General features: G+C 38.6%; 1 protein-coding gene across 8 annotated transcripts; it reads right to left on the reverse strand.

The window, feature by feature from the left end:
• Window positions 1-209,235: 209,235 nt before the first annotated feature.
• BRINP3 (BMP/retinoic acid inducible neural specific 3) lies at window positions 209,236-754,287 on the reverse strand. 8 transcript variants are annotated; one of them, XM_008268734.4, is made up of 8 exons: window positions 754,152-754,287; window positions 731,261-731,546; window positions 497,669-497,859; window positions 467,399-467,589; window positions 384,677-384,782; window positions 361,400-361,636; window positions 275,994-276,216; window positions 209,236-210,615 (listed from the first exon to the last, which is right to left on the reverse strand). In XM_008268734.4, exons 2-8 carry the CDS (start codon window positions 731,494-731,496, stop codon window positions 209,499-209,501), a joined length of 2,301 nt encoding a protein of 766 aa, XP_008266956.1. In that variant the 5' UTR covers window positions 731,497-731,546; window positions 754,152-754,287; the 3' UTR covers window positions 209,236-209,498. The 8 variants fall into 8 exon arrangements, with proteins under 8 accessions (XP_008266956.1, XP_008266957.1, XP_051676366.1 ...); XM_008268735.4 differs by lacking the exon at window positions 754,152-754,287 and adding an exon at window positions 753,193-753,330; XM_051820406.2 differs by lacking the exon at window positions 754,152-754,287 and adding an exon at window positions 752,693-753,036.
• Window positions 754,288-1,153,433: the final 399,146 nt, after the last annotated feature.

Below are 1,153,433 nucleotides of genomic sequence, written 5' to 3' on the forward strand. Positions count from 1 at the left end.
CCATTGAGGAGTGCAATTTAAGAAAAAAAATTCCCCAACTCTACCTAGATGATCTTCTGAGCCTTTTGTAAATATTAAACTGTTCGTACAACAGCTAAAATGCCACAGAATGAAGTCAAGAACCACTTTCTGGGATCTGTTAGCTGAGCATTGCCTGGGTTTATACAGGGCTTGAGGGTATGTTGGTTCTGAAAGAGTAGAAAACCTCACTCAACACCCACAGTACTCAGGGAAAACCCCTGCACACGGAGTACAATGGGATCCAGCGCAAATCTTCCCTAGCGTTAACTCTAGGTCTCCTACAGCAAAACACGGAGAGGGAGAAAAACAAAAACAAACAAAAAACAACCCAAACAGATCTGGAGGATGTTTTTTTCAAGATTTATTTATTTTTTGAAAGTCAGAGTTACACAGAGAGAGGAGAGGCATAGAGAGAGACTAGTCTTCCATCCGCTTGTTCACTCCCCAGTTGACAGCAATGGCTGGAGCTGTGGTGATCCGAAGCCAGAAGCCAGGAGCTTCTTCTGGGTCTCCCATGATGGTGCAGAGGCCCAGGGACTTGGGCCATCTTCTACTGCTTTCCCAGGCCACAGCAGAGAGCTGGATTGGAAATGGAGCAGCCGGGACTTGAACCGGTGCCCATATGGGATGTCAGCCCATATGGGATGTGGCTCTTTACCCACTATGCCACACTGCCAGCCTCTAAGGATTTTCAAAAGAATTTAGAATAACTAAAACAATTTTAATGTCAATATTTACTTTCAAACTACTGTAATCAAGACAATATACTATTGAAATAAAGTCAGGAAAATTGATCAGTGGAATAGAAAATAATACTCAGAAATATATCTCTACCTATAGATGAGTTAATTTTCCACAAAGTTGCTAAATTTAGTCAATGTAAATAATTTCTTATCAAATTACACTGAAACAAAAATAAAAACCACATAAAATGACCGTTGACCACTATCTTGCATTAAATACAAAAATTATTGAACTATAGTTACCTGTAGAATCTATGTATCTATTTAGCAACGAAGTCTTAATTGCATGTAAAAATAGTCATTGTAAAGCAATCAATTTTAAACTGGATTTCAACAAATTAAAAACTTCTTCCAAATGAATATATAATCTTAGATTGTGAAAAAATGGCTTATATATGTATATATATATATATATAAATGCACTGTGCCAAATATATAACTAATTCCTACAGTTGAATAATATGAAACAACCCAAATTGCAAAGCACTTGAAGGCAAACCAGAAAAAATATACAGCACCCAGAAACAATGTGAAAAAAATGATCATGATCAGGAGATATAAATATAATTTACTGTAAAATATCAGTTAATAACCACAAACATGGCTGATTTGTTTTAAAATTTGTTGAGAATGTGTGACAGTCTTCTGGTTTGCTAGTCCTCCACAGCCCAGCAGTGATGTGCACAAATGCACTGTTAGAATGGGGTCCTGAAAAAGTTGGCAGTGGGTAGACAACAAGGGCATCTGGTTCCTTAAGAAGATTGAAGGAATCTTCATCAATGCCATTTAAAAAAATTAAAAGAAAGGAGAACAAAGAAAGGAGAAGAGAGAGTGGAAGAAAGGGTGGGTAGGAAGCATCACCATGCTCCTAAATCTTTATATTGAAATGCATGCATTTTTCCTTTTATATAAATAAAAAGCAGTAAAAAAGTTAACAATAAATGACATCTTATACAAAGAAAAACTCACCTGCTATGGAAAAATTAAAATTCTCTATGAATAATGAACAAAGACTAGAGCTTCATCAAGCCCAAAGCCTTGTTATAACTTCCCCCAAAATTTTCAGACAAGTCATAGGTCCCAGACACAGAACTTCTGCAATGAAAGATGGAAGGAGGGAAGACAAGCTAGACTACCAAAAACTACACTGTGATTTTTTTTTTCCTTATGCTTTCCTAAATGGATATGTGATTCTTTACTAGAATTATTTATTTGGAGGCAAAAATATTCTACCCATATACATACATAATTGAATATGAAATATATAAGCTGTATATTGAAAACTTAACATATTATATCTACATATATTTATAAACATGCCGGATATGCACACACGCAAATATCCTCATACATACACAAGGGTACTTCAGCAAGTTCATGAAAAAGTGGAATTAAGAAACGTTCATTTTGGTGCACATTTTAAATCCATATGTAATTTTTCATAATGCACATTTTCTGCATTCAGGACTATGGGAAAATAGCTTTCTCAGTTGCACATATAATGCAAAAGATTCAAGGTGCTTAAGACCTTGTTACAGATAAGGATGCTTGTATACAGTCTTTGATAGCTCTGTACAGGTGAGTCAAATATCAAACTCTAATCATTCTATCAGAGATACCTGCATGTTTCCCACAGCGTGAATTGCAATAGCCAACATATGAAATAAAACACCATGTCCATCAACATATGAATGGGTAAAGAAAATGTGGTATATTTATACAATGGTATATTATTTAGCCATAAAAAATTAAGTCTTGTCATTTGCAACAAAATGAATGGATCTGGAGGACATCATGCTAAGTAAAATAAGCAAGATACAGAAAGATAAATACTGTTTGTTTTCTATTAAGTGACAGTGAAAGATTTTTTTAAAAAAATGTTGAAAGAAATAAAAATGCTGACATATCTGATTTGATCTTTACACATTCAAAAACACATTTCAAATTATCATATTTTACTCCTAAATCTGTATATACAAATTACAAGAAATTTGTTCACCTTATGTAAACAAAAAATATTTTTAAAACACAGGCAACAAAAGCAAAACAAAATCTGAGATTATATTATACTCAGAAGTCTCTGCACAGCAAGGGAATCAATAGATGAAGTGAAGAGACCTCTAAAAAATGGGAAATATACTTGCAAGGTACTTATCTGACAAAGGATTAATACCCAGATTATATTAGCAACTCAAGAAAATCAACAACAATAACAACAAATACCAATCCAATTAAGAAATAGGCAAAGGACCTAAATAGACAGTTCTCAAAAGAAGAAATAGAAATGGAACAAATATAGGAGAAAATACTCAACATCACTCGCTATCATGAAAATGTAAATGAAACTATGATGACATACCACCTCACCCTGGTAAGAATGGCTAAAATCCAAAAGACAGAGGCAACAAAAACTGACAAGGAAGTGGAGAAACAAGAACTCCTATACAATGTTGATGGGAATGTAAAGTAGTGCAGCCACTATGGAAAACAGTGTGGACGTTTCTTTAATAATTAGAAGGGACTTGCCATTTAATCCAGCAATCCCACTACTGGGATATATCCAAAAGATATGAACACATTGTATCAAAGAGATACTTGCAGCACCCTGTTTTTAACAGCACAGTTCACCATTGTCAAAACATCAAACTAAGCAAAATTTTCATCAATGTACGAATGCATAAAAATTTCATATATATATATATATGTATATGTGTACACACACACACACACACACAAACACAAAGGAATAACATAAAGTTACAAATAAGAAGGAAATCTTACCCCTTGCTACAAAATGGATTCCACTGGAAGACATCATACTGAGTAAAATAAGACAGACATAGAATGATAAGTACCACATGGTCTCCCTTACATGTGAGAGCTAAAATTAAAAAATGAAAATTGAAAACAAAAACAAAAGAAGAAAAGAAAAAATTGTCTTTATGATTACATGTTGCATTCATCAAAGAAAGGGAAATTATTTGTCCCCACAGAGATGGAATGCATATTCCTGGTATAGAATTCCTTAATGCACCCAGTATTTTCACCAGCATCAATTAACTGACTTAAAGAAAGTCATATCCATTGCCAAGGTACTGCATGCAATCACTCAAGTGATAAATTGCTGCAATTTGCTTCCACCCATAAACTCATTGTAACCATATTTTTCATACATCCACAAAACTGTTTAGCAAAACAGATTTAGTCTTACTTACGGGACCATCTTGAAATACAGTGTCCTTCAGGATTTTGGCACAGCCCTGCTTGTACTATGTTTACCTTCATTAGTGCAGCACTCACTCCATGATTGCTTTTCTTCCATGACTGGACCGCACCGCTCCGACAATCAAGAGAAACAGGAATTTCTCTCCATAAAGCCAAATAATCTGCTGGAGTGCTTTCCCTCTGTGTTCCTATAGTGTTGAACTCAATGAGCTAGTTCTGTTCCCAAGGGAAAAATGCTTCCACTAGGAAACATAGTCATGGTTCCATTAAATTGGATGTCAAGACTGCTCCAGGATATTTTTGTCTCTTCTTGTTGCTAAATCAGCAAGGGGTTACTACACAATCTGGGGTGATTGATCAATCACTTTCAGAGAGTTCATTGATTCAATAGAGCTGCTGCCCAGAACGCCCTTCAGCTGTGCTGATTCTACTATTCAGCACAATTATCCACTTTTCTCTTTCAACAGAGAGACTGCCATCTTGGACTAGTGCTAGCCATAAATTTTTTGACTGCTCAAAAAATAAGTTAATAGATTTAATCTTGCTTCCTAGATAGCAATTCAGACCAAATGAGAATCAAAAATGTTCCATTTTATTGGCGTGGCATGCACAATAAAACTGAATTCTAGTTAACGTACATCAGCATGCAGTGTTTGACATGGTGGATCCAGGTCAAAGAGAAGATGCAACTTTAAGATGTAATAGGACCATTTCAAATATTTAAAGGAAATTTTTCTCATGATTATTGTTCATTTAGAAATATTCTTGGGATACGGTTCCCTGCAAGTTTTTTAATTTCAGAGCCTTCTCCATTGACATATTATTTATATCATGGAAAGTCATGGCCATTTTTCATCACTGCATTTATAAAATCTCAAAAAATATATCTGGGGGGCCAGTGCCATGACACAGCTGGTTAAAGCCCTGGCCTGCTGGGCTGGCATCCCATATGGGCTCTTGCTTGAGTTCCAGCTGCTCCACTTCTAATCCAGCTCCCGGCTAATGGGCCTGGGAAAACAGCACACATGGCCCAAGTCCTTGGGCCCCTGCACCCGCGTGGGAAACCTGGCAGAAGCTCCTGGCTCCTGGCTTCATATCGGTCAGCTCCAGCCATTGTGGCCATTTGGGGAATGAACCAGCAAATGGAAGACTTCTCTTGCTCTGTTTCTACCTCTCTTTGTAACTCTTTCAAATAAATAAAATAAATCTTTAAAAAAATCTGGAGTCTGAAAAGTTTCCAATCTCAATATAATAAACTAGAACATTAATATTACTTCTAAGACAGTACCTGTTTACTACAAACGATTATTACTCTTTTTTGAGTTTATGAGATGCAAATGTTGCACGGTACAAAATTGAATTCTGTCACTGCTGTTGAATCTGTCAAAGTAGTGCATGGGATTTCAAGATAGCAGAATGGGGAATGACATATTGCACTAGGCTAGGGATAAATAGAAAAAAAAAAAGTATAGGAAGTGCAGAAAGTATAGGAAGTATAGAAAGTTAGAGTGAAAACCATAGTGGAAATTATAAAGAAGAAAGAGGAACACAGAAATTCTACAGAAGAAAGAGGATTTGTGTGGAAGGTGTGGACACTCAGCATGAACATGGAAATAAGAACACGACACAACTGCAGCAGATGAGACCTGGAGACCTGGAGAAAGCACCAGCTTTGGAGATGGAGGTGAGATCAGACGGCAACAACCCTGTCAGTGCTAATGTAGCAGGAGGATGAGCAAGGCATGATGCCAACATGGAGCCCTAAGGGGTAGAGGGTACACATGAAAAAAAAAAAAGTGAGCTCATTAATCTCTCCCTATCTTCCTCCACAATGGCACCTGGCAACCGGCTGAGGGTGGGCACTTTTTGTGCATAAGTGGCAGCTGCAAAATCCCTTGTGTGTACACACAGAAACTGGCTGAGATAAGATGCTATATTCTCAGCAATACTGGAGGCTATAGTTCCAGTGCCACTAACAGGAGAAGGCAACATTTGGCCAATAGCTTTTGTGTACATATGTGATCCAAAGATTCTAGCAAAGGGAAAAATCCACGTTCCACATTGACATTGAGTCAGGCTGGGATGAGCACCCACATAAGACTGAGAGGCGCCCAAGCCTCCCAACATTTCCCAGGTTCTGGGGCTCAAGCCACCTAGGTGGAGCAACCACATGTAGCTGACTCTAGAAACATCTGCCTCTCTGTGGACCAGACCAGCTGGCAGCACAGAGCAGAATCTCTGTACCTAGCCTCTGTGGGAGCTTTGTATGCTGAGACTGTGGGGACTCAGAGGCTGTACAAGAGGGCATAGGGTGTAGCTGGATCTCTGGACAATCACTGTGTGTGGTTCCATATGCTGGGAGCTCCCTGGTTGCCTGGGATGGTTCACTGAGATCCATGTTTGGAGTGAGGACTGTGCAGATAATTTGTGCCAGACACATGGTGGCATGAATGAATGTCATACCCACTGGGGGCTAACACCCAGGCATTGATCAGCTGGGAGGAGAGGAAGTAAGGGAATGATCACACCAACAGAGTTGACCACACCTCCACTTCTGTTAATAAGAGATCTACCACTCCCAACTTGGGTGTCTCCCTGGATAATGTCCCCACTCTGGAGCACTGACCAGAGCTCACTGGCCACACCCAGCACATAGCTCTGATATTCACTGAAAGTGCAGACATTCCATTAAGCCACAGAGGCATAGTTCAAAGACAAAAGCCATAAGAGGAAAAAATCAACAAGCATCTCCACAGATACCTAGAACTAAATGCAGAAATTCAAGAAACGAGAATAAGGAAAACAACATTACTGCCCAAAGGAACACAACGTTAGAATGTAAACATGAAGAGACTGATGAAGCAGAATTCAAAAGATGAATCATAGGAATACTCAAAAGTAATCAGAAACATATCCACAAATTAAAGAAATCAATACATGACAAAAATGAAAATTCTTCCCATAAAATGAAGATTTTAAAGGGAAATCAAAATGAAATATTAGAAATGAAGAATTCAATAGATCAAATAAAAATATAGTGAAAGCCTTATCAACAGACTTGGTGACATAGAAGAAAGAATATCTGAATTAGAAGACCAATATTTGGAAATCTTTCAGTCAGACAAAAAAAAAAAACAGTAGAAATTAGAAAAATTAAAACAGTGTTGGAGATTCATGTGATACTATCAAGTAATGCACAAACAAGTCTCAGGAGTTCCTGAAAGTGTGGAAATGAAGAATCGATTAGAAGTCGTATTCAGTGAAATAATTACAGAAACTTCCCCAATTTGGAGAAAGAGATTACCAAGCACAGAAAGCACATAGAATTCCTAATAGACATGAACAGAAAAACTCTTCACCATGACACATTGTCAAACTCTAAACAGTAAACCATAAATAAAAGATCCTAAAATGTGCATGAGAGAAACACCAGATTACCTTCTGAATATCTCTGAATACACTCACAGCTGACTTCTCATCAGAAACCCCACAGGCCATGACAGAATGTGAGACATAGTCCAAGTATTAAGAATTAAAAAAAAAAAACCCTGCCATCCCAATATATGGTACTCTGAAAAGCTCTCTTTTATGAAAGAAGGTGAAATAAAGACATTCCATAACAAATAGAAAATGAAAGAATTTGACATCAATCCAGCCTTAAAAAGATACTAAAGGATGTGCTACACAAAGAAAGATAGTCATCATTATGAAAGAATGTGAAGGCAAAAAATATTCCACTAAAAGAAAAGGGAAACCCAAAGTAAACATAGGAATATATATAAAAATGGCATGAACAAGTCATTACTTATCAATAGTAACCTTGAATGTAAATGGTATAAATTTTGTTCTTAAGATACAGACTGGCTGAATGGATTAAAAAACAAGACACATTTATTTGGTGGTTACAAGAAACACACCTCACCAACAAAGATATGTGCTGACTGAAAGTTAAAGGGTGGATAAAACATTCTATGCTAATGGAAAGCAAAAAAGGGCAGGTTTAGCCAACCTAACTCCAGCCAAAATAGACTTTAATGCAAAAAACTGTTAAAAGAGACAAAGAAGAGCACTATGTAATGAATAATGGAATAATTCAACGGGAATATATGACTATAATAAATGAATATGCAACCAATTAAAAAGACCCTGGCTATTTAAAATAAATGTTATAGATCTAAAGTGAAACAGACTCCAGTACAATAATAATGGTGGACTTAAACACCCCATTTTGATCAATGGAAACATCAACTAGATAGAAAATCAACTAAGAAACAACAGAGTTAATCAACATTATGGACCAAAAGTTCCAGCTGATAGCCACAGACTCTTTCATCCCACAGTTACAGAATACACATCTTATCAGTACATGGACCTTTCTCCAGGATCACCACATGCTAGGCCATAAAGAAAGTTTCAGCAAATTCAGAAAAATCAAAATCATGCATTGCATCTTCTCTGACAACAATGGAATAAAGCTGGACATCAATAGCTGAAGAATTTTGAAAGCATTGCAAACACACGGAGACTAAACAAAATGCTGCTGAATGAACAACAATAGAAACCAAAAGGAAAGTCAAAAAAATTCTGGAAATGAATGAAGATGACAATACTGATATCCAAAGTTATGGGATACAGCAAAGCCCAGTTAAGAGAAAAGTTTATAACAATAGGTGCTTACATCAAGAAATTGAAATGGTAACAAATAAATGAGCTATCAATGCATCTCAAGGACCTAAAAAAGCAACAATAAACCAAACCCAAAGGTAGTAAGAGGAAATACATAATTAAAATTAGAAAAGAAATAATCAACATTAAAATAAAAAATACAAAAGATCAATGAAGAGCTGTTTTGGGGGAAATAATTGATACAACATTGACCCAACAAAAAAAAAAGAAGATTGAAAAGATCAAAATGAATAAATTCAGAGATGAAAAAGGGAATGTAAAAATAGATACAAAATAAAATAAATACAAAATAAAAAGTATCATCAGGCATTATTAAAAGTGCTATATGCCAACAAATTGTGAAATGTAGAAGAAATATATTTCTGGACACATATAATCTACCAAAATAGAATTATGAATACTTAGAAAACCTAAACAGACCAATATGCAAGATGGAGACTGAATCCATAACAAAGACCCCCCCAAAACAAAAAGAAGAGCCATGGATGGCTTCACTGCTGAATTCTACCAGACATAAAGAAGAACTAATTCCATCTTTTCTCAAGCTATTCAAAACAATTGAAAGAGAGGGAATCCTCCCAAACACCTTCCATGAGGCCAGTATCACCTTAATTCCTAAACCAAAAGATGAAACAGAGAAAGAGAACGAACTGTAAACTGATATCCCTGATGCACATTTATGTAAAAACCATCAACAAAATACTAACCAATTAAATTCAACAATACATTAGAAAATACACTCACCTGGACCAAGTGATATTTATCCCTGGTTTGCATCAATGATTCAACATTTGTAAATTAATGAAAGTGATAATCACATTAACAAACTGAAGAACAAAAGCCATGTGATTAGCTAAATAGATGCAAAGAAAGCATTTGATAAAATACAATATCCTTTCATGATGAAAATCTTAAGCAAATAGGGTATAGAAGGAACATTCCTTAAAACCATCAAGGCAAATCATGACAAACCTACTGCCAGCATCTTAATGAATGGAGAGAAGTTGGAAGCATTCCCACTAAGATTCAGAACCAGACATGGCTGCCTACTCTCTTCATTGCTATTCAATATAGTCCTTGAAGTTTTAGCCTGTATTACTAGGCAAGAAAAATAAGTCATAGGGATACAAATTGAGAAGAAGGAAGTCGAATTATCCCTATCTGCAGATGACATGATTCTATATATAGGGGATCTAAAAGACTCCACTTAGAGATTTTTGTAACTCATAAAAGAGTTTAGTAAAGTGGAAGGATTTAAAATTAGCACAAAAAAAATCAATAGCCTTTGTAACAGATAGTGCCATGGCTTAGAAAGAACTTCTAAGGCCACCACATTCACAATATCTATAAAAATAATTAAATACCTTGAGATAAGTTTAAACAAGGATGTCAAAGATCTCTATGATGAAAATTAGAATACATTGAAAAAATAGAATAAGACATAAAAATGGAAAAAATTTTCCAGGTTCATGGATTGCAAGAATAAACATTGTTAAGATGTCCATACTATCAAAAGCAATTTATAGATTCAATGTGATATCAATCAAAATGCCAACAGATCTAGAAAAAAATGGAAAAAATTCATATGCAAAAACCAGAGACTCCAAATTGCTAAAGGAATCTTATACAACAAACTGAAAACTGAAGGCATCACAATACCAGATTTCAAGATATATTAGATGGCAGTTTTCATCAAAACAGCCTGTTACTGGTACTGAAACATATGTGCAGACCATTGGAAGAGAATAGAAACTCCAGAAATCAGTCCATGCACCTACAAACTCCTTATCTTTGACAAAGGAGCTAAAATTAATCCTGGAGCAAGGATAGTCTCTTCAACAAATGATGCTGAGAAAACTGGATCTCTGTGTTCAGAAGTATGAAATGAGACCTTTACCTTACACCTTACACAAAAATCCCCTGAAAATGGATCATCAAAGACCTAAATCTATGACCCAATACCATCAAATTACTAGAACATTTGGGAAATTCTGCAAGACATTGGCATTGGCAAAAACTTCTTGTAAAAGTTCCCAGAAACACAAGAAATCAAAGCCAAAATTCACAAATGGAATCACATCAAGCTGAGACAGCGGTACACTGCAAAAGAAACACTAAGCAAAATATAGAGACAACTAACAGAATGGGAAAATGCTTGCAAACTATGAAACTGATAATGGGTTAATATTCATAAATTATAAAGAGCTCAAGAAATTCAACAACATAGCAAGCAATATAATTAAGAAATGGGCAAAGGAATTGAACAGGAATTTTTCAAGAGAGGAAATTCAAATGGTCAACAGACACTTGAAAAATTCTCAGGATTGCTAGCCAAAATGGCAGTGCAAATCAAAACCACAATGAGGTTTCACCTCACTCCTGTTAGAATGGCTCTCAAAAAAGAACAAATACTGGCAAGGATTTGGAGTAAAAGTACCTTAATGCACAGTTGGTGTGAATGTAAACTGGACCAGCTACTGTGGAAGTACCTCAGAAATCTGAATAGACACCTAACCATATGATCCAGCCATCCTACTCCTGGAATTTACACAGATAAGAAGGAATCAGCATATGAAAGATCAATCCCAACCACAATAGCTACAAAAAAAAAATGCCTGGAAATACATTTAAACAAGGAGAATGATCTCTACAATACAAATCACAAAACACTGAAGAATGAAATGGAAGAAGACACACACACACACACACACACACAAATCCACCAATATAATGGAAAATAGTTGCAAACTTGAAAATAATAAAGGATTAATATTCAGAATCAACAAAGATCACAAGAAACTCAAGAACAAGAAAACAAGCAATCAGTTAAGAAATGGGCAAAGGACTTGAACAAGTATTTTTCAACCAAGGAAATTAGAATAGGTAATAGACACATGAAAAAAAAATTGGGGTCACTAGCCATCATGAAAACTCAAATTAAAACCACAATGAGGTTTCTCCTCACCCCAGGTAGCATGGCTTTCATACAGAAATCAACAAAACATAAATTTTGGTGAGGATCTGGATAAAAGATAGTCCACTGTTGGCGGGAATGTAAACTCGTATAGCCATTGTGGAAAACAGAATGTAGATACCTTAGAAACTTGAATGTAGGCCCACTATATGAGCTGACCATCCCACTTCTGGGAGTTTACTCAAGGGAAATCAAGTAAGCATATGAAAGAGTGATCTGTACCACCATGTTTATTGCAGCTTAGTTCACAATAGCCAAAATATGAATCCACCCAATGCCCATCAACTGATGACTGGATGAATAAATTATAGTATATATACACTATGAAATACTACTCAGCCGTAAAAAGAATGAAATCATGTATTTTGCAACAAAATGAATTTGTCTGTAACCATCGTACTTAGTGAAGTAAGCCCAAAAGACAAATACCTTTTGTTTTCCCTGATCTGTGGTAACTAATAGAGTATCAAAATGTAATGTATAGGAATAAAATTGAGGTTTTGGGATTCAATGATTGTTTGCAGTCCTGAATAGTGCTGCTGCTTATTCTTCTTCTTCTTCTCCTTCCTCTTCTTCTTCTTCTTCTTCAACTTCCTCTTCCTTTTTGTTGAACTCTTAGTATGCTGTTACTCTTATGAGTATAAAGTAAATTGTAAGTAGACCATTGTAAAAATTAACAGAGGGTTTAGCAGAGGAAGGAAGAGGATGAGTAGACAGGAGGGATGGTAGAGTGGGAAGTAGCACTGTGTTCCTAAATCTATATAGGAAATACAAAAAAAAAATTGTACAGCTTAAGTAAAATTAAATAGCAAAGAAAATGGTGAAAAAACACAAGTTGTACTGCCAATTTGTAACTCTCAAATTCTCTATTGGTAAATTAATTTTATGAAATTCTGCACATGAAAAGAGAAAAAACAAGGTTACATGTCCTCCACAAACATCTCTTCTAAGGATTTTTGTTTTCAAAAATGATTAGACTTAATCTGCTTCTACTTTTAGTATTTAGATATTTGGAAACATGGAACAAGTATTAAAAATATATGTACCATCACAAATTATTTAACACTTAATATGATCAAGAAATAATTGACATGGTATGAAAAGAAGGAATACGTTAGGAGTGATTAAGGAAGAAAAGAAGAATGAATGAATGACATCAAAATATGCAATATGTAAATTTTTGTGTACGTTTAAGAGAGGCTGTTGAAGAACATTGAAAAGACATCTGGCTCTTATGCAATTTACTCTCCCCCACTATAAAGTGGATACAAAAATAAGTAGATAAAATATTTACTGCACTGTATGTCATATCTCTCTGGGTTTCCATCTAATTATCAAATGTAAATTCTTCCTTCTGACCCTATTGATCATGGTGATTTGATGGCCATTTAGGATTGTACTATAGGTTATTTGGTTATGGTCAATTATCTGACTTTTATAGTAGGTATTTACGTTGGAAATGAACAAATTACTTTACCTTAAATTTTTTGACAACTAATAAGAAATGAAATCTGAACATTTTCGACAAAATGGATGTAACTGTAGACCACTATAAGTTTAAAAAGTCAGACACAAAAAGAGAATTGCTGCATGTTCTCTCTCAATTAAAAAAAAAAGTCTCTCTCACCTTAGAATAGTGCTGACTGTAAGCTGAAAAAGGTTAAGCGTGAAGTACAGAGAGGTCAGATAATAGGTGCCAAAACCCAGTCAGATATAAGTTGCAAATCCTAATGTTCCATTGCACAGTGGTATGACTATAGTTTACACTAATATAGCATATTTATTACATACAAAAGTGTGTATATATATTACATATATTTGGATACACACACACATACATCGATTTGTACAAGAAACTAGAAAAAAAAGGAACTGGTGAATTTCAACATAAAAAAATAGATCGTAAACCAAGAAAATGAGGAGTAAATTCCTAGGAATTAATCTTAAAAAACTATGCAACCAAGACACTGTGGGGGAAAAAAACTATATGAAAGATCTCTGCGAGTGAGATCCCAGTGGAAAGAACATGTCATCAAAGAAGGAGGTACCTTTCTCTGAAGGGAGGAGAGAATCTCCACTTTGACTATGACCTTGGCTAAATAAGATCAGAGTTGGCGAACTCAAAAGGTCTCCATAGCCTTGGCAACTCATGACTGGAGCCTGGGGTGATTACTGATGCCATAAACAAGAGTGTCAATTTGTTAAGTCAACAACAGGAGTCACTGTGCACTTACTCCTCATGTAGGATCATCTCTGTCCTAAATGTGCTATACATTGTGATTTAATGCTATCACTAGTACTAAAACAGTATTTTACACTTTGTGTTTCTGTGTGGGTGCAAACTGTTGAAATCTTTACTTAATATACACTAAATTGATCTTCTATACATAAAAATAATTGAAAATGAATCTTGATGTGAATGGAATGGGAGAGGGAGTGGGAGATGGGAGGGTTAGGGTGGAGGGAAGTTATGGGGGGGGGAAAGCCATTGTAATCCATAAGCTGTACTTCAGAAATTTATATTCATTAAATAAAAGTTAAAAAAAAAACTATGCAAGACATTTACTGAGAAAATAAACAAAATGCTGAGGGACATAAAAATGACCTAAGTTAATGGAGGTTTAATCTCAGGGCATGAGAATGATCCACTGATCCACAGCAAGATAACAGTTCTCCTCACGTCATTCCATCAATTCCCGTGAATTCAATACAGCTCTGAACACTAAAGACAGTGATCTTTTCACTCTATCACATTATTAAAGTCCATAATTTCCTGTATCACAAAAATATTTCTTAGTAAATCAAAAAGGAAGAAAGAGCTTCATCTTGCTCTTTCCAAATCTCTTCTTGTTGCCAAAATAAATTTTACACACACACTCAAAGTTATAATAATAAAAGATAAGTGAATGGAAATATTAATTCATTGATTTCATCACTTCATGCTTTATATGTGTTGAAATATTATAAGATACTTCATAAAACATGCAAGTATAACATGTTAATCAAAAGTTCAAAGTAAAATGAAAAATGAGGAATTAAAGAAGTTCAATCTTAAAGTAAAAATTTCACATAATAGTAACTGTTATTGGTGCTTGGATCTTGCTCTTTCTGTTTCTCTTTCAATGTTCTGTTGGCCTCCAGCAAGGTCCTGCTCACCCATCCCTGAGTCCCCTGTATCATATTTGGCCTGTTCTTTTCTGCTCCAAGCCACACCACTGGTTAGTAGATAGTTCATCACAAATGTCCACTGGTGGCACAAACAAACCAGGATTATGTGAGTTTTATGTTACTATAGCATAAGTGATGCCCAAATATTCAAACTACTCTTTTATGAACAACTTAATAGGACTAAGACCTAAACATTTATTAAACAACAGAAAATGTGTTCTTTCAAGTTTAAAAAGCATAGAGAAAAATCGATTAATAATACAAGGCAATAAAAATTTAAATGCTTCTTCAGAATTAAAATGCAAATGTAACACAAGAATCTTAAGGATGTTTCATCTATTTAAACCTGTGTAATAGAAAGGCCAATAAAATATTAGCACAGAGAAAGTAAGTTGTTTTAGATAGTTTCCTAGTTGAAAGAGGTTTGAGTGATCTTTATAAATACACTGATTAGTGAAGTTAAAATTGAAATGTTCTATACTAAATAGATAATAAGCTTAAGGGAAAAGTTGTTCCTAATTGAAAAACTTGCCCTTAAGAGAAATGTAGCACTAAATTAAGGAGAACAAAAGCAGCCCAAAATCCTTAGTATTTCCAGAGAATTACAAGAAAGGATTACTATGCTTAAAAATTAGATGAAAGGAAAAATGTTAACTCACAGGAACTAAGGCACACATATTTTTCTACTTTAAAAATATGATAAAAATAACATTGGGGCATCTGGTCTGGCCCAGCAGTGAAGATGTCACTCAGGATGTCTTGTCCACACTGCAGTGCCTGGGTTTGACCCCTGGTCCCTTCTCCCAATTCCAGATTCTTGCCAGTGAAGATCTGAAAGGCAGTGGGGTGATGGCCCAAGTAGTTAGGTTCCTGCCACATGGAGTCCTGGTTTGAGGTCCAGACCCTCTGCTTTGTCTTGTCCTAGTCCCAGCCACTGTAGGCCTTTGGAGGGTGAAGAAGCTCTCTCCCTCTCTCTCTTTCTTTTTCTGCCTGCTGTCTCCCTCCATCTGATAAATTAATTATATAAAACACATTGGTTTGGACATAAGTGACCTAATGCTGATGTATCTCAAAATACTTTGTGAAAGAGATATCTTTCTTATTAGAGAGAGAAAGAGAGAGGTTGAGATCCCATTGCTGGTGCACTCTGCCAAGTGTCCCATCAGAAAGGCCAGATATGCTTTACCAGGAAGGTGGAATCGGGACCAGAGCCCCAGCTGGAATCCACGAGTTCTGATACAAGATGCAGGAATCCCAACTGGCACCTTAACATCCCCATTTGTTTTTGTTATTGACTACGAATTATAACTAAGACTGTAAGCTTTTGATTTTGCTATATCAATTATGGCTGAAGAATACATCAATTGACAAATATGTAAATCCATATACATTGTCTTTCATCTTACAGTTTCTTTCAGTGCATCAACCAAAATGTTTCAATGAAGTAAATAATGACAAAAACATGATTACAGGTCTCTATAAAGTAATAGCAAAACTAAGGAAAAATGACAAAACATAGGGATTCTCCAATAACTCCAACTTAGATGTTTTATTTTTAAAAGATTATGTATCTGGGGCTGGTATTGTGGCACAGTGGGTTAAGTCAATGCCTGCGACACCAGTATCACATATTAGAGTCCCAGCTGCTGTGCTTCAATCCCTCCCTCTGCTAATGTGCTGGGAAGGCAGTAGAAGATGGCCCAAGTGCTTAGGCCCCTCCCACCTGCATGGGAGACCTGGCTGGGGTTCCTGGCTCCTGGCTTCAGTGTGACCCAGCTCTGGCTGCTGTGTCCATTTGGTAAGTAAGCCAGTGAATGAAGATTGATTCTCTCTCTTTTTCCCTTTCAACTAAATACATATTTTTAAAAACTATTATGCATCCGAGCTTATATCCTTTATTATAAATAGTTGTATTTAAATTTGAGTTGACTACACATCCATAACTGGTATCATTTACTTCTTAAATTGCATACATTTGCAGTTAATTAATGATGAAAAAATCAAAAATAGGAAAAAAAATCACCTATGCATGATAATAATGCAGCACACTCAGAGAAAAATTAGAATATCAGTCAACATTTTAAATTCTTTTTTACTTTGGAATTTCTCAGTGCTTAAGTAGATAAACATTCTCAAATGTTGCTACAAGTTAATACTAATACTACCTTTGATGAAATTTTTTGTAATACATTAAAGTTGTTCTTTCTGAACAGTAAACACTGTGACCTCTGAAAATTATTCTCAGACACTAGCACAAAGAACACAGAAGTATCTAGCAAATTAAAAATTTGGAGAATGCACTTTAATGCTGTACTTTAATTAATGTTTATTTCTTTGATATATGTGTTCATATTTCTTTTGATGTTTGTACTAAGCATCTAGGGCTTCTTTAAGTGTCTATAAGAAGTACTGGAGTCTTAGAAGAAAGACAAAAATTAATTTTAAAAAATCTCCAGCATAAAAATTTAAGCAGTATCTTCTTCAGGGCTGGGAGAGAATCAAATCTGCTTATGTTTCATTTGCAAAATTTGTTATTTGCTTAAAAATTAATATGTGTCACTTTACTCAATCTTTCAGATGTAGATCAGAGACTGCTTCTCTCAAAGGAGAACATGAAACTTTTGAACTGTTAACAAAACTGTGATCATCAAATTTAAGGTGCTAAGTGTTTCTTTGCTTCAGATTCTATAAATATTCATAGGCTATTGGGCATACGACTACTCAAAAAGAATGTTCACATCTGAATACACCAAGCAAATACTTGTTTCTCTGTACCCAAAGCACTAAGAATATTGTACATGGAAGTATTTTTACATAACTTTACATAACTAGCATGTTACAAATGCCGGAACCTTCGGGTGAATTATACTCTTTATTATATAACTAAATTGCAGACTTGAATAAAAGAAAATCATAAAAGAAAAGGTAGTTAAGAAACATATTTGTAATTTTGCATATTTTATCAAATTACTTTTCCTTGGTCTATAGTAGAGAGTTAATTAATTTACATTAAGGGGAAAATCGCTTCATTGTACTGTATATAATTATCATATAGATATGAATTTTCACTCTTTTTGTGCTAGTATTATTTATGATTTAATATGTAATAAAATGCAAAATATAGGAATTATTCTAATTCACAGAATAACTGTCTCAGAATGTTCCAGCATTAAGTAAATACATGTGTCCAAGGTCAGAGCTCAGACACAAATCTGTATATTTTTTGTGTATGCATATATATATATATATATCTTAAATAAAACTATTTACAAAGGTGAAAATTACAGTCCAAATTCTAGAATCCAGAAATTCTGAATTTTCCTGTCTTTTCTTCTAGAGTCGCTACTGTATGAATTGCCTCCTTAGGTATCGGGCCTAAAATTTGTTGTTCTTGGGCATTGAAAATACAAAACAAAATTATTCATCCAGCAATATGAGTGGTAGCATTTTGGCCTGGATGACAACTCGAAGCCATCCAGATCCATGGCCAGTGATGGCACAGACATTTTGACAGGCTTCCTCAGCCTGGATTTCAGGCCCCCCACCTGTGCAGGGTGACTGCCTGCTCACAAGGACACAAGGGGCCTGAGTAGAAATTTCAGTAAAATAGAGTGTGCCATGTTCAAGCAAAGAATCAATAATCTCTCCTAGTAACTCACAGAAATACAGGCAAAGTCATGCTAAAGAAGTTAGGCATCTCTCCAAGGAATGCTTATTTGAATAGTGAATTCAGCATGGACTTACTCTTCTTTAGATGTCATTTATTGCACCGATGCATTATCACGTACGCCATGTAGCAGCTTACGCTCACTGCCATTGTTATATGCTAGCTTGTTAGTTTATTTTCTATTTTCTCAAGTAACAGACATACCTCTTAGACACAGTGTTTTTGTATCCTACTCACTGCCCTACTCCAGTGAATAAGACGTTGCAGGGCACATAAGTCTCTCTGTGTATGTAGTCAGATACATGAATCCAGGAACAAATGAAGTAATGGGCACCAAAAGTATTTTTCTCACTGGAAGTTTCCAAACCCCACATCCCTATCCTATACATTAAGTATTAATTTGTATCATGCATGATCCAATCAGACATGACATATTTCCGGTGGCAGCAACAGCAGTAACAATGGCAGAAGTTGTGGGAATGTTGTAAGAATAGCAATGTTGTTAGGAGTAATTTCAAAGGCATTGCTAATGATGAAGAAAGAAATGCTGTTGTGATTAGGAATAGCTGTTAGCGTTTCAGAGAAGAAAATGTTTGTTAAATTTGTTACAGTAAAATTTCTTCTCAGTGCTCCTTTGCATTCTGATGCTAAGAAAATCTAACTTTTTGAGGTTTTTTTTTTAATGCTCAAAATTTCCCAACCAACTATCTTAATTTTTTTTAACCATCCTGAAATGCAATCAAGGGGACCAGCATTGTGGTATAACATGTTAAGCTGCCACTTGAAACACCAGCATCCCACATAGGCACCAATTTGCGACTCTGCTAAGGCCACAGGGAAAGCAGTGGAGAATGGCCCAAGTGCTTGGGTCCCTGCACCCACGTAGGAGAATCAGAAGAGGATCCTGTTTCCTGGCTTCTGCCTGGCCCAATCCTGGCCTTTGCAGCTATTTGGGAGTGAACCAGTGGATGCAGGGTCTCTCTCTCTCTCTGACTCTGGCTTTCAAGTAAACAAAAATGTAAATCTTTAAAAAAGAAAAAAAAAGAGTATTTAAATAGCATCCCTATATCTATATATCTTTAACTTAAACAAACGAGTCACACCAAGATAGATGCTCCAAATATCTGTTTGTTTGTTTTTTTCTGTTCATAGCTGTATTTAGGTATAATTGAGCTATAAAAAGGTTTCAAATATTTAGGTTTATACAATTTGATGAATTGGAACACATACTTGTGAAGTTATCACAAGCAACGTAATAAGCATATCTACCTAGCCCTAAAAGTTCCCCTGTGCTCATTTGTTCTGTTTTAATTTTGTTTGTGGTGAGTACATTTATCATGAGATCTGCTGTGTTAAAAAAAACTAAGTGCACACTATGATATTATTACCTGTAAATGTTATGTTGCACTCAGATCTCTAAGACTTATTCGCCTTGCTCAACTGAAACCATGATTTGAATAAAATATTCTGAAAATGTCCATATTTGATGAGTGGTTTAAAAACCCCAGTAGTGTATTTAGAGAGCTACAAGATGGCAGAATAGTAAGGGAGCACACTGATAGTTCGGGAAGAGACAGTTTAATAAAAGTGGAGATACTGCAGGTTCAAGGAAGAGTAGGGGAAGAAACAGCAAAGGAAACTCTTCTGGAACTAGTGATTCACAGTAGACCTGTGTGGAGAGCGTGGGAGCCCACAGTTCGGGACACCAGTGGCAGACTCAACACACCAGCGCTGGAACACAAGGTGAGCCGAGCCTCAATAGCCTGAGACATCAGCAGGAAAGTGGTAAGAGGAGACTAGAGGGAATGAGGCTTGAAACCCTGTGGGGAAAAGTTCACCAGGCTAACTAGAAGAGAGAGGAAAAAAAAAAGTGACCGATATGGACCCGAGTTTCTCTCTCTCCACTCACCTCTCAAAGGCAAGCAAGATAAAGAGCAAGCGCCATTTTGGACATATGTCATAAGTGGGGCAACCTCAGGTCTGCACCGGCCCTCAGCCTAGCAGAAAAACCTGACTCGGGGTGGGCGGTGAAATAACAGGAGATTAGGACCTAGTGAATGTGTGCTGCTACTGAACTGAGACTGTGAAAAAAGAAATGGTGAGGGAGAGAACTCATGGAATTCACGTGAGTACTCTCCAGAGATGCTACAATTCCGTAACCTTGGCAACACAGTGGGAGACTGCAGGAGAATTTGAGCCCACACTGAGGACATCACAGATTCCCTGTGTGGTCCTTGGGAAAGAGCTTCAGATCTCTGGCTCATGTGGGTATATCATTCACCTGCTAACCACCTTCAATTCTGCTCAGCTGTGTGGAATTACTTCCCTTTTGAATCAAAAAAAAAAAAAAAAAGAAAGAAAGAAAGAAAGAGAGATTTACCACACCTAATGTGAGAGTGTCACCTTTGGAACACCCTTATCCCTGAGGATCCAAGCAGAGCTCTCAGGCCACACCCATCTCAAGCCTCTAAGGCTCCATCAAAACCAGACAGTCCACAAATCTAGAGTCATAGTATAACAAGAAAAAACACCACAGCAAAGAAAACAAAGAATATCTCCACAATGCCAAACAAATGCAGAAACCGAGGTAACAAGAACAAGGAAGACACTATGATGCCCCGAAATGATAAACACACCCCAATTCAAGATTATGAAGATGATGAGATAGAAGAAATGCAAGAAGTGGATCTCAAAAAATTGATAAGAACATTAAGAAGTTCTCAAAAACAAATTCTTGAACTACAGAAATCCTTAATGGACAAGATAGAAAATCTTTCTCACGAAAATGAAATATTAAGGAGGAATCAAAATGAAATGAAACAACTAGTAGAACATGAAACTGTGAAAGTGATGAGAAATCATAATGAAATGAAGAATTCAATAGATCAAATGACAAACACATTAGAGAGCCTTAAAAACAGAATGGGTGAAGCAGAAGAGAGAATATCAGACTTAGAAGACAGAGAACAGGAAAGGATACAGTCAAACCAAAGAAAAGAAGAGGAAATTAGAAATCTAAAAAATATTGTTGGGAATCTACAGGATACTATTAAAAAACCCAACATTTGGGTTCTAGGAGTTCCTGAAGGCATGGAGAGGGAGAAAGGATTAGAAGGCCTTTTTAGTGAGATACTAGCAGAAAACTTCCAAGGTTTGGAGAAGGACAGAGACATCCTAGTACAGGAAGCTCATAGAACCCCTAATAAACCTGACCAAATGAGATCCTCACCACAATACCTGGTAATTAAACTTACCACAGTGAAACATAAAGAAAAGATCCTAAAATGTGCAAAAGAGAGAAACGTCAGATTACTCTCAGAGGATCTCCAATTAGACTCACAGCAGACTTCTCATCAGAAACCCTATAGGCTAGAAGGGAATGGGGAGACATAGCCCAGGTACTAAGAGAGAAAAACTGCCAGCCCAGAATATTATATCCTGCCAAGCTCTCATTTGTGAATGAAGGTGAAATAAAGACCTTTCATAGCAAACAGAAATTGAAAGAATTTGTCGCCACACGTCCAGCCCTGCAAAAGATGCTTAAAGATGTCTTACACACAGAAACACAGAAAAACGATCATCAATATGAAAGAAGGTAAAGGAAGAAAACCTCACAGCAAAAGATCACAGGGAATTCAAAGCATATATTAGGAAATATCTTTGGCAAATGGCAGGGCAAAGTTACTACTTATCAATAGTCACATTGAACGTTAATGGCCTGAACTGTCCAGTTAAAAGACACAGATTGGCTGATCAGGTTAAGGAACAAAATCCATCTTTTGGCTGCTTACAAGAAACACATCTTTCCTACAAAGATGCATGCAGACTGAAAGTGAAAGGCTGGAAAAAGATATACCATGCCAACAGAAATGAAAAAAAGAGCGGGTGTAGCCATCTTAATACCAGAAAATATAAACATTACCACAAAAACAGTTAAGAGAGACAAAGAGGGGCACTATTTAATGATTAAGGGATCAATTCAACAGGAAGATACAATGATTATCAATGTATATGTACCTAATTACAGGGCACCAGTTTATTTAAAAGATTTGTTAAGGGCCTTAAAGGGAGACTTAGACTCTACTACAATAGTACTGAGCGACTTCAATACTCCACTCTCAGAAATAGACAGATCAACAGGACAGAAGATCAACAAGAATACAGTAGATTTAAATGACACTATAGCCCAAATGGATCTATCAGATATGTACAGAACTTTTCATCCTACACAGAAAGCATTTACATTATTCTCAGCAGTGCATGGAACCTTCTCTAGGATTGACCACATACTAGGCCATAAAGCAAGTCTCAGCAAATTCAAAAGAATTAGAATCATACCATGCAGCTTCTCAGACCATAAAGGAATGAAGTTGGAAATTAGCAACTCAGGAATCCCTAGAGCATACGCAAACACATGGAGATTGAACAACATGCTCCTGAATGAACAATAGGTCATAGAAGAAATCAAAAGAGAAATCAAAAACTTTCTGGAAGTAAATAAGGATAACAGCACAACATACCAAAACTTATGGGATACAGCAAAAGCAGTGTTAGGAGTTAAGTTCATATCAATAGGTGCCTACATCAAGAAATTGGAAAGGCACCAAATCAATGAGCTTTCAATTCATCTCAAGGATCTAGAAAATCTGCAGTAACCCAGACCGAAATCTAGTAGGAGAAGAGAAATAATTAAAACAGAGAAGAAATCAACAGGATTGAATCCAAAAAAACATTACAGCCAAATGAGGAGCTGCTTTTTGAAAAAATGAATAAAATTGACACCCCATTGGCCCAACTAACTAAAAAAAGAAGAGAAAAGACCCCAATCAATAAAATCAGAGACTAAAAAGGAAATGTAACAACAGACACCACAGAAATAAAAAGAATCATCAGAAATTACTACAAGGACTTGTATGCCAGCAAACAGGGAAATCTATCAGAAATGGATGGATTCCTGGACACATGCAACCTACCTAAATTGAACCAGGAAGACATAGGAAACCTAAACAGACATATAAATGAGTCAGAAATTTAATCAGTAATAAATGCCCTCTTAACAAAGAAAAGCCCAGGACTGGATGAATTCACTTCTGATCTACCAGACATTTAAAGAAAAATTAACTCCAATTCCTCTCAAACTATTCAGAACAATTGAAAAAGAGGGAGTCCTCCCAAATTGTTTCTATGAATCCAGCATCACCTTAATTCCTACCTGAAAAAGCTGCAGCAGAGAAAGAGAATTACAGACCAATTTCCCTGACGATCATAGATGCAAAAATCCCCAATAAAATTCTGGCCAATAGCATGCAACAACACATCAGAAAGATCATAACCCAGACCAAGTGGAATTTATCCCTGGTATGCAGGGAAGGTTTAATGTACACAAAACAATCAATGTGATACACCACATTAACAGACTGCAAAAGAAAAACCATATGATTATCTCAATAGATGCAGAGAAAGCATTTGAGAAAATTCAACACCCTTTCATGATGAAAACTCTAAGCAAATTGGGTATAGAAGGAACATTCCTCAAAAAAATCAAAGCAATTTATGAAAAAACAATGGCCAGCATCCTATTGAATGGGGGAAAGTTGGAAGCATTTCCACTGAGATCTGGTACCAGACAGGGATGCCCACTCTCACCACTGCCACTCAATATAGTTCTCGAAGTTTTAGCCAGAGCCAGTAGACAAGAAAAAGAAATTAAAGGGATACAAATTGGGAAGGAAGAACTCAAACTATCCCTCTTTGCAGATGATATGATTCTTTATTTAGGGGATCCAAAGAACTCTACTAAGAGACTATTGGAACTCATAGAAGAGTTTGGCGAAGTAGAAGGATATAAAATCAATGCACAAAAATCAACAGCCTTTGTATACACAGGCAATGCCGCAGCTGAGAAAGAACTGCTAAGATCAATCCTATTCACAATAGCTACAAAAACAATCAAATACCTTGCAATAAACTTAACCAAGGATGTTCAAGGTCTCTACGATGAAAATTACAAAAGCTTAAAGAAAGAAATAGAAGAGGATACCAAGAAATGGAAAAATCTTCCATGCTCATGGATTGGAAGAATCAATACCATCAAAATGTCAATTCTCCCAAAAGCAATTTACAGATTCAATGCAATACCAATCAAAATATCAAGACCTTCTTCTCAGATCTGGAAAACATGATGCTAAAATTCATATGGAGGCACAAGAGACCTCGAATAGCTAAAGCAATCTTGTACAACAAAAACAAAGCCGGAGGCACCACAATACCAGATTTCAGGACATACTACAGGACAGTTGTAATCAAAAGAGCATGGTACTGGTACAGAAACAGATGGATAGACCAATGGAACAGAATCGAAACACCAGAAATCAACCCAAACATCTACAGCCAACTTATATTTGATCAAGGATCTAAAACTCATTCCTGGAGCAAGGACAGTCTATTTAACAAATGGTGCTGGGAAAATTGGATTTCCACGTGCAGAATCATGAAGCAAGACCCCTACCTTACACCTTACACAAAAATCCACTCAACATGGATTAAAGACCTAAATCTATGACCTGACACCATCAAGTTACTAGAGAACATTGGAGAAACCCTTCAAGATATTGGCACAAGCAAAGAATTTCTGAAAAAGACCCGGGAGGCACAGGCAGTCAAAGCCAAAATCAACTGTTGGGATTGAATCAAATTGAGAAGTTTCTGTACTGCAAAAGAAACAGTCAGGAGAGTGAAGAGACAACCGACAGAATGGGAAAAAATATTTGCAAACTATGCAACAGGTAAAGGGTTAATAACCAGAATCTACAAAGAGATCAAGAAACTCCACAAAAACAAAACCAACAACCCACTTAAGAGATGGGCCAAGGACCTCAATAGACATTTTTCAAAAGAGGAAATCCAAATGGCCAACAGGCACATGAAAAAATGTTCAAGATCACTAACAATCAGGGAAATGCAAATCAAAACCACAATGAGGTTTCACCTCACCCCGGTTAGAATGGCTCACATGCAGAAATCTACCAACAACAGATGCTGGCGAGGATGTGGGGAAAAAGGGACACTAACCCACTGTTGGTGGGAATGCAAACTGGTCAAGCCACTATGGAAGTCAGTCTGGAGATTCCTCAGAAACCTGAAGATAACCCTACCGTTCGACTCAGCCATCCCACTCCTTGGAATTTACCCAAAGGAATTTAAATTGCCAAACAAAAAAGCGGTCTGCAATGTTTATTGCAGCTCAATTCACAATAGCTAAGACCTGGAATCAACCTAAATGCCCATCAACGGTAGACTGGATAAAGAAATTATGGGATATGTATTCTTTAGAATACTATACCGCAGTAAGAAACAATGAAATCCAGTCATTTGCAACAAAATGGAGGAATCTGGAACACATCATGCTGAGTGAATTAAGCCAGTCCCAAAGGGACAAATACCATATGTTCTCCCTGATCGGTGACAACTGACTGAACACCAAAAAGGAAACTTGTTGAAGTGAAATGGACACTATAGGAAACGGTGACTTGATCAGCATAGCCCTGACTGTTAATGAACAACTTAATACATTATCCCTCTTAGTAGTTTTTTTGTCTGTTCTACTTAATATGACTGGTTTAATTCTGTAATTAATTCACAGTTATTCTTAAGTGTTGAAAATTAACTGAAATGTGATCCCTGTTAAACATAAGAGTGGGAATAAGAGAGGGAAGAGATGTATAATTTGGGACATGCTCAAGCTGACTTGCCCCAAATGGTAGAGTTAGAAACATACCAGGGGATTCCAATTCAATCCCATCGAGGTGTCATGTACCAATGCCATCTTACTATTCCAAGTGATCAATTTCAGTTCACAATTGATAATAATGAAAGGACTAAGAGTCAAAGGGAGCACATAAACAAGTCTAGTACCTGCTAACACTAACCGATAGAATAAATGAAGGGGAGAGTGATGCAACATGGGAAGTGAGATACTCAGCAGACTCATAGAATGGCAGATGTCCTAAATAGCACTCTGGCCTCAGAATCAGCCCTAAAGGCATTCTGATCTGGCTGAAAAGCCCATGAGAGTATTTCAGGCATGGAAAGCCAAGACACTCTGGCAAAAGATCTCTGTGAGTGAGATCTCAGTGGAAAGAACCGGTCATCATAAAGGAGGTACCTTTCTCTGAAGGGAGGAGAGAACCCCCACCTTGACTATGACCTTGTCTAAACAAGATAAGAATCGGAGAACTCAGAGGGCTTCCATAGCCTTGGAAACCCATGACTGGAGCATAGGGAGATTACTGATGCCATAGACAGGAGTGTCAATTGGTAAAGTCAACAACAGGAGTCACTGTGCACTTACTCCTCATGTAGGATCTCTGTCCTTAATGTGCTGTGCATTGAGATTTAATGCTATAACGAGTACTCAAACAATATATTTCACTTTGTGTTTCTATGGGGGTGCAAACTGTTGAAATCTTTACTTAATGCATACTAAACTGATCCTCTGTAAAAAATAAAAAAAAAGAAATTATCAACTCCCAACTTAACTCTCACTGGGATTAAACATGACAATAGGTCTGATCTGATTTCATCATCATTTAAAAAAAAATCGTCTATTATTTTTCACTTTATGTTTCTGTGTGGGAACAAACTGTTGAAATCCTTACTTAAGGTATAATAAGCTGATCTTCTGTATACTAAGATAATCGAAAATGAATCTTGATGTGAATGGAAGGGGAGAGGGAGTGGGAAAGGGGAGGGTGGTGGGTGGGAGGGACGGTATGGGGGGGAAGCCATTGTAATCCATAAGTCGTACTTTGGAAATTTATATTCATTAAATAAATGTTAAAAAAAATCAACAGCCTTTGTATACACAGGCAATGCCGCAGCTGAGAAAGAACTGCTAAGATCAATCCTATTCACAATAGCTACAAAAACAATCAAATACCTTGCAATAAACTTAACCAAGGATGTTCAAGGTCTCTACGATGAAAATTACAAAAGCTTAAAGAAAGAAATAGAAGAGGATACCAAGAAATGGAAAAATCTTCCATGCTCATGGATTGGAAGAATCAATACCATCAAAATGTCAATTCTCCCAAAAGCAATTTATAGATTCAATGCAATACCAATCAAAGTATCAAGACCTTCTTCTCAGATCTGGAAAACATGATGCTAAAATTCATATGGAGGCACAAGAGACCTCGAATAGCTAAAGCAATCTTGTACAACAAAAACAAAGCCGGAGGCACCACAATACCAGATTTCAGGACATACTACAGGACAGTTGTAATCAAAACAGCATGGTACTGGTACAGAAACAGATGGATAGACCAATGGAACAGAATAGAAACACCAGAAACCAATCCAAACATCTGGATAGACCAATGAAACAGAATAGAAACACCAGAAATCAATCCCAACATCTATAGCCAACTTATATTTGATCAAGGATCTAAACCCAATCCCTGGAATGAGGACAGTCTATTTAACAAATGGTGCTGGGAAAATTGGATTTCCACATGCAAAAGCATGAAGCAAGGCTCCTACCTTACACCTTACACAAAAATCCACTCAACATGGATTAAAGATCTAAATCTATGACCTGACACCATCAGATTATTAGAGAACATCGGAGAAACCCTGGATGATGTAGGCACAGTCAAAGATTTCTTGGAAAAGACCCGGGAGGCACAGTCAGTCAAAGCCAAAATTAACAATTAGGATTACAAGAAAATGAGAAATCTCTGTACTTCAAAAGAAACAGGAAAGTGAAGAGGCAACTGACAGAAAGGGAAAGAATATTTGCAAATTATGCAACCAATAAAGGATTAATTACCAGAATCTACAAAGAAATCAAGAAAACCACAACAACAAAACAAACAACCCACTTAAAGGATGGGCCAAGGGCCTCAATATATTTTTTCTTTTCTTTTTTTTTTTTCAAGAATTCTTTTTTTTGGTTTTTTTTTTTGTTTGTTTGTTTGTTTTGTTTTTTGACAGGCAGAGTGGACAGTGAGAGAGAGAGACAGAGCAAAAGGTCTTCTTTGCCATTGGTTCACCCTCCAATGGCTGCCGCGGCTGGCGCACTGCACTGATCCGATGGCAGGAGCCAGGTGCTTCTCCTGGTCTCCCATGGGGTGCAGTGCCCAAGCACTTGGGCCATCCTCCACTGCACTCCCTGGCCACAGCAGAGAGCTGGCCTGGAAGAGGGGCAACTGGGACAGAATCTGGCGCCCTGACCAGGACTAGAACCCGGTGTGCCGGCACTGCAAGGTGGAGGATTAGCCTAGTGAGCTGCAGCGCCAGCCCTCAATATATATTTTCAAAAGGGGAAATCCAAATGGCCAACGGGTATATGAAAAATGTCCAGGATCATTAGCAAGCAGGGAAATGCAAATCAACACTACCATGAGGTTTCACCTCACCCCAGTTAGAATGGCTTATATACAGAAATCAACTAACAACAGATGCTTGTGAGGATGTGGGAGAAAAGGGACACTCATCCACTACTTGTGGGAATGCAAACTGGTAAAGCCACTATAGAAGTCATTTTGGACCTTCCTCAGAAACGTGATATAACACTACCATACAACCCAGCCATCCCACTCTACCCCTAATGGTAGAGCTACAAACATCCTAGGGATTCCATTTCAATCCCATCAAGTTGGCATTACCAATTCCATCTCACTAGTCAAAGTGATCAGTGTAAGTTCATAATTGATCAAAAACATAGGATTAAGTTTCAAAGGGATTACATAAATAATACCAGCATCTGCAAATAGTTGATAGAATTAAAAAGGAAATAATGGTCCTACATGGGAAGCAAGATACACAGCAGATTCCCAGAATGGTAAATGCTCTAAACAGAATTCTGGCCTCAGAATCAGCCCTTAAGGCATTCAGATTTGGCTAAATGCACATGAGTGTTTTGCATGCATAGAAAGCCAAGACACTGTGGCAAAAAAAAAAAAATTATCTAAATGAAAAAATCTCTGTAAATGAGATCCCAGCAGAAAGAATGGGCTATCAAACTAGGAAATATCTTTATCTGAAGGGGGGAGAGAACTTCCACATGGAAAATAGCCTTGTTGAAATAAGATCAGAGTTGGTGAACTCAAGAGGCTTCCATAGACTTGGCAGCTCATGACAAGAGCTTTGGTTGATTAGTGACGCCATAAATAAGAGTGTCAGTTGTTAAATCAACAGCGGGAGTCACTGTGCACCTGCTACCCATGTAGGACCTCTGTTCTTAATGTGTTGTACTATGCTGGGAAAACTACTACTTAAATAATGCGTTATACTTTGTGTGTCTGTGTGGGTGCAATTCATTGAAATTTTTACTTAGTTTATACTAAGTTGAACTTCTGAATATATAGATAATTACACATGAATCTTGATGAAGAATGGGATGGAAGAGGGAGTGAGAGATGGGATGGTTGTGGGTGGGAGGGAGGTTGTGGGGGGAAAAGCCGCTATAATTCAAGTTTTACTTTAGCAATTTATATTTATTAAATAAAAGTTGAAAAAAAAAGAAATTAAGTACTGTGATGAACACCTTCTATTTCTGAATTGACCTGACATTAAATATAATATTTTGGGGATTCTTTTTTTAATTTTTATTTTTATTTATTTATTTTTTTTTTTATTTTTTGACAGGCAGAGTGGACAGTGAGAGAGAGAGAGAGAGAAAGGTCTTCCTTTGCTGTTGGTTCACCCTCTAATGGCCACCACAGCCGGCGTGCTGCAGCCGGCGCACCGCACTGATCCAATGGCAGGAACCAGGTACTTATCCTGGTCTCCCATGGGGTGCAGGGCCCAAGCACTTGGGCCATCCTCCACTGCACTCCCTGGCCACAGCAGAGAGCTGGCCTGGAAGAGAGGCAACCAGGACAGAATCCAGCGCCCCGACTGGGACTAGAACCCACTGTGCCGGCGCCACAAGGTGGAGGATTAGCCTAGGGAGCCGTGGCGCTGGCCTTCTTTTGGGGATTCTTGAAAATATATACAATAGATATTGCCAAAATTTCACATTTGTTGCCATATGAATTTTAGGATATTTATTTTGTTTCTTTTAAATATGCTACTGGGATTATTTTTAATTGTTAAAATTTCTTTTATTTTATTTATTTAGTAAATATAAATATCCAAAGTACAGTGTATGGCTTACAATGGAATTCCCCCACAATAACTTCCCTCCCACTCGCACCCCTCCCATCTCCCGCTCCCTCTCCCATTCCATTCACATCAAGATTCATTTTCAATTATCTTTATATAAAGAAGATTGATTTAGTATATATTAAGTAAAGATTTCATCAGTTTGCACCCACACAGAAACACAAAGTGTAAAATACTCTTTCAGTACTAGTTATAGCATTACTTCACATTGGACAACACATTAAGGGCAGATCCCACATGAGAAGTAAGTACACAGTGACTCCTGTTGTTGACTTAACAGTTTGACACTCTTGTTTATGGCGTCAGTAATCTCGCTAGGCTCTAGTTATGAGTTGCCAAGGCTATGGAAGCCTTTTGAGTTCTCCGACTTTGATCTTATTCCTCCAGGATCATAGTCAAAGTGGAAATTCTATCCTCCCTTCAGAGAAAGGTACCTCCGTCTTTGATGGCTCGTTCTTGCCACTGGGATCTCACTTGCAGAGATCTTTCATTTAGGTTTTTTTTTTTTTTTAAACTTTTATTTAATGCATATAAATTTCCAAAGTACGACTTATGGATTACAATGGCTTCCCCCCCATACCGTCCCTCCCACCCACAACCCTCCCCTTTCCCACTCCCTCTCCCCTTCCATTCACATCAAGATTCATTTTCGATTATCTTAATATACAGAAGATTAGCTTAGTATACATTAAGTATGGATTTCAACAGTTTGCTCCCACACAGAAACATAAAGTGAAAAATAATAGATGATTTTTTTAAATGATGATGAAATCAGATCTGACCTATTGTCATGTTTAATCCCAGTGAGAGTCAAGTTGGGAATTGATAATTTCTTTTTTTTTTTTTTTTTACAGAGGATCAGTTTAGTATGCATTAAGTAAGGATTTCAACAGTTTGCACCCCCATAGAAACACAAAGTGAAATATATTGTTTGAGTACTCGTTATAGCATTAAATCTCAATACACAGCACATTAAGGACAGAGATCCTACATGAGGAGTAAGTGCACAGTGACTCCTGTTGTTGACTTTACCAATTGACACTCCTGTCTATGGCATCAGTAATCTCCCTATGCTCCAGTCATGAGTTTCCAAGGCTATGGAAGCCCTCTGAGTTCTCCGACTCTTATCTTGTTTAGACAAGGTCATAGTCAAAGTGGAGGTTCTCTCCTCCCTTCAGAGAAAGGTACCTCCTTCTTTGAAGACCTGTTCTTTCCACTGGGATCTCACTCGCAGAGATCTTTTGCCAGAGTGTCTTGGCTTTCCATGCCTGAAATACTCTCATGAGCTTTTCAGCCAGCTCCGAATGCCTTTAGGGCTGATTCTGAGGCCAGAGTGCTATTTAGGACATCTGCCATTCTATGAGTCTGCTGAGTATCTCACTTCCCATGTTGGATCACTCTCCCCTTTATTTACTCCATCAGTTAGCGTTAGCAGGTACTAGACTTGTCTATGTGCTCCCTTTGACTCCCAGTCCCTTCACCATGACCAACTGTGAACTGAAACTGATCACCTGGAACAGTGAGATGGCATTGGTACATGCCACCTCGATGGGATTGAATTGGAATCCCCTGGTATGCTTCCAACTCCACCACTTGGGGCAAGTCAGCCTGAGCATGTCCCAAATTATACATCTCTTCCCTCTCCCATTCCCACCACCATGTTCAACAGGGATCGCATTTCAGTTAATTTTCAACACTTAAGAATAACTGTACATCAATTACAGATCTAAACCAGTCATATTAAGTAGAACAGATAAAAAAACTACTAAGAGGGATAATGTATTTAGGTTTTTTTTTTTTTCAGGGTGTCTTGGCTTTCCATGCCTAAAATACTCTCATGGGCTCTTCAGCCAGATCCAAATGCCTTAAGGGCTGATTCTGAGTTCAGAGTGCTATTTAGGACATCTGCCATTCTATGAGTCTGCAGTGTATCCCACTTCCCATGATGAATCGTTCTCTCCCTTTTTTATTCTATTAGTTAGTATTAGCAGACACTAGTCTTGTTTGTGTGATCCCTTTGAGTCTTAGACCTATCCATGTGATCAATTGTGAACTTAAATTGATCACTTGGACTAGTGAGATGGCATTGGTACATGCCACCTTCATAGGATTGTATTGGAATCCCCTGGCACGATTCTAACTCCACCATTTGGGGTAAGTCCAATTGAGCATGTCCCAAATTGTATATCTCCTCTCTTTCTTATTCCCACTCTTATATTTAACAGGGATCACTTTTCAGTTAAAATTTAAACACTTAAGAATAATTGTGTGTTAATTACAGAGTTCAACCAATAGTACTAGAACAAAACAAAGAAAAAATACCGACCAGCACCGCAGCTCGTTAGGCTAATCCTCCGCCTTGCTGCGCCAGCACACTGGGTTCTAGTCCTGGTCGGGGCACCGGATTCTGTCCTGGTTGCCCCTCTTCCAGGCCAGCTCTCTGCTGTGGCCAGGGAGTGCAGTGGAGGATGGCCCAAGTGCTTGGGCCCTGCACCCCATGGGAGACCAGGATATGCACCTGGCTCCAGGCTTCAGATCAGCGCAGTGTGCTGGCCGCAGCACACTAGCCGCAGTGGCCATTGGAGGGTGAACCAATGGCAAAAGGAAGACCTTTCTCTCTGTTTCTCTCTCCCACTGTCCACTCTGCCTGTCAAAAAAAAAGGATATTTAAAAAAAAGAAAAAAATACTAAAATGGTTAAAGTATTACATTGTACATCAACAGTCAGCACAAGAGCTGATAAAGTCACTGTTTCTCATAGTGTCAATTTCACTTCAACAGGTTTTCCCTTTGGTGCTCAGTTAGTTGTCGCCGAGCAGGGAGAACATATGATATTTGTCCCTTTGGGACTGGCTTAATTCACTCAACAAGATATTTTCCAGATTCTTTCATCTTGTTGCAAATGACTGGATTTCATTTTTTTGACTGCTGTATAGTATTCTATAGAGTACATGTCCCATAATTTTTTATACAGTCTACTGTTGATGGGCATTTGGGTTGGTTCCATGTCTTAGCTATTGTGAATTGAGCTGCAATAAACATTAATGTGCAGACAGCTTTTTTGTTTGCCAATTTAATTTCCTTTGGGTAAATTCCAAGGAGTGGGATGGCTGGATTGAATGGTAGGGTTATCTTCAGGTTTCTGAGGAATCTCCAGACTGACTTCCATAGTGGCTTAACCAGTTTGTATTCCCACAAACAGTTAGTGTCCCTTTTTCCCCACATCCTCGCCAGCATCTGTTGTTGGTAGATTTCTGAATGTAAGCCATTCTAACTGGCGTGAGGTGAAACCTCATTGTGGTTTTGATTTGCATTTCCCTGATTGTTAGTGATCTTGAACATTTTTTCATGTGCCTGTTGGCCATTTGGATTTCCTCTTTTGAAAAATGTCTATTGAGGTCCTTGGCCCATCTCTTAAGTGGGTTTTTTGTTTTGATGTTGTGGAGTTTCATGATTTCTTTGAAGATTCTGCTTATCAACCCTTTATCTGTTGCGTAGTTTGCAAATATGTTTTCCCATTCTGTCGGTTGCCTCTTCACTCTCCTGACTGTTTCTTTTGCAGAACAGAAACTTCTCAATTTGATTCAATCCCAATAGTTAATTTTGGCTTTGACTGCCTGGACCTGCAGGGTCTTTCCTAGGAAGTCTTTGCTGGTAATATATCTTGCAGGGTTTTTCCAATGTTCTCTAATAATTTGATGGTTTCAGGTCATAGATGTAAGTCTTTAATCCATGATGAGTGGATTTTTGTGTAAGGTGAAAGGTAGGAGCCTTGCTTCATGATTCTGCACATGGAAATCCAGTTTTCCCAGCACCATTTATTGACTAGAGTGTACTTATTCCAGGGATTGGGTTTAGATCCTTGATCAAATATAAGTTGGCTATAGATGTTGGGATTGATTTCTGGTGTTTCTATTCTGTTTCATTGGTCTATCCATCTGTTTCTGTACCAGTACCATGCTCTTTTGATTACAACTGCCCTGTAGTATGTCCTGAAATCTGGTATTGTGGTGCCTCCGGCTTTGTTTTTGTTGTACAAGATTGCTTTAGCTATTCGAGGTCTCTTGTGCCTCCATATGAATTTTAGCATCATGTTTTCCAGATCTGAGAAGAAGGTCTTGATACTTTGATTGGTATTGCATTGAATCTGAAAATTGCTTTTGGGAGAATTGACATTTTGATGGTATTGATTCTTCCAATCCATGAGCATGGAAGATTTTTCCATTTCTTGGTATCCTCTTCTATTTCTTTCTTTAAGGTTTTGTAATTTTCATCGTAGAGATCTTTAACGTCCTTGGTTAAGTTTATTCCAAGGTATTTGATTGTTTTTGTAGCTATTGTGAATAGGATTGATCTTAGCAGTTCTTTCTCAGCTGCAGCATTGCCTGTGTATACAAAGGCTGTTGATTTTTGTGCATTGATTTTATATCCTTCTACTTCGCCAAACTCTTCTATGAGTTCCAATAGTCTCTTAGTAGAGTTCTTTGGATCCCCTAAATAAAGAATCATATCATCTGCAAAGAGGGATAGTTTGAGTTCTTCCTTCCCAATTTGTATCCCTTTAATTTCTTTTTCTTGTCTACTGGCTCTGGCTAAAACTTCGAGAACTATATTGAATAGCAGTGGTGAGAGTGGGCATCCCTGTCTGGTACCAGATCTCAGTGGAAATGCTTCCAACTTTTCCCCATTCAATAGGATGCTGGCCATGGTTTTTTCATAAATTGCTTTGATTTTTTTGAGGAATGTTCCTTCTATACCCAATTTGCTTAGAGTTTTCATCATGAAAGGGTGTTGAATTTTATCAAATGCTTTCTCTGCATCATCATATTGTTTTTCTTCTGCAGTTTGTTAATGTGGGGTATCATATTGATTGATTTGTGAATGTTGAAACATCCCTGCATGCCAGGGATAAATCCCACTTGGTCTGGGTTATGATCTTTCTGATGTGTTGTTGCATTCTATTGGCCAGAATTTTATTGGGGATTTTTGCATCTATGATCGTCAGGGAAATTGGTCTGTAATTCTATTTCTCTGCTGCAGCTTTTTCAGGTAGGAATTAAGGTGATGCTGGATTCATAGAAACAATTTGGGAGGATTCCCTCTTTTTTGCTTGTTCTGAATAATTTTTGAAGAATTAGAGTTAGTTCTTGAAATGTCTGGTAGATCAGAAGTGAATTCATCCAGTCCTGGGCTTTTCTTTGTTGAGAGGGCATTTATTACTGATTAAATTTCTGACTCATTTATATGTCTGTTTAGGTTTTCTATGTCTTCATGGTTCAATTTAGGTTGGTTTTATGTGTCCAGTAATCTATCCATTTCTGATAGATTTCCCTGTTCGTTGGCATACAAGTCCTTGTAGTAATTTCTGATGACTCTTTTTATTATCTGTAGTGTCTGTTGTTGCATTCCCTTTTTCATTTCTGATTTTATTGATTTGGGAATTTCTCTCCTTTTTTTAGTTAGTTGGGCCAATGGTGTATCAATTTTGTTTATTTATTCAAAAAACCAACTCTTCATTTTGCTGATCTTTTGTAATTTTTTTGGATTCAATTCTGTTGATTTCTTTTCTGATTTTAATTATTTCTTTCCTCCTACTAGTTTTGGGTCTGGTTTGCTGCAGTTTTTCTGGATCCTTGAGATGCATTGATAGCTCATTTATTTGGTGCCTTTCTAATTTCTTGATGTAGGCACAAATTTCTATAAACTTTCCTCTTAACATTGCTTTTGCTGTATCCTATAGGTTTTGATATGTTGTGTTGTTATCCTCATTTACTTCCAGAAATATTTTGATTCCCCTTTTGATTTCTTCTATGATCCACTGTTCATTCAGGAGCTTGTTGTTCAGTCTCCACGTGCATATGCTATCATATACTCTTGGGATTCCCGAGTTGCTAATTTCCAGCTTCATTGCATTGTGGTCTGAGAAGATGCATGGTATGATTTTGATTCATTTGGATTTGCTGAAACTTGCTTTTTGGTCTAGTATGTGGTCAATACTACAGTAGGTTCCATGTACTGCTGAGAAGAATGTGTATTCCTTAAGTGTAACATGAAAAGTTCTGTAGATTTCTGTTAGATCCATTTGGTCTATACTGTCGATTAAATCTGCCATTTCCTCCTTGATCTTCTATCTGGTTGATCTGTCTATTGCTGAAAGTGGAGTATTGAAGTCCCCCAATTGTATTGGAGTCTAAGTCTCCCTTTAAGTTCCTTACATATCCTTTAAATAGCCTGGTGCCCTGTAATTATTGCATATACTTTTATAGTAGTTACAGCCTCCTGTTGAATTGATCCCTTAATCATTATATAGTGCCCCCTCTTTGTCTCTCTTAAAGTTTTTGTGTTAAAGTTTATTTTGTCTGATATTAAGATGGCTATGCCAGGTTCTTTTCGGTTTCTGTTGACATGGAATATCTTTTTCCCACCTTTCACTTTCAGTCTGCATGCATCTTTGTTGTAAAGATGTGTTTCTTGTAAGCAGCAAAAATATGGGTTTTGTTTTTAATCCATTCAGCCAGTCTGTGTCTTTTAACTGGAGATTTGAGACCATTTACATTCAATGTGACTATTGATAAGTAGTGACTTTGCCCTCCCACTTTTCCAAAGATATTTCTAATATATGCCTTGTACTTCCTGTGATCTTTTACTGAGATATTTTCTTCCTTTACCTTCTTTCATATTGATGGCTGTGTTTCTGTGTTTCTGTGTGTGTTACACATCTTTATGTATCTTTTGCAGGGCTGGATGAGTGGTGACAAATTCTTTCAATTTCTCTTTGCTATGAAAGGTCTTTATTTCACCTTCAGTAACAAATGAGAGCTTTGCAGGATATAATATTATGGGATGGTAGTTTTTTTTTTTTCTCTTAGTACTTGGGCTGTATCTTGCCATTCCCTTCTAGCCTATAGGGTTTCTGATGAGAAGTCTGCTGTGAGTCTAATTGGAGATCCCCTGAGAGTAATCTGACATTTTTCTCTTGCACATTTTAGGATCTTTTCTTTATGTTTCACTGTGGTGAGTTTGATTACAATATGTCGTGGTGAGGATCTCTTTTGTCATGTTTATTGGTGGTTCCATATGCTTCTGTATTCAGATGTCTCTTTCCTTCTCCAAACCTGGGAAGTTTTCTGCTAGTATCTCACTAAAAAGACCTTCTAATCCTTTCTCTCTCTCTATGCCTTCAGGAACTCCTAGAACCCAAATGTTGGGTTTTTAATAGTATCCTGTAGATTCCCAACAATATTTTTCAGATTTCTAATTTCCTCTTCTTTTCTTTGGTTTGACCATATTCTTTACCGTGCTCTGTCTTCTAAGTCCAATATTCTCTCTTCTGCCTCACTAATTCTGTTTTTAAGGCTCTCAAATGTTTTTTTTTATTTGCTCTATTGAATAATTCACTTCATTTTTATTTCTCTTCAATATCTCAATTTCATTTTCTACTAAATCCTCATTTCATTCTGAATCCTCCTTAAGATTTCATTTTTATGAGAGAAATTTTCTGTCCTGTCCTGCATGTATTTCTGTAGTTTATACATTTGTTTTTGATAACTTCTAAATGTTCTTATCATAAATTTTTTGAGATCCACTTCTTGCATTTCTTCTATCTCATCATCTTCATAATTGTGTATTGGAGTGTCATGTTTTTTGGGAGTGTCATAATGTCTTCCTTTTTCTTGTTTCCTTGGTTTTTCTGTTTGTTATTCTTTTGTTTCTTCTTTGTTTTTTCGTATTTTTCAATGTGGTGGCTTTGCTTGTTATACTATGACTGTAGATTAAGTGGACTGTCTGTTTTTGGTGAATTTGGGTGTGGCCAGAGAGTTCTGTTCAGTTCTTCAGAGTTAAGGGTGTGCCAAATGTGACACACCCAGGTTTGGCGTGGTAAATCTTCTCTCTCTTTTTAATTTTTTTTTTATTCAGAAGGGAAGTAATTCTACTCAGCTGAGCTTTTCTCCTCAATGGCAATCAGTGCCTGAGCACTAGCCCCAGTGGGTATAATATTCGCCTGCTCTGTACCAAGGACCACACATAGGATCTGTGCAGTCCTCAGTGTGAGCTCAGATTTTCCTGCAGTGTCTCTCACTGTGTAGCCAAGGCTGCCTGAATTTGTGGTGTCTCCCACCAAGACTACTTACATCTCTGCCTCACCATGAGTTCTCCCACACACTGTCAGTTTGTTTTTTTTTTTTGTTTTTTTTTGTTTTTTTTTCACAATCCCAGCTCATAAGCTCGGCACATTCACTAGGTCTCAGTCTCCTGTTATTGCTCCCCACCAGAATCAGGCTTTTATGCTTGGCTGAGGGCAGGTGCCGCCCTGAGCTGGCACAGCTGTTAAGTATGTCCAAAATGGCGCCTGCTCTGTTGCTTCACATGACTTTGTAAGTGTGTGGAGAGAGAGAATCATGCCCATACCATCCTTTTTATTTTTTCTCTCCTCTAGTTAGGCTGGTGTACTTTCCCCCACGGGGCTTCAAGCCTCATTCCCCCTAGGCTCTTCCTGCTGCTTTTCTGCCAGTGTCTCAAGGCTACAAGCCTCATTCCTTCTAGGCTCTTACTGTCACTTTTCTGCCAGTGTCTCAGGCTACTGCAGTTTTGCCTCACCTCTCTTTCTGCTGGTGCAGAGGCTCTCGGCAGCTGGGCTCCCAAGCTGTGGGCACCTGTGTCCTCCACGTAGATCCACCATGTCACTCTAATTCCAGAAGAGTTTCCGCTGCAGTTTTTTTCCCTCACTCTCACTCTTTCCTGAGACTACATTGTCTCCACTTTTATTAAACTATCTTTTCCTGGACTATCAATGAGTTCCCTCCCTCTTCTGCCATCTTGGAGCCGACTCAACAGTACTTGATTTCCAACTAATTTGTTCATGATCCTGTTGACCAAAATAAATTTCTTAACCATTCTACTAAGAAGTTAAGTCTAAAATTTTTCATGAATAATCATTTTCTGAAAATTTAGTATTCATTTGAATACACAATCCACATAAACTGAAATTAAAAATTATAAACAACCAATAGTTTTATCAATAGGATTGTGCACTGTTGGGTATAGCACCACTTTTCAAACCCTAGAGTGACATAAGACCCTCCTTCCATCTTCCACAGTGATCTGTGCTCTGTGGTTTCACTTTCTCACAGCAACTGCTAGAAACTCAATGTTGCCTTCAGGCCTGTAATCAAACCATTGCAGTTTAATATAATATAATGCTTTATTTGTGAACTGTCTGAAGCAATAGTAGACATGGTGTCTGAAACGCATCAAGCACTGTGGTTTTCATGAGAGCTTTCAATGTTCCATGGCACCTTGAATTTTATTATGACTCAACCAGGCCTCAGTGCATAATCTGGCACCTAAGAACCAAAAATGAACACTTCCCAAGATGAGTCACTGAAGTTCAGATCTTGAATTCAGGTGTTTAGAGAGCAGCAATGACGTAGACTGGGTCATGGCCACCTACCTAAGAAACTCCAGTGGAGTCTCCAGTCACCAGCTTCAACCCGACCCAGTCCTGACTGTTGCAGGCATTCGAGAAGTGAACCAGTGAAAGGAAACTCTGTGTATGTTTGTCTATGCCTCTTCACATTTCATATAAAATAACTAAGTACATAAATAAATGTGTTTTAAAAGGAGGTGCCAGCAGTGTAATTATTTCTGAGACTGTTTCCAAGAAAAAGGTGGCATGCTTCTGATACAAAAAGCCAGGGCATTTTGTCCAGCAGTAACATAGTAAGAAGGGTAAATAGAATTCCACCTGTCTATCACATGCGTATTTTATGATTTATGAAAAGAAGCAACACTGATTAAGAAAAATAAAAGACTTGTGATTCTGGATTGTATAAATAAGGGAAGTTAAAGTACACATTGAATTAACCAAATGCATTGTTTTTACAGGAACTTGTGTTCACTTCATGGCATGTGATATGTAGGTGAAGGAAAGTGCCTATATTTCCTACTGAATAAAATGAACATCATGAAATCATGTTTACATTTCTGACAACTAAAGATAGCATCATTCTTCTAATAACCTTTAGAATTCTTAACATGGAATTCTTGTTCATGTCATGGAATTGATCAAAATAAAGCTAATGTTTTCAGAACCAAAAGAAAGGGGTTCTACTGCAGAATGGATTAAAGAGAAATCAATGCAGGACTTCAATGACATTTGTATAAAGATGTTGTCATAATACTAATTAATTTTCAATTTATATTTGTATTCCTCAAATCTATGTCTTTATATAAAATTATTCATCACTTACTAATATAATCCTTAATATTCATTAATCATTATTTTTTCTGTTCCTCCTATAATCCAAGTAAGAAAAGAAAAATGACGCGATAAAAAAAATCTATAACCTAATCATACATGACTTTATAAATATTGTTTTCTCATGTTTTATTGAGAATTTTTTAATTATATATTTTAATTATAGAAAATACGATGACTGATTTGGCCAAAAATCACAGTGAGAATTGTACTCTAATAAAAAAATCTTCATATACATAATAAGACAAGCCTTGTCAGAAAACACTTCATCATTTTTAAAAGACTAATTTCTCTTATGTATTATTATATTAAAAATGGTCCTTTATATATGTTAAAATTGGAAGTTTTTAGTATATTACATAAAGAAAAAAACTGGCTAAAGGAAGAGGAGAAATCAGTAAAACACTAGATTCTCCCAAAACAGATTTTCCAGTGAATAATTACCATATAAATTGCATATATCTATGGGGTATTATGAGGATTTGACACATGTATGCACTGTATAATGTGCAGATCAGGGTAATCATATCTATTTCCTTAAATATTTATCATTTCTTTGTGATAAAAAATTCAAAACTCTTTATGCTAGCTTTTATCAAACACACAGTACATTATTGCTTTGTAGCCACCCCCTGTGCATAGAACACTAGAACTTCTCTCATCTAACCATAAGTTAGTATCAACTCATCAACCTTTCTCCATCCCGCCCCCAACGCTCTCCTCAGCCTCTGACCACCTTTCTTACTCTCAGCTTCCATGAGAGCAGGTTTTCTGTATTCTGCCTACCAGGGAGAACACATGATATTTTTCTGCTGTGCCTTGCTTAATTCACTTAAGACATTGATTTCCAGTTCTAACCACATTGTCTTACAGGATGGAATTTTATTCTTTTTACAGTTGAATAGTATTCTGTTGTATATGTGATGTGGGGTGGTCCCTCAGTAGGCATGGTCCAGGTTCTTATCTCCACGTAAGACAGAATTCAAAGATGGGGCATAGGTAAGGGTAAGCAGAAAAGTAAGATTTATATGAAGTGAAAGTGCACACTCAGGGATGAGTATGGGCAAGACTGAGAGAAGGATCAGTGATTCACAAGGTCCGGATCTGTCCTTTCAGATGATCTGGAGGCATTGGGAGTGGTGTCTGGTGTACGAATTGATACTCAGAGGGAATTGGGGGCAGGGCTTGAGTGCCACCTATTTTTCTTGGCCTTTTTATTTATTTATTTATTTTGACAGGCAGAGTTAGACAGTGAGAGAGAGACAGAGAGAAAGGTCTTCCTTCTGTTGGTTCACTCCCCAAATGGCCGCTGCACTGATCCGAAGCCAGGAGCCAGGTACTTCTCCTGGTCTCCCATGTGGGTGCAAGGCCCAAGGACCTGGGCCATCCTCCACTGCACTCCCGGGCCACAGCAGAGAGCTGGACTAGAAGAGGAACAACTGAGACAGAATCCAGTGCCCAACTGGGACTAGAACTTGGTGTGCCGGTGCCGCAGGCGGAGGATTAGCCTAGTGAGCTGCAGTGCTGGCCGCCCTTATTTTTTTTTTTTTTAACTCAGAATAATCATGGCATCAGGTGCATAGTGGGAGTGGTTGTGTTGCCCAAAATTTTGTTTTTTTTTAATTATAATTATGCTATATTGCTCAAATTGTCATCACAGGGTTGCAGCCTGCAGCCATATTGGATATGTCTGGTGCTAATTCTAAGTTGCAACATTTTGGACCTTGTGGTTTCTTCTACGTAGAAGAGGTTCAGTTATAAGACAGGGTTCCCAGATTCTTTGTATTCCTTCTATGCAGAAGTGGGTTCTCTGTCCTCTACTCTGTGTCTTCTATCTTCAGTGTTTCAGTCATCAGCAGGTGTTGAAGTGATGCACAGTATTTGCCGGGTTTGAACTGTGAAAGGTGATGCAGCTTCTGCCTTGCTCACACAATGACTGGACTGAAGTTCTGAGCCACCACAAATGCAGTTCAACCACCCTGAGCCTGCTGTGTGGTGAGGAAGCTGAGCCACACGGAGGGGCCGTTAGGAGCTTCAGATGTCCGTCCTTAGACTCAAGTCACTCCAACCTGAGAGCTAGATATGCAGGTAAGGAGACAGACGCCTGCTTACCCAGCCCAGCTCCTGAGTCACCACACGGTGTCTGAGCCGAGTCTTCAAGCATCGTGGAGCAGGAATGAGTAATTCTTACAAGGCTGTGTCTCACTTTCTGGTCCACAAAATCTGTGAACATAATAATGAGTTCTTTTAAACCATTGAGTTTTGGGATAATTTGTATTCAGTGACAACAACTGTCTCTGATGTAGTGGCCACTTTAATACCAGTATTTAAAATGGATTTTCTTCTTAAGACTTACAGGATTAAAATAATAATATTCAAGATTTGGATTTAAATATAGGCAGAAACTTTAGGATCCCCAGATGTTTGCAGCTCTGTAAGCATGTGGATAAGTCTGAATTAGAAATGGTAGGAATTATTTTCATAATGTCTGGCAGCAGTTCTAAGTTCTGCTATGTGAAAACAGATGCCGGCTTTAAAGAGTTAGGGTTGCACATATTTAATAGCAGAATGAATATTGGCTTATTGAAATGCATTATTGCTTTGTTTCCTCTGTCCACTGACAAGTGCAAAACAAACATATCTTTCTTTAGAATTCAGCGATTACTAAAGGTACTGACTATGTTGTCTTGAACTGTTTTAGACAGCCATGCTGCTCATTCATGCACAACAGCTAACAAAATAAAAATAGAGATTTCAAGGATGGACACAGAGCAAAATTCAATTTCTAAAACTATTTTATTTATTAGCTTCTCATAGTTAAGGCTGGCCTAGTGACATTTATTTCCAGAAAGCTGAACAGAGAGCGCCCTCAGCAGGCCAGGCTGGTTATTTCACTGCTTTCTATCAGTCACTGTGGCACATGGGGCTGAGCTACGGGCTGATGTTAAGGCTCAGCATCTCTTAGGCAAGAATGAATCAGATCTCAGATTTTTCGATGTTGACATATGAGCATATTCATCATGAGTGATCTTAGAGAGGACTCAGGTCAAAATAAGCAATTAATTTATGTTACATGTACAATTTATATGCCTAACCTGAAGGTAATTTTAGATAATATATTAGTGTGCCTGTATTCTGACTATAAACCTGTCATATAAGGCCTACTTGGGGTATTGTGTCAATATTCCCAAAATTTTCACATTTTGGAGCATTTCAGATATTGGATTTTTGTATTAGGCATGTTCAACCATATTTAAAAAGTAAATGCATTTGATACAGTATGAATCCACTAAGTAGGAACAGCCATATGCTTTTTTCAATAATTTAACAATAAAGGAGTAAATCAGATAATTATTACAAAAGAGAGAGAAAGAGAGAAAGGATCTTCCATCTGTTGGTTCGCTTCACTAATGGCCCCAATGGCCTGGTCTGGTCCAGGGCAAAGCCTGGAGCAAGGAAATCCATCAGGTCTCCCACGCATGTTGCAAGAACTCAAGGACCTGGCCATCAATTGCTGCTTTCCCTGGTACGTGAACACAAAGCTGGATTGGAATTGGAGCAGCCAGGACTCAAACCAGGTCTCCATTATGAGATGCCTGCATCACAAGTGGCACCTTCACACTGTGCCACAATTGTGGCACCTCAAACGTATCTTCAACTTCATGCTAACAAGAACACCTACACAAAAACTTCAGGTTGGGGGGGGTGGCAGCACTGTGGCATAGCGGGGAGAGCTGCTCCACTTCCAATCCAGCTTTCTGCTATGGCCTGGGAAAGCACTGGAAGATGGCCCAAGTTCTTAGGCCCCTGCACCCACTTGGGAGACCCAGGAGAAGCTCCTGGCTCCTGGCTTCAGATCAGCTCAGCTCCGACTGTTGCAGCCATCTGGGGAGTGAACCAGTGGATGGAAGATCTCTCTCTCTCTCTCTCTCTCTCTCTCTCTCTCTCTCTCTCTCCCCCTCTCCTTCTCTCTGTGTGTAACTCTGACTTTCAAGTGAATAAATAAATCTTTAAAGAAAAGACAAGGGAATGATTTTGAAGGGAATAGTTACAGTATATTTTAACAAAAGCAATTAATGTGCACTGAAAAATCATTTGTGGTATTTGCTTTACATTCCTGCTTTGTAAAACCTTGAAAACATGAATATGGTGACCTAAGATTTGTGGTGCTTGCTATTTTCTTTGCTTCATTTTTATTTCAGTGAAGGTATCTAACATCCAGTGTGGCCCATGACTGTCTTACAGGAAGGCATTTGGGTAAATATTGTAACGTTAACATGAACAGGGAGTCTGACTTCCATAACACTGCTGATAAAAACATTTTCATCAATATCATTGGGTCAACATGACCATACCTTATCAGTGCTGTCTCCTGCACCACATGATGTGTGGTTCATGATACTACTATTACATGTCTAAGGAAGCTCCTAAGATTATTTTAAGATTTATTAGACAATGGTACACATTAGTGCTTTTTGGGACAGGTTGTTTTTTGAATCAAAGGCAACAGCAAAATAAAGAGATTCGGCTTGTTATGATTATGTCAAAAATAGGGGTTTTTATTTTTTCCTTTCAGTCAAAATCACAATAGAATTTCTAAAAGGAGTTTTGTCCTTTTACCACTTTGCAGAAATAAATCCAGAAGTCAAATAGTAGCCTTCCAACTGAGGTTTATTTGATGTTTCAAATCCTGAAACTCCTTTAGAATTAAATCTATAATAGTGTCTCCGTATTTAACGTGATTTTGCTCTTCTTTTCTTTCTCATCTGTTTTTAAGTAGGTTTCCAAACATGCATTCAAAGCCAATTGGACAAAGAGATGAGAGTTTACAGAGACAGAAAGCAAAGGTAAGAAAAGCCTGCTGATGGCAGTTATAGAATAGATTGAAACAACTACTCAGAGAAGACTAAAGAAAGAAGGGATAGTCAAGCAGTCAATTCAAGGTACAGCTGTAATCTTGAGAAAATGTAACTGCTCAGAGTTTCACTACAAAATGTTTAGAAATGGATTTTGTTAAGCGGTATGTCAGGAAGTTTTAAGACAGGAGGAAGAAGGTTTCTGAAAGAATTGTTTCTGATAGTAGAGTATATTTTCAAATATTCAGAGGGACAGGTCTCTCTTCTCCTTCTCCCTCTTGCGGTTTGCCTTCAGGCTATTTCACTGCTCATTAGCACCTTCACCAGAGAGTGGGCAGCGCAATAAGGGAGCTGAAACAAGAGTCAGTCAATTACAGTTCTCATTAGGGGCCCTGGCAAAAATATTTAAAAATAAAAATATGAGTGGGCGGGGTCTGAATCCAGCAGCTAAAGAGACATGTGGGGATTAGCCACGCGTTCTCTTGTCCAAATCATCCTGCTCCCTGAATATCAGAGATAATTGCATGTTGACTATATTATAATACATTTCCATAGCAATTACTGACATGATTGCAGAAGGAAAACAAAACAAGAGGAAGAGCTAATTATCTGGCCCACTGGTTCTCAAACTTGTGCTACTATCAGAGACACCTGCAGAAGTTTTTGTTCTTGCTTTTTAAAGAAGAGCGTTGGGCTCCACCCATGGAATTTCTGGTTGAAAAGGTGTGGGTTGGTACTCAAACATGAGTTTCTAGTGAGATCCTAGGTGATGTTGCAGCTGCTGATCCGAGGACCACCAATCTACATATTTGAGAAAACATCACAGAGTTGCTAACAAGGATGACAATTGAACTGATTTTAGTTTTTCCTTCTGGAAGTGCTTCTGAATCATTCTGATTATCTTACAAGAATTCTGGCAGCCATACCACTGTCTTTGGATTTGTACTAATTTGTTCACAAAAAGGAAACACTAAGTTGCTATCCAACTTCTACAGTCACATCCAAAAATCCTCATAGCAAAAAAACATGCAGTATTGAGGTATTTGCTTTCTACGCCACTCTGATTCTGCTAAGACATATTATTTCAATCCCAAACTATTAATTTAACAATTAAGTCACTTGAGGCAATACAAATATTTTTCATCTCTATTCCTTTTTTATTGTCATTTTATAAAAGCAAATGTTTAGAAAAAGGAAATCTGTGAGTCTCCTCTTCCTATGTGCCCTCTAGAGATGTGCCAATATCCTTATTCTAGAGTTGCGTCGATGAATAAAGCCACCCAAAAGCAACACAAATGCAAAAGCTGCAGCATTTACTTATGTTTCAATATATATTCATTTATTATATGATATCTATCTCCACTATATATCCTGTAATAAATTTATTTGTATTTGATGGATGTAGCAGACTGCTCATTGCTCCTCATTCCTTCTATCACTCATTTCTAATATAAGATTTTTACTTTTCTTCTTTTAAAAAATTATTTATTTATTTGAAATGTAGAGGTACAGAGAGAGGGAGAGACAGAAAGTCTTCCATCCACTGGTTCTCTCCCCAAATGGCAGAAATGGCTGTAACTGGGCCGATCCAAAGCCAGGAGCCAGGAGTTCTTCCGGGTCACCCACATGGGTGAGGGCCCAAGCACTTGGGCCATCTTCTATTGATTTCCCAGGCCGTAGAAGAGAGCTGGATCAGAATAGGAGCTGGTACTAAAACCAGTGCCCATATGTGATGCTGGCACTACAGGCAGAGAATTAACCTAAATATGGCACAGCGCTGGCCCCGACTATTCTTCTGATCACTCAGAATATATTTTATTTTTCCCAGTATGATTTGTGGATTGTGGTGCCATGTGATGATTGTGAATAATCATATGAAGCACAATGCTGTGTAAAACTTCTAAGAAATAAGGACATGGAAGCATTAAACTTAAGTCACTGAAGTTTTTTAAAACCTGCTTATAATTCATCCCTCAGTACACACTCTTTTAAATTTTTCACCTGTACATTTTTTACTTGTGATCACAATATCGTTTTGTTAAAAACACTGTCTGGGTTATCTTCAAAAAATATGTTTTCAGACCTCAAAAATTATTATAAATTTAAAATAAGTAGAGTTCCAAGTGCATTCCTTATATGTTCAGACCTGCTGCTAGACGCCAGCAACCAGTTCACTTATGAAAAAGACTTTCCTGAATTTGTATCTGGACCCTGTCACTGATTCTACTCATAACACTCTACAGATTACTTTAACCTTGTATCATAGACTACTTCACCTGCAAAACAAAGTCCTAACTAATAAGGATTTTGAAAATATTAAACTATGCATTTATGTAACCTATAACACAGCGTTATGTACTTGTTAATATTTATATTTGGTGGTTTGGGATTCTCTTAGTTTGAGATATGACAAATTATCACAGACCTGGTGAAATTACAGACAGCAACAATTTGCTTTCAGGGTTGGAGAGGCTGGAAGTGCAGGATCAGGTTCCAGCCTGACTTGGTGGTGGTGAGAACCCCCTCCCTGGAGGCAGAATGTTGACTTCTCCTTTCTCCCAAAGGACAGCGAGAGGACAAATCAGTCCCCAGGGCTCCCCTGACAAGAGGACTGATGCCTTTCTGACTGTTCTGTCCTCATGAGCTAATCACCCTGAAATGACTAACTTCTGACTTCCCTAACAGTGTGGGTAGGTTTCGGCTTATGATTTTGGAGAGACACACACATTTCATCCACATCAGTAGTGTTTAATTGCTATTCGCTTCCTACCACTCTCTTGAAGTGAAATGAGTTTTGTGCAAGTGCAGCATTTTAACTGAGCAAGCATTGTGAACTTACAATACATTATCCTTCTAAAAATTTAAATAATATTCAGCACATCTTAAGGAGTTCTCAGAAAGAGTGTTTGCTGTGATTTTGGTGTACGTTAGGAAACTGGCGCAGTTGTAGCCAGGTGGCCACATGGCCCAGCTACCTGAGCCAGGCTCCACCCCCATCCTAATGCGATTCGCTGCTCCTGCTTCCCTGCCCGCCCTCAGGCCTTTTCCTGAACACATGCTCTCTTGACTTCTCTCTTGGTTCCCCTCTCCAGCCTCCTCCTCTGGTCTCTTGGCTCTTGGTTCTTCTCTCTTGGCTCTGCTCTCCTCTGCTCTGCTCTATCTTCTCTCCTTGCTAGCTCCTCTCTTCTCTGTTTCTCTCTTATATTCTCTTTCTCTCTTTTTCCTTCGCTGCCCCTTCACTCCGGTCTGTAGGGTGTTCCCCAATAAACCCTTTCCCTTACTCCAGTGTCCGGTGTGCTTTGCGACGGCTAACATTAATATATAACAGTGTATATCTCACAAATATTTTCTGCAGATTGTATATTCTTTGCAACTATAGATGTGCAGAGTATTGCACAATGTTTATTTGACTGTTGCTTATTAAATGATATTACATTAAATCTAATATTCACGAACTTATTTTTATCTAAAATGTAATGAAGAGCTTTGTATTTCCAGTAATATGAAGTTATGCTATTTTCTTTAACCTTTTTATTTAAACATATTGTAGCAGTCATATAAAAATTATAAATATGTACAGAGTACTATGTGATGTTTCGGTATATTTATACATTGTATAATGTCCAATCAAGGTAAATCAAAGATTTAACATTTCTGTTATCTCTGTTTTTAATGGGCACGCATACTGAATCATTATACCACATTTTCTAGACTTGCTGACATTTATATTGATTCCAAATATGTCATTATTATTAAACATGCTACAATAAGCCTTTAAGTATTTTTATAAATGCATAAGGCAAGTATGCAGTTTCTGTAATATGAATCCCACTAATTAAATTTATAAACCATAATGTGTACATTCTTCTCAATTTCAAAAAAATAAAAATCACAAAATTTCCTTCTAAAATATCTAGAACAATATGTAAACCCATCACTTTCATGTCGCGTTTTATTTTACCCACATGCAGACCAATAGTCATTATTTTTTTCAGTTTCTGACTTCTGATATTTGATTTTTATAAAGATGCTGTTTCATTGTTGGTTTAGTTTGTTTTCCCTAATAACTAATAGAAACAAATCAATCTCTTTTGCATTATACTTATGCATTTCTGTTTCAGAGTTTTATTCATCAATCATATTAAATTTATAGCCTAAAAACTGATTGACAGTCACTTTTCCCATGAAGAGATCTCCAGTCCTTACATTTTCAGATCATTATGTTTGCCTAAATGTTTATTAATGTCATCTTCTAAGAATCTTCCTCTGGCCCAGGGACACATGATTTCCTGTACCATGACTTCCTCTCATTTCAAAATTTATTTTAAAATATTTTTGGCTTAATCTTTGTAACAGTGTGAGGTAGGGATCTAATGTATTCCCTTTTCTGAACCTTTCCCAACCTTGTTTACTGAGCATTCTTTCCTCCACGATTTGAAAGATGATTTATTGCATTATAAGTTCTCATAAGTTTTTCATTTTTATATTTAGGTCTTTGTTTTTTAGAGATCAGCTATCGCACTTAGGAATCAGGGAATTCCCTAAAATGTTATAGCTTCTTGAGTTCAAGTGTGCACCTTTCTACTGAGAGTAACTCTCATACTTTGATTAGATCCTCAAACCGTGGTACACATGCATACTTGTGCACACACACACACACACACACACAGAGCAATAAACTGGAAGTTGCTGCATTTCTGTGGAGAGAATGCTTTGGACTACTTCACCAGCCCCACTGCAACAGAACCATGTGGAGTGTACAAAACAGGCAGCCATCAGGGAGCTTCAGAAAAGATGCTGAAGCTCACTGTTAGCTGTGTAGATAGTAACATGTGGTTCCATTATATGTAGCAAAAGTTTCTTAAATGGGTACACTTAAACTTTCCTTGGGATTTTTATTGTTTGCCCTATAGCCATCTGGACTCACAGTTTTATTTCTTTTAAATTATGAGATCATTTCTTCTACTGGTAACACCACAGCAGCAAGTAGGTTTTCTTTCTGAGCTCTCTAGAGCTAAGGAAAATCTGAATTAATCAAGAATTGGCATGTTCTCACTGCTAAACTTTCAAGGGAATTTCTTCTATATAAAGTGTTTGATAATATTGAAAACAGCATCTGTTGCGGCTTTTGCTTTGTTTGCTGCTCTGTTAGGTTGGGGTGTTGGTTCTTTGTCATTCTGTTGAGGCTTATTGTTTTCTTAATTGAAAGGCCAACAGCTGGCTCTTTTTGTTACACTCTTTTCCCTGTATGATACTAAAATAATCCTTGATTTAAAATGCAAAGGTGCAATTATAAATATGAAAAAGGATCTCTCACTAATATGTAACAAAATGTTCTGATACAAAATAAAAGAGTGGATATTAAAATTGATTAACACCTAAATATTCAGCTTAAAAGATATTTGTTTGCAAATTGTCAATAAATTACTGTAGTTTCTAATTAAGTTTTGTATAAATTACTTCATTATATTATTCAATAACTTTTTTGGTTTCTGCGATATGCACTTGTCTACTCCCAAAGGAACTGTAACCTGTCATGGCAAGCTTTCAAATATTTTGTGTCTGTGAAAAGAAGAAATGAAGAAACATATTTTGAAAGTCATTGCTGGTTTTGCATAATACTGAAGTTGCAGTTTATCAAATTAAACAATTATGGGAAGCTATTTTGTCCAGGCCTGCTCACTTTTAACCTGCAGGATTGGACCCTTCTCATGTACTTCAATCTCATCCAATAAACCACGTGGGTGTCTTCTTAGGTTTTGCTCCTGAGGCCTCCAGACTCATGATGGTACCTACATGACCTGATAATGGTGAACACAGTGCTAAAGGAAGGAAAACTGCAGTAAATACACAGGTAAGATATGAAAGGAAGAGACTCGGTTAGAGGAGTATTTACTAAATGTTGTTTCTGTTACATTCATTATTGAATTATTTGTTTAATTATTACTTAATTATTTGTTTCTGTTATATTTATTAAGGGTCTAAAGCAAAATAAGCCAAGAATAATATACCTTTGTCATGGAATTTTGAATTAGAAAAAAATTGTTTTATAAGTTTTTCAACTTAACCTACATTCCATACAATTAACTGTATTGGCTAATAGAAAACCACTTATTCCATTTATTTCCTATAATGATAAGTGTAGGTTTAACGCCTTTCCTCTCCCCCTTCTTTCCACCTTCCTTCCTTCTTTCTTAATGCAGACATTATTTCTTTGAAATTGTAAACAGAAACAAAAAGTAAAATAGACCAGTTTGACTTATTTATCAGAAAATTTTCTAATTTAATACATTTCATTACAGCCAAAATGTAATAGATCACTTTTCATTAAGAATCATTACATTGTTTTATTTTTAAATTTTTATTTATTTGAAAGGCAGATTTACACACAGAGAGAAGTAGAGACAAAGAGAGACTGAACTTCCATCTGTTGGTTCACTCCCCAAATGGCCACAATGCCTGGAGTTAAACCAGTCTGAAGCCAGAGGCCAGGAGCTTCCTTTGGGTCTCCCATGTGGGTAGCAGAGACCCAAAGACTTGCACCCTCTTTCTCTGCTTTTCTAGGAACGTTAGCAGGGAGCTGGATCGGAAGTAAAGCAGCTAAGATTCGAATAAGTGCCCATGTGGGATGTCAGTGTCAGAAATGGAGGTTTTACCCACTAGCCCACAACACCAATCCCAAAGTACCATTACATTCTTAGAATTGTTATCTGTGAACTATATGGAATCTGTTCTTTGGGTAAATATCTTATTAATATGAAAAATAAAAAGAGCCATAATAGCAGCTATTTTGTTTTAATACAGCTATAAAATATCAACTTGACTAAATGTGGATGCTTGTAAATATGCAAAGGAATAATAAACAGAAAAAAGCAATAACAGAAAATGTGTGATGAGTTTTTACTTCTAGGTAGAAAATAATAGGTGCTACTAACAAAACACAAAGTATTTAAATAAAGCATGAGTTCTAGTTTTAAAAAAGATTAGAGAAGGGTAAAACCAAAAGAGTTGAAAATTGAATTTTCACAAGGGGAAGACTTTCAAGCAAGGGTAAATTTCAATTCCCTTTTCCCTTAAGATGCTGTTGTCTGTTCCAGGCCGGGACTGAGGCTCTGCCTATGCAAAAGTTTCTCTGGGAAGTGGAAGCAGTGATATTTTAGCAAGGACAGTGCTAAAAATTTGAAGGGCCTCCAACACAATCATTTGTTCTATAAAATGTTTGCTAGAGGCTCCATAAGGAGAGATCACCAAATAGCTTACAAAATGCAGAATGGAAACTCCCTCTTTCTTGAGGTGATTAGGCGCTCTCTGCTGCTTTCTCCTTCGTGGCGTTCCTTGGAGACCGAGGCTGAATGAGGAAGGAGGCAGGCGACCTGAGCTAGACTTCTTGCTGTCAGTGCTACGGAGATGGAGTCGTGCCATGTTCCCAGCAGAACCCCGGAGAACACAGGCCGGAGCAAGCCAGACATACATGCCAGAGCGAAGTCTTACCTAAGATCCGAAGGAGCTCCAGTCCAGCCCAGCTGGACTGAGGTGGCCGGACATTGCTCCAGCTGCTCACCAGAGGGGCAAGGGGGCAGCGTGCCCGCATGCTTCCCTCTTCTGAGGCACAGCACAGGTTCCAAAAATAACAACGAAAAAAGTGAAATGTCAAGAAATATGACTGGGGAGCAAGAAACAATAAAACACAAATAGATACATTGCACAAAATTTAGTTTATATAAACTTACACATTTCTCCTTTTGATTTTTCAGTGTATGACATATGAAACAGTCCTATCTTTGGAGCATTTACTATACACTTGCGACTGAAATCCTAAATAATCTCACATTGTAGTTATCTAAAATTCATACTGACAAATTTGTCAAATATGTAAATAATTTTAAATGTACATCAGAAAAAATATAACTTTGACATAGTAATTTATAGATTCTGGATATAAAAAGTTTTGATTGGATTTACTATATATATATATATATACAGACACACACAGTTGCTTCTCTTTATCAAGAACAAAATTAGTACAAGACATCTCAGTAAACAGCAAAGTATCACTTTTTATGAGTGACAGCTTCTCTTAGGGAGACAAAATTTAGCTTGTGATTATCAGTAATTTATAGTGGCTCAATTTGGGCTATATTTTGATTCCCCTTCCAAGCAATATGATTGAATATAATAAAACATAATTTACTGAACTCAGAGAGATCCCTTTAAATATTATATCAAGCAAAATTAATCTGAAAATCCCCTAAACCCTTTGAGTCTCTTATTTTTCATGGCTAAAGCAATAAAGAGATTATATCCAACGTATCTGCAATCAGAAATGGTAGTTTCTGTAATTCCCTGTTCAGTTTTAACAAGGTGTTAAATGTGAGTATAATATAAGCTTAATTTCTTTCATGAAAATCTAACATAATTCACAACTGTTATTTTCTTTTGTTTTTCTATCATAATGTAAATATCAATAAACAGTAGTGATCGTATAACATATCCAGGATATCAGTATTTTTTAAAAAGACATTTATTTACTTGAAAGTCAAAGCCACATGGGAGGGACAGACAGAGAGAAAAAGATCGTCCATTCCCTGGTTCACTCCTCAGATGGCTACAATGCCCAGGGTTGAGCCAGGCTGAACCCAGGAACCAGGAGTTTCTTTTGGGTTCCCTGTATGGATACCAGGGGCCCCAGAACCTTTGCCATCTTCCACTGCTTTTCCCAAAGCATTAGCAAGGAACTGGGTCAGAGTGGAGCACCTGGGGAATGACCAGCTTCTACATGGGGTGCCAGTGTGGCAGACAGTAGCTTTGCTCACTATGCCACAGCGCAGGGCCCCAGAATATCAGTCTTCCTTAGACTGAGAATAAGTTACAAGAGGTAACCTGAATTGGCATTATGTGCCTCTATAAATTCATTGCCAGATAAACTGGGAGGTATAACTTATTTTTTAACAAGAAAAACCCTCAGTTTTATTGGCAGTGGTCACGAGCTCTCTCCCTCTAATAGTGTGAACTCAATGATCTTTTGACTCAAATGCAAAATCTTTGACCCTTCTTCAAATCACAATGCTCATTACATCCAGCCATCCACCTCCACCACAGCTGTGCACTGTGTTTAAAACATATTCACCGTTTTCTTTGTAAACGTATCACTATGAATTCAATTTGGCAATGCTCCCTGGAGATGACATTGTATTTCCCCTCTCTGGTTACTTTCCCAATATTTTGGACTACTATTTTATATATTCTGTTCCATACTAAAATAGCCAACAACTTCTTCTGCAATCTTGCTTTCAAGTTTTTCTCTCCTCTTTGATTACATTGTCTTCACTTAGCTCTTTCACGGAATCAGTGTGTTATATTGCCAATTACTTTTTGTTTAAACAAATGACCAAGTCTGTTTTCATTTTATTTAACCTATTAGATTTATTCATTGATATACTCCCCTCACTTAGCTTTTAAAATGTCCCTTTTTCTCGGTTTTCTTCCTATTTAAGAAAGTTGTAAAATTCAGACATCTCTTCTTTTTGACCTCTTAATGGTAGAACACCAAAGGAAGAGTCGTTGGCACTCTTCTTGGCTTTCAGCATCATGGCTTCGTCTGTTCACCTAGACTTCATTCTGAAATTCCTTATAGAAGCCCTGGTCTCTACAGTGACAGAATTTGGAAATGAGAACTTTGGGAAGTGGTGAGGATTAGAACAGATTCTAAGAGTGGGGCCCCTTGGAACCAGCGCTGTGATGTAATGAGTGAACCCACTGCCTGCACTACCAGTATCCCATATGGCTGCTCCATTTACAATCCAGCTCTCTGCTATGGCCTGGGAAAGCAGTAGAGGATGACCCAAGTCCTTGGGCCCCTGCACCTACATGGGAGAACTGGAAGAAGCTCCTGGCTCCTGGCTTCAATCGGCTCAGCTCCAGCCTTTGCAGCCATCTGGGGAGTGAACCAGCAGACTGAAGATCTCTTTTTCTCTTTCACTGCCTCTGCCTTTCTGTAGCTCTGCCTTTCAAATAAAATATTTTTTAAAAGAATGGGTCACCAGGTTGTGAGTCTTGTGGAGAAAAGAAAACCCTGCAATGTATCTCCACCACGTGAAGTCGTGGCAAGAAAGCACCTGTCTGAAAGCTGGGAGCAGGCCTCTCACGGAAGCTGGTCTGCAGGCACGCTGGCCTTGAATTCCCAGCCCCTGACTAGGAGAAATAAGTGTGTGTCAAGTCACACAGTCTCCAGTATTTTCTGACAGCTATGCAAGCTAAGAAAATCCCCTCCCTCTTAGAATCCTTGGTGTCATGGACTCACCCATTATTAGTATGGTTGTATCCATCTCTCCCAGCACTGCCAATTACCATAACTTGATTACATATTACTGGCCAGAACACATGTCCTGTTTAAACAGTTTTATAATTTGTTATTTTAGTTACTTATGATACGTCTCCTCTAACTGTAACATATGATACCTTGCAATTTTTACTAATGTAATCCAAGAAACTTAGAACTCTACTTGGCACATGAATAAGGATACATGACGGAATAACTGGGTATTTTTCCACAGCATCTCAGACAATTGAACGTCTGTACATATAAAACAGTTCATTTTGTGCCCCTGAAATCTACTGCTTCATGTGTGAGATACATCAGATAATCCTTCTAAGAACTGGTTCTTGTTTATCTTAAAGCCATATCTGTTGTAACTGGTGCTCCAACTGTGTTTGAAGCCTACAGTATATAATGTAGTTTTGATTACATATCAAAACTTCAGGACAGGATTTGCAAATGGAACATATCAATATACAGGTTTGACTCTTCCAAATATTGATAAAAGCAATGCATTTTCTGAGAAACTACAGTTCCATGTTCAGTGGTTTCAAAAATCTACCAGCCTAAAGTTGCAAATGATGAATATTTCTCAGCCATTCAGAACTGGCTCCAAAGATGTGAAAATACACGAGACCTTTTTTAAAGTAAATAGAAAAGGGCTGGCATGTGGAGCTGTGTGTTAACATCCTATATCAGAGCTCAGCTGGAGACTTGGCTACTCTGCTTCCAGTTAAGCTTCTGGCGAATGTTCCTGGGAAGGCTGCAGATGATGGCCCATACTTGGGCCCCTGTGGGAAACCTTGATGGAGCTCCTGGCTCCTGGTGTTCGTCTAACCCAGCCCTGATTCAGGAGCAACTCTAAAGTTGTTATATGAGCACATTTTATTGACAATTTAATTCTACTTCAGTGAGGGTCTTCCCATCTCTCCTTTCTCATAAATGACAGCAACTACTCAAAAACAGCATATAATAGAACTTTGAGATTTAACAGCTAGTGGTCATTACATTTATCTTCTCTGTGTGTGGCTGTCTTTAAATTTATTTTAATCAGTATACTACTCTATTTGTTTTAAGAAGTTACCTTTTATGATTTTATTTATTTATTTGAGAGGTAGTTACAGACGGTGAGATGGAGAAGCAGAGAGAGAGGTCTTCCATCCACTAGTTCACTCCCCAAATGGACGCAAAGGCCGGAGCTGAGCCGATCAAAGCCAGGAGCCAGGAGCTTCTTCCAGGTCTCCCACATAGGTGCAGGGGCCCAAGCACTTGGGCCATTGTCCACTGCTTTCCCGGGCCATAAGCAGAAAGCTGGATCAGAAGAGGAGCAGCCAGGACTCGAACCATCATCCATATGGGATGCCAGCACCACAGGCAAAGAATTAACCTACTGCACCACAGTGCCGGCCCCTATAATACTCTTTGAAGTAGTTTTAAGTTCACAATAAAATGAGTGGAAAGTGTAAAGTTGTCATACAAGCCCTATCTCGGCATGTGCACCCTTCTCCCACTGTCAGAATCCAGCTTCAAGGAACTGTATTTTTAAGCCTGGTGATACTGATACTGCACCCATGGATTATTATCACCCAGGGCCCAGAGTTTACCTTCGGGCTCTCTCTTGGTGATATGCATTATGTAGGTTTGGACAGGTGCGTGTCAGTATCTATTATGCATTTTAATATCAAACCAATTATTTTCACCGCCCAAAATGTATGTTGCTTATTTGTCCCTGATTCTCACCTAATCCTGGCTACCACCAATCTTTTAACTGCCTCCATAGTTTTGCTTTTTCCAGTCAGTTGGAACCGTACAGCAGGTGGCCTCTTCAGATTCATTTCCATCACAGGGGAATGTGTTAAAGGTTACACTACAGATTTTCAAGGCTCGATAACACATTTTTAAAGCGCCTCAAAACATTTCAGTGCATGCATGACCCTCACTTGGTTTATCCATTCTCCTACCATAAGAAATCTTGCTTGTTTTCAAGTTTTGGCAATTATGAATACAGATGCTATGAACACACAATAGCAAGCTTTTGTGTTGGTGTGAGTTATCATCTCCTTTTGTAAACGCCAATACATGAAGTAGGAAAGTCATGGCAAGAATATTTTGGAATTCATAATTAATTACAAAACATTTTCAATGCCTCTATTTTAAATTCTCACTGACATTGAATGAAAATACCTGTTGTTCCACATCCTAGCTAGCATTGGGTGTTGGTAAAGTTTTGGATAATTTCCACTTTGATCATTATATAGTTCTATATTTTGTTTAACTTTGAAATTTTCAAATTACATAGGATGTTGAAAATATTTTCATATACTTATTTATCTGGTATATATCTTCATTAATGATGTATTTGTTAAAATATTCATCTATTTCGCAATGAGGTTGTCTGTTTTCATATTATAAGACTGCTTTGTATATTATGAAAAAAAGTCCTTTGTTATATAGTTCTTTTGTAAATATTTTCCTCATCGATTGCTCGTTTGCTAGTTCTCTTTGCATTGTCTTTTGTAGAGCAGAAATTATTTCAAATATTTCTTCATTTATTTTAAATAGAGCAACAGAAAGAGAGAAGGAATTGGAAAGACAGAGAGAGGTATCTTCGATCCAATGAACCACCTTCCAAATACTTGCAACAAAGAAAGTGTAGGAAACAGATTCTAGCAATAGAAAGTAACAGTAGATGGTTAAGTCAATTGCTAAATTATAGGAAAAATGATCACCTCATTGTGTTAAGCCTGATAGGTTTGACACCTAATTAAAAAAAAAAAAAAAAACACCTATACCAAAATCCTGCAAGTATTTGGAATACACAGAAAGTTATTTAATCTGATAATCATTAGGTAAAAAATGTTTCAGGAAATGAGTACTATGAGAAGTATTTCATTTATAGCTATGGGCAGACGCATTATCACCCTTTATGTTCAATGTTGAAGGATGCAAGAGCTAACACAGAAGAAAACGTGAGCATGACACATAGAAACAGGGCAGGTAATCATTGTTTGCAGCTGAGGTAACTGATTCCATGGGAAAAGGGGAAAAGAACCTTGAGATGTATTAGAAACTGCAAAGACAATGGGTGTGGGGAGAAGCATCGCAATGTAGTGGATTACAGCATAGTTTGTGGTGCCTTCTTCCCATATCAGTGTATAGATTTGAGTACTGGCTGTTTGCTTCCAATCCAGCTCTCTGCTAACGTCCTTGGAAAGGCAGAAAATGGTGGCACAAGTACTTGGGCCCCTGCCACTCATGTGGGAGATCAAGAGGCAGTTTGTGGCTCCTGACTTCAACCAGGCCCCAGCCTGACTGTTTGGGTATATGAGGAGTGAACCGGAAGATGTAAGATTCTGTGTGTGTGTGTGTATGTGTGTGTGTCTGTGTGTGTGTCCCTCTACTACTCCATCTTTAAATAAATAAACAAAGATTTAAAAGCAATAAAGTAAATCATTAGGTGGAGTGAATGAAAACCAATAATAATAAAAATTTCAATGATTACTAGCATATTTAGACATTTAAATAGCACGGAAAATCAAAAGGATCTAGCAGTTTTTATTATGAAATATGTGCAAGACCTGTGTGGGAAAATAACAAAACATTACTGAAAATTTAAGACTCTGAAACAATGAGCTATTTCCCATATTAATAGAATGAATGAATAACATAAAGATGTTATTCTTTCTCTAAAGATTCAGTGATTCTAAAATTTATGTAGAATTGCAAAGATCTATAAATAGTTTAAGCCTTTGAAGAAGAAAAATGCAGTAGGAGAAATGCCTTCACTAAATCTTGAGACTTATTTTAAGTTACAGTAACTCAGACAGTGTAACAAGTGTACAATGGGCAGGCAAATTGACAGATAGAGCTGGATAGTGAACCCGGAAAGAGATCCACACAAATATGTCACTTTGATTTAGGGCTGAGGAGGCAAAATGAGCAACAAAAATTTGTTATCCATATGGAAAGAAAAATGAAACTGAAATCCTCTACAACATATCCATAATTCAAACACAGATGGCCTAAAACTTGAAATACTGAAGACAAAGCTTTAAAACTGTTTGCAAGAAAATACAGATGAATATATTTTTGATATTGGGATGTGGTAGATATTTTTTGAAGAGTGTGAAAAAAGTGTTCACTATTTAATGAGGAGCATTATAAATGCAGCTATACTAATTTAAAACATTTCTGTTTGTCTAAAAATAACTTAAAATGTTGAAAATCAAGTTATGAATCGGGAAAATAGTTCCAGTGCGTGATTCATAAACAAGAACAAGAAAATATAAAAAAAATAAATAAAAGATCGTATTTTTGTAATCTTTCACTGTATAACCAACTAACCCCATGTTATTGGATTAATACAAGAATAACATTTTATGATCCTGCAAGTTAATCAGTACTCCATAGACGTGACTTATATTCTGGGCTACGTTTATTGACTTTGAAAGACAGACAAGGGCAGAAAAATACAAGGTGACATAACACATCTCTGGCACCTGTACTCAAGTGTCTGAATGGTTGAGGATTGGCTAGTTTTCATTTCAAACTCATACCTTAGGTTCTCTTTCCAGGTCACCTCACTGCCAAGCTGTCTGGTCAGGCTCTTTTCTATGGTGACTCAGGACTCAAGAGAGTGAAAATAGAAGCTTGCAGTCCTTTCTAAACCCAGGCCCAGAAGTCAAATAGCATAGCTACTGTCTCATTCTATCCAACAATGCAAGTCACAGGGCCAGCTCAGAGCAAGGCCAGGAAACACAGAGACTGATAACTCTTGATGGAATGGGTGACAAAGGTCCTTTTGGATTCAGAAAGCTGACAGACTCATTTTTAAACAATCCACCATGTAAACCTGTAGAAGAATGAGCAGGCATTCCTCAGTAGAAAAAATAAATAAAAGGGAGTAAGCACAAACAAACAAACACAGCCTCATGTTTAATCATGTCATAGCCTCATGGTTAATCAGAGAAGAGGGAGACTGAAGGAGATTCTGTTTTACACCCATTCACAGGTGAAAATTAGGGAGGTTCTGCATCGCTGAGATGTCCTATGCTCTGGTAAGCAGATTGCTCGAGGAAACAGCTTTCTAGTAGAGAACACAGCATCATGTCCTAAGATTGTGATGGCTCACTCACACCGTGTGACACAGCAGTTCTCCTCTAGACTGACCAAATGTGCTGCAGTGCGCCAATGAGCACGCTCACAGTGACACTGATTTCAGTACAAATCCAGGAAATAAACTCAACGTCTTCTGATGCAAAGTCAACCAGTAAATTTTGATATCTTTATACTATGTGTCTTAGCTAGTTTGGGATGCTTTAATAACACTATTGATGAGGAGACTTAAGGACAAACATTTATTTCTCACAATTTTAGAGGCCGTGTATTCCAAGACCAAGGCACTGGTGTACAAAGACAGTTGACTTCTCATTGTATCCTCACAGGCATAGGTGTGGAGGAGAAACACACACACACACACACACACACACACACACAGGGAGGGGGGAGACAGAGAGAGAGAATTCTTATCCCTTTAGCTTTTTTTTGAAAATGCAATTAAAGATAAATTTCTTTTGGGCAAAAAAATTTGAAATCCATGCATACTTTTTAAAAAATTTTATTTAAGGTATATAAGATTTATGTATTTCATATACACAGATTTAGGAACATAGTGATATTTTCCACCCTATCCTCCCTCCTGCCCATGGTCCCGCCCTTCTTCCTCCTACCTCTCCTATTCCCACTAATCTTTTCAAAGATCTCTTTCAGCTTACTTTATACTCACAATATTGACTCAATACTAAGAAGAGTTCAAAAAATAGTTTGAAGGAAAAAAAAAGACTGATCCTCAAGAGTAGAGACAAAGGCTATAAACAACCATCAAATCTCTAAATGTCCATTTCACCCACAATACATTACATTTTAGATACTATATTAGTTACCCCAGATCAGGTAAACATATGGTACCTGTTTTTCGGGAATGGCTTATTGCACTAAGTATAATGGTTTCCAGTTTCATCCATTTTGTTGCAAAAGAAGGATTTCATTATTTTTTACCACTGAGTAGTATTCCATAATTTTCTATCTAGTCATCAGTTGATGGCTATCTGGATATGATTCCATATCTTAGCTTTTGTGAATTGAGCTGCAATGAACATGGGGGTACAGATAACTCTCCCATCTGTGGATTTCATTGGTTTGGGCAAATTCCCGGGAGTGGGATGGCTAGGTGATATGGTATATCTCTTTTCAGATTTCTGAGATATGGCCATTATGTCTTGCACAATGGCTGTGCCAGTTTACATTACCTTTCCCCCCACATCCTTGCCAACATGTATTGTTTGTTGATTTCTGTATGAGAGCCATTCTAACGTAGGTGAAGAGAAACTTCATATTGGTTTCAATTTGTACTTTCCTAATGACTACTGATTCTAAGCATTTTTTATGTGTCTCCTGGTCACTTGAATTTTTGCTTTGGAAAAATGCCTAATCAAAACCTTTGCCCATTTCTTAACTGGAATATTTATTTTGTTGTTGTTGAGTTTACTGAGGTCTTTGTAGATTCTAGACATAAATCCTTTATCAGTCACATAGTTTTCAAATATTTTCTCCCATTCTGTCAGTTGCCTCTACACTTTGTTGAGTGTTTCTTTTTCAGTACAGAAGCTTCTCAACTTGATATAATCACATTTGTCAATTTTGGCTTTGATTACCTCTACTTCTGGGGTCTTTTCCAAGTCTTTGTCTATGCCAGAATCATGGAGAGTTTTCCCAGTGTTCTCTATTAATTTGATTATATCAAGTCATAGGTTTAGGTCCTTGGTCCATTTTGAGTGGATTTTTGTGTAAGGTGTGAGATAGGGGTCTTGTTTCATACTTCTGCATGCAGAGATCCAATTTTCCCAGTACCATTTATTGAAGAGACTATCCCTGCTCCAGGGATTTATTTTAACTGCTTTTTCAAGGATAAGTTGTTTGTTGTTGTTGTGTGAATTGATTTCTGGAGTTTCCCTCTTAGCACTGCTTTTGCTGTGTCCTATAAGTTTTGATATGTTGTATTGTCATTTTCATTCATTTCCCCAGTGTTTGACCTGGTCCTATAGTTGTGTGGCCTCATCCAATAATTGGTGAATATGGTTTTGAATTGGTTCAGTTTGCTTGACCCAAAACAATATTTTCCGTGGAGGATGGAGCAGCTGCATTCTTAGACAACAGTTAGTATGTCTGAGGCCCACCTTAGACTTTTGCAGACCTGGGTTTGCCAACCTTCAAATGAGGCCTCAGTCATGACAGTCTTTCACTTATTTTGTTCTCTTTCCCAAAGGTGAGGTCCTTGTTCTAGCTTTTGGGAGACAGATAACCTTTTATCCAAGAAATTTCCAGAGCTGTGTTAAGACTGTAGAGGTATCCTCTCTGGAGCAAGTCCCTGTTTCCAAGAGGTGATTATGAACCATAAAAGCTTGCTTCCTATAAAGACCAGTGGTGCTTTTTTGTTAGACACCTGATAGTCACATTCTTCTGTTAGGATGTTAAGGGTGTTAGTTAAATGTCTAAAACTAGAGTCTCAGGTGATGGGATAGTCTAGCAAATCGTCTACATTTTATATTATTTCTTTGCCCCTTTCAAGAGATTGGCCCTTTAGGTTCTCTATGGGGGCCTGTCCAAATTGGTGGGATCTGTTTCTAAATCTTTCGTGGCTGCACTATCCAGGTTACCTGTTAACTTTATACTCTGTTTGCAACCCAGTTAAAGGCAAATAGGAAGTCAAGAGGGGATTTTATGCTTAATAATAATCAGGCAGGCTTTCAAGGCATGGCCAGGTATGCACAGGGCCCAGACCTGCATGTTAATCTGTAGATCTCTTACATGGAGTACTGGGGGAGACCTTACAAGGGAAGTGTGAAATCCCTTAGTGAGCACCTCATTGATTTCCATTACCTAACTGCTCTGACTAGGAGGCTGACAGAGCAGGAGGCTTAAGTTACAAACCGAATACTCATGATCCAACTTTCTAAGCCAATATGACCCTGGGCTCTGTCCTCTCAAAAGTGAGGATCAGTTTGGGGGTTATGCTGAATGATTGCTTTTTCAGATTAGGGCCAACTGGGTCTGCATTTCTGACCCAGGAGTCCTTCAACCCTTTAGGCAGGTCCATTTCAAGTGGCCTAGCTTTTGGCAGAACAGATATGGCTCTGTAGAGGCCTACATCTGCTTGTCCAATTTCCTAGCTTTCACATTGATAATGAATGCTATTTGGGTGTGAAAAGGCCTTGTTGGCCCCTTTGACAGCAGATCACAATGTAAATCAGCTATGAGTCAGGCCTGCTGCCTATCCTGATGTTGCATCTTCTGCTTGTCTCACTACTCTTCCTCCCCTGGTTTCTGTTAAAGTAGACAATAGAGGGGGCCAGCACTGTGGCGTAGCAGGTTGGGCCTCCACTTGCCGTGCCAGCATCCCATGTGGGCATCGGTTTGAGTCCAGGCTGCTCCACTTCAGATTTCAGATCCTGCTCTCTGCTATGGCCTGGGGGGGGGGGGGCAGTGGAGGATGGCCCAAGTCCTTGGGCCCCTGCATCCACTTGGGAGACCTGAAAGAAGCTCTGGCTCCTGGATCCTGGGTTTGGATCAGCGCAGCTCCGGCTGTGAGTGAACCAGCAGATGGAAGACCTCTCTCTCTCTCTGCCTCTCCTCTCTGTGTGTAATTCTGATTTTCAAATAAATAAATAGATCTTTAAATAAAAGTAGAGCATAGAGGCAGTCTTTAGGATGTCATCCAAGGGGGCGCTTGGCCTCATTCCTAATTTTTGGAGAATTTTTCTATATCAGCGGTGGCCTGAGCTAGAAGCCCATGGGGCATGTTTTGACATTGCTTGTCTTTGTGAGTTAAGACAGCACCCATGAGGATAACTATGTCCTTCAGGTAAGATCAGACATGCCAGTCATCTGACAGCATCTACCTATTTATTTGTTAGGGTCTCAGTAAAGGTTTCATCTCCATTGAGACCTGACTTAAGCCTTATATTATAAAGGGAACTCATATCCTGATAGAGACATTTGGTCCCATGGTTTCATTTAGGGGGCATATTTCAATGGTTTCTATCCTCAGGGCTAAGGGATGTTTCTCTAAGCACAAGCAGCTCTCATGTCAGAATGGAGGGTAAAGGGATTTGGGGTCTTTGCTGTTCTGTGGTAGAAGTTCTTTGGGTTTTGCCTCACAATGAGCTCTTGGCGGTAGATTCAGTAAGGCTAGCGTAGATGAGCCCAGCTTGGACTTTGGATAGTTTATGATTTTCTCTTAGTGCCATAAAGGCCTGCACATAAGGGACTTCTGTACATTTACTGTGTCCATGGCAGAATAGATCCAGCTGTAAGAGGGAATCCTAATTAAAGTCCTGTTTCTGGCCAGACTTCCTGGTCACCTAATTTATATTGTCACCAGGTGGTGATACAAAAGGAATTTAACCATTGTATCTTTAAGGTTAAGGCATTAGAGCTTACTATATGTCTAGTATTCCTATTGTTCTACGTAAGCCATCTCCAATCATCACTAAGCCTCTTTTGAATGCTTTCATCTCTTTGGCTGGAACTCCCTTTTTGATCCATATTTGAGCTGGCAATGTCAATTTCATGTTAAGTTTGGCAATGTCTAATTCATGTTAAGTTTGACTGATCTTTGTCAGTCTCCCTTTAAAGAATCTGGCCTATTTGTCAAGCCTGCTGGCTTGGGCAGGGGAAAAAAGCACTTGTTTACCCTTTATGTTTTCTTTTCTTTTCATCCAGCCATGGCTACATGGCCAGAAAGATGTGCGTGTGTGTGTCTCACATGCTTGCCAATAACTCCCTGTACCTGATGTCGGTGTCCAGCCCAGGGTTAGAGATTCCTCACAGGTGCATTGCCCCAACTCCATTTGGGCAGCAAAATCTGCCCCCACCTGGTATATTTTAACCCTCCTGCAAAGACCTTCCTGGAGAGGGTTAGGCAAGAGCTGTAAGAGAGGATGGGAGTGTAGCAGAGGAGGAGAGACGGTTCTCAGCACTGACCCAAAACCTGGCCAGATCCCACTCCCTATCACCACTATCCAACCTAAAAAACATGCAGGACAAAGCCATGTCTGATATAAAGCTGTAGGGGATGGGTTCACTCTGGACCCCGGAGGGTAAGCATCAAATGTGTATATATGCAAAATGTAAGTCTGATGCCATTTGATAAGAGAATAGTGAATTTTAGACAGTCTAACTCAAATAACTACTGTTTCTTCAGGGTTTGAGTACCACCCTTAGAGGTTTCCAGGAAGCCAACTGGAAATCTCAAAGTCAAAATACTCAGCTTAGAACTCTAAATCTAAAGAATTGTCAGATGTTCAAACTATCTGGTCAAAATAAAAGTAATAATTCATTCCATCTGAATGTTTAAAACAAAGCTGTGGACCAGATCTATTCGGAGTTAAAGTGGTCACTGAAACATTTTTCATTTTTTAATATTTAATTTTAATTACTTTTTAATATTGTGTAGATACAATTTTAAGAACATAATGATATCCCTTCCCTCTTCCCTCTCTCCCTCTCTCTCTTTCACCCCACCTGCTACCCACCTTTCTTTTCTCTTTCATTTATTTTATTGTTTCAGATAACATATTTTAAATTTACAGTACAGTAGAAAGGCTTAATACTTCACTGAATAAGAAGTTTAACAAGTAAAAAAGCTAAAACACCCTCGTTTAGTGGGAATATAGACAATGGCTATAAACAATAACTGAATGAAAAAATGGCCATTTCACCCATATACAGTGATTTTTACAGTAATCACAGATTATTAAAACTATAGCAGTATAACATTCTCAACCACTGGTTTGACAACGGTATAAAACAAAGTTTTAAAACCCTATTTGCAGGAACACTGATAAACACAGACATTTCTTTCTTTTTTAGCTCTCACAGAAAAGGAAAAATATTCAGTATTTGTCTTTCTGGTCTGGCTTATTTCATTCAGCATGAAGTCATCCAGTTTTGTCCATTTTGCTGTAAATGGTAGAATTTCATTATTTTTTATAATTGAATAATATTACCTTGTATATAAATATAAATATATATATATATATATATATGCGCCACATTTTCTTTATCCATTCATCTGATTATGGGCATATTGATTGATTACAGTTTCGTCTATTGTGAATAGTAGTACTGCTATAAACATGGTGGCGCAAGTATCTCTTGATACACCTTCGATGTAACTGTTTTGAGTATATACTAGTCATGAAAATGCTGTATCATATGGCAAGTCTATTTCCAATTTTTAAAATCTCTACACTGTTTTCTATAATGGCTACATTAATTTACATTCCCACCAACAGTGTGTAAGTGTTCTTCCGTTGTCCACATCATTGCCATTGAATTTCCGTTTCTTTGATTTTAGCCATTCTGACAGTGGAAAATCGATATCTCATTGTGGTTTTGGTTTGCATTTCCCTGGTGGCTAGTGATATTGAGCATTTTTTCATATATTTTCAGGTATTTGTGTTTCTTCTTTTGGGAGCCCATTTGTTAATTGGATGGGTTGGTTTTTTTGCTGCTGTTGTTGAATTTTTTAATTTGCTGATGCATTCTAGATATTAATTATTTGTCAGATAGGTGATTTGCAAATATTTTTCCCATTCTGTAGGATGTCTCTTCGCTATATTGATCATTCCCTTAGCTGTAAAAAAGCTTCTGAGTTTGATATAGTTCCATTTGTATAGTTTTGCTTTTGATACTTGTTCTTTGGGGGTCTTATCCAAGAAGTCATTCCCTACATCAATGTCATGCGGTGTTTCCCCTATATTTTCTTCCAACTACGTAGTCTCATATCTTTGACCTCTTCTGAACTAATTTTTGTATATGGTAAGAGGTGTGGATCTAACCATTCTTCTACATACATTCATCCAATTTTGCCACCATCATTTGTTGATGCAAATGAGGCAACTGTGTAGAAGCTGTGTAGAAGCTGTTTCCTCCTCTCCCAGCGCCATATTGTGGGAGAGCAGATGCATAGAATAAGTCTTAATTCCAGTAACTTAGTCTAGTCTGAGTTGCTCCCAGTTGCTCCCCACACAAAATCTATAAGATAGTTTATCCTTACTTTCTCATTTCTTGCTAATGAAATAGCCTTTTTTTATTCAATAACTGTAAGCAAAGGACAATCACTATTTTAATTTATATTTACTGTTTTTTTCATTAAAATCATAACTCTGTTTATAATTGATTGGTTTCAGAGGAAAAATGTAATCTTTCATCTGTTTTGTATTAAGTAGATTTTGTAAACCAGTGTGAGGAAACTCCTCTTCATTTGTTCTTCATGTTCTTTTCTATAGTTAAATCAACCATACCCAACTATAAGTATTTCAAGAATAACACTGGATGCTTTACTTGAAGATTAAATATTTTAAAATAATTCTCTATTTATTCAACCCCTCTTACAATATGGGCTATTTTCCACATACATTTATATATATGCGCACATGTGTGTGTATGTGTGTGTTTACACATATATATGGGGGGACTTCAAGTACATGAAAATTAGAATAAAAATATTCTTGTTTTGGTACTTTAGAAATGCCATTTTAAAAATAGAATTTTTACCCAATTTTTGAAGAATCCTCCTTATATAATCATGCATATTTACTTTCCTAGTTTACAATCAGGTTTGGAGATCACAGTTCTGGATGCCTGAGCACTGTCATCAGAGGTGTGCAGCAATAAGAGGTGTTTGGTGCTGCAGACTCTATGGTACTTGCGGTCAATCGTATGAGATATAGACCACGCAGAATAGACTCCAGGAAAAATGGCAGCTCACACAGCCTTTAGCAAAAACAGTTTCTGGTTTTAAAAATTGTTATTATGTGCATCTACAGATGGAAGAAGCGACAGAAGAGGAGTTAAAGTCATAATTTTTGATGCAATCTGTAGAATTATCTAAAGTTAATGGAGGTACCCCATTCACCCTACCTCCCAAAACCACTGTAGAGAAGTTTGAAGATGTGCTCAGAGGACCACGGGGCCTGAATGACTAGAGCTTCAGAGGATTTCCGAGGCTGTTGACATTCATTTTCTTTCTCTTCTGTTGCCACTCCAATGCCAAGTCCCACAGACATGTGCATTTTGTCCTGGAAAGTCTTCTTTGGATTGTTACATCAGACAGATGTCTTCCTAATAATACAATTACTTAGTTAGACTGATTCGCCCATACTAAATAGGTGTGTGAGTAGAAGGGCGCAATGCTGCAAACAGGAAGTTCCTAACAAGTTAGGTGTTTGGATGCTGGCCAATTTTCTTCTTGGAGAAAAGTGATCTCATATTACATGCAAATGACACTTAAATACTATAGTTTTCACATGTAGGTCACACTAAGAAATTACTGAAGATTTTCCACCATCATTACTAAAGGTTTGCTTGTCATTTATGGATCACAGTCTCCAAGAAGCATTGACATATTATGTCCTTGCATATATGTAATAATTAATGTGTAAGCATCTAGAGATGTGTGTTAATGCATTCCAACTCTCTACACAACTTTAACACATTTTATGCTTCACCACTGTACCTTTCAGAAGATATACGCACAAATGTTGCACAAAAGTGCAAACTATCACAATTGCGCTGCACTTCTAGGGGAACTTGGTTCTTTACGAATCTGCAGATCACATGTAAACCATCATTAGATTGATGCTCGTCAGTAAAAGAAGTTTTTATTACCAAATACACTTATCATCTTCCTATTCTTTCAGTAAACATGACAAAACAAAAACAAATAAAAATCAAATGTATGCTGTGTGCAGGGTCCTGCTCAAAATGTCTTTAGCAACTCCCAGAACACAAATTATAGTCTCAAATAATAGATTAAATAATATTTTATTGTGCAAATAAAAATAATTGAGGTTGAAAGGAATAGGCATTTAATTCTTCTCATCATTCACTCTGTAGTTGGATGAAATAATTGGATTTAAAATTAAGGGACCCAGGTTCCTCTTCAGGCTTAATTGTTTTCTAAATTAGCACCCTCAAATAAGTCATTTAATCTTCTGAGCCTTAATTCACTTTAAAGTGTTTTGGAAGAATCAAATAAGATGACATAAATTGTGCTCAATAGAACTGGTAGCTGTTGGTACTGAGGATTTCTCCATGAAACTTATACCTTTGGAGTTTTTTACTAATTCATTTTTTTAAAATTTTTCTATTATTTATTTAAGAGGTAGAGAGAAAGAGATGTATACACACCACATACACTGAGAGAGAAAGAGAGAGAGAGAGAAATGCACTCACATCAGAGAGAGAGTTCTCATCCACAAGCACTGGACTGACTGAGGCTAAGAGCCAGGAATTCAATCCAGGTCTTCCCTAAGCTAACAGACTCATCTACTTGAGCCATCACCATTCTCTCCCAGGTTCTACATTGGCAAAAAGCTAGAGTCTGCAGCCAGGGATCAAACTCAGGTCCTCTATGTGGAATGCAGGCATTGCTTTGAGTAATTTACAGATTTAAAAATACATAAAAATACATAGTGGTACTTTTTCTGAAAATTTTTACTGTGTTTGTCCAAGTTTGTTCATATGATCTTATCTCACCACACAGCAAGCTGTAGATGCCAGTTAATTTATAGATAAAGCATCTTTTACTCACTAGTGAAGAATGTAAACACTGAAGGAGTCTTTGACATCCACTCTCAGTGTCAGTCCATAACTTGGGACTGGATGCTTATCTGCTAGCAAAATATAATGCTTTCCATCATTACAAAAGGAAGTTATGGGAGTGAATAAATTATAAGCATGGTAAGATAAGGGAGCAAACACAAATGGACAAACAGTCATTTAAGCACTGTTTCAGAAAAAAAAATGAGTCATTTCAAAATTACTTTTCATAACACATATTTTAAGTAGAAGGAAGATGAAAAATGCAACCACAAAAAGCGAGTGAAAAATTTGATCAAGGTAGTTATTCATACATCCAATTTGATTTACAAGTGATAAATGACCACTGCTGAGATCATACTGTTAAATGATGTCACACAGTTTTTCATTTTACCTAGTAATTGTAGTGTTTCAGTAAAAGATATGTGCTTGGGTCTGGCGCCGTGGCTCACTTGGTTAATCCTCCACCTGCGCTGTCGGCATCCCATATGGGCGCCGGGTTGTAGTCCCGGTTGCTCCTCTTTCAGTCCAGCTCTCTGCGGTGGCCTAGAAAGGCAGTGGAGGATGGCCCAGGTGCTTGGGCCCCTGCACCTGCATGGGAGACCAGGAAGAAGCACCTGGCTCCTGGCTTTGGATACGTGCAGCGTGCCAGCTGTAGTGGCCATTTGGGGGGTGAACCAACGGAAGGAAGACCTTTCTCTGTCTCTTTTTCTCACTAACTCTGCCTGTCAAAAAAAAAAAAAAAGAAAGAAAGAAAAGAAAAAAGATATGTGCTAAAGTCCTTCCCATTTTCTGCACCTTCTGTGTTTTCCAGAGTACTCCATGTTTTCTAAGAAAATTTTCCCTATTCATCTTTCTCACATTGATTTTTTCTTTACTATGGATCATCCTCCTTTTCATAAATATTTTTTCCAGTAGTTTTTAAGTAATTGACATTCTCTTGATTGATTTCATGTATTTGTGCAATTTTGATAATTTTTTATAATTTAAGATACATTAAAATCATATTTGATGATAATTGTAAATATCTCCTACACACAAACAGCTTTTCCTACTACCTTCTGATCCTCTAAAGACAACGCTTGTGTCTCTGTAAGCTGTTAGTGCTGTTTTTCACGGTTTCTAGTCTGATCATAAACATCTCTTGAAGTCAGGATTTTTGAAAAATGCAGTAGGATATCTATGTGTTATCTAAAGGAAAGCTTATCCTGAAATATCACAGAAATGGTTCAGAAGGGTAATTTTTCTGTGAGTTTTTATTTGTTTCTGAGGATATTTTGTTCAATTATTGCATTATTTTCAAGAGTTGTATGTGCTTAGGAGGCCTTTCAAATCATTAATAAGGAAAAAAATCTTTGACAAATTACTATTTATTGTTATGTGATTTCATAGATTTTTAAGCATAAACTTTATTTCCGTTGTACATTTAATTCTATTATTCCTTCTCTTCTTGCTGCAAATTTGCAGAACATGAATGCATTGCACCGAGTAAAATGGTGAAAGCGTTGGGATAGGTAGGCATTTTAATTATGAAGCTTCTCATCTCACGTCTTTGTTTGTAATAAAAGCAGATCATTATTGAGGCAGTTATAGCTACCTGAACATAAAGAACCCAGACTATTTCAAGTGTTCATGCCAAAGTCATGCACATCTCTAAAATTTAGATGTAAGTATCCCATCTGCAATTATGTTTGATTGGTTTTATTTGTCATTTCCAGGCAGTCCCAAATGAATCACTAAAAAATAGCCCATCAATTCTTCAATATAAAATGATTCATTATTGTAGAACATGATAGTTTAAAAACATAGTTTCTCTAAAAATGATTACCTTGCAAAGCAAAAGTGTCCCAGCTCCTCTGAGAACACAATGATTCAAGGCTGGAAATGTAATTTGGTTCCATGGCTGAATGGGTTGAGCACATTTATAGAATACAGCCTAAACACAGGAGTAGCAGAATGGGAAAAAATTCAAGGGAAACTTATGAAGTACAGTATGTTATTCTATCATTAACCTACAATTATAAAGGATTTTGACGATTTTACAAGAACTCTTTCTCCCCCACAATCTCTGCCATTTAATTGATTGTAGAATTGATACTACTTGAACAGCATATAAGCGTCAGTAATGTTTTTAAATAATGGAACGAGGGAAATTTAATGCAAGAGTGTAAAACTAATGGACAAACTGGAATTATTGTAAAGGCCTCATTATTCTTTTGGAAGTGAAGGAACTTTTTTTTTTTTTTTTTTTTTTTTTTAAGCAACCACTTAGACCACAGCAGGGTGAAAGAACAGACAACCAGATTATTAGGATGGATAGTGAATTCTAATAGTTGAATGGACATTCTAGAACATTTTCTGACTCTAACTTCTATAATACATAGGTGCCAGGAGTTACCAAAACTCTTTGCAACACTATGGAATGGCACGGGTATGATTTTGGACTCCATTCCAGATGAGATCTCAGATAAACAGCTCTTTTATACCTTGTATCCTCCATTTTACCTCTGTTATTTTAGGCTAATTACTTGACCTTTATAGTCCTTGGTTTCCTCGTCTATAAACTTGAACAATTAAACTATAACATGTATTAGACTATTACAAGAATTTAAGTTATCAGTGTAAATTGGTTTAGAAAATTGTTAACCAAAAAGGTAAATTTTTAAATGTTAACTATTAGTATTGCAATTGTAATGTACATTCTCCAAAAATCTTTCCACACTTAGGTAAGAAGCTTTTTCTTTGTATAGCAGAGATGTGTTCATAGAAAACACCTGCTAAGGAAGTTAAAAGAATGACATCGTTTTCACATCAATCTTCTTTTTTCAAAGGCATGATACCATCATAACATTCAAGGAGAAACACTTTATTAAATGTTTCGCTGGTAGAACTGTTCTTTATAGACTGACATCACCATCAATCCTCCACACAAGTGGCTAGAACTTACCGTAACTATCCTTTCATCTCTGATTTTGAGAATGAAAGTCATTCCATTAAAATGAAACTTCTAAAACTATTGTATTAAAAGGGCATTTCATTGGAAATCAATTAAGTCATTGTGTTTCAATAAATCATGTTGCTATCCTATGAAAGCTAAATATTCAGTATAATATTGTTTAAATGAGCAAACACTGCCTGACTTTTGATTCTGGTTCCTCTGATTAACTTGGGCAAGTAAACAACCACCCAAAGTTTTAGATTTTTTTTCAGCAAAATAGGAATATAAACAGAACATAGTCACAAAACACTTGTGAGAACCAAATAAGCTTCTCTGTTCTGAAAGACATGTTCTGTATAAGCTAGGAGAATACCGTTAGTATATCAAAGTCATATTAATGTCCTACATGGTACTGCAAATTCTTGTCATGATCATTTTGTTGTTTGTAATGGTTGGTAGTGCTGTAACTAAATTTGACAGTTGCTCTTGTCCCAATGAAAGTTTCCACACTAGCTTCTCACTTTCCCTGCCTTCTCTTAGTCTCTATTTCTCTATCTTGATCATTCCCTCTTCTTCTCCCCCTCTTACACATACATAGACACATATATATACATATATGTGTCATGCAAAGATTCATAGAAAATGTGAATGAAGAAAAAATGAAAAAAAAAAAAACTGTGCATAGATTTCAAACTCTTTTTGACCAAAGCAAATTTATCTTTTAATTCAATTTTACATGAACTTTTAGAAGGATGATCACATATTCTTCCTTTTTCATTTTTCCTTCTTACATTTTACTTCCTGCTTACCTGATTATTGGGTCTGATTAAAATATAAAATTTTTGTAATTTTAGCCCATTTTGATTACCTCACATACTTGACGTAAAGGAATGGGTCTTTAGTAGACCTGGAAGTTACACTACGTATGAAATGAACTGGTGGCCGGCTCCGCGGCTCAATCCTCCACCTAGCGGCGCCTGCACACCGGGTTCTAGTCCCGGTCGGGGTGCCGGATTCTGTCCTGGTTGCTCCTCTTCCAGGCCAGCTCTCTGCTGTGGCCAGGGAGTGCAGGAGTGCAGTGGAGGATGGCCCAAGTGCTTGGGCCCTGCACCCACATGGGAGACCAGGAGAAGCACCTGGCTCCTGCCTTCGGATCAGCGCAGTGAGCTGGCGGCCATTGGAGGGTGAACCAATGGCAAAAGGAAAACCTTTCTCTCTGTCTATCTCTCTCACTGTCCACTCTGCCTGTCAAAAAAAAAAAAAAAAAGAACTGGTTTTCTGACTCATAGACATAAACAATGCAACTTTTTCTCTGGAATGATATATACATATTTTTATTATAAGTGATATATATTATATATTATATATATATATATATACATATTTTATATTTCATTATAAGTGATATTATATATATATTTAAGAAGGGATATTTTTCCATCCTCTTCTTAGAGGATGATTTTGCATCATCTTTCACTGAGAAAATTGGAGCAACTCAAAGAAAGGTTTCATAATACCTTTTCTGTGTGTCTATCCACCTGACCACAAATACTCTACTTTCCCTTGTGCTGCTATTGGAAAAGATGCTCTGATTCTGTATGAGGTCAATTCTGCCCTTTGTACAAGAGATCCTGAGCTTGTACCTCTGCCCTTCGACTAGAATAGCTCTCATCAAAGTCTCCAATAACTTCATCCTTCAATTAGGTCATTGTATTTGACTCATCAGTAGCATTGGAGCAGATGTCTTACAACCCCCGTTTTGGCCTACTTTGTTCACCTAATCTTTAGGACATGAACGTTTCTTGATTTTTATCCACTATAGCTTTATGAATCATTTACTTATGACAGTACTACCTCTTCTCTTTAATATTTCTATATAGGAATATTTAGGAGTGAATCTGTCCAATTATTTGTCCCTGAGATTATTTTAGTAATTCCATCCAGTCATGTGCCTTTACAGGTTCTGAAACATAGGCTTTTATCTAATGACTCAGTATTTCCATTTGGAACTAGAGTGCCCAGGTCAATATTGATGTGAGCTTCTTGTATTCCTTTTCACATCATTAATGACACCCTGTTCTAAGCAGTTTCTGTGGCCAGTTAGCTCCACCAATTAGAGCATGGTGCTTATGACACTCCGTTCTTACCTGTGGTCGGTGTTTTCTTTGACCTATCTCCTTTTTATTCTCATATCTATTTTATCAAGAATATATGTTGATTATATATTTTAAGAGAAAAAAGCTAGAGTCTGCCCACTTCTCAGTAACTTTACCATATTTTTCCTAAAAAATTCAAATGTTGGAATAGTTATAATATGAATCCTTCCCAACTCCTAAACTTGCTCTTTAGAGTATTTTTTTTTTTTGGTCTTTTTCAGCACACATCACACATCAGAAATGTTATTCAGCCCATAGTACCCCTCTGCACAAAGCTTTTAGTGGATTTCTAGTTTGTACAGTAGAAAAGTTCAAGTCATATGCCTTCCATAAGGCTACACAATGTTGTCTTATATCTCATAATCTGTCTCCTATTATACCATGCATCTGGTCTAACCAAACAAATGTTGTTTCTCCTAGCACACGGCAATGTTATATCCACCTGATAGTTTTTCAATGACTGCTTCTGTTTTTCTAGAAGGTTCTTATTCACAAAATATTTGCAAGGCTCAGTCCTTAAACAATCCTTCCTGTATATTTTGTTCATGTCACCGCAATGACTCATATATTGGAAAATTAACTTAAAATTTTCACCATACCCCCTTTTACTGGCATTAATATCTTATTTATTCTCCATTATATACTTAGAACATTGCAGAAAAAATAGAGAGAGATAGATATAGTGAATTATTGTTCTGTTATAAAAAATAGTAAAATCCTACTATTGTCAGAAAAAAATGGTTGGAATTAGAGGACACGTGTTGTGTGAAATAAGTCAAACATGGAAAGATAAATATCACATGTTCCCCTTTATATGTCAGAGCTAAAATTTTAAAAACAGCCTCAATCTGAATGCAGAATGAAGATTGCAGGAGGCTAGGAAATGTGGGAAGGAGAAAAGTTTATGTTAAAGAAAAAGAAGAGACTGGGTATGGTTCATTCATTGCAACAATGTCCTAATATGAGGTATTACTAAGGAAAATGGGGTAAAGGGTATATAGAAACTTGTAGTACTGTCTTGAAAATTTTGTTCTTCAAATTTAAAGCATGAAGCACCACCAGTATGTAAGTGGGAACTCTAATATTTGGTGATTGAGAGAAGAAATGTCTTATAATTTAGGCAGGTGGTACAGAAGAATGATGACTGGGCCGGCGCTGTGGCGCAGCGGGTTAACACCCTGGCCTGAAGCACCGGCACCCCGTATGGGCACCGGTTCTAGTCTCGGCTGCTCCTCTTCCGATCCAGCTCTCTGCTGAGGCCTGGGATAGCAGTAGAAGATGGTCCAAGTGGGTGGGAGACCTGGAAGAAGTCCTGGCTCCTGAATTCAGATTGGTGCAGCTCTGGCCATTGAGGTCATCTGGGGAGTGAACCAGTGGATGGAAGACCTCTCTCTCTCTCTCTCTCCCTCTCCTTCTCCTCTCCGTGTAACTCTGACTTTCAAGTAAATAAATAAATATTTATAAAAAAATAATGATGCATGACATATGAGTATAGTTCACAACTAAGTAACATATTCATTAATAAATCAAGTGTCTACAATTCATTTATATTTATTTTAATGAGAATGTAATACAAGATATGAGAAAAATAAGATCTCTTCTTCATTTAAAAATTATGTTCAGTATTTCCAAAGTTTCTGAAGACCATTTCTCCCACTATTCTTAACTTAATAGGAAGCAAATTCGAAACACAAATACAGAAACTGCTTTCCGTTTAATTAAAAATGTCCAATGGGGATTCCTCCTTTCAGATTAGCGACCTCCACATTCTCATCCCCAGAAACAGCTGGAACATTGCTCCTCTTGTCACACGCTGTCTTTCATTTAGAGGTTTCTATCCCAAGTCTTCAGAAAATGCTGGGGTGGAAGTAACGCCAACGCATTTCTCAGAGATGGTGCCCTCTCACTCTGTGTTCACTTGCTAGACTTGGATCTCTTTATAAGGGCACTAATCCTTCTCATGAGACTCTGTACTCATGATTTAACCACTCCCAGAGCCCCCGCTTCTGAAAATTACCATCAGTGGGGTTCAGAATTTCACACCCAGAATTTTGAAGCATCACAAACATAGTGATGTTCTTCCTCCCATCCTCTGGACCTACTCATTCATGCATTCCTTCATTCAAAACTATATATGAAATCCTACCACGGGCAAAAGACAAATCTAAGTACCAGAGATGCAATGGTATAAAAGATTGAACAGGAATGGTGCCTATCATCTATAATAAAGATAAAAATTAGTGGGATAAACATATAACAGTTATATATGATATGATGAATGATAGTGATATGATCTAAGGAGGAAAGTTATGCAGGGAAAAAAAAGAGAGAAACTGTGAAATCCAAAGGGGAGCCATCGATCTGAGAAAAGACTTCTCTGGCAGGGAAGCTCCCAGAATAAAGTAAAGAAGGCAGGTGTGTCCCTGACAGATGTCAGAAGTAGGAAACTATGAATTCAGAGATACGATGGAACTGAGCAAGGCTTATGTCACAATATTTCTCATTACTTCATATTTCTCAGATTAACTTGTTCATTGATGATTGCTTTTCTTTTGAGTGACAACCCTGCAGATGATAATATGGATTATCAACCAATTCCATCTAATACAAACTAGGACTTCCAACCCTTCCAAAATGGAGCTGGAACTCTAGAATATTTAAATTCCATGTGCCCATTTTCTTTCATATAATTCTGTCTACACATTTTAATTTCATATATACTACAACCCCACAAGACAACCGTAACTAGTGCAGTGAGTGTTTAGTCAACATGTACTGAAGGTCCCCTCCTTGTTGCCCTTTCTTTTGTTCTTTGTTGTAGTCGTCATTTCTGTTTCCTGCTTGGGTCACATTGCTTTGTCTCAATTAATTTCTTCCTATCTAGAGCTGTTGTCTCTCCTATTCTGTCTTTAGCAGCTCTGAGGGGGAATTCCATCAGTCATCACTCTATTTTCTTGTGTATGTGTGTGTGTGTGTGTGTTCATGCATGTGTGTGATCTCATATGTGATCCTAGTTGTTGTAACTGTGCATGCCTGGCCCACTTCCTCTCCTATTTGATTCCACATCCTAGATTTTATGATTAATTTTATTTATTTTTCAAAGCAATTTTCATAAAAGAAAAGTACTGCTGTTTTATGTATCATTGTCCTCTGATACAAACCAGCTTTCCTAAGATCACTAAGCTCATCACTTTCAGAGTCCAAATTCAAATAGAGGCTTGAATAATTTCAGTTTCTATACCCTTTCTGCTCAATGAAGACATCATCAAATGCTACCTTGAGCTCTCGAATATGCTTAGGAATTTTATGAGGACGTCTTCTGTGTCAGCCATCATACAAGAGGTTGAGCATGGTGTGGACAACAGAGACAGGAGGAAGAAAGTATACAAATATCAGAACTCTCCCAAAATTTCAGGAGCAGGGAAAATAAACACATATATAATCATCAAGAAAATGTGTTATAATATATGCATAAAGTTATTAAGTATGAATATGGGTTTTGATTATATTTCATAGACAAAATTATATTCAACTTCTCAGATGAATAGGCATTGTCAAGGTGTTGAATGAATGGCAGATAGTAGAAATATTCTGGAATGTTTCTTGTATGTGATGGAGAACTTTTGTTGATTTCAGACATAAAGTATCATAAGACAAGATGTACATAATGCTAGAAAATAAGTGCTTAACAGGAAAAGCCTAAGTTTGTCTCGTTGGGTAGAGGGTGACACCAAGAAGAGATATTTCATAATTTTAGCCTGTCCACATCTATTTTTTGCCTACTGAAAGACTGCTTCCAAAAGAAGGAAGGAAGGGAGGGAAGAAGGGAGGGAGGGAAAAAAGAAAGGTGAGAGGGTAGGAATAAGGAAGGAAGGAAGGAAGGAAGGAAGGAAGGAATAACGGAAGGGAGGAAGGGAGAAAAGTAAAGAAATAAAAAGAAAATAAAGAATGAAATTAAGGGAGAGAAGAAGGAGGAGGAGGAGGAAGAGGAGGAGTATGAGGAGGAGGAGGAAGAAGAGGAGGAAGAGGAGGAGAGGAAGAAGAAGAGGAGGAGAAGGAGGAGGAAGAGGAGGAGGAGGAAGAGGAAGAGGAAGAAGAAGAAGAAAAGGAGGAGGAGGAAGAGGAGGAAGAGGAGGAGGAGGAAGAGGAAGAAGAAGAGGAGGAAGAGGAGGAGGAGGAAGAGGAAGAAGAAGGAGAAAGAAGAAAAGAAAGCAAGAGTGAAAGCAAGAGAGAACAAGAAAGAAGAAAAGAAAGAGAAAGAGAGAGAGAAAAAACAGGTAGAATACAACTTTCCATTACCACAGACTAGCAATATTACAGACAGAGGTGATAAGTTCTCAAATTAGAGGCAGAACAAAATATAAACCCAGTCACTATACATTAAAATACCAAAGTAAAGTTCATAAGGACTTACTGAAATTAACGGCACTACTGAGCAAAGTGGCAGCCCTGCGCTGAAGGTCAACCCGAAAAGTTGACTGCAGTTAATAAGTAACGTGCAAATAGTCGTATGTCTAGTCTGCCTGCCTCCCTCTTCCTCTGCACTATAACCCCCAGCATAGATACTGTATTTTCATTATCCCTTGGAACATTTTATGGCATGGAAATTAAGCTATGAACAATTTACAAAAATACACAAAAAATGGGAAGGGAAATCAACATATAGAAAATTTCATTAAAACATGGAAGGAAAACATTCTAGACTATAACAGAAAAGTAAATATTCTTAGCTAAAAAAAGTTTTATTAATTCCTTAAGAAGAGAAACTAGAGATTTCTATCTGAATACATCTGAGATATTTCATATTTATGCTTAAATGAATGGTAAGGTAGAATTAGTTTTCCTTCCAAAGTTTGTTCATTCTGTTGTTTTTTCATCATTTTGTTATTGTTTCATTATTTCCTTTCTTTTTTTTTCTTATATTTTTCTTTTTTTAACTTTTATTTAGTAAATATAAATTTCCAAAGTACAGTTTGTGGATTACAATGGCTTTCCCCCCATAACTTCCCTCCCATCTCCCGCTCCCTCTCGCATTCCATTCATTATTTCCTTTCTTAATACCAAGTGCTGAGATAAGGAGCCTGTGGAGATTTTTCTGGATAGCTCTCCAGTTTACAGATCACACATGACTTTTACAATTAGATACTAATGCCAACAAATGCACCAAACAAAAGAGGGAAAAAAAACTCTACTGCATGAGAATCTAGGAAAAATTATTTTAGCTTGCGCTACAAATTGCTAATGAGACACAGTATTTTAAACAGTCATAACCATCATCATAACTGAACTACTTAAAACATTCAGTTTGTTCAATTCAAGGTATTTCAAATATTTGGTCTAAGCAGTTCTGTTTGCTCCTGTCCATTTTAGATTCAATCCAATCTATACATCAGTTCTATTCATTTCTAGCATTTCTTGTGATTTGGTAGTAAACCAATCCTATGATTCTGTGATAAAAGGAAATTCTTATATCTGTTACTTCAACGGAATAGTAAAATCCTCATTTGTACTTCCAAAAGACTTTTTTTTGTATTTTAAATAACCTTAAGCTAACCTTTGAACCTTAAGTTCAAAGAACTCCCCTAAACTCTCCATGCTGTTTGATCAAGAATTTATATTTTGCGCTATTTGTTTGTAATTATCCCTGTTCCTTTTCTCTGTGAGTCTGACTGTACACAAACTCATAAATGGGTAAATATACTAAATTTCCTGTGTCATTGTATGCTTTCTAGGGAAAAGGTATACTCTCACGTAGCCATAGTACAAAGTTCAGGACATTTGATATTGATACAGTATCATCATTTAACACAAGCTTCAAAATGAAATTCCAAGAATTTTTCCAAAAATGTCCTTTATAAATATTTCCCTAATTCAGGATTCATTGTAGTATAATGTATTATATTCTGTTGTCTTTTTTGATCCTGATCATTTTTAAAACTTTTTTTTTTTTTTTTTGCCTACCTTGACTTTCACAGCTTTGAAGAGCACGGGTAATTTTTTTTCAATTTGAGTTTTAGTTTCACATACATTTTTGAAAGAATACATGAAAGTGCTGATATCTCTTTTCAATATGTTAATATCAGGAAGCACATGATGTTAATTTGACCCAATATAGTGATGTCTATTTTATGACTGCTTAAAGATAATCCACCAGATATACTTACCATTAAATTTTTATTTTATTTTATAATTCATAACTGTTACCATCAAACTTTTTCCTGTAATATTGACCTGTAAGATTTATCATCTACTGATACTATTCGGACTCTATAATTTCTTTTTATATTTATGTGTTGTCCTCGTGTGAGAGAAAGAGTTGCTGTTTCTTCTATTTATTGTTACTCATCCATCCACTTCTGTCAGTGTGTATTTAGATTATTGTCATTACTATCAAGCCTCTCACAAGGATTCCCTTTCCCTTTACATATGTGCAACCATCCTTTCAACTCGTTCTTACTCTCGGGTCAAGAAATTAATTCAGGCTTAACACATGCTTTCCCTGCTCCATAACTGGAATCCACTTCATTATGACCTCTTGTTCCTTATAATCAAGAATAAACATCATCTCTTTTGAATTTTTATTTTTTATTTATTTGCTATCACTTTCTATTTCTCAATGAAAGGAAGTAAAAGGAACTACTGGGGGCCCAGCGCAGGAAAAACTTCAGTCTGCAGTGCCGGCATCTCATATGGGCACCAGTTGGAGATCTGGCTGCTTTACGATCCAGCTTTCTACTATAGCCTGGAAAAGCAGTAGAAGATGGCACAAGTCTTTGGGATGCTGCACCCCCTTGGGAGACCCTGAAGAAGCTACTGGCTCCTAGATTCAGATTGGCCCAGCTAATAAATAAATCTTAAAAAAAGAGCTACAGAACAAAAATTGTGTAATTATTTGAACAGCAAGTTCATGAAAAAATAAAATGACAAAGCGTAAGTTTTCTGTCTGTTGAATGTATCTAAAACATAATTTTCATTATCGCAAAATTTTACCTAAAATAATCTTTTTTTAACTTTTATTTAATGAATATAAATTTCCAAAGTACAGAACCCACAACCCCCCCCCCTTTTCCCACTCCCTCTCCCCTTCCATTCACATCAAGATTCATTTTCGATTCTCTTTATATACAGAAGATCAGTTTAGCATACATTAAGTAAAGATTTCAACTTGAGAGGGTGAACATTGGGATTAGCACTTTAGATGCTGCTTGGGAGACCAGCATCCTACATTAGAGTGCCTGGGTTCAAGTCTCAGTCTCTGCTTCTGATTCCAGCTTCCTGCTACGGAACACCCTTGTACACAACAGGTGATGGTTTTAAGGACTTAGGTCCCTGACACTCAGGTGGAGATTCAGATGAACTCTTTAGCTCCTGGCTGCTGCCTGACCGAACCCTAGGTTTGGGGGAATGAACCAACAGATCTAAGATCCCTCTTGGTTTCTGCCTCTCTCTCTCTCTCTCCATCGCTCAACCTTTCAAATAAATAAAATTAAAAATAAACTAAACAATGGTAAGTTAATTTATTCAATATAAAAGAGCTCAGCTGTAATTTTATACTTCCTTTTCATTGAGTTTGCTCTATCTGAGATAAGACGATTAAACTCTGGGCACTACTCAGATTTGGTTCTGCAGGTAAGCAAACATAGAAGCATCTTCAGTTTCCTGTACACGTTTTTCAATTAACACTTACCCTTTGGATCAGCGTGCTTCTCCCCAAGGTAATGCCACGGGCAGCAAAATGATGAACTTGCTTTCTCAGACTCCCTCCAAAGCACTGAACTATTTTAATTGTTGATGCATGTGGAGAGATGATTGATGCGAAAAAGAAATCAGAAGTGCTCACTATCACACTTTATAAAATTCCCTTCCATTTATCATTCAGTATCCAAAAGCCCTCAAGATTAGTTTTGTTTAAAGATTATTTGCATTTAAATTGTAGGGATATAGTGGAGTAGTTGTATTTTATGACTGAGGTTAAAAGCGAAAGTCATCAGTGGTTTAATCTTTTAAAAACAACATTCCCTAAAGCAACCCAAAGCATGAACGTGCCCTAGTGTTTAGTGGAAAGCTCTCCAGTGAGGGGATACTGTGGAGTCAACAATGTGGAAGAGAAAAAAAAGTCTTTATTTTCTGCTAGGTTGGAGCCAAAAATACATTCCAGCAGAATAATAGTTCTTGATGTGAGCTACTTTTTACAAACAAAAATGAAGCTTATTATTTTCTAAAATTACAGTTGCATAAGCCAATTTTTTCTCAAGTGTCATGCAGAGTTAATTGACTGCCGGTAACCTAAATTACATTGTTACCTTACAGTTCAATTTCAAATTGTTAAGCAGAGAAATCTAGAAACGCTTAGAATGAAAACATTAGGCATAAAGTAGATGGCAACTTTGCATTATAACAATTCTAAATAGATTGTACACAATGCAGGTTACAACTGTGACTGTAAAACATAATTATCCATATTCCTTCATTCATTCTGGAGAGTTTGAAGGGTCATTCATATCAGGTAAACAATCATACTTTTCAGTTTTTAACAGGAAATATATCTGATTTGAGTGACTCTTGAAAGCCTTTCATATTACAAAGCTCAAGAGAACTCTTAAATAGCCTTCATAAAATTCTTCAAATTCGTCCTATTAATTTTATTTCTATGCTGGTAAGTGCAAGGACATTGTTTTACATTTAACAAAAAGAGAGTACATCTAACCAACAGGGCTTTTAGAGGTCTACACAGTTCAAGGGGTTAAGGCTATCTCTACAGAAGGAAGGGGGTGCAATTTTCTCTACTGGATGCATACTGACTCTTCTCTTCTTGGGAACTTCTGCTGAACAACCTAGAGATTTCACTTGGCCATCATGTGTTCACTAGGTCATGTTGAATAGATTCCTAAGAAATATGGGGGGGGGGGGCGCTGCGCTTTGCATAGCAGGAAAAGCCGCTGCCTGCCATGCCGGCATTCCATTTGGGTACCGGTTCTAGTCCTGGCTGCTCCACTTCCATTCCAGCTCTCTTGTGTGGCCTAGGAAAGCAGTAGAAGATGACCCAAGTCCTTGGACCCCTACACCTTCATGGGAGACACAGAAGAAGCTCCTGGCTCCTGGCTTTGGATCGGCACAGTTCCAGCCATTGTGGCCATATGGGTAGTGAACCAACAGATGGAAGACCTCTCTCTCTCTGTCTTTTGCCTCTCTGTAACTTTGCCTTTCAAACAAATAAATAAATCTTTAAAAAAAGAAAAAGAAATATGTGTGAGAACACATTAGGTACACTAATTATTGGAAGTGGATTTGAAAATTATATCTTTTATTTATATCTTCTAGCAGAAGACCAGGGGAAAAGACTTACATGATTTAAAAAGAAAAGAACAATATTTTTTCATAATTTGTATGTTATTAAATACAATAACCAAAATATTAAGAAAATTAATAAGTTATTCACCTCACTTATGTTCATACTATTCCAGATGGCACATCTATTTAAACTCACCAAATCTTAAGAGGCTTTAAATATGTGTAAATCCATATATGTCTCATCTGACTCAGCAAAGATACATAAAATATAAATATTTTCAATAAAATTATAAAATGCATATTTGTTTTTTGTACACCAAAAGTACGCTTATCTTCCCTGAAGTTGGCATCTAAAACAAATGAATTCATACAAATGAAAATGTTTTTTAAAATACCACGGAAGTCAATGTGACGCACACACAGGTGGTGTCCTTCCCTGGGGCTCTTGACCCCTGATTCTCATAAGCAGTGGTTTTCTTCCTGGTGTTCCCAGATGTCAGGGGGAAAGAACAACTTTTAGGAACGTGCCTGGTGTTGATGCTCTCCTGATCCTTCCTGGGTGTTTTGTATGATATGTCACGAGTCTCTGTCTTATTTCAACCTCCTGTTTTAGAAGGCGTCCTGTGACACCATGTCAGGAAAGCAGGCAGACTGTGTCCTTACTCCCAGCCAGGGTAGAATTCAAGGTTCTCATCTGACTCCCCAGTGCCAGGCAGTCTAGAATTCAGGCTTCTCCAACAGACCGTTGCTTGCACTATTCTAAGAATCCTTGTAGGAAATTAAAAAAAAAAAAAAAAAAAAAAAAAACTCTAAATTTGAGGAGTGTCTTTTGGGAAGGCAGTCCAAGTCTCATTGTAAGCAGCCTGGAAGTGTTGGGATCAGTTCATGGGTGCCCTGTGGAGGGCACATAGAGAGGACTGAAAAATGGCATTGGGACTCCTGTTACCTAAATTAGAGAATAATAATATTACCAAAAACTAAATTTTATAAAATTACCTTTAGTAATTTATAAAATTATTTGTAACAATATCATTTAATTGAAAATGCCCCAGTACTGAAGCATATAAAAGTTGTAATTGGCTCAAATTATTTCTATGTTTTCCTTTGATATAACAAATGCAGGTATTCCTGTGTGGCACTTTCAGACTGCAGCACCACAAATCTGTATGGATTTCCAAATTGTGACAACAAATATTGTATATTAAATGATTACAACTATTTTGTTATAGCTTTTTAACAGCCTCTATGTACATTTTGCATTCTCAATCATATTATAGCATAATTAGCCAGAGCACTGTACCACTATATCTTTTTTGATAGGATTGTGTGCACTTATTTTTTCTGCAATCTTTTCTCTTAAATGCTACTTGTTGAAAATTGGATCTGGAAAAGAAAGTAGTAAATTTCAATTATTATAATTTCCATGCATCAAAATAAGACTAAAATTCAAAAATTCTTTTTTAAACAGTTAAAATGTAGAAGAAAACATCCCTTGACATAAAATTGAAATATAGACAGCCAAATTCTCATATTCAAAATGCAAATGAAGGTTTATCTAAAATTCATACAAAATAGAAGAGCTGAAATGTTTAAATTTTTTATTTGAATATAGCACAGTTGGTATATTTAAAAATATTTGCCAGTAAATGAAATCAAAATAACCTAATTATTAAGGGGCAAAAGACATGAATAACAATTTAAAGAAATTTTTTTTGGAGATAACACATTTGCTAAAATAATCTTTGTTGTAAATTACTCAAAGCTTTTAAAATATGTATAATTTTAAAATTTAACTGACAAAAATTGAAGATACTTTTAGGAAACCATGTGATATTTTTAAAAATTTATATATTTATTTTAATATTTACATGTCAGAAAGAAAGGGGGAGAGAGAGAGAGAGAATCTTTCTTTTTTTTTTTTTGCATTTTCATTAACTCATTATTTTTATTTTTATTTTTATTTTTTTTTTGACAGGCAGAGTGGACAGTGAGAGAGAGAGACAGAGAGAAATGACTTCCTTTTGCCGTTGGTTCACCCTCCAATGGCTGCCGCGGCCGGCGCGCTGCGGCCGGCACACCGTGCTGATCCGATGGCAGGAGCCAGGAGCCAGGTGCTTTTCCTGGTCTCCCATGGGGTGCAGGGCCCAAGCACCTGGGCCATCCTCCACTGCACTCCCTGGCCACAGCAGAGAGCTGGCCTGGAAGAGGGGCAACCGGGACAGAATCCGGCACCCCGACCGGGACTAGAACCCGGTGTGCCGGCGCTGCTAGGCAGAGGATTAGCCTAGTGAGCCGCGGCGCCGGCCTCATTAACTCTTTTTTTTTTTTAACTTTTATTTAATGAATGTAAATTTCCAAAGTACGACTCATGGATTACAATGGCTTCCCCCCCATACCGTCCCTCCCACCCACAACCCTCCCCTTTCCCACTCCCTCTCCTCTTCCATTCACATCAAGATACATTTTCGATTATCTTAATATACAGAAGATCAGCTTAGTATACATTAAGTAAGGATTTCAAAAGTTTGCTCCCACACAGAAACATAAAGTGAAAAATAATAGATGATTTTTTTTTAAATGATGATGAAATCAGATCAGACCTATTGTCATGTTTAATCCCAGTGAGAGTCAAGTTGGGAGTTGATAATTTCTTTTCTTTTTTTTTTTTACAGAGGATCAGTTTAGTATGCATTAAGTAAAGATTTCAACAGTTTGCACCCCCATAGAAACACAAAGTGAAATATATTGTTTGAGTACTCGTTATAGCATTAAATCTCAATGTACAGCACATTAAGGACAGAGATCCTACATGAGGAGTAAGTGCACAGTGACTCCTGTTGTTGACTTTACCAATTGACACTCCTGTCTATGGCATCAGTAATCTCCCTATGCTCCAGTCATGAGTTTCCAAGGCTATGGAAGCCCTCTGAGTTCTCCGACTCTTATCTTGTTTAGACACGGTCATAGTCAAAGTGGAGGTTCTCTCCTCCCTTCAGAGAAAGGTACCTCCTTCTTTGAAGACCTGTTCTTTCCACTGGGATCTCACTCACAGAGATCTTTTGCCAGAGTGTCTTGGCTTTCCATGCCTGAAATACTCTCATGGGCTTTTCAGCCAGATCCGAATGCCTTTAGGGCTGATTCTGAGGCCAGAGTGCTATTTAGGACATCTGCCATTCTATGAGTCTGCTGAGTATCTCACTTCCCATGTTGGATCACTCTCCCCTTTATTTATTCTATCGCTTAGTGTTACCAGGTGCTAGACTTGTTTATGTGCTCCCTTTGACTGTTAGTCCTTTCATTATGATCAATTGTGAACTGAAATTGATCACTTGGAATAGTGAGATGGCATTGGTGCATGCCACCTTGATGGGATTGAATTGGAATCCCCTGGTATGTTTCTAACTCTACCATTTGGGGCAAGTCAGCTTGAGCATGTCCCAAATTATACATCTCTTCCCTCTCTTATTCCACTCTTATGTTTAACAGGGATCACATTTCAGTTAATTTTCAACACTTAAGAATAACTGTGTATTAATTACAGAATTAAACCAGTCATATTAAGTAGAACAGACAAAAAAACTACTAAGAGGGATAATGTATTAAGTTGTTCATTAACAGTCAGGGCTATGCTGATCAAGTCACCGTTTCCCATAGTGTCCATTTCACTTCAACAGGTTTCCTTTTTGGTGTTCAGTCAGTTGTCACCGATCAGGGAGAACATATGGTATTTGTCCCTTTGGGACTGGCTTATTTCACTCAGCATGATGTGTTCCAGATTCCTCCATTTTGTTGCAAATGACTGGATTTCATTGTTTCTTACTGCGGTATAGTATTCTAAAGAGTACATATCCCATAATTTCTTTATCCAGTCTACCGTTGATGGGCATTTAGGTTGATTCCAGGTCTTAGCTATTGTGAATTGAGCTGCAATAAACATTAGGGTGCAGACCGCTTTTGTGTTTGCCAATTTAAATTCCTTTGGGTAAATTCCAAGGAGTGGGATGGCTGGGTCGAATGGTAGGGTTATATTCAGGTTTCTGAGGAATCTCCAGACTGACTTCCATAGTGGCTTGACCAGTTTGCATTCCCACCAACAGTGGGTTAGTGTCCCTTTTTCCCCACATCCTCGCCAGCATCTGTTGTTGGTAGATTTCTGAATGTGAGCCATTCTCACTGGGGTGAGGTGAAACCTCATTGTGGTTTTGATTTGCATTTCCCTGATTGCTAATGACCTTGAACATTTTTTCATGTGCCTGTTGGCCATTTTGATTTCCTCTTTTGAAAAATGTCTATTGAGGTCCTTGGCCCATCTCTTAAGTGGGTTGTTGGTTTTGTTTTTGTGGAGTTTCTTGATCTCTTTGTAGATTCTGGTTATTAACCCTTTATCTGTTGCATAGTTTGCAAATATTTTTTCCCATTCTGTCAGTTTTCTCTTCACTCTCCTGACTGTTTCTTTTGCAGTACAGAAACTTCTCAATTTGATGCAATCCCAATAGTTGATTTTGGCTTTGACTGCCTGTGCCTCCCGGGTCTTTTCCAGAAATTCTTTGCCTGTGCCAATATCTTGAAGGGTTTCTCCAATGTTCTCTAGTAACTTGATGGTGTCAGGTCGTAGATTTAGGTCTTTAATCCATGTTGATTGGATTTTTGTGTAAGGTGTAAGGTAGGGGTCTTGCTTCATGATTCTGCATGAATTTTCCCAGCACCATTTATTGAATAGACTGTCCTTGCTCCAGGAATTAGTTTTAGATCCTTGATCAAATATAAGTTGGGTGTAGATGTTTGGGTTGATTTCTGGTGTTTCTATTCTGTTCCATTGGTCTATCCATCTGTTTCTGTACCAGTACCATGCTGTTTTGATTACAACTGCCCTGTAGTATGTCCTGAAATCTGGTATTGTGATGCCTCCAGCTTTGTTTTGGTGTACAAGATTGATTTAGCTATTCAAGGTCTCTTGTGCCTCCATATAAATTTCAGCACCATTTTTTCCAGATTTGAGAAGAAGGTCTTTGGTATCTTGATTGGTATTGCATTGAATTTATAAATTGATTTTGGGAGAATGGACATTTTGATGATGTTGATTCTTCCAATCCATGAGCATGGAAGATTTTTCCATTTCTTGGTATCCTCTTCTATTTCTTTCTTTAAGGTTTTGTAATTTTCATCGTAGAGATCTTTAACATCCTTGGTTAAGTTTATTCCAAGGTATTTGATTGTTTTTGTAGCTATTGTGAATGGGATTGATCTTAGAAGTTCTTCCTCAGCCATGGCATTGTCTGTGTATACAAAGGCTGTTGATTTTTGTGCATTGATTTTATACCCTGCTACTTTGCCAAAATCTTCTATGAGTTCCAATAGTCTCTTAGTAGAGTTCTTTGGGTCCCCTAATTAAAGAAGCATGTCATCTGCAAAGAGGGATAGTTTGAGTTCTTCCTTCCCAATTTGTATCGCTTTAATTTCTTTTTCTTGCCTAATAGCTCTGGCTAGAACCTCCAGAACTATATTGAATAGCAGTGGTGAGAGTGGACATCCCTGTCTGGTACCAGATCTCAGTGGAAATGCTTCCAACTTTTCCCCATTCAATAGGATGTTGGCTGTGGGTTTTTCATAGATTGCTTTGATTGTATTGAGGAATGTTCCTTCCAAACCCAGTTTGCTTAGAGTTTTCATCATGAACGGGTGTTGTATTTTATCAAATGCTTTCTCAGCATCTATTGAGATAATCATATGGTTTTTCTTCTGCAGTCTGTTAACGTGGTGTATCACATTGATTGTTTTACGTACATTAAACCATCCCTGCATACCAGGGATAAATCCCACTTGGTCTGGGTGGATGATCTTTCTGATGTGTTGTTGCATTCTATTGGCGAGAATTTTATTGAGGATTTTTGCATCTATGTTCATCAGGGATATTGGTCTGTAATTCTCTTTCAGTGCTGCATCTTTTTCCGGCTTAGGAATTGAGGTGATGCTGGCTTCATAGAAAGAATTTGGGAGGACTCCCTCTTTTTCGATTGTTCTGAATAGTTTGAGGAGAATTGGAGCTAGTTCTTCTTTAAATGTCTGGTAGAATTCAGCAGTGAATCCATCTGGTCCTTTGCTTTTATTTGTTGGGAGAGCCTTTATTACTGTTTCAATTTCTGTCACAGTTATGGGTCTGTTTAGGTTTTCTATGTCTTCCTGGTTCTATTTAGGTAGGTTTCATGTGTCCAGGAATCTATCCATTTCTGATAGATTTCCCTGTTTTCTGGAATACAAGTCCTTGTAGTAATTTCTGATGATTCTTTTTATTTCTGTGGTGTCTGTTGTTACATTTCCTTTTTCATCTCTGATTTTATTGATTTGGGTCTTTTCTCTTCTTTTTTTAGTTAGTTGGGCCAATGGGGTGTCAATTTTGTTTATTTTTTCAAAAAACCAGCTCCTTGTTTGGCTGATTTTTTGTAATGTTTTTCTTGATTCAATCCTGTTGATTTCTTCTCTGATTTTAATTATTTCTCTTCTCCTACTAGAATTGGATCTGGTTTGCTGTAGGTTTTCTAGATCCTTGAGGTGAATTGAAAGCTCATTTATTTGGTGCCTTTCCAATTTCTTGATGTAGGCACCTATTGATATAAACTTTCCTCTTAACACTGCTTTTGCTGCGTCCCATAAGTTTTGGTATGTTGTGCTGTTATCCTCATTTACTTCCAGAAAGTTTTTGATTTCTCTTTTGATTTCTTCTATGACCCATTGTTCATTCAGGAGCATGTTGTTCAATCTCCATGTGTTTGCGTATGCTCTAGGGATTCCTGAGTTGGTAATTTCCAACTTCATTCCTTTATGGTCTGAGAAGCTGCATAGTATGATTCTAATTCTTTTGAATTTGCTGAGACTTGCTTTATGGCCTAGTATGTGGTCAATCCTAGAGAAGGTTCCATGTACTGCTGAGAAGAATGTAAAATCTTTAGCTGTAGGATTGAAAGTTCTGTAGATATCTGTTAGATCCATTTGGGCTATAGTGTCGTTTAAATCTACTGTATCCTTGTTGATCTTCTGTCCTATTGATCTGTCTATTTCTGAGAGTGGAGTATTGAAGTCCCCCAGTACTATTGTATTGGGGTCTAAGTCTCCCTTTAAGTCCATTAACAAATCTTTTAGATAAACCGGTGCCCTGTAGTTAGGTGCATATACATCGATAATTGTTATATCTTCCTGTTGAATTGATCCCTTAATCATTATGTAGTGTCCCTCTTTGTCTCTCTTAACGGTTTTTGTGGTAAAGTTTATGTTGTCTGATATTAAAATGGCTACGCCCGCTCTTTTTTCATTTCTGTTGGCATGGTATATCTTTTTCCAGCCTTTCACTTTCAGTCTGTATGGATCTTTGTTGGAAAGATGTGTTTCTTGTAAGCAGCAAATAGATGGGTTTTGTTCCTTAACCCAATCAGCCAGTCTGTGTCTTTTAACTGGACAGTTCAGGCCATTCACGTTCAATGTGACTAATGATAAGTGGTAACTTTGCCCTGCCATTTGCCAAAGATAAGTTCTAATATATGCTTTGAATTCCCTGTGATCTTTTGCTGAGAGGTTTCCTTCCTTTACCTTCTTTCATATTGATGACCGTGTTTCTGTGTTTCTGTGTTTAACACATCTTTAAGCATCTTTTGCAGGGCTGGACGAAAGGCAACAAATTCTTTCACTTCTGTTTGCTATGAAAAGTCTTTATTTCACCTTCATTCACAAATGATAGCTTTGCAGGATATAATATTCTGGGCTGGTAGTTTTGAGAGAGAGAATCTTTCATCCACTGCTTCACTCCCCAAATGCCAGCAACAGTCAGGGTTAAGTCAGGCTGACGCCAGGAAAAAAGAGCTGCATCCTGGTCTCCCACATAGATGGCAGGAGCCCACGTACCTGGACCATTATCTGTGTCTTCCTGAAAGTTTATGGGGATCTGGACCAGAAACCTGGAGTAGCTAGGACTCCCGTCAGTCTGACAGGGAATTCCGGCATCTTAAACACTGACTTAACAGGCGGCACCACAGTGCCCACGCATCTTGTGGTGTTTTCATGCCTATGTACATTCTGCAATACCCAACAGTTAAATATCTATCTCCTCAAATATTTATCGCTTTCTTATGGTGAAAACTTTCAAAAATCTATCTTTTGAAAATTATGACCTTACTGTGCAATGCAACTCAAGAATTTCTTACTCCAATCTGACTACATATTGGTACCCAAAACTTATTGATTCCTTCACTTGGAATTGTTTTTATATACCTTAAAGATAATTGCAACATCAAATGCAATAATATATTTATGAAGCCCTCAAGGAACTTAACTGCTGAGAAAATGGAGATCATCTACTTTCAAGTGCTATGCACTGTCACTGAGATATTCACATGCGGTTAGCTCAGAAGACAGGGAAAACATCTGGCCAGGGGCCGGTGCCGTGGCTCACTGGGTTAGTCCTCCTCCTGTGGTGCTGGCATCCCATATGGGCACCAGATTCTGTCCCGGCTGCCCCTCTTCCAGTCCAGCTCTCTGCTATGGCCCAGAGGGCAGTGGAGGATGGCCCAGGTGCTTGGGTCCAAGTGCTTGGGCCCTGCACCCGTATGGGCCAGGAAGGAGCACCTGGCTCCTGGCTTCAGATAGGCGCAGTGCCAGCCATAGCAGCCAATTGAGGAGTGAACCATCTGAAGGAAATCATTTCTCTCTGTCTCTCTCTCTCTCTCACTGTCTATAACTCTACCTGTCAAATAAATTAAAAAAAAAAAATCTGTCCAGCACATTAGCTTATTTTGTGGAATGATAAGGGAGAAGTAATAACCAAGAGGTAGTAAAATTTGGGTTCAACCTAGAAAGCATAGTTGGATGTATTTGACTCGACAGGAGCTGAAACAGAGTTTTGGACAGAAGTCCACGGGTAGATGTAGGGAGATTCCAATGATACTACAACGACTAGATTCATTGCAACCAGAATACTCAGGCTGCAAAAGGGATGTGACGTAACACCCAAGTAGCAAACAGAGCAGGTTATAAAGAGTTAAAAGTTGCAAACTGTACCTAACAAAGATGAATAGATGACAGATTTTTAAATAGAGGGCTGATTTATATTTCAGGGCAATTTGGAGGATACTTGAATACTCCATGGAAGAAAGTTCAGTTTCTATTAATAAAGTTTCTTATGCTTAGTAACTATCCTCCAATATGTTTAAATTCACTTTGTATTAAAACTCTCATCCAGGCCGGTGCCATGGCTCACTGGGTTAGTCCTCCTCCTGTGGTGCTGGTATCCCATATGGGCACCGGATTCTGTTCCGGTTGCCCCTCTTCCAGTCCAGCTCTCTGCTGTGGCCCGGGAGTGCAGTGGAGGATGGCCCAAGTGCTTGGGCCCTGCACCCCATGGGAGACCAGGAGAAGCACCTGGCTCCTGCCTTCGGATCAGCGCAGTGTGCCGGCCGCAGTGCGCCGGCTGCAGTGCGCCAGCCGCAGTGGCCTTTAGAGGGTGAACCAACGGCAAAAGGAAGACCTTTCTCTCTGTCTCTATCTCACTGTCCACTCTGCCTGTCAAAAAAGAAAAAAAAAGAATATTTCCTACTTAAATTCACATTAATCTGGTTTAATATTTTTCCAAATGGTTACAGTATAAATATATGGCTATTTCCTTACAATTATTACATTGTTGTTCATGACAACAGAAAACCAATTTAAACATAATGAAAATTTGTGTAATTTCATATAATTTAAAAATGTGTAAGAAATAATTTTCTTTTTCTCAAAAGCCACTTTCTTAAAATGAAGAAAGCTAAGCTTTTGCAAAATATTTTAAAATATATTTAATTGTTATTTGGATCATATATATTAAAACAAGATACGAGAAGAAAGAATGACTTTTATTTTTAATATGTTTCAGATACATTAGAGTTTACCAAAAGAGTCCATTCCACTTAAATTGCTTCAAGCATCAGTAATACTAAGTTCTTCAAATTCTTTTAGTAAAATTGCAATGCTAGAATTTTTTCAGTCTTGAAAAATCACTTTAGCAAGTGTAGTAAATTTATGAACAATGCAAAATCTTTAAGCATATATTTCAACTTTTAATGTCAAGTTTTAGTCATCACAATATAAAATTTTCTTTTTATCACATAATGTTTTTAAATATTAAAGTTATGAAAAGGATATAAAAAGAATATTGGGAAGTTATTTTATATTAATTCCTTACTTCTTCCATTCTTTCATATTACATCTTTTCAGATATTTATATATATTAAAAATATTCATTGAGGTAATATTACAAAGTAATAATGTAATATTCAACCCTACCCATTGGTTTTGCCAGTGTTTACCCCTTCATAGACTTCTTCCAGGCATGAGAGAGAACTGAGGGATGCCATTGGGAGTGATCAATCTCTCTGAGCATGGGCGCCATCACTTAGGTAGGGTGATACATGGTGTCTGACCGGACTGCTGAAAATTCCTGTTTCCCTCCATTCACCACCCACCATCTAAGCTGCTGTCCACAGCCTTTGCCACAGGTGGTTGGAAGAAGTTCCTAGAAAAGGGAGTGGTGAAAAACTGGCTGCATTATTGGCCCTAACTTTTCATGCTCTCCTATGCCTGGGCCTTGGACAGTGTCCTCTCTCATTGACACTGAACTTGACTTTGCAACGTGTTAGACAATGCAGCAGTAAACAAGGCTGGAAGAGTGCCTTTGCATGTCCAGTGTCTGTTGTGAGCACTGTCACCAGCTGGGCTGGCCTGCAGGAAGCATGACGGGGCATGCAGGAAGAACTGAAGCACTTGTCTGAGATCCTCTGCAAGCAGGCAGGTCCCATGTTGAGAAGCACAAGCACGCCTCCCAGGCAGTTGTTGAAGTCACTACATTTTGGAGTGGTGCACTACCAGCAATAACAGGTGTGAGAGGTCAGTCATTCCTGGGGTGTCCATAAAGCACCAGTTCTCATGGACCCATTCTCCTCTGGGATCTCCAGACTGAGAATGAAAACATTAGGCATAACATAGATGGCAACTTTGCATTATAACAATTCTAAATAATTCTGCAGGATCATAGAATAAGAAGAGAGTGGAGAATATTGGAGGGAAACACAAAGATGGACTGCTCTCAATATAATTTTTTGGTTACATTTAACTTTTAAACTTTAAGCCATATAAATATTTACATACTTATAAATCTAATTTTAAATGAATAGTCCCTAACTATCTGAGACAACTTGGAATAAGTGGAACTTTTGCTGTAACAGAGAGGATATACCAAGGCCTTTAATAGGAAGTGGTCTTAGTGATGATGATGACGGCCGCAGCATAGGGCTCAGTTGGATTCCTACCCAAAAAGATTCCTATCCAAAAGTTCTAAGTTATAACAGCAGTAACCCCAATAGCAACTCCAGAGGAGTACCCAGTGTTTTTCCCTGTCCAGTCTATATTTGATGATCTAGTCAACAATAGGGCCCAGGGGTTATCTCATAAGCAAGAAAACTTAACTTACTCAACTCAAAAATTTCTGTATTAAAAATATCATAATTGTTTAGCTCAAAACATTTGCTGAATTAGGTAATCTCTAACTGCCGTTAAGCCATTTTATTTTTAGTAACATTGCCAAGAGAGCTGTTCTGTTTTTCCACCTAATACAAAATGTTGTAAGCATGATTGAAACAGTGTGTGATTTAAAAAAAGAGCTTCCCTTTTTCTAGCGATAGAAACATCAATTTTGCTAGTCTTCAACCAGAGCTTCCCTACACACCCCTGGTGGCTATTTGGGTTTAGGTGTTTGATGAAGACCCTGTCAAAATGTAAGTGTATAATATGTATTTGTGCATTAAATATGTAATGGCTAGAGATCCAACCTTCTATTGTTTATAAAATATTTAAATAGAATCCTTTTTGTATTCCTCAAAATGAAACATTTTTGGCATAAATAAGACTTTAAAAATTTGGTGATAACTACAGTCATGTGAAAACACTTTAGTGAGAATGAATCTTCCTAGTGTACTGCTTTAAAATGTTAATGTACTCTTCACAAATGATAAATTTAATCTTGTTACATTGTATGCATGAGCAGTACTGACTAAACAAGGAGACTTTAAATTATATAAACATAATGATTATAGCTGTCAACAGAAGATTCAAATTAATGAACTTTGTGCAGTTCTTTCTGTGTGTGGACATAAGGTAAAATTCAGAAATAGCTGAATGACTCATTTGTCCTGTAACTTGAGATATAATTATAATACCAGAGGCAAAACAAAAGATACTACCAGAATAAAGGTTATTGTAATGATATATGTAGCCAAACATATGCAGAGATGTCCTTACTTAAATGCATATGTGGCAAGCCATGAGACAAGTGAGAATAATAAGTTGCATTAGCTCTGAGGTACTGAACAGACAAGTGTTCCACACTTGATTCCTTTTGCTGCTTCTCTCAGACAAGACCCTGGTTCAGTTGTCCTTCCTAGTCTGGGGCTATCATTTCAATGGTCCCAGCAATTAAAATTGTACATATCAAATAATAAGCATAAAGCTGGAAAACCATAGAACGCAACAAACTTACAACAGTCAGTGGCAACAGCAAGACCCTTTTCAAGTGATTCCTAAATTGCAAGGACCTGAGGAATAGCTAGCAGAAGAAATAGGAGGTGCTTTAACGGCAGCGAGGGTCAACAAGGTTCTACAGGCAGTGGATGAGAAGTGGTAATGGAATCCAGATGCAGTGACTGGTGAGATGGACCTGGTTCTCCAGAACATCCCAGGACAGTAACTTGCTCCTGGGTGTACCTGTGGGGTGACGGGAACTTGAAGACTTAACTTGACAATTTTGGGTGCTTAGAGTCCACACATCTAAAAGAAGGGCTATATAAGCCAAACATGCTTCAAACTAGCTGTATTCTATCCAGTGGCAAAGGCTGCTGTGCCCTTCCATCTTGCTCCATTACCTGCTCCTACTCCGTGCAGTTAATAATGAACTGAAACTTCAAATGAAATAGAGATGCGTTTGCTAGACAGTAATCGTAGAATCGCCTGTGCAAATCACCATCCCTTGGTTAAAGCTTGCGGCTTAAGTCCCCAATTTAGTCATCTGTACTCTTTATATCTGTGCTATTAATAGGACAACCGGCGCCTCCTCTTCCCTCTAAGGTTGGAATATTTGAAGAGTTGAATGAATGACTAGACATAGAAATTTATGACCATTATTTCTATTTCTTACAGAATCGTTCAAGTTAGAAAGTAAGATTACATTTGTTAGGTCCCCTGTGGTGGCCAGATTTCTCCATTCTCTAGCTTATATTGTGGACAGACAGTGTTGCAAAAAGAAAGTACGCTTTTTCTCATTTACGACATCCCGCCCAAGGGTTTCCCAATCCAGGTGTGACTCCATGGGAAGGCAAAGGAAGAAAAGAACAAAGAGAGGAGAAGAACAGGTCATGGCTCTAGGGACGCACTGTTAATAGAATAAGTACAGGCCAGCACAGCAGCTCACTACGCTAATCCTCCACCTGCAGCGCCAGCACTCCAGGTTCTAGTCCCGGTCGGGGTGCCAGATTCTGTCCCGGTTGCTCTTCTTCCAGTCCATTTCTCTGCTGTGGTCTGGGAGTGCAGTGGAGGATGGCCCAAGTGCTTGGGCCCTGCACCTGCATGGGAGACCAGGGGGAAGTACCTGGCTCCTGGCTTCTGATCGGCGCATCGCGCTGGCTGTAGCGGCCATTTGGGGGGTAAACCAATGGAAAAGGAACATCTTTCTCTCTTTCTCTCTCTCTCTCTCTCTCTCTCTCTCTCTGTCTAACTCTGCCTGTTTAAAAAAAAAGAGTAGAATAAGTACAATCTGTCTTTCCAAGATCTGGACCTTGTCCTTTGGTGCCCTGTGCAATCCCCATGCATCCCCAAGATCTGCAATACCAGAGCTTGAATATGATCTAGGATGTCCCTGTGTAAGGGCCCCTCCACTTTCTCCAGGTGTGTGAGGTCTCTAGAGAGAAGGGTGTAAGAGGTTTGTCATGAGAGCTCTAAGGCTTCAGTTCCAATGCTTTAGCATGATGGTAGCCTGCTTTGTCTTCAGGTCCAGGCTTTAGAGGTTGGATGATCACTAAAGTAATCCTGAAAGTTATCAATGAAGGGAGAGAGAACATAAACCGAGAGAGAGTTATGGCTGTTTTACCACTTCAACAGTGTATTCTACCTATTTTGAATTTTCTTATAACTATACTCTGCCCTGTATTCAATAGAAATTGTCTGAAGGATGAAAAGGGAAAATACAGGAGACTCCAACTACTTCGCCCTGCTCTTTTTCTGAAAGAGTTCCAGGAACTGTTATGTTGATGTCATTCTTGGATTTCTTGTTTGTTGGATTTCCAGCTGTGTCTCATTCTTGAACAATAACTCAATGGTTCTCAATACAAGGAGAAAGGTCCTGAAATGCCCAGTGTCTTTTGTTTTTAAATGTGGTTTCCAGAAATGCTTTTTTGGAAGAAAACTAGGAGGTGTGCCTAGCCACTTGGGTTTGCATGAATTCTATTCATGTGTACAACCCTCCAGCAGAGCCAGCCAAGGGGGCAGGACAATGAACCCGAGTCACTGTAATCCACCCACGAATACAAGAATCTTATGCACCTGGTCCTGGTAGCTTCAACCTGAGTTTTCCTTTTTTTTTTTTTTAATAAAAACAATATTTTCTGCCGGCGCTGTGGCTCAATAGACTAATCCTCCACCTTGTGGCGCCGGCACACCGGGTTCTAGTCCCGGTCGGGGCACCGGATTCTGTCCCAGTTGCCCTTCTTCCAGGCCAGCTCTCTGCTGTGGCCCGGGAGTGCAGTGGAGGATGGCCCAAGTGCTTGGGCCCTGCACCTGCAAGGGAGACCAGGAGAAGCACCTGGCTCCTGCCATCGGATCAGTGCGGTGCACCGGCCGCAACACCATTGGAGGGTGAACCAACGGTGGAGGAGGACCTTTCTCTCTATCTCTCTCTCTCTCACTGTCCACTCTGCCTGTCCAAAAACAAACAAACAAAAACAATATTTTCTGTTTGTATTTACAAACTAGGGGCTCATTCATTTTCATTAAATAGATAGAAGGCAATAAGAGGAAATTATTTTGTCTCCTAACTCCTAATGTTTTCTGAAAATAGGAAAACATCCCCATATATTGCATCTTTTGCATTAAGGATGTTTTTTGGGGTATAGCATTTGGCTTAACAGAGAAGGCACTGTTTGGGACATTCACATTCTATATCAGATGTCTTGACTTGGCTCTGTTTTCTAATCGACCTTTCTGTTGTTGCTCACCCTGGGAGGCAGAAGGTAACAGGTCACTGCTGCTCACGTTGTATATCCAGACTGGGTTGTACTCTCCTAGTCCAGTCCTATTCAAGACAGGCAATTGTGGACATTTGAGTACTGAACCAGTGAATGCTAACTCTCTGTGGCTCTGCTTTTAAATTAACAACACATAAATATACTTAAATATTTTAACCATCTGTTTATCCAAAAGGTATAGCAACAGACACACACACACAGGGAGAGCAAGAGCCAGGGAGAGAGAGAGAGAGAACATCCATCCTTTGGCTTTCTCCCAAATACCCACAATAGGTCAGGCTGAAGCCAGGAGCCAAGAACTCCTTTACAGCTTCCCACGTAGGTGGCAGGGGCCCAAACGCTTGAGTCACTTTCTGCTGCCTTCCTACATGCATTAAATAGGGAGTTGGATCAGAAGCAGAGCAATCAGGACTCAACATGGCAAACGGATATTGTATGCCAGCTTTGCCAGTGGTGATTTAGCCTACTCCCCCATGACACTGATCCCCTAAAATGATATTTTTAATCATAAAATTTTGATCTAGCAAAGTGGTGTACAAATTGTCAAGCATGCAGTAATATCATCCTTAGGACTGCCAAATTATGAAATTTATTTCATAAATCCTGTGCTCTACTCCAGCACACTGCGCACCCCCTACCCACCCCCAATCTATCCCCTATCTCAGTAACATTTTTAAAAAAGATTTATTTACTTACTCGAAAGACAGAGTTACAGAGAGGCAGAGGCAGAGAGAGAGATAAGTCTTCCATCCACTGACTCACTTCCCGGTTGGCCGCAATGGCTGGAGCTGCTCTGATCCAAAACCAGGAGCTTCTTTGGGGTCTCTCATGTGGATGCAGGGGCCCAAGAACCTGGACCATCTTCCACCACCTTCCCAAGCCATAGCAGGAGCTGGATTGGAAGTGAAGCCACTGGGATTCAAACCAGCACCCATATGGGATGCTGGCGGCAGCTTAACTCTCTATGACACAGTGCCAGCCTCCTCAGACTATTATCTGGAATATTATATAATAAATTTCTTCATAATTTTATCCTTATACAACATAATATGGTTACGGGAATGAAGAAGGCCATCTAATCTTGTCTCACGTAGAAGAAGAATTTCCACATGGACAGGACAGTGAGCAAAGCAAGGTTCATTTGTCAGAAAACTCCTGGTACAGCAGTGAGGAGGGAGGCTCCAAGGGAGGAAGACCCACAGACACTCGCCAGTGTGTGGTCTTTTAAGCACAGTTTGGGGGTGGAGCATACTAACAGCTCACAGTCAGAGGGCTGGGAAAAAACCCTGAGAGAGAGGCCAGAACCACAGTCTTGTCTAGGCTGCTCAGGATAAAATACAAAACCCAACAGAAGGCAAGAATCGGTAATTCCTTGCAATACTCCCAATAAAACTAGAAAGTCAGAGGGTGAGAGTGCTACTTCTTCATGCTGAAGGCAGTCTCTGTAGAGAAGCAAGCGGTTAGTCCACTCTTACAGGGACTCTGCTCTTTTCTCAATGCAATAGGAACTGTACCTTCCCAAATGCTCCCACCACAATGCCGTCGTCCACAACGAGGTCCTCATCAGAGTGGCAGTGAGGCCAGTGCCGTGCCCTTGAAGCCTCAGAACTGTGAGCTAAGTAAGTTTCCTGTCGCTCAACCATAGACCCCAATTCAAGTATATCATCATAGTAACAGGAAATGGATTAAATAAACTAGTTTAATATTCCTCATTAACACCTGACTAAACCTTGGCTATCACATGCATCCTCACTGAACTTGTTTCTCCTGAAAGCCAACTGCAGCCAACTCCTGGAATGCCTGCTGCCCCTGCCTTCCACTTGCCCCTGGTTTCAGTTAACGATGGCTCTTGTGTCTGTTTGTGGGTCAGGGAGGCTTACAGCACCATTTCGCTTTATCTTCCCTGCTGAGCAGTTTCCTGCCATGCTTACCCCTGTGTCTGTAATGTGAAAAACATCCGTCCTACCTAAATTACCATTCAAGTGTACTACCTTTTTTATTTAACCCTGAGTGCATGGCTGCTTCCTTTAATCCTACTCAATCTACCCTGAACAGGGAAATATCTAAAGGAGAATTTATGGTCCCAAGCTTCAAACATCATTTCTCAGTGTACTTGGAAATGGTTTCAAAATTGATGTTCAGTGAAGTTTCAGATCAAAAATTGAGCATAGATAAAGCCAAGGTCATGACTAGTCAGCTCACAATTATTTCTGTAAAAGCTTACCTAGAAAGAATAACCCTGCTGTGCTTTGTATCTCAAATGATGAATTAACATGAGAAGCTGAATTAAAGTATTATGAAATATGAGCCCCATTCTGGCCAAAAAAGTATTCAGGCATGACCTCACCAATTAAGCCGCTAAAGTGATATGACAGAAAGGTCAATGCAGGTTTAAAGAGTGCCTGCAACTCCAATAGGAGCTGGGCTCAGGTGAGCATGAACAGACTAAAGTGACAGAGCCACAATTTATGTATTCTAGAATCTAGAAAACCCTTTGCAATTATGCCCTGTGACTCTAGATTGCTTCTTTTATTTACTTTCGATAAACATTCAGTACTCATTTGCCTCCCAAGTCCTCCCTGTTCATTGCTTGCAAAGCAGATACGGCATAGTAAAAAATTGACATTATCTGTAGATGGGAAGGAGTTAGTATTTTTGTGATCTCTTGTCCAAAATGTAAAGGACTAACAAGCAGTCTCTGTTTAAACACATAATGTAGTTCTTGAATCTGAGCTAACTTCAGTAATTTCTACACAAACATGCATGCATGGTGTAAATGTATTCCAAAAGTTTAGTGTGATGACCAAGAACTTTATGAGCCAAATTTATAATAATCTATACTTTGTGGAAATAGGAAGGTCGTATTAAGATATTAGTATATAATTTCTTTTCATCGTTTGATTTATTTCAACATCAGTACTGCTGAAAAAAAATCATTAAAAATCCCCCAATTTGTATTTGCTTTCCTATTTTTCTTCCTCTGGAACATATCTGAAAGCTTCCTAACATGTGTGTTTCATGAATCATTGTGAGAACCTATCTACCACATATCTGACCCATGAACTGTGAGAAATCATTTCTGACTTTTTAACCCAAGTTTGAGTTCTGGATCAAGCACGGACAAAAAAAAAGGCGAGACCATAAATACAGCAAGCAATTCAAAGCTTGAGTAGCAGAACCAGGTTGGGAACAAAATCAAATCAAAGCAGCCTAACACTCATTCTGTTCTCCTGCGTCAAGTGTATTAACAGAAATCAAGAGAAAAGAAAGAATGTAAGATCATACTAAGTTAATTACCTAACAACATGCAAATCTCCTCTGAGTTATTGATAAATGGTGTCATTCTGTGGTTTTCTCATCCCCATTCTTCCACTTCGTAGGAGTAACGAAACATCGGATATTGTCAGGTCCTTCCTCATATTGTGTGCGTCTATAAACAAGATGATACATATAAAGCCACTTTGAGATTATAAAATGACTGTAAAATACTTACCAGCCTTAGTCTATTTCTCTCATTGTAGGCTAAGCATATCGGTCATCAAAATCTTGATGTGTTGTGTAAAATGTGAATCTAATCAAACTCTATTTCACATGGGGAGAGACTTCACCTCCTATCAAGTCTAGGCTGTGAGCACGCACGCACCACTCAATCTTAGCTCACACAAACTCATTACAGTTTCTTGACCATGCTTTCATGCGAGTATTTACTTCTTTCTCCAGACACTACATTGCATGGAAATAAGATACTTAGCCTTGATTAATTACTGAACCTGGATTAAGCCCCTAAGTATAAAATATGTTTCTGAAACCATTCTGACCCTAACCCCATGTTGACAGCTAACGTGAGTGTGTATGAAACATTCTGAGTACACATGATCACTAACTAGTGCCCTCTTCTCCACGTAAAATGACATTTTGGCTGTTCTTAAGCCTGGCAAGTAGAAGAGAAAGTAGCAATGTAAATAAAACTTACTGGGAAAATAAATTAAAATGTGAGATTGGAATGACATGGAAATTGAGAGTGTTTGCTACCCACAGAAAATTACTGCTAAGGGAGGTAGGTGCTGCTCATCCATGCTTTGTCTTCAAGGACCTCAATGTTTAGCAAATTAGACATACATTTCTCTTTACATTAAACAGAACAATCCATTATGAATGAAGGTCTGGAAGCTAAAGATAATGAGAATATTATCAGTTGAGGATTTCAGGTTAACATTGCTATCTTGGGTAGCATTTGAGATGAGAATTAAGGGCCCACTTGATTTCTTGGTATATACAATATGTGTCATGAGTACTGGGATACAGTGAAAATGCAGTCCAGGACCTTCTCATGCGAGACTTCAGCTGACACAATATTTTACGCTGAATTTATTAGATAGGGTCTAGGTAGTGAAGGTTTAGTTCTAGAAAATGAAATGATCAGGAATACACGTTTTGGAACAATTAAAATAGCCCGCAGCATCGAAAGGATCATAGTAATATGTGAAAGAAAGTAGAAGGCAAGATGAGACAAATGCACAGTGATAGTGATGCTGAGATAGAAAAAGGAGCCCGGACACAGGTGTGAAGTTGCATAAACTGTTGGCCATCAATCATAAGATCAAGGGAAGGGCTGGCACTGTGGCACGGCGGGTTAAAGCCCTGGCCTGGAGCACTGGCATTCCATGTGGACTCTGGTTCCTGTCCCAGCTGCTCCTCTTCCAATCCAGCTCTCTGCTATGGCCTGGGAAAGCAGTAGAAGATGGCCCAAGTCCTTGGGCCCCTGCACTCATGTGGGAGACCCAGAGGAAGCTCCTGGCTCCTGGCTTCGGATCAGCTCAGCTCTGGCCGTTGTGGCTACCTGGGGAGTAAACCAGAGGATAGAAGACCACTCTCTTTCTCTCTACCTCTCTTTGTAGCTCTGTCTTTCAAATAAATTAAAAAAAAAAATAAATCTTTTAAAAAAAGATCAATGGCAAATTTGATCCCAGAAAACAGAAAGAATTATGGACAAGTAACAGAATAATAAATTAATGAGATACATGTTTTAGAAAGAAAATGATGCTAACAAAGTGTTCAATGAGTTGTTATAACCTAAAAGGATGCTACCAGTAAAAGTAACAAAAACAGTAACTTCTAGTTATGTTATTGAATCTTCATCAAAATTAGTCAAAAATGTAGTCTCCATTTGAGACTTACATAAGCCATGTAACATATTGGCAGTCCCACTGTCATTACATGGCAGTGTAAAAAATCAAATCTACAAAACCGTAAACTTTGTGTTGTTTTTATTGAATTCTCACTTGCAATCTCACACATTTTACTTACTTAACCAGTGGTGTACTTATAAATGTGCTGGGTAGCTGCTATTTGAAACAGATCAATAATTAAAGTATTAATTCTAGAACTGTAAACTTTTTTGTATTAGATAATAAACAAATCCATTAATACAGCATTTTCTGTCAGAGGAACAATTCAAACAAACAAAAAAGAAAATGTTTTTATTTCTGTTCTCTCTTAGAGACATAAACAAGATTTGTACTTGATTTGATGGGTTCTGTCGAGCCAATTTCATGATAAATACAAGCATTACAGCTGGAAAACGTGAGTCATCCTACCCACTACTTGAATTTGCTTTAGAGCATCAACCAACCTAATAGACTTTTTTTGTAGTAAACTGAGTTGATTATTATCCTGGAACCGAAAAGATTGCTCAAGTGATTACTTCTGTTCAAGTTGTAAGCCTGCTTGATATTGCTTGATGCCAGACAAGTAGCAAATAAGTAATAATGGAAAACTCACTTGCACATATTTCTGGTCTGTTCACTATTTAAAATAAAAATTGGCATGGACATATGACCTAAGTGGTTAAGATGCTAGTGGAACCAGCATATCCTCTATTTGCTGTCTGGATTCAAGTTCTGGTTCCACTCCTGATTTCAGCTTCCTCCTAATGCAGGTGTTGGGAGGCAGAAAATTATAGCTCAGCCACTCAAGAGGGAGACGGGAATGAATTTCCAGGATCTTGGCTTCCCCTCTGGCACAGGGTGTTCCAAACATTTGAGAAGTGGACCAGTGTGGTAAGATATCTCTCTCTCTCTCTCTCTTTCTCTGCTTATTGTCTGTCAAATAAAAAATAAATAGATAAATAAAAGAATTAATCAATAAATATAAATAATAACTGATGATATATGCTGTGTATATAAGAGAATAAATGGATTTTTAAAACATTTTTGTTCACTTTTTTAAAGCAAGAGAGACAGAGAAACAGTTGGAGAGAGATCTTCCATCCTCTGGTTCACTCCAGTTACCTGCAAAAAACCAGCCAAGGCTAGGCCAGGTTGAAGTCAGGAGCAAGGAACTCCATCCAGGTCTACTACATGGTTAGCAGGGACCCCACTACTTAAGGCATCAGCTTATGCCGCCCAGCACAAGAATCTTGAATGAGTATACTGGACATCCACCACACAAAATGAGTCATATTTTAAAAGGGACACATTTTACCTTTGGATTTATTCTTCTTTAATCAGTTTTGCTTTAGATGTTTATTCTCTTGTGTTTGGGTTGGTTTATTTCTACCTCAATTACATTTGTTGTTTCATTTAAGGTTTATTTCCTGTTATGTGGGTGTCATTGCTGTTAACTTCATTATAAAGCACACTTTAGATACAAAAATCTCTATTGTGTATCTCTGCAACTTAGAAAACATTTTAAGCACCCTGTACCTACTTCTTACTCCCCATCCTAAGATGATAACACCACCTGCGATCACACAGACTCCGCAGCAGAAAGCAGTGCTTCTATTACTGGATTACTCATTTTTTTTCTCATCTCCACAGGTATAGAAATTAAATGCATCCTTAAGTGATTCTGTAATTTGTTTTGTATATAATGTCATGTAAATGAAATCCTTTTTCTGTATTTTCTTAACTTTCTTCCTATGACATTGTTTTGAGAATGAGCTATGTTACTGTATCTCTGTAGTTTGTTCTTTGTCATCAATATAAAGTGTTTGATGGTCAATGTATTATGTGTTATTTGTACTTTGTATTGCTGACTGGTGTAGTGGATTGTTGTCAATACAATGCTATCAACTAACTTTCTTTCTTTTCAGATTTATTTTATTTATTTAAAAGGCAGAGTTACAGAGAGAAGTAGAGACAAAGACAGAGAGTTTCCATCTGCTGGTTCACTTGCCAAATGGCCACAACAATCGGGATTGACCCAGGCTGAAGCCAAGAGCCAGGAGCTTCTTCCAGGTTTCCCACATGGGTGCAGGGGCCCAAGGACTTGAGTCATCCTCTGCTGCTTTCCCAGACACATTAGCAGGGTGCTGGATAGGAAACGGAGCAGCTGGGACTCAAACTGACAGCCATATGGAGTGCCAGCCCTGCAGGCCAGGGCTTTAACCCACTCAGCCACAGCACTGGCCCCAAGCTTCATATACATGTCTTCTGTTGCATATGTACAAGACTTCTCACAGACGGTGGTTCTCAGTGTGGTCCTGAACTACTAGCAGTAGGACCAATTGGGAATGTGTTAGAAATCAAGTTCTCCAGCCCAAACCAGTCCTACAGAGCGAGAAATTCTAAGGATGAGTCCAGAAAATTCTGGCTATGCATTTTCCATTGAAATTCATTCTATAGTTGGTATTAACTGAACTCCCTTCTTGACCTTTCTCATTAGTTCAAATATTGCTTAAGAATTTTCCATTTTGGTTTTCTAATAGGAGAACTATAGACACCCTCAATCTCCCCACATTAAACTGATCCTCTAGAATACTGAATCTGATTCCATAATGGCAATGAAAAATAACTGGGAGCGAGCAAGGACAACCCAAACTCAGCAACTACTGGTATCCATCTACATCTTCCAGTAATTTCTATACTTTGTTTTCCATTTGCCTTTAATGTATTAAAAGTTCACTGTGCTTTAACATGAGGTTCTTAGTACATGAGAAAGGGGAAACTAGATATGCTAACTCATTTCACATTGCCAGCCCTGAAATGTTATCCAGTGCACTGTCCCCTACCCATTATCCAGCTCCTTTTCGGTCAAATATTTATTTAAAGACAATTTTTCATCTTGTTGCAATTGGATTGTTAGCACCACCAAAATGGCCAACTTTAATCATCATTTTCATGATAGGTTTTATATGCTTGTGGTTAAAAGCATGAATGTGGTTGAACATTACAATGTGACATTTTGCTCATTACATTAAAGTCACTATTTCAATTTACCATGCAAAAAGCTTAAATGGTGTTGTTGATTCCTGTTTAAAAAGTAAATAAACTGTTTTTAGTCCTTAATAGAAATTAATTGGCACCTTCTTTAGTCTTACCTGTAGGGAGCTTGTATTCATCACTGAATTGAGTTTATTTATTCTAGCTCACTTTACTATAATCATGTTTTGCTCAGAAATTCTGCTTCAGTGGTCAGCAGTTTTCTTGTATCATAATAAACACATAATTATTTTCAATTATTCAGCTTTTAGAACCTCACTGCATCATTCAGTTGTGCATCAGACCCATAAAACGATTCTACTCACTAAAGGTAAGAGGAAAGAACCTGAGTCATTGAATAGTCTTTACAGTAAAAAATGGTCATTTCATTACATTTCAGGGTATGAGTGTCTTTATTACTTCATTTTGGTTGCACTACTAAATCTATTTGAAATGTGAAAAACAAATCAGCTCATTAAAATGGAAAGAAAAAGGGTACACATATTCCTGAGAAAATTTGGCTTGTGATGGTGTTCATAAGCATTTTTAGGGAAAAGGGCTTAAGAATGTAGCTACAAGAAGAATTCAAAAGCACAAAAGGACTGAAAATACCAAGTACATGAAAGATCTGTGTGAAACAGGCATACTGAGATTATTGACTTATTACAAATCATAGTCTTAAAATAATTGTTATAATACAATATAGCTTGAGGAAGACCCTTGAGCACTAATACTAAAGAAAGTTGTATGATTCGCACCTGGGTCATCATTCATCCTTTCCTAGTACTTTATCTACAATATTCATTTTCAATGAAGAGATCTGTTATTTAGATATTGCATTTCTCCTCTTTCTATTGGGACTTCATTAGGTTATTTTGGCTTTATATGCAGGTACTCCTCTTTTAAAAGAATATTTGTTTACCTGACTCATTTGAGAGACAGAGAAAATTCAGACACATGTATAGAGAGACAGAGTGAGATCTCTCTTCTGCTGGTTCATTTCCCAAATACTCACAACAGCCTTCGCAAGAGGAGACTAGAAAGGAGCCAGGAACTCAACTGAGGTCTCTTATGTGGGTACCAGGGACCCAAGTAGATGAGCCATTGCCTCCTGTCTCTCAGATCTGCATTGGCATGAAGCCTAACCAGGAAGTGGACCAGGACTTGAGCCCAGACACTCCGATACTGCGTGCAAACATCCCATCTGCATCTTAACCACTGTGTCAAATGCCCACCATTTTAACAATGTATATTTATTTATTTATATGAAAGACACTGAGAGTTCATTACATTATTTTTTAAAAAATATTTTATTTATCTACTTGAGAGACAGAGTTACACCGAGAGAAAGGGAGAGAAAGAGAGAAAGATCCTCTATTCATTGATTCACTCCCCAGGTGGCTGCTATGGCTAGAGCAAGACCAATCCAAATCCAGGAACCTGGAGCTTCTTCCAAGTCTCCCACTTGGGCCCTCGTCCACTGCTTTCCCAGGATAAAAGCAGAGAGCTGAATCAGAAGAAGAGCAGCCAGGACACGAACTGTTGCCTGTATGGGATGCTGGAGCCACAGGCAGAGGTTTAGCCTACCACACCACAGCAATCACCCCAACACATTCTTGATATATGACAGACTTGTGTTTGTATAGAATGTTTTCTATTAGTTACTCATTTCATATTTGATATCTACTTCTTATAAATCAACATATGAATGGTCATTTATGTATTTTTGCACTATTTAAGACACTGTTGGATAATGAGGAAATGAAAAGGAATTTTGAAAATAGAATAACTGGAAATAATTGAAATGTACTCAAAGCTATAAACTGTATTAACAAATTTAACAGGAGTCACTTTAGTACATTTCAAACATCATACATTTCAGATAAAGCATAAATAAAAATATTACAGTATTCACTATAACACATATATGTGAACATAATATCAAGGATTCAATTTTCTTATCCAGAAAGCAGCACTTTATTTATTCATTTATTTTTTTAACTTTTATTTAATAAATAGAAATTTCCAAAGTACAGCTTTTGGATTATACTGGCTTTTTCCCCCATAACCTCCCTCCTACCTGCAACCATCCTATCTCCTGCTCCCTCTTTCATCCCATTCACATCAAGATCCATTTTAAATTTTCTTTATATACAGAAGATCAATTTAGTATATATTAGGTAAAGATTTCAACAGTTTGCACCCACACAGAAACACAAAGTGTAAAGTACTGTTTGAGTACTAGTTATGCCGTTAATTCACGTAGTACAGCACATTAAGGACAGAGCTCCTACATGGGGAGTAAGTGCACAGTGACTCTTGCTGTTGACTTAACAATTGACACTCTTGTTTATGGGGTCAGTAATCACCCGAGACTCTTGTCATGAGTTGCCAAGGCTATGGAGGCCTTTTGGGTTCACCAACTCCAATCTTATTTAGACAAGGTCATAGTCAAAGTGGAAGTTCTCTCCTCCCTTCAGAGAAAGGCACCTCCTTCTTTGATGGCCTGTTCTTTCAAAGATGCAATTAATTGCCTCATATTTTCCATAAATTATAACACCCATAATTTCAATTCAGTGACTCATATTTGCTTCTACATTTTGGAATTCTACTGGACTCGAGCAAAAGAGACTAATTTTTCATCAAACTGAGGTCTTGAATTCTGGGTTACAAAATAATTGATTCTTAGGAAAAGTATAGAATTTGCCAGAAAATATAAACATCTATCAATGAGTAGATAAGTTTTAAAAATATATCCGTGGGACCAGCATTGTGGTATGGTGTAGTATTTAAAGCCACTGCCATGGGGTTGGCGCCTTGGTGAAGTAGGTTAATCCTCTACCTGTGGTGCCAGCATCCCATATGGGCGCCAGTTCTACTCCCAGCTGCTCTTCTTCCAATCCAGCTCTCTGCTGCAGCCTGAGAAAGCAGTGGAAGATGGCCTAAGTGCTTGGACCCCTGCACCTACATGAGAGACCAGGAAGAAGCACCTGGATCCTGGCTTCAGATGGGCAAAGCTCCGGCTGTTGCGGCCATTTCGGGAGTGAACCAACGGAAGAAGACCTCTCTTTCTGTCTCCCTTTCTCTCCATCTCTCCCTGTCACTGTTACTCTACCTCTCAAATAAATAAATAAATAAAATCTTTAAAAAAGTAAAATAAAGCCACTGCCTGTGACATTGGCATCCCATATGGGCATTGGTTCAAGTCCCAGCTGCTCCACTTCCTATCAGGCTCCCTGCTAGTAACCTGAGAGAGCAGCAGAAGTTGGCCAAAGTACCTGGGCCCCAGCCATGTAAGAGACTTGGATGAAGCTTCTGTCTCATGGCTTCAGCCTGGCTCAGCCTTGGCTACAGCAGCCACTTGGGCAGTGAAGCAGCAGAGAGAAAATTTCTGTCTCTCTTTGAGTCTCTTCCTCTCTCTGCAACTCTGTGAATGTGCTAACAGTTTTATCTTCACTTTAGATTAACAAATTAAGTCAGCGGGACATGTGACAACTGGCTTAAAGTCGTAGAGTCAAACCAGTGTCAGAATTTTAGGTTAAAATAATTCAATTCCAGAAAGCATGACCTTGACCACTGTCGGGTTACCAATAGGTGTCTGTGAAAATCTAGTTCATGATTGTGATATAAAATTCATAGGCACAATTTGATGCTCATACACATTTTAGAGATTTATTTATTTTTAAAGATTTATTTTTTATTTATTTGAAAGGCAGAGTTACAGAGAGAGAGGGAGAGACAGAGAGAGAGGACTTCCATCCTCTGGTCATTTGCCAAATGCCTACAGTGTCTGGGGCTGGGACAGGCAGAAGCCAGAAGCCAGGAGCTTCTTCTGGGTCTCCCACATGGAGCACTTGGGTCATCTAACTCTACTTCCTAGGTGCACTGTCAGGAAGCTGGATTGAAGTGGAGCGGCCATGAAATCCAACCAGCCTCCGTTTTAATCCAGTATGCCTGCCCCAACACTCATATTTTTAATGTGTCATCTGTAAAGATACATATTTAGAAATAAAGGGCTTACTGGAATTTCAAGTAAAAAGATTTTGCAAATGAACTCTGAAGAAAAAAAAGTCTTTGAATATGATCTGTATTTAGAAATATCTAAAGAATTACCAGGGGAAAATTGGTATCTGGCCTAGGAGTAGAATAATGCTGAGAGGTGAAGTTACAGCTGACTACTGTTTACTGCATTTTTTTTGTATCAATATGAAAAAAGTCATTGAGTTTTTTTTGTTTCTATTCATATCCTTTTAGATGTAAATTCATTTATTTGTCCTGCTCAGTTTTCACATATTATGGAAATCAGCAGCTGCAAGGAATTAAGTATGTATTATATCATAATGTACTGTAAATTTTTTAAAGATTTATTTATTTATGTGAAAGGCAAGATTACAGAGAGAGGGAGAGGTTTCCCATCTGCTGGTTCACTCCTCAAAAATCAATGGCCAGAGCTGTACCGATCTGAAGCCAGGAACCAGAAGCTCCCACATGGGTGCAGGGGCTCAAGGACTTGAGCCATCTTCTACTGCTTTCCGAGGCCATAACAGAGACCTGGATCAAAAGTGGAGCAGCGGGGACTCCAACCGGTGCTCATATGGGATGCCAGCACTGTAGGCGGCGGCTTTACTGGCTACGCAACTGCACTGGCCCCACTGTACTGTCAATTTTAAGTACCAACATCACAACTGAGAAAATACAAAGTAGTTTAAAAGAATGATCAGAGGTGACTTGCATATAGACTAGGAAAAAGCACAAAGTTGTTTCAAGTTTTGGAATTAGCTATTCTTTGTTGATAGGTTTTTAGCCTGGATAAAAGATTACATCAGCCTTGCAAGCACAACATATTTTGTTTGCCCTCACACATTATCAGTCTAGATTTGAGATTATAAAGTGTATTTTCCTTTCCTATTATTATTTTTAACATAGATTCCACTGTCAATTCCACAAAGTTGAAAAGTTGTGTTAGAAATGTTACGTCACGTCTTTTCTTTTTAATTAACTTCTCTATCTTATCTCTGTGTCTTTTTACTCTTCCAGGACTAAAAAGGGCATTCATCAGAAGTTTCAGAGGAAAAAACATGGGATTCAAAACTTTAAAATATTACCTTTGAAATGCAAAACATAGATAGAAAAATGAATAATTCAGCGCATCACCCAAATGCCTTGAAGAGATCCAGGTGTTTACAGTTCCTTCCTTGGCCTTAGTTTAATCATGTGTGAGCAACTTCCAGAAAACAAGCAGACAAGCAAGAGAGACACACTCCCTCCTCTCACCTCCGTATGCCTTCTCCACTCTTCACTCTCTCCCTTCTTTAGGTTTTTGACAATGTTGCTTTCTGCAAGTATAAGAAGCTGGTTGGGATGGACTCTTAGCTGTTAAGAGGCGAGTGTGGATGCAGCATTCTGTATCTGAGTGCTTCAGATCCAGACGCCAGCTTCCTGCTGATGCAGAGCCCTAGAGCCAGCAGTGAGGGACTCAAGTAGTTGTGTTCTTGCCAGTCTTGTTGCAGACCCAGACTGAATCCTGGCTTTAGGCTTTTCCCTGACCTACTACCAGTTTTTGCAAGCATTTTGGGAGAGAACAAGTGGATGGGAGCTCTATTATTTCTCTCGCTTTCTCTCTCTCTCTCTCTCTCTCTCTCTCTCTCTCCCTCATCAATGCTTACCAAATTAAAAGAAAAGAATCTGATAATATCTTTTTCATTATCTTAAATAATTAAAAATGTCTTTAACAGAATAAAATAGTTGTATGATAAAGTCCAACCTGATACTTTAAAAGTTTCATTTTAATCTGTTTTAAACTGTTACATTTCATGCTATTCTTCCACATTACTATTTTCTCATATCCAAAGGCAACTCAAACAGATCAAAGACAAAGGCATCCTGAATATTAACTGTTTTCTAAGTTGTCTTATTATAACTAACCCATTATTTTTTTAATCAACCAGAACAAATTCTGCATCAACCCCAAATACACATTAGAAATGATTAGTGAGAGTGTTTTTCAATTGAATTCAGAGAAACCACACGTAAGGCCAGAAATAATCCATCATCTGTGCATTCAAGCACAGCACGAGGAAGGGCTTTGGAACACTTCCTTGTAGGTTTGCCGCACGTTGTGGCCTCCACACATCTCGTTTGTGCTGTTGTACTTGACCTGAGGACTTCCTCTGCATGCTATGCTGTGGTTTGCCAGCCTGCAGCTAGAAGATGCTGGGTTCCCTGATGGAGGATGGGGCTTTCCCCACCTCCCAGCCACACCTGCTTGACAATGACTCACATGAAGTCAGTTTCACTGTTCCACACTGCACATGAATGCTGTTAAAATGTGCTTTTGGAATGTGTCTTACTTGATATAATCTAAGATTTTTCAGCATGTATGCAAATATGTGTATAAAGTAACTTTATAGAAAAATGTTATCAAAAAAATACACATGAAATGACATCACCCTTCTCTGACTTTTCCTTCAGGATCCAAAATTATTCCCTTCATAAATGCTCCCCAGGTGTGTAGTTTATGTCCCAGTGACGCCTCCAGTTACTTTCTATAGTCTTTTAATTATGTGTGATCAAGTTTAACATCCCCAGTGGACATATACTGATGAGCAACAATAATTTCTTGCTTATCTTTGGTCACCCCTAGAGCATGGTGCACCATCTCTCACAGGGGAACACCATTATCATTTGTGAGGGTGAAAGGGAGAGTAATACCTGTGTTAAATGTAAGGAATCTCGAGCCGGCGCCGTGGCTCACTAGGCTAATCCTCCACCTTGCGGCGCCGGCACACCGGGTTCTAGTCCCGGTCGGGGCGCCGGATTCTGTCCCGGTTGCCCCTCTTCCAGGCCAGCTCTCTGCTATGGCCAGGGAGTGCAGTGGAGGATGGCCCAGGTGCTTGGGCCCTGCACCCCATGGGAGACCAGGAAAAAGCACCTGGATCCTGGCTCCTGCCATCGGATCAGCGCGGTGCGCCGGCTGCAGCGGCGGCCATTGGAGGGTGAACCAACGGCAAAGGAAGACCTTTCTCTCTCTGTCTGTCTCTCTCACTGTCCACTCTGCCTGTCAAAAAAAATAAAAAATAAAAAAAAAAAAAAAAAAAAAGTAAGGAATCTCCAAAAAGTTTATAGAAAATGTACATGTGGAAAAAACTATGCATGGATTTCAAATTTTGGGGGTATCCAAATAACTTATTATAGTATATTTGAATAGGATCTAATTGGCAGCACTAAGAAGGATAGACAGGGTTGGAACTGAGGCATAGTGGGTAAAGCTGCACCTGTGATGCTGACATCCCACATGGGTGCCGGTTCGAGTCCCCACTGTGCCACTTCTGATCCAGCTCCCTGCTAATGGGCCTGGGAAAGCATCCACATGGGAGATACAGAAGAAGCTTCTGGCAGTAGGCTTCAGACTGCCCAAACTCCAGCTATCGTGGCCATTTGGGGAGTGAACCAGTGGATGGAATATCTCTCTCTGTCTCTCCCTTTCTGTCTGTAACTCTTTTAAATAATTAATAAAGAAATCTTTTTAAAAAGGATATACATCATTTTATAAGAGCCACTATCTGAGCAATGTGAATTCTGCTACAACTGTCAAGAACAAACCTCAAATTTATCAAAACGCTTGGTTAGAATGGTGCAATTGTTGATGCTTTACAACAGTTTATGGGGACAATGCAGCAGAGAAAACAGAATTTTCAGGAGTGTGACTCATTTCATGAGGGAAAGAAGGGACGTTGGTGCTTGGAGAGCCCTGCTTAGGTAGTGCTTTCTCTTTGGTACCAAACTGTCAAAGCCAGGCTTCCTCTCTGGTTCACAATTCTTTGAAGAAATGCTTCAGGATGTTGAACCCATTTGTTGAAGCTGGCATCTCTGTCCCTTCTGGTGACCTTAAGGCATCACTTTTAGCACACACATCAGAACGTTTGCTCCACTTTAATTTACGAGTCAGAATTACTTAAGTTAAACTGATGGAGATGGGCTTTGTGTTGGCTGCTGTGTCTGTGTGAATCATGGGTCTTCTTCAATTAGGACATCAATAAGATTACTTTTTTCTCCCAAATCTACTGGATTTTCTGTGACTGTGACTTTTGTCTTCAGGATTGTCTCATCCTTTCTGAAACTGAGTTATACAAATGTCTAGCTTCTTTGGAAGCATTGCTTCCATAAATTTCTTTAAGGTCCATTTAGGAATTTATTCGAAAGAAGCAGTGACAGAGAAAGGGAGATAGATAGAGACAGACACAGATAGAGACAAAGAGATCTTCCACCTTTTGGTTTACTACCCAAATGACTGTGCAGGAGCCCAGAACTCCATGTGGATCTCACATGTGGCTGGCAGGGCCCCAGGTACTTGGGATATCATCTGCTACTTTCTTGGGTACATTAGCAGAGAGCTGATGGCAAGCCGAGCAGCCAAGACTGGCACTAGGACTCTGGTATGGGATGCAGCGTTGCAGGCAGTGACTTAACCTGTTGTGTGATGCCAGCCCTCCTATTAACGTTTACTAAAACATTATCAAGGGTTTCACTATTCCCCATTGAAATATTGCTATACATCTGATGTTTGTTCTTGCTTCAATTGTACCAGAATCAATGTTTATCTGGTAGGGAATTTTTTCAACTAAATGTCATAACTTCATGGCTCAAACTGGATCTTGTTCAGATAGGTTACAAGTTAGTATGAGTTAGTCTGGTGCAAAAATTGAAAACCATTTTTCTTTTTCTTTTTCTTTTCTTTTTCTTTTTCTTTTCTTTTTTTTTTTTTTTTGACAGGCAGAGTGGATAGTGAGAGAGAGAGACAGAGAGAAAGGTCTTCCTTTTCTATTGGTTCATCCCCCAATGGCCGCTGTGGCCGGCGCGCCATGCTGATCCAAAGCCAGGAGCCAGGTGCTTCTCCTTGTCTCCCTTGTGGGTGCAGGGTCCAAGCACTTGGGCCATCCTCCACTGCCTTCCCGGGCCACAGCAGAGAGCTGGACTGGAAGAGGAGCAACCAGGACAGAATCCGGCGCCCTGACCAGGGCTAGAACCCGGGTGCTGGCACCGCAAGTGGAGGATTAGCCTATTGAGCCATGGCACCGGCCCATTTTTATTTTTCATAATATGCATTTTCATGAACTTTCTGAAGATATCTCATACATGTTGAGTCTTTAACGTGATCTTCTCTGATTATCCTACCAGAAATAATATAATTGAATACTCTTTACAATGCTTTAAATCACTTTCAGTTACTTTCACATTGCGTATTACTTGTCTTCTCAATAATGATATAAGTCTTATGAACTCAGAAGTGTGTGTGTGAGTGTGTGTGTGTGTGTGTGTGTGTTAGTTTTCTGTCATGTGTTTAGGGTCTAGAAAATCATTTGAATAATAGGAACTCCAATAATTAGCATGCTCAGTTCTCAAAAAATAAGCCGGATGAAGGAAGCAGATGCAAAATGCTATTTACTGTGATTCCAATTACATAAAATTCTAGAAAAGGCAAAAATGTAGTGACAGAGGTGCAAGGTCAGTGACTTGCTGAAGACAAACAGTACAACAAGGGTATGAAATGAAGGAAGCAGAAGAACACATTTCTTAATGTGATAGAAATACTCGTGAAATGGGTGATTATATTATATGTAATGCATATCTTAACTTTCTTTTAACTATGTTAAAATGAATGATATTAAAAAATTAGAAGACACAAAAGCAATTTAAAATACTGATGATAAGATGATATTCATATAAAATCCAATATAAGCAATAGAATAAAACTGATATCATCCTGCAAAGAGCAGGATACACAGTTAAATCATAACACTACAAGTATTCTTCTGCACTAAAATAATAAACATGTTTCTTAATTTTTATTTTTCAAAAGGATGAAGGAAAAACCCTCAATTTTGTGCTAGGAGTCCCAAATCTATGCCTCGATGAACCCATTCATGGCACTGAGTCATTTAGTTTTTATTTGAGGACAAAGTCAGACAGATCTGTTACCCGCTTGTTTACTCCCCAAATGTTCACAACACCTGGAGCTAGGCCAAGCCGAATCTGGGAACCAGGAAGTCGTGAGGAACTCTCATTTGAGTAACAGAGACACAAGTGCTTGAGCTATCACCTGCCGCTTCTCAGGGTGACCTTAGCAGGCAGCTGCTTTGGAAGTGGAGACAGGACCCGAACTAGGCACTCCGAAATAGGACACAGAGTTCCCAAGTGACTTCTAATTATTTATGCCAAATGCCCATCCCAGTACATATCCTTAAAACATGATGATATTCAACAAAATGCTAGAATTGGAGAAATGTACATTATGATCTTGAAGTAGAAAAAGTATTCTTTAACTGATACAAAGATGCATGAAAAAAATTGGACTGGGACAAATGTGATAAGATGTTAACAATGGGGGAACTTAGATGCAGGATGTATGGGGACTCAACGTACAACTGTACAATTTTTCTTATGTAAATTTAAAACTATTTGGAAAGAAAAAGTTTTAAAAATCAACAAAAATCACAAAGCTAAAAAGTTTACAAAGTTAACAGAACTATTTGTTTAAAAACATTTAATATATAAATTACAAGGAGGAAGATACACTACCAAATAATTTTATATTATCTAATATTGCCAAAGAATTGACAGAACAGAATGTAAAATTGAAAATCATTGAGAAAAAGGGAAAAAAAATAAACAGCCTTACATCTGAAAAAGATTCACAGACTGTGAAAACTGAGTGGCTCGTGTGTGAAAACGTGTAAACTGAAGTATATGTGTATAAATTATAGGATACATTTGCATTTGAATGTGTATCCATGTACCTGTGTGTCTGTGTACAAGTGCATTAGGTATGCATGTATGTATCTGCCTGTCTAATATCTGTGGACTTCACAATCAAGCTCACTATATAAGGACCATGGATTTGATGCTAGTGACATTGGAGATCTCATGTGATAGTTTTGGGACATGAAGCCTGATTTGTGCATTAATATTTTCTCTGGCTATGTGCTCTGAAGCGGGGAGTAATGCTGGGTGTTGAGCTCAGTGATTAGGATGATGGTTGGTATGATCACATCCCATACTGGAGTAACTGAGTTTAAGTCCCATCTCTGTTACCGCTACTGGCTTCTTGCTGTTCCTGGGAGGCAGCAGGCGGTGATGTGATGGATGTAATCAGCTCCCTGTCACTCATGTGGGAGATCCACATTGAGTTCTTGGATCACAACTTTGGTCTGGCCCCTCTCCAGTTGTTGCAAGCATCTATCTATCTATCACAGAAGGTAGTCGAGCTTCATTCATAATTGCTAAGCAACCAAGAAGTCCTTCAGTATGTGAATGGATAGACTGTGCTGCACACAGAAAATGGAATGACTCTTCTTCAGAACTAAAATGATTCATGGACTCATGGACAGACAAGGAGAACATTTAAATGGAAAGAAGCCAACTGAAAAGTCTGTATGCTGGATGACTCCACCTAACAAAGGCAGAATGGCAGGATGGGAAAACTGCCAGTGGTTGCCAATCATTGAGGGAAAGGTTGGATAAACAGGGCTTTAGGAAATGAAACTGTTATGTTTGATACTGTGTTGGTGAACATGTTATTATCTCTTTGCCAAAACTCCACCTTCAGTGAACCCTAATGTGAATTGCGAATTTGGCGTGACAGTGACATCACAAGGTATGTCCACCACGGGTAACAAATGTTACTCTGGTGAGGGATGTTGATGACAGCAGAAGTCACGCATCTGTCAGGTGGAGAGAATATGGCACATCACTGTACGTCTCCTCAACGTTGCTGTGAACCTGAAACCCCTCCAAAATACACCACATTTAAAAAGAAAAATGGAAGAACTAAAAAGTACTAATTTTTGTATTTTTAATCATTTATTTTAATGGATCACTTATATATTTAGATTTTAATAAAGGAAAAGAATCACTCTCTGAAGATCTTTTGAATGTGATTATTAATATTTTTCCTCAAAAACTTCAAAATAATCTTGACTATGGAGAACAAATTAAGCTGTAATCGGTTTCAGGTTTTAAATTTTATTTCAGAATACATAAATAAATATTGGTAGTTGGCTTCAAGCCTGGCTTCTTAAAACAACCCTTCCTCTTAGAACATAATTTACTGCTTTGAATCAAAAACATATACCTGGCCAGCACCACAGCTCACTTGGCTAATCCTCCTCCTGCGGCTCCAGCACCCCAGGTTCTAGTCCCGGTTGGGGCACCGGATTCTGTCCCAGTTGCTCGTCTTCCAGTCCAGCTCTCTGCTGTGACCCGGGAAGGCAGTGGAGGATGGCCCAAGTGCTTGGGCCCTACACCCACATGGGAGACCCGGAGGAAGCACCTGGCTCCTGGCTTCGGATCAGTGCAGCATGCTGGCCATAGTGGCCATTTTGGGGGCGAATCAACAAAAGAAGACATTTTTCTCTGTCTCTCTCACTGTATGTCTCTGCCTGTCAAAAAATAAAAACATAAATAAAAATAAAAAAGAATAAACCTGAAATGTGTCTTTTTTTTTTTTTTTTTTTTTTTTTTTGGACAGGCAGAGTTACAGTGAGAGAGACAGAGCAAAAGACAGAGAAAAAGGTCTTCTTTCATTGGTTCACCATCAAAATGGCCACTATGGCCAGCATGCTGCGCCGATCCGAAGCCAGGAGCCAGGTGTTTCCTCCTGGTCTCCCATGTAGGTGCAGGGAGAGAGAGAGAGAGACAGAGAGAAAGGTCTTCCTTCTGTTGGTTCATCCCCCGAATGGCCACTACGGCTGGTGTGCTGCGGCTGGCGCACTGCGCTGATCCAAAGCCAGGAACCAGGTGCTTCTCCTGGTCTCCCATGCAGGTGCAGGGACCAAGGACCTGGGCCATCCTCCACTGCCTTCCCGGGTCACAGCAGAGAGCTGGACTGGAAGAGGAGCAAGTGGGACAGAATCCAGCGCCCCAACCGGGACTAGAACCCGGGGTGCCAGAGCCATAGGCGGAGGATTAGCCTACTGAGTCACGGCACCGGCCCTTAAATGTGTCTTTTAAGATTTTTTTTTCCTTTAGACCGGCACCAACAGTTCACCCTACATAAGTAAGCTACACTGAAGATGCTGTATCTGGAGGTTCTTTATAGAATTGTTTAGAAACAGTGATCCAGTGAATTTGCACATAAAGATATTTTTCTCTTAGATTTTCAGGTTCACAGGATCACTTGATGGGAATATTTCAGGTGTTAGACGAGTGCCCTCATAGCTGTGTTTTGGTTTCCTGCTGAAGTTTTGATTTCTTCATCTCAATATTCTCAAAAAAATTTTATGGCTTTCTTAAGAGAAGAAATGTATGGGGTCCAGTGTTGTGGCAGGCAGGCTTAAGCTACCACCAAGGATGCTGGCATCACGTATGGTCAACAGCTGAAGTCTTGGATGCTCCACCTTCTGATCCAGATCCCTGAAAATTTGCCTCAAAAGGAAGTGGAAGACAGTTCAAGTGCTTGGGCTCTCTGAACCCACATGGGAGACCAGGATAAACCTCCTGGCTCCTGGCTTCAGCCTGGCCTCACCCTGGACATGAGCCTTCTGGGAAATGAACTAGTGGATAGGAGATATCTCTCTCTGTCCCTTCCTCTCTCTATGTAACTCTGCCTTTCAAATAAATAACTGTTTAAAAAAGAAATGTATTAGAATACTTTATTGCATTGCACAAAGTAATATCAGATTAACAGCATTTATTTTCCATAAGGTGATTTTCAATGATAATTTTTCGGATGGTCTGATTTTATAATCCCAACAAAACTGCAAATTTTTTTCTGAATGCATGGGAAAAGACTGAAATACAGTCACCATTCTATGCAGAGCTGTGCAAAAGCAGTGAACTGCAGGATACATAGATCATTTATTAGTGAATCTGTAAATGAAACAGTGGAAGGAAGAAATTCAAAAAAATTTTACTTGATTTGTTATATTTTATATTTATTTTAAACTATATATTATATTTATCTTATTCTCCATATTTTATACTTATATTCTCACACGTGCTGGATTATTGTGGTGATTTTGTTTATCTATTTTATCTAGTGAATGAGAGTAAAGGGTTTAATATTCACATCAACCATTTGTTACCATGACACCCACAGGGACTCTAAGTATATATTTAGAAAAAAATCCTTCTCTTTCCAAGAAATATTCTATCCTTCCTCTATTAGCTATGATTTATAGATACAATTTCTACCTCCATTTATTATAGGAATTTACACTTTTCCCTAGTTTCCATTCTGACTGAAGATAAAATGTCTAAACATTTCATTGATTTTAAGAAAAATTCTGTTTAAATATCGATAAAGAGATAGCTACATAAACACTCTGAGAACATCTGCAAATGTGCTTTTCTAGATATGTTTTCTAAGCATGTAACCAGATCATAGGGAGAAGAAAGAAATTTAGGTTAGATTTTGCCACTAAAATAAAGTCAATGTTCTGCATTTTTGTTACTGTTCAATTTGATTAGTTTGTTTTCTCCCTAATATTCATAATGGTATTCTCACCACAGACTGGTGAGAGCTGTTTTGTAGGAAATATTAATTAGTAAGGCTACTATAAAGAAAAGAGTGAGATTCTTTTAGACTCATAATGTGCAACCCAACTCAGAACTTGATATCATTATTCTGTGAGTACATCACGTTATGTCTGATTCAAAGTATCTGATCAACATCCACCCAAAATAAAAATGTTAATTTTATTCCATTTGTCATTGAGTTTATTTGTGTATTCTGTATTAATTCTATATTCATCAAGTAGTTGAAGTGGCCAGACTATTAAGGAAAACGAGAAAAGCTGGTGTAGTCAGCTTCATGCTACAATGAGAAAATACTCATTTTCAGCTCACGGCTCTTAGGGATCAGTCTGAGGACAGGTCATCCCATTGACTGATTCGTGGTCTGGAGACTACGTTCATTCTAGCAGAGCCCTAGCTGGTGCAGCCACAGCTGGTGCAGCCACAGCTGGTGCAGCCACAGCTGGTGTGGCACGGGGAACACAGCTCTGTCTGTGATTTGACCACGGGAGCTCCTGTTTAACAAACCTAATCCAACCTAATGACTTCCCAGAAGCCCCAGCTCTGAACATCATAATTGAATTACATTTCCACCCTGATGGATAGGACTTTGGAGATCAACCCCCTAAAGTAAGGCCACTAGGGGACACCCAAATTAATATCCAAGCCACGGCAAAACTCTTAGAAAAATAAGTGATGGACGACAGGATTGTGATATTCCAGATACATTCTGTACATAATTTATCTCTTTAAAAATTGTTTGTTTATTTATTCACTTTCATTTTGTTTGAAAGACCCAGATGGAGACAAATCTTCTACCCACTGGTTCACTTCTTAAATGCTCACAATAACTACTGCAGGTCCAGAATGACGCCCAGGAGGTCAATCTCGGCCTCTCATAGGTAGAAGGAACCCAAGTATTTGAGCTATCCCCCGCTTCCTTCAAGGATATGCATTAGTAAGAAACTGGATCAGAAGCAGCTGAGCCAGGACTTGAACCAGAAACTCCAAGACGCTACATGGAGTCCCAAGTGCGAACTCAAGCACTTCATCAATTGCCCATCCCCACAATTTTTACTTGAAACTACAAATTAATACTCTATTAACTTTTGGAATTTGAGACAGTTAAAATATTACTCATTAACACAGAACCATTTAGAGTTACTAGTTTCTTTTATTTAGAGCAATCCTATTTTTATTAGCATTGAAAGAAACATATATTTCAAATTACTTCCATTAAAGCAAATTCACTATAAATTGTTTTTTAAATGATTGACATATAATAATGTGTAATTGACATAATAATGTGTAACAAACAAGTGTGCTTTGCATGAATGATATTACTCAGTAAATTTATTTGACATACATGACTGGAAAATATGTGATCTTACTTCCTAGAAATAATTCTATAGTTGAAAAGCATAGAACCTTTTGAAAATAGGTAATTCATTTATTTTAACTATTTTTATTAACATATGCAGTTTCACCAATACACCTATGTTTCACTACCTACATGCTTAATGCTAAGACTTTAGAGTCTATATAACTGCTCCTCTTCCAATCTAGCTCTCTGCACATGGCCTGGGAAATCAATGGAAGATCCAAATCCTTGGGCCCCTGCACCCACATGGGAGACCCAGAAGAAGCTCCTGGTTCCTGGCTCTAGATTGGACCCACTATGGCTTTTGCAGCTATATGGGGAGTGAACCAGCAGGTAGAAGACTTCCCTCTCTGTCTCTTACTCAGCCTCTCAAAAAATAAATAAATCTTAAAAAAGAGATAAATTAAGTGATCGTGCATATTCATTTAATTGGACAACTTGCACATAACTTCCCAAACTTCAAGAGTTTAAAAGCTAAAAAATTTTCAATATTTAATTGATCAATTATCAGGTTTTGTTATTTCTTTTTGACTGTATATAATTGAAAGTCAACCTAAATAATCTACATATGGATATGGCAGTGCAAGTATACTTGTATAATTGTGACCAATATGTTTATAAAAAATACCCAATATTAATTAAACGTCTCAGTACAGATGAAGCTCATTTTTGCATATAGCAAAACAAAAAATAAAATCACAGTCTTATTTTCAACAAGCAATCAGATTTCCATCTATTCCATAATTATCAAATTCAAGATTGTTGCTTATCGAAGTATGCTTCATGGGCTGGTTAGCACTTTGTCATAGTGATTTTATTGTCAATACTTGAAAACACAAACCTATTTATAATATCCTTGGAAAACAGGAGAAATGTATTATACAGTTCCCAATTTTAATTTTTCACTTCTTTCATGACAGGTTTTTAATAGCACACATATGTTTGTACAAACTGGTTTAGAAATATATATTCAATTATTTAGATTTTTTTCCATTCTTTACAAAGATTTTATTTATTTGGAAGAGCCATAGAGAGAGTTGGGGTGGGGGAGAAAGAGAGAGAAAGAGAGGGGGCGGGGAGAGGGAGGGGGGGCAAAAGAGAGACAGAGAGAGAGAGAGAATGAATCTTCCAGCTACTGGTTAACTCTGCAGATGGCTGGAATGGTCCAAACTGAACCAAGCTGAAGCCAAAAGCCAGGAGATTGCTCCCGGTCTCCCATGTGGGTGGCAGGGGCCCAAATACTTGGGCCATATTCCGGTTCTTCTCTCAGGCCATTAGCAGAGAGCTGGATCAGAAGTGAAGCTGCTGAAACATGGACATGGCGTCCATATGGGATATATTGCAAGCAGAGGCTCAGCCTTTTATACCACAACATCGGCTCTCCTTTTTTTCAATTTTGATGGCAAAAATTAAGTCCTTTAGAAATAATAGTCATTTAGCATTTGTAATAGTATTAATAAAATACTTTAAAACTATGTTCATGTCTGGAATCCAATGATAGCCAAATACTTAATTCCCACACAAGGGTAACAATGTCCAGTAATTATATAAGCGTCACTGCCACAGCTTATGCCCACCTACCTTTTACTAACTGCAAAGCTTCATGAAAACTACCTATTCACATACATTTTCAAACTTTTGGAAAATATCTGGAACTTTGCATATACTTGATGATTTTATGAAGATTAGAAAGTGTTGAGAATATTTTTATGTTCTTCCATTGCTTCACTGAATAGCATTAGCAGTTAGTCCAAGTATGCAGCTAACCACAAGTATGAAAAGTATGGATCTGCTCTTAAAATTCGTGAACACAATCAAGTTTTTAAACAGTCCACACATCATAGTCAGACTCTGATCTTCTGCATCATGCAAGTTATTCACATTCATCTCTACATCCACGAGATTGAAGATCATCATCTTAAGGCAGATGCTAATGCTTTCTGCAAATATCTTGAAAAGTCCACCAAAAAATGTTCAGTCATTCCAAAGAATTGGATGTGAATTTATACAATGTGTTATCAATAAGGCTTGAAATCAAAGACACGGTTAGACTTCTCCCTGTCTTTACAAACCCAAATTCTCAAATTTCCAAAATATTGACTTAAAATGCTTTTTTCCCACTAATGCTAGACTGGTTAAAGCATTCATTCATGTTATGCAGAGCCTTGGAACGCCTACTGCATCCAATCAGGAGGTTCATCAGGGATCCAGCAATAGGGGGGACAAATCCAGAAAAGTAACTTTCCTTTCTCACACTATGATGGCTAACAGTTATATGATTAATACATCACGTTTAGAGCAATTATCTTCCACATTTTCAGTATACATATTTCTATTTTAATCTAAGCATATTTTAGCTGTAAATATTGCAAATGTGTAGATGTGTTATTATAAACACTATTTTCAAGAATTACAAAGAATCTGATACTCCATCTTTCTTCCCAGCTAACTCAGTATCGTGATGAAGTTTCATAGACATTGTCAGAAGGCTTGAGATCCTTGGGTAACAAGCAAAACCCTTTATTGTTCTTGAGCAGACACCATAGGCTTCTAAATCCTACGGGGCCATGTGTGAGTGTGCCCATGCGGATGCTAAAAAAACACAGTTGTATTTTGCTGCAGCCGAGAAACTTTAACTTTAGGCAACCATCAACATTGTAATATTCTTCTGGAAAGCCAGCCCAATCTTTGCCCTGAGACATTTTCCTCACTCTACCACTCAGACACAAATATGAACTCTGCCCCAGATACACTGTGTTCTCTAAAGTAGTTTGTTATGTGAACCTACAACAAAAAGAAATCTTTGGATGTCATGCTACAATAAAATTATTACAGTACACAGTGGAATCCCATCACTTTTTGTTATTGAACTCAAATTTTTAATTAAGTTCCCAACAGAACATGGTGACAACATTCATTTTCATAATTTTCATTTTCTACTGTATTTGTGAAAAAAGCCTGTTGAAACTTAAATATTCTTCCATTTTCCCATAAACTAATTTTTTCTGCTTTGAATTTTCTTATAATTATCAAAATAAAGTTAGTAAAAATCATAAGTATGTTATAAAATCCAGATAAATCACTACTATTAAAACATATAGTTTATTAATATTTATACTTTATCAAATGTATATCCTGCTGCCAGTTTATTCATTAATGGATAATATATATTTACAGAATAAACTGGGTTACTTTGGCAATTTTTCCATTTTAAACAAGACTTAATTTTAAGTATTGACACTTATACAATAGATGAAATTGTATTAGTTTTGTTACAAAAATCTGAGTTTTAAAATTTCTGTTGAATACTTTGTAAAAGCTATACAGTGGTTAATTAAAAAATTATTTTAAGAAATATTATCTGACAGGATTCTTCAATTTTTTTGACAGCAAAATTTGAAAAGCCACTGACATACTAAAATCTTGTTAGTGAGCCAATGGAATAATTCATGCCTCCAGCTCTGGAAACTACAACAAAAAAAATGTACTAAGAATTAGCAATTCTTTTTTTTTTTTAAACTTTTATTTAATGCATATAAATTTCCAAAGTACGACTTATGGATTACAATGGCTTCCCCCCCATACCGTCCCTCCCACCCACAACCCTCCCCTTTCCCACTCCCTCTCCCCTTCCATTCACATCAAGATTCATTTTTGATTATCTTAATATACAGAAGATCAGCTTAGTATACATCAAGTATGGATTTCAACAGTTTGCTCCCACACAGAAACATAAAGTGAAAAATAATAGATGATTTTTTTTTAAAATGATGATGAAATCAGAGCAGACCTATTGTCATGTTTAATCCCAGTGAGAGTCAAGTTGGGAATTGATAATTTCTTTTTTTTTTCTTTTTTTTTTTTACAGAAGATCAGTTTAGTGTACATTAAGTAAAGATTTCAATCGTTTGCACCCCCATAGAAACACAAAGTGAAATATACTGTTTGAGTACTCGTTATAGCATTAAGCCTCAGTGTACAGCACATTAAGGACAGAGATCCTACATGAGGAGTAAGTGCACAGTGACTCCTGTTGTTGACTTTACCAATTGACACTCCTGTCTATGGCATCAGTAATCTCCCTATGCTCCAGTCATGAGTTTCCAAGGCTATGGAATCCCTCTGAGTTCTCCGACTCTTATCTTGTTTAGACAAGGTCATAGTCAAAGTGGAGGTTCTCTCCTCCCTTCAGAGAAAGGTACCTCCTTCTTTGATGACCTGTTCTTTCCACTGGGATCTCACTCGCAGAGATCTTTTGCCAGAGTGTCTTGGCTTTCCATGCCTGAAATACTCTCATGGGCTTTTCAGCCAGCTCCGAATGCCTTTAGGGCTGATTCTGAGGCCAGAGTGCTATTTAGGACATCTGCCATTCTATGAGTCTGCTGAGTATCTCACTTCCCATGTTGGATCACTCTCCCCTTTATTTACTCCATCGGTTAGCGTTAGCAGGTACTAGACTTGTCTATGTGCTCCCTTTGACTCCCAGTCCCTCCACCATGACCAACTGTGAACTGAAACTGATCACCTGGAACAGTGAGATGGCATTGGTATATGCCACCTCGATGGGATTGTATTGGAATCCCCTGGTATGCTTCCAACTCCACCACTTGGGGCAAGTCAGCCTGAGCATGTCCCAAATTATACATCTCTTCCCTCTCCCATTCCCACCACCATGTTCAACAGGGATCACATTTCAGTTAATTTTCAACACTTAAGAATAACTGTGCATCAATTACAGATCTAAACCAGTCATATTAAGTAGAACAGATAAAAAAACTACTAAGAGGGATAATGTATTAAGTTGTTCATTAACATTCAGGGCTATGCTGATCAAGCCACCGTTTCCCATAGTGTCCACCTCACTCCAACAGGTTTCCCTCTTGGTGTTCAGTCAGTCGTCACCGATCAGGGAGAACATATGGTATTTGTCCCTTTGGGACTGGCTTATTTCACTCAGCATGATGTGTTCCAGATTCCTCCATTTTGTTGCAAATGACTGGATTTCGTTGTTTCTTACTGCGGTATAGTATTCTAAAGAGTACATATCCCATAATTTCTTTATCCAGTCTATCGTTGATGGGCATTTAGGTTGGTTCCAGGTCTTAGCTATTGTGAATTGAGCTGCAATAAACATTAGGGTGCAGACCTCTTTTTTGTTTGCCAATTTAAATTCCTTTGGGTAAATTCCAAGGAGTGGGATGGCTGGGTCGAACGGAAGGGTTATCTTCAGGTTTCTGAGGAATCTCCAGACTGACTTCCATAGTGGCTTGACCAGTTTGCATTCCCAACAACAGTGGGTTAGTGTCCCTTTTTCCCCACATCCTCGCCAGCATCTGTTGTTGGTAGATTTCTGCATGTGAGCCATTCTAACCGGGGTGAGGTGAAACCTCATTGTGGTTTTGATTTGCATTTCCCTGATTGCTAATGACCTTGAACATTTTTTCATGTGCCTGTTGGCCATTTGGATTTCCTCTTTTGAAAAATGTCTATTGAGGTCCTTGGCCCATCTCTTAAGTGGGTTGTTGGTTTTGTTTTTGTGGAGTTTCTTGATCTCTTTGTAGATTCTGGTTATTAACCCTTTATCTGTTGCATAGTTTGCAAATATTTTTTCCCATTCTGTTGGTTGTCTTTTCACTCTCCTGACTGTTTCTTTTGCAGTACAGAAACTTCTCAATTTGATGCAATCCCAATAGTTGATTTTGGCTTTGACTGCCTGTGCCTCCCGGGTCTTTTCCAGAAATTCTTTGCCTGTGCCAATATCTTGAAGGGTTTCTCCAATGTTCTCTAGTAACTTGATGGTGGCAGGTCGCAATTCTTGGGACCAGCACTGTGGCCTCGCAGGCTAAGCTGCTGCCTGCAAAGCTGGCATCACATATGGATGCAGGCTCCTGTCCTGGCTGCTTCACTTCTATCTAGCTCCCTGCTAACGTGTCTGGGAAAGCAACAGAAAGTGGCCCAAGTACTTGGGGCCCTGCCACCCACCTGGGAGACCTGGAAGAAGCTCCTGGCTCCTGGCTCCTGGCTCCTGGCTCCTGGCTTCAGCCTGGCCAAGCCCCAGACATTAGTAGTCATTTGGGGCATGAACCAGCAGATGGAAGATTCTCTCTCTCTCTCTCTCTCTCTCTCTCTCTCTCTCTCCCCCCCCCTCTCTCTCCCTCACTGCCTCTGTAACCTTGACTTTCAAATAAATAAATAAAAATATTTTAAAAACCAGAATTATCAATTCTTTCATATTTTCACCTGAAGACACATTATTTAATCCTATTGGAATACTCAAAATCAGAAATATTCAATTCCAACTTATATTTAGCCATTACAGTATTTGCTAACAATGATTTCATCCCTCCTTGTAACCCAGGCAAGAAATCCAGACTTCATTTTCGAGTGAATTCTCTAAATCAAGGTGGTTTCTGACAAAGTAAAGCCTCCCATCACAGCACAGTTTAAACACATACGATAACACCAAGACCATGATAGACTATAAAGAGCACAAAATTAATTGAACGTCAGCAAGAGTATCATTGCATTGTATATTGACAAGAAATAGAAATCACTGACCATCTCATGAAACACTGTTTGACTCAGCTCCCTGCAGGGCCTGTCCTGAACTCAGCCTCTGCACCGGAATCTTCCTCGGGCTGCTCAGTGAACTGCTCCTTCCACAGTTACTGACCTGCTCAGATCTTCAGTGCTTCTGCTTGTTTTGGTTTTATTTCATTTATACTTTATTGCAATTAAAATCATTGTTATTAAGTTTCCTAGCCATTACCGATCAAACTCTTTCTTCTCTCAGGTCTCCGAGGTGACTTGATATTCATTTTTTGAACGGTTTTGTAGGGCTGAGCTTACAGGGGCTGTTTTTCCTTGTCATGGTGTTCCATTTTCCAAGAAATGAGAAAACATCCTTCTTGGACTGTAATAAAGTCTTTTATTGTCTTTTGTACTGTCTTAATAGTGATATTTCAAATTTCTTAAAAAAAATGAATTTTGGGGCTGGCGCTGTGGTGCAGTGGATGAACGCCCTGGCCTGAAGCGCCAGCATCCCACATAGGCGCTGGTTCGAGACCCGGCTGCCCCACTTCCGATCCAGCTCTCCGCTATGGCCTGGGAAAGCAGTAGAAGATGGCCCAGGTCCTTGGGCCCCTGCACCCACATGGGAGACTTGGAAGAAGCTCCTGGCTCCTGGCTTTGGATCGGCACAGCTCCAGCCATTGTAGCCAATTGGGGAGTGAACCTTTGGATGGAAGACTCCTCTCTTTCTCTCTCTCTCTCTCTCTCTCTCTGCCTCTCCTCTCTCTGTATAACCCTGACTTTCAAATAAATAAATAAATCTTTCAAAACAAATGAATTTCATCACTTCTAGGACACTTCTATTCAGTTATGACTTATGAACGTTGCTCGCTTTAATTGATGTATTTTATGTGGTTTTTTTTTTTGCAGTAACACAAAAAGCAGTGATTCTTCTTGTAACTGATGGCATTCTACAGTCAATGATTCATAAGTGTTTTCCTTACAGCTTTGCATATTTTAGCTTCTAATTTCTGAGTTCAATAATTTATACCAATTTAATAGCTATTTAATAAAGAATTATTTTACACTTTTCTTTTTTCTTCCTTTCCTGCTTTCCATGGTAAATATTGTCATTCTTGGTTTACATGATATACATCCTAAATTTCCTTTTTTCTTTTTACCTTTTAGGAAGTTTTACTGAATTATAGATGATAAATATCAGCATATTTAATGAATCCACTTTGTTGTTTCAGTTTTTATTTAGAGATTTTAACAGACAAATGAAGTTGTACTTATTTACAGGACATATGTGATATTTCATTGCATGTATACATTGTACAATGCTCAAACAGGGTACAAATATTTATGTTTTCAAGCATTTATTTATAGTGAAAACATTTAAAAATCCTATTTTTAGATGATTTATGGAGAAATACACAGTAAATTAACATTATCTACCTTCGCCCTACAGTGCACACACTTGTGAAAATGTCGCTACACTCATGGAATACACATATCCATTAGATCCAAAGTTTTCTTTTGCCCCTTCCACTTTTATTTTCATTTGTTTTGTGGTAACAGCACTTAACAAGGGGTGTACCCTATTAAATGTTTACATATATAGCAGAGCAGTGCTGACCAGGGTACTGCACCACAGGGCAGGGCTCTTGCAACCTGAAACTTCCTATCAGGTCAACACCACGTTTTCCCCTCTCCCAATCACTGGTCACTGCTCTTGTCTTCTCTGTTTCCACAAGCGTGGCTACTTTAGGAGCCTCACATAAGTGACTCATTCAGTATTTAGTTCTGTGACCATATTAGTTCACTGAGCATAATGTCCTCCAGGTTTATTTGTATTATTATAAATGAGAAAATTTCTTCTTTTAAATCTGAATAATATTTGTTCAAATAGTAACTTTTTATGTGCCAAAAATGAACTCACAGAAAGAGAAATCAAGAAAGAAATTCCATTCACAAAAGCCACAACAAAAATCAAATATTTAGGAATAAATTTAACCAAAGAAGTGAAAAATCTGCACAAAATATTAATGAAAGCAGTCATCAAGTCTCTGCATGGAGGGGATGGATGGAGCCCTGGGCTCCTGACTTTGGGGTGGGACAGCCCCAGCTGATGCAGGAATTTGGTAGTGAACCAGTGGATGGAAGAGCCCTCTCCCTTTCTTTTTGTCATTATGCCTTTGAATTACATACGTAAATCTTTTTACAATTTTCTTTTATTTTTATCTTGAGTAATAGAGTTCACCTTTAAAAACATTGTGTTTATTTCTGTTTTAATGTTATGTGCAAGCTGTTGTTTATATCTGCAAAGACACTTTAATTATGAAATATACACATTATACAAACAATTATTTTACTGTGCAAGGTATTCTAAATGCTAAATGTATTAAAGTTGCATTTCAACAATCACAGTTTTGCATTCATATAGCAGAGTACAAGGACCACATTATTTCTCTTTTATGCTTTGGTAATAATGTGAATGTCTACCAATAAACTTGGTAAATTATAACAGAAAAATGAAAATACTTGTATGATTTTCCTAATGCAAATTCTAAGAACTAAATTTTAATAATAATACTACATTGACTAAAATGAGTTGCAACTGTGAAATAATTGCAGAAATTGTATTTTCTCAGCCATCTGCTTTCTTGACAATACCACAGTTGGGCACCTTCCCTGCCTGAATTTCACACTCCTCACAACACTTAGGGCATACTCCGCATCCAAATCGTCAACTAATTGGAGAATTAGCCGGAGGTTGCTTACCATGAATCGATTGCTTTTTCCTTTAAAGATGCCATTACCCCAGGAACTCAGAGCATGGATCAATGACATGTCCTGTGCTTGGGACAATGGTTTCAGAAAAGAAAAGGCTGTTGATTTCAATTCAGGTATTGTAGCCTGCAGCCTTTCTGCTCCAAAAGCCTTATCTGGGGCAGGTGAAGTGCGCAGCAGGTTAGCCTGGTCCTAGAGCATTGCTTCAGCCCCACTCCTCCACTTTGGATCCGGCTCCCTGCGAATGTGCCTGGGAAGGTAGCAGATGATGATTCAAGTATTTGCTTCCACAACACCCATGAGGGAGACCCAGATGGAATTACTGGCTCCTGACCTTGGCCTAGCCAAGCCCAGTCCAGCGCAGTCATCTGGGGATTGAACCAGCGGATGAAGGGTCTCTCTCTCCAGCTCTGTGTGTGTGTGTGTGTGTGTGTTTCTAGCTCTGTGTACATAACTATGATTTTAAAGTGAACAAATAAAACTTTAGAAAAGACTTCTCATGTTTAATCTATGGAAGAAACAGTTTGCATGCAATGTTAAGATCACATTCTGAGAAGAAATTTATCTCAGAATAGATACGTCTGAGTTACAAATACGAGTTTCTGTGACAGCTGTGTATTCAGGAATACCTGTCTCTAAAGTGGCTTTCTGTGTAGTTTTTTTTTCTTAGATTTTTTCTTTTATACATCTAATTTTGAAAATTTGCTTTTAAAATACTAATTTTTAAAATTTCTTGGAGAACCCTTTCATTTTCTTTCCCAACTACTGGTAAGAAAGTGAACATATGCTATGGAAACTCCAAAACAAGAATCCAATCATGAACTCTGTGTAAACTCTTTCACATTCAGATGTCGCATAATATATATCTCGTCACTAACTAGTAGTAAAAATCCCTTTATGGAAGCCGGACTCTCCCAGTTGCGATATTGGTTGACTTGTCTATCTGAGCTAATTCATGGTGTGGTCCTACCTGGTTGGGTTTAGGTGTCTGACGACACGGTCTTCCATGGTCTCTTGCCCTTGTGAAAGAGCTGAGTGAGAAAAGCAAGCTCAGACGTGAGCTGAACACTGTGTACTTTCACGGTGGTGACCGGGAGGGAAGTGCTGAGGCTCAGCACCACCTAAAACCGCTGACCATTTCCTCACTTAAACATTTTAAAATATTTGTTCATCATTTCCTTGGAAATTCTAACAGATATACTGATAGTAACAACTGTTCTACAATTCAGTAAATGGCCACAGAGCATTGATCTGCTTAAGCAAGCGTTATAAATTTTTGACCCACTCTTCTGTTGGCATAATTCTGAGGTGTAATGGGCATTTCAGTGTAATCTCCTGTTATAGGAGATACGTTAGAATGTTCAAGCACAGACTAGAAACTTGAAAACTTTTTCCAAAGAGATTTAGCAATACTTACAGATTAATTGTTTCAGATTCCTGTGTGTGAACTTTTCAATATCTATATTTATTAATATTACCATAAATGCAGTTACTTTTTTAAATATTTGCTTCTTTAAAAGTCAGAGATACAGAGAACGAGGGAGAGATGGAGCGATAAATCTTTCATCTTCTGGTTAACTCATCAGATGCCTACAACTGCCAGGGCTGAGCCAGGCCAAAGCCAGGAGCCAGAGCTCCTTTCAGGTCCCCCATGTGGGTGGCAGGAGCCCAAGCACTTGGGCCACCTCATGCTGCTTTTTCCCAGGCCATTTACAGGAAGGTGGATTGGCTGGCAAGCATCTGGAACATGATACCCATAGGAGATGCCAGTGCCGCAGGCAGCAGCTTGATCTGCTACACTACAACCTTAGCCCTAGTAACATGGTTTTGGGATCACAGAATAATTCTGTATCATAAATCCAATGGCCATCCTGGTTCCCTGAGTCCAAACATCCACCTTCATAATGAGAACAGAGCAAGAGGCCGCTCCTGTGCTCTGGAGTTTGCACTGTGGGCAAGGAAGGTGTAGCAAAGATCTGAAAGCAGGTGGCCAGCTGCCCCTACTCCCATCCTCAAGTGAGGAGAAGGATATTTTGTTCCTAGGTTAAATAATTTCCCTATATACTCAAAGGGGAAGGACCCTGGGTTCTTACCCTTTGGAATATAAATTTCTATTATTAAGGGAATATCAAATTAGTGATTCAAGCTTCATAAATCTTGGGCATCTCTGCGTTCTTGTGTCTTCTCCACTCTGAAGCATAAACACAGAGCCTCCAAGAAACAAATCTCGATCTGGGGTTCTCTGTCTACTGTTCCACTTTTAGACAATTGATAAATGTTATTGTAATAATTTCTAAAATATTTTATAATAATGTTAAAAGACATTCAGTCTCACGTTATTTAGTGTTGTTTATAGTTTTGTTATTTTATTGCTTTCATTAATAGTTCTGTTGTCTAGCAGGAGGATGCTTTCGAAAAACAATACAATTATCAAGTATATGGACTTTCCAGGAACCGTAAGTAGATGAAGATCACAACATGGATAACACTGCATTATAAAATGGTCTTCATGCACTACAGTATTGACATTCTCACCAAAGAAAGGATCTCTGAAAAATAAATTTCAAACTTAAAGAATATACTGATGCAGAAACAAAAACACTTAATTTTCATCGCATTGCTAGAGCTCAAAAAAAAAAAAAAAATGATACCCTAAAGCATGTTTCCAATTAGCATGCTAATTGCTGTTGATATGGGGCTGGTCAGAGAGATAGATTAGGTTCATGAGCTGGAGGCCACGCCCCCTTGCCTCCAGGTCTACTCACCTGTCAATCAGACTATGTAGCCACTCCCTTTTTGGACGTGAATAAGAGGCCTGCAGAGTGCTGGACCCGCCCACTCCCCTGCCACTGCTCCTGCCCCTCTCTCTGGGTTGCAGCCCCTCTGGCTTGCAGCCTGCTCACTCACTTGGGCTCTCTGGACTGCTCCCCTCTCTCCTCGTGGACCGGGGAGGGACTGGAATGGAGAGCCCTGTTTAGCCTGCTTGCCCACTCTCCCTTAATAAAGCCCTCGTGTTCCTGTGCACTCTTCTCGTTTTCTACACAACTTCTGAACTTTGCCATGCTGCGTGTCGTGTTTGAGCCTGTGCTTAGGATTCTTCTCTAAGTAAGAGGCAAGAGCCCGAAATATAAATTTTGATCTAACTTAGCCCACAGCAGTCTCCACTCTAGACACAACCTAAGGATGACCTGAACTCCCCCTTCTCCCAACCCTCCCAACCATCCTCAGAACCTCTTGCCCAGCATCAGTTCTCCTCGCCCAGAGCGCAGGAAGCGGCTTCCCCTGAAGTCCCTTTAAATGAGTAAGGGAAGTTCTTCCAGAAGGAGTGCCATTGCCCCCATCACTTCTCAGAGACGTCATTAACCAGCGAGATCAACCACTGCAGCAGAAGGTAAGGGCCAGTCACACACTCAGCTGGACGGACTTCTCATCTGCTCTTCCAGTAGTGGTTAGCTTAGAAGGCTACTTGCATCCCAAGGCAGCCACTGTCGCCATAACCCACTTATCTTCACCTCCCCAAGGGCCCACAGGAATTTTTCCAGGCTATAATGTGTTCTTCCACCCTTTAATCTCTCTCTCAGATTATTTACTCTTCCTCCACAATAGCTTACTGCCCCCAGTTCCCCGCCCCCTAGTAAGAGGGTGTTCCAGCTGTGGCTTTCTGGATGAGTGTTACTCATTCTGTGACTCCCGTGCACTTGCACATTAATAAGTTTGTACGTCTTCTCTCTGGCTATTGTCAGTTCTTTTATAGAATCAAATTATTGGTCTTCAAAGGGCAGACGTTGCCTTTCATCCTCATAGTATCAATAGTTTTCTCATATCTATATCTGATGTCCTAATGACTCAAATATATTGTTTTCCTCAAGCATTCCATTAGATATCATTAGATATTTTCATTATATTTTACCCAAACTTCAAGCCATGAAAACCATCACAATGGGATAAACGAAAACAATGAATTTCATTTTTTTCTTCCACAAAAAATATTAGAATAACTCTTATAAGAAAAAAACTACCATTTTAAAAACAGTTTTCTGTAAGTCTTATAAAGAAGTTGTACATAAATGTACATCAGGGAAAGTGGATCTTAGGCAGCACTGCTTAGGATAGTAAGCAAAATTCAAATAAATCATGTGATTATATTTCTATTGCATCTTATATTAATTTGTGTTCTTTTTTTCTAAAAGAAATACATCAATGGAAAGGCAAAGAGAAACATTATATTTGTGAATAAAACAGAGAAAATACACTAAATTATGATAACACAAAGCCAAGTAGAAACAGCTACCTTTTCCTTTAACATCTTTAAGTTTATTAATTCTGAGCAAGCACATCCTAAGATCCGGTGTTCTGAGTGCACCTTGCTCTTCCTGGGTGTACGAATTCAGAGTCCCTGTGTTCCCTGTCAAAGCTGTGTATTAATATTCTGAAGGCAGCCTCCCGGTCTCCTGATGGAAAGCATTGCTGCAAATTTAGCAAGCCAACTCGACGGCCTTTTTCATGTTTTAATAGGTTAGCTCGAATAGCTTCATAATGTCAATAGTCGTTTAGAAAATGACGCTATTTGGAAAGAATGGTGATCTCCTTTCCCTACTGGTATCTTCAGGCCAGACTTCCACAGCCAAAGAGATGAGGAACTATGAGGCAACTGAACAACAAATGTGAAGTCAGCCTCCTTGCTTGTTCTCAGAATTGGATGAACTCCACCAAACAGATTGGGCAAATACCCACAAAAGCCAAAATCTGAGGCAGTGGTTTCAAAGTAGAGATGGTGCTATAAAATTCTGTGCATGTACTCCAGGCCACAGGCCAGAGGAAAAATGATCTAATGATTTATGTGAAGATACGGCATTCATAGTTGCCCCTCATACTGTTCTGTTTTTTTCAGATCAGTTTTCCAAAGTCAACTTAAGCATGAAACGTTCCAGGCCACAAACGAGTGCCATCTAGGTAGGTAACACAACCTCCCAGTCTGAAGCAGGCGTCTGGGGCAGCACTTAGACTGTCACCCAGGGCTCCTGCATCTCACACAGAGTGCTGGAGTGAGTCCTGGCTCTGCTTCAGTTCCGGCTTACGGCTAATGTGCACCCTAGGAAGAGCAGGTGATGGCTCAAATATGGAGTGCTGGCTGCCCACGTGGGAGACACAGACCGATGTACGGGTCTCTGGGCTGTGCCTCTGTTGATGGAAATTCTCTATTTTTCTCTCTTTCTGTCTTAAAATACATTAAAATAAGTAAACAAAAATTCTTAAAAGAGCAAATCCCAAATCATCATCAACTTTCTCATGATCTATCCTTTATCTACTCTTTGAATGTGGAAATACTACTATTCTGACATCAAAAGCTAAAAGTCTGAGCAATTGTTGAGAAATGCGAGTTTCACTCTGTCTTTTATACATCTGAGTTCGCTGTGTATGTCTTTAATATATCATCACCCTAATGTTTTCAGCACAATGTCCATACTTTGATGGAAATCTGTTCATTGTCCATAGCATGCTCCCAGGTTACCTGTTCTGATTTTCAAAAGCTGTTTTGTAACTCTGTAAGTTGTAGATAACTGATAATTCTGTGAATTAATTATTGTCTATAGACAAAGAAATTATTTCTGTCCTCTGGAGGCTACCTTGTGGAAAAGCATATTTTTGCCTACAAACTAAATAAGTATTTTAAAATGTGTGAGAGCTGTGTCCATCCTGGTCAGATGTCTTCGCCAAGCAGTTGCAACTTATATGTCAAAACTCACTGTGTGGTCTCAGGAGAAGGAAGGCCACTTAGTATTCACTCCAACCTTTCACTACCCCATGGTTTTGAACTTTTCTGGAGACTAGATATCATTATACAATTTGATGAACTGTCTGATTTAGTGAAGCCATTGACTTAAAAAAATAGGCCAATAGTTCAATATAAAGGCAATGATGTGATAGACTTTCAGGCATAAGAATATGTAGAATAAGAATGAATGTAGCAGAGAAATTGGAGTTCTGATTAAATAAAACAGGGGAGAAACAGAAAACAAAGTGTCAGCAAATCCCTGCAAAAACGTTCTGGGCGTGAAGAGTTGGCCGGTTTCTCTAATGGCACTCAACACTTTGCCTAAAAAAATTCTCCTTATTTTTGTATTTGCGTGATAGAAATGGTAGGAATGGAAGCAAGAGTGTTTACTTGTGCTAACAGTTTATTTCTACTTTTCTTTCATATGTAAGAATGCTTTAAATTAATTACAAAAAGAGGTGACACACAGGTGTGTCCCTTTGACCTCTCAAATGATCTATGAGCTGCAGTATTACAATAGAATAGTTGTATGTATTTCTTTTCTGACAGGCAGAGTGGACAGTGAGAGAGAGAGACAGAGACAAAGGTCTTCCTTTTTCCTTTGGTTCACCCCCCAATGGCCGCTGTGGCCAGCACTCTGCGACCGGCGTACCACGCTGATCCGAAACCAGGAGCCAGGTGCTTCTCCTGGTCTCCCATGCAGGTGCAGGGCCCAAGCACTTGGGCCATCCTCCACTGCCTTTCTGGGTCACAGCAGAGAGCTGGACAGGAAGAGGAGCGACCGAGACAGAATCCGGTGCACCGATCGGGACTAGAACCTGGAGTGCCAGCACCGCAGATGGAGGATTAGCCTATTGAGACACAGCGCCAGCCAAATAGTTGTATATTTAATAAATATCTAAAACTCACTTTCCAATAACTTTGACAAAATTTGGTTGGGACAATTAGGAACAAAGGATAGATTATTTTGAAGTAGTAATACATTTTCTGTATTTTTTATTAGATTTTGGGGGTAAGAGTTATTCTCCCTGCTTTTGTCTCCTTTATAGGATATGTCCCTTAAGTCTCCAGACACAGTCGCCTCTGCTGTACACGGCAACTCTTCATGGCTTGGCACAAAAACGTCCGTGAAATGCTGCCCTCCAAATAACAAGAACACACAGTGACAGCAGCATAGACTTTACCATACTGTGTGTTTCTCTCTCTCTCTCTCTCTTTCTCTCTCCACTTAATGGACTCTGCAGCAGGCAAACTACCCAGAGAAGGAGCAGCCAAAATTGCTGTTCTTCTTTGGGATCAAATGTCTTGGGAAATAGAGAATCCCACAGAGCTCAAAGGAAGAACGCCAATTGGGTTGTGCGATTTTCTCATTTTTAGTTTTCTTTTCTTTGTTATGGGCCTTTAAAGACTAAGATTTGTTGTAGACTTTGAGTTTATGGGGAAAGGGTTTCAAAGAAAAGCAAAACACATATGAGATGATAAATGTTATGTTTATATCTTGTTAGTGAGCTCCTTGAGAGTGCTTGCAACTTTGAGGTAGAGGAAAGAATATTGGGTAAATAATATTCCCTGCAGAGTGGAAGTTGTGCATAGAGAGAAATCACACAGAGAAACTTAGAAAGCCTAGATCACAAGAAACGCTTTTCAGCAGGGAAGTCTCCCTGTGAACTTATACATAGGTGAGAATGACACAAAATGCTTCTCTACGGATAATGACAGAAGTTTAAATAACTTTCAGGTGATGTCTACACAAGAAGTATAAACTGAATCATAATTCACAGTTTCAATTCAATCCAGTAATCCTATGTACAGAGTAGGGGCCATTCTGATGTGATATATCAAAATGGAATAAAGCAGTGACACAGTTTCCTGGTGAATTATTGGATTCCCTAGCAATCTCCTGTGTATAAATATATTAAAGGAAACTGGACTTGAAAGAAAGTATCCATTCAATAAATATGTGTTTCATACCTACTGTGTGCAAGCCTGATTCTGTGTTCTGGGAACACAATAAGAATGGAGCCACGTGTTTGCTCCATGTCCTCCACACACCAAAGGAATGTCTTTTGCATCTTAAACTGGCCTCTTCTCACGCTTTGTGGCCATAATTGTGGCAGTTTCAGGTGTGATGACAAAACTAGCAAAAATTTCTCTTTCTTTCTCCACAGTTTCACAAATAGAAGAATTTTTAAAAAGATTTATTTACTTATTTGAAAGGCAGAGTTACAGAGAGGTGGCGGGAGAGAGAGACAGAGAGGTCTTCCATCCACTGGTTCAGTCTCCAGATGGCTGCAATGGCTGGAGCTGTACCAATCTGAAGCCAGGATTCAGGAGCTTCTTCCAGGTCAATCATGAGGGTGCAGGGGCCCAAACACTTGGGCCATCTTCTACTGCTTTCACAGGCCATAGCAGAGAGCTGGATAGGAAGTGGAGCAGCCGGGTCTCTAACTGGTGCCCATATGGGATGCCGGCACTGCAGGCAGTAGCTTTACCCACTACGCCACAGCGCCAGCCCCAGATAGAAGATTAACTCTTCCTGCAGATCTTAGCAACATCAGTGTATAATTCTTCTTTCTTTATTAAGTCTAGAAACTTCAACTTTTCAAATATGCTTTTCTTTGGTGCTCCAGAATTGCCAGCATCACTATCCTTGCACCATGGGACCAAATCAGTACCTGATTTGACTTAATCATGACTTAATCATTGACTGAGCATTACCTGAGAACAAGAACAGTCCACCTCACCAGCTGGATGCCTCCTAGGCTGATAATGGGCAGGTAGTGGATTATTAGGATATGCTGGACACAGGGATAATTCACTTCCTGGGCCAGGTGGGGTGGCCTAGAATTTCATCCCACCACTCATAAGAGTACAAAACTCAAAAATTATTTCTGTATTCTACATGTAATATTTCTGGACTGCAGTTGACCACTAGTAATTGGTATCACAGATAGGGAAACTGTGGATAGCAGGTGCTACTGTATCCAGGAAATAATGTAATAAGACGGCATTGTCTAGAAGAGAAGAACCACATCAGAATACATCAACAGATCGTCGTCACTAAGGACTAGGGAATCAGAAAGTTCCATTGTCGTAATGGTTATCTGACTGCCACAGCTGCCCAAAACGTTCAGAGTGTGTGTGCAAACTGAGTGAATTTTATTCTATGCAAATATACCTCGATACAGAAAAACAAATACCTTTTCTCTTCAGCTAGGACATGAGAGACTGAGAGAGCCCAGACCCACACAAGAACCAGCAAGACATTCTCCTGATTCCCACAGAGTTCATCTGTGGAGCAGAGTACTCTCTGGGTGAGTGCTGGCCTTTTCTCCTTGGGGAAGGGCTTGTTAATTCTGGGGGCGAGCAGAGACTCCAGTCAGATTCCAACAGAGACGGAAGCTGTGGGAGACGAGAACCAGCAGAGGCCCACGTCACTCAGGACTGTCGTTGTGGATTGAAAATTGGAGCGTCATAAAATACAGCCGTGGATTTCCCCTTCTTCCCCCTCCCGCTCACATCCCCACTACTAATTTTTATGAAGATCTATTTTCAGTTTACTTAATTTTTTTTAATCTGGGGAATTTGTCGTTACTATCTCCTCTGCTGAGGTTTTGTTTTTTTTTTGTTGTTTTTTTTTTTTTTTGTTTGTTTGCTTGTTTGTTTGTTTTGATTGAAGGTTTTATTCCCGGGAATGTGCTTCTGGGGCTCTAAGACTTACACATGAGTTCGAGGGCCGTGCGCTATGTTGGGCCAGGGATCTCTGACAATTGTTTGAAGGTGCAGTAACAGTTTAGAGTGTCGCTCAAATGGGCATGGTGGGGCACCTCTGGCTATAAGCAATGGGGAGAGGGGCTGTTGTGTTCACAACCCCAAATCTTACGTGTGCCAGGGTGAACCAGCTGCTTTACAAACTAAAGTGAGCTCACAGTCCCAGCACTCCCAATCCACTATGCACGCAGGCTGTACAGGGCAATGGCCTGTCCGCAGCATGCATCCCCAGTGTGTACGGAGCTCTGAAGTTAGGTCTGGTGGGCTCACAGGAGCTCAGTCACGACCTCTGACCCCCTCAGCTCTGTGGCCTATGCCAAGAATACCCACAGAGCCCAACAATTTCTGGTGGTTATGTTCCAAGGGTCATAAATTGAAAATTTAAATATAATACAATTTAAGTTAATGTTGTTTAAAGAAAAAATGAGGCATTAAAAGTATAAAAATTTACTTAAAGCTAAAAATATTGAATAAAGAGATAAGCCCAACTGAAAATTGTAGACATGAAAATAAGTAATTGAAAATAGAAATGAAGGAGGGGCATATTGAAAAAAATTGAAAATTTGTCAACTGGAAGATGACAGGTATCTGCATGACAACACAAAAAGATGAGCTGAAGAACACTTTAACAAGGGAACTGTGAGAGATACAATGGGCAGACCAGAACAATTTCTACGTATTTTTCTATATTAATACATGCAATAATTTAAGAATTCCAGAAAGCACGTGGATTCCATATATATGCATTTCCCAGCTTTCCAGAAAGGACATGAGCAGAGTGGTGAGAGGTCACTTTGGAACTGCAGTAAGTGGAAAACTTTGAGAATTGAAGAGAAATTCAGGAAACTAGTGAATTCCAAAGCAAAACATATCTAAGGTAAAAATGAAAGAAATAAATCTTACATTTACTTATTTATTTTTACCTAGAAACCGTTTATTTAAGGTATACAAACATCATGAATTTCATGTATACAAATTTAGTGATTCTTCTCACCCTACCTTCTCTCCCGCCCACACTCCCACCATTCTTCCTCACTTCTATTCCCATCTTTTTTTTTTTTTTACAAAGATCTATTTTCAATTAACTTTGAAAATAGAATCCTACATTTAAAAACTCTTTCAAGATTTCAGAATGACAACATTCTCAAAGGACAAGCACAGAAGATCACCTGTAAGGGAATATAGCATGTTTCCGTTAGTTGTGGATTTCTTGCGTATTTGACATATGGTGCATCGTGGACTGGTTCTAACTGGGGAACTCCACTCCCAATCTGCTGGCTCCTTGTCATCTTTTCTGCTCTCTTCTGTGGCTGCTTCTACGATCTTCTTTACTGTTTTTCATGTTCTTCACCTTCATTATGGAAAATTTAGTGCACATGAGGAATTCTGTCTTGTTTACTACTTGGGGATTGGTGAGCTATTTTTTTTTCGTTTTTTCTAAATGTATATAAGGTGAATAAATTTCATGTATCTAATATATACAGATTTAGGAGCATAGTGATAAATCTCACCTTATCCTCCCTCTTGCCCACACTCCCATCCTCCAACTTTCCTCCTTTATTAGTCTTCATTTTAATTTTTACAATGATATACTTTCAGTTTATTTTATGATCATAAGCTTAACATTCCACTGTGTAAAGAAGTCAACAAATAGTAAAAAGAAAAAAAAAATACTGGTTCTCAGCAGTAGAGCAGGGCTGTAACCAACAATCAAATCTCAGAATGTCAGTTTTGTTCAATTACATTACATTTTTTGAGCTCTTTAAATATACAGATTGCTTTCCTTCCATGATTTTAAAAGTATCAGCTCTTATTTTCTTCAAATATTATTTTTGCCATTGTCTGTGCATCCTCTGTTGGGACTACAACTTAACATTTAAGTATGTTAGGACTTCTCTGTGGAGAGCAACTCGGACTAGACTGTTACTGGAATTAAGACTTATTCTATGCATCTGCTCTCCCACAATATGGTGCTGGGAGAGGAGGAAACAGCTTCTACACAGCTGCCTCTCACCAACTTGACAAGCTGCAGGAGCTGCTCCTGATTGGAGGAGAGCAGTGTGCTCGGCGTGTGGGTAGCAGAGTTGGGATTGGTGGAAGAGGACTATAAAGGAGGAGAGAGACAACATGCACCAGGAACACCTGAGGAACATCTGAGCAGTCCCCGAGAGAGCCGGCCGGCGGTGTGCCGCTCCCCCGTGGAAGTGGGGAAAGTGGCAGGGGGAACCGCCCTTCCACGGAGGTGGAAGGGTCGGTAGCCAACCCGGGAAGAACCAGCAGCAAACCCGGGAAGGGCTGAGCAGACGAAAGAACAGCGCAGGGTCCTGTGTCGTTCCTCCACGAAGAGGGGGAGTGACATAATGGTGCCGTGACTCGGATAGGAAACCTAGGAGGGAAGAAGCGGGAAGAAGTGGGAAAATACCGGAGAGAGAGAGACTAGGGAAGAGCCTAGGGAAAAGCCAGACGGAAGAAGTGCCGGAAGAAGTTAGGATTGAAAGCGAAAGTGAAAGCTGGAGGAAACATAGACTCGGATGTGGACTATGGCGGGGAAGCTAGGAGATTAAAAGCGAAAGTGAAAGCTAGAAGAAACTTAGACTCGGATATGGACTGTGGGGAGAAGCCAGGAGAAATGAGAGGGGAATATTGTTGGAAGAAAAGTTAGGAAACATACCGGGTAGAGAAAAATATTAGGGAAAATGAAGCTGTGGGGGCAGGCTGAGGCGGAGACGTAAGCTAGCTTGGGATTCGTCAAGTCAGCCTGGGGAGCAAAAGGCGAAAAGCTAAAACCAGAGGCGGAGACGCGTAAGCTAGGTTGGAATTCGTCAGATTAGCCCGGGGAGCAAAAGACAGGAAGCCAAACTGAAGCGGAGATGTGAGCTAGGTTGAATTCGCCAGGTTAGCCCGGGGAACTTAGACTGAATACCGGTGGCGGAAACGTGAGCTGGGCTGTGTGACTCGCGGAAGCCACCACGCGCAGAGAGCGCACGGGGCACGAACGGGGAGAGCGCATGAGGCGCGAGTAGATAGGAAGTGCGGGGCTGGCGTGAAGGCCGTGGTGCGGGCGAGAAGGGCGCGGAGACCGCGGAGTGCACGCGAAGCCGGGAAGCCTCGCAGAGCCGGGAACCCGCCACAGAGCGGGCGCCAGGAAGCTGCGCAGATGAGAGAAGCGCGGGCTGAAGCGGCACAGAGCCTGGAAGCCGCCGCGGGGTGAGGCGCTGAGAAGCAGCCTCGGGGCGGGCGCTGGGAAGCGGCAGGGATAAGTGAAATAGAAGTATAGAAGTAAAATGAGAGAAATAGGAATGCTGGCAGATAGAAGTAAAATAGGAGAGATAGGAATGCCCGGAGATAGAGAAATAGAGAAAAATAAGGCCTCCCCACAACATGGCAATGAGAGAGCTTGGATTCGGTCTGCCTGATTAGGGAGGTGGTGAGCACCTGCAGGTGGCTAGCAGCTTATGCGCCGCAGGTCACCGAAGACAGGCACGAATTAACATCAATAAGTCTCCCCACAATACGGCAATGAGAAGGCTCGGATTCGGCTTGTAAGCACCTGCAGGCAGTTCTAGCAGAGCATAGCATGCGCTGCAGGGCACCGAACACAGGCACGCATCAGCGCCTAACAACCTCCTCACAACATGGCGAAGAGAGGACCTGGATTCGGTTTGCCTGATTGGTAGGGCTTGTAAGCACCTGTGGGCAACTCCAGCAAGTAGAGCAGAGTGTGTGCCGCAGGGCACCGAAGACAGGCGCGTATCAACGCCAAAAATAAAAAGAAAGGGGGAATTGTGGGGAGCAACTCGGACTAGACTGTTACTGGAATTAAGACTTATTCTATGCATCTGCTCTCCCACAATATGGTGCTGGGAGAGGAGGAAACAGCTTCTACACAGCTGCCTCTCACCAACCTGACAAGCTGCAGGAGCTGCTCCTGATTGGAGGAGAGCAGCATGCTCGGCGTGTGGGTAGCAGAGTTGGGATTGGTGGAGAGGACTATAAAGGAGGAGAGAGACGACATGCACCAGGAACATCTAAGGGGAACACCTGAGCAGCCCCTGAGAGAGCCGGCCGGCGGTGTGCCACACCCCCGCAGAAGTGGGGAAAGTGGCAGGGGGAACCGCCCTTCCATGGAGGTGGAAGGGACGGTAGCCAACCCGGGAAGAACCAGCAGCAAACCCGGGGAGGGCCGAGCAGACAAAAGAACAGCGCAGGGTCCTGTGTCGTTCCTCCATGAAGAGGGGGAGCGACACTTCTCCTACATTCTCTAAGTTGATTAGCACTCTTAACATTTATCATTTTTTTTCTAATTTTTCTTTATTCTGGATATTTTCTTCTAACATCTTTTTTTAAGATTTTATTTATTTATTTGACAGGTAGAGTTATAGACAGTGAGAGAGAGAGAGAGAGAGAGGTCTTCCTTCCGCTGGTTCACTCACCAAATGGCTGCAAAAGCCGGAGCTACGCCATCTGAAGCAGGAGCCAGGTGCTTCTTCCTGGTCTCCCATGTGGGTGCAGGGCCCAAGCACTTGGGCCATCTTCCACCGCTTTCTCAAGCCACAGCAGACAGCAAGATTGGAAGAGGAGCAACCGGGACTAGAACTGGTGCCCTTATGGGATGCTGGTGCCGCAGGAGGAGGATTAACCTAGTGTGCCACAGTGCCAGCCCCCTTCTAACTTATCTTTAATACACTAATTAATTGTAAGCTATGTCTACTCTATTGATTAACCGTTAGTTCTAATTTTACTAATTAACATATTGTAAGTTCTATCGGAGTTCTTTTTAAAAATAAAATTTAATTCTATGAACATATTAATTGTATTTTTCTTACATTCTCTCTGAGTCGATCTGTGATAGCACAAGCCCAATTCATATGCTGTTTCTTATTCATTTTGTGTTATGTTTTAGAGTACCTAAATAGCTTTTTTATTAGAAATTAAATTTAAAATAGAAAATATTTGATCACTAGATTTGAGATTAAAACATGTTATTTTTTCCCAGGGAATATTTTCATTTATTTTTGAATAGAACTTGACAGTACTTGATCCACTTAAACAAGTTTCAGACCTTAGGATGTTCTAGGCATGGGCAATGACTTCAATCTCGATCGATGACCTGGCAAAGACTAATTTAATTCTGCTTTGTACTCCCTGCTTTTAGAAGACCCGACATCCATTACTTTGGACCTGAAATGCTTCCAAATTCCACTTCTATCTCTCACTCACTTCTCAGATGCCCAAATATCCTTTTTGACAAGAGATGCTTCCATTATTGATCTTACCTGTCTACAATTCAATCTTATAACTTGTAGCCAATAATTTATAAATATTGACTGTCTATTTGATGCATAAAAATATTTAGTGCAATATGTTTCTGAAATTAATTTACCATTAAAAGAAGTCAAAGACCTCTCCTGTTTTGTAAGTAAATCTAATTATTTGAAGATCACTCTTTACTTTTCATATAAACATCATTTTCACAGGCAAAGACCTTGAGTTTATTAGCTTTAAAAAGCTGGCAAACAACACACTAATCTTTATAAAAACCTGAATTTACATCTAATTAAGGAAGACTACAGCAGCAACAACCAAAAATTTTAATCTAATAATATCCAATTTATAATTTACTCAAATGAAATAAAACAGAATATAATTTTTGTAAATCTATAAGGTTTTATTATAATTAATGGTTAGATCAAGCAATGCACCTATGCCACCTTGACTAGACTGGGTAATTTTTTTTAATCAGCTTTGAAAAGCATTTGAAATACTATGAGGGTTCATGAATTTGTTCAACAGCTTTTTGGTGGATTTAACTGTTGTGTTATAAATGAACTCAATTAAACACTATTAATTGCTGCATTTCTGTCTTTTCATTTACAAGGAATTATTGAAGCCAGTACAACAGTGAAGAGAAGACTTTTTCCCCTCAAAGCAGCTGGGCATAGAGAAGGATTGCTCCCTCAAGAACTATAAAATTCTTCCATTTGACAGTCAAGCAGAAAAGGTGAGAACAAAATAAACAGCACTGCTGACCAGAGCTGTCACCGTGATGAATGCTGATGAGCAGTAATTAACGTGGATTCTCTTAGGCAAAGCCCAGAGGTCTGCAGTACTGTCCACGGACTTCAGGCTGCGGAGGCGCAAATCCGGGCCAAAGTGAGAAACTCAAGAAAGCATTGGTTTTTGAAAGAATCAGGAAGCAAGAACATCAGAACTATGTAAATAGATAGCCATGTAGCAGTATGTAGCATTTTTGGAGTTCTTGACTATTACTCGGTTGTAGAACTGGTGAATAACTAGTGTTTAATAAATATTGCCTGTGCTAAGTATGATTATTACCTATGCAATATTTCAGTGAAATTCTAAATAAATGAAAACTGGCACGTCAGGAAAGAACAATTATGATGGTTTAGCTAGTATAAATGTTACTGTGCTTTACACTCATCCATAGCCAGAGCAAAGAAAGAGTCTTACGTGAATTGTGAGATATCAAAACATTAGTTTCTTCATTCAACTACCACCCACTGGTAAAGAAACTTCTACAAATTGTCTGTTCTAATACTTAGAGTTGTGTCGCTATCAGCATACACTCACTACTCTATTGTACAAGGAGGTATGGCACAGTTGACATGTTAGGTTGCACATACACACACCAGAAAGGAAAAAAAAAAAAAAAAAACAGGATAACATTCTCCCATGTCAAGGACGGCAGTCCGTGCTCCTGTGCTGTCATTGAGACATCTGCAAGGAATGTTGAATAGTCATCCCAGGAGCATGGACTGGAACTGACGGCTATACCGGAAAATCCACACCCCTGATGAAGAGCTCTTGTCAGTGTCTGGACAACTGCCACACTCCATTATTGACTAATTCTTTTCTGGAAGCATATTTCACATTTTTCCAAGTTCTGAATTTCACCAGTGGATTTCATAAATGTGCGATTTATCTTGTCATGCTTAACCTTTTTCCCTCTCTTAAATCAATTCTTTTTTAAAGACAAATTGTGTGGTGATTTTAGAAGAAATCTTAGATTCTTAGTTTCTAATTTTAATTAGTTATTCTTTTTTTAAAAAAGATTTATTTATTTATTTGAAAGTCAGAGTTACACAGAAAGAGGAGAGGCAGAGAGAATGATCTTTCATCTGCTGGTTCACTCCCCAGTTGGCCGCAATGGCCAGAGCTGCGCCAATTCAAAGCCAGGAGCCAAGAGCCAGGAGCTGTTTCCGAGTCTCCCACATGGGTGCCGGGGCCCATGCATTTGGGCCATCTTCTACTGCTCTCCCAGGCCGTAGCAGAGAGCTGGATAGGAAGTGGAGCAGCCCAGTCTTGAGCTGGCACCCATATGGGATGCCAGCACTGCAGGTGGTGCTTTACCCACTATGCCACAGCGCCGGCCCCAATAATTAGCTATTCTTTATGGTCCTTGCTACATCATGCATTACTAAAACATGTGGATAGTGAGGCTACCTCTGTTGATCTTAGGAATGAAAAATGGATGAAACATCTGAGTTAGCAGTCACAAATAAGCCAGTGCCACAGGTTGCCTATTTCCGTAACAAAACACATTTCTAGGTAGAAGTTGAATATGATTACATATTTTCTCAGTTTGACTTGGGAATGTGAAAAGTGGCATGAAAGCTGAGTTGAGGAACCATGCACTCATACGTCCTAATTAACCAGTGTGTGCTCCTCAAAGTTAGCCACACTGGGCTGCTCCACAGGGCACCGTTGTTTATGAAAAGAAAGCTGATGTTTCCTGCTGTGAGGGTTCTGTCAACAAAACACAGAAATGTCCTTTGATTTCATGTGTGTGCCTGTGTGTTGAACTATTTCTGTTGGTTTTTCTTTGTGATAAGAGTGTATTAAATTCATATTAGCTCAGGATTCCTTTCCAATTGCATTTAAATTTCTTCTGTTCAATTTCCTGTTTTCTTTTAAACTCAATACAATGACATGTGTTTCTATTTTCTTCACTGTTTCTTTTGACATGTTTTATTTTCTTCCTTAAATTCTGGGCATCAATTGTATCTTTCACATAAAAATTATTCTGTATTTTGTGTTGTTGAAAAAATTGTCCAATCTAAACTCCTAATACACATTCTGAAAGTATTGTAGTCTTTTCAAATGTACCTTTAGCTTTTTCTGTTCCTGAGTGTCTAAACAGTATACAATTTATTTCATCTGTTTTCTTATATTTTTAGCTCTGTTCTCATATAATCAACGCGATCTGAAATTTAATAATGTGGAAATTCATTGCAAAATATAACAGTCGTGTATTGACAACATGAGGAAGTAGCATTCTCTTCTCCTTACGTTGTAGAATCAGACGATAATTCCTATTCTGATCTCATTTTTCGTTTCCTTGGTTTATCCAGCTGTGAAAGATGAGAGGCCTGTTCAGTCCTGCTGTTTTCAGTAAACAGGGCTAGGGATTATCTTATCCTCACTCTGAAACATGTCTCCACTTTAATAATCCTTCTTACTGACCATGTATTATAAGCTGCTAAATATACACAGTGCCCTGTCTGCTGTTTGAGCAGACATCTCTTTAGCTCTGCTCCCTAAAGAGTGATCTATCTCTTCTCCTACTTGGAAGGTTCAAGATTGGATTTCATTTCTGAATAGTGTGAAGGAATCAGTGCTTTTAAATTCTGTGTCTTGATTTCAAAAAGCACATGAAAAGCATAAATCTTAGTGTATGTTGCTACAGGAATTTATTCCACTTCAATCCCTTTTCTCCATGGCTTTCCCTTTTGAAAGTGGCCTCTCTTCCTCCACCAACTACAGCTTTATTGCTGGAACTGATGTCCTAGAGAGTTCCTCAGTGGAAAATGAAGGGACCCCGCGTTCTGACTGCCTTAAAAACACATTTTAGTGCCTGTCAGTGGAGAAGGGAGAGCAGGGAGGATTGTTGAAGCTGGTCATCTGAAAGATATAGTGGTGTGAGTAAATTTGGGTGGAGGGAATGAGATCATCTACTCTCTTCTATTGATCTGATTTGTTCCACCCTTCAGACACCTCCAGATATCTATAAAAACACTACTGCCTGGCATATTTGCACAGTGTAGACTCTGTGGTAAAGAGAGAGAAAATAACTGATCTGAGTCCTATTGTCAAGGCTGTTGCAAGAAATTTCCTTATCTATAAACTTGTTTCAGGTATCTTATCTATAAACTTGGTTACTGCCTCAAATAGGTTATGAAGGCACCCAAGACAGCCATGTAACCTAATATTTGTAAAATGTTTACAGCAAAACTGACACACAACAAATTCTGAATTGCTTAATATTTGCTCAAAATATGTAAATGTATGCACTGTGCTTATGTCACTCTATGATGTATCACTGAACTCATATCACTCAAGATCTCCAATTCACCTTGAGAAAACTTGAATTCATTCTTTCCAGGTTTTTTAAAATCAAATACCTCACAGGTGCTTATTAATATGTAAATTTAACAATGCTTTGTTCCTAACATCTGATATTTGTACTTAGATATTTAGATCTTTCAGGTATTTATCTGATTACTTATCAAGAAAAATTCCTGCTGGATGGGCATTTGGCACAATGCTGTTTCAGATGCTTGCATTCCACTTGGGAGTGCCTCCGTTTACGTCCTAGTCCTGCTTCCGGATGAAGTTTCCTGCTAACATGCACCCTGGGAGACAGCGGTGACAACTGGAGGATTGGTCCCCTGCCACTCAGTCCATGCTTTCAGCCTGACCAAACCCTGGCTTTTGCAGACATTTGGAGAGTGAACCAGCCGATGGAAGATCTCTCTTTGTCTCTCCATTTTCCTCTCTCTGCCTTTAAATGGATGAAAACAAACATTTTTAAAGAAAATTAACCAAAGAATTCTCTAATATTTTGTTATAATTCATATAAAACTGCCCTTAAAATAGTAATTTTTTCTTATTACTCCCAACAGTATATTTTATCAAGGCATAAAATTATTCAAATGGAGCAAACCTAGAACAGGATTGCTTAGCGAAAAGGGATAACAGAATGTGTGGTGTCCACCACTGTGCCTAGATATGCAGGTAAGCACTCCAAATGATGGGTTTCTCCATGAAGTTCAAAATATTGATCAGCATTACTTCCACAGTGATGTATCACTTGCCACTCTATTTCAAACACTCACCATGCAGTACATCCATCCTTGGCACCTAGTTCCTCACACATCCAATTCTGTTTGCTGTGTCATGTAAAATTTATGTGTGCTATGGTGCTTTTCTTTATTAGAGAAACAACAACTTAACTTACTATTTCCCTTTTTTTCATTTTTCATTTATATAAGGTGAACAAACTCCATGTATTTCATATATATACAGATTTAGGAGCTATTGATACTGCCCACACTCTCACACTCCTTTCTCCATCCTTTCTTATTCTTTCTTTTAATTTTTATATTTACATACCTTTAGTTTGTTGTATAACTATAAACTTAACCTTCTGCAAGGCAATCTTTACCCCACGAAGTAAAGAATTCAACAAATGGTAAGAAGAAAAGAAAAACCATTCAGTATGGGAAAGCTCTAATGCCCAGTCAAATTTCTCAGATCAATTTAAAGTCTTACTCAGAGGAAATATAAACTTATTTCTGATGGGGCCTGTGTTGCAGCATGGTGGATTATGCTGCCATCTTTGGATGCCCACACTCCAAGTGCTTGGCTCAAAACTCAGCTACTCTGCCTCTGACCCAGCTTACTACTAATGCATATCCTTGGAGGCAGTAGTTTATGGCTCAAGTTCTTAAATATTCACCAGCCATGTGGGAGACCAAGATGAAGTAATTGGCTTCTGGCTTTTGCCTATCCCAGTTATGGCTGTTGTGGCCATTTGCAAAATGAACCAATAGAGGGTCTCTCTCTCTCTCTCTCTCTCTCTCTCTCTCTCTCTCTCTCTCTCCCCGCCCCCCCCACCAAACCCTGCCTTTCAAATAAATAAAAATGCATAAATGCTTAATAATTGCTTTTGATTTGTTTCCTAATGACTTGATAGAACATTCTTTTAATGGTTGTGTGAATCTTGTTGAATGAGTAATAATGTCAACTCTTTATTAAGATGAGCTTTGTTCAATTTACTTTAAAAACCTAAAGACGTTCAATTATTAGTGGATCTATATACACAAATCAGTTCAACAGTTCTGATGTGATTTCCTGTTCATTATCTTATCAGTAAATGTGCTCCTGGAATTGTTCACTGAAACTGTTTCATGGAAAGCAAAATCAGAAGTTTCTTTATCCATTGTATTCATGACCAACTTTTCATAAGTTGAATTATCACTTTAACTTTACAACTTTTATTCCCCAAAATTAGATTAGGTTTTTCCATAAATATATTTAGCTAATAAATTTATTTAGTAAATCTATTTATTCATCAAGGCCATTACCCAGTCCAAGAGTTATAGTGGATATATCTTCTAAGTAAATTTCCTTGTTAAACAGACATGCACTTTTTTGAAGTTGAATTTTAAAAACTGGAACCTTGAAGAATTTTAGTGAAAGCAGTGTGTTGCTATGGAAGTCAATCTGGATGCTAGGAGGCAACCCAGAATAAACTAAGGAAATAGCGATGTCAACAGTCTATAATCAGCCTCAGGGGCCCACAAAATCCATCTGCTCAGAGCCTGGGATTGATCAGACTTAGTGAAATTGACTTAGAACTAAACTGATCAAGTTTACGATAAAAAAGAAGACCAATTTAAAAGGAAATCTAATTTCAAGGGGATTTGTATCTTTTAGCAAGTAGCTTATTCACTGAAAAAGATGTCAACAAATACTTATTAGATACCCACTCCATGCCATGTATAGAGCAAACAATCTTAAGAAAGACACACTTATTTCCCATTTTGATAGATAGTTCAAACTAACATGGATAGTAGCATTTATACTTCAGTGTCTTAGGGGAGGCACAATATAACATTAGAAAAAATACATATGTAAGCCATATTTAAGATTTGAAATAATGTGCTGAAAGAATCCAATGTGTATGTTGTTACCACATAAATATGGTTCTAAAATCAAGTAGTCTTTCTGCTAGAACTTGGCCAGTGCCACCAGGTAGAATACTAATGGAAAATATGTTCCATTTCTTAAAGCTTACAAAATCTTTCAGAAGTCTCACTAGTATCACAGCTCTAAAGAAAAAAATAATGGACCCTTGTAGTTATAAAGCATTATTTCTCAAGCACTAAGCCCTAACTCTCATATTTCTCCATGCTCATGTTTACAGTAAATGCCTAAGGGGTGTGTTCCACATGGTTTTCAGGTCAGTCCGAGGGGCTCTTATGTGGTTTATCATTGGTCTCTTTTCTTGGTGTGCTCCAGGAGTGTGTTCATTTATGTATTTCTCTTGCTCTTGGTGCCAAAAAATCAGAACTTAACAGAGTATGCCATCAAGATACTACTGTTTTTTAACGTTCTTTGATGTATGAGGTGAGGTAAGATGTAGGACATCAGGTTAATACTGAAACTATCAATTCCCAGTGGCCTTGGTCAATAAACCACTCTATGCTATTGATCCTGTTCCAGCCAATATTTACCTCAAGAGTCCAATACTTGAGTACAAATGATATTAAAAGTTGTTAGTATCAATGTTATTAATGCATTTGATTTTTATGTTTCATTGCTTTTACAACAGTGACTATTATGCGTGTGTTCCCCTGCTTTCTGTTGTAGATTTTCCACCTATGGCTGAAACACGACATCTGGGGCTTGAGAAACACCATGTGGGAACCCCAAGTTGCTCTATGAATTTCCATGGCTGTTAAAAGCCAATCGTACACTTTAAGTCTCCCTCCTCTGTGGCTGTCCTCTGGGATTTCTCTGTTCCACGTGTAGCCAGAGCCAGGGTGGAATTTCTAAGAGGTCTCTGCACATGTCTGAGTGTGACACAAATAGCAATTGAGCCTGACCGCTGCCGTGTGACTAGTGTCTGATATGGATTTGCTATTTACAAATATATTTCAATGCTTTGAGACTTATTTTTTACCTATAAGTAGATTTTTCTGTTTCTGATTGAAATCATCATGTTGATTTATTTAATCAAGATACTTGTAACTTCTTAGGTTTTGTGATTTTCTGAGCTTTCATTTTTACTATGTCAATTTTTGTCACAAATATGAGTGCATTAATGGAAATTTTATTTCTTTGAATAATATATTACTTATTTTTCTTAGCTCATCATTTAAAAATCTGAAATATATATATATATATATATATATACACATCATTATCAATGTATGGCTTCATCGTGGAGATTTATTTTTTCTCTAAAGTTATGGGCAATGAACAGTATTGTCCAGAATGGAGTAAACAGAAGTCATGTTGGTCCCAGTGTTAAGATGAGGCTTCCAGTTCAGAGGACAGCATTTACTACCTGGGGGAGTCTCAGGGCACATACTTAGGTCTCTGAGTTCAGAGGACAGCATTTACTACCTGTGGGAGCCTCGGGACACATAGTTAGGTCTCTGAGATCAGGATTGTTCGCATGTGAGATCCCATGATTCTGCTGACAGTAATGAACCATGAATATCAAAGGATTCTGAAAAATGTGAAAGGATTCAGCTTTGTAACAACTATACTTATACGTAAAATATTTGCTGTGTTATGCTTTCAGTACTTTGATATAACTCAAGCAGTATCTTGATTAAGTGCAGACAGGAAGAGAGGAGACTAGGGGAATGGAATCTAATCTATTGGCCCTGGGCACATACATCTTTGTGTCTTCCTGAAGAATATGAACAAATAGGTCTTTAGGGATCAATTTAGTCTTAAACTGTACCTTTCTTTTCTCTCCATTTCCTTATTTCTAGTCTATTAATTTCACAACAAATATGCAAATTAAGAATAGACAGGATATATTAAATAAGCATTATGAATATTATTTATTCATTAACATTAAAATGAATAAGCATTCAATTCCTATGTAAAATATATAAGAAGGAATAGTTTACCATAAAACAATATTTTTAAGAGTGATTTATTTATTTATTTGACAATCAGAGTCACATGGAGAGAGGCAGAGACAGAGATCTTCTATGCACTGGTTCACTCCTCAAATTGTTGCAATGGCTGGAGCTTGGCCATTCCGAAGTCAGGAACCAGAAGCTTCATCGATGTCTCCCACTTGCATGCAAGTGCCCGAACAATTGGACCACCCTCTGCTGCTTTCCCCAGGCCATCAGCAGAGCGCTGGATAGGAAGTGGAGCAGCCAGAGTGGAACCAGCACCCATCTGGGATGCCAGTGTCTCAGGAGCAGCTTAATCCACTCAGCCACAGTGCAGGCCCCTAGAGCATCATTCTAACACAAGCAATCTTTTATGTTCCCTCTTTTCCACTCTCTCCTAACATATTCAATCAATCATTAAAAGAGGAAATTTGCAATCTTAAGTTTTAAGTCTGCAAGATCTTGAAGACACCATCATTATCTGACTAGAACCCGGTGTGCCGGTGCCGCAAGGCGGAGGATTAGCCTAGTGAGCCGCGGCGCCGGCCATCTCCCAGTTCTTTTTCAAACACAACTGTAAATTCTTTCCTCAGACCTCATCTTGGAAAATCTCTTGCTCCTGAGATTTCATGACTTTCCCCATCACCAAATTTAAATCAACATCAAAGGTCATCTCATAGAATAACTATTTTTACATAATCCAATAATAAACTTCACCTTCTCCTTAACTCTCTCCACTTTGTTTGAATTAATTTATGTCTATCATAATCTCATATTAATCTGTAAAACTTGCTTATTTGCCATGTCTTACATTGGAAAGTAAATTCCATAAGAACAAGAATTTTTGCTCTCTTGTTAACAACTATTTTTACAGTTTCAAAAATAGTACTTGACACCTCAGTACTAATAGTAGTAGTAGTACTATTAGTATAGTATTAGTACTAATAATGATAATACACACTCAGTATTTCTGAATGAATGAAATTATGAATATATAAGTAAGTTTGAAAATACAGGAATGAATGAAGAAAGTGATAAAAAAGTTTATGTGAAATATTCTTCAGGTGAACTTTTATTTTTTAAAAATGTAATGCAGCAAATGATTATATTTAATCTTAGACACTAAAATATTTTAAATATGCATTGTGGTTTCTTATAACGTGCTTAAAGTCATGTTAGTGACTTCCAGATTAGGTGTTGACACAGGGATTTAGACTTGGTAATAATGAAATGGTCAAATCAGTACATTTATTGCGATATATCCAAATAGTAAGAGCAATCTGCTATTGTTCTAAACAATTGATCAAAAACATCATACTATCTTCATTGCTAAAATATGAGAGTTTGAAGACCTATAGCACATGGCATTCGCATTTTTCCTAGATGGCATTGGCTATAATAGCTATGGATCATGAAGAAGCACTTGTACGATGTCTAACACAAAATATGGAGCAGCTGCCTCAACAGAACCCTAAGTTTTCAAACATGGACTCAATGTGAAGATCTACTGCAATATAGCATACCCAAAGACCAGTTTCAGATACCGAATTGACTTAGGCACACAGGAAATCTTTAACTGACAATGCCAACCATGCAATGCACTTACTTCGGCAGGTAAATATATGCAGACACATGATGTTTGTGCTAGCTTCTTTTCAGTATATAATTTATTTGAAACCTTTGAGACTGGTTGTGAAATGGAATACAATACTGCAGTGCATAATTTGTTAATTGCTGCTGAAATTTGTATTTTAATTGAATATTGTTCATCCCATTGCTAAACCTTAGTAAATATAGACAAATTAAAAATTATCCATTGCATCAGAATTTTTTTAAAAAATACATTCTCATACTTGTATACATTACTATCATGAAATGTTAGATGATCAACAAGCTTGCACTGAAATTCTCCATATACAAAGCATGCTTGATAAAAAAATGGTGAATTTTACTAAATTTAAACTGTTTTTAGGGGTCTTGAATTCAAACCTCCACACGTACACATAGGAGATTAATTGGACTTTTAATGATTTGCAATATGTTTATTAATTTCATAGAGAGAATTATGAAAATTATTTCTTCTCTCCCCTCCCCTCCCCTCCAGAATGTAGATTTATAAGATCTAGTGTGTGGAACCAACATTTTTTCTGACTGCTGAATTTTGGTCATGTTGAAAGACTGTGAAGAGTCTAAGATTTTATTCCATTTTCCAACTAACAGCGTAGCCCGTCACAACTTCTCAGAGGCTGTCAGAAGACACGAGTCTCTCATTCAGGGACAAGAAACAGTTTATTACTCAAAGAAATAGCTGGCAGCAATCAAAGTATTATCATTTTCATGTGCTGAGTTCTGGAGCCCAAATTCCCACAGAGATATATTACAGTGGGCTCATAAAGTCTGCACACAGAATAACTTTTATTATGAGAGAACTCTGTTAAGAGAATCCAAATATTTTGCCATGCCCAGAAATTTCCTTGGCCTCTTGAATGCATTCTTTTACTGTATAGCAAAAACAAAAACAAACAAACCAAAAACCCTGCCTTCTACTCTGAAATAAAACTTTTATCTTCCAAAACTATTTGCTATACAAACATTCCTGGAAATCTACACTGTAGCAAAAGTTGTGGGTGCCTCTGCTCACAAGATATGCCCATGAGTTTAATCTTAACATGGTAAAGTTTAATTCTATTATGAATGCAACTAACTGTTTGTGTCAGTAAGCTGTTATTTAAGTGACATGATTAGCACTTATTTAAAACTTACAATAGCAAGTGTTTACTTTCCTGTGTGTCTGGGTGGATGCAGTCTGGGCATGGATGAGAGGCTCTGGTTCAGGCTGTGCATTCCCATGGTTAAGTTGTCCTGTTCCATATGTCTCAATTGGTGTACCAGGCTGAAGTAACCACAATTGCCACCAGGACGTGTGTCTCCTAGTTGAAGACCGACAGTCAACAGCTACCCCAACACTCAGGTGAACTTTGCTTTTTCAAAATATTTATTTATTTGAAAGAATCATTAATGTATTGTCAATGTATTTTGGTTAAGATAGCTAGGTAGATATTAGCCCATGTGTGTAAGAAGGACTGAAGAAAAAAGGAATTTGTTAAAGAAAATGGGAATATTATTTTTTAAAGATGTATTTATTTATTTGAAGGCAGACATACAGAGAGAGAGAGAGAGAGAGATTGCACCTGCTGGCTCACGCCTCAGATGGCTGCAACAGCCAGGACTGGACCAGGTGAAAGCCAAGAGCCAAGAACCAAGAACTTCATCCGTTTCTCCGATGTGAGTCCAGGTGCCCAAGCACCTGGGCCATCTTCTGGTGTTTTTCCAGGTCATCAGCGGGTAGCTGGATAAGAAATGGGGCAGCCAGGACATAAATCTGAGGCCATATGGGATGCTGAAATCACAGATAGGCAGCTTCATCTGCTACAGCACAAGGCTGGCCCCACTCAGGTGCACTTTGTTCCTTTGCTCCCTCTTGTTCTATTCTCAAAGCAAGTCACATAGCCAAATACATAGTCATGTGGACAGGGAACTTCACATATAATCCCTTTAATAGAGATAAATTGAGAAATTATTTCTGAACAATACTCAACCTCCACTTTTTATGTTATTTCTCATTCAAATTAGTGTGTTTTTTTTTCATTTGCTAAATATCCATGTAAAAAAATACAGAGCCAAGAGTTGATAACACTTCCTGACAGCCTGACTCATGAAGCAATGATGCTGAGAATAAGTTATCAGAAAGCAAGATAGCAATATTTGAGTCTCTCTGTTGTAAAGGAATAATGCATTTACCAAGCCAATAAATGAGGTATGCTTATAACTGTTCTATAATATCTCAACTTGTATCACTTACAGTTAGCTACTACCCACAATTGAAGTACATAATAATAAAGCAAATAGCATCTACATTTTGAACATGATTTTGCAGCGCATAATCTCATGTGGGGCCCAAACAACAGTAGGGGTGGGTGGTATAACATTGGTGTTCCTCTTTATTCCAGAGAAGATGCCAGGGTGTAAGAGGTTAGACTACTTAAGGTGGCCCCACTGCCCAGTAGTGACAAACCTAGGGTGCAAGTATTTATCTGCAGAATTACATGTTACTAATTTCAACTTTATCTGACATAACAGTAATACAGTCAACCCTTAGACAATTTGTTAATCTGGCATGGTTTAGTGACCATTACATATTTTAAAATTTTCAAGAGAATATTTAATACTTGCTTTGCAACTTTAGGTGGTACACTGCAATATTTCAATAGATGCATGCAGTCCAATCATCAGATTGGAAAATCAGCTTACTCTCCTCCATTTCTTCACATAGTAAACCATGCATTATTAGAATCTGTAGCCAGTAGTTTGTTCTGCAGTTAGCCACAACCTACTATTTCTATCTCACTGTGTTTTGATGAACTTTATCCTACCTCTCTCTATTCCCTCTCTTTTCACCCTTCTAATAATAAGACTAATAATCACTAATCAAACACAGATTAACTTCTCTGTTTTCAAAATTTATTTGAGAGTCAGGGGGATGGAGAGACACACAGACAGAGAGATCCTGTCAGCTGGTTCTTTCTCCAAATGCCTGAAATGGCTGGAATGAGGCCAAACTGAAGCTGAGAGCTGGGAACTCAATTCATGGGTCCTACTTGAAAATCAAGGACCCAAATACATGGTCAAGGCCGCTGCCTCCCAGCGTCTGCATTAGCAGGTAACTGGACTCAGGACAGAGAGGCAGGATTTCTAACTCAGGCATTCTGATGTAGCCTGCAGGAATCTTAAAATGCATCTTCGTTGCTATGTCAAATAACTGCCTCTGACATTTTCAATTTTAACTTCCACATATGACCAATATATGCAGGACTGATATTTCGGTGTCTGGATTATTTCACTTAACATACTTATCTCCAGCTTTATCCCTTTTTTCTGCAAATGTCAGGATTTCATTCTTTGTAAGGTTGAATAATATCTCAGAATTCTCGTTTAACATCTTCTTTACCCATTTATCTGCAGATGGCCTTGTAGATTGATTAAATTCTTGGGAGTTTATGTATTACTTTGATATAACGATTTCATTTCCTTGGGATATGTACCAGACAGGCACCTGTTTTAGTCTGTATCTTTTAATTGGGTAATTTAGGCTATTTAATTTCAAGATTACCAGTGATAAGTAATGATTTTTTCATGCTATTTAAAATGCTTTTTGTCCTTTTAGTTTGAGTGCCCTGTATTTCCGAGAACACTTAAACTTTCACAGGGCTGTTGTTGTGGCACTGTGAAACCACTGCTTGTGATGCTGGCATTCCATACAAAGTGCTGGCTTGATTCCTGGTAGTTTCTGTTCCGCCATCCAGCTAATATGCCTGAGAACACAGCAGCTGTTAGTGCAAGTGAAACTTCCTGACACCAATGTGGAAGACCCAGATGGAGTTCCTGGTTCCCGGCTTTGACCTGGTCCAAACCTGGCTGTTGTAGTCGTTTGGAAATTCAATTGGTAGATGGAAGATATATCTCTGTTTACCTTTTTCTGTTTCTTTCTCTCATGCTCTTTCAATCAATCAATCAATCCATCAAATAATAAATAAATAAATGTTCACATATTTTCATGACTGTAGGTATCTCTTTTTTACTTCTGTATTGAAAATGTTCTTAGGTATTCTTGGTAAGGTCAATCCAGTGGTGATGTATTCCATAAGATGAAGTCCTGTTTTCTCTATTACTTATTCAGGATAGCTTTTTTGGATATAGTATCCTTCTCTGGAAATTTTTTATTTCAAAACTTGCAATAAGTAATTATATAGCTTTGTAGCCTATAAGATTTCTGTTAGAAAATCTGCTGCTAGTCATCTCAAAATTCTCTCTCTCTGTCATTTTTTTTTAAGATTGTTACTATAATATGTCATGGTTAGAACCTTTTCTGATCACGTCTTTTTAGGGTTCAATGGGCCTCCTGTACTTGGAAGATTAATACTCCAGACTGAGGAAGTTTTCAGCTATTATCTCATTGAATAGATTTTATATATCATTACTCCTCTCATCTCTCTCATAGACAGTCACAGTTGCATATTTATTCATTTCATAGTATCTCAGAAATCTGAGACTACCTTCCTTTTTTGACTTGTTTTCTCTCGATTTTTGGCTATGATGTTTCATAAAATCCAATTTCAAGTTCAGATATTCCTTCCTCTGACTCGTCTTCCTGTTGTGGAGGCTTTCAAGTTTTTTGTTTTGTTTAGTTTTTTTTTTTTTTTTGAAAGTGAACTGAGCTCAAAACTCAGCATTTTCTGTCCCTCACTATATTTTTTTCTTTTTTTTTTAAAAAAGACCTGTTTACATATTTGAAACTCAGAGTTATAGCAAAACAGAGGCAGAGAGAAAGAGAGAGGTCTTCCTTCCTCTGGTTCATTCCACAGATGGCCACAATGGCTATAACTGGGCCCAGATGGCTAAAACTGGGCAGATACAAAGCTAGAAGCCAGGAGCTTCTTCCGGGTTTCCTACATGGGTGCAGGGATCCAAGCACTTGGCCCATCTTCCACTGCTTTCCCAGGCCACAGCAGAGAGCTGGATCAGAAGAGGAGCAGCTGGGACAGGAAGCAATGTCCATATGGGATGCCATCATTGCAAATGGAGGCTTAATCTACTGCGCCAGGGCACCAACCCTCTCTCACTTATAAAACATGCCTTTCATGATAAAAGGCTTTGGCTTGAAGCTTTCTTTGGGTGTCAGCTTGTAGGCTATTTGGCTTCTAGTTCCAGTTGGATGATGCAGTATAGACACCCTGGATCTTCTTTCACTGCAGTCATCCATCTCAGTAGTAGGAGTATAGCAGTGTTGCTCACTTCCCAGGAATGCAGTTTTCCTGTAGATATGGAGAAGCGAGTAGGGTCATAGCAGTGGCACTGGTGCCAGCAGTGTCGACCCTCACCCAACAACCACCATCCAAGACAGGAGCTGGAGACAAAGAAGTGGCACTGGTGCCAGCAGTGGACTGGGTGAACACCAGGTCTGGAGATACACACACTCCCAAGTGCACGTAGAGTTCTCTGCACTACAGGAAGATCAGGCTGGAAGAACAGGCTGGCAGACTTGGTGCACACATTCAGTCACACTAGCAAAATGAGACGGCTGTCAGCCGTGCTGAGCAATGCCATGGAAGAAAGAAGGAGCAGGAGCGGAAAGGCCACTGTGTAGGAAGCTGCCTCTACTTGCAAGTTCCTGGGGGCACGATGCCCTGCCGCTCTGCACTCCTTGTACCTTGTACTACAGAGTGCTCTGTATGCTGCATTCCAGGGCCGCTGTTGCTCTGCTGTGTCCAGTTGGATTTGTGCAGTGGCAGTTTCGTTTTGCCTGTGACAGAATATGTGTGGATACAGACAGAGGCTGGTGTCGTCCTTAGAGGAGGGTGGATTGACTCCTGTATGACGATTGTGCCTCACTGTGTCAGCCTGTGCTCCGGGGCCGAGAGGGATGCAATGTGAACTCCTTCCCAGAATCGAAGTCATTGTGAGTTCTCAGGCAGCTCTGTGATGCCTGTGCATTCCCCCTGCAGCTAGGACTGCCTGCCCTAGGCATTCATGCAGATGGACTCTGCTGAGGCTCTCCTGTTCATGCTCATCATGTCACGGGTATTTTCTTTTTTTTTTTTATTTTTTTTTATTTTTTTTATTTTTTTTTTATTTTTTTTTTTGACAGGCAGAGTGGACAGAGAGAGAGACAGAGAGAGAAAGGTCTTCCTTGCCGTTGGTTCACCCTCCAATGGCCGCCGCTGCAGCCGGCGCACCGCACTGATCCGATGGCAGGAGCCAGGATCCAGGTGCTTTTTCCTGGTCTCCCATGGGGTGCAGGGCCCAAGCACCTGGGCCATCCTCCACTGCACTCCCGGGCCACAGCATAGAGCTGGCCTGGAAGAGGGGCAACCGGGACAGAATCCGGCGCCCCAACCGGGACTAGAACCCGGTGTGCCGGCGCCGCAAGGTGGAGGATTAGCCTAGTGAGCCGCAGCGCCGGCTGTCACGGGTGTTTTCTAGCCCTATGGGACCAGGGCCTCAGTTCCTAGTTGAGTTTGTTCCTCTCTCTATGCTTCTATTACAAACTTTATTGTCATACTAGGTTCTTGTCACTGAGTCCCGGCGTTTTCTTCAGGCACTCACCTCAAAAAGCAGCTGTTTATGTGTGGCTTTGGTTCTTGTCTCTGGAGAAGGCAACTGCTGGGCACCTCTAATTGGCTATCTAGGTGAGACTGTTTTTTTCTAATTCAGATCACATCACATTTATTGTGACTTCTTAAAGTTTTATAGGAGTCAAATAACTTTAGGTCATATTTCACATTAATTTAGTTTTATTAGGATTGCTCAAATAAATATTTATAGATTTCAATATTGCACTAAAACTGTTTGTATATTGTATCTCACAGAAACGCTTTTTCCAAAAGAGATTCACATGGAAATATAAACTTCACCAAAAACCACACACGGGATTTTAGGGTTTGCGATAACACCACTTGCTTTTAGCTCTGCTTGGCTTTCTGCAGTTCTCTGGAATCCCAAACGTCCTTCCACACAAAGGCATCTTAGATCTCAACCTTATTTTTGATCCTAACACATCACAAAACAATCCTTTATTCAGTGAAATTCTGTGCCCCAAAGCTTTGAAATGTACCAGGACTGTGAAACACAATCTATGTGTGTATTTATATATCTGTGTGGGTGCATTTAATACAAATTATCTTACACAATTATTTTATCTTAATCAAGTGCAATGAATATTACAGATTTTGTGAAGTAAACTTCAGCTTTCTTCTAACTGTTCACTCAGATAGATTTATACTCCATACCCAGCCCACATCTCCAATTTATTTATTATTTTGGGTGTGTAGTACTAGACAAATCTTTATTTTCCTTCATTTTGCATTTAAAAGTGCTTCATTAGGTTTGAAGATGTCTCATTAAGTTTTATTAAACTCATTAAGCTGAGAGAATAAGTGCCACTTTACATGAAAACAAGTCAAACCATTACTTCACTGGGAAATCAAAAACCTGTTGTCATCATTGTCCATGGAACAGTTTTCAACCTCTTTTATACAGTTATACACTTAAACAGAAATTAGATAACATGAAGAGTCTATCAAATGAAGTTCAGTGTTTTCTTTGACCAACTTGCCAAGTGCATAAATATTTGGAGCCCCTCTTCACTTATATTTTTCCAAGTATTTTTAGGATGTTCACCAAGACAGCAAAGCATCCTTTCCAACCTTGTTTGCGGTGTTCAACATAATGGTTTCCCCAACGCATCATTAACTCCAGATACAATAGTGCAAACATTTTTAACCTTTGTCATAGTAGAGGGAGAAAAGAAATTTAATGTCTTAGTGCATGTAAATGTCCCTTTTTTGCCTTGGTCCAATACGTCGCTTTGAATGTTTGTAAGTATCCTTATGAGCTAAAAGCAATATATGATGTCATAGAGTGGTATTTTTACCACATTCCCAATTGAGAACACAAGCTATAATTGCTTTTGTTATTTGTATTTTTTAAATTTAAGTTACACAAATTTCATAGATTTTATATGTACAGATTTAGGTACAAAGTCAAGCTTCCCCTCTCCTACCCACATTCCAACCCTAGTTCCCCCTCCCTCTTGGATCCATTTTTAATTTTTATGAGGATCTATTATCAGTTTACTTAGTGATTTTATAGCTAGCCCTACTATAAATAGAGGAGTTCAACTAACATATGAAGAGAAAAAAAGACTAAATAAAAGAAAACTAGACAAGAGATTGAACCTCAAAGGAAGGGACAAGAGCTATAAACAATCATCCATTCGCCAAATGATTATTTCACTCAAGTATATTACATTTCAGGCATTCTATTAGTTGCATCGGATCAAGGAAAACACATGATATTTGTCTTTTGGACTGGCTTATTTCACTAAATATAATGATTTCCAGTTGTGATCATCTCATTACAAAAGACAGGATTTCATTTTATATAGCTGAGTAGTACTTCATAGTGTATACATACCATAATTTCTTTATACAGTCACTAATTGATGGACACCTGAGCTGATTCCATATCTTATCTATTGTGAACTGTGTTGCAGCATGAGGGTACAGATAGCTCTTTCATGTATTGATCTCTCTCGGTTTGGGTAAATTCCCAGGAGTGGGGTGGCTGGGTCATGAGAGAGGTCTATATTCAGGTTTCTGAGGTAGCTCCATACTGTGTTCCACAGTGGTTGCACCAGTTTACTCTCCCACCAGCAGTGGACCAGGGTACCTTTTTCCTCTGTTGTTTGTTGGTTTCTGTAAGCTAGCCATTCTAACTGGAGTGAGGTGGAACCTAGCTGTGGTTTTGACTTGCATTCCCCCATTGGCAAGAGAACCTGAGTATTTTCGCAAATATGTAAGCCATTTGAATTTCCTCTCCTGAGAAGTGTCTGTTTAAGTCCTTTGCTCATTGCTTTACTGGATTGTTTGTTTTGCTGTTGTTGAATTTCTTGAGATCTTTATATTCTGGAAGTTAATTGACAATTTATCAGTTACATAGTTTGCAAATATTTTCTCCAGTTCTGTCAGCTGCAATTTCATTTTGCTGAGTGTTTCTTTTGTAGTGCAGAAGCTTCTCAGCTTGATGTAATCCATTTATCAATTTTGGCTCTGATGGCATATGCTCCTGGGGTCTTTTCCTAGAAGTCTTTATCTATGCATGTCTTGGAGAGTGTCTCCCATGTTCTCTAATGCTTTCATGGTATAGGGTCATAGACTTAGGTTCCTGATCCATTTTGAGTAGATTCTCATCCAGGGTGTAAGTTATGGGTCTAAATCAATAATTCTGCATGTGGAGATCCAGTTTATACAGCACAATTTGTTAAAGACACTGATTAATTTTAGCTTCTTTATCAAATATAAGTTCGCTGTAGATGCATGGATTGATTTCTTGAGTTTCTATTCTGTTCCATTGGTCTGTAAGTCTGTTTTTATACCAGTATCAGGATGTTTTGATTGTAACTGCCCTGTATTTTATCTTGAAATCAGGTATTGTGAAGCCACCATCTTTGTTTTTGTTGTATTAGATTGCTTTAGCTATTCAGGGTCCCCTGTGTTTCCATATGAATTTCAACATTGTTTCTCTAGATCTGCAAAGAATGTCATTAGTATTTTGATTGGGATTTAATTGAATCAGTAAATTGCTTTTGGTAGTATGAACATTTTCATAATGTTAATTCTTCCAATCCATGAATATTGAATATTTTTACATTTTTTAATATTTTCTTTTTATTTCTTTAGTGTTTTTTAAATTTTCATGATAGAGATCTTTGACATCCTTGGTTAAATTCATACAAAGTCATTTGTTTCTTTTTGGAGCTATTGTGAATGGTACTAATTTTACAAGTTGTTTCTCAGTGGTGGCATTGTTGGTATAATTATATCCTGCCATTTTACTAAACTCTTCTATGAGTTCCAACTGTCTCTCAGTGAAGATTTTTGGATCTCCTGTAAATAAGATCATGTCATCTGCAAATAATGATAGTTTGAGTTCCTCTTTTCTAATTTGTGCCCATTTGATTTATTTTTCTTGCCTACTGGCTCTAGCTAAAACTTCCAGGTCTATATTAAATAGCCATGATGAGAGTGGACATCCCTGTCTGGTTCTGGATCTTACGGGGAATGCTGTCAGCTTTTCTCTGTTCAATAGCATGCTTGCTGTGGGTTTCTCATATATTGCCTTGATTATGTTGAGGAATGTTCCTTCTAATTTGCTTAGAGATTCCATCATGAAAGGGTGTTATGTTTTATCAAATGCTTTCTCTGCATCTATTGAGATAATCATGATTTTTGTTCTTCAGTTTGTTGATGTGGTGTATGTCATTGAATGATTTGTGAGTGTTGAACTATCCCTGTATTCCAGGGATAAACTCCCCTTGGTCAGGGTGGATGATCTTTCTGATGTGTTGTTGGATTAGCTAATAATATCAGTGACTACCAAGAGGTGTGTGGTGGGTGTGGCAGGAGCCTCTGGTCAGTTATCTAGGGTGGGGCTGGTTTCCCAGGTAACACCTAAGTTGGGCGTGGTAGAACTCCAAACCCAGCTATGCCCTACACCTTTTCTTGTAGCCAGGGAGGTCCGAAGGTCTCAGCACATAGGGCTCACACAGATGTTACCAGAGGCCACATGCCCGCCCAGCTCTGATGTAGTGGGGGCTTTGGGCTGTTCCCTCCACTCATAGCTCTGGATTACACAGGTACACTAGAGTCACTGGCCTAAGGCCTGCCCACCGCTACTGCCAGCACTGTCCTATCTCAGTGAGCTGCTATGTGCGCAGCTTCAGGTCTGTTTTAAAGTGGTGCCTGCCCTCTTTCACCTGGATCGTGGGTTCTGTTTTGGAGAGATTGGTTTGAATCGACTGCCTCCCTCCACTTTCCCTAGGACCACAGGCGACCACCAGCAATCACAAGCTCCCCAGGCTCCCGTCTGGACCCATGCCATGCTGTTTCTGTGGCTCTGTTCCCACGGATTGGTGCAGACCGACTCTCCACTGCCGGCTCAGGCTCTCCATGGCTCCAGCTCTCCGAGTTCTCTGAGGGTGTGCATTAGCACACACCATGCAAGTTCAAGTCATTTCCCCTCCTCCTGCGGGGCTTCCAGGATGGTTTTCTCCCCACTTCTCCACTGAGCATGTTCCCCCTACACTATACTCCGTGCTGTTTCTTCCTAGCCCTGTGAAGCCTGTGGCTCCCTAATCTACAGTTTTCCCTCCCCTGTTCTAATTTCTTCTTTCTTATTATTTAAAAATTTATTTATTTACTTAAATGGCAAAGTTTCACAGAGAAAGCAGGAAAGAAAGTGAGAGATCTTCCATCTGCTGATTCACTCCCCAAATGGCTGCAATGGCTGGGCCTGGACTAAGCCAAAATCAGGAGCCAAAATTTCATCTAGGTCTCCCATGTGGATGGCATTGGCCCAAACACTTGGTTAATCCTCCACCTGTGGCTCCGGCATTCCATATGGGCACCGGTTCTAGTCCTGGTTGCTCCTCTTCCAGTCCAGCTCTCTGCCACGGCCTGGGAAACAGTGGAGGATGGCCCAAGTGCTTGGGCCCCTGCACCTTATGTGGGAGGCCATAAGAAGCTCCTGGCTCCTGGCTTCGGATCAGCATAGCTCCAGCTATAGCTGCCATCTGGGGAGAGAACCAACAGAAGGAAGATCTTTCTGTCCCTCTCTCTCACTGTCTATAACTCTACCTTTTTATATGTAAATATATATATATATATATATATAAATTTTCGGGTTTGTAACTTTCTGTGAATTATTCTAGAAACCACTAATGAGATAATGTAATTCATATTTTACAGAGACACATTGATCGGTAAGATGAAATCTTGTAGACAATATTTTTTTCTTTGAAATAAAATTTTTTGTGAGTTTTTTTTTTTTATTGGAGAGATTTGACCTCATGAAATTGTGGAATTTTTTTTTCCTTTTGATGAAATCCACAAAATATATAATTATTTATTTACCTGGAAACCTTTTATTTAAGGTATACAAACTTAATGTATTTCATATATACACTTTTAGAAACATAGTAATTCTTCCCACCCTGCCCGCCTGCCTGCCTGCACTCCCACCCTTCTTCCACCTCCCAGTCCTATTCCCATCCTCATTTTATACAAAGATCCATTTTCAGTTATCTTTATCCTCATAAGAGTAACCCTACACTAAGTAAAAAGTCAAGACAAGAGCTGTTCAAAATCACCACATCTCACAGTGTCAATTTTACTTCTATAAATTACCTTTTAGGTACTTTAATAGTTACCACAGATCAGAGAAAATATGTGGTATTTGTCTTTTTGAGACTGGCTTATTTCACTAAGTATAAAGAAACTGATTTTAAAAATTGAAGTCTTGCAGAATCACTTAAATTAGAAGTTTCTAAAAGTTTTAGAATAGATACTTGGTTGGATTTGATATTGAGGATATTTAAGGTATGAACAAGCACTGGTGAGAATAAATACAGTGTGTTAGTTTTTCAGATTTATTTATTGAAAAGGCAGAGTTATAGAGAAGAGAGAGAGAGGGAATTGTGATTTATACAAACATATTATGTGTTTAAAAGTGGTTCATTCCACTTCTGTTTGTTCTAATCTCTCTGAGCGGAGTTCTCTTTGGGAGTAATAAGGTGAAGATTAACCAAAGAAGAAAGATACCAAATTACTAAACTGCTAAGTCTATTTCCAAAATTGACCACGTCAGTGAAAGATCTGTTTTCTCATACTGGGTTACTTTGCAATCCACCAGAAAGAACAGCTAAGGCACCCAGGAAGAATAAACTTCTAAAATAAAATATATAACATGGAACTTATACAATAAGTTTGTATATAAAACCTCCATATCAAAGTTCTTCAGAATCCAAGAAGTTGTTTAGCATACATGTTCACTTTCATGCAAGATCTTCACCTTGTGATCTTATTCTTTGGGTATTGTACCTCCTAAATTCTTCCACAGAAATGCTCCTGCCTAGGGCAGACATTTGGCATAGCAGTAAAGACGCCACGTGGGACATCTGTATCCTACATCAGCAGGATTAAAATCCTGGTGCTTCTTCCAGTGTCTGCTTCCTGCAAATGCAGACCCTTGGAGGCAGCAGGTGATCGGAGAAGTTGTTGGAGCCTTGTCACCCACGTAGGACAGAAGGAGAGACAGAGAGAAAGGTCTTCCACCACTGCTGCTTTTCAGTTGTGATCAGCATAAACAGTGACTGGGTATTTCATTGTCTATGCATATTTTAACACTGTATGTGGAAGTAAAATATAATTAAATGCCAACCAAATGATTAGGAAACCAGAACAAAAAAGCTCCTTTCCAATGTATATAAATGACCCAATTAGTAGTGAAAGATAGTCATACCAAAAGAAAGTGGTACAAAGTGATTGGCTAGAAATTCACAAAATAAACAAGATGACAAATAGATTTTAACCATGTTCCAAATATTTTCATGTGCCAAGGAGTTTTGCTAAATATTAAAATTAAATTTTCGTGTATATAGATGGCAAACTCTTTTGTCCTTGAGCTATAGATCAGGCAAAATTAGTAATAATAATAATAATAATAGATGCTGCCTATAGAGGATACTAAGTGTTCTTTGAAGGTGATAGCCTTCTGTATACAGAACATGGCTGCAGTCCTGTCTCCACTAAAGCAGGGCTTAGGGAGGCATACCTTCCTAAATGGACTGCCGCAGCAGTAGGCAGAAGGGTAGTCACTCACAGGGGCTTCAGGAACCTGTGATAGCAAGCAAAATGGACAAGGTGATTATGATACTGATGCTGTTCCTGGTTATGGAACGTGCAGCCTGGCTATCCTGTATCCCCTGTTGTACGGTGGATACTTAAAGCTCTCCCTGGCTTTCGTGCTTTTAGTTTTGTACACCTGTTTGTCCCGTTCAATAAAAAGATGCTGGCTGGAGCTATCGGGCAGCACTGTTCTGAGGAAGACTCCCAAGTGCTGGCTCATCATTTTGAAACTCCACACATACCCTCACCGTAATTCATGGACAAAATCTAGAATGCAATTAACTGCATTTATTGAAGAGAATGCCATGATCTTTCTCTAGCGAATGGTGAGAATTTTCAATTTTCATTGTTTATGAAAAATAGTTCTATATTGACCAGTATAATATTTGTAAAGTATAAAATGATGCATGTGTATATGTGTGTGCATGCCCATATGTGTTTCCCTGCTTCTGACCATGAAAAGTACTAGGTACTAGGTATTTCTTTTATTTTATTAAATATATACATAGACAGAGGCAGACAAGGCTCCCATTCACCAGTTAACTCCTCAAATGATTGTAATGATCTAAGTTGGTCCAGGTCAAAGCCAGATGCCAGAAATTCAATCTAGGTTTCCTACGTGAGTCGCAGAAACCCAACACTTAATCCACCACCTGCTGCTTCCAGGATGACATTGGCAGGAGGCTGATATTGTTGGCTTAGCCAGAACTCAAACCCAGGCACGCCAACCTGGGACTTGGGTGTCCCTGTTGGCATTTTAACCATTATACCAATATGTTAGAGAAACAGAAGATGAAGAGTAAGGTTGCCAATTGAGAATGAGAAAATAATAGATTACAACAAACATGAAAGTGAATCTGAATTCATGTTAAGTGAAAACAATATCAAAATATGTTTAAGATATGTATAAAATTTGAATATGAGTACAGACAAGGATTTCAGATTCAGACTGACAAAAGATTCATTTGATTTGGGTCTGTGAATGTGAACAAATTTAGTAGCATAGCTGGTATAGTGTCTGCAATAAACCATTACTTTACAAAACATATAATGTCCAATTACTTCTCAGTTTGTGCATATGGAACAAACATTTTAAATAATTTCACCTTTCAGATATTGTCTTCAAATTTGTCTGGTGAGATTATTAGTCTTTTTGAGCACAATTAGTCTCAACAATTAGTCACCTTTAGAAAAGAGTTCCATTATTTTCACAGCTTGAGAAGAATGTTCACTCAGATTGTTGGCTAGAATAGATATAATAAGAAATCAATCAGTTCTGTGAAAACAGTTTCATCTTGACAATGGTCTGAAAAATTTGGTCTTACTTCATTTGCAATTCTAAAGTATCTGAAAGATATTATTTGACATGTGAATGCTACAGAAACTGCTATAAATGCCAGCCCCCAACAAGCTGCTTTAAGCATAGTTAATGCTGCAAAGTTCCATAATTTGCAAAATAACCATACTTGATCTTTAAACCACTCAAATGCTATTATGCATAGTTCACATTATTTTATTGTTATTTTCCAAAAGTTATAGAAATGAAGCATTTATTTTTTTTTACTTTATCCCCAAACTGCAGACTTATTCTGTGCTGTAAATGTGTACCAGCATCATTTTGAAGATGTAAGAGGAAAATATTCTTATCAACTCCCTCTCCACACCTACCTCAAGCTAATTCTGTCCAGCTATCCATTGAAGCAACTTATAGGAGAAGGAAAAAGATAAAGAGAGAAAGGAGATGGAAATCATAGATTTAGCTATACATAATTATCAAATAAAAAAGAAGTAAATTCACAAGCCTGAGGACCATGCATTTGGTAATACCCATACTATAAATGTTCAGACTCACAGCACACTGAAGCAGTAAAATTTATACAAAATTTCAAAACACTAAAGATGGATATTTCAAAGCTTCCACAAAGAAACATCATTTTTCAGTGTGTTTTATATTTTTCGACTGATGGATATTTCAGTGCTTCTAAAGACTTTGCTGTCCTAGATATTACTGATCTTCTTGGCTGGGCTTTGAGTGTTCGCTGGTGTGATTGATGGTTTATTCTCACAGGGCAGGGAATTCAGAGTGCTCTTGCAACCTCCTGTTGTGGGATGTGGAGCTGCCCACCAGGTTTATGCAGGTTCTTCCCCGGGGGTGCAAGAATTCAAATGTGGGGACATGAAGGTGTACAGGAGAGCAGGATTTACGGAGCAATGCAAAAGTGCAAGGAATGACTCGTGTCAGAGAGGCAAGTGAACAAACAGCTGAAATGCAGAAAGACCACCAATAAATAAAAGCCCTTCACCAAGGAAAAACCTGCAAGACTGAAAGTCAAAACTCAAGAGGGTAGGCCTTTATATGGTCTGGAGGCATAAGGTGATGTCTTTGATGGAACCCAACTGAACGAGATGGTCCATCTCTGCTCCCTTTTGTAAATTATGTGAAGTGTAAAGATGTCATTGGAATGATGGAGTGAGAGTGCTTCCTCTGATGATTTTATTGAAATGATATAGTTACCTAATGGTCATTGGAAGGAACACAACCTGCAGCCATGTTGGAAACTTCCAGCTAACCTTTGTGGAAATTGTGGCTTCTGCTACACGGAAAAGGGGCGGGAGGGCCTTGGTGGTACACGGGAGGCAGGCCTGGGCTGTGCACAAAATGTGAGGCTTCCATGGTGTGCAGGAAGGAAAGGGTTTGGATCATGCACAGAAGGGGACTTTTCACATGGGGCAGGCGGGGCTGTCCTAGCAGCTGTAAACAGAGGCCCATGGCGGTTGGCAGGGAGCTGTCCAGCAGGGATTTGGCTGGGGCTGTCAGACCTCAGCTCCCCATATCCCACAACAGTCCCTCCCAGTTCTAGCTGTGGCTGCTGAACCAAAGAGACCCATCCAAGGCCAGCATCTGCGCTGGCTCCTCATCAAACAGCGACAGGCACATTGATATTTGCTCTTTCATTTTTTCTGTTCTTTCCTGAAGAATTATTGTGGTTACTATATCTTTTCAAACACTGTGGGGGACAGAAAGAATGCCAGGTTAATCTTTGCCTCCCTCTCTTGCATAGTAGTCTCCACTCATACCTAACTGTGGCTGGGCCCTTCTTGATTCATGCATACAGCTTCCAGAGTTTACGTCAAAAAACGAAGGAGTAGATCCTGTACTAGTCGCCAAGGGACTCCATAACAAAATACTACAGATTCCATCATTTAAGCAACAGCTATTCATTTTTCACAGTCTGGAGGCTAACAGTCCAAGATGCAGGTGTCAGTAGGTATGAGCTCCGCTAGGGCCATTTTCCTCAGCTTGCACATGGCCGTGTGCTCACTGTGTTCTCATATTGCCTTTATTGGACACACAGCATAGGCCTGGTTTTCCTTCTTTGCTTTTTATGAACAACAGAAATGTTATAGTGGAAATTTGCCCTTAAGGCCTCATTTAATAGAAATCTCACTTTAAATTGGAGTTGCTTTGTAGGGTTAAGAATTAAACATAGGAATTTAGGGGGATATGTTCCATTCATAAAAGATCCCGATGTTCTCAGTTACCCAAAGCTATTCCAATGTTTTGAAAAGTAGGATGTACACAGCCAGTGAACTGACTCATAAATCTTTGATGAAAGTCCTTGAATACTCCAACACCCTGGCTACACAATCTACTATCCAGAATTTCCTGGCAACCCCATGCTTCAGGAATTATCACTCAGTCCTGGTTTCCAGGGCCTTCCTCACCCTTCTCTAATTTTATGTCCAGCATTGGGCCTCACTGATATTGTTCCTGCTTGTAACAGATTTGAACAAGAGGTCAAGGCAATTAGTTCCCTAGATGATAAAATATCCAAGATCAGTGAAATATAAATAAATATGAAATGCTGTGGATCCTCACCAAGGGTCATTGAGCTACCATTTGCATTCCTAGGCAATATCTGAAGTAAATTCCAAAATGATTGATTAATTCAACCAACAAGAATACCAGGAATGGGTTCCACTTGAGTGCATATGAAGAGAGGTTTGGAATTCATAAACAATTATTTATCTCATTAAAGCCTGGTTGTCTAAGAGCATTGTCTTTGTGGGGGGTACTCATACAAAGGGGGGGTCAGAGCTCAACACTGAGCACTGACCATTTGCACAGAACATCTCCAGCTGAAATGACAAATGCCATTTCCGACTGTCAAGTCCACTAAAGGTGGACACAGCTAGTCTCTTTCCTACATTCTTGAGTTTTTAAAGATAATATAGCTGTTTGCTTCTTTGAAAACATGGCTTATAAATGTTCATAAAAATAAATGAGTTTCACATATATCATATAGTATGTCACTATAATGTATTGAGTTTTATATCTGTGTTTTCTGCATAATTTATATATGAAGTGCTGATAAATGCTATTAGCAGCATGCTGAGTTTGCTTGTAATGACACATCAACCCAAGTAAAAAAACTTTGTCCTTATTATCACTCAGCTTATTATAAATGTTTCCATATTTAATTATAACTTGAATAAATGAATATGATTACCACAGAATCTCTACAAATTATTTTAATGGAATATAGTATTTTAACTTTATTTAAATAAGCCAAATCATTTATCTACAAGTTGGAATTTAGTTCTGTAACTGCTGGGTTGTTTCACTCCTTACCATTGCCATAAAATTTACTCCATTTCCCTTCTATCACCTTTACAAATCAGTTTGAAGCTTCCTGGCAATTAGAACAGAGCCCTAGGTTTACTCCTGTACGGGGCCAATAATGATTCAAATGTCAATGCTACAAAGCTGTGAAACATCAGGGCTTTAGTAGCTCAAATAAGGTAACTAACTTAGCTGCTTTCTAGCAATTTTGAATGTTGGATATCTGCTAATGCCCTGCATGTCAGGGAAGATCTCTTCTCCCATTCTGAACCCTGTAGCTAAGCTTGAACTCACTGCGGACAAGGGGCAACCTCTACACAGCGTGCCTCAAGACCCACAGGCAGGCCTGGCTCTGGAAGATGAGAGCAGAGACAAGAGGAGGGAGTCTCTGTTACGTGCAGCTGGAGATGTGAGCGAGATTCAGCCTCTGAGCATGTGCTCATCTGAAAATTAACCCAAATCAAGCTGGCGCCGCGGCTCACTAGGCTAATCCTCCACCTTGCGGCACCAATACCCCAGGTTCTAGTCCCGGTCAGGGCGCCGGATTCTGTCCCGGTTGCCCTTCTTCCAGGCCAGCTCTCTGCTGTGGCCAGGGAGTACAGTGGAGGATGGCCCAAGTGCTTGGGCCCTGCACCCCATGGGAGACCAGGAGAAGTACCTGGCTCCTGCCATCGGATTAGTGCGGTGCGCTGGCCGCAGCGCGCTGATCGCGGTGGCCGTTGAAGGGTGAACCAATGGCAAAGGAAGACCTTTCTGTCTCTCTCTTTCACTGTACACTCTGCCTGTCAAAAAAAAAAATTAAGCCAAATCTCAAATACATAACTATCCAGCTGATGGCAAATATTTTTCCAGGCTTAAGAGATATAAAGTGAGCAATCCAATTTCCCTTCTTCAACTTATTTTAATATGGCTTAAGGTTCTAACTGGAAATTTTGAGGTTTTCATTAGACTTTCTGAAGGCAGAGATGTATTTGCAATACCTCTGGGGAAATAATTCCATTCTCTCTGATACCAAATGTACCACTTTTGAGGATGCACTGTTAGAAAAGTTTGTTTACCTTCAAATTCTTGCTCATTTTGATGTTGTACCAAATCATTGATGATCATCATATCACAGATAGACTAAAAAGAGATATACTTCAAGACTTTTTGAAAATTTTTTGGCTCATTGTAACTAATTTTCTTTTAGCTTCTTTGTTCATTTCAATGGAAAAGGATTTTCTTAGGACACTCAGAAGCATTTACACTCATGTGTCAACAGTCACCTAAAGATACTTCCATAATAATAAAATGACTCTCCCAAATCTAACTTTGCTTCTTACCAACATTGATTCTGCATCAACAGTTTTGTCTTCCTCAAATGTTCCCAAGATCTACTTATGTGTGTCCATTTATATGTTAAAGATATCCTTGAGCCATCTAATATTATTTTCTCATTCAGAATCTTACTTAGATGGTGGTGTTTGCAATTACTGCGTCACCTCTTTATTTCATGTATGAACATGACTGTTGGTTCTCCAATAAAAATACACCTTGCATAGCAATCTCACCACTCCATTTTAACCTAAGGGATTGATCTCTCAAATGAAGTTCCTAGGAGCAAACACTCCCCTTTGTACCCTATTTTCATTCTTTGCTCCAAAATCTGAAAGGCAGAGAGGTTGTTAGAGGGAGTTTAAAGGCGTGTAGAGGCATTAATGTTGGTACCAAGTGGAGATGGAAGTAACCTGATGGTCCTTACGTTGGAAATTGGCAGAAAAATTTGATTTTCCCTCTGCCACACTCCAGTTCTGCATTTGTTAGGAATGTGTTCAATAGAATCTGCCTTGAGTACCTCTAATGGCTCCTACATGGATGGTAGGAGATCAATACAGAACAGCTACCAACCCAGGGAACATAGCCAATCTTTAAAACAGTTCTGTTTTCTAAACTTTATTTTCTCATCTCACATCTTCTCCTTAATAGCTAGAACACACGACTGTCAGATTATGCCACAGAATTTCCACAGCTGAGGTCATTAAAGATCACAATGTGTGTCCTTGTCCTCATCCTCGCAACGCTGCTCTACTGAGCACTGTCCCCTTCTAGTTTGTAGGAAGAAAACTGAGTTGTCCATCTATAAAAGCAGTTTCTGGCTGCTCTCCCTCCTTTTGCCAACTTCTTTTCCTGTATTCATTTGCTTTAGGATTCCATCTCTGATACATTTCTGAAACTATACAATCACTCTATGATGTGTGACAACTAATATTTATTTACAGCACAGGTTGAGCTACACATACATGTTTCAAATATTTTCCCTTGAAAGATTCCTAGGAATTTTAACTTCAATGTGCACCAGATTTTCTCCTTATCAACTTTATTAAACTTGCTCCCCTTGTGATATTGCTTATCCTGTTGATAATACAACTTCTGATCAGCCAATCAAATGTAGAAACTTGTAATTTAGTCTAAACTCCCTATTCCACATCACTAACTTAAAAGAAAGTACCCAATCCTATTAACTCTTATTTTTTAAACTCTCTGCTTTATTATATCCTAATCTAGGTCTAGTCTCCACCTACTATCCATTCTTTTTTTTTTTTAAACTTTTATTTAATGCATATAATTTTCCAAAGTACGACTTATGGATTACAATGGCTTCCCCCCCATACCGTCCCTCCCACCCACAACCCTCCCCTTTCCCACTCCCTCTCCCCTTCCATTCACATCAAGATTCATTTTCGATTATCTTAATATACAGAAGATCAGCTTAGTATACATTAAGTATGGATTTCAACAGTTTGCTCCCACACAGAAACATAAAGTGAAAAATAATAGATGATTTTTTTAAATGATGATGAAATCAGAGCAGACCTATTGTCATGTTTAATCCCAGTGAGAGTCAAGTTGGGAATTGATAATTTCTTTTTTTTTTTTTTCAGAGGATCAGTTTAGTATGCATTAAGTAAGGATTTCAACAGTTTGCACCCCCATAGAAACACAAAGTGAAATATATTGTTTGAGTACTCGATATAGCATTAAATCTCAATGTACAGCACATTAAGGACAGAGATCCTACATGAGGAGTAAGTGCACAGTGACTCCTGTTGTTGACTTTACCAATTGACACTCCTGTCTATGGCATCAGTAATCTCCCTATGCTCCAGTCATGAGTTTCCAAGGCTATGGAAGCCCTCTGAGTTCTCCGATTCTTATCTTGTTTAGACAAGGTCATAGTCAAAGTGGAGGTTCTCTCCTCCCTTCAGAGAAAGGTACCTCCTTCTTTGATGCCCTGTTCTTTCCACTGGGATCTCACTCGCAGAGATCTTTTGCCAGAGTGTCTTGGCTTTCCATGCCTGAAATACTCTCATGAGCTTTTCAGCCAGCTCCGAATGCCTTTAGGGCTGATTCTGAGGCCAGAGTGCTATTTAGGACATCTGCCATTCTATGAGTCTGCTGAGTATCTCACTTCCCATGTTGGATCACTCTCCCTTTTATTTACTCCATCAGTTAGCGTTAGCAGGTACTAGACTTGTCTATGTGCTCCCTTTGACTCCCAGTCCCTTCACCATGACCAACTGTGAACTGAAATTGATCACCTGGAACAGTGAGATGGCATTGGTATATGCCACCTCGATGGGATTGTATTGGAATCCCCTGGTATGCTTCCAACTCCACCACTTGGGGCAAGTCAGCCTGAGCATGTCCCAAATTATACATCTCTTCCCTCTCCCATTCCCACCACCATGTTCAACAGGGATCACATTTCAGTTAATTTTCAACACTTAAGAATAACTGTGCATCAATTACAGATCTAAACCAGTCATATTAAGTAGAACAGATAAAAAAACTACTAAGAGGGATAATGTATTAAGTTGTTCATTAACAGTCAGGGCTATGCTGATCAAGCCACCATTTCCCATAGTGTCCACCTCACTCCAACAGGTTTCCCTCTTGGTGTTCAGTCAGTCGTCACCGATCAGGGAGAACATATGGTATTTGTCCCTTTGGGACTGGCTTATTTCACTCAGCATGATGTGTTCCAGATTCCTCCATTTTGTTGCAAATGACTGGATTTCGTTGTTTCTTACTGCGGTATAGTATTCTAAAGAGTACATATCCCATAATTTCTTTATCCAGTCTATCGTTGATGGGCATTTAGGTTGGTTCCAGGTCTTAGCTATTGTGAATTGAGCTGCAATAAACATTAGGGTGCAGACTTCTTTTTTATTTGCCAATTTAAATTCCTTTGGGTAAATTCCAAGGAGTGGGATGGCTGGGTTGAACGGTAGGGTTATCTTCAGGTTTCTGAGGAATCTCCGGACTGACTTCCATAGTGGCTTGACCAGTTTGCATTCCCACCAACAGTGGGTTAGTGTCCCTTTTTCCCCACATCCTCGCCAGCATCTGTTGTTGGTAGATTTCTGCATGTGAGCCATTCTAACTGGGGTGAGGTGAAACCTCATTGTGGTTTTGATTTGCATTTCCCTGATTGCTAATGACCTTGAACATTTTTTCATGTGCCTGTTGGCCATTTGGATTTCCTCTTTTGGAAAATGTCTATTGAGGTCCTTGGCCCATCTCTTAAGTGGGTTGTTGGTTTTGTTTTTGTGGAGTTTCTTGATTTCTTTGTAGATTCTGGTTATTAACCCTTTATCTGTTGCATAGTTTGCAAATATTTTTTCCCATTCTGTCGGTTGTCTTTTCACTCTCCTGACTGTTTCTTTTGCAGTACAGAAACTTCTCAATTTGATGCAATCCCAATAGTTGATTTTGGCTTTGACTGCCTGTGCCTCCCGGGTCTTTTCCAGAAATTCTTTGCCTGTGCCAATATCTTGAAGGGTTTCTCCAATGTTCTCTAGTAACTTAATGGTGTCAGGTCGTAGATTTAGGTCTTTAATCCATGTTGAGTGGATTTTTGTGTAAGGTGTAAGGTAGGGGTCTTGCTTCATGATTCTGCACGTGGAAATCCAATTTTCCCAGCACCATTTATTGAATAGACTGTCCTTGCTCCAGGAATTAGTTTTAGATCCTTGATCAAATATAAGTTGGCTGTAGATGTTTGGGTTGATTTCTGGTGTTTCAATTCTGTTCCATTGGTCTATCCATCTGTTTCTGTACCAGTACCATGCTGTTTTAATTACAACTGCCCTGTAGTATGTCCTGAAATCTGGTATTGTGATGCCTCCAGCTTTGTTTTTATTGTACAAGATTGCTTTAGCTATTCGAGGTCTCTTGTGCCTCCATAAATATTTCAGCACCATTTTTTCCAGATCTGAGAAGAAGGTCTTCGGTATCTTGATTGGTATTGCATTGAATCTGTAAATTGCTTTTGGGAGAATGGACATTTTGATGATATTGATTCTTCCAATCCATGAGCATGGAAGATTTTTCCATTTCTTGGTATCCTCTTCTATTTCTTTCTTTAAGGTTTTGTAATTTTCATCGTAGAGATCTTTAACATCTTTGGTTAAGTTTATTCCAAGGTATTTGATTGTTTTTGTAGCTATTGTGAATGGGATTGATCTTAGAAGTTCTTCCTCAGCCATGGCATTGTCTGTGTATACAAAGGCTGTTGATTTTTGTGCATTGATTTTATATCCTGCTACTTTGCCAAACTCTTCTATGAGTTCCAATAGTCTCTTAGTAGAGTTCTTTGGGTCCCCTAAATAAAGAATCATGTCATCTGCAAAGAGGGATAGTTTGAGTTCTTCCTTCCCAATTTGTATCCCTTTAATTTCTTTTTCTTGCCTAATAGCTCTGGCTAGAACCTCCAGAACTATATTGAATAGCAGTGGTGAGAGTGGGCATCCCTGTCTGGTTCCAGATCTCAGTGGAAATGCTTCCAACTTTTCCCCATTCAATAGGATGTTGGCTGTGGGTTTTTCATAGATTGCTTTGATTGTATTGAGGAATGTTCCTTCCAAACCCAGTTTGCTTAGAGTTTTCATCATGAACAGGTGTTGTATTTTATCAAATGCTTTCTCGGCATCTATTGAGATAATCATATGGTTTTTCTTCTGCAGTCTGTTAATGTGGTGTATCACATTGATTGTCTTGCGCACATTAAACCATCCCTGCATACCAGGGATAAATCCCACTTGGTCTGGGTGGATGATCTTTCTGATGTGTTGTTGTATTCTATTGGCGAGAATTTTATTGAGGATTTTTGCATCCATGTTCATCAGGGATATTGGTCTGTAATTCTCTTTCAGTGCTGCATCTTTTTCCGGCTTAGGAATTAAGGTGATGCTGGCTTCATAGAAAGAATTTGGGAGGACTCCCTCTTCTTCGATTGTTCTGAATAGTTTGAGAAGAATTGGAGTTAGTTCTTCTTTAAACGTCTGGTAGAATTCAGCAGTGAATCCATCTGGTCCTGGGCTTTTCTTTGTTGGGAGGGCCTTTATTACTGTTTCAATTTCTGTCTCAGTTATGGGTCTGTTTAGGTTTTCGATGTCTTCCTGGTTCAATTTAGGCAAGTTGCATGTGTCCAGGAATCTATCCATTTCTGATAGGTTTCCCTGTTTGCTGGCATACAAGTCCTTGTAGTAATTTCTGATGATTCTTTTTATTTCTGTGGTGTCTGTTGTTACATTTCCTTTTTCATCTCTGATTTTATTGATTTGGGTCTTTTCTCTTCTTTTTTTAGTTAGTTGGGCCAATGGGGTGTCAATTTTGTTTATTTTTTCAAAAAACCAGCTCTTCGTTTGGCTGATTTTTTGTAATGTTTTTCTTGATTCAATCCTGTTGATTTCTTCTCTGATTTTAATTATTTCTCTTCTCCTACTAGATTTGGGTCTGATTTGCTGTAGGTTTTCTAGATCCTTGAGGTGAATTGAAAGCTCATCTATTTGGTGCCTTTCCAATTTCTTGATGTAGGCACCTATTGATATAAACTTTCCTCTTAACACTGCTTTTGCTGTGTCCCATAAGTTTTGGTATGTTGTGCTGTTATCCTCATTTACTTCCAGAAAGTTTTTGATTTATCTTTAATTTCTTCTATGACCCATTGTTCATCCAGGAGCATGTTGTTCAATCTTCATGTGTTTGCATATGCTCTAGGGATTCCTGAGTTGCTAATTTCCAACTTCATTCCTTTATGGTCTGAGAAGCTGCATGGTATGATTCTAATTCTTTTGAATTTGCTGAGGCTTGCTTTATGGCCTAGTATGTGGTCAATCCTAGAGAAGCTTCCATGTACTGCTGAGAAGAATGTAAAATCTTTAGCTGTAGGATTGAAAGTTCTGTATATATCTGTTAGATCCATTTGGGCTATAGTGTCGTTTAAATCTACTGTATCCTTGTTGATCTTCTGACCGGATGATCTGTCTATTTCTGAGAGTGGAGTATTGAAGTCCCCCAGTACTACTGTATTGGGGTCTAAGTCTCCCTTTAAGTCCGTTAATAAATCTTTTAGATAAACTGGTGCCCTGTAGTTAGGTGCACATACATTGATAATTGTTATATCTTCCTGTTGAATTGATCCCTTAATCATGATATAGTGTCCCTCTTTGTCTCTCTTAACAGTTTTTGTGGTAAAGTTTATGTTGTCCGATATTAAGATGGCTACGCCCACTCTTTTTTCATTTCTGTTGGCATGGTATATCTTTTTCCAGCCTTTCACTTTCAGTCTGTATGGATCTTTGTTGGAAAGATGTGTTTCTTGTAAGCAGCAAATAGATGGGTTTTGTTCCTTAACCCAATCAGCCAATCGGTGTCTTTTAACTGGACAGTTCAGGCCATTCATGTTCAAAGTGACTAATGATAAGTGGTAACTTTGCCCTGCCATTTGCCAAAGATAAGTTCTACTATATGCTTTGAATTCCCTGTGATCTTTTGCTGTGAGGTTTCCTTCCTTGGTTTCCTTCCTTTACCTTCTTTCATATTGATGCCTTGTTTCTGTGTTTCTGTGTGTAACACATCTTTAAGCATCTTTTGCAGGGCTGGACGAGTGGCAACAAATTCTTTCAATTTCTGTTTGCAATGAAAAGTCTTTATTTCACCTTCATTCACAAATGATAGCTTTGCAGGATATAATATTCTGGGCTGGCAGTTGTTCTCTCTTAGTACCTGGGCTATATCTCGCCATTCCCTCCTAGCTTGTAGAGTTTCTGATGAGAAGACTCTAGATTAAGTGGACTATCTGTTTTTGATGGAGCCTTAGGGCTTGAGATGGGTGTGGCCTGAGAGCTCTGTTTGGTGTGCCAAAGGTGACACTCCCAGGTTAGGCGTGGTAAATCTCTCTCTCTCTCTTTCTTTTTTTTTTTTTTTTTTTTTTTTTTTGATTCAAAAGGGAAGTAATTCCGCACAGCTGAACGAAGTTGGAGGTAGTTAGCAGGCAAATGATATACCCACAGGAGCCAGAGATCGGAAGCTCTTTCCCAAGATCCCCACAGGGAAGCTGTTCGGCCCTCAGAGTGGGCTCAAATTCTCCTTCAGCCTCCAACTGGGTTGCCAAAGTTACGGAATTGTAGCGTCTCTGGAGAGTGCTCACGTGAATTCCGTGAGTTCTCTCCCCCACCGTCTCTTTTTTCACAGTCTCAGTTCAGTAGCACCACAAATTTACTAGGTCCTAATCTCCTGTTAATTTGCCCCACCCAGAGTCAGGTTTTTCTGCTAGGCTCAGGGCCGGTGCAGACCTGAGGTCGCTCTGCTTATGACGTATGTCCAAGATGGCGCCTGCTCTTTGTCTTGCTCGCCCTTGAGAGGTGAGCGGAGAGAGAGAAACGCGTGTCCGTACTAGTCACCCTTTTTTTTTCTCTCTCTCTCTCTCTCTTCCAGTTAGCCTTGTGAACTTCCCCCCCCCGGGGGTCTTTCCCTCTAGTCTCCTCTCTCCGCTTGCCTGCCGGTTTCTCGGGCTATTGAGGTTCGGCTCACCTCGCGTTCCAGCGCTGGTGTGTTGAGTCTGCCGCTGATGTCCCGAACTGTGGGCTCCCACGCTCTCCACGCAGGTCCGCTGTGAGTCACACATTCCGGAAGAGTTTCTTCTGCTGTTTCCTCCCCTACTCTTCCTTGAACCTGCAGTATCTCCACTTTTATTAAACTATCTCTCCCCAGACTATCAGTGTGCTCCCTTCCTATTCCGCCATCTTGCTATGGTCCCTCCATTCTTGAGTATAAAAAACAAGTGTAAGGCCGGTGCCGCGGCTCACTAGGCTAATCTTCTGCCTTGCGGCGCTGGCACACCGGGTTCTAGTCCCGGTCGGGGCGCCGGATTCTGTCCTGGTTGCCTCTCTTCCAGGCCAGCTCTCTGCTGTGGCCAGGGAGTGCAGTGGAGGATGGCCCAAGTCCTTGGGCCCTGCACCCCATGGGAGACCAGGAGAAGTACCTGGCTCCTGCCATCGGATCAGCGCGGTGCGCCGGCCACAGCATGCCAGCCGCGGCGGCCATTGGAAGGTGAACCAACGGCAAAGGAAGACCTTTCTCTCTATCTCTCTCTCTCTCACTGTCCACTCTGCCTGTCAAAAAAAAAAAGTGTAATTATTTTTCCAATATGACCATAACTGGCCCACATTTATACATACTAAGTGTAACTCCATGTGTTCAAATGAACTACTGCTTTTAAGATGCACAATGTAACTATGCCTTTTCCCCTTCATATGTCATTTTGTACGTAATTTACCATGCACAAAGCCAGGACATTTCTGTTGAACATCACATCCAGATCAGATCAGCTATTTTCTCTTCTATGAGGACTGTTTTTTTGGACCCTGCAACTTGTTACTCATGATAACATTAAGCATCAAGATTCTATCTGTATCACTGCACAGCAGAATACATACTGTGCTACAATTAGATTTCATATTCATTTCTGTTACCAGATTTTGGGCTCCTTGAACAAATTTTCAAAACATATTTCAGAGCTAGAGTGATCAAAACAATGTGACACTAGAATTAAGATAAACATAGAGACCCACAAAGCGGAAAAGAGCCAATAAGTAAATCCTCACATACTATATTTCATCAAATGACCTTTGATAAGGGTACAAAGGTCATTCCACAAAGAAAGGACAGTGTCTGCAAAATATGGTGCTTGAAAAACTAGATATGCACATGTAACAATCTAAGTTGGATCTGCACTTTATAAGCTATACACAACTTATTTAATAAGCTTAGAATATAAATTAAAATGTTAATGTAGAACTTAAAATTTATTGACAATTAGTAGAAGAAGTCACATGAGGAAAGCACCATGACATTGGATTTAGTGATGCTTTCTTGGAGATATTCTCAAAAGTGCAGAAAGTAAAAACAAAAATAAATGGATAGGAATATACCCACCTTTTAAAAATATAACAATTAAAGGAAACAATAAACAGAGTGAAAAAATAACAAGTGAAATGGAAGAATATATTTGCAAATTATATATCTGATAAGGTGTTAATATCTAGAATGTACAACAAATAGAACTTAGCAACAACAAAAAAAGGATTAAAAAGTGGCCAATGAAAGACAATTATCTAAAGAATATATGCAAATGATCGACATGCATATTAACATATTCCTAACATCATTAATCATAAGAGAAATTAAAATCAAAACCAAAACTCGATAATCTTTCACTCAATAGGATGGCCACAGTAAAAAAGAAAAACACACAAAAAAACACATAAATTATAAGTATTGGCTAAGAGTCACAGAAATTACAAGTATCGTGCAATATTGATAAAAGTGTAAAATGATAGAGCCATTATGGAATGCATCCTAGAAAACAGTATCAGAAAATAACCACAGAATTGCCATACAATGCAGCAATCCCACTTCTGGGTTTAAATCTACAATAACTCAAAGGAGCATATCAGCTATTTGCACATCTATGCTCATTGCAGCTTTCTTCACAACAGCCAATAGGGAAAGGCAAGTAATATTCATCAGAAGATAAAGGAATATTTATGTGTGTATATGTATATATGTGTGTGTACATTATGTATTTGTGTGTACATGCCTTAAACATTAAGCACACTCTTAAACATAAACACATGCTGCCACACGGATGAACCTGACAGAACATTGTATGAAGTTAAATAAGCCAGTCATGGAAAGACTAATACTGCATTATTCCTCTTACATGAAGTATCTAAAGTAGTCAAAATCACAAAAACAGAGTGTGGAAAATTTTGTTTAATGAGTAGGGAGTTTGTTTTGTGAGAAAGAAAACTTCTAGAGATCTATTGCCCAATAAGGTGAATATAATTAACACCACTGACAGGTGTACTAAAATGTTTAAGATGTCAAAGATAATGCTATTTTTACCATAACACCAAAAGATTCAACAAACAAATAAACAAATTTGTGAATAATTTAAAATGTTACTTTTTTGTTGTTTTTCTTTCTTTCTTTCTTTCTTTTTTTTTTTTTTTTTTTTTTTTTTTTTGGAGAAAGTGGTCCTGAAAGTGTGATTAAGGAGTTAGAGAGGATGAGGTTATCCTTGTTAATCTAAGTGCATCCTTTTGAATTGTGTGTGTCCTAAGGGGAGTTGCAGGGGGAGATCTGAATGACACCATGAAGTCAGGTGCAGGGTGGTCTGTGACATGACCACTAAGATCTGAGAGGTGAGACCTGAATTCTTCCAGAGCCATCACACGGAACACACACTGCTAAACCCTTGATTCAGCCCAGTTACACCAATTTCTTACTCTGGCCTCCCTAAAGAGTAGAGAACAAATTTGAATTGTTCCAAGCCACCCAGGTCATGGTAATTTGTTACAGCAGTCACAGTGAAATAACAGAGTTATTATGTGCCCATGAATACCAGGTGTGCATTGAATACAAACAGATACAAATCATAAAATAAATGATACAGAGTAAAAAGATCTTGGTAAAGACAGAAATTCAGAAGTAACTGCCTGAGGATATGTTTAGTATCTAAAAAATAATTTTATTATATTATTAAGTATACAGTAATTTTCATATAGCTAACGGAAAATTAATTTCCAGGACTTTCATGTCATCATTCTTGAATACTCAATTACATTTTTTCAAAACACAATTCCAAAAAATGAAGTAATTGAAGTAAATGTGTGGCTGTTAACATTTTCTGAATTTGCTGAAATAATTTCTATATACCTAACAACATGAGTCACACATGGTCCTTAACGATTTCCTGAAACAGAGGTCAGAAATGCAGTTGTTACAAAGGATAATGTACAGATGCAAAATATACATCATATTGCCATTTAAAAAAATAATTTAGTGCAGGAATGGAGTGAGAGAGAGATAATGAAAGAGTGCCTCCTGCTGGCTCACTACCCAAATGCCTGCAGTTCCGTTGAGCCAGGCTCTATAGAGCCCAGAGCTGGGAACCCAACCCAAATCCTCAGTGTGGGCGACAGAAGCTCAAGTGCTTGAGTCATTGCCTGATATCTCCCAGGGGCTGCATTACTCGGAAGCTGGAATCAGGAGCCAGGGCCAGGAGTGAAATGCAGGCACTCTGATGTGGGATATAGGTATCCTAAACAGTGTCTTTAGTTACTAGGCCAAATGCCTGACTCCTCCCCAGTCATAATTGCATTTTTTTAAAAAAATAAATTGAACATGTATTCCTTAAGAGCTTAGAATAAAGAACCAGAAAGCCACCACTTAAATCCTGATTCCAGGGAGTGTTTGTCCGAGTCATTAGGACGTCACTTAGGATGCCTGCAGTCCATATCAGAGTGGCTGGTGCAGTCTTGCTCTGCTGTCAGTTCCAGCTTCCTATTAAGCCGCACCCTGAGAGGCAGCTGATGATGGTTCAAATACCTGGATCGTGGCTGTCCACGTGGGAGACCTGGATAAACCTCCCAGCTACTGGCTTGGGCCTGGCCCAACTGTGACTGTTGCAGGCATTTGGGGAGTGAATCAGAGGATGAAGATCTCAGTCTATTTGTCTGCCTGTGTTTCTCTGTCATTAAAAAAATGAAAGTAATTAAATTTTAAAAGAGTAATGTATCCTGATTCTATTATTTGTTACCTGTGTGACATTAGATTTTTTTATTTTAATTTTCAATTAATTTTTAACATAATGATATTTCCTCCCTCCCTCTCCATCTCTCTGTCTCTCCCTCTCACCCTCTTTCATCGCTTTTTTTTTTTTTTTACTTTTTGAGATAATATATTTTAAAATTGCATTACAGTATGAAGGCTTAATACTTCACCAAATAAGAAATTAACAAGTAAAAAGCAAAAAGACCCCAGTTTCATGGGAATATAAACAACGATTTTAAACAGCAATAGAATGAAAAAATCCCATTTCACCCATTTACAGTAAATTTAAAAGTAATCACAGGTAATTAAAACTATAGTAGTATAACAATTCATAACCATTGGCTTGACAAAGTTATAAAACAGTTTTTACAAAACTATATTTGCAGCAATATTAATACACACAGACATTTATTACACATCTGTGAATTTTTTTATTCAATCTGTATGCCAGTGATAAAAACACATGAAAACCACATGGCTTCCTACCTATAAGACCTATAACTATACCAGGTATTTAGTTCGATGAAAATGTTTGTTCATAAATCAACAAAGAGAGAATGTAGTATTACACTATCATTCTTAGCATACATTATATTAATTAAGAAAGCAGTGGCGTTAAGATGTTTCACTAATTTTATAAACACTTTGCAGTTTGGAAAAGCTAAAAAAATCACCACCTTATTAATGCTACCATTTAGATATTAACATGTGTCACAATTCCACAAATTTTAACAAAGAAAACAAGTGCTTAGAAGGAAATGCATGCATCTGGATGGAACTGGAAAACTACAGATGGATGGCCTTAGCCTCTCCTTTCTTTAGATTCTGTGCACACAACTCTACTTTTGCTGACACATTCTGCACTTAGAAAGGCTACAGTCTTCATTTGACCTGTTTTGATACCCTTTTATTAGTGAACATTCCTGAATAGGTATTTGAAACTTTTAGGCACTGACTTTAATGAATAAACCTTCATAAAACATATTTTCTTTAAATTTTAGATACACTATTCTGCAATTCTTCTATTGATCAGAACTAACACAAATATTCAGGAATATAAGTTACTGCATACAGCAAGTAAACATAATGAATCATCCACCCTGTTTTCTTTTTCACTTTTTAGTCGTCAAGTGATGATGCACCTTATAAATAAAGCAACTGCTTTATTGGCAAACATAACTGTAGATGCCAAATATATTTGTCACTTGCAGGGATGAGGAACCCTTTTTACATGCCAAAAATTATTTGGATTCTATAATATGACTTGCTCATACAAAATTATCAACTCAAAAATTTGCCTGCTAAAGTTTTACTGAAACTTGAGATGTGCCTGCAGTTACCTTGGCTGGGTCAGATCAAATGATTTTGTGGGTCTTTTATGGCCCAAGGGCTGCACCTTCCCTATCCCTGGTAGAGAAATATTGTCTATTGAAAATGGTCTAGGGCCGGCGCCGTGGCTCACTAGGCTAATCCTCCACCTTGCGGCGCCGGCACACCGGGTTCTAGTCCCAGTCGGGGCACCAGATTCTGTCCCGGTTGCCCCTCTTCCAGGCCAGCTCTCTGCTGTGGCCAGGGAGTGCAGTGGAGGATGGCCCAAGTACTTGGGCCCTGCACCCCATGGGAGACCAGGAGAAGCACCTGGCTCCTGCCATCAGATCAGCACGGTGTGCCAGCCGCAGTACGCCGGCCACGGCGGCCACTGGAGGGTGAACCAACGGCAAAGGAAGACCTTTCTCTCTCTCTCGGTCTCTCTCTCACCGTCCACTCTGCCTGTAAAAAAAAAAAAAAAAAAAAAAAAAAAAAAAAAAAAAGTCTAAATTTTTAAGTCTCTCTGAACAACTGAGTAAATCGTCATGTTCAGCAATTTTTTTAAGTTAACTCTCCAAAATCAAAATGTGTGGATCAAAAACGAGAATTGAGGGCCGGTGCTGTAGTGTAGCAGGTAAAGCCACCACCTCCAGTGCCGGCATCCAATATGGGTGCCATTTCGAGTCCTGGCTGCTCCACTTCCCATCCAGCTCTCTACTGTGGCCCAGGAAAGCTGTAGAAGATGGCCCAAATCCTTGGGCCCCTGTACTCACATGTGAGACCCGAAAGAAGCTCCTGGTTCCTGGCACTGCCCCAGCTGTTGCGGCCAATTGGGGAGTGAATCAGTGGATGAAGACCTCCCTCTCTCTCTCTCTCTCTCTCTGCCTCTGCTTCTCTCTGTGTGTAATTCTGACTTTCAAATAAATAAATAAATCTTTTAAAAAATAAGAATTTCATTTCCAACTAACAGTTGACACATGAATTCATTGTTACCAGCACGTGTATTTGCATTTCCAGATAATACATTCGCTTTCTCTGAAATGTCCTTGCAAACCCTCCCAATTTGCTAAGATTTAACTCACATCTTATGGTTCAGCTAGAATGCATTAACATAAACAGTATGTCCCAAATAGTGTGACTTAAGGAGTTCTTTATTATCTGAACAATTTTGTATCTAATATCACACAGATTTTCTTAAAAAATATTTATTTATTTGGAAGTCAGAGTTACACAGAGAGAAGGAGAAGCAGAGAAAGAGAGAGAGCTTCCATCCGCTGGTTCACTCCCTAGTTGGCCCCAACAGTTGGAGCTGCACCAATCTGAAGCCAGGAGCCAGGAGCTTCTTCCAGGTCTCCCACACAGGTGCAGGGGCCCAAGGATTTGGGCCATCTTCTACGGCTTTCCCAGCCCATAGCAGAGAGCTGGATCGGTGGTGAAGCAGCCAGGTCTCGAATAGGTGCCCATATCGGAGGCTGGCACTGCAGGCAGCGGCTTTACCCGCTATGCCACAGTGCTGGCCCCCACAAAATTTTTAAACTGGAAGATAACTTAAAGCACAACTAGATCGCGTCATTAATTTTACTGGGGTGCAACCCAGGACTTAGAGGAAATAAGTTGCTTGCCCATTGCACCAAACACCATTAAGAAAATGCTTAGCATGTAAAATTAGAGTTCCAATCAATCACATATTATTAAAATGCTGGCTTTTATATTATACATTTGCAGGTAATAACCAGGTGCCACCAAAAAGGCAAGCTGGTGTTGACCAGGGCTTAGCATCCCATATGATGTTCTGGGTTCACTCAGAATGTGGACATCACTTCAAATTTTCAGCTCAGGTTTCACTCGGAATAAAGTGTATTTTTGATGAAAAACTGGACACTAAATACTACTACATTACAGTTTTGCTCTTTTCCATAAGCAGTCACGTGGTGCCTAGCAATGCTTCAATCAATGATCCACAACAGCTATGATGGTCACCTTAAGATACTGTGACAGCTGAAAAATGCCTGTGGCTTAGTATTTTCTTGCACATTTTCAGTGTCTGGGTACATGTAGATACTTATCATGGTATCCGCAGAGTCTACAGTATTCAGTATAGTACCACACTCTAAGTTTGTAGCCTCAGGGAAATAAGGCTGGTCTACATAGTCTAGATGTAAAGTGCACTAAAGTGCACTCCATGATATTTGCACAGCTGTAAAACTGTCTGACAGTGAATTTCTCAAAACACATTCACATTGTTACATGATGTATGACCAATGTCTTTTACATTTACTATCATTCTATCTATCTACCTGTCTATCCACTTACCCACCTCTCTACCCATCCATCCCTGCATCCATCCATTTTTCCTATGCTCCCTGGCGGGGGGTCTTGATTTTACTGTTCTCAAAGCAGATTATGCTGACTTATAACATTACCCTCCCCCAATTTCATCTCAAAGTCTGGAATCTACTATGGTTCAGTATAATTTGATATTGATGATGAGAGCAATAAAGTCAGCTTAGGTGTATATAGAATACATATTTTATGTTTAGCAATAGACTGACATAACTGACATCAACATTAATTAGTGAAATTAGTGTATAATTAAGTGAAGCCAAATATCAAAGAAACATATCTTTAAGAAGCAGCATATTGTAAGCATAAACTCAATCATATTAAACACATTTTAGACTCCCATAAGTTAGTAATTTCTAAAAGATTACTTTCCCAACTTTAATTTATTTCTCTGTACATTAAGTGTAATGATGATGACAATTTAACTGTGTGGGCATTGATACAACCCGGAGTCAGATTTACAAAATGGCCCTTTGGAATATGTACATATAATGTTAGGAACATGACAGTGTATTATAGTAAAACTATTAAAATTACAAAAGTTTACACCAGATAAAATGTCATTTCAATCTCACTTAATGATGTAGAAATGTCATTAGTCTAGTCCAGGAATAACAGGTTAGCTATTTCCTACTCTGTACAGAAACTTTATATCTTGATCCATGAGTTTTTCATCTGTTACACATTTTTTTGGATCACAGTAAGTGAGGACGAAGTGAAAGTGCAATATACAACGGTGTCCCTATTAGAGAGACTCAGAATCTGCTTCATAGATGCTCCACCTAGGTGATTGGCAAGGAAGGGTGTTGTGTCTGCTATAATGTGCTTCTGTAATTTTCTTGAAGTTCTTAATAATTTTTGGCAATGCCTTGTATTTTCATTTTGCATTGCATCCTGAAAATCATGTAGCTGCCCCTAAAGAATGATCCAACCACCCATCCTGCATTTCATTTTTTTATTGGCAAGAATTTGACCATATCACAACAATGTGTCTGAGAAAAGTAATGACTTTCTGACAGCCAGTGTCACCTAAAATGTGAAAGTTCTGATATTAAAAGTGAAACAAAGCATAGTGACATATATTTAACAGTCTCAGCCACAGTGTGTGCTTGTTTCATTCCTGGAACTCAACAATGTTACAGACACAAAGTTGGTGCCTACTATATATTTCATTGAATAAATGAATACATGGTTCAATAACTGAAAAAACAGGAAAATAAATTTAAATCTTTCAATATGTATCATCAAAATGCCATTTAGAAAATAAAATTAACCTAATTTATTACTATTTTATACTTGCTAAATATTTTTACAAATTAGAAAATAATTGCAAAGTATTTGGCTCATAATAGTTAAAAGCAGTATTAAATAATATTCCTACATAGTTTCAACCTTCAGAAAGATAAATAAGACCTGGCAAACTATATTATAGTGGCCGGCGCCGCAGCTCACTAGGCTAATCCTCCACCTTGCGGCGCCAGCACACCGGGTTCTAGTCCTAGTCAGGGCGCCGGATTCTGTCCCAGTTGCCCCTCTTCCAGGCCAGCTCTCTGCTGTGGCCAGGGAGTGCAGTGGAGGATGGCCCAAGTGCTTGGGCCCTGCACCCCATGGGAGACCAGGAGAAGCACCTGGCTCCTGCCATCAGATTAGCGCAGTGCGCTGGCCGCAGGGCGCCGGCCGCAGCGGCCATTGGAGGGTGAACCAATGGCAAAGGAAGACCTTTCTCTCTGTCTCTCTCTCACTGTCCGCTCTGCCTGTCAAAAGAAAAAAAAAAAAAACTATATTGTAGAAGCACAAAAATCTCACATTCTCTAAACCATTGAAGTTTTTCAAATCATTCCGAGCAAAAGTAGTCTTAATTCAGACACATTTGGTGACGTAATTTACTTACTATTACCACCTTAACCAAGAGAATTATATATTTCAAAGAGTGTTAGAAAAATCAGACATGATTCTGGGTACCCGGATAATACACTGTTGCTTGAGAAAGGGGCATAACCCCAAACATGATAGCATCATAGTATCATTTAGTATGGAGCATGATAATTGTAAATGCTAAAGTTATCACTGCCATGACTTATCACTGCAGCATGAAGTAACAGAGGGTCATGATGATTATTCAGTGCACTTGCTAATAAACTCAGAAAAGTTACATCAAGATAATCAGCGAAATAGCTTTATGACATAAGAGGATATAAGGTTTGCATTTCTAAAAAAAATCCTTATAAAAAACTATTTAGTTCAAGCTAAGTTACTGAATAAATGAAGCATTTCTGTATTTCTGTAATTTATAAAATGCAAATTTTGTGCTCATTACTATGAAGATGCATTAGAGAAGTTAGATATTAAATTGGAGGATACATTAGCAGAAAAGTAATGCATAGAAAGCGTTTTTATATGTTGGGAAGAAGGCTGAACAAACAGCAATCTGACAGAATGTCAAAAGGTACATTTATTTCTCTTTTATGTAATGTGCACTATGAGTGCTTGGAATCTGGTCAAAGTCGTCTTTTCAGGAATAGTCTGGGGCTCTGTATCCTGGCATGATTTCCGAGGTTGTTTGTTCTATCAACATTCAAAGGTAGGGAGGAAACGAAAAGTGAGTCCAGGCCAGTGAGGAGACTGGAACTGCAATGCTCAGTGGTGTTCCATGGATGATAACTTAGACACATAGGCACACCTACTTACACGTGAGACAAGGAAATACGGTACAACTGGGGATCTCTGTGAGCCCAGGTCAGTGAGGAGACTGGCACCGCAATGCTCAGTGGTATTCCATGGATGATAACTTAGACACATAGGCACACCTACTTACACGTGAGACAAGGAAATACGGTACAACTGGGAATCTCTGTACCTTGGTAAAGATGAAAGACTAATTTGAGGGATTACATAAGTATTATAACAATATTTCCCAGGGTAGGTTATTTAAAAGTTTATCAAAAAATAACAAATGTGGGAAAAGGTACCCTAATGTACTGTTTTGGGGAATGTAAACTTGTGGAATCATTACGGAAAACAATATGAAGATTCCTCAGAAATTAAAAAATAGATCTACTATATGACTCAGCCATTCCAGTGCTTGGAGTTTATCCAATGGAAAAGCAACCAGCATATGAATTATCTTATCCTCATGTTTATGGCAGTTTAACTCACAATAGCAAAGATACAGAATTAACCCATATGTCCATCAACCAATGACTGGTATATATACACTATAGAATACTACTGAGCCATAAAAATGAATGAATTCCTGTCTTTCACAACAAAATGGATGCAACTAGAAAACATTATACTTAATGAAGTAAGCCAGTCTGCAAAAGACAAATATCATATGTTTTACCTGGTTTGTGGTAACTATTATACAAAGTACAAAAATGTAATGTATGTCAACAAAATTCACATTTCAATATTTGATTGTTGTTGATATCCCATGTCTATAATCTTGAGGAACAGTGAATTTTCTACTTACTACTTGCTGAATTACTATTTAGTAGAGAGGTGAGCTTGTAGTTATAAAGAAAACTGGAAGTATGTCATTGTAAAAAAAAAAATAAAAATAGTGGAAGAAGGTGAGAGTGTGGAAGTGAGGGAGGAAGAGAGGATAGGAGGGAAGTATTATGCACTTAAAGCTGTATATATGGAAAAAATAAAGTCATGTCTAATATAAAAATATATTTTTATTTGAAAATGATTTGCTGTGAGATTTCTAGCATACACTAAAATTTCTGTGGTTATTTCTAGAACGATGTTTCTATAGGACATCATTTGGTTTAAATATGATAACAGCATTCTTGTATGTCCCTGTCCCAGTTCCTCCTGTTGATAACTTGCTGGTATCATAGCTTTGTTATACTTAAGTAGTACTGATACATTATTGTTAAATAAATTGTGGACTTTATTGAAATTAATTTAGTTTTGACCCAATGTCCAGTATTTGCTGCTGGGACATAGGAAAGTGTTTTCTTTTCTGAAGCAGTCTTTCATTTTTCCTCTGTTATCTGAAATTGCCTACATGTAATGGCAACTTTGCAACAATGAGCACACCTGCTGGCTTCTATGATAACATTTCCCAATCAGTGGAACCAGGAATCCCTGGAGAAATTCTGGGAAAAGGACAGGAAACACACAAGATGGGGCAGAGCATCTTGCATAAAGAGTAAAGTACTCAAAAATGAAAATGCATGATAATGATATATCAAAGGCTACAGGAATTAACTGGATGAGCTCTCCACAGGCAAAACAGGGAAAATAGAGCACAGAATTATTTACGGTCCCATGCTAATATAAATAGATGATTAAATATATTTATAAACTTGGGAGAGGAAACATGTCTCCCATTCAGAATTTTTAATTTATATAACCGTTAGGCTCTCTAGCAATGGGGGAAGAATAACTTCCCATTCATTAAGTGTGAGATGCACAGTGACTTCCACAGAGCATGGCACAGAAAGGGAGAAAAAGTGTGTGCTTGCAGTATAGAACCCACAGCAGTCACATATGTTTTCTCAAATTTTGTTTTATATATGTGTCACACAAATTTTCGGATGATATACAACTACTGTCTTAATGACTTGTGATTATTTTAAAATTTACTCTGAAATTGACATCTTTTCATTTGATTATTGTGTATAGCCCTTGCCTATATTCCTGTTGAATTATGGTCTTTTTAGTTTTTACTTATTGAACACTTTACTGAGTGAAGCATTAAATCTTTGACTGTAAAGTAAATTAAAAATATGTTATCTCAAAAATAAAAAAAGAAAAGAACCCAGAGCAAAAGTCAGTGTTTGCATTGTAGAACCCAGAGAAAGTCTGTCAGTTAGATGACGTCAGCATCAGCAGTGTCAGGTCCTGTTGTGAGCAGTTGCCTTCACGTGACGAGATGCTTCTTCCAAAGTACATAGTGCAGTCTGACCACGATAAGAATGTGCTTTGTGCTGTTGTTTCTTGGAATATTTTAGACATGTCAATTACATAAACTATAGACCAGCCTAGGTAAACCACAGCTTTACTGATTTTCCCCTGCTTGATCTCTGAATTCCTGAAGGAGTGGTGTTACCGTCTGCAGCAGTAATAGTGCACTGGCATATTTCTCATTTCAGTTCTGTCAATCAATAGATGGAATAGGGTTCTTTCAATGCTCTCTTGTGAGGTGAATACAAGGCTTCTTAGGTCTACTTGGAGAATGGACCCCTTTATCATTATGTAATACTCATCTTTTAAGTCCAAAAATTTCCTTGTTGTGAAGCCCATTTTTTCAATGATCAATACAGCTGCATTGGTATTAGCAGAGATACATTTTACATCCCTTTATTTTCCAGATGAGTTTTCATATTCATAGCAGATTTCTTGGGGCAGGTGTTTGGCTCAGCATTTAAAACACTGCTCGAGATTCCTGTCAGTTACCTGGAGATGACAGCTTGGGAAATACTGCGTAGTTGTCTTACTCTGTCCGGCTTCCTCTGCGAAGCACCACAGCCTGGGCGGCCGGAAGAACAATGCACTTTCTCCCCATTCTGGAAGCTGAAGTTCTGAAACAAGGTGTTGCCAGGATTGGTTGCTTTGGGGGGACTCAGGTTGGCCTTTACATGGATGTCCTCTCTGTGTCCATACGTGGTTTTCTTTCTATGCATCTGTGTCCTAGCCCCTCTCTTTCCAAGAAGCCCAGACCCACAGTGTTAGGATCACCCTCATAGCTTCACTTTTTACTGAATTAACTATTTACATATCTTATCTGAATATGTAATCCTTTCAACACAGGGACATTGGGAGGATCAAATACTTCCCATAATAGCTTCAACATATGAATGTTGGGAGGACCCAGTGCCATCCATAACAACATTTTTTATATAATCTATTATGTTTTTATTTCCTTCATTCTCTTATTGTCCTTGGATTTAAGCATCTGAACTTTCCATTCAGGTCTTTAAACTCATGCATTCTTTGAGTCTTTCCTCCATTGGATTCCTTCTACCAAGTTTATCATTGAGATTTGATTTTTGTTAGAGTACTTTGTGCTCAATCAGTTCCTTTTGATACTTAATTAGAATTTCTATAACTGTGCTTACATTACTTGAATATTCTTGTGTTAACTTTTTTTTTCCTTAGAGTTTTCAACATAATAATCATGGACACTTTACTTTCTATGTCACATACCTCCAATATCCTCCCTAAGGCATGTCTTGGTTTCCAGTTGAACTGTGAGCATGTTGTTTACTATAATAGGATGCAAATGTATCCTATGGGGATGGTATTCTGGATAGCAGTTAGACTGCACTTGATGTTTGCAATAGCTGTAAGTGACAGTGGCATCAAATTTCCATAGTGTTCTTGTTTTTGTCTCCCGTGTTCACTTTGTGTTCCTTTAGTATTTTATCAAAAACGGATTCTAAAAATTGTAGTTCCTTCAGCTGTGATCACCATTGTCCTATATCAAAGCCTTGCCTAATTTCGGGTAAGCCATGTGGAGAAGAGAGAGAGATTCTATAACTTTGTGATTAAAATTCTGCTGTTTTCAGTGGACATCAGCTCTGGCTATGGCTAAAGGTGTTTCCTGTTGTGGTGCAACTTCTCCTCCTTACCCAGTGACTTTAGGAGAGTTAGTGGGGGCGAGTGTGAGCAGAATGCTCTCCCACCTGGTGCGATAAGCCCAGCTAAAGGCTGTTCCCTTGGAATGCAACCCTTCGTTAGGAAGAAAGCTCTGGACTACAGTGATATAACTTCCTCTCCCTCTTCCAGACCAAGGAAGTCATACCTTTTGCACCTTTACAGACAGACCTGCAGAAATTCACTCACAGTGTTATGAGGGGAGCTAACATTGTTCCCAGGAGTTTTCTACTATTCAGCTACTCCACACTTAGCTTCCATAAAGAGTTCATTTATGGATTCAGCAGCTCCTCTCCCAGACATGCACATCTTGTGTTTTGCTCTCTGAATTCCACTGTCTTTCCAGGTTGGGGTTCGTGGTTTGATCTGCAAAGTCCGTTGTCTAATAGGTCTGGTGAAAGATGTTGACTTTCAGCTTGTTAATTGTTTTCTTACTGTATGAAGCAAAGTGATGACTTCCAAACTATTTTTAAGTAAACATTGTAACTGGAGGTTGAATTATGATTTTTATTTTATATATAAGACATTTTTGTTTCTCTTATATAGCATTTTGCTGTTAAGCTTGACATATAAAATTTAATTATTATACTTTAATGAAAGCGTATTGTATTTTTTTATGGGTTTAGAGGGATCCATTGCATTTCTGCATGAGTGAGATGCTTTTCATAGTCAATATTTTATTATGTAAAGTATACAGGATGGAAGCAAACCACAGAAACAAAATTTCTGAATTTATTCAAACTTTATTAATATAATTCACTAACCCTTTCAGTACAGATACAAAAATAAAAGAGTAAAAGCACCTTACCACATTTTTTTTCATATTTATTATCATATTAAGATCCTTCAGAGTAGTGATAACATTAAAACTTTGTATGCTCAACACCTACCACAGTTTCTGGCACACCCTAGCAAATGTTTATTTGATAAATAAGCAATTGAGTATATATTGATAGGAACCGAATGCAACAAAAATAAGCAACAAAAGAGTGGGAAGTGAATGATCAGGGTTTCAACGCTCTATGCTAACTTTAGTCTTGAATAATTTTATTAATTTTGAAAAACCAATACCTGCGATTTTTTTATTTTTAAATGGAAGTAAATATTTTATGTATTTAACTTATATATTATTAAAATAGATAAAAAACTTTCTTGGAAAAAATAGTTACAGATGATACTGAGGTAAAATAGTCAGTAGAAGCCTGTTCTATGCTCTCCCCTCTATTTTTCTTTTGTAAACCACTCTAATATTAAACAATATTAACAAAATCATATTTGAATTAATGTAGTGGAGCATCATGCTGTGGTCCATTTTGCTATTCTACTGCCTCACATACCTTCACTTCCTGGTGAAACTGAATATATTTGTGATTAACCCACATAACCTAATGACCATGTCATCTAAAAATAATCAAATTGTATTCACATAAGGAAAATACACTTCAAGTCAAGAAGATCAGAGTTTTCATATGCAAAACTGAGACAAGACACTGCATAGAGTTTCAGCATTCCCCCCAAAGTTGTCTTCTAAGCATTATCTCATATATTTTGCAGTTACAATGTTGTTTATTTAAATAATATGATGTTTTTCTTTAGTCTTAATCTTTAGAATCTTTAAGATCATTATATTTTCTATTTACTGAAACTGTATAATCATCTTATAAGTATTAAAATCTGAAAATTCAGAAATATATTTGGCATGATCAAACTTTTAAAAAATTATATAAAGTGTGATTATAGTTTTATTCTTATTACTGTTTGTCTCTTTTTTCATAATACACTCATATCAAAGGAGAATTACCCACTACAGTAAGCAGCAAATACTAATTAATAATTGAAAAGACTTCAACTGACAGAATAGTAAATCAACTCTCACAGTAGCTGAGATTTCACCTAAATATGTTATCCAAAAAAAATCAGTGTTGGTTGCTTGAACGAAAGGCAGGGAAGTTCATCAACTTTTTTTTTTTTTTTAAGTATTAGGTTCAGGTTTATTGTAGGTCTTAATTTATTCTTTAAGATTTTGCTCTTTAAATTATATTACCATAGTCACTTCATATATAAATATATGCATACACATTTATACTCTTTTTTTCTTGAAAATAAGGATGTTAGTATCACAAAATGTGGGATTCATGACACTGATCATAAAATGGGGACAGAAAGGGCATATAATCATGTAGATGCTATAACCCAGTGAAGCAACATGTTTAATTATCTACATACCTAACAATAGGACAGCCACACAACGTATAGACAACTACTCAGCCATCAGAAGGAATGAAAACTGTCAATAAATCTTGAGTTACTCATTTTCTGTCTATTTTTTCTCTGTAGCACAGTATGGATGGCTCCCCAAGGGAAGATTCTTCAAAGTTACGTGTGAAATAGATGTTTGAACCATTATACTGTACTAGATCGTAAAAACACAGTGTCTCAAGTGAATGGGGTTGAGCTCTGGTGGTGGACTCAGTCATGTATTGTTGATATAATCACAAAAGCTACGTATATAATTCAATGATGTTTGAACCAAAAAAAATTTATAGTGTTGGTAATTAGGTATATTGATGCCATTCTTATATAATTTCAACCTTACAACTACTTACATAATGTAAGTACTGCACAAGGCTAAAATATTTATGCCTAAAAACTATGTATAATCATTAAATACACAACCAACTTTCCATATCATTCATTCAGCAAACCACCACTGGTGTATTTATAAAATACACTGGGTACTGGGACCTTTGATTTAATGCATCTTAATAATTTCATGTGTAACATTCTAATGAAAATACATGACTATATATGTTTCCTGCCTTTTAGAAACTGGTATCTAGTAAGTACATCTGTATAAGTAATTCAATACAGTAAAATACCAAATAGCCTTAGTCATATTTTCACCCGGCTGCAATCGGAGTATATAAGGGAATGGTACATTTTACTAATGAGAAGATAAAGAATAAATTCAAAGAAAGCTAATTTTTATTTGACTCATTGATAACAGTTAGCAGAAGTGTTGTAGTGGTAACAGCAGCAGTAGTACTAGTAGCATAGTAGTAGTATCAGTAGTATTTTGGAGAGAAAATCAAGTGTGGAGGATAGAGAAATATTTCAGACAGGAAATATGTTTTTTGCACAAGAAAAAAATCCAGAGTCGTGAAAAAGTATGTTTTCTCTTTTTATATAGAAGGACTTACTCCAAAGTGAAATAAATGCAGTGGGAGAAGAGAATAGAGTAATAGTCAAAGGTTGCATTAAGAAAGACTTACATGCCCATTAACAAATTAAATCCCTATCCAATAGAGAGATTTATAGAAGATTTATATATAAAAGGCTTATATCTTCAATGGTCACTCTAGTGACCTCTAGTAGAGGATGGATTGGAAAAGTATCAAGGAGAATTAGATGAAAAAGACAAACTGTAGATTTTCACTAACACAGTAGCTTCAATATTAAAAAAGTTCCATAATAAACATTTAAAACTGGTAGATTAAATAAGTAACTATCCTTTCAAGCCAAGCTAAACAGTACCAACGCAAAAGCAATCATCAGGGCCCAAAAAATAAGTAGAAATTGAAAAGCAGAGCCCATTACCAACCTTCAAGTGAGGGAGGATGATGAGTTAGATTGTGGTGGGAGGAATAAAGTTGAAACCAACACAATTTTGCTAAGTGAAACACCTGGGTTCCAGCCATCATGTATGAAGGACATGAGAAGACGGGTTCTTAGATATTTAAATTTGTAATAAAGATAATGAGAGCAGATAAACAAAAGCATAAAGTGTGAATAGCAAAATTGAGTCAAGACGTCAGGACAGTCTCCCACCCAGAAAAAGTCATTGCGCAGGTGAATCTGCTCAGGTGGGACAGGAAGAGCGAGAGTCAGACCCTTTGGATTCAAAGTCAAACACCTGAATCCTGAGCACATGAAATGTGGCTATCCAAATTCAGGAGGGGACAAATGTAAAATGTACTGTATTTCAATAACTTCGTCCAAAATATATGTAAAATAATTCTATTAATGTTTCACTTTGAATATACTTAAGATTATAATAGCAGATATACTGGTTTAATTAAAATAGATTAAAAAGGACTTTGTAAAAAATGTGACTGTGAGAAAATTTGAAGTTACATATGTGGCTTGTGTTTATGAGTTACATTATATTTCTCTTGATCACTTCCTTCCTGTAGAAAATAAGGGTGTTAACTTCTTAAGCCACTAGAATCTATTTTGTTTCTTGTGTTTGCTTTAAAATATAAACTTTTTCAAATCCCCTTTTCAAAACAGAAAATCAAGTAATCCAACCTGGATGAACTATACTTATCTTCTAGTAATATAATGTGTACTTCTAAAACTGTCAGTTTTGTTTTTCATAATAATGTTCTTTTTAATATTTTATTTTTATTTGCTATTTATTAATGAGAGAGAGAGAGAGAAAGAGAGAGAGAGACAGAAAGAGAAATCTTCCCTCTCTTGGTTCACTCCCTGAATGCCCATAATGACTAGGGCTGGGGTGACCAAAAACTGGGAATTGAGAACTCAATCCAGGTCTCCCATGTAAATAGCAGGACCCTGAATGCTTCATCCATCACTGTTGCCTCCCAGGTCTGCATTTCCAGAATTTGGAATGAGAAGCTGTTGGTGGGTATGGAACCCAGACATTGCAATATGCAACCTGGGCATCTTAACCAATGTCTGAGAGGCCACACACTCCTAAAAAAAAAAAAAAAAAAAAAACACCTTCACCTTCAAGTTTATTTATTATATATTTTAGCTAATTTCATTGTACTTTATTTTATGGTTCCTTTTTTTGTATTAAGGGTATTCCATTTTAGGATGGGGAAAATATCACACTATAATAGAACTGAGTCTAAATTTTTTTGCTATGAATATTGAAAGCTTTTTATTTCCATTAAAACTTATTGCTAGTAGTATATAAAGAAACATTTATTAGTCTCATTTTAATAATAGTTTTATTTGAATTTTGCAGGACTCCAAAACACTAAGCATTTTTTCCATTAATGCTATATTGATTCTATAGATAAGGTTTTTGCTTATTTCTCTTGTTTTAATAATTTGAAATGAAAGTATTTGTAAAAATACTGTCCAACCTACAGCAAATAGGCAAACAAAATCGTTTCAAAATCAAGACTGTAGAATGTAACTTTTACATACTTCTTCGGAAAGCGATGGAATTTTGATCTTAGTTTTTGTAGTAGATGCATTTTGGGTATTATAGTTGACATTTTGAGGTTATGTTCTTTATTATTATTACAAATCATTTTTACAGGCCTTATTTTCCCTCTGTTCACTCATTCTTGCACTTTTGATAGCTCTTACAGGATTCTTATTTGTATAATAATGTGATTTGGAAGGGTAGATTATTCAGAAACCTGCCACGTAAACATTCTCATATTTACCTCCAGAACAAGACCTTACTCACATTAAGTAGTCCATGGATATTTAATCAAATATCACATCCCATATTTATCATATGATAGCTATATTGTATAATAATAAGATAAATAGTACTGTAGTCATTTATTGGTTAAACTGATTACTAGCACAGGAGATAAATTCAAGACTGAAGATTCTGCTTCAGTTCGAATTTCATGTACTAATTTACCGCATTTGACTGCCATGTCCTAAATATCAACTGATTTGACATGGATATTCTAATTCATCATCCATTCATAGTTCATTAAAATAGCTAATGTTGATTTCATATAAAAGAAATGGAGACATTTGTAAAAATTTCCCGCTAAGTTGCATTTACTAAATATTGAAATTATTATGGAGTGATTGAATTATACTTCTTGAAAATATCAGACAAAGGAAGCCTGCATATGGAAATACAAATCTGATGTGAGTGGAGGGGAGAGTGTTCAGCACAATGATCGAATATGCTGAAAGGTAAACTCTCAATTGGTAAAAATTCAGCTCATTGCACTCTACTCCTCACTCCAAATACTGTACTTACAATCAGATGGAAACTCAGCCATGTACCACCTTTCAATGTGTAAGTACATTTAGGGTCGCCAGGTGTTTTAGCATTCTTTCTGAGCTGAAATGATAATGTGGATACTGACATTAAAATCAACTTGAGGTGAAATGAAGATATTCAGCAGAATCCTGGAGCAGTAAGAGATATACCTGGAGAAAATGTATTTTTAATAGATTGTCTATTTTGTTTTTCATTCTACCAACTTTCTAACCTGCTGTAATCGATGTTTGTATTCAAATTGATTTCTCAGCCCTTATGTATACGGGAGAACATGTGATATTTGAAATTTTCTATTGCTGAAATTTCAAGATCTGTTGGCTTTCTAGGTTTCAGATGAATTCAGAATCATGAATTATGAATATAAAGAAACTAATATCAAAAAAGAACCATGCACCTTATGTTTAAAGTGTGATTCCATATACTCACATTATCTTTTGCTCTAAAAAATGTATTTACAGCAGAGTTATTTTCATTATGAATTCCCAAATGCCTAAAATAACAGTGAGCAAAAAAGTTTGCATAGAGTCACTCCAGGAAAAATGTTCATGTGCTATATGTTTCCATATTTTTTATTCACTTGACTATTATGTTGTCTATTTCTTTCTGGACATTGCCGAGTAGCCAATAACATGGGATAAGGAGAAACATAAAAATGTTTGTGCATTGATCATTTATCCCTTAAATCTGTATAAAACTTTAGAATTTGCCTAGCACATTTGCATATATCATATTCATGTCATCTCAGACAATGTTCTGAGGAAGGTGCACTTCTTTCTTTACTTCCAGGGGAAACCAGACACACAGAAGACCCATCAGCAGGTACTACCAGATCGTTTTATTCTACCCAGTAGGACTTTTGTGTCAACATCTGCCGGGCACAAGAAGACCCGGGTAAAATCCTAGTTAAGCATTTCTTACCTGTGGCAGTAGGATATTTCCGCCCATATGCTGGCCCAGGGCAGAGCGAGCTGTGCATTAACAGAAGTATCACTGCTGTCAGTTTTCTACAGCCCAGTGGGATTTTTGCATGCTGCTCGGAAGCTTTTGGTGTAAGTGGCTGTGGACAGCTGGGCTTCCGAGACTTCTGGGATGCATCTCTGACTTCCCAGCACAAAAGTCCTTCAATGCACACTATCTGTTTGGGTAATGTGGTTACTGCAGATGACTGATCATGGATGAAGAATGCTGGTTTTCTTTAATTTTTCAGGTATACTGTGGGGTACACGTGTTTTGTAATGTTAGCTGATTTCATTTCAGCATAAGCCTTTGAGTGCAATGAAATTTAATACAGAAATAGAATGGCTCATTTAAAGCCCAGTAAGGGATGGAGATTCATTCCAGAATAATCTGTACTGGAATCTTGGTCTTTCAATTTCTTGGTTTGTGATCTTACGAAATTTGATAATTCATTCAGAATTTATGTTTTTTATTTCCACTGAGAGAATGGGAATGATAATCCATAACAAGGTGTTCTAATAAGAATTAAGTGAAAAGAATATTTATAATGTAGCCAGAAAGGTGATGGGTGTTTAATATTTCTCTATGTTTTTCTATTGAATCACCTACAATGGCAAGAAGTAAAGTTTAAATAATTGGATAACTAAAGGTAGAAATTTAGGACAATGCTTTGCTTATAGAAAACAAGAGAAATATGCTGTATCTGAACTGTGTAGTTATTCCTAAAATGCGTTGGAATTGAGTACCTACAGTCTTAGAATGCAGAAGTTCTGTGCAATGATTTTTAATACTTCCTTATTTTCCTATCTACGTCTCGTGTTCCTTTCTCTGTGCCCTGAAACATGGCTTTATGATCTCCACAGGAGTGCTGGGCAGTGCATTTGGTTAAATAATATTTAGATAATACGTACAATATAGAAAATATTTAGACAAGAGTTGAAGTTCAAATGACATAAACATGTTTTACAGATACAACCACAGAACTAAGCAACAATGAAATTTATGTTTCTAGAAAAAAAGAGTATTATGTATCTATTATTACACCATAGGTTATATGTAAATTCAACTTTCAAATGAGACGTTTGAAGTTAAATTGGTTCATATTGAAAGAATTTTCTCTTCAAAATACCTTTTAGTAGCAGTTTCTAGAGTGAAAAGGTCTATTTACATTTGAACTAGTTATTTGAGCATTTATTTTATACTATTGCATTATAATTTGTGAATTCTAGAAGTGTTATAGTGTTGACTTTGGTAAAATGAGGGAATAACGAGGTTTTCAGGACTTGAAATGAAAATAGCTATGGAACATATGTTGATAATTGGTTATTAGAATGCAGAAAGAATGCCAAGGCAAGTTGCTAAGAAAATTAAGGGTTTTCTTTCTCTGTGACACACTTTACCACCACATGGATTTTTCTGGATGTTCTGATATGTTCTGGCATTTAGTTGGAAATTAGTTTATCTGATCATTTTAATAACGAACATGTCTCTATGGTTGGGTACTAAATACAGGTAATAAATACGCCACTGCCACTTTTATGCTGTTTACCACAAAAACGCAACCACAGACAAAGTGCTCTAGCTAGATGGATTTTTCCATGAAGATAATTGAAAGGGGACTTCAAATGTTTCCATTAAAAAACCTTGGTGAATTTTCCCTAGGTTCTAACAAACTATATCAAAATAGAACTCATTTCATGGAAAAAAAGGAATCCCACAGCACTTCTTTTTAATAACTGTTCAGCTACAAAATTTTATTGGTATCTTTTTATGTTCCCTCTAGGATGTAATGCACAAAAGCATCGCCACGGAACATATAAAATTACAAACGAAATTTATTGTAAAAAGTAGAATGTCTTCTAGACTGGTGTCAGTATTTATTTCATTCATAAACCAAAACTGCAGTATAATATATTCATTGTCAGCAAGTTCATGTGTGTAAATTGCCATCCAATGTTATCGACGGATATAAGACAGATATTGAAAAGACAATTTAAATTTACTCTTCCAAACATAAACTGTTCCACAAAAGCACTGTAAAAACTCCTTCAAGGTTTTGGGTTGTGCTTGACATTGACGGTTAACTACATAATTTGGTCGTGTCGTAATCCATGGTGTTTGGCAATTTGGCATTAAACGCCTGCAGAGCGGACTGGATCCTCACCACCTCACTGGTAGACAGCTTGAGTCTATGACGAAGCAAGCAAGAGAACAGGTCTAGACGCCGCTGGCCCGGCGGGGACAGCTTATTTACACGGTCTCTGATCTCCAGGAGCTGCAAAAGTGCCGAGTCCTGGGATCCCTGAGTATACGGGTAGTCCAGCTGCAGAATCAGGTCCCGAATGGCTTCAGGGTCAAAGTGCATGCTGTAGCCAAACACTTGAATGTTGTTGATTTTCATGTAGCCCAGGTTCCGGGAAGGATCAATAAACTCCAGGGGCTCGTAATAAATGCTCTCGTTGCCGTTGGGGCCGTTGGACTTGATGCGACTCCGCAGGTAGATGTGCACCGTCTCAAAGAACGTCTTCCACTTGTTCCCCAGAGTCAGGGTCCAGTTGTAGCACTGCAGGGGCAGGTCCAGCTTAGTCCGCTCCCAGTCGGGGAAGCTGTTTTCACTCACAGGCATAAACCAGCTCTCCGAGTGGCTGCCCCCGAAGGGATTGATGTAAACAGCCAGCACTGGCTCCAAAGTGCTGTTCTTCGTCAGGCAGATCTGCAGGGAGAGGCCCAGGATCATATGGACCAGACTCGACTTGTACTTGTTGCTCTTCAAGGTGAGCAGCATCCGCTTCCGCCAGGAAGGGTCGAACCAGCTGTTGAGGCGCATGTCGTTGCTGATGAAGATGGCGTGGACTTCTATCCGTCGGTCTGTCTTCTGCAGCAGGTACTTCATCTCCAGGTCTTGCAGGTCCGTCTCAAACCCGATGTAGTGGTCGGTGGACTCGGCGACTTCGGGCTTGCACAGGCCCTGGCTGAGCATGTAGCCGGTGTTGCAGGTGCCGCAGCGCGTGCGGTTGTCGGGGGCGCAGGTCAGGCAGGCGGAGGCGTCGCCCACCGTGCAGGGCAGGAACGCGGTGCAGACCACCTGGTCGTTGGGACAGGTGCAGGAGTGGGTCTCTTCCGAAAAGCTGCCCAGGAGGCCGTTCTCGTTGCAGTAGAGGAAGGACTGGATGCGAGTGAGCCAGTAGGTTGAGGTTCTGGAAACAGAAAGACTCTACGTAAGTACACAGATGCCTTTTGTTTGTCCTGCAAAAAACATCAAGTCTTAGCTCCAAGCTTCACCAGGGTGCCTTGAGTTATTGGTTTGAATGCAATAAAAGACGTATAGAGCGTCTAATTAGATGTTCGTCATTGCACAATCCACTAGATGGTAGATACGGAAATGCTTGCTTCAAACCGCAATACTGTGTCTCTGAACATGTGACACCCTCTAAGGCAACACTCGCCACCTTATTAATACACTTGGAAGCTGACTGTAACCATCATTAGGTGGGTTATTGTCTTGAAATGATAACCAATAATAGGAAATGAAAGTGACTGTATCATAAATATCTACCGTAGACCTGGAGCATACACATGATTGTGTATTCATTTACTCTGAGAGACAAAACTGTACTGCTGTGGGAAGCCCAAACAGTACAAGAAAAGTGAAGTTCAACAGTTTCAAATAGTTAATCAGTGTATATTGAGGGTAGGGTTTTATCAGCATTGAAATAACAAGTATCTACTGAGAGAAAAAGTATTGTTAAAACATGTTTAATTTTACTCCTATAGTGTGCTCAAGGAAATAGTGGGAAAATGTAATTTAAATCAACAAGCTCTTTTAATAAAGGTTGAGTGTGTTCATTATATGTGTTTGATTTGAGTCATCATTATTATTTCTTAGCAGGCTAATCAGGATGCCAACTTAAGATCTAACTTTTCCTATTTTCTCACATTTTCCAAACTCTTTTGGGTATTGAGAAATCTTAGTAAAGTAGTGAAGTGAAGGAGAAGTGGTCTTTAATTGGATAATTCCTTGTTTTGACCAGGTTGCTTTCTCAAACTAGCTGTATGAACATGGGAACAGGTACACAGCCTAGATGATCTTCAATAGCATATTAGAAAAATGCAAATAGCAATCTCTCCAATTTTGAGCTTTTGTAAAGAACAAATTAAGGCTCATACCTCATGCATATTATATTCATGTATGTTACACAGTATCTAACAACCCACATGAAAATTAATGTCTATTTTGGCATTTTTTGGTATAGCCTATATATTGTACCCAATCCTTTAGATACATTAGATCACTGCTGTTTCAAATGACTTACATGTGCACAACACTCACAATACAAGTGCTAATCTGATAGATGATCAAAACAATTCATTAAGATATTCGGAAGAGATATTCATTTTATTTGAATCACACATCTATTTTTGGTCTTCGCCCACCATCCCTTGGCAATTTAACTATTTTTTTGGAGACATCACTCTTCTTTGTTTTGCCACATAAATGAAGCAGCCCCTTTATTCTCCTCATAGCATCTACTTATTGCTCCTCCTAGTGCCTTGTTTGACTTGACAACTTGTCATGTACTTACTTCTCTTTATCCTTTCTCTCATTAAAGACAATACAAAGATTGCAGAATCCTGCATGTTTTGTTCATAGCCACATATCCAGTGCCCATAAAATTCCAGGTCATGAGTCTTTTAACACTCATTGAATACTGAATAAAGCGCATGGGACCAAAGGAACATTTCTTATTTTTGTGTGAAACAGAAACCCTAAAGTGGACTAACTCCCAGGTCACAGGCAGTGGCATTATACAACACATGCTTTGACTTTGCACGATTAAATAACACAAATGCCTTTTTTTGCTCAGCTTCTCTAATTGCAGTTGCTACCTATAGACCAAGAAGAAATGGACAGACTAAACCACATCACATTTTACTCTTAATCATTTCTCACAGTGAAAAAAACCCTTTTTGGGATATTAAAATCTATTAGATTCGTTTCATGATTTGAACACACCTCCCTAAGCTCATGCGATAACAACATGATCGCCAGTGTGTCTAGGGTGGGAGATGGGACCACATGGGAGGTGCCGGGGACATGAACAACACCCCCTCATGAGTGAATTAATTCTGTTGCCATGGGAGCAAGTTCTTTTTAAAGGGACTGGCTTGGATCCCTGTTGCTCCCTTTTTCTCTTGGACCTTCTGCCAGGGGATGGCACACCAATAAGGCACTCACCATATACCCTGGACCCTCAATCCGGTTCTTCCCGGGCTCTATGTGTATTCATTATAAATTAACCATTCTATGGTGTTTGGTTACAGAAGATCAAAACAGATTATGACAATTCATATCTCAGTTTCTTTAGCTACTTTTTGGTAAGATTTAATTATTCGAAAGAGTGACAGAGAGGGGGAAGGGGGGGGGAGAGGAAACAGAAACAGAGACAGAGAGAGAAAGAATGAGAATGAATCTTCTGTCCTCTGTTCACTCTACAAATGCCCCAAACAGCCACATGAGTGGCAGCGGCTCAAGTCACAGGGGCCATTCCTGCTGCCTTCCCAGGTGCATTAGCAAGAAGCTGGATCAGAAGTTGAGTAGCTGGGACTTGAAACCTGCCCCCTTCCCATATGGGGTGCTGGCATCACAACAAGTTGCTTAACCCACTGCACCACAATGTTGGCCCCTCTAGAAGCTTTCAGGATAGGTTCTCTGCACCTCTCCCAGGCTTATGGCTGAGGATTATGAAATAACAAAGGTGTGAGAATTTTAGGCACTTTGTGAGCTGCTCCTCCACAAATGAGAATTTCTGCAACTCTTGTCACATCACAAAGTAAATATAGAAGAAAGCTTTTCTTCTGGTTTATGAAATAGCTTGATAAATGATGTCTATATATAATTTCACAATGCAGATTCATATTATGGATTTGCTATGTGTTAACATTATTTGTCATTTGTCATTGATGAGTTCATTCTACCTTTTCTCTTAATTCCTCCCTCCTCCTTCTCCTCCTCACTCCCTCTCCCCCATTCTTTTTCCACTTCTTTCTTTTCTCATTTGTACGTTCCTCTTTCCCTCCTCCTCCTCATTCCCCCCTCCTTGCTTGCCTCTGTCTCTTGTTCTATTTTTATCTATCTAATGTCAAGTACATAAAATATATATCCTATCTGGATTGAAAATTATGTTTTCTTCCCTGAAACCAAAGCACAGATTCTTTGAGCCAAGCCATCCCTCACTGTAAGCTCTAATCGTGTTTCCAAATCATAAGGACAAAACAAGAATGGAATAAATAGACCTCAGGCTAAAGATGGAGCTCACAAAAGTAGGGCACTGCAGAGAGAATCATCCGGACACTTGAGAAAAGTAATGGCTTTTCCAGCTTCCAGGCTCCTCCCATCCTGTTCACACTCCTGAGGATGCATTAACATAGGAAAGTGTGACGGCCTCTGGGGTTTTGATTGGCATGCGTGAATACTGATGCCTGGGCACCCGTCAAAGGGAGGAGCAATGGGACAGGAAAGTGTGCAGGGGAATTTCTCAATTGCTGCTTCTGTTCCTTTCTTACCTATTACCTACCTCTTGACTATTTCACTGTATTTTGTAAAGAGGGAATAGATTTTTTCTAAGAAAAAAGAAATTCAATGATCTATGTTTTCTTTACTGTGTAAAATCTTGGTGCAAGCCACAGGCAAAAATAGAGACTAAGTTTCAGGATGGGATAATGGATTTTTCTCTTACCCAAAAGTTCATATTCCCCTCTGCCCCAGTCCCTAAAGTAAAATTTACATATGTTGGCTTTTAAAATGTTTTAAAAATTACTGAAAAAAATATTTGAAATTCAAATTAAGCTGTTTCAAACACTTTTTTTTACAGTATGTTCTTTTATGCCTGTGTACTGAAACAAAATCTTCCACAGTTTATTCATAATATAATCTTGGTTCAGACAAAACAGAATTGAGACTGGAAATGCAATGTGGAAAGATGAACTCCATTCTGGATGGGGGGAAACAGCTGTTTTGCTGTTTTTTTTTTTTTTTTTTATCTATTTAACAGTGGTTCTGTAAATACTTACTGAATTAACAAAGGGAGAAAAGGAGAGCAAGATTAAGGAGGGGGATGGGAGAAGGGATTTATGGTTGAGGAACTATGGATTATGGAAGAGCAGAAAGAAATTAGGAGAGGACAGATGCAAACAGCAAAAAATCGGCAGGACAAACAGACCAACATGGGCCACCTCCAAAGGACAGAAACTCCTTACTTACTGTGTAACTTCTCACAAATATTTAGGGACTGCATAACAAAGCGGGAGATATTTTCCAGAGTGGTTCCAAAGTTTTTCTGGATTAAAATCATTAGGTAAAGTGCCATTTACATTACTGAAAATCATGTGGCACTTAATTGGAGGAGTTTAGACATCTGTTTAGCCCATTTGTCTCTTTTCAATCCATAAGCTTCCCCACGTATTTAGGCTCTGCCTTTCTCCACAGGATACAGGTTACCTGAGCATCAATGTATTTAGGCTCTGCCTTTCTCCACAGGATACACGTTACCTGAGCATCAAAAGAGCCCTGGACTGGGAGTGTGAACACCTGGCTGTATCCTGGAACCTTGGACACGTTACTTAGACTCTGTAAGTTCCAGCAGAAATTCTAGAATGAAAACATGGTTCAATTTGATTCTGCATGACCCAGGGAAATGTGAATGAGTGTGGTTTTCTGATCCTGCATGTGTCCATTCAGCTGTGACTTCACCTGCTGATCTGAGGCCAGCATGAAAGGATGCAATATATGAATACCACCTGCCCCTGAGTCTCACGCTCGTCGGCTGCACCTAACGCAACACCATGAATGAAATGCTGTTTCTACAGTTTTTCTGTTACTGAGAATTGCAAATAAGATAAAGCCGTATCTGTCCAGTCTTAATGATGTTAACTGTGATCAGAGAACCAGAATCCTGGGTGTACCCAAGACACATCATGAGAATTTCTAGGAATAGGCCCAAGAAGCTCATGTTAAAATATATGATCTTAAGATAGCTATCTGAACACATAGAGGCTTCATGGTTCCTGGTTTTGCAGACTGATAACCACACTACTTGTCAGGGCTTCTTCAGTGGTGGCCATAATCAGCATGGGAGAGCATGACCAGGGCTAGGAGCAGCTGGCATTCATGTAGAGCAGTAGAGAGCCGCTGAGGTTTGACTTTGCATGCATTTGTGCTCTGCGGTCATTCTTTGCATGAAGACTTGTCAACGCCACATAGAATCTTATGGCATGTATTCACGAAATTCATGAAACTGTTCTGTTTATATTAGTAAAAATTTAAAAAGAAAAGTAAACTAAGAACTGGGGTCTAATGTGATAAATGTATTATGTTGCGTTCAGGTACTGTTAATTAAGTGCTTAGTGAGCAACCTTTAGATCATGGAACAACCAATTGTATTCATTTATTATTTCTTTTATGTTCAGGCAGCAGCTCATAAAGGTTAATGCCATTTTAAAATCTGAAAATTACTGAATTGCATGAGTTTTAATGCTTCACTCAGTTATCTATCAAACATGAGAATGAAGAGGAACTCAGAGAAGCAAATTTAAATGTTAGCTTTTTGAAATGTGTTTCAAAGTGTTCACAGATGGTGGGGAAAAACACATAATAAGCTAAATCCATAAAACTACTCATTTATTGTTATATCAGGATAAAACTAAGGATAAAATAACTTTATTTGTGAAGTAATGTTTGGGTTCCTAGGTGGCAATACATATTGACTTAAGACATTTTCTCAGAGGCCAGATTTTCAACTTTGAATACCATTAGGTTGATTTCACTTGCAAAAAGGGAATAAAATCTATTGTAGGGTCACTGTAAGAATTCAAGCACAATTCCAAGTAAAGTACTCTAAGGAGTACCTGGGCGCAGCAAGTTAAACCACTAGCTTCCAGACCAGCATCCCAAATGAGCATGGTTTGAGACCTGGCTACTCCCTTCCTATCCAGCTCCCTGCTAGTGGCCTGAAAAAGCAGTAGAAGATGGCCCAAATGCTTGGGCCCCTGCACCCATGTGGGAGACCTGGATGAAGCTCCTGGCTTCAGTATGGCTCAGCCCTCGCTGTTGTGGCTATCTGAGCAGCGAACCAACTGATGGAAGACATCTCTCTGTCTCTCTCTAACTCTGTCTTTCAAATAAGCAAATAAATCTTTAAAAAAGAGTATGCAGAGAATAGCAAATAAATGAGAATTATTATTGCTGTTGTTATAATTTTTACTATTACTGTCATTTTTAAAGAAATATCATTGTAGACAGTTTCTTTATCATAACTGCTTTTTCCCCCAGAAGATGGCATAGTTCAATTTCTCTCCAACAATTCATGACTTTCTGCATAATGCTATATGAATGCCTGAATTTCACCTTTGTTCAATAACGTTTGAGAGTACATATGTGGCCTGTATTTAAAAGTCCATGTATGGTTTTGAAGCTCCCAAAAACCTGCAAAAAGAATACTGCTGAAATTCCAAACACATATTTGAGACACTTAACGTTTTGCATGAGATATTAGAACCTATGCTGATGCAAAAACAGTTGCCTCCTCTCATGGGTAAATCCTGTGTGAGCACTAATAACCTTATTCTAAGGCCCCTTATTTGAATCGTGTAATTCCCTATTTCTCTTCAAATCTGTGCAGTGCGAATCCACAACTTAAGACCTACACAATACAATTTCAACATCTTTTTGAAGTTTAGGATTATTCTTTTGGGTAGGCCATTTCATTTCAGCCTTCATGGATTTGTTCTCAGACCGTAATACTTTAAACTAAATATAAATTTGGGATTAAGCACTGACAGCCATTTAAACAATCATAAGCTGATTATTAGCTCAGTCACAGACAGATAAAGCCAAATAATATTTTGTCTGTCATTCTCCCTCTTCTCACTGTGCTGCATTGGCCATTTCATTCACTGAGCTTACGCTGACACTCCTGACACGGAAGTTTTACTTTGGGAAATAAGTTTTCACCTGAGTAAGAAAATGTCCCTTTCAAATCTTCCTCAAGGAGGAATATCCCAGGGAAGTGCACAAACATGCAGATGCAGACACAGACAAGTACGAAGACATAAATAATGTTTTTAATTTTTTAAGTAAAATATTATTTATAAAGCAGTCATTTCCTTTCACCCTTCAAAGATCTGTTCAAACTAAACAAAAAGTTGACACAAATAAATAAGGTGATGAATGAGAGGAAGCCAGAAATATTTTAGACTAAATAAAAATTTGGCATAAATGAGTAAAATAATGAAGAGAGAGAAGAAGCTAGAAAAGCAAGTTCAGGCTAAATGGGAGGTGCCTTGGTTAAAGTGCTGTTTCTATAGCTGAGATGGTGTCTTCGTTTCCACACTGTGTTGCTGCAGGTGACAAGTTTTCATCCTGTCCAGTTTCATGTGTGAGCCAAAAAACCTGAATAAAAGGGATAGTGTCTAGCATCCCTCCAAATCGAGTGTCTGGAGCTGACCATTTTCTTCTCTTTTTTAGCCATCACTGTTGCACTGAGAGGGAGACAGCAACTCATTCCTGGACCCATTAAAGAACAAATTGGGTGTTGGAAGACTCTAAACCTGCTCTTTGAAAAATCTGTGCTATTGGGTTTGTACTGCCACACTAATCTTCTTATATCAATTAATTTCTACCTGTGTGCACACTAACATCTTTCATATAAAATCTAAATTCTTCTTTCTTCATCATCTGATTTAATAAAATATGTATTCCTCTTATTTTGTCCCTGTTACCCCAAAACAAATCATGCTCAATTTCAACCACATCAAATTTTCTCCTCTACTTAATTAGCTCAAAGTTCAAATTCAATTATCCTTGTTTTTATTGATCTCCCTTAGCAATCTAAATTATCAACTGATATTCTGAGTGGCTTTTTCAGTTATTATCTATATCATTTTATGTTATTAAGTAACGTATAACTATATATTATTGTCTTTGATTCACCTCATAATTTTATTTTTTAAGGATTTGTTTATTTGAAAATCAGAGTTATAGAAAGAGGGAGGAAGGGAAAGAAGAGGGGTGGAAGGGAGGGAGGGAGAGGGAAGGAGGGAGAGAGAGAAAGAGAGAATCTTCCACCCTCTGGTCCACTCCATAGGTGGGCATAATAGCCAGGGCTGGCCCAGGCCAAAGGCAGAGGCCAGGAACTTCTTCCAGGTCTCCCGCATGGATGGCAGGGGCCCAAACACTTGGGCTATCTTCTGCTGCTTGTCTGAGGCCAATAGCAGGAAGCTGGATCAGAAATGGAGCATCTGGGACTCAAACAAGTGCCCATATGGGATGCCATGACTGCAAGCAGAAGCTTAACCCGCTATGCACACTATGGGCCCCTTATCTCACAATTTTAAACAAAGTATAACATTATGGTATCTGTAATGATCTACACTGAAGTTCTCCTAACCAGAATAGAAACTCCTCTGGAAGTCAGAATTGTATGTTACTACACTGGAGCCCTAGAGACCAGCTAAGTGGCTTTCCATTCAACTTTTCCAAAGAATATTACTCTATTAACATTTAATTAAATTTGTTTATAGAAAAATGTCAGAGTGGGTACTCTTAAAAGTCTCTTGAGACTGGTGTTGTAGTGTCATGCTTGGATCTCATATCTGAGTGCAGGTTCAATTCCTGGTGGCTCCACTTCCCATTCAGCCCCTGATAACGCACCTCTTCAACCCATGTTGGAGGCCCAGAGGGAGTTCTGGCTCCTGGTTTTGGCCTGAGTCTGCCCTAGCTGTTGCTCCTCTTTGGACAGTGAACCAATGGATGGAAGATCTCTCTGTCAATATGCATTTCTTTTTTTTCTTTTTAAGATTTTATTTATTTATTTGAGAGGTTAAATTATAAACAGACAGGGAGAGTCAGAGAAAAAGGTCCTCCATCCACTGGTTGACTCCCCAAATGGCCAAAACAGCCAGAGCTGAGCCGATCCAAAGCCAGGAGCTTCTTCTGGGTCTCCCATGTGGGTGCAGGGATCTGAGTACTTGGGCCATTTTCCACTGCTTTCCCAGGCTTCCTGCAGAGAGCTGGATCTGAAGAGGAGCAGCCAGGACTCAAACTGGCACCCATATGGGATGCCTGCACCACAGGGTTAAGCTTAGTCTACTAAGTGACAGTGCAGGCCCCAGTATGCATTTCAAATAAACAAATTTTAGAAAATGCTATTTAGAACTTTGAATACCTTCTTTATGTTGATAAGTAAATTAGAAAAAGAATGAGTAAGAACATAGAGGTTTTGAATAACATCATTGTTTACCATCCATTACAGAAAATTACTACTAAAATTGCAGAATGTATTAAAAGTGTATTGATTTACAGCTTCACATAACAGTCTTTGGCTTCACCAAATATTGTGATGTACAAATAACTGTCAAAGAGGTTTTGTTTTTATAGTTGTTTCTCTGCCTGGATCTCAGTTCCCTCAGAATTTTTTTTTTTTAATTTAAGTTCATTTATATATTTTTATTTGAAGGAAGAGGAGACACACACACATACACACACACACACACACAGAGAGAGAGAGAGAGAGAAATCTTCCATCTACTAGCTTTATTCCCCAAATGCCTACAACAGCCAGGGATGGGGCAGGCTGAAGCCAGGTCTAGAGAATCCACGTTGGTCTCCCACATGGGTAGGATGGACTCAAGTACTGAGACATCATCCGTTGCCTCTGAAGATGCACAGGATCTAGAAGCTGATCTGAAGTGCAGGTGGGGCTCAGTACCAGGCACTATGGAACAGGGTGTAGGCATCAAAGTGCACGTTACCCCGATGCACCACAGTGCCCACCCCATCAAAGGAGTTTCAATATAATGAACTGTTTGAAAGTATATTAGCTAATCAAATGAAATTATTTATAAATAATTTAAAGATATTGTTAAAGGTCTGAAATATTTGTAAATGAATCATCACTTAAAGATAATTTGTGAGTCAAAGAAAAATTCAGAATCAAATTAACCATTTCAAATGAATATGAATGAAAATGGACATTTAAGGGGGCCAGCACTGTGCAGTGCCAGCGTCCCACATGGGCACCAGTTCGAGTTCTGGCTGCTCCACTTCTAACTAGCTCTCTGGTATGGCCTGGGAAAACAGTAGAAGACGGCCCAAGTCCTTGGATCCCTGCACCAGCGTGGGAGACCTGGAAGAAGCTCCTGGCTCCTGGCTTCAGCTAGGTGCAGCTCAGACCTTTGCAGCAAATTGGAGAGTGGACCAGTGGATGGAAGACCTTTCTCTCTCTCTCTCTCTCTCTCTCTCTCTCTCTCTTTGTGTGTGTGTGTGTAACTCTGACTTATAAATAAATTAAAAAAATTTAAAAAAGAAAATAGACATTTATAGGAAGCAAGTTATTGCAAAATTTAGTGGCAAATTAATAGTGTTAAAAGCTTAGAGTTGAGGGTCAGCATTGTGGCGCAGTAGGTTAATCCTCCACCTGTGGCGCCAGCATTCCACATGGATGCCGGTTCCAATCCTGGTTGCTCCACTTCCTATCCAGCTCTCCTCTATGGCCTGGGAAAGCAGTAGAAGATGGCCCAAGTGCTTGTGCCCCTGCACAAGCGTGGGAGACCTGGAAGAAGCTCCTGGCTCTTGGCTTCGGATTGGTGAAGCTCCAGTCGTTGCAGCCATTTGGTGAGTGAACCAGCGGAAGGAAGACCTTTCTCTCTGTCTCTCCCTCTTACTGTCTGTAATTCTAGCTCTCAAATAAATAAATAAAATCTTAAAAAAAAAAGCTTAGAGCTGAAAAAAGGATTAGTATTTGTTTTTTGAGTTATCACAGTAAATATAGAATACAAAAATAAAAATGTATCAGAATGGAGAACAAAGGTGAGAATAGAAAGCAAAAAAAGACCAAAGTAGTAGAGTAATGAAAAAAATGTGTTTGCTATGTGAAAATCTTATGAACTCCTGATAAGTTCAGAATAAAAAATGAGAAAACACAAAATTAAAATATCATGGATGAAACAGAATGTATTAAGACTGATCATACACATAGCAAATTGACAATAATAAAATACTACTAATAACTATATATCCATGATTTCAAATGGATGAGCTGTGAAGCACAGATACTTTGTGGCATTGGATGTAGTGGAGTGATAGGAAAGCAATGAAATCCATGCTTTAGAATAAGGAAGGCTTTAGCTATCCTCCAGAAAACACTTCCAGAGGACTTAGTACAGGAGATGGTAAACAATTAGCTTGTGTATCACATGAAGAAAATTTGCATTTAATTGGAGGACACATTTAGTTACCTGAGGGGTGAAAAATAACTTGGCTTTGTTTCTAGTTAATCTCTCTACTCCCAGTTCCTAGAGCTCTAAAAGTTACATGGAGAAAGCAGGGATGGAGTTGGAGAACCGTCCGTCGCCTCTATCTCTTTGTTATATTTTTTTCTTGTACATTGTGAGGAAATCCATGGACACCTCTACAACATCAGTGGCTCTGAAGACAAGCATTGCCCTTCAAGTACAGTGAGCAGTGAGTGATCCCATGAGAGGCTGTGATTCACCAGGAGAGTGACTTCCATCTCGTGATGGTGAGTGCAGATAAGAACAGATCCAGACACAGGGCTGGTGTGCCTTCTGAAGTCCAATTAACAGATTACACAGAGCTCAGGGATTAAAGAGAAGATACCTCACTTGACAGAAGAGATCTTTCAAGGTGCATGCAGAATGGTCATTACAAATCTTATCTATTAATTCTATTCTCCAAGAACTTTTTGAATTGTCCTCACATCTATGGGTGAGACAGAAAGTGTGGGAAAGATGAAAAAATGACAGAATGACAATTCAAAATTTCTACCTATTAGCAACAAAAAATAACAGATGTATTTTCTCTAAAATTGAAAGCTTTTGGGAGTTTTTACGCTGCCTTTTAGTTTGTGCCATTTCTCTTCTGGCTGTTATTTTTAAGCATATTTCAAGTGGTGTCACTAACAGGCACGTCCTGAGTCACCTTGGAGGATCAGGCATCTCCTCTATGATCAAATCACATTTTGCCCTGCTATAATAAAACCTACTGTTCTAATTACTTGTTTGCATCTATCACTCCCAAGCTTTAATATTCTGTTCCACTCATGTTTGCATTCCAAGTGTCTGTAAATAGTAGGCAGTGCACATATTTCTCAACAGTAAAAACAGGGGGAATGAATGAAAATGAGAAGATGAGTGCAGGTTTTCATATTTCCCAGTAAGCATGTAATCAGGAATTGGGGGACTCACATATCAGACACTGCAGGCTGTGCGTACTATACTAAAATGGGGGATTATACACCAAAACTGGTATAGATTCTGAGACTATTTAAGTAGATTACTGAATATGTAATTCCATAGATGAATAGAAAGAACACTGGGCAGAGATTTAATTCCAATCCTACATTTAGTATGAGAGATGATCCATATACTTTCAAAAGTAATAACTGTGGCCGGTGCCAGGGCTCACTAGGCTAATCCTCTGCCTGCGGCGCCAGTACTCCAGGTTCTAGTTCTGGTTGGGACACCGGTTCTGTCCCGGTTGCTCCTCTTCCAGTCCAGCTCTCTGTTGTAGCCTGGGAAGGCAGTGGAGGATGGCCCAAGTCCTTGGGCCCTGCACCCACATGGGAGACCAGGAGGAAGCACCTGGCTCCTGGCTTCAGATCAGTGTAGCTCTGGCCATTGTGGCCATTTGGGGGGTGAACCAACAGAAGGAAGACATTTCTCTCTGTCTTTCTCTCTGTCTAACTCTGCCTGTCCAAATAAATAAATAAATAAAAGTAATAACTGGCATCTCAAATCATTCTTGCTTTATTTATTGTCCGTCATTATTCCTGCTCTCATTCTTGGTGACTTCCATACACAGTAGGAAGTTTCATCCAACACCATGGTTTCTCAGTTCCTTGATACTCTCCTGTTCAGTTAATTGTGAACACCTTGACTTCTGTTAATCACCTATGTTTTCGTTTTAGCCTTTATTCAAGGGCAATTTCAGGACTCACAGTCATAACAAGTGCACACATTTACAACTCTCTGCTTTCAAAGAGCTTTACTTATGGGAAACTTAAGAAGCAAGCAATGGAAGTATCGTTATATTAGACTTCTATCTATGAATTACATGAGATCTGTTCTCTTTTTATGAATATCACATTAATAAGTGAATTGATGAGATCATGTTGTAGTAACACCTTATGCCTTTGCTGTGACCATGAGACTGTAAAGTATTAATAAATTCCCTTAAAAAGCATTAAACTTATTAAATAAGTGAATAAATAAAACAAAGAAGATGGACTCATGATGTTATCATAACAATGGCAAGTGAGGTGCAGTGGAGTGATTCCTGGGGATGCTGGTCTAGTATCATCTTAGGAAGATGTTGTTTCACAAAATAATGGGTGAACCAAAATGCTTGGTGATTTCTCCTTGTAGAGACCATGGATTTAACCAGACATAAACAGAATGCTACTAGGAATAAAACTGAAATAACCCTCTTGCTCTGATTCCATGGTCAGTAACAAATCTTTAGATAGAAATCTGGTTTCTCATATAACTTTTCTGCAAAGGAAACCTAATTGACTAAACTTATACAGTTAATTGTGACTGCATCACCAGACAGCAACATGGAATTTGGGTTTATATATTATTTCTTGAGAGTTTGATTGACTTATTTCTAATGTGCAAACTGATTATAGTTTTAATACAAAATGGAGATTCTGCAGCCAAATAGTTGACAGAAACAGGGCAATTGGAGGCAAACACAAAGGAAAGAGCACCTTTCAGAAGTCCTGTCTTTATATATGAAAAATGTCTCAAAAGTCAAATCCTCAGTACAATAGCCACATATGAATATTGTCTAGTAGGTGGAATAGCATTAATAATTGAGGTTACTCATTGTGCTAAGAAATCACCAGAAAAGATTGGATGCTCCTGGCCATTACAAATTCTACCTTTCATATGAACAGTGGACAATGTGGTGTGTTTGGGGGCTGAAATGAGGGGGAGAGCAGGTGTACATTCACTGTTATGAAAACTGTACAATATTTAAAGGATGACTATTTGTAAGTTTAAAAATTGACCCACTTAACAAACTGATACAAGCAATAAACTGGTTTCATTTTCCATAATTTTGTTCATTAGGGAAAAATACACCAGTATTTTTCCTAATTTTTCTAACAATTCAATATTACTTTGTTTTTGTAGAAAATAAAAGTAGAACATATCAAATGACCGGTTAGAAGGCAGAAGTAATCAAATGTGTCTAACCTTCTTTGAACTCATTATTTTCCAGATAAAACCACATAAAACAATGAATTAGCTTAAATTACCACCCCACATTTATTTAGAAAACAAATAGAAGAGCCAACACTTGAATTCATGGATTTTCCACTAGGCTCATATAATGCAGAGTTTCTCTGTCCCCTCAATGATAAGACTTTCTATTAACCGAAGCATCATAAACTTGAAAAAAAAAAATGAGCTTCTCTGGAGGAAATCAGCAGTCAGTGACAAGAACCAAATGGCATTCACACGGTACAGTTTCTTCTTACTGCAGGGTCAGCCACAGAATGAACAGGAGGTTTCTTATCGATTGACAGAAAGGGAGACACTTGTGTTTGTTTAATCTGTCTTGTCAGGGAGAAAAATCTGCAAGTTTATTAGTGTTGTGAGTTCAACGTCAGTTTCATTTCAGGACAGTATCTACTTTAAAAATCTTCAAAAATAACATATCATTTTTAGTTTACAAAGTAAATTTAAATAATATTATTTATCTATTCATTTATCACTTTTGTCATTCAATATATTTTGTTAGATTATTTTTATTGGCACACAATAATTGTACATATTTATGGGGAACAATGTAATGTCTAAATGCTCACAAAAGATGTATCATTCTTGGGTTCTTCAAAGTTAGTTAAGTTTCTCAAAAAAGTGCTTAAAATAAACATAAATAAAATAAATTAATATATTTATTTACATTTTCTAGATAAATTAATGCAGAGTAACATGAATAAGTAACTAATACTGGCATCTTAATACCATCATGGTACCTTAACATTTCTCAATATTGTTTAGCTCAGTGTACTTGACTAAGACTCTGTTCACTGTGAGAGTCATGTGCTATAAGGGAGATTCCGAAGAGCAATGGATCAGAGTGTTCCGGAGCCACAACTCTTACATGTTAAGTATTTTGCTTAAGTCAAGTAACAGCCATAAATAACAGAATTTTGGTCACATTTAACTTTCATTAAATTAAAAGAACATATCAAAAAAAGCAAATAAACACAAAGTTAAAAATAATTTGCCGGGGCCTGGCGTCGAGGCTCACTTGGTTAGTCCTCTGCCTGTGGCACCAGCATCCCATATGGGCACCTGGTTCTAGTCCCACTTGCTCCTCTTCCAGTCCAGCTCTCTGCCTTGGCACAGGAGGGCAGTGGAGGATGGCCCAGGTGCTTGGGCCCCTGCACCTACGTGGGAGACTGGAAGAAGCTCCTGGCTCCTGGCTTTGGATCGAGGTAGCTCCAGCCATAGCAGCCATCTGAGTGAACCAACGGAAGGAAGACCTTTCTCTCTGTCTCTCTCTCTCTCTCACTGTCTAACTCTGTCAAATAAATAAAAAATAAAAAATAATAATTTGCTTTTTATTCTGAAAATTAAGTAATTCCTTTTATAAAGCATTTAATCAGGGGCTGACATTGTGGTGTAGTGGTTAAACCTACTGTCTGCAATGTTGGCATCCCCTAAAGCTACTGGTCTGAGTCCCGGCTGCTCTACTTCTGATCCCGCTCCCTGCTAATGTTCCTGGCAAAGCAGCAGATGTCCAAGTGTTTGGCCCCGAACAGCCACATGGGAGACCCAGATAATGCTTCTGGCTCCTTCAGCCTGGTCCAGCCTTAGAGGTAGCCATTTGGGAAGTGAACCAGCAGAAGGAAGATTCTGTCTCCGTCTCTACGTTCTTCTTCCCTCCCTCCTTCCCTCCCTCCCTCCCTTCCTTCCTTCTTTTCTTTCTTATTTCCTTCTTTCCATTCCTCCCTCCTTCCCTCCCTCCCTCCCTCCCTCTCTCTGTAACTCTGCCTTTCAAAGAAATAAATAAAAATCTTTAAAAAAAATCCCACATTTAATCATGGTCACTGATTGTTGTAAACAGGCTAAACCTTTCAAAAAATTATCATGAACCTGAGAAAACTGTGTTCACTGAAATTTTGAGACTGAGGGAGGAGTGGTTTAGTTTCATGAGAATCACATCACTCTTCCCTTCATCGTTAATAATGAGGTCATGAGGTCGTATCAGTATTATGGTATCGGCTTGTGTGAGGAGCAAAAGGAACACAAGGAGGTAGGTGAGAAATAGCAGCATGAGAGGTAATTGAAGACTGGACACCTAATTTTCTGTTGGTTGTTCACCTAATATACACAGACCCATTTTTTTAAGTTAACAGAACTTTTATAATGTTCAATATAATTTGCAAAAATTAAACTACTTTTCCAGTTTCCCTTTTAGTTACATGTGGCTGTGTGACACAGCTGTGCCCCACAGAGAAGTCTACTATGAGAGAGTCTGGGATTGCTCCTTTCTCAGGAACAAAGTCAACCGCCGTAGCTCACTCCACCACACTCTACTACCTTCTTTGAAAATGCACATGAAGTCCCAAGACACATGAGCCATCGTGTGTGTGATTTCAAACAACAAATATGTGAGGAAAGTTAACAGGGGAGGGGCCGTAGGAGTTGGAGCAGGCATGGATACGTGGCCCAGAATTTCCACAGAATTTATGTCACTTGAAGAGGAAAAATCAAGAAGCTTATTCTATCTGGGGATTGGTGGAGCAAAGTGAAGGGATTTGTATGCTCAAGCTGAACATGCATTGAGGACAGAGCATGGGTTGTGGCACAGTAGGTTAACCCCGACTTGGGAGGCCCCAATCCCACAACACAGTGCCAGTCTGAGTCCCAGCTCCTCTGTTTCTGATCTGGCCTTCTGCTAATACACTTGAGAAGGCAACAGATTGTGGCTCAAGTATTTGGTTTCCTGTCACCTATGTGGGTGATCTAGATGGAGTTCCAGGCTCCTGGCTTCAGACTGGGCTGACCCAGACCTGGCTGTTGCAGACATTCAGGGAGTGAATAGGAACATAGATCTCTCTCTACCTCTCCCTCTCTCGGCCTTCAAAATAAATAATATATGGATACTTTTAAACACTTTTAGAGATACTCAAACCTAACTTGCTTTTAGCATCATACAATGAAATCCAAGAAGGCCTAAGTGTTGAAACTTTTTTGACTTAAGAATATACAAAGAGTGACAATCTGAAACAGAAAATTGAGTGTGTTTGTTCAATGAAGAGTATGGAGAGTTGAATGTATGTCACTGCAGAGACGGAAGTATCGGGCTTATCACACTCATTCAACAACATGTTGAAGAGTATAGAGTTTTCAAGCATTATTGGGTACACTAGAAAACTTTCCATCGTATGCTGACAATAAAACCTCTACGCATGCAAATAAAAGTCAACAAATGAAGTATGTGTTTTTAGCTTCAGTGAGTCCTGTCCAGCTAATGCCATTGTTTGGAAACAATGCGAAATTAATGCTGACAGTATATGTCCTCTTTTTAGATCATGAGAATACTTTTAAAATTCTAAATATTAATATGACATCAATACAAATAAATCAATATAAATAAAAATAAACACAAATAAAAATCAATGAGTATCTTTAAAAATATACTATGAATTTTGTGACTATGGTATTGTATAAGCGGAGTATCATACACTATGCACAGTATTTCACAACATTTTTTGTTTTTTCCTATTCTGAAATGTTGACAAAAAATTCAGTTTTGGATTATCTAGCAAAATTAGTAAGCCAGTAAGTAAAGACTGAACTTTTAAAGCCAATGCTGTCTTTTTCCACTTTCTGTGAATCAGTATTCTTTTCGTGTCTTCCTAACACGACTTGGATTCTTACAAGAAATGTTCTATTTCTCATTTTAGTTTACTTCTACATATGTCATTCCTGTAAGTGATCTGACACAAACTGCTTCTGGTCCTTCAATTTGGAGGAAACCTGTCATCCTGCATTAATGCTGTAAGTTGTTTTGTGAAGATCATGCTGGAAAGTTGAAAGTACAACATTCAATCTTATACTCAAAGCATAGTACTTCTTTTTAAAATAAAACAACGTAGCATTTTTCAGCATAAAAGCATTATCCAAGGGTACAAAGCTTCAGTTAGAAGACAAATAATTGTAGGAACCCAATGGATAACATGGGTGATGACAGACGTGTTAATTAATCTGAATGTGATAATAATTACATACTATATATGTGCATCAAATCATGGTACACATTTAAATATATGTAAATTTGTCAATTAAATGCTTACTAAAATTATTAAAACTGAGTTCAATCAATAGTATTAACTAGAACAAAAAAATACTAAAAGGGATAAAGTATTAAATTGTACATCAACAGTCAGGACAAGGGCTGATCAAGTCACTGTTTCTCATAGTGTCCCTTTCACTTCAACAGGTTTCCTTTTTTGTGCTTGGTTAGTTGTCACTGATCAGGGAAAACATATGATATTTGTCCCTTTGGGACTGGCTTAATTCACTCAGCATGATGTTTTCGAGAATTAACACACAATTATTCTTAGGTGTTTAAATTTAACTGAAAAGTGATCACTGTTAAATATAAGAGTGGGAATAAGAGAGGGAGGAGATATACAATTTGGGACATGCTCAATCGGACTTGCCCCAAACGGTGGAGTTAGACAAGTGCCAGGGGATTCCAATACAATCCCATCAAGGTTGTATGTACTAATGCCATCTCACTAGTACAAGTAATCAATTTCAGTTCACAGTTGATCATACTGATAGGTCTGAGTCAAAGGGATCACACAAACAAGACTAGTGTCTGCTAATACTAACTGACAGAATAAAAAAGGGAGAGAACGATCCATCATGGGAAGCGGGATACACAGCAGATTCATAGAATGGCAGATTCCTAAACAGCACTCTGGCCTCAGAATCAGTACTTAAAGCATTTGGATCTGGCTAAAGAGCCCATGAGAGTATTTTAGGCATGGAAAGCCAAGACACTCTGGCAAAAATAAATAAATAAATAAATAAATAAATAAATAAATAACTAAATGAAAGATCTCTGCGAGTGAGATCCCAGTAGAAAGAACGGAGCCATCAAAGAAAGAAGGAGGTACCTTTCTCTGAAGGGAGGAGAGAACTTCCACTTTGACTATGACCTTGTCTAAATAAGATCAAAGTTGGCGACCTCAAAAGGCTTCCATAGCCTTGGCAACTCATGACTAGAGCCTAGGGAGATTACTGAGGCCATAAACAAGAGTGTCAAATTGCTAAGTCAGCAACAGGAGTCACTGTGCACTTACTTCTCATGTGGGATCTGTCCTTAGTGTGTTGTCCAATGTGAATTAATGCTATAACTAGTACTCAAACAGTATTTTACACTTTATGTTCTGTGTGGGTACAAACTGATGAAATTTTTACTTAATATATACTAAATCGATCTTCTGTATATAAAGATAATTGAAAATGAATCTTGATGTGAATGGAATGGGAGAGGGAGCGGGAGATGGGAGGGGTGTGTGTTGGAGGGAAGTTATGGGAGGGGGGGAAGCCATTGTAATCCATAAACTGTACTTTGGAAATTTATATTTACAAAAGAAAAGTTAAAAAATTATTAAAACTGAGTGAAATGTTTCTCTTCCTTCTTTTCTTCCGTCTTCCCTTTACCCCACTGGCTTCACTTCCTGTTCCTCCTTCTTCACCACCTGGGGCAATTACACAAAGTGCTTCGGATTCCTTAACCTTTATTCAGTGACAGTGTGGGTTTAGGAATCACAAACAATGCCTTTAAACTTCTGGGATAAGGGGTCAATTCCATTGCCAAAAAATCGGTCTATTTAAATATCTGCAGGAAAATTTAAATGAATGAAATCCCACACATTAGACTGCCAATTAATTAAATCAACCACAAATTTTACATGGAAGGAAAGACTCTAGCTAAGTTTTAATTCATTAACCTATTTTCAGACATCAGGAATTCCAGAAAAATGCAGTTGGGCATAAATCAGTCAGAATTCATTGGAACCATTTTCTTGTGCATTTATCAGAAAACAGACATAATAACAGGTTATTCACAGCTTCATTGATCAATGGCAACACACAAACCAGGACACACTTTATGTATTATGCTGCTGAAACAAAGGACAACCAATGGCTGGACTTGGAATCTGAAATGAGATCTTTCCAGGCCATAGTTTGGGGAAGTAAAACCTATGGGCTTTCAGGGCCTATAATTAACCTCTTTAGGAATAGTTTTCTCATCTATATGGCAAACCTGATTTTATTAGAATATCTTTAATTTTCCACTTAAGCATCCCAGATTCTAACTGCAGACTAAAATTTCATTTTGTCCCCATTAAATAATACTTAAATGAGACCCCTGAACAAACCAATGCCTACAAATTAGCATATAATAACTATTACAAGTGTTTTAATAAGAGTTTAGCAGTAATATCTAAAGTAAAACAAACTTCTTTGGTTTTCTTAAAATATTTTAGAAATAAGCTTGTGACTGTGTGTGTGTGTGTGTCTATTTATACTTATATTGGTGTCTTCTACACACACTGTGATTCCATTAACACTCAAGTATCATTTCATCCCTCAGATCAAAACCCTTCCATCATCTCGTGGCATAAATGTCAGCATTGTTAGAGTGACCTCTAGGTCTATAACCTTGCTGCCTCCTCTCCAACAAGTCAGGGTGTCTTCCTCTCTCACTCACTCCCACCAGCTTCCCTGGCCTCCTTCCTGTTTCTCCAACTCCACATATTTGCTTCTGGTTTGGGAACTGACATTTGCTGTTTCCTGTTCCTGGAGCTCCCTTGCATAGGCACCTATATGGCTTCCTCCCTCACTGTGCTCAGTTCTTGAGCCTCATACTTTCTAAGTGAGACTTCCATACATAATCCCATTCACAATTCTTCAGAACCTCAGCTCTCCCTGTTCCACTGGTACTGCATGTACCTGTGACTTTTGTGTTTAAAGGTTTTGCACTAGAATGTTAGCTCCAATGCTGACAGGGACTTTTATCTCACTTATTCATGGTTCTAGTTCCTGCAACAGTAACTGGCTCATGGTAGGAGCTCAATAAACTGCATTGAATAATTCATGAGTTAATTTATTTAGAAAATTTAAAATGGAAGGTATATGTAGTAAAATGAAAAAAAAATGAAATTTGAAAATGAAAGGTATATGTAGTAGGCACAAATAAGCCTTTCAACTTACTTACATCCAGTTCATAGAAAGTTCTTTTAGATATAGAATTATTTCTAATCAAAATAGATAATCCTTTACTTGAAAATTACAATCCTAGGCTGGGCACTTCACCTACCAAATACCCACTTCATTCCATTTTTTCTTTTCAATGCCTATGATATTTGGAATAAAAACTCTTATTTAGTGTGAAATTTTAGAATGAAGCCAGTGTGAATAACTAAGAGAGATGAGTCAATAGTTGAAGAAGTTTCTCACCCACACCTTGAAAACTATTTCTAGTCCCAAATTACCTGAACACACTCTGCAGACATGCACCTGCCTTTTCCTAGAGAAGTGAGTGAATGTTTCTCCTATTTAATAATGTTAAAATCTCGTGTTCCATAATCACTATCCAACTTTATTAGTTTCTACAACATATTTAGACAGAGGAGACTGTGGAAAAGAAATCTTTCTGTTTTAACAGACTCATAGTAATCAAAGCAAGGTCAAACAATGACATTAGGATTTCAAAAACTCCCTTCCTAGGAACCTGCACTGTGGCATAGCAGGTAAAGCCTCTGCCTGCATTGCTGCCATCCCATATGAGTGTGGGTTCGAGTTCTAGCTGCTCCATTTCTGATCCAGCTCCCTACTAAGGTGCCTTGAAAAGCAGCAGAAGATGGCTCAAGTGCTTGAGCTCCTATCACCCATGTGGGAGACCAAAAAGAAGTTCCCAGCTCCAGCCACTGCAGCCACTTTGGGGAGTGAACCAGTGGATAGAGTATCTCTCTTTTTCTCTCTCTCCATCTCTGCCTTTCAAATAAATAAATCTTAAACACACACACACACACACACACACACACACACAAATGTCCCTTCCTCAATGCTGTTTTCTGGCCGCAGAGATGTGGAGAGTCTCTGAGACTGTATTCTTCTGAGACAGGTAGGAGAGGGGCTCACATGTGGACAGTGACGGCTGCGGGGAAGCAAAAGTGACAGATGATTCCTTGTTGCAGCTTGAATTCATGCTTGTGGAAGGATAACTTGTTTCCTGCTTCTGATTTCACATAAAATATGGTGACTGAAATTTATTTTTGAAAATGTTCTATATAGCTTACAATTTGGCTTTCTTATGCATTCGTGAGAAAGTGAGATTTAAAATACATGCTCATGTATTTCTTTGAGGAATCTCCTGAGAATGAAAACAAATGCATTAACTCAACAAGTTGACAGACATTGTGGGGATTTTGTTATACATCCTAACTTTGCTAATTCATTCACTGTATTTCTATTTTTATTCCATGCCACTAAGCATAGTCACGTTCATTGTCTCCTGTGTAGTGTAAAATCAGAGAAAAAATTAAGTTGTTCCCTAAAGCTGCATATAATACTGCTTATACTTGGTAATTTTTATCTGGATGATCATATGCTACAATAAATTCTGGCAGCCTTAAATTTTTCCTCAAAATAAATGTCATGTTGTTCCTGAAAAATACTAATTGAAAGTATCTGCCTTTCACCAATGCAGTTAAAAGCTACCATTAATCGTTGAAAATTGATTGAAGTAGACAACATCTGCTTTTAGAACCAAAGGCACTAACAAATAATGTGCCATTCTGGCAAGAGGGAATATGTGCATTTCAGATATGCTGTGGCATGTCGCACACACAAGAAAATTAGCTTTCAAAGTGGGATGTCAACATTAATTTTCATAGTTTTGTAATATCTCTAATCATAACCAATGGGGTTAGACAAAAACACCTGCTGTCCTTTCTGTTATTTGGTTGGAAAATTAAAACCAGAGTAGCATGACTGCCGTATAACTGGATACCCACCCTCGGGTAGAGTGTCCTCAGTGTTCTTGCAATGTCAGGGGTTGACATAAACACAACATTCTAAGGGGACCAAACACAATTTCCAATGAACTCATTTGCATCACCTTTCTTAATAGATTTTCTGATTCAAAAATCATCAGAGATAAACAGGAGCTTTTATTTATGGAGCTGTTCCCTGAAGAAAAAAATTAAAGAATAAGTTGAAGCTACAGAAGTATGGCTATTTGCATATGAAATACTTGGATTCTGTCACTTTTTTTTTTTTTTTTTTTTTTTTTGCTTAATGAATTTGAATGCCACATGGTTCTTGAAATTTCTGAATACAGACAAATCCTCTGGTCTTTACAAGGCTATGAAAGCAGTGCTTTGCATATAGGGATGCGGTAATCCTCACAATTATTCTCAAACAAAGTGGTTACTACTTGTTTAAATCAAGTTACAGTTGGTGAAATAGGAGCAACTGTCACTACTTAGAGCATTTGCACTCCAACTGTATACAAATTATAATTCACCTTTTCACCATAAAGCCTTCCAGAATATAGAACCAACAACTCTAAATCCTTCCGTAATCCGACTGTTCTATGTACACATGTATCATCATGATCCACAATAAATTAATCCAAAAAGTGTCTTCTTAAGGTTTTACAGTGGAAGTATCTGTCTTTCAACAATCATGTTTAACAGCTTTCTATAATGATCTTGTGTCAGGATAAACAAAAATGTACAGATAACTGTACATGTAATTTAATAAGTATTTATTAATTACTTAGTCTAAAGACAATTATTGACAGTCTGAAAAGCTGATCTGCAGGAGCCTATATTCAATTTTCATTAAATCTAGCTTTTTTTTTTAACAAAATCTGCAAACACACACAAACACTGAAGCTTCCACCTGCAGCTCCAGGTACATGCTAGCCAACTCCAATAACAATCAGCACCCTGGTTTACATGTTTTATTTACTCTCCTCCCACTGTTTTGAAAGTGAGGGACAGGTTAGAATGTTTTAAGGCAAATTTCAAATCTCATAAATATCATCTTTAAATATTTTGTGTGCAATTGTGTATGTAGCCAAGAAGTAAAAACATTAAAAAGACATCATTGTTATAATCACAATCACTATTCATGAAACAAAATTAACAATACTTTTTTGGACAAGGATGAATTAACACCTAGGCCATCTTCAAATTTCCAGACAGTGTAAAAAGGATTCTTTGTAAACTTAAGAATCAGAATCTCTCTCTCTCTCTCTCTTTTTTTTTTTTTTTTTTTTTTTTTTTTTGGACAGGCAAAGTGGACAGTGAGAGAGACAGAGAGAAAGGTCCTCTTTTTCAGTTGGTTCACCCCCAATGGCCGCTGTGGCCGGCACGCTGAGGCCGGCACACTGCGCTGATCTGAAGCCAGGAGCCAGGTGCTTCTCCTGGTCTCCCATGCAGGTGAAGGGCCCAAGGACTTGGGCCATCCTCTAGTGCCCTCCCGGGCCACAGCAGAGAACTGGACTGGAAGAAGAGCAACCAGGACAGAATCTGGCGCCCTGAACTGGAACTAGAACCCAGGGTGCTGGTGCCACAGGTGGAGGATTAGCCTATTGAGCCGCAGCACCAGCCAAGAATCAGAATCTTAATATTGTGTACTAATACACTCGGTAGCTCCGCCTCTTTGTGGCTTTTTAGCCACTCTTTATTTTTCTCCCCCACACCTCATTCTATTATCTTTTTGAAGAAATGAAATCAGCTTTGTAAAGTAGCCCATCTTTTAGATTTGACTGAAAGTATTCATGATGCTATTTAAGTTGTTAATATAATTCCAACTGGGGCCAGTGCCATGGCTCACTTGGCTAATCCTCCACCTGTGGCGCCGGCATCCCATATGGGCGCCGGGTTCTAGTCCTGGCTGCTCCTCTTCCAGTCCAGCTCTCTGCTGTGGCCCGGGAAGGCAGTGGAGGATGGCCCAAGTGCTTGGGCCCTGCACCCACATGGGAGACCAGGAGAAGCACCTGGCTCCTGGCTTCGGATCGGCGCAGCGTCGGCTGTGGTGGCAGCCATTTGGGAAGTGAACCAATGGAAGGAAGACCTTTCTCTCTGACTCTGTCTCTCTCACTGTCTATAACTCTACCTGTCAATAAAAAAATATATAATTCTAACTAACAAACAGCAAGCCAGAAGTCTGCATCCGATGCTTTATTAGATCCAAGAACATTATGTTCTGGGGCAAAAACTACAGAGAAAGTTCACAAGTGGATGCTAAATATTTACTGTTTTTACACTTGAGTTATTGTTCTGTCCTCAAAACCAATCAATCAATCAATCAATCAATCAATCTACACACACACACACACACACACAAACAGCATAAATAATTCTGTCTTCAAATAAAGATCTGTGATTGTCTTAAAGATCTTCATAAAAAAATAGCTTGCATGTCAAACAGAAGTAAGAAAACATAGTATCAGTGCTGCCTATAAAATGAGAAAGACTTTGGTAATACAAAGGGACTTCAAATTCTTTAGGGAAATATGTATAAATAAAAAACTATGCATGTATTTCAAAAAACATTTTCACCAAAATAATCTTTTCAATTTCATTTTCCAAGGACTTTTCAAAATATCCTCCTATTTTTGGCTTAACTACAAACTAATGCATAGTTTTCCTTTAATCTTGTTCTTAGTATAATTACTTTGTATATAAACAAAGATTATGATTTATCTTCACTTTGTAATACATGACTATTTTTATGAGGTTTTATGTCCCTGAAATGGCTAACACTTATTGAGTACCTACTATGATCAGATACCTTTATAAACACTCATTGTTAACTCACTGAAGACTCCCCAGGAACTGACGGGACAGGTGCAAAGGTCTTTCCCATGTTGCACAAGAGGAAGGAGAATCCTTGAGGGGTGAAGTACTGGAATCATGCATGTTACAACGGCTGAGCTGGAATCTGAAGGTGCAGTGTGATTCTCCTTCACACTGCTCAATCCTGCCTTCCCATAAAATCAGCTTCCTTGTAAAAGCACAACAGAAAGCAATGGTGTTTTCTCAGGTAACTAGACCACTGATCAATTCGAAAAGATCTGCATCATGGGGGTGGAAAGATTGACGCTAGCCCTGAGGGGGAGGAGAAAGAGAAATTCTTCAATAGGGAATAGAAGAGAACTATCCATTCATTCATCTATTTCCTTCATGAAATATTCAATATGCTAGGATTTAAAAAAAAAAGTTAGGTATACAATCAATTCAATTTTTCTGAATAGATCATCTTATGACCTTCCTGGATTATTTACCTGGGGAGAAAATCTCTATTTCTATATTAAAGTAACTTTGTCTTCCTCAAAAAGAAGGGAAACACAGGGTAATTATGGTTTATAATTTTTTTTATATTCTGGCTTTCAACTGAACAAAAAAACCCAATTCATTTATTTTATGTTACCATTATCAGAATTTGTAAGAAATTTTCATTTATTTTACACATCCTGACTTCTTGGTAGTTTTTACAATTCATAGCATACTTTTTAAACTTTTGCTTTTTAACCATTTATTATCAAAGTGTTTACTTATGCTGTGTGTGGACGTGGACGTCTGTGTTTTAGGCAGCATTTTAATGCCTTGGTAGAAGAATCATGTGAGCAACAGGGAAGGCAGCAATGAGAATATTCAATTGCAGGACACATCAGCACTGCTGCGGTTAGGGACTGTGCCTCCACCCTCTGTCTACTGATTTGCAGAGCCCCTATTTGTTCACCTCTTGCAACAAATCAGGTTGTTCTTATGCAAGACCAGCAAAAACTAGGAGGTACAGAAATTATGGTTGAATTGCTGTTTCTTTCAAACTGCAAAAAAGAGCTGTTTTTACCTTCTCATTTATCTTTCCAAAAAGAAAATGTTAACTGTATTCTTTGGCCATTATGAAGTTTATTTGAATAAAAATCTCAAGGCCAGTGATAAGTGGCTGTGACTGAGAATGGAATTCTGCAGAGCCCAGCCCTCCCTCTTCGTCCTCGGCAATGACTGTCCTACTTGACAGCCTTTTGTCCTTGAGTCAATGCACGGTGGGTAGTTCATAATAAAACTATCCTACACAAAGGAACAGAAAATAGTTTGTTGTATGTGACACATGCATCAGAAATGCAACATAAAAAAAAAACCAGAACGTTCATCAAATGTGACATGCAAATACTGTCATTTTAACCACTGATTTTTATAATGGCATGAATTTAAATATAACTTTACAAACCTAGTTTTTCTCTTGTGTGGAATTTGTCAAAAACTGGTTGTTTATAAACAACAGATAATGCTTTTTCTAATAACTACGGTTAAACTCACATAGTGTCCTCAGATAATGCATCTTTAGTTTAGGAATCACTAACTTCTCATCCCCACCCAAATAGACACCAAGTTAAACCATGACATAAACAGAATTACAATTACTCTCGGGAAAATGCAACGCAGACCTCATTTCGTGCAGCAAGGCATGTTGTGCAGCAAGGTGAACACGTAATGCAACGAGATCATACATGAAATCATGAAAAAATCAAGCAAACTGCCGAAGCTCAAACAGGTCTTCAAGATAACTCCTGTGCGACGGAGTGGGAGGGGCTGGAGGTGCTGTTGCTCTGCCAGCGGCAGGCTGCGCCCGTGTAAGACCCCAGAGCGCGGAGAGATGGTTTTGTTACTTGACCACAGGGAGAGAATGAGAACAGATATACATAGTACAATTAAAGCAAGAGGAATTTTGTAAAAGAATAAAACAAAAAAAATCATGTTCTAGGGATAAAAGCTTAGAGCAAGGAAAATTGTAGGATAAAACACACAGGAAGGAAACCAAAAGTCAAAGAGAATGTAGAATATTAAAAATCTAAGCTGGATGAATGTCAGAAGTTGTTTAAAATAAATTTTCAGGAAAAATGCTGTTGAAACATGTATATTTATAGAAATAAATAATGTTTATATAAAAAATCATATTTCCTTGGTCCCTCTCTTGTGTAATATGTGGAAATATGGAAAAAATTTTAATTAGCTTACTTATGGAAACCTACTAAACATAAATATGAAAATTTAGTGAGTACTTATTAATTTTGGTTATCAGTCTAGCATCATTTTTGAAAATATATATATAAAAAGAAGCAATGGCAAAAACAAGCGTAAGTGACTTTCACCACCATTTCACATAAAAATAGGCACTGTCATGTTAAAGTTTAGGATATCCTTATGGTGGAATAAAGGCTGTTCCATGAAATCTTCAAAAAATATATTTGGAAAAAGTAGGAGCCGAGGGATCAGAAAATAAGATCATTTCCTTGTGAATTCCAGCTGCTTATTACACTGGAAATTCACAGATATATGTGATAAATATATCATGTACAGATATGCTAATAACTACAAGAGGCATTGTGTGGGCTGAACTATCCAAATAGATGGTGCTTCATGAACTGAAAATGGGAGAATGATTCTAAACTGAAGGAGACTAAAGGAGTGACATTGTTGTGGATAATAATACATTGCATGAGTAGCGAGCAGTAAGAATTTTTTTAAAGATTTATTTATTTATTTATTATCTGAAAGTCAGAGTTACACACAGAGAGAAGGAGAGGCAGAGGCAGAGCAGGGGGGGGGAGAGAGAGAGAGAGAGAGAGAGAGAGAGAGAGAGATCTTCCATCAGCAGGCTCACTCCCCAACTGGCCGCAACGGCCGGAGCTGCCCCAATCCGAAGCCAGGAGCCAGAGCTACCTTAGGGTCTCCCATGTGAATGCAGGGGCCCATGGAGTTGGGCCATCTTCTACTGCTTTCCCAGGCCATAGCAGAGAGCTGGATAGGAAGTGCAGCTTCTGGACTTGAACCGGCACCCCTATGGGATGCCAGCACTGGAGGCAGTGGCATTACCCGCTATGCCACAGCCCGGCCCCAGTGAGGATATTTCAATTCATTTCTTTAATTGCCTGTGGGTCCTCTGCACTTGGAAGCCCTATGAACAACTTTAGCTCTGCAAGTATTAATACTGAATCCTTCTCTCTTCTTCAATGTTATTTTTCTGTCATCAGCCCCTTGTTTATTCGACTGCTTAGTCTTGAATTCAGTTATTTGTTTGTTCATTGATATGTTGATTAATCCAAGTTCAGAGACCAGATGTAGATATAAAAATATTGATGGTAGTTTGAATACTGTCCTTGTCAAAAATTCATGTTCACCTGGAATCTCAGACATTAACTTTATCTGAAAATAAGACCTTTGCAAATTCATTTAAACCTGCCTGAGCTCCCACTGGATTAGGGTGGTCCCTAAATCCAAGAGAACGTGTCCTCAGAGGAAGAGCAGGCGACAGAGGCAGAGATGTGGAGGGAAGGAGTCCAGTGACAACAGAGGCAGGATTGAGGTGCTGTGGCCGCAAGCCAACCAACGCCAAGTGCCTGCCGCCCCTCCCTCAAGCTAGGGCGAGAGCTGCAGGATTCTTCCCTGAGGCCTAATGAGGAAAGATGTACTGCAGGCATCTTGAGGTCAGATCTCCAATGCCAGGACCTTGAGAGAATGAATTCTGCTGTTTTAAACCACCAGCTTGTGGTAATTTATTGGGAAATGAATGCAGATAGACATAGAGATAGATAGTACTGAGAGGACAGGATGGGTAAGTGGCAAGGCCATGTCCCGCAGGTGCTAAGAACAGAGAATCTGAGGATCACTTCTGAAATTTCCTTCCGTCGAGATGTTCAGTCACCTTGGGGCCTGAGCTCACCAGCACATCATTGCTGAGTGTGCCCAACTGCAAAGGGTTAACTGCTTCCAGACACTGAAGCTACTCCCATAGGCAGGTCAGCAGGTGACTGCAACCACAGCCCGACAGTGTCTACTGTGTAACTCTTCATACTCCAGAGGTGAGGCGACTGGCCTATTTACTGATTGTAGGCGTACTTTTTGCTCAAAAATGTTGAACTCTGGGCCCTGGATTTTTTCACCATGACAAAAATCTATCATATGTTAAAAATCCATCTGAACTCACCACATAACCCTGTGTATTCAAGGAAAACTGATGAAGATTTGGTGATGCTTACATTGCTTCTTAAGTTATATGCAGAATAATCCTTTTACTCTGACTCAAGAGTCTTCTATTTTTGCCAACATCCAGGAAAATTCGCAGGTTAATACACGACCTTGAAGTAGAGTAAAATCTCAGCATCCTGAACAATTCTAGGCACTGCCTCCCAATCTATCTACATAGTTCATGTTCCATCATATTCAAAGTTGCTAAGTGTTTATTACTATTCATATTAAGCAGTACATAGCATTACTTCCAATGCTAGAAAAACAATTAATTATGGATTTCTCATCATGGGAAGTGGGATACACAGCAGACTCATAGAATGGCAGATGTCCTAAATAGCACTCTGGCCTCAGAATCAGCCTTTAAGGCATTCAGATGTGGCTGAAGAGCCCATGAGAGTATTTTAGGCATGGAAAGCCAAGACACCCTGGAAAAGAAAAAAAAAAAAAAAAGAAGAAGACCTAAATGGAAGATCTCTGTGAGTGAGATCCCAGTGGAAAGAATGGGGCCATTAAAGAAGGAGGTACCTTTCTCTGAAGGGAGGAGAGAACTTCCACTTTGACTATGAACCTTTCAGAATAAGATCGAAGTCGGCAAACTCAAAAGGCTTCCATAGCCTTGGCAACTCATTACTAGAGCCTAGGGAGATTACTGATGCCATAAACAAGAGTGTCAAATTGTTAAGTCAACAACAGGGGTCACTGTGCACTTACTTCTCATGTGGGATCTGTCCTTAGTGTGTTGTCCAATGTGAAGTAATGCTATAACTAGTACTGAAACAGTATTTTACACTTTGTGTTTCCGTGTGGGTGCAAACTGATGAAATCTTTACTTAATATATACTAAATTGATCTTCTGTATATAAAGATACTTGAAAATGAATTTTGATGTGAATGGAAGGGGAGAGGGAGTGGGAGATGGGAGGGTTGCAAGTGGGAGGGAAATTATGGGGGGGAGCCATTGTAATCCATAAGCTGTACTTTGGAAATTTATATTTACTAAATAAGAAAAAAATACTAAAAAAAATTATGGATTTCTTTTAAAAAAAGTTTCCCAAATGAACAGCGTATCATTCAGCCATGAGCAACACTAAAGGTTACTGACTTTCGATTGCAAAGCTCCAAATGCAGCATTCAAAATCCTTAGAATAACATCTCACGAAACTGGTGAAACTCATGTTTTACCATCCATCTCTAGGCACTCTCTTGCAATTATTAGATAAATATGCTGACTTCCACAACTTTGTTTAAATTGCTTCCCTAGTTTATGTGTAAGTCCTATCTTTATATTAACGGAAACTGGATGGAGATTATCCAAACTGTCTTTAGTACTCTCACCTCTCGGTGATTCTGAAGTTCACTGAAAGTAGCTATGCATGTTATCTGACTTCATTTCAGACTATCACAGGAGGCAGAGGTGTGAAAATTCAATGCAAGAAGACAAAAATGGGAGAGAAGTAGTTGCTGCATGCGCTTAGAAGTCAATTCTATGTATTTTAGGAATTAATGTACGCATTTAACTAAAATCTTTATGGATCCACGAATCAACGCCTTGAACATCATGAGAAAATATATTCTATGGTGTCATGAAGGTGACTAAGAAAATTAATTAGATCAGCATTCACAATGTACCGTGAGTCAGACAATCATGGAAATTAGAGCAGAATAGGACCTTGGAGATCACCTTGTCCAACACCTTCATTTGGCAGATGAGGAAATTGAAACCAGATTGGCAAGTATAATTTCCCAAGGTCGTGCAGATAATTAGTGGCGGAACAAGGTCTTGAACATAAGTATTCAGACTCCTAACTAGGGTCTTTCCAACTGAATAAAGGTCATACTGTTCCAAAGCATTAAAAATAAAACAGAATGAAAAGCTCTGCTTTCAAGTGCATCCTGCAGAGGTAAAGGGAACCTGTGCATGTGCACATTTAGACATACATTAAATACAATGCATATGAAACCTGTAACATAGTTTATATTTCAGGAAGAAAATATGTTGATACACATGTGACTTTTTTCCTTTCTGAAATACTTGAAATGTGTACCTTTTGGTTATCTTCTTGAAGAGTATGTTGCCCATTTCATTTTAACAATTATTAACATGAGGGCTTTGCAGATAATAATGAAGGCATGAGCAATGAGACTGAGAAAGCTATGCAGAATATGTAATTGATTTTCTGCACAGCTCATTTGATTATTTTAAAGGAATTGGTTACATTTCCAGAAATGAAACTAACACTTGAAAATTAAAATCGCAAGATTATATAGGAGAGGCTAAAATTTGTTTCTTAATATTCATCTTCCTTACTTTGAATAGCAATAAACTTCATAGCTGAACACACAATCAGACAGAGGCTGAGCTTCCTGATTACTTTTTTGCAAGTACAGTTCCCTAAGAATAAGGTCGTTCTCTCTGGAATGCAGTGGGTACAATCTATTCAACCATGGGGTCATGGCTTCAGAGGAAAGTATGCTCTCTCGATTCCACTTCTCCCTCAGTACATGGCAGCGGAAGCAGCACCTGCAGCAATAAGTCAAAGCTGTGCATGGAGGCTGGTAGAACAACTACTGGAAGAACCCTGGCTCTCTCAATTTGTGAATCCACTCTCCCTGCCCCGGAAGTCCTACTCAGTTATTTACATAAGAGGCAAAGCAGCTCTATCTTGTGTAAGCTATAAACTGAGTCTCTTTTATTTATAACAGCTTAACACATATCCTAACTGACACAATTGAGATTGATTTTACTGGAGATTTTGATGTTGATCTTCACAGACAACTCTAAGTGCAGAACATTAGACACTGTTACATTAAAACATGAACCTTTACCTGACCTCATGCTGATAATGTTTCTAACCTAAGGATCATTTGGAAATGCATTGATTCATTGTACAACACTGTCTTTTAAAATAAATAATTTCATTGACCTGCAATTCTGCACTTTTTGTGTGTTCACCTTGGATCCACGAGTCTACCTGGGATATCACAAACAACTTAAATCCATTTCCCCACTTTCAGCACTGCCTGCCTTTCTCAGTGCTCGCTGGAGATGCCAGAGGCACGTCTTGGTACCACACCACTGGGGGTCTAAGCCTGTGTTTTCTCTGCTTTACTTGCCATGAAACAGGACCCCTCACTTGGATCTTTCACAATGAAATGGATCCTTTCTCAGACCTATTTATCCCCACACCTTTGTTCAAATTCCATCTCTTCAGAGAGATTTTTCGATGTGAAACAGTAGTCTCCTCCAGGGTCAATATCACAGCAACTTGTTTCTTTCATGCAAAGTTAGTGACAAAGTTTGGCTGCATCACATCACTGAAAACTTAGAGTCTGTGTGTAATAGCAGGCTAACCTAGTGTGTCACCTCAGCTTGAGGCTTCCAACATCTATAGGCTAAGGGAAGAAAAAGCAAGACAGTGATTGCAGCCTTTTCAATCTATTGGTGCAAAAGTGACACACAAAGGCGCTGCTCTCACTTCATTGTGTATAATTAGTCTCACAGCTCCATCTCCCTACAATGGAGCTACACAAATGAAGGAGGTGAACCCACTCATATTCAGTCACCAGTGACTGTTTGTACTGCATACTTCAGTCTGGCAGGCTTCATTAATATATTTCTTTGAAATGCACTTCTTCCTCTAACAAGGATAGGGAACCTTTTTTTCTGCCATGGCTGTTTGGATGTTTATAACACCATTCCTCAGCCATCCAAAATTACCAGCTTAAAAATTAGCCTGCTATAGATACCTCGATTTTCAAATTCTGCCTGTGGTTTCCTTGCTGGGTGCAGAGCACAGCAAGGCCGTACATGGCCTGGGGGCTGAATGTTCCCCACCCTTGAGAGAAAGCAAAACATAAATATGTTAGGTGGCTGTGGTCAGGATAAAATTATATAAAAATATATTAAGTCTCCGGAGAGTAGGTAGTTGCTTTCCTAGAGTATAAAATGTGTGTCAATCACATTCTATTTTATAATTTAATGAATTTTTTCTGTAAATATTTAACAAGCAACTACTATGTGGTACATACCTGACAATTCACTTTTATCTGCCACAGACTATGCTTTGAAGTTCCATGTTGATAATATGACTTGTCTACATCAAGAGTGGGTTCATGGTTAAAGATCATCATTATCCATTGTCTCCATAGAACTTAACATATCAGTTGGGTGGCTGATGTCATACAACGGGTTAAGAAGCCGCTTGGGACATTTGCATGCCATATCATGGTGTTGATTCCTGTCCCCGGCTACGGCTACTCTGCTTCCAATCCAGATCACTGCTAATTCACCTGGGAAGCAGTGGATAACATCTCAAGTACTTGAGTCCTTGTCACCTACATGGGACTTGGATTGAGTTTTTGGATCCTGGCTTTGGCCTGGTCTAGCCCTGGCTGATGTGGCCATTTGGGGAGTGAACCAGTAGATGTAAAATGGATCGCTCCATGTCTCTCTCTCTCTCTCTCATTCACTCTGCTTTCCAAGTAAACAAATAAATGTTTGGGAAAGTATCAACTTAATCCAGAATTTCATTTCTTAGAAATCTACCTGATATCTGACAAAACATGGAAGAATGTGTTACAACTCAAAAACTGAATACATAGTACTTATTAACAAAATATGTTCCCAGTATTAATTATTATTTGCTGTTTGCTATGGTTCAGCAGTTTAATGAATGAAATATAAAATGTCTTTACTTATGCCTGAACTAGTAAGAAATCAGAAGAAAAGCTGAACCACACAAACCAGTTTTCTGATAGATGGCACAGAGCTCTATTGGGTAAAATATTGTAACAACAGTGCTTCACCAGGATCTGTATTACACTACATCAAAGACTTTTCTGCCAACACCAAGCTGACAATAGAAAATACAAAATATATTGGCAAACTTTTGGATGTGTTTGATTATCATTCATGATTAGCAGTGGAAAACACTCACTTGGCAGGGTATGTCTACTATATTTATACAAGACACTCATAATAAAATTTTCACTAGACTACCCTCTATATATTTCTCTATTTCTGCCAAAGCATAAATAAGTCTTATTCAATTTTATTTGCTATTTTCATTTACCGAAAATCACTCTATGACTGTTATCTTAGAAAGGATCAAAATTAGGGAAAGAAGTGTGCAAAGGCTATTACGTAAGTCCAATTCTTTCATTCTTTTCCTTATAAGTGACAATTTCCACTGTATCAACCAATTCTAAATTTGATTCAGCTCAGTGAATAATTAAAAAAGGAGCATCTTTCAAAGTGGAACAATAGTAATTTTATTGTCTACTAAATGAAGAGTGCACGGAGAGACATATTTTTGGTCATCTACATGCAAATAAGCATTGAACTATAATTTTACCAGTTCTGGGTATACTTGTAATTCACGCAGTAGATAATTACAGCATTATGTTCTTTTAAATACTATTTAAAAAGAACAGGTGCAGTTTCTGAACACTAAGGATGATAAACCAATCTGTGTTTGGAGCAGCATGCTTGATGAGAAGAATGAAAATGCCACTGGCGTGATGAAGACTTTCAACTGTGCATGATATTAGCAAAAACAATAAGGATGTTTTTAGCTGCTTTCTTAGTAGTCTTATTGTTCTAGCATTTTCTCTCCAAAATCACAGAGGATTTATGGAGAAATAGTTATATTACTTGCAAATACTGTAATAAATAACATTGAAAATGCTATTTTCATGTTGTGGTTAAAAAGTCAAGATGGAATGAAAGGAAAATAATGATCTTAAGGATATAAATAAGATAGGAATCCTAATTTTAAGACACTGTGTTGAACAACATCCATTCTTCAGAGGAAAATCCTTTAAGATTCATGTATCTATTCCAGATTCCTGATTTTATCTTCTGATATTTTTCATTTATCTTGATGTGCTGGTGCTAAAAAATAGTTTTCCAGGTGAGGAAAAATAATCCATCGGAAAGCAGATATTCAGGGAGAACCTATCTGATACCAGTTCTGTTTAAGCGCAGGGAATTCTCCTGACTGTAGGTTCGCTTCTTCATCTCTGTAGTTTGCAAGATTTCCTGCATGAGAAAGGAAGCTGACTCAAATCTTTTGGCTGTTTTGACTGGATGAGCAACTTTCCCCTCCAATTTTTTTTTTCCTTTTTCTGTCATTCTGTACCACATTGTCCTGTCTTCATGATGCCCTCTGAGCAACCGAGACTCTAAATCTTGGCCAAAATTTTCCTGCTTTGTTTTTTGTTTGTTGGCTTTGGATTTTAAGGATTTCAGCAAAAACTTCTGGACTGCTTTTCGTTAGTAAGTAGCTCGTTAACTAGATTTAGTGCCCTTAAATATTTTAGCTGATTCCATTCATCCTAAATATCATGTGAACGGCCCCAAGAGGGGAAAGATGTAGAAATGGGTTAGGCCAGAAGCCGAGCAGGGAACAGAGCACTGCTGCTCACTGCCCAGCATGCTTCCACCCAGCCTGATGTTCGCTGAGTATTCCTAATGTAGGAATTGTTCTAAAATACCATCTGCACTGCTTTATTATCCTCAGCTTCAGGGGTGTCACTAGGAAGTGGCTCCACAGCCAGCAATTACATTTCTCAATTACCTTTGCTTCTAGGTATGGCTACTGACAAGTTCTTGATGATGACCTATAAATGACACAGAACACGACTGAGCTGGGACATTAAAATCCAGGTGGTGCTTCCCCACTCACTCCTAACCTGTGCGGTAGTGAGACACTGATGTATCAGGTAACCTGGGAGACCACTCATGAACATGCAAAACCTCCATAAACCAGGATTTCTTATGACCATGTGGAGCAAAGGTAGAAATTTCCACACCAGTATAATCCTGCTCCCTGTTCCTTGCCAACTTGGAACCATTTGGGTTCTTTTAATGGGGGGCATATTTTTATAGGTTTGTTCATTGCATGTCATGAGTATGTTTGTTCTATCAGTTGGCCTTCCCCAATGGATACAGATGGACATTACCATCCCCATATAACAGATGATGACTCTGAGACCAATAGAAGTTGGTTACTCATCTCAGATTCACAGGAACAGAGTGGAAAGCTGCGTAACTCCAAATCCTGCTACCAGAAGATGTGTATAGGCCACATTCGCAGTGAAGTGGACAGAGCTGTTCTGACTAACATACACTGCAGATTCATGAGGTACAATTCTGAGATACACTGGAATATCAAATCTTCTCACTAAAGAATCCTGAAGTAATAATAACAGGAGACACTGCTTCTATTTCTCTCCTGCAGATCTCAATTCAGTAAATGATAGTTCTGTCCATCTACGCCTGTGTTAGGAACTCAATTCATTCTAATTGATTCGACCCTCACATTCCCTCAAAATCTACTCAATCACAAGAAAAATCCATGATAGTCACTAAACAGATCTCATATTTTTGCTCTCCTTCTGTGAAAATCTTGATCATCTATTACATGCAAGTCTCCTGCCTCTGATTTCCATCTCTTTTATTTATCCTCTATGCCATAACCAATGTGAACCATCTGACAAGTAAAGCTGGTAATATCTTCCCCCATTCAAATAACCAATGGGCTGATCAAATTCTCCCTGACATCACTCCTATCCAAAAGTCCATTTTCATTTACTCCCATTGAATTTTATGATCTGAAGACTAAACTGTAGAAGATCCTGGGAATTACTGGAGTTCATAATCTGTATTCATTTTTTGCAAGTGATCCTAAAAATATGGACGATAGCAGCTACAACATGGAGTTGCTGAGATGGCTAAGAAAACTCAGGTAGTGTCAACAGTGTGAGCAGTCCTCCTAGCTAATGTGTGGAAGTAAATAAACTACTTTTCAAAAAGGAAAGTTCATCAGTCGTCTGTGATCCAAATACAACTTTGTAGCATTTCTTCTTGTCAAATCCATGAAATACCCAGGACCTACAAATTTCTCAAAAGCCTCTAATCATAGTTTTTTTTTTTTTTAATACACTTGCTGTATTCATACTTATATATGGTTTGCATATGATAATCTTTCTGCCTATAATCCCTAAAAATGGATGTTTTATCTAAGAGATGCCTATTCATTAAATCTTTGAGTCTTTTTTTAAAACTTTAATTTTATAGCAAGACTTTGATTTTCAGGCAGACTCAGTTTACTTTCACGTATGTTAAAAGTATTCCCATGTTATACCACTGTAATTTCTGTAATGTGTGATATAATATGCCATGCAATCTATCTTCCCCAGATATTTTATTGCATTATAACAGGCTATAGCAGAATCTCTTTCAGTTGATCTGCATTGGATTACATTTTAAATTGCATGCATCATATTTCTCTTATGCATTTGTAAGATCCTTCATAGCATAAATTCTAACTATTCCTCTTGCACTTTATATTAGAGAAATGCTTAGCACAATGACAATATACACTATTTACAGAATCAAACCCAAAACGTAATTAGTGAGTGTTAATTCAGAGCTGACACTATAAAGCACTCCACTATACACTATAGTTGTGCAATGAGTCTGAAATATATCCACAAGTTCTTTGACACTCTTTCTTCCAAGAGATAGAGCTTAATTTACTATATTGAATGCAGACATTTGCATCTGATACAGAAAATGGTGAAAGTGGCAGTAACTTTGGGCATCAGTCATTAAAGCCTTTGTGTTTTCCTCACTACTTTCTTTCCTGGATCGCTAGCTCTGGAATAAGCTAACAAGTCATGAGGACGGCGAAAGAGCAGTTTTACAGATGCCCCTGTCAAGTATTTGAGAACTCATGCAGTGGTCATCTGAGTGAGCTGTCACTGTGTACTCCAGCCGCAGTCAGGCCTTTGTATGCCTGCCCCAAGGTTGACAGCTCGGCTGCCAATTCATGAGGGACCCCAAGGGAAAACAGCAAAGCCATTTCCAGCACGCTGAAGCAGAGACATTATCAGATAACGCACACTTGTTGTAAGGAATACCTTGTTAGGTGGTCATAGATAAGTAATATTTTAGAGTTTATGATAACACTGTAACTATTTTCTTTAAAAACTTGTGATACTTTGTACATGTGGGTGATTTATACTTATCCAGAGGTTAAAATCATAATGCAACCGAGCTTGTTATACAGTGCTAAATAGCTAATTCAGCAAGTATTTGCTAAACGACTACTTTTTGAAAGTAAGACTATTTATTAAAACTCAGTAATCCCACGTCTGAGCAGATTATGGAAGAATCCCCACAAACGAGAGGCAGGACATGGATGGAAAGTATGGCGGATGCAAAATATTCTGTAACAATTTCATCATACAACATAGGTAGATAAAAATTCATGGATCTTGAAAGCATATTTGATGAAAAGGAACAAGCATGCATAATACAATTAATACAAACTAAATACCTGAACATCACTACAGATTTCACAATAGCACATGTACACTTAAAGACCAATGTCAATGTTCCAATAGAGTCGGATCTTTGTAGGAAGAGAAATAGAAGCTCAGGCTAAATGGTAATGAAGGGAAAATACATTTGTATGAAAAAGCAGATGAGGTCCTACCACACTATGGGCGTGGTACATAAGCACACCCAATTATTTGTCCCTAAGCTCTGGAAAATCAAAGTGGACATATAAAAATAGCAAACAATAAAAATAAAACACCTACTGCCTTTTGAACTTAAGAATAAAATAGTGAGAAACAACATGGCTTGATGACTATTTTAATTCTCAAGAAATAGCTGATTTATAAATTAACAGGAAAACATCAAGTATACAGAGGTGCTATGAGACAATTCACAGTGAATCTGACCAGAAAAAAGGTATGGTGTGTACTGAGGGAAGGGAGGCTTGAAGAAGCCTCCCTGTGGTGCTGACATTTTTCTGAGAGCTGAATGATTAGAATCAGCTATTTGTGTAAAGCTTAGCAAATGACGGGTATTCCAGGCAGAGTACAGATGCTTTGGCTTGGTATGAGTGGGATAACCAAGATCAGTGTGGCTCCAAAATCATGAGTCAGAGAAGACAGAAACAAGATGGCTCTGCCACAAATATGCTAGTCACAAAAAAGAAAAACAGATTTGTATTGTAGCCTTAGTGAAAATGAAAGCAGACAGGAAAATAAATCTGGTTTTACCCAATATGTGATGACTTGTGTGCAGAATGAATTAAAAATGGAAGTAGGGCAGGAGTGGTAGAGCAGTTATGATGCCACAGCTACAATGTAATTTCACGATGTTGTGTTGGCAGCTTAGGCATTGGTGGAAGCAGTCAGGCTAGGCAGACTTTAAAAAAAAGGTTTCAGGGGCCAGTGTTGTAGTGCAGTGGGTAAAGCCACCGCCTGCTGCATCAGCATCCCATATGGGCACTGGTTTGAGTCCTGGTTGCTCTATTTCTGTTCCAGCTCCCAGCTAATGTGCCTGGGAAAGCAGTGGAAAATGGCCCAAGTGCTTGGATCCCTGCACCTACATGGGAGATTAGGATGAGGCTCCTGGCTCCTGGTTTTGGACCAGCCCAGCTCCAACAATTGTGGCCATTTGGGGAGTGAACAGGAAGATTTCTCTCAGTCTTTGCCTCTCTCTCCTTCTCTCTAACTCCATCTTCCAAATAAATAAAAAAAGAAATCCTCTTTTTAAAGGCTCCAGATATGGGCAAACATCATACAAACCAAGTGGGTAGACTTGGGACTTTAGTTTTATCCTAGAACAAATAGGTGGGAAGCAAATTCCATGAACTGATTTATCAAATGAGAGTCAAGATTTTAACTTATGCTTGTTGGGAGAGGTATTTAAATTAAACAATGCTCACAGTGCAAAATACACATTGTAATGAGTGCCAACACTTGAAGTCAGTTGTTTCGGGAATCTGGATCATGACCATTAAGGACAGGACACCAAACCTCTGGGAGATTGGAAAAAGTCAGACCTTGGAGTGCCACAGGTCCCATTACCACAGTTAGCAACAGTCATCTGCCTAAACCCATATGGAACTCCAGGAGTAAATGAACGCACCTCAATTAGCTTCAGAAGTGGTTTCCTATGCCTTGTTTGGTAGACTTTGGGATTTGTTAAAGGGAATCTTGCAAAGAAACATTTTGTTTGGACCCCCACATGACATTGCTGCATTTGTCCTAATGGATACATATGGAAATTCAACCTTTAGAGCAAGTATAAAAAATGCTGGACTTAAATTGAGAATTGCTAATGTTGCCATTACAGAATTTTTGCATAGTATTTGTGTTTTTATGGTATACATTTCATTTAAATCTCTGCATAAGGCAGTTTTATGCAAATGCATCTGGAAATTTTCCAAGTTTTGACTATATTCTGATGCTTTTTCGTTTGTTAGTAGAATTTGGAATTCATGAGTTTTAGTGCTAAGAAGATGACAGTATTTTCCAAAGTTTTTAGAAATCTTTTATTATTTTCACATGTTGGTTGGAGTTTGTTAGTGTGCATGTACCTAAATAACAGAAAACCCTGTTGGAAATTAAGGTAGTATTATAGAAATAACTAGAAATCATGATTATGTATACTGTATGATTACAAATATATTTTCATTTAATAAAATAATCAAATGTATATTCATTTTACTCTCTGATTATAGCCCCAGGCTAAACTTGGACATTAAAATATTAATCTCCCTCCCTTTTTCAAATAAATGTCCCTCCGTTTTTCAAATAAATATATCTTGAAAAAAAATGCTTCACAGTTAGTGAACGGCAGATACTCATAAACTCTCAATGTTTCTTTCACAGCATTCTGAGAACCCTTCTCCCAGTGCACACAGCTGAACATGTTTCACTCTATTTGGGATGAAGAATTTATTGTGTAAATTAGGAACCAAAGCACTGAATTATTTAATTCTCAGCACAAAAATCACTTCTTGGGATAAAACTAGAAATTTCAAGATGCAGGTGTGAGGCATAAAATGTTAGGGCAGGCATTTGGTGTCGTGACTGTGCTGGGTGGGACATCTACCTTCTACATCACAGTGCACAAGGTTCAGTTGCCGGCTCTGCTCCTGGTTCCAACTTTCTGCTAATGTGCACCCTGGAAGGCAGTAGATACTGGCACAAGTATTTGGGTCATTGCCAACTACGTGAGAGACCTGGACTGAGTGCCCCACATCTGATTACTTGGGGAGTGAATTGAGAGGTGCACTCTGTCTCTTGGTCTCTCAAATAAAATAAGTAAATAAAAATATTATTTTTGAAAAACACCCAAAACCCAAAATGATTTGGTCACCCATAACACAGAGAACTCAGACGTTAGTTTTTGTGCTTTGTTTCTGTAAACCCTGGGTGTCAACAGCAATGGTGATGGCTGTAGTGTTGGGTAATGGGATATCTGTTAAGTTCGGCAGAAAGGAACAGTGGGCCACATGCACACTTATGGAACTATGTGTAGATCTGCTGAGAGAGCAGCACCAGAGACACATGGACCTCAGGAAGACGAAGAATGTCAAGGTCCTCTCTTGGGCCCAGAGCATTGGAAGAACACAGGATCCCACTGACTTGAATGTAAAGACGGAGAAGATGAGGTGGCCTGTGGAGATTTGAGACAAGATCACATTCCTCACTGGGAGCAGCAAGAGCAGCCCAATCACACGGGGTTGCACAGAAGTGTAGTCAAGTGGGGATCAGAAGGCTCACTTCCACTGAGAAGCAGTGCAAGTGAGGAGAGGGAAAACCTGAGAGAGGAGTTCATAACCAAATGCTGTGAAAATACACCAGAGTTAAACCTTAGATACGGAAAGAATATACCTTAGAGGGCTTAGATATTTTTATTCAAAATAAGTGGTCAATGTCAAACATTTCATTACAGGAAAAAAAATCTTTTTTTTTTTTTTTCCATTTGAGTGTGTGACTTTCAAAACTGTACTGACTGTGCCACATTTTATTTATTTTTAAATGTGAAGGAAATCTTCCTCCATCTTTGGCTACTAAAGTGCATAAGAAGGAACACAAGTGCCTGCAGGAAAGTCGTGAACATTTTCAGGTCACCACAGAAAATGATGCAATATATTGCCCAATTTATATTTATATACAATTTATAATTTATAATATATTTAGCCTCAATTTAGGATGAATTTGAAACCATGCAGCATGTGGAATAAGATTTTCTCCACCCAACTTGCAAAGTCACCTCTCCATATTTTTAAGGCCCAATCTCATACCTATTGTAAGCATGTACTGATGTGCATTAAACTAAGCTAAGGGCTAATATAATGAGGAAATCACAACCTGTGTGTCTGGGAGGCTCACTATCAACTGGAAAAGACAGACATATAAGGAAACAAATATTCCCAAGGCGCAGTAAGTCCTAGTAAATGAATACGGGACTCAGAAAGACAATTCCTAACTTTATCAGAAAGAAGGAGGGCTAGTTTCCAAAAAGAATGTAAGATTTCAACCGAGTTTGAAGGATGTGACAGTCATACTCAAAGGTGAAGACCTATGTGGAAACATGTTAAGAAGCGAATGACCAAGCTGCTCTTCATCTTGATGTGATGATGCTCTACATGAACACAGGCATTTCTCCACCGAAAATTTCAATTCCTTCGACTGTGTTTCAAGCTGAAGTGGCCTGCATAAGCATTTTTCACTAATATTCAAAACCATGTTGAATTTTGCTTTTAAATGTTGTGTTGTTAGTCTAAATATATCAATTATTATAAAGCAGTTATAAAATATATACATATATGTATTATTATCACCAATGTTTATTGTTGACAAATGTGATTATCTGCCATGGACAAGTAAAGTAGTTTGCCTGGAAGCCTACTGACTTAACCATGTAGCATAAGTATACGCCACACACACAACTATATTAACACCTACAAACCTACTATTAACTTGATTGCAAGCATAAAAGTTACCATTAAACAAATGGTTAAATTTAGTTAATAAGACCAGAAATGTTAGGATCAGACATAACTTAATTTTGACATTTTCCCAACATAACAACAAGCCCTTTTATAAAATACAATGCTGAAATTAAAGGCAAAGGGTATGTTTTCAAATGTCATGTGATGAAGTGAGCTGCATTTCAAAACAACATTTAGAAGCTGACTAGTCACACAATTCAGGGATATCAAAATTAGAATTGCATGGATTCATTCATTCGTCAGAAAGCACTGGCGGCCTCTTTGCCCACAGAGTGTTAAGTTATTCATGAGCGGCTTAAGACATACACTTTTGCCAAATTTCACAGGTGCTGCTTACAGAGAATGCCTGGGTAGTCTCCACCCCTCCCTGGCAAGAGACAAATCTCCATTCACGAGAGAGGGAAGACTCACAAACAGAGAGGCCATTTTTCAAAATCTTTGAAGCCAATTCAATTTGCAACTTGAGCAGTTGTACCTCCTCTTAACAACAGGTGCAAAAGGATACACTGACTCTCTTATAAATAGTCTCCAAAGAAGCTCTTGGCTTTCACATTTTAATGCCATGGTTCTTTACATGAGGCCAGCTTCTCAGAGGTCTGCCTATTTAAATGCATCAACTCTTGCAGACTGCACTTAATTTACTTCACTAATGAAAACACCAAATGGGAATTCATCAGTGTCTCATGCGCAAATTTTGCTATTATCATATTAATATGCTTTACTGATTTGATCTTTCTGACATAAAGAGAAATATCCCTTATTCTTCCTCTACAGTAAGTTACTATAACTCCTGGTTATTTTCCCAGCAATGAATATGATTTTACGCTTGGAATTTAAATCCACTGTCTCTTGATTGAGACCCTCAAGAACAGAGATGCTTGTCTGCAGTGCAGTTGAGTGGAAACTACACTAGAATGGGCTCAATTCTAGACTCACATCACCTTTCCCAACTGTATTTTCTTTGAGAAATCACTTAATATGCTGATTTTCATTTTTCCTATCTGTTTCACAGAATGATAAAATCTTACTTGTATTGGAGTGAATGTGAGAATTGAATAAGATACCAGTTATGAAAAATACAAATAAGACTATAATATGTAAATGATAAAAAGAGAAAATCAGCTATCAAAAATAAATTACTTTTCTCAGAAGACAATATGCCATCTTTTCAGTCTTATGCTTAACAAAGATTTTTTTTTAGGACTCGAATATGTCACCTGTAGAATAAATTCATTCTAAGTTAAACTTCATCAAAATTAGAGAGGTTGGGAGCGAGTGTTTGGTCCAGAGTCTAAGACAGCTGAGTGCCACACGGGCGTCCCTGGGTTTGCTTCCTGACTCTGCTCTACACTCCAGCTTTCAGCTAATGTGTACCTTTCGAGGTAACAGGTGAAGGCGCACATAACTGGGTTCCTGCCTTCCACATGGGAGACCTGAGAAGCCCCTGATTGTGTTCCTGGCTCCTGCCTTTGTCCCTGGCACAGCCCTGACGATTGTGGGCTGCTGGGGAATAAAAGGTCAGATGAGAGTGCTCTTTCTCTGTCTCTCTCCATCTCTTTGCATATCAAATAAATGATAAAAAAACTTCAAAATCTTAAAAAGATCTTCTCTTCAACTGACACCATTAAGAAATGAACACAGCAGATCACATTCTGGTCTGCAATACTTATAATTCAAATACCTGAGTAGATACTTGTATCACAACATGGAGAAGCATAATGTGACGAATAATAAGCAAACACATTTTTCAAAGTGGAGAAAATATTTAAACAGTTCACAGAACCTGATCCATGAATGCTACATAAGCCCCTGAAATAATATCTAACATGATCGATGTCAGTGAAGAGAATGTTCATATCATTTTAGTCAGACACTAGCAAATGGCTAGGAATCTGAAAGTGGTTGGAGCCAGCAAAGGTTTTACTTTTCACATATCTGGTACTGCAAACACAGGATAAGTTTCAACTACTTTTGTCTTCGTAACTCAACTCTACCAATTATGTGTTGTTAACTATTTTAAAGAAGATGAATACGTGCAGTGACCTTGGATGCGAATTTGAATGGGTTTCTGTTTTTTGTTTCAACAGTGTTCATAGGACAGACTCAGAAATACTTAGGAAAATAGAACTTCCATGCAGAAATTTCAGAAATGTGGTGTTGATAGCTGCATGAAATGATTGAATCTAATTATTAAAAAGGTCTGATTTGCTTCAAGAATAAATTTTATCTAAGAAAAAAAGTCTGTGGCATTTCTGCATCAAAGAAACATGAGTTAAAAGGAGAGATTGGGGATAGGTGTTGTGCAGCCTCAGCTTAAGTCACCACATGGACTCCAGTGTCCCATAGGAGACAGCCTGGTTCACATCATGGCTACCTCATGCTTCTTATCCTACTTCTTGCTAATCCTTTTGGGGTGGGGGCAGTAGATGATGGTCCAAGTACCTGGGTTCCTTCTGCCCATTTGGGAGATGAGATGGAGTTCCTGGCTCCTAACTTCAGACTGGCATAGCCTTAAGATTCGCAAGCATCTGGGGAATTAATCATCAGATGGAAAGAGCTGTCTTTCCCTCTGCTACTCTGCCTTTGTTAATGAAGATCCTGAACATATTCTTGTTGTCAAGGAGCTTCCTCAAAGGCTAAAAGTAATTTTTTATTTTTCCCTTTTGAAACTTTATACTCTTGGCTTCAGATTTCTGTGTTATCCCAACAAAGAAATAGGGAACAGATGCTAGTAATCTATTCCTTCTCTAAAATAAAGGGTAATCTGCAATGACTTTTTCAATGAATAAATGAAAATACTCTTTTTTTGACAGGCAGAGTTAGTGAGAGAGAGACAGAGAGAAAGGTCTTCTGTTGGTTCACTCCCCAAATGGCCACTACGCCGGCACACTGCGCAGATCCAAAGCCAGGAGCCAGGTGCTTCCTCCTGTCTCCCATGCGGGTGCAGGGCCCAAGGACTTCGGCCATCCTCCACTGCACTCCCGGCCCACAGCAGAGAGCTGGACTGGAAGAGGGGCAACCGGGACTAGAACCCGGGGTGCCAGCGCCACGACTCACTTGGCTAATCCTCCAATGTCGTGGACATACACATCAGCTCAGAGCGTGGGAAGATAAGACAGGGAGCATAGAGAAGGACTGCCAGCCTCAAGTCAGACTACCTCCAGCACCCTGGCTTTGCTGGCCCCCGATCCTGTGTCCTTCATTTCAGTTTGGTTAAGCCAGGAGAGAGAATGCAACAGAGAAGAAGATGCACGGGAACTGAGGACAATGTGGGACTCCTGACTCCTGGGGGAGAAGAGCGAGCTGGCTTGCTGATGGAGCCACTTCAAGGTCCCACAGCTAAAAAGCAGAAAACAGCTCAGCTTTCGGAGCTCTGCATGAATGCTAAGCAGCCCGAATCCAAACTCAACAGAGACAGACAACATCATGTCTGAGGACACTAAGCTTTGGATCTAGCTGACCCTCCATTGTGAAGCACATTTGTGACTTCCATTTCAGCCAAAAGTCAAGCTGACATTTTATTAAAATTCTCTTGTTAAATGCTAACGAGATTACATTCAGAGTGACCTGTTCCTAAAAACAGATAGATAATCTGAACAATTGGATTTCTTGACAGTAACATAGGCATTCCCATTTCTAACTTTACCAGAGGATAAATCACTGACCTTCTTGCCTCACAAAGTTATGCAAGGAACATTGTGCCTGATTGGCCTGTTTGCATATTAATATCCCTAAAAATGACTAAGGGAGATTTAGGGTGGAAATCTTATTTGTTGTATGGAATTCTGTAAGAAAACTCAAGTAATTTATGGACATGGAAGCCATGAAGATGTGTCAACTATATTCCAGAAAATTTCATTATGAATTGAAAACATTTTGAAAAGTAGATTGTTTTTCTTCCCTCTGTGACTAAATGACTCATATCTGGTACCTACCTCCTTTTAATAGCCTTTGTTTATTCTCCTATGGAACTAAAGTCTTTCTAATTTTTACTTGTTGACTATTATGGTTAGTGGTTCATTAAGCTAGTGATTATACACTGGGTTGAAATTATGGAAGCAGAGGGTTGAGGGAGGGAGAGGGAGGAAAACAGGGTTATTTTCTCAGAAATGTACTTATAAAATACATGAAATCTGTTCTGTTTATATTAATAATTTTAAAAAAATTAAAAAAGTATGTTTAAAAAAAGCCAAAGTGGGTCTCTAGTTGAAATAATGATATTGCAAATAAAAATAGAATAAAACATGGGGCCGGCACTGTGGTGTAGCCGGTAAAGCTGCTGCCTGCAGTGCTGGCATCCCATATGGGCACTGGTTTGAGTCCCGGCTGCTTCACTTCTGATCCAGATTTCTGAAATGGCCTGGGAAAGCAGTGGAAGATGGCCCAAGTCCTTGGGCCCCTGAACCCACGTGGGAGACCCAGAAGCAGCCCCAGGGTCCTGGCTTCTGATCAGCACAGCTCCAGCCACTGAGGCCAAATGAGGAGTGAACGAGTGGATGGAAAACCTCTCTCTCTCTGCCTCTCCTTCTTTCTCTGTGTAACTCTGACTTTCAAATAAATAAATAAATTTTTAAAAAATTATTATTTTAAAAAAAGAATAAAATAGTGCCCACATTTCTCTAACGTTAGTCTATTCTAAAGCAAAGTGATAGTCCTTGGATAACATCTGATTCCAGGTTTTGGCATGAGGATTCATGGTAGTCCTGGAATGTTGGCACCCACTGTGTTGTCCCATCAGAGGTGCTATCCTCATGTGATATGCAGCAGCCTTCTCTCCAAGTGGGCATTTCACTTCCAGACAGACACTTTATCTTTTTTTTTTTTTTTTTTTTTTGACAGGCAGAGTTAGCGAGAGAGAGAGAGACAGAGAGAAAGGTCTTCCTTTTCCGTTAGTTCACCCCCCAATTGGCCGCTACTGCCGGCGCTACGCCGATCTGAAGCCAGGAGCCAGGTGCTTCCTCCTGGTCTCCCAAGAGGGTGCAGGGCCCAAGCACTTGGGCCATCCCCCACAGCCCTCCCGGACCACAGCAGAGAGTTGGACTGGAAGAGGAGCAACCAGGACAGAATCCGGCGCCCCAACTGGGAGTAGAACCCGGTGTGCCGGCGCCGTAGGTGGAGGATTAGCCAAGTGAGCCACGGTGCTGGCCTAACACTTTATCTTTTGATAATGATAAAGAGTAAGTATATTGGTTTGTAGTTTCTGTTTTGTGTTCCTTTTTTCAGATTGAAGAGAGGCTGGTTTTATAAACTAGATTGCCTTCCTAGGAAAATTTAAATATTTTTAATTTCTATACATTATAGAAATATTACCTGTAAACCCATCTGACCTTAATACTTTCCAAAGTTGGCAATCTGCCTACCCCTGCCCATTACCTCTCTGACCTCACTTTCTATTTCTAAATCCTCCCATACTTAAGCTGTCCAGACTCCACTGCACCTAACGTTTGAATAAGCTGTTCAGTGTGTCCACTCCTTCCGCATTTACTTCACATCATTACTGGCAATCCCGCTAAAAATTATACCCTCACATGAACACACATACAAATACACACACAATGCATTTTCTACTCCCTTCTGGTTCAGTTATTTTTCCAACACAAATAAAAACTTCTAACAACACATAATTTGTATACTTTCTCTTTTACCTACCTGAAACATAAACTCCAAATTTTGCATTCTCTCTCCCCATATCGATATATATCTAATGCACCCCCTTTGTAAATGACATTAAGTATCAAAAATAGCTACAAATTAAAAGTAATTTTAATTTTTCAAATTTTTAATTCTTTAATAAATAAAGCATCAAAAAATGCAGATTTTATTTGGAGTCTGTACTTGGCTTTGTTCTGTTAGGTAATTCTATCGAGGTCCATCATCTTAACTGCTTCAAGAGTGTGACATTTCTTTGTTTTTTCTTTGATCTGATAGCATATTTCAGAAACAGGAATGAATGAAATCATGGATGAGGTGTAACAATAGAGTTTTATTAAAAAAAAAAAAAGAGGATGGGGGCCAGTGCTGTGGCATAGTGGATAAAGCTGCCACCTGCATTTGTAGACATCCCATGTGGGCACAAGTTCATGTCCCAACTGCTCCACTTCCAATCCAGTTCTCTGCTTCAGCCTGGGAAAGCATTGGAAGATGACCCAGGTCCTGTACCCGCATGGGAGACCTGGAGGAACCTCTGGGCTCCTGGCTTTGTTGGCTCAGCTCCTGCCGTTTTGGCCATCTGGGTAGTGAACCAACAGAAGACCTCTTTCTCTCTCTCTGCCTCTGCCTCTCTGTAACTCTGCCTTTCAAACAAATAAATAAATCTTTAGGAGTAAAAACAACAGAGGAAGCTGGATATGGCTCATTAAATGTTACTACTTGAGCCATCACCCTTTGCCTCCCAGAGCAAGAAGGAAGCTGGAATTGAGAGAGATGGCAATTAAACCCAGATACTGCTTATACGGACGCAGGCATCTTGACTGTCAGATCAGAAGCCAACTGTATTATTCCTCTTCTAACATATCATTACTACTTTTGCTTACATGTTTCTTTTTTCTATTCCAGAAAGATTTTAATTAATATGTTGAACAAGTATGCAATATCATTAACCTATATTAACTTATAATGCTAATTTAGTAGAAGGTAGTAACTGAGGAAATATCTTTACTATACTATTTTTTATTTTTTATTTTTTATTTTTATTCTTTGACAGGCAGAGTGGACAGTGAGAGAGAGAGAGACAGAGAGAAAGGTCTTCCTTTTGCCATTGGTTCACCCTCCAATGGCTGCCGCGGCCGGCACGCTGATCCGAAGCCAGGAGCCAGGTGCTTCCTCCTGTCTCCCATGCGGGTGCAGGGCCCAAGGACTTGGGCCATAGCAGAGAGCTGGCCTGGAAGAGGGGCATCTGGGACAGAATCTGGTGCCCCGACCGGGACCAGAACCTGGTGTGCGGGTGCCGCAAGGCGGAGGATTAGCCTATTGAGCCACAGCGCTGGCCTGCTATACTATTTCACTCAGAAACATGGATAAGCTCTAGATTAAATCAAAATTTCCATTAAGATTCTAATTTTATTGTTGTTTATTTTCTTAAAGGCTTTCATATCCTTGTGAATGTGGACATTTATTATTATTTTTATTTATTTATATATTTGAAAGGCAGAATTACAGAGCGTCAGAGCTAGAGAGAGAGAGGTCTTCCATCTGCTTGTTCACTCTGCAAATCGCTGCAATGGCCAGAACTGTGTCAATCAGAAGCCAGGAGCCAGGAGCTTCTTCTGGGTCTCCCATGTAGGTGCAGGGCTTCAAGGACTTGGGCTATCTTCCACTGCTTTCCTGGGCCATAGCAGAGAGCTAATCAGAAGTGGAGCAGCCAGGACTTGAACAAGCACCCATATGGGATGCCAGCACAGGTGGTGGCTTTACCCACCATTCCACAGCACCAGCACCCTTAATTTATTATTTTTAATTGAGTTTTGCTCATCTTTTGGAATGATGCTAATTTTCACTTGTAGTTAGCAACTTTACATCTTTAAATACATTGGTCAGTGGCTATTTTTATTTTTTTCTGTGGTTGATTCTCCTTGGCTTTCCCGGTAAATAAGCATGCTATCAGCAAGTAATAATTATATTTTGTTTCAATATTAATTTCTACACTTTGGCTAACTGTATTATCATGCTATAATTCATGTCGATCTTCAAAACAAAAAAGCAAGAGAATAATTTTATTCCTTAGTCTTAAAGTTAATATTTCACAGGATTTTTTTCATGAAAATGATTTATAACCTTGAACTGAATACTCTACTGGCGTCTTTACTAAATAGGCAATATTTTCAGAATGAGTCTTTGGATATTATAACATCTGACATTGAATATCCAAGCGTGTCCTTTTGTTTTCCTTGTTGGTAGAACATCAATTGAAAAGCATAGAATTCCTTATTTTTTCTCTCAAAATGCCACTAATTGATTTACTGTACTCTAGTATTTATATGTTAGATTCAAAAATCATTTTCATGCTCATTTTGTTATCTTTCTAGGGAAGGAAACAAAACAAAACAAAACCAGTTGGCTGTCATAGTCTTTGCAAGGAAGACAAGTTGGATTTGGCTTCCTGATCACTGGTAGATTGGATGGTGGTACTTGGCTTTATATCCACACACCACATGGCATCCTGACAAGCTGCTGTAGTCCTCTGGTTCTCCATCATGGAAGAAAGAGAAATTAAAAAGGCCAAACTTTGGTGCAGAAGGAGCTCTGGTCATGTCTGCCTCTGGTTAAAATCCTAATCTGGCACATGTTGACCATGGAGCCAGGAGTGTGAGATGATGATGCTATATTGTACACATTTTGAATTTTCTTGTGTGCACACGCACACAGCAAATGAGTTTTTAAAATGTGCCAAGTCTTTAAATTGGTGAACCAGGAAAAGTGATTGACATTAACAGAAATCATTACTCCACACAATCCTCTTTTTTTTTTTTTTTCCAGTAAATCTCATTTGGTGCTCAGTGTTTTCACATCTGATTCAAGTCTTGCAAGGAAGTGCTCTGTCCCTCCCTCTCTCTCATTGCTTATGAATTTTTAAAATTTTTATGATGTGCTTTTTATGATTATTATTTATTTGAAATTCAGTGTTACAGAGAGAAGGAGAGGCAGAGAGAGAGAGAGAGAGAGAGAGGTCTTCCATCCACTGGTTCACTCCCCAATTGGCAGCAACCGTTGGAGCTGCTCCCATCCGAAGCCAGGAGCCTGGAGTTTCTTCTGGGTATCTATCCCATGCGGGTGCAGGGGCCCAAGGACTTGAGCCATCTTCTACTGCTTTCCCAGGCCATAGCAGAAGGCTGGATCGGAAGCAGAGCAGCCAGAACACAAACCGGTGCCCATACAGGATGCTGGTAATGCAGGTGGTGGCTGCTACACCACAGCGCTGGCCCCTCTCATTGCTTCTTCTTAATCAGTTTTTTCCTTAGGAAAATTCCGTTATGTATATTGGGTAATTTTAGTCTTCCCCCATGTCCAACAGGAACCTTTTTCCCCATAAATTTTCTCTCTCTTTCTTTCTTTATACTACTGGGCTAGTTTATAATTTTATTCTAACAGCTCCATCCAGCTTTCTCTAAACAGTTTACTGCATTTATTTTAATTTCAAGTTTAGTGACCATGAATTCATTTTCCCAAACTTTCTTGCTTCCTGATGGTCTCATTCCATGGCGGAATGCTTTTGCACGGATGCTGTAACTTCTGCAAGGTCTTAAACAGGAGGCACTAGCAAGAGCAGGGAGCCCTTCTCTAAGCAACATGGTAAACCTGGAAGCACCATGGCAGTCATGAAGACCCTTAGCTCTGCAACCAGACTGAATGAGTTTGGATCTCAGCATTGGGACCGAGTTGTTCGGATAATCTGACTTCCAGAGTCCTCAACTGCAAATTTAGAATACTACTGCTACCTGGCAATACAAAGGCACTAAAGAACAGTGTTTGACACACAGTTGCATTTGAAGCGTGTTAGTGACCATGGTAGTTTTTAAGGTGTCAGCCTCAGACTCATCTCATCTCCCTTCACAAAGGCACTTCTGAGCCACTGCACCAAGGACTTCTGGCAGATTCTAATGAATTTCTCCCCGTCGGGCAGGTATCTCACTGTCAGGTTTTCCCTCATTCTTGTTTCCTGCAGCATTGCTTCCAAAAGGTCCACATTCTGGCGCATCAGTGCAATGATTAAGTAACTGCAGGCAGTGATAAATTTTTTTTATTTTCAATGGGAATTTACATGAGGCTATGAAAGAAAAATCACGTATTTAGATCGTAATCAAGTGTTCTTATCTTTTAAATAGGCAGTTGAATCTACCTAATATCTTTATCCACATCTATCTATCTATACACTCTTTTTTGCTCTACCTGAGTGTGTGTGTGTGTGTGTGTGTGTGTGTGTGTTTAGGATAACACTGAGGAGTATATATTACCTTAAAATTCATACTTTCTTTATATTATTTGTTTTAAGATTTGTTTACGGCCAACTCTTCTGCTTGTGTGGATTAATTTTACTTCAACTCAATAAAAGGTATTACCTCAGACTTGGTCTTTTTTGTTCCCTTTGAGAAACCTACATGAAGTCTTCCTGCTGAGTTTAATAGAACAACCACAACAAACTGACCTTCACTTTCTTCTGTGCTCTTTTGTCACATCAATGTTCTTTTGTGTTGTTCTATTTGTTGCTGTCTGAAGTGCATCTAGATTGTGAGATAGGGGATTTTTATTTCAATTGGCATTGATTTTTGAAACGTATTCATTCACTACACAACTTGTGTTGGCTACCCTCAAATGAAGTGCTTCAGAGATTTTTCTTTCTGGTATTAGAGATTTGCGGAGATATCCACGGTGGTAATATTAATTTTTATGTCTTTCCCTCAAAAAGATATTTACTTTTAGAAAATGGTACCTTAGATTTAATGCTCAAGGAAATAACTCTGGATTTCAGTTTCATGTAATTTAGTAACTTTGTATATTTGAATGTGTGTATGTGCCTGTGTGCATATATACAAACATACATATACATGTAAGAAAGTTGTGCTAAAATAAGATAGTAAGGATTATTTACTTAATCCATCATTAAGTCAACTCAAATGAGATCTCCCCCGTTAACTGGGCAACTGTGATTTCATAAATACATTATTGTATGATTTACCTGACTTTCAGCCTTTAGTACAACAGATTGTTGCTTATTAGTACCATCATTTACCAGGGAAAGGAGTTTAGGGCAAATGTTATCTGAATACAAATAGTTACACAGTGACAATTTTGAAAACCAATTTCATCTATGGGCATAAAAGTCTCCAATACCACTTGTAGGAAATGTAATGTGATGAGAATTTCATGGGATATTTAAAATTATTTGAATTATTCCTTTTTCAAGAATATTGTTCTTTTTAAGAATTGAATATTCTAAATTTCTTTACTCTCAGATCACTCCAACACCAGAATATTTATCTTTGGCCACAGCATATGAATGGAGAGTGAAAGAAGGAAAGTGTATGGGTGATAATTTTGATATGCAAGTTGGAATTTAGCTTTGGGATAATGAAAACACTACATACACCACTGGAACAGAAGATGGTTTTTAGCTTCCTATTTCTTCTGGCAAGTTAACAAGTATCCATTTCTTCTGAAACACAGGTAAAACTGTTCAGAAATTATTTCATTGCAAATGAGATTGATTGGAGACTCAGCCCTCATTTAACCAAATTTAAAAGTTGAAAGACCGTCCATTCTAAAATTTTACTGTCAATAATACAAGATTTGGAGAAACAATAGTGGCCTGAGGTCTAATAGACTCACATTGTGTAGTTCAGATACAAACCATTGATGGTTAATGTGTCAACAGATAACCTTTTTATTAACTTGTAATCCATAACATTTTTCTCTATGCACCATAACTTTGTGTGCCAATTAGCCATCAAGGAAGAACACACCTAAAACAACTCTTCAGGGTGAAAATCTCAGAGTTGTAAGTTATAAAAATATGTGAGATATATATGTTTTAGTATATAAATCAGCATTTAATTTGTAGGACTATATCGAGTTTTACCTGTATAAGGATGAAGCAGAATAGTCCCTGAGTTAGACTGAGAAAGTAATTAAAAGGATTGTTTGCAAAGGGTTTAAGTTATTCATCAACTGAGAAAGCAACACAAAGGAACTCTTTCTTGATGCTTAAGCAAAGTGATTCTCATCAAACAGTGCATGGAAAGGGGAGTTCTTCGTCTCAACCTTATAGGCTCTTTACTGAGAATTCCTGAGGGAATTGGTTCCTCTTTTGCGCGAGGCAGCTTAGTGTTCATGCAGTGTTCTGGAGCTGTATGCACTGGATCTGTTCTCAAACCTGGCTATTGAAGCAAGCAATGCTATTGACTCCCGGGGAAGAGGGAGCTTGTGAGCCACATTAACTCATTGTTAGAAGACTGTTCTTAGTGTGAAGAGGCACAGCAGGAGACACTGGAATGGCATTTCTAAAGTTCACCATGTGAGAGGAATAGAATGAACTTCCTGGATTTGAAATAGGGTTACACTCACGACTATATCCTCAGCTCTTGGCTTTTTTTTCTTCAGATGAGCGACTCACATGTATCCAAGGAAAATCAGAAACACTAAGATTTTTACTGAAAATGTAACAAGATGATGACCTGTAATTTTGCACAACTGCACAGAGATGCGTAGCAGAAAAGTCCAAAAACAGCAAGACCGTTGGGCTCTGTTGGTATTATCAAAATTGGCTACACTAAAATAAAAGTGTTTTTAATGGGTTGAGTTTGGACCTCTTTCCTGAACAGACTGTGGGCCACAGACAGCATTCACTGGACCAAATGTTGAGTTAGGCAATTCTTGGCTGCCCTACGTAATATTTTATCCATGAGAGAAATACAGCAAGCAGACTAAACATCGTAATTCCACAGATTTCATTTTACTTTATCATTTTTATGTTTACTCTGCCTGAATTACTGACTGTTAAGACAAATACATAGGTGCTGGTGCTGTGGGGTAGTGGGTAAAAGCCGCCACCTGCAGTGCCGGCATTCCATATGGGTGCAGCTTCCAGTCCCGGCTGCTCCACTTCCAATCTGCCTCACTGCTATGACCTGGGAAAGCAGTAGAAGATGGCCCAAGTCCTTGGGCCCCTGCACCTGTGTGGGAGACCTGGCTTCTGGCTTCAGATCAGCAGAGTTTACCTGGGGAGTGAATGAGCAGATGGAAGACTTCTCTCTCTCTTTCAATTCCTGCCTCTGCTTCTGTCTCTCTGTAACTCTGGGTTTCAAATAAATAAAAAAATCTTTTTAAAAAAGACTAATACATAATATATCTTAAAGTATAAATGATATTTTATGCATAAGTATGAATCAGTTTAAAATAATTAAATTCAAATGACAGCTGTCAAAGGATGTAACAAAGTGAAAGGTCATGAAAGAATTTCTGAGCAGATCAGAAAGTTGGAATATTAAAGTGAAAAGATTTTTTAGAGCCATGGGTGTTGAATTACAGGCTACACTAAAAACTGGAGGAAATGAAGAGGTACAGGTGGGCATACGGCTTTGGCTTACTTTAACATACGTTAGAAGCAGTCCTGAAACAAGGGTGAGGGGCACACACTCTTTTCTTCTCTCCCTAGATCCCCTGAATTAACATGCAGTCTACTAACACATTTTATATAAGTAATGTATGTATGTCTTCCTTCCTTCCTTCCTTCCTTCCTTCCTTCCTTCCTTCCTTCCTTCCTTCCTTCCTTCCTTCCTTCCTTCCTTCTTTCCTTTCCTTTCTTTCCTTTCTTCCTTCCTTCCTTCCTTCCTTCCTTCCTTCCTTCCTTCCTTCCTTCCTTCTTTCTTTCTTTCTTTCTTTCTTTTGACAGGCAGAGTTAGACAGTGAGAGAGAGACAGAGAGAAAGGTTCACCCTCAAAATGGCCACTACGGCTGGCAAGCTGCACCAATCCGAAGCCAGGAGCCAGGTGCTCCCTGCTGGTCTCCCCTGCGGGTGCGGGGCCCAAACACCTGGGCCATCCTCCACTGCCCTCCCAGGCCACAGCAGAGAGATGGCCTGGAAGAGGGGCAACCGGGACAGAATCCAGTGACCCAACCAGGACTAGAACCCGATGTGCCGGCGCCGCAGGCAGAGGATTAGCAAGTGAGCCATGGCGCCTGCCAATGCTGTGTTTCTTACAAAATCTATGCTATCATCTTCATCACAAATTTTCTTTTGAGTGTGAAACACAAACAAACGTATGTGGTGAATCAGTATATTACATGTGCCCTAAGCACAAGAAATGGAGATTTTTGTTATAGAAATAGAAAATAATTACTAAAGCACATTTCGTGTACTGGATACATTATAATTCCCATAACTTTTTTATTTCTTAATAACAATTAGAACTATCCAAATAGGAAAGTCTTAAAATTTATTGCTTTTCTATTACTTAGCATGTGCTTGAGAGATATCATAGAGTGGCTCAAACTTGAAAAATAATGAAAAATATAAATGCAAGGAAAATTAATTTTCTAATTTTTCTGCACAGTTTCATATGAAATTGCTTTCAACAAAAGTTCCTTGTATTAAATTATAAATTCCATTTTAATTAAATCGCATATTCTATAAAATTGATAATTTCAAGTCCATTCAGTCAGATTCCTTTATTAGTTGGAATCCATGTTTGACTGTAATAATAATAATAAAAGCCAAACAGCAGTTAGACAAAATGGAATTGAACTCCTCTCTAAAATAACAGTAAAATTACAAACATTCCAGGAAAAATAAGGTGGCTTCACTATTTATCTTTATCATACTTTTATGTTTTCTTAAAAAGGATTTATTTATTAATTTAAAAGGCAGACTTACAAAGAGAAATCTTCCATCTGCTGGTTCACTACCCAGATAGCTGCAAGGGCCAGGAATGGGCCCAGCTGAAACCAGGAGCCTGGAACTCCATCCAGGTCTCCCACTTGGGTAGCAGGGGCCCAAGCACTTGGTGGGGGGGCACCTTCTGCTGTCTTCCTGGGAACTTAGCACAGAGCTAGACCAGAAGTGGAGCAGCCAGGGATTGAACCAGCACCCGTGTAGGATGCAGGTATCTCAGCTGGTGGCCTAACTCCCTGAGCTGCAATGCTGGCCCCTGTTTTTAACTGACACATAAAAACTACACACATTTATGGGTTGATTGATGTTATATTTTGATAAGTGTATATACTGTAGAATGTGCAAATCACGGTAAAATTTCTATCTCATCAAAACTGTCATTTCTTTATGGTGAAAACATAAAATTCTTTAAAGCTTTTTAAATATAAAGTGTGAGTACTTAGCATGTTGTCATTATTTTAAGTCCCCTGCTGGGCAATAGAATCTCAGAATTTCTTCCTTTTACCTTATTATGACTCAATTCCCTCAATTAACTTTCCCCTAACCTCCTCTCCCATTCTCCCCCAAGATTCTCAAGTCTTCTCCTCTCAGAAGTCCCATGCATCCCTTCCATTTACAACCATTTGTCCGGAATTAGCCATGTCCGTCCTAGGTGCAAGGAGGCCTGGAGGTGTGAGCAGCTTGTGTGCCGATGAAACTAGAGTCTGTGTTGGTAAGGGAAGGGGGACAAAGGCCTTGTTCCTCAGGTCTGTGAGGTCAGTCTGTGTTGGTAAGGGAAGGGCGACAAAGACCTTGTTCCTCAGGTCTGTGAGGTCGTTATAAGGAGGTGAATCTGGTCTGGGTAGCATTCTCAATGAGAGATCCACATAGCCCAGGCTGTGAGAGGTGAAGAATGGGAAAGGGGACCAGTTGCCCTCAGAGACACACAAAGTAAAAACTATTTATATATAAATACTATATAAATGAATACTGTATATATAAATAAATATATAAATACTATACATAAAAACTATTTGTATATAAATGCAGATCTATTTTTCTTTTGTATTTTCTTGACAGTTGCATTTCCAAAAGAAACATGAGTCAGCTGCTGGAGACTTGGTACAAATCAAAGCAGTGGACCAAACTGTGCTGCTAATCAGCTTATTCTCATAACCTCCATGCTCTTGTAAAACAAACAAGTGTTTCTTACTGATGAATGTTCTAGATGAAGCAGTCAGAAGAAAGGATGATTGCGTCTCAATCTTCACTACACATCTGGCTATCAGAACAGGGCGGATGAATAAAGTACTTGTGCTGCACACGACCGTAAAAGTTGCCTTGAAGAAATGGCTTCCGTTGAAAGCTGAGGGGTAACTCTTATCTAAACCATTTTCACTTGACGTTCTTTAACACTATGGTTATTCAGATCTGAATACGTGGGAGGTCTTTCATCAAATCTTAAGGAAATGAGACTGTCATACAAGAATAATGACTGACATAACATTTCTGAACCTGTCACTATGTGATTGACAGCTTCCAAGAAAACTCAAGACTTTTTCACTAGTCCAATGATGACACTAGGAAATGAGACCTTTTGTTGTTATTTAAGGATATTGAAATCATTTAGAAGATTTTCATAACAGAGCAAAACAATATTTTCCAAATGGCTAATGAATGGTTTTGTGTGAGTAGAACATCTATTCAAAGAATAACAGAGACCAAAGAATTCCGTGTAAAGAATTTCAGAATGTGAGTCATATGATTTAAGATTCCCATTATAATTATCACCTGTGGGATTTTGGAGTCGTATCAAAGAATAAAACCCACAGTTATCTAAAGGGGTTAAGATATACCCTTGGGGTCGGCGCTGTGGTGCATTGGGTTAAAGCCCCAGTCTGGGGTGCCAGCATCCCATATGGGCACCAGTTCGAGTCCAGGCTGCTCTGATTCTGATCCAGCTCTCTGCTATGACCTGGGAAAGCAGTGGAAGATGGTTCAAGTCTTTAGGCTCTTGCACCCACATGGGAGACCAGGAAGAAATTCCTGGCTCCTGGCTTTGGATGGGCACAGTTCCAGCCAATGCGGCCATCTGGGGAGTGAACCAGCGGGTGGAAGACCTTTCTCTTTCTGCCTCTGCCTCTCTGTAGCTCTCACTTTCAAATAAATAAATAAATCTAAAAAAAAAAGATACTCCTTTCTCCAACAATCTATGTGAAGCTATGGAACTAGAATTTGTAACGGCTGCCTAGCAGAAGCAGCTATGAGATTCAAGACTCATCTCTTCCAGGGGTGGGGAACTTCCAGCCTGTGGGTCGTAAAAGGCTCTCATCATCATATAGCCTGCCCCTGCCAAAGCAACCACAGGTAGGACTCAACATTCAATAAATCTCTAGCACACTAATTCTTGAGGTGATAATGATGAATGATGGTATAAATATACAGAAGGCCCTTGGCAGAAAGAGATTCCCCACCTGATTTTAGTCAAACAGTAAGGAAATGTGGAAACTCATTTAAACATAAATGTTATATATATTAACACGTAATAAGATTACTATAGTTACTCTTCATTGTATTAATAGATATATATTTGGAAATTTATTTAAACTTTTCTCTGGTTTTACTGTGGTACATATGGATATAAACATTTGTGTGTAAATATCCATCTATATATCCCCATATATGTACATATATTTATATACCATACACAAAGGCACTTTGGATCTATCAATGATTTTTAATAGCACAAAGGGGTTCTGAGACCAAAAATTCAAGATCAAATGTGCTGCCTGAATCCCATGTTTCCAGAGCGTTCCACTGGGCAGGTAGATTATCCTCCCTGGCATGTAATAGTTGTCTCTTATTTCTGCATTCTTAAGTGTATTTTACTCACTCCGACACACAAACATAATTGATTATTTCACTTCATTTCATCCATGTATTATTATTTTGTGTTTTTTTTTTTGTTCTTTTTAGTACAAAATCACAACATCATTTTGAGTTTTCTTATAATGGAAGTCATGGGTAGAAGGAGGAGAAAGACAAGAAAGTTGTCTGACTTCTTGAAAAGAATTCAATATCATACATGGATATTAATGTGAAATTATTTTAAAATAAAACCGACTTCAGAGGCAGGCCCTTTGGTGCCATGTGGCATGCCCACATCTCATATCAAAATGCTACTGTGCTTCTGATCCAGCACCCTGCTCATATGTCAGAGAAGCAGCAGATGATGGCTCAACGGCTTGAGTCCCTGCCAACCATGTGGGAGATCCAGGTGTAGTTCCTGGCTCCTGGCTTTGACCTGGCTCAGCCCTGGTTATTATGCCCATTTGGAAAGTGAGTCAGTGAATAAAAGATTTTCTCTGTCTCTCTCTCTCTCTCCCCCTCCCTCTCCCTCTCTCTCCCCCTTTCTCTCTCTTCCAGGCTTTTACCTAGCCCAGCCTTGTTTTTTGCAGATATTTAGGGAGTAGATAGGAAATTTCTATCTCTATCTGTACTGCTATTTCTTTGCTTTTCAAACAATGAAATGTAAATAAATAAACTTAACAAAAGTTTTAGAAAAGCAACAAAAGTTGATTACTCAAGGAAATGGTATTATCACAGGATTATCGCAAGTGAGGAAGAAAAAGTATTTTGAGTCATTTGACTCATGAGAGAAGTGGTGAAGCTGTGTGATGTTTTATTACAAAGCAAGAAGTGGGGCCAGCACTGTGTGCATATCTGAGTGCTAGTTCCAGCACTGGCTATTCCACTTCTGACTTAGCTTCCTGCTAATGTGCCTGGGAAGGCTGTGGGAAATGGGCCAAATGCCTGGACCCCTGTGACCGATCAGAAAGACCAGCATGGAGTTCTAGCTCCTGCCCTGGATCTGACACAGCCTGGCTGCTGAGGTCAACTGGGGTGTGAACCAACTCACAGAAGACTTCCCCCCTCCGTCCATCCATGCTACCCTGTGTGTGTGTGCAACTGTCTCTGTGTCTTACAAGTTAATTCATTAATTAATTTAAACGTAGAACTGTACTCTCCATCATAAAGGGTAATTTCAACCTATCTGCCACTCTACACAGAGCTGATATACTAACCATCTTATTATTGAAGATACACTTTTGAAGGTCTCAGTTTGACTGTTTCTACATCTCTTAAAAATATTTTGGCACTTATTAAAATAAAAGAATAACTCTTCTCACAAGAAATGGATTCAGAAAGGCTGAGAAAACCTCCATACAGACAGGAAAACATAAAAATATTTGAAAGTGAATCATTGTTATTTATTCTCCATGTACTCAGTCAAGGGTTTCTGGAAATATTCCCCACCTCCTCACAGGTTTCTAGACTCCTCTCCTGCTGTTTCCACTACTAATGATCTTAATACATATTTTTTATTTTCTTAATATCATTTTATATTGTTCTATTCAAATATGGACAATATAAGCAAAATAGAAACAAAATCTCCCATTGATAGTAATTGAAAAATGTGATGCAGAAAAATCCAAATCTAGTAATTCTTCATCTAGCAAGGAGTGTGCACTGCTTTGTGTTCGATGAGTAATAACACAGAAATTATGCTGAACATAAAATATAAAAGTCAAGAACAGCCTGTGGCTATCCTTGATTTATTCAAAAGTTTTGGAAAACAAAGATTTATTTGTATTATATTGAATTCTGCTCCAGATAATACATCTTCATTTTATTCCACTGATTTATTTTGCATACACCCAGCTGTATTTGGGCTTCCACACCCCGATATTTTCCTTACAAATATTGTACTTTTGTAGCACCTTTGTATGTCCAACTGAGAATTCATTTGTTTTTGCTCAAACTGATGGAGACGCCCATGAACAACTTACCCTAGTGTGTGTGCAGTCTGTTTCTACTTCCCCACTCGGCTCTTGCATCTAGCTGCAGCTCTGTCCATACACTGGGCGCTAGAATCAGATTTCACAGGTTGATGTACTGATGATGGACACCCCACTTGGTCAACTCTTCCCTGGGCTTCACACATACATATCCTGCTCTAACTGTTTTGTTAAACAGAGGCCTGCAGTGAACACGTTTATAACCAGATTCTTCAACCTGACTCCTACCTCACCTTATCTTAGGGCACAGTTCTATGTCTGAGAGACTAATCTATTTTAAATGATGTTTCAGACTATTTTAATCCACACATGTAGAGCAAAAAGTTCATTACAATCAAATCAGAGTACTTCCTACTGTTTTTTTTTTTCCCCCAGGGAGTATATTGATAGACATACTAAACCGTATGATTCATGAGAGAATAAGAAAATGTATGAGATATATAAAATAACAGAACTTCTTGCAGTGCTTATAGGGAAATTTATCACAGTGAATGTCTGTACTTAAAAAGACAAAAGTTCTCAATAATCTACCTTTTCATTCTAAGAATCAGAAAGATAAATTTACGTTGAATACACGACAAAGGGAAAGAATAATGATTAGAAAGAAAAAAGAAGATAAATAAGAGAAAAGCCTTAAAACTCAACAAAATTAAAAGTTAGATATTTGAAAATGGCAACAAAATTGATAAACTTTTGCTAAACTGATGAGAGAAAGAGACAGAGGCATACATACACACATACATCAGGAAAATAAAAAGACAACCCAGAACATAGGAGGAAATATTAAGATATAATACAGTTGATACAGGACTGGAGTTAAGAATACAAACAGTGCTCTTTTGATTCAATATTTAAATGTAGAAATGTTTGAATTACTTTAGACATTTGTCCAAAAAGGATATACAATGGGCAGTTAGAAAATAAAAAAGATACCCACCATTATCAGTTCTTAGGAAAATGTAAATCAAAATCCCCACATACACCTTCACACCCACTTTTATAGCTGTGGTGAAAAGGACAGAACACAACAAGAACTGGTGAGGGTATGGTGTGGTTGGAGCTGTCCTTCGTGACTGGTGGGAATACTGCATGGTGCGTTCATTTTGGAAATCATTTTGGCAGCTCCTTAAAATGTTAGTTTTAAGAATTATTATTAATGATTCCTCACTTTGGCATATATTGAAAAGAACTGAAAACGCACAGGCAAACATAGATGTTCACAGAAGCATCATTCACACTGGCCTGAAAGTGAAACATTCCAAATGTCCATCAAAAGTGAAGGATGAAGGAAGGGCAGTGTTTGGGTGCCATCGACACAAAACACAGACAGGTAAGCTAGAAGGACAAACAATGACTAGAACAATCTATAGGGGTAAATGGCCTGGGTTAGTCTGCGAATAATAGGGAGCGGCTGCTAATGGGCTCTCAGTTTCTTCTTGGAGTAACGGAAATATCTTCAACTTAGACTGTGATGAGGTTACACAAATTTGAATATACTAAAAATCAATGGATCGTGACAAAAATGCCAGTGAGTTATTTTTAAAAGGCGTTTTAACAGTATATTGATCTTCAGTTTTTTTTTCCAGAGGAAAAAAATCTATAATTACAGATTTTTCCTCTTCATGATTTAATCATTAAGTTGAAACCTAAGCATTTGATAACAGTGATACTGGTAAAAATGCATACTTTTGTGAAGCTGTCCTGCATTTACTTGTGGCTTTTAATTCTGAAGTATTTTTAACCTGGCTTCAAATAGGTAAATGTGATTTTTTTTTTTTTATTGCATTGACTGCTCAGTACCTCTTAAACTAGTACATCCCAAAGCTACCGCCCCAGCTCAGTTCAGATCCACATATTAAAGTCTGTCATCATGCACATAAACGTCAGAACCCCTCACAGGGGTTTTCAAAGTCTTTTACAGAATGAGTTTTAGTTCTCTAAACATAGTTCATGTGAAATAAACCTTCAGATACTTTACATGAAAATTACATATTCCGAAATTTCACTTTGTGGTTCTGCTTACTACCCAAGCTGACAATTGTAGTGCTTTATGGTTTTGTGTTCACTGTAATATAATTATCAACTGAATATCAAATGGAACAAATTAGAATGATTTGTTTTGTTACTGATGAAGTAAAACAAACAAGTGTTAACACAAGTTCCCACTGTACTACTGCTTTGGAAACCACTGCAGTTTATTATTTTGAGATGGCAGAGGATGTGTGCTATTTTATTTTTCCCAGAAGATCTCTCATAATATAAGTGACACTGTACCATGTACCTTCCCACACCGCACTCAGAACAGTAACAGGACTCGCTGACGAAGCAGCATCTTCAGGTGCACCAACGACTCACCTTTGTCTTGGCAGGCTGATGAGCGGCTGTTTATGACACCTCTTGCTAAGGCTAAAGAGCTTGTGGACAATCTTCTGTGCCTTTAGGAACAGTTGTTTCATGCTGTTCTCCAGTTGTTCATAACGGCGCTGAAAATTAGAATCCATTGTCCACAAATGCATTAGAGTGGATGTGTTCAGGAAGTAATTCACAGGTAGCCTTTTCATAAAGAACTTGAATTCATCTGAAAAATGTAAAAAATAGGTATTTTAATTATAAACAATTGTTTTTTTCCAAAACATTTATTAAAATTAAAAACAAATAAATACAATTAATTGTTTGTTATTGGCAAATTAATAGAAGGTGAGATTTTGGAATCATTTAGGAGTGTTTCCTTTTGTGCTTCCCTTAAAATAGAACTTACATACAAGAAAACAATTAAATAGTTTTTGTAAAAGCAAGTAGTTTGGGTAGACCATTTAAATGACTTAATTTCTCCATGTCTCTTCCTAATGACATTTGAATTAGCTTTCTTTGACAAGTAGAGGTCATCACTCTAGCTTTCATCTTTGGAATCAGTATTAATAATCCTCTAATAGTATTGTATATTAAGTATTTTCAGAAGTTTTTATTAACACATAAGATCAATACTAAATGATTTTATTATTTAAAGGAAACAAGCAATCTATTTAAATGGAAAAATTTAATATTCAACTAATCACTCTCATTAGTCCTCTGTCATATTCATAATATACCAGTTTAAAATTTGAGTGCATAATAGAAAAAAAAAATTAAAGAAACAATATCAGCTTTTGTCATGCTGCATGCAATATTTGTCATGCTGTAAATTGCTTTCTTTTCAAATATCTAACCAACCAAAATCAATCATAATCAATGTATATATTATCTAAAAATGAAGGATAATTGAGACACTAGTCAATAGTTGTGGATAAAAGCAAACTGCCCATCAGAAGAAAAATGGACATATAAAATGTGGTCCATACCCTAATACAATATTCATTGGATATAAAATGTATGAGTTCTCAATCATGATACAACATAGGTGAACCTGGAACACAATATGTTCACTGAAAGTAACCAAATATCAGAGGACAAATACTGTATGATTTTGTGGTAGGAAATAATGAGACTAGTCAAATTTCTAGAGACACAAAGCAGATGAGAATTCACCACAGTTAAGTGGAATGTAAGATACTGCACAATCGTCACAGAATTACTGTTGCAGATGATGCACTTTTGGAGAGGATTTCAGTGATGGGTGTGCAACAATGTGCATGTAATGAAATCTACTGCATTGTAGGTTCCAAGGTAAGCATAATGAAAAATCCTCTTATATATTTTATTACAGACAGAAAAACATTTTTTAACCTTTTCTCTCACTTCCCCTCAACTTCTAAAGTGACTACTACAAACAAGCACTAAAGTATTTGCAAGATTTATTGTGTTAAAAACATCATGTTGCAGACATTGCCATATACTACATTGTTGGGGTCATCCTCCAGCATGTGCAACCACACATCACAGACTGCAAATACATCATGCAGACCTGAGGAGGATAAACAATGCTTTGTTTTCAATGCTGTTCTGTACATAGGAAGTTCTGAGTCTGCAGTGAACCTCACCATCTCTGCACCCTGATGTCCAACGTAAATGAGCAAGTACCAGATGATGACACATCCTTTAATTTTAAATTCTACCATGCTATCAGCTGTTTTTTCCCTTTTTTAAAGATTTTATTTATTTATTTGAGAGGCAGAGTTAGAGAGAGAGAGAGAGAGAGGGAGGGAGAGAGGGAGGGAGGGAGGGAGGGAGAGGGAGAGAGAGAGAGAGAGAGAGAGAGAGAGATCTTCCACTTGCTGGTTCACTCCCCAAATGGTTGCCAACAGCATGAGGTGGATCTATCTGAAGCCAGGAACCAGGGGCTTCTTCTGGGTCTCCCATTTGGGTGCAGGGGCCCAAGCATTTGAGCCATCTTCCACTGCTTTCCCAGGTGAATTAGCAAAGGGCTGGATTGGAAGTGGAGCAAATGGGAATTGAACTGGCACCCTTATGGGATGCGGGCACTGCAGGTGGAGACTTAGCCCACTACGTCATAGTGCTGGCCCCTATCAGCCGTTTTAAATGCCCATTTAGTTGTTTTCAAATATAGGGTTTAGAAACAGTTGTTTTCACATATTCAGGGAGAGTTATAATATTGATATTCAAATAAACTTGGATAAGAGTTTTCAAAACCTGTCTATTATACACATGCATTATATGTAGCAGGGCTTTATTTGTATTTCTTTAATTAATTTTTATTTATTTTAGAGGGAGAAGGAAAGGGGGAGGGAGAAGGAGAGAGAGAAAAAGAGAGAGAGATAGAGATAGAGATAGAGATAGAGAGAGAGAGAGAAAGAGAGAAAGAAAGAGAGAAAGAGAGAAAGAGAAAGAGAAAGAGAAAGAGAGGGATTTTATATCTACTGATGCAGAAGGGACCCAAATGTTGAGCCTTCAGCTGCTGCCTCCCAGGGGTGGGTTAGCAGGACACTGGTATCTGAAGCAGAAGCTGAACTCAAAACTAGGTACTCAAATGGGATGTGTTCAACCCAAGCCACATCTTAACAACTGTACAAATTCCCACCACTATATCACTGTTTCATTCACCAAAGTATCATTCAAACCTCTAAAACTATGTCATAGACAGGGTCACACCAATACCTTCATATTTATTTTATATAAAGGAAGTATTTTAGTAATCATAGCCAAGCTATTTTTTCATCTGTGCTTAGAAATGCATTTTTAAACAATTTACAGCAAATTATATTCATGAAAACTGGGACTACTTTTTTTCCAGATCAAATAAATATACAGAGTTCTGTCATCTTTTTGTCACAGAGAATATGCACCTTTTTCTAAGAAACAAGGAAAAATAGGAGGAAAGAGAAGTATTTTTTAGCTAAAAATGGGAAAATAATTTAGAGCGTGTATGCATCTGATATGTTTCAAATCATTTTTAAAGCAAGCAGAAGATAAATAAGAGATGCATTTTACGATTCCAATTTGACAGTATCCTACATTTTGTTTTGTCCCATATGTCTCTTTTGAGAAATCCCCTCCTTTGAATAAAGAGCTGATGTGTGGAAATTGGAAAGCGTTGTGTGGATTATTCACAGAGCAGATGCCGCTGCTTTCAAAACTAATCATTCATTTCATTGCCATCTTTTACTTGAACCATTTTGATAAGCCTTATTGTATCGTGGCTGTGCATATTTTAATTATGTTCATTGTTTGTTATAACAATATTGGGGAAAGTTCTGAATCTATGAATTTTTATCCAGATTAAAAAGTATTTTAGAGTAGAAGTTATTTTACCTAAGCGTATATGGTGGTAGATGTTAGTTGAAAACTGCTGCCATCTACTTTTAAGAAGCGGGTTTCAACATGACACTTGAGTAATTACTTCATTACGGAATCATTAGGAGTCACTACTGACAGTCACCCACAATGTTTACTGAACACCTGTTGGGCCCAGAACATACAGCCGTTTCTGTCTGTGACAGCAAGAATAATAAACCTTCTATCTCATTTTAAAAAAATAACTGACATACAATAGTTTCAAATGATAAAATAACACATTCAGGATCTGAAAATTATCCTATTTAGAAGTTAATAGAATCTGCAGAAAAATTCTATGTGGATTTTTTTCCCTTAATTTTTGTCAATTAGTAAAACCATATTTATTGAATATATAGGTGAAATTTGAATGGCACACTGGAATTTCATGTTAGTGATTTATGTAACTACTGAGATAAATACAAGAATTAAGGATGCCAGATAATATTTTATCTTACAGTGATATCCAAGGGTACTTAGAATAGCAAGTACTACCTGCTCCTCAAGAAGCAAATAAACAATGAGAAGTCATATTTTAGGAGTGTATTTATGGATCTGTAGAAGGGAATAAATCAATGCCATGTAAAATCACCCAAAAAACTAAATTTGATACGTAGATTATTAGAGAGACATTCCAGAAATACCTGGTGTGTTACCTATGTATGAAGTTAGTGCTTTGGCACAGCACAGTCCTGAGGACTACAGAGCATCAATAATTATGAAAACACAATGTGTGCAGGGAGGGATCTATAGCCAGTCACAGCCTTCTTAATGTGACCAACTCACATGAAATGCAGAATGAAACAAAGGGAGATGTATCACAACAGTAGATTCCATGAAGGCAGAGACTATTAGCCTAGGCGGCAACTCTTCAATAAGCTCTGAATGAGTAGCTGGGCATCAGGCTATCCCTAAGGACTTCAACTACTTTTCATCAGAAGTAAGTGCTTTCTGAATTCTGCTATTTTTTTTTTTTTTTTTTTTTTTTTTTTTTTTTTTTTTGCTGATTTGATGCAATTCCATTTGTTGAGTTTTAGTTTTAGCTTTTGTTTCCAGCACTTTGGGGGTCTTATCAAAAAAAAAAAAAAAATGAAAGAATCATTGCCTACATCAACATCTTAAAATATTTTCCTTGTGTTTTATTCTAGAAACCTCAAGTTTTCAGTTTTTACATTTAGGTACCTGACCCATTGACCCATCTTGAGTTGAATTTTGCACATGGTGAGGTAGGAACCTAAATTCATTTGCTACATATATACCTCTGACGGAATGGAAGAAAGTATTTCCAAGCTAAGGAACTCAGACATAATAAAAAATAACAAGAATAAAACAAAATAAAACCAGTTAACCATGAACAAAGGATGCCAGTGTTGTAGAACAGTGGACTAGGCTATCAATTGTGATGCTATCGTCCCATTCAGAATGCAGGTTTGAGTTTGTTACTCCACTTTGACTCCAGCTCTTTGTCAATGCACCTGGGAAGGCAGCAGATGATGGCCTAATTGTTTGGGTCCTGCCCACCATGGGGGAGATCTGGAGATATGGATGGAGCTATGGGCTCTTGTTTTTTGCTTAGTCCAGACTGGCAGTAGCATCTCTCTCTCTCTCCCTCTCTCTTTCTCTCTCTCTCTCTCTCTCTCTCTCTCTCATTCTCTCTCTTTCTCTCTCTCTCTCTCTCAATCTCTTTCTCTTCTTCCCTCCCTCCCTCTCTTCCTTCTTCTCTCTCTGTGTGTGTGAGTCTTCCTTTTTATTTATTTTTTTGACAGCCAGAGTTAGACAGTGAGAAAGAAAGAGAGAAAGGTCTTCCTTCCATTGGTTCACCCCCCAAACGGCCGCTACGGCCAGCGTGCTGCGCCAATCTGAAGCCAGGAACCAGGTGCTTCCTCCTGGTCTCCCAGGTGGGTGCAGGGCCCAAGCACTTGGGCCATCCTCCACTGCACTCCCTGGCCACAGCAGAGAGTTGGACTGGAAGAGGAGCAACCGGGACAGAATCCGGCACCCCAACTGGGACTAGAACCCGGGGTGCCAGTACCACAGGCGGAGGATTAGCCTAGTGAGCTGCGGCACCGGCCAAGTCTTCCTTTCAAATAAAAAAAAAATCTTTAAAAAAAAGAAACAGAATACCCCTATAGACATTTCTTCAAAGAAGAAATAAAAATGGGGACAACAAATGTATGAAAAAAAATCTCATTATCACTAGTTAGCAGGTAAATATGAATAAAACCACAATGAAATATCTCCTCATCCCACATAGAATAGCTATTATCAAAAATACAATCAGTAACAAATACTGAAAAGGATGTGGAGAAAGTGGGACTCATATTACTGCTGGGATTGCAAATTAGTATAGACACTGCAGAAAACAGTATGGAAATCCTTTAAAAAATAGAAATACAACTGCCATATGATTCAGCTATCTCACCAATGTGTATCAATCCAAAAGACATGGAATACTTATATCAGAGATGCCTACTATACCATGTGAACTGCAGGGCTACTCATCATAACCAGAACGCAATGCTGGCCTATGTGTCCACCACCTGAAGAAAACACAATGGAATATTATTCACCATTAAAAAGAATGTGATCCTGTTTCTTGCTGCAAAACGGATGCAACTGGAGTGCATCCTATTAAGTGAAATGAGCCAGACTCAGAGAGACAAACATTGTAAGTGCTCCATTATTTGTGGAAGCTGAAAACCCAATCTGAATGCAAAACCAGTCTGAATACAGAATGGTGGACTCTAGAGTCTGGTAGGGTAGGGGAAATAGAGAGAGTATGGGTAATATTTAGCAATTCAGAGTGGGATTGAAGGAATAAGGAATATGTCCCTGGTGTTCAGGATACGCTGGAGGCAACAGTTCACAATTATCTCATACGTACTGTGTGAACAGATTGAAGAAAGTAAACCAAGGCTCCAATATAAAGTGACGTCAGAGCAATGGGCATGGTCATTCTGATCTGATCTGTACACATTGTATACATGTATTGAAATACTGCACCATAGCCCATAAATACATATAATGATTATTTTAAGAAATTTTAAATAAAGTGGTTTTTAAAACAGCTAAAAAGCATTAGTTACTTGTTTTTCTTTCTCACTAGAGAAACTCCAGCTAACATTTGATATCCAATTAACTAATAAAATCTCTCTTTACTGCTAGAATGAGTTCTTACCTCAGAAGGCATCATTTTAAATGCTTCAAACATTAGATCAATTAACTCTCCCAATTTTATTGGCACAATTTTGATGCAGAATACAGATAATCCTTGCCTTCATAACTCTATTGTCATCAAAAGTTTCACTGCAACCATTGTACTTACACAATTACCTGACCTGCTCATATCTTCATGCAAATTTTTGTCATTCTTTACAGCTGAAATGAGAGTGGGAACTAAGAACTTCCTTGGGGTGAGAAGATCAGCCACCAATATGTATATCCTGTGTAGTGTTTCTGTCCATGTTGATGAACACGAAGATCATGAACTAAGAGTTGATTATATATTTTTGAAGAATTATAACCTGTCTTCAGAATTGCTTTAGAATATATTCTCAAAGATGTTCTATTGTAACCTAAATTTCTTTTTTTTTTCATTTATTTATTTATTTTATTTTTTTTAAACTTTTATTTAATGCATATAAATTTCCAAAGTACGACTTATGGATTACAATGGCTTCCCCCCCATACCATCCCTCCCACCCACAACCCTCCCCTTTCCCACTCCCTCTCCCCTTCCATTCACATCAAGATTCATTTTTGATTATCTTAATATACAGAAGATCAGCTTAGTATACATCAAGTATGGATTTCAACAGTTTGCTCCCACACAGAAACATAAAGTGAAAAATAATAGATGATTTTTTTTTAAATGATGATGAAATCAGAGCAGACCTATTGTCATGTTTAATCCCAGTGAGAGTCAAGTTGGGAATTGATAATTTTTTTTTTTTTTTTTTTTTTTTTTTTTTTTTTTTTTTTTTTACAGAGGATCAGTTTAGTATGCATTAAGTAAGGATTTCAACAGTTTGCACCCCCATAGAAACACAAAGTGAAATATATTGTTTGAGTACTCGTTATAGCATTAAATCTCAATGTACAGCACATTAAGGATAGAGATCCTACATGAAGAGTAAGTGCACAGTGACTCCTGTTGTTGACTTTACCAATTGACACTCCTGTCTATGGCATCAGTAATCTCCCTATGCTCCAGTCATGAGTTTCCAAGGCTATGGAAGCCCTCTGAGTTCTCTGACTCTTATCTTGTTTAGACAAGGTCATAGTCAAAGTGGAGGTTCTCTCCTCCCTTCAGAGAAAGGTACCTCCTTCTTTGATGACTTGTTCTTTCCACTGGGATCTCACTCGCAGAGATCTTTTGCCAGAGTGTCTTGGCTTTCCATGCCTGAAATACTCTCATGAGCTTTTCAGTCAGCTCCGAATGCCTTTAGGGCTGATTCTGAAGCCAGAGTGCTATTTAGGACATCTGCCATTCTATGAGTCTGCTGAGCATCTCACTTCCCATGTTGGATCACTCTCCCCTTTATTTACTCCATCGGTTAGCGTTAGCAGGTACTAGACTTGTCTATGTGCTCCCTTTGACTCCCAGTCCCTCCACCATGACCAACTGTGAACTGAAACTGATCACCTGGAACAGTGAGATGGCATTGGTACATGCCACCTCGATGGGATTGAATTGGAATCCCCTGGTATGCTTCCAACTCCACCACTTGGGGCAAGTCAGCCTGAGCATGTCCCAAATTATACATCTCTTCCCTCTCCCATTCCCACCACCATGTTCAACAGGGATCACATTTCAGTTAATTTTCAACACTTAAGAATAACTGTGCATCAATTACAGATCTAAACCAGTCATATTAAGTAGAACAGATAAAAAAACTACTAAGAGGGATAATGTATTAAGTTGTTCATTAACATTCAGGGCTATGCTGATCAAGCCACCGTTTCCCATAGTGTCCACCTCACTCCAACAGGTTTCCCTCTTGGTGTTCAGCAGGAAGATATAACAATTATCAATGTATATGCACCTAACTACAGGGCACCAGTTTATCTAAAAGATTTATTAACGGACTTAAAGGGAGACTTAGACCCCAATACAGTAGTACTGGGGGACTTCAATACTCCACTCTCAGAAATAGACAGATCATCCGGTCAGAAGATCAACAAGGATACAGTAGATTTAAACGACACTATAGCCCAAATGGATCTAACAGATATATACAGAACTTTCAATCCTACAGTTAAAGATTTTACATTCTTCTCAGCAGTACATGGAAGCTTCTCTAGAATTGACCACATACTAGGCCATAAAGCAAGTCTCAGCAAATTCAAAAGAATTAGAATCATACCATGCAGCTTCTCAGACCATAAAGGAATGAAGTTGGAAATTAGCAACTCAGGAATCCCTAGAGCATACACAAACACATGGAGATTGAACAACATGCTCCTGAATGAACAATGGGTCATAGAAGAAATCAAAAGAGAAATCAAAAACTTTCTGGAAGTAAATGAGGATAACAGCACAACATACCAAAACTTATGGGACGCAGCAAAAGCAGTGTTAAGAGGAAAGTTTATATCAATAGGTGCCTACATCAAGAAATTGGAAAGACACCAAATAGATGAGCTTTCAATTCACCTCAAGGATCTAGAAAACCTACAGCAAACCAGACCCAAATCTAGTAGGAGAAGAGAAATAATTAAAATCAGAGAAGAAATCAACAGGATTGAATCAAGAAAAACATTACAAAAAATCAGCCAAACGAGGAGCTGGTTTTTTGAAAAAATAAACAAAATTGACACCCCATTGGCCCAACTAACTAAAAAAAGAAGAGAAAAGACCCAAATCAATAAAATCAGAGATGAAAAAGGAAATGTAACAACAGACACCACAGAAATAAAAAGAATCATCAGAAATTACTACAAGGACTTGTATGCCAGCAAACAGGGAAACCTATCAGAAATGGATAGATTCCTGGACACATGCAACTTGCCTAAATTGAACCAGGAAGACATCGAAAACCTAAACAGACCCATAACTGAGACAGAAATTGAAACAGTAATAAAGGCCCTCCCAACAAAGAAAAGCCCAGGACCAGATGGATTCACTGCTGAATTCTACCAGACGTTTAAAGAAGAACTAACTCCATTTCTTCTCAAACTATTCAGAACAATCGAAGAAGAGGGAGTCCTCCCAAATTCTTTCTATGAAGCCAGCATCACCTTAATTCCTAAGCCAGAAAAAGATGCAGCACTGAAAGAGAATTACAGACCAATATCCCTGATGAACATAGATGCAAAAATCCTCAATAAAATTCTGGCCAATAGAATGCAACAACACATCAGAAAGATCATCCACCCAGACCAAGTGGGATTTATCCCTGGTATGCAGGGATGGTTTAATGTGCGCAAGACAATCAATGTGATACACCACATTAACAGACTGCAGAAGAAAAACCATATGATTATCTCAATAGATGCCGAGAAAGCATTTGATAAAATACAACACCCTTTCATGATGAAAACTCTAAGGAAACTGGCTATGGAAGCAACATTCCTCAATACAATCAAAGCAATCTATGAAAAACCCATGGCCAACATCTTATTGAATGGGGAAAGTTGGTAGCATTTCCACTGAGATCTGGAACCAGACAGGGATGCCCACTCTCACCACTGCTATTCAATATAGTTCTGGAGGTTCTAGCCAGAGCTATTAGGCAAGAAAAAGAAATTAAAGGGATACAAATTGGGAAGGAAGAACTCAAATTATCTCTCTTTGCAGATGACATGATTCTGTATTTAGGGGACCCAAAGAACTCTACTAAGAGACTATTGGAACTCATAGAAGAGTTTGGCAAAGTAGCAGGGTATAAAATCAATGCACAAAAATCAACAGCCTTTGTATACACAGACAATGCCATGGCTGAGGAAGAACTTCTAAGATCAATCCCATTCACAATAGCTACAAAAACAATCAAATACCTTGGAATAAACTTAACCAAAGATGTTAAAGATCTCTACGATGAAAATTACAAAACCTTAAAGAAAGAAATAGAAGAGGATACCAAGAAATGGAAGAATCTTCCATGCTCATGGATTGGAAGAATCAATATCATCAAAATGTCCATTCTCCCAAAAGCAATTTACAGATTCAATGCAATACCAATCAAGATACCGAAGACCTTCTTCTCAGATCAGGAAAAAATGGTGCTGAAATTTATATGGAGGCACAAGAGACCTCAAATAGCTAAAGCAATCTTGTACAACAAAAACAAAGCCGGAGGCATCACAATACCAGATTTCAGGACATACTACAGGGCAGTTGTAATTAAAACAGCATGGTACTGGTACAGAAACAGATGGATAGACCAATGGAACAGAATATAAACACCAGAAATCAATCCAAACATCTACAGCCAACTTATATTTGATCAAGGATCTAAAACTAATTCCTTGAGCAAGGACAGTCTATTCAATAAATGGTGCTGGGAAAATTGGATTTCCACGTGCAGAATCATGAAGCAAGACCCCTACCTTACACCTTACACAAAAATCCACTCAACATGGATTAAAGACCAAAATCTACGACCTGACACCATCAAGTTATTAGAGAACATTGGAGAAACCCTTCAAGATATTGGCACAGGCAAAGAATTTCTGGAAAAGACCCGGGAGGCACAGGCAGTCAAAGCAAAAATCAACTATTGGGATTGCATCAAATTGAGAAGTTTCTGTACTGCAAAAGAAACAGTCAGGAGAGTGAAGAGACAACCGACAGAATGGGAAAAAATATTTGCAAACTATGCAACAGATAAAGGGTTAATAACCAGAATCTACAAAGAGATCAAGAAACTCCACAACAACAAAACAAACAACCCACTTAAGAGATGGGCCAAGGACCTCAATAGACATTTTTCAAAAGAGGAAATCCAAATGGCCAACAGGCACATGAAAAAATGTTCAAGGTCATTAGCAATCAGGGAAATGCAAATCAAAACCACAATGAGGTTTCACCTCACCCCGGTGAGAATGGCTCACATGCAGAAATCTACCAACAACAGATGCTGGAGAGGATGTGGGGAAAAAGGGACACTAACCCACTGTTGGTGGGAATGCAAACTGGTCAAGCCACTATGGAAGTCAGTCTGGAGATTCCTCAGAAACCTGAAGATAACCCTACCATTCGACCCAGCCATCCCACTCCTTGGAATTTACCCAAAGGAATTTAAATTGGCAAACAAAAAAGAGGTCTGCACCCTAATGTTTATTGCAGCTCAATTCACAATAGCTAAGACCTGGAACCAACCTAAATGCCCATCAACGATAGACTGGATAAAGAAATTATGGGATATGTACTCTTTAGAATACTATACCGCAGTAAGAAACAACGAAATCCAGTCATTTGCAACAAAATGGAGGAATCTGGAACACATCATGCTGAGTGAACTAAGCCAGTCCCAAAGGGACAAATACCATATGTTCTCCCTGATCGGTGACGACTGTAACCTAAATTTCTTAAGCTTTGAGAGCATATAATTTACTTCCTGAAATGTGTAGAAATAAGATATCTTTTTGATTTTTAGAATTGGTTTGTAACGTTAAATCCAAAGCAGAAAGTTCGGCCATTGCAAAGTAGGACTGTGGTAGAAGTAAACTGGTGTCTGTATGACTTTCATTAGTCCATATGGATGTGTCATTGTGATTAAATTCTAAATCAATATTGTGAATACATTTAAAAACAGTAAAAATAATACTGAATTTTCAATCAGTTACATACATATCTTATAGTTTAGACATTCAAATAAAATATTATTTAATTAAATGTTAATATAAGGGTAAAACTTTACTGGTTCCCTTTTTTTTCTACATTTGTTCTTTTTTAATCAATGAACATATTGACATGATCAAACTATCCTGTCAGAAGGAATGAAACCACAATACAGATGATAATATTAAGCATTATTAAAGAATAACAATGATATTACTATAATAATAAAATGATATACAGCATCAACAAAATACGTAAAGAATATAGGTGCAGGGACTCCAAATATGAAAAGAGAAATAAGAAACAGTGTGTATCAATGTGAGATGAAGAATTCACACAGATGTTTTTAGGCAGAAATGCTGATCATTTCTGACCTAATGATATTACCAATCCAATGCCTATAAAAACATCTTTCCTGCTTATGTCTGTCAATGTAAGATTTTCAGGAATGCATTAACAACAAACTCTTGTACAAATTTTATCTAATCAATAAGCTAACGGAACAAGTACTACTTTCTCAGCTTGAATGTACTACTGCAGTCTTATCTATACAGGAACACATTGCAAGAAGCAGGGAACTTCGAAAGTTTCATTGGAAAATAAAATTAATAGATAAAATTTTAAACACTTAAGCTTTATTTCTCAACAACAAGTCTATCAAGCTTTGGCTAAATTTCTTGATTCAGTCTATCAAGAAGCAGATGTGTCCTGCTTTGGCCCTCTGGGCAATCAACAAGCAGAGCTCCTTGAAATTTCAAGACTGTCACCTTGCCCTTTGCTCTTGACCCATCTGTTTTTGTTTTACCTGGACCACGTGTGACTGCTGGTAGCCACTGCTTTGAATGCTCTGTCTTCATGACTTCCCTGGTAAGGCTGTGTTTCATCTGCTGTTACAATTCTTTAAGAAATTTTTCAAGATCTTGAACCCACTTGTTAGGAATTTAGGCTGAATGTTCTGCTCTTGTGGAGAGCTGATCTGAGTACAATTCCAGTTTCCTGGGACACCAGTCACTATCTTGTGAGCTGTCCCAACTGTGCTGATAGGATGCTGGCTCTTGTTTTTACTGCTAATCTTCAGTCCTCTTCAATCAGAGCATGAACAAGATAGATTTTTTTTTTTCATTCCAAACTGATGTAGATGGTTTGCTGCTATAGGCTTCATCTTCAACACCATCTTCTCCCTTCTGAAAATGAGTTATCCATTTTGAAATGGCTGATTTCTCTTTTGTATTACACAAACACTCTTGTCATAAGTCAGTGATTTCAACATCCTTCCATACAAGCATCATCATATTTTTTTAGAATGTTTGAACTGTTCTATAACTATTAAGGACTTTTATTTCATGATTTTTTTAAATTAATTTATTTGAAAGGCAGAGTTACAGAGAGGCAGAGACAGAGATAAAGGTCTTCCATCCACTGGTTCACTCCCCAAAATGGGTGCAATGGCTGGAGCTGGCACAATCTGAAGCCACAAGCCAGGAGTTACTTTCAGGTCTCCCACATGGGTGCAGGGGCTCAAACACTTGGACCAACTTCTGCTGCTTTCCCAGGTATTATCAGAGAGCTGGACTGGAAGTGGAGCAGCCGGGATTTGAACTGGTGACCATATGGGATGGTGGCACTGCAGGTGGCAGCTTTAGCAGCTATGCCACAGTGCTAGCCCTGCATCATCATAAATTTGAGGTTTATTCTTATATTAATTTTAGCAGAATTCATGTTGTTCTGATAGGGGCTCTTTCCACACTTATCTATTCTCCTTTTTAGCACCTCCAACAAGATCTTGTCCATATATTTACTAAATAGTTTGAGTTTATTTTGGTGCAAAATGTTTGGAATCCACATATAACTTTATTATTAATGTATATTTTTCATGACTTTTCTGAATATCTCTCATATATTCCAGTTGTTGTTTGGATTTTTATATAACATTAATTTTTTGACTAGTCTATTATACATACAGACTTATTCAGTATACTACCAAAGCTGACAAATAACAAACTCTGTCTTCTACTGGCCCTCAAAGTTATTGCTCAATCAGACATATTTCATGCCTTACCAAAGCCTGCTCTTAAGGTTTTTGTTGCTTGATAGCTACAGATTTCTTTTTTTTAACTTTTATTTAATGAATATAAATTTCCAAAGTACAGCTTATGGATTACAATGGCTTCCCCCCCATAACGTCCCTCCCACCCACTACCCTCCCCTTTCCCACTCCCTCTCCCCTTCCATTCACATCAAGATTCATTTTTGATTCTCTTTATATACAGAAGATCAGTTGAGCATACATTAAGTAAAGATTTCAACAGTTTGCTCCCACACAAAAACATAAAGTGAAAAATACTGTTTGAGTACTAGTTCTAGCATTAAATCTCAATGTACAGCACACTAAGGACAGAGATCCTACATGAGGAGTAAGTGCACAGTGACTCCTGTTGTTGACTTAACAAATTGACAATCTTGTTTATGGCATCAGTAATCACTCTAGGCTCTTGTCATGAGCTGCCAAGGCTATGGAAGCCCCCTGAGTTCACCGACTCTGATCATATTTAGACAAGGCCATGGTCAAAGTGGAAGTTCTCTCCTCCCTTCAGAGAAAGGTACCTCCTTCTTTGATGACCCGTTCTTTCCACTGGGATCTCACTTGCAGAGATCTTTCATTTAGGTTTTTTTTTTTTTTCCCCCAGAGTGTCTTGGCTTTCCATGCCTGAAATACTCTCATGTGCTTTTCAGGCAGATCCGCATGCTTTAAGGACTGATTCTGAGGCCAGAGTGCTGTTTAGGACATCTGCCATTCTATGGGTCTGCTGTGTATCTCACTTCCCATGTTGGATCATTCTCTCCCTTTTTGATTCTATCAGCTAGTATTTGCAGACACTATTCTTGTTTACGTGATCCCTTTGGTTCTTAGTCCTATCATTATGATCAATTGTGAACAGAAATTGATCACTGGGACTAGTGAGATGGCAATGGTACATGCCACCTTGATGGGATTGAATTGGAATCCCCTGGTATGTTTCTAACTCCACCGTTTGAGGTAAGTCAGCTTGAGCATGTCCTGAATTGCACATCTCTTCCCTCTCTTATTCCCACTCTTATATTTAACAGCGATCACTTTTCAGTTAAGTTTCAGCATTTAAGAAGAATTTTGTATTGATTACAGTATTCAACCAAAAGAATTAAGTAGAACAAACAAACAAAAATACTAAGAGGGATAACATATTAAGTTGCTCATCAACAGTCAGGGCAAGGGCTGATCGAGTCACCGTTTCTCATAGTGTTCATTTCACTTTAACAGGTTTCCTTTTTGGTGCTCAGTTAGTTGTCACCGATCAGGGAGAACATATGGTATTTGTCCCTTTGGGGTTGGCTTATTTCACTCAGCTATAGATTTCTGATTTGAAAGACAGAGCTTCAGAGAAGGGGTGGAGGGTTGAGGAAGGAGATAATCTTCCATCCACTGATTCACTCCCAAAAAGCCTGCAACAGCCAGGGCTGAGCCAGGCCAAAGCAAGGAGCCAGGAGCTTCATTTGAGCCTCCCAAGTGGGTGGCAGGGGCTCACAAACTTGGATCATCTTCTGTTTCTTTCCCAGGCCATTATCAAGGAGCTGAGTGGGAAGTGGAGCAACTGGTTTCAAACTGGTGTACCTACTTTACAGGATGCCAGTGTCAGGGGCAGTGGCATTATCTACTACGTCACAATGCCAGTTCCACCTCCTGATTTTCAATGGCAAAGATTTCACTAATAAATAAGTTAATTTAAAATCTTGACATTACAAAACTACTTTTCTTATGTAGGTCAGATTCAAAATCAGCGACATGGGGAAGAAGTGGGAATTTGAATGGGAAAAAAAAGCCTTCATTCCAGGAAAGGCTGAGACAAAATCCAGGCAATCAGTGATTTGAACAGCAGAAAGTCAGTGAGTACCAGAGTGACATCTGATCCCCCAGGGAGTTCAGCTAATTATGAAAGTTTAACTCACTGTATAATCCTGATTAGAATTGGCCACTTCATACTTTCATAATTTCATTCTCCAAACATTTCTAAGGGACTATTTAAAGTATTTTAACTGTTTTGAATTGTCTCAACTTCTACAATAAATAACTGTTACAATTTTGAGTTGCCACATAATATCCAATGTCTATTCAAATCACTCTACTGGCCATGGGCATAGAGTTTATACAGAAATTCACAAAATAGTATAGTGCTGAAAGAAGCAAATGGCCAGTCAGTTCAACAGTTTGTGAACTGGTCAATTTTATGAGACAACACATGATGAGTACACAAGGATGTAAATCAGAAACAATTCCCCCTCCTAGTAGCCACCTAGAAATGTTACACCTTTTCTGCTTCATTTTCTCCAAAAGGTGCCTAATATTTTATATTATAAAACTGCTATGCATTAAGCAAATTGTAGTAACCGGCCCCGCATGGAGTAGCCCTGTTTATGATACCATTAAATGTTTGATAAATCAGATTACAGAAGCTGAAAAAGCCAGATCTTTCCTGGTGCTCTTGCAGCTCTAGAGCGAGTGCATCATGTAAGCTACAGGAATCAAGTTTTTCCACCTAGATTTTGGATATTAAGTTGCTGATGCAAAGACAAAGAGGATGCCTACACCAATTCTCTCAAGAGGTAATGTTACAGCAGTAATGACTGTATTTAGTTCAATCTGGCATTCATTGAGTTAGCAGTGATGACCTAACTAAAATCATATGCAAAATCATTGACTGTTTCCTGACTGTAACACAAGAGTATGCTTTTCTATACTCCTTGGTGACTGTATTGTTATATGATATCTTTTAATGATTTCTTTATCAGGTTCAATCAAATCAAGCCTGTTGCTCTTACTTGCAGCAAAGATTCTGAGCTGATGGAGGCACCATTTTGTTAGTTCCATTGAGAGAAAATGTGGATGGTTTCCAGGACTGAATTGGACAAAATGCTTCACAAATCCATACAATGTTCGGAGCAGAACTTTGACAATAGAATTGCCACCCATGCTCATCTAGAATGAAGTGCTTGCTACAGGAATGGCACTTCGGACTATGTGCTTTCCTGGAACTCCATGGAGAGCATGGAAAAGTCCAGGACTGAGGGTGCGATGGTTGCTCCTATTAGAGATGGCTTTTATATTGCCACATCCTTACAGCTTCTTCTCAAAGCACAGAATGACTGCTAGAGACTTTCAAAGATGCTGGTTTCATCTGTTGCCCCTATGTGGTTTCAAAACTATACACTGGACTTAATTCATGCCAGATCTGTTACGCTGAATTTCTCTATTAACATGGATTTGGAAGGCATGGAAACCAGAGAACCTGAAGGTAGATATGTGGGAGGACTTAGGCTGACTCAGAATAATCCGGAGGGAATGCTGGCTTTCCTTGACTCGCAGGCACAGCTCCTTCTGCCCGTCTTGTTGGACTGACCGTGTCTGGCTTTTAGAACACTGATTGCAATGATCGTCATCAAAGACGTGACCTTTGTTGTAAAGCCAATGTTTACTCTGCTCCAATTCAATTTCCCATCAGGCCCCAAAAGAGATTATTAAGAATATTCTAAGAGAAGTTCAATTTCCCAAAATTTTCTAATGTTCATTGGATGCAAAACACTAAATGCATTGCTGGAACGAATGGCATTCTCTCTGATATGCACTGAATCATCTGTTTTCTGTAGGCTGGGGACACGATTCTCTGTGAAAGTCTATGTGGAATCAGATGATCACTCTGTTCCCAATGAAGATGCAACTGCCCCACTGTGACTGAGGCCACGAGCAGTCATTACCTTCAGGGGTCCAGTGGACATAGGCTTAGAAATGCACAACAGGTCAGTGTGCGACTTACCAAGGTTTAACCTGTAGGGATTTCAGAGTTTTCAAATCATGGTTCTAGGGGCATAAATACAGACTCAGTGCCTATTGGATTTTTATAACTTAAAATTCACTGATTTAGCAACAATGGCTTGACTTCAGTTATCATGAATTAGGAGGAAGATACCCTATCAAATCCCAGCCTAGAATTGCTAAAAAAAAAAAAAAATGACCAAGCAACCAAACAAAAGACAAAAACAGAAACCTTGTACCACAGCTTCACTAGGGGCAAACTGCTCTCTTGAATTGTGAATTAATGCTAATTCCTGGGGCTCCCAAATGACATAGTGTAAGTGTACAGATACACAAGGAAGACAGAAAATTAGACTTTCCCTGTATCTCCTTCAAGTTTGGTCCAGTGACACAATGATGCATGCTATATTTGTTTTCTTCTCCCATTTCCTGACTGAGTTAGAACAGGAGAACATCATCTCCATACTCTATTATAGAATAAGATCTTTTACAGTAAAACTATACTTTTCGTACACTAAAATTACAAATCCAAAATCATACTGCCTGCTTTTCATGTTTGAAACAACTGTAGCATTACACATCCACTCAACACTTGGAAGTTAAGGATAATATTCCTGTATCTCCAAATCACTCACCACACTGACTTTAGCTTGAATACAGATGAACCCTAATTAAAACTGCTATTCCTCATATGGTAGCTTTACCAGGTGGCAAGACTCCTGGCACCAGGGATGAATCCTTTTCTTCTGGTAAAAACTATTTCTACGGTTGTAAAAAAGGAATTCCAGAAGCAGTGTTGTTTTTTTTTTTTTTCATGCATTGTCACAATAAACTAAACAACCTCATTGTGTTCTAGGGTTAAGTAATTTCTCAACCTCTGTGCTACAGTTTACTCCACAGGGATGTAGGTCATCTCACTGAGCCACTAGATACATTTTGTTAAGGTCATAATACTGAAAAGATGTGATAACATCAGTAGCAGGTGTCCTAGCCGGTGGTCCATACCTACGGGTGAGGAATGCAAGTACATCTTATTTATGCTGAGCATCCAGTGATCCTCAGCATATTTGAATATCTCCTCCAAATGAAGAACAAGCAATGGTTTCTTCATATGCCATTAATTAGAAATATGTACAGACCTTGAAGCTGGGTAGAGCACATCCTCTGGTGACATTATGGATATGGTGTTCAATGATGTGCACTGGGGTGGCAGATGTGCCAGCTGTGGGTTCTTGTGCTCCTTGATGTCCTCCAGAGATTGTCCCTGCTGCATGATCTCAGCACTCTTCTAGCATAGTCTGAGCCAGCACCTCCAGCTCTCACGCTGTGTCTCTGAGCTATCCACCTCTATGTCTTTAAATAAATTCTGTTCCTGCTGCAGTCAGATTCCATTCTTGCAAAAATGCTGAGAGATACAACTAATTGAGGTCTTAAGGGTAATGACAGTGTATAGTTCAGCAAGAGTTTAACAAATATTTACTGACTGTCGACTGTGTGCCAATCACTGTGCTATGTAAGTGTTAAAGCTACAGTACTAATTATTATGATAGCTATAATACTACTTTCCTCATAGGATTTCTGTGTAGATTCAATTATGTAATTATAGTGAACACTTAATGAAACATCTTTTACATGATTTGTGATGAGCAAACGCTAGCTATTTTTTAAATTGCTATATTTATTCAGTGTTTCTGTATGTCTTTTGTGCTGTGCTGACCACCTTAGTTGGATTATCTCATTTGATTTTAACAACAGCTCTAGGGTGTGGGTAACAGCATCATCTGCATGTTGTTGCTGAGAAGGTACACCTGTTCAAGGTCCAGGAAACTGTGACGCTGTTGTTAACCGGAGCCCAGAACAAGTCAGGTCTGGAAAGGGGCACGTCCCCTGCCTTAAGGAGCAATAATCACTTGAGAGTTGACCGGAAAATAAAATTATTATTCCCTGATGCTTTTACCTGGTAGACATTTCCCAAACATTTGCAACGCTAATAACACAGTAACCAAGCAGCAGGAAGGCTGGTTTGTGGAGATGTGCTGTGAAGCCAATTTGAATCACAGGATCACGGTACAAAGAAGACAATTGTAAGAAAAATAGACGCAAGGGAACAGGAATCACAGGTAATTTCATATTGCTTCAGGGTTTAGGGCAATTTTTAAGCTTTTTAAATTTTCCCTTTCCAAGAGCCTACAAAGCATATTACACGCACTATGAATTAAGTATATATTTCTTAAATGCTTAGGGTGAAAAAAAATCTGAAAAGAAATGATTGAAGACGACCATAAACATATACAGAATCATTAATCTGCAGAAGTAGAGTTTGAGCCTACTTATTCATATAAAGCATAATGCCACAATAACCCAAACGGGAAAAGACAGTTGAAACAAAATGGTAATTATAGATATAAGCCTTAATACCATCGTGGAAAAAGGGAATTTAGGTGGAAGCAAAACTGCAGGGCAGAAATACAGAAATTTCTAAAGCAATTGGTATGAAAATATCAATCAAGTGGGTTTTGGATGGTGAAATAAGTATGTGTAAATATCAGATTGATAGGTAACCACAATATTATGCAGTAACACGTGATTGTTAGTTACAAACCAAACATGAAAAAAAAAAAAACATAGCCATGGCTGCATAAGGAACACCTATATTCAGGATCACTCAAGTATCAAGCTCTGTTACCTGATAGAACCCTAACAAATTATTTTAGAATATCATAAAACAAAACTAGAATCATTGGCAGACACACCTTTCTTTTTTTAATATTTATTTATTTATTTGAAAGGCAGAGTTACAGAGAGACAAAGGCAGAGGCAGAGATAGAGAGAAACAGAGAGGAGAGAGAGGTCTTACATCTGGTGGTTCACACTCCCCAAATGGCTTTAATGGCTGGGGCTGGGCCAATCCAAAGCCAGGAGCCAGGAGCTTCTGCCAAGTCTCCCATGCAACTCAGGGGCTCAAGGACTTTGGCCATCTTCTACTGTTTTCTCAGGCCACAGCAGAGAGCTGGATTGGAAGTGGAGGAGCTGGTCTCAACCTGGCATCCATATGGGATGCTGGCACTGCTAGCAGTGGTCTTACCCACTATGCTACAAGTGGGGGCCCCAGACACACTTCTAATAGTGAAACTTTTGAGGAAAGAATCTGCCTAAATCCTACAGAGAAAATGTGTGTAATCAGGAAGGCTCTCTACTAGCTCATGGGGTGGCCTTACGCATAAGCCAAAGTGGGAACACAGGCAGTTGCTTTGTTCCATGATATTCAATTGAAGCCTGCTTTTAAAAGTATTTTCTACCTTTCTCATGTAAGTTTTACACTTAATAGAAGTTCCTACTAGAAGATAAATAAAAAATAAGATGATAAAATTTTCAATAAGACAGAATCAGCATTTGTGGTCACCAGTAGATAACTAAATAGTTTTGTTTCACTTATGTTTTTCCACAAAATTTCAGTAATGCTCTGATGTAAAAGTAAAATATGTCATGAGGGCAGCATTGTGGCACAGTGGGTTAACCTACCATGTGCAACACCCGCATTCCCTACCAGAGCATCGGCTCCAGTCACAGTACTCTGCTCCTCCAGTCCAGCCTCCCACCGATGTGTCTAGAATGTCAGTGGGAGACAGCATGAGGTTCCTGGCTTGGCCCTGGCCCAGCCCTGTCTGTTGCAGTCATTTTGAGCCTGAAACATCAGATGGCTGATCTCTCTTTCACACTTTGCTTGTTACATAAATAAATAGATGGATAAATAAATATTTTAAAAGGTAAAATGCTTTATTTTTATTATTTCATAAAAACAAGTAATTGTTCACATTTCTTAGTTTTTGAAGGTTTTTTAATCTGGGTTGAATTAACCAAATCTGTGTTGGTGCTCTAATATATTCTTATAACACTGCTCAAGTTTGTCACAGAAACAATATGAAGGCACTACAAAAAGCCAATTGGGGTGACATTACATGACAAGTTTATTTGGGTGCATTTTTAAAAATTTAAAAAAAATTTAAAAATTCATGTATACTTTTTTCATAATACACATATCCTATAAATGTTTTCATAGCCTTTTGGATGTGATATTTCTAATTAATTATTAGTCTATTTTTTCCATATTAAACTGTCTCAAGACTGTGACTTTTATTCTTTTATACTATTGGTATTTATGATAACTTCCTTATTATGGAGTCTAAAGCTGAGAATTCTCTCTTCAAATCCTCTTTGTTGCACAGGTCCACATTAAAGTTTGTCAGTAAGAAAAACTCACGGGGGATGCACAGGTCAGAGAGGAAGTAGAAGCCACCATCATTCTCATCCTCGGAGGCTTCTGACTACTAATATTTGACAGTCACAGAACTTCCCAAAATGCACGCTGGCATCCAGAGCCCTTCCGAGCATGGGCTTTGGTACCCACAGACACACAGTAGGCGTGGCCGTGTTCCCAGGAGCAGCAGCTACAGAGGCCGCTCCAGAGCGCCCACCTCACAGGGGCTGCATACATCCAACGCTTGGATTTGTCTCCAGCCTCTGGCTTTTTCATACACGTAAAGGCTTTGAGGTTCAGTGGCTTATGGATGTTCCTCTAGTACTTTTTGAACTGTCTTCCATTCCTTCATTTTCCAAGTTCTGCCCTCATATAAGCACTACATATTTGCCATCATATTTTGGGAGGCTGTATTTTCCCATTGAAGCTTGGATGAAGAAATCCGGTAAGGCAGCTGCTACATATTTCCCGCCACATCCATTCTCCTTTTATCCCTACCACAGATCATCACTTTTGTGGTGGACCGCAACAGACTCAGGTATAAAACTACTTGGGGACTCTGATGGGTCTATGACTGCAGTCTGGCAAGGAGACAAAAGAAGCAAACTGCGGGGCAATTGAGCTCAGGGCCACAGCTGTGCCATCCATGCTGTGACCAGGAGGAAGGAGCCATGAGACAAGGAGACCCTTTGGTCATCTCCGCCTTGTATCTGGAGGCACCCTTGGCCAAACCCCCTCATTGCTGCTCTGTGCAGATGTCACTGCCATGACCATTAGTATGCTGGTGCTACAAGCCTTTAAAGAATAATTCCCAAACCTCGAAAGTACATCCTTTGGAGAAAGCATAGCCATCTCAATAAATGGTGCTGGAAGATTGGACATGAATATGTAGAAGAATTAATTTAAGTCCCTATCGCTCATCACATACAAAAATGAACTCAAAATAGATTAAAATCCTAAATGTAACCCTACAACTAACACGTCCAAGTATCAGTGTAGGCAATAATTGTTCGATAAAGACATCAAAAGCACATATAAGTAGTATTTTATGAAAATAACAACTAAAAAAAAAACCAGTAACTTAGGGTTGGTGTTGTGGAGTAGCAGGTTAAGCTAGCATCAGCATATGGGTTCGAGTCCTACCTGTTCCTCTTCTGATCCAACTCCCTACTAATGTGCCTGGAAAAGCAGTGGTTTTGTACCCACATGGGAGACCTGGAAGAAGCTCCTGGTTCCTGGTTTTGGACTGGCTCAGCCAGATCCAGCTGTTGCAGCTATTTGGGTAGTGAACAAGCAAATGGAAGATCAGTCTTTACCTCTTCCTCTGCCTCTCCCTCTCCCCTCCCTGTAACTTTGCCTTTCATGTAAATAAAATAAATCTTTTTAAAATAGTACATTGTGGGAAGACTGGTATTCTGTCACAGTGTCATACTGTTTCACTTTGCTTATTTAACAGACAGACAGGCACACACACACACACATACACAGAGAGAGGGAGAAATAAAGAGACAATAAAGATACAAAGAAACAGAAACAGGGACATATTATCAAATCACTGGTTCACCTGCCAAATGCCCATAAAAACCAGAAGTCAGGATCTCGATCCAGTTATGGGGATAACAGGGAAGTACGTGAGTTATCATGCACTTCTTTCCAGGGGTGTGCACCAGGATGTAGTTGGAATTCACAGAACAGTCAGATTCAAACCGAGGCACTGTGATAGGAGATGCCAGACAATGTCTTAACTACTGCAAACACCCACACCCTGCAAAGCTCTTCCATGCTGAGTTTAAGAAAAAAATTCCTGGATTCTCATATCTGCGTTCGCATTCAAAAAGTGTTGCACAATCAAGACAATTTATGACAAACTCACAGCCAGCATCCTATTGAATGGGGAAAAGCTGGAAGCATTCCTACTAAGATCTAGTACTAGACAAGGATATCCACTCTCACCATTGCTATAGTCCTGGAAGTTTTAGCCAGAGCCATTAGGCAAGAAAAAGAAATTAAAGTGATACAAATTAGGAAGGAGGAATTCAAACTATCCCTCTTTGCAGATGACATGAATCTATATATAGGAGATCCAAAAGACTCCACTAAGAGACTATTGGTAAAGTAGCAGGATATAAAGTCAATACACAAAAATCAACAGCCTTTGTATACACAGACAATACCATGGCTGAGAAAGAACTTCTAAGATCAATCCCATTCACAATAGCTACAAAAACAATCAAACACCTTGGAATAAATTTAACCAAGGATGTTAAAGATCTCTATGATGAGAATTACAAAACATTCAGGAAATAAATAGAAGAATATAAAAAATGGAAAAATCTTCCATTTGGATGGATTGGAAGAATCAATATCATCAAAATATCCATTCTTCCAAAGTCATTTATAGATCAATGTGATACCAATCAACATACCAAAGACATTTTTCTCTGACCTAGAAAAAAGGATGCTGAAATTCATCTGGAAACACAGGAGACCTTGAATAGCTAAAGCAATATTACACAACAAAAACAAAGCCAGAGGCACCACATTACCAGATTTTAAGACATATTACAAGGCAGTTATAATCAAAACAGCCTGGTATAATCAAGCCTGGTTATAATCAAAGAAGATGGAGAGACCAATGGAACAGAATAGAAACACTAGAAATCAATCCAAACATCTACAGCCAACTTTTATTTGATCAAGGAGCTAAAACTAATCTTTGGAGCCAGAACAGTCTCTTCAACCAACAGTTCTGTGAAAACTGGATTTCCACATGCAGAAGTATGAAGCACCTTACACAATATCCACTCAAAATGGATGCAGCTCTAAGTCTATGACCTGACACTATCCACTTATTATAGAACATTGTGGAAATCCTACAAACCATTGACACAGGCAAAGAGTTCTTGGAAAAGACGCCGGAGGCACAGGCAAGCAAAGCCAAAATTAACAAATGGGATTACATAAAATTGAGAAGCTTCTGTATTGCAAAAGAAACACTTAAGAAATTGAAGAGGCAACTGATGGAATTGGAGAAATTATTTGCAAACTGTGCAACTGATAAAGAAGTAATAACCAGAATATATAAAGAGATCAAGAAACTCCACAACAACAAAACCAACAACCCAGGATCAGAGATGAGTCAAGAACTTGAACAGACATTTTTAAAAGAAGAAATTCAAATGGCCAACAGTCATATGAAAAAATGTTCAGGATCACTAGCCATCAGGGAAATGTTAACCAAACTACAATGAAGGTTCACCTCAGCCCAGTTAGAATGGCTTTCATACAGAAATGAACAAACAATAAATGCTGCTGAGAATGTAGGGAAAAAGGTACCCTAATCCACTGTTTTTGGGAATGTAAACTGGTAAAGCCACTATGGAAGAAAATATGGAGATACCTCAAAAACCTGAATATAGATCTACCATATGTCCCAGTCATCCCACTCCTTGGAATTTACTCAAGGGAAATGAAATAAGTAAATAAAAGAGTTATCTGCAGTTCCATGTTGTTGTAGCTCAATTAATAATAGCTAAGATATGGAATCAACCTAAATGCCCTTCAATTGAAGACTGGATTAAGAAATTATGGGATATGTATTCTTTTTTTTTAATTTTTTTTATTTGACAGGTAGAGTCAGATAGTGAGAGAGAGAGACAGAGAGAAAGGTCTTCCTTCCATTGGTTCACTCCCCAAATGGCCACTACAGCTGGAGCTGCACTGATATGAAGCCAGGAGCCAGGTGCTTCTTCCTGGTCTCCCATGTGGGTGCAGGTGCCCAAACACTTGGGCCATCCTCCAGTACCCTCCCAGGCCACAGAAGAGAGCTGGACTGGAAGAGGAGCAACTGGGACTAGAACCCAGTGCTCATATGGGATGCTGGCACTGCAGGTGGAGGATTAACCAAATGAGCCATGGCACCGGCCCCGGGATATGTATTCTATGGAATACTACACAGTGGTTAAAAAAATAAAATTCTGTCATTTGCAACAAAATGCATGAATCTGGAAAACATCATACTGAGTGAAATAAGCCAGTCCCAAAGGGACAGGACAAACACCGTATGTTCTCCCTGATCTGTGAGAACTAATAGATCACCTAAAATTATATCTGTAGATGTGAAATTGACACTTTGAGAAGCAATGCCCTTGCTTTGCATGTTGGGGAACAGTATTTTTTTTCTCTTCTTCATACTATTTATTGAACTCTTTATTTAAAATAGAGTTAATCATATGTGCATAAAGTCAATTGAGGATGGATCTCAGTAAAAAATAAGAGTGGGAAAAAGAGAGGAAGGAGGAAGTTTGTAATGGTAAAGCTGTATAGTTCTACATACATTCCTTTGGACTTACTTCTAAGGGTAAGTTTAAAAACTTGCCATAAACAAAAAATCCCAATAAACTGGGTGGTAAAAATCCCATCTTAAGTGTTAAAGTGATCACATAAATAGGATCAAGTATCTGGTAATAATATAGTATTAAAAAGGAGAGAATGCTCTACCATAGGAAGGAGGCCACACAGCAGAATCAGAGTGACAATTGCTTTAAGAAACACTCTGACCTCAGAATCAGCCCTTAAGGCTTCCTGGTCTGGATGAAAAGCCCATGATTGCATTTAAGGCATGGAAAGCCAAGATGCTATGGCAAAAAATGTTCTTCATGAAGGATCTCTGTGAATGAGACCCCAACGAAAAAAAGTGGCCATCAAAAAAGGATGTGCTTTTCTCTAAAGGACAGAGAGAACTTCCACTTTGCTTATGGCCTTGTCAAAATACTGAAGGCGTTTGTGGGGCTGGTGCTGTGGCTCACTTGGTTAATCCTCCACCTGCAGTGCTGGCACCCCATATGGGCACCAGGTTCTATTCCCAGTTGCTCCTCTTCCAGTCCAGCTCTCTGCTGTGGTCTGGGAGGGCAGTGGAGAATGGCCCAAGTGCTTGGGCTCCTGCACCTGCAAGGGAGACAGGAGGAAGCACCTGGCTCCTGGCTTCAGATCAGCGCAGCTCCAGCCGTAGTGGCCATTTGGGGGGTGAACCAATGGAAGGAAAACCTTTCTCTCTTTCTCTCTCTCTCTCACTGTCTTACTCTTCCTGCCAAATAAAAAATAAATAAAAAAAACTACTGATGGAGTTTGTGGATTCAAAAAGCTTCCATAGCCTTGGCACCTCATGTCAAGAGCCTCACCTGGTCACTGACATCATACATAAGAGTGTTAATTGTTAAATTAACAACAGGAGTCACTGTGCACTAAGTCCCCATGCAGAACCTCTGTACTCAATCAGTTGTATTATGAGAGTTAACTGTAAAACTAGTTCCTAAAGGTTTTTTTTGTGTGTGTGTGAATATATGCGCAAATTGTTGAAATCTTTACTTAGTATAGAGTTGGTCTTCTGTGTACAACGTTAGTTGAAAATGAACCTTAATGGAGAATGGGACTAGGAACGGGAGAGGAAAGAGGAGGAGGGGTGGGAGTGTGGGTGGGAGGCCGGGTATGGTGGGAAGTATAACTATATTCCTAAAGTGTATTTATGAAATTTGTATTCTTTAAAAGATAACTTAATTAATTTAAAAAATTTTAAAAAATGTGTTGCAATATCACACAGCAGGTACCTCCTAGAAATCTCTACAAAACATGAATAAGAGGATGAAAGGAAAAGCACATAAAATATCAATTTTATTAAAACCAGAGTTTTGATCTCAGGAACGTCCTGAAACGACTTCGGGGGTCTCCAGGTTTCCCTCATCTCACTATTAGAATCACTGCTCCAAAGATTAAGGCAGTGCTACATATTAACAAGACATGTTATAATTTACCTGTTGCTTCCACTAGCAACTCAAGCAGTCCTGCAGTGTATATAATCAGCTCAACTTTATGGAGTCCCAGTATAGTCAACAAAATTTCAGAGTAGTAGCTATTTGTCCCCAACATCAAAGTTGATACCTATCTGCCTGTTCTTTAAAAATAGCACTTCCATTCTACCTCGCGGCTTATCTTTTGTGAAAAGTAATATTAAATTGTATAGCTGGGGCCGGCACTGTGGCATAGCGGGTAAGGCTGCAGCCTGCAGTGCTGGCATCTCATATGGGCACCGGTTTGAGACCCAGCTGCTCCACTTCTGATCCAGCTCTCTGCTATGGCTTGAGAAAGCAGTAGAGGATGGCCCAAGTTCATGGGCCCCTGCACCCAAGTGGGAGACATGGAAGAGACTCCTGGCTCCTGGCTCCTGATTAGCACAGCTCCTTCCATCGCAGCCATCTAGGGAGTGAACCAGCAGATGGAAGACATTCTCTTTCTCTCTCTCTCTCTCTCTCTCTCTCTCTCACTCTCTCTCTGCCTTTGCCTCTCTGTAACTCTAACTTTCAAAATAAATTAATAAATATTTTTTAAAAAGTGCATGGCTTTAATTTTCATACTCAAAAATGTATTATCTGGCTGGCGCCATGGCTCAATAGGCTAATCCTCCACCTGTAGCTCCAGCACCCCGGGTTCTAGTCTCAGTTGGGGCGCTGGTTCTGTCCCGGTTGCCCCTTTTCCTGTCCAGCTCTCTGCTGTGGCCTGGGAGTGTAGTGGAGGATGGCCCATGTGCTTGGGCCCTGCATCTGCATGGGAGACCAGGAGAAGCACCTGGCTCCTGGCTTTGGATCAGTGCAGTGTGCCGGCTGCAGCACGCTGGACACAGTGGCCATTGTGGGGAGAACCAACAGAAAAGGAAGACCTTTCTGTCTGTCTCTGTCACTGTCCACTCTGCCTATCAAAAAAAAAAATATTATCTAATTATACTTCCCAAGAATTTTTGAAGACCCCCCATATATCTTAGTCTATATATGTATATATATATATTACATTTCTATCTTATGTTGCAAATGTATATAATATGGAGCTAATATATAAAATAGATACAAATATCTAATACACAACCCAAACACTGACATAATTTGATTACAAGAGGGACCAACTTCATTGAGTGCACAATATACTACCTATTTGAAAGAAAAAAAGTGTGTGCTGTTTATTCTCTAGGAATTTACCATATAAAATTTCAGTTTTCTAGTCATCTGAATGTATTACTCAATGATAAAACTTTACTAATTTATGCTTAACAACAACTATTCAGTAAATTATCCTGCCTTTTTTCCATACTTGATTGTATTGGAATTTCATAGGCAGATAAATAAATCAGTGGTAGTTATCCTTTTAATTTTTTCACCTGAAACATGCTGCTGAATTTTAAAATTGGAGCATCATATTCTATCCACTGCAGAGATGAGCTGTTTCAACCATGCCTCTGAAAATCAACATCACTATTGTTGCTGGAGAACTCTGAGAGTCAGTAATAAAAGTTATAAATGATCCTGTATGGCCTCAGAGCCTTGTGCTTTTGTAGAGTTCTGGCATTGCGTATAAGAAAAGTGGTCTACTAATAAAATCACAGCAATATTACTTCATTCTCACAACAATATTTTCAATAGTAATCTAAGCAATAAAAGTAATGGCGGGTCTAACACCACTGGCAATATTAAATTGCAATAGAAAATTGCAAAGCTAGTGCAATTGTTATCAGAGGGATTGATCTACAATAGAACCAATATTTCAAACTCCCAAATAAATGTTCAGTAAAAGGATGCCTCACTATTGTGCAAGCATTATGATAGTGATTTACCAAAGATATATTACTTTAAAGAATCTTGCTATCTTTCATACTGGGGCAGAACACAAACAACTAAAATGAAATTACGTTTATTTTTATGTTCCTGTGGATTTTAGTTGTCTACAATGCATTACTTAACTCATTGTAAAATACCTAGACTCTCAGTTTCAAGGATTTTTCTTTTTATGTATTGGAAACCAAAGAAACATTAGATAGCACTCAGACATGCTATGGCTTCTGTGTACAAAGGAAGTCAATGCTATTGTTTAACAAGGGTTCATAAACGAATCTTTGCATGTTGAAAATCGCAGTTTTCTTAATTTTATTGGAAATTAATTAAACATAAAAACCCTACTACCAAATTTGTACTTTTCACAGCAAAATAAAGCATAACCAATAAAAACTTATGTGTTCATATTCTGTTTTGCTTTGTTTTTTTTTTTTTTTTGCATCTGTATCCTTCTAACTGCTACCTGTCTATCATATTTCTATATCTGTTACATGTTTTTTGGCTATAAGGAAATGCTACATCTTGCTGCTTGAATAAACCTTCCACCAAATCCTAGATGCTTAAACCAAGAGGAATGGATGTGTTGTTCAACTGTATGCCTAGTGGGTGTGTGGTGGGCTCTGCAGGATCCCAAGATCCTAGATGCTCTGCCTTTTCATGTACACCTGTGAAACAAGGCCTTTCGTGTCTCACCGAAGACAGAATGACTGCACTTACCCTTGTTTTCACTTACTTCCTCAGCTCATGTACAGCAACTTTCACTTTCATTTGCCCCTTGTCAAAATCTATCACATAGCATCATTTAACTGCAAGAGAACTCAGACAACTACGGGAGCAAGAATACTTGGTGGACATTGCAGTCCCTAAAGTCTACCCTATTGTTCACCGAATATCTTCCTGGTGCCCCTGCTTCTTCCCACACAGAACGTACTCCACCATTCATGCCCTAGGGAACGTGAATCAGATGTGACAAAACGGTGTCACCTACAAAGGGCAGGTTTACTGAGATGTGGGCCATCTGCCATGGGACTGACATGGTTCCAACTGAGTCACCAATCGGTAAGCTAAAAGGTTTATTTTCCTTCCATGACCAGATTCAATGGTATAAAAAGGACAGAAATACCACAGTACACACTACCATCTTGTCATAAATGATAGGAATGGGAGACACTAGCAAGTCACTGTATGCAATCAACTTGAAACCCTCAATGGCAGAGTCCTTCATCAAGCCTCAGCTGTATTTTCTGGGAGACTCCCATTATTATTACCCTATGCTGGCAACCTCAACCACAGTCATTTTCCAAAGATAGCTCCCAGATCTGCTGCATTCCTGTCCATTTTTGCCTTTCTGCCTTTCATAGATGCACAGGGGACTGGCTACCTGGAGACTGCCAAGGTTCTAAAGGAACCATGTCCTTATTCTGATCTTTTATGGCTGTGTCTCTGAGGCTTTCTCATTCTCACATTTTAATGGTTGGGATGAAGAAGCAGTTAGCACTTTTAATTATGGAGGTCTGAAATTTCTGGACTTTGTCCCTTTCCAATCCTCAAGAGAACTCTGTTTCTTTAACACATGGGTAAACACAGTCATTAGCCATCAACACAAACCACAAAGGCTGTGTTCTTTAACCTCTTTTGATAGAGCTGAAATTGCAGGAGCAAATTACTTCCCCTGCAGGCAACTGCACAGGACAGTTTTACCAACAGATAACTTGGGTGGGCATCGTTCTTTGCTACTGCACCAGTCGATCACAGAATCCAAATAATCTTTTATTGTTTGTTCCTTTGTCATGGAAGAATCTCAGTTTTTCTACACAATTTTGTAAGTGTCAGGAGGACAAAACAATGTAGGGATAACTAATGTATGTATCCAAATAATTGTTTTGGAACTCAATGTTAAAGTAATTTTTCAAAAAATCAATAAAAATGCTTTCTTTTTAATGCATAGTTTTAACAGAAAAGCTAAAATCACATAAAATAATGAAAAACATTAAGTATTGGTAATAAATACTATAATCCCATATGCATATTACTAAGCCTGCAAGCTTTAAAAACTGAACTCAAGCCTGATTTTAACTAGGTTCTTTTGGGAACAAGTATTTCCTGTTGCAGCATGAATACCAGGCAATGAATATATTGATAATAAGCATTATTTGTATCGATTTGTTATTCTAAAAGCCAAATTATTATGAATTCTGTAACACATTTTCATCACCTGTTTTGGTATATCATTTGTGACTACTTGGACAAAATACTTAGTTAACAATCTATCTTTCAATATTATTATATTTAGATTTATGACTCCTCCCATATTCAATAAATGTTTATTTTTCCTCCTGAATATCGGTGCACATCGTTGTTACTACAGTTAGTATTATAATCATATGCATTTCAAATATTTGTCCAGTGCAACTATATTTATATAAATAACTATACAACTATATTTATATATAACATAGAAATATATCTATTTTTATCCAGTATAACTGCCTTGTACGGGTGAGTTGTAATGCCACATGCTGCAAGTGAAAGTTTTTGTTAATATAAACTCGAACCCATCAGGTAATTATTTCCGGCCTCTACAAAAGAGCATAGAAAAGTATCAAGGCCTTGGGTAAAGACAGTGATGCCAAAAATCCGAATCCTGGCTCTGCATCTTCCTTGCTTGATGATGAAGATTAATCACATCTCAGATTGCACATGATGGCTTTGCTCACGCAGCGACAGAAATTGAATTCCATCATCCTCACAGCCTCTATCCGTTGCTTATGTAAGTATATATACAGGTACAAGAAGCTACTATAGACATTCAAGAAGATGGATTTGTGAAAAAAAGAAAATTAAAGAAATTGGGAGGTTTAAATGATAAAATATTATTTGAAAAATAGAAAATATATTGAAGAACTAGGGAAGGGATATATTTAAATTCAGTGGGTTTTACTTTGTAGAAAATTATCTGACATATTTCCATGAATGAAATTTGATTATCAGCTTTGCAGGAATAACACTATATCCGAAACTGAGCAGACACCAGTAGAATTAGATCATGCTTACCTTCCTCCTTTCTTTTATTACAATGTCAGCATAATATTTAAAATATCTCAGCAAACTCTTCCTTTCATAACTTTAATAAGTAGATTTGCCAGGTGCAGTGCTAGCGGGAGGCCCATAATGTATTTAAGTTAGAAAATGAGGCAATTATAATTCAAAGTTCCGATTGGCTACATATTAATTTCAGAACTATGAGATGAACTGATTTAGCTAGTAGCTTTCCGGTGAAACCTTGTACATTTGCACCTGTTCATTTTATTAAAACAGAAACACCTTGCCAGCGGTGAGAAAAGGATATTGGTCACAGAAACCATGACAGCTTGGTCCCCCTGATCTTAACTATTGATTACATTTCTTGACAGTCACACGGGAAGATAATTACTACTAGGCAATTAACACCTTGCAAAATAATAAGGAAAACATAATTATATGAGGTGCCCCAGAGACTGTTTGTAATCTTAAATGTGATATTCCCAGGTCTCTTTGAATAGCTACGGCAAACCAGGTCTTAGCATTCCTTTTCCATCCCAGGGACACAAAGCAGTAATTATTAATGCTCTATTTCCTTATTTTAAATTATTAAAAGGAATCTCAAATTTTCATCAATCTAATTAAAAAATCCCTAAGGAATCACTCTGTGAAAACAACACAAAATTTGCTTTGCATATAAAGTGAATCTTCTTTAGGGTAAAATGCATCTGCTGTGAAAAACAGGCAAGGCACTTCTTACCCGATTAGCTTATGAACTTGATAAAAATCATTTTCCCTCTCCCCACCGCATGGTAGTGGTTCAATGAATGGAACCTGGAGTCAATCTACTTTCAGTTCCTGTGATCTTGGAAAAGGCTGTCACCCTACTTGTGGCCCAATTTCCTGTTCTGTGTGGTGTACTCTTGTTGAGTTTGTACTACTATTATTCATTTTATCCTGAATGAGCACATGGGGTGTTCTGGTTCAGAGACCGCTTTCTTAGAAAACACGTTATGGTAAATTATGAGTCAGCCCTCCTTTGCCCCTGTGACATAAGGAGAGCTAATCCTATATTTTTTTCTCTTGAAATAAGTCAAGTCTCAATTGACTAGGGGCCGGGAACAATTGATGCTTGTTCTGTTCACAAGTGGGAGAGAGGCAGCTGGCCCCCTCACTACCTGACAGTCACCTGGAGAACTAATGGACTATGAATCCTACCTTCTACACTTTCTCCAGGAACCAGACAGCCCCATCCCCTCTGATTTTATACCACAGCTCCTCAGCACAGAGGAGTTGCCAAGTGCAGGTTCCTAAAGCCTCCCTGAAATGGATCTGGCCACTGATCTTCCTGGAAATTTTGGATTTTAGCAAGGGGCATGATGTTGGGCTGTTACCACTTTGCCATCTTGAGAAGATAAAAATGTCTTATCATCCTCTCATGTCATAGCAATGAGTTCAATTAAGGAAGTGAATGCTACCTATCTCACTATTACGGTATATGAGAATGTTTTCAGGAGAATAAGGCCTCTTACAGGACCAGTAACAAATTCAGGGAAGCTATCTATTTCACAAGTAACAAGACTAACCTCCAGAAAAGACTGGTGAGGTTTACCTGCACTAGTACATAAAATTTCTGGATAAATCACTTTGAATTAGCTAGTTAAAATAACCAAAACAATCACTAAATCCAACTGATTTTTCAAATCTTTAGAAACTAAAGTATTAGCAATACTGGTAAATATTAGATAAACACATGTGCTAAGGTACCTTCTTTTAACATTTCACTTTCAAACAATAAAAATTTAAGGAAGCTATAGGGAGAAGGAGAATTAGGTGTACCTTTTATCCAGGCCCTACAAGTGACCACATTTTATGTAAACGTAGCACAACATCAGAGCCAGGAAATTCACGTGGATTTAATATGACACATGTGTATGGTCCTATGCCACTTTATCATAAAGATTAATAAATTAGCTGTTGCCACAATCAAGATACAAAACTAAGCTATCATCACAAAGAGTCACACCAATCCTACTTCCAACCATCTCTAATCTCTGGAAAACACTATCAAATAATTTTCCCATAATTCTATCATTTTGAAAAAATTACACAAGTAAAATCAACATGAGGTCTTTTGAGATTGGAATTTTTTTCCACTCAGTAAAATACATTGAAGATTTATCAAATTTGTTGTGTTTATCAATTTCACAGTTCATTCCTTGCTATCAATAAGCACAATTTCATGATATGAGTGCACTAACTACACACTGACCCAATGAGGAACATTTTGGTTGTTTCTGAGTCATAAAAATAATGTAAACAATTTCAATTACATTTTAGGCATGGAAAGCCAAGACACTCTGTCAAAAAAAAAAAAAAAAAAAAAAAAAAAAAAGGACCTAAATGAAAGATCTCCAAGAGCGAGATCCCAGTAGAAATAACGGGGCCATCACAGAAGGAGGTACTTTTCTCTGAAGGGAGGAGAGAACTTCCACTTTGACTATGACCTTGTCTGAATAAGATCGAAGTCAGCGAACTCAAGAGGCTTCCATAGCCTTGACAACTCATGACTAGAGCCTAGGGAGACTACTGACGCCATAAATAAGAGTGTCAAATTGTTAAGTCAACAACAGGAGTCACTGTGTACTTACTCCTCATGTGGGATCTCTGTCCTTAATGTGTTGTCCAATGTGAAGTAATGCTATAACTAGTATTGAAACAGTATTTTACACTTTATGTTCTGTGTGGGTGCAAACTGATGAAATCCTTACTTAATATATACTAAATCGATCTTCTGTATATAAAGATAATTGAAAATGAATCTTGATGTGAATGGGATGGGAGAGGGAGCAGGAGATGGGAGGGGTGCGAGTGGGAGGGAAGTTATGGGGTGGAGGGGAAGCCATTGTAATCCATAAACTGTATTTTTGAAAATTATATTTACTAAATAAAAGTTTAAAAAGTAAAAAAAAAAATTACATGTAATTGCTAATATGCAAATATTTGGCTCTGCCATATTACTTATTGTGTTGTTCTTGGTTCTTGTTTTGGCTTTTTTATGTTTTGGTCTTTCTGCAACTTATGAAATTTTCTTTAAAATTACTTGATTTATCTGTAGTATTTTAGGGTTATATGCACTTTTTAGGTTTGTTTTGAAAAGTTGCAGTAGGAATTACATTATATATATATAATTTATCACAGTGAACTAGCATAGGCATTTTACCCATTTGAATAATGTATTGAAAACGTACTCTCTACAAATTCCTTTATCCTCATTTGTTTGTAATTCACTTTGTTTATAGTTGAGATGCATATCAGATAACAAAGATTCTTGCTTTGACCATCAGATATAATTTAGAAAACTCAAGAAGAAAAGGAAAGTTAATGATTAACTTTTTACTAAACTGTTGCTTTGTTCTTTATGCATTCTTGTTAGGATACCTTCTTTTATCATTTCCTTTCAGTTAGGGATTGTCTTCTGCCCCGTAGTATGGGATAGGTCTCTTGTGACAAATCATCTTAACTCTCCTTCATCTGCATATGATTGGCATCCCTTTAATAACTGAAGGATACTTTTACTGTGAAGTCAGATCCTGGGTCAAAACTCTTTCCAATCAGCACTTGGAACATGTCTGACACACTGTTTTGGTTTCAATGACATTTGGTAAGAAATCATTCAGATCAGTTTCTATTTTTATTAAGATATTGTTCTCTCAGCTTCCAAAATATCTCTCTCTCCTGGTCTTTGTTTGCAGCAGTCAGACTGATGTATGTTGGTGTGGAAATCTGTATTTATCTTGTTTGGTGTTCAGCTTTCAAAAAAAGCCAAAAAAGGTTTATTTATTTACTTGACAGGTAGAGTTACAGAGAGAGAGAGACAGAAGGAACGGTTTTCTACCTGCTGGTTTGGTCCCAAATGGCTGCCATGGTGGGAGCTGGGTTGGTCTGAAGCCAGGAGCTTCTTCGGGGTCTCCCACCCGGGTGCAGGGGCCTAAGCTCTTGTGCCATCTTCCGTTGCTTTCCCAGGCCTTAGCAGAGAGCTGACTCAGAAGAGGAGCAGCTGGGGACTTGAGCCAGTGCCCATATGGGATGCAGGCATCACAGGTGGAGGCGTAGTCCACTATGGCACAGTGCTGGCCCCTCAACTTCTTAAACTACACATTTTTTTGTTCAGTTTGGGGTATGTTCAACTATCTTGTATCTGGCTAATTTTTAGTATCTCCATTGTTCTCCTCTCTTTGTAGGTCTCCAATGACAGGAAAGTTTGACCTTTGGTTAGTTTCACAATCCCTATGCTGTGTCACTTGTCTTTTGTATGTTCGTGTGTGTGTGTGTGTGTGTGTGTATTTTCTCTGATGTTAAAATTGGATGACTCCTATTGTTCTATCTTCAAATTCACTGATTATGTTTCATTCTGTTGTCAATCCCATCTTTTGACTGATTTGTTATAATTCTCACTTTTAAAATTTCCCTCTAGTCTTTATAGTATTTCTTTCTTTGCTGAGTGCCCAAAATCAGGGGGCATTTAAGTAAAGTGTATGTAAGGTCATGTCAGCTATGCCAGGCATTAGAGGCTTGGCTTGCTTGGAGCCTTGGATTATTACAGGGAAGACTACAATGCTAGTAGACATTAGCCTTGCCACCACAGAGAAGATTCAGAGTGAGGAATGGCCATCCCAGAAAGAGCAACACAATGATTTAGAGTGGAGAATTTGGCTTACACAGTAGTTCACCTAGAGACTGAGATCATTCCATTGGGCAGCCAATTCATCTATTATGCCTTTGTGACAGATCCACAGGGAAAACTCTGCACACTGAGGCTGAGTTTTCTTGGTGGGCAGTGCACCATGCACACTGTCCCAACTCAATGCCAGGAATGTAACACATCCTGGCCCAGATTCTCCACTATGCACTTCCACCAGCTGGCTTTAGCCTGTGTCCATTTCTTAACAGAAGCTGTAACGCTGAGTACAATACCTATCAGTAAGGTCTATGAGTTCTTTTAGTGAATTATCCAAACTGAAGATAGTTTTGGGAAACTCCCAAAAGTGCAATTGGTGTCAGAAGCACTAGAATTTTACCACAATGGAGAGGTCTGTGTTACCTTCCACTCAGCAGTGAGCCTGTGTTCTCAGACTGAGGCATTGCATTCCTTTCATTTCAAGCATGTCTGTAAGTGCTCATTGCAGCCTATTTGTGATGGCTGCTTTAAAAATCACTCCCAGCTAATTCTTGCAAAGGTATAATCTACTGATGGTCTTCTCACGTTTCAGCTGAAAATTTCCTAGTACTTTATATAAGTAAATTTCAATTGGGATCTGACTGTTTTGAGTACTATGTTATGAATCACTGTCTTATTTAAGAGTGTTTTAGTCAGTTATTCTGAAACTTCTCAAACAGGTAAGAATAGCATCTGGTTAATGCCAATTTGGGTCCAGGTGCTACGTTTCACTCAATCTCCTGCGACAGCAGCTCCTCATTACTTATGGGTAGGGAAGGAACAGGCCTCTCATAAGGTTTCTGCCGAGACCATCATGGTAGCAGGGGATGGAACCTCATTACTGCCCTGCACACATTCCGTCCTGACACTGCAGGGGGTGGGATTGCTAGTCACTGGGTGATCACAGTCTTGATTCTACACTAGGCATTCTCCGACACAACAGGAATGGAGTAATCATTGTCATCCAATGGGGACAGGACTACAAAAGTTCCACTTGACCCTGTATCAAATCATCTCAATAGGGGGTTTGCAGCACCTCTTTGGCACCTAGTGAGGGTATCAATCCAGCCTCCTTACTTCAACGTGGATGGCAGTACCACGTCAGGGCTGCAGTTTTGTGAGGTATCCTTCTGTTTTAGGAAAACAAACTTTAACATTTTCTGTATAGCTAGGCTGTTCTTTTCTGGGTCTTTGACTAGAGCAGACATTTCTTTTGTCTGTTCTCATAGGTATTTTCCAGTTTCTGGTGATTCACCATACAGTCCATGATATAAAAGGCAATTAAAACAAAAAGAAAAAATACAACCACAGGAGAAATCAGCAATCTTCGCACTGCTTTCTCTGGTGCCTTGAGGTCCCTAGGAAGTCTGCCATCCCCTCTTTAACTCTAAGGATCTTGTGTTCATTTTACATATAATATCAGGTTTAGCTAAACCTCCTTCATTTTAGAGGCAGGAATAATGTACTTATAGTATTTTTTCATTAAAAATTCACTGCAGTAGAACGTTTAACATGAGAGCTCCCCTTCTATTTTTACATATATAATACAATATTTTCAACTACAGGTGCAGTCCTGTACATGGGTACTTAGGATTTATTCTTCTAGCTTATGGAAATATATGCCCAGTGATCAGCCACTTCCCCTTTCACTACCCTCTTCTATTGGAAACTAAAATTTTAGGTTTTGTACCTAACTTTTGGACTATTTCACGTATTTCATAAGTGAAATCATGCACTGTTTATCTTTTGTGCCTGGTTTATTCACTTAAACCAATAGACTCCAGGTTCACCCATGCTTCCATGTATTTCAGAATTTTTATATTTTGTAAGTAGGAGAGCATGCATACTCATCAACTCTATGCATACGAAATACTACCTTTATTCATTCATCTTTTGGAGGATATTTAGGTTGTTTCTACATCTTGATTATTATGGGAGTGGCAATATTTCTTCAGGACTCTTATTCAACTCTTTTCTATAAATAATCAGAAGACTAGATGGAAATTCTACTTTTAATTTTTGAGGAACTCCCATATTGTTCTCCACAGTGGTTGCATCATCTTTTTATCTCCACAAAGAATGAACAAGGTCCAGTTTTTCTATCTCCTTGACAAAAAATAGACCAATGGAAGAGAAGAGACAGTCCAGGGATAATTCTGTGTATTCGGTTCACTGAAAATCCACAGGAGGGTAAGAAAAAGCAATGGGAAAAATAGTTTCTTCAACAAACAGTATTTGAAAAAGGAATAGCCACATCAAAATAACAAAACTGGACCTTTATGTTATCCAGGGGTAGGGAACACCCGGCCTGCAGCCATAGAAGGCCTGAGAAAATATCTGACCTGGCTGGCCCTGCCAAGGTGACCACAGGCAAGACTCAAAATTTAAAAAAAAAAAAGTAAAAAATACAGTAGGCTAAATTTTAAGTTGATGATATTGTATGGCCTATACAAATGGTGTTGTAAATATCCAAATGCCCCTTCACAGTAAAAAAGTAAGTCCCATCCCTGTGAATTATACTATGCACAAAAGTAAACTCAAAACCAATTACAGACTTAAACACAGACCCGACACTGTACTACTCCCTGATGAAAACACAGGAAAGGGACCAGTGTTGTGGTGCAGTGGGTCAAGCTGCTTGCAATGTTCCTGTTCCATACTGGAGTGCCAGTTTAAATTCCAGGGACTCTACTTCCAATTCAGCTTCCTGCTACTACCACTGTGAAGGCAGTGGAAGATGTCTCAAGTACTTGGGCCCCTGCCACTTAAGCGTGTGAGGCACTCTCCTTCCTTCAGTTTGTCACTGGAGCCTGAACTCAAACTGTCAAGGTGAAACGCCAACAGGCAGCTGGCTCTGGAAATATTTCGGCCCCTTCTGTGGGGCTGAGAGTGGATCCCCTCCTTGCTGTGACTGTGTGAGTCCTGCATGCTATGACTGTGGGAATTCTGTGACTGCACAATTGTACATGGGGCATAGCTGGGTATCTGGGCAATTACTGTGTCTGGATTCAGTCTCAGAGTTCCCTGAGTGTCTGGGAAGGGTTAGTGAAGAGGGTTCTGTGCTCACAATGAGGACTACACAGGTCCTTTGTGCAGTTCCTGCACCTGCATGGGATGGGTATCTAGCCAGCCACTGTTTGCTCACCTTGGGCACTGATCACTTTGCACAGAGGAGAGGAGTCAGTGATCACACCAGCAAGCATGACCACACCATCCATCCTGCTGGTGACAGAGGAAATCCACCACTCCCAATCTGGTATCATCCTGGACTCCTGCACCACCTCTGAGCACTGACTGGAGCTCCTTGGCCACATCCAACACATGCCTCAGAATACCTACTAAAGGAGCTGACACTCCACTGAGCCAAAGAGGAAATTTCAAAGATAAAAGCCCTCAGAGCAGAAAGCCAACAAGTGGTTGCACGAATGCCTAAAACTAAATATAGAAATATCAGAAACATGAACAAGGAAGACAACGTAATTGCCACAAAGGAGCACAAAACACTTCAACATTAGATTGTGAGGAAAAACAACGGATGAAATGCCTGAGAAGGAATTAAAAACAATGATCATAAGATTACTCAAAATTAAAGATAAGGAATTTCATGAGTTAAAGAAACCCAGATATGACATATATGAAAAATTTTACTGGAAGATAGATATATTGAAGAGAATCAAGCTGAAATATTAGATATGAAACATTCAATATGTCAAATAAAATATAGTGGAAAGCCTTAACAACAGACTTGGTGAGGCAGAATAAAGAATATCTGAGATAGAAGACCAATAAAAGGAAGAAGAAAAAAATTAAAGTGAAAATAATGTTTGAGATTTATGGGATACTGTCAAGCAACCTAATATATGGATTATAGGATTCCTGGAAGGTGAAGAATGACAGAATGGATTAGAAGGCCTATTGAGTGAAATAATAGTAGAAAAATTCTAATTTGGAGAAAGAAAGGGGCATTCAAGTAAGGAAGCACATAGAATTCCTAATGGCCATGACCATAAAAGGTCTTCACCATGAAACACTATAGTCAACTGTACAGCAGCAAAACGTAAAGAAGATTCTAAAGTGTGCACAAAGGAAACTCTCGATTACCTTCAGAGACACTCCAATTGGACTGACAGCTGATTTCTAATCAGAAACCTTACAGGCTAGGAGAGAAAGGAGAGACATATTTCAAGTCTTATAAGAAAAAAAAAAGTCAGCCAAGAATATTGTACCCTGCAAAGTTCTCATTTATAAATGAAGGAGAAATAAAGAAGTTCCAAATGAACAGATATTGAAGGAATTTGTCACCACTGGTCCAGCCTTACAAACGATACTTAAGGATGTGCTACAGATGAAAACACAGAAAGATAGTCATTATTATGAAAGAATGTGAAGGCAGAAAATCACCTGGCAGAAGTACAAAGGAAATCCAAAGCAAACAACAGGCATATATAGTGAAAATGACCAGATAAAATCATTACTTATTAATAATTATGCAAAATATAAATGGCCTAAAGTCTCCAATTAAAACATAAAGCCTGGCTGAATGGATTAAAAATATAAGACCAGTCTACTTGCTGCCTGCAAGAAACACACCTCACCAATGAATATACACGCAGACTGAAAGTGAAAGGATGGAAAAAGCTGCTCCATGTCACAGAAAGCAAAAACGAGCAGAACTAGTCATCCAAATTTCAGACAAAAGAGAATATAACAAATTAATAACATCAGAGGTGAAAAAAGGAGATGTTGCAACAGATACCACAGGAAAAGAATCATCAGTGATTACTACAAACAACTACAGGCCAACAAATTGAAAAATCTAAAAGAAATGAACAGATTTCTGGATACCTACAGTCTACCAAAATTGAATCAAGAAGACATAAGGAATCTAAATAGACCAATAACCAAGCCCAAAATTGAGTCAGTAATAAAGAACCTCACAACAAAAAAGCTTAGGACCTTTCTGATGTGTTGTTGCATTCTATTGGCGAGAATTTTATTGAGGATTTTTGCATCTATGTTCATCAGGGATATTGGTCTGTAATTCTCTTTCAATGCTGCATCTATTTCCGGCTTAGGAATTAAGGTGATGCTGGCTTCATAGAAAGAATTTGGGAGGACTCCCTCTTTTTTGATTGTTCTGAATAGTTTGAGAAGAATTGGAGTTAGTTCTCCATTAAATGTCTGGTAGAATTCAGCATTGTGAATCCATCTGGTCCTGGGATTTTCTTTGTTGGGAGGGCCTTTATTACTGTTTCAATTTCTGTCTCAGTTATGGGTCTGTTTAGGTTTTCTATGTCTTCCTGGTTCAAGTTAGGTAGGTTGCATGTGTCCAGGAATCTATCCATTTCTGATAGGTTTCCCTGTTTGCTGGCATACAAGTCCTTGTAGTAATTTCTGATGACTCTTTTTATTTCTGTGGTGCCTGTTGTTACATTTCCTTTTTCATCTCTGATTTTATTTATTTGGGTCTTTTCTCTTCTTTTTATAGTTAGTTGGGCCAATGGGGTGTCAATTTTGTTTATTTTTTCAAAAAACCAGCTCCTCATTTGGCTTAGTTTTTGTAATGTTTTTTTGGATTCAATTTTGTTGATTTCTGCTCTGATTTTAATTATTTCTCTTCTTCAATAGATTAGGGTCTGGTTTGCTGTAGATTTTATAGATCCTTGAGGTGAATTGAAAGCTCAACTATTTGGTGCCCTTCCAATTTCTTGATGTAGGCACCTATTGTTATAAACTTTCCTCTTAACACTGCTTTTGCTGCTTCCCATAAGTTTTGGTATGTTGTGCTGTTATCCTCATTTAATTCCAGAAAATTTTTGATTTCTCTTTTAATTTCTTCTATGACCCATTGTTCATTCAGGAGCATGTTGTTCAATCTCCATGTGTTTGCATATGCTCTAGGGATTCCTGAGTTGCCAATTTCCAACTTCATTCCTTTATGGTCTGAGAAGCTGCATGGTATGATTCTAATTCTTTTGAATTTGCTGAGACTTGCTTTATGGCCTAGTATGTGGTCAATCCTAGAGAAGGTTCCGTGTACTGCTGAGAAGAATGTAAAATCTTTAGCTATAGGATTGAAAGTTCTGTAGATATCTGTTAGATCCATTTGGGCTGTAGTGTCATTTAAATCTACTGTATCCTTGTTGATCTTCTGTCCTGTTGATCTGTCTATTTCTGAGAGTGGAGTATTGAAGTCCCCCAGTACTATTGTACTGGGGTCTAAGTCTCCCTTTAAGTCCCTTAACAAATCTTTTAAATAAACCGGTGCCCTGTAATTAGGTGCATATACATTGATAATTGTTATATCTTCCTGTTGAATTGATCCCTTCATCATTATATAGTGTCCCTCTTTGTCTCTCTTAACAGTTTTTGTGGTAAAGTTTATGTTGTCCGATATTAAGATGGCTACGCCCACTCTTTTTTCATTTCTGTTGGCATGGCATATGTTTTTCCAGCCTTTCACTTTCAGTCTGCATGCATCTTTGTTGGAAAGATGTGTTTCTTGTAAGCATCAAATAGATGGGTTTTGTTCCTTAAGCCAATCAGCCAATCGGTGTCTTTTGACTGGACAGTTCAGGCCACTAATGTTCAATGTGACTAATGATAAGTGGAAACTTTGCCCTGGCATATGCCAAAGATAAGATCATCCACCCAGACCAAGTGGGATTTATCCCTGGTATGCAGGGATGGTTCAATGTGCGCAAAACAATCAATGTGATACACCACATTAAAAGACTGCAGAAGAAAAACCATATGATTATCTCAATAGATGCAGAGAAAGCATTTGATAAAATGCAACACCCTTTCATGATGAAAACTCTAATCAAACTGGGTATGGAAAGAACATTCCTTAATACAATCAAAGCAATCTATGAAAAACCCATGGCCAACATCCTATTGAATGGGGAAAAGTTGGAAGCATTTCCACTGAAATCTGGCACCAGACAGGGATGCCCACTCTCACCACTGCATTCAATATAGCTCTGAAAGTTCTAGCCAGAGCTATTAGGAGAGAAAAAGAAATTAAAGGGATACAAATTGGGAAGGAAAAACTCAAACTATCCCTCTTTGCAGATGATATGATTCTTTATTTAGGGGACCCAAAGAACTCTACTAAGAGACTATTGGAACTCATAGAAGAGTTTGGCAAAGTTGCAGGATATAAATCAATGCACAAAAATCAACAGCCTTTGTATACACAGGCAATGCCACGGCTGAGGAAGAACTTCTAAGATCAATCCCATTCACAATAGCTACAAAAACAATCAAATACCTTGGAATAAACTTAACCAAGGGCTTTAGAGATTTCTAAGATGAAAATTACAAAACCTTAAAGAAAGAAATAGAAGAGGATACCAAGAAATGGAAAAATCTTCCATGCTCATGGATTGGAAGAATCAATATCATCAAAATGTCCATTCTCCCAAAAGCAATTTATAGATTCAATGCAATTCCAATCAGGATACCCAAGACCTCCTTCTCAGATCTAGAAAAGATGATGCTGAAATTCATATGGAGATGCAGGAGACCTCGAATATCTAAAGCAATCTTGTACAACGAAAACAAAGCTGGAGGCATCACAATACCAGATTTCAGGACATACTACAGGGCAGTTGTAATCGAAACAGCCTGGTACTGGTACAGAAACAGATGGATAAACCCATGGAAGAGAATAGAAAAAACAGAAATCAATCCAAACATCTACAGCCAACTCATATTTGATCAAGGATCCAAAATCAATCCCTGGAGTAAGGACAGTCTATTCAATAAATGGTGCTGGGAAAACTGGATTTACACGTGCAGAATTATGAAGCAAGACCCCTACCTTTCACCTTACACAAAAATTCACTCAACATGGATTAAAGACTTAAATCTACGACCTGACACCATCAAATTATTAGAGAGCATTCGAAAAACCCTGCAAGATATAGGTACCAGCAATGACTTCTTGGAAAAGACCCCAGAAGCACAGGTAGTCAAAGCCAAAATTAACATTTGGGATTGCATCAAATTGAGAAGTTTCTGTACTTCGAAAGAAACAGTGAGGAAAGTGAAGAGGCAACCAATAGAATGGGAAAATATATTTGCAAACTATGCAACTGATGAAGGGTTGATAACCAGAATCTACAAAGAAATCAAGAACTCCACAACATCAAAACAAACAACCCACTTAAGAGATGGGCCAAGGACCTCAATAGACATTTTTCAAAAGAGGAAATCCAAATGGCCAATAGACACATGAAAAAATATTCAAGATCACTAGCAATCAGGGAAATGCAAATCAAAACCACAATGAGGTTTCACCTCCCCCCGGTTAGAATGGCTCACATACAGAAATCTACCAACAATAGATGCTGGAGAGGATGTGGGGAAAAAGGGACACTAACCCACTGTTGGTGGGAATGCAAACTGGTTAAGCCACTATGGAAGTCAGTCTGGAGATTCCTCAGAAACCTGAAGATAACCCTACCATTCAACCCACCCATCCCACTCCTTGGAATTTACCCAAAGGAAATTAAATTGGCAAACAAACAAGCTGTCTGCACATTAATGTTTATTGCAGCTCAATATACAATGGCTAAGACCTGGAACCAACTCAAATACCCATCAACAGTACACTGGATAAAGAAATTATGGGACATGTACTCTATAGAATACTATACAGCAGTCAAAAACAACGAAACCCGGTCATTTGCAACAAGATGGAGGAATTTGGAAAACATCATGCTGAGTGAATTAAGCCAGTCCCAAAGGGACAAATATCATATGTTCTCCCTGATCGGTGACAACTAACTGAGCACCAAAGGGGAAACTTGTTGAAGTGAAATGGACACTGTGAGAAACAGTGACTTGATCAGCTCTTGTCCTGACGGTTGATGTACAATGTAATACCTTATCCATTTTAGTATTTTTTCATTCTAGTACCATTGGTTGAACTCTGTAATTAACACACAATTATTCTTAAATGTTTAAATTTTAACTGAAAAGTGATCCGTGTTAGGAATTTGGAAAACATCATATGAGTGAAATAAGCCAATCCCAAAGGGACAAATACCACTTGTTCTCCCTGATAGGTGACAACTAAGTGAGCACCAAAAAGGAAACCTGTTAAAGTGAAATGAACACTATGAGAAACGGTGACTTGATCAGCCCTCACCCTGACTGTTGATGAGCAACTTGATATGTTATCCCTCTTAGTATTTTTTTTGTTTGTTCTACTTAATACTTTTGGTTGAATACTGTAATCAATACACAATTCTTCTTAAGTGCTGAAAGTTAACTGAAAAGTGATCATTGTTAAATATAAGAGTGGGAATAAGAGAGGGAAGAGATGTGCAATTCGGGACATGCTCAAGCTGACTTACCTCAAACGGTAGAGTTAGAAACAGACCAGGGGATTCCAATTCAATCCCATCAAGGTGGCATGTACCAATGCCATCTCACTAGTCCCAGTGATCAATTTTTGTTCACAATTGATCATAATGATAGGACTAAGAACCAAAGGGATCACATAAACAAGAATAGTGTGTGCAAATACTAGCTGATAGAATAAAAAAGGGAGAGAATGATCCAACATGGGAAGTGAGATACACAGCAGATGTCCTAAACAGCACTCTGGCCTCAGAATCAGACCTTAAGGCATGCGGATCCGGCTGAAAAGCCCATGAGACTATTTCAGGCATGGAAAGCCAAGACACTCTGGGGGAAAAAAAAACCTAAATGAAAGATCTCTGCAAGTGAGATCCTAGAGGAAAGAACGGGTCATCAAAGAAGGAGGTACCTTTCTCTGAAGGGAGGAGAGAACTTCCACTTTGACCATGGCCTTGTCTAAAAATGATCAGAGTCGGTGAACTCAGGGGGCTTCCATAGCCTTGGCAGCTCATGACAAGAGCCTAGGGTGATTACTGATGCCATAAACAAGAGTGTCAATTTGTTAAGTCAACAACAGGAGTCACTGTGCACTTACTCCTCATGTAGGATCTTTGTCCTTAGTGTGCTGTACATTGAGATTTAATGCTCTAACTAGTACTCAAACAGTATTTTTCACTTTATGTTTCTGTGTGGGAGCAAACTGTTGAAATCTTTACTTAATGTATGCTAAACTGATCTTTTGTATATAAAGAGAATTGAAAATGAATATTGATGTGAATGGAAGGGGAGAGGAAGTGGGAAAGGGGAGAGTTGAGGGTGGGAGGGACGTTATGGGGGGGAAGCCATTGTAATCCATATTCTGTACTTTGGAAATTTATATTCATTAAATAAAAGTTAAAAAAATGAATAGGGGAAGTATGGGCTAGGAAGTCAAAGAAATGTCTAAGATATAAGAAAATACTTATGGGCAGTCCTTGTTGCAAGGAGGGAATGCATGCCCCTCATTCACAGGGCTACCACCTTATCCACAGGTGGTACCTTTTGAAATTGTGCAGCACAGCAATACTATTTTAAATCATTTATATTCATTTTTAAATGTAATATAATAATCAATTAAAATGTGAGCAAATGAGAAAAAAATGCTTAGGACCTGTTGGCTTCATTGCTGAATTCTACCAAAAATTTAAAGAACAACAACTTCCAATTCTTCTCAAACTATCCAAAACAATGGTAAGAGAGGGGCTTCTCCCAAATTCCATCCCTGAGGCCGGCATCATCTTAATTCTAAAACCAGAAAAAGATATAGCAACGAAACTACAGGCCAATATAACTGATGAATATAAATGAAAAATCATCAACAAAATACTAGCTAATTTAACAGCGATCAGAAATATCATTCACCTGGATCAAGTGGGATTTATCCTTGTACTCAGCGATGGTTCAACATATACAAATCAGAAAATGTTAGACATAACATTAACAAATAAAACTATATGATTATCTCAATACATACACAGAAATCATTTGATAAAATACAACATCCTTTCATGATGAAAACCTTAAGCAACACAATTAATGCAACACATTACAAACCTACAGCCAGCATCATATTAAATAAGGAAAAGTTGTAAGCAATTTCATTAAGATCTGGAACCAGGTGGGATGCCCAGTTTCACCACTGCTATTCAATGTAGTGTGGGAAATTTTAGGCAGAGCAATCAGGTAAGTAAAAGAAATCAAAGGAACACAAATTGGGGAGAAGGGAATGAAACTATCCCTGTTCACATATGACATGATGTTATAAATTCAGAAACCAAAAGACTCCACTAAGAAGCCTGTTTGAGCTCCAAAGAGAGTTTGGTAAAGTTGTAGAATGTAAAATCAACACACAAAAATCAATAGTCTTTGTACACACAGACAATGTCATGGCTGAGAAAGAATTTCCAAAATCAATACCATTAACAATAGCTACAAAAATTTTTAAATACCTTGGAAAAAATCTAACCAAGGCCATGAAAGATCTCTACAACAAAAATTACAAAAGATTAAAGAATGATCCAACATGGGAAGTGAGATACGCAGCAGACCCATAGAATGGCAGATGTCCTAAACAGCACTCTGGCCTCAGAATCAGACCTTAAGGCCTGCGGATCTGGCTGAAAAGCCCATGAGACTATTTCAGGCATGGAAAGCCAAGACACTCTGGGGGAAAAAAAAAACCTAAATGAAAGATCTCTGTGAGTGAGATCCCAGTGGAAAGTACGGGTCATCAAAGAAGGAGGTACCTTTCTCTGAAGGGAGGAGAGAACTTCCACTTTGACCATGGCCTTGTCTAAAAATGATCAGAGTCGGTGAACTCAGGGGGCTTCCATAGCCTTGGCAGCTCATGACAAGAGCCTAGGGTGATTACTGATGCCATAAACAAGAGTGTCAATTTGTTAAGTCAACAACAGGAGTCACTGTGCACTTACTCCTCATGTAGGATCTTTGTCCTTAGTGTGCTGTACATTGAGATTTAATGCTCTAACTAGTACTCAAACAGTATTTTTCACTTTATGTTTCTGTGTGGGAGCAAACTGTTGAAATCTTTACTTAATGTATGCTAAACTGATCTTTTGTATATAAAGAGAATTGAAAATGAATATTGATGTGAATGGAAGGGGAGAGGGAGTGGGAAAGGGGAGGGTTGCGGGTGGGAGGGACGTTATGGGGGGGAAGCCATTGTAATCCATAAGCTGTACTTTGGAAATTTATATTCATTAAATAAAAGTTTAAAAAAAAATAAATAAAGTTTTAAAATGGCCTTCATCTCCATTACAAAAAAATAAAATAAAGAATGAAATAGTAGAAGATACAAAACAGTAGAAAACTATTCAATGTTAATTGGATTGGAAGAATTAATATCATCCAAATGTTCATTGTATCCAAAGCAATTTACAGATAATGTGATCCCAATCAAAGTATCAGTGACAGTCTTCTCAGATCTAGAAAAAACTATGCCAGAATTCATACGTAAACACAAGAGACCATGAGTAGCTAAAAGGCTAATCCTCAGCCTGCGGTGCCGGCACCCTGGGATCTAGTCCAGGTTGGGGTACTGTATTCTGTCCCATTTGCTATTCTTCCAGTCTAGCTCTCTGCTGTGGACCGGGAGTGCAGTGGAGGATGGCCCAGGTCCTTGGGCCCTGCACCCACATGGGAAACCAGGAGGAGGCACTTGGCTCCTGGCTTCGGATTGGCACAGCGCGCCGGCAGTGGCAGCCACTTGGGGGGTGAACCAATAGAAAAAGGAGGAACTTTCTCTCTGTCTTTGTATCTCTCTCACTGTCTAACTCTGCTTGTCAAAAAATATCTTAAACAGCAACAACAAAAACAAAAATGGAGGCATCAAAATACCATATTTAAAGATACACTACAAAGAAGTTATAATCAAAACAACCTGGTACTGGCAGAAAAATAGACATGTCAACCAGTGAAACAGAATAGAAACTCCAGAAATCAATCCACACTTCTATAACAAACCAATCTTTGAGAAAGAAGCTAAAATCAATCTCTGGTGAAAGGACAGTCTCTTCAACTGGCCTGGGAAAATTGGATCTACACATGCAGAAGTATGAAACAAGACTCTCCCTTATATCTATGCAAAAATTGAGTCACAATTAATCAAGGATCTAAATCTATGACCTCATACCATCAAATTATTAGAGCAAAACATCAGGGAAACATATTGGCATAGACAAATTGTTCTTGGAAAAGACATCAGAAGCACAAGTAATAAAGCCAAAAATAGACAAATGGGATTACATCAAGCTAAGAAACTTCTGCATCACAAAGGAAACGCTCAACAAATTGAGGGCAACCAGCAGAATGGGAGAAAATATTTGCCAACTGTGCAACTGATAAAGGATTAATACGCAGAATCCACAAAGAGCCCAAGAAGCTCAACAACAAAGCAAACAATCCAATTAAGAAATGGGCAAAGGACATGAACAACCATTTTTTAAAAATATTTATTTATTTGAAAGAGTTACAGAGAGAGTAGAGACACAGAGAGAGGTCTTCCATCCGCTAGTTCACTCCCCAGATGGCCGCAATGGTTGGAGCTGACTGATCCGAAGCCAGGAGCCAGGAGCTTCCTCTGGGTCTCCCAGGCAGTGCAGGGGCCCAAGGACTTGGGTCATCTTCTTCTGCTTTCCTATGCCACAGCAGAGAGCTGGATTGGAAGAGGAGCAGCCAGGACTAGAACCAGCGCCCATATGGGATGCTGGTGCTTCAGGCCAAGGCTTTAACCTGCTGTGCCACAGTGCCAGCCCCATGACAAGCATTTTTGAAAGAATGAAATTCAACTGGGCAACAGATACATGAAAAAATGCTCAAGGATCAGTAGCCATCAATGAAATTTAAATAAAAAACACAATGAAGTTTCATATCACACTCCCTCCCATTGGAGTGGCTATCATTCAAAAATCAAAAATCAATGAATGTTGGCAGAGATGTGGGGGAAAAGGTACCCTAATACACTGTTGGTGGGAATATAAATAAATAATAATGTTTAAAATATAAATGAGGATTCATTTAATCAAATTAAACATATACTTTACTTTATACATGGTTCTTTTCACCATATTAGTAGGAGATAATAACACATCTTTAAATATTTTTAGTGCAAAACTATTTTAATGCAAATAGGGGAAATTGATATTATGAACTAGTGATCTGTAAGCAAAGTGATAATGGAGATACTTTTAAGATCAATTTGAATGGAAATCAGGGCTAGAATATTTAACTGCACTTACAAGGTAGGTAAACACATTTCTAAGAGGCAACTCGCCTCACTTCAAAGTGAGAATTCAGCAATCTTCAACTACTGTGTCCCTACAAGAGGAAGCATTGCTTTCCTGTGTAGGTTCTAGTTCCAAACTTTGCTGCACAGTTCATCACCTGGAGCCTTATAAAAACAGTGTCTATGTTGTGTTTTAAACTAATTGAACCAGAATATTTAGGGATAGAATACAGCTGCTGATATTTTTAATGATCCCTGTAACTTACAAATGAAGCAAAGTTGGGGAATTAGTACCCTACACCATGATCCACATTGGGATTTTATACAACCCGTTGATAACTTTTGTTTAGGAAAAAATACATATTTTTCAACTTTGCTAATTTCAAAAATTCATTTTTACATTTGTGTATTTGTATTATAAGGGAAATTAGATTTAAAGATGGAAATGTATGGGGGCCAATGCTATGGTGTAGTAAGCTAAACCTTTGCCTGTGTAGCCAGCAACCTATATGGACACTGGTTTGTGTCCTGGCTGCTCCCCTTCAAAGCCAGCTTTCTGCTTGTGGTCTGGGAAAGCAGTAGAAGATGAACCAAGGGCTTGGGCTCCTGAATCCGTGAGGGAGACCCAGAGGAAACTCCTGGCTTCAGATCAACTCAGCTCTAGCCGTTACGGCCATCTGGGGAGTGAACCAGCAGATGGAAGATCTTTCTCAGTCTCTCTTTCTCTCTCAAATAAATAAAAATTTAAACATATATAAATATGTAATATAATTAACATGCTTATTATATCAAATGATCACTTCAGTAATAGTAAATTTCATAATTAAAAGTATTTTGGCTCAAACTGGCTTAATTTTTTTCTTTTTTATCTATTTATATAAAAGGAACAGATTTTATATATTTCAAATATACAGTTTTAAGAACATGATAGTTCCCATTCCCCTCCTCCATTATTTTTCATATTTGCATTGACAAATCCTCAATCAACTTTACAATCACAAGCTCAATCTTCCAATAAATAAAGAATTCAACAAATAGTAATTAGAACTTCCACTGTTCCTCAGGGGTATAGACAAGGTCCACAAATAATGATCCAATCTCAAGAGGTCAATCGCACTCATACACATGACATTTTGAAGTTTTAATTATTGTAGTAATATCAACTGTTGATATTAATATGCTGTGAAGCTGAATTTCAGAAATATGGGCTCTGAATGCACCAACAATCTTACCAGCTATTCAAAACTTCACAGGAAATATTCAAAAGCATGCCTTTACACAAAAAAGAAGCATTTCATGTCTCTACTTTAAAAAAACTGTTAGAGGCTTTACTTTTACCCACTGGAGAAGAAATCAGTTAAGATGCTTGTGTCCCATACAGAAGTACGTAGGTTCGATTCCCAGGTCTGCCTTCTGAATTCAGTTTCATGATGATGTAGACCCTGACAGACATCAACTGGTGATCAAATAATTGGCTTCCTGCCACTCATATAGGAGAGCTGGATTCAGCTTTGGTTTCAACTTAGTCCCAGCTGTCGTGGGCACTTGCAGAGTGTACCAGCAGTTGGAAATTGTCTCTCAATATGTTTATCCCTCTGACTCTCAAGTAAAAAATGCATAAATAAATAAGTTCGCATCAATATGATAAAAAATTAAAATGAATTTGAGAGCATTATGTAATGATTAAAGGATCAATTCAACATGAAGAAGTGACTATAATAACATGAACATATGTTAAAGCCTGCTTTTTTTTTAAAAAAAAAAAAAAGTTCATTTGAAAGAAGACAGAAAGGACAGGAAGAGGGAGAGTTTTATCCCATATGTTGGTTCACTCTCAGAATGCCCACAGCATCTGGGGAGCCAGAAGCCAGAAACTCCATGTGGGTCTGCCATGTGAGAAACAGGGTCTTTAGTACTTGAGACATCACCCACAGTCTCCCAAGGTATGCATTAACAGGAAGCTGGGTCTGGAGTAGAATAGCCAAGGACTCAAACCAGGCACTCCAACAAGGGATTCAGGCATTACAAGCAGTAGAATCACAGAGCTAAATGCTTACCCACAAAGCTTGCTCCTAATGATGTGCAGTGCAGGAGGCATCAGCATAATAAATCTCCTAAAAGGAAGACTTAGCAAGAACTACTAATTCTTCTGCAAAATTATAGAACACTCAAAAATACTGACCCAAGGAGAAGGAAAAGGTGAAGCAGAATTAGCAGTGAATTTTCAAAAAAAAGTAGACTAGTGATAAAAGATGAAAAGGAGAATAAATAAATACAAATGTCCGTCTCTAGAGGCCAGGCTCAGCAACAGCGGTTAGGGTTTGCATCACCAGACACAGAGCCGAGTCAAAAAACCATTGCCGGCATCCAAGATTCTAAATATCTTGCTAAGATAATTATGTACTGTTTGGTATATCTTTTCTATTTTGCTAATATTTATAGTTTTTTGTTTTTGTGTAGTGAGTGACAAAAGGAAAAACTATGCCCCTGATGTCCTTAAAATTGATGTGTTTTATTTTTAAGAGATTGCAAATTTGAAACCTTTTTGCTACTCCTGGAAACTCTAGTTTGGCTGGATTATTAGTGACATGGGATGATTGAAAGGACTTTGAGAAAAATCATCACTACAGAGGAGGATGGGGGAGGTGCTTATAGTTAGGAAAAATGGGAATATACAGAAGTGATTTGAAAGATAGTAAAATAATATTTTAGGATAGAGACTGTTAATCCATGAGACCTAAGGAAGAATTTCTTTTTCCGTTGGTTCACCCCCCAAGTGGCCACTGCGGCTGGCGCACCGCGCTTATCAGAAGACAGGAGCCAGGTGCTTCCTCCTGGTCTCCCATGCAGTGCAGGGCCCAAGGACCTGGGCCATCCTCCACTGCACTCCCGGGCCACAGCAGAGAGCTGGACTGGAAGAGGAGCAACCAGGACAGAATCCGGCCCCCAGACTGGGACTAGAACCCGGTGTGCCAGTGCCGCAGGCGGAGGATTAGCCTAGTGAGCCGTGGCGCTGACCCAAGGAAGAATTTCTAAGATTAAACTTGTGAGAGAAAACAAAGCTGATTTAAAGATGGTTACTTAAGTTTACCTGATGCTTTTGGCTTTCCCAGGTACCTACATTACCAAGAACTTTAAAACCACTGATCATTCAGAGATAACATTATAGTTCTCTCCTCTAATGAGACAGTCTCGACTAAAGACCCCCTTGTCTGTTTAACTCTCCCCATGTGATTTCATTTCTTTGACAATATGGGATATTTTGATTGAATTTTACAGGTTGTCCCTAAATGCCATCATAAATGAACTTACAGTAGAGAGGCAAAAGAGGGACTAGCATTGATGTGTAGCAGGCTAAGCGGTCCTGTGTTGCAACAGGATCTCAGATTGAAATCCTGGTTCAAGTCCTGCAGCTTGCTTCCAATCCAGCTACCTGCTAATGCACCTGAGAAAGCAAAAGACAATGGCCCTAATGTGGGGCCACTGTCACCCATGTGGGAGACCCAGTGGGAGTTCCTGGATCCTGGCTCAGCCTGGCCCAGCCTGGCTATTGTGGACATCTGGGGAGTGGATCAGAATATGGAAGAGCTCCTCTCTTTCTCTCTCAATCTGCTTCACAAATAAGTAAATAAATATATAAAAAAAAAAGAAGAGTGTGTGCAGACAAGTGGAGGAGCTCATGTGAGCACAGAGGCAGGGTCTAAGGTGATGCAATCGTAAAACAAAGAGTGCAGAGGCCACCAGACCCTGATAGATGCAGGCTGCATTTCCTCCAGAGCACCCAGATGGAGTCACCTTTCTGGCTGCTTGATTTTGTTCCTCTGCCCCCAGAACCGGGAGAATATAAATTTCTTTTCTTTCAAGCCACCATCTTTTTGGTAATTTATGACAAAAGTTTTAAGACACATAGAGTTATCAGAAAACATTGTTATCTAAATGTATCATCTTAAAATTTTACTAATTAAGCTATTGTAAAAATGTTGATTGCATTTGAAACATTCTAAATTGTGTACTGCCTTTGATTAGGGAGGTGTTTCCACAACAAAAGATACAAGTAGTAAAGGAATGAAATGATATTGTTTTGTTAGCAGGAAATGTGAAGTCTTTTTTTTTCCATAAGTACTATTGTGAAAATGATAGACTTGGGATAAACTACTTAAGCACCTGTTTTTAAGGAGAATGTTGTTTTACATAGATTAATTCAGGCAGAGCTCTGGAGATAATAATGAAATTCACCCATTTAGGATAAACAGCTTCAGTATGGATTTTTGATAAGAAAACAGCTGCTCCTCTAGAAGTGGTAGTAGCTACAGTCTGAAGGCCATGAGATTTGTCTGTTCTGGAAGATGAGATGAGCAAGGAGCAGATGGTTAGCATAAATAATTCAAGAGAGCTCTCCAGTCACTTCTTTGGGGAAAAACAATACGTTGAACTATGTTTACAAGGTTACTCAGAAGTTTAGTCTATAAAACTATTTCTATTTCTTTTGCAGGTATGCTATCAATGTCCCATTTGAAGACAAAATCTTTAATCACTTGACGTTACTCTTTTGAAACTCCACATCGCATGAGTAATATAAGAGCAACATATGTATAATTTGAATTAAACATATCTTGTCCTCCAATGAAAATGTTGGTAAGACTAAATTACTCTGACTTATCTACCACAGATAATATAAGTAAGACAATTTTTGTGGGAGACCAGGAGAAGCACCTGGCTCCTGGCTTTGGATCAGGGTGATGTGCCGGCCACAGCAGCCATTGTGGGGTGAACCAACGGAAAAGGAAGACCTTTCTCTCTGTCTCTCTCTCTCACTGACCACTCTGCCTGTCAAAAAAAAAAAAAAAAAAACAAAACTAAAACTAACTTTTGGTATTATTTTACAACATACAAAACATATTTGTAAGTAATCACCCATTTGATTGTATTTTACAAAGTGTCTGAAACCAAACATTCAGGGCAGAAAATAAAACAGTAGTCCAAGAGTTCAATAAACCTGATACTTAAATTTCATAGCAAAGTTTTTATATATACCTGGCATAAAAATTTGATTTTTCTTACTCTTCTTTCCTGAAAAAATGTATTAAAATGCTGCATTAAATTTTTCTCTGTGTTTAAAGATACACACACACACACACACACACACCCCATGCCTGTATGACAAAAAGACCTTACAATATCATCCTAACCTCTTTTCTCTTAGTGAATTATTACTCTCTTCTTTAATTTTACCTTCCGTTCAGAATGAATATATATTGTGATTTTTTAATCAAATAATCTTTACTGAACTTTGTATTTCCCTCTAGTCATCATGCTTTCTTCTTCCTGTGATAATTAAAGTTCTAAAAAAAAGTGTCTGCTCCACTTTCTTTCCACTCAGTCAGCTTTTTTAATCTTATGTTCAGTGATGCCTCAATTTCTTCATATCTGGCACATCTTCTCAGTCCAAAGCATCTCCTCTCAACTCCTGGCAGTCCACACTGCAGTACAGACATGAGCTACCTGACCACCATTACATAGAGACTCTCCCATAGTTTTGGCAACTCTCAATCCATTTCTAAAATCAAAAGCACATATTTCCATCAATCATCAATATATCATCTCACCCCTGGTTTCCAGGTAATGGCATCACATTGTGCTCCTTCACAACACTAGAATTCTAGTCACCCTTCAACAGCATCCAACCTTCTGCCATCCATGTGCCGTCAACAGTCAGGATGTCACCGCAGTGGCAAACCGATTTGATCTCTTGGGTGCTTTCAATCAAAAGGACAAACTGCTTACCCCAGCACCATGTAGCTGTTCTGCATTTCTAAGATTTAGTAATTCGATGAAGGCTTGGAATTGCAATACATACTTTTCCTTCCAAAATGATTAAATATATATTTGTATTCCAAAATAAATAGTTATAATGGCAGTTTACAGAGCTGGAAATCCAACAGAGAATCACAATTTAGGCATTGATGATGAGTCATTAAAAGAAATCTATGGATGAACAAAACCAGAAACTCAAGTACTTCAGTCATACTGCTTCATTATCTCATAGTGTTTGGCCACATTAATGGATTTTTTTTTTGCTTGTTTCTCTTCTGGAGATGTCTAACCATTAGAAATTTTTATGATAAATGTATCCTTTGCATTTCAGAGTCAATAGTTGAATTTTGAACATCATACTTAAGAGTTTTTAAACTGAGAGCCATACTTGGAGTCTTTTAACTGAGAACAGGTGTGAACAAAGTCCAAACAATCATTGGGAAAGTATCCTGCACACCCTTAACCCTGAAATTTATTTGTCAAGTAAATGCATAAAAGTTAGACTTACAATAGGCCCTCTGCTCTAATAAAAACTGCGAATAGTGTTATCAAACTTCCATTTGTGTGTTCTTGTGACACCTCCATTCCATCTTCTTCAGTTCTTTATTCTTATTGGTGCAAGAGACATGAGAATATTTTAAATATAACCTAATCTACCAGGAAGCATGAGGTTGAAGGAGAGAAGAATCAAATATTGTAGGTATGATAGACCAGAAAATATCTGCAACCTCCAACCTCTTGGCTATAATGATGAGTTCAGTATTATGAAAACACTCAAACCAGAGCTATAAGGCTCAAAACTATTACTACTACTATAACATCCAGGGAAAATTGTCTTTCCATCTTGGGATAAATTGATAGGGAAAAAAACTTCTTATGATATTGGTACCAATATCTATCACAAACTCTGTGAGAGGAACTCATTAAAATGAAAGATATAAACAAGAACAGAGGCAGTAAAGTGACAGCTCTCTAACGACTGTCATCTGTCCTCAAAGTGCATTCTGCCTGTATCCATCAGCTTTTTGTCAGTATAACTAAAGTACCTGAGAGGAGCTATGGGAAAAAGGTTGATGTTGGCTCCTGGCTGACAGTTTGGAGGTTACAACACTCAGCAACCTGGCACCTGATGATAATGGTGGATGGCAGAATGTGGGCCAAAGAAGGACCATCTGGGTATCCTGGAAGCAGAGACACAGGGAGCACACTCAATCATGGGGCAGCCTTTTTTAAAAAATGATTTATTTTTATTTACTTTGAAAGGCTTAGTTACAAAGAGAGAGGGAAATGGAGAGGGAGATGGAGATAGAGAGAGAAAGGGAGAGGGGGAAGGGGAGGGAGAAGAGAGGGAAGGAGAGAGTAAGAGGGAGAGGGAGATGGAGATAGAGAGAGAAAGGGAGAGGGGGAGGGAGAGAAAGAGGGAGGGAGAGAGTAAGAGGGAGACGGAGATGGAGATAGAGAAAGAGAAAGAGGGAGAGGGGGAGGGAGAGGAAGAGGGAAGGAGAGGGGGAGAGGGAGAGGGAGGGAGAGAGAGAGAGAGTGGGAGATGGAGATAGAGAGGGGGAGGGGGAGGGAGATGGAGATAGAGAGAGAGAGAGGGAGAGGAAGGAAGGAAGGAAGGAAGGAAGGAAGGAAGGAAGGAAGGAAGGAAGGAAGGAAGGAAGGAAGATATCTTTAATCTGCTGATTCATTCTCCAAATGGTTGCAGTGGCTTAATAGCTAAAACTGGGTCAGGAGGAAGCCAGGAGCCTGGAACTCCATCTGAGTTTTCCAGTGGGTGGCAGGAGCCCAAACACTTGGGTCATCTTCTGCTATTTTCCAAGGCACATCAGAAGGGATCTGGATCTGAAGTGGACCAGTAGGGACATGAACCGATGTCCCTATGGATTTCAGCATCAGGTGGTGGTTCAATGCACTGTGCCACAACAGCGGCCCACATGTGGTCTTTCCATGTAAAGCCATCAGGACTCCATCATCAGGGCTCCGCCCTAACAACCTCTTCATTCTAGACACTTTCCAGCGCCAGCCTTCAGACACAAGTATTGAGTTAAGTTTTATCCTTATGCCACTCACATGAGACTCTGGGAATCAGCCCCTTACATAGGACTCTGGAGAACATGCAAACCATTATCCAAATCACAGCTCTTCCTGATGTGCAAATGTACCCACATTCCTTCCTTCTCTTGAAAATTCTATCTCATCTAGTTTTTTTTTTTTAATATGATGAAAACAAGAAACAAAGACAAAAAATTTGCACCACATCCCTGTGACACTGGCTGGACTGCCATCCTAATTTTTCTACCATTTTCCCAACTAGTTTATGATCATGCAGTCCTGATCATTGCGTGACTAGCATTCAGCAATGCCCAACTGTTCTGCATGCAGCTCAATATTCACTTCTCCAGAAGTGTTTCCTCACTGCTTCTCTCAGCACACCAATCTCCGTATTTTTTTTTCTTGCAACAGTACCACCAGGAACCTACTTATGTCCTAATTATATTAGAATTAGCTGTTAAAATCTGTCTGGGAAGGTCTTTACGGACAAAGTCTTATCATTTTACATCTCTTCTGCCTACTCAGTGCCTTTAGTTCAACCAATAGCTGCTGTTTCTCAATCATGGTGCAATCTAGGGTGCTTCATGTCCTATTTCCAGGGCTACAATTTCTATCTTGTAATAGTTTCCAACTTGGAATGAACTTAAAATTTGAACTGCAGTAGAACTTACAGATTGTCAACTATGCTTTCTCTGGGTACAGCATAGTGCATGTCTGGGGTCTGATGTTGAATCACTGCTCCAGTTATGCAGAATTTCACAAAACATGGTTATTTACAGGTCTTTGAAAATCAGATGTGTCAGCTGAGAGACATACTCTTTCATAATTTTAAATACGTACAAACTTGACCAATTCGTCACCCCACAGTGGAAGAAAAGAGTAACTGACCACCATGAGCATTTGCTCAGCAAGAAACACCACTTACAAAGTAACACAGAGCACTGTGCTTCAATCCACTCAGTTACTGTAATAGGACGCACGGGACAATCGTCTGCAATTTGTTCAGGCTCTCTTCTGAAGGCCTTAATCCTGAACAAAACATGTTCGTCTTATGACCTGCATATATTCTTCTTTGATTTCACACCAGGATAATCTTTGTACAATTCTATTAGTCAAATCACTCAATCATTCCCTTTCTCAAAGAATGTTTTCAGATATATGGCGACTTCATTATTGATGTGAGATGAATTGCTAAGTTCTTTTACATATAAGGAGATAGTACATTTAATGCTGCATACTTCACAAAGTAAAATATATATTTGTTCAACCATGATTTTTTTAAGTGTGTTTGATTCTCTAAAGAAACATGAGCTGCAATCTGGATGAAAGAACGAATAACATTTTTAAAAGACACACATTACAAATGCATTTCTTTTAAGAAAGAGTCTATTTCTCATAGCTCCAAGTAACTCGATGCCTCTCCAGTTTTCCATGCTCCTGGGAAGTATTCTCACATCCTTGAATGTTATCATCAAAGCTGGCTCAGAATTTAAAAACGCTGAGAAGTTCAAGCATTGTTTTAAAGATTGTTGAACAGATGTAGTTTCCCCTAGGAGAGTTCCTTGATAATAAATACTTTGTATTTCATCTGAGAACTACAAAATATAAGTATGCATTTTGGCAGAGAGCAAGACACCAAGAAAGGAAAAAAAATAACTCAAAGGCAGAAATTGAGAGAATGATGGTATTTTATCTCTTGCTGCTCTTATTGCTCAATTTTAAATATATTTCAAACTAAATGATAGCAAACATCTTTTCTTTAAAATTCCTTTTCATTTTATTTGAAAGTCAGAGAAACATAGATTTTTAGATAGAGAGACAAAGAGAGTTCTTTCATCTGCTGACTCACTTCCCAAATGGTAGCAACAGAGAGCGCTGAGTCAGGCCTTAATTCGGGATCTTGGAACTCAATCTGTGTTTTCCAAATGAGTGGCAGGGACCCAAGAACAAAGAATCATCGCAGGCGCCACGGCTCACTTGGCTAATCCTCCGCCTGTGGCACCAGCATCCCAGGTTCTAGTCCCGGTCAGGGCGCCGGATTCTGTCCTGGTTGCTCCTCTTCCAGTCCAGCTCTCTGCTGTGGCCCGGGAGTGCAGTGGAGGATGGCCCAAGTGCTTGGGCCCTGCACCTGCATGGGAGACCAGGAGGAAGCACCTGGCTCCTGGCTTCAGATCAGCGCAGCGCGATGGCCGTAGCAGCCATTTAGGGGGTGAACCAACAGAAAAGGAAGACCTTTCTCTCTGTCTGTCTCTCTCTCTCTAACTCTGCCTGTCAAAAAAAAAAAAAAAAAAAAAAGAATCACCATCTACTATCTTGCAAGTATGTGCATTAGCAGGAAGCTAGATGGGAAGTAGATACCTCAGCGTTGAACCAGGCAGCCCAACGTGGGGAGTGAACATCCAGAGTGTCAGTTAACTACTGGGCCGCATGTGTGCTGTGATGGTGAACACTGTTCCTAATAACAGGATACCCAGTCAGAAAGAGCATAATCTGTTTTAGATTGACAACTGTGACAGTTATTGGGTTTGTGGGTATTTACAGTTGATAATTATATTACTTGATTCCAATATTTTTAAAATTAGACTACTAAAGGTTTGACTAGATAGATAACATTTCAGAATTGGTATTAGTTTGAATGAAAAGGAAACGTTAATTGAGATAAATTGATGTTGAGTAGAAGCTGGTTTAACCTTGCCCGGATGATACAGACTTCACTGAGGTTCACTGGAATTGTACAATTTAAGTTCATTTTTTTTTTTTTTTTGGACAGGCAGAGTGGACAGTGAGAGAGAGAGAGACAGAGAGAAAGGTCTTCTTTTCGTTGGTACACCCCCAAAATGGTCAATACGGCCGGCGTGCTGCGCCAATCCAAAGCCAGGAGCCAGGTGCTTATCCTGGTCTCCCATGGGGTGCAGGGCCCAAGCACTTGGGCCATCCTCCACTGCACTCCCTGGCCACAGCAGAGAGCTGGTCTGGAAGAGGGGCAACCGGGACAGAGTCCGGCGCCCCAACCGGGACTAGAACCTGGGGTGCCAGTGCTGCAGGTGGAGGATTAGCCTAGTGAGCCGCAGCGCCGGCCTTTGAGTTGATTTTTTTAAATTCATTATTAGATATTTGAAGAGTGTCAATAAATACACTTTAAGAAGAAAGTTGAAGATAGAATTAACAGGATAATGCAGACATTTAAAGCCATATAATGGGGTCAGCGCTGTGGTTTAGTGGGTAAAGCTGCCACCTGCAGTGCCAGCACCCCTCACAGGCACCAGTTCGAGGCACTGCTACTCCACTTCTGATCCAGTCCTCTGGTATGGCCTGGGAAAGCAGTAGAAAATGGCCCAGGTCCTTGGGCCTCTGCACCAGCACAGGAGACCCAGAACAAGTTCCTGGCTCCTGGCTTCGGATCAACCCATATCTGGGTGTTGTTGCAGCCACTTGGGGAGTGAACCAGCAGATGGAAGACCTCTCTCTCTCTCTCTCTCTCTCTTTACCTCTATTTCTCTCTGCCTCTCTGTAACTATTTTAAATAAATAAATCTTTAAAAAGTCAAATCATATAATAGAAGCAAAGGTTGGAATAACAAGGGAAATTAAGCCTGGTGGTGGGGATAAGAAATTTCTGGTCACAGATTTTCTCCCCCCAAATACTTTGAGCACTAGATGAGAGAGATACTCTGATTTGTTATGGTTAATTGTTTGCAGCTTCAGAGACCAGGAATGATGTGGCGGGTAGAGATCTGGGACGTTGTATGGTGACCCTTAATGTGGAAAGCTGTCTGTCTATACAACATTGAGGCAGCAGATGTCAGTGAAGGTGGATAACCTGCCACCCATCGGGGCTTCAACTGCGACACAAGAACAATTCAGCTACTGCATGGATTGGGAAGACCGCTAAATGTCTAACAATTTTCTATAATGTGATACTATGACATGGTTTTAGAGGTGGTGAAAAGGTTTCTGGCAGTGCTCAAGGACATCTTAAGTCTTCACACATTAAGCATGGGTTGGCTCCACACGGTTGCTTTCCCTTCTTAAACAGCTGACTCTGTGATAGACTGTGTGAGTGTCTGTGCTTCCCAATGGAATGACAATGCATCTCCTCCCTACTTGATTGTGGATTCACCACATCACCTCCACTGGCCAATAAAATGAGCCTGAGTGACACAGGGCACTTCTGAGCTTTGTGAACCAGGAAGCCGTTCATCTGGGTTTTCCTGTTTGCCTGCCACAACTGGAAATGCTCCCCTGCTCAAGTGCAAGGCTGCTCTGTCAGCCCGGTTCTGTGATGAGTGAGGACAGAGCACAGCTGATCTCCAGTCCCCACCTCATGTCGGGGATAAACGTACAGTGTGGTAAAACGCATGAGCTTCTGAGATCACGTGCTACTCAGCCTGTTATAACTGACACGAGGTTGGGTAAAAGGTGCAGTAACTGGCTACACTCTGTGCATTAAAAGTTTCAGAAGAAAACTGTTTCTGTGGTTGCAGACAAGAAATGATGGCATCAAAGCTGAAGTTTTGGCCAGTTATGAATTGAAGGCAATGTGTAGAAAATTCCAAGAGCATGCTTCCCATATTTCCTAAGATGTTTAAGCCAGGCCAGCATTAAAAAGAAGATACAAGAAAAAGATACAGAAGACTACGAAAAGGATACAAACCTTGTCCTTTTCTCCATTATCTGTCTCCATTTTCATGTATTTTGCTTCCTATCCTCTGCAAACCCACAAGAAAAAATAGCACTATTCTGCCACCATGCACCTAACTATGAGTCACTTAAACTTTAAGAACTTAACAAAAGAAAGGGATGTTAAGGAAATGATTCTTGTAGGAAAACTTGTGTTTAGGTAACTTGTAATCAGATAATCACCAAACGCAAAACATGAATGACAAATGACTCAGGTTAAAAAATAATCCTATTCCTTAACATTTAAGTTTGTGCCTTACCTATTGTCCACAGCAAAGCTTTGTATTGATTAAATAGCATTGGAAGGAAGCTGTTCTCAGATTAGAACTAAATCAAGGCACAGCGTCTTACTGGAAGACAGTGCAGCATGTAGACTTCATGGCATATTACTTTAAATTGTTGAAGGATTAAGAAAAAAAGGAATCCAAACTGATAGCAGAAAATATGGATCTCTTAAATTCTATGGAAACTCCAATATAGTTTGTGACATGTTTCTGTTATTTGTTCTACTTTGCCAAAACTAAGCAAAAACAAAACAAAACAAAACAAACAAACAAACAAAAAAAACCAAAAAACAAAAACAAAAAAACTTATTGATAATAAGAAACTATAAAGACAAGTTTGGTCTATGATAAAATTAGCATTAATAAAGGAATTCAAGGCATGGGATAGTGAAGGAAATACCAAAATGACTTTCCAAACCATATAAAGAGTGAAGTCCAGCATTAAGTTATAAAAGGTGTGGGCAAGAGATAGACAAAGAGGGAGAGGGAAGAGAGGGACAGACAGCAAGAATTAAAAGGGATGAAATCTACCTTAAAAGCATTTTAAGTAAAAAATACTCAGACATTTTGGCCCACAAAAATGAACAGTATAATATATGGGACAGCAAGTTAAAGAGATCTCAGTATGTATTTTGTCCACGATTAAGGAGGTGGTAATTTTTTTATATAGTAACGAAACCATATTTGTCACCTTGCATTCTATTTAGTTGTGAATTCCACTGCTGAACTGAGAACATTCCAAGAAGAGAAGCATGGGTCATGGTTTAGAAATACCGTGAAATGAAGAGCAATCTAACAGAACAAATCTACACAGAGGAGGCACTGATTATGTGCTAATACCAAAGTGCTGCCCTGTGGAAGAGGAAGCAGACACCAGCAGAGTCCACGGAGGCGGACAAGGGCCATCAGTCAGAAACTGGCATGCACACTATTTCTGTGCAAGTCTCCATCAGGCTATTGTTTTCTTCTGCAGAAAATCAGCAAATGCAGAATACTTTAATTTTACAATAAGCAAGAGCTTCCTTAAGAGTAGCAATGTTCACACTCACAGTCTTCAGCCTCCTGAGACACTATGCTCCGCATTGCTGGAAATGGAAGCAATCAGCACAGAATTGCATGAACTGGAGGATTCTTCATCAGGCAGAAGGCGTGGTAAGCTGGCCGCTGAAGTGCCTGGCAGCGTCAGGATCTGAAGCATGCATTTATGCCTCGAAGCATGGGTTTATGCCTCAGTGGTGTTTGGGGGAAATTTATTTTGTTATTCTCGGTATGTTATCCTGTAGAGCCCAGGCAACAAATTTGGTCAACCACACTAGACTGATACTTGTTCAGAGCTCACACAACATAGCTACATGACAACCTGACGTAACACCACACATCTTTTCACTAACACTTTGTCAACTCCTTAAATGAAGCACTTTTTCTTTTTCTTTTTCTTTTTTTACCATAAGAAGGGTTACTTCTTCAGAACAAACTGTTAAGATCATACTAGCAAGATAGGAAAAATTAAATCGATTTTCAGTGACAGTCCATTTAACCACATGGCTGATGCTGTGTGCATGCTATACAGGTGTCAATACGGAATGGGGGGAGTTGAAGAGACTTTGTTCAAACCAAAGAAAAGATGCATTTTACACGCAGACTAAATAATTGCTATGAACCATCTGGCTATCCTCCACAAATCTAGGCTACAATGTTTGGACGAAGTTTTGAACCTTTATAAAATGTAGATAGCAAATACTAGAAGTGACTGCAGACATCTTGTATAGAATTCAACTCATTCCAACTAAATATATTTTTTGGCTCTAGTGCTTTCCATAACACAGTGAAGTAAGCAAATGACATACAAACACTCGTGTCAGTATTTGGGAGTAGTGAACATATTTATGAATTACATAAATGTACGTATCTATGGGATGTTCCTTGTAAGTGCACATATTTTCATATTGTATGAATCTGGGTATTGCTTATGTGATCCCTTTTATCATTAAGGGTTTATTATAAGCTCTGTGTCATCAACAGTGACAATTAACTCAGTACATGTGGAGAAAGATGAGCCATGACAAGCAGGTCAGGGTTCTGATTTAATAATAGTTCCTGTTCAATTAAAAGGTGAGTACAGTACTAGGTAGTTTTGTCTAAGTATGAATGTTGGCTTACTGCTTGTTAGATGTGTCATACAAGTTACTTATTACGTGCCATTTCTGCTGTCTTATCTGAAAATAGAAAATGTACCACATAATATTACTTTGAAGCATTAATTTAAGCATTAAATGGTGTAAGGCCTATAATGTATATTATACTTGGTTCATTATAAATGAATCAATATATATGTTCATCAAAATCAGTGCATCCTAAACTTTGAGAAATACACTTCCTATAGTAGATATTTACCAGGATTTATTAGAAAAAGAAATCAAGCTTAAAATCTCATAGTTTCTTTTTCATTGGGTGAATAAATCAGGATGAATAAAAAAAATTGAGGCTTCTTTCCACTCACAGTGACATAAAAAGACATATCTTGTGCATAAGTCAAAATAGATTAAGTTTTTCCAAAGAAACAGACAGCATCATCATAATTTTAGGCATCAACAACACACATTTCTAGGCTTCAGCTCATCACATAGGTACCAGGAGTGGCTGGGGACTGGACTCTCGTTTGCCCTACTTCGTGGACAAAAGCTGTTAATCTTCACTAACTAGAACATCGTGATTTCCCTGGCTGGGAAAGTAAACCTGGAAAGTCATGCCAGATTCTTTTTTTTCCAACATTTTAATTTTTAGGTTTTATTGAAATCAGATGGATAAATAGATGCACAGATAGGCACAGAGATACCCCGTTTCTCCTGTATATGTGTTTATATATATGGGGTTGACATGAAATAAAATACATTAAAAGTATCTATTAGTTCAACTTAACTATTTCTTTAAAACACTGTCCTTTTAAATACTTAGTCACTTGAATCTACTGTAGCTGACCCCACATCCCTGATCTTGATCATAAATTCCCATCCAAACACCCTTTTGTGATTTCCAAATATTGGTGCAATGATAAAAAATATAAAAACCATGTAAGCCAATGTAAAGAACTAGGTACTTTTTTACAATTCAGTTGAACAAAAGAAATAATACTTTTTAATCTTGAAGAAGTGAAAAGTCCAATGTAGAGCGTTCGAGAGCGTGTTCACAGAACAAGTAAATACCTCGTCAAAGTTAAGGGAGAATAGAACTAGCAGCAATTCTGTATCAGTAGCATAAACACAAAACTATCCTTTCACTACAAAAGTATAAAGATAATTGGCAAAAAAAATTCAAAATCAACTTTTTAAAACCATGGAAATTAACCAAATGGTTAGAGAAATGCAAGCAGCATTTATTCAATAAAATAAATATCTATGAGTAGAAATTCAATGTTTTAAATGCCAGATTCTTAAAGGTTTCCTCTTCACCGTGAGAAGCACTGCTTGTTTTCACATTTCCCGCAGGAAAGTCAGTCACGTGGCCATTCCTAAGCTCCAGTTGCTGGAAATCAACTTTCTTACATATCTGTATGTTTGAGTGTATGGCTCCCTTGGCATGGCTTCAGAGAGCTTGATAATTTTATCAATCTGACCCAAGTGGTAGCATAAAGCATACACAACCTAGAAAAGTCATCAAATATATTTTATGAAACTGATCTTAGAGTATTAAGTACAAATTCTCTGAATGCAATTTTATTCATTAATCTCTCTTCATCACAGTCTGTGCCAATATGAAAAAAAAACACTTGTTGAAGTCACCATTTATTTTATTTTTATGATACCAAATCAGAGTCTCGAATGATTTGTTCCAGATTAAACTAGATATTTGAGTGAATTATGACTTTAAATAAATGCAATTTTAGAGGAAAAATATTGAGAAATCCCTTTATAAAAAATAAACAGAAACCAATGGGAAAACATTACACTTGTATGTTAAAGTGCATCTATAAATCTTCATCCGATCATTAAAAATAATATAAGGTTGCTGTTAATTACATTATTCATACCTGAGAGATGGATAAGAATATTTTAAAAGGGCAAAAAACCTGTCAAAGTACCTATCAAAATGTTCAAAACAGCATATACCATATTATTTCACAATTGTTTTTTAGAACACACTTAAGCACAAAGATGAACAGTGTTGTTAGCCACAAGCTTCCAAGTGACACCAAATGAAGTGTATCAAATCAAATGCACTGAACATATATATTTTGTTATCTCATCCATCAATCATTAGATACTAAGATACATAATGTGTCTGCTACACACAGCACTGCACTAGTTTTTTTGTGATGATGCAAAAAATATGCTGTTCTCTACTCTCAGGAAGCAATGGCCTCTTTGCAGAGATTCGGAATGATGGCGCTGAACTAGGTATGATGCATCAGGCCAACTGGAACAGGTAGGAGGCATTTGGCAGAAAGCCTTTTGGGACTTGAATCAGGAATTATTTCATACAACACCTGCTTGGCACTCTATAGCCATCTTATTTCAGATGGTGTTAAAATTAATTGAAGTACAGAATAAAATTTGGTAATGGCAAAGTTGATATTCATAATATATTAAATACTGGTACAGTCAGGCATTGATGAATCAGAGTGTAAACACTGGCCTATCAAAAGCAAGCATAAGCACAAATCCAATTCATTTTTTTTCTTCAGGCTTGATGCTGAATACAGCCTTCAGGATATCTGTAGCGCACAGGATAGCCACTGAGCAAATCATCACATTTAAAGCATATTGATATTGTGGGAATAAAGGAAGGATGCCACTCGCTGTTTTGAAAAGCTTGCTCTCTTTCCCTTATTCGTATATTCTGACTACCAATTCCTTTAGAACTGTGTTACAAATATAAACATGGAAATGCCAAAGCTTTACCCAAAAGCCAGCAACATCGATGTGATAGTTAACTTAGGAGAATTTTATATCTAGTTCATCACGTATAAATAAAGATACTTAATGATAAGTGATGCAGTTAAAGTTTAAAAAAGTAAATGCCTTGTGAATATTCATGTAACTACTGATAAAATGTATTCATCTGAATCTTAGCTACTTTGCTCAAATGAAGGATACAGTGGATTGAACGTGTGAATGCTCACTTAATTACAGGGACATCTCATTTTTCTGATAGTAAAAAAGAGTGACACACGTCAGACAGCAAAAGGAAATTTTAAAGAATCTTATCTGAGATTATATGATTACATAATACAGATTATTTTTCCAATTTCTTATAGATGAAAAGCCAGCAGGGGCTGTTTTTGGCTGTTCGCAAATATTCTATCCTTTCTTCTCTTCTGAGTACATGGTAAGTAGCATTTCCTTGTCATTTTCCTCTGAAATTAGGCTTGACTATAAAACCTGACCCTAAGTAAATGCTGTGAAGAAACTCATCTAAGAGTAGGTTACAACTGACTGCATTTATCCACATTGCTTCTGTAACCAAACCACTCCAGATGGGGTTCTTCCCTTCAGTCTGAGTCTGGGCGTGGGATCAATGCAGAACAGAGACCCCAGCTCATCTGCACTGGGCATGCAATGGGTGAAGACATGAGATTTGTTTACACCTGACATTTCAGGATTGTTTATTTTTGCAGTGTCACCAAGCTGATCCTGACTCACATAGATACTGCATTCAGAAATGTAGGGGAGGAGTCCTGCCGAAAAGAGCAAAAGCTGGGGACTGGGGCTGTGGCATAGCGGGTAAAGCCGCCACCTGCAGTGCCCACATTCCATGTGGGTGCTGGCTGCTCCACATCTGGTCCAGCTCTCTGTGATGGCCTGGGAAAGCAGAGGAGGATGGTACAAGTGCTTGGGCCCCTGCACCCATGTGGGAGACTTGGAAGAAGCTCCTGGCTCCTGGCTTCTGATTGGCCCAGCTCCAGCCATTGCAGCCATTTGGGGAATGAACCCATGGAAAGAAAGACCTCTCTTTCTCTCTCCCTCTGCCTCTCTGTAACTCTTTCAAATAAATAAATAAAACTTAAAAAAAAAAGATAAAGAAAAGACCAAAAGCTTACAGTTGTTGTGTTGACTTGCTGGATTGCTGAAGTGTGAAGAACACACTATCAAGGGCTGGAATGGGAATGCTGACAATCTGTATTAAGCAGTGAGAAAGCAGCTGAAAAACTGTTGCCCGTGCTAACTGGAAAAGTGCACAGATCCAATAAACTCGGGTGCCAGAGAAGAGAAACTAGTTGTGTTGCTGTAACTGTTTCTGGTGAAATATGGCACGGTGACACATGGTTCCAGATGGTGGCCATGCTATTAGCCCGCATTCTGGAGTGAGGGGACACAGAAAGGCTCTGCAGCCAACTTGTAATGGACAAGTAGCAGGAACAACGAACTGTGACTTCACACCCGCAGGATAATTTTATACTGTGCCTTTCTCTAGCACTACCTGTATTTCTTGTATTCTACAGGACCTCAAACCAGAAGAGGTTTTGTAGGTTTGAAGGCATATATAAAGGAAACATGCAGAGACTGTGAATCAGGTAGATGAAGAAAGCAAACACTCCTAAACTCCCAGCATTAAAATAAACTCACCTAGTTATAGCATCCAATTGAAATTTGCTTTATAGCAAGAATGGTTTTTGTGTGTCTTGCATATTCCTTGTCAAAACCATAAACTACTTCAGCTTTTCTTAAGGGATATAGCTCACTAGTGGTATAGAATCCAGTAAATACTCAAGTTGGCAACAAGGAGTCTAATGAAATTCCACAGCTCAAAACAAGAGAAAGCAGGGAGCAACATGGTGAAGACAAAAAGAAAAATGTCAAATACGAAAACATAGCTTGGAAAAAGGTGTGACTACTGGCTGTGGAACTGACTGAATTCAAACAGATTAAACAAAAAAATTAGCTAACTTTTATCTGAATTATGCTGCCAAAGAATCCATGATGCCAGGCTAAAAGCATCTGAATTTTAAGACGCAAAATGACAATTGAATCCCAATGTTAGGGGAGAAAACAGGGTATAGAAGTGTTTCCTAGACCTGTTCTCCATTCTCACTTCAGATGCGGAAAAGGGGGAGGTTGGAGTAGGAAGCATCCCCTGGGTATTGGCACTTGGGACCACAGACAACCTTGGATGAGAGAGCTACGTCAGAAGGAGAATCAGAGGTCTCTGAGGAATTTGCCACACTTCAGGGCTCCGACTCCCAAGTCATCTTGCCAGTGGGTTCTGAGGGTTGCTCTGAAGTTGAGCTGGTGTTTTATATGCTGTTTTCTCCTTCCAGTCTTGTTCTGGAAGCGCATACTCAGTTTCGCTAACCAATTCTACCTGGGTAAACAGTCCTTCTGGGGGAGAAATCTACTGGTTGTTTGTTTCATCTCTTGGTAGCAAAAGAAACCACATCCAGATTTGATGAAGGATGCCCAGCTTTGCTTTCTGAGCTGCACCCAGTGGTGGCGACCGTTGCGTGTGCCTTGAGGATGGAGTGAACGAGTTCTGTATATGGCAAGTGAAGTAGGCTGGACATCTGGGCAGCAGAATAGTGTGCTGTGGAGGCATTAGAACTCTTCGCATATATTGAAGCTCTATTTTAAGGAAAAATCCCTTTTGGAGTTAGTCACGGCTAATTTACTTTGAGCACCAGAATTGTACCAGGTGTACTGGGAATCATTTTCCAGCTAAAGCTTCAAGACACAGTGCACAGGTAGCTGCATCTTCCTTCTGCCATCCCAAGGGGGGGTGGGCTTTCCACCCAGAGCTGCTCTTTAGTTAAGAGTGCTAAAGAGGAGATGGAGGAGTCTGAATAAATCTCACAGCAGACTCACAATGAACAAGTGAGGAGAAATAAAGTCTAACATTTTGTGGGTTCCTTTCTACTGAAGGATTACCTGAAGTTTCCTGAGTGACAGTGAAGGACATTCACCAGCTCACTAAGGTGAACTGTGGAAACAAGAGCAGCCTGAAGCGAGGTGGGGGGCCCAACACTCACTGGAGAATTCAAAGAGGCACTTTTCCTACTGTGCATGGCTCAAGCAACTCCATGGCTGAAGATGGCGCTCTACTACTCTATGTTGTTTAAGAACAGCTACTTACACTTCCTTCTGAGGGAAAACAAAGAACGTTTTTGCTCCCTCAGATGCCCTTAGAAAATGGTATTTCTGGGTCTCACTGGTCCAACTTCTCATGCATCTTGGACTGATCTCTGCAGACAGGGAATGGACTCTTGTTTTTAGTTCATATTAATCAGAGAATGATTCATGATCTCAGTCTCAAACATTGATCAATACTACAAATGGAATGCAGCTCCCCATTGGAAATCGGGGGTACATTACTGTCAGGAAGGAGAAGAATAAACACTGAGCAGGAACCAGACAGAAATGATGAAAGTCTGTATCATATAATGTAGAATACAAAAAAATTCAGTTATTTTATGTAAATATATTTATGAGTACTAAACATCACCTGAGAGAAAATGGCTTTTTGAGAAAGATAATTAAGAATATTTCATATAAAAGTAGCAAGAGAAATAGATTTTTGTTACAAGGTTTGTAAAGCAAGCCTCCCCAACCTTGATAGTACTATACCATTCAGTATAGCATGGATCCCTAGCATTAAGAGTTAACCTACTTACGTCAACATGGACAATGTTCTCTAACAGTAATACCTAGACAATCCCATTATGAAGTGGCTTCCACTTGCCATTTGTGAATCATAAAATACACACCCTTTCATTTAGGGGGATGTGATCCTGATAAAGACGCATGAATACAGCATAAGGGACACCTTGGATTTTCTGAATGCCATATGGGAGCAACAGTGATATGTTAGAAAGTTTCAAAAACATTTGTGCTTTACGTAAACCAATTCCTTTATTTTTCATTGCAATTACTCCTTAGAAGAATATCGTCATGTCCCATAATTACACTTTAATTAAATTTCTTATTACTCCAGAAAATATTTGAGGATCATTTACAAAATTATTTTGAAAAGAAAATACATTTCCATTTAGTATTTTTTAGAAAGATTTATTTTGTTGGGGGCTGGTGCTGTGGTGCAATCCGTTAAGCCTCTGCCTGTGGCGCCAGCATCCGATATAGGTGCTGGTTCTAGTCCCGGCTGCTCCTCTTCTGATCCAGCTCTCTGGTATGGCCTGGGAAGGCAGAAGATGGCCCAAGTGCTTGGTCCCCTACATCTGTGTGGGAGACTCAGAAGAAGCTCCTGGCTCCTGACTTCGGATCAGTGCAGCTCTGGCCATTAAGGCCATTTGGGGAGTGAACCAGCAGATGGAAGACCTTTTGCTCTGTCTCTCCCTCTCTCTGTAACTCTATATCTTAAATAAATAAATAAGATTGTCTTTCAAAAGATTTATTTTATTAAGTTGAAAGGCAGAGTTACATAGAGAGAAAGAGAGAGAGAGAGCAAGAGCAAGAGAGAGAGAAAGAGAGAGAGGAGAGATATCTTCCATTTTCCAATGGTTCATTCCCCAAAGAGTCACAACAGCTAGGCTAGGCCAGGCTAAAATCAGGATCCTGGACCTTCCTTCTGGTCTCCCAAGTATGGTGGGGCCCCAAGCACTTGGACCATCCATGGCTGCTTTCCCAGGTGCATTAGCAGGGAGCTGAATCAGCAGTGGAGCATCTGGGACTCAAATTGGCACCCATATGGGACAGTGCTGATGGCAGAGGCTCCTATTACACCACAACGTTGGCTCTCATTTAGTAGTTTTTTAAAGGAAAATTTGGTAAACGGTTGTATAATCCAATTCAAATTTAATTTTGCCTTTAATCATTTAGCTATATGTATAAAATTATACACATACAGTTTTCTTCTTAACTTGGAATCTTTGATCTAGCTATGGCAAGATAGTGTTCCTAATTGTTATTTCTGCCTAATTAAATATAACAAATAAGTTGGTTTAGAGTTGCCTGTTATTTTGTTAAGGAGTGTGTAGTATTATTTCCATGTTTAATGTCATTCTTACAGGCAGAATATTTCTTACTACAAGATATGAAGACAAATACATTTGATTTTGAATTCTCCATCACAGTCCATAATTGGTATATTTTCCAAGACTGAAATATAATCAAATATTAAAAAATGTCCAAGCATTCCATTCAAATGATCTATTGATTAAATTTTACATTTAGTGCAAATGGGAAATACATGCAGCAGAAAAGTGTTTTAAATCCTGTGTGTGGTAACAGTTATTAATTCCACACTACTGTAGCAGGCACTCTGAAATAGTTCTTCATGTATATGTGTTGAAGGAATTTCCTTAATATTCACTTTGGTCACAGGTGGACTTGGTGGGCTTAAGTGCTTAATATAATTGGAATTATACAACATATTGTCTTTTGAGTGTAGGTTCCCTGTTCAACATGATTTTTGAGATATTTATTCATTTTAGATTAATCTTTTATTACCTTGTGTATAGTGATATTACAATCTTTTCTATGTGTGGACTGCCAAAATCAGTGTTTACTTTCAGGGCAATAAAGATGTTTCTGTGAATGCTTTGCTTTATGTTTTTGTTGTTGCAAATATGTGCCTTTTTTGAGTTTCTGTCTAGGAATGAAACTGCTGGATCAAGAAAATGAGACATTCACATCTGGTAGATATTGCAAAAATAATTTTTCCAAAAAGAAACCAGTGACACGCATGCCATTGCTTTGTAATAGCTGTAGAGGTTCTACACTTCTTTTCACTTGTTATTTCACCATCTTCTTTCCTCCTTTTCTTTCTTCTTCCTTTCCTTTCTTTCAGTTTTAGCTATTTTAGTAGGTACATGGTGACACCACATAGTAGCTTTAACTTGGGTTCTTCTGTGACTAATGATATTGAACACTCTGCCATACACTCATTCTTTGTTCATTCTCTTTTTCAAGGATTTGCAACACCTTCATCTTTCTTTATTGAACTATCTTTTACTGACTGATTAATTGATTAGACAGATTCCACAACTTTTTTTTTTTTATTTTTACTATTTTTTTCATTTTATTTGAAAGAGATTGGCTCACTTGGTTAATCTTCTGCCTGCGGTGATGGCATCCCATATGGGCACTGGGTTCCAGTCCCAGTTGTTCCTCTTCCAGTCCAGCTCTCTGCTGTGGCCCGGGAGGGCAGTGGAGGATGGCCCAGGTGCTTGGACTCCTGCATCTGCATGGGAGACCAGGAGAAGCACCTGGCTCCTGGCTTCGGATGGGTGCAGCGCCGGCCGTAGTGGCCATTTGGGGAGTGAACCAAAGGAAGGAAGACCTTTCTCTCTGTCTCTCTCTCTCACTGTCTATAACTCTATCTGTCAAATAAATAAATTATAAAAAGAAAAAGAGACAAGGGATTTTCAAGTCATTGCTTCTCAAAGTGTCAATTTTACTTCCACAGGTTTCCTTTTAGGTGCTCTGATAGTTGCCATGGATCAGAGAGAACATACATTTGTTCCTTTGGGACTGGCTTATTTCACTCAGTATAATGTTTTCCAGATTCCTCTGTTTTGTTGCAAATGACCAGATTTCATTTTTTTTTAGTGCTGTGTAGTATTCCATACAGTACAGATCCCATAATTTCTTTAGCCAGTCTATTTAGGTTGATTCCATGTCTTAGCTATTGTGAACTGAGCTGCAATAAACATGGAGGTGCAGACAGCTCTTTTATTTGCTGATTGCATTTCCCTTGGGTATCTTCTGAGGAGTGGGATGGCTGAGTCATCTGGTAGGATTATATTCAGATTTTTGAGGTATCTCCATAATGTGTTCCATAGTGGCTTTACCAGTTTGCATTCCCTCCAACAGTGGATTAGAGTACCTTTTCCTCCACATCCTCTCCAGCATTTGTTGTTTGCTGAATTCTGTGTGAAAGCCATTCTAACTGGGGTGAAGTGAAACCTCATTGTGATTTTGATATGCATTACTCTGATGGCTAGTGATCCTGAACATTTTTTTCATATGTCTATTAGCCATTTGGATTTCCTCTTTTGAAAAATGTCTGTTTAAGTCCTTGGCCTATCTTTTAACTGGGTTGTTTGTTTTGTTGTTGTAGAGTTTCTTGATCTTTTTATATATTCTGGTAATTAATCCTTTATCAGTTGCATAGTTTGCAAATAATTTCTTCCATTCTGTCAGTTGCCTCTTCACTTTCCTGTTTCTTTTGTAGTATAGAAACTTCCCATTTTGATGTAATCCCATTTGTTAATTTTGGCTTTGACTGTCTATGCTTCTGGGGTCATTTCCAAAAACTCTTTGTGCCAATATCTTTCAGGGTTTCTCCAATGTTCTCTAATAATTTGATGGTGTCAGGCCACAGATTTAGATCTTTAATTCATGTTGAGTGGATTTTTGTGCAAGGTGAAAGGTAGGGGTCTTGCTTCATATTTCTGCATGTGGAAATCCAGTTTTTCCAGCACCAATGGTTGAGTAGACTGTCCTTGCTCCAAGGATTGGTTATAACTCGTTGACCAAATATAAGTTGTTCTAGATATCTGAATTGATTTCTGGTGTTTTTATTCTGTTCCATTGATCTATTCATCTGTTATTGTACCAATATCAGACTTTTTTTGATTATAATTGCCTTGTAGTATGTCTTGATGTCTGGCAATGTGGTTCCTCCGGCTTTGTTTTTGTTATATAAGATTACTTTAGCTATTCAAGGTCTCCTGTGCTTCCGTATGAATTTTTCCATCCTTTTTTCTAGATCTGAGAAGAATGTCTTTGGCATTTTGATTGGTATTGTACTGAATCTGTAAATTGATTTTGGAAGAATTGACATTTTGATATTGATCCTTCCAATCCATGAACATGGAATATTTTTCCATTTTTTTTTTGTATCTTCTATTTCTTTCTTTAATGTTTTGTAATTCTCATCATAGAGATCTTTGACATCCTTGGTTAAATTTATTCTAAGATATTTGATTTTTTTGGTACCTATTGTGAATGGGAATGATCTTTGAAGTTCTTTTTCAGCCATGGCATTGTGTACACAAAGGCTGTTGACTTTTGTGTATTGACTTTATATCCTGCTACTTTACTAAACTCTTTTATGAGTTACAATAGTCTCCTAGTGGAGTTTTTTTGGATCTCCTATATATAGAATTATGTTGTCTGAAAATAGGGATAATTTGACTTCTTCTTTCCCAATTTGTATCCGTTGATTTCTTTTTCTTGCCTCATGGCTCTGGCTAAAACTTCCAGGACTATACTGGATAGCAGCTTTGAGAGTGGGCATCCCTGTCTGGTACTGGATCTCAGTGGGAATGCTTCCAGCTTTTCCCCATTAAATATGATGCTGGCCATTATTATTTTATTTTTTAACTATTTTCTTTTTCCACTTAATACCACTGGTTGAATAATTAACTTAACAGAGAATTATTCATAGGTTTTTAAATCCAATTGAAAGTAGATCCAAGTACATAATAAGAGTGGGAATAGGAGAGGGAGGAGATCTACAGTTCAGTACACATTTCCACAGACTTACCCCTAAGAGTAAAGCTATAATTTTGCCATGGGAGTCCTAATCCCATTAAGCAGGGTGGTACTAAAGCCATCTTATATGTTAAAGTGATCATGTTAAGTGTGTAACTGATCATATAGATAGCATTAATTGTCAAAGGGATCACATAAATAAGACCAAGTGTCTGGTAATAAAAATACATATAATTAAAAAGGAGAGAATGATCCAACATGGGAAGCTGGCTGGCTACACATCAGACTCATAGAATGTCAAACGCCTTAAACAGCACTTTGACCTCAGAATCAGCCCTTAAAGAATTCAGATCTGGCTGAAAAGCCCATATGAGCATTTCAGGCATGGAAAGCCATGACATAGTGGCAAAAAAATGATCTACATGAAGGATATCTGTGAGTTCCCAGTAGAAGGAACTGGCCATCAAAAAGGAGGTACCTCTCTCTGAAGGGAGGAGAGAACTTCCATTTTGCTTTTGGCCCTGTATAAATACTGACGCAGTTTGTAGACTCAAAAGTCTTCCATAGCCTTGGCAGCTCATGACAAAAGCATGACATGATCACTGATGTCATAAATAAAAGTGTCAATTGTTAAATCAACAACAGGAGTCACTGTGCACTTCTTCTACATGTAGGATCTCTATTCTTAGTGAGTTGCACTATAAGAATTAACAGTAAACTTGTCTTCAAACAGTATTTTATACTTTTTGTGTCTGTGTGAGTGCATGATGTTGAAATCTTCACTTAGTACAGAATTGGTCTTCTGTATATAAAGATAATTAAAAATGAATCTTAATTTAGAATGGGCTGGGAGAGGGAGTAGGAGGTGGGATGGGCATGGGGGTGGGAAGGTGGTTATAGGGGGAAGAACCACTATATTCCTAAAGCTCTACCTGTGAAATTTGTATTCATTAAATAAGCTTTCAAAAAAAAAAAGAGAGAGAGAGACAGATATCCAAAGAAAGATCTTCCTTCCACTGTTTTGCTCTTCAAATTTCCACAGCTCAGTTGAGTTGAGGCAGGCTGAAGCCAGGAGCTCAGAATGCAATGTGTGTCTCCCATGTGAGTGACAGGAACCCGGGTTCATGAGCTACCACTGACACAGGATGTACATTAGCAGGAAGACGAACTGGGAGTCAAACCCTCGCACTCTTCACGGGATGAGAGCATTCTTATTGGCCTCCAAAACACTACGTTCAACCCCTCCTCACTGCAAATATTTTTGTTCAAAGTTATTTGTTTGACAAATGGATTGCATGTGATTGTCTCTTCCTATAGCTTTGTAATGGTATCTTTTGATTAACCAAAAACTTAACTGTAATATATTCAAATGAACTTTCATTTTTTATGGGTTGTGTTTGTGTTTCTGTCCAAGGTTTGTTTTTTTTTTTTTCCTTATTTGGCTTTGCTTTGCTTCTCCATGAAGATCTTCCCTGTTTTCTTCTAAGTATTACCTTTTCAAATCTTATCATAGTTAGATCAGCAATCTAACCTGTGGTGATTTGTGCAACAAGAGCACATAAATTCACTGTATTTACATAGAAATATCCAAAGGTCCAGTACTGCTTATTTGGGTTTTTTTATGCTTTTTTTTCCTTTTCACTATAGTGTCACCTTTCACATAAATCAGGAGAATTCTTGACATCAACAATGTTCTGAGAAAGAATTTATAAGATCAGTTCTGTTCACATTAGCTACAAAAATATTTAAATATGAGATAAACTTAACATGTTACTACAGTGAAAACTGCAAAATATTAATGAATGAAATAGGAAAAGACACAAAAAATAGAAAAATCTTCCATGTTTGTGGATTGGAAAACTTAATATCAAAAATGTCCATACTACCGAAGGCAATTTACAAAATCAATGCAGTCCAACTGAGAATTCCAAGACAATTCTTCATAGAATTTGAAACAAATAATCCTAAATTTATATAGAATCATAAAAGACCCTGAATAGTCAAAGCACTCTTAAACACTGAAAACAAAGCGGAAGGTATCCCAATACCAGCTTTCAGAACATACCACAGCCTGATATTGGCATAAAAATAGACAAGAAGATCAATGGAAAGAAATAGAAACTCCAGAATTTAACCCACACATCTCACATATCTACAAAAGACTAATTTTGACAGTTGAGCTAAAATCATTCCCTTTAGGAAGCAAAATTTCTTAAGCAAATGATACAGGGAAACTGGAAACTTCTGCACAGCAAAGGAAACAAGTAACAAAGAGAAGAGGCAATCAAGAGAAAATATTTTAAAAGTATGTATCTGGTAAAGGAACAATATACAGAATATATAAACAGCTCAAGAAACTTTAACAACAAAACGCACAATCCAAATAAGACATGGTAACTGATGAAATGTTAACTTAATATATACTAAATCAATCTTCTGTATATAAAGATAATTGAAAATGAATCTTGATGTGAATGGAATGGGAGAGGGAGCAGGAGATGGGAGGGGTGCGGGTGGGAGGGAAGTTATGGGGGGGGAAGCCACTGTAATCCATAAACTGTACTTTGGAAAATTATATTTACTAAATAAAATTAAAAAAAAAAAACAAATAAGACACGGTAAAAGGACATGAATAAGCATTTCTCAAGGCAGGAAATACAAATGTTCAGCAGACACATGAAAAAATGCTCAGGATCAGGAGCCATCAGGGAAGTGTAAGTGAAAAGCACAAGGAGGTGATCCCCTCACTCCAGTAGGAATGGCTAATAGCACCAAAGCAAAATAAACTAACAAACAGATGCTGCCAAAGCTGTGGAGAAAAGGGTACCCTAATGCACTGCTGGCAGAAATAAAAACTAGTACAACCATTATGGATGTCAGCTGGAAACTCTTCAGGTAGCACAAAAATATATGACCCAGCTATCCCACTCCTGGGAATATACCCAAAGGAAGCAAAATCATCATTTAAAGAGATATCTGCACGTCCATGTTTACAGCAGCTCAATTCAACCTAAGTGTCTGATCATTTTATTTTTATTTTTTAGTAATTATGGCTTCTGTTTCTTTTTTCCTAACTAATTTCAATAACTAGGAACTCAAGGTATATTTTTGTTGAGAATGAGTATCATTGTTTCATTCCTATTCTCAGGGCAAAAGCTTTCAAATTTACCATTATAAGTGAGATTTTCTTAGTAATCCTATGTTTAAATATAAAAGGGTTTATGCATTCCCATTTTTCTTAAGAATTTTTTTTAAGAATCATGTGTGGGATTATTTATTCTGAACTTATTGAGATACAGGCATGGTTATATTCTATGCCATTTTTTGTGATGAATTAATTTGATAAATATTTTGAAGTCTTTTAGAATAAATTATATTTGGTTATTATTGACTGCCATTTTTATATATTTCTGTCCATAAAATATATTTGGATAGAACATTTGCATCAATATTCCTAAGAAAGTTTGTTTAGGATTTTCTTTCTATTTCTAAAAGAAGTTTTGTGTGAAGCTTTGTTTCAAATTAGATACATATTTTCAGGTATAATTTTATGCCTAGTTTGTTAAAGTTAGTTTTGGAGAAAATGTCTGGTTTATCTAGTTTATCCAAATTGGAAAATTCCTGAGTATATAATTTCTTTAGTAATTTTGGTTATAGCTGTAGTATCTCAAGTGATGTTCTCTTTATACACTTGATATTCAGAAATGTATTTTTAAATGACATTTGTTTTTCATTATTTGAAAGAGACAGTAAGGAATGTGGTGGGGAGAGAGACAGACACATTTCTACTTGACTGGCTCACTCCCCAAAGGTTCACAACAGCCAAATCCAAGCCAGAATTCCATTGCTGTCTCCCTGTAGATAGAAAGCGCCCAAATACATGGGTCATCTTCCAGTGCCTTCTCAGGACATTAACAGGAAGCTGGATGCCAGTCCCACAGAATTTATATTTAAAATATAGACATTTCTTCTTTATATTTGGTAAGTACCAGTTTTGTTCATCTTTCCAAAGAAGCACCATTTGGCTCTGTGAGTTTTCTGTCTCCTGGTGCTTTGAGTTACATTGATTTCTACTTTAGTCTTTGTTTCTGTTCCCTTTATACTAGTCAGAGGATGTTATTTCTTTTTTTTTTTTTTTTTTTAGATTTTTTTATTTATTTATTTGACAGGTAGAGTTACAGACATTGAGAGAGAGAGAGACAGAGAGAAAGGCCTTCCTTCTGTTGGTTCACTCTCCAAATGGCCGCAATGGCCGGATCTGCGCCGATCCGAAGCCAGGAGCCAGGAGCCAGGAGCCAGGAGCCAGGAGCCAGGAGCCAGGTGGAGGATTAACCTAGTGCGCCACAGCACCGGTCCCAGGATGTTATTTCTTTATTAAAACACTTAAAATGATAGCATACATAACTGATATTCAGTCTTTTAGTTTTTAAAAATATACTCAAAGCTATGAATTTTCCCCCAAAGCAAGTATTTAGCTGGATCACACATGTCTTGGTATGTCCTATTCTCATTTCAATGCAATTTATTTTCTCAAAACTTCTTTGACCTATGTTTTACTTAGAAAACTTTCAGTTAATTTTCAAATAAAAAGGACCCACTTATTTGTTTTTATTTATCGTTTTAATTGTGATTTTATTGTGGTCAGAAAATATAATTTAAATTATTCCAGTATTTTAAAATGTGTTCAGACTTACTTTGTGGCTTAGCATATGCTGGATCTTACTACAGATTACCTGAGTAGTGGAAAACATAAATTTTGGGTTGTTTCCTTTGATGCTCTAAATATATTTCATGTTAATCACCAGTCACCTCTCTATTCAATTCACTAAATTGCTACTCATATTAAGCTTATTTATTCTTTCATTTATTGAAAGACAGGTTAAAATCTCACATTTGTGTGTGTGTGTGTGTGTGTGTGACATTTTTCTTCATGTTAATTTCTTGCAGGTTTACTTGCCTCTGATGCCATGCTGAGGTAGTCTTCACTGCCTTCATTTCTGTATATTCCATTAATCTGTCTTTGTGTTCACTAGCCCTATCATGCTCTGCCCCAAAAACTCCTATCAAAATGAAACTTCGAGTTATTGGTTTTAGATGTTTAATTTTTTTGTTTTAAAATGTTCTCTAATCAGTTTTATATATTGCAAATCTATAATTAAGTTTGCAGTATTTTATCTACTTTATACTTCTTTTCCAATTTTTGCTCAAATAGTTCAGTAATAATAATCTGAAATTATTTCCTTCTAGTTTTATTACAATCTAGATAACACAGCTTCTATTTTCCGGTTTGTCTCTCTGTAATACTATCCATAAAATTTTGTCTGCACACATATTTATAAGTTAGGATTCTATATCCATCATATTGTTGAAAAAGAATCTCGGTGGTCCCTGAACATGTTTTGTTCCTCAGCAGCCCTCTCACTCATTTATCAGATGCTGCAATGGAGAGTCGATCTTTTCAGAATCAACTCCTCAGGATCACAGTGTGAGCTGTGCCAATGCTAGATTTCAATAGGACTCCACTTTCCTCTGTTTATCCCTGTTCTGCCACGTTACCTGATTAGTATGTGAAATGGCAAGCCTGCACTACTGCAGAAGACTCAGTTCCACATCCAAGATTTACCAGTGTAAATCTTTATCCACTTGTCATGTGCAGATTCAGAATAAAGGAGATGTCCCAGAGGGGAGATGGTCTGTACACTTAAGACACCTTAAGCCCCCAATTATATGACCTAAGTCTAGGGTGACTGCAAACAACTCTTCTGGTTTCTCTATCTGGGAGCAGCAGCATTTTCCAGGGGTTGATACTTTATTCTCAGTCTTGAATTATGTCTTGAATATGGATAAATGTGCCAAAAGGAAAAGCAAGTGCAGAATCTCAGTATACATTCATCGTTCTTTTGGGTTTCCCATCCTTGCCTATTTTGTTGCCAATCCTCTCCTCATAGTTGATCTTTTACAATTTGGTTGTAAATTGACAACTGATCATTTTGTATATAAGGCTACTTAAAAAGGTTCAAGGAAACTGGAAACAAAATGTTTATTTTGATGCAAACATTTCTTTGAAATCCACAGTTTTTTCAAAATATGTACTTCTATGAACTTTTTGAAAATCCTTTTATGGTATATAATTTGATGTTATGATTCATGTGTACAATCGGCCATGATTAATCAACGTATCTTTCACTTCAAAAACATATCATTTTTGTAAAGAAAATATGCAAAATGTATGTACCTAAAATTGATAAATATATAATACCTTATTATTAATTGTTGTCATCTCTCTGCAATGAATATAAAAAAGTCTTTCCTCTTTTTTAACTGAAACTTTGTAACATTTCGTCATCAGAATTCCAGCCCCTCCATCTGCTTTCTCTGGTATCCACCGTTCCTCTTTCTGCGTCTGTGAGTTTATTTGTATTCATGAAGCCTTTTGCTTAAATATATGTACTCTAAATCATCTTAACTCTTTTTAAATTATCAGTCTTCCCAAATCTAGACACCCTTTTATTCTATATAAGTAGAATTTTGTTTTTTTTCCAACCAAAAATCCATGTTCTGTTGAAACCACCATCATGGTTTTTCTTCTTTGATACATATTTTGGAAACCTTTTAATTGTTATTTGAAGAAATGACACTTCAGATGAACTGTAATACTCAAGAACATCTTGGCAGCTGAAACATCTTTGCTTATTTAAAATTTAGTCATATAAAACATTTCTGATTAAATTCTATATAATCTAACTCACCACACTGCAGCGGTTTTTGTTATCCTTTTAACATGAATTATTAAATAAACCCCTATCAATAGTCTTGTATTGCTTTAAATATCAAAGTGTTATACATGTATACTACTACAGATTATGCAGCAAATAAGTAAAAATATTGGAATCACACACACTAATAAAATTTTAGGATGACAAAAAAGATATGCACTATTAAATAACAATGGATACACTTTGGTTCTAAAATAAGTAGTTGCATGAGGGTGACCTCTTATGGAAATCATGTTCATGTACCTTGTAGAACAAATGCTATGTTTGGTCTCACAAATGAAATTCAGGGACCACTAGCAAAGGTAGAACTGTCAAATGAAAATTCTTGCAAGGAGAAAAGCAAGATGTTTCTTTACTAAATGACTACTACATCATTTTAATAGCAGGTTCTACCATAGTGTCAGTAGCATAGTAATACACAAAGCACTATACATTCTTTTAGCAAAATTCTGAAAAACCAGTCATAAGAGCAATGTATGTCCATCTGAGAGAATAATTAACAAGACCTTCCAAGTATATAGTAGATTCTTCCTGGAAGGCAAAATCTTTTAGGCATTTGTTGATCAAGGTTTGAAAATGTTCCATGAGAACATGTGCCTTACCTGACTCCTCAAAGTCGCTGTTGTAGACTTTCCAGGTTTCAGTTATTCGAAGAAGATTCTCTTCCATGGCTTGGATGTCCATGGAGGGGCAGTTGCATTCTGGGAACTTGGGGCCACACTGACACCAGCAATCATTGTCCTTGCAGATAAACTCTCCTTCCGAATTGCAAGCGATGTAGCTCAGAGCTGCTTGTACAAAGCGCTCCTGGAGATAGTCCGGAAGGAGAACTTGAAGCCCTGTAGAGAACAAGCAGAGAAATCAAAAACGTTGACTTCAATACAGAAAACAGTAAACAATAATAACAACAACACAAAAACCCTATTAGCAGTATTCAACAACCAGTAAAAATGTACATTAATTGATAAATGTGTATTTTAAAGCTTTCATTAGAAAATTATTTATGTCTAAGTATTTTCAAACATTCATATTTCTTCAGCTTATGCTGATCCCATGAACATAGATTCTTAGAAGCTTTGGGATTCGGCCCACGCTGTGGCTCAATAGACTAATCCTCTGCCTGCGGCACCAGTACACCGGGTTCTAGTCCCAGTCGGGGCACTGGATTCTATCCCGGTTGCTCCTGTTCCAGGCCAGCTCTCTGCTGTGGCCTGGGAAGGCCGTGAAGGATGGCCCAAGTGCTTGGGCCCTGCACCCCCATGGGAGACCAGGAGGAGGCACCTGGCTCCTGGCTTTGGATCAGCGCGGCGTGCCGGCCGCAGTGGCCACTGAGGGGTGAATCACTGAAAAAAGGAAGACCTTTCTCTCTCTCACTGTCCACTCTGCCTGTCAAAAAAAAAAAAAAAAAAAAAAGAAAGAAAGAAACTATGTAATTCATTAAGACCTTAAAGTATCTAACTTGCTTTTTATACTTACTGAGTGGGTTTGCTGATGTAATTGAGAAGAACATTTGGACTGATTTAGTGTCGCTCCTCCTCTTCGTGGAGGAACGACACTAAGCCCTGCCTAGGCTTCCTATCCGAGTCACGGCACCATTATGTCACTCCCCGTCTTCGTGGAGGAACGACACAGGACCCTGCGCTGTTCTTTTGTCTGCTCGGCCCTCCCCGGGTTTGCTGCTGGTTCTTCCCGGGTTGGCTACCGACCCTTCCACCTCCGTGGAAGGGCGGTTCCCCCTGCCACATTCCCCACTTCCGCGGGGGAGCGGCACACCGCCAGCCGGCTCTCTCAGGGGCTGCACAGGTGTTCCTTCAGATAGATGTTCCCGTTAGATGTTCCTGGTGCATGCCGTCTCTCTCCTCCTTTATAGTCCTCCTCCACCAATCCTAACTCGGCTGCCCACACGCCGAGCACGCTGCTCTCCTCCAATCAGGAGCAGGTCCTACAGTTTATTGGTTAAACTGGAGGCAGCTGTGTAGAAGCTGTTTCTCCCTTCTCAGCGCCATATTGTGGGAGAGCAGATGCATAGAATAAGTCTTAATTCCAGTAACTTAGTCTAGTCCGAGTTGCTCCCCACAATTTAGGTATTCCACAATTCAAACCTTTGTCATTTGTCAAGACTGCACACTGATCTAGCTCCTTAATTTTCTACATGAAAGTGCAATAAAGTTATATCTTAAGAAAAACATTAAAAATGAAAAAAATACTGAAAAATATTATTTGGAAGTCTTTGGGAATTCTTCATTTATTATGATATTTAAAGAAAAAATATAGCTTTAATTTCATAATGTTTGATATGCTAGAAAAGTTATTAATGGCTATATATTCAAGCTAGCTAGTAGGTAAAAATGAATAACAGCACATTTAGGCAATACCAAGTCATCATTTACAACAAACCGGAATTTAAAAAAAAACTTTTACATGCTTCATTTCTAACAAAAAATAACCAAGCTTTTGATACTTGACTATTGATGTTAATTTAATAAAAATTATGTAATCAACATCTAGGGAACTTTGAAAATACACTGACAATTATATCTACATCATTTTTTCAGATTAACTCTCCCATTTATCATATAAGTAAACCATACTCATTACATACACATTCAGCTTTATAATAATTTTATTCTACCTCAAGTAAAAATATTTATCAAATTTCTCCCATTTCAAAGAGAAATTTTAGGTTAGACGATGACTGATGCATATACTTGTCCTAAAAATACATTTGTAGCATGTTTAAGAAAGTTAAAACCTACAGCTATATAATAATATTATACAATACCAGGGATACATGTAATTCAGTGCATGTAATTACTTGACAGAGCAATTATTATACTAAGTTTGCAAGGAAAAGGAAACTTTTTCATGAGTAAAGCAGGGCTAAGATGCTACTTGGCACACGGCTTTTTTGACCATCGAAATTTGCTGCTCACAGCAAATGGTGACTCATTACCAGCATACACACAAATGAATAGAGGGATTCAAATATATATATATATATATATATATATTTATATATAAAATAGAAAGTAATACAATGGCTCAATTCATAGGGGCTATCAAGGGCAACAAGTGAGTTGTTTAGAAAAATAAATCATGTTAATTGGAATTCCTATGTAAGGGGATTAATTCACTTGGATTTAAAAAGCTTTTATCTAGATGGGTTAATCTGGTACTTTTTTAGACATAAAATGTATTAAAAGCAATTTCAATAGCCTAAAGGGAGCTAAATGATGGGATCATAGGAAAGCAATTAAAGCGTTGGGGGATGAAGAATGAAAGTATACTAGACAGTAATGTATTTCATCTAAGGCAGATGAAATGGCCAAATGACTTGGGAATATAAAGTAAGAAATATCCCATGAGAGTCTAATTCTATGGGTCACCCCCAAATTACCCTCCAATTCAGAAATAACTAGTGTTTTCTTCTGAATACCTCCATCAACTGCTAAAAATACATGAACCTGCCTCCATGTCTGCTAATGGAACTCAGGAAAAAGTATATAACTACTAGAACAGCTAGGGTAACTAAAATTTTGTGTAGACCAGATATTTGGAAACTACAAATATATGTTAAGTTTAATTTTACAGAAAACAAAGAAAGCATTGAACAAATTATTGTACTGCAATTTTCAATGCATAGGTATATTTGTACTTTTGTTGGAGAGAAAAGGCTGAGATGGGCTTAGACAGTATCTGCTCTAGTTTCTATACACATATAAACTCACATTTTGTACAACCATACAAAAATATGGACGAAATACAGTGACAGATTATTTGAAACATTGATTGTCACTGTATTACTGGTCCACCAACATAAATGGTAATTGATACCTGAAGAGACAATTTGGACTGCTGTGGCAGGGAAGTTAGAGAAGCTGGGGACTACCCCTATGGAATCGTCAAAAACTGTACAGAAACGAGGGTAGAAACACTCACTGATCACACTTCCACATGGCTCTCAGACAACATGGGTCTAGGAACTCAGGGGAACAGACTGACTACAGGTAGGACAACTGCAAGAAGCTGAAAATCACAAGTAAAATATGAATGTTAACAGCACCAGAGGACTAGTTTGTTCTGAACCAACTCTCTTCTTTGGGAACAACTAGAAAAGCTAAATAAAACAGTCAAAAAAAAAAAAAAAAAGACCAGCTTAAAGGGACCAAAATGCCAACAAGGCAGGGAGAATTTCAGGGTGCTAATCTGGCAAAAAAAAAAAAAAAAATCTCTCCTGAGAAAGTACAATAAAGGAAACATCTTATCTCTGAGAGTTTTGTCTGGTGTCAAAGAAGAAATCAACATTTTGAGACACAAAATGTAAATGCAAAGAGAGAAAATTCCTCAGGATTTAAAGGAACCCAGATGAGGTACAAACCCAAAAAGCAGAGAAAAACTGCAACACCCAACCAAACGAATCTACCGATTAGCTTTCACTGGTTATGAAACCTAGTTTACAGTGGCTGAATTCAAAATAGATGAAAGGACTGTGGGAAATAAAGAAAAGCTCTCTAAAAGATACAAACATCGTCAAACTTCAAAATTATTTTTACAGATGCACACATAACACCAGAAACCAATCTCAATAACATGAACACACAAGTAGCAAAGGAACAACATAAAGGCTATCAAAGATAAACTATAAATTGATTTCCAAGCTGTGGGCAAAATAAAATGATAAAATAAACAATTTGGAAAAATTATAAATTATAAAAATAATATGTAAATAGACATTATGCAAATAACAGAGCATAAATGGAATTTAAAGGGAGATTGATGGATGTAACAGAACAGACACAGCAGAGGACATAATTAGTAAGCTGGAACACCTCTGGAGAATATACTGAAGTAAATTAATAAAAAGACAAAGAAAGGCTGGCTCTATGGCATAGCAGGTTAAGCACCGCCTGCAGCGCTGGCATCCCATATAGGTGCCGGTTTGAGTCCCAGGTGCTCCACTTCCCATCCAGCTCTCTGCTACAGCTTGAAAAATTAGTAGAAGATGGCCCAAGTCCTTTGGAGCCTGAACCCACATGGGAGACGAGGAAGAAGCTCTTGGCTCCTGGCTCTGGACTGGCACAGCTCTGGCCATTGTGGACATCTGGGGAGGGAACCAGCAGACAGAAGACCCCTCTTTCTCTCTGCCTTGCCTCTCTATAGCTGTTTCAAATAAATAAATGAAAAATTTTAAGAAAAGACAAAGAAATATTTTACACAGAACACAGATTCAAATACATATGGGTCAAGCTAGGAAGAGCTAAAATACATTTATTTGGAGCTCCAGAATGGGAGAAAAGAAAAGAAAGATTTTATAAAAAGTATAATTTTATAAAGCTTATGAGAGTCTTCATATGAGAGAAAATAGTCATTTGTATCACATAAACATTGTGCAGCAAGATAAATAGCTGACTAGTGACTCTAATTCTATTTTGATCATGTCCCACATAAAATCCTTTAGAAATAGGAAGCACTCCTTTGGAATATATTAAATTCCATCTAAAATTTAGATCATATATTAAATAGGCCATAATTAGGTCATTCCTTTTGCAGTATGTAAATATGTGTATTTCAAAATAAAATATTACACTGCATATATTTATGCAGCAGTGGAATCTAATATTGATAATTTGCCATTAATATATATTTTCAATAGTACAAGTATATGAATAAGATATATATCTATAATGTTATATATCTAGATATGTCCCTATACATAATGCTTACAGACATATATGCAATATATATATATATACATGCATGTGTATACATACACATACATATACATATTATGGATTCTTTGAGGTCACAATTTCATTCCACTTTCCCTATATATTGTTGTTCAAATGTATTTCTTTCTAAAAATCTTTTCTTATTCATTCACACTTCACACTTCATTTCTTTTCCCAAAGAAACCTTTTATTTAATGAGTACAAATTTCATAATTACAACTTTAGGTATATAGTGATTCTTCCCACCATACCTGCCTTCCCACCCCTACTCCCACCCCCCTTACTCCTCCCTCTCCCTTTCCCAGTCTCGTTCTCCATTAATATTCATTTTTAATTAACTTTATACACAGAAGACCAATTCTATATTCAGTAAAGATTTCAACAATTTGTACACACACACACACACACACACAACTGTTTGAGAACTGGTTTTACGGTTTACTCTCATAATACCACCCACTGAGGACAGAAGTCCTGAATGGGGAGTTAGTGCAAAGTGACTCATGTTGTGAATTTAACAATTAACAATTTTTAAAATATTTATTTATTTATTTATTTATTTGAAATAAAGAGTTACAGAGAGAGAGAGAGAGAGAGAGAGCTCTTCCATCTGATGGTTCACTCCCCAATTGGCTGCAACAGCCGGAGCTGCACCAATTCGAAGCCAGGAACCAGGAGCTTCCTCTGGGTCTCCTATGCAGGTGCAGGGGCCCAAGGATTTGGGCCATCTTCTACTGCTTTCCCAAGCCATAGCAGAGAGCTAGATGGGAAGTGGAGCAGCTAGGTCTCAAACCAGCACCCATATGGGATGCTGGCACTTCAGGCCAGGGCGTTAACTCACTGTGCCACAGCACTGACCCCAACAATTAACAATCTGATGTACGACATCAGTGACCACCTGAGGCTCTTGACATGAACTGCCTAGGCTATGGAAGCCTTTTGAGTCCACAAACTCTGTCTTTACAAGGCCATCAGCATAGTGGAAATTCTCTCCTCCTTTCAGAGAAAAGTGCATCCTTCTTTGATGGTCACTTTCTTCCACTGGAGTCACTCTCATAGAGATCCTTCATTTAGTACATTTTTTCCACAGTGCCTTGCTTTTCCATGCCTTAAATGCTCTCATGGGCTTTTCAGGCAGACCAGAATGTCTTATGGGCTGATTATCAGGTCAGAGTGTTACTTAAAGTGATTGTTGGCCGGCGCTGCGGTTCACTAGGCTAATCCTCCGCCTTGCGGCACCGGCACACCGGGTTCTAGTCCCGGTCGGGGCGCTGGATTCTGTCCAGGTTGCCCCTCTTCCAGGACAGCTCTCTGCTGTGGCCTGGGAAGGCAGTGGAGGATGGCCCAAGTACTTGGGCCCTGCACCCCATGGGAGACCAGGAGAAGTACCTGGCTCCTGCCATCGGATCAGTGCGGTGCGCTGGCTGCAGCGTGCCAGCTGCAGCGCGCCAGCCGTGGTGGCCATTGGAGGGTGAACCAACGGCAAAGGAAGACCTTTCTCTCTCTCTCTCTCTCTCTCTCTCTCTCTCACTGTCCACTCTGCCTGTCAAAAAAAAATAAAAATTAAAAAAAAAAATAAAGTGATTGTCATTCCATGAGTCTGCTGCGTGGACTCCTTCCCATGTTAGAACATTCTCTCCTTTTAATTCTATCTAATAGTATTACCAGACATGTGATCTTATTTATGTTATCACTTTAACACTTAACCATATCTATATGATCATTTGAATGCTTAATATGGTCACGTTAACACTTAAAATGGCATTTTTACCAACCAGCTTAAGCGGATTTGAGGTCCTATGGCAAGTTTTTAAAATGTATCCTTAGAAATAAGTCCACAGGAATGTATGCAGAACTATAAAGCTTTACAGTTGCAAACTTCCACCTCCCTCTCTTATTCCCACCCTTATTTTTTGCTGACATCTATTTTAAATAGACTTTTTATACATATGATTAGCTTTATGTTAAAAGTTCAACAAATAGAATGAGGAAAAGAAAAAAAAAAACTGTTCCTCAGGAGTCAAGACAAGGGCTGTTCAAGTCATTGCTTCTCAAAGTGTCAATTTCACTTCTACATATTTCCTCTTAGGGGCTCTATTAGTTATCACAGATAAGGGAGATTATATGGTTTTTGTCCCTTTGGGACTGGCTTATTTCACTTAGTATATTTTCCAGATTCACTCATTTTGTTGCAAATGACAGAATTTCATTTTTTTAAACACTGTATAGTATTCCGTAGAATACATATTCCATACTTTCTTCATCTAGTCTTCCGTTGACAGGCATTTAGGTTGATTCCTCATCTTAGCTATTGTGAATTGAGCTGCAATAAACATGGGGGTGCATATAATTTTTTTTTTATTTGCTGATTTCATTTCCCTTGGGTAAACTCTCAGGAGTGGGATGGCTGCGTTGTATAGTAGGTCTATATTCAGATTTGGACATCTCCATATTGTCTTCCACAGTGTCTTTACCAGTATACCCGCCCACCAACAATGCATTAGGGTACCTTTTTCCCCACATCCTTGCAGCATCTGTTGTTAGTTGATTTCTGTATGAAAGCCATTCTAACTGGGGTTAAGTGAAACACTGTGGTTTTGATTTTTTCTTTCCCTGAGGGCTTGTGGTCTAGAACATTTTTTCATGTGTCTGTTGGCCATTTGGATGTCCTCTTTTAAAAATGTCTGAATAAGTCCTTTACCCATTTCTTAACTGAGTTGTTTTGTTGTTGAGTTTGTTTATTTCTTTATGTATTCTTGTTATTGTTTATCAGTTGCATTGTTTGCAAATAAGTTCTCCCATTCTGTGGGGTGCCACTTTGTTTTCCTGAATGTTTCTTTTGCAGTACAGAAGCTTCTCAATTTGATGTAATCTAATTTGTCAATTTTGGATTTGACTTTATCTCTGGGGTCTTTTCCAAGAGTTCTTTGCCTGACCAATATCTTGCAGGGATTCTCCAATTTTCTCTAATAATTTGATGGTATTAGGTCATAGATTTAGCTCTTTAATTCATTTGGAATGGATTTTCATGTAAGGTATAAAGGTAGGTTCTTGATTCATACTTCTGTTTGTGGAAATCCAGTTTTCCCAGCACCATTTGTTGAAGATACTGTCCTTGCTCCAGGGGCTGGTTTTAGGTCCTTGATCAAATATCAGCTGGTTGTAGATTCTTGGATTAATTTCTGGTATTTTTAGTCTATTTCATTTGCCTATCCATCTGTTTTTGTACCAGTATCAGACTGTTTTGATTATAACTGTAGGGTTTCTTGATATCTACTATTGTGGTGCCCCTGGCTTTGTTTTTGTTGCATAAGATTGCTTTAGCAATTCAAGGTCTCCTATATTTCTATATCAATTTCAGCATCCTTTTTTCTAGATCTGAGAAGAATGTCTTTGGTATTTTGATTGGTGTCAGGTTGAATCTGTAAATTGCTTTTGGAAGAATGGACATCTTGTTGATATTGATTCTTCCAATCCATAATCATAGAAGATTTTCCATTTTTTGTATCTTCTTCTATTTCTTTCTTGAATCTTTATAATTCTGATCATAGAGAACTTTGACATCCATGGTTAAATTTATTCTAATTTTTTTTTAATTTTTTATATGTGTGGTTATTATGAATGGTATTGATCTTAAAAACTCAATTTCAGCCATGACGTTGTCTGTATATACAAAGGCTATTGATTTTTTTATTTTTTTTATTTTTATTTTTTTGACAGGCAGAGTGGACAGTGAGAGAGCGAGACAGAGAGAAAGGTCTTCCTTTTGCCGTTGGTTCACCCTCCAATGGCCGACGCGGCCAGCGCGCTGCGGCCGGCGCACCGCGCTGATCCGATGGCAGGAGCCAGGTACTTCTCCTGGTCTCCCATGGGGTGCAGAACCCAAGTACTTGGGCCATCCTCCACTGCACTCCCGGGCCACAGCAGAGAGCTGGCCTGGAAGAGGGGCAACCGGGACAGAATCTGGCGCCCCGACCGGGACTAGAACCCAGTGTGCCAGCGCCGCAAAGTGGAGGATTAGCCTAGTGAGCCACGGCGCCGGCCCAAAGGCTATTGATTTTTGTGTATTGATTTTATATCCTGTTACTTTATGAAACTCTTCTATAAGTTCCAATATCTCTTGGTGGAGACTATATATTTCGATTGGACCATTTGGTTTATAGTGTTAATTTACTCTACTGTTTCCTTGCTGATTTTCTCTCTGGTTGATCTGTCCATTGCTGAAATGTGGTATTGAAATCCCCCATTACTGTTGTATTTGAGTCTAGATCCCCCTTTAATTCCCTTAATATTTCTTTTAAATATCCAGGTGTCCTGTAATTAGATGCATATACATTTATCATAGTAACATCTTCCTGTTGAGTTGATCTCTTAATTATTACATAGTGTCCTACTTTGTTTCTTGTAACAGTTTTTTTGTGTAGTGTATATTTTGTCTGATATTAGGATGGCTATACCAGCTCTTTTTTGGTTTCTATTAGCATGGAATATCTTTTTACAGCTTTTCACTTTCAGTCTGCATGCATCTTTGTTAGTGAGATATGTTTCCTGTAGGCAGCAAATCAATGGGTATTGTTTTTTAATCCATTCAGCCTGTCTGTGCCTTTTCACTGGGGAGTTGAGGCCATTTACATTCAAGCTGACTACTGATAAATAACAACCTTGCCCTGCCATTTTTCCATAAATATTCCTATTGTTTACTTTATATTTACTTTGTACTTTTACTGGGAGATGTCCTTCCTTTACCTTCTTCTGTAGTGATGAACATGTTTTGTGTTTCTGTGTGCAAAACATCCATAAGCATCTTCTGCAGGGCTATATGGGTGGTGACAAATTCTTTCAATTTCTGTTTTTCATGGATGGTGTTTATTTCACCTTTGTTCATAAATGAGAGCTTTGCAGGGTATATTATTCTGGGTTGACAGTCCTTTATTCTTAAGACTGGAAGATATCTTGCCATTCTCTCCTAGCCTGTGGTGTTTGATGAGTGTCCATTGTGAATCTAATTAGGGATCCTCTGAAATTAATCTGGCATTTCTCTCATGCACATTTTAGAATTTTTTTATGTTTTACTATATGGAGAGTTTGATTACAGTGTGTCGTGGTGAATATTTTCTGGTCATGTCTATTAGGAGTTTTATGTGCTTCCTGTACTTGGATGTCCCTTTTTTTCTCCAAATTGGGGGATATTTCTGTTATAATTTCACTAAAGAGGCCTTTTAATTTTTTCTCTCTTTCTACGCCTTCAGAAACTCTTAGATCCCATTTGGTGGTTCATTTGATAGTATCCTGTAGATTACCAAAACTGTTTTTTAGTTTTCTAATTTCTTCTTCTTTTGTTTGGTCTGAATGTTTAAATTCCTGTGCTTTGTCTCCTAAGTCAGATATTCTTTCTTCTGCTTCACCGATTCTGCTGTTAAGGCTTTCCACTGAATTCTTTGTTCTACTAAATTCTCCATTGTTAAGATTTCATTTTGATTTCTCTTTAATATCTCAATTTGGTCAGAGAAATTTTTTGTCAGGTCATATATAGATTTCATTAGTTCATGCATTTGCTTCTGATTACTTGTAAGTAATCCTATGATCAACATTTTGAATTCTATTCATTTCTTCAATCTTATCATCTTCACAATCTAGTACTGAAGTGTTGCGTTCTTTTGGGGGTGGCATATTGTCTTCCTTATTCTTGTTTCTTGAATTGGGGCATTTTTTATTTGGCTTTTCTGGAAATACTTTTTGGTTTCTTCTTCTTTTTTTTTTTTTCCTCCCCCTGCTTGGCAGCTTTTACCTTTTACTGTGTCTGAGTGGATTAGTGGCATGTCTGCTCTCAGGGACTACCTAGAGGTTTGGCACATGGCAGGTGTGGCCAAGGAGCTCTGTTTAGTGCTCCAAAGTGAAGGGTGTTTCTGATTTGACAAACCCAGATTTGCTGTGGTAAACCTCTCTTTAATAAATAAAAAAATAAGAGGTTTCCTCTTGTCTATTGGCTTAGACTCAGTTGAACTCCTCTCCTCAGTGCCTAGGTCCCAGCCCCAGTGTGCATATTATTCGTCTGTTCTGCCACAAGGACCACACAAAGGATCCGCACAGTCCTCAGTTAAGCTCAGATTCCCCAGCAATGTCCCTTGTCAGGTACCCAGTGGCTTCTATAATAGGAAAGTAATTCCTTCAAATGCATGTATGTAAATATATCTCCTGAGAAACATAATATGAAATATTAAAGTATATTTATAGTATATTTGCATAATTTTCTGAATATGGAAATCTTTTCATTTAAAAAATTCTTCTGATATAAATAACAATTTTAATAATCTAAAATTAAATACAATTAAATGTATCTCATACATTCCTAGATACTTTTTAGAACATGTATAATTAATGAATGAATAAGCTTTTGCTATTAATGTTTCTGTATCCTTTTTTCAAGCAATAGTGACATAATTTCAGTAAAAATTATTTTTCTAGGTTTCAAACTTATATGTTAGCACAGAGAAAATCTGGCCCAATAAATGAATAAGTGGAAAACAAGTTTTACGAAGCAATATCATTCAATTATTGTTCTAAATAAAAATTTCATTAATTAAATGACATTATCTATATGATAAATCTACCCCCTGTGTCAATGAAAATAAAAAATATTTATCATTCAATCATATGGATTATTCATCATGTTAATTTCTAAAAATTTTACCAAAAAAATCCTACCAAGAATTAATAAATGACTTTTAATTATTCATGTTACCCTTGCACTAACAGAAAACTTGTTTGATATGTTAGCCTTTTAAGGGATGGGAAAAGTTGAAATTTCTTATACTTCCATATATATTTTCTAATATTTACTAATTTCTAATTGTATATTCAATATACTTTCTTTCTTTTTTTTTTTTTTTTTTGTTTTTGACAGGCAGAGTGGACAGTGAGAGAAAGAGACAGAGAGAAAGGTCTTCCTTTTGCCATTGGTTCACCCTCCAATGGCTGCCGCGGCTGGCGTGCTGCGGCTGGCGCACCGTGCTGATCCGAAGGCAGGAGCCAGGTACTTCTCCTGGTCTCCTTTGGGGTGCAGGGCCCAAGTACTTGGGCCATCCTTCACTGCACTCCCGGGCCACAGCAGAGAGCTGGCCTGGAAGAGGGGCAACCGGGACAGAATCTGGCGCCCCGACCGGGACTAGAACCTGGTGTGCCGGCGCAGCAAGGCAGAGGATTAGCCTAGTGAACCACGGCACCGGCCTCAATATACTTTCATTGATAATTTGCAGTTGTAGATACAATTCTTTCCATTAAAAACTGTTTATCTTTTATTTATTTGAAAGGCAGAGAGAAAGAGAGAGAGAGAGAGACAATTTCCCATCTACTTCTTCACTTGTCGATGTCTGCTGCATCGAGGGCTGGGTAAGGCCAAAGCCAAGAGCTAGAAACTCAACCTGAGTTCTCTTATGTGTGTGCAAGGACCCAGCTTCTCTACCTATCACCTGCTGTTGCTAACCAGGGCACACAATAGCAGGATGCTGGAGTTAGAAGTAAGTAGAGCTGAGACTGGAACCCAAGCACTCTGATTTGTGACGTAAGCATCTAAAGGGGCATCTTAATCGCTATACTATATATGGGCCCATAGGCTCTTTATTTTTTGAAAAATATCTGTTCTGTAATTTTACTGGCAAAGTCAGATTTCAAGGTTAAAGAAACTGGTAAACCCAGCTTATTGCAGGAAGACATTAATTTCATTTAACTTTCATCAAAATTAATGTTATTTGCATACTTTCAGATTCCATCTTCATAATGTTATATTATGTAGATAGTTAAGCTATGGGTTTTTATTCTGATTTTGTGCTTAATGTCTCTGCCGTTAATGATTACTGACACTTTCTTTGCTCCGTTCTAATAAAATTCCACTACAGGAGCTATGCTTCTTCTATTATAAGGTTTGAGGTTTGAAAGAAGGTTTTTACTGAAAAAACTGTCATTTTCTCATATTGTTCTCAATGAAGTGGGAAGATTCAAAATTGAACCGAACACTGTATGGTTAGAAATAAAACACAGTAGAAACAGACTGTTTTCCTCCTGTCTATGATCCTATCAGCTGTATCTATATCCGCCCATTCATTAAACCAACTTAAAATTAGCTAGCTAAGCATGAAGACACAAAGACCTACAGCAGTAACCTTAATAAATTATTGTTCAGTGACACTGGTTTTTCAGTTGCTACTCACAGTGAGATGGAGCTTTAATGCCATTCAAAAAGATGCACAAGGTTATATTGATCACACTGGTGAATACTGTACACTGTCGTGTGAAGTGAAAGGCTACAGCTAATGCTGAGGTCTAGAAGGTGAATTGACAGTATGCTTGGACTTGAAGTACGATCAAAAAGAACAATATACAGAATGTTGAGGGATTTAAAATTGATTTCCCGAGATTATCTTTGGTAAGGTTTGCAGGGATGGAAAATAAATTGCACTAGACAATTGAAAATTCAAGCCTGGAAAGCAGAAAAAAAGTGAAAGATGCAGATATGCATTTCCAAGTCACATCAATTGAAGAGAAGAAATACTAATTACCCAACAGGGAAGACTTTATTTATTCCCTATGTTACTTTTTTTTTTTCAAGATAGGAGGCTAAAGTTTGTTTTTATGATATACTATTCTGAAAATAAGCAATGATTCTGAGAATAAAAGAAATGTTTCAATACTTAATCTTTGTGAGGGAGCCAAGATGGCGGAATAGTGAGGGCGCGCACCGATAGTCCGGGAAAATTTAGTTTAATAAAAGGGGAGTTACGGTAGCCGCAGAAAATAGAACCAAACAAAAATTGCAGGGGAAACCCTTCTGAATGGAGCAGGCGTGAATCGGAGGACCTACTGGGAGAACAAGGTCGCCCACCACGCGGAAGCCAAGTCGCAGGACCCAGCCGCAGAAGCCCCAGGGTCTGCGCGACAGTGCTCCAAGGAGAGTGCACGCCACACAGAAAACAGCAGGGAGACTTGAGACGCTCAGGGCTCCGAGTCCACACATCGGCGCTGGAAGGGGAGGTGAGCTCAATAACCCGAGACATTGGTGGGGGAACGGGGGTCAGAATCTAGAGGGGGGCCGGAAAGTGCAGCAAACTCACTACCGGAAAGAAGGAAAAAAAAAAGCTTCGGGTTTCTCTTCCCCCTAACCTTGCAAAGGTTACAAGGCTGCAAGACTTGAAGAATTCCCAAGAGACAAAGAGCAGGCCTGCTCTTTGGATTTACATATCAGCGGGGGAGAGTTAAGGAACTGAGTCACTACAATTCAGTAGCCTAGGCAACCCAGTGGGAGTCCAGAGGAGCCAAAGACTGGAAGCTAAATACCATCAATTCTGCACAGCCATGCCCTGTGGTGTTACTTACCCCCTGAATAAATAAAATAAATAAATAAATAAAAAGAGAGAGATTTACCACGCATAACCTGAGGGTGGCACCTTTGCACACCCTTAACCAGGAAGAACCAGGCAGAGCTCTCAGGCCGCACCCATCTCAAGCCTCCAAGGCTCCTCCAACAGTAGGCAGTCCACTTAACAAGGACACAGTATAAAAAAAAAAAAAAAAGCGCACAGTGACGCAAGAAGAATTAACTATGCCGAGTAACAAACACAGAAATAGAGGGAGCAAGATCAACGATGACACTATGATGCCTCCAAATAAGCAAAACACCCCAAGCCAAGAGTATGAAGATGATGAGATAGAAGAAATGCAAGATACGGATTTCAAAAAATTTATGATAAGAACATTTAGAAGTTTTCAAAAGCAAATCCTTGAACTACAGAAATCCTTAATGGACAAGATTGAAAATCTTTCTCGTGAAAATGAAATTTTAAGGAAGAGTCAAAATGAAACTCAGAAACTAGTAGAACAGGAAAGTGTAATAGTCAAGAGAAATCAAAATGAAATGAAGAGCTCAATAGATCAAATGACAAACACATTAGAAAGCCTTAAAAACAGAATGGGTGAAGCAGAAGAGAGAATATCGGACTTAGAAGATAGAGCACAGGAAAACATACAGTCAAACCAAAGAAAAGAAGAGGAAATTAGAAACCTGAAAAATATTGTTGGGAATCTACAGGATACTATTAAAAAAACCAACATTCGAGTTCTAGGAGTTCCTGAAGGCATGGAGAGAGAGAAAGGATTGGAAGGCCTTTTTAGTGAGATACTAGCAGAGAACTTTCCAGGTTTGGAGAAGGACAGAGATATCCTAGTACAGGAAGCTCATAGAACCCCCAATAAACATGACCAAAAGAGATCCTCACCACGACACGTGGTAATTAAACTTACCACAGTGAAACATAAAGAAAAGATCCTAAAATGTGCAAGAGAGAAACGTCAGATTACTCTCAGAGGATCTCCAATCAGACTCACAGCTGACTTCTCATCAGAAACCCTACAAGCTAGGAGGGAATGGCGAGACATAGCACAGGTGCTAAGAGAGAAAAATTGCCAGCCCAGAATATTATATCCTGCCAAGCTCTCATTTGTGAATGAAGGTGAAATAAAGACCTTTCATAGCAAACAGAAATTGAAAGACTTTGTGGCCACTCGTCCGGCCCTGCAAAAGATACTTAAAGATGTGCTACACTCAGAAACACAGAAACACGGCCATCAATATGAAAGAAGGGAAAGGAAGAACACCTACCAGTAAAAGAGCATGGGAAGCTCAAAGCATATATTAGAAAATATTTCCGGGAAAATGGCAGGGCAAAGTCACTACGTATCAATTGTCACATTGAACATTAATGGTCTGAATTCTTCAGTTAAAAGACACCGTTTAGCTGACTGGCTCACAGAACACAACCCAACTATTTGTTGCCTACAAGAAACACATCTCTCTAACAAAGAGGCATGCAGACTGAAAGTGAAAGGTTGGAAAAAGATATTCCATGCCAACAGAAACCAAAAAAAAGCAGGTGTAGCCATATTAATATCAGACAAAATAAACTTTAATACAAAAACTGTTAAGAGAGACAAAGAGGGACACTATATAATGATTAAGGGTTCAATTCAACAGGAAGATGTAACTATTATAAATGTATATGCACCTAATTACAGGGCACCGGTCTATTTAAAAGATATGTTAAGGGACTTAAAGGGAGATTTAGATTCCAATACAATAGTACTGGGGGACTTCAATACTCCACTCTCAGAAATAGACAGATCATCCGGACAGAAGATCAACAAGGAAACAGCAGATTTAATTGACACTATTGCCCAAATGGATCTAACAGATATCTACAGAACTTTCAACCCTACATCTACAGACTTCACATTCTTCTCAGCAGCGCATGGAACCTTCTCTAGGATTGATCACATACTAGGCCATAAAGCAAGTCTCAGCAAATTTAAAAGAATTAGAATCATACCATGCAGCTTCTCAGACCACAGCGGGATGAAGCTGGAAATTAGCAACTCAGGAAACCCCAGAAAGTATGCAAACACATGGAGACTGAACAACATGCTCCTGAATGAACACTGGGTCATTCAAGAAATCAAAAGAGAAATCAAAAACTTTCTGGAAGTAAATGAAGACAACAACACAACATATCAAAACTTATGGGATACAGCAAAAGCAGTATTGAGAGGCAAATTTATAGCAATAGGTGCCTATATCAAGAAATTGGAAAGGTACCAAATAAATGAGCTTTCAGCGCACCTCAAGGACCTAGAAAAACTGCAGCAAACCAAACCCAAATCTAGTAGGAGAAGAGAAATAATTAAAACCAGAGAAGAAATTAACAGGATTGAATCCAAAAAAACATTACAAAAAATCAGCCAAGCAAGAAGCTGGTTTTTTGAAAAAATAAACAAAATTGACACCCCATTGGCCCAACAAACTAAAAAAAGAAGAGAAAAGACCCAAATCAATAAAATCAGAGATGAAAAAGGAAACGTAACAACAGACACCACAGAAATAAAAAGAATCATCAGAAATTACTACAAGGACCTGTATGCCAGCAAACAGGAAAACCTATCAGAAATGGATAGATTCCTGGACACATGCAATCTACCAAAATTGAACCATGAAGACATCGAAAACCTAAATAGACCCATAACTGAAACAGAAATTGAAACAGTAATAAAGGCCCTCCCAACAAAGAAAAGCCCAGGACCAGATGGATTCACTGCTGAATTCTACCAGACATTTAAAGAAGAACTAATCCCATTTCTTCTCAAACTATTCAGAACAATCGAAGAAGAGGGAATCCTCCCAAATTCTTTCTATGAAGCCAGCATCACCTTAATCCCTAAGCCAGAGAAAGATGCAGCACTGAAAGAAAATTACAGACCAATATCCCTGATGAACATAGATGCAAAAATCCTCAATAAAATTCTGGCCAATAGAATACAACAACACATCAGGAAAATCATCCACCCAGACCAAGTGGGATTCATCCCTGGTATGCAGGGATGGTTCAACATTCGCAAATCAATCAATGTGATTCACCACATTAACAGACTGCAGAAGAAAAACCATATGATTATCTCAATTGATGCAGAGAAAGCATTTGATAAAATTCAACACCCTTTCATGATGAAAACTCTAAGCAAATTGGGTATAGAAGGAACATTCCTCAATATAATCAAAGCAATTTATAAAAAACCCACAGCCAGCATCCTATTGAATGGGGAAAAGTTGGAAGCATTTCCACTGAAATCTGGCACCAGGCAGGGATGCCCACTCTCACCACTGCTATTTAACATAGTTCTGGAAGTTTTAGCCAGAGCCATCAGACAAGAAAAAGAAATCAAAGGAATACAAATCAAGAAGGAAGAAGTCAAACTATCCCTCTTTGCAGACGATATGATTCTGTACTTAGAGGATCCAAAGAACTCTACTAAGAGACTATTGGAACTCATAGAGGAGTTTGGCAAAGTGGCAGGATATAAAATCAATGCACAAAAATCAACAGCCTTTGTATACACAAGTAATGCCATGACTGAGAAAGAACTGCTAAGATCAATCCCATTCACAATAGCTACAAAAACAATCAAATACCTTGGAATAAACTTAACCAAGGATGTTAAAGATCTCTACGATGAAAATTACAAAACCTTAAAGAAAGAAATAGAAGAGGATACCAAAAAATGGAAAAATCTTCCATGCTCATGGATTGGAAGAATCAACATCATCAAAATGTCCATTCTCCCAAAAGCAATTTATAGATTCAATGCAATCCCAATCAAGATACCAAAGACATTCTTCGCAGATCTAGAAAAAATGATGCTGAAATTCATATGGAGGCACAAGAGACCTCGAATAGCTAAAGCAATCTTGTACAACAAAAACAAAGCCGGAGGCATCACAATACCAGATTTCAGAACATACTACAGGGCAGTTGTAATCAAAACAGCATGGTACTGGTACAGAAACAGATGGATAGACCAATGGAACAGAATTGAAACACCAGAAATCAATCCAAACATCTACAGCCAACTTATATTTGATCAAGGATCTAAAACTAATTCCTGGAGCAAGGACAGTCTATTCAATAAATGGTGCTGGGAAAACTGGATTTCCACGTGCAGAAGCATGAAGCAAGACCCCTACCTTACACCTTACACAAAAATCCACTCAACGTGGATTAAAGACCTAAATCTACGTCCTGACACCATTAAGTTATTAGAGAACATTGGAGAAACCCTTCAAGATATTGGCACAGGCAAAGAATTTCTTGAAAAGACCCGGGAGGCACAGACAGTCAAAGCCAAAATCAACTATTGGGATTGCATCAAATTGAGAAGTTTCTGTACTGCAAAAGAAACAGTCAGGAGAGTGAAGAGACAACCAACAGAATGGGAAAAAATATTTGCAAACTATGCAACAGATAAAGGGTTAATAACCAGAATCTACAAAGAGATCAAGAAACTCCACAAAAACAAAACCAACAACCCACTTAAGAGATGGGCCAAGGACTTCAATAGACATTTTTCAAAAGAGGAAATCCAAATGGCCAACAGGCACATGAAAAAATGTTCAAGGTCACTAGCAATCAGGGAAATGCAAATCAAAAGCACAATGAGGTTTCACCTCACCCCGGTTAGAATGGCTCACATACAGAAATCTACCAACAACAGATGCTGGCGAGGATGTGGGGAAAAAGGGACACTAACCCACTGTTGGTGGGAATGCAAACTGGTCAAGCCACTATGGAAATCAGTCTGGAGATTCCTCAGAAACCTGAATATAACCCTACCGTTCGACCCAGCCATCCCACTCCTTGGAATTTACCCAAAGGAGTTTAAATTGATAAAGAAAAAAGCGGTCTGCACCCTAATGTTTATTGCAGCACAATTCACAATAGCCAAGACCTGGAACCAACCTAAATGCCCATCAATGGTAGACTGGATAAAGAAATTATGGGATATGTATTCTTTAGAATACTATACCGCAGTAAGAAACAACGAAATCCAGTCATTTGCAACAAAATGGAGGAATCTGGAACACATCATGCTGAGTGAAGTAAGCCAGTCCCAAAGGGACAAATACCATATGTTCTCCCTGATCGGTGACAACTGACTGAACACCAAAAAGGAAACCTCCTGAAGTGAAATGGACACTATGAGAAATGGTGACTTGATCAGCATAGCCCTGACTGCTAATGGACAACTTAATACATTATCCCTCATAGTATTTTTTTTTTTGTCTGTTCTACTTAATATGACTGGTTTAATTCTGTAATTATCACATAGTTATTCTTAAGTGTTGAAAATTAACTAAAATGTGATCCCTGTTAAACATAAAAGTGGGAATAAGAGAGGGAAGAGATGTATAATTTGGGGCATGCTCGGGCTGACTTGCCCCAATTGGTAGAGTTGGAAACATACTAGGGGATTCCAATTCAATCCCATCAAGGTGGCATGTGCCAATGCCATCTCACTATTCCAAGTGATCAATTTCAGTTCACAATTGATCATAATGAAAGGACTAAGAGTCAAAGGGAGCACATAAACAAGTCTAGTATCTGCTAACACTAACCGATAGAATAAATAAAGGGGAGAGTGATCCAACATGGGAAGTGAGATACTCAGCAGACTCATAGAATGGCAGATGTCCTAAATAGCACTCTGGCCTCAGAATCAGCCCTAAAGGCACTCGGATCTGGCTGAAAAGCCCATGAGAGTATTTCAGGCATGGAAAGCCAAGACACTCTGGCAAAAAGATCTCTGTGAGTGAGATCCCAGTGGAAAGAACAGGTCTTCAAAGAGGGAGGTGCCTTTCTCTGAAGGGAGGAGAGAACCTCCACTTTGACTATGACCTTGTCTAAACAAGATAAGAGTCGGAGAACTCAAGGGGCTTCCATAGCCTTGGAAACTCATGACTGGTGCATAGGGAGATTACTGATGCCATAAACAGGAGTGTCAATTTGTAAAGTCAACAACAGGAGTCACTGTGCACTTACTCCTCATGTAGGATCTCTGTCCTTAATGTGCTGTACACTGAGGCTTAATGCTATAACGAGTACTCAAACAGTATATTTCACTTTGTGTTTCTATGGGGGTGCAAACGATTGAAATCTTTACTTAATGTACACTAAACTGATCTTCTGTTAAAAAAAAAAAAAAAAAAAGAAACTATCAATTCCCAACTTGACTCTCACTGGGATTAAACATGACAATAGGTCTGATCTGATTTCATCATCATTTAAAAAAAAATCATCTATTATTTTTCACTTTATGTTTCTGTGTGGGAACAAACTGTTGAAATCCTTACTTAAGGTATACTAAGCTGATCTTCTGTATATTAAGATAATCGAAAATGAATCTTGATGTGAATGGAAGGGGAGAGGGAGTGGGAAAGGGGAGGGTGGTGGGTGGGAGGGACGGTATGGGGGGGAAAGCCATTGTTTTTTTTTTTTTTTTTTTTTTTTTTTTTTTTTTTTATTTTGACAGGCAGAGTGGACAGTGAGAGAGAGACAGAGACAGAGAGAAAGGTCTTCCTTTGCCGTTGGTTCACCCTCCAATGGCCGCCGCGGCAGGCGCACCGCGCTGATCCGATGGCAGGAGCCAGGAGCCAGGTGCTTTTCCTGGTCTCCCATGGGGTGCAGGGCCCAAGCACCTGGGCCATCCTCCACTGCACTCCCTGGCCACAGCAGAGAGCTGGCCTGGAAGAGGGGCAACCGGGACAGAATCCGGCGCCCCGACCGGGACTAGAACCCGGTGTGCCGGCGCCGCTAGGCGGAGGATTAGCCTAGTGAGCCGCGGCGCCGGCCCAAGCCATTGTAACCCATGAGACGTACTTTGGAAATTTATATTCATTAAATAAAAGATAAAAAAAAAATACTTAATCTTTGTGATAAAGCAATTTTTAAAATAGAAAATGGGACTTTTTATTTTTTGGATTAAAATCAACATTTCAAGGAAAGTTAATCCATACATTAAAAAGGAATAAACAGTAATAAGTAGATATTACAAGTAATTATTGAAAGATTGAATTTCTACTTAGAGAAAATATCTCAGTAAGTTTAAATGTAAAATATTGATAAGTTGTATAACATTCAAAGTCTTGAAATATTAAGTACTTTCTACATGTTTTTATGCAAAAATAAATCACAGGCAGTTATTATTTATGGTAATTTTAAGATAATTGAAATGTTCATTTCAGTCTTTATATTTATGTATATGAAAGACAGAGTGATAGAGAGGGACAGATGCAGAGACTCTGATTATCCATTAATTGGTTCACTCCCCAAATGGCCACAACAGCCAGTTCTGGACTAGGTCAAAACCAAGAGCCAGGAGCTCCTTACTGGTCTGTCACATGCATCCAAGTGCCCAAGCACTTGGGTCGTCTTCCATCACCTTCTCAGGCACATTAACAGGAAGCTGGATCAAAAGCGAAACAACCAGGACTCGACTCAGAGCTCCAGCATGAGACACTGGCTTTGCAAGCAGCAGCTTAGGCAGCCGTACCACAAGGCCAGCCCTTCTGGTAATTTATACAAATGAATGCTGTTACGTTTGTTAAGACTGAAATGTTGAAGAGAGAAGAGTATTTGGCCAGCAGTGAATCCACCAGTTACGATGCTCATTTTCCACATCAGAGTGCCTGGGTTCAATGCCTGCCTCCAGCTGCCATTCCAGCTTTCTGCCAATGCAGCCCCTGGGAACAGTGATGATGGCTTAGGTAACCGAATCCTTGAAAGCCATCTGGGAGCAGCAGAGAGAGTTCTCAGCTCCTGGACAAGGCGCAGCCCAGCCCAGACCACTGTAGGCCATTTAGGGGAGTAAACCAGAGGACAGAAGCACTCCTTCCATCTGCCTGTTTCTCTCAGTCTTCCTGTATCTCAAATGCATCAGGAAAGTTGAGGAGTGAAGCTTCAGAAAGTTTTAAGCATTTGCATGTAAAGCTGAATAATGTAAATGGAGCTCTAATGTATATACTTCCAAAAAATACTAGAGAATAACAACTCAAAATCACCTCTTTGATCAGTCAACTTAATATATACACAAGTCATCACCAAGACTTCTGAACTTGTTCAACGAGCATATTTCAACCTGTGTATCCAAAACTCTTCCTCAACCATAAGAATGAGCAAGTATGCATATTTATAACCACTCTGGTGATAGTACATATTTATAAAAATTAATATGAATAAAACATTCTCTATTGAATTATCTATCAGCATTCAATAGAAAATTGCAAATCATTAACACTAGCACAAATTTGATCTTTCAAAATGAAAATAATGTGACTTCAAGTATTTTGTTGATATGTTCTCAAGTATATTTCTATTAATCAGAAGAATGCAGTCTTGCTTCCATATTAGTTTAAATTTGAAATCCAACAGATCATTTAAATTACCAATAAACATGATTACAACTTTTACCATCATTTACAAGGGAAAGGAGAGCTCAGCAGGCCTCTACTATTTATGGAGACAAAGATTATTGATTACAAGAAAAACATTACCCAGAAAAATTTTCCATTGCTATATAGAACCTAATTTGAAAAGAAAAGTGAATTTTGACATCTTCATTATCTGGTCTAGATGGTTTATATGGCTGAAAAATTATGAAATAACATTTACAGGGGTTTGAACCACCTGCTACTGTACACACAGCTGATTTTAAAGAAGTCCCAACAAGAGAATTTTCCAACCCGGCTTGTAGACTGTTAGTGAAATGTTACCAACGTACCTTGTAACTGAATCTTATTCTCAGGACTCTGAACCAAAACAGAACTGACAGAATCTAGGTTGTCATAGTTACTGCAGCCGAGAGGACCGGTCCGTGTTTCTGTTACCTGGTGAACAAAACATTGCATTTACTGTATACATCAGACTTTACAATGTTCGTTCAGTTTGTCATAGTTATCTCGTGCTAATATTACACACTTGAGGGTAAAAACATTAGAGGGGCCAGGGACTAAAACTCAACGAGCAAAACACAAAACAGCACTCAGGACTCTTCCTCATCTTCTTTATCCCGATGTCAGGCACAGAACATCCAGAAAAATAGCAGAAGCCTTCTTTGGTCACAACTCATGATTTTAGGGAAGACAAAATAAGAACATGCCTCTCAAGTTAGGGAGAAGGCTTTGAGTTTTAGAAGAAGTATTTTCACTTTCCTCAATAAATCAGACCCATCTGCCAGGCAACTGTCTAAAAACTGATTGCATTATTAGATTCCTCTACTTAAAAAGCTACACTTATCTCCTCCCCTCTTTCTGGTGGTGTTGCAGTCTGACTCTGTCTGGCATCTGCATAAATTCTCACTCACAGACAGGCCTTCTCCCTGTCCCATGGGAAATTCTTTGTTTAGATAATGATCCCCACCTTCAGTCCACCTTGATGAGGGAGGCTCCTTTCTCAGCAGAGACTAATCTGGTGTATGGATGAGCTTCAAAATGAAGCTCACGTTCCAATACCCTCCCAAGCCATTCCTTAACGATTCCACCTATATTATTCTGCCATTTCTATCAATTGTGGCTGGCAATACACTTTAGTAAATAATTATGAAGTCTCATATTGTAGACTGATTTTTTTTTTACTTGGATGTCTTGGGAAAGACAGTATTAGGAGATGATGAGACAGTTTCATTGATTATATGAAGTTGGAAATTTATCCTGAAGATCATTTTAATTGCAATTGTAATGAACTTTGTGTTTTAAAAAAGTAACAAGGATATCTGTGAAAACTAAAATTCACGTTACTTCATCCACCATAGTTACTCATCTCACTCTGGGGCAAACTAGAGACATTTCTAGGACTAGAAAGATAGCATACTATCCAGCTACCTGTAACTGCTCTAAACTCGCCTCCCCTCACCCTTCCTTCTGCTACAACCACACTTTTTGCTTTTTCTCGAACACAATTCATCAGGCTGCTGGCTTAGGATCCCTGACTTGCTGACCTTATCCTGATGCTCCTCCTCTGAACACGTCCACACTGTCACTCCCTTCAAGTCTGTGCTCAATAGCCTTCTCTATGCAGACTAACCTATTTAAAGTGAATACTCCTACTTCTTCCAAATATAATTCTGCTCTTATCTTGCTCTACTTCTCCAATGGTGATCAGCTCCTAAGAGGCCATATAATTTACTCTTCCCTCATGGTTATCACTGATACGTCTCTGCAGAAGCTAACCGCACAAGTGCTGGGGATATGGGCAATTTGGTTCACTTAGGAGACCACAGTGTATCCACTGTTCTCGTCTAAGATCACAGGCACTGACGGAGTGAAAGAAAATGGAAATGGAAGCAAGGAAGACATCAGGGTAATGAGTGATACGAGGGAAGTCTGAAGTAAGCAGCAGCAATAAGATGAATCTGGCCGGCGCCGCGGCTCACTAGGCTAATCCTCCGCCTTGCGGCACCGGCACACGGGGTTCTAGTCCCGGTCGGTGCCGGATTCTGTCCCAGTTGCCCCTCTTCCAGGCCAGCTCTCTGCTGTGGCCAGGGAGTGCAGTGGAGGACGGCCCAAGTGCTTGGGACCTGCACCCCATGGGAGACCAGGAGAAGCACCTGGCTCCTGCCATCGGATCAGCGTGATGTGCTGGCTGCAGTGCGCTGGCCATGGCAGCCATTGGAGGGTGAACCAATGGCAAAGGAAGACCTTTCTCTCTGTCTCTCTCTCTCACTGTCCACTCTGCCTGTCCAAAAAAAAAAAAAAAAAAAAAAAAATCCATCTTCTTCAGATTCATTTTTTTTTTTTTTTTTTGACAGGCAGAGTGGACAGTGAGAGAGAGAGAGAGAGAGAAAGGTCTTCCTTTTTTCTGTTGGTTCACCCCCCAAATGGTTGCTATGGCAGGTGTGCTGCACTGATCCGAAGCCCGGAGCCAAGTGCTTCCTCCTGGTCTCCCATGCGGGTGCAGGGCCCAAGCACTTGGGCCATCCTCCACTGCACTCCCGGGCCACAGCAGAGAGCTGGCCTGGAAGAGGGGCAACCGGGACAGAATCCGGCGCCCCGATTGGGACTAGAATCTGGGGTGCCGGGGCTGCAGGTGGAGGATTAGCCACGTGAGCTGCGGCGCTGGCCCAAGAAGATGGATTATGAAAACAACTAGAACTGGCTCGAACAGGAAACACTAAAAGTGTACAACAAAGCGGGGAACGGACAAGATGACATGAACATATGGTGCAAAGTAGAGCCACTACGGAGGGCACACAAGGAGCTGGCTTCTTCGCATGCTAAGTCTCTGGTGAAGACACCCAGCAGAAGAAGCGACAATACACATCTATTTTCAGAAGTGATATCAAAGACAGGCCTATTAATTTTGGACTTGTCGATTTATAGGCAATTATCTAGGACGGGAGGATAGATTCATCAATTCAAGGCAGGGAGTGTGTGTATGACATAATTCCTAAATGAGTCCTTCATAGTAACACAAACTGCCTGTTGTGTACAAAGCAACATCTGAAATTAGAGTTTATCATGGGGAAGAATTTCCCTTTTTCCTAAATTAATATTGACTTGAATTTTCCTTTACTCATTGTCCCCCAAGTGGTGATAATGAAAATCTCTTTTGCTCAGGGAAATAATGTATAATATTGCTATGTTTAATATACACATGCCCATTTGTTAGTTAAATATAAATGACTAGCAGTTTGAGGGGCTGGCACCATGGCGTAGCAGTTAAAGCCACTGCCTGCAGTGCTGGCATCCTATATGAGACCCGGTTTGAGTCTTGACTGCCCTACTTCCAATCCAGCTCTCTTCTATGGCCTGAGACAGCAGTAGAAGATGGCCCAAGTCCTTGGGCCCCTGCACACATATAGGGGACCTTGAAGAAGCTCTTGGCTCCTGGCTTCAGATAGGCCTAGCTCCAGCTACTGAGGCGATTTGGGGAGTGAACCAGTGGATGGAAAACCTTTCTCTCTCTGTCTCTGCCTCTGACTCTCTGTAGATCTGCCTTTCAAATAAATAAATAAACATTAAAAAAATAAATGAAAAGCATTTTGAAGTCAATAGAAGATGAAAAACTTTGAAGTAACACTTAGGGTTTGAGGCCATTTTAGTATTCTTTCATATAGGTTATCTGTTGCTCTCCAACTCATTCAAAAAACATATATACCCATCACGATACCGCAAACACACTCCATACTTGTGTTTTCAAGTAGTTTTCAGAATAAAATTGGCTTTAAGCACACACTCATGACATATCACATCTTGGAAACTGGAAAAAACTCTCCTGACACTTAAACTTTGAGTTCAGATAGTATCATTTTATATCATTACAGCCCTTCTTAGATTCAGATATTGTATACCTAGGGACAAACTTAAGAAAACTGAGTAACAGTTAATAATTCAGGGAAAAGCTGAATCCCTTTTTATCTATTTATCTGATGTATAAATTATATAGATGATATATCAACTATATATTATTGCTTTAATCTTTCATATTTCACAAAATGCAATAAAAATCTGGCATCACATTCATAATTTTACCATATTCTCTCTCATTCACAGCTGAATTCACTGATGTCCGATTCAATGTAAAAATTTATAAACTCCTAGCACATTCTTTTTTTTTTTTTGTTTTTTTTTTTTTTAAACTTTTATTTAATGCATATAATTTTCCAAAGTACGACTTATGGATTACAATGGCTTCCCCCCCATACCGTCCCTCCCACCCACAACCCTCCCCTTTCCCACTCCCTCTCCCCTTCCATTCACATCATGATTCATTTTCGATTATCTTAATATACAGATCAGCTTAGTATACATTAAGTATGGATTTCAACAGTTTGCTCCCACACAGAAACATAAAGTGAAAAATAATAGATGATTTTTTTAAATGATGATGAAATCAGAGCAGACCTATTGTCATGTTTAATCCCAGTGAGAGTCAAGTTGGGAATTGATAATTTTTTTTTTTTCTTTTCTTTTTTTTTTTTTTACAGAGGATCAGTTTAGTATGCATTAAGTAAGGATTTCAACAGTTTGCACCCCCATAGAAACACAAAGTGAAATATATTGTTTGAGTACTCGTTATAGCATTAAATCTCAATGTACAGCACATTAAGGACAGAGATCCTACATGAGGAGTAAGTGCACAGTGACTCCTGTTGTTGACTTTACCAATTGACACTCCTGTCTATGGCATCAGTAATCTCCCTATGCTCCAGTCATGAGTTTCCAAGGCTATGGAAGCCCTCTGAGTTCTCCGACTCTTATCTTGTTTAGACAAGGTCATAGTCAAAGTGGAGGTTCTCTCCTCCCTTCAGAGAAAGGTACCTCCTTCTTTGATGACCTGTTCTTTCCACTGGGATCTCACTCGCAGAGATCTTTTGCCAGAGTGTCTTGGCTTTCCATGCCTGAAATACTCTCATGAGCTTTTCAGCCAGCTCCGAATGCCTTTAGGGCTGATTCTGAGGCCAGAGTGCTATTTAGGACATCTGCCATTCTATGAGTCTGCTGAGTATCTCACTTCCCATGTTGGATCACTCTCCCCTTTATTTACTCCATCGGTTAGCGTTAGCAGGTACTAGACTTGTCTATGTGTTCCCTTTGACTCCCAGTCCCTTCACCATGACCAACTGTGAACTGAAACTGATCACCTGGAACAGTGAGATGGCATTGGTACATGCCACCTTGATGGGATTGAATTGGAATCCCCTGGTATGCTTCCAACTCCGCCACTTGGGGCAAGCCTAGCACATTCTATCAAGCAAATCTATTTTTCAACTATATCATATGTAAGTACCCTATGTGCCTTACAAGTTTCAGTATTAGTAAAAGATCCTTTCTTAATACATTTTAAAATAATGAAGTGAATACAGATGAAAAATGCAACACACTTTGTTATACAAACATTACTGCAGAGAGGCTAACTCTGCACAATATAATTATGTAGATTATCACAAATATCAAACTTACATCATCAGCTGTTTTAAAGTCTGACACAGGAGTTGCCACGTACAATGCACAAATGTTGGATTGTTCAATAAACAGATACAACATTGATTAGGGTTGACAATAATCCTTTAACAAGAGCATTCATGGTTTTGGAGAAAGGATATACAGAAGGAGAACATATCAATTAATTTATATTATTTAGCTCTGGGACTGACTATTTTGAGAGCAAGGACTAACAGTGTAGACAGAGCATCCAAGGGAAGACCTCTCAGAACTGTCCCTTTGGGTGGTGGCTGCTTTTGGATACAAGAAGCACAATTTCACATTCTTAAAGACTGGGGAGCTCAAAGAGAACTGTCGGGTGTGTGGTATGAAAGGCGCAGCTTAACCCGCTGTGGAGCATGACATGGAACCTTGCAGAAGCTTATCTGGGGGAAATTCGTTGTCTGCATATGACAAATGAGTTCTTACCTCTAAAATGGACAGGCTATGTGAACAGTGTTTTCAACACTGTTGAAACTCAGTGAGGCTACACAGGTATAATAAGTCAGGAAATATGCATGCATTTTTCAATATTTTCATTATTGTTTCATTGAATTATTACCTATTATCTTCACAGTTGGAGAATTTCACAGACAGTTAAAGACAAATGACCTTCATAATTCAAAGTGATGTTTTGTAATTAATTATATAAACATTAACACATATTCAAGTTTACTTACATTAAAATAAAATCGGCAAAGCTAATTTACTTGGAAATAAATAATCCTTGCCAGTTTCTATCAAATTTTCTTTCAGGCTTACATACTCTAAGGATGATTTTTTTTAACTTAAGAATTATTGTAGCTGAGCCTTGTTGTTAAAGTTTTGTAAATTTAATCAGTAAGAACTAGTTAAAGAAAATTAATATGAAGCAAAAATGAAAGAAAGAAAGAAAAAAGGAAAACAAAGTAATTGTAAACAAACAGAAAACCAAGCAGCCCTCTTAGGGGAAATACCACTTCTCCATCATCTCCAAACTTCATTATAAATGTAAATTATTCTAGACACATTCTAATCCTATCATGTAATTTTAAAAAGCAGACTGAAGTGATCATGCCTAGGCCCCAGTCCTGGCTACATGGCTCATATAGCAGAACCCATCTAAGGTTGAAGTCTCTGTTGGGTGAGAGCTAAAATTTTCTACGGCATTGTGTGGTGGTAAAGATAAAATGAGATGACTTATTAAAAGTGTTTACTGTGATCCAGTTCCATGTTAAATATTTAAAAATAAAAGTAAAAAATTATCATTATTTACCATTAAAAAAACAAAGGCACAAATACAATTGTAGTGGAAGTATATGAAAATTATCCACAGCCCATTGATCCTATGAAGGTTGTAACATCATAATAATTTCATGATATCAGCGTTGGATGTGAATATTTTTATTTTTATATAGAGATGCGGCACCTTCACTTGAATCGTCCCAAATCAAGCATGCCCTTCAACCTGCAAATGCACAAATTTTACACAAAACCATTCAAGAATGCAAAAGAAGCTCAATTTGGTGAGAAAAATCCACAAAAAGACTAAAGTAGAAATATTAATCCAGAAAAAAATAATTCAATGACATATAAAATAACAATATTAACAGCAAAACAAAAAACAAAAGAGAAGAAGACTGCTGCTATCTGGCACAGAACACAATTGCGGAGTCTACCAAAAAAATGATTAAATGAGAAAAAGTGTATTCATGGTGTATGAAAAAGCTAACAGAATATGATATGACCTTGTACAATTATACATGCATATGTACACATAATATACATCATATATGGATCTGTAAAGCCTCTATTACAGGACTCCAGAAAGCTCATGAAAAAGTGAATTAAGTTTATTTTGGTAAAAAAATAATGAAATCCATGTATAGTTTTTTTCATTATATATATTTTCCAAACACATTGTGAAGAACTATCATATTGCTTTAGGCCTTTTTCCAAATGTAACAAGATTCATCATTTTGACTGAATACCATTTTTCAACAATTCAATAAAATGTATTCTACATGAAAACTGTATCTCTTACAACAAATCTATAAATGGACATTTTAAAAAGCTTATAATGTTTCTAGAAACTATCTGATATTCAGGAGTTTTTTTTCTCTTTTAATCTTTTGAGTTCTATAAGAGACATGTGTGTCTACTTCCCTTTTCATCTATACATTGTTGGCTACATGATACGTAAGCATATAGAACAGTGGTTTACTTGCTGTCATATTTTGTAACAAAAGTAATCAATCCTCGTGTTGGAAATTCAAGCAACAGAATAAATTACTAGCCCAGAGAAACAAATGAAAATATGTTTTCTATTTTGTCCTCATCATTTGACTAGATACAGAAGCGGCTGAGACTAGCAGAAATTGTTCAGGACCACACTTGACCCAGAGCACCAGACTGTCGTGAGCTTGACCTCTGGACAGCCCCTTCTCATAGAAAAAACTGATGGATTTTACTGCTTTCAGAGTTAAATTAGTTACCAAAGGTTATCGTGAGTCGCTTCAAATGCACTGATTATGCACACCCAACACTGGGATACTGACAAAGACAATGGAACTCCTTTGTAAAACACTTATGTCCTCGAGGGAACACAGGACCTTCCCTCTGAGTTTTACGGTATCTTCTGAAAACCACATCTTACCGAGATAGCCATGAAAGAATTAATATACTGAAGAGGAAATTTTGTCTGTTATATTGTAGGAACAGAAATAAATCTAAAATGTTGGATGCTGTAGGGGTACTGCAGTTTATAATTGGTACCCCATCCAGATAAGCTGCCTTACAAATTACTGATTACTCTCTTTCATTCTCCCCACATTTCCCTCAGATTTGCCTTACCATAAACTCTACCCCAAACTTCTTTTCTTCCAGAAATAACCTTTCTGCTCACAACCATCTAAAGCAATTTGTGTTCAGAAAACCACACTGCAAGACAAAATTATATTGGCTCCTAGAGTATTTCTGGTGTCTTAATATTAAAGAATGAAACTAATACTTAAAAACGTAAATAAAGGTGTCTTCTCCCATAAATTCTTCCTCAAGGACTTACTGATTTTTACCACTCTTTTATTAATATTGATTATCATAACTGCAACCCATATAACCAGTGGACGACTCAACTCTGGACTACAGGCTGGCATTCTACAAACCAGTAATAAAATGGCAACAGTAACTGGGCCAGCACTGTGGCATGGCAAGCTAAGCCACTGAATACAGCGCTATTATCCCCTATGTGCACCTGTTTGAGACTTGGCTCTTGTATTACAGATCCAGCTCCCTGTTAGTGCACCCGGAAAGCAGCAGAGGATGGTTGGGTGCTTGGGCCCCTGCACCCATGTAGGAGGCTGAAGGAATCTTCTGGCTCCTGGTTTCTGTCTTACCCAGCTCTGGCCATTGCGGTCATTTGGGGAGTGAAGAAATGTATGGAAGATTTCTCCCTCTGTCTCTTCCTTTCTGTCTTTTTGTGACTCTGCCTTTCAAATAAAAAATAAGTTAGCTGAAAAAAGATAAAAAAAGGATATCTAAATATCCAATAGCCATGAAAAGCATTCAACTTTTTCAGTAGAGATCTGAATATTCAAAACATAAGAGGATGCCTCTACCCACTCTCAGGAAACGCGTATAAGCCAAGTGTGCATAGTGTGCAGAGGAAGTGGAAGTCTCACAGCTGGTGGGAGTGGAAATCCATACAACCTTTAGAAAATGCTTTGAAGTGTCTACCTAAGGAGATACAGACACATCTGTGTGTGTGTGTGTGTAAGACTTATTTATTTATCTTGAAAGTCAGAGTTACAGAGAGTAGAGACGAGACAGAGATCCTCCTTCAGCTGGTACCCTCCCTAGATGATGCAACAGCCAGCGCTGGGCCAGGATGAAGCCAGGAACCTGGAACTTTACACAGGTCTCCTAAGCGGGTAACAGGGGTCCAAGCAGTTGGGCTATCTTCCAGTGCTCTTCTCTGGCCATTAGAAGGGAGCTGGATCAGAGAGGAGTATCTGGCCTTGAATTGAGGCACACATGGACACATTCTTTTAAAAATATTTATGTTTTCAGATTTAACAATTTTAAACATTTTGCCATTTTCACTTCATATATTATATATATATATATGAATACAATTTTCTTTAAAGCTTGGATGTCAATATCACATGATGTGGGAAGGTAAAGTAAGGAAAGGAGGTACATTATTATTTAGTAGGTATAATGCAGTGAAGATAACATTTATAAACACATGCCAAGTAATATGATATTCACATATTTTATACTCTATATATATACATATATATGTTTATATATTAACTTGCAAGTATGAGAGAAAAACAGAATTTGTCTTTCTGTGTCAGGCCTATTTCACAAAGCATAATGATCTTCAATTTCATCAGTTTTGCTGCAGATGTCAGAAATTTCATTCTGTTTCAATGTCTGAGTTATATTCTGTTTTATTCTAATTTACTTAATATTATGTTTTATATATAAATATATATATTGTGTATATATATTCCAGTCATCTGTTGATAAACCCTAGGGCTGCAAAAACATTGGAGTTCAGATATCTCTTTCACATGCCAATCTCATTTCCTTTGGCTATATTCCCAGAAGAAGGATATACTGGTCATATGGCAGATGCATTTTTCGTTGTTTGAAGAATACCCATACTATTTTCCATAATGGCTGCATTTATTTGTATTCTCACTAACACTGTATTAGGGTTCCCATTTTCTCAACAACCTTGTGGTTTTTCTAATTTTTTTTTTAAATTTGGAGGATATTTAATCCAACTGGAGTGAGATGACCTCATTGTGACTTTTATTCATACTTCCTGATGGCTAGTGATCCTGAGAAACTTTCATGTGCTTCCTGGTGTTTTGTATTGCATCTTTTGGAAAAATGTCTAGCACATCTTCGAAGCCAAGTATACAGTCAACAAAATGTGCCAAAAGACTCTTGCAATTTGTTTCATGGCAACCCATTCTTCATATCCCATGGAGAAAAATAACAACTTCACAATCAACAGTTCAATGTGTAAGTAAATTTAAGATGTGAATATTGTACCACGTTAAGAATATACTAAAGTCAACATTGATTGACATGAGTTACTTCACAACTGAATGAAATCCATTATGCTTCCATCAATATTAAGTTCAAAACACAGAAAACATAATTTATGGTGCTAGAACTCAGGATGGTGCTTATTCTTTGTATATGAGAATAATTATAACTAAGCACAAAGGGAAACTCGAGTTCTAGTAATGTTCTAGTTGTGCTGTGGATGATGACTGTTGAGGTGTTTTCAAATCTGAACACTCTACACTTCTCAGTGTATGGATATATTTAAAACACTCATTTACCAAAATCCATTAATATGTGTTTTCCTTATGAATTTTATTAGAGCAGACAGTATGACATGTCAATCTACACATGTATGAATGTCTAGAAATCTACTTACTTTTGTGTTTAACTGTCAGCCATTTGAATGTATTGCAAAGCAAGCATGGTGTTGTTCTTATATCTTTTCAGCTTGATTATTCTACTGTGGCTTTGCATAAAGAAAAATGTGAAAATTTCATGCTGTGAAAGATTACTAAACAGAGATTACTTATTTTAGGTTACTAACATGAGTTTATTTAAAAATCAAATTCTACAAACTTTTAATCATCTTACAGTATGTCATATTTATTTAGTTTATATTCAAGGCCATTACTACTTTCTAATTGTAGATATTTAGACAGTAAGCCAATTGTAAACTAGAAAATAGCTGATAGAATAATTATTCGTATTTCTTTTTGTTCTGCATTTGCCTGTGATTCTAGAGAACACACTTATTTCTGATATAAGCAATTATTCCTTTCCTCATATGTTCACCTTGAAAGAGTAATAAAAATAAGTATGAATAAATAAAACAATCATTTAAAATATTCTGTTATTCCTAATTATAACTCCTTTCCAAGTTTACTTAAGTTACAAGGTATTAAAGTTTTCACAAATAAATAATACTTAATATTAATAACAAGAGTTAATTCATAGAGTTAATATTCAAAATACAGATCCTAATGATTGCAAGGGTTTCAGATAAAGGTTCCATGAGTATACTTGGAAACATTCTCAAAACAGTGATATCATATTTATTTTTTAATTTTTTAAAAATTTACTTTACTTATTTGGAAGACAGAGTTACAGAGAGAGGTAGAGACAGAGAGAGAAGTCTTCCATCTGCTGGTTCACTCTCCAGATAGCCGCGACGGCTGGAGCTGAGATGATCTGAAGCCAGGAGCCAGGAGCCAGGAGCTTCTTCCAGGTCTCCCACGTGGGTGCAGAGGCCCAAGCACTTGAGCCATTTTCTACTGCTTTCCCAGGCCACAGCAGAGAGCTGGACTGGAAGAAGAGCAACCCAGGACTAGAACCAGTGCCCATAGGGGATGCCGGCACTTCAGGCCAGGGCTTTAACCCACTGCGCCACAGCGCCAGCCCCATCATATTTATTTTTTAAAAAGATTTATTTATTTATTTGAAAGGCAGAATTACAGAGAGAGGGAGACAGTCAGATGCAGAGAGATCTTCCATCCACATTGGTGCTGGTCCCAGACCTGGCTGCTGCATTTCAGATCCAGCTCCCTGCTAATGCGCCTCGGAAAGCAACAGAGATGGCGGAAGTAGTTGGGCCCCTGTACCCATGTGGGATGCTGGCACTGCAGACAGTGGCTTTACCCATTACCCCATAGTGCTGGCCCAACAGTGATGTTTTAAACACAGCTAAAAGTAGTTTCACCAGGGCAGCAAATTATTTGAGAGCTCAATATACAAATAATTAGGGGATTAAAACCCTCAGGAAATTGTCCTATTTCACTCATTTATTACAATGTTTTCTTTATGTTCTGCCATGGAAATAAAAAAAAAAACCTGCATATCAATTTTCTATTTCCATTATCTTTACTTGTTAGACTGTAAACTCTCTACTCCTAGTGATACCTAGTACCAGGCACATAGTAGGAATTCAGTAACTGCGAATTAAATTGATGGACAAATATTTTATGCTTAGAAATCCTTATTTCAGAGGAATCGTTAATTTATTATACTTTCTTGAGAATCTTTTGAAAAAGTGCAGCAGTGCCAACATATATAAATTTTTAGAGCTATCAGGAGCCTTAGAATTCATCTGTTTTCACGATGTCATTATACAAATGAGGTATCTGGAGCCAGGGAGATCTCGAGCTAGCTTGGTACCCTCTAAGTGAAATAAGAGCTGGAACTGGGACTTGGCTCTCCGGACTCATAGATCAAATACCCACACCACACACTGTGCTGCTTTTCCAAGCTCCGCAGTTAACAAGTTTTTGAAACTTTGCTTGGCTTGATCAATCTCATTCATTTGCTCTCTCCTACTTTCTCTCTCTCTCTCTCTGGCAATAATGTTACAATAAAGCCCAAATTAATTGGTCTAGATTGATGTGGAAGTCAATTACAATGGTATAATATCCTGGGTCATTCTCATAGATAATAAACATTGCTAGGAGTGTGCTCGTTAATATACCTTTGATTGAAAGCCAAATGAGTTAGCTCTTACTCTAAGCATTAATTTATTAATGGTTGGAAATATAACATGTCATATTCTTATATTACTCTGCAGTAGACTTCAGAAAGATAAAATACCAGTACAATTGTTGATTCATTTCTTATATGTTCTGAAAAAGTACCTCTTTTCTGATAACACACACACAGAGCATTTTACAATTGTGTATTGTTAAAACTATCAAGTTTACAGACAGCTTTAGAAAATGATGATATTAAGAAAACTTGCCTTTTTTCCCCAACTGCAGAAAATGTCTTAGTATATTTTTTGTTTGTTAAATTGAGAATGTTTAAAGTTTTTTTTCCATTTATTTCTGGCCTGTCTTTTTTTTTTTTTATTTCAACATTTTACTAAGCTCTTAACATCAGATCGTAATTCAATGCAGTCTTCATTTTTTATTCTGCTGCAATATTTTTGGAGTTTATTTTTAAATTAGAAAATGCATTTTCAGACACCATTTATTATAAGGTGCACGCAAAAAGAAAAATGTTCATATTAGAGTAAACTTACTCATTAGCAGAGTAATTTAATTTTTAAAATTGTTTTATCACGTTTTGTAGGAAATGGAAAAAATTTACTTATACAATGTTGCATTCCACAAATAAAAAAATACTAGAGTATATCAATACAAAATTTCTTGCCTTTCAATTGAATAATAAACACCATGCTTAGTGTGTTATACATAACTAATAAAATGATTTAAAATACATTTGACATTGTCATTGTTTTCTTGAATCTGTTCCAACTGTTAAGTAGCAGTTCAAAATGGTATCTGACACCCAACCAATGTCCAGAAGACATATTTTCTCATGAGAAACACAAACATGAATCAAATATAAATTCAATATAAAAGAATATACACCATTGTTGAACCATCTACATATGCAAATGATTTCTTGCTGATCACAGCTTTCCCAAGTTGTACTCCCCATAATTTCAATAATAAAATGCACTTAAAAGCCACAATCACTCATTTATAGGATTTTGAGAAACTTCATAGTCTTTTACAGGAGAAGCAATGATACTTGAAACATGAGAATAAAAATCAGAATATAAACAATGTTAAGAGCCATACATCCCTAAAATATGTATAAACAACAGAGCTATGGATTATAAAATATAGAGTAAAAGAGACAGTGTAGAGAAAATATATTTACGTGAAGTAAACAACTAGGATTCAAGGAGAGTAACACCAGTGGTTGCCACGTTTTATTTAGGGACAAATGGATTATGTCTTCCTGGAGAACAACTGCTTCAGCGCAGTTGTACTTGTACTTGCCACCGTGAGCCCGTGCACGGCCACAGGACTGACCTAGTTTCTCCTGCCCCATCAATTGTCCTCCGTCAGAATAACACACAAGCGCAGCACCTGCACACACTCACAAGTAAGCCTATTGAGAAAGGCTACGTATGCCCTTTCAGCACACATTAAATTATAAAATTACACACTGGGATGAAAAGAGAAGTTTTCTCAGATTCTTAAAGCATCTATTTAATGTGATATGGAATAAGGTAAACTGGACACAGTTAAGTCAGAACAAGGTTGCCAAAAAACATCAGGGTGCCTTTGTGCTTAACAGCGGTTGCCATGGAACTTAAATGTGAGGCCCCTGATTGGTCTTGGAGAGGTTGACCTGTACGCTCACTCCAACAGATGCTATTTTGATTTATTTTTTAAATAACACTAAGTTTAAAATCACAGCAATAGTAAGAAACTATACAGCAAAAGAAAGATAGAAAGAAAGAGAGAGAAAGTAAGCATTCATTAGGTTCCAGACTACATGGATATAGACAACTGACATTTTCCTAAAATTGCATTTGTGACAGCTATAGCCGATGGTGTTACATGATAGCAACCTTGCACTTCATCATAGGAAATCTAAAGGGATATTGTTATTGCACTACATTTGGCTAGGAGACTTCTGATGTCTTCAGTATGAGCAGGGTGGGGAAGCACAGCTCCACTGCCACCAGGCAGTAATGCACAGCAGACACGCTGCCAAAGGCCAAGGCCGCAGCTCCCTCCGCTGCAGGAAAGTCAGCAGCAGCCACTGCAGGTGCCACCACCATGATTGGCCTTGAACGCCACCTCCCAAGGCCACAGAAATCACATCTCAGGGAACTCCGGGGCCAGAGACTCTTTTCTACTGCTTTGCATAAAAAATAAACTCAACCTAAGGCAGTGTTCGTCACGTTTGTCGTAGAAACGAGAACTCCTGAAGCAACACATGACAAACTGATTTTCTTTGCTTTTTTGTTTACCCTATGAATTGCGACCCCATTGCCTTGTTTTTTAAATACAATTAAAATGGCTAAAAGTTTAATGCACAATGGGAATAATAAAACAAAACAAAGAAAACACTGTTTCTAAATCTAAGTTCAGAATAGTTCACAGCCTTCTGTAATTATTTTTAACAGTGCGTTATTAGCTTTCCCACATAACCTAAAAAAGTTGTAATCTGAAAGGCTAAATTTAATACAATGAAGGCACTGAAGACAAGGAATTAAGAGTCCGTATCTTCAGCAAATATCACCTCTTCCTTGGAGATAGCAATCTCTAATGTCCAGAAGAACAGGCATGGGCTGCTCCCCACGGTTTCATTATTCCCTTCCCAAACCCTTGCACCCCAGATCTAACCTCTGCAAGCTATTCCTCTACTTTAATGCACTCTATTTTTAAAACACTTGTTTATTGTTTATTTATTTGAAAGGCACAGTAACAGAGAGAGAGGAAGAGTGGGGGGGAGACTCAGAGAGAGAGAGAGAGAGAGAGAGAGAGGTCTTCCATCTGCGGCTTAACTCGGCAAATGGCCGCAACAGCCAGAGCTGGGCCTGGCTGGAGCCAGGAGCTTCTCCTGGGTCTCCCACATGGGTGGCAGTGGTCCAGGTACTTTGGTCTTCCTCTGCTGCTTTCCCAGGTGCATTAACAGGAAGTCAGATCAGAAGTGGAGCAGCCAAGAATGCAACCAGCTCCCAAATGGGATGCTGGCCGCACAGGAGGCAGCTCAACCTGTTACGCCACAACCACCACCAGACTGTCTCTTCTTTGAAGCAGTAATCAAGAAAGCAGAGTGAAATAACCAAGGGCTGTATACACTCCAGTGAATCAGACACGATGGTCTGGCAAGACGCGACTGCAAAGCATTAATTAAACAAGAGTCACTCTCTTCTTTCATCTCTATTGCATAACTCATTTTATAATTCTAAATCCATTGAACCTGCCCAATTGGAACTCACCTTGCATCTCAGCTAAGCTGTTAACAGTGAGCTGATGATGCAGATGATGTAAAACCTCACAAATTGAATTATTTTACTTTCTTTGATGCAGGAACTAAATGTGCATGTGTCAACATCACATGCTGGAGGAGAGGTCTTGTCACTAGGTTAGAGGGCAGCAAGAGCAAAATCAAGGGCGCCGCCTGCCCAAAGTGGACAGTAGCTCATATAAAGCACATCCGGGACAATCTGTCCATAACAAAGAGCCCACAGCAGTCTTTCCATAAAACCTTCTACCATACCAGGATACTATAGCAACACATTTATGTGATACAGGCATTTAATGTAGTTTGTCATTATTATTAATTTTAATGGTCTTGTTTCCAGTGTAGGAGTTAGTACTCTAGTGTATTATTACACTTCCTAATATTTTATTCCAAAATAATATCAAAATTTTGTGTTACTTCTCTGAAATATTACTGCTATGAAATATTTGTTAAAACAGTTCTTAGGACTTTGATTTGAAACAAAACATTTTTAAAATGCTTTTGAATTTTCAGCAGTACCACACTTTTCAGAAAATTTCTTAAGCATATCAATGGCTTCTTGCTTTAGTTATGTTTTAAATACAGGACAACTAATGTCTGTGCACAGATCAGCTCCAAGTTCACACGAACACTGTCAAGTTCTTCCATTTGTCACCCAATTAAAGTGGGCACCGCACAGAACTGGGAAGCACAACACACTGGAACTCTGCAGACTCAGGCATAATTAGAAAGGCAGAAGTGGAGTTCTTGTTTCAACTGGCCATTACAGAAACATTTCTGTCATTTCATTTTTTTTTTCTGAAAAATAAATTGGGTTTGCTCACAAAAAGTTTGGATAAGTTCAAATTCCTTAGCAATTGATTTTCACTAAATGTCAGCTCTAAGATGACTTCAAAGGAACAAATATTTATATGAGAAAAAGGGATCATAACCCACAAGAATTATATATGCATTATTAACATTCTAAGAGCCAGGGAAATAGCATAAACTGACCAAATCTCTTCACAGGATTATAATTGTGTTATTCACTTTGTTTTTAGTTGAAAGATAGCTCGAGGATTATAATTAAGATAAATTTTTATCCTCAATTAATGGAAGTATAACAAAAATGGAAAGGGAAAAGGGCCTTCAGTCATTTCAAATTTAAGTATCTATTTTTTCTGTAAGAAATTCAGAAGAAAATAAATCCAGGCTAAATCTCACTGCAAATCTTGTCTTCCTCTTCTCTCCAGTGCCTTTCCCCAACATCTTGATTTCCCTGGATTATTTACTTCCTATTGATTTCTTTGTGGGGATGCGGAGTGTTTTCCTTCTGCCAAGGACCATGCGGATATTTCTAACATCATTGTGGGGCACAAAACTATCAACCCAAAAATTAACCGGCTATAAATTTATTGACTTTCAAGTCCCTCCCACCTGTAGTGGCCTTGGTGGGGCCAGACCATGTGATTTCATGAGCTTTTTTTTTTTTTTTTTGACAGGCAGAGTGGACAGTGAGAGAGAGAGACAGAGAGAAAGGTCTTCCTTTGCCGTTGGTTCACCCTCCAATGGCCGCCGCGGCCGGCGCGCTGTGGCCGGCACACCGCGCTGATCCGATGGCAGGAACCAGGAGCCAGGTGCTTTTCCTGGTCTCCCATGGGGTGCAGGGCCCAAGCACCTGGGCCATCCTCCACTGCACTCCCTGGCCACAGCAGAGAGCTGGCCTGGAAGAGGGGCAACCGGGACAGAATCCAGCGCCCCAACCGGGACTAGAACCCGGTGTGCCGGCGCCGCTAGGCGGAGGATTAGCCTAGTGAGCCGTGGCGCCGGCCGATTTCATGAGCTTTCTAAGGACCACCGGTCAGAAACTCCCCACTCCTGCTAGACACTCAAGTCCTTAAGGGATTTCATCCTCTCCACAGTCCCCGTGGGACGTTCGGAAGCTTGATTAGTGCTGAGGGGCGCATGGACTGCATTCCACACCACCATTCCCTGGAATCGCTTTGTAGCCATGGGCCATTCCAGGGAACCTTGACGCTGGAAGCTGGCTTGAGTCATACAACTAGGTGGTTCTTATTCACACTTAACATGAAAATCCTCAAAACATTAAGGAAAAAATGATTTCTCAGTGCGTACATAATTTCAATACATGTTATTACTTTTCCTATGGGGGGGGGGAGGGACCAAAAGCTCTATTCATTCAGATTTCATTTAATCATGCTAGGAAAAAAAAAAAAAAAAAAAAAAAAAAAAAAAAACACGCACTGGCCTATTGAATGTATGATAATCTGCTCATGCACTAAGTGGGACCTGATGAACCACATAAGCTGTTGTTTCAACCGTGCTATGCAGTTTTCTTTGGGCTGTAACCTTTCTCTTTACTATGAATTCAAGTGTTTGTTTGTATACCTATTTTTAATTGACAGATCAAAGTATATGTATTTACCATGTATGACATGTTTTGAGTATATATCATAACTAGTGTGCCTTCTACTTAGCAGCTCTTTCTAAATTGTTCCAAACCTGATGGTTAATCTGTTTCCAGTGAGGAAAGATGATAAGCGAGCTAGCTAGACCAGTTCCACAAAATTTCTAAGTGAAAACTTTGAGGACTTTTTAAACAGTTGCTTAGATTAGAAACCACTGGTTTCAAAATATACTTGCAGTTATTACTGGACAAAGATTTTAAACAAATATATCCAGGAGCTTCTTCCACATCTCCCACATGGGTGCAGGGGCCCAAGCACGTAGCCAGCTTCAGCTGCTTTCCCTGGCATATTAACAGGGAGCTGGATCTGAAGTGGAGCAACTGTGACAGAAATTGGAACCCATATATGATGCTAAAGCTACAGGTGGCATTTCTACCTGTGTTGCCACAGCACAGGCCCCCTGTGCATTTTCTTAATTATCACCTAGTTACAGTGCCTTAAGCATTTTCAGTTTATATCAAGGTCACAGAGTTTTGCGATCTTAAATTTATGAGAGTGTTTCTTCTAGCATCTTCTATCTTGGACACAATTTGAACTTAGCCATTTATACCTTGAGCCCCATGAGTCTAAATCAAGAGCTCAGATCTATCCAATTTAGTAAATACTGTCAAGATCTTGGTCCCCTTTTTGAAAGTCTTCTAGCTTGAGATTCCCTTTCTGGCCAATCAATGGATTCACCAAAGAATTGCTTCTAATGGTTCACTCAATACTTTCAGGTGTCTTCAGAAGAAACCTGTTACTTCTTGTTACAGAAGACAGCTTTGCCATTCTGTCCCATTGCATTACACTGCACTTTCTTACAACAGCCTCTGTGTTTTGTTTGTTTTAATGGGAAAATTCAGTGCACTCACCTTTCAGCTTACACTATAATCCTTGATTTTTGTCCATTTTTGTTAGGATTATTCTTTATTAACTTTGGTCTTTTTTCCTCCTCAACTTATTGATTTAGTTAAGTTCCTATTTGTTTTCTCTTGAAATTAAGTATGTTGCTGCAAATCCGTCTCTCATTAACACTGAGCTCCCCTTTGTCAATATTTTTGATTGAAAATCCTCCTCTGCTATAACGTGAAATTATATTCGACTAAAAATCCCTAGCCCACAATTTGCTTCCCATCAGGATGTTACCTTTTAAGGATTTTCATTCTCTCAACGTTCTCTGCTTTCCCTCTGTTCAGCGATGTTTGGAATCCTTCTATTTCCTTTCTTACCTTGTTTCAAATAAAACGTTATTTTACACAGGGACTTCAGACAGTTTGTAAAGAAATGAAATTAAGTTTATTTTGGTGCAAAAATCTTTGAAATCTAGGCATTGTTGCTTAACAATCAGCACTTGCCATGAACTTTCAAATATCCATCATACAAGTATGTTGGTTAATTTTCTCCTGAGTTCTTACAAACAACTGTAAGAACTTCATTGGCAGTATGTGTTTCCAGTCTACAAATCCTTATTTAGAACTCACAGTGTGCATTTGATGCACACAGAGCCCACCTTACGGGGGAGGATCTTTGTTCATCACTACTTTAATTGTTCATGCTCTGAATTTTTTGAGAAATAAACTCTATAAATTTAGTGCATGAATGTTCAATCGCAAATGTTCCTGATTCACAAAATCTTTCACTTGCCTTTTTTAAAAGTGAATCTTATTTTGATAATTACATGATACCAGTGATTGAGTTTTGTTCTTTTAATATAGATTTTTATCCCAGTATTTGGGGCTTCTAATTACTTATTTTTGTTATTTTTCAGAATTTTCTATTTTAAATATTTGTTTATTTGAAAGACTGAGTGACACAGAAAGGGAAGGAGAGAGAGATATAGACAGAGACAGAGAAGTCTTTCATCAGCTGGTTCACTCCCCAAGTGGCCACAGTACTCAGATCTGTGCCAAACTGAAGTCAGGAGACAGAAATACTAGACTGGTCTCCCACATGGGGGGCTGGGACCCAAGCACGTAGGCCATCTCTTGTATTAACAGGTAAGTTAGCAGGGAGCTGGATCAAAAGTGGAGCAGCTGGGACTGGAACCAGCACTCTGATATGGGATGGCAGCATTGCAAATGGCAAGTTGTCCGGCTGCACCACAATGCTAGCCCCTAACATTTTTATTTTAGCATGATATATCTTGTGTGTATATCATCTACATTTCAATTTCAATTTTTTATACTTTCATGTTATTCTTTGAGATAGTCTTTCTGTTAATTTTCTATTTGTATTAATTCTTCATTAGTTGATTACTATTCTCTATAGCAAAGTATTTTGGGCTGCATTTCCCACTCACTCAGGCATTTTCTCTACCAACTATACTTATTTAGAAGCTAAAATGATGGTGCTACATACTACTCTTTCTTCTGGTCTGACTCCCTTTACACAGGCTAATATTTCCCTTGTTTATTCCTTTGCACTGTGGTTCAGCCTTGAAAACATTAGGATACTTTGCTGGCAGGAGTCCTGAGGATAATGGAGGACTACTGGGGAGAAGAATGCCACATGGTTACTGTCCAAACAGAGTGGCAGTAGCCTGTTAGTTCTCTGTTGAGCCATTAAGACTGTTCTTTGCCTTGAGAAGCTTTTCAAGCTTTGGACAGGAAACCTCTGCCCATTTATTCTACTTCTCTCCAGCTCCTGGGGGCAGGGAAACAAAGCTAAATTCACAAGATGCCAGTTATTTTTGTGCTCTGTTTTCTTCGGGATCAATGCCATTCAAGTTCTCAAAATTAAAAGCTCATAGTCCTGAGTTTTGCAGTCACTCCACATGGAAGAAATTTCCTCAAACAGATGATCTTCTCATACCACCCAGTGCCTTATGTTTCTGAGTTGTTGTGTTGATAGATCCTCATTTCAACAAAGGCAGGCAGATTCACATAACAAGAGATGGTTGATAGATTCTCATTTCAACAAAGGCAGACAGATTCACATAACAAGAGGTGCTACAGATCCCCAGCTGCCACCCAGCGCTCTCTGTATTTTTTAAGGTACCTTGAGGTAGTTGATAGCCAATTAACTGGTGCTGAAAAGCACTTTATTCTGATGTTCTCTTCACAGTTAGTGTTTCTGCTGCAAGTGCCCAGTTCAGGCTGGACACAGGCTCCAGGCTGTGTGTTGGTTCAGGTCTGCTCTATGACCTGTTCACATGAGGACCCCAGCTAAGGTGATGGTGGTCACCCAGAGCAAGCATCTCAAGGGGTATTGACAGAGGTACATGAAGGGAAACTCAAACACAGATGTAAATTTCAACACTTTATCGATGTCATGCTCAGCAACAGTGCAGTGACCAAAGTCACATGACCACAGCCAACATCAAAGGGATCAAATTTGGCAAAGGCAAAAGGAGAAGACTGGAAAAATAACTCAACATCCCTCATGTGTAAAGGCTGCGCTAAGTAAACCAGCTGCTGTTTCACACAAGGGTATTTCTCCTACCCTTTACCCCTCATGATCCCTCCACCTTTGTCTTCCATCTGGATTTTCCTTTCCATGCTACCACCCAGCTACTGATCTTTCAAAACCCAGATCAAATATAACTGAATATTCTCATCGGCTCCCTCAGAAAAAAATCAGTGTGTTATTGCAGTATTTTTTCATATTGCCTTTTGTGTTTAGATATCTATCTTTTCAGAGAAAAATACCTCAATGATAAAAATCCTTTTTTTTCTTCTGTGTGGCCAGATACCAAGCTGAGCATGATGTACACAGTAAACATTTAAAACCAACTACATTGGGTAGTGTATAGACATCCAGGTAATCTTACCCCCAAATATGCTATTGAACATTATAGAAATTACAGTATCACACATTATGTATGCATTTTACTGTGAATGTCAATGTTAATAGTGCAACTAAAACTAAATAAACCTTTCCAATAATCTTATTAAAATAAATCTATTAGAAGCTTTAAATTTAAAACTAGTTACTAATTTCTCTTAGAATAAGTATATATAAGGATAACATGTTTTAACAAGAGAAATTGCTTATGTTAAGTTTACAAAAAAGAATGTCTTTTTAACTTCCATCTCCTTTTGAAGTCATACAAATATTTTCTCAGGGTGTGATTCCAATTTGGATGAGATTCTCAAACTGTAGTTGGACCAGAGGTGAACTTGTTTGAGAGTTTGAACTAAATTGCTTTAGCCATTTCTGAGTTATGTGAAGGCGAGAGTACATTTTTCATGTACCTAACTAAAACAAGCTCCAACCTTTCGTCCCGATGTAAGTTACAAACGACTAATGCTATACATCCTGAAGTTGACAGGATTATTATATTCCTCATTGAAATATCTAAATTTAAAAGAAAATATCATCTTTAATATGACAAAATTTCCCATTTATGAGTCTGAAAATTGCTAATAGAGGACTGCAGTTTAAAAGTAGAAAAAATACAATTAAGGTCAACTCAGATTTCTGCCTAAATTAGATAACAAAAGGATATCAGACAAACATTAAATTAGTGTAGCATTTCAGGGCAGAAATGTTAGGAAGTTAATGCACTTTAAAATGCACTTTAAAATGTAAAAGTAACTCAGCCTCAACCTTTAACAATCCAACTAGAGGGAAAAACAGCAGGCTTAAAAATACATTCTAAGCCCAGCACACCCTCCAGTGAGTTTTGAACAGTTAAATTTTGATCTCCTCTTAAGCAGCAAAGTGGGCAAGATATCTATTATGAAGTGGCATAAAATAAATGTGGTTCTATATAACAATATAAATTATTGTTAAAGCTTGCTAATTGTATTTTAATTTTGTGAACATAAAGTGTTCAAATTTTATAATGAAGGTATAATGTTTAGAATGCTAAAGAAGAAAAATACCTTTTTTCCTAAACTTTACATTTGCATCTAAGGTGTGTCATATTGATAAATTAATTCATACTCCAGCTTACTAGGTGGATTTGGAGCTCTGCTCAGTTCTTTTCCAGTTGGCATGAATTGGATAAGCTTGTCCTTTATTTCCCTACTCAAAGTCAAATATGTTGCATCACTCAGCTCCAGAGACTATTATCCATGGGGGCATTAGATGCCATAGGAAATAAGAAACCCTCCAGGTGGTAGGCAGTTTCATAGTGTAGTTTAAGAAAATATTGTAGAGGATTTATCTTGGGACAGTATGCAGACTGCGTCTGAAAGGTAATAAATAAAGCCAGTGAATGAAGTCAGGAAGAATAACTATGAGGTTGTCCAGTGGAAGTGTCTGAGCTAGGTTCCTACCGGGAATGAAGGGAAAGGCATGGAAACCAGAAAAATCTGCAGAATCGCAGACTGATTCAGTATAGAGAATAAGAGCAAGAATGGCATTCACAAAAGCATTTGTAGCCAACTGATATAAACAACTGAAGGAAATATTAAGACTATTGTTAATATCAGAGATGCACTTAGTTTCAGGACCGGAGTGGGTCATCTTCTCCTGCTTTCCCCAGGCCATTAGCAGGGAGCAGGATCAGAAACGGGACAGTCGGGAACTGAACCTGCACCCACACAGGATGCCAGCATTGCAGGTGGTGACTTTATTGGTTACACCACAATGCTGAGCCTGGATTTATGGGGAGCACAATTCCAGAATGTTCTCAGAGCACTTTTTCCGGCGGCCTCCAGCGATCACAGGTGAGGATGCAGCAGTTCACCAGTATGCTGCGCCTCAAATCGCAGGTTTAAGGAATTGTTGCAAATTACAGTATAGAATGATTGCATTTAGTTCATTCCTAATAGTAACCTGCCCTGACTGTGTTCTCTTGAATAACCAGCTTCTTTTGTAAAGGGTAAGAGGTCCCTGAATTGTTTCTACTTTCTAAACAAACTGTTTTCTGTAGTAGAGTTTGTCCCTGAGTCCTGTTTATCTGTCTGAATTTGTACATCTCCTCATGGACTTGATTAATAAAGTCAACATTTGTGAAGCACTTAATTTGTGTCAGGTACTTTTATAAGCACCATCAAAATAGTGCTACAAAACATCTGTGGAAAACAGAATTAAAAGATTATTTTGATGACAAAATTTTGAGATATGTGCATCAAGTTTCATACTACACATTTCCATAATCTTTTTGAAGACCCTTCATATGCATGGATTTCCACATTTTTTATACCCAACTAAGCATATTTTTAAAATCCAGTTTCCATGAACTTGTCAAGTACCATCATATTAGCTACTTTAATCTCCATGACAACCTTATGATGTGAGTCCTACTATCATCTCCCTTTCACCAATTTTGCACTGATGCATTCAGGAGATGGTTAACTGAGGAAGATCACACAATCAGCAGGTAGTGGGATTGGGGCACCCATCAAGGGGCATGGAACTCGGTGCGGAACCAGAGCTGTTTAATGCTCTCACTTGTACTTCTTTCTGGCACAATGCGGCATGCTGAAACAGGGAGTATGCACACAAATGCAGAGAAAAGCATAAGATACACATTTTCCTCAAGCATTTAACTCTATGCCCAAGAATTAAATGGAAATAATGGAGAAAAACATGCAGTGGCTAACAATGCCTCGTTATCAACAGCTGACAAGTAGTTGAACCAATTATAGAGCAGGATGGGAGAGACAGAATAGAAACCTTCTCTCTCCCTCTCTCCCTCCCTCCCTCCTTTCCTCCCACTTCATGTAATACACTGTTTAAAATTATGCTTTTATGGGGCTGGCATCATAGTATAGAGGCTAAAGCCACCTGGGACACCTGCATCCCATAGGGGCGTCTCTTTGAGTCCCGGCTGCTTCACTTCCAAACCAGATCCCTGGTAATGGGCCTGGGAAAGCAGCAGAAGATGGCCCGAATCCTTGCAAGACCAAAGGAAGCCCCTGGCTTCTGGCTACAGCACAGCTCAGCCCTGGCTGTTGCTGACTTTTGGGAGTGAATCAGCAAATGGAAGACAGCTGTCTCTCCCCTCCCAACCACCCTCCCTGTAATTGTGCCTTTCAAATAAATTAAACAAATCTTTTATAAAATTATATTTTTAAAAACAAACAAAAAAGGTAGTTCAGAAACCATGTACAGCGACTGCAATTCTTACTAACTCAAAATTTACTTCCCAGTATGGATATCAAATGTAAACTAACCAACGCAGCTTTCTCCTTGTATTCAGTTTGAAGGTTAATAAGAATATAATTTTGAAAGAATTAAGTTCTAATTCATTCAATAAAGGGGAGAATGCAAGTCTCTCAGATGCACTGTAAGTCAGATAACACAGTCACTTTGTACATAGCTCTGGAAGATAATTCTCCCTGCTAAGCATCTTTGTTTTCGGCAGCTGATATTTCATAATTTCAAAAAATGCATTTAACACATGTTTGCAGATTATTCCTACATGCAGTGCTACATATGTTCCATACTCAATGCTAGAGGCATTACAAAGACACGGCACAAAGAGGTTTACACACTTGGTACACTTACGGCATTTCTTGGTCTAGCCGTACTCTGATCTGATGCTTGGAAAAGACGTAGTAGGATATACAGAATTATTGTAAAAGAGAAGAGCAACTGTGTGTTCCTATTAAAAATCAGCCACTTCCAGTACAGGGCATTGAATTTTCTTGCGGCTTATTAGAAGAGTAGTTACTCTGCTACTCTCAGGCTAAAGACATACCAGGATGTGGAACCAGAAGAGCCTACTGGGGATTCCTGGGAAACTTTTCAAAGCCGTTTGGGCACCGCTGTTGTCGTTGTATCCACTCACCTAATTTTAGCAATCTGAAACTCCGGGGTTGCTGCGGTTTCTGATTGCTGCAACATCAATTCTGCTCATGCTGAGTTAGGTTCATTTATTTTCAATTAGCATTTATTGAGCTCCTATCTTGTACTGAGCTCTGGGTGGAGAGATCAGAAGATAAATACACCACTTCTTGGCATAAAATAAGAGCTCAGTACTTATATGTTGCATACTAATATCTAAGACTTTCTAGTATTTCCTTTTTCTTTTTTCTTAAGTTTCATTGAAGTTATACAAGTTTCATGTATTTCATATATACAGAATTTGGAATACAGTGATACTTCCCACCCAATCCTCCTGTCTGCCTCCACTCCAACCCTTCTTCCTCCCTGTCTCCCATTCCCACTTTTAAATTTTTTAAGATTTATTTACTTATTTGAAAGGCAGAGTTACAGAGAGGCAGAAAGGGAGAAAAAGAGAGAAGTCTTTGATCCGCTGGTTCACTCCCCAAATAGTTGCAATGGCTGCAACTGGGCGGATCTGAAGCCAGGAGCCAGGAGCCAGGAGCCAGGAGCTTCTTCCTCGTCTCTCACACAGATCCAGGAGCCCAAGAACTTGGGCCATCTTCTACTGCTTTCCCAGGCCATAGCAGAGAGCTAGATCAGAAGTGGAGCGGCCAGGACTCAAACCAGTGGCCATATGGAATGCTGGCACTACAGGTGGCAGCTGTACCAGCTACACCACAGCGCCAGCCTCCCACTCTTTATTTTTACATATGTCTATTTTCAGTTTACATAAAGATCATAAAGTTACCCCTATACTAAGTAAAAGAGTTCAAAAAATCATATGAAGAAAACAAACAAACAAAACCCTGTTCCTCAAAGGAAGAGACAAGGGCTGTAAACAGTAATCATTGAATCTCAAAATGTCCATTTCACTCTAATATATTACATTTTAGGTACCCTATTAGTTCCCTGGATCAGGGAAAACAATACAGCCATACAACTCTGAAGGCATCCAATCTCTTTTGACTTCAGCAGCTAAGCAAGGTTGGGCCTGGTTAGTCCTTGGATGGGAGATGTTCTAGTATTTCTATATGGTAGACATTGTCCTAAGAGCTTTTCAAATATTAACTCAATATATGCTAAACTGATCTTCTGTATATAAAGAGAATTGAAAATGGATCTTGATGTGAATGGAAGGGGGGAGGGAGCAGGAAAGGGGAGGGTTGCGGGTGGGAGGGACCTTATGTTGGGGGAAGCCATTGTAATCCATAAGCTGTACTTTAGAAATTTATATTCATTAAATAAAAGTTAAGAAAAAAAATATTAACTCATTTGATCCTCACAACCAATCTGTATTACCCCTGTCTAAAGCGATGACAGATGGGGGGAGGTGGGAGATGAGTGGCTCTGTTATGGCTAAGGATTCACTCAGCTGGGATCTCCACACAGGTATTCTGGCTCAAGACATCATGTTTTAAAGTATTTAAAAGATGTATTGGTGCTTTCATGAATATAATTTTTAAATGAATCAAGGGATGACACTGAATAGAGAGACCTTTGAGGAATAAGTAAAATGCACCCCATTTAAAACAGCATAGGAGGAAAGTCCAGTAGGACAGGAAGATATAAGCTGAGCTCTGTAACCTTGAGAATTTGTTAATGGAAACCTTAGTGGGTCATGAACAAAAAAGCGATAAATCAACAAAAAGAATCCTGACCGAGGTTTCTGTGCACTTTACAAAGCCACTGTGTTTCTGTGACTACATGTTCCAGAAATCAACAACAGGAGTCACTGGGTACTACTGCCCATGTAGACCTCTGTCCTTAATGTGTTGTACTATTGGAATTAACGGTAAAACGAATCTTCAAACAGCACTTTATACTTTGTGTGTCTGTGTGGGTGCAAACTGTTGAAATTGTTACTTAGTAAAGAGTTGATCTTCTGTATATAAAGGTAAATAAAAGTTAATCTTAACAAAGAATGGGATGGGAGAGGGAGTAGGAGATGGGATGGTTTGTGGGTGGTTATGAGAGGAAGAACTGCTATGATTAAAATGCTGTACTTTTGAAATTTATATTTATTAAATAAAAGTTTTCGAATAAAAAAAACTGGGGGCTGCTAAAACCAATTTCTAATGGTGGACACATTAATTTTCTCCACACATTCCGATTCTTACATTCTTCAACCCTGCTCTGACATCCTCCTTTTCCTAGCCTTCTCATAACTAACAAACAGGGCATACAATTCCGTTGAAGAGACTGGATGACAACATGGACAAGACTCTCTCTGAGTGCTCCGATTTTTCTTAGTGTTATGAAGGACAATAAGTTTCATTTAGCATACAGCATAAATTTCTATTTGTGTTCTACTGCCTACTAAAAGTCATTCCATGTATTCACAATGGACATATTTTATCCATGGATGGATAGATTTATCTTCAGTATTCCTTTCTTCCCTAAAGTTTGCTTTGTCAGTTTTACTCCCGAGGTAACACTGCACTGTTATTCCAGGAGTAGCATCAGATTGAATGCTTCCGTAACTTCAAAGACTTGAAGATGACTGGAAATATTTGACACTCTGAACAGAACGGTTTTCCTAGACCAATCATTAGCAACGGTTTTCATCTCCAAGGCTGCCCCTGAGCATAGCATGTCTTGATGCGGGATCCAAGCGCATAAAAACAAAGACGCCGAGTACACTGAAGTTCTTTCTTCTAAGGCTCACCCACAGACCTGTAGGATTTGTTTTTGCCTTTTATAAAAGACGTTCCACAGAGCACTGTGATAACATTATCCGCTTTAGGAAGAGCGTGCTTTTGTAATCTTTGTCTTAGATTCTCTCACTATTACTCCAAAGGAAATTTTAAAGGTATCAGATGACATAATATATTTATGAAGTTTGAAACTCTTCATTTCTACACACTATTTGTTTTTAATCACCTACTAAATGCAACATACAATACTACCTGTGCTGAAAGTTTGGGGAAATTTGGGGCCTTAAAAAAAAAAAGCTATAATTAATAATTGACTACACCTATGATGAAAGTGCTTATTTTGGTTTACTTAGATAATGCTGTGATTGGTGGAAATTATAAACATTAGAAGTGCTAACACCTGTGAATTCATTGGATTTAAGAGGATAAACTTGGGGCTGGCTCCGTGGTGCAGCAGGTTAATCCTCCACCTGTGGCGCCGCCATCTCATATGGGTGCCGGTTCTAGCCCCAGCTACCCCTCTTCCAATCCAGCTCTCTGCTATGGCCTGGGAAGGTGGTAGAGGATCGCCCAAGTGCTTGGGCCCCTGCATCCACATTGAAGACCATAAGGAAGCACCTGGCTCCTGGCTTCGGATCTGCGCAGCTCTAGGCATTGTGGCCATCTGGAGAGTGAATCAATGGAAGGAAGTCCTTTCTCTCCATCTCTCCCTCTCACTGTCTGTAATTCTACCTCTCAAATAAATAAATAAAATCTTTAAAAAGAAGAATAAACTTTTTAAAAGAAATTAAAAAAAAAAGGTATCAGATGTTGAAGAGCGGTCTGGATAAGGTTAAAGAAAATTTTGAAAAAAGTCTGTTTCTAAACAACATAATTCAAAAAAAACCTATTTTTAGTATGATTTCTATAATTTAAAATAATTGATTCATTAATTCTCAATGCTGCTTAATACTGCATGTATGAATATACATAAATTTTAAAAATCTGTGCAGGGGGCTACAATTGTGCAGCAAGTTAAGCCGGCACTTATGACACTGGCATCCCATATTAGAATGCTGGTTTGAGTCCCAGCTGCTCTGTTTCTGATCCAGCTTTCTGCTTATGCATCTGGGAAAGCTGCGGATGCTGCCCAAGAACTTGTCTTGTGGGAGACCTGGAGAGTGTTCCTGAATCCTGGCTTCACCCTGGTCCAGTCCTGACTGCTATAGCCATCTGGGGAATGAACCAGCAGATCTAGTCTCTCTCTCTCCCTCCCTCTCTCTGGTCTTCAAATAAATAAGGAAGTTTTAAAATCCTTTCTAAATATTTATGGGCATACGGATAGTTTTCATTTTGATATTATTATAAGTAGTTTGTTACGAACATTCAAAGATATCTTGAGTGACAATATCCACGTTCTTTTTTAATTTTTAGAATTTTATTTAAGTTACACAAGTTTCACGTATTTCATATATACAGATTTAGAAACACAGTGACACTTCCCACACACCCTCCCTCTCACCCACGCTCCAACACTTCCTGGCCCTCCCTCTTGCATTCCCACTCTTAAGTATTACAAAAATCTAATTTTGGTATACTTAATTATTGTATAGTTAACTCTGCACTACATAAAATATTTCAACAAATACTACGAATAGAAAAAAAAAAAAGAAACACAGTTCCTCAGTGGAAGAAACAAGGGCTATAAACAAACATTGAATCTCGACATTTCTATTGCACTCAAATACATTATACTTCAGGTACTCTATTAGTTACCTGGGATCAGAGAAAACATATGATATCTGTCTTTTGGGGACTGGCTTATTTCACTAAGTATAATGGTTTCCAGTTGTGTCCATGTTGTTGCAAAAAAGGCTTTCATTTTTTATAGCTCAGTAGTACTCCATAGTGCATATATACCATAATTTCTTTATCCAGTCAACAGTTGAGGGGCATCTGGGTTGATTCCATATCTTGGCTATTGTGAGTTGAACTGCAACGGGGACACAGATAACTCTTTCATATACTGATTACTTTTGACTTGGTTAAATTCCCAGGAGTGGGATGGCTGGATCATATGAGAAGTCTATATTCAGATTTCTGAGGTATCTCCATACTGCCTTCCACAGCGGTTGTACCAGTTTACATTCCCAACAACAGTGGACCACGGTATCTTTTTCCCCACATCTTTGCCAGCACTTGTCCTTTCTTGATTTCTGTATGAGAACCATTCTAACTGGAGTGAGATAAAACCTCACTGGGGTTTTCATTTGCATTTCCCTCTTGGCTAGTGATCCTGGCCATCTGATTTTCCTCTCTTGAAAAATGCCTTTTTCAAGTCCTTTCTTAACTGGATCCTTTGTTTTGTTGTTGTTGAATTTCCTGAGCTCTTCATAGATTCTGGACGTTAAACCTTTATCAGTTGTGTAATTTGCAAATATTTTCCCCATTCTGTCAGTTGCCTCTTCACTTTGCTGAGTGTTTCTTTTGCAGTGGAGAAGCTTCTCAATTCGATGTAATTCCATTTGTCAATATTGGTTTTGATTGCCTGTGCTTCTGGGGTCTTTTCTAAGAAAGTCTTTGCCCATGCCAATGTCTTGCAGAGTTCCCCCAGTGTTCTCTAATAATTTGATGGTATCAGGTCATAGATTTAGGTTGGATCCATTTTGAGTGGATTTTTCCATAAGGTGCCAAGTAGGGGTCTAGTTTCATACTTCTGCACATGGAGATTCAGTTTCCCCAACGCCGTTTGTTCAATAAACTGTTCTTGCTCCACAGAGTAATTTTTTTTATAAATTATTTAATTATCTTCATTTTACTTCAAAGGCAGAAGATTGGAGAGAGACCGACATGCCCCAAACACAAGCATTATTCAGGGCTGGGTCAGGCCAAAGCCAGGAACCAAACTCTATCTGTTTCTCCCATATGGGCATCAGGGACCCCAGTAATTGTGCCATGGATCACTGCCATTTGGAATGTGTATTACTGTGATGCTGGAATGAGGAGTAGAAACAAAATTTGAACCCTGGAACTCAGTTATGGGGTCTGAGCAACCCAATTTGGTGTTAACCACTATGCCGAGCACCTGCCTAATACATTTATTTTAAACATGGCCAAAATACCTTCCAGAAAATTGTCCTCATGCCCCAACAGTATATGAGAGTGCCTTTTTCTATACTGTATCCAACACTGGCTTTTTTTTTGGGGGGGGGGGAGATGAAGATATTTAAATTTTCCTTTGATTTTATTTCTTTCAGTGAGTTTGTAATGTTTATTAGTTGCTGATAACTCTTTCATACTGTTTTCACTATTTTCAATAGTTATGCTTCATAGCTTTGCCTTGACCTTGAACTACAAATTAAGGAATACTGAATCATTGCTCCCAGGAGAAATGCCAGGGTGGGATCCTGTGAGCCCCCAGTCACAATGGTTTTTGCCAAAAAATCAATATGTTACTTTGTTTTTATGTACATTTCTGACATTTTAATACTGGTTACTAATTTATTATTGATAATAAATAATATAAATAAATATAATTTATTATTATCAATTTATTATTGAGCCAACAGCATTATTCTCTGTGGTTTAATGAATATTAATTAGCACAATATTTTTTCTCTAAAAAAAAAGGCTTGTGCTTTGGAACAGTGGACACTCCTACAGCCCTGTTCTTGGCACCCCAGCTCTGGTTCCTGACAATATCCACATTAAGGCTGGGTACACACCTAAACATGGAATTGGTTGATCAAAGAGATTTTGTGCATTCAATGTAAAAAAAGTATTTATTTGAGAGATACAGATGATAGAGATAGGAAAAGAGAGTGAGAGACAGGTTAACCGAGAAATAGACTATTCTTTGATTCACTCCCCAGTTACTAACTGACAGAGCCTAGGGCAGGCTGAAGTTGGGTACAGTAACTCACGTACTTCAGATACCACTTGCTACCTCCCTGGATCTGTATTGGCTCCTACAACATGGAGTGACTCTGACATAGTATCCTACTATTACATGCCCTCAATCTACAGAGATTTTTGCTCAAGGAAGGAACAAGTAATAATATAGGTAGCCCCCAATCTCTTTAAAATAAAACTGGGATTAGCTGTGAAAGAGCAAAGAAAAGAGGTTGAACTAGGGTACTCTCAAGAACAAAGGTTATGGTAAAGGAAGGGGGGTAAATTCATAGTTCATTTTTTTAAAAGGATATTCATTTTATTTTAAAGGCAGAGTTACAGAGAGAAAGAGATGGAGAGGCAGAGAGAGCCATCTTCCAGCTAGGGGTTAACACCCCACATAGGTTGCAACGTCCAGAGCTGGGCCAATCTGACCAGGAGCCAGGAGCTTCTCTCAGGTCTCCCACATGGGTCCAGGGGCCCAGCTGCTCGGGTCATCCTCTGCTGCATTTCCAAGTATACCAGCAGGAAGCTGGCTTGGAAGTGGAGCAGGCAGGATTTGAACTGGTGCCCATATGGGATGCCAGCACCACAGGCAGTGACTTTACTTGCTATGCCACAGTACCGGCCAGCAGATTTTTATTAAGATGTTGTCTATAGTATAAGCCAGCTATTTTGCAGAAAAACGAAAGGAAATTATACCTAAAGAAGTACAGGAAGTTATGATGACAATGTCACATGAAACAGATACATAAGTAAAATGGTGGAAATTACTTTAAAAATGGAAAATCTGATTGAGCATGTCCCTCTCTTATTCCCACTCTTATATTTAACAGAGATAACTTTTCAGTTAAAATTTAAACACCTAAGAATAATTTAAAATTTAAAATGGAAAATCTGATTGAGCATGTCCCTCTCTTATTCCCACTCTTATATTTAACAGAGATAACTTTTCAGTTAAAATTTAAACACCTAAGAATAATTTAAAATTTAAAATGGAAAATCTGATTGAGCATGTCCCTCTCTTATTCCCACTCTTATATTTAACAGAGATAACTTTTCAGTTAAAATTTAAACACCTAAGAATAATTGTGTGTTAATTACAGAGTTCAACCAATAGTACTAGAACAAAAAAAATACTAAAATGGATAAAGTATGGTAGAGTGAGAAACGTGTCAGGGGATTCCAATACAATCCCATCAAGGTGGCATGTACCAATGCCATCTCACTAGTCCAAGTGATCAATTTCAGTTCACAATTGATCACACTGATAGGTCTAAGAGTCAAAGGGATCACACAAACAAGACTAGTGTCTGCTAATACTAAAACTGATAGAATCAAAACGGGAGAGAACGATCCAACATGGGAAGCGGGATACACAGCAGACTCTGAAAATGGCAGATGTCCTAAATAGCACTCTGGCCTCAGAATCAGCCCTTAAGGCATTCGGTTCTGGCTGAAGAGCCCATGAGAGTATTTTAGGCATGGAAAGCCAAGACACTCTGGGGAAAAAAAAAAAGAAGACTTAAACGAAAGATCTCTGGGAGTGAGATCCCAGTGGAAAGAACGGGGCCATCAAAGAAGGAGGTACCTTTCTCTGAAGGGAGGAGAGAACTTCCACTTTGACTATGACCCTGTCGGAATAAGATCAAAGTCAGCGAACTCTAAAGGCTTCCATAGCCTTGGCAACTCATGACTAGAGCCTAGGGAGATTCCTGATGCCATAAACAAGAGTGTCAAATTGTTAAGTCAACAACAGGAGTCACTGTGTACTTACTTCTAATGTGGGATCTGTACTTAATGTGTTGTCCAATGTGAAGTAATGCTATAACTAGCTGAAACAGTATTTTACACTCTGTTTCTGTGTGGGTGCAAAGTGATGAAATCTTTCCTTAATATATACTGAATCGATCTTCTGTATATAAAGATAATTGAAAATGAATCTTGATGTGAATGGAATGGGAGAGGGAGTGGGAGATGGGAGGGGTGCAAGTGGGAGGGAAGTTATGGGGGAGAAAGCCATTGTAATCCATAAACTGTACTTTGGAAATTTATATTTACTAAATAAAAATTTTAAAAAAATGGAAAATCTGGAGTTGAAAAAGGGAATAAAAGAATTTTTGAAAAATCCATTAACAAAGTTCAAAGGTAGACTTGAGTTGGTAGAAGTAAGGAGTAATGAATGTAAAGATAGATCAATGAAGATTAGACAAGCCCAGAAACACAGAAGAAATTAATGGGCATAAAATTGTAACAGAATCAGAGAAATGTGGGATACCATCAGACATACAAACACACATACATACACACTCAAGGAGAAGAAGAGATGGGGAGAAAAAGCAGAAAAGAAACCAAAGAGTAATGACAATTTTTCCACACTTATCAAAACAATAATTTTCTGGACTTGCATTGTGGTGTAGTGGGTAAAGCTGCCACCTGTGATGCCAGTATCACATGTGAGAGCCAGTTCCCAGCTGCTCTGCTTCTGATCCAGCTCTCTGCTAATGCCTGAGAAAAGCAGTAGAAGATAGTACAAGGGTTTGAGTTTGAGGCACTGCCAACCTCTTGGAAGAGCTGGAAAAAGTGCGTGGTTCTTGGCTTTGGCCTGGAACACTGCTGGCTGCTGTAGCCATCTGGGGAGTCAACCAGCTCATGGATGATCTCTCTGTCTTTCCCGCTTTCTCTGTAACTCTTTTCAAATAAATAAGCAAAATTTACAAAACCCAATAACTTCATGATTAAATTTGAAAGTTCAAAAAACATTAAATAGCATAAACACAAAGACCATGAAGGACACATCACACAAATGCAAAAATACAGAGCTGGTGCTGTGGCACAGCTGGTAAAGCCACTACCTGCAGTGCCAGCATCCCATGTGGGCACTGGTTTTAGTCCTGGTTGCTCCACCTCTCATCCAACTCTCTCTTATAGCCTGGGAAAGCAGTAGAAGACAGCCCAATTCCTTGGGCCCCTGCACCTGTGTGGGAGACTTGGCAGAAACTCAAGGCTCTTTGGCCGGCGCCGCGGCTCACTAGGCTAATCCTCCGCCTTGCGGTGCCGGCACACCGGGTTCTAGTCCTGGTCGGGGAGCCGGATTCTGTCCCGGTTGCCCCTCTTCCAGGCCAGCTCTCTGCTGTGGCCAGGGAGTGCAGTGGAGGATGGCCCAAGTGCTTGGGCCCTGCACCCCAAAGGAGACCAGGATAAGTACCTGGCTCCTGCCATCGGATCAGTGTGGTGCGCCAGCCGCAGCAGCCATTGGAGGGTGAACCAATGGCAAAAGGAAGACCTTTCTCTCTGTCTCTCTCTCTCTCACTGTCCACTCTGCCTGTCAAAAAAATTAAAAAAAGAAAAAGAAAAAGAAAAAGAAAAAGAAACTCCAGGCTCTTGGCTTCAGATTGGCACAGCCCTGGTCGGCTGCAGCCAACTGGGGAATGAATCAGTGGATGGAAGACCTCTCTCTCTCTCTCTGCCTCTCTTTCTCTCTTTGTGTAACTATGACTTTCCAATAAATAAGTAAATCTTTTAAAAATGCAAAAATTAAAAGGCAAGTAGAAATCTACATTGGCAAATGTCTGTAGTAAGAATATTAGATAGAGTAGGAAAATGCAAACTAAACCTAAGGTAAGAAGAAGGGAGAAAATAATGTTGCAGTGATTAAAGTAATAAACTACAAAATAGAAAAATCAAAGAAAAATAAAATTGCTTCTTTGAACAGATCAACAGAATTGACAAAAAGTTTAGCTTAACTGAAAAAGATAACAGAAAAGACTCAACTAGAAACAGGGAGCAGTCTCAGGGAAGAGTTCTGGAGAAAACAGCAGAGGAATCTGCACAAATTGGAGGAACACAGTAGACCCACATGGAGGGTGAGGACACACACAAATTAGGACCCCAGCAGCTGGGAGCCTCCACATCAGCATTGGAGAGTGAAGTGAGACCAGACTGCAGTAGCCCAAGTAACTTGCGAAAAAGCTGCAGAATCGGCTTGGAGCTCCGTGGAGTATAGTGTACCTGCGAGTCTAGAGGAGAAAAGGGAGGGGGCATACTTCTCTCTCCCTGATCATCTTACAAAGGTGTCCTATAACAAACTGACATGTTGGACTTACATAACAGCTGTGCCAGCTCATTTCTGTGTCCAGCAATGAGCCAAGCAGAGACTCCTGAGTTTGGTGGGGAGAACAGACTGGGGGCTGGGTGCTCCTGACTGTGGGAGACTTTTGTGCTGGGCCTGTGTTTCCACTGACACTGAATGAGAGGACTCAGGGTGTGGCTGGGACACTGGGCAGTCACAGTGGGAGGCTCCACACAATCATGGCTTCCTGGTTACCTGGCAAGAGACACTGCTTGGGAATCTGAGCTTACACTGAGGACTTCACAGAACTTTTGTGTGGTCCTTGTGGGAGAGTGGATGAATAATGTACTCACTGCTGAGGCACTGGTCTCCTTTGAGGAGAGGAGCTCAGCTGAGTCTATGCCAACAACAAGAAGCCTCCCCTCTGATTAAAAAAGAGAGAAATTTGCTATGACAAACCTTAGTGTGTCACCTCTGATACACCCTCCATCCTGGAGCACTGAAGACAGCTCCATGACCACACCCACCACACAACTCTAGGTATTCCCTGAAAACAGACATTCCACTAATAGACTCGAAGTCCAAAGATAAAAGCTGCCACAGGGAAAAAAAAAGAAAAGAAAAAAACAACATGTATCTTTACAAATGCCGAATAACACACCAATTCAAGAAACAAGAATAAAGAAGACAACATGGCACCCCCAAAAGAACATAACACTTAAGATGATGAGACTGAATAAATGCCAGAAATGGAATTCAAAACATTGATCATAGGACTATTTACAAGTAATCAGAAGCAAATCCATGAACTAATGAAATCCACACATGACATGAAAGAAAATTTCTCCCACGAAACTGAGATCTTTTTTTTTTTTTATTTATTTATTTTTTTTGACAGGCAGAGTGGACAGTGAGAGAGAGAGAGACAGGGAGAGAAAGGTCTTCCTTTTGCCGTTGGTTCACCCTCCAATGGCCGCTGCTGCAGCCGGCGCACTGTGCTGATCCGATGGCAGGAGCCAGGATCCAGGTGCTTTTCCTGGTCTCCCATGGGGTGCAGGGCCCAAGCACCTGGGCCATCCTCCACTGCACTCCCTGGCCATAGCAGAGAGCTGGCCTGGAAGAGGGGCAACCGGGACAGAATCCGGCGCCCCAACCGGGACTAGAACCCGGTGTGCCGGCGCCGCAAGGTGGAGGATTAGCCTATTGAGCCACGGCGCCGGCCTAGAAACTGAGATCTTAATAAGAAAACAAAATCAAATCATGGAAATGAAGAATTTAATAGAACAAATAAAAATACAGTGGAAAACTTTAACGACAAAATTGGTGAAGCAGAAGAAAGAATATCCAACTTAGAAGACAAAGCACAGGAAATTATACAGTCAGAGCAAATACAACAAGAAGAAATTAGAAAATTAAAAAGCACTGTGGGGAATCTGCAGGATACTATCAAATCACACAACATACGGGTTCTAGGAGTTCCTGAAGGCATGGAAATGAGAAAGGATTAGAAGGCCTCTTCAGTGAAATAATAACAGAAAATTGTCCCAATTTGGAGAAAGAAAAGGACATCCAAGTACAAGAAGCACATGGAACTCCTAATAGATATGACCAGAAAAGATTTTCACCATGACACATTGTAATCAAACTCTCCACAGTAAAACATAAAGAAAAGATTCTAAAATGTGCACAAGATAAATGCCAGATTATATTCAGAGGTTCCCCAATTAAACTCATAGCGAACTAATCATTGGAACCCTACAAGCTAGGAAAGAATGTGAGATATATTCCAAGTTTTAAGAGCAAAGAAACTGTCAACCCAGAATACTACACCTTGGAAAGCTCTCATTTATGAACAAAGGTAAAATAAAGACCTTCCATAAAAAACAGAATATGACAGAATTTGCCACTACTCAGTCAGCCCTACAAAAGATGCTTAAGGATGTGTTGCAGACAGAAACACAAAAACATGGTCATCACTATGAAAGAAGGTAAAGGAATGAAGTCTCCCAGTAAAATTACAAAAGAAATCCAGAGTAAACAACAGGAATATTTATGAAAAAATGACAGTTCAAGGTTATTATGTATCAATAATCACCTTGAATGTAAATGGCCTCAACTCTCCAGTGAAAAAACACAGACTGGATGAATGGATTAAAAAACAAAACCCAGCTGGTGCCACGGCTCAATAAATTAATCCTCCACCTGCAGCACTGGCACAATGGGTTCTAGTCCCTGTTGCAGTGCCGGATTCTGTCCCAGTTGCTCCTCTTCCAGTCCAGCTCTCTGCTATGGCCCAGGAGTGCAGTGGAGGATGGCCCAAGTGCTTGGGCCCTGCACCCGCATGGGAGATCAGGAGAAGCACCTGGCTTCTGGCTTTGGATCAGTGTAGTGCACCAGCTGCAGCATGCCGGCCACAGTGGCCATTGGAGGGTGAACCAACGGTAAAGGAAGACCTTTCTCTCTGTCTCTCTCTCTCACTGTCCACTCTGCCTGTCCAAAACACACACACACACACACACACAAAACCCATCTATTTGCTGCCTGCTGCCTACAAGAAACACATCTCACTAACAAAGACGCATGCAGACTAAAAGTGAAAGGATGGAAAAAGATATTCCATGCCAACAGTAACCAAAAAAAGAGCTGGTTAGCATTCCAAATATCAGACAAATTAGACCTTAACACAAAAACTGTTAAAAGAGACAAAGAAGGACACTATGTAATGATGAAAATATCAATTAAACAGGGAGATGTAACTATTATAAATGTATATGCACTTAATTACAGGGCACCAGGCTATTTAAAAGATATGCTAAAGGAATCTAAAGGGAGACATAGATTCATATGCAATAGAAATGGGGGATGTCAATACTTTCATCAGTGGACAGATGAACCAGACAGAAATTCAGCAAGGAAACTACAGAGTTAATTGATACTATAGACTAAATGAACATAACAGATATCTACAGAGCTTTTCATCCCATAGTTGCAGAGTGCACATTCTCACCAGAGCATGGAACCTTCTCAGGAACTGACCACATGCTAGGCCATAAAGTAAGTCACAGCAAGTTCAAAAAAATTTGAAAACATACCATGCTCCTTCTCAGACCACAATGGAATGAAACTGGAAACCAGCAACTCAGTAATCTCTAGAACATACGTAAATACTCGGAGAAGGAACAACATGCTCCTGAATGAACAGTGGGTCATAAAAAAAATCAAAAGAGAAATCAAAAATTTCTGGAAACAAGTGAAGATGACAACACAACATATCAAAACTTCTGGGATATACCAAAACAGTGTTAAGAGGAAATATTATAGCAATTGGTGCCTACATCAAGAAATTGGAAGGGCACCAAATAAATGAGCTATCATCAGCAGCAAACCAACCCAAAATAAGCAGGGGAAAAGATATAATTAAAATTAGAAAAGAAATCAACAAAATTGAAACCTAAAAAACAATACAAAAGATCTTCTAACAGAGTTGGCTTTTTGAAAAAAATAACCAAACTAACACACCATTGGCCCAACTAACCTAATAACGGAGAGAGAAAACCCAAATCAATAAAATTAGAGAAGAAAAAGTAAATGTAACAACAGACACCACATAAATAAAAATAATCATCAGGAATTACTACAAAGATTTGTATGCTAAAAAACTGGAAAACCTAGAAGAAATGGATAGATTCCTGAACACATACAACCTACCTAAATTCAGCCATGAAGACAAAGTAAACCTAAACATACCCATTACCAAGATGAAAAAGCCCAGGACCAGATGGCTTCCCTGCTGAACTGTTGAATTCTACTAGACATTTAAAGAAGGAATAATGCTACTTCTTCTCAAGTTATTCAAAGCAATTGAAAGGGGAGCCATCCTTCCAAATTCTTTCTATGAAACCAGCATCACCTTAATTCCTAAACCTGAAAAATATACAACAGAGAAAAAACTACAGACCAATTTCCCTGATGCACACTGAAGTAAAAATCTTCAACATTCTGGCCCATCAAACCCAACAAATCAGAAGGATCATTCACCCAGACCAAGTGAGATTTATCCCTGGTATGCAAGGATGGTTCAATATTTGTAAATCAATCAGTGTAATATATCACATTAATAAACTGAAGAACACCCAAATAGCCACAATTGCCTGGGCTGGGCCAGGCCAAAGCTAGGAGCCAGGAGCTTCGTTGGGGTCCTCTATGTGGGTGCAGGATCCCAAGCAATTGGGTCATCTTCCACTGCTTTCCCAGGTACATTAGCAAAGAGCTGGATCAAAAGTGGAGCAGCTGTGTCTTGGCCTCAGTGTTCATATAGGATGCCAGCATGACAGGTGGAGGCTTAACCTGCTAGGGCACAGTGCCAGGTCCCTAGATACTTCTTTTTCTAAGATCAGGAATAAAACAAGGATTTTTGCTCCTACCACAGCCCTTCATTGTTGTGTTAGAGCTTCTAGCCAGAGAACAATTAGGCAATAAAAAGAAATAAAAAGCATATGTATCGGGACAAAATAATCTCTATTTGCAGACAGCTTGTTCTTGTATAAAGAAAAATAACAACAAATGTACTAAAAATGATTAGACTAACAAACAAGTTCAGCAAGATTGCAGGATACAAAATCCATATAAAAACTATTGTGTTTTTATACACTTATTATGAACAATTCAAAAATTCAACTAGAAAAGAATTCAACTCAAAATAGTATCAAATGAATAAAATTTAATGAATCAATTTAACAAAGAAATAGAAAATCTTGCATGCTAAAAATTTTTGTTGAATGAAATTAAAGAAAATCTTAGTAAAATCAGGAATGGAGCTGAGTCTCAAACCCAGACACTTGGATATGGAATGCAGGCATTTCAAGCAGTGTTTTAATTACTGCACCAAATGCCACCCCTTGAGAAAGATACCAAGAACATCCACTAGAAAAATAAAAGCATTTTTAAATGATAATGCTGGGAAAACTAGGACCCCTATGCAGAAGAAAAACACACACACAAACTCAAAACTAATTAAATACCAATTATAAGAGCTAAAATTATATAACTCTTAGAAGAGAATACAAGAGTAAATTTTCAAGACATTGCAAGAAGTCTAAAAGTTCCTTGAGTTTAGAAATGAATTTTATGATGCTAAAACCACAACAAAAGAAAAAATAAATTGGACTTTTTAACAATTAAAAACTCTTATGCATCAAAGAACATCATGAAAAAAACTGCAAAAGGAGGCTCTACAACAGAAAAGATATTTGCAGGCTATATATCACATGAGGGAATCATAGTTGGACTATATAGAGAACTTGTACAACTCCATGATGAAAAAAGACAAAAAGAAATTAAGAAATGGGCAGGAGATCTAAATAGACATTTATCCAAGAAAGACATACAAATGACCTAAAAGCCCATTAAAAAGATGGTTAACATCATTAATCATCCAGGGAATGCAAATGAAAAGCATTTCTCATTCACTAACATGAATTAAATAAGAAATAGCATGACAATTTATGGGCAAAGTAGTAGAGAAATTGAAACTCTTATGCATTATGGTGGGGATGTAAGATGTGCATCCACTTTATATGCAATCTGGCAGTTGTTCAAACAACTAAACACAGAACTACCATATGCCCCAGCAATTCAATTCCTAGCTACGTAATCAAGAGTGATGAAAACAATTGGCCATACTGAAACCTGAACACAATAGTACTAGAGACATTATCCATAATAGCCACAAAATGAAACAACTATCCATCAGTAGGTGAAGGGATACACAATGTGGTATCACAATATGAAATATTGTGTAGCCAAGACTGGAAAGAACAGAACTGACTCCTGTTGCAGCTTGGAAGGGCAGTTACCACCTTTCACCATCCCAGGTGAAAGAGAGAAATCACAAACATCCACATTGTACATGATATCATTCCAAAATGGGGAAATCTGCAGAGAGAGAAAGCATATTACTTGCTACTTATGGAAGGGTGTGTGGGCAGGTAGCAGATGGGGGGATTATAGAAGAGCTCTTTAGAGTTCTTTGTATCATGATGAAAATTTCCTGAAATTCACTATGGTGGTTATAGATATCTGTGAATATAAACACCATCTAATTGGATGTGTTAGACAAGGGAATTGTATGGTACATGAATTATATCTCAATAAAGATGTATTCAAATTGAATATTAATGACAGTTTACATAAGATCACAACACAACATTGGATAATGGACTTGTATCTCTTTAATGTAGTAGGCAATGTTGAAACAAATGTCGGGGAACAGTTATAGCTTCTATATACTGACTGGGACTGTATTGTGACACTATTCACTTCCTCCTCTAAAACAAAAGTATTTAAGAAATTAAATCAAAGTTCTCTTTATGCAAGCAAGAAAAAATTAACAAGCCTTAGGAGGTTTTGAAAGTGTTTTCTGAGGACTATTTGTGAACACTAACTTACTTCAGAGTCCTGGGCATCTCAGTTGTGGAGATGAGGTAGGATTGACTGATTTTGGAGACACAAAGCTAGGATCCTGTCATTTAAGGTTTCTGAGCTCTTAGTAAATACAGCTCTGCCAATCCAAATACCCACAGTGCATCACATGGGAAAGCAACGCATATGCTTTGAACACACACACACACACACACACACACACACACACACTTTCCACAGACTTACAGCAGGGGACAGGATAGGAGTCGAGCTTTACTATATGAATTCTCTAAGTGATTATTACATCTACCTTTTGTTTTCTGCTCATGTCTTGCAGAATGACCGATGCAATCAATACTGGTGGGCAGCCAAGAGCTCAGTAAAAAGAAGGACCCTTATAGGTTTTATTACTTGACACTTGCTCCTTTGATAGTCCTTTAGAAACTACAAGTTTAATTTATATGTGGGAAGAAATGGAGTTCAACAGTTTATTGACTTAAAGTATTGCCAGTGAGAGTCCTTGTTCCAGATCACTGTTTCTAATACACAATCTCAGAATTCCAGTACTGTGGCATGAATCCCAGCACAAGACCACTGAGTCTTGCATTCAATTTCCATTTAAAAGTTAAAAGCCAAAGAATGTTTGCATAGATGGAGTCATCTAATACAGACACATATATTGAAACAAAACAAGTCATTTTTTGGGGTTGAAGTCAGGGTAATTGTGATCAACATTCATATTTTGTTCAATATCTCATTACTTTTTAGAGGAAATAACATATTATGAAATAACGTAGATTTATTCAGATAATGCTATGACAGTAAGAATAGAGGTCACACTACATAGAACTACTTTGAAATTTTGAAGGCATTGGTTATATTCAAACAACGGAAGCTGCTCTAGGTTTGATTAGAAGGGAGAGTGTATTTTCATTTGCTTAGTGCTTCTTTGATATCAGTTCTGCCAGGATCATTCTGATGATGCCCTCTCTCAGCCCAACTGCCTCCACCATCCAATATTCTCCATGAAAGAGAAGATGACTAGATGACTGGCTAGATGGCTATGTTCCTTTTGAAATGCTATGTGATTGGTGTAATCTTGTGTATTTTTACACATTACATGTTTGGCAGTATACTCTGGGCTAAGGGAAAGTGCTATGTATTTAAGATTAATTGGAGGGAAAAAGGATTAATTTGGGGAAAACTGTTTGAAGACTGTTGCGACTGCACTTCTTCATGACAGGCTGAAGTGGGGCCTTACATTGTGGCTTTCATTACTATGATTCCCAGAAATGCATTTCACTGATTCTAAAGTCTCTTGGCCTGGGAGAGGTATGCAACACTGGAGCCCATCTAATGCAAAAGGCAATAATGCTAGAAATGCAGAGGAGAATAAAATGAAAAAATAAAACACCAGAGAGTAACAAAGCTGACAAGGATTTGGAGAAAGGAGAACTCTTATAATATAAATCAGTGCAGCCCCTATTGAAAACTATATGAAGATTTCTTTAAAAAAAAAAAAAAGAAGAAGAAGCAGCTCCCCCCGCCCTACTCTACTGTTTGCACTGTTTGAATCCCGGCTGCTCCACTTATGATCCAACTCTCTGCTGTGGCCTGGAAAGGTGGTGGAGGATGTCCCGAGTCCTTGGGTCCCTGCACCTGACTGGGAAACCCAGAAGAAGCTCCAGGCTCCCAGCTTCAAATCTAGGCAGCTCCAGCCCTTGAAGCCATCTTGGGAGTGAACCAGAAGATGCAGGACCTCTCTCTCTCTCTAGCTCTGCCACTCTGTAACTCTGCCTTTCAAATAAATAAATAAACCTTTTAAAAAACTCTGGAAATGGAACCTCCATGTGACCCAGGAATCCCACAACTAGGTATGTGCCCAGAAGACAGGAGCTCATCATATGGAAGACATACCTGATCACACCATGTTTATAGCAGCACTGTTCACAACAGCCAAAATACGGAATCAATAAAGGTGTTTGTCATCATATACATGAGTAAAGAAAATGTGATATATATATATATATATATATATGTATATATATATATACACCATATGATAATAAAAGAGAATGAAATCCTGACATTGGCACCAAAATGTACTGAACTGGAGGAGATCACATTGAATGAAATAAGCTATACACAGAAAGGCGAGTACTGCATGTTCTCCCTTACATGTGGGAGATGAAACTAAAAAATAAATAAACAAAGCCTCAACCTGAACAGAGAATGCTGATTACTAGAGGATGGGAAGGATAAAAATTTTCTGATTAAAAACAGGGGAGGCTGGGTGTGGCCAGAGGGCTCTGTTTGGTTCCTCAGGGTTAAGGGTGTGCCAAAGGTGACACTCCCAGGTTAGGCGTGGTAAATCTCTCCCCCTCCCTCTCTCTCTCTCCCCCTCTCTCTCTTTTGATTCAGAAGGGAAGTAATTCTGCACAGCTGAGCAAAATTGAAGGTAGTCAGCTTCTGATCTCTGGCTCCTGTGGGTATATCATTCACCTGCACTTTCCCAAGGACCACACAGGGAATCTGCTGCCCTCAGTGTGGGCTCAAATTCTCCTGTGGTCTCCCACTGGGTTGCCGTGAGTTCTCTCACCCACCGTCTCTTTTCTCACAGTCTCAGTTCATTAGCACCACACATTCACTAGGTCCTAATCTCCTGTTATTGTACCCCCTGCCCAGAGTCAGGTTTTTCTGCTTGGCGGAGGCCGGGTGCAGCCCTGAGGTCACGCCATTTTACGTATATCCAAAATGGTGCCTGCTCTTTGTCTTGCTCGCCTTTGAGAGGTGAATGGAGAGAGAGAAACTAGTGTCCATACTGGTCACTTTTTTTTTCCTCTCTCTTCTAGTTAGCCTGGTGAACTTTCCCCCACAGGGCTTCAAGCCTTGTTCCCTCTAGGCTCCTCCTTCCACTTTTTCTGCAGGTGTCTTGGGCTATTGAGGTTCGGCTCACCTCTAAGGCTCCATCAAAAGCAGACAGTCAGTCCACTTAATACAGTTACAGTATAACAAGAAAAAAATAGCACAGCGAGGGAAGAACAATCCAAAGAATATCTCCACAGTGACAATCAACAAATGCAGAAACCAAGGAAACAAGAACAAGGAAGATATTATGATGCCCCCAAATGAACAAGACACCCCAAGCCAAGATTATGAAGATGATGAGATAGAAGATGCTAGATACAGATTTCAAAAAATTTATGATAAGAACATTTAGAAGTTTTCAAAAACAAATGCTTGAGCTACAGAAATCCTTACTGGACAGGACAGAAAATCTCTCTCATAAAAATGAAATCTTAAGGAAAATCAAAATGAAACGTGAAACTAGTAGAACAGGAAAGTGTGATAGTGAACAGAAATTGAAATGAAGAACTCAACAGATCAAATGACAAACACATTAGAGAGCAGAAGAGAGAATATCAGACTTAGAAGACAGAGAACAGGAAAGTATACCGTCAAACCAAAGAAAAAAAGAGGAAATTAGAAATCTAAAAATATTGTTGGGAATATACAGGATGCTATTAAAAAACCTAACATAGGAGTTCTAGAAGTTCCTGAAGGCATGGAGAGAGAGAAAGGATTAGAAGGCCTTTTTAGTGAGATACTATCTAGCAGAAAACTTCCCGGGTTTGGAGAAGGACAGAAAGATCCTAGTACAGGAAGCTCATAGAACCCCTAATAAACATGACCAAAAGAGATCCTCACCACGACATGTTGTCATTAAACTCACAACAGTGAAACATAAAGAAAAGATCCTAAAATATGCAAGAGAGAAACGTCAGATTACTCTCAGAGGATCTCCAACTAGACTCACAGCAGACTTCTCATCAGAAACTCTACAGGATAGGAGGGAATGGGGAGATATAGCCCAGGTGCTAAGAGAGAAAAACTGCCAGCCCAGAATATTATATCCTGCAAAGATCTCATTTGTGAATGAAGGTGAAATAAAGACCTTTCATAGAAAACAGGAATTGAAAGAATTTGTTACCACTCGTGCAGCCCTGCAAAAGATGCTTAAAGATGTGTTACACACAAAAACACAGAAACGCGGTCATCAATATGAATGAAGGTAAACGAAGGAAACCTCACAGCAAAAGGTCACAGGAAGTTCAAAACATATTAGAAAATATCTTTGGCAAATGGCAGGGCAAAGTTACTACTTATCAATAGTCACATTGAACGTTAATGGCCTGAACTTTCCAGTTAAAAGACACCGATTGACTGATTGGGTTAAGGAACAAAGCCCATCTATTTTCTGCTTACAAGAAACACATCTTTCCAACAAAGATGCATGCAGACTGAAAATGAAAGGCTGGTAAAAGATATACCATGCCAACAGAAATGAAAAAAGAGCAGGCGTAGCCATCTTAATATCAGACAAATTAAACTTTACCACAAAAACTGTGAAGAGAGATAAAGAGGGGCACTATATAATGATTAAGGGATCAATTCAACAGGAAAACATAATGATTATCAATGTATATGCACCTAATTACAGAGAACCGGTTTATTTAAAAGATTTGTTAAGGGACTTAGAGTGAGACTTAGACTCCAATACAATAGTACTGGGGGACTTTAATACTCCACTCTCATAAATAGACAGATCAACAGGACAGAAGATCAACAAGGAGACAGTAGATTTAAATGACACTATAACCCAAATGGATCTAAAAGATATCTACAGAACTTTTTATTCTACTCATAAAGAATTTACATTCTTCTCAGCAGTACATGAAACCTACTCTAGGATTGACCACATACTAGGCCATAAAGCAAGTCTCAGCAAATTCAAAAAAGAATTAGAATCATACCATGCAGCTTCTCAGACCATAGGAGAAGGAAGTTGGAAATTAGCAACTAAGGAATCCCTAGAGCATATGCAAACACATGGAGATTGAAGATGCTCTTGAATGAATATTGGGTCATAGAAGAAATCAAAAGAGAAATCAAAAACTTTCTGGAAGTAAATGAGGATAACAGCACAACATACCAAAACTTATGGGATACAGCAAAAGCAGTGTTAAGAGGAAAGTTTATATCAATAGGTGCCTACATAAAGAAATTGGAAAAGCACCAAATAAATAAGCTTTCAATTCATCTCAAGGATCTAGAAAATCTGCAACAAACAAGACCCAAATCTAGCAGGAGAAGATAAATAATTAAAATCAGAGAAGAAATCAACAGGATTGAATGCAAAAAAAAAAAAATCAGCCAAATGAAGAGCTGGTTTTTTGAAAAAATAAACAAAGTTGATACACCATTAGCCCAACTAACTAAAAAAAGAACAGAAAAGACCCAAATCAATAAAATCAGAGATGAAAAAGGAAACATAACAACAGACACCACAGAAATAAAAAGAATCATCAGAAATTACTACAAGGACTTATATGCCAGCAAACAGGAAAACCTATCAGAAATGGATAGATTCCTGGACACATGCAACCTACATAATTGAACCAGGAAGACATAGAAAACCTAAACAGACCCATAACTGAGACAGAAATTGAAACAGTAATAAAGGCCCTCCCAACAAAGAAAAGCCCAGGACCAGATGGATTCACTGCTGAATTCTACCAGACATTTAAAGAAGAACTAACTCCAATTCTTCTCAAACTGTTCAGAACAATCGAAGAAGAGGGAATCCTCCCAAAGTCTTTCTATGAAGCCAGCATCACCTTAATTCCTAAGCCAGAGAAAGATGCAGCATTGAAAGAGAATTACAGACCAATATCCCTGATGAACACAGACGCAAAAATCCTCAATAAAATTCTGGCCAATAGAATGCAACAACACATCAGAAAGATCATCCACCTGGACCAAGTGGGATTTATACCTGGTATGCAGGGATGGTTCAACATTCACAAATCAATCAATGTGATTCACCACATTAACAGACTGCAGAAGAAAAACCATATGATTATCTCAATAGATGCAGAGAAAGCATTTGATAAAATACAACACCCGTTCATGATGAAAACTCTAAGCAAATTGGGTATAGAAGGAACATTCCTCAATACAATCAAAGCAATTTATGAAAAACCCACGGCCAGCATCCTATTGAATGGGGAAAAGTTGGAAGCATTTCCAGTGAGATCTGGTACCAGACAGGGATGCCCACTCTCACCACTGCTATTCAATATAGTTCTGGAAGTTTTAGCGAGAGCTATTAGACAAGAAAAAGAAATTAAAAAGATACAAATTGGGAAGGAAGAACTCAAACTATCCCTCTATGCAGATGATACGAGTCTTTATTTAGGGGATCCAAAGAACTCTACTAAGAGAGTATTGGAACTCATAGAAGAGTTTCACAAAGTAGCAGGATATATAATTAATGCACAAAAATCACCAGCCTTTGTATACACAGGCAATGCCACAGCTGAGAAAGAACTGCTAAGATCAATCCCATTCACAATAGCTACAAAAACAATCAAATACCTTGGAATAAACTTAACCAAGGACGTTAAAGATCTCTACGATGAAAATTACAAAACCTTAAAGAAAGAAATAGAAGAGCATACCAAAAAATGGAAAAATCTTCCATGCTCATGGATTGGAAGAATCAATATCATCAAAATGTCCATTCGCCCAAAAGCAATTTATAGATTCAATGTGATATCAATCAAAATACCAAAGACATTCTTCTCAGATCTGGAAAAAAATGATGCTGAAATTCAATGGAGACACAGGAGACCTCAAATAGCTAAAGCAATCTTGTACAACGAAAACAAAGCCGGAGGCATCACAATACCAGATTTCAGGACATACTACAGGGCAGTTGTTATCAAACACCGTGGTACTGGTACAGAAACAGATGGATAGACCAATGGAACAGAATAAAAACACCAGAAATTAATCCAAACACCTACAGCCAACTTATATTTGATCAAGGATCCAAAACCAATCCCTGAGCAAGGACAGTCTATTTAATAAATGGTGCTGGGAAAACTGGATTTCCACATGCCAAAGCAAGAAGCAAGACCCCTACCTTTCACCTTGCACAAAAATCCACTCAACATGGGTTAAAGACTTAAATTTACGACCCGACACCATCAAATTATTAGAGAACATTGGAGAAACCCTTCAAGATATTGGCACAGGCAAAGAATTTCTGGAAAAGACCCCGGAAGCACAGGCAGTCAAAGCAAAAATTAATATTTGGGATTGCATCAAATTGAGAAGTTTCTGTACTGCAAAAGAAACAGTCAGGAGAGTGAAGAGACAACCGACAGAATGGGAAAACATATTTGCAAACTATGCAACAGATAAAGGGTTAATAACCAGAATCTACAAAGAGATCAAGAAACTCCACAACATCAAAACAAACAACCCACTTAAGAGATGGGCCAAGGACCTCAATAGACATTTTACAAAAGAGGAAATCCAAATGGCCAACAGGCACATGAAAAAATGTTCAAGATCACTAGCACTCAGGGAAATGCAAACCAAAACCACAATGAGGTTTCACCTCACCCCGGTTAGAATGGCTCACATTCAGTGATCTACTAACAACAGATGATGGCAAGGATGTGGGGAAAAATGGACAGTAACCCACTGTTGGTGGGAATGCAAACTGGTTAAGCCACTATGGAAGTCAGTCTGGAGATTCCTCAGAAACCTGAATATAACCCTACCATTCAACCCAGCCATCCCACTCCTTGGAATTTACCCAAAGGAAATCATATTGGCAAACAAAAAAGCGGTCTGCACCTTAATGTTTATTGCAGCTCAATTCACAATAGCTCAGACCTGGAATCAACCCAGATGCCCATCAAGAGTAGAATGGATAAACAGATTATGGGATAATGTACTCTATAGAATACTATGCAGTAGTCAAAACAATGAAATCTGGTAATTTGCAACAAAATGGACGAATCCAGAAAACATCATGCTGAGTGAATTAAGCCAGTCCCAAAGGGACAAATATCATATGTTCTCCCTGATCGGTGACAACTAACTGAGCACCAAAAATGATACCTGTTGAAGTGAAATGGACACTATGAGAAATGGTGAGTTGATAAGCCCTTGTCTTGACTGTTGATGTAAAATTTAATACTTTATCCCTCTTAGTATTTTTTTTTGTCTGTTCTACTTAATACTATTGGTTCAATTCTGTTATAAATACACAGTTATTATTAAGTGTTGAAACTTAACTGAAAATTGATCCCTGTTAAATATAAGAGTGGGAATAAGAGAAGGAAGGGATGTAGAATTTGGGACATGCTCAAGCTGACTTGCCCCAAATGGTGGAGTTAGAAATGTGCCAGGGGATTCCAATTCAATCCCATCAAGGTGGCATGTACCAATGCCATCTCGCTAGTCCAAGTGATCAATTTCAGTTCACAATTGATCACACTGATAGGTCTAAGAGTCAAAGGGATCATACAAACAAGATTAGTGTCTGCAAATACTAAGTGATAGAATAACAAAGGGAGAGAATGATCCTACATGGGAAGCCGGATACACAGCAGACTCATAGAATGGCAGATGTCCTAAAACAGCACTCTGGCCTCAGAATCAGCCCTTAAGGCATTTGGATCCAGCTGAGGAGCCCATGAGAGTATTTCAGGCATGGAAAGCCAAGACACTCTGGAAAAAAAAAAAAAGTAAATGAAAGATCTCTGCGAGTAAGGTTCCAGTAGAAAGAGTGGGGCCATCAAAGAAAGAAGGAGGTACCTTTCTCTGAAGGGAGGAGAGAACTTCCACTTTGACTATGAGCCTGTCTGAATAAGATCAAAATCAACGAACTCAAAAGGCTACCATAGCCTTGGAAACTCATGACGAGAGCCTAGTGTGTCAAATTGTTAAGTCAACAACAGGTTCCCTGTGTACTTACTCCTCATGTGGGATATCTGTCCTTAATGTGTTGTCCAATGTGAATTAATGCTATAACTACTACTGAAACAGTATTTTACACTTTATGTTCTGTGTGGGTGCCAACTGATGAAATCTTTACTTAATATATACTAAATTGATCCTCTGTATATAAGGATAACTGAATATGAATCTTGATGTGAATGGAATGGGAGAGGTAGTGGGAGATGGGAGGGGTGTGAGTGGGAGGGAAGTTATGGGGGGGATGCCATTGTAATCCATAAACTGTACTGTGGAAAATTATATTTACTAAATAAAATTAAAAAAAAAAACAGGAGAAGCTGGGTGTGTTTAATTAATTCTGACAATGATAACAATATAAGGTGTTAAAAGGGGAAATGGGAACTCACAATTCTGTTTTGTAAATTGAAAATTATTGTGAAGCAATATGCTAAAAATCTTAAATTTCTCCTATCTCCAGGAAGTCTCTAGAATCTAATACGGTAAGAACCAAATGCAATGAATACAATATAATGTCTTAAAATATGAATATTATCTTATGGCAAGAGTAAAATCGGACTGAACTATCAGATGCTAAAATAAAGGGCTTCTACTTCTAGTTAGAATGTTTAAAATAAAGCACAACACACTGTCACTGTCACCTTAACAATAAGATGAAGTCAGAAAACATTAAATGTTTTTGTGGCTTTTTGTTTGCTTGTTTCATTTTGTTTTCACTCTAAAGGAATAGAAGCTTGTGTAAATGAACTAGATCCAGAAAACGAGGCATGCTTTCTGGCAGGAAAAGTGACAATATACTCCTTTCATCTCAGGTAGACAGGCAGGAGGATACACCTGGTCTTGATAAGATAAAACTTGAAAGAATGTTGAACGGCTATTTTGAGGCTGATACAATCCCTGCAAACACCAGGAAATGCTGAAGTGAGTATACACCTGCACAGGACGCTGCTGCCAGGAGCCTCACAGAGTGCACGGTGGGAGCCCAGCAAGTCCAGGGGAAGAGTTGCAGAGCTGAGGGACAGAACTCTCTGAAGCACATGAGTGTCCCCCATGCAAAAGGCTGCGGCAAAAGCAAAAGGGCAGGGCAACAGAACCATCGAAAGGCACTTTTAAATTACAGGATAAAAATGAAGAAGAGACATTGAGAAAGATGCCGCTAAAGCAGCAGAGTCGTTCACCAAGGACCAGACATTAACCTTTGAAATGCGGGATCCAATGCAGCAGGCACACTGGTACCTCCCAATCGGTGCAAAGCCAGGACAAAGCTGAAAGCTCAACCAATTCTCCAGGATTTCCAGAAACCAGTAACCAAATCGAAAACCAGAAGAGGATTCCTCTTGGTTCAGAGAGCTGGTGTTTGTATTGTAAACAATGTGATAATATCCTCATGGCCAGATCCTAAGCCCTGTTGAAAATAAACTACATCATAATGTCAAAAATATTTTATACCACAAGTCAATAAATGAAGTTTTCATAAATGGTAACATCTTCCTCAATTGCACATCGAGACTCAGCCACCCAGAAGCCCAAGAAGAAAGGGTGTGCTTATTTTTCAGATAAAATACTGTTTAACTCACCCTGTTGTGGTTTTTGTTTTTGGCATCTTTTAGACATAATATTTGACAAAAACTAGAAAATGAGAAAAGACAAAATAACGTGAACTCAAAGGACACGACTGGAAAGAACCAAGAGCAGCAGACTGAGATGGAGATAAGAGGTTATGGTTAATTTGATGAGATTTACATAAGACAGGACACCTAAGAAGAAAGAACAGATTTAAACACAAAGCATGAGAAATTAATAGAACTGAAGAACAAAGAAATATAAATACAAATCAGGTAAAGATCTTAATGATACTATGTATCCAACATAACACAGAATCAGAGTTCCAGACAAGACAGATAATGCAAAGGGATTACTGTAAGAGATTAAATAACCAAGTCTATTTCAAAACTGATGAATGATACCAGATAGAAGAATCTCAGAAAAACTTAGGGGGAATATATAGAAACAAAATCTCATGGGTGTGTACAACAGTAAAATTTCTGAAGGACCAAAATAAACATGAAATCATAAAAAAAAAGCTTCTGGAAAAAATGAAGCATTAAATGCAAGGAAATTATAATAATGACAACTAAGTACTCATGAGAAAAATGGAGGACAGAAGACAGCAATATGACAGAAAAGTGAGATCGAAGGTGGGTGATAAAGCAGAAAGATGGATATATATATATATGCATAGACATATATACATATATACATATATACATATATACAAAATACACACATATAGATACATAAATAGATATTACAGATGCATATATAGGAGAGATGATAGGTGGACTGATATATGCAATATACAAATATGAATGATATGTACAAATTAATGTTTGATCTAAAATAGTCATCTCATTAAAATAATGAATTAGATTTAAGTATTATTTTTTATGATATTCAGTAAAATCTTTTGGCATATTTAGCACTGAGGATTTTATATTCCTGATGCTATACCAGATGGAAACAATTTTAATTTGTTCCTGATTATATGGTACCTTGCAACCTTAAAATGCCCTTTATATTTCTTAATATTTTGATGGATTTACTATATAGCCAATCATATCTGTGCATAAAGACAGTTTTACTTTTTCCTTATAGATCTGAACAATTTCTTGCTATTTCCTGACTGCAATAACTAGAGCTTCAAAACACACATTTAATAAGGCAGTAAATGCAGAATTCCTCATGTTGTTCCTGAACTGAGATGTTCACCAATGGGTATGGGAGCTATGGACTGTTTTTGTGTGTGCATGCTATTCAAAAGGCAAAAGATATTTTCTTTCCCTATGGTTGGAAATGGTTCTTTTTGATTTTACTTTTTATATTAGAATTGTTTTAAATGTACAAAATAAAAATTATGAAATTGTAGTATAATGTGTCCCCAGCTTCCCCTATTATTAATATCTCATTTTTCAATGATACCTTTGTCACTACTAGTGATACCCTAGAGAATTTTTATCAGGCTTTTTTATCAAAAGCTTTTTATCAAGCTTTTTTGCATCTCTTGGACAGATTCTATTTATCAATATCTTATAACTATCTAATCTATCTTCCAGCTATCTAGAACATCTATCTACATCTACATTAGCTCATTAATATAATAACTTACATTGGTTGATTTCTCAATGTTATTCATCCTGAACTTTGGGATAAATCCTAAACAGTATTGATGTGTACCAATTTTAATACATGATTGAGTTCAAACTGCGTAACATTTGCTTAGGATATTTGCACCTAGATTAACAAGAGAATTGCTGGCTTCATTTCCTTAAAATCTCTTCATCTGTTTTGGTATCAGAGTAGTGTGGGATTGCAAGAATGATTTTGGCATTATTATCCTCTCAAATATTCTGGAAACATTTAGGAAGACAGATATTGTTTATTCCTTAAAATATTTGTGAGAATTTCACAGTGAAGCTAGCCCCTGCATATTTTAACTAAACTTCATTTTTCCTGATAATTAGGGCCATTCATGTTACATCCCTGAAGGACCTTGGGAATGAGTGTCTTTCAATGAATACGTACAACGGTTCTCAAACCTGTGCGCACTTGTAAATGATATATGGTTACTATTATTTCCATATTTGTTCATTGATAGGGATGTTCTGCCCCTCATTTCTAGAACTGGCCATTTGTTTATTCACCATTTGGCTTTCAGGATAACTTGGGTGGATTTTAATAAATTGTATTGACATTCTAATAAATTTTTAAAAGATTTTAATCCATTTGTTCACTTTTCGGCTTTTCTTTCTTCTTTCTGCTTTGGATTTAATTTGCTCATCTTTCTAAATTTTTTTTCTTTTTTGCTAATTACCTCAGATTCAATTTAAGGTTATCCTTATGTTAGTAGTCTTTCTAACTAAAATAATATTTGCTGCAAATTTCCTCTGCTTTAACAACACTTCACAGAACTACTCAAACTCCTTTTGATTTCTTCTTTGCCTGCTGGCATTTTTGAAGAGTGTTATTTAGTTTTAAATATTTAATGATTTTCCATACTTTTTATTACTAATGCATACTTTAAATGGCTTGGATGACAGTGTTGCTTAACTGTACTGTTCCTTTGATGAATTTCTGTGTCTGTATTTATTCAATGATTAAAAGAAGGCTGACTATCATTTAGAACTATAAATTATAACTCTCAGACTATAATTATGAATTTACCTATTTCTATTTCTCTCCAAATAATTTTGGTTTCATATGTGAGAAGTTCTGCTCCTAGAGGCATAAATGCTTAGGATTACTATTTCTCCTAAATTAACTGACTCCCTTATCCTCATGAAGTAGCTTTTATTCTGGTGATATCCTAGGCTGAAACCAACTTTTCCTAGACAAAGTAGCCACTTTTGTGTTAGCAAAGTTTATCCACTCCCATACATTAATTTCAAATCCATTTTCACATTTCTACTGATTATACTATAAGCAACATACATTTTTAATTATTTAAAACATCCAAAATGACAAGATGTGTCTTTTGACAGGAGAATCTAGACTATTAATATATTTTTAAAATATTGTTTTAGTTATACAAAGTTCATGTATTTCATATATACAGATTTAGGAACAAAGTGATACTTCCCCCCGAATTTCCCTCCCACCCATGCTCATACACATTCTCCTTCCTCTCCCATTCCCACTCTTAATTTTTACAATGATCTACTTTCAATTTACTTCATATTATGAATTAACTCAACACTAAGTAGAGTTCAACAAATAGAAGAAAAGACACTGTTACTCAACAATAGGGACAAAAGCTATAACAATGATCAAATCTCAAATGTCCATGTCACTCCAATACATTACATTTTAAGTACTTATTAGTTACCTTGGATCAGGGAAGACATATGATATCTGTCTTTTTGGGACTGGCTTATTTCATTAGGTTTAATGGCTTCTAGTTCATCCATTTTTTGCAAAATACAGGATTTCATTTTTATAGTGTGTAGTATTCCATAGTGTATATATACCATATTTTCTTTATCCAGTCATCAGTTCATGGACAGTTGTGTTGATTTCATATTCTGGCTATTGTGAATCAAGGTGCAATAAACATGGGATATCGATTACTCTTTTATATACTGACTTCATTTTGCTTGGGTAAATTCCCAGGAGTGGGGTTGCTGGGTTACATGGTGGTTCTGTTTTCAGCTTTCTGAGTATATCCACACTGTCTTCCACAAAGGCATGTACTAGTTTGCATTCACACTAACTGTGGATTAGGGTACCTTTTTCCCCACATCTTTCCTGCATTTTTTGTTTGTTGATTTCTGTTTGAGAGCCATTCAAATTGGGTTGAGGTGAAAGCTCATTGTGGTTTTGATTCTCATTTCCATGATGGCTGGTGATCCTGAGCATTTTTTTCATGTGACTGTTTCCACTTGAATTTCCTCTTTTTTTTAACTTTTATTTAATGAATATAAATTTCCAAAGTACAGCTTATGGATTACAATGGCTTCCCCCGCCCCATAATGTCCCTCCCAAACGCAACCCTCCCCTTTCCCACTCCCTCTCCCATTCCATTCACATCAAGATTCATTTTCAATTCTCTTTATATACAGAAGATGAATTTAGTATACATTAAGTAAAGATTTCAACAGTTTGCACCCACATAGAAACACAAAGTGAAAAATACTGTTTGAGTACTCATTATAGCATTAAATCACAATGTACAGCACATTAAGGACAGAGATCCTACATGAGGAGTAAGTGCACAGTGACTCCTATTGATGACTTTACAAATTGACACACTTGTTTATGGCATCAGTAATCTCCCTATGCTCCAGTCATGAGTTCCAAAGCAATGGAAGCCTATTGAGTTCACCGACTCTTATCTTATTTAGACAAGGTCATAGTCAAAGTGGAAGTTCTCTCCTCCCTTCAGAGAAAGGTACCTCCTTCTTTGAAGACCTGTTCTTTCCACTGGGATCTCACTCACGGAGATCTTTCATTTAGGTCATTTTTTTTTTTTTTTGACAGTGACTTGGCTTTCCATGCCTAAAATACTCTCATGGGCTCTTCAGCCAGATCTGAATGCCTTAAGGGCTGATTCTGAGGCCAGAGTGCTATTTAGGACATCTGCCATTCTGAGTCTGCTGTGTATCCCACTTCCCATGTTGGATTGTTCTCTCCCTTTTTTATTCTATCGGTTAGTATTTTCAGACACTAGTCTTGTTTATGTGATCCCTTTGACTCTTAAACCTATCATTATGATCAACTGTGAACAGAAATTGATCACTTGGACTAGTGAGATGGCATTGGTACATGCCACCTTGATGGGATTGAATTGGAATCCCCTGGTATGTTTCTAACTTTACCATTTGGGGCAAGTCAGCTTGAGCATGTCCCAAATAGTACATCCTTTCCCTCTCTTATTCCCAGTCTTATATTTAACAGGTATCACATTTCAGTTAAGTTTCAACACTTAAGAATAACTGTGTATTAATTATAGCATTAATTAAACCAATAGTATTAAGTAGAACAGACAAAAAATACTAAAAGGGATAAAGTATTAAGTTGTTCATCAACAGTCAGGGCAATGGCTGATCAAGTCACCGTTTCTCATAGTGTCCATTTCACTTCAACAGGTTTCCTTTTTGGTGCTCAGTCAGTCGTCACCGATCAGGGAGAACATATGATATTTGTCCCTTTGGGACTGGCTTAATTCACTCAGCATGATGTGTTCCAGATTCCTCCATTTTGTTGCAAATGACCAGATTTCATTGTTTTTTACTGCTGTATGGAGTAAATGTGCCATCATTTATTTATCCAGTCTACTGTTGATGGGCATTTGGGTTCATTCCAGGTCTTAGTTATTGTGAATTGAGCTGCAATAAACATTAAGGTGCAGACTGCTTTTTTGTTTGCCAATTTCATTTCCTTTAGGTAAATTCCAAGGAGTGGGATGGCTGGGTTGAATGGTAGGGTTATCTTCAGGTTTCTGAGGAATCTCCAGACTGACTTCCATAGTGGCTTAACCAGTTTGCATTCCCACCAACAGTGGGCTAGTGTCCCTTTTTCCCCACATCCTCGCCAGCATCTATTGTTGGTAGGTTTCTGAATGTGAGCCATTCTAACTGGGGTGAGGTGAAACCTCATTGTGGTTTTAATTTGCATTTTCCTGATTGCTAGTGATCTTGAACATTTTTTCATGTGTCTGTTGGCCATTTGGATTTCCTCTTTTGAAAAATGTCTATTGAGGTCCTTGGCCCATCTCTTAAGTGGGTTGTTGGTTTTGTTGTTGTGGAGTTTCTTGATCTCTTGTAGATCTGGTTATTAACCTTTTATCTGTTGCATAGTTTGCAAATATGTTTTCCCATTCTGTCAGTTGCCTCTTCAGTTTCCTGACGGTTTCTTTTGCAGTACAGAAACTTCTCAATTTGATTCAATACCAATAGTTAATTTTGGCTTTGACTGCCTGTGCTTCTGGGGTCTTTTCCAGGAAGTCTTTGTGGGTGTCACTATTGTGAATGGTTTCTCCAATGTTCTCTAATAATTTGATGGTGTCGAGTCATAGCTTTAAGTCTTTAATCCATGTTGAGTGGATTTTTGTGTAGGGTGAAAGGTAGGGGTCTTGCTTCATGATTCTGCACATGGAAATCCAGTTTTCCCAGCATCATGTATTGAATAGACTGTCCTTGCTCCAGGAATTGGTTTTGGATGCTTGATCAAATATAAGTTGGCTGTAGATGTTTGGATTGATTTCTGGTGTTTCTTTCTGTTCCATGGGTCTATCCATCTGCTTCTGTACCAGTACCATGCTGTTTTGATTACAACTGCCCTGTAGTATGTCCTGAAATCTGGTATTGTGATGCCTCCGGCTTTGTTTTTGTTGTACAAAATTGCTTTAGCTTTCCGAGGTCTCCTGTGTCTCCATATGAATTTCAGCATCATTTTTTCTAGATCTGAGAAGAATTCTTTGGTATCTTGATTGTCATCGCACTGAATCTATAAATTGCTTTTGGGAGAATGGACATTTTGATGATATTGATTCTTCCAATCCATGAGCATAGAAGACTTTTCCATTTTTTGGTATGCTCTTCTATTTCTTTCTTTAAGATTTTGTAATTTTCATCTTAGAGATCTTTAACGCCCTTGGTTAAGTTTATTCCAAGGTATTTGATTGTTTTTGTAGCTATTGTGAATGGAATTGATTTTAGCAGTTCTTTCTCAGCTGTGGCATTGCTTGTGTATACAAAGGCTGTTGATATTTGTGCATTGATTTTATATCCTGCCACTTTGCCAAACTCTTCTATGAGTTCCAATAGTCTCTTTGTAGAGTTCTTTGGATCCCCTAAATAAAAATCATATCGCCTGCAAAGAGGGATAGTTTGACTTCTTCCTTCTCAATTTGTATCCCTTTAATTTCTTTTTCTTCCCTGATGGCTCTGGCTAAAACTTCCAGGCCTATGATAAATAGTAGTGGTGAGAGTGGGCATTCCTGTCTGGTACCAGATCTCAGTGGAAATGCTTCCAACTTTTCCCCATTCAATAGGACGTGGGTTCTTCATAAATTGCTTTGATTATATTGAGGAATGTTCCTTCTATACCCAATTTGCTTAGAGTTTTCATCATGAAATGGTGTTGAATTTTATCAAATGCTTTCTCTACATCTATTGAGATAATCATATGGTTTTTCTTCTGCAATATGTGAATGTGGTGTATCACATTGTCTGATTTGCAAACACTGAACCATCCCTGCATACCAGGGATAAAACCCACATGGTCTGGGTGGATGATTTTTCTCATGTTTTGTTGTATTCTATTGGCGAGAATTTTATTGTGGATTTTTGCGTCTATGTTCATCAGGGATATTGGTCTGTAATTTTCTTTCAGTGCTGCATCTTTCTCTGGCTTACAGATTAAGGTGATGCTGGCTTCATAAAGAATTTGGGAGGATTCCATCTTTTTCCATTGTTCTGAATAGTTTGAGAAGAAATGGAATTAGCTCTTCTTTAAATGTCAGGTAGAATTCAGCAGTGAATCCATCAGGTCCTGGGCTTTTCTTTGTTGGAAGGGCCTTTACTAGTGTTTCAATTTCTGTTTAAGTTATGGGTCTGTTTAGGTTTTCTATGTCTTCATGGTTCAATTTTGGTAGATTGCATGCTTCCAGGAATCTGTCCATTTCGGATAGATTCTACTGTTTGCTGGCATACAACTCTTTGTAGTACTGTCTGATTATTCTTTTAATTACTGTGGTGTCTGTTGTTACATTTCCTTTTTCATCTCTGATTTTACTGACTTGGGTCTTTTCTTTTTTTAGTTATTTGGGCCAATGGGGTGTCAATTTTGTTTATTTTTTCAAAAAACCAGCTCTTTGCTTGGCTGATTTTTTGTTATTTTTTTTTTTTGATTCTCTCCTATTGATTTCTTCTCTGATTTTAATTATTTCTCTTCTCCTACTAGATTTGGGTCTGGTTTGCTGCAGTTTTCTAGGTCCTTGGGATGTGTTGAAAGCTCATTTATTTGGTACCTTTCCAATTTCTTGATGTAGGCACCTATTGCTATAAACTTGCCTGTCAATACTGCTTTTGCCATATCCCATAAGTTTTGATATGTTGTGTTGTTATCCTCATTTACTTCCAGAAAGTTTTTGATTTCTCTTTTGATTTCTTCTATGACCCAATATTCATTCAGGAGCATGTTGTACAGTCTCCATTGTTTGCATACTCTCTAGGCTTTCTTGAGTTGCTAGTTTCCAACTACATTCCGCTGTGGGCTGAGAAGCTGCATGGTATGATTCTAATTCTTTTGAATTTGCTGAGACTTGCTTTATGGCCTAGTATGTGCTCAATCCTAGAGAAGGTTCCATGCACTGCTGAGAAGAATGTTAAGTCTTTAGATGTAGGATTGAAAGTTCTGTAGATATCTGTTAGATCCAAATGGGCAATAGTGTCGATTAAATCTGCTGTTTCCTTGTTGATCTTCTGCCCCGGCTAATCTGTCTATTTCTGAGAGTGGAGTATTGAAGTCCCCCAGTACTATTGTATTGGAATCTAAGTTTCCCTTTAAGTCCCTTTACATATCTTTTTAAAAACCGGTGCCCTGTAATTAGGTGCATATACATTTATAATAGTTACATATTCCTGTTGAATTGAACCCTTAGTCATTACACAGTGGCCCTTCTTTGTCTCTCTTAACAGTTTTTGTATTAAAGTTTATTTTGTCTGATATTAATATGGCTACACCTGCTTTTTTTTGGTTTCTGTTGGCATGGAATATCTTTTTCCAACCTTTCACTTTCAGTCTGCAAGCATCTTTGTTAGAAAGATGCGTTTCTTGTAGGTAGCAAATAGTTGGGTTTTGTTCCTTAATCCATTCAGCCAGTCTGTACCTTTTAACTGGAGAGTTAAGTCCATTAAATTTCAATGTGACTATCTCTTGCATGGCCGGACGAGAGGCGGCAAACTCTTTCAATTTCTGTTTGCTATGAAAGGTCTTTATTTCCCCTTCATTCACAAATGAGAGCCTTGCAGGATATAATATTCTGGGCTGGCAGTTTTTCTCTCTTGGCACCTGGGATATGTCTACCCATTCCCTCCTAGCCTGTAGGGTTTCTGATGAGAAGTCTGCTGTGAGTCTAATTGGAGATCCTCTGAGAGTAATCTGATGTTTCTCTCTTGCACATTTTATAATCTTTTCTTTATGTTTCACTGTGGTGAGTTTAATTACAGCGTGTCATGGTGAGGATCTCTTTTGGTCATGTTTACTAGGGGTTCTATGAGCTTCCTGTACTAGCATGTCTCTATCCTTCAAACCCAGAAAGTTCTCTGCTAGTATCTCACTAAAAAGGCCCTCTTTTTTTTTTCTGACAGGCAGAGTGGACAGTGAGAGATACAGAAAGAAAGGTCTTCCTTTACCGTTGGTTCACCCTCCAACGGCTGTCGCGGTTGGCACACCGAAGCCAGGAACCAGGTGCTTCTCCTGGTCTCCCATGGGGTGCAGGGCCCAAGCACTTGGGCCATCCTCCACTGCACTCCCTGGCCACTGCAGAGAGCTGGCCTGGAAGAGGGGCAACTGGGAAAGAATCTCGCGCCCTGACTGGGACTAGAACCTGGTGTGCCGGTGTCCCAAGGTGGAGGATTAGCCTATTGAGCTGTGCCGAAGGCCTAAGAAGGCCTTCTAATCCTTTCTCTCTCTCCATGCCTTCAGGAACTCCTAGAACTCAAATGTTGGGTTTTTTAATAGTATCCTGTAGATTCCCAACAATATTTTTTAGATTTCTTATTTCCTCTTCTTTTCTTTGGTTTGACTGTATGTTTTCCTGTGCTCTATCTTCTAAGTCCGATATTCTCTCTTCTGCTTCACCCATTCTGTTTTTAAGGCTTTCTAATGTGTTTGTCATTTGATCTATTGAGTTCTTCATTTCATTTTGATTTCTCTTCACTATCACACTTTCCTGTTCTACTAGTTTCTGCATTTCATTTTGATTCCTCCTTAAGATTTTATTTTCATGAGGGAGATTTTCTATCCTGTCCAATAAGGATTTCTGTAGTTCAAGAATTTGCTTTTGAAAACTTCTAAATGTTCTTATCATAAATTTTTTGAAATCCGTATCTAGCATTTCTTCTATCTCATCATCTTCATAATCATGGCTTGGGGTGTTTTGTTTATCTGGAGGCATCATAGTGTCTTCGTTGATCTTGTTCCCTCGGTTTTTGTGTTTTTCGCTTGGCATTGTGAATTCTTCTTCCCTCACTTTTTTTTTTTTTATACTATGTCTGTGTTAAGTGGACTGTCTGCTGTTGGAGGAGCCTTGGAGGCTTGAGATGCATGTGGCCACAGAGCTCTGCTTAGTTCTTCAGGGTTAAGGGTGTGCCAAAGGTAACACACTCAGGTTAGGTGTGGTAAATCTCTCTCTCTTTATTTATTTATTTATTTATTTATTTATTTTATTCTGGAGGGAAGTAATACCGCACAGCTGAGCAGAACTGATGGTATTTAGCTTCCAATATCTGACTTCTATGTATATATCATCCGTCTGCTTTTTCCCACAGACCACCCAAAGAATCTGTTCTGCCCTCAGTGTGGGCTCAATTTCTCCTGCAGTCTCCCACCGGGTTGCCTAGGTTACTGAATTGTAGCATCTCTGGAGAGTAGTCACGTGACCTCCGTGAATTCTCACCCACCGTCTCTTTTTCCCCCTGCCTCATTTCATTAGCTCTACCCTTTCACTAAATCCTAACCTCCTGGTATTTCACCCCGCCAGATGCAGGTTTTTCTGTTTGACCGAGGGCAGGCACAGGTCTGTCATGCTCAGCTCTGAGTTTGCGCACAGTCCTGAGGTCACGCACTGTGCTGAGGTTGCACACCTTTTACGTATATCCAGAATGGCGCTTGCTCTTTGTCTCTTGCTCACCTTTGCAAGGTCAGCGGGGAGAAAAACTCATCTGTACCAGCCCCCCCCCCTTTTTTTCTTCTCTTCTCTCCTGTAGTCAGTCTGGTGAACTTTCCCCGGTAGGGCCTCAAGCCCAGTTCCCTCTAGGCTCTGTCCACCGTTTCCCCGCCAATGTCTTGGGTTACTGAGCTCACCTCCCCTTCCAGCGCCGATGTGTGGACTTGGAGCCGTGGCCGTCCCTGCTCTCCCCACTGGTCGTCTGTGTCACATCCACTAGATCCGGAAGAGTTTCCTTTGCATTTATTTCCCCTGAGCCTTTCCCTGTAATTACTGTAATTCCTCTTTTATCAACCTATCTTTTCCCAGACTATCAGTGCACATCCTCACTATTCCGCCATCTTGGCTCCACCCTCGAATTTCCTCTTTTGAAACATGTCTGTTCACATCCTTTGCCCAGTTCTTAATTGGATACTTTGTTTTGTTATTGTTGAGTTTCTTGAGCTCTTTATAGATTCTGGATATTGATCCTTTATCAGTTTCATGGCTTGCAAATTTTTTCTCTAATTCTGTCAGTTGCCTCTCCATGTTGCTGACTGTTTCCTTTGCAGTACAGAAGCTTCTCGGCTTGATATTACCATTTGTCTCTTTTGGCTTTTATTGCCTTTGTTTCTGGGGTCTTTTCCAAGAAGATTTTGCCTATGCCAATGTCTTGCAGAGTTTCCCCAATATATTCTCTATTAATTTGATGGTATCAGGTCATAGATTTAGATCCTTGATGCACTTTAAGTTGAATATTGTATAAAGTGTAACATAGGGTTCTTGTTTCTTAATTCTCCATGGGGAGATCCAATTTTCCCAGCACCCCTTTTAGAAGAGAAGGTCCCTTCTCCAGGGATTAATTTTAGCTCATTTGTCTAAGATTATTTGGTTGTAGATGCATTGATCGATTTTTGGAGATTCTAGTCTGTTTCACTGTACTACATGTCTATTTTTGTGCCAGTATCAGGCAGTTTTGATTATAACTGCCATGTATTATGTCATGAAACCAGGTATCGTAGTGCTTCTAGCTTTGTTTTAGTTGTCTAAGATTGCTGTAGCTATTCAGGGTCTTTTTTTTCCATATGAATTTTTGCAGCATTTTTTCAGATCTGAGAATAATGTCATTGGTATTTTGATTGGGAACACACTGAATCTGTAATTGCTTTCAGTGGTATGGACATTTTGATGATATTAATTCTTACAATCCATGAATATGGAAGTTTTCAAATTTTTGTGTATTCCTCTATTTTTCATAATATTTTCTGATTTTTATCTTAGAGATCTTTAACCTCCCTGGGTTAAATGTATTCCAAGGTATTTAATTTTTTTTCTGTAGCTACTGTGACTGGGATTGATCTTAAAAGTTCTTTCTCAACCACAGCATTGTCTATGTATACAAAGACTATTGATTTTTTTGTGTTAATTTTATATCCTGCAACTTTACCGACCTCATTTTATGAGTTCAGATAGTCTCTTAGTAGAGTCTTTTGGTTTCTTTATATATAGAATCACGTCATCTGCAAACATGGATAACTGACTTCCTCCTTTTCAACTGTATCCTTTTGACTTATTTTTATTGGCTAATGTAACTGGCTAAAACTTCCAGGACTACATTGAATAGCAATGTTGAAAGTGAGCATCTTTGTCTGGTACCAGATGTCAGTGGAAATGTTTACAACTTTCCCCATTCAATAAAATGCTGGCTGTGTGTCTGACATAAATTTCCTTAATTGTCTTGAGAAATGTCCCCGCTACACCCAATTTGCTTAAGGTTTTCATCATGAAAAGATGTTGTATTTTATCCTATGATTTCTCTGTATCTATTGAGAGAATCATATGGCTTTTGTTCTTCTGTTTGTTAATGTGATGTTTCACATTTATTGATTTGTGAATGCTGAACCATCTCTGCATACCAGGTATAAATCCCACTTGGTATGGGTGAATGATCTTTCTGAAATGTAGTTCGATTCAAAGCTAGTATTTATAGAAATTAATTAAGAATTAATTAATTATAGAAATTAATTAAGGTGATGTACATTTTTCTGATTCAGGCATAAAGGAATTCGGGAGGATTCCATCCCAGTCAATTGTTTTGAATAGCTTAAGACGAACTGGAATTAGTATTTACTTGAAAGTCTGGTAATGCATTCCTAGGCTTCTCTTTGTTGGAATGGTCTTTATTACTGATTCAATCTCTATTTTGGTCTGTTGGTCTGTTTAGATTTTCTATGGATTCATGATTCAGTTTTATGCCTAGGAATCTACCCATTTCTTTAAATTTTGCAGTTTGTTATTATATAGCTCTTTGTAATAATTCCTGATGATTCCTTTAATTTCTCTGGTATCCGTTGCTACAATTCCCTTTTCAACTCTGATTTTCTAAATTTGAGATTTCTCCCTTTATATTTTTAAGTTGGGCAAATTGTGTATCAATTTTGCTTATGTTTTTGAAGATCCAGTTGTCATTTCACTGTCTTTTGTATTTGGTTTCAATTTTGTTTATTTCTTATCTAATTTTAATTACTTCTTTCTCCTACTAAGTTTAGGCTTGATTTTTTGTTGTTTTTCTAGGTCCTTGAAATTCATTGAGAGCTCATATTTTATGGCTTTCCAATTTCTGAAATAAGCAACAATTGCTATAAACTTCCATATTAACACTGCTTTTGCTGTATCCCAAGAGTTTTGATATGTTGTACTGTCAATTTCATTTGTTTCCAAAAAATTTGGGCTGTCTTTTTTTTTTTTTTATTTCTTCTTTGACTCGCTGCTCATTCAGCTACATGTTGTTCAGTCTCCATGTATTTGCATATGTTCTAGAGATTCTTTGGTGATTAGTTTTCTGCTTGTGGTCATAAAGGATATATGGTATGATTTCAACTTGTTTTTGAATTTTCTGAGACTTACTTTATGGGCTAGCATATGGTCTATCTTAGAGACCAAGAATGTTCCATACACTGATGAAAAGCATGTGTATTCTTCAATTGTGGGATGAGTGGTATTGTAGATATCAGTTAGGTCCATTTGGTCCACATTGTCAATTACTTCTGTAGGTTTTTTGTTGATTTTCTGTCTAGTTGACCTACCCATAAATGAACATAGGATGTCAAAGTCCCCTGTTACTGCTGTACTGGAGTGTTTGTCTCCTTTTAGATCCATTAACAGTTGTTTTAAATAACCGGGCTTCCTGGCATTGAATGCATATACCTTTATTATAGTCATGTCTTCTGGTTGAACTGTACCCTTAATCATTGTGGGTGCTCTTTGTCTCTTTTATAAGATTTTGTGTTATCTTCTATTTTGTCTGATATTAGGATGACTACAACTGCTTGTTTTTGCTTGCCATTAGCATGGGATATATTTTTCCATCCACTCACTTTCAGTTTGCCTGGATCTTTGTTGGTGAGATGTGCTTCTTATAGGCAGCAAATAGATTGGTCTTGTTTTAATTTTAAATCTATTCAGCCATTCTGTATCATTTAATTGGAGTATTTAGGCCATTTACATTCAAGGTTACTATTGACACCTAGCATGGCCCTGCCATTTCTCCATAAATATTGCTCCTGTTTGCTTTGGATTTCCTCTGTGCTTTTACTGGGACATTTTCTGCCTTCACATTCTTTCATAATTATGACTTTCTTTCTTTGTTACTGTGTATAGCACATTCTTAAGCATCAATCATAAGGCTGGAGGAGCAATGAAATTTCTTTTAATTTCTGTTTGTTATGGAAGGTTTTTATTTCACCTTCATCCATAAATGAGAACTTTACAGGGTACAGTACAGTACGCTGGGTTGACACTTTAAGATTTGGACTATGTCCTAGTTCGTAGGCTTTCTGATTTGTGAGTCTAATTGGAGATCCTCTGAGAATCATCTGGTCTTTCTCTCATGCATATTTTACAATCGTTTCTTTATGTTTTGCTGTTTCTTTTTAAGATTTTTTTTTATTTGAAAGGCAGAGTTACACAGAGGCAGAGGCAAAAAGAGTGAGAGAGGTCTTCCATCTGCTGGTTCACTCCCCAGATTACTGCAATGGCGGGAGCTGCGCCAATCCAAAGCCAGGAGCCAGGAGCTCCTTCCAGGTCTCCCATGTGGGTTTAGGGGCCCAAACACTTGGTCCATCTTCTACTGATTTCTCAGACCATAGCAGAGAGCCTATTGGAAGTGCAGCAGCCAGGACTCAAACCAGCTCCCATGTGGGATGCCACCACTGCAGGCAGCAGCTAAACCCACTAAGCCACAGCACTAGCCTCTATGTTTCACTTTTGAAAATCTGACTACAATATGTTGTGCCGAAGCTATTTTCTTGTCATGTCTATTAGAAGTTTTATGTACTCATGTTCTTGGATGTCCCTTTGTCCAAATTAGGGATGTTCTTTAATTATTTCACTGAGTAGGCCTTCTAATCCATTTTCTCTTTCTATACCTTCTAGAACTCAAAAGATCCATATGCTGGATCATTTGATGGCATCTCCTAAATCTCCAACACTGTTTTTAATTTTTCGAAGTTCTCCTTTTCAGAATGAGAAACTTAAAAATATCTGTCTTCTAGCTTGGAAAGTCTTCCTTCTGCCTCACCAAGTCTTAAAATTTTTCATTGTATTTTTTATTTTACATATTGAATTTTTCAGTTCTAACATTTTAGTTTATTTTCTCATCTAAATATCATTATAAATGAAATTTTTTTCTATGTCAATTATGAATATCCTTACCTTGTGCATTTGCTTCTCATTGATTTCAAGTAGTTCTATGATCATTCTTTTGAATTCCTTTTCAGGCATTTCATCAGTCTCTTCATCTTCAAATTCTAATATTGAAGTGTTGTTGTGTTCCTTTTGGGGGAGCCACATTGTCTTCCTTATTCTTGTTTCTTGAATTTCTGCATTGATTTTTAGACATTTATGGAAATACTAATTGGTTTCTCCTCTGATGGCTTTTATCTCTGAACTGTGCTTCTGTGGCTTAATGGAGTGTCTGCTCTTCCAGTGAATACCCATAGACGTGTTCTGGGTGTGGCCAGCAATTTCTGGTCAGTGTTTCAAGGTGAGGTGAGGATGACATTTAAGGTGACATCCAAGTTGGGCATGGTAGGAATCCTCTATTGTCAGCAGGTGCATGGTCTGATCACCTCTGTTGGCATAATCACATCCTCACCTCTCTTTCAAGGTAATCAATGCCCTGAGTTAGCTCACAGTGGGTGCAACACTCACCAGTGCTACTGTAGAAACCACACAAAAGATCTGTGCAGTCCTCAGTGTGAGCATGGATCCCTTTACAATACCCACCCCAGGCAATCAGGGAGTTCTGAGCATCAGACACTGCACTCAGTGATTGCCCAGAGACCCAACTGTACCCTGTGCCCCGACACAGAGTTCCCACATCCTCAGCACAAAAGGCTCCCACTGTCCTGGGTCTCAGGGACTCTGCCCTGTTAGCATGTCCTGTCCTTGGAGAGGCAGATACGTTCCCAGAGCCAGTTGCCTATGAATGATCCATCTTGTCTGTTTGAGCCTCAGATATTGTGATATGTTGGGAGGCTGGGGGCACCTCATAGTACTACGTGGGTGCCCAACCCCCTATCAATCCTCCCAGACTAAGATAAAGTCAGTGGGGAAAGCAGATTTTCCCTCTGGTAAAATCCCTGCTGTCAGACTCTCAACATTGTTGGACTTTAAGAAAAATTAGGCTGTGGTTGCCAACTGGAGAGGGCAGTTGTCCAGGAGTTGAAGATCACCTCTGACAGCATCCACCATGTAACTGAGACCAATAGGACAAGGCTGCTATCATCCAGAATGTAGGCTTGAAAATAGGTTGAGACTAGGAGGAGAGATAATCCAGCACTGGTAAATGCCATGTTTAGAGTTAGAGGTTTAGAGGAACTAGGTGAGCCATGCCTGGACCCTTGACTCACAGAGCAATGACATGATACAGATGTTTAATGAATATGTTTCTCTCTCTCTCTCTCTCTCTCTCTCTCTGTGTGTGTGTGTGTGTGTGTGTATGTGTGTGAGAGAGAGAGAGAGAAGGCACACCAGGTAGGAGGGTAAATCCAGTTTCTGTCGCTTCATCTTGTTTATAAAGGCATATATCTACAATTAGAATTTTAATTTGATTTTTAACTTAAAATGTTTAATTTTATTTACTTTTCTTTGATTTCAAAAGTTCAGTTCTTTTCCTTCAAGTTTTCCTGTCAAATGGTAGAGCTAATAATTGGTCAGCACCCAGTTAAGAAAAAGATATCATTCTATAAGGTATTGTTCCAAAATTTTACACAAAATGTGTACTCCTTAAAACACTATTTCTGGATTTCAAATATTTTTACAACAAGATAAATTTATCTTTTAACTCCATTTTCTATAAACTTGCTGCAGACTCTCATAAATAGTGTATCATATTAAAGATCAACAAAAGACATACTTTGATTGAGGTCAGTGTGACAATTGAGATGTGACTACTACAGGGAATATTGCTTAGTGCAGAAACAACTGGACAAAAAGAGTGCAATGAACCATACCATGAAGAACACCACAGACTGGGTTTTAAAAGTTTTCTTATCTGTGTTATTGTGATTTAATCTAAATAGCAATCATTATTTTGATTTTACTAATTTCCCCTTCGGTACCTATACCTTATAAGTAAACTTTCTTCCAAAAGTGGAAACAGAGTGGAGATCCTAGACAGTTGAACTGGGAAAAGACATGTTGATTCTGACTATGGGAAGACAATTGAAGAAAAGCACAGGAACTACAATCTGATGGGACAGATGGAGAGAAAATTGTAGAGGAGATTCTACAGAAAGAAGAGAGACACTGTGGAACACAGGGAAGGTACAATCACACAGCAGCAAGCTGGACACTGCCAGTGACTCCCGAGCTGGAATTTTTAGCCCAGAGTCATTATACAAGAAATGAAATCCAAGGAATAGAAATAGGAATGAAGGAAGTCAAATTATTCCTATTTGCAGAAGACATGATTTTATAAATAGAGTATCAAAAAATTCCACTATGATTATTGGAATTCAGAGTTTGGTAAAGTTGAAGGGTATAAAATCAACACACAAAAATCAATAGCTTTGTATACTCAGTCAATTCTATATCTTAAAAAGAACTTGTAATATCAGTACCATTTACAATAGCTACAAAAAATTTAACCAATGATGTTAAACATGTCTACAATTAAAATTACAAAACAGTAACAAAAATTATGGGACATGGACTCTATCGAATACTATACAGCAGTCAAAAACAATGAAACCCGGTCAAGATGGAGGGATTTGGAAAACATCATGCTGAGTGAATTAAGCCAGTCCCAAAGGGACAAATATCATATGTTTTCCCTGATTGGCGACAACTAACTGAGCACCAAAGGGGAAACTTGTTGAAGTGAAATAGATACTATGAGAAACAGTGACTTGATCAGTTCTTGTCCTGAGGGTTGATGAACAATGTAATACTTTATCCATTTTAGTATTTTTTTTGTTCTAGTACCATTGGTTGAACTCTGTAATTAACACACAATTATTCTTAGGTGTTTAAATTTTAACTTAAAAGTGATCCCTGTTAGGAATTTGGAAAACATTATGCTGAGTGAAATAAGCCAATCCCAAAGGGACAAATACCATATGTTCTCCCTGATAGGTGACAACTAACTGAGCACCAAAAAGGAAACCTGTTAAAGTGAAATGAACACTAGGAGAAACGGTGACTTGATCAGCCCTCACCCTGACTGTTGATGAGCAATGTAATATGTTATCCCTCTTAGTATTTTTTTTTGTTTTTTCTACTTAATACTTTTGGTTGAATACTGTAATCAATACACAATTCTTCTTAAGTGCTGAAACTTAACTGAAAAGTGATTGCTGTTAAATATAGGAGTGGGAATAAGAGAGGGAAGAGATGTGCAATTCGGGACATGCTCAAGCTGACTTACCTCAAACGGTAGAGTTAGATACATACCAGGGGATTCTAATTCAATCCCATCAAGGTGGCATGTACCAATGCCATCTCACTAGTCCCAGTGATCAATTTCTGTTCACAATTGATCATAATGATAGGACTAAGAACCAAAGGGATCACATAAACAAGAATAGTGTCTGCAAATACTAGCTGATAGAATCAAAAAGGGAGAAAATGATCCACCATGGGAAGTGAGATACACAGCAGACCCATAGAATGGCAGATGTCCTAAACAATACTCTGGCCTCAGAATCTGCCCTTAAGGCATGTGGATCCGGCTGAAAAGCCCATGAGAGTATTTCAGACATGGAAAGCCAAGATACTCTGGGGAAAAAAAACAAAACAAAACAAAACAAAAAACCTAAATGAAAGATCTCCGCGAGTGAGATCTCAGTGGAAAGAACGGGTCATCAAAGAAGGAGGTACCTTTCTCTGAAGGGAGGAGAGAACTTCCACTTTGACCATGGCCTTGTCTAAATATGATCAGAGTCGGTGAACTCAGGGGGCTTCCATAGCCTTGGCAGCTCATGACAAGAGCCCAGGGTGATTACTGATGCCATAAACAAGAGTGTCAATTTGTTAAGTCAACAACAGGAGTCCCTGTGCACTTACTCCTCATGTAGGATCTTTGTCCTTAGTGTGCTGTACATTGAGATTTAATGCTATAACTAGTACTCAAACAGTGTTTTTCACTTTATGTTTCTGTGTGGGAGCAAACTGTTGAAATCTTTACTTAATATATGCTAAACTGATCTTCTGTATATAAAGAGAATCGAAAATGAATCTTGATGTGAATGGAAGGGGAGAGGGAGTGGGAAAGGGGAGGGTTGCGGGTGGGAGGGACGTTATGGGGGGGAAGCCATTGTAATCCATAAGCTGTACTTTGGAAATTTATATTCATTAAATAAAAGTTAAAAAAAAACAGTAACAAAAGATATAAAAGGAAATATTTAAAAATGGAAAAATATTCCTTGTTCATAAATTGGAAGAACATATCTCATCAAAATGCTCATACTACTCAAAGTAATTTACAAATTCAATGTGATTCTAGTCAAAACACCAAACACAAGTTCTTCTCAGATCTGAAAATAATGACCTAATATGGAATAACAAGAGACATAGAATTGCCAAAGCAATAATAAAAAATAAAATAAAGCTGTAGGCATCACAATACCTAATTTCAAGACATATAACAGGGCAGTTATAATCAAAACAGTCTGGTACTCTAACAAGGATAAACATGTCAAACAAAGGATCATACTGGAGAATGCAAAAATTAATAGACTCATTTACAATCAACAAATCTTTGAAAAAGAACAAAAATCTCTTCTTGGAGAAAGGACAGTCTCTTCAACAAATGGCATTGTGAAAATTGGATGTCTGCATGGAGAAATATGAAATAAGATACCTACCTTATCTGTTATACAAAAATCAACCCACAGTAGATCCAAGAACTAAATCTAAGACCTAAAACCATCAAATTACTAGAGGAAAACACAGGGGAAACACTGCAAACCATTGGCATAGGCACAGGCTTCCTGATCAAATCCCAGAAGCACAGACAATATAAGCATAAATAGATAAATGGGATTTCATTAAGCTAAGAAGCTTCTGAACAACAAAGGAAATAATAAAGAGGCAAGTGAAAGAATGGGAGAAAATGTCTGCAAATTATTCATCTGATAAAGGATTAATATCAAGGATACATAAGGAGCTCAAGAAACTCAACTACAATAAGACAAGCAACCCAGTTAAGAAGGGGTTGATGATCTGAACAGGCGTTTGCAAAGGGGGAAATGAAAATGGTGAGCAGACATACGAAGATGCTCAGGATCACTAGTCATCAGACAAGGCAAATAAAAACCATAATGAGGTTCACCCTATCCTAGCTAGAATGTCTATCAACTGGGGCTGTCACTGTGGTATAGTAGGCTAAGTCTCCACCTGCAGTGCTGGTTCTAGCCCTGGTTGCTCCTCTTCTGATCCAGCTCTCTGCTACGGCCTGGGAAAGCCGTAGAGGATGGCCCAAGTCCTTGGGCCCCTGCACCCACATGAGAGACTCTGAAGAAGCTCCTGGCTACTGGCTTAGGATCTGTCTAGCTCTGGCCATTGCTCCCATTTGGGGAGTAGGCGGCAGACTGAAGACCTTTCTCTCTGTGTCTCCCTCTCTCCCTCTGTAACTCTACCTCTCAAATAAATAAATAAAATCTAAAAAAGAATGTCTATCATCTAAAATGATAAAAAAAATAACAAATGCTAGTGTGGAGGTGGGGGAAAATGTACTTTAATACACTACTGGTGGGAATGTAAACTACTACAAGCACTGTGGAAGACAATATGGTGATTCCTCAGAAATCTGAGAATAGATCGCTCGTATGAAGGAGCCACTCCACGCATGGCAAGTTACCCAAAGGAAATGAAATCAGCATATGATTTATCCATGCTCCCATGTTTACGTCAATTCTACTCACAATAATGGAGAGACAAAAACAATCCCATATGTCCATCAGCCAATGACTGGATAATGAAAGTGTGGTAAAAATATGTAACAAAATACTACTCAGTGGCCAGCATCACGGCTCACTAGGCTAATTCTCTGCCTGTGGCACCTGCACTCTAGGTTCTAGTCCTGGTTGGGGCACCGGTTCTGTCCCAGTTGCTCCTCTTCCATTCCAGCTCTCTGCTGTAGCCCGGGAAGCAGTAGAGGATGGCCCAAGTGCGTGGGCCCTGCACCACATGGGAGACCAGGAGGAAGCACCTGGCTCCTGGCTTCAGATCGCCGCAGCGCACTGGCCTTAGCGGCCATTTTGGGGGTGAACCAACAGAAAGAAAGGCTTTTCTCTTTGTCTCTCTCTCTCTCTCACTATCTCTCACTGTCTAAATCTGCCTGTTCAAACAAACAAACAAAAAAAACTTAGCTAAAAAACTGAAGAGCAACACTGAATTCTGTAGAAATGCACTTTTATCAGTAGCAGTTGATCTGACACAATATTTGATTCTCCATTTGATTGCTACACATTCTTGACTGTAATTGGCTGTTGCTGTAAAAGTATACTGACTGCATTTCTACTTCTCGTAATGGGCTTTATGTGCTAGATTTTAATATTCTTGAGCCTGAGCAAGTGCACAAGTCTTTTAAAAAGAAATATGTTTTACTGACACAAATCTAATCAGTTTTGAGAGATCATTGATGCCCTTGAAGTCATTTTTGTGGGTGTGAAACAAATGGTAAAAATTTTAATTAGTCCCTCTTATTATGCTATTAAAATTAAGTCTACTTAATTTATGAAGACATGTTCATGTCCTGAGTTGATATACTTGTATCCATATCCATAAGCATTGTGATAATCGAAAAAAATACAAATAGAAAACTGAAGGCAAGAATATGAAAAAGGCACCTGATTCTTAATCACTACAGACATTTTCATGGTTAAGAATTTCAAATGGCACTTAATCAATAGTGTATTGATATCTTATTCTTTTATACCAAAAATTTGAGATAGATAAATATGTATACATGAAAAATTCAGATAACCTTTTGATTATTTGATCAAAATTCTTCAAGTTGCTAAGTGCCATTAATTGAACCAAGTAATTAACAACTTAAATTTGTTAAGTTGAAACATTCTTGGGGTGGGCGCTGTGACATAGCAGGTAAAGCCACTGCCTGCAGTGCCGGCATCCTATATGGGCGCCAGTTCAACTCCCAGCTGCTCTACTTCTGATGCAGCTCTCTGCTATGGTCTGGAAAAGTGGTAGAAGTTGGTCCAAGTCCTTGGGCTCCTGCATTTGCATGGGAGTCCCAGAAGAAGCTCCCGGTTCCTGGGTTTGATCTGCTCAGCTCTAGCTGTTGAAGTCATCTTGGGAGTGAACTAGCACACAGAAGACCTCTCTCTCTCTCTCTCTCTCGCTCTCGCTCTCTCTCTCTCTGCTTCTGACTCTCTGTAATTCTGCCTTTCAAATAAAATAAATAAATCTTAAAAAAAGAAATATTTTTCTGGAATTCAAAAGGAATTTTCTATTTAAATGAGAATCAAAAATAACAAGCATGATCAGGTCTCTGGAGAAAAGGGACTCTCCATCCACTCAATGTAAATTGATGCATCCATTGAAGATAACTATGGAATTTCTTCAGACACCTAGAAATGGAGCTACTGTGTCATCCAGCTGTCCCACTTCTGGGTATACACTCAATGGAAGTGACATCAGCACCTTGGAGATGTGTTTGGTCTCACAAGTTCATTGCAGAGCTACAGTAACAGGCAAAGTATGGAGACCCCTTCAGTGTCTGCTGGTGGTTATATGGATAAAGAATTGAGATTCACATAAGGTATATATCACACATGCAATGGAACATACTTAAGTCTTTAAATAATCCTGGTTTTTGTAATGAATTAGATGAACTTGGAGGACATTATGTTAAGTGAAATATGCATGACAGAGAAGGAAGCCTACTATATGATCTCCTTTACATACAGACTCTAAGACAATTTGCAAGATGTGGGAATGTTGATTTGCTTGTCAGAAGTAAGTTTCACTCTGTGTAAGTATATCAAGACATCCTGTTGTGCACCTTTTACCTTTACAATAACATTTTGAAAGAGAGAATCATGTGAATCCTTCCAAAAACTGCGAATAATGTATGAAATCAAAACCCTGCAACGGTTATGAATGACTTACATAATGCAAATTTCCTTATCTTGTCCCTTCCTAAAGTCAGTTTTTGAATACATAGAAGCAATTTTTAAAATAAATTAATTATTAAATTGTACTGCTTGTAGTCTCAAAGAATAAATAATTTACTCATCAAAAATGCTTCTCTTAAAATTACTATCATCTCTAATTATATAAATAGCTTTTCAACTTTTAATGTAATGCATAATTTCAGAAGTGTGAATTGAGAGTCACGGGGCCTCTTCTCAGTTCCCAAAACATTCTTCATTATGCAGCAGTGAAAAATCATTTACGGGCTGGGAGTTTGGTGCAGCAGTTAGGGGACCACCTGGGATCCTGAATCTCCTATCAGAGTGTGTCAGTCCAGGCCCTGGCTCCCCTTCCAGTTCCTGCTTCCTGCCTGTATGCAGCTCATGATGCAGCCGGTGATGCATGATTTGGTCCCTGACACCCATGTGGGAAACCCTGCACTGAATTCTGTGCTCCAGGCCTGACCATCCCAGTCCTGTTACAGGCATTTTGTAAGGGATCCAGCAGATGGAAAAGCTCTGTCTTTTTGTCTGTCTCTCTGATTTTAAAGTAACAAAAACAAACATTTTTTAAAAATCTTTTAAAGATAGACTCTAGCTGGAACACTGAATTTACATGAATTATTCTATCTTTTTCCTGGATTTCTCGGCCACCATTTTTTAAATCCTGTCATTTCAAAAGTTATATTTTTTTCTGTGTAGAAGAACATGAGCAAAATAAACATATCAGTATTTTAGAAAAGTGAAGAATTACTTATCATTTTAAAGTGTTAATAGGATTCTATAAGATAATTTAATTATAAACTCAGCATTTTTTAAATAAAGGATTAGGGGCTTTTCTGAAAAGCTACGTGCCTTAACGAGAGGTCCTCATAAAGTTGATGAAAAAAAAATTTTTTATGAAAAAACTACTCATGGATTTCAACTTTTTGGACCAAGATAAGCTTTTGTCTTTTCATTTCATTTCATATGAAAATGTGTAAGTTCTCCTACACAAGCCAGATAAGAGATTAAATTTCCTCCAAAATAGGATATATTTTAATTTTCTCATTGATGTTAATTGTGTAGCCTTAAGTTACTACATATTTCAAAGTGGTCATTTTGATAACCTGAGTCTACTGAGTTAAATCTCTTGAAAATAATAGTTAATATTGAGCATTATACTTGATCAGTGGTCTACAAATAATATTGCAAAATAATAATCGATGTAAATGACATTAATCACAATAATCTGGTAATTAATTAAGATGCATGGGCATTTGAGCAATTGATTTTAACTTAGAGATGTGTTGATGAGTTACAATTCACATTTACATTCATAATTGTAAGAAATAGAAACAACAAATTGCTCTATTCCATTTTCTAGTAACTAGCTCATAGTTAACACTAATTGCTCAACTCTTGAGTTTTGCAAAAATTAGCATGATAAAGCAGGCATGATTTTACAGATTTAATTATAATTTTGTGGTTATCTGCAAATAATTATACTTGATTTTATTTTTTTGAAATACTTTGCATTCTAAATTCTGTTCATCAATGGACAACTTTATTCAACATTTGTTAAGATTTAAATGTCTACTAGTTTTCATTTTAATTGCAAATTGCATTAGCAAATCAATGAAACTGTGGACCATGATACCTTTAAATTGGGTTCTTTAAAATATGATAACAATGCACTGGAGCTGGTGTTTGGGCTAATGAGTTAAGCTGCTGCCTGCAATGCCAGCAGTCCCATATGGGCGAGGGTTTCAGAGTCCTAGCTGTTCCACTGCCAATTCAGCTGCCTGCGAATGTGCCTGGGACAATAGCCGAAGATGGCCCAATCTTTGGGCCCCTGCACAATGTGGGGGGCACACATGAAACTCCTGGCTTTGGCCTGGCCTAGCCCTGGCAATTTTGGTCATTCAGGGAGTGAATCAGCTGACAAAAGCTATTCCTCTCCCTCCCCCCCCCCTCCTCTCTCTCTCCCTTCCCATCCAACTCCCTCTCCCTCTCTTCCTTCCTCCCTTTCTCTTTCTCTGTAACTCTGCCTCTCAAACAAAATGAATCTTTCAAAAAATTACAAACAACATATCACATCTTTAGAAATTTAGTAAAAGAGTTCAGCTCTTGGTTTCAAGGATACCACAGAAGCACTTTGCACTGAATCATGTAGCCACTACAAGCACTGCAAGAAGTGGTTGTCCTTGGCTGTAGCCTCCCCACCTCCTCCCCCACAGCTTCTCCATCTCTCATCTCCTAACTTCCCTCTATGCACTTGCAATCTTAGTCACTCTTGGAATTAAAGATACTATTTATTTGTGCAAGGACACATCTGATAATGAAACCAAATAAAGGATATTGTACCCCAGCAAAATGCAGTCCTGTGAGTGCACATTTAGTGCAAGGCCTCTGTACAACTCTAGAAGGCATCTGACTCCATTTTTGCTGAAATACAACATAGTACCACAAAGCCTTTCTCTGGCCTCTTCACAGTAACTGGCACCGTGACTAATCCTAGTCTGTGGGAATTACCAGTCATATAAAATCACACCTGCTTCAGAAAGAAGTTCTGGTCTGGCCTAAATTGAAGCCAGGAAGCTCTAACTGCCCTCCTTGCTTTCCCATGCCTCGCCACCTACTCTTGCATTCCTTGCTCACATCTGTGCCCATCTTCTTAGCAATGTGGCTGCTGGCTGGCCCCCAGTCCATCTCCCCTGATCTCAATTACATCACAAACCACAGACACTTTTGTGTGCAACCCATTTGTGGGGAGCAACTGGGAGCAACTCGGACTAGACTGTTACTGGAATTAAGACTTATTCAATGCATCTGCTCTCCCACAATATGGCGCTGGGAGAGGAGGAAACAGCTTCTACACAGCTGCCTCCAGTTCAACCAATAAACAGCAGGACCTGCTCCTGATTGGAGGAGAGCAGCGTACTCGGCATGTGGGTAGCAGAGTTGGGATTGGTGGAAGAGGACTATAAAGGAGGAGAGAGACAACATGCACGAGGAACACCTGGAGGAACATCTGAGCAGCCCCCGAGAGAGCCGGCCGGTGGTGTGCCGCTCCCCCGCGGAAGTGGGGAATGTGGCAGGGGGAACCGCCCTTCCACGGAGGTGGAAGGGATGGTAGCCAACCCGGGAAGAACCAGCAGCAAACCCGGGGAGGGCCAAGCAGACAAAAGAACAGCGCAGGGTCCTGTGTCGTTCCTCCACGAAGAGGGGGAGCGACATAATGGTGCCGTGACTCGGATATGAAGCCTAGGCAGGGCTTAGTGTCGTTCCTCCACGAAGAGGGGGAGTGACACCCATTCCCATATCATTTTGACCCTCATGGCCCCTGGATCCCTTCCCCATCCTGTTTTACAATACACACAGCCTTTGAAGCTCTTCCACTCTGTACTTGGGGACTCCTCTCCATGACAATGGAGAAAGGGCATTCCCTGGAACCCTGTCAGTGTAAGGCCACAGACTTTTCCCCAGAGCTGCTGCTACATCACTCACTTTCTGTAAAAATCACCTCTCCTTTGAGGTTAATTTCTACCATCTAGCTATTTGATAAGCTTCAGCAAATTGTTATTTCCTGTTGTATCACCATGGTCTAAGAATGGAGCTTATGTACAACATTATGTCACATTGAAACATGTGGTTTTTCTGATACGTACTTCTATTGTACAAAACTAGAATGATGTACAAATACCCATTGGCTTTAGACATGAAGTGCATATGAATCTTTCTTACATAGGGTGAGTACAAAATCTCTATTCTGTAATTGCATTTGGTTCTGCACAAACAAAAAATCAATAACCATATAATAAACACTTATAACAGTGATTTCTTCTACCAGAAAATAGAGTTGGATTTAACTTACTGTTTATATCACTGAAATTGATTTCCAAAAAAGTCTATTTCTCTTCAGCATCCTCAAATTAAATGTCTCCAAAAATAATCTACCTTTCAAAAAATTTAAATTAACTGAATATCTGCATTTGTGCTGGTTGTATTTTTATTTATACAGCAAAAATACTACTTATATACTTGATTTCCCAATATAGCCGAAGTCAAACATTGGATTAATTCTCTCTTACAGTTTGTATCTATGGATGCCAGTTTCCCGAGCCCTTTTACTAGCAAAACTGAAGACATGTACTCCAGGACTTTGCAATGCCGTTTGCGTATCCTTTATGTAAAGATATTTACACAGTGTCTTCTCTAATCTCCAATATATCCTGAGCAAATCATGGATTTTTGGAATAATTTTCCTTCCCTTCCCCAAATTCTGAAGCAATGATTTTTCAACTAACATACAAAAAAAAAAAAGCACATTAACTTTATTCTCATCAAGCAATAAACTGTTATAGCTAATAGCTGTTTTTTGCATTAACTATTAAATGTTAAGACTTGAAACACCAGTAAAGCTCTTTAAATTTTATTTTGCTACTATTAACTTAGTCCAGGATCACACTGTGCTGATGTTTTGCTTTATTAGTTTTACAAGGGCCATTGGCCACACAAAATAACATGTGACCTAAACTGCCAGAGAAATGTGTCTGGAAATCTACAGTTTGGAAGTCTATCAGCAGTGTCTTCTTTCTCTCTCTCTCCCTCTGCCTGTCCTTGTCTTTCAAATTAGAGCTTTATTATTCTGCTCATTTCTCAGTTTTGTGAAATCAATAATGACAAATATTTTTGGTGAATAGTTCATGTTAATCTTTATTTCTAGATAAGGGCATATTTGGACTTCTAGAAATCTATAACTAAACACTTACACCTTGAATTTAATATAAAAATACTGGAGAAAATACTTATAAAACTAAGACTTATTAATGATATTTTGTGCCATGACCACTTTTAGCTAATAAAGTCCCCTTTGCAGATAGTATTTTTAAATACACAAAAAAGAAAAAGAAGAATTGTAAAATCAATTAACCTTCAAAGACAAAGTTTTAACCACATATACCTTATGGAGCAGTTTGTATACTCCAGGATCTAGAATAAACTTAACACAGTTGAAGCATATTTCTTCTTTTTTTTTGTTTCTTTTTTGACAGGCAGAGTGGACAGCGAGATAGAGAGACAGAGAGAAAGGTCTTCCTTTGCCGTTGGTTCACCCTCCAATGGCTGCCATGGCCGGCGCACCGTGCTGATCGGATGGTAGGAGCCAGGTACTTATCCTGGTCTCCCATGGGGTGCAGGGCCCAAGTACTTGGGCCATCCTCCACTGCACTCCGGGGCCACAGCAGAGAGCTGGCCTGGAAGAGGGGCAACTGGGACAGAATCCGGCGCCCCGACCCGGACTAGAACCCAGTGTGGTGGCGCTGCAAGGTGGAGGATTAGCCTAGTCAGCCGCAGCGCCGGCTGAAGTATATTTCAATTGCAGTTGGCCCTGAAAAACTGTAGGCAAATGTTCAAGGAAAAAAATTGCATCAAAGTACCTACAATTTTGTATGAAATACAGTATGTAATATATAAACAAAGGAAAGTTAGAAATATGTTTTATAAAACCTTATAATACCATTGTCTTAATGCAATAACAAAGGATGGAGAAGTATGTTTTGGCAATAGGAAAGTAGGGAACGAGCGAGTTGGGTCTGAGCGCATTCGTACCTTTATGGCAGTGGATGCGATTTGGATGTGGTGCAGTCTCCGGAGGGTGCTGTCCCTGTCAATGAAGTAGGAAGCAGCCAGCTGATGCAGCGTCTCCAGAGTGACCGAGGAGCTGTTGGTGCCGGGGTCGCTCCCTTCAGATCGTCTGCTCAGCTTCCGCTTGTCCACAAAAATTGTGAGTGACTCCTCTCCTGTGTTAATGATATTGCAGATTATTTCACTTTCTACCTGAAATCCATTATCACCTGCATGCAACTGGGAAGTCTAGATTATGAGCATAATTAAACGAGTGATTAAACACTGAAAGAGCAGGACTTTTTATATTTTATGTTCTTAAACAACCCTCAAGTAACTAGAAAATTTCCTGGGATCTTGAAGGCATTAAATATATGCCATGAATGTGAGGTATCCAGCTTTGGCAGAAGAATTTCTTTAGGTCTCACTAAATTTCTAATACAGTTTAGCTTACCTAACACTCATATGGCTCAGAAGAAAATTAAGATAACATGTAAAATAAACTTAGATGGAGTACATCCTATGAAACTGTATTCACTCAGAAATTTTTACCACAGAGCTGTATTTAAAACTGAAAACATGGCAAAGTATTAGCAGTTGTCAATTTTGATTTAAAATATGGAGAAATATATATACATATATACACAAAAATATTTAGAAGCATCCTGCCTACAATATATTAAAACAGTGCATATTAATCAACCCTGTGGAAATCACCAGAGTCCATGGGAACTTTAGATAGTGACAATAAACTTTTAAGGGCAAAGTGTAAACTATATTATATTTAATCCAATTTTTAATGCCAGTGAACAATATCCATATAATTCAAAATAGACATGGAGAACTGCGATCCTCCAGCTGCCAGGCTATTAGCTGGCAAACAACTGTGGAACGTGGCATCTTCATCTTCCTCTGCAGAGCCCACCTGCTCAGGTACACCTGCCGATGTACAAAGTGATAAGCCAGTTTTTTTTTTGTTTGTTTTTGTTTTTGTTTTTGACAGGAAGAGTGGACAGTGAGAGAGAAAGACAGAGAGAAAGGTCTTCCTTTGCCATTGGTACACCCTCCAATGGCCACCGTGGCCGGTGCACCATGCTGATCCGAAGGCAGGAGCCAGGTACTTCTCCTGGCCTCCCATGGGGTGCAGGGCCCAAGTACTTGGGCCATCCTCCACTGCACTCCCTGGCCACAGCAGAGAGCTGGCCTGGAAGAGGGGCAACCGGGATAGAATCTGGCACCCCGACCGGGACTAGAACCCTGTGTGCTGGCGCTGCAGGCGGAGGATTAGCCTATTGAGCCACGGCGCCGGCTGCCAGTTTTGTTAAAGGTCAGATAAGACTGCCTACCAAACAGCTTGCATTTCAACTGTAAAATGACATAGCCCTGGTGACGATCCAATCCCAACCAAGAGTTCATAACTCTACAAGATTATCAGGTCATCCAATATCAGTGTAAAGGCATTAACATTTTTTTCAGACGAATCACTTTCCCTGTTAGTATCTATGCCTCCAAATATATCCTAGAAAATGAATAGACCAACTACACCAGCTACAGGAAAACCGTCCCTGGAGAACATGAACCTGTGGGTCAGCTCATGTGCTGCGTTGGGTCATGAGCACAATGAACAGTTTGGTGTGGAGCATCCGAGGTAGACAGGAGCCAAACGTAACGGCCACTGGATCTCAGGAAAATTCAACCATGTGCTAAGTTGTGAGGAAGTAGAAAGCAAACCCTCTGCACCCTGAAACACAAAGGAGGGTGGGGCGTGAGGGTCTCGGAACTCACGATGCAGCTCCATCACTTGTACAGGTGATAGGTTGTACCAAATAAGAGTGAAAATAAGGTGGTAAATACTTAGTGCTAATTATAAACAAAAACGAGGCAACACTGATGATCTTGATATCAAACATTGTAGAATTCCGGCCAAAATCATTTAATGAGGAGAAAGAAAAATACTGCAGAGTATGATTCATCTGATCTTGCAAATTTGTGACAATGGTAACCCCATTAGAAAGCAGAAAACAGAGCAGCAGTAACACACACTGCTAATATTAGAATTCAATACATATTTTTTAGACCTATATACATCTGGCGTGGGTAAGACCTAATGGGGAAGAGCGCTGACACCTACGTAATGAGGTAGAATTCATCAGTAAATATCAAACCTCATATTGATTGCAGACAACAAGCCTTTATTTTTAAGAGTACAGGTATTTACAAAACGGTGACCATGGGACAAGCGCTGTGGCGCAGTGGGTTAAAGCCCCAGCCTGCAGCGCCGGCATCCCATATGGGCACCGGTTCAAGACCCAGCTGCTCCACTTCTGATCCAGCTCTCTGCTATGGCCTGGGAAAGCAGTAGAAGATGACCCAAGTCCTTGGGCCCCTGCACCCACGTGGGAGACCGGGAGGAAGCTCCTAGCTCCTGGCTTGGGATCGGCACAGTTTCGGCCGTCGCAGCTAGTTGAGGAGTGACCCAGCAGATGGAAGACCTCTCTCTCTCTCTGGCCTCTCTTCTCTCTGTGTAACTCTGTCTTTCAAATAAATAAATAAATAAATATTTGAAAAAAGATGATAAAATGATAAAAAGAAATGATTTTAAGTTATGAAAATTTAAAATATAGTATTATTCACTGACTACATTATAAAATAAATAACTAATAGAAACCATAGATATTTTTTATATGGATAATATACAGCTATCTGGAGACCATACATACAACACACATCATATAAAGCTGCAATTTATAAATATGGATGTAAAACCACAAATAAACCAATAGCAAAAAGACCACAGCAGTAAATTTTAAAACACTCATATCTCATGATTCAGTAGGATAATCCTAGCAGGCAAGAGGATTCAGTATTAGGAAAATATTAATGCAATTTAGGAGAGTAACATGAAAAAACATTATGTCTATTAATGATTAATATATATTATAAATATAATCATAATTTCTGGCAAACTGGAATTAATACATTAAAAGTAATTTTATAGTTCCTTAAAAGGTAAAATACATGAACATCACCTTATGAGACAGTATCTTACTTACTAGGAAAATGCATCAGATAGTCGCATTAAAATAAGAACCAGACAAACACATCCAGAAGAAGCAGTCCTGGTTAATCAGTAATAAAGTCAAATAGAGGAGGGAAGGCAAAGTCGAGCAACAGTGTTGGAAATAACATGGAACAATGTGTTTCTTTGTATATGATGATTATTTCTTTGTGTATGATGATGTTGGGGAGAACACCAACAATGAAGGGATGAGCTGCTGCAATCAGAACTTACAAAGATAGAAGCAAACAATGAAAACTATGCACTGAGTAGACAAAAATATACAATATTAACTAGTGACAAGAAATAACGGGTTAAGATATGTCATTTAAAGCAGCAAGAAAAATGAAAAATCTGTATGTGTAAAATTATAAGCCATTCCTGGAAGAAGTTGTAAAAATAGCTTCTCATAAATGACAAAATGTCTTGTTCTGAACGGGAATATTCTATATGAAAATATATCAGCAGCTGGCATTGCAGAATAGTGAGTAAAGCTACCTACCTATGATTCTGGCATCCCATTTGGGCAGCTGGCTCCTCCACTACTGATCTAGCTCCCAGCTAATGTTCCTGGGAAAACAGCAGAAGATGGGCCAAGGACTTGGGCCCTTCTACTCAAGTAGGAGACCAAGAATAAGCTCCTGACTCTTGACTTTGGACTGGCTCAGCTTCAGCAGTTGTGGTCATTTGGGGAATGAACCAGAGGATGGAAGACCTCTCCCTGTCTCTTTATCTGTCTCTCTAACTCTGCCTTTCAAATAAATATTCTTTAAATATATATATTAATTTAATTCACATATAATTATAATATAATGTGATTAAAAGACCAGTTTACTTTTTGTTTTCTGGAATTAGTCATGTCAGTTATAAATTTGAATGAAAAAAATCAATCAACCAGGAAAATTTTTCAAACAAGGAAAGACCAAAAGCACTTAACCATATCTGAATGGTGTTGCATAAATTTTTGTAGTGAAAATCATGTAGTATTGATGCATGAATAGGCATACAAATATAAAATCCATAAAAATAATAAATGCATGTGGACATTTATCAAATAATAAGGACTGGATATAATTTTTAAGATTTATTTATTTATCTGAAAGGCTGGGTTGCAGAGAGAGATCTTCCATCCACTGTTTTATTCCCCAAATGGGCACAATGGTCATGGCAAGGCCAGGCTGAAGCCAGGAGCTTCATTCCAGTCTCGCCCAGGTTTGGCAGGAGCCAAGCACTTCTGCCATTTTCCGCTACTTTCCCAGGAGCATTAGCAGTGAGCTGGATCCAAAGAGTAGCAGCTGGGATCCAATCAGTGCCCCAAGGGGATGCTGGCATGTTGCAGGCAATGGCTTAACCTGCTGTGGCACAACTCAGTCCCCAAGGATGGGATATTAATTCGTTAGGGTAAGACAGAGTTTTACTAAATGACACTGCAACACGTAAGTAGCCATTTGGGACATAAAGGATGTGACTGTGTATAAGGATCAATTCTAGACAGCTTTAGAGACATGAACATTTAAATAAAATGAAACCATAAAAATACCAGAAGAAATCATAAAAACACAGAGAAGAAAAAACCCACAAAATAAAAAATCTAAAAGTAATAAAATAAAATAGATTATTCCAGATGAGAACAGATGTTTTTTTTTTCTAGCACTGAACTTCATAAATCAATTTTTGTAGGTAAAATACATATAAACATATAAAAGGCAAGGTGGTTAATATCTCTAACATTCCAAAGGCTCCCCAATATCAAGGAAAAGACAAACAAGTTTCACATAGGGAAACATGAAAAGAGATTTCAGATAAGAGAAAAGTCTATGTAAATTTGAAGAAAAGGTCATTTAAGCCAAAGCACAAGCAATTTTTTTTTTAAAAATTGTATTAATACATTAGTTTGTACAATTGTAAAATCTGCCAAAATCCAAATTTGACAAGTTGGGTGTAGCTGCTGGCAACTCAAGTAAACAGGTACTTGGCTGCATCGCCCAGGGGTTTACAAAATGGGAGTAACTCGTCCAAAGGGCAGAGTTAGCTGGAAGAGACTCAGCCTGCTGACTTTTAGATTCTCTCCCAAATTAATGCTGAATAAAAGATGCAAAAGGTTTTTCAATGTGGCTTTATTTTTAACACTTGAAGAGAAGCAAAATTAATGTTTAAATTATAGGAATAAAGTCTGCTATGCCTACACAGGAGAATACTGTGCAACCATATGAAATCCTACACATTATTGTGATAAATGTAGATACATAAAAATACATTTCACAGGTGGCATCTTTACAAGAAAGGGGAATACCCAAGTAAGTGAATCTATTTTTTTTTTTGTTTTTCTTGAAAGCAAAAACAGAAATCACAGGAAACATTAATGAAAACCTTATAGAAATGTTCACCTAAAAAGAAGCAGAGGGAAGAAGATGGAGGAAGAATTTTGGAAGAAAGATGTCTCTGAATATATATATATATATCGATGCAGTGTTTAAGTGCTGAAAACATGGTTTTCAGAGTATTAATTTACATATAAAATTAAATCAAATTGAAAGCCATCCCTAAAAATTATAAATACAAGGCAATGTTACTAGTTATATATATATATTATGTTAATAAAATAATTATACTTATTTAATAACAGTGATTTGAATAATAATAAAGTATATTTTTAAAGTTTATTCTGATGGGAAATAGAACTACAAGGAATTAAACTTCTTTCTGTTGTCTATTTGAGTGTAGAGGTGTTAGCAGTGGTGATGATGTTTTATACAGCATGTGGTTACATATGGTAACATCTGATCACTCACTGTAGGAGTCTCTGCTTTGAGCATATCAGAAAATTCATTTAGGAAAAATTCATCAAGGAAAAAATGGATTAATTCACAAAACAAGTTTTCTGGAGAGTCCAAGATGGCTGAATAGGAGACAGACTTTTCACAAGGGGAAAACACCAGAAGAAAAATGGAGGAAGTGCATTCCCGGGGTAGAGCTGCAGTGCAGTGTGCAGTAGAAATTCTACAGAAGGAAGAGGGATGCCGTGGAGCGCTGTGATAGGCATGGACGTGCAGCAAAGGATGGAGAAACCACACAAGACCTCCGCAGCTGAGCACTGGGGAAGATGCCAGCTGTGGAGAGAGAGGCAAGAGCACACTGTGGCAGCCGTGCTACTGACGACGTGGCCCGAGGGAGACCTTTGTGGCCCACACTGGCCGTGGGTCTAGCCTGGAGCCCTAGCAGGGGCAGGGTGCCTGCCTAACTCAGCAAAAGAAAAGCATGTCTCTTTCTCCCATTCCCAGACAAGGGCGCACATCCACCAGCAGGGAGACGGCACCATTCTGACACAAGTTGAAGCGCAATGACTCTTGTGCGTAAGTGCTATCAGGGGACTTTATAAGAGAAAAAATATGCATTCTCCACTGACCTGGAGTCTCGCAGAGAAGGCTGACAGGGGTCTGGGCACCTATGTGGGCTCTGAGGTGCCCTGATCCTCTCAAAATATCATGGCCTTTAGGCTCAAACTGCAAGGTAGAACACCCACAGGTAACTTCTCTGCTCCGTGGATGAGACAGGCTAGCAGGGCAGAGGGGATTCCCCACACCCCGAAACCATGGGGGCCTGTGCACTGTGACTGTGCGAACTCTGTGACTGCATGAGAGGGCACAGGGTGTAGCTGGGCCTCTGAGGAATCACTGGGTCTGACTTCAGAGGCTCAGAGCTCCCTGACTGCCTGGGGGCGTCATTGCAGAGGGATCCATTCTCACACTGAGGACTGCACAGACTCTGCAGCTCAGGCACCAGTGCAGGTGAGGGCTGTACTCACCCTGGTTTAATCCTGGGCATTCATCACCTTGAAGGAGAAGAGGTGAGGGTGTGACTGTGACAACAGAGGTGATCGCAACCTCCCCCTGTTGACAATAGAGGAGATCCACTCCTGGCCCAACTCGGGTGTCACCCAGGATAGCTGCCCAACCCTGAGCACTGACTAGTGCTTCCTGGCTACAACAAGGACATGCCTCTGGGTATTCACTGAAAGAGCAGACATTCCACTAAGCCACAGAGGCATAATTCAAAGATAAAATCCATAAGAGAAGAAAGCCAACAAGTATTTCCACAAATACCTAAAAAATGCAGAAATTCAAGAAATAAGATTAAAGAAGACAACATGACTTCTTGAAAGGAACAAAACAATTCCTTGTTAGCTTGTGAAGATGGAGAGATTGACGGAGCGCCTGAAGAGAAATTCAGAAGAATAATCACAGGAATACTCAGGAACAATGAGAAGCAAATTCATGAGTTAAAGAAATCCATACATGACTGGAGGAAAAATCTTCCCATGAGATTGATATTTTAAAGAGAAATCAAACAGAAATATTAGAAATGAAAGGAAGAACTCAATACGTCAGATAGAGGAAAGCCTTAACAGACTTGGTAAGGCAGAAGAAAGAATATTCGAGGTAGAAGCAAATCTTAGGAAATAATTCAGACAACCCCCCAAAAGAACAAATTAGAAAACTTAAAGCAATGCTTGAGATGTATGGGATACCATCAAGATATGAGTCATAAGAGTTCTTGAACGTGTGGGAAGAGAGAATGGCTTAGAAAGCCTCTTCAGGGAGGGGTTAGGGAATACTGTGACAGGCGAAGGATAAATAGCAAAAACAAAATTCTCAGGGGAGAACTGGAGAAAAACCACACTGGAATTCCTACAAGAGGAAGAGGAATACATGCACCTGTACGGAAACTGCTGGTGTGCAGCATGCACATGGACACAACACACAACTGCAGCAGCCAAGGGCCAGAGTCGGCAGCAGCTTGGAGATGGAGAGGAGATCAGACTGCAGCAATCTGCAGTGACACAGCAGGAGGGAGAGTGTGGCACGAGTCTGTACTGGACCCCTCGGGGCTAGGAGTTACCAGCAGTTACCCACGGACCCAGCAGAAGTAAAATGGGCATGCTTTCTTACACACACCTGGAGACAACACTGCCCACTGCCCAGCAGAGAAAGGGCAGCAACTATTTTAGGTTTGGGCAGCAGCCCCCTTGTGCCTTTGTGTGTGCACAGCAACCGGCTGAGACAGGGCAACATCTTCTCAGCGGTACTGGAGTCACTGTCAGGGAAAGGGCAACATGCAGCAGGTGGCTACAAGTGTGATACAGAGATTCTAGTGGAGGGAGAAATCTGCCGTCCCCACTGACTTTGAGCCTGCCTGTGAGGACAGACAGGTGGATGGGTTCCCACATAGGACTGTGAGGTGCCTTCAGACTCCCAACAAACCACTGGCTCCAGGGATCAAGACGCCTAGGCGAGCTTCTTCAGGAACATTTGCCTCTCTTTTGACTGGACAGGCTGGCATGGCAGGGCAGGACCTCTGCGCCCAGCAACTCTGGGATCCTTGTGTGCTCAGACTGTGGGGACTGATTGGTTACACGAGAAAGTGCAGGGTGTAGCTGGATCTCTGGGCAATCACTAAATATGGCTCCACAGGCCCAGAACCCCTTGGCTATTTAGGGTGGGAAACTGCTGTAGTAGCCAAGCTCAGAGTAAAGACTGTGCAGATCACTTGTGTGGTTGATATGATGGCACGGTTGAGTGTTGAACATACTGAGGGGCTTGAACCTAGGCATTGCTCAGCTTGGAGGAGAGAAGGTGAGGGGGTGATAACACCAACAGAGATGACCATTACCCACTTCTGTTAACAAGAGGAGATCTACAGTGTCCAATTTGGGTGTTAACCTGGATACTCGCCCCACCATGGAACACTGACCAGAACTCCCCAGCCACATTCAACACACACTTCTTTATATTCACTGAAAGTGCAGACATTCCACTAAGCCACAGCAGCATAGCTCAAAGATAAAGGACATAAAGAGAAAAAAATTAACTCCAAAAATGCCTAAAAATAAATGCAGAAATTCAAGAATAAAGAAGACACCATGACCACCCCCACAAAGGAACACAACAAATTTTCAATATTACAATGTGAAGATAAAGAGATTGAGGAAATGCCAGAAAAAATTCAAAATATTAATCATAAGATTACTCAAAAGCAATCAGAAGCAAATCCACAAACTAAAGAAAATCATATATGACATGAATAAAAATTTCTCCCAAGAAATTGAGATTTCAAAAAGAAATCAAAATGAAATATTAGAAATGAAAAATTCAATAGATCAAATGAAAAACATGCAGTGGAAAACCTGAACAATGGACTTGCTGAGGCAGAAGAAAGAAGATTTGAGCTAGAAGATATACCTTTGGATATCTTTCAGTCAAGAAAAAAATGAAGAAATTAGAAAACTTAATAGGAGTGTTGCAGATTTATGGGATAGTATCAGATGACCCAACATACAGGTCTTACCAGTTTCTGAAGTTGCAGAGAAAGTAAATTTATGAGTGAAGGTGAAATGAAGACCTTCCATAAAACAGAAATTGAAATAATTTGTCATCACTCATCCAGCTTTACAAAAGATGCTTAAGATTGTGCTATACACAGAAACACAGAAAGATAGCCTTCATTATGAAAAAAACATGAAGGCAGAAAATCCCCCAATTAAAGTACTAAAGAAATCAAAATTTAAAAATAGGAGAATTTATGGAAAAAAGGCAGGGCCAAGTCATTACTTATCAAGAGTCACTTTGAATGTAAATGGCAACAACTCTCCAGTTAAATGAAACAGACTATCTGAATGGATTAAAAGACAAGACCCATCTATTTGCTGCTAACTAGGGACATACGTCACCATCAAAGATACATGCAGACTGAAAGTGAAAGGATGAAAAAAGATATTCCATGCTAGTGGAAAGTAAAAAAGGATACACGTTTCCATCTTAATATCCAACAACACAGAGTGTAACACAAAAATTGTTAAAAGAGATGAAGAAGGGTACTTTGTAATACTAAGGGATAAATTCAACAGAAAGATATGACTATAATAAATGTATATGTACCCAATTATAGATGCGTGGCTAATTAAAACAAATGTTAATAGATCTAAAAGGAGAGAAACACTCCAATACAACAGTAACAGGGTACTTCAACACCCAATATTCATCAATGGATAGATCAACTAGACAGAAAAAAATCAACAAAGAAATACAGATTTAATCGACACTACAGACCAAATGGACCTAACTTATATCTACAAAACTTTCACCCCATAGTTGCATATCACAGATTGTTCTCCTCAAGACATGGAACTTTCTCTAGGATATCCCATAAGCTAAGCCATAAATAAAGTCTCAGATAAAAAAAAAAATTGAAATCATACCATGCACCTTAACTGATCACAATGGAATAAGTCTGGAAATCAACAACTCAAGAATATATAGATCATATGCAAACACATGGAGACTGAACAACCTACTCCTGAATGAAGAGCGGATCATAGAAGAAATCAAAAGAGAAATAAAAAAAACTTCTGGAAAAGAAGGAGACAATACATCATATCAAAACTTATGGGATAGGCCAGCGCCGCGGCTCAATAGGCTAATCCTTTGCCTTGCGGCGCCAGCACACCGGGTTCTAGTCCCGGTTGGGGTGCCGGATTCTGTCCCAGTTGCCCCTCTTCCAGGCCAGCTCTCTGCTGTGGCCAGGGAGTGCAGTGGAGGATGGCCCAAGTACTTGGGTCCTGCACCCCATGGGAGACCAGGAGAAGCACCTGGCTCCTGCCATCGGATCAGCGCAGTGCGCCAGCCACCGTGCGCCGGCCACAGTGGCCATTGGAGGGTGAACCAACGGCAAAGGAAGACCTTTCTCTCTGTCTCTCTCTCTCACTGTCCACTCTGCCTGTCAAAAAAAAAAAAAAAAAAAAAAAAAAACTTATGGGATAGAGCAAAATCCGTGTTAAGAGGGAAGTTTGTAGCAACTAATACGTACAAGAATGTAAAATGTAAACCAAAACTAGTAGGTAGAAAGAAATAATTAAAACTAGAGAAGAAATAAACAAAATTGAAACAAAAGAAATTTGAAGATCAGTGAAATGAAGAGTTTTTTCTTTCTTTGGAAAAAAAAAAGAAAATTGTTACATTATTGGCCCAACTAATCAAAAGAGAGTAAAACCCAAAAGTAATAAAATCAGAGGTTATAAAGGAAATGAAGGAACAGGTAATACAGGAATACAAAGAATCATGATGGATTACTACAAAGAGCTGTATGCCAATGAATTCAGAAATGTAAAATAAATGGATAGTTACTGTAAACATACAATCTACCAAAATTGAGTCATAAAGACACAGAAAACCTAAACAGACTAATAACCAAGATGGAAACTTAATCAATAATAAAGACCCTCGCAGCACAGAAAGTCCCAGGAGTGGATGGCTTCACTGCTGAATTCTACTAGTCATTTCAAGAAAAACTAATTCTAATTTTTCTCAAGCTATTCAAAACAATTCATAGTGAGGGAATCCTCTCAAACTCCTTCTATGAAATCAGAATCACTCTATTTCCTAAATCAGAGAAAGATAGAACTGATAAGAACTATAGACCAATATCGTTGATGAACATAGGTGCAAAATTTCTCAGGGTATAAAGCTGTGGCGTAGTAGCTAAAGCCACCACCTGCAGTGCCAGCAACCCATATGGGTGCTGGTTCTAGTCCTGGCTGCTCAACTTCTGATCCAGCTCTCTGCTATGATCTGGGAAAGCAGAAGATGGCCCAAGTCCTTGGGCTCCTGCACATGCATGGGAAACCCAGAAGAATCTCTTGGCTCCTGGCTTTGGATTGGCTCAGCTTGGCAATTGTGGCCATCTGGAAAGTGAACCAGCAGATGGAAGACTTCCCTCTCTCTCTCTCTGCCTCTGCCTCTCTGTAACTCTTTCAAATAAACAAATAAAATCTTTAAAATCTTCAAAAAACTACTAGCTAACTGAACCCAAGAACACATCAGAAATATCATTCATAAGGACCAAGTGTGATTTATCTTTGGTATGCAGGGATTGTTCTACATTCACAAATCAATAAATGGCATACATCACACTCACAACCTGAAGGACAAAAACACATGGTTATCTCAATAGATGCAGAAAAAGCATTTGATAAAATACAACATCTTTCATGATGGCAAATTTAAGCAAATTGGGTATAGAAGGAACATCCCTCAACACAATCAAGGCAATTTATGACAAACAAATGTCCAACATCCTATTGAATGGGGAAAAGCTGAAAGTATTCCCCCTAAGATCCAGAACCAGACAAGGATGCCCACTCTCACAAATTCTATTTAATATAGTCCTAGAAGTTTTAGCCAGATTCATTAGACCAGACAAAGAAATCAAAATGATAAAAATTGGAAAGGAGAAAGTCAAACTATCCCTATTTACAGATGACATGCTTCTATATATATAGGATCCAAAAAACTCCACTGAGAGAGTACTGGACCTCAAAAAAGACTTTGGTAAAGGGGCAGGATATAAAATCAACACAGAAAAATCCATAACTTTCATATAAACAGAAAATTCCATAGGTGAGAACTTTTAACATCAGTCCAATTCACAAAGCTACAAAAAGAATTAAATATCTTGGATAAATCTAACTAAGGTTGACAAAGATCTCTACGATGATAATTACAAAACATTAAAAAGAAATAGGAGACATTAAAAAATGGGAAACTCTTTCATGTTCATGGATTGGAAGTACCAATAATCATCAAAATGCCCATACTACCAAAAGCAGTTTACAGATTCAAAGTGATCCCAATTAAAAAACTAGAAAAATTATGCTAAAAAGCATATAGAAACATAAGAGTACTTGAATAGCTAAAACAATCTCATACAACAAAAACAAAACCAGAGGCATGACTATACCTTATTTGAAGACATACCATAGGGCAGTTATATTCAAAGTAGCCTGGTACTGGCGCAAAAACAGATGGATAGACCAATGGAACAGAATAGAAACTCCAGAAATCATTCCACATATCAACCAACTTATCTTTAACAAAGGAGCTAAAATCAATGCCTGGAGCAATGACAATCTCTTCAAAAAACTGTGCTGAGAAAACTGCAAAAGTCTGAAATGAGATTTACCTTCCTCCTTACACGAATCCATTCGTATATATATCAAATGTATCAAAAAATGTATCAAAGACATAAACCCACTAGCCAATGCCATCAACTTATTAGAGAGCATTGGGGAAAAATTACCAGACATTAGCATAGGCAGAGTTATTTGAAAAGACCCCAGAAGCACAGGAAATCAAAGACAATATTGACAAATGGGATAACATCAAACTGAGAAGCTTCAGCATGGCAGAAGAAGCACTCAGCAAAGTGAAGAGGCAACGGACAGATTAGGAGAAAATATCTGCAACCTAGGCAAATGATAAAGGGTTAACATCCAGAATCTCTAAAGAGCTGGAGAAATTCACATCAACAAAACAAATATTCCAGTTAAGAAATGGGCAAAGGACATAAACAGGCATTTTTCTAGAGAAGAAATCCACATGGCAGACACTTAAAAGAATCCTCAGGATCACTAGCCATCAGGGAAATGCAAATCAAAACCACAATGAGGTTTCACTCCAGTTAGAATGATTCTAATGCAGAAATCAACAAACAATAAATGTTGGTGATAAAAAGGGGAAAAAGGTACCCTAATCCACTGTTGATGGGAATGAAAACTGGTGCAACCACTGTGGAACAGAGTATGGAGATATCTCAGAAATCTTAATATAGACCTACCATATGATCCAGTCATCCCGATTCTGAGAATTTACCTAAGCCAAAAGAAATCAGCATATGAAAGCTATTTGTACCCCCATGTTCACTGAAGCACAATTCACAATAGTTAAGATACAGAATCAACCCAGTTGACCTTGAATTTGCTGACTGTATAAATACACACACACACACACACACATGCACACACACATATACTATGGAGTACTATTCAGCTATGAAAAAATGAAATCCTGTCATTTCCAACAAAGTGAATGCAACTGTAAACCATTATACTTAGAGAAATAATCCAATCCCAAAAGACAGATACCACAGTTAGTACCATTACTGATACAGTCCCTATAACATAATGTATTGGAGTGAAATGAACATTTTGAAATTTGATGATTGTTTATAGCCCTGGTCTCTTCTGCTGAGCAACAGTTACTTTTTCTTCATACTATTTGTTGAATTATTTTACTTAGTGTAGAGTTATATTTATTATCATTAGGTAAACTGAAAATAGCTCTTTGTAAAAATTAAGCATGCAAATGTAAGAGTTCAAAATACAAAAACAATCCAAAGCAAATAGTAGGAATATTTACAGAAAAACTACAGGGCTATGTTGTTACCTATCAGTAGTAACCTTGAGTGTAAATGGCCTAAAATCTCCAATTAATATAAACAAAGAGGCTTAAAGGATTAAAAAACATGAACCATATATTTGCTGCCTACAAGAAACACACCATACCAACAAAGATACAGGCAGAACAAAAGTAAAAAGATGGAAAAGTATATTCCATGCTAATGGAAAACAATAATGATCAGGTGTAGCCATCCTAATATCAGAGATAATAGCTTGACATAAAAATTGTTAAGAGATAGAGAGGGACATTCTGTAATGATTAACATATCAATTCAACAGGACAATGTGATTATAATAAATGTATATGCATCCAATACCAGAATGTCTGGCAATTTAAAACATGTGTTAATAGATCTAAAGGGAGAAATAGACTACAATACAATAGTAATGGGTGACTTCAACACCCTATGTTCATCAATGGACAGATTAACTGGACAGAAAATCACCAAAGAAACAACAGAGCTCATATACACCATGGGCCAGATGGACCTAACTGACAGCTACAAAACATTTTATCCCACAGATGAAGAATACACATTCTTTTAATAAATGCATGAAACTCTCTCTAGGATAGACCATATTCTAGGCTATAAAGCAAATCTCAGTGAATTCAAAAAAATTAAAATCTCACTATGCATATTTTCTGATCATAACAGATTGAAGCAGGAAATAACAACTTAAGAATCTCTCAAAAATTTGTAAACATATGGACGCTGAACCACACACTCTTGAATATACAGTAGGTCATAGAAGAAATCACAAGAGAAATCAAAAAAAATTCTGGAAACTAATGAACAAGACAATGCAACATACCAAAATTCACTGGATACAGCAAATGCAGTATTAATAGGGATGCTTATGTAGCAATTGATTCCTACATCAAGAAATTGGAAAGGCATCAAATAAATGAGTTATCAATGCATATCAAGGACAAAGCAAAACAAAAAAACCAAATCCAAAATATGGAGAAGATAAATAATTAAAATTAGGGAAGAAATAAATAAAAATTGAACCAAACAAGCAAACAATAAAGAATTCAAATAATCATTTAAAGGAGGAGCTGGTTTTTTTGAAAAAATAAATAAATAAAATGATACACCATTGGCCCAAGTAACCAAAAAAAAAATGACCCATATGGAATCAAGAGATGAAAAAGAAGATGTAACAACGGATGCCAGAGAAATAAAATGAATCATCAGGAATTACTGCAAACAACTATATGCCAATAAATTGGAAAATGCAAAAGAAATGGATAGGCTCATGGACATATACAATCTAGCAAAATTGAGTCATGAAGACAGAAAACCTAAACAGACCAATAACTAAGATGAAAATTGAAGCAGTAATAAAGACCCATCGACAAAGAAAAGCCCAAGAGTTGATAGCTTCACTGCTGAATTCTACCAGACTTTTAAAGAAGATCTGATTCTAATGCTTTTCAATCTATCCAAAACAACTGAAAGCAATGGCGTAATCTCAAACTCCTTCAGTGAGGCCAGAATCACCTTAAGTCCAAAACTTAACAAAGATACAACAAAGAAAGAGAACCATAGACCAATATCCCTGATGGACTTGGTACAAAAATTCTCAACAAAATACAAACTGATCAAAACCAAGAACACATCGAAATAATAATTCATGCAGACCAAGTGGGTTTAATACCTGGAATGTGCAGTTGGTTCACCATATACAAATACTTAAATGTGACACATAACATTAAAAAGTGAAGAATAAAATCCAATGTTTATATCAATAGATGAAGAGAAAACATTTGATAAAATATCACATCCATTCATAAAATCCTTAAGCAAACTGGGTATAGATGGAACATGGCTCAAAAACAATCAAGACAGTTTAAGAAAAGTCACAGCCAGCCCCATATTAAATGGGGAAAAGTTGTAAGTATTTTGAGTAAGATCTAGAACAAGACAAGAATGTCCACTTTCTTTTTTTTGACGAATTATTTGTTTTTTTGAAAGTCAGAGTTACATAGAGAGAGGAGAGGCAAAGAGAGAGAGAACCACTGGTTCACTCCCCAATTTGCTGCAATGGCCAGATCTGTGCCGATTTGAAGCCAGGAGCCAGGAAATTCTTCCAGGTCTCCCACGTGGGTGCAGGACCCACGGACTTAAGCCACCTTCCATTGTTTTCCCAGGCCACAGAAGAGAGCTGGATCGGAAGTGGAGCAGCTAGGACTCAAACCAGCGCCCATATGGGATGCTGGCACTGCAGGCGGCATTTTTACCTGCTATGCCACAGTGCCGGCTGCAAGGATGCCCACTTTCACCAATGCTTGTCACTACTGCCCTGGAAATTTTAGCCAGATCCGTCAGGGTAGAAAATAAATCAAAAGGATACAAACTGAAAAGGAAGAAATCAAATTCTCCATATTTGATGATGATATGATTCTAGATATAGAACAACTTAACAAATCCAATAAGCGAGTATTGTAGCTCATAAAAGAGTTTGGTAAAGTGGCTGGATATAAATTTAACACACAAAATTAAATAGCATTTGCATATACAGACAACACCCTGGCTGAGAAAGATCTTGTAAGATCAGTCCCCATTCACAATAGGTACAAAAAATTGAAATAACTTTGTAAAAATTTAACCTAGATGGTGGAGTTCTCTACAATGAAAATTATAAAATATTAGAGAAAAAAATAAAGAAAGAAACAAAAATGGAAAACTTTTCCATGTTCATCTATTGTAAAAATCAGTATAATAAAAATGCCCATATTATAGAAAGTATTTAAAGATGCAGTGGGTACACAATCAAAATACCATTGACATTCTTCTCAGAATAGAAAAAGTGATGCCAAAATTCATATGGACACACAAGAGACACTGACTATCAAAGCAATCTTAAACAATATAAACAAAGCCAGAAACCACAATACCTGATTTTAATACACACTACTGGGCAGTTATAACCCAAACAGCCTGTTACTGGCACAAAAATAGGCATATAGACTAATGGAACAGAATAGAAACTCCAGAAATCAGTCCACACATCTTCAACCAACTAACCCTTGACTAAGGAGCTAAAATCAACCCCTGAATAAAGGAAAATCTTTTCAACAAAGGATATTGGAAAAATCGGATGAAGAAATACGAAACATGATGTCTACCTTACACCTTATACAAAAATCAACTCAAAATAGATTTAAATCTACAACCTGATACCATCAAATTACTTTAGAGTAGAACATTGGGAAAATAAGACATTGGCATAGGCCAAGACTACTTGGAAAAGACCCCAGAAGCAAAGATAATAGGAATGCTCATGCTAAGAAGGTTCTGCACTGCAAAGAAACAATCAACAAAGTGAAGAGGCAACCAACTGAAAGGGAGAAAATATTGCAAACTGTGCAATTGATAAAGGATGAATATTTAGAGATCTATAAAGAGCTCAAGAAACTCAACAACAGCAAAACAAACAATCCAGTTAAGAAATGAGCAAAGGACTTGCACAGGCATTTTTCAAAAGAGGAAACTCATATGACCAACAGATACATTTAAAAAATTCTCGGCCGGCGCCGCGGCTCACTAGGCTAATCCTCCGCCTAGCGGCGCCGGCACACCGGGTTCTAGTCCCGGTCGGGGCGCCGGATTCTGTCCCGGTTGCCCCTCTTCCAGGCCAGCCCTCTGCTGTGGCCAGGGAGTGCAGTGGAGGATGGCCCAGGTGCTTGGGCCCTGCACCCCATGGGAGACCAGGAAAAGCACCTGGCTCCTGGCTCCTGCCATCGGATCAGCGCGGTGCGCCGGCCGCAGCGCGCCGACCGCGGCGGCCATTGGAGGGTGAACCAACGGCAAAGGAAGACCTTTCTCTCTGTTTCTCTCTCTCACTGTCCACTCTGCCTGTCAAAAAAAAAAAAAAAAAAAAAAAATCTCAGGATCACTAGCAATTAGAGAAATGAAAATAAAAGCCACAGTGAGGTTTCACCTCACCTCTCTTAGAAAGGCACAGATACAACAATCAGCAAAAAAAAAATGCTGGCAAGGATGTGGGGGAAAAGGTACCTTCACCCACTGTTGCTGGGAATGTAAACTACTGTAGCCATTGTGGAAGACAGCATGAAGATACCTGAAAGCTTTAAATAAATCTACTATATGAACCAGCAATCCCATTCCTGTGATTTTACTCAAAGGAAATGAAATCAGCATATGAAAGTGTTGTCTGTGCCCTTATGTTCACTGCAGCTCAATTCACAATAGCTAAGATAATGGAATCAACCCAGATGTCCATCGACTGATCACAAACACACACACACACACACACACACACACTCACACACACAAATCAGTCATAAAAAAGAACAAAATCCAACAAAATGAAAGTAATTGGAAACCATTATGCTCAGTGAAGTAGGTCAGCCCTAAAAAGAAATACGATATGCTTCCCCAGATATGTGGTAACTAGTAGAGTACCAAAACATGTAATGTATAGGACTGAAATTTACATTTTGAGATTTGATAATTGTTTACAGTCCTTGTCTCTACTGTTGATGGACAGTGCTTTTCTTCTTCTATTTGTTAAACTGTTTACTGAGAGTAGGATTATTGGTATGAGCATGAAGTATACTGAAATCAGATCAGTGTAAAAATTAAGGGAAAGAATAAGACAGGAGGAGAAGAGAATGTTGGAACATGGGTGGGAGTGAGTTAGGATGAAATTTCACTATGCTTTTAAACCTGTATATATGAAATACATGAAATTTGTTCACCTTAAAAATAAAAAAAAAAAACACAAAAGATTCAACCGTTTTAGGGTGGCTCTGCAGTACAAGGAGTTAAGCTGGCTTCTTGCAATGTCTTCATCCCATATCAAAGCACCAGTTAGAGACCAGCTGCTCCCATTCAGAGCCATCATCCTGCTAATGCACCTGGGAAGACGGCCCACGTACTTAAGGCCCTGCCACCCACATGGAAGGAAACCTGGAGGAAGTTCCTGGCTCCTGGCTTTGGCCTGGCCCAGACCTGGCTTTCTCACTTTAACTTTTTCCTATCTGTGTTTCAAATAAATAAGAAAATCTTTAAAAAGAAAAAAAAAAGCTTATCTTAAATAATTGGTAACCTGCTGGCTAAAATTATGATTAAAATTGAATTTTAGATGGTCCAGCATCTGCCAGATGATTCCATTTGGAAAATGCATCTCAAATTTTTGACAAGTTGTCCAAATACAGCTTTGTGCATTAACAATGTTTTCTACAGATACCTGTAGAAGATTACTCTTGGAATTATATAATACCATCTTTAATTAATTAATATATGAAAGTCAAAACACCGGTTCCATTGACTAACTGGACATTAGTTTTGCCACGTGACAGAAGGTCACTTAAGTACACTAATAGAGTCATTTTCACATATTTCCCTCTGAATAGTACGGAATTATCCCATTACTGCAGTTATTCAAACAGTAACTGAAAAACTAATGTCATTGAGCAGAAACGATGATTAAACCATTAAAAGAGATTCATCTACGGGTTTATGATGTTCTGGAAGACAGAGAAATGTAGAATTAGTCATGGTAGTTTAGATGGAAATGTTACAATTTGATAGTCAGATTTGAGTTCTTATGCTGGTTATGATTTAGTAATTGAATGATCCTGAATCATTTAACTTAAGATTCAGCTTCCCCTTTGTGACAGGCCTGCAGTAATACTTTCCTCAAAGCGTGGCTATAAGTATGAAGCAGATTTCTGTAAAGGATTTAGAATACAACTAGAATATAGCAGGATTCAGAAGTTGTTAACATTCACTGCAATTCTCTACAGCCACATAAAGCTATTCATCCCTTACCCAGACAGTTCTAGTAATTTGAGCTGCTTTGTCTTATTTGTAATGAAAAGAGACTGCCTTTCTACTTTGTTCACAAATTCATTAATGCTGTCCTACAATTCACATCCACGCCGAGAATAAACATCTCCCCAAACAGTGCTTTACATTCTGTATTCGTTTCTATGGTTTTGCTCTCCAGTGAAATATTCTACATCTGTAATTTCATTTTAATAGAATTCCAGTTAGTTGGTGGGCCAGAATTATAGTACAGCAGGTTAAGCCATTGCTTGGGACACCTATATGTAAGTGCCTTATCAGTGCCAGATTGAGTTCTGGCTGGTGCATTTCAATCCAACTTCCTCCTAAAACACTGGCAAGGTAGTGGATAATGATTCAAATTCCTGGTCTCATGACACCAACACGAAAGGCTCAGATGTAAACCTGGGTACTAACTTCAGGTTAGTTCAGAAATGGCTGTTGAAGATTTAGGGGCTTAACTCATGGATGGAAGATAGATTCTCTCTCTCTCTTTATCTCCCTTTCTCATTGCTTCTCTCTCCCTTTCTCCCTTACTGCTTCTACTTAAAGAACAAATAAAGATTTCAGACAACAGGGAAAATAAATTGACAAAGTACTGCTGTAAATCTAAACACATATTTTTACTAGGCCTCCTGTTCATTTATTTATTTTTTCATGTGACTGACTACAATGAAAGCATTCTGGAGGCAAGTGATAATAATGAGGGAAGAGAAGACACGGTTTGGAATGAAATGTATTTAAGGGCAGATCCTGATAGCACCCTATGTCTCTACTTGACAACATCTGGACTTGGGTTAGATCCCTGCAACCACATGGGAGACCTGGAAAAAGCTCCTAGCTCACGGCTTTGCCCCAGCCCAGCTCCAACCGCTGCAGCCATTTAGGGAGTAAACCAGTGGATGGAACACATCTCTCTGTCTCTCCCACCCCCTCTCTCTGTAACTCTTTCAAATAAATAAAGTTTAAAATTACCTTCTAGTAAACCAAGACATGCAGCATTCTTAGATAGCTGGTTATCATTTCCAATTGCCAGATAAAGAGAATTCATGATTTATTCATGTTTTTCTTATAGTGGAGCATTAATTCCTGTATGAAAGGACTTTCCCACAGATGTGAGAACCTTAAATCTACAGAACAGGTTATCATAACTGGTCTTTTGTGAACGCCTTGCTTTAAACCATACAAAAACAGATGATTATTGGATGTAAGATGGTCGGCTAGTGCTAAATTTTAACTTTTATATATGATATTTCAGCAATGTCATTCAACTTGAAGAATAAGCCTATTTTTTTCCTCCAAGAGATTTCGTTTTTTAAAAGATTTTTTTTTAATTTGCTTGAAAAGCAGAGTTACTACGGCGCCGCGGCTCAATAGGCTAATCCTCCGCCTTGCGGCACCGGCACACCGGGTTCCAGTCCCGGTTGGGGCGCCGGATTCTGTCCCGATTGCCCCTCTTCCAGGCCAGCTCTCTGCTGTGGCCCAGGAGTGTAGTGGAGGATGGCCCAAGTGCTTGGGCCCTGCACCCCATGGGAGACCAGGAGAAGCACCTGGCTCCTGGCTTTGGATAAGCGTGATGCGCTGGCCACGGCAGCCATTGGAGGGTGAACCAATGGCAAAAGGAAGACCTTTCTCTCTGTCTCTCCTGTCTCTCTATCTCACTGTCCACTCTGCCTGTCAAAAAAAAAAAAAAATAGAAAGAAAGAAAGAAAGAAAGAAAGAAAGAAAGAAAGAAAGAAAGAAAGAAAGAAAGAAAGAAAGAGAAAAGCAGTTACAGAGAGAGTGAGTGAGAGAGAAATGGACCTTCCATCTGCTGGTTCACTCCCTAAATGCTGCAGTGGCCATGGCTGGGCCAGATGGAAGCCAGGAGCTGCTTCTGGGTCTCCTAAGTGATTGCAGGTACCCAAGTACTTGAGACAGCTTCCACAGCTTTCCCAGGTGCAGCAGCAGGGAGCTGGATCTGAAAGGAAGCATTTGGGACTCAAGGAGGAACCAGTATGGGATGTCAGAATTGCAGGCGGCAGCTTTACGTGGTCTGCCTCATTGCCAGCACCAGAGGACTCTATAAAAAATGTGAATTACCAAACTTTGGTTCACATTTTTTGAAATTCTTATTCTCAGCCTTGAGAGGAATACTACATTCTCAATTTTTACTATAAAGTTCCCACAAGTATTCCATGACAAAAGTCCATCAGGATTCTATGCATCTGTTCACAATATTCAGATCTGCAATTCAAAATACTATCATTTAATCATCTAAAATATTTGTGTTTAAAAGTTATTTTTGCTCATTTTTAAACAGCTGTAACTCGTAAGCATGACATGGGTTCTAAAGGACAGTCACACATTTTGTAAAAAGGAAATTTGATTTTGAAAATGATTCAATATTCTGAGTCTGTTAGGACGTGAAAAGGATTAATGACTGGATATAAAAAGACGTGATTATTCCAGAGAGAATTCACGCAGCTGTATCTTGTACAACTACAACTCTGTGGTGGGCATTAAATGCATTAAATTGCAGGAAGGCTACTTAAGAGAAAGAGATAAAAAGGACAAAAAAAAAAAAAACGGAGTCACAATTTCAATGTTAAACCACGAGTGGCTGTTGGAATGGGGCACTTTTGACATGCTGTGGATATTGCAATTATGTGGTTTTCCTCTCCTGTTTTGATCATGAGGAACAAGAATTAAAGAACATCCAGTAAACTCATCCCATATGGATGCCAGTTTCAGTAGGGTTTCTCCATTTCAGATCCACCCCCCTGCTAATGCACCTGGGAAAGCAATGAAAGATTGTCCAAGTGTTTGGCCCCAACACCCAACATGCGAGACCCAGAATAAGCTCCTGGTTTTGGTTCAGCCTAGCTCTGGCTGTTGGTGGCCATTTAGGGAGTGAGCCAGTGGATGGAAGATCTCCCTTTCTGTCTCTCCGTCTTCCTCTTTGTAACTCTGTCTTTCAAATAAATAAGTAAATTTTAAAACAACAACAAACAAAAGAACAACATTAATACTATTTTCACACCACTTGGATTTTCTTAGTTTCCATTCTGATCTGATGGTTACTGAAGATGGAAATAATACTCTGAAAACAACAGAACAAAGCAAGTGGACAAGATCGAAAAGGATGGTGTGGTGTATTGGCTCCATCATCATGGATGCAAACATGCATGCATGGATTTACATACTACTAATGTTTCCTGAATCTGTTCTCTTTATTATGGTATTGGGAAGTAGAACGTTTTGCTCTATGGAATACAAGTGAGACAGATACAGACAGATACAGGGTACCCATGGCTGCCAAAGTGGAAAATCAGAACAACTATGACTACAGTCCTCTGAGATTGGCATCATTTTTTCTTGTTCCCTGCAACAAGGCCGACTCTGACGATATCACTATGAATGTCCGTTTTGCTTTAATGTCACTTTTACTTATATGGAAACAACGCCCAGCTGGGTGGAAATCCTTTCTATAGGAATCAACATGTCAAACCCAGTTTAAATTGTAAGTTTGGCTTTTGTAAGATTGTAAGTTTTGTTTAAGTTTCAAACTCAGTTTTAAGTTTGACTTTTGCTATAATTTTTGACATAAAAATACTGTCCCATTTTGGACAGGAGAGACCACATTATTACTTGTATTGAAGTCTTACAATATTTTGGCTTTTGTCCTTTTAAATAATATTTTGTTTAGTGATTTTACTCTGTTTTCAATACTTAACTGATCACCAACCTTCCACGTGTCCAAGGTACACCTGCCTGGTGACATCAGTCTACTAATTTACAAATATAGTGTTCTAGGGAAAAATCATGGTGTTCGAGAAACAAATAGGTATAAGAAAAAACATCTTAGTGAGGCATATTTCTGGCAAGAAATGGAACCAATCTATAAAAGCAGTTAAAAAAGAGACAGTTTGGCATAACACCAATTGGCATCCGGAGGTATTATGGGAAGAAAAGAGTTTACCTTTCACAGAATTGACAAAGAAAAAATAATATGCTTTGAACAATGTTGCAACAGAAAGCAAATCACCTTTTGATTACTAACAGATACCCTCAAGAAAAGACTGAAAAATTTCTAAGCACGGTTTTCTAGACACCATCATACTCCCAGGAACACAAGGACACCACTTGCAACACCTGGAAGTAATGATTCCCCAGGGGAGTTGGCAAAGAATCCATCCTGAGCAAAATACAATTATAATTTTGGCTGCTATAATTAAAGATTATAAACATTTTTGGTATGTAGTTATGTACTTCTGCTATTACTTTTATAAGAATAATTCTCAGAAGTAGTATTGCTAGAACATTTGGGTGCACTCTGAATTTCTACAGATGCTTTCAACAGTGCTGTTGAAACTTATTGTAAATATACATCACCTGGAGATCTTGTTAAAAATGTAAGTTCTGATTTATTCATCTGGGAGGAAATCAAAGATTCTGCTTTCTAACTAGCTCCAGCATGATATTAATGCTGTCAGTATGTGGGCCACACTCCAAGAATGAGGCTCTAAACCATAATAAAATTATCAGCAATGTAAATGCCTGTGTGTAATCAGTGATCCGAGTGGTCCCTCCTGGAAGGCCGAGGATCTGCACTGTCATAGGTGACTCACTATGTATCTGGCTGTAATGGACAACAGGTAACCCTGCTCCCTGTAATGCTAGCATCCCATTGGGGCGCGCTAGTTCATGTCCTGATTGTTCACTTCCCATCCAGCTCCCTGCTAATGACCTGAGAAATGCAGTGGAAGATGGTCCAAGTGTTTGGGCCCATGCACCCATGTGGGAGACCTGGATGAATCTCTTGGATCCTGGCTTCTGCCTACTCCAGTGCTGGCTGCTTTAGCCTTCTGGGGAGTGTAGCTGCTGCTGAAGATTCTCTCTCTCTCTCTCTTTCTCTCTCTCTCTCTTCTTTTCTCTCCCTCTCCCTGCAACCCTCTCAAGCAAATAAATAAATGTAAATAAATAAATAAATAAATAAATAAAATGGACAACTGATCTGCCTTATCAATGCATTATATAAAAGAACCAGAAATAATACCATCAAATATCTGATGCTTTACACCTGAATATTTATCTTATGTCTTGGTTGCCTGGAGCACTATTAATTTAGATCAGCAACATAGTAAATTTAATCTTATCTTCTAACATCAAAACATGATAGACATAGTCTCTGCAGTTAAACAAAGTATATGAAGAAATGCATACATTTAGTGAAATGATAACTAAAAGATACAGTCTCATAAGAATCTGTTTGGAAAATAATTTCAGGGAGAACTCACATCTAAAAATTGCATGTCTGCTAAACATTTAATTACAGCTTTAAAAACTGTATGTTCACAAACAGTGCCATTGCCTTTTTTTATTTCTCAGAATAAATATTACCCTTAAATGTTGCTTTAAAATAATAACTGTTTATATATTAAGATGTATTTATATTCATTTGAAATCCAGAGAGAGAGAGTTAGAAGGGGTGGGGGGCAGAGAAAGACATTCAGTCCACTGGTTAACACCCAAATACCTACAACAACCAGGGCTGGGCTAGTCTCAAGCGAGGAGCCAGGAGCTCAATGCAGGCCTCCCCATCCCCATGTAGGTGACAGGGTCTCACGCACATGAGCCATGACTTTCTGTTTCCAGGGCACATCAGCTGTGATTGGATTGGAAATCAAAGCTAGGATTGGAATCAGAATTCTGATACAAAATGCCAGCATCCCAAGCAGAAGCTCAAACCAGTGTTCCACACAACACCTGCCCTAAATCTTCGTATCTTGTTGTCGGCTCCTAGAATAAATGCTGGCCCAAATGTTTGGTTTTAAATAATCTCCATGAAGAAAAAGAACACTTCCCCCTGTACTGTTCTCCTCGGGAAGGTAGTTAGCCAAAACAGCCCTTTCTCCATATTTCTGACTCTGCCCACCAATTTACAGTAGATTCACAGAAATGCCTGACCAAAGAAAGGAGTTGGAAGAGGAGGCTGACCCTTCCTCTCCCGAGGACTGCTGCCAAGAACAGATGAACAGACCAGCCTGCGCCGACTGCCTTGCTCCGGAGAGAGGCTCCCGCTCTCAGACAGGGTACAGACGCCAGGATCTTGGGAGCTGAGGATGAAGCACACGTGAGACTGATATCTAGGATTACCCGTAGCATTTCTATGAAAGTATTAACGAATATTTGGGTTTCCTTAGTGGTTTGTCCCTTTCAGTTGATCCAGAGGTCAGATCTGGTGCTATCTGAGGAGGTCCTTCTGCCTCAAATGAAAGCTCAACCCAGCTAAAATCACTTTTTTTTAATCCTATGCACTATTTTTTTGTATTTCTATACTCAGTATACAGATACAGTTTTATTTCTACACTTTTTATATATTGTATTACAATAAAGCCTATTATAAAAACAGACCTGAAATATATTCCATAGCTAGAAATCAATATGTAACAAGTGCCATCTTTTTCAAGACTGATTCTTTAAAATGAGTATCTTACTTCAGATATTTAAACAGTGATGGAATTTAGATGACATTATACAAAACATAAGCAAGCAGAATTACAATATTGATAAATAGTCTGAAAAAGCTATAAAAAGAAATAAGTGAGGAAAATGATATGTATTGAAGAAGGCGCTTTCTAATTTATTTTCCCATAGGAAGATAATGCAATCACTAGCTTTATCTATCATAAAATATCCCATTAAAGGCTTCAAAAATGCTTTTCAAAGTTTTATATCTAAGTCAATAATATGATGTACTAAATAACTTTTTGAGAAAAAGCCATTTTTCATTTGTTTCTTTTTCATCACTTTGATTTTCATAGTATTTCACACTCAACTAAGTTTGATAAATATTTAAATTCAGGAGATGTAGGTACTTAGAAATCACCCACTTATAAAATAAATGGCGTTTTGTTTTAAAATCTTGCTTATATTTGTGGTGTACACAGTATGCAGGTATTATAGTAATTCTTGGCCTTAGCCAATCAAGAGGGCAGAGAAAGAGAGAGAAGTAGAGGAAGAGAGAGAGAAGTTAAATTTAAACACCAAATTTCTCAATTTAAAAAAAGTAATATGACTATAATTTCATGTTCAGTCACGTAAAATATATGACACTAAAGTTATAGGTTTATTGCAACAAAAGAGGGTTAGTGTAATTACAACAGACATAATTTAAAAATTGCCTGAAACTATTCCTGATATATATTTTAATTGCAGGTAACTTATATCCTTAAGATATTTAATAATTTAATACACTTCCACTAAATTAGTAGCAACACCCAACAGAGATTCCTCAAGGAAAAATATAGGTAACACTTAGAGAAGTAATATAATTTTAGTAGAAATACTATGAACACAAAATTCAAGGAATATTCAGAGATTAGAAAGCAAATGAGCTTGTTAATTCCACTCCACTCCTTAAGAAACTACTGGAACAGGACTTTTAGATAACTGAAGTAACATAATTTTCAGAGAGTATATTGCTATTACTGGAACAGGTGGCTGAAAAAAGTGATTAAAACCCAAAAGGTTTTGATATATGGTTTATAAATAACTAAAAACTTTGCAAAACAAAAACTATGATGAAAGACAAAATGTGGCAATCATAATACCACAACAATGCAATCACTAAATCAAAAGTCACTGTAATTTTATTCTATGGGGAAAAAAAAGCCATGGTGCAATTTGTACCTTCCAATCTCTCCTGCCCTTCCTCTTCCAGTCTCTTCTTTCTTGTTCTGAAATTTTCCTAGGTACTCTGCTCTGTTCTTACAATGGTAATAAGTCCTAACATATTCAGAAGTTGCAGAAATAATTTAATCCATTTTTTTCAGACTTTATTGCATGAAATATCAATATTACTAAGTCAAGAAGACACAGATTTCACAGAATCTGTTTTCAAAATTATTACACTATTTTACAATTTATAGGATGTGTATGCTTCCCTAATTATAATTATAAATGTATCACAGGTTTACATTATGCCATGCACTGAGCTTGGAACAATTTTTCCCTAAATTTATATTCCTCTATCCCATGGTTTGTCACATTTGTGTCACCCTCCTCGTTTTTACTAAAAAAAGCTAAAATTCAGAAAAGTTAAGTAAATGTTTTGAAGGTTTCAGAGGTAGTTAAGAGAAAGAAGAGAGATGAATCTAGATACAACACAAGGTCATGTGACCTCTTTATTTTATTATCTTATGATTTATTTGTGTAAGAAAGTAATGGAGAAATACCATCTAGTGAACCTATTTTTTGGGTCCAAATGGTCTATACTTTAATTGCTTAGGGTTACACGGCAGACTTACATTTCCAAAATACACACAGCAGTCTGCGCCTGTCCAGACCTGTCCACACCTGGCTCACCACCTTTTCTCGGTCCTGATGTCTCTATATTGGAATCTTTACTTGTAGAACTGACCCATCTGGGATCTCTAGATTTCCTTCATTCAGTACCCTTCCTCAGGGAGATCTGAATTATCCTCAGAAGACACTACTAAACTTTAAAATTTATCCAATAAACTACAATCCCAGTCTCCAAGCAAAGTTTAATTTCACTTATTTACTCATTTGCCAATGCTTGATGAGAACCTATGTAACCAAGTGCTTTTATCACCAGTGGAGTAAAGTTGTGACAGACGCAGTCAGTACCCCTGATTACAAACAACAACGAAAATAAACCAAAAAAGTGTGCAAGGGAAACAGAACATAAACCAGTAGGCAAATAAAACAATTTTACATGAGAAGAAGTCAATAAACAGCACTACGAAGAATGCAAATTCAGATCATGAAATGGTTGGGAATAAGGAGTTTCCTGGGCACTGTTGCTGGGATGGTCAGGAAAGACCCGGCTGAGGAAGCTACACTTGAACAGAAAATGTGAAGGTCATTGTGACCAAAACACAGTGTCAGGAGGAAAGGCACAGGGGGCCAGGAGGACAATTAGCATCAGACCACAAGTGTAGGCTTTTAGGGTCCACAACAAGGCATTCTGAGATCCAAATAAAACAGGGATGTGGGCTGACTCGAGCTTCAGAGGACGTGTGTGGAGGGTGGACCAGGGGAGTAGCACAGAGGAACGCATGGTGGTGTCTGGATCTAGAGATGTAGGAGGTGAGCACAGAGTTTGCAAGGCGTCCCTTCTGCAGTAATAAAATGACATGATTTGCTGATGGACAGGCGGGTAGGTAAGGAAAGCAAAGCCTCATTCTCCAAGGTGGGAACACCAGGAGCAAGCTTCTTCCCGGCCACTGTGCTGTGGGTGTGCGTGCACCTGCTGAGAAACTCATGAAGAGCAGGACTCCCAGTTTTCATGGCTTTCCTATGCAATCTATTCCGGCTCTCCATCAGACGAGAGAGCAGAACCCTATCTAAGAGGAAATCAGAGCCCAGTGTCTCTTGAAGTCACAGGCAAAATGAAATGGATACAATTTGAGGATATTTCTAAAGTTTAGGAAATTGTCAGTTTCTTTATTGTGTATTATGTCTCCCAACACCATCTAAGTATATTTGACATACAGAATTGCACATTTCCATAATCACAAATTTAAAGTATTAAATGATAGCTTTCTTTATTTTTCAGATTTCTAAGCTGAGAAAGAACTACAATTATTACTCTTTACTTTCAAAGAAGTCGTCATAATGGATATTCATTCATCTTTTTCATATCATACATCACAATCATAAATACTAAAAGAGCAGTAAACTGTAATTTCTGATATTTAGTATTTTCTCCAGTAAACCGTTCCTGCTCTCTGTACCCAGAATTGGTGACTCCCACCTGTGTTCACTTCATGCTCAATTTTTTAAACAAAATTTGCATATCACCTCACATTACAGAAGGTAATAACCAGGGCTATATTAAATGTATACTCTTAGGCTATACGCAAATTTTTAGCACAGACTAAGTGATGTTCATCTATCCAACTATTGTGAACACTGTGAAAGGCATTTAAAAGTCTCTCAATAAATGTGTTGGGAAAGGGAATGACAATGCTACAGTCACTCAAGTGGCAGCGACTCGGACTCACAGACACGCGTCACGTGTGATGCATGCAGTTCACGCACGAGCACACGCAGGCATACACATCGTCAAAGCGCCCTACCTCCCAGAGTGGCAGACAGCAGGAAATGCGTCCCATACTTCTTGATAAGGTTTTCTGTGACTTGCTGCAGGGTGGGCCGGCGTCCCAGGAGCCTGATGTTGCGGAAGAATTCAGGGGCGAGAGGCAGAGGGGAGCCCAGGAAATGTCTTCTCTCCACCGCCAGGTTATTTACTTTCCAACGGCCAAACTCCCTGGAAAGAAAATTCATTTTTATTCATAAAGGCATCATCTGAACATTTTCGTCAAAAAGTTCTCTTGTTCGTTCTCTCCATTAGAGTAACTGCTTTTGTCACCTTTATGCCATCTGCTACGAGTAGGAGAAGCAATCCTTGTACTTTATTTACCTGAAGTGAACACTCTTGAACCGAATCTTAGAGGGAATAGCTTACACTGACAAATTTTTCCCAAGGAAGGAAGGCTGTATCCATGCATACATAGTCATGCATAGAATAGGAATGTGGTTACTTGAAACAAAAAAGAAAAGAAAAATGAAGGTATTTTCTAAGAGAAAAGAGCAAGGGAATCAATTAATTTGTTTTCATCACTCTAAAGATACATTTATTCACTTTAGAGTAGAAATTATAGAGCTCAGATATCATGGACCTAAAGAATTAAAAACATGATCACAAGACAAACTGTCTTGGTTTTGTTTTGAGCTGTTTATTTTTAAAGAGTCACTATTTACAACATACTTTGAAACTCAAATCCAACTTGTTTAGAAATTTCTCAACATTATGACTTTACAAATGCATTTTGCCAGATTAGAGAAACATCAGATACAGCTATAAAAATGTATGAATTTTTAAAAAGAACTTACACATTAAGTTTAAGTTAACCAATAATGCTTTATAAAATAACTATCATAAATCGAATCACCAGATGTCAACAACTGAGATTTTTTTCCTGAGCAATGTTGGGATTAAAAGCCTTAAGTATTTTCCATATGTAAGAATTTAATTTTCTAGGATTGAAAAACTTGTATGAGCATTATTTTTTTATTAATTTATATTTTTAACTTTTATTTAATGAATATAAATTTCCAAAGTACAGCTTATGGATTACAATGGCTTCCCCCCCATAACTTCCCTCCCACCCGCAACCCTCCCCTTTCCCACTCCCTCTCCCCTTCCATTCACATCAAGATTCATTTTCAAATCTTGTATGAGCATTATTAACACAGTGTGCTGCTGAGCAAATGAAAGGCTGAGTAAATATACCACACATGGCGTACGGGTAAAGCTGCCAGTTAGGGTCCATGCCGATCCACTTCCAATCCAGCTCTCTGCTGTGGCCTGGGAAAGCAGTAGAAGATGGCCCAGGTGCTTGGGCCCCTGCATCCAAGTGAGAGACCAGAAGAAGCTCCTGGATCCTGGCTCTGGATCTCACAGCTTCGGTCGTTGTGGCCTTTTGGGGAGTGAACCAGCTGATAGAAGACATTTGCCTCTGTCTCTCCCTCTCACTATCTGTCACTCTACCTCTCAAATAAATATATTTTTTTTAATTTTTTATTTAGTAAATATAAATTTCCAAAGTACAGTTTATGGATTACAATGGCTTCCCCCCCATAATTTCCCTCCCACTCACACCCCTCCCATCTCCCACTCCCTCTCCCATTCCATTCACATCAAGATTCATTTTCAATTATCTTTATATACAGAAGATTGATTCAGTATATATTAAGTAAAGATTTCATCAGTGTGCACCCACACAGAAACACGAAGTGAAAAATACTGTTTCAGTACTAGTTATAGCATTACTTCACATTGGAAAACACATTAAGGACAGATCCCACATGAGAAGTAAGTACACAGTGACTCCTATTGTTGACTTAACAATTTGACACTCTTGTATATGGCGTCAGGAATCTCCCTAGGCTCTAGTCATGAGTTGCCAAGGCTATGGAAGCCTTTTGAGTTCGCTGACTTCCATCTTATTCCAACAGGGTCATAGTAAAAGTGGAGAGAAAAGGTACCTCCTTCTTTGATGGCCCCGTTCTTTCCATTGGGATCTCACTCACAGAGATCTTTCATTTAGGTCTTTTTTTTTTTTTTCCCCAGAGTGTCTTGGCTTTCCATGCCTAAAATACTCTCATGGGCTCTTCAGCCATATCTGAATGCCTTAAGGGCTGATTCTGAGGCCAGAGTGCTATTTAGGACATCTGCCATTCTATGAGTCTGCTGTGTTTCCCACTTCCCATGATGGATCGTTCTCTCCCTTTTTGATTCTATCAGTTAGTATTAGCAGACACTAGTCTTGTTTGTGTGATCCCTTTGACTCTTAGACCTATCAGTGTGATCAATTGTGAACTGAAATTGATAACTTGGACTAGTGAGATGGCATTGGTACATGCTACCTTGATGGGATTGTATTGGAATCCCCTGGCATGTTGCTAACTTCAACATTTGGGATAAGTCCGATTGAGCATGTCCTAAATTGTACATCTCCTCCCTCTCTTACTCCCACTGTTATATTTAACAGGGATCACTTTTCAGTTAAAATTTAAAGACCTAAGAATAATTGTGTGTTAATTATAGAGTTCAACCAATAGTACCTGAACATAACAAAGAAAAAATACTAAAATGGATAAAGAATTACATTGTACATCAGCAGTCAGTGCAAGAGCTGATCAAGTCTCTGTTTCTCATAGTGTCCATTTCACTTCAACAGGTTTCCCCTTTGGTGCTCAGTTAGTTGTTGCTGATCAGGGAGAACTCTTCAGCTAAATCCAAACACCCAAGAATAATTGTGTGTTAACCACAGAGCTCAACGAATAGTATTAACCAAAACAAAAAAAAAATACTAAAAGGGATAAAGTATTAAATTATACATCAACAGTCAAGACAAGGGCTGATCAAGTCACCATTTCTCATAGTGTCCATTTCACTTCAACAGGTTTCCTTTGAAGTTCTCAGTTAGTTGTCACTGATCAGGGAGAACATATGATGTTTGTCCCTTTGGGACTGGCTTAATTCACTCAGCATGATGTTTCCAGATTCCTCCATCTTGTTGCAAATGACCAGGTTTCGTTGTTTGTGACTGCTGTATATTATTCTATAGAGTACATGTTCCATAATTTGTTTATCCAGTCTACTGTTGATGGGCATTTGGGTTGGTTTCAGGTCTTAACTATAGTGCTGCAATAAACATTGAGCTGCAATAAACATTAAGGTGCATATAGCTTTTTTGTTTGCCAATTTCATTTCCTTTGGGTAAATTCCAAGGAGTGGGATGGCTGGGTTGTATGGTAGGGTTATATTCAGGTTTCTGAGGAATCTCCAGACTGACTTCCATAGTGGCTTAACCAGTTTGCATTCCCACCAACAGTGGGTTAGTGTCCCTTTTTCCCCACATCCTCGCCAGCATCTATTCTTGGTAGATTTCTGAATGTGAGCCATTCTAACTGGGGTGAGGTGAAACCTCATTGTGGTTTTGATTTGCATTTTCCTGATTGCTAGTGATCTTGAACATTTTTTCATGTGCCTGTTGGCCATTTGGATTTCCTCTTTTGAAAAATGTCTATTGAGGTCCTTGGCCCATCTCTTAAGTGGGTTGTTTGTTTTGATGTTGTGGAGTTTCTTGATCTCTTTGTAGATTCTGGTTACTAACCCTTTATCTGTTGCATAGTTTGCAAATATGTTTTCCTATTCTGTAGGTTGCCTCTTCACTCTCCTGATTGTTTATTTTGCAGTACAGAAACTTCTCAATTTGATGCAATCCCAATAGTTAATTTTGGCTTTGACTGCCTGCGCCTCCAGGGTCTTTTCTAGGAAGTCTTTGCCAGTACCTATATCTTGCAGGGTTTCTCTAATACTAATAATAAAATTTTTAAAAACTACATTCTACTGCTACTGTTCTGGGAACCATAATCTGAGGAAAACTGCTGATCTAGATGATTTGGGGTGATGTCTTAAAATCTATTCAGAGTTGTGCCTTTTCAGTAAATTTATTATAATGTCTCCTCAAGACAGCAGGCGTGTTTTTAAGTGTCTTTACTCACTTTCCAAATCAGGATATTGATTAATTTTTGTGGGATAATTCTCTTCTATAAGAAATTTGCATGTATGTGTAAATATATATTAATATTTGAAATAAAATATTTAAGTTTTAGTTGGTTAGTATTAGCACAAAGTACATGGTATTACGATGTTCCTAAGTTATTCATTAAACCATCAGCTAAACAACAGTTGCTTCCTAAATCTTAATATAACAGGCATTTACTTTGTTATACCTAAAACAAGTTTATAATTTTATTAAGGTAAAGTAATATAACTGGACCCCAAATCAGTGACCTCTCTGTCAATGGCTTAAAGTGCTGATTAACTTCCATGGAAAAGGCACACGAGTCACACATTAGGGTGAAAGCGGCAACACAAATTAATTGGACTCTGAACAACTGAAACAGGCACGTGGTGGTGATGTTTTATATCCTACACAAACCTTTTCCAACATGCTGAGCATTTCCTACTGGTGACTGAGACAAACACCTGACAGAAGAGTGCGATTCCAGCATCGCTCATCTTTCTCAGCAATTATTAAATAAACACAAACAACCCAGATACCTTCTGACTTAAAGCTCTATGACTGCTTTATGTCCTCACTGTTCAACCTGACAAAGAAAGGATTGTTATCTAAAGAAAGAACTTATTTATGTGATTTTCTGAAATAAGTTTGTAACACCGATCACTACACTGCAGAATCAACAATTCTATAATTGTCTAGTATTTATTATCTATTCTTATTATCTACATTCCTTGCAATATATTTGAATAAGAAAATCAATGACCTGAGGAATCAAAAAATCATATAACATGTGAATCAGTAAATTTCAATTCAAAGGCTTTGAAGTGATTTTCCTCCGTAAAATCGCAAGTGTGAAGTACTTTATTTAACATCACACCTCTACCTAATTTATCAGCATTCTCTTATATCAATGTACTTGGTCTAACTCACTTTGGAAAAGTGTAGTCTTCTCCTGGATTCCTATAACTTGCAAGTGTCGCTCCCCCTCTTCGTGGAGGAACGACACAGGACCCTGCGCTGTTCTCTCATCTGCTCGGCCCTCCCCGGGTTTGCTGCTGGTTCTTCCCGGGTTGGCTACTATCCCTTCCACCTCCGTGGAAGGGCAGTTCCCCCTGGCCACATTCCCCACTTCCGCAGGGGAGCGGCACACCGCCGGCCGGTTCTCTCGGGGGCTGCACGGGTTCCCTTAGATGTTCCCCATAGATGTTCCTCGTGCATGCCGTCTCTCTCCTCCTTTATAGTCCTCCTCCGCCAATCCTAACTCGGCTGCCCACACGCCGAGTACGCTGCTCTCCTCCAATCAGGAGCAAGTCCTACAGTTTATTAGCTGAACTGGAGGCAGCTGTGTGGAAGCTGTTTACTTCTCTACCAGCGCCATATTGTGGGAGAGCAGATGCATAGAATAAGTCTTAATTCCAGTAACTCAGTCTAGTCCGGTTGCTCCCCACAGCAAGGCTCTGAGCAGCCTAATACTGTGGACAAACTTCTGGAGAGCCACCTTCTGCTGTCAGGTACTTTTTATCACCTCAATATGCTGCACTCAAGTTTACTGTCTAAATTCACACTGTGATATTTCAGGTGGGCAAACACTTTGCTAACATAAGATTATTCTGTTCTCTCTGTTGTTCAGCAGCCTCGAGGCTGAGAACACATTCTTTGTGGGCATCTCCAATAAAACTAATTAATGACCCAACTAAATCAAAGCAGAATTGCTCATAATTGAGGGAAATTATTTTCTTCATTTCAAGAGCTTTATTTAAAATTATTCTTTTAATTTCCTTCCTCATATTTTCTCATCAAGAGAAAATACTACATGTTCTATTTGGTTAATCCAACATGTTTAATTTGTATGGAAATAACAAATGCCGAGATCTAAGAGATCTTGCATTTCCATTAATCAAATCTGTTTTATGCTGTAATGATGCATGTTCCCTGTTATCATCTCCATAAATTTTTGCCAACGACCCAGAGTAAAGTACTGAAATCACCCAGTGATGTGGTGGTAAGCATAATTTCAGCAAATCATCTATGCAGAGAACCACAGTGAGTAGTAGACATTAAACTGAACACAAATACTCAGTTTTTCTTTTCCAAAGCATAAGACAAGGTTGTTTGCTTGTGTTCCTTAAGTCAGTGTGATCATGTGGCTTACTCTGATGAAGAGTGAACATGTCTGTTTAGCCTGGTCATTCTAGGACCTTGATCAACAATGATGAACAGAATCCCTTCTCTAAATCCATCCTTACAGGTTACCAATATAAACAAGTGTATGACTTAAAATTAATTATCACATAAAAAGTCACCAACATACAGGAGTTCTTACTGAGTTTGTTCATTTCCTAGCAATATTATATAGTTTGTCAGGAATGACACTGAGTATTTTGACTTTTTAGAAATTTAGCACAGCAATAAAAAATAATGGTAATACATAAATTAGAAACATATAGGTCTAGGGCTGTTTTTTTTGTTTCTGAAGATGTAATTCATCTAAGTTGCAGACAGATCATACATTCATTAAATTTTGGAAGAACAAAGAAATGGGGTGCTGAATTTAAAAAAATGCTACTGGGCATGATTCTCATAATGAGAATATTTCGTCTAAAGGCATCTCAGGATTCCATCCAGATGCTCTATGTTCATATTAAGTAAGAACAGTGCTGTACATAACTAAGTGGTGCCTTTTACTTAGAACGTCACAGAACATGGATTTTTTTCATCATGAAGACTTTGACTTAATAGGCACCATCATGAGACTTGACTATAACTCGGCCTTGTTAGAGGTGCCATTATTTTGCAGAACACACACATGGACCATAACCAGTTCCATCTGAGCATTACCTTGAAAATGTTTCAGCTCTAAGCAGATTCTATCAGCTTATGAGGATTGTATGTTCATCTCCTGAAAATTCTAACTTACAGGCATCTCTTATGTGTGTATTTTGTATATTGTGATGTTTTTCTCTCTACCCATCTCATAAATAGTCAAAAAGCAAGAATGGCATCAAAAATTTCATTTAAATGGCAGTTACAGACTCACCACAATACTTACCATATTAGCATCTAAATTCGATGTAAATACTCAAATATACTCAGTACTAATACATGCACAACCATGCATAAATGCATACACATACTATTTCTCAAATGTAAAGGCTCTTCCATTGTTGATATTAGAAATTTTGGACTCAATACAAAAGGAAAAGCAGAATAAAAAGTATTGACAAAACCAGAGGGTGCATTTGCTAAAAAGATTTATCTTTAATTGCTAATTTACACTAAATGAAGTTATTTGTCTAAAGTCCCAAAGGCTATTATTACATTACTTTTCAAATCACTACTTTTGTTGGTTTATAATTTTAATTCCATCAATATTCATTAAAATTTGCAGACACAACAGAATACCAAGACAAAATATATAACCCAAGCACTAATCTATTGAGAATAAATTCAACATGAGAATCATAAATTAACTTGCCAATATTTATTAGCAATAACCTTCTAAGTACATCTGTAAAATTACACAGATCTTAAGAAATGCCACTAATGATCAATACTAGATTCTCATAATTATATCACATGTAACTATTGTATATAAAATTGTTTTTTTAACACTCATGCCACACCACTTCCACATCTCACAAATGACACTATTTTCCATTTGGCTGGTATGAGGAAAGGAGCCTGATGGCCCACATTACTGGCTCTGATTTCAGTGTTGCTAAAGCAGATAAATGCTAAGCAGTTGGCAGAGTAGAGATTCCACTCTCTCTTCCCCACCCCTTGATACTCCCAACTTTTTAAAAAATTTAATAGTTCTGGATATTTTCAAAGCTTGAAATACATTACAGGATGAAGCTTTGAATTTGGCAGAGTTAACCCATGCACATAAAAAACAGAAAGAAAAGCACATCACAAATATGACTTAATGTAAAATATTTACATGTTGCATTTTTGAGAAGCATCAATTAATGACTACTATGATTGAATGCAATACCAAAATCAGAGTAGATCAGAGAAGATAATTTGCATGATTGCAATATGAAATTTGCCCATCCAGTAAAATAAAAATGAATTTACTGTAGTTGAAACCTTTTGACTACAGCACAGAAATAAGATATATATGAGTTAGTAATAATTTTTTCACAATGTTTTCATTTCTTTTATTTTTAAAAATAAAATTCTTTAAAAAGATTCATTTTTAAAATAATTTGAAAGGGAGAGTTCCAGAGAGGAAGGGAGAGAGAAAGAGAGAGAGAGAGGGAGGGAGGAGAGAGAGAAAGAGAGAGATGTCTTCCATCTGCTGGTTTGCTTTCCAAATGTCTGCAATGGCCAGGGATGTATTAAGCCAAAGCCAGGAGCCAGAAGCTTCATCCAGGTCTCACATGGGTTGAGGAACACAAGGACTTGGGCCATCTTCCACTGCTTTACCAGGAGCATTAGCAGAAGGCCAGATTAGAAGTGGAGCAGCCAGGACTCCAACCAGCACCCCTATGGGATGCCAGCATTGCAGGTGGTGACTTAAATCATTACACCACAATGTTGACCCATCTCATTTACTTTAGAGGCAGAAAGAATGAGAGAAAAACCAAGAAACAGAAAGACTCACAGAAAGGGATAGCTTCTCATCTACTGGTTAATTGCCCAAATTCCTCCAAAGGGTGGGGCTGCACTGGAATTTGAGTTAGGAACCAGGAACTCCATCCAGGTCTCCTGCATAGGTGGCAGGACTCACCTCTTTTGAGCCATCACTGCTACCTCCCAAGTTCTTCACTGGACAAAAGCTGGAGTCAAGAGGCAGAACAAAAATCCAAACCATGTTCCCTGATTTGGGATGTAGATTTCTTAGTTCCTAGAGTAAATGTCCATTCAAAAATCTTGTAACATTGTTCTTGTTTATTCAATCTGTAGAATTATGAAATAACTTAAAATCATTTAATATTTTTTGGAGCAGCCATGTAGCCTACCTGTTAAGACATTCACAACTCATATCAGAACAAAGTACCTGGAATTGATACATAACAACAGGTCACTGCCTCCTATGTGGGAGACCTGGCTTGCATTATCAATTCCCAGGTTTTTCCCTGGCCAGCCCTGACAGCAAGTGTGTGTGATCTCTCTTTCATTCTCTCTCTCTCTCTCTGTCTCTCTCTCTCTCTCACATACACACACACACACACACACACACACACACACCTCTTTCTCTTGCACACACTCTCTCTCTCCCTCTCTCTCACACACACACAATAGCCCCTGCTCATGATTTTAAGTATATACATGAAATTATAAACAAGAAAGAAGTTTATTGATAAGCTTAAAATGTTCATGAGCCAGAAAAGTGATCATAGACAGTTCCTCCATATGACAAGAAGAGGAATACTGTACCCTGCAAAGCTCTCATTGAGGAAGGAGACAAAGAAAACTTGAAAGAATTTATCACCATCCAGCCAGCCTTACAAATGATCCTTAAGGATGTACCAAACACAGAAACAGGGAAAGATAAACAGCCTCATGAAGAATGGGAAGACAGAAAGCTTTCTAGTAGAACAAAGGAGACTCAAAGCAAACAATGGGCTTATTTATGAAATAAATGCCAGGAACAAGTCACTGCTCATCAATAATAATCTTGAATGTAAATAGATGAAATTCTCCATTAACATATTGGCTGAATGGATTAAAAACAAAACTCATCAATATGCTGCCTATAGGAAACACTTCTCTCCAACAAAGATACAGACAGAAAGTGAAAGGATGGGAAAAGATGCTCCAGAATAATGGAAATCAAAAGAAGCAGAAGTAGCTCTCCTAGTATCAGACAAAATAGATATTAACACAAAACAGTTAAAAGATACAAAGAAGGTCATTACACAATGATTAAGGGACCAATTCAACAGGAAGATGTGACTATAGTAAATGCGTATGCACACAATGCTATGGCATCTGGCTATTTAAAATAAATATTAATGAATCTAAAGGGAGATAAGCTCTAATTCATTAATAATGGGGACATCAACACCCAACTTGCATCAATGGACAGATGAATCAGACAAAAGATAAACAAAGAAACAACAGAGATGACTTACATTATTGATAAATTAGATTAAATTCATATCTGCAGAATCACAACTGCAGAATACATTTTCTTCATCCGTACATGGAATATTCCTAGGTAGACCATATGCTCAGTGATAAAATGAGTCTGGACAAATTAAAAAAAATGATTTCATGCCATGTATCTTTTATGACCTCATGGAATAAAGCTAGAAATTAACAACATAAGATACTCTGGAAAATATAAAAGCACAAGAAAATGTAACAACATGCTACTGAATCAACAGTGTATAAAAGAAGAAATCAAGAGGGAAATAAAAAAATCCCTTGAAATAAATGAATTTGATTGCACAATGTATGAAAACTCATTTATGCATTAAAAGAAGTGTTAGGAGGAAAATTACAGCAATTAATGTCTACATAAAGAAATTGGAAAGGTATCAAATAAAAAATCTAACAATTTATGTCAAGAATGAAGAAAAATAAGAACAAACCAAACCCAAAATTAGGAGGAAAGAAATAATAAAAATTATAGAATAAAAAATAGAAATACAAAATTTACAAAGCACCAGTGAAATGAATATATGATTTTTTTGAAAAATTGAACAAAATTGATACATAATTGGCCCAACTAACCAACAGAAAAACAAAAAGACCCCAAATGATATAAGCAGATCTGAAAAAGAAGATATTACCTTTCAAAGAAATTTTTTACAAATCAAGAATTATTACAAGCAACTATTTACCCAAACATTGGAAAATGTAGAATGCATTGATAGATTTGGACACATACAATTTACCAAAATTGAGGCACAAATATGCAGAATACCTGAATAGAAAAACAATCAAGGCTGAGAAGGAATCAGTAATAAAGATCCTTTCAAAATTAAAATCTGAGATGCAAATAGCTTCACTGCTTAATTGTATCAAACTTTTTTAAAAAGATGTATTTATTTATTTATTTGAAAGGCATATTTACAGAAAGTGAGAGGCAGAGGCAGAGAGAAAGAGAGAAAGACAGATACCTTCCATCTACTGCTTCACTCCCCAAATGACTGCAATTGCAGGAGCTGGACCCATCTGAAACCAGGAGCCACGAGCTCCTTCTGGGTTTCTCATGTGGGTAAAGGGACCCAAGCACCTGGCCTGCATTCCCATGCCATAGCAGAGAACTGAACTAGAAGTGGAAAAGCCAAGACATTAACTGGCACCCTTATGAAAGCCAGCACTGCAGGCAGCAGCTTTACTTACTACACCACAGTGCCGACACCTCTATCAAACTTTTAAAGGGTTAATTCCAACTTTTCTTAAACTACTCAAAACAATTGAAAAGGAGTTAATCCTCCCAAACTCCTGCTATGAGGCCAGCTTCACCATAATTTCAAAACCAGAAAAAGATGCAACAGAGAAAGAGAACTATAGACCAATGTTCCTGGTGAACATAGATGTAAAAATTCTCAACAAAATACAAGCAAATCAAATCCGACAATGCATCAGAAGGATCAATAACCCAGACCAAGTGGAAGTCATCCTAGGGATGCAGGGATGGTTCAACATAAGCAAATCAATAAACATGATGCACCAAACAAAACACTGAATAATAAAAACCATATGATTATCCCCATAGACACAGAGAGAGCTTTTGATAAACTACAACATCCTTTCACAATAATAAAATGTTTACAAAATTTTGAATATAGAAGGAACACACATTAACACAATCAAGGAAATCTATGACAAACGCACAAGCAGCATCATATTCAATGCTGAAAAGCTAGAAGCATTTCCTCTAAGACCTGGAAACAAACAAGGTTGCCCACTTTCACTGTTAGTACTCAATAAAATTCTGGAAGTTTACCAGAGACATTAAATAAAAGCAAGAAACAAAATGGATATAAATTAGAAAGGAAGATTTCAAATAATCCCTCATTGAATATGACATGTTCCTATATTTGTGGACGAACCAAAAGACTCCATTATGAGAATAGGGAACTCAAAGAAATTGGCAAAGTAGCAATATATAAAATCAACAAACAAAAGCAGTAGCATTCCTATAGACGAATAATGCCATGGCTGAGAAAGAACTTTTAAGATCAATCTTGTTCATTATAGCTACATACAAAAATTTAAATACATTGGGATAAGAATAATAAATTTGGAAAAATTTAAATAAGAATGAGAAGCAGCTCTACAATGAAAATTACAAAATATTAGGCAAATAAAATTCAGAAAAATTGGAAAACTCTGCAATGTTTGTGCAATAGAAGAATTAATATCATTAACATATCCATACTACCCAAAACTATTTACAGATTCATTGTGATCCCAATCAAAATACCAAGGGTACTCCTCTCATATCTAGGAAAACTGATCCTAAAATTAATACAGAAACAAAGAGAAAATGAAAAGCTGCAGAAATATAAAATAAAAACAATGTCAGGGCATCAAATATCTGATTTCAAGACACAATACAGGGCTGTTATTGTCAATACAACCTGTAACAGCTGAAAAATAAATATGTGCACCAATGGAACAGAATAGAATCTCCAAAATTTAATCAATGCACCCAAAACAATATGAACTTTGATAAGTAACCTAAAATCACTCACTGGGAAAGGACAGTCTCTCCAAAAAATTGTGTTGGGAAAATTGGATCTCTGCATGCAAAAGCATGAAATGAGACCCCCTACCTAACACTGTTTACGAAAATCAGTTCAAACTTGATCCAGGATCTAAACTTGACACCATAAAATCTAGCAGGAAATACCAGAAGACAATGGCATAGGCATAGATTTCTCAGATAAGACTCCAGAAGCACAGGCAGTAAAACAAAGGTAGAAAAATAGAATTATACCAAGCTAAGAAGCTTCTGCACAGAAAATGAAATACTCGGCCTGCGCCATGGCTCAATAGGCTAATCCTCTACCTGCCGCACCAGCACACCAGGTTCTAGTCCCAGTCGGGGCACCGGATTCTGTCCAGGTTGCCCCTCTTCCAGGCCAGCTCTCTGCTGTGGCCCGGGAGTGCAGTGGAGGATGGCCCAAGTGCTTGGGCCCTGCACCCCATGGGAGACCAGGAGGAGCACCTGGCTCCTGCCTTTGAATTGGCGCAGTGTGCTGGCTGCGGCGGCCATTGGAGGGTGAACCAATGGCAAAGGAAGACCTTTCTCTCTGTCTCTCTCTTTCACTGTCCACTCTGCCTGGCAAAAAAAAAAAATAATAATACTCAACAAGTTAAATCCAACCAGCAGAATTGGAAAAAATATTTTCAAAATACGAAAGGATTAATATCTGGAATTCATAAAGAGCTCAAGGAACTCAGCAACAACAAAATAACAAGTCCAGTTTAGCACTGGATAAAGGACATGAACTGGAACTTTTCAAAGGATGAAATACAAATGGCTAACACATATGAAAAGATGCTCAGGATCACTAGCCAACAGAGAAGGCTAAATAAAAACACAATTACATTTCACCTCACCCAGCTTATAATGGCTGTCTTCTTAAAAATCAAAAAATAACAAATGCTGGCAAGGATGTGGAGCAAAAGGTACCACAACACCATAATGGTGGGAATGCAAACTGGTACAACCATTATGGAAGACAGTGTGGAGATTCTTCAGAAACTAAAAATAGATCTACCATATGACCCAAGCATCCACTTCCGGGAATATGCCCAAATGCAATGAATTCAGCATATCAAAGTGTTACTTTTAACCCCACGTTTATTGCAGCATAATTTACATTAGCTAAGATGTGGAATCAACCCAGATGTCCATCTGCTTATGATTGGATAAAAAAATGCAGGCTGGTGCTGTGGCTCAATAGGCTAATCCTCCACCTGCGGCACCAGCACACCAGGTTCTAGTCCCAGTCAGGGCACTGGATTCTGTCCCGGTTGCTCCTCTTCCAGTCCAGCTCTGCTGTGGCCCAGGAAGGCAGTGGAGGATGGCCCAGGTGCTTGGGCCCTGCACCTGCATGGAAGACCAGGAAGAAGCACCTGGCTCCTGGCTTCAGATCAGTGTGGTGCGCTGGCTGCAGCACACCAGCAGCAGCGGCCATTGGGGGGTGAACCAACGGAAAAAGGAAGACCTGTCTCTCTGTCTCTCTCTCTCTCAATGTACACTCTGCCTGTCAAAAAAAGAAAAAAAAAAAGAGAAAATATGGTATATATATATGTATATTTGTATACATACACACAGGATGGAATATTACTCAGCCATAAAATAATGAAATCTGTCTTTTGCAACATAATCGATGAAACTGGAGAACATTATGCTTAGTGACAGAAACCAGACCCAAAAAACCAAATATCACAGTTTTTTTTTTTCTGATTTATGGTTCCCAATATATAGAGTATAAAAATATATGTATTATGTGATCAAAATGACAGATTAGGGACCCATTTGCTTTGCTGGGCTAAGGAAAAACAGTGGGAAAATGTCTAGGAGGAATACCCCCAGGAGAAAGTTAGAGAGAAAGCTGCACAGCAAATCCCATGGGAAAAGGTGAACAATGTGAACTGGTGTGTGAACAGTGAGGCTCAGCACAGGCAGGAGGTGCACGAAGTGGGCTACAGTTTAGGCTGGGTGCGGCGACTGTGGTGGTAGAGCTGGAGGGGTAACAGAGTGTGGGTCCAGGCTGGAACCCTAGGGGTTAGTGGTTGCTGGCGGTTACCTGTGATCCCAGTAGAAGTGGAATGGGATGTGTGATTCCCCCAACCATTGCCCCAGAACAGTGCCCACTGTTGAGCTAGGAGAGGGCAGGCACCATTTTGGAAGAGGGCTGCAGCATCTTTGGAAACCCATGGTTCTGCACATGGAAGCTGGCTGAGACAGAACACCTGCTGAACAGTGGCAGTGGCAGAGGTGAACAGGCAGTAGTGTTCAGCCATTGGCTCTAATGTGTGGGAGTGAATCTTTGCTTCATGCTGACGGAACAGGTCCACAGTCCCCACAGTCGTTGAGCCTGGCTGGGAGGTGGCTGGGCTGCTAACAGTGGGGTGCTTGCACCTACAGCTTTCTTGAGTCTAAATGCTGAGGCAGATCCACCTCTCTGTTTCTCTTGAGGCTGGAAGGCTGGAGAGAAACCTCTGGACCCAACCACTGTGAGAGTATTGCCTACAGAGACTCTCAGAATTGGCAGTTACACAAGAAAGGATAGGTGTAGCTGGGTAGTGAGTTCTACCATGCCAAACTTGGGTGTTACCCTGGAAACTAGTCCCACCCTAGGGCATTGACAAGAATTTCCAAGCCAGACCCATCACACACCTCTTGTTACTGACCAAGCAGACATCCCAGTATCCCACAGAAGTAGAACCCTAGAAAAAAGGCTATCAGAAGAAAAACAAACAAAAACAAAAACATCTGTACAGACCCCAAAAAATAAAACCAGAAATTCAAGAAACAAGAATAAGGAAGACATAATAATCCCCACAAGGAACACAAGAACATTTCAATATTAGAACATGAAGATGAAAAGATTGAAGATACTCCATAAATGCCATTCAAAAAATTAATCATAGAATTACTCAAAAGCAATAACAGGGCCAGCACTGTGGTGCAGTAGGTTAATCTTTCTCCCATCGTAACGGCATCCCATATGGATGCTGTTTCTGGACCTGGCTGCTTCTCTTTCAATTTAGCTCTCTGCTATGGCTTGAAAAACTAGAGGAAGGTGGCCCAAGCACTTAGGCCCCTGCACCTGCATGGGAGACCTGGAAGTAGCTGGAAAGGTACCAAACAAATGAGCTATCTATGCATCTCAATGAACTAGAAAAAAATAACAAACCGAATCCAAAATTACTAAGAGGAAATAAGTAATCAAAATTAGGGAAGAAATAAACTAAATTGAATCAAAAAAAAAAAAAACAGTGAAATGAAGAGTTGTTTTTTTGAAAAAATAAAATTGAGATAACCCTGGAGCAACTAACCAAAAAAAGGGAACAAATAAAGTGAAAGACCCAAATCAATAGAATCAGAAACAAAAAAGGAAATGTAACAACAGATACCACAGAAATAAAAAGAATCATCAGAAATTACTTCATGAAAAAAAATTATTAAACCTAGAAGAAATGGATAGATTGCTAGAAACATACAACCTACCAAAATTGAGTCATGAAGACACAGAGAACCTAAACAGACATTTCAAGAACTAATTGCAATTTTTCTCAAGCTACTTAAAAGAACTGAAATGGGCCGGCATCGCGGCTCACTAGGCTAATCCTCTGCCTAGCGGTGCCGGCACACCGGGTTCTAGTCCCGGTCGGGGCGCTGGATTCTGTCCTGGTTGCCCCTCTTCCAGGCCAGCTCTCTGCTGTGGCCAGGAAGTGTGGTGGAGGATGGTCCAAGTACTTGGGCCCTGCACCCCATGGGAGACCAGGATAAGTACCTGGCTCCTGCCATTGGATCAGCGCGGTGCGCCAGCCACAGCGCGCCGGTCGCAGTGGCCATTGGAGGGTGAACCAACGGCAAAGGAAGACCTTTCTCTTTGTCTCTCTCTCTCTCTCACTGTCCACTCTGCCTGTCAAAAAAAAAAAAAAAACTGAAATGGAAGGAACTCTCACAAACTTCTTTATGAAACCTACATGACCTTAATTACTAAAGCAGAAATGGCACAAAACAGAAAGAGATCCATAGACTGATATTCCTGATGAACAAAGATGCAAAAATCCTCAACAAATTCCTATCTAATAAAATCCAACACCACAACAGAAAAATCATTCTCCAAAACCAAGTGGGATTTATACCTGTTATGCAAGAATAGTTCAACATTGGCAAATCAATAAATGTGATACATCACATTACAAATTGTAGACCATAAACCATATGGTTATTTCAATAGATGCGAGAAAGCATTTGATAAAATACAACATCCTTTCATGATGAAAACATCAATCAAAATGGGGATAGAAGGAACAATCCTCAACATAATCAAGGCAATATATGACAATCACATATCCTACGGAATGGAGGAATGCCCACAATCAATATTACTATTTAATACAGTCCTGATGGTTTTAGCCAGAGCCATTAGGCAAGAAAAAGAAATCAAAGGGAAACAAATTGGAAAGGAGGAAATCAAACTACTCCTATCTGTGGATGATATGACCCTGTTTAGGGGATCCAAATGATTCCACTGAGAGACCATTGGAACTCATAAAACAGTTTGGTAAAGTGGCAGAATACAAAATTGACATAGAAAAATCAATAGCTTTTGAATTCACAGACAATGTCATGGCTGAGAAAGAGCTTTTAATATCAGTCCCTTTCACTTTAGTTACAAAAAGAATGCAATAGCTTGAAATAAATTTAACTAGGATGTCAAAGATCTCTATGATGGGGTCAGCGCCATGGCTCACTTGATTAACCCTCCGGCTGCGGCACCGGCATCCCATATAGGCACTAGTTTCTAGTCCCGGTTGCTCCTCTCCAGTCCAGCTCTCTGCTGTGGCCCGGGGAGGGCAGTGGAGGATGGCCCAAGTCCTTGGGCCCCTGCACATGCATTGGAGACCAGGAAGAAGCACCTGGCTCCTGGCTTCAGATTGGCACAGTGTTGGCCACAGCTGCCATTTGGGGAGTGAACCAACAGAAGGAAGACCTTTCTCTCTGTCTGTCTCTTTCACTGTCTATCACTCTACCTGTCAAATAAAAAAAAAATTAAAGATCTCTATGATGAAAATTACAAAATACTAAACAAAGAAATGAAAGGCAGGAAAAAATGGAAAAATCTACCATGTTCATGAGTTGGAAGAATCAATACATCATCAAAATGTCCATAATACCAAAAGCAATTTACAGATTCAATGTGACCCCAATCAAAATACCAGTGACATTCTTTGCAGACCTATGGAAACATAAGAGATCCCGAATATCTAAAGCAATCTTATACAACAAAAACAAAGCTGGAGACATCACAACACCATATTTCAAGACATACTACTGGGCAGTTATAATCAAAACAAGCTGGTACTGCCACAAAAACAGACCTGTAGACCATTGGAACAGAATAGAAACTCCAAAAGCCATTCTATTCATCTACGGCCAACTTATCTTTGATAAGGAAGCTCAAATCAACCGTGGAGCAACGGAAGTCTCTTTAACAGATGGTGCTGGGAAAACTGGATCTCCACACACAGAAACACGAAACTAGACTCCTACCTTACACCTTACAAAAAATCCACTCAAAATGGATCAAAGACCCAAATCTACGACCCCATACAACCAAATCATTAGAGAACATGTGGGAAATTGTATAAGACATTGGCATAGGCAAGGATTTCTTGGAAAAGACCCCAAAAGCAGAGGCTATCAAAGCCAACTTTGACAAATAGGATTATATCAAGCTGAGAAGCTTCTGACTAAAAATAAGCATTCAGCAAAGTGAAGAGACAACCAACATTTGGTAGAAAATATTTGCAATCTATAAAGAGCTCAAGAAATTCAACAATGAAACAATCCAATAAAGAAATGGGCAAAAGACTTAAACAGGTATTTTTCAAGAAAGGAAATCAAATGGCCTAAAGACACATGAGAAAATGCTCACGATCAGAGAAACGCAAATCAAAACCATGATGAGGTTTCACATCACTCCAGTTAGAAAGGCTCACAAACAGAAATATCAAATGACAAATGCTGTCAAGTATGTAGAAGAAAAGGTACCCTGATCCACTACTTGTGGGAATGTAAACTGGTACAACCACTATGGAAGTCAGTATGGCGATACCTCAGAAATCTGAATATAGACCTACCATATGATCCAGCCATCCCACTCTTGGGAATTTACCCAAACTAAAAGACATCAGTAAATGAAATCGTCATCTGAACCCCGATGTTTATTGCAGCACAAGTGATAATAGCAAAGATATGGAAACCCAGATGCCCATCAACTGTTGACTGGATAAAGAAATTATTGTATATATACACTACAGAATACCACACAGCTGTAAAAAAAAAGTGAAATCCTATCCTTCGTAATGAGATTGTGACAAGTAGGATCCATTATACTTAGTGAAACAAGCCAATACCAAAAAGACAGATATCATATGTTTCTCCTGATCTGATGTATCTAATAGAATACCTGAAATGTAATGTATTGGGCTGAAACAGATATCTGGAGATTCAATGATTTTCACAGCCCTTGTCTCTTCCATTGAGAAACACTGCTTAGTTTTGTTCTTTTTGTTTTCTTTTGCTTCATGCTTTTTGTTAGTTCCATTACTTAAAATAGGGTTACCCATATGATCATGAAGTATACTGAAAATAGATTATGGTAAAAGGTTAAAAGGCACAAAGGAAGGGGAGGTGGCATTGCAGTGTGTGTATGCGGGGTAGGAAATCACGCTGTTCCTAAATCTGTATATATGAAACATATGAAGCATATATAACACATAAAAGTAAATGTATATATATATATATATGTGTGTGTGTGTGTGTGTGTATGAGATCAACTTGAAAAACAAAAACAATTACATTGAAAAAAGGATGAAGCAAAAGATCACAGGAAAGGCAAATATAGTTAACGGGTGAAAGAATTCGGCTTAGTAATTAAGATACCACCGGGATGCTTGCAATCCACATTGGAATGCCTGTGTATGATTTCTGGCTCCAGCTACTGATTCCAGTTTTCTGCTTATTTACAACCGTGGAGGGTGGCACGTGATGGCTCAAATATTTCATTTCCAGTTTCACATATAGGAGAACTGGATTATGTCCTCAGCTCTTGGTTCTGGCTGTGACTCAACTCTGGCCACTGAAGGCAGTAGTGGAGTAAACCTATGTATGGGAGCTATGTCTCTTGCTGTCTTACTCTTTCATATTACTCTGTTTCTTGCATAATCCTTTTAAAGATTCATTTATTTATTTATTTCAAAGTCAGAGTTACACAGAGAGAGAAGGAGAGGCAGAGAGAGAGAGAGAGAGAATCTTCCATCTGCTAGTTTACTCCTAAATTGGTTGTGAAATGGCCGGAGCTATGCCGATCAGAAGCCAAGAGCCAGGAATTTCTTCCAGGTCCCCCACAGGGGTGCAGGGGCTCAAAATCTTGGGCCATTCTCCACTGCTTTCCCAGGCCATAGGAGAGAGCTGGATTTGAAGTGGAGTAGCCGAGACTCAAAGTGGCGCCCATACAGAATGCCAGCACTGCAGGTGGCTGCTTTACCTGCTACACCACAGCACTGGCCCCCATTGTATAATCATTTTTAAAAAAACAGGTTTTAATTTCCTCTCTTTGCCAAGTTATCACCAACAATATAGGTCTATGAAAAGAAAAATGATAAAATGAGTGTCTACAAAAGTGTTAATATAAGGCAGAATATGTCATCAAGTATAATCAATTGGTATGTTAATATGTTAATAACACTAATACATAGTGTTATAGTAACAATTTATATTCATGGACACTGTCCCAGTTCCCATGGTGATGTTTACTACAAAATGTAACATCACTAGTGATAATTCTGATCGGCTGGAATTTACAAGGTCATTTACTTAATCTCTGTTATATCCTTACACAACTTTAGGAGATAAGTAGCACACAGCATTAAGTGTCAGATAAGAGTGAAATACTCTACTCACATATGCAAATTTGAGAAAGGAAGATTTAAGGAGGCATAGTAACATGCACAGATCAACAAACTTTCAATTAATTTTTAATCATAATTAATCCCTGGTCTCACAGGCTCTTCGTCCTCCAGAGGAAAGTCAATGGAGTGGTTGCTGGCTTTGCAGCAAGCAGCAGCTTGGTTCTCAGGTTGAGTTAGCATCCAACTCCTTCTGCGAGTCTTATTGGGGCCTCTACAACTCCCTCCTCCTTCTTGAATCAATCACTGTCTGGGAAAGTGACAGTTGGCAGATGAGCTGTTTTATCTTGGAATGACTGAATTAATTAATATGCTATTTACTGAGTCCTTATTTTCTAGAACTGTTGCTAGATATTTAAAATGCACAGAATGGGCGCAGCAAACCCAGCCTGCTACCGGAGGAATCTTCATTGGTGCATTGTCATTGTGTTTGTCTGATGCATATGCTCCAGGTAAGCTTCTAGGCAAAGAAAAAATTGTGAATTGTGTACTTCATGTCGTATACTAATAATGGCCATTTAGCATGAAACAGTTTCAACCCGAACTGATTAATAAATATTTAATCACAAGTCTTTATCAAATTACATTTCAATTGACTACAACAATTTTATTGAACATCTTATTTTGAGAAAATAATAGATTTATATATAGTTTCCAAAGTATTATAGAGAAAAACATACGGATTCGGAGCCATTTCTGCCAATGTTAACATCTCACAAAACGATAGTAAATGATCTCAACCAGAAGTACTGGTATTTACACAGCCAAGATACAGAACATTTTTATCAACACAAAACTCTTCATGTCGTCCTTTTGTAATTCAACTTCCTTACTGTGCCCATTTAATTGCTGACAACCAATAATCTAGTCTCTATCTGTATAAGATTTCTTTATTAACAATGCTATAAAATAGAATAATATAGCATAACAATTTTTGGCAATGGCTTTTTTTCTACTTAGAATAATTCCCAGTAGATTTATCCATACTTTATATCAGAAAATACCATTGCCCTAGGGACTTGTATTCCATAGTATAAATGTGCTGCGATTTGTTTTAGCATAAACCTGCTGAAAAACATCAGGGTTATTTCCAGATTTTGAATATTTCAGATAAATATGAACAAAAAATCCATTGTGTGATCGTAGGTCTTCATTTCTCTGGGATAACTACTCAGGTGTGCAATTCTGAGTAACACGGAGATTGCATGCTCAGTTCGTAAAGAAAGCTTTCAGGCTTCCTATCACATTTGACACTCCAACAGCAATGTCTGAGTGATCCATTTTCTCTCTTTTTACTCTTTCATTTGTCATCCTAATAGCCTTTTAGTGATGTCTCATTGGAATTGACTTTAATTTACATGTCACCAATGGCAAATGATGTTGATCAACTCTTCAAGTGCCTATTTAAGCTTTTGTATGCAGCTCTAAGAAATATCTAGCTATGTCTTTTGCTCATTCTATATTGGAAGTTTGAAAAACTAAGATAAACACACAAACACACAAAAACAATAGAATGCACATATTCTAGATAGTAATTGTTCAATGAATATAGAAGTAACAAATATGTTCTCTTATTTGTTAATTCATTTTTCCCCTTGACAGAATCTTTCACAAAGCAAAGTTTTATTTCATTTGATACAATCCAGTATGTTGATTTACCATTGTATGATTTTGTCTTGCAGTAGATCTCCAAGGTATTTTCTAATTTTTGTCAAAAGTTTTATATGCTACACATAAGTCTGTGCATAATTTCAAATTAATTTTTATAAAGTATGACATTTAAGTGAAAAGTAATTATTATACTTTTATTCACATATTATCTGTTGAAGAGTGTTCTTCCTATGTTGATATGCTTTCATCATTGGCAAATATCATATTTGGGTATATTTCTAGGTAATCTACTTGTTCCATTTTTCTAATGTCTATTCTCCAATGCCCACAGTGTGCAAAACAAATCTTAAAATTTGTAAACTGATCATTCATTCTGGTATCAGTTTCTTTGACATTTCATGTACATTTTAGAATACCATTGTTTGTATCTAGAAGATACTATTTTTATAAATACCATTGTTTATATCAACATGCATAGATTATGATGGGGATGTGTTAAATATATATATTTTATTTATATCAATTTATCAGAAAGAATTGATATCTTCACTATATTGTATCTGCAAATCCAAGAACTTCTTTCTTTCTTTTATAAGTATTTTATAGATTTTGAGACTCAATACCTATACATTTTTCCTCATATATACACCTTTTTGCAAGGACTTCTGATGAAACTGTGCTGTTAATGCCAATGTCTAAGTATTCACTGCTGCACAGGGAAGTGAAATAACTGTCGATTATTATTCCTGGGTCATCATTCAACTTTCTTTCTCAATTGTACTTTGTGGAGCCCTTCATAATTACTATATAAGCATATGTCATCTGAAATACAGACAGTTCTATATTTGTTTTATGAACTATAGCATTTTATTTACATTTCATGCTTCATTTCCTTGGACAGAAATCCTTGAAATCTCTTTTATAGCAGAGCTTAGAGTGCATATCCTTATTTTGTTTGAAATCTTTCTTTTAACACATGCAATACCACCCGTGCTATATATTAGCACTCCAGAATTCCATCATCTTATAACTGAAGGTCTGTGCACTTTGATAATCAATACTCATTCCTACCTTGCCCAACACCTTGTTAAAGTAGCTAGGTAGATACAAGCCCATGTATATATGAAAGGCCAATGAACATAATGGGAATTTCTGTGGTAAATGAGGAAAGTTGTAGAAGTAAGCCAGTATTACATATTTAAAGTGATGGCTCTTGGTCAAAAATCTGGTAGGGTGGATCTTCACCCCTTCCCAAGGGGCAGGTGAGGGGAATATCCCCTCTGACACCAAAGGGACTACTGAGGTCCATTAAGATACTTTGATAGGAATTTTAGGAATATCAAGCTCAAGAAGCCCTCCACTGTGTAGGGAAGAGGGAATAGGAAAAAAAAATGGTCCATACCCATATCCATAACATTCTAGTTTGAATGTAGACTATCCCAACTGTTTTTTACCGAGATGCCCGCCTGTTCTGTCACATGTACTCTCTTCATTATTTATTTTCATTAAACTTTGTCTCAATATTTACTTATCCTATGCCTACATATGCCTACATACTTCATCTCCATGAGAAAACAAACTCAAGCAGCTAGGAGCAAGGATTTACTACTACAGTTTCACCCCGACAACCACTGCTACAAATTTTGTCTCCATGTACTTGACTATTTAAATTCCACACCTAATTAAGCTCATACAATATTTTATCTTTCTGTGTCTGGCTTATTCCACACAGCATAGTATCCAGATTCATATTGCATATATCCAGATTGCATACTGTCAAAAAGGACAGTTATTTCATTCTCTCTACCAAACTTTCTATATCTATTTCATCCCTCTAAGGGTATTTGAGTTTGTCCCATATCGTGGATATTGTGAATAATGCAGCACTGAACACGAGGTTGCAGATGTATTTTTGAGATAATTATCTCATTTCTTTTGGGTAAACACATTTTATTTTTACTTTTGAGAAGGCTCTACACTATTTTCTATAATAGCAATAGCAGTTTTAATTATCACTACTTTCTGTCTACAGCCTTATCAACACTTACCTCTATGGTCATTTTGATAGCACTCATCCTAAGAGTTGTAAGGTGATATCCCATTGTTGTTCTGAGTACATTACTCTGGTGGTTAGAGATGTTGAATACCTCTTCATATGCCTCTACTGGCCACTAGTTTATCTTCTTCAGAAAGGTATCAACACAGGATCTCTGCCCACTTTTAACCAGTATATTTTTTTGGTATTTTAATACCATGAGTTTCTGATACATTTTTGGTATTATATATCATATAGATATAGTCAGAAAATATTTTCAAGCTGGCATGTTGATTGTTTTCATTGTCTTGATTCTTTCCTTTGCTGTTCAGAAGCTTTTTATTTGATTCAATTCTATTTGTATATTTTTATTTTGTTGTCTGATTCTTTGCTATCATTAATTGCCAAAATCTATATAAAGATCTGTTTCCCCATGTTTTGTTCTAGGAGTTTCACATTATCATGGATTATATTTACATATGTAAAATGGTTCTGTGTTTCAAGAATGGCAAATATATGTGAATCAATAAACATGTATACCACACAAACAGAATGAAGTACAAAAACATACAATCATCTCAATAGACGAAGAAAAAACATTTGAAACAATTCAATCTTCATTCATGAAGAAAATCTAGTTAGGTATAGAAATAATGCATCTCAACATAATAAAAGTCCTATGTCACAAGTACACACTGAGTATTACTCTCAGCAGTAAAAACCTAAATTATTTTTCTTTAAGATCAGGAACAAGACTAGGATACCCACTCTCAATACTTCTATTCAGTATATACAGAAATGGAAGTTCTAGCCAGAGTATTTAGACAAGAAATAAACTGCAACAACATTAGAAAGGAAGAAAAAACACAGAAAACACTAAGACCACATAAATAAAATTCAGTAAAATTGCAGGATAAAAATCAAAATACAAAAATCAGTATCACTTCCATATATTTGCATTTGTCCATATTTTGTTATCAATTTTCAAGTTGGTTCTGATGAGAGACATTGGTCTATAATTTTATTTTGTTTCTATGCTTTATTTCAACTGATTGGAAATCAAGGTAATACTAGGTTGATAAAACTGGGAAATATTATTTCTTTTATTTCCTTGGGGATATTTATAGAATTAGTATTAATTCTAATTTAAATATTTTATATAATTTCCTAGTTAAAGCATCTGTTTGAACCTTATTTTTTATATTTAAATTTAATTTCTGTGATAGTTAAAGGACAAGTGAAATTACCTTTTTTATATTAAGTGAGTCGTGACAGTTTGTGCTTTGTGTTCAATTGGTCCATTTCATCTGAGTTATCAAATGTATGTGAGCAGAGTTATTTCTAGTATTCCCTTAGGAACATTTTCATGTCCAAAAGGTCTGTAAGTGATAACTGCTATTTTGGTTCTTATATTTGTAATTCATTTTCCTCTTTTATTTCCTGCTAGGTGGCTGACAATGTTATTGATCTTTCCAAAGAATCAGATTTTGATGTTAGAGGCCTAATTTTTTTATTCTTCTGCCCAATTGCATTGATTTCTGCTATTATTTTACTCATTTTTTTATATTTGTCTGTGTTTATTTTGCTCTTCTGTCTTCTGATCCTTAAGGACATAACTTACATTACTGTTTTGAGACTTTTCCTCCTTTATAATAGCATTTTGAGCTATAAGTTTTGGTCTCAGCATTGCCTAAATAATGTTCCACTTTTGTTTTTTGATAGCTTGTTTAAAATATGGGATTTAGTTTTCAAGTGTTTGTACATTCTCTTCACTTTTTGTCATTGATTCTTTGTATATTCCCATTATGATCAGAGAACACACACTGTATAATAATAACTTTAAAATTGATTGAACTTTGTTTTATCATTCAAGATGTTATACATGGTATATGCCCTAGGCAAACTGAAAATATGTGTGTATTTAGCTATGTTAGCTGAAGTGTTGTATAAATAATAGATAGGTCTTGCAGATTCATAGCACTGAATTTTTTCTACATACTTGGTGACTTTTTCTGTAGTTGGTTCTACAACTGATAGAAGATGGGCATCAAAATATCAATCTACAACTGTGATTTTTTTCTATGCTTTGTTTACACATATTGGATTTTGCTTCTCCAATCTTATAGCCCATTTGTTTTCTGAATACAGATTTAAAAGTGACAGGTTTTCACATTGAACCAATATTTTACAATTATTTTAGATAAATCTGTCTCCACATTTTACATTATATTAATATATCTACTACTGCTTTCTTTTTGTGGAGAGAAATAAGGGTATGATGTCATTTACATGGTATGAGTCAGTGAAGCAATATTAGCAACTATATTCCAAATAATACGTCATTCACACAATCTTTATACTACCACTATATATTAAATTTCACAAATAAGAGAAAGCATGTGATGTTTGTCTTTCAGAGTCTGACTTATTTCATTTAATATAATGATGTCTAGTTCCATCCATTTTGGTGCAAATGTCAAGATTTCATTTTTCATAACTGAGTAAAATTACATCATGTATATTTATCATATTTTCCTTGTCTGGTCATCAGTTGATGGATATCTAGGTTGATTCCATATCTTTTAATTATTATTTGTAAGATACATCATCCTTCCTTTACTTCCATCCAATCTAAATATCTTGAAGCAGGATTTTCTACAAACAGTGTTTTCTAAGCCATTCCATCAATGTGCTTACTTTCATTTTAATGCTTAAACCATTTCAATTTATTGCAAATAATGCAAAATAAGTTTAATTATTTTTATGATCATATTTATTTCTAATTTTAGGATTCTTTAAATATTTTAAGTCTATCTTTAATTGTTTTTACCACTTTCCTGTGAGTTACTTAAAACATTTTTAGAATTCTCTTTTGATACATTTTGTAAAATGATGCTTAGTGAGAGATTTATATGCTACATTTTATAGACATAATGTTACAAGCTATTGGAGTCAATGTTTTACCAGTTTCTATAGATGCCTCACCTCCTTTCTTAAATATTTCCTCTAAAATGAATTTGCATCATATAATGTTAAGATCTTCATTTACCTTAGAACCATAATATAGAAAATTCTATAGAAGTAAACCTTTCACAATTAGTTGTTTTCTTACTTTCTCATTTTCTTTCTATTTTCTGGTCTTCTATAATTACTTCCATAAACACTCTTCCTATGTAAAAAACTATCTTTGGACATGCTTTCAACACAGGTCTTTGACGAAAAATTCCCTTAGTTTTCCTTCATCTGAAATGTCTTGACTTCCTTTGTTCCTAAAAAGGTACTTTACCTAGATATCTGAATTCTGGGTTAACGGTTATTTTTCACTTAGAACCTGAAAAATGTGTCATTTCATTCTGTCTTCCAGTGTTTCTGATAAGAAATTTACAGTGTTTATACTGTTTTTTTTTTAATTTTCATATAGTAATAAATCATCATTTTCCCATTGCTTTCAAGATATTTTTCTTTCTCCTTTGTCTTCAGAAAATTGACTATTTTGCCATTCAGTGTGAATCTCTTTGAGTTTCTGCTATTTAGTTTTTCACTTTCTTGCATCTGGGAGTTGATGTCCTCTATCAGAAAGGACACTTCAGATTTTCTTCCAGTATTTTAGTAATCTTGCCTTTTTCTCCTCTCCTTCTGGGACTCCCATGACACTATGTTTAATTCTTTAGAGTTCTCCAGGCACATCAGGCTTTATCCAGTGCTTACACTTCTGTGTCATTCAGATTGAGTAATCTACTTGTCCTGCATGCATTTTCGTGACCTTTTCTCTTTCCTTGACATTTTACTGCTGACCCTTTTCATTAGAGATTTTATATCAATTTTTGAATGTTTCTGTTCTAAAATTTCCACTTGGTCTTTATACAACTTTCCTTGTTGACACCTTCCATTTTATGCTGAATTTTTCCATTTTCCAATTGTTTAAACATGTTCTTAAGTGCAGGATGACATATTTTCATGGTATCTGCTTTTAAATCTCCGTCTGAAAACAATATCCTCTCTGATAATTCAGTGCTGCCACTTATTTATGGATTTTATCTTTCTGTCTGATATTTTTATTCTTATTTTTATAACTAATGTTAATTACAAACTTGATATTTTGGAAACTATGCTATAAAACACTGTTTCTTATTTAAATCCTGTGTTTTGGGTGACTTCTTCTGACACCATTTAGATATTGCAAAGTGAGCACATTACTGCCAGTGCAGTATGATGGCCTCTGCTATGCCCATGTCTGGAAGGAGTTTCTTTAGGGTGGGAGTTCCACCTTTGTTCTAGGATTTGGCTTAAATCATCTTTGGTGTGATTAGTAGCAGTAATAGTGATAGTACTTTGCTTCTGCTAACATCATGAGGGATTTGCTTCTTCTCTACTAGGTGATGATAAAAGGCCTCTTATCTTCCTGCCTTCCTCTTCTATCACACCAACAAGAACACATGGAGGGAACTATGTAAGGATTAAAGGATCAATTCAACAGGTAGATATGTCTTTAATAAATGTATATGCAAATTACAGGGTGCCTGGCTAATGCTAATGGATCTAAAGGGAGACAGAGACTCCAACACAACAGTAACAGCAAACTCAACACCCCACTTTCATCAAGGGACAGAGCAGCTAGACAGATAATCAACAAAGAAATCAACAGAGCTAACTCACACTATGGAGCAAATGGGCTTAACTGACATCTACAGATTTCTTCAGCCCACAGTTGCAGAATACACAGTCTTCTCATTAGTGCATGGAACTTTCCCTAGGATAGATTATATGCTAGGACATAATGAAAGTCTCAGCAAATTCAAAAAAATCAAAATCATACCATACATCTTCTCTGAGCATGAGGGAATTAAGCTAGAAATCAATAATTCAAGTATCTCTAGATCATATGCAAATGCATGGAGACTGAACAACATATTCCTGAATGAACAGTGGGTCATAGAAGTAATCAAAGAGAAATAAAAAAAAAATTCTGGAAACAAATGAAGATGGCGATACATCATTTCAAATTGTATGGGGTACATAAAAGCAGTGTTCAGAGGAAAGTTTATAAAAATTGGTGCCTACATGAAGAAATCGGAAAGATACCAAATAAATGAGCTATCAATGATTCTCAAGGACCTAGAAAGACAACAACAAACCAAATTTGTAGCAGGAAAGAAGTAATTAAAATTAGAGAAGAAATAAGCAAACAAAATTGAAACCACTAAAAAAATACAAAGTATCAGTTAAATGAAGAGCTAGTTTTCTGAAAAAAAAAAAAAAAGTAAAAAACCCAAATCAATAAAATCAGAGACAAAAAAAAGGAAATGTAATAACAGACACCACAGAAATAAAAAGAAAAATCAGGAATTACTACAAAAAGCTGTATGCCAACAAATTGGGAAACCTAGCAGAAATGGATAGGTTCCTGAAAATATATAATCTACCAAAATTGAGTCATGAAGACATAGAAAACCTAAACAGACAAATAACCAAGGCGAAAATTGAATCAGTAATAAAGACCCTCCCATCAAAGTAAAGCCTAAGACCAGATAGCTTCACTGCTGAATCTTACCAGACATTTCAAGATGAACTAATTCCAAGTCTTCTCAAGCCACTCAAAACAATTGAAATGAAGGGAATCCTCATAAACTCCTACTGTAAAGCAGAACCACACTAATTTCTAAACCAGAAAAAGATACAACAGAGAAGGACAACTACAGACCAATATCCCTGATGAACATAGATGCAAAATCCTCAACAAAATACTAGCTAACTGAATCCAAGAACATATCAAAATTATCATTCAACAGGCCCAAGTGGGATTTATCCTTGGTATGCAGGGATGGTTCTACATTCACAAATCAATTTATATGATACATCACATTAACAACCTGAAGAACAAAAACCATACAGTTATCTGAATAGATGTAGAGACAGCATTTGATAAAATACAACATCCTTTAATGACGAAAACTTTAAAAAATTGGGTATAGAAGGAACATTCCTCAATACAATCAAGGCAATTTAAGACAAACACACGGCCAGCATCCTATTGAATGGGGAAAAGCTGGAAGCATTCCCTGTAAGATCTGAATCCAGTCAAGGATGCCCAGCCTCACCAATGCCATTTGATATTCTCCTGTTAGTTTTAGACAGAGACATTAGGCAAGAAAAATATATCAAAGGGATCCAAATTGGGAAGGAGGAAATCAAACCACCCCCATTTTCTGATGACATGATCCTATGTATAAGAGATCCAAAAGACACCACTGAGAGATTATTGGAACTCATAAAAAGTTTGGTGAAGTGGCAGGATATAAAATCAATAGCCTTTGTATACACAGATAATGTCATGGCTGAGAAAGAACTTTTAAGATCAGTTCCATACAAAACAGCGCCAAAAATTAAATACTTTGGAATAAATTTAACCAAGGATGTCAAATAGCTCTATGATGAAAATTACAAAACACTAAAGAGAAGAAATAGAAGTGGAATTAAAAACAGAAAAATCATTGACATTCATAGATTGGAAGAATCAATATCATCATAATATCCAAACTTCCAAAACCATCAAATCAAAATACTAATGACATTCTTCACAGATCTAGAAAAAAATGATGCTAAAATTCATATAGAAACACAAGAGACTCCAAACAGCTAAAGCAATCTTATCCAACAACAACAACAATAAAAAAGCCAGAAGCATGATAATACCTGAACTCAAGACATACTACTGGGCACTTATAGTCAAAACAGCCTGGTACTAGCACAAAAACAGACTTGTAGACAAATTGAACAGAACAGAAACTCCAGAAATCAATCCATGCATCTACAACCAACTTATCCTTGACAAAGGAGTTAAAATCAATTCCTGGAGGAAGGACAGTCTCTTTAAGCAAGTAGAGCTGTGGAAACTAGATCTACATATGCAGAAATATGAACTTAGTCCCATACTGAACACCTAACACAAAAATCCACTCAAAATGGACTAAAATCTATCATCTAATACCATCAATTTTTAGAGAACATCAGGGAAACCACAAGGCATTAGCATAGGTAAAAACGTTTTCGAAAAGGCCCCAGAAGCACAGGAAATCAAAGACAAAATTGACAAATGGGGTTACAACAAGCTGAGAAGCTTCTACAATGGAAGAGAAACACTCAGCAAAGTGAAGAGCCAATCAACAGAGTGCAAGAGAATTTTTTCAAACTACACAACTGATAAATGGTTAACTTCCAGACTCTTTAAAGAGATTAAGAAATTCAAAAACAAAGAAATCAGTTAAGAAATGGGCCAAGGACTTGAACAGATATTTTTCTAGAGAGGAAATTCAAATGTCCAACAGACATTAGAAAAAATGCTCAGGATCACTGGCCAAGAGAGAAATGCAAATCAAAACCAAAATGAGGTTTCACCTCACTCCAGTTACAATGGCTCTCATACAGAAATCAAGAAACAACGAATGCCAGGGGACACTGTAGGGGAAAAGGTGTTCTGGTCCACTGTTGGTTTAAATGTAAACTGGTGCAGTCTCTATAAAGGACAGAATGGAGTTGCCACAGAAATCTGATCATTGATCAACCATATGATCCAGCTATCTTACTCCTGGGAAGTTACCCTAACCAAAATAAATCAGTATATGAAAGAGTTATCTGTACCCACTTGTTCATTGCACCGCAATACACAATAGCTTCGATACGGAATCAACTGCTGACTGGATAAAGAAATTATGGTATATATACACTATGGATTTCTAATTAATCATAAAAATAATGAAATCCTGTCTTCTGCAACAAAATTGATGCAACTGGAAACCATTATACTTAGTGAAATAAACCAGTCCCAAATACAGATATGTTTTCCCTGATCTAAGGTAACTAATAGGTCACTTGAAATGTAATATACTGGAGAGAAATATTTTGAGATTCAATGATTGTTTATAGCCCCTGTCTCTTCTGTTGAGGAACAGCATTATCTTTTATCTTCATACCATTTGTTGAAATCTTTTTCTTAGTATAGGGGTAACTATATGATCATTAACTAATCATTAAGTAAAATGATAAAAGATCATTGTAAAAATAACAGTGGTTATGAATGGGGGAGGAGGATGAAGGGTAGAGGGGGAAATGCCACTATGTTCCTAAATCTGTATATGACACACATGAAACATGTAAAACAAGCAAACTTAAAAAAAAAATAAGACATGGATGTAATCTGGTTACCACTTAATGACAGCAGTAAGTTTAAGCTCTAATTATGGTCTCCACTGAAACTGTAAAAGAGGGGATTTTCACCACCCAAAATATGCAAGTCCAGGATCCTAACTCAGTTGATTATCTCAGCACCAAACCTACCTGAAATACTCAATACAGCCTGACAAGGATGGATAGTTAAGATCTACATTCAGCCATTTCTGCTGTGGCTATGAATGAGTCCTTTCTGCCCAACCCTGGGAAAGAAAGATCATTATCTATTTTTTTGCATCTTGAGGTTACACCTTTCCTGATCATTCAGTTAGAGAAACTAGGCTCCTGAGGGTATTTTGTCTGCACATACTGTAGATTGGCCTTTCCAGATTGTTGGTTTCTTCAGTTCCAGATCTGGGATGTGTGAGACACAAAGAAAATCCGGGGAACTCATTACCCATTGCAGCAAATTTCAACGTCCTTAACAGGCCTATCTTCTTCTCCACAATTATTAAAGTCCTCTTAAGTTTGTTTTACATTGTGTGTAGAGAAATGGAGAAAAATAGATCCAACTTATTTTCCTGGGAGTTAAAGCTGCTCAAACAATGCTAATATTATAAATTATTTTATCTGTTTTATATGGATACTCAAAGTGTAATGGCATTCTAAATGAGGAGACTACTAGGAGCCAAAAATCCCACCAAAATATAAGAAGGTGTTTTCAAGTTTAAATGCAGGATTTTTCCTTCTTACACTTTTGAAGGTCCAATATAATAGTGTTGAGAGACTCCAATATCCCTTTTTGATCAGTGGAAAGATGAGCCAGAGGAAAAAATCAACAAGAAAATACAACAGAGTTAATTTGCACCATAGGCCAAATAGACAGAATGGACATTTATAGAACACTCCAACCCTAAGCTACAGAAAATATTCTGTTCACCAATACATGGAAAATTCTCTAGAATAGGTCATACAACAAACCACAAAGCATGACTCAAGGCTCAACAAAAATCAAAAGTATGAAATGTCGCTCCCCCTCTTCATGGAGGAATGACACTAAGCCCTGCCTAGGCTTCATATCCGAGTCACGGCACCATTATGTCGCTCCCCGTCTTCGTGGAGGAACGACACAGGACCCTGCGCTGTTCTTTAGTCTGCTCGGCCCTCCCCGGGTTTGCTGCTGGTTCTTCCCGGGTTGGCTACTGTCCCTTCCACCTCCGTGGAAGGGCGGTTCCCCCTGCCACATTCCCCACTTCCGCGGGGGAGCGGCACACAGCCGGCCGGCTCTCTCGGGGGCTGCACAGGTGTTCCTTCAGATGTTCCCTTTAGATGTTCCTGGTGCATGTTGTCTCTCTCCTCCTTTATAGTCCTCTTCCACCAATCCCAACTCTGCTATCCACACGCCGAATACGCTGCTCTCCTCCAATCAGGAGCAGGTCCTACAGTTTATTGGTTGAACTGAAGGCAGCTGTGTAGAAGCTGTTTCTCCCTTCTCAGCGCCATATTGTGGGAGAGCAGATGCATAGAATAAGTCTTAATTCCAGTAACTTAGTCTAGTCCAGGTTGCTCCCAGTTGCTCCCCACAATGAAATCATACCATAGATCTTTTCTGACCACAATACAATAAAGCCAAAGAAGTCACAGAAATTACTCAAATACATGGAGACTGACAACATGAACAATGTTGTTGACTCAAGGAACAAAGGATAATTAAAGAATTCAAAATGGATATTTAAAAATTCCTGAAAACTAATTAAAGTATAAACACAACACATAAACATTTATGGGATACAGCAAAAACTGTACAAAGAAGACTTAATGCAGTAAAAGCTTATTTAAAAAAAATGAAAACGCACTGAATCAACAACCTAACAATGCATCTGAAGGACCCAGAAAGACAAAAACAGAGTAAACCCAAAACTGGAAGATGGAAAGAAACAAAGATTAGTGAAGAAATGAATATAAGAGAAAATTTAAAAATAATACAAAAGACTAATGAAATGAAGAGTCTGTTGTGTGAAAAGATAATCAAACATGATAGACAGCACTCTCCTACAGAGTTTGCAAAAAGTGCAGCTATTGATTATGGCAATGTAATGTCAATTAGATGTACATTCCTGAGGTCTTTTAACTTTCTACCTTTGAATTTTCCTTCTCTTTCCATTACATCAGGTATTTTACCCTATAAATAGTGATTTTAGTATGAGGAATAAAATGTTAAGGATTTTTAAATTTTCTTAAAAAGGAAACAAAAGTGAAGACTCAAATAAGTGAAATCAGACACAAATGGGAGAAATTACAACTGATTCCTCAGAAATACAAAGAATAATTAGGAACTATCATGAACAACCTTATGTCAAAAATTGGAAAACCTGAAAGAAATGGTTCTGGAGAAATTTACCTTACAAAAATTCAAACTTGATGTCACATAAAACCTGAATAGATCAATTACCAAGACAAAATTGAGCCTTCCAACGAAGAAAAGCCAAGTACCAGATGGCTTCACTGTCAGATTTTACCAAACTTTTAAGAAAGAACACTACTTCTTTTCAAGTTGTTACAAGAAATTGAAAGAAAGGGAACCATTAAATCTCATTCTACTAAACCAAAATTACCTTAATTCTAAAACCAGACTATGATACAAAAAAAACGAAAACTATATAGATCAACATTGCTGATAAACCTAAGTGGGAAAAGTCTCAACAATATACTAGGAAATAAAATCCAAGAACACATTTAGAAGATCATTACTCTGATCAAGTGAGTCTTAATCACAGTGAGTCAGGATGGTGAATATGACACAGCACATAAACAGAATGATAATCATCTGATTATTTCAACAGCTGAAGAGACAGGATTTGATTAAATACAACATCCTTTATGATAAAAATCTTGAACAGGGAGGTTTTTGGCACAACAGTGAAGTTAGCTGCTGCAAGGTCTGTTTCCCATATTGGAGTGGTTGCTTCAAGTCCCTGCTATTTTGCTTTCAATCCAGTTTCTTGCTAACACCCATCCTTGGAAGCAGCACATCATGGCACAATTACTTGGGTCTCTTTTATCCACATGGAAGGTTGGTACTGAGTTTTGTAGTCCAGGTTTCAAGTTGGCCCAGTCCTAGATAATGTGAACATTTGGGGAGTGAAATAGCAGATGAACAATGAATATCTCTCTTTCACTCTCCCTCTCTTTTTCCCTCCCTCCCATCATGGCTCTTCAAAAAACTGTGTTTGGAAAATTGGATTTCCAGAGGCAGATGTTTAAAAACAATACCCTGAGCCTACAACCTCTAAAAATAACACAATCAATCAAAGATCTAAATCTAAGACCTGAAATTACCAGAGGAAAATATAGTGGAACACTCCAAAACATTGGCGTAGGCACTGAGTTTTTTGGAAGACTATATAGGCACAAGCAATAAAAGCAAAAATAGATAAATGGGTTTAAATAAAACTAAGGAACTCCTAAACTGTAAGGGGAATAATCAAGAGAGTGGAGAGACAAGAAACAGTATGGGAGAAAATGTTTGCAAACTATGTACCTGGCAATGTATTAATATCAATACTGACAAGTATATGGAGAAAAGAGAACCCTAACACACTGTTGGTAGAAATGAAAATTATTACAAACATTATGTTCAACATTATTATAATTACTCAAAAAGCTAAAAATAGAGCCACCTTATGAACCAATTATCTCACTTCAGCAAATATATCTGAAGGAAATTAAGTCAGCATTTGAAACAGTTACCTGAATTCCAATGTCCATTGTAGCATTATTAATAACTAAGAAATGAAATCAACCTAGATGTTGATCAGTGGATGAACGATAAACAAAATGTATAACATTTGCACAATTAAATATTAGCTATGAAAAATGAAATACTGGGGCCAGCATCATGGCACACTAGGTTAATCCTACACCTGCAGCGCTGGTATCCCATATGGGTACAGGGTTCTAGTCCTGGTTACTCCTCTTCCAGTCCAGCTCTTTGCTGTGGCCTGGGGGAGCAGTGGAGGGTAGCCTGCAGGCTTGGGCCCCTGCATCCACATGAGAGACCAGGAAGAGGCACCTGGCTCCTGGCTTCAGATTGGCCCATCTCCTACTGATGCGTCAATTTGGGGAGTGAACCAAAGGAAGGAAGACTATTCTCTCTCTCTCTCTCTCTCTCTCTCTCTCTCAGTCTGTAACTCTACCTGTCAAATAATGTAAACTAGTAAAGTCACTATGGAAGTCAGTTTGGAGATTCCTCAGAAACCTGAATATAACCCTACCATACAACCCAGCCATCCCACTCCTTGGGATTTAACCAAAGGAAATTAAATAGGCAAATAAAAGAGCTGCCTGTAGTTTAATGTTTATTGCAGCTCAATTCACAATAGCTAAGACCTGGAATCAACCTAAATGCCCATCAACAGTAGACTAGATAAAGAAATTATGGGATATGTACTCTATAGAATACTATACAGCAGTCAAAAACAATGAAATCCGGTCATTTGCAACAAAATGGAGGAATCTGGAAACATCATGCTGAGTGAAATAAGCCAGTCCCAAAGGGGCAAATACCATATGTTCTTCCTAATCGGTGACAACTAACCAAGCACCAAAAAGGAAACCTATTGAAGTGAAATGGACACTATGAGAAATAGTGACTTCATCAGCCCTTGCCCTGACTGTTGACAAACAATTTAACACTTTATCCCTTTTAGTATTTTTTTTTTGTTCTGGTTAATACTATTGGTTGAACTCTGTAATTAACACACAAGTATTCTTTGGTGTTTAAATTTAACAGAAAAGTGATCCCTGTTAAATATAAGAGTAGGCATAAGAGAAAGAGGAGATATACAGTTTAGGACATGCTCATTCGGACTAGCCCCAAACAGTAGTTAGAAACGTGCCAGCGGATTCCAATTCAATCCCATCAAGGTGGCATGTACAAATGCCATCTCACCAGTCCAAGTGATCAATTTCAGTCCACAACTGATCATACTGATAGGTCTAAGAGTCAAAGGGATCACATAAACAAGACTAGCGTCTGCTAATACTAACTGATAGAATCAAAAAGGGAGAGACCGATCCAACATGGGAAGCGGGATACACAGCAGACTCATAGAAAGGCAGATGTCTGAAACAGCACTCTGGCCTCAGAATCAGCCCTTAAGGCATTTGGATCTGGCTGAAGAGCCCATGAGAGTATTTTAGGCATGGAAAGCCAAGACACTCTGGGGAAAAAAAAAAAGAAACACCTTAAATGAAAGATCTCTGGGAGTGAGATCCCAGTGGAAAGAATGGGGCCATCAAAGAAGGAGGTACCTTTCTCTGAAGGGGGGAGAGAACTTCCAATTTGACTATGACCCTGTTGGAATAAGATGGAAGTCAGCGAACTCAAAAAGCTTCCATAGCCTTGGCAACTCATGACAAGAGCCTAGGGTGATTACTGATGCCATAAATAAGCTTGTCAATTGTTAAGTCAACAACAGGAGTCACCATGCAATTACTCCTCATGTAGGATCTCTGTCCTTAATGTGTTGTCCAATGTGAATTAATGCTATAACTAGACTCAAACAGTATTTTACACTTTGCATTTCTGTGTGGGTGAAAACTGTTGAAACCTTTACTTAATGTATGCTAAACTGATCTTCTGTATATAAAGAGAATCGAAAATGAATCTTGATGTGAATGGAATGGGAGAGGGAGCAGGAGATGGGAGGGTTGTGGGTGGGAGGGAAGTTATGGAGTGGAAAAAGCCATTGTAATCCATAAGCAATAATTTGGAAATTTATATATATTAAATAAAAGTTTAAAAAAGTAAATCCTAAAAAAATAAAATTAATTAATTAAAATAAAAGATTTAAAAAATGAAATACTGTTATCTGTATCAAAACAGATGGTACTGGAGATCATTATGCTAAGGTACATAAACAAGACCGAGACAAATACCATGTTTTCTATCATACACGGAAGTTAATACATATGAAGTTAAAAAAATTGTGGCTGCCATATTATTTTGTATATACATATTTATAAATGTTTCTTTCACTGAATTATATCATTTATATAATAATATACCTTTATTGTACAATCATTGCCAGGGATCCCATGTCATGTGATATTAATATATTTAAACCTGCTTAAAATAGTATGTGTACATATAAAATATTAACATATCAAGTGAACATGGAAGACATTAAAAATCATTAAATCTATGTGTGCTCATTCAATTTTTCCTTATACTTTTCACATTATTTGAAATTTCATGAAAACAATAAGAAGTGATTTATAATTATTACTTTAAATTATACACATTTATCACACATTTGTGGAATAAAGAGTAAGATATATACAATACTGAAAAGTCTTTCCCCATTTAAATGAGACAAAAATATAAAAAGATAGTTAAGTAAATATAATAAATAATAAAATGTTTCAAAAGAGCTATAGTAGAGGGGTTTGATAATCTCAACATAAACAAATGATAAAGTGTTAAGGTAATAGCTATGTCAACTGCCATGATATAATCAAGATAATATATGCATGCCTCAGAACGCCACACTATATTCCATAAATACCTACAATTGTTGCATGTCAATTAAAAACAAGAGAACACCAACTATGTCCAGTAAAATTTAACATTAGTGATATATATTATTGATAGAAATATAGGAACATTTTCTTCATATAAGTCCAGAAATTCACATATATATTTACTTGTATTTTGAAAATTTTTTTTCTTAAAACATTTATTTATTTGACAGTCAGACATACAGACCAAGAATATATCCAAAGGAAATGAAAAGAGAGAAGAGGCAGAGACAGGTCTTTCATCCTCTGTTCCCTTCCCAGAGGGCCACAATGATAGGGGCAGGGCCAGGCCAAAGCCTGGAGCTTCATCCTGGTCTCCCATTTGGGTGGCAGTACTTAGGCCATCTTCCACTACTTTTCCAAGGACATGAGCAGGGAGCTGGATCAGAAGCAGAGCAGCTAGAGTTGAACCAATGTCCACATGGGATGCCGTAGTGGCTTCACTGTCTCTGCCACAATGCTGGCCCCGTGAAAGAGTTGTGGTGAAATCTACATGTAGACAAAGTTTTATTGATATTTTTGCTTTGTTTTCTTTTGCGCTAAAATATTTTAGAGGACTTTTAGGTTCAAAACGAAACAGAGGAAGCTCACACACCTTCCAAGCATTCAGTTTTCTATCAATATCCCTCACAAAATAGTCACATATTTATAGCTGATACAACTACATGACCCACTATTATCAGTGAAAGCCCATAGTTTACATCAGATTTCACTTTGATGTGGTGTATTTTCTGTTTGGACAATAAATCATTTTTATAATGAATTTATAGTAGGAAGTTTTTATAGGAGTTGTTAAACCACCCATACTGTGATAGAATATACAATAAAATTTAAAGAAACAAAGAAAAAAAAACAGTTGCAATAATAAAAATGACAGAAGCAGAAGAAAAACTCCAACAAATAGTAGCAGCACAAACTGCTTAATAATTTGGCTCTGTGTGAACTATCACTGTAGAGACTGAGGCATGTCTCAAGGGCACATGGTTATGCATATTTGATCTAACACTTCAACTCGGTTAATTCAAACTTTTTACAAGCTCCTGTGACTCATGAGTTACACTTCCTCACTGTGTTTGGGACATAAATGACGAAAGCAGTCAAGTCACATGAATATAGAGATTCACTCTCTATGATACTCTATGATAGTTAGAGGCTATATATGATCAATCAGAATGCAAATATTCCTCCAAGACAAGGGAAACATACATTTAGCTCCTATATGCTGAATCCTATTGGGTTTACTAGAAAATATTTCTAACAATGATCGCAAAAATACTTTTAATGTAAAGACATATATCTGGGGCTGGCATTGTGGTGTAATGGGTTAAGCTGCCTCCTGCAAAGACGGCATTTCATATGGGTGACAATTTGAGTCTTGGCTACTCCATTTCTGACCTAGTTCCCTGCTAATGTGCTTGGGAAAGCAGTGGAAGATGGTTAAAATACCTGGGCCCCTGCCACCCACATAGTAGACCTAGATGAAGCTCCTGACTCCTGGCTACAGCCTGGCCCAGCACTGGCCATTGCAGCCATCTGGGAAGTGAATCAACAGATGGAAGATCTCATTCCGTCCTTATCTCTCCTCCTCTCTCTAACTCTGCCTTTCAAATGAATAATAAAATAAATCTCAAAAAAGAGACTTTTATCAGTAATTTTAACGTAATGACCAGAAATAACTGTTAATTTAAAATGTAGCATGTAATATAAATTGGTGTATTACCTTGAAATTGAGCTGGAAGATCTAAGGCATAATTTTCCACTCACAGAAAACAAAATGTTAACTCATAATTAGATATTTTAATTTTCCAAGTTTAAGCATATAGCAACAGATGGACATTAACTTTCTATTGGATTTAACAGGAAGGTTATGCCAAGATGATAGCCAAAGAGTGATTAAAATTAAACTTTGTAAAAACATTAATATTTTCATATCCATGTAAACATAAATTAAATGGTGAAGTGACTATTCTAATAATATTTTCACTAAAATGTTTCATCTGAAACTTCGATGTGGGTGGTTACAATGTTGAATGTAACCTTGCTTTTCTTATAAAATAAGAATGCTCTAATCAGAAAGTTGCAAACTGATAACAGAGAAATAACAATCAATAAAGACTAAAATAGAGAGTATGAGAATATTAATTAAATGTTAAAACAGGCTACATTTAAAAATAATTATGAAACTAACACTGAAAAGAAATGAGCTTTTAACATCAAATTTTAATGATTTATTTCATTTGTTCAGGCTTGAATAACATCTCAATTAACTATTCTAACACGTGCTCTTACTCATTCTTCTTTGAGCTTTGGTAGCTATTTTATAAATTAGGTATTAGGACTCTTTTGAAAGAATTAGACCATTTAAAGTTAGTAAAGCCAGAAGTACAGATGGTGCTGAGTTCACTCGACTAAAATTAACTACCTTGGATTTGGCTGATTCTCGTTATTCAATTATTCATGTGATATATGGGAAAATCTGGAAAATTGCCAGCAATTTGCCTGTAAATGGAAGATGACTCAGTTCTACTAATTACAGAGTTAGATAAAATAACATCTCCCTTTCCTTCCTAGGTATTTAAACAGCAATTGATTCTATAATAATAATAATACGTTTTAGTAATTTAAGTGACCATCCATATTAAAACACATAGAGAAATAACACTATATATTAAATAAAATGATATTTAATAGTTAAATGACCTTAAAAAGTATTCTACCACTTAGATTCTTAATTATCTTAATGATAATAAATGAAGTACCTAGAAACATAAAGTTCAAACGCCTTTTTTAAAGAGTGTATGCTTTAAAGTACGTACCTCTGTAGATGGCCATTTACACATGTACATTTTTAAAGATTAATCATATCTTCAAGTAGCTGGCATGTGGATTATTTGATAGGAACTGCATATTGAACATTATGCTGTACCATGCTATCCTATATATATTATATACTTATAACAAGATAATGTTTGTTTTGGCCTTTCCAGGCAATATTCAAGTGATACCTCATGAAAACAATGACCATAATCAACTGTAACTTCTGTAGAATTTCTCATGGAAGGCTCATGGCAAACCTATAGGGCCTGTATAATTATCACCATCCTTTTCGAGCAGAGGAGGAATGCTGTCATAGTTAAGAAACGTTCTCAATCCCAAAAAGTCTGAAAATCAGTGCTTCCCAATAGAAATATTTTTCGTGAACCAGAAATTTCGTTTTAGCATGTAAGCACAAAGTGCCGTGCCCTACCAGAGGTGGAGAGAAGTGTGTGAGGTGCCACTGAGCCTGGAGAGGAATATCCGACTTTATGTCAGGTCAAGGTCATCAGAACATACTGATTGTGAGATGAGTGTGTTCGAGGATCTAAAATACAAGATAAAGATGGCAGAGAGAACACAAACTTATGATTTTATATTTATCCATGGCCTAATGACAATCATGTATTTTCTCCTTAAGGTGACAGAATTCTTTGTTAAACTAAAAGATGAAGCTGGAATTCGGCAATGAGGTAAAACTTCAAGAAAGATGTTCCTGTCCATTTACTACATTTTAACAATCAAGTCTGCACATAACAATCTTCTCTGTTGTACAGCTAGAGGGATAGCTTCTTCCAATTTCGTGCACTCTCCTATTTTAGCTGAGATAATCAGGATTGATGATGTATTAAAACATTTTGTAGTTTGTTTTTCTGAAGTTGAATGCACTATGATGAACTGAGATCACCACTACAAGCATCTTAAAGAGTCCCTGGAGGCAGGAGGAGCAGGAAAATGAGAGAAGCGCCGTTGTTGTCTTGGAACTCTGCCTATGGAATCCATAAAATCTGTTTTCTTTATATTAATTGAAACATTTAAAAAAGAGTCCCTGAAGATGGGAATAATGTTAGAAGTCAAATCTAGAGAGAGTCTGAGCTCTCTGTATTGTGTCCTTTCATCTTCCACTGTAAATACAAGTGGCCTTTGTACATAGCTTCACTTAATACAGGTAAGTGCACAGAGAGAAATTCCACACTTCCATTAATCCTGGCTATTATCCTAGTGTAAGGGTATTCATCCTGGAACTGAAAGCTTCATTTTTCCTTTTAAAATTTTTCTTTTTTCTTTTTCAACTTGCCTAACCTTAAAAAAAAAAAGAAAATCTTTTTAATTTTAAGTTGCTTCATTTTTTTTCTCCTTTTGTTTAGATCTGTGCTTTGAAACAGTAACAAGAAGAAAATAATGAACAAAGATTCCACTTATATCAGTACAGTGGATTGTCTCTGGCATGAAGATAATTAAAGATTGCACTCGAATAAACTTTTGAAAATATTTTGAACTGGCAAGAAAATTAGTATTCTGGAACAACAATATAAAAAAGCTAAAATATAAAAATGTAAAGCTGAATATTGAAACATGTTTTCACTTTGATAACATTGGACTAACCCAGATGAATTTCAGTAGCAATTTTATGGCCTACAAGCTTTCTAAGGAAAGAAGGTAAAATTTAGGGTATATGGGAGCAGGTAAGGAACAGGCAACCTATTAAATTTTGCCAAGAACTCAATTCCATCTCAAATTGCAGCCCCAATAGTGTGTGATTTTTATTCAAAGACAACCTAGAAGTAAGAATGTTTTAGAAAACATGAACAGTGTCATGCCTTGAATAGTAGCACTAGAGAAAAGAAAATCTTTTTTTTATTTATTTTACCTATTTTTTAATTTTTTGACAGGCAGAGTGGACAGTGAGAGAGAGAGACAGAGAGAAAGGTCTTCCTTTGCCGTTGGTTCACCCTCCAATAACTGCCGCGGCTGGCGCACTGCGGCCAGTGCACCGCGCTGATCCGAAGCCAGGAGCCAGGTGCTTCTCCTGGTCTCCCATGGGGTGCAGGTCCCAAGCACTTGGGCCATCCTCCACTGCACTCCCTGGCCACAGCAGAGAGCTGGCCTGGAAGAGGGGCAACCGGGACAGAATCCGGCGCCCCGACCGGGACTAGAACCCGGTGTGCCGGCGCCGCAAGGCGGAGGATTAGCCTAGTGAGCTGTGGCGCCGGCCAAGAAAATCTTGAATGAATGCCAAGAATGTGTTTGAGAAGTTGTTACTAATAAACAAGAAAACACAACTAAACAATAGAGCTACAATACAGGAGAGGAGGAAATGCAGTTGAAAAATTCTAGGTCCTTGTCTTTTCAGAATTCTGATAAATGCTATGTCAATATATCACTCTAGGTATTGTAATGTACATGTGCTAAAAATAAAAGAAAGGTGAAAAAAATGCAAACATGTTTCAAAACCCAAAGGTACAAATATAACAACTGATATAAATTCAAAATATGTTTCAAATATATGCAATAAATTATGCACATAATAAATACATATATTTAGAGCCATACTTACATTACAATGGGCCAATAAGGAAATCATATTGGAAATTAAAATATTTAGAATTGAATGATTCTGTTTATCTGTTACTGTTGGATACAAATGAAGTAATTCTATTCATGATCTTTATGGAATTCAAATGCTTATTAGAAAATACTACTGAAAGACATAGGGGGAGTTACATATAAATCTGTAACAGAAATGTGAAAAGGATAACAAAACAAAGCAAGAAAGAAGAAAGGAAGATACAAAATAGTAAAGAAAGTAATAACATTGAAATCAAATGGTAGAATCAATAAAGACAAGCTCATTTTAGACAAAGGCAACACAAGCAAACTTGATACAATGAACTATATGTGAAAATGTGAAACTTTTATCCATTGAAGTACACTATCAGAAAGAGTGAAAAATGCATCTATATGGGAGAAAATTATGTACCTCACAAGATGATTATATCTAAACATAATATGAACTCCCACAGCTCAACAAAACAAAAATCAAACAAAATTTCATTTATAAAAAGGGCAAGGGACTTCAATAGAGCTTTTTGCTAAGAAGGCTAATAGCCAAAAAGTGTTTTCATAAAAAGATGTCTAACATCTCTAGTAATTCAAGAACGGGAAATAAAAACACAATGAGTTACCATTTGTAATAACTACTATTCCAAACCAAATCAACAACAACAAAAAAATGAACAAACACAAAATGCCAAGAACTCACACAGAAGTGAAGAGAGGGACACTTTTGTGCACTGTTGGTAGCTATGTAATGGGCACTGGGGAAAACAGTAGAGCAGCTCCCCCTAAATTTAAAAGTGCAACCGTCAGATGCAGCAGTTCTACTTCTGAGTCTTAAAAGGATTAAAGTCAGGGTCACAAGAAGAATTTGTATGCCCCTGTTTATAGCAGTTTTATTCACATTATTCAAAAAATGGAAGAAACCCAAACGTTAATCAACAGATGGATGGATAAACACTGTGTCCTATCAACATGCAAAGATTTTTATTTGATCATAAAGTGGAAGAGCAATCAGAGAAGTTCTACAATATGGATGAGCCTTGACATTACACAAGTGAAGTATGCCCATGACAAAAGAAAAACTTCATATTATTCCACATATCTGAGTCATCTAGACCAATAAAAATCACAGAACAGAAATAGAGACCAGAAGAATGAGATTATTTTTAACAAATACAGATTTCCAGTTTTGCAAGATGCACAGATGGCAGGAGACTGATGGTGGTGATATGCACACCAAGTGCATATATTTATACTACTGAAGTGTACATTTAAAAATTGTTAAAATGATGAATTTTATAATGACTAACTTTATTTGTAATTTAAATTATTTGCTTTTTTTTAAAGGGCAAAGGGTATAATTCAGAACCATATTTATGAAGAAGAGAGAAATATATTTCCTACACCTATGCCAATAAATAATTTGAATAGAAAGTTTCAAGTAGTTAGTATTAAACTCAATATGTAGACTTCTATGACCCATTGGGTGTTTTACCCTACATTGCCCCATGGGACAATACACATGGGACAAGGAATTCCTTCTTAAAATACTGTCATATTCCCAAAGAATTTTAGGGAAATCCATTTTCATTTTCCGATTTATTAATACGAAGAAAAGTTATTCCATTGCACTTAAAAAGTAATGAATCGCATGGCAATAGTTTTCACTCTCATTTATAACATGCTAATCTGAAAATACTACCAGTTAATCCTAGTTATAAAATTAAAAACTCACAATAAATCTTCAGAAAAATTGAAATATATCCTTGATTTTTTTACTTTAAATTTTTAATTTTCTTACTTTAAATTATTTTACTTTAAATTTATAGGGTAGTGGTTTTGATTATACAGAAACCCCTTCAGCAAATGCAGCTGGAAGCCAGGGAGAAGGTAGTGGTGGCCAATTTCTACATGTCTTTATATTCCTTATTTGTTATTACTTTTACTATCTTTTTAAGGAATAAAAATTTCTGTTTAAACTGACAGCACTGGATGCTTGTTTAAAATAACACCAAATAGACTACAACTAGAGGATTATAAGGAAGAAGATGGTGTGATATGTGGAATGAAAAGCATTTGCAGTAATTTGCATGGAGAAAAATTTCATGTTCTCTTGACTTTTGGTTTATCAAGAAAAACTTCTGACATCTGATTTTCATGTTTGCAGGAAATACCTACCACCCGATTAGGCTTACTGAGGACATTAATTTGTGACCTAGGCAGTAATTCAAGCGTCAGTCAACCACAACAAAATTAAAATACATATTTTCTGGTATTTTCAATGCTAATGCATTTTTATGCAAGCCTAGAAATTACTGCAATGGCATTCTGAATCAGCCACAACTCCTTTCTGGAAAAAATATGATAGAGTATGTCAAATGCCTAGAATTAATTTACTAAATGAGCTTCTCAAACTTTCAGACCATCAGTTACGGCCAGCTTACTGTAGTACTTTGATCATGATCCCGCCACACCTAATCCTTCTAATGTTCTCTCCTGGCTGCTGTTTTCTTGGTCTTCCTCCCTTCCTCCAGCTTCTCTAGCCCATTAATTCTAAAATCACAAAAGAGCCCTCTTTGAAAATACCTAGAGCTTCCACTTTCTCATCAAAGGCTCTTTGTTTCTCGTCTTCTAAAGTCAGAGTATTTTCCCCATGCATCTTCCCTTTCTTAGTCATCCAAAATGCTACAATAAGAATACATTCAAGAGTGGATTTTTCCATAATTCACTACATGAAGTACATCGATGTAATGTAATACACATCGGAAGAACATCTGCTGTTGCCTGTGAGCTCCTTAACCATGATGGAGGGCCCAGGGTTTAAAGAACGGAACGACAGGGAAGCAACCCCTGCCCATATCCCCCACATCTCTTTATTCTTCAGGTAAATCTGTTTTAGTGCTCGGGCCTGATCTGAAGCCTCAACAACTTTCAGTTGAAAACACAGTTATCTTCTACTTCTTTCTTGATTATGGGATGGAGTCAAATCCTAGTAGGAGTTCTGATGAACTAAATCAGAATCAATCAAATCCTAGTAAGAATTCTGATGGACTAAAAGAGCACGCACACAGTCCAATGTTCCAGTATCATAAACTTTTTTGTGTGTGATTTGAAAAGGTAGAGCATTTATTTTAACCTAAATTATCAGGGACAGCTTCATGGGAAACACAACTTTTAAATTTTGCCTTGAAAACTGACAAGGATTTTCTTAAGTGAGAAATGTGAGAAAAGCATCCAAGGTTAAGTACAGACCTGGGTACAGACGTGGATAAATTAAAGTGTGGGGACTGCTGAGGGAACAAAGATTAATCCTTGCTGAATGAAAGGTAGGACGTAACCAGGCACATAATAAAAACTGAAAAACAACAGTTGGCAGCAGAGTGTAGTAACTCAGCATCTGAGATATGGAACCAAAAGGAACAGAAATAAAGAGAAATAATATCAGTATTCAGGGTTAGATTACTGTTAATACAAAGTTGATCACAAAATTTGGAAAGTGATATTAAAAGTCACACCCATGTCCTTTTATATTTAATAACCAGGGTGGGAAATGGTGTTAATCTGAGGTAAAGTTTGTATCTTTAGTTTTATGGAAAAATAAATAAAACTTCTCTATCTAGGATGCTGATTTGATCTTTATGTTCTATAAGAGTAAAAAACCTGGTGACACTGAATATAGATATAGACAGACTGATAGAATACACATGCATTTCTGTGAGTTGTATGTGGGGAGGGATAGAAATAGAGATAAGGGAGTGAGGGAGGGGGAGGGGGGAGAGAGGGAGTAGGGAAGGAAGGAGAGAGAGAGAGAGAGGTTGCCATTAAATAGTAGAGACAAAAGATGTAAAATATGCATTGAAAATTCAGACTTTACAAGACTAAAACAACATACTTTATAAAGATGGTGACAGAAGAATGAATAAATCTATTCTTGACTCAAATTGAAAATATTTTCTTAACACAAATTCAAAGCATATTTTAAATTGAAGAGATATTAAACATTAAATCTGTCCAGAAAAATCTGAGGTACTGGATCATTCCATCTCTAAGGTCACCTTGCAGATGATAAATTAGTATTTTCAAATTTAAAAAACTAGCCACACTTGAAGTGATGCCAAGGCTTAATAAAAATGACGATCTTTTATAAATTGTGTCACTGCAAAGTTGAATGTGATGATCTTCTTAAGAATTCTTACATATTTGAAAATCTGTAAATTAGAAATATTAAAAAACAGGACTGTGCGTTTCTCAAAGATCTAAAATAGATCCTAGAATGGTATCAAAGCATGAAAAGAAATAAAAATATACAATTTCTAACAATGCATTCCTATGATACCCAGTTGTACTTGGGGAACAGGGGATACTTTATGCCTGCCAGTGATCTCCTAAATATGTCTACTTTAACCTGGAGTGTTCAGATGAATAGAAAAGCTTTTCCCAAGTGTTCAGAGTACCTCAGCTGTCGATGAACTTACAGCATAAGTTGTCTTTGTATCTCAAAATAGGAAATTAAACAGACCTTAAGATGTGCTCTCAATATTCTTGGGCTTTTCTCTGCAAAGATTCTTCTGAAAGTTTCTGAGAGCTTTCAGATGTAAGAGGTACAAAGGTTTTGAAAGAAAAGCATGATAAAATTTCTTAAATTAAAGGGCTGAAATGCTGAGCCCAAATCTTATATTAAGTCTCATTTTCTATCATCAGATAACAGGAGATAGCTAAAGATAAAGTTGGTATTTTGGGGAGAAATGTCACATCACATGTGATTGGCTGTTCTTTCACAGTGTCTAACATTTAATTGGAAATCTTTGCCAACTTGTGGTTTTAATAACCTATTCTGGGAATATGCGTCTTATTGCTTGAGCAAGGTTGTTATTCTGTTCATTTTACCTTAAACACACATTTCAAATTCTCTAGTTTATGCTGGAAATAGCTTCCATTAATGTTATCAACCACAAACTTTATATTGAGCAATAAATTTTAGCTTACTAATTACCTTTCACGTGTATGTTTTCATTTTAAGATGGAGACCACATATTACAACCAGATTACAACAATATGAAAGAAAAAAAGTAAATTGCTTATTAATTAAATTTGGTGGATAAAATCAGCCGTGTAACTCCAGTTTGCCATGTCTCTTTCAAAAGAAGCTGAGGGGGTGCTGACGAAAGCAGAACCACAAAGTGCAGCAGTGTGTGATTCTAATACATTTATATCAAGCCAGTGGGCAGTGTGTTGGTAAAATAAACAGGCAGCACAGATGACGAAGAGGCAGGAAGGGAAGGAGGTCGTGGCACAGGCGAGGGCCATGGGAAGGTGGTGAAACTGATAAAACTGGATGCACAGCACACATGGGAATTTACATTTTTACAAAGTAGGGAAGTTTCTCTAAGTATTGTTAAGGGAAATTGCAAATGATGCATCTTTGAACAAAAATTACATATAATGTGTAGAATGAGTGTCTATCCAGTTTTACATGTGCCAGTTTTACTCTTACAATAACACTGGCACCAATAATTAACACTTGTTGAGGTTTATGTATGTTCCAGACACTCTAAATATGATTTCTGTGTATATTTTATCTTATTCTCATAATAGTCCTTGAATTGGATACCTGGACTTTCCCTACAGAGCGAAATAGAAGACATATGGGGGCCTCAGCTGAGGTACAGCTGGTTAGGCTGGTTAGAGTGCCAGTGTGAGTCCTGACAGCTCCACTTCCAATTCGGCTTCATGCTAGTGCACCTGGAAGACTGGGAAAATAAGACACCTCAAGCCTGTGGGCCCCCGCCACCCACATGGAGATCAGGATGGAATTTCTGGCTTTGTCCTGCCCAAGACCCAGCTGTTCACACGACTTGGCAAGTGAACCTTTGGATGGCAGATTCTCCCTCTCCCTCTCCAATAAATGAATATTTTTTTACATAAAAAGACACATGGCTTCTTCAAAAGGCAGGAATCCAGCTCAGATCCATTTGAATTCTATGGCCTCTTAATGCTCTAGCTTCATGCTTTCTTATGTGGGTACTTGATGAAATAAATAAGTTTAAATATTTTTCAAGTTATTATCAATATCAGAGAAATATAGTTCAGTATTTTAAGGTCTTGCTTTACCTTTGTCCTACAAAATGTGATTTTTTTAAAAGAGCATATAAGTAGAGAGATGATGTTAGCCTCCTCATCCAGTTAGGGGTCTTGCATCTTTCACTCCAATACGGAACTTATCTTCAAATATAATCAGTGACTTGTATGTCTTGTAGAGCATTTTGATAAACAAAGATCTCAACTGGTATCAGAGGATCAGAAAGCAAACATTTTAAAAGTTAATAAAGCATCTGGGAAATTTATACGTAAGTGATTTGCTGTTGAAAGGTAGACAAAGGCACAGTTAATAGGAACCAAGGAAATTAAGTCTGAAAAAAAGTAGGTTACATTTGAAGGTCTTAAGAGACTACTAATTTTCAGTAAATAAAATGAAAAAATGAATTCTGGGAATGGGAAAACAAAATGAACTTTGGAAAGGTCAATCAGTTTCATCATTCTCAAAATTGGAATAAAAATAAAGGGATTATAATCAAGAATGAAAAAAGAATGGGTATAATGGTGCATTTAGTATTTGAAATAATGTAACTGTCTTCCTTACAATTAATATCCTTGTTGTTGCAGTTAGAAAGAATGCAGGGGCAGTGGTATGGCATATTGATTAAGATGTCACTTGTCACTCCATCCCATTCAGACATTGTGGTACAAGTCTTGGCTCTGCTTCTGATTCTTGCTTCCTACTAATGTGTGCCTTGAGAGGCAGCAGGTGATGGTGTAAGTGATTGGTTTCCTTCCACCCACATGGGAGACAGAGTTTGCATTCCCAGTTCCTGGTTTTGGCCTGATCTGGCTTCTGACATTTCTTGTGTTTACGGAGTGAACCAACAGACAGAGCTCGTTCTTTCTGTCTATATCACACTCAAATAAGTGAATAAAAATTAGAGAATATAACAGGAAGTTGCAATAAGTATTCTGACATACTTGGAAAATATATTTATGATGAAATTTAATAATATGGCATTTTATGAAGATTAGTAGAGTATGTTATGATTTAAGAACAGAGTATAATCTAACTGGACCAGAAAAAAAAAGAGGCACGACTGTAAGATATGATCTGAAACTATTTTAGAAAAATAAATTTAGACCAGATGACAGAAGATCTTAATATGAAATTTATTCTCTGGACTGTTACGACAAGGTATTTGAGAAAAGAATTAAAAATATCAAATTTTTATTTTAAAAGCACTTACCATTTTATATTTTTATGAATGTACTTGTCAATTAAACACATGCTTTACATATTTTGTCTGTGCTATAAATTTGAAATGTTTGAAATTATAATGGGTACTAAGAATTCCTACACATGACAGATATGAAAACAGGAACTTGGGATATGAGCTGGATTCCATATCAAGTTTTTAAGTAGTAGAGTTGGGATTTAATCTAGTCCTTTAAATTTAGGCTTTCTACACAATGTATTCATTCACTTATCTTATCCCTTGAAAATCTATTATGCGTATGGAAGTTATAGCAGTGAGCAATACAGTCTAAGTCCCAGCCTAGCAGGAGAAATAAATAAATAGACGTTGAAAGGTTATAACAAGGAACATCTTTGGTAACACACATGAGGAATAATATTCTAGACTGGGGAGTAAGAAAGTGTTCTGGAGGAACAAGCACTGGGAGGCCCGAATAACAGCCAGCCTCCAAATGCCTAGAACGGGTTCTACTCTCCAGATAGCATGAATACCTTAAGTAACACAGGAAAGAGGAGGTAACATTGCTAATCAGCTGATTTTACAATATTGAAACCTTCCCAGATTAATCAGTTGGGTCCCATTAATAAAAAAAAAATCACTTAAAGTAGAGGATAGAATCAAAGGCAAGAATAAGAAAGATGAAAGCATAAGAACTATAAGGTAATGGATTTGTGTTAAATCACTAAGTGAGTGGCGATTTGCTAAGGGAAAAAAATGTAAAGATCACACAAATCCATAAAAGGAGGCCTTCGATTCTTGAATAAAAATTATGCAATTTGCACATAAAATTGCTACCAGAAAAGGAAACACATATACAAAACCCAGAGCTAACAGTGTGTTAATTGTTGTTATTGCTGTTAATATTATCAGTTGACTACTAAGAAAGTTCCTGAAGACTCTGATGACTGGAAAGTAGGGTAACATAAAATTATACACAACACAAGAAAGTTTAACAAAGGAAGCATAACCATGCAAGAGGAAGTGGGAAAACTGAACTTTAGCCAAGATGCCATGGAAGATGTTTGTGAAAAAGTGATGTCATAGCTGAAAGTAGGGTAGGACAAGGTTAGATTATTCAAAGGATACAGGAATGGGAAAAAGAAACAGTCTGAGAGGGAATATGAGCATCAAGCTTAATGAAAGGTTATTGTATTCACAAACATGCGGATGATCAAATTTAGTATTTCCAGTGTACAGTAGCTACAGATCATGATAAATTCAGAGTGTAATTTTAATTTTTTTAAAATAAAATGAAGCTGGGAAGTCACTAAGTGGAGAGGAACTAAGAAATTCTACATAGTATGTGTGGTCCCAATAGATGGTTAGTAAAGCTAAGGCAAGACTTGATGAAGAAAGGCTGTATAAAGCCAAAGAACACAATCTTCAGCACATACCTGAAATGGCCAATCGGAAAACAGATCACACTGGGGAGGAGGGCAGAATAGGATGCGCTGATGGCTTGAGCTCTAAGACAGTACTTGACTTCATTCAGGCAGATGATGTATTCACACTGAAGAAGTGATAACCTGATAGTTATTACAGGGGAATTAGTTTAACGTGAGGAAGGGTATATGAGAATAAGCTTCCACTTCATGACTTGGTTGTGCAGGAAATAGCTTTAGTGGAGCATCAAGGGTCAATTGTAACACCAGGAAAGTAAAGATCAGTAAGAGAAGTTTACACTGTAGAAGTTTACTGTAAAATTGAATTACATACAGAAGGCAGAGAGAAAATGCCAAGTAGGAAGGAGATTGAAGTAATAACTGAAAAGAAAGCAAAGAGAAAAATATCAACTAAGAGAAAGGCAGAGAAAACATAACTGCAGTTGCTTATATCTGCTGACAGTTCCCAGACTATGGTGGCACAGGCAGGATCAACTTCTAGAAGAAAAATCTTGTAGTTAAATTTTAATAAATTAAATAAAAGTCAATAAATAACACTAGAGTTAAAACTGCAAAAGTAATTACAAAATCATCAAGTATTTGAAACTATAAAATTTATCAAATATAACCCTGCAATAAGAAGGAAAAGCAAGGGTGTGTCTAGCTTACCATGTAAAGTGCCTGTATCCCACATTAGGGTGCTTAGTACAGTTTCCAGCATTGCTTCTGACTCCAGCTTCCTGGTGATGACTCAAGTAATTGGTTCCCTGGTACTCATGTGGGAGACCTGGACTTTGTTCTTGGCTTCTGGGCAACCCCAGCAATTGCAGACATTTGAGCAGTGACCAGTGAGTGGGATATCTCCACCTCTCTCTCTTTCTCTCTCTTTCTCTCTCTCTCCCTCCTCCGCTTCCTGTATCCCCTTTCAAGTAAGCCAATAAGAACTTCCATACCTCTACTACTTTCAAAGGAATGAACATTTTAAAGAAGGAAAAGCATAGGAAACAGAATTTGGATGTTGCTAGTCTAAGGAATTAGACAATGATAGTGCTGTTAAGGGGACAGACAAGAAAAGGAGTAAGTTTGAGGATGCAATGTGCACATTTGTTTTCTGCAAAATGTGAGATTCTTGGGGACATCTCAGAGGAAATATCTATAAAACCACTTGTGACATTGTTCTGGAATTCTAAACAAAGTTCAGGAGTTCATCTGTATTCTTCAGAATTATCGTGATGGAATTTTCATTAAAGCTATGTATGTGAAATATATTATCACCTACAAACAGATAAATAAAACTAAAAAGAAAAAAATGACTAAGGACAATTGCCATTTAAGGTATCAACAGAATAAAGGAAGAAAAAAACACTGTTATGAAATAAAATAATCTGAAGGTTTTAAGGACAACTAGGACTGAAGTGGATAGTGGAAGATACTTATTAACTTGATCATATTTACAAAGTAGCAGATTTATAACTTGCATTATTAATCAAGTACTTTATTCCAGGTATTGCTACAAGTAGGTTAAATATTTTAACTAAATCTTCATAACAGTGATCACTAGTCAAAATAGCAACCATCCCCCTTCTGTCCTGACCACCCAGATAGATATCTCTCCCCGTTCTCTCTAGGAGAGGATGTGGTTATATAATGGAGTTCTATATAGAGAAATGTGAGGGAAGTGATGTCTAGCACATCTAGAACTGACCAGCCAAGTGTCCAACACCATCTACCATGTGCTCTTTCTATTTGTTTTTATAAAGGTGCTTCATAAAAATTTTATGAAGGTGAGAGGGAGAAATTCATATGGAAAGAAGACAAATACATAGATTACATATGAATACACTGAGAGCTCTAATTCCAGAAAAACCTTGGGTGAGATTCATGGCACCAGAAGCAAATGGATTACAAGCAAAATAGGGTTATGTGGAGTCAATATTAAAAAAAGAAACCATAAATAAAAAATAAGAAAACTTTAAAATTATTGAAACTTGAACATCTTCAACTGTTCAAACAGCCCTCAGAGTTCATACTGAAATAAGCAAGAGATAAACTATGGCACCTGTGACATTTCAAGGACCAACCACAAATGTGGCCATGGGGAGGAATGGGGAAGCAAGAATCTTCCAGAAGATTGTGCCAAGGATGCAGAAGAGCATCAGGTCACTAATTTTCTCATGTAGAGCACCACCAATGTCTAAGGAACTGTCTCTTATCCCTAAGGTAGGAAGTTTGCAGCCTGTCTACGATATTGCATGATATATTCCTGTCAAATGGCTTGCATCCTTCTCTCTTTTACATACTAAATTTTGTTGTGTTTATCCTATTTGTATCTCCATAGTTCATTGATTGCCAACCATGAGAACCCAGTGTAGAAGCTATACAAAGATCTCTGCTACATCTAAATATGATAGAAACAATGGCTGAATGGGATTTAGATCTGTCTGCCATGTGGTGGATGAAAGTGTATTTTATATTTAAAGATGAGGATCAAGGTGCACCTCGTATCCAGAAGGGTAAACTATTATCAGAAATTATTAGATTTTTCCCTATATATAAAGGCAAAAGCATTTGTTAGCCTGCAGTGTAGTTTAAAGTAGCCATGGCACAGCTTCAGGACCAGAAAGACACATAGAAATGATGAAAACCATTGACAAGCACGGTTCCGGGAAGCTCCTCATGACTAACATTCCATGATCAATCTCAACCAACATGACATGGACAGAGTAGAAGACAGAAGATCCGTCAGCAACTGCAGACCAGGAATATGAGCTCTGCACTGACCTCAGAGCCAAAAAGGTTGATTTTGCGCTGTCATTGAAACGTGGGGGTGTGCTTCTTCCAGTAACCAATTTAACCTTAACATAGACATACTTCTAATCCAGTGGGGTAGATTCAATTATTCACTTCCTTTCAGAGATGAGAAACTGAGGCACTGAGAAATTTGCTTACTTTCTCAGAATCACATCAGTCAGAACACAGAAGAGTCGAAACTGAACCCAGGTAGTTGTGCTACAGATTCCATTGTGTTAACTGTCATTCTAGAAGACAAATGGGGTTCGGGTGAGGATATACCACGGCGGACCCTAGATTTATTTCCATTCTGATTTTATTTAATTGTAACTAATATTTTTGTTACTTCATTTGTGTAATAACAATATTAGTTCCACAGTCTCATTCCTCCATTCCCATGAACGCTTTCCCACAAACGCTCAAACTCAGAAGTTTGACTTATTCCAATTTGCCCCTCAGTGCCTTAGAGGAATCTCACTGGGGAGAAAGATTTATCTCATATTCTATGCAGTCAAGTTCTTAAAAATGGACTTTTAGATATTGGTTACAGCCCATTTAACCCAATCTTCTAACCAGCTTCTTGGAATAATGCAACCATAGGCTAAACTAGGGCTCTCCTGACTGGAAATATACAGATTTAGGGAGAGTTTCAGTCTTTATAATGGGCTTTTTTTTTTCTTATTTAAAAATGCAGAGACTGAGTAAACCAGGATTAAATCTTTTCAGATTTGTTTTTTCCAATTGACCCTTGAATTGTGAAGCTGTGACACACTTGCTCTACCCTTAAATGGTTGCATCAGATATGGGGCCATGTTTCATTCTCTCCCTCATTTGATTAGATGAACATAGATATTTCATCACATTGAGTGAATGAAAGCTTGGTAATGGAAAAAATTATGTAATTTTTTGAACGTGTAATGATGAAAAAAAGCTATAAACTGTATTGTTTTTATAGTGCTACTTTCTGCATGCCCAAATTAACCTTTCAGGCTGACTGGTCTCCAACAAAACTTTAGGATGCACCTTACATGTGGCTGGTTCAAATACGGCACCTCCATCTAAACGCACCATTTAGAATTCAAACCCAGATGTGGCTACACATGTTTTATAAGCTTGGAGCACCATAAACTCCCTCAGTCACTCTTCTCCCCTGCCATGGTTATGCCCTTCTTTGATGCATTTTTCCCCTCCAATGTTGATGTCTTGCTCTGCTTCTTAAGAGCATATTCTGTTTATTTTAAAGACATATTTACAGAGAGAGGATATATATAGAGAGAGACAGTGGGGGAGAGAGGGGAAAAGAGGGGAGACAGAGAGAGAGAGAGAGAGAGAGAGAGAGAATAGGAAGCTTCTTTCCATTGGTTCATTCTCCAAATGGCTACAGCAGCCTGGTCTGGGCCAGGCCAAATCCAGGAGCCTAGAACTCCATCTGGGTCTCCCACATGGGCAGTAGGGACACAAAGCACTTGGGCCACCTGCTACTTCTTCCCAAGATGTATTAATAGAGAGCTAGATCAGAAGTGGAACAGCCAGGACATGAACCAGCACTCATATGGGACGCTGGTGTCTCAAGCAGTTGTTTTACCTGCTGTGCCACAACGCGGGTCCCTGGTCCCTGTCTTGTGTTTTAATACTACTTCACATTCCTATGTCACAGTTCTTATTGCAAAATACTTTTTTTAACACCTGTGCTTCAACTACAAAGGAATAATATTCTTTTTTTTTTTTTTTTTTTTTGACAGGCAGAGTGGACAGTGAGAGAGAGAGACAGAGAGAAAGGTCTTCCTTTTGCTGTTGGTTCACCCTCCAATGGCCGCCGCGGCCGGCATGCTGTGGCCGGTGCACCGCGCTGATCTGATGGCAGGAGTCAGGTGCTTCTCCTGGTCTCCCATGGGGTGCAGGGCCCAAGCACTTGGGCCATCCTCCACTGCACTCCCTGGCCACAGCAGAGCTGGCCTGGAAGAAGGGCAACCGGGACAGAATCCGGCGCCCCGACCGGGACTAGAACCCAGAGTGCCAGTGCCACAAGGTGGAGAATTAGCCTAGTGAGCCGCGGCGCCGGCCAGGAATAATATTCTTAATGTCAGTATAGTTTATCTGTCTTTGTACACCTGACACCTGCCATTAAGGTTCTTACTTAATAGATGCCTTGGAAATAAATCAATGAAAAAGAAATAAAGCTATTTATAAAATACAAAAAAGAATAGAAATTTCATGGTTCATTATTTGTTTAAATATTGCTCTTTGCAATATTCCTCTGTGTTCATATACAGATTAAAATTGATTTTATAATAAAAGCAAAGAAAGCTAAATATTTAGAAAGTAATGAATGATTTTATTTGTTTCATGCTATATTATAGGCAGGGCCAGACTGTAGACACCGTGTCATCTGTTGTTAAAACAAAGAAGAATAAATCAAAGCCAATCTCTGCCATAAACCTATGCCCAATCATCAAAAATGAAAGAAACTAATTATATTTATTTCCATCAACTTGACCAAATACATACAATTGTGTTTTGAATCAAGTTGCAAAAATATATATTCTGTGGGAACAGCACTGTGCACAGCATGTTCTGCCGGAGCTTGCGATGTCAACACACCGTATCAGAGCACTTGTTCAAGTCCCAGCTGCTCTGCTTTCCATCCAGCTCCTTCTAATGCACCTGGCAAGGCAGCAGCAGAAGGCAAAGGAGCTTTGTGCCTCTGTCACCCTCGTGGGAAACCCAGATGTAGCAGGCCCCTGGCTGCAGACTGCCAGCGTTGGCAGTTGCAGCTGTTTGAGAGGTGAACCAACCAGTAAACAGAAAATTCCTCTCTCTCTCTCTCTCTCTCTCTAGGTCTACCTTTCAAATAAATAAATGTCTTTCATTTATGTTTCCAACTCTTTTCAATTTACTATTCTAAAGCATATATAAAATAATGATCATAAGGAGAAATATTTGAAAAAACAGACTGTACGTCGTAAGAATCAGATTTTAAAAATACAAATGAGACTTCTATGTATTTAAAAAATGATACTGTACTAGAACCAAGTATGTGTAATAAATATGATTTTAAATAATAAATTATCCAAGTGGTCTCTGGACTAGGAAGCAGTAAATGTGTTTTAGCTCCAATGACCTAAACTTTTGATCAATTAAATAAATTAGGATATGAGTTAGTCATCATTATAATGCATCAACTGATCACTTATCATCTTTCCCTTGACAACATAACAATTTCAAAGAAATTCTTCAATGAATTCTTACTTGAAAATGATTCTTCTGTCTATTTTACTGGAAAACATGAATATGTTGACATACTACCAAATTTAAATACAGCAGATTCTTCCATGGCGGTATGAAATCTTCACACCATTTGGAAAAGCGGTTGCTTGATATAGCAAGAAGTTTATTTTGTTTATAAAAATACATTATTTTAATTTTAGATGTATGAAAAACTTTATGACCCAATGACTTAGTAGATTTTCTCTGAAAATAATGGAAACAATTTTAAAGCTCATCAAATATGGATTTATACTCCAGTATACACACACACACACACACACTTCAAAATCTCTTCTGTTTTTAAATGCAGACAGCAAAAACAACAAGGTCCAGGAAATCCCTTGTTCTTAGCTTTGCCTGGGAACAAAAGTAACAGTATGCACCCTGTATTTAGACTGACAGGCCTGGCTGCGCTCCACAGAAATGAGTATTGGTTATATTTGCTAGAGAACAAAGCTGTGACTGAGTAACTAAACACACCTGAACGAGTGTGACTGATAAGGGAATGTCACAGAATAGCAACATGAGCTAAGATGGTGGTGGCGAGGACATCTCAGTGGATGCTAGCTTGAATGAATGATGAGGACTTGCAATGTTTCTGCTCTACCATTTGCCAAAAAGTTTTATGTAAATCTTTACAACCCACTTTAGAAAAAGAAAGGAGGGATCCTGAATTGATGGATTTTAAATTTTGGTTATCCAAACAAAATTTGCGTAAGTTAAATTTTCTGATAAATATAAATTCACATTCATTTTAGTTCTACAATTGACTATTCGTTAGCTATATCATCACCATCATTATCCTCATCATCTTCCTCTTATGCTGCTCATTATGTTTCAAGCAGTGATGAACTGCTCCATATAAACCATATCAATCAATCTGATCAAGTCCTTAAAACAGCAAGTCATCAGGCTCTCATCTTTCTCACAGTAAAACTTCAACTCATGTTTATTTTAAATACATCTTTGAATTTCTAGTTTACTTATAGGAATTCTACATACTTATGGGATACAATGTGGTATTTCACTGTATTCATATCATGTGTAAGAACATCTTTTACATATGCAAAGATCAGAAGGATTAAGGAACTTGCCCAAATCATACTTTGAAGATCCAATGTCTTAATGGGGTTACTTTAGTTCAAATTGTATGCATGTTAATAAGTTGCTTTTTAAAGTATACACTAGTTATGGGTGTCTAGATTGCCTACCAACTGAAGTTCTTAGATTACTGATAGAGTGATATGATAACAACATATCTTCCATATGCCTGAATTAGATATTGAAGGTATAAGAAAATCCAAAGAAAGGTAAGCAAAAAAGCTATTTTCTACCACATTCTGTATCTAAAGTACTGTTGTTGTTGTTGTTGTTGCAATTTTTTTCTGACTCAAATAATCATATCAGCAATAAAAAAATTATTAGGTCTATTCTTTTTACAGTCTCAAAAATGTTGAATATCAAAATGATGACTTGATTTTCAAATATAGTTGACACATTCAGTGCTCAGATGGGAACGATGGAGATGCCTATTAAAAACCATAACATTTACAAAAGAAGCAAACATGTATTGCAATTCATCCCTTGAGAAATGGAGTATAATGTAGTACTCTAATTTTTTAAACTGATGAGATTTACCCAACTGAGTGAATAAAATGCCAAAAGATTTAATATTTAACGTAACAAAATAATATGAACTTCATAGGCATGCTTAAAAGCATGTGGAAAGTTTACATAAGAATTTCTCCTCGTCTGCATTAAGGCTGGTTATTTAACAGCTCTGTGTGGTTGACTATTGTAACGCATGTCACTGAGATGATACAAGAAAGCAAGACAAACCTGGCAGACACGACAGAATCATGAGACAGCTGCATAATTACTGCAAGTGAAAAGCTTTCAGTGATATATGAGATACTGTTGAGAAATCCCTCTGCAGCTTCAGTTTCAATGCAAAAGAATGCTGAGTGATAAATTTTGAGCTTTTCTGAAAAAAAAAAATCCACAGTTGGAAAACCTGAATTTCTCCCAAAATAACTGAATCTTTGTTAAAGATGCCAAATACACTGTTGGAGAAACTTGCTTCTAGCACTAACAATAGAGATTCTAACCAACAATAAATAAATGCATATGTCCACATCGTGACCAGTGAGAGGTAAAGAGTGATTAAAAATTGTTTTCAGCCTTTTCCACAGTACAAAGAACATTAGACATTTGGAAGATACTTCTTAACAATGTCAAACGTAGTTCTTCATTACAAGCCCCTAACTTGCATTGTAGAGTCGCAAGGAAGAAATAATAGCTCTAAGATGTGTAGTAATACAATTTATGTGATTTCACAGAACACAAAAGCCAAGTGAAAAAGAGGGCTTTAAGAAAGCTGGTTGAAGATGGATAAGGTGAAAATTAATACAGGAGTTTTCAAAATTATATCCTACCTTTAGAGATTGAGATCACACATGGCTGTCTCCAATACACGATGAGGCTCTCTTCCTGAGCCAGTAATCTCACTACAGCCACTGAAAAAGAGATTTTCTTTTCCTAAAAAATTCCTGTCAGATAGTAATAAAAAGTTTTTTGGGGAAAGAAAACATAGCTTTGATCAATCACCGAAAAGTACAGTGCTTCATTCTGTTTCTAGGATGTGATCACAAATATTTCTCTTTAAAGACATTCTCAAGCTTAATAAGTGTTCCTCTTGAAGTATTTTGGGGAGAAAACTATTTAAAATCACTTATTAATAATGTTTATTGATTATCAAATATTTGAAAATATTATTTGTAATGTTTAAAATAATGGATATCATTGTTTATGTGATAAAATATGTAGAAATGTCTTGTAACTACTAAGCAATTATCTTGATTTTTTTTCATAAATTTACCAAAATGATTTACTTCTAACTAATTAGGGCTAGATAAGATCCAAGAAGTAGGAAGTAGCAATATTGCTAAATCTAAAACACATTACAACCAGGAGATTCCAATTCAATCCCATCAAGGTGGCATGTACCAATGCCATCTCACTATTCCAAGTGATCAATTTCAGTTCACAATTAATCATAATGAAAGGACTAAGAGTCAAAGGGAGCACATAAACAAGTCTAGTATCTGCTAACACTAACCGATAGAATAAATAAAGGGGAGAGTGATTCAACATGGGAAGTGAGATACTCAGCAGACTCATAGAATGGCAGATGTCCTAAATAGCACTCTGGCCTCAGAATCAGCCCTAAAGGCATTCGGAGCTGGCTGAAAAGCCCATGAGAGTATTTCAGGCATGGAAAGCCAAGACACTCTGGCAAAAGATCTCTGTGAGTGAGATCCCAGTGGAAAGAACAGGTCTTCAAAGAAGGAGGTACCTTTCTCTGAAGGGAGGAGAGAACCTCCACTTTGACTATGACCTTGTCTAAACAAGATAAGAATCGGAGAACTCAGAGGGCTTCCATAGCCTTGGAAACTCATGACTGGAGCATACGGAGACTACTGATGCCATAGACAGGAGTGTCAATTGGTAAAGTCAACAACAGGAGTCACTGTGCACTTACTCCTCATGTAGGATCTCTCTCCTTAATGTGCTGTGTATTGAGATTTAATGCTATAACGAGAACCCACACAATATATTTCACTTTGTGTTTCTATGGGGGTGCAAACTGTTGAAATCTTTACTTAATGTATACTAAACTGATCCTCTGTAAAAAAAAAAAAAAAAAAAAAAAAGAAAAGAAAAAGAAATTATCAACTCCCAACTTGACTCTCACTGGGATTAAACATGACAATAGGTCTGATCTGATTTCATCATCATTTAAAAAAAATCATATATTATTTTTCACTTTATGTTTCTGTGTGGGAGCAAACTGTTGAAATCCTTACTTAATGTATACTAAGCTGATCTTCTGTATATTAAGATAATTGAAAATGAATCTTGATGTGAATGGAAGGGGAGAGGGAGTGGGAAAGGGGAGGGTAGTGGGTGGGAGGGACAGTATTGGGGGGGAAGCCATTGTAATCCATAAATCGTACTTTGGAAATTTATATTCATTAAATAAAAGTAAAAAAAAAAACACATTACAGTATAATAGTCATTAGTTTCTGGAAGGAGATTAAGAATTTAAACACACACACACACACACACACACACACACGGACCAGCAGTGGTACACAGGGTTCAGCAGTTGCTTGTGATGCCGGCAGAGTTCAGAATCGCATCCCAGCCACTCTGCTTCCAATGACAGCTTCCTGCTAATGTGCCTTGGAAGGTGGCAAAAGGTGAACCAAGTACTTGTGCTGCTGCCACCCATCTGGGATAGCAGGATGAAGCTCCTGGATACTGTTTTTGGCTCGGCCAAGATAGCTGTTCTGGTCATTTGGAAGATAAACCAACAGATGGAGGCACTCTCTCTCTCTCTTCCAGTCTCTCTCACTTTCTTTCTCTCCCTCTCTCCCTGTTTCTTCCTCTCTTTCTGATGTTCTGCCTTTCAAACAAATAAATAAGCAAACTTTAAAAAACATGTGAAGTTCAATAAATAAAAAACTTTAAGATTTTTTAGATGATGAAATAAAAAAGTTGCAACAATAATGAATTTGTGTTTTTAGTATGTTTGGAAATAATATTTTAAACATTTAATAAGGAAAACCCCAATGAGACAAAAACAAGAAAACTGAGGTTTCAAAGACTTATACCAAGAAGGAAGCATAAATAAATGTTTTAGAGTACAAAAATTAATTTCAAATTTTGTATAATACAATAAAGAGACTTACTGTTCTAGACAGGAAAAATTTAATTTTCTTGAAATTCCTTAGAATAGTTATGAATTGAATTAAATGGTTTCATAGTTTAAGAGGGAATTAAGATCACAGAAACAAAATTATTATAAGTAAGGACAGAGCTTCTTCAATTTCCACATCTGGAACATTCCTCCAATAGGATAAATTGATTGGCAGAGGTTAAAACCACAATCAGAAAACATCGGGAATTAGAGTAAAGGTACCATAAAGCTCTTGATGAAACTTAGCCAATCTGAAAAGAAGAGGAAGTTCTAGGAAGTCAACATTGGAAACTGCAGACTGACCTCAAGTCTTTAATATCAAGCTCTATAAAAACTTACAAATTGAAGTCATGCTGACTTACTTGTCAGAAAGGATGACTTATCAAGAGCTGATGTACAGTCTAGAACCCCAGAAAGCTACCCTGAGTTACTTGAGAAAACTCAGATATGCGTTCTGAAGACTGTTTTATAAGATGCTGATATTGATGGTAGACGAAAAAGGATAGCTCCTGTGTCGGTCTGACAGTGTGATTCTCTTCTCGCCTGCCCTCATTCATATTTTGATCATGCCTGCATTCATAGAAAGGTTGCGACTTATGTCTTGTTAATGCCACATGAATGGAGATATTTAGCTTATACGTGTAAATGGATGCATTTTGTTAAGATTTATTTGAAAGGTAGGGATGCAGAGAGAGAGGGAGAGACAGGGAAAGATCTTCAAACTGGTCAATCACTCCCCAAAAGTACGCAACGGCCAGCATTGGGCCAGCCTGAACTCAGGAGCTGAGATCTTCTCCCAGGTGTCACGTGTGGGTGCAGGGCCCAAAGTCTTGTGCCATCTTCTGCTGCTTTTCTCAGACTCAACTGTTTAAAATTTTACTTAAGGAATAAAAATTTCATGTATGTCACTTACACAGATTCGGTCCATTAGTAATACTTCCTGTTCTGACATCCCTCCTGCCCATGCTCCCAGCCTTCTTCCTCTTCCCTCTCCTATCCCCAATCCCATTTTTTACAAAGATTTATTTTTCAATTCACTTTATACTCATAAGACCAATCCTACACTAAGTAACGTGTTCAACAAATAGTATGAAAAAGAAATGTACCTCAACAGTCAAGACAAGGGTTGTAAACAATCATCAAATCCCAAAATGGCAATTTCATTCCCATAGATCATTTTTCACCTACTCTAGTAGTTACCACAGATCAGGGAAAACATACGGTATTTGTCTTTTTGGTACTGGCTTACTTAACTAAGTATAATGGTTTCCAGTTGCATCTGTTTCATTGCAAAAGATAGGGTTTCATTTTATTATACTGCTGAGTATTATTTCATAGTGTATATATACAATAATTTTATCCTGTCACCATTGATGGACATCTGGGTTGATTCCATATCTCAGCTAGTGTGACTTGAGCTGCAATAAATATGGGAGTACAGATAACTCTTTCACAGGCTGATTTCATTTCAGTTGGGTAAATTCCCAGGAATGTGATGGCTGTGTCATATGTTAGATGTATATTCAGATTTCTGAGGTATTTTCACACTGTCTTCCACAATGGCTGCAACAGTTTACATTCTAACAGTGAATTACAGTAGCTCTCTGCCCACATCCTCACCAGCATTTATTGTTTATTGATTTCTGTAAGAGAGCCATTCTACCTGGGGTGAGGTCAAATCTCATTGCGGTTTTGTTTTGCATAACCCTGATGACTAGTGATCCTCACATTTTTTCATGTGCCTTTTGGCCATTCGAATTTCCACTTTTGGAAAATACCTTTTCCAATCCTTTGCCAATTTCTAAGCTGAGTTGTTTGTTTTACTGTTGTTGAGTTTCTGGAGCTCTTAATGCAATCTAGATATTAATCCTTTATTAGGTTCATAGTTTGTAAATATTTTCTCCCATTCTGTTGGTTGCCTCTTCACTTTGCTGAGTGACATATTTTTTTTTTCTTTTGTATTTCTTTTGCATTGCAGAAGCTTTTCAGCTTGATGTAATCCCATTTGTCAATTTTGGCTTTGGGTGTGCTTTTGGGATCTTTTCCAAGAATATTTTGCATATGCCAGTATCTTTCAAAGTTTCCTCAATGTTCTCTAGTAATTTGATGGTATCAGGTCATAGATTTAGGTCCTTGATCCATTTTGAGTGGATTTTTGGGTAAGGTGTATGGTCTGGGTCTTGTTTCATCCTTCTGTAAGTGTAGATCCAGTTTTCCCAGCACCAATTGTTGAAGAGACTGTCCTGACTCTAGGGATTGACTTTAGCTCTTTTGTCAGAGATCAGTTGGTTGTGGATGTGTGAAGTGACTTCTGGAGTTTCTACTCTGTTCCACAGGTATACTCATATTTTTTTTGCCAGTACCAGAATACTTAGATTATAAAAGCCCTGTTGTATATTTTGAACTCTGATACTGTGTTGCCTCAGTGTTTGTTTTTATTGTATAACATTGTTTTAGTGATTTAGGTGTCTCTTGCATTTCCATATAATTTTAGCATTATTTTTTCTAGATCTGTGAAGAATGTTGTTGATATTTTGATTGGGGGTCACACTGAATCTGTAAATTGCTTTTGATAGTATGGACATTATGATGTTCCAATCACGAACATGGGAGATTTTTCCATTTATCGAGTCTTCTTCTACTTCTTTTTTTTAAACTTTTATTTAATGAATATAAATTTCCAAAGTACAGAATATGGATTACAATGGCTTCCCCCCCATAACGTCCCTCCCACCCACAACCCTCCCCTTTCCCACTCCCTCTCCCCTTCCATTCACATCAAGATTCATTTTCGATTCTCTTTATATACAGAAGATCAGTTTAGCATACATTAAGTAAAGATTTCAACAGTTTGCTCCCACACAGAAACATAAAGTGAAAAATACTGTTTGAGTACTAGTTATAGCATTAAATCTCAATGTACAGCACACTAAGGACACTTCTTTCTTTAATGTTTCATTATTTTCATCGTAGAGATCTCTCATCTCTTTGATTACATTTATTTCAAGGCACTTAATTTTTAACTATTATGAATGGGATTCATAATAACCTTAGAAGTTCTTCCTTAGCCATGTAATTCTCTGTGTACAAAGGCTATTGATTTTTGTGTGTTAATTTTATATCCTGCCACTTTACCAAACTTTTTTATGAGACCCAATTGTCTCTTAGTGGAGTCTTGTTTCTCCTATATACTGAATAATGTCATGTGTAAATAGGGGTAGTTTGACTTACTCCATTCAAATTTATATCAATATGACTTCTTTTTCTTGCATAATGGCTCTGGCTAAAACTTCCAGAACTATATTGAATTGCAATGGTAAGAGTGTGCATCTTTGTCTGGTTCCTAATCTTGGTGGAGACATCTCCAACATTTCCCCATTCAATAAATAAGATACTGGCTTTGGGTTTGTTGTCATGATTGTGTTGAGGGATGTTCCTTCTATGCCCAATTTGCTTAAGATTTTAATCATGAAAGGATGTTGTATTTTATCAAATGATTTCCCTGCATCTATTGAAATAATATAATTTTTGCTCTCTAGTCTGTTAATGTGATATATCACATTTATTGATGTGTGAATGTTGAACCATCCCTGCAGACCACTGATGATCCCACTTGTTTCAGACGAATGACCTTTCTGATGTGTTTCTGGAATTGATTAGCTAGAAGATGCATGGTATTATTTTGATTTTTTTAATTTACTGAAACTTGTTTTTTGGCTTAACATATTGTCTATACTAGTTTAAGCTCCATGCATTGAGGAAAAGAATGTGTGTTCTGTAACTACATGATGAAAGCTTCTGTAGATATCAGTTAGGTCCATTTGGTCCATGGTATAGATTAGCTCTGTTGTTTATTTGATTTTCTGTCCAGTGATCTGTGCATTGATGAAAGTGGGGCTTTTAAATCCCCTATTACTATTGTATCAGAGTCTATGTCTCTCTTACATCCACTATAATATTTGTTTTAAGTAGCCAAGCACCCTGGCATTGGATGCATATACATTTATTATAGTCGTATCTTCATGTTTAATTGATCCCTCAATCATTGCATAGTGCCCTTCTTCTAACAGTTTTTAAGTCTGTTTTGTCTGACATTAGGATGGATACACCTGTTCGTTTTGGTTTTCTGTTAGCATGGAATAATCTTTCCCATTCCTTCACTTTCAGTCTGCAGGTATTTTTGTTGGTGAGATGTGCCTCTTGTAGGTTGCAAATAAATGAGTCTTGTTTTTTTAATCCATTCAGCAGCCTGTATCTTTGAATTGGAGTATTAAGGCCATTTACATTCAAGATTACTATTGATAAGTAATGACTTTACTATATAAATATTTTTCTGCCATTTTTCTTAAAATCTTCCTGTTGTTTCCTTTGAATTTCCTTTGTACTTTTACTGGGAGATTTTCAGCTTTCATATTCTTTCATAATGATGATTAACTTTCTGTGCTTCTTTTTGTTGCACATCCTTAAGCAGCATTTGTGTGATGGAATAGTGGTGTCAAATCCTTTCAATTTCTGTTTGCTATGGAAGGTCTTTTTTCACCTTCATTTATAAATGAGAGCTTTGTAGGGTATTCTGGGTTAACAGTTTTTTTTCCTCCTACTCTTAAACCATATATCCATTAGCCTTGTGTACTTAGATGTCGTTTTTTTTTTCCAAATTAGGTAAATTTTCATTAATTATTTCACTGAATAGGCCTCTCATCCATTCTAATTTTCCACAGCTTCAGTAACTCACATGACCCATATGTTGGGTCATTTGCAAGTATCCCATAGAACTCCATTTTTTTATTTTTTTCTAATTTTTTTCATTTTTCTTTTTGGTCTGACTGAAAAATTTTCAAATATTTGCCTTCTACCTGAGATTTATCTTCAAAGTCTGAATCTCATGAGAAAATTTTACATTCATGTCATGTATGAATTTCTGTACCTCATAAATGTGCTTCTCATTGCTTCTGAGTAATCCTATAATTAATCTTTTGAATTCAATTTCAGGCATTTCAACAATTTCTTCACTTTCACATCCTAATACTGAAGTGTCACTGTGTACCTTTACTTGAGGGACGGGGGTCATTTTTTCTCCTTATTTATATTTCTTTCATTCCTGCATTTAATTTCAGGCATTTATGGATACACTGTTGGTTTTTTTCTCTGATGATTTTTATCTTTGAATTATGCCTCTGTGACTATATCTGCTGTTTCAGTAACTACCCAGAGGCATGTGCTGGGTGTGGCCATCGGGGTCTGGTCCATGCTCCAGGGTTGGGCGAGTACCCACGGCAACACCCAGAGTGGGCATGGTAGCTCTCCTCTTGTTAACAGAAAGGAGAGTATGGTCACCTCTGTTGGTGTAATCACACCATAACCTCCTCTCTTCCAAAGTGATGAATCACAGGATGTCAGCCCAGAGAGGGTGCAATACTCATCCATGCTGCTACATGAACTGCACAAAGAATACGTGCAGTCCTCAGTGTGAGCCCAGGTCATGCTGCAATTACCCACCCCAGGCAATCAGGGAGCTCTGAGTGTGGGGAGCTGCACACAGTGATTGTCCAGAGCCCCAGCTACACCCTGCACCCTCTTTTGCAGTCACAGAGTCCCCACAGTTTCAGGCCACAGGGTTCCAACAGTCATGGGGTACAGAGGATCTGCTCTACCCCATTAGCCTGTCCAGTCCACAGAGGGCTGAAAATGTTCCCAGATCCAGCTGCCTGTAGGTGCTCCATCTACACGGTTTGAGCCCCAGAACCTGTGATATATTGAGAGGCTGGGGGCATCTTTAAGTCTCATTAACAAGGAGTCAAATCAGATGTGGAGCAGCTGGGACTCGAACCAGTAACCATATGGAATGCAGCCACTGCAGGTGCGGACTTTACCCACTATGCCCTAATGCTTGCCCTTAAATGGTTCCTTTTACACACAATCATTAAAACAGAAACTTAATATCTTATAAAAGTCAATCTTGTGTGAGTGACTTGAAGGTCAAAGGTTTCAGTAAATGCAATGCAAGCTTTCCTTGCCCCTCAGACTTTTCTTACCTATACATAATAAATATTGGAAATATCTTAACTCAGCTATAAATGCTTAACTCTATCTAGATTAGTCTGTTAAAACAAAGTTTGCTGAGGTACCTCCAATATGTTTTTAAAAGGTCTGATTCTTATGCAATGAATGGTAGACTCTTGTTCTAAATAAACAATACTGCTTGGTTCATCCTAGCATGCCCATAGACTGTTTTGTCATGAGGAAAAGTCATGTGACTAACTTCTAGCTCAAAGGTCAACCGGAGTGATGTGTACCCCTTATGGACCTGGCCTGTGACAATGAAACTATTCTCTCAACTTCTTCATGCTCTTTTCCTCTTCCAGGTGGCAGAAATGGAACATACTTCCTATAGCAACTGTAGAAGCCACACATCAAAAATAACCATTTGCATAGTTGCATTACATATGGGAAAAATAAATAATTCCTGTTTTTATTGAAATCAATTCTTGGGTTTACTACAATATGCTTACTGTAGTTGCAAAGTAGCATATGGTAGTGTCATCAACCTCTTTCCTTGGGTAAACATGTTGACAGCAGAAATGTCCGTTTTTTTTTAAGTATTGACTTTTTTTTTAAACTTTTATTTAATGAATATAAATTTCCAAAGTACGACTTATGGATTACAATGGCTTCCCCCCCATACCGTCCCTCCCACCCACAACCCTCCCCTTTCCCACTCCCTCTCCCCTTCCATTCACATCAAGATTCATTTTCGATTATCTTAACATACAGAAGATCAGCTTAGTATACATTAAGTATGGATTTCAACAGTTTGCTCCCACACAGAAACAAAAAGTGAAAAATAATAGATGATTTTTTTTAAATGATGATGAAATCAGAGCAGACCTATTGTCATGTTTAATCCCAGTGAGAGTCAAGTTGGGAATTGATAATTTCTTTTTTTTTTTTTTTTTACAGAGGATCAGTTTAGTATGCATTAAGTAAGGATTTCAACAGTTTGCACCCCCATAGAAACACAAAGTGAAATATATTGTTTGAGTACTCATTATAGCATTAAATCTCAATGTACAGCACATTAAGGATAGAGATCCTACATGAGGAGTAAGTGCACAGTGACTCCTGTTGTTGACTTTACCAATTGACACTCCTGTCTATGGCATCAGTAATCTCCCTATGCTCCAGTCATGAGTTTCCAAGGCTATGGAAGCCCTCTGAGTTCTCCGACTCTTATCTTGTTTAGACAAGGTCATAGTCAAAGTGGAGGTTCTCTCCTCCCTTCAGAGAAAGGTACCTCCTTCTTTGATGACCTGTTCTTTCCACTGGGATCTCACTCACAGAGATCTTTTGCCAGAGTGTCTTGGCTTTCCATGCCTGAAATACTCTCATGGGCTTTTCAGCCAGCTCCGAATGCCTTTAGGGCTGATTCTGAGGCCAGAGTGCTATTTAGGACATCTGCCATTCTATGAGTCTGCTGAGTATCTCACTTCCCATGTTGGATCACTCTCCCCTTTATTTACTCCATCGGTTAGCATTAGCAGGTACTAGACTTGTCTATGTGCTCCCTTTGACTCCCAGTTCCTCCACCATGACCAACTGTGAACTGAAACTGATCACCTGGAACAGTGAGATGGCATTGGTACATGCCACCTCGATGGGATTGAATTGGAATCCCCTGGTATGCTTCCAACTCCACCACTTGGGGCAAGTCAGCCTGAGCATGTCCCAAATTATACATCTCTTCCCTCTCCCATTCCCACTCCCATGTTCAACAGGGATCACATTTCAGTTAATTTTCAACACTTAAGAATAACTGTGCATCAATTACAGAACTAAACCAGTCATATTAAGTAGAACAGATAAAAAAACTACTAAGAGGGATAATGTATTAAGTTGTTCATTAACAGTCAGGGCTATGCTGATCAAGCCACCGTTTCCCATAGTGTCCACTTTTTAAAAGATTTATTTATTTTTCTTTGAAAGGCAAAGTTACAAAGAGCAGATGCAGAGAGAGAGAGAGACTCAGGGAGGGGGGAGTCTTCCATCCACTGGTCCACTCCCTAACTGGCCGCAATGGCCAGAGCTGTGCTGATCCGAAGCCAGGAACCAGGAGCCAGGTGCCAAAATTCCCATTATCTTATGGATAATATATTTTTAACAGTACATCAGCATTTTTTGGTGTTGGTTGTGATTATGAATTCTCTTTCCTCACTTTTTAATTATAAATATATTTTAATTTTCAGTATATTTTATTTTAGTTTGTTTGGCTAATGCAGCCATTTGTAGTAACACAAATTTAATCCTTCTTATTTTGAAGTATAATTTTAATTTTCCAATAACTAGATTTTAAAATATCACACACATATTTCTGTTCTCAAATTAAATATTGATAAAATGAACATAACTGTCACAGAAGTATATGAGTATGTGCATAAATTTCATTTAAAATTTGCATACATAATGTCATTTTTTTTTCTCTTACTTCTTTTAGGAATGGGGGATGGTAATAAGTATAGTAAATGGGTACTAATGGGTAACTTGCCCTAACTATCCCATCTACAAGAGACCTCAGGTGCCTTTGCCAAACAATTCATATGTGGTTGAGCAGATATACTGGATAGGAGTCAGACACTAACTACTATTATCTTGTATGGGCCAGCTCCTCATTCCATCCTGATGCCCTCCACTGTGTACTCCATGCATAAGGCTCCTTCTCCCCACTCTCTTTTGTAAGCCATTGGTTAGTCCTCTTTGGGAGGAGTGGCTAGGCATAACCTGTGGCTCCAGGCACTCTGATACCACTGGGAAAACAGTGGAAAATGCACAAGACTTCTTGTGTGTGTGGCATTGTTCACATCTTCTATGTTTATTTTTTTCCAATCCCTGATTGGCTGGAAATAGAGTCATATTCCACAAATGAAACACAAGGCTTGTTTTCACAGGGATTTAGTTAGGCTACTATGATTTCTCAAATGGAGGTTCATAAAAATAAGCTAAATTATCCTTTTCTGAGTGAAAATGCTAGAGAAACACAATGAATATTTACTTGTCAACATGGGAAGACACTAAATGAAGGCTCTCTCTATGTGGGTGTGTTTTGGTGTTGGGGTGTCTCCAATGATTGGTTACACTTTGTTGTCTCAAGTACCCACCTATTACTCTTCTTTTACGATTTATTTTATTGACTTGAAAGGCAAACATAGAGACAGAGACATAGAGCTCTTCCATCTGTTGGCTCACCTCCCAAATATCCACAACCACAAACTCCATCTGGGTTCCCCAAGCGTGTGGCAAAGGCCCAAACATAGACCATATTCCTTTGCTTCCCCAGGTGCATCAGCAGGGAGCTGGATTGGAAGTGGAGCAGCCAACACTCAAATTGGTGCTCCTATGATATGCCAGCATCAAGGCAGAGGTTTAAACTGCTCTGCCACAGCAGCAGCACCAAAGACTCATTTCCTAAGCACTTATTTCACATCTTTCTCTCATATTTAACTGAAATTTTTGAATACAAAGATGAAAAACCTGCTCTTATCCATAAGCAATGTTTACAAATATTTACTAATAAATGAAATAGCTATTAACAGAATGTTATACCAATATTTCTGGATGCTTCCTCTATGCTCGACCTCATACTTCAGTCATAGGTACAAATTATCACAATTAACTGGGGCAGTAGCTAAGGTAATTTTTACTCTACAATTTACAGATGGAACACCGAACTACAAAATCCTAAAACTGTCTCTGAGTATAAAGCTGGTAAGTAGTGAACATGATTCAGGCACAGAGAGTTTTCTCAAGTCTGCTGAAAGAACCACAGGAGTGTAGTATGATGATCACATTGGTTAGTGACCTTAAATTTACTGGAACATCTGCTACAGCAGTGCTGGCCAAATCTTACTGTTCTAAGGTATCAAGAGAGTTAAAGAACCAAATCAAAGCAGGGCCCTTGCTATGGTGTAGTGGGTAAAGCTCCAGCCTACAGTGCCAGCATCCCAGACAGGTGCCGATTCGTGTCCCAGCTGCTCCAGTTCTCATCCATCTCCCTGCTAATGTGCCGAGGAAAGCAGTGGAAGATGGCATAAGACCTTAGGCTCCTGCACCCACATAGAAGACCTGAAAGAGGCTCTGGGCTCCAAGTACTGACCTGGCCTAACCCTGGCCAGTGCGGCCATATGGGGAGTGAATCAGTGGATGGGCAATGTCTCCCACTCTCACTCCCACTCTCTCTCTCACTCTCTCTCACTCCCACTCTCACTCTCACTCTCTCACTCTCTCCCACTCTCACTCTCCCACTCCTACTCCCACTCTCACTCTCTCCCATTCCCACTCTCACTCTCTCTCACTCCCACTCCCACTCTCACTCCCTCTCACTCTCACTCCCACTCCCACTCTCACTCTCCTACTCTCACTCCCACTCTCCCACTCTCACTCTCCCACTCCTACTCCCACTCTCACTCTCTCCATTCCCACTCTCACTCACTCCCACTCCCACTCTCTCTCACTCCCACTCCCACTCTCACTCCCTCTCACTCTCACTCCCACTCCCAATCCCACTCTCACTCTCCTACTCTCACTCCCGGTCTCCCAATCTCCCACTCTCACTCTCCCACTCTCACTCTCTCTCACTCCCACTTCCACTTTCACCCTCACTCTCCCACTCCCACTCTTATTCCCACTCTCACTCTCACTCCCACTCTCACTCTCACTCTCTCACTCTCTCCCACTCTCACTCTCCCACTCCTACTCCCACTCTCACTCTCTCACTCCCACTCTCACTCCCACTCTCACTCCCACTCTCACTCCCTCTCACTCTCACACCCACTCTCACTCTCACACCCACTCTCACTCCCACTCTCACTCCCACTCTCATTCTCACTCCCACTCTCACTCCCTCTCACTCTCACTCCCACTCTCACTCTCACTCCCACTCTCACTCTCACTCCCACTCTCACTCCCTCTCACTCTCACTCCCACTCTCACTCCCACTCTCACTCTCACTCCCACTCCCACTCCCTCTCAGTCCCACTCTCACTCCCTCTCACTCCCACTCTCACTCCCTCTCACTCTCACTCTCACTCCCACTCTCACTCTCACTCCCACTCTCACTCTCACTCCCACTCCCACTCCCTCTCACTCCCACTCTCACTCTCACTCCCACTCTCACTCCCACTCTCATTCTCACTCTCACTCCCACTCTCACTCCCTCTCACTCCCACTCTCACTCCCACTCCCACTCTCACTCTCATTCCCACTCTCACTCTCATTCTCCCACTCTCACTCCCACTCCCACTCTCACTCTCCTACTCTCACTCTCACTCTTTATATAACCTGGAAGAAGCTTCTGCTCCTGGCTTCAGATCGGCCCAGCCTTAGCTGTTGTGGTCATTTGGGGAATAAAACAATCGAAGGAGGATCTGTGTTTCCTCCCTCTCCTCCCCTCCCTTCTTCTCCCAGTTTCTCGCTGTAACTCTTTCAAATAAATATATAAATATTTAAAAAAAACAATAAGGACAAAGTTAAAAGGATAACAGAAGCACAAGAAGATGTTTAAAAATGGAGTTAAACCAAATATGCTAAATATTTATTAATAATGAAAACATGATATCACATTTTAAAGGCAATTTTTCTATCACACTATTTTTACCCATCTGTTTATGAAATGCTTATAAAATTGAAAATTGATTTAAAGTTGGATTTTTCAAAATTATTTCTCAGTGCAAGAATTACCTTACAACACCCAGACCAATTGGTCTTCAGTGTCTACTTGGACATATCCTGAGAGAAGGAGTTTGATTTCTTTTAACAGAGATGTGTGATTGTTCTGAAATCTATCCTGCTCCTTCATCACATCAATATATTGATCTTAATTCTGTCTTCCGAGAAACACATAATTAATTTTCTCACTGATTCTACTTGATAGCCCTTAGACACATTTATAGAGCTGGCTTAGGACTTTGATAATATTTGCAGTTCAAGAATCACTCGGTAGTTGAGACACACTGAATCAAGTCAAGCACAGTATCATAATGTTCTAACCTCACATACACATTTGAGAACACCCAGTTCTGTAGTTTTGAAAAATTAAAAGATAAATGTAATATATATCATAAAAAATTCAAAATCCTAGACATTCAAGTTCCTGTAGTAAGTCACTCTACAACAGGAGTGGAAAGTCTAATGAAGTAGTTCATTTTGTCCTCTGAATTCACTTTCTCTTTGATTTTTTTTTTTCCTTTTCAGAGGTTCCTGTAGATTCTGTTTATAAGTACGTCCTCTAGTCCATGTAAAGCCATTCTGAAAATACATAAATGGTTATTTCTTTTACTTCCTTCTATCATAATTTAGAGCTTATCATGTCTTTTCTAGATATTCATATACTCTAAAAATGGGAAATTAACACACATAACTAAGAGAGGCATTTGTTTCTAACCCTATTGTATTTGGCAGGTTTAGGGTTTTGCTTCTGAACTCTAGAGGGGGTGATGATTTTCTTGATACTTACTAGAGGTTCACTGCTCTTCCATCCTTATATAATGTGATATTCACCCACTACTTATGCCATACAAAGAAAAATGCCTAGAATTTATCTATGACCCTTCCTGCATTCTACGTTTCACCATTATTAATCTTAAAGGTATTTTTAGGAAGTTATTTCTCTGAGTAGTTTAAATGACATATAATTAGGTCTCTCAAACAATCTAAAATAGAGAGTATAAAATAAAGTTCTATAAATTGCAACACTACTTTTTAAATTTTTACTTATTTATTTATATATTTGAGGAGGGGGGAGGGGGAAGAAGGGGAGCAATAGTTCTCATCCTCTGCCTCACTCTAAAAATGCTCCAACAGCAGGGACCCAACTACATGAGCCATCACCTGCTGCCTCCAGGGCCTGAAATGGAAGGAAACTGGATTCAACAACTCAAGCCAGGTATGCAACCCAAGTACACACACATCTCAGTTGGTGTTAGAACCACTGGGCCAGATTCTCACCCTGAGAAATCATGTTAAAAGGCTACAGTGGCCTCATAATATGAACTGATATTTTATTTCCTGTTGGAAAACCCAGAAAGTAAATTTTTAGGATCAGGGAAGTGTGAAAAAAGAGAAAGTGGCAATTACCATAAAAAGAGGGAACTCCCAAAATCTGGAGACAAATGGCCTCCAGGAAAAGATTCCCCATGCAAAGGGTGGTCAATGACCTTGATACATGTTTTTTTGATATCCAGTTTGAAGATATTTTCTACTTTATGTCAAAATCTCACCGTATGTTCCTTCTCTTCCCTTGTAAAATTCTCCAGGAAAAATTAGCTAACCAAACTTACAATCTAGTGCTAGGAAAATAAAAGTGATGATAAAGATAAAGATTTGAGCAAGTTCAGCATTGATGTTTGCAAGACATGATAAGGCAACCTAAAGGGAACTTGGAGGGAGAATTAAAAGAACTGGTGTCAGTGCTGTGGCACTGTGGGTAAAGCTGCCACCTGCTGTGCCAATCCCATATGGGCTCAGGTTTGATTTCAAGCTCCCCGACTTCCAATCCAGATCTCTGTTAATGTGACTGGAAAAGCAGTGGAACATCTGCTAAGTGTTTGGGCCCCTGCACCCATGTGGGAGACCTGGCTGAAACTCCTGGATCCTGGCTTCAGATTGCCCCTAATACAGGTATTGAAGCCATGTAAGGAGTGAATCAGTGGATGGAAGTCTGTCTATCCTTCTCTTTCTCTCTGTATCCTTCAAATAAATAAATAATCTAAGGAAAAGAATTCACAGAATCAGCTGAAGACGAAACAACCAGGACAATCAAACACTGCCCAGGCATATTCTAGAATATTCCTTGTGTCATATACAAAGTGAAAGCTAAAGTTACATTGCTTTATTATTCTCTTGAAAAAAATGAAGGCACATTACTAAAGTAGGATTGCTAAGTCCTGAAGTCACAAATTATAGGATATCTTGACTTTATAAAGAATCTAGCCCCTTCTAAAGACAAATGATAAATTTCATATACAGGTAGTGAATTGTCTGAACTCAGATTATTAAAGAAATTTTTAGCTTAGATAAATTTTTAGAATGCAATGATATAAATTTGCTTCTCTTGCTTGGAAGTTTGGGAGAAATCTAATTCCCAAACAGATGTTTTAAAATTTCAAAGAATATATGAATTATTATAAATTCAGGTTGAATATATGCAATATTTTTTGAAATAAAATTAATATCTTATGAGGAAAATTCCAAGATGTGACAATCATTACATTATTGAGGGGAAAGTTTTTTTATCAAATTATTTCAAGTCCACTTGGAGCTAGTGTGGTATACCTGTACCATGTGCTTTGACAATTCAGAGTTTTATGTTTTGCTATTTTGGCAGGAAAACTCCAGGAATCTTGTGCGCTGGAATCTTTTATTTTCCCTCTCTGATGTGACATCTGGCACAGAACAGAACTCTTCAGTGAGTTCCCAAGGTGAAAGAACTACAGAGCAGAAAACCTGTTAATGAATCCCTCAAGGAAAAGTCTGGTTCTCCCACCTTTCAGAATACAGTTCTGTGATATATATTAAAGCAAGTGGCTTAATGTCTCAGTTGCCCATCATTAAATAAATGGTTATAAGAAAAAAACTGTGAAGATTTGTAAAAGCTACCACAGTCATTGGTTCCATATTCCTTTCTTGAGTTCTCCAAATTGAAAGTACTGAAACTCCATTAGTCCACAAATGATTAACACTGAGATCCATCCTCGTCTTCTTAGCCATATGCTCCTCTGAACACCACCTATGTTTCACTTAGATCCTTTTGATGTTGTGGCAGTGCTCCAAGGAAGAATTTATATTTAATTTCTTTAAAAAATAACATTGCAGGAGCTGGTGTGGCGGTACAATAGGTTAAACCACTGCCTGGGGAGCTGGCATCCCCCATGACCAACAGTTCAAGTCTCGATGGGTGCTCCAGTCCAGCTCCTTACCAACATGTCTGGGAAGGCAGCCATGTGTTTTGGGCCCTGGACCCCCGAGGGAGACCCAGGTGAAGTTCCAGGCTCCTGACTTTGGCCTGGCCAGCAGCCATGAATCAATCCATCTCCCTGTGTAACTGACTTTCAAATAAACAAACAAATCTTTAAATAAAATAAATAAAAATAATACAATTACAATGGTTACCTAGGGAGGCCGGCGCTGTGGCTTAGTGGGTAAAGCTGCCGCCTGCAGTGCCGGCATCCTATATGGGCGCCAGTTTGAGTTCTGAATGCTTCAGTTCCAATCCAGCTCTCTACTATGGCCTGAGAAAGCAGTACAAGATGGCCCAAGTCCTTGGGCCCCTGCACCTGTGTGGGAGACCTGGAAGAAGCTCCTGGCTCCTGGCTTCAGATCAGCGCAGCTTCAGTCATTGTGGCCGAGTGAACCAGCAGATGAAAGATCTCTCTCTCTTTCTGCCTCTGCCTCTCTGTTAATCTACCTTTCAAATAAGTAGATAACTCTTTTTTTTTAACTTTTATTTAATGAATATAAATTTCCAAAGTACGGCTTATGGATTACAATGGCTTCCCCCCCATATCGTCTCTCCCACCCGCATCCCTCCCCTTTCTCACTCCCTCTCCCCTTCCATTCACATGAGGATTCATTTTCAATTCTCTTTATATACAGAAGATCAGTTTAGCATACATTAAGTAAAGATTTCAACAGTTTGCTCCCACACAAACATAAAGTGAAAAATAATAGATGATTTTTTAAATGATGATGAAATCAGATCAGACCTATTGTCATGTTTAATCCCAGTGAGAGTCAAGTTGGGAATTGATAATTTCTTTTTTTTTTTTTTTTTTTTTTTACAAACGATCAGTTTAGTATACATTAAGTAAAGATTTCAACAGTTTGCACCCCCATAGAAACACAAAGCGAAATATACTGTTTGAGTACTCGTTATAGCATTAAGTCTCAATGTACAGCACGCTAAGGACAGAGATCCTACATGAGGAGTAAGTGCACAGTGACTCCTGTTGTTGACTTTACAAATTGACACTCCTGTTTATGGCATCAGTAATCTCCCTATGCTCCAGTCATGAGTTTCCAAGGCTATGGAAGCCTTTTGAGTTCACCGACTCTTATCTTGTTTAGACAAGGTCATATTCAAAGTGGAGGTTCTCTCCTCCCTTCAGAGAAAGGTACCTCCTTCTTTGATGACCTGTTCTTTCCACTGGGATCTCACTCACAGAGATCTTTTATTTAGGGATTTATTTATTTATTTATTTATTTATTTATTTATTTTTTGCCAGAGTGTCTTGGCTTTCCATGCCTGAAATACTCTCATGGGATTTTCAGCCAGATCCGAATGCCTTTAGGGCTGATTCTGAGGCCAGAGTGCTGTTTAGGACATCCACCATTCTATGAGTCTGCTGAGTATCTCGCTTCCCATGTTGGATCACTCTCCCCTTTATTTATTCTATCAGTTAGTATTAGCAGGTACTAGACTTGTTTATGTGCTTCCTTTGACTCTTAGTCCTTTCATTATGATCAATTGTGAACTGAAATTGATCACTTGGACTGGTGACATGGCATTGGTACATGCCACCTTGATGGGATTAAATTGGAGTCCCCTGGTATGTTTCTAACTCTACCATTTGGGGCAAGTCAGCTTGAGCATGTCCCAAATTGTACATCTCTTCCCTCTCTTATTCCTACTCTTATGTTTAACAGGGATCACATTTCAGTTAAATTTCAACACTTAAGAATAACTGTGTATTAATTACAGAATTAAGCCAGTCATATTAAGTAGAACAGACAAAAAAAAAAAAAAAAACTACTAAGAGGGATAATGTATTAAGTTGTTCATTAACAGTCAGGGCTATGCTGATCAAGTCACCGTTTCCCATAATGTCCATTTCACTTCAACAGGTTTCCTTTTTGGTGTTCAGTCAGTTGTCACCGATCAGGGAGAACATATGGTATTTGTCCCTTTGGGACTGGCTTATTTCACTCAGCATGATGTGTTCCAGATTCCTCCATTTTGTTGCAAATGACTGGATTTCGTTGTTTCTTACTGCGGTATAGTATTCTAAAAAGTACATATCCCATAATTTCTTTATCCAGTCTACCGTAGATAACTCTTAAAAACAAATAGTTACCTAGGTTTTCACTTGCTTATTATAAAGCTAGTTTGTATATTGTTTGAATTTCTGAAGAAAGTTACATAGATCTATAGTAATATGAAGGAAATTAAAATATCATAAGGCAAAATATAGAGATATAAAGATTGAACTGATCTTGATATTGAATGCCTGCTCTCCCCCTCAAGAACATACAAATGTTTTCAAGGTCTAAGTACATCTAATGAGGTTTTCTGAGAATAAACATCCCTGTGAGTTACTTATACAGTAAACTTGGTTTGTAGGAAAATGAGTTCCTGAAAAAGAGTATAATTTAAATCTGTTACAGACAAAAAAACAAGTAACAAGCACTATAATAAGTGTTTTATTCTCTGTCACCTATGGCTCATTTATCACAATGAATAATAAATAACTTTCACCAAATTGAATAATTATTCCCATATCTCTCATCTTTCCTTCTCTCCCTTCCTCCAGCTTTCCTGCCCTTCCTTCTTAAACGACTTTTCCTCGGAAAATATCTGCCAAAGGGAAATAAATATTGGATGAAATAATTAGAATTTGAAGAATGTAAACAAAATACAAGAGTTATACGTAATATTATATAACATCAATAATAACATCAAGAGTCCAGGAAGGGAAAAATGTCAAAGTGAGAAATCACTCAGCATTGACCATGAACTTAACGTAAGACTGCAGACCTACATAATAGATTCAAAAGAAATCAGATTGCCCCCTTGGACTCCAACTCCTACCCAAGAAGAAAGAATTGGTCTAAAATGAGTAGGGATGTCCAGCTTCCCAGGCCTTGTGAACCTGGTCATTTTGTTGCCTTTGGTTGATCTTGAATTTGAACACAGTCTCAGACATTATCCAAGGCAACATTATTTTTTTTTTTTTTTTGGACAGGCAAAGTGGACAGTGAGAGAGAAAGGTCTTCCTTTTTTCCATTGGTTCGCCCCTCAATGGCTGCTGCGGCTGGCGCACCGCATTGATCCGAAGCCAGGAGCCAGGTAAGCCAGGAGCCAGGTGCTTCTCCTGGTCTCCCATGCGGGTGCAGGGCCCAAGCACTTGGGCCATCCTCCACTGCACTCCCGGGCCACAGCAGAGAGCTGGACTGGAAGAGCAGCAACCGGGACAGAATCCGGCACCCCGACTGGGACTAGAACCCAGCATGCAGGCGCTGCAGGTGGAGGATCAGCCTATTGAGCCGAGGCGCTAGCCAAGGCCTCATTCTGATTTGTATGATGTGTCTTCAGTTACGGATAGTAATTACTCCTGGTTATAATTAAACATAAAATAAGCTCTGTAACATAAGAAAAACCTTTTTTGCCTGCTGTTGACTTCATTTCTTCAACTCTGCATTAATGGTTCAAAGCAAGCACTACCTTGAAATCTACTACTAAAGTTTCAGTACAAGAATTCAAAGATAGCAAATCAGAAATTTATCTGATGTTTAAAAAAATACCAAATTCAATCTGGATATTTTTAATGATTTAAGCAACTGAAGCAGGATTCAAGGAGTAGATCCAAATCTTTCATAATAGAGAAGGAACTTTTCTCTTGCTCTGATACCTATAGCCAACAGGAAATTAAATAGAACAGACTCAAAGGCTAGCCTAGGGGAATATGTATAGTTTTCAAGAGTTAAGCATTATTTGAGAAACTAAAAGAAAATCTATTTTAGATTTTGAAAAAAATATGGACATCTAGTTTGAATACACTGTGTTGATGGTTGAGGAGACAAATTTTAAAGAATATGGAAAGCTAAGAACTGCTGGTTGTTTCATGCTCAATGTCCAAGACAGAGAATATGATATTTATACCAGCACTATTATTAAATGTGGTTATATGTGCAACATCTTATTCAAAAATTTATAGGAATAGAATATGTGTAGAGAGCAAAATATGCATATGAAAGTATAAGAAACATTTAACTAAAATTAGCAGACCTAATTTTAACACATATTTGGTTTTATCCATCAATGTATAGTACATATGCACTATCTGACTGTATTCTGGTAAATCTGTATCTCACTTATCTGTCCTATCTTATGCATACCACGCAATAACTGTAGAAATAATGACAATTCATAAATTTTTAACGTAATTTTCGGTTTAGAAATGGTTAGTAAGAAGCGTTAAGGACAGCTGCTTTGATAGCACCTTCATTTCACAAAGGGAGAAGCTGCAGTTGCCAACATATCCTTGCCAGAGAAAGGGGATGATAGCTGTGCACAGTTCCAGGTCTGAGACCAGGAGCTACCACACACTAGAAAGCTTGGGATTTTGCACTCACGAGGCAGAGGATAGCTGATCCTGAGTGGAAAAACAAATGAAGACTTGTCTTCATCTTTCCGTGCAGAAACACAGCAGCCTGCCTGTAATCGTGAAGGACCCTCAGCAACAAGCCAATTTGCCTTACTCACTTCAGGACACTGGCCTTTCAAAAGCTTCCCAGAACGGTAAATCTGCTTTGTCCATGTCAGTCTGAAAGCTTCACAGGACACTTGGCGAGGTGGCAGCTGCAGTGCAGACAGCCCTAATGCCTCATTAAAATTGAGACTATCTTTGGAAATGGATTGTAATTCCAGACTAGCAAAAACAAAAACAAATGCTTTCCTTTGTGTCTGGTAGAATCGCTGACAACATGGGGATGGGGGTGGGGAGCAGAGCTCTCCTACATCTTTCAACAGTATCTGTAAAAGTTGCAGGAGGCACACATCCCAGTTCACGGCAAGAGTGACCTATGAGAAAATAAGAGGGCTGCTGGAATCCACTCTTACATGCGGAAGAAGGTCAGCAAAACAAATGAATAATGTTAAGGGCAAAAAACAAAAACTGCTAAGAGGAGGTCCTCTTTTTCTATCCACATAGCAACAAGGGGAATATTCCTTGTGGAATCATTTCATTCTGGGTGATTCATCCAATCTTAAATATCCATGCTGATCCTGTCTTACTGCCCACAGCCAACCTCCTCCAATACTTTTTTTTAAATATGAAAAATGAACCAGATGCTTTCTCTAAAAATATTAGGTAGTTAGGCATTTTCTCTAAGTCAGACTGTAAGCAAACTTTGAGTTCTTCATTTCTAATCTTCAAAAGCATTTTTTTACTTAGCAGAGGCACACTGTAGATCAATATTTATAGACATTCTTATTTTATATGTGAATTATAATGTAAGACAGCAAAAAGACATTAAATTATCCTCCTGTAAAAGCCATTTCTTCTCATACCAGACTCCTGTGTACCTTTGTCCAATTTAAGAGGCAGATGACACAGGACAAGATGTAGTGAAGTCAGACTGGCTGGGTTGACCACCCATTAGTGAGTATAAGGAGAAAGTAAAAAGGGATAGGTCTACAGCCACATTTTAAAATGATTTACTCTATTTCACATATAGATTATGCACAACCAGGTGTAGAATAAACAAATCCTTGGATAAGCAAATGTTTCAATCCAATCTATTAGGAGATGCATGAGATCTCTGTTCTGATTCTTCTCCTGGCAGCAGACAGGTAAAGAGTTACTGACTTAGAAAGAAACCAAGGGTTGGAACAGTGGAGGAAACTGCTCACGCGATGTTTGATCAACCTGAAGCTTCTGAATCTCCCTTCGTGCTGCTGCCCAAGAGCTCAGACTCTTCACTTCACTGCCAAGTCGTTGAAGATTCTGCCCCTATAGAGACACTTCGAAGACACTGCAATTTAGTCTACCTCAGCATGTGCTCTACCTTTCTGCTGATTGTTACCTGTCCATGAATTCATGCTGGGTCCCTAGGACACAGCGGAACATAGCATCAAACTGCTGGAAGCACAGACAACGTCTACCCCTCCCTTATAATATATCAGAGTGGCCAATCAACGCTAAATATTGTGGATACCCAGGCTTCAAAATAGAAACAAATTTATTTGCGCTCCAGCAGTTATAATGAATAGTGTCATATAAGTTTTATTCTCAGTTCCATACATGCATAATAGAATATAATCATTCTTGTGGGTAAGATGGCAAAATTTTTTTGTGTGCCTCAAAAATAAATCTGTGGAGGGAAGGGCATCTGGCCTAGTGGTTAAAATGCCATATAGAGTGCCTGGGTTTGATTCCCAGCTCTTCCTCCGAACTTCAGCTTCTTGCTAATGAAAACCCTGGTTGGCAGTGATGATGGTAGAAGTAACTGGGTTTTGCCATCCATGTGCAAGACCTGGATTGAGTTCCCAGCTTCTGGCTTCAGTCTACCCCAGAGAGAACTGATGCTGACATCTGGAGAGTGAACCAGCATGTGGGAATAAATTCTCATTCATATTCTCTCTCTCTCTCTCTCTCTCACTCTCTCTCTCTCTCTCTCTTTTCCTTTCCCTCTCCCTCTCCCTCTCCCCTACCCTCCCTTTCAAATAAATATATATTTTCTTTACTTAAAACACACATTCTCAATTTCATTACTTTGTCCTCAGCTCAGTCCCTATTCTCTAAGAGAATCTTAAGAGTATCACATCTGGGAATAAATTTAAAGGAAATGATCACCACATCAGTGATATCTGCACTTCCATGTTTATAGTATCCTAATAAACAATAGCAAAGATATGGAATCAACCTAGATATCTACCAATGGATGACTAGATAAAGAAAATATGGCATATATATATGATAGAATATTACTCAGCTATAAAAATATGCTGAGTAAAATAACTCAGACACCAAAATATAAATACCATGATTTCTCTCATGTATGTGAGATACATACACACACACACTTATATAACTTTTTTCCTAAAACAGAAATATCAATTTCACATAATGTGTGACTCACGGCAATAATCAGAAAGTGAAGGAAGAAGGATATATTGTCATGTAAGTGCATAACTCAGCGAAGACACTATTTATAGCTATGTATGTAACAAACAATATGACAGCCACACAATTCTATGCTCTCTCTCTCGTTCTCTTTATATATATATGTATATATATATGTGTGTATATGTGTGTGTATGTGTGTGTATGTGCATGTATATACAGATAAATATATATACACACACAAAGACAATACCTACATATCAACTGCATATGGCAAAATGTTAAAACTTATTAAATCTTAAAGTAAATCTTAACAATGCTAAAAACCTAAAGATACTTTTAAAAAAATACTCTCTTAACAACAACACCACCTGGATTCTGACTTTGAGACACAAAGTAAGTAGATATGAACAATATGTGCTTGTGATACTCATTAATTTTGAATGGCTACGTCCAGGGGTGTATCTCCAACACACAAAGCTCTGCTCTCATGCAGTTTATAATCTAATGAGCAGAACTCATCTTTAAGATGGTGGGGGAACTAGAGTGAAATTACCACTCATTATCTGCAGAGGTGGTCTTCAGCAGTTTAAGGTTCAGTCTTTAATTCAGGTGTCCAGCATCTGGAAGACGAGCTGCCATCACAGTTCACAGGAAAGCAAGGCACCACTGGTAGTTATCTTTGCTCTTTGTACTGGTCATGGCAGAGCAGGCACGCCTGTCTTTTTTCCATGCTGCCCCCAGGAGGACAAGTGCCTTCAATTATGCAGGCAATTCACACACAAACTAAAACTTATTAAGAGAGAAAAAACACCTCTTTAAATATTTTTGTTTGGTTAATATAAACTCTTTAATAAAATATTTATTTATTCATTTATTTACTATCTTAGATGCAATTTTCGTTATCCAACAGCCAATTTGTTAGAGGTGATATTTTTAAGGAAATCGATGAAATTGCCAAGAGAGAGTTTCTTCAACTAATCTGTACACTTTGCATGTCCTTCAATTATCCTTATGTAGCCAACAGATAACATTATGAGATTATTTTCTCTCTAAAATTAAGTACAAAGCAAAATCCTCAGGTATCAAAGTGCATATTTTTCCATGGGCATAAACTTTTTCCCATATATTTGGTTCTAAGTCCACATCACCTGAAGGGCATGTCTCTGTAAGAATTTTACCATAATAATTTATCATGTGAGGATGCTTAGAAATTTTATAGGAAAATGGAATTAAAAGATAACTTTAGGATAAATGTTTGACACAGTGTGAGGATGCCACTTTGTATCCTCACATCCTATATCACATCCTATATCAGAATGCTTGTGTTCAAATCACAGCTCAGATTCCTATTTAAGGTTCCTGCTCATGAGGATCATGGGAATAAGCAGGTGATGGCTCAAGTAGTTGGATCCCTGCCACCCACATGAGCGACACAGATGGAGTTTCTCTTTCTGGGCTTTGGCTTGAACTAGTACTGGCTTTTGCAGGCACTCAAAGAGTGAACCAGGGGATAGGATATTTCTCTGTCTCTGTCTGTCCTTCTGTCTACGGGTCTATATGCCTTTAAATAAACAAAAACAAAAGTCCCAAGTCTTCAAAAAGATAAATTTATTTTGGTGCAAAAAGTGTTGAAGTCCCCACAAAGATTTTTACAATAAGCACTTCCCATGAATGCTTTTTTTTTTTTTTTTTTTTTTTTTTTTGACAAGCAGAATGGACAGTGGAGAGAGACAGAGAGAAAGGTTTTCCTTTTGCCATTGGTTCACCCTCCAATGGCCGCCACGGCTGGTGCACCGCGCTGATCCAAAGGCAGGAGCCAGGTGCTTCTCCTGGTCTCCCATGGGGTGCAGGGCCCAAGCACTTGGGCCATCCTCCACTGCACTCCCTGGCCACAGCAGAGAGCTGGCCTGGAAGAGGGGCAACCGGGACAGAATCTGGCGCCCCGACCGGGACTAGAACCCAGTATGCCGGTGCCGCTAGGCGGAGGATTAGCCTATTGAGCCATGACGCCGGCTGAATGCTTTCAAGATCCCAAAGATTCTCCAGTTAGATGTATTAGTTTTGTTTAAAAAAAAATACTGTGCAACAACTTCAATAATTTTTGTGCCAAAATAAACTTCTCTTTGAATTCCATTTGCCCATGAAGTTTCTTAAGTACCTTCATATATACCAAATTTCCCTTTATGAAAAAGAAGCAGTTACCTTCTCTCTTACTTGTGGATTTTATTCATCTCTTACAGAACAAAGGAAGACCACTGGGGTCATCATCATGTAGTAATTATTTTGTTGTTGTGAGGAATTTCCATGCTAGGCACCGTGCAATGGTATTATGTGCATGAACATGCTCTCATTTTGTTACCTTAAATTTCCCAATTTCGAGCTGAGTAAGCTGAGAGATGAAGAGTGAACTCTATAGAGCCAGACAGCTACAAAGTGCTAAACTTGAGTGTGACCCAGGCGGCCTAATGGGAAGAGCTTCTACCGCAACCACTGTTGCTGCACACATTGCAGACAGTCCCATCTCAAAATCCATCAGTGCCAATGCAAGCAGCGAAGATTTGATCATCTATTACTAGCCACAGTTCAGTCCATGTTTCTAAATTAATACAGTTCTGGCTCACTAGTAAAAAATGATCATCAGGATATTCTGAGAGAACATTTTGGTCAATAATCAAGATTTCTTTTCCTACTCATCTTGAAAATTTGGACAAGAATCAGACCAAGAAGTAAAGAAGGTGTACAATAGCAATATTCACCAATAATCAATCACCTATGAACATTTTTTCTGTAGAGCAGTTGAAAAGACTAATAATGAAAAGACATAATAAGTGATCTATCTCAATTTATGATAGTAATAGGCATGGTATGAAATTATGGCTGGTCATAGGACGAAATTCAAATATTTGAACAATTTAGAATTACTTTAACCTATATGTCAACAATGACCTTAAGGGAGTACATATCCAAAAGACAACTATTATATTATGATGAATAACAGTAATTTCAAGTAGAAGTAATAAGCACTATGTGAATTATGTAATTGGTTTTAATGTAATTGTATTGGATATACATTACCTAACTTGTCATGGAAACTGTCACCATGATTAATGATTTTCAGAATCGTGGTATGAGTTTCAGATCATTTTACGAAGTCCATTAACCTGCACTGTTTTTCGGTCATGGTTCTCCTTCACTCATTTATACATGCCTTTCAACAGCAGAGCGCTGTAAAGGTTGTAAACAGGCAGTCTCACAGGTCTCAGGAAGGAGACTTCAGTAAATCTGCTTGTCTATATAACACTCACTACCCGGCCATGGCCGTGTGCATTTTAATCATCCCAGAAAAGAGACACCAAGCTGTGACTGGAGGAGGGATTCAAAAGACCCTAAATGTGGGACATCTAAATGTTAAAAAGCTGTAACTGTCAGTTCACCCGTGAAATGAAGAAACTGTTCAGAGCTCAGAACAAGAACAAAACTGAGAGCTGGACTCTGGAAGACAGATTCAGACAATCTTCAGCTATGTCTTACTCCCTCCTCCTCCCTCTCTTTAATCTGTTTTTCCTTGGAAATACGAGTTTATACATATATATGTGTGTATATATATATATATATATACACACACACACACATATATATATGTATATATACATACAAACATATATAGTATTTGTATTAAATTAAAATTAGAATTAGTAAATATAAAAAAAGTGCAAAATTTCCACATCCAAACATTTTAAATATGATTGCTAAAATCAAGCAAACTATCTGGGGAAATAAGTCAAAAAAGGAAGTAACTCACTAAATCAAGCAGAAAATACTAATTCATCCCTAGGAAAAAATAAATTTGTGGGAATTTTTATCACCTGTCCCCTCACAACAGTAAACTAAAAGGATAACTTTAAATTCAAGCACAATATTTTTCTTTAAAATACACACTGGAAATTATTACCAAGTGACCTCCAGTCTGAAAACTGATTCAAAATATGGAACTGAATGCTTTCTCAAGTTTGTAATAGAAGTCCAAGTTAGCAAAAAGAGCCAGTTGTTTCACAGAATGTCCATACTTCAAATAACTTGCACACAGGCCCGGCATTGTGGCACAGTGGGTAAGGCTGCTCCCCACCTCACCACCATCCCATACGGAATGTTAGAGTCCTGGCTACTCCACTTAGAACCAGCTTCCTACTAATGGACTTGGGAAACAGCAAAAGATGGCTCAAATCCCTGCACCCAAGTCGGAAACTTGGATGAAACTCCTGCCTCCTGGCTTTGGTCTGGACCAGCCCCGGCCATCGCAGTCATTTGTGAGTGACTCAGTGGATGGAAGATCTCTCTGTCTCTCTGTTTCTCCCTCTGTCTCTGTAAGTCCGACTTTCAAATACATAAATAAAAGCTTTAAGTAACTAAATATATAAATAAACTGCACTAATTATGAGTTACATAATAATACATAATAATACATGAAAATATAGAAAATGGAAAAGGTGACATTTTGAAATATCAGAGATTAGAAACAAAAAATTGCTGAGACAATCTGCCATTTCTTACAGACCTATCATCTAAATATGCTTTCAAAGAAAAGTTTCTATAGTCTTATGTTCAGAGAATAACTGTTAACTACACTGGAATGATTAGACAGAAGAAACTACTTTTTAAAGGCCACCTACAGGAATATCCCAGGGAAAAAACAGCAAAAGTGGTACTGCAATCTAGAAGGAAATATTGCCCAGAAACACAGTATGAAAAGCCTATTCAACTGTACGTATATATAAATGACAACTACTATAGGAAAACACTAAAGTGTGGCTACAGACTGCTGATCTAATTAAAGTCAGGTGTTCAGTTCGGATGTAATTGCTTACATGCACTAAATTCTCAAAATTTTTTTCTCTTTAGATAATAATGTATTCCTTTAGGAGTTTTTAATTTCTCTGTAGTGCCTTAGCAGATAAGGGTCACTGTTTGAAAGCCTTTGGTCTTAGGTGTCCCTGGGATTAACTGCAGCCAAAGGATATTCACTACTTGCCAATATCTATCTAACACAACCGGGGCTGCAATGAATCTGAAGATTCCAGCTATCAGGAATGTGGGTCATGCTTACAAACTGCTTCATCTTAGAACACACATTTCATTCTCCCCTCTCACGCTCTGCCATCAACTCCTAACCCCTGCTTATTCCTGAGAACTCAGTTACCAGCTAATTTCCCTGAACAGCGATCTCTGAAATGTCCCACACTAAAAGATTTATTTCCTCTTGGTTAACCCAAACCTTTGAGTACCCTTACTCAGAATTTATCATAGCTAGTATAGCACTTATCACCATTTCATTATCACCTATTGACTTCTATAGCTAATACCTTGAGGATAGAACTGTCCTATGTAGTTTTATTACTGTATTCTTAGTAAACTAACCCTTAGATGACAATAGATAAATATGATTTAATGATTTTCAATCAACAATTAATGAGTAGTAGTATATGAGGCATGAAAACAAGTATGTATGCATGTATATGTGTGTGTGCATATATATACATGTATATATGAGTACCTGCTGTTTATAAAAACTCCATATGCAGCATGACTGATCCTCACAAACATTATGTAAACTTGGAATCTTAAATCCAAAAAGATTGATCTTTAAGGGACCAGAATGTCTACCAAGGACCATTCTTTCTGCATTTTAACAAACTTATTATTTATATTCAGGTTACACAGCAGGGATGTTTTGAGATACACCAAGACAGTAAAGGGTAACTAGAGTGAAGTAAATTGGTATAACTATCATTTCACAGGTATCCTTTTCAAGTTTCTGTGGCAAAACAGTTAAAATCTATTCATTTAACATGAATTCTGTATATAGTACTATATAGTATTACTTATTGTCTTCATGTTAAATATCTAGAATTGACTATTCCCATATTTTACAACTCTTATTCTTTAACTTATATTTCTATTCCTGGTAACCACTATTTTCTTCTATCTTTGTATATTTGTTTCTGTGTGTGTGTTTTCTTTTTAGATTTCATATATAAGTTAGTCATGAAATATTATATTTTCTGTATCTGGCTTATTTCATTTAGAAAAATGTCTTTCCAGGGTTACTCATGTGGTGATATGTCATTCTTTTTAAGGCTGAACCTTAAATCTATGCTGCTTATCTCTACCTCTTCACTGCTTGATATACTCATTTTTGCTTATTATGGCCTTAATATTTCCATTTTTCAATTATACAAAAGTGATTATTGATTATCATTTCTTTATATAACAGAAACTTCAACTCCAAATTTTCTCATGCCATATAAGAAAGAAAGAGAAAATAAACAAACAAGTTGGAGTTATGCCATGATATTAAAATAGGAGCCACTATGGAAAACATCTAATCTATAATCTTTGGTGGGTACAACTAAAGCAGTAATTTGAATAAATGAGAAATTTTAAGACATAAATTAGATTCCCAGAAATGGAGGAAATGGATCTTCCAGTTTGGATGCTTTTGACTCATACATTTGTTAGACAATTGCACCTACTTCCAAGTCCTTAAGAGATGAGATTTAAATTCAATATTTTGAATGGTATGTGTATTTTTTTCTTTCTATCTATCTATCATCTATGTACTTACCTGCCTCCCAACCCCTATTTACCTACCTACCTATATAACTAACATTAACTTCACCCTCCTCTGCCAAACAACCAGAGAACCAAGGAAAATCTCTTAAATAGGTCATACAAACAAATTATGGAAATATGTTAAGATAAATGTAACCAGCAAACCCACTATTGAGTATATACCAAAAAGACATGAACAAAGTGATGCTGGCACCACCATGTTTAGAGCAGCAGGGTTGACAATAGCCAAAATATGGTGTATACCATCATATGAACAGATAATGAAAATGTGGTAGGTATATACAATGGAATACTATTCAAGTATAAAAAGAATGAAATTCTATCATTTGCAGCAAAATGATACAATGGGAGGACTTCATGTTGAAAGAAATAAACCATTCCCAGAAAGGCAAATACTACATGTTCTCCCTTATAGGTGGGGGTTAAATTAAAAAAAAATAAATAAAGCAATACCTATGTGTATCAGTTTTCCTGCAAATGCAGAGATGTGTCAAATTTTGTTTTCTTAATCTTTTTATTTAAAAATTTAATATTCATAAAAAATATACATATTCATGTGGTGCTCTGTGGTGTTTTGGTACATGTATGTGTTAATCAGGATGAATGTATTTAACTTGTCAAACATTTAATATCTATTTATGGTGAGAGCATTCAAATTCTTGCCTTATAGTTTGTTTTTCTTTTAGAATATACAGTATGATAATATTATCTACAGTTACTTAACTGTGACATGGAATCCCAGAACTCCTTACTGCTATTTAGCTATAACCTAGAATTCCAACCTTCCCTATCCCTACCTTCTGCCGTCCCTCCCTCATCTTTTGTAATCAACACTATACTTTTAACTTCTATCAGATCATCTTTTTTTTTTATTTTAATTACAGTTTTATTAATATAAAACATATTTAATGTAGTACACAGATACAAAATATTTAAGAATATAGTGATGATTCCTTTCCACTACCACTTCTTTTGTTTCTTTCCTAATTGTTAGGATAACTCTTTTTTAAAGATTCATTTATTTATCTGAAAGGCAGAGTTACAGAGAGAGAGAGAGAGGAAGAGAGGACTTCCATCTGCTGGTTCACTCCCTGGATGGTCACAAAGGCTGGATCTGTGCCAATTCCAAGTCAGGAGCCAGGAACTTCTTCAGGGTCTCCCACACGGGTGCAGGGGCCCAAACGCTTGGGCCATCTTCCATTGCTTTACCAGGCCGTAGCAAAGAGCTGGATCGGAAGTGGAGCAGCCAGGACTTGAACCAGCACCCACATGGGATGCCAGCTAGCAAGCAATAGCTTTTACCTGCTGCACCACAACACAGACACCAGGATGACATATTTTAAATTTACTTGAAAATCAAAGACTTAATGCTCCACTATAAAAGGAAGTTCAACAACTAAAAGGTACAAAGATCACTGTTCAGCAGGAATACAGACAATGGCTATAAACACTAATCAAATCAAAAGATATCAATTTCACTTATATAGAGTGAATCATTTTTATACATTCTTTCTCCATATATAAAATCGGAAAAAAAAAAAAACAAGTGATATTCATCATTGACAAATGACTAAAATCAATCACTGGATAAAGGACAGTCTCTTCAACAAATATGTTAAGAAAACTGGACTCAACACAAGGAAGTATGAAACAAGACTGCTACCTTACACTCTATACAAAAATCAGCTTACAATGGATCCAGCATCTGAAGTTAATACTTAAAACCATCATATTACTAGAGAAAAACATAGGGGAAATTCTTCAACACACTGGCATAGACAATAGAAGCAAAAACAGATAGGGGTCCATATGGGCATTCCATATGGATGTTGGATAGTATCTCAACCATATCCCTGTTAACACCATGGGAAAAGCAGTGAAAGATGGCCCAAGCGTTTGGGCCTCTGCTACACACATGGGAGACCCAGATTCAGCTCTCAGCTCCTGGATTCCACCTGGCCCAGTGTTAGCCATTGCAGCCATCTGGGGAGTGAACTTGCAGATGGAACATCTCTCTCTCTATCTCCTCCCCTCCCTCTCCCCCCCTTCTCTCTCTCCCTCCTTCCTTTCATTCCTCTCTGTAACTCTGACTTTCAAAATAAATAAATATTTTACAAAGAAAAACAGACAAATAGGATTATATCAAGATCAGAAGTTTCAGCACAGCAAAGAAAACACTCAACAAAGTGAGGAGGCAAACAACAGAATGGGAGAAAATATTTGCAAACTATGGATCCAATAAAGGATTATACCTAGAATACTTAAGGAACTCAAGAAATTCAATGAAAGCAAAGCAAATAATCAAATAAAGAAATGGGCAAAGGACATGAACAAGCATTTTTCAAATGATGAAATACAAACAGCAACCAGACACATGGGAAAATGCTCAGTATCACTAGATATCTGGGAAATGCAAATAAAACCACAATGAGGTATCACTTCACTCCTGTTAGAATGGCAAACAAAACAAAAGAAACAAAAAAAGAAATGCTAGCAAGGGCATGGAAAAAGGTACCCTAATACAACATTGATAGAAATGTAAATTTGTACAATTATTATGGAAGGCAGTATGAAAACTCCTCAGAAAAGTAAAAGTAGGATCTTCCATATGACCCAATTATCCCACTTTTGGGAATACCCCAAAGGAAATGAATCAGAATATGAAAGAGTTGGCTGCACCACCATGTTTATAGCAGCTCAGTTACAATAGCTAAGATACAGAATCAACCCAGATGTCTGTCAACTGAAGATTGAATAAAGAGAATGTAGTATAAATATTTAGTGGAATGTTAGCCATAAACAAGAATGGAATCCTGATTTTTGCAACAAAATAGATGTAACTGGAGATTATTAGGCTTACTAAAATAAACAGGACTCAAACTTTGTTTTAAATCTTTGTCAAACAAATTGTTGAGAATGATATACTACTGAAGCCCGCATTATGGCATAGCGGGTAAAACCACCACCTGCAGCACTGGCATCAAATATTGGCATCAGTTTGGGTCCCAGCTTCTCCACTTCCAATCCAGCTCTCTGCGAATGTGCCTGGGAAGCAGAAGACAGCCCAAGTCCTTCAGTCCCTGCACCCACATGGGAGGCCCAGAAGAAGAAGCTTCTGGCTGCTGGCTTCAGCCTTGCCCAACACTGGCCATTGCAGTGATTTGGGGTGTGAACCAGCAGATGGAAGATTTCTCTTTCTTTGTCTCGCCTGCCTTCCAAATAAATAAAATAAATCTTTATAAAAATGATACACTACTATAGTTTCAATGATCTGTAACTATTTCAAAATTCACTGTATATGAGTTAAACACACTTTTTTTAATTTGAATATTATTTACATCTCTTGCTTACATTCTTGCTGAACTATGATCTGTTTATTTCTTATTTGTTGATATCTTTATTTAGTGAGACATTAAGTTTTTGACTATAATGTAAATTAAAATGCATTATCTCAAAAATAAATAAGTTAAAAATGATTAATAACTTGCCATTAAGCACAATAATAAAAAATATCCACATCTGCCTCTGCTAGTCTGAATTTATTTCTGGGAAGAATAACCCTTGTCTTATTGATGTTTCACTTCTAGTTGCCATGTCTTAGCACACAAAAGGCATTCATTATATATGTGCTTAAAAATACACAAATAGCTAATTTCCCTTGAATTTGCTATTTCCAGAATCTATTAGAAACTGAATTCCTTAGTTTAGTTAATAATTATAAAAATTTGCATTCTTTTCTGTCTGCCCAATATCCCTAAGGATTACTGAAAATCTTACGTTCATGACCCCTAAGACAATCATTAGTTCCATGCTGTAGAGCTTGGCTTAATTTCTGTATATTTCATAGAGCTTTTCAGTTACCAATGCAAGGACCAACAAAAACAGAAACAGTGCCTACTTTGTCTTTTACAGTAGGTGGGCAAGTAGCTAGATCTTAAGTGAAGAACAAAATTATGCACTGAAGACTTTCTACAGAAGACAGAAATGCTATCACGACTTGGAGAAAATAGATTCAACGAATTGGACATTCAAACCTGAGACACATACCTAAAATACTACTTTTCCACTCCTGTTTTTTTTTAAAACCAAATAAAATTCAAATAGAGAAGACAACTTGTACACAAGAGATAGAAATAACACAACTAGCCATCCTGAAAGCTGCCCTTAGGAGATAAATGACCTCTAAATGACCTCTAAAATTGGAAAGTTTTAGAAAATTCAAGGTCTCTGTTCTGAACTGAGATATTATTGCCTAGTATTTTTGGTCTCAACCTTTTATAAATTTGGGGCATATGCAGCTCAATAGGCTAATCCTCCACCTGCTGCGTTGGGATCTTGGGTTCTAGTCCTGGGTGGGGTGCCGGATTCTTTCCAGGTTGCTCCTCTTCCAGTCCAGCTCTCTGCTGAGGCCCGGTGCAGTGGAGGATGGCCCAAGTGATTGGGCCCTGCACTTGCATGGGAGACCAGGAGAAGCAACTGGCTCCTGGCTTCGGATCAGCATGGTGTGCCGGCCGCAGTGGCCATTGGGGGGTGAACCAACGGAAATGGAAGACCTTTCTCTCTGTCTCTCTCTCTCACTGTCCACTCTGCCTGTCAAAAAAAAAAAAATAGTTTGGGGCGTATGCTTTAGAAAGAAAGCTAGGTGGACTGTTCTTTCTGTATGATTACACTGAGTAAGTAGTATTTTATCAATCTCAAAACATTTTACTAAATAAGAAACCTGACGAAAACACTGGTAATCTCCAATAATTTAGCTGTGTGGCCAGTTTCTTTTTCAAGGAAACAACTAAAACTTCTCAAGTACTTAAATACAATCTGTTTGTGTCTGTGGCTACAATATCAAAAGTCATTCTGACATATTCTGAATGGTTATATACAGTTCCCTGGAGCTGTTTTCCTAATTTATCCAGATTGTGGCTGTATAAACAATGTCTCATTTAATGCTCCACAGTTTTTTGACTTAAAAAACCTTTGTAACATACCAAGCATTTTTATATCTTCCAATGGATCTACTGTTTTACCTTGCACTCCATACGTATATAATGATGCTGTAGGTCCATGTTTATTTAGCATTGGCTTCCAAATCCTCCAGTGTTTGGCTATTTTTGTCTATCCATGAACAGCAGACAGAACTCCTTGGGCTTCATATTTTTATCATCCAACACAGCACTGAGTATGAACTGTGATGCAGTCATTGAGCTGCTCTTTGTGATGCCAGGATCCCATATGACAGCTGGTTCACGTCTCAATTGCTCCACTTCCAATCCAGCTTCCCACTAATGCTCCTGCTAAAGTAGCAAAAGATGGCTCCAATGCTTGGGGTTCTGCTAGCCACATGGGAGATCTGGAAGGAGTTATAAGCTCCTGACTTCCGCCTAGCCCAGCCCTGGCAGTTATAGTCAACTGGGGAGTGAACAAGTAGATGGAAGAACACTTTCCCTCTCAGTTCACTCAGATAGATAGATAGATAGATAACCTTTTTTAAAAAGAAAATAAACTATATCTAAGTGCAGAACTAGGGCTCATGTGCTGCCTATTCCAGAAGAAGGTACTTATTCTATAACATATCACAACTGTTTCCTGCACGTTATCTTTTCTGTTTGCTCCTATTAAATGCTGGAGCACACTAGATACATCATGAGAAACTTATAGGCTCAATTAATAAAATGTAGTAGCTGTGCTCTTGCAGGTATAAGACTTCAATGATAAGAGTGTTTCAGTTGTAGAGTGCAAGGATAATTATAAACTCAACACCGTCACAATTCTGCTGACTGACAGATTTGATACATGAAGTCCCACCAATAATCACCAGAAAACTATAAATCTAAGCCACAATGAGAAATAAACTCACCACATTTAGAATGCCTGTTATCAAAAAGTTTTATCAAATTAGCCAATGCTGGTGAGGATGTAGTAAATGGGGAACACCCTGACACTTTCAGTAAAAATCTAAATCAGAATGGCCATTGTGAAAAAGAGTATAGAGGTTCCTCAAGAAAAACTAAAGATAGAACAAACAATCCAGCTATACTGCCACTGGATATGCAAAGACAGAACAAACAGTCCAGCTATATTGCCCCTGGATATCCTCCAAAAGCAGATAAAACCACATGTTGATGAGCCACCTGCACCCCCATTTGTATAGCAGCATTATTCACAATAGTCATAAAATGGAATCGATCTGAATCTCTATTGATGAATGAACTGATAAAGACAATCTGGCACATATATACACTGAAATCACTCGGTTAAGAAGCCAGTGCTGCGGCGTAGCAGGTAAAGCCACTGCCTGCAGAGCCAGCATCCCATGTGGGTCCGGGTTAGAGCCCTTTACACTGGATTTCCTGGCTTTACTAAGAGAGAGAAAAATTACCTTATGGATTTTTCAAACCTGAATTCGGGTTTGAATTTGGTACAAATTTGGGTCCTCTTTTAAAAACAGCTTGGCCTAATGTCACGGAAGTAAGGCTCCTCTTCACATGGTAGAAAATATGGCAATATGTGGACCCACATTCCCGAATTAAACACTGAGCAGGAATCTGGTAGTCCCTGTCAGCATTATGTTCCCCACCACAGCTTTAAGGGGCTTCCTTAGCCAGAATCAATCACATTAAATACTTGCCTCTTTTGGTATTTCAGTTTGACTTACAACTCCAAAATAGACTAATAATTCCACTCAGAGAATAGAGACTTTTATAACTTCATAGATCTTGCAGTGTGTGTGTGTGTGTGTGTGTGTGTGTTAGCATGCACCCACGTGTGTGGGCGGGTGGGCTGGGCTCATGTTTTAATTTCCATTTCAGATTTTCTTTTTCTTTTTTTTTGAAATTTCAGATTTTCAATCCAAGTAACTGGACACAGCAAGCAATTTATACTGGCAATACTATCAATATAAAAAACTTACCCAGACAGTTATATTGCTTATAATATGGAATTATTTGTAATTTCTCTAGTTTATTTTACTCACAGAAATTATTGACAATTTATAAATATTTGTAAGTTCATAAGAATGAAATTCTGAGAAAGCAGAACTCGAAGATAAGCACTTTTATAATGCATTTGTGCAATTTCGATATATTGATCACTATCAAAACGTTCTAATTTTAAATGGCTGAAAAAATGAAAATTTAGAAGAAAGTATGCTTTTCTCTTAATGAAAACAGCACTGTAATTTCAATTTTCCAAACTGTTTCCATCTATTAAAAAATCAGAGAAATAGGTTTTCAATTTCTAGCTAGTTGTAGGATACACAGATTTGCACAGCTTGGTTGAAGAATTTTAAATGAATCAATAATCCTTATGATACATATATTAATTTTAAAATAATATTCTTTTTCTACAGTGGCTGAAATTTCACTATTTTTCAGATGAACAAAACCAAACAATGAATTCTGTGGTTAAAAAGAAAAGAACTAAATTATCTTCAGTGTGTTAATATTGTGAAAAGCTCTCTGGAAAGATTTGAATAAGCTTTGAATATTTTAGGGTATATTTCAGAACAATTGAAATCTCACATAGGAAATTTCCTTTGTTTTTAAATGTTAACCTGAATCTTTACTCTTCTAAAACCAACCAACCTAATATGCCGAATGATAAAAATCATTGCACCTTGCTCCAAAATTCAGTAACAATTTATCAGACTGATAACGAAAAACTAAAAAGAAAAAACTTCATGCAGAAAATTAAATAATGTTTCTTTTGTGGAAACTATGAAAGTTTAGATGGCCAGAGCATTTATATAACATATATCATTTTGGCGAAAGAGAGTCTGATTCAATCCTTAAAAAAAAGCTAAATACCATTCTCAGTAATCAGTAAAACTCAATATATATTTGTGCAATTCTCTTCCCCTGGATGAAGCTCAGACATTTTTGAGTTTTAAACACAAGGGGAAAATCAGAGGTAAGGAATATTTAAATATCCATCCTGCTGAGAAACTAGTGATCTTGCTACCACACATAATGAGAATGGTTAAATTCAAAGATTGGGCCAGCGCCGTGGCTCACTAGGATAATCCTCCGCCTGTGGCACCGGCACCCCAGGTTTTACTCCCAGTTGGGGTGCCGGATTCTGTCCCGGTTGCTCCTCTTTCAGTCCAGCTCTTTGCTGTGGCCCAGGAAGGCAGTGGAGGATGGCCCAAGTGCTTGGGCCCTGTACCAGCATGGGAGACCAGGAGGAAGCACCTGGCTCCTGGCTTTGGATTGGCGCAGCTCACTGGCCGCAGCATGCCGGCCGTAGCGGCCATTTGAGGGGTGAACCAATGGAAAAAGAAGACATTTCTCTATGTCTCACTCTCTCTCTCACACTGTCTAACTCTGCCTGCCCCGCCCTCCCCCCCAAAAAAATCAAAGATTAAAAATGGAGAGAAAAGGGGTGGATGTTGAGGCCTATCAGGCTATGCTTCCCCCAGGGACAGTCACACCCCATTGCAGAGTGCCAGCTGGCATTTCTGCGGACGAAGCTCTCTGCTGACATGCCTGGGAAGGCAGATGATGGCTCAAAGTACTTGAGTCCCTGTCAAAAACATGGAAGACCTGGGTGGAGTTCCTGGCTCCTGATTTTGGCCGGGCCCAGCCCCAGTTGATGAGGCCGTTTGGGGAGTGAACAGTGGACAGAAGAACTCTTTCTCTCTCTCCCGCCTCTCTCTGTCGGTAGGCCTTTATAATCTTTAATACATCTTTATATAGAGAGGAATCTGAAGCTTTCACTCATGGAAAACCTATTCTATCTTCCTCCTGATAATGCAAAACGGTGTAGAAATTTTTAAAAATGCCAAAACATGTTCTCATGCAACATCGTTAAACTTTTTAACCTATTTTATACAGTTTGATCTACTTTTTCATCTTTATCCTTATTCTGAAGTATTTTCGTACCGCCCTGCACCAACCTGAGATAAAAGCTATTCCTTCGTTACAATCAGAATATAAAAAACGGCCGCACAAGTCATACACTGCCGCAGATGTTTGCATCTCTGCCACACAGGCATCCACACGCAATTTGAAGCTAGGAAAATGGGCACTCTGCGTATAGAACATCCCGTGCAATATGTAAGCTTTATAACGGACACACGGGTGGCTGTTACTCAAGAAAGGGGCATTTTTGCTGCCCACAAACATGCATACCAAAACCAGGGCTGAAAACCAAACGCCGTAGTTTACTAAGCATTTTAACAAAAATGACACACACGGGCTTTTCCTAAAGAACACGCTGTGTTGCAAGTCTATGCCACATTTGACATATCGATGAGCTCCTTATAACAAGGAGCATGGTTTCCAGGCTATAAAAGTAGTAAAAACTTCTTAAAGCAGGAATGCAGAATTCATGAAATGGAGAGTCAAAAGGTTAGTTTCTTTTGGTATTCTTCATCGGGGCATACAACATGGGCACAATGATACTGTTAGGCAGGAATTCATCATCAAAGCACTCTGATTAGTGGTTAAGTAAAACTATGATTTTGAGAATAAGATTATTCTAGAAGTATGTCAGCAAAAGCATCACTTCACATTAAATGTTCCAATTTAGTTCAATTAAAATTTGGCTGTAACTGGTATAAAGAATGACCATGTTGGCATATTCAAAATTAAACTATTTGAAGCTAAGCAGCTACAACTAAAGCATGAATATTGCAGAAAGAATTCAAATGGAATTGGATCTCATCTTTTTTAATCTGCTAGTTAACCTTTATGTACTCATATGTACTGTGTGTGTTGCAGAAATTACTTACATTCTCATTTCCAAAAGAGAATGTATGGAGCCGGTATTTGGCACAGCAGTGACGCCACCATCGGGGATGCCCACGTTCCGTATCAGAGTCCCTTGCTGAAGTTTTCAATATCCTGCCTCTGATGAAGCACCTGCTGATGCACACCCTGGGAGGCAGCGTATGATGACTCATGGACTTGGGTTCTGCCACTCGCCTAGGAGACCCCGGCTGAGTCTGGAGCTGATGGCTTTGGCCTGGCCCAGCCCTGGCTATTCCAGGCATTTGGGAAAATAGCCAGTGTACTGAAGTGCTCTCTCTATTCGCTTTCCAGCTTTCTCTCTCTCCCATTCTTTCTTCCTCTCTCTGCCATTCAAATAAAATGACAATAAGTGAATACACTGTTTAAATTTCTAAAAATTTAAAAAGAAAATGGATGACACAGCGCCAACCATTCTTTCACCTGAGATACTGCAAACACCCCACCGTGTCTAATTTGCCAAAGTCCTGTGTACCCCACAAATGTGACAAACTCTCATTGGTCACTGTTTATCCAGAACCAGTGACACCGCCTCAGTTGCATGGGGTCAGCACCCTCCAAAGGGTCCTTCCTGTGGGGCCATCTCACTCTCAGGTGTGCTTTCTGGAACACAAAGCTCCTCATACCACTTCCTTTCTGAGATTCCCCAAGGGGCACCTCATTGTCTTCACAGCAAATCCAAATTCCCTAACACGCAAGTTACAGAACAGCACTGACTCGTTTCTCCATCACCATCCCCTTCCTCTCACCAGATGTGCTGGTCCACTGGGAATCCTGCTCCCAGCTCAGCCTTTGAGGAGCCTTTGCAGAGAACTATCAGCAAGCTACAGCTCTGCTTATCCCGGTGCATTCCGTCAGGGGTGTGGTCTGGGGATATGCACCAATGTTCAATGTCCAGTTATCAAAATCAGAAGGAGGATGTTACCAGCATTTAATGAGGCCAGGGGTGTTGCTAAACATACAGCAAGGCACAGGAAAACCCCACAGCAAAGAATTCCTGTGCCCAAAAAATAGTGCTAAGAGAATCACTGCTTTAGGGTGAGCATCACATCTTGCAGGCAGGAATTCTCAGCACCCAGCACAGGGCTTGATCCTTAAAGTTGTTTCAGAAATGATACTGAGGACACACAAGGATGGCTTAAGTACGCAGAAATTCTATACCCAGATGGATGCTGATTAAGATTTTGAAACCCATTTTTTCACAATTTATCACCCTCTGTGTTACTGAGCACAGAACATTTCCTTTACTTGTATACATTTCTATTACTTAAGGTGTTTTGTTCTCCCTCTAAGACACGTGGCAAATCTGCCCGTGTCTCTGTTTCCATTGCTGCCATCTCTCATCTGAAAGCTTCCTAGGTGTTTTTTAATCTCTTTTTTATCTATTTAAACTCATGTACTTCATTTATTTTTGTGTAGAAGGCAGTTATCATTACAGAACATGACCTTCACCATGTTACCATTTTGTTTAGAAGTTTGCGATTTATTTCCTTCCCTATTAAATAATAACAATTATTTAAAAACATGACCTACATATTCTGATCTTGGCTTATTTTAGTCTCATCTAATTCAGCAGCACCAATCTATTCTGCCCAAATTCTTCAGTCTTTACGAGCATGAAGCAGAAATCACCAGAATATTCAGGAATGACTAAGATCATAAATAATCACCTAAAATTCTTTATAGACTCCACCCATTATTTCAGAAATACTATTTTACTTAATAAATGTAAGTCTTGGGACCAGCATCATCGTGTAGCTGGCGTCCCATTTGGGCACTGGTTCGTTCCCCCGTTGCTTCACTTGCGTTCCAGCTCCCTCCTAATGGCATAGGAAAAGGGGAGGAAGATGGTGCAAGTGTGTGGGCCCCTGCGCCCCGTGTGGGAGATCCACACGCAGCTGGCTCCTGGCTTCAGACTGGCCCAGACCTGGCTGTTGTGGCCATCTGGGAAGAGGACACAAGATCTCTCTGTCTCTTCATCGCTGACCATAACTCATTCAAATAAATGAATACATATTTAAAAATAAGTAAATGTTAAGTTCTGTAACATGTACAAAGGACTACAGCTCAAAATAAATATTCAATACCAGAAAACAACAGGAAGGACCAGCATTGCGGCAGGTTCAGATGCAGCTTGTAATGCTGGCATCCCATATAGCCATGCTGACTGGAGTCGCATTACCCCATTTCTGATCCTGCTTCCCACTGGTGCATCCTGGGAAAGAAGCAGGTGACGACCCACATACTTGATTCCTGCTATCCATATGGGAATGGGAGACCCGCATGGGAGTGACCCAATGGATAGAGGGTCTCTCTCTCTCTCTCTCTCTCTCTCTCTTTCCTGCATGTGTATGTGTGTGTGTGTCTCCCTCTCTGTCACTCTTCCAAATAAAAAAATAATAAATAAATCTTTGAAAAGAATTTGAAATGAACAGTAAGTAAGTTTCAATAAATTTAGTTTACTTCCAAGACATGGTACCTCAGGGAATGACACTCAAAGGATTTGCATAGATGTGTATATAAACTTTGTAATATGTATTTTATTGGCAAGAATGATCCACCTTCAACAGTAGGTAGGCCACAAACACATTATAGTGTGGCAACCATGAAAACAAACAGTAACATAGGATTATGACATTTCCTTTCCACCTACTTCTATCCTAGTTTCCCAAAATTTGACCTTAATCTATTCTATATGACAGCATATAAATGAGTTCCTGTTCATTTATTTGCATTTTTCTTATTATTCTGATTTCCTAACTGACTGTTCTCATGACCAAGACTCAAAAAATAAATCATTTAAATCTGCCAAGAAATTCCCCAGAGAGAATTCCCACATGGGATCACTAAGCCTAACAACTATCCTTCCTGCAATCCAGCCCCCAAGTTCCTCCCAGAATCGGGGGTCTGTCTCAGGCTGCTCCTCCTGCCAGGGTTGTTCTGCCCTAACCGTCAGAGGACTCACGGCACTCAGCCCTCAGGAATCAGGTAGGATGTCCTTTCTTGAAAGGGTGCACAGGACTACTTTCTTTTTTTGTTTGTTTTTTTGACAGGCAGAGTGGACAGTGAGAGAGAGAGAGAGAGAAAGGTCTTCCTTTGCCGTTGGTTCACCCTCCAATGGCTGCCACGGCTGGCGCACTGCAGCTGGCACACCGCGCTGATCCCAAGGCAGGAGCCAGGTGCTTCTCCTGGTCTCCCATGGGGTGCAGGGAACAAGTACTTGGGCCATCCTCCACTGCACTCCTGGGCCACAGCAGAGAGCTGGCCTGGAAGAGGGGCAACCGGGACAGAATCCGGCGCCCCGACCAGGACTAGAACCCGGTGTGTGCCGGTGCCGCTAGGTGGAGGATTAGCCTAGTGAGCCGCGGCGCCGGCCAGGACTACTTTCAAGTCAGGTTCCTAGTCACAGTCTTATCTACCTACCTACCTACCTACCTATCATCTATCTGTGTGCTATGTGTCTCAAATTCAAAAAGCATGCATTTATTCACGTGTTTTCTTGCTCAAAATCTGTTTAGTAGGTTGTAGACATATTATCCAGCGATAATAGTGTCCATTTAAGCTTTCATTTCCATAAAAACCCTAATTTACGAAATGCGATTTAACTGAAATGATCTCTACTCCATGAGGGGCACACCTAATTATCATTTTGGTTAACTCTACATGTAGGTATGAGCAGAGTTCCAGGAACTTGAAATGAAGAGTACATTTTTTAAATGAGTTATGGTGATTGACCTCTCATCTTCTTTTGCAATCTGTAATAAATCTGCAACCTGGAGCAAACATTTAGCCTAGCAGTTAAGACACCTGTCTCTCATACCAAAGTGCTGGGGTAGGATTCCTGCCTCTCACTCCTGACTCAAGCTTACCACTTATGCAGACCCTGAGTGGCAGCAGGAATGGCTCAAGTAGTTAAATCCCTGCTACCCTTGTGAAAGATCTAGATTACATTCCCAGCTTGGGCTCTGGCCCTGGCCCAACTCCAAATGCTGTGAGCATCTGGGGAGTCAACCAGAATATGAGAATCTCTCTCTCTCTACCATTTGTATCTCTTTCTCTAACTCTATCTCTAACTCTATATATATATCTCTCTCTGTTTCTCTCTCTCTCTCTCTACCATTTATATCTTTCTCTAACTCTCTCTCTCTTTCTCTCTCTCTCTCTAGCATTTGTATCTCTTTCTCTAACTCTATATCTATCTCTATCTCTTTATCTTCCTCTGCCTTCATCTTTTCCTCCCCTTCTCAAATGAATACAATTTTTAAAAATAGGAGTAGTGCAGTGACCAGGACACTGCTTGTGATGCCTGTGTCCCATATCAAAGTCCTACTCTGCTTCTTATTCCACCTTCCTGTTGGTGGGCACACTGGGAGACATTAGGTAATGGCTCAAGGACTGGGGTCCCTGCGACACATTGGAGATTTGTATTGGAGATTCCAAGTCTAAAATGTATCAGCAAGACTGTGTTCTTTCTGAGACCTCATGGTGGACAATTTCCCTTTCTTCTTCTAGAGACCGACTGTTCCTCAACTGCATTTCTTGGTGCAGGTTTCCTTCCCCAGTCCACAAAGTCTGGATCGTAGCATCTTCACCTACACTCACTCTCCCTGTCTTATCTCTCTTTCCATGGTCACATCTTGCTCTGTGACTGTAACCCTCCTGTCTCTCTCCTACAAATGCAACTGTGATGATGAGGAGCCCATTTCTAAGTTCATGACTTTAGCACAATTGCAAAGCCCCTCTTGCCAAGCAAAGTCCCATCGATTCAGGTTTAGATGATTCAGATGTGGACGCACTGGGGAGCCACTATCCTACTTTACCACACTAAGTAATCCAGTTCCACAGTATGAATGGACAGTAATGACTCATTCATTCACTTAATTGTTCCATTTAATGTAATTGCTGTTCATCCCAGGGAGAAGGAAGACATTGGGTCAACAGTCACCACACAGAATGACAGTGACTAATGCTTCCAGGGTGACATGGAAAGGAGTATCGGCGCCACTTCTCAGACTTCTTATACCCTCTTCCCCAATTTCAGGTCTCACTCAATATTTATCCCTACAAATATGCAAAATGGGATCATAATTCAAGTAATAAAGTTCTTTCATATTGGTTAGTATGTTGCAAAGAAAAAAAGAGTCCATGCATAATTTTAAAGATATTTTGAAACTGACCTCATTAAATCATCGATTTAACCTAGATTTTAATATGAATAATATATATGGCTTTATAGGTTTAAGTTTGAAGGATTTATTTATTTGAAAGGCAAAGTCACAAACATACAGAGACAGAGAGAGAAAGAGAGAGAGAGAGAGAGAAAAAGAGAGAGAGGGAGAGAGGCAAAGAAACAAAGTGAGCAAAAGATCTTCTATCTGCTGGTTCCCTACCCAACTGGATGTAACAGCCAGGCTTGGGCAGGACTAAAGCCACAATCCAGGAACTCCATCTAGGTATTTCACGTAGGTGGCAGGGGCCCAAGAACTTGAGCCATCATCCACTGACTTCCTAGGTACCCTGGTAGGGAGCTGGGTTGGAAGGAGAGTAGCTGTGACTACAATCAACACCCTGATATGAGCTGCAGGCATCACAAGTCGCGACTTAACCTGTTTTGCCATGACACCTGCTCGAAGATTTCATTTTAAATAAATTAGATTTAAAAGTCATTTATTTAGGCCTCTACATTTGATAAGAAATTTGAGTCTTACAGCCAGTTTTGTGGTGCACGGGAGTTAAGCTGTCACTTTCAACTCTGGCATCCCATACTGGATTCTCAAACAAATAAGTCTTAATTTTTTGAGTCTTTTTAGTATAAAATTTCCAGAGCTGGGATGCAGAATCTATGACTTGAGCATTGTGAAAGCTGAACTTCCTGTCCTACCTTCTAAGAACTCTGGAATGCACACATTTCGCATGCAGTAAAGAATTCAGCTTTGGTCAAAAAGAGATGAAGCCCTCAACTTGGCTCCTTCTGGGTAACCTGTGTGTGCCCAGCCCTAGGCTAGCCATGACACCTATATGACGGGACTCTACACACTCTGACCCCACACACTATAGGCACGTGTGAACACCGCATGGGCATAAAGCTGTGTAAGCAGAACAGTATTGCTCCATGGGCAGGAACAGTGGAAGTGGAAGTCCCAGCGTTGGTGCTTCTTTGAGCTCCTCACTTTGGAAGACTTCCACTGCCTGGTTTTAATCTGTGTCCTCTCTCCAACCGAGGATAAAGATGAGGATGATGGATCGCCTCATGGGGGGATGATGCTTCCTCTAACTGTGGGGTTTGCTCAACTCTCCTCATCCTGATCGGTGTTTCAGGTGATTCACAAACCTATTTGTATTAGAACATTCACAAGGCTTTCTTTACAGATAAAGAATGACTCACTTCGAGCTTTAATCATTACCTTTAAAAAGCCAGTGGCACAGCTGCCAAATCATCCATCCTTCCCACTATTTAAATGGTAAATCTTCTTGCTCTCACGACTCAGATTTTTTTCATAGGTAGTTTACATCTTTAACAAATATGAAAGAATCAGTGGCAGTTATTCAATCTTGCTGAAGGGTTGTCCTCCAAAGGTCTTTGTGACACTCTAATTAAACCACTAATGTAATTAGGGCAACTGCATAATTATCGTGTATGTCATAATACTTTTGAAATTGAAAGGGGCACTGTTAGTCATACCTGTAAACAGTCATAAAGCAAGACAATGTCACCAGTGATAGAAAATGGACACTATCCTATCTTGGTGATGGCAGACTTGCCTGAGTTAATTCTGTTCAGAAAAGTTAAAACAAGACTGGAGAAATACCAGGAATGGGTTCTATAAAGTACATCAAATATTGAATGTCAGAATTCAAGAATGAGTTACATATGGATCTTTCATTAAATTTCATTGTTTCTGAGTCACACAGATTGGCTTTTTAAAACAATGAATTCTTGAAGAACCTTACTTTGCACATAAAACAAGAATATATCACCATATGATGATATTAAAGGGGGAAAAATCATTTTCAATGATGATATTTCAACCAATCTCCAACACTCATTTAGTGGGAAACATGTGATACAGATTTTACTCTATTCACAGATGCATTTTCCTTGTTTTCAAAAATAATCCAGCAGTGTGTTGAGCACTACGGTACACAGAAGCATAATCTGTGGTTTTCTCAGATTATTACAAGGGAATTTACAATCTAGAAAAGGAAACAGAAAAGTGAACAAATCATTATAATTAAATGTTAAGTTATATACTTGCACAATATTAAAAGAGAATATAAAGACGTGACTTGTTCTGTGAACTAGTCAAAGTAAGTACCATACAATAATGGAAATGTATTTGTTCAGGAGATGGAAAGAAATGAAGAATATCCTAAGGTCAGGAAATGTGTACAACTCCTTAAAAGTATGGAGGGAGAGGTTTGTCAGGAATAATGGGCCGCTGCATTTGACTCAAGCCTACACCCTGCGGTGAAGTGAGAGGGAGAGTAGAAAATACATCAGCCTGGGGTTGACAAGCGAGGGTTGGAATTTGTAGGAGTAATCACAGACGTTGAATTCAGGAAATGAACTCAGTCAAGTGGTTTATTAGTGACGTAGCCCTGACATTACTGTACAAGCAATGACACTGGGGTCACTAGTGTGTATCATATGAGCAACAGAGAATTAATACATGAAGTAGGAAAAGATAAGACTGAATTTAAGAAGTTCTCAGAGAGAATCAATGTGACTCTGCAGGCTCCTATGTTTTTTTTTTTTAATTTATTTGAAAGAATTAATATGAGACAGTCAGAGACAAAGAGATGTTCTACTGGTTCACTCTGTAAATGGCTACAAGTACAGCTGTTAGAGCTGTGCCAGGCTGAAGCCAGGATCCAGGAATTCAACCTGGCCTCCCCTGAGGGTAGCAGCCATCATCTGTCGTTTCCAAGCTGTAATAGCAGGGAGCTGGAATGGAAACAAAGCAGTCAGGACTCTAAAAAGTGCCAAAATATGGGATGTGGTCATTCCAAGCATCAGGTTGACCCACTGTGCTACAACACCCACCCCAGGCCTCCACTCCCAAACGTTCCTTCCAAGGGGCTACTTCCAAAGGCCCTACCTACAAAGTAGACACTTTGCACAATAACAGGCGATGGTAAAAACATCTTGTTTTAAGGAAAGTATTTTAATAATCTGGTAGTTTTTATAAAATGAACGTAAAGTAACCTGAAGGGTGATATGCACACAGTTTTTTACCCTGACATACAGGTGCAACTTAGGCCTAATCACAAGTTACTGTAATATGAAGGAGAATCAACAGCAACTCCCAATTATTGGCTCATGAGGTTGGGCAGATAAAAAGCTGAATGATCACCATGGATTCAAATAAGTAGAACTGTATTTTGGATATGTTCAGCTTGATATGCTGAGGGCTGCAAATATTGACGATAGTTGGAAATTTTTTTTAAACAGCAGATACAGAAGTTGGAAACACTGATTATGACATGCAGCAGTTTAGGCCATGTGAGTGAGTTGGGCAAAGAATGTTGTGGAAATGAACAAAGGTAAATCTAAGATCACGACCCTAAAATGGACAAATTTACAGAAAAGGAAGAGAAGAGAGGAAGTACAAATGAAGAGCTTCATTAGGACAGCAAGTAGTGCATTCCATAAAATGTGTTAAGAAACCAAACAGTAGTTTCAAGAAGGAGTGATCCGCATTATGAAAAATCCAGAACATGTTCAAGAATGAGGAAAGCCAGAATGCACTCTTGCATCTAGAAAGCAGGTACGTCTTGACCCTCACTGAGAAGCTGCAGGCGCAGTGGAAGCAAACACGGACCACAGAGTTCAGGAGCGAGGAGAGGCTGGAAGGGATGCAAGGAGACCCCTGCCTTTCACAGACTATCAGTGAACAGCTGTCAGGGTCCACCGAGACCTCGGCCACTCTCTGAAGACAGCAGACAGTGTATGCTGGACTCGTGTAAGTAAGCCAGTGCTTACTGAGGACGTTAGTTAAGTGTTCTATGTGAAGAAGAAAAATGATGCCTTCACAGAACTTATGTTTGGTCTTCATAGGACTGAAGAAATGAGCTGGGGAAACAGGAAAATCTAGAGCATAGAAGGAAAGAAACACAAGACGGGCACAGCCTGTGAGATGGGGTAAATAAGGGGTGTGTCTCGGGGAGGAGCGAAATCACCCCTCCCTGAGCCAAAGGTGGCCTACGGGGAAACTGAAATTCAGCCTTAGAAAACAGAGCTCTCTCTTCTTACTAAACAAGATAATTTAAACTAATTTCTAATACCATATGATATGCACACATACAGGCACACACACAGTAGGCATTCAACAATTATCTACTAAGTGAATGGGTATTTCTGCCTGACAGTTGCCATTTTTGATCTCAAAATACAGGAGTATGCTACAAAATTGTTCAGTTTATAAAAGGTATTACTAGCCATGAAATATAAACATATAAAATATGTATAAAATTAAACAGGGTTCTTCAAAAATTCCATGGAAAAAGCATAAAATGACAAAACTATGCATAGTTTTTTTAAAACCAATATAAACTTACACTTTTATGCTATCTTTCATGAACTTTTTGAAAACCTCATGAACATATACAGACATATTTAACCCTAAAGGAAAGAAAAAGTAACTTCATATATGATTATGAATTATTTCTAGTCTTCTTTAAAGATCTTGCTCAGTGAATCTAAGTAAGAAATAATTCTGTCAAAAGCAATTGTGGTTACTTAAATCCATTGGACCAATTGCAAGAAAATAAGCAGCCTCTATTGTGGGGGTAAAAGGAAACAGATGCAATGCAATTCATAACCAAACAGATGAATTACCCATTCTCAGGACTCGATAGTTCATTCTCACTAACTGAAGTGTGTCTTTGTGATAGCACTGCAGGCTCTTGACAAAACGTTCACTTTCGGATGTGCACAGAGTTCTATCAGGACGCATTTAAGGTCTACAGAGTCTATTCATGAATCACGAGTACAGAAGGGTCAAAGAGTTAAAATACAGCAATAAATTTAGACCACTTAATAAAACTAGGACAATATTATTAACAGACAAGGTTGAAAAATATTTTAACATAAGAAATGTTCCTGTACACTGCAAAGGAGCACAGGCAATAACTTTCCCCTGTTTCTAAAAACTGAAGTTTCTAACGTTCATTCATTTATTTTCATGTACTTCAAAATTAGTTAGGTAGATAGAAGGATGGATAGGAAGGAAGGAAGGAAGGAAGGAAGGAAGGAAGGAAGGAAGGAAGGATAGGAAGGAAGGAAGGAAGGAAGGAAGGAAGGAAGGAAGGAAGGAAGGAAGGAAGGATAGAAGGGAGGGAGGGAGGGAGGGAGGGAGGAGATAGAGGCTTGGCCAGGCTGAAGCCAAAGCCAAGGACTCCATTTAGGTTTCCCAAGCAGGGGCCCAACCCTTTGAGCTGTCAACTTCTGCCTCCTAGGAGCAATACCAGGCAGCTCAAGAAGAAGACAGTGGGGCCGGTGCTGCGGCTCACTAGGCTAATCCTCCGCCTAGCGGCGCCGGCACACCGGGTTCTAGTCCCGGTCGGGGCGCCGGATTCTGTCCCGGTTGCCCCTCTTCCAGGCCAGCCCTCTGCTGTGGCCAGGGAGTGCAGTGGAGGATGGCCCAGGTGCTTGGGCCCTGCACCCCATGGGAGACCAGGAAAAGCACCTGGCTCCTGGCTCCTGCCATTGGATCAGCGCGGTGTGCCAGCCGCAGCGCGCCGGCCGCGGCGGCCATTGGAGGGTGAACCAACGGCAAAGGAAGACCTTTCTCTCTGTCTCTCTCTCTCTCTCACTGTCCACTCTGCCTGTCAAAAAAAAAAAAAAAAAAAAAAAAAAAAAAAAAAAAGAAGAAGAAAAAGAAGAAGACAGTGGAACTCTACTGATAATTTGTCTTTAAGTAAAATATAAAGTATCTGACACTTAAGATAACATAGGAGTTACCAGAGGTGACAAGAGGCATTTGTGTGTCTGCATTACAAATACTGTTTTTACATGTTGTATATTTTCTATTCAAGTCAGAGAAATAAATATTTTCCATTGTTTACTTCTGCCAACAGCCTATTAGTTTCCAGGATCACAAAGATGAGTACCACAGGCCTTTGCCTGAAGGATCATACAGTGTATATGATATAGATGAAAGTTAGAAAACAAACAAGACAATAAAATTATGGTGTTTTCTTAGATCAATTTTTTCTTTATATAACACCATAGTTGTCATTCTTTGTTATTATTTTTACATCATTTAAAATTGTTACATTGTTTCCGGTGTGAACATATAATTGGTATGACCCCTCCCCCATGACAGAACGTTTGTATCTATTTCAGGCTTTATTCTGCTATGTTTGAAGTAAAAGAGAAAGTGTTTATCTCAGTACTCCTCTGTCTTTCTGGACCCCTAGAGGGTGACCAAATTTATAAATACAAACTTTGTTTTATATAATAATTAGGTAATGAAGTGGCATAATCAACTTTAGTTAAGGAATTAAAGTATTCATAGAATTAAATTACTGTTATTTTTTGATAAAACAACAATATGTTAAGAAGATTGGAGAAAGAGAGACATGTCTGGAGAATCTGACCTAAAATCAACATCAAGATTAAGGCAATAGGCTGTGGCAAGTGAGTGGTTAGAAGAGAAGTAAGTTGCTTTGGTCCTGCAAGATTAGTTCAGATGAAAACATTATGGGGTGTGTCACACGGTACTAGTCACCAGCATTGCAAAGATGAAGAAGTTGTCATCACTACTTCTATGGACTGAATGGTTGTATCTTCTCCAAATTTGTCAGTAGCAGCTGTAACCCCAATGTGACAATATTTGCAGCTATGGCCTTTTGGGATTAAGTCTACATGAGGCCATGTAGACAAAGGCCTTCATGATGACACCACTGGCCTTAGGGGAAGCGACTGCAGAGAAAGTGCTCCCCCATCAATGACGGTGGCAGCCACCGGGGAGCCGGAAGCACCAGAAACCAGTCATGCTGCCAACTGATTCCAGACAGGCATGCTCCAGAACCATGGGAAGTGTATGTTGTTTCAGTCGCCCAGTGGACAGGACGCTGTGTCAACAATGTGAGCTAATAACTACCCTCAGGAGGAAAGCCACAAAACAATCTTCAGTAAGTAAACAATACCCACACTAGGAAACATTACAGCACATTGTATGAGCAGAGCAGAGGATAACGTAGCTGACCCCGGGGATTTGGGATAAGTGTGCATTCTGCAGGACATATGTTTAAGCCAACAGTGAGAAGCAACCACGTGCAAAAAGTCAGCTAGGGATTTTCTGTCCTGAGAAATAGCATAAGAAAAAGCACAGATACTCACCGGTGATGGGCAGAATTCTGAGACGGCCTTTGTTAAAATCAACTGGTTGGCACTTTGTCTGGGCCCCTTCACTGAACCCCCCCAACAGATCAAAATAAAAGTCACACATGCTCAAGTTCAATGTTACCAACCTGAAAGTCATCTGTTCATGTGACCTTAAAAGACAGCAGAGAGAGGCTCGCTTCAATTGGCGTGATAAGGAATTACACTCTGCTCTAAGCTGTACATGGAAAAAGGGACCTAGAGTTACTAGACACCAACCAATCAGTTATTTTTCTGTTCTGTTTCCTTGTCCTCACAATAAAAGTAACTTTGAAATGCGAAACCTTTTTGAGTTTTGTTCCTTCTGCATTATCCTTTCTTTGTCTAGAAAACTAATCTTCTCAGCCCATTGAAACTTTCTCTTATGAAACATAATGATTCCCAATTATAGAAACAAAAGTAAAACCAACAGAGATCTTCCAATTGTCATAGTTTTTTGAGAGCTCCAAGATTTCTGATTACCTCAACTGATTTCTGAAAGAACTGTGAACATGATGGAATATCACATCCATGACCAGGTTATCAATTAGTTGATTCTGATTCCATCAATAGTGAGATTACTTAGCTATACCAACATAATCAGAAAAACCCTTTGCAGGGCAGCAGGATCCCCTGAAGAGTGACTACCGTGTGCGTGTGGCGGGGGCGGGGAGCAGGGTACTGAGAAGGTCCTGACGTGGTGGAGAACAGCCCCTGGTCAACAGCCACCAAGAAAATGAAAACCTCAGGGCTGCAACATGAAGATATTCAGTGATGTCAACACCAAGTGAGCTTCAACGAGCTCATACAGGAACGCACATCCCAGGTAACACCTCGATAACACCCTGGATGAGCTGAGCAAAGGGCCCAGCTCTCAGCACAGACTGCTCTCCCACAGAAATAGCAAGATTTTGTGTTGGTCCAAAATTGGTGGCAACTTCTCAGACAGTGAGAGATGCCTACTACATTATCAGAGACCACAAAATATGTACTCAAACTGCAAGCTATAGGAGACATCGGGAGGTTTTCACAAAATCTCTGTGGTGTTTGAGGAGCATGGGGGTTATTCTGTCAGCTGTGGGAGTCCACAGTGTGGCAATGCGCAGGGGTGTGGCAGGTAGGATAGCTGGTGGGATGTCAAGATTGCTCTGGTTGCTGATGGGAGGAAAGATAAAAGGAGTTATCACAGAGGAGACTATGATTGCCCAGCAGACATGGAGAGCCCGAAGTAGAGCAGTGGAGATGGAGTGAAAACAGAATTAGGCTAAACGACAGGTGTGAAGACAGCGTGGGCATGCAGAATGAAGGAAAGGAGGACGGATGCCATGATTCCAGATGTGCACCTCTGATGTCCATGTGAAGGGCAGCCTACAACTCTGGGAACAGAGGAGACAGTGCAGAGTTGCGTTGACTGGAGGGAGGGAATATATTAAGTTTTGGAAATGTAGCACTTGGAGGCCGGCGCCGTGGCTCACCAGGCTAATCCTCCACCTTGCGGCGCCGGCACACCGGGTTCTAGTCCCAGTCGGGGAGCCGGATTCTGTCCTGGTTGCCCCTCTTCCAGGCCAGCTCTCTGCTGTGGCCCGGGAGTGCAGTGGAGGATGGCCCAAGTGCTTGGGCCCTGCACCCCATGGGAGACCAGGAGAAGCACCTGGCTCCTGGCTTCAGATCAGCGCAATGCACCGGCCGCAGCGCGCCGGACACGGTGGCCACTGGAGGGTGAACCAACGGCAAAAGGAAGACCTTTCTCTCTGTCTCTCTCTCTCACTGTCCACTCTGCCTGTCAAAAAAAAAAAAATGTAGCACTTGGGGCTGTCTATGGAATGAAATGCGAAATAAAAACAATGTGTCTAATTGGGAGTAAGATTTTATGTAAAACACAAGTCATAGCCTCCTTCTTGGAAGAAATTAGCATTTCTGATAAAATGTTCAAGCAATTTCAAGATAAACGATAAACTTTTAATGATATTCAGGTTGATTCTGGGAACGCACTCCCCCTCACACACTCAGCTATCAGGCAATAGGTTCATGATCTAAGAGACTATTTGGGGGGTAGGTTTGATTCTTTTTCTTCCTACAGCTGTCTGTCATAACCATAAATCTGAACTGACCTGTTTCAAGAATCTGCCCTTGTATCAAATCTGAAATAACACTTGAATGCATGATCCCATCTAAGTGTTCTGAACATTTTTCTCATAATCTGCGTAAATCTGTCTAGTAAGAATCTTTCATGAGAAAGTTAGACTTTAGACAGAGATAGTGTCTCCAGGAAGAAAAAATTCACAATGAGGAGTTTAAGAATCATAAAAACATAGTATAGTGAAAAAATCAGATCACAGGTAACTGTTGTTTTGACAGTTACAATGGTGAATTATAATGAGATATGTTAAATATTTGTTTCATGAAGTTATACTAAATCATAATAATTTAACAAAGTATTCTTTTAATACAGATTGGATAGCTCTAACATACTCTTAAGCAAAATATAATAAAATATTCTTCAATACATAAAATAAATTTTAATAACACTTGCAAAAGTGTTGCTACAAATATATTTTATTGCAACATTCTAAAATAGAATTGAGATCCCCTTGTAGCTGAATCTGAAGAAACACTTGAAGGAAGGAAGGAAGCAGTGACTGGATAACAAAGATACCACCTAGAGGATGAATTTTCATGTGCTGAGAATTACCCAGAAAGAAATGGTAGAAGACTCTGGACTAAGAATTAAATTTGGCTAGCTCAACTCACGGCCATGACTTTTACCTCAAGGAGATCAAAAGTGACTTGGGAAGAGAAACAGCTTACGTATTGTGCCAAAAATCACAGTTGCTCTCTGAGCATTAAATTACTGAAATATCCTAATTACACCATCATTTCTGGCTTTGCTAGTCATGAGCTCCACTAACATGAATTTATGACAAAGCTCTCAAACAAGTAAGACCCCCGCCTGACTCATGAGAATAAAGTGGCCCCACACCACAGAGGCCGCCTCCCCATCCAGAGAAACAGAGATAAGCATTCCGAATGAGGAAGACTTTGCATTCCGTCACCTGTTTCCTGCCCATTTCTTTGTGTATTAATTTGATTGTCATCGATACCTGTACTCTGCTGAATCCTTAGGATGCAAAGGTGAATGAAACAGCCAGAATCACTCCTGTCACAAATTTTAACATTTTTCAAGAGAAATGTATATTTAAAAAATAAACTTAAAAAGTAATATTTAAAGAAAAAATGTGAATTCCACAATGGGCATTATAAGAAAGTACAGATAGATGAATATATAGTCATAACGACCTTTTGGCCAATGGAAGACTGTATGTGTGACAGTAATCCTACAAGATTACCTGACCTAAAGACTGTGACAATGTAGTCTTCTTAGTTTTACATAACGACACCCTATGATGCGCACACAATGACTAAAATGCCTATGCATTTCCCACAGTGCATCTCAATATCAAGCTATGCATGACTGTGTACACACACACACACACAGAGAGAGAGAAACACCATTGAGGAAATTTTTCATGGACCAATAAAGAATAGAAGGAGGATAAGTAGGAAAAGAGAGGGAAACAGTTTTCCAATGACAGATCTCATGCAAATGACCTGAGGCATGAAGACGCATGGCCAGTGTTATCTTACAACACCCAGACACAGACACAGCTTGTAAGAGGAGCTGCATGTAAGACAAGAAATGGTCAAATAAATAGAAATTGCATCTTGCAGTCAGCTTTCTCATTAATGGAAATATCTACAGTACTGGTAAAGAAAAGACATGCAATTGACGTAGGGGTTAATGTGCTGATATTTAATATATGTTCTGTTTCTATGGAGACTCGGGTATCGTATTTTACTGTCATAGGGTAGTTCCGATAGAGTTGTGATGAAATCAACAAAAATATTATCACAATGGAAATAGCTTTTATCACCAAATACGTGTCAGCAGTTGAAATATGTCAAGTAATTCTACTTAATGTTCAAACTCATATTTGAAAACTAGAAATAATACAAGACCTTTCTCTTTGTTTCTCTCTTTGTTTCTCTCTCTCACTGTCTATAACTCTACCTGTCAAATAAATAAATAAAATAAAAGTTTTAAATTAAAGGTAGTAATCAGTTTTACAATTCAAGCAATTTGGGTGAAAATAAGATATTTCTTAAAAATCACAGAAAACGCTTCATAAATCAATATGTTAAAATTTTGGAATATAAAAAGCAGTTCCAAATTAAAATTACATATGCATTTTTTGAATTTCAAATGACAAAACACCTTGATAAAAAGACGACACGCTTTCCAAAAAACTTTTACATCAAGCACATTAACTTGCGTAGTCTTAAAGAAGAAAAAGTGCATGCATGTGGTTTTGAAAAGTACTTACTTCTTTTTTCACTAGCTTCCTGAAAAGTTCTTTTACCTGGGACAAGTTTTACATGAACTATGGATCACTGACCAGAATACTGGCAAAATTTGCAGGTTTAAGTTTCAATGTAGTAAGTAATATCATTTAAAGTTATCACTTTATTTCAACATTTGAATTAGTAATTGAGTCACCAATCATCACAAAAAGGAACCAACATACTTCTACATTGCATTTCTCTGAATGATACAATTTATTAAATATTTTAAGTCATTCTCAGATTTTTCAATGAAGATTCCTTGGTTTAATTCATTTTTTAAAAGTTCTATTTACTTATTTTGAAGGCAGTTACAGAGAGAGGGAGAAACAGAGAGAGAGAGATCGATCTTCCATTCACTAGTTCACTCCCCAAATGGCCTCAATGGCAAGGGGTAGACCAGACAAAAGCCAGGGGCCTGGAACTCCACCCAGGTCTCCCACACGGGTGGCCCTGCACTTGAGCCCAAGCACTGGAGCCACTGTCTGAACCTTCCCAGGTGCAGCAGCAAGGGGCTTGATTGCCCATATGGAAAGCTGGCATTGCAGGCAGTGGCTTAGGCCAATGGCCTAGAGATTTTCTGTTTTCTTTTCTTTTTTTTTTACATTTTTTTATTTAGTAAATATAAATTTCCAAAGTACAGTTTACGGATTACTATGCCTTCCCCCCCCCATAATTTCCCTCCCACTCGCACCCCTCCCATCTCCCACTCCCTCTCCCATTCCATTCACATCAAGATTCATTTTCAATTCTCTTTATATACAGAAGATTGATCTAGTATATATTAAGTAAAGATTTCATCAGTTTGCACCCACACAGAAACACAAAGTGTAAAATACTGTTTCAGTACTAGTTATAGCATTACTTCACATTGAACAACACATTAAGGACAGATTTCACATGAGAAGTAAATACACAGTGACTCCTGTTGTTGACTTAACAATTTGACACTCTTGTTTATGGTGTCAGGAACCTCCCTAGGCTCTAGTCATGAGTTTCCAAGGCTATGGAAACCTTTTGAGTTCACCGACTTCGATCTTATTCTGACAGGGTCATAGTCAAAGTGGAAGTTCTCTCCTCCCTTCAGAGAAAGGTACCTCCTTTTTGATGGCCCTGTTCTTTCCATTGGGATCTCACTCGCAGAGATCTTCCATTTAGGTCTTCTTTTTTTTTTTTTTTTTTTCACAGGGTGGCTTGGCTTTCCAAGCCTAAAATACTCTCATGGGCTCTTCAGCCATATCTGAATGCCTTAAGGGCTGATTCTGAGGCCAGAGTGCTATTTAGGACATCTGCCATTCTATGAGTCTGCTGTGTATCCCACTTCCCATGATGGATAGTTCTCTCCCTTTTTGATTCTGTCAGTTAGTATCAGCAGACACTAGTCTTGTTTGTGTGATCCCTTTGCCTCTTACACCTATCAGTGTGATCAATTGTGAACTGAAATTGATCACTTGGACTAGTGAGATGGCATTGGTACATGCCACCTTGATGGGATTGTATTGGAATCCCCTGGCACGATTCTAACTCCACCATTTGGGGCAAGTCCGATTGAGCATGTCCCAAATTGTACATCTCTCCCTCTCTTATTCCCACTGTTATATTTAACAGGGATCACTTTTCAGTTAAAATTTAAACACCTAACTGAGCACCAAAGGGGAAACCTGTTGAAGTGAAATGGACACTATGAGAATCAGTGACTTGTTCAGCTCTTGTGCTGACTGTTGATGTACAATGTAATACTTTATCCATTTTAGTATTTTTTCTTTGTTTTGTTCTAGTCCTATTTGCTGAACTCTGTAATTAACACACAATTATTCTTAGGTGTTTAAATTTAACTGAAAAAATATTTTCTGTTTTCTTATAGAACTTGTAAAATTTCAGGTCATATGTCATCTTGAATCCATCTTGTGTACACTTGGAAGAAACATTCAAATTTCTTCTCTTCCACACATGGATACCCAGTTTTTCCAACACTATTTATTCTACAGACCACCCTTATTCCATTGTGTGTTCTCGTCACACTGTAAGTGTGAGCATTTATTTCTGGAATATCGGGAGGTGTCTATTTTTACAACATGCTGTGCTTCGATTACTGTTGCTTTATAATGTATTTTGAAATCAGGTAGTGTGATACCTCCAGGTTTGATCTTCTTGCTTTAGATTGCTTCACCTAGTATATTTCATGGTTTCATATGAATTTAGGATATAGAATATGTGCCACATATGCTTTATCCATTTATCAACTGGAGAACAGTCCTTGGTTACTATGAAAAGCCAACTGTCAACTAGTGCTGCAGCAAACGTGGGAGTGCAGATGTTTCTTTTGCAGATGGATTTCATTTCTCTTGGATATTTACCCAATAGTGATATTGTTGGATCACATGGTAGTTTGATTTTTAGTTTCTTGAGGAACCTCTGCATTCATTTCCACAACGGTTGTACTAGTTCGCTTTCCCACTCACAGCGTGCAAGTGCTCTCTTATCTGCCCATGCTTACCAGATTCATCTTTTGTCTCTGATAGCAGCCATTACAACTGGATTGAGGTGATAACTCCTTGTGGTGTTGACTTGCATTTCCCTGATGAAGAGTGATGTTGAAGACCGTCAATGTATCTGTTGGTCATACACATGTCTTCTTTGAGAATTGTCAGCCTGTATCTACTGTCAATTGTTTAATTGGATTACTTGGTTTTTTTGCTATTGAGTTTCTTATATATTCTGTTATTACCCATTGCCAGAAGTACAGCTTGCAAATATTTTGTTTTCCAATCTGTGCACTGTCTCTCAAGTCTGATGATCTCCTTTAATTTGATAAGATCCATTTTGTCTATTTTTCCTTTGGCTTCCTGTACTTTTTGGGTCTGATCCAAAAAAAATCCACGTCCACTCCAATGCTCTGAAGCATCCTCTACATTTTCCTCCAGGAATTCCAAAATTTCAAGGCTTACATTTAGGTCATGAATCCATTCTGAGTTTACTTTTGTGTATGGTGAAAGATGCATGTCTAGTTCCCCTGTTTTACATACAGATATACAATTTCCCCACATATTTTATTGAAAATACTGACATTTTCCAAGGTCTCTTAGCAAATCTGCCATAAATCAGCTGACTGCACATAGGTGAGTTTACCTCTAGGACCTATACACTGTTCCATTAGTCTATGTGTTTTTTGTATGCCAGCACTATGTAGTTTTAGTAACTTTAGATTTGTAACACGTTTCCAAGTAAGATAATATATGTCCCCTGCTTCGGTTTTCTTTGCTCCAGATGTGGCTGCTTTTCCCAGGCAGGGAGCTGGATGGGAAGTGAGGCAGTGGGGGCGTGAACTGGCACCCATATGGGATGGCAGTAATGCAGGTGGGCAGTTTCACACGCTAGGGTAGAACGTCAGCCCCACTGTGAGTTTTCACTCTGAAGGAATATTGAATATTATCAAATGTCTTTTCTACATCGACTGATTTGGTCCTATGATTCTTGCTGTTCATTGTGCTGACGCAGTGTACCATGTTTATTGACTTGCATTTATTAAAATATGCTCACATCCCATGCATGAGTCCTACCAATCAAACCTGATCACAGTGACTGATATTTGTAATACGCTGTTGAGGTGGTTTGGTCGTATTTTACGTTTGCTGTACTCCATATGCTTTGGAACCTTGTGTTTTCACTCATGCTTGTTTCAGTAAATTCTTGCTTTATTTCTTCAGTGATCTAGTGTACATTCAGAAGCATGGTATTCAGTCTCTATGCATTTGTATACTCTTGAGGTTTTTTTCTTATCGAATTCTTATTTTATTACACTGTGGTCAGAAAAAGATACATAGTATGATTTAAATTATTTTTGAATTTGTTGATACTTTTTCATGGCCTACAGGATGTTCTATCCTGGGGAATGTTTCACACGATGTTAGAAAAATGTGTGTTCTGTAGTTTGGGAAGAAAATATCCTATAGACATCCTTTAGGTCCAGCTGATCCAGGACACAGTTTAATCCTGTTTCTTTCTTGATTTTCTATATGGGTCATCTGTATATTTATAAGAGTGAAATGCTAAATTATCCTGTTTTTAATCTTTATTTTTCAGAAAATTATACTTTATTATTGCATTGATGTCTATCTTTCCATTTAGGTTTATTTTATTTGTTTTTTTTTTTATATTTGGGTACTCCAATACTGGGTGCACATATATTTACTGTTGTTACTTCTACTAGCTAAATCCCTGTATCATTATATAGTGACTGGTCTTTTTCTCTTTTTACTGATTTTCACTAGAATCTATGTTTCTTATACTATTTGCAGGTATGGCTATTCCTTTTTTTTTCTTAATGTGAATTTGTATTTATCTATCTATCTATCTATCTATCTTTACTTGAAAGGCAGAGAGGAGAAAGAGAGAGAAGAAGGAGAGAAACAGACATAAATATTACATATACACGTTAATTTTTCAAGTACCCACCCCAATTGCAGCTGGGGCAGACTGAAGCCAGGTGCCTGTAACTCAACCTGGGTTTTCCACAGGGGTTTCCGGATATATGTAGTTGAGCCATAATGCACTGCCTTCCAGGGTAAGCATTCACAGGAAACTAGAATTGGTGGCAGAGCTGAGACTTGAACCCAGGCACGGTGGAGATACGGGATATGGCATCATCCCAAGGAGTATCTTGACTTCTGCACCAAATGCTTGCCCCTACCCTTGCTTCCTTTTTGTTTCCATTTGCACAAAGGATCTTGATCTGCATTTTCACCTTCAGTCTATGCATTCTTAAAGGTGAAGTGAGATTTTTTTTTTTTTTTTTTTTGACAGGCAGAGTGGATAGTGAGAGAGAGAGACAGAGAGAAAGGTCTTCCTTTGCCGTTGGTTCACCCTCCAATGGCTGCCGCGGCCGGCGCGCTGCGGCTGGCGCACCGCGCTGATCCGATGGCAGGAGCCAGGAGCCAGGTGCTTCTCCTGGTCTCCCATGGGGTGCAGGGCCCAAGGACTTGGGCCATCCTCCACTGCACTCCCGGGCCACAGCAGAGAGCTGGCCTGGAAGAGGGGCAACCGGGACAGAATCCGGCGCCCCGACCGGGACTAGAACCCGGTGTGCCGGCGCCGCTAGGCGGAGGATTAGCCTAGTGAGCCGCGGCGCCGGCCCTGAAGTGAGATTTTTATAAGAAGCATGTAACTTTAAAAAAATTCCTTCTGTTCCTTCCATGCCTTTCAGTTGAAGAATTCAATCTATTTATATTTAAGATAATTACTGGTAGACAAAACCTTGTTCCCACCATGCAGATGCACATGTTCGAGTTTTATTGTATCTTCCTTCCTTTCACTCTTACTTCCTTTCCCCCTCTCTTACAATCTTCCTGTGTAGTTGAATGATTTACTCAAATTGTGTGTTTTAATTCCTTGCTTATTATTTTTGGTAACTATATTAGATTTGGGCATTGTGGTTACCAGGAGGCTTATACAAATTATCTTTTGGTTATAGCAATCTACAATGAACTGATAAAAACTTGACACTGATTACAAAGATATGGGCATAAACCAACAAAAAGGAGAGAGATGCAAAAAATAAAATAAAGAACATTTGTGCTCCATTCCTCTTCACATTTTGAATATTTGATTTCCTGTTTCACCACTTTCTCTATTGTCTGCCTTTTAACTTTGCATGTAATTATTATTTTATTGTTTTACATTTAGCCTTCACACTAAAGGTATAGATGTTTTACATATCATGATCCAAACATTAGGAATTGGGAATTTGTATGGTTACTATGGTAGTGAGTTTTCTGCCTTCTGATGTTAGCTTAATATTCATTGGCATCTCTTTCAGTTTGAAGAACTCTGGTGTTTCCTGTAAGACCGATCTGGTGTGATAAACGTTCTCAGCTTCTGTTTGTCTGGGAATATTTTTATCTCCCCTTCATATCTAAAGAATAGCTTTTCTGGGTACAGTATTTTGGTTGACAGTTCTAGATCACACCAGGAGGAAACAGCCCGGAGAGATCAGTGCACAAGGGTAGAATAAAACCCACAAGACATCAGGATCAGCTGTTTGTGGCTCAAGTGAACTCACAGCCCAAGGGTACTGCAACCACTCTCCTGTGATGCTGGGTGGGGTATAAATAGATTAACTGGGGCCATGGGCTCCACTTGGCAGAGGAACAGGTCCAGAGGCTCTGTACACAGGCAGGGGGTCGGGACTCTCAGGCACTTCCCAAGGTTAGGTTTTACTAGCCTGGCACTCAGTACAGATACACATTCCTATGGTTCTTTGCTCTCTGTCCAAGGTTTCAGGAATGCTGATTTGCTAATTCACTCTGTTAGTGGCTTTATAAAATAAAAATTAATTATACGTGTAACATATATATTTGATGAATCTAAACAAGGGATATTCAAAAACTTCATGGAAAATGTACATTATGAATAACTGCTTGAATTCAAGATTTCTTGGCAAGAAAATACATTTATCTTTTAATTCCATCTTTCCATGAGCTTTTAGAAGTACCCTCCTGTGTGTAAACATGTGTTCATGTATAGTACACACACACACACACACACATAAAATACACAGTAATCATCACATATATGACGTGGGCTATTGTGAGCCTTATTGCTAAGCAGAGAACATGAAGCTCCTATAATCACCATTTCTTACATAGTATATGTTTTTACAAATGTAACTGGCCACAACAAAGAAATCAGAAATACAAACACAAAATGGAAGGAATAAAAACATTCAATATTTGCACATGATTTGATTTAATCCTGACAGTTCACTAGAGAAACTGCAAGACTTTTATAAACAACAAAAAACTTCTAATCGTGAGGTATAAAATTAAAATACAAGAATCAACAGCCTCCATGTATACACACAATAGACTTGAAAATATAACGTGAAAGAAGATCTCATTTACTATATCAACAAAAGCAACAAGACAGAGAGCAAGGAGACAAACAAAGCAAAGTGTGAAAAATCTATGTGAGGAGCACTTTTAAACATTTTCAATAATTATAGAAGTAGTAGGGCTGGCGCCGTGGCACTGTAGGTTAATCCTCCGCCTTTGGTGCCCACATCCCATATGGGCGCCGGTTCTGGTGCCGGCTCCTCCTCTTCCAAGCCAGCTCTCTGCTATGGCCTGGGAAAGCAGCAGAAGATGGCCCAAGTCCTTGGGCCCCTGCACCCATGTGGGAGACCTGGAAGAAGCTCCTGGCTCCTGGCTTCGGATCTGCACAGCTTTGGCCATTGCGGCCATTTGGGGAGTGAACCAGTGGAGGGAAGACCTTTCTCTCTGCCTCTCCCTCTCACTGTCTGTAACTACCTCTCAAATAAATAAATAAAATCTTTAAAAAAATTATAGAAGTAGAATGAAGCTTTATAGCACAGAAATGTTCAACCCCTTAAAGGTATCATCAACAGTGTGTATGTATAGACACAGAGGCATAAGTATCTAGGAAAACATTAGAAGAGCAACAAGGATACATTAGGACTATCAAAAAAACAAAAAATGCTATAATATCCAATAATTTTAAGTATGTTAATGACCAGAAGTGAGTTGATACACAGGACAATAAAGCTAAATTTTAAGCAAAAGATCCAAATATATACAGAAATGCACTACATAATAAAGTAACACCTCAAATAAGTCAGGTAGGATGAATTAAATAGATGGTACGTTGAAAGCTAGATAGTAACTATAGAAATAAAGGAATTGAGAAGATCGCTCTTCACATGCTAAAATGAAAACCAAATAAATTTCAGATGCACTGCACACACTCACAATGAAATATACATACCTACTCACATACACAAATGCATGTATGCATTATATAATGGATTTCATATATTCAACAACAGTGTAAAAGGTGTAAGTACATCATTCATGACTATGAAGTAGGAAAGGACATTCTAAATATGCTTCAAAATATAGACATCATGAAAGTATTTATTGCTACTTTATATAAATAAGGATGTATGCCTCATCACTGCCCTCCAGACAAATGCATAACAGACTGAAAAAGTAGAATTAATGTTATAGAGAAAAGACTAGTATGCCTAATTTATAAAAACTCCTACATATCAATAAAAAGATCATTTCTATAGAAAACTGAAACACATATGGACAGGCAAATATTTAAGTTGAGTAGTAAGTTAATCATATTATATAATTGAATTCTGAAGAAACAATCTTGGGGCCAGTGCTGTGACGCAGCAGGTTAATGCCCTGGCCTGAAGTGCGGGCATCCCATATGGGTGCCGGTTCTAGTCCTGGCTGCTCCACTTCTGATCCTGCTCTCTGCTATGGCCTGGGAAAGCAGCAGAAGATGGCCCAAGTCCTTGGGCCCCTGCACCCACATGGGAGACCTGGAGGAAGCTCCTGGCTCCTGGCTTCGGATAGGTGCAGCTCCGGCTGTTGCGGCCAATTGGGGGGGGGAACCATCGGATGGAAGACCTCTCTCTCTTTCTCTCTCTCTCTCTCTCTCTGCCTCTCCTCTCTGTGTAACTTGACTTTCAAATTAATAAATAAATTTAAAAAAACAATCTTTGCAACTAGTGAAATTATGTTTTGTGATATACATATATATAGAAATTCCCAACAAAATCTTATGATCAGAGTATAATTCTAAAAAGTCTTCAAATATCTGACAAATGAAAACATAAGTATTTAGGAAATAGAAGTAAATAATATGTTAACTATTTTGATTTTCTATGTTATGTAATGAAAATTTTACTTACTCTTCATGGCATTAATTTTAAATAAAATAGACTTTCTGTCATAATGAAGTAATAAGAATAATAATTCCATCAACACAATGTGAGATTTTATTTCCTGAGGTCAAAAAATCTTTGAAATTTAACCAAATTATCCCATCCAAGGACTGTAGACATCTTTATATATTAAGGAATTCACAATTTATTAAGACTCTTCTTGGAGTATTTAATATGAATAATTTAACTCTTTTAATGTAGTAGCCTCTGGCTGAGATAAAAGACCTATATATACAAAGTAACTACATAAGTTTGGGTATTCTAAGGCTTTCTTATTTAATAACTAATTTCCCTTAATGATTTCTAGAAATAACATAATTAGATTATCACTATAGAAAACTGAATGTGTGTTAATTTTACTAAGAATAGGAAGCAAGAACAAATAAATCAGGGTTGTGAAATGAAATAATATTATCTGTCTTCTAGCACATGGTTTTCACGGATATCTCACTGTTATTCAACAAGCATTTCAAATGTGTTAAGCACTGCCATAGGCTCACTTGCTCAATCCTTGTAAGGATCCAAGTGGTCAAAAACCAAATTCCCATTGTATCTATGAAGGAACGGATGATTACAAATAGTCATAATTTAAGTTGATGTGAACAGAAATAAAGTCTGACATCATAGCATAATTTCTTAAACATGACATAATATTGTCTCCTCAAAATACTGCCATGAATATTCATTGTAAAGCATGTATTTTGTTGAACTTTTGACACAAATAAATGCATTTAACTTGCATCAATATTAATTTATTTAAGGACCCTACATTAGTAAAATAATTTTTTTCTTTTGAAAGGTTAATGTTTCATTTGTTTTTCATTTTAAACTTATTCTAGGCATGAGAAGGCAAAAAGAGACAAATGCAGGCATTGAATCTCTGCAAGATTTTCTGCAACTTTGTAAGTGTCCTTTATCTCTAGTCTGATTTGTAGCTGCTACACAGTGTCTACTGAGTGCATGGAAAGTGATTAGTACAAGTGAGGAACTGACCCTTCTATTTTATTTAATTATAATTAACTTAATTTTCATTATGCACACATGGCTTATGGAGGCAATACTGGACTGTACACCTGTAATTCTACACCACACACCTCTCTGACATGTCACAAGTCCTATTTCTCTAATCCAAACATGCACGTAGTCTGTCACCTTTTTTTCCTCTCTCAAACCACTGTAGCAACACTGCAATTCCTCAGTAAATGGAACATTTGCTTATACTCCCTTCAGAACATTCTCCTTTACAAAAACTAGATCAATGTAACATAACTGCAAACAGTGAAAGATTGAAAGCTTTGTTCTTAAGATTAGAAATAAGACAAGGACGCCTATGTTACCACTTCTACTAAATACAGCACTGGAAATTCTATGCAGAGCACTTAGGCATGAAAAAGAAATAATGACACCAAATTGGAGAAGAAATAAAACTATCAATATTTGCTGATGCAACTACCTTATACAGGTAAGACTCGAAAGACTACACAATGTGCAGATACACACGCACACACACACACACACACTTTTAGAGATAATAAATAAATTCAGCAAAGTTCATAACTCAAAATCAACATACAAAAATCAGTTCTATTTCTAGCACTATAATATATAAACAAAATTAAGCAAATAGTGGGCTGGTGCCATGGCGCAGTAGGTTAATCCTCCACCTGTGGTGCCGGCATCCTATATGGGCACCGGTTTCCCATATGGGCGCCAGTTCTAGTCCCAGCTGCTCCTCTTCCAATCCAGCTCTCTGCTGTGGCCTGGGAAAGCGGTAGAAGATGGCCCAAGTCCTTGGGCCCCTGCACCCATGTGGGTGACCTGGAAGAAGCTCCTGGCTCCTGGCTTCGGATTGGCGGAGCTCTAGCCGTTGCGGCCACTTGAGGAGTGAACCAAGGAATAGAAGACCTCTCTCTCTCTCTCCCCCTCTCACTGTCAGTAACTCTACCTCTCAAATAAATAAATAAAATCTTTTTTAAAATTAAGAAAATAAATCCATTTGAAATTATATAAAAATCTTATGAATAACTTGGTCAAGGTGACATGATTTGTATACTGATTATTTATACTATAGAATAAAAAGGCTAAAATAATTCAAAGAAGACCTAAATAAGTGGAAAGACATCTCATGTTCATGAATCAGAATACTTAATTCTGTCAGGATGATAACAGTAACCTCAACAAAATATAGATTCAATGCATCCCTATTAATATATCAACAGGGTTTTTACAGGAATGTAAAATACGATACAAAATTCATATGGAGGGGCAGGCATTTGACACAGTAAAGATCCCATCTGTGGTGCCCACATTCATCACTGGGGCGGCTGAGCTCCAGTTCTGCGTCTGCTGTGGATTACAACTTGCTTCTCACGCACACTCTAGGGAGAAGCAGTGATGGTTCAAGGACTGGGGTCCCTGCCACCAACAGGGAGACCTGGACTGAGCTTCAGGCTCCTGGTTTTGGTCTAGACCAGCACTGGCTGTTGCAGGCATTTCAGGAGTGAGTCTGCAGGTGGAAGATCTGTTTTTCTCCTGTCCTTCCTTCCTTTCTTCCCATTCCTCTCTCCCTCCCTTCCCATCTTTCCTCTCTATCCCTTCTCCTTTCTCTCCTCTCTTTCCTTCTTTAACCTCTCTCCATCTCTCCCTCCCTTCCCTTCCTCTTTCCCTCCCTGCCTTCTGTCCCTCTCTCCCTTCCTTCCTTTTCTATCTCTCCCTCCCTCTCTCCCTTTCAAAGAAATAAAAATGAAGCGATAAGTAAAATTCATATGAAATCTCAAAGTGAGCAAATCCCAAAGCAATCTTTAAAAAGAACAAAGTTAGAAGTCTCAAACTTCTTGATTTCAAAACCTGCTACAAAGCTAATCAGGGAATTACCTTCCTCCTTCTCAGTTTTTGTTTGGAGATGAGAATGGGGTCAAGTTCAAGCCCAGGAGCTTAATAATCTGCCTAGGAAACTCCTCAATCTCTAGTGGAAAAAAAGTTGCTCCATTCATTCTGCCTGAATAGGGTTGTGTGCAGACATCATTTTGAAATGTGCAACACCAGACAGCAGAGGGAAAACTCTCAATGGTGTATCTGATCCTCCTGTTAAAAGTCCTTGTCCTGGATTATCTTTTGAAACATGTTTGCCTGATAAAGAGTCCTGAAAGCTAGAAATAGTGTTTCCCTGGGATATGAAGGCAAATTAATTTCTGACCAGGATAATAGAGTATAAAGGCTGGACAGGATTGCTAGCAGTCCCCTTGTGACAGCTGTGACTTCCTAGGTTGAAGTTCCTCAGCTGGGATACAAACCGGGTGCATGTACAGCATTCCTGAGTTACTCAGGTGGTCCCTTGGGACCTGCTGGGCAGTTTACACCAGTGTGAACACAGAGCTCATGCTGCCTGCTCTGCCATGAGTAATCAAGTCCCTTGGATCTGACCCAGGACTCATGTCTGCTAACGGCTATGAAACTGGGGCAGTCGGCTATTTGTTCTGCAAGTCGAGTGACCACTCAGGTACTTCAGTTTCGACAGTCAGCCTTAACTACAAAAGCCAACTTGTCAAAAATAGGGAGCAAAAGACTGAACTTCTACTGAGCCACTATATCAAGACTTTTATTCCAGAATCCGTTACATGCTTTTAAAAAATACTGTTATTCAGATATTGAGCTGATGAATTCATTTTCCACATTTTAATGCATTCCCTTCATTTGCATACATGATGAAAACGTTACCATTTGCTGCTATGAGAACCAAGGAAAATAGGTTGCAATGACTACTTAAAGAGATGCTCTTTTTACTTAGCTTTCCTATACCTTCTGAAAAAACCTACTGAAACTCAGCTTTGATTAGTTGACACTCAAAAAAAATAAAATATGGTCAAATATATTTTTGGTGATGTATCTTAGGAATGTTATTCTGTGTAAAAGTATTTTTGACACTCAAGAGTGAATCTCTCATCTCTCACCAAGTCCTTCCTCATTTTCCTTATTGCCCCATCATTACTGCTATATTTGAATTTTTAAGAGTTTCCAGAAAACATCCACTGCTTTCTCATCTTCATAAATATGAAGCTGGACAACTCTTTCCTGCACATCTCAGATTGACATATTTTCTCTGTTTTCTTAAATTATTCAGAGCAAAAATTATCTTTCTCCTATTCTCTTATTATATTACACCTCCCAATGTTTGAATCCTTTTTACAATACACTATAAACACCTGTAGGTTCATCTGTCTCCTCCAACTCAATTTGCTTTGTTTCAGAATTTTACCTGCCATATATATAAATGCAATATATGTACATACATATATGTAAGTCCACTTGGTATACAAATATTTATTAAGTCCTACTACTTGCTAGTCAATACTCTTGGCAGTAAGAATACACAAATGGCGGTACATGTGTATTTCCCTTGTGGAAACTGCATTCTTATGAGGTAGATAAGCTAATAATAAACACAAGAATAAATATAATAATGGGATTACATCTTGAAGTTACAGCTATGATAAAGGAAACTAATAACATAATTAAAAAAAAAGGAATGAGGGATTGTAGTTTGGATACAGTACCCAGGACATGTGACATTTAGTTGCTTACCAAAAAACGGAGTCACAAGGGAAACAAATTGTAGATGGAATAAACAAACTCGGACTCTGGAAGGGGTGTCAGGAGACCAGGGCAGCCAGATGATGGTGTGAAAGGCAACCATGAAGCAATGATTAGGATATGGAAAAGCATTTAGGATTTGTTCCAATAGCAACAGGAAGTCACTGAATATTTTTACTTAAAGGATTGGTACATTCTGTGTGGTCTGATTTAATATTCCCGAGAAGTTATACTGTCTGCTCTGGGGTAAATTTGTTTTAGCCAATGCTTGAGGCCTATAACAATAGTAGAGGTCAAATATGATGATACCTTAGACTACATTTGGGGAAGAAGGATGAAACAAAATGTATGGATTGGTGACTTAAAAAGGTTTGCTAATGGGTTTAATGTGATTGATGATGGAAAGCACAGTACTCGGAATGATATGTGGGTTTCAAGATCAGTAAGCGGCAGAGTGATGGTGAGGGAATGGGGGGAAGGAGGGCAGAACTTTTGGAAGAATCTCAAAAACTCCATTTTCAACATATTAATTTTGAGGACGACATTTACTATCCAAAGGAAGATGTCAAAAGAGTAGATGGATATTCGAATGAACTTCTGAACTAGGGACCTGGACTAAAGAAATAAATTTTATATACCAAAATTCAAAAAACTAAAAATTTGTTTTTTAACATTATAGGACTGAATAAGACTGCAGAAAGAGTAGTTTCAGAAAAAAAAATGATGCACTAGGACTGAACTTTGATGTAAGGAAACACTTAAATTAGGATCCTAGATTGGTTATGACAGTAGGTACCACAGGAGGGTATTATGAAAAGTTTGTGGGAAAATGGAATTAAAATATCAGTTTATTTTGGTACAAAAGTTTTTGAAATGCAAAAATAGTTTTTCTCTTTTTAATTTTTTAAATAATCTTTTAGTTACATAAGGTAAGCAAATTTCATGTATTTCATATACACAGATGCAGCAGCATAGTAATACCTCCACCCCTCCTTTCCTCCCACCCACACTCCCACCCTCCTCCTCCTTCCTTTCTTGTTCTTTTAATTTTTACAATGACATGCTTTCAGTTTATTTTATAATAATGAGTTTAACCCTCTACTATATAAAGAATTTAATAAATAGGAGGAAAAAAATGATGTTCTTTAACAGTAAAGATAAGGGCTGTAAAACAATGAAATATCAAAATGTGAATTTCATAATACCTATTTTTTCATGAACTTTTTTGAAGACCCCATACATTAGTAAATTTAGAGTAAGTGAGCTTCAGGGTTTGAGGAGTCATTGTTTTAGTTATATTAACAACCCTGTAAGGTATTTTATGCCTTTTCAACTTCATAGAACTTTTACCATCACAAAGAAGAAATGACTTGCAGAATACTACAAAAATATTAACGGTGAATGGATTCAGGCATTAAGATTTAGACTCATTTCTATCACATCACTCTGTAGCATTAATATTTTTTAATCTTTATTATGACACTTGCAAACATGTAAAATTCAGAATTTCCATTTTTTTTTTTACCAATGAGAAATGTAAGCCTCAAAATTATTTGGTAATTTGTTAAGGGCCACACATGTAAGTGGTAGAGTCAGTTAGCTTCTCCCCACTACAACAAAACACCTGAGACAAACTACGTGTGAAGACTATAGGCTCAATTCAGATTAGTTCGTGACTTGGCGGGACCCACTGCTTCAGCAGTCTTGTGAAGGTGAAGCGTAGCGATGGTAGAGGATGTGTGCAGGAAGGGTGAGGTGGTGAGCCAAGACGTGGAGAGAGTGTGTGGACCCAACTCAGGCCTGCTTACTCTGCTGTCCACAGAAAACTACCTCCAATGGCATGCACTAGTGATGTAGGGGCCTCCCACCAAGCCCACCTCCTAGACACGACAGCAGAAGCAAACACCTCTAAATACTCAGAGGGGCCCTGGAACCTGGAAATGAAAGACCAGATGGAATTCCCATCTTAAAAACTTGGCCCCTGATCAAAAATCCTTCATTTCAAGGCCCCTTGTCTGCAGGTACAGACTGTCCAAACAAGATGGTGTGCTCAACACTGAGAGGCCTAAATACGCCCATTTCCCACTGGCCTAACCACAAATATTCCACTGAAGGAGAAGGGAGTTCCTCTACAACACTTAGCATAGGTCCCCTGCCCAGCAACAACAGCCTTCAGAGCAGGGACCAGTCAGCTCCAGTGCTGTCTGCCTGTAGAAAGCAACCCACGTGAACATCATGAACACTCCAAGGAGGCAAGTTCCACTCCAGCTGGTCCCCGTCCACCAGACCCTCCCACTGTAGGGAGCCTTCCTACCCTCTGCTTACTAAAGCTTTGCTCCTTGTCCACCATCAGCCTTCTTTGATCCACGGACAACAACCCAGACAAAATTCCCCAACAATACCACTGACTTGCCAAGTTCAAGAAATCATACCCTTTTTCAGACCACAGCACAGGGCTGGAGCTCAAGTCCCAACTCCAACAGGAGTGCTGTCTTCCCTCTACCAGGTCTAGAGGGCCCCACTGCGAAAAGAAAACAAAGCCTCCACGTTTCTGTTGACTTAGCTGAGTCTTATATTTATCATGTTTTAAAATAGTTAAGCATCATGGCCCTACGTTCTCAATGTGGCAGTACTTTATATCTTTCACCCTTTTTCTCCAATCACAACAACAACAAAAATATGGATACCACAAAATACAGTCAGCAGTGACATGGACAAAGCTCTTCAGCATCTGGGCACTAGCTTGGCTACTTGCAGTTTTGAGCCCGTCCTGAGAGCCAGGAGTAACATCTACACTATGCGAGCCTCCCACTCACTGCTTTAAAGCAAAAGAAATGAAGGAAATGTAAGGAAATAGAAGTACACACATCTCATTCCCTTCCCAGAAACTGGTATGTCTAACTTCCTAGATCTCTAATACTTTATTAATCATATACATATGTACAGTGGCCTTGAGGTTTCCTGTTAGCCATCTTTCCCTTTAGCCTAAATCAGAATAATATATTCATAAACTTCTGCCGGTGAGTCATTAGTTATCAGATATTAATAATGTAAATGAATGGCAGTGAATAGCACATTTTTCATTAAATCCATCAGCTAATGCTCCTGCATGCTACATCCCAATTTCACTCACACACACTGAAATCTTGTAGGTCCCAGGCATAGGAATCACTACTTATTTTCAAGACTATTTGAATATTCTTTTGTTTTTGATACAGAAATTTGTGGAAATTAAATTTTTTAGATCTTACGTGGAAATTTACAATTCAGAAAGTTTCAACCCTCTGCATGAAGGCTAAGATATATACAATTTAACTTACAAAGCATAAATAATCAGAAATGGCTGAAGATTGTATGTATGGGCATGAAACCTAGATCCACATACTACATAGGACTGTTTATTGCTTGCAAAGAGCATGTGTGACAATATATTTTTCTTCTGAATATTGACAGCTTTACAATATGATATTTTCTACTTCTAGAAATCCAAAAACTTGTATTACCATGACTATTCCATTTCCTTTTGCTCTTTTTCAGGACATAAGATTTAACAATTAGAAAAGAAACCAAGATGCATACACACATATAAAGAGTCTTAAGATTTTTTTTTAATCTTAATTCTCACAACTTCTCCTAACTACTTTATGCTTGGAAATCCTGTCACATCGTTCCTTGTCACACAACAGGGATTTACATTCTCCCTCCTAACACACCACCACAAATGAAAACATTGTTCCTGCTTCCAACTGCAGATTCAATAGCTACTGAGAAAGCTGCAAACGCAGACTCCCTTAATGAGTCTTAACAAACCCATACTTCAACTTCGCAGAGTAAAAAGTTCAGAAAATTGCAAGCAATAAATTTCTGTAAAGCGTCACACAGAGCCAAGGTTTAATTTATTTAAGGGGGAGGGGAGGTAGGATGTGGTACCAGTTTTCGAATCTTCCTAAGAAAGGACAACATACCTTTAGCAAATGCTGACACAAAGTACACATTTGTTATTCTCTTGGCCCTTTCAGAACAGGCCCGAGTTGTCCTTTATCTGACAATTCAAATGTTCTTCATTTCAACTGCTTTCAAATATTAAAAGAGTCCTCTAATTACACATTTTGTTTCACAAAATTAACAGCCACTGAACCGGCCAAGGCACAGTTCCAATAGGCCTGTCCAGTTTGTTAAATCCACATAAAGTGTGTAGTTGAGTCGGAAGGTTCAAGCCACATCATCAAGTCTCTAAGCTCCAACCTGGGACGGGCAAACATGGCAGAAATTTCGATTCAGCACAGTTACGGAGATGTAGCCTCATTCTAAATTTCTTCAAGTGCTTTCACCACTTTGGCTTGGCAAATTGACAACCCAGAATAGATACAGTATTGATTTGTGTCTTCTCAGTAGTGCAGATGGGACTGGGATGTGAAAGGAAGCCCTTGAAATTAGTATATTGGCACACATCCATTCCTGGTGTATTTTTTTCCTCTATTCATCTCATTTTGATCAGGAAAATATCTAACTGGGTGCTTTGTAAAAGCAATCATTAAAAAAGTAATGTCCCATTGCTTAAAAATTACTGAGCCATTATATTTTCTAAAAAAATAAAATTTCTTGTTTTGGTACTACAATAATAATAAAACATGGTATGATTCTTGGAACACAATGTTTGCCATGTTTAGATTGCAATGATATGGCCCTTGGAAATTATGGGCAGATGTAAGATGCAATAAAAAATTATCATTGAGTTTCAACTATGTATTTTCTTTATAAAAACATGTAATCTGTTTAGCTTCCTCCCTCCTAGCAGAACCACAGTCTAAGTTCTAGATATTTAGTCCCAATATCCTAAAAATTTCCAGAAAACAGTTAACTAGGCATCAGTCACATAAGACTCATACATTTTAGTACTTCAAGAATGCATTTATTTTATGCTAGTCGAAGTAATTCACTTTTTGTTGATGAGCAAGATGAAAAGTGAAATAAATTTCAAATTATAAGCCCTGGAAATGAGTTCTACCTATGATTTTACAATCTATTTAAGTTATTGATGTGACTCAGTATTTCCAAACCTTACTTTTCTCTTCAGCTATATAGACAAAATACTTTCCCCTCCAAAGGATTAGTTGATGTAATGGTCATACAAAGTATTCCTTAAAATTATTAGACATTAAAAAGACTTTAAATATTACTTAATTTTACAGGTAGGTGTTTCCACATTCTTGCAGATTGCATAGACCTATCAAATAATAAATGGCATGATTATTGAGTGATTATTAGTGCTAGTTCTAAACACATTACATGAATTAACTTAATTAATCATATTAACTGTACACAGTAGTTATCATAGTTTTCCCTATTTTGTAGGAAACTGTAATGGACGGCAGTTAAATGGCATCTCACATCTAATTATTGATGAGGTCAACGTTCAAAGCACAAGCAATCCAAGTCCAGAGTCTTTGTTCTTGACCTAACTATTACCCTTTAGTGCTTCGCCATTAAATGATGATTTGCAAAACAAAATTACATTTTCCCAATTGAATACAATTTTTGCATTACTTCCCTTCTGCACCCTGTGTGATATAAACACAACAAAACCTAATGAGGCCCTCTAGTTTGTTATTCCAAGGCTGCAGGCAATATTGCAATTGTAATTGGAATTTCAACATAGAATGATTATTACTATTCATGAAGAACATGAGATTCATTTCTTTAAAGCACAGAAGTAATATATGAAGGGAAACATAAACATTCTCACAGAAAATGTTAAAATTATTTGTCAACTAATAATTAAACAACATAAACAGGAATGTTTGAAGCAAAGCAAGATGTAGAACCTACATCATCTGCGTCACTGGAAAACGCTAGTATTTCTCCCCTGTCATTTCTTGCGTGTTTTATGCACAGAGAATGCAAAACATTAGCATGCAGCTAGTCCTTGTATGTAAGGGACACACACAAAGACAACTTTGAGTTGAACACAACTTCCTAAGGACACCGCCCTCCTTAGTCAACAGGGACACAGCAGTGTGGGGACACAGTCCACCTGCTTTTCTCTGAAGTAAACACATTCTCCATGACTACTGGTTTTCTGGCCTCCACCGTTCTCGTAAACTAAGCTCTGGGTTCTCTTGTACTCAGTAATACACCCTTCCCCCTGGAAGGGCCCTGGGGCTCTTGTATCCTTAATCAATAAGGGAACATTCAAGCTACAGCCTCTAAAGACACACGCCCATCAGCACCAATAAGACACCTTGTTTGTAAGTGAAAAATGCAGGTATCACGTAAATCCACATTCTCTTAATGAGAAATTCTCAGCTTCAGATTCCTCCCACCTATTTTTAATGAAGAAAAAAAAAAAAAAAAACAAAAAAAAAAAAACACTGTTCCTCAAGAGTTAGTTAAGGGCTATAAATAATCACCAAATCTCAAAATGTCAACTTCATACATATTACACTTCAGGCATGCTATTAATTACCACAGATAAGGAAAAACATATAGTATTTGTCTTTTTGTGAATAGCTTATTTCCCTAAGTATAATGGTTTGCAGTTTCCTTTTAATGAATTTATTGTTATTTTTCTTAAATATTTCTTTTTGAAAATTTCATTAGCACTGACTCATGTATAAGCAGCCAACAAAACTGAATCTAAAGAAATCTATTCGTTTCAGGTTTTTTAAACTTACTTAAAAATAAACTTATTTAAAATACTTATTTACTTATTTTCACTTTATTTGAAAAACAGAGATAAAGACATAGAGAGACAGAGATCTTCCAACCACAATAACCAGAGCTGGGACGAGCAGAAGCCATGAGCCTGGAACTCAATCCAGGTGTCCCACACAGGTGACAAGAGCCCACAAACTTGAGTCACCATCTTCTCCCAGGGTGCGCATCACCTGACGCTGGATCAGACGCTGGCTCGCAGGTAAAGCTGCCACCTGCAGTGCCAGCACCCCATATGGACAGCAGTTTATATCCCAGCTGCTCCACTTCCGATCCAGCTCCCTGCAAAGGGCAGCGGAAGATGACTCACATTCCCTGGGCCCAAAATCCATGTGGGAGACCTGGAAGAAGCTCCTGGATGCTGGCTGTCGCTGTCCCAGCCCTGCCATTGCAGCCATTTGAGGAGCAAACCAGCTAATTCTAACTCTGCCTTTCAAATACATCCGTCTTAAAAAAAAAAAAAAAAAAAAAAAAAAAAAAAACCACAAATATAAATACAAAAAAATAGTTCTTGTTTGCCAAGCACCATTCTAATTTTTTTGACATTTTTTTTTTACTTTTCCTTGCCCAGCTCATTTAAGCAATTGCTGTTATGACACCCATTAAACATAAGTAAATTGACATTTACAGAAACTAAGTAATTCACTCTAAATCATATCACTATTTCATGGAGCAACTTGAATTAAAATTTAAGCAATGTGATTCCAAACCACTATGGCTATAATAAATAATGGCTCTAATATTAAAATGAACATTTTTCTCAGCTTCGTTTAAAATGCAAAAAGTATTTAGAAACAATGTTAACTGAAAGGACACTGGGAAATTAATGATTTATTTTTTAAGTAGGAGATATATATATAAAATCAATGCTACAGACCTATATTCTTTGATACAGAAATGCATTTATGGTTTGTTTATATGTAAAGAAAAAAATCGGGTTTTAAAGCCATATGTAACTTCTATTCATTTGCCTTTTTAGATTTATTTGTTTGGAAGTCAGAGTTACAGTTACAGGGAAACACAGATTTTCCATTCACTGGTTCACTCCCCAAATGGCCGCAACAGCCAGATGGGCTGCGGACACTACAAAGCCAGGAGGCAGGAGCTTCTCCCAGGACTCCCAAATGGGTAGCAACGGCCCAAGTACTTGAGCCATCTTTGGCTGTTTTCCCCAGGCCATCACAAGGAACCTGGACCAGAAGTGGAGCACCAGGACAGGAACCAGTAGCCATATGGGATACTCGCATTGCAGGTGGTGACTTTATCCATTATGCCATAACGCTGGCCCTTGTAAGCCTTATTTCTTTTTAAATGTTTAAATACCATGTATTTTAAAATGTGGAATATACACCTGACTCCAGCTTCCTGCTAACACAGATCCTGGGAAGCTGTAGTGATGACTCAAATAACTGGCTCCCTGGCACCCACTTGAGAGGCCTGGATTGAGCTCTGAGCTCGTGGCTTTAGTCCCAGCCACGGCCCTAAAATGCATTTGGGGAGTCAAAAACAGATGAGACTGCTCTCCTGTTCTCTCTCTCTCTCTGTGTAAGTGGTGGTGAGATTACTTACATATATAACTTCGTATTGAAATTTCTGGAGACACAATTTTGTAAGATATCAATTGCCAACCAACCAGATAAGTGTACAAGTCCTAGAGTCATATGCCTTGGATGGTACATCAAGCTAATCATAGATAATTGGAGTTACTTAACACACTTCTATAAGCCTACACTTCCTTTTCAGTAAAATGGAGGTGTTAACAGTATAGAGGTCACAGAATCACACTAATGATCAACGATGATTTAAAAAGGGGTGGCTTACAACTCATATTCTTCAACAATTGCTCATGATTTTCTAACTACACCATAGGGTTAAAATTGCTTCAATATTTTTAAGTGTTCTCTAATTTGACTACAATAAATGTGGGGAACACAACTGGACTTACTTTGAATTTTAAAATGTTTTGCCAGGGCCGGGTTGTAGTGTAGTGGGTTAAGCCACCATCTACAGCACCAGCATCCCATATAGACACCAGTTGTGGTCAGAGCTACTCCACTTCTGATCCAGCTCCCTGCTAATAAGCCTAAGAAAGCAGTGGAAGATAGCCCAAGTGCTTGGGTCCCTTTACCCACATGGGAGACCTGAAAGAATTCCTGGCTCCTGGCTTCGGACCAGCCCATCTCCAGCTGTTGCAGCCATTTGGGGGAATGAACCAGCAGATGTAAGATTTTTTTCTCTCTCTCTCTCATCCTGTAACTTTTCCTTTCAAAAAATGTTTTGCCATCACCAGTACCACCAAGAGGAAATACTCTCTCTGAGCCATGAGCCAGCGTTACCTGATGCACAGTATCTAACAATGAGTGAGAGAGAGGAATTAACGTATGCTCCTCAGGTATACACATGACCTCTGGTTAAAACCACAGCTATTTTATCTGACTGCTGATCAAGACTCTGAATAAATTTGAAAGGCAAAATCAGCTGAAGCCAGAGGATGGCATTTAATAAGAATAAATGCAAATTTCTGGACATACTTTCTAGACATTAATAATAAAAGTTAGAGGATGGAGGAAATTTGGCTTGAAAACAGTTCATGTGCCAAAGATCTGGGGATTTTCAGTTAATCAAAAAAAATAATATGACAGGCTAACAGAAGCTAATTTAATCCTAGGCAGCATTAATAGAGTTATAGTGCACTTATCACGGGAATCGATAGGCCTGCCATACCCTGCGCTGTCAAAATGAATTTGAAATACTGTTTAATTTTGAATACTAAAATTCAGGATGGGCACTGGCAACTAGAGACCATAATTAGGAGGTTAAAGACGGGGAGGGGTCCATACTTTGAGCTAAGAATTCCTGAGGGCACCCTGCATGCTTGGATGGGGTGTGGGTTCCAGGACACTATATCCTCCTGGGTATCCCATGTTAAAGGTGGCTTTGTGCAAGTCTCACGAGCCAGCTCATGTGAGCATTGGATTGTGGCCATGCTCAGACTCTGGTTTTGATTTCTTAAATAATGAACAACTTAACATTATGTAAAATGCATACAGTATGAATTAGCGCCATAACTTGCTGATACAATCAAACTAGTTAACAATCATCTCAAACACTTAGTATTTTTGGGGTAGGAACGTGTGCAATGTATGCTTTGACCATTTTACAATGTCCAATATTTTTCCATCAATTATGTCCACCACATTGTGCAGCAAAATAACTCACTGCTTCTTGCTGAGATTTTGAGCCCTGTAGACCATGATCATCGAAGGACTCTACAGCCTTTGGTCACCCCCCCTTTTTTTTTTTTTTTTTTTTTTTGACAGGCAGAGTGGACAGTGAGAGAGAGAGACAGAGAGAAAGGTCTTCCTTTTGCCGTTGGTTCACCCTCCAATGGCCGCCACGGCCGGCGCGCTGCGGCCGGCGCACCGTGCTGATCCGATGGCAGGAGCCAGGTACTTCTCCTGGTCTCCCATAGGGTGCAGGGCCCAAGCACTTGGGCCATCCTCCACTGCACTCCCGGGCCACAGCAGAGAGCTGGCCTGGAAGAGGGACAACCGGGACAGAATCCGGCACCCCGACCGGGACTAGAACCTGGTGTGCCGGCGCCACAGGCGGAGGATTAGCCTATTGAGCCGCGGCGCCGGCTGGTCACCCACTTTCTATTCCCCTTTTCTGTGAGAACAAATATCTTAGACTCCATACCTCAGTGATAAAATGCAGTATTTTCCATTTATTTCATTTAGTACAATGTTCCCCAGTTCTATCTATGTAATTGCAAATAACAAAATGTCTTTTGTTAAGGCTCAATAGTATTTCTTTGTGTATATCAGAGTGGAGATTCAAATCTTAGCTGCGCCACTTCTGATCCAGCTTCCTGCTAACACTCCTAAAAAGGCCGCAGGTGATGGCCTGAGAACTTGTGTCTCTACCACTCCTGTGAGAAACAGGAAGGAATTCCTTGATCTTAGTTTGGACCCAGCCCAGCATTGCTTCAAGTTGCAGGGATTTGAAGAGTGAACCAGCAGAGAGACTTTCTCTCTCTCTTCCCCCTCCCCTTTCTCTTCCTCTGTCACCCTGCCTTTCAAATAAAAATAAATAAACTGTAAATAAATGAACAGTTGGGGCCAGAATTGTGCCATGGAGGGTATAGCCATCACATGTGAAGCTGGATCCCACATGGGCGCTGGTTCATGCCCCGGCTGCTCCACTTCCAATCCAGCACTCTGCTAATGGCCTGGGAAAAGCAGCAGCAGATGGCCCCAGTGCTTGGGTGCCTGTACCCGTGTGGGGAACCTGGACTGAGTTCTGCTCTCGTGCCTTTGGCATGGCCCAGCTCTGGATGTTGTGGGCATTGGGGACGTGAACTAGAAGATGGAACAACTCGCTCGCTCTCCCTCTTGCTCTCTGGCTCCCCTCTTCCTCCCTGTATTTCAAATATAATAAAATAAACATTTTAAAATTCCAATATTTTCTTCTATTGTTCTATTTTTTCTACTAAAAGAATCTTAAAGTTGACATCGATCTTTAAGGAGAAGAAGGAGAGGAGAACTTTACTGTCCAAAACCGAAGCAAGATGGGCAGTAGTGTGACGAGAGTCTTTTGTTGTTTTTGATGATTATTTTCTTATTGATAAGAACAACAAAGGTTGCGTACTGGTAAGAACGTTCCTCTGGAAAGGGAATCTAAAAAGCTCCTTGCTGGTGAGGGTTTGGCCTCGTGGTTAAGCTGCTACTTGGGATGACCATGGCCCATACTGGAATCCCTGGTTTCCAGTCTTGGCTTTGCTCCTAACTCTCGCTGCCTTCTCATGTGGACACTGGCAGGCAGCAAGCAATGACTCAAATACTTGTTTCAAGCAATTGGATTCCTGCCACGGATGTGGGAGACCTAGATGGAGTTCTATCCAACAGGTATGGCCTGGCCTAATCCCAGTCATTGCTGGGACCTCGGGAGTGAGCCAGCAATGGAGAGATCCCTCACACCTTCTTCTTTCTCTTTCAATTTCTCTGTCTCAGTTCTTGCTCATTCTCTTTCTCTCCTTACAAATAATGAAATAATCTACTTTTAATCCTGTTCTGCCTCCTTGATAGAAGAGAGGAGGAGAAACACTGCAGCAGTGTCTGGAGAAGGTCAGCATCGGTGAGACTGAGCGGCAGTCACAGCAGGTGAACTCTGGGACAAGCTCTTCTATGTCTTTCTTCTGGTCATACCCACCCTCCGCCCCCACCCCGTACACACAACAAAGGGAACAGAATAGGGTCAGCGATGTCAGAGATTTACAGAGAGGTTGGCACCGCGGCTCACTAGGCTAATCCTCCGCCTGCGGCGCCGGCACACCGGGTTCTAGTCCCGGTCAGGGCGCGGGATTCTGTCCTGGTCACTCCTCTTCCAGGCCAGCTCTCTGCTGTGGCCCGGGAGTGCAGTGGAGGATGGCCCAAGTGCTTGGACCCTGCACCCCATGGGAGACCAGGAGAAGCACCTGGCTCCTGCCTTCGGATCAGTGTGGTGCGCTGGGCGCAGTGGCCATTGGAGGGTGAACCAACGGTAAAAGAAGACCTCTCTCTCTCTCACTGTCCACTCTGCCTGTCAAAAAAAAAAAAAAAAAAAAAAAAAGAGAGAGAGAGAGAGATTTACAGAGAGACAAGGAGCTAGATTCTGGATGATCAGCTCACAGGTGAATGTTTGTAACTGAAATTATGAAGCAATGAGAGATATTGACAATGACAGCATCTAAGTCATGACTAAGCGGTGGGAGACAGGCTAGAAGGGACAGCGTTGACCCTGGGGTACTGGTGGAGAAGTTAAGGAAACGAGACGCCTGCTATCGGAGCATCCTCCATGTGAAGACCTAAGTCTTCACGGACGACAGCACAACCAGGATGCTGCAGAGACAAAGCAGCAAGTAAATGCTCACGGAGAAGTGGGGAAGCCAGGTGGGGAACAGCGCCCTAACAGTTACGACGTCCAAATCTGAGGGAGTGTGAAAGAGAGGAGGAAGGTCAGCAAACCCTGCGTCTCTCCTCGCCACAGAGAACCACCCTGGAGAAGGCTGCAGAAGGGGTGTCCTGGGCAGGCGAGGCAGGCGAGGCGTCTGTCCAGCAAACTACGGGGAAATTCACTGAAAAGGTAAGCACAGAGGAATTGTGTAGGAATTTGACCTTGATCCTGGAATGGCAGGGGGCGATGCTTTGCAGGTTGTGGTCAGAATGTGGGATTCATGTCTGACATATGAGGGGCCTGCTAGTCTGGGACTTTGGGGATAATTAATGTAAACAGGAAATAGCTCTCAGTAGAGTAAACCTGCCCAGGTTGAGACGAGGGTTGGATAACCGGGCAGGAGCAGCGCGTTCTGCATGTCAGCCATGGGGAGGACTGATTTGTTCTGGAGCGGGAGGGGCCTCCTGACAGCTCTGCATGCCCACTGAGTCGTCCCTGGGGTCTGGCATAGGGATTTTATCTGAGCACCCAAAACCACCCGGGTCATTCAAGAGCTCCAGGAGTTATACTTCAGAATGGGTGGACACCAAAGGACAGGACACAAGGACAAAGACATGGATGGATTACTTGTTTCTAAAACTTCACGGTGCCCCAAAAGCAGTGTGTCTTCTCTGGTGCCTGAGAAAATGCACACTGGAATCTATCTGATGATACATCCTTGCTGGTCTACACTGAGTATCATTAAACATCTGAAAGATCATTTATGTCCACAGAACCTTCCATAACAACTTGTCATCAAGATAGTTATCTGGGGGCCGGCGCTGTGGCTCACTTGGTTAATTCTCCGCCTGCGGCACCGGCACCCTGGGTTCTAGTCCCTGTCGGGGCGCCAGATTCTGTCCCGGTTGCTCCTCTTCCAGGCCAGCTCTCTGCTGTGGCCAGGGAGGGCAGTGGAGGATGGCCCAAGTGCTTGGGCCCTGAACCCGCATGGGAGACCAGGAGAAGTACCCGGCTCCTGGCTTCGGATTGGCGCAGCGCTGGCCGTTGCAGCCACTTGGGGAGTGAACCAACGGAGGAAAGACCTTTCTCTCTGTCTCTCTCTCTCACATTGTCTGTAACTATGCTTGTCAAATAAATAATAAAATCTTCTTTAAAAAAAGATAGACATCTGGTCTTAGATTAACTAATCATAAATAAATAAAAATACATTTCATAGAAAAAAACAGGTTGGCATAGCTCTTTAAAAACAGATACTTGGAAAGATCTCTTAACCTTTTTAAAAGCTGTGTGGACTTCTAAGGGAATATGCAACACAGAAATGCTCTTTTCAGTCATTTTCTTCAGGAGGTACATGGGCTACCTGAGGTAATCTACAAGTGGAGAAAGGCTGAATTGCAAGCACACTGTGTTTTTCAGATTATTACAGTGATAGGGACCCACACATGCCTATCTTTAGCACTTTTGCTACATTAAAAGCAACAAATTTTATCATGCCATCCTTGATGCCTCAAGTAGGCAGACAATAGTAATGAGTTTTCAGAAGCCATCTTGTGCAGCTCCATGGTACTTTACTGGAGACAACACTGTGTGTACAACTCTAACCTCTGATGCATGACCACGATACTGGTTTAGCACAGCAGGCTGTGTGAAGTTAAAATTGGATCAAGGGATTAGTTTGGTCAAAGATCCTAAACTCAATCACTGAAAGACTCATCTGGACATTAGCTTCAACTGTGCACCTGTTGATTAACACTACCCTTAAAATGGGCTTGAGGATGCACTTTAATCTACAAACTGCATTCATAACATAAACAAGGGTCTAGAGCAATAAAATTCTCAATAAGCAATGTCAAAGTGGACTAAAACTGTCTTCATAATGACAACAGATAATAATAGTATCATCTGAAATTTATCTTCTCTGATACAGCAAGATGTTAGTTGTATAAAGAGTTTATCTCATTTAATTCTTAGAACATTTTTGTGAGATAGATACTATTATTATTCCCAAATGATAGAGAAAAGAAACCTGAGACTAAGAAAACTGACACAATTTGACTGAGGTCACCCAAGTAAATGTAGTGTACTTGGTCCCTAGCTGTCTGTGTCTTTTAACACTGAAACATTATGTCGCAATGTGGACATGTTTGAAGGTGTTTCATTTTTGATCCTTCTCAATATAAAAATTATCTAAAGAAGAAGTAAGTTACTGTCAACTTTTAACAATTCACATCTATTCCATATCACATATTCTTGGTCAGAAATAAAAAAATTTAACGCACAATCCGCAGGGGAATACACAAAATCTCAACCCGCAAAGCAATAAATAAGCAAATAAGTAAAGGTGGCTAGGGGAGTAATTATGAATTCCTTTACCAAAATTCTGTGACATTTTTATTGTTCTTGCAGTCTTGAAATGTCATGAATATAACGAAAGGCATGCACAAATATAATAATGTCAAGTTTCTTAGTGTGTTCATGTTTACTGTACTTTCTTTGTAGATATTGCCAGACTTAAACAGAAATATTAGAAATGGAATATATCTGAATAAAAACCTTTGTCAAGATATCTGGAACTTCTGTGAATTAGAGTAACAAGAGAATATATGTGGTACAATGTCCTAATTTTTTTTTTTTTTTTGGACAGGCAGAGTGGACAGTGAAAGAGAGAGACAGAGAGAAAGGTCTTCCTTTGCCGTTGGTTCACCCTCCAATGTCCTAATTTTATCATAGGAGAATATTTTATTTTTAAATTAATTTTTTTCTATTTATTTAAAAAGGCAGAGAGACAGAGAGAAAGAGACATTCACCCACTCGTTCACTTCCCAAAAGCTCACAAAAGCTGGGGCTCAGCCAGTCCAAATTCAAAAGCCTGGAACCCAAGCAAGGTCTCCGTGTGGATGGCAGGGAAACAAGAACTTGAGCTGCCTACAGGGTAAGCATTAGCAGAGAGCTGAATGCGAAGTGCAGCCAGGCACTGTGGCATGGGACGTGGGCATCCCAATCAGCATTTTTACTACTACACCAAACACATAAGCTTTAGTTTTTCCAAAATATATTTATATATCTAAAAATATTTCATATGTACTAAATATTTTAGATATACATTAATATCTATCATAGCCTGCTTGTCCTTACATATATCATAATGTACGACTCTCTGAGTATTGTCTACCAAAGGGCCAATGCATGAAGCTAAGATGATACACAAAAACCAACTGAAAATGTCTCAAAGACTTAAACTGAAGACCTGAGACTCTGAAGTTGCTGGAAGAAATCTCCAAGACATTGGTGTAGGGGATGACTTACTGGATAAGACCCCCAAAGCACAGGCAACAAAAGCAAAACTAAATGGAACTCTATCAAGCTCAGAAGCTTTTGCACAGCAAAGGAAACAATCAATAGAGTTAAGAAACATCCAACAGAATGGGGAAAATATCTGCAAACTACCAATCTGACAAAGGATTTATATTTCAAATACATACCAACTAAAAACACTCAGTAACAAAAAACCAAACAATCCAGTTGAGAAATGGACAAAGGATTTCAACAGACTGTTCTTAGAAGAAGAAATGCAAATAGCCAACAAATATATGCAAAAATGCTCAATATCACTAGCCATCAGGTAAGTGCAAATCAAAACGAGAAGGAGCTATCACCTTACCCCTGTCAGAACGGCTAAAATCCGAAACACAAAGAATAACAAATGCTGACAAGGAAGTGGACAAAGAGGAACACTTTATACACTGTTGGTTGGAATGTACATTACTGCAGCCACTATGGAAAACATTATGGAGATTTCTTTAAAAACTAGAAATAGACTTGCCGTTTGACACAGCAACTCCACTAATGGATACATACCCAAAAGACTTGAACGAAATGCATCAAAGTGATACCTGCACCCCATGTTCACAGCAGCACTGCTCACAGCAGCCACAGTTTGGAATCAACCATGGTGTCCACCATCAGATGAATGGATAAAGAAAACGTGGTACATATACACAATGGAATATTATTCAGCTATGAAACAGAATGAAATTCTACCATTTGCAGCCAAATGAATGCAACTGAAGGCCATAATGTTGAGTGAAATAAGTCAGACCGAGAAAGACAAATATTGCATGTTCTCCATTTTACGTGTGAGCTTAAATTGAAAATCAAACAATAAAAGAAACAAAAAAGTGAGAAATATCTGTATCAGTACTTCTGCAAGTATAGTTTTGTAAAACAATGTTTTATATCTTTATGAAATCACTGGTTAAGAACGTCATACTACTACAGTTCCAATGATCTGTGACTACTTTGAAATTTACTGTATAGGGGTGAAATGGTCATTTTTCATTCAATTATTGTTTACAGTCACCATCTATATTACCACTAAACTAGGGTCTTTTTGCTTTTTAATTGCTAAACTTCTTATTGGGGAAAATATTAAGCCTTTTTACTGTATGTAAATTTAAAATATGTCATCTCAGAAACTAAATAAAAAAAAACAAGTAGAGAAGGATGGAGGGTGAGAGGCAGGGAGGAAAGGAATAGCTCTGTGTTCTCAGAACTGTGTTTACACAGCACACTGAATCTGCTAAAAACCAATTTTAATTAAACCAAAAATTCAGGACAAAGAGAAGATTCATCCATCACTTATGCCAACTCAACTTGTTGACTTATGACAGTTTTCTGCCTTTGCTACAATTTGGAAAGGGAGGTGAAGGTCAGACCTGTCTGGATGGGTGGGGAGAAATGTAGTAACAGGTGCTGGCTTGCACAAACCTTTATTCTCGTTGGTATGTCACTACACTTCTCATCCTGTACATTAACAGAGTCTTTGATATGAAGACCTGTGGAATCTATTTACAAGAGATTTGTAGGAGTCATGCATGAAAAGCACCAGGTTCATAACATATGCATGTATTTTAATAGAACAGTGGACATTAGAAAACTTTATAACATCACATATCGCTATACTCCCTAATTGTGTAATAAAATCATGTACTTAGGGGAGGAATTCAAAATATATTTTTGATTAATTTTCTTATATATAGCTCACATCTTAGACTATTAAATCTAAGAGCATGTTGAAAAACCTTGAGTGCACGTATTACTCTGAAAACGGTTGCTAAAAATTTGCATTTGATTATGCTAAAATGGAAGTTATGGCTAATTTTGTGCACTCGCTGCAGAATTTCAGTTTTAAGAAATGTTTTAATGAAACCATTTGCTCTAATGCTAAGTCAAGGATGTAAGAAATAAGTAGAGGGAAAGTAGTACATTAAAATCTCCATCTGCATTAAAACTGATTTTGTGTGTGAAATTAGAAAACTGTCATTATTTCATTCTTTTACATTCAACTTTAATTCATACAAAATATTTAATGTCAATTATGTTGCATTTTGAATTTCTTATCAGTTAGGTAAGTGAAGTATTGTAGGTAAATTGCTCATCATAATTAGTTTGGAGCTTGATTCAAAGTAACAAATTAAACCAGAGAACATGTACGTGATTTTAAAAAGCGTGAAGCCTTTCACTCCTGTAACATTTTACAATACTTTAAAATATTTCTTTCTTTATTCATGATTATTTAGTCTCATTATTACGGGGTATGTAATGAGTCCTCAGACCAAAATATAATTTCCTTTTTAATAAAAATGGAATTATTCAACACAGCACAATTAAGATGTCATTATTTCCAATAACAGTAATTTCAGCTGGTAATGGGTTCCTTTTACTGTTTTTTTTTTTAACTCTTAATTCTCTTTTCTAAAGACAATATGAATGTGCATATGCCAAAAGGAAAAAAAAAAAAACAAACGTCTACATTTGCATTACTGCAATGGAAGCTGTTTTCTTCAATTAGAATATTTCAAACAGCAATCCAGGGACTCTTTTCTTTCCTTAAATACAGTAGTTAAAATATCATAGATCCCTTACTATAGAGAACTATATTAAAACTGAAACAAGCAAAGATGAGCAAACAAAACTTAATTAAAGAAACTATTTTTCTATCTATATTTTCATTTTCCAAAGATCACTATAAATGTTCTATTTTAATATAAGCTCTGAGATATTTATTGTATACAAAGATTACATATGCAGAAATATACTCTCAACATTGCCCCTAATCTTAGGGCGAGGTTTACGGAAAGCACTGAGTGTGCTGCTCCCAAGACTCTGACTTCTAGAACTGAAAAGACTGAATGCATGCAGACAGCACCTCAAGAAGACGGCATCTTTGCAGTGTTTAGAATGCCACTGTTCAAGTGCAGACTAAGAAGATCCACTAGGAAGTCTCGTATATATTACTTTTAATAGATAAGAGTTTATAAAATCAAAACAGGTTTTAATGTTCCCGGTAATTATATACTATGCACATCAATGGCATTCATTCACACAGTTATTTATGTCTTCGGTCATTTTGCCTAAGATTATTATTTATTCATGCTTCCATGAGTAAAAGTTATTCAAAATTATATTTTGAATTGCTGTTTTAAGTGATTTTACTAAGCAATAACTCTAAGAAGAGCATTACAGAACAGGTGACTTTACGTGTGGTACTTTTTTCTAAATTCAGTTGATTAATGTGAAGAAAAGCATGTATTGATAATGTATTATTTGTCATGCATTATCAGTTGAAAATGCATTATCAGCAAAGCTTCTATAAGGATGGATAACAGGAGAAAAAATAGAATTTTAGCACAGGAAAAAAATAACTTGTGTTTTATCTGTGCTTTTTATATAATTTATTATTCAATCTATTATGTGCCATCACTGTCATCTAAGAGCTCAGCCAAAGCACTTCGTAAGCATTTTACAAATACCTGTTGCATTAACACTTAATAAATATTAATAAATATTTTATTAAACACAATGGAATAATATGTCATCGGTGCTGCTGGTGAGTATGGATTAATCATAAACCACACTCTCATTCGACATCAGGCTCTGACCCTGCAGTTGTGTGGACCACCCAGCCTGTGGGTCGCATGAGCCCTGCACAATCATTTGGTTTGCCTCTGCAGAACACAGGCAGGACTCAAAATTCATGAATCTATAGGTTAATTTTTAAGTAAATAATTTTTATGCCCCATGAAAAATGCTTATAAATGCCCAAATGTCCCTCGGCAGAAAACAAAAGGTTCCCCACCCCTAGGAAACATGTTGCTGGAGTCCTCAAATTATTTCGTCATCAGTGATTAAGCTTTACCAGTCACGGGGAATTTCTCTCTAGAAAAGCCTGTAGACTCTGTTTAGGTTGTTTGTGATAATGATAAGAATATCCTAATACACTGTCAAAGCCAGAATAAAACTTCCCTTGTGATAGCTTTACATATTCTCTTTTATAACAATATAAGAAAATGGTACAAGAAGAGGGAATTTAGGAGTGCTAAGAATGCATCAGGTATGAATCAGGGATCTCAGTATCCATTTGGTCATCCAGCTCAGGACTTTAGAAGGCAGGTACTAGCATTGCCATCTCAGAGACGAAGAACACAGGGGATGAGGAAGTTAATGATGCACTCATTGAGACACAGCTAGTAAACAGGTGATGCTGGCACTGAACTCCACAGCCAACCCTACATCTAAAATAAATAGTACCTGCCACCAAGTAAGGATGACCAGTTGCTAGTGCTGCCTAAAATAAACCAAATTACAATACGGGAAAATTATTCAATTGGCCAAACATTGGTGTATATATCAGATAGCAAACTAGTGCCACCCTCAATCACACAAACTCAGAGTGAAGTTCTTGGCCCAGTGCTTCTTTTCTTCATTGAACATGGACCAGATAGTGTAGGTCTGGGTATCTCCTTTCTACCCAGTCTGCTAATTTACTGGAAAGAAAGCTGACCGTGTTAATTTTTAAGTACAGAAACCCATCCAAGTAGCTTCAATATGACTAATTTTTTCAAACTATGCTGCATTCTCTTTTACATTATAACACAAAGGGTACTTTAGTGTCCCTTTTGAAAACAGAATGATAAACATAGATGTGTGTGTGTATGTGCTAATATATGCTTTACAAGTGGTTAATTTCACATTAATTTCCCACTAACTGATCACGTCTTGAATATTCCCATCTGCTAAGCAGGATTTAGGGAGAGGGTTTGAATGTGAAAGGAAAGAACAAGTAAACTGGCATGCAGTCAGGCAAATAGCATCCTTTTCAGTATTTAAACATCCATGCAGGTATATTTCCTCACTCTGGGAGCATAAATTTTTTGCTTTCTAAATTCCATTTCAAGATGGGGATTTTGATTGCCATAACCAATCAGAGATAGAGGGCAGGTGGGGATACGGTATGCAGGGGAGGCGGTGCTGGCCACCATGGACGTAGACTCAGCTGGCCCTGGGACTTCTCACGGGTGAATGTAGTCTTTACCTGTTGCCTTGGAACTCATCTGATCTTGAACCTGGCCATTCTACTCCTTAGCCCTCTTGCCAGCATGGCTAGAAGGTACTTCTGGGTCCCTGCGTGGCACTTGCAAGCCATGAGGACTGAAGAGCAATGCCACAGAGCCACCCCTGTAAGCACAGACTGCTGTCATCAAGTCGCATCGTTCACATCTGGGTCTTCCTGTCCTCGAGTAGACGGCAGTGCCACCGCGGCTGCTGCTTTCCCACTTTCCACACTGCTCTATACTTCCAGCCGTCTCCCTGTTGACCCTGTCTGTATGCCTGGCCTTGCACATCTGACTTTCTTTCTACTTCACCTTTATTTATTGCTGATTTCTTGGTTGTAAAAAAGAAAACTGAGTTTTATTCTTCATACTTTCTGCACGCATGTCCTGATTCTCCGTACACAATGCAGGGAAACTCTTGTCATCTAATGAGTCTAAACTTTTCTCTCTATGAATCAGCAAATCTGCTTTTTAAAAATTTATGTTTTAAGATTTATCTATTTGAAAGAGAGAGTAACAGAGAGAGAGAGACAAAGAAAGACCTCTTATCCACTTCTTTCACTGCCCAAATGGCTACAACACCCAGGGTTGGACCAGGTAACAGCCAGGAAGCAGGAACTCCATTCAGGTCTCCCACATGGGTGGCAGGACCTTAAGCACTTGGGTGATCTTCCACTGCTTTCCCAGGCACAGTAGCAGGAAGTTGTACATGAAGGGCAACAACCAGGAGCCCAGCTGTTACTCTGATATGGGATAGAAGTGTACCTGCCACTCTACAGTGCTGACCCCTGCATAAGCAACTTTAAAAAAATAAAATAAATCGTGAGACTTTAAATACTGCCTTTCTTGTTTTCCAAGAGACAATGAATGCAGAGATGGAATTGAGGCTACAGTGGTATGCACAGGACTAATCTAATAGAGTGAATTTAATTACTAAAATTCTCCCCATAGGAAATCCAACTTGTCAACAATCAGAGGGCAAAGAATATTTTAATATTAAAATCACAATACATGAAAAATAATTGCCTATTATTTTCTTAAACATTTGTTTCATGTAAGATAAGATTCCTATAAACTTTTTCCTAAGAAAAGAAACATGACTGTCAAAATTTTCAAAAATATCCTGTTCAGTGTAGGTTTTATTTTTGTAAAGTAAATTTACCAGGGACATATGTTAAAGCAAGTATGTTTCCTTTTAAGCCACCAAAAATAGAATCTTGGGACTGGCATTGTGGCATAACAGGTTAAGCCACCACCTGCAACACTGGCATCCCATATGGGTGCCCATTTGTGTCCCAGCTGCTCCACTTCCAATACAGTCCCCTGCATCATCAGGGAAAGCAGTGGAGGATGGTCCAAGTCCTTTGGCCATTGCACCCACATGGAAGACTTGGATGTAGCTCCTGGGGCCTGGCTTCAGCCTAGCCCAGCCTGGCCCAGCCTGGCCCAGCCTGGCCGTTCAGCCATCTGGGCAGTAGCCAATGGATGGAAGATCTCTCTCTCCTTCTCTTTCTCTCTTTTTCTCTCTCTCTCTCCCTCCCCCTCTCCCCATAACTCTTTCAAAATATATACATCTTTTAAGAAAAAGAATTTGGCTTCATTTTGAAATACCTCTGTGAAGCTGCAGTTTTTAAAATAACATAAAATTAAACAATTCAAAAGTGAATTACTTTTACTTTCTGTTAAATTATACAATTTTAGTCATTAGCCAAATGATCCCATAAGTAGTGATTCAGTGTAGTTAAACTTGACACAAAATCATGTTCCTTCAGTACACATGGGCTGTACTTTTTATAGGGTGAAAAGTGTGAAAGTTGGTAAATGTATTTTTAAAGTGAATAAATTGTTCTAAAAATTTTCACTGTTAAGCCATACCTGACTAATTGGGAGTTGATGGTATATTTAAATATAGCCTACATTGAGTATTTAATTTTGGGGGAAGAATGGTGTAAAACCATGGATGATAAGAAGAGTAACCTAAATTTATAGAGGGTTTAATTATTACAGGGGAATGCATGTCTCAAGTACTACATACGGTGTTTAAAAAAATAGCAAATGTCCCTTCTATAGATCTGGATCCACCAAATTTAGGAGGTCTGGTTGTTGTCTTATGTCCTATTGAATGCCTTCCATGAAACATTCCACACTAGACAGAATGGTCCCCTTGGCAGATCGATGCAGGAACTGCGTTAAAAATGAGACAAAAATCGATTCAATGTTAATGCCTCTCTAAGCATGGTGTACTGAGTCTCTGCATCACAATCATCTACAGTTTTTCACAAGAATCCACATTCTTAGGTGTGGACAAGGGAAGCAGAATTAGCCCAGAATCAGTCAGAGCCACGAGCAATTCTAGTGAAATCTGAAACTTGATTTCACAAGGCTTCTCTCTGAGCGAACTAATCTAATAGTGAGTTTATCTGCTCCTTAAATCAGGGCTTTAACTTGTTTGGCTTATAATTCCACTTTATAAAAAAATATACAGAGAGATTTAACTTAGGTTAACAAAGAGGTTATTTACTCTAAAGAAACTTTCTGCCAAAAATGTTCTCAAATACAGTAAGTATAAAAACAAAAAAATCTCACATTTATACATTTTCATAATACAGCATTTATGTTCTTTTCCAGAATATTTTATTTCATTTTAGTTTCACATTTATGACACAGACTTTCAAAAATAATTTTAAATGACTCATGCAAGTCATATATATTTATAGGGTACCAAGTGTTGTTTTGAGACTTGCATACATTATGTAATGTGCAGTCAGGGTAAACATCTCTATGTCCTCAACCACTTTTGTTTCTTTATGGTGAAAACATTCCAAAAACTTTCTTGTAGCTTTTTGTTGCTTGTTTTTAAAGAAAATTATTATTAGTATCCCTACTCATCCTACTGTGCAACAAAACACTGTCACATGTTACTCCTATCTATAACTTAGGAACCACTAAAACAACTTTTCCCAAACACTCTACTGTCTCCAGCCGCTTGGTAACTACAATTATGCTCTCAATTATGCTACAGCGCTATACACAGCAGCCACGAAATGCAAACAACCTAGCTTCCATTACTGATGAATGGATAAAAAATAGGGTAACTGTATAAAAAGGATGAAATCTAGTCATATTCAACAACATGAATGGAACTGGAAGATCTCTATGTTTGGTGAAGTAAGCCATGCACAGAAAGACAAGAACCTCAGGATCTCACCTAGAGGTGGGTGGGGCACCATCAGTAGGAAATAACGGACAAGACAGGTGAGGAAATTGGGACGATCACCTCTATACAGAATGTTTCTCCTTTCTTGGTGTGTCTCTGTCATTTTCTTAGCTAAAAACTCACTCCTGTAAAACTAAACTTTTGCAGGAAGATTTTAGGATGGATTTCTACCCTGTGTCTAACCCAGGATCTAATGTTCTCTTCTCATATCCCGCAGTTACACCTCCATCATGGGCAGGCTACATCGTTAATGTTTGTTTTTATATCTCTTTCCTTGGAGATTATTTATTCTTCATGTACAGGAATTGTTCTAAATCCATCTCGTTGATATTCTGAGCATAGAGGATGGAACACTTCTTAAACGAATGCAAAACATTGTAAGTTAATTCCTGGGGGGCCAGTGTCACGGCACAGATGGCCAAATTGCTGCCTGTCATGCTGCCATCTCATACAAGTGCCAGTTCAAGTCCTGGCTGCTCTGCTTCTGATCCAGAGCCCTGCTAATGCACCTGGGAAAGCAGCAGCAGGGGGCTCAAATGTGTGGGCCCCTCCCACCTATGATGGAATTCCAGGTTCCTGGCTGCAGCCTGGCCCAGCCCTGACCATGCAGCAATTTGGGGAGTGAACCAGTGGATAGAGGCGCGTTCTCTCTCTCTCTCGCTATCTCTCTCTCTATCTCTCCCTCCCTCCCTCCCTCTAACTTTCTTGCTCTATCTCTCCTGCATACTATCTCTGTAACTCTGCCTCTCAAATAAATAAAAAATAAACTAAGAAAAGCATTAAAAATAAAGTTAAATTCCTAAACACTCCTAAAGTAAGCTACATTTGTGTAAATCGAGGATTCACTTAGATATCTTTAATTTATAATACATTTTCTCATGAAAAACAAATGTCCACCCTTCAGACAAATGAACAAAACCCAAGAGCAGCATCCTTTAAAAGGAAAGACAGAAAACATTTCCAAAGAATTCATTTTTTTCTTACTAGTACCTGAGTAAAAATAGAAAATCTTCCCAGGGGAGCTAATTTGTGATCCTCTGTGCCTTTTCACCAAATTACAATGACTTCAGGCTAAACATCAAACTGACACTACTTGAGCATGAAATTGAAATATAGTTTTGTAAAGCACAATAAATAGTTCTCATTTAGAAATCCCCAGGGGTTTTTGATAGCTAAAAAATTTCAGTGTGTATTTTAGTATCCTTCTGTTTATAGCCAGTTTCTAGGTCCACACAGATGAAAAGTGAAGCAGGAATGGAAGTTATCTCGCAGGCATTTCTCTCTGTTAAGTACCATGTTCTGAAAGGAGCTCAGAGACCTGTCCACTCAGACACAGGAGTCTTAAAGTCTACCTTACCATTAAGGGTCTCTCCTTCTGTCTACCCAGTGTGAAATTTATGTGATCAGGGAAAAGAACTAAAGCCACAGTTAGGATAATTCGCTTTTAGAGAGATGAAATATGTCTGAGGTAATCTAAATTTAGCTACCTCCTGCCTTACATCTGGAGACTCTGAAGCTCCAAATTATTTAAGCAAAGAACTTAAATTCAGTCAAACTGACGGCAATCATTTGACCACTTTAAAGCCATCACGCCTTACAAGGCACTGTTTCTTTTCTCTCCTCACGTTTCTTCGAAAATCCATCCATTGTCTCAAGAAGCGTTTGTTGACTCCCTAGCATCATTGACATCTTAAATCCTGGAAACATCAAGAAACAGTCCACTGGGGCCAGCACTGTGGGGCAGCGGTTACAGCCATCACCTGTGGTGCTGGCATCTCACATGGGCGCCAGCTCCTGCCCAGATGGATCCACTTTGATCTAGGTCCCAGCTAAGGCGTCTAGGAAAGCTGTAGGGGATGGCCCAAGTGCTTGGGTCCCTGCACCCGTGTGGGAGACCTGGAAGAAAATCGCATCTCCTGGCTTCAGATCTGCCTAACTCCAGACTGGTGGCCATTTGGGGAGTGATCCAGTAATATGGAAGATCTCTCCCTCTTTCTCTGTCTCTCCCTCTCTCTGTAACTCTGCCTCCCAAATAAATGAATAAATCTTGAAATACATTTTAAAAACAAACCCTAAAGGATGAGATGTAAAATGAACCTAGGTGAAGACAATGCAAATCGATGTGAAGATCTGACTGAAAACAACTAATGTAACACTGAAACAATGAAAGCTGAAAAGAACATTCCGCTTATCTGAGTTAACAGGCCTCAAATTCCATCATACTTTGGAGATTCTTAAAATTTAGCATTAGGAAAATAACTTAAACATTATCATATAAAGTGAACTGCAATGTTGTCAGTGAAATTAGAAATACAAACATAAATATCATTAAACTTAATGTCGATTTTGTGAGTATTTTGAAATTTCCTTTCTATAAGTGAAGTTGAACCTTTCATGTGGTTATTGTTTATAGATCTTCCCCATTGTTCCTGCTGGACCGTGGTGTTTTTACTTCCTATTTGTTCATTCTTTATGTAGTAGAGGCACTGAGCCTTAGACTATAATGTAAATTAAAAGTGCTATCTCAAAAATAATCAATGTTAATTTGATCAAAAATTCACTGTAGAAAGAGTACATGACAGGGGCTGGTGTCATGCCTGCAGTGCCGGCATCCCATATGGGCTCCAGGTTCTAGTCCCGGTTGCTCCTCTTCCAGTCCAGATCTCTGCTGTGGCCCGGGAAGGCAGTGGAGGATGGCCCAAGTGCTTGGACCCTGTACCTGCATGGGAGACCAGGAGGAAGCACCTGGCTCCTGGCTTTGGATCGACGCAGCGCCAGCCATGGTGGCCATTTGAGAAGTGAACCAATGGAAGGAAGACCTTTCTCTCTGTCTCTCTCTCTCTGTCTATAACTCTACCTGTCAAATAAATAAATAAATCTTTAAAAATCAAAAATTGTTGAAATAATACAAAAAAATCAGCATACCTCAGAACAGAGGTGGGATGCTTAGTCACCAAATATTTCTTTTCCTTCCCTTTTAGACAGATAGTTAGATTAATTTCAAAAGCTATTTTATCAGTTTTATTCAAAATGTTCCATCTCTTTTTATATTTTTCATAGAAAAATATTAAAGCTACAATAAAATTCTGTAAAGTATTTCAGTAAGTTATGCAATATCACTTCTTCTGCGTGATTCATGCAGTAAAGAAAAAACATTATACTTCATGACACTGAACTGGGCAAACATTTTTGAATAAGACAAGCAAGCAAAGTAACAAAATTAAAAATAGCAAATGGCATTACATGAAAATAGAAAATTTTTTACAACAAAAGGAATAACTGATAGTGTGGAAAAAACCTACAGAATTGCCTACTAACAAGGGGTTAACAGTTAAACTATTCACATACAAATTCACTTATGGTACTTTTCATGGTTTGCATTTCTAGAACTTTTTGAAAATGCCTCATATGCATTTTTCAAAAATTTTAAAGCCAAAACATACAGTTTTAATTCTATATTCTACAAACATTTTGAAATAATCACACACAATGAACTCAGTGCACTATATAAAAAAGAAAACAATAAATCTGATTAAAAATGGGCAAAAAACCGGGGTAAACTTTTCTCAAAAGAAGACCCTTAAACAGCCAACAAGTATATGAAAATATCTTCAACATCCTAATTCTCAGGGAAATGCAAATCAAAATCACAATGAGATAACAGCTCACTGCAGTCAGAATGGCTATTATCATCAAGAAAAAAGCAGCCAAAGCTGGAGAGATGTACAGCAAGCAGATCTCACAGGATATTGTTTTACATAACTAAAACTAGCATAGTTACTATGGAAGATAGTATGGGAGTTCCTCAGAAAGCTAAATAGAGGGCTACTGTACAATCCAGTAAGTTAAAGAGAGAACCACATCCCAATGTTTAATGCAGCACTATCACTATGATCAAGACATGGAATCCACCAAATTGTCAACAAAATATGAACAGATGAAGAAACTGGTGCATGACAGGAGTTCAGAAAGTTCACAGAATGGAATTAAAACCCAGTATAAACCTTGCATGCATTTTCTGAAGTCTTCTCATGTGTGCACAATGGACTACTTCTCAGCCCAACAAAAGATGGAATTCTAACATTTGTAAGAACACAGCTGAGCTTAGAGGGCCTTATGTTAACTGAAATAAGCAAGCTTGCGAAAAAACTATTGTATAACATTACTCAGATATAGAATCTAGAAAAAATAAATCTCACATAAATAGAGAACAGAACAGTGGACACCAGAGGCTGAGAAAGGTGCAGAGGAGGAGAGGGTGGGTAGAGGTTGGCCAAGGGGCACAAAGTTACAGACAGGAAAATGAATGCTGGTGTCCTAGTCACCAAAATGTGACTACAGTTAACAATATGGAATAGTAGGGCTCTTCAAAAACTACACAGAAAATGGTTATTATGAAAAACCATGGGGCCTGCGCTGTGGCTCAGTGGGTTAAAGCCCTGGCCTGAAGCGCCAGTTCTAGTTCCAACTACTCCTCTTCCGATCCAGCTCTCTGCTGTGGCCTGGGAAAGCAGTAGAAGATGGCCCAAGTCCTTGGGCCCCTGCACCCACATGAGAGACCAGGAAGAAGCACCTTGCTCCTGGTTTCAGATCTGCTCAGCTCCAGCCCTTGCGGCCATCTGGGGAGTGTGCCAGCGGATGGAAGACCTCTCTCTTTGTCTCTACCTCTCTTTGTAACTCTTTCAAATAAATAAAATAAATCTTAAAAAAAAAGAAAAATTATACTCAAATTAAACAAGTGTCGCAACAAAGTCAGTCCATCTTTTAATCCCATTCTTCAGTAATTTTTTGAAGCATCCTTCTACATCTCATTAAACTGCAGTAGAGAAGCTTATTTGTCTTTCACAATTTACTAATTTATTTGAAAAGGGGAGAGACAGAGCACTCCCATCTGCTATTTCACTCCAAATGCCAGCACCTTCAGGGGTTAGGGTTGCATAAGGGCTGAGGAACTCAGAGCAGCTCTCCCACACGGATGGCAAGGACCCCATGACTTGAGCCATCGCCACTGCCTCGGAGGGTCAACACTAGCAGGAAGCTGGAGTCAGGAGCCGGAGCTGGGTACGAAACCCAGGTACTCTGATGTGTGATGTGGGCAATTTAACCAGAGTGTAACTGCAAGGTTACCTAAGTTTGCTGTGTACCAGTCAACATTCATAATGTAAATCCCATAACAAATGGTGAAGATATATAATCATAATCACTGTTAGAAAATAACACTGCTTTTACACTTGAGACTCTCGTTTTACCTGTGAAAGTAAAAATTGTTATTTTCAAAATTATAGGAATATGTGCAATTAGTACATCCATACATTAACCACCTTGAATACCTTCAGACACATCCTAATGTTAATAAGTCCATCTTATGAATTAAAGTTAGTTACATCATCTTCTCACTTAATAGCAACTGCTAATCTCAGAAATCCAATTCACTTTTAAAAATACTCTTTCAGGGGCTAAGTTAAAATATCAGTTTCTCACAGGAGGCTGCCAGGTCATTAAATTCACCCAGTCTATTTACAGAACGGATGAAAAACTCCTAAATTCATACTTTGATGATAAACTTATTAAAAATTAAAATTAGGCATTGCATTCAACAGAATATACAGAATTTAATACTGAAGTTTGACCATTCTATAAAAGAGACCAAAAGATATTTTGATTCTTCTACAAAAAGAGCCAGCACTGGGGCTGACATTGTGGCATAGCGGGTAAAGCCACTGCTGACAATACTGGCATCCCATATGGGTGCCAGCTCGTATCTCGAATGCTCTACCTCCCATCCAGCTCCCTGCTAATGGCCTGGGAAAGCAGTGGAAGGTAGCTCAACTGTATGGTCCCCTGCTACCCAGGTGAGAGACCTGGATGGAATGAATTCCAGGATGCAGGTTTCCACCTGGCCCAACCCTGACCATCTCTCAGCTTCCTGGTTCTCCATGCTCCGTCATCCGTTGGCCTCACCAGATGGCTGATCCAGCGAGTTCAAGTGGATCTTGGGTAGTGAACCACCAAAACTGTGAATGAAAATATCCCTTTTCCTTCATAAATTAGATTCTTTCAGGTAACATAATTGTAGTGAAAAACTAGTAGAGATACTAAAGGAAGTTGCTAAATACTGAGGTAGAACATAAAGAAAATTCAACCACTTGGCCCAACCCTGACCATAGTGGCCATCTGGGGAGTGAACAAACAAATAGAAGATCTCTCTCTTTCTCTCTGTATCTCTCTATCTCTCTGTATCTCCCTTATCTCCATTCCTCCCCCCTCCCTCTCTCTGTAACTCTTTTAAATAAATAAATCTTTTTTAAAAGCCACTATGTGCACAAAGTGATAACATGAACTTTTTTGTCGTAGCTTCTTTAAAAATGCTTACATTAAATAATTTTCAAAGATTACATTTTTTCTCTATTATCAAAGCATTTTTACACTGTCCTGAAAATGTAATCTTATGCAGCAACAAATCATAGAGAAAAATTATCTGAAGCATATTCAATATTTTATTTGCCTAGGGAAATCTGAGCATAAAGAAATGTCGTGTCAAATTATGATACTGCAGTTAAAGTAGGAAGGATTAAATTTGTATTCAGTTAACCCTTTAAGTTCTGCTGGGTGAATCACTTGAATTCTAAAGGCAGGGCTACAGCAGCTGCATAGCCCCAGGTTCAGAGCCAGTTTCCTAAAAGGATAAATACAGAATGAGTGCAATCAAAATGCCTGACACAGCTGCCTATGGAAGAAGTGCTGCCACCTTCATGTACAAATGGATAAAATAAAAATCTGGGAGCTAAATGATTTCATTCCATACTCACTGCCTACTGCAGAACCGGGAAGTGAAGCCCTTCTCTGAACATCCTCTGGGGACCACTGTATGAGGAGTGAATCCACATGTCCATGGATCAGAAAATGAATGGGTTTCCCCAAGACAACTGGGGATGAAAGAGTAACTCCTAACAGTCAGTGAAATATCGAGGATTTTAAGCTGATTCCATGTTTCAGAACTCTTCAAATTCTCTAGATACATGATACTACTTTTCTTGAATTTCTTTCATTTGGTTTCTCATCAACACACATATTGATTTTGAGTATCTTCCATCTCCTTAAGTAGTTTGATAAACATTTCCAAGAAAAAGTGAAAATTATGGGTCAGAATAGTGATGTATTTTTAAACTGAGATTTCTTAAGATATTGTGTGAACTATATGTGAATTAATTTGAAGTCAGGCTGTCTACCAGATAATATACCTACCTCATCTCATTTTCCTTGCAAAAAGGCATAATATAATAATTGTGTACTTTTACACAATGTATACATGCAATGAAACATCATACAGTACCCCTTAAATATGTGCAATGTTTATGTTTGTTAAAAATTTCAGCTACATATTTTAAATCTCAAAAATATTAAAGTACAATATTTATGTGTCAGATTAAACTAAACTAAACTAAGGGATGGTGTATAATGGGGCTGGTGCTGTGGTACAATAGGTTAATCCTCCGTCTGCAGCACTGGCAACCCATATGGTGCCAGTTCGAGTCCCGGCTGCTCCTCTTCCAATCCATCTCTCTGCTACGGCCTGGGAAAGTATTAGAAGATGGCCCAAGTGCTTGGGCCCCTGCACCCACCTGGGAGACCCAGAAGAAGCTCCTGGCTCCCGGCTTTGGATCAGCCCAGCTCCAGCTGTGGCAGCTACTTGTGGAGTGAACCAACAGATAGAAGATCTTTCTCTCTGTCTCTCCTTCTCACTGTCTATAATTCTACTACTCAAATATAAAAACAAAATCTTAAAAAGAGAGAGAGATGGCGTCTAAATATTACTATTGTGATAAGGTATAAATATTAGTATTTGAACCCTGAACTCTCATCCCAAAATTCATGTTCTTTAAGTGAAACTATTATTTTTCAAATAATTTGTTATTTTGCAAAATTACATTATTTACAAATACTCAATCTAATGAAAAACATTTCAGTTAATAGCAACCAAAATTATTAGTAATATTACACCATAGCAAGTTCACACAGCTAAGCAGCTATTACTGAAGGAAGGACAAGGAATTCATTGAAGAAATTATATTCCCCAGAAATGAAATTCTTCAAAAAGTTGTATTATAGTTTACAGAATAATTTAGTTTTATGGGCAAGTGCAACCAGGCTAAAATGATGCAACTGTTTCTTAATAAAGTTTTAGATGGTGACTTCATAAACAATATTGTTATTTAATATATTTTTCCCTTTACTTAAAGGATGGTTACTACTAAAATTTTTATTATTTGCATGGCACAGAAGAAGTTAGCCTGTGAGCGAAAACATTATCATTTGTTTAAAAATAATAAATAAAAAGATTACATTTTTGAAGCACTGTATATTTTTCAAGAGTCTTTCCTATACTCTGTCACTTAGCCCTTCAAAGCTCTGTGACTCTGCCAGGAAGGATAAGTTATCAACCCAACGGTATGAGTCAGCAAACCCAACGGAATGAGTCAGCAAACCCAACGGTATGAGTCAGCAAATTAAGGCTCCGGAGGATGAAGCGTCTCACCCAAGAGTAGACTTAGCTTCTACAGTGGCACTTATGTGTTATTAAAGTCCAATTTCTTTCTGGGTTTTCTATTGTTTCAACAGCAATGATTTTACTACATGAAATAGAGAAACGGTTTTGCAAACTGTTCTTCAGTTTTAAAAACAGCTTTAATTTAAAAAAAAAATCACAAGATAATCTTTGCCAAGAAATAATTCCCCATAGGTTTTTTTAGAAATTTCTGTGTAGATGCTACTTATTTTCTGATACATGAACAAATGAGCCGAAAAGGTAGTGACTGCTCTTAATTTGTCAAAGTGATTAGAAAGCACATCCATGCCCGACATCAGCAGTTCCTGAATCTTAGGATTAATTACATTACATTTTCTTAGTTTGTAGTAAAAAGAAATATTTTCAAGGACTCAGAGACAGGTCCCCTCATTTTTAACATGCATAATGATGAGCAGATTTGAGCTCAGGTCGCTGCAGGACTGCAGAGGAAGGAGCCTGGAGGCTTATCATATAAATTAGTGCAGCATCACATCAGCACGCGAGACACAGTCAAAGAAATGAATTCAGGCTGAAGGAAAGGAATTTGCAGATAGAGTATTCTGAAATAAACCAAAACTGCAATAATATTGTTCTACTCTTCGACTTAAGCTTTTTTAGATTCTGAAGGTGGATTCAGGGATTTCATTTGCAATCATCCTTTTGTATGCTGGATATGCTGCAATAACTGGGTAAGAGAGAAAGACATGCAGCAACATTAATACAAATACATTCAGGGAATGACACAGAAGATCCGTAAGCCAGATCAACACAGCCTTCCCTTCATGTTACGTGGCCGATGTAGTCCAGGGTGCTACAGACATTCAACAAATACCCGATGATCTGCTGTGCTGGGACACCCTTCTTTTGCCAGTTACCGTTCTTCGTATTTTAAATTTGACTTCTAAGTTACTATACATGTTTGAAAGAGTCGTGAATTTTTTTCACACTATTCAGGTAAGACCTTGTTTGTTAAAGGATAAGCTACTAGTCCTTGTAAAATTGGGCTTTCACAGCATCATCAACAGAAATCAAAACATAGAAACAGTCACAGGATATGGATCTATAGGATATCCCAGCTCTACCCCAAATGCTTTGTGCTACCAATTCTTAGGCACAGCTACTTACTGACTACTTCATCTTTCCCATCACCGAGAAATCAGCCAAGAATAAGAAGCTTCATAGAAATAACTTACTCATTATCATTCTTCACAATAGTTTATAGGTTTAACACAAATCACATTGTATTTCTGCTAAGTGTGTATTTTCTTCCTGCAGCCAGAGTCAGAACTATCTGGGAGAGTCCCCTGACAGATCATATTTCAGTCTCAGGAGATTTACAAAGAACGGATTTTAGTTTGCTTTTTACTTATTTTTCAAGAACTTGATACAGCTTTTAGATTAACTGGAGGATACACATATTCTGTCCTGCTGGGCATACATCAAGTTATAACAGGCAAGCATCATGTAAGCTAAGAACATAATTTTACTGTCAGGAGCCCAGAGTGTCCTTAATAAAAGCTATGCCCTTTTCTAATGCAAGTTAGGGAGCACAGTGTTACAAAGCATCTCTACCAAGACTAAAATAATTCATTCTAGTGGATGGTTTCTAGAGCTCCAACATAGATTACAAAACAATTTCATGTAAAATTTCTTTGTCTTTTATGAGCTAATTCACTTTACTTAAAGCATTAAACATGAAGGGAGACCAGTGTACAAGCAAAGCTCTCACATGAATGTTCCTGAGGTGCTTCATGGTCAAGTTAGATTCCAGATCACAATCCACCTTAAAATATGTTTTCTAATGTGATGTTTCTTCATGAGAATCCTTTTGATCTTTTATAGCTAGTTTAGTAGAGGCAACAAAAAACTTACTAAGAAAAAAAATATGCCACACTGTATTACTACCAAGCACACCACAGGAGATGGGGAACTTCTATTTGGACACCAGTACAAATTTAGTAAAGCACCTTGCATAGCAGTTTGTCAGGCCAGCTATAGTATGCCTAGCATCTGACCTATTTGAATCCCCATACAGTCAATAAATGAGAGTTAAATTAAAAGCTCTCATTAAGTGCAGGCATGAGGTCACAGCATTAAGCCATGGCTTGGGACACCCACATTCCATATCACAGTGCTTGGGATAGAGCCCCACTTCCATTTCTGATTGAGCTCCTGCTAATGTGCATCCTGGATGACACCAGATGGTAGCTCAGCATAGGAAGACATCTATCATCTATCTACCTATCTGTCTATCTTCTATCTCTCAATCACTGTCTTTCAAGTTAAGTAATCAATTTTAAAAAGTCATGTCCTTCTATTCATTTCCGATGTCAGACATTCAAATCCTGTTTGTCAACTAAGAATAACCTTGCCTTCCACTTGCAAGACTCTGGAGTCATTTGTTTGTCATGCAGCACTCAAGTGTGCAGAACACAGATTAGAGAGGTACAGCATTAACACTAAAGGAGAACAGGAATGATTTAAACTAAAGCAATGGTTTGTAGAGGTGGGGGTGATTTCACCTCCAGGGGACAGCTGGCAGTATTTGATGGTACACATAAATTTGTTAGAGGCATTGTTGCTACTGGAAGCCAGCAGTAAAAGCTGCAATGCTGCTATATACCCAACAAGGCACCCTTAACATTGAAGTGCTGGAGTCGAGAAATTCTCCACCAGATGGCTGAAGACTTCTTGGCTTTAGTCAACTCCTTTCCACAATACAAATGTCTATCAAAAAATGCCACTATGAACAAAGCATACTCAAACAGAAGAATAGTATCTCATTGTGTTTCAATTTCTGGATTTTTATCCCCTTTAACATTACAGTTTATCAGAATACAGAAAATGTATGGGAATATCTTATTTGGGGAAAATAAAAACTGAGAATGTCAGTGAGTGTGCATCATGGAACACACATCTCGTGCGCACCTGTAGCGTGCCAGAGTGACCGCAGGAAGACTGGAACAAGAAAGATTTCTATAAAGGCCTGAGGGAGAACAAGCCAGACAAGTCCAGGGAAAATCTTGCCATTTGTGGGAGGCGAGAGGAGAGTAAAGAGAGACGGTGATCAAAAATGAGACCAGTGAGGCAGGCAGAGCCAAGATGACATAAGGCATTGGGAGTCTCACAGCTGGAACAAGCAGAATGCCTCCCTGCCCCTCCTTCCTTCTCCTTCCTCCTTCCTCCTTCTGCCTTCCTCCTCCTCCCTTCTTCTCTGCGCTCTCTCCTCCTTCCCTCCCCTCCCTTCTTATTTCATTCTTTCAGGTTTCTCTGGACCACAACCAAGACCTCATCAGTGGTGTTAATGCATCAGCCATCCAAATCAGCAGAGAACACAACACAGCTCCATGATTTTTGGCCTGAACTATTTAATAAACAGCATTAAAGATCTGGAGAGTGAGGACAAGGCGTTTTACTTTTGGTTTCTTCTTTGGAAGAGAAAATGAAGCTTCCTGCTATGAACGTGAAAAGCTTAGGGAATTCATGACACATAGAAATATACGCAACTAGTAGGTAAGAATTAAAGTTGGATTATAAATCTTGGTGACATCAGAAAATATGAACAGATCCAAGAAATTTAGATGAAAGGAAATCCCCCTATAGAGAGTACAGGATAATAAAGGAGAAAAAGAAAAGGCATGTGACTTAGAGGCCAGAAACAGAAGAAACGAGACCAGGAGACGAGACAGGGCTGAAGGGGAAGCAATAGAACTTATTATCTTGTTAAGACCAGAGAAGGGATGAGTCACCAAAGAAGGCCTGCTAATGGGGCTACCTCAGCTGGAGGCAGAGTAAGAAACGGCAGAGAACAAGCAGTGGACATATTAAAAGTTTCTGATCATTTTAAAGTCATTTCAGTGAAATGGTTAGGCAAATGTCTGAGTGGAATATCTAGATGAGAAATCTCAGTGTTATAAATGGATCAGGATAATAAAGCCAAGAAACTTTTGATAAGGAAGCAGATGGGAAAATGCACATCACCGAATACGGAGGTCTAGTTTAGTTCTATAGTAACTAACTCGGGGTGCTAACGGGCAGAATACTGGACACAGAATAGCAGACACAGAAGCACACCACGCAGCAGTGAGCCCTTGTGCAGGTCAGCAGTGGGAAAGGATAGGATTGTGAGCTGATGCGGAACACGCGCATATACCTACAGAAGAAAGGTGAAACCAAACCCCTGCCTCACTCCACAGGTGCCAATCTGGAGCACTCCATGCCTAAAGGTAGAAAGTGAAAGCAAAGCGTTCAGAAAATAACAGCACAGAATCTTTTCCCCACCTTAGCAGTGTACAATCTCTCTTAGACAAGACTGGAAAAGAGCCAAGAACAAAGCTGGGTCCTTCTACAAGCTTCTCCTATTTGTCTTCAAACTAGCTGTCGGCAGCAGGCAACATTTAGAAAGGTTTCAGCAGTCTGATGGTACAATTTATGTCTATTAAGTTTATTTTTTTAATTTTTAAGAGAAAACCAAGTTGGCTTTTTTTTTTTTTTTTTTTTTTAAGTCAAATAGCTCCTGCCCCAGCAGCCAGGAGGGGGCTCCAAGAGAGGCAGACCCGAGAAACTGGTGGAAGTGGCGTCTTAAACACACTTTTGGGGAAAAACTGAAAAGTAACTAACAATCAGTAGGAAGGCAGGGACCAAACCCACCAAAAGGCTGGATTTGTAACTTGTTAAGTCTAATTTTTAAAAAGCAAAGAAAAAAAGTCTGATTGTCGTAGTTTAAAAAATGGAAGATACTTGTGAAATATGGTACATCACACAAGTGTCTGTTTTTCTCCCTACTGGTATTTTGTGAAAATGACAGTCAGATTTTTAAAAATGTATAAATCTGCCAGGCAGAAGACGAAAGACAGAGTAAAATAACAGCAGATCAGATATTAAAACACATTTTTACAGTTTGGAGGAAAAGAGCTTAAAGAAGAGAGAAAGCCAAAAACTAAGAGCTTGAGGGCTCCCAGTAGGGGAAAAAAAAAAAAAGTCAGGTTGCTCACAGAATCAACAGTTATGTGATGGCTGAATACTGTTCACAGAGCTGTCAGCAACTGGACCTCAACAAGCCATCTCATACAGGAAGCTGGCATCCCAAGCGCTGCCTTAACCCACTGCACCACAACACAACACAGGATGCCTATTTCTATCAGTTACGTGCACTGTTTAGTTAACAGAAAATTTTAAAAATGGTATTCACATCTATCATTCTCTAACATCTCAGAAATGAATTTGCTTTATTAAAGGTCTGAATTTTGAAGCAGGTGAAGTTCCTGTGGCAGTGAACTTGTAAGAGAGAGGCATGTGAAGAGGAGAAGGCAGTGTGGACATGGAGGCCAAGACTGCCACAAAGCAAAAAATGCTGGCAAACACCGGAAGCTGGGAGAGGCAGAGAACAACTTTTCCCCCAGAGTCCCTGCCCTCCCCCTACCCCAGGTAGCACAGTTCTGCCAACATCTTGATTCCAGCTCAGTGACACTAATTTATACCTCTGATCTTCAATACCAAGAAAGAAAACAAAACAAACAAAAAAAAACTTCTGGGGCGGATGCTGTGGGTAAAGCCGCTGCCTGCACCACCAGCATCCCATACAAGTGCTAGTTTGAGTTCCAGCTGCTCCAGTTCCAATCCAGCTCTCTGCTAAGTCCTGGGAAAGCAGTAGAAGATGGCCCAGGTCCTTGGGCCCCTGCACCCATGTGGGAGACCCAGAAGAAGCTCTTGGCTTCTGGCTTCGGATCAGCGCAGCTCCGGTCATTGCGGCCAACTGGATGGAAGACCTCTCTCTCTCTCTCTCTGCCTCTGCCTTCTCTCTCTGACTTTCAAATAAATAAATAAATAAATCTTCTAAAATAAAAGAAAAAAATCTATTTTTCAAGCCATAATGGCAATGTTAAAGCAGCTACAAAAAACTAATGCAGCACCTGTAGAAAATGATAAGGAAAAATATCTATGCTATATTGTTAAATGAGAAAATTGATTTATAAATCACATATGTTCTAAAAGTATACGGGAAAATAAAATACATAGAGAATATAGTAAAAGGAGTGACACATTAAGGATATAGTTTGTGGTTTCTATTATTTTCACTGGTTCTTTACCACAGCCATGTATGATTTTTCCAATGAAAATAAATATTTTCCAGGCCAGCATTGTGCTACAGTGGACTAAGACACCACTTACAATGCTGGCATCCCACCTAAGAGTCTGTGTTTGAGTCCCTGTCACTCTCTTCCAATCCAGATTCCTGCTAATGTGCCTGAGAAGGCAGCGGAACATGGCCTAAGTCCTTGGGGCCCCGCCACCCGTGTAGAAGACCAAGACAGAGTTCATGTTTCCCGGCTTTGGCTTGGCCCAACAGCCAAGACAGCAATTCCATGTAGTCTTTAACCACATACTGACAGAGCAAGACAAAAGCACGGATAGACTTTGCATCTCTGAGTTCTTGTAATTTGCCATTCTTCAACTTGTAAATTATATAAATGTATGGTTAACATTTCATGACTTTCATTCTAGTGAAGTCTGACTAATAAAACAAAAGACATAAATATTAAGCAATAACACTATGGATTTTTTTAATCTAACTCTAATTGTTAGGGGCTACTTTTATGGCACAGTGGTTTAAGCTGTTGCTTGTGACACTAGCATCCTGTGTCAGGGTACCAGTTTGAGTCTTGGTTGTTCTTCCAATCCAGCTCCCTGATAAGGATAGTCTATCCACTGAATTCCCTTCTGGCTTCTGGCTTCAGCCTGGCCCAGCACTGACTGTTGTTGCTATTTGGGGCAGCGAACCAGCAGATGGAAGATCTATATTTATCTCTCTATCTCCATCTCTACCTCCATCTCTATCTCTATCACTATCTCTCTCTCTATCTCTCTCTATATATATCTAGATATATAGCTATCTCCCTTTCTCTTCTTTAGTCACTATGCCTTTCAAATCAATAAATCTTTAAAACATAAATATAATTATTATGTTAAAAGAATGGGTTATTCAATAATATGCGAACAACATAAATGACAATCTAAATATAACACAACTCATTATCAGAAGACTTTCACACAATGTCTCATTTTACATACCTCATTTATGTTTATTAAGTTTTATTCCAGCAACTTAGTCACATTCAACGTGTCCCTAATGTTAAGCACAATTTCTTTAAGTGCCTTTTAAATGGAGGTTTACAGCACATGATATAAAATCTTAAGTAATGAACAAATCAATACATAAATCTATTAGGTTGCCTCAATAGCTATAAAGCTACTTAGATATTTTTACTTTTTTATAATACTGTGATACTAATACAAAGAAAATGGATTCAATGTAGCACCAGATACAATTCCAAGAATATAATGATATTCCCTCAACTTTTCCCTACAATTCTTCCTCCTTCCTTCCCCTTCCCCTCCCCCTCCCCCTCCTCCTCCTCCTCCCTCTTCCCCCTCTCCATCTCCTTCCCTCTATCTGTCCTCCCTTTCAAAGACTTACATCACTGAAATTGGTTGATATGTACTTTCTCTGGATTTGTATTAGATATTTATAAATACATAAAGTTAAGCATAGTTATCAGCACTTCCTTGAATATATACAACAAGATTTTTCTGTCTGTTTTCAGTCTGTTACCTGATTAATAAATACACACTGGGTGTTAATGCAGCTTATCTATCTTTCACCACCTCTTGCCCAAGAGCACCATGACAGAAAGAATTTTGATTTATCCCAGACATAACTGTTAAATAAAAATTAAACCATGGGATTTTAAAACTACTGAACAAATTTCAAAAATAGATGTAGGACAGACACATTCACCTACCATGAAAGGCTTGTAGTGGAGTGGATGTCCACAGATGTTCACAACAGCCCATGGCTATGAGCATCTAGAAGTCCCTCGTGTGAGGATGAGCTAAGTCATAATGTTGCAGACATGAATTCAGCACTATGTGTGCCCAGGGACTGTGACGGAGCTTATAACCTTTGTCACACGTAAGCCGAGTCATTTTATCAGAATCCATCATTTGCAAATAAGGAAAGTAAGGTTTGGAGAACCTTTTATATATATATATATATCCAAGGTTTGGCATCTATTGAGAGTCTCTGTCTAGAAATGGAGACTTTGGCACAAGACTATCCCATGTTCATGAAGATGAGACAGCACTGTCAGTGGGGACAATATAGGGCTTTCTTCCAGCTTACAACCAGATGGGGTTATCTTTTTCCTCTAGATTCATCCTAGAAGCTAAACCAGAAGAAGTATGTGTAGGGGATTAAATACAAAGTTTATTTCATACGCTTATTTCAGACACCAAAATTAGTTTCATCCTGCTCCCCAATTGCTGTTGCTAGGAAACTGACACTTCATAATTCAGCAAAATGCCATAAATCCCAGTGAAGAAAAATAACAATTTTCTAAAATGCAGTGAAAATCTATTAAAATGAACACACATTAACTAAAACTCACTGGGGAAGTGATTTTTTTTTTAAGAAAAACAGGTATTTCCCATTTATTCACCTTTAATAAAAGACATCTGTCATAAAAGATGATAAAATAAAATTACATCATTGGGCATCATTCTTTGTGGAAAAATCAAGTAGAGAAATTCCCGTACTTGGCATTTTATAACTATGAATGCATATAAAGGGCTTTAGTACAGCTTTTCTTGTGCTGATCAACCTAAGATGCCTGATGTCTATTACTAATTAATTAAATAGCTCTATGAAGATACATATAGATATTTAACAGTTAAAGCTGATTGCTAATAGAATATTTGGCTATTGTTTTAATAATTCCCAGGAAGTTATGAGTCTGAAATTTAAATATGTCATCATTATCTTGATATTTGGCCCTACCTGTAGTGTAAGTTTGTTGTTATTATTCTTTTTTTTTTTTTTTGACAGGTAGAGTTATAGACAGTGTGAGAGAGAGACAGAGAGAAAGGTCTTCCTTCCTTTGGTTCACTCCCCAAATGGCTGCTACGGCTGGTGCTACACTGATCCAAAGCCAGGAGCCAGGTGCTTCCTCCTGGTCTCCCATGTGGGTGCAGGGACCAAGCACCTGGGCCATCCTCCACTGCCTTCCTGGCCCACAGCAGAGAGCTGGACTGGAAGAGGAGCAACTGGGACTAGAACCAGCACCCATATGGCATGCCAGTACCACAGGCAGAGGATTAACCAAGTGAGCCACGACTCCGGCCTCCTGTTGTTATTATTCTTAATTTTAGACAGTAAGCCCTTCTCTAAGGTAAAATTGATGGGTTTGCAGAGCAAACAATACAAATACATGGTATAATAAGTAGTCCCTCATGCTCACTAGGACTTGCCCCTAATGGTAGAGTTAGAAACGTGACAGGGGATTCCAATTCAATCCCATCAAGGTGGCATGTACCAATGCCATCTCACTAGTCCAAGTGATCAGTTTCAGTTCACAATTGATCATAATGATAGGATTAAGAGTCAAAGGGATCACATAAACAAGACTAGTGTCTGCTAATACTAACTGATAGAATTAAAAAGGAGAGAACAATCCAATATGGGAAGCGGGATACACAGCAGACTCATAGAATGGCAGATGTCCTAAACAGCACTCTGGCCTCAGAATCAGCCCTTAAGGCATTTGGATCTGGCTAAAAAGCCATGAGAGTATTTCAGGCATGGAAAGCCAAGACACTCTGGGGAAAAAAAAAAAAAAACCAACAACAAAAACCACCTAAATGAAAGATCTCTGTGAGTGAGATCCCAGCAGAAAGAATGGACTATCAAAGAAGGAGGTGCCTTTCTCTGAAGGGAGGAGAGAACCTCCACTTTGACCATGGCCTTGTCTAAATAAGATCGGAGTTGGTGAACTCAAGAGGCTTCCATAGCCTTGGCAGATCATGACAAGAGCCTCGAGTGATTACTGACATCATAAATAAGATTGTCAATTGTTAAATCAACAATGGGAGTCACCGTGCACTTACTCCCCATGTAGGATCTCTGTCCTTAATGTGTTGTACTATGTGAATTAATGGTAAAACTACTACTCAAACAGTACTCTATACTTTGTGTGTCTGTGTGTGTGCAAACTGTTGAAATCTTTTTTAGTATATATACTAAGTTGATCTTCTGTATATAAAGATAATTGAAAATGAATCTTGATGAAGAATGGGATGGGCAAGGAAGTGGGAGATGGGATGGTTGTGGGTGGAAGGGAGGTTATGGTGGGGAAAGCCACTATAATCCAAAAAGTTGCACTTTGGAAATTTATAGTTATTAAGTAAAAGCTAAAAAAAATAAGTAGCACCTGTTACAAATGCTTAAGTTATCTCAATAGGAAATAAAGCACCTTATTCTCCTAAGACTATAAACATGTGCTGTATTTGATTATATGAGGATAATACTGTGAGAGAAAGGAATATTGCGAGGTGCTTGCCACTCTACAAAATCTCACAAAAATAACTATCTTCCTTTAGAAAACAAGACAATATATATTATTCAAGTTGGTTCTGACCCAGAAAAATAATAATCAGATAACAGAACCACTAGATCCCTAGTTCCTTGCCTAAGAACATAAGACTTCATTCTTCAATGATTTCAGCACATTAATTCATCTCCTTATTCTTGATCTCATGCTGTATTTAACAGTTAATCTCCTCGAATCTCAAAGTCGCAGTGCTACAGTTTTTGTCCTTTCCTAACAAGAAAGGTACTTATCCTCCATCCTTAGTATTTCCACAGCAGGCACCCTAAGACACATGCTCATCACCTTACCCTGTCCTGTAATCTGTTTTCAGGATATCAACATTAATTACTTCCTTGATTTTCAATCCTAAAATATTATGTGACTGCATTAGCTAAATCACATCCTTCAACGTGTTTGAAAATCTACCCCCAAACATCCATTGCTTATGGACATAAGTGTTTTTAAAAAGTTGCACATTTCTTGAAACAACATTTGAGAAGGAGCTTCAACAAGCAACTCTTGTTAGTAAGAAAATTTTCAATTGCAAATTACACATCTATTGTGTATCACAGCTATTTATCAGAAATAATATAAATAAAGTCTGATGATGACAAAATTGTAATAGGTTAAAAACATTTTTATCATGCTTTTACCCACAATTACTTTCTCATTCTGATTTAATACTTAAAATAATCACTCAATGTCACAATACATCTGTGACCCCCACCAAAACTATCACACATATTCTACCCTATGGTTTAAAACTCTTTTCAATGTCTTACATCTTCCAATTTGGCTCTCCTTGCTTAGTAGATTTTAATTCTCCTTCTCATTGCACATATATCTGAACACATCTTTAACATTCTACCCTGATCTTCATGATAAAACTCAAGCAGAAATCAATGCAACTTGTCAATTCAAAATAGTTGGAGAAATATTTGTATGTATAATTCATGTTAAAATTTTATATTTTTATGCAAAAGCCTAAAACCAAAAAAAAAAAGAGAGTGAAAAAATGAGCTTGAGTTTTAGTTACAAAACCCCACATGCATCTTTGTCAGGCATCAACTCGAGAAGTATCATGTGAGTATGGAAGGAATATTGTGATTCCCGCATCTTCTGGTTTCACCATTGAGCTATGGTTCCAAAAAGATAGTTGTCCTTAATACACACATTGTATTATGCTCAAGCCAAAACGGATACATGATACAACACTGCTGAAAAATACCTACATAACTTTTAATACTTTAAGAAATAAGGCCGGCGCCGTGGCTCACTAGGCTAATCCTCCACTTGCGGCACCTGCACCCCGGGTTCTAGTCCCGGTCAGGGCGCCGAATTCTGTCCCAGTTGCTCCACTTCCAGTCCTGCTCTCTGCTGTGGCCTGGGAGTGCAGTAGAAGATGGCCCAAGTGCTTGGGCCCTGCACCTGGATGGGAGACCAGGAGAAGTACCTGGCTCCTGGCTTCAGATTGGCGCAGTGCGCCGGCCATAGTGGCCACTTACCAACAAAAAAAGGAAGACCTGTCTCTCTGTCTCTCACTGTCTAACTCTCCCTGTCAAAAAAAAAAAAAAAAAAAAGATAAATAAAAAAAAGAAATTAACTCATATAAATCATGATACCATACAGATAACTCTTTCCAAGATTTCTGTATTCCTGATATTAAAAAACATTTTTAGATAATTAAAACAGTTCTATATTTTCCCAGTATATATTAATTTAGAAGGTAGAGGTCATTCAGCTTGCCTAGAAGAGAATGAAAATATTAAAATTAACATTCATCCTTTATTTAAACATCAAATATCACAAAGCCCTAACAATATGCAATCTTTCATTATCAAAAGGGACAGTTTTTTTTTTTTTTAAATGGACATATTGACAGCACTGTATTTAGAAAAGTTAAAATGAACCTGAACACTGTGAACCAATTTTCAAAAAAGGTTCATTCATCGCTTGCCTACAAATTTCTGATTGACTAGTAGAGTAAAAATTCAGGAAATCCAGTACATCTCTCGTGATTGTTCTTGTTCTGCAGGTACAATGCATTAAGTTTATGAGTGGTAAAGTTTAAATCACTGGACAGGTTTATAAAATAGGAACCTATTCATCAACGTTACACAGCAGAACCCCTTAACAGTGGGGGCTGCAGTGAAGACCCCCAGGGGATCCTGAAATGCAGGCAGTTCTGAGCTCTGCCAGATGCCACCCTCTTTACCATGATAAAGAATCAGTATAGTAGGAACAACAATGAATAGTAAAATAGAACAATCCTGACAACATACTAAACTAAAGGTTTTGTGGGTGTGGTCTCACTCTCTCTGAAGTACCTCAGTACACTGTATGTAGCAGTTCCAGTATTACTCACAGAGGACTACCGGTACTGAAACAACAGGAAGTAAAATCACAGGTAAGAGAGGACTACTGTAGTTGAGGTGAAGCTAAGTAACAAGTGCCTCATTTACCAAAAGTAAGTTCTAATATTTTATAATAATGGCTACTTGAAACTATACTATAAACAAAGTACTTACAGCAAATTGTGATATTTGCAAGTACAAAGATGGAAAATCCTACTCCCTCATGTTGTTTTTCATATACTTTCTTTCACAGTTCCTAGTGTTAATGGTCCCATTCAGAAGTATATTTAGACACATTTATAAACATACACACACACAAACACACATTAGGTTCCTAGGAAACTAGTAAGATGATAATTAAAAAATAGAATGTTAATGCCAAATCCTAGTACATTCACCCATGCTAATTCACCCATGCTAATAGAAGAAAAAAACTATTCTCTCTCCATATCAAATACTCCCAGGTCAATATTTCAATATCATTTGAAAGCAGTCTGTCTTTTAAAATAATTTGTTTTTCTTGAGAGGCTATACAAATGCAGCTGTGTTGGTATAACATGTTTGCAAGCAAACCAAATTTGGGGGCCAAAGTAGATTCATTTTTTAACGAATCTGTATATGAATCTTAAATAAGATTCAATAAGCACACAGATGGCTTTGCAGGTGGTCATGTCTTAACAACTAAAGCTATGTAAGAAGGAACATGTGTCAAGTGTCTTAAAGCAGTAACGGACACACACAGCTGGTCTAAAAGTCCTCCAGTCTAGTAAGCTGGCATCTCCTGTCAATGATTTGGCCACAATTACACCACAATGTGTCCCAACACCTTACCCGGACAAAATGTTTGCATTACCATCCAGGAATGTACACCATAAATAGGCATGTAAGACATGTGGAAAAAGTTGGAGACTGACACAGCTTAGCATAATGCAATAACTGACTACTCATGTGGAAAAGGGAAAAATTTGGTTTAGGAAATAAACTCAGTTTGATCAGACTCCCCACCTAAGGGTACACTAAAATTCAGGATAACAATCACTCCATTTGTAATGTTGGATTAGCCAAGTTGATCCACTTTTTCTACGTTCATTTAAAAAATATTTTCTTAATCCTGAAAGGCAGAGAGAGAGAGAGAGATCTTTCTTCTGCTAGTTCACTTCCCAAGTACCCACAACAGCCAAGAATAGACCAAGTTGACCCCAGGAACCATGCCCACCCCACCCCTCCACATTGGTGGCAGGATCCCAAATACTTGGGCTATGACATGCTGCCTCCTGGGCCCCTTAGCAGGAAGTCGGACTGGAAGAAGAGGAGCTGGAACTAGAACCAGGCACTCAACATAAGATAAGGGCGTCCCAAGTGGCTGCTTAACCTGCTGCACTACAAAGTTGCCCTTTTTATTCTCTTAAAGAAAGTTCTCGGGCCGGCGCCGCGGCTCAATAGGCTAATCCTCCGCCTTGCAGTGCCGGCACACTGGATTCTAGTCCCGGTCGGGGCGCCAGATTCTGTCCCGGTTGCCCCTCTTCCAGGCCAGCTCTCTGCTGTGGCCAGGGAGTGCAGTGGAGGATGGCCCAGGTGCTTGGGCCCTACACCCTATGGGAGACCAGGAAAAGCACCTGGCTCCTGCCTTTGGATCAGCACAGCACGTCAGCCGCGGCGGCCATTGGAGGGAGAACCAATGGCAAAGGAAGACCTTTCTCTCTGTCTCTCTCTCACTGTCCACTCTGCCTGTAAAAAAAAAAAAAAGTTCTCCACATTACACAAAAATGATCACAATTTTAGATCATTTTTATCTCTATAGGAATTGTCCACATAATTTCAGAAAAGGGCAATATTCTAAAATATTTGCTTAGAAAAATGGTAACATCGGTACTCCAATTATAGGAATGCTTTTGAATCATCACCCTTGGCAAACATCTTGGTCTCTGAAAAGTGAAGCATCACAAATCCAGCCACTTAACCAGGTAACACTAACACCAGCTCCTTCAAAGGCCTGGCAAAGATAGTGAGATTTTATAGATTGCTGTGACCCAACAAGGGTGTTAGTGAAAATGTTGTTTCCTCTGGGATTTTGTTCTTTCCCATCTAAAGGTTTCCATTTCAGTTACCAGAAAAGATCAGAAAAAGCTTGTTTGTGAAACCTCCTGAGTGTAGAAGTGTTAGCTTCTTGCCCTTATGACTAGCAAATGAAATGGTTGTATGAGTCTCACTCGATGTGAAAAGAATGACACGTGTATCATCTTGGTACTCAGGATTCTACTGATAACTGCACACACCTTTACACCAACATTAATTGTAACTGGAAATAAATTATTCATATTGATATCTGATGCTAATCACTAGACCATTCACATGTATTCCCAACAATCACCCCATTGCTTATCACAACTGTCTAATTTTTCCTCTTTGCTGCAGTGGAAATGATAAAATAATGAGTATCCTACTCATCAAAAATGCTGAGGGTATTTAAACAAGACTTTTTTTTAACAATTTATTTATTTATTTTATTTGACAGGCAGAGTTACACAGAGAGAGAAGAGGTAGAGAGAGAGACAGAGAGAGAGAGACAGAGAGAGACAGAGAGAGAGCCAGGTCTTCCACCTGCTGGTTCACTCCCCAGAAGACCCCAAGGGCAACTCTGCTACTACAGAAGCACTGGCTTTGGGTATATTCCTTGGTCCATGACTGATGCACTGCTGAATATGTAATATTCATAAAATGTGATACAGAAAATGAACCCACGCATGGCTTTATTTAATTTTATGAAGAAATGGACCACTAGATATAAGCTATGTCATATTGAAGAAGGTCCTATAACCATGATACACTGCGGTAAGGATGAAGATGCTTTATGGGACTAACCATTCCCCTTGATATGAACCTCAGCACCATCTCCTGGAAGCAGCTCCACACGTGATCATGTGAATATCAGCTGTTGAGTTTACATGCCATGCAGTAGAAAAGGTATGTCCTCATTGCTAGATTTAATGAGACCTCGAGTAACTGTGCTCATATTCTGTTATCTTTGTAAGGTTCTGTCTGAAAATTCTAGTATTCTCAGCTGGTCATCACATAAAAACGTTGACATTCCTTTTCATTATTCTCATAACCTGTTCTGCACTATTTGACATTCTCTTACATTATCATAACTGGATGAAACACTTTAATAGTTTTTAAAGTTCTGAGTTAACTAATTTTTTTTAATTTTATTTTTTAAATCCTTGTGAGAAGTGACTGGAATTTTAATGTTTTCTAGATATATTGGTCACAATCATTAGAAAACCACCTATAATAATGCAGTCATTTGAAGATTTATGAGCAGAATCTTGACATGTACAAGGAACATGTCTGAAATTCAGGCTTGGCTGGACCCACAGGATGAGCAAGTGAGAAACACTACTGGTTGAGTCACATAAGGCTGAAGTGTGCAGGACACCAAGAGTGAAGCTGTATCGTTACTGCTGATTTCCTGTTACATGTTGATGCTTTTATAAAAGGTGATTTTCAGAAACGATAGTAAGAGCTTTCTATAAAGAAATGATTACAGCTATGTTATGAAACATCTCCAGTTTCTACATGACATTCCTAATGAGTCATTTTCTGAAAATCTATTTAAAATTCCAAATTTTGCCTCCAACATACAAATACATGTACCTCTCCACCCCCTCTGCTGTGGCATTGCCATAAAATGCATCAGCATCCAGTGCAACATGTATAAGCCTGTGTGGCAGACACATAAAACACTCACTGGAATGTAGGTGCCACGAGAGAGGGCATTTTTCCTTACTTTTCCCACTGCTTTAAGAGAAACCAGGTCTTCCTTTACCATAGAGAAACAGCTACCAGCATTGGTTACCAGCAGATTAAGATAGAAATGCTGAATTAGTATTTTAAAATAACTTGTAATAACAATGTTATTTGAAATAACAAGTGCCGCAGATAATGTCTAAATGAGGATATAATATAATTATATTCAGGAATATCAAAGTTTATAAGAACAGTTAGCCTTTGAGGATTATATAAGTGTGGAGGTCATAAAACTACACACTTAACTGAATTACAACTGATTGTGAACAGGATGATAGTTCATTTTCTATAACTTTAAATAATAAATTATGTCATTTATATCCATTTTCTCTTGATGAGTATTCATACACACTAATACTGCTAAAGAAGTATAAAAATGTTAAGAAACCGAAACATAATCTCATATTAGCCTACAGATTAAAGTGAACTGCTTCTAATGCTTTGGTGTCTGGATTCTATTTAGGCTTTAAAGATGATTTTTGAAAACATAGTTGAAACCCAGTCTCATTAACAATGTTATTATGGTTATTTTTGCTTAATATTCTATTAGCATTTTGAAGATCATTACATGAATAGTTCTATAATAAAAATAAGAGAGTAGGCCGGCGCCGTGGCTCAACAGGCTGATCCTCCGCCTTGCGGCGCCAGCACACCGGGTTCTAGCCCCGGTCAGGGCGCTGGAGTGCAGTGGAGGATGGCCCAAGTGCTTGGGCCCTGCACCCCATGGGAGACCAGGAGAAGTACCTGGCTCCTGGCTTCGGATCAGCGCGGTGCGCCGGCCGCGGAGGCCATTGGAGGGTGAACCAACGGCAAAAGGAAGACCTTTCTCTCGTCTCTCTCTCTCACTGTCCACTCTGCCTGTCAAAAAAAAATAAATAAGTAAGGATGCTTTTTCCACATCCTTTCCAGCATTTGTTGTTGTTCATCTTTTGGTAACAACCATGCAAACAGTAGTATGGTGAAATCTAATAGTGGTTTTGACTTATATTTCCCTGTTAATTATTCATGTTGAACATTTCTCCAGCTGCAATTGGTTATTTGTATGTCTTCATCTTAGAATTGTCTCTTGATGTATTTGGCCCATTTTTAAAATCAGATTATTACAATTATTTTTGCTATGGGTTTTTCTGGATATCAAATCCTTATCAGTGGCCGGCGCTGTGGCTCAATAGGCTAATCCTCCGCCTAGCAGTGCCGGCACACCGGGTTCTAGTCCCGGTCGGGGCGCCGGATTCTGTCCCGGTTGCCCCTCTTCCAGGCAAGCTCTCTGCTGTGGCCCCGGGAAGGCAGTGGAGGATGGCCCAAGTGCTTGGGCCCTGCACCCCATGGGAGACCAGGAGAAGCACCTGGCTCCTGACTTCGGATCAGCGTGGTGCGCTGGCTGCGGCGGCCATTGGAGGGTGAACCAACAGCAAAAGGAAGACCTTTCTCTCTGTCTCTCTCTCTCACTATCCACTCTGCCTGTCCAAAAAAAAAAAAAAAAAAAAAAAATCCTTATCAGTTTCACAATGTACAAAACACTTCTCTCTCATTCTATAGGTTATTTCATTTGCCCTGCTTTGCTATTTTTCAACAATTTTCTCCATATCTTTCTGGCACTTCAGTGTATTGGTCATCTAATACCCATTTTTAGAAAATGCTCCTTATTTGCCTATGTTTCCCTAGGTGGCCCTGACATCTGTTAAGGTGACTGCATTTATGACCAAACTCTGCCACTTAATAGTTTTATGGCTGGGGAAGAGCTATTTTTTTAATGTCTCAGACTTCTAACTTTAGAGTAGAAATTGTGGTTGTTCATAAATCATGGCTAAATTTGAGGGTTAAATAAAACCATGTATTAAGTGTTTAAAATCCTTCCTGCAACATTAACTGTGACCAATGTGATATTAATGAGTGTGTCCTCTTGCTCTCTTTAGAATGTGATTGATTAACCATTTTCACCCTAGAAACGGGTGACATATCTGAATATACTGAATAACCTAGAACTGGGAAGATCACATGGTACAGATTTTCTGCATCTCTCAGAAAATTAGATTCTACATTGTTATTCAAACCTTTAAAATCACAAAAACAACTGTCGATGAAGCAACACAGCTGCTCTAGAGGAAGACACATGAGACATGAGACTTGGCGGATATGCCGCAAAGTCATGACAAATGCTACCTGCTGCGGGGCCAGCTACTGAGGCCGCTGGAGGAGTGCACGTGCTTGCCTGCTCACTGTCTCTCTGCCATTCAAATAAATAACTGTTTTTTAAAAATATTCACGAATGTGAAAGGCAACCAGACATATACTGATTCCCAGAGCACCTGAAATATTCCTAGAATTTATGACTGATCCCCCCCCCCCCTAACTGTTACACACCAGTTTTTCACTACACTAGCATCCAGAAATAAGAGCTGAAGTTCAGTGTTTGAAGAATGGGGTCAGGTGAAGAAGTGAATTTAGAATTTTGAGCTTTGGTGCAAGGTTAAGCATTTCTTTAAAGTTCACAATTTTGGGCTGAATTAAAATAGCTTTTTCAAAATAAAATCTTTTGACCTATCACAAAATCTAGTAACTTTTACAGAAGAATTCAAAATGTTGGTTATGATTAGTACATTTTAAATTATCATTTTTATATTGGAAAAGATTTTTGAAAAACTAGAGCTTTTAGATACAATTTTTTGAGTGACACGTGTTTACTGAGTCCTGGGCAGGCAGCAAGCCTCAGCTGCTGTTCCCAGTTGAGGGTGAGGGAGGAATTTTCCCAGATTCCTGACCCTTCAGCGGGCTCTCGCAGCATGTCTTCAGGATCAGCATTGCTCCAGTTCCTTGCAAGGAGGTAACTGAGGTGCATTTTCCTCCCAGAGAAGGCTCAGGACTTCAAACCTGGTTTTGTACTGGGATTTACTTCTTCATTTCTGAAAGCTGAATGTCTTTTTTTCACTGCTGTATGTTTTAATGCATCAGCAACAGAAAAATGCATTCCACCTTTCTAAACTTTGGGAGCAGTGCACAGTGTTCCTAAAGCAATCCAATGCACTCTGTTGATTAAATTCTATTTGCACAAATTCAGAGAAAATATATCTTCCAAACATGATATACATTCAATATGTTCAACATAGGGATGTAAAATGTTTCCTCCATAAATAATACATGGCACTGGCAACAGATAGATCTTTTATAACATGCCAAAATTATTGTATCCTCATATATTTTGCAATTTTATGAGAAAAATATTGTCCATCCTTTTAAAGATTTATTTTTTAAAAATGCATTTGCAAGGCAGAGTTAGAGAGAGAGATAAGGAAAGACAGAGAGAGGGAGAGAACGGGAGGAAGAGAGGGAGAGAGGGAGAGAGGGGGAGAGGGAGAGAGGGAGAGAGGGGGAGAGAGAGAAAGAGAGGGAGAGAGAGAAATCATCTATCTGCTGGTTCACTCCCCAGTGGCTACAATGGCCAGGCCAAAGCCAAGAGACTAGAACCCAGTCTAAGTCTCCTACGGAGGGGGGTGGGAACCAAGCACTTCAGCCATCTTCTGCTGCTTTCCCTGGGGCATTATCAAGGAGCTGGCATGGAATTGGAACAGTCTGGACTTGACTAGGATGCTGGAGTTGCAAGCGGTGGATTAACCCACTGAGCCACGTCGGCCCCTGTCCATCTTTTTAATTTCAGTTTGGCCTGTACATATGCACCCAGTATAGCATAATTAAAAGTTTCTTAAGGAATAAATGGCTACAAAGAATGAGATATTGTCCTTAGACATTTTTCTCTACTATCAAACTTCACACATTTCTCCACCCCTTAAACAAAGCTCATATACAAACTCTGCCTGGCATAGCTGCTAGACATGGGATATTTATTTTTGCTTATTATTTAAGCAGTTTTGTATTACAACATATTATTTTTCTCTGAAAGGAATTTTAGAATTTCTATCACCTCAACTCAATTTCAAACAACGTTAACCTAGTTTCAGTGTTGCTCGTAACTTTTGTATTGAATTTATGTTCTTGAATATTATGTTGTCTTTGATATTATTGTTGTTCCAAAAACAGAATTTTCTAAAGTAGATACATCTTTATTATAATTGTTTTATTTATTCCAATGTATTATAGATTTATGATTGAATTTCTCCTGAAAAACAACTTGTTTATGTCTCGAGTTCTAACTGCTCTCCTATTTATGTTGTAGATATGACTATACTACTTTCTTGAATTTGTTGTTATATCGTCAAAGTATTGAGGCCAACACAAAATAGGAAAGGTTGTTACTTTCTAGTCATTCATTGTCATAACTACTGTTCCTTCCAAGCCCTTCCATACCCATTTTGAGTTTCAGAAACCAATCTAATGGTCGCCGGTTTCAAAAAAGAAGATACTGTCATTGCATAAAAGGTACTGTAGTCAGAAAAATGAATGATAAGCATTGCTAATAATACATTAATATATGGACTTTAGAAATTCAACTGCCTTTTTAATTCATACTGTCAAGTAACCATTAGCAATGGCTTAATGTGACATCGCAATTCTGCATCATTGAAGGATGACTGACAGCTACTGTGGTCCAGGAATTCGCAACACACTACCCTCATGCTGTGCGCATGAGAAAGGAATGGCACCAAGCACAGTGAAAGGATCTGTTTGTAAGCAAGGGGTCTTTTAAAGATTAGATCACAAGAAAACAATTACAAAAGGCCTTTAAAATACACGTATTATAGAAAAATAAACATAAAGGTCTCAGGAATTGTACCGTTCAAAGTCACCTTCAGAAAATATTTTCCTTTCTAACATCAGAAGAAATTTCAGTCCTGCATTTACAGTACACAGAGCTGTGTCTAGGATAGCACAGCAAGTTAAACACAGCACACCCTGGTAGGTGTGCACAGCTAAAGCGAAAAGACAGGATGCGATTACAGGGAAGATGGATGAAACAAGAGAAGACTTCAAGGGAGCAGAACTACAATAATAAAATCAGATTGAAGGCAAGCACAGAAAGAACTGACACTTCATATAACTAGCAATGCATGGGGAAAATATTGAAAATGGTATCTCAAAAGGAAAAGGGAAAAGTTTAAAATCATACGAAGCAATGTGATAGTTTGAGGACACAAAAATGATATGAAACCTATGAGTTAAGAAATGCTACAGAAAAATTTGCATAGATGGAAAATAATGCCAAGCTTAGATGAAAAACAAAAGACTTGAATGGCTTGAGAGAGACCAAGGTAGGATCAGTGACTTAAAAACTCAACAGATGGGGTCTAGCACAGCCTCTGCCTGTGATGCCGGCATCCCATAGGGGCACCAGTTCAAGAATCAGCTGCTCTTCTAATCCAACTCCCTGCTAATGCACCTGTGAAAGCAGTGGAGGATGGCCCAAGTGCTTGGACCCTAGTGCCCAAGTGGGAGACCTGGAAGCAGCTCAGGGCTCCAGGCTTTGGCCTGGCACAGCCCAGGTCTTTGCAGTCATTTGGGGAGCAAACAGGTGGATGGAAGATCTCTCTGTCCCTCCCTCTCTCTGTGTAATTCTGCCCTTCAAATAATAAATAAATAAATCTTAAAAACTCAACATGCAACCTACCTAAATTGAACCAGGAAGGCATCGAAAAACTAAACAGACCCATAACTGAGACAGAAATTGAAACAGTAATAAAGGCCCTCCCAACAAAGAAAAGCCCAGGACCAGATGGATTCACTGCTGAATTCTACCAGACATTTAAAGAAGAACTAACTCCAATTCTTCTCAAACTATTCAGAACAATCGAAAAAGAGGGAATCCTCCCAAACTCTTTCTATGAAACCAGCATCACCTTAATTCCTAAGCCGGAAAAAGATGCAGCACTGAAAGAGAATTACAGACCAATATCCCTGATGAACATAGATGCAAAAATCCTCAATAAAATTCTCGCCAATAGAATGCAACAACACATCAGAAAGATCATCCACCCAGACCAAGTGGGATTTATCCCTGGTATGCAGGGATGGTTTAATGTGCGCAAGACAATCAATGTGATACACCACATTAACAGACTGCAGAAGAAAAACCATATGATTATCTCAATAGACGCCGAGAAAGCATTTGATAAAATACAACACCCGTTCATGATGAAAACTCTAAGCAAACTGGGTTTGGAAGGAACATTCCTCAATACAATCAAAGCAATCTATGAAAAACCCACAGCCAACATCCTATTGAATGGAGAAAAGTTGGAAGCATTTCCACTGAGATCTGGTACCAGACAGGGATGCCAACTCTCACCACTGCTATTCAATATAGTTCTGGAGGTTCTAGCCAGAGCTATTAGGCAAGAAAAAGAAATTAAAGGGATACAAATTGGGAAGGAAGAACTCAAACTATCCCTCTTTGCAGATGACATGATTCTTTATTTAGGGGACCCAAAGAACTCTACTAAGAGACTATTGGAACTCATAGAAGAGTTTGGCAAAGTAGCAGGGTATAAAATCAATGCACAAAAATCAACAGCCTTTGTATACACAGACAATGCCATGGCTGAGGAAGAACTTCTAAGATCAATCCCATTCACAATAGCTACAAAAACAATCAAATACCTTGGAATAAACTTAACCAAGGACGTTCAAGATCTCTACGATGAAAATTACAAAACCTTAAAGAAAGAAATAGAAGAGGATACCAAGAAATGGAAAAATCTTCCATGCTCATGGATTGGAAGAATCAATATCATCAAAATGTCCATTCTCCCAAAAGCAATTTATAGATTCAATGCAATACCAATCAAGATACCGAAGACCTTCTTCTCAGATCTGGAAAAAATGGTGCTGAAATTTATATGGAGGCACAAGAGACCTCGAATAGCTAAAGCAATCTTGTACAACAAAAACAAAGCTGGAGGCATCACAATACCAGATTTCAGGACATACTACTGGGCAGTTGTAATCAAAACAACATGGTACTGGTACAGAAACAGATGGATAGACCAATGGAACAGAATTGAAACACCAAAAATCAACCCAAACATCTACAGCCAACTTATATTTGATCAAGGATCTAAAACTAATTCCTGGAGCGAGGACAGTCTATTCAATAAATGATGCTGGGAAAATTGGATTTCCACGTGCAGAATCATGAAGCAAGACCCCTACCTTACACCTTACACAAAAATCCACTCAACATGGATCAAAGACCTAAATCTACGACCTGACACCATCAAGTTACTAGAGAATATTGGAGAAACCCTTCAAGATATTGGCACAGGCAAAGAATTTCTGGAAAAGACCCGGGAGGCACAGGCAGTCAAAGCCAAAATCAACTATTGAGATTGCATCAAATTGAGAAGTTTCTGTACTGCAAAAGAAACAGTCAGGAGAGTGAAGAGACAACCGACAGAATGGGAAAAAATATTTGCAAACTATGCAACAGATAAAGGGTTAATAACCAGAATCTACAAAGAGATCAAGAAACTCCACAACAACAAAACAAACAACCCACTTAAGAGATGGGCCAAGGACCTCAATAGACATTTTTCAGAAGAGGAAATCCAAATGGCCAACAGGCACATGAAAAAATGTTCAAGGTCATTAGCAATCAGGGAAATGCAAATCAAAACCACAATGAGGTTTCACCTCACCCCGATTAGAATGGCTCACATGCAGAAATCTACCAACAACAGATGCTGGCGAGGATGTGGGGAAAAAGGGACACTAACCCACTGTTGGTGGGAATGCAAACTGGTCAAGCCACTATGGAAGTCAGTCTGGAGATTCCTCAGAAACCTGAAGATAACCCTACCATACAACCCAGCCATCCCACTCCTTGGAATTTACCCAAAGGAAATCATATTGGCAAACAAAAAAGCTGTCTGCACCTTAATGTTTATTGCAGCTCAATTCACAATAGCTAAGACCTGGAACCAACCTAAATGCCCATCAACGGTAGACTGGATAAAGAAATTATGGGATATGTACTCTTTAGAATACTATACCACAGTAAGAAACAACGAAATCCAGTCATTTGCAACAACATGGAGGAATCTGGAACACATCATGCTGAGTGAAATAAGCCAGTCCCAAAGGGACAAATACCATATGTTCTCCCTGATCAGTGACAACTGACTGAACATCAAAAAGGAAACCTGTTGAAGTGAAATGGACACTATGGGAAACGGTGACTTGATCAGCATAGCCCTGACTGTTAATGAACAACTTAATACATTATCCCTCTTAGTATTTTTTTTGTCTGTTCTACTTAATATGACTGGTTTAATTCTGTAATTAATACACAGTTATTCTTAAGTGTTGAAATTTAACTGAAATGTGATCCCTGTTAAACATAAGAGTGGGGATAAGAGAGGGAAGAGATGTACAATTTGGGACATGCTCAAGCTGACTTGCCCCAAATGGTAGAGTTAGAAACATACCAGGGGACTCCAATTTAATCCCATCAAGGTGGCATGTACCAATGCCATCTCACTAGTCCAAGTGATCAATTGCAGTTCACAATTGATCATAATGAAAGGACTAAGAGTCAAAGGAAGCACATAAACAAGTCTAGTACCTGCTAATACTAACTGATAGAATAAATAAAGGGGACAGTGATCCAACATGGGAAGCAAGATACTCAGCAGACTCATAGAATGGTGGATGTCCTAAATAGCACTCTTGCCTCAGAATCAGCCCTAAAGGCATTCGGATCTGGCTGAAAAGCCCATGAGAGTATTTCAGGCATGGAAAGCCAAGACACTCTGGGAAAAAAAAAAAAAAAAAAACCTAAATGAAAGATCTCTGTGAGTGAGATCCCAGTGGAAAGAACTGGTCATCAAAGAAGGAGGTACCTTTCTCTGAAGGGAGGAGAGAACCTCCACTTTGACTATGACCTTGTCTAAACAAGATAAGAATCGGAGAACTCAGAGGGCTTCCATAGCCTTGGAAACTCATGACTGGTGCATAGGGAGATTACTGATGCCATAAACAGGAGTGTCAATTTGTAAAGTCAACAACAGGAGTCACTGTGCACTTACTCCTCATGCAGGATCTCTGTCCTTAATGTGCTCTACATTGAGACTTAATGCTATAATGAGTACTCAAACAGTATATTTCACTTTGTGTTTCTATGGGGGTGCAAACTGTTGAAATCTTTACTTAATGTATACTAAACTGATCTTCTGTAAAAAAAAAAAAAAAAAAAAAAGAAAGAAAGAAAAAAAAAAGAAATGATCAATTCCCAACTTGACTCTCACTGGGATTAAACATGACAATAGGTCTGATCTGATTTCATCATCATTTAAAAAATCATCTATTATTTTTCACTCTATGTTTGTGTGGGAGCAAACTGTTGAAATCTTTACTTAATGTATGCTAAACTGATCTTCTGTATATAAAGAGAATCGAAAATGAATCCTCATGTGAATGGAAGGGGAGAGGGAGTGAGAAAGGGGAGGGATGCGGGTGGGAGAGACGATATGGGGGGGAAGCCATTGTAATCCATAAGCCGTACTTTGGAAATTTATATTCATTAAATAAAAGTTAAAAAAAAAACTCAACAGATGTATACTGGGAAATATACAGATATTGTCTTAAAATGGATATCACATACCTATTTCTAAATGAACAGTGTTTTCTTGTGTTCCATCAAACACTTTTGGTCAGTTTATTCAGTAATAGAGAAAACTCACAGTGGGCCAGAACCAAGGAATTACAGGTTACTTGTTTCAAGGAAATCTACATTTCTGACTTGCAAAGAATAACAATGCCTTGCTCTATGAGTCATCACCAACACATTTAACAAAGCAAGTTGTATATGATGAAAACGCCTCTAATGCACCCCTTATACTAGAAACTTGACCTGCAAGCCCAAGTTAAATGGATGCTATGAAAAGAGGATTAGGCAAGGTAGAATGTTGAACAACAGCTAAGCTGGCAAAACCTTGCTTGACCTTAAAGAACTACGCTTGTTAGAATTATTTCCAAATCAATAACCATTAGACCCAAACAATGTTGATTTGTGCCTTGTGAAAGGTAAATGGCTGAAACAGAATCACTGCAATAAAACCTTCCTCTCCAACAGTATTCAACAGGAAGCCAATAAATCTGACTTTCACGAAAAGCTAATAAATAATGAAAAGCCTAGCATTTTATTTTTAATCAGCAAAAATTTAAATGTACTGGCATACATAATGTCAGAAGTGCAAGAAATTTCTGCAGTTATATATTAATATGTATAACACGGACCTTGATAAGTGGAGATATATACATATCTTCCATATTACAATCTAATAGGAAAATAGTACAATTTTTCAGGTATACCACACTTTGGAAATATGGAATACAATTAAATTTTCAGGATTATTCCTGAGAGAAGTAAAATATTCCCAGTCCCACCTTTATCCTTGATCTCCTTCATAAAATTAAAAATGAAATAGAAATGTTGCATAGCAACAATAAATATCTAATAAAATTCATCTATGATTTAATTTTATGTAGTATAGAATTTCCATCATCCTTTCTCTTGCCTTGTGGGAGACCATGAGAACTAATGAATTTGATGTCATTTATTAAATATAATGGATTAAACAACTTAATAATAATAGAAGTGCTTCTTTATGGAAAGTTAAGAGAAAATATTAATAAAAACATAGAATCTCAATTGTGTGGAATATACCCATAAAAACTACAAGAAGGAAACACAACAAATGCTAAATCTGGTTGTCTTTTGTGATAGGCTTATAAAATTATTATAATTTAAATTTCTATACTAAGTTCTGGCATAGTGAGTGAGGCTACTGCCTATGATTCCAGCAGCCCATATGGGAGGTGATTCAGAATCCAACTGCTCCACTTCCAATCCAGCTCCCTCTTAATGTACCCGGGAAAGCAGCAAAGGATGGCCCAAGTACTTGGGCGTCCACCCATATGGAAGATCTAGAAGAAGCTCCTGGTTCCTGGCTTCAGTCTGGCATAGCTCTGGCCATTGTGGCCATTTGGAGATTCCAGCAGATAGAAGATCTCTCTGACTCTCCCTCTCTCTCTGAAACTCTGCCTTTCAAAAAAGGAGGAGGAGGAGAAGGATACTGTAAGCAAATTATGGGCTTTTTTTTCACTTGCATTTTTAACTTTTTTTCACTTTTTAAAATTTTATTTAAGGAATATAAACTTCACATATACAAATTTAGGAACATCATTATTCTTCCCACTCTACCCTCCCTCTCACCCACACTCCTACCTTCCTTCCTCCTCCCTCTCCTATTCCCATTCTTATTTTTTACAAAGATCTGTTTTCAGTTAGTTCTACACTCATAAGATTGACCCTACACTAAGTAAAGAGTTCAATAAATAGCATTATGAAGATAAAAAAAAGAACACCATTCCTCAACAGTCAAGAAAAGAGCTATTCAAAATCATCACATCTCCCGCAGCGCGCCGGCAGCGGCGGCCATTGGAGGGTGAACCAACGGCAAAGGAAGACCTTTCTCTCTGTCTCTCTCTCTCTCACTGTCCACTCTGCCTGTCAAAAAAAAAAAAAAAAATCATCACATCTCAAAGTGTCAATTTCACTCCTACAGGTTACCTTTGAGGGACTCTTTCAGTTACATCCTTTTGGGGAGGTTCTAAATAATAGTTCTGGGATTATTACAAAAATTTAAAGAAGCAAATATATCCAGTTTTGCCTGGAACTTAAGAGGATATTATGTCGAAATTTCTGCCATTTAAAAATACTGGGCTTCTATGTGAGCTATGGAATTTTTTTTTCTTCTTACACATTTCAAGCTCCAAAATGGTGGGCCATTCAAGTCAAACACTTTTTTGTGCATATTACATAGGAAAACCTTCTTGGGGAATTTCTGAAAGCACTTCTACACCTCTAAGTTGTATGACATGGGAAATCAGACACACTTCTAACTAGGTGGTGATGGAAAACCGCTCTCCACTGTTTGGAAAATGTGCTTTTAGGTTTTCTGATGTTGGATGGAAATAATATGCAAGTAACTCTACCTTGTTTATAAAAAGCGTCTAAATTTCAAGTTATTTGAAAATATTCAGTATTTGTGTGTACCCATCGGGTTTATAGACAGAGTACTGAAAATAAGCTCTATTTAATAATTACATGAGGAAATATAACTTACACACGAAATCAATTTTGAAAACCTCTTTCAGTAACATCCATGCTCTACAGTATTTATAAAATTAAACCGCATTTATGAAAAGCTTTTCTTAAAAAATTGCATTTGTGGTTAATCATTAAAGCTAATAATCAATCATTCATGAATTAAGAGTACAAAGCATTTGCTTAGTTTTTTTTTTTTTTTTTTAAGATTTACTTATTTATTTGAAAATCGGAGTTACACAGAGAGAGGAGAGGCAGAGGGAGGGAGGGAGGGAGAGAGAGAGAGAGCGCAGTCTTCCATTCGATGGTTCACTCCCCAGTTGGCTGCAATGGCCCGAGCTGTGCCGATCCAAAGCCAGGAGCTTCCTCCAGGTTTCCCACATGGGTGCAGGGGCCCAAGGGCTTGGGCAATCTTCTACTGCTTTCCCAGGTCACAGCAGAGAGCTGGCTCGAAGTGGAGTAACTGGGTTTCGAACTGGTGCCCATATGGGATACCAGCACTTCAGACCAGGGCATAAACCCGCTGTGCCCCTGCTTAGTTTTTTAAGGGTCGATTGGTTGCAACAAATCATATTCTCCCTAAAGACTTAAGAAGTCTTAAGAAGACTTAAGAAGCCACATTGTAGATGACTGGCCCTCACAACCATAGGGTTAAAAATGTATTATTTCAAGGGCCTGCACTGTGGTGTAGTGGGTAAACCCACAGTCTGCAGTGCCGGCATCCCATATGGATGCTGGTTCCTGTCCCAGCTGCTCCACTTCCAATCCAGCTCTCGGCTATGGCCTGGGAAAGCAGTGAAAGATGGCCCAGGTCCTTGGGCCTCTGCACCCACATGGGAAACTCAGAAGAAGCTCCTGGCTCCTGGCTTCAGATTGGTACAGCTCCAACCATTGCGGCCAACTGAGGTGTGAACCAGTGGATGGAAGTCCTCTCTCTCTCTCTCTGCCTTTACTTCTCCCTGTGTGTAACTCTGACTTTCAAATAAATATATAAATCTTAAAAAATGTATTATTTCAAACCACTAAGTTTGTGCTAATTTGATATAGCAGGAGTTCAACAGGGACAGAAATTCTTGTGTTTTTTATTCAATAAAAGGATGCCTTGTAGTTCTCTTTCTCTTTCTTATTTAAATCTCACAACAACAACAAAAAATGCTTTTGTGTTCCACATCCTATCATTTCAATCAACAACCTACTGCATGTACAACACATAAGATCATATTGGCTCAAGTCCTTGTGGCAAACTTCATTTGCATAAGGATGCTGTACACTGTTGGCACAATGACAAAATCTCCGAACAACACAGTTCTTAGAATGTGCTCATGTCTTGGGGCAAGCATTGTGGCACATCAGGTTAAGCTGCCACCTGCAACTCTGCCATCCCAAGTGAGCATAAATTCAAGTGCCATCTGTCTGCTTCCCATCCAGCTCTTTGCGACTGTACCTTCTGGGAACGCAATGGACGACGGCCCAGGCACTGGAGCCCTGCTACCCATGTGGTCGGCCTGGAGGGAGTCTGAAGCTCCCAGCTTCAGCCTGACCGGCCCCTGGCCATTGTGCCCATCTGGGGATTGAGACAGCCATTGGAAGCATGCGCTGTCACTCTCTCTCTTTCTGTGTGTGTGTGTGTGTGTTTCTCTTCTGTCACTCTGCCTTTCAAATATATAAATAAATGGTTTTTTTTTTAAAAAAAGAGTATGTTCATGTCTAGGTAAGTGACTATTCTTGTTTTTTCCTACCAAGAAAAGAGTATTTACCTTAGCTTATTCTTTCCTTCACACTGAAGAGCTTCATATACAGGTCATGTGAAGTTTCTCTCTTCCTCCCATTCATTTTTAAACCCTATGCAATCAGTATTCTATTCTTAATTCTATGAAAATGTTTTCTTTTGAAGACAATTGAGGATCTTCTCATTATTGATCTTTTTATTTAATTTTGAAAAGGTCTTTTTATGAGGGGAGAAGAGGAGAGGACAGCAGATAGAAGACAGAACTCATTTGCTGGTTCATTCCTCAAACATGGTCCACAGGGGCCGGCACTGTGGCACAGCGGGTTAACGCCCTGGCCTGAAGCGCCGGCATTCCATATGGATGCCGGTTCTAGTCCTGGCTGCTCCTCTTCTGATCCATCTCTCTGCTGTGGCCTGAGAAAGCAGTGGAGGATGGTCCAAGTCCTTGGGCCCCTGCACCTGTGTGGGAGACCCAGAAGAAGGTCCTGGGTCTTGGCTTCGGAATGGCGCAGCTCAGGCCATTGTGGCCAACTGGGGAGTGAACCAGCGGATGGAAGACCTATCTCTCTGTCTCTACCTCTCTCTGTAACTCTGTCTTTCAAATAAATAAAATAAATCTCTTTTAAAAATTGTCCATAAACAGTCAGGGGCTGAAGCACTGAGGCAGGACAAATTCCTGGTTTCCAACATGTGTGGCAGGAGCCCAATTACTTAGGGCATGATCTCTGCCTCCCATGGTCTGTCTTAGCAAGAAGCTGGAGTCAGGAGCCAGGAGCCAGAGTTGTGAATCAAATCCAGGTACCAAAACGTGAGATGCAGGCATTTTAACCACTGGGCTGTTGACAGCTACTTCTGTGAACTGTTTCTCAGTTATCCACTCTTCCTTCATTAAAAAAAATATTGCCAGCACTGTAGTGTAGTGGGTTAAGCTGCTGTCTGCAGTGCCAGCATCCTATATGAGCACCAGTGCGAGTACCAGCTGCTCCATTTCCGATCCAGCTCTCTGCTATGGTCTGGGAAAGGAGGGGAGAATGGCCCAAGTGCTTGGATCCCTGTACCCATATGGGAGACCTGGAGGAAGCTCCTGGTTCCTGGCTTTGGATCCGCCCAACCCCAACCATTGTGGCCATTTAAGGAGTGAACCAGAGGATGGAAGATCTCTCTCCTCCTCTGTATCTCTGCCTTTCAAATAAATAAAAATAAATCTTTAAAAAGATATTAAATACATTATAATATTTGCCACTGCTGATTACAGATTGTAGGTTCCAGGTCCCAAAACTCTATGAAAAAATAATCTTTTAAACCTCATGCTGAATATAATAAGAAAAACACTAAATATTATCAGTTCAATACCACTTTAGCCAGTTTGACATGTGAGTACATTCATTTGATCAGCATATGCTAAAAAGAGTACACTCGACGGAGTTTTTGACATATATAACAGGGAGACAATGGGAAAGAACCCCAGCTCTTCGTGAAGATGTCCTTCAGCTGGAGGTATATAACAGGGAGATGGTGGGAAAGAACCCCAGCTCTTCATGAAGATGTCATTCAGCTAGAGGACTTGCATTAGAGTGAGACAGGGGTGAGCACGTGGCACAGCAGTTAAGACACCACGTGGGATGCCCACGTCCCAGATCTCAGAGCCTGGGTTTGAGTCCCAGCTCTGCTTCTGATCCCAGTTTCCTGCAGACGTGCACTAGTGAGACAGCAGGTAACAGCTTTGTGCACTGAGTCTCTGCTACTCATGAGGGTGGTTCAGATGGGGTCCTGGGTCCTGGCTAAAGTTTATCCCAGTCCTGGCTGTTCCAAGTGTTTGGGAGGTTAATAACTAGATACAAGATATCTCTCTCTCTCCCTCTCTCTCTCTCTCTCTCTCTCTGTCACTCTCTCACGCTCTCTCCCTCTCCTTCCCTCCCTCCCTGCCTTTCAAAAAATTAAAAATACATGAAAATTTAGAAAAGAATGAATAAGACAAACACAAAGAAAGTATTCAATTAAAGAGAAAAATAAGGGAGGAGGGATATTCTCCTTGAAGTCTCAGGTGGTGCCAAATTTAAATAAAATGATTAGAAAAAATTTACTGAAAAGGTGAAAATGCTTTAGTGAAAACATTTACCAGGAGGGAGTCAGAAAACTTGTTGGATGAGATCTGGTCAAAGAGCAGCCCAGGGGAAGAGAACAGAACACTCAAAGACCCTGACACAGTGCCAGGCTTAGTATGTGCCTAGGAAAAGCCACAGGACCAAGAACGGAGAGGGGTGCATGGCAGGACAGGTGATCAGTGAGACCATTCAAGACACAGGTGTCCATGAGCTTTCCCTTCCTTTCTGAGTAGGACCTAGAAATTGGGAGACCCTGGAGCAAGTGAGTCCTACTTCCCCATGTATGAACAGAATCTGGATACTGGTCCAACAGTTACTACAAAGGGGCAAGTAGACACAGAAGTGAGCTAAGGACCATTCAGACCGTCAAGGAGCTGAGTCACTGCTCTTACAGAGACAGTAAGAGATGGGAGGATCTGACCAAGATGGCAAACCCAATTTCATGACTTATTTATTTATTTATTGTTTATATAAAGAGAACAGATTTCATGCATTTCATGGGAACAATTGTAAGAAGATACCCATACTTCCCTTCCTTCCACTCTCCCCATCCCAATTCTCCTTCTTCCCTCCCTTTTCTTTTCAATAATTTTTGCAAAGACATAATTTTAATCTATTCTATAATCACATGCTTTATTCACCACTAATTATAATAAACAACAAGTTAAAAAGAAGGAAGACTACAGTTCCTAACATATCTTCTGTTTTACTTCTTTCCATTTTCTTTAGATTTCATCAAATTTACATCAACTTATTCAGTGTTAAGTCACCTCAAAATGAAGAGTTAAAATTGTATATGTGCGGGTGTAAAAAGTTAAGCTTAAGCTTACAGGTTTAAACCTTCCTGGTACAGCTGTAAAAATAAGACAGAGTGAAGTAGCACCTTGACAGTAGGGACTCCATTTTGGAGCACTTGAGACTCCATTCTGGGAAAGCACCCCCACACCGTGAGACTCTGGTTTGCAACCATGATCTCAAATAGTCAGACAATAGCAGTGCACTACATCACCCTTGGCAGAGCACAAAAACCCCCTAGCATGATTGCTCAAGCTTAAAAGTAAAAAGGTTGCACCTGGGTTACCTGGGCTAATAATAAAGATGTGATTTGTCTGTGTCTTACATTAATGTCAAGTCCTAATTGCTAATTGTAATATTGTAACTGGTATTGTCAAGATTATGATAAATATTAATTTCACTTAGGTTTTAGGTTATGTTGACCCCAGTAACCATATATTCTCTTTTGATTTTATGTACTCTCTTTTGATTTTAGCAACTGTGTATAGCAACCGTGTATAGCAACCATGTATTTCCCCTTTCCCGGTTTTGCGGTTTTTGCCTTTATAAACCCTAACCTTTGGTTATTCGGGGCTGCTCTGTTCATGTATGGTCAGACAGCCCCAGCATGCTGGATAATCAATAAAGCTTCCCCTTGCTGTTTGCATAAGAGATGTCTCTTGGTGACGTTTTTCGGGTGGTCAACTCTAACAATTGGAGGCCCCAGCGAGATCTGACTGCTGCCTGTGGACGTCTCCAACGGATATCTCTCGGGGTAAGTGCAGGCGCCTATTTGTGTTGTCGGCCGGCTTATTTGTGGTTTGTGTCTCTTCATTCTGGATTTTGGTAGTTTGTGAGCGCTCTAGGGTTTTGGGAACTGTGCTGGTGTAGTAGCTGCTGGGGCATAAGAGATGTCTCTTGGTGACGTTTTTCGGGCAGTCGACTCTAACAAAAACACCTGATACTGAGATCATATTGTATCAAAGACATAACTTAGATAAGTTTATTTCTATGGCTTTCCCCAAATTACAATCAAATAAAAACAGAAAAAAAATCTCCTAGAAATTTAGAGGATATAACTTCAATTATATATATCTATGTGTGTTTGTAGAGTACAACACAAGTGATCCACTGTGATCTATCCTAACTTCCTCAGAAAACTACATCCTAGAGAGAGAAACCAGCCTGCAGAAAACATATGCGTATTTAAGTTGTCTAAATTCAAAGTCAGGTCCCTGAACATTAAATCTGGTGTTCTCTCTTGCATAGAACCACCACTTCGCATTTTACTGTGGCGTGGTTTACGCAAATATTCCACAGAATCACAGAGGTCAAGGAGAACTGCTGAAGATTTTACAGAATGAAACATGATCAGAATCATAACTAATTTTAGAAATATTCATCTTGTATCATCGAAAAGTGAGACACTCATTTGAAAGATGAAAAAAAGACAGGTCAGGAAAGAAGCTAGAGAGTGATCAGACAATTAGGAGGAGAGCCAAGAACTTTATAACCACAGTGGGGTGTGAGTTCAGGGTCTTAGGATGCAATCAGAGCAGCCGAGGGTAAGCTGGCATGGTGTAATAATCATAACTGTAACTACCACAGCATGACTTACGGTACGTCTGTTCTGGATGAAATGTTTCCATGACGTGCATTACTTGGTGGAATCCTCATGAGAGAGCTGTTAGGTAAATATTATCACTCACTGATGAGGAAACCTATGATTAGAGAGCTTAAATGACTTTCTCAAGGTTACACTTATTGAAGTCTCATGATCATAATCCATACCTAGGCCAGGTTTTAATCATTATGCTATTCACCCACTCCCATATTGTCAACAAAATTGTGAAAATTTCACTGGATTTTTTAATTAGATCACAGGCAAACCTGAAAGTAGACCTATCAAAATGAGGAATAAAATAGCAGTTTTCCCCTTAGGTATTTTTATGATGATATTTATCTTCACAATTTTTATCCTATAACCTAATATATTAATTTATACTTTCATTCATTTTTGGAAATAAAATCTTTGGTTTTATAATATTTATTTCCCTTTCTTTAAAACAGAGATTTCCCAAATATAAGAAAAAACAGCAAAAACTCAAGAACAAATAATTTTCAGGAGAAGAATAAAACCTAATATTTGATTGTGGGCTCATTCATAATATAGAAATGCAAATATAAACATAAGGTATAATTTCAACCCACAAAGCATTTGGAAACAGTATCAACGTTTTAAATACATTCAACTTTTGTTCTATCAATCTTTCTTACAAGCATTTACTCTATAGTTAGATTGGTTCATGTGGGCAAAAGTAAGCATGGAAAAGTATTCATTTCGATATATGTTATAAATATTTATAATTTTTCATAAATTTATAATTTATAAATATTTAACTATACAAGTACTAAAGAAATAGGTTAATTGTGATTTTCATATATACCAGACACTATACAAAAATTAAAATAATACGGTAAGCTAATTTACACAGAAATTATGAATGACCTCAATAAGTAATTGAGAACTAGTACATTAAGGTTCAAGAGTATGATGGAAAATTTACTTTTCAACAAATATTATTTGTAACATTTGATTTTGTAGTAAATGCATTCTTTATTTCTATTATTTCAACTTTAAAAATTTACCTAAATACTACTTAATTTTTGTCTACCTGGTGTCTCAACTACTACATTAGTAGTGTATATTTACACAATATTAAAGATAAACAATTACAACATAATCCATGTTACATGTCACTTTGGTTTATTGATTTAATTTTTAACAGACACATAAAATATGTACACATAGTGTACCATGTGATGTTCTGATAAATGCATATATCGGGTAATGTCCAATCAGGGTAAATATAGCTTTAATATTTTTTTGTGGCAAAAACTTTCAAAATTCTATTTTCCAGTTTCGTTGACAGAAAAATATACTGCAGATATTAATGTGATTCATAGTTCCCCTTCTTTGCAATAAAACCCAAGAACTTCTTACTCCTATCTAACCATAACTCAGTACCCATTAATCAATTCCCCCCCACCCCTTCCATCTTTTATCCTACCCTGACCAGAAATGTTTTAGCTCTATAAACACTTTTCTATAGTTTGGAAAGTCAAGAACATTTCTAGTAAAATATTAAATTCACTCTAGTCTGATCTCTACTGCTTTTCCTTATAACAATGTCAGCATTAATCACCTGATATAGATGTCAACTTCAAATTTGACTTTTATCAGAGGTTCAACGGTTTATAGACAGAAAAGACATTCAAACATATCAAATTAGTCAGTTTTGCTCTTCATTAGCCATTTGCCAGCAGTCAGATTTAAGACACTGATACGAAGAGGGAGAAATGCTATGACAGAAACCAACCATGTTAGAGGACGGCTAATAGACAGAAGTACCGTACAGGGTACTCTATGTTGTCAGAAATAAGTAGAATCTCAGCAGCACGGAGTCAATGGCTTCACGATGAACTAGCAAAACACAGGGAGAACAGCACAGTCCTACCACATCTGGGGTGAAATAAGATGCATAGAAGGGGCTGGGGTTTAAAAATCATGGGATCTCAACATAGGGGAGAAGAATGCAGGCACCAGGTGAAAGGGAGGCCCTTGTAGCTAAACTATAGAATTGCAATCTCTATAAGGTTCATTTGTAATTTTCTATCAAACTTCACAACTTCAACCGCGATAAGGGGTTGTTTCTATCCCTCAAGGGCACTTAAAGGTCATAAGACCCAAATGCATCTTCTTCTTAGTGCAGACGCTGAAGTACTGGCCACAAGCCATAATTAAGCTTTATGAAGGAAGAAATTCAATTGTTGTGATGTTCACTGTTGGAGTAGATCTATAAAATAAAACAATGCAACTCCACTCTATAGCCTAGAGAAATCAAATCAATGTGCTATAAACTATTTAAATATGTTTATCCTGTCAAAATAATGTTACAAGGATTTCACAGTGTCCTCAAAAACTCATTCCTGTGTGATACAATGTCTCACACAAAGAACTAAAGGACAGCATGGTAATTGCTGGAAGGTTTCAGAAAACAAGTAATTTGTGATATTTTTTGTTAGTTTTCTGGCTATTATATTTGTTAAAAATCACAGTCAGGGGTCAGCATTGTAGTACAGCAGGTAAAGCCACTGCCAGTGACACCGGAATCCCTTGACGGATCCCTGGCTGCTCTACTTCCCTTCCAGCTCCCTGCTAATATCCTGGGAAAGCAATGAAAGGCGACCCAGATGAATCTCCTGGCTTCTGGTTTCTGCGGGGCCCAGTGCTGGATATTGTGGCCATCTGGGGAGTGAACCAGTGCATAGAAAATAATCTCTCTCTCTCTCTCTCTCTCTCTCTCTCTCTCTCTCTCATCTATCTCTATCGCCCTTTCTCTAATTCTGACTTTAAAAATGAATAAATCTTTAAAAATAAAGAACCATATTTAAAGGTATAGTACGCTGAATCCATACAGCACTATTTTTGAATTAAAATAATTCTACAGGGGGGGAGCAGCCACTGTGGCACCAAGGGTTAAGCTGCTGATTGGGACGCCCACACCTCATAGCAGAGCCCAAGTCCAGGCTTCTCTGAACTTCCAATCCAGCTTCCTGCTAATGTAACGGGGAGGCAGCAATCAATGGCCAAGGGCTTGGGTCCCTGACACCTAAGTGGAAATCTTGAATGGAGTTCCAGGCTCCTGGCTCCAGCCTCGCATACCCCTGGATGTTGAGATTATCTGGGTAGTAAAACACAGGAGGGAAGCTCTTTCAAATCCTCTTTATCTCACTGACTTTTGAACAAATAAATTTAAAAAAATAATTCTCAAAATTAAATGGAAAATTTCAAATAATATACTGAGTGGCTATTGCTCAATTAACTGAAATATATGACTATGACTTTTTTGTATGTAAAGATTGCCCTATAATATTTGTATGCAAGTTTATAAAGCAATACTTTAAATGGAAAATTTATTTTCTAATTGCTGTTACTTTAATTAAAAAAATTTCTACTGAAAATGATGAGAATTTCATTTTCAATGACAAATTATAGGGGAAAATGAATGTATCCAAACTCATAAAATCTACAAATAAACTGTAGCTTTTTCAAGCATTTCATATTGCATAACTGTATTTACTTTTCTGCTGGATAATGCAAATTAAATGCCTATTAGTAAGCAGTATTATCTATCTTCTTCAGAAATACAATTCAAAAGCTTATCTACATTGCTGGAAGAATTAAGAAGAAAACTATAATAATTTGCTTATAACCCCATGGCATCTGGGGGCATTGATTTTTTTGGATAAATAAGTGACACCATCAAGATGACAACACAAAGGCAACAAGACGCAGTAAACAGTACGTACACACTCAGTGGAAAGAGTGGCTCACTGGAAGTAATCAGAATTCGAAAGCATGAATACGAAATCCCAAATACCACCTTTCTGTGCAAATTACTACTCAGTAGCTTTCCTCCTTAAAATTCAGAAGTCACATGTCTAACACACAACACAAAATTGTGAAACTGTAATGTAATTAAAATCCACGGAGTCTCCAGAGGTCACTTAGAGGTATATTCCTTTCATCTCCAAAGTAAGACACTTGCTTTGTTTCAGAAGAACCGTGATATGCAGATGACAAATGATGAATTGGAAATCTGCTCACCCCCTGTGCCCTTCAAATTTGCAACACTCATTTTCCATATCATCCATAAAACAGTGAAAACATGGTTCTGACTAGAAGCTTCCATCTTCCAGGACTCCTGTGTGTGTGTTAGCATCTATAATTTTACCATGAACACACATGGAATGTCAGGGCTCACAATTTTAAAGTAACTACAATCTGCATTTGCTTGGAATTCTGCTGCCTATGTAAGAGGTGGGACTGACAGCAACCTGCTGTCTGCACAGGCTAAAAAGAGGCATGAATATGTGTTTGTGTTTCTCAGCCAACGTCTACTTTAATCCATCCGTGGAAATGCCCACATTTTCAAAGAGAATGTGGGAAAGAGTGTGTTGCTCCCCCTCTTCGTGGAGGAACGACACAGGACCCTGCGCTGTTCTTTTATCTGCTCGGCCCTCCCCGGGTTTGCTGCTGGTTCTTCCCGGGTTGGCTACCGTCCCTTCCACCTCCGTGGAAGGGCGGTTCCCCCTAGCCACTTTCCCCACTTCCGCAGGGGAGCGGCACACCACCGGCCGGCTCTCTCGGGGGCTGCACAGGTGTTCCCTCAGATGTTCCTCTTAGATGTTCCTGGTGCATGTTGTCTCTCTCCTCCTTTATAGTCCTCTTCCACCAATCCCAACTCTGCTACCCACACGCCGAGTACGCTGCTCTCCTCCAATCAGGAGCAGGTCCTACAGTTTATTGGTTGAACTGGAGGCAGCTGTGTAGAAGCTGTTTCTCCCTTCTCAGTGCCATATTGTGGGAGAGCAGATGCATAGAATAAGTCTTAATTCCAGTAACTTAGTCTAGTCTGAGTTGCTCCCCACAGATCCCTCTTTCTTTTTATTTTTGGCATTGATACGCGCCTGTCTTCGGTGCCCCACGGCACACACTCTGCTCTGCTTGCTAGAGCTGCCCACAGGTGCTTACAAGCCCTATCAATCAGGCAAACTGAATCCGGGTCCTCTCTTCGCCATGTTGTGAGGAGGTTTTTAGGCGCTGATGCGTGCCTGTGTTCGGTGCCCTGCAGCGCATGCTCAGCTCTGCTAGAACTGCCTGCAGGTGCTTACAAGCCCTACCAACCAGGCAAACCGAATCCAAGCCTTCTCATTGCTGTCTTGTGGGGAGACTTATTGGTGTTGATAACGTGCCTGTCTTCGGTGACCTGCAGCCGCCCACAGGTGCTTATCGTCTTACTAATCAGGCAGACCGAATCCAAGCTCTCTCCTTGCCATGTTGTGGGGAGGCCTTATTTTTCTCTATTTCTCTATCTCCGGGCATTCCTATTTCTCCTATTTTACTTCTAAACTGCTATTTCTCTTATCCCTGCGGCATCCCGGCGCCCGCCCCAAGGCTGCTTCTCGGCGCCTCACCCCACGGCGGGTTCCCGGCTCCGCGTGCTCCGCGGTCTCCGCGCCCTTAGCGCCCGCACCACGGCCTTCACGCCAGCCCCGCGTTCTATTAGCGCCCCGTGCGCTCTCCCCGTTAGTGCCCTGCGCGCTCTCTCTGCGCGCGGCAGCTTCCGCGAATCACACAGCGTAGCTTACGTTTCCGCCACCGGTATTCAATCTAAGTTCCCCGGGCTAACCTGGCAAATTCAACCTATAGCTTACGTTTCCGCCTTATGGTTTGGCTTCCCGTCTTTTGCTCCCTGGGCTAATCTGACGGATTCCAACCTGGCTTACGTTTCCGCTTCTGGTTTTAACTTTTCGCCCCTTATTCCCCAGGCTGACTCAACGAATCCCAAGGTAGCTTTCGTCTCCGCCTCAGCCTGCCCCCGTGGCTTCATCCTCCCTAACATTTTTCTCTACCCGGTATGTTTCCCTAACTTTTCTTCCAACAACAATATTCCCCTCTCATTTCTCCTGGCTTCTCCCCACAGTCCATATCCAAGTCTAAGTTTCTTCTAGGTTTCACTTTCACTTTCAACCTGCAGTCCGTATCTGAGTCTAAGTTTCTTCTTGCTTTCACTTTAAATCCTAACTTCTTTCCCACAGTCCATATCCGAGTCTATGCCTAGGCTTTCGATAGCTTCTTCCGGCACCTTTTCCATCCAGCTTTCCCCTAGGCTCTTTGCTAATCTCTCTCTCCGGCATTTTCCCATTTCTTCCCGTTTCTTCCCTCCTAAGTTTCCTATCCAAGTCACGGCACCATTATGTCGCTCCCCCTCTTCGTGGAGGAACGACACAGGACCCTGCGCTCTTCTTTTATCTGCTTGGCCCTCCCCGGGTTTGCTGCTGGTTCTTCCCGGGTTGGCTACCGTCCCTTCCACCTCCGTGGAAGGGCGGTTCCCCCTAGCCACTTTCCCCACTTCTGCAGGGGAGCGGCACACCACCGGCCGGCTCTCTCGGGGGCTGCACAGGTGTTCCCTCAGATGTTCCTCTTAGATGTTCCTGGTGCATGTTGTCTCTCTCCTCCTTTATAGTCCTCTTCCACCAATCCCAACTCTGCTACCCACACGCCGAGTATGCTGCTCTCCTCCAATCAGGAGCAGGTCCTACAGTTTATTGGTTGAACTGGAGGCAGCTGTGTAGAAGCTGTTTCTCCCTTCTCAGCGCCATATTGTGGGAGAGCAGATGCATAGAATAAGTCTTAATTCCAGTAACTTAGTCTAGTCCGAGTTACTCCCCACAGAGTGGATCTTGTTTCACTCAGCACTGACCTTCCAGGAGCTGAAACTTACCCAGGGTTCACAAGTGATGCCTCAGGTATTGGGATGGGTAGCAAAAGATGACTAACCAGTGCTTATCAATTTATATACATATTGTATAATGTTTGCTTTTAATTGTTGGAAAAATATACACTGTATATGATATGTTTAATAAACATGGATCAATAATAAAATCAAATGTATTTAAAATGAAATGCATAAAATTTGTTCTCTACATAAATTAATTTTTTAAAAGAAATCAAAAAAGAAAATAAATAAAGGCGAACAGACCGCTTATAACACACTGTTTTGTTAACTGGTTCACTCTTGGCAGCCTGAGAGGGCAGGATACAGTTCCCAACCTGAGCTGAACAGGGTGGAGAAACTGAGATTTATTCTCATTGCACAGCTGCTGTCTCTGTCTCTGCTCTCATCTGTGCTATCCGACTGCCCTTTTACCTGGTTTCCCCTTGACACCTTAAACATAAAGCCTCTCATTCTGCTTCCCATCTTTTCCTGAAAGTTTCCCATCTCATGCTTTAACAACAGGTCTGATCATGGATTTTTGACTCTACATTTAGGACATGGCTGCACAGGTGCAGGGGGAACTCAGAACACAGAACTACAGAACAGACACTACGTTTCACATGACCTAGACGTGCTCAAAAGAAGGAAAATCAAACCAACACAACCAAAGAAGCCAAAGTAACATAGGAACTTGAAAACACTGCAGTATTTTGGAAATGTGAAATTAAAATTCCACCTTACCATGTTAGCCTCATTCCAAGCCTCTCCAATCAAATCTGTCTTGCTGGAAATTTCCACATACCATCTCTCTCCTACCTAACTCATAGAGCTTTAACCTACCCCAACTGGGGAGACAGATTCGAATCACATTCTCTGGCCTACTTACACATGAGTAATGACCAAGCCTTTGTCTCCTCAGAGGACCTGCCTGACAAAGCATAACTCTGAGGCACCATGTAACATTTGCTCCCCAGTCCATTCTCTCTCCACAGTTCCGGGAAGTCTTTGAAGAAGTTAACCAGATCAACTAATTATCCCCTGAATACAAATATTCAACAGCAAGTACAATAATATCTGAACTTCAGTCTGTCATTCAGTTGCATGTCTAGATCTTCCTCTCACCTCACGGAACACCAGATTCCTGGTCAGCCAAGGTCTTCCAAGCACTTTCTACAATGAGTGACAGTGCAATCTCCTCTGCCTGATGTGTTCTCTTTTTGAATTTCTTGCAGCATTTTTTATGGCCCATTTCCATTTTTCAGGTCTCAGTTGAAGCATCAAATGTTCAGAAATATCACCCTAATATTATTTCTGCTTCTATTATCTGCTCTCCAGTTTTCTTCTCTCTGTTCTCCTCAGCAAAGATCCTCTCACCTTCAGCAAAGACCATCATCTGAAATTATCTGCATGTTTGTGTGTATCCATCTATCTCCTTCTGTCATCTTCTGACCGTCAGTATTCTGAGAGACATCCTTATCACTTCTCCTTATATGCCTTTATTTATTTTATTTTTATTTATTTATTTGAGAAGTAGAGTTACAGACAGTGGGAGGGAGAGACAGAGAGAAAGGTCTTCCCTCCATTGGTTCATTCCCCAAATGGCTGCAACAGCAAGAGCTGCGCCAATCCGAAGCCAGGAGCCAGCTGTTTCCTCCTGGTCTCCCATGCAGGTGCAGGGGCCCAAGGACATGGGCCATCCTAAACTGCTTTCCCGGGCCACAGCAGAAAGCCGGATTGAAAGAGGAGCAGCCTGGACTAGAACCAGTGCCCACATTGGGATGTCACTGCCACAGGCAGAGGATTAACCTACTGCGCCGCGGCCCCTATGCTTTTATTTTTTAATTACAGGGTGATAATTGTACATATTGATGGAGTACAGTGTACTATTTCAGCACATGTAAGCAATAGGTACTGATCAAATCTGGGTGATGACCACCTTCCTCTTATCATTTCTTTATGTGTGGAACCCCAGAGTTCCCGTCTTTTCCATCCTCATAAAACACCCACGCTCCTGCGAACTACAGTCGCTGTGGAGCACTAGAGCTTACCCATTCTAGCAACGTCTATCAAGATGCTGAAGCTAAGAGCTTTGGCCATATTACTGAACACATTAATTTCTGCTGCTTTAGAAAAGTGAAGAGCGAGCGTGTGCTGGTAAGAACTGTGAGCTCGGGGAGTCTGTGGAAATACCTTGCACTAGAGAAACCCCTCAATTACTACCTTTTCTATTTTCAGTGAAGAAGTTAGTAACCTTGCCTACAAATTCTAATGAGTGTGAGTGGTAAAGACTAACCAAAGAGCAATAGTGACAGCTGTGGGTTTTTGCATACAAAATTTTCTACCGAAGCAATATTTCTTAAAGTGTTTGTTGATGAGGTTGTTTTTCTTTTTTTTTCGGGGGGGGGGTGGCTTCATTTTTTGCTGTCACTGGTGGGAGACTCCTATACAAACTTGGTACTTACTGAGGATTCCAAAGTATTTTAGTCCGTTTCCTGATATAAATAAAGGTGCCTGCACTTTATATTAGTGTAAACAATAAATTAGCATTACGAAATCAGCTTTGACCTCCCAAACACCCTGGGATTTGCCCTACAGAAAAGCATCATTTCTAGAATAGGAATAAGTTCTGAAAGACAAAACTTGGTAAGTGAATTTTATTTGCTTGAAAAGCTATGATTTTGTTAAATGTCTGCAAAGGTTTCTCAATTTGATGGTCCTCGTCCTTGTTTTTCTAGAGAAAGCTTTTGTCGGGAATGTAAAGGGTAAGCTTTACCTCCTGTGCAGCCTGCCTGGATAGCACAGACCTGGTGTTTAACCAGAGACCATTCTGTGTTCCATTCGTCTTTGTTACACCCTGGGTTATTTCAAATGAAGAAAACAGTGAAGACAGAAGTTGTGTTACTTTCCTTCTGTAACATCTTTATCATTTGCATTATAGAAAGTGTCATTGTCAGTGGGTTTTTTTTCTTATAAAACTTGAAAAATTACATGGAAAAAAAAATGAGCAGAGAAGGAAAATTTCACCGAGTTATTTGATTGGAATGATTGCTGCTTTCAGTTGAATGCCCAATCTTCTGGAAATAGAAAAAATTATCTTCTCAAACTACTAACCTAGAATATCATAATCTGTTTGTATAACGGTAGAATGAAACATTTTAAGTGATGCATGATCCATAGCTCCCCAGAATTCAGTTTCTTACTTTTTCACAGGATTATGAATCTTTCTAGGTCAGTAACTACCTGTCCACTGCCTTACCAGGATTCAGCTCACCACATCAGAGTACAAACAACATTCATCTGAGTGTCACACTTGCGGTACGGCGAGCTTCTAAAGAAACAAAGGCTGTCTGTGCTGTGGAAGCAGTTCCCAGGACACCTCCTGAAAACCTGGACTTGCACTTGGCTCCCAAGGATCAGGGCGCATGGTTGGTCAAGGCGGGTCTCCCCTTGGCAGGCGAAGAACTGCAGAGAAAACCAGGCAGAGAGGTCTTCTGGGACTTGGTGTCCTAATTTTGGGATAGCAAATAACAGAGGCTTTAAAAAGCCCAATGCAAGACTTCTTATAAAAGCTTCCAGAAAGAAATTAAATTTGAGTATTTATGAGTGTTCAAAACTGCATGGATCTAATTTGCAAAGCAAATTTAAGAAGATCCACTGGGAAAATTAGCATTCTTGCTGCACCTTTTGTGGAAAAAAAAAAAAAAAATCAGGTCAGGCCCAAAAGTTCTACTGGGTGTCTTCAATGAAAAGTGTGTGGCATTGTACAAGCACATTTTTCACATTATTTTCTCCTAGGAGAACTTCACTTCCCATAGCTTTTAGGGCCACTCACAATGCTGTAAATCACAAGTAACAACACTGTGAAATTTGTACAGACATTCAGATAGATTATGAAAGCTAAAGGGACAATTTTGTTCCTTGCGTTGGAATAAATGAGTAATCTATGTACTTTTGAACTAATTTCAATACATTCAATTGAATTTTCCTACTAACCAGTTATCAGGTTTTACTGGTTCTCTCTTGACAAGCTAAATTTAAAACTTTGCACATGCTTATTTTATATTTCTATGAAAGTTTTGCCTATACCTTAGTTTACAAATTACACATGCATGAAATTGGGAGACGCTTTTGCCTGGAATCAATCTAGATGTCCATGAACTGATGACTAGATAAGGACAATGTGGTATATATACAAAGTGGAATATTACCCAGCCATAAATAGGATGCAAGTGGATGTCATTATGCTCAGTAAGCCAGACACAGGAAGACAAATATCATGAATTTCTCTTTTACTTGTGGAAGTTAATAAAGCAAAAGTAAGGCCGGCGCCGTGGCTCAATAGGCTAATCCTCCACCTTGCGGCGCCGGCACACCGGGTTCTAGTCCCGGTCGGGGCGCCGGATTCTGTCCCGGTTGCCCCTCTTCCAGGCCAGCTCTCTGCTATGGCCAGGGAGTGCAGTGGAGGATGGCCCAGGTGCTTGGGCCCTGCACCCCATGGGAGACCAGGAAAAGCACCTGGATCCTGGCTCCTGCCATCGGATCAGCGCGGTGCGCCGGCTGCAGCGGCGGCCATTGGAGGGTGAACCAACGGCAAGGGAAGACCTTTCTCTCTCTGTCTCTCTCTCTCACTGTCCACTCTGCCTGTCAAAAATTAAAAAATAAAAAATAAAAAAAATAAAGCAAAAGTATAAAAATTGTACACATGTCATATCATTTAATATTTAGTTATAACCATTGTTTCACTGAATCTTACCATGTAAATGACAATACATTCTGGTTCCCCATGTGAAAAAAAATAAGAACTGGTGGGGGAAACAGTGAGGACTCTTGGGGTGCTAGTAATGCTTTGTTCTTAATTTGGTGTTGATTATGAATGTGCACAGAGGACAAAAAACTGATTTATCTATACACTTAAGTGCATTTCTTGGCATGTACACTGCATTTCAATAAAATTTTTAAATAAAAAAAGTAGATGAATGGGGATTAAAGCATCATTGATACAGAGGGAGCCTGGTCGTTTTTTAGTTTGGTTGGATTCTGGGTGGGTTAGCCAAAGGTCATACAGGAAGGTATTAAGGTACCTGCACCAATCCACATGTGGAAACTTCTGGACCTTAGGGTCCTAAAATTTATGTGACCAACAGTCTTCCCAGAACACCAACACTCCTGTGATCTTCTTAGAATTAAAATCACTGGATCCAAATGCCTTAAGGGCTGATTATGATGCAGAGTGCTGTTTAGGGCATTTGCCATTCCATGAGTTGGCTGTGTATCCTGCTTCCCATGTAGGATCATTCTCTCCTTTTTAATTCTATCAATTATTATTTGCAGACGCTGCTCTTACTTATGTAATCCCTTTGACACTTAATCCTATCTTTTTGATCAATTATGAACTTAAACTGACACTTTAACTAATAAGATGGCATTGGTACCTGCCACCTTGATGTAATTGAATTGGAATCCCCTGGCACGTTTCTATTCTACCATTAGGGGTAAGTCCGAGTGAACATGTGCCGATCTATACATCTCCTTCCTCTCTTATTCCCACTCTTATATTTAACAGGGATCACTTTTCAGTTAATTTTAAATGCATAAGAATAACTGTGTGTTAATTAAAGAGTTCAAACAATGGTATTAGGTAGAACAAAAAATATTAAAAGGAATAAAATAGTAAGTTGTTCCTTGATAGGACAAAGGCTGATCAAGTCATTGCTTCTCATAGTGTCTATTTCACTTCAACAGGTTTCCTTTTAAGTGCTCAGTTAGTTGTCACCGATCAGGGAGAGCATATGGTATTTGTCCCTTTGGGACTGGCTTATTTCACTCAGCATGATGTGTTCCAGATTCCGCCATCTTGTTGCAAATGACCGGATTTCATTGTTTTTTTTTACTGCTATATAGTATTCGATAGAGTACATGTCCCATAATTTCTTTATCCAGTCTACCGTTGATGGGCATTTAGGTTGGTTCCAGGTCTTAGCTATTGTGAATTGAGCTGCAATAAACGTTGAGGTGCAGATATCTCTTTTATTTGCCAATTTAATTTCCTTTGGGTAAATTCCAAGGAGTGGGATGGCTGGGTTGAATGGTAGGGTTATATTCAGGTTTCTGAGGAATCTTCAGACTGACTTCCATAGTGGCTTGACCAGTTTGCATTCCCACCAACAGTGGGTTAGTGTCCATTTTCCCCCACATCCTCACCAGCATCTATTGTTGGTAGATATCTGTATGTGAGCCATTCTAACCAGGGTGAAGTGAAACCTCTTTGTAGTTTTGATTTGCATTTCCCTGATGACTAGTGATCCTGAACATTTTTTCATGTGTCTGTTGGCATTTGGATTTCCTCTTTTGAGGAAAATGCCCATGAGAGTTTCGCAGGCATGGAAAGCCAAGACATTATGGCAAAAAAAAAAAAAAAAAACTAAATTAAAGATCTCTGTGAGGGAGATCCCAGCGGAAAGAACAGGCAATCAAAGAAGGAGGCACCTTTCTCTGAAGGGAGGAAAGAACTTCCACTTTGACTATGGCCTTGTCTAAATAATATCAGAGTTGGTGAACTCAAGAGGCTTCCATGGCCTTGGCAGATCATGACAAGAGCCTCGGGTGATTACTGACATCATAAATCAGAGTGTCAGTTGTTAAATCAACAATGGAAGTCACTGTGCACCTACTCCCCATGTAGGATCACTGTCCTTAATGTGTTATGCTATGCAAATTAATGGTAAAACTACTGAAACAGTATTTTACACTTTGTGTGTCTGTGTGGTGCAAACTGTTGAGATCTTTACTTAGTATAGACTAAATTGATCTTCTGTACATAAAGATAATTGAAAATGAATCTTGGTGAAGAATGGGTTGGGAGAGGGAATGGGAGATGGGATAGTTGCAGGTGTGAGGGAGGTTATGGAGGGAAAAGCTGCTATAACCAAAAAGTTGTACTTTGGAAATTTGTATTTATTAAATAAAAGTTGGAAAAAAAAGAATTAAAATCACTAAATCATTATGGAATGAACTTACCAACACAAAGTTATAATATCCAAAAAGAGATCAAAGGGGTGGTCCTAATTTGTATCTCTAACATCTTTGAATTACAAATGGCAAATATGTGGTGGGGCAAGCAATAATGCTTAACTAACCAATTCAAGGAATGATCTTATGGGACAGGTGCTGTCTAAGCAGATAAAGCCACTCCTTGGGACACCCACATTCCACATGGGAATCCCAGTTATAACTCCGTTACTCTGCGCCCGATTCAATTCTGTGTTAAGTCGCTCCAGAAGCAGCAGATAACAGCTCAAGTACTTGAATTCCTGCTACTCACATGGGAGACCCAGATACAGTTATGAAGTTCCTGGTTCCTGGCACAAGCCTAGCCCAGTCCCAGCTGTTTTGGTCATTAAGGAAGTGAACCAGCAGATAGAAGGTTGGTCAGTCTCTTATTCTCACTCTCACTCTGTCTTTCAAGTAAATGTTAAAGACTTTTAAAAAATTATATTAAATAAAGTTTTCTGTACCTACATAATATTTCTGAATAATTTATTCCATATAACATACAATAGTTAAATGCAAAGAAGTATATTAGGTTGAAAGTTATATCAAGCAAATAGAATTATGAAACAGTTGACAATCTGTCATGGTTGAAAACAAGCCAATCAATTAATGTGAACCTCAGACACTCATCGCCATCTGGTGGAAACTTCTATTGTATTATTGTTTTATTTATTGAGCACATGCTATACACAAGACTGTGCTATATACCAAACTGAAATGAAAAGCAAGATACTATATTTTCTCCCAGGAATCCCATAGCCTTGGGTAATTTGGCAGATAACTAAGCAATTACAGCATAAGGTGTATGAAGAAATTTCAGAAAAGTTGTAGAAAAGTGGAGTTAAGTGGTAAGTTTAATTTATTCTAAAGCTATTTTGAAGTCCACGAGGTTTTCTTTACAATACACATTTTGCATGAACTTTCTGAGGGCCTCTCATATAAGCTTTGCATTACCTCCCCTTTTTGGTGGAAGCAAGCTTCAATAAAGTGAGTATCTCTCAAAGCATTCAAGGGAAACCAGTATTGTTTATAGTGACTTCTCTTTTTATGGCAATCTTCATACTGTCAGCTTTATACTAAAAATCTAAGCGACTTCAGCAAACACCCACATTACATGCAAAAATGCCTGGACTCTGGTCTTGTTAACAATGTATACACATAAGGCCTTGGGCCATTCGTTTAGCCTTTATGCGATTTTGTCCATCTCCAACAATAGAATTATGAGATTCAGTCCATCCCCACGTAGAGAACTTACCCTCTACCGTAACATTTTCCTCCATGTGATTTTAAGAATCTAAGAAATTATTGCCCAATAAGCTTTAATCTTCATTCTACAATCTAACAAATTTATAGACATGCCAATAGAAAACACCAATAAATGGTTTCTTGCCAATACTCTGAACTTCTGGCCTCAAAGTTCTTCTCTGTTTTGCTGTCTATCCAAACCTATTATATCCAAGATCCTTATCTATTCCTAATTAAGCCTCACACTGTCAAAATTCCTAGATTTGCCTTAAAAAAGGACTATTATAAACAATTATATGCCAACAAACTGGAAAACCTGGAAGAAACCAATCAATATCTGAATACATCCAACATACCAAAACTGAACCATGAAGGCATAGAAAAGCTGAGCAGATTGATCATGAAATGAGAATGAATCAGTACTCAAACGTCTCCTTTTATCACAAGGAGGCAAGGCAGCATTCAGGGAGCAATTAAAAATAGGAAAAAAAATCATCTCAGAAATGAAATCAAGCTAGAACAATAGTGAAAAATATGATAGAGACATAGAATGATTAAAAAATCATTAAAAATTAAAATAAGAAACGAAATGTAGTAGTAATAGCTAACAAATATTGGCAAAAACTAAAAATTGTACAATACAAATTTTTAGCATACCTAAGCCAAAGCAACAAAATAAAGAAAATGTGAGGATTTTTTAAAAAGTCTCCTAATTACAGCCCTTGTATCTACTGTTATGGAACACTATCTTTTTGTTGGCTTTTATTTTTTCTTAGTTCTTGTTGAAGTCTTTACTTAGTGGAGGGTTAATCTTAGGATTATAAAATGAACAAAGTATGTCATCACAAAATTAAAAAAAGAATAAGAAAGGAAGGAGGAGGGAGGGTAGGAGTATGGGGAGAGGGAGCGTAGGGTGAGAACAATCACTATGCTCCTAAATCTGTAATATTTGAAATACACAAATTTGTTCATCATATAAAAAAGTGTTTAAAAAGTGTAAAAAAAGAATTTTAAAGAAAAAAAAAAGTCTCCTAAAAAAAGAACAGCTCAAGACCAGATGGCTTCACTGCTGAATTTATCTTTTAAGAAAAAAAAAAAAAAAAAAAAAAAACTAACACCAATTCTTCTCAAATGAGTCCAAAAAAATTTGAAAGGAAGAAGACTCTGTCAAAACTCTTTCTAAGGAGCCAAAGTTACCTTGATTGCAAAACTAGAGAAGGGTACAACTGACAAAGAGACTGTATAACGATATCCCCAATCAACACACACAGAAAATCTCAACAAAGCACCAGCACGTCAAGTCCACCAACACACACACAAAGCCTACTCGTCAGGACCAAAAGTGGGATTTATCCCAGGGCTGCCTAAATGCTCTAACAGACTCGAATCGGTAAACCTGACACATCACATCCACAGAATGAAGGAAAAATCATAAGACCATCTCAATAGACGCACAAAAGCATTTGCTAAAATTCAACATTATTCAAGATAAAAAAAAAAACCTTGAAATTAGATATGGAAGGGACACAGTTGTACATAATAAAGGCAAACCCACAGCAAAATCATACGAAATGGGAAAACTTGAAAGCGTTTTCTCTAAGATCTGGAATCAAACAAGGATTCATCCCTCACTGCTCTTATTCAATACATCACTGGAAGGTTCAGCCAGCTCTACTAGGTAAGAAAAAGAAATCAAAGGCATAGACATAGGGAAGGTTGAAGTCAAATTATCTCTGTTTATGGATGACATGATTCTTTATAACATTATCTAAGACTACTAAGAGACTATTACAACTGAAAAACAAACTCAGTAAGGCTACAGAGCACAAAATAAAAAGTAAAAAGTAAGGAGCATTTTTATACACCAATGGTGAACTCACCCAGGAATGAGTGACCCCAATCACAATAGCTATTAAAAGAAAATACTCTGTAATAAATTTAAATGAAATATGTGAAATATTTCTGCAATGAAAATTGAAAAATACTGATGGAAGGAATAGAAGAACACACACACAAAATGAAAACCTTCCGATTTTCTTTGAATGGAAGAATTAGTATTAGTAAAATGTCTACATTACCGAAAGAAATGAAAAGATTCCATTCAATTCAGAAATATGGCAAAAATATTAAAATTCATATGCAGCCCCAAAAAACTTTGAATAACTAAAGTAATTTTGAGAAGAAGAACAAAGTTGGAGGTACTACAATATATATAAGATTTCAAGACATATCACAAAGCTATTTTAACCAAAACAGAAAGGTACTGGCATAAAAACAAACGTAGATCAATGGAACATAACAGAGACTTAGAAACTAATCCATACATCCACAACAAACTGATATTTTACAAAGTTTCCAAAATCATACACGAGGAATACAAAAGAGTCTCTTCAATAAACGATACTTAGAAATCTTGATGGGCATATGCTTAATACTGAGCCAACATCCCCTGTTCCCACCTCTCAACCCCAATAAAAACCATCTCAAAACCTATCAAAGATCTAAATATAAGACTTAAAACTATAAAAACTCATGGAAGAAAATTCAGGGAGACACTTCAAGATACTGACATAGTACTGCTTTTTTGAATGGCACAGTACTACCTTGTTGAATAACACCTGTAGAGTGTAAGCAGCTATAGCAAAATATATCAAATTCAGAAGTTTTTGCACAGAAAAGGAACAATCCAGAAAGTGAAGAGATAACCAACAGCATGTGAGAAAATATTGGCAAGCTTTGCATCTGTCAAAGGAATAACACCCAGAATATGTAAGGAGATGAAACAACTCAACAGCAAGCATAAAAATAAAAAATACAGTTGTCAGAAGAAATACAAATGGCCCACGCATACACACACACACAAAAAAAACGATCAATATCACTGCCATCAGGGAAATGAAGACCAAAACCCTAGTAGGTATCATCTCATTCCAATCAGAATGGCTACTATTCAAAGACCAAAACAGCAAATGTTGCCAAAGATGTGAAGGAAAGGGAACCCATACACACTGTTGATGAAAATGCAAATTAGTACATCCGGATAGAAAACAGAGACCAGGATAAGTACCTGGCTCCTGGCTCCTGCCATCGGATCAGCGCGGTGCGCCGGCCGCAGCGGCCATTGGAGGGTGAACCAACGGCAAAGAAAGACCTTTCTCTCTGTCTCTCTCTCTCACTGTCCACTCTGCCTGTCAAAAAAAAAAAAAAAAAAAAAAAAAAAAGAAACCAGAATCCTCAAAACACTAAAAATGATTCAGCTCTCGCACTTCTGGGTGTATATATGAAGGAAATGCCATCAGCCTATCAGCCTCAGAAACAGAAACAGACAGCTGCACCCCATGTTCTTTGCACACCTTTCCAGCTCTCATGGAGGTTAAGTGACAGCAGAAGTGAAGGAAAGGTTACTGTCAGCCTTGCTTTGCAAGCTGCTTCTTCACAGAAACCCAATAATCTCAGATCCAGGGAGACAGTTTACTGGGATTTTCATTTTTTTTCCTGTGGCTGACTATGGCAGAGGAAGACTTGAACTGGTGTTTCCAAGCTGAATGTACTCTTTCTATCTGCTTTGTAATTTTTCACAGATGTGTGCACATGTGGGAGACAAAGCAAAAGAGGAGGGTTGCAGGTGAGTATTTCACTTTCCTTTCACGCTGAAACAACGTAGAGCAACAGACACCAAGATACAGGTAACTTGTCCTGTAGTGTGTTCTCAACTCTACCTACCCGCGGGACAGACAAATGTGAAGCTCATAAACAGTACTGTAAAGCTAACATGGAGAGGATCAGAAAGGAGACACGTGGAGAATTTCAATTCAAATAGCGCATGTCGATATAAAGTCTCTTCATATAACCCCAGTACTCTAATTTTGCTAGAGTCTCTAGCTTTAATTTATCTTGACATGCTAAGTAACATAAATATGGCAAAAAAAAACTTTTTATATTTAACTACATAACAAATATGTTAAATAAAAAACAGATCAAGAATCTATTCTGAGGCAGAAGAGTTGCCAGTTCATTGTAATTTTGGAGAATAATTTCTATGTGTGTGTATGTACGTTTTGTATGAATTAACATTGCAAAGATGAGGAGCTGTGTGGAGATCTAAACCAGGAGTTTTACTGATGCCACGAATGGAAGAGAGAGAACATGATAACCGACAGGTGTAAACAGTAAAGATCAAAATCTGAATAGTATCAAAGAGAAGCCAGCAACATCAACCTAATTCTTATGAGTAGGATGTCAGAATGAGGTGAGAATCTGAGTTTTATGAAATATAATATTAACCTCCTATCATATCAACAAAAAACCCTGTTTCCTTTAATAAAGCATCCATAAATAAAACAGGACTCAAAAATATAAGTTCCTGTGTTGAGTAAGATTATTTTTATTAGCTATCATTTTAAATGTGTTATGGTTTGAATGAAAGGTAAGCAATCTTAACACCTTATTTTTTACAGAATACCCTGAATAACTGTTTAGTTTGAAATAGCCAACTATCTTATGAGGCTGCATTTCTTCAAAAGATGTAAAAAATCATATTTTAAAAAGCTAAAACACAGTGAGAAATACATTCAAACAATGTTCATAATTTGGCAATAGGAAAAATCTTCAGGATTTTTGTGAAATAAAAATAAATCTATGCACATGATTTGCTAAAGCTATTGTCTATTGTAGCAGCAACAGTGAGATTTCTTTGCCCTCCAAAAGATTTATTATTTTAAAACTTTTTACATTTTTATTTGACACATAAAATATAATGTATTTATGGGGTTCAATGTTATGTTTTGAATCGTGTATTTATTATATATTATCCAATCATGGTAAATATATCTATCTCTCCAAACAATTAACATATCTTAAAGGGGAAACATTCAAAATATTCTCCTCTAGTTGTTATTAGAGAAATATATAGTATATTATAATTATCTATAGTCACCCTACTGTGCACTGTTAAAATACTACTCTTCTTACAGAAGCAACTAATATTACTTATCTTGAAAATAACAACATACACATTTTAGAAATCATACATTAAAACTTCAGATTCTATTCACCCATAGTGTTCTCTCAGTAAAATTATTTAAATCATAAACCTATGCTCAACTCCATCCCCGAGTTTCAAGGAAATATCCTGCATTTATTTAGTTCACTGCCTTCCTACTTTTATTTTCTATAAGAAGTGATATTACCTTATATCAACATTATGGAATAGATTACATCAGAAATATAACCAGTTAGGAATAATCTTGAAGAACTGTTCGTCTTCCTCATTCACTAAATGAAATGATATCAAAATACATGTGTGCATGAAGAGTGAATGGCAGAAACCAGCTGGAAGCCTAAGTCCCATGCCAACTTGCCTCTTCGTTTCCCACTGTGAGTTGATTTTAGCTCTCCATTCTCAATGAGCGGGATGAACTTGATGTAAAACCAAAAATAAGTAATTTAACTCATTAACCTAAAGGTCAACTTTAAAAAGGGGTGTTTTGAAATACTTTTTAATGGTATACAATGATAGCAAAGTCATAGTCTAAATAAAGACGTACAAGGTACTAATGGGAGTACAAGTACAATGCAAAAACAGTTGCAGGGTCTTAGCATGTAATTTTAGCATTTGAAATAGAAGGAGTATGCTAGTTTGTATTTTTACATGCTTTAAAAGTTAGAAATGGAAGTTAAGAATACTGAAAACCACACAATTTCTGCTTAGATGGGATTACTAGAGAAAGATTGACAAATAGGCATGTTGTAAAATACCTGAATGAGGCTCAAACATTTAATACAGCTAAAAATGGGAAGCTAGAGAACAGCCTGAGCTTTATGTGAAGTCTGTGAGGTCACATGTCTTTCAGAATTTAGAGTTTTTAGATTTTAGAGGGAATTAAGGTGTACAGAAAGTGATATTCTCAATGGACTTTGAAGTAGCAGCCAGTAATAAAGTATACCAGTATCCTTGCAATAAAACAGATGAGTATTTTCATTAAGGAAACAAATGAAGTCAGGAACACATGACATATCCAGGAAAATGCAGGTTTAGAAGTAAAATATACTAAGTGAAAATGGTTTAGAGTTTCAAAATTCTGCAATTTCTGATAAGCATCTGAACCTGTACAAAAGTTGGAGTTTGATTGTTGGAAGGTTTCTCATGATGTGATCGTGGGATCTATTTTTTATTATTATTCTACTAAAATTTTATCAGTGATACAAATGGACATACAGGGGACAAGACTTTAAAAGGACCAACACATTTGATGACAATGTTCAAGAAAATCAAATTCTTGACAGATTTGCCTAGTGAACCAGATATATTTTAATGTTATGTTGTTGCAAAAGGCATGCAGATGCATCTGCCAAGTCATTCTCTTTGCCTCTATTCACCTGGTTTTGAAAAGAAGAAAAGAGACTGACAGACATGGGGAAGAAACGGAAATTACTGAAGAAAGTGCAACAGCCTCAATGAAAATAATTATATAACAGACAGCTCTATCATCTATGTGATAGACAGCTCTATCTATGTGATAGCTCTATCATCTATGTGATAGACAGCTCTATTATCTATGTGATAGACACCTCTATCTATGTGATAGCTCTATCATCTATGTGATAGATAGCTCTATCATCTATGTGATAGACAGCTCTATCATCTAAGTGATAGCTCTATGTGATAGCTCTATCATCTATGTGATAGACAGCTCTATCGTCTATGTGATAGCTCTATTATCTATGTGATAGACAGCTCTATCTATGTGATAGCTCTATCATCTATGTGATAGACAGCTCTATGTGTTAGACAGCTCTATCTATGTGATAGCTCTATCATCTATGTGATAGACAGCTCTATCATCTATGTGATAGACAACTCTATGTGATAGCTCTATCATCTGTGTGATAGACAGCTCTATCATCTATGTGATAGACAGCTCTATGTGACAGACAGCTCTATGTGATAGCTCTATCATCTATGTAATAGCTCTATCTATGTGATAGACAGCTCTATCATCTATGTGATAGCTCTATGTATGTGATAGCTCTATCATCTATGTGACAGACAGCTCTATCTATGTGATAGACAGCTCTATCATCTATGTAATAGCTCTATCTATGTGATAGACAGCTCTATCATCTATGTAATAGACAGCTCTATCTATGTGATAGACAGCTCTATCATCTATGTGATAGCTCTATCTATGTGATAGCTCTATCATCTGTGTGATAGACAGCTCTATCTATGTGACAGACAGCTCTATCATCTATGTGATAGCTCTATCTATGTGATAGACATCTCTATCTATGTAATAGACAGCTCTATCTATCTAATACTTTGTAGCTTTGAGTTGTTGATGCCTTGACAAAAGACATGCACAGAAGTTGAAGAATTTCAAATATTGTGGAATCTTTCTGTATTTTAACTATCAACAAATGTGAAGACTGTTTAGTCGTTCTTTAAGAACTGAAAAATGTGACTGTTTTTCCTTTCCCTGTAGGCAGTTCTTAGCTTTTACACTTAAACTGAATGATCCATTAATATCTTCCTAAGTTTGTAGGTATAATAAACAGGAAACTTTTATTGTGCATTGTTTAGTAGAATGTTGCAGAAAAAAATGAAGAAAAAATTAAAAACTATATGACGGGCCAGCGCTGTGCCACAGCGAGTTAAAGCCCTGGCCGACATCCCACATGGGCGCCGGGTCAAGACCCAGATGCTCCTCTTCCAATCCAGCTCTCTGCTGTAGAAGATGACGCAAGTCCTTGGGCCCCTGCACCCGTGTGGGAGACCCAGAAGAAGCTCCTGGCTCCTGGCTTCGGATCGGCACAGCTCCGGCCATTGCAGCCATCTGGGGAGTGAACCAGTGGATGGAAGACCTCTCTCTGTCTCCACCTCTTTCTGTAACTCTGTCTTTCAAATAAATAAAATAAATCTTTAAAAAATAATAAAAATAAAAACTATATGCCTATCATTGCATATTTTTCAAAAGTCATTCATTGAACATCTATATATTATCATCTCTCACTGGACTCTGAGGCAAGTTCCATGTAAATATTATAAAGTAATTGATTTAGGGCTCTAGGAGCTTTACTAGATAATTCTTACATCTTAAGGTAGATTGTGGAATTATGAATCCTACTGAATACAATGGAGAAATTTAAATATTTACATTAAAAATAATTTCAAAAATTGCAAGACTTGCTTTTTTATAAAATTAAATCTACTGGGTAAGTAAGAATTATTATAAGGCACAAATCCTCATATAAATGTTAGCTTTAATGTTGGGAACTGCAATTGAAAGTTAGGAGCGAATCTCCAACTATTACTAACACTTGTTTATTAAAATAAAAGAGATAATACCCCAACCTTAATCTTATTAACTTTCTTAAATACTGCAATTAAGTATCACTGTTACTTTAATTATTTTTATACAGGAATAGAAAAGATGTAATAATGAAGTTCATTTCAGGACCTCTTTTACTCAACAATGGGAAACAGAATGAAAATAACTTTTTCTCATTAGAGTCCATTCAAACAGACACACATACAAGGAAAAGAAGCCCCATAACAAGTATTATTACGCAGGTTTTTTCCTCCACTTATAAACTCTGAATTTTTATAATAGTGCCCATTAAAAAGTACAATTCAAAAGTCTCAGAACAGTGGTAACAAAGGAAAACTACAGCAGTAATTTTAACTACAGAGATAATGACAGAGAATGAAGAATGAAGAATGAGGAGGCTTGGTGAGATGGAACTAGGCAGAGAAACATAATCAAATAAAATATCTGGTCAACTTCCAAAAAAATCATAATTGTTATTTCCTCTCTGTACATGATTGTGTTAACTAGCAGTTTTGTTTATTTTCTCATTTTAATAGGAACAAACATGAATACGCCTTGGAACTAAAAATTGTTAAAATTCTATTAATTATTACAAAGGCACATCTTTCCTAAGTTATAATCAAGAGATTAATACAATCCGTATTAAGAAATGGCTGTTCTGGCCAGCACTGCGGCTCACTAGGCTAATCCTCTGCCTGCAGCACCAGCACCCTGGGGTTCTAGTCCCAGCTGGGGCACCAGATTCTGTCCCAGTTGCTCCTCGTCCAGTCCAGCTCTCTGCTGTGGCCCGGGAAGGCAGTGGAGGATGGCCCAAGTGCTTGGGCCCTGCACCCCATGGGAGACCAGGAGGAAGCATCTGGCTCCTGGCTTCGGATCTGAGCAGCGCGCCGGCCATAGCGGCCATTTGGCGGGTGAACCAACAGAAGGAAGACCTTTCTCTCTGTCTCTCTCACTGTCTAACTCTACCTGTCAAAAAAATAAAAAATAAATAAAAAAAGAAATGGCTATTCTGAAAATGATTTTAATTCCTAAACTACTGGGTGATCATTCCTTACTAAAATTTTCCAATGTTAAGTGAAGGATGTCTAACGTATGAATTCATATACACATATCAATTGTGAAGAAGAACTAATTATAAAATTTAACTTTTACTTCCTGGTTTAAATAGAAAATTAGATATGAAACAACAACTTTGTTAAAAACTACTTTCCAATAATTTTGGATTTTGAGTGTAAAATCACTAACTAGACTAATCTCCTTAATTTTTCACCATACTTTAAGATGCAATTACAGACTAACATGATTTACAGACAATAAATTAACTAGGAGAAGATAAAGCATTTTCTCACTAAAGTAAAATATATAAGAAATACAAAAAAATTGAAATGCTGGGGGAAAGAGAATTAATTACACAATTTATGTTCACATATGAACATATGAACATGAAAACAGGAATACAAAAACTTCTATGATATTATTCTAAAAGAATTATTTATATGTGAGTTTTGCCCATACCAGAAAGTACAGTTGTTAAGAATTAGCTTATCTGTTTGTGATATATTCCCATTTAGCTTTTAGGAATTGAAGCTTTGAGCTTCACAGCTCGAAGCTTCGTAGAGCTGCTGCCCGTCCTCAATTTTGCAAACGAGGATACTGAAACATCAGAACTCAACTGCTAAGTCTCAGCTCACACGGTGAATGTGTGGCAGAGACAGAAAATAATCCACTCACGGCTCCCACGGTCAGAGTGGGACATTTTCCGGGAGGTGGGCACTGCTGAATACCAAGCATCTGCAAATGAGAACTGATGTCTGTGAAGTGTGAGCCCCTCACTGGCCCTAACAACGTGAATGGACAGGAGGACAGAAGATGGAAAGTCCCGTCAGGGCATGCATAGCTCAGAAGAGGCGGCAGGTGTTTCAGTGCAGTGTTAACAGTGTTGGAGCTATGCAGTGACAAGAAGAGCAAACCAAAGAACCCTCAAGTTTTGTTTTTTTTTAATTTTTAAGACAAAAATTATTAAGGCAGTTTGGAGGGCTAAATACATGATATGTGAGAGCCCTAGTTACATAATGAAAACACAGTGTTTAATTTCATCTCCTGCCCTTTCCATTCTCTATTGTCTATATACTTACAGGAATAGTCCCTGAAACTCATCTGATTAATTTTATAATTTCTGTTCCTGGTATGTTGTTCTATTTTAATTATTTTTAAAAAGTCAGTGCTAAGGTCCCATAAGAGAATATACTTCACTTTTCAAAATTTTGCTTTTAACTTTCAATAATCCTGGCAGACTGTCAAAATTTAATTGTTAATTTTTATGAAGTGTTATTTCAAATAACTTATGCCTCATCCCAGTGTTTTCAATGACAGCTATTATGTTGTGTGATCATAATAATTATATTCAATCTTTGAAAATCAGGAGTCATTTCTAAAACTTCCCACCAGAGATAACCCAACGTTTAGATATACTACTTGTAGTCGTTTTACTGTACATGCGTATAAAAGATTCTAACAAAATAATTTGAGTCCTTATTCTCTAATTTTTGGGTTTTTTTTAATTTTGCTTGCTTGCTTTTCTTTGAAACTGTGTGAAAAATTCATTGTGTGTAAATCATTAATACTATACTCATTTCCATTAAGACTCTCAATTTTCAATTTGATGAACAAATAACTGCACTACTTTGTTTAAATTTCTATTCTGAATACATGTTTAAGTCTATGTAAAAAGGTTTTGAGAAATTCTAAAATAAAGAGATATATAGAATTTGTTGTGTGTTGAGAATTTTCTTTGTAAGAGATAAAAAATCAAATTATTCAAATATTCCAGGTATACTTGTTTAGAGAAGAATATTGCATGTTTAGTGCATAATACTCTACAACAGTGGTACAACTGTGCTAAATTCCATACTCAAATGACCTCTCTCTGATCATTCTGCACTATTTTTTCCTGGACAGTTTCATCCATAAAGGGTAAGAATGCTAAAGTGGTATGCGAAAAGTATGCCTTCCAATTTCCATGAGAGTTACTATAATATGCTATTCCTTATTCACTACTATATATTATTTAAGGGAATTCATTACCTATACATTTTTGTAAGGAAAAAAAGTAATTTTATTTATGGTGACTATTCTGTAAGTAATATAATAGATATTTGATTCATTATTTTTAGATCTTGAAATATTTATATTATATAACAAAATTTTGGCTTATCTGAAGTTACCTTTTTTCAAGCTTTTGTTTCTATTTATTATTTGAGACTTTTTATATGTTTATTTTTATGCAACACAAAATTTTAAGCTACAGATGATGATTTTTGTATCTAAAAGTTGTTACCCTTAAAGTTGGCAGTAACATTTTTGGGGTAGGAATTGGATATATTAATAAATTTGCAGCTTGTCTCTGGTTAATTTCTTAAGGTTTAATTTAATCTTTATCAAGCCCCTTTTAGTTATTTACTCTTCATCGATTGCACATATAGACTCGTTATTTTAACATAATCACCCTCTTTTATATTAAATATTGTCTCTTCCAAAAATCATATTTTAATATTTCCATTGAATTTCATTAATTTTCAACTGTGTGTAACAGATGTTAGTGAGAATTTTATTTCTGCTGCTACACTTTATTTGCAACATTAACTTCTTCAATCTCTTTTTTTTTTTCTCTAGCTACTTTTCCTGCTGTCATCTCCTCTGTGTCTACAGTCCCATTTTCCTGCAAAAAGATTTATTACGGATACCAAGAGCACAGATGTGCTCATGTTTGTGCACACCTGGGCAGAGGTGGGGCTAGAAGTTATCAAGAGGCCATCTCTTCCACTGAATCTCTAAGGTAAGCATTTATTTCTGTTGTTCTACTGTTCAGAAAAAGTTGTTCCTTCTTCCTTTGGTAGGATCTCCCCACTACACGATGGTCCCTTCTCACACACTGCAAGTCCAAAAGTCCTCTAACTGTTTTACTTATTTCATGTACGAGTAAGAGGGCTCTATCAGCACCTGGAATTGCCAGGTGACCTAGAGACAGAGTGCCTGTGTCACTTTTCCCCATTCACTCAGTGTGTGTCGTGTTTGGGCTTAACGGTCAGTGCATAGCTAGGGCAGGATGCACTCTGACATTCATTTCTTGACAATCTGAATGAGAAAGTCCATCAGATACTTTACTACACTGCCTGCATTCAAGGCCCTTCCTCATCCTGTCCCAAACAGTTTACCTCTGAGAGAGAAGCATCAACATCATTACATATCTGTTTGTCTGCAAGGTTCCCAGATTTAGCAAACACAAATAAAAACACCCAGCAAACAGTTAAATTAGAATTTTAATAAACTCAAATGAGTTTTAGGTATAAGTATGTCCCAAATATTGCACAAGGCATCCTTGTTTGCGAACTCATTCTCCTATATAGCTCGCAAGCACATCTCCAAAGACAGTGGGGGAGACTCAGCACTTGCACTGTGCTTACATCACAAAGTAGGGTCCCACTCTGGAGAGAAGGCTGCACACCTCCTACCAGGTGCCAACCCTGGATTTCTCAGTAGAGAGATCTTGGTAATGATGCAGCTCCCACCTCTATTTAAGGCAAGTGGACCTTCGCCCAGACTGTGGCTTCACCTTAAGTGTGCAACTATTTTACTAATCATTGAACCTTCTTATGGCCAAAATGCCTCCAAAAACTGGCAGAAATTTATATATTGATGATAATTTTCTATGCTGTTACAAGTTTTCATTTTCTCTCCTGTGGATCCATAGTAGTTTAGCAGGAAATCTGTGGAGTGATTATGTCAGGAATTGCTATTTAGAAGACGTTTTGAAGAAGAATCCCAACAGTTTCGTTATTTTAAAAAGTGCATATTTTAAGATGTTCTCTACCAATGACATCATCTTTATCATTTCTTAGCACTTATGATAGCCAGAAAGACCTGCTGAATGAAAAATGATTGTATCCGTTACACGTGTTCCACAGAAAACCACCTCAAAACTTAGACGCTTAACATCACTTGTGCTTTTGTTCCTGATTTCTGTCAAGGTGCCACAGAGGCTGGGGTCAGCCAACTCATTCTTATTCTAGAATTGTCTAGTGTCACTCAGGTGGTTTGAGTTTTCTATCAGTCCAGCCACGGGTGGATACCCTCAAATGTGCTCACTCTAAAATGGTCTGAGGGTTATTACCGAGTGTTGTAGGCTGGACCCAGAGATGTCCCCTGCCATGCTCTTTCCTCCATGTGGCCTCTTCTCCTTCATTAGTCCAGACTGGACTTCTTCACAGTGTGATTTTAGATCCACGCCCCCACACACAAACACTATGCAAGCCTCTGAGTGCATTAGGCTTGCTGATGTCACAATGGCATATTTACCTAGCAAAATGGACCAAGACATTAGTACATTGGGAGGAAGATAATTGGAGCAATGGATTTATTTTAATATCAAGATAGTTCATTCAAAAGATACTATCTACCACCACTAGGGGTTTTGTTTTGTGATTTTTGCAATTATGATAAGATGATTGCTGGATTTAAATTTCATTATAGGTAGAGACTTCAAAAATTCATGGAAAATGCTTATTATGAAAAAACATGGATTTGTACATTTTTTGCTCCAAAACAAACTTGTGTTTCAATTCCATTTTCCATGAATTTTGTAAGCATGCTAGTATGGACTTTAATGTGTTTTTTTGTTTTGCTCTTGTCTGCTATTTAAAATCTCTGAATACCAGCATTATCAACAATGGAAAGCTATAGTAAAGTCACATATAAAATATAAGGGAACATCTTAGTAAACAGAAAGCAAAAATGTAATTTTCTACATAAATGAATTTAATTATAAATATTAAACATAATAAGGTAAGTATTGTTCATAACAACTAAACATTTGTTTAGAATTAAAGAAGGCTTAATAAATTCATAGTACATATCAAATCTGAGATAAAAGGAAGAATTAATCTACTTGATTTGTAGATTCAGTATTTCAATTCAAAGCTTACAGAATATTTAACTTTTATTCTGTGAAATATACAGTCTGTAGAAATAATTGCCTACACTATGTAGACTCCAAAGATCTGCAATGTAACAATCGCCTTGCTTAAGAAATTGAGCACTGGGACCATCATTTTGGTGTAAAAGGTTAAGCCACTGTCTGTGATGTCGGCATCCACATGGGAGCCAGTTGAGTCCTAGCTGCTCCACTTTCCATCCAGCTCCCTGCTAATGCACCTGGAAAACCAGCCACGGACGGGCCAAATCCTTGGGTCCCTGCACCCACATGGAAGATCCAGAAGAAGCCCCTGGTTCCTGGCTTCTGCCTGGCCCAACCCCAGCCACTGTGGCCATTCAGGAAGTGAACCAATGGATGGAAGATCTCTCTCCCTCACTCTCTCTCTCTGACTCTGCCTTTTAAATAAAATAAATCATTAAAAAAAAAGAAAAGAAATGGTTCATTGTCATCATATTAGAGGCTCTTTCACTGTTTGCTCTAAAAAATCTGACTTCTCACCTCCCCCACAGATAGCCTCCACCTTGACTTTTGTCTTATTAATTTCCTTGCTTTTCTTCTGACTTTCAAAGTATGCTTAATCTGCATCTTTAAATAGCCTTATTCAGTTCTGCCTGTTTTGTGAACTCCAAGTAAATAAAATATACCATGGCAATTTTGTATGTGTGTGTGTGTTATTTCCTTTACTGAACATTCTGTTTAAGAGATCCTCCATGCTGTTACTGGTGTTAACACTAATATACCTGAATTGATAAGTATTCCAATACTCAACGTCTTGTGTTCTGAAAGAAAGTCCACAGCAATGCCAATTTCATTAAGACATTGCCCTGTGTTTTCTTCTCTATATTCAGTTTTTTTGTCTACTATACTGAGATCTTTCTTGCCTCCAAAATAGACATGTACATGGAATGAAGAAGGGATCCAATTTCAACTTTTCTCTAAAGGACCCTCATTGCAGAGCCATTTATTGAAAAGCACACCCTTCCTCACACACTAACTATCCTGTCATGTATCAAGTGGCCCGCTCTTTCTTCTTTCTCTAGACTCATGCCCTTTCCAAATCACCTTCTTATCCTATTTTTTCCATAGAACATAGCTACAAAGACAACAGGGCAGAACATTTATCTCCACTGTCTTCTGTTCTGACACAAATTTCTGCCACTCTTTGAAAAACTGCCCCGGAAAGCAAGCTAAGTTGTACTAACACAGCACATCTGTGCAGTGTTTGAAAGACTGTAAGAAAACCCTCGTCCTACTATGGACTTGCACATGAGCCTAACCACAGCATGGCAGGAGTGGGAGAAATGAAAGAAGACTTTTGTTTTGCGTCACCATATTTGAGGATTTACATATGTGAAAGGTTTCCTGTAGGAATTGCAAACTGCCGGTCTGTAACCTTAGAATTCACAGCAGTGGTTCAGGGTAACTGCCTGAAGAGTGAATCACTGAGAGTGAATCACTTCTCATTAAAAGGAAGAGGATTTCCAGCGCCTGGGGAGAGGATCCTCACCAGGGTGGGGTGGGGCTCCTGCCTGAGGATGCTTCTAGAACAAACTGCAAATGCGAGATTCTAAATGATAAGGGGCTGGTACTCCTGCCCTACACTTCAGAATCAAACAAATTTCTTCAGACATAGCCCAATTTCTAAAAGTGAAAATACTTACTTGAGATACCCCAATCTTGCGTTCCGTTATTAATTGTTGGTAAAAGGGAAAGGTAGCTGAAATCCTGATTTTTAATACCTAGAAAATAACATGGTCACATCCTAATTCTAAATCTTCCAATTCAACGGTCTACCCACGAATTAATCATCTGTAAAGTCAATAATGCAGTTTCGAACGCACAACCTGAAAACACTTTATATACACATTAATTAAATATAAATATAAGCCCTATTAGTCAATAAAAATGCATATTTTCTTAAATATATGTTTAGAAACAATGTTACTTCTATCTATGATCCTAGTAATCTTTGATGATTCTGATCTTGCCGTTTTATAACTAAGCTGAAAAGGAAAATATATTGTTTCCGAGGAGATGAAATAAGACAACTGAAAGAGGTTTGACCTAATTATTTTAACAGGCTTAATATGCTTTACATTCAGAACTAATGCATTTCAGAAACTACGTCAATGCAATGTGCCACATGGAAGACTTCGTGACTGGGACACCAAGTACAAGCAGAATTTGGCTGATCACTTTTGAAAATTACGTGGCCTTTTCAAATGATAAATCAAGTACGTAAACACGGAAAAACAGCATTTTCCCATCCATAAGCCTGAAATAGTCACAACTTTTTTTTGTTTTAGGATCACCATATATGAAAGATAAGGTCTCCAGCAATTATTTTTGTAGCATCTAGGAAAAATAAAAACTAGAACAACAAAAAATAGCTATTCTAATATCTGGATTTGGAAGTCTAACCTTTCAAAAATAATGTTAACTTATGAGCATAGACCTGGATTTATTATATCAGATGGATACATAGACAGTATTCTCTGAAATTTAAGGAAGTATAAATTAGATATGTGAAATACCTCACTTAAACCAAGACTAAAGGAACCCAATGAACAGGTCCACCTCTCCACAACTCTCAGAGATTACAACAGATTCAATACACTGTTTAAAAGGTTTCACAAGCACGGATAGTCTGGCTCTGATGTAAGTGGGAATACTCAACCATTTACTTATAAGCAGGTTTAATGTCCACATATGCATATTCAACCACAGAGGTACAGACATAGGAAGAATGATGAGCACAAGGCTAATAAAACTCTTTAAAACTAGTGTTCAATAAAACTAAACAGAATACATGAGCCTTGCAAACATACCTCAATATGTTATTCTTTCATTATGTTTCACTACTGTGATCCCAATAATGCCCTTGCATTCAGCCCAGAACCTCTAAAATCATGTCAAGCTATGTTTGCAACTGAGAGCTGATGGACCAATAAGCCAAACCACAATGATCACAGGTAAGACAACACCTCAGACCTCGAGCTGCAAATGCCAATAGATCATGAAGACATGCTCTGACATCAGTTTGTTCGACAGGCTGTTAAAAATCCTCTTGCAGAATGCTGGAATGTAAGACATTCTTACAATCTTAGAGTCAAGTAACTTCACGGAATCTGTGAAGAGCAGCTGGCTAAACCAACAAACATATAAAATGAATGAATCAGGACTCATAATCTATTGACTAGTTCTGCTGCATTTAGAAAGAAAATCTTTAGTATTTGTCATTTCATTTTTAAAGAAAAATTAGACTCTTTTCTTTAGACTCATGACAATGCTTTGGCTGCCTGGACTAAAAGACTGCACAATAATTGTGTGATAATTCATGGAGCTTGTTTAGTACACGCACCGCCTTCTGCAAATATCCACTGCTGTAAGATTTATAATTTTTTCACAACACTGTACAAAGACTCCATACAGACCTGAAACACAGTGCCCTCTGCTGCACATACAACATAAAATAAAATGTTTATATAATAGTGTCTACATAGATACCTATACACAAACATTGAAAACTAAAATAATTGTGCCTACATGAATGCTCCTCTGATAACTTCACATTGTAATCTTTGGTCATTAAGAAACAAACCAGCATAATAACTTTGCATAAAACATGTTTTATGGCATAAACCGATAGAGTGTCATCCATTCAGGCAACCACTTGTATACTCGATTCCCTGTGCCTTAGGTGGACGGGCAGTCTGGGTTGGATTTAATACATGACTCCTTTTGTGTAAGTTATTTAGGTATTGTAGGATAAAGTCATATATTTAAATCTCCAGTTTTGGTCATAATAACATTGTCCAATTCCTCTGCCATTTCTTTTTATTCCAATGCTGTTTTCTTCAGGTTCTGAATACAATTATTTTTCAGGTCAAAAAGGAAGGGGTGACCCAGCTGCTCAGTGACTAGTAGAAGATACCACTTGCATTTAGGTATAATTAGTACAGCATAGTATACAGTAAAAAGGAAAAGCAATTCAAGAAGATTCATTTTAAAAGAAGAAAGCCTCAAATATGCTGGCATTTACTTTAATGGCAAGGCAGCACTGCAAAATTTGGTAGTAATACACAAGTGGTCACCATCATCTACATTTCTCCTATAATGTTGCCTCTATAAGAAATACTTGTAAGTAGCAAGAAAACATCACCACAGCGCAAGGTAACAGTTACCCTTCCCAACGGAAACTTTTCCTTGGAAAAACTCACGTACACACAGCCTTCAAGAACACCTCTGCAATTGCCTTCCCTTTGCTCCATACCTGTATATCTTGTATCTTGTGCTAAATCCCTGCCGGCTTCTGTCCACAAAATCTGTGTATTCCTGTGAGCGATGGAAGGGTCCCTTATCAGAGAGGAGCCAGTCGAAGGGGCTTGTGGCATGCTGATCCGAAACAGCAGCAACCGCTAAAACCCAGCAATGAAGACTCAGGGCTATCCACTCCCATAGAGCCATCAGAGAGAACACTTCAGCACCAGCTCTGCTCCGCCATATCATGCTTCCTCTGGGGACTTAGAGCCTTCATTCTCTTAGCTTTCCCTCAACACCTAGACAAAACACACAGGCGATTAGTTAGCCCCGAGAAGGTTATTTTCTATCAATTAAGGTGCTGAGGCAGCTTACTTTGTAATCTCACATCATTGTTTTAAAGTAGATGATAGCAAAAGTTATCAAGAAGCAAAACAAAATACTTTTCAGAGTTGTAAATCTTTTATACTTCGTGTCCTTTTTTAATATCGATGGAAAACAGGTCACTGAGTCGTAGCAAGCCCTGTAACCGTCATTCAGCAGATCATGAAATCATATTGAGCAACAATGAGAAGTGTCAACCAATGCTTTCTTTTCCTGCTGAAGTGCTTCACAAAATTGGACACCTTTCACATATTTATTGTGTTTAAATTTTAATACAAGGTGTATTTGCTTATATTTACATTAGAGAAATCCATTAAAATGAATTAAAGTTATTTGTGTAGTTATTTCCACAATCTATAGAGTGTGGGCCTAAGAGCCCATGAATATTTAATATTTTGTGTATGTACTTGTCTATCCAATCGTGCATGTGTGTGGGAGAGAGAATATAAGGGAGGCAATGTTTGTACAATAATTTGTCCTATTATTCCTCTTAGGAACAAACGGCTTATTTGATCTTTTACACAGAATCATAATTAAATTACTTCCAGGGACTTTAAAAGATTTAAATGTGCATCTTTGTCTTATTCATGAGATAAACAGTCCTACCTGAAAAATTCATAAATACATGAAAACTGAGACAATGCAGATTATTCATAAATGATGAAACTGCATAACTTACATTATAACCATCCAAGAGTAAAGTAACAAGAGCTGTAAACTCAACAGGGTATGGTGTAAATAACTTTCACACAAAACTGCTGATATAATGTCAATTTGAAATTTTCCTCTCTAACTCCATCAATTGTTTCTAACGGTATTTTTTATCCACAGAGAACTATGGAATACATAGATTCTACTAGAGAGTCTGTTTTGGTTGCGAAAGTTTTTGGTCTGCAAAACAACTTTAGATACAATGAAAATTCTTAATATTAAGAAAACACTGGGCGGCGCCGCGGCTCACTAGGCTAATCCTCCGCCTTGCGGCGCCAGCACACCGGGTTCTAGTCCCGGTCGGGGCTCCGGATTCTGTCCCAGTTGCCCCTCTTCCAGGCCAGCTCTCTGCTGTGGCCAGGGAGTGCAGTGGAGGATGGCCCAGGTGCTTGGGCCCTGCACTCCATGGGAGACCAGGAAAAGCACCTGGCTCCTGCCATCGGATCAGCGCGGTGCGCTGGCCGCAGCGTGCCGGCCGCGGCGGCCATTGGAGGGTGAACCAACGGCAAAGGAAGACCTTTCTCTCTGTCTTTCTCTCTCTCTCACTGTCCACTCTGCCTGTCAAAAAAAAATACATAAATAAATAAAAATAAAAAAATAAAAAGAAAACACTTTAATTACAATAGCCACTATATTTCTAGGGCATGGGGATAGTTTTAATTTACTTTTCTAACCATGATCATGTAATTCATGATTTAATTCTAAACTATTTCTATAGGAGTTATCAATTAATTTGCAAGTATAAAGTGTGTCAAAACAGTGATATATAACATGTCACTTAGGTCTTCCAATTCATACTTACCCACTATAAGACTTAAAGGACAATGCCCACACATCTTATGAGCTACACAATAATGCATACAGTTGCCCTGGTGACTAAGGAATATCGTGGTTCTTTAAACAGCAGAGAAGCATTATCAACTGTTGGCATTTAAAATATGAATATCATACGAAGGAATAGAAAGGTGTAATAGAAATATTTTGAAATAGCAGTTGAGAAATTATAGACGTCCTTCAATCATTGTATAAATGAAGTGCTGCCATACAACTTGTTAGTACTTTTTAACATACTGTTTTTGTCCATGCAAACTATATCATTTATCTTAAATACTATTTATTTACACTGATACATAAAATTATTCTTATGAATGGCATATTAAAATCCCCTACATGAAATACATGTTGCTCATCTTTGTTAAGCACAGTTTTAATTTGCTGTACAAATATATTCAAAGTAGCAAAACACTGTTATAAAAACTATACTTTCTTAATTTCTCCAAGAACTGTATTTTTAATTTCACAAGTAAATGCATTATAAATTATTCAAACACTTATTTTACTTTCATACAAAATATCTACTATTATAGGAAATAATTTTAAATCAATTAAATTCATAGTCACACCATCCAAACAGAACTCTCTTTTTACCAAACATGTGAGTAAGAATGTTGCTGAAAATATTTCAACCAGAATTACTGAATCCTTCTTAATTAACAAGTGGGAACATCCTCCCTGGAAAACAAAATCAGATTTTCCCCAAATTCATCAGTCACTGATACGGCACCAAGAGGCAGCACACACAGGGACCACATCCCAGCCCACCCCTACCATCTACCGTGTGACCTCCAGCAACTTGCCGACCTCTCTTCTGCCTCAGATTCCATAACTGCTACAAACACTAAAGGAGTTACTGTGCAAAGGCACCTAGAGTAGCATCTGGCACATGGTAAGGACATCTGGTAAGTGTTTTGAATCATAATTCGTACTGATAGGAAATTATGGAACTATATGCCACAAAATTAAGCCCAACTCTTGGTACTGAGATGCACAAGTTCATAATACACAAAGTGCTATAAAAATAGAGTATGATTGTCTTAGATGACATTTAAAGTCCTGTTCTACAAGGTTGTAACTTTCCAATATGTAGTTACCCTAAAGCCACATCTTCAGTGTCATCTTTATCATACATGATGAGGATGCTTCGTGGCCTTTGTATTCCATCATTTTTATGCTATCATGCATGTGTAGGGTAAATAGTATAATGATACATATAATAAAATGATCATATACTGGAGCAAACTAACCTATCATCTCATACAGTTATCCATCGTCACATATGGGAAGAGGAAAATCATGTCCTGAATCATGTATAGGGAACTGCCTAAAATAGTATTAATGACATGGTACTATTAGTTTTGATATCTTTTAATTCTCATTTGGGTGCATTTCCTCACTTCTGTTCTGAAATGAATTTTTCTGAAAGGAAAGTTTGCGAACATATGGCATCTCAGCTTTGTTTAAATGTGAAGTAACTTGGAGGATCTCTTAAAATACTTTGTTTCTGAGGTATATCAGATATTTAGGGTAACCAAAATAAGATAAACACAGAAGTTTGACTGAAGTAGCCTTGGAGAATGTTTCCTAAAGAGTTATAAAACAGAGACAAGGGGCACCAGGACTCCTGGGACAGAGAAACGCTGCCTACCACCTGAGGACAAGCGTTATTAGACTCAACATCCACAGAGAGAAGCACATAATATCCTGGTTGGTCACAGAAGTGGGTAAATGAACAGCTGAATCACCTCTGATGAGTTCTAATTGTTAAATCATCACTGGAGGGCCTTCACAAGTTCTTTGTCAGGACTGTGTTGATGTCCATACGTGTTAATACCTCACGTGAGAAACAGCTTTCTAACATGGGTTCTCAATGACACTGGTGCCTGACACAATGTTAGGATGCTTGAAAGTCACAAGTGAGGTAAACAGCTAAACTTACAGGTCTTGCTAAGGGGAGAAAATACCAAGGCCCAATGAAAGAAACAAAAAGTATTAAACTTATCAGCGAATTCATTATTTATTCTCCCTCACGTATGAGAAAAAATACAAAGCGATCTTGAATTTACGATTTCTGGATAACAACCTAAGTGGTCAGTGGTGAACAAGATTTTCTGGAACATATAAGGGTGCATTTCATATAAAAGAACAAAAAGAAGAAGAACAAAAGTCAACAAAATCTTAAAAAACTAAAAATGTGGAGTTCACGTCTAAGCTGTAATAAATCAAGAAGAGGTATTACTCAGATCTTTCTTTTAATAAAATACAAAAAAGTAGCAAACTTTGAAATATATTGCTATTTAAAATATTTTGTACATAACATACTCAGAATAATTTCAGTGTAAGTATTGCCTCCTGATTGCTTATTTGCAAATTGCACTGAAACCTATTCAGAAAGAAAACACATCAAAGGCACACTGCATATATCGTAATGGATATCCATGTATGTAATTTATAACACATAGTAAAAACTATATAATAAATAGTAACGGTATCTGTGTACGTAATATGTAATACATATATAATATTTATATGATATATATTTTAGGTTACAGTATCTTCCTCACTAGCCAGCTGCAATCCTATTGAAAAATAGCAGTGCATTGTTTTTGTCTTGTGTTTGAAATGCATATTAATATTGAAATTTATTAAATATTTCCTACAGTATTGAAAAGTTCTAGTACAGTTGAAATCACAAATACATATAGAAAATGTTGGGAATTTCCAAGTTAGATGTAATATCCTTCAGATTGGTGAGTCACATCACAAAAAGCTCATTCTTAGATCATAGACAGTCATCAGCCACTACCTGGTTGGACGATAATGCTGATTATAACTAACTGGTAAACACTTAACATGGTATGCTCTGTGACTTCTATATCTTCACTTTGATTTTTGCTGCCAACATGTCCAAAATATTTCTCGAGATTCATAAAATAATTGTCAAGCATATTTATTTTCTATAGTGTAAAGCCAAGGGAAATTTTCAAGATTAATATAAGCACTTTCATGTCCATCAATTGGTTCACCAATTTATATTTTACCATTTTCTCTCTATCTTTTCATTCCTCCCCTGATGAGATTTTAAGCACTGAACAAGAGCTAAAGGGAAACTCTCTGATTTTCTCAAGGCCATGCAAATGACTTGTGTTGTACAATAGACTGCCCTATAAAATAGATTCTAAATATAATCATTAACATGGATTTGACTGTAAATAAAAATGATGCATCTTCAAAATAATGGCTTCAAAGACCAGAAGGATTACATTTAAAAATCCACACTCCTTCCCAACATTTTAATAAAATGTGCTACCCTTTTAAATATCAAATATTAGAATCACTTATTTTCAAATAAAATATGTACATATTCTCCCATAATGGATAACATATAAACATAAGAAGATTATTCTATCATATGTTTAAGTAACTGCTGGATCTGAAATAAATCTATATTAAATGCATCATTGTATAAGTCACTGAATGGCAGATCTGCTAAACAGTACCTCCACTCTGAAATTTTAGCAGTTTTTACATGTTTTTATTCACTATTTCAATTCCATTTTGGTAGAAAACCAGCACAATAAAGAAATTGTACGGATTGCCTTCGAGGTCTTAGACACACTGGGCTGCTTTGGGATGGTGGCAGGCCACTCAAATCAAAACACTCTTGTCCTCAGGAACCTGAGGGAGATGTGTAACGGAGGGCACCCTGACAGAAACCTGCACCTCTGCAACTGAAATGCAACATCTCCTAACTGTTCTCCTCCTTCTTCTGTGTTCACCAATGGCCCTTCTTTCACTCAGTCTTTACCTTCAACACCACTTTCACTCACCTGCTCAACTCACTGCCTGTATCTGGTTTCCAAGTCCCATGGTGTTGTCTTCTCAGTAGAAATCTACCCTTTCCCTCTCCCCTCACACTCCTCAGCTAGCTCATTCTGTACGCCCAACACTACCACCACCACCTCTAAACTGAATTCCAGAAATACCTTCACACTGGCCTTCATAATGCCAATGGCTTTCCCTCATCTGTTCTTTCTGCTTTAGTCAGATTTATCCTAATAAAGTTAATATATAAGGTTAATATATGACTCCTATACCCCAACTGGTCCAATTGTCCAGTCTGTCTTCTGCATCACATCCAAGCTTTAAAACGAAAGCTTAACTCTTCATCTACGTCTTCTGCATGTGCCTTGACCATTATCTACCAAACAAACTATGCTGCAAAAATCATTCTATTCCTCAAATTAACCTCTCTCTCTGTTTTCTCCCCAGAATCTTGGCTTATGCAGTCTCTTCTGCCCACACCAGAATCTCACCTGCAGGTTCTTGACTTGCCTTTAAAACCTCAGGCTGCATTGTCACTTTATCCTCAGCGCTCTCCATGGCTCCTTGGGTTGGTTGGCCATATTTTATGCTCCTAAGATGACTTCTAGTATAACACATTTATATTGCATACTTATTTGTATGTTTGTTCACTTTGCCTACGTGTCTCTCCTTCCTCAATTAGAATTCATTTCAGAATAAGAATAACTGGCAGTTATCAGTTATCAAAGTGCCTAAAATAAAGTTTCTTATTAATTAAGGGCTCAGTGAAAGAACACATGTGGATTAAATAAGTGCTAAGTTGAGGCATAATCCATGCAATATGGATGGCGAGATTGACAAAACTCCTTTTGCATGAAATGAAGACATACTGACAGAGGAGTTGGCCTCGGAGTTGAGCCTCCGGATGACAACAGCTTTGTCAGGTGAATGAAAGAAATGGAATTCTGAAGTTCTGGTTTCCATGTCCAACCAGTAAGCACAAATGACATGTCCAAATTGTATCAAAGCAAAACATTCCTAAATTTTAAAAACTGTTAAATGTAAGGGTATAAATGCCTAACTATAGCTTTACTAGCTTCAGACAGACAAATAAGGGATTGATCATCAATATGATTATGGAAAACTAAGAACTTTTTCACTTATGTTCTGCTGCTCATACCTTCTACAGATAGAAAGCATTTACAAAAATCAAACATAGATCCTAGTCAACAAGCACAAACATAAACCTCACTGAGGAGCACAGTGTGCCTACACTGTCCTATCAGTCAGATTGAAGTAATAACAATATGGAAAGAGCAATTGAATAGCTTGTCCCTGCCTGGCTGGAAGGCTATACACTTGATTATTAATTTATAAAAATCAATAATAATTATTAAGTAAGTTGATTATATGAAGTATATAATTATATACTAATATATTAATTTATAAATTATAAATTTAATTTCAGTCAACATAACTCCCTAAGAGGAAAAAAAGACAATGATGATAAAATGAAATTGTACTAAAGAACAAAAAATATACTGTCCAGTTTTTGCTGCTTTTACATAACTGGTATTTTATTTGAACTTGTTGCATATTTTAAAATTTTAGTCTTCTTCATTATTTGCAAGTATAATTCCAAAAAGAATATTTATCACACTTACAAAACATAACTATATCTTTGTATAAAAGTGAGTAGACATTTGTTGAGGCCATTGGGTATGCCAAGTATGTCATGAATATTTCCCGATCTCACCTTCCAGCAGGAGAATGTGGTATATAGTATTATCACCACTTGTTTTCTTGGAAAACTGAGTAAAAAAGTGAATAAGCATATGGTACAAAAAGGATTCAGTAGCAATCATTTGAAATCAAGCTGAATACCAAAGTCTCCCCGCTCCACCACGCTACAACCTAATTAGGACTGATTGCAGATTGAAAGTTGTTCATTAGCATTTTGTCACTTACAAATAAAAGTTAAATTATAAAGTATGAGAAATGGCAATGAAAACTGACATAAAACTAAAATTAAGGAATATTTTCTCAGGCTACAGCAAGTGATCTTAATAACTGCATATTATGGATTTTCAGGGGTGTCTGTATACTTTAACATTTTCAAGGTGGGTGATAGTTTAATTAAATGTGATTTAATATAAGCCTTTTGAAACATGTATAAACTCAAAAACCAAAAAACTGTTTTTTTGAGCTTGCATATGTTATTCATTGAGTTATAAAGTCTAATCATGGTCAGAATAATTTAATTTACCTATCTTCTCTTCAGAGAACTTACAAGATTAATCCAATAGGTTTTCATGACTCAATTGTATCATAAATTACTTTATAACACTACTAAAAGGAAAAAAAGGAACTATTCAACATATCTATAACAGAGTTGGTATCTCACAATGGGAGATGTAATAAAATTTCAGTGAAATTAGATGACTTGTAATATTTTGCTGAAATGCAATCATAAAATTTTAATTAAGGTCAGTTTTCTTAGATTAAAACATGCCAGATAACGTCAAGAATATGTGGTTCATTTCCAACAAGTATTATTTTAAGAAACAATAGTGTGAAAACTCTGAACCCCATGTGGGAGGAAAGATCCCTGGATAAAGGAATATAGTTTTAAATGTAGGCACTGCTCTTCTAAACGGAAGCTGATACTCAAGTATTAAATTTGATGCACACACTCAAACCTATGTGTGTCATGTAATCGACCATTTTCTACATGCACGCACATATCGATTCTGAGATCCGAACACTCACAAGGGCACACAGCCTACAGCCAGAGTAATGCAAGCATGAGAGCTTTACTGCTGAGCGTCACTACAAGTACTGTAGTAATGACACATTGCTTTACTGCGCTGGTGAAATGCTAGCTACGTTCTGCAGTTTTAGATTTCAAACAACGCCAGATTATTCTGTCTTAATCTGGATATTGCTCATTTAAAGGTAATGGATTTTTAAATGGCCAAATGAACTAACTCAACTTTGATATTTCATCATATAAAAATATGAGATAATCCATCAGGTTTTAACGTCTTGCAAATGTTGCACAATGTGGACCACTAAGTAGGTGATATAGCTTTGTCTGTGCTCAACCAGGAAAACGGAAACACGGTTGCATTATCTCTGTGCTTTGGCTGAAGTTAACATGAGTATGTAGACAACTTAAGAAGGCAATTTTTACTTTTAGGTATACAAATTATCACTGGATATAAATAGGAATTAGAAAAAAATAAGTTTTTATTTTTCCTGTGCTTTGACATGCCTTTAAGGCAATAAAGTTAAAAAGTAGTGATAACTCCAAAATCAAACTAAATTCTTCAACCAAAGGCACCACGGCAACCTGAATATACGCAATCAGAGATTACAAAAATAAACTAAATGAACATTTATTTGAATTAGTAATTCACTTTGAATGTTAAAACAAGTGTCCTGGTGGGTTAATCACTACTCTGAATTCTTTTCAAGATGGTATGCTGGAAATCATTAAGATAAGTATAGACTGGGGACAGATTTCCATTCATGAATTTTCTACAATTTTACAATGTGAGGTGATTATCTTCTCTTGACACCTTTGTTCACGACCAGATTATGAGGGGCTTGCTGGCACGGATTAAGTTTTAGCAAACCATGTGTCCCTAATGCTTCCCACTCTCTGGCACATGGCAACCTTTGAGAACACGCACTGAACGGAACGCTCCCTCCGTTGTTAAACGTTGTGGGATGTTTTGTATAGGTGCTTGCTCTGCTAGGAGGTCAATATTACATGTATCTCTTAGGAAGGCTTTACTGCTGTAATTTTTGCCATTTTTCTTTGTTTTCCCCTTCACAAGAACCACGCCTCCTTGTTTCAAGCCCCTGTGTATGGGTTAAAGCTGGCCCTGGAAGTGTATCCTGCTAATCATTTAACTCTGCTGAAGCTGTGCTCCAGCAGGTCCTTCTCCTTATTTATTTTAACTGATCAGGCAACGCAGGGCCTCTGAATTACAGCCTTAAGTGTTTTCCATTTTAATGAGGAGCGCATTCTGCAGAAGGGAACTAATCTCTTGCCTGATCCTGTCAAATAGAATCGCGGCCTCCCCATAAAGGCCAGGTATATGCTTGGATGGGAGGCCCAAGCCGAAAACTGAGCAGACGGTGAGTTCCACCCCTTCATGCTGTCGGGCACACAGGCGAAATGGTTCTTAGAATTCCAAACTATAAACGTCACCTGGGTTGCCAGATAAATATATACCACCATGATATTTCAACACAGATGGTCTCACAACGAAAAGCTTGGTAAGATTCAGTTGCTACCTGCTTCTCATTCACGAGCACAGTAGACACTGAAGGTCAGATAAGGGATTTTCACCGTTAAAATCTAACTTTGGAGGAAAGTATGAGGAATGCTTCAGCAGAGATTCTCTCCCTTGAACGCCCTTCCTGGAAAGACCTGGGTGTTTCTGTTGTGCCGGATCCCATTCAGCCAGCCTGAGCAGAAGGCCCCACGCCACACGTGACCACCACAGGCACCTGACCAGGCTCCCCATCCCCCAAGACCCTCAGGTGATCTCCAGCTGGGATCCCGTGAGGTCGGCTTAGGAGACCCCCAGATCCCTCATGACTCCACTTAGTAATTTCCCAACCACAGACCTCCATCCTACCCTCAGCTCTGGATTTATCCCTTGTCATTTTCCTCTGTGTATCTGAAGCTGAGCCAAATACCACTCTTCTGCATAAAACTCCATTTTAGCAGCCTCCTTGAATAAACTCTGTCTTACCATCCTTTAACAAGTGTCCCAAGAATCTTTTCCTTTAATGGCTGCAGAAAATTTATTATAATTAATGTATTTTCCTAGCAAAACAGTGAAAGGGGAGGCAGTTTCAATAAAGATTATAAGAATCTACATATAGGAATGGAGTAGAAATAATGGCTGCAGACATCAAGATTTAAGATGGTTACTGTACTTTGCAGTGTAATTCTGCCTTAATGGCATGGCCTGATCATGAGAGCTCTCTAGTTTGTGAGGAGGATAAATTATTTCTTGTCATTGAAAGAATTTTGTCACACAAATGTCCAGTTAAAGAAATTGGAGAAATACAGCCAATTTTAAAAGGTTTTTTTCAGCATCACACTATGTACAAGCTATGTACACAAGTATGTAATGTTTGCACCTGACTTTATGGACAATGTCCTAAATTTCAGTTTGGCAAACCGTTAGAAATGCATTCTTTGTTCTTCAACGCATTCTTTATTTTTTTATATTTTCAACTATTTTTTTGAAAACCTGAAAATTTATCATTTATTCAGCAAAGGCATTTATACTGTTCTAGCTAGCTAAAGTGTTATCATTAATAAAGAAAAGACTCAGTGCTGGGGTAAATTATCTTGGAATTTGGAAATCAAATAGACAACACACCTATTGATCGATCCAACCACCAAAACTTATCCTGGAGTTAACCAAACCTACAAGGTGAAACAAGCTGTTTAATTAGAAGCTATTTCATTAAAAAGGTAAACAAAAGTGTGTCTTCTAAAAGCACAAAGGAAATAGTACATTTAAGGAGCTTCTACAAAAGTTTGATTTTTAAAGGAAACAAGCTCTGATGATAAGGGTCATAGGAAAAATTTTAAGATTTCAAAATAATAAGATTCAGGTTCTTTTTATCCATCTGTAAGAAAATGGAAAAGTTAAAACGTTTTCAATCCAGGAGTGTCTTACTGTATATATTGTCAGTAGTCGCCTAAATTTGTCCCTCTGGGTTACAGCTATCACTCAGTTCACAGGGCACTAGTTCCACTGCAGTTTAGCCAACAGGAAGCCGGGATTTGCCTCCGCTTCATTCACTGATGTGTCAGCAGCACCCAGAAGAGAATCCAGCATGTGGAAGATCCCTATTACTAATAAGTGGATGGAATGAGAAAAAATAAATTTCTGAAGTAAAATGCTGGACTTTCTGTTCATTAAAATGGCTAAGGGCAAAATGAATAACCCATTGCAAATGTTCTACTATAAAGAAGATACCATTTCCATTTTTTTTAATAAAACAATACACACAAAGAGACCAAGATGCCAACTAAGGGGCCTGCACTGTGGCATAGCCGGTAAAGCCACCACCTGCAGTGCATCCCACAAGGGCACCAGTTGGAGACCTGGCTTCTCATCTTCACACCAAGCTCTCTGCTATGGCCTGGAAAAGCAGTGAAAGATGGCCCAGGTTCTTGGGTCCCTGCACCCGTGTGGCAGACCCGGAAGAAGATCCTGGCTCCTGGCTTCAGATCGACCCAGCTCCGGCCATTGTGACCATTTGGGGAGTGAACCAGCGGATGGAAGATTCTCTCTTTCTCTCTCTCTCTGTGTCTATGCTTCTCTATAACTCTGCCTTTCAAATAAATAAAAATTCTTTTTAAAAATACCAACTAAAACATCACTCCGCAAGTTGTAATGACTTTATTTTCGGAACTGTCATAGCTCCTCCATTTCACTTTAAGAGTTATCCCTTAATACCCTCTTTGTCAACTTATCCCTGTGCTGAGAAACAAGACCCTCATATCCGAGTTGAATTTACAGTATCAAAATTGGATGTGTGTTGAAAATAAAATGTGTGACCAGGCACGAATTTGCTTTCATGTATTAATTAAAATAGTGTACGCAAATAGAAAAAAATTATAAGCATCATTATGAGCAATGATGGTATCTTTTCATTATTATATTCCCTAGGTTTAACCCAGTGCACACAATTCATCAGACATCCAATGTACAGTTAAAAACAAATAGCAATAACAAAATAGATGTGACCTACAATAAGAAAGCCAATCCAGCATCAAGTATCTCAAGCTGTATCTGACGTTCCCCAAAGCTTTCTGAACCATCTAGCCAAGCGCATGGAATCTGGTGTTTCCAGGTGAAGAATGCCTCTCCAGCCAGGAACTTCAGCACAGCCAACCTTGCTGCCACAGCCCATATTGTCACACGATACAGAATCTCACCATGCCTGGTATCAGTAACATGAAGGCGCTCCAAAAAGTCTGTGGCAAATGCAATTAGAAGATGAGTTTAGGGAGGATGTTGTGGCACAGGGGGTTAAGATGCTGCTTGGGGTGTGCACATCCCGCATCAAAGCGCCAGTTCCACTTCCGAGTCCTGGCTACTCTGTTTCCAACCCAGCTTCCTCTTATCCAGCTTGCAGGCAGAGGAAGATGGCCCAAGCACTTGGGTTCCTGCCACCTATGTGGGAAACCCAGATGGAGTTCCTGGCCCCTGTCTGCAGCTTAACCCAACCCTGGGGTGTTGTGGGATTTGTGGAATGAACCATCAGATGGAGGATATCGCCTCTCTCCCCACTCCCTTTTGCCAATCTACCTTGCAAATAAATATATCTTTTCAAAAAGAGAATTGAATTTTGGTGTACCAAATTTGAAATTCATTTATAGTTCTTTCATGATCTATATATATATATATATATATATATATATTTTGACAGGCAGAGTGGACAGTGAGAGAGAGAGACAGAGAGAAAGGTCTTCCTTTGCCATTGGTTCTCCCTCCAATGGCCGCCGCGGTCGGCGCACCACGCTGATCCGAAGGCAGGAGCCAGGTACTTCTCCTGGTCTCCCATGGGGTGCAGGGCCCAAGCACTTGGGCCATCCTCCACTGCACTCCCTGGCCACAGCAGAGAGCTGGCCTGGAAGAGGGGCAACCGGGACAGAATCCGGAGCCCCGCCCGGGACTAGAACCCCGTGTGCCGGCGCCGCAAGGTGGAGGATTAGCCTAGTGAGCCGCAGCGCCGGCCTCATGATCTATATTTTACAAGAACTTCTTGAATCTCTCTCATACCTTCCTGTTTTGTCTAACTAACCTTTTATATAACAGGAAGCATCTGCCTCCACTCTTATCAACACACTACTTTAACTTGTAAAATAGCCTGAACTGTCCTGAAACTAAAAAGGTTGTATGATATTAGATTTTGAAAGAAAAGCAAAGTAAATGTACATGAAAAATCTGCATTTTTGAATACAGTCTTTACATAAAGCAAATTCTGAAGGAAATTACAAGAAAGAATAAATGGAACATCACTATGGTATATACAGAGTACTGAACACTACCTATAATGCGGCATATCTTGTGCATATGAATTGGTGATTTCTGAAATCACACTGTCCAGCCCTGTTAGGAATTATCTTCCAAACGACAATCACATGACTCATTGTTCCTAGATTTATCTGAGACCAAAATTTAGAAATAGATACATTTTATTGAACAGTTAACAGCTGTCTTTTTAAATCCTGAAGAAAACAAGCTGTCATCTTCAGCTTAGACTACAGCAAATCTTTATCTACAAAAAAATAAGGCATTTCAAATTTTGGTCACTTTTGAGATGACAGATCTTGTGATAATAGATTAACCTTTTGATTATCTAATCTACTTGATATTACTGAAGAGAAAGAAATGTTTCAGTAACATTTCATATTGGGGCATTGATACTTATTCTAAGTCAGAATTGATATTCTTAAACAGTAGGTGTCAAGGATAGGTGTAAAAGGTAATAATTACAGGACTGATCTGCATGTCCATTCTGACTTGTCTTCAAATGAATTATGATTTGTTATTTTGTCTTTCAAATTAGTAAAATAAGATATATAAAGATTCTGCATCCCATAGCTGGGTGAAATCTACAGACTGAAACTCATCAGAGTCTCAGAGGATATACAGACACTCGGAATTATTTTTGCTCCAGTATGGCGATAGCTACACGCTAAAAACATAAATAACCTTGATGCAAAAGTTCTGAAATACGAAGTGATACATCCAAAATTGTGTGTGTTGGTAAGATACGGCCAGAGCTGCGCCGATCCGAAGCCAGGAACTAGGTGCTTGTTAATCCACAAGCTATGTCTCCACAAAGAGGTGCGAAATACGCTTGAAACAGTTAATTTAAAGAGAGTTAAAATTAATCCTAAAGGGTATGGGAAATGTTTTTTTTGTTTTTGTTTTTGTTTTTTGTTTTGTTTTGTTTTGTTTTGTTTGACAGGAAGAGTTAGTGAGAGAGAGAAACAGAGAGAAAGGTCTTCTTTCCATTGGTTCACCCCCCAAATGGCCACTAAGGTCAGAGCTGCGCCGACCCGCAGCCAGGAGCCAGGTGCTTCCTCCCAGTCTCCCATGCGGGTGCAGGGCCCAAGCACTTGGGCCATCCTCCACTGCCTTCCAGGGCCACAGCAGAGAGCTGGACTGGAAGAGGGGCAACCGGGACTAGAAGCCGGCGCCCATATGGGATGCCAGCGCCACAGGCGGAGGATTAACCAAGTGAGCCATGGGGCCAGCTCCAGCAGGTGTCCTTTAATAAATCCTTCAGGAATCTCTTTTTCTTAGTTAAGAAGTTAAAAATTCAATTCTCTCAGTAGATTGTGTTCACTTCCTTGAGTTTACGTTAAAAAGAAAATGAAACAATAGAGCTCTCCCCATGACTGAATGACAGACTGAAACATTCAATGACTAGGAAGAGTATTTCATAAAACTATTGCATCATAATTGTTTATTCAAAAAAACTTTAATAAAAATAGTTTTTAAAAAATCCGTTTGGAGTGATATAAGTCCTCAGGAAGAAAACGTACTTCCCTCTTGTTGGTGGTGTTGACGGGCAATTGATACTTCATTTTATTCTAGACCATTCAATTTTCAAAACTTGTCTTCTTCCTCACTTGCTAGTATGATCTTGAAAATATTACTTATCGAAATGTACCACAACTAGACTATGAAAATTAGCCAGTGGTCTAGGTGAATAATTAAAAATTCTATTACTAGAAACAAGTAAGATCATTAAATTTAAGTATTTTGAGTAAGCTACACATGATCTATATATTATGTTTTGCGATACAGAAGAAAATGTTAAAAAAAGTATGCATTAATTTTCTTAAGATAATACCTTGTTCAACATAAGAAAGTGTCAAGAAAATCATGCATTAATTATCTTAATATCTTGTTCAACTATGAAGAATGATTTATCCAACATTTCATGATTATCCTTCTAAAAATTTAGAGTCAACTGATTATTATTTAAGAGATGCTCACTTCTAAAAAGACAGTTCCCGGTCTCCATGTATACATTTACAGGCTAACTTTTCAAACCATCAGAAATGTTACCACACTTAGTACATGAAAGGCACTTGAATATATTATCCACCCGAGGAACTTCCTGACTGCATTAATTTTATTCTTTAGCTATGCCAGAAAGGGCTTCTGTATAGCACTACTAAATTAAATATCGAAAAGCAGTTTGAAAACATGTCTTAAAAGCACAGATACCAATGATTTGACACAGAACATGGTTTTAAGCTCAACTGGCACACACATGTGATTTGTAGATACAGTAGTTACATAAACTCATGATTTCATCTCTAAATTTATTCTCTGATTTAACTGAAGTGTTTTTCCATATACACTTAATTTTGTGTATATCATCTGAAATGTTCTTAAGAAAAAAATGTTTCCCTTGTGGGAGCAAGTGTTTAATGACTCTATAAGTACTGCATGTCTATGTATTGGCCACTATTTGACACTGAGAAATCTCAAATTTATGCTTACTCAGTTCTAGTTTCCCAAGGCTAGATTGTTTTTTAATAGTATAATATTCTAGAGATAGCTTTTAAAATTAACAAAATGCAGGAGTCCAGAAAAGTTAATAAAAAGCAGCTCAATCCTGATGAGCTTGGCTGATATTCACAGAATTCAGAAAGAATAAGTCTATCTACAAGTATTCTTTCACAATAAATCTATAATGGAATTTCAATGCAACACACCATTATGAGGGAATAATTCTTACACAGCAGAGAGCTACAATACATCTGAATGTAATGTTCACATGTTTATTAATTTAATCAATAAATGTGTATTTTATAGATTTAATTTGCTGGAACTACAATATGGTAGCTACTTTATTAGCTATTAAAGGGAATTCATTATGTTTTGGGTACTCTTAAAGGCATCCACATCCAAGTAAATTAGAGTTTCAGTTTTAAAACAAATACTTCTCAAAACAAAGTGGTCAAACTGAGGATATACTCCTTTTCAAACTCTAGATTGGGGAGAAATTTTGAAAATTGTGAAATGTGATTATTAATAATGAATAAGATAGAATGAGACTCTACAAAGCTTACTCAACTCAACATAGCAGATTGAGTATCATTTTCCAACAACTCAATTTTTCTTTCTCATTTAAAGATATGCACTAAAAAAATCAATAACTATTATTCCAGGATAAAAGCTTATAAATCCAATCAGCTCATCATTGATAACATATTAGTTATAACTTTAATCTTTTAATCTTTGTAGGAAAGGGACGGGTTAATGAGGTCAAGTTCCATTATTACAGCATCACCTGGCTAGTTATTCTGAACATCAAACTGGGCAACACTATACAACTTAGGATGGATACTTAATTCAGAGCATTAAGCACAGAGGAGCGAATCTATGGCTTATGAAATAATAATCTTTAGAGAATTTGCAACTAGATAGGACTGCAAGTTGGTAACTGGATATAAGTATTCTTGATAGCTCATCAAATATGCTTTAAAATGATAGTGATAAAAGACTTAAAATGTTATTGATGAGGATATTTGAGGACCAGCATAAAATGGTTTCAGTGGCTACTTGATATTGCTTTTCAAACTAAAAAAAAAAAAAAAAAAAAAAAAAAGAGGAAATTGGCCAGAACTTCCAGCTACCAGCTGCACCTTCAGTAGACGAGCCATTAGCGGTATGATTGAATTTCATCCTCAGAGATTCATTTTCTCTGTTCCAGAACAAAGTAAACATTATTATCATACAGACTTCTTTTAACAATTAATAAGCAATTAATAATATTCATGCCCAGAGTATTTTTTATTTGCTCTTCTTTAGAATTAATGCATTATAACATGAATATCAAATCGATAAAAATCACGCGGGGTATGTGGAAAAACTGTTTCAAGTTAGATTTCTAAGCTTCTAAGTAAAATAATCCAAATAGTTGCTAAATTAAAATACCAGCAATGTCAAATGTTGTTCCATTTTTTCTGATAAAACTACAAAGTAAGGTTTTTTTCATATTAAAGGTGTTACACAAAAATACTTTGATCATGTTTTCAATTAAGTACAGAAATAATCAGGTTGATAATATAATTCTGCTAAGAAATCAGACTTTCTTCTCATTAAATGACACTACCAAGTCATTCAAGAGCCAACCAGTCTGTAAAAGTAGTCTCCCAAAACTGCATTAAGGCCAAGGTAAATACCCTGCCGATAAGAACTAACACCCCTCAGAAAATTTCAGGATTTTTTTTAATTACAAAAGATCAAAACATCAACAAGGGTACTGATTAAACACTTTAGCACCATGATACATCAGACCAAAAGACAAGTTTAAAAAGACTAATCAAAAAATTCAAAGAAATGTGTTTTGCAAAATATATTTTTCATAACTCTTGTCCTTTTAAAACGTTTTCATCTCTATCTCATCTTACCTACAACTTTCTCAATTAGATCTTCTCTTCTCCAAATGAGAGATGAGGAAAATAAATGAATAGCAGGCAAGAAATCTTACTACAATCACATTAATCAGGTAGAACCAGAACTGAAATTCAAGAAGGAACCCTACATCTATCAGCACTTCACTTTTCCCAAAAACCCAGTATGATGAGGGTGAAGAGGAAAACATGAGTTTTAGAAGAGCACATCATTAAATATAAGTCAAAAGCATAACATCCAAACACCATTATGATATTTTTAAGAAGACTATTTTTGTGTTAAACTTTTCCGATGAGTATCATATTCTCATTTTTGCCTGACCTCTTTTATTACTAATTTTCCAGGTTTTAAATTACTCAATATTAGATTTATTTTAATCAACAACTACTTGCTTTAAAAATTATGTAAAAATCACAAAATAACAGGAAATCTAGGAAACTAAAGTACAGACTGATAATGAAGCATCAAGTTGCAATGCTAGCAGTTGTGTTCTTTGAACTTGTATAGAGAAACACACAGAGGCACTATTCTGAAAAGAAAGTCTGCATTCATTTAAAGACCACACAAACCTAGGAGCAAAACCAATGATTGAAACTGGGTATGTGCCCTCCCGCTGGCTCCCAATACACACACACACACATACACACATATGCACACACACACACAGGCACACACACACTCTTTTGAGTGTTGATGGTTTCTTCCCAACTGGGTTTGTTTTACTTAAAATATATAACAATCATTTTCCATGCAGGAAATCAAGATGTACTACAGTTTATGAAAATACACATTCCTATTATATTTTTGAGGTTCCTGAAAGAAAATATCTCCTGAGAGGATGGAATTACATACTACCAGATTAAAAAATAAATGAGATTGATCATTACATAGTATCAAGCCTATCTCATTTGGAAAATGCTATTAAAAACAACGTGGATCTAAGGTAAATTCCTTCTCTGCTCATTCAAAAATGGAGAATACATAAGTATACTTATGTATACATAATTGCTACATTAACTTTAAGAGGATAAAATGAAAAAGAACTGAAGCACTCGAATTCATTGACAAATTACTTTCCCTAGTAGGATAAAAGCTACCTTTTCCATCCAACTAAGAGAAAGTACTGTAACTTTGCAATTTCACAAACCAAAGTTGCAATTATCTTTTACATTCTTCAAGATTTTATCAGTGCCTTACAAGCAGAATAACTATTGATCACAGATCCACATCAACAAATGTAAGCGCTAAAATATTTCCAGAAAATTTTAAAGAATGCAATTAGAGAAGAGACAGCGTCATTAACAAGTGGAATAGTTTTACAATTTGGTATTTATTCATTGGCTTCACCTTGTGGGAACTCCACCCTTCTTCACCATGTCAGTGGAACATGACAAAACAACACCAACAATAATTTCTAAAACTTAGTAACACTTAGTGGAAGAAATCGGTAGGCTGCCCAATCTAACACCCTCCAAACTTTAACTTTATAGAGATATATTCTGAGAACTGTTTCCATAGTTTTCGAATTTTTATATTTTTTTCCACCCCAGTGTTCTGACTGGTCTCCTAACTCCAAAAATCTCTGCATCTGGGTCCCTCCGAAGCCTGCTCACGGGCAAGCTCTCCTGCCCTCATCTTATCTGTCAACCCACCCTAACCCCGTGTTCAAGACTGACAGAACATGAAAATGCCCAAGGAACACCCCTCTTCAGTGTCCCGCATTGCCTTGCTGTTCCAGGACGCCCTTCCCAGTGCTCCCACCAAATGCCCAAATGCCCGGGGTACCCAGAGGTCTGTGACCTTAGCAAGAGGCAGGGACCCAGCGCATTTCTTCAAGTGCACCTGCCCTGTGGCTCCAGGGTCCCAGGTCCCTTCCTCTAAGCCCCACCATGCACCCAAGTACCGGATCTTTGCAACACTGTTATACGGTTGGGTGCAGGCACGTTCAACATGCCCAGGGTCTTCCACAGAGTCTCCAATGTGCATATCAAGAAGCCGTGCATCACACAGAGCCCCAGGAACACACACACACACACACACACACACACACGCTGCAAGGCTGGAACGGGGCTGGGGGAACCATCCCAGGACGGGTCAAGCCCGGGTTACACAGCTGTCCATCACACAGAGACATTCAGACCGTACCTGCTCCACTGCACGACGACCAAACACACCCGGAGAGTCCCTGGCATCATCGGAACCATCAGTCCTCCGCGCAGCTGTGACAGTTTGACACCCTGGCGCCCTCGCCTCTGCTTACTCACATCTGACTGCCTTCAACCTGTCTAAGCCACCCCCCGGGTGGGGGCTCGGGCAGCCCCCGCACCTCGCGCGGCCGGGAGCGCGCACGGGGTCTGCCCCTGCGTCCCGCAGCCAGGTCCCCGAGGTGGGCGCCCGAGCTCGCTCTGGAGCGCGCGGCAGAGCCTCGGGCTTCCAGGTCCCTGTGCGGGGGACCTCAGCGCCGCCCGTGCGGCTGCGGAACGCGCAGGCGGCGGCGGCCTGGGGGCCCCACCCCCTCCCTACCCCACCCCCGGGAAAATCGAATAAAAACCGAGTTTAAAGGGGGAGGGGGGGAAGAAATCGTCCAGGCTGCTGGAGACCCTCGCTCCAGGCTGTGAACTTGGCGCCAGCTGGGACTTGGGACTCGCGCGCCCTCCGGGTTCCGGGTTGGGGGGGCGGGGCCGGTCCGCGGCGTCTCGGAAGCCCCCTTCCGCGGCCTCGGGTCGCCCAAGCCCACCTAGCAGCCCGAGCCGCCCAGAGCTGACCTGCCACCTACTCTCCCCCACCCCCAGCCACCACCACCAAAAATAAACACTGAATGCCCGGTACCACGCAGAGGTGCGCAGGAACCCCGTGCACCCCGCGTCCGTCCTCACCTACGCAGCAGGTCTCGCTCAAGTTTGGCCCCCCGAAGGCTGCACGGGCAGCGCAGCCCGCCAGCTCCGCGCCGGGCTCGGGTCCCCCGCCAGGGGCCGCGCAGGAACCTGCGGCGCGGGTCTGGGGCCCGCCCCGCCGCCCCGCCGCCCCGCCGCCCCGCACCTGCTCCTCCCGCGCCGCTCGGAGCTGCGGAGCGACGTCCAGGCACGGGCGCCTGTTGCTCGCCTCCCCGGGGAGGCTGCGGAGGGCTGCGGGGGCCTCTCCGAGACGCGCGCCTCCCCGGCTCCGGCGCGAGCGAGCGCGCGCGAGCTCCAGGTGAGAGCGGACCGGCACGCACTCACCTCGACTCGGGCACGCGAGCGGCGGGCGCGGGGCTCCGAACGCCCCGAAAGTTGCTCTTCTGCCTCCCGCCTCCCGCCGCCCTGCGCGCCCGCGGCAGCTTCGGAGGAGGGCGCCGGGGACTGGGGAGCGGGGCTCGCAGCGCGGTCGCGGCCACGGGTGGCCCCTGCTCCTCGGGGCTGGACGCCCGGCCTGGGCTAGGTGGGCAGGGGGAGCGGGCGAGGGGCGCAGCGGCGCGGACCCGGCTGACAGTCCAGCCGGCTCAGAGCAGCCGAGGGGGAGGGAAGCCCGAGTCGGGGGATGGGTGACGCCGCAGCTGGAGGACTTTTCTGTCTGCAAGCCAAGAGGGCTTTTGAATTTAAAGGAGAAAAAAAAAAGAAAGAAAGAAAAGAAAGAAATCAGTGCTTGGGGAGGTCGCGTCAGCCATCCCTGACCACAAGAACAGTTCTGCGCGAGAAATTAAAAAAAAGGGGGGGGGGGGGCTTAAACAATAGGTTCTCACCTCTGTCCACCGCGGCGAAGGGAAATGATACTTGTTGGGGGAGAGCGGGGACACAGAGAAGACCCCGAGCGTCGGCCCGCGCGGGCTGTGGCCACGGGAGCCCCGCGCACTGGCCGCGTTCACATCCCTGCTCGCCCACCACAAGCGGGTGGGCGGGTGGGCGGGTGCGCGAGCGAGAGGCCAGGTCTCCCTGCGAGGTTTGCCTCTGCGCTCTAGGTTTTGGGAACCAGAGCATCCGCGGTTCCCCCGGGGCTTGCTCCAGGTGTGTGCCGTCGTCACCTGTGCACCTGCTCCCGCGGGGTGCCCGCGGAGATGGCTCCGGGCAGGTCCAAGTGCGACCTCCTCGGAGAGGCAAGGCGTTCCTGTGTGATTTGGGAGGTTGTAGGGGTTTAAAAAAGAAAAACGGTACCCCCCCCCCCAACTGACAGCTGACAGCCGCCGCCTTGCCACACAGTGGCATTTCGGTGAGACGGCGCTGCCGGACCCGGTGAAAATGCACTTTACCGAAAGTCCTGCGGTCTCAGAGCACGCACTGACCCCACGGCCCGCTCCCATCAGACGCAACTTTCCCGGACCCCGGCACCCACGAGGGCCCTTTCAAGCTCAAGCGCTCGCTTGCTCGCTCTCCCTCTCTCCCTCTCCCTCTCCCTCTCTCTCTCTCTCACATGTTATTTGACCTTTGCAATGGCACCAGGACGTGCACCCAAGAACAGTTCACGTCCGTGTCCGTGCAACCTGATGTAGAAATGAGAACTGAACAAGACAGCCAAGGAGGTGCGGGGCGCTGGGCTGATGCACGATAGGGGGAATCGCTCAGCAGTGCCAAGGCAGCGAGCACACCGAGGAGGAGCGAGCGTTATAGAGGTTTGAGTTCTGAAAAGCTAAAAAAAATAAAATAAAATAAAAGACTTTTAAGACAGCTCATGACCGCAGTTCCCAGGGACGGGAAGAGGACTCACCAGAGGACATCCCAGGAGGCCAGATGACTGTGAGAAAAACGCATCCAGGGTGCGCACGGACGGTCCATGGCCCTCCCGGCCCGGGCGCCCGGGCACTTTGCAATCAGCAGCCGTCCCCGCTGGCGTGGAAGCAGCGTCCGGGAGAGCCGCGAGCGCGCGCGGGCAGCGGAAGCGCAACGTGGAAGGGATGGGGCGTTTTGGGGGTGGGGCCGGGAGTTTATTGGCGGGGGCCCCCCTCGGCGGACGGGAGCGGGAATTTACAGACTGTCCACACCGCCCTACCGCGGGGGAAGACGGAAGTGAGGGTCGCGGGCGAGCAGGCGCCGGAGCCCCGCGCCAGCTGCCCGCGCCGCGTGCAGGGGCGCGCGGAGCCGGGGACACGCTCGCGCCGGGGCCCGGAGCCGCCGTGCGGCCGAGGAGCGCGCCAGGGGGCGCAACCGCGGAGCCGACCCTGCTCGGCCCCTGAGCCGGGGACCGCGCGATGGGGACGGGGAAGGGGAGGATTCGACCCGTGCGCCCCCCGCCAGGATCCCCTTTACACCCTGATGCGCTCACAGCGGCTGGCACGCCCCGCCTAGACCCGCCGCTGTGCGGCCAGCGGGTGCCTGGCCAGCGGCGGAAAGGCGGCCCTCCTGGGTCCTGCTGCCCGGGCGAGGTCCGCCGACCCGCGACCGCAGGCGGGCGCCCCCATCGGGAACCTGAGCCCCCAGCGGCCGCGTCGGGCACGGGTCTGCGGGGAGCAGGTGCGGCTGATTCCCGCGCCGCCGCGGGCACGGCCGCCGCCGGAGGGAGCGGGTAAGATGCGCTGTCTCGCCGCGCGTGTCCTCTCCAGCCCGACCCCGGTGTCTGTTAGATATTCTCTCGCTCTCTCGGCGGGGTACCGCACTCCGGACCCCGGGTCGGAGCGCTCGCGGAGGCGAATCTCTTCTGTGGCTCAGGACGAAACGCGCCCCTCCCGCACCGCCCGCCTTCGCCCTCTCCCTGGGTGCAGACCCCGGGCTGGGCCGCCGCAACCCTCTCCCTGTTGCCCGGTGGGGTCGCACTAGTCGGGTGCGGGAGGCGGGATGCGCAGCGGGGCTTGGAGAGCGCAGCGTGATCCCCCGAAGAGCCCCCGTAGCAGGTGCAGCGGGCCCTGGCCTGGGTGCAGAGCCAGCCTTGCGGCGTCTCCTGGAACTCTAGCTAGCCCCTCGCGCTTTGAAAACGCAGAGCTCCGGGGGCAGTGGGCTTTCCGGTGCCTCGGCGGCGCCTGACACAATACCTTTTCAGTTAGCAGAAACGAATATTCTGCAGGGAAGTGACAAGAATGGGAAGCACTTAGGAAATGTGCGTCTCCATTCTAGTCCCTGTGCTGGATATAGCCGAGGGGTGTCCAGAATGACCACTGGCGTCCTCCGCGAGTAAAATCAGACTTGCACGGAGAGAAATCATTCCGATTGCAAATCAGACATTTTAACCGTAAATATAATGTGTATGCATTAATATTTATTTTCTCTTGTTAATCCTACCATAATCCCTTATCTCCGTATTTCAATAATACATGATAATTGACACAGAATTTACTCCTAAATCACGCAAGATGACCTCAACCTCATCTAAAATGTATGATATTAAAATTTCATCGGTAAAAATAAACTTCCTTGTCCATAATCAATACTTCAGAAGTCACTGCTATGCAGTCGCAGATGAGACATAGCTAAGTGGCATTTAACAAGTGCATGCCCAAGTAGGCAAGTGTTGGAGGATCTGTGGTCTTCATCACACCACCATCGCCACGGGAACACATTCCAGTAAGGACACGTTGGCTTTACTTCTGTTTTCACCTCGGGCTATATTCCAGCTCTAATGATGTCTTAGAACAGAGCTTCAGTTGTCTCATTTTACCCGGAGGATGGAAGCCCTCTGCCTGTGTCTCTGTGCTTGACAGAGATTGACAAATGCTGCTCAGGAGGAGCTGAGGTCCACTTCAGGAGGCTGAGTGCCTCGTTCAAGACCAATACAGACTCCACGGTTTTGACTGGTAGAGAACAAACCGTTCATTGAAGACCTCCATATGATGCCTACACATACTTATCTAATTAACTATCCAAAGAAATACATTTGTTTATTGAGGATCCAACTTGAGAAATTAGAAAAATATAGCATTCAGGACCTGCACAGCCCCAGCTGCTCCACTTCCCATCCAGCTCCCTGCTGATGCACCTGGAAAATCAATGGAATATGGCCGCAAATGCTTGGGCCCCTGCTACCCCATAAGAGACCTAGAAGAAGCTCTGGACTCCTGGCTTTGGCCTGGGCCAACCCTGGCTGCTGTGCCATTAGGGGAGTGAACCAGCAGATGGAAGATCTCTCTCTCTCTCTCTAATTATGCTTTTCAAAAAATTTTAAAAATCCATTTAATTAAAAAAAAAAACCTGAACTTTTAATTTCACATGTGAAATAAATATGACAATACTTTTCTTTAAATATTTTTTAAAAGACAGGATAAGGAAAACATTAATTTTCTGATCCATAGTCCTGAACTTTATTTATTTTTAAAAAGATTTATTTATTAATTTATTTATTTGAAAGGCGAGGTTACAGAGAGGCAGAGGCAGGGGCAGAGAGAGAGATAGAGATCTTCCATCTGTTGGTTCAGTCCCCAGATGGCCACAATAGGCAGAGGTGGGCCCATCCTAAGTCAGGAGCTTCTTCTGGGTCTGCCATGCAAGTGGAGGGGCCCAAAGACGTGGGCCATCTCCCACTGCCTTCCCAGGCATAGCAGAGAGCTGGATCAAAAGTGGACTCTTAGGATCATTTCAGCTGATCCCTTATATTGATGAAAAACTTAGAATCAGGGAGAGGAAATAAATAGTGTAATCGTACAGTAACTATTATCCCAAGTTACTTTAGAAACACTTAATATTCTTTCTAAATCAATTAAATTATATTGCCAGCTGAAAAAAAAAAAAGTCTGATTGCGGTTAAGAGGCTAGTGAATAAATGAAAAGAAGAGAAAGTAATACAGAGGTGAATAAGCTTGAGTCATCCTTCCTAGAGTTTACTGGTTGATAACCAATACTCTTCCTACAGACACTGTTCATTCCCTGGTTGTCTTTTATGCCCCACCTATCACACATGAGTAGAAAACATTGCAACATTTGCTTCTGACCAGATGTCCAAGTGTTCTTTTTGTACATGCATTGGGTTTTTCCTGGACTATTTTCTCCAATGCAACATAAGCTGTAGATAATTCCAACCGCACCAGTAGCATAATCCATCATGTCACCTTACTCTTCTTTGAAAATCCCTACCAATAGAGAGAGCAGGTTTGTTCCAAGAAAAAACATGTCTGAAACTACGTACCACACACATGGAGAGAGATATAGATGGATGATAGATGATAGATAGATAGATAGATAAGTTAAATGCAGACACATAAGACAGTGATTTGTGATAGAAATAAATAAAAACTCACCACATGTAAAAGTGCATGTTCCACTAAAAATCTGTGTAATACTAGGAGAAATATTACAAGGCTTTAGCCATTAGGAAAGGTCAGTGTTCTAGAGTGGCTGAAGTGGCATTCATGATTTTCATTCTTTTATCTGCATCAACCTTTGAGTATCTCATGGAAAACTTTTTTTTTTTCTTTTCAGAAAGAGAAAATATAAAAAGGAAATATCAACACTAAAATTAATTGGCGGTTGTCACTCTTGGCTTTTAAAAGGACAAAAAAATACAATCTAAATGTATTTTAAAATGTCTATAGTACACTCTTATAAAATTAAACCTTTTGCACTAATCTGAAAAATTAGGCTTTACAGAAGCATCTTGCGATGTAGAGACACACTGGCTAAAATTGCTGGGAGAAGGCAGTAGGATAAGGAACGTCAGCAGGGCACCCTTCAGCACCTGGAAAGGGAAGGAAACAGATTTTTTCCTAGGGCTTCCAGGAGAGGGGAAGCACCGCGGATCCATTCCAGGCTTCCGGTACCAGAACTGTCAGTTGATGAATTTGGGTTGTTTTAAGCTGCTGTTTTATTTGGTAATTTGTAATAGTAGTAGTAGAAAACCAAAGAGAAAATGTTTGATTTAACAGGAAATTCTTCTTCATGAGCATTCCACTTCATCAGGTACTGACCACTGTCTTTCATGAAGGAAGACCCAAATGGATCCTTCTGACTTGACTTCACAGACAATGCGTAGTAACTAGGGTAGGGATGATTGGACATAGCACCAGTTTCTGGAAATAAATGAGTTAATTAATGGTATGTAACATTACATAATGTTATCAATGTAGGATATACGACATGGCATACAACTTCACACATTAGCATGGAATGTATGCTGATACAGATCTAAAAATATTGATGTAAATGTGAGCAGTGCCTCAAGTACATTAAATGTGAAGATTATATGCAAAGTGCTATCCTTGGTATAAAAAAAAACACTGCATACAATAAGATTAACTACTGAGGTTGGTGAAAATTAGCAAAATATTAAAAGAAATTGAAGGTCTAAAAGGAGACCAGAGAGAATGACTGACAAGAAGTAGGAGGGTTTTTATTTTCATGGAGAGTGATGTGAAGCAATCTGATCTTTTTCTCCTTTTATTTTGAACAGTATTGCAATCAAGAAAAGAGAGTGAACGTTTACTTAATTAGGATGCGTCATTAATTTTAATAGTCTCATGAACTCCAAAGGCCTTTCACCTCTTTAATGAAAATAAAGAGAAACCAAAGTACTTGATTGCCAATGCTCTTGGAATCTCTAAATGTCCCTAATGCCTGCACTTTCTATTCAGAGAAATGTATACCTTGTAGGAGGATGAAAAACAACCCTTCACATTGATCATAGAGTTTTTGCCTTGTGGAGAAAATATGAATTTATAGACAAAAGTAATTTTAAAAGACTGCATAAAATGAATTCATTGTATATTTATGGAAAGAGACCAAGTCTGAAAGTCAATTCAGCAAATATTTATTGAGCATGTATTCAACAATCATGTATTGATAGTGTTATATATAAACAAGATTTTCAATGTTGTAAGCATACAAAAATAAAAACATATAAAAATAAGCAAGTTGCAGGCTTTGTATCCTACTTGAAGATAAGGCGAGCGTAGTGATAAACAGAAAGGTCTTTTTTGACTCCATCCTATATTTCATTCACAACATCAATCACCCTTTTACTGGAAAGAAAAACGGATGTATTGATTATCATGTATGGGCCAAGGGCTTCCTAGAACAAAGTGCTGAAACGGACAGCCTGGAGTATGGGCCCTAAGCGTCTTATAATATGAACATGATCAAAGCAAAAACAATGAAGGGGAATAACAGAGGCAGATAGAATGAGTGATTGCAGCTGTCCTCAGCCTAGGCAGACTCTGCAGCGATACAGGCTACTTGCTCACTGATGTACATTACCAAATGGCTTCTGAAAGTACATGTTTATTAACCTGCAGCTTCCCTTCTAGGCAGGAGGGCACTTTTTGGAGTTAAAGAGGAGGCAGCAGTTAAGGTAGCATGAATGTTTTTTGTCCATATAAGTGGAAGACTGTAATTAACAACCCCAAACTTGTTGCTCCAAAATAAAATTTAATTTTCTGCTCATGTAAGGTTCAGTTGAGTCAGTGGTGACCTAAGTCACAGTGGCTCAGGAACCCTGTCGCTTTTTCATCTCCTGGTCCAGTCCTCTACTACGTTCTTAGGAGTTCTCTAAGCATTTGGGGGGAAAAAAAAAAGAGGGAAAGAGGATTTTTGGAGGATTACTTAGGAGATTTTGTGGGCTGGACCTAGAAGTGCTCCAATCTCTTCCATTCATATTCCACTGATGAAAACAGTTTCTGATGGTCATATCCAACTACACAGAATGCGACAGAATGAAGTCAAGGAAGAAGACGAGGACATGGAGGGCAGCCTGCTGCATGGACAGTTCAGAGGAAAGCGCTCTTGTGTACGACATCTGACCGTTTGTTAACCATAGCAGGAAGAATCAGCTTTGCTGGCGGAAAGAAATCAGATCAGGAAGTCTGCTAGGTGATGCCCTGCCAAGTAAGAGGGAGGATCCAGTCCTTGCCAACAACTACAGTGGACCCTGGCAATAGCTAGTGCTTCATAAATATATATTAAGTGTGCAGCTGTGGCCTTGAGTGTCCTCATGAAATGTCCCTGTGCCCAAACTTGGTATTGAACTTGATGGCTCCCTTCAAAGAACCACACCTAGACACAGACCTTCCACCTTTGCCCACAAATTACTCAACATGTGCCATTGACATAAATGGAAAATTCAAAACTATAAACTCCTAGAAGATAACAGAGGAGAAAATCTAGATATCCTTGAGTTTGGAGGTGAACTTTTTGATACAACATACAAGTGAAATTCATAAAAAAATTGAACTTCAATAAAATAAGAAACTTCTGTTCTATGAAACACTTTTAAGAGAATAAAATGACAGATTTAGCTGAACTATTTGCTATAGAATAAGCAAACAATACTTTCACAACTGATTGAGCAAACCCATTCCTGAGTATATATCCAGAAGATATGGATTCATTGTATCAAAGAGATACCTACACCACCATGTTAATTGCAGCACTATTCACATAACCAAGATATGGAATCAAGCAAAGTGTCCCTCAATAGATGAATAAAGAAAATATATATATATATACATATAATATAGAAATAGAAATGTTATACATAAAAAGCATGTTACCATTTGCAACAAAATAGATCAAGCCAGAGAAGATCATGTGAACTGAAATAAGCCAGACAGAAAGACAGATACCACATATTGTCCCTCATAAACAGAAGGTACAAATTTTCATCTGCACAAAGAAGAGGGCATGGATGGCAGTCCATTTCTGGGGGTGCTGGAAGGAGTGCAGAGGGGAAAGAAAGGTTGGAACATTTTTGCCAAATTAGAGTTAGGAGTAAGTTTCTTTTTTAAAAAAAAGATTTATTTGTTTATTTGAAGGTCAGAGTTATACAGAGAGAGGAGAGGCAGAGAAAGAGAGAGAGAGAGAGAGAGAGAGAGAGAGAGAGAGATCTTCCATCCGATGGTTTACTTCCCAATTGGCCACAACAACCAGAGCTGCACCGATCTGAAACCGGAGCCAGGAGACTCCTCCAGGTCTCCCACGTGGGTGCAGGGGCACAAGGACTTGGGCCATCTTCTGCAGCTTTCTCAGGCCATACGGAGAGCTGGTTCGGAAGTGGAGCAGCTGGGTCTCTAAAACCGCTGCCCAGATGGAATGCCGGCGCCTCAGGCCAGGGTGTTAACACTCTGGGCCACAGCACAGCACCGGTCCCAAGAAGTGAGTTGCTAGAGTTATACAGTCCGCTGGGGTGACTATGGTTAGCAATAGCCTGTGATATTTTAATGAGCAAATTAGAAGCCATAATAATAATAAATTCAGATGGTAAATTCATATCAAAGGGGACGATAATAATATATTCAAATAATAAATTCAGATCAAAGGGGACAAAGTATAGGGTATCCAAGTTTATCAGTATATATTGAATATATGTATTGAAATATCACACTGTACCCTATAAATATGTACAATTTAGTGAAGAGTAAGGAAACAATAAAAGAGATTAACAAATGTGGTTAAAGATCTGAATAGAGATCTCACTGAGGAAGATATACTGACAGAAATAAGCAGAAAAAAAGGTGTCCAACATATGTCCTTAGGGAATTCTGAATTACAAGAACAATGAAATACCACTGCACACCTACTGAGTGACTACAATACAAAGCCTTGACAATAGTAAATTGTTAGAGGAACTACAACAGGAATTCTTATTCTTGCTAGGGGTCATACAAATGTTAAAATAGTTTTGAAAGGCAATTTGCCATGTTTGTATAAAGATAACTATAGTTTTTATTTATTTTTAAAAAGTATTTACTTATATATTTGAAAGGCAGAATTAGAGAGAGACAGAGTGAGACAGGGAGAGAGAGATTTTCTATCCATTGGTTCACTCCCCAAATTGCTGCAATGTCCAGGACTGGACCAGGCTGAAGCCAGGAGCCAGGAACCAGGAGCTTCATCCAGGTGTCCCACGTGGGTGCAGGGGCCCAAGCACTTGGGCCATTTTCCATTGCTTTACCAGGAGCATTAGCAAGAAGCTGCATCAGAAATGGAGCAGCTGGGACGTGAACAGGTGTCCACATGGTATGCCAGCTTAAAAGATGGAGGCTTAACCCACTGCACTGCAGTGCTGGCCCCTAAGTATAGTTTTATTATCTGATTGATGAATGCCATTCTTTGCTATTTACCCAAATGAATTGAGTATGCATGAACACAAAAATATGTTTAGGTTTATCCCTAACTGACCTAAACTAGCAATAACCATGATGCATTTCAAAAGGTGAATAGATAAACTATAATGCAATCATAAAATATAAGGTTATTCGATGAATAAGAGGATTTTCTAGAAACTGGAGCAGTCAGAGGAAAGGGGAGAGTTAAGCTGGATAATCACAAAAATAGAGTTGGATGAAAGGACTGAGTCCTGGTGTTCCACAGTAGAGTGGGGAACTACAGTCACAACAACCTACAATATTATCTCATGAATGACTGGAAGAGACAAGCTTGGAGTCTCCAAACAGAAAGTCATGAAACAGAGATGAAATGTGAGTCACTCAGATTCACTCAGCACACATTCTATACATGGATTGAATCATCACACTGTACCCCAGAAATATATACAAAGGGTCTCCAGGAAGTTCATGGAAGACAAATATCATCTTTTTATTTTCAAGACTTATCTATTTATTTGTTCAAAAGCAGAGTGACAGAGAAGGAGAGATAGAGAAAGACCTTTCATTCCCTGGTTCACTCCCCAAATGTCCGGAGCAGCCAGGACTGAGCCAGGCCGGACCCATGAGCCAGGAATACCATCTCAGGCTCCTAAATGAACAGCAGGGACCTAAGTATGTGGGCCATCTTTGACCACCTTGCTAGGCACATTATCAGGGAGATGGATAGGAAGCCGAGCAGCCAGCACTCAAAATGGCATTCTGATGTGGGATGCCACCATCACAAGCACTGGCTTAGTCTGTTGTGCTACAACACTGGCCCACACATAATCATTTAATTCCATTTGTTCATTAATTATAAGTACCTTCATCCATAATTAAATCTCAATCAAAAATTAAAAAAAAATCTTTAAGGAGATGAACATGGTAACTCTTGATTTGATTATTAAATGCCAAACATTTATTGAAGTATGACACTGTACCCTACAAAAATGTACAGTTAAAAAACTTTAAAACCACAACAAGGACGGCGCCGTGGCTCACTAGGCTAATCCTCCACCTAGCGGCACCAGCACACCGGGTTCTAGTCCTGGTTGGGGTGCCAGATTCTGTCCCGGTTGCTCCTCTTCCAGGCCAGCTCTCTGCTGTGGCCCAGGAGTGCAGTGGAGGGTGGCCCAAGTGCTTGGGCCCTGCACCCCATGGGAGACCAGGAGAAGCACCTGGCTCCTGCCTTCGGATCAGCGTGGTGTGCTAGCCGCAGCGCGCCAGCCGTGGCGGCCATTGGAGGGTGAACCAATGGCAAAAGGAAGACCTTTCTCTCTGTCTCTCTCTTTCACTGTCCACTCTGCCTGTCAAAAAAAAAAAAAAAAAAAAAAAAAAAAAAAAAAAAAAGGAAGAAAGAAAGAAAGAAAGAAACCACAACAAGACATGGAGGAAAATTAATTTCACATTGCACAGTAAAAGAAGCTAGGCTGAAGGGTGTATGTGTATGTACTAGGATTCCAACTACAGGACATTTTGGAAGAGATAAAAATATAGATAAATTTTAAAAAAAACAGTTGTTAATCATTGGTTGGCTTTTATTGGTGGGGGAAGTGGGAGAAGATAGGATGCATAGCCGGAGCAAGCTGATGTCTAAACTAAACCAGTGGTAAAATCTTGGTTTGCATTTCCGTTGATGCAACAACAGCAATTGACAAAATGCTCCTTGAAATAATTTGTTTCCAGGACAAAGCAATCACTTGATCTTCCTTCTAATTTACTGATTTGCTGCTTTTCAGTTACGTTTCCAAATTTATCCTCATCAACTTGAACTTTTACAGCTGGAATCCTCTAAGGGCCAATTATTTAGCTTCTTCATATTTACAGCTACACTCTGTGGATCTCGTTCATTTTCATGGTCCCCAATATCATCTGTCTACCAATTATTTCCAATTTTATCTCTTCAGCATAGTCTTTTCTCCTGGACTTTAAAAGTCCATACAACTTACTTTTCAACAATTTGACTTGAAAAAGTGTTAGCTATTCTGATTTAAAATATCCAACATTCAGCACCTGTACCTGCCCTCATCTAAACCCTGCTCCGTTTTCTTTCTTCCTCAATTCCGTTGAACACCTGATGATGCATCCTTGATGATGGTCAGGTGAAAAAACTCTGAAGGGATTGTTGACTTCTCTCTTTCAGAGTTTGTCCTCAAACATTCAGCAAGTTCCCTCAGTCCTACCTACAAAATACATCTAGGTTCTGACTACCTGCCACTCACTGCACTGTTACTATACTAATCCCAGTCAGTGTAATCTCGCCTGGTTTACTGCAATAATGCCCTTACCTTTCTCTGCCTTTCCCAGTATTACTCCTTCTATCCTTAACACATAAAACAACTTCAAAATGAAAACTGGCCATGGAGCTCCTCTGCACAAAATGTACAATGATATCATCTACAACAAACACCAGCATCCTTACCCCAACTCCTAAGGATGCAAAACATCTCATATTTTATCCCCATAGGCTATTATTACGTAATTATTCTATTAATGCTATATCCTTAGTCTATAACTGCTATATCCTCAGTCTATTATTACTACATCTTCTTATACTATCACCACTATATCCTCTTAGTCCATTAATACTATATCCTTATTCCGCTGCCTCTTAATCAGTTGCTACTACATCATGTTAGCTATTGCTATTATAGCCTCTTAGTCTATTACTACCATACACTGTAAGTCTAAACTACTCTGTTCTTAGTCACGTCCCTCAAACCACCCTGGCCCCTTTTCAGAAATTGCTTCCTTCATTAGGCAATCATATCGTGAGTAATGCCCATTTTGTGCTTGTCCCGTCCTAATCCCAGACCTCATGGAATTCAAAGGTCGTGGTCAGAATGACCTCCCTCTGGAAATCTTGGACATTCTCCACAATGCACACAATGCATGAGCGGTATGCTGGTATATTTCAGGCCCCTTCTCTCCAAGACTCTACAATATAACTTACTGTGCTGTGAACAGTATCCGCTGTGGGATATTCTGCTCAAAATTCCAGGAAAAAAGCAAGCAGAGACCATTATTCTTAGATTTCTAATTATCTCTTTTCATACCTATCCTCCATCCTGCTGTCCTGCTCACCTTCTAATTTTTTGTTCCATCTTGGAAAGAATTTCAGTAGCTTGCTCTAAGCAAACAAAGCCATCCTTAAATGTAATTCTTTAAACATTAAACATTCTCTAGAGTAAGTGTTCTTTATTAGACTGTGAATCCATTGAGTTCTCACTTTCAAAGAGAAGTTTTAAAATTCATTTTCTTTAATGTTGAACCTTTGCAAACAAAGCACACCTTGGTTTCCTCCCATGGAGCCAGTTGATGCTGAAGAAAAAATTGGGCACTTTAGTTAACAATGAGTTCTCCCTAGTGAGGATAGCAGCAAATAGCCCTTGAACAAAGATATCCAAAACCATATCCCCTTCCATTAGACAAAAAAAATGATCTTGCTTACATGTGTAACTTTTACAAGAATGGGAACTATGGAGTGATCTGGTTGAATCCATCAGCCTGCAAGAATACGCATTTATTTTGTTGTAAATATTCCTCTTCTCTAGCCTCCTTCCCATTCCAGTAATCAATGCATCACTGTGAGATGCTGCAGATCTGACTCAGGATGGTTTTTGCACACAAAAGCTAGACACCACCACTTCCACTCATGGAAGGTTAGTGACGCCATCAAAATTGTTATTTTAAAAATCAAATCTCAAGTTTGGTCTGAATGGTAGGCCCTGGTCACATGACTGTGCTGACCTACCAAGGAACACAAAAGGTGAGAGAGCTTTTAAGCTAAAGTTCCCTGAACAGTGTGTAGAGAAGGTGCAAGAAGCCACAATGAGTTGTAAATACCTCAGGATTCATAAGTAGGTTCTACTGTTATAATGTTACCACATTCACAGCCAACAGAGGCAGAATAAGGCAAAATAATGAGTAGCTAGGGTACCAAGTCAGAGTTAGATTGAAGAAACAAGTGCCTAATGTTACACAGCTTAGTAAGATAGCAATGGTTCAAAATAACATATTAAATATTTTATGAACAAACAGAAGAAAGGAACTCCACAGCTCCAATTATAGAGTCAAGAAAGGGGAAATGCTGATTACCTTGATTCCGTCAGTACACATTGTATACATATATTAAAATGTCATTCTGTGGCCCATAAGTATGAACAATTATAGCTAATTAAAAATGTGAAAACGGAGATAAAATTTCAATTGCCAAACTACTACAAATTTCTTATAGACCCATAGCATCACAGGTGGTAGCTTTACCTCCTATGCCACAACGCTATACATGTCCATTTTTGAGCTCATTACTGTTGAGAGGATTTATTGCAAAAAAACATCGCCTAACAATCAAATGCAGGTTGCAGAAGAAAGAGCTACATCATTCTGGGAAAGGGGTCCGCCTGGCATCTCTGTCCTAAGGTAGCACTCTAAGTGGCTCTTCCCTGCCAGTATGTCAAGTACCCCAATTCACAATTTCTCACATTTCCTGCTGACCACGCCTGCTGTGCCTTGGAGCTTCTGTGCACTTGCAGGCCTGAACATGGGCCATGGCACACCTAGTTGCTGAATGCTAAAGTCACTGGGCAGCAGCTGTCAAGAGTTCTCTCTCCAACAGCAAAGGTACCACGGACACAGAGCTATCCTTGAGAAGGAGGTGTGTTGGTTCCCTGTGTGTGGAGAGGGCTGGGGAAAGTCTTTCAGGTTTGAGCATGTGCTAAAGGGACGCCTGTGTTCACTGCTCATATGAAGTACACAATACAAGACAGGCCACTGTGGAAGCTGAAAATATAAAGTAGAATACTACTACAAATTCTAAGTGTGGGGTAGGTGTTTGGCTCAGCGGTTCAGATGCTGTCTGGGACACTGACAGTGACAGCAGAGTGCTACTTGTGTTGTTGATACCAGCCTTCTGCTGATGGGTACCCTGGGAGGTAGCAGGTGATGGCTCAAGTACGTCAGTCCCTCCCTTCCATGTGGGAGACCTGGATTGAGGTTCCAGTTCCAGGATTTGGCCTGGCTGTTTTGGGCATTTGAAGAATAAACCAGAGGATGGAAGTGGAAGATCTCTGTCAAAAAAAAAAAAAAAAAAAAAGTATTGATTGGTTAAAACTGTCATCTAAATATAAGTGAAAGAGATTTGAATCCTAATCAATTTTTCTTTTTCATGCAAATTTTATCTTTTCATTTCCTTTTCAACACCCAAATTAAATATTTGGTTAAGAAAAACCAAAGGTGGGCATTCACCCTAATGTAGTTAAGATGTCAGGTCAAGGGGCTTACATTCTGAATCAGAGTGTCTAGATCTGATACATAGCTTTGGCTCCTGAAGTCAGTTTCTTGTTAATATAGACCCTGAGAAACAGCAGTGATGATGCAAATGATTAAGTGTTTCCCACTTCCTGGGAGACCCGATTGAGTTCCTGGATCCCAGTTCCAGCTTCGGCCCCTTGCTCAGCCCAGGGCTTGTTGGAGGTTGGGGAGTTAACCAGTGGATGGAATGTCCCTCTCTTTTCTTTTCTGTCTCTGTCTCTGCCTGATTATATGTGTTTCTTTTTCCCTGCCTCTCAAAAAGTAAATTAAAAATTTAGAATTATAATAATAAAGAACTGAAATAACTTTCCACTCTATGATTCACTTTTATAAATTATAATTTGAGTTCTGAGAAGAATTATAATTGAACTAATGTAACTGCTCATGTTTTTACCCACACTATTGCATAACCCACACTAATACAATCTAGATTATAAAAATAACTATTTAAATTTTAAAAGAGGTGGATTAACATTCTTTAAGATTATAAGCATAAAAGTACACTAACAATATTGAAAACACTATTCTTTCTGGGTCCATGTGTGTGATAGTACTCTCAGTTTCTTTGCCATTCTTCACTGAATCAATTAATTCAATTTTCCTTAGAGACCACACCCAGAGGAATTTTAAGGTAAACATTGTGTATTGGAAACACTAGCAATCCAGAAGATGTCATAGTTAAATAAAAATACGAGTACATATACTCAATTTCTTATAGCTTAATTATATTTTGTTTATATGTAATAAAAGAAAAATGATGTAATCAATTAAAAATGGAGAAAAGATATTGGGGCAGAGAAGTCTTGATCACAAAATATAACCAACTGTTTGTAATAAAACAAACTTTATTTCAGCAATTATTGCTAAATTTCCTTGGTAAATCTTTAAATTCCTTTGAGAGGTCCGTAAAAATTCTCATTTGCTCATAGAAAATAATACAGTATTTTTTAGATTTATTTATTTATGTGAAAGAGTTACAGAAAGAGAGAAGAGAGAGAGAGAGAGATCTTCCATCTGCTGATTCACTCCTCAGATGGCCACAATGGCCAGCCCTGGGCCAGGTCAAAGCTAGGAGCCAAGAGCTTCTTCCAGGCCATCTTCTGCTACTTTTCTCAGGACATTAGCAGGGAGCTGGATCAGAGGTGGAGCAGCCGGGACATGAATCAGTGCCCATATAGGATGCTGCTGCTGCAGGCTGTGGCTTTACCTGTTACACTACAATACTGCCTCCACAGTATGTTGTTGATTTTCAGTTGCTAATAATAGATTTTGGAGTCAACGTTTCATGAACAAGTATCATAAAAATATATAACATTTCAAAACTCCAATATATATTTGCAAATTAATATACAAAATAAAATAAATTCACATTTATAACCTCTTCATAATATCCCATGTATCACTCATGGATATTAGCATGCTGCAATAGATTTTTAATACTTCATTATGACATGATACGTATATAATCAAGATTTTCCTCTGTTGGAAATTCTGCATTATATATGGTTCACTCATATAAGAGTGACTACAACATGGAATTGCTTTAAAATTCAAGAAAATGCATCATGTATGTATGTAATATATAAATATTACCATTTTACTTAATATGAAACATTTTTACTCCCTGCATTTGTAGAAAAGCCTTCAAACATTGTCGGATTGGGGTACAGCATTTGTGTATTTTAGCTAGGGATTTGGTACTCATCCATTACTCAGATTTGCAATACACCATCCTCTTCTCACATCTCTCTAAAATTGTAGGGAATAGAAAATTGGTTATATATAGCATATTAGCATGTCTCCTTTAACAAAATCCTGTAGATCAGAGGAACTCACAACAGCAATTTATCTCCATGGCTCTGGAGCCTGGGGAGTCCAAAATGGGGGTGCCAGCATCGTCACTTCCTAATAAGCTTCCGCTCCAGGTGGGCAGACAGCTAATATTTTGCTGTCCTCACTTGGTGGAGAGAGGTCTGGTGTTGCTTCCTCTTCCTACAAGGTTCTATCGGATTGGAGTTCAAGCCTTACTTCCTTCTTGAACTTCAGTCATCTCCTTCAAGGCCTTATTTAGAATAGAGTCACATGGGGGGGCTGGAGCCTCAGCACATAATTTAGGGAGACACATTTCAGTCCATAGCAGACAGACTGATGAAAAATGCACCCATCGGGGAGACCTGGCAGTCGTTTTTGGCCCTGGCCTTTGGCCTGGCTCAGCCATGGCTGTTATGGCCATTTGGGGAGTGAACCAGCAGATGGAAGATCTCTCTTTGTCTCTCTCTCTCTTTCTCTCTCTCTCTCTCTGGCTCTGACTTTCAAATAAATAAATACATCTTTAAAAAGTCACAGTCTTTGATTTTTTTATCAGTAGTTGAGATCACCAACAGTTTATTATTTTCTGTCTCATCAGAGGTAACAATGTACACATACAGTGAATCCTCCAGAAAGTCCTTCTAAAAGGCCGGAGCCACGGCTCACTAGGCTAATCCTCCGCCTTGCAGTGCCGGCACACCGGGTTCTAGTCCTGGTCGGGGCACCGGATTCTGTCCCGGTTGCCCCTCTTCCAGGCCAGCTCTCTGCTATGGCCCGGGAGTGCAGTGGAGGATGGCCCAAGTGCTTGGGCCCTGCACCCGCATGGGAGACCAGGATAAGTACCTGGCTCCTGCCATCGGATCAGCACGGTGCGCCGGCCATGGCGGCCGTTGGAGGGTGAACCAATGGCAAAAAGGAAGACTGTTCTCTCTGTCTCTCTCTCTCTCACTGTCTACTCTGCCTGTTAAAAAAAAAAAAAAGTCCTTCTAATATAGACTGTGGGTTATGCATAATTCCTTACTAACTCCAACATGAAAGCTATTGTAAAAAGGAAGACTCATGACATTAAATCTATCAAAAACACCACAGTGATGTACATGGACAAAGAATGGGTGGAGTCACATTTGAGGCTCTGTGAAGTATCTTCTACCATATAGGAATAATTAATTCAATGCATTAAGTCCTTAAAGAAGTATTCTCCTCTTCTTACTTTATACTACCTCCATAAAGTGTTTTTTTTTAATTTATTATGTAGTTAGTATAATGACTGCAGTGTACATTAGCCATAGGAGTGATTGCTCATTATCTGAAACCCATTCCGAAGGGTGAGGAATTCACTGACTGAGACTGATGGAACACAGAGAAGTGATGAAGATGCATTTTCCAGCACAACCATAGATTCTAGGTTGTGTAATCTGATGCACATGCCTAGAAATTTCAGTCTCTAAGTAGGAACACAAATAATCACAAACGGCAAGGGATTCATTTTCGTGTTAGCAGCAGGTGCAGCAGCATCTCCTTTGCAGTTCCAATAGGAGCAGCAGCACCTGTAAAGCTTGCAACAATACTCAACATCCTGTGGGCTGGAGTGTCTGGGATGAGGGAGTATCACGTTGTCATCGATGGGCTCTGTGCTCTGATATTTGCTATGACTTGGTCACCATATCTTTCTTGCTCTTGGTTGTTTTCTGAGCCCAGCTGTGTAACTACATTAATGGCTCTTTGAGATAATAAAAATTCTTTTAATAAACTCACCCTTCTGTTTCAATTATCCACAGTTTTTCTATTGCTTGACTGTTTAAAATTTATTTGTAAACAAATGAAAAATGTGTACTACTAGGCCAGATTTCTCTTCTGAGCTTTTGTTAATTAAGACAACTGGCTCTTTCTCTCCATCTCCTGATCTATCTTTCTGTCTCTTTTCTCTCTGTCTCTCTCTCTCGATCTCTCTCTTACACTCTCCTTCTCCCTCTTTTCCTTCCTCGCCCCTTCCCTCTGGTCTGTTGGGTTTCCCCCAATAAACCCTTTCCCTTACTCCAGTGTTTGGTGTGTTTTGTGGTGGGCTTACATTGGTGCTGTGACTCAGATCCAGGCTCCCCCAGTGACTTTACTGTCCCTTCAAGGATCTCTGAGCTGCCCTGGGGTCCCAGATTTCTGCCAGTCACAAAACACACCCCCAGAATTCCTTCCTCGACACTGAATGCTTTGTGATCTCTGTCCACACACAGGCCTTCCAAATTCTGCGGTATGACACGGAATGGGAAATTTCCACGGCAACTTCTACTATGGGTTGTGGTTCTACTCTCATCTCAAAGTCCTGGTCCTGGGACCACAACCCCTGCGGACACTGTGTCCAGGCAACAGTAGGTGTGGGTGATGACTCAACCTTCTGTTTCCCTTCTACGGGCTCAGCCCTGGGCTCCAGTGGGTGCTTGGGTGATGACCCCACCCTCTGTTCCCATATTCTCTCGTCAGTCCAACAGCCGGGATGTCAGGGATGCCTGCCGATATCTGCTGTTCCGACTCTACAGGTCGCCATGGGAGCTTCTTTCTTCCCACATTCCAATTAAGTAATATGGACCCTCTCCAAATGGCTCCAGACCTCAAAGAATCGACCTTGATAGCTTTGTCACTTTTGTGAGCAATCAGGAAAATGGAAGGAGATCCCATACATTCAAGCTTTTTCTGTCTTCCATCTAAACCTTCTCTGTGTACTTCCTGCTCTCCAGCTCAGGTCCTCTTGGCCTCCAAAGTTTCCACTAGAGGCCAAGGGCCTGAGACTTGCCTTCCAGGTTCATGGCTCACTGGACCTCCCTCTCCCACCCAGGAATTCCAACTTTATCTTAGAACCAGGACTCTCCCTGTCTTATCAATACTCCTCCTGCAAGATTGGGGGTGGCTGCTCCATGCTTTCACCCTCCAGCCTTTGCCTTCCAACTGGTCTTTACCCCTCCCTCTCCTGTTCCAGTTTTACCATGAGAATAGCAAGGGAGTGGTAATCTCATCCTTTTGAGCTCCCTGATTATTGAGAAACAAATCAGGTGTCCCATCCTTCAAATGGCTTTTTTGTTTTATCATGTGCAAGTCAGACAAGAAAATTAGGTCTTTTGACCTCCACCCCAGTGGCCTTCTTGTCCTTGGTGCATCAGCTCTGGCCCACAGTCACTTTCAGGAACTGTCTGGCAGCTGCCTGAAGGTTTGTCTCAGAGGCAGTCCCAGGTGGCTAACTAGGAAATCATGGGCCCAAGGTGTTCTTAGGGTAAAAAAGCAACTGTAACTAGACACTGAGTTTGAAGAAATTTCTCTCTTTGAATCTAGGAAGATCATTACCTTTAAAAATATTACTTTATAACTTGCTGAACTTATTTTGCAATTGATTTTAACAGGTTTCTGGGTAATCAGTACTCAATGAAACAGCAATGAGTAATTAGTACTTGTTTTAGATGAATGAAATTTTAATTTTAATTGAATTCAGAGAGAGATATAACATAACATCAGCATCTTAAGTCATTTAGGTATACTGCTAATTTAAATTGGGTAAAGGCAAATGAGATAAATGCATCTAAATGTAAACTTTGGAACTCTCAGCATGCTATATTCTATAGAAAAACCATTTGGGTTTGTTTAACAAATATGTTTTCATAAACTATCCATGAAAAATAGTTCAGTACTGCTTTAAAGTAATTCGGGCTAAAATTTGATGTGTTACCTTATTTAAAAACATTGTCTTAATTTGGAGATTTTTAACAGGTTATTTCAAAATGTAAATCGAGGAAATTGGCAGATGGAAAACATCACAGGTATAGAATGTTTTTGGTAAGGAAAGTTAAGAAGGAAAGAGCTTTTTTGAATAAAGGACATGGTTTGTAAGAATTACTTCATCCTGATGGCTAGTCTACTTTAGACTGCAATGGAAATGATGGAATGTTTCAAGTAAGTTGAAGAGGTGTGTGGAAGTCACAGAAGGTTATGAAAGAAAGAAATTTGTGGATACAAAAGCTATTACTCTATTTCTCTTTGACATAGAATTAGAATGTGATTCTCTATTAAAGGAATGATTTAAAGTAATCTATGGGCCGGCGCCACAGCTCACTAGGCTAATCCTCCACCTGCGGTGCCGGCACCCTGGGTTCTAGTCCCGGTCGGGGTGCCGGATTCTGTCCCGGTTGCCCCTCTTCCAGGCCAGCTCTCTGCTATGGCCCGGGAGTGCAGTGGAGGTTGGCCCAAGTGCCTGGGCTCTGCACTTGCATGGGAGACCAGGATAAGCACCTGGCTCCTGGCTTCGGATCAGCGCGATGTGCCGGCCACAGCACGCCGGCCGCGCCGGCCATAGGAGAGTGAACCAACGGCAGAAAGGAAGACCTTTGTCTCTGTCTGTCTCTCTCACTATCCGCTCTGCCTGTTAAAAATAAATAAATAAAGTAATATATGTTCTCCTAATATCTCTGTTAAGTTCTGATTGTTTAAAACAGCTGAATTTTTTTATTAAGAGCTATGGGTTATTTAAATATGTGCTTATTTTCAAACATTTGAATAATTACCTTGTAACAATGATAAAATCTGGTCTATATTATGTCATGATGTTAAGGGATCTTATTTCAACCAGATATTTTAAGCCTTCTTGGCATACTTGAGAGGCATTCAAAAAAAATCAAAAATCAGAGTTCCAAAGAATTTGGACTTTGAAATTCCCAGTAAATTTCGACTTTGATTTTTCCAGTTTGGGCCCAACTGGAAATATCAAAGGATATATGTCTCTTATCTTGTAGAGGCACCAACTAATCAGGCTATTTGGATTATATTAGAAGTACTGTCAAGATGTGAATTGGTGCTAAATTTTAAGTTTTGATAATATAAAATGCTACTGATACAAATGTCTGAAAGTTGTCTAATGATCTTGTATTACTAGATGTGATGTTTATCTTAATGAGAAAGGCCCAGAGGCCTAAAGAGTTAAACGTTCTGTAAAATCCCACAGTAAGCAAGTGCCTCTTGTTGGTTAATGAGTTTATAATTTTAAACATGGCTATTTGAAGTCTTTTGCCATCCACAGTTTTGTGTATCAGATTTGCTGTTCATAAAACTAAAACATTGTTGGTTCTGTGTTTAGCTGTCCTCCTATATGTTCTGATGGACTTTTTCCAGCTACTTCTATTGTATTCAGTACTTTGGGACGGTTCTGTAAACAGATGAAGCCAATAATGCACTTCAGGTTCCAACTGGAGGAAAGTATGGTTAATTCAGGTTACTATGAGCAGAAAGTAATTCTAATCAATTGGTAATTTAAAAAACAGTTAAAGAGTTTAAGAAGCTATTACTGAAACCACTTTATTGTTCTATCCTGTATGTTACATTATATGTGTATACATATTGTATGTCTACACGGGAAAATTTATTAAGAACTCTGTTTTAATTGACTTATAGATAAAAGATTGCTCATACATTTAAACTGCTAAAATTAATCAAATATACATTTTGATTCATGTAACCTGAATCTCTGTATCAGATGTTTTAAATCTGTTGGTAGAAGGAACTAAAAACGTTTTTGTGTGTTTGTGCTTGAATTGTTTGGTTAAACAAGCTACACCATGTTAGATATTTAAGAGATGTTTCCAAATACATGTATTCTTAACATTTATAGAAGGCATTGGACCTTCATGTAAATGTTTTCCTAAGTTGTTAACTAATGGTTAACATTGTTTTCTAAATTTTCATTTGATATTGCTATTGTCAGTAAATGATCTGGGACTTGCTCCCTCATTTCTGTATACTAAGCCCTACTTTTCCCCTCATTTCTCTATTCTCTTCCAGGTAGGAAACTAATTCTATTATGAAGGACTCTCCAAGTTGTGCAATTTGATCTTTATATCTTATAAAAGGGATGGCTAACATTTTTCTGTAATAGCATAGCAAAAATGAGAGCTTAAAATATAATTTCACAGCTGGATTTACTTCACCATCAGCACAGTAAACAGGCAAAACCTCCCTTTCAGACCAAGCAAAGGGAGAAAAAATTTTAAAGTGAGGACATAGCTTTCCTCATGCACATTGTCTACCTCATAAAAAACCACTATCAGAACCTGCCTGAGACTATAGACTTCTAGTTTAGGCCACCAAAGTTTAGAGATTGGACTTGAGCACCTCCTTGTCTTGCATCCTCTGGTCTGTTTTAACAAAAACCAGGAAGAAAAGAAAGCTAGGCATCAGAAGCAATGTAAAGGCAGGTGGCAGGCCTACTAAAGGCTGCTCTGTACAGTGATCTGCCCTCAAGGAGACCCAACAGGCCAGTCCACTGCAGTGGCTTTCAGTGTGGCAAGCCTGGGCTTCAGCAGAAGTCAGCTTATGAAGAGCCCTGGCAGCTCTGCCAGCCAAGAGTTGGATCACTGGAAATGGACCTGCCCTGGAGTTGAAGGACACCCAGGTCAGAGCCACAAGTCTTGTTGGCTCTAAGCTGAAAAGCCCTTCACTTGGCCCAGCTTCCAAAGTAACCGCTGCTGTTTAGGGGACGGCCAAGTAGGGTCAGTAACATTGCAGGCAGAACTGTAAGTTTCCTGTTAGAGGTGCCACCTGCCTTTACCTGGCCAGCTCTCCTCCCAGGCCAGCTAGGTAATGGAAATCAACAGGGTGCCTTCCCCAAGGAGGTTCTCACCTCCCTTAAGATGTACCCCATGTGAAGGGATAAGTCTGGGCCTCATAACTGACAAGGCCTTAAAGCCCACCTGATTATTATCAGGCCCCTTCCATCAGTTTGTATTTGCCTCTCAATCAGAAAACTTAGTCGTGGTTTAGACAGCAGCTCTCTTAGGGTCTCCAATAATGACTGTCTTTTGTTTTAGACCCTGTCTAGCCCATCTGGGGCCTCATTCCTTGGTAATCATAGCCTCTACTCTAACATCAATGGCTCTACTCCCGACCTGTGTGTATTGATGGTCCTCTCCCCCACTTAATGTTATATGATTGTTCAGAATTTCTCTACAGACAAACCCCTCTACCTGCAAAACATGAGTGGCCTTTCTCCTGGTCTTGACTGGGATCAGCTTTAAACCACATCCATCTAACAGTCTTCATGAGGGTCCAGAGACATGCCTTATTTCCTCTCCTCTATGAAATCCTCTCATTATTTGGTTAATGCCACTCCTAAAATAATTGGTTGCTATTCTCACCCTGTCTTTATACTACGGTCTCTGTTTAAGTATTTAGAGGAGTTGATAATGGAACGAACCAAGGCCTTCAACAACCAGGCAGTCAACCAAATGCTGCTACAGGGATATACTCAGCTCCCCACCCAGGAGACGGTGGCTTGAGACATCGCCCCACACCAGCAGAGAGTATCAGCAGGAAGTAGCTCTAAAGACAGATCATCATCCTTCTACCCTTCCTGGACTTCTTGGGCTAATGTAACCCCATACAACTCCTGCTTTATAAAAAACAAAAGGGGGGAAAATGTTAGTAAAATGGCACAATCTTATCTATGGCACGATCTACACTCTGACACCATCCTAGGCTCTAGCCCCCACCGCCATTGCTGGAAGCCAGGTGGCCACATGGCCCAACCACCAGTGTCAGCTCCACCCCCATCCTAATGGGATTCACTGCTGCTACTTCGCTGCCCACCCTCCAGCAAAGGTTTAACAGGATCTGTTCCTGAGCACATGGCCCTCTTTCTTCCTTCTAATCTTTTTTTTTTTTTTTTTTTTTTGACAGGTAGAGTGGATAGTGAGAGAGAGAGACAGAGAGAAAGGTCTTCCTTTTGCCGTTGGTTCACCCTCCAATGGCCGCCACAGCTGGCGCGCTGCAACCAGTGCACTGTGCTGATCCAAAGGCAGGAGCCAGGTGCTTCTCCTGGTCTCCCATGGGGTGCAGGGCCCAAGCACTTGGGCCATCCTCCACTGCCTTCCCGGCCATAGCAGAGAGCTGGCCTGGAAGAGGTGCAACCGGGACAGAATCCGGCACCCCTACCAGGACTAGACCCCGGTGTGCCAGCGCTACGTGGAGGATTAGCCTAGTGAGCCGTGGCGCCGGCCCTTCCTTCTAATCTTTCTCTCTGTCTCTTTTCTCTGTCTCTCTTTCTCTCTCTCTCTCTCTCTAATGTTCTTCTTCTCCCTCTTTTCCTTCTTCACCCCTTCCCTCCAGTCTGTCAGGTTTCCCCCAATATACACTTTCCCTTAAAAAAAAGACAACTGAAATATCTTCAATTAAAATAATGTCACAAATCCCTCCAAATCAATAAACTCAAAGCTAAACTCAGCATCCTTGCCCTTAGAGCACAATTCTTTCCCAGTATTCCTGATTTAAACCAATGTTATCACCATCCATCGAACTGTGTAAGTTGAATCACTTGCTAACTCTTCCCCCATAGCTGATCCTAAGTATACTCAGTACTCTGAATATCTCAATACTGGCTGCTTATTTCTGAATGGACCATGATATCCCTTATTCTGGGTACCAGTGTTTCTCATTTGGGTTGCGGGAAACACTATCTGACTACATATAATCTGAATGATCTACAACACATGTAGAATTCTGTCTTCCCTCCATTTAGGATTTTTGGTTTTAGAGTGGCTTTAACTGCCCTCAGGATAAATTCATAATTCCTACTTGTTTACAATCCCCATTGCCTAGCCTCAACCAAATTCTCTGGCTTCAAGCTGCATAGAACTCTACTTTGCCGTCCTTACTCAAGATCCTGCTTTCATTCTGTTCTCTCTACCAGCTTCAACCTGCTTCACATATTTTACAGTTGTTATTTGTCTGCCTGAAATAAAATCATTTTTTTTCAGTTGTACCTACCCAATTTTTACTCAGCTGTCAGATCACAAATCAAGTGCCATTCTCTGGTGAATATTTGACATCTCTAAGAAAAATCCCTCTGCATTCATACATTATATAGTTATGGTAGTCACAATTGCATATAGTACTCAATTACTATTTATCAGATAATAAAATGAATTAGATTTCCAAGTCAATATGTATCTGTTCAGTTAGCTATCCTTAGCTGTTAATAATCTAATATTACAGACCAGTGAAACTAAAATAAGAACAGGGAGGGTACTTCAAAAAGTTTCTCAGAAAAAGAATAATAATTTCTCTTTGAAACAACATGTTTGAGATTTCAGATAGACTTATTGGAATTTACAAGACATACAATATAACAAAAAGTGTTGCTGTCAACCCAAAAGAAATTGCATCGAAAGGACTGTGTTGAATTTGTTCATACTGAAGACTTTCAACTATTTTGATATACATTTAGTGCATTACTGATTTTCTGTTTGTAATGAATTGTATATAAAATAAATATCCCTAAACTGCATCATACATTTGTTTTTATTCTGTTAAATAAAATATTCTCTGTACAAAAAAAAATATAAATTCATTTTGTTGCAAAAATTTTGAAACACATAGTTTTTTTCAGAACATGCACTTTTTTTTCTTTGACAGGCAGAGTGGACAGTGAGAGAGAGAGACAGAGAGAAAGGTCTTCCTTTTCTGTTGGTTCACCCCCCAATGGCCGCTGCGGCCAGCGCACCGCTCTAATCCGAAGCCAGGAGCCAGGTGCTTCTCCTGATCTCCCATGTGGGGGCAGGGCCCAAGGACTTGGGCCATCCTCTACTGCCTTCCTGGGCCACAGCAGAGAGCTGAACAGGAAGAGGAGCAACCGGGAAAGAATCCAGCGCCCCAACTGGGACTAGAACCCGGTGTGCCAGTGCCACAAGTGGAGGATTAGCCTATTGAGCCATGGCGCCAGCCAGAACATGTACTTCTATGAAGTTATGAAAATCCCTTATACATAACAGACAATCTTGTCAGCTTTACCTATTTAAAAAATAGGTGTGGGGAGCAACCCGGACTAGACTGAGTTACTGGAATTAAGACTTATTCTGTGCATCTGCTCTCCCACAATATGGCGCTGGGAGAGGAGAAAACAGCTTCTACGCAGCTGCCTCCAGTTCAACCAATAAACTGTAGGACCTGCTCCTGATTGGAGGAGAGCAGCGTACTCGGCGTGTGGGCAGCCGAGTTAGGATTGGCGGAGGAGGACTATAAAGGAGGAGAGAGACGGCATGCACCAGGAACATCTAAGAGGAACATCTAGCTGAAGGAACACCTGTGCAGCCCCCGAGAGAGCCGGCTGGCGGAGTGCCGCTCCCCTGCGGAAGTGGGGAATGTGGCCAGGGGGAACTGCCCTTCCACGGAGGTGGAAGGGATAGTAGCCAACCCAGGAAGAACCAGCAGCAAACCCGGGGAGGGCCAAGCAGACGAAAGAACAGCGCAGGGTCCTGTGTCGTTCCTCCACGAAGAGGGGGAGCGACAATAGGTTGTCATAAAATAAGAATTAAATGTCTCCAGTTATCTTAAATATTGAGAAGCAATGGAACATGCAGAGGATGTCAGGTGTCGCCACTTCGGTATTTCCAGGAAGATCTTGCCAGGACAATCAAGAAAAAGAAATATGAGGCATCCATATTAAAAAGGAGAAAAAAAAAACTATGTCTATTTATGATGGCATGATCTTGATTAATTTTCCTTCAAAAATTTAATGGAAAATGTATATTATTTGTGTATAAGTATTTGTGGATTTCAAAAATTTTGCACCAGCAGTTCCTTATCTTTAGTGGATAGATAGATAGATAGAGTCTTTCATGTCTGCCCATTCTTTTCTCAGCTCCTGGTTTGCTGCTATGTGTAGTAAATTATTTCTTTAAAAAGCACATGTTTTTGTGCATTCTTAATTTGTGTTCTCCTCCTGACAAACACAAAGGACTTAACCTTCCTCCATGGTGAAGCTTCCTAGCTGGAACAGGCATCTCTCCTAGATCTTGGCACCGTCTGGAACGCCTGTATCTGTACGTGTCTGGGTTCAAGTCCTGGCTCTGCCTTGATTCTAGCTGTCCACTGAATGTGTGCTTGCCTTCCCCGCGTGCATCACAGGAAGCTGGAGTGGAAGCAGATCAGCAGGATTCTATTCAGTACTCTGATAGGGAAGGCGGGAGTTACAAGCAGTTGTTTAACCCCTTGTGCCCCACAATGCCAGCCCCCTAAATTTGGAAAATTTCAAATGTGGGAGCAAAATCCAGGAGCATTTCTTTCACGAACTGTAATAGGAAATGGCACAGGCCTTACCATTGTGGTCCTGAAGGCAAAGCACAGTGAAAGCCATGACTACCCAGCCATGGAAGTAATCCAGTCCAAGAAAAAGCAGACTGGTCAAGAGCAAAGTCCATGGTGAAGGTTTTGGGGATGCCAAATGCATTTTGCTTATTGGCTCTATGAGCAGAAAAGAACAGTGGCACCTGACGATAGGAGAGCGCGTTGAGAAGTTTAGCCAGAGCTTCAGCAGGAAATCCTCCCCTGGTCCCCCTCCACCACGGCAGTGCTCCAGCTCATCCCATTCATGCTTGGGAAGGGAAGGTGCAAGACGGCATCACTGCGACAGATTCATGGGAAACCCACCGGGCGGCCACCCTACAGCCCAGATATAGCTCTTTCTGACTCTCTCTTTCTTAATCTTAAAAAGTCTACAAATGAAACTGATTTTGCTTCTGCTGTTGAAGTCCCTTCATAGAAGCTGCAGGGCAAGAAGACATTATTAATTAGAAATCAGTGATGAAAAAATGAATGATTTCTAGTTATTGCTGGATGGGGAGTTGGAGGACAGTGCAATTTAATGAAGTCTGAGTCATCCTTAGAATAATTTAAATTATAAGAAACTCCAAACTTTAGCTGATAATCAAATGCAGAATTCACACTAATAGATGTCAAGTATTGTAGTAAATTATTTGTGTATTTCACAAAAATATAAAATGACATTTAAACAGTTTAGCCCATACACCTGCCAAATTCTTTTGGAACAAAAAAGATTCTATAGAGATTTGAAAGTCAGATATTATTTTCTATTGTTGCAAATTATGAAGTCTCAAATCTGGAAACTTTTTATAACCCTATTTAAAATCATCTAATTTTTAAACATATAAATTGAGTTATTATTGCTTTTATCCCACTTTCTTGTATCTTGTAAAAATCCTAATTATTAATTCTTTTAAAAATCTATTGTGGGGAGCAACCCGGACTAGACTAAGTTACTGGAATTAAGACTTATTCTATGCATCTGCTCTCCCACAATATGGCGCTGAGAAGGGAGAAACAACTTCTACGCAGCTGCCTCTTGCCAATTTGATTGACTGAGCTGCAGGAGCTGATCTTGCTCCTGATTGGAGGAGAGCAGCGTACTCGGCGTGTGGGTAGCAGAGTTGGGATTGGTGGAAGAGGACTATAAAGGAGCAGAGAGACAACATGCACCAGGAACATCTAAGGGGAACATCTATCCGAATAACATCTGAGCAGCCCCCGAGAGAGCTGGCCGGCGGTGTGCCACTCCCCCGCGGAAGTGGGGAAAGTGGCCAGGTGGAAGGGATGGTAGCCAACCCGGGAAGAATCAGCAGCAAACCCGGGGAGGGCCGAGCAGACAAAAGAACAGCGCAGGGTCCTGTGTCGTTCCTCCACGAAGAGGGGGAGCGACAATCTATCAATAAATTTATTACCCAGAAACTGAGTTGACTATTCAGATTTTATCTGAGGATATTAACCTTTATATTTTTAGTTCCAATCATAAAATTTTGCATATTATTACCAATATACTCTTCCATGTAAGTTCTTAAAACTAGAGTAAGTTTACCACCAAAATACTTTTACAATGTTTTTCTTTCTTCCCTGCAGTTCCTCTTGGTTTTTTGGTTTTTTTTTTTTTTTTTTTTGCTGTATGTTTCATAAAATATATTCTGATGCTTGTGCATGTAACAAAATGTGACTTACTGATTGCCAACCCCGGAGTTTTCTGTCAGTCTTGATTCTGCTCAATTTAACAGTGGCCTTGGACACAGTCAATCACAATGTTCTTGTTGCTTCTCTTCACGGGGTAGCCGTGCTTTCTCACCTTGCATCTTATCCTCCCAATCATCTTTTTTTGCCTGTGTGGCAAAGACACATCCGAGGACTCCTAATATGCCACTCAAAGAATACAATTAACGACCGGGGGTGGGTGAAACACTGTGGGGTATCTTCACTCTGCTGTGTCTCCTGAACTCACAATCTCTGCAGAACTTCATAGCAATAGATGCACAGGCAGCTTACATAGGGAAAATGTATCATTTAATCGTAATGTGTTCCTTCATAAATGTCCCGTGTCCAAACTCTGGATCATTTTTTTTCCCCTGAAGCTGACAGCAGTTCCTATTACAGAAAAATTCTTGTATTTTAAAAAGTAAGGCAGAAGACCAGGTTTTCTTTCCACTGGCAAAGTTTTCAGAAGAAATAAATGCCATGTATAACACAATTAGTGCCATGTTAGTCTATACGGTACAATTAGTACATGTATCCTATATATGAGAAGGCAATGCGTTATTATATACTCTGAAAATAAACAAAAGCATCCAGAGAAGGGAAAAATATGCTGAACTAACAAATAAATCAATTGTAAGAAGTTGTATATGTTTTTCATTACTAAGTACAGAAACAATAAATATGTATATACTTCTTTATTTACACATTCACATTTCTATTGAAATATGTCTATTTAAGACAGTGTCAGTGGTTCAGTTTATTCATCCAATGCCTCAGAATTTGCCTATCTACTGATATCTATTTAAGGGATTCAAACGTTGCAATTGATGCACATTTTATTATCAATCAATAACATTCTTAAAAGCTTTGAGATATTTGATTTTACCACAGTTGCAAAGACTTTGAAGAATGAAATAGACTGATATAGAAATTTCCCATTTTCTCTAATAATTCAAACAACTTTCCTAAGGCATTGAGTTTACTGGTCAGTCTACCACAGCTTATTTTAAAAATAAATATACAGGGCCAGCGCTGTGGCTCACTTGGTTAATCCTCCACCTGCGGCGCCGGCATCCCATATGGGCGCCAGGCTCTAGTCCCAGTCCAGCTCTCTGCTGTGGCCCAGGGGGGCAGTGGAGGATGGCCCAAGTGCTTGGGCCCCTGCACCCACATGGGAGACCGGGAAGAAGCACCTGGCTCCTGGCTTTGGATCGGCGCAGCGCCGGCTGTAGCAGCCATTTGTGGGGTGAATCAATGGAAGGAAGACCTTTCTCTCTCTCTCTCTCTCTCTCTCTCTCTCTCACTGTCTGTGACTCTACCTGTCAAATACATAGAAAAATTAAAAATAAATAAATATTAAGGATTATTTTGGAAAGGCAGAATTTACATGCAGGAAAAGACTGAGTGTAGGCATCAGATCAATCAGGTTTGAAAAGTGATTCTTCCATTTACCAGAGTTGAATGGCCGATCTCAAACCTTGGACACTCTGTTCTGAGAGATGCATATATATATATTCCATGCCGAGAGTGTATACAGTAACTGAGATACATGCCAAATCATCAGGACTATGTGTGACTTACTGTGATAGTTCTTGGGAGTATCCTGACATAACAGAAAGCCTGTCAAAAAAAAAAAAAAAAAAAGAAAAAAGAAAGAAGTGCCAACCAAACAAAATGGATGGCTGCTTGATTATCAGAGACCCTCTGAAGTCTGTTGTTTGGGCAGAAGGAACATAACAAAAGATGGAAGCTTGAAAAATGCAGAGGGAAATTAAGACAATTGGAAAATTTTAAAGATGCAAACTAAATAAATACTGAGTTGCAAAACAATATTATGTTGATTTGAATGTATATATAAAAATAAGAGTATATAAATTGTGAGGGCAATATATATATATATATATAATAAATTAAAGCAGAGACTGTTTACATGCCAATTTTTGGTAATGTGAAGATGCATATTATAATTTCTAGGAAAATCACCAAGGACAGAGTGGAAGAGTGGATAACTAACATATTTGTTTCCAAGTAGAAAATGCACAAATAACCAAAAGTAGGCGATTTCAAATACAGTTTGTTGATATAATTCACAGCTGAAACATCCAGCTCTGAAAGACTAAAAATAAGAAAACCATATAATATATAAACCAAAATGAAACATATATATATATATATACACTAACTTACATACATAAACATTGAATAAATTAGACTATAAGCCAATAAAAATCCATATTATTGAAAATGGTTTTAGGGTTACAATTTACTTCACCAGTAACATATTATCCTGACATTTGTTAACCTGTACTCAATTCTGAGTGCAACAAGGAGAAGTAGAACATTTTGGTGCAATGTGTGGACTTGACAAGATTCTTGCTGAAGACAGGCAGTGGCCAGACATCACTTGAGGATTTGATTAGACATCTGGGGTAGGGGATTCTCACTATGTTTACTTAGTGGGAATCCTGTTTTTGAAAGCCCAAGAATGGGCCTTGCGGATAAAGGATCTAGGGGTCCCTGACTGAAGTCTGATTAGGGAGAGAGCCTTTGTCAATACCAAGTGTATATTTGTGTGCTGTACATAATGGATGAAGAGGAATGGCCTGGAATTATCAATACTACATGAACAAGAAAGGGTGACAGATAACTAGTAAAAAAAATAAAAACGGATTCCCAAGTATCAAATATAATAAAATAATTATAGTACTGAATTATAAACATTGAAGACATTGATTCAAATTATACATTGGTATGAAATTGATATTAGCTTTTAGTTATACGATGCCTTATAAAATAAATATTCATGAAATACAGAAAGAGAGAAAACACACATTAGTAGAACACTAGATATGGTGAAAATTACCTATTCCATATTATATATAATGTAGATTATAGATTATCATATCTACAGAATGAATTATCTGTAGAGAATTACAAATTTATTATAGAGGATGATTTCTCATCTATCTAGATATATATATATTTTTATTACCTCTGAAGTGGCTTACATAATGCCAAATATAGTTCAGGATCACACTTTTAATTTTGTATTTTAAAAATCTTTTAAAGAATAGACAACATCTTGTCAAAGTTGACAACATGCCAACTTTTCAACTTACAATAACCATAGAATTTTGTACTAAATGATTCAAAATATGATAGGGAAAGATTAAAAAGTGCAATCACATAAATTTACCATATAAAATATATTGCAATATTTGTACTTTTTCTAAATACATAGTCACACTATTTATCATCATAGATTATTTTTCCTAGCATAGACAACTGTCTCCCTATAAGTGAGTAACTTGAGCTGGATGAAGGATAATCCGTAGCATGGCACTTTTTTTAAGATTTATTATTTATTTGAAAGGCAGAACTGCAGAGCGGCAGAGGGAGAGAGAGAGAGAGAGAGAGAGAGAGAGAGAGATGTTATCCATCTGCTGGTGTACTCCCCGAATGGCCACAGCAGGTGGAGCTGTGCTGATCTGAAGTCAGGAGCTGGGAGCTTCCTCCTGGTTTCCCGAGTGGGTTCAGGGGCCCAAGCACTTGGTCCATCTTCTACTGCTTTCCCACAGGCCACAGCAGAGAGCTGGATTGGAAGTGGAGCAGCCGGGACTCGAACCAGCAACCATATGAAATTCCAGCACTGCAGAAGGCAGCTTCACCCACTACGTCACAGCACCAGTCCCAGCATGACACTTTAACCAAAGGATTAATAGTTGACATAAATCTCATCTAAGGCCATAGGCATTGCTGGGAAGCATTTGGATTTGTTTTTTGTTTCTTATTAATTCAGTAGGCACTGAGAGAAGGAAGAAAGAGACAGAGAGGTGTTGCTGAGTGTTCACTCCCCAAGTAAATACAACACCTATCAAAGTAGTCTTTTCAGTTGATATACTGCTTTCCCTTTTTGATATTATTTCATGAAATAATTATGATTTTTATATATACTACTAATTATTACTTTAGCAAGAAATATTTTATTTACAGTAAATTCCTAGACAGTTCTATTATTACTGATCATTTCCAGATACATATCAAAATATTTAATTGATAAACACATTCGTTTATTTGGTGATTTATAAGATAATTGAGTTATAGAATGAGTTTAAATATGATTCTTATTAGATTACTTTCCAAAAATAGTAATATATTCTGCTATGATAAGTAAGTAAATTTGACCTAACAATGACACATGACTGTCTGAACACTCAGTGATAGAATGAGAAAGAAGCACCCAGGGGTAATAAAGAAAGAAAACTTGTGGTATTGTCATAAAGAGTTGATTATTTACTTAGCTCCTTTGAAAGTTGCAGCTCAAATAAAGAAGAGCTTTTTCTATTTTGTGTCAGTTCTTGAAAACCATGATAATTTCTGCTCTCGTAATTGCTGCTATTGTCTACCTGCTATTAAAGTGGTAGAAATTTTCTTTATTTTACTTAACATGTTCTTTGGAAAATTTATGTTTTGACATTGTAGATGTTCCTTGGCACTTCATCTTATCCTCACCTGTGAATAATTTGAGACATATGGCAATTATGAGTTGGTACAAGAGTTTCTGCTAAATATATATGTTCTTGAAAGTCCTCTTGTTCTGCAAAATCATACACTAAAAACAATAGGGCAATGGTAACAATTGTTAGTGCCAATCATTCAAAATTTATGGGTCCTGTGATCAGAGCCCAAGTAAGAATAACCATCCTAATCAAAAAGGTACAGTTCAATCTTCCATGGATTTGCATCTGAAATGACTGTCAACCTCTTGAACCTTTAAACCATTAAATTTCAAAATGCATCTTTTTTTTTTTTTTCCAAGTAGGGAAGAAGTTCATCAAAGTTAATAAATACGATGCAAGAGGGGACATTTTTATTAATTATTTTCAAATACAGAAAAAAAAGCTTTTACAGCTGCCTTTTTTTGGGGGGGGGGACAGGTAGAGTTAGACAGTGAGAGAGAGAGACAGAGAAAGGTCTTCCCAAATGGCCCCTACAGCCCGTGTGCTGCTCCGATCCAAAGCCAGGAGCCAGGTACTTCTCCTGGCCTCCCATGGGGTCCAGGGCCCAAGCACTTGGGCCATCCTCCACTGCCCTCCTGGGCCACAGCAGAGAGCTGGCCTGGAAGAGGAGCATTTGGGACAGAATCCGGCGCCCCGACCGGGACTAGAACCTGGCGTGCAGGCGCCGCAGGCGGAGGATTAGCCTAGTGAGCTGTGGCACCGGCCTACAGCTGCCTTTCTACACTTGAACATTACAGAGAAACCTTGTTGCATGCAAAGTTTAGCAGCTAAAATCCTGTCCACTCCCCACCCCTTAACACCAAAGAAAACGGCTTCTATGGGCTTTTCAGTATTTGAAACAATCACTTCAAAATACGAACCTGCTGGGAAACAAATTGCATATACGTAAGCATGCCCTTACTGATGTCACCCTTCTAGTTACGAGGGAATGTCCTTTAATTCCTATTTACAAAAAGACATAATGCCAAACCCAATACATAACAGTTGTTCCTTTCTTATAGCGGTCTATCAAACTTTTTCTTTTTTGTATATTTACAGTCCCTTGTATTCGGAAGTTTTGGTCTAATAAGCTCTGATTCTGGGTAATTTGGACCTCTTTCTAATTGATTTTCCAGATGTAACACTTGAAGATAATACTTCCTTAGGTTGTATCACTTGTTTCATTTTATTGTTCACATTCTAACATTTTAATTAATAGTGACTTCATAATTAAGACCTTCACATTTGTGTACAACTTTATAGTTGTCTCCAACTATTTCATTTTTTCTACTCACTAAATAAAAATTTACGTAAATGACATTTTCTTCTTGAATGACTACATGAAACTATTTCTTCTTACATATGTAGCAAAATTTATATTTTAGTAAGAAAAGCATGTTAGAAAGGAGTTGTAAAATGCAAATGTAAAGGTCAACCTTGGATAAGGGACACCTTGTCCATGTCTGGGCAATTAAATAGGAAAATAAAGAGAATTATCTAGGAAATTTATGTAAATGATGTTTATACATTTTTATAGAAACATTATGCATCTACTTGATAAGTCACATTATTGGTGAGGACTGGAAATATTTTTTTTTTATTTTTAACTTTTATTTAATGAATATAAATTTCCAAAGTACAGCTTATGGATTACAATGGCTCCCCCCCCACCATAACTTCCCTCCCATCCGCAACCCTCCCCTTTCCCACTCCCTCTCCCCTTCCATTCACATCAAGATTCATTTTCAATTCTCTTATATACAGAAGATCAGTTTAGCATACATTAAGTAAAGATTTCAACAGTTTGCTCCCACACAGAAACATAAAGTGTAAAATACTGTTTGAGTACTAGTTATAGCATTAAATCTCAATGTACAGCACACTAAGGACAGAGATTCTACATGAGAAGTAAGTGCACAGTGACTCCTGTTGTTGACTTAACAAATTGACCCTCTTGTTTATGGCATCAGTAATCACCCTAGGCTCTTGTCATGAGCTGCCAAGGCTATGGAAGCCCCCTGAGTTCACTGACTCTGATCATATTTAGACAAGGCCATGGTAAAGTGGAAGTTCTCCCTTCCCTTCAGAGAAAGGTACCTCCTTCTTTGATGACCCGTTCTTTCCACTGGGATCTCACTCACGGAGATCTTTCATTTAGGTTTTTTTTTTTTTTTCCCCGAGTGTCTTGGCTTTCCATGCCTGAAATACTCTCATGGGCATTTCAGCTGGATACGCATGCCGTAAGGGCTGATTCTGAGGCCAGAGTGCTGTTTAGGACATCTGCCCTTCTATGGGTCTGCTGTGTATCTCACTTCCCATGTTGGATCATTCTCTCCCTTTTTGATTCTATCAGCTAGCATTTGCAGACACTATTCTTGTTTATGTGATCCCTTTGGTTCTTAGTCCTATCATTATGATCAATTGTGAACAGAAATTGATCACTGGGACTAGTGAGATGGCATAGGTACATGCCACTTTGATGGGATTGAATTGGAATCCCCTGGTATATTTCTAACTCTACTGTTTGAGGTAAGTCAGCTTGAGCATGAGGACTGGAAATATTAATCTATTTGATAGACCCGAACAAAAATTGGAGAACCGCTGAAAAAGTTGGTTACCTTAAATGTTTAATAATTTCTAGAGTTGAAACATAGTACCTTGCAGAAAATAATCAAATGTATATATGATACTAGCATAAATAAAATATGTCATTTCATTGCTTTGGAACGGACAGTAGAAATAGTTCAGTACAAGGCAAATCGTACAAATACACTGATTATTCAGTTCAATTTAGTTGAGCATAATTTGCATAAGTCCTTAGCAGCAGGCCTTCCATTTTGTGAAGGGTGTATGATATGTTTGCGTGATTTACAGAGTATATGTTCATGATCTATTATGATACCATCAGTGACATATTAAGAATGTAGAGTGAAATGTGTGTGATGGAGAACATGCGGCACCATTACCATGTCTCATGTCCAGAGGTGAGAAGAATTTCTCTTAAGAGCATTAAAGAGACAGCTGGCAGAGCAGAGAGGTCGGAGTGGGAAAGGTTGCTCAACCAGTGCTGAGTTACAGTTAAAAGAAATTAGATTTTAAAAGTTTTATTGTATTTATTTGAAACAGCTACAGACAGAGACAAAAGGAGAGAGTAAAATCTTCCATCCCTTGGTCCATTCCCCAAATGGATGCAATAGGGGCTGGCACTGTGGCGCAGCAGGTTAAGGCTCTGGCCTGAGTGCCGGCATCCCGTATGGGCACCAGTTCTAGTCCTGGCTGTTCCTTTTCCAATCCAGCTCTCTGCTATGGCCTGGGAAAGCAGTAGAAGATGGCCCAAGTCCTTGTGCCCCTGCAACCGTGTGGGAGACCCAGAAGAAGCTCCTGGCTCCTGGCTTCAGATCAGCGCATCTCTGGCAGTTGCAGCCATCTGGGGAGTGAACCAGCGGATGGAAGACCTCTCTCTCTGTCCCTACCTCTCTCTGTAACTCTATCTTTTGAATAAAATAAATCTTAAAAAAAAAAATGGCTGCAATGGCCAGGGCTGAGGCAGGCTGAGCCCAGGAGCCAGGAGTTTCAGCCAGATCACTCATGTGGATACAGGAGCTTAAGCACTTGAGACATTTTCCAATGCTTTCACAGAAGCATTAGCAGGGAGCTGGATCAGAACTGGAGCAGCTGGGACTTGAACAGATGCCCAGATATGATGCCGGCATTGCAGGCCGTGGCTTAACCCACTAGGCTGCAACACTGGCCCCAGAAACTGGTTTTGAGTTCTACTGACAGCATGATGACTATAGCTAACAATAATGCATTACATATTTGAAAACAGGATTTTAAATTTTACAACAAAATGAGAAATGTTTGAGAAGACAGATATACTAACTCTGATTTGATCAGCACTCAGTGTGTACCTTATTGAAACATCATTCGATACCCATAAGTATGAACAACTTTGTGTCAAAAAAATCTCTAGAAGATGCATTTTTCTTAAATACTCTAAATTTTCCTAAAGAATGGATACTTGGAATGTTTTAGAAAAATGCACTCATTTGGCGATTTCCACACGATCAGATAAAGGTGGTGGGAGTGTGGGTGGGGTGAGGAAGGTACTGAGAGGTGCTCCTGTGTAAAGAGTCAGTCAGGGCCTGGTGAGTCAGGGGACCAGCCACCATTGCAAGAAGTTAGGAGAGCCAAGAGAATGCCGTGCGCCCACTGGGACTGAAAGGTCGGAAGACTGAAGGAGGAGAAATCTCAGACAGAATTTGTTTGAGGCCATGGAGAATTCTTTACAGGATGCCAGTCATTTATATTTGAACTTGGTAATTGCTTCCCATTCCAAACATTCAAACTCTATGTCCAAATCCAATCCACCTTCAATTCTTAAGTGCTTATTTTTTAACAGAACTGATTAAAGAGTCTTTAGACGTTAAATCCCATTGCTTTCGTCTCTCACCAAGTGTTAGTGAAATCTCCTTTTTGTCATTGTAATGAGAGATAAATTTTAGTTTATATTGTACTGAGAAAACAAAAGGCTTCTGCCATTTGTGCACTGCAGAAATACATCTTCTGTCGGTGCTTAGACCTCCCACCTCTCCTCCTCCCCTGCACACACTAAAGAAGGGTGAAAAAAAAAACCCCACACATATACTCTGATACCACTTAGGGGAAAAAGCACACATGCACAGGTCTTGTTATTAAGTGCAGTATCTGTAGCTCAACTAAAGTACTTTTTGAGTAACATTTCTCCGAGCCACACCGGATGGGTGTGGGGAGCAATCCGGACTAGACTAAGTTACTCGAATTAGGACTTATTCTATGCATCTGCTCTCCCACAATATGGCGCTGGGAGAGAAGTAAACAGCTTCCGCACAGCTGCCTCCAGTTCAACTGATAAACTGTAGGACTTGCTCCTGATTGGAGGAGAGCAGCGTACTCGGCGTGTGGGCAGCCGAGTTGGGATTGGCGGAGGAGGACTATAAAGGAGGAGAGAGACGGCATGCACCGGGAACATCTAAGGGGAACATCTAGCTGAAGGAACACCTGTGCAGCCCCCGAGAGAGCCGGCCGGCGGTGTGCCGCTCCCCCGCGGAAGTGGGGAATGTGGCCAGGGGGAACTGCCCTTCCACGGAGGTGGAAGGGATAGTAGCCAACCCGGGAAGAACCAGCAGCAAACCCGGGGAGGGCCGAGCAGACGAAAGAACAGCGCAGGGTCCTGTGTCGTTCCTCCACGAAGAGGGGGAGCGACAATGGGGAATGTGAAAACTGCTACAGATGCTGTTCAGCCGGCAGTTGCGGCAGCACTGGCCGGTGGCTGGGAACACCAGTCTCTGACCTCTCCATCGCTTGCTTTTTTGACAAGTGACTGGGGGGGGGGGGAGTCCTTAGACTTTGCACATTCCATCCCACATAGACCTTTTTGCCTCTGCTTCTGTTTCCAAGGCTAGCGCACAGAGAGCTGTTGTTCTCAGTGCTTTGAAATCCATGCTTCTGGGATGTGACAGATTCACGTCACCCTTTACAGGCAGGCGTACACCCCCAGGGTGCGGACCTGAAGAGGCTGTGAGAACCTGTTGGCTGAGGGTGTCTGGACATCCCCTACTCCCAGCACAGGAGCTCCCCTCTCCCTGCTTCCCCGCCCTTTCTCCAAGTCATTTAAATGCAGAATGGCAGGAATCCTTGGAGGTGGATGTGTGCACAAGATGAGCAGGTGCAGAGACCTGATTCAGATGAGAAGTTCAAACATGACTTTCTAAAAGTGTGTTCTCATTTACTGTTTTTTTTTTTTTTTGAGGGCAGTCTTTCCAATCTTTGATAACCTGCATGACTCCCTGCCAACAGATCATTCAGAAAACATGCCCTAGCAATTTTGATCACAGGTAGTTTGAAATCTATGGAAATAATGAGAGTTCGAAGAGGTGTTTAAAAAAACGTAAATTGCGAGCTATATGATAAGCTGGCTCACCTGCTGTTTCTAAGTGGTTAGGTTTTCATTCCTCTGGGAAAAAATAAGTAAAAACAATCCAATTTTATTTCTTTTTTTTTTGTAAATCTTATAGTTATTTTGATACTTAAGAAATCGGAAAGTAAATAGATAGATTATTTCAAATGTCATAGCAGCACTTTGGTGCCTGGTAGGGGCTTAAATTTTACAGAAATACATATTTGATAATAGTACCAAACTACGGAGATCATAGACTATTTAAAGAACAAGTGAATTTAGATTAATATAAGTAGAACTTTGAAGAGTAAAATACAACCAGCAAATAATATTTTAAGCAACAGAGAGATTGGAAATGATAACAACTTTGAACTGTATAACATAGAACAGAACAAAATACACAAAAGTAACAGACTTATGGAAGAGTGATGAACATCATTTAATGGCCAGCAGCAGTAGAGAATAAAATCTCTGTGGATCCAAGAAGTTCAGACCATAGGGAAAGAAAAACTCAGGAAAAGCTGTTCATGTATTCACAGTAAGTTTTATAGATTTGGACTGAGAATTTGCTACTCTATATCTGTTATTATAGGATGGTCATACTTATTACAAATAAGTTATACATAATGGTAAATAAACAGAATAAAAATCCTGGAGTTTTTGCACTAGTTTTGATGACTAAGGATTTCACTGCTTTGGTGTTACTTATCACATCTCTTTTTCTACATGTGGTAATTCTCGAATCTGATTCTTTCTGTTTTAAATATTAGCTATGACTAGAGATAAATGCAGCTGTACAGGAGTGGACATTGTATACTGGCTGAGGTTACAGTTCTAGGCCTCTTTCCATTCATTTAAGTTCGGAAATTGGGCTGTTTTGTTATATCTAGTTCTTTTTTTTTTTTTTTTTTTTTTGACAGGCAGAGTGGACAGTGAGAGAGAGAGACAGAGACAGAGAGAAAGGTCTTCCTTCCGTTGGTTCACTTCCGTTGGCCGCTATGGCCGGCGCTGCGCCGACCCAGGGCAGGAGGCAGGTGCTTCCTCCTGGTCTCCTAATTGGCCTTTCCCTCAAATTCCTTAGACACTTTATATAATTGTTCTTTCTACAAGGATTTTGGTGGAAATGTGAAGCGGAGTTTAGTGTGTGGCCTGGGAGATTGGCACAGTAGTTAAGGCGCAGCATGCTTTACATATCCGAGTGCTGGGTGTGGGTCCTGGCTCTGCCATCGCCTATGAGGGTCCTTGCAAATGCAAGTTCGCTCGACAGTTTATATTTTTCACCATGACCTGCTTTCCTTTTATAGGCCTCATGACTTACTATCATCACATTGGGAGGCAGGATTTCAAAATATGAGTAGTGAGGGGACACAAACCCTCAGTCCAGTGCACATATCATGGGACTGAAGCATCCTCCCACATTCTGAGAGGCAGTGAATGATGACTCAAATATTTGGGTCCCTTCCACCAACAACGGAGACTTGGACTAAATCCTGGGCTCCTGACTTCTGCCTGGCCCAGCCCTGGTGGTTGCAGGCATTTGAGGAGGACAGCAGAGGATAGAAGATTCTCTCTCTATCTCTTTCATTTAATTAAAATGAAAATAAATAAATATTTTAAAAGGCTTAATGTGGTTTGTAGTTACTAAGTCTGATGTCTTACATATGTAATTTTATTTTTCCATAATTAAATTCATTTTATATTTTGTACATCTGATTATGTCTTATGCAAAGGGAAAAATGGTCATTTCCAGGTAATTTATGATCTATGTTATTTTCAATTATTTTTCAGTCCTATCAGATTAAATCTCTAATCATAATTAGGGATATTTCATGTTGATGCTCTCGGCCCTTCTGAATTACATGCTAAGCGTCTAGGGACTTAGGAATATAGAAGCTACATTTGCAGGGAGTGCAGACTTCCCTATGCTGTGTTAATAGCCTTTGAGATATCATGCATTTCACCGGATTCTCGGACATTCCCCATCTTCCCTGTACTATTCGAGGATGCAATCTTGCCTTCTTCAACTCTAGTTAGATAGTTTATATTTTCCCCACCATGACCTAATTCCCCCTTAAAGGCTCCATGTCCTAACACCACCACGCTGGGAGGTGGGAATTCAAAACATGAACGTGAGGCGGCACAAACACTCAGAGCACAGGACTGAAACTGGGCATTGCATGTTGCCAGCCTCCCCACCCTTGCTCCTTTGCTGTCCTTTCTTTGTGTGACACCTGGCTTCACACCACTTCAGGGATCCTTATTACCCTCTCGGAATAATTATTGGCTTCTGTGTTGTTATTGTTCCCTAAGTGTTGAGGTTTTCTAATCTCTGTCTTATCATTGAATCTTTCATCAGTGTCTTAATATGCTAATACCACTCCCCAAACTCTCTGGCTCCTGTATAATCTCTTTGATTTTCTTTTAATTTCATTGAAAAGATAAAATGTAACTATCTAGTTTATCAGTATCTATTAAAGCCTAATACAACCTTTTTTTTTTTTTTTTTTTTTTTTTTTTTTTTTTTTTTTTGACAGGCAGAGTGGACAGTGAGAGAGAGACAGAGAGAGAAAGGTCTTCCTTTTTGCCGTTGGTTCACCCTCCAATGGCCGCCGCTGCAGCCGGCGCACCACGCTGATCCTGGCAGGAGCCAGGAGCCAGGTGCTTTTCCTGGTCTCCCATGGGGTGCAGGGCCCAAGCACCTGGGCCATCCTCCACTGCACTCCCTGGCCATAGCAGAGAGCTGGCCTGGAAGAGGGGCAACCGGGACAGAATCCGGCGCCCCAACCGGGACTAGAACCCGGTGTGCCGGCGCCGCAAGGTGGAGGATTAGCCTATTGAGCCACGGCGCCGGCTTAATACAACCATTTTCTAAATACTATGTTCTTTATGTTTGTAAGTCTTTGTGATGGACATCCTACTGGTGGCTACCTAATGTTTTCTAATCTTACATGCCACTCACATTTGATTCCTATGATATAATCCAGTGATCAATATCCATAAAGCTTTCAATTAACATAAAAGCAGATGTGGATCCTTGCATCCTACTTTCAGTTCCGTTGCAGAGCTAGATTCCATTAACAGATATTGTCTTTATAAAAAAGAGGCTGTATGTTTATTTATTGCATAATGTCAAAGTAAAGTATATTGCATCCCAAAAGTATTAATACTAGTTTGATAATGTTCACTAAGCAAATCTGATAAAGCAAGAAGTACGCAGAAAGGAAATTGTATCCATTCGCGAGCAAGCATTCCTTTAGATATACATGTTACAATATATACACAGCTCTAATGTAATTTTAAATTTAATGCATGACAAAATTGCTATGAGCTGATCAAAAACTGGCAATGTGGAAGAGATCAATGATGCCTATGTGTTACCTTCAACAATATTTTTAATTGTAAAATTTGGAGGCTAAAAGAAAATGATCAGAATAAGCCCTATACCCATCTCTGTAAAATAGATGCTATATTATAGGGGTAACAGAAATATGGATTTTAATTTGCATATTTATGTTAAATATTTGTACTCTTTGGAGGGAAAAAATTTAAAAATATCTTGATTCAGGATTTACTTTTATCATTTATTCAATTTAGCTTTCAGCTGATATAAATATAAGTTTGGCTTCATTTTCTTGTCATGTAACATGGGAGATAATGTAATATTATTTGTATCATAATTTTTGAAATTTCTGTGATTTGTTTCCAAATTATGTGTAATGTCTTATCATTAGCAGAGACTCAAAGCTATTTCTTAACATTTTTTCTAAGAAAATGCCTCTAATTCTAATTCTTAGAATTAGAAAATATATATAATTGATTGAGTGAAGGGAGTTATTTTGGGATATTTGGGATATGGTTATCTTTAGGATAAAGACAACATTTCTCTCTGATTTAAATTAGAAGATCTAAAATATCTTTACAGTAATGTAATCAACAAATATAGTATTTATTTAATTCTAGCTTTAATATTCACAGGTTCTTTTGCAAATCTTGAAATGTTCTGATTTTGCTTCCATAGACATTATGCTAAAGCAATGTTTATTAGACAAAATGAATTAATCAGTGGAGAAATAATTTAGAGTGCTTGAGATCTGATTAAACAATCTTCTAGGGAGATATTAGATTGGGTGGAATATAGCAAAAGGACTTCATGTTGTTTAGTAAGACAATTTCAAAAGAAACTATTTCAGGCCCAGTCTGCTAAAGATGTGGGGCTATTTTCAGTGTCTTGGTGACTTGAAAGGTTGATTGTAACCCGGTAAAAGATTAAGTCCTTTAGGAACACAGAGGAGTCAGTGGTGAAGTAACAATTATAATACTTAAAACTTTAATATTCAGAACATTTTATAAACATTGTCTAATTGATCTTTGTGTCTGTCCCATGATAGAGATGATAGAAAAAATATGTGCAATTGCCAGATCACAGAACACATGGCATTGGTTTTGTACCACTGATCTCGGTGCATCAGGACTTTCAGGCTAAATTGCAAATCCAGACATCTAAATATGACTCAGATTGGTTTTTAGAGATCAAGCATATGATTCCTAAAAATTGGCACAATGTAATTAACATGGTATGAAAGTTAAATTACGTATCTTTCTTTAGCTTTCAGTTGTAGAAACCCCTTCACTATATTTTTCCTTGAAATTCTAGGCAGGGCACTGAATTAACTATCTTCTTGACATTCTGTTCTTTGCCGTTATTTTTTGTTCAACTATAAATATGATACCCATGATTAAATGGTCTTCACAATCATCTTTAATGATCATTTAAAAATTACAAAAGTAGCGCAGTCTCACTGAAAGTAGCAGTATTGTGTGAACTCCAGGTGCATGTCCATCCCAACTCCAGCAAACACATGAACCTGTTTCATCAAATATTTGCATCTTCAAATGTGTTCTTCCGCATCTCTCCCCTTGCTCATGGAAGCATGCATGCTTGGAAGAATTCTATTTGTTTTCCCACACATTTTAAAATAGAAATAGTTACATATTGCACATCTTGCTGTATCATTTTCCTTCCACTCAACATTAAATTTTAGCCACATCTGATCTTTGCTCAAAACTTTCCAAGGGCTGAAATTTAAACTACTCTTCATCTTCCACAAGGCCCATATGAGTCTGCCTCTGTCTGCTCTATCTCGGGTCTCACCTCTTTCTCAGCTTCATGTACTGGACTCCTGTGCAGATCCATCAGCTTCTCCAACTTTAGGTCTTGGAGTACTATGCTTACAGCTCTGCCTGGAAGACTCACCCTTATGCCTCTACCTGCTGCCTTTCTCGCACAGGGTTCTGCTGAAGTCTTATCTCCTTGGAGAGGCTCATTCAGAACATCTTGCCTAAAACAAATGAAAACTCTCCTGTTTTCAGACTTTCTATGGCTTTTATTATAACTTATTCCTCCATTTGGCACCAAACAAGCACTAATAGATAATATATGTTCCTTCATTTACTGTCTTTTTTTTTTTTTTTACCTTAATATATATCCACAAATGAGTCTAAGTGTTTTTGGAAACTGTGTTTAATTGACTCCTAGCAGAGAGTTTCTTCAGGCAGATGCATTGCCAATAGGTTATTCTTTTAATTTTTACATCCTTAGGTTTACAAAATGTTTTCTTTTTATCTTTAAAACATTCATTTTACAAATATTTGCTATTTGTCTATGATCTGAGTTAGAATTTTCTTATCATAAAATGTTTTAATATTTGATACAGCAAAATACATCTCTTTTTATTTTGTTGCTTGTGATTCAGGAAAATCTCCCTTATCTTCATATGTTATGTGCGGTCTCCAAGCTTTTCTTGCAAGCTTGGGTTACACATGCACACAAACACACACACACATACACACAGGTACTTCAAACAATTTAGGGAAATAGAATTAAAACATAAATTTACTTTGGTGTATAAACTTTTAAATCCAATCACAGACTTTTTCATAATTCATATTTTCCATGAGTATTTTTGAGGTATCTAACATTTGCATGCATGTACGTGCATGGGACCATGTGTGTGTATGTGTGTTGTTTAGGACACAGATAGAACCCAGTGGAAAAGTTTGTTGGATCCTAATGAAACTAGTCTCAATAGTAATTTAGATACAGCCTTATTTGAAGAAAGTGAACTAGGTAGAATTGTATTTTCACATTTCTTTTATAATAAGCTTAAGAATTTTATGAATTATCAGTCTAAAATAATGCTATGAGCACCTGAAAAATATGCACAGATGATTGTATTAACAGTAAAAATTAAATTTATTTCCAGACACTGGAGAAATTTCAGTGAAAGATTTGTGTTCATTTTAAAAGTTAGGATACAGGTAATTTAATAAGTATATATTAAAATGTCTAATCGATCTTATTATTTCAAAGAAAAATAGTAGAGAGGTATTTTCTACAATTTTAATTGGCTGATTTATCATTATTTCCAGTAGTAGTTCTCATAACTGTCTTTGTTACAATAATTTCCTAATAATATTGAATCAAATGTGACAGTACAACAATGAAGATGAAGAGAAAATTTCTAGTAATCATGACCTATTTGTTTTAAAATATTAAATATAGGATAAAATTACATTTCCTAAATGCACTGTCCTGAAGGATGTTGTTCATCCAGGGTGAGCGCTGCTCTCAGTGTGTTTTCATGTCAGCTGAGCTCGGTAGCTTCATATGAACTTCCTTAGAGTGATGCTTCAGACTGATTTGGTGATGCTCATACTTCATAAGTGCTACATACATTGTAATGCATCCAGTGTCGCCAGTATTTACACGTCTCTAATCAGTTTGCCAAAGCTTTATTTGCATCAAGATCTGGAATAATTATGTCTCAGCTTGCCACCCAAGATCTCTGAATTTACTCTGGGAGAAATCAACTCCTTCTTCCTCTCTCATTCTCGCATCCTACGGGATTTTGCCTAATCATTTTTCCTTGACTCTCCTAGTTTTCCAAATCTATTCTAAGTCTTCACAGGTGCTTCCATGCTAACAGTCAACTATGTTACCACATTTTTTCCTTCCCAATGTGTAATTCTGAATGTTATGAAGAAATAAATAAAATCCTGCCTTGACCGGATGGTAATCAGCAAACTGTTTCTGTATCTTGTGTTGTCTTTTGATGTGCAAGTCTGTGGATGCTTCTACCCTTTCCCACAGTCTTCAAGGCATCTTTCCCACAATTCCTATCCAAAGTGCCTGCCCTCACCTTCTGAGAGTAATTCCATAAGACAACAATTGCTTCAAATATTATGTGTACATTTCAAAACTTTTATTTTCATTATGTCATTTCTCTGACCTCCATTTTCATTTTTTCTGTTAACTGACACATAATGATTGTACATATTTGTGGGGTGCCATGTGATAATTGGACAGATGTACATGTTATGTAATGCTTAGGCTAAACATATCTATCTCCTCAAACATGTATTATTTCTTTAAGACACAAACATCCAAAAACCTTTCATCTATCATTTCAGTATTTGTTTAAAATATTTGATACATTATCATGAACTCCACCTTGATTCAAAGAAATGTTTCTTTTAATTTTCTGAAGACTTGTCTTTTTCTCTCCTTTAACATGAAATTGATTTCCCTTTCCTATAATTTCACTCTAGAAATTATTCTTCATGCCATTTTCATTTAGCTAGTATGTCTTTCACTATTTTTGTTTTGTCTAGAAATTTTTTCAGATATCTCTTAAAAACATCAATAACATTTATAAATCTTTAGTTTGGAATTAAACTTATTCTTTTAATGTATCAAAACACCTAAAATACATCAAATGCCCTAAAGAATCCAATGAAACTATTTTTGTCAGAGTCAGAAATAACCTGGCTATCTACAAGAACAATATGGTCTCAATTATATTAATCTTTTCTCCAGTTTCTGACCATGTTCCATGTCTATCCCTTGTTCTTGGAATTAACTTTCTGAGTGGGATGGAGGCTCCCTTATTGGCATTACACATATTCTTGGTCTTCATTTCTGCTTGTATTTTATCTGCCACCTATTCTGGTGTCTCTTTCTTCTCTTCTGGTTTGAATAAAGTAAGACTTCACTCACCCTTTTTCTGCAGGGAGGATACCTCTGATGAGTGCACCAAACTTCATTTTCACTCTTCTTTCCTGTGGGAAGGGTGTGTAGATTGTTTTAGAACTAGGAATTTGGATAACTGTAAGTTTTGTTGTTTTTTTTTGTCTTGATGCATATAGATAACAGTGGGATGATGTGTGGAGGTGTATTCTTTTCTTAATTTTTGACAGCAAGAATGAAAGCGATTGAGCAACAGAGAAAAGGAGCTCCTATCCCCTGGCTGGTTCCCCAAACGTCTGCAATGGTCAGGGTTGGAAGCAGGAAGTCAAGAACACACGGCAGTTCTCCTATGTTGGTGGCAGGAACTCCATTAGGCGAGCCGACAACACTGCCTCCCAGAATCTGTATGAGCAGGAAGCTCCAAAATGCAATTAGGGTGCCCTAACTGATATTTAAAGCACAAGGCCAAAGGTATGCCCTGAGACGTGCTTTATGAGTATGATTTACGTTTTCTTTCCACACTCTTGCTCCCCCATCCTCCCACACACACTTAACACTTTTTCCCTTTTTCCTGTTTCTCTTATTTATGTTTATTAGCAGGAAATGTTTTGGAAACATGGTGGCTCCCCGCAGCATCCTTTCAGCATCTTGGGCCTTCACCAGGAGCGGCTATAATGGTGATACTATATATATATTGTATATATATATATATACACACACACACATATATATATACACAATGGCTATAATGGTGATACTATATATATATATATAATGGCTATAATGGTGATACTATAACTGTCTAGAGTTTTTTTATAGGCTGTGAACAGGGAAATTTTACTGATTGGTCTGGGAGAGGGATGGTTTTGATTGGTTAATTGAGTGAAGTTCCAATCAAGACTCAACCGCAAACACACAAAACGTTCTCCTAAAACACATAAAATTTTCATTACCTAAATCAGTTACAGTAGCATAGAAAAACCTTGAACAAGCACTAGCACATGGCATCAACAACCTTCTCAGAAGCTGGCTGCTTGACTTTCCTCAGGTCCTCTGAGGCTCCTCTCCTGGTGGTGCCTGCCTACCCAGCCTGGAGTCCATCTCTCTTTCAACCCCCACCCCCCCAAAGAGGTAACCCTAGCTTCTTTTAGGGAGAATGGGTGACAATTGCTATGTACACCACAAGTTGGAAAGGGCTGACACTGGAGATAGCAGTTCCTTCTCCAGAGGTCAGTTTGGGGCTCTCTGTTAGATCTTCATCCATAGTTTCAACCACAGGACAATGTGGGTTTGATACCCTCTAGACGAGAAGAGACAAGCCAGACAAGAAGTTGAGGAGTTGTCATGGGCATAGCCCCAAAAGTAAAAGGGGTGTTTGTAAGTACTCATTGTGTTGCATACAGTCAACAGGGTTAAAGCCCAGTGAAGGCTAGCCAAGGCATCATACCATCATTGGAGGTAAGCAGGTGAACACTTAGATGAAAAGAACTACCATGCGTTGTAAGGCTATACCCAAAATCACAGCAGATGGACGATGTAACGGAAGAATGATTGGGGTGAAAGATGAAGGCTGAGAAGAGTGTGCATAACAAATTCACTTCCCTCTCTCTCCCTCTTTTTTAAAGGAGTTTGAGTCCATCAATGACTTGGAACGAGTTTTCATATTCCTTGAAGGTGTCAAAGTCATCCTCTGGTATAGAATCTGAAGTCATTTTGGAAACCCAGGCCTTCACTTGAGAGTGGTGGATCCATGAATCCAGTTGGCAGCTGAAAAGTCTTATTCCTCCCCAAGAGGAAAGCTTAATGGAGAGTGGTAAGTGTCTTCCGCTGGAAAGAGGAAGGAAGATAAATCCTTCCTTATTCAGACAGAAGCCATACAAACAGGACTGGAGACTATAATCTCTAGAAAGTACACATTGGGTCTCTTCAGAGGAGAATGATGAACTGATTTCTTGTAGGGTCTTCTCCCAAATCAAAAGGGTCTGTAAAAGCTAAAGGAGAAAATCACCTTGGCTGCTGACCTAGACACCAAGTCTGCTAATTGGTTGTCCTTAGCTATTCCATTAGTCCCTTTTGGGTGTCCCTTCCGGTGAGTAACTGCCACTTTCAGGGAGGAACACCATAGTTAATGATCTGCTTTCTGATGGTTTTTGACAGGCGACTCTTTTGCTGTAAGTGCCTTTCTTTCCAAATAGCCACATGAGCATAGAGAACCAGACACGCATACTTAGAATCAGCATAAATATCTACCCTTTATCCATGCTCAGACTGAGGGATCTTCTTAGAGCTACCAGCTCAGCAAATGGAGCACTTTTGCCAGGAGGAAGATGACCACTCTTGATGTTCTCATTTTTTTTTTTGTTTTGACAGGCAGAGTGGACAGTGAGAGAGAGAGAGAGAGACAGAGAGAAAGGTCTTCCTTTGCCGTTGGTTCACCCTCCAATGGCCGCGCAGCCGGCACACTGCACTGATCCGAAGGCAGGAGCCAGGTGCTTCTCCTGGTCTCCCATGGGGTGCAGGGCCCAAGCACTTGGGCCATCCTCCACTGAACTCTCGGGCCACAGCAGAGAGCTGGCCTGGAAGAGGAGCAACCGGGACAGAATCCGGCGCCCCGACCGGGACTAGAACCCGGTGTGCCGGTGCCGCAAGGCGGAGGATTAGCCTAGTGAGCCGCGGCGCCGGCCGATTTTCTCATTTAAAGTGACTGGGCATATCCAGCCTGGTAGGCTCTTTGTTCTGTGAAATATCACTCACCTTTAAGATAAACCAGCATAGGTCCTCTAAAGCAAGCTCCTTGAGATCCTCTCTGGCTGCATAGGTCTGTACAGCTAGCTTTTCACAGTCATGTTCTGGGCTCTCCAACTCCTCTGGGAGAAAAGCAGTTGGATTAGGAGAGGAGCAAGTCTTGATCTGGATTGCAGGGCCTTCCAGCAGTAATATTTGGACATTTAAAAGGTGATGGTTTTCTGTTAAACAGAGGCTTCCTTTTGAGTGTAGCAAACTCAAATTAAATTTTGTCCCAGGGCCAGTTTGGTGTCTTAAGGGATTAGGTGGGTGATAGCTGCCAACAATCAGAGGCAGGCTGGCTATTCTTTGGCCAGCATATCAAGTTCTTTGTTAAGATACCCTATAGGCTATTGAGTCAGTTTCATGGGCTAAATAAACATCCCTAAGGTCATCCCTTTTTGCTTTGTTACTTATGGATTAGAGACTTTGCTTGTTAGGAGACATAAAGCCAAGACCTTGACAGATCTCTTTACTTTGGATAAAGGACTGTTGGCCTTTTGGGCCCCACTTCAAAATATGGGTCCCTGCTGTCTGGGTATCTTTTATCCGTCAGTACAAAGGACGGGCTATTTGCTTATACCCAAGAATCCAGGGTTGACAGAATGCTGTGACTACCAGGAAGCCTGGTGGAAAGATGCCTGTGGGCTTGCTTCTCTCTTCTCCCAGTGCTGGAGGTCATTCAGATAAGGCTAAGTCTACTTACTTTATGAGAAGCTGACACGGTTGGGCTTTAGATTTGGAAGCTGAGAAGGCATTACTCTCATCTTGGAAACCTGCTCTGACCACAGAGATGAATATCATCTACATATTATAGAACAGTGGTCTAAGGATAGAAAATGCCAGAAAGTCTTTGCACAAATGTGGACTGTCTTAGAAAATTTATGTTTGTCTTAGAAGATTTATGGCAACACAATCCAACTTAATTGAGTAGACAAAGTTGAGGGGTCTTCAAAAGTAAACAAATATTGGGATTTGGGGTGGAAGGGTATAAAAGTGGACATCGTTTAAGTCTCTCAATTAGGAGAAGCTTATAAGGATTGTTCTGGAGTCATGAGGATGGTGGATCCAACCTAGGCTAAGAGATCTCTCCCTAGATGGGGTGTTGGACTCTCTGGTATGATCAGGAAGGCAGATGTAGAAAATAAGTAGCCCCAGTTACAGCTTATGGGCTGGGAAAAATATCCAACTAAAGGTTTTCCTGAGACATTTGTCATGTTCATGCTAAGGGAACAGAGGAGAAAAGGACAGAAATGAGGCCCCAGTACTTAGGAGGATGTTCACTTCCTGGCCTTCAATGGTTGAGGAATTTTGGGGCTCCTGAGTGCTGATGGTTTGGGTGGTAGGAGACTGTTGGAGAAGCCCTGGTCCCCTTCAGCCATGCTGGGTCATATAAGGAAGGGGGCTTGACACCAGAGGCCTTGGTCTCAGGACAGCAACCCTTCAAAGATCTCTACTGCAAACAGGACAGTTTCGTGGGGGGTTTCTTTGGAAACAGGAATGTGAACATTGCTTGAGCAAAGCACTTTGGAAATCCCCAGGGACCCTCAGGTTGGTATGGCCATAAAGTCAGTACAAAAACACTGAACTTTTTCTTACTTCTTCTTTGACATTGTTGTCTTTCCCTGGTCCTGACTGTAGAAGACTGAGGTGGTGATGTTCAGAAGGTTTTTTAATACACCCACAATTCCAGTAGGCTATTTTTGAAGTTTTCTCCTGATATGAATTGAGTAATGAACTTATCCTTTAGGATTGCTTGTCTTTCTATCAAATTGAAGACATGGAGTCTGCTTTACTAACATTTACAATCTTTATAGGAAATTAGAGGGGTTCCCTTCAGGACCTTGGTCTATCGTGGATAGCTTGAAGTAGTTTTGGGGCTTGGACAAGAGCAATTAAATGTTTTCACTTCCATTCATCCACAGGGTCACCTGAAGTCCATCTAACAGTCTGTCTGGGAGTAGCCTGTCTGAGGAATGGTGGCAGGACCTGTCTGGCCTTGGCTCCCCTGATCAGGTGGGGATGTAAAGGTTACATAAAGTTCATTCCTGAAAATTCCTGCAGCTTGGAGAGCAGCCTGGTTTTCAGTCCCTGTTAGGGTATGGTTAAGGGATGGCATTACATCTTTCTAGGTGAGATCATAACCCCGAGACAAACTCTTGAATGTTTCAATATATCTGTCAGGGTCAGTTATATATATTGAAAACTTTCCTAAGCACCCTTTGTTTTTGGAGGGAAAAGGGACCCAGAGATGATTAGGACCATGGAACACTCCAGTAACCTCCTGGAAGGATAAAATAGAAGTAGGCCATTGGGTGTACTGCTTACTAACAAATAGTCCTGGGATAAGGGGCCATGAAGGAACGGGAATGGTAGGCAGAGGGTTTGGTGTAGACTTGCGACAGGCTCCACAGTGGGTGGAGAGGGGCAGGAGGGGTACTGAGGGAAGATACTGCTGAAAGCACCAATTCTGCCTTACAGAGTTGGCAAACATCGGCTAATCTCCATGGCAACAAATGCTTGAACCTAGGGATCTCGGACCATTTCCCTGCTCTGCAATGGAAGAGGTCTGGTTGGAGGATGGAGTAATAGAAAATGCTTCCTTCAGGAGTTTTTGTCCTCTGGCTTGTATCCTGATAACACCATGGTGCAGAATAATATCAGGAATTATTTTTTCCTTAAGGAGTCCCAGTGGCTAACAATGCACTCCAAAGGAGGTACATCCTGAAGCTGGCTTACTACCCATCTTAAACAACAGGGAAGGAAACAAAGGCATCCCAAAATGTCTGCCTCAGCCACTTGAAGCATCCTCAAGTTCCTGGGCTATCGGAGAATAGTGTCAAGGAGCCCACATCAGGGAGAGGTCAGAGAACAGAAGCTTCCATATCTGCTGTTGATTGCCTGAGATCCTTGGTTCTGTTGATCACAGGTGCAGGTGGGACTTACAACTCAAGATCAGGGAGGGTTAAGTTGACAGGAGTAGTCATACTTATGCGCACCTAACTTTGACCCTTCCTTTGGTCACCCTGTCTTTCTTCTAGATCTTGCTGAAGATATTTTGTCTGCATATAGCCAGCATATATCCGTATCTGAAAGCTGGCTTCCTGGAGTGGCTGGTAAATGGTACTCCTCCGGACATTTTGTAGGTTAGGCTTAAATCTCTTACACAATATACCTTAGTTTAATTGCTCTATGAGCCTCCTGGGCCCAAATTTCTCATTTTCCTGTTAGTCTGGGCTGACCTCCTGTTTTGATTTATTAGCTTGCTTATACCTTTGTAGTTTCCCTTTTAAAGATTCTGGGCATGTTTGCTAAGTCTGTCTACTCAGGTAGGTCCAAAATACTGTTTTTTTGTTTTGTTTTGTTTTGTTTTTCCTTTTTAGCCAGCTGCAGCCACAGAGCTGGAATGACATGTACACAAGCCTATCTCATGTCTACTGGGAAGTTCCTTGTCCTTGATACAGGTGTCCCACCCAGAGGTACAGATTCATCATGGGTGCACAGCCCTGACCCCTGTGCTGATGGAGACATCCCCTTCCTCCAAATGGTTTTAGCCCTTAGTGCCAGGGTGTGCTAGGTAAGGGAGGATTGTGAGCAAGTATGAGAGTGCAAGGGGCAAGGCAGCTAGCACCTTGTCTCAGAGCCAACTGGACCCAGATGAGATGCTAAGGGCAGAGGATAGAGCATACATTCCGAGTACCCCATCGTCATGCAGGCCAAGCTACCTGATATAAAGCCATGGAGGATGGGTCCACTCTGGAACCATATCTCATTGAACTCTAAGTGTTAAAATATCAGACTTTTATACAAGCACAACATAAGTTTGGCATCATTTAAATTAACTGAAACAGTGGTCATCTGGCCCAATTGGGAGCCTTATCTTCTGAGAGTTTCAGGGAGTAAACTGGAAGCCTCAAGAGCACAAACTCATTTTAGAGCTTAAAAAGCTGAGGAATTGTCATGGGTTCAAGGTATTTTGTTCAAAGAAAAAGGAGTAATAATCCATTTAACCTGAGTGTTTTACCCCAAACTGTTGGCCAGATCTAATCACTCGAATGAATAATAATAGGCAGATAATGCTAACTCTTGTAAGACCCAGTTCTCCCAAGCAATAGAGAATTGGATAATCCTATGGTTAAGAGTTGAATTTAAAAAATATAATCAAGTTCTCTCCTCCCTTCAGAGAAAGGTACCTCCTTCTTTGATGACTCATTCTTTCCACTGGTATCTCACTCATGGAGATCTTTCATTTAGGTTTTTTTCCCCCCAGAGTGTCTTGGCTTTTCATGCCTGAAATACTCTCATGGGCTTTTCAGCCAGATCCGCATTCCTTAAGGGCTGATTATGAGGCCAGAGTGCTGTTAGGACATTTGCCATTCTATGGATCTGCTGTGTATCTCACTTCCCATGTTGGACCATTCTCTCCCTTTTTTATTCTATCAGCTAGTATTTGCAGACACTAGTCTTGTTTATGTGATCCCTTTGGTTCTTAGTCCTATCATTATGATCAATTGTGAAGCGAAATTGATCACTGGGACTAGTGAGATGGCATTGGTACATGCCACCTTGATGGGATTGAATTGGAATCCCCTGGTATGTTTCTAACTCTACTGTTTGAGGTAACTCAGCTTGAGCATGTCCCAAATTGTACATCTCTTCCCTCTCTTATTCCCACTCTTCTATTTAACAGCAACCACTTTTCAGTTAAGTTTCAGCACTTAAGAAGAATTGTGTATTGATTACAGTATTCAACCAAAAGTATTAAGTAGAACAAACAAACAAAAAAATACTAAAAGGGATAACATATCAAGTTGCTCATCAACAGTCAGGGTGAGGGCTGATCAAGTCACTGTTTCTCCTAGTGTTCATTTCACTTTAACAGGTTTCCTTTTTGGTGCTCAATTACTTGTCACCTATCAAGGAGAACAAGTGGTATTTGTCCCTTTGGGATTGGCTTATTTCACTCAGCATAATGTTTTCTAAATTCCTAAAGGGATCACTTTTCAGTTAAAATTTAAACACCTATGAATAATTGTGTGTTAATTACAGAGTTCAACCAATGGTACTAGAACAAAAAAAAATACTAAAATGGATAAAGTATTACATTGTTCATCAACCGTCAGGACAAGAGCTGATCAAGTCACTGTTTCTCATAGTGTCCATTTCACTTCAACAAGTTTCCCCTTTGGTGCTCAGTTAGTTGTCGCCAATCAGGGAGAACATATGATATTTGTCCCTTTGGGACTGGCTTAATTCACTCAGCATGATGTTTTCCAAATTCCTCCATCTTGTTGCAACTGACTGGGTTTCGTTGTTTTTGACTGCTGTATAGTATTCAATATACTTTCTCTGAAGGGAGGAGAGAACTTCCACTTTGACCATGGCCTTGTCTAAAAATGATCAGAGTCAGTGAACTCAGGGGGCTTCCATAGCCATGGCAACTCATGACAAGAGCCTAGGGTGATTACTGATGCCGTAAACAAGAGCGTCAATTTGTTAAGTCAACAACATGAGTCACTGTGCACTTACTCCTCATGTAGGATCTTTGTCCTTAGTGTGCTGTACATTGAGATTTAATGCTATAACTAGTACTCAAACAGTATTTTTCACTTTATGTTTCTGTGTGGGAGCAAACTGTTGAAATCTTTACTTAATGTATGCTAAACTGATCTTCTGTATATAAAGAGAATCAAAAATGAATCTTGATGTGAATGGAAGGGGAGAGGGAGTGGATAAGGGGAGGGTTGCGGGTTGGAGGGACGTTATGGGGGGGAAGCCATTGTAATCCATAAACTGTACGTTGGAAATTTATATTCATTAAATAAAAGTTAAAAAAAAACGAAAAAAAAAATAAAAAAAAATAAAAAATATAATCAAGAAAATGTAAACTGTGGAGGAGGAAGAAAAAAATCTATCAGTGTGAAAAGGGGCCTCTCTTGTTACTTAGGTAGAGAAACCTGTCTGGCCACCTCTCTTCCAGACATTTTAGGATGAATGAAAAGAAATAGGAAGGAGAGAGACAGAGAGAGTGAGGAGTGCATATTTTAGTCCAATATCTTTTTTTAAGATTTATTTTATTTATTTGATAAAGTTACAGAGAGAGGCAGAGACAGAGAGAGAGAGAGAGAGAGAGAGAGATAGGTCTTCCAAACTGCTGGTTCACTTCCCAAATGACTGCAATGGCCAGAGATGAGCTGATCAGAGGTCAGGAGCCTGGAGTCTTTTCTAGATCTCCCACAGGGGTGCAGAGGCCCAAGGAGTTGGGCCATCTTCCACTGCTTTCCCAGGCCATAGCAGAGAGCTGGATTGGAAAAGGAGCAGTTGGGATATGAACCGGTACCCATATGGGATGCTGGTGCTGCAAGTTGGAGCTGTAACCCGCCGCGCCAAAGTGCCAGCCCCCAGTCCAGTATCTTAGAGGCAGAGTCTGGATCCAATCAGGGGGCCTTCAGGCAACACCGTGGGGCAGCGCGGCGGGGGTGGTGGTGGTGGTGGTGGGTCATCTTGACTAGAAACGTTCAACTACTCAGATACCTACTCCAGGTTCTTGCACTGGATGGATTTCCCCAAAAGGAAACCAAGACAGAACAAGATAAGCCTTTTCAACGCCATACGGTTCAGGAGCATTAATCAGGTGTGCACCAACAAGCCTTCCTCTGAGTCTGTACGGACAGCTGCTATACTCTCGGTTAACAGCTGACAGAGTACCAGCGCTAGTACCAGTACTAGCTGGTGGAGGACTACGGTGGAGCTCAAAATCTCTGGAGAAAAGGTGAAAGTGGTTCTTTTCATTCACCCTCTGCCAGTCCCGGAGGAGCCCCTGAGAAATGCTGCTGGAATCTGCAATTGTTACAGTTACTTCTCTCCACTGGGTTCGTTCTCACATTCATGAAGGATAAGGAACACAGACAGGGAAGAGAGTGTGAAGCAAAAGTGGTTGATTGGAAGAAAGCAAAACCCAAAGCTCCCAGTGGGGTCTAGAGAAGTTATCTTGAGTGGTCCGGGCGAGGGAGGGTTTCGATGGGTTAACTGGGTGAAACTTTCTATAGAGACAACAGGAAGCACAGGAAACTTCGCCCCAAGGTGCACAGAATTCTCTTTACCTAGATTACGACAGCACCGGAAAACCTTCATCCCAAGGACCAGCACGTGACATCAACTTCCTTCGCGGAAGCCGGCTGCTCGACTCTCCTGGGGCCCTCTGAGGCTCCTCTCCGGTTGGTGGGTGTGGGGCCCCCGGTGCCTGTCTCCCTGGCCAGGAGTCTGTCTGTGACCTCACTCTCCATGAGTCTAGTGCCATTCACAGATGACCTCTCCTTGAAGGCTGTTAGCGGATTTTTCTCACAATTATTCCTAATAATCCATCCTAATACTATTTGTTTAGGCATCTTGACAGTTTGAAAATACCTTTTTCTCCACCAACATGAAGGTGACTTAATTCCTCACCATGTGTTTAAATTTGGTCTCTTTATTAGATGACTCAAATTCCACATATTCTCACCACTCGTGTGCTGGAGGGGGAAAGAATATGCTTTTCCCACCATTGGAAATAGGCAGAACAGTTATTCCACCAGCTGTCGTCTCAAGAGTTTAGAAATTAAGTAATTACTTTAAATTTCAAGCTCCTCAACATTAGAAACAAACTAGTGACACTTTTTTTTACATGATCACTTGAGGAATAAATGAGACTGTTAATTTGGAAGCATCCAGAGTTGTCCCTGACAAACATAATTTTTTAAATGATTATGACTATGTGTGTCTCTCCCTTTTCACTTTAAACTTCTTTCTTATAATCCTAATTTCCTCTGAATAAAACTAGTGGTTCCCAGGTACTATCCCAAATTTATTATATCTAAATTCAAATATCTAATACTAATACAAATATTAATCAATCTAATACTAATCTAATGCAAATACTAATATCCCTACTTTTCTTAATTTTCCCTTCAATGGACTTTTTTTATTTAACACAATTTTCCAATATTTGTTACCACCATACTTGTACCATGAGGCTATATGTTTGCATATTTCCCATCCATGAACAATCTGTCATTATATTTTATATATTAAAATTTATTTTTATCTTTTGAAAGTCAGAAAGATTCAACAAAAACCCACAAAAGCTGGGGCGGGCCACACTGAGGCCAGAAGCCCAGAACTCCATGTAGGTCTCTCACATGGGTGGCAGGGACCCAAGCACTTAAGCCATCACCTGCTGCTTGCCAGGGTGCACGTTAGCAAGAAGCTGAATTGGAAGCAGAGCCACGGCTTGAACTGAGTACACGTACCATCTGGGATGTAGGAGTTTCAATTGACATCTAAACCACCTTATCATATTCCTGCTCCTTGTTCTTTATATTTTCAGAACTGTCTCTGACACACACATTGCTTTTCATGATTTCAACTATCCCGCTTATTCAACACATTTGTCCTTCCTAGAAATTTTTCAGTAATTTTATGACCTCTATCCACTCCTGACTGCATACCGGCACAATTAGCCATTCTGCGAACAGTGTGGAATGGAGGTGATTTTGTGAACATACAGTTCTACTGATGCCATAGTTCTTCCAAGGAAGTTTGGACTGCTTCTGTCATATATATATGTTTTATACACACACACACACACACACACACACACACACACTTATATATTTGTATCTCTTTTTTTTTTTGACAGGCAGAGTGGACAGTGAGAGAGAGAGACAGAGACAAAGGTCTTCCTTTGCCGTTGGTTCACCCTCCAATGGCTGCTACGGCTGGCGTGCTGTGGCTGGTGCATCGTGCTAATCTGAAGCCAGGAGCCAGGTGCTTCTCCTGGTCTCCCATGTGGGTGCAGGGCCCAAGCACTTGGGCCATCCTCCACTGCACTCCCGGGCCACAGCAGAGAGCTGGACTGGAAGAGGGGCAACCGGGACAGAATCCGGAGCCCCAACCGGGACTAGAACCCGATGTGCCAGTGCCACAGGCGGAGGATTAGCCTATTGAGCTGCAGCGCTGGTCTATATTTGTATCTTACTACACCTCTTTATTGAGGTTTTCGTTGACTTGGACCTCATAGGTAGCACTGGCTGGGAATTTTCCCCGATGGATTGTTGCCCACACTATGCTTCTGCCTGGCAACGCGATTCCCCCCAGCTGTGCTCTCCAACGGACAAATGCTTTGTTTTGTTTTTCAGGTTCCTCTATAAAGAACATCATTGATGTTTTTAAACTTCTTCCATAAAGGACATTCAATTTTTTGTATAATAATAAAGTTAATCATTATTCACACATTTCATGTGTATAGCACTCCTTAACTTCCTGAGAAGTGGAGTTTTATTCTCCATATGTTCCATCTTAGTCTCTGGCTGAGGAAATATTTGTAAAGTGTTGCTTAAATTCATTTTTGGAGTTATCCATGTTCTCAAAATATAAGATATATTGCAGTGAAGAGTTTTATTAATTGATTAATAGTAAGTAAAATAAAGCCCCTGCGTAATATATTAACAATATTCCAATATTTGCATTATTGTGAGAGCATTTTTCATGTCTAAACTTGTTGCTTCATGATACTGGGACTGAAATGGGTTTGCAGAGAAGAAAAGGCAGAGAGAGAGAGAGAGAAAGAGAGAGAGAGAGAGAGAGATCTTCCATCTGCTGATGAACTTCCCAGATGTCCACAATGGCCAAAACTGCGCAGATCTGAAGCCAGGAGCCAGGAGCTTCTTCCAGGTCTCCCACATGAGTGACAGGGGCCCAGGTACTTGGACCATCTTCTACTGCTTTCCCAGGCCATAACAGAGAGCTGGATCTGAAGTGGAGTAGCTGGGACTCGAACCAGCACCCAAATAGGGTGCCAACACTGTAGGCAGCAGCTTTAGCTGCTACACCACAGAGTCAGCCCCATGGGTTTGAATTTTAATCTCATTGATGGCATTTAAATGATTTTATTAAATGGGGTTATAATTTCTGGAAAAAGTGATTCTTATTTTCACATTAAGACATTTATTGAAGAAGGTATTATGTAAATATTTATAAGGAGTGGAAATAAACAGGAAGGAACAGCCAAAAAAGGAATTCCTTTTTGACAATGTGTTGCACAGTCTGTTTATTTTAGATGTTATTTCAAATATATTTTTATATTTTACTCTGTTTGGCAAGTTAGCTAAGGATAAGAGCCAGGTATTTCTCTCATATTTACTTTCTGGAAACCTTGCAAAATACCCTTTGAATTTTAAATTATGCTTCCCAAAATATACTTTTTAAAAAAGTTACTAGCTAGGCAAGACATTTAAGAAGCACAATTGAACCTTGAGGGCCGTGGGCATGTGTTGTGTGTGGATGTACAAATGTCTGTGTATATTGATGTGCATGGTGAACAGAAGAATGGGACTCTGGATACGTTTGAACCCTGAGCCATTTTTCTCCTGCAGTCCATTATTTGATTCTCTTTTGACAACTTTATTCAAGTCTAGATCTATATGAATATTACACTGTCATGTAAAATCAATCTTCAGAATTAATCCAGACATCAGAAAAAATCTTCATATTTTTAAAATTTTACTACTGATATCTTCATATTAAACAGATTTCTAAGTAAAAATAGTCACAGCAAAATGATTTTGAGAACATAAGCGAATTTATTTATGCTTTAGATACATCTTTGTCCATAATAATTATATGGGCATTCATTATTTTATACTTATTTTTTTATTTTAATATTCAAGCAGTTGTAAGATGCCTCAAGAACATTTTTGTTTTATTTGATGTAATAAACAGAAGCACACCTGTGAGTAAAGAACTGCAAACTCATTAGGATTTATATTCCAACTCTAGGAGAGAACCAAAGAAATCTTTAAATATATATGTCTAATTTTTGAACTTTTTACAATAAATATTTTATTCTGGATTCTTCCTTCAGGATCTTATCTCCAGAGCGTCCTTACTCCTAAATTATATATTTGAAGCAATCGTATACACTTGTGGCAAGGTCTCGAACACCTCACTCTCTGTTTGTTCCTGACTTGAGTAAACACCATGAAAGTAAAGACATACTTTGATTTTTTTATCAGCTTGGGCATGGAAATGTATACAAATTTAAGTATGTATTTCACTAATAAAGGTATTTATAGATAGTCTGTCACATGTTTAATTGAGGCAATCTTAGTAATAAAACATCAAGGGACAAGGAAAAGAGGACATAGAAAAATGTGAAATGACATCCCAGATTGCAAGAGGCATTATGGGGACAGAAGTTAAGTCAGGATTTCAACAATATCACTGAGACAATAAAGAATTCGAGGAGATAGAACTTCACACAGTTTTCTTATGGGGCTTGAGGACTATGCACCCAAATCTGCCTGGCAATTATATGACTATGATTAATTTCCTATACAGATTCTACAGACTGTTTTCCAAAAAGAAATTAAAGTTCACAGGAATAAAATTAAATCTGATGATGATAAAGAAAAGAGAGTTTTGAAGAATGCTATATATGGTGGCATGAATAATGCTATTGTAACCTCAAATATTGCCTAAGAGGTGCTTTGGTAATAAATGTTTATGAGCACAGGTCAAAGGCTGGGTAATCATTAAGAGTATTGCAGAAGTAATGCAGTTCCAAAGAGTAGTGCAATCACTTTTTTGTCATGAGTAAATTCAAGACAAGTTTTCATTAAAAAAGAGATTTATAACTCTACTCGACTAGTAAACGGAAGGCAAACTGCATGTAGAAGAGAGGCATTGAGGTAAGATTAGAGACTTGCAGCGGTCCGGGCTGAGAGTTAGAGATTAGGGTTTTCATTAGATTTAGAGCTGGAGTTGTAAGAATTAAAGGTTTCATTAGGAAGAGCTTCAGCACTGCACTGATAAGTGGAGGGCAAGCCAAGTGCAGTAGGAAGGAGACCAGGCAAACGAGTAGATGCATGTCTCTGATTAAGCACCATTGACAAATTATGACAACATGAAAGTACCTGAAAGGAAATCACTCAGCGCCTTGAGCAAGAGGTGAAGGCAGGGAGAGGTGAGGTTTAGAGGAAAGTTCTGCACTGTGCCCTTGGAATCCCTGCTTGTGGTGATCGTAAGTTCACTGCATCTCCGTGCATTTACGTTGTGATTAAGTATTACATTGTGATTAAGTATCATGTCAGTTTCCAAAGACGCAAACTACAGCAGCACATGACTGTGTCTGTGACTTCTAAAGAAGTGCTCCCTGGATAAATTAGCAAGGGAATAGGGAAAGCTGCAGAGAACGGAGAAAAATTCTATACCAATGTCTACTTCAGGAGAACTCTGAAATTTAAAGGAGTCAGTCATTCCTTAAAGGAGTTAAAACTACCAGGCACTTTGGAGTCAAGGACAGACGTGTGAACCTGTGATGTATTGTAAGCAAAAGCACCCAGAAAATAGGAGTGAGTGGCTGACATAAAGGAGCTGGAGAGTATTCTGTTGGAGCAGTGACAGTGTATGTGGCCATAACTCACACTTTAAATGTAAGGTTTAGTGATAGTAATATTATTTCAGGTTATATTGAACACTATTGCTGACAATAGAAATGAAAAAAAGAACTTTCAAGATTCTAGAATTAACAGTTCTCTGAAAACTCCACTAGCAGTTTTAATGCTTCTAACCCAAAGAAGCTCAAAAGTATTGCAAATACTGATTGATAGTTACATACACATCATGATCTTCAAACAAAACTCACACAGGTGAGGCTCTTTCCTTAATACTCATAATTGGGCTTTGCGAGCACAATGTCTACACACATTCTAAGCTACATAATATAGATTGGTCAGAGACTGGCGACCTAAATCTGGATGACTTAAAAGTCACAGTCTACTGGAAATTGAAAGTGAAATTATGGTTGTTGCTATGGTTGTATCTAACTACAATCAAAGAGCGTAATCTCAGTTAGTACCTTCATGCTTTGCTAGTGGTGAAGACTGAGGGTGAATTGCAGCAGTAAAGTGTCACTATCTGTGTGGAGATTATCTGAGGAATCTCCAAAAGCACTATTCCTTTGCTGAGAAGACATACCACATGACAACTAGACGTAGACACAAAGGATTCTGAAGATACGTGAACATTTTCAGTCATTTCATTAAGTAGGTCTCACATCTTCAGGAATTGTCAGGATTAGAATAACTACTCTGGTGTTGGCCCAAAGGTCTTGGAGGCTGTCTTAATGCTTATTTATTATTTGCTTATTTATTTATTGAGTCTGACTGGGATATTTCAACACACTTGTCTTCAAGTTCACATATTTTCTTTATTCTGCTCAATCCAGTCCTTTATTCTGCTGAATCTCGTTGTGAGCTGTATTTGTTGGCTAATTGAATTCAGTTCTAAGACATATTTAGTCCTTTCTTAAGATTTCTATCCCTTTGTTCAGTTTCTCATTCATTGCATGATTTCCAAATTTCACTGAGCAATCTGTCGGTGTTCTTTGTATCTCGGTGAGTATCATCATATCACCCTTCACATTCTTTAGCAGGCATTTTGTCAGTCTCCTTTCCTCTGGAGTCTGATCCTGAAGTGTTTTTGCGTCCCTTTGGAGGTGTCACACTGCCTTAATTTTTCATACTTCTCATGCTTCTATCTTGGTATCTGCACATCTGGGAGATCAGTTCTCTCTATCAACTTTGAAGGGCTATTTTCCTGGATTAAAGGCTTTCCCCGATGCTGTATCTTCAGATGTCAGGTTGACACTTATTGTGGTTTTAGTTCCTGCAGAATACTGAAGTGTAGTCAGTCTCCCCGTATCTTTTCAGTACGTTTGGAGATATTGGTGGTGGTAGGGGTGTGGGGGGCTCCTTGAAGCCCCAGCAAGGTTGTGTACATCCCAGTGAGGGGATGTGGTGGTAGTGCAAGCCCAGAATCTGGTGGGGTTTACAACTTGCCTGTGCCCACCAAACAGGGGCAGGAGTGGTGGTGCCAGCTTTTGTCCTGACTGCTTGATTTGCAATCCAGCTTGAAAGCAGGGGAAGACGCCCGTGGGTTTGGGCCCCTGCAGCCACGTGGGAGACCTAGATGAAGCTCCTGGATCCTGGTTTCAATCTGGCTCAGCCCCAGCTGTTGCGACCACCTGGGAAGTGGAACAGCATATGGAAGATCTCTTTCTCTCCCTTCTTCTCTCTTTCTTTCTCTTTAATTCTGACTTTCAAATAAATCTTAAAAAAAAAAAATACAGAGGGGAGCGGTAGATCAGAGCCACCACAAGGATGGCCAGAACTGTGGCTGGAGTGTATGGCTGTGTGAGGAGGGTGTGAAGAAATGGGAATCCATATATATGATTGGTGAGAATGAAAATTAGCACAGCCATGATAGAGAACAGTATGGATTCTCCCATATGACCTGGAAACCCACTTCTAGGCATGTATCCAAAGGAAATGAAGCCAGCACTTGAGAGATACCTGCACTCCATGTTCACTGTACCTGAGGCATGAAACTAATGTATGTGTATTTTGATGAATGAGAAAAGAAAATGTGATGTGATGATGTGATGTGATGTGTGTGTGAAATTATGACACCTCTAGCCAAATAGGAAGGTCATGACAAGTGAATTGAGACACAGAACAATATTTAGCACATGTTTTTGCTCATATTTGGAAGCTAAACATTTTTAAAAGGCATTCTGAACTTGGAACAGTGATTACTGGAGGCTTGGAGTGTAAGGGTGGGAGGTACAGAAGGAATTTGGATAATTGGTACCAAGACACACAGACAGAAATAATAGTTTCTAGTGTCCTTCAACACTTAATACAGTTCCCATTAATGTTTTATATGCTGTATATGGAGCTGGAAAAGAAGAACTCATGTGCTTCAAACACAAAGAGACTTTAATAAATGGGAGGGCTAATTGTCTGATTTGATCATGTTACACTGTATCTACATGTTGAAATATTGAACTGTACCTGATAAAAATGTACAAATATTACAAATTAGTCAAGAACTTGGAAAAGTAATAAATTGTATAAAAGTAACACATAAATTATATTAAAACAAAAATAAAATCTTAGCATTATTGAGTATTGAATGAAAACAGCTCATGCAAAATGTATTTTATAACAAACTACTTATGGATTTCAAAATATTTCTGTACTAAAAGAAACTTTTAATTCCATTTTCCATAGACTTTTTGAAATCAACTCATATTATTAGCCTCAGCCTTCAAAGAATCTAAAATTTCCTGTAGTCTTGCTTTCTTAGAAATATTCTTTATAGCATTTCCTTGATATAAGTTTTGTAAAACCTAATCCCACTAAAAATGAAAATAGAAGCTCAAGCACCATTATTCTTGGTCTCTGAAATTGATCAAACTAGTTCCAAAATTCAAAATTTTTTATTTATGAAGAGAGTAAAATCCAATGAAATTTTAATTTGGTAAACATGAGGAATCTATTTTGTACCAATGTCGTCTTTTGTAGGAAATCAGCAAGAAGTCATTAGGACTATCTTTAAGTTGATTAAGACATTCTTGTCCAGAGCTAGGATGCGTAGTGAGTAGCTGTAAGGGATTGTTATTTTTAAATGGTTGACAAGTTTTCTCTGTTCTCAAGGGACTTTTAATTATAAAAAACACAATTAATAAACCTAAAATAATATAAAGGAGTTATTTCTAATACACACAAATTAAATGCAAAGTTGGTTCATGACTGTAATTGTTAGAAAAGGACTGGGTGTATTTTACTTTTTGGACGAATTGTTGGGACACCACAATTGTTGACTCTATAGTTAACAATTTAAAGACTTTTCTAAGCTAATCTCTAAGCAATGGCTTATTTAATTTCCAAACTAATTATCTTAGCATTTAAGGAGACCAGTGAGTTCGCAGTGCCATAGAAAATGAGAAGTAAAACAGAAGCAAGTAAGTAAGATTGAAATTGGCAAAGACAATTGTGGAAAAGGTCTAATAATAGTTTGATAATTTGAGAGAGACAAATAAAGCTTTAGAGGGAGAGATACTAAGAAAACCTGAATTTTAAATTTCAAGTTCTAGGCAGTGCACCACAATCCCAAGAGGCATCATTCAAGGCCAAGGTCATACATTGTCATAATGTGAAAAATTACTTTGGTTTGCAAAAAAGAATCTTTCAGAAGTTGAAGTATCTAATGATAGAAGAATATCAGGTTGAAAAATTTAGCTCAGAAATAAGGAATCAAGGAAGTCAGAGACTTCCCTTACAGGTTAAAGACTTTGTTAGCCATTGTGGCCAAAAAGAGCACCTGTCATACAATGAGTGCTAAGACATGGTCAACAGTATCAGGCAGAGCTAGAACCAACACTTACCGCTGAGGTCAAAGGTGCTAAATGAGGAAAGGAACTATAGGAGCCATTTTCTTACACTGACCAGTGCTGGTATATATAACAACTGTATGCTCCATGGACATTGTGGATTCAAAATGGCTGAAATTTAAACCATTAACTTTTCTTGAATTTTCCATTTTTTCACTTACCTTATTTATTTATATTACCTTGAATATGCTGCTACCAAAGAATATATAAAACATAGTTATAGTTAATAACATTGACACCATCACAAAACAGCTTGAGAATCAGGATAATATCAATACATTAGTGCATTTAAAGCACCTGTTTGTTCCCTTCTCTCTCCTTTTATAAAATATAACTACTATCAGTCTGGACTTTATGAGTCTTTTTCCACGTCTTCTCCATTGTGACAAATGATATATACTTAACATATAGGTATCCATGTATGTGCACAGATAAGTTATATACATGTCTCAGTCTGCCCCTGTTGCAGCAACAAAATGCCAGCAACTGGATAATGCTCAAAGAAAATAAATTTATTCTCTCACATATTTGGAGGCTGGTAAATCTATGAGCCTGGTGCCTGCAGATCAGGGCTGGGTGAAGACTGCTCCTTTCTTCTAAGATGTCACCTTGATAGTCTCCTCAGACTACAGGAGGTACAGAGAGACAAAAGAAGTTAGCAGAGTTCCCTCTAGCCCTTCTATAAGGTTGCTGATCTCATTCATGAGGAGTTGAACTCTCATGACCTAATCACTTCATAGAGACTCAACTGTGTAATGCTGTAACATTTGAGTTCAAGTTCCAACATAATGAATTTTGAGACATAGTAATACCATGGCATTATACACTTATTTTAACATACTTATATCAATTATATTGTTTAGTTTTGCTTTTATTCTCATCATGAAAATTGGATAGTATTAATCTTTCTGACCTCTTGTGTCAGGGAGGTCTGGTATTGTGTGTTTTTTTTTGTTTGTTTGTTGTTGTTGTTGTTTTTTTTTTTTTTTTTTTTGACAGGCAGAGTGGACAGTGAGAGAGAGAGAGAGACAGAGAGAAAGGTCTTCCTTTGCCGTTGGTTCACCCTCCAATGGCCACCGTGGCCAGTGCGCTGCGGCCAGCGCACCGCGCTGATCTGATGGCAGGAGCCAGGTGCTTCTCCTGGTCTCCCATGGTGTGCAGGGCACAAGCACTTGGGCCATCCTCCACTGCACTCCCTGGCCACAGCAGAGAGCTGGCCTGGAAGAGGGGCAACCGGGACAGAATCCGGCGCCCCGACTGGGACTAGAACCCGGTGTGCCGGAGCCGCAGGCGGAGGATTAGCCTACTGAGCCGTGGCACCGGCCTGGTATTGTGAGATTTATCCATATGTGTATATGTTTTCACTTATATATTAGATGGATGCTACGTAGAATTCTATTTAACGAATGTGCTACGTTCACTTGTTACTTCTGTTATTAATGGATGTTTGAGCATTTCTTCATGATAAGGTAAGTGGCTATGCATTCTCTTGTACATAACCTTTGGTGTACATGTGCAAATATTTTCTTAGAGTACACAACCTCTATGGGTAACTGTAGTCTACTTCTAGTGTGCATTGGTTTAGATATATTTTAGAAATATACATGACTCTAAGGCCATAAAGACTACTTCTAAAATTATCTTAAAAAGTAATGTAATATTACCTTTCACGTTTGCTTATTCTACTTCGTATTGATAAATAAGTTCTGTCAGGAAGGTCTAATCAGATCTCTATACAGGAATACCCAGTTTTCCCAGCACTGTTAATTTTAAGAGGATCTCCCATTGCTAGAGATCTGCCCAAACCCTCTGACACCTTGCTCTGTGCGTGAAGCAGCCTCCTTGTTGTTTATTGGTTGTAGATCCAGGCCTTTCCCCACACACTCCAACTCTCTTAACAGTAATTGATTGTTGATATTTTTGGATAGGCATCTACTGTGTTTCAGTATCATTCATGTTATTTCAGGAAGGGTATAAAAACGGATGGTTCAATTTTATCTGGTATTTTGACAGGAAAAATAGTGTTTATTTTCACCACTTTGGTAAAAGACCTGGCATTTTATTGCTTAATGTAAATGTAAAATGTTTCTATTTTCTGTTTTTCTAATGAGTCAGTAGAACTTGGCTTTTGATTGGAGTTGCTGGTACATGAAGTTGTTAGGTACATGGTAGCATAAAGATCTATATCCAAAAAGATACTGGATTCCTTGGGCATTGGTTCCTCTCTGGGGGAGTGCTGATACACAAACGCACTGTTCTTGCTGGCGAGACTTTCTGTGAACATTTCTCTATCTTGTGTATATATCCCTGCTTCTATTTTCCCTGCTGGTTATCACAGCTTGATTGAATCCTAACCCATCAGGAAATCAGTTTTGTTCTTCACTTAATTAAGACTATCGAAATGAGTATTCTTCCTTTACTTGAGTACAGCTGTGGTTTCCTTGCTACCACTGTATCTTGTCCAATTAAATGTAATTCCTCCTTTGTCAAAATGCTCCTGAATATGGAAAACTAAAGAAAATCTCTCGGATTCAGTGACATTTTTGGCTACTTCAAGGGTACTTGAGAAACTATTGTTTAGTCTGATTCTCCTCTTTTACTACTTTCTGCTTTTCTTGGAGTTTCAGTTTATATCTTACCAACATAAGAAATTGGGAGTAAATTCAATCACTGCTATATTTTTGGTTTTTATCCTCTAGGAGTTCCAAGTTTATTTTTCACGAAAGACCACAGATAACTCTGTATTAGAGATAATACTTATCTGCATCTAACCATTGTTTATTTTCCAACAGTTTTTGACTTTCAATAAGAAATAACTTTCAGGGGGAACTAATGCAATAGTTTTTTTCAGGGAAAAATCTCCACAGGGACTTTTATCAAAAGTTTTCAGAAACTACAAAATAGTTGTACTTGCTTTCAGCCTTTCAGGTCTCTTTGCTCTGTAATGGTGAACTCGGAGCAGAGAAAAGACACAGCGGCAAAGAGTTCACAAGACTCCTAATTACAATGGCATGGAGCCGATGACTTTTTTCCAGGAAAAAAAGTCTAAACTGAACACAATTTTTAAAAACAATTATTTTAGAGGTTTGAAAATTGACCATTTGGCAAAGCAGACAACAAAGTGGGAAACATTTTATTTTTCAAAAATTGTGATAACTTTCAGGAAGAATGATGGGAATCTGGAGGCTGTTCCCTTACTTTTCCCACTAGTTCTAGAGTCCTTTTGCAGCATGAAGATGGTATTAAAAATCAGCACCTCTGCTTCTAGAGGAGAGAGGATTTGACATGGGTTGAGAACAGGAAGTGCAAGTATTTCCAAGCTAAATGTGGCCGAGTGACTGATGAAAGGATTCCATGAGGCTGCCCCTTCCAAGCAGAGAACTCCAGCTGTGGCCAGATACTCCGGAAACGGCAGAGGCTTAGAAGAGCTGGTCAAAGTTCTCCAGCTATTTATAGTCAGTGAACTTGAAAATATGTTAATAGAAATTATCCAATGCAAAGACTACAGGGAAGGGAAAGCTTAAAGAAAAATGAAAATAATTCCGGAGGATATATCAAAAAATACAAACTAAAGAAAAAAATGGACAACAATTTTTGAAGATTATGTAAAATATTCATCCACTAATCCAAGAAACTTGACATAGAGTCTCACATCAAGACATAAAATCTAATGAGTTAAAGCAAGAAACAAGAAACACAAGTGAAAGACTATAAATTCTAATGTACAGGAAACAACAGTGTGATTGAAAAAGTTGGCTTCTTCACGTAATAAAAGAAGACAGTGGAACTGAAATTGGATAAGACCCTCTAAAATTCACACTGAAATGTGGCCCCTTAAAGTTCCCTAGAAATGCTATCCGGGGTGCCACATGTACTACCAGAATTTGGGGTACCTTATGATTTCACCACGGGCTTATTACTAAATCCCTGATATTAATAAGCCCAAGAGGGTTCTTGCCTATATTTAGACAAGAATTCTAAATACAGGCACAGATAAACGAGGCAGCATGATACGTTTTAAGCTTTTATTTAGTGAGAAAGATGCATAGGAGAGTGAGAGCTTTATTTAGGGGAGAGAAGTGAATATGGGTTCATACCAAGCACCAGGAACCAGCCACGTGGAAGAGCATCTAGGCCAGGAAGCCTAGAGCACATGGCCCAAAGGCCATGCGCCCTGGAGGCACGGGGCTACAGCAAGCCCCTTCTTAGCAAGAGGCCAGGGAAAAAGCACCGGCCAGGCCACACCATGTCCCGGCTTTTAACCCATTTCCAAAGGGGAGTGGTTAATTAACCTGATTGGCTGGTGGGCACCCAGGTATGGCCAGGTAGGGGAATGAGGCCACACAGGGACATGGCAAAGGCATCAGTTAGGGGCATGAGGTCACACAGGGGCGTGGCGAAGGCGTGGTCTTCCAGTTCACAACTCCAATAAATTTTAACCTGTATGCCTGCCTACTTCAGAATCATGTATTTAAAATGTCAAAAAAAAAAAAAAAAAAAACTCACCCAATAATTTTCTACCAGTACAAGTATCCCAGTACTCATCAAAATTTAAGGTGAAATAAAGTCCCTCTCAGATTAATAAAATGCTGAGGAAACGAGTTTCCAGCAGACCTACCTCACTAGAAATACTAAAGAAAGGCCTAAAGCTGAAATGAAATGGCTTTAGACAGTAACTGCAACCTACAGTAAAATAAACATCTTAATACTATAAAAGAGTGTGTGTGTTTCCTCTCTTATCTCTTAATTTATGTTAAAGGATATAATTTATTTAAAAGAAACATAGTATTGGCTCATTCAATAATGTGACATAGCTACAAATATGCCCCAAGGATATGAAAACAGCATATAAGAATAGTAATGCTTCTGTTACTGGAGAATGGCAGGGTTCTTGTCTTTGCCCAAGAAAGAATTCAGGTGTGAGACAGAGTAGTGGAAAGTAAAATAGCTAGGTTTATTAGGGAAGGGACATCCGTAAGAACGGATGGGCACCCCTCCAGACAAAACCCGAGAGAGAGTGCCCAGCTGCTCAGACTGGGGGAGAGCAGGGTTACATGGTTGAGAGGGGAGATTACACCTGGGCAGGCAGGCGGGCGACTCAGCAGAGAGGCAGAAGGCTGAGTGCACAGTCCGGTTAAGGCGGGGTGGGGTGGGGAGGCTTAAGGAGATGGGTCTTTTCTTCACACATCTCCTCCTGAAACAAAGGATTTTATGGCTGTAAATAGTAAGAAGCTCCTATCTGAGTTTTCCCCTGAAGGTATCAGACAGGAGGAAGCCTAGCTGGTGCTGTCCTAACCCAGGATTTGGAGCAGGTCTGGAGTAGGGTGTTTGAAATGCAGATACTGGGCTGCATCTGGAAGACTGTCAGAAGACTGTGGAAGATTGTCAGGCAGAAGGTGCGGGGACCCCCACCTGGCAGGTTATTGGGTAGGAGGGAGGAGGGCAGGGTGCGAATACTGGGCTGCCCCTGAAACATTATTGGGATGACTTTGAGATGCAGATGCATATGCTGGGCATAGATGTCTTTTCTTTAGGCCTTTGTCACACACACAGAAGCTCATATCTGACTTCCTACCTCACACTTCCATGTTTATTGCCATCTCACTCATAGACAAGAATCAACCTAGATGTCCCTGTGAAAATCCACTTGAGATTCTTATCACTACCGCACAGTCTGATGCAGACTAGACACTTGGGCACTGATGCGGATCACAACTGAGGAAATCACTGAGAGCTTACGTTTTGGGGCTCATCTAAAACCAAAGCAGAAGCAATTACACAACTGTTGACATGCATTCCATGTAAACAAAAAATATTTTCCAATTACTCCGTAGGGGGAAGGAACTGTTATCCCAGGAAAATTACTCCATAGGGAGAAGGAACTGTTATCTCAGTTGTGTGGATTTCAACTACTTAAGACAAGAAACATGAAGAGGCAAGAAAGCATGACACATCAGAAGAACAAAATAGTTCTCTAGAAATAGATACTGACTTGAAGGAAAACTATTAAATGCCAATAAAAATTCAAAATAATGGTCTCAAGGAAATTTGATGAGATGCAAGAGAATACAGACAGACAATTCAAAAAATTTGAAAAATAATGCATAGTATTAAAAGGACTTCAATAAAAGTTATAGGAAACATTAAAAAGAATCAGTAAAATAAATTTTGAAGAGGAAAACTTCATCCAAAGAAACAAAAAACAAAATTAAAAGCTTCAAAAAACAGAACAGAATAAATGGATGAAATAATTTCTGCTCTGGAAAATAAGATTTTTGAAATTACCCAAATAATGGCCATGGATGAGAAAGAAGATGTAAGATCATTTCTGTACTATCCAAAGCAGTTTACAGATTCAATGTGATCCCAATCACTAGCTTTGATATTCTTCTCAAATCTAGAAAAAGTGACCTTAAAATTCATAGGGAAACACAAGCTATCCTAAATAGCTAAAGTAACCTTAAACAACAAAAACAAAGCTGGATGCATCACAATATCAGATATCAGACATACTACAAGGCACTTATAATCAAAACAGCCTGGTAGTGGCACAAAAATATAGTCATGTAGACCAGTGGAACAGAATAGAAACCCCATACATTAACCCACACATCTACAAGAAGAAATCTTTGACAAATGAATTAAAAATCAATCCCTGTAGAAAGGACAGTCTCTTCAACAAATGGTCTTGGAATTTGACCTCTGTGTATGTAAGCATGAAATAAGACTCCTGCCCTATACAAAAACAATCTTACATCTTATACAAAAATTAGCTCATAATGGATCATGGATCTAATTCTACAGCCTGATATAATAATAATACTAGAGGATAACATTGGGGGTATTCTGCTAGACCTTGTCATAGACAAAGACTCCTTGGATAAGGTCCCAGGAGCACAGTCAGTAAAAGCAAAAATGGGCAAATGGTATTACAACAAGCCAAGAAGTTTCTGCACAGCAAAGGAGACACTCAACAAAGTGAAGAGGCAACCTACAGAATGGTAGAAAATATCTGACAACTACACATCTGATACAGAGTTAACATCAGAATATATGAACAGCTCAAGAAACTCCACAACAACAAAACAAACAATCCAGTTAAGAAATGGGCAAAGGACATGGACATTTCAAAGAATGAAATAAAAAAAAAGACCAACAGATAAATGAAGAAACCCTGTAGTATCACTAGCCGTCAGGGAAATGCAAATCAAAACCACAATGAGGTTTCACTTCAACAGTTAGAATGGTTATCATCCAAAAATCAAAATAATAATAATAATAATAAATGTTGGCTAGGATGTGGGGAAAAAGGTACTCTAATACACTATTGGTGGGAATATAAACTAGTATAACCATTGTGGAAGACAGTATGGAGATTCCTCAGAAAGCTGAAAATAGATATAACATATAATCCAGCCATCACACTATTGGGAATTTACCCAAAGGAAATCCAATCAGCATATGAAAGAGTTATTTATAGCACCATGTTTATAGCAGCTCAATTCACAATAGCTAAGATAGGAAATCAGCCCAGAGGTGCATCAACTGATGACTGGATAAAGAAAACGAGGTATACGGGCACAATGGGATCCTACTCCTCCATAAAAAAATGGATTTTTGCCTTTTGCAACTAAATGGATGCAGCAAGAGACCATTATTCTTAGTGAAACAAGCCAGTCACAAATAGACAAATATGTTTTCTCTGATATGTTAGCTGATATAGAATACAAAACTGAATGTATAAGAATGAAATGGACATCTTATTATTTGATGAATGCTTTTAGCCCTTTTGTATTCTCCTATGAACACTGGTCTTTCTACTTTTTATTTGTTGAACATTGTGGTTAGTGATGCATTAAGACTGTGATTACAAAGTAAATTGAAATTACATTATTGCAAAAAATTATATTATTGCAAAAAAAAGAAAAGAAAAGAAGGAGGGGGGATTTACAAAGGTGAGAGAAAGGGAGGGCGAGATGGAAATATGATTATCTTCTTATAATTGTATCTCTGAAATATATGAAATCTGTTCTCTTTAATAAAAATTAACAAGAAAAGGAGTGAAAAAGAATGAAAAGCCTTGAGGCATATGGGATACCTTAAGAAAACAGAAGTCCATATTATAGGTGTACCCGAGGGAGAAGGAAAGGAATAAAACATTAGGGATGCATTCAATGAAACAACAGCTGAAAACTTAGAGTCTTGGAGGAGCTGTGAACCTCCAGATTCAGGAGGTCCCAAGGGCAATCATTGTATTCAACTAAAAACAGGCCTTCTCTGAGGCATTTGATATTCAATTTATCAAAAGTTTGGTATAAGGAGAGAATCCTAAAGAAAGTGAGAGAAAAGCATCAGTTTCATGTAGAGGAAAGCCCATGGCATTGGTGGCAGATTTCGCAGCAGCATCCCTGCAGGCTGGAAGAGAGTGGGATGAAATACTCAAGGCACTGAAAGAAAAAAACAAACTTTCAACCCAGAATGTGATATCCAATGAAGCTATCTTTTAGAAGTGAAGGGAGAATAAATTTTTCACAGACAAGCAAACACAGATAACTCATCATCACCACATCAGCCCTACAAGATGTTCTGATGGGAGTCTTACATTTGGAGTAGCCCTCATGGAAACACCTGCCCATATGAAATGCACTAACAGAGCAGATACACAAAAGAGAAAAAGAATCCGAATTTGTCATGACAGAAAACTACCAAAATATGAGGATAAATAATAAGACAGATAGAAAGAAACAGAGAATATATAAAGCAATCAGTAAGCAATCAATGCATATCAAGGAAAGAAAAATCTTTCCAAAAAGAAAAGTTCAAGCCCAGGTGGCTGCACTTGTGAATTCTATCCCACTTCTAAGGAATAAAGAACACACTTACAGAAACTCCATCACAAAGTGGAGGAGGAAGAATTGACCCAATCTCATTTGGTAAGATCCATGCTACCCTGATACCAAACCAGCTTAACTGGTAACAAGGAAATGAAAGTACATAGTAGAAACTTTCATGAACATAGAAAAGTCTTCATTAAGTTTTAGCAATTAAGAAAACTATAAAAATAGTCATGTATCATGAACAAAAGATACTTTCCTCAGAAATGCAATACATACTGATATTTAACATATAATAAAAGAACTACTTTAAAGAATAAAAGAAACTATAATTTGCTACTTAAAATAGAATTAAAAACACAAAAAAGAGACAACATAGCTTGACTTAAACAATTCTAAAAAATGATATAGAACAACAAAGCTTTTTACTTCTTTAAAATTGATGGATAAAATTTTATCTATTACCACTGACATCATGATGCTTGAAATTATTTCACTGATAGACCATATTCATACCACATTTGTGTTGCTGTAGAATGTGAATCCTATAACTCTAATAACTGCCTCCTGTGGTCTTTTAACATGTAAACATTGTTTTAATTCATATATGATGAAGAAGTCATTATGTACATTTTCTAGACATCTTTAATAACATGGAATTTTGTGTTAGAAGGGGAAAATAATAAAAGACAATAATATAATTTCAATAAATTTAGAAAAAGCATTTGATAAATTTCAGTATTCATTCATGGATTTAAAAAATGTGTTCACTAAATAGGAATAGAAAGGACATTTGTTACGAGAACAGAGTGGCTAAGTAAAACCAGAAGCAAATATCTTAGTTAATGGTGAAGGTGTGAATACTTCCACCTATAATTGGGAAAAGAGCAAAGTTAGTCAACCCTGTCACTGTTAATACTTTATTGGAGATTCTAAACAATTCTGTAAGGGACAAAACAGAAATTAGAGGCACACAGATGGCAAATGTTGAAATAAAACTTTCCTCATTCAATCATGCCATGACTTTTATACGGAAATAACCCCTAAGACTTAGGAATGATTATGTATCACCATCCTGTGACAAACAGACAAATCTAACAAGGCCGCAGGATACATGACCACTGTCTTAAACCTAACTCTAACTCTATTTGCTGGCTATAGCGTTCAAAAATGAAACAAGAAATAATTCCTTTCACAATAATACCAAGATGAATAAAATATTTAGGAAAACATAACAATTTTAACAAAAACATTAACATAATTTCTGACATGGAAAATTATGAAACATTATTGAAACAGAATAAGTAATGAGAAGGAACAACCTTCTTCCACAGTGGCCACATAAGCAAGCCTCAGAAAAAAGAGCAGGATGCGTGATAACACCTACTGCATGATTCCATTTACATGAGGCTCCCCGAGAAGGAAAATTATAAACATAGTCTGAGCAGCGGAGGCCTGAGGCTGAGGCTCTTCGGAGCTCTCTCTGGAGTGAAGGGTATGACCTGATACGGGACTGTGGCAACGGGTACCGACTTGTGTAAATTGAATGAATTATGTGAAATGTAAATTTTGGTGCAATAAAGTTCTTTAAAAAGAAAAATGGCCATATGAAGAAATTGTAAAAAATTTCTCTGAGACAGATAAGTAAGGAAAAAAAAAAAGAAAAAAAAGAAAGTACCAAGGCTGAGGAGTCCCCAAAGCTGTCATTTCATGGTCATATTTAAGCAAACCCTACAATGGCTTCTTCAGATTCCAGAAGAAAAGAATATACTGTCTGGAAACTGACCAAAGATAGTTGAAGCTATTGTGACTGTTGTCACATTAGATATCTTGCCAAGCATTTTGTTTCAAACTTACATGTGGTGTGTCAGAAGCACAGTACTTGTTTATTCTATAAGTGTCCAGTGATTTAGTTTGGACTTTTATCCAAATCATTGTTTTATATTTGTATGCATGTTTAAGAATTATGAGAACACTTTAAATATCACAGTAATGTTAGCATTAAACATTGATTGAAGTGCAAATAAATTTTGTTCACTGTAATTCTTTCATTATATCTGTGTGGATTAATAAAGAGAAACCAATTAATTGCTCCACTTGCTTCAACGAAATGATATGATTCCCTTGAAAACCACTGGGGTTGTGAATAAGAACTACTTAAATTTAAGTATGTATGCATTATGTGATATTTATTGCCAATTAAATCAGAAGGAAATGCTTCATCATTTTAAATTAAATATTTTATTTATAATTTAGGTGTCCTTTTTAATTATTTCATTAAACATTTTACTAGAAAAGCAGATTCTCTCTGGGGCTTGATAAATTGGCATTTATTTTAATTTGGACACCATTTATAAAGTATTCATACATACAACCATTTTTTACTTTGGTTAATTCAAACAAACACATAAAATCCAAATCACACTTTTCCTTTGTTTCTAAAGAACATTGAAATGATGCATTAAGGGAATTTAATTAAAAATAACATATAAGATATCCTTTCTCATCATGTTCATGCAGAGGTTTCATACTTGTAAGTCTGAGATACACTATTGGTGTCTTTCTTCCCCATTTATAGTAAACACGATTAACCATTCTCTTTTTGACATAGTTCAGGGAGATAGGCTTTGATCCAAGTGCCTCTTGGCTAAGCCTCTAGACTCTAAGACTGAAACAGATCAAAACTACTGATTCTAGGATAGAAGCTTTGAAACTTTGTGTTTACAGTTCACATCGTTTTTGCTGCTTTAAAATAAGTACAGATTAGTATATATTTTAAAACCTACCATTGTCTTGGTTTATGATGACCACATGTTTTCAATTAAGAATTTTTTCTTAAAACTTTGAAGCATAGTTTCTTTGTACTCCATTGAGTTTTCGATATAAAAGCATTCTTGATAACCGTCCGTGTTAAATGTTAAGGGGAGGACCGGAGCTGCGGCATTGAGACACCGCTCGAGCTGCTTGTGTCGGTGTTGGAATGCCGGGGTCTGAACCCCCGTTCCGCTCCATCCCAGCTTCCTGCTACTGAGCACCTCAGGTGACTGAGTTCCTGGATTCCAGCTTCATCTCCGCCCTGACCTAGCTACTGTGAGCACCTGGGGAGTGAACCAGCAGGTGGGAGATCTCTCTCTCTGTCTCCTTTTCCCTCTCTCCCTTCCAAGTAAATAAAAATAACTAACAATAAGTAATAAAGATTATTTTTATGTCACAATTTTTACTTAATTAAATTTTTCTTTAATTCAGAGAGCCATGTTTTATATGTATGTATTTCAAAATACTTATGGAAAGTGGAATAAAAATATAAATTTACTTTTTGTGCAAAAATATTTTGAATCAAGCTCCATATTCCATTATCTATTGCAGGTATTTGGGGAGTTCTTGCTCTCTTTTTCCTTCAGTCTCTCTATAGATAGATAGATTGATATGTAGATAGATATTGATAAATGATAGGTATTTATATTTTTTCTTCTTTCTTCCTTCTCACCCCCTCCCTCCTTTCCTCTCTTCCTTACTCCTTGCTTCCTTCTCTCACTATTTTTCTCTGCCTAGCAGACATTCTTTTATTTAAAAAAAACTTGAGACAATTTTATATTTCTCTTCCAATAGTGAAGACTATTTCCACGTCTTTTCGGGCGGGGTGTAATAAACCAGACCCAGGATCCGCAACACTGGCCATACTCCCTCCCTCACCACTTCACCACGCCCTTCTCATATCCAACAGCAATCTGTAAGAAACTGAGCATTTAGCCTTCTTGCACTGTGAAATTATTCCAGAGGTAATTATTTTAAACATATATCACCAAACTTCTATTTGTGACAATAAATGTCAGCCATTTTAAATTTAGGTTCTTGGTATTCTACACACACAAGGAAATTATTATTAAAAAGTTAACTGTTAGGTGTTTTAAATTTACCCAATATACAATAAGGTTATATACTAAATGAATGCCTGTTAGATGTTTTTCAGGCAGAAAATTATAGAATACCATGAATAAATGCAATAAAATTATTTTAAATATCTGTCCTATTAAATTCTTCCAGTGTACGGATTTAACATAGATTAAATTTGTTTGTAAGTTATTTTGTTAAATTAATATAAATTTGTTTTTTGTAACTTCACTTGTTAAACAAACACAAATTTCACAAAAATACTTTCAAAAATTCATTTTCTATCCTTCACTTTGGCTTAGTTTTATTCACTAGTGCAGGGCAGCTTCGCTTTATAGCACCTGTCAGCGTTGTCAGTGATGGGTTTCTCTCAATACGTTTGGTTAGCAGCGTGTGCAAGTCCGTGGGCGATATCAGTGCCCGATATGGCCAGTCATTCATTTGGCCACAAAGTTACTAAATCCTTTTTATAACACACTTCATTATTTTCATCCACAGTCCTGATATCCAAAGTCAGTGGCACTAAAGTGGTACAGTTTAAATTTTCAATAAGGATTTATCACAATAGAACTAACAATCCACAGGAGGTGGCTGGTAATAAAATGTAAAGATGTCCCTATTATTTGAGTGCTACATTTGTCTTCAATGAGTTTATGTATGCAATATAAATTTACACATCTATAATATGTATGCTTTGTGTGAGTGAAAGGTACAATGGGGATGAAAATAATTGTTATAGACAAACATTAAGAGCCTATTTTCAAGTTGATCTATTTGGGCATACCTTTTATATGTTATGTAAAGTTTTAATACTATAATTACTTAAATTTTTATTTGTATGTTCAATATTACTAAATAAAAATCATTTAGAAGTTGCACTTAGAGGAATTTGATATAAGCTATCAAATTAGGTTTAATTTCATAAACTTTAAAAAATATTCTAAAGAAGTTATCCAATAGGAAGCAAAATAAAGCATTCATAGAACTAACCCATGGAGATATTAAAAATGAAAATAGGAAAACAAGAGAGAAGAGCATGCAAAATCCTTCTTTCGGCTTGTAAGTGTCTACATGATTTGTCCGCTCCTTGATTTTCAGATGGAAACTCCTGCAAGACAGTCGCTTGGGAGTTTGTAGTTACACAGGTCTTTTTATAATTCCTAACCTTCTGAGTTTGTCCACTGTAGAACTGCTGCAGTTACCACGTACTCTTTCCAAAATACCCCATCTTTAGATCATTGTAAGGTCCGTGTCTTCCGGTCTTAACATACGTCCTGCCTGGATCACTCTATCGATAACGCCATTTTCTATTCCTTTCTTTTTATTCTCATTATGAGAATTGTCATTTGAAGTAATCTGTTTATTTTCTTTTGTGTTAGTTTTGTTTCTATCATCACTGGAATAGAAGATCTGTGAGAGCACAGGCTTTGTCTACCTTGATTACCACTGTATCTCCAGCATAAGGAATAATGCGTAGCACAAGAATTAGCACCTAGAAAATCTTTTTTAAAAGATGTTTATTCATTTATTTTCATCTACTTGGAATCTTCTCTGTATGGAAAGATAATGGAGGATCACCTGCTGGAAAGATGGCGTTCTCAATGAATGTATCCTCACAGTCAGAACCCAGTGCCATGGGCTTGAGTAAAGAAAAATCAGACGGGGGTGGGAGAGATCTTTTGTCTATCAGCTCACTCCCAAATGCCTGCTAATAACCAGGGTTGAGCCATGTCCAAGGGAGGCAGCAGGAATCCAGTGCGGGTCTCCCTGCATAAGAGGAACCCAAGCATTTGCACCATCTTCTGCAGTCTTCAAGATGCATTAGCACAAACTGTATCAGAAGTAGTGGCCAGGACATGAACCCGCACTCCAATATGGGCTGGGGCATCCCAAGCAGCCGCCATCTGCTGTGCGCATGTCCACCCCCTGTAAACGCTTATCACACAAAGTCAGTTGCTGAGGCTTCCTTCCCCTCTCTTCACGTGACAGTGATGAGGGCGCCATTGGATGAGGAGCCCAGCTGTAGTTGGTAATTCTTCTGTACCTGGCACAAACTGGGTGCTTCTTACATGAGATAAGTGAATGAAACCTAATAAATATTCAGTGATCTTGCATATTAGAAAAATTAATTAGAAAAAGCGAAGAATAACATTTCACAGATGCTCAAACTTAGTAGCAGTGAGTTCTAATTTCAATCTTAAAAACTGTGATCAGCATGTCCAAATTCCTTCCTAATTGGAAGCATTTAGTCAAAGATGAGTTTGTGCATAAAATGGACATAAGAACATTTATAAAGCTGTCTCTCCATCTCTCCCTCTGCATAAATTGTCCGAATCTCTTGCTAGAAATTTCCTTGAGAACAGAGCAGTTCTGCTCCACTAAGGAAGCAAAGATGATGAGACGTTTGCGTTCCCAGCTCAGATTCCAATGGACTCTCATCACAGGAGGTAGGGAAGGCCAATGGCAATACCAGGAAGATTCAGTCCACTGTTTCAAAAGGCTAATGGTATAAGAACTACAACATCTGAGCTCAATCGAATAGAAAGTTATTTCTGACTGATATGAAAGCCAGTCAGGATGTGGTCTACTCCATGAGTTGTTCCAGTGTCAAACCTTCCACCTCACATCTCCATTCTGCTCCTGACCTTGGAATCTTCTCTGCATGGAAAGATGATGGAGGATCACCTGCTGGGAAGATGTGCGTTCTCGATGGATGTATCCTCACAGTCAGAACCCAGTGCCACGGACTTGAGTAAAGAAAAATCAGAACTGTAGTTATGGGCTGAAGAGAAGAAATGAAGTTTTGTGAGCAAATATTTTTATTCACATATTTGCAGAACAATTTGTCATTATCTACTAATATTTAATTTGTATTCACCATTGAATGCTAAAATTCCATTTCTACAAATATGACTTCTAGAAATAAATTGAAACTTCATGCTAAGAAAATGAGTGATGTCCAGAAATGCAATTAATAAGGAATGGCTTATCTGTGTGGTTGATTAAGTGACCAGGAGAAACGAGGCACACTAGGGGCAAACTATTTCCAGGGCTCTAGCTGCTGAGCCCCAAACCATCTCAATCCTGGTTAGCTGGTAGTAGTTGTTAGCACTGCCTTAGATAATGGTAAGAAGTCTTCTAAGATCTTTGTCAACTTATTCCAGAATATTTGGGCCAGAAAAACACTGGGAATATAGTCCAAGTTCAAGAAATAAAAAAGGATTCAAATCTCTTTTCCAGTCTCATTCAATCCAAATTTACATTGCTCAGTGTAGACAGTTGTAATGATTTTGTTTATACATGCAACACCATTTGAAAAAAATGCATTAATTGACTGTAGACAATAATATTGCTAACATACATGATGTTACTTATATATCCTAGACTGAATGTAGCAAATAAAAATAATGAATGATTCTTTAACAAATGAATTAAAAAGATGATGTTTTAAATATTAACTTTAGAAATATGTCAATAATATATGATTCAATAAAAAAGAGCTTATTGCATTCCAATATCTATAAATCATATCATTTGGGGAAAGAAAGAAAGGAAAAAATATATGGTGCTTTTACTTTCTTCTTAAGATGTTTTGTAATTTTTATTTTACAATCATATTTTATTATAAACAGCCCATATTTCCCCCTCATTCTATACCCAATTGTGTGTATGTTCATGTGCTTAGTGATTTTGGAAAAAAATTTTTTTTCTTGACACATTATTTCTTTCTCCCATTATGCTTCCTCCCATTCATTTAGTAAAGTCACTCTCACCCTGGGAGAAAGAACATAGAACAGAATGTAGAGAAAACAGCTATACGTATGTAGGTACATACATATGTATGGTCTTTTTTATAATTTAAATCTATTTTATTTATTTGAAAGACAGAGTTACAGAAAGAGGTAGAGACAGAGAGAGAGGTCTTCCATCCACTGGTTCACTCCCAAAATGGCTGCAATGGCCAGGAGCCAGGAGCTTCTTCTGGGTCTCCCACATGGATGCAGGGACCCAAGGACTTGGGCCATCTTCCACTGCTTTCCCAGGCCATAGCAGAGAGCTGGATTGGAAGAGGAGCAGCCAGGACTAGAACTGGCACCCATCTGGGATGCCGGCTCTTCAGGCCAGGGCATTAACCCGCTGCACCACAGTGCCGGCCCCCGTATGTATAATCTTAAAAATCCAAGGCTCTTTTGACAACGGGAAGAAATCTGGAACAGAAAAAATATCTGACAAAGGGACTTCTATCTCATCCTACCTTTCTGGATCACGTACAGATTCTTTTTAAAGAGGAACTGGTTGTGCGTGGACTCCCATGTCTCTGCCCCTACCTGATCCCCGGACTATGAAAGTAGCAGAAATAAACAGCAGAATAGCTAAAACATTTTGAAATCTGAAAGCAATGTTTAAAATCCAGTGTGTATTTTACATTTCCATACAAGCTCACTTGCAACCAGGCACGTGTCAAGTGCTTGCTAGCCGCCTGTGGTGAGGCTCAGTTCTGGGCAGCCTGGTGCTGGGCTGTCTCAGGGCAGGGTTCCTGTAGTCCAGCACTGCACAGGGCGGGATGTGGCTCCCACGCATGTGGTGCTGTCATGAACCTGAACGAAGGGAAAGTGTGGATCTGTAGGGCCCAGGAAGGGATGGAAACAGGAAGTAGAGGACGTACTTTGCCAGCACTTTGTTTCTGGATCAACCCAGGAAATGAGACTGAACCCAGAATAGGGAAATGACTAAAACGGAGGTTCCACCAGCCTAGCAGAATTATAGGTTGCAATAGATCTAGTTTAGTTGTGGAAAAATAATACAGATTATATTTTGTAGCTTTAAATAGCACAAAAATCAAATATTCAGCAATATATTTAACCAAAGAAGTGAAAGATTTCTACAATGAAAGTATAAAACATTGAAGAAAGAAACCATCATGGAAACAAACAAACACTCAAAACTGGAAAGTATTCTCTGCTCATGGATTGGAAGAATTAGCATCATTAAAATGTCTATACTGCCTAAAGCAATCTACTGACTCAATGCAATCCCTGTCAAAATACCAATTTATACCTTTATAGAACTAGAAAAACAATCTTAAAATTCATGAAAGACCCGAATAGTCAAAGTGTTCCTGAGCAAAACTAGTCAAACTGGAGGCATCAGAATATTTGATTTAAAAGCATACTCTGAAGCTATCATAATTAAAACAGTATGGTACTAGCAAAAAAAAAAAATAACTGATACATTGATTTATGGAACATATCAGAGAGCCCAGAAATAACTCACATACATACAGTCAACAGAATTTTGACAAAATTGCTCAGAACATACACTGGAGAAAATATATTCTTTTCAATCAATGTTGCTGGCAAACCTGGACATTAGTATGTAGAAGGATGAGATTAGGTCCCTACCTCTCACCATACACAAAAATCAATTGAGGATGGATCAAATATCTAAATTTAAGGGACAAGACAATGAAACTGGTAACAGATAATGTAAGGAAAGCATATCAAGACATTGATTTATAGACTTTAATATCAAAAATAGGCAGGTCTAAACCAGTAAGACAAATGCATATATAAGCAAGTATTTTTGGTCAGGAAGAGAGGAGTTTTACTTTTGATTTTTGGTTTACAGTGCACCCATGTGAACACATTAGACAAAATTTTTGTAGAATGGTATTTTCAGTGATATTTTAAAGTATGATCTGGTAGAAAACAGTTTAAACAATTCCACATCTCTGTCTTGAACTTCAGCTGAGAATTTTAGGATAGTATTGTCAGGTAAAAATTTCACTCATGTAACATAAATTTAAAACCAATTCCTACATATTTTGCATTCTTCCATCAAGCAAGAAATTAACTACACAGAACTTGTTATTCTGCTCACAAATATTTTTGTTGTTTGTGTGTCTTTAAAAATGAGTTTTTCACCAACATATAGAATAACAGAGCATGTGTTTATAATTTAGACACTTGATTCGTCATCATAATAGCAACTGTTAAGTCATGGCCATCAAGTTGCTTCTGAATACGATAAAACTAGAATTACTTCATTTAATAGAAATTGAAATTCAGTATTTAAATAATCAACTATCACACAAAAATTTCAGTAATGATAGGATCATCTACAAGTTCCTTCAACCTTCAGACCAAAGGTAGGTCATTGCCTTTTTTAAACAAATAGCCCAGATTGCAAAGTTTTTCTTGAGTTTTTTATATGCATAAACAATTGGATTGGTTATTCACTTAGACTTATTTGCTGAGTTATTTATATCAAAGTCAATCTTCAAAGACAAGTTATTTTGTTCTATATTAGGACATAGGTTATTTTAGCATAAGTAGAAAAGTAGATGTAAAGCTTTAACAGAATTCTAAAGATTAGGAATTACGAAAGAACACTGCACGATGAGCTTACATATCCTGTCTAATGTAACACTTAGTCTTATTTGGCTGTTTAACCTTATGTCAATCGAATTTAAATTAAAGTCTTCAGTTGCTCTATTTAAATTTTAAGTGCTTAGTGGCCACATGTGTGTAGCGGCTCCATCGTAGACTGTGCAAATACAGAACATTTTCTTCATCACAGTTTTACTGGAAACTATGGATAGATCTCTAAGCTGACATTGCACTAAAACATTCATTGCTTTATGTGACTATTTTAATCCTTCAGCAAGTGGCTAGCAATTAATCCAATTTGATTTTCATCGATCTACTCAAATGTGTTACCTCATTAAATCTGTAAGCATGATACTACCAATAATACATTTAAGAGAACAGAATTTTTTATATTAATTAAATGGTAGTAGAAACAAAAGACTCCATGATACCCCCAACATTGCTCTAGGAGCAATAAAAATCTTTTTATAGGAATATTACAAGACATTGTTATTATTTTCTTGTAATGCTATCACAGTCAGTTATACAGACTGACTTTAAAAGTCTGGGGTCTCATTCCCTGCCTTTACTCTCCTCACCCGGGGTCTCATGAGGAATAAACCAGGAAGTCTGGGGAGCCATTCTTCCCTGGTTCTATCATTTAGGGATTCAAAAAACAGAACATGAGAGAAAGAGAGAGAGGGACGGAGAGAATCGGTCTTCTGTCCACTGGTTCACTCCCCAAATGGCTGCAACAGCCCAGGCTGGGCCAGGGTGAAGCCAGAAGCCAGAAGCCAAGAACTCCATCTAGGTCTCCTAAGTGAAGGGGCCTCAAGGACTTGGGCCATTTTCTGCTGCCTTCCTAGTAGCATTATCAGTGAGTTTATCAGAAGTGGAGCCGCCAGGACTTGAACTGGCCCTCCGATATGGGATGCAGTTGTATAGAAAGTAGCAGCGTACCAGCCGCACCACAACACTGGCCTCAGAAACCCGTTGTCTGAAGCCAGACTGTTCACATTCTCTGTGTTGTGTTTTCATTACTGTTTTGTTGAAAATAATTTTGAAATTTTTGTCATCCACAACTGTACTAAAAATAGAAAAATGTGGACTTTGTTCAGATTGGAGCAAGACTTCCAATGCTGTAGCTTTCCAAGGTCCAGCAAGGAAAATACCAGAAATTCACTCCCATGGCTGTCACTGATGCACTCATGTGGATACTCCCCTGTCTCCACTCCCACGCTGTCACTGTGCACGCATGTGGATATGCCCCTGTCTCCACTCCCACGCTGTCACTGTGCACACATGTGGATACTCCCCTGTCTCCACTCCCACGCTGTCACTGTGCACGCATGTGGATACTCCCCTGTCTCCACTCCCACGCTGTCACTGTGCACGCATGTGGATACTCCCCTGTCTCCACTCCCACGCTGTCACTGATGCACTCAGGTGGATACGCCCCTGTCTCCACTCCCACGCTGTCACTGTGCACACATGTGGATTTGCCCCTGTCTCCACTCCCACGCTGTCACTGTGCACACATGTGGGTACTCCCCTATCTCCACTCCCACGCTGTCACTGTGCACACACGTGGATACTCCCCTGTCTCCACTCGCACGCTGTCACTGTGCACACATGTGGATAATCTCCTATCTACTCCCACGCTGTCACTGCTGCACACACGTGGATACTCCCCTGTCTCCACTCCCACGCTGTCACTGTGCACACATGTGGATACTCCCCTGTCTCCACTCCCACACTGTCACTGCTGCACACACGTGGATACTCCCCTGTCTCCACTCCCACGCTGTCACTGTGCACACATGTGGATACTCCCCTGTCTCCACTCCCACGCTGTCACTGTGCACACATGTGGATACTCCCGTCTCCACTCCCACGCTGTCACTGTGCACACATGTGGATACTCCCCTGTCTCCACTCCCATGCTGTCACTGTGCACACATGTGGATACTCCCCTGTCTCTACTCCCACGCTGTCACTGTACACACATGTGAATACTCCCCTGTCTCCACTCCCACGCTGTCACTGTGCACACATGTGGCTACTCCCCTGTCTCTACTCCCACGCTGTCACTGTGCACATGCACATGTAGCTATGCTTGATTTTATAAAGAAAATTCATTTCTAGAAATATCTGCTTAGGAGTTAGATGATTCATTTGCCTTGTGGCTTTCTTAGAATACAGATATTATCTGATCTGACACAAATTCTATAAGAAAATAATTAATTAAATGTGGTTAATGCAGAACATCTGTGATGATATCTTAGCAATAAAGTCATTTTTTAATCCTGCACACAAGCATATTTTTATTATTTGCTCATATTAATTTGACTTAATAGCATCTTTCCTCCTTCCAAAAATGATAAGCATCTAAGGGAACCAGTATTCTCTGCATAAGGGACTTTCTCTCTGAAAAGGCCTGTTATTCCTTGAAGCATCTGTGACTTCAAAACAAAGCCAATCACCAAATTTCCTCCTAAGCTACTAATGCTAGAATTGCCTTGGGAAGAATTTAATAGGACTGTAGGAAAACTGAGTAATTGTGAATATCTTCAAAGAAACCCTCATAGAAATAGTATAGTAATTATGGAAACAAATATGCTATACTTTAAGCACCTACTGCTTCTTTCATTATTGCTGTACTTTTTCAAAAATTTAATCACTAACTATATTATTTTATTTGATCTTGACCAATAAATGGCGTTGCTAGACTTCATTATACTTACCTATTCACTTTTCAGGAATTTCTAATTAGGGGCTGGCACTGCAGCACAGCAGGTTAAGTTGTTCCTTGCGACACCAGCATCCCATGTCAGAGTGCTGGTTTGAGTCCGGCCGCTCCACTTCCAATCCTTATCCCTGCTCATGTGCCTGGGAAAGCAGTATGATTGGCCCTAATGCTTTGGCCCCTGCCACCCATGTGGGGGACTCAGAGTTCTTGACTCCTGTTTGTATCCTCGGCCGGAACCTGGCCTTTGTCACTATTGGAATAGTGGACCAGCAGATCCAGCAGATTGAATGTGGGCACTCTCTCTCTCTCTCTTTCTCTCTCTCTCTCTGTGTGTGTGTGTGTGTGTCTTCTACCACTCTCTCTGGCACTCTGCTTTCTCAGAAATAAAATAAATGCTAACAATTCTAATTATATTCCGACTTAATGTCATCATTCATAAAAATAGAAAATAACTTTTTCAGTAGGAACAGCTGTACTTGAAGCGCACTTGCTAATTTCTTGAATATTCTCTAATATCTTCATGAAGAAAACAGCAGTATGATCAGTTAAATTGCTTGATTGTACCACATTTACTTTCTTGAACAAATTTAATTTTCCAGCGACTTTATAACACAGAGTTCGCCTCCCTTTACTGGGTGTGAAACCATGGGCTGGTGCTCCCCGGTGAACATGAACGTGGGCTCGGTGTCTGTCACTCCTCCCGCTGAGCCCGACCCTGGTCTGCAGGGAACTGTTGACGGCGCTGGGCTCCAGAATCCAAGTTCAGGAGCACACAGCCGCTGACCATGAGCGGGGAAACAGCCTCAAGTCCCTGGGAGCCTGCCGGTCCCCCGCAGCAATCATCCTAAGACAAAACCAATTTAGATCAAATGCCTCTTCCCCTCAAGTTTTAATTTTCGTATGGCGTCGTCTGTTTACCAGGTTAATTAATATCGTCTCTCTAACGTCTTGGAACGCATGAAACCACAGCGCTGTGAAATGAGACGCCCTGGCAGTTTGAATACTGCCGAGGCACAGGTGCCCTGACCAGCTAAAGCGGGGGACGGCGTTCTCGGAGACCCTGGCGACGGCACGGAGCGCCACTCTTGGGGAGGTGCTGGGGTGCACTTGCTGGGGTGCACTCGCGGGCGGGCACCCCAGAGTGGGTGAGTGGGACCGCGCCGTCGGTGCCACGCGTGGCGGGGGAAGCTGAGGGCCTCTCCTCCGTGCCCAGACGCCTGCCCAGGGAAGGGCCTCGCTGGGCTGGACATGCACACGAGGCCGTGAGAAACACTCTCACGTCTAGAGCTGTGCCCAAACTGGGAAATGACGGGGGAAAGCTGCGTCTCAAAGAGCAAGCGCGAACGGACCCCGGAGGCCTCCTCGGGCCCCTGCGCCATGCGGAGGTGAGGAGCGCCAGGCCAGAAGAACCTCGGTCCCCCGGGGGAGTGCGCGCGGTCTTGGTGCAGATTTCGTGTCCGCTCTTGCGGTCTCCCTCCATCTTTCTCACTCTACTCGGTGACACTTGGACACTGCACGTCCATCACGTGTCTGTGATTACCTCGACAATCTCGAGGAGTTCTCATCCTTTTTTTTTTTTTTTTTTTTTTTTTTTGACAGGCAGAGTGGACAGTGAGAGAGAGAGACAGAGAGAAAGGTCTTCCTTTGCCGTTGGTTCACCCTCCAATGGCTGCTGCAGCCGGTGCACCGTGCTGATCCGATGGCAGGAGCCAGGTGCTTCTCCTGGTCTCCCATGGGGTGCAGGGCCCAAGGACTTGGGCCATCCTCCACTGCACTCCTGGGCCACAGCAGAAAGCTGTCCTGGAAGAGGGGCAACCAGGACAGAATCCGGCATCCCTACTGGGACTAAAACCCGGTGTGCCGGCACCGCAGGTTGAGGATTAGCCTAGTGAGCCGCGGCGCCGGCCCTCATCCGTGTTTTTGACAAATCGTCTCTGGATTTGCGTTTGTCTGACTTCGTATGGTGAGGTTGAGGCTGTGCAGCTTGGGCAGGGACGCACTGAAACCACACTGTTTCGTTCTGGGCGCATCGTGTCAGGGTGTGTGTGACATTGGTGGATCATCCTGGATTTGGTTCATCGGGCACGTGGTTAAGATGGCATTTGTCAGGTGTCCTTACTGCACTTACACTTTCTCCCTTTGAGATCATGCAAGTATCCTTTTCCCATCATATTAACAAGCATTGCTGTTCTTGCACACAATCACTGCTGCTCTGGTGTCCACTGACAGTGATTTCCTATTTTTCTAAATTAAAATTCTGCTGCAAGGAGGAGCTTTCCTCGTTTGTCAGTTTCTTACACCTTTCTTACTCATTTGTTTATATCAGCTAGACCGACATACACTTGGTATATGCTATGCATACTATGGATAGTTACGTTACTCTATGGGATAGAACAACATACTGTCACCGTTCCTTTTATTGCTCACAAGTCTGTATCCCTGGCAGGTACTCCAGTCTCAGAGACTTAGACCTAGGGCGTCTGGGAGTAACAAAGGAAATTTTCTATGCCTTGTTCATCTGGTATTAACTAAATGGCTGTTCTGCTACAACAGAGACCTCACAATGCTGTGACAGAGACAGAGAATCATTTCTGATGTTACAGAAACACCATCAGAATAAGTCACAGGCACTCCATGACTCCTATCTTGAACGAGTGGCTTCTATTGTAGGCACATAAGCACTTCAGGGATTCCCCCACGTCTCATCTCCAAAGCAGCAGAAAGACTGTAAGTGCTCCTGGGGCTATTTCCCCTTAAATTTCATTGGCCAGAACCAGCAACATGGTCACATCTACCTATGAAGGAGGCGGGGAAAATGCCCCTACCTGGGAAATAGAACTCTAACATCTGTATTTGTGTATAACACTGTTCTACGGAAGCGGGGGGGCGGGGGAGAAGCAGGTGCTAGAGGGTGGCTGACAGTCTTGTCCAAGCAACATAAGACAGTCTTGCGGTGTTCTGTAGGCAGTTCACAGCCGCTTGGGTACAGTGACCTAATAAACAGAGGATTCATCCCAAAGCTTCTGAAATTTGGAAAAATGAAATTGATAGTCTAGATTTGAGGGAAAATGGCTTCAATTTACAGTAAATGCTTATCCCTGTAAATTAAGTACTCCTATATTATTACTCTGTAGACTCAATCATACTTTATGGCAGATGTTGTTTCTTTTCTTAATGAGACTTTTCTAGATATGATAAAAACTGTAGAAGACATGAATTAAATGCTCAGTTTATATTTGTCAAACAAATGATGAAGCATGGGGCTGGTGCTGTGGCATAGCCAGTAAAACCGCAGGCTGCAGCGCCGGCATCCCATATGGCCACCACTTCAAGTCCCAGTTGCTCCACTTCTGATCCAGCTCTCTGCTATGGCCTGGGAAAGCAGTAGAGGATGGCCCAAGTGCTTAGGCCCCTGTACCTAAGTGGGAGACCTAGAGGAAGCTCCTGGCACCTGGCTTTGGATTGGCACAGCTCCAGCTGTTGTGGCCATTTGGGGAGTGAACCAGCATATGGAAGACTTTCTCTCTTTGCCTCTGCCTCTCTGTAACTCTTCCTTTCAAATAAATAAGTAAATATTTTAAAAAAATGATCAAATGATGAAGCAATACTTAAATGAGATCTGCGTGTCACAGGTTAATTTGAATGTACATTCCAACAAAGTTAAATAAAAAGCGTACAAATATGTAGAGTGTGAATACAAGTAAGTATACAGTATATAACATGATATAACACTAGTTTTGTTGAATTTATAATTGCTATTGCATAATAAATACATAGAAATCATTATATTTATTACTCATTTACAGTTGCCACCTTTACAAGAAGCCTGTGAGGTTAAAATGGTACCATCACAATCTTTCCCATGAGATAGATGTAAATTTCAAGTAACTGTTCAAGTGCAGGCTTTTAGAGAAGGGACAGGCCACATCACCAGGATGGGGCCCAAAGAAGAAATAGCTCATAAAGTTTATTTTTTTAAGATTTATTTCTTTATTCAAATGTCAGAATTACAGAGAGAGAGGGAGGGTGGGAGAGAGGAGTCTTTCATCCACTGGTTCACTCCCCAGTTGGCTGCAATGGCCAGAGCTCTCCTGATCCGAAGCCAGGAGCCAGGAGCTTCCTCTGGTCTCCCACTTAAGTGAGGGGCCCTAGCACTTGGGCCATCCTCTACTGCTTTCCCAGGCCGTAGCAGAGAGCTGGATCGGAAGTGGAGCAGCTGGAACTCGAACCAGCGCCCATATGGGATGCTGGCACTTCAGGCAGCAGCTTTACACTGTATGCCACAGTGCCGGCCCCACAAGGTCTGAGTGGCTTGATGAAATTTGTCACTCTACTCAACCCAGCCTGAAATAGGACTTGTCCCGTTGCCCTGATACCACACTCTATGCACAGCCTGCCCGTGAGTCACTGAGTAGCTGTTTCAATTATGCAATTGACTGTTCCATTACCACAGTGCTTGCGTTCCAGTAACGCTTATTTAACATAATAGTCACAGTGATGCTTGCAATTTTGTTATTAGTTTTAATTATGAATTATTATGTATAATCTCTTTCTATGCTTAATGTACGCATTAAACTTTATGATAGGGGCCGGCACAGTGGCTCACTAGGCTAATCCTCCGCCTTGCAGCGCCGGCACACGGGTTCTAGTCCCGGTCAGGGCGCCAGATTCTGTCCCGGTTGCCCCTCTTCCAGGCCAGCTCTCTGCTATGGGCCAGGAGTGCAGTGGAGGATGGCCCAAGTGCTTGGGCCCTGCACCCCATGTCCACTCTGCCTGTCAAAAAAAAAAAAAACTTTATGATAGGTACCTAGGTATAGGGAAGAACCCCGTTTTGTCTAGGGCTCTGTGCTTTCTGTGGTGTCAGGCGCCCACTGTGTCATCTGGGTCTTTCCTTGTACACTTGCGCTGGAGGCGTCACCCTCCTTGCAATCTGTCCTGAGGGCTCCATGATGGAAACATCTCCAAAGACTGGGTGCAGAGATTCCACACAGAATAGCCTGTCCCGCCTCCATCTGACTGCACCTGAGAGAGACTTCAGATCAGAACTGCCCAGCTGAGCCCTGCCCACATCGCTTCACACGGAGACTAGAAGGTAGGAAAATATTGCTGAGTTAGGCCACTGCATTTTGTGTTGACATTCTTATTATTTTATTTTATTTTATTTTATTTTATTTATTCTTTGACAGGCAGAGTGGACAGTTAGAGAGAGAGACAGAGAGAAAGGTCTTCCTTTGCCGTTGGTTCACCCTCCAATGGCTGTCGCAGCCACCGCCCTGCGGCTGGTGCACCACGCTGATCTGATGGCAGGAGCCAGGTACTCCTCCTGGTCTCCCATGGGGTGCAGGGCCCAAGCACTTGGGCCATCCTCCACTGCACTCCCTGGCCACAGCAGAGAGCTGGCCTGGAAGAGGGGCAACCGGGACAGAATCCAGCGCCCCGACCGGGACTAGAACCCATGTGCCGGAGCCGCAAGGCAGATTGTGTTGACATTCTTTTCCCTGCTAACTTGCTGTGTATTCTACATATTTATTTTTATTTATCTCCACTAAGATGTAAGCTTGTTCAGTGGAAGCAGTGATATTGTGCCGTTCTGTTTACAGTTAGGGTCCCAGTAGCTTGAAGATGTGTCTGACACTTGGTGGTCATTCAGTGACGATGTACTGCATGAGTATCTGAATAGATGAGTATAGGAGGAGTGCCTGCATTTAGATAGGCTGAAGGAGAGCAATGAATTATGTGGATATCTGTACATTCACCTCTCTAACAAAGCAAATCAGCTTGAAGTCGTCTCAAGCTATCCCAATTTAATCATATATTTAGAGCTCTGCAAGTTCTTGAGAATATAAAATAGCTTCTCCATGAGAACCAAAGCAAAAACAAGTAAGAAGCCAGTTCATGATGGTTGATACTGAAAAGATGTTGAAATTGATTTGTCTTACTAGCCTCTTTTCATATTTTTGTTTTCCAAAAAATACGTATGGGTATGACTTTTTGACTTTGTATGTATTTTTTTAAAATTTTCTTTGATTTTGAATAATTTAGCCAGGATGAACTAACGGTGAATTTACCGCATCCAAACACAGCAGGGCTGGTGCTAGAATGGAAACTGCAAGACTTTGTGTGCTGCAGGACTCTGTCCAGGGCGACCGAAGTCTGCCTGATCACAGAGCATTTCTGTGCAGTCTGTCAGTCCATCCTTCTCTAAACCACATGGTGTATTCCAAATGCCTGTCAAGCAATCTTACCTTCCATCAGTACAGGATGCCCATTCTCGTCTTCCTCAGGAATGCTACATGTGTGTGAAGCATGTGTTTGTACGGCCCGGCATTGTGGCACAGTGTGTTAAGCTGCAGCTTGTGACACTGGTATCCCTGTGGACTGCTGGTTTGAGTCCCAGTTGCTCTGCTTCTGATGCAGCTCCCTTACAATGCACCTGAGAAGGCAGAGGAAAATGATCCAAATATCTGGGAGACCTGAATAGAGTTCTAGGTTCCTGGTTTCAGTCTGGCCCAGCCCTTGCTGTTGGGGCCATCTGGGTAATGAACTAGCAGATGGAAGATTCTCTGTCTCTGCCTCTCTCTCTGTCACTCTGCCTTTCAAGTAAATAAAATAAATCTTTTTAAAAAGCATAAGATTTTAATTTTCTCCTATAATAGCCTCACTTTCTTTCTCCACACTGTATTGAATTATAAATTTGGAAGAGAATTTGCAAATTATTATTTTACATGTAAGTAAAACAAAGTCCATATGACTCTTCTTTTTTCCTATTATTAACGTGAGACAGAAAGTAATGGATGTAATAATATTAGTAGTTATTTGTCCCTGGTGACTAGTATTGTATGTACATAAATTCAGATATAAACCTACCATGTTTTATTCAATTTCCCACAATCTTGAAGACTTGTAGTTTCACGACTCAATCTTTAACTTGCTCAGCTAACTACAACCTCCCTGCAGCTCAGTACCCAAATGATGTCCCTGCCCAACCTGAACCTTCTCTAACTCTGAGGTAAATGGGCTGTCTCTTTGGATGGTCGTGGAATGACCTTGAGGGTGAAGCAGGCCAACATTTGCCATAACTGGGATTTAAAGGCCCTTGTAAAAATCCTTGTTTTTTTTTTTTTTAACTCGGAATTCTTTACTACCACTCCATATTAAGGCCAATTCTACAATATTGTAAGTCATCTGTCCAGTCTGCGTATATCACTTGTGTGTGTTTTAAAAAGTGTCCAATGAAGGAGCTCAGCTTTTCTGCAGGCAGACGGAATTGAACCTGTGATATGTAGAGTCTGCTTCTGTGGGGGAAAAGAGTTTGGATACAAATAATTACAGTAAAAATAGTTGAAAACCTCTTCACTGCTAAGTAGAGATAAGGAAAAGTCACATTTCCACTTTTTGTATTTCTTTCCAACATAAAAATGTTTTCGTTTCTTTAAGATCACTTCTTAGATATAGAACAAAGGGTCAGACAACTCAAACCAGCATTCAGTTTGAAGAACAGCTTCTCAGAGTTGGAAAAAAAATCACAAACCTACTAACATATGACTGCATTTTTTCCCCTATGATTTTGTATAGGAAACCCAATACAGTACCTGTGGATCTTTATTTTTAAGGAGCTAATATGCTTTTTAACAAATTGTGATTTTTTTTCTACAAATTTAAGAATTCTACTCTTTGGACTTTGAGAAGAAATTACAAATAAGATGCTTTGATTAAAACTTCCTTGCTAGGGCCTAATGCTGGGCCTTAGCAGGTGGAGCCTCCACCGGCAAGGCTACATCCCCGTATGCATGCTGGTTCGAGTCCTGGCTGCTGCTCTTCAATCCAGCTTCTGGATAATGTGCCTGGGAAAGCAGCGAAGGTGGCCCAAGTGCTTGGGAGACCCAGATGCAGCTCCTGGTTCCTGGTTTCAGCCTGACCCAGCCCTGGCCATTGTGGCCATCTGGGATATGAGCCAATAGGTGGAAGATCTTTATCTCTGTTTCTCCCTTTCTCTGTAACTCTGCCTTTCAAATAAATAAACAGATCTTAGGAAATTCCATACTCATTCTCGCTTTCTTGTTTCAGGAAAATTAGGGCTGAATTCATGACCTTTTATTGCATTCACCACCTCTACAGAATTTACACTTTTCCTTTTAGGACATAGCTCATGAGATGAGGCTATGTTGATTCTCTTTTATTTCTTACCAATATCAAAATATGAAATTCATCCCTTCAAAATTATTTACTAAATATTTCAATCTGTGTGTTAGTTTCTTATTGCTGCTATAACAGATCGTCAATATTTGTCAGCTTAACAATAATACCAAATTTTCTACTTACAGTTCTGGAGGTCGGAAATCCAAAATATGTCCTCCTGGGCTAAGATCAAGGTGTTGACAAGGACACATTCCTTTGTGGAAATGATTTTTTTTTGCATTGTGCAGCTGCTACCATTCTTTTTTAAAATAAAAAACAGTTATTTTTAGCTGAGGCAGAGAGGAAGAAAAGTGGGGGGGAGGTAGGGGAGAGAGGGAGAGAGAGAGAAAGAGAGAGAGAGAGAGATTACTGGTTCACTCCCCTAAATGTCGTAACAGCCATATCTGGATCAAATTGAGTCCAAGAGCCTAGAGTTCAGTCTTGTTCCCCCAGTACGGGTGGCCAGGGACATGACCACTTGAGCCATCACCTTCTGGCTGCACGTTAGCAGGAAGCTGGATCAGAAGCGCAGCCAGAGCTTCCGGATCCAAGCATCCCAGGATCCTTAGTTTCTGGCCAGTCTGCATTGTCAAAGCCAGCAATGGCAGGCAGAGTCTTTGTAAAGGCTACTCTGGTCTTTCTCACATCACATGCATCACTCTGACAGTCTTCTGCTCCCTCATCCGCATTCGAGACCTTTGTGGTTACCTTGGACTCACTGGATAATCCCAGGTCACCTCCCATTTTAAGGCCAGCTGATTAGCTCTGTAATTCCATCTGCTACCTTACTCCCTCCCTGAGCACAATGGAATGTGTTATGCAACAGTTTCATGTTTTCCAGAGCTCAGGAAATGGACACCTTTAGGAAGTCATTGTTTTAATCAAAGTTGTAGACTGGTGGCTGTTTTATGGGAAATGAAATTATTTTTCAAACATACCAATTTTTTAAAGATTTATTTATTTTTATTTGAAATGCAGAGTTACAGAAAGGCAGAGGCAGAGAGACAGTAAGAGAGGTCTTCTACCTCCTGGTTCACTCCCCAGATGGCCGCAACAGCCAGAGCTAGGCCGATCTGAAGCCAGGAGCCAGGAGCTTCTTCTGGATCTCCCACATGGGTGCAGGGGCCCAAGGACTTGAGCCATCTTCTGCTGCCTTCCCAGGCCATAGCAGAGAGCTGGATCAGAAGTGGAGCAGCTGGGACTCGATATGGGATGCTGGCACTGCAGATGGCGGCTTCACCCGCTACACCACAGCGCCGGCCCCAACATACAAACTTTTAAGATTAGAAAATGTCAAATTTATATTTTTGTTAAACTTCTTAAAATCTCAGTTTCCTTTCTGGAAGTGTTTATTTTTGGCAAATATGTAATGCAGTAACTACATAATATATTATAATGAGAATGCTTGAGGTAGAAGTCAACTGATGTAAAAGTTGTCTTTAAAAAGTTCATAGAATTGTGCATTTGAATAAACTATGCATGCATTTCAAAAGTCTTATTCCAAGATAAAATTAGCTTCTTTTAATTCCATTTTCCATAAACTTTTTATATATTTTCATACATGTTTGTTTTGCTTCCTGAAACTGAGCTAAATTACCATTTATTTTACAACACATACATGTGACTGTAGATAATTTGCAAACAGTGTGAGAACTGCGCAAAAATGTTCTTATTAAGCAATACATTTTGCACATTTGTGTACACAGCATCATTGTTAGTGATGCTCAAGGGAGACTGATGCTGCATTACTTCTAAGGTGTTTTTCTCTCTACCACACTTTCCTCACATCAGCAATCAATCTATTTTTCCAAATTAATGTCTAATAAGAGATCAAATCAAACTATGGCCCAGTTCAGGAATCTCATTTCCTTTCTCTGTGTTTAAATTGTTTTTTTTGGCTTAGAAAATGCTGTTTCATGTATTACTTTATTTGACTTGTACAAAAATCTTATGGAATATGTTCATTGATATTAATAAAACTAATGCTAATAGCATACTACCAAAAATGACAGCCACGATTTACCAATTGATTGATTTAACCAATATTATTAACTCAATAAAGACAAAAATATGATTTTATCACATTAAAAATCCTTATTTTCACTGCATAACAATCTTTGTTTTAACTACATATGAAAAAAATCTCTGGTATGTGGCAATTAACATAGAATACAAAACTGTTTAGGAATAAAATGGAAATCTTGGGATATGGTTGCCGCTTTAGCCTTTGCTTATGCTCCTGTGGGGCTGTAGTTTTTCTACGTTTCACTTGTTAAATATTATGGTTAGTGGTGAATTAAGCCTGTGATTATAGAGTGGACTAAAACGATGTCTTTGCAAAAATTAATGAAAAGAAAAGAAGGGAGGGGAAGGGGAGGGCTGGGGAAGGGAAGGAAGCCTGTTTCTTCTTAGAGCTGTACCTCTGTGTATCTATAGACTTCTATCAACATCTCTGTGACATCAGTTGGTTGTCAATAACTGTCACCCATAAGGATACCTAATAGAAATACATGCACTGAAATAAAATGGGGGAAATACAAATTTGTGACCCCTTTCAACCATAAAATTATCCAAGTCAGTGCTACAAGCTTTCTAAATATATATTCTTGAAAGAAATATTACAAAAACTACATCAAAGTGCTTTATTTTGGCTAAAGGTGAGTGTGTGCATGTGCACATAGATGTCTGCGTTATATTTTGCAGCGTAAGATAAAATAGAAAATTAAAATTTAAGCATTTACTTAAAAAGAGCATTATCTCTAAGAAAACTTTGCTGCTTGAATATATATCGACTATGCTCCCATAAAGAAATAATCTCTATATGAATTTGTTTCAGTGTTTCATTGGGATGTTTAATTTAATTTTAATAAAAATGTGTGCTAGATTAAATTTTGAGGAATGTTTAATGTACACAACTGTGTTTATGTGTAGTAGAAACAACATACAATAGAATTATTGATCAGTTAATTTTTAAAAAAATCAATAATAATTTAATACTATTGAATGAACATAAAAAACTGAGAAAAGTACAGAAAATCATGCAAATTCTGAGTTAGAACTGCTTTATTACCTGTTGATCCATAATAATTATTCTCCATTAAAAATCCATAAGCTTTGGGGCTGGCGCTGTGGCACAGGGGGTTAAAGCCCTGGTCTAAGCACCAGCATCTCATATGGGCATCAGTTCTAGTCCCGGCAGCTCCTCTTCTGATCCAGCTCTCTGCTATGGCTTGGGAGAGCAGGAGAAGATGGCCCAAGTCCTTGGACCCTGCACCCATGTTGGAGACCCAGAAGAAGCTCCTGGCTCCTGTCTTCAGATCAGATCGGTGCAGCTCCGGCCTTGCTGCCAAATGAGGAGTGAACCAGAGGATGGAAGACCTTTCTCTCTGTCTCTACTTCTCTCTATAACTCTGTCTTTCAAATAAATAAAATAAATATTTAAAAACAAATCCATAAGCCCTTACATTTCAAAATTAAGGAGCTTGCATAATTGTTTTGTGTCCCAGAATGTTCTATGCTTCTGTTAGTCCATTTGTTCTCTCTAAACTCTGACAATTTTTTTTGTCCATTTATATTTTGGTGATACAAACTAGAATAGTTGACAGTAATACACTTGTGTTTTTTGAAATGTGATTTCCTCCTTGTTGCTTAAGGTTATAGGAAAATCATTTAATCAAACTTTTAGTGGTGAAACATCTCTGGTTTAAGTCAAAATACTGACAAAAATATTAACCTCATTTGGCTGTTTCACAATGTCTTTCTCTTGCAATCTGTGTTCCATAAAAGTAAATTATCTTGTGCATATTTAAAATACACGGCTTGATGTTATGGGATTCAAATAGTAAAAAGTTTACTATGGTAAAGCAACTAAATACATCTATCATCTTCATGCTTATTAATTTTTTTGTACAAGAGCAGCTAAAATATTTTCATTTATCAGGAATTCCAAATGCAGTACAATTTTATCTAACAGTCCTCATATCATATTGCACATTAAATTTTTTCATTTTCTCTGGATTTTCAACAATTTTTAGATTACATGTGAGGCCATGTAATAGTTGTCTTCTTACATTCTGCTTGTATCACTGTCATAATGTCTTCTGGATTCATTCATGTTGTGGCGAATAGCAGGATCTTTCTATATTGGGCTGAATATTAACGCATCACCCCCTCCACACACACACACACCCCACCCCACAAAGTGTTTTTTTAATCCACTTGTGTGTGGGTGGGCACTGAGCTCATTTCCATATCTCGTCCATTTCCAATAATGCTGCAGACAGCACAGACATGGCCCTTCGGAAGTGCTTTCAGTACTTTGGGCCAATAGATGCCCCAGAAACGAGGGGTTTTTGAGGCATTTTTTCATAATGTTTGCATCATTTGTATTCTCACCAACAATGTACAAATGTCATCAGTTTCTGTACATTTTCATCAACACATGTTCTCTTTTTTTTTGGAAAAGTCATCCTAATAGTTATGAAATATATCTTTACACTCCCTGATGACTATTGACACGTGCACTTTTCAAATCTGGGTACACCTGTTGTCCATGTCTACAGAGACATGTCTATTCACAGTTTAAGGATACGGTAAACTGAGTTACTAGTTTTCTGCTATTGGATTTTTGGTTTCTTATATATTGTGAAAACTAACCCATTATCTGATGTATAGCTTGACAATGTTTTCTCCTCTTTTGTAGGTTATCTTTTCAATCTGTTGATGGTTTTCTTTTCAATGCAGCTTTTAAGTTGAGTTAGTCAATTTTTGTTGCCTGTACTTTTGGAGTCATATCCATGTGCAATAAAACAGAACAGACTGTCCAGAAATTAATCCATGCATATGTAGTCAACTGATCTACAGTGGGGTTTTTGAAAATCCCCAGTGGGAAAATACATCCTTTCCAATAAATGGTGTTGGAAAAACTGGACACCAAATTCTAAAAGACTGAAATTGAAACCTTATCTTATACCACAGAAACACATACACACACACACATACAAACTACCTCAAAATAAATTATAAATAATAAATTTTCTAAAAGCAAATGCTGGGGAAACATTTCACGACACTGCTTTTGATTGTCTTACGTTTCTCATATCCTCTAAATGATACAATAAACTTATTTATCTCTATCAGCAACTCTGTAGGGAATTCCAGATACAGAATTTACTACAGCTACTGCTCTGAAAAAAGCACATATTCTGATGTTGTTCTCTCATGGTGGCAAAATCACTTCCGGTTCTGCTTTTCAGAGACATACTTCCTCAATGTGGAGGGAGAGCAATGTCCCCACTACTTAACATTCTTGAAAGACATAACCAAATGATGGAAAATGTCCAGCACTAGCTCATTACAAGTCAAAGTGTTTCATATAAGATAGATGTGTTTATCTTTTTCTTCCATTATTTCCTTTTGATTCCTGCAGAATATCGACATGGAGTGGCAATGGAAGGATCGAAATGGATTTAAATGGAAGAGTAAGGTCATTAGTATGTATTGATTTTAGCAATAGTCCCAGTTGTTCCAGTTCTCTAGGGCTGCTTTAACAAAGTATTTGAGACCAGTGGCTTAAACAACAGTTTTATTCCTCTACAACCTCATCTCTACTAAGTGCGTCTGCAACACCCTGCTTTCAAATTAGGTCATTCTAAGGTCATTTCCCAAGTACTTGAAGTGAGGACTTCAATGTATGCATTTCTGGCAAACACAACACAAACTGCAACAACCTGTAAACCATCAAGTCTCAGTATACAACAGCAGAAAAGACAATTCTCAACTCTAACTCTTGTGGGAAATTGAGCATTTGATTGAGGGATTGTGTGGTCTTTCATCCTGGTTTGTATCAGTGAAGCTACAGTCTTCTACAATCCAACCCCCATCAACTCTCCCTTTGTATCAACATAATTCAGTGGACCAACACTTCTCTCTGGTCCAGATCCTTTGTCTTCCTTGTCCTGACCATATCAGGGATGCCCCTTCAGCCTAGCCTGAACATTTGTTGGTAGCTCTAATTAAGGAGCTCTTTCCTGCCTTCCGTAGTTCTCCATTAAAACATTGCCTACTCTGAACTGTCTTTGTCAACACTCCTGCACAAAATAACCCCCTTTCCCTATAACTTTCTATCATTTCCCATGCCTTGTTTTGACTTGTAATATTTTCTCCACTGATGTATCACATGATTTTTCATATTTGTTTACTAGAATGTTTATATACATTGTAACTATGGAATCACCATAACCCAGAAAGACAATTTTCAGATGCTGCATATGCTGTTCTGTGAACATTGTTTAATGTAACAGCTAATCAAAGTGAAATCACTGACTATACTTTGCAAACAGTTAAATTACAGAATGTTTATGCGACACACATTTCAATAAAGCATTCTTATTAAAATCACACTACCTCAACATTGTATTCCAATAGTTACTGGAGTTATTAAAATAAATCTTCAGTATCATATGAATAGACTTAGCAAACAGAAAAACAGAAACCCCTGTTTTATGATGATAAGAAATGTAGGTTTAGATTCACATATAATAATGGCTGGTATATAAACATTTGCTAATATTATTTCTTGTCTATGTAAATAAGTTCAATTTTAATTAAGGGATTTGCATTCTCAAACATATGTGTACACTCTAAGTTTCGCTACTAAAGATTTTAGCCATTTTTAAGCTTAATTTTAATCAAAGTTAAATTGAAGCTAGTTAAATGTTTATTTATATACCAGTGCCATAAATCTCATTGTATATATTCTAATACAAAATAACTGTTATCAAGAAAGCCAAAAATAGAAGACGGTATATTTGTTTTGTGATATATTGTCATACTCTTTGTGTCCTACTAGCAGATCGGATTCTCAGATGCTCAACACATTTCTCATTATTGCACTGTTCTTTTTATAAAAATAAGGTTTATTAATTCTTTCTCAATATCATATTAAACTATGTTAGAAGCATCAGATTTGTATTTTTTATTAAACTGATTATTATATCAGTATTAATTTTAGAAAAGATAATTATAATAAAATTGTCATAAAACAGCAAAATGTATGCTGTAACAAATGCAATTCTCTTGTTAAATTTCCTGGTGAGTCATTTGTTTTTCTGGCATCTAGTTTAAAATTTGCTTTTGTCACAAATGCACATTCACAGAACCATAAATGCTGCAAGAGTATTTCACCTGCTTTTGAGCTGAGTGGGGATAGTGATTAATGTCTAGACCCAGTTAAATTATTTATTGAATTTATCATTGTGCTTGTTCATCGTGAGATCAGCTTAATTAAACTATTTCCAGTATTCCTATGACTGTTTTGAACTTTTCAACTTCGCATAAATATCGGCAAGTCTTCTGTGCCCTAAGAATCTAATATGGTGAATTCTGCTTTAAAGAAGACAGAAGCATCTCAATTGTTATATTTTGTCTACATTTCCGACAACACATAACCAGGAGGAAGAATAAAACTGATGATTGCCTTGCCAGGACACATTAACTCCTGCACAGTGTATTTCAGGAGGAATTCAAACGTGTGCAGTCATTTTAAAATTTTTATTTATACAAGCAGTGAAGAGATTGCAAATGTGAAGCATGCAAAGAATATACTTGTTAGGCTCTTTGTCTCCTTTAAAGAAAGCAATACCTTGTGGAAGTAAAGATAAAAAGCTGTGTGTGCTGAGCCGATTTCCCTCTGGTACTAGTACATTTTTTTTAAGATTTATTTATTTATTTGAAAGGCAGAGTTACAGGGAGGCAGAGAGAGAGAGAGAGAAAGAGAGAGAGAGAGAGAAAGAGGGAGACTAGAACATTTAAGGTGCCAAACTGTTAAGAAGCTCCCATGGAGACTTCACAAGCATCTTTTTTTTTTTTTTAAGTTTTATTTATTTATTTGAAAGATTTACACAGCGAGAGAAGGAGAGGCAGGTGTTGCTCCCCCTCTTCGCGGAGGAGCAACACAGGACCCTGCGCTGTTCTTTTGTCTGCTCGGCCCTTCCCAGGTTTGCTGCTGGTTCTTCCCGGGTTGGCTACCGACCCTTCCACCTCCGTGGAAGGGCGGTTCCCCCTGGCCACTTTCCCCACTTCCGCGGGGGAGCAGCACACCGCCGGCTGGCTCTCTCGGGGGCTGCACAGGTGTTCCTTCAGATAGATGTTCCCCTTAGATGTTCCTGGTGCATGTTGTCTTTCTCCTCCTTTATAGTCCTCTTCCACCAATCCCAACTCGGCTGCCCACACGCCGAGTACGCTGCTCTCCTCCAATCAGGAGCAGGATCAGCTCCTGGAGGTCATCACTCAAGTTGGCAAGAGGCAGCTGCGTAGAAGCTGTTTTCTCCTCTCCCAGCGCCATATTGTGGGAGAGCAGATGCATAGAATAAGTCTTAATTCCAGTAACTTAGTCTAGTCCGAGTTGCTCCCCACAGGCAGGCAGAGAGAGAGAGAGAGAGAGAGAGAAAGAGGCCTTCCATTAGCTGGTTCACTCCCCAACTGGCTGCAATGGCTGGAGCTGTGCCGATCCGAAGCCAGGAGTCAGGAGCTTCTTCTGGGTCTCCCATGGGGATGCAGGAGCCCAAGGACTTGGGCCATCTTCTACTGCTTTTCCAGGCTATAGCAGAGAGCTGGATCAGAAGTGGAGCAGCTGGGACTTGAACCAGCACCCATATGGGATGCTGGCACTGCAGGCGGTGGCCTTACCTGCTCCACCACAGCGCTGGCCCCAGAGAAGTATCTGGAAGAGACTTTTCATTTTTGCCATTGAACTGAATTTTAAACTGATGTCAAATTTTTAATCTACATGGACCCATTTGACAGAATATTTCTCTTTGTAATACATTTAATGGCTAAATTTCAGGTAACTTTCTGCTGTTGTAATAAATATCATGTATTTCAAAATCAGCCAAATCTTTGCTTCTATGTCTCAATCGGTACAGTAAGTTTCTACCAGCTACTGTCTTTGAGGCTAAATTTCTTTACCTATAAAATTCTTTTTCTAAAATCACATATAAGACGTTTTAAGGGTACTTCAATAAATACATAGAAAAACTGAATTAAAAGGTAAATTTATTTTGATATAAATTTTATTTAAATCCATGGATAGTTTTTATACATTTTCCATGAACCTTTGGAAGACCCATGTATGCATATATCTCAAAAATATTTTGCTTTGTGTGCACTTACTCCTCATGTAGGATCTCTGTCCTTAATGTGCTGTACATTGAGATTTAATGCTATAACGAGTACTCAAACAATATATTTCACTTTGTGTTTCTATGGGGGTGCAAACGATTGAAATCTTTACTTAATGTACACTAAACTGATCTTCTGTAAAAAAAAAAAAAAAAGAAATTATCAATTCCCAACATGACTCTCACTGGGATTAAACATGACAATAGGTCTGATCTGATTTCATCATCATTTAAAAAAAAATCATCTATTATTTTTCACTTTATGTTTCTGTGTGAGAGCAAACTGTTGAAATCCTTACTTAAGGTATACTAAGCTGATCTTCTGTATATTAAGATAATTGAAAATGAATCTTGATGTGAATGGAAGGGGAGAGGGAGTGGGAAAGGGGAGGGTTGTGGGTGGGAGGGACGGTATTGGAGGGGGGGAAGCCATTGTAACCCATGAGTCGTACTTTGGAAATTTATATTCATTAAATAAAAGATAAAAAAAAAATTTGCTTTGAAATAAATTTTAACTCCATTTTCCGTTAGGCTTCTTTTCTATTTTTAAAAACTTATTAAAAAAATACTAATGGGCTGGCAGGTTAAGTGCAGCAGGTTAGACCATCACCTGTGAAGCTGCTCCACTTCTGATCTATTTTCTCTCCAACACACGTGGGAACGCAGCAAAAGATGGCCCACGTGTGTGGATACCTGCTACCCACATGGGAGACCCTGGTGGAGTTCCTGGCTCCAGGCTTGGGCTAGCCTCTACCTGGCTGTGTGACCATTTGAGGAGTGAACCAGTGGATGGAAGATCGATGTGACTCTCTCTGTCTCTGTTTTTCCCTCTCTCTCTGTCACTCCGCCTTTCAAATAAATAAATAAGCGCCTTGTTATTGTTATCATAATTTATTTTAAAATTTAAAGGGCGATTTCTTTCTTTTTTGTTAAATGTCTATGTGAGAACAGCTGAGGAATCGCAAATCCATTCAAATTGGGGTCACTGATAGACTTGGCAAGTGCATTAGTGTCGGGTGAGACAATTAGACCTTGTCTTGGAAAGACTGAATCTTCTCAGGATCTGTAAATGAAGAGAAAGAGCAGACAGCGTCTAATCTGTAGTTGCCCGAGATAAAGACCAACCTCTAGCCGTAAGCTCCTTCTGCCGCCACCCTCTGCTCCTAGGAAGCCTCTCTAAGCCCCGAAAGGTCTCCCTCCTTCCTGTGGTGCTTTTTGGTCTCCCAGTTATCATTTGTGTTCTTCTGCAGATCCATGTTTGAACTTTGGTGATAATTAAGTTCAGTTTAATTAAATAAGCATTGGGCATTGTCTATGGAATGATAAAAAAGGTATATTTTTCCAGGCTACTACACAATATTTTCCTGGTTTATTTAAGTATATTTATTCACAGTTACCCATAAATATCTATAATTATGTCTCTTGGATAAAAAAAAATAATGAGTATACTTGTTTCTGGGGTTTCTACACAATGTTATTGGAAGTAGAATTTCCTAAGCCCATAATTAAGTGACACAGAAAGGAAATTCTCTGTCCACTCTGACAGCTCTGCCCTCACGGCCCTCATTTCCTGAGAGCGCCTGGCTCGGCTTGACTGCAGCTCACGTGAAAGCCCTCACTGCCGGACCCTCGCGGCTCAGCCCATCTGCTGCTCATTAGAGGCCATAAAGCAATCGCCACCGCACACTGCAGGACCACCAGTCCTCTGTCACCGGTGTGGAAACCCAGGCAGTTCCCGGGGAGAATGATGCAAATAGAAGTTACAGCTCTCTTTCCCTTGCTGCTTTGATGAACTTCCCGAAACAGAATGAATGGCTGGAAGATGCTATTGTAATTTACACCCTTTTCAGAAATAGGAGCCACTTGCTCTTTATGACACTAAGTTATTTGGATTAAGTATTAAGATTTAAGAGTTATACAAGACGCCTGATATTAAGAATACTGAGAAAGAATTTTTTTCTGTTTTATCAATGAATTATATGAACATTTCCTAATCACTTGCAATGTCTTCCACTACCTAAGATCACTGCGATTATTGGTGAGTCCCTATGACTTGATAGAGAGATTGGAGGAGACAAATAGGACTCAGATGTTCAATGTGTGGACAGACACAATATTGGCACCCTTGGGGAAAACAACTTACTAGAGGGGGGGGGCACAGAAAACCTGTCCAGTTCTGAAACGTGTTTCAAAACTATGACAAAAGCACACGGATATGGAACTTGACCTCATGTAAACAGTGATGGTTTTATGTATTTTTGATTTCTTATAATAGCTTAAAAATTACTGATGTTTATTGATTGTTTCCATATGCTAGCCAACATTCAGAGGTCTTTAGCATTATTAACTATTTGTGTGTTTGCACAATCTTATAGCATAGATATAATTGTTATCTCAATCTCTCAGCAGAAATAATTGAGACACAAATTGTTTCAATTCCTCAAATTTTAGGAGCTGACTAGTCTTGGACTGGGATATGAAATTATAAATTATAGCTCCAAGTCCCATGATCTTACTTAAACTTACACGTAAATTGGTTTTATTAAGATGAAATTGTTTTTCAGACTCTGTTCTGCACAGTTTAATTTTCTTGGAACACATTATTAGAACAGTTATTTTCATGAATATTGTTTTGTATTGGGCCTCTTTTTACTTCTCAAGCATTTTTCAAAATCTATCAAAAATATCTGGCAGAGAAAGACCTGGATTGTGAAGTAATTTGGAACATCAACTGTGGATGTTTTTGGTGCCTTTTGAAGGAAAGAGCATGGGGGTTACTTCCTTAGATGGGGACATTTTCTGTCAATTCGCGAACTCTTCTGAAATGTCCATCTAACTGTGGCTGGTGTTCTCAGCATGTCCAGAATTCACACTGGTCACTGTAACCAGGGTAGAGATGAGTACATCGGTAGGGAAAACCGTCACGCTCAGTCAGGCTGGCTCTTTGAAAAATACTGAAAAGTAAGTGATAAATTTACTGAAACTACTTAGCTGTAAACTGCGCTACCTAACTAGAAGGTGATCTGTCCATGTCTTTCTGACCTCGTTCGGCTTCCATGGTGACTGTGTCCTGGTACCAGGTATAATGCTGTGGTCAGAGTTCTGGGAGGCCAAGGTAGCACAGTATGACACTAGCCCCAGATAAGGCTACAGGTCCAGGGTTTGCCTTCTGATGACGTTGTGCCAATCAGACACGTCTGTTTTGAATGTATATTCTGTAGTATGTGTTCAACCTAGAGTAGCCGGTTTCTTCAATGGAAGAAATGTACACTTGCCATGGTGCAGTAGGTTAATCCTCTATCTGCAGCGTCAGCATCCCGTATGGGCGCCAGTTCTAGTCCCGGCTGCTCCTCTTCTGATCCAGCTCTCTGCTATTGCCTGGGAAAGCAGTGGAAGATGGCCCAAGACCTTGGGCCCCTGCACCCACGTGGGAGACCTGGAAGAAGCTTCTGGCTCCTGGCTTTGGATTGGCGCAGTGCCGGCCATTGCAGCCACTTGGGGAGTGAAGGAATGGAAGGAAGTCCTCTCAGCTGGATAGGAAGTGAGGCAGCTCGGACTCGAACCGGCGCCCATATGGGATGCCGGCACTGCAGGCGGCAGCTTTACCAGCTACGCCACAGCGCTGGCCCCGTCCTGTGTGTGTGTTTTTTTTTTTTTTTAAATGCATCTATATTTATAATGAATTCCTTCAAGTTTATCAATCTGGAATTGGTCTCTCTTACTCATTGGCTTTCATTGTCACTTATATATGTATACTTACAAATTTACACACCCTAATTAGTCCTGTCCTCCTGATTCAACTGATATCTCCAAAATTAATATTTCTGAAAGAAACTGTCTCTTTGCTGTCCACTTCTACATTACCTGGGGTCTTCTCCATAGGCTTGGCTCTCCTTTCTAGTTGCATGCATTTAAAATTTTGGAGTCATAATTGTCTTCTGTTTCTCTCCAACTCTTCACTTATGCTGTCAAAAGATCTACTTTTATTGACCTTCAAAATAATCTCATGAGTGGATTACTTTTTCTTTCTCTTCATTGCTTTCACACTGATTCAAACTAGATTAACTTTCACCCAAATATAGCTATTGCCTCCTAACATTCCTCCACTTGAACCATATCCCCTTAAAGACTGGTTTTTAAACAATATTAAGACAGTATTTATAAATTTGTGAGTAAACAACTTTAGAAATTTGACATTTTTATTTAGATTAAATATTTAGTATTACAAGTTTTTTCCTATTGAATATGCAATAGATTCTATTTTCTATGATGAAAATATGTAACTAATATCAATATTGATTCTGCTTGTGCATTCTGGTTCAAGAGGGAAGAAAGGACACATGTCTCAATGGTGCAATATGTTAAATATGGAAACAGAATATTGTTAATATTAAAGATCCTTCAAAATCAAATATGTACTTCAATGGATAGAGTAGCAGGCTCATTTAAATATATGTTAGATGTGAATTATTTGGGTTAATAAATCAAAATTTAAGAATCAGTAGCACATACAAATATAAACTTCTACAAATAATTTTACTATATGTAATATGTATAAACATAAATATATACTCATACAGAAGTATTTTTAAATGTTTTTGAGAGGCAGAAGCACAGACAGAGGGGAGAAAGACAAAGAGAGAGAGAAAGAGAGAAAGAGAGAGACAAAGTGACAGAGAGTACTCTCATCCTCTGGTTCACTCTCCAGCTAACCTGGGACTGGGCCAAACTGAAGCAGGGAACTAGGATTTTAGTCCAGGTCTCCCTCCTGGGTGGCAGCAACTCAGTTGCTTGAGACAACACCTGCTACATCCAAGAGTTCACTGTAGTAGGACGCTGTAACTATTCCAGAACCAAGGACTTCAATTTGGGCTGATGCTTCAATATGGGCTATGGTGTCTTAGCAACTATGCCAAATGCCTGCCACAGGCATCAGTATTTTAAATTGTATTTTGTAAATTTAAATACTAATAATATTGCCACAAATACCTTACAGAGTGTGTTATGAAAAAGGTTAATTTCTAAGAACCGTCTTGGACTACAAAACAGATAACCAAGGAGGATGTGAATTTCTTGAATTCTTACATATGTATTTACCACATACTTCAATTGCAAGTTTTTAAAAATTATTATAAAGTACTGAATATTTTGGTGATATAATCATTCCTTCCTATTTTAATAAAGACAAAAATATTTATGAAGATAGTATTAAAAATCTTATTTGTTTAAAAGTTTTTTTTTTTTTTTTTAACAGGCAGAGTGGACAGTGAGAGAGAGAGACAGAGAGAAAGGTCTTCCTTTGCCATTGGTTCACCCTCCAATGGCCGCCACGGCCTTTGCGCTGCGGCCGGCGCACCGCGCTGATCCGATGGCAGGAGCCAGGTACTTCTCCTGGTCTCCCATGCAGGTGCAGGGCCCAAGCACCTGGGCCATCCTCCACTGCACTCCCTGGCCACAGCAGCGAGCTGGCCTGGAAGAGGGGCAACCGGGACAGAATCCGGCGCCCCGACCAGGACTAGAACCCGTTGTGCTGGCGCCGCTAGGCGGAGGATTAGCCTAGTGAGTCGCGGCGCCAGCCAAGTGTTTCTTTTTCTAAACATTGGCTTTATTCAAAGGCCTCCCTAGTAAAAACCATTCCAAAATTTCATTTAATATTTATCAGTATCAAATATTTAATCAATTTATGATTTATTTTCTTTTGAATTTGACTTCCAAATGTCCATTTTAAATTTACAATACAATTTATTTGTCTTCTTAGACTGAAATTTCCATTCTTTTGCTTTGCTTTGTTGAAATAGAAAAGATAGGTAAATGGGAAGACTTCCCATTCTGAACTTATTTTTACATAAATTTGTGATATATGGTATGAGATAGCTTTGTGCACAAAAAGTTAGTATATAAAAAAATCAAACTTGACAGGAAATTCAACTATCTAGGAGCAGTTAATTACCATATTCCTCTGTCTTTATTATTATCATAATATTATGATAATATTATCTGTCATATTATTATCATAAGTATTCTTGCAAACTTCTCTGAGTCTGCATAATACTATTACTGTTGGAGTTAATTTAGTTATGAACCAAAATCATTCTGGGGGCCAGCGTATGGCACAATGGTTAAGCTGATGCTTGAGATGCCTCCACCATTCTGAAGTGTGGGTGCATCTCCTGGCTCTGCTCTGCCTCCGGCTTCCTGCTGCCACACCCACTGGAAGGAAGCAGACGAGGGCTCAAGCCCTTGGCTGCTGGCCACACCATGGGACACCCAGGTAAACTTTTAGGCTCCTTACTTCAGATAGCATAAATCCACTCATTAAAGAAACTTAGGGGCAAACCAACAGGAAGATAGATCTCTCTATCTCTCTCTCTCTGCCTTTCAAATAATATTAAAATAATAAAGATAATTCATCAACTTTAGCATTTTCTAGATTTTTTAAAGGTACCAAATGTAAATATGAAAAATAAAAGCTTTATCTTTTAAAAGATAACTCTAAAAACCTGTAAATCATTAATATAGTTCATAAAATATTTAATGATAATCATGTATATTTATGAGATAGGATTGAATCAAAGCATTTAAATTAAGATTTGCAAGATCAATTTGTTCCAATAACCCAAGTACAAACAAAGCCAGATATCATTGTAGAGATTATTCATCTTTAAAGATACATTATTTTTCTAATACTTTATTTTAGAATAGGACCTAATGGATTGATTAACTTAATACAGTTCATTTTCAGATATAAATAACTTAATAACTATTTCACTGACTGGATAGGGTTCATTAAATTCTATTGATCCTGTAGTATGTAATTGTATATGGAATGATTAAAGCATGATCATCAATTACCAGTAATTATACAAAACTCCACACACACATTTCTTTCATAATTAAAAGTTCTCTAATACATAATGCTGGATAAGTTATGAGGATAGCCAGATAATTGAAACCAAGATATTATTAGAAAATATCCAGAAATACAAAGTTAATAATTTAATGAATGATGGTTTCAAATATATCTTCATAATTAAGAAAAAATGCCTTTCATGAAATGAGAACTCAGCAATATTTTGAATTAAGGAACTGGGTTGTGCAGCCAGTCTGGTGGTACAGTGAGTTAAGATTCTGTGATGCAGAATCCCATATGAGCCCCAGGTTGAGTACCAGCTGCTCCTCTCTCCCTCCTCTCTCTCCCTTCCTCCTTCCTTCTCTCCCTTCCTTCCTCCCTCCCTCCCTCCTTCTCTCCCCTCCCCCTCCTCCCCTTCCCTTCCCTTCTTTTTTGAGATTTATTTATTTGAAAGGCAGAGTTACAGAGACAGAGAGGGAGGGAGAGACAGAGAGAAATCATCCATATGCTGGTTCACTTCCCAAATGGCCTCAATAGCCAGAGCTGGGCCAATCTGAAGCCAGGAGCCAGGAGCTTCCTAAGGTTTCCCAAGAACTTGAGCAATCTTTGGCTGCTTTCCCAGGCTGTAAGCAGAGAGCTGGATTGGAAGAAGAACAGCTAGGTTTTGAACTGGTGCCCATATAGGATGCCAGTGCCACAGGCTTATCCTGGCCCATCCCAGCTGTTGTGGCCAATGGGGGAGTGAACCAGAGGATGGAAGATTCTCTCTCTCTCTCCTACTATCTCTAACTTTGCCTTTCAAATAAAATAAATCTTTTAAAAAAGAATACCGTAAAAGGAAGAATGAATAAACAAATAAACAACAGATAGCGATATATCTTGTCTTAAATAAATAATGTTTAGATATATAGAATGATTTATTCCAAGTAATCATTTTTTCAGAAATAGATTGTATATGAGAAAAATCAAGAGTATATTTCAAAACTAGAATAACAGTAATACCATTAGTATCTGACATTTATTGAATACTTGCTATGTCCCAATCATTCCTCCAGTGATGTAGTGCCCCCTGATTTGTTTCTGGGTATGAATCTATATCAATTATACTAATTTCATTTAGACTTGCACTACTGTTAATGTAGATTTGTCCCATACATGTCCAAATTTTTGCATACATCCTTCATGTCTATGGGAATTTATTTACTCTACCAATGACATGTTTCCATAGTTGTCTTCTAATCTACTTACTTCTTATTTCTGCAAATGTTCTGAAGTTACTAAAGCAGAACAGCTACCATCTACTAGGTAAACTCATCAAATATTTACCTTAAAAGATTCTGGCACAGAAAATCTTTTGTTTTAGATACAAAATGTCCGTTAGCTCTTTTATTTTTCTGTAGTTATTATTAAAGTGAGATCAAAATTAAAATTTCAGATTTCTGTACTCAAATACTGTCTAGTTACTTCGCATATATTGGAAGCATTTAATGTTTGTTCTGAAATTCTTCAGAGTAATTTGTTATACTTAATAGATATGTCTTTGAATGTGTGTGGAACAATTTGGTCTTTTCAGCACATTACTTTTCCAAGCCTTCCTTTATAGAAATGATGGTGATTAATTCTTGATCGTAGAGGACATGTATTAATATTTTCTTGTGATTATATAACCTTTGTTCAACTCAGGAAAGGTATAACTAGTTTTATCTGAGTTTTGGGAGTTATTTTACATACTACAATTTTATCTCTTCACTACCTGTATTAAAAATGAAAACATATTCCATACCAGCTTTTACTCTTTAGAAAGTAAATATGTGATGGAATAAAATCATGATGAAAATGTTATACCGGTTTGTCCTGAGCAGAATGATCCTTCAGAGAAACATTGTATTTTCTGTTATTGCCAATCTCCTTCCTAGGTAAGATAAAGCAGCTTAGCCAGAGGAAAACAAGCAGTCCCCTGCTTGTGATGAAATAGCTTAGGAGAGAAATACTTGAAGAGAGGGAGGTTGCATGCGCCTGTGTGAGTGTGCGATGTGTGTAGTGGATAGGATCGGAGAGACACTCTTCAGAATGCTGATTACGGTGCAATACAGGGGAGTTGCCACACACTTTTGTTTGTTTAGGAATGTTCTGGTGCTGAACTCTAAGCCCCACTGTGTGTTTCTTGTAATAATAAGGGGGAACAATGCCTAGAAGAAGAAAATCTGAGTCTAGGAGAGTTCCTTAAGCATTTATTGCCAGCTACGTTCAGGATGACAAAGACTGTTTCTTCATATTCATGTATCCTCAAAGAAAGAAATTTGTCTGATATAAATAAATGTCTTACTTATTTGGGCTATATTAATGGACAGAATAAAATTGAAATTGTCTGGAATTATTTAAATTAATCCATAATCCATTTAGTACTTCCATGTTTGTGTGCATGTATACAAATATGTATCTATATTCACATATGCATGTTCATCTCATTCCTACACCTGTATGTGTGCACATGTGTACACGTGTGTGTGTGTATGAACTTATATACTTACCTCTTCCTATTGTCATAATCGTTATATGGGGAAATCGTGTAGAGCTTCAATATTTCACTATTAAGTAGACAAAGGCATTTAGTTGCTCTGGAAGACTCAAATGATTACATATGATAATAAATTAGTCTCAACCAGAGTTAAACTCAAAATGCTTGGTTAGTGTACAGTAATCAGCAAATATCTATATGTATTGTCAATGCTATTTTTAAGACTTTAGTGTTTTGATTATTTAATGTATCCAATACGTCTGTTAATCCATCAAAAATGTCATGTACTGAGCTTGATGAAGTCACATATCATTCTTCTGTTCATCTTTTGTCCCTGAGACAAATTGTCTTTGATTAAGATTTTGAGTACTTAGAGACTATGATGATATTACTTCTTGGATAAAATAAATAAAGAAGCAAAATATTGGGGATGGCATGGATCTTTTAGTCCCTTCCAGCTCTTTTTGTACCTGGAATTAAAAAGGACCTCAAGGAAATGCAAGCCTTGGATTGTATAAGCATATGCCCACATAGGTTGGGGGATTTAATTTGTGTAGCGACTAAGTATTTTATGTTGTTATCATAAAAAAGATACCATAACATGAATTGTTATTATTTGAAAATAATAACCAACAAAACAGTTGTAGTATATTAGGATGAGCAGTGACAGCCAGCAATTTTACAGATAGGCCATGAATTTTGCTAATGATAGTGAGTGAAGACAGAGGGTGCTACACCTTCTTCACACATGTTTTTCACATTCTAAAATAGCACCTTATTTTGTTAGATTTTCCTTTAACATCTACATTTTGTTTTTGATCTTTAAACTGTGTCCGTGGGAACATTTAACAGAAGCAAAGCTGCTGAATTTGTACTTGCAACTCTCTCATCTTTTCTTCCTCTGCCATGCATTTTCCTTGGGTTAGAAAAGGATTACAGGGTCATCAACCTTAGTTCTTTCTCTCGGGGAGACATCATTTAAACTTTCACAGGCAGATCATTTTATATCACCTGAAAGGTTAATATTGAGGACTTACTTATTCCAGATTATATTAATGTAAGGTACTATTGCATTTTTTATCTCTTGTATTGAAAAAGCTATATTGAGCACATGATGGGGCTGTTCATACAGCTCTAAGAGTAAAAGTTTGATATAGATAATTTCCATGTTAACACAATCTGAAAATTTTATCAAATTAGCTTAATGTAGTTTCTGTTAGCCCAGTATCTCAAAGCTTTTGCTTCTTCCACGACTATCCTTAAATATTTATATAATTGTAAAATAAGTATTTATTCATTAAACTACATTTAGATTTCTTTAAAAATTGCTTTTTGGGCCCTCTTGTGGCATAGCAGGTTAAGCCTCCACCTGCAAGGCAAGAATCCCCTATGGGCACTGGTACAAGACCCCGTGGCACCACTTCCAATCCAGCTCCCTGCTAATGTCCCTGGGAAAGCACTGGGAAATCGCCCGAGTGCTTGGGTCCCTGCCAGCATGTAGGAGACCCTGAGGAAGTTCCTGGCTCCTGGCTTCAGCTTGGCCTAGCACTGGGCCTTTGAAATTATTTGGGGAATGAACCAGTGGATCTAAGATCTCTCTCTCTCTCTCCTCCTCTCTCTGTAACTCTTTCAAATAAATAAATAACGTTTAAAAAATTGCTTTCAAGTCCTTCAGTCTTTGTTTTTATATCACAGCTTTTTTGTTTCTTCAATATTTCATATATATAAATAATATAATAACAGATGAGATCAAATATCTTAGTTAATAAAATATCCTAATAAAATATTAGGAAAGTATCAATGGAGTTAAACACAGGTAATCCAAAGTGATTACTTTAAAGCATATACTGAAGGGATTGTGTTTATTTCGCATGTTGCAGAAGCACTGTAGCTACTATAGTTTACACTCACACACACACACACACACACACACACACAGAGTTACAACCCATTGTACTTTGACTTCTTCCCTAGTAATCAAATTAGCTTTCTTACTTATTCTGTGCTCCTCCCAACATTTTCTGATTGCTGTATCATATTCTTCTCCTTTCGTTTATCCTTTGAGAAATCTCACGTCATTTTCCCCAAAGATAAGGCTTAGCGGTTCCTTTGCACTCTCCTGGGACTCTGAGGTTCCAATTTTTGATTCTCTCCGAGACAAAATTGGAAGAAAAACCCAGACACAGCATTCTCCGGGATCTTATTAATGATGAACCTAATGAATCTTCAGGCCTCCTCCTCCCAGGGCCTGTTTCAAGACCTGTGTCTGTGTTTTTGTAAAATTTACAGAAATAAGACGCTTTTAATCTCTATGAAATTTTCCTTTCCATTTTCATTCCCATTTTGTCAGATTAACTTGATTTTAGTGCTTTTTTGTAGCTGCCAATGGAAAGATGGCTTTATATTTAATTGGGGTTATAGAAAAAAGGGTATTTATGGATGGATTTTTGTGTGTGTCTGCTGCATATGTCATTAAGTGTGTAAGTTGTTACTTAAACTACTAGCACTTGGTAATAGGATTTGCTTCTGAGATACTTTCTTTTTCTAATTTTAAGGATTTTTTTAAAAAAGATTTATTTATTTATTTGAAAGTCAGAGTTATAGAGAGAGAAGAAGAGGCACAGAAGAGTTTCTGTCACTGATTCACTCCCAGATGGCCACAATGGCCACGACGGGGCCAGGCCGAGCCAGGAGCCAGGAGCTTCTTCCAGGTCTACCACGCAGGTAGCAGGGGCCCAAGCACTTGGACCATTTTCTGCTGATTTTCCCAGGCCATTAGCAGGGAGCTGGATGGGAAGTGAGGCAGCCTGGACACGAACCAGTGCCCATATGGGATGCTGGTGTCACAGTCGACAGTGCTATGTTACACTCGCCCTAGGAATGTTTGAATACATTGGAGTCTCAGGGTCACAGCCAATACATGCTAATTACTACAACACAATTCTCACGTTACTATGATATTAATATAAAGAGAACATTTCTTTTTTAATAAAGATGTATTCACGTATTTGAAAGGCAGAGCGACAGAGAGAAGGAGAGATGCAGAGAAAGAGAACTCCACTACTGGTTATTCCAGAGGTGGCTACAGCAGCCAGGTCTGGACAAGGCTGAAGCTCAGAGCTGGGAACTTCACCCTTGCTTCTCACACGGCTGGCGTGGCTGGGACCCATTGTCTGCTTTTTGCCAGGTGCATCAACAGGAGGCTGGATTGGAATGCAGTACCAGGGACAGGAACCAGCTCTCAGATAGCGGATGCTAGCCTGGCAAGCAGTAGCCCAACCCTCTGCACTACAACACCAGCCCTGGGTTTATTTTGATTGTCCTTGATTTGTTTCCCATTGATGTATGATAAAAATAGAAGTAATTTCATTTCAGCAACAGATATATAGATGCATAGACAGATGGATAAATACAAAGGTATTTCAAAAATGCTCATAGAAAAGCAAAATCAAAAGATACCTTTATTTTAACACAGGTTTGAAATTCCATGCATAGGCTTTTCATGATACTCACTTTCCATGAAATTTTTGAAGACCCTGTTCAGAAGGAACAGTGGGAGCGGCTACGTGCCGGTTGCCTTTCTCGGTGGGAATCGCAGTGGCTGTGAGAAACACCTCCAGGTCTCCGACTTTGAGGGGTAGGGTTGAAGAAAGCACCCGGAGGCTGTGCTTTGAAATCCATCCCAGCACTGAAGCTGAGGCTCGGCGTGGCCCAGTCTGCCCCCAGCCAAGGACTGAGGGTGGCAGGTGTCAGGGCAGGCATGCTCCTGGAAGATGACAGGGAAATGGCTTCATGGCTCTCTAACACCCAGCAGCCCTCTCCTTAGACTGTGTGCAATCTAAGAGGCGTGTGTCCACCTTACTTTGTCTTCCTTCTCGTCTTCACTTGAAAGGAGATCTGATACTGGCTCCCACCCTGCTTCTTCTCACGGGCATCTCCATAATAGATTTCTTGCACATTTGATCCTGCCTTTGCCTCTGTGCCTCTCACCACATCCATGCTGCAACAGAATTCATGTGAATTACAGTTTATCAGAACTTGCTGTGTTTGAAGGCACAAACCTGGAGCAGGCCCACACAGACACCAGAAATTCTAAAACAACATTTATAAGAAATACATTTTTTAACTTTTATGTAATAAATTTAAATTTCCAAAGTACAACTTTTGAGTTATAGCGGCTTTTTCCCCCTATAACCTCTCGCCCACCTGCAAACCATCCCATCTCCCACTCTCTCTCCCATTCCATTCACATCAAGATTCATTTTTAATTACTTTATACATGGAAGAAGATCAATTTAGTATATACTAAGTAAAGATTTCAACAAAGAAATACATTTTTAAAATACTTTCCAATTCCATAATAAGCCTTAAGATTTAAATATTATGAATACAGCAAAGCTATATTGAAAGAAAATTTTTCTGACCTACTAAAAATTTAAAAAATAAAATTTGATCTGCAATGCCAGAAAGAGAGATTGATTTTTAGATAGCTGCCGATAGGAAGATGACTTTATATTTAATTTTGGTTTGGAAAATAAACGAGTATTTATGAGGTTTTCAGTCTCTTCCATATGTCGCTAAGTATGTACGTTGTTACTTAAGTCACTTCAGTATGCCTATTTTTATGTGCAGAAGCTTATTGGATAATTGCTTTCCTAGACATACATTTCCAGGGGAAGAGAGACAGATAAACAGTGTTAACTCATCTGCTAGTTCGCAATGGAAATGCCCACAGATGTCAGAGCCAGTAGGATAGAACTCAATGCAGGTCTCATGCAACGTGGCAGAGACCCAAGTACTTGAGATATCGCCTAATGCATCCCAGGATCTATCTTGCAGGAAATTGGAATTGGGAGCTGGAACGGGGAACTGAATCCATGTACTCCGGTACGGAATGTGACATCCTAACTGGTACCTTAAGGTCAAAGGCGTGCCATATACATCCTTCTGTCCGCTTTCTTCAGCACATATTATAACTACAAGTCACACTTTTGGTCTGTACCTAACATTTTCACTATTTCTTCTTCTAGAGTCACTGCCCTTCTCGTTGTTGGTGGATGTCTAACTTGAATGCCAGAGTGAAGCAGTCTGTTCAACCCAACAACACGGAGACGGGTGTGAAAAGAAAAAGACAATAAGGCTGACAGCTGACACTGGTCTGAGTGAGCAGCTGCTCACAGGGACTGAATGTGCCTACTCAGAAACCATTTTTACTTTTCAGCAGATGTTAGAAGGTAGTGCTTTGCAAGCATCATCTAAAACTCCTGTGCCGTTTTTGCTATCTCCACGGGAAAAACAGATCTGACGAAGTCCATGAGAACTTCCCTTTAGTAGAGAACAAGGGCTGACCTGCACTCCATTGTGTTCCCGTGAACACCTTTGTCACTGACGCAGGGCCCTGCAGCTGTCACTGTCTAAAATGTTGTTGCAAAATCAACTATACGTCTCTCCAAACAAATTGACCTATAAGTTTGTGTGTTTTTAAAGATTAAAAGATTTATTTGAAAGCAGAATCACACACACACACACACACACACACACACACACCAAAGAGAGAGACAGAGAGACAGAGAGAGAGAGAGAGAGAGAGAGAGAGAGAGAATCTTCCATGTGCAATGCTAAGACTGAGCAAGGCCAAAACCAAGATCCAGAAACTCCATCCAGGTTTCCCAAGTGGGTGCAGGACCCTAAGCTCTAGGGTCCTATGCTGCATCCAAGACTCATTAGCAGGCAGCTGGATCAGAAGCAGAAGTGGGATTTGATCCCAGTCATTCTGGAAACAGATGCAGGCATCCTGAGTGCAGCTTAACTCACTGAGCCACAACGCCTGCTCCTGTAGGTCCGCATTTTTAAAACTAACAAGTGAATGTACTTAGAGGGCCATTTACACATTATAGTAGACCAGAAGTTACATCAGCAAGCCACGAAAATGTAGTATTTGCGTTCTTCAGAGATAAACAGGGAGAAAAAAGCAAACTCCTATATTCACAAATAAATATTCTATTTTGCATGCTATGTAAATAGCGTTTCTTTCCAAATTTTGAATGCTACTTGTTAATTAATATGCAGAAATGCAAATGGTATTGTGCAGTAATTACATCCTGCAATCCTGCTGAACTAATTTACTTGTCCTAGCTGGTAGGTTCTTAAGGTCTCCTGCATAAACAATCATGCTCTTCTTGCATTCTCTTTGTGCTGGCAAGGCCTTGACATACTGTGCCAAACACTTACAATCAGAGCGGTCGTGTCAACCTATGGAGAAAGCACTCAGCTTTTCACCTGCAAATACATGTAAGCTGTTGCTTTTAGGTAGCTGTTGCTGATAAAGAAAATGAAGGTTTTTTTATTCCTAGTTCACTGAGAATTCTGCCATGAATAGATAGTGAATGTTGTCAAATGTTTTTCCTATACTTTTTGCAATGATATCACTTTTCTTCCTTAGTGTGTTAAAATGAATCGTATTGACTAAATCCCTAATGTGCAATCAATCTCCCATTTGGAAATGAGCCCTATCAGAGTGAAGTGTATCATTTTTAAATATTAGTAGGATTTGATTTACTGACATTTTGTTGAAGATTTTTGTTTCTCTGTTCATGAAAGGTTTTGGTCAGCAGTTTTGTTCTCTTGTGATTGTTTAGCTTGGGTATTGAGTAAGGGTCATCTCAGGAATGAGCTGTACAGTCACCCTTCCTGATCAATTGTGTGGAAGTAACTGAATGTAATTGGTATTACTTAAACATTTGGTGAAACTCCTTCCCCCCAGTCATCTAGGGTTGGAATTTTTAAATGGGTTTTATCAAACACTTTAAATTTGTTAAGATACAAAATTATTCTTTATAGATCAGCTTTGGCTGTTTGTGTGTTTCCAGGAATTGGTCCATTTCATGTAAGGTGTTAAATTTAAGGCTATAGACTGGTTGTAGTATCGTTTTATTCATTTTATACATGGGAGGTATGCTATGTTTGTCCTGAATTCATTCCTGACATTGGCAATATTTTTTGTTGGTCAAACTGGTTAATGGTTTACAAAGAAACCTTTTTATTTTCCACTAATTAGTTTTCTCTGTTGTTAAATTATTAACTTAGTTCTTTTCCTCTAATTTTTATTTTTTCATCCTGATCCTTAATTTGAGTTTAGCCTGAACTTACTTTGTAATTTCTTTAGGTGCAAGACTAGATCATTGATTTTATTTTCCTTTCAAATACTTGTATAACATCTGATGCCATACATTTTTCTATCATTTATTTATCCACAGCTGATGAATGTTGATAAATTGCATGTTAATTTTTACTGAGTAAAACATGTCTGCACACTTCCACTGTGACTTCTTTTTTGACCCATGGCCTACCTAGAACTACTGTGATTAAGGGCAGGTGTTTGGCACAGGAGTTTATGTTGCTACCTGAGAGGCTCACATGCATATGAGAATGCCTGGCCTGAGTCCTGGCTGTTCCACTTTCCGTCCAGCTTCCTGCTAAGGCACGTCCTGGGAGGCAGCAAATGAATCAGATCCTTGAGTCCCTACTACCCACGTGGGAGAGCCAGATTGACCTGTGGGCTCCTGGCTTCAATCTGGTGCATCCTTGGCTGTAGCAGCAGGCTGGGGAGTAAACTAGTGAATGGAAAAATCTCTATCTCTTTCTGCATGTATGTGACTGTTTCTGTCTCTGCCTTTCAAAAATGAAAATTAATAAACAAACAAATAGAAAATTAAGAAATAAACAAAACAGAACTACAGCATTTAATTTAATTTCTAAGCATATGGTGGTTCCTGAGGAATTTTTGTGCCATCCAATTTTAGCTTAAGAATCTTGCTGAGAACAAAAATTCATAGAATAGAATGTATATAAAAGTAGTAAGTATAATAGTATGAACTCTATCGTTAAGACACTGCTTGGGATACCCGAATCCCATGCTGGAATATTTGGGTTCAAGTCCTGCCTCTGCTCCTCATTTCAGCTTTAAGCTAATGGGCACCTTGGGAGGTAGCAGGTGATAGCTCAAGTAGTTGGGTCCCTGCTACCAACATGAACTAACCAGACTGGGTTCTTGATTCATGGTTCCTGACTTGCCCTGCTTCAACTTTTTGTATTTGGAGAACCAGTGGATGGAAAAGTTCTTTGTCTCTCTTTTTAAAATCATTTCAACATCTTAAAAATTACTTGAGTTTTTTTTTTTTTTTTTTATGGCTCAGAATGCTGTTACTCTTAGTGCATGCTGTGTGAGCATTTAAGGGGGATGTATTTTCTGCAGTTATTATGTATAGTGTTTATGAGTACTAATTAGATCTACTTGACTAACTGTTTTCTCAGATCTCTGCTGATTTTCACATCAATTATTCTGCCAATTATTAGGAGAGAACTCTTTAAAAAAGATTTATTTATTTTATTTGAAAGACAGAATTATAGACATAGGAAGAGGCAGAGAGACAGAGAGCAACGGAGAGAGAGAGAGAGAGAGAGACATCCATCTTCCATCCACTGGTTCATCCCTGAAATTCCTGAAATGGCTGCGATGGCCAGGATTGGATTAGGACAAAACCAGGAACAAGAAGCTTCCTCATGCTCTCCCACTTGGGTGGCAGGAGCTGTACTGCTTAGGCCATCTTCCACTGCTTTCCTGTGCATTAGCAGGGAGCTGTATCAGAAGTGGAGCAGACAAGACTTGAACTAGCTCCAATACAGGATACTTGCATCATAGGCAGCAGCTTAACCTGCAAAACCACAATGTTGGCCTGAAGTAGTGAAATATTCAAATATTATGGTGAATTTTTCTATTTCTCAATCAATCTTGCCATGTATAATGTGAAGATCTCTTGTTAGTTGCATTTGTATTTAAGATTATACCTTCTCGGGGCCAGTGCTACGGCTCACTAGGCTAATCCTCTGCCTGCGGCACCGGTACTCCAGGTTCTAGTCCTGGTTGGGGCGCCGGTTCTGTCCCGGTTGCTCCTCTTCCAGTCCAGCTCTCTGCTGTGGCTCAGGAAGGTGGAGGATGGCCCAAGTCCTTGGGCCCTGCATCCGCATGGGAGACCAGGAGGAAGCACCTGGCCCCTGGCTTTGGATCAGCACAGTGCGTTGGCCATAGTGGCCATTTGGAGAGTGAACCAACAGAAGAAAGACCTTTTTCTCTGTGTCTCTCACTGTCTAAACTCTGCCTGTCAAAAAAAAAAAAAAAAAAGATTATACCTTCTTGGAACAGTGTCTCTCTTTAACATTATTCAATGAACCTCTCTATCCTGATGATATAGTTTGTTCTGAAGTTTAGTTTTTGTGCTATGAACTCAACTACTCCAACATTTTTTTTAGTCAATCTTTATGTGGAATATTGCTTTCCATCTTTTTCTTATTAATTTTGCATTATTTGTGGTTTAGAAAACAGATCTTATATATCATGTATTGTTGAGTTTTACTGTCCCATAAAATATCACTATATCTATTTTTCTTTTTTTTCTTTTGGACAGGCAGAGTGGATAGTGAGAGACAGAGAGAAAGGTCTTCCTTTTGCTGTTGGTTCACCCTCCAGTGGACGCCGCAGCCAGCGTACTGTGGCCGGTGCACCACGCTGATCCGATGGCAGGAGCCAGGTACTTATCCTGGTCTCCCATGGGGTGCAGGGCCCAAGTACTTGGGCCATCCTCCACTGCACTCCCTGGCCACAGCAGAGAGCTGGCCTGGAAGAAGGGCAACCGGGACAGAATCCGATGCCCCGACCGGGACTAGAACCCAGTGTGCCGGCGCCACAAGGTGGAGGATTAGCCTAGTGAGCCAGGGCGCTGGCCACTATATCTATGTTTTAATACACATCTTTAGTCCATTGACATTCAATGTGATTATTAATGGGTTGAGTTAAAATTTTGCATCTTACTAGCTGTTTTCTATTTTTATATATATATATATATAAATACACACAGACACATATATATAGTTTCTTTTTATTTTCTACTTTCTCTTGTGTTCAGTGACAATTTATAAATGAATACATTTTATCTCTTACATTGGTTTACTTTCTTACTACTGAAAATGTTTATTGATTTCCCTATAGTATAAAATAAGTACATATTAATCACAGATTATTCTCTAATAATATTGTATCACATCATAAATAATACTTTACAATATATTCTCAATTGTTCCTTTTCATCTTTTTAGTACTATTTTTGTTATTTTGCCTTCATTCGCAGCATAAATATAAAATTCATTGTTTTATTTCTGGATTAAATATTATTCTGGGAACAATTACAAACATTAAAAATTAATTTAGTGTTACCTTAAATCTTTTTATTTCTACAGTTCTCCAATTCTTTGTATGGACCTGCTTTTCTGCATTATTCATCACATTGCTTTTCTAGCATTTTATAACTGTCACTTCTTAACTCTACCTCCCCCCAGAACACAGGTTCTTTTCTTCCCTTTCTCCTTCTTAAACTATAAGAAGGCGTCAACTATTCCTCAAGGGCAGGAATGCTTGCTACTCTCCCTTACCTCCTAGATTGAAGTGTATCTCAAATGGAACCCAGAAGCATCCATGTGGAGTTTCTGGACCCTCTGCTGTGAGTTCTGAACTTTTGCCCTAGGTCTGCACCACAAAGTGACACTTCACAGAAGTCTTTCTGACCTTTTGCATTGTGTTCTCAAGGGGGATTGTGGGAAAACAGAAACTAGCCTGTAAGAATGGAGGCACTCCCTTCACTTTCCTGAATTTCCTCTCTTCCACCGAGCTTATCCACTAGTTTTCTAACCAGCACACAGTGTCACCACTGAGTCAACTATTCCAGATGGACACGTCTTACTGGTGCTCAGTTGTTTCTACACCAGATGGGCATGTTGTTTGCTCAATGACCTCAGCTCTTTGATTGATTTGAAAAGTAATGAATTTGAAGCTAGTCTGGCTCTTTTCTTACATCTTAATGGGTACAACTCTCCTTCCATATCTTTACTACCTGTGGTAGAAGCTAAAGCAGAAAAGCATCTTGTAAAGTATTAAAAATAAATAGAATAATTTCAATGTACATGTAGAGAATTTAGCCAAAATAAAAAGAGGAATAATTTTCCCTTATAAAGGCAGAAAAATATTTGTCATTTTAATATTCTGTCCTTTGTTTCTGTCTTTGGCATGAGTTCTAGGGACTTAGCACACACGGTGAGTCAAGATACACACACAGTAAGCTAACAAGAAGCTACATTCTGCTCATTTTGGAAGATGCCGTTACTCTCCGTAGACCTTCATAACTCCCCCAAACAAAAGACCAGATGGGCACTGTTTAGCCAACTCTATATTTTCTGGGAAATAAAATATAAATGCTAGCAATACAGGACAGAAAGGAAAAAAATGTATGTTCTGTAAACATATCCTGCCCAAGGTAGCACAGAGAAAAGTCAAAGATGAAGCTATGGTTTCCTCTTTGGATATCTTTAACCAATAAGCAAGATTAAACTTCACACTTTGGTGATAAAGTTGTTTAATTTGATTATATTTAAAGAAATGAAGGAAGGCGTTCAGATCACCACCAGAGCTGGGCCTCGTTTTAAACCAAACACCAGCAGAAGCCTTGGTTCCCTTTGTGAGCACCACTGAGAGCCTGAGTCTATTGTAAAACTGAAAGCTGCAAAAGGCCCATTGAGGTCCATGGATTTTCATAGAAAGATGCAGAGAAGTCTGGATTTTCTCAAATTCATGTCCTATCTATGTCTTTCTATCCTGGCTAATCATAGACTCAATTTTGCTGTCTCAGAGTTACCACAAAACTGTTTTTTCTTTTACAAAATTCACCTGGAGTCTATCTTAAACATATGCAAATCCTTTCTGAAAACTGTTCAAGAGACAAGACTTCAGAAATAAGTGGCGGATTAAAGAAAAAAATCTTTCAGAAATGGAAAATAAATTCAATCAGAATTGAAAAGAAAAAACACTCTGTGACAGTCGTTTCAGAAGTTTATCATGGATATAATTATCAGAAAAAGAAACGGAGGGGAGATACCAAGGCTGGCCTGAGGAACTAATGTACCAATGATTATAATGGTTTTCTCCTGGGAAAAGATATAATGAAACAAGAAAATGGTTGACTTCTTAGCAAGAAGATTTAAACTCAAGTTCATGGTTCTGTGCAAAAGAAATACATATGTCCTTTAAAACAGAGACATAAATGTCGTTCTTATTCCCTACTTACCACATAACAGAGGATTGCCCAACAAGACACAGTTATTTTTTTTTCTCCGCCCTAACAGACAAATCTTATGGACTGCACCAGCAGGGTCTCCGCTTTTGGCTTTCAGTTTGCTCTGATTGATGGAAGCCACTGACAGAAGATGTGGCGCTAACAGCATGGCTTTGAATTTGCCCAGTCTGGGCCTGGCTATTGAGCTTGCAATGGCTATGTTCTTACAGCAACATGACGACTCCTAGGTAGTTTCCGGTCCACACCTCGGCTGTTGCTGGGTTCTGGTGTATTCCAGTGTCCAACCTCTACTTTCTCCTCCACACTGATGGGGAAAACTGCCTTCCACCTTGCACTTCTCCAGTGCCTTTTCTTTGTTGGCTGACCTTGCCTACACCCCTGAGAATAACACTTCCTTTGAATTCCTTTCAGTTCCACCCTTTTGAGCACAGTTTCTGATTCCTTCTGGGAACTGGGCTGAAACAGCCATCAAATGTCAGAACTTGAATTTGAACCCACGCTGTGTGGCTCCTGTGCCTGTTCTTTTGGAACTAAGACTATGAAAGAAGAGGAAGTGACATTTCACTTTAACTTCAGGCCCTTTCGACTCAGTCTCTAATTTATGTGTGTTTTGAATTTTCCTCTCTCTTTAATGTATTTATCACTTGGTTTCTCTGAGAACACTTCCTGCTTGCTGTGTTTTTTTTTTTTTTTTTTTTTTTTTTAATGTAAGAGCCACTTGGTGCTACGATTCTACGATTCTCCATCACTTCATCTCACTTGAGGACTCTACGTCTGTGTTATCACCACAACCAGCTCACTCTGGCGATGGGAGTGTCATTTAAAATGTCTTTGAAAACAAGAATAGATTTTGTTCTTGGGGTATAAATAAGAATGGATTTCCCATTGTACAGTGGGCAACACTCTTTCATATCCCTTGGGGGCTGTAGCTCAGAGTTTTTAACCTGCAGGCGACAGCATCATGAAAAGCCTTTGCCATCTGCTTTGAACAGCATTTGCTCTTTATCCAGCAGGTGTATTTTTAGTTCTCTGCTCATAACTCAGAAAGTAGAGCTAAATTTTCGCTTTAGAATCCTGGTAGTAAATCTGAGCACACTAAACTTTCTATGACACCTCTGATTTTTGTGTCATCTTTATCTTGACAGCCCAGCCTTTCAGGGCATTGATAACTCTAAAGGGACCTGACACTACTTGTCAGAACACACCTTCAGGTCGCTGGGATGTGTTGCAAAACAAATACATAAACTACTTTGTAATGTATGTAGGTAATTATGACATGAAATACTTTATAATTTTACATTTTAATATTGCATTAAAATTTTAAGTCCAGTGATCTCTCCAAAATTGGCAAAGTAACCAACGATATAGTAGGTTGAACAAATATACTTGGTATTTAAAACTTCTACTCATGGGCTAAGTTTGAAGTGCAGTTATTATTAAATGCTGTTATTTCCACAAGACTAGGAGTATGTGGATCATGGCTTAACCCTCACATTTACTACTCGACCAAAACCAGCAGAAAACAATAGTAAAAAGGAGATAACTTGGTAATTTATTTGTGTCTACTCAAATATTGTTATAAGATATAAGTTCTAAAACTAAGAAAAGCTTCTACTTTATCCTTGGTTCTGCCCCGAGACACTTATATGTGTTGCCCTACATTTTGTGGGCCGCTCACATTGCGACAAGAAGCCAAGCCATGGATGGACCCTTCATCAGTTTGCCATCAACAGATTTTCTTTTTAAGGCAAATAATATCATGCACTCGCAAATGCACCCTACAAGATATCTTAAACTCTGACAATCTCTCTACTACCTGTATGGATTTATTGAGTGGAGGGAATGTGCTAACATGACATAAATCCTTGAAAGAGAAATAAAATGTTCTCCTCTTACTACACTAATTTAAAGCAATTAAGAACATAATTAATTGCAAGTTACACAACAAAATTTGGATTCTTTAAAAAGCACTTTGAATAAGTGTTTCACTAAGCATTTCTCTACTGAAAAAACTAGTCCAATTATATCAGTGCAGGGTCAAGAAGTATATCAAGTATATACTCTAGTTCCTCTAGGCTTTTCATTCCTGTATATGAGATATATGTCTTTGAAATTACATTTGGTAAACATTGTGAATGATTTTGAATATGTTCAAATTGTTTTCTAGGTATATTTAGAAAATACTATGTTTACTTCAAAATCCAACAAAATTTGAGTTACATATAACACTTTATCCATAATTTAGAATACCTAGTCATATAAACAGATTGCCAATATTACTGTCTGGGGTCAAAATGTAAAATCACTTCTGATTTTTTCAGAGCTAAAGCTAGAATAATCATAACTAATACTGTGCTTTCAAAATAATCGTTACCTATTACTGAGTTGTGACATGTACAAGTTTTGATAAATTCTGCCATTGTGCTGAACATAAGCCGGGATTTTGCTTTCTTGTCCTACAGCAACTGTAATGAACAGAACCGTGAAACTGTGATTGAGGCATGGGTATGCATGGGAGAAAGACAAAAAGAGAGAGAGAGAGAAGAGTGAAGCGAAGTTGTTTTGACAGTGGCTTTGTAAATCTGATGAAATGAAAATAAAGAAAAAGAGAGTGGTTGCAGAGGAAGACACCATAACTTACCATCATCTCTATTATGTCAATGCAGCACCTGAGAATAGAACCACTCACCTGCAGTTTAAAAGAAACATTTTATCCAAACATAAATGACAGTTGACATAAAACTTTATAAGCCTTGAACGAGAAAGTATTTCTAATAATCTCAGAGACTACATTAATAAATTTTCAACTATCTACCAATGTTATTTTAAGTATTTGTTGCATCTGTTCTTTTCATGGAATATATTATTATTGTAAATTTTAAAGACAGTATATTTATCAAAACTTAATTGGCCCGCTTTCATATATACTATGAAATTAATTATGGAATTGAGTAAATAAAAAATTCCCCAAATATTAGTACTTTTTAATCATGCTTTATACTCTATATAATGTCCCATATTTTATTATTATATACTCAACTAAACAACTCTGGTTACAATTCACTGCCGAAAACCAAGATTTAGGGAGTTCGCTGATTTGTCCAAGGTCTTCCTAGTCTAAGCCTCTCTCATGTTGTATCATAGTCACAGAGGGCCTCAGGGGAGCCGTGGGATCATCGCACACAGCAGGCGTGAATGTACGTATTTCATGATAGTATCACTAAGAGAAATCATACAAACCAGAAAAAAGTGCTGGCGCTTATTGCCTAAAAGTACATTCAGTAATTCCACGTGGGGCAACCAGCATGATTTCAGGTATCCGCTCTTCATCTTGATTTATTCATTCCTTCAATATTTATTAGGGAGCTGCTATGCTTTGCTCCATTCCAGGTATTAGAATAGACCAATCTCTGCTTCATAGGATGCATTGTGGTAGAGGGATCAGGTAAGAGAAAAATAAATAAAGCATCCACTATGATGGAGCATGGCATGCAATAAAAAATAAGAAGAAAGTGGGGAAGGGGAATCTTAAATACAACAAAAAGAGACAAGGCCCTTACTATCATGTGTTTGGAGTAGAAGCTTGGGGAGAACGGTGCCTGTGTGAATAACTGATGAGCCTGTCAGAATCAAGCAGGAGGAGAGCGTGTTAAGTCACTTTGGAGCAGGAGATGGGCTCCTGCGTCGGCGGTGCTGGCTGAAAAAGCAGGAGAGCGCAGGGGAGACACCAGGACACGTGGAGGCCTGCGCGTGGGCGGCGGCTGCCCCTGCAGGCAGAGTCTTCTGGGAAGCCTCAGCGCTGTCCTCGGGTTCAGCTGATTCCGTTGTGCTCACCCAGGTTGTCAAGCAGAACCTGTTTGATTAGAGGCGGCTCGTGTGGCTCCCTAATCGCATCTGCAGACACATTCACAGCCACACCTAGACACACCAGTGCTTCACTGGCGAACTGGAAGATGCAGCCGCACTGATTGGATGAACAACGCTGCTCGTCCCACCGGGGAAGAACATCCCAGCAGAGCAGGGTCCAGACAAAGTCCTCAGCCCACCCTGATACTGGATGAAAAGGCCAGGGGTCTGGAATGGTTTTTAAGGCAGTTCAGGTGCTGAACAAAGTTATTTCTAACAGTTCTGGAAGCTGGAAGTCAAAGGTCAGCATGCTGCGTGCTTGGGGATTGCATAGGCCCTCATCCCAGCTTGCAGACCGTTAACTTCTTCCTGAGGCAGACCAGGTGAGAGAGCTCTCTGGGGCCGCTGCCGTCAGGGCACTAATTCTGTTTACAGGAGCTCCACTCTTGTAACCTAGCTTCCTCTCAAACGCCTCACCCCCAATACCTTCCCATTAGGGAACAGGATTTCCACAGGTGAGTTCCAGGGGAACATAGATATGCAGCATATGGTAGGTGAGGTGAATGAGAGAAATAATGATAGGAGAGAGAGTCAGAGGCAGAGTAACTCTAGGGTCTTGTGGTTGCAGTAAGATGCTGGTCTCCTGCTCTCAAGTTAGACACCGTGGGTGCTCAGAGGAACTGACATGATCTGCGCTGTATTTTATGCCATCCATGTGGCCACTCTTTTCAGATCAGCATAAAGGAGCAAGGACAGAAACGCAGAGAGTTTAGGCAAAAGCCTACAGTGGCAGTGAGGGTAGTGTGGAGTTTTCATATTCTAGCTGGATTCTGAAAACAGTCAATCTTTGTTAATGGGCTGATGAGAAAACGAAGAAACAAAAATCATGCAGGATTTTGAGTACAGCACCTGGAAGAGTGGAGTTGGTACAGAGAAGGAAAAGACTGCAAGAAGTTTAAGAGGAGGTGGAAGTGTCAGGAGCTCATTTTGCACTTAAATGTCTATTGAATGCCTACACTGGGACACCAAATTGGCAGTTGAACTCACAGGACTGGAGTAAAGAGAATGGCTCCAAATTGAGATCCATCAATATTCTCATTTCTGAATGAGAAAATGGTAAGGAAAGTAAGACATCATTGCAGAAGGTTTTTCTTCTTCTTCTTCTTCTCTTTACATTTTTTAAAAAGATTTATTTTATTTATTTGAAAGAATAACAGAGAGAGGTAGAGACAGAGAGAGAGGTCTTCCATCTGCTGGTTCACTCCCCATTTGGTCTCAACGGCCGGAGCTGTGCCGATCCAAAGCCAGGAGCCAGGAGCTTCTTCCTGGTCTCCCATATGGGTGCAAGGGCCCAAGGAGTTGGGTCATTTTTTACTGCTTTCCCAGGCCATAGCAGAGAGCTGGATCGGAAGAGGAGCAGCCAGGACTAGAACCAGCGTCCATAAGGGATGCGGGCACTTCAGGCCAGGGCGTTAACCCACTGCGCCACAGCGCCGGCCCCTAGACTTAACTCTTTAGCTGATTCTTTTCATTTACCATGTTCTTCTCTCAATGATATGAGTATGGATACCACGCTCATCCTTAAGAATTATGTTGTAATAATTAGTTACAACTATCATGATGGCAATGTTGCATATATTAATCACAATTTTACCTATTCCACAACTGACAGAAGCATTTGGCAGTATGTTTCATGGTATTGTTAGCCTGAATTTCTGACTCATAAAGGTGAGTATTTTAAAGAGTATATTATGTTGTAATAACACATATAAACCAGAAATGGTGTGTTGTAAATGAAAATAAATAATCTTTTTTCAGCAAGAGGAGGCATTCAGAGGTGATTAGAATAGCCCATTTACTGCGACAGGAAGTTAGAATATCTGTGCAACTGATGTAATCTACTTCCCAGAAACAAAAGGGAAAAAACTTGTTAAATATATTTGTCACTTGATGGGGGAATGAAGTTCGGCACTTTTTTTTTTTTAGATTTATTTATTTGTTTGAAAGAGGCAGAGGCAGAGAGAGAAGCTTTCCGTCTGCTGATTCACTAACACAATGGCTGGAACTGCATCAATCAAAACCACAAGCCAGGAGCTTCTTCCAGGTCTCCCATGCGGGTGCAGGGGCCCAAGGACTTGGGCCATCCTCCACTGCTCTCCCAGGTCGTAGCACAGAGCTGGATTGGAAATAAAGCAGCCAGCACTGGAACTGGTGCTATATGGGATGTTGGCACTGCAGGCAGCAGCTTTACCCACTATGCCACATGCCAGCCACAGTTTAGGCACTTTTTATTATCATATGTCACACAAGAAAATTTATTAGAAATCCTCAAAATTACTCTCACAAGACATGCACTGAAGGCCTAATTCTGAAAACTTTAATTTCTGAACTCTATCATCCATCCCCAGAGAATATCTCCTACTTTTTGCAAATTGGCAGATATTGTCCCATAGGACAACTCTGCAGAGGCCAGTTTCAGTTAAAAGCAGATCTATGTGAAAGGAATCCATATGCATCCTACATCCGTCCTCAAATGTCGGCAAACCCTCTAGAGCCGCCTTTTGGTTTTTTTCCCATCATCATCATCGATGCCTTTGCTGAACGCTACCTGTATCTCCCCACTCTTCCAGCTGGTGGTTAATGAGTCAGTTTAACTTGAAAGTTCATCCAGGAAATTTGTTTTTTCCTTTCCCAACATTTAAATTGCAGTTTAGATCTTCATTTCTGTGATGACATTGTGTTCCATCATCAACCTGCTGAGCTGTTTCTACGCACACATTTTAACCAAATTACTGCATTTTGAGAAAGCTATTGCTGAATGAGTGATATGAATGAACAAAGAATTGCTTCTAAAATAATTTGTTTCCTCTAATTCACCTATATAAAAGAAGTATGAGATTTCTGTAAATATTTCAACAATTTTGAACATGAACAGGCAAACATTCAAACTTTATGATTGTTGAATTGCAGGGAGAACTATACACAGCAAAAATTTAAGCCTGGTAATTTATTTTAATATGAGTGTAAATTAAGCTGAAAAACTCAAACCTCATACATTTAAATAAACAATCAATTCAGGTAGATATGGATTTTCTAGTAAATCTTGCTCAACAGAAATTAGCTATATGATATTATTTATGGTGATTCATTTGTTTATCTACTTTGTTAGTATTATAATCTGATTTAAGGGAGACTTCTTCAAAAGAAGTAATTTGGTTAAAATATATGTGTAAACTATCTCAAATGATCAGCCTAAATTGAACTAATTTCAAAAACTAATGCAAATACCGTAAAAGACAAAAATTATCTGGCAACCAAGGCAGACACACAGACTAATATTTCCTTGGGTTTGAATAATATACACTTTGTATTAAGGCATTTAAATAAGACCAGCATGTTCTATGGGACGAAATAAGAATGTGGTGATTGTTTCATTCAGGAAAAATGCCTTAAATAATTTGATCATGAAGTATTCTATACTGAAATAGAATTGTTCCCTTTGACAAAACAAATCTTCAACAGAAGGAAGACTCTGGAGTTTATTAAAATGGAAGCAGGAATGGTTCTAATGAAATACAAAGCCATCTACACAAAAGGCTACAAAATATTCAAGAATTTAAGTACGGTTTGTGTATATGGAGGAAGGTCAAGTCTTCATCGTCTGAAAATCAAGGAATTGGATTTGATATCTCCAGTCTCTTTTGAGCTTGCAGGTTCAGTAATGCCATGAAAATTGCTCAGCTCCGTCACGTGTCCACGGGTGATGGCTCTGGGGCAGGGGTTGCTCGAGGAGATAAGAGTTGCTTGTCTGGAACATGCTTTGAGCATTAACAAGGCTGCACCAAGTTCACATAAAATAATCTAAATGGTATTGCATATTTATAAGTCATTACACAAATGGCAGTAGAAATAAATGCATTGCTTAAAAGTGTGTTGAAATTACTCTTTGAGGAGTATCCAGGATTGTAGTCTTTGAGAAAGTTAGAAAATTTAAAACAGAACCAAGCTAGGTAGAAATTAATGGAACAATTTGAGTTCAAACACTAGTTCTAAGCATTGACCCTCATAGATTCTGGAGCAAATTGCTTTCTCTTTCTAGACTGCATTGTTGTCACCTGTGGAACATTTCAGAGGCACTGCAAGACTCATAGGAGGTAACAGGAAAACATTTACCATAAATGCTGGTAGGTGGACGCTTCCTAAGTTTTATTGAATTCTCATGTTTATTTTTTTCACCATCTTATGCATTTGTCATACATATCTATTACTATATACAAATAAAAGATATTACATACATATCTCTAATATATCATTTCCTACACCTTCATTGCCAAAAGTGTAGTTTGATTCTTCAGTAACTCTTTTATGGATTGACAACTCCCAACACTATCTATTTACTTCTGTGTATGCATACAAAAGAAACAAAATCAGTATCTCAAAGAGAGAGCTTCCCTGTTCACCGTGCCTTTGTTCACAGTAAGCAAGATGTGGAAGCAATCTAAATGTCTATCAGCAGATGCATACACAAGGGAATTGTAGTCTATGTCTTTACTATGAAATATTATTCAGTCTTTAAAAAGGGAGACTTTGTCTTTTGTGAAATACGCATTGGTCTGAAGAACGTTAAGCTAACTGAAATAAGCCAGAAAGAAAGAATAGCACAATAGTTCAGTTACATGTAGAATTTTAAAAACAGTCAAACACTTAGAAATGGAGAGTAGAATGTTGGTTAGCAGGGATGAGGAGTGGGGAGTTAGGACAGGTGGAGATGTAGGTCATAGGTTATAAGTGTGCAGGAGAGTCGAGTCCAGCTGCTGGGGAGTATAGCAGGAGGGGAAACCAAGGACTTTCCCTTTGAGATCAGTGGTGCTCCCCACCCCATACTGAGACCAGCACCTGACAATGTCCAAAGGCCTCTACTCTGAGGCCAGTGCTTGTAGGTGGCTTCCAGACTTGCCTTGGCATCAGGCAGAGGTCTGTTCTGTGGTGGAATGGGCTCCTTTCCATGGAAAGCCCTGAAATTCTCATGTGGGCCTGGTGTAAATTTGTAAGACTTTCAGAGGGAATGGTCACGTCTGTGATCCATCTCAGTGCCAGCGTGGATAGACAGACAGCAAGAAATCACATGTGTGTCTTGGGACCCAGAGTCAGACTGCCCAAATAGTTCTTGTCCCTAGGCCAGTGCCTACAGCAGAGCCTGTGGACCTGCCCCACTGCCGAGTGTCGCCCCGTGGCCCTGGTTATCAGTCTTAGAGCCCATCCAGCATCGCTGATGACTGATGGCAGCAGATGTGGGCTGTGAGTCTACCTCAGCAGCACACAGACCACGGCAGTGTGGGTTTTGTTCTTCCCTCTGTGCCTCACTGGTTTCTGTAGGCTGTGGGTTCCTGGTTTGATTTAGTACTGCCAACCAAGAATACTGTACCCAGCAAAGCTATTCTTCAGATACAAAGGAGAGATAAAGACATTGCCAGACAAACAAAAGCTGACAAAATGTATTAGCACTAGACCTGTCTTATAAGAAAGGCTCAGAGAGTTCTTCAAACTGGAAGAAATATATGTTAACAAATAAGAAGATATTACCAGAAAGGAGAAAACTCACTGGTGAGTGTGGTTTTACAGACAAATTCAAAATGCCCTCATATTGTAAAAATAATATGTAAGTCATTTATATCTCTAGTGAGAAGACTAAGTCCAAAGCAAGTAAACAATAGTCACTACATTAAAAGGTTGAGTCAAGTGATATAGATTGATTCAAAAAGGAACATCAAAATTCAAAATGTGGCGAGGAATGGAGTACAAGTATACCTTAATGGTATTTTCATCTCTGCATTGTTTTCCTATCTTTCTAATCAATGTCAAGTTGCTATTATTTCCAAATAACTTGCTACAACCAAATGATGATTTTTGTAAACCTCATGGTAGCCACAATCCCAAAATCCATAATAGATATAGAAAAATAAATAAACCATCATAATACAATACTAGAGAAAATCACCTAACCACAAAAGGCAATTCTGAGAGAGGAAGAAAGTAAATAACAACAATAAAGCAAGAAAGCAGTGATCAAAAGACAGTAACAAGACCTTACCTGTCAATGGTTACCTGAAATTCTCCAAAAGACACAGAGTGACTGAGAAAAGTGAGACCTGGGCTTAGTAATTGGCCTGGCTGTTAAGACACCAGTTATGACACTCACACTCCATACTGGGTTTCACTAACTCCAGCTTCTTGCTGATGCAGACCCTGAAACGTAGCACAATTGGTTGGATTTTGAAAACCCATGTGGGAGACCTGAATTGAAATGGACTCCAGGCTAGAGCCTTCAACCTGGCCAAGAGCCCTTGTAGGCATATAGGTAGAGAACCAGTGGATAGGAGTGTTCTCTTTCTTTTCTCTCTCAAATAAACAAAAACATTTAAAAAATCCAAACCCAAGACCCAAGTGTGTGCTGCTTATAAGAAACTCACTTTAGGGGGCCGAAGTCATAGCATAGCAAGTAAAGCCACACCTGTGACTCTGGCATTCCATATGGGAACCAGTTTGTGTTCCAGGTGCTCTGCTTCCAAACTAGCTCCCTGCTAATGGCCTGGGGAAAGCAGCAGAAGAATGGGCCACATGTTTAGCCCCTGCCACCCCATGGAAGACCCAAATGAAACTCTTGGCTTTGTCCTGGCTCAGCCAGGGCCATTGCAATCATCTGGGGAGTGAGCTAGCAGATGGAAGATCTGTCTTTCCTTATCTTTATAGCTATGACTTTCAAATAAATAAAGAAAGAAAGAGAGAAAGAAAGAAAGAAACTATAAGGAACTGCATAGACTGAAAGGAAACCGATGAGATAAGATATTCCATGCAAATGGAACCCCAAACCAAGCATAAGTAGCCATAATAACATGAGTTAAAATGGATTTCAAACCAAAGCAGTAAAAAGAGACAAAGAAAGTCATTACATAATGATAAAGGGTTCAATTCAGCAAGAGGAAAATCATACACATATACACATCCAATTATTAGGTTGCTTACATGTAGTGTATATCATTAGACATAAGGGGAGAGAGCGATTCCAGTGCAATGAGTAGGGACTTTAACTCCCCATCCTCACTCCTGTGTCTTTGAAGTCTAGTTTTCCTTCTTTATGACTTTGTGTGATATATGTAAGATGTTTTGTTGTGTTTCCACTGTGTTTATTGCTTTCAGCCTGATGACTTCAGTGCTGTCCTTGGTCTGTATACAACAATCTCTTCTCATGCATCACATTTATTGTCTTTTGATAAGGCTATTTAATGTCCTACTAGATCCAACTGTCATTTATTAGACATCTACAAAGTCATTGTGTTGGTTTATTTCAAGTGCTAGGATTTTTTTTTTTTTTTTTACTTTATTCAAACTCTGCTTCCAATCTAGCTCCCTGCTAATGGCCTAAAAAAACAGAAGATGGCCCAAGGACTTGGCTTCCCATCACCCAAATGAGAGACCCTGAAGAAGTTCCTGGCTTTGTCCTGGCCCATCCCTGGCCATTGTGGCCATTTTGGGACTGAACCATTGGATGAAGATCTCTTTCTCTCTGTGTGTCTCTCCCTCACTGTCTGTACTCTGCCTTTCAATGAATAAAGGAAATATTTGAAAAAAAGTTTCAGTGACAAAAAAAGATTGTATATACTTGAGGTATATACTACTGATGATTTAAATATATATCTTTGTGTAGTAATTATCACCTTAATGCACGCATCACTATCCATGCTGTATAACAGATCCCCAGAAATTACTCACTTTATTTTTTTAAAGATTTATTTTATTTGAATGTCAGATTTACACAGAGAGAGAAGGAGAGGCAGAGAGAGAGAGAGAGAGAGGGGTCTTCCATTCACTGATTCACTCCCCAGTTGGCTGCAATGGCTGGAGCTGTGCTGATCTGAAGCCAGGAGCCAGGAGCTTCTTCCAGGTCTCCCGTGTGGGTGCAGGGGCTCAAGGACTTGGGCCATCATCCACTGCTTTCCCAGGCCATAGCAGAAAGTGGATCAGAAGTGGAGCAGCCAGGACTAAAATGGGTGCCCATACGGATGCTGGCACTACAGGTGGTGGCTTGACCCACTACACCACAGTGCTGGCTCCAATTACTCACTTTAGATAATGAAAATTCATACCCAGTGGTCAACATCTCCCCATTCCCCAAGTTCCTGGCCATTGGCAGCCACCATTCTACTCTCTACTTTTATTTTATATTTCACATAAAAAAGTGAAAGACATGGTTATTTTTCTGTATCTGGCTTGTTTTACATAGCATAATGCTCTTGGGCGCCACCCTTTTTCAAATGACATAATTTCCTTTTTAAAGGCAGAATAATTTTCTATTGTGTATATGTACTTTCTTTACCAGTTAATTCATTGCTGAACTTATAGCATTTCCTTCACTTATTGCTATGAATTATATTGCAATTAAAATGGGAGTGCCTTATTAAATTTCTTACACATACATATATATATATTTATAAGTGGGACTGCTGAATTATATGATGGTTATATTTCTACCTTTTTGAGAAAGCCCTGTACTATTTCACTTAATGGTTGTAGTAACCTACATTCCCAACAGTGTGTACTGGGTTTCCCTTTACTTCATATCCTCACCAACTTTCTATATTTTTGATAAAGATTATCCTAATAGGTATAAGGTAATATGTCATTATCATTTTGATATCTCTGATAATCAATGATATTGAGAAACGTTTCACATATCTGTTGATTACAGGTATGTTTTCTTCAGAAAAATGTGTATTCACATCCTTTGCCCTTTTTAAATTTTTGTTTTGCTACTGGGCTGAGTTATAATCTCTTGTTTAATGTATAGTTTGCAATTTCTTCTGCCTTTATGTGGTTTCTTTTGTATTATGTTGTTTTCTTTATTGTGCATAAGATTTTGGGTTTTTTGGAGTTACACTTACTTATATTTGTGTTTATTGCATGAGGTTTTGTTGTTAACATCCGAACATCATTGCAAGTCTAAGATCAAGGAGAACTAGAGGCAGATATCCTTGATAAATATAGATGCAACTTTAGAAAAAAAAAAACCCTGAATTTAACATCAAATTAAAAAGATCACATATTATGATCAAATGTATTGCATCTCTGAGATGCAATGATGTTTCAACATATGCAAGTCAATACATTTGATACACTACTTCAACAGAATGAAGAATAAAAACATATAATTTATCTCTATAGATACAGATAGTTTACAAGAGAGACTGGAAAGACAATAGAAATGGTTGATGAAACCAAAGTGTAAGGCTTTTGGAAAGATAATCAACACTGATGAATCTTTGGCTAGACTAACAAAGGAAAAATAAGAGGAGTCAAATAAATAAAATTGTAAATGAAAGAGGAGACTTTTACAATTAGATACCTAATTTACAAATTAGGTATAGAAGGAATGTACCTCAACATACATATATGACATGCTACTGCTAGCATCATTCTCGATGGTGAGAAGCATAAAGTTTTTCCTGTAAGATCAAGAACAAGACAAAGTACTCACTAATCACTTCTAATCAATAAAATTCTGCAAGTCCTGGCTAGGGCAATTATGTAGGGAAAAGAAATAAAATCATTCAAGCTGGAAAGAAAGAATTAAAAGTCTCAATAGATGATATGGTATTATGTGTAGAGAATCTTACAGACTTCACCAAAAAGCAGAACTAAGAAGCAAATTTAGTACAGTTGTAGGATACAAAATTAATATATAAAATCAGCAATATTTCTATGCACAAACAATGGATAATCTGATAAACAAGTTAAGACAATCTCATTTACCAGAACATCAAAAATACTTAAAAGTAAATTCCATCATGGGAGTAAAAGAGTTGTTCACTAAAAACGTGAAGACCTTGATAAAAGAAACTGGAGCAGACACAAGTAAATGAAAAGGTATCCTGTGTTCATGATGAAAATAATTAACACTGTTAAAATGTCTATACTACTTGTAGTGACTTGAAGGTCTGTCTAACCCCTATCAAAATTCCACTAACATTTGTCATAGAAACAGGCAATACATGAGCGTTTGCATAAAACCACAAAATAGCAGGAGCAATCTTGAGTGAAGAAAACCAAGGTGGAGGCATTGCGTTACCTGACTTCAAAATAAATTATAAAGCTGTAGTAATCAAAGCAGTTCGTATTGCATAAAATAGAAAAATAGACTACAACACAAAGTCCAGAATTTAGCCCAGACACGCACTGTCAACTAATCTTTGACATGGAACCAAGAGCATGCAATGTTGGAAAGAAACTCCCTGAAATAAATGGTGGTAGAAAAACTAATTGTCCACATGTCTAAGAATATAATTGGATATATGTCTTTCACCACAAACAGATACTAATTCAAGATGAATGAAATGTTTAAATGGAAGAGTAAATACATTTACAATTCTGTTTTTCACCATTGGTATCTAACAGCATTCTACTTTATAACTGTAAATTCATATTCATTTCTGCTTTGGAGCTCAGTTACATTTTCCCCTGTCAACTCTTTCTTTAGTAATTTGGTAAATACAGGCATGAATAATCACCACCCTTCATAAGAATATTGTTTGTCATGAATGTTATTTTCTTATACTCTGTTAATCTCAAACTACAAGTTAAGTCTGTAGAAGCTGACTTCAAAATCATTGCATGAAATACATTATAAAATGTTTTGCTATGCTGTAAACTAGATGTATGTTTTTTCCAGTTTGATGTGTCAGTTTCTTTATTATCCTGTTCCCATTCACTGAGTCAACTTCATAGGTACTAGGGTATTTTTTCATAGTAGTAATCTGATAATACTATTTTCCATATTTGTTAAATTAGAATAAACTATGCTATTATAAAATCTTAAGATATCAGTTGCTTAACATGTTGAAACTTTGAATCTTATTGACATTATAGATAGATTTTATTCAAGTGTTTACCTACCATCTTGAAGCTTTTTTTTAGATATATTTATTTGAAAGGCATATATAGAAAAGGAGAGAAAGAGATCTTCCATCAGCTAGTTCACTCCCCAAATGGCTGAATCGGCTGGGGCTGAGCTAGGCTGGAGCCAGGATCCAGGAGATTCTTTTGGGTCTTTCACATAGGTAAAAGGGCTCAAGTACTTGGGATCATCGTCCGCTGCTTTCCCAGGCACATTAAAGGGAACTGGATTGGAAATGGAGCAGCCAGGACTTGAACCTGCACCCATATGGGGTGCCGGCACTGCAGGGAGATGCTTAACCTTAACACCACAGTGCCAGCCCCTTTCTTGAAGCTTTTAAGGCTGATACAAAGTTCTCTCATACGTGGCATAAGAAGAGAGAGACAGATAATGCATACTGGTTCTATTAAAAAGGAATTAAAACATACAAACAAAAAACCCAAAACCTGAAACTCTAAAATAGAGAAGGGGACGTGAACATTTAGTGAGGGTTAATGATCATCATCATGCTAAAATATTAGTATGTGTGAGTGTGACTAGCAGCCGTTGAGAGACAGAGAATGAAGTTTTCAGAAAAGTCTAGAAGTTTTGTTTTTCCCAGTGAACAGTGTCCTGGGTAAGTGACTGTCAGTCTCTTCAGGGATAATCTACAGGAAAGTATCGGGTAATATTCTGGCAATGTCATGGTATCCTCACCTAGAGAGCGGGGCCAGCTGCACCCTCAATGGGCAGTTGCTCAGCACTGGGCCAGGGTGATGGGTTCAGACCTCTCACTGTCTTGACGTAGCACAAGACCCTGTTTATAAGATGGAGAGAGGTACGGAACCATGTAAGATCACTGGCATTTTAGAAAGCTCTCCATCCTAAATGTGAGCAAGGGGGAGCTAACTCCCTCAAACGAAAGAGAGCTGCTTCCGATTGCCAGAGACTCAGTGTGACTGGTGAGCTCAAGGTGCCCGGACACCACCGAAGGTCCCGATCTTATTATCAGAGTCTTTCCAGTCAGGCTCCTAATTTCCAAGAAGGTGATGTGATAGCTATGATGCAAATTCATTTACGGTGTAATTCCCTAAGCTGCAGAATCAGTTTCCATTACATTTTTATTATTAATTCAGGTTTGTAAATAAGTGCTCATTCCAACTTCCAACATTGATGGAAAGCTTCCTAGACAGCATCCTGGTATGAACACACTGCATATTTAGAATTCAGAGTTGTTGTTTTCATCAGTCAGGACTATTTCAGGGTGGATGAAGGGTTGACTACATAGCTGGAGGGGATTGAGAGCTTGCGTAGATTAGAGCTCCCAGTAGGTCGTACTGCAAGCCACTCTAGTGTGCACGCAATATACCAGGAGCTGTAGCTGACATTCAGAATTTAGAGAGCGTCAGAACTGGGGAGAGAACAATCTGCTGCAGTCACAGCTGATGCACGTTCCTGCAGATGCTGACCAAGACAGGAGCGCGACGACAGGCTTTTCCTGCCCTCATGACTACCAGAAACTCCTGCCTCTGCCGCTCCTGCCATCACAGGGAGGAACTCATCCCACTTCTGCTTTCTAAATCATGTAAGTGCATCAGTGGCAGACTGCAAATAACATGCAGAACCCACCAGGCGATGCAGAACCCGATGAATCCGGATTACAGGTAAGCACTGCCCAGCTAAGGATCAGCATATGATGTAGACTTCAATAATTTGAGCATTTGACTATGTGCTACAGATTCAGTATCTAGGGCACTGGCGATGCTGACCAGAAGAACCTCAGTGCTCGGATGAGAGGAGAAATCAAGTTTCCATGGGGAGCTAAGCCTAAAAAGAACTGACTCATTGAGAGAGATGATGGTTTCAGGAGACTTCACGCTATGGGAAAGACATTTCACTGGTAATAGTGAAATTGGGTCATGAAATTGAAAGGTTTCCCTTTCTTCCTTTGTTGTAGTTTCCCCCATATGAGATAGGAGGGACTTGTGGAAATATTTGTTCAGTAAAAGAAAACGAGTAGAAGGAAGCTCAAGAAGAGAAAAGTACCCGTGGCTGCTCTCTGAGCAGTGCGGCTCATCTCGGCTCTGTGCTTCCGCTCTGAGCACTGCTTCCGTTGTCTTTCATTCTGGGAGGGGGACGCGTTCTGGCCTGCTTCACCTTGAACGTTTTCTGAAGAGTAAAAGCTTCACTGTTTTGTGGCTTTGGTGTACTGTGCAAGAGCTCCATGTTATCGTTAATCATCCCACATGTCTCACCCATCCCATGATGTATCCAGAACAGATGGTGGTCAGTTTATGTTGTTTTCCTATTGTGTATCTACTATTTTCGAGATTACAATAGTGCACTACCTATAACCCTAGCCAAGTGCTATTATGGGAGACTACAATACTTTGAAGATATAATACTTTTTAAAAGTTTATTTATTTATTTATTTTAAAGGCAGAAAGAGAGGTGGGAGGGAAAGAAGGAGAGTGGGAGGCAGAGAGACAGAGAGATCTTATCAGCTAGTTCACTCCCCGAATGCCTATGACAGCCAGACTGGGCCAGGATGGAGCCAGAGCTAGGAACTAAATCCAGGTCTCCCACATGTGAAGCACGAACCTGAGTCCTTGAGCCATCACCCACTGTCTTCCAGGTGCATTTTAGCAGGAACTGGGATGGGCACTGGGGCCAGGACTTGGACCATACATACTAAGCGGTGGCTTAACTGCTGTGCCAAACGCCCATTGCTGATACTTTATCTCGGTCAATACCTGCATTTCAATCTCTCTCAGACAGGTGTTTATAGATTCCTGGCACCTACCAAAATCTGAAAAATTAGGGAAGTTCAGAAATTTGAAATGGAAATTTGATTATATAATTATCTCTCAATCTGAACCCATATTTTCTTTTCATTATATAGAAATACAGTGGATAAAAAATAATGTTCTCCATCAAGTGGTTTATATTCTAACGCATATGTGTGAACTTTAGACATTTCTGCATAGTCCTTTTTTCATGTCATCACGGCCAGAAATGTTTATGTGGTTGTAATTTCTTAGTAAAAGACAATAGTTTGTAGTTGTAAAAAGCTATCGGGGCTGAGGTCAGGAACCTTTCCTTACTCCTGACTGTAACTGTAGGAAGTTGTGTGATCACAAAGAAACCATCTTGTTTCTTTGGAATTCAGTTTTGTACTCTTTAAATGATGATAATGCTTACTCTATCGTCTTTCCTGGTAAGTTATCTGTATGGCCAGGAAAAGGGAACTCGGGATTGGCACCCCAAGACAAAACTCACTGCTAGTTCCACACATGTAAAACAAAATACAGGCTGTATCAGGTCACAGGCTACAAGAAAATGTCTTTCTAGGTCATTGCAGGGTGGAAGAGGGAGAGATTGTCTAAAGAAACCTGGAAACTGACTTTGCTTTCCCTCTCTGGATGAGAATGTGGCCTTGCTGATAGTTTCTTATTTCAGATGCAAGAAGCATGTTGTTGCTAAATACTTGCATTAAAGTTGCTACTGTAGGGTATGGCTTTCCTTCTGAGGCAATGTTGTAGCCCTGATTCAAATGGGATGGTGGGATATGAGATAAGCACATCCCTTCTGACATGAGAATCCAGTATGATTGTGTATAAACACCACCAGCAGCAGTGTCTGTTATCAGTGAGTGTGGTGACCCAGGAGAAGCAGCTTCAACCGTGTGTATGTAGTTAACGGTCTCCATGCTGCCTTTCCTTCTTTCTCTCCCTTCCCTTCCCTTCCCTTCCCTTCCCTTCCCTTCCCTTCCCTTCCCTTCCCTTCCCTTCCCTTCCCTTCCCTTCCCTTCCCTTCCCTTTCCTTTCCTTTCCTTTCTCTCTTTCTCTCTTTCTCTCTTTCTTTCTCCCTTCCTTCCTTCCTTCCTTCCTTCTTTCTTTTCTTTTCTTTTCTTTTCTTTTCTTTTCTTTTCTTTTCTTTTCTTTTCTTTTCTCTTTCTTTCTTTCTTTCTTTCTTTCTTTCTTTCTTTCTTTCTAGATTTATTGATTTATCTGAAAGGCAAAGCAACAGAGAGAGAAGGAGAAACAGTGAAAGTGATCTCCCATCTGCCGGTTCACTTCCCAGATGGCTGCAACAGAGGCCAGGAACTTCATCCAGGTCTCCCAGGTGCAGGGGCCCAAGCACTTAGTTTGTCTTCCACTGCTTTCCCAGGTACAATAGTAGAGAACTGGATCAGAAGTGGGGCAGTTCGGATTTGAGCAGGTGTTCATATCGGATGCCAGCTTCGCAGGTGGGAATTTAACCTGTTATGCCACAATACCAGCCTTATTTATTTCTTAATCCTTGATTTAATAAATTTGCTGCAGTTGTGTTTGCTTTCTCTCTGCCAAAGATTAAATTACTTGAAATTCTGCACTCAGAGTGATATAGCAGAAATAGTCTATGAAAATGTTTAAAAAGTGTTGTGAACATTCAAAACAAGCATGGCAAATAAGATTTGATGGTAGAGGTTGAGAATACTGGTACAAGACACAAAGTTTTAGTTAAACAGGAAGATTAAATTCAGGAAATATAATTTATGAGAGTGTAAGCGCTCTCACCTCAAAAGTTTATTTAATGTTATGTGTATATTAAATGGCTTGATTTAGTCATTTTACATACATGCACTCATTAAAACATCATATTTTATGCTACAAGTATATAATTTTTACTTGCAATTAAAAAAGAGAAGATACAAGAGATAAATTCTTTAGTATCTCTACATAAAAAGTCAGTTGAGACCTATGTATTTAAAAAAAGTGTCAAAATGATAAATACACAACATTGTACAGAAAATGTTAAACTTGAATCCACATTCCAAATAGAAAAGTTCTATTATATATCAAGAAAATCGGGAGTTGGGTGTTTTAGCTACCTTCTGGTAATTATGAACTTCTGTTTGTCATCTATAGGTTATGTAACTCAGGTTACATGAAGATATATTTTGATTATTTACATTGAAGTCTTTCAGGATTTAGTCCTTGAGGATCACTGGGATGGATGTAGTAGATTCCCTCTGGTCTGGAGCGTCTCATTTTCTACTTCTCACCTCTACTCTTGGGGTATTCCTAAGGTTTCAAGGCCTGGAAATCAGCGTGCTCTTCCGGACTCTCAGACTCATTATCATAGACAATCTAGGCATTAACACTTCATCTGGTGAACAGAAGACACGGCCCCACTCCAGGAAGTCACCAAAGCTCTCTCCCTGTGAGTGGGGAGAACCTCAGAACAGGACCCGTCAGAGCAGGGGGAAAATTGAAGTAAATTCCTCAGGGCAGCTTTGGGGTAAACTCCAGGAGAGTCAGGGACTTTGGGACGTATCTGGGGACTTGAGAACGTGAATTCAAAGCCATTCTGTTAAGTGAAGTATGACACGCAAGAATGAAGGCAACACATGAGCTCTTTCCCACATGAGTGAAAGAAATTGATGATGTCATAGAGATTAAGAGTAAAATGGTGGTTACCAGAGACTGGGAAGGCAGGGAGGAGGTGGGGGATGGGAAGTGGCTGATTAGTGAGTACTAATTTCTAACTACAAAACAGAAGACGTTCTGGGATTCTGATGTAAGCAAGTAAGGCAACTACAGATGATGTTCATGTACTGTACATTTCCCTCTTAAAAAAAACTTAGAAGAAAGAATTTGGATCTTTTCACTACGAAGAAATGTTAACTGTTGAGGGCACAGATATATCTCCCTTGATTTGACAGTCCCTTGATTTAACCCAGCCACAAAGCAGTTGACTTTTGATTTAAATTAGAGTGCTTCCTTGTGAACGATGCACACAACAGTTAAAATATTTGAAAGTAAACTATATCTCTTTTCTTTCTGTACTTCTGCAGAGTTTTGAGCATTATTATGGGATGTCGCTGTGTCCCCTGAAGGTGTCAAATGCAATAAACTGTTTTATGTATTATGTGTGACTTTTCTTTCCTTATGACAAATTATAGAATTACATTATTGAATTCATGAGCAAATGTGTCTGGATATAAAATATGAAATGTGTCTTTATGTTGAAAACCAACATAAAATCAATATACTATTGGCAATGATGTGAATTAATATTGCCATGATCCTATGCAATGAGATTGTCTAGGTACTTGGCACATATTAACTAATAACAGTTTTATGCTACATTTCTTTTTCTTTTAATAGATGCATAAACATAAGAAAAAAAGATATTATATGAATTTCCTCAGGACCACAAAATTGATTTTTGACAAGGAATTGAAACTGTTCTAGAATTTTTAATAAGTTTCTATGGACTGACTATTGGAAAACATTTTCTTGCTTTTTCTGAAATATTTTTCTGAACATATTGCTGTCTTGAATCAATTTTTATTCTTACCATTAGTTTAGAAATACTTAAAAATCAATTCACACTTGCATGCAGATAAATTCTTACAAGAATGCACGCTCCATGAGTGCATGAGTTAAAGTCAAATCTTTGACCCAAGAAACATCACTTAAACCCCTCATCTCAGTCTTCTCCTCTACAAAATGGAGATAATGGTCACAGCCCATTGTGTTTTGTAGAGCTTAGTTTCTAGGAAAATGATTAGCATAATTCTTCGTGTATAGTACCCTTTAAAGAAATGTTATTTGTATACTAATAAAATCAGAAAGATTTTGTGGCATCTAGTTATTTAACATTTATTTCTTGAAGAAAAATAAACAAAATACCCTTATATTAGATTTTGTGTCTAGTTCAAAAGCATCATATCACAGATTTTTTTAGCGTCCTATGTAAAGTCTAGTTTTACCTGTTGAGCATGACATTTCAACTACAACTTTATAATTCTAATTCTTTATTTGCAACATACATATAAGCATAATCAAGCATTTTTACTGTAGATTGAGTGATTGGTTCAATTATTCTCCCATCCTTGAATGCTTGTATCCACATCTGGGCTATGAATTCATCACAGATGTTTTCCCTATTCCCTTGTCGTAAGACATGGCCATGTGGCTTACTCTGGAGGTGCCATAGGTGAAGAGACAGAGGCCTCGAATCTTGTGGTTTCAGAATTTCATGAATACATATACATATGTGTGTATACATATATATATATACACACATATATTCACATAGCCTAAGCAGCCTGTTGGTCCATGGAGGAAAATACACACATGACACAGACCTGCCCTGGCTGCTCGATGCCCAGCCTCCTAGCTAACCAGATCAGTGCCACTCCAGAGTCCAGTCTACAATGACTGAGCCCCAGATAATTCACAGATACATTCAAAGACACTATTTGTTTTTATTTCACTAATCTTTGGGAGAGTTTCTTATCTGGCATTGCTTACAAATATCCTCTAAAGCTTATGTTCACAACATCAACACGATTACATAATGGTTAGTAAAACATCTTTCGTTTTCATAAGTTCAAATTCCTGTCAAGATTGAAAGGGCAATAGATCTTGCAAAAGTTATGTGTTAGAAAACCCAGGGCCAGCGCCGTGGCTCACTTGGTTAATCCTCCACCTGTGGCGCCAGCATCCCATATGGGCGCCGGTTCTAGTCCTTGTTGCTCCTCTTCTGGTCCAGCTCTCTACTGTGGCCCGGAAGGGCAGTGGAGGATGGCCCAAGTGCTTGGGTCCCTGCACACACATGGGATACCAGGAGGAAGCACCTGGCTCCTGGCTTAGGATGGGTGCAGCTCCGGCCGTGGCGGCCATTTGTGGAGTGAACCAACGGAAGGAAGACCTTTCTCTCTGTCTCTCTGTCTATAACTCTACCTGTCAAATAAAAAAAAGAAAAAAAAGAAAAGAAAATCCATGTCTGCATAGGTAATGAAAATTATTTGCATTTTAAAGTAGTTTCTTTGCCATGCGTGTTTCCTTCTAGCCAATATTTAACAGACAACTTTCAGACAATCTCGTGCACTAAATATCTAGATGGAATCAATGGCACACGCAACTGAGCATGAGCTACTTTAAAACAGGAAAAGCTCAGAAACTCGGGGAGGGCCCTGGCAGAAGGTTAAGCAGAAGATGCAAGACCTGGATAACGTAAACCTGGCAAATCACCAGGCAAAATGTTGAGTGGATTTGATGCTCAGAGGTAACAAATCTGTTTCTTCAGGAAATAGGCTGGAATTAGTGCATAAAAGCTTAAAGGACTGAAAATAAATTATTATCTTCTTATCTGAGGAACCAGACAGGATCTACCCTAAAATGCAATTCCTTTCTGATTCTGAAAAGAAAAAGAATGTTTTCTTAATGACTTAAATAAATAAAGTTTGGTACAAAATCTCAATTTCTGATGTTACAAGGGTTTAAGAGTCTTATGACTTTTCCTGTATCTATATTTGCTTTGTTATTTTCCTGGATGATAAAGAGGAAGCGTAGAGCGAGCATGACGGTTCATCAACTTGGATTTGAATGCTTTCCCTGCCTATCTCAAAGGACTTCTGAGAGGACAGGAGATGTGTTTGTGAAATTTCTTTGAACTCCATTAAACTGAAGGGAGAATTCTTCAAAGGGACAACGGTAGTATTTTCATCAAAATACAGTTGTTATCTGATCTTTAAAACAATTTCAGGTACAAAAGAATAATAGGATGTTTATAATCATCTTCAAAATAATTTATTGAGATATTTTACCTTTAACACAAAGTGCACATGCTTGCTAGGGAGGCCTTTGGTAACGGATTTTTATATTTTCTATGCCATTGCAGTTCTCAAGCTATGTCAAGGGGTTTTCTAAAATTCTGAGAATGAAATCCACAAATTCCCTCCCCTAAAAAGTGAAAGTTTCTCAGTGGGTCGAGTGTAATGGCGTCACCTCAGAGGAGGGGCGTGGCTTGCAGCAGGGCAGCGCAGAGCTGGGGTCCTGCTCGCTACTCCTGCAGTCCTGGCTCAGTCACGGAGCACCCCTCATCTCTAAAAGGACTCACATGTAATTACTTCACACAGGAACAAGGACTAAGGAAGGTACTTGAATTAACATCTCACACTGCTTAATTAATGTGATTTTCATTCCTCAATATAACAATGGTCCAACAAGACCAAAATATTTTCAGTTTCTGGAAATACAGGAACTAGAAGTTCCTAGGGGCCTTCTCACTCAGGGTCCCCCTGTCCTGTAAAATCATTGCCTGGCATGAGCACATGGCTTCCTCCTTCCCATCAGGAAGCCTCTGTTTAACTAGGAAAGTTGATCGAGCCAGTCCCTGACACAAGCATAACTTCCTGCTCCTCCAAGCCTTCTCTAGCTAACCATCATCTTTCCTGTTCTTTCTAGAAGTTACCACTCTGTGGTCATTTTACTTGGTTAGTGTTTCATGTCTGTCTCTTCTAGGTTCAAAATCTATTCTCATTTAATGCTGAATCTTCAACACCTATAAACGAACAAGTATATAGACCATGGATAAATTCAGAAATGAGGGGCCGGCTCTGTGGCACAGTAGGTTAATCCTCCACCTGTGGCGCCAGCATCCCATTTGGGCACTAGTTCTAGTGCTGGTGGCTCCTCTTCCCATCCAGCTCTCTGCTAAGTCCTGGGAAAGCAGTAGAAGATGGCCCAAGTCCTTGGGCCCCTGCAGCCATGTGGGAGACCAGGAAGAAGCTCCTGGCTCCTGGCTTCGGATCAGCACAGCTCTGGCCATTGCAGCCTTCTGGGGAGTGAATCAATGGAAGGAAGATCTTTCTTTGTCTCTCCCTCTCACTGTCTGTAACTCTAACTCTCAAATAAAATAAATAAAATCTTTCTAAAAATTCAGAAATAAGTAAATGTATCACAGATAACATTATCATCATTATATTTATACTAATATAGCAGATTTCTTACTAAAATTGCACTTGGAATATAATTTGTATATGAAATTCTATAATTTCGAAATATTGCCTGACAATTTTATTTTAACTTAAAGCAAAGTATTTTCAACAGCTTTTTGTATAAGGTTGTCTTATGTCCCACGACCATCACAAAACATCGCTCACCGTGTGGCTCATGCAATGGAGACTTATTTCTCACACTTCTAGAGGGTAGAAGTAGAAAACCGGGGTCCCTGTAGAATCTGGCCCTTTGGAAGAGTTTGTCTTCTTGGCTTCCTCATGGCCAGCTTCTCATCATGAGCTCATGTGGCCTATCTGGTGCATGCACCCAGGGAGAGAAAGAGGAAGAGGAGAGAAGAGAGGGAGGGGGAGAAGGAGAAGGGGGGAGAGAGAAAGAGAGAAGGGAGAGGGAGAGGCAGGATACCAGGACACTGATATCATCATGAGGATCCCTCCCTCATGAGCTCATCTAATCCTAATTACCCCCCAAAGTCCTCATCTCCAAATATCATCACATTTGAGATAAGGGCTCCAATGAATGAGCTTGAGGGCAAGCATTCAAATATAGCAAAAATCAAAGTATCTCTACAAGTTTTTTTGTATAAAAGCAAAATACCTTCATAGAGGTTTTGTATAAAACCCTAGTAACTAGCATATACTTGAATTATTGCCTTAAACCCTATTATTTATTGCTTTTTTTCCAATGCCCATGATTTTGCCAACTATTAATTCTCAAGTTTTAATTGAAGGAACATTTAAAACATTAAAATAATTAAAATTTTATTTTTATTGCATTGGCATTTCCTGAATGGTAATAATTTTATGTTTTAAAATTTGGGAGGAACTATTTATTATAGAGCTGACAGTCCACAGGTGGGTAATTCACAGGAATTATAAAAGACTAGACTATCTACTTGATTTATTTTATTCTTAAACACTTAATCAGACTTTCATAACCAGAATAAACTGCTAAGGAAAATTACTCCATTAATTCTTTCAAGGCCAATTTAGCGATCTCTTCTACTAAAGAATTATCTCAAGAACATGTGAAAAATTCAGCTAAATATATTTCAATTTTTTATAAAATTGGTCTAGAGATCAACATCTTTCAAAATAAAGAAAGCAACATGAGTAAGAAATGCTATTCTTGGTATTCTTAATTTGCATTCCTCGTATTTTAAGTACTGTATCTTTCATTTGTTTGGGTGGTTTGTAATTTCTGTTTGAGTTGTCTATGCCTTTGTTGATATTTCCACATGATATTGACACTTTTTTTTACCAAATTTTTTTTTTGACAGACAGAGTGGACAGTGAGAGAGAGAGACAGAGAGAAAGGTCTTCCTTTTTTCCGTTGGTTCACCCCTCAATGGCCGCTGTGGCCGGTGCACTGCGGCCGGCACGCTTTGCTGATCCAAAGCCAGGATCCAGGTGCTTCTCCTGGTCTCCCATGCAGCTGCAGGGCCCAAGCACTTGGGACACCCTCCACTGCACTCTCTGGCCACAGCAGAGAGCTGGCCTGGAAGAGGAGCAAGTAGGATAGAACCGGCGCCCCAACTGGGACTAGAACCCCAGGGTGCTGGCGCCGCAGGCGGAGGATTAGCCTATTGAGCCATGGTGCCAGCATTTTTTCCCAAATTTTTAAAAGTTTGTCCTACATAGAACCATTAGTCCTTATTGATGAAAATTACAAATATTGTCTCATAAGTTGTCATCTGTCCTTGAATTCACATGCATTGTTTTTGCTTTGCAAATATTTTCTTTTATATTTATATCATTAAGTGTATCAACATTTTCTTTTAGAACATCTGAATTTATCATCATAATTAGAAGGTCCATCCTTATATCTGGATTGTAAAGAGATTAGCTGATGACTTATTTTGATATTTTATAAGATAATAAGTTTCTTAAAATCTCTGACAAACACATTGGCTGTTGCCTGTGTTTCTGGGCATGAATGAATCTTATTTTCTCTTTCTTCATGTGGCTATCCAATTATTCCAATGTCATTTATTAAAAGATGTTCTTGCCTTCACTAACGGGAGCAATTCCCTTTTCAGTGCACATGGATTTCATAGGCAGTCCCAGAGTTCCTATCACAATCTTTTGGTGCCCATAAGGATTACACTGTTTTAATTACAAAGGCTTTGTATTTGTTGGGAGAGCAGATCTCCCACTGTGCAGGCCCTTTGCAGTGTTTTCCTAGGTAATTTTACATGCTTATTTTCCTTAAGAACTTCATCATTCCCTTGTCTAGTGCAATAAATCAGCTTATCAGAATTATTGTAGAACTGACATGATGATGAGGTTAAGATTTTTTAAATAAAAGTAAGGCATTACTTTGTACTTGTCAAGGCTTTTTGTGACCACTAAAAGTTTTCCATAGTTTTTTTTTTTTTTCCATAAAAGTTTAGAATACTTTTTGGGGCCAGCGCTGTGGCTTAGCAAGTTAACACCCTGGCCTGCAGTGCCAGCATCCCAAATGCATGCCAGTTTAAGACCCTGCTGCTCCACTTCCAATCCAGCTCTCTGCTATGGCCTGGGAAAGCAGTACAAGATGGCCTAAATCCTTGGGCCCCTGCACCCATGTGGGAGACCCAGAAGAAGCTCCTGGCTCCAGGCTTTGGATATGCGCAGCTCCGGCCATTGCAGCCAATTGGGAAGTGAACCATTGGATGGAAGACCTCTCCCTCTGTCTCTGCCTCTCCTCTCTCTGTGTTACTTTGACTTTCAAATAAATAAGTAAATCTTTTAAAAAAAGAATATTTCTTTCTAAAGCTTATTACAGAGTACTACCTCCTTTTTGTTTTGTAAACTCTATTTTCTTCCTTTATATCTTGCAAATTATTTTTACATGTATATTTTGCATGTGAAATTTAAATTCTCATATATTACTGAAGTCTTTCATTATTTTTGTTAATTTTATCATTAACTCTCTAGGCTTTTTTGTGTATATTACGAAGTCATCTATAAATGAAGACATGTATCACTAAACTACTGGTGTATGTTTTCAAAAATGTGCCCTTTGGCAATTTCATCCTTGTTCAAAGATCACAGAGTGCACTCATAGAAACCCAGAGGGCATAGACATAGTTTGGAATGTTTTTCCCAGGACCAGGATAAGCAAAACAAGTGGAAACTAAGTCCAGCCAAGAGGAAATGATGCAATTGAGACTGTGGCAGGCACAAAATTCATGAGGTTGCTGCCGATGTTGCATGGCGCACTGTTTTACAGTAACCGTCTTTTCATAAATACAAGAAGTACACTCTAAACAATGAAAAACACATTGTAATAAATATATACGTCAGTAAAGGTCATTTGTTATCATCATCAAGGATTATTACTGTGCACCATTTTATGCACGGTAGGTTCAGACAACTGGGAGCTCAGTACTAGGACTTTATCAGCATCACCACAAACACATGGGTAATGCATTGACTGTGGCCTATTGGTGGCTGTGCTGTCCCAAGGCCAGAGTATTTCTTCAGGGGTGTTACAGTCTCACATAGCCAGGCTGCTGTCATGGGAGTCCACGCTTGCCTGAAGTGTCAGTACGCACAAGAGTGTAGTTTTGTTTCTTTCATTCCTGTTTTATGTTTATACACTTATTTTATTGAGATTTAACTGGCTAATAAATAATTGTTCAGTATTAGTGGAAAAGTTCTTATTTTTACTTTTTCTCCAGTCTTAGTGGGAATATGAAATACACATTTTCATTCAGATACAGTAGCTCATTCAAATATATTAGTTTCCTTTATGACAGGTATGTATTATATACGGCACACAACAGGAAATTTGTCTGTGGTAGACAAAATGATAAAGAAGTAAGTGTAGGCTGGCACCGCGGCTCACTAGGCTAATCCTCTGCCTTGCGGCACCAGCACCCCCGGTTCTAGTCCCGGTCGGGGCGCCGGATTCTGTCCCAGTCGCTCCTCTTCCTGTCCAGCTCTCTGCTATGGCCTGGGAGTACAGTGGAGGATGGCCCAAGTGCTTGGGCCCTGCACCCCATGGGAGACCAGGAGAAGCACCTGGCTCCTGGCTTCGGATCAGCGCAGTGCGCCGGCCACAGCACGCCTGCCGCAGCGACCGTTGGAGGGTGAACCAACGGCAAAAGGAAGACCTTTCTCTCTGTCTCTCTCTCTCTCACTGTCCACTCTGCCTGTCAACAACAACAAAAAAAGAAGTAAGTGGTAGACTTCAATACAAACGTGGGACTCTTCTGCCATAATTGCTGTTGCTCCGTATCCCATAGAGCCATCACAATTGCTATAATTTCACCTTGGATCCCCCTCTTCAGTTTTGTCTTATATTTTGCTCACCCCACTACAATTTGAGTTATCCTCTCTTGTTTGTAGTCCTGGAAATTCAGCATAGTAGGATTCTTTTTCCATCCTGAGGGGAGGAAGTAGACTACCATTAGCTTAATTGAGGACAGAAGCCTTAGCTTATAAATGTGCAAAGAAAAAAATCTGCCAAATATTGACACTTAAGTATTGATAATATTTTTGTTTTTATCCATTTTGGGGCAACTTTTTGCTTACATTCTTATTTTCTCTCTAAATCCCAAGTGTTCCCCAAGACATGTCTATTTGTCCTTTAATTTCTTAGAGTCAAATTCATGGATTCACTATGAGATGTTACATTGAATCTTTATTCTATTTGTCATGAATATAAAACCTGAATCTGAATTTATAATAACTAGCACACTCACTTTTTAAAAAGATTTATTTATTTGAAAGAGTTAGAGAGAGAGAGAGTTGGGGGGGGGAGATCTTTCATCTGCTGCTTCACTACCCAGATGGCTGCCATGGCCAGGGCTGGGCGAGGCCGAGCCAGGAGACAGGAGCTTCATCTGGGTCTCACACGTGGGTGGCAGGGGCCCAAACATTTGGACCATCTTCTGCTTCTTTTTCCAGGCTATTAGGAGGGGGCTGGATTAGAAGTGGAGAAGCCAGGACTTGAACCTTTGCCCTTATGGGGATGCAGGCATTGCAGGCCATGGCTTTACAGGCTATGCCACATCAGCCACTCACCTTTAATTTGACATGGAGTAATCAGGAAAGAATCAAATTTGACCAATTATATAGGGAAATTAAATTGCTAATTTGGGATAATCAATATATTGATTTTGCAAAATCAGTGAATGAATTAACTGATGCAAATAAATAAGATACAATAACTTTAAACTTGACATGAACCAACAAAAGAGAATAAAAGGATTGAGTGTAATATTTCTTGGTTTGTTCATAAGTTTTATTAAGCTATTTGACTTGCAGGAAGCAAATATTAAATTTTTTAAAAAGGACCGTTATCCTCTCTCCAACATGATAAAAATAACTCTTAGATACATTGTTTTTATTTTCTTATTTTTGATTTTTTTTATTTTCACTGTTTTGCACATTAAGGTAATGCTAACATTGCAAGCTGAATACAAAATTTTCTTCCATTGTATCTGTCCTGAAAGAGAATTAGCAAATGGATGTAAATAATAATTCATCTGAGTTCTCATCATTTTTCTGTATCCTCTTATTTTCCTTTTAATTTCAAAGATTTTTATTCATTTATTTGTTTTATTTCAATGGCAGAGAAGTGAGAGAGGGAGAGAAATCTCCCCATCCACTGGTTCAGTCCCCAAAGGACTTCAACAACAAGCCCTGGCTGGGTTGAAGCCGGGAGCCAAGAACGCAGCGCTAGTCTTTCATGTGGGTGGCAGGGGTCCAACTACCTGAGCCATCATCTGCTGCCTTCCGGGTGCACGTTAGCAGGAAGTTGGAATCAAAAGCAGAAGTGGGACTTGATCCCAAGTAGTGGCTTAACCAAATGCCTGCCCCTTCCTTTTAATGTATAAAAAGGGGTGTGTGTGTGTGTGTGTGTGTGTGTGTTTTCAGAGTCAAAAAGAGAGAGAGAGAGCATGTTCTCTTTTGCTGGTTTCTTCCTTAAATGTCTACAAGTGTTGGAACTGGACCAAACTGAAGCCAAGAATCTGAAACTCAATCCAGGTCTCCCAGGTGGGTAGTAAAACTCCAATTCCTTGCGCCATCATGGCGGCCTCCCCGGTCTGCGTGAGCAGCAAGCCAAGGCACTCTAATGCGGGGCTCCAGTGTTCTAAGTGCTAAGTCAGATTACTGCCCCAGCTCTGAAATCTTTTGTGTGAATCTGGGGGAGCCCTTTTTGTGAGCTATTAACTGGATACTATTTGAAATACACTCAGTTCCTTCAGGCACAACAGTAAATGAAAATCTTTTATGGGATACGCTTAGAAGATACGTTCAGTTTTTTGTGATTGTGGAAAATGGTCTACTCTGTTTTGCAATCTATCACTTGCAAAATTAATTTCAGAGACAGGAATGAAGAAAATTTTTAATACAAGTTCATAAATTAAAAATTAAGCAAATTGTTTCCATCTATTCTACTTTCAAAATGTACTTTTTACGTAGTTTTAACAAGAACAGAAAATTTTCTTAGAAGCATGGCAAGACATATGTCAAAACATCTGAAAACAGTTCACTTTTATGGAATTTAAAGCCAATCGTTAAAAGTGCTTCTGTCAGATATTTCATTTTAAAAAGAATACCATTATTCATTTCTACAAATTGGTTTTACTAAATGTAAAATAATCAGAACAAAAAAAATCAACATTTTCCCCAATCATTTTGCTTGAAATTTATTATAAAATATTAATGTTTTCAACAATTCTGATTAATGCAACTTTTTATGTGTTCTTTTATAAACTGTATGTTTACAAGCAATAACTACTTCAAACGCAGTTTAATCACCATACCCAATTATATGGGCAACAGTCATTTTAATATTCTATTCCTATACTATGATCAGTTGCAAAATCAACTCTCATACTAATTATCTGTAAGTTAAACAGCTATGAATGCCAAGACATCGTCAATGGTCTTAATTATTCTACTACAAACTATAGTGACTAATATAACACAAAGACCTAATGATCTAATTTGCTTTTGCCATACTCATGGAAATGATAGAATACTATCTATTTTTACTACATACATGAAATTATTACTTACATATTTGAAATACAGCTAAAGCAAGTCTGGAGTGAAAGGTGTTCAGTGTTTCAAAAATACAGCTATAAATGACATTTTGCTAGGAGATTAGAAATAGAATATATTAAATAGATCTTTATAATTTACAAAAATCACATGTGTTACAGCTAAAGCTTATATTGTGTCTTTCTTTTTTTAATCAAAAAAGTTGATATATGCATTTTAATTTGTACTAATTTTTAACTCAATGATTTTGCTGAGAAATTACAAGTGTAACTATTGAGCTATATGAGAATTTAATTTATGTAAGGAATAAGCTTTATCAAGACAAGGATGAAGCACTGATAGTTGTTTTGGTGATAAATTAGTCTTTTTGACTACCATATATATTTTCTTCTATACTTTTATTTAATTTATACATTTTATTTATTTTAAATATGGGTAAAAAGTGAGGCAAAGACAAAATCTATTAACTATGCTGTTATGTGTAGCATTAACCAATACATTTCAATTGCATTATTTTCATTATATTTTCCAAAGAATACAATTTCTGTTGAAAATCTTACTATGACACATTCTTTAAAAAAATTCAAATAATTTCTTGACTCGTGGAAAAGGAATAGGGCTTTGGTGGCCACTAAAAAGGCTTCAGAGGGTCATTGGTACTTCCAGGGGCAGTCTACAACTCAATACTGGAAACAATACTATTTTGCTTCTCTCATCAAAAAACAGTTTTGAATCTAAGCTTTTGTTTATCTGTTTGGTTTCTTTAATTTTTTATAGAGTCAGGAAACAGCTTACACTGATAGTTTTAGTATTGAAATTATGTAATAGTTGGGCATCGGCTATTATGGAGAATTATTATTTCTTTGTCACTTTTCTTTTTAGAATGAGTGGGGGTAGATGGACAGAAGATCGGGAAGTCTCCATTTAACACTTCAGAAATACCCGGTGGAAGAAATCATTCCTGGTAGGAATCTGGGCCACCTCTACTGATGCTGTGGGATTCAACTGTCCTTAAGCTCAGGAAGAAATGTAACTGTATATGACTGTTTGAGCATTCTAGGAAAAGCAGAGGCCAGAATGATTACATGGCAGAAGGCAAGGAAAAGAAGAAGCTGAGAACAATTAAAGGGACTGTTGTGGGCCAGCTTTGTGATGCAGCTGGTTAAGCCACTGCTTGCAAAGCCATCTGCACCGCCCCCCCCTTTTTTTCCTGACAGGCAGAGTGGACAGTGAGAGAGAGAGAGAGAGAGAGGTCTTCCTTTGCCGTTGGTTCACCCTCCAATGGCCGCCGTGGCCAGCGCACTGCGGCCAGCGCACCGCGCTGATCCGATGGCAGGAGCCAGGTGCTTCTCCTGGTCTCCCATGGGGTGCAGGGCCCAAGCACTTGGGCCATCCTCCACTGCACTCCCGGGCCACAGCAGAGAGCTGGCCTGGAAGAGGGGCAACCGGGACAGAATCCGGCGCCCCGACCAGGGCTAGAACCCGGTGTGCCGGCACCGCAAGGTGGAGGATTAGCCTAGTGAGCTACGGTGCCGGCCTTATCTGCACCGCTTCTAATCCAGCTTTCTACTAATGCCCTGGAAAAGCAGCAGAAGATGACACAAGTTCTGTGCCCCTGCCACCGCCTGGGAGACCACTTGCAGAAGACCAGGACTGGAGTTCCCGGCTCCTGACGTTTTAGGATGTAACCTCATAAGAATACAAAGGAGAACTTGCAGCTTGAAAGGTTGATTCATAATTGATTTTTGATTTATTGTTTTCCTCCAGACTTCAGTTATTATAGCTCATTTTTCTTTCCACTTAATAATAATAATAATAATTTTATCATTAGAACCTTCTTCCAGCACTTTCAACACACACAAAACAAAGGAATGGCGTATCTGCATATGACAGAATATGGATCAAAGCAGAAAAAATGTTTAATAGAAAAAAAGGGCACGATTTTCTAATTATCATTGAAAAGTAACTTTTACTGACATCTCTTTTAGCTTTCTTTGATTACTAGAGAAATAAATAGAATAGCAGAACAAATGTAACCGATCAGGAGATAACTATGCCATCCTATACGGATCTTTGTACACTTTTGTATATCTGCCAAAGTGCAATGTGTCTACTCTTCTTCTACATTATTTTCCATTCCTTTTGACAACTAATGCTAAGGATTTTCTTGTCTTAGTTGTGATGGCAGCCTCTGTTTTTCTTAAATTTATATTAAAATAGAGAAAAGTGAAACTCACCTGTACTTGATACAAAGTGTAGAAGAATCTAACACTTGACTGCATGGGTAGTACTTAGTAAGAACAGTAACAACAAATTCTGCATCATTTACCTTGACTCATATGTGTGTGTGTGTTTACATGTATGTGTGTGTGAACATATGTGTGTGCCACCATTCTGATTTGTGGATTTAACAAGAAAATAGAATTTTTGCTTCTGTAATGAAGGTTTCTATCAACAATGCCACCAAAGTCCACTCAATCACTTGTTCCCCACCTCCTGATGAAGGTTTGGCCTCTCTGGAGCAGTGGGCAGAAAGTGCAGTAGAGCCCACAGTTGTCCTGACATTACTTTGGTTTTATCTGATGACCTCCAAGTTCTACCTGGAACTTCTACCTTACCCATCATCTACCTCTAAAGCCACAACAAAACAATCTACTAGATGACATGTAGACTCAGTAAGTAAATAATTTCACGAGCATCAGTTATTCATTTTTCCCATGGTGCACCCTGTTGCACTACCTGATGAACTAAACTTAAGTCCAATAGAATATTGTTTTTAAAAAATCATTCATTTTTAGGGGCCAGTGCTTTGGCATAGAAGGTTAATCCTCCACCTGCGGTGCCAGCATCCCATATGGGTTCTGGTTCTAGTCCTGGCTGCTCCTCTTCTGATCCAGCTCTCTGCTATGGCCTGGGATAGCAGTAGAAGATGGCCCAAGTCCCTGGGCCCCTGCACTCACATGGAAGACCTAGAAGAAGCTCCTGGTTCCTGGCTTCAGATGGGCCCAGCTCCGGCTGTTGTCACCATTTGGGAAGTGAACCAGTGAATAGAAGACTTTTCTGTCTCTCCCTCTCGTTGTCTGTAACTCTACCTGTCAAATAAATAAAATCTTTAATCAAAAATATTCATTTTGTATATTTCTTTGGAATACTCAGAGACAGACACACACACACACACACACACACACACAGAGGGAAAGAGATGATCTGCCTGCTGGTTCACCCCCCAAATGTTCATAACAGCTAGGGTGGAGCTAAGCTGGACAGGAGCTTGGAACCACATTGGGGTCTCCCATGTGGATGGCAAAGAACCCATGACTTGGTCTGTGACATACAGTGTTCCAAGATGCACATTACTAAAAAACTGGTTGGAAGTGCAGCTAGGGCTGAAAGCCAGGACCACAGTATGGGATGTGTGTTTCCCAAAAAACAACTTAACTGCTGCACTTAAAGCCCCACCTTAAAACATTTTCTTTCACTCAAAGTTCCCTGGGATTTTATTCATCATCATGTCTATTATCAAGCAAATCTAACTAAGTATTTCAGGATGCCATTTACCAAAGGTTGCACAAACATTTATGACTTGAAATAAAGGCGTGCATTGTCAAAAGTTTTTTTAAAGATGTGTTTGTTTATTTTTTAATTTGTGCTCTTATACTTTGTAGTACCCAAGAATCATTTTTGTTTATTCTCTAAATTGTATTTTTGTATCGTTCCTTTCTTATTTCAAGGTTCACTTTTGTCTCTTAGATGAGGAGATTCATATGACTCTTACAGACATTTTCTTCTTCCAAATTGCCCCCATGTTTCCTCTGTTTTCTTGGCTTGTTTGGGTCTCTTTCTTGGCCGAGGTTTTCTTCAATGTCTTGTAATCTTTGGTTGTGCTCTCATGGTTCAGAGACAGACACTCAGATGCTGATTGGAATCTCTGAGACCACTGGTGGATCTTTCTGACTCTGGAGTTCACTGAACTGTGAGTGATCTATCTGGTTGTTTCCTTGGAGAGTCACCAGAGCCTGTGTGTAGACTGCTAGACAGCTACCAATTCTTCCCACCCCTGAATATACATTCTGTCATGGTTCAATTTTATGTGTTACCTTGGCTAGGCCATGGTGCCCAGGTGTTTGAACAATAGTCTTCGTGTGAAACTATTTTGTAGATCTGATTGACATACATAATCAGTTTATGCTAAACAAAGCAGGATCTTATTCGTGACGTAGGTGAATCTCATCCAGTTAATGGCATAAAGAGCAAAAAGGCCAAGGTCCCAGCTACCCCATCCTCATGGAATCTTGCACACCGTTAACCCATCCTTCTACCCTGTAGCATGGTAAGTGACAGCAGAGTTTTACCAACGAGCTACACCAACCTGGGTCTTTCGTGCCCAGACTCTTACTGGGACTTCACCACATAGCTCCCAGTGGCTGAGCTTTAGTGCCCATCCCCTCCTGGAGGTTACCCAACGCCTTTAATCTGTAGTTCCCAGAGACTAGAACTAATACTGCGTGTTCCAAAGCCCCTACCATAAATCACAATGTTAGATTATTGGTGGCCAAAGCTCCCAAGTGAAAAAGGCCATTCCTATTTGTCAGGTTATTCCAGGGGTCCCAGGATCACCCCCCGGAGCCACAGGCAAAGGGCAGATCTCCTGGGTATGCCTTGTTCTTCACTGCACAGCCACCGGTGGTTTTGGACCAAGGCATTCTTACAGAGAATGAGCATCTTTGTTTCAGCACCTATCTTTAGCTGAGTATTTCACACTTTTTAAGGTTTATTTATTTATTTGAAGGGCAGAATTACAGAAAGAGGGAGATACAGAGAAAGAGAGAGATAGATATATTTCATTTGCTGGTTCACTCCCCAAATGGACATGATGATCAGGGCTGGGTCATGCAGAAGCCAGGAGCCTGGAACTCCATCCAGGACTTCCACATGGGTGGCAGCGGCCCAACCATTTGGGCCATCTTCTGCTGCTTTCCCCAGTCACATTATTAGGGAGTTACATCGTAAGTGGAGCAGCCAGAATTTGAAATTTGATCCTTTTTAACCATACATAAAGAAGGTTGCTCCAAATTACAGCACTTCACAGGGATGTATAATCTCCTTAATCCATCTGAGATTATTCTTACTCAACTATTAATATCTCTATTTTAAGGTAGAAAAAACTGAGGCTTGGAGAGGATAGCATTTTCCCACAAACAGGAGCCAGTCAGAGAGAAAACAATCATATTTTATGTGACTCCAGCAGCCACCTTCTTAACCAATAATCACATTTATGTGACATGTCTGTCGTAAGGATTTATTTATTTGTCAGATATTTATTTCAAAGGCAGAGATTGAGATACACACACACACAGTGTGTGTGTGTGTGTGTGTGAGAGAGAGAGAGAGAGAGAGAGAGAGAGAGAGGAGGTCCTGGTTCACTCCTCAAGTGCCCTTGATGGCTGGGACTGGGTACCTCAAAAGCAGAGGCCGGTAATTCAGCCTATGAGTGGCAGGGACCCAGGGGCTCCAGCAGTCCCTGCGGCCTCCAGAGTGCACATTAGCAGAGAGCTGGAGCCAGGATCTGGAGCCAGGTGTTGGCCCCACGCCGTCAGATGTGGGATCTGGGCATCTTAACCATATCTCAACCACTAAGGTAAATGCTGGTTCCAAGGTTTTCATATAATATTATGTTAAGTAAAAAAAAAAAAAAATCAAAGAAGCAATTTGATTTTTAAAATTTTGATGACTACTGGCAATAATATTGCTAGTGGCAACTCAATTAAAATAAAATATTGTGATTCAGGATGTGGTGTCGCTGCAATGTTAGTAACTGAAATGATGAAACAGAAATTGGGAAGCACTGTATTATTTTACTGTAAGCAGAAAGAATTTTACTTTGACTGAAGACGTGGAGCAGTTAGGATGTGGTCTACTGAGTCTCCCATGCTATGGAACCTACAGGGCATTTTCCAACTGCAGATTTCTGGTTTCTTCTGAAGGATCTGTAGTCCCGTCTCAGTGAGTCATATCCCTGCCCAGATTTGTAACTCCTTATATCACAAAATCTACTTCGCAACCCAACACTTAGCTTTCTGCAACATTCCAGAATTTCCTACTTAAACAATTTCACATTAAAAAAAAAAAGCCTATTCTCTATTAAAAAGGCTCCATAGGAAAAAAAATCTATCTTGCCTAGTCCTCTGAAGCGGTCATGTAGTTCTCATGTAGTGTTCCCCATCCTCGCTCCTATATCCTTGAAGCCTAGTTTTCCTTTTTCATGACTCCATGTGCTATGTGTAAGATGCTTTATTGTGTTTGCACTGTTTTGATTGCTTTCAGGCCTATGACTTCAGTGCTGTCCTTGGTCTGTAAACAGCAGTCTCTTCTCACGCACCGTTTGTCTTTTGATAAGGCTATTTAATGGCACACTAGATCCAAACTCATTTATTTAGACATCTACAAAATCACCAGTGCTCATTCATTTCAAATATTAGGAGTTTTTACTTTATTCAAACTCTGCTTCCAATCCAGCTCCCTACTAATGGCCTAGAGAAAACAGAAGATGTCCACAGACTTGGGTTCCTGTCACCCACATGAGAGACCCTGTAGAAACACCCTGCTTTGGCCTGGCCCAGCCCTGGCCTTTGTTGCCATTTGGGGAATGAACTAGCAGATCAAAGATATCTCCCTCTTTCTGTCTCTCCCTGTCTCTCTCTGGAACTCTGACATTTAAATAAATTAATAAATGCTTTTTTTTAAAAGGTGTTACCCAAGTTCTTCTTCCCCCTTATGATAAAGTGTGTCAGAGGAAAAGACAGAACCTACTGGTAGCATTTCTGAGTCCTCATATGGTACTTTATTACTCCACTAAATTTTAGAAATGCATTTTTACAATATAAAAACGTAAAAATAATTTCTATTTGGGAGAGTTAATGTTGGAAGATTACACACAAAGTTAGGCAATAGGACAGGATATGACCGAAGGGTACTACTGGCCAAGATCAGCATCTTTGATCAAAAAGAGCCAGATGGGAAAACAATGCGATTGCACTTCATAGTTCCAGACTTCACACGGTTTGTGGCTGGATTCCAGTTAAGGAATTTTGCAGCCGCTGGCATTTCATTCATATATGCTGGGTATCTAGCAAAAGCTGAGACTGCATAGTCTACCTAGAAAGGACCAGAGGCCTCAGCAGCAGATAGAAACACTCCTTTGGAAAATTATATCCACAGTCACAGCCAGCAAACTTCACATGAAAGACATGTCAGTATCTGCACTTGAACTTCCCCGTGCTATTTCACAGTGAGCCAAAAATAAAGAACTGGTGGAAAGCAGAGGAAAGAGTAGGGTGATTAGAGTCATTACTCTGAGCATATCTGAAATAGATATCATCATACATCCATTAAGTTTTAAAATGTTTGATGAAGAAAAAACCTAAGAGAAGAAAATAAACTTGGCAAAGCAAGTATAAAAAGACTCAGGTGAGGAGGTGTGATTTCTCAAATGTGCCGTTATTGCATCTGTCAGCATATTGCAAATTATTCAATGATTGTGCGTGGCGATTAAAATAATCTTCCATATTTTCACTTCTAAGACATACACCACTGATGAACACCTGGAAACTGAATGAGTTTAGAGCAAATTTGCTGAAATCCATAACAGCAATATACTTGTATTTTAAAAAAGACATAAACTAAATGTTTAAAATGTCTTCCAGCATCTTTAAAACATGTGGAAATTTTATCTAGTAACCACCAAGTTAATAACTGCACTTGAACATTGGATGATACCTGTTACAAGTAGATTCAACTTTAACTAGTAACAACTTTAACCTTCTATATGACCAAAATATGGCCCAAGTAAGATCATAGTGAACATAATATATGAGAAATAACTTATATGATTTAATTATTTGAGAGCAATTAAATCTGTTGCAAACTCAAAAAAAAAATAGATACAGAAAGTAATGTAGACCTAAACTGTAGTCACTTTAAATTGATTGAGGCAAAGGAATATATCATTTTGGACTGTACAACACTGACTAGGGGGCTCACTGTGGCATTGTAAGTTGAACAACTAATTGTGACATCTGCATTCCTTATCTTGCCAGGATCTTGCCAGTTCAAATCCTGGCTGCTCTGCTTTCTTTTCTTTTCTTTCTTTCTTTTTTTTTAAGATTTATTTATTTTATCTGAAAGGCAGAGTTACAGAGAGGCAGAGGCACAGAGAGAAAGAAAGAGGTCTTCCATCTGGTGGTTCACTCCCCAGATGGCTGCAGCAGGTGGAGATGTGCTGATCTGAAGCCAGGAGCCAGGAGCATCTTCCAGGTCTCCCATGTGGGTACAGGGGCCCAAGGGGTTGGGCCGTCTTGTACTGCTTTCCCAGGCCACAGCAGAGAGCTGGATCTGAAGTGGAGCATCCAGGACTCACTGGCGCCCATATGGGATGCCAGCAATGCAGGTGGTGGCTTTATCAGCTATACCACTGTGTTGGCCCCCACTCTGCTTTCAATCCAGTTCTCTACTAGTGAGCTTGAGAATGCAGCAGAAGATGGTCCAAGTCCTTGGGCAGGCCTCTGCCAGCCACTTTGGAGACCTGGATGGAATTCTGGGCTCCTGTCTACTACCTGAACCAGCACCTACATTTGCAGCTATCCAGGGAGTGAACCAGCAGTGAAAGGAAGATCTCATTCTCTCTCCCTCTCCTGTTAGTCTTCCTGTCAAATAGACAAATACATTTGTAAAAAGTACAATGACTAAATGCCTTTTGTATAATGTGGTTGATGTGTTTTCTGAAAAAAATTTAAAAAAGACATTGGTGGAACGTGATTATCATTTTTAAAAATTCAACAAGCATAAATGTTGTTTATTTTTATATAACAAGAATGCAAACTTTAATAATACAAGACATAATAATAATAAACTAAGTGATAATTCTAGATATAAATTTAAGAAAGATTAACTTTGTTTAACAATTAAATTAGACTCTACTATTGACATATCCACAGCCCAATCTTGTGAATCCTCGAGATTCGTTGAACTTGGAGCATGACAAGTTTGACCTTGTGTGTACGCAGGCTGTTGAACACCCTCGTATTTATTGTTTAAGCAGTGAGCTTTGGTGAATCATTAAATACTTTCTCTCAACTTCTGAGAAACCATCTTCATGACTTACATAGTTGGCTTCACATTACATTCTTGTGTTTTCTTTGTATTTTTCCTCTCACTATCTGTTTATTTTATTGATTTATTTGAAAAGCAGAGAGGGAGAAAGACAAAGAGAGAAAAGAGATATGTCTCCTGTCTACTGGCTCACTCTTCAAATGCCTATGGCAACTGGAATTGGGCCAGGCTGACACTAGGGACCTGGAACTCAACACAGGCAGCTCTGTCACTTTGGTGGCAGGAACTTAAGAACCTGAGATGTCATGTGCTTCTCCCAGAGTGTGCATTAGCAGGAAGTGGGATTGAAAGTGTATCTTGGAATAGAACCCAGGCACTGCAATATGGTTTGCATACCTCCAAGAGGCATCTAAACTACTGGGCCAAATCCTCATCCCTAGCATTTGTTTTCAATATTTTCCTATATAACCTGATGGACAACAAGCCTTAAGCTCTATCACTATAGTCAAAATAATTGAAATTTACCATTTTAAGCATCTATTATTTCTTTTTTTTGAAAAGTAAGAGTAGACCATCTCTTTTATGGAAAGATTTGTTGTATTTGAAAGACAGAGTGACACAGAGTGGGACAGGCAGAGATCTTTCATCCACTGGTTCACTGACAAATGCCCACAATAGCCAGGGCAAGAGCAGGTGGAATCTAGGAGTCAAGATCTGGTGGCAGAAACCCGTGTACCAGGGCCAACACCCCTATTTCCCAGGCACAGTATCAGGAAGCTGGGAATTGAAGCAGGAACTCTAATATGGGATGCCGGTGCTGTGAGCTGTGGCTTAACCTGCTGCACCCTGATGCCTACCCCACCATCATCTTTTGCACCTTTACAGTGGCAGGAGTCTGCATTTCCAATCACCGAGGAAGTATTGCAGATTTTTCTTTCTGAAAAACTTTTGAAATATTAAAGCTCTTTGGGGTTACAATTCTTTTTCTCAACCTGGATCTTTGTCTTGCTTCCATGAAGAATGAGAAGCATGGACCATGAAGAGAGAGCAAAGTAAAGGAAATTTACTGGGGAGAAAAGGAAAAAAACCAGCAGCAAAAACCAGGAAAGCTCCCTTCCTGAAGGTGGGAGGCATTGAGAGCTGACTATCTAGGGGTTTTCGTAGATTAGTCTGAGAGGCAGTGAGAAGTGCTGATTTTGATTTTTTTAATTGGGTGAAACTTATGTCTCCCATCCCAGAAGTCCTTCACAGAAGCCAGTTGCTTGAGACTCATGGCGGGAGGGGCTCCCTGATTCCTACCCACCACACCCATTTCCAAATTATACAGGCATCTATGGGACTTTATATCACACCACTATTGTCTAAATTATAAAATTTCTCTTGAAATTACTTTAGAATACTTTATTACTAATCAAAATATTGACCTTAATCTTATAACACTTGGATTTTTTTCAGTATTCACCATCATTCAGATTTTCTTGTTTTTTTTTTTTTTTTCTAAGTTTTCGTTATTTTCATTGATTCATCCCTGTATATCCCATGATTGCATTGTGCAGTAAATTATTTTCAGGAAGAATTGAAGTTAGTCCTCTTTAATAAGTCCTTTATATCCTTTATATTTAAGACTCTTCAATATTTTGTTTCCTGCCATGACATATGAACAATTAATCAATGCTATTAAATTTCCCAGTCACAAAATTTTTGTGTCCAAAATATTTTATTCCATTTTTCTTTGCCTGTTAGTTCAAGATGATGTTACATTCAATTTTATTTGTTTATTTTATTTTTGTTGCAGATATGTTTTGATTGTTTTGTTACTACATTTCCAGGCTATTTGTGATATTCTTTCTTTACTTGAAAATTTTATAATTTCTACAGGGTATGACTGTGTTCAGGGAATTATGATGAATTCTTACTATAGTTAGTAGTGTCTTGATATTGCAGATTGTTCACTAGTACTTCAATATTTTGTATATATTTTATACCATTTTTCTGGCCTTTTATTTACCAACATTATAAAAAAAAGAATTGAAACAAACCCAAAGCCATGATTTATTCCACTCTCAGATATCCATTTTCAGTCTGTAAACTTTCTCACCATATTTTATTCTCTCTACTCATAAACTCTGCAAATACAATCACTTTATCTTACAAAACACTAAGGATAATTTCTGCATGGTCAGTTTTGTATTTCACAGGCTTGTTTTTGTAGTTTAAAATGTAAACATTTCTTGTAATGTCCCCTTCACCTCTACCAAGAGGTGTTGTGTATGTTGCCACCCCCAGCGTTTTCCCAAAAATTCATCATATTCTTCATGTTATGCTCACTCTAAATTATGTGTCTTATGAAGTCATTGTTTCCTTCAGTTTTACTGAAAATTAAAGAATAGATTTTTCTTTCTAATTTTTAGAAAAATATTTATTTTCAGACAGAAAGAGAAAGAGAGACAGAAACAGGCAGAAATCTCCCATCTACTGGTTCATTCCTCAAAAAAAGCAACCAATGTTGGGCCAAAGCCAGGACCCCAAAATCCAATCAAGGTGAACTTCCTATTCAGCAGGGGTACAACTATTTCCTCCCAGGGTGTGATGCAGTGTAAGCTGGAATTAGGAGCAGAGCCAGGTCTAGAATCCATGAACTCTGATGTGGGATTTACATACTCCAAGCAGTGTTTTAATCCCTGTACCAAACACTCATTCATTAAAGACAGATGTTCTAAAATACATAGCTTTCTATGACAAATTTTTTTTTTATTTTTTATTTAGTAAATATAAATTTTCGAAGTACATTTAATGGATTACAATGGCTTCCCCCCCATAATTTCCCTCCCACTCACACCCCTCCCATCTCCCGCTCCCTCTCCCATTCCATTCACATCAAGATTCATTTTCAATTATCTTTATATACAGAAGATCAATTCAGTATATATTAAGTAAAGATTTCATCAGTTTGCACCCACACAGAAACACAAAGTGTAAAATACTGTTTCAGTACTAGTTATAGCATTACTTCACATTGGACAACACACTAAGGACAGATCCCAATGAGAAGTAAGTACACAGTGACTCCTGTTGTTGACTTAACAATTTGACACTCTTGTTTATGGCGTCAGTAATCTCCCTAGGCTCTAGTCATGAGTTGCCAAGGCTATGGAAACCTTTTGAGTTCGCCGGCTTCGATCTTATTCTGACAGGGTCATAGTCAAAGTGGAAGTTCTCTCCCCCATTCAGAGAAAGGTACCTCCTTCTTTGATGGCCCCATTCTTTCATCTCACTCGCAGAGATCTTCCATTTAGGTCTTCTTTTTTTTTTTTTTTTCCAGGGTGTCTTGGCTTTCCATGCCTAAAATACTCTCATGGGCTCTTCAGCCATATCCGAATGCCTTAAAGGCTGATTCTGAGGCCAGAGTGCTATTTAGGACATCTGCCATTCTATGAGTCTACTGTGTATCCCGCTTCCCATGATGGATTGTTCTCTCCCTTTTTGATTCTATCAGCTAGTATTAGCAGACACTAATTTGTCTTTGCACAAATTTTCTTAATCTTAAAACAATTTTCCCCTGTTATATCAGCTTCTGGTATCAGGTATCTCTTCTAGAAGCAGTATCCCCAAAAATCACTAGAAAAGAAAAAACAGAAGTTTCTTCTTGAATCATTGTGACTAATTAATCTCAGAGAAAGCTTCTTTATTGTCCTTTGCTTGGTAGTTCATGTAGCCTGGGTCATTTCTAATTCTACTAAATGTCTAATTAGTACTTTCCTAATATACTGGTGGACACTTAGATTACAAATTGCCTAGGATACAAGTTCATATTCTTAACAATGAGTTTGAATGTTGAAAGAGTACTTTTATAAAAATTAAACTCAGCATTCTGCGTTCATCATTTCTGAAATGGATCTACTTGGTTCTTATGTTAATGAGCATATAGAGGGTCTAGAACAAACCATGATTATCATGTATAATCTGAATCAATAGCCACTGAAAACATGAACTGCCATTAACTACTTAAAAAATGTCAAATTAATAAGAATCAGATATATGAAGGAAATTCAAAATAATTTTGGAAAGTGTACATTATCTTTCACTTTCATTTTCTCCCTGAATTTCAAAGCCCTTTATATTTATAGGGCACATTATACATTGTGGAATGAATAAATCAGCTTAAGTAACATGTCCATTACTTCACATCATTACACTCTTTTTTGCAACAGGAAAATTTTAAATCTGTATTGAATTAACTACTATTGCTATCCTGTGCAACAAATCACAGAACTTACTCATCCTAACTAAGAATTTTGTTTTCCTACTGTTTTTTACTGAGCTTATTAGGCATATTACCTCCCCAAAATTGTAATATTAACCATGCCATGGAAAAACAAATCTTTGTTAAGTATTTGTTTTATAAAAATTGATATATTAACAATTCTTGGAGAAAGAAATCTTTGTAAATATTGGTTTCCTAAGTGGCACAACATGGTAAGTAGTAAATTCTACATGACCGTTTCAAATGATCTCTTGCAGATACTGTTACAAATCACCCTATAGTATACTTTCAGATTTGTAAAAATTTCTTGTGTGTATGTGTGATCTAAACACCTAATTCTAAGGATATTAAAAGAAATCTATAAAAATAACATGAAAACTTTTATAGGAAGTTAGAATCAGAAGCCACGCTAGAGCCCCAACCCAGGCACTTTGATATGAAACACAGGTGTCATAATGCACCTCTTAATTGCAAGGCCGATTAAGGTCTGGAATTCTATATTTAATGATAGAAATCATATTTAATGACAGAAGTCATATTGCACTTGCTTTGTTTTTCAATGAAAAATTTTAAAGCATTCTAAAACAAGAAAGGCGCGTCTTGATAAAACTGACATAGACTGTGAAAGAGGAGTCAGACTTACTGCTTCTATTTTGACTAAACTTATGTGGTAATAGCATCATTTTGGTTGTCATACTGTGCCAGCTCTTTGAATTTAAATAAGGTGATATATAAATGTGTGTGTGTGTGTATATATATATGTATATATATATACACACATGTTAAAAAACCTGATATGAGAAGACAACTCACATTTCTATAAACAATGTCAATTACTTTTTGACTCATACTTTATGGAGTTAGTAATGCTTTTATGGAGTAAAATAGAGTACAGATTCACTTCTGACTGAAGCCAATGAGAACATCAGTCTGGTTTTCCTTCTGCTGCTTCACCTTCTTTTTCCATGTTATGCACTCACATGTTTGATTAAATATCATAAAGGGTGTGCATCTCCTATTTCCGGGGACTTTTTTGTTCATGTAAGCCTCCCTGAAAACTCTGTATTGAATATAAAATTTATTCACACAATTTGAATTTCTTTGAATAAACAGTTTATTTCTGGAAGAGAAAAGAATCTAACATAATCAAATAGGGCTCAAATCCCAAACTTGCCACTTATCAGGCAAACAACCATTGCTGAATTATTAATTTTTGTCAATGTCCTTATATGAAAAGTTATTTATATGGAGGGTTAAATTGTTTTTCATATAGATGACTTAGAAGAATTTCTGGCATATAACATTAAATTTTTAATTTATATGCATGTAAATGTGTGTGTGTGTGTGTGTGTGTGTGTGTAAATAGAAATCACTAGCAACCCAAATAAACAGCATAACTGTGTTGGGAAACCAGAATTTAATTTACTTATCTTGGATTCTGTTTGAGAATGTAGGAACATTTCCTAAAAATTTGCAAAATTTAATTTATGCTTTCTACTTATTCTGTTTATTCATTATTTTTTCCATTTATATGCATATGTGGATGTGGCCCACAATGTTTCTTCACTATGTATCCCACAGGGGCTCTAGGATATTCAGCAGGCCATATTTTTAAAATGTTAATTTATTATCATTTTATTTGAAAGACAGATAAACATAGATAGAGATCTTCCATCCAGTGGTTTGCTCCTCAAACACCAGAAATATCCAGGGCTGGGCCACATCAAAGCCAGATCTACCAAGTGAGTCACAGGGACCCAATTACTTGAGACATCGACTGTTGCCTCCTATGGATTACATCAGCAAGAGGCTGGATTGGGAGAGGAGGATCCAGGACTCAAATCAGGCGTTCTGATATGGGATGTGGGCTCCCCAGTTGGCAACTTAAATCACTGTGCCAGGATTGGCATGGGGCATGCCAGTTTAAACCTCTGCCTGCAGCCCTGTCATCCCAATTAGGTGTTGGCTGGTTCAGCTTCAGTGGCTCTGCTTCATGTCCAGCATTCCTGATAATGCACCTGGGAAAGCTGTGGAAGATGGTTTAAATCCTTGGGCCCCTGTCTCCTACTTGGGAGACCCAGAACAAGCTCTTGGCTCCTGGCTTCGGATCTGCCCAGCTCTGGCCATTGTGGCCATTTTGAAAGTGAACCAGCAGCCCACAGATGGAAGACCTTTCTCTGTCTCTCTCTGTCTGTCTGTCTCTCTCTGTAATTCTACCTCTCAAATAAATAAATAAAATATTAAAAGAATTAAGTGAATTTAGCTAAGTTGCTAAACATGAGAAAAATGTTTAAAAAGAAAAAGTAGCACCCTATGTAAGGCTACCACAAAACACACCAAACACCAGAGTAAGGGAAAGGGTTTATTGGGGAAACCCAGCCTGCTGGGGGAAGGGGCAAGGAAGGAAAAAGAGAGCGCGTGTCCGGAAGCCGGTCTGATATCCGTTTTCCAGGGGGTTTGCAGGGAAGTAGGAATAGCGAATCCCATTAGGTTGGGGGTGGAGCTTGACACCGGTGGTTGGGCCATGTGGCCACCGGGCTTTCAGCAACAGCGGGGGCTGGGGCCTAGGATGCAGATCAGGGTGTATATTGCACCATAGATAAGACTGCACCATTTTCCTAATACCCTGTTTCTGCCACTCTTTCTCAGTGCCTTTCAAATAAAAGTAAGCAAATAACTAAATAATTCAAAAATCATTTGTACTTTTTGCTTATTTATGATACTATCTGTAGTTTGCACTAATATAAATTGTATGTTCCTAGCTCAGAAATGACTTATCATGCTTTGAAACTGAAACTGAAATTTGAGGTGCCATACGATATCACCGTATGCTTATTAACAAATTCCCAATATTTTTTTTTGACAGGCAGAGTGGACAGTGAGAGAGAGAGACAGAGAGAAAGGTCTTCCTTTGCCGTTGGTTCACCCTCCAATGGCTGCCGCGGCCAGCGCACCGCACTGATCCGATGGCAGGAGCCAGGTGCTTCTCCTGGTCTCCCACGGGGTGCAGGGCCCAAGCACTTGGGCCATCCTCCACTGCCCTCCCGGGCCATAGCAAAGAGCTGGCCTGGAAGAGGGGCAACTGGGACAGAATCCGGCACCCCGACCGGGACTAGAACCTGGTGTGCCGGTGCCGCAAGGTGGAGGATTAGCCTAGTGAGCCGCAGCACTGGCCTTAAATTCCCAATATTGATAAGTGGGTTCTTGCCTAATATTCAGATTAGAATTCTGTGTGCTGGCATAAATGAATGAGGCAGCATGGTACATTTTTAAGCTTTTATTCAGCGAGAAAGATGCATAAGAGTGTGAAGGCCCTATCTAGAGGAGAGAGGTAAATCTTGGTGCACATGGAGTACCAGGAACCAGCCACTAGAAGAGCATCCAGGCCAGGAAGCATGGGGCAGGTGGCCCAAGGCCATGTGCCCTGGAGGCACAGGGCCACACTGGCCCACACTGGCAAAAAGTCAAAGAAAGGAAGGGCAGGCGCGCCATGTCCAGGCTTTTAATCCACTTCCAAAGGAGGGTGGTTAATTAATCTGATTGGCTGGTGGGTGCTCAGGTGTGGCCAGGTATGGGGATGAGGTCACACAGGGGCGTGGTGAAGGCGGGTTTTTCCCAGCTCACAAACCTAATCAATTTTAACCTGTATGCCTGCCTACATCAATACTCTTTCAGTTGTTTTATTCCGTTATTTATTTTTATTTATTTTTTGTTAATTTAGAAAGATTCAGTTCTTGAATGACTGCATACCTCAGAAGGTTATTGATAACATTTTCAAAAGCAGGTAATTGCTTTCAAATTATTAGAATTTCAGGGGTCAATGCTGTGGTGTAGCAGGCAGAGTCACTGCCGGCAGTGCCAGCATCCCATATGAGTGCCAGTTCACATCCTGGCTGCTCCACTTCTGATCCAGCTCTCTGCTATGGCTTGGGAAAGTAGTAGAGGATGGCCCAAATCTTTAGGCCCCTGAACCCACTAAAGGGACCCTGAAGAAACTCCTGGCTCCTGGCTTGGCTTCGATTACCTGGGGAGTAAACCAGTGGATTAAAGACCTCTGTCTCTCTGCCTCTGCCTCTTGTAACTTTGCCTTTCAAATAAATAAAGAGAATCTTTTAAAAAATTAATAAAATTTCAATACCTTTATTTATTTGACATAAACTTTGTATATATTTAATGTATATGGAATGATGTTTTGATGTATAAACTATGGGGAGGGTCACTTGAGGTACTTAAATAAACATTTCCTTTTACTTTATTTTTTTGTGCTGAGAACATTTAAAACTTAACTCTGACTTTCAAAATACAGATGGGTTAATAGGTAGTCAGGGGATCCCAATGGAATTCAGGGTGTAAAATAGTTGCTTCCTTCCCCAAAACCTTATCTTTAGCAAGAACAAACAGGCCTCCTGGTCTACAAAATTTACCATAAGAATAGCAAGGGAGCTCTTTCTGAGCTCACAGCTTATTGTGAAAACAAGTTGCCTACCCCCTCTCTCCCTCTCTGGATTTTTTTTTTTTTTTTTTTTTTTTTTTTATTGTGAGCAAGCCAGGAAAGATAAAGAATTGTAAATCAGGTCCTTTGAGTTTTGTCCCTGCCTGGTAACTGAATACCAATCTGATTGTCAATGTTTTTCCCCTTCAAGATTGTACTTAAAAACCCAAATGCTAAGGGGCTTTCCTCTCTTGGAAGCCACCCCTCCAAGCTGCTCTAGCTGGAGGTCTTTAACTCTAATAAATACTTTTAAATCTCCAAAAACCAAAACAGAATATAATTTCGTACAACAGATCTCCATGATGGATGAGCTAGGTAGGAAGTCAGAAATTGAGCCTATGTGTGTGAGAAAGGCCTGAAGCCCAGCACCCACCAAGCTCCAGGAGCCCAGCATCTTGCACTTCAAAAGCCTGCTCAGACCTGAAAACCTCCCTGGTGGTCCCAGCCCAGGAGAATTCTCTCCTCAGGACCAAATGGGTTACCTGACCTGATAACATGGGAAATAAAACCTTCTCAGATGCCCTAAGGAAGGTCCCCCTGCTCTGCCCGGGGCCAGCAATTCTGGGGAGGAATTTGCTAATTTTCACCCAACAAACCCTTCCCCCAGGACTCTCCATCCTTTGTCCTGGAGGAGAGGGGGAGGTGGTAGACAGACTCCCTTAAAGAGCTAGGGAGTCCCAACAGACCATGTGCTCTGCTCTCTGCCTCTCTGCGGTTATAGAAAAGTTCCCATTGCGACCTGTAGAGTCAGATCCGTGGATTGCAAGCATCCTTGCATCCCAGCAGTCTGACTAATGAGAGAATATGGGAGCAGAAGGCGGGGTCATCACCCATGTGCCCACAGAGCCCATGGCTTAGCCTGTACAAGGGGAACAGAGGTTGAGTCATCATTCACATCCATTGTTGGCGGGACACAGTGTCCATAGAGACTAAAAGCCTTAAGCAGGAGTTGTGGTGAGTGCCTAGTGCTACGACTTAGAAAACCCTCAGACAAGCATAGGACAGTAGACCACAACGCAAAGTAGGAGTCACTGCGAGAATTTCCCATTCCACCTCTTACCTCAGGATTTGGAAGGCTGATGTGTGGATGGAGGTCGTGGAGCGTTCAGTGGCGTGGAAGGAGTTCCAGGGGTGTGTTTTGCAACTAGCAGAAACCCAGGACCCCAGCGCAGTTCAGAGATCCCCAAAGGGAGAGCAAAGTCACTGAGGAATGCTGGATCAACAATGTAAGGTTTTCCCGGCCAACGCAGCAATGTTAGCCATCACAAAACACAGCAGACACTGGAGCAAGGGAGAGGGTTTACTGGGGAAACCCCGCAGACCAGAGGGAAGAGACTAGAAGGAAAAGAGAGAGAAGGAGAGTGTAAGAGAGAGAGAGAAACAGAAGAGTGTAAGAAGAGAGACGAGAGGAGGAGAGGAGAGCAGAGGAGAGGAGCCAAGAGAGCCATGCATTCAGGAGCAGGTCCTTTTAAAACTTTGCCAGAGGGCTGGCAGGGAAGCAGGAGCAGCGAATCCCATTAGGATGGGGGTGGAGCTTGACACCAGTGGTTGGGCCATGTGGCCACCTGGCTTCCAGCAATGGCTGGGGGTGCTAGAGCCTAGGATGGTGTCAGGGTGTAGATCGTGCCTCAGATAAAACTGTACCATTTTCCTAACAGTAGTGACTAAGATGATATGTTGGAACTCCATATTCCTCTCTGGAATCATGTGTTTTTCAAATAAATGCAGAAGATCTTTAGGAAAAAAAATAATTGCACCTATATAGTAGCAATAAACATTTTTAACAAGTTAAAATTTATATATTTACAATATCACATGAATCATCATATAATTGAGAATAAGTTTAACAAAAGCATGCAAAATCACCATACAGAAAATTGTAAATATAACCAAATGAAAGTATATATTTGCAGATTAGACTGATCCATATTATCAAATGCAATTATTCCCTTAATGATCTATGGATTTAATACAATTGCAATCAAATGGCCTGGAATAGCTTGTGGTTGTGTGTGTGTGTGTGTGTGTTGTAAACATGTAAGTACATGTTTTGCATGTAAAAATCATTGATTATAAAATATGTATGATAATACAATCGGTAAGAAGAGTCAAGAGAAATGTAAAAAAGGCGAAAAGAAATTTGGAGAAGTATTCAACCAAAAAGCAATTAAAATAATTATAGTAAAGCTAAAGTAATTTCATAATATTGGCAGAGCAATAGTCAAATCGACCAGCAGGACCAAATAGAGTCCAAGACATTTATTCATGCATGGACACTCGTTTTATGACCAAGTTGACAACATACTGCAGGGAGAAAAGAATCACATTTCAGTGAGACTAGTGCTAGGTCAATTGGCTACTGACATGGAACATAAAAAGAATTTTCACTCGTATCACATCATAAATAGAAAACAATTCCAGTGGATAATAAAATGTACCATAATTAAAGCTATAGATGAATAACATGGAGCTATATCATTATGACTATAGATTAAGTAATAACTTTTTAAACAGAAAAATAAACATGGATGATACAAGAGTATTCTTACATTAAAGAATATTCTTAATTTTCATATAATTAAATAAATTTTAGAAATTGAAAACATGAGTCAAAAGTAAATATTATGAATAAAATTATTCTTAAAATTCCAAAAACTTAATAGGACAATCAGCCAATACAATAATAAATGAGCAATGAAAGGCCTGTTTATGATATGTTATGTAATATTTCCTCTCTTGAATACCTGAGTGGTCTATAAATCATTGACATATGCTTAAAGTCACTTATTTTAGTTATCAAGGAAATGCAAATTAAATGTAGAAAGAGACGAACTGTACAAATGCTGGGGGTGGGAGTGGGGAATGATGATAACATTTCTTAGTGAGGAAATGGAGCAACGGAGGCTTTCATGAATGGCTGATGGGAAGTGAGTGCATGGAGTGACTTTGTCTATGTCAGTGGTTACAAAAGCTGAAAACCCACACTTGTGATCCAGTATTTTTACTCCTATGGAGGTACTCCACGTATGCATGCAAAGCGTTTGCTCAAGAATGTTTATAACACTATGATGAGTAACTGCCAAAAAGTAGATCAAACCTGAGTATCTTTAGAAATCAAAAGAAAATCTATGATTTTTCAGTAAAATAGCACACAGTAACATGGCTAGGTTACCCAAGTGTAAGACCAAGCAAGCCAGTGCAAACACAAAAGAATATACACTCTTTGCTTCTACTCTTTAACATCCAAAGACATGGGAAAAAAGATCAATAATAATATTACGCAGGTGTCTTTTGGCAAACAGCTGTTCCATAGGCATCACTGAGCCCTCAGTGTACTGAAGTCACCTCTGTTACGGTAGTGGTGGTTTGTTGCTCAGAATTTCCCTTACGATATCCCAAGTTCAACTGTACATGGAAACGATGGTCATGATGCTTTAATCAGCATGTCCATGTCATGCATCGACTGTTGGGCTGGGTATGTCTTAAGAAAGAGAAGCAATTAGAATGTCTGATTCTGTGCTCTTTATTTTACTCTCACTTAAATTTTATACTTGGTTCTATTTTCAGTTCTGTAAATTTTCCCTCAATTTTAAGTTTAATTTTAGTCCTTATTCCAGTTACTATGAAACACCTGTAATTTGCAGGTGGTGGTTCATTCCTTCACCTAGTCTCTCATGATGTTCCGACTTTGGCTTATTCCTGAGTGCTCTTGATGTCTTACAAGTGTGCTGTTAACATCAGTAATTAAAACTCCCTTGGGCTCAATGTTCTCTGAACTGCCTCTCACTTTCATATTACTCTTGTGTCTTTCCTCTAATTTTAATCCTTCAGTGCCATCTACATTTTTTTCTTTCTCATCAGCTATTATTTTCTTATGATTTTTCCCTATGCCAGTCTCATATTTTATATCAAATGGAATAAAGCATTTGCACAAAAATTTAAATTCCTAACATATGTAATGACACAGATTTTTAAAACATTTTATTTGAGAGGCAAAGCAGGGAGAGTGAAGTGGGCCTACCATCTCTTGGTTCATTCCGCAAATGCCTGTAATGGCTGGGACTGGGCCTGGCTAAATATCCTGGAGCCAGGAACTCAATCTAGGTCTCCCATGTTAGCAGCAGGAGCCCAGCGACCTCTCAGGTGCTGCATTTGCAAGGAGCCAGAGTCAAGTGTCAGAGCAAAGTACGGAACCCAGGCACTGCATTGTGGGACACAGGTGTCTCAGCCACCAGGCTGAACGCCCCCCCCCTCCCCCCGCGCCAGTTAGTTTTTAACCTGTCTTCACAACTACAACACCTCGGTGGAAGGTCATAAACCTATCAGGAGCTAGCATAGTTGAACAGGAATGTCTGCTTGCTCCTGACAGATGAGTTCATGCTATGGGGTGTGGAACGCCGGAGGTCCATACAAAGCCTGGAGTCTGCCTTGGGAACCAGAGGCAGAGCACTTGGATTCTTCCAAACTTCTTGCCAAGCAGCAGTGATGCCTGTTTTCACAATAGAACTGCTTCCTTGTTTTAAATCAGTGTAGCTGATTCTTGCCTTGGCTTGTGTAAGCACCGTATTCAGAAAATAGCTTTATAATTGGAATTAATTATTTAACTGATATAAGTTGTCATCTTTTAGGTATGTTATTTTAAGAAGAATCAAAAGCAAATTGTTACTTCTTTATTTAAAGCAGTTTTTAAAATTGTTTTTTTTTAAATTCAATCCCCATAATGTGTTATCGAATAAATAGTTACCATTTTTTCATTGTTCCCCCAAAACTCTCTCATCCAGCAAATATCAAATTATTATTCTCCATTTTACATTACTTATCTTCAAGACTGTTCATGATCTTACTTAAATGCCATATATTTTTCAATATAAACATGAAAAGTCATTTTTTTCAAGAATTCTAACTTATTAAAAGTGTTATTTTCCTTTGAAATTCTTTAGAATCACATGTATTGTACACAATATTATCTCGACTTATTATCCAGTTATAACACAATTTTCTGTATACATGCTAAAAAAGGTTACTACAGACTTGTATTGTTTTGTTTTGTTTTGTTTTTTTTATTTTTATTTATTTGAAAGAGTTACAGAGAGAGCTGGAGACAGAGAAAGAGGTTCCCACTGGTTCACTCCCTGAATAGCAGCAAAGGCAGAAGCTGAGCTGATTGGAAGCCAGGAGCCCAGAGCTTCTTCCAGGTCTCCCACAGGAGTGCAGGCATTAATGGGCTGTGGACCATCCTTCACAACTTTCCCAGGCACATGAACAGGGCGCTGGATCAGAAGTGGAGCAGCCGGGACTTGAACATGCACCCAAATGGGATGCCGGCTCAGCAGGCTGCGGCTTTAATCTGCTACTCCACAGCACTGGCCCCCATGTATTGTTTCTTTAACATATACATACATATTATTTTTATTTATTTGAAAGGAGAGAGAGAGAGAGAGAGACCCAGAGACCTTTCATCGTCTGGTTTACTTGCAACTGTCAGGGCTGGGCAAAGATGAAACCACGAGGCCTGAAATAAATCCTGACCTCACAGATGAGTAGGGGGGACCCTAGTATTTGATCCATCACTGCTGCCTCACAGTGTGTGGCATGAGGCTGAAATTGGAAGCAGAGCTGGGATCTGAACCCGGCACTCCAGTTATGGCATGTAGGAATCCCATGTAGCATATTAACCACTGCACCAAGTGCCAACCTCTTTAACTTACATTTTTAATTCACAGTACCTGCAATTTTTTAAAGTTTTATATGGATGAACAAGGGATAGGCACAGATACTGTATGACATATTATAAATAAATGACATCAATAAATGACAGATCACAGATAATGATGCTTTAATTATCATGCTGTTCATTATATCTAATTTAACTGCATCAGTAGGTTTAATGATAATTTATACAGAATGGATATTTTACAGGTTAGAGAAATAACCATATTCAAAAAGTGCTAAACCAAGTGATAATATAGGACATGCTCCTTATAACTTTATCTGTAACATTTAAGTAGATGATATATTACATATCTGTGCTTCTTTCCAAGAAGTCTGGGGAAAGCACCACAGGGCATGCCTGCTAACTACCTGGGATAGGGCTGCACCTTTAGTTTGAGCCAGAGCATGGCAATGCAGGCACCTGGGTGCTGTGCAGGGCTGTCATAATGCAACTACTTCAATACGCCCAGGTTTGAAAGAACCAGGCATTGGATGTGCATTTGTTTGTCACGGAGATTTAATGTGCCTGCTTCTCAGTTTATCAATAATGACAGAGGTAGGGACAAAGCAGAGTGGGGGATGAACTTCCTGTTCATCTCAGAAAGGATGACAGTTAAACCAAGCAGTCTCTGTTCATTCTCCCATAATACACTTAGATTTCACAAGCTGAAGTCACCAGGCCTAAATTTCCCCTTGATGCTTAAATTATATATTCATTGAAATAAGGTAAAATATGTATATGACTTTTCAATAGTCTAATTTGTTTTATTTTCAACTCAATATTGAGGAAGACCCTCACTGTATACTGAGGATTTTTTGATTCTATTATATTTCCAGGATTGGCTAGATTTTGTTAGCCAGTGAAGGGGTAGACTTCATTAAGCATGACAGAACCCTTTTAAGGAGTTCTTTTTTTTTTTTTTTTTAAAAGATTTTATTTGTTTATTTGAGAGGTAGGGTTACAGACAGTGAGAGGAAGAAATAGAAACAAAGGTCTTCCACCCACTGGTTCACTCCCCAAATGATCACAAGGGCCAGAGCTGAGCCAATCTGATGCCAGGAGCCAAGAGATTCCTCCAGGTCTCCCATACGGGTGCAGGGGCCCAAGTACTTCTACTGCTTTCCCAGGCCATAGCAAAGAGCTGGATCTCAAGAGGAGCAGCCATAACTTGAACTGGAGCCCATATGGGATGCCAGCGCTACAGGCAGAGAGTTAACCTACTGTGCCACAGCACTGGCCCTCTTTATTGAGTTCTGGACTGAAAAAAAGTCTTATTGAAATTGTTCATACTTTTATCAAGGTTTATGCATATACACACTTGATTTTACATGATAAAATTAATTTCAAAGACTATCAGTACTCTAATAATTGATAGCAGTCTGTCTTAGTGGCTAAAATATTGGCTTGAATATTTTAAAACATTGAGCTAGCGCCATGGCTCACTTCGTTAATCCTCCGCCTGCAGTGCCGGCATCCCATATGGGAGCCAGGTTCTAGTTCCAGTTGCTCCTCTTCCAGTCCAGCTCTCTGCTGTGGCCCGGGAGGGCAGTGGAGGATGGCCCAAGTCCTTGGGCCCTGAACCCGTGTGGGAGACCAGGAAGAAGCACCTGGCTCCTGGCTTTGGATCGGCACAGTACTGGCCGTAGAGGCCATTTGGTGGGTGAACCAACAGAAGGAAGACCTTTCTCTCCGTCTCTCTCTCTCAATGTCTAACTCTATCTGTCAAAAAAAAAAAAAAAAAAGAGAAATATTTTAAAACATCACTTTTTTCATAGATTATAAAAGTTATATGTACTTAGAAAAAACAAAGTAAGCTAGAAATGAATGAAATCCTAATTGGCAGTCTTATATAATTTAACTGGGCGTTGGGAATACAGGACGGCATCTATTGTCTTCATTGACTGATTAAAAAGAAATTAACATATTTTAGCAGTTGACAATGTAAAAATTTGCTCCTACATAATGAGGCATGTATGAACTTTACTTTGTATCCCACAAGTATGTATAAGTTGTCAATTTATAATTAAAAAATAAAATTTTAAAGTAACTAGGTTGACTTATTATAGCTCTATACTCTATATTAGTGCTATCAAATGTTTTCAGATGCTAACAAATGTTTTCAGAATTATTATTTTTCCTAATAACTCAAAACTAGAATGATTAGAATTATTATTTATAGAGCAATGAATCTGACAATAATAGGAGCTGAAACACAACCTGCAAGGGAAATGCAATATTTAGGAAGTACTACAGCTATCCTATATTCCGAGAATTTCTGTTGGAATAAAAAAAAAACATAGATTCAGGGAATAAAATATGGTGTGTGTAACCTTAAATAGGTTATGAAACTCTGGTCCATCTGTCAAATAGAGTTAGTGATGTCTGCATTAGGACGGTAATATGATTTGGGTAAAACACAGTGAACAAGGTCTAACACATCAGTCAATCATAAATGGCAGATACATTTTTTAAATCACCAGACAGGTTCAAGTTTGAGGAACACCATGGCCCAGATGTGTCTTCCCCAATCCGTAGCTACAAAGCTTTTTAAGACAAGTGGCATGGAATGTACACAAGAAAATACTACCGTTAAATACTGTTGAATGATTATCTCTAACTTAGGACAAAAAAATTCTCTTTCATACTTTATGTTTGATTTTAAAAAAGGAGAAATTGTGTAGCTTTTTTCCCCAGGCTTTTTCCTTCAGTGCAACATATTTTGACACTGTTTCACTGACAACGAGTAGAACAGTGTCTAAACAGCTTTGTGAAATGCTTATGTAGAGGAATGGACAGGAAACCAGCCCAGTTAATAATCTTAATTTGATCCATTTCAGCTCAGTGATGAATCAATTATCATTTTAATGACTATGTTTTGTTTTTAAAAATAAATATAATAAGCTATAAGAAAATTAAATTATTTAAATCTTACAGCATACAGTAAATGAGGTCTTTAGTGGAAGTTATTTCCAGTCACCATAAGTTTTCCTTTATTCTGTATAGCAGACTTCTTTTATTCCATCCTTCAGGTACTCCAAACAAAAATGCAAAGAACTAAGAATAAAACAATAAAGGAAAAGGTATTTGGTTCATTTGCTACAAAAGAGAATACTTTGATGTACCCTGGAAAATGGTAAAAATGTGTTCATAACTAAGTAACTTAAAGGAATTAGGTTTTGTGCAATAATTTTAATAGAATATTTAAAAGGCAAGTGTTATTAAATTTTATCCCTAAAATTCATATGCTCCATTGAATATTTTTATGTTTTTTTTTTTTTCAAAATGTCACATCTACTTGGGTAGCCATCACCTCGTGTCTGTTATTCTTAGTACCGATTGCCATCTCTTACATATGAGTGATTGTATTGCCAAAGATTTAATAATAAAATTCATCTTTCCCCCAGGCAAACATAAGAAAAGTCACAAAGTACAATGACTCATATAATAGGAAGTATTGAGAATTTAAAGATAATCAGCCTTCTACACTTTGTTAAACAGGATTAGCCCAAACGCAGACTTTCTGGCTGAGGGGCAGCTTTTCACCGGGGAGACTCAGCTCCTGGTTCCCTCCAAGGAACACTTTCAGCCAAGCATGCAGAGTAATGACCTCTAAATCCCCTGCAGAACTGGCTTCATAGCATTACTCCCAGGTTCACCTGAGGCACCTGTTTACTTTCTAGAAAAATCCAGGAAATCTGCCCTCCTAGAATACATTGCAAAAATCCTCTCACTGTCTTCAGACCTCAGAATGGACGAGATTTGAGAAATAAAGATGCGTCCCTTAACCACCTTATCCCAAACTCTTCGGTGCTTATGCACTGCCTTCAAATCAGCACGAACATAAAATTATAATTTGTAAAATGTTCTTGTAAACCGTGGAAGAGATAGAGAGGATACAACACATTTCATTTGGGGGAATATTTAAAGTTGGGTTTTCTTTATAAAAGACTTTTCTTATTTATTGAAAAGAAAGTTTCAGAGAGGGAGACACAGAGGGGTCTTCATCTACTGGTTCACTCCCCAAACAGACATAACAGCCAGGGATTGGCCAGGCTGAAGCCAGGAGCCTGGGACCCCAGTTGGGTCTCCCACATGGGTATCAGGGCCCTCAGCATTTGGGCCATCTTCCACGGCTTTCACAGGCACATGAGCAGGGAGCTGGATTGCAAGTGGAGTACTCGGCACTCAAATTGGTGCTCATGTAGGATGGATGGCTTAACCTGCTATGCCACAATACTGGCCTCCAAATTTGAACATTTTTAAAGGTTGTTCTTGGCCAAACAGGCCAGGAGAGAAATTCTCATCACACTGCAGTCAAAGCCCTTAGCCACGTTTCGAGATGAGCTACTCCTTTTTCCCCTGAGGTTACGGGGGAAGTGCCCACTGAAGCTGCACACTGAAGAGAGTGGCATCTTGCCTCACTGCTTTTTGTCACTCAACCAACGTAAAGGGCTTTAGCTTCCATATTCAACACCTTGTGTGGATGCTTTCCTAAGCAACAGAGCTTCCGTTTTATATTCGGTATGATAAGGTGAATGTTGTTGCTCTAAACACCAGTTTCCCTTACATAGCAATTATTACTCATCTCAAAAGTGGTTTTGAGAATTAGGGGAACGGATGTATGTGAAGCACTAAGGATACTCCATGGTATATGGTAAATTTTTAACCTTAGTCTTTGTGGGTATTTGTGTTCATTCATTCACTCACTTGATAAATGTTTACTGGGGGCTAGCTCTGTATCAGCACTGTTAAAGAAACTGAGAAGAAGAAGAAGAGCTATGACCCATGGAGCTTCCAGTCTGGTGGGAGGAAGATCCACAGAGAGCATCGCTTTAACACATGATACTATTGTAAAGTAATGAAGGTATGTACAGGAGTAAGACATGCCAGGGAGAAGGCAGATCATCATCTTAGTCAGAGAGGGGCTTTGTAAGAAGATATAAACTGAGAAGACACTTGAATGTTGAGAAAAAGTAACCCCAATACAAGGATTTCTATTAAAATTATTTCAGGTATGGGGAACTGTAGACATGAACATTCTGAAGCTACAATGGCCTTTGCTTATCTGGGACACAGCAAAGGATATTCACATGGCTAAAGCAGAATGAGTAACAGATGACCAGAGATGGGATCACAGAACAGCTGTCCAACCATCAAGGACCTTGAAAGTGTTAACTATAAATATTAATTTTCCACTGTCATGAGAATGGGTATTGGGCTATGAATATGAGGTTGTTAAACTCATCTAGATTTGCATAGTGTCTGGCAGTTCTGAGTGGTATGGACTGTAGAGCACACTGGCATATCAGCAGACATATGGATGAGTTTAATTCTATTTTATCAGGGAAATAAGAAGCTGGGTGACAAATTAAACAATTGAGAGACAGTTTAAACTTTAAGCAGAGGCCGGCACCGCGGCTCAATAGGCTAATCCTCCACCTTGCGGAGCCGGCACAACAGGTTCTAGTCCCGGTCAGGGCGCAGGATTCTGTCCCGGTTGCCCCTCTTCCAGGCCAGCTCTCTGCTGAGGCCCGGAAGTGCAGTGGAGGATGGCCCAAGTGCTTGGGCCCCGCACCCACATGGGAGACCAGGAGAAGCACCTGGCTCCTGCCTTCGGATTAGCGCAATGTGCCAGCCATGGCGGCCACTGGAGGGTGAACCAATGGCAAAAAGGAAGACCTTTCTCTCTGTCTCTCTCTCTCTCACTGTCCACTCTGCCTGTCAAAAATTAAAAAAAAAAAACAAAAAACTTTAAGCAGAGAAGAAAAATTTTGAAATAATTATTTTAAATATAAATGGTTAGCAAATTAGGCTATCTACTCTGGATATTTCTAAGGGCCTGGTAAGAATGGTTATGAACTTTTCTCCAGCCACCTTCACCTTCACCTTGGGTTTAGCATCAGTGAAGGTTTAAAGGAGGTAGACAGTAAGGTACAGCCATTCTTAGTGTATGTTCCTGTGGTTGTCAATGAGAGAAGAGGAAAGAGTTAAGCATGAATGAAACTGAGAGGTTATGACGTTAGGCTTTGGGAAGGACAAAATGGAGCTGAAGAGAAAGGGACGGATAACGATTTGGTGAAGGTATTGGATTGCAAGGTGCTGATGGAATAAAACATTGTTTTGAAAACATTACTAGATTAAGTTGGTTGAAAAGTTTAGAGGTGGGGATCAACAGTTGTCTGAGTTTGGGATTATTTTTAATGTGACACTGTTGTTGGAAACGACTGGATTTAAGGAATGAGGGCATTCATGGAAAGCTGTGAAGGAGCAGTATCTGCCAAGGTGCAGATAACAGTGGTAGTGCAAATGGCTTTGAGTGGAATCTTTAAAAATTACACCGTTTCATCTCCATCTCCATTATCATAAATGATAAACTTAGTGACACACATTTGTAAGAGACCTTTAGGGCAGAGGGAGTCTTTTAGACGCCTTCTAGTCCCAAGCCTTTTGTTACACACAGAAAAAAATATGAAATTTAGGGTGATTACTGATGCTATAAACAAGAGTGTCAATTTGTTAAGTCAACAACAGGAGTCACTGTGCACTTACTCCTCATGTAGGATCTCTGTCCTTAGTGTGCTGTACATTGAGATTTAATGCTATAACTAGTACTCAAACAGTATTTTTCACTTTATGTTTCTGTGTGGGAGCAAACTGTTGAAATCTTTACTTAATGTATGCTAAACTGATCTTCTGTATATAAAGAGAAACGAAAATGAATCTTGATGTGAATGGAAGGGGAGAGGGAGTGGGAAATGGGAGGGTTGCGGGTGGGAGGGATGTTATAGCAGGGAAGCCATTGTAATCCATAAGGTGTACTTTGGAAATTTATATTCACTAAATAAAAGTTAAAAAAAACTTTTAGGCATTATAGCAGAAATTGGCTCTCAGTAATGTTTCTCAGCATCACCCCTTAGGAGAACCAGGCGTTCTTCTATGGTAGTAGTATCTGCGGGTTAATATATTCACACGTCCTCTGGGCCTACTAAATGGGAGTTATTCACAGCCTGTACATGACAAGCAAAGAAGTGGAATGGGAAACCTCTTGCAGGGCCTACGCCAGGTGGCATGTATCCTTTGGCCCTTTATTTCATCTCTTCCTATTCTTTGGCCTTTTTTCATCCCTCTGTATTTTTCTGCATGCAATTAGAACTAATAGGTAGCCGGCGCCACGGCTCACTAGGCTAATCCTCCACTTTGCGGCGCCTGGCACACCGGGTTCTAGTCCCAGTCGGGGCACCGGATTCTGTCCCAGTTTCCCCTCTTCCAGGCCAGCTCTCTGCTGTGGCCAGGGAGTGCAGTGGAGGATGGCCCAAGTGCTTGGGCCCTGCACCCCATGGGAGACCAGGAGAAGCACCTGGCTCCTGGCTTCAGATCATCGCGGTGCGCCGGCCGCGGCGGCCATTGGAGGGTGAACCAATGGCAAAAGGAAGACTTTTCTTTCTGTCTCTCTCTCTCACAGTCCACTCTGCCTGTCAAAAAAAAAAAAAAAAACTAATATATGTATCTATATATATCTATATATCTATATCTATAAAGAGATCAGAATGTGATGACAGAAAATACCTGAATCTGTGATGGGATTTGCAGAGTATCCCTGCCAACCGCACTTCTAGAGGAGAGGTGCTAAGAAGAGAGAAGAAACTCACTTCCCACATCCACGGTTTAAATAGTTCCCTTGGTACAGCCATGTTCTTCTCCTCATTTTGTTTACACTTTCGTCAAATCTATTGTCATTTAGTACATCTTCCATGGGTATTTAATAAAATGAAAACTCACAAGGAGTAACCAACATGCTACTTCCAAATGTTCTACCTGATTTTCTGTGGCCCCAGGACTCCCAACGCATCAAGATGCAGAGTAACTAAGTCCTTTGCCACAGCATGCACCATTTTGGGGGAATGAACCAACGGAAGGAAGACCTTTCTGTCTCTCTCTCTCACTGTCTATAACTCTACCTGTCAAATAAATTAAAAAATATAAATATGGGAGTGGTAACAAGTTTATCACCTTTGCCATAGAGAACAGCACTTCCAAGGGAATGATAGTCCACCCCCATCATTTTATTGGTCAGCAGCAAGTTCCGGGTTCCTTCGGGACTTAAGGGCTTGACTCACTGATCTTTGTGGTATGTCTGATGCACCACGTAAATTTACAATTTACTTTATGATCTCACTCCACCCCTACAACATGTGGACCTACATTTGAGTAAAAAATTATTTTCAGAGTTTCTATAACATAATAATTTGATACTAAGGAGCTCTTTTTAATACAGATTTTTAAAGTCTCCAAATATCAATGAATAAACTTAGAAATCAAACATAATAAAATATTAATTAACTTAATAAAATTCTTTAATATCGATAATATTGATAAATAGGAGCTTATTTTTCTATATTCTTTCCCCCACTAATTACTCATAAAGTGCTTACGTTTGCAGAGCTTTGAACATACAAACACAATTAAAATAGCTGCCTCCCTCAATAGAATCCTGAGCTTGAGAAACTGCACTCATTTCTTAGAGAAAGATTAAAGTTACTTGAAATTCTCAGTGAGGTGAAAAAGCACCTACAAACTTCATAAAGAGGTAGTGCTTGATTAATATTTTGAAAAGTTAGTAACTGTTCCTATAGGAGGAAAACATTAACTGAAAACAGTGTTGGAACACCTGATATATCACACAAAATATAGAAAGTTTACTCCCTTGGAAACTGAACCAAAAACAAAGAAACTTGGAAAAAAATAAAAAATTGTATATATAGGTATCTACAAACGCGTGTAAGCTGTTCTTTTTATTTTTTTGTAAATCTTTTTATTTATTTATTTATTTTGACAGGCAGAGTGGACAGTGAGAGAGAGAGACAGAGAGAAAGGTCTTCCTTTGCCGTTGGTTCACCCTCCAATGGCCACCGCATCTGGCGTGCTGCGGCTGGCGCACCACGCTGATCCGAAGGCAAGAGCTAGGTGCTTCTCCTGGTCTCCCATGGGGTGCAGGGCCCAAGCACTTGGGCCATCCTCCACTGCACTCCCTGGCCACAGCAGAGAGCTGGCCTGGAAGAGGGGCAACCGGGACAGAATCCCGCGCCCCGACCGGGACTAGAACCCGGTGTGCCAGGCATCGCAAGGCGGAGGATTAGCCTATTGAGCCACAGCACCGGCCAGCTGTTCTTTTTATATTAATACATTTAAAATGTTAAAAAGAAATAAATACTACAAATAATTTTAAACTAATAATAGCTAAACAAGAAACTGAATTATAAATGAACTGTATTAAAAGTAGTTAAACAACTTTGTATCTTAATACTCTATCTTAATAACGATATATTTATTACTATTGAATGATTGTGTAACCATTAATATTTACTTATACTTGTATTTTGGCTTACTTCTTTCATTACATTGCTTGCTACTCAAAAACAGGATGCATACTATAACTTCATCACCTCTATTTTGAAAATAATACTATTTGGTAAGTAAACAGAAACATGAATGTATTGTATTAACTCATGACCTGAATTTTTGATAGGCTCATCAACATTCAATTGGACATAAAATATTAGCAATTAAATATAACAGCAAATAATTACCGGATCATATATTATCTGTTAGAAATAATAGCACATTGTGTCTGTTGAAAACATGCTTGCGTAATTATTACCTTCATTCTGTAGACATAATTAAGTGTCCTACCAACTGACATATATAGTATATATACTCTAGTAAACATGGAATCCAGGGTCTTATGATTTACTACTTCCCTTATTTCTAGTACATTTTGGGGGGCAGTTTTACATGCTTTTCAATAGTAGAAAGAAATGTTAAAACCGGAAAACACATTTTAAATGATTAAATTCATTATCTATGTTCACTTTGAGTTAAATGAAAAAAAATCTTAAATTTTGTACCATGAAATCTAATTATAAACCATTTTGACATTTTTATTATTTAGAGTTTTTTTTTTTTTAACATTTAATCATTTGTTTAGTCTTTCATTCACAAAACAATTAAATGAGCACTCGCTCCATTCTAGATCCTGAGATAATTTCTGGTATCTGGAGAGGAAATGGAGACTGCAGTACAAAGTTTGGATCTATCAGTTTACATAATCAAAACCATGGCAATGGAGTACAATGCCCAGGGCAAGTAAATAGCAAAATAAAGAGAGATTACAATTCTAAAATCTGTAAGATAGTTGAAATTTAAAAAGACAAAGAGGAACGGGTATCTCTGTGAGACTTATGATGGAATGACAAGATTTATAGAATAAGGGGAGATCGATACAAAATCTGAAAGTCAAGCTGTTTATTTTATTTTTTTAACTTTTTTTAAACTTTTATTTAATGAATATAAATTTCCAAAGTACAGCTTATGGATTACAATGGCTTCCCCCCCATAACGTCCCTTCCACCCGCAACCCTCCCCTTTCCCACTCCCTCTCCCCTTCCATTCACATCAAGAATCATTTTCAATTCTCTTTATATACAGAAGATCAGTTTAGCATATATTAAGTAAAGATTTCAACAGTTTGCACCCACATAGAAACACAAAGTGAAAAATACTGTTTGAGTACTAGTTATAGCATTAAATCACAATGTACAGCACATTAAGGACAGAGATCCTACATGAGGAGTAAGTGCACAGTGACTCCTGTTGTTGACTTAACAAATTGACACTCTTGTTTATGGCATCAGTAATTACCGTAGGCTCTTGTCATGAGTTGCCAAGGCTATGGAAACCTTTTGAGTTCACCAACTCTGATCATATTTAGACAAGGTCGTAGTCAGAGTGGAAGTTCCCTCCTCCCTTCAGAGAAAGGTACCTCCTTCTTTGATGGCCTGTTCTTTCCACTGGGATCTCACTCACGGAGATCTTTCATTTAGGTCATTTTTAAATAATTATAAATTTCCAAAGTACAGCTTTTGGATTACAGTGCCCCCCCATAACTTCCCGCCCACCTGCAATCCTCCCATCTCCCACTCCCTCTCCCATCCCATTCACATCAAGATTCATTTTCAATTATCTTTATGTACAGAAGATCAATTTAGTATATGTTAAGTAAAGATGCCAACAGTTTGCACCAACATAGAAACACAAAGTGTAAAGTACTGTTTGGTTACTAGTGATACCATTGATTCACATAGTACAACACATTAAGGACAGAGATCCTACATGGGGAGAAAGAGCACAGTGACTCCTGTTGTTGATTTAACAATTGACACTCTTGTTTATGGTGTCAGTGATCACCTGAGGCTCTTGACATGAGTTGCCACTTAAGAGATGGGCCAAGGACCTCAATAGACATTTTTCAAAAGAGGAAATCCAAATGGCCAACAGACACATGAGAAAATGTTCAGGATCACTAGCAATCAGGGAAATGCAAATCAAAACCACAATGAGGTTTCACCTCACCTCGGTTAGAATGGCTCACATACAGAAATCTACCAACAGCAGATTCTGGCAAGGATGTGGAAAAAAAGGGACACTAACCCACTGTTGGTGGGAATGCAAACTGGTCAAGCCACTATGGAAGTCAGTTTGGAGATTCCTCAGAAACCTGAATGTAACCCTACCATACAACCCAGCCATCCACTCCTTGGAATTTACCCAAAGGAAATGAAATTGGCAAACAAAAAATCTGCCTGCACCTTAATGTTTATTGCAGCTCAATTCACAATAGCTAGGACCTGGAATCAACCTAAATGCCCATCAACAGTAGACTGGATACAGAAATTATGGGACATGTACTCTATAGAATACTATACATCAGTAAAAAAAAAAAAAATGAAATCCAGTCATTTGCAACAAAATGGAGGAATCTGGAACACATCATGCTGAGTGAAATAAGCCAGTCCCAAAGGGACAAATATCATATGTTCTCCCTGATCAGTGACAACTAACTGAGCACCAAAAAGGAAACCTGTTGAAATGAAATGGACACTATGAGGCCGGCGCCGCGGCTCACTAGGCTAATCCTCCGCCTAGCGGCGCCGGCACACCGGGTTCTAGTCCCGGTTGGGGCGCCGGATTCTGTCCCGGTTGCCCCTCTTCCAGGCCAGCCCTCTGCTGTGGCCAGGGAGTGCAGTGGAGGATGGCCCAGGTGCTTGGGCCCTGCACCCCATGGGAGACCAGGAAAAGCACCTGGCTCCTGGCTCCTGCCATCGGATCAGCGCGGTGCGCCGGCCGCAGCGCGCCGGCCGTGGCGGCCATTGGAGGGTGAACCAACGGCAAAAGGAAGACCTTTCTCTCTGTCTCTCTCTCTCACTGTCCACTCTGCCTGTCAAAAAAAAAAAAAAAAAAAAATTAAAAAAAAAAATTAAAAAAAAAAAAAAGAAATGAAATGGACACTATGAGAAACAGTGACTTGATCAGCCCTTGTCCTGACTGTTGATGTACAATGTAATACTTTATCCCTTTTAGTATTTTTTTTGTTCTACTTAATACTATTGGTTGAACTCTTTAATTAACACACAATTATTCTTAGGTGTTTAAATTTAACTGAAAAGTGATCCCTGTAAAATATAAGAATAGGAATAAGAGAGGAAGGAGATTTACAGTTTGGCACATGCTCTATCAGACTTACCCCAAATGGCAGATTTAGATATGTGCCTGGGGACTCCAATTCAATCCCATCAATGTGGCATGTACCAATGCCATCTCACTAGTCCAAGTGATCAATTTCAGTTCATAATTGATCATAATGATAGGATTAAGAGTCAAAGGGATCACATAAACAAGACTAGTGTCTGCTACTAACTGATAGAATTAAAAAGGAGAGAACAATCCAACATGGGAAGCGGGATACACAGCAGACTCATAGAATGGCGGATGTCCTAAACAGCATTCTGGCCTCAGAATCAGCCCTTAAGGCATTCAGATCTGGCTGAAGAGCCCATGAGAGTATTTTAGGCATGGAAAGCCAAGACACTGGCGGAAAAAAAAAAAAAAAAAAAAAAAAAAAAAAGAAAACTAAATGAAAGATCTCTGTGAGATCCCAGAGGAAAGAATGGGCCATCAAAGAAGGAGGTATCTTTCTCTGAAGAGAGGAGAACTTCCACTTTGACTATGACTTGTTTAAATAAGATCAGAGTTGGCGAACTCAAGAGGCTTCCATAGCCTTGGCAATTATTTAGAGCTTTTTTCATAAAATTTCATTTCTCTTCTGTAAAAACCCCTTTCCATTTTCTGTATACAAATATTCTGATTAGGGTTTCAGAAATTTGGATTATGGTTATGGTGAAAGCAGGGAGGGTGGAAATAATTTGAGATTCACATAGGAAGAATTGGTGGAAATTGACTATGGATAAGATATAGCTTTCTGTAATGATTTATTTATTTAATTGAGAGGCATAGTTACAGAAAGAGAGAAGGAGAGACAGAAAGAGAGGTGTTCCATCTACTGGTTCACTCCCCAAATGGCTACAATGGCTGGAGCTAGGTCAATCTGAAGCCAGGCGCCAGGAGTTTCTTCCTGGTCTCCCACATGGGTGCAGGGGCCCAAGCACTTGGGCCATTTTCCCCTGTTTTCCCATGCAATTAGTAGAGAGCTGTATTGGAAGTGAAGCAGCCAGGACTCAAATTGGCACCCATATGGGATGCCAGTACCTCAGGTGGAGGCTTAACCTACTATGCCACAGCGTCAGCCCCAAAATATAGTTTTGATTATCTGATTGATGAAGCTGATTATCTTTCTCCACATTCTAATTGACAGCAAAGTAGCAATTTGTTTTCATGTATTTTAAACAGAAGCATAAACCTACCATTGACTTTCATTTGATGCTTCTCTTCACTTCCTGTATGCAAATTAGGACATAAGCATTGACTGTTGAACGCTTCCTTATACTTTATTTCACATGAAAAGCATGCGATAATGTCAGTGTCCAGTACTGCTCATCTTCCCCTGGTATATCTCTCCATCAGGAAACGTGGTGGTCAGACATTTGTTTTTTTGTTCTTGTAATTGAGATCAATAATATTTTTGATATAATTTCCATTATGTTGTTAAAAAGATACTTAACAAAAAAGTCTTATTATTAGTGGCTGTTATTTCCATGTTTTTAAGGAATACAAAAAAATTGCAGAAAGAATCTGTAACCACATTGTGTAAAGGAAGAGTGCTATAACTTTTTAAAGAAATGTGTTAGCAATTACACGGATGGTACAAATAGTATTTTACTGCCTGAAACAGCAAATGATACCTATACATATAGAGAAAATAATAAAAATAATATTTTATGGGATTTTATTATCATTAAATTTTCAGTTTCTCTGCTTATTTAAATTTTGTTCTTCTTTACTATTGTTTGTTCACGTTTTACATCTTACAGAATAATATTTTAGAAATCAGATATATGAAGATATTGTCAATGAACAGTTCTTACACTAATATCCCAAAATTTTCAGCATTCAATATTTTGATAATATTTACTATTTAAGCTGCTTTCTATGCTTCCCATGTTATTCTCCTAGAGATACTGTCTTCTTTGAAAAAAGAAAACATCCTCAGGCTATGAACCACATTTCCATAATTACACTAATGAAGCTGAGTTTCCTAATGCATTCAATCATAAAATCAGTTCCTGACTACTAGCTGCTTTCAGATGAGAAACTGGTTTTCCTAGCTCCAGGGCAATTCAGACAAAAATAATAAATATTATAGGAGCCGGCCAAAATTTAAATTGAATGTGAAACTTCATAATTTCATGTATTTCCCACTGCTCTCTAGGAAATCCCTGTTCATGTGTGACATTAAGAAAATATAAAAAGAAAAGTTGAGAATTCTGTCCACTGGAATAAATTAAAAGGGAATATTTTTCTCTTCTCCCTTGTAGCTTCGAAGATGGTAACTTTATGTGTATGCACATGTATTTTTTTAAGTTATGCTATTATTTTTCCTAATAACAATCAATTATTAATTTGTTTAAAAGACAGAGACAGACAGATAGAAAGACATAGAGAGATTGTCCATTCACTGGTTCATTCCCCGGATGCCGAACGGCCAGAGTGGGGCCAGGCCAAAGCCAGGAGCCCAGAACTCAATCAGTTTCTCCCGTTATTGTAGTAGGGAAAGAACTACTTGAGACATCAACTTGTTACAGGAAACTGGTTTGGGGAGATTCCCTTAGCCCAAACAGGCATCAAGGACTGATGGAGGATCAGAAGCAGTTTATTAACATGATGGGCCCAGTGGAATGGTTTACCAAGATTGAGCATCCAACCCAGGCTTTCTTTTTTTAAACTGTATTTATAGGTTTATCAGCATCATGCCTTACCCGTTCAGCATTGGTGGGTTTAATTGCAGCTTTCTTACACAACGTCACACAAAACCACACCTGTGAGTTCCCGAATCGCTGCAGTTGCCTTAGCTGTGTTGCTGCAGTTGACCTCGTTTGCTACTGGGACACTTCTCAGAAAGCCCCTACTGAAAGCCTCTACTTTTTCTGGTTTGTTTGTTCGTCTTTGGCTGTGGCCTTATTTCCTCTTCGATCTGCACATTAGCCAGAAGCAGGAATTGGAAGAGAGTAAGGACTCGAACCCAGTTTCATATCCTCGTGCCCCAGTTAGAAACACGGTATGAGCTATCAAGAGAAGCAGTCATCTGCCGTACATACAACGTGGTTATGTAAGAGAGTGCACACATGCTTAGCATGGTTTATTTCCCTCATGGCGTTTTAATCTACTAAGAACTGCCAGATTCTCCAAGTTCAGGTGAATGAGCAGTCTCCAGAGTTCTTGAGAAAGGGGTCTTAGCAGAAGAATGAGACACGACTGTAACTTCTTAATCCACTGCAAAAGCGTTTTGGTCTCTGCTTGTATTTTCCTGTCTGCTGAAGTGGCCTTCCTCAGAATCATGGAAGTTCCCTCTAACAAAGGAAGTGAGAAGTCTACAGTCAGTGCTGAGGCTGAATGAAGTAAGAGCAGAGATGTTGGAGGTATCTGGTGGACATAGTTAGAGGCCTACAAAAAATGTTTAAGTATCTTTAAGAAAATAAAAATATGGATTAGCATCATGCCTCAGCATGCTAAATTGCCTACAATGCTGGCGTCCCTCATGAATGCTGGTTCTAGCCCCAGATGCTCCGTTTCCAATCCAGCTCCCCACTAATGCACCCCGGAAAGCAGTAGAAAATGGCACAAGAGTGACTGGGCACCTGCCACCCATGTGGGAGACCTGGATGGAGTTTGTGGCTCCTGGCTTCCGCCTGGCCCAGCCCTGTCTGTTGAGGCCATTTGGGAAGTGAACCAGCTATGGAAGATCTCAACCACTCTGTTCCTCCCTCTCTCTCTCCTCCTCTCTCTGTCGTTCTGTTTTTCAAGTAAAAAAAAAATCCTTTAAAAAATAAATTGAAAATAAAACATCATATCATAATTTTAATCAAATTGTTAATTATTTCACTATAACAGCATTGCAATCCTTTTATGTTAGTGAAACTCACAAATATACAGGTATTATGATGATACTGAATCCAGAGAGAGTAGAACAAGAGTGGAAATGATACCTTTTAATTTTTCTGAAGCTGAGACATTACCTTTCTAAGTGGAAAACTGGATAATATGGAGACATGACTTGGAATTACAAGATCGGAGCTTAAATCCTGAGTTTGAGTTTGGTAAAGGTAGGAAATCTGGGAAGAAATGTTGATGCCTACATGACTAATGGAGGTGCCAGTCACAGAAAGATATGCCAGGTGCGGAGGGGGATAACACATTTTCCAACAGGATCTGAACACACCGTCTGTATTAGTTTTCTCTCGATATTTAAGAATTACCAAAAATTCAGTGGCTAAACCACTACAAATCTGTTCTCTTGAAGTTCTCTGGTTTAGAATTTTGGAGAAGGGTCTGACTGGGATTGTACCCTGATGGGTGTGTCCCTGGACTCTCTGAGAAACGTCTGGATCTTTCCCAGCTCCCACAGACCACTCATTTTCCTTGGATCATGACTCACTTCCTCCACTTTGAAAGCCAGAGAAATTGGGAAGACTCTTTCCCTGTCATCGCTGCTTTTCCCTGTCCGTCTTTATCCCCAATAGGAATCTTGTCACACAATAAACCTATTCCGTTAATCCAAACAATCTCCTTATTAGGGTAGTTTATTACCAATTGGAATTATGCTTGAAAAATGAATTATTGTGAACAGAGACAGTGTCCTGGGATCAGGACTGGTTTGGAAATGGTTATTCTGCCCACCACACCACTTAGGAATTCAGGGATTGAATCTTGATTCTTGGGAACGTGGCTGTGAAGCTGCTCCAAAACTCTTTCTGCACTTGGACTGAGATCCAGGTTGTCCAGATAAGACATCGCAGAATGATACACAGAGGAGAGGAGAGACTGAACACACAGCTGTATCAAACAACTCCAAATCATTCACCAGCGTGAACTCCGAAAGAAATCTGCTTCTAAAACAATCAACAGCGTTAATGGCTCATACACAAAATCCCATTAGATTATACATAAATCCCATTTTAGATTACACATAAAGATTTAAAATGAATTATATTAAGGATGTGCAAATGTATTCACTAAAATTGACATTATTCACTAAACAAATTCACTAAAAATAGACAACATCCAGTTACTAAAGAGGACAACATACATTCACTAACAATAAATATTGTGTTAACAAAAATTGAAAACAGCCAGAGTTGAAGCAAGAGCAAATTAATATGAAAGAGATTTAAACATTTTTGGGTGTGAAAATTTTAAGAATCAATATTTATGAAGAAGAAAAAGAATATCTTTTCATTTGATTATTTTTTTTTATCCCTTGCCTATTTTCCCGTTGGACTATGGTCATCTCATTTATTTGTTGAACTCCTTATTTAGTAGAGTTATTAATACTTTGACTGTAGCATAAAATAAAAATATGTTATCCCAGGACCAGTGCTGTGGTGTAGCAGGTAAAGCTGCCCCCTGCAGTGCTGGCTTCTCATATGGGCTTCGGTTCTAGTCCCAGCTGCTCCACTTCCAGTCCACCTCTCTGCTGTGGCCTGGGAAAGCAGCAGAAGATGGCCTAAACCCGTGGGTCCCTGCACCCATGTGGGAGATACAGAGGAAGCTCCTGGATCCTGGCTTCGGATCGGCACATCTCCAGCTGTTGCCAATTGGGGAGTGAACCATCGGATGGAAGACCTCTCTCTCTCTCTGCCTCTGCCTCTCCTTCTCTATCTGGTGTAATGCTGACTTTCAAATAAAAAAAATAAATCTTAAAAAAAAATTATCTGAAATAAAGGTATAAATACATCCAAAGACTAGACACAATGAGAGAAAGAAGTAGTGTGATGAAGAAAGTAATATTCATTAATACTTCCCGTACACAATGTAGAGACACAAATAAGTAAAATTGAAAAATGTCTGCCAAATAATTCGTATGGAATGTTACTGAGTAAATGTTCATAAGGCGACCCTGGACAAGAAACGTGAATGAAGCACCCGAGGAAAGAGCAGCCACAGATGTCTTCTGTGGGAACACTTGCAAACACTGAGAGATCAGGTGCCAGGGTGGAGTGAGCCAGGAAGAGACGAGTCAGCAGATGAGACCAGAGAGATAGTAGACAGAGGGAACAGAGATTAAAGAACTCTCTGCACGAATGTCAGCTTTTGATTGGAGAAAAAATAATGCATTGGAAGGTTTGAGCAGAGATGCAATGAATTCCACATTATTAAAAGTCAAAATCTATCAAAAAGAAAATTCAGCTTTTGCATGAACAAATGAAGAATCTCATGTGCTGTTGGTAAAAATGTAAATCCTGGTGGTAATTTTAAATTTCTCAATATTGCTTATTTAGGATATTTATGATGTCAGGAAGGATGAAAATCAAACCCTCAAAATGGATATCTCACAATTATCATAACAACAGGAAGAAAACTTCCTTGCAGTCAACATAGGTTATGGTAGACTAAACTAATATAAAAGCAAAAAAAACAACAACAACAAAAAAAACAACTTAGCAGCTAAAAATAAGCACAATATGTTGTATCCATCATGAGCAGCAGGAGTAGCTGGGTATTGTGGTCCATGTTCTTCCTCTAGCAGCAGGAGATGAACCAGGCACAGTTTAGAATGTTGCCAGGTGTGGCTGAAGGAGGGGAGAAAAAGGCTTTAACTGCTTTGTCTTCTAAGGTTTCACTCAAGAACTACAGCCATTCTTTTCAACTGTATTTTGCCATTTAAGTAAAGAGACGTGGCCGCAATTAATTTCAGGGTGAGAAATAGACACTCTTAGCATTTGCAAATGGAAGAATGAATATAGTTAAAGAACAGAATGGTGCTGAATTTAATCTGGAAATTTAATGACTTTGAAAAGAAAACCAAGTTTATAAAAATTGTACAGAAGAAATTCGATGTATGATGGAAATCCTGATGGGGGAGCACATTGAATTTTCTGGCATATATAGTGTTATTTTTCTGGGAGTCCCTAAGCTTTCTTTGTATTTCAACTAATGAAAAAAAAAATGCACCTAACAGGATAATGGGATATTCTTGATACAGTATTACTTTTCCTATCCCATTCTGAACCTTTCTTGATCACTGTAAATTTTTATTTTCTATTGATATCTAAATAGGTACATAATATAGACAAAAAAGAACTAATAATTAATGAAATTATAAAACAAGAAATTTAATGTAATTGCAATATGGATACACACATTAAAATGTGTTTACATGTTCCATTATAATATACATGAATATATTATGATACATATATAAATGAATAAAACAGAAAATAAGCATATTAATTGGTAAAGATCTACGAAACAGTTGACACCACTGTGACAGGATCTGACAAAAGGAGTGTGTTTTCTTCAGAATTTCATTATTACATGTGCTAATAATAAGACATCAGTGACATTTTAAAATATCTTTTTATTGATTTGAAAGACATGACAGAAAAAGGAGAAAGAGATCTTCCATTCACAAGTTCACTCCCTCAAAGGACTGCAATAGCCAGGGCTGAGCAATGCTGACGCCAGGGACCAGGAGCTCCATTCAAGTCTTCCATGTACATTGCAGGGGCCAAAGTACCTGGGTCATCCGCTGCAGCCGTCCCAAACATTACCAGGAATCTGGATGGGAACGGGGTAAACAGGACTTGAATCTGCACTCTAACATGGAATGCCTCCCTTGTAATGCAGCTCAACCCACTGTGCCACAATGCAGGCCTGTACTGACTTCTTTAACACTGGCCATTGCACAGGCATTTGCTTTCAGGGGTTATACATTTGATTAATATAAGAAAAAACTCACCAAAAGTGATATCACAGAGATTTTTCTCCTGTATTTTCTTCTAGGAATTTATGATTCCCTATTTCATATCTAAGCGTATGGTTTGATAATAATGTCATTGGTATATAAAGATATTTTCAACTCTTCCTTTTCAAACTGTCAATTTTGTACTTCTTTTTTTATTTCACTAGCAAGGTCTTTGAGTACAACGTTGAATAAGAAGGGATGAGAGAAGTGATCATCCTTACCTCGTTCCTGATATTCTAGGGAAAGTGTTTGTTTAAGTAAGGTGTTAACTATAGTTTTTATATTTTCTTTATTAGATAGAGTAGTTCCCATCAGTTCCTAGTTTATTGAGAGTTTTTATCACTAATGAGTGTTAAGCTTTTCCATATTCTTTTTCTTCATATATCAATATGGTCATATCATTTGTCTTATTGAGTTTTGTCATTAATTATGATAGATTTTTTAAATTTATAATGTCTAACTATATTATTTTCTTTGTTTTTGATTTTTATTTTTCAAAACATTTGAATAAGATGAAGAGAACAGATTCATGTATTTTATAGACACAGTTCTAAGAGGATAACTGTACATCCTCCCTTCACTGCTTACCCAAACTTCCATATTCTCTTCCTTCTATACTTTGCATTAATTTTTGCAAAGACATAATTTAATCTACACTATAATCACAGGCCTAATTGCAACTAACCTAATATTCAACAAGTGAAAAGTAGGAAGATCACAATTCAACAGGAATATAAACAAAAGCTAAAAAAGGAGAATTATATCACAAGATGTCCACTTCATTCTTATACATTTTTTTGAATTCTATATTAACTGCCACATATCAGAAAAAATATATTTGTCTTTTTGAGACTGGATTATTTCATTTAGCAAAATGGTTTCCAGTTGCATCCATTTTATTGCAAAAGGGATTTCACTCTTTGTTATGGCTGAGTAGTACTCTATAGTGTAAACACACCACATTTTCTTTATCTAGTCATCAACTGATGGACATCTGGGTTGATTCCATATCTTAGCTGTTGTGAATAGAGCTGCTATAAACATAGCGGTACAGATAACCCTTCCCTATGCTGCTTTCATAAACTTTGGGTGAATTCCCAGGAGTGGGCTGGCTGGGTCATGTGGAAGCTCTATTTTCATGTTTCTAAGGTAATCTCATACTATTTTCCACAGTGGCTGCAACAGTTTACATTCCTACCAACAGTGGATTAGGGAACCTTTTTCCTCATATCCTCACCAACATTTATTGTGTTTTGATTTTTGGATGATAGTCATAGCTGGGGTGAGGTGAAACCTCATGTGGTTTTGAATTGCATTGACCTGATGGCTAGGGATCCTGAACAGCTTTTAATATAACTGTTGGCCATTTGATTCTCATCATTTGAAAAATGCTTGTTAATGTCCTATGCCTATTTCTTAACTTGATAATTTGTTTTGTTGTTATTGAGTTTCTTGAGCATTTTGTCAATCCTGGATATTATTCCTTTATCAATCACATAGTGTGCGAATAATTTTCCCCTTCTGTCTGTTGCCTCTTCAATTTGTTGAGCATATTGGTCAGTCTCCGTGTTTGCATATTTTCTAGTTTCTTAAGTTGTGAAATTCCAGCTTCATTCTATTGTGGTCAGAAAAGGTACATGGTATGATTTCAAGTTTTTAGAATTTTATAAGACTTGCTTTATGGCATAGCATATGGTCTGTCCTAATGAAAGTTCTATGCACTGATGAAAAGAATGTGTTTTCTGCAACTGTGGGGTGAGATATTCTCTGTATATTATTTAGGTCCATTTGGTCTATAGTTTAGGCTATCTCTGTTGTTTCTTCATTGACTTTCTGTCTAGTTGACCTGTCTATTGATGAAAGTGGCATGTTGAAATCCCCCGTTATTACTGTATTAGAGTTCGTGATGCCTTTATATTCACTAACATTTGTTTTAAATAGCCAGGCACCCTGGCATTGGCTAAATATACGTTTAATAGTCAAATCTGCCTGTTGAATTGATCCCCATTTTTTTTTGACAGGCAGAGTTAGACAGTGAGAGAGATACAGAGAGAAAGGTCTTTCTTCCATTGGTTCACCCCCCAAATGGCTCCTACGGCCAGCACGCTGCTCCAATCTGAAGCCAGGAGCCAGGCACTTCCTCCTGGTCTCCCATGCAGGTGCAGGAGCCCAAACACTTCGGCCACCCTCCCAGGCTGTAGCGGAGAGCTGGACTGGAAGAGGAGCAACCGGGACAGAATCCAGCGCTCCAACCAGGACTAGAACCCAAGGTGCCAGTGCCACAGGCAGAGGATTAGCCTAGTGAGCTGCGGTGCTGGCCATAAATTGATCCTTTATCATTATGTAATATTTTTCTTTGTCTCTTGTCTGAAATTAGGATGGCTACACCTGCTTGTGTTTGCTTTCTGTTAGCATGGATTATCTTTTTTTAATTTTTATTTTATTTATTTATTTTTTTGACAGGCAGAGTTAGACAGTGAGAGAAAGAGAGACAGAGAAACAGGTCTTCCTTCCATTGGTTCACTCCCCAAATGGCTGCCATGGCCAGAGTGCTGTAGCTGGCACGCTGCGCCAATCCCAACCAGGAGCCAGGTGCTTCTCCTGGTCTCCCATGGGGTGCAGGGCCCAAGCACTTGGGCCATCCTCCACTGCCTTCCTGGGCCACAGCAGAGAGCTGGACTGGAAGAGGAGCAACCAGGACAGAATCCAGCGGCCCAACTGGGACTAGAACTTGGGGTGCTGACGCTGCAGGCAGAGGACTAGCCAAGTGAGCTGCGGCACAGGCCTAGCATGGATTATCTTTTGCCCACCTTTCAATTTCAGTCTATGTGTATCTTTGTTTCTTGTATGCAGCAAATAGATGGTTCTTGTTTTTAATCCATTTATCCAAGCTGTATCTTTTAATTGGAGAATTTATGTTATTTACATTCAGGGTCATTATTGATAAGTAGTGAGTTGGTCCTTCCATTATTCTATAAATATTCCTATTATTGCTTTGTATTTCTTTTGCATTTTTACTAGAAAACTTTCTGCTTTTACATTTTTTTCATACTGATGACTATTTTCTCTGTTTCTGTGTGTAGAACATCTTTAAGTATTATTTGTAAGGCTGGATGAATGGTGACAAATTCTTTTAGTGTCTGTGTCAGTTTGCTTTGTATTGTCTTTATTTCACTTTCATTTATAAATGGGTGCTTTGCTGGGTACAGTATTCTTGGTTGACAGATTTTTTTTTTTCTTTTAAGATTGGACTATGTCTTTTCAGTCTCTCCTATAGAATTTCCCATGAGAAATCAGTTGTCAGTCTAATTAGGTATCCATTGACGGCAATGTGGCATTTCTTTCATGCATATTTTACAATCTTTTCTTTATGTTTTATTGTTGAAAGTTCTATTGTACTGTGTTGTGGTGAAGATCATTTCTTAGGGTTGGCATTGTGGCACAGTGGGTAAAGACATAGCCTGAAATTCTGACATCCACGTGGGCACTGGTTCTGTCCTGGCTGTTCCATTTTCAATCCAACTTCCTGCTGTTGGCCTGGGAAAAGCAGCAGAAGATGGCCCAAGTGCTTAGACTCCTGAAACACAGGATGGAGACCTGAAAGAAGCTCTTGGTTCCTGGCTTTGGCCTGGCCCAGCACAGGCCATTGCAGCTATCTATCTGGGGAGAGAAAAAGCAGATGGAAGATCTCTCTGTCTCTGTATATCTCTCAGGAACTCTTTCAAACAAATAAACAAATCTTTCAAAAAAGATATTTTCTGATCATGTCTATTAGGAGCTCTACATGCTTCCTGTACTTGGGTGTCCCTTTCTCCAAATTAGGGAGATTTTCTGTAATTATTTCACTTAATAGGCCTTCTAAGACATTTTCTATTTCCATGCCTTCAGGAGCTCCAAAGATACATATGTTTTGTCATTTGGTAGTATGCTATAAACCTTGAACTCTATTTTTCACTTTTTCTAATTTTTTCTTTGTCATGAAACAAAAACAGGATTTATCCTCTAGCTAGGGTTCTTTTTCTTCTGTCTCACCAAGTCTGTTGTTAAGGCTTTCTACTATATTTTCTATTTGATACATTGAATTCTTTATTTCTAGTATTTCATTTTTATTTTTATTTAATACTCCTGGCAAAATTTTCCATCCATGTTATGTATGGATTCTTTAACTCATGTATTTGCTTGTCACATTTTAAGAGTAAACTAATGATCATTCTTTTGAATTCTTTTTCAGGCATTTCATCAATCTCTTCAGCTTCGCATTGTAATATTGAAGGGCTGTTGTGTTCCTTTTGGGGAGTTATAGTGTGTTCCTTGTTCATATTTCTTGTATTTATACATTTAATTTTAGGCATTTGTAAAAAAAATTTTTCTTCTCTAATGTCTCTTAAATTTGAAATATGCTTCTGTGGCTTAGTGGAGTGTCTGGTCCTTCATTGGATATCCAGATGTGTACACTGGGTAGGGTCAGAGAGTTCCAGTCAGTGCTCTAGGGTGGGGAAGATTTAAAATGACAACCAAATTGGGCACAGTAGCTCTCTATTTTCAGCAGAGGGGAGGGTATGATCACTTTGCTGTCATGATCACAATCTCACCTCCTCTCTGACAAGATGATTAATGTCTGAGGTTAGCCCAGTGACTACACACCCTACCTATACAGGGGCACGAATCACACAAAGGGGCTGTGTGATCCCATTATGAACACAGAACCCTCTGTTGGCACTTCTTCTAAGCCAGACTCAAAGTCAGTGTGCAAGGATTTCCCTCAGGCAACATCACCAATGACATGGGCTGCTGCAGTCTCCTCTCACCTCGCTCTAAGAAGACTGCTGGTGTTTCCACTCACTGATCCTTGTTTGTACTCTCCACACTGCCTCATGGTGTTTCTCATCTTTCGTAGCATTTCCACTGCAAATTTCTCTCCAACTCTCTTCTGGGAATGCAGTTACTCTGCTTTTCTTCTGTTATCTTCCTGTGGTCATAATTGTTCATAATCAGGCCAACTTTTCCCTATTCAGCCATCTTGGATTCTCCTGATATTGATTTTTTTTAAATGTTGAAGCAGTGTTGCATTCTCAAAATGCTTGAACATGACTGTGATAGCTAGTATTTTTATATATTGCAGGGTTCTCCTTGCTAATATTTTTTTCTGCTTGCTAATATTTGGTTGAGAAATTGGTATATACTTTCTTTGCTTGTACTATATCTGGGTTTGGCATCTGGGTAGTAATGGTCTCATAAAAAATTGGATTGTTTCACTTTGTATTTTCTGAAAGAGATTGTGGAAGGCTGGTATTATTCTTTTTTTGGTATTATTCTTTATTAAATATTTCATGAGAGTCACTGGTGAAACTGCTATGCCACAGTCTGCATTTTCTAATGTTACTGTTTCTTAATATTATTTCTTTAATAGATACAGGGTTAGTCAGATGATCTTTTTACCCTGGAATGGGTTGCTGATAGTTTTATTTAGTTTTAAAGATTTTATTTATTTATTTGAGAGGTAGAGCTAAAGACAGTGAGAAGGAGAGACAGAGAAAGGTCTTCCATCTGCTGGTTCACTCCTCAAATGGCTGTAATGGCCAGAGCTGCACCAATCTGAAGCCAGGAGCCAGAAGCTTCTTTCAGGTCTCCAACATGAGTACCAGGGCCTAAGCATGCAGGCCATCTTCCACTGCTTTCCCACGCCATAGCATAGAGCTGGATTGGAAAAGGAACAGCTGGGACTACAACTGACACCTATATGGGATGCCGGCACCGTAGGCAGAGGATTAATCTACTGCTCCACAGCTCTGGCCTCTGGTGATAGTTTTATTTTATCTATCATTGAATGAATTATTTTCATGTGTTGTTAAGTGTGAGGGCACAGATTTGTTCATAATATTCCATCACTATCTTTGGAATTGCATGAATCAGAAGGCCTTACCTATATTTCTGATATCAATGATTTTTGTGTTTTTTTTGTTGTTGTTGTGTGGTTAACCTGGCTGGGGTTTTATTATTTCACTGTTCTTACCAAGGAGTGAGCTTTGGTTTTGTTAATCTTCTCTGTTGTTTTCCTGTCTCAGCATCATTTCTGTTGGATATTTTTAATTATAATTTTGAAATTTTCTTTTTTCTGTGTATTTTAGGAAAATTTTGCTGCTCATTCTCTAGTTTTCTCAGGTGGGAGACCTAGATAATTTATTTCAGGTCTTTCTTTTTCTCAAGATTTTGATGACAATGTCCTAGATTCACCTTCACGCTTTGTGGTGGCATTTGCAACTTCAGTTCTGTGACGCATCTTAGACATCTGACTGATTTACAGTGTGTCAAAAATTTGCTATCAAAATAGAAATAATGATATTCAAGCTCTTTTATCAGAGGTGGACATCTCCACCAGCATTGCGCAGGTTTGTTTCCAATTTCCGGGTTCTGATTCCACCTTCCTGCTAATGCACACCCTGGGAGGCAGGGTGATAGCTCAAGTGATTGGGTTCCTGCTTCCTGCTTCCTGCTTCTTGCTTCCTGCTTCCAATATGGGAGACTTGCTCTGAGTTCTTAACTCCCAGGTTTGGTTCCTAAGTTGCTGCATACATTTAGGGAATGAACCAGTGGATGGTAGGATCTCTCCCTCTCTCTCTCTCTCTTACTCTTTTGCTCAATTAATGAATAAATTTTTAAAATACAAATTTATTTTTGTGAAAATAAATTTATGAATCTAGAAAGGTTTTTGAAATCTTTGAAATCCATGCACAGTTTTTGAGAATATGCATTTTCATGAACCCTTTGAAAAACACCTTATACATATTTTGAGACAGAAATCTGATAGTCATCCTAGATTTCATTCTATCCTTTGCTTACCATATTATGTTAATGATCAGCGCAAGTAAAAGTTACCTTTTTAACATATTTTTTAAACTATGATTTCTTCTAGAACTCTTATTAACCATCTTAACATCTCCTCGTTGTTTATTGTTAAGGATTTTAAAATGATGTCCATGTTCAGACAAATTAAAAATCTATCTAATTTATTTACAATACTATAAGTACATTTTTTAAAAAAAATTCAATTAAGTTTTCCCAGTTGAAAATTCATCTAACAGTTTTCTATTACCTATAATAGTGGTTTATAAAATTTTCCTTAAGGAGAAAACTGCTTTCCAAATATATCTTAGAAAGTAGCTGTATATGAAACAGATAAAATATTAACTTCTAGGTTTTAAAACACTCAACAATCATATGTTGAATGTATATACTCCAGGTTAGACTCCTCACAAGCATGGATTTCAAAGCTGTAGCTCCTAGCTCTACTTCACTCCCCAGATACTCCTCAACATATCTGAGAGTGGGCCAGGTCAAACCAGGAGTCAAAGTTCAATCCAGGTCTCTCATGCGGGTTGTAGGGACCCAACTACTGGAGCTATCACCTGTTGCCTCTCAGGATATTAGCAAGAAGCCGGAATTGAGAACCGAGCTGGGGCTTGAGGCCAGGCATTCTTATACAGGGAAATGGGTCTGTCAAGCAGCTTCTCAGCCAGTGGGCCAAACTCCTGTTGCTGTAATTCCATTTCCCATGAAATTTTCAAAGTATCTCTATTGAAAATGGTGTTGCCCTTTGGGTATATTTAACAATATGTTGCTATTTTCTCCAAATATTGATTATTTTCAGGTTGTTGATTTTTGCTGTTGTTTCTCCTTTTCTTTAATTTTTTTCCTTCTCTGAACACACATACATACACAAAATCTATGTTTTTTTATCATAAATATTCCAGGTGGTTGCTGTTACAATTAACAGTTATTTTTTCAATTAATGGTTATTAATAATATGAGGACCATATACTAAGAAAAACAAGCACTGAAAATCAGAAATAGTCTAAAAATATGAGCCTTTACTGAAAATACTGTGGAGCTTTAGGATATAGCTATTAGGGCAATGCTTCTTGACTATTATTTATTTTTAAAAATTTATTTATTTGCTTATTTGAAAGAGTATCACAGAGTGTGTGTGTGTGTGTGTGTGTGTGAGATATATATATATATATATATAGAGAGAGAGAGAGAGAGAGAGAGACTGATAAAGAAAGATCTTGCATCCAGTATTTTACCCCACAAATGCCTACAGCAGCCGGGGCTGGGCCAGGTCCAAACCGTGAGCCTAGAACTTAATCTGGGTCTTCTACATGGGTGGGCGTGGTGCTCAGAACTTGAGCCCTTATTTTCTGTCTCCCAGGGTTTGCATGAGCAGGAAGCTGGATTGGAAATGGAGCCAGGACTTGAGCCCAGGGCTCAGATAGAGTGTGGATATCACAAGCAGTGTTCACCTTTGCGCCATATGCTTGCAGTGCCTTGATCTTTTTTTTTTTTAAGATTTATTTATTTACTTGAAAGTCAGAATTACACACAGAGAGAAGGAGAGGCAGAGAGAGAGAGAGAGAGAGAGAGAGAGAGGTCTTCTATCTGCTGGTTCACTCTCCAGATAGCCGCAACAGCTGGAGCTATGCTGATTTGAAAGCAGGAGCCAGGAGCTTCTTCTGGGTCTCCCACATGGGTGCAGGGGCCCAAGGACTTAGGCCATTATCTACTGCTTTCCCAGGCCACAGCAGAGAGAGCTGGATTGGAAGTGGAGCAGCTGGGACACGAACCGGCGCCCATATGGGATGCCAGCATTGCAGGCGGTGGCTTTACCCGCTAAGCCACCGTACTGGCCCCAGTACCTTGATTTTGTTTTCTGCTCTTGTCAGCAAGCCAGAAACTTAACAACTAAATAATAACACACCATCTTCCAGAATGTGAATGAATTCATGCCTGTTACTGGTGGCATTTTGGTAAGAAAAGATTCATTCGACGCAACCCAAAAGTAGTAACTTCTATACTTTTAATAAAATAAATATTTATTAAAGTATAATTTATATTTGCTTTAAAATAGAGTATTAGATAAACATCTTAGATTAGTACTTTAGAGATCAAATCTTCTATTTCTTGGTAATAGAAATAAACACGTATTAAGCAATTCACCATGTGCCTTCACATATACTAAGAATTTTCCATGCCTTGTCTCACTGAAACCCCTTAATAATCCCATCTCTTAGTGCCTCTTATTAACACCAGTTTATAGATAAAAAATCCAAGGTTCAAGGATATATTTAACTTTCTCCAAATTGTAAACAAAAGTTTGACCATGATTCACACCCACCTGCTACCATTCAAGCACTCTAATCTTATCCATGACTTGCTATTGTCTCCCAATGCTTCTTTTATAATGTCCCCTTGGAAACATCTGAGAAGGGAACTTACAGCATGATATTTTGCTGGTAAGTTTTATGGGAAGCTTTGTGTCACGTTTTAGTACAGTGACACCCTCAGGAGCCGTTATATCTTCCAGGGTCATCTTTCCCTGTATTTAATGTCTCTATGCTCTGGAGAATGTACTACTAATCCTGGGTTGCTTTTTAAAACTTTGTCGGAATAAGTTACTGACTTACAATGTCCCAAACTATGACCCTTGGATTAGTTACCTGAAAGGAATTACTACGGATGTAATTAGCAATTCACAAGTTATTAGGCATTTGATCATCTCTCCTATCTTTACTACACATCCACAAGTCCTTTTTCTCTTGTCCATATATTTTGCTCACTTTCATTAGATACTAATTTTTATTTTAAATATTAATGCTTTTATAAATTCACTGGCATATTTTTGTAGCATATCGTATTTATCAGGTTGTTATGTCTTTTGCTGAACAAAATAAATTTGAACTTGGGTTAAATGTATCAACTTGTACGGTGGGCAAGCATATGTATGTGCTTTATCACATAATTCTCTACTCTGATACCATAAATATGTTCTCTTACAGTTTCTTTGAAAGTTGTATGTATTTGCTTCATGACTCTAGTTCTTTGAACTCCATAATGTATTTTTATAAAAGGTGGAAATAGTTTTTTTTTTTTACTCATTCAACAGATGGTTCAACTTTATTTAATTTTTATGCTATTATTTTCTGATATGTTATGTCAAATTTTCCTGTGGGTCTGAGAATCTATTATTCAATTGTTTACTGAGTTTGAGTAATTTTTTCAAAGCACAAGCACATTATTTTCATGACTATACTTTTACAAAATTCTTGACAGCATTTAAGCTATGTCTGTTAGCATATTCTACAACATTATATTATCCATTTAACAGTCTTTGCAATCAAAAAATTTAGAGTCAATATGTTTTAACACACTCACAGAACCAGACAAGGTTTTGTTTGGAGTTTATTGAAACTTTTGCATTAATTTTGTGAAAAACAGAAGTGTGTCATATCATCTTTATCTTTTTAAAAAATAGAATAGTTCCTAAATCGTTTAAATATTTTTTATCTTTGTGGAGGTTTTAAACTTTTATCCCCAATGTTCTCACATTATTTTTTTTTGATTTTTCTGATAAGAGGCTTCTATATTTTCGGAAGCTTTTTTTTTTTTACTAATTACACCTTAAAATATTTTTCTCTGGGTTGGGTGTTTGGTGCGGTGGTTAAGCTGCTATGTGCCATGACCTTATTCTATTTGAGTCCTGGCTGCTCCTGATGCCAGCTTCCTGCTAATGTACACTTTGGGAGGTAGAAAGTGATGGCCCATGTACTTCGGCCCTTGCCACACACAATGGGAGACCCATATTTAATTCCAAGCTTCTGTCTTTTTTTTTTTTTTTTTTTTTTTTTTTTTTTTTTTTTTGATAGGCAGAGTGGACAGTGAGAGAGAGAGACAGAGAGAAAGGTCTTCCTTTGCCGTTGGTTCACCCTCCAATGGATGCCACGGCTGGCGCACTGTGGCCAGCGCACCTCACTGATCGGAAGCCAGGAGCCGGGTGCTTCTCCTGGTCTCCCATGGGGTGCAGGGCCCAAGCACTTGGGCCATCCTCCACTGCACTTCCGGGCCACAGCAGAGAGCTGCCAGGCTCCTGTCTTAAATCTCAGCCAGCCCTGACTGTTGTGGGAATTTGGGTAGTGAGCCAGATGATGGTTGATCTCTGTCTTTCCGTCTGTATTTCTCTGTTTTAAACAAATAAAAAAATTAAAAAACATGTTTTGTTCTGTGGCACTGTAAAGCAACTGATTTAGGTTGGCTTCAGAGCCAGTAGCCTATATAAATACAATTATGAATTCTAATAATATTTCTATGAGCTCTGCTATAGTTTTAATATGATCTGGATACCCATCTCATGCAAACATTGAAACTACTAAATCTTGTGTTAATCATGAATGAATTAATGTTAACAATTGATGGAATAATCCAATTACAGTGTCTGGAGGTTTGCTTTGTGAGGGTCTGTAGGTTACTGGGGCATGTTCTTGCAAGAAGGTTGGCTTTGTAAAGCTCCAGCTCCCTGATTCATGGCTCACCAAGTGATTCTCCCCTTGCACACATTCTGCCATCAATCACCCTTGTCAGATGCCAGATTGATCTTGGACTGTGAACCTCCAAATTCATGTGAAAATAAATTTTACTTCTGCATAAATATCTTCTCCAAAATATCTTAGCGAAAGTAATGACAAGCTGATGTAATACAGATTCTTTTGAAATGATCATCATATTTACTGAAAATATCATTATTTAAAAAAATCTTACTATCTAGTCTATTTTGTTGTATAACTGTATTTGTTAGGATTTACAATGCAATATTGCCTTTCATATTTGTTCTTTGCTGTTGATTCTTAATTTTGTTGTTTTTTATTTTTTATTTAAGGAAATCATGACCTTACATAGTTGAAACTCTGTATATGGCACTCTTAGAATAATTGAATAGAGATAAATTACCCTTGTATTAAAGTTCATTTCTTGGCTTGGAGTTTTGTGGTCTACACCAGTAATATAGCAAGAATATGAGTTCTCAAGAGGATAGGCCCACAGTTATGTGTGCATAGTTGAGATTGTTTTTCTAGAACTCCACATACTGCATGGGCACAGTTCTTTTCTTCCATGCCTGAATTAGTTGTTAAAATATGCTGGTGCAATTTAAAAATATTGGCAAATACTTCAAGGGCAGATGTGATTATTGACAACATATCACATTATTTTAAGTTCCATGTTCTCTTTAACTTGCTAGGATTTATAAATTTTTTCTTTCATAATTTTAACTCTGCTGCATTGCAGCATTGGACTGAGGAATACACTCAGTGGATTAAAACATACAAACCAATTGAGATTACTTTCTTTTAAGGGTAATTTCTCTTTTTTCTCTCCTTTCTCCTTCCTTCCCCTCCCCTCCTCTCCTCTCCCCTCCGCTCCTCTCCTCTCCTCCCCCTTCCCATTCCCTCTCGTTCCCTCCCCTCCTCTCCTCTCTCCTCCTCTCCTCTCCCCTTCTCTCCTCTCCTCTCTTCTCTTTTCTCTTCTTTTTCCCAATAGGAATATAAGCAAGGGATACAAGCAATAATCAAATGGAAAGATTATCAGTTCACTGATAGTAAATTTTAAAATAATCATATATCATTAAAACTACAGTAGCATATCATTTTTACCCATTGGTTTCCCAAACATATAAAACAAATTTTGATAAAACTATATTTACATAAAGATTGCTACACATAGGCACTTCTTTCCTTTTTGTTCTTGGTTTTTGATTTTTTCCAGGGAAATGCAAATCACAATGAGGTATCACATCACCCCTGTCAGAGTGGCTCTTGTCCAAAAGGCAGAAAGTAATAAATGTTGGTGAGGATGTGCAGAGAGGAAAACTCTTACACACTATTACCAGGAATGGAAATTAGTGCATCCACTGTGGTAAACAGTATGTAGATTTTTTCAAAAAATAGAAATAGACTTCCCATATGATTCAGCAATCCCACTTCTGGCTATATATGCAAAAGACACGAACACATTATATCAAAGAGATATATGAACCACCATGTTCACAATAGCCAAAATATGGAATCAACAAGGTGTTCATCATCAGATGAATGGATAAAGAAAATGCAGTCTATATACTCAATGGAATATTATTCACCTTTGGAAAAAAAATGAAATTCTAGAGCCGGCGCCGTGGCTCAATAGGCTAATCCTCCATCTTGCGGCGCCGGCACACCGGGTTCTAGTCCCGGTTGGGGCGCCGGATTCTGTCCCGGTTGCCCCTCTTCCAGGCCAGCTCTCTGCTATGGCCAGGGAGTGCAGTGGAGGATGGCCCAGGTGCTTGGGCCCTGCACCCCATGGGAGACCAGGAAAAAGCACCTGGCTCCTGGCTCCTGCCAGGATCAGCGCGGTGCGCCGGCTGCAGCGGCGGCCATTGGAGGGTGAACCAACGGCAAAAGGAAGACCTTTCTCTCTCTGTCTCTCTCTCTCACTGTCCACTCTGCCTGTCAAAAAAAAAAAAAAAAAAAAAAATGAAATTCTACCATTTGTATCAAAATGAATGCACCTTGAGGCCATCATGTTGAGTGGAATAAGCCAGTCACAGAGAGACAAATATGTCCTCCCTTCTACAAAGGGAAATTCTTTTCTTCTTTTGGTTACTTTACTTGCCTTTAGAATGATGTGTCCAATCAGGACCAAAAGAAAAGTTGTCTGCAGAGAATTAGTCAAAAGTACTGTACGTTTCACATTATCTTCTTTAGCTGAAGTTCTAACCAATTTTCATGTGTTTATTTTCTGTTCTGCTTGACAGACTAATAAATATTGTATAAGGAGAAAAGATATGATAACTTTTTCCACCTGTCATGAGTCATGGCTGGCACTCCTATAATAATATGTAGGTTAATTTTAAAATTCATTAAAATTTATTTAATCAGAATTTTATACAACACAGGAACCTTCAGAAATGAAGACCTAAAGATACCAGGAAAAAAAATGTCTATTTCTTGGTTCAGTGAAGAGTGGACAGCCATATGGAAATGTGATTGAACAAAAGGCTATGATTCACCGGCAGCAGACTGAAAGGGGAATCCAGCAAGGCCTGTGGGCTCAAGGTCTTGGTGTCTGTGTGCAGCGTTCCTCCTTCGAGGTAGGAAGCAGGTGTAATGGCTCAGTTTCTGAAATGCACCCTGCACCCTTTGGGATGATGAATTCTGCCTGATGCAACCTCTTCATGGGACAGGAGACTGCACGGCACGAGAGCATCAGGGAGAGAGAGTTTGCTTCTGAGTCCTTTCAATGCTTTTTATTAAAAGTACTGAGCATGCCAGCGCACCGCCCCTCACAGTATTGTTTTCTGAGCCCACTAATGTCATTACCCTTTTGTGTTATTTTTGTTGCATGTTGGCCAAAATAGTTAACTGACTTTTTTATCGCTAATCTTAATATTAATTTATTATGTAGGTTGAATAGTGCCCATTTGCTCTCTGCCTTAACCACTGAAGGCATTAGTTCATGTGACCACATAGGTAGAATAGGTTAGGCTATAGGAAAGATACCCACAAAGTTCATGGAAAGTGGGTGTTATGGAAAAATGATGCATGGAATTAAATACTTTTTGTGCCAAAATAAGCTCAGCTTTTAATTCCATTTCCCATAAATCTTTTGAAGTACCCTCCTTTGAAAGCAACAGATATTCTTACTTCTCTGTTTTGGGTCAACTCGCAATGCACATCTGTCTTTGACTGACATGAGATCCGTTCTACACTGTTCCACTCAGTGAAGCTTTGCTCCATATTCTCAGAACAGTGGACTCAGCAAAAGCAGTGGAGAGAGGAGGCAGGAAATTGCACACCAGCTGTTCAAGAATTCTTCCAGAAGTGACACTCAACATCGGCTAAGTCAGGTGGAAAAAACTAGGAAGAGGCAGCCATCATTGGCCAGGGAGGAAAAGAAATTGAATCACTAGGATTTGCCCAGTGCTGCGGCATTAACGACTTCCAACACCAATCATTTATGTAAACCAAGGCACACAGCAAGAGCCTTTTTGTGAATTGGCAGGTGAGAGCATTTAGAGTCTGAAATTATCTGAAGTCTCCCTAAGGGTAAACATTTATATCTATTTACAAACTGAAAAAAATTAATATTAATAAATATTAACAACTGTTTATATTCCTCATGAAATCAATCTGAACACACTACTATAAAAGTAGAATGCTTTTTTTCTTTTAAGGATTAGTATGAACATGTAATTTTTGCTTCACTAGTTTTGGCGAAGTTTTACATCTAACATTAAAATGACATTTATCAGAATGTGACCGTTAGGAGTTAAATAGCTTTGTCTTTTACCAAAAGCCTTCATAAAATTTTATGTCATCTTGCTTTCTGCTCCATGCCTATTTTTCCTAACTTCAGAGAGGAATCAATGACATTCTGAGGAGCCCAGGTTTTTTTTTTTTTTTTTTTTTTTTTTTTTTAGAGGAAAATAACATTAGGAGCAGAAATCTAAGCAGTAGGGATAAACATCATTGCAACCAGAATGGCAGTGTTCAATACCACTGTCAGGGACAGCGCAAGAAGGTTACAATGTTAAGTTATATTGGCATTTTCTATCTCCAATATTACACTTTTATATCCATTTAATTTCTCTTATATTTGTAACTGCTAACCTTACTGAAACTTAAATCCTAGTAAAGCTATCATAGTAATCTGTAAGTCTAATACAAATACAAGTGAATGAATCCAATTGATAGACATCACGATGCCTCATTCTCAGTAATACTTGGTCATAGTGGAGCATCATTGTAATGTATTGAGGACCTCTCAGCGGATAGACGCTTAAATATCACTGAAATGCATCAGCAGGTGAGATTTCTTTGCTGAGCGAACCAGTATCACGTCTCCCCTATGTTCAACTTATGTTACCAACTTAACATACCCGAATACATTGACTCATAAAAATATAATGCACTCACAGCTTTTTAAACAACTTCTAAGTTTATAATTATGCATAAGAAAATATGAGAATTAATTAAATGTCCTTGACTTATTTTGGAGTTATAAAGAATAAATGTTTACAAATACAAATCATCCGGTTTGAACTGTCATGCTTAAACAATACAGCTTTAAATTTTATTTTTTGGTTTCAAAATTTTTTGGCTCAGCTGTAATAGAGCTTAGAAGATTTTTCACCTAATAACAACTATCAAAAAAAAAAGTGTGTGTGTTGGGGGGGACCTGCATGTGCATAACAGGTTAAGCTGGCGCTGGTTTATGTCCAGGCTGCTCCACTTCCCATCCGGCTCTCTGCTACTGTGCAGAGAGCACACTGGGAAGCATCAGGAAATGACCGAGTCCTTGGGCCCCTTCACCCACATGGGAGATCTGGAAGAAACTCCTGGCTGCTGGCTTCAGGTTCCAGCCCTTGTGGCCCTTTGGACAGTGAACCAGCTTATAGAAGAATTCTCTCTCTCTCCCCCCTGCCCCTCTCTCTGTAACTCTGACTTTCAAACAAATAAAATAAAATCTTTTTAAAAAAATCTAGTTAGTTCTGGAACCAAGAGAAAAGATCTGATCTGATGAGGCCCATCCGTAAGATATGAGAAGGAGAACGTTCCAGGAGAGGGTGGGGAAGCCACCAGTCAGCTTTCAGCTGGGAAGCTCAGGTCTAAGGACGACTGAAGCATTTTACCTGGTTTTATTTGTGACTTCTGAATTGGGGCACACTTTATTGCACAGAACAGAATACAGTCCCCTATTTTGTTTTAGAGTAACTACAACATAATATTCTCTGTTTGCCTTCTTTTCTCATCTCTTTCCTTCCCCTCCACCTTTTATTAATAGGACATGGGCAGGATATTTGCAATTAATTATTATTATTATTATTTTTTGGACAGGCAGAGTGGACAGTGAGAGAGAGAGACAGAGAAAGGTCTTCCTTTGCCGTTGGCTCACCCTCCAATGGCTGCCATGACCGGCACGCTGCTGCCAGCACACCGCGTCGATCTGAAGGCAGGAGCCAAGTGCTTATCCTGGTCTCCCATGGGGTGCAGGGCCCAAGCACTTGGGCCATCCTCCACTGCACTCCCGGGCCACAGCAGAGAGCTGGCCTGGAAGAGGGGCAACCGGGACAGAATCCGGTGCCCTGACCTAGACTAGAACCCGGTGTGCCGGCGCCGCAAGGTGGAGGATTAGCCTATTGAGCTGTGGTGCTGGCCGCAATTAGTAATTATAAATCTTTAAATGTCTCCTTTGCTGTTAAGGATAACAGAGTTTTCAGCCTTTTTTCCTCTGGGGAGGCCATAGCTTCAAGAATGAAAAAAAAAAAAAAGGCTGTCTTTTCATTTGCTTGAGTTATGCCCCTAGGGTCCAGCATTTTAAAGACTATTTATTGTTAGCATGATGCCTACAAGAGTGTCTCACTTTGATTTCTTTGTTATTCATGAAACTCAGCAGGAATGTTAAGGCTGCTTAAACCAGTTTTCCGTAACTCTCACTTTCCCTAGTTAGAAACTAATAAAGAGAAAAACTATTTTACTGGAAACAGGATTACCAACACAAAACATAGCTTTTCAAAAACATAGGCTTTTTTTTTAAAGCATGGCTTTTCATATAAATATAGCTGTATGCATTCATTTATTTATTTCTTCCAGAAGTTTTAAAGTGTAAGTGAAATATTTTAATTTTCTACCTAGACGTTATCTTTGTCATGAAGAAAGTTATTTTAAGGTTTAGGCCTGAACACTCATATCTTTAATTCAATTAATTCCAGGCTGAATTTACAGATCTCTCAAAAAAAATGGTCTTCTTTAACAAACCATGAAGGTCCTGGCATCACTGATATTAAGCAGGTTCTGCATAGTTATAAGACTATACTTCTGGAAACACCAGAAATGTACCCAAGAGTTTTGCTTTCTATATCATAACTACAAAATTAATTTTTATCGCAAAGTTTGCAGCATTATATTAAAGTAGCATACCTTGTCCATTTTAAAAGGCAATTTAACTTAAAAAGATCCTAATTGGCATTTTTTTCAATTCTAGAAATAATCCATAAAATGGATTAAATGTTCCAATGAGCTGAGCACAGGAGGTTTGTTTTATGAACAAAAAGACTGAAGAACTCAGAAACAAAGAATAAGAAGAGATTGGCCATTTCAGTCACTTCCTTGTAAAACGTGTTCAGAGAGGGGACAACAGGCAAGTAACTAACTGGTCAGCATCATATTACTTTAAGCAGAAGGACCATTATTATCATGCTAATATGTAGTAAATTTTGCAATCATTCTTTTTATTTCTCTGTCAGATATCAGCTTAGTTTTTATTTGCTGATATGCAACATTAGCATGGATAACTGCATTTTGCCTTTTACTCTAATCTGTTGGGATCTTATCCAGAAGTTTAGTCAAAAACAAGACTTCTATAATATTTATTTAACACTATTATATGTTCCATATGACTATACAACAAAAAAAGAAATTAACATAGCTTTTTAACGAGGGGTACATTAATATGCTCCTCTCCCACGTATGTTTTGGGGTGGATATTTTTTTGTTGACATATTTTTAATTTCCTTAAAAACTAGCATTCCTGGGGCCAGTGCTGTAGGGTAGCAGGTTAGGCCACAGCCTGCAGCACTGGCATCCCATATGAGTGTGGGTTTGTGCCCTGCTCCACTTCCTATCCAGCTTCCTGCTAATGCACATGGGAAAGCAGCAGAAGATGGCCCAAATGCTTGGGCCCCTGCACTCATGTGGAGACCTGGAAGAACCTCCTGGCTCCTGGCTTTAGCCTGGACCAGCTCCTGCTGTTACGGCCATTTGAGTGACCCAATGGATGGAAGATACCTGTCTCTGTCTCTCTCTCTGTAACTCTTTCAAGTAAATGAAATAAAATGTTTAAAAAATAAAAACAAAGCTAGCGTTTCTAAAGATGTGGATAACATGTCACTTGTATTCAAGTGCTTTTCTGTATTCACCAAAAACACTCATTTCTTGCTCGAACTCCAACTTATTAAATACATAAACCTGAAGGATTTGACTGCAGAACTAGCATGTACTAAAAGCTGTTTATGGACAGGCACTTGGTGTGATGGTTAAGATACTGCCTGGGACTCCTCCACCCCATATCAAAGCACCATGTTTCAGTCCCAGTTACTCTGTTTATCATCCAGCTTCCTGCTAACATGTACCATTGGAGGCAGCAGATAATTGCCCAGGGACTTTGGTCCTTGCCACCAACATTGGAGTCCAGACCGAGTTCTGAGCTCCTGGCTTCAGTTTAGCCCAGTGTTGGCTAATGTTGAGTCACAGGAGAAGAGAAAGATCCTTTAGATATTATGGCTAGAAATCAAGATAGACTTTTAGTAACAAAATGTATTCAGTTCTGAAACTATACCACTAAAGTTGCCTACAGGTATTTCTGAATTTAAGATATTTATGTTTGACATCAGTTAAAATGTAAATATGCATTATTAAACTTATTAAATATCAGTTAACACATTTTTATGTTCAGTGTGTATATTCCTTCTTTTAATTACATCTTTTCTGAATCCCTTCCTACACAAAATCACTAGAGTGAATTCGTATATATAATTTTCTTTCCTACTTAACTCTATATTTACTACATGAATTTGAGCATGATACATTATATATTGCTCAGTTTTTCATGTTTTCTATATTTACCATCTAAATAGAGTTATACTTTATATGTTCTTTATTATTTTGTTAGAACTTTCTTGAGATACTTAAATGTTGCACCCACTGTTATGCATTCATATTTACTATTTTATTTCAAATGAGGTATAGAGTATCATAAATGAAATACAGTAAGAACATACTTAAAACATTCTTCAACCCTACTTTTTGCACTTGTTTGTGTTATTAATGCTATCATTGTTGTCATAAATTCTCATGTGTTTTCCCCAGTGCGTAAGTAAAAAAGTTCTTTTGAGGGTTTGGTGTAATGATTCAGGTGCCAGTTGGGATGCCCACATCCCATATCCCAGTGCCTGGATTTGAGTCCCAGCTCTGCTCCGGCTTCCAACTCCCTGCTAATGTGCACCCCGGGAAGCAGCAGGTAACGGGTCTCTACCACTCACTTCCAAGACCTGAACTGGGTACTGGGCTCCTGCTTGGCACAGCCTTGCAGGCATTTGGAGGGTGAACCAGTGATGGAAGACCTTTCTCTGTCTGTGTCTCATTCTATCTCTCTCTGTCCATCTTTCCAATTAAAATAGTTTTTTTTTTAAAGTTTTACTCTAGGTTTTATGCTTAGGTATACAATTTTCATTATCATTACTAGATAACACCATTTTATCTTTGCCAATAAGAATAAAGAATTTGTTTCTTCTGTATCTTGTTGGTATTTCAAATGGTTTTAACAAGTTGCAGGTACTATGAAATTATTTCTCATTATCTCTAGGTACTAGAAATTTGATCTACCTCTATTCATTCCACTGCCATGAATGTCATTATTCTATTTATATTTTGTTTTCTAGATTTTACAGGTGCATATAAATGTGGTTGCTTTTGAAAATTGACTTAAAATCTAGAAAACTTGCAAAAGTTTATATGTAAGTATTTTTGTATTTTCTTCATAGTGATTCATAAAATTTTATGGTAAATTTTTCTCCTGTTTCCATTCATCTACTTCAAATATTACTTATCTTACTATATTGCCTAAAATTTATAGTATAAAGTTGAGTTGTAGTGAGAATAGTGGGTTTCCAATGCAGTCTAGAATCTTAAAAATATTTTTAGTTTTTACAAATTTATTTTGTAGTCAATTTTGAAACACATTTCATCAATTTAAGAATACCTCCTTCCATTTACTCTCACTTTGTTGATCAGCTTTTACAGAAATGTTTAATATAGTCAAGATTTTATTTTGCTTCTATTAAATTTGTAGTATATTTCCTTAAACTTTTAATATAATAGCTTCATGAACTAAATTTTATTTTATTTTATTTAACTTTGCATCCTTTAATAAAATAAAATTGTCTTTCTGTATTATTTGGGTTGTATACAATGTTAAATTTCATTTACTACTAAATTGTTTAAGGAATTTGAAACTCTATGAACAAATAGCTTGCAAGACTGCTGTCTTATATTTTTAAGAGGGGGTATATTTAGCTTATACTTCCTTTATAGAAGGAGCCTGGTTTCTGTTCTCCTCTGTTCTTAACTCTTAAATTGTTTGTATGTCAGGCTCATTAGTATTTCCTCATTCCTGGAACCAGTTGCTTTATTCTGCAGAAGAGATTGGGCAAGAAGTGATAAGATTAATGCTCTTGAGATGAGGATAACCAGGTGATGACTGCTGAATGTAACACGGACATCCGAATTACAGGTGGTGGGGCTGGGAGGTTGTCAGAGGACGTTTGAAGAGATGCTAAAGGATGATGGAGTAGAGGATGCAGTGATGTGGTCACACCCCAGGAGTGCTGGCGGCTGGCAGAAACTTAAGGAGACAAGAAGAGACTCCCCTGAAGCATCAAGAAGGAGCCAGCCCTACAGCACCGTGATGAAGACCCAACTTCACACCTCAGGCTCCCCAAGCAGAGTGCGAGGCAGGAAGGGAAAAGCTGATCACAAGAATATTCAGTTATGTTGTGGAATCTGTCAAGATACGCTTCATGGGCAGCAATGTGTTAAGTTTGTGTAAAATGCTGCTCTCTGAACTTTTAAAGAAAGTATAATCTGGGGGATTCGGCAAGATGGCGGAATAGTAAGGGAGCACACTGATAGTCTGGGGAGAGATAGTTTAATAAAAGTGGAGATACTGTAGGTTCAAGGAAGAGTAGGGGAGGAAACAGCAGAAGAAACTCTTCCGGAACGCGTGATTCACAGTGGACCTGCGTGGAGAGCGTGGGAGCCCACAGTTCGGGACACCAGTGGCAGACTAAACACACCAGCGCTGGAACGCGAGGTGAGCCGAATCTCAATAGCCCGAGACACTGGCAGGCAAGCGGAAAGAGGAGACTAGAGGGAACGACCCCGGGGGGGGGGGGGGGAGGTTCACCAGGCTAACTAGAAGAGAGAGAGAGAGAGAAAAAAAAGTGACTGATACGGACTGGGTTTCTCTCTCTCCGCTCACCTCTCAAAGGCGAGCAAGACAAAGAGCAGGCGCCATCTTGGACATACGTCATAAGCAGAGCGACCTCAGGTCTGCACCGGCCCTGAGCCTAGCAGAAAAACCTGACTCTGGGCGGGGCGAATTACAGGAGATTAGGACCTAGTAAATTTGTGGTGCTACTGAACTGAGACTGTGAAAAAAGAGACGGTGGGGGAGAGAACTCACGGAATTCACGTGAGCACTCTCCAGAGACGCTACAATTCCGTGACTTTGGCAACCCAGTGGGAGACTGAAGGAGAATCTGAGCCCACTCTGAGGACCGAACAGATTCCCTGTGTGGTCCTTGGGAAAGAGCTTCGGATCTCTGGCTCCTGTGGGTATATCATTTGCCTGCTAACTACCTCCAACTTTGTACAGCTGTGCGGAATTACTTCCCTTTTGAATCAAAAAAAGAAAGAAAGAGAGAGAGAGATCTACCACGCCTAACCTGGGAGTGTCACCTTTGGCACACCAAACAGAGCTCTCAGGCCACACCCATCTCAAGCCCTAAGGCTCCATCAAAAACAGTCACTCAATCTAGAGTCATAGTATAACAAGAAAAAGCACCACAGTAAAGAAACCAAATATCTCCAATATGCCAAATAACAAATGCAAAAACCAAGGTAATAAAAACAAGGAAGTCACTATGATGCCCCCAAATGAAAAAGACACCCCAATTCAAGATTATGAAGTTGATGACATAGAAGAAATGCAAGAAGCAGATCTCAAAAAATTGATAAGAACATTAAGAAGTTCTCAAAAACAAATTCTTGAACTACAGAAATCCTTAATGGACAAGGTAGAACATCTCTCTCATGAAAATGAAATATTAAGGAGGAATCAAAATGAAACGAAACAACTAGTACAACAGGAAACTGTGATAGTGATGAGAAATCATAATGAAGTGAAGAATTCAACAGATCAAATGAAAAACACAATAGAGAGCCTTACAAACAGAATGGGTGAAGCAGAAGAGAGAATATCGGACTTAGAAGACAGAGAACAGGAAAGGATACAGTCAAACCAAAGAAAAGAAGAGGAAATTAGAAATCTAAAACATATTGTTGGGAATTTTCAGGATACTATTAAAAAACCCAACATTTGGGTTCTAGGAGTTCCTGAAGGCATGGAGAGGGAGAAAGGATTAGAAGGCCTTTTTAGTGAGATACTAGCAGAAAATTTCCCAGGTTTGGAGAAGGACAGAGAAATCGTTGTACAGGAAGCTCATAGAAACCCTAATAAACACAACCAAAAGAGATCCTCACCACAACACGTTGTAATTAAACTCTCCACAGTGAAACATAAAGAAAAGATCCTAAAATGTGCAAGAGAGAAACGTCAGATTACTCTCAGAGGATCTCCAATCAGACTCACAGCTGACTTCTCATCAGAAACCCTACAAGCTAGGAGGGAATGGCGAGATATAGCGCAGGTAGTAAGAGAGAAAAACTGCCAGCCCAGAATATTATATCCTGCAAAGCTATCATTTGTGAATGAAGGTGAAATAAAGATTTTTCATAGCAAACAGAAATTGAAAGAATTTGTCGCCACTCATCCCGCCCTGCAAAAGATGGTTAAAGATGTGTTACACACAGAAACACAGAAATAAGGCATCAATATGAAAGAAGGTAAAGGAAGGAAAGCTAACAGCAAAAGATCACAGGGAATTCAAAGCATATAGTAGAACTTATCTTTGGCAAATGGCAGGGTAAAGTTACCACTTATCATTAGTCACATTGAACGTTAATGGCCTGAACTGTCCAGTTAAAGGACACCAATTGGCTGATTGGGTTAAGGAACAAAACCCATCTATTTGATGCTTACAAGAAACACATCTTTCCAACAAAGATCCATACAGACTGAAAGTGAAAGGCTGGAAAAAGATATACCATGCCAACAGAAATGAAAAAAGAGCGGGCGTAGCCATCTTAATATTGGACAACATAAACTTCAACACCAAAACTGTTAAGAGAGACAAAGAGGGACACTACATAATGATTAAGGGATCAATTCAACAGGAAGATATAACAATTATCAATGTATATGCACCTAACTACAGGGCACCGGTTTATCTAAAAGATTTGTTAACGGACTTAAAGGGAGACTTAGACCCCAATACAATAGTACTGGGGGACTTCAATACTCCACTCTCAGAAATAGACAGATCAACAGGACAGAAGATCAACAAGGATACAGTAGATTTAAACGACACTATAGCCCAAATGGATCTAACAGATATATACAGAACTTTCAATCCTACAGCTAAAGCATTTACATTCTTCTCAGCAGTACATGGAACCTTCTCTAGGATTGACCACATACTAGGCCATAAAGCAAGTCTCAGCAAATTCAAAAGAATTAGAATCATACCATGCAGCTTCTCAGACCATAAAGGAATGAAGTTGGAAATTAGCAACTCAGGAATCCCTAGAGCATACGCAAACACATGGTGATTGAACAACATGCTCCTGAATGAACGATGGGTCATAGAAGAAATCAAAAGAGAAATCAAAAACTTTCTGGAAGTAAATGAGGATAACAGCACAACATACCAAAACTTATGGGACACAGCAAAAGCAGTGTTAAGAGGAAAGTTTATATCAATAGGTGCCTACATCAAGAAATTGGAAAGGCACCAAATAGATGAGCTTTCACTGCATCTCAAGGATCTAGAAAATCTGCAGCAAACCAGACCCAAATATAGTAGGAGAAGAGAAATAATTAAAATCAGAGAAGAAATCAACAGGATTGAATCCAAAAAAAATTACAAAAAATCAGCCAAACGAGGAGCTGGTTTTTTGAAAAAATAAACAAAATTGACACCCCATTGGCCCAACTAACTAAAAAAAGAAGAGAAAGACCCAAATCTATAAAATCAGAGATGAAAAAGGAAACATAACAATAGAAACCACAGAAATAAAAAGAATCATCAGAAATTACTACAAGGACTTGTATGCCAGCAAACAGGGAAACCTATCAGAAATGGATAGATTCCCGGACACATGCAACCTACCTAAATTGAACCAGGAAGACATCGAAAACCTAAACAGACCCATAACTGAGACAGAAATTGAAACAGTAATAAAGGCCCTCCCAAAAAGAAAAGCCCAGGACCAGATGGATTCACTGCTGAATTCTACCGGACATTTAAAGAACTGACTCCAATTCTTCTCAAACTATTCAGAACAATCGAAGAAGAGGGAATCCTCCCAAATTCTTTCTATGAAGCCAGCATCACCTTAATTCCTAAGCCGGAAAAAGATGCAGCACTGAAAGAAAATTACTGACCAATATCCCTGATGAACATAGATGCAAAAATCCTCAATAAAATTCTCACCAATAGAATGCAACAACACATCAGAAAGATCATGCACCCAGACCAAGTGGGATTTATCCCTGGTATGCAGGGATGGTTTAATGTGCGCAAGACAATCCATGTGATACACCACATTAACAGACTGCAGAAGAAAAACCATATAATTATCTCAATAGATGCCGAGAAAGCATTTGATAAAATACAACACCCGTTCATGATGAAAACTCTAAGCAAACTGGGTATGGAAGGAACATTCCTCAATACAATCAAAGCAATCTATGAAAAACCCACAGCCAACATCCTATTGAATGGGGAAAAGTTGGAAGCATTTCCACTGAGATCTGGTACCAGACAGGGATGTCCACTCTCACCACTGCTATTCAATATAGTTCTGGAGGTTCTAGCCAGAGCTATTAGGCAAGAAAAAGAAATGAAAGGGATACAAATTGGGAAGGAAGAACTCAGACTGTCCCTCTTTGCAGATGACATGATTCTTTATTTAGGGGACCCAAAGAACTCTACTAAGAGACTATTGGAACTCATAGAAGAGTTTGGCAAAGTAGCAGGGTATAAAATCAATGCACAAAAATCAACAGCCTTTGTATACACAGGCAATGCCATGGCTGAGGAAGAACTTCTAATATCAATCCCATTCACAATAGCTACAAAAACAATCAAATACCTTGGAATAAACTTAACCAAGGACGTTAAAGATCTCTACAATGAAAATTACAAAACCTTAAAGAAAGAAATAGAAGAGGATACCAAGAAATGGAAAAATCTTCCATGCTCATGGATTAGAACAATCAATATCATCAAAATGTCCATTCTCCCAAAAGCAATTTATAGATTCAATGCAATACCAATCAAGACACCGAAGACCTTCTTCTCAGATCTGGAGAAAATGGTTCTGAAATTTATATGGAGACACAGGAGACCTCGAATAGCTAAAGCAATCTTGTACAACAAAAACAAAGCTGGAGGCATCACAATACCAGATTTCAGGACATACTACAGGGCAGTTGTAATCAAAACAGCATGGTACTGGTACAGAAACAGATGGATAGACCAATGGAACAGAATTGAAACACCAGAAATCAATCCAAACATCTACAGCCAACTCATGTTTGATCAAGGATCCAAAACCAATCCCTGGAGTAAGGACAGTCTATTCAATAAATGGTGCTGGTAAAATTGGATTTCCACATGCAGAATCATGAAGCAAGACCCCTACCTTTCACCTTACACAAAAATCCACTCAACATGGATTAAAGATTTAAATCTACGATCTGACACCATCAAATTATTAGAGAGCATTGGAAAAACCCTGCAAGATATAGTTACCGGCAATGACTTCTTGGAAAACACCCCGGAAGCATAGGCAGTCAAAGCCAAAATTAACATTTGGGATTGCATCAAATTGAGAAGTCAGGAAAGTGAAGAGACAACCGACAGAATGGGAAAATATATTTGCAAACTATGCAACTGATAAAGGGTTGATCACCAGAATCTACAAATAAATCAAGAAACTCCACAAGGTCAAAACAAACAACCCACTTAAGAGATGGACCAAGGACCTCAATAGACATTTTTCAAACGAGGAAATCCAAATGGCCAACAGACACATGAAAAAATGTTCAAGATCACTAGCAATCAGGGAAATGCAAATCAAAACCACAATGAGGTTTCACCTCACCCCAGTTAGAATGGCTCACATACAGAAATCTACCAACAACAGATGCTGGCGAGGATGTGGGGAAAAAGGGACACTAACCCACTGTTGGTGGGAATGCGAACTGGTGGATAACCCTACCATACAACCCAGCCATCCCACTCCTTGGAATGTACCCAAAGGAAATGAAATTGGCAAATAAAAGAGCTGTCTGCACCTTAATGTTTATTGCAGCTCAATTCACAATAGCCAGGACCTGGAATCAACCTAAATGCCCATCAACAGTAGACTGGATAAAGAAATTATGGGACATGTACTCTATAGAATACTATACATCAGTAAAAAACAATGAAACCCGGTCATTTTCAACAAGATGGAGGAATTTGAAAAACATCATGCTGAGTGAATTAAGCCAGTCCCAAAGGGACAAATATCATATGTTCTCCCTGATCGGCGACAACTAACTGAGCACCAAAGGGGAATCCTGTTGAAGTGACATGGACAATATGAGAAACAGTGACTTGATCAGCTCTTGTCCTGACGGTTGATGTACAATGTAATACTTTATCCATTTTATTATTTTTTTTTGTTCTAGTACCATTGGTTGAACTCTGTAATTAACACACAATTATTCTTAGGTGTTTAAATTTTAACTGAAAAGTGATCCCTGTTAGGAATTTGGAAAACATTATGTTGAGTGAAATAAGCCAATCCCAAAGGGACAAATACCACTTGTTCTCCTTGATAGGTGACAACTAACTGAGCACCAAAAAGGAAACCTGTTAAAATGAAATGAACACTATGAAAAACGATGACTTGATCAGCCCTTACCCTGACTGTTGATGAAAAACTTAATATGTTATCCCTCTTAGTATTTTTTTTTTGTTTGTTCTACTTAATACTTTTGGTTTAATACTGTAATCAATACACAATTCTTCTTAAGTGCTGAAACTTAACTGAAAAGTGATCACTGTTAAATATAAGAGTGGGAATAAGAGAGGGAAGAGATGTGCAATTCGGGACATGCTCAAGCTGACTTACCTCAAACGGTAGAGTTAGAAACATACCAGGGGATTTGAATTCAATCCCATCGAGGTGGCATGTACCAATGCCATCTCACTAGTCCCAGTAATCAATTTCTGTTCACAATTGATCATAATGATAGGACTAAGAACCAAAGGGATCACATAAACAAGAACAGTGTCTGCAAATACTAGCTGATAGAATCAAAAAGGGAGAGAATGATCCAACATGGGAAGTGAGATACACAGCAGACCCATAGAATGGCAGATGTCCTAAACAGCACTCTGGAGCCATTGTAATCCATATTCTGTAGTTTGGGAATTTATATTCATTTAATAAAAGTTAAAAAAAAAGAAACCCCCCCCCAAAAAAAAAGAAAGAAAGTGTAATCTGCAGTGGTTGATTGCATTCTGTAATTCATAATCATTAGTTTAATAGGGGACCATTAATACACGCCCTTCGAAAATATTTTCTCTACAGTTCTGTGATTTTTTTTAAAGATTTATTTATTTATTTGAAAGTCAGAGTTACACACAGAGAGAAAGAGAGGCAGAGAGAAAGAGGTCTTCCGTCTGCTGGTTCACTCCCCAATTGGCCGCAACAGCCAGAGCTGCACTGATCTGAAGCCAGGAGCCAGGAGCTTCCTCCCAGTCTCCCACGTGGGTGCAGCGGCCCAAATACTGGAACCATCTTCCACTGCTTTCCTAGGACATAGCAGAGAGCTAGATGAAAAGTAGAGCAGCTGGGACTCGAACCAAAGCCCATATGGGATGCCAGCACGGCAGGCGTCAGCTCAACCTAGTATGCCACAGTGCCGGTTCCCTGTGTAATCTTAGATGTTAATTTCTGCTTTCGTATTTTCACATTTCTTTTCATCGTGTATTTTGAGATGATGGTGTTAAATGCAGCAAAATTTAAAATTGTGTGTCTTCCTCAAGTTAGTGCTGTCGTTAGTACGTGTATCAAAGCCTGCTAACTGATGATTAAATCCAGGTGTTCTAATTGCAGATCATAAACTACATTGCATTTATCAGCCTCCCATTAATTGGACCCTGCAATATGGCAGAGTGCCATGAGATTAAATGGGTGCAGGAGCAGTGGGTGTCACATCTACCCCAGCCCATCAGCCCCCCAATGTGTATTCATCTCTGCTTTCCCTCACATGACAACTAGATACGAATGCTCAGCTGACACTGATAGGCAGCTGACAAAAGACTGTGAACCAGGTTTTGTGAATGACTGTGTGGGATGAAACTCTCTGGCTGTCTCAATGTCCACCAACCATGAAATACACTCTGATGAGCCTGTGTGACTGTGTGACAGTGGGCATGATGAGCAAGTGGACCACAGAGAATATTCAAGGCAGTGATTCTATCCCAGATATTTTAATGGTGGATACACACCACTACATATTTGTTAAACCCGGTATATTGTACAACACAAAAAATAAACACTAACGGCAACGGTAGGCTCAAGTTAATGATAATGTAGCAGTACTGGGTCATCAATTATAATCAATGTTGCACACAAATTAAAGATATTAATAAAAGGAGAAATTGGAGGAGGTACAGGATACAAAGAAACTTACTGCTCAATTTTTCACAATCATAAAATTCCTCCAAAAACAGTGTAATGATTTTTTGAGTGTGTGTTAACAACTTTCACTGAAAGGTCTTTATTAGGCACTGTTGGGAACTGTGGCCTATGATTTTTATAAAAAACAGAAATGATACACTAGTGGCTTTCCACAATATTTTTTTATCATATTAATTTCACATTTTGAATTAAAAGTTTCTTATTATGAAGTTGGGAATCCTAGAAGAAACTCCAGCAATCTATGAATGCCATTATTTTCTTTTCTTTTTTTTAACTTTTATTTAATGAATATAAATTTCCAAACTACAGAATATGGATTACAATGGCTTCCCCCCCATAACGTCCCTCCCACCCTCAACCCTCCCCTTTCCCACTCCCTCTCCCCTTCCATTCACATCAAATTTCATTTTTGATTCTCTTTATATACAGAAACATAAAGTGAAAAATGCTGTTTGAGTACTAGTTATAGCATTAAATCACAATGTACAGCACACTAAGGACAGAGATCCTACATGAGGATTAAGTGCACAGTGACTCCTGTTGTTGACTTAACAAATTGACACTCTTGTTTATGGCATCAGTAATCACCCTAGGCTCTTGTCATGAGAGACAGTTCACTGACTCTGATCATATTTAGACAAGACCATAATCAAAGTGGAAGTTCTCTCCTCCCTTCAGAGAAAGGTACCTCCTTCTTTGATGACCCGTTCTTTTCACTGGGATCTCACTCGCGGAGATCTTTTATTTAGGTCACTTTTTTTTTTTTCACAGTGTCTTGGCTTTCCATGCCTGAAATACTCTCATGGGCTTTTCAGCCAGATCCGCAAGACTTAGGGGCTGATTCTGAGGCCAGAGTGCTGTTTAGGACATCTGCCATTCTATGGGTCTGCTGTGTATCTCACTTCCCATGTTGGATCGTTCTCTCCCTTTTTTATTCCTAAGTATTGATAAATAACAACCCAATATTTTAGTAAATGAAAGATATGCTTTTTAGGTTTTGACAAACATGGGTAAAACTGTCTGCTTTGCCTTATTTTCAAAATACAGTCTGTCTTAATACAGAGAAAAATGAACTTAAAAATAAAAACGGGATTTTTGAAAGAATAATTATACATTTTATAAATCAATTCATTTTAGGAAACAGAGTAAATTAATTTAAATATTGAGACTATGAAATGGAAATGAAAGCACATTTGTAATTTGACTAAGCCTTTATAGTTAATATGAGCTTTGTGATGTGCCAGATGCTTATAAAATATCTTTTGAATGTAATATTGTAAATATGTATTCGCTTTCCTTAAAGATCATACATAATCAAACACGAGGTTTTCTTGACCTTGTAGAAACTTGATTGATTCATCACTTTCTGTGATGCGTTAATCATTCATATGATTGAGAGTAAAATAATTCGAGTAATTCAATGTTTATTCGACTTTCTTAAGCTTTAAGTATGCTAATTATACAGATCCCTAAATTGTGTTGCTATTGGGAGAACAAGTGTATTTTGAATAAATACAGGGCTAATAATGTATTTATTTGTGTTCAAACTGGAATCGTGGGGGCCGGTGTACCAGGTAGCAGTTTGAGCCACACCTGCCACGACAGCACCCCTCTGAGTGCTAGTTCGTGTTCTGGCAGCGTCACATCCCATCGAGCTCCCTGCTAACGCACCTCAGAAAGCAGCAGAAGAGCGCATGAGTATTTGGGTCCCTGACCATGTAAGAGAGCAGATGGAGTACCAGGCTCCTGGTTTTAGACCTGGAATAGCCCTGGCCTTTGTGGCCATTTGGGGAATTAATCAGCAGGCGAAAGCCACCTCTCTCTCTCTCTGTCTCTCTGTCTCTCTCTGTAACTCTGCCTTTTCAAATAAATAAATAAAAGTTCTTCAAAATTTTAAAAATATAAACTAGAATCATACTGGTAAAATTTTTCCATCTGATAAAATGAGATTTTTTTATGCTTTATTTAATTAAACAACACTGGAAAAGATTGAGTAATTTATTGGACTTTCTATATTATAGTCTATTCTTTACAGCAATAAAGGTCAAAAGTAGATTAATTTCATCTAAGCAAACTACAATTTAAAAAATTATATTAAATTGTCTACACTTAAGAAAATGGTGATATTTGAATGTTTGGAATAAACAGTGCTGGACTGGTATAAAATGTAATCACCCTGTGATGAATTGCCAATTTCTTTCCTATGTCTCAGCTATTAGTTGTCTTTTTCTATAATAGCTTGAAAGCCGAATGAGATCAAATTGACTGAAGATTGTTTCACCGTAACAGCTTTTCAAAAGTTAGCAGGAAATAATAATATTTCATTGTTCACAATAACATTTTATTGTTCTCAGTTCAAACTGTACAGAATGTTAAAGCCTTGTACCAATCTGTTCAAATTAAAGATGTTAATCTCTGTAATTCTGGATTTCTCCATAAAGTTCCATGGATTTCTATATAAACAAACTTAGAAGCTGTGTAACTTATGCTGGTGAGTTTATCTACTCTTCTGTGGAATATTTAATATTGCAGAGCAATCAAAGTTGTAATTCAGGCTGTGGTTTATACTGACTCCGTAAACTGTAGGAACACAATTAAAAACATGATGGATATTAAAATCTGAGAAAATACTTTTGTGAACTACAGTCTGGTATCTGATTTATAGATGAAAAAGGCCTTAATTCATTACTTTTTAAAAAGATTTTATTTATTTATTTGACAGGTAGAGTTATAGACAGTGAGAGAGAGAGAGACAGAGAGAAAGGTCTTCTTTCCATTGGTTCACTTCCCAGATGGGTGCAATGGCTGGAGCTGTGCCGATCTGAAGCGAGGAGCCAGGAGCTTCTTCCAGGTCTCCCACACTGGTGCAGGGGTCCAAGCACTTGGACCATCTTCTACTTTCCCAGGCCACAGCAGAGAGCTGAATGGGAAGTGGAGCAGCTGGGACTAGAACCAGTGCCCAAATGGGGTTCCGGCAGTGCAGGCAGAGGATTAATCTACTGTGCCACAGCACCGGCCTTTACTAATATTTTAAACTAGAATTTATAAATACCTGCACAATAAGATTTTTAATCTTTTTTCTTTTCATTTTTAATTATTTTTTGAAATATATTGCTAGTTCAGTGTATATTAAGTATTTTCCTAACTGATACACTTTTCCATCTGGTCTTTTTAAAAAGATGAAACCATGAAAAGTTTTGTAGGGAAGGATAACTCTTTTTTCATTGGTCATAAGTCACATAACTAATTCATCAAAAGGGTAACACTTTCGCTATTGATCTATATATGGTTTATTGATCTGTGTCCTGATGTATATTTTAGTATCTTTTGATTATACAGGCCAACTTGTTTCACATTGATGTTATTTTAAAGTCTTACAATGATATTTATTTCAATGATTATCACTAACATTTAAATTAGTTGATATCTTCTTACAAAACATAATAATTTTTAAGGGTTAAAGGCACTTGTAATGCAATACAAATATCAATATTTATTCATATGTTGCTCATAGCATCACTGAAATTAGAGGTGAGATGATGACTATATCAGTAACAGTTGCTAGAACATTACCTGAATTTTATCAAACTTTTTTTAGTGCTTCTAAGTACTTTTCTTACATTGACAGTATTACTGTGCCCACTTTATAAGTAAGGGAATGACAAGTGGGTGGTACGACACAGCATTTCTACACAAGAAAGACTCTCCCGCCAGTCTTTGATTGCAGCACTATGCTACCCCTTTAAAGATTAGGGACGGTGGTAGCTCCTCATTTACTTTTTATAATACCAATATCTGGCTATTGTTTCTTTTTTTTTTTTATTTGACAGATAGAGTTATAGTCAGTGAGACAGAGAGAAAGGTCTTCCTTCCATTGGTTCATTCCCCAAATGGCCGCCACGGCTGGCACTGTGCTGATCCGAAGCCAGGAGCCAGTTGCCTCTTCCTGGTCTCCCATGCGGGTGTAGGCCCAAGCACTTGGGCCATCCTCCACTGCCCTCCCGGGGCACAGCAGAGAGCTGGTCTGGAAGAAGAGCAACCGGGATGCTGGCACCGCAGGCGTAGGATTAACCAAGTGAGCCCCGGCACCCACCCTGCTATTGTTTCTTAAACTTACTGTTCTCGTAGAGAATTCTGCACTAAATCCTGTATTGAAAAATCAGCCAATTCCCTATTATTTTCATAATACACTTTATTATATATTTAATAAACAGTGATAGAGTTGTCATCTAGTTCAGAATAATCACCTCATGGTGAGTCTGGTTTCATCTCTACTTTTATCTACCCTCACTGTTTGATGGCTAATTTCAGATGTTTTAATTAATTTGTATATATTCTATCAATTCTATCATTTCCAACTGTCCTTTATTTATGATATTACCACAGTGCCACCATCATACAAAGAAACTATTCTCTTCTTTGTAACTTTAAATTCAAATACCTACCAAGGTTGAAAATTCTAATTTTTAAAATACATATATAATTTTCACAATTGTATTGAACTCTGTTTCAAAAAGATTCACACATTATGAGAGATTTATGTATCTTCTTTCACTGATAGGTTGTTCTCCATCTCTTCTCTGTTTTGTTCTATTTCAAGCAATTTATTTTATAAGAAAATGTTTTTGAAAAGTTTAATTATTTAATTGGTTTGAAAGACAGGGAGACAGAGAGGCAGATAGAAAGAGAGATCTTACATTCACTGGTTCTCTCTCCAAAGGCCTGCAATAGCCCAGGACTGGATTCAAGCTACACCAGGAATTGGGACCCCTTTCCAGGTGTCTTATGTGGCTCGCAGGGACCCAAGTACTTGTGCCATCACCTCCTGTCCCTGGGGTGTGCATTATCAGGAAGTGGGATCAGGATCAGCACTGGGACTTCAAGCCAGGCACCCTGATGCGGAATGTGGGTGTGCAAAGCAGTTCCTAACCACTGCACCCAATGCCTGCCCCTAGAAACTGAATTGTTTATAGTATAGAATTCCCCACGGTACGAATTCTTCTGCTTGTATTGGTGTGGTGCAGTGTCACATTTTTTTTTTTCCTTGTAGCATTTCTGAAAAGATTCATCTGTAGTTAAAGGAAAGGATTGGTCAAATTCAGGTTCAGAGATCAATAACATATTCTTTTTTTTTTTTTTTTTTTGGACAGGCAGAGTTAGACAGTGAGGAAGAGAAGAGTCAGAGGGAAAGGTCTTCCTTCCATTGGTTCACTCCCCAAATGGCTGCAAAGACTGGCGCACTGCGCTGATCCAAAGCCAGGAGCCAGATCCTTCCTCCTGGTCTCCCATGCAGGTGCAGGGCCCAAGCACTTGGGCCATCCTCCACTGTCTTCCCAGGCCACAGCAGACAGTTGGACTGGAAGAGGAGCAATCGGGACAGAATCCGGCGCCCCAACTGGGACTAGAACCATGGGTGCTGGCGCGGCAGGCGGAGGATTAGCCTAGTGAACCATGGCTCCAGCCAGTAGAATTCTATCATAAATAACACTCACAATTTTTATTACATTTATAGTAGGTATGGGAAATAGAACAACATGTATTTTTTTTCCTCTGAAATTTATAACTTTTTTAAAAAATTATTTATTTGAAAGAGTTACATAGAAGGAGAAAGAGAGGCAAAGAGAGAGAGAGATGTCTTCCATTCCCTGGTTCACTCCCCAGATTGCTGCAAGGACCACAGCTGAGCCGATCTGAAGCCAGGAGCCAGGAGCTTCTTCCAGGTCTCCCACGCGGGTGGGGGGGCCCCAAGGACTTGGGCCATCTTCTAGGCTTTCCCAGGCTGCAGCAGAGAGCTGAATCTAAAGTGGAGCAGCCGGGACTCAAACTGGCACCCATATGCTGGCACTGCAGGCGGTGGCTTTACCCACTATGTCACAGTGCTGGCCCCTAATTTATAACTTTTTTTTAAACTTTTATTTAATGAATATAAATTTCCAAAGTACAATTTATGGATTACAATGGCTTCCCCCCCATACCGTCCCTCCCACCCACTACCCTCCCATTTCCCACTCCCTCTCCCCTTCCATTCACATCAAGATTCATTTTCGATTATCTTAATATACAGAAGATCACCTTAGTATACATTAAGTAAGGATTTCAACAGTTTGCTCCCACACAGAAACATAAAGTGAAAAATAATAGATGATTTTTTTTAAATGATGATGAAATCAGATCAGACCTATTGTCATGTTTAATCCCAGTGAGAGTCAAGTTGGGAGTTGATAATTTCTTTTTCTTTTTTTTTTTTTTTTTTTTTTTTTACAGAGGATCAGTTTAGTATGCATTAAGTAAAGATTTCAACAGTTTGCACCCCCATAGAAACACAAAGTGAAATATATTGTTTGAGTACTCGTTATAGCATTAAATCTCGATGCACAGCACATTAAGGACAGAGATTCTACATGAGGAGTAAGTGCACAGTGACTCCTGTTGTTGACTTTACCAATTGACACTCCTGTCTATGGCATCAGTAATCTCCCTATGCTCCAGTCATGAGTTTGCAAGGCTATGGAAGCCCTCTGAGTTCTCCGATTCTTATCTTGTTTAGACAAGGTCATAGTCAAAGTGGAGGTTCTCTCCTCCCTTCAGAGAAAGGTATCTCCTTCTTTGAAGACCTGTTCTTTCCACTGGGATCTCACTCACAGAGATCTTTTGCCAGAGTGTCTTGGCTTTCCATGCCTGAAATACTCTCATGGACTTTTCAGCCAGATCCGAATGCCTTTAGGGCTGATTCTGAGGCCAGAGTGCTATTTAGGACATCTGCCATTCTATTAGTGCTGAGTATCTCACTTCCCATGTTGGATCACTCTCCCCTTTATTTATTTTATCGGTTAGTGTTAGGAGGTACTAAACTTGTTTATGTGCTCCCTTTGACTCTTAGTCCTTTCATTATGATCAATTGTGAACTGAAATTGATCACTTGGACTAGTGAGATGGCATTGGTACATGCCACCTTGATGGGATTGAATTGGAATCCCCTGGTATGTTTCTAACTCTACCATTTGGGGCAAGTCAGCTTGAGCATGTCCCGAATTATACATCTCTTCCCTCTCTTATTCCCACTCTTATGTTTAACAGGGATCACATTTCAGTTAATTTTCAACACTTAAGAATAACTGTGTATTAATTACAGAATTAAACCAGTCATATTAAGTAGAACAGACAAAAAAACTACTAAGAGGGATAATGTTGTTCATTAACAGTCAGGGCTATGCTGATCAAGTCGCCGTTTCCCATAGTGTCCATTTCACTTCAACAGGTTTCCTTTTTGGTGTTTAGTCAGTTGTCACCGATCAGGGAGAACATATGGTATTTGTCCCTTTGGGACTGGCTTATTTCACTCAGCATGATGTGTTCCAGATTCCTCCATTTTGTTGCAAATGACTGGATTTCGTTGTTTCTTACTGCGGTATAGTATTCTAAAGAGTACATATCGCATAATTTCTTTATCCAGTCTACCGTTGATGGGCATTTAGGTTGGTTCCAGGTCTTAGCTATTGTGAATTGAGCTGCAATAAACATTAGGGTGCAGACAGCTTTTTTGTTTGCCAATTTAAATTCCTTTGGGTAAATTCCAAGGAGTGGGATGGCTGGGTCGAACGGTAGGGTTATCTTCAGGTTTCTGAGGAATCTCCAGACTGACTTCCATAGTGGCTTGACCAGTTTGCATTCCCACCAACAGTGGGTTAGTGTCCCTTTTCCCCCACATCCTCGCCAGCATCTGTTGTTGGTAGATTTCTGCATGTGAGCCATTCTAACTGGGGTGAGGTGGAACCTCATTGTGGTTTTGATTTGCATTTCCCTGATTGCTAATGACCTTGAACATTTTTTCATGTGCCTGTTGGCCATTTGGAAATCCTCTTTTGAAAAATGTCTATTGAGGTCCTTGGCCCATCTCTTAATTGGGTTGTTGGTTTTGTTTTTGTGGAGTTTCTTGATCTCTTTGTAGATTCTGGTTATTAACCCTTTACCTGTTGCATAGTTTGCAAATATGTTCCCCATTCTGTCGGTTGTCTCTTCACTCTCCTGACTGTTTCTTTTGCAGTACAGAAACTTCTCAATTTGATGCAATCCCAATAGTTGATTTTGGCTTTGACTGCCTGTGCCTCCTGGGTCTTTTCCAGAAATTCTTTGCCTGTGCCAATATCTTGAAGGGTTTCTCCAATGTTCTTTAGTAACTTGATGGTGTCAGGTCGTAGATTTAGGTCTTTAATCCATGTTGAGTGGATTTTTGTGTAAGGTGTAAGGTAGGGGTCTTGCTTCATGATTCTGCACGTGGAAATCCAATTTTCCCAGCACCATTTATTGAATAGACTGTCCTTGCTCCAGGAATTAGTTTTAGATCCTTGATCAAATATAAGTTGGCTGTAGATGTTTGGGTTGATTTCTGGTGTTTCAATTCTGTTCCATTGGTCTATCCATCTGTTTCTGTACCAGTACCATGCTGTTTTGATTACAACTGCCCTGTAGTATGTCCCGAAATCTGGTATTGTGATGCCTCCAGCTTTGTTTTTGTTGTACAAGATTGCTTTAGCTATTCGAGGTCTCTTGTGCCTCCATATAAATTTCAGCACCATTTTTTCCAGATCTGAGAAGAAGGTTTTCGGTATCTTGATGGGTATTGCATTGAATCTATAAATTGCTTTTGGGAGAATGGACATTTTGATGATATTGATTCTTCCAATCCATGAGCATGGAAGATTTTTCCATTTCTTGATATCCATTTCCATTTTTTGGTATCCTCTTCTATTTCTTTCTTTAAGGTTTTGTAATGTTCATCGTAGAGTTCTTTAACGTACTTGGTTAAGTTTATTCCAAGGTATTTGATTGTTTTTGTAGCTATTGTGAATGGGATTGATCTTAGAATTTCTTCCTCAGCCATGGCATTGCCTGTGTATACAAAGGCTGTTGATTTTTGTGCATTGATTTTATACCCTGCTACTTTGCCAAACTCTTCTAGGAGTTCCCATAGTCTCTTAGTAGAGTTCTTTGGGTCCCCTAAATAAAGAATCATGTCATCTGCAAAGAGGGATAGTTTGAGTTCTTCCTTCCCAATTTGTATCCCTTTAATTTCTTTTTCTTGCCTAATAGCTCTGGCTAGAACTTCCAGAACTATATTGAATAGCAGTGGTGAGAGTGGGCATCCCTGTCTGGTACCAGATCTCAGTGGAAATGCTTCCAACTTTTCCCCATTCAATAGGATGTTGGCCATGGGTTTTTCATAGATTGCTTTGATTGTATTGAGGAATGTTCCTTCCAATCCCAGTTTGCTTAGAGTTTTCATCATGAACGGGTGTTGTATTTTATCAAATGCTTTCTCGGCATCTATTGAGATAATCATATGGGTTTTCTTCTGCAGTCTGTTAATGTGGTGTATCACATTGTCTTGCGCACATTAAACCATCCCTGCATACCAGGGATAAATCCCACTTGGTCCGGGTGGATGATCTTTCTGATGTGTTGTTGCATTCTATTGGCGAGAATTTTATTGAGAATTTTTGCATCTATGTTCATCAGGGATATTGGTCTGTAATTCTCTTTCAGTGCTGCATCTTTTTCCGTCTTAGGAATTAAGGTGATGCTGGCTTCATAGAAAGAATTTGGGAGGATTCCCTCTTCTTCGATTGTTCTGAATAGTTTGAGAAGAATTGGAGTTAGTTCTTTTTAAATGTCTGGTAGAATTCAGCAGTGAATCCATCTGGTCCTGGGCTTTTCTTTGTTGGGAGGGCCTTTATTACTGTTTCAATTTCTGTCTCAGTTATGGGTCTGTTTAGGTTTTCTGTATCTTCCTGGTTCAATTTAGGTAGGTTGCATGTGTCCAGGAATCTATCCATTTCTGATAGGTTTCCCTGTTTGCTGGCATACAAGTCCTTGTAGTAATTTCTGATGATTCTTTTTATTTCTGTGGTTTCTGTTGTTATGTTTCCTTTTTCATCTCTGATTTTATTGATTTGGGTCTTTTTTTTTTCTTTTTTTAGTTTGTGGGCCAATGGGGTGTCAATTTTGTTTATTTTTTCAAAAAACCAGCTCCTCGTTTGGCTGATTTTTTGTAATTTTTTTTTGGATTCAATCCTGTTGATTTCTTCTCTGATTTTAATTATTTCTCTTCTCCTACTAGATTTGGGTCTGGTTTGCTGTAGGTTTTCTAGATCCTTGAGGTGAATTGAAAGCTCATCTATTTGGTGCCTTTCCAATTTCTTGATGTAGGCACCTATTGATATAAACTTTCCTCTTAACACTGCTTTTGCTGCGTCCCATAAGTTTTGGTATGTTGTGCTGTTATCCTCATTTACTTCCAGAACGTTTTTGATTTCTCTTTTGATTTCTTCTATGACCCATTGTTCATTCAGGAGCATGTTGCTCAATCTCCATGTGTTTGCATATGCTCTAGGGATTCCTGAGTTGCTAATTTCCAACTTCATTCCTTTATGGTCTGAGAAGCTGCATGGTATGATTCTAATTGTTTTGAATTTGCTGAGACTTGCTTTATGGCCTAGTATGTGGTCAATCCTAGAGAAGGTTCCATGTACTGCTGAGAAGAATGTAAATGCTTTAGCTGTAGGATTGAAAGTTCTGTATATATCTGTTAGATCCATTTGGGCTATAGTGTCGTTTAAATCTACTGTATCCTTGTTGATCTTCTGTCCTGTTGATCTGTCTATTTCTGAGAGTGGAGTATTGAAGTCCCCCAGTACTATTGTATTGGGGTCTAAGTCTCCCTTTAAGTCCCTTAACAAATATTTTAGATAAACCGGTGCCCTGTAGTTAGGTGCATATACATTGATAATTGTTATATCTTCCTGTTGAATTGATGCCTTAATCATTATGTAGTGTCCCTCTTTGTCTCTCTTAACGGTTTTTGTGGTAAAGTTTATGTTGTCTGATATTAAGATGGCTATGCCCGCTCTTTTTTCATTTCTGTTGGCATGGTATATCTTTTTCCAGCCTTTCACTTTCAGTCTGTATGGATCTTTGTTGGAAAGATGTGTTTCTTGTAAGCAGCAAATAGATGGGTTTTGTTCCTTAAGCCAATCAGCCAATTGGTGTCTTTTAACTGGACAGTTCAGGCCATTCACGTTCAATGTGACTAATGATAAGTGGTAACTTTGCCCTGCCATTTGCCAAAGATAAGTTCTACTATATGCTTTGAATTCCCTGTGATCTTTTGCTGTGAGCTTTCCTTCCTTGGTTTCCTTCCTTTACCTTCTTTCATATTGATGACCGTGTTTCTGTGTTTCTGTGTGTAACACATCTTTAAGCATCTTTTGCAGGGCTGGACAAGTGGCAACAAATTCTTTCAATTTCTGTTTGCTATGAAAAGTCTTTATTTCACCTTCACTCACAAATGATTGCTTTGCAGGATATAATATTCTGGGCTGGCAGTTTTTCTCTCTTAGTACCTGGGTTATATCTCGCCATTCCCTCCTAGCTTGTAGAGTTTCTGATGAGAAGTCAGCTGTGAGTCTGATTGGAGATCCTCTGAGAGTAATCTGACGTTTCTCTCTTGCACATTTTAGGATCTTTTCTTTATGTTTCACTGTGGAGAGTTTAATTACAACGTGTCGTGGTGAGGATCTCTTTTGGTCGTGTTTATTAGGGGTTCTGTGAGCTTCCTGTACTAGGATTTCTCTGTCCTTCTCCAAACCTGGGAAATTTTCTGCTAATATCTCACTAAAAAGGCCTTCTAATCCTTTCTCCCGCTCCATGCCTTCAGGAACTCCTAGAACCCGAATGTTGGGTTTTTTAATAGTATCCTGAAGATTACCAACAATATGTTTTAGATTTCTAATTTCCTCTTCTTTTCTTTGGTCTGACTGTATCCTTTCCTGTTCTCTGTCTTCTAAGTCCAATATTCTCTCTTCTGCTTCACCCATTCTGTTTGTAAGGCTCTCTATTGTGTTTTTCATTTGATCTATTGAATTCTTCACTTCAGTCACTATCACAGTTTCCTGTTGTACTAGTTGTTTCGTTTCATTTTGATTCCTCCTTAATATTTCATTTTCACGAGAGAGATTTTCTATCTTGTCCATTAAGGATTTCTGTAGTTCAAGAATTTGTTTTTGAGAACTTCTTAATGTTCTTATCAATTTTTTGAGATCTGCTTCTTGCATTTCTTCTATGTCATCATCTTCATAATCTTGAATTGGGGTGTCTTTTTCATTTGGGGGCATCATAGTGACTTCCTTGTTTTTATTACCTCGGTTTTTTGTGTTTGTTATTTGGCATATTGGAGATATTTGGTTTCTTCACTGTGGTGCTTTTTCTTGTTATACTATGACTCTAGATTAAGTGGACTATCTGTTTTTGATGGAGCCTTAGGGCTTGAGATGGGTGTGGCCTGAGAGCTCTGTTTGGTGTGCCAAAGGTGACACTCCCAGGTTAGGCGTGGTAAACCTCTCTCTCTCTCTCTCTTTATTTTTTTTTTTGATTCAAAAGGGAAGTAATTCTGCACAGCTGAATGAAGTTGGAGGTAGTTAGCAGGCAAATGATATACCCACAGGAGCCAGAGATCGGAAGCTCTTTCCCAAGGACCACACAGGGAATCTGTTCGGCCCTGAGTGGGCTCAAATTCTCCTTCAGTCTCCCACTGGGTTGCCAAAGTTATGGAATTGTAGCGTCTCTGGAGAGTGCTCACGTGAATTCCGTGAGTTCTCTCCCCCACTGTCTCTTTTTTCACAGTCTCAGTTCAGTAGCACCACAAATTTACTAGGTCCTAATCTCCTGTTAATTCGCCCCACCCAGAGTCAGGTTTTTCTGCTAGGCTCAGGGCTGGTGCAGACCTGAGGTCGCTCTGCTTATGACGTATGTCCAAGATGGCGCCTGCTCTTTTTCTTGCTCGCCCTTGAGAGGTGAGCAGAGAGAGAGAAACCCATGTCCGTACCAGTCACCTTTTTTTTTTTTTTTCTCTCTCTCTCTTCCAGTTAGCCTGGTGAACTCCCCCCCCCCCCGGGGGTCCTTCCCTCTAGTCTCCTCTTTCCGCTTGCCTGCTGGTGTCTTGGGCTATTGAGGTTCGGCTCACCTCGCGTTCCAGCGCTGGTGTGTTGAGTCTGCCGCTGGTGTCCCGAACTGTGGGCTCCCACGCTCTCCACGCAGGTCTGCTGTGAATCACGCGTTCCGGAAGAGTTTCTTCTGCTGTTTCCTCCCCTACTCTTCCTTGAACCTGCAGTATCTCCACTTTTATTAAACTATCTCTCCCCGGACTATCAGTGTGCTCCCTTCCTATTCCGCCATCTTGCCTCCTCCCCCCCTAATTTATAACTTTTAAAATAATGAGTTGGAGCCCTTGTTGTTGAGAAACAGATGAAGCCACTGCCTGTAATGCTAACATCACGTATTGGTGCTGGCTTGTGTCCCTGCTGCTCCACTTCCAATCCACCACCCTACTAATGCATCTGGTAAATCAGCCAAAGATGGACCAAGTGCCTGGGCCACTGCCACCCACCTAGGAGACTTGGCACAAACTCCTGGCTCCTGGTTTTGGCCCAAATCGGGCCATTGTGGTCATTTAGGGAGTCAAATAATGGATGGGAGATCCATCTCTTTCTATTTTTCTCTCTCTCTGTCTTTCTTTGTAACTCTGCCTTTCAAGTAAATAAAATATTTAAAAAAAAATAAAGTAAGATAATGAGTTGATTCCCTAGGCATTCAAACAGAGTGAGATATACACACACATGAGGGTATCTGAAAAAAGTTTGTGGATAAAAGATTTAAAAGGTAAGTTTATTTTAGGGTAAAATTTTTGAAATTCACACCTTCTAATGATAGTTTAAAAAGTCACAGAAATGCACGTCATGCAACACCAATGTATGCATTTCAAACATTTGTTGTCCCCAAATAAACTTATCTTTAATTTCCATGAACTTCTGATACACACACACACACACACACACACTGACACACACACACATGCTGAATTTAATATTTTTTTCTCCTCATTCTGTCTCTATTTTTATCCTTTTATCCTTGTGGCATTCAAATCAGCCTCAGTTTGCCCAGCGTAGCCAATCTGAGCAGATAGCAAACCAATGTGACTGATCTGACAAGATGTTCCAGGGGCCACTGGCAGGGCTTCACCCAGACCAGCAATCAGTAATTTCGATGTGAGTATTTCAATAGAAAATGGTATGCAGAGACCAAATATTGGCTCTGGGAATGCTTTTGGGTTTGTGGTAATCATTGTTCCTAGGACATTTCATTGTCCTGAGTAGAAAATACGGTTTTATGTTTTTGCATGTTTGATTTAAGGAAAAATAATTATGAATTAGATCAGTTATTTCCAGGTGACATTCGGGACTAGCAGCTGTGGTTTCTTTCTTCCAACCCTGAAGTCTTATATTTAATGATGGAGTTAGGGTTTCATAAACATATTGTTTACTGTGTTTCTCCCAAATTGAGCACACAATAGTCTCAAAATAATATCAGTAGTCATTCAATAAAAGTCTTAAAAACTGTAGTACTCTTTGTTCCCTGAGTTTATCTCATTTACCTATGTAAGTTATTGTGCATAAAATCACATGCAATAACCTTTGAAGTTTAGAATTTCTTATGCATTTATTTTATTTGTTTGTTGGAAATGTAAACAGACAGATCTGTCATCCCCTAGGGGACTTCCCAAATGCTCAAGTACTTGAGCTATGACATGCCATGTCCCAGGGCATGCATTAGCAGGCAAGTGGATCAAAAGCAGAGCTGGTGTTTGAACCCAGGAACTTCAATATGGGACGCGGACATCCTAAGTGGTGTCTTCACACTGTGCCATGTTCTCATTCCACACATGAAACAGCTGCCTCCTGAGTGGTTACATCACTCACTGGGTACAGAGTTTCACTCATTTAACAAATATTTAAGGAACTGCCTTCAGTAACTCAGTGAGAAATATGCAGTGTCAAAGGCTGAGTCAGAGTCATGTGTTGACTGAGAGTAACTGGTAGCCCCCGTACAACTCCACGGACACAACATCTCTCTCTCTCGCTGAGTGCAACAAGAACAACTGGGAGCAGCGCAAGGCATCAGAGACCTGGGGCAGAAACACAAACACCGACAGTTACTCCAAAACACCTCAGATGAAGCGAGCCCATGCTGCTGAGGGGTCACCTGCAAAGCTTCCCAGTCCAGGTGGTGAGCTGAGGCACGGGCCCAAAATATGTTAGACCCCAGCAAGGGGAACGGGGGAACAGGAAACTTCTGGGCCAGGACTATGCACCACTGAAAAGCACACTTCAGCTACCAGAGCTAGAGCCGGGATGTGCCCCTGGCCTCAAACCTATTACCACGGACACAAGAGAGAGCACTAAGCAAGTTTAACTAAAACGCAAGCAAAAATCCCAGGAACATCAGAGTTAAACTACAGAAAGCCCAAATGAAAGTCTTTTAGGCAGCCAGGTGAGACATATGTATAACCCACATGGAAACAAGATTAGAAATGCATCAGAATTCTTGCTAGAAATCATGCGTGGCAAACTACGTGTGGCAATCAGTGATCCTCACGTTCTGGGGTTCACACCCTTATATAAATCCCTCTCTTTCCTAAGACTTCTGACTTGTTTCTGATCCATAACATACTATGGGGAATAATCACTCCTGAGGTAATTTTACTTTTTATAAGATGATTACAGATCAGGTAAGACTCCATTTTGCTAGCAAACTGTTTTAATAGCCTTCAATAAGAAACTGCCACAAATCTCAGCGCTGCATGGGGATGAACTCCACAGACAACCTGACGTGGAAGCAGATCCTTTCCCAGCTGGGCCTCCAGATAAGACCCCGACCCTCGCTGACACCTCCACGGCAGCCTTGGGAGACCTCGACAGAAGACTCAGCTGTGCTGTGCCCGGAATCCTGATCACAGGCAGTGTGTGTGTGACTTTAAGCAGCTTTACTAAGCCGGGGCTAATTTGTGAAGCAGGAATAGAAAACAAATGTATTATATAAATGAGAAGACAGGAGCAGCGTCTCTCAAGGGCTGGCAAAATAATTATCAACCTAGAATTTCAATCAAGCAAAAATATCTTTCAAAATAAAGGAGAAATGATGACTTTTTCAGACGAATAAAAGATGAATTTATTGTCAGCAGATGTTCTCTGTAAGGAATGCTGAAGGAGTTCACAGTGTGAAGGAAACGCAGCATCAGATGGGCATTTGCGTTCATCCCAGGAAACTGGAGACAATCAGAGAACTGAAATTTTTTTTTCAGTATAAAAGATGTTTTCTTATTGTTTTGTATTTAACAGAAGAGAAATTGTAATTAGGTATTCTGGGCTTTTAACAATGCAAGTGGAAATAAAGTGCACGGGCAGTAGCAGGAGGAATGTAGGGCGAGGAGTGGAGGTACATTGCCACATAATGCACAAGGGAGCGACCGCCACGTCGGAGGGGAGACTGTGACTGTCAAAGTCATCCTTTGGCAAACGTAATCATCCAGAAAACTAAAATGCTCTACTAATATTATTATTAAACCCAAATCTGTAATAAAATCATCTCAGCAGATGTTGCCGGAGAGTCCGCGACTACAGGGCCCTGGACATTGGGGGAGTCTGTGCGTTGCCCTGGTCAGCGCAGGTCCTCTGTAGGTCAGCAGAGCCCGGTGAGCAGGCAAACAGGGACAGGCCTGAGACGCAGGACGCTCCTCAGCAGTGTGCGCCGGTGCTGGGGCTGGAGGCTGGGACGCTGTCCCTGGGCTTGTCCATCAGGAAATCCCACCCTGGGGTGCTTTGTGGCTGAGCTGCTGGAGGAGGAGCCACGGGCTGGCAGCAAGCATGAAGGCTCACAGGAGGGTGCTGGCAGCCCAAACCTGGCATCAGAAATCCTCACTCAGCTCACTACTCAGAGTCAAGAGCTGGTCAGCAGGAAAAGCAGGCCAGACCTGGCTAGGAGGCAGGCCTCTGCTGGGTGTCAGCAGGTGGACTCTGGCAAAGGGCGACCAACCAGCCAGGAGCCCACTCTGGGGAGACGGCAGAGGCTCTAGGGCTGGGAAACAGGGGTTTGATGTGGTTGTGTGGGAAGCCCTGAATTACCACAGACCCTGTTCACTGCTGGTTGCTGGACCCTGCGGGGGCAGGAAGCCATCTCCGTCCCTTCCAGGATCGCTCTGTCCCCTCCTACTGAGAGAGCTGCACCTTGTGACAGCTGGCAAGGGGCAAAGAGGGCAAACACAGGTCTGTTTGGAGCTGAGAGGCAATGGTTGGATAACAGGCACAGTTCTAAGTGGGAGTTATGTCCAAATTAAAATATATGTTTACTGTAATCTAAACTCAGATCCTAATTCTGTTTCTGTGGACTTTATCAAAAATAGGTCAGCATCAAGCTGGAACGCAGGCATAAATGTGAGTCTCAGGAGCCTGAAACAGTGAATGGCTGCGTGCAGCCGGTGCCCAGGGCTGTGTGTTTTCCCAGTAGGGCCCCAGAGCTCACCTGCCTTACACATGCACACACTTAGTCTGAGACAAGGAGACACTGACACCATGGCCTCTGCAGTGAGAACAGTCGAGACCATGAAGATGAGAAAAGAACTAGGAGAAATTAGACCAGGCGACCATGAAGACGTGTATGATTCCTGGTGCATTAGGATATCCACTCAAGAAGAAATAGATCACTGTGGAAAACTGATTGCTTAAGTGTAGACTCAGTTATAATAAACAACAAGGTATATGTTTCCAGTGACAATTCAGATCAAAGAAACATGTCTTTTTATAATAAAGATATTGCTATGATAACAAACTTATTTTTAAAAATGTTAATTTTTATCCCCACATCATATAATCCACTTGGAGTAAAGAATAGATAAAAAACACATACACAGAGTTTTAAAAATGGATCGTTATCAAACCTGGAGAGGATAGAATTTTGAACTTTGGAGAAATATTTGTACCCACAGGAAAACAATGCATATATTGTCTCCAAATATTGAAGCATTTTAAATATTAAAAGTAAGTATAGAGGCCAGCATTGTGGCACAGTGGGTTAAAGCCCTGGTTTGCAGGGCTGGCATCCCATATGGGTACTGGCTCCACTTCCTACTGCTCTCTGCTATGGCCTGGGAAAGAAGTGGACGATCACCCAAGTTCCTGGACCCATGCACGCACTTAGGAAACTGGAAGATGCTCCTGGCTCCTGGCTCCTGGCTCCTGGCTCCTGGCTCCTGGCTACTGGCTTTGGATTGGCCCAGCTCCGGCCATTGCAGCCATTTGGGGAAGTGAAAGAGTGGATGGAAGATCTCTCTTTTCTAACTCTCTCTGTAACTCTGCCTTTCAAATAGATTAAATAAATCTTTAAAAAGGCATTTTTTTTAAAAAAAAGTAAATACAATTTGTAATCACATAGCTTTCAGCAATTACCAGATTGAACAGGTCCATGCCTTAAATAATATGAATTTGTGAAAAAACAAAAGGGGGAAAATTGAGAATTCTAAAACCTCAATAAACAAATAAGCATTACTATAGAATTTAAAAAGGAAAGCTATAAATGACTACTACAGAAGTTAATTAAACTTCATAATAGTAATCAAAATAATCAAAATTAAATTAATATACATGTAAATATTAAGATGTCAAAAATATAAAATTTTACTTTCAAGAACACTATGTTGTATGCAGTAGTAAATTTCTATCAACATCTATTGGTGATTCAAAAGCAACCATTCAATCTTAAAGATGTCGTGGTGCAGAGTCAGAGTTAACAGACACAGAGACGTTGTGGTACAGAGTCAGGGTTACAGACACAGTGATGTGGTGGTGAAAGAGTCAGAGTTACAGACACAGAGATGTTGTGGTGACAGTCAGAGTTACAGACACAGTGATGTGGTGGTGAAAGAGAGTTACAGACACAGAGACGTTGTGGTGCAGAGTCAGAGTTACAGACACAGTGACATGGTGGTGACACAGAGTTACAGACACAGTAACATGGTGGTGACAGAATCAGAGTTATAGACACAGTGATGTGGTGGTGAAAGAGTCAGACTTACACACACAGGGATGTGGTAGTGACACAGAGTTACACTCACAGTGACATGGTGGTGACACAGAGTTACAGACACAGTGACATGGTGGTGACACAGTCAGAGTTACACACACAGTGACGTGGTGGTGACACAGTCAGAGTTACACACACACAGACATGGTGGTGACACAGAGTTATAGACACAGTGACATGGTGGTGACACAGTCAGAGTTACACACACACACAGATGTGGTGGTGACACAGAGTTACAGACACAGTGACGTGGTGGTGACAGTCAGAGCCAATGCAAGCTAGGAGCAGACTACATGGTCCTGTAGGAAGTCAGTCCAGAGCATGTACATTTTACTTAATTCACACTACTTGGTGATTTCATTCACAGGTGCAACATGCAAAATAAGGTGTCAGTGAACCTCATGCAAGGCTAGCCGTTGTGTTGGTTGGGAAAGAAATTAGAAATAGAATACAAATTAAAATTCTACATGCTTTCAGTACGATATAATAAGAGGGTACTTTATAAAGTTCATAAAAAGCAGAATTTTAATTTGATTCTATTATGGTTAAAAATATGCTCTATATAATTTCAGTTTTCTTAAATTGTTTACTTTTTTATAGTTAGGGATAAAGTCTATGAGGAGTGTTACAGGTATGATTGAAAAAAAAGTATGTTCTGCTCGTGTTGGGTGGGGTGGTTTATACATGTTGATTAGAATCTTTTTTAAAATTTCTAAAGATTTATTTATTTATTTATTCTTATTTATTTTGTTTTTGACAGGCAGAGTTAGACAGTGAGAGACAGAGAGAGACAGAGAGTAAAAGGTCTTCTACTTACAGGGATAGCACACTCAGACCTGCATGCATGAAACCTCTCCTCATGATGAGAGTAAGGCAGCAAAGCTGAGTTCATCCGTTTATAGAGTATGGGTGGTACCTAAACTGAATTTATTTTATTTTATTTATTTATTTTTTTGACAGGCAGAGATAGACAGTGAGAGAGAGAGAGACAGAGAGAAAGGTCTTCCTTTTGCCATTGGTTCACCCCCCAAATGGCTGCTACAGCTGGTGCGCTACGCCAATCCGAAGCCAGGAGCCAGGTGCTTCCTCCTGGTCTCCCATGCGGGTGCAGGCCCCAAGGACCTGAGCTGGCCTAGAAGAGGGGCAACTGGGACAGAATCTGGTGCCCCGACCGGGACTAGAACCCGGGGTGCTGCGCCGCAGGCAGAAGATTAGCCTAGTGAACCACGGTGCTGGCCCCTTTTTTTTTTATTTTGATCTTCTCTACCATGTCAGGAGACTTTGGGTCTGGTTACTCATTCTGTTTTTGTAATAAGTCACCCTGTGTGGCTTAACAAGTAGGTCCCGCTCTGCTTTTGCAGGCTATGGTTCTGAATATAATTTTATTCTCTGAGGCTTTGCGTTGCCATCTTTGTCTGTTTCATCCAGTGCAGGTGGAACTAACAGTGTCATCTGATCCTAAAGCCTAAAGAGACAAAGATTATCCCCAAGGGAAGCAGTCTGGTGCTTTAAGATGGCCAAGAGGATCTTGGGCCCATGGGGCTCATGTGACTGTTTCCATTCCAGTGTTACTTGGCTATCTGGGGACACTTGTGGGTTCCAGTGGATGAGAACAGTTGTTGTGCAGGATGCCAACAGCCAATATCACCAGTTTCTGGGTGTCATGTGGGGAAGGTGTAGAGCCTCAAGCCCTCTAGGTAAGCAGTGTGCTTCTTCCAGCTCCGAACCATGTGTGGAGGTCAACTCTATTGTCTGTCCTGCATTGTCAGTGGAATTCCCATTTGACCCATAGAGGGATGAGTTTACTTGGGTCTCTTTCTATTTCTACGCTGGGATTCGGGAATCTCAGCCTTCATTTCCCTTTCTGAGTTGAGTTAGAGGATGGGAGACCACTGTTGCGGTCTTATTCATCAAGTCCTGGGCTTCCAAATCAATTTTGCTTCCCTATTTCTACATTTCAGAAATTTTCTCTGGTTGCATTATTTCCCGGGTTGATAGGTGTAAACAGTGAAGTGGAGCAGGGAGTAATGTGTCCATATCATCTTATCTGGGCCACAAGTCCAGTATCCGTTTTGATGTTTGTCTGTTGATTAACTTGCCTCCTGAATTCTATTTATTAGCATTGCAACTTCAAAACAGTTTGAATAAAAAAATACATCTGGGGGCCAGCACTGTGGTTGAGCAGGTTAAGCCTGCAATGCTAGCATCCCAAATGGGTGCCAGTTTGTGTCCTGGCTGCTCCACTTCCAATCCAGCATCCTGTTAACACTCCTATGAAGGCAGTGAAAGTGGCCCTAGTGTTTCAATCCTTGCACCCATAAATGAGACCTGGAAGAAGCTCAAAGCTCCTGGCTTCTGATTCAGCTCTGGTTGTTGCGGCCATTTGAGGAGCAAATCAGCGGATGGAAAATCTCTCTCTCTCTCTCTGTCTCTCATCTCTTTTTATAACTCTTTCAAATAAATACATCTTAAAAAATATAATTTCAGGTTACAATGTTTTCAATTCCATGAAAAAAAAAACACATTAAAAGTGAAATTATAATGAAAAATAATAAATTAATAACTAGTACTCAAACAGTACTTTACAATTTGTGTTTCTGTGCAGGTGCAAACTGTTGAAATCTTTACTTAATATATACTAAATTGATCTTCTGCATGTAAAGATAATTGAAAATGAATCTTGATGTGAATGGGATGGGAGAGGGAGTGGGAGATGGGATGGTTGCAAGTGGGAGGGAAGTTATGGCGGGGGGAAGCTACTGTAATCCAAAAACTGTACCTTGGAAATTTATATTAATTAAATAAAAGTTAAAAAAAAAGAAAAATAAAAAATTAGTACGTCTATAGTTAATGCTTGTTGGATAGGGTACAAGATGGTTCTACATATTATCACATTTTATTCTGTATAAGACAGCATTTTAGTAGGTTTCTGTTGTTTCTGATTTAAGTATCATTAATGACCCTGCCTCTTGGACTTGCAGTTTGAAATAGTAAGCAGGCCTGTGGGTGTTGTGAATAATGTGAACCATGAAAATGACTGTAGGAGATGGATTGCTAATTTCAACTTACAGCCTTTGCTGGAAGGGGGTGACACAAAGCAAGTGTTGGTCCTATGCAATGACTACTGCAAGAACTTACAAAACATTAACAATATAGTCTTGAAGAAAATGTAAAATAGAAGACAAATACATTCATCACATTTAGAACAATTTTTGGCAAAGCATCATTTGATGAATGCCTCACGTTTTATAAAGCTTGACAAATGGAGTATATACAGTTGTCATAAATATGCTTTGAACTATCAGACATCAACCAAGACTGTAATGATAGGAAATAAATATAAATTATGCATTCTTCTAATGATGAAACCTGGAAATATTTTACAATTTTTTATACATTTTTGTTTTTTTAGTACATAAACTTGAAACATTCCACAACATTCAATGCTGAGTTTTGTGTCTAAATATGTAAAAAATTTGTATTTTAAGATGTTCTTTCATTGATGGTAAGTTCTGTTTTAAAGTTGTTCAGTTAGAATAGAAATGGTCTGTTTGAAAACACATGAGTAGTTACTCAGCCCTGTGATTTCACTGTAGTACATGGTACCCAGAATTATAAAATTATTTTAAATATAATTTGACCCTCCAGTGTTAATAAAGATTAAATGAGTTGACAAATGTAAAATGCCTACACATTATTTGGTTCTCAATAAGTGCTAATATTCATATATAGTACATGTCAACATAGAAATACACATCCTTCTCAATTATACATTTTCAGAATAAAAATAAGATCCTCCATGTAGAAGACTAAAGAAATGAGCAGCCCCTACATTCTGGGAAGCTATTTAGAATATCCTTGTCCTTGGGGGCTGGCACTATGGTTCACTTGGCTAATCCTCCACCTGTGGCGCCAGCATCCCATATGGGCACCAGGATCTAGTCCCAGTTGCTCCTCTTCCAGTCTAGCTCTCTGCTGTGGCCCCAGAGGGCAGTGGAGGATGGCCCAGGTGCTTGGGCCCCTGCACCGCATGGGAGACCAGGAAGAGGCACTTGGTTCCTGCCTTCGGATCGGCACAGCGCCGGCCGTAGCAGCCACCTGGGGAGTGAACCAAGAGGAAGAAGACCTTTCTCTCTGTCTCTCTCTCTCTCTGTCTATAACTCTACCTGTCAAATAAAAAAAAAATTTAAAAAAAGAAAAAAAAAAGAATATCCTTGTCCTTGCATTACATTATTACACATAGGTAGGTTTCATACACAGGTTTATATGCATAAATGTTTATCATAACATAATAATGTGAATAAAAGTGAAACCGGTCAAAACAGAGTGGAGCAGATGCTTAAGCATGCTTTGGTACCTTTATTCCTTCAATATAATGCAATCATCTACACTACATTTATAAAGAATTTTGCATAAAATGTTTAGTTGAGAAAGCAAGAGATTTCTCTCTATATATATAATATATATACATATACATGTACATATTTTTCAACTACCAAAATATTTTTAAAAATAAATTAAAGGGATGACTTATTACCTATGGTTACAAAAATCTGATGACACCTTAGTCATCAACAAAATACAATACTTTGGTAGAATTATTTAAGATTTTTCTATCAGTTTCTCTAAATTTTGCTTTGCTAATGTTAGAAAAAGAAACAAATTATCAACAGCTTATTAACCACTGAATGGTTCTTTTCTTGAAAATCTTTGCATTTCCAAAGAATGGGTAACATATAAGGAAAAGACAAGTCTCTCTAAGGAGAATTCAGACACCTGTGCTATAGGGGAAAGGACATTTTTACTGCCTCTTGACCATGGTGAAAATTACATCATAGAACCCACTGTTATTCCAGTTTCTTTTTTAAAGATTGACCTCAGCTACAGAAAGCACAAACAAAGTGCTGATGGATGATGTGAAAAGTAAAACATTTACTTCTTACTTAATATCCCTGTCTCATTTCTCAGAAAAGTTACATAGTCTACTTTCGTGGGTGTTGCTAATTTTAGCTTTCCCATTTGCATTAAAGACCTAGTCACTTGTAAGAGACAAAAGTGAGCATGAGCTGAAAACAGTGCAAAGGATCCTAAAACCTGGCCAAACCGACATAGGATTATTGATTAAAAAGATCATTGATGCTTTCACTGATTAAAAATTCAGGAGGGGAGGGAGTTTTTGGTGCAGATGTAGTGGATACCTACATCTTATATCACAGCGCCTGGGTTGGATCACAGCTCTGTTCCTGATTTTAGCTTCCCGCTATTGCACACCTGAGAGGCAGCAGGTGAGGGCTCAAGTGTTGGATCACCACTGCCTCCGTGGGAGACTAGACTGAGATCTGGAGCCCCAGCTTCAGGTTGGCTTATCCCCAGCTGTGGTGGGGGTATTTTTGAATTAATAATACTGAGAAAAATACCAGTGCAATAAAGCAAAAGAAAAGCATAAAGGTTGAAAGTAAACCAGTCATGGCCGGCGCTGTGGCTCACTAGGCTAATCCTCCGCCTTGCGGTGCCGGCACACCGGGTTCTAGTCCCGGTCAGGGCACCGGATTCTATCCCGGTTGCCCCTCTTCTAGTCCAGCTCTCTGCTGTGGCCAGGGAAGTGCAGTGGATGATGGCCCAAGTGCTTGGGCCCTGCACCCCATGGGAGACCAGGAGAAGCACCTGGCTCCTGCCATCGGATCAGCGCAGTGCGCCGGCTGTGGCGGCCATTGGAGGGTGAACCAACAGTAAAGGAAGACCTTTCTCTCTGTCTCTCTCTCTCTCACTGTCCAAAAAAAGAAAAAGAAAATGAACCAGTCCTCTTAGTAGGGACAAAATGGTTAACTGCCTGAGGTTTAGTGTTTCTTTCCCCCATGTTAGTTAGGTTCTGATAAAAGAAATAAAAAGAGCAGGTTGGGCTCTGACTAGCTAGTTTCTCCTAAGGGCAGATCTTCTTCTTACTAAGAAGAAGAAAAGGTTGTGACATATTTCAAGTGTTTCCCTTTTGCCTTCCTCTTTTGGAACCACAAGGGCATTTTATTCAATATTTACTATGAAAACCTGGTCAATGAAACTGCTAGAAAACAAGCATATGGGGAAGTCTTTATAATATTGGTTTGGACATATTTATTTTTGGATAGAACCTCAGAAACAGACAAGTAAAGAAAAAATAGACAAATGGGAATCCATCAGGCTGAAAGGATTGTGTACAGCAAAGTGAACAGTCAACAGAGCGGAGAGACAACATAAGGAATGGGAGGAAATATTTACAAAGTGTGCATTTGACAAGGGATTGATATTCAGAATATGTAAAGAATACCAACATCTTAATAAAAAATAATAAGCTAATTATAAAATAGGCAAAGATTTGATAACTGTTTCTCCAAAGAAGGCATATATAGCCAAGAGTATGAGAAAACACTTTCATAACACTCATTAGCAGGAAAAGGAAATCAACGCAAGAGATATCAATATGCCACAGTTAGAAGGGCTTTTATCATCAAAACACACAATAACAAATGCTGGTCCACTTGTGGAGAAAGGGCATGTCTTACACACCATTGGTGGGAATGTAAATTAGTGCAGCAACTATAAAAAATAGTAGAGAGGGTCCTCAACAAAGCTAAAAATAAAATTGTCATACGATCCAGCGTTTCCCACTACTGGCTATATATCCAAAGGAAATGAAATTAGTGCATTGAAGAGATTTATCACTCCTGTGTTTATTACAGCACTATTCACAATAGCCTAGACTTGGGGTCAATTTAAATGTCTAACAATGTGTGCAAGAAAAAATGTGGTATAGACAGATTATAGAATACACCACAACCATGAAAAAGGGATGAAATGGAAATGATGGATGGAACTGAAACACAATGTTTTAGGCAAAACAAACAAGAGACAGAGGAAATAATAATGTTTAATCTTTCTCATATATGGTATATAAAAAAGATGACCTCATGAAGCAGAGAGTAAAGTGGTAGTTAAGAATGAGGAGGGAGAATGGAGACAGTTCTTCAACAGGTAAAACTTAAAAGTGAATTGGAGTAATCAGCTCTGCTGTTCTATTATACAATGGGATGGCATTAGTTAGCAACAGTGTACATATGGAATATTTCAAGTAGCTAGAAGAGAGGTGTTCGAATGCCCTGACCATAAAGTAATAAGAAATATACAAGATGATGATGGATGTTAGTTGCAGTGCTTTGATTATTACATAAATGCATAAAAATATCATACTGTACCCCATACATACATACAATTATTATGTGTCAATGAAATGAAAACTCATAATAGTGAGTGTGGAGTTCACCTATAATAGGGTCTCCTTGGAGTGTTTTTTTTATTTTTTTTTTATTTTTTGACAGGCAGAGTGGATAGTGAGAGAGAGAGACAGAGAGAAAGGTCTTCCTTTGCCATTGGTTCACCCTCCAATGGCCGCTGTGGCCAGCACGCTGCGGCCGGCGCACCCCGCTGATCCGATGGCAGGAGCCAGGTGCTTCTCCTGGTCTCCCATGGGGTGCAGGGCCCAAGCACTTGGGCCATCCTCCACTGCACTTCCCGGGCCACAGCAAAGAGCTGGCCTGGAAGAGGGGCAACCAGGACAGAATCCGGCGCCCTGACCGGGACTAGAACCCGGTGTGCCGTGGCTGCAAGGCGGAGGATTAGCCTAGTGAGCCGCGGTGCCGGCCTCCTTGAAGTTTTTAATACCACACCGGCTTCTAGAAAGCGACTCTTTTTGTTCAGGTCTTCCTTCCCCACTACGGTTTCCTGCAGAGACGTCTGCTCTCACAGTCTGTCTGTACATGTCTGTATCTCAAGTTTACGGGGCAACAATTTGCTATGTGACTTCATGTTTCTTTCAAATTTAAGAAGTTGTTGGAATTTCAGATTTTTTTTAGTTGTTTGCCTATTCGTGCAATGTGGTAACTACCAAGCTCCTTACATGTAGAACCAGAAACCGGAAGTCACTGTGTCTTTTTGGATCTGAATATTCCATTGTCTGGAAGAATCATTTATTCAACCCTTCCCTCTTCCTTCCAACTTTGACTGTGTCTAAGTTTTCCCAGTTATAAAAGGAGCTACTATAAATGCTTATAGCCAGGTACTGTCATATGCTTTCTTTCAATTTATATGAGGAAATACTAGGGATTGAAGTTTTGGTTTGTATGCAGAGTATAGTTTGATAAAAAATAAAATTAAATAAAATAATATAGAAATGCCACAGTCTTCCAAAGTGGCTGTTTCATCAATATGCTGGATTTAGGATATTATAATAGGTCAATTTTTGTATTAGGACATTGTTTAAAGTCAATAGATAGTAATCATTTCTTTTTATTTATTTTTAATAACTTGATATTTCACTTTCTAATGGGATGCATTGTGGTACTTTAACACACATATATGGTGTGAACTGCTCAAATCAGGTAAATAACATTTCCATTTCCTTGGTATTTTTTTATGTTTAGAGCCTAAAAGCTCCTCTTTCAGTTCTTTATAAAATATGTAATTTAATTTTGTATTCTATAGTCAGAAAGTCTTTTCTTGGCCAGAAAGTCTTTCTCTATATGTTTTATACCTAATGCTTTTGTAATATAAGCACTTAGTGTGATTAGTAATTCATGTGAATATAGATAGTTATTATGGGATAAATATGCCTCCAAATAAAATATCTGTGTTCATGAGTCACTATGAGACCCAGACAGAGTTTCCAACTCCTGGCTTCAACCTGGGCCAGACCTACCTGCAGTGGTCATTTGGGGAATTAGTAGAAGAGTTGTTTGTCTCTTTCTCTTTTTCTCTCAGACTCTCTCTCTCTCCTTTCAAGTAAAAAAAGAAAAAAATTTTTTTTAAAAGATGAACTCAAATATCTCTGTTTAGATTAAGACAGTCTTGAAGATTTTTAAATCACTGGAAAATTGCTGAAGGACCTAAAGTTTTTTAATTGCATGATTTGAGTAATTTGCCTTTTTGTCTTTTCAACTGGGGCTCTTATATAATATTAGCTAATGAGACGCCCATTTGCCTAACATTCAGTTTTTATTGGCTTGAAACCATTTTGTTTTTTAAGATATGAATAGGTTTTCTCATGAAATGTTTCTTTTCATGGTGTCTTAGCTTCTATTTATGAAAACCATTTTGAAAACTATTCAAAGGAGCATCTCCTAAAGTGCAGCTGCATCTTCAAACAGTTTCAATACCACGTCTCACCGATACCCCTGATCTGCTAACATCTCTTTCTTATCCAGGGCTCCTCATTATGCTTCTATTTCAGTGGTTGTCAGCTACACAGCACTGCAATGTAACTTAATTCCAATGGCAATCTTTGGTAGGAAGAACTACTTAGTTACAGAATTTAACTCAAGGTTTATAAGACTCACTTAAACACATTAGGTACTCTCTCTGCTGTGGCCCGGGAGTGCAGTGGAGGATGGCCCGGGTTCTTGGGCCCTGCACCTGCCTGGGAGACCAGGAGAAGCACCTGGCTCCTGGCTTCCGATCAGCGCGGTGCACCGACTGCAGCGCGCTGGCTGCAGTGACCATTGTGGGGTGAACCAACCACTGGGGGGTGAACCAACGGAAAAAGGAAGACCTTTCTCTCTGTCTCTCTCTTTCTCTCACTGTCCACTCTGCCTGTAAAAAAACATTTTTAAAAAAGTATTTATTATATAACCATGCATGACCAAATTGCCTTTATATTGTTTGTACACATAAAATGATGAGGAGTTTCTTTGAAAGACTATTGTTATAGGTTACAAAAATGAATACAAATTACCATAGATAAATAGTGTGTATAATTTCTTCTTAAATCTTGGAGAACATTACTTGCCTTCTGGCCAATTTTATGTGTTTCTTATGTATATGACCTGTTTTGATTAATAGTTACCACAATTTATAATGATTTAGCTAATCACACATCAATTTCACCCCCCCAAAATAAATTTTAAATAAAAGGAACATATTCTTTATTTTATAAACTCTAAATTTTTCTGTCATGAAATTTTACTATATAATTGAATTCTTTCTGCCTGCTATGCCCAGAAAGTAAATTGTTTTTGTTACCATTGACAATCTAATAAGTCCAATATTCAGAATGAGTGCCTACATTATGCATGCAAATCACTTATTTGCATACTTAAAGAGATACTTATACATGAAAATGGATAATTGCAAATCTAAATATCCACTGGCATGTGAAAATATGTCATTTATGTATGCAGCTTAGATGTGTGTTTCTGAACATCATGATGTTAATGTGCAATTATATGTTGCTTTGTTGATGTATACTCTGGGTTTTTGTTCCTCATTCTAACAAATTTCTTTATTTTTGGAGTATAATATTTTTGCTGACTCATGCTATTTTACTATTCTAGCAACCATTCTTGTAGTCCCATCACTATGCTTTTTACTATAATTATTAACAAAGAATCAACACATCTAAATAATCACTCCCCAAATCCTCTTAATGAATCTTTACCCAGTCTCTCTTAAAATTCACTGTATTATTTTTGTTTGCTTGTTTGTTTTCCCTTGACTTAAACCTTCCCTACCAACTGGAAAAACTTTTGAAATAGAGGATCATGACTTACTGAACTTAATCTCTCCCCTCTGCCTTTCTCATCTGGAATATCCTTCATGCTGGTAATCCTCCAAAGAGAAATCAGAGAATAGTCGCCTACTTCACTTCTCCACTGTCTTTGATTCCCAAAACAAAGACATTTTGATTATTCTCTGATAAATACTGGGCTTCTCTTGATCTATCCAAACCCAGTGTTTTCCATTCTGATTCCATGCATTTAGTCAGCAAACATTTTCAAGTACTTATTTGCCAGGCCCTGTCCTATGTGCTTGCAATATATTAGCAAACAAAACAAAGATCCCAACTAGTTTCTAGTGAAGAAGACACACAGTGAAGAATAAACATCATAGATAAATTAATTCTACAGTGTATTGGAAGGTGGGGAAGGCTTAGGAAAAAAATGGAGCAAATTGAGTGGGGAAACAGGTGAAAAATTAAAAGAATGGACAGGGAAAGCCAAATCAGAAGATTCTTAGGAAGGTTAGACTGAAGAAAACTTAGCAGAGGAACATGGACAAGGGAGACTTCCAGGCTGAGAAGAGTCAGCCAAAGGATGATATTCTGGGGAGAGACTGGCATTCCCAAGGCAGCAAAGGGCCAGCAGGACAGAAGCAGATCAAATGAGAGCAAGAGTTGTAGGGCATGAGTTCTGGGAGGAGAGCTAGTGTCTCATTTCCTAATGTTTCCTGTAACCATGACACTCCTGGAAAATTACATCTGTAAGCTTACTCTTCCCAGTACCTCTTCTCCACATTGCTACCTCCAATTACTCCTTTCAGACATTCTCTTCAATTACTCCACAGAAACTGCTCTTTCAAGTTAAGCCATGAGCTCTATGCTGTCAGAGTCAAGAGCCCATTCTTACTCAGTTCTCATCTAACATCAATCACCAGCCCCATTGGACAGCTGCTTACCTTCTTGAGTTTCTGACTTCATCTGGCTGTGTATCTTCCTACTTGCTTGCTTTGCCTTCTTATTATCTTTGCTGTGGTATTTCTTTGAAATGAAATCTCCATGGGAAAATGGATCTAGCGATGGGGATTGATTGGAAAGGAGCATAAGAGAATATTCAGCAGTGATGGAGGTATTTTATATCTTGGTGGTTGTATGCTTATGCAATCTTGAGAAGTAAAAAAAATACACATGAACTGGGGCCATGTTTTGCATTGAAATTCTGCCTACATACAGTAGATTATTAAAACTACTGAAAAGCATCATAAGCCACACAGAGATCCACATTTGTATGGCACAATTGATTGTTCCCCAGTTATACACCCCATTTGCTCTCACTCCATAAACTTCTAAGCTCCCTCCTGAACACAGAGATGGATTTAGATCTTGCCGGCTTTCCTTCACCCATTTCCTTCCAGGCTTGTGATAAATCTGCTCTTTCTCAGAACACGCTCTGGTGTTTTCTAATAGCATATATGAGTACAGCGGGCCTGATACCAGACAACAGCCATATTCTCTACACTTCTCCATCTTTTATCTTTTTATTTTAATATTTTAATATTATTTTTTATTTTAATAAAAGTTTTCGGCAGAGAGACTTTCAAACAAAAAGCTTATAATGCATATTCTAGAAAGGAATAAAGTTATGGCAGATCCAACAGCAACATAGAATTATCTTGCTTTACTCTGTATTTATTAGCTCAGGTATTATGTTTAAGTTCTCAGAAAAGCCATATTTTAAATTGTGTTTGTGATTATTCAAGAGATTCGAAACTAGTTTGTATGTGGCTCTGCAGAACAGTTTTACTGTGATAAAAATGTAAATGCAGACTTTATACATGAGTTCTTCCCTTTTCTGGTGGCCACAAAATACTAGTTATTTACTCAATATGAACTGGCCACATTTGTCACCTAAGAGATCTATAAACATTTATTTATTTCTGATGTAAATAAACTGTCCTTCAGTTGCTATATTTAAGTGTATGCACATTGTTTCTTGTACTCAGACAGATGCAGTTTGTTTCCCATTATTTCCAGTATTTTGCACACCACTACAAGAAAACGGTTAACGGAATACTTCAAGAGCTGATGGTTGATATTCCTCTGACATCATGCGTGTGATTTAGATGAGGAGGTAAGTTTTAAGTATAATAGCATGACTACAAAAAATACACAGTCCATATTTTGAAAACGAATCTTTTTGGAAATTTATATTCATTAAATAAAAGTTAAAAAAAAAAAAAAGAAAACAAATCTTCACCATTGCTTCATTTGTGTCATGCTTAATTTTTTAAGTATTAAACATGGAAAACATAATTTATGTTGAAAAAAGAAATATATACATACTTATGTTCAGAAAAAAATAAATTTTCCACTTTAAATGAGTTTTTGTGTTTTCTTAATTTGTGTAGAACTAGAAACAAGATCTATTATTTTATTTAGGATAATCAATTTGTAAATAACGTTTGATCAAGAATGCTGCTTTAAATTTTGTAACATGTTAGGGGGAGGAGGCAAGATGGTGGAATAGGAAGGGAGCACACTGATAGTCCGGGGAGAGATAGTTTAATAAAAGTGGAGATACTGCAGGTTCAAGGAAGAGTAGGGGAGGAAACAGCAGAAGAAACTCTTCCAGAACACGTGATTCACAGTGGACCTGCGTGGAGAGCGTGGGAGCCCACAGTTCGGGACACCTGCGGCAGACTCAACACACCAGCGCTGGAACGCGAGGTGAGCCGAACCTCAATAGCCCGAGACACCAGCAGGCAAGCGGAGAGAGGAGACTAGAGGGAACGACCCCCGGAGGGGGGGGGGGGAAGTTCACCAGGCTAACTGGAAGAGAGAGAGAGAAAAAAAAAAAAAAAGGTGACTGGTACGGACACGGGTTTCTCTCTCTCCGCTCACCTCTCAAGGACGAGCAAGACAAAGGGCAGGCGCCATCTTGGACATACGTCAGAAGCAGAGCGACCTCAGGTCTGCACCGGCCCTGAGCCTAGCAGAAAAACCTGACTCTGGGCGGAGCAAATTAACAGGAGATTAGGACCTAGTAAATTTGTGGTGCTACTGAACTGAGACTGTGAAAAAAGAGACGGTGGGGGAGAGAACTCACGGAATTCACGTGAGCACTCTCCAGAGATGCTACAATTCCGTAACTTTGGCAACCCAGTGGGAGACTGAAGGAGAATTTGAGCCCACTCTGAGGGCCGAACAGATTCCCTGTGTGGTCCTTGGGAAAGAGCTTCTGATCTCTGGCTCCTGTGGGTATATCATTTGCCTGCTAACTACCTCCAACTTCATTCAGCTGTGCAGAATTACTTCCCTTTTGAATCAAAAAAAAAAAAAAAAAAGAAAGAGAGAGAGAGAGAGGTTTACCACGCCTAACCTGGGAGTGTCACCTTTGGCACACCAAACAGAGCTCTCAGGCCACACCCATCTCAAGCCCTAAGGCTCCATCAAAAACAGATAGTCCACTTAATCTAGAGTCATAGTATAACAAGAAAAAGCACCACAGTAAAGAAACCAAATATCTCCAATATGCCAAATAACAAACGCAAAAACCGAGGTAATAAAAACAAGGAAGTCACCATGACGCCCTCAAATGAAAAAGACACCCCAATTCAAGATTATGAAGATGATGACATAGAAGAAATGCAAGAAGCAGATCTCAAAAAATTGATAAGAACATTAAGAAGTTCTCAAAAACAAATTCTTGAACTACAGAAATCCTTAATGGACAAGATAGAAAATCTCTCTCGTGAAAATGAAATATTAAGGAGGAATCAAAATGAAACGAAACAACTAGTACAACAGGAAACTGTGATAGTGATGAGAAATCATAATGAAGTGAAGAATTAAATAGATCAAATGAAAAACACAATAGAGAGCCTTTCAAACAGAATGGGTGAAGCAGAAAAGAGAATATCGGACTTAGAAGACAGAGAACAGGTAAGGATACAGTCAGACCAAAGAAAAGAAGAGGAAATTAGGAATCTAAAACATATTGTCGGGAATCTTCAGGATACTATTAAAAAACCCAACATTCGGGTTCTAGGAGTTCCTGAAGGCATGGAGAGGGAGAAAGGATTAGAAGGCCTTTTTAGTGAGATATTAGCATAAAATTTCCCAGGTTTGGAGAAGGACAGAGAAATCCTAGTACAGGAAGCTCACAGAACCCCTAATAAACACGACCAAAAGAGATCCTCACCAAGACACGTTGTAATTAAACTCTACACAGTGAAACATAAAGAAAAGATCCTAAAATGTGCAAGAGAGAAACGTCAGATTACTCTCAGAGGATCTCCAATCAGACTCACAGCTGACTTCTCATCAGAAACCCTACAAGCTAGGAGGGAATGGCGAGATATAGCCCAGGTAGTAAGACAGAAAAACTGCCAGCCCAGAATATTATATCCTGCAAAGCTATCATTTGTGAATGAAGGTGAAATAAAGACTTTTCATAGCAAACAGAAATTGAAAGAATTTGTTGCCACTCGTCCAGCCCTGCAAAAGATGCTTAAAGATGTGTTACACATAGAAACAAAGAAACACGGTCATCAATATGAAAGAAGGTAATGGAAGGAAACCAAGGAAGGAAACCTCACAGCAAAAGATCACAGGGAATTCAAAGCATATAGTAGAACTTATCTTTGGCAAATGGCAGGGCAAAGTTACCACTTATCATTAGTCACATTGAACGTGAATGGCCTGAACTGTCCAGTTAAAAGACACCGATTGGCTGATTGGGTTAAGGAACAAAACCCATCTATTTGCTGCTTACAAGAAACACATCTTTCCAACAAAGATCCATACAGACTGAAAGTGAAAGGCTGGAAAAAGATATACCATGCCAACAGAAATGAAAAAAGAGCGGGCGTAGCCATCTTAATATCAGACACCATAAACTTTACCACAAAAACCGTTAAGAGAGACAAAGAGGGACACTACATAATGATTAAGGGATCAATTCAACAGGAAGATATAACAATTATCAATGTATATGCACCTAATTACAGGGCACCGGTTTATCTAAAAGATTTGTTAACGGACTTAAAGGGAGACTTAGACCCCAATACAATAGTACTGGGGGACTTCAATACTCCACTCTCAGAAATAGACAGATCAATAGGACAGAAGATCAACAAGGATACAGTAGATTTAAATGACACTATAGCCCAAATGGATCTAACAGATATATACAGAACTTTCAATCCTACAGCTAAAGATTTTACATTCTTCTCAGCAGTACATGGAACCTTCTCTAGGATTGACCACATACTAGGCCATAAAGCAAGTCTCAGCAAATTCAAAAGAATTAGAATCATACCATGCAGCTTCTCAGACCATAAAGGAATGAAGTTGGAAATTAGCAACTCAGGAATCCCTAGAGCATACGCAAACACATGGAGATTGAGCAAAATGCTCCTGAATGAACAATGGGTCATAGAAGTAATCAAAAGAGAAATCAAAAACTTTCTGGAAGTAAATGAGGATAACAGCACAACATACCAAAACTTATGGGACGCAGCAAAAGCAGTGTTAAGAGGAAAGTTTATATCAATAGGTGCCTACATCAAGAAATTGGAAAGGCACCAAATAGATGAGCTTTCAATTCACCTTAAGGATCTAGAAAACCTACAGCAAACCAGACCCAAATCTAGTAGGAGAAGAGAAATAATTAAAATCAGAGAAGAAATCAACAGGATTGAATCAAGAAAAACATTACAAAAAATCAGCCAAACAAGGAGCTGGTTTTTTGAAAAAATAAACAAAATTGACACCCCATTGGCCCAACTAGCTAAAAAAAGAAGAGAAAAGACCCAAATCTATAAAATCAGAGATGAAAAAGGAAACATAACAACAGAAACCACAGAAATAAAAAGAATCATCAGAAATTACTACAAGGACTTGTATGCCAGCAAACAGGGAAACCTATCAGAAATGGATAGATTCCTGGACACATGCAACCTACCTAAATTGAACCAGGAAGACATCGAAAACCTAAACAGACCCATAACTGAGACAGAAATTGAAACAGTAATAAAGGCCCTCCTAACAAAGAAAAGCCCAGGACCAGATGGATTCACTGCTGAATTCTACCAGACATTTAAAGAAGAACTGACTCCAATTCTTCTCAAACTATTCAGAACAATCGAAGAAGAGGGAATCCTCCCAAATTCTTTCTATGAAGCCAGCATCACCTTAATTCCTAAGACGGAAAAAGATGCAGCACTGAAAGAAAATTACAGACCAATATCCCTGATGAACATAGATGCAAAAATCCTCAATAAAATTCTCGCCAATAGAATGCAACAACACATCAGAAAGATCATCCATCCAGACCAAGTGGGATTTATCCCTGGTATGCAGGGATGGTTTAATGTGTGCAAGACAATCAATGTGATACACCACATTAACAGACTGCAGAAGAAAACCCATATGATTATCTCAATAGATGCCGAGAAAGCATTTGATAAAATACAACACCCGTTCATGATGAAAACTCTAAGCAAACTGGGTTTGGAAGGAACATTCCTCAATACAATCAAAGCAATCTATGAAAAACCCACGGCCAACATCCTATTGAATGGGGAAAAGTTGGAAGCATTTCCACTGAGATCTGGTACCAGACAGGGATGCCCACTCTCACCACTGCTATTCAATATAGTTCTGGAAGTTCTAGCCAGAGCTATTAGGCAAGAAAAAGAAATTAAAGGGATACAAATTGGGAAGGAAGAACTCAAACTATCCCTCTTTGCAGATGACATGATTCTTTATTTAGGGGACCCAAAGAACTCTACTAAGAGACTATTGGAACTCATAGAAGATTTTGGCAAAGTAGCAGGGTATAAAATCAATGCACAAAAATCAACAGCCTTTGTATACACAGACAATGCCATGACTGAGGAAGAACTTCTAAGATCAATCCCATTCACAATAGCTACAAAAACAATCAAATACCTTGGAATAAACTTAACCAAGGACGTTAAAGATCTCTACGATGAAAATTACAAAACCTTAAAGAAAGAAATAGAAGAGGATATCAAGAAATGGAAAAATCTTCCATGCTCATGATTGGAAGAATCAATATCATCAAAATGTCCATTCTCCCAAAAGCAATTTATAGATTCAATGCAATACCCATCAAGATACCGAAAACCTTCTTCTCAGATCTGGAAAAAATGGTGCTGAAATTTATATGGAGGCACAAGAGACCTCGAATAGCTAAAGCAATCTTGTACAACAAAAACAAAGTCGGAGGCATCACAATACCAGATTTCGGGACATACTACAGGGCAGTTTTAATCAAAACAGCATGGTACTGGTACAGAAACAGATGGATAGACCAATGGAACAGAATTGAAACACCAGAAATCAACCCAAACATCTACAGCCAACTTATATTTGATCAAGGATCTAAAACTAATTCCTGGAGCAAGGACAGTCTATTCAATAAATGGTGCTGGGAAAATTGGATTTCCACGTGCAGAATCATGAAGCAAGACCCCTACCTTACACCTTACACAAAAATCCACTCAACATGGATTAAAGACCTAAATCTACCACCTGACACCATCAAGTTACTAGAGAACATTGGAGAAACCCTTCAAGATATTGGCACAGGCAAAGAGTTTCTGGAAAAGACCCGGGAGGCACAGGCAGTCAAAGCCAAAATCAACTATTGGGATTGCATCAAATTGAGAAGTTTCTGTACTGCAAAAGAAACAGTGAGGAGAGTGAAGAGACAACCGACAGAATGGGAAAAAATATTTGCAAACTATGCAACAGATAAAGGGTTAATAACCAGAATCTACAAAGAGATCAAGAAACTCCACAAAAACAAAACCAACAACCCACTTAAGAGATGGGCCAAGGACCTCAATAGACATTTTTCAAAAGAGGAAATCCAAATGGCCAACAGGCACATGAAAAAATGTTCAAGGTCATTAGCAATCAGGGAAATGCAAATCAAAACCACAATGAGGTTCCACCTCACCCCAGTTAGAATGGCTCACATGCAGAAATCTACCAACAACAGATGCTAGCGAGGATGTGGGGAAAAAGGGAAACTAACCCACTGTTGGTGGGAATGCAAACTGGTCAAGCCACTATGGAAGTCAGTCTGGAGATTCCTCAGAAACCTGAAGATAACCCTACCGTTCGACCCAGCCATCCCACTCCTTGGAATTTACCCAAAGGAATTTAAATTGGCAAACAAAAAAGCTGTCTGCACCCTAATGTTTATTGCAGCTCAATTCACAATAGCTAAGACCTGGAACCGACCTAAATGCCCATCAACGGTAGACTGGATAAAGAAATTATGGGATATGTACTCTTTAGAATACTATACCGCAGTAAGAAACAACGAAATCCAGTCATTTGCAACAAAATGGAGGAATCTGGAACACATCATGCTGAGTGAAATAAGCCAGTCCCAAAGGGACAAATACCATATGTTCTCCCTGATCGGTGACAACTGACTGAACACCAAAAAGGAAACCTGTTGAAGTGAAATGGACACTATGGGAAACGGTGACTTGATCAGCATAGCCCTGACTGCTAATGGACAACTTAATATATTATCCCTCTTAGTAGTTTTTTTGTCTGTTCTACTTAATATGACTGGTTTAATTCTGTAATTATCACACAGTTATTCTTAAGTGTTGAAAATTAACTGAAATGTGATCCCTGTTAAACATAAGAGTGGGAATAAGAGAGGGAAGAGATGTATAATTTGGGACATGCTCAAGCTGACTTGCCCCAAATGGTAGAGTTAGAAACATACCAGGGGATTCCAATTCAATCCCATCAAGGTGGCATGTACCAATGCCATCTCACTAGTCCAAGTGATCAATTTCAGTTCACAATTGATCATAATGAAAGGACTAAGAGTCAAAGGGAGCACATAAACAAGTCTAGTACCTGCTAACACTAACCGATAGAATAAATAAAGGGGAGAGTGATCCAACATGGGAAGTGAGATACTCAGCAGACTCATAGAATGGCAGATGTCCTAAATAGCACTCTGGCCTCAGAATCAGCCCTAAAGGCATTCGGATCTGGCTGAAAAGCCCATGAGAGTATTTCAGGCATGGAAAGCCAAGACACTCTGGCAAAAGATCTCTGTGAGTGAGATCCCAGTGGAAAGAACAGGTCTTCAAAGAAGGAGGTACCTTTCTCTGAAGGAAGGAGAGAACCTCCACTTTGACTATGACCTTGTCTAAACAAGATAAGAGTCGGAGAACTCAAGGGGCTTCCATAGCCTTGGATACTCATGACTGGTGCATAGGGAGATTACTGATGCCATAGACAGGAGTGTCAATTGGTAAAGTCAACAACAGGAGTCACTGTGCACTTACTCCTCATGTAGGATCTCTGTCCTTAATGTGCTGTGCATTGAGATTTAATGCTATAACAAGTACTCAAACAATATATTTCACTTTGTATTTCTATGGGGGTGCAAACTGTTGAAATGTTTACTTAATGCATACTAAACTGATCCTCTGTAAAAAAAAAAAAAAAGAAATTATCAATTCCCAACTTGACTCTCACTGGGATTAAACATGACAATAGGTCTGATCTGATTTCATCATCATTTAAAGAAAATCATCTATTATTTTTCACTTTATGTTTCGGTGTGGGAGCAAACTGTTGAAATCCTTACTTAATGTATACTAAGCTGATCTTCTGTATATTAAGATAATCGAAAATGAATCTTGATGTGAATGGAAGGGGAGAGGGAATGGGAAAGGGGAGAGTAGTGGGTGGGAGGGACGGTATGGGGGGGAAGTCATTGTAATCCATAAGTCGTACTTTGGAAATTTATATTCATTAAATAAAAGTTAAAAAAAATTTGTAACATGTTCCAAAATAAGGATCATTAAAATGGAAATTTTAAACAAACGAATGACTTAGTACATAACACTTTTGTCATGTGAATATAAGATACCATGCATTGTTCTTTGAAGGCCCCAGTTTTCCTGAGATGCAAATAAACATAACATGATTTCCTTTACTATCTCTAATAATTTAAAACATTTTTAAATTTATTTGAGAGAGAGAGTGAGCTATATTTTCCTTCTATTTTATATTCTTCCTTCTATTGACTACTCAGATTTCTGAAACAACTAGCTGGGCCAGCTTGAAGCCAGGAGCGCAGAACTCAATCTGGGTCTTCCATATAGGTGGTTCGGATCCAAGTACTTCAGCCATCTCTGGTGCCTCTCGGGATGCACTCCAAATAGGAAGCTGGTTTAGAATCAAAGCAAGGACTCCAACCCAGGAACTCTGATGTGGGATATGGGTATCCCAAATGGAATCTTAACTCCTTGGCCAAACACCCACTCCATATCTCTAACAATTTACACAGGGATTAAAATTTCACCTACTTGATATGTAATATTTTTGTATGAACTTTAAAGATGTTTTACTGAGGTATTTTCTAAATAAGTTTATAGATTCATAATGTAACTTGATGAGAGCATCTATATGAATAGTGAACTGCATGCAATTCCTTTAATTGTTCATTTAACTGTCTGTGTCAAAATGTGGTACATTTTGAGAGTTGCTACTCCTAGGAATACTGGTATGTGATTAATGCTTGCATCAGAAGCCTGCTTCCCTACTCAAATATTGAAATAAATTTGTCTGCTACAGAGCAGAAATGAACAGACTTCTTTATAAATTCCTGTGGCTACACTATCTAATAAATCTAAACAGAATTTCTATATATATTTTCCTTGCCTATAACACGGACATGGTATCCAGTCCCAGATAGTTGTTGTGGTATTTATGTCTAGGTTATATAAATTATCATGCATAGATATTTATTTCAAAACTTTCTATATACCTATATAAACATCACTTATCTAACATATAATGTATATAGGAATAAAAATCTGAATCAGTATTTTTATCAATAAACACCTTGCCATTTGACACCTTTCCTCCCAATTATGAATTTCTTTATGTGATAGAGTAAGAATAACTTATTTTGAAATAGCTATTAAAAAAGGTACATTTTACCATGAACATTTGTGTCTCAAATTTTGTAGATGGACTTATTGCATTGTTAATGAAAACAGCTTTTACATAGGGGCTAAAAAGTTGCAGGTTCACATGGTTAGCTTATAGTGTACTCATTCCTATTCTTTCATGGGCATATGACAATCCTAGTTTCTATTTAGTTCTTGTTTGGTTCTTGGAAAGTTTTTATCATGAACCCTGGCAAAGGTGTGTCTCACAGTTCTTCTGAGATAGGTCTTGCTGTCCACACATTATTTTTTCAAAGTAAACTTCTCCATGAATTTGATCCATCTTAGAAACTTTAGAAGAATATATTAAAATGTGCACCATTTAGTAATGCAAATCTGATCCCTATTTGTATACTAATTTGGAGAGTTCCTTTAAAGTTTCCTGCTTGATATCATTTAGTTGGTCTACTTTAAGTTACTGCTTTACTTTAGAAATTATATGTTAGCACTTTTCTCCCAATATTCCATAATTCAAAAATGTCATGGTTTTTCTTATTCAGTTTGTCTTAATAATAGTTTTTGTGAGGAAAATTCATGTAAATCTGGATTTATGAATTCTTGGATTCATTAGAAGGTTTGGAATATAGTGTTAAGAATAACTTACTTTAAATTACCTTGAATTATCAGTCATATAAAACAGATTAAAAGAACTTCCCAAGATTGGGTGCTTGGCCAAGCAGTGAAGACATCCACACCCCACATTGGGGTGCATGAGTTCCATCCCTGACTCTAGCTCCTGACTCCTCCTTCTTGATAATTCAGGCTGTTGGAGCCAAAAGTGATGGTTCAAGTAACAGAGCCCCTGCACCCGTGTGGGAGACCTATATTGAGTTTGCCTTTCCCTGGTTACAATCCCAGCCTAGCCCTGGCCATTGGAGTAATCTGGGAATGAACAAGTGAACTGGAGCTGACTGTCTGTCTGTCTGTCTCTCTCACGGTATAGCAGTCACTCCCATGGATGGCACAGACCCACCTACATTAGCATCACCTGCTATATCATAGAATGCAAATTATCAGGGAGTTGGACACTGGGAAGGAGCCAGGACTAGGACCTAGGCACACTGATATGGGATGCAGGCGTCTCCAGGGATGTCTTTCCTGCTGTACCAAATGTTTGCCCCAAAGCTCAATTCCAATCTTTCCGGGCACTCATCTCCTGACAGCGTTCCTACTGGGCTTTCCTCTTAGAACCAACTTTCAGGAATCTTAGTAACTCTAGCAGAACTTCAAATAGGTTTTTATATTTTCTCCATTATTTTCCAGTGGTTCGTGGGAAATGTGATATGAACTATTCTTCTACACGTAAGTGACAGTCTCCTAGGAATTTACTTGTGCTAATAAACCTTTTGTAGACAGATGTTGATCTCAGTGTTATTTCTGGAAATGAACAATGGATAATTTCTTGAATATCCTAAACAGAGTTAAGTAAACTTTTACAATACAAATAAATATCATCAAGATACAAAATATATTAAGAATATGGAATGCTCAAAATCTAACAAACATTTTAATTGAGCCTATTGGTAATGTTTACACATATATGTTCTTTTGATGTTTATGATAGAACATGGTAAATATATTTCAGGCTATTTTAGACATATCATCCTATAAATTATCAGCCATATTTTAACAAATTAAGCATAGTTTTTTTTTTTTTTCCCAGCTAGGTTACTTTTGAAAATGTTATGTTCAGAACATGTAGTTTGCATTTTACTCAACAGATCCATTCTTTTTTTTTTTTTTGTTTAAGGGAAAGGGTTTATTGGAGAAAACCCAACAGACTGGAGGGAAGCAGAGAAGAAGGAGAAAGAGAAGAAGAGCGTAAGAGAGAGGCAGAGACAAAGACAGAGACAGAGCTCAGGAAACAGAGGAAAAGAGAGAAGAGAGAGACTTGTGTTCAGGAGCAGGTCCTTTTAAAACTTTGCCAGGGGTGGGGCAGGGAAGTAGGAGCAGTGAATCCCATTAGGATGGGGGTGGTGCTGACACCAGTGGTCGGGCCATGTGGCCACCTGGCTTCCAGCAATGGCGGTGGGGGCTAGAGCCTAGGATGGTGTCAGGGTGTAGATTGTGCCATAGATAAGACTGTGCCATTTTACTAACATTCCCCCCCCCTTTGTTTTCTATAAAGCAGGAGTTGTACAGATTACATTAGTCCCAAAAGTCCAGGAGGGGTAGAGGGACAATGAACAGATCTATTCTTTACATTCCCCATCAGTCAAATGGCTTGGCTCCTGGCAATTTTTTATACTTCAAATACATGTGTGTGTATTTCATAAGGTTATGTTTCCATTAGCTCACATCAAGAAAACACTAGGGGCCAGTGGGTTAAACCACTGTCTGCAATGCCGGCATCCCACATGGGTGCTGGTTTGTGTCTCCCAGCTGCTCCACACCCCATTAAGTTCCCTGCTAATGCACCTGGGAAAGCAGTGGAAGATGGCCCAAGTGCTTGGGCCCCTGCACCCATGTGGGAGACTGGGATGAAGCTCCTACCTTCTGGCTTCAGCCTGGCCCAGCCCTGGCCACTGTGGCCATTTGGGGAGTGAATCAGTGGATGGAAGGTCTCTCTGTGTCTTTCCTTCTCTTTGTTTCCATAATTCTGACTTTCAAATAAATAAATAAATCTTAAAAAATGAAAGTACTAGAAGTTATATTTTTTCCAATTTGTTATGCTTTCTACCATGTCTCTTTAAAAGGTTTTTAAAAATTAATTAGTTTGAAAGGCAGAGTGACAAAGAGAGAGAGAAGAGAGAGAAAGAAGAGAGAAGAGAGAAGAGAGGAGAGAGAGAAGAGAGAGAGAGAGAGAGAGAGAGAGAGAGAGAGAGAGAGATCTTGGATATACTGATTTACTCCCAAATGCATACAATATCTAAGGCTGGGCCAAGCCTTAGCCAAGATTTTGGAACTCCTTCCCAGTCTCCAGTGTGGATACCAGGAATCCAAATATTTGGGCAATCTTCTGCTGCCTTCCCAGGTGCTAACCTGGAAGCTGGATTGGAAGCAGAGCAGCAGGCACTCCAACTGGCCTCTGATGGGGAATACAGACATCCAAGGGGAAGCTTACTGGCTGCATTATAATGCCTGCCCCTCTTCCACTTCTTTCCATAATCTTGCTATGGTTTCTACCATGATGTTGAAGTATTGCATATGGACTATCTGATGTTGGGAAGAGAAACATGTACAAATGTGTTCACTCTTTGCAATGCTGGATCAAGTTTCATACTTAATAAAGAAGGCAAAAAGAGTCAGCTGATGAGAAAGACAAACAGAGGAGCAATGCATACTGCAGAGTTCACTTTAGACTCCCGGAGTCCTACAAGTCACTCAGTGTGGATGCCACAGGGAGACATGGTGTCAAGTCCTATTCACAACGGCTCTTGTCAGATACACGACACTATATTTTACACTGGGGCCAAACTCTTAGGGCTTCTACATGTATGGAAGAGGGACTTAAAGGATTTGTCTTTAGTTCTTCCATGTAACAATATTTACAGAAATATGGTTATTCTATTTATCGAAGCAAAATCAGTGGCAATGAGGCCATAATACCAATATTGGGGTGGGGAACAGAGCACAGGCATCCCTGAGCAAGTCTCTGCTCCAACTTCCCAGTGTCTCCAAACCACATTCCTCTGTTAATTCCACTCATCTTAAAGCCTTGTGCACATGCTATCTATATATCTATCCATTGGTCTATCTATTATCTAGCTATCATCTATTATCTATCTATCCATCAATCTATCATCTATATCTCTATCATCTATCTATCATCTATCTCTCTACCCATCATCTACCTATCTATCATCTATCTCTATCATCTATTTATCTACCTATTATCTATCTATCTATCCATCTATCTATCTAATCTATCATCTGTCTATCTTACTAAACACTAGGTAATACACTGTACTTCCACAGGAAAAGAGTCCCTCTAAATTTCCTGAATCAGAAAAATAATTAAAAAGAAGTCTGTCTGTATTTTGTTTTCCACTTTTGATAAAGACATAGTATAGTGAAAGACATAGTATAGTGAAACGTTTGTCAAATATAAAGGCGAGTCCCATGAGAAACGGAAACTATTGGTCTGCAAAACTACTGGAGGGAAACCACACAGTAATTTGAACAGAGAAAGTTTAATAAAAGGGATTTGGGGCTGGCGCTGTGGCGGAGGGGGTAAGGATGCCGCCTGCAGTGGCAGCATCCCATATGGGCGCCAGTTCTAGTCCTGGCTGCTCCACTTCCGATCCAGTTCTCTGCTATGGCCTGGGAAAGCAGTAGAAGATGGCCCAAGTCCTAGGGCCCCTGAATCCATGTGGGAGACCCGGAGGAATCTCCTGGCTCCTGGCTTCTGATTGGCGCAGCTCCGGCCATTGCAGCCATATGGGGAGTGAACCAGCGGATAGAAGACTCTCTCTCTCTCTCTCTCTCTCTCTCTCTGCCTCTCTCTCTCTCTACCTCTGCCTCTCTGTAACTCGCCTTTTAAATAAATAAATACATCTTTAAAAAGAAGAAGAAAAAGGAATTTAATAACTGCAGCATGGGTTGGAGTAGCAAGCAATTGGTTAGTGTGAGGCAAACTCTGAGGAAGACTGGAATGGAGTCTGTAAAGATCATGCACTTCCAAGGACAGAACAGAGCAGCTGAGGAGGAAGCCTCGCCAGGGCTGTGATGCAGGACCTCTGGAAGAGGCAAGGGAAAGAAGGGCCGGCTTACTAATTCACAGAGGTGGCTGGGTGCCACATCCACTGAACCTGGTAGATTCTGCCCTGTCACAGAGCCTCTGCTGCCACACAGCAGATTCATATTCTAAGCATCCTCTCCAGTGCCCTCTACCTACAAAGCTTCTCCGCCCACTGGCAAAAGAGGAAGAGCCAAAGGCTGGGTCCATCTTCAGAGAGCAGTTGAGAAAGGAGAATTTGGAGCCAGGGGACGAAAAGGTTATATGCATTAAAGAAACTGTGTTGACTCAACATCAGGGAACAAGAAAATGTATTGAAAGTAACATACTAGAATGAGCCCAGTATGGCCACATCTGTAGGTTTTACCTGAGAAACTTGAAGGTTGGGCTTTTGTCTGAAATAGCCCACAGTTTTAGTAATCCAACTGTGTGTTGGCCAAAACAGTATCCTTGTGAGTCAAATTGTGCTGATTTTGCTTAGAGTGCTGTAATGATGGCCTAATGGCACATGTCCCCTGGATTCTCAGCACAGTTCACACGCCAACTCTACCCCAGTGAAACACTGTCAATCGGCCCAAACACCATGTCCGATGAAACAGATGAGGCAGGACTTGGGATGCGGATTCCTTATATTCTAGGGCTCACTGTCTTTTACTTCATCTATTCCTTGATCTACTCTAACTCTCTTTATAAGAACTGTAACTCTTACTTTATAGAGACCCTGCCAGTGCTGGTTAGACATGGTTTGAGTGATCAAATTTAATTAACAGTATCAATTAAATTCATAATAATAGTATTAATCAAATTAATTATATAGAATGTACTAAATCAATTGATTAAATTAATTAAATAGTGTTGATTGGGTTAATAATAATGGTGTTTTATTGAATTAATAGTCATAGGTTTATTTGCAACCTAAACATTTGAATTACATGTAGCAACTGTATTAACTAAAATACTTGAAGCCTGATGCTATTAGCGGTCACTTGTTTACATTCCATGAAATCACTTTCTTAAACCAGTTTTTGCGTTGTTGGTGACCCTATTATTAGTTACCAGTCCTATGCCTCTGTATGTGATGTGGTTTCACATTTTTTGAGCAGGTTTAACTGTGGAAGAACACCATGTTACTTGAAATGCATTTTCTGTGTATAAAGCATTAAAAATAATTATTGAGATTGTAGAAATAGAAAATGTGATTAATTGACATCTGTATCTCAGTGCTGTTTAGTCAGTCATGCTGGAAGTGTTGCAATGACTGGTTTGGATGCCCCTCTTCTGCTTTGTCTGAGAACTCAGTATATTTCACTCTGCTAGTATATTGCACACACTGCTCTAATTTTTATTTGTTTCTCTGGTTCCTAAACAAAGGGTCATACTTCTTATATTCAAGGAATATATAAAATGCTTATTTATTTATTTCTGTTTTCAAATGTATGGCTATGGGAGTCAAATTAAACAATCATGAATGCACAGAGTAATGAATTTTGAATGAATTCGTTTCCATTCATGATCGCTTTCCAATATTCAATTGATTGCATTTAACAAGGATAGAGAAATACATATAAATATATTAAAATAATTTAAATAATTATAATTTTAATATCTTCATATTACATATATAAGGAGTCATCTTTACTGTTTTTTAAATATTTCATATTTACTTTTATGGATTCAGTTTTTAAAAGATTTTTTTCCTCCAAATGATAATTTAACTTGTCCAACAGTGCAGACTGCTTTAGGATGTTAGAAGTTGGAAGTGTTATTTTAAGAAATAATTTAAAATATATTTTAAAGTATTAATTTTTTCTTTTTATGTGGGAAGGAAAGTTATAAAAAAAAACCCATGTTTAAATTATTAATTTTGTCATTGTAATTCATACCTGACATTTAAGTGTCATTTAGTAACTGAGTTTTGTAGTTTTAAAAAGCCTTTCTTAGTCTCTTAGTTCCTATCCCACATTTTTAATCCCAGACAAAAACAATTTTTAATAATTTTGCTGCAGGTTCTTATATTTATTTCTGTATGTATAAGTACTTTATTTGATTTATATTTTGAAAAGGTACCAACTAATTTTTGATAATGAATATTAGGAATTTATTTCACTTGCCCTTTTCCCTAATGCATCAGGATAAAACATATACATATATATTAAATTAAATTAGACTATTTTATTACTCTTTAACTGTTCTCTGTCAGTATTTTATCTCAGTTCCATTTTATGCTGCAGTGCCTAGATGACAGTTTAGATACCCAGAAGTACAAAGTGCTTCCTAGGATCTGTGTTAGACTCAAGGAACCCTATCATTTTGATAATAAAAGTGTGTTTCTTCCTTTTTTCCCTCATTTTCAACCATAAAGCTCCTTATTGTTAAATTGCTTTGTGTTATTTTGCTCAATTGCTGGTGACCTCAATCTGCCATGGCAATGGCTATTCATTTTCTCTGTTCAGAATGTTAGAGCTAATTACTGGAATGCCTTCAATCAGACTCCACATCAGCTGAAGTAATGCACCAGATAGCCCTTAGACAATCTCCCACATATAATAAAAATAAATAAAATAACAACATAAAGTAAGTAAAAGAAATTAAAATAAAATAGTGCAGGCATTCAGCCTGACATTTAAGACACTGATAAGATGCCATGTCCAGTATCAGAGGAACCGGGTTCACGCCCTGTGCTGGCTCCTCATTCCAGGAATGCAGTCTTGCATTAATGCCATCTGGGAAGCAGCTTTGATGATGACTGAGTTCTGGGTTCCTGTCACCCACATGGGGGATCTGGGTTGTGGTCATGGCTCTGGGTTTCAGCTCTGGATTAGCCGCCCACTGATGAAGGCATTTGAAATGGGAACTAGAACATGGAAGGTACCCCCCACCCCCTCCCTTTCTGCATGTTAAATAAATTATGAAATTATATTAAACAAATTTAAAATAATTTAAATGCTTTTATTGTTTTCTAAGATATAAAAATAAAAGTAATATTATATTTTAAGCATTAAAATGGAGACAATGAATGAAAGATGAGACTTTTAGTAGCTGAAACTCAGTTCTAAACTTTATAAATGGCTGTTTTAAGAGAGAGTATCACAAATTATTTTCAGAAAAATATCTCATCCAGAAAACAGAAGCGATAACATAATCAGAGTCTAATATCTACCTTAAAGTCACAAATTGGCATGTATATAACAGCTCTATGGGTGGAAATTAGTCCTACACCAAATTAATATATTGAGGTGCTAACTGCTCAGTGATGGTAGTTAGAATGGAGGGGTTCTCTCAAAGGTAGTTAATTTTCTCTGAAATCATGATCATATGGCCCCCACGATGGGATTAATGCCATTATAAGAAGAGACAACAATGGTTTCTCTCCCTCTTCCCCTCTCATCTCTCTCATGATCTCTGTCAACTACAGGAGGACATAGCTAAAGGCAGCTAACTTGCTAAAAGCCAGGAGACAGCCTTTTGCTGGCAGCTTGATCGCGGACATCTCAGACTCCAGAACTGTGAGAAATACATATTCATGTTGCCTAAGTAATGCTGCTATGGCAGCCTGAATTGAACCACGCAAGCCTGAACTGTTTAATACTGGATTCGTGGACTGTTTTCACAGCATGCATATTATTGAAATTGTGCTTAATAATCGTTGATGCCCACATTTGCTTTTCTTAGGCTCTGTTTTCCTAAGAAATCCTCGCTCAATGTTCACTATTTCATTTCAGTAAAAATACAGAGATGAGTTCCATCATTTATCACTTCAACTTTCTTTTTTTAAAGATTAATTTACTTATTTGAAAGGCAGAGTGACAGAGGGAGAGAGAGAGAGAGGGAAACTGAGAGAGATCTTCCATCTGCTGGTTCACTCCCCAGATGGCCACAATAATTGGGGCTGATCCAGACACGAGCTAGGACTCCACAGTTCCATCTGGGTTTCCCATGTGGGGAGCAGGGGCCCAAGGACCTGGCTGTCCTCCACTGCTATCCCAGGCACATTAGCAGGGAGCTGGATCAGAAGAGAAGCTGCCAGAACTCGAACTGGTACTCCTACATAGGTTGTCAGTGCTTCCCGCAGCAACACTGTCCCGTGTGCCACATGGCGACATCCATCACTATGACTTTCTTTTAAATGTCTTTATATTGCTTATTAAAGTCAAGCTTTTCAAGAGATAATTTGCTGTACCCCATGTTAACAATTTGTGTTGTATTTTACAAAGCTTATTTTCCCACTGCAAGCAACATGCAAAATATTGATGTTTCATACATAGTTGTACAAATTCCCAGGTTTGAAAATTTAAGACAGGTAATAAAATCGTAATAAATACTGTAAAAGTGCATTGGAAATCCCAGTGAAAAATATGGGGAAGGCAAGGATTTTTAAAACTGGAAATTAAAATCCATTTTAATAAGTCTGAGGCCACTTACAGATGTTTTATTGGTTTGGGGACAAAATGAGAGAAAAACAGTAAATGAAATGGTGTTATATTCTAAGTTTGCCAAATAACATAATAGCTTTTAGTTACCCAATTGAAATTGTATCATTCTGTAAATTTACCAATTTGCTATCTCTTCATTGTATAAATTCACGTTTCCTAATAGGTGATTTCCTTCACAGGAAAATTTCCATTTTTTGTTCTACACTTTAAAATTCTGAAATCTCAGGTTAGATTTCATCGCGACTCACTAGATAAACTTGCTAAGTCCATTGGCACAAACGCAAACTGGATAAAGCCCCTCCAAGGCATGAGCCCCCCTTTGGAAATAAACATACATGATGAATCACATTAGTTCAGGCGTCTGCTCCTGAGTATGCATCACCTGTGATACACAAATGTCACGCTGGCTGGAATTCCATGCATGGTTATTTGCCAAAACTGCTTACGTAGATGCATAAATAAGATATTCTCTCTCTCTCTCTCTCTGTCCCTCTCTCTCTCTTCCAGCAATCCTCAAACCTACTAATGGTGTGTCAATTCTGGCATAGGATAATAAGCCTAAGGGTTTATGTACTTATGTTCCTTGCAAGCAGAAGCTAATTAATTGCACCATTCAATTACAAAAAACAGGGACTTGTATAAGACCTGATAATTCTTAGTTTAACATGGGCTCAATCTAATTTATAACGTCAGCTAACAAGTCTGACTGGGTTTTCAGTATGGTAATTTTCGATTATTCTTATCCTTGTTTCGAAACTGTTAGTACAGACAAATCAGATCCCGGTTTGCACTTGAGTATCTCTTCACATGATGGGCTATGAAGAAACTGTTCCAATGTTTGAAAACTTCCGACTTTGGAGGAGCAATTGTCATAAGCAATAGGAAACCAGAGGCAGAAAGGCACAGATTATGCCCCAGCAGGATATTATCGAGACAAGAACAATCTGCAGCTTTACTGAGGAAGATTATTACCAATAGTAAATTCTAGATTTGAGATAACATTTTTGAGTCAACAAAATCTTTGGTACAAATCAAGCATTTTACCTTGCAATTTTAATATAGTAAAATAAACAACAAGAGAGGCTGTACATCTTTTCATAAATAAAAGTTAACTATTTGCCCCAGATTGGGAACAGGTGTAGCACCCTTCTGCTACCTTTTCTTTTTCTGTTTTTCCATCTGTTCATGCCAGAAAACTCAAAGTCTCAGCCATATCCAACAGCCACAGCCTTGCATTCTGCACTTGCAGGTGAACATCCCTAGGGTGAGACCAGCACTGTTCTTCCACCTGGTGCCAATCCTACCCTTACCACATTTGGGGAAACTGTACTCCTCCACAACCAGTTTACATCTCCTAAGCCTGGATCAGCTGACAGTAAACTGAAAAAAATGGAAATGTTTCTACTTAGCTACTATATATCTGCACATTATCAGGACACATCATTCTATATTGTATCAATATATTTAAAACACTTCATTCCAAATCCCAATATCTATAAAAATTGTTGCTAAAAATTTTAAAATGCATAAGATAAATATTTATCTTGAAAATGTCATAAGCTATGTACAAATAGAATATAGACTCACTGTTTATCAGAAAGTTACTTCAGTATTTCTCAGGCCTATATTTTGATCTCTTCACATAGGTATTTAACCATTTTATCTGTGGTTGGTAATATGAGTTTTGTGCTTCATTTTCAAGAATGTTCACCGTTAGACTGAATGCTACAAATTGGCTATAGAGTTTGACTACAGAATGCATGTAATTAGAGATAACTTTTACAGCACTTAAAATTCATTTATTAATTGCTCATACTGTTCATTTACTCAGGGACTTACTGGTGCCTGTTTAGTGACACAGCATGAAACAGAACTTACCATTTAAACACTAAAATGTGGGCATCAGGAGGAATCCAGAAATTTGAAACAGGGAGAAGGGAAAATGTATGGTATATATAGCGACCTCTGGGTATTTGTTCAGAAGGATCTAAGTCGGGTCTGAATCATAGATTAAAGGTATCAAGTGAATTCCTATCAAGCTGCAATTCAGAATGGATTTTTGGATCCCAGACAACACCTATAACATTTTGCCTCTGTTAAAGGGCACCGCTGGTACAGAGTTTAAAACACAGAAGCTAAAAATGCAGAGAGATTGTGATGTTTCAAGTCCTAGATTCACTATTGTACCTTCAAATTAGAGGGAAATTTTGACCACATTCAGTCAAAATTTGTTTGATTCATATTTTTATTTTTGCTTATTCTCTACAAAAATTCTAGCTTTGGGGGAAAAAGACAGAGTTAGACAGTGAGAGAGAGAGAGAGAGACAGAGAGAAAGGTTTTCCTTTTCCGTTGGTTCACCCCCAAATGACCGCTACGGCCGGTGCTGTGCCAATCCAGAGCCAGGAGCCATGTGCTTCCTCCTGGTCTCCCATGCAGGTGCAGGGCCCAAGCACTTGGGCCATCCTCCACTGCATTCCTGGGCCACAGTAGAGAGCTGGACTGGAAGAGGAGCAACTGGGACAGAACCCAGCGCCCTAACTGGGACTAGAACCCCGGGTCCCAGTGCCTCAGAATTCTATTTACATCATTCTTCGTACTTTAAGGTCTGATTAAATTCAACTGTGCTTTCTAGTTAACCAGCTCAAAGAGAGGAAAATAACATCTTTTTAAAAAATTTTTAGTGAAAGCATTTGAGGACAGGAATTAGTCCAACAATGTAGCTGGATTGCTTATGCAGTTGTCAGTTTGATTCTATATCATTTAGTTTGATTTTACAATTGTATTTATAGATTGTTAGTGTTCAAAAGAACTCTACTGGCCGGTGCCGTGGCTCACTTGGCTAATCCTCCATCTGTGGCACCGGCACTCTGGATTCTAGTCCCGGTTGTGGTGCCGGGTTCTGTCCTGGTTGCTCCTCTTCCAGTCCATTTCTCTGCTGTGGTCTGGGAAGGCAGTGGAGGATGGCCCAAGTGCTTGGGCCCTGCACCCGCATGGGAGACCAGGAGGAAGCACCTGGCTCCTGGCTTCAGATCAGCGCAGTGCGCTGGCTGTAGCGGCCATTTGGGGGTGAACCAACGGCAAAGGAAGACCTTTCTCTCTGTCTCTCTCTCTCTCTCTCACTGTCTAACTCTGCCTGTCCAAAAAAAAAAAAAAAAAAAAAGGCCCTCTACTTACTATGAATTTGATAAGTGATTAAAAATTTGGCAAATGTTTTCTCCAAGTGCTTCTAAGTAGATTCTATAAACAAACCCATACAGAGGGAGGTGCAGTGTGAATGATGATTTGCCCTAATGACTTCACAGTATTTAATGAATTCACTGAGAGACATGTTTAGGGCATTTTTTCCTCTCCATGGAGCTTTGGGAAATATATGAGAATATAGCTGACTTTCCACAAGAGGGCTTCATGTTTCAAATCAGCATTATCATACTTATTTGGCTGGATGCCCAGAAAAGTCTATTGCTTGTTAGTTTATTGAATCAAGAATATTTTTACTGGGGTATTTAAACTCTTTGGGAGAAGAACTTCCAGATTTCTATTGGTACTATCTATACATTTTGAGAAAATATAGGCACACATGTTCAAATATTAATTATCTGTGCATATTTGTATGTCTATGGATCATCTATGTATGTATAACTGGTTATAATTTTAGTGCTCTTCAAAAGATTTCTTTGTTCCAAGAACTTTTACATTTATTTGAAAAGAGGAGAGACAGACAGAGCTCCCTTCTGTTGGTTTACTCTCCAAATCCCCTCAATGGCGTGGTTCAAGGCTGGGCCAGAGCTAGAGCTAGGGTCCAGGAATGAAATCCAGGGCTTCTGTGTGGATGTCAGCAACTCGCTTATCTGAACTGTCACCATTAGCTCCCAGAGTCTGTACTGGCAGGAAGCTGGAATCAGGAGCCAGAGCCTGGAATCAAACTGAGTAGCTTTGATGTGGGATGCAGCCCTCTTAACCAGTGTCTAAGCATCTACCCCGAAGGCGCTTCTTCTTACCTCACTTGGCTTGAAAATCTTTCCTCACAGGCTAAAGGATGCTCCCATATTGAGATTAAAGCACCCTATGTGATTTTCACATTCTTACATTCGTATTTGAATTTTTAGAACCATAGAATTTTATCATATAAAATACCACATTTAGTATATAGTACTCAACTATTTCCATGATTCTAACTTCTAGAAGTTATGATTGTTCATGATCCATTTCCTCCTGAATAAAAATCCGTCTTATTCTAAGAAAGAGACCTCATAGGCTGGTCACAGAATCCTGTGTATTCATCTCACAACGCAGGTGCTGGGATACACTCCATAATCACAGCAGCCCCAGGAGTAACCGAACTTACACAAGAGAGATAATCTGCTCCTGATGAACACTTCATCTTCCAGTTAGCAAAATTTTGTTAAATCCAGATAACCTGCTGATATGACACACACCCTGCTCTAAACTGTGCAGGATATTTTTAAGAAGTAAGGCCAGTGTCCCGTTCAATTGGCTAATCTTCAGCCTGCTGCGCTGGCACCCCGGGTTCTAGTCCCGGTCAGGGTGCCGGATTCTGTCCCGGTTGCTCCTCTTCTAGGCCAGCTCTCTGCTGTGGCCTGGGAAGGCAGTGGAGGATGGCCCAAGTGCTTGGGCCCTGCACCCACATGGGAGACTGGGAGGAAGCACCTGGTTCCTGGCTCTGGATTGGCACAGCATGGCCGTAGCGGCCATTAGGGGAGTGAGCCAATGGAAAAGGAAGACCTTTCTCTCTGTCTCTCTCTCTCACTAACTCTGCCTGTCAAAAAAAAAAAAAAAAAAAAAAAAAGTAGATCATGGTACTCATTGTCAAGGTACGACAGTGATGTATTAAAGCTTAAAAATGCCTTGCTGGCCAGCACTGTGGCTCAATAGGCTAATCCTACGCCTGCTGCACTGGCACCCCGGGTTCTAGTCCCAGTTCGGGCGCCAGGTTCTGTCCTGGTCGCTCCTCTTCCAGTCCATTTCTCTGCTGTGGCCCAGGAAGGCAGTGGAGGATGGCCCAAGTGCTTGGGCCCTGCACCTGCATGGGAGACCGGGAGGAAGCACCTGGCTCCTGGCTTTGGATCAGCACAGTGCACTGGTCGCAGTGCGCAGGCTGTAGTGGCCATTTGGGGGGGAAGACCTTTCTCTGTCTCTCTCTCTCACTGTCTAACTCTGCCTGTCAAAAAAAAAAATGCCTTGCTGACCTTAATTGCTATAAATTTGCCTTTTATTCATGATAATTATCAAGTTTGAGTTCACCAAAGATTGGCAGTCTTTCCCTTCCTCGAGAAAATGTTGAGTGAGTTGTATTTTTTTAATATTCTATTTCAGCAAATCTTTTCAGATTTTTCTTAGCATTATAGCAGTATAAATCAGGAAATGCTGTTTTATATGTGTAAATACATCACAGCTTGTTTATATTTAGCAAAACTTCCCATATATTCAGATGATATCCTGAAGGCAGAATACTTGAAATGTCAGCTAAATATGAAAGTATTACAAGTAGGGGCACATGAGACTATTAGACATTAATAAATGTCTAATATTAAATAAACCTGGAAGTAGGAAGACTATATCCAAAATTTTAAAGGTGAATGGCATGTACTTCAGCTTACTGATTGCACATATAATATATTAGTTACATGTCAAAATTCACATGAAAGAGGAAAGGAAGGAAGAAAAGAAGGTGTGGAAAAGAGAGAAAGAAATTGTGTTTACTCTTTCTCATCTAATAAAAGAAATCTCTATGAAGGTTTCGACTCTTGTAAGAGAACTCAGTCTAAATCTTAGAGCTAATTTAAATGAAGACACATCTTAAGTTAGGGCAACTCATATTCTGTTAAAAGCATCTTTAAAAGAGAGTTCTAATTCAATGTGTATTTTATGCAATGCTATTTCTTTTTTCTCCAACAACGCTTTCTTTGTTCAGCCCTTTGAACTCCCTCAAAAGAGTGTGTTGAGGGGGCTGGTGTTCTGGTGCAGCCAACAATGACACCAACATCCCATTTGAATACTGGTTCCAGTCCCAGCTGCTCCACTCCCACCCAAGTCCCTGTGAATGTACCTGGGAAAGAGGCAGGAGATGGTCAAACTACTTAGTTCCCTGCCACCCATGTGGGAGACCCAGATGGAGTTCCAGGATCCTGGATTTGGTCTGGCCCAGCTCCAGCTGTCACAGCCATTTGAGGAGTCAACCAGTGAGTGGATGATGTTTCTCTTTCTGTAAAATTCTGCCATGTGTCTACAACCAATTTATTTTTGACAAAGGAGCTCAAATCAATCACTGGAGTAAGCACAGTCATTTCAACAAATGGTGCTGGGAAAACTGGATCACTATGTGCAGAAGTATGAAACTAGACCCCTACCTTATACTTTATTCAAAATTCCACTCAAAATGGATCGAAGACCTAAATCTATGACCTGGTACCATCAAATAACTACAGAGCATTGGGTAAAATCTGGAAGAAATTGGCATAGGCAAAGACATATTGGAAAAGCCCCAAGAAGCAGTCAATCAAAGCCAAAATTGACAAATGGGCTTACATCAAGCTGAGAAGATTATGCACTGCTTAAGAAACACTCAGCAAGCTGAAGAGACAACAGACAGAATGGGAGAAAATATTTGCAAACTACGCAACTGATAAAGGGTTAATATCCAGACTCTATAAAGAGCTCAAGAAATTCAATAGCATCAAACCAAACAATCCAGTTAAGAGATGGGCAAAAGGCATGAACAGACATTTTTCAAGAAAGGAAATTAAAATGGCCAACAGACACTTGAAAAAATGCTTAGAATCATTAGCCATCAGAGAAATGCAAATCAAAACCACAATGAAGTTTCACCTCACCCCCGTTAGAGATGGCTCTCACAAAGAAATCAACAAACAGTAAATGCAGGCATAGATGTGGGGAAAAGATATCTAAACCACTGTTGGTGGGAATGTAGACTGGTGTAGCCACTTGGAAGACAGTGTGGAGATACTTCAGAAATCTAAGTATACCTACCAGTTGACTCAGCCATCTCACTCCTAAGAATTAACCCAAATTGACCCATGAATAAGTAAGAAAGTAAAAGCTTTTGAGCAATTAAAATAACATTATATGGTGATACATGTTATTTTCTTTAAAATAGTCATTCAATCTACAATTCTAATTAATATTTACATAGATGACTATGGTTTTCTTTATTCATCTTATTTACCCTAGAGATAATTTTTTCTTTAAATTTAATGCATTTATTATAGAAAACAACAGTAAAACATTAAAAGAGAATATCCTCTAGATTACATTTACCAAAAAGGACAATAAATTTGACATAAGAAATTAAATTTTATTTTAAGGTTCTCTTAGATTGATACAGAAGACATTACTTTAATTTTTTGTCTTCATTAACCTGAACTCAGTATGCACATAGTAACCACGATGAAAGAAAAACCATTCCAATTATGATTTCAAAATAAATGTGATAAAGAATATACAATCAGCTCTTCATAGCCAGGGGTTTTCAAGCATCACAGGTTAAAGATATTTGGGGAAAAATTATGGCTCTGTGCTGAACATTTACATACCTTTTTCTTATCATTTTGTACACAATAAAATATAGCAACTATTTATAAACCACTTATACTGTGTTAGATGTTATAGGTATCGGGAAGAGATTTAAAGTATACGAGAAGGTGTGGAACTGTTCAGTGCAAAACTATTCCAGCTTACATGTGGAGCTCTGGTGTCTGCAGATTTTAGTATCTGTTAGGGAAGGGCCCAGTCCCCCATAGATACTAAGGGGCAGCTGTATGATTTTAATGAAGATTTTTAAAAGTTTCCAAAATAAACCACATTAATGATAAACCTTATGCATACAGAATAAGCCAATATAGGACTTTAAATAAACTTAGTCTTTTACGGCAATTTTTTTTTTCTTTTCTTAGCAGTACACATTTTAGCCAAGTTTATTGAAGAGAAATACACTTGCCAGACCAGGCTGGCATCTCTGGAAAAAACCGAGAGCCCAGTCTGCCTGTTTTTCTGGATTTGGATACTGGCCCTCCCTATCTCCCCCCCTCCCCTCCTGGGGTGTGGCTGTGTGGATGGATTCCTGCCTATGGGATTCCTAAGTTCCCCCCAAGAACTTCACAGTGGCCCTAATCACCTCCTGGGTGCAGGGTCTGGAAGATTTCCTTAAGCTTTCCCCAGGAGAGGGCTGGGACCCATCCCCCAGGCTATGGAGCCCTGATGAGACATTCCATGCATAAATGCTGGTTTGCTACCTTGGTTTGCTTCTATGTTTATTCCCTCATTTAACCAAACATAAATTCCTTTTTTCATTTGGCCCCTCTCACACACATAGGCTAACATCCAGGTAGTTTCCTTACTGCAAAAATATTACCCAAAGTTTCTCTTTACATGCATGTTCTGTGACATATTATCTTTTTTTTTTAAATTGGTATTTTCATTTTATCATCATAGTGAAACTAGACTGATACATTTCAAAATCTGTCAGAGAATGGGTGATTTAATATTAGTCCTATAATAATTTTGTTTCTGTCTTTAAGCTCTTGATTAGAATATTTTAATTATTGTTTAAACTAGTAGTAAGTTTTTTAATGTTTTTATTTAATGAACACAGATTTCATAGATACAGCTTTGAGGAATATAGTGTTTCTTCCCCCCATTCCCGCCCTCCCACCCCTACTCCTATCCCGCCTCCTAATCTCTCTCTCATTCCATTTTTCATTAACATTCATTTTTAATTCACTTTATATACAGAAGACCAACTCTATACTAAGTATTATCTTTCATTCTATATACAGAGGTTGAACAATGCCTGTATTTGTTAGGTATTAGAATACAATAACTTTGCTTTTTATTTCTTTAGTCTTCTCATTGAACTTATTAAGCTGATTTTGTCATTAATATTTATAAAAAGAAATAAATGGGTCTTAGAAAGGTTAAATAATTGCCTAAGATCAGTCAGCTAAAAAGAGACAAAGTGCGCCTCTCTCAAACCTCTGTTCCAAGCCTTTGGGAAAAACATTAAAAATTTAAAGAGTATTTTTTCCTTCCAAAACAAATTTTCCAATGAAGTTTTATAAAAAAATAGAAGCACAGAAACACCAGTGGAGATTTCCAGGTGGTAATGAGGGTGCTGAGCAAGCTCATGGATGTTGTATCCCTTAGCTCATTGCTGCAGAATTAACCACACATCACAGAACTTTCTCTAATGCTTACAAACCTCACATCGTATACTCTCCAAACCCCACACTTGAGTCAGATGTTCTTCTGCCTGCACAGTTTTCGAAGCAGTCCAGAAGTATTGGGCAAATACACCCAAGTACTGATATGGATGATTCTCCAAAACCTGAATTAAATTTGAGGGTTGCAGGTTTTTATTTGCTGATGTCTTCCTAGCTTTTGAGATAATGTTTACTTATCTGATCTTTGAAAATTTTAAAAATAATCCTATATTCTTTCTTGCTGAGCGTGATAAAAATATATCCACGTGAAAATATTAGATTATTTAGTATTCATTACTCCATTTTCTGATAGCAAGAATCCTAATCTTACTGGGGACAGATTTCAAAAACTAATTAGGAAAAGCTATTGTTTCTATCTTTTTACTATTAAGTCAAAGACCCTGGTCCCTTAGTTATAATTTGAAAGATCCTGGAGAAGGACTATTATTGTTTTCAGTGACCCAGGGAATCTCCATCCCTAGACTAGTCCAGAATATTTAGATGCACACAGCGGCCAAACGTGAACCATGCGGTGGGAAAAATCGGATGCAGCACCATAAAGTGGGAGGACATTGGGCAGGCCTTTTGTCTTCCATGATTGGTTAAGACTTACTAAAGTGTCAAATCACAAAAAGCTAAACAAAATATTGATTCACAAATGAAAGGGGAAGGCACCATATATTGACCTGCAAGTCTTTGAACATACAGTTCAGGCTTTAGTACAGCTTTAAGTGGGGTTCACACATGGTCTCCTTGCCTTGTCTTCCCGTACCAGTTTATTTCCCTTAGGGTTTGTTTTGTTCAAAGCCTCACATTGTGTTATGGTGTTGGTGGCAGCTCCAGAACTTTTATGTGATCAGCATCAAATTTATGGGAAAACAGGGGACTCTATGGAGCTGGTATTCCTAAGAAAAATCTCGGGAAATTTTCTTCTTCCGGGCATATATCATGTGTCCACCCCTAAAGAAATCAGTCGGAGTGCGGGTGTGCAGTGTAGTGGTTAGAACAGTGCACGGTGTGCCTACCTCCCATAATAAAATCCACATCCAGCTTCCTGCTAATGTGCACCCTGGGAGGCCGCGGGTGATGCCTCAAGTAGTTGGGTTCTTGCCACTCGTGTGGGAAACAGAGAATTTCAGGCTCTTGGCTTCACCCTGGTTACAGCCCTGACTACTGGAAGCATTTAAGGAGTGAACCACAGGGTAGATGATCTCTCTGTCTCTCAATCTCTGACTTTCAAAAATTAAAGCAGATAAATAGAATTTTAAAAAGAAAATCTGGCTTAAGAAAATGTGTGCACTGCTTGGCTTCGTAACACCTGGAATCACTGAGCTAGTCCCTTAGGCAGGTCATTGAGCAAGAATAAGAAAGTGTGTATGCTGGATTGCAGTCATTAAAAGGCGAGATGCACCAGATATCCAGGTTCACACACATACTTCTTATGCCAACGTGTTAAAATACATTCATTCTCACAGTTCCCTAGAACCACATGCATGTCTTTTTCTCCAATGTGTGCAACAAAACATCCAAACCTGGATTCCTCAGTAGTTTACATTTCTTTGTTTTGGGTTCAGATGTGGTTCACAAGGCTAAATAATGAGTTTACTTAAAACACACTAAATAAATAAGACAGATAAGCAAACACAACAATTATTAGAGTAACAAAATGCAGAGATTTGTACTTTGGAAATGGAAGGAGAATGAACAAAAAAATACATTTAGAATTTAGCTGAACAGAGCTTTGTCTTGTTTGAATGACGTACTGCATTTTAATATCATAGTGTATTAGTGCTTCCTCTTGTTTGTAAGTTGTTACTAAGGAAATCAATTCTTGATATATCTCTTATGGATGAAATAGTGCTGATTTTTCATCAAATTGGTAAATTCATGTTTATAGTCATTTAATTTGTGGCAGGAGAATTTCAAGTATTATTTTATATATATTGAAGGAAAATAGTAGAATTACTTTTATGTAATTAAATCAATATTTTCAATTTATGTCATCTGTAATTTATAACCCTTGTGCTTTTTCCCATCGTGAGTTTGCGATGGTTTCTCATTTACCCTCTATAAAGTGAGGAACGCTGCATACTGCAGAATCAGTTGACCTAACACAAAGAAGCCCACCTCACTGTGTGCCTGGAGGCAGTTCTGAGGCTCTGAAATGCACTTCAGCTCAGTTTCCCCTTCTGGGGTTTCTGAAGATAAATCATTATCTTTTTAATGCCTTAAGAGAACAACATGCTGTTGTAAGAAAAATCAGAACTATTATAAGCAAGCTCTGGTTAGACCCCAAGAAGTTCAGAGGATCTGGGAGTTAATAGCAGACCTGAAACCTCCCACTGACCGTTTTCTACAAGAAGAGTTTATTGTGTTTATATCTTTTTAAAGAAATTATTGTTTTGTGTTTTTGAAACAGCAAAGAATAAATGGTAAATTAGGGTCACTTCATATCTAATTCTTATTGATTAATTGTTACAAATACAAGTGACATTGTAAGTACTACAATTATTTCTGGAGTCGTTTAGAGAATTAGAATTTGGGGTAGAAATTCAGAATTTCATTACTATAAATCATGACAACAGGAAGACTGATTTCTGCCAATGCTAATGCATCTGCACTATATACATGGTCTTTTAAAAGCTCATGGAAAATACAGATTATTAAAAAGCTATGCATGGGCTTAAATAGTTGTTTGCACCACAATAAATTTATCTTTTAATTCCATTTTTCTATGTGCTTCTGAACACCCTTCATTTATCAAAAACGCAGTATTTAGAAGGCTCTTTAATCCAGTGTTCTGAATGAGATCACCCAGAGAATGAGAATACAAGAAAAAAAGAAAAGAAAATTAGGCTATGTGCAAGGTTCAATAATCAGGAACAGAAGAATAAACTATCTAAAGTAATTTAATAACAATGTAGCACTGTGGAGGCAACAGCATAGTCTGAATTTTACAAGTGTCAGAAGGCTAATGTGTCTTACTAGGGGCTGGCCTCTCTGATCCAAATAAAGGCAGCCTGTCCAGAACAACGGGGTGCATCACCATCATTTTTGCCACCAAGAGGTAAGAAAGGGACTTAAATTTGCCAATTGTTGGGACTGGCGCTGTGGCTTAGAAGGTAAAGCTACTGTCTACAGTGACGGCATCCCATATGGACGCTGGTTGGAGTCCCGGCTGCTCCACTTCCCATCCAGCTCTCTGCTGTGGCCTGGGAAAGATGGCCCAGGTGCTTGGGCTCCTACACTCACCTGAAAGACAGGGAAGAGTTAGTGGATGGGATCTCTCTCTCTCTCTCTTTCTCTCTTTCTCTTTCTCCCTCTCTATGCCTTTCATGTAAATTAAAAACAGCTACCACTAATAAAAAGAGAGTAGTTTTAAGGGAAAATAAAGAGAACAACTGAGGGACTGGAGACAATATAATTTTTTCAGAAAGTTTCGCCAAACAGAGGGGAAGAGGAATGCATTTGGAGGGGATTATACACTCAATGGAAACTACTCTTAAGAGAAAATAATGTTGGGGCCGGCGTCGTGGCTCAAGTGGTTAATTCTCCACCTGTGGCGCTGGCATCCTATAAGGGCGCTGGGTTCTAGTTCCAGTTGCTCCTCTTCCATTCCAGCTCTCTGCTGTGGCCCCGGAGGGCAGTGGAGGATGGCCCAGGTGCTTGGGCCCCTGCACTGCATGGGAGACCAGAAAGAGGCACCTGGTTCCTGGCTTTGGATCGGCACAGCGCTGGCCGTAGTGAAGCAAGAGGAAGAAGACCTTTCTCTCTGACTCTCTCTCTCACTGTCTATAATTCTACCTGTCAAATACATTTAAAACAGAGAGAGAGAAAATAATGTTGTAGGTTGTATTAGAAGTGTTTATTGAATCTCTCATTTTTTTCTGGAATCATAATTTTTTCTCACAACTATCATTGCTTTTGTTTTTCATTTCTAGATGGTATGGAATATTGTATGTCATTTCTAGCTTTTCATAGTTTTATGGGAGATGTGCATTCCAGTTAGTTGATACTAGGAGACAATTATAAATATCTATCATTAGAGCATAAATTTGTTTTTAAAGTATAGTGTTGTGATTGGCACTGTGACGCTAGCATCCCAAATGATGTCAATTTGTATCCCTGCTGCTCCACTTCTGATTCAGCTCTTTGCTAATGTGCCAGGGAAAACACTGGAAGGTGGTCCAAATGCTTGGGCCCCTGAACCCTCATGGGAGCTCCTGGCTTCAGCCTGGCTCACCCTAGTAACTGTGACTGTTTGGGGAGTGAAAAAGTGGATGGAAGAACTCTCTCTATCTCTCCTTCTCTCTATATAATTCTATCTTTCAAATAAAAAAAGTGTAAATCATCTTATTTTTTATTATAGTATTTAAGCAAAATTAGATAACACACAGATGACCTTATATTTTTCCATAGGGTCACTTTTCCTATAGAATGTGAACAGAATTGTGATACATTTTGATAGTTCATTAAATTTAATTTTAGAAAACATATTTAATAAGGAACTCTGTACTATAAATAAAAATGACACCAGGGACTGACACTGTGGTACAGCGGGTTAAAGCCCAGGCCTGCAGCACCAGCATCCCATATGGATGCTAGTTCAAGTCCCTGCTGCTCCACTTCTGATCCAACTCCCTGCTAATGTACCTGGGAAAAGCAGTGGAGGATGGCCCAGGTCTGAGGGCCCCTGCACTCACATGGGAGACATAGAGGAGACTCCTGGCTTCTGGCTTTGGATCAGTTCAGCTCCATTTGGGAAGTGAACCAGTGGATGGAAGACCCCCCCCCCCCCCGTGTGTGTGTGTGTCTCTACATCTCTCTGTAATTCTTTCAAATAAATAAAATAAATCTTTTAAAAACTAATAAAAATGTAATACTTGCATTTAGAATAAACAGAAACTGTGTCATGTGATGTTAGAAATTTTCCAAATATATAACACATTGAATTCCTTATTTATAAATTTTATTGATTGAATTTTCCTAGTTAAGCAATATTCTCAGAACTCGAACTTTTACTGTACTGTTCAAGTTTGGGGAGAGCATGTGGTGTAGTGGTGAAGACAATGTCTGGGATGTGTGCATCCAAGATCAGGATGCCTGAGTTCCACACCCAGCTCCTCTCCAATGCTAGATTCCTACTAATGCACTCTTGGGGTACAGCAGGTGATCACTCAAATACCTGTCACACACGTGGGAACAGGGGTTTAGTGCCCAGCTCCTGACTTAAGCCTGGTCCAGCCCTAGAAGGAGCAGTCATTTAGGGTGTAAATCAACAGATGGGAGATATTCTCTCTCTCTCTCTCTCTCTCTCTCTGTCTGTCTTCTCACCCTTTCAAATAAAATAAGTGAATTAAAATTTTTAAAGTTAATATTTGAAAAACATTGAAGTTCTTTAATGAAAATATGTTTAAACAAGTAAATATAATTGCTGGTAGTTTGCATATTTTACCACTTATCCACTTAGAGAATGAATTTAAACTTCTTTTAAAAGTGGATTAAAAGTTTTAGTGTGAACTAATTGCAATAAACCTTTTGTTTCTCAAATGTTCTGTTCATATTGTTCAAAATATTGAACCCTAAACTCAATCTATTCCCACCCCTGTGTTAAGAAAGAGCACCATTTATTTTTGGACATATCTGCATCTTCTGCTGTTTGGAAATTGGTTCTCAGATGACCTCTGTCAAATGACCCCTTATATTCTCTCTCCTAATGCTTAAAGTCAAGAGTATGACTAGGAACATTCTGCTCATTAACTCTTACCCCAGCTCTCCTGTAGTGCATCTCTTCCCTAAAGCAGTTGAAGTTTAAAAAATAACATTTAGCTGTTGGAGAAGACTCCCAGGCAAGAACTTCACCTGGGGAAAAACAGTCATTCTTCATTATTCCTTCTAAGAAGGCATATCCAGCACTTAAAACTATTGTTCAAGGCATATTTTTGTTGTTTACTTTTGACTTGTCTTTGCTTTATCTTTTTGAAACAAAGACCCATGGAGAAAAGAGAAACCTACTACTGGAAATATAAAAGATAATTGGAATCATAATAAAACCAAAATCATAAAAAAGGCAAAATCATCATTATAAATTCCTCAGACCCAAATGATTTTTCTTATTAATCATTCTAATTTCTTTTAATTTGGTGCACTAAAATGTTTGTAATATGTTACTCTCTTTTCAAGGTGATTACTTAAATTATTAAATTAAATTATTTCAAATGTGATTTTGTTGCTGGCATAGGTCTAACTTTGTCTACAACTTTAGTATTATGAGTAGATGAGGCCCATTGGCACCTCAGGGGGCAGCATTGCTGAAATTTCTCGAAGGCTTCCTTCACATCTGCATGGCAGAAAATTTACAGATTTGAAGGTGAGAGCTCTTCTGTTGATTCTATGTCAGTGAAGTTTCAGGAGCTTGATTAAACTGAAAGTGTTAGTAGAGGAGATTAGATTTTAAATCAATGCAATCTAACATCTTAAGGGAACTGATGGGCAATGAACTCTAAGTAATGCCCTAAGTTCCCAAGAGAAATGGAATCCAGGGAAGGTGGAACATTACCTGTAGAGAGAGAGGCCAGCAAAATGTGGGATGACACCAAACTGATTTAAAATGTTCCACCATTCTGACCAGCACCCACCCTAATGAATTCCAAATAACACATATAGTGGATATAGAACAAATTTTTATTATCTATGTCAAAATTAAATTTAGCTTGGCTTATACAATATCACTTATAGGATTAAAACATGCAATCAAACTATCTCTGAAAGCTCAATGTAAATGCTTTCATAGCATGATTTGTACTCATCCATAAAATTTTTCCCAATTATGCAAAGTGGAATTATTTTACACTAAATCAATGATTTTTAGATGGTCTATTTTGTCAATGCTAAATGCTAAAATAAATATCTACTATGACTGTATTAAGTGGACTGTCTGCTTTTGATGGAGCCTTAGAGGCTTGAGATGGGTGTGGCTTGAGAGCTCTGTTTGGTTCCTCAGGGTTAAGGGTGTGAAAAAGGTGACACTCCCAGGTTAGGCGTGGTAAATCTCTGTCTCTTTCTTTCTTTTTTTGATTCAAAAGGGAAGTAATTCCACACAGCTGAATAGAATTGGAGGTAGTTAGCAGGCAAATGATATACCCACAGGAGCCAGAGATCAGAAGCTCTTTCCCAAGGACCACACAGGGAATCTGTTCTGCCCTCAGTGTGGGCTCAAATTCTCCTACAGTCTCCCACTGTAGTTACCCACAAGGTTACCAAATTGTAGCATCTCTGGAGAGTACTCAAGTGAATTCCGCGAGTTCTCTCCTCCACCATCTCTTTTTTCACAGTCTCAGTTCATTAGCACCACACATTCACTAGGTCCTAATCTCCTGTTATTTCACCCCCCCATCCCCAGAGTCAGGTTTTTCTGCTAGGCTGAGGGCTGGTGCAGACCTGAGGTCGCCCTGCTTATGATGTAAGTCCAAAATGGTGCCTGCTCTTTGTCTTGCTCGCCTTTGAGAGGTGAGCGGAGAGAGAGAAACTCGTGTCCGTATCGGTCACTTTTTTTGTTTTGTTTTGTTTTCCTCTCTCTTCTAGTTAGCCTGGTGAACTTTTCCCCATGGGATTTCAAGCCTCATTCCCTCTAGTCTCATCTTTCCGCTTACAAGAAAAAACACCACAGCGAGGGAAGAAGAATCCAAAGATATCCCACAATGCCAAGCAACAAACGCAAAAACCGAGGAAACAAGAACAAGGAAGACATTATGACACCTCCAAATGAACAAGACACCCCAAGACAAGATTATGAAGATGATGAGATGGAAGAAATGCAAGATACGGATTTCAAAAAATTTGTGATAAGAACAATTAGAAGTTTTCAAAAACAAATGCTTGAGATACGGAATTCCTTACTGGACAGTATAGAAAATCTCCTTCAAGAAAATGAAATCTTAAGGAAGAATCAAAATGAAACGTGAAACTAGTAGAACAGGAAAGTGTGATAGTGAACAGAAATCGAAATGAAGAACTCAATAGATCAAATGACAAACACATTAGAGAGCCTTAAAAACAGAGTCAGTGAAACAGAAGAGAGAATATCAGACTTAGAAGAAAGAGCACAGGAAAGTATACAGCCAAACCAAAGAAAAGAAGAGGAAATTAGAAATCTAAAAAATATTGTTGGGAATCTTCAGGATACTATTAAAAATCCCAGATTTGGGTTCTAAGAGTTCCTGAAAGCATGGAGAGAGAGAAAGGATTAGAAGGCCTTTTTAGTGAGATACTTGCAGAGAACTTCTTGTGTTTGGAGAAGGACAGAGACATCCTAGTACAGGAAGCTCATAGAACCCCTAGTAAACATGACCAAAAGAGATCCTCACTATGACACGTTGTAATCAAGCTCACCACAGTGAAACATAAAGAAAAGATCCTAAAATGTGCAAGAGAGAAAAGTCAGATTACTCTCGGAGGATCTCCAATCAGACTCACAGCTGACTTCTCATCAGAAACCCTAAAAGCTAGGAGGGAATGGGGAAACATAGCCCAGGTGCTAAGAGAGAAAAACTGCCAGCCCAGAATATTATATCCTGCTAAGCTCTCATTTGTGAATGAAGGTGAAATAAAGACCTCTTGCAACAAACAGAAATTGAAAGAATTTGTCACCACTCGTCCAGCCCTGCAAAGGATGCTTAAAGATGTGTGACACAAAGAAACACAGAAACAGGGGCATCAATATGAAAGAAGGTAAAGGAAGGAAACCTCACAGCAAAAGATCACAGTAAGTTCAAAACATATATTAGAAAATATCTTTGGCAAATGGCAGGGCAAAGTTACTACTTATCAATAGTCACATTGAATGTTAATGGCCTGAATTGTCCAGTTAAAAGACAGATTGGCTGATTGGGTCAATGAACAAAACCCATCTATTTGCTGCTTACAAGAAACACATCTTTCCAACAAAGATGCATACAGACTGAAAGTGAAAGGCTGGAAAAAGATATACCATGCCAACAGAAATGAAAAAAGAGTGGGCGTAGCCATCTTAATATCGGACAACATAAACGTCAACACCAAAACTGTTAGGAGAGACAAAAAAGGGCACTATATAATGATTAAGGGATCAATTCAACAGGAAGATATAACGATTATCAATGTATATGCACCTAATTACAGGGCACCGGTTTATTTAAAAGATTTGTTAAGGGACTTAAAGGGAGACTTAGACTCCAATACAATAGTACTGGGGGACTTCAATATGCCACTCTCAGAAATAGACAGATCAACAGGACAGAAGATCAACAAGGAGACAGCAGATTTAATCAACACTATAGCCCAAATGGATCTAACAGATATCTACAGAACTTTTCATCCTACACAGAAAGCATTTACATTCTTCTCAGCAGTACATGGAACCTTCTCTAGGATTGACCACATACTAGGCCATAAAGCAAGTCTCAGCAAATTCAAAAGAATTAGAATCATACCATGCAGCTTCTCAGACCATAAAGGAATGAAGTTGGAAATTAGCAACTCAGGAATCCCTAGAGCATATGCAAACACATGGAGATTGAACAACATGCTCCTGAATGAACAATGGTCTAGAAGAAATCAAAAGAGAAATCAAAAACTTTCTGGAAGTAAATGAGGATAACAGCACAACATACCAAAACTTATGGGATGCAGCAAAAGCAGTGTTAAGAGGAAAGCTATATCAATAGGTACCTATATCAAGAAATTGGAAAGGCACCAAATAGATGAGCTTTCACTGCATCTCAAGGATCTAGAAAATCTGCAGCAAACCAGACCCAAATCTAGTAGGAGAAGAGAAATAATTAAAATCAGAGAAGAAATCAACAGGATTGAATCAAGAAAAACATTACAAAAAATCAGCCAAACGAGGAGCTGGTTTTTTGAAAAAATAAATAAAATTGACACCCCATTGGCCCAACTAACTAAAGAAAAAAAAAGACCCAAATCCATAAAATCAGAGATGAAAAAGGAAATGTAACAAAAGACACCACAGAAATAAAAAAAAAAATCATCAGAAATTATTACAAGGACTTGTATGCCAGCAAACTGGAAAACCTATCAGAAATGGATAGATTCGTGGACACATGCAACCTACCTAAATTAAACCAGGAAGACACAGAAAACCTAAACAGACCCATAACTGAGACAGAAATTGAAACAGTAATAAAGGCCCTCCCAACAAAGAAAAGCCCAGAACCAGATGGATTCACTGATGAATTCTACCAGACATTTAAAGAAGAACTGACTACAATTCTTCTCAAACTATTCAGAACAATTGAAAAAGAGGGAATCCTCCCAAATTCTTTCTATGAAGCCAGTATCACCTTAATCCCTAAGCCAGAGAAAGATGCAGCATTGAAAGAAAATTACAGACCAATATCCCTGATGAACATAGATGCAAAAATTCTCAATAAAATTTTCGCCAATAGAATGCAACAATACATCAGAAAGATCATCCACCCGGACCAAGTGGGATTTATCCCTGGTATGCAGGGATGGTTTAATGTTGGCAAAACAATCAATGTGATACACCACATTTACAGACTGCAGAAGAAAAGCCATATGTAGGCACAGAGAAAGCATTTTATAAAATACAACACCCTTTCATGATGAAAACTCTAAGCAAACTGGGTTTGGAAGGAACATTCCTCAATACAATCAAAGCAATTTATGAAAAACCCACGGCCAGCATCCTATTGAATGGGGGAAATTTGGAAGCATTTCCACTGAGATCTGGTACCAGACAGGGATGCCCACTCTCACCACTGCATTCAATATAGTTCTCGAAGTTTTACCAGAGCTATTAGGAAAGAAAAAGAAATTAAAGGGATACAAATTGGGAAGGAAGAACTCAAACTATCCCTCTTTGCAGATGATATGATTCTTTATTTAGGGGACCCAAAGAACTCTACTAAGAGACTATTGGAACTCACAGAAGAGTTGGCAAAGTAGCAGGATATAAAATCAATGCACAAAAATCAACAGCCTTTGTATACACAGACAATGCCATGGCTGAGGAAGAACTTCTAAGATCAATCCCATTCACAATAGCTACAAAAACAATCAAATACCTTGGAATAAACTTAACCAAGGACGTTAAAGACCTCTACGATCAGAATTACAAAACCTTAAAGAAAGAAATAGAAGAGGATACCAAGAAATGGAAAAATCTTCCATGTTCATGGATTTGGAAGAATCAATATCATCAAAAGGTCCATTCTCCCAAAAGGAATTTATAGATTCAAGCAATACAAATCAAAATACCAAAGGCATTCTTCTCAGATCTAGAAAAAGTGATGCTGAAATTCATAGGGAGACACAGGAGACCTCGAATACCTAAAGCAATCTTGTACAACAAAAACAAAGCCGGAGGCATCACAATACCAGATTTCAGGACATACAACAGGGCAGTTGTAATCAAAACAGCATGGTACTGGTACAGAAACAGATGGATAGACCAATGGGACAGAATAGAAACACCAGAAATAAACCCAAACATCTACAGCCAACTTATATTTGATCAAGTATCCAAAACCAACCCCTGAAGTAAGGACATTCTATTCAATAAATGGTGCTGGGAAAATTGGATTTCCACATGCAGAAGCATGAAGCAAGACCCCTACCTTTCACCTTACACAAAAATTCACTCAACATGGATTAAAGACTTAAATCTACAACCGGACACCATCAAATTATTAGAGAGCATTGGAAAAATCCTCCAAGATATAGGTACAGGCAAAGACTTCCTAGAAAAGACCCTGGAGGCGCAGGCAGTCAAAGCCAAAATTCACTATTGGGATTGCATCAAATTGAGAAGTTTCTGTACTTCAAAAGAAACAGTCATGAGAGTGAAGAGGCAACTGACAGATTGGGAAGAAATATTTGCAAACTATGCAACAGATAAAGGGTTGATAACCAGAATCTACAAAGAGATCAAGAAACTCCACAACATCAAAACAAACAACCCACTTAAGAGTTGGGCTGAGGACATCAATAGACATTTTTCAAAAGAAGAAATCCAAATGGCCAACATGCACATGAAAAAATGTTCAAGATCATTAGCAATCAGGGAAATGCAAATCAAAACCACAATGAGGTTTCACCTCACCCCAGTTAGAATGGCTCACATACAGAAATCTACCAACAAAAGATGCTGGAGAGGATGTGGGGAAAAAGGGACACTAACACACTGTTGGTGGGAATGCAAACTGGTCAAGCCACTATGGAAGTCAGTCTGGAGATTCCTCAGAAACCTGAAGATAACCCTACCATTCAACCCAGCCATCCCACTCCTTGGAATTTACCTAAAGGAAATGAAATTGGCAAACAAAAAAGTTGTCTGCACATTAATATTTATTGCAGCTCAATTCACAATAGCTAAGACCTGGAACCAACCTAAATGCCCATCAACAGTAGACTGGATAAAGAAATTATGGGACATGTACTCTATAGAATACTATACAGCAGTCAAAAACAACGAAATCCGGTCATTTACAACAAGATGGAGGAATCTGGAGAACATTATTGTGAGTGAAATAAGCCAGTCCTAAAGGGACAAATATCATATGTTCTCCATGATCAGCGACAACTAACTGAGCACCAAAGGGGAAACCTGCTGAAGTGACATGGACAATATGAGAAACAGTGTCTTGATCATCTCTTGTCCTGACTGTTGATGTACAATGTACTACTTTATCCATTTTAGTATTTTTGTTTTTTTTTTTTTTTCTTTTGTTCTAGTACTATTGGTTGAACTCTGTAATTAACACACAATTATACTTAGGTGTTTAAATTTTAACTGAAAAGTGATCCCTGTTAAATATAAGAGTGGGAATACGAGAGGGAGGAGATGTACAATTTGGGACATGCTCAATCGGACTTGCCCCTAATGGTGGAGTTAGAAATGTGCCAGGGAATTCCAATACAACCCCATCAAGGTGGCATGTACCAATGCCATCTCACTAGTCCATGTGATCAATTTCAGTTCACAATTGATCATACTGATAGGTCTAAGAGTCAAAGGGATCACACAAACAAGACTAGTGTCTGCTAATACTAACTGATAGAAGAAAAAAGGGAGAGAACGATCCAACATGGGAAGCAGGATACACAACAGACTCATAGAATGACAGATGTCCTAAATAGCACTCTGGCCTCATAATCAGCCCTTAAGGCAGTCAGATATGGCTGAAGAGCCCATGAGAGTATTTTAGGCATGGAAAGCCAAGACACTCTGGCAAAAAAAAAAAAAAAAAAAAAAAAAAAAAAAAAGAATTTCTAATGAAAGATCTCTGTGAGTGAGATCCCAGTGGGAAGAATGGGGCCATTAAAAAGGAGGTACCTTTCTCTGGAGGGAGGAGAGAACTTCCACTTTGATTATGACCCTGTCAAATAAGATCGAAGTCAGCGAACTCAAAAGGCTTCCATAGCCTTGGCAACTCATGACTAGAGCCTAGGGAGATTCCTGACGCCATAAACAAGAGTGTCAAATTGTTAAGTCTACAACAGGAGCCACAGTGTACTTACTTCTCATGTGGAATCTGTCCTTAATGTGTTGTCCAATGTGAAGTAATGCTATAACTAGTACTGAAACAGTATTTTACACTTTGTGTTTCTGTGTGGTGCAAACTGATGAAATCTTTACTTAATATATACTGAATTGATCTTCTGCATATAAAGATAATTGAAAATGAATCTTGATGTGAATGGAATGGGAGAGGGAGTGGGAGATGGGAGAATGCGAGTGGGAGAGAAATTATGGGTATGGGAGCCATTGTAATCCATAAACTGTACTTTGGAAATTTATATTTACTAAATAAAAACAGAAAGAAAATAAATAAAATAAATATCTAAAATACTTAGCATGAAGTATAGGAAATATAAATACCAGGAAAAAAGGTATGTAATTAAATTTTTGAGATTATTCATTCTTAGTTATTCACCAGACTACTGGAAGAAATGATCATAGATAAATGATGACAATGATGATGAAGAAAAAAAGAAATTGCATTAAATAGATGTTTAGATAGAGTGACAAGGAAATACACAGATAATGATTGAAGAGGTCATGAGGTAATGTAAAAGATGAAAACAAAAGTCAAAATTGTGTTAGTACTAATTTTGGTCTTGCACTCATAAGTTGCAGTTGAGAACTTTGTGGTAGAACTTGCAAGACTATTGTGGTTATTAGCTCAAAATTTGGGCCATTCTGTTCAAGTTTGGATTGAAGATCTGCTAAGTATAAATTCTGCCATTTTAGCCAAGTTACTTAACTTCTCTGTGAAATGGGGCCACATTAATTTTTCTTTCTCCAGTTTATTAGAGCATGAATCAAGTGACATGAAAAGTAGTTAGAGCAACACTTCCATTCATTCTTGCTTATGTTCACTCTTGTTCTAGGTTTGGAGGAAACAATAACATTGAATAAAGTTCATGGCACAGTCATGCCTTGCTCTTTAAGCTGTCAGTTTACTGTGTCTACAAAAGCTGCTTTTAAAAATAACTTACTACAATCCTAATGTGTCTGTTTTATCACCTTAAAATACTTAGTTTTTCATTGAATCATACTACTTTGTGTTGTACCATGCAATGACTTATTTTATTTCCATATTTACAGTCAATTGTCATTTATTTACACATACTTATTGAATAACCAAATCTAGGCACCAGTGCTGGTGGATTTGCTGCTACATACACTATGAACTGTGTAAGAGGAGTCTTAAATTGTGTACTGTGAGTCTTGCTTGGTGTTGCACAAGTTGCTCACTACAGTAAAAATGAGATCTGTGAAACGTTCGTGACTCATTAAAGTGAGACAATTCTATCACATTGCAGAAATTGAATTCTGCTGCAATTGTCATGAAACAATGGTGTTGTGTGTTTATTGACTCCTTGCTTTAAAGTTGGCAGCATAACCAGACAGTTTTTAGTATTTGATTGCAAAAAAGCAACGAAAAGGAAGCTAACCTGAGTTTTGTTAAACAGGTTGATAAATGCATTTGGTTTTTAGCATGTGATCTATAAGTTTGAAGTTTGAATAATAAAAGCATTATCACAATAAAATATCAGAACTAAACATGGCATTCATGATCACTTTCCACATTATCAGATTTCTCACTTTAAGACATGATGTAATTCACTGATATATGCACAACACTGTACTGTTACTTGCATGCATTAGTGACTTAAGAGCTAATAGTGACCTATGAAATATATTCTACTATTCTACTCATTTCAAGAATCTAAAATCAATTCCTTTATTTTATATGATTCTTTGACCATCTACATAAACCCTGGCAACAGTGTAAAGTGCTAGAAAATTGAGATCCTGATTTAAAGCTCTTTAGTTGACTGCCATTTGCCTTATATAGTACTAACAATTAGTGCATGATCAACAACTATGTACTACCATATGGAAATGATGACCTCAAGAGTGAGACAAATAAGATTATGATATATTTAAAGGCAGAGCTAATGATTTTCAGTTCAGTGTATAAAGCTGAATGTTCTAAAATTTAAAATAACAACATTAATTGCCAATTGATGAAATGAAGTATTCCATGTTTGTTTTGAAAATGTGCATTATACTACTTATGTGGCTTCTATTAAAATTTTATTTTTTATTTAATCTCATAAAATTCGAGTGAAAATAGTTTTGGATATAGAAAGAATTGGAGGTACCATATAAACAAGTTTACTGCAAAAGCATTAACGATTATTTATTCCAGTATAACAGTTGCCTTTCAGCAATCCCTTTGAAATTAGGGCTACAAACATGTAAAAACTACTCAGAAATTGTATTTATATTTATTTTGTGGTTTCCAAATGCAATTAATTATCTGAGAATTTGGTAAGCAGTGTTTGGGGTAAATATATTTTTAGAGGATTTCACATTTGTCTGTGGTTATATCATCCTGAAAACACCTTATCTGATAGATCCCTCTTAGTATTTTTTTTTGTTTGTCTATTTAATACATTTGGTTGAATACTGTAATCAATACACAATTCTTCTTAAGTGCTGAAACTTAACTGAAAAGTGATCACTGTTAAATATAAGAGTGGGAATAAGAGAGGGAAGAGATGTGCAATTCGGGACATGCTCAAGCTGACTTACCTCAAACGGTAGAGTTAGAAACATACCAGGGGATTCCAATTCAATCCCATCAAGGTGGCATGTACCAATGCCATCTCACTAGTCCCAGTGATCAATTTCTGTTCACAATGGATCATAATGATAGGACTAAGAGCCAAAGGGATCACATAAACAAGAATAGTGTCTGCAAATACTAGCTGATAGAATAAAAAAGGGAGAGAATGATGCAACATGGGAAGTGAGATACACATCAGACCCATAGAATGGCAGATGTCCTAAATAGCACTCTGGCCTCAGAATCAGCCCTTAAGGCATGCGGATTTGGCTGAAAAGCCCATGAGAGTATTTCAGGCATGGAAAGCCAAGACACTCTGGAAAAAAAAAATAAACCTAAATGAAAGATCTCCGTGAGTGAGATCCCAGTGGAAAGAACGGGTCATCAAAGGAGGTACCTTTCTCTGAAGGGAGGAGAGAACTTCCACATTGACCATGGCCTTGTCTAAAAATTATCAGAGTCAGTAAACTCAGGGGGCTTCCATAGCCTTGGCAGCTCATGACAAGAGCCTAGGGTGATTACTGATGCCATAAATAAGAGTGTAAATTTGTTAAGTCAACAACAGGAGTCACTGTGCACTTACTCCTCATGTAGGATCTTTGTCCTTAGTGTGCTGTACATTGAGATTTAATGCTATAACTAGTACTCAAACAGTATTTTTCACTTTATGTTTCTGTGTGGGAGCAAACTGTTGAAATCTTTACTTAATGTATGCTAAACTGATCTTCTGTATATAAAGAGAATTGAAAATGAATCTTGATGTGAATGGAAGGGGAGAGGGAGTGGGAAAGGGGAGGGTTGCCGGTTGGAGGGACGTTATGGGGGGGAAGCCATTGTAATCCATATTCTGTACTTTGGAAATTTATATTCATTAAATAAAAGTTTAAAAAAAAGAAAATATTTCAATTTCCATACAATTAAAGGAACCAATAAAAATAAAACCATTTTCAGGGCCTGCATTATGGCATAGCACGTAAAATTGCTACCTGTGACATGTACATCCCACACGGTCACTGGTCTGTGCCCAGGATGCTCCACTTCTGTTTCAGCTCCCTGCTAATGGCCTGGGCAAAGCAGCAGAAGATGGTCCAAGTGTTTGAACAACCTATCCTCCACGTGGGAAACCTGGATAAAGCTCCTGGCTCCTGGCTTTAGCATGGACCAGTGCTGGCCATTGCAGCAATTTTTGGAGTGAACCAGGGGATGGAAGATTTCTCTGTCTCTGTAACTCATAATTTAAAATAAATACATAAATCTTTTAAAAATAAATAAATCGAACTATTTTCATTTTGTAAGAATTATTATTTCATACTCATCATATGGAAGATATTTGTTATTTACCAATATAATAATTTCCTCATCTGTATAGTATCTAAATAGATGCAAGCAACTTTATTTTTTATTCAACAGGAATATAATATAAAGGTCTCTCTCCTCCCCCCCCCCACTCCCCTTTCTCTCTGTCCTTCACATAGATAGATAAACACACATTTTCTTTTAAAAATACAGCTGGGAAGGCAGTGAAGCATGGTCAAAGTAGTTGGGCCCATGCCACTCATTTGGAGACCCAGAATGAGTTCCTGGCTCCTGGCTTCAGCATGGGGCAGTCCTGGCTGTTGTGGTCATGAGAGTGAACCAGAAGGTAAGAGATTCTTTCTCTCTCTCTCTATCACACACACACACACACACACACACATACACACTTTCTGTATCTCTCTGTCACTCTTTCAAATAAATAAATAAATCTTAAAAAAGAATATAATGTAAATATGCTTTGGTTTTATTACCATCATATCTCTGTTCAAGCATTTAAAGGATTAATTGTGAAAGCACATGAATAAAGTAATTTTTCTCCAAAAGCTTTTATTTAGACTCATCAAGAAGACAAACTATCACATGCAATATTCTACCATCTTATTAAGCTTATATTATAGAAATGAGAGGAACTGGTGATTATTTGCTCTTATAACCCTAAAAGGAAAATCTGAATCTTAAGTAGTAATTAAGAAAACCAAAACCACATTTTAAACAAAGCATCTGTTATTTGGACATGCCATTTTCCCTCTTCTTTTGTGAAGAATAGCCTTGAATTTAATTGTATATTATAATTGCACATCATTCCTTTTGGAACTGCTAAATTATTCCTCTAATTCTCTTTGTATTTCTCTTCCTTTTTAGCCAAACTATTTTTCAGCAATACATTATTACTGATTCTGTAATTAAAATATTTTTGTTACTCCTTGAACATAGCTAAATAGTTTATGCCTCATTCTGAGTTGGTGAGTGGGGAATTGGTATTTTTCTTATATTTTTTTGCATTGAAACAGCAAATGAACCCCAAGTTCATTCAATAGTCTGCTCATTCTGCAAGCCATCATAGAGTTACACAGAGCAAGAGCATTGCAATGACAATGTACCTTGTGCAAAAACTGCTGCTTCAGAGGAAGGTTAATGGTTTGAATTGCGAGAATACCATTGTACAGACTGTAATTAGGAGTGCCTGATGAAAGCCTGCAGTATCATAAGAAAAGAAAACATCTGCTTGTTTGTGATAATGGCTGTCTTTCACTCTTTCTATGTAATTTTTCTGTTTTAATAGCACATTTATCAAAATCTCATATGCTCATTAATCGTAGGTTACAGGAAAATATAAGTGCATATTGAATTTCAATAAAGAAATTTTATTTTCCTCTTAACAACCTACTTTCATGCAAAAGATAGAATCAATGATGCATTATGTCCCAAATGTTGCTTAATGTTATTTGGCAATGAAAATTATACAAAGGTCAAGTTTTTTTTTCTCTGATTTCCATTAAGAAGCTAATTTACTCAATTCCATAACTAAATGTATTTATTGAAACATTGGTCAATCTTACCAGTAATAGTGTGGGTAGACTGAGTCAAATGAAGAAATGCATCATCATTCATACACTTGTGTGTTACATTGTTGTTAAGGGTAGCTTTATTCTAAATTATCATTCATAAAACGAGAAACTTGGGGTGGATGCAGTAGGTAGTACAAAAGATGACTGTGTGATCACCTCCCCGTGAGTATGAACAGAACCTGAGAATAGGATAGGGTAACACTCTTGGGTTAGGCTACTAATTAGTTAATTTGGAGTTAACCAAAATGCCAATTATCTTGGATCTGATTTAATCAAAGAACAGGAAGCTACAGAAGCACTTCTGGTGGCCTGAAGAAAGCTTGCTGCCCATGGCGGATGTGGTGAGGAACAGTGGGAAAGTCTAAGAGTCTTTGCTTCCAGTGGGCTGCTAAGAAGAGAATGGCAAACTCTCCCACACAGTCTTAGGGAACCAGGCAGCCGATGACCTGGACAATCTTGGAAGTGCAGCTTCCTCTAGGTGAGCCTCTATATGAGAACCTCGGCACGGCCATCACCTTCATTGCAGTCTGGTGAGATCCTGAGCACAGGACTGGCTCAATCCTTGCCAGGCTCTCAACCCTTAAAAATGTGAGATAATTGGGAAGGCTAGGGAGGGTTCCATTAAGGCTCCATGTTCATGAAAACTGTCGCTGCAATGGTAGAAAACTATGGGTATTTCACTCTCTAAATATGTTAATTTCATTAACTAATGGAGGAAACCCATGTTAGATCTGACATCTGCTGGTTCACTCCTCAAAGCCTACAACATCAAGGGCTGCCATGCAGGTTTCCCCCGTGGATGGTAGGAACCCAAGTACCTGATCCATCTCCTGCTGGCTTCCCAAGTGCACCTTTGCAAGAAGGCTGCTCAGAAGTGAATAGCTAGAACTCAATTCAGGCACCCCATATGGGATTTGCACATTTTTTTTAAAGAAAACATTGTTTATTTATTTTCAAAGTCAGAGTTACAGAGGGAGGGGGAGAGACAGAGAGAGGGATCTTCACCGATTGGTTTACTCCCAGATGGTCTCAATGGCAAGAGCTGGGCCAAGCTGAACCCAGGAGCTTCATCCAGTTCTCCCACATGGGTAGCAGGGGCCAAAAACATGTGGAGCATCTTCTGTTGTTTTTCCAGGCTACTAACAGGGAGCTGTTTCAGAAGTGGAGCAGCTGTAAGATGCACTGCTGCCCGTACAGGATGCCTGCATCATAGGCAGCGGATTTATCTACCATGCCACAATGCCAGCCCTGGTGGGTATGCACAGTTAAAGCAGCAACTTAACCAGTGAGACACAGGCTGCCACCTGGCAAACGCAGGTCTTTTTTTTTCGATTTATTTATTTATTTGAAAGTCAGAGTTAAAGAGAAGGGGAGTGTGGAGAGAGAGAGAGAGAGAGAGAGAGAGAGAGAGAGAGAGAGAGAGAACTGGTGTCCATATAGGACACTGGTGCTGCTGTAGGCAGTGGTTTATCTGCTGAGCCACTGTGCTGGGCCCACTTGCAGCTTTTACACTTGTTCTTCTGCCCCTTCCCTCCAACTGCAACACCACATCTCAAGTCTTTACAAAATACGAATTCAGTGAATGCTCCCCTGTTATTCTCCAACACTTCTCTATAACCGCATTTCCCTGCTTACTTTATCCCCTATCAGTTGTTCTCTGGCATGCTCTGTCTTAAACTAAATTGATAATCGCATGTATCTTATTGGGTTCGCTTTATGGTAAACACAGCTACTATGGCTAAAGGGCACTTGCAAGAAATAGCTGTAGGAGTGCACATCTTTTTACCTTCTTCTGAGTAGTACTTTGCTTGGAAATGATTTTTTCCCATTGCACTCTTAATTTTGTACATCAAATCATATTGGTTAGTTTCTATACTTAAGATAAAGATAAACCTTACATTCTTCAATGTACTCCCAAAATACTGAATTCCTATACTGTGCCCTTTCATTAAATAATTGTTCATGTGAGTTCAGGCACAGAGATAGCTGAAGAATTTAAGAGTAAATTACATTGAACCAATTAATTCTATAAACAGAAGCATCTTACTAAACATGTTTCATAACATGGCCTAGGTTTTAACATGCCCTAATAGAAAAAAAATTCCAGAAGAGAAAAAACACTTAGGAAAGTATACTATTCAACAGATTTTTATCTTTCTAGAAAAAAATTTCTTTAATATTTTCTTAAAGTTAAGAAGTCTTGGTGCTTTTAACAAGAATATGTACCATAATACAATAAAACTAAAAATTTTAGTGTACTTTGAAGATCAGAAGTTGAGGCAAATTGTTCAAAGGAAGAGGATATTCGTGCATTTTGACAAGAAGAACACCCTATAGAAAAAGACAGCTTGGGCTGGTGCCGTGGCTCAATAAGCTAATCCTCCACCTTGCGGCGCCGGCACACCGGGTTCTAGTCCCGGTCAGGGTGCCGGATTCTGTCCCGGTTGCCCCTCTTCCAGGCCAGCTCTCTGCTATGACCAGGGAGTGCAGTGGAGGATGGCCCAGGTGCTTGGGCCCTGCACCCCATGGGAGACCAGGAGAAGCACCTGGATCCTGGCTCCTGCCATCGGATCAGCGTGGTGCGCCGGCTGCAGCGGCGGCCATTGGAGGGTGAACCAACGGCAAAGGAAGACCTTTCTCTCTCTGTCTCTCTCTCTCACTGTCCACTCTGCCTGTCAAAAAAAAAAAAAAAAAAGACAGCTTGAAATTCAACTTAATTTTGATATGTATTTTATCACCCCATATATTATATAAGCAATACTTGGGATGAGTTTATTGGCTTGAAATAGCAGTTCATGGGAAATGGAAGTAAAAGATAAGTTTATTCTGGTGCATAAAATTTTGAAATCCATTTTGCACTAAAGTATACGTATCTTTTAATCCCATTTTTACAAACTTTTTGAATACCCTCATTTCTAGTTGCCTAGCATAATAATCTTTTTTAAAGGAAATTTTCAACTATTGTGTGCTAATATACTTTCCAAACAGCCTCAGCGCTAAATACAGTCCCATTTTCCATCTTGGATAGTAGCAGAATACTTTAAAATACCTTTATTAATTTAAGAAAGTATATGCTTTATTAAATTAATAAATTATGTGAATTTTAATTTGCAGAAGAGAAAGAAGAATAGACATATCTCTAAGATAAAGATACTCCACATTTCCTCACCCTATAAACAGCTCCCGTCTCCCAATATCAATGGTATTGGGTAGACCATAGAGGCTTTCATCACACTCTTTGTTCTTCTGTTTGGTTTGGCCAGAGGAAGCTGCAGTCACCCTGATATGCCTCATCTTCTCCATCCTGTATGTCATGTGATGTCTGAACCCATTTTTCTTCCTTCTCTAATCTTCAGATGACTCAAGAAACCTTCCATGGTTCATCAAGAGCAAACCACTGTTATCTTGGACTTTGTGAAAGTCTTTTTTGGTACTTTTGCCCCTTCCTATGGTGAGTTGCAGTGTTTTGTTTGCTTCTATCCTTCCTCCAACTTCCAATTCAGTGTGGCTGGAAAAGTCTGGGTAGTTCCTGTTCTCATCATTGTATTTTCAACAATTTCAATTCTTCCCTCCTCTTTCTAAATCCCCTGGCTTGAATCCTACACCACTGGGGTCTGTTCTCCACTACACTTTATTTTTCTGTTATTTCCTGATAGCTAAGGGTACTCATTTCTGTTTCTGTCTTCACATTTCTCTCTGAATCTACTCTGGTCTTAATTTTTGATAATTTCTATAAGCAACATATAGAATTCCTCTCACTGCACATCCTCCAGGCGCCATGAATTTCTCCGCACACATCCTCTTGTGGTCTTCTGTCTTAATGAGTCGCCTTTCTCAGGGTTGTGCCCTCTATGTATGCATTATCATAAATTCATTTTATTGCTTTATTTTTGTGATTATCAACAACTCCATTTCAGGTGATTTCTTTGGACATTCCAGCAGTTATGTAAAACTACCAGATCTCACACTTTGTTCATTCATCGAGGTTTTCATTAACCCTGGTACCCTCTCTTTAGATTTCATGGTCATTCATTATAATCACATTCATATACCCTCAAACTTCCTTGTCATTTTTTTCACAGAGCTGTGTTTTCATGATCAAATAATAACAACACTGAAATAAACCATTTTTCTACTCTTTGCTTGCATTAAAGTGGATGAAAGTTATTGGACAAAACCACCAATCACAATGACTGAGCTTGCATCAAACTGATGACTGCAGTCTCAGTGGGCTTTCAGCACTTCCCCGGAGTCATAATTTGCTTTCCTGGTTCAGGCATTCTCCTTTTTTTCCAAAAAATCTAGTTTATCTTTTCTTTTATCCCTTTCAACACTGATTTCTCAAATTTATTCTAAGATGGTAATCTTTCTTCTCATTTCACTGGCAAACTGTTACAAGGTATTTCTGTTTAAATATGCCTCAATATAATTTTCCCTCCAAATCCATACCATTCATGGTCTACCTCAGTTAACAGCAACTCCATCCTGTCAGGTGCTCAGGCCAAAATAGGAATTATCACTGATCCCTCTAATTGGCCTATGCAAATCTTTAAATTATGTTGGGAAAAGGAGGTTTGTCAGGCTCCCCAACTGTAATGAGAACCTGCAGGTCTGGAACTCCTATCATCCTGTTATATAACTGCTAGCTGACTGCCACTATTGTTTGTAAGCTCATATAAGAAATTGTAGCTGAGTGTGGATCCTCTCTTGCACACTCATCTACAGCCATAAGCATAGCAGATGTTTATTGTGTATGCTCATCTGCTGCTGTGAGAAAAAAGAGGTATGAATTTATGCAAGGCTTCAATGTTGTTCTTTGATCTGTCTGAATCTGAACCTAATCTTCCTAGAGCTGAGCTTCTGTGTTACACTTGGGTTAACCAGCAGGATTCTGCTCAGGACAAAAAGGAAGCCTCTTAAATCATTGGAAGGTGGGATTTAGGAGTGGTCAGTCATAAGGCCATGGTCTTGTTGGCATTGATGCCCCTCTCATGCGTTTGCTGAAGTGGATGGATCAACCACTAGTGTGGAGAAGGCATTGCATGCTCTGGGAGAAACCTTGGATTGGAAGAATGCCTAGGCAGTGTCTAGAGATGTGGGGTGGATACATCTCACTGGCAGAAAATAATGCTAGATTGCAGGTAGAGACCCAGGAGTGGGGACAGGAGCTCACCTTAGAGGAGGCAAGAGAGCACAAAAGGGTAAAGGAAGGTACAATTCATACCTGGGAAGTAGGGGTGCCACTGTCTCAGCTGTACCTTCACCTGATGATTGCACTGGTCACATCCTCCAGTAGCAAGGATCATGCTGAGCCCCCATTGCTGTTTGAGGACTATCTTGTGACTATCCAGAAGATAAATGGCCAACAACCAAAGGATCCTCAGGAGCATCCACAGAATCACCAACCTCCCTAAGCCAAGTGATTGAGCATTCAATTCTTCATGTATACATAGGCAGACCTAATGGATCTGGGGACTAAGTTTAGACAAAAGCCCTTTGAATCCACCATGGCCTGACTGTTTCAACTATAGAAGGTAAGACTGGATGGGATTTTGCTCTTAGAGCTGGAAGTGGAAACACTGGTGTCTGTGATCACATGAACAGCACTGTGACAGTGGATTCAGATTGCATTCATAATGCATTAGGGAATCATTTCACTTTAGATATCCTGATGGAAGGAGCCTGTATCACACTGATAGATCATCCCACACACATGGCTAGTATTGCCACTAAGGGGCCAAATGGGGCAGAGGGTGCAATACGCAGCACAACATCTCATATTTCTGTGGTGACAACACCCTCACCTGGTCCATGAGTCCCAATATGATAGATGGCAATGCACATGCCCAACTTCTGTAATATTTTTTGTAACTCAGCATACATCTGCCATCTGCTGACTGCCTCAGGCAAATCTCTAGCTTTAGGTCCAGCAACGTAAGAACTCCAACTTAGGTAAAGTATCTCAGTAGGCACTAGGGCTCTCAGAAGTATGGTTACAGGATTTTCTGAGGGATCCTGGGCTATTTGAAATGAGCATCAGCAACTGAGGATTTACACTTGATTGGGGGGATATCAGAAACCTACCCTGTGAGATTGTTGGGGACTAGTGCTCTCACATAGAGCTCGCTGTTCACCTGTCTCCTAATATTCAGTGAGCATTGGCACTGGTTGATACAGGAATTGAGTAACAGTATTGTACAGCAACCCTGAGAGGTTTCCCAGGCAGCTAATTCTCATAGATGGATACGGAGGATCCTCTATCTGGGTAAAAGTAGTAAACCCGACTTTGAGAGAAGGGCATCTACTACCTCTGGAGTATACTGTGTATGTATTGCTCATCACAAGGCTAATGGGTGAACACTAGAGACGGGAAGTTCCAGCTATGGGTGCATGTGGCTAAAGCTTTACTGAGGGGACATGCTTCCCATCCACCATACTGCTATTCATAGCTAGGCAGGTGACAAACGAACAAGCAGTACAAAACACGAGGGTTCATGAACTAATTATTGCCATCATCCAGGAACTGAAGACGTTAGGCTTCATTAACCCCACACAGAGCCCATTTAATTCAACAGTATGACTTGTGAGAAAGTGAGATGTTACAAGGAGGATGACTGTAGATTACTGAGACCCTAATAAAATTATTCCTCCCTTGCATGTGGTGTTTCCAACAGTGAAAGATATCATGGACTGCCTCAGTCATTAACTTGGAACTTATAAGGATTTAGCTCTAACTGATGCTTTCTTCTCCATTGACATATTTCCTGGGAGTCAAGACCACTTTGCCTTCACTTGGGAGGGATGATGGTGGAACTTCACTCTTCTTCCTCAAGGCTATTGCATAGTTCTGCCTTGTAACATGGTTTGGTGGCAGTGGACTTGCTATGGTGGCCTGTGCCTTCAGCAGTGAGTGTGTTCCATTACACAGATGATGTGATATTAATCTGTGACTCTCTTGCAGATTTGGAAGCAGCTATACCCTCTTTGTTGAGCCGTCTAAAGTCATATGTCAGGGTGATCAATGAGTCCAAAATGCAGAGACTTGACTCTGTCAAATTCTTGGAAGTTGTCTGGCCATGTGAGACCAAGGTCATCCCTGCGACACTTAAGGATAAAATCCAGGCCTTTCCCAACCCAACAACTGTAAAGAAGTTATAGGAGTTTGTTGGGTTGTTGGGATATTGGAGAGATTTTATCTCACATGTGGCACAAATTCTGAAGTTACTATGCAATTTGTTAAAAAAAAAGGGGGGGGCATCAGATGGGGGTGAACTAAGCAAGAACACACCACATGCACAGCAAGTATGCAGAATGTACTAGAAACCCAGATCCTTAGCATGTTTGATCCAACCTTTGAGTATAAACTTGCTATACAGATCACTATGGAAGTGTTTGTCTGGGGTCTTTGGCAGTGGCATGATCAACTAAGACAGCCTATTATGTTTGAGTCCCAACATGGAAAGGAGCAGGGATTCCCTCCTCCTTAACTGAAAAATAACTTGCTTCAGTGTACAGTGCCTTGAAGGCCATTGAGAGCAGAATGGGCACTGTCCCATCATGGTGCACATCTTGTACCCTATTGTTGGTTGGATCAAAGACTGGGCTGTGAATCCACATAGTGAGACAGCACAAATGTCCACACTGACAAAACAGGGATCCTACTTGCAACAAAGGGGATTTTAGTGCACAAGCCCATCTAAGACTTAATACAAGGGATGTGGAGGCCTGTGACTTATTGGACTGACAGTCTAAGCCCCAGGGCCCCATATGCTGTGGAAGCAGTACCTAGTCTGTATCTGCCAATTCATGCAGTCCTCACACATGGATGGATCCAGCAGAAGAAATCCCATGCTATGGACTGCAGTAAACATCCAACCTTCCACCAAGACGATTTGGTGGGAATCAGGTAATCACCAAAGCAGACAATGGCCAAACTATAAGCAATATGGCTGGTCACTGTCAATGAACTATGACCTATTCCTACTTGCTGTGGGCAGCTGTGCCACATGTAGCACTTGGATAGCAACATGGCACACAGCAAATTGGACAGTCGTTCACGGATTTTATGGTTCAAACTATGTGGCAAGACTTATTGGAGATGGGACACCGGAAGAATCACCATATGCCATAATAGGGGTCATATGTCCCTTGCCCATCTGGGAACTATGAGGTTTATGTCTTAAATGAGGAATGTTGGTTGGAATTGGCTCTAGAAAATGATGCTACTCAATGGTTACATCAGTGGCTACTAAATGCAGTAGAAAGGACAACGCGGGCTATAGTGAAGGCCATGGAACCGACCTGCAACCTATGATGAAGTTCCAGATGCTTACCAAAACTGTACTATCAGTTCCAAGGAGCATCCCCACTGAGTGCAAGTGGCCATTGAGACACGGGGGTGAGTACCCTTGAAAGGTAGCAAATCTATTTAATCAGACCTTTGCCCTAACCTGATGTGTGCAAGTATACTGTTGCTTGTACCACACACTATTACAGGACTGCTTTTTGCCATTCCAGTTAGGTGGCCTGACCAGCAAGCATTCCTGTATGCCTCGGAAAAACTATGTGCCATGTATGGACAACAACAGAAAATTGAGATAGACATGGGTACTCATTTAATGGGCTCTGGAGTGTAGTGTTGAGCTAAGTGCCTAGATATTTACTGAAACTACATGCACCATGTCATCCCCAAGAAGCTGGAATGACAGATGGTATAAGGGTCTGTTGAAACAAGGCCTTAGAAAGAAAGCCAACTCAGAGTCCTTGATGGGATGGACTAAGACTGTGGACTATGTTACAGTTATTGAATGAATGACCCAGGACAGCAGTACTAGCTCCTGAGGGGGCTTTGCTGCATTACCCCTAGTGCCCATTCAACTGCAGGTGCAAACCACTGATCTCCTGTTGAAACTAGTTTTGGAAGACAAAATAATGTGTTGTTGCCTACTCCCATGGCCTTTGAGCCAGGAGCACATGTCACCCAGTTGTGACCATGAAAAATACAGAAAGTAACCAATTTATGCTTTGCCTTGCTGTTTTTATGGGGAGCTAAAGTAGAATGTGACTTGAAGGTGACACCGTGGGTAAGGGCTACTTGGCTCCATGCAGTCAAGGATCATTTTCCACACCAATATTCAAGGGAATATTTCTTTTAGCTTTCTGAACAATTCTATCCTCTCCAATTCTATCTCTATGTTGAAAATAAGCTGATAAAATCTGTGCCCCACCTGGTCTGATCTAAGAGGCAAGGTTGACTCTTTAGCTAGCTGTCTTGCTGTTTCGGGACAAATTTCTTACTTGTGTCTTACTCAATGGGTGGAATTTTTCCCTTTTTGATGCCCATTAACTTCTTGGTCTTATCACTCTTAGCCTGGTAACTGAACATCCTGGTGAACTGGGCACACACTTTCACAATGGTAACCAATTGATCAGCTTGTGGATATGCATTGAGTTATCTAACAGCTCTGTGACTTTTCTTCCTTGGAAGGTAATCACAGCCACTGACCAAAACTGGACTTGGCTTGGAGATGAAATACTCCTGACCCACTTGGATACATGTGAGGACTTTAGTCCAAGAGCAATATAACACTCAATGAGTGTAGTATGTATTCTTTATGAAATGGTTTGGGCTGACCTTATGTAGAGGTAAAAAGCAACCCCCACACATGCCAAAATGCAAATAACAAGCATGGAATGGGCCCCAAATGGGAGGTACTCCTGCATTTTTATGTATTATGTATACAACAGATGATTAAAGACAACAGGGGGATAGAAGAGTCTCAGAGCTGCAATGGGTGCCTATCCCATACCTTTGGATGCCTTATGGGCTTATGGATGCAAAGAATGTCCTTACTTGACTTACAGCTTGGTGGCAGACTATACTTGGGGATGCCATCTCTTCTCAGGCCATGGACTTCCACACTTTCACAATTGTCTTCCAACTGGGAAACCATCAAGATCCAACAACACGTAAAACATATAGCATGGCAGTATTATCCACCCTGCCTGTCCTTCCCAAGTGTGGTTAACACAGCTGCCCAAGCTGAGGTTACTACATTAGCCTGCATAAAACTCAGGCCTTTAACACAAGTAACAGGGCATTAGGCCTCTTAAATGAAGGAATATACAAAATGAGAAAGATTGCATTGGACATCCTTACAGCATGGTGTGTGTACCATGCTAAAAACGGAATGCTGTATACAGAAATAAGATGCCTATAATAATGTAACCCAAACTCATGCCACTTTAATGTGAAAAAAATCACACGTCAAGCAGCTGACTCAGGATCCCATCCGACTGCTGAGGACCCCTAACAAATAGATGGTGGACATCCTTGCTCATTATTTGATGTTGCATGCTCTTTTTTTTGCTGTTCTTTTTTTTTAACTTTTATTTAGTAAATATAAATTTCCAAAGTACAGTTTATGGATTACAATGGCTACCCCCCCATAACTTCCCTCCCACTCGCACCTCTCCCATCTCCTGCTCCCTCTCCCATTCCATTCACATCAAGAGTCATTTTCAATTATCTTTATATACAGAAGATCAATTCAGTATATATTAAGTAAAGAATTCATCAGTTTGCACCACGCAGAACATAAAGTGTAAAATACTGTTTGAGTACTAGTTATAGCATTACTTCACATTGGACAACACATTAAGGAGTAAGTACACAGTGACTCCTGTTGTTGACTTAACAATTTGACACTCTTGTTTATGGCGTCAGTAGTCTCCCTAGGCTCTAGTCATGAGCTGCCAAGGCTATGGAAGCCTTTTGAGTTCACCAACTCTGATCATATTTAGACAAGGTCGTAGACAAAGTGGAAGTTCTCTCCTCCCTTCAGAGAAAGGTACCTCCTTCTTTGATGGCCCCGTTCTTTCCACTGGTATCTCACTTGCAGATATCTTTCATTTAGGTGGTTTGGTGGTTTTTTTTTTTTTTTTTTTTTTGCCAGAGTGTCTTGGCTTTCCATGCCTAAAATACTCTCATGGGTTCTTCAGCCAGATCTGAATGCCTTAAGGGCTGATTCTGAGGCCAGAGTGCTATTTAGGACATCTGCCATTCTATGAGTCTGCTGTGTATCCTGCTTCCAATGTTGGATTGTTCTCTCCCTTTTTTATTCTATCAGTTAGTATTAGCAGACACTAGTCTTGTTTGTGTGATCCCTTTGACTCTGCATGTTCTTTATAGTTTGTTGCTGTACTTCATATTGTTGTTATGGCCTCTGGATTCAATATTCCACACCCCTTGTACATTCCTCATGCAGGGACTCTCCCAGAATATAACACACGTGTAGTTTGAGGCAAGGAACTCTTACTGGACGGAGTGTCAGGTCAATGAGCTTAGTCAGGGTTCTTTTCATCATAGCAATGGGCAGGCAGGGAATTACTACTACTTTGTTTTGTAACTACTTAGCTGCCTGCCATTATCTCTAAACTTATGTAAGAAACTGGAGGTGTGATGAGTGTGGATCCTCTTTTGTGTGCTCACCTGCTGCCATTAGCCTAGTTGATGTTTCCTAGGTATGCTCACCTGCCACTGTGAGAATAAAGAGGTATGAATCTGCAAATGGCTCTGAAGTTCTTCTTTGGTCTGTCCAAATATTGACCTAATCTTGCTGGAGCTGGGCTCCTGTTTTACAAAGGTGACCAAATCTCTTTGTTTCCTTGTGATGGAGAGGTTTCCCCAGAGAGGGGGATTTCAGTGTTGAAGGAACAATATCAGGCAAACTGGGCCTGTAGCTCATACTCAGGGATCTGTTCCCCATTGCCTCTTTGATGTCATTTCCCACTAATTTGTCCCCCAATCACTGTCCTCCAGCAACAGCGGGTTTTAGGTGTTCTCTCAAACATGTCAAATTTTATCTACTGGAAGGCCTTCATCATGGCTGTGCTGCTACTGGCAGTGCTATATTGAATGGCTAACTCCTTCACTTCCCACAAGACCAATAAAAATTCCATTTCCAGTGGAGTCTCCTATGACCATTCCATTTAAGTCTGCTCCATACTACAACATCACTCTGAATATGCTTTACCTTCTTGGGCATTCAGCCAGATCCACAGGTACATGGAAAAGATGTTTGGGGACCTGGTGTTTAAGACAGTGCTTGGGACTCCTGTATCTCATTTCTGAGGGTCTGCGACCCAGTCCTGGCTCTGCTTCTAATTCCAGTTTCCTGCTAGTGTATAGTCTGGGAGACAAGAGGTAATGACTCAGGCCGGCGCTGTGGCTCACTAGGCTAATCCTCTGCCTGCAGAACCGGCACACCGGGTTCTGGTCCCGGTAGGGACACCAGATTCTGTCCCAGTTGCCCCTCTTCCAGGCCAGCCCTCTGCTGTGACCAGGGAGTGCAGTGGAGGATGGCCCAAGTGCTTGGGCCCTGCACCCCATGGAAGACCAGGAGAAGCATCTGGCTCCTGCCATCGGATCAGTGCGGCACACCGGCTGCAGCGCGCCGGCCACGGTGGCCATTGGAGGGTGAACCAACAGCAAAAGGAAGACCTTTCTCTCTGTCTCTCTCTCTCATTGTCCACTCTGCCTGTCAAAACAAACAAACAAACAAACAAACAAAACAAACAAACAAACAAAAAAAAAGAGGTAATGACTCTACTTGGGTCCCTGCCAACCTCAAGAGAGATCTTGATTGAGCTCCTTGGTCCAGGCTTACGCATGGGCCAACCCTTGATATTGCAGGCATTTGGGAATTGAACCAGAAGATACAGGGTCTCTCCCTCTCTGCCTTTCAAATAAATTGAAAAAAAAAATAAAAGCAAAAAGTCTTTTAGAAAGTTTTCTAAAGGGAAAAATAGTAACAATTTTGCTACATAATTTGTCAAGTGAAAAATTAAGTTATATGTCTTCTCTTTAGTATACTTTAATGAATTTGCTGGAAACTAACATAAATGGCTTGTGGACTATAACGTGACCACGCTATTTATTATATTTAATCTAGGAAGTTTTTCTATTTTTAAGTTATCAATATTATCAATTTACTGTAACCTTTCAGAGTGGTTTTCACATATGTTCAAAGAAAAGCAGAAAGAGAAACTAAGAACTTAATTTCAGTACCAACTATAGCCATACATTAAAACTTTATAGACTTTTACTTAGTTACAAAGACATCGATTGAGCATTTTTAAAAAGAGTTGTACTATTGTTTCCCGACTCTTCCTCCAAGTTAATGGTATCTATTCTGCAAGTTCTTTTGAGAGATCTCTTGATCTGCCAGATAGTTTCCACCGTTTAATTTAGAAAACAAATGGAAAAATTTCAAGTGGCAATTAAATTAAATAGATGGGGTAACAATGATTCACAAAACCAAGCTGACATGTCATCAACATGGAAACCCATGAAAGAACTTAAGCATATACAACCATGATAGAAATGTGAGTATTACCACTGGTCAACAATGAGAATGAGATTTTAACAGATTTCCATATCTCCTAAATTTAAAGATGTGAATCCTTGGAAAATTACGTCCCAGAATCACTGAAGTGTTGTGTGTCAGAAACAACCTCTTGGGTCAACATTTGAAACAATGTTATGTGGATAATTTGTTGCAAAATTTCCCTGGTCCCTTCATATGTCAATTCATGTTGTGGAGCTGCAAGAGAAATTTGTTTGGGTGAATTTCTCAAAATTTCCTGTCTAGAGATTCCTTCGAGACACTTCAGTTACTCATTTGAGAGAAACCACTACTTGTTACTTGCTGTTTCCTGGAGTGCAGGGAAGAAAGTTCCCCATTCTTTCATCTCCCCTGCTCCTCAAGCATACACTCTCCTGATAACCAACAGTGATGGATAAGAGGAAAAAAGGATTGAAAGAGAACCCATCTCTGTGTTTTATTTTTCACCTGCAGAATGCCTGATCCATCTCAGAGACCTCCCTCTCACACTTCTAACATTTTTACCAGGAGCAGACATTTGGCCCAGGGGCAAAGAAGCTGGTTATGACGCTGGGTTTGATAAACAGCCTCAGCTCCTGGGGAGACCCTGGGAGACAGCAGTGACAGTCACGGCCGAAGCGCTTAGGTTTGTGCTATCCATGTAGTAGAGCTGGTTTTAGTTCCCGGAACTGAACTCCCAGTTCAGGGCTACTGTGGGCATCTGGGGGAGATGGAAGCCCTCTTTGCTTCTGCTTCTCTTATAAATACATAAGTAAATATATAATGAAAGCTTATCCTAGGAAGTGACTTAAATTTCAATCCTGCAACTTTCTAGTCCTAAGCAAATAAACTGTGCATATTCTATTAGGCAAAATTAACACTCAGTTGAATTCATGTTCCCCTAAAAGCCCAGTAACCATTCATTGGTAATTAACTATGCTTCTCAAGTGATGCTTCAGAATATCCAATCTACTAAATTGGCCTCTTGGAAGATTTTAATCATTGTATAATCAAAACACAACATAGTTGTTTGTTCACAGAATAAGTCTCAACAATCTCAAAGTATAGATGTAAAAATCAAAACCATAATGATATACCACATCACTCTAGTACTAAAGATTGGCTGCTCTCAAAATGAGAAACGATTAACAGAAGTTGTCAAGGATGTGGAGAAAAAGGAAACCCTACCCATTGTTGGTGGGAATGTAAATTACTACATCTATTGTAGAAATCAGTATGGAGTTTCTTCAAAAATCTAAATATAAAGCTATCATATTATTTGGTAACCCCAACTCTAAATATATAGCCAAGAGAAATGAAATCCACCTGGTAAAGAAACATCTTAATTTCCTTGTTTATTGCAGCATCATTCACAATAGCCAGGAAATGGACGTAACCTCAGTGACCACTCACAGATGAATGGATAAATGTGATGCACGTATAAAATGGAATATTACTCAGCCATAAAATGATGAAATCTTGTCACTTGAAACAACATGAAGGAACTTGTGGTAGATATGTTGAGTGAATTAAGACAAGAAGAAAGAGACAAATGTCACATGATCTCACTCATAGGTTGTGTCCAGGAAAAAATAAGGTGATCTCACAGTTCAAAATATGATACTTGGTATCATAATCTGAGGGGGGGTGTAGAGGCATGTGGAAAGGTTGGCTGACAGGTACTAAGTAACAGGTAAATATGGGTGGGAAATTCTGGGGTTCTTTGCATAGCAGAGTGCAGATAAAATTAATTTACTATGTATTTCTCTAAAAAAATAGCAGATAAGATCTTAAAATTCTAAACAAATACAAATGCTTGAAAGAATGAATGTATTTACACTTATTGAATATTACATAGTGTATACATGTAATGAAACATCACATAATGCACCATTAATATATAAAATTTATGTATAATATGCCAGTTATATTTGTAAAATAAAAATTGTAAAGCTACATGAACTAGACAGTGAAGAAGTAGGAGAAAAGTAGGAGAAATCCACTGGGAAGTTCAAAAGAAATCCTAAATAAATAAGTGTGAAACAACTTTGAAAAGGAGAAAGAAAATGGATCAGAACTAAGATAACCAAATGAAACATTAAAGTTATTCTTAGGGTTCTATAGTATTCTGAACAGAATAACAAAAGCAATTCCTTTAATACATTATTATAAGCGACACACACTTATTTTCCTTTTAGGTATATTCTTTTATTAAAATATCCTTTTTAACTATACCAAGTATGAATTTTTGAAGTATATTATCTGTATTCCTTAACAACATTCAGTTCTCTGCAATTCAAAATCTACAAGTTGGCATTTCTGTTAAATATGCTCAACTTTCTTCTTCATATAATTAAAACCATAAGTAGAAGAAAAGGATAGACTCAAACATAGTATGATTAGCATATGCAAAACTGAAGATTAATGTAATAAGTCTTCAAAGCTTGCCCTAAAATCTTCTGATGGATCAAATAATATTTTAGCTCTCATCCTTGCCTGATAAGCACACACCCTAATTTCATTAATCAAAATGTTTCACAACAATTAGCAAATTTATATCTGAACATTACCATATTCCATTTACTTCTCCATTTGCCCAAATTTAAATAACTGGTGCTCCTTTGTGAGTGCGCAAATGATTCTTCAAATGTAAATTGGGAACATTCATTATGCTTTCTTTCTTTTTTTTTTGACAGGAAGAGTGGACAGTGAGAGAGAGAGACAGAGAGAAAGGTCCTCCTTTTGCCGTTGGTTCACCCTCCAATGGCCGCTGCAGCCAGCGGCTGCGGCCGGCGTACTGCGCTGATCCGAAGCCAGGAGCCAGGTGCTTCTCCTGGTCTCCCATGGGGTGCAGGGCCCAAGCACTTGGGCCATCATCCACTGCACTCCCTGGCCACAGCAGAGAGCTGGCCTGGAAGAGGGGCAACCGGGACAGAATCTGGTGTCCCTACCGGGACCAGAACCCGGTGTGCCGGCACCGCTAGGAGGAGGATTAGCCTATTGAGCCGCGGCACCGGCCCATTGTGTTTTCTAAAACTTCATTTTCCCATTTGAGTTAAGGCAAGCTCATCTTATCAACCTGGTATAAAGAGTAATCTTTCTTCCTCTTCCTGTCTTCCCCTCATTCCATCCTGCTTTCTTTCTTGTCAAGACATTGACTTCTAGGAATAGGATAGTAGTTATTAACCACGGCAATATGGAATGATTCTGTCTACATTTAATAATGTTATTGCTTATTTGCTGGTCTTGATTCCTAAAAGCATATATGTATACACACCAAAGGCTTGCTGTGATTATTTTTTTGCATGCTAACACGGTGCATGGCCTATATTTAGAAGTTCTTCCTTTAATAAAGCAAAAATCTCACCAACAACAAATATATAAGGTTAATTTTTACTTCCTCTGGTCAACCAGTCTTCATTTATCCTCCTCAGCTGGGCTTCCCAGAAGACGTAGACTTGAGAACATTGGATTAAGTTTCCGAGTATTTAACATAGTAGCATGACAAGGATTAATGCTCAGAATAACAGGATACATTTATAATGATCAGCTCTTCCACTACTCTTGAATCTAGTTATTCCTTAGTTGAGATTGTAGCACAAATAAATATTTAGGGCTACAAATGAGACAGCAGGAAGTCGTATACATAGTTCCCAGTCACTGAAACCAGAGTGGGTTTTAAAGTGTAAATAGGTCCTTGTCACTTCTTGTCTTAAAACCCCTCCCTTGCTCCTTGTTCTACTGGGTGAAGTGAAAACATCTCAGCAAAGCCTCCTGCCCAAGCTGCTTTGTCTTACTCTCCTGTCTCTTCTCTCTAGTCTTTTCAATAAACCATTTGTATGGGGCTGTCTTCTCGGCGGGAGACACAAGAATCCATGGAGCCTAGCTTAAGCAGAAAATGAAGCTAGTTCAAAAGGAAGAAAAAAGCCCCAGAATGTGTGCAAGTGTTTCTAGAATAAATGCCATTGAAAATGTGAATTATAACCCTTTTAACATCTGCAAGAAATACCGAAGAACAACCAGAGCCTCCCCTTCTGTGCACCACCACGCACCCCCTTTTCCGTGTATCTGAAACTGCAAGTTCCGCTATGGTGCAGACTTAGACCCAGCACCAGCTGCAGATATTCAAATGGCTGTAGGATGTGTGCCTGTGCCTGTTGCCTGTGGTGATCTTTAGGTAATTATAACATCACTGTAATAAAATTACCGCGGCTGGCACTCCCATTCCCATAGTGCATCTGATGCTGGAACATTTCAGATATTTCCCAAAACCACACATAAATGGATGGCGCTCAAGCCCTGCCCCCAACTCTGCCCACTTTTGAATGTCCAACTTAGCCCCTCCCAGACACTACCCTTTAGGTATCACAATATTACAAAAGGATGGCCCAAACCTTGTTGGGAAACTACTTTTATGTTTGTCTGCTTTGTTCATTCTCTCTTTCTCTCTCCTGAACTTGCCTTACTAATTTCTTGAGTGTACATTTTTCTTTTGCTTTAATAAATCCTGCTTCCCTGAACACCTTTACGCCTCTACTTGAATTATTTTACAACTCGAGACAGATCCTGGAATAAGCCAAGCTGAGGGCCCAGTTGCCCAGAACAGTACGTATACAATGCGAGCACGCCACACTTCTTCAAACAGAACGGTATCTGTATAAATACTGACAGAAATAACTTGTCACATATAATTAATTATTCAATCCAATGCTATGTTATAGTCACTTTTTGTTTTCTCTTAGGCTATTTTTCATAAGTTATTTCATAGGCTATTTACTCTCTTACAGTTCTCTCATGCAGCTGAGTCTAATGCATTTTTGTTTTCCTTTTCTATGGATCGTTCGGTGTGTAGAGCCTCTCTATTGAATACTTTCCTAATGTCAGCTCCTGTTCTTCCTGTGACTTCCCTTTCTTAAACCCCTAGATGAGAGCTTCTCCTTACATACTTTGCTTGAAATCTTTTGCCTCATTTTTATTATTCAACTTTAGTTAACTGACTTGGCTAAGGAATATGAGGACAAACCTCTGGAATTCTTGGACATCTGAAAATATTTCCACTATGCTCTCACCTGTGATGCATAATTCGTGGAATAAACTGCCTCAGCAACAAAGATTTAAAATTGCTTTCTCGTAGAAGGTTGATTTATTGTCGTGTAGCTTCCTGTTTGGCTTATGAAAATTGAGATTATTGATGATAATAGAGTGTAATGTTTGGCAGTTTATGTCATTCCTCATGGAGTTATTTTTAGATTATAATTTTTGTTTGCAACTAAATTTGGTACCACTGCATTATAAAATGCAAAATATTGCTGTAGTTTCACACTAAATTCAAGTCTAAGATCTTTATTTTTAAATGTTATTCACCTGAAAGATGGAGGGGGATGGAGAGAGAAAAGTAAAGAGAGAGAGAGAGAGAGAAGACAGAGAAAGGGGAGGAGAGAGAAAGGGAGAGAGACACGGAGAAGAGAGAGAGAGAAAGAGACAGAGACAGAGAGAGAGAGAGAGAGATCTCATGTACCCTCTCCAAGTGCCTGCAAGACTTGAAACTGGGTCGGTTGGAAGCCAGGAGCCTGGGACTCAATCCACGTTTCTCATGTGAGAAGCAGGGCCCAAGCACTTTAGCCATCCAAGCTGCCTCCCAGGTTGCACCTGAAGACCTGCACCCAGGTATTCCAGAGGGAACACAGGCATCATCTCAAGCAGTGTCGTAACTGCTATGCCTCACAGGCAGGCACGTGTAAGGATCGTAGAGAATAATGAAGAAATTTTATGTGAACAAAACTAACAACTTTTCTGACTTTTACTTTACAACGTATAGGTCTATGTTTGGACTGAACTCAACGTTTCAAAGAAAATCCTAGTTAACAACTGCTATTATGTATTCAGTTTTTTAATGAAAGAGAATATATTTCCTAAAAAACAGTAGCAAATACAATAAGGCATTTTGTAAAATGTGAACTCAATACACCAATAAAAATAAATATTACATTGAACTCCCACTTTCTTTCATCAGAGGATACTCAGGGATTTTCTGCCTCAGAGGCAACTCTAAGCATAGACAGAAAACATTTGACAGAGATTGTCAGCCATCACTCTGAAAAAGCCTGAACACTTAACTGCAGGAAACCTAATCCCAGGCTTCCAATTCTACTGGTAGTTAGTGATGTAAAGGTCACACCCTTGTACTCCTCAAAGGGCCTGCCCAGACTCCCTGCGTGGTATTCTCAAGTGTTCTGCTACATATGCTACACAGGACGTCTTTGGTCTGCAGTACTCCAATAACGACAGAGTGATTCCAGTTCTCAAGAGAAATTCTGTGAGAATTGTGGGATCAACATGTTTTAATTTTAAACTATATATTTGGGCCGGTGCCGCGGCTCAATAGGCTAATCCTCTGCCTTGTGGCACCAGCACACCGGGTTCTAGTCCCGGTCGGGGCGCCGGATTCTGTCCCTGTTGCCCCTCTTCCAGGCCAGCAGAGAGCTGCACCAGCAGGGCCCTGCACCCCATGGGAGACCAGGAGAAGCACCTGGCTCCTGGCTTCGGATCAGTGCGGTACACCGGTCGCGGCGGCCATTGGAGGGTGAACCAACAGCAAAGGAAGACCTTTCTCTCTGTCACTCTCTCTCACTGTCCACTCTGCCTGTCAAAAAATAAAAAAAAAAAAACTATATATTTGGGGAAGGGCAACCAAATTTTCAAAAATAATGGGTTTATTTGGATACTTTTTGTTAATTCATCAATATTTCCATAAATGTCACTAATTTATGTTAAGATTTTTGATAGCTTTCTATGTCATATTCTAGCATTACTAACATTATCTCAATTTTGTTTTGGTGTATTAGCAGTTCAACTGTGATATTTTGAAACATTTCTACATGACCTGAAATTGTTAAATTGCTAGAAGCAAATATAGGGGAAGCACCTCAAGACATTGGTATAGGTGATGAATTCTTGGATAAGATTCCAAAAGCACAGGCAACAAAAGAAAAACGATGACAAGTAGGATTATACCAAATTTGGAAGCTTCTCCATAGCAAAGTAAACAATCAACAGAGTGAAAAGACATTCCACAGAATAACAGGAAATATTTGGAAGCTACTTATATAAGATTAATATAAAGACTATTTCAGCAATCAGAAAACTCAAAGCAGTTAAGAAATAGTCAAAAGGCCTTAACAGACAATTCTCAAAAGAAGAAATGCAAACAGAAAACAAATATATGGAAATATGCTCAATATTACTAGCCATCAGGGAATGCAAATCAAAACCACAGTGAGACATCACCTCTTCCTTGACAGAGTGACTATTATCCAAAAGACAGAGAGTAACAAATGCTGGTGAGCATGCAGAGAAAGGAAAAGTCTTATACACAGTTGGTTTACTGTGGTAAACAGAATGGAGATTTCTTTAAAAGGAATTAGATATTTAATTGCCATATGATTCACCCATCCCAGTACTAGATATATACTCTTTTTAAAAAAAGATTTTATTTATTTATTTGACAGGTAGAGTTACAGACAGTGAGAGAGACAGACAGAGAGAAAGGTCTGCCTTCCATTGGTTCACTCCCCAAATGGTCACAACAGCCGGAGCTGCGCAGATCCGAAGCCAGGAGACAGGTGCTTCTTTCTAGTCTCCCACGTGGGTGCAAGAGCCCAAGCACTTGGGCCATCTTCTACTGCTATCCCAGGCCATAGCCGAGAGCTGGACTGAAAGAGGAGCAACCGGGACTAGAACCGGCGTCCATTTGGGATGCTGGCGCTGCAGGCGGAGTATTAACGCAGTGTGCCATGGTGCTGGCCCGGGGATAAATACTCTTAAAATCATGAACTCATTGTATCAAAGAGATACCTGCTCCACTCTGTTTATAGCAGAACTATTCTCTACAACCAAAATACGGAATCAACCAAGGCGCCATCATCAGATGGATGGACAAAGCGATGTGGTATTTATGCTCCATGGGATACTATTCAGCTCTAGAAAAAATGAAATCCTGTCATTTGCAACAAAATGGATTGAACTGTAGGACATACACTTGACACAGAAAGACAAACAACTGCATGTTCTCCCTTTTATTAATAAGGGAAATGGTTGAGGGGTATATGGAACTCATTGTTTTATTACCTTAAAATTTTGGTTTTAAGAATTCTAAATGAGTAATAAAAAGAAACAATAATCTACCATACAGAATGTTTTATTACATGTTTTAAAATGCTTTCTCTGGATGCTGCAGGGGCTACATCTCAAATGACGATGGAGGCCAGTATCACACTGGTAAGCAAGTTTCAGGTTTATAATTTAGATTTTTCCTCAGTAGGAAAGTAAACATACATGTGAGTTTGCACACACACACATTTACAATTTCAAAAGTAAAGATGATAATGAAAATTGCAATATCCCCTTACTAAAAATAATGAAACGTAAATAAACCAAAACAAGAAGAAAGAATAAACTAATATCCTTGATGGCAGAGGACAGCAAACATTTACTGCATTAGCAACCAGCACATTTTAAAACTTTGTTATCTTAGGAAAATCAACTATGACAAAAAATTAATTGTTTTCCTATGGAAAAAAGTTTTAACAAAATAAAATAGAAATATAACCTATATTTATTAAGGAGTATCTTTCTATACTCAAGCATCTATGCTGATAAACCCTTCAGTAGATATTTCTACATTTTTCTCTTCAATGACAATTTTAAGTAAATTCAGTAGCTTCCCTAATTTTTTTATTTCCCATAATGTTATGAAGCTGCTTGGAATAGTGATGAAAGACCATGGTATTTATGGGAGGTTGAGGTAAGAAGAATAATACATTTAAGTGCAAAAGAGGGCAACAAATTGAATGAACAGAAAAGCATAAGTGACATCTCAAATCTACAAATGGCTTTTCTCTAGAGATATCATAAATCATTCATTTTAGTTTTGAAGTTTTAATATAAGAAGCTGGCTAGCACACACTCAACTGATGCCATAATAAATTTCTTTCTAGCTGCAATAGCTCAATCAAAGAATTACATATTCTGATTCTGTAAATCTAGACATACTTATTATTTATTTTAAAATCACTATAAATAGATAAATTGATATATTTTAAGCAATGCATCACTTTTTATGAAAGCTCATCACACGTGTTTAAGTGGTGCCTATTTTCTTAGCATCTATACCTAGTTATTGACCTCCAAGGGAATTTTTTTCAGAGAACAAATATACTCTGGATATAGTATATTTTGTATAAATGGGATATTTAGTAGTAGTGGGACCAAAGTCTTTTAGAGAGCGACATTTCTCATATGTTTTGTTGAAAGAAATTCCTTTCTTGGGAATTATAGTTGTTTAAATATACATTTTAATAATGCTAAATTTTTAACTCTATAATTTCAAATATTTTAGAGAGAAAAGACTCACATAGTCTACTTAGTTTTACATGGAAAGGGTAAACAAATATACATATTTATATAAGCATATGGAAATCCCTTGTAAACCTTATAAGCACACACATAACACCCGCATACAACCCCTACACATGTATCCACATTGCAAATTTTATTTTATCCTGGAACTTATCCATGTTCTTGCTCTACATGACATTTTTTCTGTATTATTTTATTATTTACCTTTTGATTTTCATGTTAATTCTTTTTTTAACTTTTATTTAATGAATATAAATTTCCAAAGTACAGAATATGGATTACAATGGCTTCCCCCCCATAACGTCCCTCCAACCCGCAACCCTCCCCTTATCCACTCCCTCTCCCCTTCCATTCATTTTTGGGTTTACTTCATGCTTTTAGAATAACAATCCAATCAGAATTGCTAGATCAATGTGACTAATTTACAGCAAGAATATTGAATCTGGGCTCTTTTTATCTATCTCTTAAATACTTAGTAGGTGCATACCAATCCAAAATTCCTACTGACACCTTATAAATACACTTCATAACATTTTCCGGACTGTTCTTGGTTAGAACGCCTGGCTCTACTGCTGTCCTTGTCATAGCCTTGGCCTTTGGGAATACCAACGTTATGTCCAATCTCCACAGACAGCACTGAATTGTGTGCCCAGGAAAACATAGGGTTCAATTATTACCAGTGTGGAGAGCATTGAGAGGATGGTAAGGAGACAGCTGTTTTCCTTTTGGTGTTTTCCCTTTGTTCTCACAAGAACCAAACATCATAGAAGCCTCAAACTTCCTGACATATGTGTACGTGAAACCAATACGTAAGAAAGAGGTGTTGTGAGATGGAAAGGGTGCAAATCCCAGTCTTTTATTTCAGCACAGGCTGTAATTGAATTCAGCACACTCATCATCTCATTGTGTGGACTGAAGGCATAGCAGAGTGCTTAAGACCCAGGTTCTGGATCTGTCTCAAGGATTGTCTATTAAAGTCTATATGATTGGTGACATGCCAACTTAAGAGTTTGGGTTTATGAATTCCTTGTCTACCAAGTAAATAAAATAAGTATGATTATTTCGTAGATTAAGCATGCTAGTGTATGCAAAGCACATAGATTTCCACTAATTTATTTGAGAGGTGGAGTTACAGACAGAGAGGGAGAGACAGAGAGAGGACTTCCATCTGCTGGTTCACTCCCATATGGCTGCAATGGCCTGATCTGAGCTGATCTGAAGCCAGGAACCAGGAGATTCCTCTGAGTCTCCCACGTGGGTACAGGGGCCCAAGCACTTGGGTTATGCTCCACTGCTTTTCTAGGTCATAAGCAGAGAGCTGGATCAGAAGAGGAGCAGCTGGGACATGAACCAGAACCCATATGGGTTGCTGGTTTCACTGGTGTAGGCTTACCCTACTATGCTAAGCACTGGTCCTGAATTTCACTTAATTTACATAAGGAAAAAATAGCTGTAAAGCTATTACTCTATGAGCCAATAGATCTCATTTGAATTGGATTTTTCTAACCCTTCAATAAAATCTTTAAATAATAATAAACACAGGTACATGAGAAATCTTTGTATGCAAAATCTAAAATAGAGAGTGAACTGTAGTAAAAAGAAAAAAGCTAGGTAAATGACATGTTTAAAAAAGAAAGAGAAATTTCAGGAAAGTGTATATTTCAGATGGGTAGAGAGGGGAAAGACTTTAGTATGTTGCTCTTGGCTATCTTGAGATCAATAATTATTCAGAGTTTCCTATGGATTAATGGAATCAGACAACATACTCTCATAACATTATGGTGATAAGGAAAATCAGTATAGAAGTAGTCACAAAGGAAATTTAGCTGGGCACTGGAAGAAAAAAAGTAGTATCTAAAGTCAATTAAAGAGTTAAGGTAATTTTTAATTTTAAATAGAATTAAAACAGCATCTCTAGACATAGACCTCACTGTAGATGCTTGATTAAGTAAATGACTGAGTTTGGATACAGAGGTTTAATTAACAGGAAAATTGGCAGACTCTACAAAGCAGTGTCTTTAGAAATGAAATGCAAGGCTCACACAGATGTGTGTTTTCTACTAGTCACATTAAAAATTTTACATGAAATATGGAAAATTAGCATATTAATATTTTAAATGAACCCAATGTAGCTTAAATATTACCATCCCAAAGTAGTTAATATGAAAAATTGAGCTGTTTTTCATAGTACTCTTAAAAGTAGTGTGCATTTCAGTCAAAATATATCTCAATTTGGATTAGTCAGATTTCAAGTATATTCTTGTGATATTTTTAAGCAAATATCAAATTTTTGCTTTTCTTCCTCCAAGAAAAATTTTTTATTACTATTTATTTGACAGGTAGAGATATAGATAGTGAGAGAGACAGAGAGAAAGGTTTTCCTTCTGTTGGTTCACCCCCTAAATGGCCTCCACAGCTGGTGCTGCACCGATCCGGAGCCAGGAGCCAGGTGCTTCCTCCTGGTCTCCCATGCGGGTACAGGGACCCAAGCACTTGGGCCATCCTCCACTGCCCTCCTGGGCCACAGCAGAGAGCTGGACTGGAAGAGGAGCCACCGGGACTAGAACCCGGTGCCCACATTGGATGCTGGTGCCACAGGCAGAGGATTAGCCAAGTGAGCCAGGGCACCAGCCCCCCTCCAAAAACAATTGTAAGTGTGTTGGATCTCCTCTGAGTTAATTATGTCCATATTTAAAACATCATTCTTGAACATATAATATGACCAATTTTCAAGAGAATACCTCGTACAATATTGCCATATTTTAATCAACATCAATTCTTTTTCATTATAGCTAGTGGAAACTTGACTTACATTTTGGTTTTACTTTTATATATTTCACTTGATATTTACCAGCTCTTTTTTTCTTTTCTTGACATACCAATTTGTCTCAATCCTTTTATATTTTGCTTTTAGCAATTTGTCATGAAGGCTAGATTTTGCTCAATACTTTTAAAGTTGTATGGAAAAGTACTCATTACTTTGTGTTGTGATCTTTTTATATCCTTTTGCCTTTAGCTTCATCATATTCACTTCTTATTTTTATTCTTAATGAATTTTGGGATTGATTCAGTTCATATTATCATTTTAAGTCATACTTGTATCTCTATACAAGGTACTTGTGGAAAACTTTGAATTACTTTTCTGTTTAAACTGGGCATGTATTAGGATTGAGGAGTAATCTGTAAAGGGCTTTTTTATTATCTCTCACAACTGCAGTTACAACTAACAAGTAATCTTGCAAGGTATCCTTTTGGCTCAGTCAGTCCTGTACAATATAAAAATTGTTTGGAGAATTTAGTCTTTGCTTTTTCTCACAAAAAAAGCAGTTATCGGGCTGCTTCATCCACCTTTGGCTAGCTAACATTCTTTTTTTTTCACAAACAGTTTTGTCATTGCATAATCAAGACTAAAGCCCTTTCTGTCTCACATTCATTTGTTAAACTTGTATCTGACTTCAAAACAATAACTTATTGGGCTTGTCTTAAGTTTTTGCTATCTGATTTGATAGCTGCTGGCTCTCTCCTCTCTAAATGTGTCTGACATTTTCCAAAATCTCCTGGTTTATGACACTGTCTATCTCACCTTGGTCTAGTTTTATCCAAACTCACTGCCCATCTTCACATATTGTATCAAAGAGTATAGATGGTTCTGAATTAAATGTCCAAGAAACGTTTTGCCAAGAACTTTTGGCTTCAGAGAGGAAGGACACAAATCCTGTATATACTCTATCATCTTAATGTAGCAGTAAATTCAAAAATTTTTAGTAAATAATTTTCAGTCTTTTGAAGGCTATAAGATAATTTTAAACTAGTTTTTATCTAAATCTGACTGTAATTAATATTCTAATAATCCCAGTTATAAAAAAATTAAAGATTTAATAAGATCCTTTTCATCTTAGTAAATACAAAATTTAAGTTTATCAACATGAATTTTTTTAAAACTATAGGATTTTATCTTTTATTATTTTCAAATAAATCTTTTTATATTTGTGTATCCATGGTTATCATTAAATTATCTTCATAAATATTTGTTACCCTCAAAAAGGTAGAATTAATTAAACCTCAATAGTTTAATGGTTCAAATACTTGATGAGAAAATTGAAGTGAGCATCTGCAATAAACTTTATTTGGGTGATTTTAGTTGAATTTGTTTCCATCTTTCCAATTTTATTGAGATCTATGGCCTTTTACTGTGATCACATTAACAATTCATTTTGATCTAGCAAAGTGATTTTTTTAAAAAAATAGAATTTTAGGATAAAGTTTTCAGAAGAAAACTGTGACTGGACAAAATTTGCTCTGGTCTCATACTAATCACAGTCCAGGGAACACACACACACACACACATACATACATACACACACATATATTTAATATTATTTGAAAGGCAGAGAGGGAATGGGAGAGGTAAAGGAAAAGGGAGAGAGAGAGAGAGAGAAAGAGAGAGAGAGCGAGAGAGAGATTCAATCCACAATTCATTCCCCAAATGACTGCATGGGCCAGTTGAAGTGATGGCCATTAACTCACTTTGGGTCTCCCATGTGGGTGGGAGAGACACAAGGACTTGAGCCATCACCTACTGCCATCCAGGGCACCCATTAACAGGAAGCTGGAATCAGAATAGCGGTTACTGGAATTCAGGCATTCTCCTATGGAATGTGGGTGTCCCAAGGGGTGTCTTAACTGCTGTACAAAACACTGTCCCATGTCCCACTTTTTTATCTATATCCTCTTCCAGGGAATTTTGTTATAAAAATATATGACATTTTCTTTTAAGTCTGAATCTCCTTATCTTACAAGAAACAAATGTGCTCATAATTCAATTCATGACTAGTCGAAAGATGGAAACATCAAACTACCTTGGTGGGCTGTTTCCTCTACGGGTCCTCAACAATTCTGAGGGTTAAAAGTAGACCCTGCCCCAACTCTCCTCGAGTTAGTTAATTCAAATCTTCCCTGGGACCAATTGAAGAAAGCATAATGAAGAAAATGAATCACAATCATCCAGATGATATCTATTACTTTTTGGTTGCTTATATAATATTTTATTTGATTAAAAGGTCTACAGGGAATTCTAATTGTCTTATGGCTAAGAGTTAACAAAAAGAAATAATATAGGAAAAAAAAACCCTTCAGCTGGAGGAATATCTGCATCTAAAAGAATGATCTTTGTTTTAGAAAACACATTGATTGTTCTCCTGTTTATCTGTTAGTCTTGAAAAATTTACTCTGCTGTCAAGTTGTTGTCACATGTGTTGGGAAAAGAACCTAGGTATAAGGAAACAGTGTTCTAGGAGAAGGTACTAAACCTGAGGAAGAAGAATTAAGACAGTATAAATAGAAAGAGAACTAAAGCCACTCACAACAAAGAGCAAAGAATTGGAAGGACATAGATGAGTAAGAAAAATGAGCACTATTAAACAACCTGTGGATAAGAGCAGTTCTATACTTCAGCATTACCGAATTGTAACCCCTTACCTAGTCATGGTAAAATCCCATTGCAGTCTCTGTAGGAAAATTGAGATCATACCTTCCGTTGCACACCCGTATTAGAATACTGTGGGTAAAAGTAAAGTTACAGGTGTCATGATACAAAAGACACTGAGATATTTGGGGAACCAGGAAAATTAAGTGAAATGTAGCTGAGATATATTATCTTCTCCTAACAGAACAATGAGAATAAAGGAGGAGGTACTGAATTTCTTCTACTCAGAGAATTGTAGCCAATTTTATAGAACTATTGAAGTACATGATGAAATCTGGATTACAGTTAAGAATGATGGATGGATACGTGAAATATCAGTTTCATGAAATTAATAGCTGAAAACCACCATCAGTGTTACAATTTTGCTTCTGTGGTTATATGTGATTAATGCAAAAAAAACAGCAATCATTTCTCGTATTTTTGCCAAAGGACCTTTAAAGTATACAACTAAGATTTTACTTTCTTTATTTTGCAATTTAATCTTTAACCTAAAACTCATTCATGTGCTTTTGTTTTCATGCAGTTCTGTTAATTTTTCAATGTATAAACAAATCCTCTATTTTAAATTGAGGTGTGTCATATAAGGTAATGCCCCTAAAAACTATAAACCAGTCATTTCCCCAAATATCCACCCATTTGGAAGAAAAGCTTGTTACCTTCACTTCATTTTTAATGACCATGTTATTTCTGATAATCTAACTCACAGCACAGCATTGGTGCCGTAAAACCAAAGAAAGAAGATTGATCCAGGGAAAGTGTGGTTCACTTGGTGGACTTAGGAACAGAAGTGTGGTTCTAGGTGTCCATGAGACAACTGGTCTCTGTACCTCCTAGTCAGTAGTAAGGGATTTATACTTTAATATAGATAAAGGTAGACCATGAATAACTTAACTGTGCCTAGATTTATCAAGAAACATCAATATTCCAGGCATTACATAAAGGACAACTAAGGTCCTTCCCAGCAAGACAAGCCCAGAAGTTCATCTTCACAGTTTTTTTTATCCCACAAAGTTTAGGACGAACATCAGGGTCACCCAAAGGGCATGAGAGTGATGATGATGCCAATATGGATACAGTCCTGTCTGACTGAACCTCTAAACGACATATTCATTTCTTTGTTTTCTTTCCAATTTTTATTTTTGTGTGCTATCAAGCACATGTCATGCCAAGTTTATTTTCCTATGAAACTGTGTATATTTCATCATAAATGGCTGATGATATCATCTGGCCACCTCCCTTTATTCTCTCCATGAAATCAACTACATTTTTCATTTGTTATACACAAGCTTCTAAATTGAGTACTTTATTAAGGCAAAATAAAGTTGACTTCTTTCCAGAAAAAAAAAAATTTTGTTACTGTTTTGTAAAATCATATGCCCAACAATTCAAATTTGTCCACTAACCATTATTTTTCTTCTGGGTATCTATTATATCCCCAAGGCGTACTTCTGAGTAAAAATCATCATCTCTCTCTAAAGCATCTCTTGTAACAAAGTTGATGCAACTGGAGAGACCATTATGCTTAGTGAAATAAGCCAAAACCAAAAAGACAAATGTCATGTTTTCTTTGATTTGTAGCTGATAAATTGAGTACAAAAAATGTAAATGAAATTTAATAAATGAAATTGACATCTTGAGATTTGATTACTGTTTAAAGCCTTTGTCTATCCTCCTGTGAAAGAGTGGTCTTCCTACTTTCTACTTGCTGAATTGTTTAGTGATCAATTAAGACTGTGACTATAAAGTGAATTGAAAGTATGTTGTTTTGTGGGGCTTGTGCTGTGGCTCATTTGGTTAATCCTCTGCCTACGGCACCTACATCCCATATGGGTCCTGGTTCTAGTCCCGGCTGCTCCTCTTCCAGTCCAGATCTCTGCTGTGGCCCAGGAAGGCAGTGGAGGATGGCCCAAGTGCTTGGAGGAAGCACCTGGCTCCTGGCTTCAGATCGGCACAGTTCCAGCCAGAGCCGCCATTTGGGGGTTGAACAAACGGAAGGAAGACCTTTCTCTCTCTCTCTCTTTCTCTCTCTCTCTCTCTCTTTCACTGTCTATAACTCTATCTGTCAAATAAATTAAAAAAAAAAAGAAAATATGTTATTGTGAGAGGGAGCAAAGATGGCAGAATAGTGAGGGCGTGCACTGATAGTCCGGGAAAAGATAGTTTAATAAAAGTGGAGATACTGTAGTTTCAGGGAAAGGTTTGGGAAAGAAACTGCAGAGGAAATTCTTCCGGAACTAGTGGGACATGGTGGACTTATGTGGAGAGCAAGGGGGCCCATGGCTCAGGAGCCCAGAGGCTGAGTCTACGCACCAGCACTGGAAAGAGAGGTGAGGTGAAACCTCAGTAGCCCAAGACATTGACGGGAAAATGGCAGGAAGAGCCTAGAGGGAACGAGGCTTGAAGCCCCACTGGGGAAAGTTCACCAGGCTAGAGGAGAGAAAAAAATAAATAAATAAAAGGGACCGGCATGGACACGAGTCTCTCTCTACAATCACGTTACAAAGGCAAACAAGATAAAGAGCAGGCACCATTTTGGACATACGTAAAAATGGCGCCCGCCATCAGCGAAGCAGAAAAACCTGACTCTGGTGGGGAGAAATAACAGACCGTTAGGACCTAGTGAAGATGTGGAGCTAATGAACTGAGACTGTGAAAAACTGAAGGTGTGGGAGAGAACTCACGGAGATGTGAGCACTCTAGGGAGAGTATACAATTTCAGTAACCTTGGCAACCCGGTGGGAGACGGCAGAGAAATTTGAGCTTACATTGAGGACTGCATAGATCCTTTGTGTGGTCCTTGGGGCAGAGCAGATGAATATTATACTCACAGGGGCCAGATTTCAGACATTGACTACCTTCAATTCTGCTCAGCCATGCAGAATTACTTCCCTTCTGAATTAAAAAGAGAGAGAGAAAGAGTGCACGAGAGAGAGAAGATTTACCACTCCTAACCTGGGTGTGTCACCTTTGGCACACCCTTAACCCTGAGGAACCAAACAGAGCTCTGTGGCCACACCCATCACAAGCCTCTAAGGATCTATCAACAGCAGACAGTCCACTTAATCTAGAGTAATAGTATAATGAGAAAAAGCACCACAGCAAAGAAACCAAAGAATATCTTCACAATGCCAAGCAGCAAATGCAACAACCGAGGAAACAAGATCAGGGAAGACATTATGATGCCCCCAAATGAACAAGACACCCCAATTCAAAATTATGAAGATAATGAGATAGAAAAAATGCAAGAAACGGATCTAAAAAAATTTATAAGAACATTAAGATCCTAAAATATGCAAGAGAGAAACGTCAGATTATTCTCAGAGGATCTCCAACTAGACTCATAGCTGACTTCTCATCAGAAACCCTACAGGCTAGGAGGGAATGGCGAGATACAGCCCAGGTACGAAGAGAGAAAAACTGCCAGCCCAAAATATTATATCCTGCAAAGCTCTCATTTGTGAATGAAGGTGAAATAAAGACCTTTCTCAGCAAACAGAAATTGAAAGAATTTGTCACCACTCATCCAGCCCTGCAAAAAATGCTTAAAGATGTGCTGCACATAGAAACACAGAAACAGGGCCATAAGTATGAAAGAAGGTAAAGGAAGAAAACCTCCCAGTAAAAGATCACAGGAAGCTCAAAGCATAAACTAGAAAATATCTTTGGGAAAATGGCAGGGCAAAGTTACTACATATCAATAGTCGCATTGAACATTAATGGCCTCAACACTCCAGTTAAAAGACACAGACTGGCTGAATGGATTAAGGAACAAAACCCATCTATTTACTGCTTACAAGAAATACATCTTTCCAACAAAGATGCATGCAGACTGAAAGTGAAAGGGTGGAAAAAGAAATTCCATGCCAACAGAAACCAAAAAAAAAAGCAGGTGTAGCCATCTTAATATCAGACAACATAAACTTTAACCCAAAAACTGTTAAGAGAGACAAAGAGTGAGAAAAGAAATAAAGTACTTTTTTTTTCACTTAAAAAAAAAAAGACAAAGAGGGGCACTACATAATGATTAAGGGTTCAATTCAACAGAAAAATGTAGCTATTATAAATGTATATGCACCTAATTACAGGGCACCGGTTTATGTAAAAGATATGTTAAGGGACTTAAAGGGAGACTTAGATTCCAATACAATATCCAATACAATAGTACTGGAGGACTTCAATACTCCACTCTCAGAAAGAGACAGAAAAACCAGACAGAAGATCAACAAGGAGACAGCAGATTTAATTGACACTATAGCCCAAATGGATCTAACAGATATCTACAGAACTTTTCATCCTACACAGAAAGCATTTACATTCTTCTCAGAGTTGCATGGAACCTATTCTAGGATTGACCACATACTATGCCATAAAGCAAGTCTCAGAAAATTCAAAATAATTAGAATCATACCATGCAGCTTCTCAGACCACAGAGGAATGAAGTTGGAAATTAGCAACTCAGGAATCCCTAGAGAGCATGCAAACACATGGAGACTGAACAACATGCTCCTGAATGAACACTGGGTCTAGAAGAAATCAAAAGAGAAATCAAAAACTTTCTGGAAATAAATGAGGATAACAACACAACATATCAAAAAATATGGCAAAAGCAGTGTTGAGAGGAAAGTTTATATCAATAGGTGCCTGCATGAAGAAATTGGAAAGGCACCAAATAGATGAGCTTTCAATGCATCTCAAGGATCTAGAAAAAACTGCAGCAAACCAGACCCAAATCTAGTAGGAGAAGAGAAATAATTAAAATCAGAGAAGAAATCAACAGGATTGAATCCAAAAAAAATTACAAAAAATCAGCCAAACAAGGAGCTGTTTTTTTGAAAAAATAAACAAAATTGACACCCCATTGGCCCAACTAACTAAAAAAAGAAGGGAAAAGACCCAAATCAATAAAATCAGAGATGAAAAAGGAAATGTAACAACACCACAGAAATAAAAAGAATCATCAGAAATTACTACAAGGACTTGTATGCCAGCAAACAGGGAAATCTATCAGAAATGGATAGATTCCTGGACACATGCAATCTACCTAAATTGAACCAGGAAGACATAGAAGACCTAAACAGACCCATAACTGAGACAGAAATTGAAACAGTAATAAAGGCCCTCCCAACAAAGGAAAGCCCAGGACCAGATGGATTCACTGCTGAATTCTACCAGACATTTAAAGAACTAACAACCAATATCCCTGATGAACATAGATGCAAAAATCCTCAATAAAATACTCGCCATTAGAATGCAACAACACATCAGAAAGATCATCCACCCAGAGCAAGTGGGATTTATCCCTGATATGCAGGGATGGTTCATGTTAGGAAAACAATCAACATGATACACCACATTAACAGACTGCAGAAGAAAAACCATGTGATTATCTCAACAGACACAGAGAAAGCATTTTATAAAATATAACATCCTATCATGATGAAAACTCTAAGTAAACTGGGTATAGGAGGAACATTCCTCAATACAATCAAAGCAATTTAAGAAAAACCCACGGCCAGCATCCTATTGAATGGGGAAAAGTTGGAAGCATTTCCACTGAGATCTGGTACCAGACAGGGATGCCCACTCCCAACACTGCTATTCAATATAGTTCTGGAAGTTTTAGCCAGAGCCATCAGGCAAGAAAAAGAAATTAAAGGGATAAAATTGGGAAGGAAGAAGTCAAACTATCCCTCTTTGCAGATGATATGATTCTTTATTTAGGGGACCCAAAGAACTCTACTAAGAGACTCTACTAAGAGTGTCAAACTTAGAGTTTGGCAAAGTAGCAGGATATAAAATTAATGCAAAAAAATCAACAGCCTTTATATACACAGGCAATGCCATGGCTGAGGAAGAACTGCTAAGATCAATCCCATTCACAAAAGCCACAAAAACAATCAAATACCTTGGAATAAACTTAACCAAGGATGTCAACGCTCTCTATGATGAGAATTACAAAACCTAAAGAAAGAAATATAAGAGGATACCAAAAAATGGAAAAATCTTCCACAGATTGGAAGAATCAATATCATCAAAATGTCCATTCTCCCAAAAGCAATTTATAGATTCAATGTGATACCAGTCAAAATACCAAAGAAATTCTTCACAGATCTAGAAAAAGTGATGCTGAAATTTATATGGAGACACAGGAGACCTCGAATAGCTAAAGCAATTTGTACAACAAAAACAAAGCTGGAGGCATCACAATACCAGATTTTGGGACATACTACAGGGCAGTTGTAATCAAAACAGCATGGTACTGGTACAGAAACAGATGGATAGACCAATGGAACAGAATAGAAACACCAGAAATCAACCCAAACATCTACAGCCAACTTATATTTGATCAAGGATCTAAAACCAATTCCTTGGAGCAAGGGCAGTCTATTCAATAAATGGTGCTGGGAAAACTGGATTTCCACGTGCAGATCCCTACCTTACACCTTATAAAAAATCCACTCAACATGGATTAAAGACTTAAATCTATGACCTGACACCATCAAATTATTAGAGAGCATTGGAGAAACCCTGCAAGATATAGGTACCGGCAAAGATTTCCTGGAAAAGACCCTGGAGGCACAGGCAGTCAAAGCCAAATTTAACTATTGGGATTGCATCAAATTTAGAAATTTCTGCAAAAGAAACAGTCAGGAGAGAGAAGAGGCAACCGACAGAATGGGAAAAAATATTTGCAAACTATGCAACAGATAAAGGGTTGATAACCAGAATCTACAAAGAAATCAAGAAACTCCACAAAAACAAAACAAACAACCCACTTAAGAGATGGGCCAAGGACCTTAATAGATATTTTTCAAAAGAAGAAATCCAAATGGCCAACAGACACATGAAAAAATGTTCAGGATCACTAGAAATCAGGGAAATGCAAATCAAAACCACAATGAGGTTTCACCTCACCCCAGTTAGAATGGCTCACATTCAGAAATCTACCAACAAAAGATGCTGGCGAGGATGTGGGGAAAAAGGGACACTAACCCACTGTTGGTGGGAATGCAAACTGGTGACGCCTCTATGGAAGTCAGTCTGGAGATTCTTCAGAAACCTGAATATAACCCTACCATACAACCCAGCCATCCCACTCCTTGGAATTTACCCAAAGGAAATTAAATTGGCAAACAAAAAATCTGGCCTGAGAGTCAGCTCTTAAGGCATTTGGATATGGCTGAAGAGCCCATGAGAGTATTTTAGGCATGGAAAGCCAAGACACCCTGGAAAAAAAAAGAGCTAAATGAAAGATCTCTGGGAGTGAGATCCCAGTGGAAAATACGGGGCCATCAAAGAAGGAGTACCTTTCTCTGGAGGGAGGAGAGAACTTCCACTTTGACTATGACCCTGAGGGAATAAGGTTGAAGTCAGCGAACTCAAAAGGCTTCCATAGCCTTGGCAACTCATGACTAGAGCCTAGGGAGATTACTGACGCCATAAACAAGAGTGTCAAACTGTTAAGTCAACAACAGGAGTCACTGTGTACTTACTCCTCATGTAGGATCTCTGTCCTTAGTGTGTTGTCCAATGTGAAGTAATGCCATAACTTGTACTGAAACAGTATTTTACACCTTGTGTTTCTGTGTGGGTGCAAAACTGATGAAATCTTTACTTAATATAATCTGAATAGATCTTCTGTATATAAAGATAATTGAAAATGTATCTTGATGTGAATGGAATGGGAGAGCGAGCGGGAGATGGGAGGGGTGCGAGTGGGGGGGGAAATTATTGGGGGGGGGAAGCCATTGTAATCCATAAACAATCTTTGGGAATTTATATTTACTAAAAAATAAAAATTAAATATATATATATATATATATATATATACACTACATTGATCTCCTGTATATAAAGAGAATTGAAAATGAATCTTCATGTGAATGTAAGGGGAAAAGGAGCAGGAAATGGAGGGTTGCTGGTGGGAGGGAAGTTATGGGGGGGGGCCATTGTAGTCCATAAGCTGTACTTTGGAAATTTATATTCATTATAAAAGTTTAAAAGAAAGCAAATATGTTATTGTAAAAGCTAAGAGACAAAAAAAAAGAAAGGGGGAAAGAAGGATGGAGGGAATGAGGAGGGAAATTCACATTATGGGCTTAAAATTATATATATATGGAAGACATGAAAACTATTCTCTTTATATAAATAAAAATGTTAAATAGAATATGGCTCATTTATTAATATTTTTAAATTTTTAGAAGTAATTCAAATTAGCATATAAAAATATAGTATATATGGGGGCATGTGATGTACATGATGTACATAAATGCATTGCAAAATATCCAATCAGGGTAAATGCATTTATCTAGTCAAGCATTTAACATTTTTTATTGATAAAAATACTCATTTCAGTTAATAAGAATTCAGTGTTTAATCATAATTGTGCACATTTATATGTGCTTTGTTATTTTTATTGCTATTAGGTATAAAGATCAGCATTTAAGCAATAAACTGTCAGTATATGTGGTTGACACTACTGTACATAGAGATAACACAGAAATAAATACAAACTAATAAGAGAATTAAGCAAGATTACTGGATGTAAGGTCAATAGAAATAATCAAGAAGGCCATTATGTACCAGCAAGAACCAAATAGAAAACAACTTTTTAATGGACCAAATACAGACTAGAAAATAAACATCCACATAAGAAATGAAACAAGGATCAAATGATGTAATGTTTTCAAATATTCTTAAACAACTGTAGTACACATAAGGAACAAAAAGATAGGAAGGAAGGAAGGAAGGAAGGAAGGAAGGAAGGAAGGAAGGAAGGAAGGATCCTGTTTTATAATTTCATTCATTTTTAATTGCATATTATTTTGCTTGTTTATTTTGGTATCATCAGTTATGACATGTCTGTCCCTACAAAACTGGATGCCTTACATTTTCATTTACTTGAGGATTTTCTATTTTATAAAATTTAATTATGAATACAATCTATAGTTCTATCTCAAGTTTATACAAAAGAAGAACCTTAAGCTTATTCAAAAGTCCAACATTACAAAATCATCATCCAGACAAAGAGTGTGTTTAAATACTCTTTATCACCTTGTATATAATAAAAAATACAGGAGCTGACGATGTAGTACAGAGGATTAAGCTGCTACTTGGGATTCAGCATCCTATAGCAGAGTGTCAGTTCGAGTCCTGGTTATTCTCTATCTGATTCAACATCCTGCTAATGTGTCTGGGAAGGCAGTGGATGACAGCCTACTTGGTTGGGCACCCGACACCCACATGGGAGTCCGGGATGGAATTCCTGGCTCCTGGTTTCAGCCTGGCCAAAACCTGGTTGCTGAGGTCACTTGGGGAATGAATCATCCAATGGAAGATCTTTTTGTCTCTCCCTCTCTGTCACTCTGTCCTTCATATAAATAAATAAATAAATCCTTAAAGAAAACTTATATATGTGGGGGTTTCATAAAGCTCATTGAAATCTACTACCAAACATATATGAATGGGAATTTAAAAAAAAACTTTGTAACAAAAGAAATTTGTCTCCTAATTACATTCATCCATGAACTTTTAAAAAGGATTTATTTACCCTTTCTCTCTGTCTCTCTCTCTCTCTCTCTCACTGTTTAACTCAACCTGTCAAATAAATAAATAAATAAAAATGATTTATTTACTTACTTGAAAGGCAGAGTTACAGATAGATAGAGGCACAGGCAGAGAGAAGGAGAGCCATTTGGTTTACTCCCTGGTACTGAGCCAGGCCAAAGCCTGGAGCCTGAACCTACGTTTGGGTCTCCCACCTGGGTGGTAGGGGCCCAAGCACTTAGATCATATTCTAGTGATTTCCGAGGTGCATTAGCAGGGAGGTGGATTAGACCTGGAGCAACCAGAACTGATACATGTGCTCAAATAGGATGCCAGTGTTGTGGACAGTGGCTTAACCTGCTGTGAGACAATTCTGGCCCACATCCATGAACTTTTTGATGTTTCCTGATATAGTTAAACAGTCTTAGATTCCTGAATGACAGTTAGCTTGGCAGGTGCATAAGTAGCTTTCTAAAGGAAGAAGGAAATGTGCACAGAAGGATAAATATCACATGATCTCCCTCACACGTAGAGTCCAAAATATAGAATAAAAGGTGATGTCATAGAAGTTTAAAAAATAATGAAGGTTACATGAGGTGGGAGGTGGAGGGAAGAAAGAGGGAGGGATGGGGAAGTATTGAGTGGATACTAGGTTATAGCTACATAGGAGTAACAAGTTCAGGAGTCCTATTGCACAACAGGGTGACACAGTAAAGTAAATGTGCTGCACTTTTCTCTATGAAATGCAAGACACTACAAGATAGGAATTTGGAAGCATTTAACATAAAGACATATTAAATGTTATCATGGACAAGTATATTTACCCTCACTGGAAATTACACAACGTATACAGCTAGCAAAACTCACAAAGAACTCAATAAGTATACACAATTTTTATGTCTATTACATTTTTAAATGCTTAATGATTTTAGTAGGAATTCATTTCTGCCCAAAAGAAAGTTGCAAATATATGCATATGAATACAGATATGACTGTCTCAAATAAGATTTCATTAATTTACTTTTACAACTATATTTTTCTCCAACACATTTAAAAATTTTAATCTGTTCTGAAATATCCTTTCTTAAATTGAGAGAGTAATTTCTTTTAGTATGCTCATAACTAGAGCAAGTCTGTGCACTAAAGCAAGGGTACTTCCTGCAGGCAACAATAATTGTAGACTCGGCTAATTTGCCATTAAGGTAGAGTGCTCAAGTTTACCGTTGTCTTCTCTGTTCTCTCATCATGGCTTCAAACACTTGCTTAGTCTGTTTTCAGATTCACTGTAAGAGGCTATTAAATTGGGTCCTTCTACTTAACTTTCCTAACAGTTTGTTATAGGCCAATTTGTACAGGTGAGAGTAATTAGTAATCACCAGTCTCCAATCAGCAATTAGCTCCAATTAAGGCTTTCCAGCTGCTCAGACCTGTGCTGGCTTTCTTCTGCCACTTAAACAGCCAAAGCTCAGCCACAAGTCAGGCTAAAAATGTAAGAAGCATTCATATGTCATCATTCTGATGTACAAACTTTTTGATTACTCTAAAACTCCCATTTTCAAAGCGAATTACTTATCTTGTGAGTTCTCAAATGCATGCAGCTGTATGTGTGTCAGTATCCAGGTGGCATAATAACATAAAGCATGCAAGATTGATGGCGACAAGGATCAAAACATAGGACTTCAGGCAAAGTTCACACTTTTCATAATTTAGCCTAGAAAGCTGTGAGCAGCACAGGTTGTACCCAAATACTTCATTAAATGAATCAAGGGGCTGGCATTGTGGCATAGGGGCTAAAACTTCTGCCTGCAATGCAGGCACTCACATGGGCGTTGGTTCAAGTCCTTGCTGCTCCACTTTTGATTTAGCTTCCTGCAAATGTGCCTAGAAAAGCAGTGGAGGGTGGTCCAAGTACTTGGGCCCCTGCACCCATGTGGGAAATCTAGAAGAAGCTCCAACTCAATGATCCAGCCCTGGCTGTTGCAGCCATTTGAGGTGAATCAGAGGATGGAAGATATCTCTCTCTTTTTTTCTCTTTGAGGGGTGAATCAGAGGATGGAAGATCTCTCTCTCTCTCTCTTTCTTATCTCTGTATGTGTTGTCCTCTCTATATGGCTCTGACTTTCAACAAATAAATAAGTTTTTAAGAAATTATTCAAAAGTGCATAAATGTGAGCACACCAATGAAGTCAGGAGTCTAGCTCCAGAAAGACTAGGCCTGCATTCGCACAGACCAAAGAACAATCTTGGAGATTTTCATTATTTTCATACATTGCTTATTCTCACAGAGGGAGGTGTGTATGCATAGGAAACATCTACTATGCTCATGATTGCAGACAGGCTACAAAAGGTGTTCACACCACAGCACACCCCCATCCCCTACTCCCCACAGCTCTTAACATGATCCCGCAGGCAACAGTGACCAGCAGCCAAGCACTTACGTAAGAGTGGTTCCACAACCAAGCTACTTCAGTTGTGCGTATGCTGGTTGTCATAGAGACATACAAGCTTGGGAACCAGCTAAGTCTCTTTTTCCCAGCACTCCACCTCTGCAGGTTTCCTCACCTCACAATATGTCCATGTGTTATCTTCCAGGAGCATGCATAGAGCATGAAACATTCCAACCAAGGCCACAACAATACAACAAACTGGAATACCAAGTACAGCAAGCAATGCTGATGGCTGTCTCCCACAAGTCTTGAGAAAGGCTTGGCCCCCATAAAGGTTAGCGCATAACCATCTAATTCTCCACATATGACACCACATTAGACCAGTAGGCAGCCCTGCAGTCTGTGCAAACAGCAACAGGTGAGAGCTCATATGCAACAACAGGCTCTACTACTTGTAGCTGAGCCCATTGATTGGTTGGTGAACCCAATTCCCACCAAATTGTCATGGCAGACGGCTAGACAGCTACCACATCCTCTGCATGGGGTGTCCTCTGCTGGATCTTCCATGAGCCAGGCTACACAGGAACTGGCCAAGTCCCATCCTAGGATGGACTAGTACCAGTTTCTTGGTGCACAGGGTCCTGGGGAGCGTATTTTCAGTTGCATACGTCACAGGCCCCAAATCCCTTCTCATTTAGCTCTCAGCAGGCTTGCATTTAAAATTCCCACTGCTGCAGTTAGGTTCCCCACTTTGTCACGGGGTGCTTGTGCTGCTCCACGGTGTGGCTTGACTGCCCTGTCTCATATCCGGGCAGCGGTAGGGCAGAGGGTACACTTTGTGTCGGGGGTGGTGTTCATTGTGCTCTCAGTAGCCATCAAGGTGGCGTCAGTCAAGGAGTACCAAGTCTCTGCTCCTTTCCACAGCTGGGAACAAAACAGTCTCAGCCTTTCATGCCACTGCCAAAGGCCCGACCAAACCCTCCTGTAGTGACGTGTACGTGAGCCTCGCACAGGAAGCGTGGATCAAACACACTGAAGGCCTAAGCGGCTTGCACATTCCACTTGGCTGCTGTGAAGGCTGCTCACTCCTGCTCCATGTGTACCTGATGCTCTTCCTTACCAAAGGCTGTAAGAGCCTGGCAATTTGGGCCAGATGTAGGATCAACACTCTCCAATATCCCCAAAATTCTACAACTGCTGTAACTGTTTTACAATCACTGGGCTGGGAAAAGCCTGAATATTATCTATCACTGCCTCAGAGAAGACCAGGGTCTTGACCTGGGCAAGAATTTGACGCAGCCCTGGTCCCTGTGTGTTGGACTCAATGGCCAACCCACCCACATGGTTTAGATGGCTCGGCTACGTGGGAATAGCTGCTTCCAAACCTGTAAGAGAGTGACGGGTTAGCATCACATCATCTATTTAATGAAGCACACACATGGTCAGAGGCACAGGCCACTACGCCAAACTGACTGTTATCAAATCGTGACACAAGGCGGGGCTGTGAAGGTAGCCTTGGAGAGAAACAGTGAAGAACTACTGTCCTCCACTTCAAGAAAAGGTCAACTTAGGAGATACAATGAAAGACAGCATCAGCCAGCTCTCAAGCTTGGTAAGTTCCAAGTTCATGGCTGAGGCAGTCCATGATGACACTCACCCTTAGAACTGCTGCAAGCAGAGGAGGAACAAGCTTATTAAGCTACTGGTAACCTGCTCTCGTCGGCATGTCCCATCTGGTTTGTCCAGGCCTTACTGGTGAACAGAACGGGCTCTGCATAGGTCCAACAGCACTCACCTTCCCCAGTTCCTGGATGGTTCCAGTAATTTCTTTGTGATCACCTGGCAGTTTATATTACTGGGTATTTATCACCTGCTTGGGCTTGGGTAGCTGTGATTGGGGTCAGCATGCTGCCTCAGTGTAGCTTTAAACATGCCCGCTCACAGGTGGAATTCCCCCACGGTAGTTTCTAGCCATTCCCATTCTTGAAGTGGGAATATTTAAAAATCATAAATGCATTTTTAAAATTTTATTTAAGGTATACAAATTTCAGAAATTTTGTTTGTTAAAAAAAAAAACCAGCTCTTCTGTCAGGTGCTGTGATGCTGTAGGTTAATTCTCCGCCTGTGGTGCCAGCATCCCATATGGGCGCTGGTTCCAGTCCTGGCTGCTCCTATTCCAATCCAGCTCTCTGCTATGGCCTGGAAAACCATGCCCTTTCAAGGTACATTAGCAGGAAGCTGAACTGGAAGGAGAGAAGTCAGGACTCAATCAAGCGTTCCACCATGGGATGCCATTGTTGCAAGCAGCAGCTCAGCCTGCTGTGCCACAATGCTGGCCCCATGAATCATATTCTTACCACAGGATCCCCTATTCATTTCTCCATGTATTTACCCTACTGATTTTAAGATCTATGCAAATGTTTATGCAGGTTTTATTAATATCACCAAACCGGAAGTATCAAAGATAACCTTCAATAGATAAATAAATAAGCACTCTCTGTTAGATCCATAAAAGAAAATGCTATTCAGTTGTAAAAAGTAATGAGCCTCAAGCCATAAAAAGATGCGTGTGAAATTTAAATGTAAATGGTGAAAGTCTCTAGTTTAAGAAGTCTATAGACTGTGTAAACACAATTAAATATCATTCTGGAATAGACAAACTATAGCAATGGTAAAAATATCAATGGGGACATTTTTAAGGCCCAAAATCATTCTGCATGATACTATAATGGTGTATATAAGACCATGCATTTGTCAAGAACCTATAGAACATTATAGCATAATGATAGAACCTTAATGAATGCAAATTTTATGGTCATTTACGAGGTTAAAGATCTCAAGGAGAAATTCACACTGTTAAAAGATAATCTAAATGCATTACAAATGCATAAAAATGCTGACCTAAGTAGCTATGAAAATTAGTAGAATCTGCAGAAGTTAAGGAAAAAAAGGGCAATAAAATATTATATTCTAGTTGATAGTTTTTCCTCATGGGAGTGTGAATTAAAGAATCTGATGAATCCAGAGGCTTAGGCCACATTTCTTACTGCTGAATGAGGGGGTACAGATACAGAAGTAAAGGAGCTGGAATAATTCATGTGGTAATGGGTTAGCTGAATACAGCACGATACACCAATGTTTAACTTAATATAGGAATAGATTGTTTTCACATAGAGAAATATTTATTGAGTTTTCTATACAGAGATTTACAGACTCACATACAGTTCCTTGTTTTCCAGTTGAGAAGGTTTAGATCTAAGAATATTATAGTATCAATGAATTAGTTCTTGGATTCCAATGACATTTTCAAGGGAAAAAAATGGAAACGGATCTTCTCACAGAAATGGCTGATTATAGGAGTCAAGAAGAAATATAACAGATGAGACTGGAGCACCTTGTAGAACAAGTGTAGAAGATGGTGATTTTAAACACACACACACACACACACTCATGTTGATGAGGGTATGCCAAAAAACACAGGAACAGGAACATACTCCTCTCTTCTCTATTAGTGCCAAAGGTTCATGTTTAGTTCACTTCAGTTACACACAGGCATTGAAAGGGTTCTAATGGAATTTGAAGTGTGCCCAGTGAAAGGATGGGGACTTTTTAGTTGTCCACATTCCGCTTTTCTACCTGCTTTGAACAATTACAATGGAGTAACTATTTTTAAAGCTTATTTTTCAATTCATAAAAATGACATTTATTTTCAGTCAATGGGATGACTACTTGTCCTTCTTGTCCCTTAATCCTTAATGTTTGCTTGAACATTTTCCTTTAAAAAAAAAAGATTATTCCCCATACCTACTTCCTACTTTGGTTCTCTTTCCTGCTCAGATCCCATCATTTGCACTTTGATATTATTTCTCATGCAAATTTATATATGGAAAATATTGTTCAATTTGGATAGAAGGCATGGAGAATTAAAAAAAATCTGAAATCAGATTGAAGACATTTATTTCTGTGTAAAGTTATTTAAGAACTCTGCATTATATAAAAAGCAAAAATGTTCAACGTACTTGATGTGACTAAGCAAATATTGCTATAATAAGATTGACTGCATAAAGACAAAAAAAGACAGGAACTAACTGAAAAGAACCCCAGTAGCCAACGCTAGAATAATTTGAGCACAACAAACACTGGAAGTAGCATTAGGTTGTAACTCAAAGTATAAATTAACATCCATGAGTGAATGCACACTGGTGTACATAGATGGTTGGGTAAGTAAACCACTGGGGAAGAAGATACAAATCTCCCTTGCAGGAGGATTTCAAATTGTGTAGAAATTTTACCCGCAGAAGCTGGTGCACAATTCCCACGCCTTACCTACTCTTGTAGTGTCTTCCTGCCAAAGAGTATGGGAAAGAGGAAGGAAAGAGTGGCCCTGCAGTGGAGAAAACTGAAAAACTCTCCTCTGCAAAGCCTATCAAAGTCAGTACTGACAGGAATAAGTCGCTAAACTGTCTGCAAAACGCCTGTGCTCTACTTCTCAACGCTGCCAAAGCCGTCAACAACAAGGGAAATTTGAGAAGCCGTCACAGTCACCAGGAGGCTCAGGTCACACCAGGACTACATTTAACGTGACAACTTGGATGGGTTCCCAGAACAGAAGAGGAGCATTAGGTGAAAACTAAGGGGCAAAAGCGAAAGCCATTGGAATAACATGCAAACTTTAGTTAAGAAAAATGGGTCAATAATGTTTCAATGCTTGCATCAGATGAGCCATGTTAACATAAGATGTTAATAATAGCAGAGACTTGGTGCAGGGTGTCTGCCAACTCTGTGCTGGCTTCACAACATTGCTCTAAACCCAAACTTTGCTAATTTTTAAATGCTTATTTGTTAAAATGGATTATTGTCCAGAAATAAATGAAAAAAAAAAAAAACTGCTGAAAATGGATGCCAAATTTCAAGGATCTGTTTATTGCACCAAAGCAAAGGCATTTTTCCTCATTATCATTCCATTTAGATTTTGCAAGAATATTGCTAATAACAAGGATAAATTGCTAACAAAACAGCAATGGAGAATAAATGATAAATCTTTATTTTGGCCTCACCTAGGCAACATTGTTCCAAACGGCTAGAGCAGCATTTAAAAATGTTCAGTTTTGCACACTTAAAAAGTAAATGCCCATTTAAAAGGGGACACTTTTACAATACTGGAGCAAATGTAAATTAGTATACCCATAATGGATAACTATATGAATATTCTCCAAAAATCTAACAGAGAACTACCACATCACCTAACTGGCATTTATTTCTGTGTATTTACCCAAAATATTTGTAACGGTTTTGTCAATGCTATCTTCACTCCTATTGCAATGTAGCACTAATCACAATAGCTGACTCAATCGCACGTCCATCAACAGTTTAGCAGATTTTACAAAATGACATTTACAACAATGGAATATTAGTCAGTCTTTAAAAAGAGGGACATTTTATCATCTGGAACAAATTGGATAGAATTGGAATTCATGATGAGCGAATTAAGCCAGGAACAGAAGGCAAACACTGAATGCCCTCATGTTTACGTGGAATTGAGAACCAATGAACCCACAGAAGCAAAGAGCAGAATGGCGCTTGCGGAGGCTGAGCACAAGAGAATGGGGAGGGTGGATGATAAAGAGTACACAGTCACTGACAGGACAAATATGGGGATAGTTTTTGAGATGTATTATATAGAGTGTTGAAGACAGTTGATAGAACATCGTGCTTTCAAAAATTGCCAGAAGGCAACTTTCCAATGTTCTTACCACAGAAATATTAAATATTGAAATGATGGAGAAATACTAACAATTTTGATTCAGTGATTCCACATTTTATCTAGAAATCATAACATTGCATTTTACTCCAGAGATCTACAATAAATATACACAAACACAAAATTTTAATCTATAACAAGTTTTAAAAATAGAAAAAAATAATAAAAGACTTCAGAAAATATAATTAAGAAATAAACTTTAGGTGGATTAAATTTTTTTGCATACTATATTGGTAATTACTGTTAATGTTTTCAGAATTGGTCATTAATTTGGTATTATTATTAGCATGATTTTGGCTGTGATGCAAAATTTTTCTCTAATACTTTTTCTGTATTTTTCTCACAAAAAACACATTTGGTGAACTCTCATATTTCTTATTATTTTTGATAATGAAATACACCACCAAAGTCATATGTGATATAACAAATCCTTAAAATTATAGCAAGATGAGGCCTGTGATGTGACATAGCAGGTAAAGCTGCTGCCTGTGTCTCTGGCATCGTATATGGGCAATCGTTCAAGTCCTGGCTGTTCTACTTCCAATCCAGCTCCCTGCTAATGTGCATGGGAAAGCAGAATGCCCAAGTCCCTTGGGTCCCTGCACCCATGTTGGAGAGCTGAATGAAGCTCTTGGCTCTGGCTTCAGCTTGGCTCAACTCCAATCTTTGCAACCATTTGGAGAGTGAGCCAATGGACTGAAGATCTCTCTGTCTCCCTACTTCCCTTCTATGTAACTATGCCTTTCGTATAAATAAAAATAAATCTTTAAAAAATTATAGAAATATCAATCTTTGGTTTGTAATAATGCAAACTGATCTTTAGGTGAATAAAAGTGATATTTTATTCTGAGATATATTTTTGTCTGAAATTGTTGCATTTTGGTTGCATATTTGCGATTATGATGAAAGAATGCATAGACATAGAGAATGTGTTATATTCTACCATACTAATGTATTTCTATACTATCAAGGTAAATTTAAAAATTATTTTTAAAAATAAACACAATATTTCATATTCCCAGAAATCTCACTTTGGCATGGTCAGATTTTGAAATAGATTATACATATTCTGTCCTGCCTACAGTTACCTTATCTTTATTCCTGAAATCCAATAGTTACACTTGCATTTTTAGACTATCTGCATTTTGAAAGACCACATTTGCCTTGTTGTATCAAATGTGATAATGCATATGGAATTATCTCTGTTCACTGTAAATAATCAGCAGTGTTTCATTATATTTGTAGTTGTATTTCTAGTGCTTACCATAATGCTTGTATATTAGAATAAATTAAAAAAATTAACAAAGGCATGATGAGATTTGCTACTTTCAAATAATTTATGTTAATGGAAAATAATTTATAGCATTTTTTTCCTAAAACCTCAGCATTTTCATTATAATGTATAACTGATGGAAATACCTCATGGAAATACAGTTTCCATTTAATCTTTATGTAGATTCCTGAACCCAGTGGTTACATACGAGATTTGGGAACTTTAAATTAGAATTTCAAATATTCATTGAGGATTATGTTGCCTCCAAGAGACACTATAAATGATGATCTCCCCCAACATTTGATGGCCCAATTAGAGGATAGTCTTGTTCTCTGGGAGTAATATAACTCCTTTGGTGAGATTTTTGGTTTCTGTTATGTTTGAAACTTGGTTACAAATTGGAATCAAGTGACTACTAAAAACTTGAGATTCAAGCAGCTGACTGTCTACTATATTCCTGGGAACAAAAAATGGTCATTTCTACAGATTAAATTAAATGAATCTATGCATGAAACTGACTCTCTTCTAGGCCCAACAGATACTAGCGCCATCTACCCACCTCAGGCTTCTTTTTTTTTTAAGCAGACCAAATTTCCTCATCATTTGGGCCTTCACACACATTCCTCATCTTCATTAGAAGACTTTTTTTTTTTTTTTAACCAATTCATTTTCTGGTGAACTTTTGTTGTTCCTTTTGTACTATTTTGTCTATTTTCACAATAATTATACATTACAAACCACCTTTAAACCTGATGCTTTGTAATAACACATTTTATGTTTATGCATGAGTCTACACTGCACTATGGGCTTTCAATGGTGTGGACTGGCCTGAGTTTGCCTTGGCTTGACTCGTTCAAGCATTTGTAGGATGTTGACAATCTGACATAGGCTTGTTGCTCTAGGGTTACTTAGGTGGAAAGGCCACCTCTGTTGCTCACATGCCCCCTAAAATCTACTTTCAGCAGATTCTCATTAAAGTCGGAGGTGAGCTCTCTCAGTCTCTGGCTGAGAAAAGCAGTTCACTACATAGCACTACCGGTAGAGGGGGAAGATACTCTCAAATGGAATGGGTATTGCAAAGCAGGAAAAACAGCCTGTTCATGCAGTGGATCTACCACGGTGTCTGGATCTCAATCTGCATTAATACTTATGTACATATTTATATATGTGTACTCTAAATTGATTTTCATGTCAAGCCAACATAATGTCAAAAATAGGACTGTCTTTGCTTCAGATATGAAAGGTATAACATTTCACATGCATGTTGGCTGTATGACAATAAAAATAAAATTCTTAAATATTATATAATATGAAATCAATGTTATTTCTATTCAATTCAAATTAAAAAGTTTACTGGACTTTTCTCTTCATTTTCTGTTCGCTGTTTTAAACATCAGACATATTTTGTCTCATTCTTTCCCCATTTCTTATGCTGTTCCAATCCCTAGAAAATTAGTTTTCTCCTTTTTATTGTTCATATAAATTAAACTGTCTTCCATCGCATCACCATTATTTATGTGGAAAATTAATCCTTTCCCTACCATCCACTAGAATGTAATCTCCTGAAATGCAAGTCAATATCTAATTATTTCTCCAGAATCATCACTATGTATTATATGTGTATCAATATAAGATATTATTATTATTGCTAATATTATTCTTGGTGTATTGATGTATTTGATTAAATAATATTATGAGTGTTATAAATTGCTATAAATTATAAGTATTCTAATTGTTTCTGGAAAAAAAGGATAGATTTTTATGATATCCTGAGTACTGACTGTTAGACCTAGAGATATCCTGGACTATGCCACAGTATTTATAGATACATATTTAATACTCAATCTGATAGAATCTTTACATATGCTTACATTAGTTCATAATATTCTAATATTATACAGCTGATTTCAGGGATAGGCAATCTTATCATCAAATATAGTAAGATAAATGTATTTTAAGTCTTGTTCTATAGGATATATACATATAAAAGATTACCTGAATTTTTTAAAGATTTATTTACTTATTAGAAGGCAGAGCTGAGAGAGAGAGGGAGATTGACCTTCCAGCAGCTGGTTCATACCCTAAATGGATGCAACAGGGGCTGGGCCAGGCCTGAGCAAGGAGCCCAGAACTCCACCCAACTCTCCCACGTGGGTGACAGGTGTCCAAGAACTTGTGCCATTGCTTGCTGATTCCCAGGACGTATTAGCAGGAAGCTGGATCTGAAGCAAAGGAGCCAGGTCTCTAACAGACTTTCAGATATGCAATGCCGGTGTCCCAAGCAGCATCTTAACCCAATGTACTCTCTCCATGTTCTGAACTGTTAATCCAAGGTTCATTGAAGGAGAAATATAAAGGAAAATATAATTAAAATCACAAGGAATTGTAGGTAGCTTCCAACAGAATTCTTCATCAAGTGAAGAAGGGAATAATATACATCAATAGTAGAATAACTGTTTCTAAGGGTAGCTCTAACAGGGGAGCCTGGTGGTGTTTATCCAAAAGGCCACAAGTATGTCTTAGATTGATCAAAGTAGAGGCTTATCTTTTAAAAGCAGAAAATACTACATGACTATATTCTGAATCATTCCAGATGAGAATATAACTGAAGAATTAAGGAAAAATAACTGAAACGTTCCCAACAAATATCCAACATGTATGAAAAACTAACATCAGTATTTGATTCATATATGCAGCGTGGTTGTTAGAAGGTATGTTGAAGCTGTCGGTCCATAATAATTTTTAAATGCAGATGAACACATGGACCCTGTCATTATTAGGGTCCAATAGTGACTGTTTTATATAATTTTTCCATGCAATCTCTGTGGTTCTTGCCTTTTCCCCTGAAAGATTATTTATTTATTCAAATGAAAGAGGGGAGAGAGTTGGGGGATAGAGAGAGTGGTGGGAGGGGTAAGAGAGATAGTGGGAGAAGGGAGAGGGAGAGTGAGAGAGAGAGAGAGAGAGAGAGAGAGAGAATCTCTGCTGGTTTACTCCCCTAATGGCCACATTAGCCAGATCTGAGCCAGGCTAAAGCCAGGAGTCTGCAACGCCACACTGTTCTCTTACGTGGGTGGCAGAGTCCCAATAAATTGGTCATTTCCACCTCCTTCCCAGGCCCATTAGCAGGAAGCTGAATCACAAGACAAGTGCAAGTGGGAGGTACTCAGACTGGCATTCCAATTTGAGATGCTGACAATGAAAGCAGTGACTTAACCTACTGCCCCTAGGAAACTTTTTTTTTAAGTTTGGAAGTGTCTCTAACTCTTTTTTTTTTTTTTTTTTTTTGTCCAAGCTAATGTATTTTTCTTTACACATATGCTGGTTTCCTATTTATAAAACTATAATCCTCCCCACTAGACACAATATACAGACACAGAAAATCCTCCTGTGATAGGATCTCTCTACATTAATCTGAAAGTCAAGATGCTTAAGATTTTTACAGGTTTTATTATTTAGTTTAAGTGCCTTGGTGCACCACCTTAAATCTTTCTGAGATTTTGACAAAAGATCCTGTGGGAATTTGGTTGTGAGGATTTTACTAGTGGTTTCCTGATTTTTACCTTGTGCTCAGAGGATTTCTTATTTTGAGAAACTTAAGCTGGCTCAAGAAATTGGAACAGGGGAATAGTATTTTTCCAAAAATGAATCTGAATTTGGAAATATTTCCTTTAGGTTCTGCATAAAGGCATTTAATTAATTTATTTCATTTATTTGAACCCTATCACAAATCAAATTAGGTATTTTCAAATTAGATATTTTCAACTTCTGATGGGTTTATTGGGGCAAAACTACATTGTAGATCAAGAAGCACCTGCATGCTTAATTATCCAAGTTGCCAAAACTGGTAATCCTGCCAATTGTTCTTCCAATGAAAACTTTTGTCTTATTTTCTCCTGCCTCCAATATCAATTTTCCTGCTGCTCTTATGCACATTCTAACAGTTTCCTTTTGCTTTTCTAGTTTCCATCTACCATTACTAACTTAGGTCAGTACCATCTATGTTAGATTTTCCTTATAGCAACATTCAACTTCTGTTTTTCAGAGTGAATTGTACTCCTTCCCAATTCAGATGTTCACACACTCACTTTCAATGTGCCTACATTTGTATATATGAGCACCAAAGAGGTAATTTAATCTCAATAAGACCATAAGGATCAGGCCCTAAACTGTTATGACTAGTGCCATTAATAGAAAAGAAAGAGATACCAATGATACAGTAACACAGTAAGGTGGTAAGCCAAGGAGAGAGGTATTGGGAAAAACAAAATATGCCAATACCTTGATCTCAGACTTCCAGCCCCCATAGATGCAAAAAATAAATCTCTTTTCTTTGAGTTTCTGAGTCTATGACCATTTGTTATGGCAGTTCTAATACATCTGAGTAAAAATGATTCATGATTTAGTGGATTCAGACCTCTATCTTGAGGCCAGTGCTGTGGTATAGAAGGTTAAAGAAGGTTTTAGCCTCTGCCTGAGGCATCAGCATCCCATACGGGTGCCAGTTTGAGTCCTGGCTGCTCTGCTTCCAATGTAGCTCCCTGTTAATGTGCCTGGGAAAAGCAGTGGAGGTTGGTGCAAGTACTTGGGCCCCTACACACATGTGGGAGACCCGAAACAAGCTCCTGGATTCTGCCTTTGGCTGTTTTGGCCATTTGGGGAGTGAACCAGAAGATGGAAGATCTCTCTCCTCTCCCTCTCCTTCTCTCTCTCTGTATCTCAGGCTTTCAAATAAATAAAAAAAACAAATCTTTAAAAATGCCCTTGTCCCAACTGCTGATGTACAATTTAATACTTTATCCCTTTTAGTATTTTTTTGTTCTACTTAATACTATTGGTTGAACTCTGTAATTAACACACAATTATTCTTGGGTGTTTAAATTTTAACTGAAAAGTGATCCCTGTTAAATATAAGAGTGGGAATAAGAGAGGGAGGTGATGTACAATTTGGGACATGCTCAAGCTGACTTGCCCCAAATGGTGGAGTTAGAAATGTGCCAGGGATTCCAATACAATCCCATCAAGGTGGCATGTACCAATGCCATCTCGCTAGTCCAAGTGATCAATTTCAGTTCACAATTGATCATACTGATAGGTCTAAGAGTCAAAGGGATCACACAAACAAGACTAGTGTCTGCTAATACTAACTGATAGAATAAAAAAGGGAGAGAACGATCCAACATGGGAAGCGGGATACACAAGCAGACTCACAGAATGGCAGATGTCCTAAACAGCACTCTGGCCTCAGAATCATCCCTTAAGGCATTTGGATCTGGCTGAAGAGCCCATGAGAGTATTTTAGGCATGGAAAGCCAAGACACTCTGGCAAAAAAAAGAAAAACTAAATGAAAGATCTCTGCAAGTGAGATCCCAGTAGAAAGAACAGGCCATCTCTGAAGGCAGGAGAGAACTTCCACTTTGACTATGACCTTGTCTAAATAAGATCGAAGTCAGTGAACTCAAAAGGCTTCTATAGCCTTGGCAACTCATGACTAGAGTCTAGGGAGATTACTGACGCCATAAACATGAGTGTCAATTTTTAAGTCAACAATAGGAGTCACTGTGCACTTACTATGTCCTTAATGTGTTGTTCGATGTGAATTAATGCTATAACTAGTACTGAAACAGTATTTTACACTTTATGTTCTGTGTGGGTGCACACTTATGAAATCTTACTTAATATATACTAAATTGATCTTCTGTATATGAAGATAATTGAAAGTGAATCTTGATGTGAATGGAATGGGAGAGGGAGCGGGAGGTGGGAGGGTTGTGGGTCGGAGGGAAGTTATGGGGGGGAAAAAGCCATTGTAATCCATAAGCTGTACTTTGGAAATTTTTTACTAATAAAAGTTAAAGAAATAAAAAATAATAAAAATAAAATCTCTATTTTATTTATTCATGACTCTTTGGTTATGGAATTAGATAAGCCATTGTGAAGACAAATCCTTTCCACAACCCAAAAGTCCAGGATGATGGCTTTATTCACAAATTGGTATGTCATCTGATATAGTTGGATTGTCTGAGTCAGCCAGGATCCATTTTCAAGATGGTAGACTTACACTGCTGGAAATCCTGTGCTAGGTATCCTTTGGGAGCTCCTCCCATACTCTCAGTGAGAACCAAGGCTCGCTTTGGCCATGGATATATACAGGCATCATCCATGTGTCCTTTACAAGTTACTATCTCCACTCTCTGCGCCTTCCTCTATCTACCCAAGCATGAATGATCTTGCAGTGTTGACTTACATGCCTACTCGCTTTTGAGACATTGTCTGCATGGTCTGCACGCATCAAATTATCTGCCCTGCAGTGGCACAGCGTCACTTTTTGCCGTAAAATGTTGGATAAATAAAGTCAAAGAGCAGCCCAGATTCATAACATGTTGGAAGTTCCAAAGCAGCATTATGCCACATATTGAAGTCAATAGAGTTCAAATTTTGGAAACATTGGTCTGAGTTTATAAAACCATGACTAATAATCCTCTAAATTACAGTCACGTGTCACTTAACAATGGGGCTAATTTCTGAGAAATGTGTCATTAGCCAATTTTATCATTTTGTGAACATAATAATAGAATGTGCTCAGAAAAACCTAAAGCAAACAAACAAAAGCCTGGATGACACAGGCTACTCTACACTAGGGTATGCGGTATACCAACTTCCCTTAGTCTATGAACTTGTATAGCAAGCATTGTATATGCACTGTAGGCAGTTATAATATATTGGCAAACATTTATGTATCCAAACATGGAAAGAGAATAGTAAAAACATAGTGTGAAAGATAACAAATGGCATACCTTTGTAAGCCACATACTAAAAAGGCAATTTGCAGTACTAGATTTGTACAAGCTTTTCTTCTATTTTTGTAAAAACTTTTTTTGTTAAAAACTAAGAGAATGAGGCCAGCACTGTGGCATGGTAGGCTGGGCCTCCACTTTCAGCACCGGCATCCCGTTAATCCTCTGCCCTGCAGTCACATCACTTTGTGTTACAATATGTTGGTTAAATTGAGTCCAAGAGCAGCCCAGATGCAAAAATAGAGAGAAACACGATGGAAGTACCAAAGTACACTGGTTTGTGTTCCAGCTACTCCTCTTCTGATCCAGCTCTCTGCTTATGCCTAGGGAAGCAGAGGGCGATGGCCCAAGCACTTGTGAGATCCGAAGAAGCTCCAGACTCCTGGCTTCGGATTGGCCCAGCTCTGGCAACTGTGGTCATTTGGGGAGTGAATCAGTGGATGGATGAACTCTTTGTCTCTCTCCCTCTCTAACTCCACCTCTCAAATTAATAAATAAATCTTAAAAATAAAAGCGAGGGAAAACTAAGACACAAGCTGACAAATTAGTCAAGACCTATACAAGGTTAGAATCCTTGGTATCACTGCCTTCTGCTTCCACGTCATACCCTGAAAGGTCTTGACAGTCATTAACATATGGAGCTGTCAAGTTCTGTGCTAAAAATAGCTTATTTTGGAATATCTTTAAGAATCAGCTTAGACTTTTCTTGAAGAGGTGTTATTGTTTTATAAATTAATCTATTGTAATTTTCTTGGTTTGTTTCTGTATATTCATAAATAGATTTTCTTGTAAGCACATAGTCCACCATGAGTATTCCATCGTATTAATGAACTCATCAGTGTTGAAAGTTCATATTATCAAAGTTTCAAAGGAGCTTATTGATATCTGAAAAACATTCTGCTAAATCCTTAATTTTGAATTTTCTGGTGGCTTCTACTTTGCTTCCTTTCCGTTTCCTTTCCTCCTGCCTCTTCTCTGGCATGTGTTTCTATACCCGTTCCATTTTAACCTCACGAGACGAGCTTTGTACATGTCATCCAACACTGGTCAAAATATCACCATGAAGTGCACAGCTGTATATGCTGAGTTTATGGCTTAAAGTATTCTAACCCTCTTTCTTTTCTTCTTAAAATCCTGGTTTAGGAAAAGTTGGTGTATCATATTTCCTGTAGGATTTGTTTATGTTTTACCCTCCTTTTTTATTTTTTATTTTCTGAGAGATTAACTTCAAAAGCCCCCATCCCACCTTTTTTTTTTTTTTTTGAAATTTTACTTATTTATTTGAGAAGTAGAGCTACGGACAAAGAGAGGGAAAGACAGAGAGACAGATCTTCTGTCCACTGCTTCACTCCCCAAGTGGCTGCAACAGCCAGAGTTGAACAGATCTGAAGCCAGCAGCCAGGAGCTTCTTCCAGGTCTCCCATGCTGGTACAGTGGCCCCAACATTGGACCATCTTCCACTGCTTTCCCAGGCCATAGGCACAGCTGGTTTTGGAAGAGGAGCTGCTGGGACATGAAGTGTTGCCCACAATCCGATGCAGGCGCTACAGGCAGAGGCGTAACCTACTACACCTCAGCACCGGCCTCTCACATGCCCTGTCTTTGAGGACACTGATTATTTTCTCAGCTTGATCACATTTGCTGATGGAGAATTCTATTAAATTTTTCCTTTTGTTGTATTTTTATCACTAGGATTTCTATGTGAGTTTATTTATTTCCTCTATTTTTTATCAAGGTCAAAATTCATCATTTATCATTCGCTATTTTCATTTTTTAAAAATTTAATCCATATGTTCTAATTCACAATGGAAACATTGTTTTCATATAATTTTTCCTTTTGAAACCAGATATATTAATATTATGAAGTGAGGGATTCGTGATAATGACCGTAACATGGGGAAAAAAGGTATATTTCATGTACATGATATGATACAGAGAAGCAATATTTGTAACTATATAATAAATGATATGACATACACACAATTTTTATCCTCTGTATATATTAACCTCCACAAATAAGACAAAACATGATATTTTTTCTGAGTCTGGCTTATTTCACTTAGCATAATGATCTGCAGTTCCATCCATTTTATTTCAAATGCCAGGATTCATTCTTTTTTAATGGTTGAATGATATTCTATCATGTACACTTTTTTTTATCAGTCTTCAGTTGCTGGATATCTAGGTTGATTGCATATTTTTGTTGTTGTGAATTGAGCTATTACTTAAGAAAATAATTCTGAATTTTTTTCAGTACTTTCCACTCCTGTGGGTTCTATTACTGATTATTATTTCTTGTGCTGGTTACACTATTCTTTGATTTTTTTTCAGAATCCTTGTGTCCTTGTGTTGGTGTCTTTTCATTTGAGCAAGTGGCCCCCTTCATTAGTTTTTATTGATGTTCTTTAGCTCGGATAGAACTTCACTATTTAATCTAACCTGGTTTACTGCATGGTCTAGTTGATAAGAACTATGGACAAAGCCTCTGGCAGGTTCCCTAGTTGGGCTGACAAGCTGTCATTACTCTCTGATTCAACAGAGCTGCTGGTCACACTGCAAGAACCTGTGGTAATACTTCCTTGGCAATACCACTCTTTGGATTCTGTTGTACGTCTATATTGTGGATTTTGTTGAGTTGTTGCTCAGTTGGGCAGGTCCAGAGGACATGCTCCATAGAAATACACAGTTTAAGTTTACTTTCATTCCCGGGTGGAGCCTTTGAGTGGGCTCGGAGCCTAGGCATAGTGGCTGCTGGACTCACATCAGTAGCACTTCCCACTGGACTTGTGGGAGTGGTCATCTGAGCTCTGTAGGCTGCTCAAACCATTGACAGGCATCTCTGATCATGTGCCACCACTGGCAAGAATGCAGAGCCACCTCCAAGGCTCATGCATTACATGTTAGGAGTCTTGTCACCTTTCTTTCTAGCCCTAGATTTACTCCTGGGTGTTCCTCCTGGATCTCCTTGGAAGGGTGCCAGCATGTTGAGAAATCCAAATGCCTGCCTCTCTTTGCCACTATGCAAACTACAGGCCCAGAGTCTGTGTGGCACTGTGTCAACCTGGGAGAGGGGAATTAAGTCTAAGTAATATCCTGGTTCTTCCCTTCTTGAATACACTGTTCTGTGGCTCACGTGGATACCTTTGTCTCATTCCTAAGTTTTTGAAGCTTCTCAAAAGTATTCTGATCTGTGACTATTTGCTAGTTAGATTGTGTGTGTTTGTGGGGTGTGTGTGTGTGTGTGTGTTGGGAGCACGTGCCTAGACTCTTGAACATTCTAGTCTATCATATTGCTGATATCCAAAGAAGAATTTAACAGATTATCTTCTATGAATACACTAAATTTTCTATAATTAGAAAATCCAGGAATAATAATTTTAAATCTGTGTCCCTATTGATTCTCTAGTTCATTACTACCCAACAGAAGTTTTTGTCTACAAAATTGTGCTCTCCAATATAATAGCTGCTAGTTATATCTAACTATAAAACAATTTAAATAGGCTAATATGATTGAATAACAGAAGTTTTAACTTAGGTTTCCTAGTTAATATAAATTTATATTTAAATAACTAAACGTGGATGTCCCTGCTAAGGGAATGGTGTAAGTGCCCTTGGGTATAGTCCATCGACACACTGGGAAAGCTGGACATCAGCCATGTTCCCAACCTGAGTGGTTTCACATGTGGAAACTAGGGCAAAGTACTTAGAAACGTAAAAGCAAGAAGTGCAACCAGCATTAGTTTACTTTCATAACAATGTAACATAAAGAAAATGGCCGAAAGAGCAGAAATGTATTTTCTAGTATTGCTAAAGATTAGAAGTCCAACCGGGGCATGCAGTAGCTGATTTCATTCTGAGGTTGCTCTCAAGGGTTTCTACATGGTTTTCTTCCTCCTTTATTCAATGTTATTTTTCTTCCATGTGTGCTTCTGTCCTAATCAACTTGCCTTACAATGATACAAGTCATATTAGGTTAGGACTATCCCAACGGCCCTATTTTATCTTAATTATCTTTTTCAAGACTGTATATCCAAACACAGTCGTCGCATACTGAGGTACTTAGATTTCAAACTTCAACATATGAAAGTGAGGAGACACAATTCAGCCCCAGAAACAACATGTTTAGGTTAGATACTGCTGCACAGCAAAGCACTACAAAGCAACACTCACTGAATATTGGATATGCATCTATAATTTGGTTCCCTGAGGGTGGGATTGGCCAGAAGTTCTGAATCTCATTGCAAGTATGTAGGCAATTCTGCTCAGGCTGCAGAAATCAGGGCCATTTTGTTAAGATAGCTAGGTAATTAGCATATTTGTGTAAGAGGGGAGAAAATGAGAATTTTTAAGAAACTAAGGAAACAAGCCCAAAAGCAGACCAGCAATTATACCTGACTATTAGCTCTTGAGCTATGACTTTGTTAGATGGATTTCAGCCCTCCCCCTGCCCTGCCCCAAGGAGGCTATTAGGTCCAATAACACTGTGTTGATAACATCCTGGGATGCTTTTCAGGAACTCTACATTCAGAATTTCCCAAAAGAGGGCGGGGAGGAGAAGAAACAGGGAACCTACACTTAAACCCATAAAAACTCCAGCCTGAATGCGTGCTACACTCTCAGCCCTTTCCTGAGACGCCTGCCTGGCCTATCAGGTGTACCTTTTTATTGAACTTGGCTACCTCACTTACCACTAACTGTGTCTCACGTCTGAATTCCTTCTTGTGTGAAGAGAAGCCCCGAGCAGCCTATCTCCAGTAACACTTTTGTTTCCATATTTCTTTCATCTTCCTCTTGGGGCAATTAATCTAGTTGGGAGATGCTCTTCTGGCTATCAGATCTATGCAGAAAGCTACATTCAAAACATCTTTGGATCAGAACTGGCACAATGTCACATCTGCCCACTCATCACTGGCCAAAGGAAGTCACATGGCTCAGCCTGAAGACCAGGAAAGGAGGAGTACATGCCATCTATGTTGAGAGGATAGGACAGACTGAGTTCAGAGCAAGGTACAGAACTGAAACCAATAGCTCAGTTTAAAGCAAAGGCCTTCATGTTTTGTGAATCATGCATTGATGAAGAAAAGAAAGTTAAATTCCATCAGAAAATGAAGAGGAAAGGTGGGATGTATAAAAAGGCAAACCTCCATACATCACATTGTAGATAAGCACTGAGTGAAATTAAATAGAATCTAGGACAACCGTTGTGAAGAGATCCACATGATGTGGATGCAAGTTGGTTAATTACAATAGAGGATTGATGGAGATGGAATAGAATTTAGGAATAACAGAAAAGCACATACTAAGAGCTGTCCGTGGATTTTGATTCAACTTCAAAAATTATAAAAATAGGAATAACTCAGCGCTACTGTATTGATGAATTGCTTTTGATAACTTGTTTTAGATTATTTTATAAAATTTAAACTGCAGATGAATTTTTATATTGAAGAATGATATCTACAACTGAAAGCTTTTGGAATCAGGCATATCCCTACTCTTCATGAATTAGGTGGCAGGGAATATTTGCATAAACTATCTTTATGATGCCTCCTGATGCCTGTGTTTGTTTTTCATTAATTATGTAAGATCCTCTAAACCCGCGTAAATCCCACTGCACTGCAGGCTGCATTCCAGAATTCTGGTTTTATGCATAAGGTGCACAATGGGGAAGTCTGATCCTCGGGGAAGTGTTTAATTCAGTTAGTGAATCAGAGAACACTATTCCACCACGGCTCTTCTTACTATTTCTGAAATCTCATTATTGTCTCCAAATTCAGTGTTAATTGCATTTTATTAGTATACACAGAGCTATTAGTGTTTGTCAGAGTCCAAAACAACTTGAGGAATTAGATGGACTTAAGTTTTTATGCCCCTTTTCCCCCATTTTGGTGTGTGTTTGTCTTAAGAAAAGATATGGGCAATGATCTAAATTATCCCAACCTTATGCTTAGTAAATTATGGTTTAGGTTGACTTCTAAGTACATTAAATGGAGTTAATTTATTCAAAGAAGCAGAAAGATTTATTTATTTATTTATGCATGTATTTATTTGAAAGGCAGCATGGCATGGAGAGGGGACAGAGGTAGGGATAGGGAGAGGCTGACAGAGAGAGATTTTCCACCCACTGGTTCACTTCTCGAATGGCCACACAGCCAGGGCTGGGCCAGCCTAAAGTCAGGAGCCAGGAATACCATCCAGGTCTCCCACAGGATAGGCAGGGGCCCAAGCAATTAGGTCATCGGCTACTGTCTGGGGCACATAAGCAGGAAGCTCAAACAGCCAGAACACAAACTGGCACTCTGATAAGGGAGGCTGGCCATCATAAGCAGCAGTTTAACCCACTGCACCACAATGCTCAAAATCTGTATGCTAGTGGTATGGGCTGAACTGTGTCCCCCTCAAAGTTCACATGTTAATGTCCTAACCTCCGGTACATCAGACAGGGATATTAAAGAGATAATTGACATTAAATTAGGTCATTAGGCTAAGCCCTACCTCAATACTCTAATGTCCTTAAAAGAAGAAAAATTTACATAAATGTGTACACGTGCAGAGCAAAGAGCATGTGAGAATACAGTGAGAATCCAGCTATCAACAAGACAAGAAGAGAACTCAGAATGAAACCAACCCTGCCAACATCTCCATCTTGTTCTTTGAGTCTTTAGAAGTCTTAGGAAGTCAATCTATTTTGCTGAGTTACTCAGTCTGACATAATTTGTTATGGCATCTCCAACAAAGTAATGTAGACAGTAATATCAAAGATGTAACACGAGGAAGCAGAAAAACTGTCTCCAAGAAACATCCATCCATGAATATACCCCCAGAATCCCAAAACATGAAAGTGTATTGCAAATATATAAAGTCAGCACCGCATTTGTTTTTGCTAATTAAATGCAACTGTCCTAAGTGACCATGCTCTATTCAAAGGCACCCTATCCCCTGGTTAACATCCTACAATTTAATTAGGCTGTGAGATTTCCATACACACAAGGTTAACACTAAACATTACATTTATTTGAATTTAGAAGTTAATGGAGATCACTAGTCAGTTTATAGATATTTTTAGTTGGAACAATGCTCTGAATCATGTCATAAGGTAGCAGTAATAGTTGCCTATCAAAGGAATTTAGGGACAATTAAGAATTATATACTAAATAAAGTCTCACTAGTCCCAGTGACCAATTTCTATTCACAATTGATCATAATGATAAGACTAAGAACCAAAGGGATCACATAAACAAGAATAGTGTCTGCAAATACTAGCTGATAGAATTAAAAAGGGAGAGAACGATCCAACATGGGAAGTGAGATACACAGCAGACCCATAGAATGGCAGATGTCCTAAACAGCACTCTGGCCTCAGAATCAGCCCTTAAGGCATGCGGATCGGATGAAAAGCCCATGAGAGTATTTCAGGCATGGAAAGCCTCTTGGGGGGAAAAAAAAAAAAAACTAAATGAAAGATCTCCGCAAGTGAGATCCCAGTGGAAAAAACAGGTCATCAAAGAAGGAGGTACCTTTCTCTGAAGGGAGGAGAGAACTTCCACTTTGACCATGGCCTTGTCTAAATATGATGAGAGTTGGTGAACTCAAAAGGCTTCCATAGCCTTGGCAGCTCATGACAAGAGCCTAGGGTGATTACTGATGCCATAAACAAGAGTGTCAATCTGTTAAGTCAACAACAGGAGTCACTGAGCACTTACTCCTCATGTAGGATCTTTGTCCTTAGTGTGCTGTACATTGAGATTTAATGCTATAACTAGTACTCAAACAGTATTTTTCACTTTATGTTTCTGTGTGGGAGCAAACTGTTGAAATCTTTACTTAATGTATGCTAAACTGATCTTCTGTATATAAAGAGAAACGAAAATGAATCTTGATGTGAATGGAAGGGGAGAGGGAGTGGGAAAGGGGAGGGTTGCGGGTTGGAGGGACGTTATGGGGGGGAAGCCATTGTAATTCATAAGCTGTACTTTGGAAATTTATATTCATTAAATAAAAGTTTAAAAAAGCCTTAAATCAAAAATATTACAGGAAATGGAAGTGATTGTGACTACACAAGGAGAGAGAGGACAGAGAGAGAAAGGGGGAAAAGAGGGAGGGATGGAGACAGGGAGAGAGAGACAGAAATCTGTTAGGATAGGGAATTGAGGGGCTGGTGCTGTGGCCTGGTGGGTAAGGCTGCCACCTGCAGTGCTGGCATCCCATATAGGCACCAGTTTGAGTCCAGGCTGCTCCACTTCTGATCCAGCTCTCTGCTATGGCCTGGGAAAACAGTAGAAGGTGGCCCAAGTTCTTGGGCCTCTGCACCCGCGTTGGAGACTGGGAGGAAGCTCCTGGCTCCTGGCTTTGGATAGGTGCAGTGAACCAGTAGATGAAGACCTCCCTCTCTCTCTCTCTACCCCTCCTTCTTTCTCTGTGTAACTCTTTCAAATAAATAAATCTTTAAAAAAAGATGGGGAATTGAAGATATTTTCATTATAAAGTGAGGTCAACAATCAATATATTCCAATAACCGAGGCCTGGTCTCTGTAATTGTGCTGTTTCTAGTACCTGAGTGGTTGTCTTTGTTGAAAGACACAATTGAATAACCATTTTCCTTTCTGCTAATAAAACAGCCTAAGGGAATGCAACCCAAAGAGCTTATAAAATCATGGCAAAAGATCTGTCTTAATTAGAGGGCACATGTTTTGTATCTCAATTTTTGGAAAATATCATGAAACTACAGAAATGAATTTAGAAAATGAACTATAACATATTGACAGACCATTATATTAAACTATATTGTGATGTAGGTATTATCATTTGCACTTTAAATTGAGTTTCCCTTGAATTCATGATGATGACTACTATAACAAATGAGTAAATAACAAGTATGTCAGAAAGCGAAGTTGGAATCCTTGTGTACTGTTAGTGGCAATAGAAAATGAAAAACAGTATAGTGGTTCCTCAAAGAATTAAAACTAGAACCAGCATATGTTCTTACAAGTTTACTTCTGAGTGTGTACCTAAAAGAATTGAAAGCAAGGACTCAAGGATATTTGTACACTCATGTTCATAGCTGTACTATTCACAATAGCCAAGGGGTGGAATCAACCCAGTTGAGTTCCAACTGATGAAAGAAAAATAAATTATGGCGAATATATACAATATATATATATATTATATATAATATTATATATACACACACATATATATATATAAAGGAAGAAATTCTGACACACATACAACTGTGATGAACTTTGAGGGCATTGTGTTATCGAAATGACAGAAAAGAACAAATTCTGTATGATTCCGCTCATATGAGGCATTTAGAGGATTCAGATTCATAAAGACAGCAATGTATGATGCCGACTGCCATGGACTTGGAGAGAAGGCATGGTAGAGTTATTGCTCAGTGAGTATATTATTCAGTTTTCCAGAATTGGCCACTGGAGATGAATAATAAATGAACTTAATGCTGCTCTTAAAAATGGTTTAGATTGCAAATTTTGTCTTGGAACAATCTTTTTTTAAAAGTGAATTCCAGAGAGATTAAATAACTTTCCCTAGCAGTCAGAGCTGTGCCATGCTAGAATTTGGAAGTCAACTCGTCTAATTACTGGGTTCTTATCAAAACTATTAAATAAGCATGTAGGCCTGTGATGAAGAGTAAATATGCATGAAATGGTTAAAGGTGATTGATTCCTTGGAATAATATTGTATTAGCCATGAGCACGAATTATTTGAAAACAGCCACATGTTAAGTGACTTTGAGGAGATTCACAGCAAACTCAGGTACAGCAACATTCACCAACTGGCAGAGCCCTCATCTATTTATGGTCACTTTGCTTTTCAGTATAAATAATGCATAGATGCTAAAGATCATCACCTACTGATCATCTGCAAATCCAGATGAAGGTACAGAGTTGCCACTTTGATCTTAGCAGAAGGCAGAAATGTCATGCTGCGCTCAGCCAATCCTTCCCTGCTTAGAACACCACTCCGTCTAAGGAGCCAATCTGTTTATTGCCTCTATAATCCACAGATTATATGGGACCTAAAACTGTCCATGAACTAATGTAATTAAATGCTTACTTAGAAATATATAAACTTATGATGCTAATCATTATATCCCTTTTAGTGATCATCGAGAGCATCTGAAATAATTTTTAAACCTCATACAATTTCTTTCTTTATGTTTAATAGATTTTATCATTTTCACAACAAATCTTTACTTCTAAGAGAAAGGTAGAAAATGCATGTTTGTGTATCTTAAAGGACAGAAATCTAACTAGCATTGAGTTAGATTACCATATCACCATAAGACATCTATGGAGTTGTAACTTCATTGGATGTAACCAAAAAATTCATTGATCAACTTTGCTATGAAAAACACAAAACATTCTCCAAAAGGGAAGGTCTTGGAATTACCAATCCCAGAAATAATGCGTCTATCTCAAGAAGCAGAAATTGCTTTGATGCAACTGATTTTTCACTAGTTGTAATTTGTATAATTTAACTGTATTTAGCAAAATGATCCTAGCAACATTTTAAATTGAATAATATTTAAATTATTATCAGATGTTATTTTAAATTGTGATTTAAAAAGAAGGGTCCTAGATAGATTAATAAATTAATCTTCAGTTATTCATTAGATTAACATGTACCTGTATATTGCACTGGGATTTTAAGAATAAAAGCGTATAGCTGATATTCTTTGTTATTTCTGCTTCCTTTTTTTTTTTTTTTGCTATCAGAACTTTGACTCTGCTCAGAGCACTGCTCAAGGCATGAATCATGATTTTTTAAACTAGTTATGGCACTCTCATCCCTTTTGTCATATTGCTAACTTTCCCAGTCTCCCTTGCAACAACTAAGTCCACTGAATGTCTTCTAACCAATGGCATGCAAAGCTGCAAAGCTTTGTGCTTTAGGGTATGAAGTATGCTTTTCAGTTAAAACATTCGATCTAGGAAAGAAGAAAGAATATTGCCCAAATTCCTCTTGTCCTGCTTGAGAAACTTGTGAGTAACTGAAGTTACTTTACATCTCTCCAGGAGTATATTTTCTGGATACTGGATCTCAAAGTCAGGGAATTCACAGGTATTTGACTGAACATAATTGAGAATGAAAATTCTGGCACAGGCCAAGGCTTGGGTTTGGACAAGTTATTTTATCTGATCTCATATAGTTCCTAGTTAAATGAATCCTACAGAGTGAAATACTGTGAGGAAAAGACAACTAGCTCGGCCATTATATGATGAAAAACTAGTTACTGGTGTATTATTTGGAAATAAACACAAATACCTTGGGGCTACCATGAATTTGAAATAAATATAAATTAAAGGAATATTTTTGTACCAAAAATGCTTTGGACATTTAGTGGACCCATTACATTTATTCAAACTTGATCAGAGAAAAATATGAGTCTAAGTGCTTGAGAAAATGTAAGAATACCCCTAACAATACTCAGAACATCCTTTTATTTTCAGATTTATTTATTCATTTCAATGTTACTTACAGAGAGGGAGAGGGAGGGAGAGAGAGAAAAAGAGAGAGAGAGAGGGAGAGGGAGAGGGAGAGAGAAGGAGAGGGAGAGGGAGAGAGGGAGGGAGAAGGAGAGAGAGAGAGAGGGAGAGGGAGAGGGAGGGAGAGGGAGAGGGAGAGAGAGAGACCCTCCATTTGCTGGTTCACTCCCCAGATGGATGTGATGGCAAGAGCAGGGCCAAGCTGAATCCAGCAACCAGGCGCTGCTTCTGGGTCTCCCATGTGGGTGCTGGAGCCTAAGAACTTGGGCCATTTCCACTGCTTTTCTAAGGCCATTAGCAAGGAGCTGGATCTGAAGCAGAGCAGCTGGGACACAAATTGGATCCCATATGGGATTCAGGTATTGCAGGCAGTGGATTTACCCACTATGCCACAATGCCAGCACCCCTGCAGTATATTTTAAATGAGTCAGAATGCACTATGACCAGAGTCACAATCTAACTACAAACTATATTAAAACCTTCAGTTTATTGGAGATTGAATATTGAAGCATAAAAAAGGGTTGCCCTCTGTTAACTTGAAGAAAACACAAAGGTTTGGAAAATATTATTTTAAGATAACACATGTTGATCAATAGTTCCCAAATGTACAGTCATTCTTTTCTTGAACAATTTGACACTAAAAGTAACCTCTTCACTATTTTTTCCTGGGCTTTCTTAGTTATCTGCACAATGCATGGTCGTGAAATATTTCCTCCTAAAATACAAAGGATTATTGAGCTGAAGACTATCAAAATGCAGGGGAGCTCCTGTGTCCCCTTGTTTGCCTGAAGGCAGAACAGAGCTCTGAAAAGGCAGGTCTTTCCATCCTTCTCCCGTATTTCCTGCCTAAGGACAGGATACAAACGCTCCTCACTGAACTTGCTCATCAGCTCAGAGAGGCCTTGCTGGGAAATCTGAGAGCTGACTTTACTCCTCCCTTCGGTTTTCCTGCCTTGGAAGCTTGGGACTCCTTTCCTCTTTGTCCTATCATTCTTCCAATGTCTATTCTGCATTGTTGAAAATGTTAAAGAATTTGAAGATAAGAGAGACAAAAAGTGTGTGTGTGTGTGTGTGTGAGAGAGAGAGAGAGAGGGAGAGAGACGCTTCTCCCACACTAGGTTGGGTCAGGCCAAAGCAAGGAGCATGAAACTCAATCTGGGTCTCTCTCTCTTTTTTTTTTTTTTTTTTTTTTTTTGACAGGCAGAGTGGACAGTGAGAGAGAGACAGAGAGAAAGGTCTTCCTTTGCCGTTGGTTCACCCTCCAATGGCCGCCGCGGCCAGCGCGCTGCGGCCGGCGCACCGCGCTGATCCGATGGCAGGAGCCAGGAGCCAGGTGCTTCTCCTGGTCTCCCATGGGGTGCAGGGCCCAAGCACCTGGGCCATCCTCCACTGCACTCCCTGGCCACAGCAGAGGGCTGGCCTGGAAGAGGGGCAACCGGGACAGAATCCAGCGCCCCGACCGGGACTAGAACCCGGTGTGCCAGCGCCGCAAGGTGGAGGATTAGCCTAGTGAGCTGCGGCGCCGGCCCTCAATCTGGGTCTCTTATATAGGTGGCAGGGACCAAAATTCTGGCGCCATCACCCATCATCCACTGCCTCCCAGGGAGCCCGTTAGTATAAAGCCGAACTTGGCTGTGGGACTGAAACCGAGGCACCTTGACATAGGATGTTGAGATCCCAGTGGTATTGTAACTGCTTTACCACACTTAGGCCCAATGCTGAAGACCTTATATAAAGCCACGACTCAGTGACATTGTCTCCAGTGAGTTTTAAACTGTTTTCTTCCGTGTGATAAGAACTGCACACATAGATAGACTTGCTTGTTCTTCTTTCTCTTATTAAACCATTTTGCTCCAGAGGTCTATACAGCCAAGAATTTATGAGGATTGAGAAAACTTGGTTTCTCCCTTTTAGCAAAAAATACTCCCCCCCATTTATTTAATGTTCATATATTTTGAATATCAAGCATCATTTTACTTCATGTGCAGTTTTTAACATAATTTAATATTATGAAAATTTTAATTCCATTTATATAAAATGGGTAATGTTCTTCAGAATTTGAATTGTACACTGGTCAAGATACTTCAAATTATAAAAAGAAAACTAAAAATAACATGTTTTCTGAAATGCCTCTTTTTAGGTAAATATTCCAAACCACAAAGGCATTAAATACACCCAACGAGATTTGCTGAGCATTTGTTTGAGATTGTCCCAAATGTACTTGCAGCATCTCTCAGTCATGTGCCTTCTCTGCGTGAAGGCCTGCACAAAGCTTTAGCTACAGGACTCTGATCAACAGATACTTCCCATTCTATGCTTCACTGGGGATTTTGTACCCCAGAGCCCGTGCATTATTATGGGGTGCAGCACATTTCAACAATTACACACAGAGTGAACTGATCACACCATACAAGCAGCCCTTTTATTCCTTTTCTTTTTTTTTGTGTTTGGGGTCTGCCAGGTCCTCCCTTCCAGTTCTTTATACACATGTGATGCATTATTATAAAATACGAACACCCCACTATGCTGCCAGACACCAAAACCCTTTATCTTCACCCAGCAGCATTTTGGTATCTAATATGCAGTAATTTCCATCCTTTCCTCCATCTCCAGCCTAATTACTATTTTGAATCGAATTGACTAAGTATATTTTTACCTTCCTTTCACGTATGAGAGAGAACATGGGATGTTCGTGTTTTTTGGCTTGCTCATTTCATCTAACGTAGTGATCTCTATTCTATCCACTTGGTTGCAAATACCAGTATCTCATTCTTTTTTATGGAGGAATATTCCCCTCCATTTGTGTACCATGTTTCCTTTATTCATCTACCAATGGACACCCAGGTTGGTTCCTTCTCTTGGCTCACGTGAATTGTGCTACAGTGTGCATGTGAGTGCAGGTATCATTTTCATGTGCTGATTTAATATTCTTTGGATTTATACCCAGAAGTAGGATAGCTGGATCATATGTTAATCTATTTTTAATGTTTTTTTTGGGGGGGGTCTCTGCACTGTTTGCCATAGTTGCTTTATTTGCATTCCTATCAATTGTGTGTTAGGGTTCCCTTTTCACAAGATCATCAGCATCATTTACTTTTTGGTTTTATTAATAACAGTCATTCTACCTGTAGTGAAGTGACATTATGGTTTTTATTTGAATTTCTTGATGACTAGTGATCTTGAGCATCTTGTCACATAAATTGTTGGCCATTTGGCATTTGTTCTGAGAAATGTCTGTTCAGATTCTTGGACTTTTTTTTTTTTTTTTTTTTTAGTTCATGTGTATTCTAGATACTAGTCCCTTGCAGGTGAATAGTTTAGGAATATTTTTCTCCCATTCTGTAGGTTGTCTCTTCACTCTGTTGCTGTGCAGAAGCTTCTTAATGTACCAAATTCCATCTGCTATTTTTGCTTTTGTTGCCTGTACATTTAGATTATTATCTAAAGAGAAAATGCCTATTGTAATGTCTTGACATGTTTTTCCTACTTTTCCTTCTAGGAGTTTTAGTTTCAGGTATTGTATTTGCATATTTGATCCATTTAGAGCTGACTTTTGTTATGTTGAAAGACATATCTCAGTTTTCTGCATATGAATATCTAGTTTTCTTGCATCATTTATTGAAAACATGACTTTTTTCTCTGCTGTATTTGAGTATTAGTTGCCTGTAGGTGCATGGATTAATTTCTGTTTCTGGGGTATTTATTTTGTTTCTGTGGTCTATTTTTTTTTTAAATGCAAGTACTATAACCATACTGATTGTTTTGGTCTTAATAGCTGCATGGTATGTCTTGAAATATGGTAGTGTCATACTTTGACAGCTGTGTGTCTTAAATCTGCAGTGCAGACAACAATTTGAAGAAAAGTTTCCAAACAATTTATGATTTTCAAGTGTCAAAAACTTTTGCAGTTTTATATATTTTATCATTATCTTCCTGTTCAATAAATATTACAACTGATTGATGATCAATGAGTCGTTACTTCTTCAGAGTGTGACTATGGCACTTTAAAGCTATAACATGATTTGTTTATAAAATGAATCATGAATTTTAAGGTTTTCTAGAGATGGGGTTAAAATACTGGTTAAATGTTAGAGGTGGTTTAGATAATGCATCTTAATATTGCAGAATGTCATAATCTTCTTATCCTAGAACATTTCTTTACTATAATAAGCAACAGCTACAATTTTATAATAGCATTACTTGAGAGAAATTTAAGATAAGATTTTCTCTAAAAAGTCAAAGTAAACACTCATATCTTGATACAAGTGCACAAAATCCAAAGAATGTAGCAGCCACAGTTCTGGAGCTATCATAGGTCTAGCTATTGATTTTGTTCCATAAATTCTGTGTACCCTGCTTAATGATAACATGCAGTTTCCATGGGGCTGAAAGAAAGGGATTCTCCAGTAATACCCTGCAGAGCTTCTGGTGAGACACAAGTTGGGAGATGACAACAAAAGCCTATCTGCCTTGTGCTAAGTAGAGCTGATCATGGCCTTGGCATTGCAGTGTTTGATAGTAAGAGAAACAGCCATTTCAACATTCAGGTGGACACAAAGTGTCTTAGTGGAAAATAAAAATTCATTAAGAATCTTGAGAGCTGCTCTAGAAGCTTGCTCTGAACTGGTGTGATAACAGGCATTTTAACAATGAACTCACAAATAAGTTGGACATATGAGGTTGAAGAAAGCATGTTGTGGGGATGATTGATTATGTGGTTCAGAACATTATCATGCGGAAACTAGGTGCCGAGCAGACAACATGAAGTGTAGCAACTAAAGTAGATAAACCCTCTGCCTCTAGCAATGCAAGATTTCTCATAAGACAACCTACGATGCTACAAAATTCACAAGTGTTTATTTCAATTAACAGGGATAATTGCAATGATTATTTATTCAAGAATATGACATAACCAGGCTTTCAGTAAATTGGTGAGTAAAGTAAAATTATTTTGAGTCCTATATTTGCTACAAAATTTAACATCAAATATATAATGTCATTTGGCTTTAATTTTTGACTTTATTTTATTCAGTTGTAAGGAATCACCAATATATAATTGGAAGTGAGAAAAATAATGAATTTAGTGTATTATTTTTGCTTAATTAGGATTAAGAATTTTTTTATCCATATATTCCCTTCAATGTAGTTGTAAAAGCATAATAAAAAGTCCACTAGATCAGTGAACTTTTCAAGCCTATAATTCTCAAAAGTGTGCTAATATGCAGGGGAAGAATAATGGGAGAATGGGACATTATAATTTACTTTCCAAATTAAGGTTCTGTGTGTGTGTGTGTAATTTAATGTTCCTTCCTATACATACTACAAATAGTCTGTTAGAGTAGTGGTTTTCTTTAGTGTTAAACAATGAGTTAAACTTTAGAAACAGGCTGGATGGTATCTTTGAATCAGCAATTAGCAGAAGTCTTAATGAATGCTGTAAAAACGAATCATTTATGCATTTATGTATTCAACAAATATTCATCAAAAGATCCTGCATTTTCAATTTAAAAATTGGTAATAGAATCAAATGTTTATATTTGGTAGGAATTTCTATATTATTTGGGGAGCAAATATATACTTTGAATTGTCAAGTGGCAGTTCAAAAACATACAATAAAAATAGATGATCTCTTAGAAGACAAATATAATTAAGAATTTTAAGTACTGCATTAATGTATCTATGAGAGTGGAGAATGCCTAAATTCAACATAAAACAGCCATAATTGGCACAGAAAGATTGTTATTCAATCGAACATCTGAACATTTAAAGTGATATTTAGTTGCAATCACCTCTTTAAGATCAATGTGTCCTCAATGTTTCAGATTTGATATGCCATCTGTGCATGGATCAATGTCTGTTGAGTGGAGGACCTCACGTGACTGGCTTCACAGATCTTTTACCTCATTCTAAACTTGTTTCCTATCACTGCTCAGTTAATTTACTCCAGTTGTTCTTTTTGTGATGCGTAGTATTACAGAAAGGTTTGGATGTACATCCCTATGGTTTGGTGATCAAAGAGCCCAAAGACAGATACTCACCATGATCACCCTTCCTCTTCAATCATGGAGTAACTGTAACAGCACTCCCATCATAAAAAGGAGGTTAGGGGAGGGGCACATAGTGAAGTCACAGATCATGGATTAGATCTGCTCCTGTGGATCTTACGAAGCCTCCCTTTGTCCAAGTTAGAGTAACTTCCTAACTTCTTTATACGAACCTGTCTCTACTAGGTAACAGAGTCTCTCTTGACCTATGCCACATCTAAAACAAGCAGTGCTGTGTCTCCCTTGATGTGGGGAAGGTTTAATGCCAACCACTATTGGTTCAGGTTTTCAGCCTTACGTTAACATGCGGATTAAACAATCACAGTATTGGAAGCGAAGGTTTTTTGGGCAATACAATTTTCTCAAAGACTCTTGAGGTTCTGATTTATTTGCTTCCATGCCGTTCCATGTGAAACTTCAATATAATCAAACTTCCCGCTGGACCAGTTCTTCAGCCTGAATAGTCATTTATTTACTGACATCTTTTATTTACTGACATCTATACTCATTTAATGGCAGCTACCTCAAGGCTATCTGAAATAATGGGCAAGGTGAACAGACTATATACATAATCTGATCATTGCAGCTGGGTTGGCCAGCATTTTATGTCCAAGTACATTGATATGTAGGCTCCATAATCCTATCGACTGTTTTTCAGTGGACAGAGGTAGTCAGGTTTTATAGCCCTGCAACCCTCCACGTCAGTGGATTCTAAGTCAACTTAGACTGCAGCTCTCAGAGTAAGACTTTTCAGTAGAACAGTGCACCCCCATTTCTGCTTTAGCTTGTTTATGCGGCCTGTTGCACCTTGCTAAAGCAAAAATGGAGGGGATAAAAATTACCAATACAGACTTTTCTGCAGGATCTTAGGTGTCTTACCTGGCTCCCTTGTCCTGTCAGTGAAAGTGACTTGTGATGGCAGCAAAAGATGTGCCAGAATATTTTAGTTCATCCTCATGCTCATTCTGATTACTAGTGAAGACTAGGTGTTGTCATGTAAGATGTTGAGTGGCTCTAACCATTGACTGATTCAATCAGCCAAAACTTTCAAAATACAGGTGGATAGCCCAGGGAAGGAAAGTCAGTGTATCCCCCAGCATCATCTGGGGACGCTGACTCTGCTTGGATTCAGATTTTGCTGTCTCATAGGGTTTTGTCTTGGACATAACTGGAGGTGAGCTCCAACATGGCGTCTTAATTCTGGCATAGGGAAAGGTAATAGGATAACACAAAAAGAAAAGGAGCTTCCATTTCAAAGAATGGTCCCGTAAATTGCATGAGTCAGTTACTTCCACTTTTCAAAAATCTCTCAATTTTATGACTACACAAAGATTCAAGAACGATTGGGGAGTTCCAGATGAATAATCATGACTCTGCTTATACTTCTACTTTCTGTGGTTCCATTAAAAGTGTACAAAAGGGAGAGCTGTACCACGTATAGGGGAAGTGGACACAATCTGCATGTCTACCATAGAAAATGAGCATTATTAAAAAAAAAAAAAAAGTCCACAGAGGCCGGCATTTTGTCATAGCCAGTTAAGCTGCCACCTGTAGCGCTGGCATTCCCTAACAGTGTTGGTTTGAGCCCTTGCTAATGCACCTGGGAAAGCAGCAGAAGATGGATCAACTCTATGGGTCCCTGCACGCACGTCTCCCGACGGAAGCTCCTGTCTCCTGACTTCAGCCTGGCCCAGCCACAGATATTGCCATCATTTGGGAAGTGAACCAGCAGATAGAAGATCACTCTCTTTCTCTCTCTCTCTTTCTGGAACTCTGCCTTTCAAATTAAATAAAACTTTTTTAAAAAGTGCACAACTTATATTAATTTTTAGGATGAATTTTATTTCCCTTACTTAATGATTTGTGGGTGCTCTTTAAATAGATAGATAGTGATTTATAGTTAGGTGATAGTAAATATGAGTATCTTAATCAGTTTGTATATATAATTCTATATAATTCTAAATATTATCTATTTGAAGATACACTTTTTATACATACTCATTTGAAAAACAGAAATCCTTGATTTTAATGTAACTCAAATTTTCAGTTATTCTTCATAAGTCCTTTCAAATGTTTAATTTAATAAATCTCCCAGTGCACTGGGTTATATTACATGCAACCTTTAAAGTTGTAGCAGTTTTCTTTCCACAGTTGCATTCAATACATCTTAATATCATATTTTCTTTGTATTCCACTTATAACAGTTTTATTAAGATAATTGATTTGGAAACATGTGCATGACTTACATGAATTTTTAATTCTATGGGTTTGGACATATGTATACATCTTTGATACTACCAACACAATCAAAGTCATAAACACATCCATAACCTTCAAAGTTGCTTCCTTCTGTCCTTGTGATAAAAGCAGTTACTATGAGATACATCCTCTAACAAAACTTCCAGTGCACCATTCCGTACTGTTAACTACAGACCCAATGGAGGTTGTAGAGACTGTTCATCTGGCTTAACTGAAACTCAATATCCACTGAGTGACTTCTCCCCTTCTGTTCTCATCACAGTCTCTGGAACCTACTTTTATCTATCCTCTGTTTATAATTGTTTAACTATTTTAGATATTTCATGTACATGGAACCTTGTAATACTTGTTTTTCTGTGCCTGGTTTATTTCACTTAGCATAGCGCCCTGCAGGTTCATCCACTTTGTCAAAATTGTAGGATTTCCTTCTTTTGCAAGCCTGAATAATATTCAATTTTAGACGTACCACTTCTTTTTATTCTTTTGTCCATTGGTTGGTATTCAGGATGTTTCCATAACTTGTGTATTGTGAAATGGTGAAATGGATATGAAGATGTGGCTATCTATGGGATGCGTTTCCTACCGAGGCTGGATAATTTTATGTTTCCATCATCAAAGCACAAGAGTTCCACGTTCTCCACATTGTTACCAATATATTTGCTAATATATTGTTAATATATTTTGTTATACATTGTTAATATATTTTGCTACTACATATGATTAGAAATCCCGTGAATTTTTTTGCTTCCATAAGGATGAATGATTTACCAGCAATAACCTTTTCCTCACATGCACAATATACTCCTCCTAAATTAAGAATCTTAATGAGTTTACTAAACATCTTTTCATTTATTTTACTGATACATCTTAGTGACTTTAGGTCTGTAATTACTCTTGATATCTGGTAGTTCAAATTCTGCAATTTGTCCTTCTATTTTAGCTTTTTACTACTATTCCTAACATTAAATTTTATAAATATTTTCAGATTGGATTATAAGTCTTTATGAAACTAGAATATTTTTAAAGAAATATACTAAATCTAGATAACATTTGAATATAATTTTGATATTAATTCATAGAGGTTCCTATTTATTAGCAATGATATATATGCTCATTTATACTAGAATTTCTGAGACCTTCAGTAAAGTTTTATTAGTTTAATAAAGTGTCAAATATATTTTTTAAATATATTATAAAAGGTATATAAATTTATGTTTTCTGCATTGTTGATTCTTCTTATCTAAAAATTATTACATATGTTTCAAAATTTAAGTTAATAATAGTATAATATTAATAGTATATATATTACTATATTACTATATAGTGTATATTAATAGTAATAGTATATTTTATCTTTGGAAATTACTTTTTGTTTATAATTATATCAGTAATAAATTAGTATATGTGTATAAATTACTTCCTAGCACTTCCAGAAGCTTTCTATAATTTTTATGAATGCCATTCTAAAATAAAATCCACCTAAGTCTGAAACAGATTTTCTGCTTGTTAGAAAACAACGCATATACATTTTGATATTTTTTATGCTTTTAAAATTTTTCTTGATCCTTAAAAGTGACAGTTATTTAAATGTACATTTTTACTTGTTTTTTTTCTGAAACATGATGGTTATTCTTGTTTTCAAATTTCTATATTGACTCTTCTGGGTTACTTTTTTCTTTTTTTATAATCTCATGAATTTAATTAAATAGGATATATAAATTATTTCAAAAATTGTTTCAAAAGCTATATATCAATCAGTCCTTTCCAACTAAATCGCTCAGTTATTTCAGGTTTGTGTTATTTAGGTTTGTTATCTGTATTTGGATGAAACAAACTCTTATTCTTTAAAATATTTTGTACTACATACTTTACTAATACACCTCAGTCATATCAACAAATCTGGATTTAGTGACCTTTACTAGAACAAGACAAGGTGACAAAACTCTTAACAGTCACAGCTGGAAGAAAATGAACAAATTATTTTTAAAAAAGGCAGCAGTGGGCATTGTGGTACAGTGTTCAACCACCATTTGGGACATCTGCATCATATATCGGAGTATCTGATGAGTCCTGGCTGCTCCGTACTCTGTATCTAGCTTCCTGCTTATGCACCTGGGAGACAGAAGATGATGTCCCAAGTACTTGGGTTTTCCATGTGGAAAACCCAGATGGAGTTCCTGGTTTACGGCTTCAGCCTGGCCCAGGTCTGGCTGTTGTGGGCATCTGGGGACTGAATCAGAGTTGCAAGGTAGCTCTTTACTTCCCGCTCCCTTGCTGTCCATCCATCTTTCAAGTAAATAAACACACCTTTGAACAAGAACTGCAGCACTGAACTATCAATGGTAGAAAACAGGGGCCAAGCCAATGCCTGCAATACTGGCATCCCATATGGGCTCTGGTTTGAGTCCCAGCTGCTCCTCTTCTGATCCAGCTCTCTGCTAATGTGCCTGAGAAAGCAGCGGAGGATGGCCTAACTGGGTGGGCCCCTGCACCCATGTGACAGACCTGGAAGAAGCTCTGGGCTCTGGTTTTGGCCTGCAGCCATGTAGGGAGTGAATCAGTGGATGCCTTTCTGTCTGTCTCTCTCTGTAAATAAAAGTTCACAATTCAATAAAATAAACTTATAATTTAAAGGAAAAATTTCACATACAATTGGGAAACAGAAGATAATGAGAATTTGAATCAATTACTATTGGGTAATTGAAATTTTTTTTTCTTCTAACATTTTGGACTATCTTCAACATTAGACTTCACTTTCACAAACAGAAATGAAATTAAACTGTGTGAACTAGGCCAGTGCGATGCCTCATTTGGCTAATCCTCTGTCTGCGGTGCTGGCACCCCGGGTTCTAGTCCCGGTCGGGGTGCAAGCTTCTGTCCCCGTTGCTCCTCTTCCAGTCCAGCTCTCTGCTGTGGCAGTGGAGGATGGCCCAAGTGCTTGGGCCCCTGCACCTGCATGGGAGACCGGGAGGAAGCGCCTGGCTCTTGGCTTTGGATCAGCGTAGCTCGCTGGCTGCAGCCATTTGGGGGGTGAACCAATGGAAGGAAGACCTTTCTCTCTGTCTCTCATTGTCTAACTCTGCCTGTCAAAATTTTTTTTTTTTTAAATGTGTGAACTAAATAAATTATGATGAAAATCACAGTTGGCTCTCTCACTATAATTAGGTAATAACTGTGGAGTTTTGAGAGTACCCAATAAGTAACCCACAAGATTTCTCCAGCACAATTCTAAAAAAACTGAGAAAGAAGACAAAAAATGAGCCATAAGAAATTGAAATATTACCTTAAGTATTAATAATTCTCAAGTATTTGATATAAGACAACAAGGGTTTTGTTAACACTGGATCCTAGAATTAAAACACACATTTATCATTTCCTAGGTTTAGATACATAGGAGCCATGCTGGCTTCTAAGAGAAGAAAGGAGAAAAGACATTAAGCTGTGAACGTTCAGTTCCTTATCCCGAGATGAGGTGACTTACTCTCCCTGCATACAGGAGCAGGACAGGGGTGGCACCAGCATTGCTCTGGAAAATCCCGCTCCGTAGAAATCACAGAAGTGAGATAAGTGTCTTCCACTTATTTTCAGTTTTCTAAATCTACATTTGTCCTATGTTAATACTGCGTATTTCATTGACTAAATGGATTGGCATTTTGCATATGAACTAATTTTCTGAGTATTGACACTACAGATTACAGCATTTCCAGTTCTCCTAACACGTTTGTAATTCTAGTGAGAATCGTGAGTGTTTTAAACATGGCAATCAGCTTGTGTTTATATATATATATATATATATATGTATATATATATACTTCAAAATTTATTTATATACTTCAAAATTCACTGCTTCCAAATTCAATGAATTTGAATTTTTAAACATGTGTATTAAAATGAAATTCAGAAAAATGTAATATAGTTAAAAAATTGTTAATTGAAATAGAAGTTAGACAAATTCTTTCTTTCCTTTTGCGCATTCATCTCCAACAACGGGAGCAATAAATGATAGAAAACAGGGGCCTGTTTTGTGGTGTAACAGGTTAAGCCGACGCCTGCAATGCTGGCAGCCCATATGGGCTCTGGTTCAGTTCTCAGCTGCTCCTCTTCTGATCCAGCTCTCTGTTAATGTGCCTGAGAAAGCAGCGGAGGATGGCCTAACTGGGTGGGCCCCTGCACCCATGTGACAGACCTGGAAGAAGCTCTGGGCTTCTGGTTTTGGCCTGCAGCCATGTGGGGAGTGAACCAGTGGATGTCTCTCTGTCTGTCTCTCTCTGTAAATCTGCCTTTCAAATTAAACAATTGATAGGAAATATTACTATACTCCACATTGTCAGATGCTTTCATTTTACATGCTTTCAATACTGGACAAAAAATAAACATTTCAAACATATATACAGTATTAAATAATAAAACATGCAATAATTTATTAAATAGATCCTCTATAGGTGGGAATTAAATATATATGATTATAACTTAAAATATTCTATATTATCAATATCATAGTGATGAATAGACTTAACTAATAATTTCTAAATATTTATACATATTTTTGAGTAAATTCTCAAAAGCAGTTGTGGAAAGATATACCATATTTTTATTTTAATTTTTAGAAAATTCCACCCACCCAAGAAATGCAACATTTGGGGTAGGTATTTGGCACTGTGGTTAAAATGCCACCAGGGAATCCTATAATGCCAATCCGAATGCCTTTGTTCATGTATTGACTCCACTTACACAACTCTGTCTTATTGCTAAATGCACTCTTGGAAGCAGCAAGTGAGGCTCAAACAGTTAGATCCCCACAACTCATGTGGGAGACCAGGATTGGGTTTCTGGGTCCTAGCTTTGGCCTGGTCTATTCCTGGCTTTCATTTAGGAAGCGCATCAGAGTATGGGACATCTCCGTTAGTTTCTCTGTATGTTTCCGCTGAGAGAGAGAGAGCGCGCAATGTACCCTTTTTCAAACAGTAGTATGACAGCAGTAGTTAAAGATGAGAATTCTACTCCAATTTGATTATATCATTATTATTATTATTATTATTATTATTTGACAGGCAGAGTTAGACAGTGACAGAGACAGAAAGACAGAGAGAAAGGTCTTCCTTTGCCCTTGGTTCATCCCCCAAATGACTGCTACGGCCGGCGCACTGCGGCGATCTGAAGCCGTGAGCCAGGTGCTTCCTCCTGGTCTCCGAAGGGAGTGCAGGGCCCAAGTACTTGGGCCATCCTCCACTGCACTCCCGGGCCACAGCAGAGAGCTGGGAGGATTAGCCAAGTGAGCTGTAGCGCCGGCCTGATTATATCATTCTTATAAAGGCTTATGTTATTTAAATCTGTGTCATATTTCTTGGTAATTTAAATATCCAAAAGATGAACTATCTAATATGAACTTCATTATTTGCTTTCCCTAAGGAAGTGATCTTGTCGCTACTCTAATACCCTACTCTAATTCCACATTTCTTTGATCAACCCTCGTCTTTATACCAATATCCATAAATTGTCAAAATATCATTTTTTGGCAAAATGCTTTTCAATAAACTACTTTATTTTCAGCCTAATCTTTTATCAGTTCCAAAATTTCTGTAATCCACAAGACTTTTCACTTTTTTATACCAGTAAGCTACCTCACAATTTTTGTTTTCATTGTATTTAATTTGATTAATCTAAATTAGGACAACCCCTAATCCTACAGCCCAATCTGCACTATGTAGATGATCATCACTGGAAAAAATGTGAAAATATGAAAAATATGTGCTATGGGTCTCATTTGTAATCCATGACTATTAATTTGTAATGGACTTTTCATAGCACTCACAGATCTCACTCCATTTCCAACTTCATTCCCTTTTACATGCTCCTGAACAATTATGTCATCCATCACATCTGTATTTAAACTTCTTGTACCTCCTCTCCCATATTCACATTTTTATTCCCTAATTCACTAAGAGAAAAAAATACACAATTAGAAAATCCTTCCCTACACACCCAAAACATATCTACCAGCATACAGTATCATCCATGCATTGCCTGCTTTCATGCATGTTATTGATGACTGTCTTTGCTGCTAGCAGTCTTTCTATTTATAAACTAAATCTTGTTGTCAATTTCTTACTCCAAACAACATTCCATTGATCATCTTCATATGTTTTTCCTCTCTACTGAAAATTCCCATCAGCATAAACCATTCTCATATCATTTTTTTAAAAAAAATCTCTTTAGTTCCCCAAAACTAATACAGTTTATCTTTCTATTCTCTTTTCCACTTCACAGAAAAACTTCTCAGTTATTGTATCTTCTTAATAGTTCCAATTTCTATATGTTTTTTCACCCATTTTATCAGAGTTTTTTTTTCTACCACTCCACCAAATGATCTTTTGTTAAGTTCAACATTTACCTCTACATTGCTAAATTCAATGATAACTTTGAGTCATTATCTTTCTTGATTTTAAGCAAGTGCATTTTGTAACAGGAGATCTCTTATTCTTTCTTGAAATACATTTTTCACTTACATTCCTTGACACCACACTTTCTTGCTTTATTTCCTATTTCACTGGATTTTTCTTCTCAATAATTTTGCCGATTCTTATTCTTATCCCCAGTTTCTGAATGCTAGCATTCTAAAGAAGTCAGTTTTGAGATCACTTCCCTGTCAATACTCACTCTCTTCTTTTGTCACACAAACTCATCTTGAAGCTGAGGAAGCCAGATCTCTCCGTATTCTCAACTCATTTATGGAACTTCTAACTTGATAAAGCTTTCATAATTAATAGACATTGCAAAATTAATAGAGCCGAAAGGGAACTATTAACACTGTGAGCTAATACCTTTATTTCACTAAAAGACAACTCTACATTATCAGAGGATCACAGTAAATTATATATATATATATATATATATATATAGTTGCAGACAGTGAGAGAGAGGGAGAGAGAGAGAGAGAGAAAGGTCTGCCTTCTGTTGGTTCACCCCCAACTAGCCACTACAGCCAGAGCTATGCCGATCTGAAGGCAGGAGCCAGGTGCTTCCTCCTGGTCTCCCACCTGGGTGCAGGGGCCCAAGCACTTGGGTCATCTTCCACTGCCTTCCTATGGGCCATAGCAGAGAGCTGGACTGGAAGAGGAGCAACTGGGACTAGAACCCAGCACCCATATGGAATGTCGGATTAACTAAGTGAGCCATGGTGCCGGACCCCAGTTTATTTTTTTTACATTGATTCATGTCACAGCAAATCCTGTTGGTTTTACTCATAAAGCATATACCTAATAAGAATTTGTTTGCTGCTAGCACCCTTACATTTCTTGACTTTATAAGACATGTTTATCTCCCTTTCATCGTTATCACTTGAGAATTTGTGTTCTTTCCAAAACAAAGTTGTATCATGTCAAGACTTTGATAATAATGTTATAATGGCATTCCATCTCATGTGAGTAATTAAATCAATGTACTGATATTTACAGTCAGGAATCATCAATCTTAGCCCTATAATAAGAAAACAAAGGAGAAACTATGGGGAGGCGCTATGGCACAGTGGGTTAAGCCACCACCTGCAATGCTGGTAGCATCCCACATGGGCATCAGTTTTTTTGGTTGCTTCAGTTGTAAATGGGAAAGCACTGGAAGATGGCTCAAGTGCTTAGGCTCCTGCTACCCACGTGGGAGACCTAAAAGAAGCTCTTGGCTCCCAGCTTTGACCTGGCTCAGCCCCATCAGTTGTAGCCATTTAGGGAGTGCATCTTCTCTGCCTACCTTTTTTTTTTTAAATCTCTCTCAGCAACACTGGACTCCACAGTGGTTCTTGAGGACATTACATGCAGAAGTGGGAGCACCTGTTGGGACCTCCACCTGGAACACTCTGTCCACAGCTTCTGCTTAGCATTAGTTCTTTAGTTCTCAGGTCAAAGATTTCTTTATAAGAGGAATCCTCCTTGATTATCATCTAAAAATAAGCACTATTTTTATTCCACCTTGGGAATGTCCAGCATCATTTTTTTCTCATTTTTTCATTTCATAGAATTTACCAATATTTATCATATCTACATGTTCATGTATTTAAGCTCTGTGTCCTTCCACTAGCTTACACACAGCATGTAGGGAGGAATTTGACTGCTTTATTTGTTGCTTTATGCCAAGAGTTTTAAAGGGTATCTGGTCTATGGCTGACATTCAATAAATGAATGAATGAAGCATGCGATAGACTGTTGAATATATGTGGACTCTCTACAAATATATGTTAGTATAATGTATCTAATATATATGTAAAAAGAATATCTTATAGTAAGACATTTAATGCTAATTTTATCCTTGCTTGCCCTTAATTTTTGAAAATTTTGCAGTTTAAGTTTACACTTTATGTCTGTGCAGCACTTTCTAGTGCTTCCATTATGACAGCTGCACTCGTCATAATGCTGTTTGCAGCACAGTGCAGATCACAATCTGGAATATATAATGTTTAAACCTGTGACTGAACTGGAATATATAGTTTAGCAATGTAGTAAAAAATGTGTATGAGCTTGGCATTGAAAATGACAATAAAATATTATTACCAAGCAGACTTTTAGAATACTTCTTCAAAGCTTCTTCATTGTGTGCTAGAAAGGAAATGTGTTCCTTATACCCAGTTCATGAACTTTGCTACAGAAAAAGAGGACCATCAGTTTACATGGTGGTATGGCAATTTAGATGTAATATAAAAAACCTGGAGGATATGAGATATGAGAAATAAAATAATATGCTTCCTACTGAGCATTGAAATATGTTTTAAACACAAAATGAAACCATAAAATTCCATTTTAATTTTCTTACAACTGCATAAGCTGGGGGAAAGCTGTGCTGTAGATTCAATATGCTGAAATTAGTCACGGCTTAGACTAAGATGTAAAACAACCGATCTGGAAACAATGAAAAGTAAGATATCTAGGTTGTTTCAAGTAGTGCACTGACTACTTCTTATAGCCAAGATGCACACAGTGCAAGCAAGATAGAACAAAGAAAACAAAACAAAAATCTCTCCATACCTATCCCAACCACCTAACATTTCTAGATTCCAAACTTGGAGTCTGGGAAAATATAGGTGCTCCAAATTGTTTAATTATCAGAAGTAACTTTTTTAGCGTAGGCTAAAAAACAACAAATTAGTTGTTGGATAAATCTCAGCATTATTCAAGAAATACTAACAGAATATCTACCATATGGCTTAAGGAAACATTATTATTAGTAAGGGAATATTCATTACTAATTAAATACTCTATTAAAGGAAATCTCACAGAGCCTAAATTGGTAATAAAGTAAATGTAAGCATTTTCTATGCCGTAGAAAATGTGCTGGTTAATTTCAGGGGTCAGCTTGACTAGGCAAAGGAATACTCAGGGAACTGGTTAAACTTCACTTCTGGGCATACCTGGGAGGGTGTTTCTGGGGTGACTGACATGTGAACTGGTGTTCTGAGTGAGGAAGATTCACTCTCCTTGTGAAGTGGCACCCAGCCAGCTGGGGTTCCGGGAAGGAAAGGAGGAGGAACTCGCAGAGCCAGCCCCAACATTCTCCTGCCCCGAAAACAGAGCCTGGGCTCTCTGGCTTTGGAGTTAAAGATTTAACAATAGCAACCCCTGGGCTCTCAAGTCCTTGGCCTGGATTGAGAATTATACCGCTGAGGTCCCCAGTTTCGAGTTCTTCAAATTTGGACGGGACCATGCTACCAGCATTCCAAGGTCGCCAGTTTGCTGATGGCTGACTGTTACTCAGCCTCCATAATTGCATGAGTCAACTCCTCTAGCAAATCCTCTTATATATATCTATTTATAAATATGCTACTAGTTTTCTCTGATGATTCCTCACTAATACAATTATCTAATACAGTTATCATTTGCCATTCCAATTAGAAGTTTTCTTAAATGATGTGCATATGATGAAACTTCTATCACTGACGATGCATAGGCATACCTCAAGAGAAATTTTTGGTTTTATTTCAGACCACTACACTAAGGGAAATATGACAATAGAGGCACAGATCTTTTAAATTCCCCAGTGCATACAAGAATTATATTCATGCTATACTGCAGTCTGTTCAGTGTGTGACAGTGTTAAGTTTAAACAAAGTGCATAAGTGCATACCTTAATTAAAAACATTTATTGCTAAAACATGGTAATGTTCATCTGAACTTTCAGCAAGTCAAAAATCTGTTTTGCCTGCAGAGGGTCTGGCCACATTGTCACTGTCTACTGCATGGTCAGGGTGGTGGCTGTTGCTATTTCTTAAAATGACACAATGAAGTTTGCTGCACTCACAGGCTCTTCCTTTCACAGATTGCTCTGTGGTATGTGATACTGTTTTACAGCATTTTACCCACAGTGAAACTTCTTTCAAAACTATTTTTAATCCTCTAAACCCTGACACAGCTTTATCAGCTAGATTTATGTTATATTCTTAATCTTTTTGTTGTGATGACAGTGGTCCCAGCATCTTAACTGGGACTGGATTCCATCTCAAGAAACCACTTTCTTCATCCATAAGAAGCAACTGCTCATCCATCAAAATTTTATCATGACATTGCAGCAATTCAGCCACATCTTCAGGCTCCAATTTTAATTCTAGTCCTCCTGCTGTATGCAACACATCTGTAATTGTTTGTGACACGGAGATACTGTACACTTCAAAGTTATCTGTGGAGGCTGAAATCAACTTCTTCTGAACTCTGTTAATTTTGATAATTTGACCTTCCTGCATGAATCATGGATGCTCCTAATGGCATTTAGAATGGTGGATCTCTTCAAGAATGTTTTCACTTGATTTTGCTCAAATCTATTAGAGGGATCACTATCTATGGCAGCTATTTATTCAATAATAGGACTTTTAAAAATATTTATTTATTTTTTTGAATGTCAGAGTTACAGAGAGAGAGAGAGAGGAGAATGAAATAGAGAGATAGAGAGAGAAAGACAGGGAGAGATGTCTATCTTATCTGCTGGCTCACTCCCCAAATGGTCACATTAACAAGGTTGGACCAGGCTTAAGCCTGGAGCCAGAAGCTTCATCCATGTCTCCCATGTGTGTGCAGGGGCCTAAGGACTTAGATCATCCTCTACTGCTTTCCTAAGCACATTAGCAGGGAGCTGGATTGGGAGCAGAACAGGTGGGATTCATGTGAGAAGCTGTGACTACAAATGGTGGCTCAACCTTTGGAGGCTTAACCTGATGTGCCACAGTGCCAGCCCCAATAACAAGATTTTTTTCTGTTTTTATAAAAGTGCTGAAACTTATAAATTAGTAGACGTGGTGCATTTCACTATTGGTTTCATAGCTTTATAATAACAAGATTTTAAAGTCAGAATTACTCTGGCCTATGATATACAGAACAGAGATTCTTCAAGCAGTCATGAAAAGAACATTCATCTCAGAGTACATTACCAATAGCACCTTTAGCTGACCAGGTTAATTGTCAATAAACAGTAATATTTTGAAAGGAAGCCTTTTTCCTGAGAGGTAGTTACTAACAGTTTCCTTAGCAAATTCAGTAAAGTGTGTTGTAAACAGATGTGCTGTCATCCAGGCTTTGTTATTCCATTTATAGACATAGGCAAATTAGATTCCACGCAATTTTAAAGGGCCGTAGGACTTTTAGAATGCTAAATGAACATTGGCTTCGACTTCAGGTCACAAGTGGCATTAGCCTGTGAGTCAGCCTGTTCTGTCCTTTCTAGCTATCAAAGTCCTAGATAGTCTCTTCTCCAAATAACACTCTTTCATCTACATTGGAAATCTGTTGTCTAGTGGAGCCACCATCAAAAAGATCTTTCATTTTCTGCATAACTTGCTATAGCCTCTACATCAGCATTTGGTTCTTCACCTTGCTCTCTGATGTTATGTAAATGACTTCTTTCCTTAAGCCTCATAATCCAGCTTCTACAGCCTTCAGATTTTCCTTCTACAACTTCTTTACCTTTTTCAATCTTTAGAGAACTGAGAAGTGTTAAGGCCTTCGTTTGGATTAGGCTTTTCTTTAAAGAAATATTATGACTGATTTGATCTTTTGTCCAGACCAGTACGATTTTCCCCATATCAACACATAAGCTTTGCTTGCTTTCTTATCATTCGAGTGTGCACTGGAGTAACACGCTGATTTTCTTTAACAAGTTTTCCTTTGTATTCACAACTTGGTTAGTTGTTAGGAAAAAAAAAAAAAAAAAAAAAAAAAAAAACCAAAACCAAAACCAACAACAACAAAAAAACACCCTTACCTTTCAACTTGTGTCAGCTTTGGACATACCTTCCAAATAATTTCAATCATGTATTTTTAAGTAAGAGCCAGGCAACCCTTTCACTTGAACATTTATACTCCACTGTGATGGTTAGTATTGTGCATAATTTTCAATATTGTTGTGTCTCAGAGAATGGACAGTTTTGGGGAAGGGGGCTGGCCAGTTGGTTGAAGAGTCAGAACACATTAAGTTCACCATGTTATAATTGTGGCACCCCAAAAGAATCACAATAGTAACATCAGATATTACTAATCACAGATCATCATAACAGATGTAAAATTACTGAAAAAGTCTGAAATACTGGGAGTTACTAAAATGTTACATAGAAACAGGAAATAAGCACATATTGGAAGAAAAGCACTAATAGACTTGTATGATACTGGGTTGCCACAAACCTTGAATTTGTAAAAAATACAATATCTGCAAATTCAATAAAGCAAAGAAAATTAAATGGTGTACTTATTATCTATTTTTTTTTTATTTTGACAATGCTTAAGGTACCTGTTGTCAAAAAAGCTTATAAATTGTTTAATATATTATATTTGTATTTTAGTTAAGAGCTAAATGATACAAAGGTACCATCTTAGATAAAATGCAGCAGAACTCAGTGAGATAGAATGGGACAAATGAAGAGTGACAGAGAGATATAGGCCTAATTTATAAGTTGTGACTTAAAGTAATCTCATAGAAAGATGGATGAAGAGTACCTACATTTCTATTTGATTTCCTAAGGAGTCTTTGAAGGAAATGTCTTCCTTTAGAAACTCTTTTCAAACCAAAATGGTGAAAAGCTTTATTAACACCACTGGAATTTAGTGAAATTTTTCCCTCTTCTTTGCTCAATTCAAGAATTATTTTGCACCAGAGTTCTCTGATGTAACTATAATTTTAAATAAATTACCTTTGTTAAGTGGACCCAACTTAGAAGATAAACACATAAAATATAGTGATACTGCATTACGTATGTGGCACAGATGACTTAGGCTAAAAGAACCCATAGGAATCTGATAATGTATTGCTTGCATAGTTTGGGTATATTCACATACCCACAATCTAACAAACCACTTCCCTAGTTGCAGACTCAAACACATCTCCCATTCCATTGATTAGGTTTAAAGAAGGGGTGTCTTTCAGAAATTGATACTCTCCAGCAAAACAGCTATGACTGGGGAAAGCTCACTCAGTTTTATTTTTAATATTGTTTAATTTTAGGAAGGTCATATAAATAATTATTTTTATTTTAAAATATATGAATTCTACATTTTCTGTAAAATACAGAAAATTTATTTATTTATGTATTTTATACTCATACATGTTCCAAAAGAATAAAGGATAAGCCAGGTTTGTGACCTTTGAGACAATGTAAGGCCTGAGGTCTTCTATTTTTCTCTGTGCCTCCTCAGTCGCCACAGGCTTAGTTCAAGAGTTGCTACCATTATAAATCATATATATCCGGCAGGCTTCTAGAACACAATACTTCAGTTCTGTAAATCAGGCCTTTTCTCCCTTTTTTAAAGTTAATTTTCACTGAAGCTTGAATATTAATGGATTATTTTTTCTGCTGTTGTTACAGCATACACAGATCCACTCCCTAAAGCTTATCTGAAAAATCACTGGGTAAGACATTTAGTTCAGGCTGGAATGAACAAAACCTAAGTGTTAGATGGTTGAGTTTGGAGCCATATGATTGTTGCTTTTGTTGGCCAGATTTTTGGGCTTCAGGACAAAGGAAATACATTGTCTTTGATGAGTTTATTGGTAGAATAAGATAAAGGAAAAGCAGCTGAAGTCTGAGCCACAGGTTCTTTTGAGCCATGTCATTAACTCCATTTCATGCTTGAGTGGCAGAATTTGGTTTCGAGCCCAGGGGGCAATTTCTTTCCAACCATATTTGGAAAGTTAGGATAATCTTACTGGTGAAGACGCTGAATGGCCAAAAATATGTCCACTGGTAAATTCAGCAGAGGCAAGTGGGAAATTAAGTGAATGGAAATATATTACCTAAGCGGTAGGTAAGACTAAGGTATGGAAAAGTTGATTTGGTAATACCCTCCCATCTTCCAAGGTCGTGGAACGCAGACCAATAGCGGATCATTGTGATTTCAGGGATATATTCTTTACAAAGAGGATTTCATTTCTCAAGACTTTTCTCATTTTCTGTTCCCTGTACAGAAATCATCAGCATGTAGAACCAGCACTAAGAAGAGTTCATCAAGTTCTAAAACCTTGGTTTTCTTGTCTGCATGCACTATAACTTGGATATGGTTTGTCTATGGAAAAAAAATTCATGTTGAAACATAACTGCCAATGTTACAATACTGACAGTTGGTGGCGTCTCTTGCTCCCCTTTGTCACTTTGTCTTCCACCTGCTGGCTGTTCTGTGTTTCCTCCATGCAGGGAAAAGCAGGTAGCCCTCACCAGAAGCTGAACTGGTGCTGGTCCCATGCCCTTGGACCCACGCAACTATAAAACAAAATAAGCTCCCTTTGTATATCATCACCACGGCTCAGGTATGAAGTTGCTCAATATCATCCACCCAGTAATTTAATATTCTTTCTGGCCCTCTAGATTATGCTTTTTAAATGAACCTAGAGAGTAGTCCAAAGTTAGATAAAGCCTTATAACTCAAACTGGTTGCCTAAGGTAGATAAGAAAGCCATTTTGTGTAAATTGGTAGGTATTTTTGAAATGATTTTTTTGCAAGGACATTATCTGACATGTAAGTTAGCTGTAGTACCCAGAGACTATTATCAAGCTCAGCCATGGAATTAGAAGGATCCCTGAGCCCTTTCATAAGTTTTTCTAACAAGTTTCAAAAGCAGACTTTGTCCTACGAAGACATCAGTAGCAGGTATTTGCATTTGTTTCAAGAGATGACTTATCAATTACTACACCTGACCATTTCCTAAGGGACTTCAACCTAGAGGCTCGCTTCTAAAATGGAAAAGTATAGACAGAAAAACAGAGTAGCTGTAATAAAAAGTGTAACTACATTTTTGACGTTTGAGTGTTGACGGCTTCTACACCTCATCCTTCTCTCTTCTTTTCTCACTCTGTGCCCCCATCCTTAATACCAGTGAGAGAGGTATAAAGCTCAACCCCTGTAACAGACAGGAAGAGCCAGCTAACCACAGTAGAACACCAGCTCCTTCTCTTTTCCCGTACTTGCTCAAGCAGTTTTTGTACTGGTTGGACAGACCTGATTTATTCCTACTAGAACACTTAACCTTGGTGTGTGTGTGCGTGTGTGCTATTTAGTCTTGAAACATGATTCACATTTCGAGTGGATTCACATTGCCCCTAAGAGATAGTCATAGGTGATTTTAGTAATAATATAGATTTCTATTACAGATTTAACCTCATATCTAGTCAGACAATAAAGAATTCCTAAATGAGATTTGTAATTCATAGGAATCTAAACAAACTCAGCATTAGGGAACCTGAAGAAAAGAAGTCAGATCCTACACCTCTTGTTTGAGACTGCCAATCAGGGAGATGCTCAGGTGTAAGTCTGAGATCCTCAGGTGATCCACCTGTTTCTGAATTACCACAAAGGTTTCTTTACTGGAGCGCTCAGAGCTCACTGGAACACCCAATATTGTTGGCTTCCTATTCTTTCAAGTATCACCAGAGCTTACTATTGATCAAGAAAACATACTCTATAAAGCCTCTTGCAATATGAAAGAATGCTCTCTTAACAGTCATTTATATATTGGGAATTTGTATGGGAAGCTATAAAAATGTACTGATTGATGAAAAGATGATATAGGCATAAGTGGACAGAGATATGGATACAGATATGTGATATAGAGATGCAAAAATC

This window comes from Oryctolagus cuniculus, chromosome 13 (assembly GCF_964237555.1).
Source record: "Oryctolagus cuniculus chromosome 13, mOryCun1.1, whole genome shotgun sequence".
NCBI lineage: Eukaryota > Metazoa > Chordata > Mammalia > Lagomorpha > Leporidae > Oryctolagus > Oryctolagus cuniculus.

Coding starts and splice junctions, on each gene's coding strand:
- BRINP3 (XM_008268734.4), bottom strand. CDS start 731,496: ATGATATGGCGGAGCAGAGCTGGTGCTGAAGTGTTCTCTCTGATGGCT. Junction 497,860..731,260: donor ACAAGATACAAGATATACAG/GTATGGAGCAAA, acceptor TTTTCTTTCCAG/GGAGTTTGGCCGTTGGAAAG. Junction 384,783..467,398: donor TCGCATCCACTGCCATAAAG/GTACGAATGCGC, acceptor TTTGTTCACCAG/GTAACAGAAACACGGACCGG.